This window comes from Pithys albifrons, chromosome 10, assembly GCF_047495875.1.
Source record: "Pithys albifrons albifrons isolate INPA30051 chromosome 10, PitAlb_v1, whole genome shotgun sequence".
NCBI classification, from domain to species: domain Eukaryota; kingdom Metazoa; phylum Chordata; class Aves; order Passeriformes; family Thamnophilidae; genus Pithys; species Pithys albifrons.
The window spans coordinates 23,125,475-24,156,012 of NC_092467.1; the positions used below are offsets into that span (position 1 = coordinate 23,125,475).

The 1,030,538-nt window shown below is 47.2% G+C and overlaps 32 protein-coding genes, 2 long non-coding RNA genes and 10 other non-coding genes across 74 annotated transcripts; 24 read left to right on the forward strand and 20 right to left on the reverse strand.

Annotated features, from left to right (window-relative positions):
- Positions 1–7,705: 7,705 nt before the first annotated feature.
- Positions 7,706–11,366, forward strand: LOC139676477 (Krueppel-like factor 2). Its single transcript, XM_071565493.1, has 3 exons — positions 7,706–7,935; positions 8,190–9,159; positions 9,998–11,366. Exons 1-3 carry the CDS (start codon positions 7,843–7,845, stop codon positions 10,171–10,173), a joined length of 1,239 nt encoding a protein of 412 aa, XP_071421594.1. The 5' UTR covers positions 7,706–7,842; the 3' UTR covers positions 10,174–11,366.
- A 5,465-nt stretch (positions 11,367–16,831) lies between these two features.
- On the forward strand, positions 16,832–45,896 carry DMAP1 (DNA methyltransferase 1 associated protein 1). 3 transcript variants are annotated; one of them, XM_071565222.1, is made up of 11 exons: positions 16,832–16,886; positions 17,258–17,413; positions 20,097–20,188; positions 20,767–20,962; positions 25,279–25,437; positions 26,591–26,758; positions 27,683–27,868; positions 30,702–30,773; positions 42,639–42,711; positions 44,562–44,845; positions 45,713–45,896. In XM_071565222.1, exons 2-11 carry the CDS (start codon positions 17,312–17,314, stop codon positions 45,767–45,769), a joined length of 1,389 nt encoding a protein of 462 aa, XP_071421323.1. In that variant the 5' UTR covers positions 16,832–16,886; positions 17,258–17,311; the 3' UTR covers positions 45,770–45,896. The 3 variants fall into 3 exon arrangements, with proteins under 3 accessions (XP_071421323.1, XP_071421320.1, XP_071421322.1); XM_071565219.1 differs by having other exon boundaries at positions 44,562–45,896; XM_071565221.1 differs by lacking the exon at positions 16,832–16,886 and having other exon boundaries at positions 16,900–17,413; positions 44,562–45,896.
- A 5,813-nt stretch (positions 45,897–51,709) lies between these two features.
- On the reverse strand, positions 51,710–182,143 carry ERI3 (ERI1 exoribonuclease family member 3). Of its 9 annotated transcripts, none has more exons than XM_071565111.1 (9): positions 182,076–182,121; positions 178,945–179,059; positions 172,335–172,609; positions 158,473–158,589; positions 152,330–152,389; positions 150,011–150,102; positions 130,113–130,185; positions 88,561–88,660; positions 51,710–53,279 (listed from the first exon to the last, which is right to left on the reverse strand). In XM_071565111.1, the coding sequence occupies exons 3-9, from the start codon at positions 172,584–172,586 to the stop codon at positions 53,197–53,199; spliced, it is 777 nt and encodes a 258-aa protein (XP_071421212.1). In that variant the 5' UTR covers positions 172,587–172,609; positions 178,945–179,059; positions 182,076–182,121; the 3' UTR covers positions 51,710–53,196. The 9 variants fall into 9 exon arrangements, with proteins under 9 accessions (XP_071421212.1, XP_071421213.1, XP_071421211.1 ...); XM_071565112.1 differs by having other exon boundaries at positions 182,059–182,077; XM_071565110.1 differs by lacking the exon at positions 182,076–182,121 and adding an exon at positions 182,050–182,074.
- Positions 182,144–208,145: 26,002 nt separating this feature from the next.
- RNF220 (ring finger protein 220) lies at positions 208,146–423,452 on the forward strand. Of its 5 annotated transcripts, XM_071565847.1 has the most exons (15): positions 208,146–208,858; positions 291,436–291,510; positions 338,736–338,865; positions 353,122–353,167; positions 362,706–362,801; positions 366,994–367,036; positions 374,203–374,324; positions 375,337–375,469; positions 390,762–390,858; positions 391,904–391,990; positions 393,588–393,643; positions 395,365–395,443; positions 410,510–410,618; positions 411,728–411,802; positions 420,482–423,452. In XM_071565847.1, exons 1-15 carry the CDS (start codon positions 208,234–208,236, stop codon positions 420,551–420,553), a joined length of 1,845 nt encoding a protein of 614 aa, XP_071421948.1. In that variant the 5' UTR covers positions 208,146–208,233; the 3' UTR covers positions 420,554–423,452. The 5 variants fall into 5 exon arrangements, with proteins under 5 accessions (XP_071421948.1, XP_071421950.1, XP_071421949.1 ...); XM_071565849.1 differs by lacking the exon at positions 291,436–291,510 and having other exon boundaries at positions 208,147–208,858; positions 374,203–374,246; positions 395,362–395,443; XM_071565848.1 differs by lacking the exon at positions 291,436–291,510 and having other exon boundaries at positions 208,148–208,858.
- A 5,626-nt stretch (positions 423,453–429,078) lies between these two features.
- Positions 429,079–432,652, reverse strand: TMEM53 (transmembrane protein 53). The gene is made up of 3 exons (XM_071565853.1): positions 432,549–432,652; positions 431,965–432,077; positions 429,079–430,149 (listed from the first exon to the last, which is right to left on the reverse strand). Exons 1-3 carry the CDS (start codon positions 432,616–432,618, stop codon positions 429,481–429,483), a joined length of 852 nt encoding a protein of 283 aa, XP_071421954.1. The 5' UTR covers positions 432,619–432,652; the 3' UTR covers positions 429,079–429,480.
- Positions 432,653–433,415: 763 nt separating this feature from the next.
- Positions 433,416–443,644, forward strand: ARMH1 (armadillo like helical domain containing 1). The gene is given in 10 exon segments (XM_071564602.1): positions 433,416–433,483; positions 436,386–436,631; positions 436,875–436,971; positions 437,972–438,157; positions 438,291–438,416; positions 438,836–438,896; positions 438,979–439,270; positions 439,314–439,484; positions 440,005–440,190; positions 442,732–443,644. Coding segments are annotated over 10 exon segments (1,575 nt in total). The 5' UTR covers positions 433,416–433,465; the 3' UTR covers positions 442,924–443,644.
- LOC139676687 (U5 spliceosomal RNA) lies at positions 438,816–438,930 on the forward strand. The gene has a single exon (XR_011698695.1). It is a non-coding gene; the product is annotated as a U5 spliceosomal RNA (small nuclear RNA).
- On the forward strand, positions 439,617–439,731 carry LOC139676691 (U5 spliceosomal RNA). The gene has a single exon (XR_011698699.1). It is a non-coding gene; the product is annotated as a U5 spliceosomal RNA (small nuclear RNA).
- LOC139676690 (U5 spliceosomal RNA) lies at positions 440,201–440,315 on the forward strand. Its single transcript, XR_011698698.1, has one exon. It is a non-coding gene; the product is annotated as a U5 spliceosomal RNA (small nuclear RNA).
- Positions 443,544–460,307, reverse strand: KIF2C (kinesin family member 2C). Of its 4 annotated transcripts, XM_071565255.1 has the most exons (22): positions 460,180–460,307; positions 460,007–460,101; positions 458,119–458,220; positions 457,841–457,889; positions 456,081–456,122; positions 455,145–455,264; positions 454,303–454,419; positions 453,800–453,900; positions 453,445–453,540; positions 452,445–452,499; positions 452,196–452,358; positions 451,847–451,937; positions 450,334–450,397; positions 449,323–449,414; positions 448,933–449,075; positions 447,338–447,542; positions 446,796–446,906; positions 446,235–446,302; positions 444,943–445,045; positions 444,749–444,865; positions 444,266–444,392; positions 443,544–444,070 (listed from the first exon to the last, which is right to left on the reverse strand). In XM_071565255.1, the coding sequence occupies exons 1-22, from the start codon at positions 460,241–460,243 to the stop codon at positions 443,994–443,996; spliced, it is 2,202 nt and encodes a 733-aa protein (XP_071421356.1). In that variant the 5' UTR covers positions 460,244–460,307; the 3' UTR covers positions 443,544–443,993. The 4 variants fall into 4 exon arrangements, with proteins under 4 accessions (XP_071421356.1, XP_071421357.1, XP_071421358.1 ...); XM_071565256.1 differs by lacking the exon at positions 456,081–456,122; XM_071565257.1 differs by lacking the exon at positions 454,303–454,419.
- Positions 460,308–460,462: 155 nt separating this feature from the next.
- Positions 460,463–462,354, forward strand: LOC139676350 (uncharacterized). 2 transcript variants are annotated; one of them, XR_011698643.1, is made up of 3 exons: positions 460,463–460,578; positions 461,579–461,719; positions 461,844–462,354. It is a non-coding gene; the product is annotated as an uncharacterized lncRNA (long non-coding RNA). The 2 variants fall into 2 exon arrangements; XR_011698642.1 differs by having other exon boundaries at positions 461,589–461,719.
- On the reverse strand, positions 460,682–460,796 carry LOC139676689 (U5 spliceosomal RNA). Its single transcript, XR_011698697.1, has one exon. It is a non-coding gene; the product is annotated as a U5 spliceosomal RNA (small nuclear RNA).
- On the reverse strand, positions 462,336–462,450 carry LOC139676688 (U5 spliceosomal RNA). The gene has a single exon (XR_011698696.1). It is a non-coding gene; the product is annotated as a U5 spliceosomal RNA (small nuclear RNA).
- A 922-nt stretch (positions 462,451–463,372) lies between these two features.
- On the forward strand, positions 463,373–468,314 carry RPS8 (ribosomal protein S8). Its single transcript, XM_071565476.1, has 6 exons — positions 463,373–463,448; positions 464,300–464,406; positions 464,787–464,886; positions 466,207–466,382; positions 467,334–467,463; positions 468,156–468,314. The coding sequence occupies exons 1-6, from the start codon at positions 463,445–463,447 to the stop codon at positions 468,263–468,265; spliced, it is 627 nt and encodes a 208-aa protein (XP_071421577.1). The 5' UTR covers positions 463,373–463,444; the 3' UTR covers positions 468,266–468,314.
- LOC139676695 (small nucleolar RNA SNORD55/SNORD39) lies at positions 464,152–464,236 on the forward strand. The gene has a single exon (XR_011698703.1). It is a non-coding gene; the product is annotated as a small nucleolar RNA SNORD55/SNORD39 (small nucleolar RNA).
- On the forward strand, positions 464,588–464,691 carry LOC139676698 (small nucleolar RNA SNORD46). The gene has a single exon (XR_011698706.1). It is a non-coding gene; the product is annotated as a small nucleolar RNA SNORD46 (small nucleolar RNA).
- Positions 466,622–466,694, forward strand: LOC139676697 (small nucleolar RNA SNORD38). The gene has a single exon (XR_011698705.1). It is a non-coding gene; the product is annotated as a small nucleolar RNA SNORD38 (small nucleolar RNA).
- Positions 467,882–467,953, forward strand: LOC139676696 (small nucleolar RNA SNORD38). The gene has a single exon (XR_011698704.1). It is a non-coding gene; the product is annotated as a small nucleolar RNA SNORD38 (small nucleolar RNA).
- A 542-nt stretch (positions 468,315–468,856) lies between the features above and the next one.
- On the forward strand, positions 468,857–468,986 carry LOC139676705 (small nucleolar RNA SNORA35). Its single transcript, XR_011698713.1, has one exon. It is a non-coding gene; the product is annotated as a small nucleolar RNA SNORA35 (small nucleolar RNA).
- A 3,757-nt stretch (positions 468,987–472,743) lies between these two features.
- Positions 472,744–475,047, reverse strand: LOC139676335 (leucine-rich repeat and transmembrane domain-containing protein 1-like). Its single transcript, XM_071565186.1, has 2 exons — positions 475,011–475,047; positions 472,744–474,700 (listed from the first exon to the last, which is right to left on the reverse strand). Exons 1-2 carry the CDS (start codon positions 475,027–475,029, stop codon positions 473,490–473,492), a joined length of 1,230 nt encoding a protein of 409 aa, XP_071421287.1. The 5' UTR covers positions 475,030–475,047; the 3' UTR covers positions 472,744–473,489.
- Positions 475,048–479,592: 4,545 nt separating this feature from the next.
- On the forward strand, positions 479,593–486,895 carry PLK3 (polo like kinase 3). Of its 3 annotated transcripts, none has more exons than XM_071565509.1 (15): positions 479,593–479,826; positions 480,626–480,733; positions 480,817–480,933; positions 481,336–481,465; positions 481,556–481,643; positions 482,190–482,285; positions 482,982–483,177; positions 483,516–483,642; positions 484,030–484,139; positions 484,220–484,337; positions 484,439–484,522; positions 484,725–484,887; positions 485,022–485,151; positions 485,369–485,479; positions 485,864–486,895. In XM_071565509.1, exons 1-15 carry the CDS (start codon positions 479,668–479,670, stop codon positions 486,056–486,058), a joined length of 1,932 nt encoding a protein of 643 aa, XP_071421610.1. In that variant the 5' UTR covers positions 479,593–479,667; the 3' UTR covers positions 486,059–486,895. The 3 variants fall into 3 exon arrangements, with proteins under 3 accessions (XP_071421610.1, XP_071421612.1, XP_071421611.1); XM_071565511.1 differs by lacking the exon at positions 479,593–479,826 and adding an exon at positions 479,847–480,140; XM_071565510.1 differs by lacking the exon at positions 479,593–479,826 and adding an exon at positions 480,209–480,227.
- Positions 486,896–487,669: 774 nt separating this feature from the next.
- Positions 487,670–488,718, reverse strand: DYNLT4 (dynein light chain Tctex-type 4). The gene is made up of 2 exons (XM_071565410.1): positions 488,663–488,718; positions 487,670–488,332 (listed from the first exon to the last, which is right to left on the reverse strand). The coding sequence occupies exon 2, from the start codon at positions 488,321–488,323 to the stop codon at positions 487,670–487,672; it is 654 nt and encodes a 217-aa protein (XP_071421511.1). The 5' UTR covers positions 488,324–488,332; positions 488,663–488,718.
- Positions 488,719–490,387: 1,669 nt separating this feature from the next.
- Positions 490,388–498,041, forward strand: BTBD19 (BTB domain containing 19). Its single transcript, XM_071565153.1, is given in 9 exon segments — positions 490,388–490,512; positions 490,514–490,641; positions 492,597–492,834; positions 493,245–493,298; positions 494,833–494,892; positions 496,127–496,195; positions 496,545–496,676; positions 496,855–496,980; positions 497,102–498,041. Coding segments are annotated over 9 exon segments (1,011 nt in total). The 5' UTR covers positions 490,388–490,443; the 3' UTR covers positions 497,237–498,041.
- Positions 497,949–519,375, reverse strand: PTCH2 (patched 2). The gene is given in 26 exon segments (XM_071565152.1): positions 497,949–499,346; positions 499,451–499,864; positions 500,035–500,280; positions 500,679–500,778; positions 501,065–501,207; positions 501,334–501,471; positions 501,993–502,276; positions 502,771–502,951; positions 503,040–503,182; positions 503,446–503,758; positions 503,843–504,248; positions 504,365–504,483; positions 504,562–504,687; positions 504,769–504,861; positions 504,962–505,117; positions 505,199–505,330; positions 505,527–505,674; positions 505,936–506,057; positions 506,149–506,344; positions 508,263–508,354; positions 508,553–508,622; positions 508,736–508,925; positions 518,611–518,803; positions 519,076–519,174; positions 519,176–519,303; positions 519,306–519,375. Coding segments are annotated over 25 exon segments (4,302 nt in total). The 3' UTR covers positions 497,949–499,346.
- Positions 519,376–532,238: 12,863 nt separating this feature from the next.
- Positions 532,239–628,331, reverse strand: EIF2B3 (eukaryotic translation initiation factor 2B subunit gamma). Its single transcript, XM_071564919.1, has 11 exons — positions 628,057–628,331; positions 624,483–624,622; positions 609,829–609,988; positions 604,396–604,507; positions 582,148–582,237; positions 563,934–564,064; positions 563,088–563,281; positions 558,888–558,965; positions 558,051–558,199; positions 543,720–543,823; positions 532,239–532,456 (listed from the first exon to the last, which is right to left on the reverse strand). The coding sequence occupies exons 1-11, from the start codon at positions 628,202–628,204 to the stop codon at positions 532,404–532,406; spliced, it is 1,359 nt and encodes a 452-aa protein (XP_071421020.1). The 5' UTR covers positions 628,205–628,331; the 3' UTR covers positions 532,239–532,403.
- Positions 628,332–629,351: 1,020 nt separating this feature from the next.
- On the reverse strand, positions 629,352–637,743 carry LOC139676476 (E3 ubiquitin-protein ligase HECTD3-like). Its single transcript, XM_071565492.1, has 21 exons — positions 637,251–637,743; positions 637,013–637,173; positions 636,376–636,468; positions 635,812–635,947; positions 635,337–635,452; positions 634,959–635,072; positions 633,814–633,896; positions 633,400–633,565; positions 633,062–633,143; positions 632,620–632,802; positions 632,475–632,524; positions 632,290–632,354; positions 631,939–632,042; positions 631,574–631,693; positions 631,366–631,455; positions 631,067–631,273; positions 630,672–630,801; positions 630,202–630,276; positions 629,865–629,946; positions 629,694–629,765; positions 629,352–629,530 (listed from the first exon to the last, which is right to left on the reverse strand). Exons 1-21 carry the CDS (start codon positions 637,578–637,580, stop codon positions 629,446–629,448), a joined length of 2,544 nt encoding a protein of 847 aa, XP_071421593.1. The 5' UTR covers positions 637,581–637,743; the 3' UTR covers positions 629,352–629,445.
- Positions 637,744–642,648: 4,905 nt separating this feature from the next.
- On the reverse strand, positions 642,649–652,865 carry LOC139676542 (E3 ubiquitin-protein ligase HECTD3-like). Of its 2 annotated transcripts, none has more exons than XM_071565616.1 (21): positions 652,488–652,865; positions 652,181–652,341; positions 651,740–651,832; positions 651,339–651,474; positions 650,786–650,901; positions 650,385–650,498; positions 649,920–650,002; positions 649,377–649,542; positions 648,834–648,915; positions 647,743–647,925; positions 647,012–647,064; positions 646,618–646,682; positions 646,093–646,196; positions 645,638–645,757; positions 645,199–645,288; positions 644,650–644,856; positions 644,179–644,308; positions 643,694–643,768; positions 643,380–643,461; positions 643,189–643,260; positions 642,649–642,953 (listed from the first exon to the last, which is right to left on the reverse strand). In XM_071565616.1, exons 1-21 carry the CDS (start codon positions 652,737–652,739, stop codon positions 642,869–642,871), a joined length of 2,469 nt encoding a protein of 822 aa, XP_071421717.1. In that variant the 5' UTR covers positions 652,740–652,865; the 3' UTR covers positions 642,649–642,868. The 2 variants fall into 2 exon arrangements, with proteins under 2 accessions (XP_071421717.1, XP_071421716.1); XM_071565615.1 differs by having other exon boundaries at positions 652,410–652,865.
- An 80-nt stretch (positions 652,866–652,945) lies between these two features.
- On the forward strand, positions 652,946–656,557 carry UROD (uroporphyrinogen decarboxylase). The gene is made up of 10 exons (XM_071565618.1): positions 652,946–653,029; positions 653,877–653,989; positions 654,068–654,147; positions 654,349–654,411; positions 654,510–654,707; positions 654,953–655,114; positions 655,407–655,544; positions 655,687–655,787; positions 656,031–656,097; positions 656,280–656,557. Exons 1-10 carry the CDS (start codon positions 653,007–653,009, stop codon positions 656,442–656,444), a joined length of 1,110 nt encoding a protein of 369 aa, XP_071421719.1. The 5' UTR covers positions 652,946–653,006; the 3' UTR covers positions 656,445–656,557.
- A 1,008-nt stretch (positions 656,558–657,565) lies between these two features.
- ZSWIM5 (zinc finger SWIM-type containing 5) lies at positions 657,566–755,377 on the reverse strand. 2 transcript variants are annotated; one of them, XM_071565613.1, is made up of 14 exons: positions 754,711–755,377; positions 686,702–687,058; positions 678,020–678,168; positions 677,245–677,395; positions 671,725–671,904; positions 669,284–669,460; positions 666,881–667,027; positions 665,783–665,920; positions 665,028–665,288; positions 664,478–664,613; positions 662,565–662,722; positions 660,806–660,969; positions 660,419–660,500; positions 657,566–660,000 (listed from the first exon to the last, which is right to left on the reverse strand). In XM_071565613.1, the coding sequence occupies exons 1-14, from the start codon at positions 755,375–755,377 to the stop codon at positions 659,138–659,140; spliced, it is 3,630 nt and encodes a 1,209-aa protein (XP_071421714.1). In that variant the 3' UTR covers positions 657,566–659,137. The 2 variants fall into 2 exon arrangements, with proteins under 2 accessions (XP_071421714.1, XP_071421715.1); XM_071565614.1 differs by lacking the exon at positions 754,711–755,377 and adding an exon at positions 713,934–713,990.
- A 9,397-nt stretch (positions 755,378–764,774) lies between these two features.
- Positions 764,775–768,070, reverse strand: LOC139676582 (selenoprotein Pb-like). 3 transcript variants are annotated; one of them, XM_071565682.1, is made up of 5 exons: positions 767,981–768,070; positions 766,986–767,203; positions 766,674–766,886; positions 766,402–766,537; positions 764,775–765,785 (listed from the first exon to the last, which is right to left on the reverse strand). In XM_071565682.1, exons 2-5 carry the CDS (start codon positions 767,186–767,188, stop codon positions 765,540–765,542), a joined length of 798 nt encoding a protein of 265 aa, XP_071421783.1. In that variant the 5' UTR covers positions 767,189–767,203; positions 767,981–768,070; the 3' UTR covers positions 764,775–765,539. The 3 variants fall into 3 exon arrangements, with proteins under 3 accessions (XP_071421783.1, XP_071421782.1, XP_071421781.1); XM_071565681.1 differs by having other exon boundaries at positions 767,986–768,063; XM_071565680.1 differs by having other exon boundaries at positions 767,950–768,038.
- Positions 768,071–769,541: 1,471 nt separating this feature from the next.
- HPDL (4-hydroxyphenylpyruvate dioxygenase like) lies at positions 769,542–772,394 on the forward strand. Its single transcript, XM_071565154.1, has 2 exons — positions 769,542–769,563; positions 770,695–772,394. The coding sequence occupies exon 2, from the start codon at positions 770,706–770,708 to the stop codon at positions 771,888–771,890; it is 1,185 nt and encodes a 394-aa protein (XP_071421255.1). The 5' UTR covers positions 769,542–769,563; positions 770,695–770,705; the 3' UTR covers positions 771,891–772,394.
- A 612-nt stretch (positions 772,395–773,006) lies between these two features.
- On the reverse strand, positions 773,007–778,197 carry MUTYH (mutY DNA glycosylase). Of its 3 annotated transcripts, none has more exons than XM_071564854.1 (15): positions 778,070–778,197; positions 777,717–777,850; positions 776,891–776,930; positions 776,477–776,550; positions 776,319–776,360; positions 776,171–776,242; positions 775,864–775,977; positions 775,499–775,596; positions 775,150–775,294; positions 774,975–775,050; positions 774,715–774,900; positions 774,369–774,514; positions 774,022–774,174; positions 773,831–773,881; positions 773,007–773,572 (listed from the first exon to the last, which is right to left on the reverse strand). In XM_071564854.1, exons 1-15 carry the CDS (start codon positions 778,170–778,172, stop codon positions 773,468–773,470), a joined length of 1,539 nt encoding a protein of 512 aa, XP_071420955.1. In that variant the 5' UTR covers positions 778,173–778,197; the 3' UTR covers positions 773,007–773,467. The 3 variants fall into 3 exon arrangements, with proteins under 3 accessions (XP_071420955.1, XP_071420954.1, XP_071420953.1); XM_071564853.1 differs by having other exon boundaries at positions 774,969–775,050; XM_071564852.1 differs by lacking the exon at positions 776,171–776,242 and having other exon boundaries at positions 774,969–775,050; positions 778,070–778,177.
- A 466-nt stretch (positions 778,198–778,663) lies between these two features.
- TOE1 (target of EGR1, exonuclease) lies at positions 778,664–782,588 on the forward strand. Its single transcript, XM_071565822.1, has 7 exons — positions 778,664–778,778; positions 778,854–778,894; positions 778,985–779,081; positions 779,222–779,380; positions 779,639–779,898; positions 781,224–781,392; positions 781,655–782,588. The coding sequence occupies exons 1-7, from the start codon at positions 778,665–778,667 to the stop codon at positions 782,438–782,440; spliced, it is 1,626 nt and encodes a 541-aa protein (XP_071421923.1). The 5' UTR covers position 778,664; the 3' UTR covers positions 782,441–782,588.
- Positions 782,589–783,217: 629 nt separating this feature from the next.
- Positions 783,218–859,203, reverse strand: TESK2 (testis associated actin remodelling kinase 2). The gene is made up of 11 exons (XM_071565821.1): positions 859,015–859,203; positions 851,135–851,435; positions 832,595–832,716; positions 826,097–826,145; positions 808,345–808,491; positions 798,130–798,212; positions 796,248–796,323; positions 794,524–794,607; positions 793,371–793,457; positions 789,838–789,973; positions 783,218–788,073 (listed from the first exon to the last, which is right to left on the reverse strand). The coding sequence occupies exons 2-11, from the start codon at positions 851,351–851,353 to the stop codon at positions 787,061–787,063; spliced, it is 2,016 nt and encodes a 671-aa protein (XP_071421922.1). The 5' UTR covers positions 851,354–851,435; positions 859,015–859,203; the 3' UTR covers positions 783,218–787,060.
- A 9,596-nt stretch (positions 859,204–868,799) lies between these two features.
- On the forward strand, positions 868,800–883,530 carry LOC139676641 (uncharacterized). 2 transcript variants are annotated; one of them, XM_071565824.1, is made up of 5 exons: positions 868,800–868,903; positions 878,425–878,883; positions 879,919–880,248; positions 880,415–880,575; positions 880,721–883,530. In XM_071565824.1, the coding sequence occupies exons 1-5, from the start codon at positions 868,837–868,839 to the stop codon at positions 880,745–880,747; spliced, it is 1,044 nt and encodes a 347-aa protein (XP_071421925.1). In that variant the 5' UTR covers positions 868,800–868,836; the 3' UTR covers positions 880,748–883,530. The 2 variants fall into 2 exon arrangements, with proteins under 2 accessions (XP_071421925.1, XP_071421924.1); XM_071565823.1 differs by having other exon boundaries at positions 881,400–883,530.
- LOC139676642 (uncharacterized) lies at positions 876,311–894,441 on the reverse strand. Its single transcript, XR_011698687.1, has 5 exons — positions 894,263–894,441; positions 891,802–891,870; positions 890,472–890,589; positions 888,973–889,181; positions 876,311–877,187 (listed from the first exon to the last, which is right to left on the reverse strand). It is a non-coding gene; the product is annotated as an uncharacterized lncRNA (long non-coding RNA).
- A 195-nt stretch (positions 894,442–894,636) lies between these two features.
- On the forward strand, positions 894,637–900,121 carry MMACHC (metabolism of cobalamin associated C). 2 transcript variants are annotated; one of them, XM_071565535.1, is made up of 4 exons: positions 894,637–894,760; positions 896,532–896,726; positions 897,103–897,255; positions 897,809–900,121. In XM_071565535.1, the coding sequence occupies exons 1-4, from the start codon at positions 894,689–894,691 to the stop codon at positions 898,115–898,117; spliced, it is 729 nt and encodes a 242-aa protein (XP_071421636.1). In that variant the 5' UTR covers positions 894,637–894,688; the 3' UTR covers positions 898,118–900,121. The 2 variants fall into 2 exon arrangements, with proteins under 2 accessions (XP_071421636.1, XP_071421635.1); XM_071565534.1 differs by having other exon boundaries at positions 894,641–894,760; positions 897,806–900,121.
- Positions 900,122–907,121: 7,000 nt separating this feature from the next.
- Positions 907,122–914,469, reverse strand: PRDX1 (peroxiredoxin 1). 2 transcript variants are annotated; one of them, XM_071565099.1, is made up of 6 exons: positions 914,369–914,469; positions 911,517–911,633; positions 910,362–910,515; positions 909,956–910,078; positions 908,981–909,111; positions 907,122–907,497 (listed from the first exon to the last, which is right to left on the reverse strand). In XM_071565099.1, exons 2-6 carry the CDS (start codon positions 911,620–911,622, stop codon positions 907,412–907,414), a joined length of 600 nt encoding a protein of 199 aa, XP_071421200.1. In that variant the 5' UTR covers positions 911,623–911,633; positions 914,369–914,469; the 3' UTR covers positions 907,122–907,411. The 2 variants fall into 2 exon arrangements, with proteins under 2 accessions (XP_071421200.1, XP_071421199.1); XM_071565098.1 differs by having other exon boundaries at positions 914,365–914,460.
- Positions 914,470–918,263: 3,794 nt separating this feature from the next.
- Positions 918,264–939,510, forward strand: AKR1A1 (aldo-keto reductase family 1 member A1). Its single transcript, XM_071565712.1, has 9 exons — positions 918,264–918,342; positions 920,579–920,674; positions 926,901–927,020; positions 928,665–928,816; positions 931,312–931,507; positions 932,113–932,312; positions 933,331–933,403; positions 934,321–934,407; positions 937,702–939,510. Exons 2-9 carry the CDS (start codon positions 920,585–920,587, stop codon positions 937,765–937,767), a joined length of 984 nt encoding a protein of 327 aa, XP_071421813.1. The 5' UTR covers positions 918,264–918,342; positions 920,579–920,584; the 3' UTR covers positions 937,768–939,510.
- Positions 939,511–940,044: 534 nt separating this feature from the next.
- On the forward strand, positions 940,045–951,655 carry NASP (nuclear autoantigenic sperm protein). The gene is made up of 15 exons (XM_071565711.1): positions 940,045–940,211; positions 941,172–941,222; positions 941,998–942,108; positions 942,650–942,730; positions 942,899–942,996; positions 943,714–944,604; positions 946,421–946,503; positions 947,413–947,489; positions 947,618–947,691; positions 948,722–948,910; positions 949,150–949,316; positions 949,706–949,759; positions 949,853–949,924; positions 950,844–950,978; positions 951,484–951,655. Exons 1-15 carry the CDS (start codon positions 940,150–940,152, stop codon positions 951,535–951,537), a joined length of 2,199 nt encoding a protein of 732 aa, XP_071421812.1. The 5' UTR covers positions 940,045–940,149; the 3' UTR covers positions 951,538–951,655.
- Positions 951,656–957,165: 5,510 nt separating this feature from the next.
- On the reverse strand, positions 957,166–989,327 carry GPBP1L1 (GC-rich promoter binding protein 1 like 1). Of its 2 annotated transcripts, none has more exons than XM_071564568.1 (12): positions 989,220–989,327; positions 973,859–974,735; positions 972,907–973,021; positions 972,489–972,618; positions 971,855–972,138; positions 969,099–969,171; positions 967,769–967,962; positions 963,835–963,975; positions 960,179–960,337; positions 959,302–959,426; positions 958,342–958,444; positions 957,166–958,089 (listed from the first exon to the last, which is right to left on the reverse strand). In XM_071564568.1, exons 3-12 carry the CDS (start codon positions 972,964–972,966, stop codon positions 957,943–957,945), a joined length of 1,416 nt encoding a protein of 471 aa, XP_071420669.1. In that variant the 5' UTR covers positions 972,967–973,021; positions 973,859–974,735; positions 989,220–989,327; the 3' UTR covers positions 957,166–957,942. The 2 variants fall into 2 exon arrangements, with proteins under 2 accessions (XP_071420669.1, XP_071420670.1); XM_071564569.1 differs by lacking the exon at positions 989,220–989,327 and adding an exon at positions 988,557–988,651.
- A 291-nt stretch (positions 989,328–989,618) lies between these two features.
- Positions 989,619–993,460, forward strand: TMEM69 (transmembrane protein 69). Its single transcript, XM_071564571.1, has 3 exons — positions 989,619–989,977; positions 990,439–990,501; positions 991,114–993,460. The coding sequence occupies exons 2-3, from the start codon at positions 990,457–990,459 to the stop codon at positions 991,828–991,830; spliced, it is 762 nt and encodes a 253-aa protein (XP_071420672.1). The 5' UTR covers positions 989,619–989,977; positions 990,439–990,456; the 3' UTR covers positions 991,831–993,460.
- A 628-nt stretch (positions 993,461–994,088) lies between these two features.
- IPP (intracisternal A particle-promoted polypeptide) lies at positions 994,089–1,001,104 on the reverse strand. The gene is made up of 8 exons (XM_071565547.1): positions 1,000,731–1,001,104; positions 1,000,217–1,000,648; positions 999,748–999,903; positions 998,886–999,053; positions 997,955–998,092; positions 997,513–997,635; positions 996,672–996,892; positions 994,089–995,875 (listed from the first exon to the last, which is right to left on the reverse strand). The coding sequence occupies exons 1-8, from the start codon at positions 1,001,044–1,001,046 to the stop codon at positions 995,651–995,653; spliced, it is 1,779 nt and encodes a 592-aa protein (XP_071421648.1). The 5' UTR covers positions 1,001,047–1,001,104; the 3' UTR covers positions 994,089–995,650.
- A 10,867-nt stretch (positions 1,001,105–1,011,971) lies between these two features.
- LOC139676361 (riboflavin-binding protein) lies at positions 1,011,972–1,023,600 on the reverse strand. Its single transcript, XM_071565248.1, has 6 exons — positions 1,023,536–1,023,600; positions 1,022,504–1,022,658; positions 1,021,682–1,021,781; positions 1,020,445–1,020,573; positions 1,016,134–1,016,245; positions 1,011,972–1,012,301 (listed from the first exon to the last, which is right to left on the reverse strand). Exons 2-6 carry the CDS (start codon positions 1,022,640–1,022,642, stop codon positions 1,012,059–1,012,061), a joined length of 723 nt encoding a protein of 240 aa, XP_071421349.1. The 5' UTR covers positions 1,022,643–1,022,658; positions 1,023,536–1,023,600; the 3' UTR covers positions 1,011,972–1,012,058.
- Between the last annotated feature and the right edge of the window lie 6,938 nt (positions 1,023,601–1,030,538).

A 1,030,538-nucleotide genomic window follows, 5' to 3' on the forward strand; every position in this document is an offset into this window, starting at 1 on the left:
GGACTACATTTGTGGGATGGCAGTGCCCCTTCTGCCTGCTTCCAACAGGGCACCAGCTTAGGGCAGGAGCACTCTGGCGTTGTCACACCAGAGCAACCCAGGGGGCAAGGAGGAGAGCAGGATGTGAGTGCTGGGTCTGGGAAAGCTCAGGCATCCCAGTCTCTCTCCCATGACACTGACTTGCTGTCCAACAGCTTGCAAATGGCAACCAGCTCTCCTTTGGAGAAAAACCTTCTGAGAATCAACCCTCCAAGGAACCTGTTGCCTCCCAGCCCTGTGGAAAACTTGGGGATTGAAGGCTGTATATAAGGATCTTCCTTTGTCTTATCAGATGTGCATGCTGCTCTGGTGGGGGACACCAGCAGCCAGGCACAGGCTCTCACAGCTGGAATGCTGTGGTTCTCACTTGGCTGGCTGCAGCACTGCCAGCACCTCACACACATGTGCACATTCACCTGTGGATGAGCTTGCAAACTTCCTGGGGATTATGCTCATGCCATGAAACTTCAAAGCTTGATGAGTACTCTGAGGCAACCCTGCTCAATTCCCAGAAATGGCTGTTGCCCCAGTGAAAGAGAGGACAGCATTCGAGCTCTGGGTCTGCATTGAACTTTCTTCACTCCCCTCCTGCCTGAATGGATTTCTCTCTATCCATCCTTGGACAAAGAGGTCCTCTCTCCGGTTCACACTGACACCAGGATAGGTGTCGTAGATGGTTCTCTCCAAGTGAGTCATGCTGAAATACATGACGTTCACCTTATTTCAGGGCTTTCAGCTTGGATGAGAAAAACATCAGGGTGTAAGAAAGTTTCTTTGTGAGCTACTCTTAAAACACTGGAAGGACTTTCCCTCTCAGTTGTTCATTGTCTACATTTTTGGGGGGGAGAATAGTAACATTTTTAACAAAAAGTCTTTTTGATTGTTTATAACATGGAAAACAGACAATTAAGCAACATATTTTACCTTTATTTATAAAAAATACCAAAAAACCACCAAAGACCATCTAGGTCCATCTCAAACAGCTCCTGCATGCAGTGAGCAGCTACTGTGTGGCTTCTCAGTTAGACATGACTCCACCACCTTTTCCCTCCACTCTGGACCCTTTGGCCAAGCCTTTGTGTTGGGCCAGGGAGCCACGTGGCTACTGTAACTGACTGCTTGCTACCTGCCTGCCCACACGGCTGTGCCATGGCCATACCTGGCAGCACTGCCCATCCCATCCCAGCTCCTCCAGCAGTTCAGTGTGGTTTTGCTGCTGCGTTTGTTCACGGGGTTATCTGCTCTGGAGCTGGTGTTGGTTTTGGCATGCAGCACCGGGACCACACCTACTATTTAAATACCACAGCCAAGGGCTCAGAGGGGGAAAAAAAAGGGAAAGAAAGAAAACGAATATGAAATATTTGTTGCGGTTTGGAGATACACACTCACACAGGCACACACAACACAAACACACCAGCCTGGCTCCAGATCGCTGGCAGTCGAGGAAGGAAGACTCGGGCTAAGATTGTCTTCAAAACCACCCTCGCGGCTGAGTCTGCTGAAGGGAAACCCTTTGGGCCAAAATTAGCCCCTGCCACACGCCAAGCTGGAGCATGCCCTCACCCAGGCTGGGGAAGCCGGGGCAGCCCTGGTGGCACAGCCAGGGCCAGGGAGCCATGCCAGCCCTTCCCAGGTAGCTGCCTTCCCACCAGGTTATGAAAAGCCTGGGAAAGGGTGTAAGGGATGGAAATTCCCAGGGAGGCACCACTCCTAGGGACTGGAGGATTTTTCCCCCACAACACCATGGAATAGGAGGTCTTGTCCTAGAAATGCCCATTGGGTTGGCAGCACTTGCATTGAGGCTGGAAATGGAGACAAGGTAGAGCTGCCACTTGGTGCTGGCTTGCGAAATGGGCACCCAGCAGCTAGGGATGGGCTGGGAACAAGAAGGATGGGTGTCCCATGGGAGCACGTGTCCTTGCTGGGACAGGTTTAGCTGTACCCTTACCCAGTGCTGGACCCAGTGAAGCAGCTGCTGGCATGAAGCCACAGCAAGGTAGCCCAAGGGGTGCTGAGTGGCTGTGACATGCCATGCCATGCTGTGCCAGGCTGTGCCACGCAGTGAGGCCTGCCGAGGCGGCTGGGGCAGGTGGATTACCGCACCTTCCTTTCCCCAGGCTCCTTCCTGGAGAAGTTTTCCTGATGATCTCACTGGATGCACATTTCTAAATCGTTTGGTTGATTGTTTCATCATCGGAGGTCAATTAAAAAGAAGGCGAGTTCCTGTCACCCTGCTCCGAACCCCTTCACTGCCAGAGCCCCAGAACAAAGGGAGGAATTGGGTTTGGGCTTGGCCAGCTTGGATTCACATTTGATTATTTCCAACAAGAGAGCAAATCTATTTTGGATCCGGTATTCCCAGGGGATGAGATCACCGGTCCAGAGCATGAGCAGGATTGGGGATAAAAAAAAAATTGATATAGCCCTTTGTAATATATAGGAAACCTATTTACTACCAGGAGGCTGGGTAATCAAATGCCATTCCTGGAGCAGAAGGAAGCAGCTCTATGTAATACCAGTGCAGAGGGGTTTGCTCCCCATGCAGGGTGGCCACTGTTCCTGCTGGACACTGCCATGAGTGTCACAGGTGGAAGGGTATATTTCTATGGGCTGCTTGCATGAAACTGCATGGCAGCATCTGCCTGTGGCTGACTGTGATTGGGGCTGGTATCTTGTGTCACAGTGGTGGCCTCGATGCAGTGTCCTGGGGGCAGGGGATGGTGGCGAGATGACTTTTCTACGCAATGTGTTATGGTGTGTGATTTACACTGATGGGGTGACTGTGGGCAGCAAGTTGCACTGGAGGAAAAATACAATCAGGTGACCTGGAAAACAGCTTCCACACAAAGTTCTCCAGCTCCTTGCTTGTTTTGCTGTCCCCTGGCCTGTTCCTCACTGCCTCACACTGGGTTGTGAACCCATGGGTGCGAGTGATTCATGGAGCAGACTGTTCAATCAACCCCTTCCCATAGCTCCCACTGGAAAATTGTTCCCCTGCTGGGGCAGCAGTGCTGGCATACTGCAGCTACACCAATGCCCAGCTTCCAGGGCCAGCTAGGCTTTCTTCAGGTTGGTAAGTGGTTTATACCTGTATGGACCAGGGCTGCCTGGCACTGCCCTTGGCACCCACAATTTTTCTGCCTCTGTGCAGGGCAAGGAGGGCTTTCCCCACTCACTGAGAATCATTGGAGACTGAGTACCTTAGAGTATCACTGGGAAGAAGTGATGTAGACTGCTCAGAGAAGAGTGGTAGAGATTTTTACCTGTGTCATTTGGAACTTTTGCAGTAAAACTGCTTTTACATGATGTACAGCTTCTAATTCCCAGCACATGAGAGAAGGTCTCTAATGTGCATGTCCCCTGTGCAGCGCAGCCATACCATGATCCCCACTTCAAAACTCCCTGTGCAAACTGCTACAAGGAACCAGAAAACAGCAATTCCTCCTTTTACCCCTGGAACTGCTGGGGTGTTACAGGTCTTGTCCAGCACTTTTGTAAGTGGCAGGCAAAGTGAACAGGTCCCACAGCTGTGATCCAAACCCAGATGCTGTGGCCAGCACCAGGGTGCTCACCGGCCCAGTGGGAGGGGTGCATCCCTGGGCTGGCACGTGGACACACGTGTTTGCATGTGAGGCTGCTGTTGTGAGGGCAGTCGAGATGTCTTCAGCACATCACACTGCTGATGGAGGTTGTGGCATGCGTTACAGACTGGGACATCACTCAGCATGGTGCTGAGTGTGATGTCGCTGCCAAGCAGGGGAATACCCCATCCGTCAGGTGCTGGACCTTATGGCTCTATGCAGAGCTTTCAGCTTTTCTGTACCAGTGAAAGTTAAGAAGTGGAGGAAAAACATTGCTGTGTGTTATAGAGGAAGAGAGGTAAAAAGGGCAGGAAATTTGCACCATGTCCATTTCCCCTTGGCCCCCAGCCGCTGCTCATTCCGGATTCGGGATTTGCGTAGGCAGAGTTAAAAATAACAAGGGTATATAAAGAAGGACATAGAGGGCTGCGCTAGCCCTGCAGCCGCCAGGGCACAGCCAGGCAGCAGGCAGAGATCAAAGCAGGATGCGGTCCAGGCTGTGTAGTGGGGCCGGGAGTACATGAGGGGTCTGGGAGTGCTGTTTTGCTGCTGCACAAGGGGTCGAGAAGCCCAGCTCTGCCTTACTGGGCAGGCAGCTGAACAGCATCCATGGGAGTTGGGGCCATGTATGTTTCCATAGGCAAAGACATCATTCCTGAACCCTGTCCCTCTGCAGCCTTTAACTCCAGGGTGACACTCACCAGAAGCAACCTGACCTGTCTCCCCTGGCCTTAGAGCTGTTCAGGGAGGCTGGATATGACCCTCAGCCAAAGCACCCCATCCCAGGGCTGAGCTCCCTGACTGTGGTGCCGGGGTGCTGCCTGCCTTCCTGAGCCCTCAGCAGTCCCAGTCCTCAGCCATGCATCCTGGTGCTCCCCAGGACTGGGGCAGGCAGGGCGGACACAGCAGCTTGCTCGGCCGGTGCAAACGAATCTGCCCTCTGTGCCCTGATAACATTGTGTTTGTTGCTGAGCGGGAAGAGCCTGCCAGCACACGATAAGAGCAGATGACTTTACTCTGGACCAGCTCCGGATTGAATTATGCTTTAATTTCATTTTCAGTTCCTCTTTTCTTTCTGGAGGGGAAAGGGGCTTGGGGGAGTGCAGGCAGGTCTGGGGGCTCCTGGACCTTTCTCCAGGCAGGTCAGTCCCATGCACAGGGGAAGACAAGAGTAAAACTGAACCAGATCTGCTTTCTTCTCTCAGGAACTTAACTCTGGAGTGTCACAGTAATCTGGGGTGTCCAATAGTGTGGGTCCCCTGTGGAGCTTTCAGGATTTACGTTTTGCCTCCCACTGAAGCAGAAGCTCTCTGGGCTATGACGTTGTGGCTGATGTTGGAGAAATGCTCCAAAGGAGAGTCCTTGGGTCCACTCCAGCTCCCCAGCTCCAGGTAACAGAGCCCAGATGGGAATGCAGTGCAGGTGTTTTTCCATCCCTAATGTTTTGTGCGGTACGGGACTGCTCTGGGTCTCCTGGGAGTCCTGCTGAGCAACATGGGCACCAATACCATCTCTGGCAGCTCCACAGGGCATCATCCCCCTGCCTGCCCCACACATGTTGCGTGGATTGTGAAGGGTGCCATGGTGCCATGGCAGCACTGGAAGGGGTGATGATGCTCTTAGCTTGATGGAGCCAGCTCTGGCACACCATGCTGGGCATGCCACACTCCTCACTCCTGTCCTCACTCCTCTGCTGCCAGATGTGCCAAAAGCAAGGATAACCATTCAGCCATCATCTCTTTGGCCATCGACTGACTGGGCAGCCCTTCCCACCCTCTTTTTGCTCTCTTGACTGGCTGCCGTTTGACCTCATGGGATGCCAGCAACTTTACAGCCTGCTGTAGTGGCCTGGGAGATAATCCGCATTTCCTAAATGGGTTTCTGTCAACAGTGAGCTGTGCATGCCCTGACTGCTCCTGCTCACCTTCCTCTCAGCTTGGAGGGGGCTTCTGTGGCCAAGATGACAGGGCTGTGGTAGGGACACCCCCATGCCCATGCCGTGGCTCACTGCAGGAAAACCCTTTCCGTGCCGCCTTCCTGGCTCCCTGCGTGGTCAGCACTGGCAGTGCTTGTGTTGCTGCGGTGCCTGGCATGCTGCCACTCCTCACCATGCCAGCCCTCCCACCAGAGCATCAGTAATAAGAGTTTCCTGGGGAATATCCCACATTTGCAAGAAATATTGGCTGTAAAATTAAGCTGATCTGCTGGCAACGCCTCTCTTAAAATAACCCAGCACTGCCTGGGTACAGCTGCCAAAACTGCCTGGAAAAAGGGGAAAACCAAGTGGAATAAGTGTTTGTCTTCTATGGCATCTTTTCTCACTTATCTATAAAAGTTTGGGACAGGAACTGCTTTGCTATTAATTATTATTTGGACAAGAAACAAATAATGGGATTAACTGGTGACTTAAATAAGCTACTCTGGGATCCAGGCTAAAAGCTGTTTCAAGTAATGACCACATGCTCTTCTGCCACTTTGGATGTGGCTTTTTCCAAGGAAAGGACTTTGGAGCCCATGTGTTTTGACCCAATAGGTGCCATTAATAAACGTGTTGCCTTGCTGGCAGCTGGCACAAGGAGCCCAGGCAGCAGCGCAACATGTGCTCTGGAAACCAGGGCAGGGATTCTTGGTAAAAGGGAGAAGATCTGAATTGTTGTTGTTCCACTGGATTACTGAAATAATTTATTGCAATGCTCCACCCTTATAATTAAAGCACGGTGATGAAAGCAACTGGTAGAGTAGCTTTGGATTCAGAAGCGGCATGTGCGTGTGGTGTGTGTGCACACCTCACCTTTGGTGTTTATATTTGTTTTTTTTTAAATTGACTCCTTGGTTCTGAATAGCACAGGCAGCAGCCTCAGTTCTTAGAAAGGTATCTGGGGATGAACAGCACCAGAAAGCAGAGAGACAGGCTCCAAGAGATAAGGGCCATTGCTTCTTGATGAACATAACAGTAGCAGGGCCATTCCTGGTACTGGCTGGATGGGGGCCAAACGGAGATCTTGCTGTGAGCTGGACAGGGTGGCAGAGAGGCCCCAGGGAGGCCTGTGCAGTGCCTTGGGTCTCTATGCCATGATCTGACTGGCCAATACGGGGTGGGTGACCTGGATGTCTACTGTGAGGTGGGACAATCTACTCTCTTTGCACCCCCTGCCATGGGAAGCCCTCGGGAGGACAGCACTGTCCCAGGGGCTCGGAGGGTGGGCAGGGTGGCCAGCTAGCCTGTGTCCCCTATGGCAGGGCGGTCAGAAGCTCAGCCTCAGCGCTGGTTCCCAGGCAGGGCAGACAAACGTCTTCTCGGGGCTGTGAGGCGAGATGAGGCGATGCAGGCAGAATGCCAACCCCCGACAGGGTCTGCCGGGCAGTTATCTCTGCTCACACACGCACCCTGCACGCGGCCAGATGAGAGCTGGTGTGTTCTGGGCTGCTGATTGCCTCACCAACAGCACCGGTGCGGGAGGACGCGGCTTCACGAGTGCGCTCATACGAAACGAGCGGCGTGGGGTCTCGTGAGGGAACTAGGGCTCAGCTAACCCGGCCAAGCTCCCACGGTGACACAGTCACCCCTTGCTGAGACGGCACGTTTGCTCGTTGATGCGCTCGGAGTCCCCCATGGCCAGTGCCGTGCCCGGCTCACTGGCTGGGGTGCTCTCCTGTACCAGACACGCCGGCACGCTCCGCCCGTGTCCACTCACGGGGCCACCCGTCCGACCTGGGGTAGGGTGCTGGGGGACCCCGAGCTACTGCCACCCACAGTCCCCCTCCTTGATCGTAGTGTGGGCAAGGCGTAAGGTCGCACTTACGCCTAGGTGGGACATCGTGGGGACGGGCAGATTTCAACCTTCGCAATCTACACCCGCAACCCTGTCCCTTGTCCCGCCGTGGCACACACTCGCAGGGGAGGGCAAAGCAGGGCAGGGCGCAGGGGCCCCGCCGCGCTGTCCCGTTCTCTCTCGTCCCGAGCGGGTTGCGAGCTCTGTCGGGACAGCGGCGACCCCCGCGGGAGGGGGAGTGGCCCGGGCGATGGCGGGGCCAATAGGGAGCGGCGGCGGCGAATATTCCTGCGGGCCGGGCCAATGGGGGCGCAGCCATGCTGTTAACAGCTTAGGGGCGCGGGGCGGTGCAGAGCAGCGCTGCTGCCGCGGGGAGCGGAGCGGAGTGGTGCCGGGCTCCGCGCACCGCGCTCCCCCTTCCCGCCCCGGCCCCGCTGCCCTGGCCCGCCATGGCGGCGGCCGTGGACGACAGCACCTTGCCCTCCATCTCCACTTTCGCCAACTTGATGCCGCTGGAGGAGCGGCCCGCCGACATGCTCAATGTAAGCACCTGGCACCGGGAAGGGGGCGGCAAGAGGGGTACGGGGCAGAGCGTCCTGGGCTGGGGCTCAGCCCGGCTGGGGAGGGGAGCACACCCTCTCCTGCCGTCGGAGGGCGCGCCGGGGGCGGTGCCGACCCGTCGGACGGGTTAGGGGGTGCCGCCGCCCTGAGCGGGAGGCGCGGGTCGTGGTGTTGGGGCGGCGGGTGCCGCCGCAACCGTCGCCTCTGCGGCTACTGACGCCCCATTTCCCCGCAGAGGATGCTACAGCAGGATGGCCCCGCTGCCGTTAAGCGGGAGGAGGACGACCTGGGCAAGTTCGTGGACTTGGACTTCATCCTGGCGCACACCAGCAGCGGCGGGCAGGGGCCGGCCGGCCCCAACTATCCCTTGCCCGAGACCCCCGAGAGTTGCGGCACCACCTACGACAGCGACGGCTCGTACTCCACGCCGGGCAAGTTCCCGGCGCCTTACCCTGAGGGCCAGGGCCACAGCTACGTGGCCGAGCTGCTTACCCCGGACCTGCCCGGCCACTATGATCTGCAGCGCAGAGAATATACGGAGTTGCGAGTGCCCGGCGGCCCCACACACCACCCCCACCCCCATCATCACCAGCCCCTCCACCCGGCCCTAGCTCGCCCACTGCCCCTGGATCCCCCGCAGCCCTTCGGGCCCCGCATCAAGAAGGAGCAGCCCGAGGAGCGCACCTGCATGTTGGGGATGCCCTCCGCCGAGTACCTGGGGCCGGGCGCCGGTGACAACAAGCCACGCGTGGTGCCGTGTCCTGGACCGGTGCCGGGGCCGCCGCTGCCCTACCCGGGCTTCACTCACGGGCGCCTGGGCCCCCCCGAGGAGCCGCTGCCTGGCACCGATCCCCACCTTCTGGCCGACCTGCCGCCTCACTACGCCGTGGCCCCGCACCGCTATGCGCCCCACTTCGCCCCCCAGCAGCCGCCGCAGTTTCATGGACACTTCAGTGTTTTCAGGGAGCCCCTGAAGGGGCCGGGGCCAGGCCCGGCGGGTCTTCCCGGGCTGCTGGTCACACCCCCCAACTCCCCGATCTTGGAGTACTTTCCGGCCGGGGCCGCCCCCGAGGACTGCAAACCCAAGCGCGGCCGCCGCTCGTGGGCGCGCAAGCGAACGGCCACGCACAACTGTGAATACCCGGGCTGCGGCAAGACCTACACCAAGAGCTCCCACCTCAAGGCACACATGCGGACCCACACAGGTAAGGGCGTGCCGAGGCGGGGACACGCACAGAAGGTCCCGGGTGGGGATACCGGGGAACATGGTGTCATCCGCGAGCACGTTCCAGCGTGATTCCGGGCGTGTGAAGGAGCGTCGGGGGCGGGGGGCGCGTGGAGAAGACCCCCGCGGTATCTCAGGTAGTCCACGGTGGGTTCGCCGTGGTAAGGCTCTATGGGACCGCCCTACCCAGAGATATTTGGAAGTTGGCCTGGGGCTGTGTGGAGGGGTTCTGCGTGTGGGGTAGGGAACAAGTGAGGATGGCCCTGGGAGCGCTCAGAAGGACCCCCGTGGTGGGGCTGGGCAGGGGCACGCAAGAACCAAGGCACATAGCAAGACTACCCCCATGACACTCCCACTTGCTGGCCTTAGAATTCAGAGATACCTGAGGAGGCAGGTCTTAGGGACACGGGGAGAAGCCCCCCACCCGGGCTAGGGGCAAACGGCTGGGTAACAAACGGGGGGGTGTGGTGAGATCCCCTGGCTGACCTAGGACAGGGCACATGGTGGTGCCCCACAACAGGGATGAGAAATGGGAACACCGGCAATTTGAAGTGGGGCAGGGGCATATGGAGGGGTGCTTCAATGGGGCAGGGATGCCCAAAGGATGGACCTCATGTCAGGAATAAGGGGAAGGGTAGGAAGATGGGGGACAGAAGAAAAGTGGGGCAGGCAGAGGTGTGCAGAGCACTCCCATCTCCTAAGAATGAGGAGTAGAGATCCCCCTTGAAGAGGGGGATCCTAGGTAGGGTAGCAGAGGGCTTGAAGGCATAGGGAGGATGGAAACCTATAAGCCCACTGACACCCCCTCTCCTCTGCAGGCGAGAAGCCCTACCACTGCACCTGGGAAGGCTGTGGCTGGAAATTTGCCCGCTCCGATGAGCTGACCCGCCATTACCGCAAGCACACAGGGCACCGGCCCTTCCAGTGCCACCTCTGCGAGCGGGCTTTCTCCCGCTCTGACCACCTTGCTCTCCACATGAAGCGGCACATGTGAGCGGCGGGGCTGCAGCCGGACTCGCTGTCCCCAGAGCCAGCTCATGGTGTAAATAGCGTCGGGCCAGGTATGGCACTGGGGAGCAGCCTGACTACCCAGCCCTCTCTGCTTGTAGCTCACTAGTTTTCTCCTCCTGCTCCTGCTGTGAGAGCTGGGACCAGCCAAGTGGTGGGGAAGGGCAGCTTTGGGATGTATATGGGGATCAAAGCTATAAGAAACACCTGCCCAGGCATCACCACTCATCTCCCCATGCCTGGAGGGTCCATCCCAGCCAGGTACCTGGTGAATGCAGGGGGCTGCTGGTGCATCAGGAGTCTGTCCCCAGAGCTCCTGGCTTGTATTTTGCATCAGCTTAGCCTTCTTCCCCCAAATTCTGACACCCCCCTGGCTCCAGGGACTGTGGTAACTGACTCTGGCCATGTTTTGGCTGGAGACCCATGCCATTGGGTTGTGTGGGTTGTGGTGCTGGGAAATGGGTTGCTGGCCTTCTTCACTGTGGCCAGAACAAACCTCCTGACCCAAAAGCCCGGAGTGGATGGGGTGAGGGTGGGACTTGACTGGCTCATGCTATAAAGGTTTGCAGGGGTCGGCAGCACAGCGTCACCTTGCACAGGGAGCGGGAATGCTCCTGACACCAGCTCGGGACCCTGGCAGGCAGTCCAGTCCTGGCCATTCCCTCAGTTTTCCACTCAGGAGCCTAAAATGTCTCTCCTGGCTCTTGGCTGCTTTAATTTGTCTTGTTCTTCCCCTCAGGATGACACCAGGTACTGCTGCAGCTGCCTTCCCCATGCTTCTTTTTTAAATTTAGTGTGTAAAGGACAGCAAGTCCAGTTATGAATGCCCAGGTCTCTGCTATACTTGAAACTTTTGTAAGAGGAGGGGAGAAAAAGAAAGCTCTAAAGAAAATGTCTTTTTATGTGCAGCTTCTGCAAAGCAAGATGTAAATTTAAAAAAGCAGTAATATATAATGTTTCTGGGGTTTTTTTAATGTATTTTTTCTTTCCAGCTGGGAACACAGATGAGTCTCAGCTTTGGGAAGTGCACTGTTCTCGTCTGTGTATATTGTTAATTAACATTTCTCTGCTTGGGCACGTTAGGTCTCTTGCACTCTGAAATGTTACTTTTCTTTATATGCAAACTGTTGAAATATTGTGATCTGCTGTATAATAAATAAACAAGATGTAAACATGAAAGAGCCAGGAGAGTTTACTTTAAAGGTTTCTTGTAAGAGGAGAGGGTGAGGCTGGGCTTGTTTGTCAGTAAATATTTACACCGATGTTCATTTCTGCTTAAGTTAGCTGTGGAGGATCGATGGGGAACGCCCAAGCCTCGGCATCTGAACAGCATCTCCTGTGCAACAACTCTTGAGTCACTCCACTTCCCTGTGCCTCAGTTTCCCTAATCTGCAGATGGGGCAATTAAGGCACCGGGATGGTGTGACTGGTCCTGCGGTGAGTCATCTCCGAGGGGAATGGCAGCTGAAACTGTACTAGGAGTCTTGCTGGTCCTGTCTTCTTCCTGAGCAGTTCTGTCCCACTGTCCCCTGTAGTGAGAGTTCTGTAGTACTAACCTCGTGGTCACAACTGAGAAGGAGGTCCGTGTCAACTGCCTGATACCGTGTGCTGTCTCTGCTGTCCTCCTGGGGTTGGCCTGGCAGCTTGGTGGGGTTCAGGTGCTGAGGTTTCCCTGCGTTAATAGGTGGTGACTCAGCACAAGCGTGCTGGCAGGTCCCGAGCTCAGCAAGCAGGTCTGGCTCCATCCCTCCCTCCCACAGCTGATTACCCGTGATGCACGCATCCCTCTGAAGGCAGGGACGTGTCCAGACCTGACACCGTGCTGGCAGTGCAGGGAGCACACTTACAGGCTGTGTGATGCCCTGGTCCAGGGTATTATTGGTGGTGGCTCCCTCCTCTTGTGCTTGCTGCCGCAACCTCCTGATGGCTGGCCAGGGCTGGGGGATGCCTTGGGGCTCCTTGCCCTGCAGGTGGAAATGGGATGTGGCTTGGCTGATCCCACTTTTTTCTGCTGAGATGGGAATGGTAGAGCAGGGCTGATGTCCCACGAGGGATAGCTAGTGTTTTGATGTTGGGCTCTGTCCTGGGACCAGCACCTGGCCTTGTGGTCTCTGCCCTCAATCAGGTACAAAAACATTCGTGATTCCAGGCAGGGTGACAGTAGCTTGGGATGTCCTGTTTTTCTGCAAGCCTGAGATTGGGACCATGGGGGCTGCATCCACAGGTGTTACAGATCATTCAGGCTCAATCACTTGTCCTTTCCACTGCTGCCTCCACCCTCTGCTAGCCCCACTCTCTCAGAGGGGCCCGTGCGTGGGTTACTGTGTTGGAACATGTGGCCCGTGATGAAGTTCTGGGTATGTCTTGTTCCTGGGACCCCTAGTACCCAATGACGAGGGTACAATGCCAGTGCAGTAGTTGGGACAAAACTTCTGCCTCTTCCCCAGAGACTTGTTCAAAACGTCACATGGAGGGAGAGGGAAAGGTGTGGGCTGTTTGAACTAGCGATGAGTCAGGCTGGCAAAGCCAGATGGGGAGAGTGCATGCCTGCGTGTTTGTGTGCGTATAAGTAATCTCTGGCTTTGTGTTTTTATTATGATTATTATTTTTATTTCCAGGGGAACGATGAATTTCTCCAACCATCCTGTCCCACTGGAAAGGCTGGCTCTCCTGTCCTGTGCTCCCTAAGAATCCTGGGAGCTGGAGTGACAGTTTGTGGCTGTTTTGAGGCTCAGCTCTGAGATCAGAGCACAAACCAGTTCTTCCTTGCCTTTCATCATCGCTGTGTCAGGGCAGGAGTGAGGTCCGGCTCTGCTGTCACTACTTTACATGGAGGCGAGAGCAGGGGAATATTCTTTGGCTCCTTCTCCAAGCAGACCCACTACAGGTTTGCTCCCTTAGGCCTGGGGCAAGGCCCTCCATCAGACACATGATGGGGCATGGCAGTCAAATTGACTGGCATGGCTAGGAACCTCACCTGGAGGAGTGGCTGTAGTGGAAAAGGCAATTACAGTTAATTTGTTGTTAATAAAAAAACCACCCTCTTTCAATTGCCTGGGCCAAGATGGACTCTCCATGGGAGGAGGGAGCCCAGTCCTGTTGCCAGCAAAACCTGCCCTGCAAAGTGATGAGGGCATCAAGAAAACACCTTCAGCAGCACGGAGGGAGGCACAGCTGGGGCACAATCCCTGCCTGTGGCATGTGCCCCTATAGTCAGCTGAAAAACCCTATGCTGGAACATATCTCCCTCCTTTCCTTTCCCACCTTGGTCACTTCCTGGCAAAAAGGATCCTGGGAAGTGTGCAGAGGTCCCTGACTTAGCAACTGTTAAGGTGTAGACCCATGGTTTTTGGGGTGTAACCTGGTGCAGTGAGGAGGCAAGTGGGGAAAGGAAGCAGCAAGGCATGGAGAAACACCTCCCAGCAGAAGGGTGAGTCATGGCCATTGCATGGCCTGGCACCATGCAGTCACCTCTGCCAACCGGACTGGGGCCCTGGGGGTTTCAAAGCTGGAGGTGGATGAAAGAGGAGCTTGAATGGGTTTCTATTCTTTAGGGATGACCCAGCTTGTGGGGATCTCCCATGCTGCAGCCAATAGGTGCCACAGAGCTGCTCCAGTGTTGCATGTCTGTAGGGAGAAAGTGTTGCAGATCTGAGAGGGCTCCTTACCTTGGGGGTGCTGTGGTCTATGGGGATGGCACAGAGCTGGGGTGGAAAGGATGTTTTTTGGGGGTGTTGGAGGGAATGACACAGACCATTCCTCAACACACTGTGAGGTGGGAGTTTTGTTCCCCAGGGCCAAGGCATCCCTGCTGAAGTATGCTCCCAGGGCTCATATCTCCCATTGGAGGGGCAGTGGGAAGTGTCCCACCCCTGCCATGGAGTGGAAGGTCTACCAACCTGTCCCTCCATTCATGCTGCTTTGGGTGGGCCAGGCGCCATGATAACGGGGCTGTGGCTGTCACCGCACCCTTAGGAAACATTTGGCTTTAGGCACCTGAACCCACGGGGAAGTGATAACTCCCAGGCTCACTTGCCCTGCCTGGACCCACACCTGGCGCTGCTGTGCCTTAGTCACACACTGAGAGTTTTTCCACTGCTGGGCCCCAGATAACCTCCTCCCGTCCCACCGACCGCAGTGTTTGCACTTGTCCTCCTCCGCTGGTGCCAGGCTGGGAGACTTGCACACCCTGAGCCCTGGTCCAGAGGCACGCACACCTCTGGCCTGGGGCCACCTTTGGTCATTTATGGCAGCCAGGGCATGGGTAAAGGGCATGAGGTGTGTTCTTCCCCAGAACCCTGAGGTGGGTGAGGAGCTGACCTGGAGAGGGCCAGTGCTGCCTTCCTGCCAGGGCTAAATGTGGGGGAACATTTCTCCCCCAGCTGCTGAGTGGCAGTGAGATCATCCAGGCTTGGTACCCTGGACATCCCTGGTATCCAGGATAGCTGGAGGTGGGTGACGGTGTTGCAGTGACAGGACAGTGATGTCAAAGCCCCAGAGCACAGAAGCACTGGGCTCCTCGGCATTGCTGGTTTTCCCAGACCCGCTGCGTTCCCTGGGCTCTCCCTATGCACTGGTGCTTCAAGAAGGTGACAGATCTGGGCACATTTCCCAGTACAGGACTCTCAAGGATGGACCAGGTATGAGCAGGCTGACTGAGGTCTTCAGCCAGCTGTGCAAGCTGTGGGATGTAGTGGCCAGAAGCAACAACTCCAGGTCCCCTCAAGGCAGTGCTAATTGCTCCACTGATGACTAGGTTAGCAGAAGCACCCAGCTAATGTGTTTCACCTAGAGGTCCATACAGCTCCTGGTGGGATACAGCCCTGCAGCCACAGAGATGATGCGGGGGAGGCAGGCTGTGAATAACGCACTCCAGCTGTCCACAGTCTCCACCATTCAAGACACCAAGAAGCTGCTACCCTGGGATGAGCTGAAAAGTGCTGCAGGCTGTTTAAGAGGAGAGAGTTGAGCACCGTGTACTGGGGCAGAGTTTGAGTCTGCTGGGAGAGGGCTTGAGCAGGTCACGCCTACAAGTAGGTGATATAATCAAGACACTGAATGGCCGTGTCTCTCTGGGTTTTATGTTTTTTGTTTTCTGTAAGTGCTGTTTAACAACATGAACAAACTGTGAACGACCCATCAGTGAGTCGCAAAAAGAGAGGACTCTTCTGGTCCTACAAAACTCTCCCTGGAGCAGCAGTTCCAGGTTTGCCTGGTAGGCAGTTAGCGTTGAGATTATAAATGCTGAGAAAGCCCTTTCTCCCTCTGCAAGCCCACCTTGGGAGAGCATGGACCCCACGTCCAGGCCAGCTGCGGCAAGAGAGCAAGGAAATGTGCTAGAAATTACTAGGAATGGGCACATGAAGTGATGGGGAAGGACTTGGGTGGATGAAGCAGAGCCAAGAGCAAATAGGCAGAAGAAACCTCAGTATCAGCTTTGTCCTTGTGAAACGGCTGAGATGCTAAAAGCCATACCTGGCAGTGTGGAAGGTGGCGGAAAAGGATTTAAATGATTTCTGGGGACAACAGATGGTACTCGGGGGAGGTGTCACCAGTTCCCATTATGGCACACTGGCACTGACTGGGCCCTGATACAGAGGCGACACGACAGACCCCGTGGGAAGGGATTATCAGTAGGATGGGCATGGTTGGGAACTTCAGTACAGCCTGGCTGGCACTGGGGCACTCTATGCAAGAGTTACCCCATCACAGCGGGGTTTCCCTCACTCCCGGTCTGCACAGGATAAGAGATTCCCTCAGAGACATCCCCTCTCCTGGGGTATCCAAGGTGGCTGGCAGATGCCAGTGTATCTCTGCCGTGTGGTGAAACCACCTGCTCCGGGCAAACTCTGCCTCGATGCGGTGGGAAGGTGACTCTCGAAGTCCCCCCTGGCCGGACACCGCCGTTTCCTCCTCCTTTCCTGTTCCCCCATCTCTTTCCTCTCACAGCGAAGAGGAAACGGGACAGTCTTACTAATGAAACTTTTGCTCCTGCCTGCCGCAGGTGAGCGCCGCGGCTCTGGAGCGCGGGGCGTGCAGGCGAGGAGCGCACGCCCTGAACACGCAGTCAGGACGAGCATCCCGGGCGCGCCGTGCGGTGCGGAACCGGGCTGGCTCCAGGATGGGCACCGGGCTGGCCCCCGGCACGGCACCGGGCTGGCCCCAGGCACGGCCGGATGGGGCAAAGCCTCCAGCGAGCCCCGCGGGCAAGGAGACGCGAAAACTCCGGACGAGCTCTGCGGAAAACTGGGGTTAGCCCAGGGGCCCCCGGGAGAGCAGTGACCCGTCAGAGACACCCCGAGCGAACGTCACGGCGGCCGCCGGGAGCGGGGCTGGGGGAAGGAGCGCACACGGGGCGCCGGCGCCGCGCTTGGAGCCGCCGGGCAGGCGCGGCTGTGCTGCCACCTCCTGGCGCGGGAGCGAGCTCCGCCTTCAGTGGGCTGAGCACCCTGAGTGGGACGGGGGTGTCGGCCCCCGTGAGGGTCTCAGCGCTGCCCCGGGGAAGGCGGCGCCGGGCAGGATCGGTCCGGGGCGGCCGCGACCCGCCGCAGCGGGACTCGAACCCTCCGCCTCGCCCCAGCGCGGTGCCTTCCCCAAAGCGCTCCGGGCACTTCCGGGCGCGTCTTGGCGGGAGCGGAAGCGGCGCTGCCCGGGCCTCCGTGTCTGTTGCACGTCCCGGTGGCCGCGGAGCCGGCGCCGGTGGGTGCGCGGTCCCGCTCGGGACGGGGCGGCCGCGTCCGCTCGGGGCGCGCCGAGTGACCCCCGCCTTCCCGCGGCCTTCCCGGGTTCCCGCTGCGGGGCTGCGGGCCGCGGGCGCTGCGTACGGAGCCCCCGGGACCCGCCGGCTGCAAGGCCCCGTTGTTGGGCCTGGCGGGGGGATGGGAGGCGGCTGAGGGGGGGTGTGTGTCTATGTAGAGCTACGTGTGTGAGTGTGTGTGTGCACATATACGCGTGCTTGTGTGCACATATACGTGTGTGTATGTGTATACACGCACACGCACGCGTGTTTGTGTGTGTCGGGGTACCCCCGTCGGAGTTAACCCCGCACCCCCGGTTTCCCGCCCTCCCAGAGCTGGAGGGGACGGACAGGACGGCGCAGACAAGGCCAGAGGGCAGGCGAAGAGATGGCGACGGGGGCAGATGTACGGGACATCCTGGAGCTGGGAGGTGTGGAGTCGGAGAACACGGGCACCATCAACAAAAAGGACATCATCAACTCGGATAAGGTGAACTGCAGCTCCCTGAGGGGCTGCTGCGTGTTTTGTGGGCACTGACTGACGTTGCATGTGGTGTTTGGGGTGAATACTGGAAAAAAGATGGAATAAAGTGTGTTTCCACCATAGCCCATTTATATTTGTGCTTTCTAGGAGTATCAGAAAATGCCTGCAGGGCCCTACTTCTGGGTTCCTGGTGTTCTTAGTTAACTGTTGTGTGGCATTTGCTGTAGGATTTAAGCTGGAGCTGTGTAAGTGGTGCCCTAGTATGCTGGGCCTGGTCCCAGGGCATTTTCAGCTGTCTCTGATATTCCCATTTTGTGGAGTGCTTTTACCATCTAGCCACCAAGCAGATGGGAATAGTATAACACAGTCCTGGTTTAGAAGAAAGAAAACATCATCTGAGTTGATTGAATGGTGAATGTCTTCCAACGAAGGGAGCATTCCCTGTGTGGGGAAGGTGTGTGGCTGGGCTTCGGGACAGCTGGGATGCATTTCCTGGGGAAATGTGGGCAAGTTAGTAAGTTCTGTTGTGGATGTCAGATGACCTGTGATGAGTTCTGTGTGGTAATGTGCTATGTTATGTTGTTACCTGAATTGAAAGTACAGAAGGCAAGGTCCTGGGTGTCCCGTGTTTTGCAGTGTTGGGAAGGTCAGTTCATGAGTAGTTACGAGCTGTGGAGGTGCTTGGGAGCTGCTTGGGGGCGAGCCCAGGGAAATGAAATCCCCAGGATGTCTCTGGCATAGAGATGGTCTGGCTTTAAGTGAAGACTTGTGTGTTTGTTTGGGAAAAAAATCAAAACAAAACTAAACATATGCAACCATCCCGTCCCTAAAGCACTTCCTGGCTGTCATTGTTTGCCTCCACTGAAGAGAAGCTCTCTGGTTTCATGGCTGCCTTGTTAGGCAGAGCCCACACAGTATAAGTGCTGTAATGGAAAACCGATGCATTTGTCATTTAAAGGCTGAAATGTAAAATCCCCAGTTATCTGCTGTGTCTGGTGAGCAGCCTGTTGGCAGAATTCAGCCTGTGATGTTGCCACTGAGCGCTCAGGGTTGTGAGTTCTGTGATTTAAATGTGTTTGTTAGCTAGCAGAGAGCTGAAGGAGCACTGGTGGCTGTCTGTTGCTCTTTTTGGACTAGAGGATAAGAGAGTTGTCAAATTTACTGTAACAAAAAGAGAGGAGGGGGAGGTACAGTGAGAGGTTTTGGGAGGGGTGCAGGAGGCCACTCTGCATTCTGAATTTCTGCGAAGTACAGAAACTAAGCCAAACCCAAGGAATAAGCTGTTACTGCATGGAGAGCAGAAAGTTGCCAATAACAGTGCAGCACTCGCTCAGGAAATAGATCTGCTCTCTATTAGAAAAGAAACAGATTGATTGATGCCTTGAAATCAGGAGAGAACTGTGAAGTACTTTCCAGTCCATTAGTGACTGATAACGTTAAAGAAAAATTACTAGGCATAAAAACATTTAAATCACCAGGACCAAATGATTTGTTCTTAACTCCTAAAGAGCTGGGTGAGCTGGTCTCTGGCCTGCTGATATTAACTTTTAATAAATCTGAGAACTTTGGGGGAATTCCAGAAGCCTGTGTTCAAACAGGTTGTGTGGTGACCCATGGGTAACTGCCTCAGTTGGCCTTACATCTCTCCTGGGCAAAGTGCTGGACACTCCAGGAAAGAGGTGTTTGGTTGGGGATGAAAAGGTGCTGATATAATGCATGTCTGTCATGAAGTTTTATGGAAAGTAGGTGTAGTCTAAGCTGAGAGGTTATAATTTTTTAAATGGGATCTTGAATTTGCTTGATAAAGGTGACTATGGATTTAACACAATTTATGATACAGTGTTACTTTTACTACTGAAAAATACTCTGTTTACTGTATCACTACCAACTTTTAAATCAATACTTAATAGTAGTGACATGACTATTAGTTACAGAGATGGTACCATTGGACCAGATGTTCAGTAAGTGCGACTTCTTAGTGTGTCTGTTACTCTATTTACCTGAATCCAAAGCTGATTATGGTATAAACTTGTATATGTGGTGTGAGTTGGATTGTGTCTTAGAAACCATCATTTCTGACAAGGCTTTAGGGGCCAGTTTGAGTTGTGTATGCTGAATTCCTTGTATGAAAAAAAATATGTTAAAAAAAATTGTTCACTGTATAAATGGGACAGAGAAGTTGGGACCAGAGAGTTTTTGTAGGTGATGAAGGTAGTTTTGCCAAGGGTCTGCTGCAGGGTCTTTATTACATCTGGTAAAAACTGAAATTGCTGCAGAACAAAGTGACAAAGACTAAGAGAGGCTGGGAAGACATTTCTTATTATCTTCTCTAAAAGGTAGAGAATCACTTAATTAAATGCATTAATACCTCCATGTGAGGACCCAGTGCTTACCTAGTAAGAAAAGATTTAATGCACCAGCCACTGAAAACTACAGCCAGATGTTCAGCTTGGAATTTAAGTATGTTATCAGCAACAGCAAGTGTCTGTGTATTGCTGAGCACTATCACTGAAAGTGGGCACATTTTGTCTGTCAGTGTCTTCCATGAGGAACAGGTACTTTCCTGGAGAAATTCAAGGTGTCTAAAACCAGATAAAAGTAAAAACCATTACAGGACACCAGGTTATATAGTTTAATGTTCCTTCAGGAATTGCTACTTCTGAATCTAAAATGCAGTTCTTTTTTTCAGAAAAAATCCAAGAAATCTTCGGAGACATTGACGTTTAAGAGGCCAGAAGGAATGCACCGAGAAGTTTATGCACTTCTCTATTCTGACAAAAAGTAAGATCTTATGGTCATCTGTGTACATTGTGGGGTGGCCTGGGCTTTTGGTGGCAGGGCAGTGTCCTCTTGAAATCAGGCACAGTCTTGCTTCCCAGATTGATTCACCTTTTTGTTCTTGGCCCATGCTTGTGCCCTTCTCTTAGACAGTCATGGACAGTGTCTGTCTTTTCACTTCTAAATTTGAGGGGTTTGCTTGATGTAGGGAATTAGATACAGGCACAATAGTCAAGTGTTCTTACCTTCTGTATCTAATTCTCTCTTAATCTCAAGTGAGAATAGCACCTGCTTTTATTTCTGCAAAAAAAGGTTCTGCAGCCTGTATTTAGCTTGTTAGGGATTGTCCCCTTGCCTCAGAGGTCTCTTACATAGTTTGCTTTTCAGATGGTTCTGTTCAAACCCATCCGTGCTGTGCATTCTGTCCTCTGATGAGGGAACCATTGCAGTCTGGGAAGTGCAAAACCTGGAGTAAAGCCTAAATTTGGGTTTTCCCACCTTAAACATTGTGGTGGTGGATTCCACTCTGAGTCTTGGGCCTCTCCTTGCTGCTCATCAGCCAACACTTTTCTCCACCACAGGGATGCACCTCCACTGCTGCCAAGTGATACAACTCAGGGTTATCGAACAGTCAAAGCAAAACTGGGGTCCAAGAAAGTCCGTCCTTGGAAGTGGATGCCTTTCACCAACCCAGCAAGGAAAGACGGAGCAATGTTCTACCACTGGAGGAGAGCAGCAGAGGAAGGGAAGGACTACCCTTTTGCCAGGTTCAATAAAGTAAGTGGGAGCATCTTCAAAGAAAACCATATAAATAGCAGCTGGAAAATACCCTTCAGTCAGCTTCTTGACTCTCCAGAGAGGAAGTTGGTTCTTTCAGCAAGTGAAGGCTGTGTTAGATTTGGTAATTACATGTTAAATTGCAGCATGGTCTGCAGCCATGTGACCACAGACTGATATCTCTAAATGACCCAAGTGAAGTGGACTCGGTATGTGGTCAGAGCTTGCTATGGCCCCCTGTGTTTAAGGTGTGCAGTCATTGATTTGGTGAGGAGGCAATGTGCCATCTATCTCCGTTTCTGACCAACATCCTCCCCCTGATTATAGGCTCAGGGTAGTAAAAGATACTGTCTTCTGAGTGAGACATTAAAGTCGTAAGTCTTGTTCTTTTTCCCAGTATGAAAAAAATTGCTTGAGCTTCATGGCCAAAAAGCTGGCTTGCAACCTTTTGGCCAGATTCCAGCATCGATGCTGAATTACGTTGTGTTTGCTCTGAAATTGCTCTTCTCGTGTCAGTGTGGTGCAGTACCCTGTTCTTTGAGTCTTATATTAAATTGTCACAATGTGTTGTTGTAATCTCCTGCTGTCTTTTGTCCCAGATGTATCTGCTTTGAGTGGTTGGACCTTTCATGTGTATGCATAAAGAAAAGTACATCAAGATTTATACTTCAAAGTCAGGACCTCCAAAGTTAGGAAGGAGCGGAGTTAGGGTGCCTCCATAATGTAATTTAACTCCCTACATGATGCAAATCTGAAAGGGTAAAAAAAAAGCATGTGCTAACATGATTCCACAAAAGCCCTGCTTGTGTGTAACTGTATACAATATTTTAAGTTTGTAACCCACAGAGCATCAGCTCTAACAAAGCTTGGCTTCCTGCAGAGTTAAGTGGTTGGTTGACCTAATATGTTAGAAGGCTCAAGCTCTGACTGATGCTTTTCGTCTTGCTGGGACATTGGTAAGAGCCTCCTGTGGTATCTCTTCTCTGATGTCTGGGGTGGAAGTCTGAAGTGTGACTCAGTCAAGGCACCTACCTCGCTGTATGAGTGAAACTTTGTGAGGCTAATTGTCTCTAAGGCTCTACTGCTGTAACTGGTTTTGGCTGAGTTCAGCCAAGTTTATCAGAGGGGGCCACACATGGGTGTTGTAATTACATGATTCTTGTTTCCTTAACTTTATCAGGTGCTGTGAATTGACAGACAGAAGAACCTTCAGCAAGGCTGCAACCTTTAGATTAGTGGTACAGACCTCTGCCATCTGCACATGCATAATTACATAATATTAGGAGCAAGGTCTTACCCTTGTGGTTCTGTAGTTAAGAAGGTAGAAGGCACAGATGAAGAGTTTTGCAGATACTTGCTGTGTCAGGGGAATTTTATTTAGTTTTCCAGGATCTTACATGTTCCTTCTCACATACTTGATACCTCTGTCTGAATCTCTCACTCCCCTTGGCATGAGCCTATTTTCCTGTGTCCTCTCGTTGGTCACTCAAGCTCCTTAACCCAGCTCCTGGTTCATTGCTTTCCCTTTCCTCTGTGCTTCCAGTCTCCAAACTAAATCCCTCCTCTTCGCTGCGAGATCTAAAATGTAAGCTTGGGTTTCGTGGTGTGCACTGAGCCTTGTTCCAGGGTGTGAAATAGAAGCATAAAAGCAGCTTTGCTGGTGTTAGAGCAAAGCCCTCTCTTAGCTGATATTCTTTTTCTGGCTACTATCAGTAAAGGCTTAGAGAAATAGCATGAGAATGGGACAAATACAGTTTTTCCTAGCTTCTCGTGGCCTTTGGCTTAAGGATTTCTTAACTTGGAATTTGTGTTTAATAATTCTTGCTAGGTATGTTCAGGGCAGAAAGCTGCTTTGTGAATATCCCACGGTAATGACTTCTTCAGGTTAATTTTGTGTGGTGTGCAATGGTGCTTTCCTCTGCTTTTTTCAAACTGCTGCCTTGAGGTTTCATTTAGTGCCTCAGATCTCATGTTACATGATGTAGTAAATCGTCCTTGCTGTGTACTGTGTTTTCCATAATTTGACATGCCCTCCTGTGCATGGTCTCATCCTTGTTCTCAAATATCCTTTCTTTTGAAATGGGTGAACTAGAAGTGAACGTTTCACTTAGAGTATGGTGGGTTTGTACATGGGCTGTGTTTCTGTGTTCCACAATTTTTACTGTTCACTTTGTCTTTTGCCCACTACTAGGCATTGTGCTGATGTTTTACACAGAACTGTCTTGTGACTCTGGGATCCTGAGCAGTTTCAGCTAATTTAATGCTCATCATTGTGTGAGTTTATAGTGTAAAATGTTGGACTGGGAGAGGTTTTCTGGGTCATGGAATCCTCCCCCTTGGCTCTTTTGGGTCCTGCCATCATCCAGTCCCTTTCATAAACTCACCAAGTTCCTTTTGAAAAGCACTTGGCTTTTCCCACCCCCTGTGCTTCCTTGAGAAGCTGTTCCAGACTATCTAGGCTCTGTTTCATTTCCAGGTTAAATTTTCCATGTTAAATTGGCCTTTTCTTTGCAAGTCTATTTCTTTGTTCTTGTTTCAGTTGTTCTTTTCTTCCCATGAGTATTTCTTTCCTTTCATCTAGCATACTTCAAGTCTGCAGATTCCCTTCCAGACTTCGTTCCTAGGCTGCTTTCTCTTCCAGTCTGCTGGGGGAAGACAAGCTCTCCACCCCATTACTCATCCTCATTGCTTTTTTCTGTACTTGTTTCCTTTTCAGTTCATCTTTCTTGACCAGGGATCTGTAGTGTTGTAGTTGGTATTACTGCCAGTATTCTTGTTGTGCAACTGAAACACTGCCAATTTCTGCTGGAAATCCCTCTTTGGGAGCTATTATTTTGCCTTCTCATGGTTACATTGCGTTTGAACATATAGCCATCCCATGGTTGGCTCAAGCTTTTCCATCTGTTCCCACCTTCTCACTTCTCAGTAGTTCTCACCTAAGCAGCCGTGAGTGGGGGCTTAGGAAGTGTCTTTGCTCTTGTTGCATTCTCTTGTCTGATGAGGCGTCTACCACCTTCCTGACCATCCACTGCAGAGGGCCCTGCTGGCTCATCTCATGTGTGTGTGCTACTCTGGAAATTATTTTGTTTCATGATGTGCATGGTACATCCTTGCCATGTCTAGTAGGATGACATTGTTCCTGGTGGAAGTGGTACTTCAAGGCTGAGGTGCAGTGCACCCCCAAGAGATAGGCTTCATCTTTAAGCTTCTGTGTCTAAAGTGATGGAGGAAAGGCAGTAGATCTAAATAGGCTGTTACTTGGAGGCTCAGAAATATTTCTCTGAGCTGTGTTGGGTTCATGAGGGTAACTTTTCCTGGTGTAGGATGTGGGGCCATAGAGGTGTTGAAGCGCATGTGCTGCTTGCTTGCACACCACGTTTTCTTGTGGAGGCAGGACCTCCTCAGGCTGAGCAAAGTTTCACCACAGAGTGGTGGGAGGGCATAAAGGAGGAAAAACCAGGCTTGTTTACACTTTTGCTTTATCACATGCTAGGATTTCCCCTAATATAGTAAGTATTTTTACTGTTCATTTAGTACTCATGTGATACTTGTGTTCTGGATAGAGCCCTTGCAGAGCAGTTCCAGGCTGGAGACAGTGGTATGGGCTTGGCCTTTTAGGCACCTGGGACACTGTGAGAGTTGGACTGTTTGGCCCTGTGGCTTTGCTGGAGGAAGGGTGGATGAGGAAGGGAGGGACAAAGTTTGCCACATTTATGGCCCTTAGTTGTAGAGTACTCAGCATTTCAGATCTTCATGGTGCTGTCTGCACAAAACATGAAAGGAAAAGGTTGAGTATCAAAGCAGAAGGTGTGCTAAAGGCTGCTCCTTGCCTTTCCTGTTCTTCCCGTACAAGTGAGTGTATCCCAAACCAAGCAAAGAGTCAATGGTCAGAACAGTTTATGCTGAGGTATTGGTGTTGCTGTATGGGAGGAATGCAGGGAGGCTGGCTTCACTGTCATGTTCCCTGGTTTCACTGTCATGTTGGCCTGATAATTTTGAAACCTATAGTCAGGATGTGGGTTGCTGACCTTTGCCTGTGTCAGCAACCTCCCAGGAGGTTTCAACCTCCCAGGCGTTATCTCCTGGTAGTCTCCCCAGAATGTCATGTTTATGGCCCTGGGATCACACGTTGCTCCATATCAAGTCCTGTGTCTGCTCGTCATGTTTCCTACCAGGACTCCTTGCCCAGGGTCTTGGCAGTCCCTTCCTGTCAGTGCTGTGCTCATGTTCTTGGCTCAGGTATCTGGCCCTTACCAGCTGGCATTGAGGAGGGCAGTGCTGCAGGAGAGCTACCGTGGTTTTCTTTCTCTACACAGACAGTGCAGGTACCTGTCTACTCAGAGCAGGAGTACCAGATGTATCTCCATGACGATGCGTGGACCAAAGCTGAGACAGACCACCTCTTCGATCTGGCTCGGCGTTTTGATCTGCGCTTTGTGGTCATTCATGACCGCTATGATCACCAGCAGTTCAAGGTGAGTCCTGGTGGCCAAGGTACTGCTAGAAACCTGCTGCTATGGCATGTGCAGGGCTTTCTGCACCTAAAAGACTAAATTACCCTTTATAAATCAACTTAATTACGGGAAAATAATGAATTATTGGCAGCAAGGAATATTGAATTTCCAGCACAGGGCATTACTGCTTGCTTTGTTTGTAATTAAATCCACTGTGACTTGTGCTCATTCCCTGTTGTGTTTTATTAGAAAGTTAGAAGGTTTGCATCTACCAGTAGAACAGCTCATTGTTCCTTGAAGATAAGGCAGCTAGGGAGTTTGTTTAGCTACGTGGACTAGGTGTTTGGGTTCCAGTTTAGGCCCTTGGAGTAGAGTCTGCTAACAAACCTTGGGGACTGGGACTTTTCCCTGGTGCTGCTTCTGACTTATGGTCTGACCTGGTGTGGGTTTCTACCATCTCTGCTGTGAAACCGGGACCATTAGTGGTTTGAAAATGCAACCTGGTGTCATGATAGTAAATCTACTATAACTACTAGTTCTGTGCTTCCTGGTGACATAGGGAAAGATGTGACTTCTACAGAACAGCTCCAAATGCTGGAGCTTTTTGTTGCCCTCTGAAATGCTCACATGAAGAGCCTGTAGCAACTTGAAATAAACAAGAGTCTGCCCAGGTGAACAGCCTGGACACCTTTGGTGCTTGAGATAATGGAACACAGCTCGGACTCCACGTGACTAACAATGGGCAGTGAATTGTTGCAGCTGATACCTTCTTGTCTGAGACTTGAATGACCACCATCTGGAGAAGCTCAGAGACCTCCTTCAAGTTTCTTACAGTTTCGTGCTCAAAAGTTTTCTCCTCACAACTCTCCTTGCATCCTTTTTTCTTGGGATGCTTCACTGTGTTGTCCCTAAACCCTCAGCGGAATTGCTGGACTCTGGTTGGTGTTTCTAAAGCAGTAGCTATGAATCTGTGACAGTTAATTCACACACCTCACTGAGAAACTCCTTCCCTGTCATTCCATCAGCAGTGGCAAAGCTTCCTTCTAGTCTTGCTCCCAGACACTGTGTCTTGTACTATATCTGACATCCTTCAGCCAGTGGTCCTTAGGTGGCTACTGCACAAGGTTTTGCTTGGTACTTCCATAATGTTGTCTTCCTGTGATATCTTCCACAGAAAAGATCAGTGGAGGACCTGAAGGAACGATACTACCACATCTGTGCCAAGCTGGCTAATATTCGTGCAGCTCCAGGCACAGACCTGAAAATCCCAGTCTTTGATGCTGGCCATGAGAGACGAAGGAAGGAACAACTAGAAAGGCTTTACAACAGGACACCAGAGCAGGTAATCTGGGGAAGAGAGCAACACTCCAAAAGATTTATAAGTTGGATCAGTAGGTGCGTGATATGGGCCAAAGGTTGGGAAAGGAAAAGAACAGCTGCACAACAAAAGAGCAATACCTGAGTACTACTTTTGTTGTTGGATTAATGTCACTTTAAGGGGTATAAAAGGACAATAACTAAGAAATCCGACTACACAAAAGAAAGGGCTGTGTAAGCAGAGTTATGCTGTCTGGTAACTGGCAGGACCTCAGTGACATTTGCTGAACTAGTCCCCTGGATAGAAACAAATTCTCAGGTTGTTGTCCTTACGAGTCCCAGAGTCTTGTGAGAAGAGAATTATTTCCTTGAGAGTAAAAATTTTGCCAGAAAACACCAAAGACTGTAAATCTGTATGTCTAGTTCTTTTTCTTGAGGCTATGTAATGGTCCCAGGATTTAGAGGTTAAGAAATTGTGTTCCCCAAAGGCTGGGGGCAGCATCCTTTTCAGTTAGGAATTCCCTCTAAGGACAAGTTCCTGTGTGTAATACTCTGCTTGTCCTTCCCCTGTTGCCAGGTGTCAGTACTAGGCATAGGTGCTCTAGTTTCTACTTGATATATCTGGGGAGGGGAGCCAGCTTTTCAGCTATGGTGTATTGGGCTTTTTTACCTGTCTGTGCTCTTGGTCTCTTTGGAGATGGGATTATGGATACTGATGAAGATGCATCATGGATGTTGCGATACAGCACCTGCCAGATTGTAGAGTGGCATTGCCGTGGGTGCAGAGTAAAGTTATGGAGTGTAACGTGCTCTACAAATCTAAGATGTTAAGCAGGAGCATAAAATCATTCCCAGCTGGCCAGGGCAGAGGGTTTTATCGGTAGATGGCCCCCTTGACTTGCCAGGCTTCCTCTGCTCTCTAACTGTCTTGTCGTGCTCTGGTCTGCAGGTGGCAGAAGAAGAATACCTCATCCAGGAGCTCCGCAAAATTGAAACCAGGAAGAAAGAGAGAGAAAAGAGAACCCAAGACCTGCAGAAGCTCATCACAGCTGCTGACACCACCACTGAGCAGAGGCGTGCTGAGCGCAAAGCTCCCAAGAAGAAGCTGCCACAGAAGAAGGAGACAGAGAAACCTGTAAACATTTCTCTGTTTTTTCTTTTAATTTTCCTTTCCCCTGTTTATGCTGTGGCTGGGTAATGTGTTTTCTTCAGCAATCCTAGAGGGATCAGACCGTTTTGGGGCAAGGGTTGCCTGGTTGCCTCCTGACAGATGTTTTTTTGATTTTGACTTTGGAAGGCAGATTGGTGTAAGACAACCATTGTCAGTGTTCTCTGGTGTGCTCTTTGTCTCTCTCCCATTTGAAAAATGCTGGTTTAAGTCCTGTTTCTCTTTCCCTCCCTGAGAAACAAGATGAAATGGTGCCAGCCATTCATGCATCACAGCATGGAGAAGCATGTTTCCCTGTTTTCTTAAGTATATTTTATTACTGCTGTGTAGGCTTGGCCCACAAACCTGTTGTCTTTCACCTATCTTCTTTTTCTAGTCCAAGTTTTCCTTTCTTCCCGATCTCCTGAGTCTCAGCAGCATCTATCCAAGCTCAGTACATGCCCTTCTGATCCTCAGCTGTGATCAGAGCAGCCCTGCTGAGGGACTCTTGTATTCTAGGAGTATCAGTATTTTTCCCTGAGCTGAGCTGAAGTCTAAGGAGCCCAGAACACAGGTTTCAGTTTACATTTGATGCTACCTCAGTTTCCCTTTCTGGAAAGAGGAGGACAGCATGGACTGATCTAAATTCAGCACCTTCAGTAGAAAAGAACTGTTAAAAAAAAAGTCAAATGTTTCCAGTGAGTTCCTGGGAATTCCTGTCCCTCCACCTTGTAAACAGAGAACACTTGTGTCATTTTCCTCCAAAAAGTTCTGTACAGGGAGGGGAGAGAAGGAGTGAATGCTAGACAGTTATTGCTTGAACTGTGCCTAGTGACACTCTTTCGGTGTGCTGTGTTCCATGTGTGTCCCTGCTATGTGATGGATATAGTATCACTGGGCACCTTGTACATTGAATTCCTTTAAGGGTTTATCTGGGAAAGCTCAGCCATGGCTGGCATATCTCCTTCTAAAGAGATCAGTTTGGTGTTGGTTGTAATGAAAAAAGAGGGATAGAAAATGGGACTGGAAAGATGCTGAGGATGCCAAGGTAAGGGAGTCCACCCCTAAATGTTGGCTGGTGCCTGTCTGCAGGCATGTATTGGATAGGCATGGCAGGGTGGGCAGAGAAGCAGTTTCTGTTGTTGCAGTAGTATCATTTCAACCATGACAGAGTCCATTAGGAGTCAATTACCAACTATAGCTGGGAAGTGTTAAGAAAAAAATTGCATTTTAACTAAGAATTTGAATCGGGAGCTGCATCAGCATCATTTCAACAAAGGAAAATCATTTACCAAAGAGTCAATTGAGGTTGAAGCGTTTACAGCATGTACAGGCTGTACAGGCACGCGAGGCAAAAGAACCCATTTAATTGCTTATGCGCCGAGTGCGGTCAGAGTTGGCTCAGCTGAGGCAATGATGCTGATTTACCCACACTGCTTCTGTCGGGGTGTTCAGCAACAGGCTGAGGGGCAGAGTTCGGCGAGTCTGAAAGCCAGCCTTCATCCAAAGGAAGCAGAGAGAATTGGTTTTTGGTTGCAGCCTTGTTTGTCTTGAATAATGGAAGCAGGGAGACTATATCCTACGAAAGATCAAAGTGATCTCTGCAAGTTCATGAGTCCTGTTGGTAGTTAGAAAATAGTTTTTCCTTCATGGTCATGCTTAGGAATCTCTTCCTGGGGCTTGTGTTTATTGGACTGACAACAGATAACTGAAATAATCTTAATGCCTGGCCACCTCAAGTCCAACACATAGAAATAGCTGATAGAGATGTGAGAGTCAGTGCCAGGGAACTTGAGAAATAGAGTCACTGGCCTTCAGCATCTCTTACGATCTTGGGGCAGTCCTTCTTGTGTCTGCCCTGTCTGGAACAAAGAGCAAGCTGCATGGCCTCTGTGCAGAGAAATGTGGGAGCAGCAAGGCAAACGATGTCTCAAAGAAGTCAGGAGATTGAGGTGACTCTTCATTTTGGAAAAAAACATGCTTGTGCATGTGTTTTGCAGAGCTTGTGGCTATTCTTAGATTGAATCATGAGTATTACTTATCCATTCAGGGGACTCCACACCATTCAGTGCACAGCAGATAGCCTAGTTTAGTAGTCTAAAAGTTTGCTTACTTTGTGCTTTGCTCAGCAGCACAATTTTTAAGGGATTGCATTTACTTTTTCCATTTTGTTGAAATGCAATTAAATGACTTACTCTTAGCAGCAACAGCATTAAAAATGTGCTGCATTTTACTGCTATGCTTAAAATCTGATGTGAGTAAGAAGGAAAACTGTCTAATGAGTGGACAAATGGGGAAACATGTATGAACAGCAGGCTTCCCTGGAGGGGGGCAGTCCCTGCATCCTCATTAGTGGGCTCATGTCTGTACAGATCAGAGGTTTCTCCGCTTACTCCTTAGAGAGTTTGCAGTCAAAAGCCAAGACTTAGGGAAGTCCTGGGCTGTTTTGATCAGTGAAATGGGTGTTAGTTAGATAAGATTAATATTGGACAAATATGCACAAATGCCATTTAGAGTCAGGGTTTCTGTGTAGATGGGTATAAGTGTCTGTGCAAAGCAGTGCATTCAAACCAACTGACCAAAAATGCTTGAGCTTTCCGAAGATACCTTGAACTGAAGTAATTTTCTCAGTGAATTGCTTGGCATTTTCCCACTGAATCCCCTTGCCTGGGATTTTCCTCTTGCCTCAGCTCTGACATGTGGCCATGGCAGGTGGTTCTCTGTCATAGGAAACAGTGTTTCCCCTTCAGATAGTCTCTGTGTGAAATGTTGTGTTTCTTGTGTTTCTTCCATCAACACATCCTGTTTCGATCTCTTTCAGGCTGTTCCTGAGACTGCTGGCATCAAGTTTCCTGACTTCAAATCTGCAGGTGTCACGCTGCGAAGCCAGAGGGTAGGCTGCTGTCCTGGTCCCATGGGATCTCTGTTAATGTCTTTCAGTCTGCTTGTCTCTCTCCTCATCTGTTCTCCTTTTATAGCTAAAGAAAGTCAATTTCTTGCCTCTAAAATAAGAAAGGAATTCCATAAACGTGGAGACTCAGAAACCTGGAATGCTGGCACTGTGAAAACCAGCTCAGTGCCTTGCAGAGGCACCTGAACTTGCTGGTGCTTGTTACTGGTGTGCCTGCTGTGCCATTAGACATGTGTGACAGACCCAAGTGGAGCTGTCGAGTCCAAGGAGAGCTCACAGCCAAAACTAATAGACCTCGTAAAGCTCATATGTTAATAGCTGAGAAATGCTTTTGGAGTGGGTAGAGTTGGTAGGCACCTTAAAGATCATCTAGTTAAGATCATCTTCAAGAACTAGATGTTCAGGTTGTGTTTAAAGAAAACCAGACACACACAAACACATACAATTTTTAGCCTTTCTATTGCCATTATCTTAGAAAATATTTTTGGAAAAGCCCCTTTGTTTTTTCTGTTGTAGAGATATTCCTGAGAAAATACTTGACACCTGCCTCTTAGACTCGTGTTTTGGAATATGGAGTAAGTTAAACCTGCTTGGCCGACTGAATGTTTTCAGAGGTGTTTTGACAGCAAAATCCTGTGTTCCCAGTACAAGTGTTTTGGGGTGTTTTGACCTAGACAAATAAAATAATTTTTAGTTTCTTTATTTTAGCAAAATTGGCTAAGTAGGTTCCTTGCCTGGCGCCTTCACTTGGCATAGTAATTTAAAAGATTGTTTTTATGGGATGTTCTTTTGATGTCAGAATAGTTTCAGATCTTGCTGGGAAGAGCCTGGGGCTGTTTAATAGAGGTGTGTTTGGGATCGTGCTGCTTTGACCTACAGGTGCACGTGAGCGTTAGAGGCAGGATGCCTCAGCAAGATCACTGCTGAGGAACCCCTGGAGTGTACAGATGCCACCATCTTCAGGCTGCCTGTTTGGGTGAGGGGCTACAGCCTTGAGGAAATCACAGTCAAGAGACAAGCAGGACTGCATGCATGTGTTGAGATTTATGGAGACGTGGCAGATGTGTTCCCTGGCTCTAAGATAAATAGAGTAATTTATGGAGATTGATTTGGATTTTGAAAACTATTTAGTGGTGGTTAATCTTTTCTATTTTTTTACCCCCTCTGGAAGAGATGCTGAGCAATAACCTATCAGTGATGAAACCATCTGGCAAAGCCTGCAGCTTTTTTGTGTGCCAAACAGGCAATTCAAATCCCAGCCTTCATGAAAATGGGTGCTACATGCTTTTATCTGTTCCCTTTAATGCTCACAAAATGCAATGATAAGCTGAGGCGCGGCAGTCTGATTCAGTGACTTTAGCCTGCAGTATCCAAGCTCCTGGAATGACCTAGGATAACTTCCTATGCTCTACTTGAAATTTCTGAGGAGATAAATGCTGTTATGAGAAGTGCCAGTGGTTTGTAAATTAAAAAAGGTGGTAAATCACTGGTCTAGGTGAAAAATCAACACTTTGCTGTTTGAAAATGTGAAACCTGCTTCTAACCCAGCAAAATGTCTTTTAGCCAGTCACCTGGCTTGCTTATCCAAGTCTTCCCTGTTTCTAAAATGGGAGCTGTTAGACTCACTTGTTTCACAGATGTGTGATGGGGAGAATTAATTACATGAGGTCAGCACAGGCCTTTTGAACTGGTAAGAGGTGCTGTAGTGCTAAATGTTACAGAGTTGACAATGCGTGCTAATCCAAATTATTTTACTTGTGGGATTTCTGTAGCAAACCCTCTGCACTCCAGTGGTGTGGAATTGATCAGGGTGGGAGCTGATTAGGACTAAGTGAGGAAATAGAATGAAGTGATGGAAACTTACTCTGGCAACATCCAGCATAAGACGTTTTGCCCTTAGCACATTGCAAAATTATTTCTAAAAGCCTATGACATCCTGCAGTAAGTTCTTTTGCCTGAGAACCTAAAGAGTTCCTCACCTAAAGGCTTCTATTGTCCTCTTTTATTCTGTACTTTGCTGCAGTGCTTTATACCTTCTTGGTTAGGTGATGTTGGATTTTGCACTGAGATCAGGGCTCAACCTCTGTCATGTGTGAAAAATGTACCATATCATCCCCAGGATAATAGCACTTACTCTTTGATTAGAGGTTTTTTTTTCCTGAGGATTTACAATTAGTCTGAAAAGTTGAGTTTAAATTAATTTATAGAAATGAGTCCTTGAAGAACAAGTTAGGAATCTGTATTCAACTTAATTTGTTCCTTGTAGTTTTTATAACAATAGTCCTGGCTTTTCAAATTCCCCCTGTTGTTAAAGCATACAAAATCTTATGGACAGACTGAATTTGAAGACTATTTTTTTTCCCTGTAGGATTAATGGTCACTTACAGCCATTATTCTTCATAACTGAAAGTTTCTCCTTTAGCAGACGCTGAAGAGTAATCTTCTGCAGTGAGTTTGAGAAGCAGCCTTCTGTCAGTGGCTTCAGTCTTCCGTTGTTCTCCATGGGACTGTGGCCACTGGCAAAGAAGGCCACAGCCCCCGTGCCCTTGCTCTGCATGGGATTTCCCCTCTGCCTCCTGACAGCATGGACTGCAAGTTTCTCTAAGGCAATGGGAAACTGGGCATTATGAAAAGCTTCCTCTTAATTCAAGGCAGTGTATTGCCTTGGTGCCACTGAGAATAGGAGGCAATAGCAGATGTTTTGGGAGAGGGTAAGCCTTTGAAGAGTTTCTTTGCTGTTAGTAAAACAGCGTTATGAAAATAACACCAGAAATGTATTATTAATCCTAAGTATTACTTCTGGAAAATGTCTTGTTATACCAGGTCTGCTCAGCTGGGAGGGCAGACAGCCAAAGAGCCAGAGGAAATAAAAGGTGGGTAGGGAATTTGAACAGGGAAAGGTGAGAAAGAGACTAAAGGGAAAGTGGGGAGCTATGAGTAAGGAATGTTTTGCTGATGTTCTGCCTGAAGGAAAGGAAAATGGGAGCTGTTGAATCTTTTCCAGGATGCAGGCAAACCAACAGTAAGCACACATTTGTGATCTGGGCATCACGTTGCTTCTGTGGGGCAGAGCTGAGTTTGTTTTGATTTCACTGCAGTGTTTCTATACCATGGTATGTTCAGCTTTCTTTTAAGTTTGACCTTTGACTACATTGTGTTCAAAGCGCTTGACTTTGGCATTAACATCTGCACTGTATTCTAGGTTCTTCTTCTCTCTCAGCCTTATCTGTGAATTTTAACTGATGAGTTTGGTACTGCTGTTGAATTGTTGGTGCAGTGCTTTTACGAAGGAAGGTGATGCATGGAAAAGAGTGGATGTTTCTCCCCACTCCGTGTTGAGGGATACATCTGTGTCCTCGCTCTGTTGGCATGGGTTTGGAAACAAAGGAACTGAAGAGCATTGATTGAGTGATGTCTCGTCTAGAAACAAAACAAAACTCCGTGATGAAAGGGAGTTTGTAGAGTTCTCAGTCTGCAGAAAGGACTGAGGGATGCCTTAGCTTAGTCATTCAAAGTCAGCCTCCTCCCCTCAGAAAAGGCTTCCAACCAGCAGCCTGACTCCATCTGCTAACTGGGATCTTGTAGACAATTTGCCAGTGGAATAAATTAAGAAAGAAGTAGAGGAAGGAAAATTACAAGTAGAGCTCTAGTACCCATTGATTCAAATATTCACACTTATCAAGTTTTAAATATTTAGTAGCCTGCTGAGCACTTTTTAGCACTGATTAATGAATAAGAATTTACTGTAGTTGTGGTGGAAAAGCGTGTGTGTGTTTTTACTTTTTTTAAAAAAATTATTTTCTCAGAATGAGAACTAAGTGCTTATTACAACTCCAAGGTGATTGATATTTCTGGAGGAAGATGGGGTTGTATGTATGTGTTCGAACGTGTTTATTCTCTATATTTGATCTGACCTGTAATGAAATGGCCAAGCATGCTGCCTGTTTACTCTGCGCAGAAGGCTCTTGGCTCTGTTCCCTCCCTGTCATTAATGCAAACCCAGACTTCATCGGCTGTGAACATGTGAAACATCTGTCTGTCCTCTTGTGATCAATGCTGTCCCTTCAGAGGTTCAGCTTTGGAAACAGTTCCATAAAATAATCAGTTATTTTTATTTGGATTTGATAAATTTAATTACTTGGGGCAATTAATTATTTATTTGTTTTATATTGATTGCACTCTAAGGCATCCTGACATCAATCTGATGGAGATCAGAACACCCTTATTAGTTAGGAAAGTTTATGTTTCCATGTCTGAACATCCCATGGATTAGTTAGCTGAGACGTGCTTGTGGCTTCTGTTAGCAATTTTTCATCAGCAAAGTTGTATGTTTTGCACTCTACAAGAGAGTGGGCAAGAGTAATTTCCATGGGGAGCCTGACAGAGGTGTGGAAGGGAAGTAGTACTCTCATTTCTGTGAATAAAAGTGATGAACAAATGATGCAGGCTGGATCGAATTCATGTTGTGGCATTGCCATCTATTTGTTGTATTATATGCCCTTTAATTAGGGCCAAGAGAGTGCTGGTGCATTTCGTAATCAAACTCCTGCCTGTAGAGAATGAAATAAGATGAAAATATTGGTGTGTTTATTTTTAAAGGGAACAGCAAAGGATACAAAATCTTGAATGAACTAGAGAAGGTGAATCCAGCACTTCTCTCCCTCCATTCTTGTTCTTAGCTAAGCTGAAAGGCACTTAATGTTAAATTGCTGAAAGAAAATGCATCTGTCACCTTTTTCATGGAGGTCATTGGAGTGGGAGAGCATCTGGATGAAAGCCTTAGTAGGTTGTCAGATATAAAGAGAACACTCTGGTTGCAGGAATGGGTTGTAGTTCTGCAAGGGACACTCTGTGGCTGCTTCTTTTGAATCACACAGTACCAAACAGTGTATATGCAGCATGAGGCCTCTGTCTGTCAGTCCTGGCTCAATTTGAGAAGCTTTTACTACCTTTGTGTGCCCATAATGACACATTCCTGAGTGCCATTCATTAGCTAATTTTATTGTATGTAATTTGTGCAGAGCTCCATGTGTATCAACTTTTTTCTTTCATTAGGGTAACCAATATAATGATCAGAATGTAATTAGTCACTGTCGTTATTTGTGTTTGTGTAAGTGTAAATTCAGTTAAATTATTTAACATTGAGACCAGATGCATGTTTTGCTACAGTTTTTTATGTCTGATCTGGAAGTTTACAAAATGTTCTTTTACTGTGGGAGAGTATTCTTGGAGTTCCACCTCCTGTGGCTGGTCTTAGAGTTTTCCCTGCAATCACAGTAGACTTCTGGGCTCTTGAATTGTTTGTCAGATGCAGCTCAGGGACTGCAGCTATTCTCGTTTTCTGCAGCCACCTCTACAGGTCTCAGCTTGGTCTCTGCCTGTAGTGAGAGACAGAGGTAGGACTGCAGGGGGAATCTGCAGATCTGCTTAAAGCAAAATTCTGTGGTGTCATTCTGGTAATGTGCTTTTAACATAAAATAGCACCTGGTAAAAATCTCTGGTGCAGTTATTTCTTTTGCATCATGAATTTTCCTATTTTTCCTTACACAAACACTTTCTGTAGTCCTTTTGCAATTTTTTTACAGGCTTGTGCTATTTTTAAAGCAAAAGGTATTTAAGGGCAGGGAATTGCAGGACTTGTAAGTGACAGATAATACTTTGCTTGCCAAAAGATGACCATCTTCTAAATGGCAGGCAGTCCTGGCAAGGTGTGCATTCTTCTTGTCTTCTCAGGTATCTTGTTTGTTGTCACAACCTGTGTGTCAAATTGGGGGAAAGCTGGTGCTTTCCAGGTTTTCAGCCATCATTATGAGGATTCCAAGTAACTCAAATTTTAGGCCACTTGTGCTGTGTCAAAGCAATCTGTACCCCTTCCTAGGGGAGAAAGGGTGGAATTGTATAAAAACCTTGAATACCTTCTTGCCCACCATGGTGAAAACCCTTTGTGCTGAGACAGTGATTCTCCAGGACCTTTGGTTCCTTTAGAAAGTCTCCTTAGAATCAGTGCTTTTTGATTTTAGAATCACCCTTTGAATCAGTGCTACAGATGAATAACGAGGCATTAATGTTTATAGGATCAGTGAGCTGCTACTTTGCCATATGCCTACGTGTGCTGTGCTTCTCTGGAATCTGTTGGACTCCCTCATCTTGACAAAGGTTTCACTGGATATATTCCTGTAAAACTGATTTAATTTATTAGGCTAATTCAAGTACAGAAATTATATTTTTGCACAATTGATTTGAGAATTTCTGAGGTATGTTTAACTTCAGTCCAAAATCTCCTGAAATAACCATTTACATAAGTTACAGAAAGGTATTTTTTAAGATTGGTTTATTTAGCATTAAGCCTCATTGATGGAGCAAGTTGATGGTCATGCACCACTCCAGAGTGATTAGTATATGTTTAATGTCTTACATAGCATAGGAGAGGGTATTACTCCTTACTTTTACCTTCCAAAATCTTAGTATGACAGATCAGCAGGCACAGACATAAGACATAAGGTCCATAGCTGCAAGCTGGGGCAGAGGGAAGCATATATGTTCTTTGATACTGAGAATACCTGTGCAATTTCACACTTTTCTAACTTTTGCATATATCCATTGCGTGTGCCCATCCACCTTCCGCTGTAGCACTTGAATTCCAAGCAGTGAAGCACTTCAGAGTTTCAGAAATGTGCACGTTTGTATCCAAAATTCAATTTCGCTGTTGGGTTTTTTTTAAATTCCAGAGTACTAAGACTAAAGTGCTTAAAATGGTTCTTTCCTTCCCTGAGTCTTAAAACTGTGGAGGAGTGGAGCCTCTCTGTTCCCACGAGCCATGTAGCCCAGGAAAATTTGACCTTCAGGTAGAAAATACAAAAAAACATTATTCATCTGAAACTTTAGCACTCCTTCCTGGAAAACCACTAAACAATTCAGTATTCTAAAGATATTTATGAAGAAAGTGCCTAATGAGAAAGTTTTTTGCAGCTGAAATCCACCAAGAAGGTGGTTTTCAATGTCAGTGAGTTGTATTATGATGCTGAAGAATTCTGGTACTGGTGCATAAAACTACAGGTTTACAGCTGTACAGACACAGATGTGTGGAGATTTTAGGATTAACATTCTTAGAACTGTCATATTGTTTAGGGTTCGGGAAGGGTGATTTAAAGAAAAAGCTTGTCTCAACACTGAATTAAAATAAAGGGCAGCATCAGGGAGGGGACATGAAATGTCCAAATCACACCATTGATCAGTTTTAAAAAAAATGTATTTTGGTGATACACTAAACAAAAGGTTTCAGCACAAAAGAGGATTTTTTGGGAGGAGGGCTGGGAAGTTGTGAGCACCAGAAAAGAAGCATTTATGAAGAAGGTGATGGATTGAGAGCAGGACATTTAAGGTGACCACACAGATGTAATCACTTGAAGGACCTGGCTAAACTACCTGTGAATCCTGCAGACCTCTTCCATTCCTGCAGCAGATCCCCATGACACTCTCTACCTGCCGGGTGGTGATGCTGTACGACATGCCAGGGGACTGCTAGCTGCAGTAGCTACCTCTGCTACTGCTAGACTTCATTACTCCACTAAAATAGATTCAAATACATTTACAACTATGCTCGAAAGTATTAGCATAAATCATGAAAACTGAATGGCACACAAAAATAAATGAACTGAGTCTGTTTGGGGAGGCTATATCTTCAGTTATTTCTTATTCTGTTTGTTCATTTAATGAATTTTGCCAATTAGCAATTAATTTGCAGTAGGTCTTCTAGTCATTAGTGTGAATTAGCAAGGTTTTGTTGGCGGAATGCCTTGAACATTAAATAAAAGTCCTGTATCATGCAAAACCTCAAGGGTACTCCGTGGTGAGACCCTCTATGGAAATTGAATTACTCAGGGCCCACTCCTGGTCTCTCAGTCCCTGCTGTGAGGGCTTGGTGGTTGCTGTGTTCTGGATCCATTTAAGCTGTGTGGCCCAACTCTTGAGCAATGTCCTCCTCCCTCAGAGGAGAGCACAGCAGGTCAGTACTGGTGTATTCCACTCCTCCCAGGCCAAGTGCGTGCTGGCAGAGGCTGTGTATCCCACGCTCCTCTCTGCATAGATAGGCTCTGGTACTGTGGTTTTGTAGTGTTGACTCACACAGTTTTCTGTAGCTCTTTATTTATTTTTCTCTTGGTACACACAGTTCATGTGTTTAATGCAGGTTGTTTATAGCAGGGACAAAAGATTACAGTCCTTAAATCAAAAGCTACATTTGTGTAATTATAAGCATAGTCTGGTATTGCAAAGAGGGCTGTAGGGAGAGGCTGTCAAAGGAGAAAAGCATCCAAAATATAGTAACCTCAAAAATCCCAGCTAATCAGTTTTCTGACTGGAGCAATCTGTTTCCCAGGTATTATTATTATATGGGGACTTCAAAGATAATAAATAACAATAATAGTCTATTATGAGGAAGGAAAGAAAAGGGCAAATGCCATTCACCTTGGAAGCTGTGGTTATTCACTGGAGTTCTCTGAGGAACATAATTTCCCTCAGCCCATACAGAGGACTCTATCCATGACAACACCAAGAACATCCCAGGAGCTGTGATGTAAGCAAGAAGGTTGCCCAGAGTGGCATTTCCATTAATGCAGAGATATGGCCCACAGAAACCACATGTCCCAGTGCACACATCTCAAGCCAGAGATTGGCTGGGACTTGTGGTCCTGGCAGATTGCCCCATTCTTTGAGAATGGGGGCAAGTGAGCACCTCTTTGAGCACTCTGGTGCTTCTTTGAACATTTGCTTAGAAGACTAAAACACAGAAGGGCTATCTGAAGTAAGCACAGGCTTATCAAAAGCTGTACAGGGCATGAAGGCTTCTCTTGCAACAAGGCAGCCCAGCTAACGGACCCTGGCTAACAGATTATCAGCAGCGTTTGAGTAATAGACTGCTCATTTAGTTTTAATACATTTTGCATAGAGAGCAATCAGCCTTCATCAGTCTTAGAGATGAATTGGCTTAGCCAGCTAAATTCTAAAGATATTAGTCTGACAGCAGCCACATAAATCATAACATTTTCTTAATGATGGTAAAATTAAAATATACTCTTGCTTTGAGAAACCAATGAAGCCTTCTCGTTTGCAGGCCAGATCCTCCTGCCTGAATTAAAAGGAAGCTTAATTGATGTGTTTTTAAACTAAACTTGCAGCCCCGCTCCTCCTGAGCATCTCTAGTGTTCCTTTCTTTGAAGTTAAGCTAATTTGTCCTACCTCTTCCTGCTCCATCCTCTAACCCTCAGAAGTGTCAGTGAAGGCATTGGCTCAGTATCCATTGACCAGAGTCCTGTGGGAGGTGAGCCAGACGTGCACAACATCACAGTTGAAGGCTTTGCCATGTTAATCGTTTGTATTTCCAGTAGTACCTTGAGCTAATGGAGGCCTCCCTGGAGAAAAGCTTGTGTTCTTCCTCTAACCAACAAATCAAGACCTCCTGTGTGTACACCTAGCCTAGCCAAGGATGAACTTTTCCTATTTCTTGTCCTTTTTTCCTGAAACTGGGTTGGTGTCCAGCACGTTTCTGCCAGCTGGTGTTTAACAGAATGGAATCCTGCCTTTGGCTAGAAGGACCATGCTGTTGGTGTTGGAGCAGGGGTGAAGACAGAGCCGTAGGGCTGTGATAGTCACACAAGTATTGTGTGTCCAGAGCTCTTCAGTGGTTCAGTGCTGGGCTCTATTGACTCTTCGTGTTCCCCAAGTTAAGGGTAGTACATTCTGACTAGGTCAGCCTATACATCACCCACGTGGGGCAGGGCTGGGTATGTCACCCATCTTAAATATTCTGTATGATTCCTCATGGGGCAGAACGGTTTTTGGGACCGAGGCCTGTTGCTTTTAGGAATGTCTTCCCAATCCTCCAAGCTAACCATTCAGTCTGCTGCTAAGCTGTGTGAAGTGATCTTTCCTTCCTTGCTGATAGCTGCAGTATGGCACCAGCCACATAAACAGAACCATCTCCTGTTCCAGTGCTCTGGGCTCCCTTATCTTAGGGCCCTACCCTATCCTGCTACTTTTCAGCAGAGTCTGTGCAGGCAGTCTGAGCAGCAAAGCTCCTGAGAAAACCTATGTTAGTGAGATTCTGCTCAAAACTCAGAATTCTGCTCAAAGTTACGACTCTGGACCAAAGACTTAACTGAAATCCAAATACCTATTACCTTTGGCAGCCTTTCTTCTGCTAAAATAATCATTTTGTTTAAAGATTCCATTTCTGAAGTATGAAATTCACTGCTGTGCAGAAACCCCAGCTCTAAGCCAAACAGCCTTGGGGTAAAAAATAAATAAAAGGGAGAGGCACCCTATAGTCCTTACCTGTGCTCTGTGCTTGAGGGCAGTTTTTTTGTTTTTCCCTAGTGCTTCTTTCAGGTCCTCTGGGTCAGGTTGATTTCTTAGATATCCTCCCCTGATAGTCCTGTTAGTTCTTTGCTGGAGTTTTGCTTATGATGGTAATATCTGTCAAAAGGACCAGGTGCTGCTCAGCATATACCATGAAAGGCCCATTCCCCTGGGCTTCTCTGTGGTGTCTGGACTCTGGTTTCTTGGCTGAAGGGGTGTGATGGAGAAGGCAGGATTTCCCAGCAGGTCCTACAGTGTGGCTGTAGGGCTGCTGATGGAACGTATTCAGCTGTAGCTAAGGTTAGTGCTTTCACCCTTTGGGTATATGTGTGCAGTGCTCCTGCTGTCAGAGGAATTAAGTTCCAGGTGGTGCCTCTTGTTGTTGTTTTTGTGTTGGGGCAGTGAACAGATGGGTCTAATCTGGGAAAATAATGTTGGGCAGTCTGTTTTGGGCACCTTTGTCACGGGCTACTAGTCAATAAGGGGTGTGCAGGATGCTCTTGCTGCCTCACTGTTCAGTGGCCTACTGGGCAGCTTGTGTTGGTGATGGGCATCCCCAGGTCTAGGGTGTGACCCACCTTCCCAGGGTTGGATACGGAGGGTCAGCCTATGCCTGTGTGCAGTGGTGTTTGACAGTGGTGTTGAGGAACATTTCTTTCCTGAGGTGTCTGCTAGTGTAGCCGAATGCTTTCATTTTTTCTTGGAGATATCCACAGGGCTTGCAAACCTGTTCTCCATGCCATATTGTGCCAGCTGCATTTGTGCTGCTGGTAATCTAATAAATGCTTGGTCTGAGCAGCTAGCACTCCTGCTAGAGCCCAAATGAATGCAGAGGAAGGACCCTGCTAAGTGTATGCATTCTTCCTCTCCTGGCCAGCTCCGACTCTCTTTCATAGCTCACATCTGATGCTTCCTCTCTCACCTAGCCCCTTAGCTCCGATGTAAATGTGTGTGCACACTTCCGTTAGTCAAGTAACTGTGCTCTCTCTGTCTTTCCCCTTTGTTACAAAGCCTGCTCTGTAAATGAATCCCACAGGTCTGGGGCTCAGCAGGTAAAAGGAGAAGTGAGTCTGTTAGCGCATGAGTCTAATCAGGCCGGCTAAAGCGAATAAAGTAGGGCAACATTGCACATTAGCTGCTGTGTAAATGAGCCCTTTGATGGGCTGGGCACCGCAGGAGAGGGTTTGAAGCCAAGAAGAACTTTTGTTGTTAATTCAGTGACACATGGAAACTGTAAAACAGCGTGTCTTGCACACACACGAGAGAAAATAAAAGCCGTCACGACCGGGCTTTTCAATACCTGCCCTCAGACCTAGTCTGAAAACTTTCAGCCCCTGTCTCCCTCTCTTACCACTTGATTTTCCTCTCTCTCCCTTTCTTTTTTTGTTCCCCCTGCACTATAAAAAGAAAAGCTCTCTTGCCTTTTGAACTAGACGGCTGTGAGTGAGGGCTATCTCTGAGCTGTGTGGCTCTGTTACCTTTGTGTTCCAGATGAAACTGCCAAGCTCGGTGGGACAGAAGAAGATTAAAGCCCTGGAGCAGATGCTGATGGAACTTGGAGTAGGTGAGTAAAGGGGGCACGCGAGAGAGAAAGAGACACACAGAGGTAGCCTTTGTTCTCGAGATGGGCTATTTTTTCCCCTAGTAATACAGCCAGTTTCTTGAATAACAGTATGTGAATGGTTTTTAAAATATTTTATGTGTTAAAAAAAAAAAGAGAGAGAGGGTAAAAGCCAGAACAAGATGCACAGGTTTTTTTTTCCTCCCAGCAGAAAAATCTTTTAAAAGAGCCTTTGTTTCTCTCTTGTTTGGGCCTTTTTAACCATCAAGAGAGGGAGCACAGTATTAGGAAGGCCAATCTCAGCCTTGCCAGCAGAGGTACTTCTAAGTGTGTTAGTGACCACGGCACATGCATTGTTCAGGGCTGCCCTGTCTTGCTTTTAAGCTTCGTTTCCTCTTAATTTACTGCTCACGGTGGAAAGTCCAAAATGCATCTGGGACTGTTCATCCCCCCTTTATAGGCTGCATGCTGTGTGAAAATCTGGAGCATCTCTGCTGAAAGATGAGTAAACACACAGCCCTCACTCTTGAACTCGAGTGTCTTAGCAGCAGAAAGAAGGGTTCACTTAACGTGTACAATACCTGCTCATAGCTAAAGGGTAAGAAGTGCAGCCCATGGCCAGCAGCTGCTCTCCATGCAGTGGGTTCAGTCTGCAGGTATTACAGGTCCTAGCATGCAGTGCCTCTTCATTAGACACCTGATGATTCCCTCCTGTGCCATGGCAGGTGGATTTTTAAAAGTAGGAAAAGAGGGGGGGGAAAAATGAAGAAAAACAAAAGCCTTATTAGTGATTTACAAGAGATTACTGAGCCTGCTCCCAGCACTGACTTCTGTTAAGTCTTGTTAGTTTTTTGGGTCAACTGGTTTATAGCTCTGTATGTTGTTTTGGAGACTGTGCAGTTCTGAAGGCCTGCTGTGGCTGGTGGAAGTGGCTCAGCCAGGATAGTTTCCCTTTTCTGCTGTAAAACTAAGGGAGTTACTGTTTGTGCTTGCTAGGGAAGCCTTGGAGGGAAGGATGTGAGTGTTTCTGAGAGCTCACCTTCCATGAGGATAAGGAGGGGTTCCTGACTTCCCACTCCTGTCTTACATAACACACATATCTTGTGGGCTTCCTAGTGCTCCAGCGCTGCTGTGCCTTGGAGTGCAGAACCACACGTGGGCTTTGTGAGGGTGAACACAGTGCTAGCAGGAGGGGTTCATGTGGACCGCCCTGCAGACAGGGACCACTGCCACATGTCATGGCAAACATGGCAGAACTTCATCCTTTTCTGCTCCAGAACTTGCAGCAATTCCTGGCTTTGTGTGTGTGCATGGTGGGGTGCAGCAGAATGTGAGGTGTGGGGTGGTGATCTGCCAATCCCTGCTACAGAAAGGTCTGTAACACAGCAGCAGAGCAGTTCTCTGCCTCAGTCCTACCCTGGGAGGAATAACAAGAGAGGCAAGGGAGCTCAGCCTGTCCACCCCTTGTTGGTGACGCTGTAGGGAACAGCAGGAGCTCTTCTATCCTCTGCGGCAGTGTGGATACAGTATCTCTTTAAGGCAGAGTTCCTTTCCTGTGACCTGATGGATAGCAGAGGTCAGTCATCTGGTCTTACCTCTCTCTTCCATCATCCTTCACTTCCCAAATCCTGGACTTTGTAGGTTCATCCTTAGTCCTTGGCCAGAACCAAAGAACAACTTGAAAATTCAGGTCTGCAACCCTTAGAGATACCAGTTGCTAGAGATGCATATGATGAGAGTGAAGCTCCGGGTGTATATTTGTGGGAGTGAAAAGGCAGCCAGGACCTTTCTAGGAGTTTTCCATTGTAGGGTTGTAGGTCTGAGTGTTTAACAGAACCCTTTTTTCTCCCTAGATCTCAACCCTATGCCCACAGAGGAGATCGTGCAGATGTTCAATGAGCTGCGGAGCGACCTGGTGCTGCTCTACGAGCTGAAGCAAGCCTTTGCCAACTGCGAATATGAGCTGCAGATGTTACGGCACCGCTATGAGGCCCTGGCCAAAGCTGGGAGCATTGGTCCCCTCAGTGTGGAAGGTGCCCATCCAGATGGCCAGACAGGGCTTGGCATCGAGGAGGGCAAGGGAGATACCAAGGACCAGATCATTGATGTAGTAGGAGCACCACTGACCCCCAACTCGGTGAGAAGGAAGGTCGGGGGGGCAGAACAGGGAGCACTCAGGTCTCCAACGCAGATGCCCTGACAAGCGCTGGGGATGCTGCCCTGCTCTCCCTCCAGGCATGCGCGTCCAAGGGAGCAGAACACGCCTGTTCCCCCCCAAGTCCCAGTGCTGCTCTCTGGGCTTGTCTCCTGTGCTGGACAGTGTTCTTGGTGCTACAGGTGGGGTCGGCAGGGCTTTCTACATCCTGCATGCAGGCAGATGGCTTGACGTGGGTGCCACCGTGGACCAAAGCAGCGAGGCTTTGGGTGATGAGAGCTTGCTCTAGGGCAGCAACAGTACAGCTGCAGGCCTGAGACATTTTCTGTCTAGACACATACCCATAAGGGTTGCTCAGCAGAGGGAAGCAAGTGGGGAAAGCAGTCTTGAGGTGATGAGCCATGACCTGCCCAAGACCCTGGAGTCAAGCGGTAGCCTTGTCTGGAGCAGGAGGCTTGGGAAGGAGAGAGGTGTTTGAAGAGCAAAGGGGTGTTGTTATACCCTACTTCCAGTGCCAAGAAAGAAAAGCCAGACCTAGGGCTTCTTTCAGTGTGAGCCCTGTGGCAATGTCCTGTGCATGTACCTCTGCAGGATGTGAACTACTGGCCTCTGCTCCCTGTCTCCAGGAGGCCAGGCTGCCCAGCCCCTCACCACTGCCTCAGGGCCAAGGGTATGCCTGGAGATCAGCTGAGGCTGCCTTCCCCTCTGTGCAGTCCCCTGGCACAGCTGAGCTGAACTGCCTGATGAAAGCTGCCCATCTCCACACAGTGGCATCCCCCGACGCCTCAGACACACTGCCCCTGGTAGCGGCACAGACCCTTACTTTCTAAAATGTGTAATGTATTGCAGGATATTGAGAACACCTTATCTGTCAACGGCAGAGGCGACACCTTAACCTGGACTTGAGTAATGTCCTATTTGATTGTGACAATATGGAGTCGTAAGGAAGAGTTCCACTGAGACAGGTTCATGTTTGTAAAGGAGTCTTCTGAATTATTTTTTTTCTCACTACTGCATTCATTCTGGAATCTTATCCCTCCCTCCCTGTGGTCTGGAGTGTCCTGGTTTGCAAACTTTTCGGGCTGATTTACAGCACACTTGCTCTCCCCTGGGACTTGGCTTGTTGGGAAGGTGGAAGAGCTGGTGGTGGTGGTGGCTATGGCTGCAGGATGAGGGAGCTCATGCATGTGTTTCTAACCACATTGTTCCCCAGTGCCATCTCCTAGAATCAGAAACAAAGGGGTGGGCCCAGGCAGCACAGAGAGGGTTAAACTGACCTGGTCTCTGACATATTTGAAAGAAATATAATCAAGTTAATTCACTGCAAGGCAAATTCAGTACCTAAAGGGCCCCCATGTTAAATACAGCACTGACCTTTACCGGCTGATTACACAAAGACGACACAATTAGATTAGTCCAAGACAAAAGGTCAAGCACATTCACACTGTGACCATTTTTTGCTACCTTTTGAAGGGGGGGGTGAAAATTACATCCCAGCTGGAGGGATATTTTGGAAAGGAGGAGAATGGGGCTTGCTGTACCATGTTGTGCTTGGCTCAGATATCTTTGGAGAGTCAGGCAGGGCCTGGCACTGTCCTTGCCCAGAATGTTCCCTGCAGTTGTTGGACAATGTGGTGGTGGGAGAGATCAACAGCCTACAGCCCCCAGCCAGGTTTTTCAAGGATAGGCTGAGCTGAGTGGGGGTCATGTCCCCGTGATGCTCCCTGCCATGCCCAGAGCCGGCAGGAGCTGCTTCGGTGCCCCTTGTGCAGCATCATGGCTGAAAATTGGCCACTGGAAGGTCAGTGGGCTGACTCAGGGCTGGGACAGGGTTGTGGCTGGGGCAGTTGCTGGCTGTTTGACAGGTGGGGTGCGTGCACTTGTCCCCACCCTGCACAGCGACTGCCCCCAGGTGCCCCAGGATCTGAGGCAGTGTGGCCAGCACGGGAGGCAGCAGGGCTGGGACACAGCACTGACAAAGCAGCCAGTCCCCGCGAGCACAGAGCTTTGCCCCCTCCCTGGGGGCCCTGCTGCAGGGCAGCAGTGTGGCTGGTGGGAACAAGCAGCCCTGGAGGGCAAGTACAGTGGTACTTTGTGGTGGCCGTTCCCTCCTTTGCCTCCTGCAGCCATGAGCACTTGCAGGTGACACCTGCCCTTCCCCTCACAGAGTCAGCTGAAGTCAGCTGAAGCCACGCCTGCCTTGAGCTCCCAAATTCAAGCCTGTGTTTTGCCACTGAGCTCCTTTGAAGGAACATTTAGTCTCCCTGTTTCGAATTCCTCTGAGTTGGAGAATCCCTCTGTGCTGTCTAGCACTGCCTATCCATGGCACTCTACATGTTGGATTAAGCATGGATTAGTTCAGCCTCCAAAACAGCTGCTCCCTTGAAGCCAGGTTTGTTTCCCTGGAGAGAAGTATCTTGCTCCAGATGTTGGAGGGAGTGAGTGGCAAAGCTAGGAATAAAACTGGGAGTCCTAACTGCTGAGCTCTGCCCAGCATACCTGGACCCATTTCCAGGAATTGGAATAGATGGACAAAGGCACATGGGGTTTTTTTGAGATACTGTTGTCACCAGCTGTCTGCCACCACCCCTCTTGGCCAGCAGTGGGGATGGGGGACATGTCAGCAGGGTGTGTTAGCCTAGGTTAGGAGAGGTGTCTGCCTGTCTCAGCAGTGAGAGCCCACGGGGGAATGGGAAGCCCAGCACTATCTTGCCCCACTGTGTCCACCACTTCTCTCCTACCCTTGCTGCCTGTCCACCCTCTCCCAGGGGCTGTGGTGCCCACTGCTGACCATTAAAGCAGAGCTGGGATCCCCCCAGTGCTGTTTGAGGCTGACCCCGGTAGGGACTTTACTCGGGGCCTTCGGGAGGTGAAAGGTGAGCCGAACTCGGAACAAATTAGTTCCAAGCAGAAGTTCAGCCAGTTACTCCAGATTGGATCCTTTGATTTCCGCAACTCAGACTCCACTCAGTGATCTGTAATGAGTGACTCTCAGAAATCCTCACATTGCAGCACTTTGTTCCTGAGCTCACAAGTCAGCCCATTAATGGGTAAAGGAAAGGACCTTGAGTCTAAGAAGTCTCGGGTTCAGAGTCAGAATTATTTGACTTTTAAGCTTCCTTTATCTGAACTCCTGCTGACTTCTTGTTTTCTGAGCCTGTTTGAAAGCTAGAAGTTACATTGTTAAGATCAAACATTCTCTCTTTCCAGATGGAGTTACAATATCTGTCTTTTATATATATATATTTTAATATATATAGTGTATATATACCAGGGTGTATATATATTCCTCTCTTTTTTTTAATCGTTCTTTCCATTAAAAGAAACTAGACTTGTAAGCTCTTGTAAATTATAATGTAAAACATTTTTTTTAACCAGACAGTTCCCAATTTTGCCCAAGGCAACTGGAATAGCTGTGCCACGGAAGGCAATAGGAAGGTGATTAATATGAATTTGTGACATATTTGAAAGATGGGTCTTTTGCCATATAAAGATTATCAAACACATGTGCTCTTCCCCATTAATTCCGCAGCCCTCCCAGAAAAGCCACAAAGCCCAGCTCCTTTGTTTCCAGGACGGGGTTTTGTTTTTTTAAATGTACCTTTTGGTCCCCTTGATTACCCTGTATTTGATTTTTATAGGGCATCTGCTCACTCTGCTGTGTGGGTTCTCTGGCCCTTTTATTTCCCTGTTAATCGGATCCCACGAAGGCAGCGGTGCCAGGGCCTCTGACGAAATCTGTGTGTGTGTTGTATTTAACTTTTAGCCGTGCAAATTCCATGCTCTGTTTGCCGTCTGCCCGGCGGGAACTGGGGGCCACTTCCCGCTGGGGGAGGCAGCAGGGCCTCCCACGATGTGCGCTGCCGCCGGGAGCAAATGCGTGCGGGACCGGCAGGGCTGGAGGAGCAGGGATCGGCAGGCCTGGCTCATCTTGGAGAGGGGATCAGTGCGTGACCATCCCTGTGCATTTGCTGGCTGGGCCAGTGGCTCTGCAGGCCTTTGGGGACAGGGGATGACTGCAGGGCTGGGCATGGCAGGGCCTTGGCCACAGTCACCGTGCTGGTGCAGCGCTGGCCTCTGCTGCTGCCTGTGTGCGTTGTGCAGAGCAGGCTCCGTCTTACACTGTGCCATGGGGACCCCTGGGCTCTGGCACCTTGTGCCCCCACAGGACCTGGCACATGGGGTACCTGGTGCTTCTGCCACACGTGGGGCACCCTGCACGCAGAGCCCAGCTTTGGGTGCTGACCCTGCCGTGGTTGTGCCCAGAGAGCTGTGCAGTACCTGGCACAGTCTCACTGCACTGTGGTGATGTCCCAGGGTACCATGACCAGGATATCATCCAGTTTACTGCAAATGGCCCCAGCTTTCCTGCAGCCGGGTTCAACCCTGGAACCTCTGTGAGGGGGAGGCTCCCAGGAGGTCACCAGCCACACTCAAGAATATCAAAGCATGCTGCCTGGAAAAGAGGTGAGTTTTTTTGAGGAGCTGTGGTTCTCTGTCAGCCTCCTGCTCTGCTCCTGGGCCATGTCACAGCAGGTCTGGATGGCAGAGGAACATTTTCAGGCTCTGCTCTGTCCCATGCTGAGCATCCCTGGCACAGCTGGCTGTAGCACAGAGCTGTTCTGCCCCTTTCTCAGGGCCCAGCTCCTTAGGGTTTGTTGCATCCCAGCTTGCTTGGTCAGGGCACCTGGGGCCACTGAGTTGTTGCAGAGCTCAGCCCCTTTCTGTTGACCATCCCAAAGCCCTGTCCATGTCAGGGAAGTGACACGCCTCTGAGGGTGCCATCCTAGCCTCTTGTCACTGCTGGATTAGCTCTGTCCCTGTCATGCAAAGACCTGGCTCTGCCTTCAGCTGGGCAGTGTGGTCCATTGGACACTGCCTGGAGTGCTGCTAGAGCCCTGGGGTTGGCTCTGGGACAGGTTTGCCACGACCTGGGCACTCCCATCTGCTCACCCTGTTTTTGTTTCCTGTCTCCCTCTTGGAGCAAAGAAACTGAAGGGATTTGACCTCCAGCTCCTCCTCTGTCAAGGAGGTGAAGAAGCCATGAGTTCCCTGCACCAAGATGAGGAGGAGGAGGTGTGGAGCCACGTGCAGGGGCAGTGCTGGCTGTCCCAGAGCCCCCAGGGACAGCTGACTGCCTGCAGCCATGGGGCAGGATGGGGGGCTTGCTGGGGCAAACACTGTAGTGCTCCAGAGAATAGTGGGAGCCCTACCCTGCCCAGTGCTGTGGCCCCAACCCCATCTGACCTCCAGAGTGCTGTGACCTCCAGGCACCTGCAGCAGGTCCTGGAGGGTGGCTTTAGGGCTGCACAGGGCTCTGCCCAAGGCCACCCATGGCTGCCCTGTGGCCACTAGTGCAGGCTGTAGTTTGCTCTGGGGGACTTTTTAACATGCTCTGTAAATACAGAGCTCATCACTTGTACTATAACAGAATCATCCTTAGCCCTGGTGAGCATGCATGGAGCTGTCTCACCTTCACCTCAGGCAGGCCACTGCTGACCTCACTGGAAGTCCTGCCTGCTGGTGGCTGTCCCTGAGCCCATCTACCTCAGTCACCAGGTGACAGCTGGAGATACTGCAGCAGCCCCTGCTGCCTTTTGGGCTGCCAGGTGCTGCTCCAGGCTGCTTCTGTGCTGCCCATACTGGGCTGGGGAGCTCCCTCCATCATCCTTGTGTCCAGCCCTTGAGTAGCTGCTCACTTCCCACAGGTCTTGCATGCCCAACACAACAGCTGCCTTGCCTGGGTGAGGGAATGCCCCTGCTGGAAACACTAGTTTTCCTCAGCACTTACTATCAGGACAATTCCTCCTGCTGCCCTGCCCAAGGCTTCAGTCTGTGGTGAGAGGGGCCCCTGGTCCCTCTGTGCTTCATGTTTTTGCAGGGCCTTGGAGGGGCTGAGGCATTTCCATGGGAGCCTCGGTTTGTGCGCTGCCCACTGTGGGCACAGGCAGCCCTGGCTGTGTGCCCTGCTCTGGCCTGCTGCCCACCCTGTGTCCCCTCCACCTGCCTTTCAAGTGTAACTGGCCATCGATCCCCCGTGACAATGTTCTCTGAGTCACATTCTCGCCTGGAGGGGTAAGGGCAAAGGCCAAGTTCTTAGTTTTCATAAAAAACTAATTAGACAACTCCATTGAAAATGGGTCAATAAAGCTGGTCAGGGTCTGCAGAGGGAGCTGGTAAAACCCCTGTGACCTTTGCATGGAGCAAGTGGGCTGGACTGCCCTGACCCTCTGGAAGTGGCCAACTTGGTGCAGGCTGGATACCTGTGTCCCTGTCAACCAGGGGCACCCTGGTGCTGGGTAGGTCTATTGGGCACATGGGAATGGTGGCAGTTCTTCCACAGCTGGGTATGGCTCCTGCACTCCATGGTGCTGTACTCGTGCTGGCTCTGCTGGCCAGGGCAGAGCAGATGCCCCAGTGCCCAGAACAGAGCTGTGCTGGCTCCAGCCCGTGATTGAGACGCTCCAGGTGCAGTAGCAGCTGTGGGTACAGTTTGCCAGGTTGCGGGGTGGCAGGACGATGCCAGTGGGATGTGGTAGTGGCTGTCATGCTATACTGCCACAGCACCCATAGGTATGGCCCAGCTGTGACAGGCTGGTGGCAAGCTCAGGGCAGAGTGGCTGTGAGGCATAAGCAAAACTGAGGTTGTGGTGGAGCCACTGCCCACCCACAGTGCTCATGCTGGAGAGCAGCAGGGAACCTCAACTGCCCTTTCGCAGTCAAAAACCTTGCCTTTTTGGGGGGCATGGATGTGCCAAACCCCAGGGAGCACCCTGCTCCCACATACCCAAGCAGTACACCCCTACCTCTGTCCCCTATACAAACTCAGACATGCATGGGCACAGCCTGGGCTCCTTTACCCCCAAACTTTATTCATGTGGCACATTTACAGCAAGGATTGGAATAACTAGACAATGAAAATGCTGGGGTTGCATTTATCGGTTGGTTTAACTGGAACACCACACACCATGCAGTCATGTACCGCCAAGTTCAGTGCCTGTATTGCCCTTCTGGCTGCTGTCACCGGCTTCACTCCAGGCCATGCATGCACAGGCCTGGGACTGCAGCCTCCCTGCAGGTCAGCACCCAGATGAGGGCTCCATTCAGCAGGGCCCTGGGGCTGGGTGACTCAGGGGATGTACACCCTCAGCCTGCCCCGTGGCTGCCCCCCAACTGCCCTGGCTGGTTGGGAGCCCACTCAGCCAGAGGGCATGTGCTCGGCAACTCTCAGGCAACAAGCCAGCTGCTGCTGAGCACCCGCAGGGACCTGTGAGGGGCACAGCACGTGGGCACTTCGGGGTCTGAGCCTCAGCTCAGGAACTGAGGGAGGTCAGAGGGGACCGTGCTCAAGAGCCTGGGGCAATTTGCAGCTCCCCTGCTCAAGTACCTGTGGGCTGGGGGCCAGCACGCGCTGGCACGTCCACCGCCGGCAATGGACGTGGTGCTGTGGCAGGTCTGTCCCCAGTGGAACTGGAATTGACCGGTGGGGACGGGGTACGGCTGGGCATCCCACCCAGCCCTGCAAGAGGCACGAGCAGACGGAACGGGGCCTGGACGGGGCTCCATGCGGACACTATCACCTCCCTCCTGCTGCCCGCCTGCCCGCTGGGCCCCTGCCCCACTGAAGGGAGCCCTCTGGGGTCCTGCAGCCCACGGCGGGGCTGCCAGGGGCTCTGCAGCGGAGAATACAGGCACTTCACCTTGAACATAAAGAGACGGATCGCGTTTGTCACATACAGGAGTCAGAGAGGGGTTAGTGTTGACTCAAAAAGGGGAAAAGGCGCTCAGGGGAGAGGCGGGGGGGCTGGCGGAGAGGGCGAGGGGCCATCTCGACACGCTGAGCCTCCGTGAGCACTGCCCGAGTGCAGGCAGACACCGGCCTTGCTGCAGCAGCCATTGAGGCCTGAAAACATAAAACCAGAGAAGAGAAAGAAGAAGGAAAGGTGGGTATGGCCCATGCCGGGGTGGAGATGGGGGTACTCTGGCTACAGGGCAGGAAAGGGAGGACGGGGTGGGATATGGAGGGAGGGACGGAAATCAGGAGCCAAAGTAAAAGAACAAACTACAAGTCTAAAATGTGGTGCAAGCGCCCTACGCGGCTGTCCGCTAGCATGGCATAATGTCCGGAGCAGCCCAGAGAGGGAGTCACATCAGGTCTACACAGATTTGCCTTCCCATATATACAACCTCTACTGGAGTTAACAGCTGAAATTGAGATTTTTTTTGTGTCGGTTCCTCTGGCCTCGGTTGCCTTTTTTTTTAATGCTGGAGCCCGTCCTCCCTGCCTCGCCGGCGCCGGGCGCATGCAGCCCTTGCCTGGCTTGCCTTGGGGATCAAAAGGGTTTGGAGGTCTGCTTGAAGATGAAGCCTCTATGGGCCAGTGTCTTCATGATGTTGGCGATGTTCTTACAGTCGTCTGCAGAGAGAGCAGAGAGATAGTAGGTTACAGACACAATCCAAGCAGGAGTTTTTGGATCAACCTCTGAATGCCACACTGAGGCTGTGTCCCCACCAGTCCAGGCACTCTGTTCCAAGGACCTTAGGATGAGGGTCATCCCTGTCCCCACCAGAGCCAACCCTTGGTGCTGCCCTGTGCCCACCAACCACAGGATGACAAGTGCCAGGTTGCTGGGACAGCAAACCACAGCCACTCCCAGTGTCAGGCCATGGCAGAGCAGCAAGCTGGGAAGGGGGAAAGGCTCTGGCTGGTGTTATTTACCTGGGACTAAACTCAGGCACCGTTTGCTAAAATAGAAGCTGGGCTTAAATTGATTCCTAGTGTCTATATTTCATGTTGAAAATTGGCTTGTAAATCCATGTTTTGATCTATGAGGGCCGTCTCCTTAAGAAAAAGCAAGAGTAAATGTGTAATTTCTCCCTTGACAGCACACGGCGCAGAGGCGATCCTTCTTCCCGCTCCCCTCCGTTTCGGGACAGCTCCACTCGTTCCGATTACCACTCTTTCTTCCTCGCCCCACGCCTTGATGTCTCCATTTCATTACCGCCCGCCCATTTATCAAGCTGTTACCGTAAGGGTGACTTTGCCCACTTGCGTGTGGCAGCGGGGCCCGGCTGACACAGGGAGAGGGTGCCCCAGGAGGGGGGCGCACAAGCAAGGCCCCCTCTCCCCGCCACTGCTCGATGGATGTTGTGGTGGAGGAAAGGCTGCATCATTACTGATGTGTAAATGATAAAGAAGCCTCCACATCCATCTCCCAACTGTAAATCCAGGGAGTGCTTTATAATCAAGCTACAGCAATAATAATGTGAAATTAGGTCTCTCTATCAACGGGAGGAGGCCTTTTAATCACGGCTTAAAGGGTGCAAACGCTGTTTATCATAATTGAACTGTATCCGGGCTAATTGTGGCCATATTTCACTGTCTAGGAGACAGCAGGCTGCCTGCTGACAGAGCCGCGTGCCGGATTGAGGGCCCTCTGCAGCTGGGCGGTGCTGCCCTTCTTCCAGGCGCCTGCCTGCAGCGATGGGGCTGCCCGGCCTCCTGGACACTCCCTGACAGGCCAGCAGTGCCGCTGAGTCTCACTGGGCCCAGTGACCCACTGGCAAAGCCATCACCTGTCCCTCAGCACTGCTTGGAGGTACAGGGAGGGGCCTTTCGCCGTTTGCAGCTCCCCAGGAGGCTGCCATGAGCTGCAAGGGACTGTCCTGCCTGATGGTTGGCAGTGGAAGAGCTAATGTCCCCATCAGAGCCGTGTACCTCCTCCAACCCCTCTGATGGCAACCCCTCTCATGGCACCCCTTCCCCTTGCTGGTGTGCTGGGCAGGGGATGGAACCTGGGCATGAGGACAGCCCAACACAGGAGGTGTGTCCTCAGACCACTGGCTGGCACGGGGACAGAGATGAGCCTGTCTTTCTGTGCCTTTGTTTTCTGCACTGCCCAAGGTGGCACCTATGGCTGCATAAGGGCCTTGGAGGTGTCAGGTGTCCTGCCCAGCCAAGCCACAGCGCCAGCTCCCACTGCTGCCACTTGTTCCCACGCAAGGGAGCTCCTCACTATCCTTAGGACCCCCTGCTCCATCTACTCACTTCCCAGACATCTGAGCTCCTGGGAAAGCTCTCAGCCCTTGGAGTCAGCTGCCAGTGAGACCTGACAGGGGAATGGTGGCTCAAAAGCTGGGGAAACCGAGTCAGGGAGAGTGCAACGGAATGTGGTCAAAGTCCCCCCACTCAGCTGGCCCTTGCTTGGTACCCCCCAAAAAGTAACAGCAAAGCAAATCCTGGCCTCTGAGCTGTGGCAAGTGGGTGGCAGGTGAGCAGTTTAGATGTGAAAGCACAGTCCAAGACATCCCACTGCCCACCTCCCTGCCTGCAGCATTACCCCAAGCTGGAGTCGGCTGCCACAGCTTGACTATTGCTCCATATTGCTGAAGGGGGAACTGCTCAGAGACCTGGCAAGCCTTCAGACTGGCAGCAAGACCCCATGACACCTCCTGGGACTCCCGATCCTTAGGGAGTCCCTCTGAGACTGCTGGCTGCTTCTTGAATCCCATCAGCTGTGTCCCCAAAGCTGTACCATGCTCTGCTGCTGGGTGCCAGGGCTGGGAGCCACCCTGCAATGCAGGTGGGACCCTGTTAGGTCAGTGCCAGCCACACGCCCATGCTGGCAACACCATCTCCACTGTCCCAGATGATGCCATGGGCCCTGGCAGCAGGTGCACCAAGCTCATTGTAAGTCATTTAGTAAGACCTATTCCAAATCAGCGCTAAGGTAAACACTCTTATTATAATTATCCATGTAAAAAAAATCAACAACAGCAGAACAACTTTCTAATATGCAATTACAGCCATCTATTGATTTTACAATGTAATCCGCTCCGATTGATTTAATAACACAATTATAGGCTGGCTCTCGGGATATTAGAGTGGGAGATTTTCATAAACTCCAAAGCAAAAAACTAAGCGGCTTTTAAAACAACACAGTCAGATGGCTGTTTGGGGAATTATTAGCAATATGAAATCCTCTAAATCTGGCCGTCATTACCTTGTGAAAGGAATTTCTATTACAAAAATGGCAATTGACAGCCTAAGAGAGCGCAAACAGGATTGCTCTGCTGCTTTTCAGTGCTTAATCCATCGCAAAGGTGACCACTGGGTGGGGGATGAGTGTGGTCTGAGTCAGGCAGGAGGGCACAGGCAGCCTGCCCAGCCTGTGGCTCCCACCCAGCCCAGCTCTCCCCAAGGGGCAGGTGGCTCTTGCGGTGCTGCTCCAGCACCCAGGCTGGCACCCACTGGCCCCATCCCAACTGTGTTACCCTGCCTGGGGCAACAGGCTGGCAGGGTGTAGAGCCCCCTTCTGATCCCCATTCCAGCACACCTGGTGTGCCCCAGTCCCAGACACCTCCAAGGGCCACAGGGGTGCCCAGCTATGTCCCAGGCCGGAGCAGGGGGATGGAGTGAAGGTGGTCCCACACTGCCGGCCGGTGCAGCTCTGTGGGTGCTGCACAGGCTCACGCGCGCACGCGCGCCCCTGTTCCCCTCCCACTCACTGCCTCAATGTATTCCTGACTTTATGGGCACATTTTTCTTGTCAAGCTGACAGGGTTGCTAAGTGGATTTCTCCCTGATATGCGGACGGATTATCACATTACTCCAATGTCCTACACAAACATATTACTTTATATTCAATAGTCCTAATGAATATAAACTGCTTTTTCTTTTTTTTGGGTGGGGGGTAATCTATAGATTTTTAATGAGGGCACTATTAACTCTCTCCTCTTTAAAACAGACTTAGGTGCAGCCTCTGAGTAGAAAATCAATGGTGTTATTGTAGGAATATTGTATATTGATATTGTAATAATAAGATGCAATTGATTTAGGGGTGTTGTGTGGTATGTGTGAAAGGGGTCAGCCTGGGGTTATCCTGACTCCTGTAAATGGAGTGATGGCTCTGCCCTGCCTCCCTGCTGCTCACCTTGCTGTGCTTCTTCCAAGCATCATCCCATGTCCCAGGACGGCTGGGCCTGAGTTTGCCTTGAGGTGCCGGGTCCTGGCTGCCTCTGGGACCCTCCTTTAGCCCAGCTGCCAGTGCACTGTGGGGTAGTATGACACCCCAGCTTCCCCTTGCCCTGACTGGCTTAGCCCACCAGGTTTTAACCCTCTGCAACATTGCACTGCTTTGAAATCCATGTCCCAGCCCTCTCCACTTCTTGTCAAGCTCTTGCTGCAGTGACAGCCAAGTGGCATGTCCATGGGGCAGCAGGACGCTCTCTTAGTTTGGGCTAAAGTTTGCTGCCACTCAGCATCATTGGCTGCCCTTGTCCTTGGAGGGGGCAGACATTCCCATAAAATTCCTCTGCTGTGCTGCTGGGCTGCCTGCCTGGCGAGTGTGCTCCCTCCAGCCATTTAACAGCAGCACTGGTGTGACTCCAGGATGAGCTCAAGAATTTCACCAGCAAGAGTCTGTGCTTCGGGACTGACCTGCCAGGAGCAGTGATGCTCACTCCAGGAAAGCATCATCTCCACACCCATCCCAGGCACTTGGGAGAAGAGTAGGGGCTGCCACACCATGCACAATGCCCTGCTGGCATTTCTCCCACCTCTCCCACCTCCTCATGGGACAAAACCACCCTGACATCTCCACTATGGAGGCTCAGAGGGTCAAGTGTTGCTGCAACCACTGTGTGCTGGGCCGAGACACTCATGGTGCCTGAAGTGAGCTTTCCCATCCCGGGAGCTGCCCCAGCAGGCTGCGGGTGGTTGGGGGACTGCAGTGCCCCCCCAGATACGCTCATTTGGAGGCAGCCCTGCCGCACCTGTGCTGTGGCCGGGAAGACAGATCACCCCCGGCCTGAGCTGAACAGGTCCATATTTAAACTGTCCCCATGCTTTATGGGCTGTACAAGAACTGATGCTCAGGCGTCGAGGGGCCATTTGTCAATGTTCTAATGGCAGATTACTGTTAATGAATAATATCACTGCTGCCTTTGTATAATAGATCCCTGCAAAGCGGAAACAGGGCTGCCAGGCCACCACCACCCTTCACCTCCCTGCTGCTGACCCCAGGTGACAGCAGGTGGCCTTGTGACTAGTGGGAGCCTTAGAGACTACCACAGCCCAGCACTGCTGGCAGTGTCCCCAGCCATCGCGAAGGGGAGTGCTAGGTGCTGTGTTCCACAGTGGGCTGCGCTGCTCCCCATTAATGAGAATGCTCCCAGGAGGGGACAGCTGTCAGGGGCAAGAAGTGACAGTGTTTTCCCAGCACAAGGAGCTGGGCTCTTGCAGCTCCTCACCCTGTCTATACTGGAACCAGGAAGGAGTTGTGTGCCATCTAAATCCATCTGCACCAGGATGCCAGCCATAGTGGCAACAAGTACGTGTCAGAGCCCAGAGCTCCCATCTCACAGGGATCCACAGGGACACGGGATGGTCCTGCCGAGCTGCTCCCATATTAATGGCCTCATAATTCTGTGTAGGGCGAGGGGCTCTGTGTGTCCTGCACAGCCGGCAGGTATATTAGGTGAAGCTGACATCGACGTGCAGAATATTAAGAATAACTTAGCTCATTATCTGCAATTACGTTACTGCCACACACCTCATTTCTTCATGAAGAAAAGAAAATTAGTTTTATATTGACTTCATCCCAGTGCCTCCCTGCCTGCCCCACCGCAGAGCACCTGCATGGGCTTTGAAAAGGGGTTGGACACAATTCATACTCATCCTCCCTCAACCTGTTGTGGTCCATGTCCTGGGGCCTTTCCCACTCCCTGTATACCAGGGTCAACAAGACCTCCAAATCCAGTTCATCCCAGCAGGGACACAGGAGCAGAGAGTGCCGGTCTCTTGATAGTTCCCAGGTCTGTATGGAGGTGGCAAGTGCAGCAAAAGGGTGGTCAAACTGCTGCCTTGGGCACCTGCTTTCTCCCACCCCTGATGGCCACTGTCACCCTGTGGGAGATGGGATGCTTCCTCCTGTCCTCCACACTGAGGACCATTCTTCCCATCATGCACCCATCACACTGGCCCCCTCCCAGGGCAGAGGTGGGTGGTTGGGGACTCTGCACTGCAAGACACCTGGCTGCTGAGACACCCTCCAGCCCCACTGGCTGTTGGATGGCCTGTCATAGACAATACTGTGTGTAAGAACCCTGAGATCTTGTTGGAGGGAATGGGCAGCAGGAGCTGAGCTCTCTTGCAACATTCCCAACAGCTCCTGGAGCCTACAAGCCTGAAGGGCATCGATGTTGCTGAGGCCACAGGTGGCACAGGGTGCTCAAAGCAGTCAGTTTGTCTTTCAGCTCCTGTGACTATCTCTGCACATCCAGCACCCTTGCAGCCTGGCTGGCAGGCAGCTGAGCAAACAACACAAGCATCACCATCGCCCCGCTCCCGGCTGTGGCCATGGCTGCTCACCAGCCGGGAGAGAAGGGGAGCAGCATGCACAGCAATACAGGGAAAAAAGCCAATTTCATCTTTATTAGAAGGAGATTTCTCTTCTAGTAATAAGCACACTTCAAATAATTAGCGTGTTTTACGTAATAATGAAATTATGGAAATGCAGGCCACTTATTCAAACAAGTCACCATTACCATATTTTTAAATATTAGACTTAATTAGAGTTTATCACTTCAGAGAAGTATGAGGAGTGGAGATTTTTTTCCTTCACAAAAAAAATCCTCATAAAGTGTTTATTAAGAGCGGGTAAGAAGGGGATAATGATCTGTTTGGAAATTAAGGCAATCAAACATTTAATGCTTTGCACTCCTGTAGGCAAAAGCATTCAAATGAGTCAATTATACATCCATTATCCAGGCACGATTAAACAAGGCAGGATGGGGAATTTGTCCTACCCATCATGCGATTGTCGCGAGGACTTATGTCCACTTAAAGGCAGCTAATAAAACACTAAACTTGGGAAGAAGAGAGAGGACTGAGCCAAGGGAAGAAAAGGGAAGAGAGGCAGTTGGTCAGTGGGACAGCAAAGGGGCGAGGGTGGGAGGTGGGTAAGGATGGAGCCGTGTCTGCATCCCAGCTCTTCATAAATCAAAGTAATTAAGTTAACATGAAAATCAACTTCACCATCCCGTTAAATTACAGTATTTGCATATTAGGACTCCAATGAAGTAGGTAGCGGATGAGGGGGCTGGGAGGGAAGGAGGAAGTGGGGAGTCAGGGGAGAAGGATGGGGAGGATGGTGTACCAAAAAGGGAACCATTCATTACAGTGAATAACTAATTTCAGAATTTATAGCGCTGGATTTTCGTTCCTGTGCCATTTGTATTACAGAAGGAAATTAAGGGGCGGGCAGGAGGCTGGCTGGACATCTTTCTGCGTTATTGCTTGTCTGCCATTTGCAAATCATTATTAATTGTGGCCCATGTCGCTGGTGCAGCAGGGCAGGGTGCCTGGACAGCCAGAGCAGACACACATATCTCTTCATCAGGACCCCAGCCGCTAGCCCTGGAGAGCCAATTACCCCTCCCTGATTGGTATCAGATAAGGAGGGAATTTTTACAAATTAGGGAATAAATAGAATTTCCACACGTGGAGCAGGGAGGGCTTGAGAGGCAGTAATGAAAAACGATACATCACCATCAGCCAGACAACCCTATTCATACGCCGATGCATTACACTCACTACTCATAATCCTACCGAGTGACAGACAACCGCTGAGCCACTTGAGCCAGAGGGGAGTGCATCCCGATGGCCAGCCTGGTCTGGCTCATGGTCTCCAGCCACCAGCATCCTTGTGGCTCATGGTCTCCAGCCACCAGCACCCATGGAGGTTCCCACTCCCCCAGCCCTGTGGCACAGCCTCTGCCATGACCTTGTTGGCTGCACACAGCCTGCATGGCATTGCGGGGCTGTGCAGGTGGCAGGGACAGACCTCCTGGCAGGGTTGATGCTGCACAGGTGCCATCCCTGCTCCTGCCCACGGGAGGAGCCCAGTGGGACAAGCCTCCAAACTCAGGCCCAAGTTTGGCCATTAAAGTCACATAGCTGCATCCAAGCCTCCCACCTGACTCCCACATACTTATGGGTAAAGCAAATCTTCCCCAAAATACCCTGTCAAAATGGTGTCCTGAAGAAGGTTGCCCTCTCCCTTGGTGGATCATGGCATTATCCTGCTATTACAAGACCCCTACCTAACTTCCAACCTGTATTTGCCTTTTTGGGCTATTCAGACCCCAAATCACCCCCTGCAGCTCTCAGCTGTGTTGCTCAGCCAGCCCTGGGTACCCAACACCAGCAAAATCCCTGTGTCACCTTGTGAGCAGTGCTGGACTTGAAAACAGCAGAGGCACCACTGGCTCCAACCAGCCAAAGGAGTAAAGCATATGCTCCTGCACAGCTCTGCACCATTGGGAAGGGGCTCAAGCTGTGATGCCTCCATTCCCCTTAAGCCTGCCACTGAGGCAGCCCCAGTGCCAGCCTTCTCACAGGGTAGACTGCAGAGCCTCCAGCTGACTGTCTCCCAATCCACTTCCAGGCCCTGGCAGCTCCCTGCAGCAGCACAGTCCTCTTCCTGGGCTGTGAAGGTGCTGCATGGCCCTGGGGACACAGTGGACACCCAGCTAATGGGGCATGTGGCCAGCCTCAGAAAGAGCAAATCCTGAAGTATGGGGACAAGGCTGACATTCATGAGCCCAGTTTGTTCCATACTCCCCAATACCAGAGCCACGCGCCTCCGTGCTTCTAATTAGCTCTCCCTTATGACAAGCACGTCACTAAACAAAATGCTCAGCAGATCAATCTCGCCTGTAAGTCACGCAGCCTTTAATTTATTCAGCATACAATGTCGCTCCACCGCTGCCTTCCTGTAATTTATACCATACACTGTCGTGTATTATTTAACTCATCTGAGTGTTTTACAGTTCCCCTCAAAGTCGCCATGCAAAATAAAGTCACGGCAGGGCACTGGCGAGGTACAGAGAGGATGCAAACTGCCCTCTTGCTGGTATGGGACTCCCGGCCTTGTCCAGGGACAAGGCAATGGTGACAAGTTCCTGACGCAGTGGTGCCTCAGGACCGTCCTTGTGGGTAGGAATGGGAACAGACGGTGAATCCTCACAGAAACGCAGTACACCACAGGCTCCAATGCTGGTGCTTCCTTAGAGGAGGAAAGGATGGTAGGAGGTGGGGAGAGGGCAGCAGGACTCCTACCAGGCCCTGAGAGCAGGAGGTCCTACCCTAAAACTGGGGCTAGACTGGACTTAGAGCTGGCTGGGAGATGGTGCGGTCACTCTGAGCAGCTCATTGAGAGCTTGTCTTTGGCCGTGCAGCTGGATAGAAACAGTGATGTAGAGCTGGATATCCTCCGCAGGGAAGGTTAAAACCTTGTTCAGCGTAAAGTTGCCATATCTAAGTACTTATGATCATGATATTTATGGCTAGTTTATTCCAGGCTGTTAAAGGCAGCAGTAGTTATCCACAGATAAAGCAAATTTGGCTCCCCTGACACCTTTTCTCCCTGCAGTGAAGGCATGCCTAGCCGGAGCCGGGTGTTCATGGTGTTGTAACTCATCCAACGGTTCCTGCCAGAGCCAGAACTGGGGCCAGGCATGCAGATGCTCAGCATGGCAGGGGTGGTGGCTCTGTTTCTGCTGTGTAGGAGCTGTGGGGACAGATGTGGGACATGCTGTCCCCCTGCCCCTGACTGATGACGTTGGAGGCCAGGAGGTCCCCAGGCTGCAAAGAGCAATTCAGTTTGTCCCCTGACACCGCTGCTGGCTCTGCTCCACATCCAGTTCCTGACACACAGTCCCATCACTGGGATTGGGACCCTAATTAGGGAGAAAGTTCAAGGGAGAAATGAGAGAGTTTATAAAGCTGAGTTTCTCCTGCCTGAGTGACATGAGATGTCAGAGAAAGGAAATAAAAGGCAAGAATGCAATTCCAGCGCTGCTGAGAGTGTGTCATGAGTCCTAATGGAAAGTTCTCCTGCTCTTTAAAGCTTGGCCAGATGGCCTAGTTATTGCTTTAAAAGGACCCAGAATCAAACTGCGACGCCACACTCGAAGCCTTCAAATAAAGCGAGCTGTGTTTCTGCAAGTCCGGTGAGGCAGAGGCAGGCGATTACACAGAGAAGGGCAGATCTCTCTGTCTTGGAGGGAGACCTACCTATTTTTAAACATTAGCTCCAAATCAGCAGCTCACCTCTTTGTCTAACCCAAACCCTCTTTCGCCTTCTGGAGGCAAGATCAAACACGAGCCCTGCTGCCATTGTTTCTCTCCCAGCGAGATGGATGTGGGACTGTAATCTTCCCACAAAGCCACATGCTTCAAAGGTATCAAAAGTGCTTATTAAAAGTCCTAGGAAACTAATTTAATAACATCCCAAAGGGATGGAAAAATCAGTACTGGCAGCTCAAAATATAACCTGACGAGGGAGACGGGTCGCTGTTCAACATGACTTTGTCTGCAGGCAGCCACACACAGGGCCAGGGCACTTTGGCATGTAGACCTGCTACCCTTCTGTGGTGTGATGGCCCTAGTGCTGCCTGCTCTCCTGCCAGGGGCACAGCCAGGTGAAGAGCGTGGGGGACACTGTGGGACTGTGTGAGACTGCGTCCTCACCAAGGGCTTTGCTGGGCCAGAGGCATCTCTGCATGGTGGGGCAAGAGTCCATCCATCTGCCCCAGCTCTGTGACTTGGCTCCCCTTCTTGAGCCAGAGAGACCTGCACCATCCTAGAGGTAGGAGTTCAGGCTTGTCTCTGGAGCATATGGCTTTTCTGGCTATCTCAGCAGCTGCTGGAGTGGCAGCTGTGTGCCAGGCTTGTCTAGTCAGGCTGAAGAGAGCCACATGCAAGGTGAACACATTCTGGTCCATACATGGCACAGACAAGGATGTCAGCGAGACCTGCAAGGCCACGTCAGAGACCTGTGTGCTGTGAGACAGACCTGCACACCTCTGCAGGGGTGGGCTGGCCCACGTGCCTTCCCACTAGTGCATACGTGCAGCAGGCACGTGCTCACAGCCACAGCAGGATGAGGGCTGTGCTCCCCTGTATCCCCCTGAGCCAGTCTCTGCTCCCAGACTGCGTTCAGCAATTTGCAGGACCCTGGGGCTGTGTCCCATCTGAATGGTGCAGGCTCCTGTGGAAAGGGGCAGGGAATGGAAATTAACGCTCCAGCCTCTGTCTCATCCTGCCCATTAGCAAGGCTGTTTTACTCCGGATCATTAAATATGTATATCTTATTACACGCCTTGTTACAGTATTGAGCTCTATTGACTGATAATAAATTCCAAGCATCATCCTGGTCATAAATTTATCTGGAGATGATGAAGACTCAATAATCTAGTCATGCAGATAATATGATAGGGCCTTAAAAAAGATCATTACATTATATGCCAAAATTAAAAGTGAAATACACTTTATTAACATTGTTTCCACACTCAGGGCCATTACTTGTTATATCCCCTCTTGCCCTCCCACCCACCTGCACACCATCCTGTGGTGAGCCAGGAAAGGTGAGATGAGGCAGAGCTGCTACAGTGCTACCCTGGCAGGAGCTTGGCAGAGAGGTACAGGGGGGTGGCAGGTGGCACAGACAACTTGACCTCAAAGATGCTGGGCCGAGCTCTGCCCATTGGGCAGTGGCTTCTGAGCATCTCCAGGTGTCTCAACAAACCCCTGCCTGCAGATAGCCCTCAGCAGGCTCTGGATGTAGTCATTGGGACAAAGGACAGCCTTGTCTCCCATCCCCATATGGAAAAAGCAACTTCCTGCCATTTCAGGTCTTCTGAGAAAGCTGTCCACCCACTGGGGTTAACCCAACAGCTCCCACCTGACAGCACCTCTCCCACAGGTTCAGCCAAGCTGCAGACCCAAGACAGGGGGCCCCACTCATATCTGGCCACAATGCAGTATGGCACAGCCATGCAAGGATGGGGATGTGGCTGTAGTGGGTGACCACTCTGAGAGAGGAGGGTGCTTGGCAGGCTCCCAGCCAGTCTCACTGAAGTGTCCCTCAGCACAACGGTAAGGGCAAGGCAGCTCCTGACCACCTACCCTGGGGACTGGGGTTTGGCCACCTTCTCCTGCTGGCTCTCCAAAGCCATTCCTCTCCTTTAATAAGAAGGTCACAGACTTTTAAACTCTTTTGATGGGGGCAGGTGAATTGCACCCCTATTGCCTGGTAGGGTGGCCTGGTTACAGTCCAGCCTGCAGATCAACTGCACGTGCCAAGTTTAAAGCATCTCCACCATGGCCCCCCTTCCTTCTGCCACCCTCCTCTCCAGATACACAAGGTGACAAGCGCTGGGGGGCCCATGGATCAATGCTGCGACACAGATCGGCTGCCGGGAAAAACCAATCGCAGATCAGATGGAAACTGACTTCTTCTTGTATCTGCCGGGCTCTCAAAGGGATAGATTGGCTGGAGAAATCCGATGGTGAGAAGAGACAAAGGGGGAGGTGATGGGGAGAGGAGGAAAGGGCTGATAATGCTCCTGCTGCGGCTCTAATCTGTGACAGCCCTAGGATTTGCTGAAAACCATTATCACACTGCTCTCCCTTCTCTTGTCCCTGATAAAGCCCCAGCTAATCTGTTTGTTGCAGGTATTGAACAATGTATTTAGTTAAACAAGAGGTGTGTGTGTCCGAGCACATTTTGTTGCCATGCACCTTTGGCTTCACTGGGCGGCAACTGGGTAGAAGGAAGGGCAGGGATGATTTTGGGTGCAGACTTTCTGCGCACTCTGTGCCATGCTGTAGGCTGAGGTGCCATGCCTGGCACAAGGAAACATCTCTGCTGACCGCACTTGGTGAGTTTTGGGAAGCTTTTCTCTAGGCACAGTGTTCCCATCTTCCTAATGTAATCATGTAGGGCAATGAGTAAAGCCCTGGTGATGCTGCAGTGCCTTGACACAACCCAGCTGGAGTATCACCACAGCCCAGCGCATACCCAGCCACGTTGCCACGGAGCAAAGCAGCTGTGATGGAGAGACACAAGGAGTTTATGCCCTAGGAACAGTTCCTGGGTCCCTCATCTGCTGGAGTCTGACTCACTACTGCCTGCCTGTCCCAGTGCTGACCTCCTGCCTCCCCTTGTGAGAGGTGCTTTCTCCGGGGAGAAGAGATAATTCAGTGGCTGTGAAAGCCCAGACCCAGGGTTCCTGCAGCCGCCTGTTACAAACAGTTCTAGTGGAACATTAATTATAGTAATTTAGCCGTGGAACACTAACTGCAGCCACTGCAATAGCATTCAGTACATTAGTGGCTATAACCCACTCCTTAAAAAAGACATTTGGCTACTGACAGCTGATAAAATGAATTGTGAAGCATAACCAAAGGGAAAAAAAATAATCAGAAGTGTGCTGGGAGCAAGACGTGGGGCAGGAGGGTGGGGTGCAGCACCTCACAGGGTGCCGGGGGCCACAAGGGGTATAGGTGGAGGGGCAGAAGGTGTTGGGGAGTTGCAACAGGCACCCTCCTGCCCATCACATGGGCCACGGGCCATCAAGCTCCCTGTGCCCCAGGCAGGGCTCAGTGAGGTGGGGGGTGCAGGGCTGCGGATCGGCAGTATGTCAAACAGAAGGACATTTCCTTCTATCTCCCAGCCGCCGCCGCAGGGCACAATCCACCTACATTCAATCTCTACTCCACTACACAGGTTTCCTTTCCAGCCTCGGATTACTTTTTATCATCAAATTACTGTAGTGATAAGATGAAGTAGATGTAATAGCGAGAGACAGTCCGCCCTCCCCTCTCCCCCTCTTCAGCAGCATCTCTCCTCCCTCCACCCCCCCAACCTCCTGCCCTGAGCAGGCAAGGGGGTATGTCAGGATGTGAGGAGGGACCCTCTCAGCAGCTGGATTCAAGCCTGGAACCAAACCATGGCTGGCAGTGAGCACCTGATCGCAGGCAGACTGACCCTCCAACTTGCAGGGTGCGCTGTCGCCTCATCAGCAACTGGAGCTGAGCATCTGCTCCCCACTGCTCCATGGCAGCACCCTGGCTCTCTCACAGCACCCAGTGCCCCAGTCCGGCACCAGAGGTGTGACAGCGCAGTGAGACAGTGGGGAACTCTGGTGCACGTGTGGCCAGGAAATGTAGGGCTGTGCTGTTACTGAGAAGTGCTGCAAGAAGCCTGAGAAGTGCTGCAAGGCCCTGCTGTGATGAATCCTCCCCTTCTCCTTGTTTACTCCAGTCTGTAACAAATGAGTCCCTGTCCATCAGGGATAGCTCATCCGGAGGAATGCTCTTTCAGACCTCTCCCTGTAATCCCTATTAATTTAAATAATGCTTGCCCACTCCTCTCAAATTATTTATTATTTATCAGGTTTGTTTATTTGTAGCTAACAGGTAGCGCTCAGCATGCGTCCCTGGCACAGGGACAGGGGCCGTTCATCACACCAGCTCCCCCGCCATCCACCATCCGTCAATTACTCCTGCTTCCTTTAATTAGTAATGAGGACTAATATCTCTGCCTGGGATGGTGGCTGGAGCGGAACTTCCCTCCGGTGGCATCCGAGCAGCACAGGGGAGGGAATGAAAAATAAATACCTGTGCCAGGGTGTAGCTGCTGCTCCTGAATGAGCAGAGGTGCTCACCAGCCCCACACACGCTTTCCCAAGGAGGGTCTGGTCCCCTGCACACCAGAGACTCTTACCCAGTAGGGCAGGGGAGCCGATGCCAGCCAGGTCCTGATCCATGGGTGCCCTTTCCTGCACAGCAGGGCCATCCTGAACTACAGGGGATCCCCTGCCGAGTCCCAGCTGCTGAGCTCTGAACAGGTATCAGCAAGGGAAAGCCTAAATTAAATGCCCATTAGAGCCTCTGGCCTCAACTGACGGTCCTGGGGAGCTCTGTATCAGAACATGCCATCTAGAGGCAGCCTAATAGCAAAGGCAGCACATGATATAAATGAAGCCCCTTTGATTTATTGACTGGGAGAAGTTTTTACACGATAGCCCATTAAGACGGACGGCTCTGTTTACAGCCAGGCCATCTAGCTATAGGGACCCTACACTGGATGGTGTGTTTTGCTATTGCTCTTCAGGCAGACATCTCATTAAGGGGAACAGCATATGGAGCTCTTTGGATCTATACTTCATGAGTCCTAAGGGAGGCTTTTACCATTTTTAATAAGCGGGCAAGGTTAGCAAACCTGCAACACAGTGACCTCCCCTCCCTGTGCGATGGATCTCCCTGAAAACACAGAATGCTGGACTCACCAGGTGCGCACAGGACTCCATAAATCATCTTCCCATTGCCGGCTGGGGAAACCGGCCAGGAAGGATAGCAAGGGGTGCCCGGAGAAGGCAACAGTGCAGCCAAAACAGGACAGCAGCCACATGTGGTGCAGCCAAATGTGCCGGGGGTAGGCAGCTTGGCAGAGAGAGGAGTGAAGTGTGCCCCTGCCTACCGTGCCTGTGGGGTAACGGGCAGCACGTGGGTGACTCAGCTGGCAAAGTTGCTTTAAGGAGAGAGTGTTCATGTGATAGTCACAGTGAAGGAAACAAAACCCCCAGCTGGCTGTTGAGGGGGGATTACACTGTATTCAGTAACACGGCTGTTTAGGAGAACAAGTAATCTCTGGCAAAGACCTCCAGCTTTTCTCTGATCTGACAAAGCTGTGCAGCCCACAGGCAAGCTGGCCCCTGCAGGCACTGTCATGGATGGATGCCGTGTGCTGGGACTGCTGGGACAGGAGGAGGATTGGGAAGGTAGGCACGTGGGATGACCTGCCATGGGATATTGTGGACATGCTGCAATCAGGGAACTGAGCATGTTATGTTTCCTTTTGAGATGTCTGCCTGACTCTGGTCAGGAAAGAGGAAGGCAGAGAAGGACAAACAGACAGACATGGTAGTATATTTGGGTCTCTCTCCAGCAATTTTCTTACAAACAGTCTGAGCATCTTTGAAATGAAATTTTGTAGGCGATTAGCTCACAATGTGAACTTAATTGCTTTTGGTATTTAAAAAAACCCATTAAATTAAATGGCTGAGATATTGAGGCTTAAGCAATGGCTTCTTGCAATGCACAGTAACTACCAGCCTCATTATCGGGATGCCAAATCCAGTGGCGGAATGCACAGACTCGTGTGACATGCACTTAATGCTCCCTCCCTGCTCACACTCCATGGGTGAGAGGATCTTCAGCAGCAGAGAGAGGATGGCTCAGGGCAAGGCTGGCATGGAGCAGCAGCCCAACAGCATGCCAAGCTCCTAGTTCACCAAATCCACTTTGGTCCTCATTCCTTGGAGATCTCACAGTGCTTGCACTGCCCACGCTCTGAGAGTAGCAGGTGCACAGCTCCCATAGGTGACTATTAATTGATGGGAGCTCAGTTGGAACCATTTAGCCCCAGAGACAGCTCCAAAGTTGGTACCTCACACCTCCTTACACCAGCACTGTGCAAAGAAGCTCTCCTCTGCCACAGAGCTGGCAGCAATGCCCCACTTTGCATTTAGCACCATATTACAGCAGAGCTTTCACCTTACTTTACTTGTTTGTTTAAATTATTTACACTCCTTAGATGCAAGATTGCTCTCCAAAAGGAGTATCCTTTTGGCTGCTGCAGCTTTAAAATGACTTGCATCCATCACTCAATCGCTTTCAGGTCAAATACACGCTCCTGACTTAATGACCACATTTCCGCAGCAACAAATCTGTCACCGCTGTTTGTTTAAAGCCAACAATCTGTAGGAGCACTGTGTGTAAGGATTGAATTAACACGGCATCTGAATGACTGCAGTGCCAGATCATTCAAATTGCACCTTTCCTAAGATCTTCCAGCAATGTTAATTAATGTTCCTTATGTGATGTGCAACATGCTGCAGTGCACAGGGTTGCTGGAGAGAGCAAAGTCCAATCCTTGTGGGCCTGGATTCATGGGAGCCCCAGCCTCAGGAGCACATGGGGTGGGGGGATGTGTGTTGGAAACAAAGAGGGGCTGGTGGCTTCCCCTTGCTCTGACACAACCTACCCTGATTTTCCCCAAAGTTTAGTGATTCATCTGACACATTTCATGCTGGAAGTCTGACTTACACTGAATTTTTTCCCCAGGAAATTCCAGTCTGAATCATTAATACATTGCCATCAACAAAAATGACAAATATGTTGCTATTTCCATTAAATTTCAGTTACTTGCCATTGCAAGTTTTTGTGTGCCCAGATGTTTTGGGACAAAAGCCTTATAATCTGTTGGAAAGGTGATTTTTGGGCCAGGGAATGTTTTGGATTTCCCATCAGAATTCAGCCAACTTTGGGCAAAGCCAGGCCTGCCAGCGGCCCTGGTTGGCTGCACGTGTGCTGACACCCATCCCTGCTCCCAGCTGCTGCACATTCCCTGGCACCCACTCCAGACACCTGCGTGGGAAGTGGGACCCAGCTCTCCGGGTGCTTGCTGACTTCCCCAGGAAGTGCGAGGGAGGAAACTGCTTTATTGAAACATTTGCACCAACAAGAGCTGGAGTCAGAGGTCGGCAAACAGGAGGAAACAGTGATGGGGAGTTAGTGGAGTTGGTGGTGGTGGCAGCTGAGATGATACCTGAGACATAGGGGAAACAACTGGGACAAGGAAACAAGGACAAAGAGTTGGGATGCGGATGGAGAGGCAGACTGAGCTTGGCAAGATATGCAGAGAAGGAATGACGGAGTGGGACTCAATCGAACACCAAATCACCTTGGTCTTCTGCTACCATCCACAGACTCTGGCTACTCCAGTCCTTGCTCATCAGCAAGTCCTTGGCACAAAGTCCCCATTCCAGGCCCCTGGCCATAGTACCTGTTTGTCTGAGACATTCACATCTCCATGGAGCAGAACCAGAGTCTGCTGGAGGGTCCTAACCTGGAGAACTAGAATCCTCCCCTAGCCTCCCCTCAGCTTGCTGCAGTTAATTGGGGCACAGCTCTAATCTCTACCTGCCATTGATTTAAATTCAGCTCCAATTTTCTTCTTTGACCTTCTCTCCTCCAGACCCTGCCTGCAAACAGAACAGAAATCCTCAAACATCCTCTTCATTTTCTTCTGCAATATTCCAGCATGCCCCAGGCCCAGGGTGAGGAAGGCAATGATCGATGCCTGTTTGAGCCTAGACCCTCATGCACAGAGATGGACACACTGCTGCCTGCAGACACCTTTCCCAGGGCACACTCACCTCAACTCCAGCATGGAAATGAAAGTGGTGATGCTCTGACACCATCCAAACAACAAGAGAAAAGCATGATAAAGGGAGTTCCAGGTGGTTTCCTCCAGGATAACTGCCTTTTTTTTAGAAAAGTCTGTGTATCCAACTGGGGCATATGAGTGCTCCTGACTATGCCGAGGTCTCAGCTCCTGGGTTTGCATTCAGCACTCATCCCACTGAAGAGATCTTCAAAGGCAAGTGGAAGGAGATGAGCTGGCCACAAGATAGAGGAAGATATCTCCTTCCTTGAGTCTCTGATGCCATGGATCAGGCAGAGGGACCAGGAGCACCTGCTTCCAGCTCCCTTATGCCCCTGGTACTCTGTGTCATGATCTGGAAGGGGAGTCAGCCATTCGGAAGCAGTTAAAATCAGATTACAATGTGCTGGTGCAGACAAGCAGGGGAGGTGAGGGTCCAGGACAGTGCCCTGGAGGTGTTCCTTGCAGAGAGACACTGCCAGCACCATGGGGAATGGGGGTGGAGCTGCCAGGGGGGTTTGGGCTGGGAAAAGCCTAAGTCTTCCTGGCACCACAAAATTGGTAGGAAACCTCCACCAAGGCTCCCTTCTCCAGAAAACCTAGATACCAGAATTTTAGCCCTCTCAGGATTCTTCTTTTCCTGGCAGCAATTCACTATGTAAAGAGGCTGGATATTTATAATTATGCTCAAAGTGGCCACTTTGAAAATCTATATGACTCTAGGCTCCCTGTACATCATTATGTCAAGCCTGTGAATGGAGGCATCCATCAGAGGCCTCACATCATAGACCTCGGAGCTGTGATAAACACTCGGGAAATGCTCGCCGAACCCCGTGTCCCACTGCTGCCTTCTGGGCAAGAGACTCGGTCCTTGTGGGGTGTCTTCATGCAGAGTCCTCCAGGAGGGATGCCAGTGGTGCTTGTGAGTCACTGCTCTGAGATAGGGATGGGAGCAGAGTCTGAGTTCCTGTAGCCCAGGGTCTTTCCTGATGACCCTTGCTGTCCTACAGGAAGGGAGGCTTTCCTTCAGGTGGGACCATCCAAGCCATCACCCCACATCCATGTTATGGGCACACTGTCTGCAGAAAGGCAGCTTCCACCTCTCCACATTTGGGAAAGCCCCAGTGTTGGGAGGGTGGTGAGCTACAAGGTCAAGAGACAACCTTGAAATGCCAGCTCAGTCTTGGTTATCAGATTCCCATCCCTTGGCCCCATCAACCCCAAGATGTCCTGAGCTTGACTGAGAAAGACTAGGTCAGTGACAGAGGCAGGGCTCAGTCCCCATTCTAGCAGGGAAACTGATGCAGGGAGATGAGCTCTCTTCTCTGGTACAAGAGTCAGAGCTGATCCTGAAGTCATGCTCCAGCCCACTGCCTCACCATGCTTGTAGACAGTTTCTATGGCACCTTTCCCAAGGAGGGGACACAAAGACTCCTCTTTCAGTCCTCTCGAGAAGTGGGGCAGTTGCCCTGCCAGTGAAATGACTGCAGGAGACCCTCTCTGCCAACAGCGTGGCGACAGGACGCACAGCCTTCACTGACGCTTTGCCCAGGCTGTTCTTAAAAATTTATTACTCTGTTGCAACATGAAAAATAAGACAGAGAAGTAATCATTAGTATAACTATAACTCCCCGTGCAATAGTCCCACTTGTAAATTGAGATTTATGATTGCAGCTGCCGATATTTTAGAGGCTGGAGCAGGCAGCAATGGCTGTACCGCCCAGCTACGCGCTGCCCCGACGCAGTTACAGTTTATCACAATCTGCAGAGATTATTGCAATGAATAATACACAACAGGCTGGCAGTGAAGAACTATTCCCGATCAAACGCTTCTGTAAACAACTGAATAAATAATATTGCTCAGCCCCTCTTTAGAGCCCTTGGAGGCCCAGGGAAATCTCTCATTACTCAGCAGGAGAGGCAGCAGAGGCCTTGGAGATGCCATGAGGAAGGGATGCAGTTACTATGGACAGGCACGGGACATCCCAGGGATGGGGACTTGCCAAGCAGACAGCTCACTCTCTCATTTTTTTCACAGAAAAGGAGGCTGAGACACTGAAAAGACCTGCTCATAGTCCCACAGCTCCACATGCAGCTAGGAATGATCTGCTTGGACAGCCAGACAGATGCAAGCCCACATAGACAGGTATTGCTTCCTGTCTTCTGCTTGACAAGGCTTTTGCTCACTTCTGATACTGAGTTGGAAGCAGGTAAAGAGCAGGTTGGGGGGAAGCCTGGCCTGCAGGCAGCTGGACCCCATCTGCAGCAGGGATAGGACATTTTAGGCTGAGCCCACTGGCAGCGGGGCATCACGCACTCCCTGAAATGTCAGTAAGTAATGCAACGTGATCAGGGTTGTGGGTGTGTGCCAGCAGCTGCGGAAAGGACATTTCTCACACAGCTTGAAAGGATAAAGTTCAACTCCACAACGGCCCATGTTCCCCCACCACAGAGAGCTTTGCCTCAGCTGTCATACCATGCTGCCACAGGTACTGAGTGTGCAGAGACCCCCACCAGAGGGGGGAGCAGGGAGAACTCACCACTTCCCCAGCACCCATCACGAGCAGGTGCTTTATTTACTCTCTAAACTTCTGCGCTCAAAATACAGTCAGCACAGGAGGAGGGACTTGAAAGGAGCAAGTGAAGGGCTATAACACTCCTTGGGCTATAAACCAGCCCTGCAGCAGTTCTCAGATGTTTCAGAGCCTTCATACCATGCTTTCCAGGGCATGGGGGCCCATGTGCCTCTGCCCAGACACCTGCAGGCAGAGAACAACCTCTCACACTGTTGTCCTGCCTGCTCCAGGACCAGGTCTCAGGGTTGTTCCCTGATCCCTCCAGGCTCTGCCCACAGCCTGGGCCTGGGGAAAGGCAAGAGAACACAAGCAGGAAAGTTTGTATGCCTCCATCCACTGCTCTACAGTGCCTGTATATGTAGCAATCGGCTCCAATTAATCCCCCCTCAGCTTGGCCCGCCCGCTTCATTACCTCCCCTTGATGAGAACCATCAGTGGGGCCTGTAGGATTTTGCTAATTAGCCTCACTTCGTTTATCATTTCCATTTTCTCCCAGAGACGCTTGGCTTGCTGGGCGACAGCTTCATCTCCTGCTGAAACAATGTGGCCCCTTCTGTGCCTGTCTCACTTAGCGCTGTCACTGCAGCCATTATGAAATTGGGGTTTCATTTACACACTAATTAAACATTACAGCTTGTTCACAATTACAACATGGGGATGAGGAGGTAACTAATTACTTAAGAAATGAGCTAACATTTATCTCTGATTCTTTCCCCCTGCAGCCCACCGCCCTCCTCTCCAATCAAGATTAGAAATTGTTCAATGGCGGCAGCCCAGCAGGCCCCTGCCCGTCTCTGTGTGTGTTGCATTTCTGTTGGGGGGCCATACCGAGACCCTGGCCCCGGGACAATCCATCAACCCCTAACTGCAGCCAGGATGATGGGGGGACTGTGGCAGTGGCATGTGACACTGTGCTAAAGGGACTGTACAGGGACAAACTGTGACACTAGGGATGCATTCATCCCCGGCTAGGTCTGCCCACTGATGCGCCATCCCTGGGACAGTCTGGCAACAGTCATAGCAGGGGTTGAGATGCCTCACAGTTCTCTGTACCTACCAGGCTCTTGCCCATCAGGTTAATGCCTGGCTCTGCACAGAGGCCAAGAATGCCAGGCACACCCTCCATGGCCCTGGTGATGGGCAACTCATCCTGAAAAGACATTTTCTTCAGGGAGGAATTAACATTTAAAACTGAGAACCATTACAGTAAATAAAGCAGGCTGTCACTCAGATCAGAAAGCAATGCAAAGTGTGGGCTTGGGACACAATGGGCCCTGGGGAGCAGGCAAGTAGAGAAAGGGACAGGCACTCCCTTCGTTCATCCTTAGGTGTGGAGTGGATGACACAGTCAGGCTGGCACCCTGTGTTCAGTCCACAGGGCTGGGTGCAGCCACTGAGGAAGCAACAGCCTCCTTTCATGGGCAGCACAGGGCTCCCATGTGCTGCTGTAGCAGGCAAGCAGTCCCTTTGATCCTCACCTCACTGCAGTGAGGGCAGTGACCAGAGAGCTATAGAGAGGTTAGAGGACAGGGCAGTGGAGAAGGGTGACAGCGACCAGGATTGTCTTGGGATGGATGCATGGCTGCCTGCAAGGCAGCTATGTGGCTGATGGGAGAGAGGCTGGAGAGACCACAGACGCTGCTGTGGTGCTTGGACACTGCTGCAGGCTCTGGGAAAAGACTGCATGGCTTTTGAAACACAAAAGACTCCCCTCACAAACAGCCCTGAGCACTGGAAATGCTTTCAGAAAAAAACATCTAGTTCAGCACCAGACAATTAAGGTTCTTTTGCAACACTTAACCCATGATTTTGAAACAAAGAATTTGGCCTTGGCATAATTTGAACTGCTAATTGCTTTTCTGATCTACAGTCAGTGAACTGAGCAGAAGCGGACACAAAAAAATCACCTTCCCTGTCTGGCAGAAAATTCAGAGCTGCTCTCCAGGGGGAAGGGGATGCTCTCTTCTTCCCTCCAAGCTCCTTAAAAAATAATGATCAGGAAACAGTTAAGCAAAAGGGGGGTGAACTGGTGGTTTTACAAAAAAAGAAAATCCACACCACTTTATAATAATAGTAACAACTCATTCCCATAGTTTTTATCCTTCCTGTCTTTAGCCCCCCCCCAAAAAAAAGAAAAGAAACCCTGAGCTAAACTACTGACACTGGCTGGGAGCTTAGAACTGCCGCATCAAACAGAGCCCTTGAATCTCCTGAACATAATTGTGCTGCCCTCTAACCTCAACCTTCAATCAGTGCAGTGTAACTATCTCATTTTAGCCTACAGGACACACCCCTCTGCTAACTAGCAGCCATATTCTTCTCATTAGGAGCCTGCTCTGGATAGGAGCAGAGAGGCAAAGCCAGCATCTCTCCTTTTCTTTCCCTCTCTTGACTGTTATATACGTACTTTTGGAGGGGGAGAGGATGAGCAGGGGGCTTTGTGGCTGCTGGAGATGACCCAGCTGCCAAGTCCTGAGACTCCTGGGCATGCACATAGAGCCAAATCGCTGCTTCTTGGCTGGAAATGCACAGTATGGAAGAAGGGCCCCATACTCCCAGCTCCAGGCAGTTGGCAACTAAGGGCTGGGTGGGCTTCTGGCAAGGTGGTGCTGCTGTTCCCTCCCTGTGGCAAGGGGCTGGGTATCCTGCCCTCTGAAAGTTCACCCTGTTCACAGAGCCCCTTGGGAAGGGTCCTGAGATGGCAGTGCCAAGGCACAGGTCTGCTGGGGCCAGGCTGAGAGGTGGCAGCAGGCAGGGAGATGCATGTCCTGGGAAGCAACCAGGAGCACCAATGCCATGCCTGCCGCTGAGGGTGGGCAGGACACATGGGGCAATGGAGGGCTGGTGTGCTGCAGGAGGGTCTGTGCAGAGGCAGCTCCTCTGGCTGGGTGGTCACTATCCCTGCACATCACAGGGCTGCATGTAACTAACAGTGAAGTAAATTACAGCAGAAAAAGTGCTGCAGGGCTGCCTGGTGCTCTCTGTCACTGGGAGGTTTGCATCAAATCACTGGGTAGGAGTTTTTCAAGGTTAAAGATCAGCTCTGTTCCACGGGGAGATGATGCAGGGTAGCTCTGCAGCCCACCTGGCACAGCAGACCAGCCAGCTGATTGTGCTGCATCCCTGGGCCCACCACCTCGCCAAAAACTGATAGAAGCTCTTGAGCCCCTGCTTCATGACATCTCTTGAGAGACCTCTGAGCACACAGGACAGACATGTCAGACCATAGCACTGGACATGGAACCTTGGTGCTGAAAGTGTGGATCAATGCACCCACCCTTAGCAGTGACTATGACCCTTCCCTCCTGCCTCCCCTGCAGGTTCTGCACATTGGGGGCACCAAGTTTGGGGACCTGACTGTGGAGAGCTGCTTGGGCTCTCACTGGGTTTGAAGAATGCAGCTTCCATGCTGGTGCAGAATTGCTCAGGACTCTCAGAAACAGATGGAAACACTGCCATCCCTGCACAGCCCTCTGTGCATCTCTGCTGCAGGACCAGGAACAAGTCAGAGCTTGGGCAGTTAATGGCAAAGCTGGGATCAGCCTGTGCAGTGGCAGCTACAGCTTTGGGAAGAGTCTCATGCTATGGAGGATAAAGAGGAAAGCAGATCCCCTCTGATCCCACTGCAGACCCAGGAAACGATGAAGGCTGTCCTGGGAAAAAGCAACAGCTTGGCTGATGCAGCCCTCCCCTTCTGACAGTGCCCTTTGCCCTTGGATTTTAACAGGTTAGCAATTTGGGAGCAGGTAATTACACTGATTTGTGTAAGGACAGGGAAAAACATAACACTGGACAGATTTTTGATGCTTCAGTGCCCAACTTCCACACCAGGAGCATGTTGCCCATCCAGGACTCGTCCCTAGATCCTCTGCTGAGCTATACCAGCTATTAACACACTCTGAGTTTGTTATCTTAAAACAGGACACTCAGGACAAGGGGCCACGATCCTGAAACCAATTAATGTGATCCTTTGATTTCAGGGGAGAATGAAGAGGTGACTGTCAGCCCTGCAGCAAGGCAGGAGTTACGGGTCAGAGCCTAACAGCACAGAGGTGCCCCTTAGCTCTTCACAAGAGGTGGGGGTGGAGGGCAGCTGCCAGATCTGGCTTCTGTTGGAGCCCTTCGCTGCATCCTCAGCACTGGCCCACTGCCACTTCCCAGGCTCCAGGAAGAGTAAGGGAAAACAGCACCAGGGTGCTTAATGCAGGTCCAGATGCCAAAAAAAGCCACCAGCTCCCTGATGCCTGGGTCAGGGCTGCCAAGAGGAAAGCAGTGATGGTACCTCATCTCGGCACTCATTCTGGTGCAAAGGCACATGGCACAGAGGGAGCTCCCCTCTGCCACGGGGAGGATGGGCACAGTGCTGGCAGTGCTCAGGCTCAAGACTCTGAGCACCCTGGGGTGACAGGGGCAATATCACTCTGCAGGCCAAAACTTTCCTTTCTTTCTTTCTTTCTTTGCTTGGCCAATTTTAAAGCAGAAGTTACCTTAAGCGAAGTCTTTTGGGGAAGGTGGAGACAGAGTAGGAAGTCAAAGAGAATTGTCTTGCTAGTCAAAGCCTTTAACAACTATTTTTAATATCAGGCAGAGAGCAGGATTTTGAAATGAAACAGACGGTGCTTCTTTGATGGGTGAGCTACAGATCTTGAAACAAGGTCTATTCCCTCCTCCTTCACTAACTAACAGCCATATTTCTCTCATTAAAGACAATCTGGCTGTATTTTCAAACTTCTTAACAAGGCGATCATCGTAATTTGAGATTTCTATTATCCATGCTCCTATTACAACAGTCTTTTAAGCAGCCAGCTTTTTTTTTTTTGCTTTCTTTCCATGACTTTGTCTCTTCCCTCAAACTGCCATTAGTGGTAATGACGTGCAGGAAACAAGAGCGCCAAGAACCACCTTTCTTTCCCCCCTTCTTTTTGGTACTAGGTTGTGTGGGGGTAGCAATAAGAAATAAAATAAAAAGCAAAATGAAGTTTTGTTATCTCTTATCTGGAGTTTGGTTTTAATCCGCCCAGGAGCGCAAAGGAAGCCAATGCAGCACCTTATCACCCCATCAATCACGGACCCCTGCCCAAAGCCCCCCATCACTCTCCCCTTCCCAAAGGTGCTTGGTCCTGTCCCCCTTCCTGCCCCATTAGTCCTTTACTGGGCTCTGCCAGATGGATGCAATTTGCATAATATCACCAGCAGAGGCTGGCAGATCAACTGGGGTCAGACTCTGACATCTCCAGCACAGTCTATCTCCAAGTGCTAATTTGGACTGCATTGATCTCTCTTTCTGATTTCTTTGTCATTTACGTCTGCCACGGTTTGACAGGAGATACAGAGACAGACAAGGGGGGAAAAGAAGAAGGAGGGGGGAAAGAAGAGGAGAGAAACAAAGATTGTAGTTACAGATGTCTTTAAGAGAAAAAACAGATTAATCCAAGGACTCCTCTGAGGGTCGCAGCATTGAAACATCCTAATTATCCTATTCTTATGAATTCCTGTACAGACTTAGAGGGGGGTCTTATCAAGGAACTCTGGGGAATGCAAACTTGTTAAATTGCAGCGGAGTCTCTCTGGCTGATTCGTACCCCCTGCCCTTTTGCACCTTGCAATCAGTTCTCATTAGGGGAAGAGGGGCAGCTTTAAACTTGGCATCCCTTGCTGACACAGCCTTCCCTCCATACCTCTGCCACCACTCTTCTTAAAGACAGATTCTCAGTAAAAACTTGGGCAGGAGTCCATCCTCCTTGCAGAGGGGGACCACAGTACTCACAGCCAGCAGTCCTGTGCATTCCAGGGAGGACAAAGACAAGACAATATGGTTGCCCAAACTCTGGAGACAGGGCTAACCTGAGAAGGACAGCAGCATCCTCACAATTCCTCAGGATGCAGGCATGCAAGGGCAGATTTGAGGACACACTGCTATTGCATGACAGCATGACATTTAAAGACGTCTTCCACTGAAGTCCAGTGCAGAGCAGGGCAGGCAATCCATGTCCTTAATTGAGAAATTTATGTTCATTAACATAATATTTATGTTCATTAACATTCTCACAGGTAAGGGAAGATGCACTATCATTTAGCCTCGTCTGGGACATATCGCAGAGAGACACCAAGGCACCAAAAGAATCTATGGGAAATCAAAATGTCACTCAGTGTTTTACACTGCTGCTTTCTGCAGAAAAAGCTCTGTAGAAAGTTAATGATCTTCCAAGGCTTCTAACCTAACACATGTCTCACTGTGTCAGAGGGTGCATCACGGTGCTTGGGAAGTGCTGCCTATTACAGGAACAGGAGCGTTAAGTGCTAGTAAAGATGTTCTATCTGCCCAGCACAACATGGGACAGGGCTTGGTCAGTACGTGTTCCAGTAGTGTGTGAGGGAATATTTTGCAAGGCTTAGCCACAGGACTCAACAAATAGCCAACAGTGCACTGGGTCCAAGGTAGTTCTAGGGTTTCTACAGTGCAAATCAGTTCAAGTCTGCATCCTCCTTGTTTTGGGACTGGCTGATTGCTAAGCCTGAGCACACAATACAAACTATCAGCCTCTAGCTGTGTTCCCAGTTTAAAGTTATACAAAACATATTTAAGAGGTTTCTCATCTGTCACTGGGGTCAGAAATCGGGCCAGGTGTTGGGCTGATGACAGTGGGAATGACAGCGCATCTCACCATTTGAGATAGTCCCCACTGCTGGTCCTAAAACCAGAAGACAGAGAAAGAGGGTACCAGAGCAGCCCCCATGCCAAAGGGCAGTTCCAGGACAATGGCAATGCTGTCCTGCCAGGGATCAGCCAGATCTGAGGCTTGAGACAGACTTGCTCCAATCTGCAGACTTGTCCCAATCTGCAGCTGGAGCTCCCAGGCATTGCAGCACAGCAAACAATCCAGAAACCCCTCTTAAATCTTCAGTCTAACACTGGTGCTGCAAACATAACTGCTTCCAGCTAGAAGAGAGGGGCTCACACCTACCTTCTACACATCCCCAGGGAGCAGGCACTGCTGCTGCCCACCTAGGGGCTGGGAGGAGCACATGGCAGCACCCCGACTTTTCTCAGGCAGCTGAAGTCCCTGCAGCCATCATGCTCCCTCCAAACGTTGCTCTCCAGGAATGGCAAGCCCTCAGACAAGGGCAAGGTGTGACAAATCCATCACATCCCCAGCAGGCAGTGGGGTTGGATGGGCACTCAACCAATTTTTGGCAGGGCAGGACGGAGGGGTGAGTGCAGTCAACACAAACACTCAATCATCCTTCCTTTCTTTCTTCTGTGTCTCCTTTGTTAACTGCAGGAAACAGCTGAAAGACCTTGAGTTTCCCATTGTAGCATGTATGGGAACAGAGCTGCAGTGATCAGAACATACCCCCTGCTGCTCTAGGGGAAAAAGGGAGAGCAGAATCCTTTCTAAAAAGGGTTTACGATTAGAAGAGTGTTCTGTCACTCTGGTGCACAGTAATCCACTGCGCCACCAAGTCCCTTCAGAGAGATGTCGAAAACTTAAATGACTGAAAGCAAAAGAGCCCTGGCTCAGGTTCCCAGGCAGCCAGACATCCTAATTATCTTTAGATCCACTCCCACATGGAGGGGAGAGAGCACACAAGAGTAAAAAAAAAAAAGAGGGGGGGGTGGAAGAAAAGAAAAAGAAAGAGGGGAAAAAAAAAGACTGTCACATTGCTTTTTTCTTTTTTTAAAAGCTTGTCTCCGCTCACTGCTTTTCCAGCTGTGACACCTCTCACGGTAGTTAATTAGAATCATGTCACCGCGTTAATGTGCTCTGACTGGACTCTGACAGTTGCTCATCCTCTAACTGGCCACCCTGGCCTGCTCTCCCTCCCCACCCTCCTCATGGATGCAGTCTGGTGCTCACAGCAAGACCCCTCGCCACCCGCCAGCCACCGTGTCCCTGTGCCTATGGTGCAGGACCCTGAATCCTGCCTGAGTGCCAGGACACGCTGCCTGGCCACGACACCAGGCATGCAGCCGCTCCACCTGTTCTGGAACTGCCTGACCTTTACGAGCACTAATTCAAAATGACACTGCTCATTTGGTGACATTTCTGTTGATTTTAACTTGAGTTTCTTTTAATTATTTAATTCAGAGTCCTTTCCCTTCTGCCTCAGGATGGGGCTGCTGTGTTCAGAGCAGTGCCCCAAGGCAGCCCTGTGCCCCACTCCACAGGAGTGAGTCCTGTGCTGAGCTCTCCCTCTCAGCATCCCTAGGCCAAAGGATGGTGCAGTACACATGGCACTGCCCCCTGTGTTTGGCACCAGTTTTGTGCCACCTCTGCTGAGAAATGAAGAGCTGAAAAAGAACAGGGTATGCCTGGCTCTGCGGGAGCACACCATTCTCTGAGGCTTCTCCCATACCATGGGAGGGACAGGGAGGATGGGACTTGCTCTGCCTGCCTCTTTGCACCCAGTGGAAAGTGGTCAAAAACATGAAGATGAGTTTCACAAAATGCTGTCCACCTCCTTGTTCCCCCTGTCCTGATGCAGAGGAGGCAGGTGGACACCAAGGGTGACCGAGGGTACCACAGATGCTACACTCCTGGGAAAGGCAGGAAAATGAAAGAGGGGAAAGGAAAACAGGGAAGAGTGAGAGGAGGCTGAAATAAAGCCAGCAGGCTGCCAGAAGCAAACACTCCCAGCACCTCGCAGGGTGAGACAAAGCCTCATCAGCTCCCACTGAGCTCCAAGTGGGAGAGGCAGTGCTGACAGCCAAAGGCCCCCATTACATGAGGGGCCCATCGCCTGCCACTGCACTCAGCGAGCGTGGCCCTCGCTGCCCTCTCCTTCACTGTCAGCACAGAGGAGCCCAGCGCTGCTGGGACCTGAGTGGGCAGAGCAGAGGGAAGAGGGATGGCTCTGCTGGGCAGGAGGCACCCCAGCAGGCGCTGGCCCGGCTCCCCATGGCAGTGGCAGCTCGAGGTAGTTAATTAGAATCGTGTCACTAAGTAAATGTGCTCTGACTGGACTCTGACAGACGCTCACCTATGACACCGAGGGCTAGGAGACAATCCACATCAAACTACTGCAGTGTGACCCTTTTAACACAAAGAGTAAACTCACTGCACATCGAGTTGAAGCTCATTAAAACTGTCTACTCTGCGAGCATCCCATTAACCTCACTGTTAAAAACACGCAATTCCTCTTCTTCTTTCCAAGGCCTAATTAATGCTCTGGATCAGGAACAATATCACCACCCTAACCTTCTGAGATTTCCAATCAGTAAATGAAAAGAGAGAGATGGAGCCAGGAAAGCACAGTGGCTTGCTGGGTCACTCACCGTGTGGGCTGCTGACCTGCCCAGGCAGGTGGGGCTTTTCCATCTGGCACAGCAGAGATCCCTATTGATGGAGTATGGCACAGCCCTGGCCAGGGGAACTATGTGTGCAGGGAAGATGATGAGTCCTGCACAGAGGCTTACAGCTCACGGGATTACTTCAGCTGGTGTAAAACAGTCCAGTGAGGGCACCATATCAAGACAGGTGCTACTGTGGAACCAGATTTCCTTATCACCTGGGATGGGTACTGAGGGTACAGCAGCAAGAGAAACAGCAGCCTAGTTACCCTCTTACCTCTAAAAAAAACCCAAACAAACCCCAAACTAGACATTTACAACTAAATCTAAAAACACAATAGTGCATATACTAAAGCCTAAACTTTAAAGATTCAGCTAAATTCAATCAGATCCAAAAAAGAACAGTAGAAAGGGGTAATGTCATGTTTTGAAAATGGTCAATGCACTGGAGGTGGAAGCAGAACTGACAAATGAGAAACAAACTTTCTCAGCAGGAGCAGCTACTTCTACAGATTTGGAAACTTCTTCCTGTTTTCAATATATTTTCAGTTCAAGAACTGGCTTGTTCAGAGCTAAGAAACAACAAAGGGCTGACAATAAAAAAGGTGTGCCTTTTATCTTTCCATAATCAGGGAAACAACCAAACAGCTAAGGTAGAAGAGGATTAGATTATGGGAAGTCTTTATGAAGTCTTGAAAGGGTAGTTTCCAGAAATACTTCTTCAACTCATTGATCACTTCTTGGTTTCATGCACCAGGTGTTTTTACCTAAAAAGTATTCTGAAATCTACTTTTTGTTCTGTATTGTGTATTTGCAACGGAAAGAGGATTTTACTAATAAAATCAATTCAAACTACTGCTGGGGTACTTTAGTATGGCATTATGGTTTTCATCTGAAAGAGCAATCATGAGTAATAATGTAATCACCACCTCTTCAAGAGCAAATAGTAATTCACCATTTTTCTAATGTAAAAAATATTTGAAAACTAAGACTAAAGGCATATTATGTTACATAATTGATCAAGGTTAATGTAGCAAAAATAGAGTATTTGATGAGTAAAAGAATAACCAGATTTAACAACTGGGCAATGGTATGGAAAGCTGTATTTGGTTTGAGAGGTGTTCAGTAAAACTTGACCTTTTTCGGGGAAACAGGTTAAAGAAAAAGGTAAAAGCAGAAGAAAATCAATTTCTGAATGCAGGTGATCTGCTTTCTGATTGAAATCAAACTAAAATCTGGGATTTTGATCCTTCTGATCTGTATCAAGTTTCTGACTATCAGTAGAGAGACCCTAACACAAGTACCCAGCTCCTCTGGCACAGAGCTTGTGAATGCTGGTCTTTGTGTGCGAGTGCCAAGACCCCTATTACAGCTGCAGTTTTTTTCTGGCAACCATCACCTCAAACACATGTTTTAAGAATGGCAGTGTCCACACATATGTGAGATTGAGTAACTTCTTGGCAAGACTCTAGTTCATCTTGCTGAGGGTCCAGAGAACAGCAGACAAAATTAGTTCCTCGCCCTAAGATTCTACAGCCTATGCTGCAGCTGATACACAACTCATCTATGTTAGAGAATGAGATGGAAGTTGTAGAAAGATGTCGTCTCCAGTCCTCAGAGCCACATTCAGCACAGAAGGAATCCTTAGAGCTGAAATATCAACCTGAGAAAAGGTCTGAAAGAATAGGCTTTTGCTTCTTTCTGATCTCTCCAGTAATTTCAGCATCCTCACTCAGAGAAGAGGACTTCTCTGACTTTTCTATTTCCTTATTCTGCCCAGCAGTTCTCAGGAATCTGAAATACTGACATTTCCCCCCTTCCTTTTCCTTTACGAGTCATGCAACCATCCCACCCCAAGGCATCTATATTTGCAAGGTATGTCGATAGACTCTGGCGTATATGGTGACACAAAGCACTTTTCCAACCCCTCAACAAGGTTTGTAGCTCACTTGCTTCTGGGTAGAAACCAAATGAAAGCTAGAACATGAGCTCCATGCAGCAACTTGGTGCATGTGCAGCTGTATATCTCAGGGGATGTGGGGACACTCCACAAGACCCTCCTGCCCAAATACACCAGATGCTAAAGGTGGTTCCCATCCAGAATCCAGCCTTGGTCCTGCAGCGTGACAAGGGCCCTGAACTTCCCACATTTTGAACATGATGGAGAGAAAATGAAGCATGGAAAGGGACTGGTCCCAGAGCATGCCAAGTGCAGAGATTTGAAGCCAATATCTGCTGAGACAGTGAATCAGAGAGCGATCTGAAAACAAAATAACACTCAACCAATCGAGCAAGATGGCAAAATTCCTTGCAAATTGTTTGCAAAAACAAGTGGCCATTCACTGCAATTTTTCTGTCAGATTTGAAGAGAAATATCCACGTTGCACATTTCTACATAAGCAAGCTGAAGGTTTACAGGAATGTCTGCATCCCCCTGGACCACTCCCCACACTGCTGGGAAGGAGGATGCACAGACATTCTCTTACACAGCATGGTATTTGTGAAAGTGGTGAGACTGGCTAACAAATCTCCTTGCTGCTCCCTTCTCAGCCCTCTGTGGTTTGCAGATTTCTGGACAACAGGGACCTATGAGGTCCATAAAAATCAGAAGCTGACCCTGGTTATACCCACCTTCAATGCCCTTGGAAATCCTCCTTTCAGCTCTGCAGTGTCCTTCTATCCTGCCACACCACAGCACTGGGCACAAAGAGAATGGAGGCTCTAGACCATATGGGACCATTCCCAGAACCAGAGCCAGCTCCCTGTCTCACCATGGGCAGCAAGAAGCTTGCAGGCAGTGTGCTTCACCATTCTCCACTCTCTTGTCCTGCAGCAGTCCTTGATTAGGGATCATTTATTTGTCTGAGAAGCAGGGCTGTGTTGGGAGAAAGGCTTCTTACAGTCAGGGACATGAGCACAGCCCTGGGCAGTGAAAGGGATGGATGGCTCTTCCCAGTCCTGAGGCAAGGGCAGCAGAGAGCATGAAGAAAAGAGAGGTGAGGACTGCTCAGGGCACAGGACTACTGTCAGCAATTGGGATGACTGTGCCCAGTGGTCCAGTCCCAGTGGCCAATATGGAAAGGACTTGGCTGTGGAGGACTGACACTTGCTCCAGGACAAGGCAGAAAAGCTGGACTCAAGGAGGCCAGGCTGCCTCTGCAGTGAGCCCTGGGCCTGGGCATCTCTTGGGTTCTCACTACAGCCAACACCTGATCCATGCCTAGGGCCTAAAGAGCCATCACGCTGGGAAATGAAGTGACCAGAAAGCCAGGAAGCTGGTTCCTTGAAAAAATGCTGGCAAGGCATGTCTCCAGACACCAGCACCACCCCTCGCATTCTCCCAGGAGGAAACTGGACTAACAATCCCCAAAGCCAACAGCCACAGGTGGCTGTGCCTGGGGCCCCCAAGCTGACCAGCAGTTCTTCTCTCCAGCTACCCTTCAATGAGCCTCCAGCACATTCCTGGGGGATCAGCCTGCAGTAAAGCCACCAGGCACAGGGTGCCAGCAGCTGACACCTCTTCAGGCAGTCAAAGGATTGTAGACATCGCAGACAGATGTGCTGTGGAGCCAGCCCAAATGAAGCAGCCAGTAGGCTGTAATGTGCAGGGCACATGTGCACCATTGGCAGTACCAAAGAGATGGGAACTCTCACACTGTTGGCATGGTATTCTTCATAGCATCCACATAAATCCTTTTCAAACAGTGTAGGAAAGGCAGGTTTGCCACTAGGATAAAGCGCTACAAGAAGGGAGCTTGGTTGCTGGACTTTGCTTCCCCATGGGCATTCTACCCATGGCTCACCCTGTACTGGGGAGAGCTGGCAGCACCCTCCCACAGAGGGAGTTTGTGAAGAAATGAAGACGCCAAACTCTCTTAAAAGGAGTGGAATGGGGAGAGACAGCAACAGCATCTCTGAACTCCGTCATGCAGAGGAATCACACCTGTGCAAGACAACAGAACTGAGATAAACACAGGCAGAAACCAATGGGAGACAGATGATACTCCAGAGATGCAGATGCTTTGTTAGAGAAAGGGATAACAGCAACAGAGAACTCAGGACAAAAATAAAATGAGGAACAATGAGACAGAAACCAACTCTGCATCCCTCAGGAGACCTAGGAAAAACCTAAGCCTTAAGAGTGATGCCTTAAGATTTTTATGTATTTGTTTGTGCCACATTCTTGAAATTCTGTAAAATGTTCTTTTCAAGGAAAAGATTTTAGCAAAGACATTTTGTTTGGGACACATGGACCTCAAAGATGTAGTCAAAGCAAGACAGAAGGCCCAAAACCCTTGGAGAAGCTCCAAAAGGGCTGACCCAAGGAGCTTCTGGGGGTGGATGATTCTTGGGTTGGATGTATCCATTAGATATGATAATTAATTAGTGTTATACATTTGTGAGAACTCTAAACTGGGTGTGCACCTTTTTATTTTGTTTCACCTGAAAGAGCTTTCATTAAAGGACCTGTTCTCTATTTTGTCTATTCTGTCTGGAAAGTTCTTTTTTCCATTTTAGGCAACACAAGCAGGATATACACACACAACACCTGCAGTCCCCAATCCCTCCCTGTGATTCCCCAACATGGCACACAAGCAAGGCAAATCTGCTCCCAGGCTAGGAAGCAAATTTTAATGCTACCTCTGTCAATAATGCAACCAGATCCATAGTTCAAAAGGAGCTTGCTAATTAAAAGCTGGTGAGCTTTAAATAATTCATCTCCTTAACTTGGATTGATTGGAGAGTTTAATGGTTAGAGTCTTGAAACAATATTAAACAGCCTCTTCAATGCCCAGATAGCCAGTGACTTTTCCAAGTAAATCTTACCTCCTCACAAACTTTAATGCTCAAATGTCACTAAAGGATGAAGGGCTGGGTAGGCAGACGGAACACCTGACCACTGGTCTCCAAGAAGTGATCCACTGCCTCGCAGAGAAACAAGACAGGTAAGAGTGATGCAACCTTGAGCCACAGCCCTGACTACAGACCAGTAAATCTGAGCTCCTGCCTGTACTGTAGCCTGCTGCTGTCCCAGCACTGCATCCTCAGGGCTAAGCAGCAGGCAGATATATGGCCTCAGTGCCCTGGGCCATGTCTCCCTCATATCACTTTGATCCCTGATGCAGAGGAGTTGGGGGACACATGGAACTCTTCCACTGTTCATTTTGAAGTACTGTTTATCAGCTGTTTATCTTGAAGCAGGCTGTGGGACCATAAAACTCATCACACATGTGAGCGAACGGGACGATGATTCAGTTCTCCAGCTGGGACTACACATCTTCACTGTGCAGTATTTCCAGCCAGCTCCCAAGGCTGTGCTGCCTGGCAGAGCCTCCTTTACAACGATGAATACAGCATCCCGAGAAACTGGACAACTGGTCCAACAGGAAGAGCATCCTGTCAAGCCTGGGGACCCATGCCTTGTGCTCCAGACCCCTGGTGCTGTCCAAATCCAACCCCAATCCAAGCACTGCTAGAGCAGTCAACGAGGGAAGCAGTTCCCCAGCCAGGGGGACACACAGGTATGTTTGGCACACTGGGATGTATGCCAAATCACAGGGACAGGGAGGTCATCTGCATACCCATCCTGCCCTGACACATTTCCATTCATTTTACAATATGGAAACCCTGCAGCCCTGTGGCTGACTCTTAGAACCCCAGGGTGGACAAAGTGTTGGAGCTGAGGCATGTTCCACACACCCGGAGCAGCAGCTGTGGGGATGGGAATGGCACCAGGGTGGCAACACTCACCTATCCCGCTGTGAGGCCTCCCTATGTGCTGTAGGTTCAGTCCTTTGTTCATGTCTAAGAGCCCGTTCTTTGGCCAACTCCCCATGGCAAAGCTGTACGCCTGGAAGAGAGAAGCAGAGTGTCAGACGGCACAGCCCATGTGCAGGCATGAGTTGTACTTGCCCAAGTCTGGTTGCTCCTGGGGCAGTGTGGGTCTGCATTCACTGTGTTCAGCGCAGACCCGTACATCATCCTTGCATCACCTCTCCTGGTGTTGCCCACACAGAGCACCCTCGCCCTGCCCTGTCCCATCTGATGCTCCTCAGAGAAAATTTGTCCAGATTGTCTGGTGGTGTCCTGTACAGGTGACAACCCTCATAAGGGAGCGATTTGCATCACTCAAGGCCACATTTGCCATGCTGGGGCAAGCCAGGCGCTGTGACACCATCCCTCATGTCACTTGGTTGCTTCCAACAAACATCCCTCCCATTCCTGCCTTACCAAAGATGGGGTCATCAGCAGGAGTCAGGGGGATTTGGGACAGGGTACCTTATGCCCAGGCAGGCCCCTTCCCCTCCAACAAGCATGGCCCTCCAGCATCCCTCTCCTTTTCATCCCCAGATCCCAGTTGCTTCAGGGCTCTCCATCACTGGCTGTAATCCCACTGGGAGACAGCACTGCTCACCCCACTGCACAGAGCCTGCAGGCTGGCCAGAGGCAGCCTGCTCTATCCCCACTGCACCCCCCAGCAGGGTTTCCAGCAGAAGCAAGGCAGCTGGGAGCCTGAGCAGCACAAAAACGCACTGGACAACGCCAACATAAAAGCAGCCAGGCCTCCATGTGACATGCACAGCTGTAATTACAGCCCGACAGCCCCATATCTTCTTCATCTTGAGGAATTAAGCTCAGCAACGCATTGTGAGCAGTAAGAAGGGTGCGTGGGCTTAGCGTTGCTCACGCTGGCACTATCTCTGCTGCCGTGAGGGCCATTGTCCCCATATGAGATCAGGTCAATCCAGCAGCCCCTATCTCCCTCCTGCAGCGGGGGATCATCGCTAACTGCAGCCACAGTGTGGCGGGGCATTGCCGACACCCTCCACAGGCTGCAAATGCCAGGAAGATACTCTCTGCAGCAGAAACAGGAACTAACTGTGTGAGAAGAGCTGAGCAGTGCACCCCACAAGCCCATCAGCCACCTGCCTGAACCTGGGACCTCATTCCAGCCACTCTTCCCTGCTCCCTGCTGCTCTGCCCAGTACAGGCAGGTCCAGTTCCTGCACAGTCCCCTCCCACGGCAGCCCCCTGCCCCCCCTTGCCCAGGAGCCACAGGGCTTGGAGGAGTTAATTTATTAGTGGCCCACGTAACCATTCACACTGCTTTGTTCCTTCTGCCTTAGCAAAACAGAGGACTCGACAGATAATTAATAGACAGCATTGCTAATCCTGTTGGGAGATGATTAGCAATTAAAACTCCTAATTAAGTCTATGCATAATTCACTGAAATTGCACTTTGTGTACACAACGGGGAGGTTTCTCTCGCCTTCAACAAATACACTCCGGTATGTTCACTGCCATGGCTGGGATGCAGGCTGCCAGCCACGGAGTGGGGGTGGAGCCAGACACTGAGGTGCAGGATGGGATCCTGTCACCCACCTGCCGAGTGGCCCTGATGATGGCAGAAGTGGTTCCACGTGTGGCTCCCTCTCCTGGGTTCCATCCCACAGAGCAAACCCAGGCACAGCACAGGAAGGTTCTCATGCTCAGCACCAGTGGGTCGACAGCAGTGGGGGCTATCCCTGGGGAAGGAATGTCCCCAGATGGGGAAGGACTAGGGCTTTCCATGCACAGGGAGCTACCATACTGCAGGCTGCCTTCTGAGCTCAGACATATCTCTTCAACCCTGTCCAGGAGCAACTGATGAAGCACAGCAGAAGGCTGGCAGGATCTCAGGAAAGCCATGGGGACAGCTCTGGAAAGCTCCTGGCACCTGGGTGCTAGTGCCAACCCCAGTCTGCCTCCCCTGGTTCTGTGGCAGCAGCAGTGTCAGCAGGGAGTTGGCACCACGTGCCCCGGCCCCCAGATCAGCACCAGGCCCATCTTCACACAGCATTCTGCTTTCCTGATCAAGGTCATTCAGTACAGCCACAATACCTGAGCAAACTAGCTAAGCAGCCAGGGTGGGAGTTGGCCTGACCACTGAAGGTCAAGTGTGCACTTATGCATATTCAAAGCTGCCTGCAGGATCGATCGCGTTTTAATTGTTTTTCCTGGGGTTTTGGAAGGAAGTGCCAGGGGCATTGATCAGTCCCAGACAAGACCGCTCACACTCCAGGGCTGGCAGGGACCGTCACTGCTGCAGGCAGAAGTGAGTGCAGGCAATGATGATGCAGGGATGAAGGCCAGGCAGGGAAGAGGTCAGACAGCACCAGCCAGGAGGAGGAGCCATTGGCAGGCTGCGCTGGAAAATAAAGTTTTTTAATTAAAAGTGGCAATTCTGAGCCGCCTGCTGGCAGCAGCCACACAATCAAGAGTGAGGAGCTTTGCTGTTTAATATTTAAAGACAACGTTTAATCTTTAAACAGGGAAGTTCTTCTTCTGACTGTTAAAGCGAGGCAGAAAGCGCCGGTGGCTCCCCGATGCCAGCGGTCTGCACCTGCTGGGGGTGGTCACGGCCACTGGCTCATCACAGGCACTGGGACACCGCTGCTGCTCCAGCCCCACACAGCTGCTGGCATGGGCACAGACCTCTGTCCCTTCAGCATTTATCCCTATGGCAAGGTGTAAAAAAGTCTGACACCCCCCTGGTTCACTTCAAGAAAAAGGATTTAAAAAAATGCCATGAAACCTTTTCTGTGAGGAAACTGCACTAGTTTGTCCCTCGCTCTGGTTCAGTCCTGGTGTTGCAGGGACTGGGTTGCACCCTCTTGGGTCAGACACTGAAGCAGGGCCAAGACTCTGGGCCTTTTTATTTTTATCTGCATTTTAATTGATAAAAAAACACAGGCATCTTTTTAAAAAAAAATTTAAATGGTTTTGGACAGAATCCTGCTTTAGAGAGAAACTCAACACTTCTGAACTTCTAAAACCCACACAAACGATCTTTGCAGAATAATTTCCAAGCAGGTTGAATTAAATTACTTCCATTCATACCAGCTCCTAGAAAGGTTTTCCTTTTTCTCTTGATTTTGTTTGTAATTCTATGAAGGTTACATTTACCTCCCTGTCAATGCTGCTCTAAAGTCAGATGATTATTAATTATATTTATTTACTTATACAATCCCATAGGCATATGCAGCAGTTCACAGACAAATACCGCACTGGGTCCCTGATGGAGGGATCTTGAATCAAAGGCAAGTAGGTACTCCTGTGATAAATGTGAGCTAATAGCAGTAGGAGATTAGTAACATACTGTGTTTCCATGCACAGAGCCAGCACCTCAGATAATCCACACCTTGTTAAAAGTGCTGGTATGGGGAGGTAGGTCTTTAGGTAAACTGTACTTCACATATCCTGCAGAAAATCCAAAAACCAGAAGTGGGGATAAAACATGGGGTACAGCAGCCTGGGACGTAGAGATGACGTGTGCACAATCACAGCATCTGAGGTTGGATTTTTAACAGAGCAAAAAGGGTCTGAAACCATCCTCTTCTGTTGCATTGCATCACAAACCTTCATGGCGGCTGTGATGCATCTGCCTCAGTTTGTAAAGCCCCTGAAACAAGAGCTCTGTGGCTTATTTCTGGCAGTGCTGGGGTTGCCTCTGTGCTGGGACAGGAGCGGATGGAGGGCATGCCAGTGCGGTTGGGCAGTCCTATGGTGCTGGTTGCAGAGGGAAGAACACCTGATCTGCACTGAGTGTGGCCCGCCTGGCCTTGCTGCAATCTCAGTGCACATCAGCAGCTGTCCCTTGGGGCCAGCAAGGCAGCAGCACCCACACAGTTGGGTCCTGATGTGCTGCTCCCTGGAGTTTGTTTGGGCTGCACACCATGGATTTCAAGTAGAACAGCTGCAGAGAAGATATTCCAGGGGGTCAGAATATTCCAGAAGCTGGAACTTGTCAAGCTGATGTATTGATCTAAGTGGACTGAATAATGCTCCATCATTTATTTATGGGGAAGTGCCCAGCGCACTTCACAAAAACTGGTGTTTGGCAGTCATATTAAGGCAAAATTTACCAGCCCACACCATGCAAACAGGTCACCTGTGCAGAGGTCAGGATGTTCACTTACACGGGGAGCCCCACAAATCCTTCCTGGGTGCACAGGGCGGGACAGGGCTGGTCCTCTGCTAGAGCAATGCACTGATGCCAACAGATGCCTGTCCTTTCCACATGTGTCAATGCTGTGACCTGCGGGCCAGCCCCTGGCCCCTCTGCCCTCCACTAGAGCAGCCAACACTGCATTGCCCTGGATGCTTTTTAGCTGAAGGGCAGGAGGGAAGCGGGGCTTTGTGCTTTGCAATGGCATTAGCACGTTCACAAACCACAGCAGAAAGAACTGCTGGGACCAGTACAGTCTCTCCTCCTGCCCTGACCAGCTGGGCAACTCTGTCATTTTATTTTACATGTCCTACCAGGAGGTTTTATATGTTTCACCTGCTAATTGTAATTTTAATATTAATACAGACACTTTCAGGCAGGGATAAAATATTTCCTTTGGCAAAAGTCCTCTCAGGAGCAAAGGGGCTCAGCAGTCTAGAAGATGCTAAAGGGTAGTAAGGAGTAAGAGAAGAGGTGGGTTTTTTGCTTAAAGTTTCCATTCAGAATTTTAAAATGACACCTGAGTTTTTAAGACACCTGGTTTAAAACAGATAGAAAGCAGCTGTGAGACCTCCCTGCTGCCCTTTGGCTGAGCAAACAGCAGATGCCAGCTGCGCTCCCCCAGGATCAGGCCGCGCACAGCTGCCTTCCACTCAAAGCTGAACCCCCTGACATTTTCTCAATGGAGAAAACATCTTCGGAGCAGCAAAAGCATCTTCCTCCTCTTATCATGTCAACTGTGTGCTGTCTCCACCCAAAATAAGCATTTCCCTTTAACTACCTTCATACTGCAGCTGCCACAATAAGGTGTCAAGGTTTTATATTACCTCATAAGGTGTGAAGAAAAAAAGGTCTAGGACTAAGTGGACTTTTAAACACAATTTGAAATGTTTATAGTGACCATAAGGTTTTGGGGCTGGGAGTATCTTGGAGGCCGTCCCTGAACAGCATGCAGGACACCAGAAGCTCCAGGGTATTCCCTTGACATCCTATTTTAATTGCATGGCACTTCAGGGGATGGGAGGTGGACATTTCTTGCCATGCAAATTTACCAGCAGGAGGAAAGGCAACTATAACACCACTGAGGGGCTGACGCCACCACCAAGTTATTTACTAGCAAGGCTCCTGGATGGGGCTGAATACAATTAAAGAAGAGGCAGGTAATGAGTAAGCAGCTTGCCAAGCCCCAACAGACAACAGCAGAGCAACTCTGTCGCAAGGGAGGTGCAGAGGACAGCTTGCCCAGCAGGACCAAGGCATAGAGCCTGGGATGGCTTCGGCAGCACTGGAGCCTGCTACTCTCGCTGGCTGTCAGGAGGCAGGAGATAAACCCAGGTATAACGTGTCCCTTTTAAGCAGTTTAGTCAGAAGTGCTGCCACATTCACAGCTTTTCAAGTATTTTTAAATCACTTACAAAAGCAGGATTAAATGATCAGGAATTCCATTTAATAGGACAAATAAAGAAATAACAATCTACTCCATCAGCCCTGTGAAAGGCAGATTTGATTTAAGAAAAAAAAATAAAAAAAAAGTATAAAAGAGGGAGAGAAAAAAGGAAAGGGAGGTGGAAAAAAAGGATAATGTGTGTTTACTCAAGCAAAGAAAAAAATATTTAAGTGATGTAGGGGAGAAGATTGCGGTAACTAGTGAAGAATAACATCGTCTGCTTTGCTGTCAAATCACACAAGAATTTCAGTAATAGATTCTCATTCTGACACTCAATTCAATTCGAAGGTGATCCTGCTTTATCCCAACACATCAAATATTAAACACTCGTATTAGCCAGGGTGCCGTCGCCTTTCCCGGCTTAGACGCGGCAGGAAGCTTTTCCCCCTACTTTCTCTCACTCACTATAATATTCTCAATGTTATCTAAACATGCCTTCATACACTGGGGTTCCTTATCAATCCCATTTGGGGAGGAAGGGGGGGTGTACTTAAAATGGTATTAGTTTGGGGAGCTTTTATTATTATTATTTCCAAAGCTTTTCAATTTTGTGTGGAAAAAGCTTAGAAAGAAAAGACGGAGGGAGGGGAGGTGGTGAGAGAGGGAGAGAGAGCGCGGGAGCGAGAGAAAGTATAAGAAAGGGAAAAGCAGCCAGCAGCTCTTGTTTGACTGATGCCTTTCAACAAGGGCAGTCTAGCTTGTCAAAGCCTGAGCTCGAGATGAATTGGCATATCTATTCAGCCTGCCTCTGGATGTCATGCAATACAGTTTCATATTCCCAGATAAGGCATGATAAGCAATTGCTGCCCTGACACCAACTCCATCCATCCCTTCCTTTCTGTCCACGCGTAATAAGAGGCATTTAATTTTTACAAATGCGGTGGCAAGAGAGACCTCCAGAATGACCAGGTACAGTATTAACACCACTCAGGTTTAAATGGTTTTTCTCAGTGGACTAGCTCCCCAAACATTCATGAGGGTTACTGGGTGCACAAAAACTTTTGCCCAACACGGCACATGTGAAGCCTTGGATTAAACATCTGTGCTAATCATTAACAGGTGTGGGTGACAAGAACGAAGGCCATTTGTCCTCTGCCAAATATATCTTCAGTGCCACTGCAGGAGGTAGTTTGGCTGGGGTTTGCACATGGGAGGACACTGTGGAAGAAGTGACCAGTGCCTTTCCCAGGGAATGGTCCCTCTCCAGAGCACAAACCCTCCAAGAGCTGAGGGGGGCAAGGCATGCAGGTGACATGCTGAACAAGGGAACATCATGCATGGATTTGGCCCCATGTGGGTGGAGGTAGGGGAAAACTGGAAATCCCTTGGAAATTCCTGCCATTGGGAAGATGAGATCTGGACAAAAATCCTCCCATGTTATGAAAAGGTGCTAGGGCCTTGCCTGGTGTTCTGCCCTCTTCACGCAATGGCACTCAAAAGCTTTTCAGAGAACAATGCCACACAGCCAGCTTTCCCTGTGTCCTGGATGCAGGGAGCCTTTGGCAAATCCAGTTGATGTCCCCTTCAGTCCATTTGCAAAGCTGCTTGTTAGAACAGCAATATCTTTATGCCTCACGTCAGGGAGTAAATGAAACAGTAAGACAAATGGTCTGTTTTTGGAAAGCTACACCATGCATGCAGGAGTTGCCTGGCTTTGCCCACCTTTGGGAAGAAGTAAAGTGCCCCTAGATGACGGGAGAAAGTCAATCTTAAGGGAAGGCATCAAGATGTCAGATAAGATGTGGAGAACGCAGCATAGTATACCGTAAGTGCTTTTTCCTTACTAAAATAAGCAGCCCTTGCCATCAGAGCTCTCTCCATAGAACCTCTTCGGGAGGGAAACTGAGGCACGCAATGATCTAATGCCTGGCTCATTCCCATCCAGACGCGCGTCTGAGCAGCCTTAGTCTGCCTGTGTTCAGGAACACCTCAACTCAGCCACAGCTGTACAAATTAATTGCCAAAAGTCCTCTGAACTTCATGAGGAAAAGAATGGACCCTGCAGTCCCTCTCCAGGGTGCATTTGGATGCTGTGGCTCCTCCAGGCAGTGGAGAGGTGGCCTTGCCACTGCATGGGATTAGCACGTGCCCTGGCTTAGGCTGCAATAGACACACACTGGTGTACCTGATTCCAGGGTGTCAAAGTGCCAAGTGGTTTAGGCTTCACATTTCCCTGTTTGAACAAGAATATTCTCCACCTTGCTCCCAGGCTATGGATTATCCTGGATCAAATGTTCTTGACTACTGTGTGCTCTGCAGCTTGGCGGCATGCTAGGTTAATGCTGGAGAGACCTGGGTCAAAGCCCTGCTTTTGGTGGAAAAAAGCTACAGGTTTGGATCCCTGAAAGGCTGGGAAATAGAGCTGTGGCATGTACACATCAGCACTGGCCCAGTGTTAGAGTTTGAGCCAAAACTACTACACCCAGGAATGGGGACAAACAGAGCTGCAAACCACCAAGAAAGCAGCTCAAGGATGGGGGCTGCTAGCAGGACCAGGAGGTCTGGGCTTGGGAGCAGAGCACTGCAGCAGGAACCCAGAGGCTGCTGTAGAGACAAGGGGCTTGAGGACACATGCCCACTGCCTTTCCCAGTCCAGGTCAAGTGGCAAGCCTGCCTTCCCATGGTGTCCTGGCATTCCTGGCTGAACTGCAAGGTGACAGACTCAAGCTGGGTTATGCTAATGTTTGCAATCAGCTCCCAACATATCTTCACTCCCCATGCTAATTTACACAAGCAGCTCCCGATTAGTGCCCAAAAGGCAGAGACACATGACGACATGGCAGACAGCTTCCAGGAAATACCTGCACGTGGCTGTTCACCCTCCCAGCCCTGGACAGATGGGCTCACATTCTGCAGTGCTATCCCCTGACCAACTCAGCCAATTCAAGCAGGAAAGCAATGCTAAGCCTTTCCCCACTACAGTTTTGTGGCCATCAGAGTGAGAAGCTGGGTATGATACCAAGGAAAACCCATAAATACACTTCATGGATGATTCATCACAGCCTTTCCATATAGACAGGAACCAGATTGGCCTGAATCTGGCTGCTCCTGGGGTAACTGGCATTTCAGGGGCAAGGAGAAGATGCCTCCAGCAGTTCTGATAAAACAAGCAAATGTTGGCACATATGGTAATGAGAGCCACCATTAGCCCCTGCATACATGAAGACAGAAATTAGCATGATGGGGTCCCAGCAGATGTACCTTGCTGCAGAGCTGAGCTGTCAGGGCAGCAGCAAGGTGGATACATCTCACCCTCCCTGGATGTAGCTGGAAATTAACAACCACCAAAGACAGATGCAGTTTTGCCATATTACATGAGGTGGGTAACAGTACCACTCCATAACCCTGCTCTTCCAGAGCCACGAAAGATGGCTGTGATACTCAGACAGGCCCCACAGTCCCTCAAACATGCATCCCTTTAATCTAACCCCAAGCGTTTCCCAAGCACAACCAGCACTAGGCTCACTGTCAAAACCATCAAGCCCTTCCAAAGGGGGTATTTTCCCCCCTCAATTTCTATCTTTACACATGTACACGCTTGCCTTTTCCTTGCTTGCTGTTTAATTTCTGTGTGAGAGGGAAGCAGGTGCCCGTGCTCCCGTGAGCTCTCCCTTCTCTAGTTTTTTTTTCCCTTCTTGGATCCTGCCCCATTAGTTTAGTGCCCAGCCATCTGCGACGTCTCCTGTAATGCTGTCCCCCTTGTGTACCAGGGAGCTTTTCCATTAGCGCCTTTAATATTCTGACACCTTAGCACAGGCTGCTATTACATTCAAACACTGATCGCCCTGTGAAATTACATCGCAGGGCTTGCTAAAATGGAATTGTGTATAATCAGGCTCCTCCATGCACTGTCAGTCCCATCACAAATACAACGTAAAGCAGGCTTATGGATGGGCTTAGCAGCTGCTACAAGTGTATTTTTTTTTAATAGATGAAGTATCCCTTATTTAAAGCATTTCCTTAAGAAAAAAAACCCAAACCAACAGTGAAAGACAAATCAACAGCTGCTGCATTATGTTAACCATACCGCCGGTCTCTTAAAACATGTTATTTAATAAGGTTGCTATCTGTTTATCTATAACTATATCAAACAGAGAAGGAGGGTGAGATAAAGATAGTTAAACAGACAGCCGGGGAGATATCTGCCACTGGGAAATAATAGCTAAATAAAAAGTACCATTATTTACTCCAGAAAGGGGAGGAGGGAGAGCCAGGAATTTCCTCCCAGTGCTGCACAGCCTCTGGTTTGTAAGGGCAGCCTGTGCCAGCCTGCACATGCCCCAGCTCACCTGGTTCCAGACTGCTCATCTCCCCACAACTGCAGAAGATAAACCTGGGGGGGGGAACCCAACATACCAGGGCTGTAATGCAGGGAAGGTGAGAGAAGGCAGGGGAACCATTCTTCTGCTGGGAGCTGGCTTGGTGGGCCAGCCCCCCAACTCCACACAGGTGGAGAGTGGCTCAAATTAAGGCAAAACTGGCCACAGCAGAGTCTGGGTGCATTTCTGCAGCGGAGACTGGTTTTTGTGTGGTTAGCACACAAGTGACCAACTCCACTGCTTTTTTAAAAAAAAATTCCAGGTAAGGAAGTGATGGATTAGGACAGAGGTATTTCAGGGGGATGCAGAAACTGGCAGGAACACAGATGATGTGTCAGAGAAATGAGCTCCTGAGCATCCCAGCTCAGAGTTCAAAACACTGCCTTTTACCATGCCCTAAAGGTTATTCTGTCTGTCTGCTGTGAAATGCAACGGCACATCACCTGAAGGGAGATTTCCAGAGGCACTGTGACCCTTCTGCTATCTCCTCTGAGAAGCCTCCACGGGAATGATGAGATTGTAGCTCATTTCCACACACCTTGAAAGAGCCGAGCTGGATCAAACATGCTGAAAGCAGAAGCAGCACATCCCTGGGACTCATCCTTGCCTTCTGGCAGGGAGTATGCTCTTGCTGTAATGGGCTAGGAAACCACGTCCACCCTACTGACAGACCAATGCTCTGACATTGCCTTTCATCCTAAACCAGGATGGAAAAGCCAAAATATTGTCTTGTTTCACTGTGTGGGAACAGTTCTGCTTCAGAACCACAAAGTAAAACCCAGTGAGAGAACTGTTGCCCTTTGTAAAGGAACAATCTATTCCTGCGTAAAACACTGCTGCGACATTTTGATTCCAGTTTTTCCAGTGCAAAACAAAGCTATTTGTCCAGAGTAGACAGATTGCTTCTTTGCACCACACACAGCATGTTTCAGCATATGGTGCTCTGGATATTTCTGGCAGGGACACCTCTGGTGATGGTTCAGCTGCTGTGCACAAACATGTCAGACAGGGAGGATGGGATCGTGGTGGGCAGAGACCCACAGACAGGTTACCAAGAGAAAAGTACAAGGTAGGTGATGTACAACTGCACATCCATTCACACTGCAGGTGTCCTACAAGGCAATTCAGCCCTCTGGTTTTCATTACCTATCATTGCCATGGTTAGGTGCTTGCAAGGTGACAGCAAGAGAGGGGTGCTGGGTGACCAGCAGGTTCACATCTCAGTTTCATAACCTGTTCCTAAAACCCAGGCCTTGGGGAGTGGGAAAGAATCAGGGGGTGATCCTGCAGGACCTTCTTACAACTTCTATGCACCTGTCTGCATGTCTGACCACACACACTTCTCTCTCAGCTCACATCCTACCACACCCCTTCCATTCTCATCTTCATCAGGCCTTCTTGGGACAGATATATAACCTTCTCTAAAACTCATCTCTGGCACAATGCAGAGAAACTGGCCCATATACAACAGATCAGCAGGGCATGGAGATACATGCTCTGCTTCTTCGTACCTTCTCCTCCCAGACAGCAGACTCTCAGGAGCGAAACCTAACCTTTTGTATTTGGCACAGCATCAATCTAACAGAGCTGTTGGGGCCTCTGAGTGCTACTGCTCTGCAAGAATCCAATAAAACAGAGTTTCTCTGCACTCCCACAAGATGCAAAGCCACTCAGAGGAGAGGCAGCTGGAAAAGCAAGAGAAAAGAAAGAGAATACAATGCACAAGGCATCAGGGAAAAGATCAATAAAGATTACGAGGGCAGCAGCCACGTCCCCTGCCCGTGTTGAAGGCTCTTATGGCTGCACTGAGGGAACACCAAGGAAAGCTAACAAGGTGCCGCTATGCCAGTGCCTAGGGATGATACCTGTCTAATCAAAGGTAGAGTTTACACTGGATCATCTAAGCAGTAGCTCTTCCTCATGATTGTTGACTCAGGTCAGGGTTAAGACTGAGGAGGTTAAAGCAGAGGCGTCTCTAAGAGCTATGATGGATTCAAACAACAGGCAAGTAGGCAATGGATGCAGCCCAGCCAGTAGAGTCTGCTGGAGCAGAGCAGCACAACTGAGCTCCCCAATTTCAACAGAAGAACAAACAGGAGGAGATGGTCTGAGGGGCTGGCCAACCCACCATGAGAAAATCAATTTGGAGAGAGGTCAGCAAAGCAGAGAGTAAATTGACCTGAGAGAAGGACATGGCAAGGTCCTGAAAAGGTTATTAAAGGAGGCATGGTGGGATGAACCACAGCAGCTACAGCAGGTAGCAGCTGGGGGAAGGATAGGCTACCTGGACTGGAAAGGGGGCACCAGTCCTGTGTTACAGCGCTGAGAATGTGACCAAGGAGATCATGACAGAGTTGACAGAAATGGGCCTCCAAAGCTTCAGCTCATGTCTCCCAATGGAGTAAAAGGTACCTCCAAGGCTCTTTGGTGCCACCAGGCTCACCAACCACCAGCGAGGCTGGGTTCCTGGAGGGACACAGCGAGCAGGCGCTGTTTCTTGCACCTAGTCAAGGAGAGTCTCCTTACCAGGCAAGCTGGGGCACTCTCTGGTTATGGCATTTAACCTTGTCTGCAATTCTCCCCGTAGTAAGGTGCTGGGGAGGGCGGTGACACCCAGACACATGGACAACCCTGTGGAAGGAGCCATCATTGCTTGCCACTGCCGAGGCCCAGATTCAGTGGCTCAACTGCCTCTTTCCTGTCAGTGCATCTGGGAAACGCTGCTAGGACTTGTTTAGCTGCTGAATCCTAATGGTACAAGACCTAAGGAGCAGGCCAGGAGTGTATGCCCAAAAGAGTTATTATTGAGCTTGGGGCGCAGAGGGATGGCTCCTGCACAGTCACAGTTCAAGGACAGAGCTATGGGGTCATGGAACACTCATTGCACCTCCTCAGTATCCTTCAGCTGCCCTCTGAACCCATCCCTAACCTATGTGTGCTGTCTCGGCTCTGACTGTGGCTGGTGGAAACACAAAGTGACAACAAATGCCCCCAGAGAAGAGCTACTTTGCAGCTGAGGGCTAGAGGGCTGAGATGTGATGAGGAGGTCCATGGGCTGTCCAGAAAGCACTTGGCTATGGATCACCTGGTTTTCCCAGATGTGGAGCTGTGCCAGGCAGTCTGTCCACTGCCTTCTGCCAATGTGTCAGCAAAAAGTGAGCGGCTGGAATGAAACAAGGTGTCCCAATTAGCTCTCCACTAATCTAATTAGATCTCCGTTGGGGAGGACCCGAGCTGGAGAAACAATATAGCTGCCTCCTTGACCAGACACTCAAGCTTTCCTGCCTGCAGTATTTTATTTTTCAGATTTTTAACTTGCAATACCATTTTTGTGTGGCTCAGCAGAACCTGCCCTGCCTTGGCCACCATTGCTCCTCACCAGCAAAGTGCAATTACATGTATACAAAAACAGGCATTCAGTTACCACGCACAGCATCCAATCTCTCTGCTTCTGTGTCAGGGAACAGCTGCTGGGGTTGTGAATCAGAGGAATAAGGAGAGAGACAAGGGGCACCAGAAGGCAGAGCTGATCAGGAGGATATGGCAGAGTGCACCAAGTCCTTCTTACTCCCTCCCCAAGTGGCAGCAAGCTGTGCAAGCATGCCTGCCCTCCCCTCTGCTGTCCCTCCCCGCTGCTGTCCCGCACCACCCCAGAGAGCTGGCAAACAAGCTTCAAACCAGCCTGTTCCTTGTAATCGGAGTCAGTCAGTGTGTGTGTTACGCTTGAGTTGATGGCTGGTGTTAGATTCAATGCCTTGAGTATTGATTTCCTTGCACATCCTGGACTTTGTTAAAGGGTTAGCCGTGAACTGAGATCAAAGGGAGGTTAACTTGTTTCTCATAAGTGGTAAAGCAGACCTCTAGCAAAACCGGGCACTGGGCCTCCTCTGCAGAGGATGCTCCGTGCGTGTTGTTAGCTACCCAGTTGCCTCAAAAGCCAGATAAAGCCACAAGGCTGCCTCGAAGTAGGGATCAACACTGAATTCAGCAAATCTCCATGGACCCCCAAGCTATTAGGAGTGCACACTAGGGACAGGCAGCATGGGTCAGCACACTTCTTCTCCACAACCCATCTCCCACCACAGGAAGCTGCTTCCCTTGCTTGGCCACAGGGAGATGGGGGAAGCAAGCCTTTGCCAGGTGCACTCTAAAGAGGCTGCCCCTGCAGGGCTCAAAAGAGGGGGAGAGCCCTCCTCATCATGACTGGGGTGTCCTAGAGCTATGGGTGGTAGAGGGGGGAGGCACAGGACTGCTCCCCAGAGGACCACATGGCAGGGACACGGCACCTTCCCTGCCACGGCCAGGAGGAGAGGACAACTTGAGCCAACATCGCCATCAGCACCACCTCAGCCTGCGTTGTGTGTCCCCGCTCCATTTCTCTTTACTCTCTTCTTGGCTTTCCCTGCCCCACATGAAGTACTTTTGGCACTGATAGCACCAAAATCAGCAGGTTTTCCAAGGCAGTTAGAGTTAAATGTACAAATAACATGACACTAACAAGCTTTACCTTGGTAATTTTTAAGGGATGGAAGCAGGGAAAGAGGTGTAGGAGACAATCTGAAATTGTTATCACTAGTATTAATGAATGCCCAGAGGCACTGAGCAAGAAGCATCCATTTCAGATGAACATCTGTCACAGTAAGTGGTAAAATTTCAAAAGTAGCTAAGGTACTTCAGAGCCTGGATTGCATCAGCTTCCCAGGAGGCTTAAGCACCCATGTAATTTCTAACAGCAGGATCCTTGGCCCCTAAGTCATCTGGACATCCATGCTATTTCTCAACTCCTCTCCTTGACTCCAAGAACTACTTGCAGCACAGTACAGCTTTCCAGCAGCCATGTTTTCCTTCAATCAGAATTACAGAATCAGAGAATATGCCAAGTTGGAAGGGACCCACAAGGATCATCGACTCCTGGCCCTGCACAGATTCAACTCGGTTTCACTGGTACAGTTCCTTCTACCCCAGGGTGGTACCATGCTCAGTCCCCACCTCTGCAGCTGCAGAAATTACAGCACACTCTGCCCCTATACTGCAACCCAAAGCAACCCAGCAATACTGGTGGCATAATTCCCCATGTCCTGCAACATTGGTAGGGAAGAGGGACCCATCACAGCCCATCTTGGGGGTGAAATCCTCAGTGGAAGCTTCATTCCTCAGCACCTACAGTCACATTTAAATATGTGGTCCTCCTTATGGTGCTAAACAGGTACTCCCCAGTCCTTCTCCCCTCTCCCAAACTCCTGCTACTCAGCACTGCCCACAGCAGCCGATTTGTTTTCAAGTGAAAGGTTTATACCAAAGTGCTTACGGAGTATGTGCTTAGTGCCCAGCATACCAACTGCTGAAGATTTCACTTAAACTCTCAGCATCTGTGTATCTCAAGTAAATTAAGCTATTTGCTATAAAAGAGCACAATGACAGTAATGGAATAATAACAGCATTAATAAAACACAACAATCCTCAAATGAGAAGTGGACGCATCAGCTAGCTTCAACCAAGAAGGCTATTTTAAAATCACACACAAAAACCATCTGGGGATGGAGAAAAGCAACAAAAGCTCTGAAACTCATAGGTCAGACTGAAATTATGTTTTTAACCTTAAAAGAAAGATGTTTGCCAGAGCCTTCCCAGCCAGAGAGCTCCCACACTGATCAGAAAATAATTTCCACAGCTCCCAGCAAAATAAGGGCATATAACGGGCATGCTAGTTCCACAAAAGAGGGGTCTAGCACTCTTTAGGGGGAGAACATAGAATTGAAATCCCAAAATAGAAATGATCCCTCAAGCATCAGCAAGGTTTGGTTTTGGGGACAGACGCATTGGAGCAGGGGGTGATGCTGTGCTGAACATGTGAATGCTGAGCTTGCGATGCAGGGCCAGATGCTGGCACATCATTATGCAAACACCCAGATGTCTCAAGCTCACTACACAGCCATTCCCCTCTTGGTTGAAAAAGTCGCCATCACTCAGTTCACAAATTCTTCCTCCTTCCTTTGTTTTGGATGAGGATGAGATTAAACAAAGCACCTTCAGTTTCAAAGTCACCTACACACTGTCTTGCATAAAGACAATAAATAACCCTGAGACCTGCAGTGGAGTTTGGGACAGGTGTACCAGAGTCCTAATCACAGCTCTGTAAGGCCACATCCCCTTGGTGGCCCCCTTTACAAGAGGAGACTTAGCATATGATGCTGATCAGGGCAATTAATGCGCATTAAGCATGTTGTGCTGTATCTCTGAGGTCCTGCCACAGTCCCATCCTGGGACACTGCCCAAGGTAACACTCCCAACTCTCACTTGCCTTGTTGTGGACTGGGACAATGGTTGACAGTTGTTTCCCAGGAAGGACCACTAACAGCTTTGTTAGTGCCAAGAGCCAAGTCCCTTCCCTGCCCAGGCTCCAGTTTACTGTCTGCCTCTACAGAGGGTACATGACAGCTTCTCCTCCTGTCACCCCAGCTACCCACAGCCCACGTGCTCGTGAGGATAATGTGGCAGAGATACATGTCACCTCTCCTCACTGACATAGAAGGAAACATGACCCAGGTCACAGTTCTGCAGGTGAGTTCACCACTGCCTACCTTTCTCTGTGGCACAGCCCAAGCCACACACAGGCAGCTGAGTAATGTGACTCCAAATAATGCACCATTAGGCAGAAGGTGGGGAGCAGCTGTTTGCCTTTCCCACAGCACAGTGGATACCATCTTCAGGTCCACTTGCCTTTTAAAAAGGAGCCAAGAGGGACCAGCTGGTCAGTGGTGTAGTGCCCATAGCACTAGGATCATGTGCTGCAAGATGGCCGGAAGCCTTCTGGGTACATGTCCATAACACACGTCCCCCTCCTCATCTCCTAAGCAGACAGGTTCAACTCAGCTGACCTATCTCCTCCAGGTGATCCAATAGACAGCACTCCAAACTTTCTAAATTCCTATGGAGAAAATGCCAAAGCAGCAGTTGTCCCAGACTTGAACAGCCTGTGAGTTTCTTTGTTTTCATTACAAATTCCAATCCTGACGCCTTTTTTTTTTTTAGCCATTTCTGCTCTGCCCCCCCGAGGTGCTGCTGTGATTGAATGAAACACGACCCCAGGCTCCAATAAGTGTATTTCAATTACATCTGTCACCATGTAACAATGTAATGATATATCATGTGATATTAAATCCATGGTAATCATATCAGCGATTTTTTTAATAGTGCACTAATCACATTATTATATCTCAATAATTAACAACAGAAGGCCTAAAAATCCTGGATACAAAGCAGAAAACTCAGAGGTTCCCCATATCCTGCCTGGGAGAGGCCCAGAGGAAAGCAGGATGGCAAGGTGCTGCCAGGTGGACATGGCATGACAAGGAGCAAGGGCACAGGAGTCTGGCACTGGCATCATCATGCAGAGCAGCCTGGTAAAACCAGATTTTTTCCCAGTCCCAGACTAAAGGAGAAGTGATTATTTTGCAGCTGGGAAGAGACAGTTGTCCACCTCATCTTGCCCAGCAGTACTCCCTTCTCTTCTACTGCTCCTGTACTGCCACCTTTGCTCCAGCAAACCAGCTCCTCTGCTATGTAAGTGGCTTCTGAAGGTATCATCCTGAGCAGACAAGCACTGCTTGTGCCCTACTACAGAGAGAAGGATGGTGCCTTGAAAAGGAAGGATGATCCTACCAACATGTCCTTACAAGGTTGTTGGAAGAATGACATCATTTTCCCTCTCCCTTTGCATCAGCCTAAGATGTGCTTGAGAGCACCCCATCTCACAGAGCCACTTCAAGGCTTGAAGTCACTCTGATTCTTGCAGCAAAACAGATCTGTCAGCCTTAAACTGAAAACTGGTTAAAGTTCTTTGGAGGGCCAGTGGTATTCTGCCTCACCACCTCCACCCAAGCTCTCACCCACATGCCTGCAGCAGGTCTGCAAAGCACTGACTGACATGCACATTCCCATGTGTGGAAGGGCATCACCCACTTTTGTGCAGGCAGGCTGCTCCCCACAGCTCCAAGATGTATTTTACTCTTTGCAGGCTGAGGGTGAAGCTGGCCAGAGGTAGCAGGGAGCTGTGGCAGCAGCAGGCTGGCACAGAGTGTGGTGGCATGGGGAGTCCCGTGCTGCACCGTCCCTGGCTGTGACAGAGCTTTCTTCCAGTTGCAGCCTGGTCAATCTAGCAGTTTCCACATCACAAGCTGATCTGAAGAGAGCCTCATTACCTGCCTTAAAATTCCAGCCAAGCACTTAGCTCTTAAAGACAGGATTTAAGAAATATTTGACTGATCATTTCTCTCCTCATTTAGTTTGGCTGCTCTGAACCAATTCAACCTGTGAAGTTGAAATACTGAGAACAGGAGGAAAAGTATGGGCAGGCAGTCACACTACACACCATGTCCCAGCCCCACTGCCAGCTCTTCCCAAAGGTTCACATCCTGTCTCAGCCTGATCCATACAGCCTCCCCTGTGCCATGAGTGGCCATGGGGTATTTCCTAACACCAGAGGGGAGACATCTCTTCCTCTCCACCTCCAGTGGAACAGCCATTTGGGGGACCATTAATTCCCTGGCATTCAGACAGTACCTTTATGTATGCTTGGAAATGCCAAATGCATCATCTTGGACCTAGTACAAAAGGATGGAGAAAGGGATGAGTGAGCCAGGATTGACAGCTCCACCATCCCTATATCTTCAACTGACCCAGGACAGGACATTCCTGTGTCCTTAATTTTCTTGTATGCCTCCCTCCTATTCAGCTTTTCAGTACTGCTGTTCCCACAGCTGTGCCACACAGCAGCTGGGTTGCCTGTCCTCCTGCTGCCTGCCCAGACAGGGTGTCATACATCCAGCAATGTCCTGCTCCCTCACCCTGGGGCCCAGAGCCTGTGGAGGGGTGGGGGGAAGGTCCCCAGGAGGCGAAGGAACTCCCAGGGCCAAATGGGAGTTGGAACAGCAAGCAAAGAGGCCCTGCTAGTCATTTAGGGATGATTCTGCCAAGGGCAGGCAGGACAGATGGATGGATACCTTGCTGGCCAAGGCACTGCAGTTGGACTTTCTCTCCTTCCCCCATCTCTTTTTTTATTTTCTTTTAATTTTGTCTCGGAAGCCACGATCCTTTAAAGATGTGCACGTCTCATTACCTCTACCTTGACAATCATTACTGTTCCTGCCAAGGCAGGAGCAGAGCTCAGCTCAAGCGCGGGTGAGTCCATTACCTCATAGTTAAAGGGACATGGACAAAGCTGGGCTGGCCAGTGGTCAGACTACCCCTTCAAAGCAGGATCCTTCCCACACACTGCTGTTCCCCCTCCTCTACCAAGTAATAATCCCCTGCTTAACCCAAGCAAGACGCAAACCTTGCAGTGGTGGGTGGTCCTGCACCCACCACCAGGCACTTGCTGCTCCCCTGGATGGGCTGTAGGGCCAAGTCCATGCTCACAGCCTCTAGGGTAAGGTGCACTGAAGTACCCAAATCTTCACAACACGGTGCACATTGGCCTTCACACAACCACATCTCACTTAGGCAAATGCACACGTGCTGGCTGGACCACAACACCCAAACCTTGCCATGACCAAGCATTAAGCCCAAAATAGCAGAGGCCATAGCAGAGGCTAGGGTAAGGACTTCCATGAAGGACCCTGAGACAAGGGCACAGTCCCCATGTATGAGTGCCTGGTGACATAACTTCAGGGGGCACTGAATTCTGTCCTTTTTTCAAAGTGTGGTGTAACATACACCTATGAGTCTGTCCCTAGCTTTTTTTGCTCTGCAGGGTGCAACACAGGTCAACACACACACAAGTGTGGGCATGAGGAGGGTTCAAGTGGGTAAGCGTGCAGTGGGGGTGATCCCAGGACAGAATCCTACTCACTAAAGATGCTGGTCCAGAGAGTCCTGCTTTGCCCCACAGCTGGGAGCCGTTACTCTGCTTGGCTGTTCCAGAGCCTGCTTTGCCCCACGTGAAGGTTGATAACAGGGGACCTGACTCATGTTATGCAACACCAGGATCCCTCATTCAGGAGATTTCAGGGCAAAGACCCCAAAGCACCTTCTGATGAAATACCCCCTGCTTTCTCCCAGCCCCACAGGGCTTTGAAGCCCTGTGCAACCCTCAGGAGGCAAATACTGCAGGATGCAGCCCTATGGATATGATTCTGCTGCTTATGCCTTGCAGGATGGGAGCTCTGCTGCAGCCACACTAAGTCCTCACTGCTCTCCGCAAAGCCACGGCAGGAGACAGTAACACACGGCCACGGCTCCAAACCACACTCCAAGGAAGGATCCTACCTCCACACAAGGCTGTCCAAGAACTTGACAGGACTCTGTTTGAAAAAGATGTTGAAAGAAATGATCTCTTTAAGTGCAATGGGAGATATTTGTCTCTGATTTACCCTTGGCTTTTTGCTCTGGTTCAGGTAGGAGCGGTGTGGGATGGCTGGCAGATCTGAGAGCATGGCACGCCCCAGCGGGCAAAGCGAGCAGTGCGGAGGAAGGCGCGAGTCAGTTTGGAGTGCTCCCCATTTATCAAACTCACGCAGCCCGCCAGCAGAGCGAGTCTTTCCATCATTACAGCTCTCAAAATCCGATTCATACCACTAATCCTGCCTTCATTCTCCCAGATTAATAACATCTCTTTCAACCTTCACAGTGTGATAAATAGACAAAGAGAGAACAAAAGGAGAAACAGAAGTGAGAGAAAGAGCCAGAGCAACTGCACATAATAAAGAGAACCAAGAAAGGGGAAACGAAAAAAAAGGGAAAAGAAAAGGGAAAGAAAGGAGCCGGCACACTCGACTCTGTCATTTACTTTAGCAGATTCTCCCCAAGAGCTCCCTGCGATCCTTAAAGAATGTAAAACATTGCTCAAAGGAAAGGCTCGTTAGCAACCCTGACCAGCCCAGGTTTGCTGGAAATCTTTTCACTTCCAGCCTCTGCTCAGGTCAGAGCTGAAAATGAGTTTGTTGGTTTCTGGTCCTGCTCCTCCCAGACTCCCACAGAGGCAAAGCCTCCAGCACACACTTGCTCACTCCTTTACCTAAGGCATCAGCTTCTCAGAGGGCAAAAGGCGGGGAGGGCTCAGCCGGAGTCTCCACCAAGGGTGTTCCAGCAGCTCAGCTAGGCCAAGACAGGCTGGCAGAGCAGCAGCAGGCTAATAAAACCAAGGGCTGTCCCAGAACCAGGAGCTTGGGATGGGGATGAAGACCAAAACCATGATGGCAGCAGAGCAGACATGGAACCCCATGCCATCACTCTGGCTGGAAGGCACCCACAGGGTTAGAAGAAACCGGAAGCCTACAAGGACACAAAACTGCAACGGGGGTGTCACAAGCCCCAGTTCCCTGGGCTGCACCTTTCTGTTCCCTGCCTTGTCCCGCGGCAGGGAGCTCCTATTCCTGCCCATGCTGCACAGCCCAAACCTGCATTTGGGCCAAAAGAGTCTCGCTGATGATTGTGAAGCTGCAGCCCCCTTGTATTCTCATGGAGCCTGCTCCAAGCAAAGGGTGGCACTCACAGGCATCCTGTCCCCAGCATTCCCCTGCTCTGGTTTGTTCATAAACAACTGAGCCCCAGGAAAAGCTGATCCTACATCCCAGGACTCCAGAAAGCCTACTGGCTCGAGTTGTATGGATGGAGACATTTAGCAATTTCCCACCCACAGCCTTCACCAGCGCTGTGCTGTTCGGCTTTTTCACTTTGCCACACCATATTGAACACTCCATGCACTCTCTAAGTTATTTTAATAATTAAATGTTTATTGGCACATTTTTCCCATACTGCTTCCAGACTTGCCTGATTTTCTTTCCAGTGAGCGACTTCCCCTGGCTCAGTCCTTTCACAGGATGCATATCTGCAAAATGTTTCCTCTGCTCCCCCTACAAAGAGCATCCAGGCCCCTTGCAGCTCATCCCCATGGACTCCTGGCAGGTTCTGTGCACAGCGAACACCACTATGCCAAGCCCAGATGAACAGCTCAGGCAAGAGCGCTGGATTTCTGGCCAGGATGGTGCTCTATTATGGCACTCAGCCCCCGTGCAGGGGCTGGCCTAGGTTATTTTTTCTGTCTTCTTTTACACTGTTCCATATTACCTCAGGCTTTGAAGTACAGAGAAAAGCAACACTCAATGTGCCTTTTTTTTCCCTCTCCTTAAAGCTTTCTTTATCATAGCAAATCTTTTCCTCCTCTGCTGTGTTGCTGAAGATAGATATCAAGCAAAAAAGAAAGTCTCCCCTTCTAACAATGGATTTCCCTTCCCTTCTGAGCTTCAAATAGAAAACTCTTATCTACAGCCACAGTTGATCAGAAGAAGAAAAGAAATGAAAACAGACATATGAACTGAACCCAGGCTCTCTTTCTATTCACTCAGAAAGACTGTGTTGGGTTCTTCACATGGGGATGCTCTGAACATGTTTATAGCACGTATTTACTCACTTCACTAGCTGTCTTACCCACCATGGAAACCCACCTTTCCTCCTTTGCAATCTTTGCTTTGCCTAGCAAGCTCCATGCATCTGGGCCATCCAGCAAAATACCAGCTACACCTAAAACTGGGGACAACAAGAGCTTTTCAAACTCAGCTGAGAGTACTGCAGCAATGCCTCTGGCACACAAAAAGCATTACTGCTGTACAGTGCAAGTTCTTTAAATGACAGGATAGATTACAGGTCAGACCTTGCTGGCTGTACATGCACAGGATGCCTTGCACAGGCTGAGACCAAGCTTCTTCAGTCACCCATGACCTACCCACACACACATCTCCTGTGCAGCATCCATGTGTCACTGCTGATGCCAGCCAGTTCCTCCATGTGTTTTAAGATCTCTCTTTGAACCATCTGCTTGCTTTTGAAGGAGCTGCTCCAAGGAGAAACATACAGAACCACGAAACTTCTTTTTCTTCTCTACTTCAGACTCTAGGTGCAGACCTCTTCTGTCCCAGCTTTCTTCCCCTCCAGTTGCTTTATCTCCGGAGAGGCACTGTCAGGTCCCAGTCTGGGTTGAACACCCACATACTGGGGCTCACTGAGGTCCAGCTGTTGTCAAACCACCCTTGCTCTCTGCCCAGATAATGAAAGTTAAAATGTGAGCACTATGCTTGACAGGTAGCATTTTTCCCCAAGTCACAGTGCCAGGACCAATACACACAGAGCATGAAATACGAAGAGGCAGGCACTACTGCCTTCTCCACCTCCCATTGTGTCCTGATGGGCTACACATGCTTCTTGAACTGTTCTTGCTCTCAGCCCTGACAGACCTTGTCACACAAGCCTTGGAGAACCTGGCCTTACAGCCCTGGAACACCTCCTTGCCATGGCCACGGAGCTCCTGTTTCTTCTTACCCTCTCAAACCCATCCTGCGTTCAATGACAAATTTATTCACAGTAGGCTGCTGGACAAATGAACTATCCTCCTCACCACACATGGCACCATGGGCTCTGCCACTAGAGCTGGACACAGCTACTGCCACATGTTGTGTCCCAGCCCATCAAGGAAACCAGAGTCAAAGAGATCCACTGTTGGAACTGGGGCCAAACTCCCAAATCAATTTGGGTAGAGGGCTGGAAACTTTTCCAGATAATTTTCCAATAGAAATAAGAAGTTTCCTTCATCAAAAGTCAGATCTCATTCTCATTAGGGGAATTTGGAGCTTCCAGCCAAAGGGAGGATGGATTCCCCCCTGAGATATGGCCAGGAATTCTCTGCCAGTCACACTTGGGTACAGCATGCAAGCCCAAGCTCTGAGTCACTTGTACTGGAAACAGTTTTGGTAACTCTGCTGAGGTCAAAGCAGCTCTCAGTCAAGAGAGCCCATCCTTCAACCCCAGCTGCCCAGCAGGCTTTCCTGCGACATCCTACAAAGCTTTCCAGGCAGCAGCATCATTCCTTTCATGTTAAACTCCACAGAAGTCCCCAGTACTCTTCCCATGGCACAGTGTCAGTGTTGCAGAAGGCTCCTCCCTGTGGAGCTACGATGGGAAGATCCATCAGACAAAGCACCTTCTTTTCAAGCTGCCTGATGACAGATGTTCAGCCAACAGAGCAGTGGGATTGGTGCAGCACCGCAGAAGCGCTTTATAATTCCTGCTCCTCTCCTCCTTTCTCAGCATCTCCTGGGAGAGACATGATGATGGACGGTGACATAAGGGACTGTTTCCAATCAAGGTAATGTAAGTAATGACAGCTGACGTGATTCCTGGAACGTGCAGGTGCAGCTGGCCCACGTGCCTTGCCTACCACAGGCAACACTGCCAGAGCTCATGGAGGAAGAGGAGACTGGAGCATGGAAGTCTGACTTGGGGATAGAAGAGTGAGAGTCCTAAAACCCAGAGGCTGTCTCCAAATCAGATACAAATAACTCATTACATCAGCCTGCAAACAGAGCAGAAGCCAAGGCGAGGTGGATACCACTTATGTCATGGACCAAACCCCTCCTGGGCTGTGTACAATGCCTATCCCACACCTGGACACCACTCTATCTTTCTCTAGTGACAATTGAAACTGTAGCATCCCTAGTCCTTAGGAGGTGGTTTGTGGGAAATCGTGTCTGCTCCCTCAAGGTTTAGCAAGGCTTTTATCTATGGCCCTACACCTGCTCCCCCCACCATCAATGACTATCTGGAAATGGGAACATTAAGTCAACCTGGACCTCACCTCCCCGTGCAGTTGGTGCACAAGCAGCACTACAATATCTGAACCCAAGGCAAGGAGTTGCAGCAGTCCCAGACTGCACACTTAGGTGTTCAGAGACTTATGGAGGGAAAGAAAACACTGTGCAACTCATACCTGCAGTCCTCTTCCAGAGCCTCAAAATTAGTAGGTAAATTTAACATGCAGAGAAGCGACCGATTAAAACCCAGCATTGACTTAAGAAGACCTTGAATAATACATAGTGCTTGCACATGGAAGGGGAAAAAGTCAAGTCCTTCTGCTTGTCAAGTGCACCTGCCTCCCAAGCACCAACACTTGACGAGAAACCTTCCTGCCAGCCAGCCACAGTTTTAAGCAGCTCTTCAGAAACGCCTTTTGCGAAGATGAATGGCAAAACTTTGCACCAAGTTAGACTGGCACTTGGACAAGTTCAAGTATGATGTTATTTTAAATGTAATTAGAACTGCTTGTTAATGAAGTTCCTTTAAACCTGCCAAGCAGAGGATGATGCTAAGCATTTGGAGCCCACAATGATGACCCATGCAGACGCCCCGTGTTGGCTATGCTGATAGGTGAGAGAAAGGTTCTTAACTATGAGGTTGCCCCAAACTCTCCTCCACCCTGTCTGCACTGCAATCCATGCAGCAGCTGAGCCATGTCAAGGAAAAGCCAGACCTGAACTGACAAAAGGCTGGCAGAAGCTCAGCTGTACATGCTGAGCTTCACTGCACGATGGTGACAGCAGGTGAAGCTGTGAACTATTCCCTTCTACAACCTGATTCCAGCTTCTGTTGTTTAATGCTGGTTTTGGTGTGAGACACTGAGCAGTGGTATCAGAATTCCTGTGTGGTGCTGTCCACTTTCCTAAATGATGATGGCTGGAGAAAAATTTGCTCCCTTTTGGGAATATTCCAAACCAGAACCAGCAGAAAAATGGTGTTTACCTTGAGAACAGCCATTTTTGTATGGGGGTTACGTACACAATGCCCATTGTGAGAGGAGTGGAGTGTTGTAGAACACCAGGGATTTGTGTAGCAGCAGTGAAATACTGTGAATCAAATATTTTAATTCTTGAGATGGTGAGAAAAACTGCAAAGCAGCTCAGGCAGAAGGTCCCAACAACCAGTCATTCTGACTCTTGCAGCTGAGTGATCCTCCTCTGCAGCCAGCCCACGAGGATGCTGCATGGATTTAATGCCTGCAAAGCAATTTGAAAGTGAAAAGCCTTAAAAACAAGCCTTGTGGCTGAAGCCCAGAGGCAGGAGAGATGAGACCTAACTTCCCTTTCAATCTCTGATACGGATTCACAGGAAAACCATCCAATTCCCCCATGCCTCAGTATCTCCCCAATAATATCTGTTGAGTGTTATGAACCTAAATTAATTCATGTTTCTAAAGAGCTTAAGCATCTACTGCTTGAAGAGCAAAGGACCATCACTACGAAAAACATGAGCTATGTACAACACAAGGTCAGAAGGCATTTAAAAAAGCAGCAACCCGGTGAAAAACACAAGGGAAAAAGAATCGAGCAGGAAACAATATTTGCCTTCTTCACATGTAAATGAATGCCAGGGAGCAGTGGAGCTCCAAAGACACACATTTTAGCACCAAAGAGTGTTTCTACAAAGGGAACCAAGAAAAAATGTGATAAACAGGCTCAATTCTTAAAGTTTGATTTCCAGAGCAATAAGCACAGAAACTGAGCCCAAAGAAAAGATCTGTATTAGAAACCAAATCCAATCATTCTGATAATAAAAGACATCTGGACTGGTGCAGAACTATTTCCAGAGAAAACTTTGTCTCCCCATCCCTTTCACATCCTGCAGTGGCTCAATGGAAAAATACTTAAAAAGTTGCAAGTTTGGTCATAATGTGTAAAAAGCCCCTGAAATGCGACATCATTTACTCTTCTGTGGTATTGCTCAGCAGAGCTAATAAATCTTGCATGAGCAGAGCTGATTCTAATTTTCTAATATGAAAAGGCATTTGGACTGAGAGAGAGGGGAAGATAAAAGTGATTGAATCTCCAATAGCCCAGCATCAGTGACAAGAAACATCCTGCTACGGACCCCAAGGAAGAATGGCTCCCCCTCCTCCACGAACCACAGACACACTCACCGCTCGCACATCCAATTCTCTCTGCTTTCTGCTCGCCACATCTCAGTCTCCCCTATTGACAGGACGTGGTTTTAAACACAGTTACACAAGTTATCATTTCTGCCTTTTGATCAATCTGAATTTTCAGGACAATTACCCTCTTAATCAATGATTGCTATCAGCAGCCCCTTGGATTCTTCACCAAGGCAATCGTGCCGCCGGGGCAGACGGTGTGTGCATATGCAATGAAGCTGCGGGGAGGCACAAGTCCATCTTCCCCTGACGTAGTCGTCGGCTGAAAGGGTGGAGAGCTGTGAAGGCCACTTCAAGGAACACCTGACGTAAAAAATAAGTGGAAGGAATTAAAAGGGACGTTGTGTGAGGTATCTGTGGCACAGCCAGGCTGAGGGAGCCAGGGCCTTGCTGAAAATATCTGACAATATCTGAAAATATCATCAAGTTGAAAAATAAACCAACTAAACCAAGAAATTTACCAAACCCATATATTTAAGAGCTATCTATAGCCAGCACTAACCACTCCTACTGAGGCTAATAAAGTCAGTTTCCAACTAGACACAAACGACTAGAAGCAGAGAGGCAGTTTTCAGCAACCTCTAAAGAGGTGGGATTTGGATATGTGGGTTTCAGGTTTTTTTTCATCAAAAATTACTTAATATCACTGAAATGCCCCTAGGATTTAAACACACAAAGCAAGCCCCCTGCTGCTCTTCCCTGGCAGGGTATGTGTTTCAGTAATTGATGTTTGCACAGAACCTCAGCTCTTGGAGGACACGGCTCCTTCAAGGCATCTGTCAGCACCACAGAAACACAGCCTTAGATATTTAGACACCACAAGAAACCCCAAAACAGCCAAAACCCAACTGCAGGGTCAGGGGCTAAGGCTCAGCATCCTTGCTCTTGCAAGAGCACCACCAGGCCACTGGCAGGTTCATGCCACTTGGTGTATGTTTTCAGTACTCCAGACAAAGCAGGGCAAAGGAGTGTATGGCTTCCACCCACACATCACTCTGCACTGCTCCCTCAACAACCTTTAGTGCTTCCCCTGGGCATGGGACTCCTGAACACATCATTCTGCCCAAAAAATACCCGAGCCAGAGCCAAGCAGCATTGCGTCTTCCTGAAAACCTCAGCAGGTAGAGAGGCTTCATCTTTTCCCAGGCTTGGAAAGCATCCTGCACATTTCAGGTGCTGTGTTGGCAGGAGGGAGCTCCAGGACCTGGATGGCAGCAGGGAAATGCTGCTAGAAGGCAGCTGAGCTCTAGCAAAGGAAGGCATTGTGATGGCTTCACCATCTTGACCACCAGATCGGGCTGGCAGCAAGCAGCAGAGGCAGCGCCAGGTGAGGCTGGTGGGCCAGCTGCCTTTTCAGGCTGCTGGCTGGAGGAGCTCTCCGAAAGGCACAGTATTTCACTAGCTATTTTGCATGGAGAATTGCCGATCAAAGATATCCCCACTGTGTACTCCAGAGCAATAAAAATAAAAAAAACCCACATGAAGAATTCTTTAGGCGGGTAATGGGCATTTTATTCCTTTTTATGACACTAAACATAGGCAGCTGGCATAATTACACCACAATAAAGGCATAATGTGCACCTAGCAGAACAAACTCATACTTTTGATAATTAGGCAGAGCAAACACAGTCTGGTATTCAGTCACATGGCTTTACTGTCTTCTGGATCTGTTGGAGCCAGATCCTACTTCCACAGCACGTCAGCCCCATTCCTGCAGCTGGATTTAGTTGGGCCCCATGGGGAAGGCTGAGCAAGGAATGTATCACCAGGGCTCCCCTGCACCAAGAGGAATGGCCATGCAGTTCTACTGCTTAGAGCAGACCAAGAGCAGGGTGCCAGGCAAGGAGGTACAGGATGAGTCTATGTGCAGCTCCTGGGAAGCAGATGGAAACTGTGTGTGGCAGAGCACCAATGGAGGATATCAGTCACCTCCTGACTGGCGCTGACTGTACCCACAGCCAAGAAATGGTGCAGCAGTGTGGGGATGACAGTGTGTGTGTATCTCCTAAGGTCTGCATCCTTAAGGATGCATTCATCAGTTACCTCAGACCCTAGGAGATACACACACACTCTCATCCCCACACAGCAGAACCAACTTCATGTGGTCAAATCATACATGGTACAATGACAAAGGGAGACTCAAAACACAGGAGAGATGCAGAGCTGTTTTTGGTTTTGCAGTTCTGACAAGGCCAGCTCCAGTAATTGGAAGAGCTGAGCAGAGGCATGGGGACACCTCTCCACAGCAAGGCGGTCCTTGGCCAAATGCAGTTGGTGCCAAAAGGCAAGAACAGAAGGGAATGTCCCAACAGCTGGACCTGTTGGAGGTTAGCAACTAGCTCTTTGAAGGTTTTGTGCTACCATTAGTCCTGGTGATCCTGCTAACATGCACCTCTGCCTCCTCCAGAACACACAGTCAGGCAGCAAATGTACTCCTCTGGCGGCTGCAGGCATCCACACAGGACAGCTCTTCCCTGAGTGAGGAGCAAGCCAAGGTGGAGATCCTAAATGATCTCTAAAATATTAATAGTATCAATCAGAGCCAGGCTGACAGAGGTTACCACATTGGGAAAGCACAGAGAACAGGTTTTCCTGAAGCTGGCACAAACCCATACACTAAATAACTACAGTTTGTTTAAAAATGTGTCTGCAGGATGCACACAGGCGCAGTGCTGGCAGAACACCATGCTGAGGTTTCATCTCCACACCACTGAAATCCACTGGGGACGTCAACCACTGCTTGCAGGAGAGAGAACAGCTCAGCTACACTCCATCCTGCATGGCTTAATACAAGTTAGTGGCTTTAAGGTATTTTTAGTGCAGTACAGGAATGCCAGAGTATCCTGGATCAAAGAAAACTGAGCAGTGTGGAGCTGATACATCAGCCATGAGTGAGACCTGCAAATTCACCTGTGGATAGGATGCCCAAGAAAACATCAAACAACATTATGAACTTTTGTAACACAAGACTGAACACATGCAAGGGAAGATGCATATTGTCAGTAAATAAAAGCATCCTGCCCCCCTAATATCTGTTGATACCCAGAAGGACACTGCTGAGAACTCCATGCATACTGAGAGCACATGGGAAGCCGCAGTGCAGCAAACCGGACCACCACTTCTGGATGGCCATTCGCTCAGGAGCTTTAATGCCCTATAAAGACAGCAGCAACATTCATGTCAGAGCACTCAAGGAGAAGATGGTTTTGGTCTATAGGAGACAGTGCCTAGGCAACTGGGAAAACAAGCCACTGTGAGACAGACCCCGGATGGGCTTGTGCTTTGGAGTGATCAGAGCTGCTGTCCCCAGCAGGCCACGAAATAGAAGTTGATGCCCAGATGAGGGCAAGAGACAGGTTGTTTTCTAAAGAAAAGCAGATCATATCTGTAGACTTTCCAGACAGTTCTTAGAAAGCCACACTGATAGATCCAATCCTTGGGCTGCAGGCAAAGAGCTCAAGCAAGGAAACCTGCAAGTGGAAAGAGCAAAAGCCAGGATGGAGCCAGAAGTACTGTGACAGCATGGGGGAAGGGTGGCAGGAGACTCTGAAATAAACTTGCTTAGTAGCCTTGGGGCTCAGAAGGATTTAATTTATTAATTTAATGAGTGTGAAGTACTGTAAGTTATTAATATATTAATTCCACTACTGTATCTCCCATCTCCCTGTTCATCATCTCTTGCCACTTTTTACTGAGCCCATGAGAAGCAAAAGCCCCAGTATGCCTCTATACAGTGGGGCAGAGGCTGCACACCCACACTTTCCTAGCCAAGACAGCAGTAACGAAGTACCAATCCTTTGAGCAAAACAGCATCACACTTGGCACATGGCACCAGGAACACCTCATACAAAACAAAAAAGAAAAGTTCTTTCCACTTACAGGTAAGCCAATTGCTACCATAAACCAGCCTGCTGACTCTAGTGGAGATGGCAAGCCATCACTCTCCCTTTTGTAGCCATGCTGGCTTGGTAGGAGAATGAGGACTAAATCAGTTAATGTTTTAGTCCCCAAGGCTAGAAAATCTGATTAACCCTTTATGCCTTCCTAAAGAACTCCACAGTTCCATTTTCATGCTCCTACATGGAGCTCCTGTCTTTTAAATGCAGAGAAAAGATGACACGGCTCCTTTCCCAGGCACTAGGCAGCTATGCTGGCACTCAAGTAAAGCTCCAGCTGAAGGGCTGCGATGCAGGGATGCTCTGCCCCTTGTGTGTCCCCTGGGATTCTTGGAAAGGCCATCTTTCATGCATTGTGCCTTCAACTCCCAGCTCCTCTTGGCCTGGAATGCAGCACACGTTGCAGGATTATTGTAAAACATGCCCTGATTCTAACCCCTTCTCCTCTTGCCTTGCTCTGGTATTGACTGCAGAAAGCTGTGTCAGGCCTGGGGTCAGGCTTCCCTCTCACAATACCAGGGCACGCAAAAGGCTCCAGCCCCTCCAGCTGACCTCAGTACTGAAGACACTGGGACATACAGGCTGTGCCAGACCTTCACATAAACATGCAGGTGAGATTGGAGGCCTCCATCTTCTGCCAACAGTGCTGGCACCCCACAGGCACAGCCGCGGTCCTGCATTCAGGTGAAATACCAGACCGATGTCCAGCTCACTGGGAGATCAAGAGCCTAATTCTGACCATCCTTGTGGTTGCCCTGGCTTGCTGCCATACCAAGAGCATATTACAGGGTTAGTCTGGATGAAAGCTCTTTCCAAAACTCTGTCTTTGGCATCTACAGCACACTCTCCCATAAATGGGCAGGACCATGAGCGCCTGCATGTCTCCTTCCTCAACCTGCAAGCGGCAACCAAGACTCATGGAGCAAAGGTCTAAGCAGTATGTTTAATCTCAGCAGCAGCGCACATACAGCCAGATGGGAACCAGGAGGCTCCTCAGTACAGGGGACAGATGCTCAAGTCCCTCAGCACAGGCACAGCAAGGTGCAGCTGAGCAATACGGCACTCAGCAGGCAGAGCAGCATGCAAGGTCTGAGCAGCTGCTTCTTTGTCTTTTGCCTGCAGCAACAGCAATGTGCATGAGTAATAACCACCAATGCCAATCTACCTCCAACCAGTTGCATAGACAAGGATGCTTTTGGTACATCAGCAGTGTGCTCAACGAACTGCTTAGAATCTCATCTAGAAGGCCCTGGTTAAAAAAAGCTCAAAGGTAACAAATTATACTCTCTGCTTTGTCCACTACCTGCAGGCTGCACAGGGACAAGGAAGGTAATTGTGCTCCTCACTCTCTCTTGAATTAACACCGTCCAGCCTTATTCAAGAGCCCTCTCTATCACCTGTGGCACGAGGAGTCCCTGGTTCTTGCTGGAGCCCAAAGGCACTGCCAAATAATAAAGTCTATCTTGGGATTTTCTCAGTACAAACACCTGGCTGGGATCTGGGCAGACAGCATCAGGAGAGGAGTGGAGACTGTATGTGGCACTCAAGGCAACCACCAATTCCTCCACTGCTCATGTACTGAGTTTCAGTCATGTTTTCCAAGGAAAGCAGGCACCTTGCGTCCAAGTGCAAGAGCAAAGAAAATCAGAGCACACAGGGCAGGCAGGAAGGGAGAAGTGATGACTCACACTGTCTGCTTTAAGGCAGGACCAGCACCCCCGTGAGATTAGTCTAAACTCCCAAGAGCTAAAGGTCCCATATCCCTGCTCCCATTCACAGAGACTGTTTACTGATCTCCTCGTAGCAGACATGATCAAGAACTGTCCACCACACCAGCCCGAAGAAACTTTTCCTCTGAGCACTGTCATTTCTCCAAGATAATTTATCTTTAGTCTTCCCTAGGCTAAATATCCCAGGTTCCTCAATCTTCCTCTGGAGGTTACATCTTCCTGCTCTCTGACTCTTCTCTTCCCTTCTGGGTTTTTCTACCAGTGTCAGGTCCTCCCTGAATGCAGTACACAAAACTGGTTTGTTCCAAAGGCTAAAATCAGGCTCCATAACAGCTTGCCTAGGAAAAGAGATGATATTTTAACATGCATCTAGCACATTTTAGTATGCATTAGCAAAAGAGAATGTAGGAGAACCCCTAATGGTAAAGAAGTTAACCTGTCTGTGAGGTGCCAAGAGATAAACACGCAGGGATAGCTACAGAAAGGACAAAAGGATGGAAGAAAGTTCCAGGAAGAGCTTGATGTTAATAGCACCAAAATACTCACATGTCCACTTTGTCTTGGAGTAGCTTTAAATGGCTTCCACATAACAGGACCTTGTCAGAGACTGTCTTTACCCACTCAGTAGAGTCTTAAAGTCAGTGAGTAAGGAACAGGCTGTAAGTGCCCAGCCCACAGACTTCTGCTTGGCATGAGTTTTGCAGCAAGAAGGTGCTCTTTCACACAGGTGAGGGTTTCATGATTAAAGGAATTACTAAACTGTTTTGCAAGCAGGAAACTTAGCTACTGTCTCATGAACCAAACCCAAGAACTCACATTAATCCTCCAGGGATCACATAGTTTTGTCTGCTCTAAACAGTTCATACAGACACATTCTAGAGAAAATTGCTTCTATGTTTTAGGATGCAATAAAAAAATAAAAATAAAAAAATTTAAAACAATCAAAGGAGAGGGAAACACAAAACCATTTGATTTAGGTGAAAATGGACACAGCTTAATTTTGTCCTCTTGGGATGGGCATGTATATTATTACTCAGGTCATTCAAAACCAGTGAAGCCTCCAGGCTGCATCTAGAGCCCCTCTCAACTGCAGCACAACCAGCTCCTGAGACTGCAAGAAAAGGAAATGAAATGCAAGGCTGGGATCATTACTTTGAAAGTATAAGCTTGTGCCACTGAGCCAAAGCCTGTTATATTGACATGGGTTTGTGTCACCCCAGCAGCAGAGATCATTCTCCATCTCCGCTTGCTCAGTTCCCCTCCTCCCAGGACAGCTGGCAGCACAGCCATCCGCAATGCTCTCCAAAGTCTAGCTACAGAAAACTCCCAGTGCTTTGCCCAGCAGGTTAAAGTTATAGAACTGAGCTACTGCAGAATGGAAAGCACCCTGCTGACTGTTCCATCATGCTTGGAAGCTGCCAGCAAAGCATAAAGTGCCACTTGCAGAGGAGTAAATAGCAAAACCCCCAAGTTTCCTTCCCTGGAACAGAAAGTCCAGAGGGAGATAATGCTTCTTTAAAGCCTCCAGATTTTAAAAGGCACTGAACTTGTACCTTAGCTACCACACAAAATACTCCTGCTCTATGTCTTCAGCCATCAGCCTGGGCAGGACCTCTGAAGGAGGAAGACAGTACTGCCCGGCAGTGAGTCCTAGGCTGAGAAGGTCAGGGGCAGAGCCCTAAACAACTACTGTCTATGCAGCCCACACACTGTGCCTCTGCTTCCTTTGTTTTATATAAAAGTGGATGTCGAAACCAACCCTGATGGTTACTCTGCATTATATGAGCACTCTGCCTTGCAAACCCACTACATCCACAATTCATTGGTCCATCTGGTTACAACTTACAGGGAAACTGAGGTATCAACCGATCCTGTAACTTCTAATGAGTCCAGGAGGAGAAAAGGGAAAAGACTGCCAAGAACTTGCAGACTCTTCTGCCTACTGGTTTTCCTTGGAAATGTATTTTTACTCAGCACTCCCTGTTAAATAAGAAAGGAAGGACACGTTCCTCTGCAAAAGGACAGAGAGGGCTGCTCCTTTAAGGCCTCTCCTGGATGCCCCTTCCCTTTGAGATGACTATCCTCGACTCCCTCCTCATCTCCCTCCCTTTGATTTAAGAGTTCCTCTCCTGGCCCTGACAGTAAGGTATTTCTGTCCCACAGATTATAACTCACTCTGGGCTATTATTCAACTCCCAAGCCCTGGCCCTGCTGCATTTAGTCCAAACATAATATCCTTCATGCATATATTATCTGTCTCCCTATTATCTGGAATCATTTCGGAATTAAATTTCAGTCCTGCAATATTGGCTTGAAGAGCGGCTCGCTTTATGGGCTAGTCAAAGGTTAGAATACCAATCAAAATAACACTGCCGATGCAGAGAGACATTTTAATATTCCAAAACCTGGTAATTGTAAAAGGACATAATATTTTTTCCCTGATTACCCCAAAGGCAACACATGTTAACAAGGCGAGGGAGAGAGTGAAAGAAATTTCAGAGTTCAGACAGCAGCACGACAGATTTAAAGGAGAAGTCATGGATGGCTGCCATGCTCCAGCCCCAGAGCAGGAGGGCTCCCCTGCGAGTTCCAGAGGTGTCGTATTCCCCAGGATGCCATCCCTTTCATCCCCAGCTCAGTGGTGTTTGTGCCATTTGTGCATCCCCAAGTCAGAAGCCCTTGAGAATGCTTTTACTACAAGGGAACAGAGCACTCAGAGCTCTGCTGAGACAGACAGTCAAAGATCATCATCACAGCAGAAGAAACCGCCACAATCTGTCTGCCTGACAGAGGCCACGAGACTACCCCAAAGTCCTATCTGAACCAGAGCTAATGTTTTTAGGAAAAAGCTTTCCCTCCTGAGCTGGAGAAACCACCACAGCCTTTGGTAAGTTGTTCCAGTGGTTAATTACCCTACACCATAAAGATGTGCATCTGAATTATGTTGCTTTGGCTTCCAGGAACTGGAACTACTTACACTTTTGTCTGCCAGAGGGAAGGAACCTCTTGCCACATCTTGGTTCTCCCTTTAGATATTTAGGCACTACAGCCAAGTCTCCCTTCTTTCTGGTACCCTAAATGGCTCCCAGAGTCTTAACTGCATGGCGAGTAATCCCATGGGTTTTGCAGTTCTCCTCCAGTCGTCAAGTTTCCAGAATTCTTTCCAATGCTGCGATGGGACCCAGTATCCCATACTGGTCAAACCTGTCCCAAAGAGAGAAATGATTCAAACCCCCTGCTCCTACTCACCATTGCCTGTTTCTAAATCCAACAGCAGCTGCCTCCTGGATGCACTATATGCACATGTTATCGAAAATGATTTTTATGTTGTCTTTCAGGGCATTGATAAAAGTGTTAAATACAAGAGGTCTGAGAAATAGATCCCTGTGGGACTTCACTAGGAAGACATGCACTCCATGATGATTATCCATTTACAATTAAATGCTAGGAGCTGTCAGTTTGCTCTTTCTTAATCAATGTAATGTGTGCCATGTTGATTTTGTATCACTCTTGTTTCTTAATCAAAATGTCATAAGGTACCAAGTCAAATGCCTTCCAGAAGTATATTACATTGACATGGTTACCTTTATCAACCAAACATGTATTCTCATAAAAAAAATATCAAGTTAGTTTGAAAAAGATCTAGTTTCCATAAATCCACATTGATTGGCATTATATTACCCTCTTTTCATTCTTTATTAATCAACTATGATATCTGGCTTTTCATTACTTTGCCCAGAATTAATGTCAAGATGATAGGGCTATAATTACTTCATCGGTCATCCCATTTGCCCTTCTAAATTACTGGTACAACATTAGCTTTCTTCCAGTCCTCTAGAACTTCCCCCATGTTCAAAGACTTATTAATAGTTCAGGGCATCTCAGCCAGCTCTTTAAAACTCCTGTAAACCCGCTATGGAAAATACCAACCAAAAGTCACCACTTGATCAGAAAATTGTGTTGTAACAGCAAACCTCTTGCTCAGGAATATGGCAACATCTGCCTTTCTGTAAATACAGAGCAAAATATTTATTAAACCCAGTCATTTTGCTGTTACAAGCAATTCCTTCCATTTCCTTCCAACTACAAACCAATGCCATTGCACAAACACTTTTCTTTCCTCATCTCTATGAAAGAGATACTATTACTCTACTTAACTCCAGATTTGTGCTTCTCCTTGTGCTTCCTTTCACAGCCTCTCCCATTCCTGCCTTCTGGGGCATATTTTCCAAAGTCAAGAATTCCATAATTGGGTGAGGAGCCAGGCAAGGCCAGGTCCCATTGAAGGGAGGTGTGACAGTCTCTCAGAACATGCCCCCGTGCTGCAAACCAGCAAAGCATGGGGCATGGTGAGTGTAAGAGCAGCTCTTCAGTTGAGAGGCAACACCTATTCACGTGCTTGACACTTTGGTCATGAAGCACTCTGCCTAAAGAGTACTCCTCTGGCATTTCTAACCCTACTAGGCATTTTATTTCCTGCAGCCAGTAACTCAATATACAGGCAATTGATAACAATCACTGTAAGTACTCAAGAAGTTAAACCTCAGAAAAGAAACTTCCAGTCATATGGGTTAAAACATAAACCATTTCTTAACTGTAACCATTTCAATGATCTTCATCCAAAACACTCAAGACACTTCAGCATCGAGTGCCTGAGAAGCACTTAGAGCTCCTCCTCCCCCCCCAAAGGCAGAAGGAATTGTTAATTCAGTGGAGAGACAGAAAGCTGTTAGCAAATCTTTGTTTGTTTAAGATGTTTATTTCTAGTAGCCAAATATTAACAAAAACATCCTATTACATGCTTTCTCTGTCAGATTTCACAATGCAAGTAGGTGACCTTAAAACATTTGTGCACGTGTATTACCAGTTTGCTTCCAACCAGGAATATCTACATGTAGATCAATAAAGGCTGGCCCTGGGACAGGCCAGCTCTGCACAGACATGGCATCCCAGCACAGTCATGTTGTGCTCCCCAAGTGTTTTATCACAGCTAGAGAAAAGTTGCAGTCCTTCACACGTATTGTTCAGTGCTTGCCTTTCATAAAAACTTCTGGATTTCAGGAGGATGTCAAACTAGGACCACTGTTCTGGCACTCCTAAAGCAACCACTATTTCTGTATTTAAACACATGCTGCATCCTAAGAACAGAAATCAAAGACGGTCAAACATGTCAACCAGCCATTCTGAGAAAGGGACAGCTCTGTGAAGGGTATGAAGAATGTATTTTTTAAAAAATAAATAATTTGAAAAACAAGGACTAAAATAAACCCTTAGTAGATACATAGAACACTCCTCTCATCTTGTAACTCCATCCCATCCAGAGATAAAAATGGAAGATCAGGATAGTGCACACAGTGTTCAAAATAACTTCCACAAGCCAGTTCGTCACAGAACCAGCAAGTGCCTTTGAGCCAGCTCTCTGACAGGTTTTGCTGTGCTGGGAGGGACAATTAAGCAAAAATGTGGCAGAGGTCTCAAATCAAGAATAACACTATGGAGAAGAACTAGAAACACACTCTTGTTCTTTCACATAATGCAAGATCTAGGCCCAAGAAAATGATCTGACAGGTTTAAAAGAAACAAAGCAATCTGCATCTTCACATAACATCTGAGTAAACAGAGTATAATTGATGCATAATTAAATAGCAAAAGTCATTGCTGCAGGATGCTGAAGAAACTAAAAGCATGAGTAGATTCAGAAAAGAATGTACAAGTTTCTGGTAGACAGACGTGGTAAAAACAGTGGGTGTTAGACACTGTGATCCAGGTACAGCTGCCAGCTCTCAGTCCTTTAGGACACAGATAATTGCTGAGAATCAAAGAAAGCTGACTGGAGCTGTGCTTTCCCCGTTACACCTGCAAGCACTGGCTACTGGCCTCTGGCATGGAGACAATCTGGGTAAGACCCTTGGTTTGGCCATTTTGACACCCTCATCATCCTTCTAATGTTTTTCCTGCACAAGCTCATTGTTAGAAAATCTATCTTCACTCTTCTTCTTCCTCTCCTTCTCCCTCTATCAAACCACTCTCCTCTCCATGAAGCTCCAGGCTTCCCATTCCCAGGCTCTTGGCCACACTGCAATTGCAGGCACCGTGTCTCCTCAGCCTAACGCAGCACTGGCTCCAGTCCTGGCAGTGAGGATTCATCACAGCACCAACCATACTGCTAACTCAAGCAGGCCCTGGAACAACAAACCACAGACGCTCCCAAAAGAGCAGAGGGAGTACAAATGAGAGCTGATCCTTGTGTTAGAATAAGCACTAATGAATTTATCCAGGCTACCTGAGGATACTCTTGGGGCAGCAGCTTGGTTGTAGCTTGTTAGCTGCAGCAGCTTTCCTTTTTGCATAAATCTTGATCCATGGCCTTCTGCTTTCTGCACGTATTACCCCACTGGTGCCCCTCTCTCCTGACATGAAGCACTCTTTGTTATTTCCACCCTGAGCATCCAGCTCCAGTGATGCAGCTCATGTTGTGCACCTCAGTCCTGACCTATGGGTCTTCTGTGAATCAACATGACAGGTTCCTAAAGAGAACTGGCAGATGGGATGGTGGCTCTCTATTGAGATGGTTTAGGGGGATATCTGAAATGTTGCAGTATTCAAAGAAAGCCTCCTCTGCTTTCTGTTGCCCTCCCACAAGGCTGAGCTAATCGCAGTGAAGAACATGATAAACTCTCTGCCCCGAGTCAGCTCTTCACTGACAGTTCACTAGAGATACAAGATCGCTCAGTGACATTAAAAATGTCAGCAAACACCGATCAGGCTTGATGGAAGGGATGCATTAGCAGGCTGGGGGGGCACAGGCCAAGGTAAAATTTCAGCAAACATAGTCAAGTGCACAGGCAGCTTTTTTCCCCTCTGTCCTCCACAGAAGCTTTTTCACAGATCCCAAGACACTGTGGCCACCATTGTAGCAATCAAGTGGGAAGCTCACCACCACCTGCATGGCCACATCAATCCCACAAGGTTTGCCTGAGGCAAAACAAGTGTGGCAGCTAGCAGGGGCAATTCCTGTCTTCAGCCTGCCTAAGAGGCAGGTCTTGGAAATTGTGAAAGCTGCCTGGAGGCACAGGATTCTTGCCACAATTGCTCCTGCAGCACAGCAGTGACAAGGGAAAGAGCTTATTGGCCAGTGAATCCTGAGAGACTGTATTACCACTGTGGGAAGAAGGACTGCTAAGCTCTGGAGCATCCCACAGTCTGGCAGAGGGAGTACAGACAAGGACTGTTTCTTAAAATGATACAAAACAGAGACAAAGAGGACCTGAAGCTGTGCGTGCATGGACAGAGGGAATTTGGAATGTATTTTGTTGCTACTGCATTATACATAGGTACACAAACATGTCAGTGTGTAATCCCACCCTTGCATTGCCTAGTAGTTGCAGAAGGAACTCCCAAACTCAGAAAAGTCCTCGTTATCACTTCATTATATTGAAGTGTCAGAAAAACTGCATTTTTTAAGGGAATACAGAGGTTGGAGAAAGATGAACATTTCTCTCTCACATCCCCTTTCCATGTGATCTGATGGAGCTTGAAGCTGTCCTTTCCAAGTTACACGTCTGCAGAGGATAACCCTACCCATTTGTCCCCATCCTACAGGCTCAGCATGTGACCCTTTCACAGAGCTGGGCAGGGGAACACTTCACTGCAACAGCTTCTCTCCTGCTCCTGCCTTTAGCTCTGTGCTTGGGACTTCATGGATGCTCAGCAGCCCTTAGCTTAGTGTCACAGTATTTGCTGATGTGCAACACATGAATGCCTATGCCACTTGTTTGGACATCCAGGTTATGGTAAATCCCAGCTCCTAACACACTAAATCCAGGCAGCCTTGAACTATGGAAAAGAGCTGTAAGAGGCCCAGAGGAGGAGCTGGATCAACCTACTTCTTAGCAAACATCACAGTACATAGGGATTTTTTTTTTTTAGTATTAATATTCTGCAGCCATCAATGTGCTGGTTATGTAGCTGCTATCCATTCACCGGAAGTTTAGTGAACTTCAAATGGCGATCATTAATGGTCACTGAACTGCAGAATGCCCCAATGTGCTTTCAGATTTCATTTACCAAGGACCAGCAATCAGCCAAAAGATTTGCTCTGACAGCAGGGAAATACAAGACCCTTTGACAAGTTCAGCCAGGAATGTGCTGCCAGCATCCCTTGTTAAGTTCATGTTCTACCCTATTTGACGGAACAGATCATGCAAATTGTCCTTCTGCGGCAGCTCAGCCTGTCACTCACACATCCATTTAAAACAATAAATAAATAAAAGAACAAAAGAAAAGCCCACAAGAACAACAAGCTGTTTATAAGCACATTTCACTTACTGAGACCTCTAATTACCAGAAAAAGGCACAGAAACCCAAATAAAGCACTAAATTGGATGGGGGAAGGGAATCTTACTCATCCAAAGGTTTAACCAGGAGGGCCACCCCAGTTTTCTCTTGTGCACAGACCACAGCCTCCCTCACCCTGCTACTGCTTGTAATCACACTTGCTCTTTTCTTGTCAGTTTGGTTTGTCTTATGGCATCACCACATTTTTCGGTGCAGATGGAGCAGTTGTGCCAGAGGAGACCTTGTGGATGCACAGCAGGTTGTCCCTTAACCACCCAGTGAAGGCGTGGAGCAAGACAAGGCACTAAACAGTACTGAGTCCAAGGCATTTTGCTTAATAAAGTGATCATTGGTCCCATAAGTGGACATGCTGCTGAGACATCTCCCTTTCCCCACATCACAAAGGGAAATGCTGATTTTTATATTGGAGTATTTCCACACTTATTAACCAGAATTTGATCTGAAGGGAACCATGCTCCTAGGAGCCTTATATGGCTGCAAAACAAAACAGAGTGAGCAACACTGGTGACAACACAACCTTCACTGAAAAGGGGTCTCACAGTGTCCCACTATTATGCAAAGACAGCACACTGTGCCTGCCACAATGGGATTTTCCCCAGCTGCAGAACACATCCCATCAAGTACAGTAAGACTCTATTAGAGGAGATACAATAGGGAGCTGGAGGACTCGCTCAGCCCAGCTTCTGAGGAAATAACTCATTTCAATGCAAAACAGCACTAGTTATTAGACACCTCCTTAAAGAGGAAAAGTGAAGGACAAGGGGAGGAGAGAGAGAGCGAGACAGGTACCATGGCAGTTTGCACAGAAGTACCTTTTTCAGATTAATCCACTGTTTGAAGTAATCAGCAACCGGCAGCCCTAAGTACTGGCATTGTCCTGGTAACCTGTAAGAGAGAAGAGAGAGCAAGTTTGATTCAGTGTCCTGACAACACAAACTCTGTTTTCTTAAGTGCATTTTCTTCAGAGATAGAAGAGACCCTCAAGTCTGCTGTAACATGCTGCACATCAGAAGAATCATAGCTCTTGGCAAAACAATCTCATGAGAGCACAGCTTTGCTTAAGGCTTATATACATCCAGCCACATCTAGGCTGCTGAAACCTTTCAGACCAAACATTTTGAAGAGCAAGTGCAGCGCTCAGCTCTTCTCCACAGTGGTTAACATATACACATGACTGGAGTATCCAGGCTGTTCTTAGCTACGTGAACCCATCATAAATCCCTGAAAAACCATCCTGCTTAGCAGCTTACAGGGCAGACAGAAGGACTGACAATTCACCTGTCATGCCCTGGTGCTTCTGCATTTGGCTTTTATGGTTAAAACACCAAATGAGACATGAGGGAAGGAAGGAGGCAACAAAACATTCGATTTTGGATAGCAATGCTGCAGGACCAATGTTTTAAGGCTAAGAAAGTAGATGCTGTTTTCCAAGCAGGTGCCTGGAAGAAGAGACCAGCCACAACTCCAAAGATGCAGGGTGCTGCACCATGTCACACTAAAGGGCTTGAGCACAGCAGCCAGAGCTGCCAACACATGTATTTACCTTCTTCCTTCTTAGAGGGAGCCAATGGAATGGGGCTTAAAACAAAACAGCACCAGTAAGGGAGGTGGATTGCCTGAAGGGCAGCAGGGACAGCAGGACCACAGGAAAGCTGTTTGTCTCACACTGTGCTCATCCCACTGCGTTTGCATGGAAGCTACATACAATGTGTCACTCAGGGAAGGCTGAGTTACAAACTGTGTGGCTCCAGCCGAGCCTGTGCAGGCACATGAGTTATGTGAGTTTTTCCCGGCCAGTTTGATCTGATAAAGAGTAATTGATGGATCTTGTTCATTCACGTACTGCTGAGCACGCCTGGGGCACTGGTCACAGGATCTTTAACTGAAGCAAAGGAACATCCCAAATAAATATGTCAACTAAATAAATGACTAAATTAGAGCTGTTTGTGCATGTTAAAAGTCACAACCCCAGAAATTGACTTTCGCAAACAGAGGCAGATGCGGAATCTCTCAACTTCCTCAGGCACATGGGGACTACAGGAGGAGGCTGCAGAGGAGGGAAGAGCTGAGTGCCAGCATCAGCTGCTCAAATATCCCAACACAAACCACCACATCCAGGGCAAAGTCTTCTACCACTCTGCACAGAGTGAATAGTCCAGACTAGACTTCAGACTCAAGACCAAAATTCAGGAAAAACCTCTGGTCAGAAGTGGATACAACACAGATACACCACCCTGAGTTAGGGTGCACCATCAACACGCCAGGCAGCACCTGAGTGCTCAGTCCAGCTCCAGACCCTTTGGTGAACAGGGCAGCACTTCTCTAGAAGTTTTCCTACGTAAGGAGATGAAGGAGCAGCACAGATAATAAATTTGTAGACAATGTGAGACTCCGGGTAATGCAGGTACCAGAGTGATCTGGCCTTGGTGACACCTCCACTTCCATGGGAAGGAAATGAAGGAAGCTGGCAAACATATGCAGGGGAGTCTCCTGGGAATATGTGGCCAACAGAGCCAGCACACACTGGGATCCAATTGTGTACCACCTTCGTCCTGCTTAGGCGAAGAAAGGAATAGACTCCCTGTGCCAAACCCACATACCTGGTCCTAAGAAGATGCACATGTCATTATTTAGGAGCAATAACTTAAGTCATACAAACACATTTGAATAAGAATGTCCAGAGGCAGGTCTTTGAAAGCAGGAAGCCTGTCACAAGAACAAGCTTGCAAGCAGCAGGTCTACGGCAATTCGCAGGGTAAGAAGTGCAACCTGACAGCACAGTGTCATCTCTGGGCATGGCTCACCTGATGTAAGCACTGAAACAAACCACCCACCTGGAGTCACTCCTCACAGTGTGACAGCCATCACATAAAGAGTGGCCTGGTCCATGCATTTTACAGCCATTACACATACGTCCAAGACACCCCATAGTCAGACACCACCAGCCCCAACCAGCATGCTACCAAAACTCTCCAGGAAAGCTGCTTTCTACTGACATCCAAATCAAAAAAGATCACAAGAAAATAAACCATCTAAATCAAACAACTGGTCTAAATACAGACACATGATTAGCTCAACCCCTCTTAGACACCTTACATTTAGCAAGTGAGGGTGATGAACGAAGTTAGCAAAAGATATGTCACTAAAAGCTGAGTTTCCCCTTCCAACCCAAGAGGCTTTCATTACTACACGTCTCAGTCTAGCTTCAGTTGGGAGAAATAATTATCAATTCACCTAACATCGGGATAGGGCCCAGTGAGTGCAGCATTGTACTTGTTAGCCACAGGACTTGACGGCTAACCACCCAGTGCAATGAATGACATCTAAAACATTGCCATTCCTGTGGGACTTAAAAGACCAGCAAACTGGACAGTCTGGTTCTATTTCCAGCCTGAGACTGATGACAGTATGCCCTGGGCGCTGGACAGTGGGGCTTTAATTGGAGAAAATAAATGCTCCAAATAAATATGTCAACTAAATAAATGATGCATTTTTGCAAACAAGTAACAATCCCAGAAACGCCTGTGAAGCTGTGTGACCTCAGGACATTCCCCCTCCCCTCATTTTATGTCAGCATCAGAGGAGCTTCTACAAGTTTTTCAAGTACTAGAAGACCTACACTCACACCGTAACCTGGGTGGGCTGTCGGCTGTCGGCAACATGGTCCAAAGCATCAGTCTACTCCCTAAGCTGGAAGATGCAGGCCTGGTGGCTCCAGGCCAGTGGGGACACGGCCACTCAGCAAGGATTAGCAAAGGATTTTTATATTGGTCTGGTCTAGTCTGGATATGCAGCACTCCCAGCACAGAGAACCATTGGCTTTCACTGCACAAAAACTGTGTCCCCAGGTAGATACAGGAAGGGAAACACTCCTGCAATGTCTTTTCCCCACCTCCAAGCTCATCCAAGCTGCATTGGTCCCCTCCACTCTTCAGCCTGGTGACCAGGAAGGAGGCCTCTATCACTTGCTCCAGGCTGGAGTGATAGGGCATACCTGTGGCTGTCTTGGGGAACAGAAGTGCCCTGGCCTATAAGAAAGTAAGTCCATTTATCAGGGCCACTGTTTACTTGAGCTCATTTGATAAACAAGGTCTTATGCTTTGTATGGCTTCTTGCTCTTGCCAGAGCTAACCTTGCTCACTGGCGGCAGCTTTGCTTGAACAGAGAGCTCAGGATTTGGCCCTCTCTCAGGTAAGGGAGAAGAGAAATGATGGCACATTTTGCTGCATTTAACATTCCATGGTCCTTCCAGTTTTTGAACAAGGACTCATTGCCTCCCCCAACACTGAAGCACTCACTCCTTGGGAAGGAAGCTGGCTTTCAAAACCATCCTGTCAGCCAAACAGCCATGGCTTCAGGTATGACTGCACTTGATAGAGAGAAACTTGAAAATGGTTGTGAGATTTTCTAGCCTCTGATGCAGCTGATAGTCTGTCCTCTCAGCAGCAGAGACAGGAGGGCACTACCTCTGCCTGCTCCCAAAATACAGATCCCTTTTGGGCAGAAAAGCAAGTGACATCAGGTAGCACGCTCTCCTCCACCACCCAAGTAACTTCAAGTCCTTCTTAGACTGTGGTCAGCAGTGGCAACTATGCATCATTTTCAGAGAGTTTTCATCACCCCACACTCCAATTTCCACCCAGCACTGCCTCCTTCACCCTGCAGGGTAAATGAGGCCTGGAGATGAACAGGATGCAAATAAGAGGCGAGGTGACATGGCTGCATTTCTCCTATTGAAGCCAGTTCTCTCCAAGGCGGCAAGAAGCACACAGCTCAGCGGTGATAAACGGCCTTCCTTTAGTTATCACTTTCCTTAAGTTAAGGACAGCAATCTAGTGATGGATGGGCTGGAATTCGGTTATCAGGGAAGGCTGTCAGCCAGAGTTGCCTATCTCCATACACATTTAGCAGGGTGTCATTATGCAATGGCATGGAGTTAAAATATGACCAAGGGTATTGAAAGAAAAAGAACAGGATTAAAAAAAAAAAAGGCAAATTGAGCAACAATAAAGGAGCATGATGCAAGAATGTTATCGTACTAGTGACACCTTTTATCTCGGCCTGGTTAGCTAGAGCAGGGCACAAATTGGTCCTTCCTCCACTATTGTATCCTCTTGTACAAACAGAAGCAGATAAAATGTGTCACCAGTGCGATAGCATATCAATTTAACCCTAATTATCTAGGGGGTCAAACTAAGAAATAGGGGTTTCTCATTTCAACAGGTCCCTCCATCTCTGCTCAGAGCCACCACATTAATATGGAAGGAGGAGGGGCAACCGTAATTGATTTCCGTCACTCAGGTGGTCCTGGTGTATAAAAAATTAATGCTTGATTCTCGCAACTAATCAGAGCTGGTTAACGTCCATCTGCTTCTGGGTTCAGGATGTCAGGAGACAAAGAAATTGGGCCACTTGCTACACACTGAGTGTATTGATATTGAGGCAGTTAAAAGAACAACTCCCTCCATGGGAAGATAAAGAGACATTAAATCTTGGGATTTATAGGCCTGATCTCAACCTTCCAAAAAAATCCATGCCCTGGAGACCTTGCTTTGTAAGAGATGCAGAACATTTTAATTGTGTCCCAGTCAACTCCAGTGCACCAGGCAGCAAAGGAGAGGGTGGGCAGGCTCCTGCCCTGGAAATGCTTCACTGAAGAAGGAAGCTGCTTGGATGCTGCAGCACACAACTGCACCAAGATGACAGCCAAGAGGAGCTGTAAAACGACCTCAGCCTGACACCTTAGTTCAAAGAATGCTGGTGAAGGCATCATTCTGGACCATGCAGCCCAGAGGTCCTGCTCTGTTTTGATGCAGAGTGGGATGTATGCCAGGAGAATAGGAAAGCTTGGGTGCCCTCTCTCAACAGAGAAAGCTAGCAAGGGAGTAACATCCTGTGCTAAGGCACCTGAGATGTGTTAGCAGAGAAACAGCACCGTAACAGGCAAAGCTGCACCTGTCTGCACGTAACTCCACAGGAGCTGGGGCCAAGCTAGGAATTTAAAGCAGTTTAGGTAAATTCACATCCTCTCAAAGAGGTAACCTTAGGCTGCCAAAACCATTGTGCCAGACCAGGAGGCCTCTGACAGTGTGATGTTTACAGCACTCGCACATGAGCAGAGCACCCCAGGCACAAAGAATAGCCCATGCCACACTGAAAAAACTGAAGCATGATGATACATACCTCCAAAAAATATCCCCAAACTCCAACTCCTTCATCCCACTAGTTCAAGTTAGACTGGAACAGCTTTCCTGTGTAACTAAAGGCTTTAGCAGGCTGATGTCTGCTCAGAGCTGGAGTCACTACACCACTCAGTGCAAAGAGGTCAAGTCTCCTCACGTGCTTCTGTCTAAAGTTAAGAATGAAACCCCTGCCAGATCTCTGGCTCTCCACTCACACAATCCTCAGCCCCACAGATCTGCCAAGGGGCCAGTGGAGCCTACCTGCTCTTCCTTTCCTTTTTAGATGAGCCCTTACCAGATGACTGCACTCCACTGTAACCAAGCACACTCATGGTGCCATTTATCTCTGCCCCCCATCAGTGCAGAGCAAACCATTCCTGCACGGCTGTACTTCAAATTTACAAGGAGTAGCTGTGGAAAGACAATACATCTGGAGAGGGTCTGAAAAGCCCTGGGCTTTCACAAAACCTCTGAGACAGGTCCCATCTCCCTTCCTATTTGCTTTCCTTCCACCCTCTCGGTTCTCTCAGCTACCCCCAAACCTGTCACAGTGCAACAAGCCTACAAGTCACATATCAGCTTTAAATATCAGCATGCATGAAGCAGGGACATGAGAGGAAGGAAGTGGGAATAGACAGAGCAAGACTCCATCGCCTGTCAGGAAACACTAATGAATTTCAACACCAGCAGCCATTGCCTCAGACGGGCTTGGTGAGAGGAGACGGAGTTACAGCGAGGAGCCTTTGCAGGAGCAGCCTGCCTCTTTTCAAAGCCCCCTCTGTTAATAAATGTCATTGCCAAGCAGGCTGCAGCAGTCCTCAAGCTGGGATGGCGTGGGTCGGAGCAGAGACAGGCAACTGACAGCCCTCAGGATGCCTGGGCAGCGCAGCCTTTTCTTCTCTTGCATCCCCAGACAAGAGCCAGGAAAAGGAAGCAGATGGGACACCGCCATTGGCATGAAGCTGTCTTCCATCAAGGTCCCCACACCCAAATAATAAATGCCCACAAGAAGCCACAAGTGCAACCTCAACACCTCCCAGCGACTAGGATGGATGGAGGCTCTAAAGGAAACAGTGCTGGGATGGGCAAAGGGATGCAAAGACATCCAGACACACTGCCTGCATTCCCAGCAGCAGCAAAGGGTTACGGAGCAGTCTGTCCCTTTGCTAACACAAATGCATTCCTGAGGCAGCACAGGAAGAAGCATCCAGCACAGGGCACTGTATGGCAACCGCACCGTTGCACAACATGAAGGTCAATGCAAGTCTTCTTTACAAATGTCAACCTGTCATCTCTGGATATTAATGAGGGCTGACCAGCAGCTAAAATGCATCCATGCTCCATTAGTAATAAGAGAGACATGATGCAGGAGGAGAGCACACACCACGGCACATGGAGGCACCAGTGGGTCTGCAGGGCCTGGGGAAGTGTGATGATCCACAGCATAACTTAGGCCACTCCAGCCACCCAGGAAGGAAAGCAGTTGCCACACAAACCCCTTCACTGGAGTGTATGTTATCTTTTCCCATCAATCTTTAATTGGATTAGTGTAATGAGGCCAAAAACCCATGCTAAGCAGTGAGGCTAATACCTGGCACTTTCAGATGTTCTTTCTTTTTATCGCCACATTCTCTCTCCAACAGGCATATTTCTGCCTAGGAAGCTGAAAGACAAGCTGCACGCCTTACTTCAGGACTCAGCAACATTGGCTGAAATGACTGAACATCCATCACATGCTAACAGCCTGATCCCTATTCTGTGAATTTTTACTGGGTACTAAGAAATTTGGGAGAACTTCAACATCCATCCTTTCCAAGCAGTGAATGGAAAAAGCTGTTTTCCCAGACTGCAACCAGAGCAATGTATACACTAGGGAGATAATTCTGCCACAAAAAGCACACAGGGCAAGTGGCTTGTTCATGACTCGTTCGTCCTGCAAAGCACTGTGTGCCTTCCACTGCCATCAACCTTAATGAAACATGAAGGCATTTAACACCATGTGAGATCTGGCCCTTTTATGGGTATCTGTCTGTGCGTCAGCTAGATGCTGGCAGAGATGCTATCTCAACATTAAAAGCAAGGCTGTAACACAGCAGGTATTCAGCCTTCAACAGAAGATGTTCATCAACAATTGCACAGACATGATGTTACAATAAATCTACGTGCTACTGCTTAACAGCTTCTCTTAAAAAGATTCACAACTCTATTTACTGGGCCTGATTCTGCTGCTAGGCATGTGTGAGTAAATGTGGAGTAATATTACCTGGAGTTAGTAAACAGCCAGGGAGAGTAGGATCAGAATTGAGCTTTTGGATTTTTAAATAACTACTTAATTATCATGCAGGAAACCAGAGCTTGCTGGCTCCACAGTTCAGCTGAGGTTAGGAGTGCAAGCAGGCAGAAGCTTCACACTACCTCCAGACTGGTGGAGGGCTAGAACAAATGCACTCACCAGTTCTTTCAGACAGGGAGAATAACTGGGTGGACTTCCCTTTGACTTCAGAAATGCATGACGCTACTCCCAAGGAAAGAGAAACTGGAAAGTCTCCAAGGCTGAGGTTGCCCTTCCAGTCTTGGGAACCTGACACTATGAAAACCTTAAAAACAGGTTTCTACACATAAGCTTGATGTGACAGTCTGTCTGCTTACTAAACATGACATTATACAGCATCTTCTGAAGATGACTGTACAAAATTGGATAGTGTATACATCTACCATACAGGCATGTTCTCAGTGAATGTCACGTATCACAACCACAGGCTGCAGCAGGTGAACTTCCAATTTGTCATCAGAAAAAACTCTTCACTGTGCAGTTAATAAAGCACTGCAACAGATTGGTGGTGAAATCTTCTCCCCATGAGACATTCAAATTCATCTGGAGAAAACCTTGAGCAACCTGATCTAAGTTTGAAGTTAGTTCTGCTTTGAGCAGGTGGCTGGATTAGTTCTCTATTTAAATTATTCTGTGACTCATGCTGTAGTGAAGCCTGATTACACAGAGCGTGTCCTTTCTCTGTCTATATGGTCTCTTAAGTCTTTCATACAGACACTAATTTAGTAATCTGGTTCTCTGCATACTAGCTGCTTTAAGAGGGAGCTTTTAGACTCCTGTTGCAGAACACTGTAATTACACACTGAAAAAGGGATTCTATCTGATGGAACGGATGCACCTACAACACATCACGTCTAAGCCCCCTCAAAACCAAAGCACACACAAAAACTAAGCCAAAATTAAATGTGATTATCCTCCTACTGCACAATTCTCACTGCAAAAATATTACTCCCCAGAAAACCTGAACATGCAAGACCTACAGCAAGGTGTTGCTCTAGAATTGAGAAGACATGTCCTGACTCAGTCCTTCCCTTGAGGTGCTCTGCGACAGGCAGGAGAAAACCTTGCCTCCTCCATGCCTTGCCTGTCCAGACCATTTAGCGTATAAACTCTTCAAGACAAGGGCTTCTCTGCTATGAGTCATAAACTGTTTAGTGTCTAATGGTAAAGCCCATAGACGCTTAACATAATATAATCATGTCACTTAAAGGCCATTAGTCTCCAGTCTAAACAGCACTCTTCCAGTCACAGAGGGAACCTGCCAACCCAGGAAGGCAGAATAAGAGACATGGGAGGTCTGTCAGGTCACTGGATTCACAGACAGCTGACGTGAAGGCCCAAGAAGGATGGAGTGAGCCATGGCACCTTTAGCAATGAAAAGTTTTATCTTTTGGGCTTTATTGAACCACTTGAATCAGCTGAAAACCTCTGCCTGTGAGGTGGAAAACCTCTCCACTTGCAGCTATGGCTTTACCGCTTACAAGGGGAAGCGCCCCTCACCCACAGAGGGATTCTCCAGCCTTCTGCATCACCTCTCTTTCCACTCAATGAAGCAGAACATTTATCTATAAAGAAGGATGTCATTCTGCCTTGTGACGTTGTTTAAACCCCTCTTCTTTCCTGGCACCATCTCTGCCCTCATCTGGCACCACATAATCCAGTTCTACTCTCTCAACTGGCTTCTGCTGTTGCTTCTTCTTCCCTCTCCCCTCTAAAGGGAAGAGATAAATCCTATAAAGAGCAAGTGGGGGGGGGGGGGTAAACCACCTTCCCATCCCCTGTGATGATACAAGACCCAAAATTACACACACAACAGCTTCATGGGCTCTCAACACACCCTCCATACTGGCAGTAGTGGGGAGACTGGCACATTGTGTAACAGGGTCTGAGCACAGGTTTCTGTGCACCTGTGAATTATATATGCACAGCAGAAAGCAAGTTTGTCTTTTCCTTGTGGGGAAGAGACTGCTCCCCACCTCCAAGCACAAGCTGCCATTCGTATTTGCTTCGCCAGAAAAAAGGAGCACTGAATCCTCCAGAGCAAAGGACAAGTGCAGCAATTAGGATGCCGGGGCTGTGGGAGCTGTTTAACAGCATGACCCAGAGGTCAGTGCTGCCAACTCCCAGCCCTGCATAAATATTGTATGAGTCCAGCAGAGGGCCTGTTACGGCCACCCTCAGCCCTCCCCCTTCCATCACCACTCTGCATCTAGCTAGATAAACCAGCAACATTATTTACAGATGTGACAGAGGGGGAAATCACTTTAGTAACTAAGGGAATGGGAATGAAGACTGTGCAGTAGAGCAGGCACTTGGGAGCAGGCTCCCATCCACACCTTCTGCTTCCCCTTGCAGACCTGCCAGTCAGCATGGCCCATTCTCAAACCAGGAACAAGGAGGGAAGGCTGTGAGCTCCCCTTTCAAGGCTTGCCCAGGGGTTTGATTACCACTGCTGCTGAAGGACACTTCAGTCAGCAGCTGACTTCCAGTTTCTTATCAGTATCTCTGCTAGACCCTCTCTTTGGGGGAGCTTCATATCAATGTAACGAGAGGCTTCAGAAAGAGCTTCCCAGACTCTGTGTAGCCCTGTAGAAGGGTCCCCACCCCAGTACAACTATAGGGACCTCATCACTGCAGAAACTCCCACAGCCGCTCTGTTTAGTACCAACCACCTCATCTATGTCCTGTTCACTGCTTACTGTCTAAAGGATCATCTTCACCTGCAGCTTCGGTCACACTGATTGGCATCATCTCTACAGTATCTTGGACCATCCTTACCCCTCTGCCCACTTTTTTTGCTGGACATGCCAGGTGACTGCACATTTGCTGTGATGCTCTGCACAAATACAAACCTCTTCTCTCAGATTCACCGAGACTAGAGGCTCCTGAGGACAAGGGCATGGGCTCTTCTCCAACTGTATCAGCAGACCATGAATTCCTAGGGGCACACTGCTAATAAACGTTACTGCCCAGGGCAACACATGATGGCTGCAAGATAGGAAATGCAGCTTGGATGTGCCTCTGCCCATGATACCTCTCCAGAAATTTTTCCACTGTTCTGCGGCTGGTTGCTCCATCCAGGGAAGGCAGAAGTCTTGTCTTACCATTAGCAACTTTCCTAAACTCACTTGCAATTAATGGGCTTAATTATTGATGGCAAAAGCAGGGAAGGGAGGAAAGGAAAAAAGAGCCAGCAAGAAGAGAATGATGTGGGGGTGGCAGGCGCCAAAGGTCTCCGAAGATCTTCCCTCAGCCTAGAGCAGAGAAAGAGCCCCTAGCTGCTCTGCCGCTCCCACGGCCCTGCTCTAATGCTCCCTGACATGCCTCTGAAGACAGCGAGCTGTTTGCAGTCACCACCGTGATTTGTTAGTAATTATTTTCACAGTGTCACATTGCTGTCACTCTCTTAACAAAGAGACAGGCAGCCTGAGGCTGCCTGCAAGAAAGAACCAACAGAGAAAAGGAATTGTCAGGCACCCAGGGATCCTCTTTGCTTCCTGGGTTTCACAACCAGAGTCCTTACCAGCTTCTGAAGCAACTTCTGAGAAGTGGCAAGTCAGAATCATCTCCTATCCTGGCCAGAGGAAGAGAAATTAATTACTTAGCCCCTTCTCAATTTCATCTTACCTGTAAATCCAGTGCAAGACCCAGGTGCTTAGAGCTTCTTAAGCCAGCCAGCGATTTGCTTCAGGCCTGCAGTAAATGCAAAACAACTGTGGCAATTGATGACAATTGTTCTCCTTGCGAGACCCAATTTCTTTTCATGGTCTTGCCATTAGAAGATGCATCCCAAACACAGCAACCCTGATGACAAAACCTCTGCCTAAGCCTATCACCCTCACACATTAAACCTTCAGATCGCTCACAGGTACTCTTCCTATACTAAACTCGTTAATTACAACATACTATTGTGCTCTGCATGGCTGTAACATTTCACTTGGCATTTTCCAATGACAGCGGACCCCAGCAGCTTCCTCACACCTGAAATACACAGCCTAGCAGCTTGCTGTCTCTGTTTTCTCATATGCAGTGCAGTGACTTGACAAAAACTTCCCCTTGAACCACCTTCAATCCATCCACTCATGCATCCCACACCTCCCATGCAATCGCAGCCATCCATCCTTCACCTGACTTGTCAGTCCAAGGTAATCACTACTTTCCCAGTAAACATGGCGCTTGCTTAGGCCCCCAAGGAATGGAGGCACTTGTAGCACCTGAAGTGTCACACAATATAAGGATACAGAGATGAAAGACTGAGACACCTGGTGAGACAACCTTTAAAGCATCCTTGAGCCCTACACAGAAACTAACTGGATTTCCTCCAGAGTAATTTCAAGTCTGAACTACGCCCAGCAGAAGAGTTCTTCCCCTGTCTGCTTGGGTGCACAAGGGTCAGTCCCGGCAGCCATGGGGAGATCTGGGTATGAATTCATTGTCTCAGCATAGGGAGAGTTTGGAAATATTAAGCTCACAGTTTAAGCAAAACCTTCCTGCAATTAACTGCACGGAAAAGCACTGACTCAGAGGGTAGCTCCTTTTCAGGGGTCCTTTTAATAACCAAAAAATGGCACATACATGCTGTGAAGAATTAGGATCACCATTGGGAAGCTAAACGGACCATAAAATGTAAAAGTTCTCTTCAGAGCTGGGAGAGACCTTGGCAATCTCCCATCAGACTCCTCCATCCGCCCCATTTGCAAGGGTAGATACGACTCCAGGCAGGAACTAGGAGCTGAACTCAGACAGCACCCAGGCACCTCTGGCATGCTGGCTGATGATCAACACCAAGACCTGGTTCAACACCCAGATGGAAAAACTAAAGCAGGGAAATTAGAGATGACCAAAAGGCAACTACGCAGGAAAAACAAAGGGTGTCTCAGAGCGTAGATGCTGGGCAGAGGGGAGGAGAAAAGCCTGCTCCATGAGAGCAGAGTTGGTGGGACCACACTAGGATGAAGTCCTCGGCAGTACGAGCTTCCTGTACGCAACCATGTCAGAACATCATCCTGCTTCTTCAGTCTTCTTCCCACAGGCTTCTCTATTCTGCTTTCTTCTAGTATCACCTCCATGTGGCTCACATCATTGCTAACACCTGGACCACAGCAATCTCTGGTTGTCTGACCACATGACACCCATCTTTAGGGTGCCAGGCTGCTGAGAGCAGCACCTTGGCCAAACACAGAAAAAGGCTAAAAAAGTTAGTCTGCAGTTTAGACTCAGCTAAAAAAGTTAGTCTGCAGTTGCAATGTCCTCCCGAGTCCTGCACACACCCAGACGGCTATTCCTGAAGATACTGGAGAGTTGCTGGACAAGGCACGCGAGAATATGCTGGAGGGAAAATACCAGAGATGACCTCAAGATGGCCCAGTAGGTCTTTGCCAGCCAGGAGCTCCAGGAGGAAAGGGACTGAACCCATCCAGGAAAATGGCTCCCAACAGGAAACAAACATGCAAACAGAATAAAATGCTTTCAAGAAAGCTATGGACTCACACAGGAGAGCAAGTGAAAGAGGAAGGATGCTGCTCCCAGACTGGCAGTATTCTTCAAGCAGAGCTCTCTAGGCAGAGGAGCCATAAGCGCATCACTCCCAGTCAAGCCACTGGGAGGGCAACACTGATGCCAAAACACTACTGCTTTGGTTTGGCTGTAAAGTAAGAAGAGCAGGGATCCAAAAAGGGACAGCTGACATTTCAGCCCCAGCATGAAACACTATGGCTATCTAACACTAGAAAAATTAAGCTGTTTTAAGAGAAAATTAACACTTTGTGAAGCTAATCCTGTTTTTCACACATGCCACAAACAAAATTCAGATGGCAAACAGTCCTCCAGTGGTTATCCTCTGGAATTCCCAAGCCAACCAGCTTTTCAATTCCCCAGGCACAGGATCATCACAATGCTAAATTGCTACCGGAGGGCTCTCATACAGATAGAGGTCAGGGTGTGTTTTCTACCAAGTATCCATTATAAATCCATTGATTTTCAAACAGTTTTGCCTGAATTCACTGAAACGCTGGACATAGAATTCACCTTAGTGATTCCTGGTGTAGAGAGAATTGTGGTTCCTTACTCTAGGAGCAGATGACACTTAGACCAATGACTTGCATCCATTTCAGTAGGACTGTTTTCAAACACAGTTTAATTTACCCAGGGATGGAAAATCCACCTTCTCCATTAATTACTCCATCCCAAAGGTTCAGTGCTGGAAATAAAGCACTTGACGCAATGCCTGTCTCATCCTCCCCTACCTTGCAAATTTATTCCAAGTTTCTCCACCATCTTTCATGCTGTTTCCAACTGGTTTGGTCTTAATTCCCAGGCAGGCGAGTCCTGCTCCGCAGAGTGCACCAGGCATCACAGTTCAATAAATCTGTGGCCAGTACAGCCCTGACTATGATAAATGTCTTTACTATGACATGCCAGACAAGTAGCAGACCTGAAGGTGACAGTCCATTGCATGATGATCCCTATGCAAAGATTTTATGTCCAAAGCCTAACCCTAAGGCATTCCCAGAATGACACATCTCAGACAACATAACTTGCAGAACCCCATGCAACCAACGATTTCAAACAAAGACAGGAAAAGTGAAACTGGTACATATGGGTAAAACAAATCAAGTCTGGTATATTCACTTTAAATAAGAGTGTACAGAGGGAGACTCTTAAAATCCAAAATTTGTTTTGCATAAGTGATATCATTTTCTTTAAAAACAAAAAGCTGGACTGCAGGGTCACAGAAGTGAATGGGGTCATTGCTACTCCCTGTAAGTGCTAGAGAAAAGCATGCTCATAAGCTCCCTTGCTTAGCTCCAGCAAAGCACTTTAGGATGTAATTACATGAACGACTCCATCAGCAAAGCTGACTCAAAAGGTTCCTGACCCTGGATACCCAGTCCCATCCCTGCACTGTAGTTCACACCAATCTCTTCCTCAGCCAATGTAACCATATAAAGGGATACACCATAGGTTTGGTCAGCAAAATGATGCCCACTAAAAGCAACAGCACCAAGCTAATTCAAAGATCTTAGTTGGAAATTAATTGTTTTGTTAAACACAGGTTACTGTATTATCTTTCAGTTATCAGATCTTTCTTATTACTCTCAAAGCCACCGTTTGAACACACCTCCTGCCCTGCTACCACCCAATTAGCTCACCCTATGCCTTCTCCCACCTTTTCTCACAGCTACCCAAGTGATCCCACTCATTCCAGTCAGTGTTTGTCTGCAATTTCTACCTCAGCAGAGGCTACCAAACCCCTCCCAGTCCTGTGATGAAGAACAGCATGCACAAGTGACATGAACACCATCAATCCTTCTTTCATTAATGTCCTAAGGCTCATCTCAAACCAAACCTCCAGGACAGAATGCTGGAAAGAGCAACCCATTGCCATACTCAGAGCTGGTCTGGGAAGGCAAGCATCCTCCCAGACTGTGTAACTTGCAAAGAAACAATTACACAGTAAAATTAAGCAATGGTATAATTTACTGCTTAGAATTTACTAATATAAAACATAGGAAGAGCACCAAGGGCTATAAACATTTCAAGACACTTCACTGTGTTTTATCACTGTATTTGAGAGTACTTGCCTTTTCACACTTTTTTAAGAAAATAAAAAACTTCTAAGCAGTAGTTTCTGGTGAAGACATGAATTAGCATGTTCTGATCAACCATACTAAGTGCACTACAAGCATCTTCATGTCAGAGTTATATAGACCAAAGCCTGTATGTACTCTTAGCTACACTCAGTGCATTTGCAGAATGATCCAAAACTGGAAGGAGAGAGATTAACTGATGCTCTCGATATTACTGTGCAAGTCTGAGTTTCGGCACACGAGGATTCAGCTCTGCCTACACCTGCCTGCACAGCATATCACTTAACCTCACGGTATCTCAGCTCTGTATCTATGAACACATGGTAAAAATGCCTCTTTGGTTGCCAAGATTAATTCATATTGTGTTTAAGAGCCTGAAAATGGTTCCATACACAGAGAAATACAATTCAACATTTCAGAGGAGATAAACCACACTAAAGAGCTTACATTACAAGGGCTCAACCCTGGCAGACAATAAGAACCCTCTTTTTCAATAAGACTTTCTCCTGCAGTCAGCAGCTCTCTCGGCCCTTCAGAGGTACATTACTCTCACCACCCAATGCCACATCAATGCTATTTGCTTAATGACTGGTGACAGTTCCAACCCAGGTGCAGGATGAGGCCCAAGCACTAAAGCAAACTACACCAGGTATCTGAATCCATCCCTGGAGCTGTTAAACTTGGAGGATAGCTCCTTGCAACAGGCTAAAGCAATCTTCCTGCTGAGCATGCAGAGGCCCGAGGACCGTGTGCCTAACGAGGCTGTATCCTCACTCATATTTTAGCTTGGCAGGTCTGGTGCTCCTCTCATCTTTTGCTTCAGGTAGCTCTCTTTAATTAATAACATTTCTGTGTCGACACAGGGAACTTTCCACCCAGAATGAATGGCCCTCTCTCATTAGAACCATGACTTGTCATGATGAATTCAAGAGCAGGAGTGTGATTCATTCCCTTGTCTGGGAACGAGGGGTGTTGCTGGGGGGTGGGGGGAAAAAGAGTCTCTGTAATGAGTGACTGATATTTGCTGAAGTTGATACGCTACTGTGTCGGCTTGAACTGCCTTGTCAGGACAAGCCTTCAAGAAAGGTGATGTTCCTACTCAAGAGGTTTTCCTCATTAAAGAAATTGCATCTTAACAAGAGGGAAGGGGAGGGGTGGCAGGAGAGCTGCTGTCTCCCCAACTCCAGCCTGGTTCACACACATTGAGCACTGAAAGCTGGATGATCCAAGCACAGCCAGTAGAGGATCAGTGCTCCATTCTGGAGCCCTCTCACACAATGAGCTCTCTTCATCAAGCAAGAAAATCCTTCCAACAGGGACTTTCCGTCTGATGGTCCACCATCCTTCTGACGGTCCACCACACACACAACAAAATCCTTGGCAGCATAGCTGAGGATCTCAATTCATGCTAAACCTCCATAAGCCCTTCCCAGATGTTTGGTGTCCTGTTCTAGGCACCCAGTTCCTTGTGACTAGTGCTCCCTGCTGTCTGAGGGTATCCAGACAAATAGCTCTTTGGTCTTCCAAGAAAGCTGCAGTGTTCCAAGAGCAATCAAATCTGTAGCCACACAGTGCCTCATTCTCTTAAGATCCCTGAGCCAAGCAGAGGCTTCACTGATCCTTCAGCAGCTGAGTTTCCAACTTGAATCCTGCAGATTCAGGTATTGCCAGTCACCATCAGCAGAAAGCATACCTTGACAATGGCTATTCCTCTGGTGCTTTTCTTTGATGCAGGAGTGCTGTACATACTGCAACTCTTGGTTTAGACAGGGCTATTTCCCCACCTTGTGCCCAGATCCACTAGTGACAGGCTTGTAGATTCCTCCTCTTTGTTCCAGCCACTTCCTCGCATCCAGCTTGCTCATCCCACTGTGTCTCTCTGTGCACTGGCACCTGCCACTGGCACCTACTGGAAGCCCTCACAGTAGACAGGCCACTCCAGAAGACACCAGGTCTCAACTATTCAACAGCACACACAGACAGAAGCCAAGCTAAATGACCAGGTCATTGCTGGAGAAGCCAGGAACAAGCCTGCATGGTTTACCAGCCACGCTAAGGACAACGGAGGACAGGAACTTCAAACCACTCAAGACACAGGTAAGAGTACTGCAGCTTGCTTTGCAGGCAGCTGTGCAAGCAGCTGTCATTACTAAGGAAGCTGAGAAAATAAAGAGCAGTTAGGAGCAGACCTGCCACAAGTGGTGGCTCCTTAAGCCAGGAAGCACTGCACTCACCTCATTGTCCTGAATTCCTCTGGAACCCAGCTGGGTTTCTACCACACAATGCTTTCACCAACATATTCCTCCAAATGTGAAAAAGCAGCACTGCCTCCCTGCCTGTTGCCCCAGTTCCTTCTGTGCCCAGCTTGTGGTCTCAACACAGTAGCAAAGGGCACCAGCTACACCACAAGTCTTGCAGGGAAGCATGGGGTGATTCTCTGGAATACCTCCTAGACATTCCACATCTCTGAGGCTCTATCTCCCTGTCTGAGCAGCCTTGTTTCAGCTCTCTGCTTTCTTTCTTTAAAAAGAGATGCTCAGTTCTGCTTTGCTAAACCCTATTTGGCAATGTGTCTAAACACATGCAAACTTAATTAGTTCAGGAGGGAGACTCGGCATTTGTGGTGACGGATAAAAGTAATGGGAAATGAGACAAGTCAGAGCTGGCAGGGAGTCCTTACTCGAGCCTCATCCACTGGCACAGTGCTAATCAGATGTGACGTTACATGCTGCAGCACCCAATCAGCAATGGAGCAGTGTGATGTGCTACTCACTGAGCGGCTGCAGCCAGACTCCTGCTATCCATGTGGTTGGAAACACAAAATGTATTTTCTGCTTTGCCCTGGAGATGCTTCAGGATTGAATTCTGAAGTTAATGGTTTAAAAAAATTTTTTAAAAGGAAACGGGAGAAATGAACCACTTGCTACAACCTCATGGCCAGGAGTGGAGTCTTCTTTTCCAGCTGACTAGTGAGGGACAATCCATGCGAGAGACCACTGCAAGTGGTGAACAGTGTATCTCTGCTTCAGAACTGCATGTCCTGTTGAGCCAGCTCACCTCATAACCCCTACAGCTCACCAGAAATGGGGCTCATCTTTACCTCTATTTGCCTACTGTAGACCTCTGAAGGAAAAAAAAAGCTACCCAATATATCCAGGTTGCTCACTTCATACAGACACCAAGTTAGGATGCCATCACCTGGGAACCTTGTCAGTCCACAGTGAAAGCGATGAAAGACAGGCTTGAGGCAAAGGTAACCGTTTCTTACAACCATCACCAAAAGCAGTAAACTGGACTGTCAGAACAGCAATACAGGAGCAAAGAACAGAGAAAATAGAATAGATAAGAAACAGAAGTTTAGCACAGAAGCTGTTTGTCCTGGTCTCTAATAGAACTTTAAACATGAAACATAAAGAAAAACAAGCCTCACTCTCCATTTAAGCAGCTAACACAGGAATCTGAAATATATTCCAGCTCTGGACACAGCCTGAGCAGAGAGACCCAGACTTTGACTCAAAAGCTCACATATCACCCCGTGTCTGGAGCATGGCCAATTTCTTGTTCTCCACTAGCGCTTGTGTTGAGCTTTGGTCTTCATGTCTCACTAATCACACCAATAAAAGGCAACAAGCTGTCACTCTACAAAGACCACTCTGCAGGGAAGAACTGGTGCTGATTGCTTCTAGGTTGTGTGCAGTTTACTTAGGCTACCTACTTGGGGAAACCAATGTCAGAGCAGAAACCAAGTAATACTGCTAACGAGTTGTGGCTGTCAGTTTAGCACGGGATACGTCAAGCCCATGCTTTACTGGTGTGATAACAACAGCAGTCTTTATCCAGCACTGAGGGGAAACGAAAAGCTGAAGCAAGATTATAGGAATCCAAAAGAATTCAGCACATTATGACACTGATCTGCAAACACTTAACAGATTGAACTAATTTAATTTTTAGACACTTAACTCTGTTTTTGTAATAACATTTTCAAGTTGGTGGTCTAACCATTTTTGTAACAAAACATGCACATACATCAACCCTTGCAGATCCCAGTGCAGGTCCCCACCTGGTACAGTCCCTGCCAGATACAGTCATCCAGCTGGTGAAGATGATCTTAACAATAAGAACACCAATGAATCATGCCAGGCCTGGCTTGTATTCTGTTTCAAAGACTACTCTGTGATTCACATAAAGTTACTGTGGCCAAGATGACAGAGAGGAAGCCTTGCACACAGAAGTCAAGTAAGGATCATTGCTTGACTTGGGTGTACAAAACCAGCATTCCACATATGCACTCAGAAATATCCATCCCTTTGGAAAGTATATTGGATAAAAGGGAAAAGAAACATCACAATGCTCCAGTTTAAACCTTTCTTGGGGTTCTGAAAGGATTCACTCACTATAGGGAATAACCTATGCAGTGATCTTGCACTATGCCCAGCACTTGTCTTCTGAAACAACTCTCCACTGCCAATTATGCACAGCAAACAAAAATTTCCTTAAGAAACAATGACTAGGGACAGTTGGAGATTTGCAAGGACAAAGACATAGATGCTACAAGCAAGCATGGAGCAATAAAGCCCAGAAAAATCTCCCTCCCCTTCCATACTCACATCACTTTCAAATCCCAGTCTCCACAGGTCACAAAAATCGACTTGACGCTGGGATCTAAGAGGCCTTCCTTTGCCATCCACTCGTCAACCCTCTGAAAGGAAGGCAAGAAAAGGGGATGAGTTTTGCAGAGACAGGCCGAGCCACAACAGATAAGCTGCTTGCAATCAAGAGAGAAGAAAATTGTGATCTTATCCACCCTCTTCCTCTCTCTCTTCTCTCTTTGCTTGCCATCTCAACAACAGCACGTTTGGACCTTTGAAGATTTCTGATAGGAGACACCAGGCAACCAGAGCAGAGATGATCTTATCAGACACCGCAGCAGCTCTGCTTATGGAAGGATGGAAGTTGTGCAGCTTTAAAGGGATGATACAACTGCACTATTACCTGGCATTTCTCCTCCACTCCTCTCCCTGTACCAAAAGGGCTCCCATTGAGCATAACTTGTGTCCCCTCTAGTGAGGAGAAAACATAGGTATCCTGAGATGGTATCCCTTCCCTACAGCATTTTTCACATAGTCCAATTCATACAGCTCCAAGGGGATATCAGGAAGTGGGAAAAATGGAAGGGCTAGGCACACACACACTGTGTGGCAGTAAAAAGCAAAGCCACGTGTCCCCTTCCCTTTCCAGTCTGGATAGCTCTTTCCTCCTTACAGTTCTGAGGAGGTGCTTGTTCAGGGTAGTGTGGATTAAAAGTGAATCCACTATTCCTGATCAACTCCCCACAGGGACACACGTTCTGGATCCTCTTCAGAAACATGCCACGTTATCTGGAGGATGCAATCCAGCTCAGGAACTAAGCAGGAAGAACTAACCCAGACTAAAACCCCAGTGCAGACAATTAGTTCAGCTAAAATTAGCAAATGATGTGCCCAAAATCTTGTGGTGACAGGCAATCAGCTGCTATTATGCAGCCTCATTAACAGCATTTCCAAAGCTTCAGCAAGAAAAATCTATCCTTTCTTTCCCTCACTTGACACCTTTCACTCCTGAATAAACGAGCATGCTCCAGAAGCTGCCTGACCTGAATCTCACTTTAAACTAGAAATATGCTGTTGTATGAGCACCTTTTTGGTCCAAATAAAAGGAAAATTCTAAGTAAGTGTTTCCACACCTTAAGAAGCTTCCATAGAAACAGAACAAACCATTTTCTGGAATACTCCTGTAGTTGTGATCTACAGTCACCCATCCAGGCAAAGAGGGCTCTGCCTCCTGGGAAAGCAGGCACAGGCATCCATATGCTTATGGACACACATGGCTGCTACATGCTCTCTGGAGAGCACAGGGAGAGCTGGGGGTTTGCATAGATGTAAGATGTCACCTTTGCAGAGCACAGTCTTCGGGTCTCATGTCATTGCCGCATCATTTCCTGTCAGAGGTCAATGCTTCTTCCTGTGACCGATTGTACAACAGCTCTCTGAGTAAAGCTCCTTCCAAAAGCAGCATCCAGCCTCTCAGCTGCACTTCTGACTCCCTTGGGCTGACAGGATCTTCCAGCCAGTCTCACGCAAGACTGCCCAAAGTTGGGGCCAGTAGCAGTAACCTTTCTAAACTCCCTGATGTGAGTGCCCATGAAGTGCTGTCTCCATGGAGGACTTTAAAGCCTCTAATTTGATTTCCTCAGATAAGCAATTGTTGCAATTATTCTGATTAGGAACAATTAGGTAATGCAGCAGTGGAGATCCTGATGGAGACAATGCATCAAATGCAAACCTGTACCCCAAGTGGGCTCTGCTTGAGAAGGTTTCCTTCACTATGTGACTCCTAAGAGAAGCTATTGATGGACAAATACTTCCAGCTAATTAAGCCTTAAATGCTCTAGGAATTCAACATTAAGCAGATGGTTTTATTAAGGCTATCTCTGCATTCACACATCCTCCACATTAGATTCTAGAGGCATTTTCTTTCTATACTACATGTATTATTGAGCATCTAAATAGGTAGAAAAATTAATTTAGTAAAGTGCTCAGGGAGGGGAAAAAAATGAAGGCAAACGCTCCAGGAGCAGTGGTCTCGAGCAATGTCTTGGTGCTTTAAAACTGGCTCAAGAAAGACTCGCCTCTTCTCCTATCTACTGGCAGGAGTTTGGATATCTTGTCAGCACCCTTGACATGAACAGCTGGAGATGACAGATCAATGGTTCAATACTCTCAACAGCGTGTCACGAATGTGACAGCAAATGTTATTCTAATGAAGCTGTAATCATAGTCAAATTACGCGGTTCGATTCTCAGCAAGGGGAGGGTGCAGGGAAAGAGATGAAGAGGGGACAATAAGACCAGAGGTCAGAGTTTGAGAACTAAAGGTTATTCTGCTTACCTCAAGCACTTGCTGGAGGCTTGGCTGCCCATCCACCATGCCTTGAATAATCCCAGTCAGCTGAAATGAGAGACAAAGAGAAAGCAGGCTTCAGAACAGCACTCAAAAGATCATTAGAGAGGTCTACTCTCCTGTCCATCTCTCTGCAACCAAAACATGTTCCTGTGACCCACACGGACGCTGCTGAGGAGCCAAGCCACAGTAGAATGACCCTGGCAGGTCCCCAGCCACAGGCAAGGGCACAGCTTCATGCCAGACACAGAAATGTAAAAGGGCTCCTACCCACACCGTAAAATCGCAAACTCTCGGCAGGGCAGGATCCACCTGGGAGGGGAGTGTCATGCCCTTTACAACATGCATTTCAACAGTTTTGGTATTGCCTTGATGTACACAGGAAGAAGTAACTAGCAAGGTCTCTGGCCATTCCCCTGCTATTGCAGTTACACCAAAATTTCAGTGTTAGATGAGCAGAAGAGACAACTGCTGGTAGGTAAGGCCCAGAGTGGATCCAATCATCCTCCCCTGTGCTGCGCAGCCACCTTGTGTGCTTTCCCATAGTCCATCACAGCATTCCTCTGCATTTTGAAATTGTATTTAAAAAAATTGAATGAAATCTGAAGAAAAGGACTTTCTTCCAGTTCCTCAGGAACAGGTCCTGCCAACAGATAGTCCTACTGACTGCTCCTGGACTGCTTGGCTATTTAAAGCTAAGACGCAGGCATAAAAAGATGAAGTCTCATGGGCCTCTGCCTGTGTCTGCCCAAGAGCTTGAGGCACATGGAAAATAGATAATTTTTCTGTCTGCCTCCCAACTGACAAACTGTCTTTTAACATATTGAATATTGGAGGTCAGTAGCTTGCCATCAATGCATCCCAGTAATTAAAAAAATCATTATTAAAACAAGTGCACACTATGGGATTTCACTTCATATGGCACTTTCCTGAAGCTACACATCTCACATGTTTTCATAAAATAAGGTCCAACACAACTTAGGAGCATGCCCTGCTGCTTGCACATGCATCCAGGCCTCCAGAAGCTACAGCACCCAGTCGAGAGGTGCTGACAGCCTCACCACCACCTAGCAGTAACTCTTCCACACAGATCAGCTCAAACTACTCGTAAAAATAAGCCTTCTCACAAACCACAGGGCTCTGCTTTATTAAATATGTGGCAACTGAAGGAAGCTAAATGGTTTCTACCTCTTGGTTTCTTTGGCTGCCTAGCTTACAGCACTGAACTTGGAGGATGGAAAAAGAAAAGATATTAAACTCCAATTTAACTGTAATTACATTTAATGAATACCAAATACCTGACTCACTGAATAAGCTGTAAGTAAAAAGATTATTTTCTCATAGTGACTTCCATGCAATGGTAATATATACCTTTTAGGGAAAGTATTTTAAAAATGCAGAGCTCTTCTAGGTGGGTTTCTCAAGTTCATCAAGCCATTATAAGGTGGAATTTTAAGGAAGTGGAGGAACACAGACACTCTCTTATCTTCCAGAAACTGTTTTTATACTAATCTCTATTTTAATTGGGTACGAGCTGCTACCTACAGACTTCTGCACTTTGAGAACCAAATATATTTGAGGGAATAATGTGTGGCTCTTTGGAGCAGTTTTTAAACCTCACTGGCATGTTTTTTGCTTTTCTTGCCATCTTTCTTTCCAAGCATTTGCTTGGAAGAGGTGGACAAAATGCCTACTGCAAAATGCTGGCACTGCCTCTTGGGCAGCAGCTCAAACCAAAACCTCTGGAAGTTGTCAAAAGATGAGCTTTCAGAAGGAAACAGATTCATAGAATAATTTTGTGTGGAAGGGACATTTAAAGTTCATCTGGTCCAAACCCCCTTGCAAAAAGCAGGGACATCTTCACCTAGATTAGGTTGCCCAGAGTCCCATTCAATCTGACCTTGAATGGTACCTCTCTAGGTAACCCATGCCAGTGCTTCACCACTCTCAGTGTAAAAATTTTCTTCTACATTTTTAGTCATCTAGTTTAAAACCTTTATCCCTTGTCCTGTCACAATAGGCCCAGTTGAAAAGTTTGTCATACAGGCTGCCTCTAAGTACTGAAAGGCCACAATAAGGTCTCCCAGGAGCCTTCTCTTCGCTAGACTGAACAATCCCAACTCTGCCAGCCTTTACTTACAGGGCGGGTGTTTCATTCCTCTTTACCTTCACAGCCCTCCTCTGGATCTGCTCTAACAGGTCCATGCCTCTCCTGCACTAAGGATGACAGGCAACCTTTGGGTATCTCAGCCAGCACTGATGCAAAAGGCTTCTACCGCTCCAAGCACCTTCAAGACTATCTGTTGAGCACCCCCGATGCTACGGGAGGGCAGTGTATAATGGCCTCATCCACACATTTCCTCTCAGAAAGAGGGAGGGATGTGAAAGTGGATGCAGAGGTGCCAGTAAAGAGTCACTGCTTATCCTTGCCCTAAACTCCTCGACTTCCCTGTCAGGACAAGCAAAGTACCAACTTATCAGTACAAGAACATATCACCACACACACGCGCGCACACACACACACACACACACACACACACACACACACACACACACTTCATGCTGCAGAAACCACACACATGAACACAAAGGGAACATCTGCTGCATGGGTACATTTCAATACAAGCCAGAGAAAGCTTAAACAGGACCAGATTTCTATTCTCTCACCCTTTCTGATCCTTTCTGTTAATCAGTTCGGTCCACCTGTCATACCCAACCTAGTGCACTGGATCTCTCCAGCATTATCTGGTCTTGCAGCTTTGAAAAAATACAAAAACATAAAACTGCACAATTGTAAATTGTAAAGTTTCACTGGTGATCCCAAGAAACACATAGTACTTGGGAACATAAACAAGCTATAAGGCATTTATATTTTTGCATTTTAATTGCCTATTCCTTCAGGAAAAAAATCAATAAAAATTAATTAAAAAGGAGAGCAAAGTACCAAGGAAAAGCCTGTACGAGCACCTTCTGTGTAGAGGGAACCTTTCCTTTAGCTCCTGGTATGAACTTTCTTGGGCTCCAGACAAAGCACTTCCACAACAGCTTTTAAGAACTTGCAAGCACTTTTCACCTTCTCTGTCTAAACTTTCAGCCCACCCCTCACCATAACCAATCACAACCTGTTGTTTTACAGACACAGACTGGGAGAAAGAGAACCAGACGAGGCCTCAGAGTGAGCCAGCACTGGAAGACATGCTCCTGGCCACTGGTGCGAGGAGTTAAGAAACCTCCTGTAGCCAGGAGATGTGTAGACACACTAAAAGATAAGCAAAAGGATGCCTTGAGGGTGACCACAAGTTCCCCACCCTTCCAGGCACCCTTCCCATGCTGTGCTGTCATCTTCAAGAAGGAAGAGGGATGGGAGAGGTACTCCAGACCCAAGGAGTAAGGTCAAACAACTTTGATAACCCTTCCACGCAGTCTATACCAAGCAGTTCTACTGCTTCCCAGAAAAGGCAGCCAGCAAAGAGGAGAGGGGAAATCAGCAGCACAGCAGACAGGCTACCGTGTAATGTCAACACCACTGCTTTTCTTAGAGAGTTTATCTGGGAAAATGTCGTATTTCTACTCCAAGACAGTTTGCTGATTACCTAAGCACTTGTCTCTGGTGTACAATCTGATAATCAGGTCCAGTCTTTCTTTGTAGACAAAGAGGCCAATAAATCTCACCCTTTGTAAGCAGAGGTGCCTAGACAAAGCCCTTTACTGGCATTTAGCAAAATGAGTACTTTTCAGAAAACATAAAGCAGCAGAAAGTCAATGGCAAGTGCTGGAGCTGCTCAGGCAGCGGCCCCACAGGAGCACGTTCTGCCTGTGTCCCTGGGGTCTCAAGGGAACCTACACCAATGGCACAGGGCTGACCCCCCACACCTGCCCAGCGGCAGCCACTAACCCCACTGTTTAGTAAAGTCCTCAGTACAAGCAGTTCACCTGTGGCTCTCAGGGCAGGGTTTCAAACTCAGCCTCAGATCCAGGGCCTAGCAACAACCCCAGTTATGATCGCACTCCTGGACCTCTCAGAGCCCCTGCACCAGGCTGGTGGACTGCCAAGCTGGGAGGAATAGGGGCCATGCTTGGCACTAACTAAGCAGCAAGGGGTGCAGTGGGAAGATGTCCAGGAGCCAGTGACTTCCATGCTAGGATTAAAACTAGCTCCCTAATTCACAGTTAATAACAGAGAACTTGCCAAACCTGGCAAGTGGGACCTCTTTGTACCATTGATACCACACAGGTGCAGATTCTGCGACCATTTTGCCTGCTGCCCTCAGAACTGCCTATTTTCAGCCAACTGTGGACACAGTGCCAGACCAAGGTCAGCAGCAGAGTCTGCAGCACAACACTGAGCTGGGACACCCATGCACTTCCCGAAGATTCCTGCTAATGAATGATCATCGCACACACATACACACACAGAGATTTTCTTGCTTCAGGGCTCCATGCAAGAGCCACAAAACTGCAGAGATACAAACAGCTGCTCCAGACTTCTGTGAGCAAGAGAAAATTGAGAAACTGCCACTGTGGTGCAGGAACATTAGATGAGCTCAATGTCTTGGTCACAAGCTCACCATCCAGACAATCTCTGAATGTCCCCAAGCTGCAGCAGGCTGGAGGCTCCATTCAGCTCAGACAACCACACCATATGAGTCATGCAGACTCTCGTGCAAGAACAGAGCTGCCAACAGGCGGAAGGATGCAATAGACAGATTTCCAGAAAAAGGAATTTTGGTGGGAATTAATGAGACAACTTCTCTCTAGAATTCAGAGGACCTGCAAAATGGACAGTTTTGGCTCTACTCTAGAAGATTGCTTTGTTTCTAACAAAGATCAGGTGCAAGCCATGAGATTTTTCACATTTGTACAAGCATATGTCCAGCAAGTCTCATGGGGATAAGGACAGCCAAAGGAGTTGTCCAGCCTTCTAGCATTAAGGTTGCAAAACCGTTTCCATTATAACCCTCTGTTCTCACATATTTATAGCTTTCTGAAAGTCCATCTCCTGGGAATAATGTTTTCTGTGCTTAGTCTTTTTCTTTTTATAAAAGTTTAAATAAAATACGTTCAGATGGTTTTTAGTTACAAGAGAATAAAAATAAGTATCTGTTTTTACAATGTGAAAATATGGAAGGGGTTGGTTGATCCTGGAGGGGACTCCACCTAACACAAAGGAGTTATTTTTCGTCAGGTTACTACACATGGGACACATACACTCCAAGAGCTTAAACCTGCAGCCAGAGAAGTAGGAGAAGACACACTATGGTGCTGATGATCCCAGACAAGCCAGGGACAGAACAAAGAACTCGGATATCCTGACTCCTACAGTCAGTACTTTAGTTGCCAAGCTGGCCAACACTGAACCAGTGGAGTGGCAGAAGAAAAAGCCCAAAGCAAGAGGAACTTAAAGTTTGTTTTGATGGTTACAGCAAAGAGAAAGAACACACTTGGAAAAACAGTTAACTTCTCGTGTTGAATGAAAAAACCCCGAAACAAAGAAAACAGCAAAACTCAAACCAACCCCTGCCCGCAATTCCTTTGAGCCCTCAGGGACTGAATTACCACCTTCATTCTGTGTCTGTGGAAAGGTGGCCTCACCTTGAGAGGAGCTGTCCTCAACACCCCACAATCATGACATCAAAAAGAAAGTCTTAAAAATACACACATCCTACCATTCTGAAGGATGCCTCAAATCCCAACATGCAGGCCCACAGGAGAGTCACTTAGAGCCTCTGATCCATGCAGCCATACAGCACTTTCGCGCCCCAGACCACGCTCTCTCTGACTTTCCCCACCACAATGCACCACAGCAAAATCACACAGCTAACAGAGAGGTTACAGGATTTTGAGCATCAGCTAACATGAGTGTGTTTATTTTGTGGTCACCCAGCTAGACATTTGTTAATTGTAAATAACAACTATGTTAGCAGATCACAGCAAGAGTTATTTATGAACCCAAACTGAGGTCTTTACATGCTACTGCAATAAAAAAAATTATTCCACTTGTCCTTAACCCAAGGCTGGCATGACACACTGCCTTGCAGTTGCACCATGAAGAGGCAACCCCAGTCCCCGGTGCAATGGAAACCTGATTCCTGGGGAGACTCTTGGAGCACCAGGAAACCTTTGCACTTTACCTCTGTACAGAAGGGCGTAAGCTGGGGATGCACCACAGGCTGAACATACATGTGAAAGGTGGATTCGATCTCCATCGTCCTGCCGTTCAGCTTCAGGATAGGGAATTCGATGATTTCCTGAATAGGGCAAAAAGAAAAGCAGCTGTTCATTTAAAACAAATGAAAAATGATGCTAGAAATGATCCCATCTAGAAATGAGGTGATGACATCACCACCCTAGTAGGTAGCTGTAAAAGAGGGGTCCAATAGTCCCAAACAAAAATAAACACAACACAAAGCTCTGCAGAAGTGGGAAGGTGGTGCTGCAGCACAGAGCACATCCAGTGCCACAGGCAGAGAGGAGGATGATACTGATGCTCATCACAGCTGGGACAGGCAGCAAGGAGGTCTCTGTGCCCAGTACTGCAGCTGCACACATCCCTGCCTAAGCTGAACCTAAGGAAGATGGTCTCACATCACTCACACGTGCTACCCGGGGAACAGAGAGATGTACTTGCAGTGGGCTCAAGTCTGTATATCAAGGACATCCCAGGGGTTGAGTCCTTCCCAAGACCAGACCCGTCCTTCTGACCCCACCATCCTTTTGGAGGACACCATCAGACAGACAACAGGAACTGCTGCATGAAGCACATCCTTTCCTGAAGAGACTAAGAAGCACTGCCCTCCTCTAACAGACTGAGAAGAGGAGCTGGAAGCTTCTCCCAAATCCATTCCTATGGGACACAGCACAGTAGCAAGCCCTGCTTCATTTTCCTCTTTGTAGCCAATTTATGCTGATAGGGAAATAAAAATGTTCCTTCATCAGAAGAATATTCAATTATTTGAATAATCAGCAATCAAAAATTTACATGGACTTGTTAATAAAAAGTTTAAACAAATCCAGTTGCGATGGATTTCTCAATTATTAAAAAATACACACAAAATTAAAAAAGCCGTCCACTGAATAAAAGCGATAAAATCCTTTGTGTTCACCCCCCTCCTTCTCCACTCCCTTTCTTCCAGTTTAATGTAAGAGGAGAAGTGACAATTTGTTTGGTGTCTTTAAAGAATAATTTGTCTATGTTATTTAATAGAGATCCATGGCACCAGGGTTCTGGAGTGCAAATGAGCCTGCTGAGTGATATCCATGCAACAAGCCTCTCAAATCACTTCTGGAGAGAAACAGAGAGAGGGAGAGAGAATAAAAAAAATATTGCTTTTTAATATTCAAAAACAGTTTGCAAAATTTAATCAAAGCAGAGCAAAAGCTAACATTTTTACCACTTTGACATTTTTATTAGCGCTTTCATAAATTTTTAAAACATGAATGGAATTAGTTTAACAACAAAAAAAACCTGCCTGAAAACATCTGGAAGAGACAAATAAGAAATAATAAAAAATGGGGAAAAAAATCCAACTCCTGTGAGTAAAATCAGCATGTGAAAAATGCAGCCACTGCAGAGGAACTAACACACTTTTTTGAACCCTGGTTGCAACCCTCATGACCTGGAGGCGGAAATTATTATGAGGTTATACATATGAGCTGATGACATCACCACCCTACTAGGCAACATGTGGGCAAGAAGCTGGGTGGATAAATAGAAACAACAGATAATTTAAATACCCAGGAGAAATACCCAATTTTTATGGTGGACAGAGCCCGTGGACGCAGCAGAGCAGATCCCTGGCCCAACAGCCACACAGCCCCGGCCAGGGCACCTGGGGAGCATGTGCTGCTGATATGGAAAATTAGAAAAAACATTTAAAATAAAATAAAAGTGTTAACAATGTTAAGTGCCTAGTTGTAGACACAGAGCAGTGGAACTGCAGAGGACACAGGATTTAACTTTATTTTCCCACAGTTGGCTGGGCCACACTCCATGTGTGCCATGCGGGTTAAGGCAGAGTGGATGGTTGGGCACATCCTTCCCCAAGTCATACCACCCCATTGGGAGTCACCAGTTTTCCCAGGAAAGAGAGAAAACTCAACCCAGGGTCTGGAAGGAGAGGAGAAGATCCATGCAAAACACTTGAGCATCACCCACGTTGCCTGCTGGGGTGCAGCCAAACTCATTAGCTTCAGCCACCCAGGAGAACCCATGGAAACAAGTGAAAGTAAGAAACGCTGCACACAGCTGATATTCCCTTCAAAAGGGCTACCACAAATAGGCTCTGAAAGCAGCAAATTTCTGTTCAGAAAGAAAACAGACTATAAAGTTTGAAGTTAATGGACAGGCTGTCATAACAGAGCCAGGCTTAACCCCAGGATAACACCATTGCATCTTTCAAATTAGGCTAGGGCCTCTCACTGCCCCTTAGGTCTGCATCCTGCCCGGTGGGTGACCACGAAACCAGGCAAGCCCATGGCAGGGCAAGACGAGCATTCCCCCTTCCAGAGTGAGACACACACCGGCTGCATTTCACAGCAGGGCTGCGTTGCAATGGCAGGATAGGTCCTAAGGGACCAGAAACATCCTCAGGGGACATCAAGTGGCTGGATGCAAAGCGAGACTGAAAGACAGCCCTGCTGCTGATTTGATACACAAAGGCGTCACTTGCCTTCCAGAACCAAAGGCAAAAAGCACTTCCAGGAGGGTCAGATTAAGACAGACGGAGGAAATAAAAAGCCATACTAAAAAAATGTGGAAAATTTAACAATATCCAGAACTACTGCAGGTCTTTAGGAAGTGCATGGCTAGGAGTATGGGTGGAACCCCAGAGGAGAACTGAGCATCTTAGGAGAAAGCCCAGTCACTTTTTTGGGTTTATCTGGTCAGTTTTTGAAGCAAGTGGTAAAGAACCTTTCCCAAAAGGCTGTTTATCTGCACACTTCCTATAGCAGAGATTTTTCCAGTCTCTGGCAGTGTTTGCTTCACTGGTATCTAAGGCAACAGATACCAGCCCCATGAAATCAGCCCCACTCCTCACTAACGACGTTAGCCAGTCCTGCAATGAAATTTAACCTGTGACACTGCTGTACTTTTCATTTAAACTTTCATTTGGAGAGAAGCAGTGTTTGGAGACCCTGCAGTTTGTCCTGCTAATAAAGACAAGTGTTGGGACCTTTAAAGGTGCCATTCATCTTTTGCCTTTATTAAATTCAATTTTCTTAAGCCCATGATACATCATGAAATTAAGAGTTGACATTCCTGCAGAAACAAAAATATCTATCAACCATAAACAGAAAGGGGGGAGAAAAGAGGCCTCTATCACCAAGAATTTATGGCTTAAAGTTGATCTGTTTCCACTTTTTTTCTCTCCCTCTTTTTTTTTACAAGCATATGGTTTGTTTTAGATATCCAAAATGTTATTACAGATCTAGAATTTCATTAGTAATTATTATGAAATGGTGAGCACTTAGACACTCATACACACAACCCCCCAGCAGGCTCTGATGCAGGAAGGCAGCCGGGTGCTCTCGCACATTTCGCAACAGCCCAGCGAGTTCAACATGTTCAGCTCCATCTCCACCATTCAAGGACCTTCACTGCTTCTTCCCAAGAGAAAAAGGTGGAGGAAAGCAGCATGAGGGAGCTAAAAGGGAAGTTCACTGACACTTCCGTTTCTTTTATCAGGACCTGATAATCCATAAGTGTTACCAACACTGAGTACATGTTCCAGCTTTGGCAGTGATTTGTGCCAGCAGCATTTGGGCTGCTAAGTCTTCCCCCTGCCCCCACACCCAGCTTCTTCTTATAGCACAACCAGAAGTTATGGATGTGCTAAAATAATGCTAAGGGTGTCCAGAGGCAGCAAATAGCAGCAAGCTACCACAAGAACAAATGTACTCATTTGAATTTTGTGAGCACTGCAATTAGGCATTTTATTTAGCTCTGCAAAGTAACCTGAAAGGAAATCTGGGATTCAAACCGCTACAAATAAATAAGCAGCTTTTTATTTTCCTCTCTTTGCCATGAAAAGTTGAACATGTTTAAGTTGAACATGTTTTCTGTTGAGAAATTCTGCACGAGGCTCCCAATTACAGGCATTTGCATTTATATTGTCAGAACACAGAGCTTCTAAAATCAATATTAACATGCTTAAAGAAAAAGACATCGGCACCCTATCCCTGCCCTCAGCTGCGCCCCAAACACAGGAACAATAGGAATCTACAGAGCCAGAGGCTTATACATATCCATTACCAAGTCCACTCCCTACAACAATCTTGTATTTACGATTTCATGTACTTCAAGGAAATCTATGTGACAGCTTCCTTCAGAATTTTAACTTTCTCTAAAAAAAAAAAAAAGCAACGGGGTTCCAGGTGGAAGCCTCTCTTGCAACCTCACTATCCCAGGCCAGCAGACTGAGCAGCAGCGGGAGGCTGCAGGGTAACTGTGGAATGGCCAGGGACTTTGCAATAAGAGAGATTTGAAAAATTCATAAGGGCATGTGAAAGCACCACTAGAAACCCAGCCCTTCCTTACCTAATTGTCCTGAATGGAACTCCCCTCCCTTTAACACCAGAGCAGGGATGCACCAATTCAGCTGTCTTGATCTTCTTGCTAATAAAAGACATGAACAAGAACACAACTATTCTTGCTAAACAATTTCCTGTCACAGAAGAAAGCACCTGAAATCACACTAATTCCCACAGAGGAATCTCTTTGCTTATCCTTTTGGATCTGGATAGCTCTAACATCATTAAACAGAAAGAATAAAACGACCAGCAAGAGCTTCCCAGCTCTCAAAACCTTTTAATACAGAAACCTGTGTACGAAGTGTTCACACTTCAGGACACCGAGTTATGTATTTGAGAAAGACCATATGGCCTATTCAAAAACTACCAGAGAATAATTTATCCCTTACTCTAACCTCCACGTGAAGAAGTTTAATAAACACAGGAATAAAAGATGCCCATAAAAATCGTATCTGACTGTTCAAAATGCAATAAAAACAAGCAGAGGCTGTTGAGAGAAACGGATTTTGTCTGATAAGGAAAACCATAAAACTTCTTGCCAAAAGAAGCTTTACACCTTCAAAAAAAGTAAGGGCAGAATATCAAGGGAGTGTCTGTGGAGGGACTGAGCCTTAGCACCAGCTCATTTTGTTCAGGGATGGATCCCGTCACCCCCACTAAAGAAAAAGTCATTTTATGCACAAAGAGTTTATTTCTTAAACAAACACTCGTGTTTTTGATTTACACCATGGGCTGCTCCTAAATAATTTATGGCGGGTTAAATTTATTGCATAGCCCTGGCTGGCTGCAAATTCGAATTGCCAAATAATTAGATTTTAGGGCAATGCTTATAAATTATCCGCCGATTTGTCCGGACTTGTTTGTCAGTTGCTTTGTGCTTCAGGTCATCTTTGGCATTTCGCTGTTTGTGTTTTAATTGCTGATTTACACTTTGACAGATGAGAGTTGATGCCTCCAAGATCAGGGAGGGGGCGGGGGGTTGAAGAGCAGGAAGAACCAGAGCTTTTAAAGCCTTGTGATTTTCCTTTTTTTCCAAGGCAATTAAAATCAAAAACGGACACAGTAAGGACAGCACTAACCTAACAGATCTGCCTCCCCAGTTTCCATCCTCTGCCTTAATTATTTTTTTAACTAAAGCTGTTTCCAAGTGAGCAGCCTTGCACTGGCCCTCAGGGGCAGTAACCAAGGATGACCTCATATGTCTTTTCCCCACTTTTAAATTTTTATTAAACTAACCAAAACAAGTACCATAAAGGCAACACCTCTGCAGTGGGGGACAGCAGGACTTCTGCTGAATCAGGCCTCTGCCAGCTTTCCAAAGGATGCTTGCTGCACACACAGTGCGGAGCCTCTCAGCACTTCGGGTAAGTTACTCTACTGATTAATTCTGTCAAGGTCTTTGAGGAAGCAGCTGACCTCCAAATTTCTTTTTCCATCACGACTTAAGTGCACATATGCACACACCTAATAATTTAATACATTTAAATAACAATTATCTCCCAGAAAAGCACGAAGGCAAATACAAAACACAAGTCAAAAACAAAACACAAGAGGGATATGGCAGGGATATGGAAAGACCACAAAACATTGGGATAAGATGATGTGAAAAAACATTCTGCTGCCCGATCATTGAATATCCAATGTTTCTTCCTCCTCCTGCTTCCAGATGAACTTTATTGCCTAACCTCTAAGCCTGGACCTCCTCAAAGATAAATTCTGAGCTGGATTTTGGGTTCTGCACTGGCATCAAACATGCCTCTTATTTCCTAGTGCTTCCTGACTACTCTGAGGATGAGGGACCATTTCTCTTTCTTTAATAGAAGCTGAAATTCCCATCTAATCACATGCCTCCAGGAGCCTCAGCTTTAAAAGAGACATCTAGTCCATGCACCTGCCCGAGGGCAGCATCATCACCCCCTAAATAATTTCTGACTTTGTCTAGGCTGTTTTTACCGACTCCAATAAGAAAGACTCACACACTCCCCAGGCACTCTATCCTCTTGTTTCATTAGTCTTATCATTGGAAAGTTTTTCCTAATGTCTAATCCAAATTTCCCTTGATGTTGTTTAAATTCCTGACTGCTCTTCCTACACACAGCAGACACAGGCCAGAACACTGCCTTTCTCATTTTCACAACAGAAGACCTCACCTTACATACCCCTCTTGTCACTGCACTAAACACAACCTCAGGCTGCACTCACATTTATGTTTTGCAGACCCCTAGTCACACTCACTGATTCTTTTCTTCACCCTCTCGAAAGAGTATCTTTTAGAATATGGAATTCCAAGTGAAGCACTTCCTCAGTGCTTCCTCACTTCCCTCCTTACAGGGCCAAGAAAAGGAGGATCCACACGTCTTAAAAATGACATTTTCCCCCCTAAACTTACCACTGCTGTCCTTGGGACTTCTTTCATGCCTGCTACAATATGTGAAAACCTGACAGCAGGTTCACAACCCTTGTCCTGCCATCCTCAAAAAAACTTTTGGTAATAATTTCTTCCCAGGCTGGTTCCTTCTTCTCACCACCAGCATCATCTGTCCCTGTCAAAACCCACTAAGCTATTCTGATCTTTCCAGCAGGATCCAGACATCAAGAATAAGGCAGAATGTCCCTTCTCTTTTCACACCTGGGATAAGAAATATAGACCAACAGACATCAGCACTTCAACTTGTTTCTTCAAGCACTATTGACATACATTTAACCACGCAGAACATGTCTACTGACATAGCCAACAACAATTTAAGCTTGACAGTTTGAGGGAAATTTAGTACTCAAACCAGGTTAAAAACAGCACACATACATTTCCAAGTACTACCTTTCCACTGCAGGATGACAAATTCACTATTCTTTTTCACATCCACTCATTTCTACCAGAAACAACCAGGCTGTGCAGTCCCTGTTGCAGAATTATCAAATCATCTCAAGACCCAACCTCTTCACCTGATATTGAGCAGCACAAATGATCAATGTTCCCAGCAACACTAAAACATCTGGGATAGGTAGAAAGGGTATACTAGTGCATATAAATGAACACCTAGGGTTTTACAGACATCACAACTAGCTGCTGGTGACAGCACGTTTCTGCCTGACAGAGAGGAACTAAATAACATAAGGAACAGCTATTTTGCCAGCTAACAAGTGCACAGACCAACAAAGACAACACAGGGATGGTTGCACAATAAGCTCGACACAAAGGGCAAAAAGCCCGCAAGATTTAGTTATGTCCTGTGCCTTTCTCATCAAAAGAGCTGAGTTGCATGGTTTTTTTATCAGGAAGGGTTTGTTCAAAGTTAGATGAGACCACTTTCAACTTCAACACAGCAAAGACCCCAGGTCCCCCAGCAGCCTGAAAAGCATCCTACCCTATGTAGCAGTAGATAGATGCCACATTATGGAATGATACTGCCTAGCTTTAAAACATCATGCTGTGAGGGATGCAAAATACTGCCTCTGCCTGTGCCCCAGAGGCTGTGAAACAGCAGCAGGCACCCACCAATCATCGGCAACAGTACAGGGCCAAGCACACAGCAGGACAAGCACAGTAAACATAAAAATCTGTGCCACCCATCCCCCTCACTTGGGAAATGCACATCGTGTGAGCATTTCCAACAGCACACGTTGCCCTCGGCAGCAGCTTTACAGAGAGGTGAACAAATCTTTAAGCACCATAGAGTGGACTTTCACATTCCTGAGCTAGCATGGATCTTTTCTTTTCCGGGTGACTGCCACTCAACTACTTTCTGCTGTAACAAGTCTACTTAACTTTGCAACTTGTCACCTAAACGATGCATAATGTTTGCACAGCTAGGGATACAGTGTTCAAACGGCACAGGTGGAGAAACGCATAACTGATGTGGGGTCTCCACACGCTGCGAGGGAAAGGGCAACATGACTGATTGCTTTAAAGGAGTCATCTCATCGGCCTGTCAATAACCAGCCAAAAACTGAGCAGGTTGGGTCAGGTTAGGACTGCAGCAATTGGCCACCCAAGTGCCTTTGGTATTTTAGTCTTGTTGCTATAATAATGCTGGGTTTGTATCTTTAAATAAGAAATTGCTTTGAATTTCTTTTCATACATCAGATGTCTTGCCTGGTGGTCTCATGGCTGTGCTCTCTAGGAGATTTGGGTTCACTAACTGTTCATGTTCTCTAGTTCATCAGGTTTTAAATAAATAGAGCTAATTCTGTTGCCTGAAGTCATAACCTGCCCTGTCAGATTCACACAGGTCACAGCAAGGTTGTCCCCATTTATTGGGAGAATGTGGGAGGTCTCCAAGGCAAAGTGAATGCAGGTCTGAGACACCAGGTGTGGTGCAACCCTCAAAAGTTACAAAGTCTCAAAAAGATTTTTCAAAAACTTAAGGCAAACAGAAAAATCTATCTGAAAGGGCTTTTATATGAACTATTTCCTGCCACTCTAGGAACTTAAAGCATTAAAGTAAGAAGAACAGCATAACAACAGCCATAAGTGGCAAAGAGATAACAAAATATATATATATTTACTTACTTAAGAGTCAAAAGACGACTTTGTGTTACATGCATTTTTAACGGCATTCCTCTAGAAATAGCACTGTAAGAAGCTGAATCAAGAAGTAGGTAATTAAAACTACACTCAAGCCTAAGCTGCATGAACATAGGTAATTGCAGATTAATAGTCCACTGTAATACTTTTGCTGAGTTAAAGTTGCCATGGGAAACAAGCCTGAACGTCTTCACTTTTCAGCAGCTCATGATCATCCTCAATAAAAGTTCTGGCAGGTGATTTCTAGTGCATTAAGCCTAACAGCCACACCAAAATGGTGCAAGAAGAAAGTTGCTACATGGGGATGCCTGGATAGAACAGACAGGCACATGTCCTTTATACACCTCTGGGTAGGATTGTGACAATGTATGTTACTGTGTGAGACACCTTCACATTCCCATCCTGACTTTCAGCTAGGATTGCCCTGATGGAAGCTCCACAGAAAAACATGTGGAAGGCACGCAGATGACACCTTGCAGCCTGCTTCCCAGCAGACCAGCAGTCCCTCCACCAGCTCCTCCTGAAGCAAGTTTGTGATTTCAGGGACATATTCCTCCTACAAAATAGCCATGGATACAGGTCCCAAGGCAGCTTCCCTATCATCTATCTACTCACCTTGTGCAGAGAGCTCAGCAGGGACTGCACATCTGTTGCTACGGCCTAAATTTGGTGGAAGTCTACATCCATTCCCATTACAAGGTCAGTCTATAAATCACAGCATCTCAGGAACAGAGACATAGGACTCAGTTGTCCCTGCCATGGGAACAAGACCACAGGTAGAACAGTACAGGTGGTGAAGAGGCAGCAACCATCACAGCCACTCCAGCTGCACCTGCCTGTGACTGTGGGCTGGAACTGCAGGGTGAGTGTTCAGGGGCTAATGCCTCTAATGCTCAAGGAAACACAGACCCAGGCTGACTTAACCTTCTCCTTCATTTGTACTTAATATTATCTGACAGAAAGACTGGCTCCCATTTGTTAATATACTTTTTCCAATTATGACATGTACTATGATCATCCAGATCTGTGTGTACCCTTAAAAATAAATTAGCAACTGAACATATGCTTATTTACAGCCTCAGTGCTTACGGTTTTTGTTGAAACACTGTTTTGTATTTATTAGAATGTCCAGTATCATCTGACAGCAATTCTAAATAAAAGTTCTCCCAAAAGAACAATCAAAATGCATGCTAAACAGATTTGAAATATGTAGTTACACTAAGGAAAAATATTAAAATACTTTTCTATTTGAAATGCACTATTTAAAAGAACACAGTTTTGTCTGTAAACAATTTGTTCTTCTACCTCTGGTCACAACCTTCTTCCACGATGAGAATTCACTTTACAGAGAGTTTCAAAGAGGCAAATTTCTAATTCTCGATTATCAAATTTGAGGGTATCCAAGACACTGAATGCAAGCACTCGAAAAAAACTGACATGAGAAAAAGGAACTTCATCATTACCAAAAGCTAAATGAGCAGCTTATCAACTCCTAGATCCAGCTCTTTCTACCAGGTTAGGGGTCTGATGTCCTTTACACTTCCAGGCAGCAGACATACAAAGCGTGAATTCTATTTGATTTTCATTTAAGTGGCTTTAATAGATTACAGTAGATATTAACATCCTACATAGAAGGCAAATTTCAAATTTAGCTTTGAACAGATCTGATTTCTACCTTCAGATTTTTTATATTCACCCACTCTATTACAGATCTGATTTCTACCTTCAGATTTTTTATATTCATCCACTCTGTTGAAGTTGAAAGCAAGATACTTTGCTTGCTGACCAAAAGAGGCACACTCTCTTACTGCATTAATAAAATAAGGTTACAGGCAGACACAGATCTGACTCTGTGCAGCTGCTTAACACAGTCACGGAAAGCAATGACCACCATAAACATTGGTGTATACAAGGACAAAGGGACAAAAGAGCAAGGCTCCCACTTATTAATGCATCTTCTCATGAAGCTAAAGTATCACATGTACCCAGCTCTATGGGCTGACAGCATATAAAAGCAGAAGGTACTTATAAACTCTTAGCAGAGAGTAAAGGAAAAAACTCAGAGCTGAAAAATTAAACACACCATGGTTTGGGGTCCACTGACCTTCACAGAATGACAGTTCCCATCTGACCCCACAGGGCTTTGGATCACATTCCAAAGGCACAAGGTAGGCTTTAAAGAAATGCGAGGGGCCAGTCATAAACATCTCTTACTGCCAACCTCTAATGACCTTTGGCTGGCTAAAACACTACATGACACAGAATGTGCAGTTAATGCCCCTCTACTTTTTTCTCTGGGATGGTCCCCTTATTCATAGATGCATCCAAAACCTCAATAAACTAAGCAGTTTCTATGGGTATACAAACATGCACTTTGATTTAGGGGCATATCTGCTGAAAGATGTCAGAAGTCAGGGCTGCAAGGATGCTCCCATTCCTTTGTGGGCAGGGAACATGAAGAACTCTCAATGCCTGACCCAGGAGTGGTAAAGCAGAGGGCAGTGGCCACAAGGCACTCAGTCCCAGCCACTGGAGCCACAATGCAGGCAGCTTCCCAGGGGAATACCACTGTCCTTGACCCTCCTTGATCCCCATTACAGAGGCCATACCATGAGACCTCAGAGAGATAGGGCAGTGTGAAAGGGAATGGAAATGAAGGGGTCTTCAGGGCTCACGAATGAGTATGAAGGACTTCCCCAGGGATAAAGACAGCGAGGTTGCTGGTTGCAGAAAAGCATGAGTAAATACAGCAGGAGGGGGAGCAGACAGGGCAGTCACACATCTCAGTGTGGATAAAAAGATAGCTCTTTTAGTAGTTTCTTGTCAGAAGCCAGAATATTTACAAGAGCAGTTAGTGAGAAATGTGAAGTGTGCTGCATGGTGGCAAGTGCAATCTGCAAGACTTTTAGGCTGAACTAGCTAAATTTACAGCTATGTCTACCCACTTAAAGTAACCTGGATCATAGCTTAGCTTAACTCTGTATATGCAGCCTCCTCATCAAATCCCAATGCATTTGAATTTCACTGGATTTAGACTTCTATTTTTCAGGTATTAAAACAAAAGCAGAAAAACTACCAGGATTACAGTGAAGATCAGCACCTCACCACGCCTGGCTCCCAGGTCTGTCCTCAGACTAAACCCATCTGCAACTACTCCAGTGAAAGATCTCACCACTTGAAGAAAACATCACTGAAAGATATGACAGTTTGCTCACCATGATATACAGCCAAGTAGTGAAGAGGACAAAAGCAATGCTGGTCAGCAGAGAAGTATGAGGTAGGTAAGGACATCAACTAAAGTGCCATTTTATAAAGTTGCCCAATTAGCAGGCCCTTTCAGCCTTTCCAGCTACACAGAGACCCACGTAGCAAAAGTAATTTCTTTATTTGTCAAACTAATTTGCTGGTGAGGATGTGAGAGACTGACAGCACTTTCCACACATTATATGATGCAGACAGGCACTGAACACAGCAGACTGGAAAGACAACACTGAAGAACATCTCCACCTTAAAGGTGCTACCTCACCCACAAAATATATAGCAGATCTGCATTGGCCCAGACCATTACTTTCCCTGGCAAGGACTTGGGGACAAAGCTCCTTAAAACAGTAGTAATCATATTCCACTCATGCTCCTTTTTACTGCCAGCTGTAAACTAGCTCCACATGCATCATGGTTTTGCATCAAAATGTGCACAGACCAAACCCATATCCAAAGAGACAAGGTAGATTCAATTTACAGCTTTGACAGGTCTGTGCACCCGAGGCAGAGCATACAGGAAATAGCCTGACATCTGACTTGGAGAGCAGTTAAGACCCTGCTAGCAAAACTGGATGCAGAGCCATAATGGCCTCCCACAAAGAGCCAGCAAAAGAGCAGGGAATTTGATATCCGTTTTTTGAGTAACATGAAAGGCAGGCAGCACTCACCAAGGCCCTACCAGGGAAGAGAGGAGTCAAGTTCAATCCCACCTTGCAGCATCCCTTAGCTAGGACGAGCCCAAGGGAAACCACAGCTGCACTGGGAAACGAATGCACTGCATCGAGTCACTTCAGCAACGAAACACCACACTGAAAACTACTTAAACCTTTCATACAGTCAAAACAAAGCAAAAGGAAGTTGTTCTGACCCATTGCAATACATGCAAGCCAAGTGCTTGGTAGGGGACGGTGAGTTCAATTTAGACTCAGAAACTCTGTTTGTTCACCACCAACCCAGTATTAGGCTTTTTTCTTTTTAGTACAGTTTTCCAAATTAAATGGAAAACCTAGGCTCATCCTGCTAACAACTGAGAATATATTTACTAATATGCTCTACACTACTATGGAAGAACTGTCTGCAGAGAAACCTCTGTACTTCATCTGCATCTCTGTATGTCTCAAGTGGTAGAGTATTGGAAGATCTCTCTGAAGCTGAACTCTTCCTTTCTCATCACACTAAAGTTAACACCCAGGCAAGATATTTGATCTTACTGAAACATGTACAAACTGTTACTCTTCTCAATTTAGAAATACCATTATGTTGCACATATCCCTATCATTCAAAATATTCTTTTCCCAAATCTGTTCACTACAAATACCCATTTTCCAGAATCAAACAAGGTTGGCATACTCTACTGCAAGTTTCCAGACAGAAATTTTCAGACCCTCCTCAGTTCAGACACATTACAAGTATACATGACTTAAAGATTTTTTTCAGTAACACATGAATTGTCACTTCCTTGATGTAAATCAGACTTCTTCAATCATTCCCATCAGACAATCCTGGTATTGCTTCTGAAACAGTAGGTGACTAGCAGGAGTCCTGGAGAACCAGCAACAGAAAGGAGGTGGGACAAACCAAAGACAATGAGTGAGTCAGCACTGTGCTTTTTCCTTTTAACTCTCAGAACATCAGCAGCAATTTGCAAGGGAATAATTAACATGACTGACTATTTACCTGAGGATGAATCTGTGGTTTATCACACGTAGCCTCAAAATCCAGCACTAAGAAGTAGTGATATCTCTGTGGAGGGAAGGATGACATTGCTGCCATGGAAGCTCCAAAGCCGTGGGACGCCAGTTTCCTGCTTACGATGGAGCTGTACCCTTTGAGAACACCAGCCAGGAGGAGGGGGTACACAGCTTGTCTTGCCCTTGAAAGTAAGTTTTGGGGAAACTTTGCTGCTCCAGTATGGAGAAGTGCTATCATTGAACATCCAGAGGCATCTGAAACTGAAGAGAGGCTCACATTACTCATGTACACATACATCTCATCTCTCCTAGTCACTGCCCTCCTCTAAGAGGGATTCCCTCTGTGCTTCCCGGTGGAGGTTCCAGCATTGCAAACTTGAAATAACACAGTAACCTGCTCTAAGAAGAACAGGTGACATTTGGACTGAGCTTAAGGTGCCCAGAATAACAGACAACTGAAAATTAACCTCTGCAAATGGCTCTAAACTAAGCACTATGAGATCATGGCTTCAGGCACAAGATCATACACACCTACTGAACTTCAGCATGGCAGAACACCAATTAAAACACAGAAAATCTGATCTAAGCCCCACTGAAATTTATGAGGAAGCCTTTTATCTTTTCATATATAATGCAGTTTCCGATACATGACAGGAATTAAATACAGCAATACACGTATCAACACTACAACCCATCCAAAGAGCTTGGCCCTGAAATACCTGTCAGCTGCACCAAAACATTCCACTTCTATTACAAATCCATGTATCTGGTAGCTGGAAGACTCCTCCCCAGGGAAGTTCTCAATTTGCCCTGTGTATGAGGTTTCTCAGAGATGTGAATTTAGTGCTCTGCTCCATTTCTTACTTCAGGTATTTTCAGAAGAGCCTATCAGTTCAACTAACCATACCCAGGGACTGCAGGAACTACAAAATGCAAGCAAGGACTCTATAGGTTACAGTCTCCCTCCTCAAAACACCACCACACTCAGACATCACCTTTTGATGCTTCTATTTAACAAATGATATTTAATAAATTACATTATCTATGTGAGACTACTTGGATTTTCCCTCCTACTCTTTTCCTTTCAAAACTTTGCAAGAAAAACTTGCCAGACTGTTACTCTCCAAAGCAGGTCAGCCTCGGGCTGTTAACAGATCTCTAGGAAGTTCAAGCCCAGCTCATGATGTAACATAGGTGGGTACAGTGACTGATACCAAAACATGCAAATTGCAACAACTCAGTCCTCTTGAAGAAGAATATGAGTACTCCCTCTCTGTATGCATATATATATGTATGTATGTATGTATGTGTATATACATACACACACATCTTGCTACATAGGTATTTAAACCCATCCCCTCAGCTGGTCCCACTGTTTGTGGCTCTGGGAAGAACTCCATGGCACCACATGCCACCCACCTGTCGCCTTCTGAGCCCGGCCTCGCCACACCTTTTTGCTCAGCCATGAAGGGCTGGAAGCACCCGCCCCGCAAGACATGGGAGACAAAACAGGCACTGCAAAATGAGGAGTCACTGCTCATGAACAAAGTCACTGTTTGCACAAAAGGCAGCATTTGCTCTCTCCCATCCGTTAGTCCGTCAGGTAAATAATACACGTGCCAAAACACACACTTAATGAGGTAAATAATATGCCTTGAATAACAGCTAAATCTGTATTTACCTGCGAGACCAGAGAAACTCGGAAGGACCAGATTAGGAGATAATTGCAGCTAAGGAGGTTGTGTGCTTCGAGTAAACATGCATTTGGTAACCTTCCCTTTCCAAGGTTTTGCGTGAAAGGCAAAAATCAAAGGAGCTGAGAGATGTTTAGGACCAAGCCAGCACCCACACCGCCAATTCCATGGTGTATATGCAACCCTGCCTTAAGGTTGTCACACTCTGGGGGGCTGCTTGCTTTATCAAAGCAGTGTGCCAGGCTTCGGGTACCTAGAAAACTGAAAACTAAAGTTGCAAAATAGAAAAGAAGAGCCCAACATGGTATTTATTTTAAAGGGGCTCTGTTCTACCTATTGCCTTTCCATCTACAGCGTTGGCTGCCATTCATAAATGCATTACTGCCAAATAGAAGTTAGTTATATTCACTTCTAACCTGTGCCAGATAAGAGATATTTAAGGTATACATGCTTTAAATCTTCAAGCCACTGGCTATGAATCTAAAGGCCCATCACAGCAAACACAGCATCTCAGAATAAAGCAGCTTGTAAGTTACTTGCAGTAAAACCTGGTCTTTAGCCCACTGCATAAAGTAAAATACACAGTTGGAGTGGGGGAGGCAGGCAGGCTCCCTTCCCTATATAAAACACAGGCAATAAAACATGTATTATCCACCTCCCACAACAAGATCGATACTTCTCCTATGTATCTTAACTGGCAAGACCAAGGTTATCTGGCATGGACTCCACGCATCTTCAGGCTGGACTGCACTACACACTGTGGTGCAGAGACTCCTGGGCCAGTGAGACCACACATAAAAGGCAAAACGGCTGTCGTGGCAGGAGTCAGACACGTCACGAATCAGACAGAGCAGCACCACTCCAGACCTTGGCAGGTCTGTGTCACACAGGCACCCTGCAACATCAGCAGAGGGAAGTAGCAGCCAGCATACCATGCCTGTTTACACTAAGCACTTCTGCAGTGGTCCATGTCTAGCAACAGGATCAGGCTCCCCATTGTGAAAGCAGCCTCTGGCCCCACTCCCTGATGTAGCAGAAGGAGCGAAGCTTCAAACAGTGCAAGTGGGGTATTGCATGACGATTCCCCTACACAGGCAGCATACAAATATGGGCAACCCCACTACAAACTCTGCACCTTCAGCCAAATGAAGTTTTAACAGCATGTTTACCCAGCCACTGCTCTGGGTGCCCTGGGAAGACCTCACATCATCTTCTTTGGCAAGGTCAGAGTGCCTCAGAGAGCAAGATAGCTGGTGAGCAAACACACTTTATTAGAAGTCATGTAAAGCATTTATAATGGCTGTGACAATGCAAAGCACTAGTAATTATCCTGTATTTTTTTCCAATAGACAACGATGAAAGCTACACAGCTTCAAAAATTAGAAAACACAGCTCTATCCATATAAATCCACATGTTCAGTGATTCCATTTCCAAACCTACATAAAACATACCATATATATTTCTTATACACACAGCATCAGATTATAATCTCAGACAGTGCAAGCTGTCACATCTGGCAGTCAATCCTACTGGGTTAATATTTCATATCACACAGCTCAAATTCCTCACACAGATACACATGAAATGTAATGAGACCATGAACTCAGGCTGGACCTCAGGAATTATTCTGACAGATTGTACACAGATCTAGGAAAAAGTGACAGCACTTTACATTGGCTGCACCCAGTAAGATGGGATGTGGCCACATGTGGGGGGTTTTGGCTGGAAGATAAAGTTTGCGTTACATGCTGTATAACAACAGTGTGTGTCCCCTGTGACAGTACTGGCTATAATCAGAATCTGGATTTTAAAAAATAATTTTAAAACATTATTCTCTGGACATCAGCTGCAGGTACCATCTCAGGCTTCTCAGAAGTCCAAGTACATGGTACTAAAGCACAACAGTTTGACCACCAGCAAGTCAGGAAAGGCAAGTGCCCACTGTACCCACCAGCTTTGCCAGGGGCCCCACTGAGTGCAAAGTGGAGAATCTGCACCGGTGGCTGTCACATGCCAGGCTTCCTCCTGGGAAAGTTGCTTAAGGACAACCAAAGCAGCAAAGAACAAGACAGGCAACTCCTGTCCTGTGAAGAATTCTGGAGACAAGAGTCAGCAAGTACTCTCCCCTGACTGTAGGACAGTCCCAAAGCCAGAAAGAGAGACGTGTGCAAATTTCAGAGGATTCAAATCCATCAACAGCAAGACAAATTAGCTGAACTTGAGCTGAATGGCTCTTTGCACATAACATAAATACGAACATTTTGGAACCACATCTAAATAAAATCACAGCTTGCCTTTAACCCCAAAATATTCCCCTTCACTGTCCAATTTCATAAGCTGGGTAGGGAGGGGGCAGGAAGCCAACACATAACTTCAGATTGGAGGGGTGACCCAAGAAATTGCATGTTTTATGAGAGCCTTCACTTATGTGTTAAATTACTTTGTTATGGCAATACAGCCCACCACCATTTTAGAAAACAAACAAACAAACAAAACAAAACCAGAAACCCCCACTAATCTAAACGACAAGACAAACTGAAATTAACAAAGAAAAGCAAGCAAGCTCTGGGAGTAAAATGCTTCAGTTTATTATTTGTGCAAAGCCTCAGCAGAGGAAGTTGTGACTCCTGGCCTCCAACAGACAACTCAACTCAAGGCTAGATCAACCAAAACTAATCAAAAATATGTCAGGTTTGTCTACTTTATTAAATTTAAAGAGTAAAAAGATAGGGTAATAGAGATGGTTTTTGTAGAACAAAATTGCATACATTTAGCAACATCTGGAACACAGTGTAACAAAAAGTGCAAGACTTCAATTTTGGTAGCTGTTCAAATGCATACTCAGAGGTCAAATGTAAGCCTGTATTTCACTTGTGTGAAGATATAACTGAAGAACAATAGACATAACTCAGATTTTTTTTTAAATCAACTTCAACCTAAAACCAAATATTTCATTAGATGAACTACAGTCCAAAAATGACAGAATCTGGCCAGCCTGTGAGGCAAGAAACAATATGAACAAGACCAGCTCATCCATTCTCACCATCCAAACTTGCAAAAAAACCAAATACATAAAGTAAAACAAACAACAAAAGACAAAGCTTTTAGAACTGTTTAATAAAGTAACACAATTTTAGACACGTAAATTTGCTTCTTTAATTTGTTAACCTCACAGTACCATTCCTTGAACATGAAAATAGTACACTTCCATGGCTGCACTCCCTTCACGTTTGGCTGAGTTTGTCTCCAGCACTGCCAGACAACCAAGCCTGTGTTTTGGAAAATTTGTAATTGTAACTTCCCCAAAGCATTGCCACGGCATGCCTATGTGCTGGCCCATCAGTACTAATCTCAGACACAACTTGGTTTTTACAGCACTCCACAATCGCACACAGGCTCTTCCCACTACAGATGAAGAGATCCCTGTTCTCAAGAACTTACAGTCTAAAATTAGAAGCAATACAACAAGTGAGGTGAACAGCAGAAAAGAATGAAGGTTACAGGGGGAAAGGTGGGCAAATGCTTATCTGGGAGTAACAAGCATCTCAGTAGTACAACTGAAAAAAATAATTCACTCTGTGTAAGCACTGCCTTTCCTCTATATGCCATTATGTAAGAGATAAGTGAACACAGAAAGGGCTGACTAAAGGATGGAGGGCATTCTCAGGTTAAGGAAGGTCTCTTCCATTTCTTGAGCTCATTCTTCCTGCTTGGTTCCTTGGCTGATATGTCAAAGCCACGATCACATATGTCAGAGCACCAGAATCTCTTCCATTGTGACATCACAGACAAGATGGCTTGTGAGATCACAATGTGTGAGGCTGAAGGCGCTGATTACTCCCTCAAGGGGAGCACTTGCTGGAGCTATGGCACCCTACAAGGCTGGGAAACAAACACATCTCAGTTCACTTGACAACACAGTGAAACCCACATGAGACTCCACACCAGCAGGACTTGAACTTGTCCAAACAGACCACCCAGAAGCCATCCCAAAGATGCACAGTATAATTCCACTCCAATTTTATTAGGCCACCTCTGCTAGGCAACCCACTTTCGTCAGCTCCTTGACTGGTCTCCTAAGACAGGCTTTGCTGTGTATTTTTAAACCTTCTCCAAGAGTAACTGCAGATGAGCAAACGGTTCTAAGCTGGAGTCTGAAGAAGTTCCACACAGCAAAGGACTGGTCACTTAGAAGAAACGTAGAGAAAGGAAAGAACAAAAATTAAAACAAAGCAACAACAATGCATACAGCAAAAGCCACAGAGGAAGAGCAGATTTACTATTAAGGAAGAGAACAGCCACACAGGATCAGACCAAAAATCCTCTAGTCCCGTCTGCTGCTTCTGTATGGGGGCAATAAGACAACGCAGCAGGGTGAAACTACACAAAATGAGGTTAACCAAGCCAATAGTTCTGGGAGGCCAAAAGGAGGCAGGCCTGTCCTTCCCTCTCAGTCTTACTCTGCTGCTGATTACGTTACACCAGTTCCTGAGCTTGTCTGGCCCTTCTATGAGCCAATTCAACCACAGGAACCTATAAAAGGACTAACACAGTCAGAATAAAACACAATTAAAACAAGATAGTTTCTGTCTGGTTTAGTGAGACACATCAGCTCGGGGCCAGGCTGGATGAATACCAAAGCTCAAAGCACAGGATGGGCCCTGACCAGCAGGAGCAGGAGCAAGAAGAGCCATTGGGAGCCGTTGGCTGTCTCAGCCATGCAACAAACCACGTACTCAGACCAGGACAGATACCTGGGATGGCATGGCCCTTTCCAGGAAACGGAGAAGGTATCTCGGCTCTAGCAGTATAGACACATAAAACTTGAATTCACAAAGCCCATTGGACCATCCTATCTGAACTTCATGTAACGGCTGGCCACAAAGTTTCCACTTACTTACTTGAACTCAAAGCCTTGAACAACTTTCAGAAAAGTTTCAGGCCTTGAATTGCAGCATGAAGAATGGAGGTTCCCCACTACCTTCAGACAGCTCGTTCCAATGGTCAATCCATTTGCTGTCAAAAAATAACATCTTGGTTTTCATTCAAAGTTTCCCAGTCCTGGTCTTTGAAAAAAGTTCTGAAATTTATGGCACTTCAGTGTTCTCAATCCATAGCACGGCTCCCAGTGCCAAGAGCAATAGGTTTCTAGCTACTATGCATCTAGTCAGTAAAACCTACAATTGCATATTGGTCTCATTTCATGGAAAAGAGATATAGTCAGCCACCCTTTGTTTAATGGAATTTGGCATGCATAAATACTTCATCTTCATACAGATGAATGCTACAGTTGTTCACACCACTTATACAGCTGCACAGCTTTGTTATCTGGAAAATGAAGGTTAACACCTGAGAGTGCCAAATGAATCTCAGTCTGGATTCAGTGAGACAAGATTTACACTGCTCAACACACTGGCCACTTCTGATCTTCACAAATGAACTCCAAAATGTTAAAAGAAAGGCAGTACTCTGGCAAAGTTTTGTCCCGGTAGACTGGCAAATGCTCCAACCAGGGTAGCAGCTAGAATGGGGACATGGTTTCCACACAACCCAGTCTCTGTGAGCCTGGAAAACCTGCCAGGGAAGATGTTGACTCTAATATTCAACCATAGAAAGAAATAATGACTGTAACAAATACAGTCAAAATTTAAAAAAATATATTTTTTGGTTGGGAGTGAAGTATCTTTACCTGCACAACCTATATGGAGAGAATTTAACTTCTCAGCTGGCATTTGGCCAGCACAGATCACTTCTCTTAGGGGAGGGAAATGGTCCAAAAGATACCTAGCAGCATCAGCCAACACCTCTGTTCTAGGTTATGCTTTGAGAGCCACAACTTGTCCTCTGCTTCCCTCATTCCCCTGCTTGCCACAGCACCATGCTGGTATGTTAGCTCACCACTACTAGAGAAAAACACCAGGAGTTTCAGATTGACTATTTCAGCAAAAATACCTGCTTCAGATGCAAGGACAGACTTGTGGCAAAAGCACAGCAGCTTACAGCCTTCTGTGCTCTTCTGTAAGCACAGCTGGATGTCACCATAGCTGCACTCTAAAGTCTCATGGCCCTTTCCTAGAGGTGAGCACTGAACTGATACAGGGACAGAGTGAAGTGCAAATACTTCTCACGTTTAAGTCTCTTCCAGAACTCCATTTCCAAAATTTGAGGGGGTTAAAAAAAAAACCCAAACAAGGCCTTCCAAAGTTAACAGAATCAAAACAAGATAAGCACCAAACCAGCTGTACTCAGGACTCCCAAAGGAAGCAAACTGAAGCGACTCTCAAGAGCAGAACAGAAACTTCAGGTCCTACCAGAGCATATTCAATCCAAGGACTTCTTCATTTAACATCAAGCATACAGGCATTTTCTTTAATTCTTTAATCACATTCTTCTTTTGGATTTTGGTAACACTCAAATCTGTCTAGACACACTAACTTTACAAAAAAAACCTCCAACACACCATTATGCAGAACAACCCAAAGTTTGAGATGAACAAGAATAGCAAAAGGGCCACAGGGTCACTCCTTTGAACAAAATAGGCATGTAATCCATACTATAAATTAACATGAAAATTCAGTTGCGAAAGGCAGAATTCAGTGCTTCAAAAGGAAAACAAAAATACCTGAAACAAAAAACCCAACTGAAATAAAATTTTCAAACCTACACACTGAGGGGTAACCAACTGGACCTCTAACATTCTACTTAATTTGGAAATAAAAGTTCAAATGCCAACTTCAACATCAAGAGATAAAAGATGCTACAATGTTGCAAAAAGCAACTACAGGACAAAATAAATTCAAGTTGCCATTAAAACCTCATCAAGTAAAATCCTCAAACAGCAGTCTAACAGCATCTGATGGGACAAGTCCCTTGAAATGCACCTTCCTGGAACCCGGCATGCCTCATCCTTCCTGAGGCCCAGTACAAGCATTAACCTATTAGAAAACTTTCTGGTCCCTTGTATTGCAGCTGAAAGAATACTAAGAGTTCAGACTAAGCAGCAGCTGTCAGTCCAACATTACCATTACTGAAAACCAAAAGCTCAATAAAGAAATTAAGTAAGTAAAGAAGTAGTAAAACAAATATCAGACTTCTTATCAAACAGGCCAGCAGTGACCATGAAAATTCACCAGACACAGGAATTGTAAAAGACAAAACACAAGCAGTAAAACACCTCTTCGTACATCTGTTTGGAAGAAATACCTGTAACAGCACAGCAGAAAGAAAAAAAACAGAAGACATTTCTACTGCCAGTCAGGAAACAGGTAAACAGACTGCATTCCTAAGCTTTCTCAAGTTTACTTCAGTCTCACGATCTGAGAGTAATGATCAGTTAAATCTCACAGAATAAAAAAAAAATCGGAAAAAAACCCCTCAAACCTCCTACTCCCCCAGCACCTCCACCTATGAACCCCACATCCCAAAAAACCCATGGAAAATCCTCCCTGTTGCTGCCTCCAGCGCACAGCTCCCTGAGCAGACGGGCTTTTCTCCATTCCTCGAGCCCTGACAGCAAGTGATCCCGCTCCAGCTGGGACCGGGGGGGGCTACTGCCACCAACACCGGGACTTCACCCACGGTAGGGCCCGGCCGCCCAAGCGTCGAGCGGACGAGGTGCCACTGCCACCACCAAGCCTGCCCGCCACCACCCCGCGCCCTGCCCTCGGCCCGGGGCCGCCCCCCGTCCCTACCGGCCTCCCCACACCCACACCCGCACCCCTCCGCGCCCCGGCCCCAGCCCAGCCCAGCCCAGTCCAGCCCTTTGCCCCACGCTCCCGGCTCGGGCCCCGCCACCGCAGGGGGCCGGACCGCGCCCCCTCTCCATGCCGGGCCTCCACCCCCCTCCCCGGGCCACGGCGGCCCCACGCTTCCGCCAGGCCTGCGGGGGCCCCGCGCCAGCCGGGCCCCGCCGGACCGGGGCGGGCCGAGCCGCCGCCCGCCGCCCGCGTCCCCCCCGCGGCAGGGCCGCCCCGTCCCGGGCAGGCCCCGCGCCCCGCACTCCGCACCACGAGTACCCGGCACCGCCACTCACCGCCCGCACTCTGACCCCCGACCCCGCGCTGAGCGGCAGCGCCGCCGCCCAACCGCAGCGCCGCCCGCCGCCGCCAGGGGCGGGGCTTCCGACCCGCCGCGCCCCCGCGCAGGCGCACACCGCCCGCCGCGCCGCGGGGCACACTGGGGATCGTAGTTTCTCCTATTCCGGCCCCGCCGCGTGGCCTCGCCTCGACGCCGCACCGGCCTCGCCGGGTCCCCGGTCACTGACCCACCCCCGTGCCCGGCGGTCACCTCATCTCCTCCTCACCGCCCCGCCGCCTCGTGTGCTCCAGCGTCACCATTTACCACCATGTGTCCCAAAAGGCCATGGCGCCATGCCCCCATGTCACCTCCTCCAGCCCCTGATGCCTCCATGCTTCTGTGTTTGCACAGCTCTCCGATCCCAAACCTGTGTCTGGACCTTGCCCAGTCTTTGCTAGACACCCCTGAGTTGTGACATCTCCTCCCCACGGACGTGGCTGGCACCCTCAGGCAGGACACTCCCACCTTGAGTCTTGCTGGCGGTCCCACTCCAAGGGTTCAGAGCCAGCCTGCCTGCCCCCCATCCCTGCCAGCTGCACGGAGGGCACCGCAAGGAGCACTGCAACACCCTACCCAGGCAGGGCTTGGATTCTCTCTCTCTAGAGATACTCAAAACAGCATTCCTGTGTAATGTGCCCTAGGTGACCCTTCCTTGGCACAGGGCTTGAACTCAATGATCTCCAGGGGTCCCTTCCAACCCTAATGATGCCTGCAATGTTACCCAGTCTTTAGTCTACTAATGCATCCATAACCTTTGGAAAGCTCAGGTGCAATGATAAGCGTTCTAGCTGAGGCCATTCCTTGTGTTGCTTCCTTCCTTGCTCCCCACATTAACTCATAACCTCCACATGTCAAGCCAGCAGCTCGTTTACACACCCCTGATACTCACATGTGTGGTGAGTAAACTCAGAGCATGGACTCGCACAAATAGGACTGTGAAGGATCCTAGAGGTCACCTCATCCATCCTTTGCCCTAAGCAGGTCGTACCTCTCTGTCATCTTGCTGCCCATTCTCTGACTCAAGGCCTTAAAGTACTAGACAAAGGTAAGGACCAGAGTGCAGAGATCACTGACTGATGCTCCAAGGAAGGCAGGCTCCTCACACTTCCCTGGCTATCTGACACAATCTGCCTGGTGCTCCTTCCTTTAACTGAGTTGCTGGCTCTTCAAGCTGGATTTATCCTTTTGCTCTGTATGAGGCCTTGAATTCGGGAGCCTGAATCATGGAATTTGTGTGTCAGAACTATAAAAATACCAACACAAAAACATTTAATAATAGAAAGAGTTCCTTTAAGCACTCTTAGATCTGGCATCTCTCAGCCTCCCACTCACATAAGGATAATGTGAAATTTTACTTCTAAGCTTAGCTGCATCATTGTGATTTGTCAAGTCTTTCATGACTGACGTATGGTTTGCCAGGAGCCCAGGAAGGTGAATTGAAGGCCTTTGTGCTGTGGCATTCCTTGAGTGATCTGTCCCTGCCCCTCCTTAGCTGGGATGGAAACTGGCTGAGACATGCTTGAAATTAAACTGCAAGCCCAAGGCTTGAAATTTAGGGCTCACAGCCTGCCTCTATTTCTAGGAGGATGAAAGTGAGGAGGCCTTTCCACTGCTGACCTCTGCATCTGACAGTAAAAAATAATTCCTCAGTCTAGACAAACAATGAGTGGCTCATAGATGTGTGCATGTCCTTTTTACACCAGCCAAGCCTCTTGCTGTTTCATGGGTTTGCCAAGCAGCACAGCAGGTAGGAGATTTCCTCCTGCCGAACTTTTTTGGGGAAGCCCCTTTTCTCAAATGAGTTATCTTCAACCAACCAAAGGCCACATCTTGGCTTCTGCCAGCCTCAGTGACCTTTGTGAGATCTGTACAAGTTGTCCTCCAAAGACTGCAGGACAGCAATGAGTCCCTTCAGCAGCTGCACATTCAAAGAGAGCCTTTTTTCTGGCACAGCTATCAGCTCTAGAAGAAGGTACCTAAACCATTTTGGACAGAGCCATGTTTTATGAAATATTGTCTCTATTTTCTGTACTTTCCACATCTGAACCTCTCTTACGTGTGTGTGCATGCCTCAAATGAACACTGCAGACCTCTGAAATGTCACCTACAGATTAATCTGGCTCACTCCAGCCTTCTGGAAAAATGAATGAGGGTGATCAATAGATACCCTGTGGCTTGCCCATCAATGCACATGGCCCCTGTAGCATATCACTGGGAACAGCTCCCCTCCCCAAGGGACTCTGTCTGTGGTAGAGCTAGGAAATACAAAGGTGAACAATAGCCATGGAGCCCTGGGCAAGGAATGCTAAGAAACTGGGTTGTGCAGATGGGGGAAAATGGCCTAAAGGGCTGATAGTTGCTCATCGGGGTCACCTTATTTATTCCAGCTAGCACAACCCATGCCAGTCCCACTATCCCATTGCCTCAGGAAAAACAGAACCATCCTTCTGTCTATCCAAGAGCAAGTGCATGTGTTTCAGGAGCTGCTCTGGTGTCTTAATTGCTTGTCCTACTTTAGAGATTTTCGGATGGCTACAGACAGCCCAGAGGAAATAGGGTCCATGCTGGGGCAGTGTCTGGTCTGTCCTGATTTACATGAAGGGTTATCTTCAAACCCTGGGTGGAAAGGTCAGCTCAAAGCTTCCAGCTGTGCCCCTCTCTCCTACAGCTGGATCCCTCTGCTGCCGCCAGGTGATCCAGCAACCTGGTCTACAGTTACCTGTAAGTTTTATTTGTTTTAAAATCCCAGCAGTTTCTTAACAAAGCACCATTTCATTCAGCAGAGATGTGCAACCACCTCTGGGCTGACAGATGGACAGAGCTTTACTCGAGGGCAGCAAACCAGTGGGCAGAGGAAGGCAGAAAACACAGAATAAACCCCCCTGGCCCAACGTGGCAGCTCCAAGTGAATAAAGGACTGAGCTCCTCCCAGCCCTGTCAGGTCGATGACTGCTGCTGGCTCAGCACAGAGGAGGAGGGAGAGTCCTGCCAACTGCCCCTGCTATTCCCCAAGCCTGCTACTAGTGCCTCCTTCCCCAGGGCCCATGGAGCACATCTCCTTTTAAAACTGTGGGATTTTACAGGATTACGGCACAAAGAAACAACAGCTCTTTTTAAAGGTGGCTCCGTTAGTTCTGTTCAGCTGCTTATGCTGAGTGCAACTTTTAAATGTCTTATAATACACATGACAAGTAGTTTTGTATCACTGTTTTCTACTTAACAAGTTAATAACATGCCAACCCAAATCCTTCAGTTACTAACACCACCGGTGGGACTCATTAACCAACGTGAGCACATATTTAAGGGAATACTAATATTCACAACGAACATTTTTATATTCATGTTGTCATTCTTGAAACCACAGCTCAGTTCATGTATTCTGTTGAAACATTTGTTTGCAGAGGATTTCTCTCTCCCTTTTCCTCTAAAAACATAGACTATCACTAGGGTATCATTGTGGTGAATGATATTAATGACAGCTTGTCATCATGGAAAGCTATTTCTAGCTGTCAATTAAAGGGTGTTTTGAAAGAAAGCAGCTCATTCAAACCCAGTGGGAGCATACGTGTCTCATTCTTTGACAGTGACCCCCTTGATGAATTTGGGAGCAACAGCAGCTCTGTGGGGCTAGAAGCTTTGCAGATGCAGCCCAGGGCCCTTGGGTGACCATGACAGGAGATTTTAAAGGTGATGATGTCCTTAGCAAAAGAGAGGCAAAAGAGGATTTCAGATGATAAAAGCAATAGGAGTAGTAGTATAGGTCAGGAAAGGAGTCCCAGGGATACTGAGCCATTCTCCTCCATCTTGTAATACAATTTCCTCTCCACCATGCCAGTAAATTTATCAGTCTCCATCTTGAAATATTTTTCTTTACTTGCCCATGCTAACCCAAGTAGAAGGCTTGTTCAGCTCTTCTCTGTCTGATAGATGGGAAAACCTCTAATTCCCAGATAAAAGGTTTACACTTTTACAGTTAGTTTACACTAATTTATTCTAGAAAAAATGATCCTTTAATTTAACTTGTGGGTTTCTTTCCCTCCCCTGATGTATTTACAGGCAGTTCTCAGATCCTGATAATTTTTGTCATCTTTGCTTTGGTGGCCTAAACAAGCCATTTTTTCTTGTGTCTTCTTACCACCTTATCTTTCCATATCCCACTCCATCTTAGTAGGCCTGCTCTGCACCTGCTTCAATTTCAATTAAATTTCCTTGAACATGAATGCCCAGACTGGTATGTGGTATTCCTGAGATGGGCTCCAAGGCCCTGTACAATATATGTCACTTGACCCTATAAATACCACTCATATAAACATGCTTGATTTCTGTATTTCCCCCCTCAACAGGGTGGTCCACTCTCAGGGCTTTCTTGTTCCTTTTATTTTCCTAAGCACTCCTTGTACAGTAATAAAAATGTACAGACTCAGTGGGGATCTATTTTAACTTCAAATGTGCTGATTCAGTTCAAAAACCATTAATTCAGCCAGAATCAGGGCCACAGGGTGGAAATCCTTTTCCAGTTAAAACAAGGGTGAGAGGGACAGCCTTTGGCAGGAGAGGAGCAGCCCAGGACATCAGAAAGTGGATATTGACTGGGCTGGTTAACTAATAGTGGACAAGGGAGTCTTGGACATTTCACATCAGGATGGCATGTCTCCATAGGAGATCTGCTGTAGCTTGAATTTGAGCAAACCTCCAGGATTTGATGCATGGTAGCATTTTATTTCTCTAGCCTGTGCTTTGCTTGGACAGAATGATCTCTGCTGGACCTCATATTGACTGAGCACACAAGGCTGGCCAGACAAGTTGATCCTGTCTCCAAAAAATCACATGTTAATCAAGAGTGCAAGAGGATGCAACTAAATGCAAAGCAAACACAAACACCTGTGTTGCTTGGGCTGCATGTCACCACTGTTTCTCTCTGCATGAGTCCAGTGAGACTGCCTCAGGCACACAGTGCCTGGTGATGGATATGAAACTACCACCATTGTGTGCTCTTCAGAAAGCAGTACACCTGGGTAGGTAGCTTGAGGAAGCAGGGTAAAAAGTTCCCAGTGAATACAGCTTTTGCCCCTTGGTCCCACTTTGTATGTGGGATGAGCAGAAAAACTACCTACATGTGCCAGGAAGGCATCAGCACCAAAACACAAAATAAAATTACCCCTCAACAGAGCATTTCCACAAGATATTTGACCAAAGGAAAACATAGGCTGAACATCAGGAGAAATTTCCTGAGGCTATGTTGCATTAAACTATGGGATCACCTCCGAGAGAAGCAGTGGGAACCATGAAACAGCCACTTACAGCACCATAAAACATCCCATTGGTGCCAATCTGATTTTGGTTTAAGGGAGCTGCACTGAATCATCTACCATGCTTTTCCAACTCCTGCTCCTAAAAATCAGACTCAAGAAGTACAAAGAAAGTAGGGCAAACAGTGATGTCAATTTGCTAAAGAAATACAAGCTTTTTTACATTATTGTATGTCATAAAACCCTTGTGCTTGCACTGTATACTTAATCTTGATATTCCAATGCCATCCACAAAGAAATTCAGGCTTAACCCTGGTAAAAAAATATTATACAGTTGGGTGCAGTTTATTCTTTATATTTTAATGGCTATAGCAAAACTCCATTTCCAACTAGTAAAAAAAAAAGAAAAAATAAAAAGTTGAATGTGTTTTACAGCTATGTCGTCATGGGAAAGCTGTATTTCAAAGTGAAGGCATCAACAGCAGTGAAATGAGACATTTTTAAACATTTTAAACCTTTTTAATGGGACATTAAAAAAAACCCACTCCACCAAAATGGCTTTGCCAGTGTTTTAGCTAACAGGGTTGCAGTGTATAAAGGAAGCATTCTGATGCCTGCACAGGCCACCCAATACTGAGCTGCTGCTCGTGTCTTGAACTCTAAGTGTAAATGGAAAAAACATCTAAAATTAAGCATTTCTCCTGGAGGAAATATTACTGATAAAACAAATCTTCCCACCGGACAAGCACACCTGCTGGAAGGTAGAGAGACATTTTTATGTGTGGGATTTTAACTTGAGATAAAATACTTTTCACGGGCAGTCATATGGAAGACAGCTGGCCAAAAATAATAACAGAGGAATTTGTGTCCCTTGGGAAATTCTGAGGTTTCAAAAAATATGATTTTTGACCTAAGCTGGGACAAAAAGTTTAGTGCTCTGATTTTTTTGTTTAACAACATATTTCCAAATGAAAATAGTATATCTCTTTTCACTCTACCACTTTGACATTTCTTTTGTTTTATTATTACATCGTTCTAGAAACTCAAACCATTCATTACACCATGCTGTAACGTTTCCTTATACCATCCATTACAGTGACAGGCATAATCTCCACCCTTTTTTAAGATCCCTATCAAACCAGCTTAATGTCTTCATGAAACTGAATATCAGGAACAACAAGGATCCCTGCCCTAAGCTGGGGGGATGATGGGTTCTGACGACTATTTTGCAACTGTGCCTTTAAGAGATGGACATAAGAGACTAGAGCAGGGGGGAGAAGTTAAGTGCCTAGTACAGCCCCAATAAACCCAGGGGACATGATTATTTAAAAGCTGAAGTAGCCCTTGGTGTGATGGCTGGCAGGCAAACGGCCTGGCACAAGCTTGTCATCACTGGTAGTTTGATTCTTGTTGTGAGTAGGGAAGCAAAACTTCACAAAGGAAAAGTATTGTAGCCAGAGAGCACCTGGATCCCCACCCAGCTCAGGAGACCCCATGTTTTAGGCCAAGTGCTTGGACCAAAAGGGTGTAAGTGTATAACAAGAGGAAAACAATACTGTCAGAAGGAGATGAGAAAAAACCCCATAAGAACATTTTGGGTAATTTCTTAGCAAAAGCTTGGATAATATCAATATCCCCTAGGAAATGCACCTTGTTACTCCAATCAGTGATTTCTGGTAGAAAATTGGTCAGCTGGGAAAAAATTGACCTGCTCTACCATGAAATCTCTTATGCTCATTATTTATTTGGACACAACTGTGTTGCTCAGCACAATGCAAAACTTCCAGTATTCAACAATCCTTTAAACTGCCCTACTGATACTAAATAATTACCTGGTTGGCTCTAGTCACTGCTGCTCCAAGTGTCCACAGGCCAAGTCTTTGGAGTAGTTCCTAAACTCCTGATCAAAGCAGCTCCTTGCACCAAACTTAAGGTCTTGCCTTTATCTCCAGAAACACACACCTCTAACAGACAGTGAAGTTCACCAGAGGGAGGTAAGGGGGTCCTCCTCGTGTGAGGAGCTGGGAGTCAGTTTCACATACCTTCTGCCTACACCAGTCTAATTTCCCCACTGTCTCTGCCTCTGTTTATTCTATTTTCTGCCTCTGTTTTTCCATTGTTTGGAGATCGTCTTCCTTTTCAGCCTCTCTTCCTTCCATCGTTTCCCCCAGCTTGCTCCTTCCTTCCTTTCTTTCTTCTTTCTTTTCTTCTCAGCACTCTCCCCGGAGTTTGTATTCTCTATTCTCTCCTCTCCTCCCTCTCTCCACCAGAACTTCCCCTACTTCCACAGGGAGGCACCTAGTCTGCTAGAGGTGGAGAAAAGAAGGACTTGCCATGTCCAGAAAACCCTGAGACACATCTCTCTTGCTTGGGGATCCGTCATAGATCCTGCTTGTCCTGCTGGTTTCAGTCCACAGATACCAGCTGTGTGGATTGCCATGAAGGGGTGGGAGCACCTAAGGGCTCCTGACAGACAGAGCAGAGGGTTCAAAGACCTTGACCTCTGTGCTTGCAAGAGAAGGATCCTGCAAAAGTGAGCAATGCATTCTCACCTGGCCCACCTCCTTTGTTACAGCCCTGAAAGTAGCTGAGCTTTGAAATATCAAAATTCCTTTCCCCTACCACTGAAATTTATCACACCTCTGACCCACGCTGGAGGTAGAGACATCTCCTCCAGCTGAAGAGGCCAGTGTAGTAATGTGCTACCTTATCTCTAGTGCCACTGACTTTGGTCTATTTAATTTTCCCTTTGATTTTAATATAGATTTATTGAAAGCAACAGTTATCAAAACAAACTGCACCGGCAAATTGGTGTTCGTCTGTAGCTGTACAAGCACCTATAAAGCTGCCAGTGTATAAAATAAATGGTGCTATATGGGAGGTCAGTTATTGCAATAGAAGTTCCCCAAGGATTTGCACTGGGCAGTTTAATATTTTTCTTATTATCCTCTTTTCTTTTCTACTATTTATGCCTCTCTGTATAAATTTAAAGCATACAGCCATCTGCCAAGGCAAACCTGTCTGATAAAATCATCTCTGGTAAACCTTTTCATGAGTGGGCTTCCCTCAGAGTAATGGCAAATACTAATGTGCCTGGTTCAAAAGGCAGGCAAATGGGGACAGGGAAGCCAATTTTTCTTCCCAAAAGGCTTCACCAGCTAAGCCAGTTCTTTTTTTTCCTGTTTGTGAAAGGGTCTGTCCTTACCTCATGGTCCTTGAAAAAAAACATTGGTTAAACCCCTGCTTTTTGCCACATTATTTAATCTCCATTCAAATTCTGTGACAGTATCCCACCTTACTCAAATCATACCTGGTATCTGTGGGCTCCTCCCTGCACACAGTTCTAAAAAAATCAATCATAGTCTAAACCCGTTCATCAGGAGAGATAAAAGGGTTTCTGTACAGATCTCCACATTAGGAGAACACAAATCAAATAACATAACTGTCAGATCAGGAGACGAGGTGTTTAAATGCCTATAGAAACAGGAACTCTAATTACAGAAACATCTATAATGTAACTAATATTATTTACATTAGAGCAATGCTAATCCAGATGAGGGTTAATGTCCCTGCTCCTAAAACATTACAGTTTAAATAGACAAGAGACTGAGAGGATGGAAGGAGCATCAGCATGCTCATCCTTGCTCAAAGATCAGGTTTGGAGGCAAACTCCTCACAACAGAAGAGGATGAAAGTGAGCCAAAATGTGCAATAATGAAGATGAGTTTAGTTGCAGCCAGAGAGAGCAAGCAACTTGCTCAGCCTCACACAAGCTGCCTAGAGGGGTAGTGGAAAATTAATAGAAATCATGGATGTCTTATATGAGTCTCTTACAGTAATATTACTTGGCAGTGGGCAGTGCTTGGATCTCACAGAGTGTTGCACTGTCCTCTGCAAACATCCAGTTCACTGGGAACAAGCTCCTACTGCCACTTCTTAATGCCAGGCTGTAGATTTTCAGACTTGGCTGCTCCAGGTGGACTTTTGTCTTCATGTAAGAGGCACCAGCCCTCATTTGGGATCTCCATGGAACAAGGCATCTTGCTTTGGTTGACAGAGAAAAGGTCAAGCTGATGGAGACTAAGAAAGCTCTTCCATCCTATGGACTAATTCACTGGACAGCTCATCAACATGCAGACAACCCAACCCATGTTCAGAACTGAGCCTTCTGGCCTTAAAGTCTGCACTCTAGAGGAACTCATCCAGCTTCTCCAGGTCAAAATTCTTCTACTCTTTATCAGTCTGTATAAAATGGAGGCAAACCATGCAAGTACTTTGTCCTTTATCCACTGTGGTCTCCACTCTGACAGCTCTTTCCCATTTTCACATACTCTCCTTCTCCTCCACTGTGCTCCTTCCCACTCCCTTCTCACTGCAAAATCTCATCACTCAACACTGGCAGCTATCAGCACTTTAAAGACCACTTGCAGTCCTTCCTGTCTGGCCAAGCTACCCCACTGTGGTTGGATAGGACCTGTTTAGGCCATATTGCATTTGATGTGATTGCTAAAGCAAAGTAGGAACAGAAAGAGCAGGTATGACCTCTAGATAAATCTATTACAATATCAAATATAGCCCCGCTTTCTTAAGGGATCTCAAACATTTCTTATCCATTTCAGAAACTTCCTACAAGAATGACAGTCCCCCACACCTAAAATGAGACAAAAGTCTCCCGCATTTGGAGGGAAAGGATCCACGCAATTAGGCTATGGACCCAGTCGGTTTTCCAAGGCTCTGGGAAGAGTTCAGCAAAAAAGGGAAAGTGAGCAGATGAGAAGCAGAGCATTAACAAGCCTGAATGACACGTGCAGCCAGATTGTCTGCTTCACTGACAATTGATGCCATCCCCATTACTGGGAAAATACTGTAAGCATGTTTCCATAGTGCTCAGCAGCTTATTGATATGGATAGCCAATGTCTCTTGTCATGGCTTACGGCTTCTCTGAGCTGATGTAAAATGACTTGCTGTTCCCATGCCCAAGTTTAATGGTAGAAACAGTCAACACAGACATAATGTGCCTCTCTAAGCATCTTGTATTCTTTGGGATTCTGCAAAGTAGCAACTGTATTATAAATACTTCTCTGGTACAGCAAGAGACACTACCTTCTAGAGAAGCTCACTGTTAAGTCTCGCTGTTGAGCATCAAATACCAGACAGGGGAGAGGGAGCCCCACAAACAAGATCTTCTGAACCTGTAGAAGGAGAGTGCAAGGCTGTCCATAGATGCTTCTTTATATGGGACCATTAGGAGACCAGGGCTGAGGTATTTAGGCTAGGCAATTTATTCTCACCCTTTCAGGGAAGAGTAAATGGGAAGGCTAGGAACAGCAGCCACTGGACAGTAAGACTCCACAGCTGAGAACCCACAGCAGCCTTGGAACAGGCAGTGAAGGGCCAAAGGAGTGGATCTGGGCAGACAGGGACTGCAGGTAAGGATCTGCTACAGAAATGGTTGAGAAACAGAGTCCTAGAGCACTCCTCTTTTTTCTGTCAATATTCCCTCTACGCTCTCACTCTCCATTTCTTTTCCTTTCACTCCTGATGTTTCTCACAAGGAAAGACACGCAGTTTTCCTCTCCTGGCAGAGGAGATGTGACACAAGCATGTGGTTTCACATCTTTACATCCCTCTTAAATCCTCTACCTAAAGTACCCTGTAAGGAAGACAGCTGTGGTGGGTAGGCAGAGCAAAGGATGGCGGGGAGAGGAAGGAACAAGAAGAATTGGTGGCTAATGCAGAGCATCACTGTGAATCATTGCAATTTTCTCTGATCCTGTTTTATCATTGGGGGTGGGAATGTAAAAGATGCAGAACCTATGTGAACAAGGTCAAATTAAATCACATTTCTAGGCTGGGGAAATTACTTTTGCCTGCAGCAAGAGAGGTGCACAACATGAGTGACGGAGGGGAGGTTCATGCCACCAGCTATTGCAAGACAGAAGGAATTTATAATTAGCCCACTGAAATTTATCCCTGCAGGATTTCAGGAGAGGGGAATCATGCCAATTGAATGTGTAAGAGAAAGACCAACTGAGATCTGATTTCACACCTTAAGGAAGACAGCTCATCCTTATCTCAGTGAACACATGTTCTTGTCTAATGAGATGACATTACTCAACAGGGTCAACTACCCACACACTCTGAAGACATAAGAGAGAGACCTTGAGCACCTCCAGGACAATTCGAACCTGACAGCTTCAAGAACATCAGTGGGAGAAAGACTCAAATACTACTGAACTTCAAGACTTCCTACAAGAGCACACAAATTGTCAGGTCTGTTTAACACCTCTTGGTCAAACCCTATGACTTCTCTAACTAACACAGCCTTAAGGGAGGGAGAACAGTGCTGTGCATAGGTGGCTTGATGAAGTGATGAAAAGATGGATGGAAAGGAGTGTCCTGAAAACCAGCCTAAGAACACAGGACTGGAAGAAGTGACCTTTCCCATACTTCATATACAATAGGAAGAAATTAATCCATGCATCCTCAGTGGATAAGGATAATGTATTGCAGGAACATGGGAATCGATCTGTATGCCTTAGCTAACTCACTGTCTCAGTGCTAACAAAGGAAAGTGGCTGAGATGGTGTGTGCAGGTGAAGGCTTCCAACTCTAAGATGCCTAATTTGGGGTGTTGTCACTGGGTTTTTGAATTTTGAGTAGAGTCAAAAATGCAGGAGTGTGGAGATGGACCAGACGCAGAGTTCACCTGATCCATTTTGTGCCCCTGATGGTAGGGGCACTGCCAGAAGGTACAGCAGGTGTGCAAGGAACTTTGCAAAGGAAAACTACACTGACAGAACAAGACATTGCCTGTGCCAGTTTCCTCTGCAAGCCAGCCACTGGTCCAACTTGTACTATAAGAATTTATACCCCTTCCAAGGTTTATTGTTTTTATTTGCTATTAAAATTCAAGCTATTCTTGTTATCTGAATCATTTTGTGAATTCCAGTAAATTCAACCTTCTTGATCCTATGGAGAGGTTGAGGTCCACAAGAAAACTGCTGATGCAATGAGATGTTCCTCCAACAATCAAGGCAGAAATCTAAAGGGGAATGAGATGTGGGACACTGGGACTGGATGTTGGGATATGGGGCATTCAAACTGGATGGCAGAAAAGGCTAGCTCAAGATAAAGCTGGGCCAAGATAAAGAAATTTTGAGTGTATCAGTTTCTGAACAGGCTCGTGTCTGACAGAAAGTTGTCTTGTTGCACCTATTTGCCTGCTTTTAATAATTTACTGGTAGAGTAATACGAGCTGGATTAAATAACAAGAGTGGAGCAAGAGAAAGGAATGGGAAATGCACATAAGAAGTGACTTGTGAAAAAGACTGGTAGAAAGAAGACAGGTATTTCTCAGAGGAAGATGGGTAATTTCCTGGGAGTGGAATAGTGAGAGCCAGGAACCAAGTCCTGGAATACAGCAGCAGTAGTCTATCTCTGTATGAAATAAAAAACGTGTTTCCAAGTTGTAAGAAGAAATTGTGAAAATGAGCTCTGAAACTGGGTTTGGTGACTGAGATTACTAAGGAAGAGCTGGAGCTTTGGGGCATGTCACCCTTTCAGAAAGGGAAGGGTGGTAATCCTGAGGAGCAAGGTTTGGTTGGGTCTGTAGCAGCACCCTCCCTACTGTGAGTACTCTGATGGGCACTTCAAATTGTGAACTGCCTGCTGGGCCACCAGATGTGCTGGGGCAGAGTGGAAGGCAGGCTAGGCACGTTGGGTGCTCATGAGCAGCGTGGCAGTCATAGAGACAGCCTTTCCTTGTCCCATGTCCCTGCTGGGGCCATACTGCTGTGGGATCAGGATGGGGAGTTCAGTGTGGAAGTCCCCGGCCTGACCCAAATCCCCAGGGAGGGACTGGTTAGGCAGAAATTCACGCTCTCCTGCCCTGCCACAGGAGGGGCTTGCTTCACTGGCAAGGAGGTTTTGCATAGTGTCCTGAAAAGGACAGAGTGGACGGGGAGAGAAAGATGCTTTGCTCTGTTTTCATCTGAACAGAGGCTGGTTTGTATTTCAGCCTGGATTTTCCTCCCTTCAGATTTAACCTCCAGCTCCTGTTAAACAGAGAGATCAGACTAGGGAAAGTAAGTATTTATTTATTTGGTTATTATTGTTTTTTCTAGGGAGGAATACCATCTCGTTGGCATGACAACAGTGCTGTGGGCCACCATAAACACTGGATCATTAGCATCAAAGCATTGAGCCATTATGTAGACCTGGCCATCAACACCGCTAAGGTGTATGGGTTTATGGTGCAATCCCATTCATATGGCATGATAGGAATTATCACAGCAGTCACAGTAGTGAGCACCACAGCTAATGCTGAGGTCCAGCCATACACAGGACTAACTGCATTGGCAGAAAGCATTTTCCTTTGAAAGAAGGCAGGCACAAAGCATAGGCTCATGTGAAGTCCCCGATGGCATGTGAACTGTCTTACATCTAATGTAGTTCCTGGGATGGACTACAAACATCGTAATACTCAGCACTCTAAATTCCTAAACAACATCCCTGTGTGTTACGTAGTATCATGAGAAAATGCATGTGCATATAAGACACCAGCATACTTTCTCCTAAGAAAAAGCAGTTCCCCTTAGTAGAGATGTGGAGGGCACTGAGCATGGCTCTGAATTACATCCATAACCTGTATGTTCTTAGGAAAGAGCAACTTGTCTTTCTTTTTACTGTAAAGACCCATTTCAGCTTATATAGCTGTAGCAGATATTAGTAACAATCATGCTGCACTTGGCTGCTGCAAACTCTGACTGATGAGAGCAGCCCTAACTCACACAAGTTTCCAATTGATTTTATCTCATGTTAAGCTCTAACTAATCACACCAGAGAGCTGCCTTAAAAGCTCACTAGATCTGTCCTGCTCAGGTTTGCTTGCCTGGCTAAAAGGGTAGGTGGGTTTTTTTCCAGTCCTCTGCTGAACTGGGAATGGAGGTGCACTGCCATAGGTTCAGGCTATGGCGGTAGTGCTGCCCCTGCCCCGGGCTGTGCAGCTTGTTTGGGCCCCAAAAGCAAACCCAATATGTCCCCTGAGGTACAGTCACAGCTAAGACAAATAAATAAGATCAAAGTGTTGCTCACCCTGAGCTCTTTCCATGGGCCAAAGCAAGAGCCACCACCCTGAGCTGCTTTCAGACACGGCTCCAGTTTCCCCTAGCTTACAAGGCACAGTTCAATAGCTTGCCTTAGTTTTGCTTGATCCCATTAATGACAAAAATGACAAACACATATGCGTTGCCTTTATAGCTATTTCACGCTTTGACATGATCCCAGGCAAGTTACCTATGCTGTCAGCGTGATGGATGGTGCACAGAAGAGGGGTTGGACAGGTGTAGCTCTTCTCACAGGGAAATATTTTTCCACACCATTAGCCTGTGGAACTCCTAGCAACAGGATATTGTTCAGAAAGGGATTCAAAAAAGCTCTGAAAAAAAGTGTGGATGCTTGCACAGAAAATAAGTGACCAGTGCTGTAACAGCAAATGTTAGAAACAGTTGATAGAAAAGGGTGTTGGTTGCTCCATGTATGTGCTTAAATCACACACTGTGGCTACCAGAGTTGTAGAGACAACTTTCCTCAGCAGCACAATGTCCCAGAGGTGCCCTCTTTAGCGCTCTTGATGTCGTACCCTAAGCACCTATGTCAGCCTTCAGCTGTGGAAATGATAATGTGTTGATGTTCACTTATGAGCAGTGTTCTGAAACAGTTGATATAGTTACTTGTCAGGCATGTGCCATCCCATATACAACCTCCTTTTTGGAGAAGGTATTTCCCAAGGGGAAGGTCATAAGGGAAATGATACTGCAGGGCACTGGTTTATAAAGAATCCCATGCATAGTCTCCACTCTGCTGTAGAGATTTGGTGATAAGCAAGGTTTAAAATTATAGTGTCATCTTGCAGCACGTCTTGAGACGCAAAACCTGGAGGTTCTCTTTGCTCTCCTTTGTTAATCAGCCAACTTTGGAAGAGATCTAGGTGATGGTGAGGATGAATATGATGGTGATGTGATGATTTGATGATAATGAGCTTATCAGTCAACCATAGAAAATTGTCCTAGGCTGAAGAAAAATTTCTCACTGCTAGTCATATGAATCAACAAGTCATTTTAAGGACTGCTCTCTCATTATGGGAAGATTAGTCACTGAGACTATGCCAGCTCTAAATTTCAAAATTCTGGCAGATAATATGATTTCAGCCCTGCCTCTGCCAAATTCTTCCTATGAAGAGAGTGGAGTCTGGCACAGGGCAGTCACAGATGGCTCAGAAGATGAAGAGATCCCATATTAGCTCTCCTGAGCTATGGGACAATCCTTACACCAATCACTAAAGTAAAGCCCAGATCAGCCACAATAACCAGAATAATGCTCCCAAAGTCACAGGTCAACCTTCATCTCAGATGACCTTGCTAACAGCATCAGCATAAGACATGGCCCGTGGCAGAGGCTCCAAGCTCCTGTCCTCCTGGCCAGCAGCCACCAGCTCAGGGAGGCTTAAACCAGGGTCACAGCTCTGACAAAACCAGGGGACAAAATCATTTGGACAGCAGGAACTACTGACACTGGCAGCCCTGCCCAGTACCTTCTCCCCGGAGTGGTCGTTGTGGCAGCAGCGAGGGCAAGGTGGCGGTGGCAAGCTGCTGAGACGCGCGGGCTGTAGCCAGCAGAGGGCATGGACATTACGCACGGCAGCCACCCACACCCCGCTGGGACCGACAGCTGCCTCCGAGACTAATTGCAAGAAAAAGTTTATTTTTAATTAATTAACTAATTCCTTTGACATTTCGTCGCCTCCACCCATATTGCACATGAAAGATGCAAGGAATGGTCTGAATCTGGCTGTATGGTGCCAGTGACTTCAGGACATGGTTCCTTTACCTGGAGAATTTCAGCACTTCCTCAGCGTGTCACTTTTCAGGGAACCCATGGCATCAAAACAGGGCACTTCCCAATGAATGGAGCGCCCTGTCTTGGGATCCCAATGTACTACAGGTACACGTGAGACACTGTCCCTTGCTTTCTGTAGTTGCTGCTACAATTTATTAAATGTCTCAATCTTATACAATAACAGCTAGAGGACATAATGATGAGTGAGGGGGTCTCATGCTTTAAGAACTGTGCACTGGTATTTTAAGAATACAGAAGACTTCCAGTCAAAGGCTCTGTTGGTGGTGGAATTTACATGTACACTTAACTTTATGTATTATTAGTAGTCCTATTGAAATCTATATGCATAAAGTTAACTGTATTCAATCAATTCTGTAGGTTCAAGATTGTATATATTAATTTAGATTTCGGTATTTAGTACAGGGTTTGCAATGAGGAGGGACAGCACTGTCATAGCCTGTAACAATCTCAAATGCTGTTTTAATATTAACTGAAAAAAAACCCAACTAGAGGTGTCCCCTATTACTGTTAGAGATGAGCAATACACACCAAGTTAAATCAGATGTTCAAAGTTATTTTAAGGTCCAAATTATCAGTGTAGCATATATATTTCAGTGGAAATTTTTCCTATGGGCCCCTGTGCATATCACAGCTCTATAGTGGTGCCGGAGTCCATGTTTATGGATCCATTTTCAGGATCAAAATCCTCATTAGTAATACAGATTAATGGTAATTACAAATATAAATAACTTGAGTGTATCTTCTTATTTTCCTCTGAAGACATTGCTCAGAGAAGCTAGCTAAATGCCAGATTTGTTCCCTGAATCCAAACTGTATTAAGTTTGTGTGTGATGATGCAGTAACATAAAGTTAAATAAAGCCACGATTTTTTTTCAAGCCTCAAAACACAGAGCTTGATTCTCAGCTAGCATAAATTGGACAATGGTGCAGGATTCAGATCCCTTTTTCCATACTAAGGAACTGAACAAGTAAAAAAAAAATTGCTTCTTCACTAAGAACAAAAGAAGTAAGTTTAAATCTGAGGGATCATTTTTGATTATATTGTGAGCACTGAAAATACAACTTTATAATAGAAGCACTTTGTTCATCAGAATTCTGTAATTTTGACTGTGAAGCTGTAGCACAAACTGGGCTGTGACTGAGTGTTTTCCCCAGAATTCCTGAGAGATAAGGGAAGATTTTTAATGTGGCTTCCTGAAGTATGTCAAACTCTGATGTTATTTAAAATGTAGCTCATGTACACTACCCCGTGGAATATTTACTGAAGTCCTGAACTGTTGGTGCTGTTGGTGTGGAACATGCTTCAGGATGAGTGCCTTGGAAACATGTGTGGTGCCAACTAACTCAGGGTCCTCACACAAAATTGTAGGACTTGGATGTTGAAACATATCTGTATGGACAGCCTGTGGGGCAGCTGTTTCCAAAGAGGTGTTTGAAATTATCAACCCCCCAAAATAATAACTTTGGTTAATCAGAGGGTAACTGTGAGGTGTAATTGATGAGCAAAATATACGCACAATAAAGTTTGCTCACATTTGTGAGAGTTTTTTACCTGGACTATCTAAATACCGGTTTTTACATGAAGCAGAAAAGGAGCTGAGGAATCTGAGTCAACGTTTACTATTGTGCCATGACTGATCCATGGAAGAAGGCAGTGCTTACTGCCTGCCCTGCCATCCTCCTTGCTGCTGCACATGGAATGTAGAAAAGCAGATGCCTTGAAGGGAAGCAGGCTCTTTTTGGTATGATCAACCTCTGAGTGGCTGAGCTGCAGCTCAGAGTAGGGGACAGAGCTACTGATGATTATTTAAAGAAAGTACATGCAGGTCCTTCACTCGAGCATTTTCTTCCTGAGTTGAGGAGTTTGAAATGCCATGTTCCTTTATCCGGAAATTTAAGTGCAAAACCAAGAAAGCTTATTTTCTTTTTAATGTTTACTAACATTCCGAAGGATTTTACCATTCGCAAGGCATGCACACACTGACTGTGCTGACCTATCTCTGAAATGTTGTAGAAAGGATGAGTGAGCTTCAGTTCAGCAAAGAAGCAAACCATTAACATCTGCACCCAGTTAAGGCCCAGGGACATGGTTCATGCTGTGCCTGTGGACACTTTTATAAGGACTGGTGCATTCAGTGATCCTGGAGTAACAGGCAAGACCAGTCCATATACTTTAGCGATGAATCTCTGCTTACCCAAAAGTTATTGAATGACATAAGCATGTGATCTCTCTTACTCTCATACACAGAATATGGCCCAAGTGGTTCATGATGTTGATGGAGAGGACTTCTTTTTTCAGTGTATGTCACATAGCATGGTTGTATTTTGAGAATGCCAGCGCAGAATTAGGTAAGAGCCAGAAAATGCTGCCCATACTCTCTTTTAAAGAACAATTCGAAATTATTAGATCAGTTGAATTAAAAATCCAAAATGTTTCCTTTCCCTCTTGGGCAAAATAAATGTCTTGGATCAGTGTTTGGTGTACTTCACAAGGAACAATGAGACAAGTGTTTCTTTTGAGTCCCCATCTAAAACTGTCTCTTCCATTTCCTATGACTGGCAATTTTTGCTCGGGACACTCCTAGGTCTGGCAGGGGAGCTGCTTGTGGCCAAGGCGGAGCGCGTGTGCAGGAGGGTTTGTACAGAGCTGCGACGTGCATACAGGAAACATTAAAATAGCAGTGTGCGTGCCATGCGTGCGTGCCGCAGCTGGGAAACACTGGGAGTGTGAAGTCCCTAATTTGCTCTCTGTCTTTGCTGTGGCTGTCCAAGGCAAGTTTGGGGATGATGCATCCCTGGAAATCATGCCCGTCCCATGCCAGGAAATGCTGCAGGGTGCATGAGGGAATCCGAGGCATCCCGAGAGGAGCCCGCTGCCTCAGGGCCGGAAGGGTACGCGGCTGCCCCGCAGAGGAGAAGCTGCCGCTCGGGGGGTCCCCGCAGCGTCCCGCTGCAACTTGGGAGGGAGCTACACGGTGGAAAATATGACCGGTGCCAGGCGGGTGGGCGAGGCCGGCGCAGCGGAGCTGGGAGGAGAAGCGGCGGAGCTGGGAGGGCAGCAGACCTCGACACCCTGTTTGAGCAACCCCGGGGGCCGCGGCCGGAGGGCGGCCGGCTGGTGGGCGCCGGTCCTGGACTGCATTTCCCATACTGCCCGAGTGCCCTAATGTATGCAGTGCTCAGCCCGGCTCCGTGTGTGTGCGAGTGTATGTGTGCGTGTGTGTGTGCGCGCGTGTGTGTGCGTGTGTGTGTGCGGCGGGAGCCCCTCGGAGAGTGGAGGCTCATTCACTGATGAGAGCCGGCACTGAGAGGCAGCACTGCTCCTTCCCTCGCACCCCCGCCGCCTCCCGCGCTGCTACATGCGAGCGGCGGGCGGGCAGCGGGGCCAGCACGCCCGGGACTGCCCCGGTCCCCGCACGCCGCCAGCTCCGCGCAGCGCCCGCCGCCAGCCGCACCGTGAGTACCGGCCACCGCGCCCGCCCGGCCACACGCAAACTTTGCAGGGCAAGTTTCAACCCCCACCCCTTCCCTCCCTCCTACCTCCACCCCAGCCCCCCGCGCCCTTTCCCCCTTCCCCCTTCTCCCTCCCCAGCGCCGGGGAAGCCGGGCGGCTCGGCACCGGCGGGGAGCCGCGCCGGCCGCGGGGAGGGCCGGGTGGGTGGGGATCGGCATGGTAATACCGAGTGGAAAGGCTGATAAAAGAGGGCCCCCCCCCGCACCCTGGGCGAGCCCCGAGCTGCCCGGATCCTCCCCCGCGGTGGCTTTCTGAGGGGGACCGGTAGCCACCAGGGGGATCAGGTGCCGGGGACCGCCGCGGCAGCCCGGCTGGGGACGGCGCACGGCGAGGGGGGGCCCGGCCGGACTCGGAGACTGGCACAGATCCCTCGCTCCCAAATAGATAACAAATTTTAACTCCTTTTTTTCCCCTACTTTTTTTTTCTTCTTATTTTTCGGTGGGGCAAGCCGGGCAGTTATTTCCTCGCTTTCCTCCGCTGCTCCAGGAGCTCGCTCCCTCCACGGTCACTCTGGGCAGCGACGATTTCATTTTCCAGCAGCTGCGAAACAAAAACTTTTTCAAAGGAAAGAAGCAGATCCACGCACCCATCCAGGGGTTTGTTGGTTTGGGAATTTTTTTTGTTTGTGTTTTTTTTTCCCTTTCAAATACACAAACTCAGGCTTTTATTTGCAATAAAAGTATCTGAAAAAAAAAACGACCACCAAAAACCAAAACACCCGCCAGGGTTTCTGTGCGCTCAAACAACACTGCCCAGCCAGTAATTTTATTTACTCCGAAGGTTTCATTTTTGCGATCTTACAGTCCCCGGGTAAACTTTAGTTTTAAGCCGTCCCCAAAATGCGCGATCCCTGCCCGAAGACCGGTAATTTTTTTTTAACTGCTCGTTGTTAAGTCGCACTTCGCTCAGTTTTGGACGCGGCTGAAGTTTGTCCAACATCCTTGCCCCTCCTCGGGTCCTTCATCCCTAAAAGATTGTCGCCCTTGCCCCCGGCTGCCTCCAGGTAGGAACCAAGCGCCTGGATCTCACATGCGGTGTTGTTCTGGTTTTATTATTGCAGAAAAAACAAAGGTAGAGAGGCGGTTTAAATTGGCAGCGTTATTCAACGAATGAGCTAAAATTACTCCACATGTGAATGGCATAGCTTGGAAAGCCAGAAGAGGTGAAAGGAATTATCCCTCTTTTCGCTTTAGGTTCTTTAGAAAACTTTCTGGATCATCCAGCGATGCGATCGAGAAATTGCAGGATTTTCTTTCTTTTAACCAACAACACCAGCTCTAGACCAGGGAAGTCTGTAAATAGGTTGGAAGCATGGAAAATAATTCTTCACCTTCAGATCTAAATACATAAAAAACATCTGGTTGACCACAATGAAATCATTAGGAACTGTCTACTTAAAGAGTTGTATTGAATGCTTATCCTTCCACACAGGAAATGTGTATGGTAAGTGATTGTTGCAATAAATCCAAACAACTCTGGGCATCTTCGCGTTTGATGATCTTTGTAACTCGGGGCTTAAAGAGGAAGAAAAAGTGGTGGGGGTGGAAAGGCGACTTAAAGGGCTTTACGGACCGGGCTGGCGGTGCCCCCTCCCGCTGCCCTTCCCGGGACTGAATAACTCCCGAAGCGGCAGGAGAGGAGCAACCCTGGCTGCGCCCCGGTAGGCGCTTCCCGGCGGGGTCGGGCGAGACCGAACCGGACCGGGTCGGACCGGACCGGGCCGGGTGGTGCCCGCAGCCCCGGCCCCACCAAACACCTGTTTAATGCGCCGGCGGGGAGCGGGAAGTGGTGGGGCTTGGCGGCGTCGGTAGGCTCCAGCCCGGGGCTCACCCCCGACGGATTTTATTTTATTTGGGTTTATCGAACAATACCCTCGGGCGGCGGAGAAAAACCAGGAGCGGGAGGGAGAGGGGGCGGCAGGCGAGTGCCAGAGCGGTTCGCCGCCCGCGGCGGGGCGGGCGCTGCCCGGAGGGGCCGGTGCCCGGGGCCGGTGCCCGGGGCCGGGGCGCGCCCGCCGCCGAGCGCTGCCCGGCGGAGCGGAGCGCGGTTTCCCCTGGGGTGACGCCGCCGGCGATTTTCGTTCGGATTCCGCCAAGTCGGGAGCGGGGCTGAGAATGCGGACCGGGGGCGAAGCGGCAGCAAACCCCTCGGTAGGCTGTGAATTGGGTTTTTTTCCCCTTTCTTTCTTTCCTCTTCCCGAACCCCCGGACCTTCCTCCCTCCGGCAGCCGCCGCCGCGGGAGCGCCCTCCCGGCCCGGGGGCTTTACCCCCGTTTTTGATTTTTAAAAATTTGGGGGATTTAATTTTTTTTTAAGAAGTTTGCAGCCATACAGAAGCGGGGGCGCAGTCCGGGACCGGGGCTGGGACCGGGGCCGCTCCGCCCGGCCCCGCTGCCGCCTCCTCCGCTCCCCGCTCTCCTAATTTTTTTCCTTTCCCTCTTAAACCGGTTTCCACAGCAGCTGTCCGGGTGTGCAGCCGCAGTTGGCATATTTCACGCATTGGAAAAAAATTAACTGTTTTTCCCTTGTATCTTAATCCAGTGATGAGAGCTCTCCTTTGTTGGCTTTCGAGCTTGCATTTGTTGTATTTATTATAAGGAAATCCAGTTTGGTTCAAATATATAATCCATTTGAGCACCTAAATCCCCAAACAGCTGGCATTATTTTGTTTTATAATCTTTGGCTTTTCTGCTCAGAGCATATTTCTAAATTCCTACTTGACATTTATGGGGAAAAAACTTTTTAATGTAAATGGATATTGTGATTTTTTTTTCTGGGTGTTTCCTAATTTCTATGCATCAACAATTTTCCTGGATTTGTTAATGTTTTAATCTTTTTTCCTCCCCTGTATCTTGTTAATTAATTTTTTCCCCAAGAAAACTTTTTTCTGGAGGGAGAAAGATGTTAATTTGTCCCATTATTTTAATCTCTGACATTTGGAAATGGTTGAGAGACCACAAAAATGCAACCTGTTGTAGAAACCAGAGTGGTGTGTTTTATTTATTTTAATCGATAGCAGAGAGGTGATTTAGTAATAGGAACTTCGAGTAACATTTTAGTAAAAGATTTGCAGATCTGGTGGCTGTGTATGGGGTGTGCATGTTCTTGCATATGAACGCGGTTTTTTGCAGGCTGATTAGCAAGTGGATTTTAACACTTATAACCAGTGGTCATTGCTGTTTTCTCTACTTGCTGGGTGTTTACAATGCCTGCTAAATCCAGATCTGTCATGGCTTCTCCTACTTTTATCTGACTTTCCTCTTAGCTAATGAAGCACAGTGCTACAACCTCTGTAAGCAGAGGAATCAAAACTGAGCCAGAAAGAACTGATTACATCTTGTTCCTTGGTGAGAGATTTTTATTTTATGGTTCAGAGCTAAAGGTTCTTGATTCAATTTACCTTGGTGTGGCGCATTTAACCTTGTTACAAGTAACATACACGATTACAAAGGTAATTTGTGTACATTTTAAACAGAGTAGTTCTAAAAAACAATTATTATGCATATAGGTGAACATAAAAAAAATTTAAAAAATCAGAGTTAGTTTTCCGTGTGTCTATCTAACCTTCATACTTGGTAGACTGTTTATGTTGCTTCATAGATTGATCTCCACCCCTCCTCCCTCTACTCCTTCTTTAGTTTATTCAACAAAGACTTTTTGCAATCTGTTTGGAGTTTGTCTGATGCCGTGGAAAAGTAGCTGCTGATTTATTTGGTTGCTTTTCGATTTCTGTCTCTAGCCCGTCTTTTCTCCTCCTTTCAGCGGGGATGTCAGCTGTTATTACTTCCTATTGATCCCTTTGCAAAGTGAGAAGTGAACTAAAATTAATGTCAATTCCACTGCTCGGATCAATAGCCGGAGTTATTTTAATCTGGATTTGCGCAAGGTGCTAAATTAAAAAAAATCAGCATAGAGGTAGAAAAGTAGCAGCTCCTTACTCCACCTGTGCCCACTGCCTCCCCAGCACCCAAATATTCCCTCCAGCTGATTACCCTGCAATCCATATTTTTTTAATTAAGAAGGTCAGTTAGTTTTCTTGGTTTTGGGTTCTGTATTTAAACCTATGACATTTTGACATTGGGAGTGTATTAACGATAGATTTTCATAATGACTGGTCCGCGGCTGCGTAATCTGTCCCTGTTGCTGGGGAGTGAGGAGGTGCTGAGCGAGAAAGGAGCAACAGAGAACGAAAAAGGAAGTGGGAGCTGAAAAAAAATTAAATTTGGCTGGCTGAGATATTGTAATGTGTTGATTTATTCCTGGTGTAATGAAGTTTGCAAACGAATAAATGGCCATAGTGATTCATAGTATCCTACAGGAGTGTCAAGTGTTGCGGCCAGATTACTAATTTATGAAATACATTTAACGTAATGGGGTGAAAGCACAAGTAAAAATAGAAAAGCAGGCAGAGGTGGTTGCCTTTTTTTTCCCTAGAAATCCATGTTTTTCTGTGATTGCTCAGTTTCACTTCCATGTTAATGAATGTTTATTTCTGAGAACAGTGGCTTATTTGCATGCATTTCTTTAGTGCATATAATTATGTGTGAGTGCATATACATATATGTGTGTGTGTGTATAAAAATATATATATATATATTTACATGGTTACATAAGCCCTCAGCCAGTGGCGCAGTTTCCTGACCTCCAGGTTTTGTTCAGCCTCATGTGAAGCAGCAGAGCAAGTGTACCCAGGACTGCAGTGCTGACCAGGATGCCCTTGGCATCCCTCGCTCTTCTTCTCTCTCTTGCTCTCTGTGGCAAGAACTCAACGACAAAGTTATTTAAAATTTGGAAGAGAGCGAATCCGTTAATGTGAGATACATAATCTGGTAATTTAGCAATGATGTCTGTAAGGATGGGTGCCAAATGAGGAAGCAAAGAGATGATGTCTACTCATCTTCACAATTCATAACAGTCAGTGGAGCGGCTGGGTACAGGATGGGAGAGAGGAAATGCTATCACTGAACTGCATTAAAGCCCCAGACTGGATTTCATACACTTTGTTAACCTAGGCTCCTTCATTCATGGAGTACAAAAGGCACTCCATTAGGGAGACACTCTTTCACTAAGTTTTATTTGAGATGTTTGACCCTCTGGATTTAAGAGGCACAATTTGTAACAGCTTTTTATTATTATATGATTTTTCTGGCCCTTTGAGCTCCAGCGGCTAGTATATTGTTTCAAAGTTATAGTCCTTGTATTTTAAGCTGGGTTCTGGGGCCTGAATGGCAGGCAGCGGAAGCTTAAAAGAAAAGACATGAGACTGATTGGGGGAGAAAATAACAACACAAAAAGCCACTGCGAACTGGAGGAGATACAGAAAGGAGCGTTTTCCCTTCTTTCACCCTGGGAGGGGGTTGTGGCTGGGTGGGTGGCTGCAGCCAACCTGGGAGGCTCAGCAAGATGTGAGACAGAAATTTTGTTAACATTTTCCTCTAAATGTTAATGGCACATCCAGGGCAGTTTACAAATCTACTTAAGAGTGAGTGCATTAGGAACTAAAATTACTGATCCATCCTCTCTTGTCCCCGACCCGAAAGGCAGACTCTTACAGAGATCAGATGGCAGAAGCACCCATTATGATTTTAAATATTGTCAGAGACGCCAGGCCTTTTACTGGGAAAGTCTCTTCTCCACTGGCTAACAGGGACTGTGTGTGCATGTGTGGGTGTTTGTGTATTACACACACACACCCACAGTCCCATTCCTACATTCTAATGATGTGTATACATACATATGATGGGTTTGAGTACTCTGTGTGTGAATACTTATCTACTCATAGGTACTGTGAGATTGAGAGAAAACACATATGTGTGATATAAGTCTCAGGTCTTGTGCACAGTATAACCTTGTATGCTGGTTGATTTGGGTTAACTATGTACAATGGATATTTTTATGTTGTTTCTACACTCCCTTCCCAAGCAAATAGTGGTGTGTGTATGCGGAGGCCTTCTTAAGTTTATTGCAGTTCTATATACATGCTACTTGCAATATAAAATTCCAATTATAATTTGCAGTTACTAGGTTAATTTTAGACTGAACCTTTTTTATTAGTACATTATTAAATCTGCATGTTATTATATTTGGTTTGCCTTTCATTCATCCGCAGTGGATGATACCCTTTAACCTGGAGGGCCAGGGCTGATTCCACTAGCGTGTGAAGTTGTCTATTGATTTTCTTGAATGAGAACAGTTGTGCGTCTCTGGCCAGTGGCTTGTAACACATGTGGCCATCCTGCTGCTGGAGCATCCTGGGGAGATGAGTGCAGTAACCTGACCAGTTGTGTTTTCTTTCCTTTTCTGTTTCCTTGCAGTGTTCGAAGGGTGATGATGCTCCAGTAATTTTCCCCGCTCCATTCCTAGGCATCGCTTTGCTTTCCTTCCAAGGAAGATCATTCTGCTTGTGATCCTGCTGAGGAAAGACACTCCGATGGACTTACACCGGGCAGCGTTCAAGATGGAGAACTCACCCTATCTCCCCAACCCACTGGCCTCCCCAGCACTGATGGTTCTTGCTTCCACTGCTGAAGCCAGCCGTGATGCTTCCATTCCCTGCCAGCAGCCGAGGCCTTTTGGGGTCCCTGTGTCAGCAGATAAGGACGTGCATATTCCCTTTACCAATGGCTCATATACTTTTGCCTCCATGTACCACCGTCAAGGTGGGGTGCCAGGAGCATTTGCAAACCGTGACTTTCCTCCATCCTTGCTTCACCTCCACCCCCAGTTTGCACCCCCCAACCTGGACTGCAGCCCTATCAGTATGTTGAACCACAGCGGTGTTGGGGCTTTCCGCCCCTTTGCATCTACTGAAGACCGGGAGAGCTACCAGTCAGCCTTTACGCCGGCCAAGCGCCTGAAAAACTGCCATGACACTGACTCACCCCATCTGCGCTTCTCGGACACTGATGGGAAGGAGTACGAGTTTGGCTCGCAGCTCCCTTCCAGCTCCCCCGGCTCCCTCAAAGTTGATGATACAGGGAAGAAGATCTTTGCAGTTTCTGGCCTCATTTCTGACCGTGAGACCTCATCTAGTCCCGAAGACCGAAGTGACAGATGTAAGTACCTCTATTGACTTGGTGGTGGTTCTTTAATTGTGCCTCATTGAGGTACTCAACAGGTGAATGTCCCACAGTGCTGTGATACTTGCTGGAGGTGGAGCAAAGCAGCCTTTCCTGCATGCTGAGCTCAGCCACGCAATATTGCCTTGTTATTCTAAAAGGACATTGACAGATTTTAGGGTGAGATGCTTGTGAAGGAAAGTCGCCTTCCACCACATGCTGGAGAGGTGATGTTGACAATGCAGAAAGCTGTCCATGCCCCTTTGTGAGGCTATAGGTCCTGGTACATGTATGTGTGTAAACAAGGATGCAGCTGGAGTGTGTAGCCAGAAACTTTACCAAAACTTGCAGCAAGCATGTGCCCCCTGCTTCTTCAGGTGTTTCTTTATGACCTTTTTCTTCATGCACACGATTCTTATAGCAAATGCATCACTGTCAGGATTCATGCCTCTAGTTAGGACTTTCCCTCTAGTTAACTTAAGAATATTTCTGTCCACTGAGCCCCTCTTTAAGACATAAACCCAAATTGTTCTTACAATTCAATAAGCTGTTGCATATTGTGCTTTCTCAGAGTGTTTCCATCATTGGGTGCCCATTGAAAGGTGATGTACCCTTTTGCAGGCCAGTGGTAGGACTGAAGGAACCTAGTCCACTTGTTCATGAGTATAACTCCATGCTCTCCCATCACCTTGTCCCTTTTGGTGTTGCCTACACAGAGAGGCAGATCTGTCCTTCAGGAAGGGCAGGCTTCCAGGTTTGTGGAGCTGGGAGGTGACCCACGATGGGGAGTGGTCTAGGGGCAGCAGAGCATGGTACCCCAAGGAAGAGCACTAACTTATGATTATAGTTTTCCTGTAAATCCAGAGATGTAGATCAAGGAGTGAGTGGTTTGCTTTTCACATGGGCTCCTTTGTTCTTTATATTTTCTTCCTACAAAACCATTTTATTATTGTTATTGTTATTACTTTTTTTAAAACCAAAAACCTGCTGCACTGTACCTTCCTCTCCCTTTCAGATGTGATTTTCCTTCTCCCCTTTATGATACTGAGGAGAGTAATAGAGACATTGTGGCTCTCTCTCCCCTGTCGGCGCAGCTTCCTCAGGCTGTCTCCTTGAATTAGGCACTGTGCTAACTTACCGGCGCTAAAAGGCGTCTGCCTAAACCCAGCGTACCTTTTCAATAAAAGTCATCATAAAATCAACCTGCCTTGTAAATCTATCGCTCTTTGGTTTTGAAATATGCTGCGTGTCTTTTATGTCGGCATTTGAGAGGGTAGGATGATTCCTACTGAAGGCAAGAGCCGTGTATTTCTTGCAGTACCAATGTGATCTCTTATCTCTTTCCCCACTCTCCTTCTGATCCACCTCTAGCTGTGCTACTTTTTGTGCCCTAAGCTCCTCTCATTGTTTAGCATCTCCTCTCCCTCCTTTTGGGTCCATAGGCAAAGTGGCTGTAGGTGGGAGCACATGTGGATATGTATATGTATAAGCTGGTAATATAATTACCCATAGGGGAGGCAGGTGAGATGGTACAGCTTACAGACATAGTTGCTGATGCTCTTTCCCTTATCGATATAACCTGGCTGTGAAAATGAAGCTTGCGTGAAAGAGTGCTCTGGGAGATAGCGGCTGAGGAGTGGGTCTGCTAACTAAATGAATTTAGAGCACATCAGCTGCTATGGATCTTGCTGGCAAAATCCTGTCAGATACCCCATTTAAAGAAGTAAATCTGTTAAATGAATTAGACCACGTGGAGCACAGCTGCGGACAGACAGACGCGTCCACGTCCACCGCTCTGCCTTGCCTTCTGCCAACAGCGTGTGCCGAACGTGGGTCTGCTCCTTCCTGGGAGCAGATGGGGCTTTGCACAGGCACGTGTGAAAGGCAGGCAGGGTGACACCAGCTCCCTGTGCCACTGCCAGTGCCATGGCAGGGGACTTGCAAGGGAAAGGAAGCAGAATAAAAACTTTGCAGGCAGCTTGGAAAACTTGGGCAGAAGTGGAAGGTGTTTTGTCATATTGCTTTTGTTACCCATGTTTTTAAATTTAAGATGCTTTGCTGTGCAGTAGAGCTGAGCAAATGCAGCATTCCTGATATTTTGTTGACATTAAAATTCTTCTGTAACCACCAGGACAGTGTACACTAAATATGTCTGTTGGCTCTGTATCATATTCCCATCACATATAGATACTGCACCATGGAAACTTCCCTCCATTAAGACAGCAAGTTGATTTGGTGTGTGCGTACACATGTATGGGTGTGTTTGCTGGTCGCCAAGAGAGCAAGTGGTAGAGCTTTTTAGGGGATCCTAACGGTGTTTGGTGTTGACCATAAGAAAAAACTTCTACAGTGAGGAACTCAAGAGATCACAGTTTGCAGATATAATGGTGATCCTGTTTTGCATTATCGTTTGCATGTGTTTTTGGAGTTTTTATATAAGTGTATACTTGGGGTGTTTGTTGTCTCTGAGAAGTTTTGTGGATTCCTTCTGTAATTGTTATATATAACCCTTTGTAAAAGCTGCCTACTTTTGCTCCTGATGGAGAATCTGTTGCAGGTAGGTGGCTGTAGCTGGAAGGTAAAAATGAAATTAGGTTTTTCTACAACTGCGAGCAAAAATTGTAAAAATTTCTTAGATCAGCAACACCTTCCCATGTCTGATGGGTGCTTTTCAGGTTTGCAGAGCTCAACCATTTTGTTGTATTTTTCGGATTGCTGAAAGGGGTTGTGTTACATGGAAGCTGAATCACTGTGATTTCTCCACACAGTCTTCTGCTCCACTGCACAGAAGTATTTTTTGAATAGCTCATTAAAATATTTGTTTTATCCCATAGCTTAAATGGTAATTTTCTAAGAAACTTCCATTAAAAAAAATTCAATCACTGAGTTTTAATTCTCCTGAAGAGTAGGTTTATGCTTGAAATACTTTGCAACAAAGCAAGGTTCAAAGTCAGTCATTTCCACCTCTAGGAGTGTTTGAAAGGTGCTTATTTAGTCCTTTTCATCATGGGAAGAAAATTTCAGCCTGTTTTCACCAGCAGAGGAAATCTGAAGAATTCAGTAAAATCATTTGGGATATGTGCTGGTATATTCCAGATTAGTACCAGGCCCTGTAAGATACATGTTTGTGCAGTAGAGATTGCTCAGCCTTTTGGGTGACCCTTTCTGTACTTTGAAAGCAGGGTGTTGCTTTGACCCATCCCACAAAGGCACAGTATTTCCTTTGGCATACATTTGGGTGGGATTGTGCTCTTTATTAATCAGCAAATTGGACCAAGGTGTCTGCATTTAGATAAGTTACCTCTTGCTGTAAAAAGAGACATGTAAAATTCAGGACATCCGGAGTGTTGGAGTGTACGGGGGCACGTAGAAAAGTGGAGCCTTTACAGGGAGAAACAGACATACTGTGTACTAGATGGGTTCATTCCCTTAGGTGCTTACTGAAAGAAATAATGCCATTTGTTAGAATTTAGGGCCTTCTTGTAAAACATGTGTTAAAGGCACTGGAAGACATATTTTATGAGTTTCCTTTAATAAGCGTACAATAATTGAGATTCCTAGAAGGAGTGGAAATAAATGGCATGTTCCTTTCTGCAAAAGAGATCTATAGCCCTATTTTAAGACCAGGGAAAAAAAAAGATTCCTGGTTTTGTTTTTTTACTTTCAATAAAATCTGTCCTAGTGCCTTTCTATGTCCAGGCACAGTGGCATTCCTTTCCCATGAAGTGACAGGCAGAGGTCTGTGCTGAAGCTGGGACCTTGTGACAGAGAACTGGACCTTGTCAGAGCAGACATCTTTGCCATCCCTGCAGGGCTGCCCTGCCTCAGCCTCCCTGGGATCACAGGAGATGGTTTCCCATTGCTGTCTGCTGTTTGGTCTCTGTCATGTGTTGTCTGAGACTTCTTGTCGAGCACAGACCAATATGTGAAGGTGATGCTCTACTTCCTGGACACTGATTTAGTTTCCTGTCTCTGGCCAGAGTCTGGCTCTCTAAGTCTCAGTTTCCCTGCTCCTGCTGGTGGCTCTTACCCAGCTCCTGGTGTGCCGTGAGGATGAGCAATTGAGCTGGGAGCAGGCTGGGACCCCTTGAGATCATCCCTTGGGTTTGCTGTGGGGTCAGATCTATTAACAGTATTTTGATTATTATTATTTTCAATAAATATTAAACCTCAGTTATCGGAACAGAGTTTGTGCTGCAACTGGTTTCTTTTCTGCATGAGAAGTTGTGTGTCATATTAGTGAGCAATTTGTTCCACTTTGGGGTTTTAAAGAACATCTCTAGCATGCAGTTAGTTTTCCTTTTGAAACAACTGGTTTGTTATTGATCAAGAGTAAATTGCACTTCAGGTGATGGACATGAGGGCTATGATGACCACAACATGAATTCCTGAATAACGTTGTGCTTTGGAAATCAGATTGAAGACTGTACAGGCACCCACTGGCTCAGATATGCATGTGTTGGGATTTGTGTTTGTGGGTTGGCATCTATGCAGCGAGATGTGTGTGTGTACATGTGCTGGGGGGAGGAAGGTTTTTTTTCTTGTATATTATGGCAGAACAATGACTTGGATGGGGAATGCATATGTGGACGTATCCATTGCTCGCAACACTTTCCACTGGGATGCACCACTACCAAGGCCAGTAAAATTTGGGGTCTAATGCGAAGTGATGCTTTGCTGCTAATAATAATAAGCTGTGACCATGGAAAATTGAAAGCTTAGCTCTGCTTATGAAATAATGAAATAAGTCAAGTGGAATGTTTCTTTCCCTTTTGCAGTGCCTTGCTTGATGAAGGAGGAGTGAAGGGGCACCAGTGGATTTTCTGAAAGGGTGGGAAGGCAGATGGGCAGTAGCAGAGATGATGGCTATGCGTCCATCGCAGTTTCACCACCAAAAACACACCAGCCTCATGGCTGAGTGAGGTGTGCTGCATGGAAGGAGGTCTTGGAGCATGCAGTGATCACCTCCTCTTCCTGCTTTTCTGGCAACAACCTTCCTGCTCCCTCTGCAAACTGTTGCCGAGATCCCTTTCCATGCGGTCCGGCTTGATTGTCTTGTTGGGATAAAGAAATGTTTGAACAGTTAAAGTGGGGAAGGGCTGGATGGGAGCAGCCCCTGCCGGCTGCAGGGCCATCTGGCCTGCCTTGGATCTGCTGGTCTCCAGTTTATATTTCTCTTTCTGTTATTTGGGGCTATCTGGTGCACTCAGAATACCTAATCACCATGGTGAGAGAAGGGATAGAGCTGCTTCCCTTTCCCATGAATTGTCATGCAGAGCCCGGCCGGGCGCTGCTCTCCACAGCCCTCATTTGCTGTCCTCGCCCGCTCTTGGCAGAAGGATGGCTTTTAATTGATCGTTTGAGGGGGAGGGCTGGGGCTGTTTTCTCCTCCAAAATGTTTCCCCGCGCAGCCGCTGCTATCCAGCCAGCCTTCCTGTCATCTCAGCCATGCCAGAGATGCCTTGTGCCCTTTCTCTTCCTTTTTGGACTCCCCAGGAGCCAGTGTCAGGGCTTGTAACCACTCTCCTCGGAGTGCTGAGCAACACTGAAATGTCATATTTATCCATCTCCTGCTGGAGAGATGGGCACGGACACACTAAATATTTATTGCTCCTCTTTCACCCTGTGTGTCTGAATGCTGGCAGGAGGGTATTTATTGTACAATTGCAGGACAACCCCCACACCTTGCTTGGTATTTCCCATCAAAACCACGGTCCCCAAACTGCTGGGCAAACCTTGCTTTTCGAGAAGGAATGAATCACATTAAATCTTCAGCCCCATCGATCAGACTCGACTGCTGTCAGAGAATTGTGGCAGGAGAAATGCAGGCAGACTTGGCGGCTGCCATGCTGTGCTGGGGATCGGGAATCCTGACCTCGGGCATGGCTTGGAGTCACGGTTTCCCGATCCCTAACAGGGGGGTAGTGATACCTCCCTCACAGCGGAGTGTGCCGCTTTGATATCTTCTGACAGAAGACACTAGGCAAGGGCAAAGTATTAGTATTATTAATATAGTACAGTTAGTAGAATATTATGAACTATTATAAATCATTACTGCTAAACTACAGTTATTAAAGGAAATGACCAAAGTGCACTTTGCAAGCCAGGCTCTCTGACAGTTAAAACATTGTTTTATTATTTTACTTGCTAACTTGCAAAATTCAAGAGTTAGCAACAGTTTCCTGGTTGATTGGTAGTGATTGCGTAAGAAATTGGGAGAAGAGGGGGGAATGGGCGAACATTTCAGGAGGGAGAGAATGAATGAGCCTTAGTGCCTCTGTGATTTATTTTTCTTTCTTTGATATTTTGAAGGTCTCAAAGGAAAGAGATGTACTCAGGCATGGGCCTAATCCTGGTCTGTAGGAGTGAAAGGCAATGAGGTCTTAATGTTTCTGGAATTCCCCAGTGAAAAAAAGTAAAACTGAAGGTGTTTGTGAATCACTGCTGGTTGTTATTTGTTTGATATCATTTAGACAAGTCCCATTAAATGCTAGCAGCAGATTCATTTTCCCCTCTTTGTTTGCCTTCCAAGGAGCAGAAAACAGGCATAATTATATTTTACGTGAGACTGTAAGATTTCCTCTCATCTCTTTTTTTTCTGGCTAATATCTGCAGCTATAAAATAAATTCCATTTGTGCATACATGGTGTTAGACTGAGGTAAATAACTGTCATCTAAAATCTGTCTAACCTTAATCTGCATCAGGAGCACTATAGAGAACTGTACCCATTTGTATAATATTAAGCTTTATTTTTATTATGGATTTCTAATGCAAATTCATAGTGGGAGCAAAGTTGTTTTCTTTTAATACCATATTCCAAGAAAAGCAGCCACTGAAAGCAAATTGTGATGGTTTTTATCCTGTGGTTCATGTCACTGATGGTCTTCTATATGTCAATGTGCTTGATAGCCTGTGAATGTTTCATCTCTCTTCTTCAGGAGATATCTGAGGACATTTTTCAGCTATGCAAAACAATTAAAATTCTCTGGAAATAATGGATTTCTATTTGAGAAATTTAATGTAGGATCGGATTCCTATACAGTGTCCTCTGAAAAATTTTTTGTGGCTCTACACGTGTAAATTGTATTGTATCTTTCTCCCCTTTCATGCAGCCTTGCCGTTTGCCTGCTTGGCTCTGCTGTCCTGAGTATAGAAACTCACCAGGTTTCAGACATTTAGGGCAAATTCATCACCCTGAATTCAGGTTTTTAACAACTTAGTGCTGCTTAATTTTCCCATTACGGCTCAGGTATTGGGTATTTGCTGGCCAGATTGGCAGCCCTCAAGTCAACAGAAGCTCTGGCTGAAGAAATACTGCTGGGTTTGGTGATATCTGTGTTTGTCCTCTTTGTCTTTGTCCTGTTTTTTTAAAAACAAAAATGGTGGTTGTGATAATCTGATTGTTCTTCTTACCCATCACTTTCTTCTCTTCTTCGACCATTTCCTAGTGTCTTAAACTGCAGCAGTACCCTGAATAGCAGAAGAGAGGGAAAAGCAACACTGGGGAGGAGCAAGGCAAGGAGAGATTTATTGTCTTAAAAGCAGATAACGTGGGAGGGAGACCTGATGATAGCAAAACTGCTCATAGAGTTCAGGTGTGGGACACTCGCACTGAATTTTTCCTCACTTGGGCACAGTTTCTCACCAGTATTGTTTTAAACCCTTCTTTTTTTGCTAACTTGAGGCTAAGAACAGCTTTCTCACTGAATTGCAGAGCAAGAATGTGCTTTGTACTTCTTTGTTTTGTGAATGTTGGGCTGTTCTGCCGCGTAAAAAAAAAAAAGGCACCAAGTATGTCTGGATACCCACTAGAAGGAAGAACTGGAAACTGTGTCCTTGCTTTCCCCCAGCAGTGCTGATTCTTAGGAACTATCACTCACCAGAGTAACAACGTGACATTTTTAATTTTGAAAGACCCAAGAGCTTTCGCATGTGAGCTTTTTGCTAGTGCAGTCCTGCACCTTACCTGGGCTTTCCAGATGTGCAATACCCCAGCCCTGAGCATAGCAAGGGTGGCGGGACACATCCAGCCTCAGCTGCTGGGCTGGCTGGCATGGTTGTCCCCCTGAGCATGGGCTTGGCCCTTGGGAGACAGGTGAGCGCTTTGCAGTGCTTGTATGAAAACTAAACCAGAAAGCACTGGGGTAAAGGCTTCACATGACAGCCTCCCCAAAAGCAATTCATTTTGTAGACAGAGCAAAAAGTGAAACTCAAGGGACTGCCCTGACGGACCCATTTCTTTCTATTGGGATTTTGAATTAAGATCTTTTTAATTAAAAAGAACTCAACGTTTTAATCTTATTTTTATGTTGTTTCCCTGCACTTTAGGAAACAACTTGCAAAGCTATTTAGAAATTGTCTGTCCTGTAATATCGCTTGCCATAAGGAGACATAAGATTATCATCCCTCATTGCAGAGAGCCTTCTTGGACTGTTGGGCTGGGATAGGGAAGACCTGGTACCAGATTACAGCTCTGCCTTTTCTTCCAACCTGGCTTCCAGTACTGAAGACTTCTTTTAGAGTTTTCTGTTCCAATCCTGTTTGGGGGTACACTCCACATAATTCCCTACTGAAGGCCCCACTTGAGCCTCATGTTGTTCAGGAGGCAATGTGAGGGAGTTTGTGACTGGGAGAGGAGGAGGGGTCATGGGGGTGAATGGCACCGTGGGTGCTGCACCTCAGGCTGGATGAGCGAGAGCCTTATCAGAGTGGCCTGGCTGTGCTGCAGCAGAGCTGCCCTGCACCCAGCCTAACCTTTGACCCATGCAGGCTAGAGGAGACCTTGTGTCCTTGTCGTTATTTGCAGTGTGGAGGATCTTGAGAGGTCCTGATGGCTGTGGATGGATGGAAATCCTGAGTGTCAGGTATCAGTGCAGGTCAGAAAAATCCAAATGTTGCAGCACTGTTGAGGACGTTGCAGAAGCTCTGCTCCTCTTGTTTATTCTCCTTGCTAACAAGCCTCACTTCACATTTCTAGTACCATAGGTGGGAGATAAGCCTCCAGCAAAGTCCTTAGCCAGGGTGACAGCTTTTACCTCCTGGCCACTTGTCTTTAGCCTCCCTGAGAAGGCAGTTTGACCACTGGCTTTTTTTTTTTCACTGGGGAGATGAAGGAGCAATCAGTGACCTGGGTAACCCTGCACAGAGCACGATCAGAGAACTTAATGGTTACAGTCAAAATGTTGCCAGCCTGAGTAGATTCATACATCAGGGGGTGCCCCTTAGACAGGAGAAGTGGAGAATGGGCAGCCAAACACTTAAAACCCTGATTCTTTGCCCTCGAATTTGCACTGTGCTCAGTACACAGCCTACACAGGACAGCTGGTGTTGCTCCTGCCAGCTCTGCTCCTGGAGGGGACTGGTTGCCACCATCTGTGGTGCTCCTTCCTTTCTGCATATTTGGGTTCATGCACAAAAGTGTAGCTCGCAAAGAGCCATTTTGGTTGCAGAAGAGGAGTGGTGACGAGCAGCCTGCGTTTGCTCAAGATTTGGGGCTAAAATGTCCCTTTGTATTCAGGGAAGCTGTGTTGAAGGTTCTGGGAGGTTCAGTAGTGTGGGAAGCACAGTGTCTGCAGACCAGAAATTTAATGTCTGCAAGAGGTGTTTGAGAGAGTGTGAAGTAGAAAAATGCTGCAAGTTATTTCTGTCTTAATTTGGGCAATGTGTCCAGGCCCACATTTCCAGGACTGAAATAAGTATGATGATATTTGGATCAGGACTAGGATATACTGGAAAAAGTAAGCCATGAAAGCCTGCAGATCTCTGTCTCCATTAGACAGAAGTAATGTTCCCACCATCTCATTATTTTCCCCTCTTAAAATGAAAACAATGCGTTAACTGTGGAAATGGGAGGATTGTGTTAGAGCAAGACAGAGCTGGGCAGAGAGAACTCGAGTTGGCCTCACTTGCAAGTAACAGAGATGTCATGGGTGTAGGAGCCTGGGGAAGCTATGTATATGGTTTGGATCAGGCCCCAGGTTTATGACACATCTCAAAGAAGAAGTGACTTTAAATTGCAAAAAAAAAAAAGCTTGACCTTTGATTATGTCTTCAGGAACACTGTGAAGACCCAATCTGCCTTTGAGCATGTGCATGGGCATCCACCCCATGGAGTGGGCACACGTTGGTGAAGGCTGGGGAAGGTTAAAATGTTAATGAAAAACATCTGTGTGTGTGTTCTCCCAGATGTTGCCAGTTGTGTCTGGGTTGTTAGCTGCACCTGGGCAAAGAAGAAAAGGAAACCCTTGGGTGGTATGATGGATTTTGCAGAGGAGAAGGCAGTTAGACACCACTTGCTGATAGCTCTTTGCTATGTACTCATGTGGCTCACTGACGCTCGGGTGATCCAGAACGCACATTTTTCTGCATCTAAGGAAATGTGTCATCAACTCGTCACATACCTATTCTTTTAATTTTGTTGCACGTTTCTAGCTTGACTAGTGGGAGGGTATTGAAGATGAAGGACATGTTTATTGGCAGAGCTGAGCATGCCTAATCCTCACAGCCATGTGGAACAGGAAGAGGAAAGGGCTGCCTGGGCAAAGCCCTGAGCACAGGTTGTGCTTGTGCTGTGGACTCTATTTTGGACAAGCAAAGAAATTTCTCATCACCCATATTAAAGCAGGGGTTATGATATTCCCTGCTGAGGGTGGTTATGTTCACATTCCAGAGCTGCTCAGGTCCTAGAGCAGTTGTTATAACTGTGGTACCTGGATTGAAAAAGATGTGTGGGGGCAGGGATGGAGGCTTGTTCAATAAAAACGATAAGGGGAAATTTTTTTCTGAAGAAACAGTTGCCAAATTTTTTTTAATGTAACTTGGGTGAACAGCTGAAAGCAGTGGCTAGGAATGGTAGAGAAAGAACTGAGAGGGAAATATTTGGAGTAAGGTAGATAAAAGTGAGAGATAAAAGAAATAATGCAGGGAAGGATGAGTAATCAACATTCTTGGAGTCGAAGCACAAGCTCTGGCTTCCTTCCTGAGCAGTAAAATAAAATTAAAAAAAAGTCTTTAGAACAACAAAACTCTGGACGCGCTGGTTTCCTTCCTGACAGGCCCAGCCTGGTGGTGTTTCGATGAGTCCTCACTGGCAACCAGGGCTGATCTAAAGGCCAAAGGCAGAAAGACTGGGGGGAAGGGAGAGGAATTTAACTCCTTGAGCTCTGCTGGAAAACCAGAGATCTCCTGTTTTGTGTGGGTTCCTTTTGGCATTGCTGGAGCAGAACAGTCTTCACTGTGGTTCAGAGGTCTGAGAGGTGACAGCTTACATTTACCCAGATGCTTAGTCGTAGTCAGATGTTATAAAACAGAAGTGAGTATTTTTAATCCTTGTGGATAAAATTCCTAGGGCTGCGAGAGGTACAACATGACACAACAGCACTAGTGAGCAATGTGGAACTGGACTGGTGGCTATGAGTAGGAAGCCCTGATATGCTGCTATTGCCATCTTAAGGATGCTCATTTTACTCATAGCACCAAATTTATAGTAATATGCTGCTCCAGTGTCTTTCGTCAGCACAATTCCCAGCTGGGAAGGAGCTGCTGGCTGCAGGATAGCCCATCATGCCCCAGAGGCTCCAGGCAGCTTGCAGGGAGCTGGGAACATGGGAAGGGAGGCTGTGGGTGTGCTAGACAGGTTGAATGGCTCGGGCAGAGCTTGTTTTGCAACTAACTCTCTGAGCCTTGCTGCTCTCCGCAGGGTTCCCCTCTCTGAAAGGTCGAAGCTACTTCTTAATTCTCAGCAGCTGACAAAATATTTATTTTCAGGTACTTAAAATATTATAATTTGAAGTGGAGTCCAGGGCCCTGGCTGGAGCTGAGCTTTTGTACTAACAGCTTCAGTGAAATGCCTTTTTCCTCCTACAACTTGCCAACAAATGCTTGGAAAATAATTGTGGGACAGTCATCCCTTTAGTGAGCAGATCAAGAAGATTTGAGACTTGCCAGAGACTTTCAAAGGACAGGCCAAAAGTTCAAGTTGTTGCCAGTTCTATTTGTCTTAGCCTTTATACTTACTTTTGTGTCATTAATTTCATCAAATGTCTGTGGGTAAAAGGCACTCAGCAGGCTGCTGCTTTCGCTGAGCTCTCTGGGTGTACTTGGACACCTCTTGGGAAATAAGCCCACCTTTTTGTCTAGGGAGAGAGATTAATCCCACCACAGCTGTAGCAGAAAGAGACTTAGCCACCAACCTCACACAGAAATGGTTGCTCTGGGGCAGCAGGATCCTGTTGTTTTCTCTGCAGCTCTTTTTAACTGGTTTTGGCAGAGACATGCATATGAATTATGTAACCTCCAGTACCTATAGAGACCTACAGAAATAAAGTGCCACACTTGGATTTTGTGGAAGTTACTGAAATGAGGGCTCAGCAAGAAGGAAAGATGAGCAGAGGCTAGGTAGAGGAGACATCAGTGCTCCGGGTCCTGTTCCTGGCCCTGCTACCGGGTCCTCAGGATGATCATCTATATTTTGGTTTGCTGACAGGTCGTTCTGTTGATTTTGGTAGTCAGGGCATCACTGTGAAGCTCTTTGCAAGGGCTGTTCTTGGTAGATTAACTCTATTGGCACTGTCCTCTCCTGGGGGCTGTGCAGCAAAAAAAAGCAGGGAGTAGGCTGTTTTCCCAGCAGGATTCCTGCAGTCGGAGCTTCCTTGCCTTTCTCTTGTGCTCTTGTGCCACAAACCTCTTTCCTTGGTGCTCCCATCACAGCCTGCATCCTGACAGCTGCTTGCCTACCCTTTTTGCCCCAGTGCAGCTGGCCAAGCACATTAATTTTTCAGCAGAAGTGTTGTAATAATTAGGCAGCTCGTCAGAGGGTTTAGCAGTACTTAACCAGATGTGAGAAGACTCATCCCATAGTCCCCACTCTCTTGCTGGGCTCCAGCCAGCTGCCTTTTCCCGCCTGCTCAGGTTGCCTAGAAAGGGCAGTAGCAGATCTCCTGGCTACCCTGGCTCCTCTTGGCTCTCTTCTTATGTTAAACACTCATTTGTAAAGGAGAAAGAGGGAGGGTGGAAATCCATGGGCTGTTTGGGAGAAGAGCAGCAAAGAATTAAAAGCAGACACCTGCAGTGCTTGGATTTGAGACCTCCACCATTAACTCTTCCCAGGGCAACATCCCCCAGGCTTGTGTGCCATCTTTTGGTGTCAGGTAGGGCTCTGTGGTAAGATGCAATGGCTGGAGTGGGTGGTGCTGCTGTCCAGGGCTCCAGATGACTCCTCATTATATATAATCTCCATCAAGTTTCATATAGACATACATATACATATATATGTAAATATCTAATATATCTTTATAAATGAAAAATCTCCACATCCCTTGCCTCAGTTTCCCTCCCTGCCCTGCGGGGATGATGCTGTTTCCCTGTATGCTGTGATCTATAAGCATTTATATGCAAGACAGTATTATTATCACTAACATAGTTATAAAACAAGGTTGTAGTAAACTGTATTGTCTGCCTAATCCATATTAATGGAAAAAACTGTCAGAAACGGGATATTGACCTGGATGGCCTTTGGATTAAGTCATTCTGACAATTGTTACTTTTCTGTGGTGAAGTTTTATAAATACACACTGCCACCATATATTATGTTTAATAAAATCTATATACAACCTATAGGTTTATGGTTATAAAGAGAAAAGACGTATTAAATCAGGAAGACCAAGGGAACAGACAAGATATAAAAATGATACTGTATTATGCTGGAACTTATTGAAAATCCCAGCGCATCTTTTTTATGTAAATGGTAAATTCTTTTCTGTGTTCTGAATATGTTTCTTAATGTGTGTCACGTACCACAATAGTAGCATGGACACAGTTGCAAATACGGTGTGTTTTATTGTGAGTATTATACTGCATAGCAGAGTGAGGGTGTTGAATGCTGCAGTCAGTTATATACAGCTGTAAATGGGAGCTACCTGCTGTTCTGTATACAGCCAGCTGCATATTTATTAGTAAATACCAGTCTAGGTAAAATGAAAATAAAACAGGAAGTTGTATTAAAGACTTCAAAGTTTAAAACTAGTTAGTGCAAAGCTCCTGGAATCCCACTGCAGGGAACGGTGCTGCATTTTCCAACATTATGTCTTTTCTATCTGATTTTTCTTGTTCTGTGAATTCGAAAGCCTCTACAGAACTTCCCCTGCTCATCAGTCTGTGGAATAATTCATCAGTGTTTTGAAGCAGGGCAAAGATTGAGTTTGGGGCTGGCTGGAGAAATCATGAGTTGGCTCCTTCCCTGGTGTAGCTCCAGCTGAACATAGTGGGATCATAGAGTCGTAGAATTGTTTAGATTGGAAAAGACCCCTGAGATCGTTGCATCTAACCATTAACCCAGCACTGCCACATCCACCACTCAAACAAGTCCCCAAGTGCCACATCTACAGGTCTTCTAATATCTCCAGGGATCAGAGTTACTCTGATAGGTGAAACACCAAGGACCTGTGGCACACGCACACGTATTACACACGTTGTGTGCAGGTTGCACACAGAGCACGGATGGCCAATGCCTACAGGAGTAAGGCTGGGTTGCAATGGGAAAGCAAACCTCACATTTTCTGGCGTACCTCTGGGCTTTCTGACTGACAGACACTTCTGCGGAGATAAAGGCATCAGGGCAGAACATGGGCTCCCAAACGAGCGACGGCTCTGAAATACCCGAGTGTTTGACCTAGAGGGAGCTCTCTTACATGAAGAATGAGACTTAGCACAGCCTGCTTGAACAGATTTTAGCGTCTGTATCTTCAGCATACTTCTGCTTTTGCATCCTCAGCTTGCACTGCTGAGTACAGCATAGCCCTGAGAGATGTACAGAGGGTTGGAGAAATCCTGTGGGTAACTCCTGCGGTCCCAGCTCTGCAGGGGCTAGAGGCAGAGCCTCGCTCATTCTCCCGTTTGCTTCTTGTGGAAGTTGATTTCTTCTGACAACAGAAGTTCTTCTATTTTTCCTGCTCAAAGCAGCACCATCACACCTCACAGATGAGTCACGACTCTAGGGGTGCCAGACACCTGCTCCCTTCTCTGCCAGGAGAAGGAAGGGTTCCTTGGCAAGGAAAAGTCTTTTGTTGGCTGCTGAGGGTGCTGTTAGCAGCCTGAATCACTATGGAGATATTTATGTCATGGTCTGAGGTAGCTCAGTTTCTCCCTTTAGGTCCCTTCTTTTAAATGGCTTCATCTCCCCTTGTCCTCCTTGGGGTAGGCCCATCTTCCTGAATATAAATCCATGATGTTTTGGGGTTAGATGAACTGGGATTTTCTTCCCTAGAAGCTGGAAGGTGCTGGAAGTGATAGAGATGGATGAGGCGAGGGTGCTTCCACAGACCACAGGGAGATCTGGCTACAACCTGTTGTAAGCCCTTGAAATTCCACCAGTCCTGCTCCTGGTGGGTGTGGGAATTCTCAGCCCCAGGGCAGCCTGTCTCTGGACACTGCAAGCCGTCAGTGAGAGGCATGACTGAGCTGACAGGGAGCTCGCAGTCTTGTGTACCCATTGCAGCAGAGCAGAGGGGATGTGGCTCTCCAGAGGTGAAGCTCTGCACCTCTGGGCCACCCACTGATTTAAGAGTTAAAGAGGAACTTGCTAAAGAAACCGCTGAGGCAGAGGTCTTAGCCCACAGTGCCTGAGAGGTCACTTAAAAAGAGGACTGAATAAAAGCAGGATGGTGCAATTTTTTGCTATATCCAGAAAGCTGCTATCTAGTAATGAGGGGCCCAAAAGAACAGCTTCATGGTGCAAGGGTCAGACTGAAGGGATCAAGAGTTGTGATGCTGCCCTTTCCCTCTATCCCATCTCTGAGCAGTCCAGGTCCACCCAAGACCTTTTCAATACCTGACTGGCAGGGTTGGGGTGTTCTTTCTGCAGCCTCACTGTTCAGTGGCTGGGTTGCTTTAAAAGAGGGTTGCAGAGAGGCAAAGATGGGAGACAAATTAAGGAAGGATGGGGTAGGACAGAATGTATTTTCCTGTGTGTGCTTTGCTTATTTCTTGTTTTTGCTGTTGAACAAAGGAGTTTGGGGAAGGGCAGCATGTGTATGGGGGTAACGAGTTGAATGGGGAAGGTGATTGGAGAGCAGAAATGGAGAACTGAAACAGTTTTTAAATCTAATTTTTAAAGAAAGGCTTTGCCCTAATGTTTTGTGAGCCTTCAGTATGTAGTCTGGTCTGTCTTTTTTCTGGAGCAGGCAAGGAGAAGTGTGAGCAGCAGAGGCAGGAGAAGTTACTTTGAATCAAATCCCCAGTTTGGCTTGAAAAATGCCTGAGGAAAGTCAAAGAGATTAGAATAAGCACTTCTCCTGGGATCACTTCTCTGTGTCTTAGATGGTGGCCATTCCTTCCCCATCTTGCTGTCCTTGCTTTGCTAGCAAGCAAACAATACCTGAGCCTCCATCATGCCCTTCTCCAAGGTGGCACAAGGAGATTATGGGAAGCAGCTAATTGCAAGACTATCTCCCTTGGACTTCTAAGAAGATTAGAGGATGCTGAGTAAGAGTCAGCCAGGTGAGTCGACATAGCCAGCTTTGGGGCTCAGCAAATATCTCTGCATATCAGTAGCGCCCAGGACTCTCCCCATCTACTTCTTTGATGGGAGGAAGCCACTCAGTTGAATACAGCTCCCATGAAATTCAGCTCTCTAAGGGTCTGTCCAAGTGTGGTTGGAAAAAATAACCCATTACTGTAATGGTTGACTTTAAAGAGGTCTGTTAACTCTAGGAAGCAATGAGAGAACTCAATATGTTGTTCTTCTGGGCTGCTTACCAAATACCAGAATGGTAGACCAGTCCTTGGAAATTCTGAAGTAACAGCGATTAGATATTAAACTCTTACAGGAAGAGGTCTAAATGCTTAAACTGTACATTTAAAAGTGATGCTGGTGTTGGTTTGATGCTTGTACTTGTCCCGTGGCTGTGGATGTGAACTGGGTTGTGAACTGTAGTGCTGTGGCATTGCTCACACAAGAACCTTGGTAAAATGCATGAGGCACCAGCTATGGACGTTTCCATGCAGCAGAAACCCAAGATGCTGCAAGTGTACAAACCCAGTCTGATCTCCTGTTAAATGAATCCACAGTGCTCCATGTTGACAACAGTGACTGTCTCACTGTTCATGACATGGGAACAAGAAACAAACTGCTCTTCTGTCCCATGAGACACTCCCTTTATACCTAAAGATATTAACAGTGCAGAGAAAACCAGAAGCAGCAGCGTGTGGGGAAAACAGAATGGACTTAACACCCACAATTTGTGAAACAAGGGCAGTTCAGGACATTGGAGTCAGGTGCTGAAGTCTTGGATATGGTGGGGAGTGTCTGTAGAAACTGGGAGCAGGGATGAAAAGACTAGGATGGAAGGAATCACTGTTGCAAACTGAGGCTGCTGTTAGAAAGGAACTTGGGTGGCTCAAAGGAAGTATTAAGAGTCTTACACATATCTGTTGTGTGTGTCCCTAAGGAAACCTCCTCAAATGAGGAGGCAGATAGGGGATGGTGAGCGTGTCCTGAGCATGCAGAAAAAGGGGAGCAGGAGAATGGCAATTTTCTTCCTCAGGGTCCAGTCTGAGTTAGAGCAGCTGTCTCCTCTTTTCTCCAGGCAGTGGAGTGATGCTCAGCTGCACAGTGGAGGAACAAGCAAGCTGCTGCCTGCTGGCCCCTTTGCCCTCTTTTGTGATGCCCAGGATAGGAGAGAAGGACCGGAACATCCTCAGCAAATGGTTTTGCAGAGGCCTCCCTTTCTCTATATAGATGTGTTTTCAGCTCTTATCTAAACTTTACACTTAAAATGTACTTGCTGAGTAAGTCAGGAGAGATGCAACTTTGACTTATAAACTTCAGGCTTCATTTAAGCAAGGACAGCACTTTAAAAATAAATCTTTTTTTCTTCTGATTCCCTAAGATACATCCAGGTAGGATGCACTCACCATTGGCTTAATGCTCCAGTTTGAAGAGATGTTTTTGGCCAAAACCACCCTTCTGTAGTCACCTGTAATTAGCAATTAAAGCATAAAAAATATTTCCATCGAGTGACTCCTAAATAAGTGCTTGTCACTGCTGATCAGAGTTGGTTTATTTCCATGTGTGTTTTCTTCCCTTCTTTTTTTTATAACTTACAGCCCTGTGAATGCTCAGCAGCTGTTAATATGATTCTGTCAATATGTTTACCATGGTGATTTGGCTATATTTGGTGAGCGTGTGAAGAAATCACTCACCGGTTAGAAGAGGGAAAGACAAGCTGTCGATATCAAGGGAGAAATGCTAATAACCCTGGTGACAAATCATTCCTGGGAATCTCAAAGGGTTAAAAAAAAAAGCAGCAGCACTTCCCAGAGAGAGAGGCCTTGGCAAGTGAAGGTGACTCATCCAGAGCTGCAGACACCAGCTGTCATCTCCAGCTCCTCCTGTGCTTAATCACTTCACTTTTCTAAAGAAATATTTTGTTCTAATTCAAACAGACCTGGGCTTGTTTGTTTTCTATGAATTATTTACTGGTGAGGAGAACCTCTTGAGGTATCCATCTTCACTCAGAAATAAGTAGACTCTCAGAGCCTGCTGCAGCACTTTAAAGCACACAGTTCCCCCCATGATGAGCCTGCCTTTTATTTTTTGGCATCCACTTAAAATCAAGAATAAACCCTAGAAAGTCAGCTCTGAACCTTGGACCATACTGGAGTAAATGCATACAGATTTTGGCCTCATCTAGTTGCTCTTTGAAAGGCATCTATGCCTAGAGATCTGGGGCACTGATGCTCCAGGTGACCCCTGGGACTGCCACTGGTTTCCCTGTGTTGGAGGTGGAGATGTGCCCCCGGACCTGACTTGCTTCAAAATGCATTCCCATAGGAAGCATGAACTCACTGTGCACAGAGTAAGTGCATGAAGGGGCTTGTGTGTGCCCCTGGCCCCCATCTGGTCACTGACACCCTCCAGCTGTGGGTGATGTTTCTGTTACATAATAAACCCACAGCCAAATTCCACCTGGCTATTCCTGACTTCTGCTCTTTGCACATTTATAGCTCTTCCAGTGGAAAGAGGAGCTTATATGATATTTTGCAGTCCCAAAAGGTCTGATCCAGCAGCCATGAAAGTAAATAAATAGAAAAATTTGTACTGACTGGACTGGGCATCAGATTAGCCCCTAAATGTTAGTTGATCTGCTTTGGGGTTATGACAGACAAATATTGCCCCAAGGTTACTGCTACAGGAATAATCGATTTACCTGTCTTGGATATGTCTAGGCTGCCTATTATCACTGTAGCATCTAAGTGAGTGTTACCTCCCAGGAAGACTGTGCCTGACCAAATAAGTTGCCTTTTCTTTGTGTGATCTGAGACCAGAGAGAGCAGTTTTCACCGTATTTAAGATCATTTCTATTTGGTACTTATCTGCTCCACAGGATATTGCTACTTGACTCCAATATCCGTATTACCTATGTCTTATATTTGTTTTAAAATTCTGGTTTTAATTTTTTTTACTAGAATAAATAACATGATCTGTAAATAAATTAGTTGATCCTCAAAACAATTTAGACAGACAAATTGTCTTGAGTGTGATTTAGTTTGAGTGCTCTAAGTTGCATGCTTATACAAGCTTCAAAATGACAGGAAAGATAATCCTATCAGGCAGCCTATAAAACAGAACAAGCCTGAAGAAGGGTTTTCCTGTATACAGTTACACTCAGAGACACAGGATGAGAAGGACAAGGATTTGGGACATGCGGAGGTTGAAAGAGGCAGCTGGTTGTGTCCTGAGCACTTACCTGCACTAAGGCCCCCTTCATGCAAGCCTCCACCAGCTATGGAAGCCAGAAAGGAAGTGGGCATGTGAATAGTAGCTCTGGTGCCCCACCAGCATGTGTTTGGCTGAAAGGTTTTGCACCAATGCCACCTGCAGCACTGGTGTATTGCAGACCTGGGAATGCCATAGGAATGTACTTAGTCCCGCAGCCTTTTCTCCATCCCATAAGTTATGTGCATTGGGGCATATTTTAGCCTCATTTCAGGTCTGCTCGTGTGAGCCTGCAGCCTGCCAGCTGCCCCTGAGCACAAGAGACAAAAGTTCCCAAAAGCCTCCTTTGTGCCCCATTTCACTTGGAGAACGGGAACATCCCCTGGAAAACAGGATGCATAAAAGCAATGCCCTTACTGAAGTCAACAATATATTTGCTTTTGATACCTCCCTTTTTTCTTTTTCCTTGTAGAAGACTGTTTAACAAACACATTTTTCAAGGGGCTTTTTTGGCATCCAAGCCTCTTCTTCCTGCCTCCTTCCATTCCGCTCCTCCCTCTAGCCCACACAATCTGCTGGGTTCCCTTGCTGCTCCCTTCCTGGCACAAAGATAAAACATTTGGAGTAAGTAATTTGTGTCATACTTATTCGAGATGTGTAAGTTAGCAGGATTTAGGACTTTTGGGGAATTTTTGCCACTAACTATGAACTCTGGGATCCCGCTGTGTACAAAGCAGCATCTGGTGGAAGGCATGAGGTACGACAACTGAGCTTCACTTCTGAGCCGGTTTCTTGCCTTTTTTTCTTGTGTGAAAAGTTCCTGACTCCATGTTGATTTTCTTGAGATCATGTTTATTTAAATCAGGATAATAATCTTCCAAATATACCCTAAAATTATATAGCCATATAAATCCTGTCATAATATATTCAGTAAAACTGTCAGGTGATCATTCTTAATGTAAAATGAGACCTTTTCATTTTCATCCAGTCAGTTAGTACTAAATTAACTCCTTGAAGCAGGCTCAGAGTCATTCATTTGAGTAAATACCCCAGCTATTTATTGAATATGCAGCACTGTTGTCTGCCTTGGGCCTGAGAGTGAGAGGCTCAAGCCATGGGCTAGTCTGCAAGCAGGAGTCCTGACAGTCCAGCAGCAGGAATTGTCCCATGCTGGCTCAGGTGCTTGAGGATGCAGGCAGGAATTATCTTGTCCATGCAGCTGAGGATGCTCTGCCAGTGGGCTCCTCAGCGGCAGGCTCTGACCAGATGGACTGGCTCTGTTCTCCTCAGTCATCTCATCTCAGAGCATCTATTCTAAATGGTTATTTTTCCCGATATTTTTGGTTCCCGACTAGGACAGGTCTTCTAAACATCCAGTCAGGAACTGGCCTGGGCACATCAGGACCTCTGTCACCTCTTCTTGGGATGGAAAGGTGCCAGCAGGTGTGGGAATGGTTTGCTGTGGGGTTCACATGCATGGCTGTTTTGAAGAAGCATTCAGACTAGTGCTGGAGTCCTGAAGGGCTATCACTGACATAAAGATCCTCAAAGAGCTTCAGTTCATACTTCAGTAGGGTGGTTTTGAGGTGTGGCTGATGTGTTACAGCCTCCTCTCCATCCCCAGAGAAGCGAGAGACCCTCCTTTGCCCCTCTTCATCCCTTCTCTGGTTGTCAGGCTAGCAGGGAGCATGAATGGTCGGCAGACGCCTGTCCCAGAGCCTGCCACAAAACAGGATGGAAATCAAAGTGGCTTGCAGGAGATTCCCTGGAGGACTCAGATATCTTATCAGCACACACTGTTTAGATGTCCATTCTCATGATGGAGGCAGGAGAGAGAGGTGAGCCTTTTCCCTTGCATCTCTGAGCAGATGGTGGAAGTGCCTCCAGAGATGTGTTGGCATCCAGCCCACAGCCTGGGAAGCACAGGCTCAGGTAGGTTCAGGGAAGCACCTTCCTCCTCCTCGACCAAAGGAAAGAGCGTTATTTGCAGCCTTGTACTCAGCTTGCCAAAGACAAAAGCCAAATAAAAACAAACGAATCAATGAATCAAATCCTGGCTGTCCAGAACCGGGCTGCCAGGAGACACACTTATCCTCCTCTTCTGGGAGATCAAATTCACTACACAGATCAAAGAAAGAAGAGGAAAAACTCTTCAAAAGTCAGGAAACAAAATCTCCTCAGCCTTCCTTTAAAGAAGGAAAGTTACTGGACTGCAGCCTAAAAGATCCAGAGGAGAAAGCATCAAAGGGAAGCTCTTAGTCACACATGGCTCTGTGAAAGGTGAGGTCTTCCAGGTACTAGATGTCCAGTTTGAACTGATAAGCTTCATCTCCCAAAGAGCAGTCTCTTATCCTGTCTGCAGGAGCTCTGCATCCTCTTCTCCCAGAAAAATATGAGAAGATTAGAGTAAGGGAAAAAAGAAATTAAAAGCCTAGCTAGGTTTATTCATAAATTCTTGTAGTCCTGCAATAAGTGGAGGGCTGTTTCCTTTCTTATTTCTTCTTGTTGATGCCCATTTCAGCTATAGCCTGCCTAAAACAAAGGTGGTGAGGGTGATTGTATTGGTCTCTCCTTAGGAGAGGGGAAATCCACCCTCATGTGAGGATGGTGTGGCAGGTGGGCATTGCAAGTTGAGGATTAGGAAGATGTGCCAAGAGCAGATAAGGTGAGAAGTTCAGAGCTTAAACTGAATCCTTTCTTGTCAGTTGTTATTTTCTAGCATGGGTGTGACAGAGCAATGAAGTAAGGTGCCTATACAGTGGGGGGCACTGATAGGTTTCAGGAGCAAATGAAGTGGAATTGTTTCAAGAATGTGTTAAATTTAGCTGTTTCTGCTTTTTGACAGAAACAGATAACTTCATGTTCACCCTTCCACTTCTGCATGATTTTATGACTGTCCAGGTATCAGGTTCCCACTGTTGTGCACACAAAAGGTATGGAGCATCAAGTGCTCTCTCAGAAATGCACTCCAGTTTCTGTGGGAGCTCAGTACTGAGGGTAACCTGATTGAGTGGGGAGATGCTTTAATAAACAAGAGGCACAGCAGTTTAAAGTAAAATAAGCAGCTGGCAGCAAAAGGGTTCCTTGTAAATTTATCAGCACATGATCAACAGGAAGAAGGCAGAAAGCACTCTCACCCCTCAGGAGGAAAAAGAAGATGCAATGGGGAAAGATGTGAACAAATGTGCAGGGATTGGAAGCAGGGAGCACAGCCAAAGAGATGGCCCTTATATCTTTCCAGTCTAGGAGCTTGTAGGAGTGCAGTAGCCCCAACCGTCTAGTACAGTCATCTGCCCAAAGAACTCCCAAATTCCAAGATGCGGTGTGTGACTGCCCAAGGAGCAGCACTCAGTCATAGGTACCTAGGTCTCAGCAGAGAGAATGCCAGCACAGGATGTCAGGATGCTGAAGACTTACCTCTCATCTCTGCTTTCTTAGTCTGGCTGACCCAGGGTGATTCTGATGCCTAGTCGGGATTTCATGTAGTTTGTTTTAGTTTAGTATGACATTGTTTAGCATTTAAAGGTTACCCATGTTAAAAATTTTACTGTTGTATTGATTGACTGGTCGTTTCTTTCTTGTTGCTGAAGATGAGAAGAAATTGAAAAAAATGTTCCCAATTCCCCCACCAAACTAGAGCATTCTTCCCTATGGATAGCTGCCAGTTTTCTTCCACAATTTTTTTCTCTGCTGCCATCTTGCTATTGCAAATATGCACACAAGGCACAGGCTTCTTTCAGGTTTGCATGACACGCTTGCAACTCACATTTGCACGTTGCTTTATGTTGCTGCTGGTACAACTTCTGCTTCTGGATATGCACAGCAAGGGTTTAAAAAATCCAGCAGTAACTAGCATGATCTTTTTGAGCAAGGTGTTTGTGCAGGGAAAGCAGACCAGAGACCACAGGAGGATGCTGTGCTTTACTGTAGTCTAAACACGGTCTTGCCAGCACTACCTCTGCTGCGGAGAGCAGAGCTGGGAGCAAACGCATTGGTAGACAGACCATGAGTGTTCATCCCCTGGAAGGTGGTGGCTTTGGGGGACTACTCACACCAATTCTGTGACAGTGTCTGTTGCAGATTTGGTCCTTTCCTGCTCTTTGAATAAATGGAGGGTGCTTTGCTGCCCCAGGTACTTTCCACTACAGTTGGTGTGTGTGACTGTGCAGAGGAAGATGCATTGGCCCCATAAACGTGGCTGCAATGCTGCTGTCGTATCTCCTCTGGCCCTTTTACGGTGTTTATTGATATCTGCATTCCTCCATTTTAGTGTTTAGCAATTATGGTGATAAACAGCACCATAACAATGCCCTGTGGACACCTCTATCCCTGTGCTGCAAGGTGCTGCTTAAGAACCTGGGCTGCAGAGTATCTCCAGATGGGAGATAGTTTGAGGGCTCGTGGCTGCACCCCAGCACACGGTACCTCTGGAGGTCATGGTCCAAGGAAGCAGGTGGGCTGCAGGCATGAAGTTCTGCCTCTCATCTTTCACTCTACCCACAGAGTGCTGGAAAGCACAAATTCTGTTGAGATTAAGTTATAATTTAAGGCAGTGAACATGTGCTTTGCTGGCAGCTATAAAGATTCAAATCATAAAGTTTTACAGTGGAATGGTTTCTGTAAAAGCATCGTTAGAAAGGCGGAATCGTGCCTTTAATTCTTATGACTTATGGGGCTGCCTGGTTTGTTTTGGTTTTAGTAGTGCTTGGTGTGACATGGGGTGGGGTCCCAACCCCATCTTTCCATTTAAAGTTAGTCGTTTCTTCCCCAGGGCCCTGCTTTTGCAGTGCCTTGAGAAGGACTGGAGATAGTGCAGAATTTTCTGTGTTCACCCCGTCCTTGCGTGAGTTTTGGTACCTCGAATGTGTGCAGAGCTTTTGACCTGTTGAACTAGCAAGAAGGAAGATGATCTGGTGTGTCCTGCATAGTCATGGTGTGGAGACGGGGAAATCTAGGCTGGGATCTGAGTATCCCAAGCATGTTGTACATGCCCAGCAGAACTGTCAGTGTAGGATTAGTGCTGGGTTAGGCTGTTGAATCATAGAATCATAGTAAGGTTTGGGTTGCTAGGAACCTTAAATATCGAGTTCCAACCCCACTGCCGGGAATACTGTACAGGGACACCTTTCACCAGACCAGGTTGCTCAATGCGCTGTCCAGCATGGCCTCAAACACTTCCAGGGATGGGACATCCACATCTTCTCTGGAATAGGAAGATTACCTTTCTCCTTCTTTCAGACTGTGTAACCAAGTGAAGGCTCCCAGGTCTGGGCTTCGGAAGTGGTCTGACACAGATGGTGGAAATCTGCAGCTGCTGTGTGAAAGAAGAATGAATTAAACCATAATATGAATAATACAGTCAATACAGCAGCCATGAGTTGTTTATTTTTATGTTAAATTCAATGCATTTTTGTCACCCTCGTATTTTTAGTGATCAATAGGCCAAAGATTTTCATATTAACAATACTCAACTGCATTGTAGAAGCAGGGGGAAGTAGGAGGTGTTGGCAGCTGGGTAGACACATAAGATTTTTGTCACCTCTTTGGGACATGTGGAAAGTAGTTTGAGATTATGAATAAGCATCATAGATACATATATTTGCTGAAAAATCAGCAGTGAAATTGTTAAAGGTATTCCCATTTCAGTGGTTATCTCCAGCTCCCAGAATTAGCACCCCACTGGGGTGAGTTCACTTCAGCAGACCTTGCCATGCGGTTACAACAGGATGTTTACAGGGGAAGGAACACTCCACTATGTGACTACACTAGGTTCATCTTTCATTTTTATTTATAAATTAAAGCACACAAACTTAATGAAAATTAAGGTCGTTGGTGCAGGTGGTGTGTGTAATATTCAGAGTTTTGACCCTGGGTGGAGGGCTGTGTTTTGCTGAACTTTGCAGCTGGACCGTTGGATGAAACTGTGAGAGGAATTAAGCTCAGCTGTAAGTCAGCTGGGTTTGAAACAGGGGAGTTTTATGATCCCAAGTCTTGGGATTTTATGTGATTCTGGCAAAGAGCTGGAATAGGGCATGTGGAGATAGGCATTTCCGAGCCTTCATCTGCAAAATGGAGGAGCAGACGCTTAGCTGAGGTGCTGTCGGTATCTTACGGATGGAAAGAAGGCATTTAATCTGTTCCACTGGGTGGTGGAAGTCACTTCCCAGACTCAGCTGGCAGCTGGCAGCTGGCAATATTGCCTTTAAAGCTGAGTGTCATGGGATTAAATTGAGTCCTGTGGCATTATGGCCAAGTCTTGTCCTGCTTTTGAATCCTGCCTTTGCCAAGCCCATAGATCAGCTCGGCTCAGGCTGTGTGGTGGCAGTAACCCGGCATTATTGAACCTGTCCTCCTCGCTCTCCCAGGCAGTCACACATGCGTCTGGCCAGATTTGCAGGACTCAGCAATGGACAGCCCGGGCCCCACTTACTCAGAGAAGCAGATCGATAACAGAGGCGGGTGATAGATGAGGAGAGTTAGGGATGGATAATCTGCTGAATTTACATGACCCAGGGTGGTCCAGGGAAGGCTTGCAGCTTTGCTGGGAGACTTTCAAAGGAGACAGAAGTTGCCTTAGTTTCCAGCTGCTGACTGCATTTTAAAAACATTGCAGGATCTGTTTGGGTGGGTGGAGGAAACTGCCAGTTGTAAGCAGAAAGTAAAAAGTGGCATGTCCACTGCGTGCCTTCCAGACTGCATCCCCTGAGTCCCGCTCAGTGGCAGCCAAGCCAGCACTGCAGGAAATGGAGTGTGTGGTGCCATGCACCCATCTGCCTGTGCCGTCAGGCTCCATTCCATGACAGAGTTTCAGGGAAGAAGGAAATACTGCCAGCATGGGCAGGATATGCTTTGAGATACTATTTAGACACCTATTCGTTATCTGCATTAAATTGGCCGTGCTGACTCACCTGGTAAGAAGCAGAGAGTTTCAGCCTGTAAGCTCTACATTTCCAGTACGTGGTTGGTTATCAAGCACATCATAAAAATATGCACCAGCAGATAGAGGAGAGAAGCAAAAAGCTGTGCTTTTAAATAATAATAATTTAAAAGAGTCCAGCTTTCCAAACTCATTGATACTGGAGAGTAGAATTTTAGGGCTTAATCCTGTAAGATATTGCTAAATGTCCTCTACCATGAGAACAGAGCATATGCCAGCAGCTGGCTTTTGTGGAGGAAACTTCCCTTGAATTGAGGCTGCCCTGTAACTGTTTACAGTGGTGTCTTCCTTTTGTCTTACTTCGTTTGATCTTTCACAGAAGTATCTGGTCTGGCCTTTGCTGGAGACACCACACTGGGCTGGAAGGACCACAGGTCACTTCTTCTGCCCACAAGTGACACCTCTGGTCCCCATAAAACTATAATCTTCTTGCTAGCTGGAGTGCACTGCTGACAAAACAGCACTCTTTGATTTAAGTGTTTTAGGTTTTTCTATAATGTGTCTACATCATTTGGTCTTAGATTCAGTTTTTGGCAAGTGATAATGTGGAAAAAACCTCAAAAGAATAAAAATGAAAACAAAGAGTAATTTGAAATAAATATGTCCACCAGTCTTTTAAAAGTCAACCTTTTTCCTTCCCTTTCATCTCTTCATCTTGGAGGTCAGGCCTTGCACTATGCACAAAACACTGAAAGATAAGGCACTGCAGAGCAACTGGAAGCAGAAATGAAGACAGCAAAAACTGTTTTCAATATGCAGACTGATAAAAGAGACCAAATTCCTGATAGTAGAAAAGAAAATAGATTTTTATGGTTCTTCCCAGCACAACAATCACAAAAGTTTCTTAAAAAATAAAAAAAGGAAAAAATAGAGAGATACTATTTTAAAAAAAAATACGTTAATTTTAACCCAAACATCTTTCTTTATTATTTTACTGAATTCGGCCCCAGTCCTACAGTTTGATCTATTTTGGATGCAGCTGATTGAGAATCATCTTACTCCCTCTGATACCAGAAAGCCTTTGCTCTCTGTAGAGTCTGTTCTTCTGTATATATACCTGCAGAGTTGGCCTCGCAATGAAATGGTCCTCTTTTGCTTGCAGATGCAGATGCCTCTCTGCAGGTAGAGCAAACATTTTGGAGTCTGTGATCTTCTGAGGGGAGCGGTGCTGCAGAAAAAGCAGGACACTGCCAGCTGCCTTGTGCAGGAGTGTGTGGGGCTGGTGTGGATGTAAAATTGTTCATCAGCTTTGTTTGTTTTCTTTACATTGCTGGATATTTTATGTAACTAGTGGTAGTCCATCGCTGAGGAGTGGTTTTCATAGCAAAGATTGTATGCTGCCAGGAAGACATGGAGGAGTCTTCACATCGAGCAAAATTGCTGTTCTAGTGCAAAAAGACCTTAAAGGAAGGTTTTCTACTCCCTCCCTTCCTCCCTCCCAGCATAGGGGCATAAGCCTGTACCTGTAGGTGTGGGTGCAGGGATCAGTGGTAAGCCAGCAGTGGCAGATGTGCTCGTGCCATAGCAAACCACTGTTGCATTGGTGCTGGGGGCAGCTTTAAAGAAGAATGGGTTGTTCTGCTGGACAAATTGTATTCAAAGCAGAGAAGTTCTGAAAAGGCAAAACTTTTCTGTGTAGCAGTGAAGAATGCATTTGCTCAGCTACTGGTTCTGTATGCATGTAATGTACATATACATTGGCATGTATATCTGTATACAAGCACAGCATATGTGTCTCATGAAAAACTGCAGGCATGGACATATCTGGATAAACATAAACTCACCCAGATCAGGGCCTTTGTACATTTGTGTTTATCGAGTGGTATTAATACAGGGCAAAGTTCCCTTTACTTTCTGCTTCCTGACATTTCAGGGAGAAAAATGTCCTGACATAGCCTCAGGTAACTAACTGAGAGAATAACTTAAAGGAAGAAAAAATATCCAGGATAACTCCAGTTAAGGAATTAGCCTGCCTTTGCTCTGCAGTAAAGCTCCTCTCCCTCTCCCTGTCAGCCCTGGGCACCCCCCATGCTCAGAGTTTTAATTCTAGTCTCTAATCTCAGCCGCTCCTGTGATAAATTAATTGTAATGATAGAGGCCCCAGTTACGAGGTCTGCACCGTTTGCTTGTAATCTGAGCGACAGGTTTAGGGCCTGCTTTATTTAAGATGCGAGGGTAATTACATGGGAGTTAGCATATGCAGGCAGGGAGATATGATTCATTCTCCCAGCGACGGCCGTGACACAGCTGTTTGTCGGATAAAATAGAGGAACCGTGTTGTTACAAAATGTTCCCCTTATTATACCTCATTAAAAACAAGGCTGCGATAAGTCAGACCTGGCAATGAATAAAATGTATTGCCCTCTGTAAAAGCTGATAGGAGAGAAAGAGGGTCTTCTGAGCAGGCTTGGGTCATTTATTTATTTTTTGTTCTCTTTCACTGTCCCTCTTCTTTCTTTCTTCTGGTTTTCTGCCTCGCACTGCCTGTTGGAGGAAAGAAAATTAAGTTTTCTCTTGTTTTCTCTTCTTTCTTTTCTTCTTTCTTCCTTTCTTTGAACCTGCCTGTGCCCTCCCTTTCTGGGAGCAATCGCCGATAAGGCAGGGTCGGGCCAACGGCAATTAGCGAAGCCTTTGGCAGGGAACAAAAGGGCAGATTTGTTCCCATCGGCCTAACACGAGTTGTGCCTCTTCACCTTGCCTGAATGCAACAGGCTGAGAGGGATGGGGAGCTCCCTCTCCAGCGCAGGGACCGGCGACTTCCCAGGCAGGTTATTAAAAAAAATAAATCAAAATAACATGAAAACTTTCCTTCCAGAAGAGGAAAAAAAAATCTTTTCTTTTTCTTTACATTTCTTTTTAAATAACCCAAGCAGTGTAAGGTGATTCTCTCTCCCTTTTCATCTGCAGGGAAACTGTGAAAATTTAAACAATAAAAGCCAAAAGTGGGGAAGAAGGCCACAAGTAACTCTGAGAGCCCCATCAGGGTGAGATGGATAGAAAGAGTCTCTCTAAACTGCAATGCCGGAGCAGAAGCATAAATCCGTCGCCTCAGAGTGCTGGGGCGCGGGAGTTCAAAGGATGGCTTTCACTCTCTCACCAGTGCTTTTTTCTTTGTGCACACTTTAAGCTGTCAGACTTGGTGGGTTGCAAGCATTCCTGCTTATTTATTTATTATTTTGGTGCCCTAAGGATACAATGTTGACTTTTGTCTTAATTTTTTTTTAAATTATTCCCAGGAAGATACAGTAGTTTTAAAGTAGTAGGAGCAGTAAGAGGTCTTGCCTGCTCTGGAAGGCTGTCATTTGGGAGAGATGCATCCACCAACTTGAGCAGAGCTCAAGGCAGGCAGCTGTGGCCTTTTTGGAGCTGTTTGTATAGGTCGCATTAAACCAAATGACGTGTGTCTGGGTTTCTCGAACATTTTTTTAAACCCTGATCAATACGTTCAGCTGCCTCTTCTCAGACCATTTGCTTCTCTCTTGCGTATGTTGCTCTTTTCTTCCCACAATAGCTGAGATGAATGAATAAGGCTGATTGATAGATTGGCTGGTTCATTTTAACTTAAGCTATTGAGAGTGATTTGTAAAAGCATCGTCATTTCTCTCTGGATGGATATTTAAGTTATAAACACAGTAACATTTGACTAATAAGATATAGAACTGCATTCTATTTAAAAATTAGATGCAATATCTTAGAAATAACTTATTGGAGTACCAGACACAGCAAATTGGTCCCCTTTTAGGTTTATTCCCTTAGGAATGGGTCCTGTTTGTAATCTGTATCTGGTTTTCATTCAAAATACCAGTTTTTTTGGATGGGTAAGGCATTGTTCATGTGGATTATTTGCCTCTGTGCTGCACCTGGGTTCTGTGCTGCCACATGACTGGTGGTAGGTGTGTTAGCACTGGGCTCAGGATTGACAGTGACAGCAGAAGGCATTGCAGTACCATGGGTGATCATCATGCTATTAAACCAATTAGGGACTTAGAATGGTAGAGCTGGTGTCCTGGGCAAAGAAGAGCAGATTCCAGGGTGTAACCTGTGTTGATGTCCTATTGCTGCTCATGACTTCTCCCATACCACCCAGAAGAGCCTCAAGTATTTCCAGGTGTTGCCTGTCTGGTGGAAGGATTGTAGTGGAAACAGTGATTTCTGGGTTAGAGGCAGCATCAGCTCATGGCAGTGATGGTAGTAATGGTGTTGTGCACCTGCTGAGCTTTACAAGCCCATTTTAGCTGTAGAGAGATCAGTTCTGTGCACTCATGAAGAGCCTGTTCATGTCTCCTTGTTCCAAGGACAGGGGATGTAAGGATGAGGAGGCCTCTCAAAGCAAAATATCCCAGGCAGATGTGCAGCCATTCAAGAATCTACAGCATTGCCATGGATGACAGTGATGCCACAAGATTCAGGATGAGAGTGAAGGCTGATGTTGGAAGGCTGGGGAGAAGTCAAGCGCAACATACACAGCCCTTGGACAGTTTTTCCCCAATCTCTGGGTTAACCACACTTTGCCAGACTGGCTTGCTTGTCCCCTTACCTCCTCTTCCCACTTCTGTATTGATCCTCTGCACCAGTTCTCCTTTCTGAGTAGATCTTGTTTACAGAGATGTAATGAAGTGTCTTATTTCCAAATAAAATCCCAAACAAGCTGGAGTAATGGTTGGCAGATTCAACCACTCCCACACTGGTAATTTACTAAAATTAAAACCTAATTAAGCCAGGCTCACTCAAAGGTTTTGCATAATTTAGTAGTCTGTCTTTGATAGCCAAGGAGCTGTACAGGCAGGCAGCTGAGTCAGGAACCACGTCTGTCATTCAGCTCTGGATTCACAGCTATTACTTGGCACTTTGTACATCTATTTCTTTTCACTTGTAGGATGTCAGAGCAACTTAAGGGAGTGATCTGGGATCCCTGCCTCCCTTTTACTGAGGGGGAAAGTAAGGTCCAGGGAAAAGCACCAACAGTCCAGGCTAGTGCTGTGAGTAGTAGTAGAGAAGAAGCACCTGATGTCTGCTATCCCTCATCCTCTTTTATGCATCACATCACCGTTCTCAACATTTTTTAAAATGGATTTTCACATGGTAGCAGCATCTGAACTAGGTCATGTCTCTACTGAGGGATGCAACTTGCATTTTAAGGTCACATCTTGGTGGAGTATGTCAGCTTTGAGTACAGGACCACTGAGTGTCACTTAGGGATGACAGCTTGGGAGTATGTGTAGCCAGGCTGTGGTGTGGGTACCCATATGCTGCTAAGGACTAGGGCTCATTTGCAGAAGAGCATGGAGCAAGGAGGAGAACTGCTTTCAAAGATCTTACAATCTAGAGAAGGAAGATAGGCAGCAGGAGCAGTATCAAAGGAAACATGGTAAAGTTTGAGGTGTTGTAACAGAGCAGCAGCAGAAGTGCTAGGGAACATACAGGAGCAAAGACTAAATTGATGGGCTGCTATCAATGTGTGTCAGGCTGTACTATCTTCCGACCACAGGAGTTGCCCTGTCAGAGCCTGCAGTTGAACTGGGAAGAAATCTTTGTATCCGCAGTTACTTTGTTTCTTTTCTTTATTTCATACTGGGAAGGGACAACTCTTACCCCTGAAACCTCTGCTGCCCCTGAGAAAGCTTTGTAAAGTCTTGGTGGTAGAAATGCCAAGCCCTCTCTCTGCTCCTGTGAAATGGCATCACTGCAGGAAGTTATTCCAGAAAAGCTGGTGGCTGCTGGCTGAAAACCATGGCTTAGTCAGAGCAGTTTTGGTCATCTACTGGGTGCAGGTACTCCATTGCATCACACACACCTGACCACCCCTCTGGAGGAGTCTGGGCATTGAAGCCTATCTATCTCAGTCGTCTCATTGGCCATATGGGGACAATGGGGGGGTTCTGCCCAGACGGGCCAGTAGCATAAGGCTTTGAAGCCCAACAGGCCATAGCAGTGTTGTTGCCTTTCTAAAGCCTTTGAGAGATGCTGCCTTGGCTGCAAGGGATGGATGAGCTACTGGAGCTGGCTTCCTGCATAATCAGGCATGAGTGGGGCTTACAGAGAAGACATATGAGGGGAATATAGAACTAGGGCAAATGCCTGGGAGGAAAACAGTGACTGTTGAGATGAAGATATGTAGAGGGGAGCTCACCTCAAAAGAGAACTCTGAAATGTGTCTCCCAAAGGAAAGGGAGGTGCAGAACTCAACACCTGGACCATGAGCACTGAATGGAACACCCAGCGATGGTATGGAGGGGAGGAACACTAGATAGCTGAGAGGTTAAGGATCACCCAGAAGATGCCGGCTCAAGAGAAGGGCGGGACATCAACAAAAGCTCTGTGTGTGTGTGTGTGTGTGTGTGTATGTGTGTGTCTAAAACCGAAGGCCAACCCTACCCTCCCCCTCGCCCCATAGAAACCCACGGGGGGCCGGAGAGGCAGGTGAGTAAATCACCCGCCCGGCTCCATCACCGCCCGGCTCTTCTTTGTGTGCCGCACAAAGGCGGGGAGTGGGTTATTTCGGGTGCGTGCGGGTGTGTTTTGACGCTCGGGACCCCCCCGACCGAGGAGGAGCGGGGCGCGGGGAGCCGGAGCGGGGCCCCCGCCGGGCTGGGTGCCCCTTGTCGCTGGCCCGAACCCGCCCCGGCCAGACAATGCGGAGGGTGGGCTGGGGGAGGCTTTTGTCTCCCAGTTTTATACACTCTCTTTTCAAGGTGGGGAGGAGGGAGAGAGGCTGAAAAAGTTTTTGAATTTCAATCAGGTTGGGCTTTGAAAGCCTTTGGCTTTTGTTGTGAGTAGAGGCGGGGAGGTTTACATTTAGCTGAGCCTGGTGGCCGGGCGCTGGGGAGAGGGGGAGGGAGGAAGGGGGGCAGCCTCTTTAATGACACCAGTTTGGCTTTGGGGCTAGGCATCCAAAAACAAGTGTCATCCCAGAGCCTGCGGATTTGGCAGGCACAGGGAGAGGTTGTCGCGGGGCCTAGGACACACTACTTTGGTGGCTTTCGCAGTAGCTCCGAGACAGGCTACCCGAGGATCTGGGTGTGACACACAAGCCTGCCTGAATGGCTTGTCCTCGTGAAGCACTGGCCACCCCCTGCCCTGCGTGTCCCCCCCACATCGACGGTAGCTTTGACTTGCGTAAGCTGTTGAAGAATGGACCCACCCATGCCTAGAAATCCGCCTCCTCCCTCCCTTCCCACCCCTTCTCTCAGTTTCTGAGACGTGTAATGGAGCAGATCTTACAGAGAGCAGCTGTCTCTGTCGCCGTGTGTGCCTGCCCCGTGCTCCACTTTATAACCTTGAGGTGAAAGGAGGGCGTGGGGTGCCTGGTGCCCCCCCAGATGCTTGGCTTGGGTCTTCTTTCCTGTGCAGTGCCGCAGCTGTCACCACGGGACAGGCTTTGGAAAAGCTTGTTCAGATGGATGATGCGGCACCCCTGAGTTGGGTGCATGCAATTTCCAATCTCACAGCATGGTGATGGGGTGAGGGCAGCACACTGCAACTTCCATCACCTGGTTCATCTCCCTCTGCACCCTGCTCACCCTTTCCACAGTGTAGAGGCAACAGGGGATTACCCTCTCTGCATGGCCAGCCTTGGCTGTGGAGAGGTCTGGGTGAGAGGAACATCACTTGTTCCAGCCCATCGTCATCTCCAGTTATGTGTTCCTTGCACACTGTGATGCTGCTCTTGCCCCCCATCTGCCTAGTTGTAGGGGGGGCCTGTACCAGCTTCCCTGGTTGTATCAGATGGTGCAGATGGCCCCTTTTTTTATGTGATGGCCTTTTTTGTGTGTGTGCGGCTGCATCTCACTCTCCCATTCAGCTGCAGAAGAGTTTATTTTCCTTTGTTTTGAGTAGACTTAGGAAAGATGTAAACTCACACTTCCAAGAGCAGATCTCAACTCTCCAAACAGGAAACATTAAGGTGCACACCTCTAATACTAAAAATCACACACTACCCTCTTCTCCTAATTGCTGCAGTTCTTTGTGGGATAAACTTGGAGTAAAAAATGTGGAAACTCATGGAAAAAGGAGGAATATGGTTTCACATGATGATTTTCCATTTTTGAGGCAAGTCCTGAGTTCTAGGTCATAGGTCTCAATTCTTAGATCATAGAGTGGAAAATTCCTGGTTTAGAGAAAACAAACCCATCAACCTTTGGGTTTTGATCAGAAACATTTTATGTCCCAAACATGTGTGTGCTGCCAGACCTTGGCAGTGAAATAAATTCTTCCTCTTGTGCATCCGTCAGAAGCAGCAGAGCAAGGGGAGGAGAGGATGCCAGGAGCTGGTCTTAACTCTTGTAAAAGGAGGTCTCTTATTCTACAAAGAATGCATTTCTGTTCCTCAGAAGTCAAAAGATCCAGAACTTCTGTCCTGCCCCAGGAGCAATACCTTTTCCCAAGCCTTATTTCAATATAATTTGTGAGGAATTTTCACAAACCAAAGAATGGTTGGAAATGCGTCTCATTTAATCCTGAATCTTTCTTTTAAAATTGAGTCTGTTAACAAATATGGGCAGACAATGAAACCCCAGCAGAGAAGCACCCAGGAGATCTCACCAGTATCACGGCAACAGCTGTGTGAGAGTACAGTCTCTGCAGTGTCAGGTTATGCCTCTGTCCATCCATGTTGTGTTTATGCATTTCCAAGAACATATTAGCTTTGCCTCTTAACAGTACTTACTAGGTAAAAACACATACGAAATGTAAATCATATTTCTCAGAGTAGTCTTGTTGTATGGCCTTTCTACTTGGTGTGGAGTTTTCTTTGTCTTTAAAACACCATGAAAATTCACACTGATTGCCTTGAGAGTTATAAAACAGCTTCACAGAATCACTGTGATGCTTGACACAGAAGGACATGACTGAATTTTTTCTGCTTTCAGTCTCTGATATAAGCCCAGGACCTTCAGTGGGTGGCTGGTATGGAGGTGTCCATGTTTACCATGAACGGAGTTGGTGGACAATGAAGACTCACCATCCCTTTCAGGAACATCACTATAGCCCAGGATGCCTGGTGTCCACTCCTACATTGGGCAGCCATTGCTGGCAGCTGCAGGTGCTTTGTATCCCTCATCATGAGGAATTCTGGAAATGACCTAAAGTGCTGGGGAAAATAGCATACAGCCTCATGCTTTCCATTGGCGTATCTGTCACCCACGGTACAACCACAGAGTGGAGGTAGGAGCTGCTGCACTACTTCAGAGCAAGTACTCTGGTGTGTTGACACAAGGCTGGAGTGAGTCTGAGGGTGAAGGAAGTAAGTGTACCTGCCCAGGCTGCTGGGGTTGGTCAGGGTGACACAGCCAAACCCAGACACTAAGAGTGTAACCCAGCATTGCTGAGAGGTGGAGCTCAGGTAGTACATATGCCTTTTGTATGCTAACCTGAACCAGAGCTGTGGGAACTCCCACTGTGATGTGTATTTATTATCATCTTTTTATCTATTTGTCTGTCAATTTAAGTAAGATGGGAGTGGATATCTCCTCATGGGGTACTTGCTTCTGGCCTCAGTTACATCCTGTGAGTCTGCAGCAGCTCTTGGTTCCAGAAGCATTACACCATGATTTACGCTGGCAAGATGGAAGTCAGAATCTGGCCCTGCAACCCCTCCTTCTTTTTGTAGGAACCTTTTTGGTTCGTGGCTTGCCCATGAGTCCCATGCAACTCCGTTTTGCTTCTCTCTTCTTTGAAAAAAACCCCACAGTATAATTTTTACTCTCTGGCTGATCCCAGGGCCTGAGATGCCACCCCAGAATAAAAATGCATCTTCCCTTCCTCAGTCCAAGGGAGTCGTTTTCCTCTGCCTTTTGCACCGCAGATTAATCCAGTGCCAGCTCTGGTCTCGGGAGATTCCCTGCAACCCCCACTTGCCTCGCGCCGTCGCCGGCAGCTTTTTCATTATTTATTTAATGTCTTGTACCGTAAATAATGGTGACTTTATGGTTATTAGGAACGGGTTAAGGTACATGCGGGCAGCACCAGGCTGCCTTCAAAAGGAACAGGCCCGGCATAAAATGTTGCGATAATTGCTTTACTGCTGAGTGCTTGGTCTTTATTTTGTGTCCGATTTGTCTCTTAAGCCAGCGTAACATTCTCCCCGCTGCAGGAGAATGCAGAGAGCAAATTGAAGGTCTGAGCGTGAACAATGCAACATGGTGCACTGCTGGGTTTTTCTTTTCTTTCCTCTTTCTTCGTTCCTCTCTCGACCTCCCTCCAGTCATCTCTGCTCCCCCTCCCCCTTCAGCCTTCTCTCCCTCTCTGCCGCTCTTACTCTTCCACTTCTTGGCACCCTGTTTATGGCAGGTGAGATGGGAGGTAGGAAGCTGTTAGGTCCTCTTCAAAAGCAAAGAAAAAAATGTAACAGCGGAAAGTACCACCTTATACAAAGCCAGGGGCATGTCCTTCAGCTTGAAATCCCAACAACACGTCCCAACCGAAGAATAATGACGGCTTTCCCATAGGACTAATGATACCAATGCACGTGGCAGGTAAGGATGGTCCTGCTTGCATGGCAGCTGCACACGCACCACATGTGCCAAGGAGGAGAAAGGAGTGAACAGGTCATGGAGGGAGGTGGGCTTTTAAAACACAGCTCCCAAGGTACAGGGATCTGGAAAGTGTTTGTGTCATCCTGCTGTACATGATAATTACACGTGGTATCCTGGTTTTATTCATGATGCTTCTAAGGTGAAGCTTCCCTTTCCCTCCTCTTAGTCAGGAAAGGCAGCTGCAATTGCACTGCAGACAATGGGAGCAATCCCGGAGCTGGGCAGGTATGGTTGATGCATCAGCCGTTCCAGGGCTCTGGTGGCTGACCTGGCTCTTCTCCACCCGTATGCCCCTCCCTAGCCTGAAACCACTGGAATTGCTTTCCCCTAAGATTTATGTTTGGCAGAGACAAGTGCCAGCCCAGTTCCCGTGTGGCACTGCAAGTCTGCTCTGGGCTGCTCCTGTGGCCTTGAGAAAGCTGCCCAGTTTTTCTGGACCTCAGTTATCCTGGCTGTGAAATGGCATCATTGGCCCAAATCTGCCTGATTATGAGTATGCATTTAATAACTGTCCAGAAAGTGCTATACCTGAGGGACGGAGATCTGCTATAGAGCTTCCTATCTCTGCTCTGTCAGAGGTGGGTGGAAGCAAAGGATGCAGTTTCTCATTTAATCTCTGGTTGTAAAAAAATCATTGTTTATTGACATGACCTGGTGGACTCCTGTAGTGCCCGAGTCTCCTTCATGATGGAGAAACCTCCTCTCATTTGAAAGTCAGCAGTTTCCTAGTTGTGCAGTATGCGCTGTCAGGATGGGATGGAGTGACAGAATCTGGCTTGGTACAGAGCAGTTCAACAGCCCTTTCTTCATGCCTTCCTAGCAGTGTTGGGCACAGGGAAATACTTGCTTTACTAGGAGGAAACAGTGAAAGGGGGTTCAGTTGTAAAGGAGTCCTCACCCTTTTCCTGGATGTCTCACCAGGAGTTTTCCAAGATGTTCAGAATCTCTCTCATTTGAGATCGGATCTTTGTGTTTGGGACATTCTATGCCTTATCCACCTGATATGGGAAATTTAAATCAAAAATATCCCCCAGGCAGATGTCATCCTTGAAAAAGCTTTGCTATGAATTTTGCTCTGGAGTTAATATTTGGTTGTTACTTGAAGGGCAACAACTACTTGCTGAGAAGTTCACGTGGGCAAAAATCCAACTTCTTGCTTTGCCCTCTCTTCCTGCCTTAGCTAGAGACATGATGCTTACTGGAAATTAAATAGGAGGGGGTTTTACCTTTGCTGGGCTTCTGGAAAATATGATTAGCAGAGCAAATTATTACACAAAAGAAGTTGTTTTGGTTTTTCTCTTTTCAAGGATCCAGGAGTTACTTCAATCAGAATGTGCTAATCATCAATTTAAGCTTAAGAATCAATGGGTTGTAGTCGTGGCAAAAAACAAATCAATGCTGAAAATCTGACCCATGGATAGGTTTGTTCCCCTTTCTCACACTCTCCACCTGCCTCCCTTCCCCCTCCCCTTGTCCCCTAGAGCAGTGACAGAGGAATTAATAAGGCATATGGGAAAATATGAATGAATTGGACTGAGTGAGAGAGGTAAAAGCAGGAGGAAGGATTTGCTCTCTGTATCTAAGCAGCTTTAATTAGCTGTTTCTTAGTCTCTTTAGTTCAGTTGCTTGTAAGTGTAATCCAGTTAAAGACACTGCCTTTCATCTCTGTTGGACTTTTTGCAGCAGAGAGGGATGGGTGAGCTGTGCTGGAGCACAGGGTGGTGTAGGCGGGTGGGAGCTGAGGCCACCCCAAACCCCAAATGCAATTGTTTCAACAGGGCTGCCACCTTTAAAAACAACTAAAATAACCCAACTCCAATGCAGTCCTCTAGCTAGCCCCGAAAGTCAGCGGTAAAATGGCCAATGTGCTTCTCTGAGCTTAATGTGTCCTGTTTTCTGACCCCGAAACGTTTTCTTTATGAAAGGATCAAGTTGGGAGCATTGTCCCAGTGCCTTGAAAAGAGCTGCACAGAATGCTCTTTTGTGTTAAGTTGCCTTTTTTTTTTTTTTGAGCCACTGCCTGCTGTGTTTTTTCTTCCCCCTCCCTTCTGCATGATGGGGGGAGAGGCTGGGACGGACAGTGATACAGACAGAGACTGTCTTGATGAACCATCTGTGCCACAGTGTAATCCAGTGGAGCTGAAAAATTAAACAGTAGTTTCAATTAACTTTGTCTCTCTGGCTCTTTTTTTCCCCTTCTTCTTCTTCTTCTTCTTCCTCTTCTTCTTCTTCTTCTTCTTCTTCTTCTTCTTCATCTTGGGTAGAAGTTTTTTTTAACCCCTTGGAAGCCATTGGGATGGGGAGGATACCAGTGTGTGCAGGGCACTTGTGAAAACACACACCATGAAACCCAGCATCCTGTCTGGTGCATGACACACTGGCTGCAGTAGGGAATGGTTCAGAAGGGCATGTAATTTTGGAATAAATTGGCCACAAAACAACTTTTTCTTGAAAGAATGTGTACTCCTTTAAAAATGCAACTGACAAAATTTTTTTACTCTTATTGCTGTAACACAGGATGTTTCCATTATCCTGCTTGGTTTTTTTTTCTCTCTTTGATCGTAGCCTCAGTGCTGTCTTGTGGCAAGGAGTCCCAGGGGTTAATTCAGAGTCTCTATAGCTATTGCCTTTTTATCAGTTGTAAGAGGGTTTTGCCATTCATCTTCATTCATTTTCCTTCTTCCTTTACCAGAGGAGGGGTGTAGTAGGTGTTATTTTATTAAAACTACTCCTGTTCCATGCATTGTACATGCCCTTTGTGACAATTTTTATTTCTCCTCTACAGAAAAAATATTTTCATTCTCTTTGAGAAAAAGGTTGCTCCTGACAGATGGTGGCTGTGGTTCACATAAACACTGCTGTTTGCAGCAAAGGTGCAGTGGGATCCAGTGTTCCTGCTGCTGATGCATGTGTCTGTCACCCAGGTTGTGGTTACCGTGGCTTTTTAGGGGAGAATGCTGCTTTTTGCCCATTGATGATTCTGTCTCAGGTGATTTTAGAAAGCCCGAAGAAGTTGCTGAGCTGAGGTGCTGTGACAATTGCCACAGGGAATAGAGAATTTGCCTTTGGAGGGTGCTCCCTGTGAGGGGCGTGTTAAATTGTGGCCATCTGAACACAGTCCTTAATTTGGGACCTGTCTTCAGCAAGTTGCCTGATACTGAAATAGGGCTTTGTTCATTTGTAATCCCCATGGCCATCTTTTGGCCTCTTTGAGGCACATTACCAATGATTTGCCCTCCAGTCTTCTGGTTTAGCAGTTGTGATAATCCTCGTACTATTTTGTTCTTACAAGCTCCTTCTATAGCTGTAGGACTCCCAGTACTTCACAAGCAAGGGACATAAATCTTGTTAGTACTTTATTTTGAAAGAGAAATGAAACACAGGGAAGTCAAGGAACTCACCAGAGTAACCAGGTAACAATCATCATGTCTGGTCTGTGAGCTGGAAATCCAGGCTGCTCCCTGTTTTCAGCAGAGTTGAGGTCCTTGTGTTGAGGAGGTTATCAAGCCCTCATTTTTGTGGGTTGTCATTCCCACATTCCCTTGTTTTCGTCTCTCCTGGGCCTGGGAACTTGAATTCTTGTAACCTGTGTGCTGTGCACACACAGAGGCAGTTTCCCAGGCTCTTGTTCCTCCAGCTCATCTCTTGCCTCCTCCCTCAGGCATTTGGCAACTTTCCTGAGCCCTCCCAGCTCTACACCCTCCTCCTCCTCAGCCTTCCTCTTCAGCAAGTTCTCTTCTCCCACACTTGAAGCACAGCAGCAGTAATGTTTCCTCAGGAGTGATCTTAGGTAAAGACCTACAAAGATGGTCCCATGCCTGTTTCTCCTCAGTGCTCATATTTGAGGCGTGGAGGTAGCAGAGGGGTGGGTGCACAGCCTGGGGCCAGTTGTTGTCCTTGGCTATTAACACTCCAGGTCTCCATACACAGCTTTGTTACCTGGAGGACAGGGAGGGAGGACCTTTGCTTCCCATCAGAGCAAATTTAAGTGGTTCCTGGATCCAGGCTGCTCTGTCCCACTCTGCAGAAGCTGGGACAAGAGGGCTATGGGTGACAGCAGAGCTCTGCAACCTGTATCTCTTCTTCAGGCCTGTTTCATGCAGCTGGATAAGCCCAGGCACAGCAAAAAAGATGCTCCCTCCAAGCCAGTGTCCCCAGTCCACCAACTTCTGCAGCCAGGAGGAAAGGTTGCTGTGGCATGTGAGTTCCCCCCAAGCCCCTCACTGAAGCTTGAGCTTGTCACTTCTCAGGCTGGCAGACAAGCAGGGAATGATGCCACTGGCAGCAGTGTCCTGATGCCCACTTGCCCTGACTTTGCCCTGCACCCTCACTGTCAAGGAAGCTGGAGGGTCTGTCCCTCATGTGGGCAGCCTTCCAGTTACCAGGGGCTGCTGCTGGCATGATATGTGGGGGGGGGAGGGAAATACTCAGCAAATTTCTTTGCTGCACATCTTAAAGCAGCCCTTGATTTGATTTAAACAAAAACAAAGGGGGCTGGTGGAAAGCAGGGCAACTGGCGGGCACAGCCCCTTTTCTGTGTCTTGCACACACATAGACTCGCATAAGTGACAGCTCAGTGGGCCGCTGTTGAGTGCTTTCATTGCACTGGCTCAGCCTTTCGGTCGGGAAAGCCAAAGTGTCTATCACTGTGTCCCTCTCTGGTCCCCCCAGGCCTTTTCTTTTGCTTTTCCCTTTCTTTCCCTCCCTCTCTCTGCAGAGGAATGGGCAAGACCTTTGCATTCTAAGGGAGGATGGCTCTGTGAGGTCTTACTGAGGGTGGAAATCGCTTTAGCAGAGATGATGTTTCTTTGTTTAGGGGCAAATTGTGCCCCTTCTCTGTGGCTCCAGAGTTGCCAGATGCTGTCATCTGCAAGGGGGTCCCTAGAGAGGGGTGCAGGAGCCACAAGACGAGAGGAAGTATTCTAGTTTGGGAGGGGAGCTGCAGGCTTTAGCACTTTTCAGTGGGAGGCACAGATATAAGGGAGAACAGAGAAAGGTTTGGAATATTTGTCGTGAGTGTCTGGAGAACTGCATGTGATCAAGGGCCCAGGGAAGAAGTGCATCTGGGTGGAAAGTACGTGTGCTCCTTCCTCACATCATGGGACTGGAAGCTCCATGCAGTTTCTGAGCACAGGCTCTCCCTGGATGCTTCGGCCTGAGTTTCTGCTGTTATTTGATACCACATCAGACTCCCATGCTGCTTCTACCTCCAGCTTTGACCAAAATGGAGCCCTAGGACTGAATTAACTGGCACCAAGGGAGATGGGTTGGGTATTATATTTCAGTGTCTCTAGTTCATTTTATTGGAGCTGTTCTGACCATATCCAGCTCTCACAGCAAGCTGGGTTAGATCCATTCCTTGGTTTTCATATGAACCTCACACAAATGCAGGATAGTGGGATCAAGAAAAAGCAGTGAGCAGCATCAATGAACATACAGGGTATTTGGAGATGCGGTGATGGGTGTGATGGGGCAGAGCCTATTGCTGCTCTCCTTGGAATCAGCACCCACTGCACTTTGTGCCTGAGCACTGAGCACAGTGCAGACAACTGCAAACACTGCACTCCCTCTCCCAGCATCCCAGGGAGAAGCTGGACTTGAGAGCACCATTAGAGCTTTTAAAGACATGCCTAGTAGCCCTCTTTCGATGACCAAGAACATGGTCTTGGCCAGCTGTGGCCAAGAGTGAATGTGTTTGAGCTGATACATTCTCCTGAGCTTCCAGGACTGCTCTTACTTAGACAAGTGAGCAGTCCTCTCAAGCTCTTGTCCCTCGTCATCATTTCGTGAGCTGTTAACATCCTCGTTGAGACCCCCTCTCAGATATATTCATGGTCTTGTGTACTCTCGTTCCTGAGAACTTCCTGCCCTCCACAGCTAGTCATCCTTCCTGGGCATGATCCTGGAGTCTCTGCCTTGATGGTAGCAGATGTCAGGTCCAGGTACCTCTGAGAATGTTCTCAGATCACTTGCAGGCTCAATGCCAGCACTTCAGGTGAAGAGGCTGGTTGGTATTTGGAAGCAGACAGAGTGGCTGCTTTAGCAGCAGATCTTGGTAACCCTTGGCATGGGAAGTGTGAAGTGGAATGTGAATTTTGTCTTGTGTGCTGCTTCCAATAGTCATTCTCTGTGTTCTCCATTCCCAGCGGCAGTGTCAGGCTCACCATAGGTCTACTTTGGCAGAGGGGAAGGGAAACCAATATCTCCCCTCTGAGGGTTAAGGAGAATAACTCAAGGGTGATCCCACAGAGTACTCCTGCCAGCCACCAATTCATATGCTTCAGCTGTACTGAACGCTTTCTCTCAGTCCTTTTGGCAACCTCACAGTTAAAAACTTTACCAGTTTCTTTCTCTTTTTCCCTTCCTTCCTTTTCAGAGTTGACAGGGGCAAAATAAAGGCTTTATTTTTTTTAAACAATTTTGTTCTTTCTGGGAGTGATGGAGCGAGAGTGAGTGAAGATTATAGCTCTGTGTGCCGAAGACCTTCATAATGGGGGGAGAAGCAGTGACATAATGGGAACCTAATGGCAGTAATTGGCCCTGGTTTTGACAGGGCCTATATCACAGCTCAGGAAAAAAAGAGATGTTTAAAGTAAAAATTTACACAAAATTATACGGTTTGGGGGGTGAAAACGGCTGTTTGGTTTTTATCTCTCTTTTTTTCCCATTCCTCTGGGGACATTGCCTTGCACTGTGTTTGTGTCTCTGTGTGTTTTCATGTCCATCACTTAATCAAAGTCAGAATGAGGGTCCCTGAACAAGAGAGCCCTCTGCATGGTGCCCAGGTTTTTAAAGCTCTGGGTCAGATGCTGAAAGCCAATGCTTCTGAAGTCTCCTTCAGGAGAGGTGTGACATGGAGACTCTCCTGAGATTTCTCTGAGGCTCAGCCATGCCAAGGCTGGTGGCACAGGAAAGCAAGGAGCACACTGGCGCATAGAAGCCAGAGCAGCAGAGAGAGGCTGTGGGTAGGGGTGTGTTTCTTGTTGCTGCCCACACCACAGAGTAGGGTCCCTTCTACCTTTCTCCACCTCCACTTGTAGAGGCTGTAAGAGCCTTTGCAAGCACAGAACAGTGAAAAGGATGTACATCCAGTGAGGCAGGGAAGGGCAGCACTGTGTCTGCAGGCTGCGCCGCCATCCCCTTAGCTCTTGGCTCCCTGTGCTTCCTTTAACATTTATACTGATATGCAGAGAGCAGAAGTCCACAGTATTTTACCCAATCTCAGACCCAATGAACTTCCTTGAATGTAGCCACAGCTCCTCCAGCCCTAGGCCCATTCCTTGATCACCTCCCAGAATCTCTTGCTGCTGCACTCCAGGTCATCTCTGCCTACCTCCAGCACTGTGGTACCTGGGGACAACATCCTTTCTCTAACGTGGCTATGTCAGCACCAGTCAAAATAAAATGTTTGTCCAAGTTCTGATCCATTTGCAGGCTTAGGCCACATATGTTTTTTGTTGCCGTATCACAGTGCAAGCTGAGGTCCAGCTTCATGTCCTCTACCACAGTACAGCTTGATGTCCACAGCCATCACACCCAGGTCTTCCCTACTGTTGAAGCTTCTCATGCATGTGTTCTTGCTCAACACCTATCACTCAGCTTGTTTTCCCTTGGAACAGCAAAAGAATGGTGTGTGCTAATGAAGGGCTGTATACTGTAGGCTTGCCATTTAGCTAGAAAGCAGCAACAAGCTCAGAGCTGGCACTGCAAACAGAAGCTTGGAAGTGCAGCATCACAGGCATTTGTGTGTGTCTGTGCAATTTTATGTTCACTGCTTGGGACAGGGACTCAAACTTCTACAAGACTCTGCAGAAGCCTTCAAAAGGTGTGTTCATAATGTGGTGTAAGTGTGCTTATCACGTGTGGTTGTGCCAGCTCAGTGACAAAGTGTATCTCTGCAGTTTGGATCACAAAACTATTCTAGAAGATACTGAAATGTTTCTAGAGGGCACTGAGTGACAAATTGCTCTATCTTGAAGCTGGATTTAGCACAAAGGGCTGCTGGCTTTACAAAGAAAAACACGTTGAATTGGGATGAGGGTCTGCATGTTGGTTTATTCCTTGAAAAGGTCCCAGTTCTTTCCCTCTCCTGTCTTTCGGAGTTCTAGGTACGTGTAGCAAATAAGCTCAATGTTTGCCATGTTCATTGCCCAGTGGAAGTTGGACAACATTGTTCAAAGGACTGACCCCAAGGGGGCAGCCTGGATGCACAGCAGGGTACATTTATCCCATGGGAACAGCCAAAGGGTGCTTGTACAGATGTCATGCCCCTGTTCTGACCAAAACGAAACCAGTGGTTTTGCAGTAGTAGTTTGAAAGAGACAAGGAGCTTAGTGGGATGTCTCCGTGAAAATGCCTAAAGGCTGTTGTTACACCTTCACGTTAAGGGATCAATAGTCATTTGGACCAGACTGAGCAGAGAAAAAACCAATCTCAGCAAGCACCATGCCCTATGTAGCTAGTTTGGAAGTGGTGTGCCATTGTCCTGGAGAGTAACCTGGGCTCACTGGCTGCTTGGTGAATTTGCAAGTTTTAGGAATACATAAGTGCATCTGTCCTCTAAGCTATGAGCAGTTGTCTGTTCTTTAACATAGGCAGGTGAGAGTCATGACACAGAAACTCTGTGCTTGTCCACCAAGCCTACACAGATCACTCACTGCTGTGGTCTCCCTGGAGAAGGTCTTTCCTTGGAACAGCTCCTGTGGCTGTCTCAGCCCACTGTATCTCCCAGAGAGAACAGGGAGCATGCTTAACTCCAGTTTAGAGATCAGAATGCATAGTCCCAGTGCCTGTGTTGCAGGCTGGCTGTGAGGAAGAGAAGGCCTTTTAACACTAAAGGCTAAGCATAGCCATAACTCTTCTCAGTGCTTGCTTTCCTTTACTCTCGGGTGCCTCTCTGCCCACCCGACTGTTGAGCTCATGTGTGTGAGAATGTGTGCCTGCGCACATGCACCTGACTGACCTTAAACAAGTGTGCAAAACTCGTTTGCCGTCCCAGCTCAAAGGCAGCAGAACTGCTGGGGACCTTGGGGGCAGGAGGAAAGCAACATCTGTTCAAAACCAAACAGTACCTCCTGCTAAATGGCCTAGAAAGCTCCTGCAAGCAGCGTCCTGGGTGGAGACTCCAGTGCTGGGAATGTTTTGTCTGGAGGAGCTGGGATCGGAGGTGGGTGTCCATGGGGGCTCCCACATCCTGAGAATGAGCCACATCTGGGGAAGTCATTTGGCTGGTGCTGATGATTCCCCAAGCGCTCTTGGCTTTAATGACTCGTGATGCCGCAAGAAGTGGTCCTGTAATGGCCATTCCATGTTTGGCCAAGGGGCACGTGCTCTGCCCCCACACCGGTGTGTTTTCTCATTCCCACAGGGGACCAGCACCTTCCGCTCTCCTAACTGCCCCAGGCAGGGCCACCTGGAGACCCCAGTGCCTTTGGGAAAGGTCTAGGGGATTTGCAGGTTGCAGTAAGGTGTGCTTCTGGTGGCCATCCGGGTGTTAGTTCTGGCTCTGCTCTACCCAGCACCAACACTGGACCCAGCTGACTAAGCTGATCTGTCGTTGCACACCTGGGTGTGTAAATCTGAGCATAGATCTGCTCCTTATACTTCCACTGCCTGGGATCTGGGTTTTCAGTGAGAATGCAATCTATGTTTCATTCATATGAGGGCTGTCCAAGCCCCAGGACACCAGCACCAGGCTTGCCTGCTGGAATTTGCATGGGAGCAAGCACCCCCAAGCATAGCCCTGTGCTCACATAGCCCTTCTTACTGTGCAGCTAGGAGGCAGTGATGGGATTTGTGCCAGACATCCACACATCTCCATTCATAAAGGTCCCTGCTTTGGGCGTTGCACCCTTCACACATCTTGGAGAAACCCAAGCCACCTTGTCAGCCCAGCAGCTGGCAAGGCCTGCCTCTGTAGTCATTTTCAGCTCTGCTCAGAAAGCTGAATTGCCACCAGGAAGCAAATTAGTGATCTGTTTAAGCCAGCACCTTCCGTGCAATGGTGAGTGAAGCTCAGTACTCCAACAAGAGTCTAAGTACGCTGCAGGTGGCAGTTTGGGGTTACTCCCCTTCAGTCCTTGGCGACTCATTAATAGACTTCCATTGAAATCCCCTGGCTGCATGGCAAAAGCTAAGGCAAAGTTCCCTCAGCTGGAAGTTGTCTCCTTCTGACTTGGTGTCCAGTAGCCAGGTGCTCCTGTGGCTTTTCTGCAAAGTACCATCAGTATTCCTCCATGCGAGGCTTTTTTTAGTTTGTGGTGGCATGGGCAGGGAACTCTGTTTTCTCTCCTCTGGTCAGCCGTGGCACAGAAGCTGAAGGCCAAGAGGGGCTAAGGAGAATGAAGCCGGCATGTTCATCCTGGCTCTCCTGCAGCCTCTGAGGATGCTGCTGACCTTGCCAGGTGTATGGAGCTGCAATGGCATGACCCTGTCTCACTTAACCCCAGAGAGCAGAGTGCCACAGCTGAGTACCCACAGGTCACTTTCTGTGCAGACACAATGTGCTTCAGGCTCCAGCTGTGGTGAAGAGGTAAGAAAGACAGGGTCATTGCCCAGTGGCTTCTGCGGTTCTTCTGTGGACTTTCTCTTTGGTTGCACTGACTTAAGGGTCTGCTGCAGTCTGCTCCCACCCTTGTTGTCTTGGCAGTGTATAGATCCATTTCTGGAACAGTCAGCCTGACATTGTTGACTGTCTCCCTCTTCCATGCCTCCTGCCCCTAGTGTTAGCCATCTTCCTTTGGTGGGTTCTCTTGTTGCTTTCCTGCTTCCCACCCAGACCCTGGCAGAAGATTTGTTTTCATGCCAAACCAAATGCAAAGCCATGACAGCACTTGCAATGAGACTCATGTATGCATTTTGACTGCTCATAGGGCTCAGTTCCTGCACAGCTCCAGGTCGCAGCATCCAGTATCCCATCGTGGCAGGAGCCTGTCCACCATGCCGGTGGGGAGCAGGGAATTCCCTCCCCCTGCCCGCCTTGTGCAGTGAGTGCTCATAAAGCCGCAGGTGTGGGATGTTTGTTATTTAGTCTACAGCCTGGTATGTGACAGTTTCTTTTCTACTCGGAGTGGTTTCAGATAATTAGTACATTATGATTCCACCACCTTGAGTGGGGGAGAGAGGAGGGGGCAGCCCACCCTCAGACTACTTGTAATTTCACATCCTGTGTTTTATGGACCCGAACTGTTCGGGGTGGGGAGTTGAGGCGGGGGGCGGGGGGGGGAAATCAGAGAGCAAACAGCGAGTCTTTCCCCCCACCTTAACCATCAACCAAACCCTGAGGTTGTTTGGGTGGCCAAATGTTATTTTGCAGAGTTGCAACCAACTTAATTCAGACATGTTTGTTTGCGCCTCCCCCCCCTCCCCCCCCCCCGTTTTAAGGCTTGAATTCCTTAAAAAAGAAGAATGAAAAACAAGATGCTCTTTCTCCCGGCCTGTCCATGCTCCCCTCTCCCTTTTTATTACACGCTTATCGCTTCTTTCCCTCCTGCTTTTGAAATTGATTTCCTTTCCTTTCTCCCCTATTCACGGCCTAAACGCTGAATGTTCGATATTTCATTTGAGGCCGCTAATCGCATTACCACCCTTGACGTTTTACAGATATCATATTATGGGCGCAAATTTGGCAAATTATTAGCGTTGTAATGTATAGCTTGTCAAAGGTATTTAAGACACTAAGAGCCCTGGGCTTATCAGGGTTCGCAGAGAGCTCTCGTTGAGCTTTTGAAATGCAGAGAGCCGGTTATAAAACACACTGTGACTCTCTTTTCAGCTTGTAAAAAAAGAGTGCGAGAGAGAGAAAGGAGGGGGGAAAAATATCATCCATCTATCAGGGGCTTCCAGGGCTGATAACAAGCAAAATTCTTCTCTGTGGATTTCACTGGAAATGTGAGACGCTTTTAAAACATTTCACAAGCTGTCTGGGAAAGAGGGAAAAATCTTTATTGAAAGGATGTAGCAATCTTTTTACTGAGGTCTGTTTATCTCCTGGGAACAAGCTGTAGGAGTTCCCCTCCCGGTGACTGGAGGGGTTTGCGGAGTGAGAGTGGGATCCTCCAGCGCTCCCGCGGTGGCTCCTCCTGGCCCACCCTGGGGTGCTGGGGTTGGAAATGAGCCCTAGCAGTCCTCCACCTGATCGGCCGGGATGCACATTCCACAGCCCGTTTGACAGCAGAGACGGGAGGCAAACCCTGCTGGGCCAGCCGCAGGAGAGAGGGATGCGGGAAACCCCTTCCCTCGTGCCCCAGAGCAGCTCCGAGGCAGGCAGAGCAGGACAGAGCCAGTGTTGGCATTTGCTCAGTGACGCTCTCCCAAGGGAAGGTGTTTCCTCTACGATCAGTTTATTAAAATGGTTTTAAGTCCTTTTAAAGCCCTGGAGGGGATTTGTGCCTTGCTTTGGTGTTGAGATGTGAGAGTGTGTGTTTCCCCTTCTCTTTTCACACCGAGGGAGGAGGGGGCATAGCAGCGCTAGGTCACATTTTGCTCCCAATATTGTGATGCTAACAAGCTGCGGAGTTCGCCAAGGCGAAGCAGGGTGACTGGGTTGGCGTGATTCACTCCCCGCTGGCAGCAGAATGGATATCATGCGTCTTATTACGGAGTTAGACAGACAGAGCCCCACCACTGAGAGCTGTCAGTCCTCCCTCCGCTTGACAAAAACAAGCCATAAATAAGCAAATGCTTCACAGCAAGGGGGCTTGTGCGTGCGTGTGTGTGTGTGTGTGTGTGTGTGTGTGTGTGTGTGTGTCTGAAAGAGAGGGAGAATGGCTCTGTGTGAAATACTCATGGGGGGGCTGCATTTATAACCTCTGTTTCCAAGAAGGTAAATGGTGAGATTTATGCACAGGGTCTCCACAGAAGAGAAGGTCTGTCTTCCTTTTGACTTGCTTAAGTGTTTGGAAACATAACCTTGTGTACACCAGGCAGTGAACATCTGAGTCAGTGTACCAGCACAGGCGTTGTGTAAGCACGGCCACAACAGTTTGTTTGGCAGGCAGTGTCAGCAGGAGAGCGGTAGTTGAGGGGTTCCTCTTGCAGAGATACTTTGCTGGAAGTACATAGTGGGATGCTGAGGTTGGTAGAAGCTTTAAAAGTACTTGTTGCATACACATGTGGGCCTAGCTGCAATCCTTCTGTGCTGGGAAGACACAGAGGAGTAGGTTCAGAGAGCTGTCTGCGTTTCTGAGCACACAGCAGCACTGAAAAGGGCTAAGCAGTTGAGATGGGCTGTGCATAAGCATGGGTGAAGTGCCCATCATGTTCAGCAAGCTCTGCCGGCACCTGTAAAGGTAGGAGGACTTGCAGCTCTCAAGGGCAGGGAGCCCATCTTGTCTGGGGCAGGAAGGGTCCATGGTCTCATCAGAGCTTTTCTAAGAGAAAATAAGTTAAGGACCCTGAGTTCATGCTCCTACGTGTGTCCTGTGAAGGCTGCAGCCATGTCACCCATCCCTCCTGGGCTGAAACAGGGCTTAGCACTTGATGACCTGTCTCTGCTGATGAGTGGGTGCAGCAGGTTTTCCTGGCAGCCCCATCCAGCACCCTTCTATGAGTGCTCTGCCATTCACACCCACCTAGCAGCTTTCAGCCTCTTTTCATTTTGTGGTGCCCCAGGAGGTATAGAGCCCACATGCAGAGCACTATTTGATCCTCGGTTTACTTTTCTTGTTCAGCATTCCTGGGTAGCTGAGAAGTAATCCGTGGATCCGCGGGGCCACAGATCAAGGGCTGCAAATCACTGCGCTCCTCTTACCTCTGTGAAGAAGTTTTGTAACTGCCCCTGTGCCTGTGGGTGGGTAGGAAGTGTGTCCTCCGACCAACCAGGTAAAGTGATGAGCCACACGTTTTCCATGACCTTCAGTGCCATACAGAGCCGCGCAGCACCGCTGTACCGTGCAGCAGTATTGGGGAAGTGCTAAGGGCTTAGAAGGGCAGAAACATTAGCCACAGGGCAGGAACCAGTGCACAGTCTGGAGAGGTGCTGGGCACTGTTTTTTGTTGATTCTTGCAGACTACTGGAGCAGTGATGGGAAGGAGAAGATGCAGTAGGATTTGGGCAAGAGTTCTGAGTTGGATTTGACCCCTCTGAGGAATTTGCCTCACTGCTGGCAAATGTGCCAGGCAAGCCTTATCTACATCAAATGGAGCTACTTTGCTCTGGTCATATTCTTTCTGCCTTAGAAGAAGGCAGTAGGAAAAAGACTGTGCCCTGTCCTGGGTTTCTGCTAGGTTCAAATGCATCCTTAGGGGTTTGGTCCCATTTCCCTAACGGACAGAAGTTTGTTTGATTTGAATGTAGACCCCTGGGCTCCTTTCCCCTCTCAGCCTCCTAAGGATGCAGCATTCACCCTCTCTCATATGAAATGGCGCATCGGTAAGTGCTACTTAAGAAAACACATGTTCTCCCCCTTGAAAGCAGCCCCCCCACTCCCCTCTCACACCAACACCTTTCTTTATTCGACCCAAACCTCACCAAGGGGAATTTGCAACAACTGCGGTGATAAATCCGCCCGCAGATAATTGGCAAGAAAACAACACTTGTGCAGTATATAACGTTTTATGGTTGTTTCATGTACTTTATTATAATACTAATGAGCAGTTATATATCAGGAGCTAACTGCACGCCGGATTAGCTTGTTAGCATGATATGAAACGGCAGAGCAAATAGTCCAGTCCCCCTCACCCGCACGCCCTCCCCCTACCTCGCATTCCCATTTGCACTGAGTAATTAGTATGCAAATTAGACCCCGGGACCACACAAGTTCTAGTATATTACAAGGGCTTTATTATGCTCTTGTGAGTAGATGATGGAAGCGGCCCATGACAGTGTTTATCTCACTACCTCTCTCTCTTTTTCTCTCTCACATACATTGGCAGAGAGTAAACACACACTGAGCTGGGCCCTGTACCATTATGACTCCCTGAAGATGCCACCAGCTTGCCTTTATCCCGACGACCAGAGTTAAGAGCCTCCTCTGGAAACACCATAACAATGATGTTAATAATAATAATAACAACCCTAATGATGGTGATGCGAAGAGCAGCCTTGGCTCTGGCAGTCATGGTGATGATTGCAGGAGCAAGGAGGATCAGAGTGAGCCAGAACGAGCTCTTTTTCACCTGGGTCATGCTGCAGAGGAGCAGGGGTTCAGTTTTCATCCCTGCAGGGACATCCTGCTTTCTTGAGTACAGGATTATGGTACGTTAACTGCTCGTGATGTGTGATGCTCAGAGTGAAGTATCTTCATAGTCTTTGGTGATTTCCAAGATATGGAGAGATAGATCTCAGCAGAACTATGCTGCTGGGCTCCTCTCCCCTTCTGTTTTCTGTACACCATACTTGGTGTATCACTTTCTGGTTTTCCCTTTATTTCTCACTAAGGTGGTCTCTAACTATATATCTGATGACAGATCTCTGTGAATATAGGTGCTTTCCATTTAAATTAGACTGTAAGGCACCAGCAGTATTCTCTGGCTCTGCTGCCAGCATGACTCAGATGTCAGTGAGGCACAGATCGAAGTCAGTCTCCATGGTCCATGAAAGCTGTGCTGGGAGATTGAACATGGTGCCATGGGGCTGTACTCCTGCTCATAGGAGCTGAACACACCAGCTTGAGTGCCCAGCACTCTCTGAAGCTATTGGTTATACTTTCTGGTTGTCATAACCAGGGCTGATGTCAGTCTGGTCTCCTAACTGTGAATGTGTACAGTCTCATTCCCACCCCCAGTCTGCTTTCTTTAGCGCTGAGATCTGGTGTCTCACTTAGTTGGGGGGTGGTCTTTAGGTTGAACCAGTGGGTATTGAGGAGCTGGCAGGTGTGAAGGAATGGAAGGAATCTCAGTGAAACCTCATCCCCACTTTTGGACCCTCGTGGCATGCGGTCCCCTCCACAAGCGTGTTGAGCTCCATCTCAGAAATAAGCAGGTTTTTGCCCAGATGTTTTCCACTAGAAGTCCCTGTCTGTGAAGTTCTAGGGCTTTGATCAAAAGATGTATGAGGGGGTCCATGCATTCTGTGGAAATGCAACCCCCTGTGGTCACCATAGTGCTTCTGCAGATGCCTAGGACTTCATGAAGGTGCAGTGGAGCCAGATCATGGGCCCAAGGTGAAGGCAGAGAGACCTGAATCAGCACCAGACTCTGTGCTGGGCTGCCCATAGGACAGGGCAGGTGTGGCAGGCATCAGTTGTTAAACCATCTCTGGGGTGCTGCCTTTTTGGGGATCACTGCCAGTGTTCACTTTGGTCTGCTCCTTTTTGCATCTGGCTTTTTCTCACCCTGAGAGCTGACCATCCTGGATGTTTGCTGTTCTGGAGGACAAAGAGAAGGGAAAACCAGAGGGTTTGTTTTTCTGGGAGGTGTCTTCTCAGGTCTTAATGCCGAAGAACTTTGTGTAAAAGGAGAAAGAGCCTGAAATCCCAGAGCAAGAAAAAAATTGGCCACATTTGTCTTGAGCATAAGCGAAGGGCAGGGGAGGGAATCTGTAGAGGCGGCAGTTTTTGTAAAGCGCTGAAGTGCCCCACACATCATGCCCTGACAGGCCCTGATGTTAGCTCCCGGAATGGATCACAGGAGACTCATTAGAAAAAACAAATATTATCACACGCTGAAATGATTTATGGAGAAAAATGAAAAATTTTGTGTTGTTGCGTCCTCGCTCTCCGGCTCTCCTTTGCTTTCGCTCAGGAAAGTTATTTATGGCAGCTGGCCCTTAACAAGAGCAAGGCAAAGCGCCGAGCTGCTCGCTCCTGCAAACTGCCTGCATTTGATTTTTATTAGCGAGTTAAAACTTCCTTCTTTTCACCTCCCCCCTTCCCTTCACGCGCCTTTATTATCCCAGACTAACTGAAATGCATTTTAATGCCTACTACTTGTGCTTTTAATAGTGATCCTATCGCCACCCCAGCAGCAAATAAAGTGACACTGACGGGGGGAATGCTGGACAGACAGCTAGGCAGACAGGAAGGAGTTACAGCCCACGTGTGCTCGCTCCTCGGCTGCTCGGCGCCGATACCTTCCCAGTAACCAGAGAGCCTTTTTATTGCCAGAAAAGCAAATGCACACCCAACCAGTCCTGCCAATGTGTTTGCAGCCCCGGCAGCGTGCCATCGGTGAGGCTGGGAGTGTGCAGTGCCCCAGCACGTGGCACTGGGTCCCTGAGGAGGTGGCTGGTCCTCTCCCTCTCATCTGTGACCAAGAGTGGTGGGTGGGAGGCACAACAGTCCCCATGGAAGTGGTGGATCCTTTGCATCCCACCTATAACCAGCAGTGGTGGGCAGGAGATGTGGAGCTTCCTTCAGGCTTTGCAAGTGCCTCTGGGTGGGGACTCTAACCTCAACTCTGCTGCCCGAGGGGAACAGCCTTATGACTTGCCAGTCAAGGCCCTTGACTCCTGGCCTCACACAGGATGCTCTTCCACCATGGCCTCAGTTGTAGGGTGAAGAGCAGCTGGTGTCTTTCCCCTGCAGGGCACAGCCTGGCCTCTGGGGCAATTTTCCTGGCCTCAACCCAGCCAAATTACCACCCTCAGCCATGCCCAATGGCAAAACCCTGGCAGGGATCAAAGCCAGCCTCCAAGCTGCCAGCCCCTCCACTCAGTTGCTAAGTGCCTCCAGGGCTGCCCTGGCTATGCCAGGTCTTGCCTCCCCCTGGAACTCTCTGGGTGGCTGGATAGATCCATTCTCCCATGGCCAAGTATCACCAAAGCAGCAGGATAAACTTTCCGGAGCAATGGTTATCAACTGGCCTTTCCCTCTGCTCCCTCTTTGTGTGTGACTTTTCACATGAACCCAGTCTGGGCTTCTTCCCAGCCTAGCAGTCCTCTCAGCCCTGGCCACAGCTCTCCACAGCTGCCTCCCCGGCAGCATCCAGGGCTTTTCAAGGGAGCTGGGATCCCCACACTGGTTAATGCCTGCTGACACCTGCAGCTCCTCAGCTGGTGCTGCTGGCTGGGGGAGGTGCGGGAAGGAGGGGGGATCGTTGGTGGCGTTATTATGAAGAGCTCAGCAGGCCTGGGGCCGTCCATTGTCCGGGTGGCAAATAAATAAATAGAAGAAAGCAAGTCTTCCCTATGGCTCGGCAATGGAGGTTAACAGCTGGACATGACATGACAAATTAGGCGGGTTTTTTTCCTGCAGGGACTGATCCCAGCAGCTTGGTGTGAGGAGGAGGGATGAGGGAGAGCAGCTGAAGGAGGGGAGGGTGAAATCCACTGGGTGAGGGTCCCATTGGCTTGTAGAGCGGCTTTGTCCCAAGCCGGCCACCTTCCTCCCCATCAAGCCAGGTCCCCAGAACAAGTCTCTTGAAAACATGTTACGGGGGGATTATCTTCCAAAAGGGAATCCTCAGTCCTGAAACACCCACCCTAACCCTGTGCACCTGATTCATGCAACAACAGGTCCCCACAGCCAGCCCTCATGTTGTGTCCCCCCTCCAGCACAGCTCCACTCCGAAAACAGGCAGCTTGATGCCTTTCAGCGGCCAATAAAACCTGGAATTCTTCAGCAGGAAAAGCAAGGAAATTAATCAAATCATGGATCTGCTGTGAATTACGTGCTCACCTCCCATCTGCCTGTCAGCCGGCTCACCTTCCCCTCCCTGCCTGCAGCCCCTTTGGCTTGCTGCGGGAGGGAGCCTTTATGGCTGTGCCTGGAGCCCTTGCCAGTTGTCATGGGCTTAATAGAAAATGTGTTAAATATACAGGAAATGGCTTGAAAGTTACCAGTGGGTCTAGTTTGCTTGATTGGTTTCTCTTTTTTGGGAGTGGCAGTGAGTGGTTGGTTTCATCTGGAAATAGTGACATGCAATGGCAGCTGGTCTGGTCCCCAAGATGGTTCTTCATGGAAGCCTCTGCTGGGAGGCCCTGACTCAGTGTGCTACTGGTGGCAGTGATGCTGGTCACAGTGAATGCCAGCCTTGGCACTTTTGTTAGCTGAAGGGTTTTTTGAGACTTGTCTTCAGGCACTTCCACCAAACCCAGTCTCCCTCCACTTCGAATGGCTCCTGCACTGCATGTCCAGTGCTGGGGTCCATAGACCTCCCTACGCTTTACTGTCCTTTCATGGGCATCTTGAGCCTGGCCTGCTCCATGGCTTTTATTCCCACCCTTGTGCCTCCTAGGACCTGCCAAGGGCCTTAGTGCCTCCAGGAGAGACTGCTGCAGCTCTTTGGTGGGCCTTCATGTGCAAACACTGTTCTGTCCAGAATTGCTCTTCCGTCCCTTTCTGTACAGTCACCCTTTGCAGTATGTTGACTTTGCTGAAGGCTTTGAGAGAGCTGGAGTCTTCTCTGCACCACCAGTGAAAGCCAGGTGCAGTTATGAGTGACTTGAAGTCGCTCATGTTCAGGTTGGTCTGAGTTTCCATCACTGTATGGATGTGGCCGGAGGGGAACTGCTTGCTCTCCCATCCAACTGTTATGCCTGGGACCCAAAGAAGGTCCTCTAAAGCAGCAAATGTGACCCAGGCTACCCAGCAGAAGTAGCCATGATGTTTTTTCTGTATGGTGGGCACCAGTGGAGCCATCGCTGTAACTGTGGTGTGGATGGGCCCAAGGGAGCTGGAGCCATGGTGGGTGGTCAGGAGGGAGACTCTATAAACCCCATCAATCTTCTCCTCTGGCTCCCTTACATCTGCTCGCAAAGGGAGGGGAAGGCAATAACCTGGCTGTCCTCTCACCATTGGCGCTTTAGGAGGTGGAAGGGAGGGGGAAGGGGGGAAATGCCAGTCCTGATGCCTTGGCAACTGTGGGCTGAAATATTAACTGGAAGAATGTGCCCAAGACTTGTCCCAAACACTGGCCTGCTCCAGCACTGCCTCCTGGGGGGGGCACAGGGAGGGAGCAGCCTGTTTGCACAGCCCAAGCATCAACTAATTAATAGACATTTATAGGAGCATTTCCAGGGCAGCTGGCGGAGGAGCAGTGAGAGAAGTGCCCCACGTTTCTTGAATCCCAGCCATCTCCCCGTGCTGTCGTCTGCATCTTGGAGGGGCAGTAGCTTATTTGATTTGCTTAGGGGTCTGTGTGACCAGAGCAGCTCAGCAGATCCCTGTATCACTCTTGCCTGTGCTGCTACTATGCAAAGGGGTGCCCATGACTTGTTCTGGAGACCTCTTCAGGGCATGGGCACACTTCTCTTCCCAGAGCTTCAAAGTGCCTGTTGCAAGACCCAAGTGGGTGTATTTGTTGTTGTGTGTCCTGCAGCATTCCCTGAGCTACCATGCTTGGTTGAAATGCAGCGAGTTTGACATTCTGTACTCTCTGTCCTCCAAGGTACAGGTGTGGATGACTCTGTTCCAGATCATAATTTCTTATGTTTTCTCAAATTACATGAAAGATGCTTCCTGGGAAGTGAATATACTCTCTGTAGTGTATGTGTCGGATGGTCCCCTTGGAGCACATGTGCTACTTCCTCTTGCATTAACATCAGACTGCGTTGACATTCGTGAGAGGCTTTGCTTTTACATCTGTCCCAGTTCATAGCATGTTCCTTTGCACCACCTCTCCTCCTGTGCTTCACCTGGTCATGGTGTAGGGATCTTACAGAGGCAGCCAGGATGGAGCTGGCCTGGGGTAGGGCAGGGCACAAGCTGGGGAAGCACCCTGGAGTGCAGGGCAACCTGTGGGACACCACTACAGAGTGTGAGGCTGGAGACCCATGCTCCAAGCATGCCTGAATTTAAGGCCTACCTGGCTGTGATCTTTGAACAAACCAATAAATGAAGTGTAATAACCAAAACAGTGATTGTTTTCCTCGCAGTAGCTGTGGATATCTTTCCCAGGGGAGCGTAATGCTGCCAGCCTCAGGTTTTAGATCACAATCCCACTAACCTTCCTGTCCCCTGGGCAATAGTTTACCGCTGCTGCCCTCAGAGCTAGGCTCTATTTATTATATATACTGGCCTCTGTATGTGGTGGTGTGTTCGTAAAGCCTGATTGAGCTGTGAGCAAAAGTACACTCGAGGGGAAGGAGGAGACAAATGCCTGATTTGGCCTGCCCTAAATATGGGCTTATAACCTCTGTGGGTGCTGCCAGAGGGTTCAAGTTGATCATAAAGATGCAGCCCCAGCCGCACAAAGCTGTTCCTTGATAGCCATCTTTCATGGGGAACCACAGTTGTCCCTGCCATTGTAACCACCCCTGAGGTGCCCAGAGGGCTGCAGGAGCACAGCAGGACCTGAACACCTTTCTCTGAGCTGGTGACTTGTCCTTTGCATGGATTTGCAAAGTCCATCTTAGAGAAACTGAGATCCCTGACCAGGCAGGTGCACCTTGAAACAGCACAGCTGGGGATCCTGGGTCCGGAGCCTACAGGGTGGTGTAGCCATTGGATGCTAACGAACCATTTTGGATGTATTTGAAATGATAGTTATGTCTAGCCTGGACCAAAATCATCTGTAAGTGTTCATGTTCAGGTGATGGATGGACAATCAGATCAGTGTAGGAAGGACAGTGCTCTTATCTCCTTACTGTGCAGATCTTTGGCAACGAACTTGAAAAGACCTCATCAGGGTGGCCAAGATTAGCAAAGACCCATGGCCCATGCTGTCCAATATCCTTGTGTGTGCTGGAGACCTTTACAGTTACTGTGCTGCAGGGAGAGAAGCCACAGACAAAACCTTGGCCGAAGAGGGGTTCCTACAGGAGTGCTGTACTGACTTGTGAGTTTGCATGCATCTGTGCACAAGTGTACATAAACCTACCCAGCAGTGCTCAGCTATGTGTTACAGGTCTGATATTGCTCAATTCTGGGAGCAAATCCTCTGTACCAGTGCCAGTGGTGTGGATGGCTGTCAGTCACTGCACTCCTGCCCCATCCATGGGGCCCACAAGAGCCTTGTCTAGACATTCACATTTTACTTTGCCCTGTTTATCTGGTTTGATACAAATGTGAACCAAGGCTGTGATAGAACAGGAGATAAGATAGATAGGGCCCTGTCAACCTGCTGGGGGATAGCATGGCCCAGGAAAGCACCAAAGGAACATTGTTCTCCAATCCAAAATCCCACTGTGAGTTGAGCATTGCTTGTAATTACCTCCAGGCTCTGGAAGCATTTACTTCTGATCAGGATTTGGTCTTTCAGACCCATATTCAGACCTACATCACAAAGGTCACGCTCCTGGTATGGCTGGCAGCAGGAATGTGCTCCAGCAAACAATGTGGCTGGAAGTTGCTGGAGTCATCAGCATTTCCCTGCTTGTCTTGCCATGATTTCTACTGCAATGTCTGTGCTAGGTGAGAGCCCAGTACAGACTGACATGGGAGCTGGCAGACTGGGAATGACAAGAAGGGGCACAGTACAGCACAGACATAGTTACTCTTCATTGGGGTAACAGAGCTATAAGAGCTTTCATTTTCCAGGAATCTATTCCCTCCCCCTGCATTTAGCTTTCCTATATAATATTCCATGCTGTAGCCTATAAATGCTGCTCTGAGCCCACAGCCTGATTGAATTTGGAAGCCTTTGTTTACAGATGTCTGGCTGTACAGGGGTATTTATTGAATTTTCCATGAAATGTTGCTCCTCTAATGCTGTAAAGCACAAGCTGCCCACATCAGAGGAGCTCCGTGTTAAGGGATCGGGTTTCTCAGAGATGCATTGCTCTCCCCATTGCTCTCCCTCGCCATCCTTTCCCCTGCCAGGGGAGGAAGGTGGCTGCTGGAGTCCACGTGCATGCAGCAGGGATTTCAAGGGACTCTCATCCTCAAGGAGGCTGTCTTGTGTCCTGGGGTTGGATGATGCATTTGGTGCTGCAGGGCAGCAACTCCAGAGATGTGATGAAGCGCGGTCAGTGCAGAGGACAGAGTGCTCATTGCAGGGCACAGCAACAGCCAGGTCTGCTGATGGGACTGCAGGTGGGTCTGACTTGGGGCTGTTAAAAGTATTGCACTGGCTGTTGGTGGCTCTGAAGAAACCTTGATGGCAGACAGATGTCCTCATGGGTTCTTTGTGTCTTCCTTCGAGTCCTGAAATATCGGGGTATAGTCAAAATAGTGGATAATTTATTAAGAATCCCTTCATCTGCTGTGTAACAGAGTCTGTCTTTCCTTGCTGATCTGATCTATCTGTGTTCCACAAGCAGAAGGCTCTTACCAGTAAAAGAAACAAGATTTTCTTTCTGGGAGACCTTTTTGGAGCCCCTTGAAGCATCCTTTGACCTCAGTGTGTCATTTTAACCTTTTTCTTGAGAGGGAAGTGAGGGAGAGTCTGGTCTGTGAAGGACACATCCGGAACCTGCCATTCTTCCAGTGGTAGCTGGAGGAATGTGTCTTCCTTCCTCATGGGGAAAAGTACAAAACCATCTTGCAAAACTCTGGGTCAGGAGCCCCAGGATCTCTGATGTAAAATAAATGATTCTCGGGAGAGAGCATGTGTTCACCATGTTAGAAAAACAAGCCCCCTGCAAACAGCACATACCAAACTCAGCCCAGAGGAAGGGACTACAGGGGTGGACAGAGAGAGCTGTCTGAGCATCAGAACACAGCCTGCCCCCCTCTCCCAGGCTGGATCTTCACACTGGTCTGAGGACGAGGCAGGAGGGATGGGGGCTTGTTTTCTCAGATTTGATAGGTTTATTTATGTTTGGTCAAGACTCCCATCTGGTCCAACTTCAAACAGGCACTGCCACGAAGTGTGGCAGCCACCAAGAGAGAATCTGCAAACAACAGTTGTGCAAAGTACATAAATATTTCTGGACATTAAAATGACTGTCTGAGGAGGGATCAGTTTGAGCTGGGGTGGAGGGTTTCCTGTCCTGCTTGAGATAAGTCCTGGAGGGTGGCTGGAACAAGGAGAATATGTGCTTATGTACAGTTTACATGTGCATGTGCAAGGGCAGAACCAGGCCTGCTGAGTGCTGCTATGCTGAAGGCTCTAAGGCAAGGAGAGGACAATGGGGAAGTCTGTGTGCTCCTGATTTAATAGTCAGCATGCAAAAATGTCCTCTGATTTGGGGAGCCAGAACAGGACTTGGGCTTGTAACTCCTTGATAACTCCAGCATGGTCTATCTCAGTTTCCAAAATATAGCAACTGCGTTTGAAAGGGTTGGTGAGAGTGGGGACATAAACTTTAAATTGAAGATATGGGGAAAATCCAGTTCTGTTAGTGATGGCCTTTTGTGCTGTTTGAACAGAAATTAATATCTGGACCAGCATTCTGGTGCATCCCGGAGCAGTGCAGCTGTTGGCCTCAGAACTGACTGATAGATTGTAAATCACATCAGCTCAAAGATTACAGTTTGGATGGCATCTCTTCAGGTAAAAAGGCAGGTGTTAATGCCTGGCCCAAGCCAATGTGTGAGTTGGTGTTGCTGAAGAGGACATGAAAGCTATGCAGAGGAATTCCTAGTTTATGCTACAATGGAGGAAACTGCAAATAGTGTCAGGGCAGAGAGGACAGTGCATGCTAGGTGAAAGATGTTCAAATGTAGGAATGGCACATGGCATTCCCAGATGTGCTTTTCAGTGTTCAGGCAATGGTCCTTCCTTGTGCAAGGCAATGTGTATTTCTTGCTGTGATGAGGAGAGGGGCAGGGAAGACACAGCCATGTCTGCAGACTCGTTGTCATCTTTGGAAGCATTTGAGGGTGTTGGGTCTTGTGGGGTTCACCAGGAGTGTGCCAGCTCCAGACAAGGCATTCTCTGTGCTGCAGCTCCCCCAGGGCTCAGCTGTCCATTGAGCTCTGACCATAGGCATTGGAGACAAACCACATGGGAGAAATTCAACCAGTCTGGTTGTTCTCAGATCAGACAAAGAGGAACCCAAAAGCAGGTATTTCTTGAGTTGGGTCCTGGTCAGGGGGACACAGGGCAGTTCTAGATCAGTAGATTGAAATCTGAATGGTTTATGTTCCCAGGTTTCAGAGATTTTAATCTCTGAGGTAGCACACCCAGATTTGTCATAGGCAGCAGCACGCATTTGTTCCTCCCTGAGAGAGAGCCAGGTGCTCCCAGCAGTGTGTGGAAGGACCCGACTGCTAACCATGGACAGAAGTGACCTTGTGCCTGGTTGAATCCTGTCCTTTCCTCTACTACAGAGGAGCAAGGTTGGTGTTCTGGCCTTACTTTAAGAGGAACATGGCATTTTGTTACCAGCTGCATCAGGCAACAGTCAGCAGCAAGGCAAAGTCAAAAAAAACCCTTTAGGAGCAGAGGCAGTATGCTAAGATTCCCCACTTGCCCCTTTTCCTCTTAGCAGGGACCAGGATCAGCCCCATGTGAGCTCCAAACCCCACCATCCTGTAGCACAGGGCTGTCACTCTGGCAGCCACAGCTCTCCTGCCCTGCAAACACCACCAGCTTCCCACACTGGGGCTCCCCAAAACTGGTGAGAACCTCTGGAGAAATTCTCTTGGAAGATCTCAGAGTTGAACATGGTTTGGAATGGAGAATGTCAAAAATATGTCCTCATGGAGAGCCCAGCCTGAGTCCCGGCCTTGCCGCTGGCAGCCACTCTCTACAGCAGCCCTCAGTTAAACCTGATCCCTTGCTTTAAGGGGCTGCCTGGCACTTAGTGGAGACCATAAATAGCAATTTATAAACGATCTTCACGCCGATTCCTCTGCCGCTGCTCAGACATCAAAGTCTATAATTCACGCCCTCCCGCGTCCTGAGCCTTGCAAAACTGGAGCCTTTGATGTGAGCCCCCCCCTTCACTACCTGTGTGCGGGGGCCGAGCCTGGCTGGGCTGCGGGCATGTGCTCTGCGTGCAGCAAGGCGCCAGGCCTGCTCTGCGAGGCATTTTATAAGGTGTCTGCTGTCACTCAGCCTGTTCCTGAGCCTGTTATCCCCTTTGGCAGGGCCACGTGGGACGTCTATGGAACAATGGGAATGGACCAGGGGGAGATTGCTGGGGGCAGCATCCAGAAAGCACCTGGCCTCTCCTTTCCCCCCTTCCCCCCAGCACCTGCAAATTAATGGAAACTTCTCCTTCCAATAGAGCTGCCTGTGCTGTTTAACAAGTCCAACTGCATGCTCTGAGAGCTAGAAACCAGCCTTGCTTTTTGGGGTGCAGATGGCTCCCAGGATCCTTGCCCAGCCCTACTGCTTTTAGGGCAGGGGCAAACACTGGTGCAACAACTATGTGGTGTGAATGGCCCATGATTATATGTAAGGTGAGACTAAGAAGGAGTCTCTGTAAGATGGACAGTTTTCTCTTCCTCATACATGTGAAACTGCAAAATAGGGGCTCCATGCTGTGGTCAGGCTGAGGTCTAGGCAAGCTTTGTGGGACAGGTGTCCCTGGGTACATCTCACCAGCCTGGCAATCTCTTCCTCTTTCTTCTGCCTCTTTCTGCCTCTGTTTTTTAGCTATGGAGATTACTTTCAAGATGTGAAACCAGTGCAGGCTTTGGAGAAGGCACACATCCATGGTCACATCCCTCTTAAACCAAATGATTGCTCAAGTGCAATGCCTTTGTGGTACCAAAGCACTGTGAGAAGGGAGAGAGGGCTTAGCTAAGCCTGTATCCCTGATAATCTTCATTGCAGTTCAGCCTCTTGGTCCCCACATGAGGGCCTGCAGGGTCAGGCAGCAGGGCTGGATATAAGTTGCATGTAAAGCCCAAATGAAACTGTCCATAAAAAAAGTTGCCTGGTGTGGTGCAAAATACTTTGTCTTACAAGCCAGACACTGCAAAGTTCATAGAGGTGTTTGGGGTGTTGTGAGGATTTCAATGTATTTTGCAGCTGGGATGGTTGTGGCTTTTTTATTTTAAGCCTGTAGAAATAGATTGAGAGAGTCTTGCATGTGCTGTAGGCTGGCAGGTGATGAAGAAAGGGCATGAATCATGTCACTTGTCTCTGTATTTAATCACATCAAACTGGTTTGGTTCTCCAACAAGTCAACATATATTATCTGTGTAAAAAAGGCATTTTACGGGACTGGGAGTCTAAATATCATTTATAAATATTTAATTCTACAAGTGATCTTTGCAAAAGAAGAATAGCTCTTCATTATCATACTTGTGTCTATTGAAATATCACCATTATTTATCATCCACTATTGGTGCAGTGTCCCACCTGGACCTGGAAGAGTTATTTTCTTTTGGAGGCTACTATGGGACTGATCTTGTCCTTCTCCCTATGTGAGGCACTGTATGAAGTGGGACACACAGCCCTGCCATGGGTCCCCTCTTCCCTGGCCCCCAATCATACCAACACAGCCGCAGGAGGGTCACACCATGAGATGCTCAGCAACCCAGTGCCTAATTCTGGGGGAGCCTCACCTAACTTTGGGAGTTAGCTCCTTAGCCTAAGTAGCCAGAAGTGCCAAAAACCTCCTTGTCTGTCAGAGAACTTTCATGGAGCACTGGTCACCCATCTTGCTGCAAAAGTGCCCTGCTCTGCCGCAGTTGAACTGCTCTTACAGTTGCCAAAGTGAACCATAGAAAGCGGTGGCCTCACTGCTCATCCTGTACCCATCCCTACCCCATGGCTTTCTGCCTGTTTAATCTCTCTGACATTCAGCCCAGCCTTGCCCTGCTTTGTTTTGACTCCTGACAAGCCTTTCAATTTGCTCTCCTCTCTGAAGAGCTGAGAAGCCACTGATAGGTCTCCCCCTGAATTATTGAACCTCAGCATCAGGTTTCAGGCCCCTGGGAGCAGCCCCACACACCACTGATCTGCAGGGCTCAGATTCAGCCTGCTGCTGGCACACGCCTGTCCCTGAAGCCTCAGACAGCCACGGCTCCCTGCATACAGTACTTGCTCTACTGTAGGAGGAGGCTGCTGTCTTTTAGGGACAGAGCTTTAAAAGATGCCATATCTGAGGTATGCATTCTGCAACATCATCCTCCCTGTATATGACTGGGATGGGAGGACACAGACTTGTTTGTGGCTTCCTTCCCATTTGTAACTAGCCTGACAGCTCAGGAACCTTGAGTCCTTTGTGTCCCCTCCTGTGAAACAGAGGTGTGCTTATGAAGTACCACCATGATCTTATGTTGGAACAGAGGGCCAGGAAAGGACAAAGAATTAGTCTGGTTAGAATAGAGTAACCTCTGACTTTGCTGTTCTTGGAGAAACAAACCTCCTCAGAGAAGACACAGTGACAGGGAATATCTCACTTAAACCCTATTGGTATCTTGCCCTGACTGCCCAGGACATTCTTCTTGTCACTGATGGGCAGTCTGATCAGAAAGCAGATACCTGTTCACACCACAAATGCCCTTGGTGTTTTCATATGCTGTAGTGAATTATTTTCCAAAGACCGTGGGAATGTGTGTTGACAGGCTACAGAAGACTGATAGCCTTTTCCACTGTATTTTCAACAGTAACATTTTTCATCCCCTTTTTTCATTGCCACCCTTACAGCCACTGTACCATGAAAGGGAGCAGGGAGCAGGTGTCCCTCACACACTAGCCTATGTCACTGTGCATGTCCCCTGGCACTGCTGAGCAATGCTGATTACCCAGGAGAGGGCAGCTATCTTCTCTATCCCTCCCTTACCTACTTAGGGCATTTTAAGCCCCTGGCCACTTCATGGTCCTTCTCCCAGAGGCTGTCAGGATGCAGTGGCATGGAAGGGGCTGGCCTGGGAGCCAGAGTGCAAATGCATTTCACTAGAGGGGGAAGAGGAAGGGCAAGTGTGGATTTTATTAAGTGATAACACATCTTCAAATCAGATTATGGGAAATTTTCGGGGGCACCTCAGCATTGATTGTTTGGTCCAGCATTGGTGAGGCTGTGTGGGAACATGTTGGAGCATGTGCAATCGGATCCCTTCCATTAGCCTGATCGATAGCCACCATGTGGGGGGAGTGGGCAAGAGTGTGGACAAAACTGCATAAATATATACACAAGAGCCAAGAAATCACATTACAGCGAAAGAATCTGAGCACAACATGGATAACCCTTCCACCTCAGCACCCAGGGCAGGGAGAGCATTAACACTTTCAGGGCAGCCCTCTGTCTGCAGTGTTGGATCGAGGGATGACCAGGCTGTGGCTTCAGCAGTAGGAACAGTGATGCACCACTGGCTTAGGGGGAGTCAGGTGTGTTTGACAACAAGGGATCTGATGGCACATGCCCTCCTGTGTATGATGTGGCTGGGCACCAGGAGTGTGAGCAGTAAGTGCATGTTGTCCCCTCCAGTGGTGTCCCCTCCAGCAGTGTTCCCACTTCTGTTAGAAGTGTGGTGCTTGTGGGTTAATATCAGACACTGCATCCATGTAAAGCACAAGGAAAACGAACTGGCAAAAGGCTGGAGAGTTACTGCAGAGCTGAGCCAAGCCCAGCCTGCAGGACAGGTCTTCCTTCATCGCCTCTCCACCAACAATTTGCTGTGCAGCCTCAGGAGACTGGGAGTTATGGGTCTCCCTTCTACACTATCACCTGCAGCATCCCCTGGTACTCACAGGCAGGCAGAGGTGGGTGCACCCAGTTTAAGGGCAGTCTGATGGCAGCGTGGGAGAGGGAGGAAGAGAGAACAAACACTTCCAGTGGGACAGAGAGCAAAATGGGACAAGGGTGATGTCAGAGGAAAGAAGATGAGAGCTAACATCAAAGAGACAAATAATATGTTTATAAAATCTTCTCTGGTTCATACAATCCTAAGAATTCATAGGAACACAGGACAGACCTTGTCCTCTGAGCCCACCTTCTTTACATCTCACATTTAGGATTTCTTGACAAAATGGTATCAGAGAAGCAAAAATGCTGCTGTAGGGGCCTTCCCACCCTCATCTGCCTTGCTGTCTGAGCCCCAAGATTTCATCTCTCTTTGCACCAAGCCCCACTCATCTCATTTCCAGGCCCTCCCCAGCCATGTTTGCCTTTCCAGTCCTGTTTTGACACTTCTAATTAGCAGACATTTAACACCTTGTTTAGCTTGGACTCTGCCTTCAGCCAGACAACACATCGATGGCCTTTGACTTCTCCCCTGACCCTGGCTAACTTGGCACGCAGCGCTCTTGGCATCACTCTGAACACATCCTGTCCAATTTCCTCCCGCTGCCCTCTGCCCCCCCCGGTCCCCACGGCCCGCCCCAGCTGTGCCGGGGCGAAGGCACAGCAAGATGTGACGCGCAGCCTTTGCCTTCGTAAGCGCTTTCCTGAACATGATTTAAAGCACTGAAGCAAGAAGAGGGGAAAAAAAAAGACCTGTAATAAAGTCAGCACTCTGCTTATTAAGGGGAAAAGGCTGTGCTTTACTTATACTAACATTAATTAGATAGATATATAGGGAGCAAAGAGGCCTCCACGAGATTTATACAGGAGCCCTGAAGATGGATGTGAGGACTGACAGACAGCAGCTCCCTTAGAGTGCCAGAAACAAGGTAACTGGGAAGAGGTGATGGGGAGCCAAAGGGCAGTGGTCTCCGATGCTGAAGTGCAGCAAGTATGAAGGCAGATGAGGATATTTGGACCTGCCAGGAACACCTGAGGGTGTCATAAAGCTGGAAGGACATGCAGATGAGGAGTACCAGGGAGGTTTCTGAGGAGATCCTCAGAGAGGAGCATGTCTTCCTCTCCTGTTCCCCTCTACGGTTCAGGGAGGCAGGTGTACTGGCAGCAGAAGCCTTTCAAGCAATACTTTGTCATTCATTCTCCAGAAACCTGTAGTCACCTGGATGCCATTATCAAATTGAAGAGATACTCTAAGCTATTTATTTTCACTGTGAGACTTTTGTCCCTCTGTTCTCTTCCTTGCTGCATCAATAAAATATTTTCCTACCATTCCCAGCTCTGGACAGGCAGCATAGCAGCAAACTTATCATGATCTTTTCATGATCCCCCTGCAGAAGGGTGTTTTGTTAGCTCTGATCAGAGTATGTCCCCCTCTGCTTGGTGTCATGCCAAGGTGGAAGAGTAGTCCCTGCCCCAGCTGCCAGTGACATGCAGTGTGGCAGAACCATCTGCATGCCACTAACACAGCAGAACCATCATCTTGGTCCTTCTGGGCCTGCCCTTAAGGCCATCTGGACCATACTTTTTTTTCTATTTCTGTTTGGGAAGATGACCATAGTCTGTGGGTCTGGCAGGGATAGTTGAGCCCATCCTACCTGCATGCTCTGTTTTTCACCTTCTTTCCTCCTTCCTCATCTGTCATCCTGGGGATAACAGAACTCCTCACTGGTCCTTTGTCACTGATGCTTCAGCGAGGACAAGTCTGGAAGTGCCCTGTGACACCTTTGCAACTCATTGAACTTTCTGCTTTGCCAAGACAGTTACCATCCTTGGGCTTTCTTCAGTCTCCTCTAAGCACTTCTTTTACCTGCAAGGACAAAATCTGACTGGAACAGGAAAGGAAGCTTAACTGTGTGTCCTCCAGGCCCAGTGGAGAGACCTCACTCATCCTAGGACTGCAGGTGCTTGCACACCAGTGAGAGACTTCTCCAGCCTGGAGAGCTGGTTGTCTTGTTAAATCTCTGTTCCCATCTGCTTTGCACAGGAGGAGCTTCCACACAGCGAAGAGCCCAGGGCTACCTGGGGAGGCAGTGACAGAGATGGCAGTTCAGCTGAGGTCTCTTTGATCTGTAGCCTTGTGCTCTGCCACAAACCTGTCCTGCTCTTGAATTAGGGCTTGTAAAAGGCTTGTGGCTGCTGCTGACAAATAAAGGGTAAAGGCTCTGGGTTCTTTATTTGCGATTGCTGCAGCCTGTGTCTGTGAGGTACATCAGAGCCACTCACTGTCCTGCCCTTGCTTTCTGAACTGGATATCTCTATCCTGCCCAGGCAGTGCCCCCTCCCATCTTTCTCCAAGCCTGGGTTAAATATAGCAGCTAACTTTGAGGGTGATTAGTAATAAAATTTTAACAAGCATTCATATGAACATCGTTCTGTCACTTTTACGAGGCCTTTTACAGCAGGGAGATATAAGAGCACCTTAAATCTCCCCCTAACAGGAAGGGTCATGTCGGAAGGGTGAGAAGCAGAGGCCCAACTGTGCCGTGTCACCTGCCTGGTGGTGCTGAAGGTGCTACATGTCCCCACCATGGGACAGGTGGCCCTCCTTTGTGCAGATGTTACTGGCTTGTCCAGTTGCTTTCTGGACCAGTGGGTGGAAAAGGAGGGAGATGCTGTGGGCTGTCAATGCCCACAGGCGCTGCCCATCTTCAGAGGAGCACAGCTCAGGGATGTTGTTGGAGCTGGAGTCAAGCATGGCAGCACAAGGTTAGCTTAGGCCCTGCAGCAGGGCAAAGGCCACAGGGCTAAGGCATTGAACTTACAAAAATAAACTCCAGTAGGAAAAATTGTTCACATCAACCATTTTCCATTCGCTTCCCAAGCATGTTAACTGCAAAACAGGGAATGAATGGTTCTTGTCTCTTTGCCCAAGCCTAAATTTGGGGCCTGACACTGCCTACCTTTTTTAAGAAAACCTTGTAAAAGCTGTACACCCTTCCTCATTTCCGATCCCTTGGCTGCACACCAAGGGCAGAGTCTGCTCCTGCATCCAACCGTGTGGATCTGCCCTGTCCTCAGCCACACCACGGCCTTTGTAAGCGGGAACTGGATGGAGTGCCTGCTCGGCAATATGTATGCAAGCAGCCAAAAGGATCCTTTCCAGGAGTACATAGTAGGAATAAGCCTTCGTGTTTCCTGTGTAGTTACCCGTCCCAGCTCTGCTCCTGTCTGGAGGCTCAATTTATGCCCATGAAAATTTTCTGCCTTTGGTGTTGCTCAGCATGGCAGCTGCATCAGGCAGCTGGTCCCACATCCAGCCAGGTTCTGTGCTGAGCATCAGAGAGAAGCACAGTTTCTGAGAAGTCACCCAAACAGCAAATTCAGGATGTGAGATGGCACAGGTGGTGTTTCATGCTGGTAAGGTGAGAGCTCCTTCTGCCCTAGGTGAAAGGCAGCAGCAAATTCCTGCACCTACTGATATCCCCATGCTCCCAGAGGAGGGCAGAAGGGATCTAGGACAGGGAGAGGTGCTGTGCCTTCCCCAGGGTCACAGAAGCATTTAGGTGGTGGCAAACCTCAAAACAGAGCCTTTCTATACTTAGAGCCACCAAACCACACAGCTTCACAACTGCTCTGCGATACCCCTTTCGTGTGGGTGCTCTGCTTCCTGTGCCAGCAGCACCAGGTCAAGCATAGCTTCACTAAGGCTTTTATTATTTAGAAAAGTAACAAGACTTGTGGTCTGAATTATAAGTGGAAGTTTAGGTTTGTTCCTTTTTCTAGTTTTGTTTCTTCAAAAAAAAGGAAACGCACCTCTGAATAGTGAAATCAGAAAATAAGGAAGCAAAATGTGTCCAAAGGGAGGGCTTGCTTGTGGTGAGCAGTGCAGGTCATTAGTATTATTTAATGCAAATAATAATGTCACTATAATTTACATGACTAATATACATTATGACTAATATACATTATAGCTAGTATACAGTAGTTGTTTAAAGGCATGTGACTAGTTTTTCAGCCTCATATACATTACTAACTGTGCAAGGCAAGTGTAAAAAGAACCTGTGCAAAGGCAAAGGAGCAGAGCAGGGAGCAGGTGCCTTGTTCTAGGTCTAGACCTGGAATTACAATGTACTGTTGCAAGCCTGCTCCTTTCTGAGGAGGTGAAACATAGCATCCAACAATCCAATCTGTTTTTTAGAGACTGATAAAATTATATCAAGTAATATCTTGGCCAATGATTCAAGTAAAAAGAAAAGATTGGTATAGGTTATTTTGATTTTCTGGTGAGGAGGGCAGAGGTGAATAGGTTGGCCAAATCAGACAGATACTTTTTTCTTATAAAGGGTGACTTTTTCAAGTTCGAAAATTTAATTCTGGAGTCTTGTAGGATACACTGGCCCTCTGGTTTTGACCAAGTGGGAAGATGACTTCACAGTGTTGCTGTTCCCTGTGAAAAGCAAGCCTCTGTGAGCCAGCAGCCTAAGCAGACAGCATCTTCATGACTCCCTCTGTATTGCTTGTAGGCCACAGGGTGAAATGGATAAAAGCACAAGACAGCTGCTGGCAGCATGTGGGTGAGAGGAGGCAGTGGCTGCTGTCAGGCCAAGATGATGTTGGCGTTGGCTGCACTTTGGCAGGAGCAGGATGATCCTGTGTCTTGCTCCCACGCCGCTCTGTTGCATTTTCCTTGGAGCCCAGGCTCCCCCTAGGCTGGTATTTGGGTGTTTTTCCTGATTGCTTCCTTGGGTCAGATGAGACATCTATATCCCTGGGAGCAGGAAGGACCTGATGGTCCCTCTGTGCACTACTTCACGTTGCTACTGAGAGATACTTCGTACCCCAGGTGAGGTTAGTGAGCCAGGATGTCCCAGACATCCTTGGTGCTGCAAATTATGTTTTCCATCCTCCACAAACCTGCACATGTGCCATGTTTTCACTGTGCATGTCACTGCAGTCACAGATAATGATTAGGATCCTGGGATAACCCTAGAGACCTGTTTGGAGGGATGAGTTGTCTGAGTTTTGCAGAAGGCAGCACCTCAAGGCACCAGTAGGTTGAGGATGCAGGAGATGATGCTGTGGGAAAGTGAGTCCATGGATGGTGGGATGCATGGGTAGCCCTGCTCTGTGGGGTTAGAACCTGCTCCAGCAGGAGGTCAAAAAGGCAAAGTTTCTTGGGAGGTGAATTATCAGTGGGAGCAATATCGTCAGGTCAAGCACATCGGTGCTGGGGTAATACAGTTAAGGTGCAGAGCCTTGGAGGGAGCCCGGCCGAGGAGTGCAGCATTAAAGCAATGAGCCCAGCTTAATCTGCCCCAAGTGAGGGCAGTGGGGTCTTTAATATTGTGTCAGGCTTGCAGGCCCTTGTTGGCGGGTTATTCTTCACGGCAGCTAATGCCACTGGGCTAACTGAATTAGCCCCTCCTTCCGCGGGGTGAGTGTGGGGTTGCCGGGAGGGCGATCGTGCCTTGCAGCTGCAGGGAGAGCGAGTGATGGCCTGGAAATTCAATCAGGTGAGGAGCCATCGCCATTCCCGAAGGACAGGGAGCAGCCCGATTGGGGAGGAGAGCCTGGACAGGAATGCTGGTTACTGGCTCCATGCTGTCCCTGGGTAGGGTTCCCTCTGGGAACTGCTCTATGCTCTGGATGGCATGAAGTGCTGCCCTGCAATCTGCTACTCTGCATTTATCAGCCTCCTAGGAGCGCCCTGGTGGAGAGCTCATCCATACCTTCATGCTCATTTGCACCTTGATTATGGCTGGGTGTGTTATGCCCTTGCACATCCATAGGGAACTGCAGAGCAGGGATTTGCTGGTTGAGACATGCAGTGTGTGTCCAGCCAAGCTGGGCATCCCTGGGGTCCACCCCCCCAGCACACTTGCAGAATTTCTCTTTGACCAGAGATGAAGGTTCACCACTGAGATGGCTGTGCCCAATGAATTGGCAAGTAGGTCTTTTTCCTGGTTTTGCTGTTGGGATGAGGTGCTCCCCTCAAAAGCCACTGAGTGATTGCACCATTCTCTTTGTAAAGCCCTGAGGGAAGTGCAGGTAAGGAGCTGGATAGAGCAATGGCCTATCAGGAATCTCCCATCACGAGTAATTTTCTGTCATTCAAAAAAGGAAGAGAAAAAAAGGTCTCTGAATCTTACAAGCATTTGCTTGTTGTCCTCCAAACTTGCCACTGCTTTTTTTTCTTTTCCAGTCCCAGCACTTGCTTTCTTCTTGACATCTAACTACAAGCACACTCCCAGTGAATACCGCAGGACACTCTGAATGGGTGACAGTGGTCATGCCCACTGCTGCCTGCATGGTGTCAGATCAGAAGGGTTTACCTGTGTGCCAGGGGCCCAGGGACAGCCTGCTCCCAGGTGGTGGCACTTTGTCAGCCCCAAAGGTAGGGGGCCACAGAGACTGCTGTGATCTCAGGCACCAGGACAGCAGACCCACGGCAGAGGGTTGTTCTCCTCCCACGGGACACAGCTGCTTGCCCCACCATACCAGCCCTTTCTGTAGCTGAAGCCACTGTCACTTTGCCCCTCACACCAGGGTAGATGTGGTCTGCTTTGCTTTCTTAGGTGCCCCTTTGATCTTCAAACCTGCCCCATCCCTCTTTACCCCGCCTTCCCTCACATTGATATAAATGGAGTCTTTGGCTGCCTTTAAATAGTCATATCTATCAGACAAGCTCATGTCAGCCATCAATTTTACAGTAATGATGATTTTCTAAGTGGGTTGACTGGAGCTATTTCCGCTTCAGCCTCAAGTTACTGCACATGTCCCCCCCAGGGTCTGGCAGCCTCATTTGTTGTCCCCCTAATTGTCATTTCTCCCATATGCACTTGGGCAGGAACTGGAAAGAAAACTGACTCTGCTGCTGGTCCCAGGCTGGGACTCCCCTCTACCCCCATGAGTCCCTCTTAGTTTTGCCCCCACTGGGAACGGGCTTCAGAGGAGGCGAGAGGGCTGCAGGGGTGCAACAGCACTGGCTGCCTCTAACACTTGCAGAAGGAATGGCTGTAGGAGCTCACCATATGGATGCCCTTACCTCTTGCCACTCTCCCCCACTTCCCCAGACGAGTGAAACCAGCCCTGTCATGTGAAAGCTGTAATTGCAGGTAATCCCCCACACTGCTCATGGTTTGAATTTGGTAGAGCAGGAATGTGGAAAGGAAAAGGAGAATTACTGCCCAGATGCACTGCAGGGCCAACATCTGCATGAGTAATCAGTGCACATCTGGCTGCAGCAGCCTGCGCTTGTAGCCCAGCCAGTCACTTTTTAGCCCATTGGGTCTGTCTCGTGCTCCCACTTAAGGGCAGCACGTGGACACCCTGGGACTGGGAACCCTGGAGTGTTAAAGGAATTACTCCCCTCACCTGTTTTTGCTGTTGATGCTGAGGTGCCTTACTTTTTCTATTTAGAAAGTAGATTTAGGCTGCCTGAAAGATGACACTCAAGGGTACCCATGTCTAACTCTTCTGGAGAGAAGAGTGTTTGTGACACCCTCTTCCAGGTTGCTTTAGGCTTGCACTGCTTTACAGCATCCCCCAGTGAGATGCTGGATCAAAGGAGACTATTTCTGCCCCCACATACAGTTGAGATCAGTGAGGTTGGTCTGTGCCTACTTTCCATTTCTCTTGAATGTGATCCCAGATGGAAAGCTTTCTGCAGGATTTCTGCCTTGCAAGATCTGGCCTTTGCGAAAGAAGAAGTGAGATAGGACAGGCAAAGTGGAACTTGTATGCTGTCAGTATCAGAGAATCTTTATTGCCTCCAGGTCCTGTGAATCTCAGTGACCTGTTTACACTGGATTGGGTTGGAAAGCCACCATCATACCAGTAAGATGTACTCTTGGTAATTCCTTGTATTTACCCACTGTGGCTGGCAGGTTTGTCCTGCACCCTTGGAAGGTTGCTGAGACAGGGAGGAAGCAGAAAGGGCTGGGGAGATGGGATGGCTCAGGACACAGAGAGGGGCTGAGGTCTTGGTGAGGGGAGGCTATTATATCCAATATCTAGTTTCTGTGACTGAGCTTGATCTGATCTCCAGTGAGAGTGTGGGACAAGAATCAGAGAGGTTAGACAGGCAGGTGGCTGAAGATCCACCCACCACCATTCCCTGAGATGAGGGCTGGCCCTGGGGAGCACTCTGTTGGTCTCATTCCTGAGGTAGCCAACCCTGCTCTGTCTCCTTGATAAAAAAGATCTGCTGAACCTTCTCATCCCCACTCTTCATCTCTTAAGGTTTCTTTGGGAATGTGCATTGTTAGGCTTTAAATCCTTGCTGCCAGTAAGCCACCTTGTGCTAGGGAGGGAATGCTGGGGTGTGTTAAGCAGCAGGCACACGTACATCTCCTCACAAATGAGGCTGACCACCCTCCTTCATAAGGAGCCTGCTTGGGACTAACACAGGAGCACAAGTACCTTCTGTTCAGTCACTTACATTCCTCCCTGCTTTCCCAGCCCTCGGGAATGCAGCCTGACCTCACTCTGCAAGACAGCAAACACAACCTGCTCCCAAGGCAGGAAGATTCCCAGGTTAACACCCCCCCCCCCCCGGCTTTCTGAGGGCAGTGCAGGTGTCAGAGGCATTGTCTCTTTGGAAATTAATTTTCCTGTCGATTTCCTTATTTCTCTTAATTGATGAGGGGCAAGTCTTAGGCACGTTGCCAGCGGCACCAGCTACAGGCTCCCGTAGGTATCAGTAGAGCCAAAAGCACTAGTGCCGAGGGTTGGGGAGCATAATGAACTCTCTGAGGGCTCGTTGCAGCTCAGCCCGTGCTCTAGATTAGCTGAGGAATCATCTGGCCCAGCTATTAACTGTCCCATTTAACATCATAAATTATTAACCTAATTTTGAGGAGGGTCGGTGACGGATCACACTGAGTTCGTCTGCTTTTCTGCAGCCTCTCACACAGTCTGTCAGAGTGGGGTAAGCCACAGGCAGGGCCTGAGGGTCCAGGCCTCTGCAGAAGGGGATAGACAGGGCGGCACAGCCTGTCTGCCTGCAGAAGGACCTTCTGTGCCTATTCTTCCAGCTCAGTAGAGAGCTCAGCAAGGGCCTGAGCAGGGAGAATCCCCTAGTAGAAATAGAGAATGTAAGAGCTGCCCCTGAGGAAGAGCAAAGCCACCCAGTACCCAATACATCTTCACTCATGTGGGGCACATCTGCACCCCTGTGCATGGGTGTTCAGGCCCTCTGCCCCTTACTGGGTGCTAGTATGTGCTGCCCACCCTCTATGGAATTCCTTTACCAGAGGCATTTTTAGCTTGCTTTTTAGTTTGTATGGCAAGGGCCTGGGATCAGGAGGTTTTTCTTCCTATGCTTGTTGTAGACTAGAGCTTGTTCAAAAAGTTTCCTTCTTGGGAAAAGTTTTAAATAAAATAGAGGGGGAAAGTGGATTCTTTGGTATAAAAGTTTTAAACCTTTCATATGGTTTTTCTCACCCAATTGAAATGTAATGAAAATTTAAGGGATACCATCTTTTCTTTCTCCTTTATCTTCCTTTAAGAAGAGAGATGTGTACAGGAGGAAGGGGCTAAGAATTGCACTCAAACCAGCAATTCTTTTAATTGAGTGGAAAAATTTTGAAATCATTTGGTCTGTTGAGAAAAGCATACAAACCTGAAGGAGAGCAAGCTTTGAAATCCTTTTAAAATGCCTCTTTCATTCTGGCATCACAAAAAGGACTTTTTGTTCTCCTATGAGCAGCTGTGCTGCTCAGTGCTGCCTGTCCGTGGTGTGCGAGCACATGGTCTTGGGCTGGCTGTGTGTCCTCCTCTCCCCAGGTTCTGTCCCACAGAGGGGTGGCATTTGGCAGCCAGAGTAGCCCTCAGACCCACTCTGCTTCAAGGCTGTACAAGGTTCAGTGCCACACATCTCCCTGGATGGAGGTGCTTGGGGTGAGGATCAGCAGGCTGCATTGCTGGTGAAACGCAACCCAAAAAAACCCAACACAAGTACAAAGAAGTGGTTTTGGTTATGGTGGGAGCATGAAAAGGTGTCAGAGTCTGCATTAAATTGACAACAGCCTGTACCACTAACCTGCTCATCCCTGAGTACCCAACTACTAGCCAGAAATGCCTGTAGCTCATTGTGTGCTTGCTGCCTCTTTTTACCTTAGACAGTGAAACAGGGAGTCCTGAACTTGCAGATTCACAGCACTGATGCTCTCATACTGCCCTTGCTTGATGCTAGGCTTTACGCACATAGAATGGAGAAGGAAATCCGCCTTCACCAGAGGCCTGAACCTCGTGCACATACAGTACAGACCCACACAGGACTGATGGCCAGCACATGGATATAAAATACAGCGCCCTGCCATAAAACATGCACTGCTAGTCTATATATTTTGCAATCCCTTTAAAGATTTTTTTTCTTTAAACCCCTCACCCCAGCTCCCTCCCCGTTCTCCCCCCAAAAAATTATTATAAAGAATTATTGCCATTAGTACGTCTTTCTCAGTGAAAGGAGAAAATCGCCTCATTCATAATTTATACCCTCAATTACTATTAATAAAGAAATATTTCAGCAGAAAATCGCCTGGGAAAATTACACGTAACATTGCATTAACATTCTATTTGAACATTTTCATCACATTTGTTATAGAGTTAATAAGAGGGATATGCTCCCCTGACTTCTTCATGAAATTATGGGCTGCCTATGATAGTTTAATCTTTTAGACTTTATATAATATATTCACTTTACTAATTGAGCTATCCAAGGAGCAGTTAGGGATGTTCTTAAACGTGGAAGACAAAGTAATCAGGGCCGTGACTTCCTGACAAGAAGATCTTCTTCCGGAGATGAGGAGCCACATGTGTGAGGGGCACACACATACGTGTTTGTGCGCGGATGTGCCACTACATTAGCCCTTCCCTTAATGCCCTGCCTGTACTTGGAAGTGAATCTGAATGGAGGATGGAGGTGATCTTCTGACTTGTGAAATATTCCCCAAAAGCTGCATTTGTATTTCAGAGTGAAAGGGCTACTGGTGAACTTGGGCAAGGTCTTGTTTTGGGAATAGGAAATGCCCAACCTGTGGGATTTCTCAGCAGCAGCACTTCACATAGAAAAGCCTTTATGCTCAAGTTCTCCCTCACCTACAGTCATGCACAGATCATCTCCAAAACTCTGGGGAAGAATCTGGATTGAGGTGTACAACTCCTGCTCTCCCTGGAGTTTCTGCTTCACCAGGTGGTAGGATCAGGGTTCATGCAGTGCAGAAAGGCTTTCTCCCACTTGGTATACAAACAAACCCAAAATTGGGCCACAGGCAGGAAGCAAGATAGGTGTGAGCAGTGAGAGATGAGGAAGCACTTGGAAGATGGTTACTGCTCTTGTGCACCATGGGCATTGCTCTGAACAATCTATTTGTCTCCAGAAAACGTGGGCAACAGGAAAGCCTTGGTAGCACTCTCTCCTGTTCTTGCACCTGCAGCAACTGGAGACTTGGTCTCAGCTGCTTTTGGACCTTTCCTGACCCAGATGCAGCATTGAACACCAAAATTTGAGCCTTTTATCTAATCTGACAGCTGAACCCAGGTCAGGGTCTCTCTGTGAGACCCTCCTTCACCCTTTCACATGAACACAAGGGGCCCCTTACCACAAGATGTAAACCAGGACTCCTGGTTTCAAGCAGGAGGCATCCCAAGCAACACCAGGCAGTGGTTTGCACTAGGTCTATGTGGAAAAGGGCTGTATCATCAGTGTACCTGAGGTTGCTCACTCATTAAGCCTAATTACATGAAGCCATGAGCACATGCAAAGAGGGATCTGCCCCTGCTGAGCAACGGCCTTGCCACCAAGGATGACCAGCCCTGTTCTCTGCCCCTGATGAGGGAGACTGAGCACAGCACCTGCTGCTTCATTTCATATCCACAAGGGGCTTATGTCCCCTCTGCTTCCACCAAAACCAGGCACAGACAGGGAAGGGGTGACAGGGCACAAGATGGAACACAGGCTCCTAGGTGAGAGTTTTCAGTCACTCCTGAAACCTGTGATACCCAGCCTCTCCAAACTGGTGGCCAATGCTGACAGCAAGCCAAAAGTTTAATGAAAAGCTTTCATGTGTTGGGATTCATTAGCTAGGACTCATTAAACAGCAAATAAGAGCCCAAATGTTGGCAACTGAGCCCTGCTGAAGGCATCTTCTGGAAGTGAGGCAGCCTAGGACTGTACAGCAGATCCCCATGCTGGAGGGCAGCCAGGTGAGCTCCTGTGACTCCCCAGCAGATCATGGCCAGTGCATTTCACCAGAGGTGGAATCAATGCAGGAAGAATGCAAATGGGGTGTTGGCAGTGAGCACCCCTCCTCCATGTCCCCAAGATGAGTCTGTTCACACTTTCAACCCATCATGCCCAGCTGAACTCAACCATTCAGATCCGTGGTGTCACCCAAAAGAAGGCCTGAGTTCCCGCCTGCTTTGTGTGAGCCCATCAGGGAGACTGCAATGAGTGAATGACAGCAAAAAAAAAAAAGTGACTGCATTGTGAAGTTTGGAGAGAAAAGCATCCATGCACGGCTGCATGAGGTGTGCATCTCCACTAACGCTTTCCTGGTGGAGCGTGGTTGTTCCCATCTGGCTTCTCATGGAATATGCTGTACCGTCATTGCTGAGCTTGCAAACAATGTTCTCCCAGGTGAGGGTGTGCTACTAGCCAGCGCTGGTGGAAGCTGTGGCCACCTGGGCCACCATGGAGATATGCTGGACAAGCAGCAGCCCATGTAAGCCCACATTTCCCCTTTGCTTCCCAGATAGGCAGGGGGCTACAGACCTGTCTTGTGTGCAAGTATGTGGGGAGTGCAGGGAATTGGGCATCTTTCCAGGGACCACACAGGCAGCCTGGGAACAGCAGAGGCCAAGGAAGGTGGGGCATGAACTGTCCACCATGGAGATGGCCACTGCCTGGTCCTGGGCAGGATGGCCCATGCTGTAAACAGAACAAGGCTTGTAAACAGAGCTCCAGCTGGGATAAATTTAGCCCATTGGGCTTGCAGCCCTGGTGCGGCAGGACACGGTGTCAGGGTATTGTCAAGAGGAGAGAGGGAGAAAGAAGCTGAATAAACAAGCACAGCTTGTCCTTTTTTTTTTTTTTTTTTGTTCCAGCGTTGTTGTTTCAGCCGGACAATTGCCCTGTAGATTGAGGGAACAGGCTGGATTTCAAGTGAATTTGGCTTCCAGCACCTCCCTTTTCACATTGTGTTTTCACATGGGAATGCATCCTGGCATATAGGGGGAAAGTGTCCATACCCCTGTGTGTCGCTGACTCTATGCATGGTCTGCACACATCTTTGGGCTGGCCCACAGGGACACGGGCTGCTTTGCATCTCAGGTGAGGCAGAGCAAGTTGGCATTGATTGTCATGCAGGACTTTGCTTTCTCCTCATGTGCAGCCCAGACTAACACCTGTGGATGTCCAGGAGCACATGTGCAAGGTGATCTGTGCTCCCTATGTGCCTGTATGTGCCTCCATGGGTAGAGCAGCCCTGGCAGACGGGACACTGTAGAGGTGAAATTCTTTGCAGAACTCTAGAAATATGGATCAGGACTCCTGAGATCCTTTTCTGTTTTTCCGTCACAGAGTTTGGACAAGTTGTATTCCCTTGACAAAATCATCTGTGATCTCGTGAGCAAAGGGCTCGGATGTTCTCTGTCAGTCCTGCTCTGTCAGGACCTAAGTCTTTTCTAAAGGCCATATTTAGAGGTAGCCTAATTTTCACATCTTAATTTTATTTTTCTCACATCTCTCTCTGACACACACATACACATGCACACTTCTATTGGAAAAACGATTTTAATACCCATGGTACATTGTCCTGGTGTGATATAAAATCCAATGACATGTGGCATTTGGAAAAGGTCACTTCCCCCATCAGGATTCATTATCTTACCTCAGCCTGGGAAGCCATGGGGTTGCCCCCTCCTCTGCGGACCTCTTGCCCCCTACCCAGCTACAGAAGGCAAGCAGGGATAGAGGATGAGGCATTGGGTGACCACCCATGGACTTTGGCAGTGTCAGGGCAGTCCCTGCAGCAATGGCTCCCATTTCTTACTTGATGTCCCTGCCCTTCCCAATACCTTAATTTTTCTCCCTGCCACAGAGTGCCACATTTCTGTAACTCCTCTTGCTCTGTGCAGTGCACAGGGATGGGTTTGGCTTTTGCCTGCCTTCCCTTGCTCACTGCTCCTTGTCCATGCCCTTTCAAGTCAGAGCCAGCTCTTGCGGTGCCCTCGCTCTGCACAGTTGCAGGATGGAAACACTCCCCTTCCTTGTTTCACTTTTGGCTAGATTTGTTGGGAAGTGCCTGTCCATGTGGGTGCTTGCCACCACTTAGGCAGAACTGAGAAAAAATGTGGAGAGGACATGGAAAGCACAGCTTCTCGCCACCTTCCTCACCAAGCACAGGGATACTTGCAGCAGGGGAGGAATGGCAGGCTGTCCTGGGATGCTTACATTTTTGCCTTTCCTGGGACTCACTTCTACTCAGTCTACTCCAAGACCGTCTTTGTCCAAGTATATCCACCTCCCTGAGGGTTTCCAGCTGAACTTGGAGCTGTTCCCTGGAAGGCAGAAGGTTGCAGGAGGGTCAGACTTCCTGTGGAGGCTGTCTAGGCATTCTCAGGGGGTGCAGTCCACTGCAGAGTAGAGCATGGGCTGCTCCCTGTGGGCTCTTCCATGGGAAGGGGACTGGGAGCCAGGACTTTTTCACCTGTTCCACCTGTTCACTAACTACCTGGGGGCACCTTGGCAAAATTGCAGCCTTGTTCCTCGCATGTAAGGGAGGGAAGAGGCAAGGGTGAGGGCACTGAGCATGCAGTGAGCTTGGGGCTGTGGGATGGGCAGGTGCAGGGAAACAGGAGCAATTTTTCCTGAGGGGAGAAGGATTATTTTTGCAGTGGGGATTTGGGGTTAATTCCTGATGAAGATTGCTTCTCCGAGTGCTGAGGGTGATGGTGACTGGAGCCCCTTTCTACCATATAAACACCAATGAGTTATGGGTACCCCAGCCTCTAATTACGCAGTCAGACCCAAATAGGCTGTGTCTAACGAGGCTGACAGACTAATATCTCAAGAGCCCTTAATGTGTTATCATCTCTTGCTGTATGACCTCATATTTATAACTGCTCTGGTGGGAGGTTGAGAAATGTCCTTCTCTTCCCCCAGCTCCCTCCCCAACTTTCCCCCTCCTCAGAGCAGCAGCTCTTCAGCCTCATCTGTTAGGATCAGGAGGAGAGGCGACTTATCTCCATCCATCATCAGAGGAGTTTGCGCTATTAGATGATTAAAGACATTTTTTATAATATTTGGAAGAGCCTTTGAAATGTCTCTCAAACAGTGTGATTAATGCCTGCTTAACCCTTGCCTGGCTGGGATGGTGTGGTGGGGAGGTGGGTGCATCCCGGGGCAGTGGACTTCCAGGCATCTCAGCAGTCACCCAGCCGTTGGGCACCCCAGGCTCTGACTAGGTGTGATTCATGAGCACAGGGCACCTGCAGGAAGCTCCAGCCTCCAGGCAGTTCCTGGCGCACCAGGGACTTTGTGGTTTCTGAGGCTGCAACGGTTGGGGCAGGAGGAAACATCGCCTGCTCCCTCCTCACTGCTTACACAGGAGGCCCTAGGGATGTGCTGGTCTGCGGCCACAAACTGGACCGTTCCACACTAATACTGTGGGTTGCAAGGTGGGTCAAGGAGAGGGGCTGAGGAGCCCAGGCCCATTCCCAGATAGCCTGAGCTGGTGGGGTGTTTACTTTCCTCATTTCCCTTTCTTTTTTGTCTGCTGCTCCAGATGACATTTCTCTCTAAAAAGTTACAGGCATTTTAGAGCTCCAGAAGACTCTATCTTTAGAATGTTGCAACCTTTCTCAGAGTTTGCTGTTGAACATGTTCATGCTAAAATTGGTGTTGACCTGCCAAAGGTGTTCCCTGAGGTTGGTTCCCATGGGGGAGTGGAGATTTGGCCTCAGATGGGGAAGGATGCCCACCTTCTTTGATCACAGGCACAACGTTTCATAATCTCAATTTCTTGTCAATTGATTGCCAGATAGAAGCGACAACCAAAGAGGGCCCCAGGCGTCTGCAACTGCCACTCATCGTATGATTTTAACTCTCCCCCTCTGTAAGTTTGCATTATTTTCTTGTTGTTGTTGTTGTTGTTGTTGTTGTCTAAAGAAATTTCCCATCCCTCCCCCTCCAAAAAGTCTCCTAGAAATCCCAATGCCCTGTCAGTTTGGTATTCAGTGTACAAATGACTGAGAAGGGTTAATGCATGATTAATAGGTGTTTTATTAAAATGGTTAATCTGTCATTATAGAGTCAAAAAGATCAATAGATTGCTTATAATCATGGCTTAAAATCATCTTTAGCACCATTGCTTGTGGGCTTAAGATCCTTAGCAAGATGCTTAGGGTACCTGGGAGTCTGCTGTTAACTCCTTCTAACCCTTCTGTCACCTAAAATGTGACCCTGCAGATGGAGAAAAGTCTACACAGGGCTGCATGTACTGATATGGTTACTATCCACCTTATTATTGATGGGTATTAAAGTTGCTACACTTGAGTGATAGAAAAGGGAAATGGAAAGCCAAAGAAACTGAGAATGGAGCTGGATTAATGCTCTTTGTTATGACTATCAGCAGTGCCCAAGAGGAGTGAGGCTAACTCCTGTCCATTAGTGCCTTGCTGCAAAGCAGCAAGTGCTGGCCAAGCATTGCCCATCACAGCCTAGCTCCTTCTCTAAGGAGTGCTGCCTTCGCACTGGGGTGAGGTGGGGAGGTTCCAGCCTTGCACAGAGGTGAAACCATGTGCCTGATGTGAAGCAGGGTATCTGTGGCCTGGGAGGACCAACACAGTGCCACCTGAGTCCCCCATCCCTGTCCTCAGCCCCAGAGCCTACTTTCCTGACAGCTGGATGATGGTGGGTCTGGTTGACCCGACCCTTTGGGATGCCTGTTCCAGGCTGATGTTTGATAATTCCAGTGATACCGTGACAAATCCCAGAGATGCTGAGCTGCCGACCTACAGCATGAGGTCTCTGCAGGAGGAGGTGCTGTTTAGACAGGCTGACACAGGAGTGTCTGAGCCAGCCCAGGCAGGGGGACTGCAGCCCTCCTCTGTCTCCTCAGTGCCTCACAGCATCCTCTCCTCCGCTGCAGAGGAGGGATCCTAAGGTCATACAGGGGTCTGTGGTGGAGTCTGGGAAATGCAGAGCACTGGAAGAGCAGCTGCCTTTGGCGAGTGATTCTTGAGCAATTTTGGGAGCCTTGGTTATGGATGTTGCCTGCACCACTCATGCAATGGAGACCCAGACTAGCTACCTAGTGAGCAGAGCAGATGTTGCTGTGCTGGGACCAGTTCTGCTGACCTGAAACCCTTTCCTATACCCTCCATTTCTCCCCCCTAGGTGCACATGTGCAGGATGGGCAGACTTTTGTTCAGGCCCTGACATCACAAGCCTGCCCGAGGCTGGAGCTCTTGCTCAGAGGCTGCTGGGAGCTGGTGCTCTTGAATGACTTGGTCTTGCAGGGTGCCTCTGCTGCAGTTCCCTTTCCTCACCTCCTCACCCTGCATGAGGGTTCAGCACTGCTCCCCACCAGCTCTGCTCCCTGGCCAGCCCCACAGCCCATGTCAGCCAGCTGGCCTCAAACCTGTTGAGGTAAAATAAAGGCAAGTTCATCCTGTTACTTTCTCTTCCCTGCCCATCCTGCACTCTGCTGTTTCAGGCTGACTTGAATAACTCCTGTCCCACAAGAGATCCCAAATCTTCCCCATCCAGCTGGCAGGTGCGTGTCTGGCATGGGGATCTCAGCCTGCCAGAGGGGTATTGCTGCCTTTACCTCCCACCCCCACCAGTGTTCTGCATGGGCCTGGGCAGAGATTTTCCAGACCCTCTGAGTTCAGCCCTCTCCATCTCTACCTCATTGCTTATTTCTGGGCTATTATGTTCGACAGGGAGAATTCATTTCTGTCCAGAGCAGATCCCCAGACAGTCTCAAACCTCTGAGGATTTATCATCCTGAGCTTTTGTTTGTGGGTCTCCAGGACCCTCTGTCCGACAGCCAAGCCCAGAGGCTTCTTTGTCTCCTCCACAGAGCCTGCTGGCCCCCAGGAGCACTGACCTTTCTCTTCCTCCATGGATGTCCAAGCATGCAGGCTTCCCTGAACCTGGTCACACACATGCCTACAAAGGCCACTGCTGGGGTCAGGATGCTGTGATCACAGCAGCAGGGGACATGTCCTACCTATGGGCTGCCAAGGGAGGTGGCCCAGGGCAGGACATGCTGGGCTTACAGCACAGAAATCTCCTGGGATTAGACCATGTTCAGCCCACCCCAGGACTCCTGGGGGGACCCTAGGCTTGTCCCCTTGCAGCCCCAAAATTGCATCCCTGTTTTCCTCCCTGCTCCACAGCAGCTAAGCAGCTGGGAGGGCCGGGCACAAGTAAGGTGACCCCCTTGCTTATCTTGGGGGTCAGCAATGATGTACCCTTATGTCTAGTACAGCTGAAACAGTGGCAGCTGCCTCTGCCAAGTGACAGTGGGGGCAACTGTTCATCTAATCAGATGTTCAGCTGCCCTGTAATCAGGGTGAGGAGGATTTGGGGTCACTCTCAACAGGTTCAAGTCTTTTAGGACAGAGCTATCAGCTGGCACAGATAGTGACTGGGGTAGCGTTTCCAAATCACCTGAGCTGCTGTGTCTTATGGGGACTCTGCTTGTCACCAGCTCCCTGCTCACTCTCATCCTGTCCCAGAGGCCACTGTGTCAGTGACAGAAAGCTGTTCTGGAGGCTGGTGGAGTGTGACAGGCAAGAAAAGGAGTGCAGGGCTGGTCCACCAAAACGCCACCCCCACAGCCCAATTCCCTCCCTGGCTGCCCACATTCCTCTGCAGCAGCACCAGGAAGAGGGGGACCAACCTTTGGCATGTTTATTGACACTCCCTGAGTTCATACTGTCACTCTACAATCTTTCCCTGAGATTATTAAGAATTAATTGATCACTTTTATGTTCCCCCCGATACCTGGTGCTGCTTTGCGACAGGCAGCAGGAGGAGGGAAGGGAGGCGAGAGGAGGGTGGGGTGTGTGTAAAAAGCCACTGATAAATGTTAATTACTCTTTTACAGCCCTTGTCAAATTCCAAAGCAAGTCGTAAATTCATTAAACTCTAACGGATTAAGCACATGCAGCTTATTTAGTCGCCATAAACAAGATCATTTGGATGTTGATTTTCCCCTTTTTATTGCTGCAGCAGAAAAGGGGAAAAATCAGATGAGGGAAGCAGTTGGTGGTTACAAAGGAGTCAGAAAAGTTTGGATTTATTTAATATGTTGTTTTCTTACTCCATGGCAGCTCTCTAGTATGTTGCTCCTCAGTGTCTTGTCAGGGAGTCTGGCCACCCCAGGAACCATGTCCAAGAAGCTGAGTCTGCATGGACAGCCCTAGGATGGAGGGGCCATGCTGTTCAAAGGGTCTTCAATGTCCTCTCCATGTGCCAGGGCTGACTTCTTAGTGCTGAGGCTCTGAAAGACCCAAGCAAGACCTGGATGAGCAGAGATGGAATGCTCAAAGACCTTTCAGTAATGTCTTTGGCTGGGATGGCTGCTCTGCTCTCCATCATGCTGGGAGGCCTCCAAGTGTAGGTCGTCTCCAGTGAGACCTGGTCCGGTCCTTGAGATGCAGGGCTGTACCCTCAGCCACTCTGCAAGGGATTGTGCAGACCGAGTTGAAGTAAGATCAGCTCTGCTCATTCTGCAAGGTTTAAGCTCATTTAATGCTGTCCCCAAAGTGCTGATTGTGCAGAAGTGAGTGAGATGTGACCTCTACCAAGCTCAGCCATGAGAGAGAGGAGACAGGGAAGGGAGCCATGCTGGTGGGGAGGGAGTGGGTGCCTTTGGCTGTGCTCTGAACACAGGAATGTGGCCTGAGGTCTGTCCCCACTCAGTGAGCTTGCCATCCTCTACTTGAATGTGTTAATAATTGAGACTGACCTCCTGAGCTTTGGGAACAGTAGAAGGAGAATGAGAGGAGGGTCATGGAGATTAATTAATACTCAGGGCTCTAATTACAAGTTTCTTCAACACTGGGCTTCTAATGAGGAACAGGCGCTGAGGCAGCCCTGAGTCCTGCTGCCCCCCAGCTGGCCCTACTGAGACATCTCCTGCTGCCTTGCAAGGGTGGTTTTACCGTGAAAAGGATAGGAGTTAGCCCCTGGGGACCAGGATCAACCCCTGGAGCTCTGGGCCTCGAGTCTGTGTGTCCAAGAAGTTGCCACACTGTTGCATAACCGCATCCATGCCCTTGGCTGAGCGTTGGAGACCTGCCATCCTTAGCACGCACAGCTCCTTGCCTTTGTCCAGTGGCACAGGGGCAGAAAGTGGCCTGAGGGTCCAGAGGTCCTTGATAGGTGTCACAGCCTGACTCTGTGCAGTGGAGAATGCTGGCAGAAGCCATGGTGGTGCTGGCAGCTTGTTCTCCTGGTGCCGGTCAGCCATGTCCAGCTGAGTGGCTCATGGCCAGCAGTGGGACATGGCTCTGCTCCTCCAGCAGCTCCCAGCCTCCAGCAAGGCTGTGCTCACCGGGAGCTGCAGACAGCCATGGACTGCAGGCAGCAGAGGGAACTCTTAACACCTCACTGGAGCTTGCTGCCTGGCTGCTGCCTGAAGCATTTCAGGCTTTTGCTTCAGAGTCCTCAGCAGTTCATCTGAAAAAGGTGACCTGGGCACTGAGGGGTTAGCTACCTTTCTCCAACCTCATGTTAGCCCATCTCTGAAATTGGTACAGGCCCAGAGAGTCTGAGCCATGGGCACATACCTGACTGCCCCAGCCCTGCTCCCCTTTGCATTTGCCTCTCAAGGCGCGGAGGGGAGGAGAGAAGCTGTTGAGGTCTCAAGTAGGACAGTGAGGGGATGCCAGCCTTCAGAGACCCATTCCCAACAAGCATTTCCCTCCTGCAGCCCTTGCAACAGGTACAACGTGCACAGACAAGTGCCAGCAGAAGCATCCCTGCTGGCCAGATCTTTCCGTGCTTTCTTGCTATGTGGAGAGGTGTCCTCCAGAGATCTCCCTAAGCTTCTGAGCATGAATGGGGCATCCAGGGGTTAACAGAAGGAGTGTGTCCCATACTAAGCAGTAGCTAACAGCCACTAGCTAATAACTTTATGGCTTCAAAGCACGGCATTTATCATGCTGAAGTTTGTTTATGCACTAGTTATATGGCACATTATACCAGCACTGTGTTTGGCTGATAAATTCTCTGTGACAAGCAAGGCTACCAATGGGGACTCACTGAGTCCAAAAGACCAGTAGCTTTTTCCTGAACTCTGCTTTCAGAGATAAGGGTGGGTTTTCCCTCTTTTGTTTTGTAAGTAGGAAAGGGGAAAAAAGGACAACCTGTAAACTTTGGAAAAAGAGAGAGGGAGAGTTTTGTTCCGGGTAAGTTGCCCAGTGCTGTAGTGCCCCAGTGGGGGCAGAGGAGAAGGTCATGGTCCTGATGAGGACTAGGTGGGCTGTGTTGGCAAGTGATGCTCATGGGCCTGTGCTGGGAGATTTGGGCATGAGTTGGATGAGCACTGACAGGCTCTGGGTGTCTCTGGAAATAGTCTCAGTCCTGTTTGTGTTCTTGGAGACTATTTTTTTCATAGAAGTGCCAGAAGACATTGCAACAGTCCTCTAGTTCTGACCAGTGTTTCTAAAATGAGCTATAATCATAGCATTCATCACTATTTTGAGGTTGTGCATGTATGTGATTTGTTGCTGCTTTGGCAGCGCTTCTGTGTTCCCCTATAGTCCCTTGCTCTGGGTTCAACTGCTTTAATCCCACTAATAATAATGACCTTCACATTTCTGGTTTCCTCTATCAGAGGAGCCAAACCCACTTTGCAAACATTAACAATCTCGGCCTCCCAACTCCATGCAAACATGATGGGTCAGAATTGTTTTTCCTACTGTGGTGGTGGTGAAACTGAGGCATAAAGCAAGAAGCTAGCTGGCTTGAGTCCATACAGAGGGGCACCCTTTAACCAATAGACCTCACCCTGCTCCAGTTTGGATCAGCATAGGCTTTCATGGGTCTCACCTCTGGAGCAAGACTTGGGGCTGACAGGCTGATGGGTTGCAGTAGGATGAATCCTTATGCCAGGACCTACCTCTGAAGTGCCACCAATGCAGTTTGTGAGTCAGCATCTGTTCCTCCTGCTGGGGAGTGGGACATGTGCTGTCAGATGCTGGGGGTGTTGTGGCATGCCAGCTCGGCCTGACTGCTTCCCCTGTGAGGCAAAGCCCCAGTGGCCACGGTGGGCTTGTCCCTCTGCCCTGCACAACAAGCAGAAAGCCCCCACCATGGTCCAGTATTTTGGGGCCAATGCCCAGGAAGCAGAAGTGTGAGTGCCCACCTCCCACCATGAAATGTACTCTCATGTGCATCATCAGGGGCTTCCCAGTTAGGACATGTTAGTGCATTTGCCTGTGCACAGACACAGGTGTGCAGAAACATGGATTCATTAGTGCACTAGGTGCATCTCCAGTGTTGTGTTAGGATCCATCCATGGCTGCCCATCCACAGATGCCCATCCACAGCTGCCCATCCACATGGGCATCCCCAGAGGTGTAGCATCCCAGCTTGTGCATTTCCGACAACATACCTATTGCAACCCCGGCTGTGTACCTGTGCCAGCATGCGTGGCTGTGGATCTGCATCGGTGGCTGCGTGCAGTGGCCCCTGCAGGCTGTAAATACTGGCAGTGTGGCAGGGAGGTTGAGCGGTTTATGGCTCAAGGTCAGGCCCATGAATCATAAAAAGGTGTCGGAAGGAGCATTAACTCCTAGCCTTCGCTTGGTCTCTGTGTGGTTTCAGGCGGGGCCCTGAAGGCAGTGATTAAAGGGTGCACCTTCCCCTTTCAGTTTTACGGTAAAAGGAAAGCAGTAAATTAGAAGCTCACAGGCTGGGGCAGGCCAGGTCCCACCAGCACAACAGCTGAGTACCTGCTATGTGCCCCGAGACCCTGCCACCGACACTGCACACCCCCACCAGCACAGCCCCCACATAGCCCCTTCCCATGGCAGCCCCTTTCCAAAGGGCAGGGTCCAGCCATGCAGTAGGCATGGTAGGAACATACCTCCATCCTTGCCCAGCAAGAGCTGGGGATGGCTGGGTATGCTCAGCCCTATTCACCCTGTAGAACAGCAGCATCTCTTGCTCTGCACCTTTTTATGACTGTGGCTATAATTAAGTAATAAAATTTTTTGAATCCGAATAGATATAATTAACGTTTAATGCCCCTGTTTTCTTGCAAATTGTCAGGACCATTAAGAGCTGAGTATTGACTGAAGAGGTGAAGCAGATGTTTCTGCTGCTGAGGTGGGACTGCTGGGACAGAGACAGTAAGGCCTGATAATAGTCAGGTCCTACTCCACATCTGGACTTCAGGATGGCAAGTTGGGGCTGGGGAGATCTAATGCAGTGTCCAGTGCTGCAGGGCTGACCGTGGCTCAGGGAAGCAGGAAGGAAGGGGTGAAGGTTGCCTGTAAGGTCCTGCTTTTTTGCACCACTCAGGTATATAACCTCCAGCACTGGAGCCTTGTGGCAAGCACTCAGGCGTGGGGCATTGCTGCCAGCATATGCTTCAAACCTGCCATCTCCTGGAGAAGGGTTTTCAGGGACAGAAGTGTGAACACGCCCTGTTCATCTTCATCCCAGCAATGGTGTCCTCCTCAGCCTGACCCAACTCACAGCTGGCACCCCTGGCTTGTCCCCACTGCCACCTGCCAGGCTGGCAAGTGGGACATAGGACACAGGAATCAATACCTTCCCTGAGCTGCTGCTCTTGCAGCCAGCCCTGATAAGGCACCATATGAAGAGCTGGGCCATTGCCAAACTGATTCTTCCCAGCTTCTGGCAGGGCCGATGCACATCTGCCCTAGGGACACTGCAGGTACTGCATCTCTCTTGGCCCTGTTTTCCAGCAGGGAGACTCTGGCTGGGCAAATTGAAAAACACAGGCACATGCTGTGCCCCTGTCCCTGGTCAGGACTAAGCGTTAAATATCTCTGAGGGAGGAAAGGAGTCTTGTAGTGTGCTAGGAGAGAAAATACTTCTCTTTCCCCTAAAAAAAAGAGCTTTTTCCCCTGGGGAATGGCATTGCGGAGCTCTGGAATTGACGTGGCTGCCAGAGCTGATGGATGGCGCTGGCCGAGGGAGAAAAGTGGGTCAGCAGAGCAGAAACCAGCAGGCAGAAAGAGAGAGGATCCCCACTAACAAAGGCAAGTGGTGACACCCTGTGCCGGGGCTGAGCCCACAACAACCCTCTCTCTGTTGGGCTGGAGAGTTGGCACAACTGGAGTACCTGGGGTGCCATCCTGCGATGTCTCTGGGTTCACCCCAACTGCACCCGCCAACAAGAAGGGCTTTTCTTCTTCTCTGCACAAGCACTGATTGTTCAGATGCTTCCCCTGCCACTGTGTTGTGCTTCTGCCCTTCCCAGAGATGGTTCTGGGAAGAAAGGGAGGATTTGCAACATCTGCACGGCCAGAGCTGCTGCAACTTCAAGGTTTGAAAAGGAGCCAAGACTCCTCAGGTAGGTCTAGACCAGGTTGTCTCAGTCCCCTCAACAGCTCCAGACTAGGATATCTCAGTCCCTTCAGCAGCTCCAGACCACTATGTCTCAGTTCCCTCGGGAACTGTGCTGTGTGGTTGTGCAAACCCACAACTCACCCATAACTCAGTTCCCTCACCAGTGGCTGAGGTCCTGCTTCACCTCTGCAAGTGTGCAGTAAAGAGTGAGTGCATGTATTTGAGCCAAAGCACTGCCAAGAATTGGGGAGCTGCAATGCTAACTACCCAGGGCAGCCTGGGTGTGGGCAGTTGTGCCGCCAGGTCCTGTGCCTCCCCTCCTGGGCACACAGTGTCTGCTGACCATCTCACACGAAGGGGGGAGACTGAAATGTGGAGCTCTGGGCTGATGTGAGTCTCAGAGGACTGCACCAAGCAGGGATCTGGCTACCTTTTGAGGCTGGTGGGAGGAACTGAGTTTTTGTAAATGGTTGAGGCAGTGGCTGCAGGGAAAGATCAAATGACCAGGCAGATGTGAAAAATCAGCCCAAATATTACTGAAACTTGTGTGCAGTCTCTGCTTCCTCTGAGAGATATATGGATAGCCTCTAGGCAGTAGAGGGGACAGCAGCTTGGAATGATGCCAGAGTGACACTGGTTATTGTACTGTGACTGGACCTTACAGACAATCCATGCTGGGAGCCCCTTGCTCTGCCAGCGGGAAATGTCTTCTCTCTGAGCACTGTCCCCATCAACCACTGTGGGAGGGCAGGATATGTCCCATTCAAGTGTGAGAGGGTGAGCAGTATCGAGAGGAGAACTGAATGAAGGCAGGGCACACTGAGCTGTAGAAATGAGAGCTCTTTGGATGGCTGAAGTAAAACAGGGTGCAGTGAGCCCCAGGCCTGGAACCCAGGACTGCAGGATGCTTCCCGTCTCTCTAGTGGGGTGTGCAGGATCTTCTCCTTCCACCCAAGCACAAAAAGGAGAAAAAGTTCCTGCCTCAGCTGACTGGCCATACCTTTTGCCCAGATCCCCCTGGACAGAGGTTCACAGTGCCCTCCAGGGACGCAGAGCTGCATTGTCCCTCCTGCAGCGCGTGGACACTGAGCAGGTCTCCCACAGATGCGTGCTGGGAGGGAGCCCAAGTGTCCTGGCTCTTGTCCCATGCTTTTATCGCCAGCCAAAGGATACGCCTGAAGCTGCTAGTCTGAGGGACATACCTCTAGAGGGATCTGAACCCCAAACTGTCATCTTTGCTCTCCAGCAAGCCCAGCTGCTGAAGTCTCCCTGCAGTGCCAGACCACTCTTCCAGGAGATGTGAGGAGGAGAAGGACTGTAGGGAAGGGGCTCAGCTTCAAATCGATTCTGAGCACTTTGATAAGAATCTCTTATCACCCTTGTCATTGTAATGGCTGGGACTGAAATGCTGGGCTGAGTGAGAGCCAAGTTTCTGCATGAGCAGAGGTGAGGAGGAGGCAGGGAGCAGCAGGGAGGCAGTCATGGCTCTGGGATGAGATCCCAGTGCTTTGAGTACCTATTTGCTCTCCAGTAATGCCCTAAACCTTCTCTTTCTTCCTTTCCCAGCCTTGGGGCTACCCCAGCTCCTTCCCCATCTCCTTACAAAGAAGAGGAACTCCCAGTGATAAGGGTGGAATGCAGTGAAGGAATGGGTCCAGCACATCCAGACAATGCTGGGGGTAAAGGACACACAGAAGAGTAGCCCATGGGATTGAATACTGTCAAGGGAATATTTTCAGGTGGGGAACCAAGAGTGTAAGGAAGAACTGCAACATTCCTGCTCCCACCTCTGCAGCTGCCTCCAGCCTCTTTTCACCTCTCCCTGCCCCAGGCTCAGCCTCCAGCCCTTCAGGGGGTGCAGCACAGGAACACGACCGGCATCCAGGAGCCAGTGGAGCTGACAGAGATCTGACAGGAGTATCAAGGCCTTTGGAATTCTCTCTGTTCCCACTGCTGTCCAAAAGCAGCCTTTCCAATGCATAAGGAGACAGGAGCTGCTAAGCTTACGTGCTCCAGGTAGTATTAGACTAGACAGTGGCAGCACAGAGTGCCCTGAGCTGTAAGAGGCTCCCTGGGAGCCCTAAAGCATGTTCTGCCTTTAACCCCTCATGCTTCTCCCCTGCATTTTATTAACAACTGTTGATTGGGATTCCAAGGTCGTCTGGCCTTACAGAGGCACAGATAAAATCTAAGGCTCCTTCACTCCCCTGTATCTCCTGGCCCCACCAATCTCCCTGTCTATCTACAATCTCTCTCCTCCTGCCAAGCATTTCTCTGGCAGACAAGTCCCAGAAGGTTAAACAGGGTCTTGCAGCAAGGCCACTGCTCTGTCCTCCAACAACTGTGTGGCTGAGGGATGTGTCAGCTTTCTGCCCTCTTGTCCTGTTCCCCTTTGCAGTGGCTGTGTGGGATGCCCTGCTGCCAGGTGAGGATGGCCAGGCAGGGACTGCAGTACCAAGGAGGACAGCGCTAGTCCGAAAGGCTTGCTGGACATCTGCAGCTGCCTGGGAGGTTTTGCAGCTGGCTCCACACTGTTGGTGTCAAAATCCCCTGCTTGAAAGATCCCATGAGCCCCCTGCATGTGAATGCCATACCTCTGGGGGTCCCTAGCCAGGGTGAAGTACCCTAGTGCACGGCAGAACTGAGGACTTGCACTGCAGGGGCTCTCTGGGACCAAACAGTTGTTCTGCTAGAGAGGACTGGTTTTTCCTATCATGGACCAGACCCAGGTTTCATGGCTGCTTGCTGGTCGGGAAACTGGTGGTCAGGTGTGCTGAGCTGCCGATCGCTCTGGAGAGACACGTTGGGACTTGCACATTTAATTCCAGGAGGGATAGTGTCAGGTCAAGTGAAATTGGCCCCAAAAGAGGATTTATTCATTTCTCCTTCCCTCTGTCTCCTGATGGGCTGTACTGAGATCCCGTGCCACACAGTCATCTCACTAAAGCCAAGGGGAGCTTAGTGCTTAAAAGGTTTTCATGCTGCAACAAAGTTAGTGCTTGTCAACAAGTCCGAGGTCTTGGCAAAGACAAACAGAGCAGTAGGGAGACAAGGAGAGCAGGCACCAGTGCTAGGAAGCAGGGAGCACATGAACCAGATCTCCAAAACACCTGCATACATGGGAACATTGTTTACCCAGCTCCTCATTTCCCCGCTAGCAAATTTGGCTGTCCGACACTGCAGCGAAAGCTGTATTTGATCAGCTTTAAACCCTGTGGAAAAACCTTCATTAAACCGCTCTAATATGGAAAAGTGGAGCTGGCCCGTGGTTTTTAAGCCCTCGTTTTTGTAGGCTCTTGCAGAAATAAGATGCACACATATATTTTGTGCTCTGTATTCATCAGGATGGTTTTACTGCTGGGGTGAGCTGAAAGCTGGTGGGGCTGAATGCTCTTGCAGTAACGTGCTGGCTCTGCAGATGGGGATAGTAGAGCTCAGAAACTAAACCCAGTTCCAGATGCCACTGAAAAAGCTTGCCCTGCCGGAGGAGGGCAAGGAAGACACCCTTATCTCCTTAGGCACCTCAGCCTGCCCTGCTGGGAGAAGACCTTCAAGTAATTTTCTTTCCTTTGGGGAGCTGGATTTTCTAGGTATGAATTTGTTTGAACATGGGATAGCTCAATTCAAGCTCTGGGTTACAGATCTGGCACAGTGCAGATCTGCAAGGCACATGGCAAAGGCAAGCTGGCAGTGCCAAAGTCTTGAGGCTACTTGTTCTGTGGTCTCTGGGAAGCTACCTCACACCTTGGTGACAGCACAGCAAGCAAGGAAGCACAGGTGGCAGGGCAGGCTGTCCCCACCATGGGTATGCAGCAGCAGTAGCAGCCCCCAAGATGCCTGCTCCTGTGGGGATCTATGGCTGCTGGTGGGTCACCCAAGTCAAACATTTGAGCAGGATTTGGAGGAGAGCTGGGTAGCTTTATGGGCAGTAATAATATTTATAGCCCTGCTGGCAGAGGCAGTGATTCAGGGGAAGGGAGACTCCTTCCCAGCAAAAACCAGATTTCAACATTATCTTGCCTCCAGCCTTCCCAAGGGCAGGACTGGCTCCATCCTTTTATTGAAGGACCTTTGGCTGACCAGTGCCCTATGAACGCATGGGTTGATCCTATGTGGCAGCACACTGTGCTGGTGAGGTCCTTCCCTTGGTGTAAACTCACACTACTCCATTGATTTTAGCCCTTCATTTTCATGGGAGGTGCCAAGGACTTCCTTTCCACACCCCACTCCTTGGCTTTGTCCTGAAATCCACGGTGACTGCCTCCCTTGGCTGCTCCCCTGCCTGACAGGCGGGGATGGCAGGCAGCCCTGCGCACACCCCACACTGTTTTCCCATCACCTGCCATTGGGCCCGTATGTTTTCGTTTAGTCAACATAGGGGAAAGCTGTAAAACATATGTCTGCTTCCCAAGGAGAGGGAAAAAAATTGCTCCAACAGCTTGGTCCAGTTAATGGCTTAGGCTCTTGAATCAGCAGCTGGATTTGCAGGGACTTTGTTTCATGCTCCACGTTAGCTGGCCCCCATCTCTGGCTGGACCAAGGCATCCATGTGTGGGGAATGCTATTTGGAGGTAAGGATGCTTGTGTGGGGAAAGATGATTCAGGGAGCGGGGTGGGGCTGTGCTACCCCGTAGGAGCAGGCAGGCAGGAGCACTTTCCACCCCACCCTTTGCGGGCTCCTCCCAGCACAGTTCCCCATCCATCCCATGCATTTACCTAACGCTAATGAGACGTATTGATTGGAATGATGGGATTTGTAAAGGTCGCAGGGTTAAAGTACATAAAACCAGCCTTTCTGGAGCTGCAATATCAGGGCCGATGGGTCTGGTGGGAGAGATTAAAGGCCTCGTGCTGCAAGAATGGAGAGGGCTGACAGCAATTACATTTCAGATGTGTGCATAGTTAACCCCCCCTCTCTGCAAGAGAGGCGACCATGTCCCCACCACTGCAGAGCAGGTCTCCCAACACTCCCCCATTTCCCTTTCAAAAGCAGGATTTCAACAGAGCGAATGAGGGAATGAAAATATGAGAGAGGGGAAAAGGGAGAGAGAGACTGGAGAGGTCCTCCCCAGACGCATCCCTGTGGCTGGACTTGTGCCCCTGTTTTGGGAATCCCAGATGAGTTGTTGTGGCATCACTGTGCTAAAGTGAACGCCAAAACCATTGTAGTCCCTTTTGTTAGGGCAGGACTCCCACTACTGGTAATGAGATCATTTGGCAGGTCATTACAGCTCTCTGACCTCTGGAAAGTTCACCCTTGAGGGCTAGAGAAGTCCAGAAGCACAAATACAGTTGGCTGGAGGTTTGTCCCACTCAGGGTTAACAGGTCTTATAGTCGGAGGTAAAGGGATATGGATATCACTTTTTCTAGAGGTGTTTCTCAGCCATATGGGGGACACTCAGGATCTCAGTCCCTTATGCGGTGCTCTGGGCTCCTGCTCACTAAAGGTTTTCCTAAAGCTACAGGGCCAGCCCAGCTCTTGTAGAATTATCTCACTCCATCATTCCTCCTTGCAAGACCCTTCCTGCACCGTAAGTTTGGGGTTTGGACCAAAACAGAGAAGAACATAACCAGGACAGTTGTACAACCTGAAGGTTGTGTGCTTTCCTGCAGTGGTTGTGAGATGCATGGGAATAAACATGTCTTGAGGTCTTTCGTGGATCTCCAGAGGGAGCAAGTAGACAGACACAAGTTAGGCTGAGGGATGTACTGTACCACGGATCAGTGTTGACAGTACACACAGAAACAGTGAATTACCTCCATGACTGACCTTCATTATTCCAGTCTTAAAGCTCAGCTCCAGACAGGAAGAAACTCAGCTTAGAGGCCTTTCAGCCCCAGCTCATCTCCACGTCACCCGCTATTCCTCTCACAGCAGGCTTAACACCAGGGGCACCTGGGACTCAGGAAGCCTGACTTCATCTGGCATCACACCAAACCAAGAACATGAGCAGGGGGTGCACTTCCCCAGGGATAAATCCTAGCAAAGAAAAGGAGCCATTTACCATGCAAGAAAAGAGGCACATTGCTGTCCTGTGACTGTAGCTCAGAGCCTTTTCCTGGTGCCAAAGCAGGGCTTAGCACATGGCATGAAGAACCAACCAGTGCTCTTCATAAACTCCCACAGAGCAGTTTTGCATAGCAGCTTTCCCCTGCTGCCCATCTGCATACGCTGGAGATTTAAATCCTTCCCCAGAGCCCTGCCAAAGGGGCTGTTCTGGAAAGCAGAAACATCCCCAGTACCTCAGCTCATCATCAGTCCTAGGCACTCACCCATACAGCACAGTCTCTACTTATCCCTCCCTCACGCACTCATTCCCTCTCAGATGGTAATGAGTGGTTTGCACTGGAAACTAAATGAAGTTGATTGCCCACTGGTGTCTGCCATTAGTGGTAATTAGTTAAAACATCAGAGTATAAACAGTAAATTGGCTCTAATAATTAATACTAGCACTCGAGCATGTGAGAGACACAGAGACTAGGAGAGAATCAGCGGCAAGCTTGTAAAATCAGCTGGGGCTGCTTTAATTAAAAAAAAAGGAATGTAAGTAACATAGTATTGGAAAAAGGACAAAAGCCATCAGGATCTTACTTGTTAGGAGCACGGTCGTGTCTCCCTTGGAGCACAGCAGTGCTGAGAGCTCACCTCAAGCTTTGGGTACTTCCCAGTGCAAGACTTAGAGCCCGCAATGTGGAGGCTGCTGTATCAGTGAGATGCTGGGACACCACGGGTGTGATGAGTTTTAGCCTTGTTGCCAGCATCCTGGAGCAATAAGGAGGACTGTAACATATGGGTATGCTCTTGCACATGTGAGGCTGGGCAGATGGGTGGGATAATCCCATGGGATTTTTCCTGGGATATTTACATGGATGAGAATGGCTGGCTCATTCAGCTGCTCCCTGCTTATTAAAGGTACTATCGTCTTCTCCTTACTTCAGTGGCATAGTTGACCTGAAGTGTCCTTTGGGGAGAAGGGTCGAGCAAGGGGTGGGTACGTCTTGCCAGGGAAGGCTTTTACTCTTAGAATAACACTTTTTTCCCCTAAGTTTAGCCAACCTGAATCCTGCACCTTCTTCCCGTTGTCCACCTTCTTTCCGTTGTCCACCTTCCCCCCGTTGTCCACCTTCCCATTGCCCTGGGAAGGCAGGGGGTTCCCATACCCGTGCCTTGGCAGAAAGACTTCTGCCCCTGAGTGCCTTCAACACTTCATCTTAAAAATAGTGATTATAATAATAATAAAATAATGGATAAAGCAGTGATACTGGTGGTGCTGTGATGGTGCTGAGCACTCAGGGCTCCCAGTGAGGGGTACGATGTGACTCTCCCTATGAAAGCAGGTGAGGTGGCCATGCCCTTCGCAGCCCCTGGCTGGGGCAGAGGTGGCAGAGATGTAGCGTTTGGGGAGGAAGGGAAGCTTCATGTACATAGCTATTAATCATCCCCGCGTACGTTAACCATGCTAATGTCGTAAGTGACAATGGCCCATCTCCGCTCATGATTTAGGGTCTGTGAACGGAAGCTGAGCTCCTGGGAGTAAATGCGTGAATCCTCCGCCGGTACTAAACCTTGTAATAAATCTGACGCACACCAAAAAGCCCTGGGCACTAAATCCCAGAATCCGGTAATTGAAACCCTTATAGCTCTGAGAAAAAAGGTACCCGGTGAGTGGAAGCGAGTGTATGTTTTTACACAATATATATCCTATCTGCACCTGATTATCTCCAGCAGAGACAAAGGAAACCTGGTGCCTTCTCGTAAAGCACCTTGTTCACAAACTTAAGATAATACCTTTGAAAATAAGAACCAAGCAGCCTGGTGCTGCAGAGATTGATTCTGAACTCTGCAGACCTGAGTGGGCAGAAGCAAGGAACTGTGGCTCTTTTCTTCATCCCCCTGTTGTCCCAGCCACTGGCAAATGCCACCGGGACTATGGCAGTCCATCTGTCTGCCGCCCTAGACTGTCATACCTTAGTGTCATGGGGGTCAGTGGGCTGGCACTCTTGGGGACAGTCATCAGCCTAGCCTGGCTCATGCATGCTGTTGGTAATGGCAGAGGAACATCTTTGAGCTGTTCATACTTGTCAGAGCATGGGAGGGGCAGGACGTTCCTGTGATGCTCAGCATCACAGAGGTGGGGTGATGTAGGGTAGCTGAAAGTTTTCCTCCACCAACTGGACCTTCAGTGCAGGGAGAAGCTGGACAAGCAGGAGCACGTGTGTGGGGCTCATCTCCACCTCTGAGGGTGAGTCGCTTGCAGGCACAGCTATGTCTCTGCTGGTGTGTTTCTGATAGCCTGTGCTGAGGCTGTTTATCGTTTTGTTTACTTGAAAAAATATCATGTTGGTGTTTTATTCTGCTTTTAATCTCTGTTACAGACCACTCTGTAATGCCTTGGCAGGAGACTTAATAAATACAGTCATTTGGATAATGAATGGTGATGATACAGGCAAGCTCGGGTGAGGGTGCAGAGGAGAAATGCTGCACAGAGCACCTGGCGGCTGCTTGGAGGCAGGAGGATCACCTCCTACTGGGATTGATCTTCCACAAGGCCCTGCAGCCCCAGCAGGTGACTGGGACACAGGGATTGCCCAGTGCTTTCCCTGTTCAGCATCCTTCATTGTGTGAAGAGGGCTGATACTGGCAGGGATCAATACAGCCCCGAGTGTCCTGCCTGGCAGTAACCATGAGCCTGTCACTCACTGAAGTTGGGGATATCCTGCACTCCTGAAACCCCGAGGACCTGGGAGCTGTTCCGTGCACGCTGCAGCACTGTTTCATGCAGCACTTCTATACGATGGCTTTCTGTGGGAGATTTCTCAGAAATGAGAGAACTGGGGCTTTTGTTCTCTCTCTCCCTACCTTACACTTTACTGCTGCCTGACTGTCCCTCTACATTATTGTGGATCATCCATGCAGCCCCTCTTGCAATCTCCCACTTAAATTCTGCATTCTTCCTGCCGTGCCTCTACACACCAGCACACTGACACAGCTGCTTTCAGGTGAGCCAGAGCTGGGCTGCAAGTGAGCTGCAATGGCTGACCATCTGTATCTCCCATCCCAGGGCACTGGGACTGTCCCCTTGGGGACAACAGCAGGGTTGCCATTGCCTCTTTCTCATTCCTCCGCACCAAACCTGGGGGGGAGCCTGAGCACCCTCATTTCTCAGGTCACAGCTTGGCTAATGGTCTATTAATTTGTTCACTTGTCCCCTGTGAGGCAAACTCAATTTCTGCACGAGATTTTTCCCTGACTGTCGACATGGTGATGGATAGGACGAGTGGCTGTCACCACCAGCCCTGGCGCCCGCTCGGTACGTTGGGCACCCACGTTAGCCCTCTGCCTGCACTCCGGTGTGGCTCCAGTGAGGCCAATCTGCTGCCTTGCACCCAAGGACCTGTCTCTGGCAATGAAAAATGACAGAAATATTTAAGGACAAATAAGGTTTACAAACACAATTTAAAATTATTATGGAAGGCCCCGGCTGCAGATGGGCCCAAGCTGATTTGCGGCAGCAATCAAATCGAATTTCCTTATCGTTGTATTATTTTAGGGCGTTATCTGCCCCCATAATGCAGTTATAAATTCAATTTCATCTGCAAGCGTTCATTGTTTACTGTCGCCTGTTTGCTGGGGAAAATGTAAACACTTTGCAGCCCTTGGCTGCAAAATTAATTTCTGCTGGAAAACGGGAGAGGAAAAATTGGAAACTGCCCCAAAAAAAAACCCCAAACAAGAAAAGTGGTGGCAGAAGTGCTGCTGGGCTTTACACAAGGGTTGGTCAGGGCACCAGAACTGTCTGAACTGTTTGTGCCAGTCAGCTGCCATGTACCATGCTTGGGATGGCCATGGATGGGATATGTGGGCATGGGTGGGAACAGGCAAGGATTGATGGGGACAGGTACCTTGGTGGCGTGGGCAGCTCTCGCCTCTCCTCCCTGCTGCCGTTTCTTCCCTGTGTAAAAGGAGAAAAAAAATACTCAGTGACCTGATGGGGCTGCCAAGGGAAAGTTGAAGGTCTCCCATTAATTCCAGACTAAAAATGACAAATTCATCTTCTACGACAATTAAATGAAGTCAGTAATTGATGCTAATTGATCTTCAGCTGAGAGGGCTCTTACTGCTTTGCTGTGCTCTCCCTGATGCTCTGGCACTTTCTCCTTTTCCCCACCCCTCCTCCCTGCCATCCCCTGGCTGTGGGGATGTCCCCAGGACCCTAATGGCTGCTCCTGTGCCTGCCCAGCCCAGGCAGCCCCATGTATCTCTTTTGGCCACTCACTTCTTGGAATTTGCATTTATTTTCTCTTTTGGTTTGTTTTTTTTTTTTTGGAGGCAGGTACTGGGCCTGGCTGTGTTAGCGACAAAGGATTTATAGCCTACAGCTGTGTAGGTTTCCACTTAATTTTTATAAGCCCAGCATAAGAGCCAGCAGGGGGTAAAGCACACTTGGATTTTCTCTACTTAAAATATTACAATGTTAGCACTTTTTCTTGAGCTCTGAAAAGGGGGCGGTGGGGGGGCTGGATGTGTGTGTGTGTGTTTGGGGGGGATTGGGGTTGTTTTTTCTTTTCTTTTTTTTTTTCTTTTTTATGAGAGCCCTTTAATCTCAAGCCAATATGTCAAAATCAAATTAAGCCTTGGAAGGGGAGCGGGCTCAGCGTGCCAAGCTTGCTCGCTGGGTTGTAAATGTACAATTGTTTCTGGGAGCTGTTATTAAAGCGAGGTGACTGCTGCCTATTAAAGGACCCTGACGTCACGTCCTCCAGCCGCACTTGGGAAGCAGCACCAGGAGGAGGGCAACAGGGCTCAGCCACGTGGTGACCACAGGGAGGGGATGGACCCATGGTGTACCCTGGAGCAGAGCAGAGCAGAGGAAGGGTGGTACCAGCCCTCTCAAGGATGGTCTGTGCAATAGCCCCAGCAGAGGAACCCCTGGGGACCCCTAGAGACCCTTGGGGACATGGCTTGTGTTTCCCTGCAGAAGAGCAAGTTGAGAGCTCCTCCAAGGAAGTAACAGAATATGTGGGGGTTGGGCTTATAGCAGGGTCTGGGTTTTGGAGGTAGAAAAGATTGCTCAGGCAGAACTTCCCACAGTCCTTCGGGAGAAGCAAAGAGGGTAAATCAGGAGGGTTTTTTCAGTCTTCTGATGAAAAGGTCCCCATTTGCTTTGGTTGAGAAGCCCATTTCTTGCCTAAACAAAACCCTTTCAACAGTGTGGTGGGGCTGGCCAAGAACCTCCCCTGCAGAACCCCTTGCAAGGTACGAGATCACTAATTTGGGGAAGCTGGGCCTCTTTGTGGGATCATGATTAGGGGCAGAGGGGGCAAACTTTACCCCTGTGATGTGGAGGCAGGATTTAGAGTGCTCTGCTGTGGGGTGCACATTTTGTAGGGGGGTCATAAGCCATTTGCAGTGGATCTTACTCGTGACAATGTTGATCTTGCCATATTTTAACTCCACATTGCTACTGAGCTTTGCTACAAGCAAAGTAACAGTAATGACAATACTGTAAAGTATCACTGTTCATCACTCAAGACAGTTTGTAATTATCCATAATTCTGATATCTGACATTGTATTTAGACTGTGCAGGTCTTTAAGGTGGTTGCTTAACACCTTTTATTAAATGCAACAGAAATGGACTTGAGAAGTGTGGGAGGCAGCGAGGAGGTGTGTTGGCAGACTGAGTTCTGCTCATTGCCCTATCCCCCCCAAACCTACAAATGCCAAAGCAGACGGCCCCTGCTCTATATCCCCAAATCCCTCATTTCAGTGCATTGAGATAGGCAGCTTCATGGGAAGCCATATGAGACTGGATGCTGCAGTTCCAGCAATTTTACCATCAGAACTGGGGTGAGGATCTGGCAAAAGGACAGCAAGGAGACCTCACACCTCCTCTTGGCCATGCCACAGTGGGCGAGACCAGCTGATGTCTGGGTTAATTAGTCTTGGTGAGAAGCAGTGGTAATGAGACAGAGTGTAGCACTTCACTGATGCAGGCCATGAGACAGTAGCTCTGTGCAGAGCTGGGCTGTCCTGGGTGAACACACAAGCTCATTAGGAGCAAGCTGAGAGACATTTAACGTGATGCTGTGGGCAGGGTGTCAGACCTGGGGGTGAGCAGCCCCTGGGGCCCTGAGGGAATCAGTAGCAGTTCTTCATCAGCTGGGCAATGCAATGGCAAAGCTATGTGCCCTCTGCGGGCTGCTTTCACTGGTCTTGCTGGGTTGCCTCTGGGAAGCAACCTCATGGGGAGTTGTGTTCTCAGGTCTTTATGGGTCCCACTAAATGCAATGTAATATACTGTAAATAAAGTTTATAGTTGAAATTGGTGTTTTACAGGGACAAGCCAAAGTCTGACTGCAAAGCTTCAGACAAATGTGCTGTATGCAATGGGATGACAGCACCAGTACCTCCTACTATGCCCCAACCCATTTTTTGGGCATGTTTCACTGGGTCTTAAGGAGAGTGTAGCTTGTACCAGCTGCCATGGTCATCAGCTGCACATGGCTCACAGCTCTTTGCCATAAGCAATTGAGACCAAAAGTCATTTGCAAAGTGAAAATAAATTTTCTTTCTGCAAGTCATGCAGGGAATTGTTGCTGAGGGCAGAGATAAGTGCCAGACATGGGGAAACTGAGGCAAAGAGTTGTGCTTCAGGGTCATGCTACAAGGCTCTGACAGAGCCAGGAGGAAGACTAAAAGCCCTTGTGTCACCTTCCTTGTGTCTCTGCTGTTGGTGCCTGACTCATTGTGCAGGGACTCAATTCTGTACATAGGGCCATGGGAAACCCCGGTGTATTAGAAGCATCCAAAACACCCTCATCACCCCTTTTCCCACAGCTTTGCAGCTGGAGTGGCCAGTGGGCAGGACTGTGCCTGCAAGAGCACTCCAGATTGCTCAGCAATTCCCAGATGTGCTTGTGCTGGCTGTTTTCCGGGAACCCAGCAGCCTGAGCAGAGATAAATAAGTGATACAGACATTTCTGCACTAAACACACATGACGCGCTCCCTCCCACTTTCTCAACCCCATGCACACAGTTCTATTAATCCTGACAAATTATGACGTACAGACGTGTAATGCAAACTGATTCATCATACATTCAAATCTGCTGTGTGGGAGCAGCGGGAGGGCAGAGGCAGACAAGTGTATTACACGGATAATGTATTTGACGTATTAATAAAACCAGCCGCATTGCTCAATCTAGAGAGAGGGAGGGATGCCGATACATCATGACAGATCACATATTGATGGAATCCAGATGTTGGGAATCATAGTCTTGGGGCCTTTCTTGTATTGACTAAAGGTAAAAAATGCAAGCTGTCAGCACATTAAATCTGTGCTCTGCCTGTGGAGGCTGGGGGATGATTATTTATTTGTGGAGGACAAGGAAGGTGCTCCCCGTGTGCCCTGTCCCGTTAGCCCAGCCATCTGTGAGGGAGGGTCAGGGAAAGAATTTTGAACCCTTCTGCTATTCCATTGCCTATAGACTGCAGTGACCAGCCAAAGCACATGTCAGTATGGTCCCATCATTTTGAAATCCGTGGTTCATCTAATAGAAATCCGTGTAAAAGTGATTAGTGAAATGCTCAAAAAACACCCCTCCCTCTAGCTTTGCCAGTGATGCTGCTACTTCCCATGTTTTGTTCCTCTTGGATAGGGATGGTGCTTAGCCCTGTCTCTCTTTGTATTCTTGTTCTGTACCCTTTGTATTACTCACATCCTGAGTGGTTTGAGGGAGCGTTACATATGTCCTTACACACACACACACACACACACACACACACACGTGTATGTGTATCCATAAGATATTTTTAGCATTTTTCTGAAATATTCTGTTACTCACACTTCCATGGGTAAAGGTTATTGTGCCAATAACAACTTCAACTTTTATTTTACCTTGCTGAGTCCTTTTAAAATGAAACTGTCTTGTTTCAGATCTGTTTGGGTTGGGCAGTCTTTAAGGGCTGCTTGTGTTCTTGAAGCCTGATTGACTTTGGCTTGTGTGTGACAGGGTATTATGTACATGGTAATATTACCTCTTGGGGGACACAAATATATGAATGTCCTGATTTGGCTTTGTGGTCCTCCACAGGAATAGTGCCTTTCCCTTGTGCATCTTGTTGCACTGGGTTAAACCCACTGCTGGGTGGATGGCCAGCACAGCAGGATAAAATGACACTGAGAAGGTGACAGAGCTTTGTGCTAATGGTCTTTCCAGAGTTATTGCCAGCCTTGAGAAGGTGCTGTGCTGTGTATTTTTGGGCTAGACCCCTGCACACTTGCATTACCCATAAGGGGAGAGACAAGGAGGTGGCTGGGACACAAATGGACATTGCCTGGAAGGCCAGAGCAGCTCAGAAGAGTGGTGTGGGTTTTAAAAGTAATGCACTTGCAGCAGAGAGGGAGGTTTGAGCACTAGGAAGAGTTTAAGGCAGGCTTCCTAAGATGCAGGTCACTGGGACTTACATGTAGGAACCTATAGAACTATTATATAGCCTCAGAGAGAGAGAAAAAAAAAACTCAAATTGTAACTATAGAACTATATACCTACATAAAATTTTATGCTTAAAATACAGAACTATTGTATTATATAGAACTAATATATAGTACCCTATAGAACTATTTGTATGGCATTTTCCCCCCTACCAGACTGGATTGTAAAGCAGCAATAGGGAAATTTAGGGAAATACTAAAGCAGATATTGATATATTGGTGTTTTCCCCAGCGAACCCCAGGTAGGTGCATGTCATAGGTCTGTGCCCAGCAGAGGGGGATGCTGGGATTCCTCTAGTATGCAGAGGTGCAGGTGCCCAGGGCCACCCTGGCAGCCTGGGTCCCCTACAAAGGACTCCTAAAATCCTCTGCTCCTGGGGAGGGTAACCCAAATAAGAGCTATGCTGGTGGATTAGCCTAACTGAGCCTTCCAAAATACACTCCCAGCATCCTCAACTGGCTGGCAGCGAGGCAGGGATTAGCACGCAGTGGGTTTGCTGGGTGGAAGCAAGCCTGCCCCATGCTCGGGGGTCAGGGCTCCACCGCTGTCTCTCTGCAGGTCCATGGTCTCACCCAGCTGAACAGGAACTGGCATTGCACAAGGATAGCAGTGGCCCCACTTGCTGTCCTGAGACTGAGCGAGACCCATCTGGCCCCATCTTTGAGTGTGCACAGCAGGCTGCTGCCCTCGGACATGGCTGGGGCATGGGGGTGGCAGCGGAGCAAGTCTCTGCTGCCCACTCCCTCTTGAGCTGTGGGTGACCTGCACTATGCAGGGCTGTCAAAAAAAAAGGACACAAGTCCCATGGAGTCCCAAAGTGCCTTTAAAATTCCTTCTTTAACCTCTGGAAGCTGTTTCCTTGCATGTGAAATGGAGACAATAAACACCTGAGATGAAAGAGCAGCTTTACTCTGCTAAGATAAAAGGTTTTCCTCTTTCCCAGGACTCATTTGGTACAAGTTGACAGGTCTGGAGGCTGAGCCACTGGGAGGGAGAGCTCACCAGCCCCAGAATGTAGCAAGGTCCTTTTTCAAGTAGTAGAAAAGCAGCTTAAAGGAAATATAAATTGCACTGAGTGAGTAAGACTTGAAAGTGGGGAGGGCTTCTCAGATGGGGAGCAGGAGAAAATGATGGAGGGAACGTAAGAATGACAAAGCATGTCGTTCCAGTGGAGTGCAAGATGATTTGCTTTAGCTCATTAAATACTGCAATAAAATATTAATAGTTATTGTCCCTCTATTTTTTGTAATTATCCTTGCAAAGAAGGATCTGCTGCAAGTCACTAATGTATTCCCAGCAGCGGGTTGCTTTTTAATACGGTGATGGCAGTCAGGGGTGAGGAGGGGGGGAGAATGAAAGCGTTTATGTGTGGCCAGAAAATAGTTGTATGATCAGGATCATTAAGGAACCAGCACTATCTACAGAGGGAGAGACAGAAGGAGGGGAAGAGGAGGCTGCAGAGACAGGAAGAGGGTGCAGGTCAACCCAGGAACACTTAAGAAAGGACATGATTTGAGGACAATCTGGTGTCTACATCCCATCTAATCCTAAGGAAGAAATTTATGCTGCAGGTGCCCAGGGCAGTAAGGCCAGATATTTTCTGGTGAACATGGTAATTTCATCACCTGATCAACATGATGCAGCTATGAAGTACCCTGGAAGTGCCAAGGTACTGCCACAGATGCTCAGTGGGGACAGCCCAGGCACCTGGGACCCAGGAAGGGTCCCCATCACAGACTTGTGCAAGGCACACCTGATAAATGCTAGCTATGCTGTTGCCTTTCAGTGCCCCTTTTCCTGTGCCTGTCCCATCTGGTTTTCCTGGGTCTGTCCCCATTTTGGTCAGTGCCACAGCTTGAGCCATCACTTCCAGGTTCTTGGACCTCAGCATCTCTCAGTGGTCAGAGGACTCCTCGCAGGAGTTTTTGTGAGGGGCTCCCCAGGGTGCCCGGGGACCCAGATGATGACTGTGCTCAGGCCATGAGAGACCCCCCTGTGCTTCCTCTCTCTCTGGTTCCCACTGCTTGAGCACAGTGTGATGCAGAGAGGCATTTTGCTGAGCCTGGCTGAAGCTATCAGCTGAAACTTGGCGTAAGGAGCGGCTGGGGCTTTTCCAGCTGGGGACAGCCCATGGTGCCTGGGGTGGGTGAGCAAAGCCTGAGCCCTCATGAAGGGCTCCTGGTATATGAGACCAGCCTTATGATCACCGTGATGTGACTTGAAAAGCCTTGGCCGGAGGAGACAGAAAGCACTCTGCTGTCAGAGGTGGAGAGAGCGGGGATCCCACTGTGGCTCCTGGCCCCAGGCAGGAAAAGCATGGGAATGTAGATGCTGGCTGATAGTGTGGGCAGCAGTAGGGCAGTGCTCTGAGCCCACATCAGGGAGAAAAGCCTGTCCTGGATATCTGTCCAGGCAAGGTGAGGGCAGGGCAGCCATGACCATGATGCTCCTGCTTCCTGTGCCGCAGGAGGAACCAGGGCTTTGGCCCTCTCAGATCCCATCAGCTGACCTTCAGAAGAGAAATGGTGCTGACAGGTACCTAAGCGAGGCAAAATTAAGGGAAATGATAATAAATGTAGATGGTCAGGCAGGGGAATGAAATGATCCATCTTTTGCATGTTAGTCAAGAGGTGCTCACAGGCTCCCCCCTCCCCATTCCCATTCAATCAGAGCCTGTCAGACCTCCTGCAGGTTGGCATTTTTGTGAAGAATCTCTCGGCTAAAAATTGTTGTCATTCCTATTTCCTTGTTATCAGTCGGCGGCACCTCAGCAGAGCCCGGAGATTAACGCAGAATCGCCGGGCGAGCATCCATTCCCGAAGAGCCCTATCCATTACGCCGAGCTCGGCGGGTCCCTCCCGCCTCACCTCCCACATTCATCATCTTTAACGCTGACAGCCCGGCGCAGGCCTTTCAAATTTATCTCACCGCGTCCCGGGCAGGCTCTATCCGTCAAACTGCACGAGAGGGAACGAGCAGAGCGCCGTCTCCTCTCCCCTGTTCTTCAGGGCGGGAGTGGGGGGAAAACAACCTGCCCGTGTGAGGGACTCAGTAAAAGATTGGTCCGAGATACACAATTAATCATGGCTCGCATCAATTTGCTTGATTTACTCCCTGGAGGGAGAAGGGGCGTAAACACGGCATGTGCAGAGGCAGTGTGGAAACATAATGTGTCTGTCTATAGGAAAAACATTAACACATCATCCCCGTTGTGGGTGATTGATGGGGGAATGGGAGAGGGACAGCCTGGAGCTGGCAGGGTGACAGCCAGGAGCTTGCCAGAGATATGGACCCAATGGAGATGAACCTCAGGGGCCACCGGTCAGGGCAGGTGGCACTTGGCATGTCCAACCCGCCCTGTGCGTTCCTCCTGGTACTCTTCCCAAGGTGGCAAGCCATTCCAGTCGTCTCCCGCCACACTGGGACCCTCTGGGTGGGGAAGGGAGGTGAAAACAGAAGCTGCCAGCCATCCTCTGTGTGTGCAAGGAAGGTATTTCAAGGTACAGATGTGTGAGATATCCCGTCTTCAGGGTGATGCAGAATCCCAAGCAAAACTGCTTTTGGACATAAGAATTTCCAAGGCATCTTTCTTGTTCATCACCATGTCCTAAGTGGGTGGCCATGTAGCTGCCTCTGCCTTGCCCTCCCTGAATTCCTCCTGAAAATAACTTTTTTTGCCTGTCCCCGGAGGTGGATGTGTTTCAGGATGAGATCAAATGTGCAGAGTGTGCTTGTGAAGCCCTTCAGCAGCCTTTGGGGTGGGATATGCTGTAGCAATGAAAGATGCTGTTATTATTAGATCCCAAGCACTGGGTTGTGCCATCCCTTGATGGCTCTGGTGGAGAGAAGAGGCTGACTTTTATGGAGAAAGTTACTGCTGTATTTACAATCCAAACCTCCTCGTAACCAGCCTCAGGGTGGAGGAGGAAATGCGGATAGTGTGATGATTTAATATGTCCTTCTCATGTGCCTTTCAGCTAAGGAGCCTTCTTCCTCCTTCACCAACCCACACTTAGCCAGGCTCTGGCTCTATGCTCACACCCCAAAGGAGGAGAGGTTCAACCAAGGTCAAAATGGGGAACCAGGAACCTGGATACCTGTGTCCCACACCTGCATCTTCCTTGGTAAAATCTTTGTGTAAATAAATGGTACCCAGACCTTGTTAGTCCAGGTACTTTGTTTCCCACTAACTTTCAGGCAAATTGTGGTGTTTGGAGGGGGAGATGGGAGTTTGTGAGAGCTTGTTGCCACCAAGTAAATCTGTACCTGATATGTGTAGGGAATAACCAAGGTGACAGGAATATAGGAATACTGAGAAAGCAACCCTCAGCGTGAGGGTTGTGCAGGATGAGCCAATGCAGTTTACCATCTCTTATTACCTAAACAGACGTGTTTCCCCAGGGAGTTTGCAGATCACAGGCCATTCCTAAACTCAGCACCATTCCTGCTAGGAGCTGCAAATGCTGCCAAGTTTACTCCCTGGTTAGCTAGCAGAGAAATTGGACAGGCTCACTCTTGCCCAGCTATGCATGGCCCTTGTCCAGGACCTTCCTGAAGGTGCTCCCATCATTTGGGATCTAACAAGGAGCAGTTTCCCCATATAAGTTTCTTAACATGCCCTGTTAAAACCTGATCTTCCAGCTCTTCTACTGCCTCCCTATGTGAGTTTTCCTTTAGCTCCACCCCTACATTTCCACCTGGGAGGAAGGGATGCTAACACAAGGAGATCTGTTATCTGTACAGCATTGGACAGCACTTTCTAAGTCAATAGTGCGTGCAACAGGTGTAGTCTGTCTTAAATGGAACCTGGAGCAGTGTGGGATGATTTGAGTATCCAAACAGACTCTCCACTAATTGCCCTCTTGTTTGCAGGTCCTTGGGAGAAAAGCCTACCATGCCACATCTTATCTGTTTTTCCAGCTATCATTACACTGCTTCAGATTGTTCCTGTTTCTAATTCATAGAGTATTAATTAAACTCTGAGAATTAGCACTCCTGTTGGGAGCTGCACCCATCCTCAGGAAAGTTCCCATCCCCTCTCTGTGATGTGCAGCACCAGCCCATGCCTGTGTACCTGATACAACCAGCCCTCAGCCCTCCTCAGGGCAGTTACTGACCGTAATGCGCCCAGGCAGGATCGGGTCCATGACCCACAATTCTGGAGTTGCTTATGGTTTAAATTTTCCAGTTTAATTTGGTTTTGTTCTCTTGTAATTTAGTTGCATCTGAAGAGGGGGTTTGTTTCATTTTATCTTGTGGAAATTACTCATAATTTTGTAGTGGCTGTTTAATATATATATGTATGTATATGCTGGGTTTTACAGCCCATTTTTATCACCTTTTTATTATCTTGGGTCAAAAGCTTTACTGGGTTGCATTCAGGGAATTATGCAAACTAAGAGAAAATACCATAGCAAAACCATAGATTTTCTCATTAAACTCTGCTTGGACATGTAGTTATTGTAGTAAAACTCTAGTAACTATTACAAGCCCTAATATAAAATTATAGTTTGACACCTCAGCGTGATTGGCCTTGCACTGCAGTTAAATTAACCCTTTCTGTCCCTCACCTGCTCACACTAAAGGCTCTTGCTGGAAGCTGGCAAGCCAGGCTCAGCGGGCAAGCCGAGGTGGCTGCACAGGGGCTCTGCCTGGGATTGCACCCATGACCCCTCCATGGTGTGCAACTCTAGAGCAGCTTTGTCTGAGCTGGCAAAAAACTTCACTCCAGCACGAATTTAGAGACACAGGGATGCTTGAACAAGGGAGGATCCTGCAGCTCCAGGTGGAAAAAGTCCAGCAAGGATGTAGGATTTTGCTGGAGTTTGCAGCAGTTTCTCATCCCAGAAATTGCTTTGTTTCCACCACCCAAAGACTGTGTAATTCTCCCTGCTCCATGCACAGTGGATTTAAGGAACAATAAGCATATTCAGCAACTTAATTATCTCAGACAAGATTTTCTTCTCAATTACACTCAGGTAAATCTGAAGTGATTCCATTTAAGTGAATGTTGTTAGTCCACCCTTGCAAAAAGTAAAATCAGATAAAATATCATCCATGCATTTTTGCAAATTTCCACGCCTTTGCCTGTAACATTGCAGCAATTATGGGAGGTTTTGGGACCATCTGATGCAGTGATGGTTTGTGTTAAAAAAACTTGGATGGTCCAGCAGGGATGGGGAACTATATCCTTCTGATTGCCTGATTAACATTTTAAAACCATGTTGATAATAACCTGGGGAAGTGTGACAGTTCAGCAACTTCATTCGAGGGAAACACTTAATCATATTTATTATGTAAACACAGCTTGCCATGCCCCCATTAAATTATTAATAGTACCATTAACATATTTACATATAAATCTTATAGCAATTGATGGAAATGGCTTCAAGAACCTTGCTTTATCTCCCTTTTTATAATGGATTCTCTCTCGCAAATACCCATTTATTAAAGAGACAAAATATTAATTTTTTTGTTAAATGTTCATGTCAAAAATGTCACCTTTGCAGTTCTGCAAATTGTTATATGCACAAAACCTACTGGCTTGGTATTTTCCCATCTTAAAAATGGCCTGTTTCAAAATATTGCTTCAATAGGAGCAATTAAGAAGAATAAGAGTGAAGATATTTCAGTGATCTGGGGAAGTTTTTTGCATTTTCATTAATGATGAAAGTTGGTAAGTTGAGTAACACAAATACTGGGGGTTTGTTCCATCACTCCACCCCTGGAGATACCCTAAAATGCCCCCAATTCCCCTGCCTGGGGGTTAACTTCAGAGCAAAGCAAACACAGTTCCTATGCATTTGCAAAGCTGTTTGCTGTTAGTGGGACCTGCATTAATTTACTTTGGACTGGAGACATGTCCAGATGTCTTAGTTGGAGCTGATCACTCTAACAGGGTGCCATCCCCCAGTTATGCATGGGGGATACTGGACCAGACTCCTAGGGAGGTGCTGCTGTCGTGGGGAGTTCCCAGAATGGAAAGCAGAGGATAAAGCAGAAGGGATGCAGTTTGCACACACAGAAGCTGGAGGTGCTGACACCAACAGCCCAGCAACTCTGCTTTTTTTTCCTGTATTTTCTATGAAAAGAAGTGAGCTCTCCTTTCAAAACAAGAGTGGGGAACTGAAGGAAATAGGTGGCATAGTGGGACATGAGGGGAACAGAAAAAAGAGTGTAAAGGGTACGAAGGCAGGATTTACCAGACAGGATAAAGAGAAGAGGATGAAGGGTAGGTTAGTCCTTCTCTGGTTTCTCTTCCGAGTTCTGCATCTTTCCTAATCAGCCCAGTCATGCTAACAAGCCTAATTAGGCTGTATACTGTAATTCCTTAATGCCTTTCAGGTAGCAGTACCCCAGGGTGATTCGTTGTCAGGACTGCCAATTTTCACAAGTTTATCATAAGACTCTCAGGATTTTTTTTTCTCTTTAAAGTTTCAGTGCCTGCAATCAAGTGGTGATATAAAAATCTCAGTTTTCCTTTAAATAGTTGGAAAATGCACACTTCAAGCCCTGTGGTCAGGGAGGAAAGCTTGAGTGTGTGCTATGAGCCTGGTCGTTAAAGCATAGAGACTAGAGAACAAAGATAACTGCAGAGTAGTGGAGTTTTAGGATAATTTCGGTTGAAAGAGACCTAAGGAGGTCCCAGTACACTTAATTTCTGGCGTATCTCAAATGGCAATTTTCATTAGCATTTTTAGTAATGAAAATAATAAGATATAGCTCACAGTTCTGTGTGAACTGTGTATTCTATGCAGGTCCATACGGTGAAGTATAAACCTCTACCTAGAGCCCATCTGCCCCTTGCCCCTCCGGCGCTCCTGCAGACATCATGCAGCAACAGCTCTGAGCTGAACAGTGGGGAATAAACCCAGTTTACTGGGAAGGAGCCGTAACTGCATCAACTGGGACCTGCTGGGGACCCAGCATGGGGCTCCCATCCCAGCTCCACTCAGGATGTGTGACCTTGGCAAGTTGTGTCTCCTTTCCCCACCACCCTTCTTCCCACCTGAATACAGGGGTGAAGAAGGTGCTTTCCTTTCTGCAGAATTATTGGAGAATTAGACCTTATTATGGTAATGCAGAAGGCAAGGAAAGACAGACAAAGCATTACAGAGGATTTTTTCCCTTCTCAATTAAATGAATGATCTCCTAACCCATCGCACCCAGCCCTCGAGTGTGCTGTTACAATTGTCTCTAAAAACTCTGTCTGATTTTTCAAGCAATTTCTCACGAAACAGGCACTTTCAGAAAAATCATAAGAAAGCAATCGTTTCAAATTGGTCATTTGGGACTCAAATTACTAATCTAATACATTTTTTATTGAGGGTTCCTGAAAGGTTCCATAAAACACGGTCTTTGAAGCTGCCCAAACTTGCCAGCCTCCCAGTTTGACAAATCGAATACAGCAATCCACTTTGTAGCTCAGGTTTAGGGCTTGTGAAGCTGCCACCAAAATAGCAACATTTATATTTCTCCATCAATAGTGCCTATCTGGTCAGATTTTTAAATTCCCTGGGGTGTTTTGTTGATCTTCTTTTGCCTGTGCTGGATTTCTGTGTCCGTGTCCAAATTGTACTGCTGATATTGGGGATATTTGAGGGGGGTGGTTGACCTGGAATCTGCTACTGAGCATCGTCTCTGGCCTTGCTGGGAGGAGCCAGCAGGAGGACAAAAACTGGGCCAGAGAACTGGGAGACAGAGACTGACTTTTAAATTATTTATATAATTTAAATTATTTACAGTATTTTATTGGTTTATATTATTTATAATCTTATTTTTTTCTTGAGGCAGTGCTAGATGAGGTCCCTCTAACAGCAGAGCACTGTGCACAGTCCTTGTCCCACTGAGCTTGAAGACTGAACACAGAGAAGAACTAAAATATTGGACATACATGGAATTTTGATCTTCTTTCTAAAAATGAGGGCTTAAAGCATGGGGAAATGAATGGGATCAAACAGGCAGTCTCTGGTCCTGAGTCCCTGTGTCATATCATGGCCACAAGACCATACTCCTCTCTTTATAGCAGTTGGGAAATACAGATAGTGCTGATCCGCTTCCCAGTGGCTACTCCTGGTTTCAAAGCATCAGCCTTCCCATACACAAGGCACTAATCAAAATATGTTAATTATTATTTTGGCAGATGCTGACAGGCATCTGAGTGCCGCCTTGAGGTACAACCCAAAGAACAGCGCCTCTATGATCAGGTCTAATAAAATCCAAAATAAAACTCTTGGGGTTGACAGCCAGCTCCTTCCTCATGCTGGAGAGGCAACATCTAGCTAGGAAAATCAAACAGGACGAGGCCAACACCAGCTCAGCCTGCCAAGAGCCCAACCAAAATTACTTTTCTCCTTGAACATCTGGTGGTGGTTTTTCTTTTGCAAGATCTGCCAGTTGGGAGCAAGGCAGAAATGTGGTTTGGGGGGCATTTTCAAGCAGTGCCTGCTTCTTTGTTTGGCCAGCACAAGAGTGTAGAAGGAAGAGGGAAGGAGTGGGGGAGCCCAAGAGAAAGATACATAAAGCTGCTTGGCTTCAGGCAGAGATGGCGATGGGGAGTTTGGGAAGAGAGAGGTTACCACTGCCTGCAGCTCAGTGCCCTCAAAAGCACAAGACTCATGGAGCAGGGATGGGGCTGGTGCAGCACTAATATTCGTGGCTCAGGCCCAGTGTCTTGGTCTGAACTTCCACGTCCAAGAGAAGCCATGCAAGCAGGAGGGGGGCTTTCCTGCCCATCCGACTGCACCTTGCACCCTCTGGTGTCCTCTGGCTGTGTGAATCCCTCAGTGCTGAGGCTGCCAGCTGCGTGCTGACATGCTCCCATCTAATGCCTCTGATGGAGCCTGTTACTATTTTTTGGGCTAGCAATATAGTTTTCCAGTGCCATTACAGTTATATTTTGGGGAAAATGCACAATGTGTAGTCAAAAAGTAGAACTGGAGTTGCTCCCAAGCCAGACGTGGTCATTTTGGGTACCAGCTAGAACTGTATTGCATGGGAGGCTATTTTCAGCTGATTCTGCATGTGATGGTCACCCAAGGATGATGGGGATGAGCTGGTAGCCCTTCGAGCCCATCCTCTGGTCTGCAGCTCCCTGAGGAGTTTGACACCAGGATCCTTCCCTCATGCCGGTAAGGAAGAGTTGCACAGCTTCCTACACATCCATGTACACAAAACAGAGCAGAGCTTATTATTGTGCTTTCTTTGGTAAAACAAATCTCTATATTAAAATTAATAAGTAATGTGATCTTTTGGGGAAAACTCTTGCCATTTCAAAGAAAACTTCCAAGCCAAATTCCACACTGAAGCAGATTCAAAGCTAACAATTTATAAAATCAAGCAAAGCAGAAGGTGAAGCAATTGTCATCCTTTTATCTTGGCTCTGGCCATACCAGCAGCTCCTGCCTGTGCTGCCCACACTGGGGGTGATGGTGCCAGTTCATCCTAGCTCCACCAGCACCATGTCTAGCATAGCTACTCTCCTTACAGGCAACACAGTTTTATTTCAGATGGAAAACCTACATGCAGACACGTGCTCCCAGCTGTGTATTTCCTTTTACTCTGCTTAACTTCTTTTTTAAGCTCATGTTAGCAGCAAGATACCCACACATTTCCATTCGAGAGACTGCATGACCCATGGGGATGCATTTCCCAAGCTCAAACCTGACTTTTCCCTGTGCATCTACGTGTTAGTCAGCACAGGGCAGGTCCACATCCCCCTGAAACCTGCATACACCAGCCTGCTCTGCCTCTGTCCTTGCCAGGTAGGAAAGCTACCAGCATCAGGCATAGTGAGGTGTCAGTGTGCATCTCAGCACAAAGTCCCTGCACAGAGACACGTGGGGCCCACGCAGGTCGGTACCATCACTCCTCACACCACCAGGCTGCAGGTATAGCTCTGCCAACCCCCTGATCCCTCCCATCACCCTTCCTTGAACTCCATCCAGCAGCTTGATGGCTTTGCAGGATGCATGTGCTCCGTCTCCTCTTTACTCTGAGGATTCTTGCCTCTCCCCAGCCTGGGTCGGTCCCCCCGCCGCTGTGTGCCATGGCCGCCTGCCACAGCGCAGCCTCTCCGGGACAGCGTCTGATGAGCTGTTTGCTTTAGCTGGAGGGAAGAGCCAGTCACGGGGCGGGAGCAGCGGGCAGCTGTGACGGCATGTCTCCCAGCCCGCCGCTCGACAGAACTTGGATGCAGAGAGGAGCAGAAGTGCCAAGTGCTGATCTGGCTTTTGTGCTGTCAAGCCCATGATGTTGCTTTGGATTTACACCTATGGAAGCAGGATGGGAACTTGGCCCAATACCTTGGTGCTATCACAGAGCTGAAGGAGCCTTCAGACCCACCACCAGGCCTTTAACTGGAGTGGAGGGTGCAGTGGAGGAGAGGAGGGGTGAGACTCAGGACAAGGGGAAGGCAGCCCTGATCTTCTAGGTCTCCTAGGGTAAAAAGGATGGCTACAGCACCTGGCCATCATGAGAGGAAACAACAATAGTCTGGGCAGGTCAGGACTCAGAAAGAGCAAGAAACCAGGACTTTCAATCCATTTTCCATGCTACTCTACATCCCCTCAACCTAAAAAAGGTGCATTTCCTTGTGCATCAGTCGAGGCACCCCAGGGCATGGACATGAGGGTGTTCCTGTGTGCAGCTGTGCCTGTGTAGGTCAGGACTGTGTGTGAAACACCAGATCCCAGTAGCAGATTAGGAGGCTGAAGCATCAGGATATGTCCCCATCTTGTGCTGAGCATCTCCCTCTGGGGAGGGAAGGCTCTCAGGGCAGATTTCACCTAGTGCTAAGGGGTCAGTGAAATATTCCTGTGCCACTTAAATCCCACTTAAGTACTCTGCGCTGGGGTGAAATTAACTCTCTTCACAGAATAAGCCATCAAGAGAAATGGATGTAAAAATCTACACTGGCCACCACCAAGCCACACTTCTATTAGCAAGTAAAAAAATATTTCCCATCCTTAGAGTTAAATGAGCCAATAGTTCAATCACGGAGCAAAAAGCGGCAATAGAGACAGGGATGCTGAGTGCCTCAGGTATTGGCAATCTATGCAAGGAATCACAATAAGCAGGACTTGCCTATGTTCTCTGTGTTCAGCAGCAGTGTTATTCAACAACCTATCTGCAAATGCCATCTTCCAAACTCCTTTTTTCCTGCCTCGTTAAAGTTGCAGCGATAATAGGGCGATTACAGTGCAATAAGCTAAACACAATCCATTAGTGGCATCACAGCCATTTTTAGTTCTTAAAAAAATCAAAGCTGTTTAAGTTTTCTTATTATGCACATTAAAGGCAGGCAGCAGAGTCTGATCAAAGGCACCACCACCCCTGTGCTCCCCCCGCCTGCCTCTTGTCCCTGTATTTTGTCCCCCCTCTATTCATTAATGGTCACAGCTGTGCAGTCAGCCAATTACTTGGGAATAATAAGTACATTTTGCAGTAAATTAAATATTAATTAGTCCTTGGCAGATTGTTTTGGGGTTTTTTTCCCTCATTTCCCTCCCTCCACCTGAAAACAGTGGAAGGGATGTGACACTGTTATTGCCTGTATTGGCATGTGGGTGAGAGAAGGGAGGCTCTCCTCCATCCCTGTGCTCCATCTCCTCCAAGCTGGCTTGCAGCAAGGTCTTTCCTGCTCTTCCTGGAGACTTCATTGCTGCTGGGCCAGGATTTGCAAACCTACCCCCAGGTTTGACATTATCACCTTCTTCCAGCCCAGTCACATACCATCTCTGCCTGGGTTCCCATCCTGCATGCTCTGCTTGGGCATTTAGCTCTCTAGGCAGGGCATCATCCCTGTTTGCTTGAGGTGTGTATGTGAGAGTGGTCTGGAGGCAGCAAATACATCTGTGTGAGGTTTGTCTGGCCATGGAAGGGTCTGCTCCATGGGGTGTGAGGGCAGCTTGGCTGGTGCAACCCTCTCCCCAGCAGTACTAGTGGGAGAGATGCTGCCTGGTCCCCTGGACATGCCTGTGAGGCCTCATCCTGCCCTACTCCTGCACAGCAGGACCCCAATCCAAAGAGTGTGTGCTGTGCCAGGAGATGAGGAAGAAAAGTAGTCCCTGGTCAGGGGATCAAGAGGTCTTCCAGGGACTCTGGCGACAGAGTGACCTGGTCTGGCTTTGTCTGTTCCCATGGAAGTCAGACTACCTTGAACAAGTGCCAATCCTGGGGAAAAAGCATTGCAGGTTGTGGTAGGATGAAGCCCAGATGAGATCCCAAGTGTTGATCTGCTGGGAAGAGTGGTTCCTTAAAGTGAGCCAGGTGGACTAGTTTTGATGTTATCAACTTATCAGCATGTATGAAGTTCAAAGAATAAATGCAGTGGAAAGAAAAAGTGGTTGAAAAGGGCAGCTAAGCTTTGCATAGGAGGGATGAGAGCCTGATGTGTGGGGAAGACCTTTTCTTGCTCTAGAGCCCCCCAGAAGGACTGCAAAAGCTGGTACAGGAATCCCTGGGAGCACTCAGCAGTCAGGACAGGAGGAGCAGGTCACTTACCCATTCCCTGTTGTCTGACTCCAGCTGGAGCTGCTGTCTCTTTCACCTGGGCTGTGCTTCCCTGAGTACAACATTACCTTTGCTCCCTACAGCCAGGCAGGAGCCTGGAAACAAGGAAACAGGATCTTACCATCCCACTTGCCACCCTTCCTTCCTCCCTGCCACCAATTTCAGTGTGAGAAGAGAAGGCTTTCTCTGCTCCCTCTCCTTACAAACCCCTTACCGAGAGCCTCTGGGGCAGGAATGAGCCATGTTAGCAAAGCCAAAATAGTCTGCCTGTCAGCAGATCCCAAGGTAAAAGGCTCCACTTGTTCACTGCTTGGATTTACACTTTACTAACAGCTCTGTGGGCTGCCTTGTGATGCACCATGCACCACTTTGCCCCTTGATGCTCTTGAGTGCAATTAAGTTGTGGGGTTTTTTTAAAATGTAGCTTGACAGTATTCAGGTTAGGTTTGTGTTTTATTTACAGCTTTTACTTGGGGACCAATAAAACTCCAGCTGGCTAATGTGAGATCTAAAACTTGCATCTCACTCTTCGCCTTGGATATATTTTCTATGGTAAACTATTTATTTGCATTTCAGCTTGTACAAGCTCTTCTTTCCTCGCTGAGAAGCCAAGAGCTCCAGGGGCTCTTTGAAGACTATTTGCTATAGGATAGCAACTGGAATTCTCTTTAAACATCCATGCCTGCTTTGTCCTACAACTGGCCTCTTGGTGTCAACACGCAGTTTTGTGCAAGTTTCCTGTGCAAAACTAAAATTTGCATGCTCCCCTGGCAATTACACCTCCAGATCTCTCTTGTTCAAGCATATCCCATCATTTATTCTTTCAAGGATAAGCAGCACAACTCCATGTGCCAAATCAGAGGTGGCATCAAGACTTCTTTAAATAGCAAGATATAACCGTGTTAAAAATTACTGCTGTGCTGCTCGGGTAGGACAAACATGCTGTGTCACCTATATGACTGGTCAAAATGGTCCACATTTGGATTGCAAGTATGTGTTCCCACTTTTTCTGATGGTGCAATTAAAGTACAACAAAATCTTCTTGGAAAGGGTTATTCGACAGCAGGATGAGGCATACCCGTGCAAAATCCCGGCATATTTCAATGTTGGGCAATCAGACATCTCCACCTACGAGCATCCCCTGGCCACTGACCCTGGCATGCCAGCAGAATACATGCGAAGGGTGAGACAGCATCAGGCTAGTGACACAAATCATGCTAAAAATGCCAAATAGCTGCGTTTACATACATTCGCAACCCAAGGGTCATGCTCTTGCCATAAAAAAGGAGATGAACCCCGGTGAGATGGGAGCAAAGCACCCGAGGATGCCTTTGGGAGGGAAAGATCAAGAACCATTGCTCCTAATGGCATCAGCTGCTAAAACAATCAAAATAATAAGAGGGTGGGGAGGGTGCTGAGGGGACAGATGCAGCCATGTGATGAGTTCCTATCATGTGCCACTGCATATGCCCAGTTGCACCTTGATGTGCCTGTTCTGCCTGGAATGTTACAAACCTTCGGTGCACGTATGCCAACATACAGGCCCCTTTTAAATTCCATCAGTGATTTCTGTTATGTGGATGTAAAAGGCTGGAACAAGCTCTAGGAAGACACAGAAAGAAAAATTTTTTTTTTCTCTTTTTCACTCCTCCTGTTTCCATTTCTGCCATCTCCTGACTCTCTAAATTCACAGGAGCTTTTCCTCAAGGTGAAATGAAGGCTCTGGGCTGCATTTGGTGGTGCCGATGATGGGAGATGAGGGTCAGGGAGGTTTAAGCAGGGAGGGGGCAGTGCAACAAGGCAGCCTGATCTAGTGATTAAACAAAGGGATTCAGCCAACATGTGTAAAATTAAGTGATCAAGAGTTGATTACAGAGTGCATTGATTGTGTACTGATGGATTAAACAGAGTCGTGCTCGGGATGCGATTTTCCGAGCTGGGCACGGAAAGCACAGGCAATTGACGTGTTGGCCAGAAGGACCCGCTTCTCCCAATCCCTGGCTTTTATACATTCTCCGGATAAATCTGCAGAGAGGCCCGTGGAATTATAATCGATTATCCATTTCTCAAAGTCACTTAAGGGCCCTGAGCTACAAGCTAAAGTGCCGGTGCTGCGAAGAGGCATTGGGTATGCGCCGGCATGTGCAGGTGCTGGCGTGAGGGGAAAATGTGGCAATGACCCTGTGTGCTGCAAGCTGATGAATCTATTTTCTTGTAGGAAATAGTTTTGACAGTTCAATATCTGTGTTTTCGATATGTGCCCCACACACCCCCAAGGGAAGAGAGGAGAGGAGCTGGAAAGTGGGAGGAAGAGTGGGTGGGAGGCAGGGAAAGACTCTACCCCATTCCTCCTCTGAATTATAGGTGTATCAGTATATCACCAACTTAACAGGCTGCCCTCCAAGTCAAGGGCATAGGAGTAGCATGGCTGCCTGCAAGTCTTTTCTTCATGGCCAGAATAGGGCTGGACACCTCTTGGGGCACCTTGCCAGACTGGGGTGGAATCCACAGCACACCCCTGGCCTTCTGGCAGCGTGATAGTTCCTAGGCTCCTGTTTCACTGCCAGTGGTGAAGGCAGAGACCCATTTCCACACTGTTCCTCTTTCTCAGGATGCAGCCAAATCCTTCTCCAAGGACCCAGAGGAGCAGAAGGATGCAGCTCAGAAAGCTGAGCAGCTGCAGCCCAGGGCAGGATCGTCCAGCAGGTTTTTGGTGGGTGCTGAGATGTGCAGTGGTGGAATGGGGCCAGGAGGGAAAGTCTCTGTGCAGGACTGTTGCTCCCACTCTGGTCTGCATCCTTGTTTCTGGTACAGATGAAGCAATCAAGGTATGATGCAGACCTCAAAATTGCCCAGGACCTCAGACCCCAGCTCTTGTACAGGCTCCCAGCCAGATATGGGGATGGTTTCTGTGAAGCTCTCACTTTCTCTAGCTCCCACTGTCATTTTTCAGCAGTCAAAGAAGGTATTTTGCTCCAGCTCTTTCCATCCCAAGAGTTGATGCAGAGTGTGGATGGTCAAAGCACAGTTTCTCTCTGCCCTTTCTCACCAGGCCAGCAGGAACCCCAGACTGGGTGACTGGTTGAACTAGTGACAAAAAGCCCTTTTAACAGTGAACAGGGCCAGAAGCCAGGCACGCTGGTAAATGTTGCATGGCTTCCAGCCCTGGGTGCACAGCCTCAGGCATTCTGGGTGGTCAAGGAAGAGGATGAGGGGTGGTGAGGAGGCAGAGTCATTCCTGGCACTCTGTCCAGCCATGATGCACACATGGCACAGGAATCGAGAGAACCCTGGGGTCCTCTGCCTGGCTGCCTGTGTGCTGGGAAGTGTGCTGGGTACCAGCACCTCATTTCACAAGTCCCACTGAGTAAGCAGTGACCATTGGCCACAGAGTTTACAGAACTGCACCCATGGTCCCTTGGTCCCACTGACTCTGTGTGGCTTATCCACAGCCTGACCAGTCTTCACTGCATGGCATGACAAGACTGCATGGCTGCGATGGAGGGCAGCTTAAGTATGTGAGGGAAGGAGGTGCATCATGCTCCAGGAAATTTCCTAGTAGGATAGGACAGAGCTGTAGGATTCCCTCAGGAGTGTTTCTGCTGTGGTATGTTCACTGAAGCCAGGGACCACACTGATGCTGGGGAGACCCAGGTGCTCGCCAAGACTTGTGTGTTTTGGAGATGAGGCAGTGGGTTGGAGGACCCTCAAGTTTCACTGCAAGGGCAGAGTATGAGTGGCAGTGGGAAGGTCCAACGCTGTGGTCCTGAGCTTTCTCAAACTCATACTAGCACCCGTCAGAGAATCTGGAGCATCAGAGAATCTCTCCTTAATTCCTGCTGACCCCATTTGGTCAATCTCCAGCCCAGTGAAGATTCAGCTGGGCACCAGAGTGCTTCCCTGGGGGAAGCCTGGATGGGCAACCTGCCCAGCTGGGAGGTGTGAGGAAGGAGGGCAGGGATGGAAGCAGTACAACCACTTCCTTGGCTTGCTCTTGGTGTTCCTCTACTCTCCCCTTGTGAAACCAAAGGAAGTGTTTCTGCTCTGCTCTGAAGGAACCACACTGAGCCACACCATGGGGAGACAGCCCATCCCAGCCCTCCTCTTTCCCTCTCCCTTCCAGGTCCCTGTCACGCTCTCCCTTTCCAGCGCTCCTGGCGGCCTGCGTCCCTCTCATCGAGGATTCATTGTCTTGTCAGCCTCTAGTTAGCCACCATGCGTGCGAATCATAAATTACCCCACCCGTGCCTCTGCTATGCTTCAGCACAGACAAAAAAATTGCACTCCATCACCATGTCTCCCGGCTTTTAGTGGTATTGATCAATGCTGCTCCCTTCCCGCCCCCCCCCTTTTCATTTTAACCGAGCCGGTTAAGTGCAGTATCTTATTTTGTGCTGGGACAAATGAAAAGAATATTAGCAAGGGCTGAAATATATCTCTTTTTTATCTCTCTGCTACTTTTTTATTGAATCTTTCTGAGTAGGTGGCTTTCCGCAGGATGACAGCCTCATGACAGGCTCCTCATTAGAGCCAAGACAGTAATTGTGATGCATTTCCCTGTGCGGCCTTTTCACTCTCCCCCCCTCCTGCCTTTCCTCCTCTCTCCCTTTCCCCTGATTTGTAAAGTGATTGGATGTACAGACTCACTCAGTTTCTTAAATTATTGCCCAGCTCAATCCATCTTCCACTGCCCTGCACGGGGCAACTATGATCTCCATGGATGGAGAGCCAGGGCTGGATCATGGCAGTGGGGTCAGATGCTCAGAGGGGTTTCTCTCTTCACTGCCAGGCTGTGACTCACCATGAAAAACATAGTGCTGGACCCAATGGGACATGCAACAGCCTCTGAAGAGCCCAGGGTGCTGTTTAAACATGCATTTCTACTGAGTGACCCATGGGATCAACCCCAGCTGGGGCTAGCTGCATGGCGGCATCACTGCACAAGTTTACACCAGCCCTCTCCAGTATCCAGCTTGTCTGGACAGGCAGTTACAAGAGCAACTCTTTCCTTTGCAAGGAAATCAGTATTTTAGCAAGTGTTTCTGCCTCAGATCTCTCTGTAGCTTTTGCCCTCAGGAGAAGCAGGTGTGTTTTCTATGCTGCTTGGCAGCCTGGGCACCTTAGCAGTGCACAGTGCTGGGCATCAGGCCCTTGGTGGGAATGCAGCAGGTAAGAGCACAGCTCTTCTTTGTGGCCCAGTTTGCTCATGGGGTTGTAGACATCCCATTGTCCATCTGTGTCGCTATGTATTTTATACACAAAAATGGCTATCACTTATTCCTATGCCTCTTTTTGCAGAAGTGGCCCCGTAGTATGCCCCGCACAATCCAAGTCCAGCTTCTGCTGGTGCCCTGTGGCAGTTTTGCACTGTCATGCAGGAGTGGAAAAGCCTTTTCTTACCTGAAAAGCCATTTTTCCAGACCTCTGCCACCTTCCTACCTGCAGAGACCTCCAAAAGGCGGTTGCTCCAGGGAAGGTCTGCTTGATGCAGGGTGATTCCTTGGCAGTCTGGATGTGCTTGCTGCACTGTGGGGTGTTGGCAGAGTTGAATTGTGCTGTGGTTGCAGTTACGGCTAGACACTGAACCCAACCAGAGCACACAAACCTGGAGTCACCTCACTGCCCATCAGTGTCCCCAGAAACTGGATCTCCACTGCCCTGCAGCTGCAGGAGGGGCCACATCCAGGGCACCTGGTCCTGGGCAGCAGATTGAGGTCTGATTTGTACACAGCTAAAAGTCTGCCTCCCACAGCCAGGCAGGAGCCTGGGGGATGGAAAGGGCCTACTGGAAGGAGTGGAAGGTGCCCTGACCTCAAGTACAGGTTTTTGAGGGCCATATACCTTTTGGTACCAATGAGCAGGATCCAAGGCAGCACCCAGCAGACAGGATGCAGCCCCATGGGGATAGCACTGGCACCACACCAGTAAGTAATAAGGAGATGGGAGAGCAATGAGCAACACTTTATTACTAAATACTTTATTACTAAATACTTTTTGCCTCTGTTGTTATTCTGGGGTGCTCTGAACTGACACATGAACCTTGTCTGCCTTCCCTGTGCCACTGTTGTCATCCCCCCTTGGCTGCCACTTACTGCCAGGGCTCTGCGAGCCTCATCAGTTGTGGCGTGGGCTCGCCAGGAGAAGAGTGAATGTTTTGCTATTTCCAAGCTAATATGGGGCTTTCTTTGAATTATTGTTTTTTGAGCTGGAAGGAAAGGAGGCTTGTCACACGAGATATCTGCTATCGGTACACAAATAACAGCAAGCCCATCATTGAATGGAAAATAATCGCCACGGAAACCGAGTTGCAGGGCAGCCGGGAGGGATTATTACAGGCACTGGCAGTAGCGATGCTGTCAAGGAGCCTGTGTCAGCACTTCCATTACCACCCACCTGGTTTCAGTGCAGCCCCTGAAGCAGCATGCGGGGCCGCAGGGCCCCAGCTTGGGTCATTTCTATTCAGAAGAGTTTCAGATCAACTGGCTTTGATTGGGTTTAAATGATGGAGTGTTTAAGAAGGAGAGGAAATGGAAGGGTGAGATAAAGGGAGGCATCTCAAAGGACAGAGGCATTTGGTACTCAGAGAAGTGGAAAACTGTTTGAGATATGAGAAATCAGGAGTTGGGAGAGAAGAGCTGGTCCTTGTGAGAGCAAGTTTCAGATGGTCACAAGTAAGAACAGCACAGGGTGTGCCATTCCTGGAGAGGCACATGTGACCCACTCCCACCCTGTATGAACCTCACAGTGCCGTTAGGGCACAGGCACAGGGCAGGAGCAGGGATGACTTCATGCCTCTATGGCTTGCATGGCTTCCAGTGTTGTGCTTGCATCTCTGGTACCTGAGCCCCACTCCCAGCCTGGAGTCCAGGTCCCATTACCAGCTGCTTTGCAGTGAATCAGGCAGGCCTTTCTCAGAGGACTCTTGGGAATTATGTTGGATCTGTATCAGTGTAGCTGAGTGCAGGATCTGGCCCTCTGTCCCCAGTGGGATCAGGAGAGTTTGTTTCAGTCCCCACCTGGGCTGGGATCCATTTGCAAATGCCCTCCAATGGTGCCTGTGGACAAATTCTTCCACACAGGCGTGCATCTGCACATTGAGCCCTCTACTTTCAGAGCAGGAAATATTCGGTTTCAGCACTTGGAGTTAAACATTTCCACAGAGCCCAGGAGACCATGCAAACAGCAGGAGCACCAAGGCTCTGCCTTTTCATCTCTCTGGCACTGGCAAGCAGGGGGTCAGCAGCAGGGGAAGCACTGCAGAGTCGAGAAGGGTAAACACTGGAGCTGAGCCTACTGAGTAACCAGAGAGTGAATGGTAGAGAGAGGGGCAAAGAAAACAAAAACACAGCTGCCAAAAAACAAAAGCCTGAAAAGAGCTATTCAGTGTCTCCCAGGAGCGGGTTTGGCACAGGGCAGGGAAGGACAAGCAGGGAGTAGGTGCAGGTCCATCCCACTCAGGGATATGGACCCTTTGTTTTGCCCTGTGCAAATCAATGCCCTCTGAGTAAACACCCACACCCCAGCATAGTCTAGCCACACATATGGTGTGACACCCCTTGTTTTAGCATGGATATACAGATGTCCCTGCTCCAGAGAGGAGAGACAGGATATATATACATCTCCCTCCATCCTGACATTCAGAAACAAAACCTGAGGACTTGACACAACCCAGTATCCCACAACCCAAAATCCCACACCATGGATCTGGGTACCACTGCCCGGCATGAGACACCACAGCGTGGGTGTGTGCAAGGCTCTGGGGCACACTGTGGATGTGGATGCTGCTGATTTGGGGAGACACATCCCAACAGCAGTCTCTGTGGCACTGCAGGCATGAAGTGGGTTCCACAGACCTGGGGAGGCTTGCGTAGGTGTCCTTCTGACATGGGAAATGATCCCTCTCTTCTGCCTGTCACTCGCACTTAACCCTGCTCCTGCAAAAGCGCGATTGTCAGCCCCTTGGGCCAGGAGCCGGGGCTCTTTCTGTCTCCTGCTTTGCAGTCTGTACATCAGGGACTTGGCTATGTGTCCAGGTTCCTGTTCTCCTGCTCCTCTCGAAGCCCTCATTTCAGTGTAAGCGCCAGCCTCCCACACTCACAGGAGCAAGGGGATCCTCCCTGTCTGTCACAGGGATGCAGGGTGACAGCTGTCACATCCTTCCTTGGCATGAATTTGTCCCTGTATCATTGGGGTAGCTGGTGGGTAAGGCCATTGCTGCTCATTTCTTCTGCTGGCCTGGGCTGGGTTTGGGACCAGCCATGAAAGACAACAAGGCTTTCCCATGGCCTGAGATTTCTCCTGGTTGCCCCAGCCATTGAAATTCAAAGTTGCCTCTGCTTAGCAACATGCACCCCATGGAGCAGTACTGGAGTACAAGCAGGGAGCAAGGACTTGGGTGTGTAGTAGATTAAAAAAGCCACCAATCTGGAGTGCAGAGCTGGTCCCCAGGAGAGACCCCAGCTATGCTTCCTGAGGCTGCCAATCCTAGGTCCAGGACAGTCCATCACCTCCACCAACAAGCAAGCACCTCTGGACTCTCTGGAGAACAGAGGCTTGGAGATGATCAACCTCTGTTCCACCCTCCAGTGCTTCTGAGAGCATCCCTGCCCCACAAATTGAAGTTGTGGATGGCAGGAGAGGGGGGCTCACAAGCCCCACAGTGGTGGCCTAGGCTATGCAGTGCGGTAGGGCGGAGGGCAGCCTGTTTACCCATCCATCTGTACACCCCACAGCAGGGATCCAGCAGGATTTCCCGTCCGCTCAAAGGCTGCCTGTTTATTTTGGGAGGGAGACTCAGACAGCTCCATTGTTTTGCTGTGAAGTTGGGGTTATAAATAGCAGGTGGTCGGGGACGCTCCTGGGCTATTTTGGGCCCCCACAAGACAAAAGTGGAAAAGTTCCAAGAGGAAGGTGGAATTACTGAAATGCCGACCTTTCCTGCAAAGGTCAGCAGCAGCTGGGTGTCTGGTTTTGGGTTGGGTTCTGGGCATTACTTAAACATAAGGGAAGGAGGAGAGAGGAACATGTTCCGAGTTGCATAGGCTTCATGTTGTGTCCTCCCCCGCACAAAAAGGTGGTGGGAGTGGGGGCTGAGGCACCTGAGGTCTGCCTCAGAGCCTCTCTGGAGGAGAGACCAGTGGGGCTTCTCCTCCTGGCTCTGCACTGGGAGGATTCTCAGTAGACAGGGAAACTGGGGAGGTAGGGAATGCCCCATAGCACTGGCCTGCCTCAACTTTCCCCTCATGCCTCAGTTTCTCCCACCTCCTATAGAGATGCTGAAAGAAAGGGCAGGTAATGTCCCAGTGATAGCCCTGCTTCCACAAGGCACATACGCTGTGTCCTGCTGGAAGGCAAAGATAATCCAAGGTGACCCTCAAACTTATATTAGGCCCTTTCTCTCATTAAACGTCTGCACCAGGAGGTTATACAGGGAGGAGCAAGGACCCAGTAAAGCTGGTCACACCAATGTTTTATCCTTTGAGAAGGCCTATTCCTTTAATGGGGATTCATTTAACTGGGCTCCACCATCGTTAGGAGCCATAAAATGGCACCTTTTGGCTCCTGATTGGAAGGGCACGTTGCACGCAGCCCTCTCGTATCCAGCACCGGCTGCTTTATTGTGCATTGCTGCCTCTCACTCGGATTTAACCAATTTGATCCATGTCTAATACATAAATAAATAATCCAGCAGGAGGGTTCACGCTGGATGACAACACGCAGTTATAAAACACATTTCTCCCCACCAGAGCCATCTGAGCCAGGCTCCGCACGCCCTCTCATGAGCAGAGCTGCTAGTACAGCTGGGAGAGGGGGCTTAAGAACCCACAGGCTTCTCTCTTTTATTGAAAATTCATTGTTTGCTTTAGAGTTTTATATTATGTTAAATAGACGCTGTATATTCTTTACAGAGGGGGCAATAAAGTTTCTGAGCTGGAAGAAATTGGCTTCAGAGCAGGGAGAGAACTAGGGAGATGTGGTGGGCAGGGGAGTGGTGGGGAGGATTTGCCTTAAGGAGAGTGTAAGGAAGCCCCTCACTTCCAGAGCTGCCCCAGAAACTCAGCCCAGCTGGGGACTGGGGTACACAGGCACCCCCAAATCTCACTCAGGGAAGATACAGCCCCAGGGAATCGAGGGCTCTGGCAGCTGTGGGGTCTGGAGCTGCTGGTGATACAGGGAGGACAAGAAGGCCCAGCCCAGCCCCGGGACAGAGTGAGAAATCCTGGGTGATGAACATCCAGACCTGCTCCTTTGCCATCCACAGCCTAGCACCATGGGTTCTGCCCTGCCTCCCAACATTGTGTACCCATGGAAAGTTGCTCTGCCCTTCAGGGGAAGGATCATCCTGGCCCACCCAACTTCAGGAGAGCCAGGGAAGATGAAGATGGCTCTTCATAATTAACTGTTATTAGTTAATAGAAACAATGAACAGTGCTGTGTCATCCATCTGCTCCAGGTCGCACCACCTGCACTGCAAACTGGTGTAGCTGGGATTGCACTGAATGTGGCTGAAATGTGGCTGTTGCTGCTCTCTCTGTAAGACTGGAGGACCCAGTCAGAGTCAGGATGGTCTCATGACACTTGCTGTCCCACTGCAGAAGAGAGCCAATCCTTGCCCCAAGGAGTGTGGGATGGGGAGAGAAACGAGGCTATGCTATGCAAAAATCTCCTGGTTTCAGTCCTGTGCTAGGACAGGGACCAGGGCAGAGCAAAGGTGATGCTGATGGCAGCCAATCTAAGCTAAAGCTTTCTCCTTTCTTTTCCTCCCCACAGGCAAAAAGAAAGCAACTTTGTTTGACAGTCAGGCTCCGATCTGCCCCATCTGCCAGGTCCTCCTTCGCCCTGGGGAGCTGCAGGAACACATGGAGCAGGAGCTAGAGAAGCTCACCCAGCTGAACATCAGGTAAGCAGCTCCTTGGGGGCCACAAGCATCCCTAGTGGGCCAGCTGGGGCACCTGCAGGTGGCAGAGGAGATGGTGGTACCCACAGCTACCAGATACAAGAGATCTAGTTCTAGACAGCGAGGCAGAAATATTTTCCTGGAGTTCACCGCAATGGTAAAGTCAGACAGAAATGCCTCCCAGAGGGCACAGACATCCCTTTCTCTGGGAGCATGTGTTTGGTGAGCAGCTCTCATGTTGCTGACATCCCATGATGGAGCAGCCCTGCAGCATAGGTGCACACTGCTCCTCAGCTACCTTCAGCTCTCTTCTGCTTTCCCCAGCACAGAAAAGTCCCCTAATAAAAAAAAGATTACATTTTAACTGCTAGCAGTTATTTAGGAAATGTCTGCAGCCAAGGGTTGGCATATCCCTGCCCCTGCACTAATAAAATTCAGAAGCCTTGGAAAAGAGCATGTTTATTTCAATTATTAATGAATTCTCTGGTCATTAAAAAGTGAGGAAAGGAATCAAACTGCTGACTAGAAGCAAAGTTACATCACGAGGTGGTAGGAGAGGAGGGGGAGAGCATGTGTCTGTGTGTGTGTGTCTGTGTGTGTGCGCCAGGGCGGTGGGGTACACATGGCTGTGCATAGTGCGGAGGATGCAGAAGCCATCCCATCTCTGCCTTGGATCTTCTTTGATTCACCAATAGCCATTGCAGATGTAGGGACAAGGAAGAAGCTTCAGTCAGAGAGAGACCTCCCCAAACAGATCTGGGTTGAGATATCCCAAATTCAGCACCCACAGCCTCAAGCTGAGACCCACATTCCCCACGCATTGCACAGGAAGATAGAGAAGGGGGAGAGCAGGGAACAGGCAGCCCATTTATCCCGCGCGACACCCAGTCCCCTTGCAAGTGTAATTTATGGTGTAATTTGGGCTGCATCCAACTTAATAAAGGGCCACTGCAAATTAGTGAACAGGTTTAAATGAACAGAAGCAATTAGTGATCAGAGGAACCCATCAAAGAAGTTGGGCCAATATCAGAGTGAAACTGAAACCACGAGCCAGGGGCAGAGGCTGGCTGGCGCGAAGCAGTGATGGGAAGGTGGCGTTTAATGGGAAAGGAAAGGAAACCCTAAATCATAAAGCATGACAAGGGCCATTGTCGGCCAGCTGACAAATGAAAAAGAATGGCATTATTCCTTTAAATAACAGCAGCAGTTAGAGAGGAGACAGCTCTCCCTGGCTTGCCCTCACTTCCCTGGCCTGCTCCATGTGGCCACGCAGGCGGCGAAGAAGAATCAGAGGTCTTTATTAATTATTAAATAACAACTCCCTCCGTAGCATGATAGATAACATTCAATCTAGGCGATGGATTCAGGCGATGGAGGCTAATCTGCAATACAGCAGCTCTGCACAGGGATGGACTCTCTCAGTGCTGGAGGGGAGTGATGCAGGGGCCAGTGGCAGCAGGAGGCAGGGAGGGCAGGAGTAGTGGACAGGAATTGCAGGCAGCAGAGTGTGAGAGGGTTGAAGTCCCATGCACTGCCCAACTCCAGCGGGGCAGCTTCATGTAGTGAGTGGCTCTGTTTCCCATTCCACAACCTTTCCTGCCTGAAGAAGCCAGGAGCAAGAACACATCAACAAGAGAAGAGAGAAACTAATAATGATCTCAAATAACCCAATAAACATAAAAATAAAATGTAGGCCTATAAACATGACGGGCACCGGCAGCCCTGGCCGCTCCCTGCCAATACCAACTTGTTACCGAAATGGCTGAGCAGCTGTTACTTATCAGTATGATGGGGAGAAACGAACCAGGGGGCTGCTTTCCAAGGGTTGTTTGTTTTTTAATTTAAAGAGGATGCAGCCAATCATGGCTTGTGGTGTTAAGTTTTAATAAACCTTAATGATTTGCAACAAAATCATAAATTTCCTGTGCTCAGGGTTAGGAAGGCAGATCCCCTCCTACCTGCTGAGACTACAGCACTGGAGACTTGGTGGACGCTGCATTAACTCCTGTGCTGGGATCTCTCCCAAGGGGTCATGGATGCAGGGTTGTGTGATGGGGTGAATTAGCCAAGGTTCTGTCATAGAGTCAGATCAAGAGGCTGGTGGAAAAGCAATGTAGGGGGCTGCCCCATGCCATTGCCTCTGCCAGGTGTTGAGCACTGATACGGACTTTCAGGCATCATTGGAGTGGGGAGCTTGCATTGCTTGGAGGAGGGCAGAGGAAGGAAAAGAGATTTCTCCAGGTGACTACAGGAGCTTCTTGGGGCTGAGATGTAAGGTAGCTGTGGGCACTACCCGAACAATGGTTCCAGTTCACCAGGAGCAACTCACCCACTCCAAGAAACCCCTTGCTTAACTAGGAGGAGTGGGATTTGCTAATCCCCAGAGACAGGGGCAGCCCCTTTCCCCTCCATGGGCAGTGCCGGTGTGATCATCTTGGCCTCAGGACAGGGACATCTCAAGGTCTACCCAGCTGGAATATCATGCAATAAAGCAGAAAGAGCCATGTGGCAGCAGGGCAGCACCCATCCATGCTAATGGGCTGTGCATGTGCAGGGGATGGACACCAGCTGTTGTACCAGTCATGAACATCACTCAGGAGGATCAAACCCAAGTGCAGGGTCAAGCTTTCGCTTGATAAAGCAGACTTCAGTGGGAATGAGGTACCTGGATTTCTAGCTCTTCTGCCTTCTTGGTGTGTCCAGTCTCCCAAAACATAGGGAGAGACCTGCTTGTGCTTGGCCATGGCTTCTCTGCCCCATGTGGGTCCGATTGAGCCTCATGTACAGCTCTGTGCTGTGAGGCAAGGCTCTCTGAATGCAAATTTCATTTCTGAGCCACTGGCGCTGTTTCAAGAGCGGCAGCCTCGGAGCCCTTCTCAGTGTTACATATGTAACAGCCTCATTGAACTTGACATGTCAAATTCAGGCCATTTGTGCAAAATCTCCCTTTAATAATACCGTTTCATTTCGCTCAAATGAGACTTGAATGCATGTAAAATGGAAAAGGATATTTAAGCGCTAACATTAGGCAGATGTCTTGCCAGAGGCCGATTGAATATATGAGATTTTGAAGTGCTTAACACGTTTTCGGTGCTCCCTCTTAGAATATGTCACCTGGCTTTCTTTTTTCTCCCTCTCGTTTCTTCCCCCCCCACCCCTCTTTAAGTGAAGGATATAAATTGAAAGAAAACAAAACTACAAGCCTTGGTTTTATGGATTTTAACTCTTGCCAGGCAAGACTGTTGGTATTCCTCCTCCAAAGAGAAATTACCTTCTAGCTCACCTTTGCAGAGCACAGGCTCAAAGCAGCAGAAAGTGGGAGGCAGACAAGTAGTCCCACAATGCAGGATAGAAGGTATGCTCTCCTTGCTCTGCATGTACAGCTTGGAAAGCAAAAGGTGCCCAGCTGAGCAGCTAAGTGCCACCAAGGTAAAAATGAGAAATAATAACAGTGACCCTGTGTGTACACTGATGCCCTGTGCCCCAGCCAGACTGGTTGCTGCAGAATACATGAATATTCATGGTTTGTGTGCATGAAGCTGATCTGTGCACTAGATGTGAGCCTCCTATCCTCACTCAATTTATATTCACTTGTTTTACACCTCATGCGTGTTAAAGGCTTGCAATAAGCCATACTGAAATGTGATACTCTTTCTGGAGCTGTCAGTGGCCCCACCTCCAAGCTTCCCCTTGTTCTCTGGCTGCAGATGCATTTCCCCAGCACAGGGCTACCCAGGGAGTGCAGGTGAGCGTTTGAGAGCAGCACCCATGGATGTCCCCCAGAACAGCAAACACACACATCCCCATGTGCATACAGGCACATCGCTGCATATGTCACTGCAGCTAAATCCTGTGGGCAGAGGTGGCAGTGGGCAGGGGGTCCCTTAAACCCTGTCCACTTCTCCCTGGGCAGTGACTGCAGAGGACAGCCTACATATGGAGGGGAGGCTGGGTGAAGGGCAGGCCTGGGGCTCTGGTTTGCATTTGGGGTGGGAGAGAAGATGAATTTGAGGACAGAGGAGAAGTAAAGGAGTAAGTAGGAGCTGTGGAGATCGTCTCAGCTGATGCTCTGCAATGGATCCACAGTTCTTTCTAGAGTTTGGGGAAGAGATCTTTATTGGCCTTTTCTGTTTAAAAAAACCTTAGGAAGTCTCATTACAAATATTACAGTTGCTGAGTCAAGCAATTTGAAGATTGGGATTTGAAAGGCCTTTGGATGCAGAGGTTTAAATAGCATTCTTGAATATGCAATGCTCTTCTTAAAAAAATTTATTTGGCAGAAGGCATTTTTATTTCCCGGTGTGACAACTGGCAGATTCTTCTCTTCATTGCCAGCAGCAAACCTATGCTTCAGAGGTGGGATTTTGCCTCCCTAAAAGGATGAGGTGTATTCAATATACCTGGGGAGTGGTCCAGAGAGTGTAGCAGTGAGTTGGACTCTGCCGGCTCTGTTCCTGCTCTTGCAGTTGGGACGGCGTGAGATCAGACATGGCTACCTCATCTCTCTCCCCTTAATTTCAAGGGATTTCTAAGCTTAGCAGATGTAGCCAGCAGTAACTTCATGCCATGTTGTAATACTGCCTTTGCCTCTCCCAGGACTGGATTTGGTTGTGCCACTGGGAATGGATGTGCTTGGGTGGAAGGGTGGAGGGTGATGCTGTTCTCACAGGGTCGCATGGCTGTGCAAACTCTCTCCTTATTCACTTCTCTTCCTTTTTCCCTCTGTAGTCAATAATTAATCTGAGCATATTTGTGTTTTAAAGCACATGCCCACCTGTTGGCTGCTTACAGCCTGGGCTAGCAGCTTTGATTGCTCCTTGCCACTCTGCTGGCAGTGTGGGGCCACGTCTCTGCACATCCAGCATCTCAGGAGCTACTAATTTCTCCTAATGACATTTCTGTGTGTGCAGGAATAATTTCTCTTCTGATTACGAAGCATTTCCCAGGACACAGCGGGCACCAGGGTCTCTCACCTTGGTGCAAATGGAAAGCGCTGTGGGCTGTTTTCTGGTGACCTCAAAGATGCTGTCACAAAAAAACCAAATAGTGTCAGGCAAAGGAGGACAGAGCAAGATGCAGTGGGAGGGCCTGTGTCAAAGCAGGTGAAGTGCCCAGATGGGGGATTTAGCTTGACTCTTAGAGCCAGCTTTGATTTATGTCAGAGGAAAGAGCCAGCCATGGGTTATGGTGCTCTAGCTCTTGTACGAACATTCAGTGCACCTCTGCCCAGGCTTAAATCTTCCTTTGGCATCCCCCTGAAGCTTTCTCGCCCTTTTCCTCTCACTGTTCTTAATGCTCCCTTCTTTGGCAGCCAGGGTGGAAGCAGAAAGTGCTTCCTTAATTCCTGGCGCTGCACAGAGCATCCTCACCCTGCTGTAAGGGGATTCAGCTCCAGGTTTCTTTATGTAGAGAGGCACAGCACTACCTCTTCTTAGGGGACAAAGGCAACTCCTGGCCCTGTGGGATAAGGAATAAGGAGGAAGCTGGCAATATAGCTAAAACATGAAGGCTGTGGGACCTTGAGAGATGGACTGGTCGCTCCAGACAGGGTGACTGGTCTTGAGAAATGTCTCCAGATCTCTCGAGATGCATCTTGGATTTCACATCCTTTCACAGATTGCTTTCCCAGTGTTTGGTGGTCTTTCTGATTAAAGTCATTTCATGCTCACCCCCACAGTGCCTATGCTGGAGACTCCTGCTGATGGATGGGTGGGGTAACACCTGTGATCCCTGTGTGCCCAAATGACAGGGGCTTTCTGTGTTGCTCCTGGTCAGGATAAGGACCCAGAGCAAGTTAAGACATGTGGCTCACATGCCAGTCCTGCTCAGGGAATCTTCTGTATAAATATGGCTGCTCCTCACACTGTCCCAGTGCTTCATTTCTATGGGATCTGCTGAGCGCTGTGTTGTCCCAGAGGACCTTTGGAGAAAACCTTTCCAGGGCCAGCGTGGGCGGCTGCTCTGAAAAGGGCAAGTGGACGTGCTGCCAGGCACTGCAGGATAAATAGAGTGTGTAAAACGTGAATTAGCTCTGTTGTCATGTGTCACATCAGGGTCATGGCTCTTGCCGCAGGTCTCCTTGATTTATGCCTAGAGACTTCTGCTTGATTGCCAGGTACTTTGCCAGACTTTTTGTGTAGCAAAGACCGCAGATCCCTCAGCCTCTGAATGAGACAGATTACAGAAGTTCTTGAGTGAGAAGGGTTTTTTCCAACACTCCATTGAAATGCATGCTGATTCCCATCCTTGCGTGCAGTAGACACCTGCAGGTGCTCCAAACAGGGCAAGGAGCCCAGGCCAGCAAGTGCAATTGCACTGGGGAAAAGTAGGCATTGCAACCTCCCACTCCTCAACTTACCCCCATCTTTTTTTTTTTCTTCTTTTTCCCTCTTCTTTTTCCACCTTCTTTTCCTTTCTTCCCTTTCTCTCTTCTTCACCCTTCCTCCCTCTCTCCCCACCCCCCAGTATCAAGGCGACATCTCCAAGCCAAGTACTTTTAATTTCGCCCGTGGCCCTTGCTGACACGGTGGATATGCACAGCAAGTTAAATTCCCGCCTGATCAATAAAGCAGAAGCAGTGTGTCCGACTGGTCGATATTTTTTTATCTGTCTTCAGCCCAGTCCTGCTGATGACAGCCCCCTGTGCTTCAGCAAAGGCACTCAAGGGCATCAGGCTTTGGCAACACAGCTCTTTTTTTTATTTAAATAAAAAAAAAAACCAGATGCCTACAAAAAAAAAGTTCATGGAGTTTGGCCTTTGCTTAATAACATTTTATGATTTATCTTAATTTTTAATTGAAAAAAATTTGCGAATTAATTGATTTCTGAGACTTGCCAATTAACATTGTAATTGGGTGCATGATAAATTTCGAGAGAGCATCATTTTTCTCACTCTCCCCCTTGTCACTGAGAAGGGGAATCGCGAGGGCAGCTGCTTCCTCTCCATACGCCCCCGCTCTTTCACAAGGTGCCGCTGCCCTCCTCCCCCCTTGCTACTGTATCTTAAAGAAGGAACAAGAAAGCTAATAAAGTCGTGTTATTAGAGTCTCACCAGAGGTGACCCCTCACGGCATAAATCCAGGCTAGGGAGATGCTGGGGACAAGTACTATTAAGTGCCTGACTGTGGTTTGCAGGCAGACTGGGTACCTCTCCTGCAGCACCTTCTCCCTGGCTATGGAGAAGGTGGTTGGCCCTCCTGGGGTTTCCAGGGGCTTTCCCAGAGGGCTCTGACATCCTCCAAGCTGTTCAACCAACCATTTCATTGCCTGGGATGTCTCCCCTATGCTCATTCCGGGTGTGAGTCCTCTGCGCAATGCCCAGCTGCTCCAAGGAGAGACCCACCAGTGGCAGCAAGCACCCAGTATACAAATGGCCACATCTGACAGCGTGTGCAGCATCCAGGGGTTGTCCTTCAGCCAATGTCCACCAGCAAAGCCAGGCTGCTGGGACAGGCTGGTGTTTGAAAGCTGCTGTGGGGACACAACCCCTGGTTCTTCACATCCTCCTCTGCCCTGATCCCTTCAAGGAGTGAGTCCTGCCACCCCACAGCAGAGGTGTTCAGCATGGAACCTCAGCTCTGGAGTTGCGTGTGTCCAGATTCAGGCAGGGATGCATCTCCAGGTGGGTGGTATCACCTAAAGCTTTCTCCAGTGCTATAATTCCTGTCAGATTTAAATTAAACACACTGTCACTGGAGAAACCTGCCTGGAAGTGTCAGCTTCTGAGTGATACCTGAGCAGGACTGGGACCGACCACCTGGCTTCACAAGCAAGTAACAGGGTCACATCCCTGTGTGGGTTGGAGAGAAGTGGGTGAGCTGGCTGCTGCCAAAATGAGGAGTGAGGACAGTGTTGCACCAGGGCAGTGAGAACAAGATACATTTGGGGGACTAGGACAGAGAATGGAAATACCATGTAAATTGAACCACGGTTGGTGTCTCTAGTAATTCTCCTACCCAGTTCACATGCTGGTATGGGTTACCTTGCAGTCAGCTGAGGTGTCCCATGTACCATCTAAATGCTTGCATGGGGCTCCACTAAGCCATCTTGTAGCCCCTGCTGCACCCCAGACTGTGCAGGTAGTGAGGGATGCCAGCCTGCATTGAGGGTCCCAGGCTTCCCTGACCAAGCCACAGCTCTCCCCACCAGTCAAGACACCAGAAAGGCCAGGATCAGTCCAGCCCCATGTCTGCCAGTGTTGGTGGCAGGAAAACATGGGGGAATGGAGAGAAATTTATGACTAGAGGAGTCTGTTTATTATCTAGCCAATGTGGTACTGCTGATACCGTGGATTTATCCTCTTTCATCCCCTCTCTGATTTGTGTTCCCGACCCTCACTGTGGCAGATTAATAACAGACAGCAAAGGAAGAAAGACCCTCCAGCTTCCTCCCATGCATTCAGAGGGTGGCAATGACAGCAGCCTGGATCCTTCATCCATGGCTGCTCCAGCAGAGAGAACACAAGCCAGGCAGCTGCCTGCCCCACTTAAAGATGCCCTGTTCCTCTCCTCCCATGGCAGACCCCAGGGAAGAAAGAGGTTGCTGTCCATAATCTGTGGGCGAGAAGCACTTCTCATGGGTCAGAGTTTCCAAGGCAGCACAGCGAGTGAGAAAATGTGTCGGTCATGGTTTCCCTTGCTTATGCAGTGCTCTAAAAGTGCTATAAACTCTCCTTGAATTGCCTTTGGATCCGTGGTACTCACAGCCCATTCCCTGACTCCAGGTCATGGGTTTGCATTCTGGCTTTTGGGATTTTGGAAAGCAAAGCCATCCTCTGCTGCTGACTCAGGACAGTGGGAGTCCTGGGAAGGGATGCATGGAAACCCAAGGGTGAGAAATAAATCTCTGGTCAGTTATTTGCCTTGAAGCAATGCATGTCTTCTGCAGAGCCTCTGCTGAACTGCCACATGAGCTGAGAATAATTAAACAGTCATTATAGCCATGGTAGCAATGAGCGCTCAAAATCAATCTCATGCATGACCTTTCTCTCTGATTTTTCTTTTTATTTTTCCAGTCACCTCCTTTTCAAGTAGTGAGAGAGAAATAAAACAACATGCCCATCCCAGTCTCCTGTTTGGTCCTGCACACATTGACCCTCACATCCTCACCCAGAAACCTGTTACCTGCTCTGAGCAGGTACATGGGGTACCAGAGGCTGATAAAGAAAACCCAGCAGGGCAGAAAGAGTCAGGGATGTGAATAGGACAGAGCAAATACAAGACTTCAGCATAGTCAGGTCATGCCACAATGTTTTATGAATCTACTGCATTTCTGCTTCAGCTTCATCTTTTGAGGGAGGTGGGTGACTGCCCTGTGAGGTCAGATTTGTCACAACTGACCGTGTTGGACACTGAGGTTTCACAAATACTGACTGGGGGAGCATTTGGGAAGCGTGACTGGCACTGTAAATGCAGTGTTTCTATTCCTGACTTCAGCCTCTCTGGTAATTTTGACCGTTTTCCCCATCACGGGATTCAGGTGCTTCTGGAGAAGCCACAATAGGTTAGAAATCTAGCATATTTCCTGTGACAGCACGTGGCCACACTGGAGGCTGTCACCTGCAGCTAGGTGTAGTTTTTAAAAAAATGTTGAACTCCTATTTCCTTACTTAGGCTTCAGGTGACACTTCCACTTATTTAAACTGATATTCACAAAAATCCAATTCTCTCTATATGCAACAACTGCTTCCCTAAAGCTGGCCTTGCCATCCACACACCTCTACTGGAGGCTTGCTCTGCTGCTAGGGCTCCCATCCCAAGGCTACATGTTCAAGCCACAAGTCCTGCAGCTAAAAATAAATTGTTTCCACTGGATTTTTATTTTTTTTAAGAAATACATCTGTTGGCTGCAGCCTGTAGAAATCTTTTGGGTTTGCAGGATGTCACATGGGACCTGCATGTGGCTTGTGCCTTTCAAACAAGGGGCTGCTGAGACTGATTCTGTGGAAGAGTTGCAGAGCTGGAAGACCCCAGCTGCACAGCAGCAGTCCTCTTACCTGCTTCTTACTGGCTGCAGTGTCCTTCAGGGATCAGCACAAACAATTGTAGCTGCCCAAGCTCAAGGAAAAACTTCCTCTCTTGCAGTTGTTATTAATTATATGTGGGGAATGCTGACATGTGAGGTACGGAGCTCAGCCCTTCATCGAGGGATGCTTATCATAAACCTTGCCTTGCTCTGAGTGGGAGGCTCTGCAGAAATCTCATTTGAAGATATTTGGGGAGCCCAAATGGCTGTGGTGGGCTGGAGTGCTCATGCCCTGGGTTTTCCCTGTGGGAAGAAGCAGCAGCTTCTATGCATGGGGATGATAAGGGACCACTCCTAGCAAATTGCCTTTTTAATTTCCCTATGGCAAGTACACTCCAAAAGGCAGGACCACAACAAAATAAATAGCCTTTAAGGTCATTGTGTGTAATAACCATGGAAGGGGTAGAGGACACACCAAGACTGTGGGTAAGGAGGATGCATATTTGGCTTGCCGAGCTGCCCTTTGGGATATCATTCTTGAGCCACTGGGCCTGAACCGCCCCATGGGGCTCAATCAGGGGCGTGCCAGGAGGATTCCCAGTTGCACCTGTGGGTGCTCCTAATCAAATCTATGCTTAGTGTTAAAGGCCATCTACATGTCTGTGGTGCAGCCTGTGCCTGGCTTTTGTTGTTAAGGGCCTTGTTGAGAGTAAAAGTTCCTCTTAAAGCTGATGGGCACTAATACAGAGCAGTGATGGGTTCCCAGCAAGCACCCTGGTGCATGTGGGGATCTGGCTGTGCTACTCCCATTAACAGGCACAAGGCGCTGGGCAGAGCCCTCTGGCAGCACCAGAGCAGGGACCTTACTTTGTTCCCATACAGTGATCCAAGCACTTGGAGATGCATGAATGCACAGCTAGAACCAGTGTCTCAGCCCCAAGAAAGGGAGTCAGCAAGGAAGCAGCCTTGAATCACTTGGAAATGCAAAGTCTTCAGGAGAGAGAGAAGGAGGTTGCCGAAATCAATGGGTCTTTCTAGGGCATTTCTTGCTCTTCTTTGGTACTTTGGGTGTGTTGCCTAAAAGGGAAAGAACTTGTTTTGCTGTAATGAACTAGATAAACAATTCCCCAAATAGATTAAAACTAACTGTAACTTAGAAAAGGGGGTAGTAATTATATTTTATTAGCTAGCAAAACACCATTTTTTTATTTCATAAGATAATTCTGTGTAAATCACCTTAATTAGAAGTGTCAGACGAGCCCGTGAATATCGTACTTAGTAACTAATTTCCTATGTACAGGTTATAATTTAAAACACATGGATCACTCGCCTAGTGGAAATATGCTAGCCATGAAATAATGTGAGGAGTGTTGGGGTTATTACTATGTAAATGTGTAATCATTTCAGACCACTGCAGCCTGGCTGGGTGATTAAAGAGAATCCCAAGGTCTCCAAAGATTGTGCTGTCTGCAAGGGCCTAGAGCAAAAAAACTTTAAAAGGCACTGAAAAGTGTTTGAACTTTAAAGGTCTTGATTTCCCTTTTACCATTTTTAATTTGTCTGCGGTGTTTATGGAGGGGAAGGTCTCTCTCTGCTGACGGCCTTTCGATCCTCAGCCTGCTGCCAGCATCCTTAAGAGGCATGGGGGGCTGCAGCCCTTGTAATCTGGGGGCTGTTTAGCAGGATAAAGAAAAGCATCAATGTTATGGGTTTGGCCAGATGGGCCTAAATGGTAGAATTCTTAATTCTAAATTCTAAATGGTAGAATTTGTGTTTACTGGGAAGTGGGAAGTTATTTCTTGTTATACATAACTTGTGTGTGTTATATTGTAGTTTTCTCTTAATTTTCTCTTTTCTGTATAAATACATGTAGTTAGTTTCAGCATAAACCTGGTTTTGAGGGTTTTTTTTTTCCTCTCCCTCTTCTTTTTCCCTTGGCTGGTTGGGGGGAAGAGGAACCCTTTCACTCTGTCCTGGACAGTTGACATTTTGCCAGCTCAACCCAAGACAATCATTAAATTACAGGGTCTAGGTACTTGGATGACCAGGGCTTGTGCCTGTTCCTGATCCATCTAAAAACAAATTGCAAACTGTTATTAGCAATAGAGTAGGGCTACATATCAAGAAGGGGGGTGGGTATTAATAATCTTCCAGATGAAGTATAAAATAAAGCCTCCTAAGTTATCTAAACCTGTCCCCTTCCTTATCGATCCCAAGCAGAGGCTTGTTCTTTGGGCTGACCAGAGAGACTCTCACTCTGAAAACTGCAGTTTCCTGGTGTAACGCCATTTCTATTAGGAATTAATGATATTCTTCCCCTTCCCCTTGAAAAGAAATAATTTTAAACACCTTTAACAAGAAAAGGGGGAAATAAGTTTGATTTTTTAACATGGCATTTGGACCATAAAATATAAAAAAAAGTTTCACATTTTGTGTGATTGAGAAATTCAAAGTAGCGCTGAAGATGTAGAGGGGATGGAAATCTTTCCCATCATGCTTGTTCTTGCACAAGCTGGAGGCAGTGTAAGGGCTGCATCTCAGTGGGCAGCAGAGACTTAATTCTGCTTTTGCCACCTCCTGAGAGCAGGTGGGCAAAACTGGGGAACAGGCCCTGGGGGGAACTCTGTACCCCTGAGTGGGCATCCAGCAGCACATCCCTTCAGGGAAGTGGGGCTGTATGGAAGAGGATGCCCCAGCCCATCCATTGGTGATCTCTAGGAACTGTAGGTGGGAACAGAGCTGTGGCATTTGGGATGGCATTTGGGATGACCTAATGGGAATGGATAACTGTGTGTTTCCACCAATTCAGGGCAGGGGGCGAAAGGCAGTGGCAATGGGAGAGGAGGGGGGCCATAGCCCCAGGAGAAAACACCTTCCTCCATCCCTGCTCATTTCATAACACCCAGCCATCTGCCAAATCAAGGCAGATTAAAGCCAGCCAAATTCAATTTCTCCCTGCTGGCACTGCAGCTCGGCATCTGGGGCTAAAGTGTCCCCGACAAAGCGAACATGACAGGCACATTGCTTTTTTGTCACATCTAGTACTGTGTTGATCTTCTAAAAGTCTCATAAAAATTTATTGATGTCTCCCATATTGCTGTGATTGAGAAGAAAGGAGCACGGGTGTGCAGAGCCGGGTGCGCACACGCGGGCGAGGGTGTGTGCGTGTGTATATTAATGCTTCTGAAGTAGATCTGATTTGATATGTCTTGTTCTATTGTCAGCATCTGTTTAGCAAGGCTTTTTAATACTTTCTGGCTGCCGATCACTCATCCTTAGCCTGGGATGCAGGCTTGCATACAAATTTTGTTATTAAATACAGTTTCATTCCCCCCCCTTCCCCAACCTCTGCCTCCCCCCACTAACCTCCCCCTCCACCCAGCCACCCATCCATCATCTCCCCAGGGCTATGGGGAGCTGGGAGCCAGCCACCCCACCAGCATGTGCTTACAAGTGCAGGCACTGGGCTTGGCAACATATTTCAAGAGCCTTTTGCCTGCTGCAGGTGCTTTGCATTGACAAATTGAATCATGGGGAAATAATTTATTTCCTAATGCTGTTTGCAGCATGTTAGCAGGAGAATTTACATGAGAGAGATTACTTTAATAACCAAAAAATTACAGTGCAGGCCTCCCCGCCATGTCGGCTTTGATATGTAATTGTTTCAAGTTTAACCTGTCTGGAGGGGGGAAGGTGTTATTAAATCTATAGCATCTCCCGCTGGCGAGGGCAGGCAAGGAGGAGCACTGTGGCAGGGACCTCCTTCCCTGCTAAATGGGGAACAAGCTGAAATAACAAATCACTCCAGCCTCCAGCAGAGCTGCTGCCTCCCCAGTGCAGCTGGAGCTAAGGGGATCTTCTTTTCCTTGTTCTTATACTGATTTAATCTTCTCTTTCCTTCCTTCCTTTTTTCTATTGTGCTTGACCCTACACAGGGCTCACCACCTCTACTCTCTGCTCCCTGGCTTTTTTCCCTATGCCTCTGCAGACCTGCTCCTCGCTTTTCTCCAGGGCTGGGAGAGGAGCTGTGTAAGCCCCAAGGAGGGAGAGGATTGTTGTTTGACTCATGTGGCTGGGTTTGGGGAGTTCCACACATAGGACCATTTTATTCCAGCTGGAGAAATAGTTGGCACTACTCTCCTCCCCATGCCCCTCCAGTCAGGGTGAGGAGTCTGTCGTTGGTCCAAGCGAAGAGCAACCATGTGCTTTGCTATTTGACCTCGTGAGATCCCTCAAAGCACTCCTCTCCTTGGCCGCTAGTGTTGATTCTGACCTCACTCTCTTCTCTCTTGGCAGCAAGAGCTCCATCCTGAAGGATGCCATGGCAGCAGGCACCCCCAAGGTAAGTGAGCACAACTCAGTATATTTCCCCCTGCCCCCCAAGGGATGCTCTTTATACCCACTCACCTTCTCAGCCAGGTCCCTGTTCTGCTACTCAATGTCTCCCTGGAAGGTGGCCATGCTTTTGGGCCAGCACTGGGGAAAGCTGCTGCCCCCATTCAGCCACTGGGCTGGAGCAGCCAAGTCCTTATACAAGGCTCTGTATTCCTTGTGCAGCCAAGGGATTGTGGAGCTGAAGAACCCAGTGGGCTCTGGAACTCCAGATTGTGTCTAATGACAGCTAATGAAAGTTGATCACACAGAGGCTGAGCTCAGTATGGGAAATCACATATGGGAGTTCCTGGAGCCAGAGCCATATGCCAGCTTTGGATGAGGGGAGTGGGCCTGCCTCAGAGGAGCAAAGCACACCTAAGGAGTAGCCCAAATCACTAAAGGACTCCATCTCATCCCCCTCCCCAGGACCTACCTCCCATCCTCTTGGCTCAGAATGCAGAAATACAAAGTGTACAGTGCATCATGACATCATTGCAAAGGGCATCACTTACTCATTGATATTACTTTAGCTGGACTCCATATGACACAGTGGTAGGAAGGACCAGAGCTTGGGCAGGCAAGTGGGCAGCAGGGAGCACTTCAGGGCAGCTGGGCATTACACAGCCTCTGAAAACCATGCTGTGATCCCCAAGGTGGTCAAAAGCAAGTGGTTCAGGTTCTCCTATGCTTCTGGTGACACAGTCCAAGTGAGGGAGACTCCTGGCTTCCAAATATGTACAGGGCATTTCTCATGGGAAGCGTCTTCATGCTTGTTTTACTGGAAACTTCAGGTCTCATTCCCCCTTGTTTTTTTCTGGAAAGTTATGGTCATATTTTGGCATGTGATACCAGAAACAAAGACTGACATTTCATTCCCCTTAGGGCTGGGTGTCTTGCCAAACACATCAACACCTTGTCTGCACTACCAAGGGGGCAGCTACTGTGCTGACCTGAGTTCCTGGCAGGTAGGGATGGCTCCCAAATAAACCCAACAATTTCCCAACCATCCAAGGGAACACAGAAATCTCAGTGGTAGTCTATAGTGCTCCACACCTTTCTCTCCAATGTGATTGTACTTGTCTCCCATGCCCCATCCCATGTAGACTAGGAGGAGAGTGGAGACCTGACTATTTCTCCCATGAAGAATAAGCAGAGCAGAAAGCAATCCCCCAACACACACACCGTTGATAATCCACAGAGTGTGAGACTGCTTTGGCATGTCTTGAAGGAGCTGGAAAGGGCACCAGCAAAATGAAAGCAGCTGGACTCTGCAATCTTCCCTTTCCCTCTCCGTCAGATCTCAGTGTAGATAACTCAACGGTCCCAAACACATCACCTGCAAGGGAGAAGGACAGCTAGGAAAACAGATTAGCTGTTTGGAGGCAAACACAGTGAGTGACTGACAGAGAACAGATAAAGAAGAAGGTCCATCTCGCAGCAGGGCCAGGCTTTTGAAGTTTCCATTGACAAAGAATCCCATTTGCCTTGAGCAGCAGGATTAAACTGGGACTGGAGCGTCGTTCTATGTAAAAGAGATCAATTGTCCCCTGTCACCGCATGGATCTTTTCCCTTTGCTGTCACGTCTGGGGCTAAGAACATTAACTTCAAGAAGTCAGGAGAGCAGGGAGGGAAAGGGTGCAATCAAGAAATCTTTCATTCCATTCTCAAAGAGCTTGAAAGCCTCTTGGCCCAGGAGGATTCATTATTTCTAGGTGGCTTTTTCTGGGAGACAAGTCCTGTGTGGCATGGGAAGGCACAGTGCTGTCACCTTCACCTGAGTTTGGTATTAAAGGCTCCTTTGTAATCAGGTGGGATTGAGAAGGAGTGTGCTGGGTAGATGAAGACTGCTCTTTCCCTTTGTGCCCACTTTATATTTACAACATAGGATGCAAGTAGCTTAACAGGTTGTGAAGTCCTTCTGAAAAAGTCCTGCTGGGGAAAAAGCCAGGCCTCTGGGACACCCTTAAATGGGGTCACTGGGAGAGGGATGGGGGACGGACCTAGACTTGCATCCCATGTCCAGACAACCAAGCATCACTGGAGGTCTGGCAGGCACCACCTGGGAAGAGCTGGGACCTGTACCATGGGGACTGCTACAATGTTCCTTGGCCAGTCCTTCTCCTGATTTCAACAAAAGGGACAGCAGCTCAGCAATGGGAGAAGTGGCTTCACCTCCCCATCTCTCAGGAGCGTTCCCTGGCAAAATGGACAGGGGCAGGTTGGTTTCACTGAGGAACACAAGAACTGGGATGGGGTGCAGGCTGGCAGTTACTTTTGTGATCACCAGTGGCTTTGAGCCTACTTTAGGGCTCATTTAGTACCTTTGCTTATACTATCACTACCATCACCACTTCTGTGCTGGCCTAAGGATTTTCTTGGGGTGCAGCTGGGGCAGGGGATTTAACTTGCCCGTACTCTGTCTCCTAGCTCAGCTCCCATCCCTTCCCTCAGTTGCCCCACAAAATGCCTCTCCTGGCAATGAAAGCCCAGATGTAAATGCATGTTCCTTGCTCACTGCTCCCCTGCCCCTAAAGAGCTGTCACTCACTGCACCGGGTCAATTTTCATGGCAATATGTCAAAGAAAATCCAATCACTCAACATGGGATGCGATGAATTCAGGATTATTGTATCCAATTCTTCTATTATCGAAGCCGACCGAGGCAGTGACGGTCAAGCGAGGGCTGTGAGCTGGGGGACTCGGTCCAGCTCGTCTACTTGGTGCCTGGGCTCACTCTCTGCAAAGGCAGCTCAGAGGGCAGTGCTGAGCACCACATCTCTGCAGTGCTCAAGATCCTTGTTTGCTATTAAAGACCAAGCCCAATTGATGGTAATATTCCAGTGTGGACAAGACACTTGGACAAGCAGATTGTCACTCAGGAGGACGCTTTCTGAAGGTTTGTCCAAGCCAGCCATGCCCCAGACTTCTGTAAGCCCAGAGCTTTCCTGCAGCACTCTCTAGCATGGTCCGAGGGTGGGTGTCAGGCAGAGCAGGCAGCAGGGATGTGTCACAGAGGCATATGGACAACACCTCAGGCTCTGTTTGGACTGGTTGCCCACAAGTCTGTACATAGGTGTCACCAGTGTGCAGTTCCCTTGGGTATCATTCCTGGACTTCATGCTTTCCCCTTGCCTTTCCCCTCTTGCCTTGGCTGCCTCTTGCAAGGCATTGGGCAGGAGAGGAGCGCACATTGGATTGAACGTATTCTAGTGAGGTGTCAGTCCAGCTGTTCCCACTCTTCCTTGAGCAGTTGGTGGTAATTCTGAGAGTCAGCGTCTCCAGGTCCTTGTAGCTACCTAAGAGCATTTCTTCATTACTGCCCATGTGGCCTGTGACTCTCCCTCCACGGGCTGTCATCTGCATGGGGTATCATCACTGCCCAGAAAGATCTTAGTCCCCAAATTTCAAGGTATTAGCTGTAGACTGTTAACCTGTCCCCTAACAGGTAAACTTACATCCCTTGTGGAACTGGTGGTGCTGACTACTGAAAGGAAACAGACTGGGCTTCGTGAAGCATCCCAAATCTTGTGGCAGCTTTAGCATTTGTTTTCCACTGCTGCTTCCTAATACATGGCTGCAAATTGCCTTTCCCACTAACAGTCCAGCCTGTCCTCTGGCTCTTGCTGAAAACAAACACTGACATGAGTGGCCATGAACAAAATCCATCTCATGCCCCCAGCAGATGCTTGCGGCCAGTTTATTTAGGTGTGCATCCAGCTCCATGTAGGATGCCTGCAGGCAGATGGCCAGCACACAGCTCCCAGACCTCTGTCAGAGCTGGGAACCAAGCCACAGTGCCAGAGCCTTTTGATTCCCCCACGCACCCCCATGATTTTACAGCTTCACCAAGCAGTGTGAGAGAGTTTTACAGCACCTAGTGGGAAATTTGACCACTAAAGCTCTCCAAGGAAAAAGTGCTTAGAAGTAAGCAAGATTTGGAGCCTTAAACCTTGACAGAATGTCTGTATTAAGTCCTTCCCAGCTGTCTCACTCAAGATGAAATTTCTAGCACAATCATTTAACTTCTCTGTATCACATCTGGTCATAAGAACTGGGAATGGGTGTTAGGGCCTCAGGGTTTTAACTCCTTCTCTTGTGTCACTGGCACACTGGGGAGGTTGGAGAAGTCATTCACTGTATCTGTGTCCCCTCCCTCTGTAATTGTGATTTACAAGCAAAGATTAAAAGCTAAATCTTGGTATTGTGAAAAAGCTATGGCCAAGCCAGGGACATGAGAACTACCCATAGATATGCGGAGGAGAGGTAATTACATAGGATGAGTGTTGGTTGGCCATGCTCCCTGCCAGTTTGAGGTGATGAATACCAGAGTCACTCCAGAAACAAATCTCTGCCAGGTTTTATTCCGTAAAGCAAATGACCCCATGAACAAACAAAGCTCCTCATTCCCCTTGGGCCAAACAGCTGTGCTCTTCCATTGGACTGGGTGAAACCTCTGCATTCAGCAGAAGGAGCGAAGGGGGATGTGGTCTGGAGGGGAGTGGGACAAACTGGCAGACCCTGACAGACCTTGGCCCTTTCCCCCTCCAGCTCCAGAGCGCTGATGGGCAGTTCGGCTGGAACCATGTAGCTGGCATCTCATCCATGAGGACCCAGAGCTCCATTACAATCCCAGGTGTCACTGTAACATGCACAGAAATAAATTAGTAGTTCACAATTCTATAAGCTTATTCTGCTTGCAAACCACTGGAATATTTCAGTGAAGGCCAGAAGCTGCTGACACCATCATTTCCGTTCCCTATTCACACCCTTCTTACCTTTAAGCCTTTCATCACCAGCTCCATCCCGCCTTTATCTCTGCCAGATAAAAGCCACTAGATAATTTTACCTCTAACTTTCCAGATAGCAAATGTGGACCCTCCAAAAGCTTCTAGGAAACTCAGCTCTAATAGCAGCATCTTTGTGTCGGGGATTCTCCAGCAATAACACAAAAAATGGCAAGCAGAGTCAAGGGAGAAAATCGCAGCAAGGCCCGGTATCACTCATTGCTTTCGGGTTACAGTTCCCAAGTGATAACAGCTATTAGCAACACTTTGACGGCTTCCCTACGGTGGAGGGGAGGGCAGGAGACAGAAAACATGTCAAACCATCACCTCCATGTTAAGTGATAAGTACCTATTTAGACAGCAGAGTTAAAGCTGAATGCATCAAGTAGGGAACACTTTGTGCAAAAAAAAAAAAAAATAAAAGGCCATATAGATACATAAAATGCAGGGTTAGCGTATTTATTCTGCTGACAGCAGTCGTGATGGATTGTTTAAGAAAAATAGACTCCTTGTGTTTTTCCAGGGCTATCAGAAAGCAGGAGTCCAGCACTTTAATACTGTCAAATGACTGGCCTTGAGAGGCAGCAGAATGTCAGAGCCACCAGCGAGGCTCTCCCAGCGCTGACACCTGCCCTGGCCGCTGGCGAGATGCAGAGCTTGGGGGGGGCGGTGTGTGCTGGCAATTTCCATCCATTTCCCCGGGCTAGTGGCTGCACCCTGACACCTGTCCCCTCCCCTCATGCTGCCCTGGGCCCACGCCTGGAGGGCCTGTGGGTCATCAGCCCGTGGCATATTGGCACATGTGTGTCCTTGCTGACATTGCCTTGGAGCTGCCCACAGCTCCTCCACCCAAGCAGGGAGGAGCGGGTCTGGGGATCAGTGGCCTGGGATCACAACAGCTGGCACACCGGCTTCATGGTGCACATTCGATTCATACCAAACCTGCCCCTGGATTTATACACGTAAACTCTGTGTTGCTCCTGATTGCGGCAAGCTGCTGAAATATTCGCAGACACTGCAGCCCATCTCCTCAGAATTGCACACTCCATGGAGCATGTTGGGAGTGGCCAGGGTGTGAGCCCTGCAGCATGAGCAAGGCTCATGTGGTCTCTGCTTCCTGACGGGTTCCATGGACACAAGCGGGTAAAGCCATACATTCAGACCTATCTTTTCTCCTTGGCATTACACAGCTGTGCTCCAAGGGGTAGGAAGGAATCACTGAGCATGGCCGTGGCTGCCCAGTGTGGCAGGAGGGGCAGGAGGAAGGAGAGTGTACACGACTCAGACAAGATTGATGGCCTCGTTGCCATTAAGAAAAAAATTAGCCGGTGGCGGCTATCATATTAAAGGGTGAAGAAGCCGTGAATTATTTTCTTAAAGATCTTATCACTTACAATGATAATTTTACCTTCCAAAAGGCCACTTTTAATGAGGCAAGCCAGGCAAAAAGTCATGATTTAATGCCAGATTTTTTTTTCCAAACACATTTTACTGCTTTTTTGTCCATGTTTAAAAAGCGCCGGTGACCTTTTTTTATTTAGCTTGCCCCAGGTGTAATGCTCAGGCTGATCCTCTCAGGGTTTATAACCTCCATAGAGAGTGCCTCTACCCAGTGGAGAGATGATTTAAAGAGAAGGGAGAAATACGAGGCTGCACTGCCACTTGCATAAGGCCCTTGCTCCATTTTTGATGGTGAGACCTGTGGTTTGCCAGTGAAGGGGAGACCAAGGAGGGTGCTGTCACCCCAATGTCCTCGCTCAGGCACACTCTGAAGGGGAGCTGAGATGTACTGGCTGGTGGCTTTCCCCCAAAGGAAAAGGAATGTCTCAGCATCAAGGCTTGTTCCCACCATGCTGAAGTGGCTGGTTCCCAAAGCAGGGAGCATCTCCACAGAGTCATACAGCAGGCCTGTCTGCACACAGAACATCCAGTGCCCTGTTTTTGGGGTTTGATGCCAAAATTTTGGTCTGCCTTGCAGCATAGGCATGCATGAGGACTGGAAGAGCACATGTAAAGCTATGTTCTTCCTCCACAGCCATCTTCCCAGAACCTGGTTGAATGGAGTGGGAATCATATCACTGTTTTCCCTGCTTGGCTGGATCCCAGTGGGAATAAGCAGAGTGGGTGCAGGGAACAGTAACTCCTTGGCTTGGTGTGCTATCTGCAGGCATCTTCACCGCTTAGCCATTGGAAAACAGCTTCAACATGACAATTTGGGATAAAAGAGGCCACAACTGGGATGGCAGAGAGGCTGGACTAATGCAAGATTGAAAGTCACCCTGATGGCAAATGCCTTTTCTAATCCCTTAGCCTCTGAGCCTGCATCCCTGCCTGCCCCCTTGGCTGCCCGAGAAGCAAAGTGTGGCACAGCACACGGAAATGAGAAAAACAAATGAAGTCAAGTTTCCTAAGAGTGAAGGGGAAGTGTGACTTGGCATCTCTAACGCTGTGTTTAACATGCCGGCGAGGTATTTAGAATTGAAGTGCTTGCACACAATTTAAAAATAGACAGTTTATTAATCTAAACTGCAAGTGTATGTAGAAGAGGCCTTGAGATTGACATCTTTGGGATTAGTTTAGCCCTGCGTTTTTCCAGAGGTCATTGCCATGGTGCTCAGGAGGTTTGTGGAATAAATGGGGCCGGCATTCTTCCCAGGACCACACGCTAAAAACTAATACATAACGTTTAATTTACTGTCTCCATAGCTAGCCCAACCATTTTTCACATAATAATATTGAATTAGAGCTACCAGAAGCTGAGGGGGGAGCTGGAGGCGGGGAGGGTTTGTCTGTCTGTCGTCAAGGAATGGGGAGATGGGTATTTTTTCCCCTTCTCTAGAATACATTGGAAGATAAAACAGAATTAACCCTCCCAGCTCCAGGGTGCTTGGCTTATTAGAGAAGGGAATGGGCATTAACACTGCAACAGTCAGGGCTGTTGTTCTAAGTCACAACTGAAGGTTTTGAGCCCCATCCCTCCATTTCACAGGACATGTGCAATCCTGCTTCTTCAAAAATGGTCCTCATTAAACATTTAGAAAAAAAAGAGACTAAACAAAAGCAGGAGCTTGGGGTCTACACTCTGCAGAAATTCTGCAGTGAGCTCCTACAGAAATAAGTGAGCAGTTCACCAAAATCTGTCAGCAGTTGTGTTCAGCCAACACATGAAGCCAGAGAGCCCCTCTGCACTGCCCATCTGTCCCCTGGGAAGTAGAAGCTGGTTTCTTGAAGCCCTTACGGGGTGCCCCCCACCCTCTGGGCTCCCACTGGCCCTCTCAGCACCTGGAATGCCTGTTGGGCTGAACTGAGGAGCAAGCCAGCTCCAGGATGTGGCAGCACAGCCCTCAGTTGGCAGAAGGGATTGTGCCTGAGAAGAAAACAGAGCACCACAGCAGGCAATTCCTCTGTGACCCCTTTCATGACATCTCATCTCTCCACAGCTGGTAGAACCCATGCTTTATGGCAGAGATCTGCAGTACCCACCAGGACATGACTCTTGCCCTCATGACTCTTGCAGGGCTGGCAGCTCATACCCATGAGGTTGAACCCGGCATCCCAAATACCCCTCCTCCACCTCCATCCCAAGACAGCCTTCCCTCCATGTCCATGCCAACTGCACTGCTGTGCTTTTCTCACAAGAGAGCTGTCCAAGCCTGGAAAATTGCATCCTGCTGACTGAACCAATTTGTATGCTGAGTCATTTTTCCACTTGCTCATATCTTTCCAAAAAATGCACATTTTTTCACATTTCATTTCAGCCCAGAGGCAAATGTTTCTGGAATACTTCCCTTTCTCCAAGGTATTATACTTTTTAATAATGTTGTCACCACACTTGACCTGTCCAATTCAGATGATATCTACACTTCCCTTCACAAACTCACATATCTTCGAGCAGTCATTTATTGTCAAATCTTGTCAGCTGATTCTCAGAAACAAACACCTGGAGAGCTGCATTTCCAGTGTACATTTTTTCACAATGTATTGGGCTATATTTAGCCTGGTTTAGCTAATTTGTAATTTAAATTATAATTTTAAATTGCATTTTTCCCTCAAACTATTCTAATAATAAAGTACACTTGCAGCTCAGTGTACATTTTTTTAGATGCTGTCAAACTCCTGCAGTAATTTTCCTGCTAGAGTTCACTGTGTGTAGAATTTAGACTTACCTACTATTGACTTGAAGTTTATCAGTGATTCCTTAGGTCTCAAATATCACTGAGCTTTTTAACCTTCTAAAAGGCCCTTTTTATTTTCCTGTGCTACTTATTAAAATAAATAGCATCATTACTGAAGGAAGAGGCAGTTGCACTGCAAAGGTGCTGAAAGCTTCGGTGTAGTTTACAAAGAGAGATTTAAAGTACTTAAAAGGGGTGAACAAGGACACAAAAGCACTGCTCCACCTCAGTACATCCTCACCTTATCATGTGAATTTCTGGTGGTATCATTTCCATCAGGGACGAATTCTGCTCCAACCACTAGACCTGGCAGAAAATTACTGTCCTATTGTTGCCTGATTCATTTGCACTTTGCTAGACCCAATATCATGGTCCCCTTATGGGAGGAGGTCCCCTTGGGAAGATGAGAACCAGCCCCACAGCCCAGTAGCCCATCCCAGTGCAGCCCTACAGCCTGGCAGACAGTCTCTGTGGCTTTGAGTACAGCTTAGAGACAGGCAGAGAGCTTGGCAATGCTCACAGCATGAATTTCTCCTTTCTCTTGCAGTCAATTTTGTTGTCGGCCTCAATCAAGCGGGAAGGAGATTCTCCAACAGCATCACCCCACTCCTCAGATGACATCCATCATTCAGACAGATATCAGGTAAGTGGGTGGATGCCATTGCTGGCCTCAGCCTTAGGGAGGGACCCAGTTCGCCCCAGTGCCCACAGCTCTCTTTCTGAGAGTCTGATCTTGGCTATGCATCACTGCACCAGCTTGCCTGCCTGCAATATGGGGACATGGGCACTTCATCCCTCACACGGCTGTGAAGGTGCGTTTCTGTCTGCAGAGTCCTCCCAGCTCCAGCTTGAAAATACAGTAGTACAAAACAGTTTAAAATCTTTATTGAGATTCCGTTACATTATATTCACCATTTCAGGAATTTCCATGGCTATGTTTATTATCACCCATTCTGTGCCATTAAGAAACCTTCAGAGAAGTGATTTATTTTTGTAGAAGAGTTAATGTTGTCAGTCTACAGCACGCCAAAGTTGTCCATTTCACTGGTGTGCCACTGCTCAGCAAACCGACTCATGACTCCCATCCAAAACAGAAATGGTTCAGATAATCCACAGCTATGCCAGCCTGTTTTATAAAACTCTCTCTGCCCAGAGAATGTCATGACTTGTGATGCAACAAATAAAACATGAGGAAGGTGGAGCAAGAAAAGAAGAGAAAAGCAGCAGCACAAGTACACCTTGGCTGGTTGTAAGTCTGTCTTTATTTTTGGGGCAGGCTGGTACACTTGACTCCAACTCCACTCACATCCAAACTGTTTTGCTGCCAGCCTGTGCTCAGCCACTGGCTTCAAGTAAGCTCTGAAAAGCAGCAGATAAATTAATGGAGGTCATCAGCACAGACTCAAGTGTGCATCTCCCTGCTGTGTGAACAGGCTGGCTGTGCCAAAACTGTACCAGCACGACAAACGCCCTCCACTCTGTATCCTGTGGTGCTCTGCCTAGGGTCAGGCAGGTGGTCACATCTTCCTGCATCAGCCACTTTGCATGTGCCAAGTCTTCATTTTGACCTGCAGAGAGAGGCTGATGACCAATTTTGTGTCTCTTAACCAAGCAGAAGCAGTGTTCCTGAAGATAAGTCCTGTTAGCAGTAGATTTGTACATTCGTTATCCCTTATTCTATCCTCTGTCCTGTTTATTGCTTATATTATCAATAGTGGACCAGATCTGCCATCGTTTGCTGTGTATTCCCATGTGGCTTTCAGTTATAATTTGGTGTCACATCACAGCCACTTTACCCTCCTGTGAACAGTAAGACTCTGTGCAAAGTAAGAGAAGCAAAACCCTGCAGAAGATACAGAAATGCCTGATTCAGGTAATCCTGCTCTTTTTCCTGCCTGTTTATTAAGGCTAATAAACAAATTATATTTGTTTAGAAAGAGCGTGGAAGAGACTTCTGGCATGGCTCCCTTTATTGGAGAACACCCCTCCCTTCCCACTCTGCCAGACATGGGTCTCTGTGAAATTGGTGGCCCCTTGCAGTCCTATTTCTATACATTTTATTATGTCATTCTGGAGGACAAATATTCTCAGCAGAAGTCCCTCTATGTGCTGAGTCCAGCTACTCTCCAATGTGCTTTAAGTTTGTAAGTGTATTTTATAGAGGGTTGCGACCCTTAATGCAAATGCATAATGGGAGTTGTAAGTCTGCATGGCAGGGAGAAAACACCTCTGGGGTCTGATTTTCATTTATGCTTGTGCTGGCTGCATTATGCTGCACTGGAAGTGTAAAGGGACCTCAGGGTGGGTACCAGGGGTATGTAAAGCCTCGGTGTATCCTTAATAAAGTCGCAATATGAGTGAAAATTCAGTCTGCCTGACTTACCAAGGGAAATGCCCAGGATGCAGAGCAGAAGACTCATGGTGGTGACTTTAAAGGCTGCAAAATTTAGCTTTCCGTATATAGAGGTGTGCTGTAATTATGAGTGTCCCTTGTGTTATTAGTTATCTAATCATGATTATGCAGTGTATTAGTAACATGCTAGAATGTGAGTTATTGGTGTTTAGGTTTTCAGAATTCCTGTGGCTCCATTTTTTTAGTCTTTGTGCTTATATACTGTGGGGATATTTAGGGAAGAAGGTTTATGAATAGGAATGCTACAGGAATACAGGCTTGCAGAGCACTTGGGCTGCTTGCATTGCTTCCTGTGCTGAGAGGGAGCTACAGTGGAGACAGTGGGGTGGCTCCTGGATGAAGGGAAAGTGGGATCTTCTTGACTCCTCTGTGCCAAGCCTGGTTGCTGGAGTTTGGTACATCTACACTGATCGGACCAAAGTGGTGGCAGCAAGTGTAGTGCAGGACCTTATGATTCGATTCATAGTGGCTGCTCCTCTTAAATAACAGTGTATTCTGTCAGATGGGGCTTTTCCCGGGCCTGGAGTAAAAATAAAGCCATTTTAGTTATAGTTATATAAAACCCTGAATCCCCAGTGGAAAAATTGACAGCAAATTACAAGTGATACATTGTACCACCAGGGTGACACTTCAAGCTTGGAGGGAGACCCCCTTGCCTGGGTCAGCAGAACACACAGGATATTTGTGACTGAGTAACAAGTGTAGGATAACTGGAAGTCTAAAATCCTTGTCTAGGGAAGGCTTACTCCGTCTGCCCAGCTCAGCAGTGAATGTGCCTCCCGCAGGACAGCTCAATTCATTAACACGGTAAAACCAACAATCGGCAGCTTTGGCTTTGTCAGTAAGCACGTGTATGAAAATCCACCTGCAAGTTCTGCAGGCAGGCAGAGCCGGGATGTGGGATGCAGGTCAGGACTGCACAGAGCTCACCAGCCAGCACCTGAACTGGCTGCTGCCCATCATCTTTTGCGACAGCAAAATATATTGGGGGAACTGGAGGGAGGATGTTTGTTTTCCACCTGAAGAAGGAGCAGCAGATTGTCAGGTGCCAGAGCAGAGACCCAAGACATAGGTTTGATTCCAAGAATCAAGGTCTGGGAGTCTGCAGAGAGCAGAAATAGATGGGATTTGTGCGTGTAGGAGCCTCTGCTGTCCAGTTTGTATCCCCCACTTCTGTCCCAACCACAGGCTCATCTGCTGGGGCCATGTCCCACCACAGCTGTGGGGCAGGTGCAGGGGAGAAATCCACAAGACATGTTTAACCACTCAAGTTTGCTGAAAAGGAAAGGAATAGAGTGGGGAGAGGCTGAAAAGCACGGGCGAGGCTCCACCTGTAGCTGGGGTGCCCCCACAGCAGGGGCCACTCCTCCTGGGGAGGACAGGCAGGTTTCAGAGCCCTGGAGCTGAGGTGGGTGCCCAGCCTGACTCCAGCAGACCCAGCTGGTGTCTGTGCCCAGGCTGCACTGAGCCTGTGAGACGTCTGGGAAGGACTGGGCTCTGCTTCCCAGGGCTCTGCTCCCCCAGCCATGGCAGGGGCTGGAAGGCAGCAGTGAGGGCTGTACATGGTGGGGCAGGGGCTGGGCAGGGGCGGCTGGGTGCCCATTGGCTGTGCATGGCTTTGGGTGGGGCTGCCCCCCAGGCCCGGAACAGCCAAGAGCCCTCGGGCCACTGGGCCCAGTCCCTCACTGCGAAAGGAAACCTGGTGAGTGTTGCCCCTGGTGCCTGATTGACCAATGCCTTTGGGTTACCATTTGGGGTCAAGGCTCTGATTGGCCAAAGATGTTAGGCCTGAAGGGAGCTAGATCCCTATTGGACAAGAAAAAGCTCCTTCCACGTTGCTTCCAAGGCTCTGATTGGCCAACTGCCCCTGAGTCCACCTGCCCGCGGGCTATGGTTAGTCATGATCCTTGGGGTTCCAGCGGCTCTTGGTTTCTGATTGGCCAGACATCCGGGGTCCCAGTAATCTCTGATTGCTGATTGGCCGGTCCCCCGGGTTCGAGCCGCCCCAGGGCTCTGATTGGCCGGGCTCGCCGGGCGCTGCCGCCCCCTGTCGGTTGCCGTGGGAACTACCGGGTGAACTCTCACCCGTGCGCGGCGGGTCACATGACCGGGGCCAACATGGCGGCGGCCGCCGAGGGCTGAGCGGCGGCGCCCGCTGGGCCGCTCTGCATCCACCCGCATCCCGGGTCTGCCGCCCGCTGCCCGCCCGCGGCACCCGCGGCTATGCAGAGCGGCAGGAGGGGGCCCGGCGGCGGGGGCCGGGAAGAGGTGGGTGCTGAGGGGGAGCGGAGGCCCGCGGCCGGTTCGTTGTCCCGGGGATGCGCGGGGCGGAGCGGGGGAGCCCGGGCCTTGTGTACAGACAGCGGGCGAGTTGTTTACACCCGGGCCCTGACGCTTCTCCGCTTTTGTGTTCCCTCTGCAGACCTTCCTGCGGGTGCGAGCGAACCGGCAGACCCGACTGAACGGTGAGTGCGGCCCGAGCCGCGCCTCCCCCTCTCGAGGAACTTCCCAGAGTTGGGCCGAGTTGTGTGACCCCCGCAGGCCAGGAGCCGCCTCCGGCCTCGCCGTGGCCGTGCCGGAGGAACCCGGGGAGGTGCGGGTGAAGCCCCGCGCGTTCATCCCGGGCTCCCCGAGGAAGGGGCTCCCAGCGCCCTGTAAAAACCAGGCCCTGGCTCCCGTGGTTTCGGTCTGGGCCCTGGCTGCTGAGCGCCCACCGCTCACATGACTGAACCTTTTTTTTTTTAAAGCTGAAGAAGTTGAAACTTCTCCCGAAGTTCAGAGAAGTCAGAATTTACCATTTAAACAGTAACAGTAATCTGTCATCTGGTTTTGCGTTGCTTGTGGCTACTCTACTATGTAACATTCTGTCAGAATTTCATTGTTCGGACTATCAGGAGGTTCATTAATCTCAAGCTTCCTGATGTGTTAGTTAAAGATAACACCAATGATGTTGTGCTGATGGAGTTTATTTAGAAGAAGATATACTTTAACAGAATAGCAAAAGGCTTTACAGTGTGTCCATAGTAAAACAGTTTACTCGAATTTGAAGTTCTCCATGTAGTGTAGCAAATCGAAGTTACTCACTCAAGTCTAAGTTACATTTAACTGAATGCAGAGCTAGCTTGGGGATTTTTAAATATCAACCCAGAGGGCAAAAAACCTGTGAACTCTTGCAAGTCTGTTAAGTCATACAACAAAGAGGTGAGTTGCTTTGCATCAGTTACAGATAACTGCTGGCAGGTGTGCTCACATCTGCACTCTGAGAGGAGTGCAGTGAGCTGCCAGCACTGGCAGGTGGACACTTTCCTGACACAGAGACTTCAGATGGCTCAGATACACTGAGGTGCTGCTCTGTGGTGACTTGTTTTGTGTGACAGAGGTCTCTGGAGTCAGGGATGTCAAACCGTTCCTTTGTCATTTTTGGATAGCTGGGTCTAAACTCCCACCTTCACCTTTTTTCAGGCCAACAATGTGCGGTTACCCTATTTTAAATATTGTTAAGAAGTCTGAGCCAGACTTGTGAAATTCTTGGTGTTGTGGAGTCCTTCACTATGAATGGAAGTTCTTGATGACAGCGTGCCCTGCTGAACTGGCTCAACGGTGCTTTGTGCTTTTGGCTCTAACGTGAAGCAGGGCTGCAGCACAATCTGAGCAGGCTGTGATCTAGGAACTCCTCTTGGCCCCTGTTGGATGTTTTTGTGAAGTTGGCCTCTTCTAAAGGGAGGCCAGTAGTTTCATACAGCATTTGCATTAATTTTGCAGGACTTTTTACTCATTTTGTATATGCCTTTTGGAGTAGACTGAGCAAAACTTACAGCCATATTCCATATGAGGATGTTGGGTTAACTTACATAATGCCTTGTACACAATGTCCAGGAAGGTAGATGCAGAAATTAAGCTGAAGTGCTTTAGGTCCCAGAGAAGATCAAAATACATCAGAACTGTTTTCTCCTGATCTTAGCCCTTTGTGACTGATTACTGCTGTTCCCAGAACATACCTGTAGTGATGCCTGGTCCAGTCATATACTGTTAGATCACTCTCCAGCCAGGTGGCTTGGTGAGTTTTGCTGCTCTTTTCTCCTAGTGACTTTATATTTGTACCTCAGAACTCATCCTCTGCGTTTGTTTGCACTGAAATAGGTCTGTGGTATTTGTAAGCTTTGCCACATTATTATTAGTTAAGTAGTATTACTCGAGATGAAGAACACTGGAGTCTTTGGGGGCCGGGGTGGGGAGCTTATTTGTATATATCTTGTGTTTTAAAGAGCTTCTAATCAATCACACAACTTTATATTTTACTCTGTGAGAATGATTTCCTGATCAATTCACATGCCCAGAAGTTATGTAGGACTTGTCCAAAGATAGCTGGCTTTTTGTTTCATATTGTTATTGACACACTGCAGAAACTTAAGGTATAACAAATACAGCCTGTCTGTCAAAGAACTATCTCATTTGTTATTGTTATTTTTACATGTACTTTTCAATAGTCTTGTAAACAGTTTGTCTTGGTATCTCTTATCAAGCTTTTACCAGCTGAGTTTTAGAAGTGCTTTGGAAACTCCTTACATAAAAAGGGGCCCACAGTGTTTGCTCTTCTCCCACACAGTCCTTGAACCTAATCTTGGCTGCCCGGGTTGTTTGTGCTTGACTCTTTTTCAGACCCTAATGTGTTCCATGCTATTGTGGTCATTTGGGAATGTGCAAAAGGAGCTAAGGGAAGAGAAGGTGGAGAGGGAAATGTGTTCTGTGATCCTGGCTGCAAGAGGGTTAGGTCCTGGTAGTTAAATGGTTCACGCTTACCTGACTGGCCAGAATTTTAATTCTGTAAGTCAAACCTGTGACTTAAATTGAGCTATAAGTAAGCCAAATGCATTTTCATGCTCTGGAGCAACAGATTAATTTTCTGTCTTCAAGGCTCTTGGTTGAGTGTTTGTATCTGGACTTCCATGTCAGCCTCAGTGGGTTAATCCTGCACCTCTCACCTGTGGCAGACTCACTTTCCAGAGGTTGTGTCATTGTGATCCCAGGAGTATGAGGTCCTGATTCCTGATGAGCCCATGTGATAAAGAAGGCATTTATTTCATTTGCCATATTTTCAGTGTCACCAAACTGGAAACTTTAAGCCACCCTGTAAATTGATGCTTATGGAATTTAGCAGTGCAGAGCAGGTTAAGTAGTCGTTCAAAATTAGAGGCACAAAGTTATGGGTAATTGTATCAGAACATGGATTCAGCAGGTTAAAGTATGTGCCAGCATCAGAGAATAGTGTCAGGTTGAAGGTTGCTGACAATCATCTCTGTGGAACTTTGGCCATGCAAATCTGAAAGCCCCACTGAGACCCTTCTGTGAATCTGGCCCTTACTGTTCTCTCTCAGGCAGATGAGCATCAAATTGTACATAAAGTCTGAAACAGATTCCTTCTTGACTACCTGTTTTCTTACTTTTTCTTATTCTTGAGGTAGCTTTTTGTGCTCTGACATCGCTGCCTGTCTTCCCATGGATCTGATGCTCTTGATAAATTATTCATCCACGAAAGCTTTTTTTGATAGGCCTAATAAAAATAGGTATAATCACTGCTCAAGACTCGTCTAGTAGATTTGCAGAGAGCAGGTGCTAGCTTTTGTGCTTGAATATCTTTGATTCAAATTTAGGGCTATTTGCAAAATTGACATTCTCAGGTGAGTTGTGAAATGGGTCCTTACAAAGGTTCTTTTGCACCTGTCTCTTCCCTGAGAAGCTGATTCCCATTTTGGTGGTGACCCTAAGGCTGACTCTGAACAGACTTCCATGGAGGAGGTCACAGTGCAGTTTGTTGTTGAACCACTACCAGCATATCATGTGCTTTTGTATCTGATGGGTGGGGGAGGAATAAAGCTGGATATTTTTCACTGGAAAGGAGACAAAAATGTTTCCACTTAATTTGATTGGCCTGCCATTGCAGGAGCTGCTAATGATGTCTGCATAGGACTCAGGGGACCTTTCAAACTGGTGGAGGGAATCATAAGAGATATTGCTAGTAACTTAATCATCTCCTTTGATGCTGCAGTAGAGGTTGGTGCAGTGTCCATTGCTAGATGCTGTGTAAGAGCACTTTTGAGGTAATTAGTGCCCTGTCCTGAAGGTGAATTTTTGCTTTGTGAAGGAGTACCAGTGAAAACTAAAATCCATTAGCTTTTCTCATAGGAAGTTTTGCTGGGCTAGAGAGTCATATGATCTTTAGGCATTAATAAAGTTTAGCCTTGCTGGGGAGAGCCCATTGTGAGAAAAGATCCTCACACTGTTCTGCTGCAAAGGCAGCAGTGGTGGACTGGCTCCTCTTCACACCTGTGGGAAGGCAGAGGTGAGTGTACCCTCAGCAGCAGAGGCTCTGTGCAGTTTGGCACCTTCTCTAGTGCAACCAGTCTCTCACCTTGCATAGTCCCATATTAGGGGAGGGAAGAGCAATTCCCTTAGCCAGCACAGCTCCTAAATTGAGTCAGAGACCGTAGCTGAGATCCTGATCCTTGCAGAGGGTCTCAGTTCTTGCTCACCTCCACATGCTGCTTTCCCATTGATCTGCTGTGGTGACTTAAACTCACCGGCCCCGTGGTTTTGTGTAATCTGAAGGAGAATATGTACTTGCAGCAGGAGCAGCATGTAGGGTAATGTACATCTGTTAAAAGTGAGGCTTCGGAGGTGCTGGAAGCCCTCTGATGGCCTAATAATAATTATTAATGCTAATAAAAATTAGTGAACTCCTCACGTCCTGGCAGAAGGTTGGAATAATAACTGTGGAGTCTTTGTTCAGTCAGAGGTAAGAATGGGTCAGTCTTCATGCATCTAGTCCTCTGCTGGCTGCATTTTTATCTTCCTGAATTACGAGAGGGAATGGCTTTTCCTTTATTTCCCCTCTCCCATGCTCTTGCGACAGGGGCACAGGAGAGAGAGATTAGTAGCTAATTAGAAATGATCGCATCTATCAACACTAATTAACAATCCTGTGGTCTCACTTGTGTGTTCTTTTGAGCTGCTCCCCTTCGGGACAGCACCACAATCACCCCCTGCCTTTGGGGCTGCTCCATCCCTGCTGCGCTGATTGGAAGTGATGGCCTGGCTGCGCCTTGTGTCGGGCAGGGACAGCGCGGCTCGGATGTGCTTTCTAGGCTGCGCCATTCCCACTCTGCTCCTGCTGTCACCAGGGGCACCCTTGGCCTCCACGGGCACAGTGCTGCCGCTGCTAATGACCACAGAATGAAAATGGCAGGGGTATTTGTTTTCAACACCTCTTTCCTCCAGTGGCTTTTTCACTTGCGGCACTGCAGTATAAAGGACTGCTGCTCTGCGGAGCTAAAAGAGCCAGGATAGGGGCTGGCTGCTGGGTCTTGCATGGAGCTGGAGCAGAGTGAGGTTCAGTTCCCAGCTCTACACTAACATTTCAGCACCTGATCAAGTGTCTGTTCTGGCAAAATGGTCCCGGGAGTTTATCAGTGGAAGACCTAAAACAAGTTGTCTTCCTTTTGTCACTGCCACACTGCATGGACTGAAAGATGGCAATAAAAAAACTTAAAAGTACTTATAAATTTGCCAGGCAGACTGATTTAACTGAATTTTTTGACCATTGGGAGTCCTACCAGAATAGGTAAACTGCTTCTTTCCTGCATTTCCCTAGTTAAAAATATGATGAGGTGAGAGAAATTTGTGTTAGCCATCATGATAGAGAGGGCTTTGTTCCTGTGTTTCTCTCTGGTCAGATGGGTGTTTGCTGGAGAATGCTCACATTGTGTCTGATTCCAGACTTCTTTGCAATTTTGTGTGGGCTCTACAGAGCTACTGAGGCAAGGAAAGAGCATCCTAAATTTACACAAAAGAGCCATGCTGAAGGATGTAGGTGTGCACTAAACCAGAACTTCAGAAGTCTCTTGTGCGCTCAAGTACAAACCAAAAAGATCATGGCTTAACTCTGACTACAAGGGAGGGTTGTGGAGCTGTCAGTGTGGTGTACCAACACAAGAGAGGGTTGTGGAGCTTCAGCAAATAAAATTTAGACAAACGATGACAGCTGTGCATGTTAACTTGTGAGTCTGTTGTTCAAAGTGCCAGATAGCAAAAACATTCTTGTTTTGTTCTCAAGTTGCTGTCCCTTATTCTAGGAATGTCACATTTGCACAGTTCTTTTCGTGATGCAAGGAGTGGAGACTGATTTTTTCAGGAAGTTTTCTCACATCTCTATCTCAGGGAGAAAAAGCAATGCCGAGGGAATAATTTGAAACTTTCTCAGTGCTGAAATGTCAGAGAGTATAGGGCATGATGAATACTCCTCATTCTGGATTGTGGGAAAGTATATGCTAACCCAGAGGGCCCTACATTCAGGGAAGCCAACAAGAAAGCCTTGAAAGACTTTTAAGGTGTGTGTTGATGTGTTCAGCTGAAACTGTGTCTGCTTTAAACTGATGCACTTTAGAAAACAGTTGACAGAAACTTTCCTGTACACTGGTCCTTCTCATCTTGGCATTCCAGCGGCTTTCTCTGACTGGACTGTAGGGAGCTGTAGATCCCACAGTGTTCAGGCATAAAGGCTTTCAGAGCATGCTGCAACACACACAATGTCAGTAATGATTTCTGGCTAATGCAGCTTTTTGGTGGTGTCATCTCACATTATCACATGGGCTTTCCTTGGGCTTTTCCTTGTCTCTCATTCAGAATTTTGACCTTCCTTATTAATTAAACAGAGACTTTCCTGCAGCCAGTGATTGAGTTATTTGGTAATACCTCCCTAAAGCCATCATAATAAGAGACAGAAGTTCTTTTTAATGCAAATGATTTGGTTCCAGATGTTTTGATCACATTAAATGATGGTTCAAATTAACCAGATACTGGATTAAGCAACAGGCTACCTTGTCTGCTTTTTCTAATCATTGTGATTTCTAACATGTTTGTTTCACAGAGCATGCCCAGCATAGCCCCCAGTTTTCATGAAGTAGAATGACAAAGAGCCAAAAGCTGTCTAGCGTGGGTGCTGATTTTCACACCAAAAATCTTTCCTTTCCATAAGTGTTACCTGCTGCTAAGATGATGCTCCGACTTGTTTGTGGTGTTCTGTAAAGTAATTTTTCAGTGTTCCCAGGAGGCTCTGTTGTCCTGGAGGTGGCTGTTACATACCTTGTCTGAGGCTTTCAGGTGCTACATAATCCTTCTACATTCTAAACAAGTTCTTGTATAGGGAATAGATGTGCTAGTAGAAGGGGCTCAGACTTGGGAGGCAAAATCCAAAATAAGATTCACTGCCTTGATCACTCAACTTTAAAAACAATTTCAGCCTTCAAAGGGAAAGTATTTAATGATTTTGATAACCTACCTGGGGATGTGCAGCAGATACTCCCTCTCCTAGTTGTTAAATTTTGAGTAGCTGCCTCTTGGAAATCAGGGAGTACTCAGCCACAGGTTACAGGTTTAATTTGAAAAGTGCCAAGTAACAGTCTCTGTCCTGTTTATAGCAGTCAGGATAGGGAGTTGCAATGGAATTTTCTGGTGTGAAATCTTACCATTTCTGCCAAGGATTTATTATTTGGAACTGAGCAAATAAAGAGTGGATCTACAAACTTGACATGTCTTCCTTTTTTGTTTGTTTTCTTTCCCTGGTTTCTCCATGCAGCTCGGATTGGAAAAATGAAACGGAGGAAGCAAGACGAAGGGCAGGTATGTCCCCTCTGCAGCCGACCTCTGTCAGGATCCGAGGAGGAGATGAGTAGGCATGTGGAACAATGCCTTGCAAAGGTAGAGGCGCAGCAGGATCACCAGCTGCCATTCCCTTCTCCCTACTCCCAGCTTTTCCGCAGTGGATCTAGTATGGGGCAAAAACTAACATTGCTGAGCTTGCAGGCAATGCTACCTGTCTCTCTAAGATCTGTAGTCTCTTCTTTTTGTCTTGGGAGATGGATTCTTCTGGATTTTTCTGCTGTGTCGCATTAGTAACTTTTTTACTTCATGTGCCGTTCCACTATTACAGAAGTGTAGGTTGTAGATTGTAAAGGTGGAGCTACTAAAGTTTATGAAGCCTTTTGTAGGACTTCAAGCTTCCTATGTAGCACAGCAAGAAGAGTTCTTTCTGATCTGTGCCTTTGAAAACATTAGAATTAGTTTTTGTTGGGTTCTTCTGACTGGCATTTGTAAATGTTGCATGACCATCTTACTCCAAGAAGTGCATTTAAATGAAACAGTTCTCTTGCTGTTTATCCCAAAGACAGCAAGGCAGAAGGAGAAACAAGCTCTAGGGGAGGGAAAGAGTTGTGTCGTAGAGCTTTCTGTTTGTGTTTCTCAGAAATAGCCCTCAGTAGAGATGATAAATTGATTCTTCTTGCCCTGAGAGGTGCGTCATGTGAAGAGAGGTGTCTTTTGATCAGTATGCCCCAAAATTATGCTGTAGGAGAACATTACTACTGGGGGTCAAAGAAATGTATGGTTTATATGATAGAGGAGTTGTACAAGGCAGGGGAATGCATGTAAAATGAACACCAACATAGTTGTAGGAACCAGAGCTTGAATTTCCATGTGTAAAAATTACGAACCTTGCAACTTGTGATTTTAAGCTTGTCACGTTCTTCCATCACCTATTTACTTCTAGATTTAGGTCACTGGGAGTGGGAGCAAGAGTAGATGCTGCTGTCTGCTCTATACTTAGCTGTCCTGGGAACAGTCCAGCTTTCCTTCTTCATCTCACCATGAGTTATTAACCCCAAAGTGCTATTTCATACATCTCAACCCTCTTCCCGTGCTTTATCCTGTGCAGAGAGAAGGTTCATGCATGACTGAAGATGACTCTGTGGACATCGAGAACGAGAACGGCAACCGCTTTGAAGAGTACGAGTGGTGTGGACAGAAGAGGATACGAGCTACTACTCTCTTGGAGGGAGGATTTCGAGGTGCGCCGGTGTTTTGGGGGCACTTTTAAATCATGCTGCTGTGGAAGTTGATCATTACCTGTCTTTAAAGGGAGGGATGTGGGGATTTGCCTTTCTCAAAGGGCAGAACCAACAGCCTTTGCCAGAATGTAAAGGGATTTCAGTTTTCTGCGTTTCTTGAATGATGAGAGTCAAAATTTGTGCAAACTTTGAACAAAAATGTGGCGTTATTTTTTCCTCAAGAAACGTGTCTGAAGAGGGAATGAATAGGAATGGGTAGATCATTTGGGGAAAATAGCTTTTTATATCTTGCACATAGTAAGAAATACATAGAAATATGTGAAGAGAGGGAAATGGAAATGAAATTGTAAAAGTTCCCAGCCTGGAGTGGCGAAAGATGGTGTATCAGCCTCTGGTGATGTATTGGAGGTGACAGCTAAGTGGCTTTAGCACCTGCATAAAATATTAAAGGGCCAGTTGTACATTTATCACTCCATCCCTTTTAAGGTTGATAAATGAGAATCCAGGAACCTGCTCTGCACCTCCAGCACTGCAAGCCTTTAGGGCTCTCAAACAAACACGTTTTATTTTTCCTTCTTCTTTGCTCCTTCCCCAGTGACGGGGAAATCAGTTACTGAAGGGAGAGTGAGTTATGGCAAAATTTGACCTCTCATGAGCTTGATTGGTGAATGTAATTTTATCTAGAAACCTGGCCCCTTGCTTACACTCAGCCCTTTGGCCTCAAAGAGGAGGATTTACTAAACTGTTCGTCGGCATGAACCTCAGGCAGTCAGGAGAGTCTCTCACAAGCAATCCACGTAGCGCATGCCTAATGAGAGGAGGAATGCTGGCTTCCTTCGTTCAATAAAGAGGATGGGATGTGATCTCTTCCTATATCAGCTTGGATTTTAATTTAAAATATCTCAAGGGGAAAAGCTGCTGCCTAAGGGAGTTGGACGTAAAAGCCAGCCATGTACTCAGATGCAACCAGGCGGTTCTGATCTGCTCTTGACTACCTCTGAAATTGAATTGTATCTGGGTTGTAGCACAGCAGATGATCAGGAGCACTCAGTTGCAGGTGCAGCTTCTTTGGGTTTTAAAGGACACCCAGGGAAGCTCACACTGTTGCATCCTATGTCTGTGGCCTAAATTTTTTGTAACTCCATAAAGAGTTGTGTCTAAACATTGTTCCAGGTAGGGGCCTGATGAGACCATGCAGGGTCTTAGACTATGTTTATGTAGTATAGACACTATGAGCCATCGTTGGGAAACTGGGGATGTCTGTGTCCCTTTATTGCTGTCACCGCTAGTCCTTATTAGAAAACACTACTCAGCTCATTTCTTCTCTTTTTTGTGCCTGAGTAGTTTTTAACTTCACCCACACCATACAACTGCTTTTTCAGAGAGCAGGATCTTCCACTTCCTTTGGTGTGGACATTGTGCTGTCTTCACCTTGATGTTCCCACTTGTTTTTGAGTTCACTCACTGAAATGTGATCTGAGCCTTCCATTTTTCTTCAGTCATATGGACATTTTCTTTCCAGGCTTCCACTGGACAAAATGTATGTAATTGATGTGGTTAGGCTGTGAAAATGTAAAGTACTTGCTCTTTGTTGGATTTTCTTCATTATTTTAAGGAAGTTTCAAATACATTAGTTTGCATTGCGTGGATTACCTGCTTTCCTCCACCAGAAGTTAGACAGATTCCAGCATCAGCACCTCTGCTGGCAGCTGGATTCAACAGCTGCCATGCTTCTCTAGAGAAGTGTCCACCTCCCTTAACACAGAACCTTTTTGCCACCAACTTCCTACCTAGTATTTTGGGATAAACCAGCCAATATATGGAGGGTACCTACCTCCTCTGTGCAAGAAGTTGCTGTAAAATTTCAACAGCCAAAACAAAGCTGGATCTCCCATAGGTGGCTGATTGCATTTATTTTTAATCAAGTTGCACCTTTTTGTGCTCTCTTTTGTGGCTCTCATATTGTCTCTGAGTGTTGGCATTCAGAGGTCTCCATCACTCAGGCCTGCTATGTGCATTCTCAGGTAACCTTAAGGTGACTGCCTTCCTTCTATCTCTGCCAGTGTTGGCTCTTGCCTTATTTTAGGGACAGAATTGTTAATTTACAGCCCTGAAGCACAGCACAACGTTTTGTACATGCTTTCTAATGCTTAAAACTGCTTTGTCTGGAGTTGGCAAGGCCCTCGTTAACCCCCATCACCCGAGGCTTTGCATTTGGCTCTGTTCCCTTTGCTGAGAAGTTGCAGCGATGTGGAAATCAAAGGTCTCTTATAATGCCAGACAGCCTTTGCCAGACTACAGAGATGTCACCAGTGTCTAAAGAGATGACATGGGGAAATACATAAAACCAGAGGGAAAAATAGATGGCCATGTGTCTCATTAATTTCAGTTTTAATGGTGTGTTGCTCTGAGGAGATGTCACAGCTGGGCCAAGGGGAAGCAGGACTTAACACAGGTCCTGGCTTCATCTTTTTGTCATTTTTTGGTTAATGGACAAAGATGATATCACTCTCAACATGAGAAAAACTCTTTGCAAATTTTATGAAAGATCTTGACAGATTCCCAGGTGGAATAAGGTTGTGAGATCTTGGGGTTGTTCTTCTTAAAATCCTGAAAGGTCAGGGAAATGAATAGCCGTGTTCAGATTTTCTGGAAGATTGTCTAATACTTCGGGGCTATCACAGGCTGAAACTCTCACTTGTATGGTTCCTAGGGTGACAGATTCCTGCTTCCAAAGCACTTGCAGGGAAAACTTGCTCCTCTAACCTGAGGGGCTGTCTCAGAAGACAAAAACTTTCCAGCTTCTGTGTTGATGTTACAGCTGCAAATCCCCAGTCAGGTCTACTGCAGCAGAGCCAAAGCACACCTCCTTGGCTGCCACAGCTTGGCATACCTGAAGCAAGCAGGTGCAAAGAAGAGGCAGTGACAGTGAGCAGGAATGTTGAGTTTGGTGAAAGCTTTCAGTCAGGAAATATTTGGTACTTCTAGCTGTCCTCCTGGCTTAAAGCATCAATTGCTATTACTTAATTTGCTTACCATAACTGGAAGAATGCAGGGTGTCAGTGTAGATTAATGGCAGCTATATAACGTTTGGAACCACTTTGTTTCAGCAGAGGTCCTGCTTGAAGTAGGGATTTGTAGGAGAGTTCTTGGCTCTGTTTGGAGTGAATGCAGAAAAATACTAGCATGAAATACCAAGCTATGTTTAATTCAAGCTCATACTTCAAAGTGAAAAACTAAACAGTTACAGTAATCAAATATTTCCCTGTCTCAGTACAGTGTCACAAGACAAAAATTTCTCCTGAAATACCTGAACATTCACTAACTATCTCTCCCCACATCTCTGAATCATCCCTCTCTGAAACTGTTTGTTACAGGAGATTATTTCATGCCATCTTTAATGAGTTTCTGTGTTTAAGTTGCCAGCAAGACTTCACAAGTGAAAGCATCAAGTGGCTTCCTCTCTGATGTGTTTTTTTTTAATGCTCAACATATTTGCAGCAATTCTTCTGTTCCTTTCCAAAATGGATGCACATACCCTCAGTGTTTACACTGTAAGGTTATCCCTTTAAAGAATTCCTGAGGGAAGTTCAAAAGGGTTTTTTTTTCTTTGAAAGATTCAGTGTCTCTTTTTGTGTGTATGTCTCTTACTTGAAAGAAGGGAAAGGAGGGGGAGAAGTGGAAAAAAAGTGCTTTATCTGAAAAGAATCACATCAGCTTCACACTGATAGCAGCTGCTGTCATCTCTTAAACGGCTTAGCACAGTCAAAAGGCAAGAGGACTTAAAACAGTGTCTTACACAGGGATCGATGGGTGGAACACATAACTCGTAACTGCAAAAAAAAAAAAAAGCAGCACGGGGGGAGAGATAACGGTAATGATTGCATTGAGGGAAGCTTGAGGGAGGCTTGTTCTTTGTAACACAGCTTCAAAGGTGTCTGGACTGGTGCCTAAGCAAACTGTCCTGTGAAGTCGCTGCCTCTGTAGGTCTAGGAAAGGCGGAGGGTATGCTTGCACCCTTCTGTTTCCGAGCAGATGGGACAAAGATTAGTAAATGCCAGGTTAGTGGCTCCCTTCTGCTGCCTCAGATTTGAGGAGCGGATTTTGCCACTTGGTCTTTTGCCGTCCGTTCCAGGAAGGCAGTTTGTCCAGGAGAGGAGAGGGAGGCACGGGGCGGCTGGGGAGATGGGTGGGGGGCGGGATGTCAGTTTATCGATCGCACCTCAGTCAGGAGAGCTGCGGGCGCAGCGCTCTGAGCACGAGCGGCAGCGTGCTTAATGTGATTGAAAGGCAGTTAAAATGGCGGTGACCTTTTCAGGGGGAATTAGATTGCCTGCCAAGAGTGGTTAGAGGGAGTGATAACGCCAGCTTGAGGAAGCTGTCCGGTCTGCTTCAAAGGAAGAGAGACAGGGAAAGCAAGCTGGCAGCAAGTACCATTTAAAGCACAAACAGCGTGGTCTGATAGAACAGAGATTGCTGTCCTCTTTAGATATGAAAGAACTGAAGAATTCTAGCTAAGTTCTCTCCACCTGCCCCATCCTTCTCCTCTCCCCTCCAGCTTCCCACCAAAAAGCCTTCCTCTAGGTGCAGTAGCAAACCAGTCACCACTGCTCTTTTGGGTTTCTTTTCCTTCAGCAGATTGGTTGCATCAAAAATAACACAGAAGAGAGAAAGAAAATGTTAAATGTTTGAAAATGTTAAAATGGCAAGCAGGACATTTTCAGGGAAGGATACTTTCCAAGAAAGATCAACATGACAAGGATCTGTCTGATAGATTGTGATACTCTTGAAGGAGGAGAAACACACAGGGATTCCTTAACTCTGAAGTTTCTCTTTACCTCTTTGATATTTCGCTGTATTTCTCCATGTTACCCTCCTCCCAAGCTAGCAAAGGCCTTGTATGTGTTTCTTAATGTCTTACCAAGAGAAAAGAGCAGCACAACATAGTACAGAGAGATTTCGTAAAGCCTTATAAGCTGTAACAAACCACAGTTATACTCGGGTGCCCATTTGCATTGGATCTCATGCCATGTACAATTAAGCAGCTGCCTGGAAAGTGGGACTATATTAAAATGGCTAAAAGTTTCCAGCAAATGGCTGCAGTCCCACTGTCAGCTTTCTAATGCCAGAGAATCAAGATGTGCTTCAATTTGAGCAGCAAGTGGTTTAGGCTAGCCTTCATCCACTCAGGGTTAGTTGTCCAAGATAGAGCTTTGGGGCAATAGCTATATGCTCTTCCCATTTGTTTTCCTTCTAAATCCAGGCAGCATTAGAAGCATGATCTCAAGTGTCAGGTCCTGGCATCAGAATCTAAGTAGATACTTTTCAGTTCTCCTGCTTCAGCAGTAGGTGTTCGTGAACACATTGACTTCGTGTCTAGTAACTGGCTGGCAGAAAGCTCTAAACAGGGAAGGAAAACTCAGTAGTACTTCTCTGTACCATTTCATGAACACAGAACTCTGCCACAAAGTTCTTAACATCTGTGTTTGATGGGTATGTAGAAACTGAACCATGGTGAAGCATTTTTAATAACGTTATAAAGATAGTAGCAAAGCTGGCAACAGACCTGAAAAGTCTTGCTCTAGAATCTCACCTAGTAGCCAGCTGTGTCCTCTTTTTCAGATAAAAATATAAGGAGACATGCAGAAAAGCATCAGAAGGCAAGGAGACTCTCCTTTTTTCCCTGCCAGGAGGTTTAGGCGGCATTAGGTTATACCAGCAAAAGCATTTGAGCTGAACAATAGAAGTGTGACTTCTCCTAAGAGACCCTTTGGGAAATGGAAGTTGTCACTGGCATATTTAGGTCTTTTGGAAGACTGGTCTAGTAACTAGAATCATCTTTCCTATTTCTGTGTAAATGAGCCAGAATTCATTCATTTTACCCTGGCACACTAAAGCAAATTTCAATTTGGAAGTAAGAGCAGTCTGTGGTAGGAGTACAGAGAATCTTTGCAGTAATGAAATTCTTAATCTCCTCCCACTTAGCAAGAACTTAGTTCAGTGCCTTTCTGTGCCACGTTTCCAGTATCAGCATCCCTTTCTAAGGTGAATGCATCTGTACATCTGAGCATCCTTCCCAGCCTCTCAATCCTGGTATTTTAGCCTTCCTATACCTGGGTTGTTTTTTCCTTTCTGCTCACTGCTACGTGCTGTAAGCTTCCAAGTGGGCAAGATCTATAAATTTCATCTTTCTCAAGTGCTTGTTCTATGCCTTATTCCCCACTTTAGAGGGTTACTGAGTCCCAGAGCACTTCTGTACCTTACCTCAGCCCTTGTGTAAAATGATGGTAATCCTGGTAATCCATCGCTCTGTTGCTGAAGGACACTGCTTTGGACTGGTCTGACAGAGTAGCCCAACCACTCATTAATATTTGCACCTCTCTCCTTTGAGAGAAAGTACTTGTCCATAAGGTAATACTTGACCTAAAAGGGCTAACAGATCTGTTTACATAGTGTTAGATACAATAATTGGACAGGCTGTACCTGATTCTTTATCCATAGTTTGTGTCCATGTATAGATTTGAAGGATTCTGTGGCTACTGTCTCTTGGGTATTGTCCTATATGTTAATATCAGAAGTTGGCTCTAGTGAGCAGGAAAAACAGATTAGAATAGTATCTGATTTTAAAAAGGAAAAAATTCCTACCTTACATAGAAAGCCAGCATGACCCGCCATACAATTGATGCTCAATGTCATGTGTGTTTAAAGTTCATATAATGCTTCAAGGGACAGTGTTTTCTTTGTTGTGGAACACAAAGTAATTAATGGGACTTGGCAAAGTAAAAAATTATTTTAAATTGAAAAAATAAAATTGGTGCATATAGCTGTTAAAATTTCTCATTGTTGATAGTACATTTTTGTTAACTTGAATGCATGCAAAAATGTAAGAACCTAATTTTTATGCTCAAACAGCCAGAATACATTAGTTGAAAGGAGCACAATCAATTAAACCTTGCTAGTTGATTCCTGTAACAACAACAGTCACTTTAGCCAGGGAAAGATTTTCTGTGGGAAGAAGGGGAATGCTCTCCATTTCACAGTATTATGTATTTTATTTGGGGGCTGAAAAGGGATGCCTGTCACCCCCTTCCTAGAGAAAGGAGGGGGAAAATTAGTTAAAAACAAAATAGAAAATGCAGTTGTAACACCATGAAAGTTAGCAGAGGGAGTAAGGGAGCAGCTAGAGCACCTGAAACTACTCGATTTTTTTTAAATAGACTGAGTTTCAAGTTGACAGCATCCCTTTAAACTTCAGTTTTAGTAGATCTCAGAGAGCAGCTGCTCTGCAATCCACTTTTCTAGTGATCTGTCTGCTGTGGTTTTGAAAATTCTGGGCTTCAAGACAGTAATCTGATAATTTTTTATTTTTTTTTCCCAAGTGTCTGCAGTTTTGCTAGAACTGCAGCCTACTTCTTGGACACTCAGGTCAAACTTCAGCCTTAAGCACACAATAGTTGACTGACGCAATTTTAATACCATTTTAGAATACAGTTGTTAAGTCAGGAGCAGTGAGATGTTTCTAAAGGAAAAAAGGGAGCACAGGTCTCAATGGCTCTAAACAGTTCCTGTCTCCACGTGTCGTCTCTTACACGCGGCGGTGAAACACATTATCGAGTAGTGCCCGGAAAGTGGCTAACTGCGTTTGACACACGCCAACTCCCTGCCTCCACACTGGATAATTGCATTGTCAACTGTTCAGCAAAGTGGCAGGTGACACTGCAGCCGGATTGATTGTCCTACTGTGGAGGCTCCCAAGACTGTCAGCCACCCAATCGATAGAGTTTACACAAGACACTGTGACTGCATCTGTAACTAATTTCAGTTTCAACCTCGCAAGATGCAGCTGTCCCTCTTTCCTGGCCTCTCTTCTTTGCTTGCATCTTCTCCCTGGATGAGAAAGTTGTTTTTCCACTGAAAGCCTGGTTTTATTTCTTGTTTTGGAACTGGAAGTGAAGAAATCAATGGTGTGTTTTGTGGTTTCAGAGTTGAGGGCATTACAGCGCATGGCTAACTAGCAGCTCCAGTTTTGCAATCAATAGGCTGATCAATTGATTAAATTAGCACTGATTTTTCTTTCTTCTTTCCAACCTAGAAAAGAATTAGTGAGGGGGGGAAGAGCACATGTGTTTGGCCTGTGAAATTTAGCCCCTGTTTTTTCCAGTCCTTGGTTGCCTTTCCCCGATGAATACAATCTCTGTGCTCATCATTATTTAAAGCAAACTGCATTGAGCCCCACCACTGGCAGCAGCCCTATGTAAGCCAGGGTGTCACTTTCAGCTGTTCACCAGCCTTGCTACTTCATGCTCGGCTGCCTTAGAAAAGTCAACCTCCAAGCTCTGCTGTGCTGTTTTATTATTGGCAAAGCTGCGACATTCCTGTGATCCCTGTCAGTGGTGCTTATTGATCCAGTGATGTGAATCTGCTTAGTGATTCAAGATTACTTTAATTCTCCCTCTTCCTTTTTATGTTTGTTTCCACTCCCTCCCCAAGGGAACAAAAGCTTTCAGATCCACCTTTCCCTGACTGTGGAAAACGAGCTGTAGCTGCAAAGACCGTGGCTGTTGCTGCTGCTTTTGTACTTTAGGTCCAGGTTTTGAAGAGGAGCCTTTGAGACAGACCTAGACTGATCTCACCTTCGTACATCATGCCAGCATGAGGCTCTAGGAGGCGGCCATGAATGGCCACACCAGATCAGACATTTGGTCTGGGTGCATTTTTCCACCTGCAGCCATGATCTGTACCTGATGGGTTACAAGAAGCATAAAAGACATCTCTGGAATACTCCTGAGTGGTGCAAGGGATGGGGAAGACTCTTCCCCGAGCCTTGCAGCATCTGGATCTTACCCTGTAGAGCAGCGCTTGCCTGCCCTTTGTTCAACATGCTGCTGCAAAATTATTTTAATGGTCATAAAATTATATGGCCCCTTTCTTTAAAGGCAGCTGTTTCTGTAATCTGTTAGCAAAGATCATTGTAAGCATCCACAACAGTAAGCAGTCAGGTCTGTGGCAGCCCATTTGTGCCTCTTTGAGAGCTAATGTCCAGCATCAGATGGATGCAGCTGCTGTTTCAGGTGTGCACTGTAACAACACAGTTGGGTGTCAGTTTTTCAGGTAAATCACTATTTCACGCTAAATGGATCTGTCTTCAGAGAAATAAAACCCTTGTCGTTTACAGTTTTTCTTGGTCTCTGAATGTAATTTTTAACTGCAACAGGCTGAGAGTGTCACCAGAACTATTCTATCCCTCTTTATGCTAGAAAAATGAACAATTTCACACAGATCTGTAGAAAGACCTCTGTTCAATATGGCCTCATCTCTACCTTCCTGTTGTTTTCAAGATTCCTTAATGGCTTTCTCTTTCTTCCCAAATGCCTTTTACAATAAAATGGCATCCATGCCACCTTGTCCTCTTAGCAGTAGTTTGGGATACTTCAGCAGATGATGAAATAAACCCGGTTTAGAGCCATTCTCAGGAAGTATGTGAGGCCTGGCCGTGAGTCTGCATAAACTACTTTTATTGCCTTCATTGTTCTTACTCTCCAAGAAGCCAGTAAGTGACATTTTGGTAAGAAAATAGAGTGAACGTGCTGGAAAGGGAGGTTGTACAGAATGGGGTCACTGCAAGGAGTGTAATTAGCAAAGGCTACAGTTCTGGAGATTTACGGGAGGCTTTTTTCTTCTTTCCTGAATGTGGGTAAATTACCTGCAAAAAGAATGAATGCCTCTTCGTGGCCAAAACAGGCCCCAGTAGAGCTGTATGCCCCTGAGATGGATTTTAATTTAGAACCATTTACAGAATTTATATAAAAGTCTGGATTTCTAGAATATTTCCAGTACAGATTTGACACCCCACCCCTCCCATTCCTTGGGGGCCAAACCAGAGAAATGTTAGTTATCCAAATGAGTTTGATCCTCTGTGTAAATAGCATCTAGTAGCTGCATTCATAATGGTGGTGCAAATAATAATACTGACATCTTATTTTTCTTCTTTGGCTTTGTTTGTAGTGATAATTAAATATAAACATATAATTAAATATATACAGAACAGCTGGCCTCCAATACTGACTTATGTGCCCAGATAGAAGTTGAGGAACAGAGGTGGAGCACAGTAAATCTGCTTTCCTACCTGTACTCATGAAATGAGACTCATTTGGGGTCTGCAGTGGTCTGGTTGCCTCACCATTCTACCCCTAAGACAGTCTCCATGGGAGCTTGTGCCTGTGCAGGAGCCAGCAGTGCTGCCACCACCTGAAGCAACATATGTTGTCACTTTGACCATCTGCCACTGAACGTGATGAAGAAAAGGAAGGACTTGAATGTGAAGTCCTTTTATCTGTTCTGTGAATCTGCTTATATATCACGTTAATGACTCTCCATCTTAGCCTGGGCCACCATGCACTTGAGAGATCTTGAGGTGACCAGTCATTGCGGGAATTGCAGCAAAGGAAGTGGGATTTGAGAAGCAGTGCAGAGGTCAGAGAGGATGCTTAGGCTAGGAGATGACTTAGGAGAAAGAAGAGTGCTATGACAACTTACAAAAAGGGAAAGGAAAGGATTTCTAGTGAGATTTATCTCCAGCCCTTATTAACAGGTGCATGGAAAAGAGTGTGAAGTGTTTTCTCCTTCAAACTCAGCTGGTTCCTGTAGACTGCCAGTGCTTGCAGCTGGCAGCAGTGAAGAGGCATGCAATTTTTTTTTGCTTTTCACACCTCTGAAAACTCAGTATTTCAAAACCACCATGGCTTGTGTAAAGTACCTAAATTTTTCAGAAACTGCCTTGAATTGGTGCTCAGGCAGACTGCTCTGAGGCCAGCCCAAGCAAAGAAAGCTGTGTACACAGTGCTAGGTAAGTGATGTTGATAGGTACATTCTGATTGATGGGTGAGTTTGTCTCCTGAACTGTCACAGGGTTTATAGAGGTGCCACTCAATACCAGTGCTGGAATTGCTTGTCAGAGCACCTGGCTACAAGAGCAATGGGGATTGGAGACAGAGCTGTAACTTTGTTTTTTCTCTTCTTAATGGCCCCAGCGTCTGACCTGCCTGCTCACTCCTGTTTGTCTGAACCTTAAGGAGGCAGCTGGGATTAAGACTGTCAGGGAATTGTGCTGCTTTAGCATCAGAAGGCTAATTGTATTGGGGCTGGCAGCGTATGACAAGTGTTTGCCTCCTACCAAATGCACAGCAAGAGCAAAAAGTTCTTCATCAAGGAACAGGAACATTGTAGGAAAGGCTGCATTGGGTTTGTTCTTTTTTCATCTAAAAGCAGCGTTTTCAAATTCACATACAGAATTACGTTCCTCACACCTTGGGTGACTCCAAAGAGTCACAGCTGCTTCTGTGGATAACAAATCACGTCTCTTATGAATTCCTAGGTCAAACTCACAACTTAACATTCAGTCGTTGGATTTCACTTTATTAACATGTGGGGATGAATTTCTGGTCCCTGGTGTTGACCTCTGGATAGCAGCACTGGCTTTAGAGGTCCACTCTAGGCAGTATTGCTCATGGCTGTGAATTACTGCATGACCTTCAGAAGCTGAGCCTTGCTGGAGGAACTGTTCCCTGTTCCCAGCGCTATTGAATTGCAAATCACCTGAGTGTAGTGGTAGGGGGTCTTCTGGAAGCTCAAGTTGTTCTCTAACAGCTCCAGAACAATGCTGTTGCAAAGGCCATTTTGTTCTGCTCTGCAACACCCTCTGCGCTCCATTTCACATTTTCCTGGCTCCTGGATGGCAGTGTGCATCGCGAGCTGGAAGTTCTGAGCCCTCTTTACATTTGGGCTGAGTTAGTGAGAAGCAGGTGTGATCCTTTTGGGCCTTACTTGCATTTAGTGGTCCTCTTAATCCATTTATAACAGCCCTTGTCCAGAAATCTGGTTTGAATGAGCCTGAGATGAATGAATAATGTCAAGCAGTTCAGACGTCAAATATTTGAACAGCTGCATGGGTGTTTTCACTGGCTTTGTGCATGGAAGCAACCTCAGGAAGTTAGACAAGGAGGGTCAGGTTGAAATTGTGGCACCAAACCCCATCTCACTGGAACTGGCCTCAAAAGCCATCCCTGCTGCAGATGAAAGGTCATTAGGATGCTGGTGTCAGGCCATTCTCATTCCACAGGTGATGTTGCACCGATTTTTGCATCCTTTGATTTGGTGTTCTCTTTTGTGCAGGGGCAGTACTGGGGTTTATGATTCACATCACAAACTTATTTTGTGGCTTTTCTGTTGTTTTTTTTTTTAAGCAGCTTCTGAAATCTTAAAACTGATAGCATGGCTTATGTTCAAAGTACCTTCTGGATTCATGAAGGTTATTTTGTTTAGCATACAGTTTTTGAATCAGTTTTCTTTTTACCATATTGCAATGGACTGCACTTGGTAATGTCAAAAAAGAAAAAGACATTTAGTGAAAAACTGAGAGTTGGATCACCTTATTGTGGCTTCCTTTAGGCATCAGTTTGGGAGTCCTTGTTTGATCAGAAATGAAAATTTACCCTTCTCCTGCCCATCGTCTTAACCTGTGAACTTCTCTACTGTGCCCTCCTCTCTGACTGAAAGGGTCTATCAGATCATCCCCATGTGTATCTGTTATTTTAACACATAGTGTCCAAACCCTCCCCCTTGTACACTTACCTGTGTAGGTAGGGAGCATAGTACTCTATTGGCAATGCACTGGTTCTTATTATAGAGATAGCTTCAACAAAAGCTCTGGAGTATTTTCCTTTCAGACTTATAAGGGATTTTCTTAAGTACAAAGGTTTTGAGAGCAAGGACACCAGGATTCTGGAGTCAAGGTGCCTTAATATTTGTAACCTGTATTGCAGTAAGCAGATCTCCTTGTCTTAAGCTCTTGCCATAAACCGCTAGTTGACTTGAGTCACTTGAAAACAAAATTGATGTAAAGGTGCATGTTTGCTGTGTGCTAAGCATCCTTGGAGAGAGAGGCACTGCGAGTGGTCCCACATACATTCACTCTTTTGGAAACCTTCCCCCCTACCCCACCAAGGCACTTGCTCCAAGTATTCATTGTCTGGCTAATGTTCAGATCACCTCCTGGGACTGGCCAAGTCACAGCTCCAGCTTTACATGATTTGTGTTTCCCACAGCTGCAAGAAAAATGAAGATCTGTGTGTCCAAAGTTTATGGCCTTTGAGAAGTGATGGGCTAAAGTAATGCCAGGTGCAGGGGATGGTGTTACTACAGGTTAAATGCCATGCCTATAAATTACCACCCCATTGCCCACTCTTGACTTTTAAAGCAGCTTTGAAAGACTATGCAGCATATTTGACAGGTCTCTCTTGCTCCTCTAAATCTTCTTCCAAACATTGTGATGAACTGAATGAGTCAAGATTTACTAGACGAGTCATTGCAGCAAGAGAAGGCAGCTTTGTGACACGTGTTGGCTGGCAGCATGCAGCCACTGTGAAACATTCTGCAAGGGATCTGCTGGAAGTGGACTGCCTCAGTGACACCACGGGGCTGACCTACATGGATGGCTCCTGCAGTACCTGGCACAGACATGGATGCTGCATTGTTGGTGCTACTTGTGCTACCTCTGCTAAAAATTAAGACTGGCAATTACTTTGAAGTAAAAAGTAGTTTATGCTTCTACGGAAAGGTTAGTCTTAAAATCAGTGTCATGCTACAGTTATAACTCGTTAAGGACCTTCTTGATATTCAGGGAAGAGAAATATCAAATCCATATAAACAAATTTTATTGGGGGCTTAATGAATCAGCGAGAGCATCCATTCCTAAAGAGCCACAGTAAAGAACTGTGTCTGCATGGTGTCCTTGGAAATGACACCCTTGCTTTGCCCTGCTCTCAGCACAAATGCAGACTGTTAGAAGTACAGTTCACTGTTCTGGGCTTGTGTAAGGGTGCTGGTGAGAGCCCCAGTGGGCTGAACAGACTCAAACATCTATAGCACTAAAAAGGCTGCCCTAATGATATGGAATGTCCTTGTTCTTTGGACATGTATTATCTAATAGTCAGTACTTCTACAATAATTTTAGCCTGTATTCCACATTTAGAACCACATTCACAGTGCAGGAACGTACCTCTTTTGGGGCATTTGTGCACAGCCAAGGTGACATCTACCTTACTCTTTCAGTGTTTGCAGTTGGGACATGCTCCCTGGTCTACCACAGACTTGGGTCACCAGCCATCTGTGGATGTACCAGGTCCTTCAGGCTCCAGCAGATACCTCTTTCTGAGCTAGGTGTCCAGCTCTGCTGTCTGGACAGGAAGTGCTACTTGGAGTACTGAAGGCAGCTGAAGTGAGCACATGTCTATCTGCAAAGCTTCTGTCCCCAAACAACATAGATCTGCTGCGGAACTCAACACAAATGAGGACCTTGCAACACCCTGGGGTTCAGGAGACTTTTGCTTATTGTCTAGTCTCATGGGAGAAAGCATATTTAATGTTAGCTCTTATAAAGAGTTAATATATGTTTTCTGTAATTTCCCTTCTATTAATAAACCTTAGACAGCAAATTCCATGGGAGATTCATCTTTGTAGGTGTTTGAGTAGATTCAATTAACAGAAGCCTGGTTACAGTGTGCCTGACAGTCAACAAAATGCTTGGGAACCAAAATAGATATATAAATTGTTAGAAAGTGGCATTTGTTGCACAATCAGTCTCAGACAGAACTGCAAATGCTTTCTGCTGGAGTTGGAACTGGTCATAGGCTCTGACCTACCTGTGCTGGAAGAGCTGAACTCTTGATGAGTTGCATTGGAATTTCCTCATATAAGAAGTGCTGGTAAAGAGCTGTTATTGACTGTGAAGTCTGATTTTTCCCCCTCTCCTAGAAACAGGTTTGCTGTTCTTAAATGTTTTTGAATGTAGAAATCTAAGCCATGACTAAATGCATTTTTAAAAGAAAAAGATATTTCTAATTGTATTTTAGCCTCTGCGTGTATCTTACCTGCTAATAGTGTAGGTTTCATGTTAACTACTTCTGTGAAAAATTAGTCTTCTCTATTTTACTTCATTGTTTTTTCTGCCTTTGAGAGAGACCCTTACAGTGCCTTCAATTGTAAAATAACTCATGTGGAGCTAAAGATCAAGAATGTTTCCTTTTCAGTGTTGGGGGGCATTTAAAGCATAAAATCTAGGAAGTTAGAGCGTTTCTGTGAGTGTTCTTGTGCAGTCTTTGGAGATGGTACCTTTTATGAGGCTGTTAAGAGTAAAGGACATCACGCAGACTGGTGCTATAGCACCATTCTTAGGAGATCTCCTACTCTTCATCTCCAGCTCAAATGCTCATCCATGTGTTTTATTTTCTTTCAGGTTCTGGGTTTATCATGTGCAGTGGCAAGGAGAATCCAGACAGCGATGCTGACTTGGATGTGGATGGAGACGACACACTTGAATACGGGAAACCACAGTATCGTTTTTGAAAGGCTCTTAACTGAGGGGGAACCCAGAGGTGCATCTGCAGCTACCTTTCATACAGCACTGCCCTCGGAAGTGGTGGATAATCTGTGTCCAGCCCTACTGGAAACAACACAGCGTTCTCCAGTAATCATGTTATTTGACCTAGGAAGGATTCCCAGTTACTCTGTTATGTTGATGCAGCACTAGTTCAGACCTGGTTGAAGCCTGTAGGAGACATTGCAGGGGATCAGTTAATGTTTCTTTGTTCCATAAGCAATCTCTTGTCTCCATCCAGGTTTCTTTCATGTGGATAGCTTTTCCTGCTCCAGAGGTAGGAATTGAGTTTATTTTCCTCAAGACACCCCTTTGTTTTGGGGAGTTTTGTTCAGTTAACCACTTTTCACCTTCCACCCTGAGTGACTGATTTTTTTCCCTTTCATTAAACAGTTCATGGGCAGAAGTATCATTAGGGGAATTTCTATCATTTGGAACATCATTACTGTATTAACTGTCATTTGGGAATTTCTTCATCTGGGAGCCAGGCTCTTTTGACACATCTCTGGGAGAGCTGTGGTTAGACTTCTGCCCTGCAGCAGCTGTAACAACCATCAAAGAGGAGTTTCTGCAAGGGTATTAGGCAGACACTGCCCTAACTGTAATGAGACTCAATGTATAGCTATGGCATTAGGTTTTATTGAAACCTGTACCAGCCTTTAAGATTGAAGCCCCATCCCTTAGCTAGTAGAAGATCTCTGTACCTCAAACAGAAATAGTGGAACTGCTCAGGTTGGGCTGGCAGAGTTTGAGGAATTGATTTTCCCCCTCTAAGAGGCTGTGGCATTATGTTACTCTCAGAAGACTTTACTGTTTCTTTACACCCAAAACAAAACTTTAATCCAGAGTTTAAAAGCAAGCCCCTTCATCGTTACCAGCCGCTCTTCTTTTGAGGTGTTCCCAGTTGGAATTATCTGTATCCCAGATAGTGTCCCAACCATCTCAAAAGCCTTTCCACTATCTACAGCAAGGCTATGTGTTCCTTAACCCGCTGTGCTCAGGTACACAGAGGCAGACGTTATCCCTTGCACTGGAGAAGAGCCAGGTGAAGCCAAAGAAAGGGAGGCGCTCCGAGGTGCTGTTTTAAAGTAAGTATCATCCCTTTCTAAATTACTTTAATTACTTTTCGAGAATTTCAGTTTGTGGAACAACTTCATTCACTTAAGCACAAAGGTTGCAAAAAGAGACTTACAGAGCAGCTTCAATAAAGCTTCTCTGCACATTCTCCCTCTCTGAGCCATCTCACTGCCCAGCCAGTGAAGTCTTTGCCCTGAACATTGCTGGACAGAAAATGAATTCTATTGATGAGGAAGCTGTGCTTTACTAAGTCCTTATGCATCATCTTGCTTCATGATGAAATGTGGTCTCTTAGTAGTATAGTGTGAGGCTATCCAAATCTTTTTCAGGACAGTAGGAGTCTGGCACCCAGGGTATGATTTCAGTGCATCCCATTACATGTTGTGGGATGTGCAAATTAATCCTTCTGTATTCAGCTCTGGATTGGGGTAGGATGTGTGCTCTGCCCACATACATACATGGAGAATGTAGGCAGCCAGCATTCAGGGCACTTGGAGAAGCAATCCAGGCAAATAAAATGAGTCTTAACAGGGAGCCAGGATTGCTTTCTAAGCCCTCTGCCCTGCATAAAACAGGACTTAAATTATCCCTCTATCTCTTTCATTGAGTGATCCTGTGAGGTCAAGGTTGAAATGATTGATAGAGCAGTGAAATGAAGTTTTCTTACTGCTTAGCTTATCAGAAACACTAGTTCAAAATTAAATTTCACTCCATAGAAAAGTGGCATTTGCCACGCTGGATCCAAACCATTGGTCCATTCAATACTTTGCTAACCATGCTAGTCCAAAGGCAGGGCCTAAAAGATGCTCAGCCTCCTTCACAGCCTGGACTGTGTTATTGTAGCAAGAACATACTGGATTATCAGTGGCTGTGAACACTTAGTGCTTGGTGAGACAACAGAGGACTTGAAGCCAGGAGACCCAGTTCCTTCATGTGGCTTGCACCTAACACAGTTTGTTTGAGCAAGGTTGTTACATGTTTCCTGGACTTGTTTTCCCATCTCTAAAACAGGAAAGGTGATGTTGCTTGTAAAAGCACTTTAAAATTGTGGTGAGTTTCTTTAGAAATGCAGTGGTATAGCTGACACCATGAAGCATGAGCCTGTGTTACCTTTGGAGTGCAGCTGTCTTGGCATATAGAGCTAAAATGTCATACAATCACAGGTGTGCGGCCTGCTCAGAAGATGCCTTTCTCTTACAGTCTCTGTTACTGGCTTGCAAATGAATGGTCAGGTTTCAGAGTTGTCTGTACTTCAATGTTGCTACACAGTGAGTTTCTTTTCACAAATAAAGTTCATCTTCGAAACGGCGTATTCAAAAATGAGCCTTAGGTCACAGTTGCTGTTTGAATCCCAAGCCTTCAGTCAGCATCACAATCCCTATGAGATTGTGCAGAGGGCACAGCTAGAAGTGCAGGTAGGGAGGGCACTGGTGGAAATGTGGAGTAGCACAAAAACACTTCCTGCAGCCAGCCATTCACTTGCTATTTGAAGCCTAGACTGGTGAATAGAAGTATTGAGAAAGAAGGGGTGGGTGAAAGAGGTATCTTTTTCTGTGCAGCAAAATTTTCAGTATTCAACCTTTAGCATTCTGCCCTTTTCTCTTTCAGTGGTGGCACACCCAGTACTCGAATAACACCAGAGTTTTCTAAATGGGCCAGTGACGGTGAGTGTGGAACTTTTAAATTATTAATTTGTAAGCTACAGAAGGGCAGATAGATGTTCCATATATTCTGCTTGTCAGTTCTTTGGCAAGGTAGTTACTGATACTCTTGCAGAGTGTAATCAGATACGTGTGCACGTACAATCACACTGTCTTTTTGAAACTTTAGAGCACAATTAACTGTGGTCAGTGGCAGCTGGGGAAGTTCCCAAAAATACCCCCTTAACTGGTGTGATGATAAGAAGTGGGGGTTGAATTGACTTACTGTTGTGTCATTAAAAGGCAAACTGCTGTATTACAGAGGGAGCCAACAGAGCCTGACTTGTGTGATGGTGGTGTTCAGCTGCTGGGGGTTTAAAAGCACACAGGTGCATCTATTGCTTGGGTTTTTCTTCAACTACTTGCTTAACTTCCCTTCCTTGAAAGTGAATGCTAGAGACTTGTTTCATAATCTTTTGGGTAGATCTTGTCCTTTCTGCCCTCTGTATGGGAAGAAAAATGTACATCTTTGAAGCCTGTACCTTCAGAGTAGGAACTCTTAAGATCTGTCCTACATCATGACCTCTAGTTGAGACTACAGAGCAAATAAGTTAATGTGAATATGTACCTTTGTATGCATTACTTGAAAGCTCATAGCATTAAGAAGGAAGGGAGAAGTGTTAAAACCATTTGACTCCTGTTTTTTTTTTATTTAATGCCAACAGCACTAGAAGTGTAAACAGCAACCTAGTGGAAATATGAGAATAATAAAACCTGGCGCTTTCCAGCTGCAGATGCCAAATCCATTTCCAGAGCTGGGCAGTGCTGTTCCAGCTGCCTTAGGTAGAGAATTGAAGCTCAGCGACCTGAAGAGACCTGTCCCAGTGATTTTGTTTCCTGTTCTGTTACTGTCATGCTTTGGGCATTTGATTCCCAGCCTTGAAAGTACCTACAAGACATAACTGCTTGCCAGTGGGAGGGGGGTGAATAGAACCAGTTTTGCCAAGGGCATGATGGTTAAATGGAGAACATAGGATATCTATTGCAGGCATTTTCTTCTCTGGAATAGGTAGTCGTATTTATTTTCTGTGATGCAGGAGCACTCGCTTGTAGGTATAGTCAGCTGCAGTAGCTACAGCCTCAGAGGTGGTGAGGAAACATCCATGACCACACTTGCTATGAGCTGTTTTCTTTGTACCTTTTATTACCTGAAGCCACAGTGCTGAATCTACAGCCCAGGGCCTGGCCCCAGGGCAGTTCATCTCTCTGATCTCCAGCTGGTATCTCACACCCTCTCCAGTGCTGGAAGCAGCCATGATGAGCAGTTTTGTCATACTAGTTACCTGGCATGTATTTTTCTTCTATATGAGGGGTCTCAGCAAAAGGGAGAAGCTAAAAGCAGGGTCTGGACTGAGTGGATTTGCTGTGGACCCACTTCCATGTGGCAGCAACCCTTCTAAATGAAATCCTCGCTTAAACAACTGGAACATCTGTGAGGGTCAGTCAGTATGAAGTGGAGAAACTGGTAAGGGTTGTATCTTCTTCAGCCCCAAATCATAGAAACATTCTATCCGGAGAGAGCCCTGCTGCCAGACAGGGACATGTAGCATTGGTGTCTTCTCTCTCTTACTGAGACTTGTCATGAAATGGCTCGTTGGGGTCCTCTGAAACTTTGACTCGCTCAGACTATTTCATTGCAATGATCAAATGTTCTCCTGCTAATTCTTCTGTTCTTCCCTCAGCAGAAATGCCCTCAACGAGTAATGGTGAAAGCAGTAAACAGGAGACCATGCAGAAGACCTGTAAGAACAGTGACATTGAAAAGTGAGTGTGAAGTGGATAGCTTCCATTTTTCTTGTTTTGAAGAACCGTAGTGTCCCATTTGGTGCTCCCAGAAGCAGTGGTAGTCTGAGGGTAGGCATATTTGAAGCTTTTACTACTGAGAAGTTGTGCTCCAACTTGAAGCGTGGACATGGAGCACTTGCGGCTGCTGTGCTCACAGAGGGCCTGTGGGGAGTGATCCACCACATATCTGTGTGGGCAGGTACCCAGTGACAAGGAATTGGGTGCAGCTTCCAAAGGGCTTCTCTACTGCAAATTGCTGCCCTCTAAAGTATGTAAGTCGATCTATCCATTCATTCCACTATGATCTAGTTAAGGTAGGTTTTCAATTACGTGTTGCATAACAGCCTAGACTAGAGCTGGAACTCTGGACAAAAGATGAAAATTCAAAACCCACTTTAACTTGACAAAAGGAATTGGCTTGTCAAGCTGTGCTTTGATCTTTTTGATTCCTCTTGCAAATGTATCTTGGGGTCCTACTTTTACTGGAGAAGTTACCTTTTTGTTGCATCTTGTTTTTTGAGGGCAGTCTTTCACGTGGCCTTTATTCTGTTTTCTCCATGGTATCTGCATATTTCACCTTCCATCTCTCCAGCGAAAGGGAATCCCTCAGCAACACTGTAATTTGGCAGAAGCCTCAATGAGAGAATTTTTTTTCCATAAGATACATATTGTGCCTTTGAATGGTTTCTAACATAAATAATGTCTGAGTTTCTTATCCGCAACCTTCCAGTGATTCAGAAGCTTAAGTCCCAGTGTTTGAATATGCAGTAGTGCTGGGGACTCTTGGGCATCTCCTTTCCTGTCCCTTTCTGCTCACTGAATGTGCTGGAGTCTAGTCTGGGATAGAAATAAATGGTTTGATTTGCACTGTTCGTTTGAGTAACAACCTGTATCCTCAGCCTCCTTCCACATGCTCCTAGGACAACTTACTGCTCAGACAGGTTTGATGGTCAAAACCTAAAACTACAGGCTCTTCTCTGCTGCCATGGACTGCATTAGCTGGGATGGGGCAGAGTTTTAAGTTGATTTAAGTTGATGTAAAACATTGCCCCAAGATCAAGTGAGAGATCAAACAGCTTGGATGAGGTGGAAGCAATTAGGTAATGATGAGTTTTAGACATGACATCTGGAGTGGGGGGAGGCCACAGATAATTTGGGAGGGGAAGAAAATCTGGTGAGAGCATTAGGATGACTTTACAGAAAGTTGTCATTTTTTTAATGCAGTTTGTTCTCCTCCTGCCCCTGGGTCCTGACTTGAGAGGTTGTATCCCCAGTACATTTCTGGATCTCTGGCAGTTCAGGCAGCCTGACAGAACATATGTTCACAGTCAGGGGTTAACTGGGGAAACTCCCTGCTGCAGAGGAAACTTTACCACTGCTTTGCCGTCTCGGCACTTTCCTTTTTACAAGCCTTTTTGTTAGCATGTCCCAAATGTTGTCCATCGGCTGTTCGATGCTTCTCAGTGTGCAGACTTTGGCCAAGAACCACTGAGTTTGGGAGCTTCCAGGTCAGTACAGAAGGAGATTTGTCCTTACAGCGAGCCAACCCTTGCATGCTGTCTTGGTGGCAAGGACTCATCCCTTCTGCCCTAATCTGTCAGCCTCTGTCTCAGCTGCTGCTTGGCTTCCCTTTGGGCCTTCTGCCTGTCAGCCCAGCAGCCCTCCACCCTTCCAGATCCTCTCCTATTGAAAATCTTTAAACTGCAGGAGCTGAAAGGATTTGACATTTTCCAGAACACTTGAGCTCAAGTGATAAAATTGACATAGCTTTAATAATCTGATCAAAGAGGCTTTAGCTGGCACCTTTTGAAGGGTCCCAGAATCCTTTCCAAACAACTCTCATGCTAACATTGCTGTGAAGTGGGGAGAGCGTGTATATGTATGTGTGTGCACACACGCTTTGCTCTGTAATAACCTTGCCCCACTAAAGCTTCAGTTCTGCTAAAAGTTCTGCTAAAATAGAAATTACAGGAAATTCCTTAAATGTCTTGTTCAGTCTTTCCAGTAATGCTAATTTTTGAAAGTAGTAGGGGGACCTTTTTATTTAGGGTGCTTTCTTTCACTGAGGTTCAGAAAACAAGATGGTGTTTCAGGTGGAGAATTCATAGCTGCTTTTTTTGCTGTCCTTTCCTTTGAGATTCATGTGTGATAAATAGTTTCTGTCCTGCCATTTAAGGAGTCTGAATGCTCTGTGTGCTTGTCTGTGTAGAGGGGTTCTGCTAAATTAATTGATAACAGGGATCAGAGCTAGAAGCCTACAGAAAAGGAGGGGGAAGGGACTCCCACTGTCTGGCTGCTTCCCACTCCACTGCTGAGCCATGATATATGGCGACCCAGCCCAAAAGGCTAAATTGATTCATCTCTAGTTCCTGTTTCTTAATCTGGAGCTAAATTGGTTTCATTTTTCTTGTTTTGGGAGGTGCTTACAGGAAGTTTTTGGCAGCATGACTTTACTCCATTGTTTGTAACTTCAATTTTTGCCTTTAAATGGGAGCATTATTGATTGGCATGTTAAACCTTCTGTAGCATCTGATTAGCATTTTAAAAATTGTCCAAAAGCACATGGCTTAGCACCTGTGTCAGCTGTACTCTCCATTTAGAGAAGTAGCTAATAGAGTTAGCAGTGATCTGCTTATTGATCCTTCTCTCATAAGAATGACATTCCTTCCTCCCCTCTTCCAAAAATAAGTCCTGGCAAAGAAAGCAGTGTGTTTTTCTTTGTTTTTTAATCCATTAATACAGTACAGCAAGCAGTCCTTCTTTTGGCACACAGCTAACCTTCTTTGCATATGCAAATTAATTTGATCTAAACTTTTGTCTGTATGAGACTCTCTTGGATGTAGAACAACTAGATGGGTTTTGGGGTAAGGTGTTTGTTGGCCCACTCCTTGTGCCATGCCAGGTTATCAGTAGCTTGGACAAGTTGATCTCATCTCGTAGTGTTGAACTTAACGTGCAGCCAAGGTAGTGAGACACATGGTAGTGCTCCCAGCTCTCCTTCCCAACACTGCAGGGTGTCTCAGTGCTCCTGAGCTTTTCTAAATCGACAGTGTGAAGTGTCTGGGAGACACCCTGGGGTGTCATCGGGAGAGATGTGGGAGCATCACATCTGAGCTATGCCTGTCTGCTGAAGACCCCAGCCACTGCCAAGGCAAAGCTCAGCTGGTGCAATGCTACTTTACCTCAGCTTGAGATGCAGCTTTGCTTAGAGAGAGCAGCTGGTCCCTAATTGCCCAGGCATCCTCCCCAACTCCTCCACCAACATCGTATTCTCAGCAGAAGCACTGTTGCACACAGAGACCTGCAAAAAACACCTTCCTCACAGAAAGTCTTCCTCTGCACTCCCTTCCAAGATGCTGCCTGTGAGGGTCTGGTGCCATTTTGAAACAGAGGTTCCCTGGGGTTAAAAGCCAGCATCTTAATTCAGAGCGCCAATGTTCAATTTTGCTTTCTGCCACCAGACTAGATTGCAGGCCAGCGAGAGAGTCTGGGTTAGTGGCCCACTGGGTCACCTCCCATTTGTTTTCCTCAATTTTGTGTTGTCATAAATTCATTCCAGCCCGTTGTGGTTGATCAGTTTATCTCCGCCGGGGCAGGGAGCGCTGCGAGCATGATATATGGCACAGAGCATTGTAGCCAGCCTCTCCATGAATCACTCCAGCTGTTTGGTGTCAGCCCCAAAGCAAACAGGACTTGGCCGCTGAGCGGTGACTACGATGAGCTCAGTATGGGAAGAGACATGACGTATGAATGTTTATTTAATAATTCTCTAATATTTCCAGTGGAGTGTGGCTGTGCCTTCTGGGAGGGGTGAAAGGGGGGCAGGTTGAAGAGGGAAACTCTAATCTGTTGGGGTGGGTCATAAATCAGGCAGACAACATCATTAATCAGGGATGGGACAGAAGTGGAAGGAGGTGGGACTGGAACTGCCATCCTCAGTGGGAAGGGGGCTGTGCTTTTTTTTTTTGTAAAACAAATCTTGTTTCTGATTCTGCCTGGCCCCAGCCATGCTGCCTGCATAATAGCAAACCCGGACACAAGGCTGTTTAAGTGAGTATGCTACCTCTGCTCTGAACCTTGCAATACGAGCCTTCCAAGCATTAAATCCCTTTATAATTATCTTCTTTATAGAACACTTCATGCTTATCGTGCTTCACTGGATAAGACGTTCATTGGGTTAAAAAGAGGGGTTTAGAGACAAAAAGCAATTGTATTTGTTTTATTTTTCCTGTCTCCTCTTTCCTCCCCTTCCCCCCCACCTCACCTCTTTCCAATCCAGCTGCTCTGAAACATCAGCTCTGGAGGGGCTCTGGTGCAGCAGCACAGGAAGGAGCATCAGTTAAAATTAAACAAGTTTACGTGGGGGTCCTTGTGCAATGAATCAAGCATGTGCAAGCGGTCAGGGAGGTAGCAGTGCTCCCAGGCAGGCGGGTCAAGGCAGGAGCAGAGTGTGTGTAAAGCCAAAGGATTAGCAGAGGCCTGAAAAGGGAAGGAGCCACGCTTAAGCTGGTATGTCAGAGGGAAACAGAAGCTGTTGTGAATTCACACCACAGGATAAACACTTCCCAGCCCTTCTCCATAGTGTCACACTATTAATAGGCTTTGCTGGGAGATAAGAACATCTCATAGCAAAGACAGAATTAAAAAATTACCTCGAGTCATAAATGAACTAACCCTTTGTGTTCTGCAAGAGCATGATGTTGCTAGTGGGTCCAGTCCTAGAGCAACCCATGTGAACCTGAGCGAGGATCCGGGAAGCTGAGCTCAAGTGTGGGATCATCAAAGCCAGGCTGAGAAAGAACTGCTGGGCTGTGCTAGTCATGTCCAGATTTTTATCTTTATTAGGTTTTAGTGCTTTTCAATAATTTGGTAGTGTTTCCGTAATTTCGATACTTTTTGTATTTGTACTGTATACTTGTGTTCACTGTTGAAAGGGTGCAGAGGTAGATGTTCCATTTCTTGACAAAGCGAGACTTTGGCATTACTTCATCCTCTAGGCTGTGACAGTAGAGAGCTGGGCTGTGTTTCTTTATTCTTCTCCGTCTTCTAACTGTTGGGTAGAAGTTGCATGTGCCAATGGTGGTCTCAAAACTGTAATTTTATCAGTGTTGTGGTTCTTCACAGGGTGATGGTCAACTAAGCTGAGGGAGGCAGGCTGACTGTACAAGCTCGGACCTGGGGGAAGGTGGTATCTGTTTAGTGCAGCTGTTGTCTGGAGGTTTGGTCTAATTTCATGGATTGGGGCAGTTTTCTGTAGATTTGGGCATCTTCATATGGGAAAGGACTCTCAATGTCTGTTCATGCTGTGATGTTTAAAGCTGAACCATCTGCAAACCCAAAGGGGCTGCTGGTTTCAGGGACGATAGCATCCCTGTCCCATAACTGGTGAAAACCCCCAGAAGGAACTTCATTCCTTTGTTGGGCGTGCACTTTAGGCATCTCACCATTTATGTCTTTTTGCCTGCCTGTTCTTTTCTTTCTGTCTTTTTTTTTTTTTTTTCCCCCTTAGTTTCAGAAATGCTGTTAACTTTAATTTGTAGAGTTGCTTCCTGGGAATGAAAAATCGATGGGGGGCTATCGCAGTGTGAAATTCGACTGTCACTATTGAGCTATAGAGTTACCAAGATGTCTTAGAAGGTAAAAAATAAATCGTGGCCCAGCAAGTGCTCAGCTGTGCTATTTCAAAGGGGATATGAGGCTGATGGTCTGTTAGAGGGTACTTCAGTTAGATGGATGATGATTCCCTGTGAAATATTGGAGTTATTCCATAGGTAAGAGAAACTTTAGCTTATAAGACGCAAACACCTGCCTTCTAGCAGACAAATTCTGCCCTTAGATGTGTGAGCAGCTTGTCAGAGAGAGGATTCATCCCTAAAATGAGACTGTTGTGTTTAACAATGTCTCTGATGGAGCATTGTGGATCTTGCTATATTCCTTCTGAAAATATTTTGAGGATGTGACTGTTTGTTCACATCGCTTAACTACACTGCAAGACTTAGGAGGCAGGGACTGATACTATTTTTTTAGGAAATGTTTGTGTGGTGCCCAGATGATCTCAAGAGAAAAGTAACAATTATTTTTACGAAGGCTGCATTCCCTGTTTGGATGGAAATGTTCCTTTGAAAAGCTGAAAAGGGATCATGTTGTACCCCCTCCGCTGCCAGTTTGCTGTAACTCTCCTACATCTGCTGAGGGGCAGCCCTGGCTGCACAGGCTGGCTGTGTGCTGGTGGTGACAAGGCTACTGCTTTCCTTGGCACTCACTGCCTGTTGTGGCCAGACTCAGTGTTTGTGCTGTGCCAGCTGCTGTATGACAACAGGATGATTGTAATTACAGCTCTTGGTAGTTTATGCATTTCTTAGGCTACAGTTAATAAGTATAAATATGAAATAGTAGTAAAAAAACACCAGTTTGTGTTACACTTCACTAAACCACATCTGGGACAACTGCAGAGTTGGTAATCACTTCTCTTACACTTGTATGCACAGTTGCAATACCGCTGAGGGGAGCTTACTGCGGCAAGGAGTGTTAAGCCACATCTAGTTAAAGCTTGGTAAAGACTTCCAGAAGAATTGAATGACAGAAGAATTCATTGTGCTCTTGTATCTCCTTCACTGCTGTAACACAGAACACGGCACTGCCTTTCCAGAAGCAGTGTAATAGCAAGTAATGTAATTAAAGTACTTTAATATCCATGTTGAATTTTTTCCCTCACTTTGTAAGGGCTTGTCCTGACCATACTCCGCACCACTACGATCACTTCATCCCATTTTTCCATTTTCTTTCTTCCTTTGTGATTGTTTTTGTCTGCAAAAAGCTGTCATTTCCCACTCAGTTGCATAAGCATTACGGCTTTTCCCTCAAAGGGCTCGCTTATGACCTGTCCTTCCACTGCACTGCTGGTTTCCTCTTCCAGCTCTGGGATCACAATTGGTTTTATGATACTAATGTGCCATGGCCTCCTTTAATAGCCTCGTGTTTCTTTTTGAAGGCACAATTACCTTAAATGATGCTAATTCTGATCCCTTCTTTCCTCGTAAAGGAAACACCATCCGTGTAAAAAGTTCTAGGGCGGCAGCAGCAGTTGTAGGAAGCTGTCTGGAGGGCGTGTTATCGCACTGTCCTTGTGTACCTCCAATCAGCGATCGTGACTGGGGGTTCTGGAAAGCATATCAACTCCATGGTAAAGCCCTTAAAAGGCTATAGATGAGTCCAAGTGCTGCTGTAGTAGCATAGATATTTCCTGTTTATTTTGGTTGTTTGGATGTGGGCCATGGGATTTGAAGGCATTTTTTTAATAGCTTGCAGAGGCTGACTGCAAAACTCAGCTGCATGTCCAACCTTCTGAGCACCATTCCACCCTAGGAATCTGCTATCCCTCTTTCACCTTCATGGATATTTTATAATTTTGTGCCCTGATCGTCCAGCCAAAGCTACCAATAATCTCAGACAAGCTCTGGGCCACAGTAAGATGACAAGTTACAGCTGCCATAAGTCTTCCAGTAGAAAAATAGACCTGCCTAGCTATACGTGGAGCTTGGTCATAATCCAAACATGTTTACTTGTGGATGGAGGCAAGTTTCAATAGGCTGGATCCTCTAACCTGAGTGCCTCAGAGGGAGCTGCATCTTCATTTCCACTGTATGCCTTTCTTGGCCCTGGTTTGTACTAAGACAAAGACCACGGTGCACCTTCACAGATCTGTTAGAAATACAGTTATGGTACCAGCATGAAAGATACATTGGAAAGGTGAACTGAGATATTAACACATTAGATGAGAAATTATTTCTGTTTAGGAACTTTGTTTAGAGAATAATTTTCTAACTCAGCCTGTGCTGCCTCAACAAAACCTTGCTGCAGCAAACCATTTTTCTGTAGCATGGCTTTTTCCTTTATTGCCAAATCTGCTCCAGTAAAGCAATGGGATTGCATTTATTTTCTCTTTGGAACAGGGGACATAGTCTCTAAATCTAAATCAGAATGACCCATGCATTCTTTCTCACAGCTTTCATGTCGAACCATAATTGCTCAAATGGCACATTTAAAATTTTGGCGCAAGCTCAGACTTTCGCTCACCGCCTTTTTAAATAAGTCCCAGTGGCCAGCGGATACTGCGTAGCCCTACAAATGCATCCAAACATGCTGACTCTGAGGCTCCTTCCATTCTGAATGATCAGCAGTGCCATCTGTCTCTGTTTTGATTGGGGCTGGGCACATGTGTCCCAGCGAAACATGGGCCAAAAAAAAAAGAAGAGAAAGAGCCAGTGCCTGAATTTACTTCCCACTTCTGTGAAGACATTGTTTGGTTCTGTGCTATGGAGGCAGGGGAGATATGAAAGCAAAATTAATTCTTCTGTCATTAAATTCTTCAAGGAATCTTTACCCAAGTCGCTACTAAATGTGACTTACAATGCCTTCTTGTAGTGGTAAGCTCCCCACAGTGGTATTGCAATGGTGCATGCAAGTGTAAGAGAAGTAATTCCTCTGTGGGGAAAAAGAGACAACATTTTTGGTTTGCATCAAGATGAAATTACTCAGAAGCAAACTCTGAATTTGGCAAGCAGATGCCAGTACTAACAAGTTGTGCAAGCAAGTATAAAATAGAGGCGCTCGTGACTGAGAGCGCCTCAGTGTTGTGTGTGTGCCCTTGCATGCACCCCGCTCCAAATTCACAACTTAGAACACGGAAATTAGAATGGGGAACATTGCATTATTCATAACTTGGCAACCATAAGCCAAGGCTCTCCGCCAAAGTAAACTATTCTCTATAATTACAGGTGAAGCAACATTCTTTAATATCTTACAATACAAAAACATCATTAATCAAAGAAAGAGGTCTTTTTTTCCTAGAGGACAATAAATTAGCATCCTTGCCAATTTCCTCAATACATGTGACAATGTTTTACAGGATTATAAGTCAGCCTCTTTAAAGAAGGTTAGTCTAAAAACAAATAAACCCAATAAATGAGATTTTTAGCTAAATAAAGGGGAAGCCAGCTCCTAAAACATTGATGGCTTGCCAGAAGATTTGCTTTTAGCACTGGCAGTCTTGCAAACCGAGGGTCTAAACTTCACTTGATGTGATTTGACATGGCTCTACTCTAAAGAGCTTTGCTGGGCTGTTTTTTACAGCAAGAGAACTGGCCCCTTCTGCTGTAACCAGCTCATCTAGTGAAATAAAATCTCAGTACATTGTGCCAGTCCGGTAGCCCACATGTTGTGGGGTGATTCGCAGTCAATCTGCCATCAGTGCCTGACACTGAGCATCTTTCAGAGAGTTAAGAGATTGAAAATGCCTGAGCTGTGTCTGTTTCCTTTTAAAGCCACCTGTCACTTTCTTTTTAAAAACTTTCTTATCAGTTTAAGTGTTTTGCTTGTTAGTGACAAAGGGGGCTTTTTTTCAGCTTCATGTTATGTTCTTGCACTCTAGTAAGTGTAAAAGGCCTTTGAGTCTGTGGATCTCCCACTGACTTCAGTAGTGCTCACCCACATCTGCCAAAATATTAAGTCCCAATAACCTTAGCCCTAGCACTTGCTGCAGGTGATGCCTGATAAATTGGGGGGGGGGCAAATTCTTTCATCAGGTTGAAAACAGAAACAATTCTTATCCCAAAAATGACAAAGGTGTTTATAGTTAGTGTTTGAAATTCAGATAGCGAGGGAGTTGTGTTGAAGACAGTGTATGAGTGAGAGCTGAGGCAGCATCACCATACTACCAGGTGTCACAGAGCTATGCACAGCATGTTACAGGCTAATAAACAGGGTCTCTTGTCTGAAAAAGTTGCCCTTTCACCAAAATGTAAATTGGCTATGAGAGCAGGCTTGCAATTACATGATTGTGCACTGCTGTTGGAGTAATTTTTTGGATCATTTTATCAAGTCTTGAAGATTTGTGCCCCACAAAGTGAGGACTGCAGCAGGCTTTCTCTTCTGCAGTGTAGCAGTGGTTATGATAATTGTCATCTACAGCCAGGGTTGGATATGGCCTGGGGCAGTTTCTCTGCTCCTGGAATCTTACTTAACTTGACTCTGCCTTCAAAGCATCGACCAGTCTGTTTCTAATATTTATGATATGTAAGCAGCTAGTGACCTGACCTCTGCCCTTTCTGCACAGAGGTGACATATATGTTCTGCTGGGATCAGGTTCTTCACTTTGGACAGGGGAAGATAAAGGCTTTGTTTAAAAATAAATACATCACTCTTGGGTTTGTCAGCGATACTGTACATTTTCCTCTCTGCCAGTCTGTGTTTACAGGCTTAGGAAAGCAAAAATAAATGTATGAGGAAGACAGAAGAAGGTCAGAATATCAAGTGTCAAAAGTAGCCCATGAAATTTTATTGGTAGTGCATTTAATCAGTGCTAAGCGTTTTTTACAAGGTATGTACAAACAGTGGAATTGTAAAAATTTATGGAATGCTGTGTACAGTGTGGCTGTTTATGAAGAAAGGAAAATTTATATCCAGTTGAAATAAACCAAAGGGGAATGTTTTATGGAGACTCTTCAACAGCAGGATACATCAAGTGAGATCTGGATAAGGTGAGGATGGAGTATTTGCAGGGGCTTAGTGATCTCTGATGTGTTTTTCTGCTTCTTCAGCAGCTAACATTTTGGATCTTTCTCAAACAGGCAGGATGCTGGATGCAGTGATGGTGTGGTTTGTGTTTTTCTGTACAATGGAAAGGAAACACAAGTGAACAGCTGCTACTGGTATCTGTGGTACAAGGCTCTCGCTCTTGGGCTTGTTCCAGTACAACAGTTTCTTAAGCAGCGCTTAGTATCCAGCTGGGAAGGGTTAACTGAAGCCAATCACTCTGACATCAGCATTTTTTTGTTTCCTTTTTGGTCCAGTATTTTGTTGATGATAAAGCACAGACTTAGTCAATTGAGAGATTCCAGAGCTGCAGAATCAGAGATAATTTAATTAACGGAATTGCTTGTGATTGCCCACTGGGACAGCGGGTACGAATTGCTCGATTTAATTTGGAGAAACAAAGATCACATGGATGCTAATGTTTTACAAATAACCAGTGTTTGGGTTAAAGTTTTTTTGTGAAGAGGGGGGCAGCCATTTCCCAGGGGAGATTTCCCAGGAGGTGATTGCTGCCTAACAGCTCAAATCTACAGATAGGTCTTTTTTCCTCCTCTGTGATATTTTTGTGCACTTCTTCTGGTCTTTTACCTAAACAAAGCAAGGATTTTCTCAGGGAAGGAAAGTTTTTTCTTATTTTAGTATTGTAGGGAAAATGCTGTGAACAGCAGAAAAATGTGCATTGGGCACAAAGACTGAAAATTACCACATGCTGTCTGCCCAGTTTCACGGACTTGCTCCTTAGTAGCCAGCATCTTTAGCTGTGCCTACCAAGTTGTGGAATAGTTAACCACTAAGTCCAGAGATAAGTACAAGACCCATCTTCCTCCCCAAGAAGCCCTCCCTTCTTGTTTTTGCTCTTGTATAAATGTTCTTGCTCAGGCACCCATGTTTGTGGTAGTATGGGTCCACAGTAAGTCTCTGCTCTGGCATGAGTGTGCCCTTTTGGTATGTCCTCAGCCAGGGAGGACTGTTCAGATATTGGGGAGTCCACTTTCACTTGCTGGAGAAGCATCGGTACTGGATCTCAAGGTGCTGCTCTTGGCAGCAGTTGCTCGGCAGGTCTCTCTGGAGGCTGATAAATGACATTATTCAAACACGTCAAATCAGAGCGCTGAGGTGCAAAATTGTTGAGAGTCCTCCTGCATCCAGCACGGGGTCAAGGCAAAGCAGAGTGCCAATCCCTTCTCTGTAATTCCCTCTGCCTCACTTGGCAGGGTAACTTGTACACAGCCTTACCCTGTCTGCGGAGCTTGGCTTTCTGACCCTCGCTCCACCTTGATGTTACTCTGTAAAAGTACTGCCCAAGACTGCTCCCAGATGTGCCCAGGCAAGTGCACATGAGGTGTGCACACAAGAGGGAAGCCTGAGGGAGTTCCCAAGATTGCTGCTTCAGGAAGAGTTGCTCCTAAGCGATGCTTATCTTTAGGATACAAACAGCAGTTTGACGGTAAAATTTCACTAAATGGAATGGCATGAGTCCCAAGTGTGCTGGCCACCACGGGAGCCAGACACATGGGAAGTGACTCTCGTCTTTATTCCATCCCTGGAGGTGGTTTCAGTTTCCTTTATTTACTAATGTTCTCCCTATTTCCCTTGACCTCATTTCCTCTGGCTTTTCGGAAGCAACCATGCAATTATCGCTCACTTTGCATTGACCCTTGGCCACCACGTCCCTTGTTGCTGCTGCTCTGAGAGGTTTTCCTGAAGTCTCAAGTGCAAAATACTCACTTGTGACCAAAATTCCTCTCTCTCTCTTGTGAGATAGGAGCTGTGTCTTCAGCACTGCGCTATGCATCAGGATTTGTCCTGTGAGCACGCTTGGCAGGGAGAACATGGAGTTCAAATTCTGTCATAGCTGAACTTCGATCAGTGTTGGGAGATACTGCGGTGGCTAAAGCTCCCTCTCTTACCAATGCACCCCAGTCTTGTTAATAAATGTATATTTAACAATGTCTGGAGCGTATGAAGTGATAATAACTAAATCAATACCTCCCACATTGATTGTCCAGGATCCCTACAGCGTGACGCACGCAGCGGTGCGGTAATTTTCCAGCTAACTAGCACCCTGATCTACAGCCCTCCTATTGATTGGCCATTGTATCAGGCAGCCTCTGAGCATTATTGCTTACACCTCTATTCAGCCTCCTTTTCTGATTCATTCGTTTATTACTGGACAGGTGCGATTATCTCAGAGACTTTCCAAAATTGGCCGATGGGGGTCAGCCATTTAGATTTCTATAAACAAGCCATTTTATATCTCATGTAGTTGTTGCAGTGGCAAATTTTTCCTTTTCAAGCTTTGATTGTTACTGGGCTGGGACTGGGGTTGAATGGACATTTGCATGTGTTTGCTCAAGGAATCAACTTTTCCCTTTTTTTGCTGAGTCATCCGCCCATCATAGGAGAACAGCTGGCTCCACAGATAGTAAAAGGAGAATTAGCAAGGATTGAGGTTCTGCTTGCCACATGCTTTGGGCAGAAGTCACACTCACTGCCTTTACAGTCCAGTGCCCTTGTGCATGCAGGAAGGAGAAATGGATTCCAGGAAGTCGAATTCAACTGCAGCCTTCATCCAGCATCAGCTTGCTCATGGGCCAGGCTGGAAGAGAAACAATTTTCTCATCCAACAATAATCTTCAAGCTATAAATAAATATTTCTGTTTCTTCTTGGACAAAACTAACACCTTTCTAGACTTCCTTTCAAAATACTAGCAACTCTTCCTTGCGAGTGAGAACTCAAGCTGGGATATGGTAATAATTTATACCAATGGATAGGATCAAGTGGGTGTTTCATAGCAGGGAGGATTGTCTCCTGCTAAAGCTCTTTCATCTTGCTCCAAAGAATATTTATTGATTCTAAGACTTGAATCCACAGTAGTCCAGTCCCCAGACAGTCCTCACCAAGTAGGCTATCATGGGACATGTGTATTTCTTTGGCTTTTTTGCAGTTTTTAAATTGTTATCATTTCCTAGCAACTGTCACTTGCAATGAATCTGCTTCTGATGAAGATCTCCTCCGGTAGCTCGTGCAGAGCATGTCTGATCTGTACAAAGGCAGGAGTGAAGTCAAAGGAGCTTTTTAACACTGGTACTTAACCATATGCACTCGAGCAGTTCCACTTTCTTCTGAAGTGTCATAATTACAAAAACCATCCAAGATCTCTTCGACTAGCTCTTTTACCAAAGACTTGGGAAAAGTCAGCAAAATCACCTCGTGGGAGATACCCCAGGTCCCTCCCTGCATGCTGGCAACAAGTGACTAATGAACAAAAGAGTGAGTGCGTGTGCACAGTGAGAGTGCCGAGATTGCAGCTCACATTGTAATAATTCCACTAGGCCCATGTTTTGGCCACCTGTTGATGAATCATCCTCTAGAAAGATGGAACGCTGTGGGTAATGTTGTGATTGATGATGCGGCTTCTGGTGGTGAGATACTCTTCAGGTTCTTCGGAGCTGGAGTCTGCTTGGACAGACCTGAAATTCACTGACATATGTGAAAAAATAGTTTTATTTTTCATTTGTAAGGATGAAAGCCTTTATGTCAGTGCTCTAAACCTTTTCTGGAGAATGCTTGAGGGCCCCTCCATGTGCCTGCACTGTGTAGAAATCAGATTTTGCAGCATGCCAAAGTGACACATCCTTATCTGTAATGCTCCCTGTATCTCATTTGCTAAGCATTGCTGTCTGCCCCTGCCTTTATGTTGGCAAGTTGCTGTTTTTACCAGCTTTGCAGAACCATGAAAATACACTTGCCTGCCCTTAGCACAGCACCTCTGTGACAAAAGAGAGAATGCTGCCCATCAAAACTGACCTTAGGAAATGGGAAAGCAGATTGTAAAGTTGCCTTTATACCCACCCAGTTGGCAGTGTTCAGTGCTTTTGGTTTCTCCTGTTTTTTCAGTATTAGAGCCCCAAAAGCTAGGGCTTTCATTTACAGAAAAGCATTGTGTTGATCCTGTGTAATGAGCTGGTTTTGCTTTACATAATATTGATGCCCAGCAAAGGCCTCCATTCTCTGATGGGAAGAGCAGTTCCTGTTGCCCACAAAAAGTTATTTCAGCAGCTTTATGGCAACATACGGAACTTTGTCTCAAGCATGTTGTCCTAAGTAATCTCTTAAGGGAGACAAGAAAAAATACAGAAAGCAAACAAAAAAACCCCAGCAAAAATACCTATTCTTTAGATGTTTTTTGTCTTGTGGAAAGTTGCTCTGCATGAAGCTGGCAACTCCAGCACCAGTTGTGTTCTTTGGTGATGTGTTTGGAAGTGTTTAGTAGGATATTTCAAAGAATTCACAGTGGGCTTTTCAGGAGTTCCTCTTTACCCCAAGGTGGATGTATTAGTTTGAATATGGTTCCTTTTCCCATGCAGTTCTTGTTGTGCAATCCTTTTTCCCCCAAACTTAACAATCATGCGTGCTTAGTGATGCTCACTCTCCATCTTTTTTTGCAGAATTACAGAAGACTCTGCAGTGACAACATTTGAAGCGTTAAAGGCTCGTGTCCGTGAGTTAGAAAGGCAGCTTTCCCGTGGGGACCGCTATAAATGTCTCATTTGCATGGTGAGTAGCACTCCACTTGTGGTAATGAATCAGAAATGTCTTGATATCTTTGCCAAGGAGGGGAGAAGCTTTTCTCCTTTTTTCAGGCAGAATGGGGGAACTCATCACCAGTTGGCCTTCCAAATGAAGGTGGTCCTAACAACCAGAATTTCTGTATGCATCACGTTGTTCCTCTGGTATTTGCAGCTGTCCATTTATATCAGGGGCAAGAAAGTTCCAACTTCAGAAGACTTTCAGTCTTCGTATAGAGCATTCCCAGATACCAACATCCTCTTCCTTCATGTGCAGATTTACCTAGGAGAGAGAAGAATCTGTGATCAGAGACCCACCTTCTTTGATTTGGGAACAGGAATGTTGCCTGAGCATTTAAAAGTTGGTCGATGCCCTGCTTGCTCTGTGATGACGCTGTGGCCTTCCTAAAGAAGGGCAGCAGCTCCCTCTGATGGTCCGAGCCTGCAGGGCTCTTCATCTGCTGTTGAGTTTGTGTTCTGCTCAGAGCCGAAGATTCTGCTTGGTGGAGAGCTCCCTCTGCAACTTCAGCTTGATGCAGGGGGTTCTGTCTTCCAGCCAGCTCACAACTTGTAGATGTGGTAGTGCAGTCCTTGCAATTCATCCCACAGAAAGGACAACAGCTTGCTCTTGCTATTGATTCTAGAGGTTTGTTAGGAATGGTAGAGGATGCTTGAGAAGGCATGTCTACTGAAACAGCAGCAGCATTCTTGGGATGTAGTTAAGCTGTTCCTGCAAAGCTATGAATTATGATAAGGGTTGATCCTACCCTGTCACTGGTTTTCGTATGATCTCATGATCTTTCTGATGAGAATAATGGCAGGTGGCCACAGCAACTTCAGATGCTTTTGCAATAACTGTGCTGAGCCAGGTCACCACTTGAGTGGATTATGGGCTTCCAACAAGAGTTCTGGGAAGCCATGAAATGGACTACAGGAGACTTTCTGCCTCTTCTATACAAACATTGCAAAAATACAACTTACATTTTACACAAAATACAAGGCAGTGTTACCCACAAAGAAAGGCATTGTGATGGGGTTGGGAGTGAAGAATTAGTAGATCCCTGCTGTGGAAATAACCTGTTTGCTTCTTCTCCTCAGGACTCCTACACAATGCCCCTGACTTCCATTCAGTGTTGGCATGTGCACTGTGAAGAATGCTGGCTGCGGACTCTGGTGAGGCGCTTTACTACTTTCTTGTTGACTTACAGCCTTTTTCCTCTCTTCTTCAATACTTTATTTTAAATCACCACAGGGAAAGGTGCTTTTCACTTTACTTTAGACAATCTGAGTGCTGTGCATGCAGACTGCCCATACCTTGCTGTGTAACACCCCCACTCTAGCTTTGACATGAGTGAGTTTTGTTTGCATTGTCATGACCAAAGTGCTGTCCTACCCCTTGCTTGTTGCTCCACTACTTGTGGGCACAGCCATTGCTCGTGGAAGAGCTCCGTGCCAGGGTCTACTTTGCCTTACTGTAATTTCCTGTGGGGCATCCAGGCAGAGAGGTAAGCCTATGAGAATGGAGGCTGAATCTGCTGAGATTTCATGGAATGGGTAGCTTCTGACAGGTGCAATATTCCCCCGAAGAAAAGGAAATCATCTTCAGGAGAGAGGATATGGAAGGGAGCTTTCCTGAATATGAATCTATAATTTTTAGAGGATTTGAAATAGCACTGTGTAGTTTTCAAGCATATGCCATTCTGTTTTGAAGCCTGGGGGCTGCGCTGAACATAGAATAGGTGACCCAACAGAGTAGTAATTTATACATTTATTAAAGGACATCAGGTTAAAATTTAAGATGTTATTAAATAAAGTGTTTTCTTTTCCTGTGTTTAAACTTTGGGCTTCATAATCAGCCTTTAATGTCCCCTCTGCAGCTGATTTTCAAACATTCATTTTGCTCAGGTTGGGAAGTGGAAAACAGTTGTGCTTTCTAGTCCTCCTGTTAGCAAGATGATACAGTGTTGGGTTGAAAAAAATGTAAAGGAGTGCCACTCCTAAAAACTTGTTTCTGTAAAGCATTACTCTACTTTACAGAACACGCTATGTGCTTGGAATTGCGATTAAGCTGATCATGCTCCTTTAAATCCTTTAAAAGTCTTGTCCAAGAAAAGTTACCAGGATAGTGAAGTGCCTGTGGGCTTGAGTACTAATAGCAGCTCAATAACTTTGCTATCCCTTGGGCTGTGTTTTATAGCTCTTCAGCTACACCCCGTCACTATTTAGATTATACAAGCTTTTGTAAACATTTTAGCAGCATGTTATAAAAGACACATATGTGGGTATATAGCTGTGAGACATTTGGATGGTGTGCTCTGCCACCTTTGCTAAGTGAAGAGTGATCTTGTCCTTCAGCGAGCGCCACAAGCACAGGATAAAACACTCATTTGCTTTTCATTTTCTTTACTCTGAAGTCTTTGTCTTCTCTTCTTTCCACCAGTCTCAAGTCATCTTCTAAATCTGTGGCACCAATTTCAGGCTGCTCTTAGGCTCAGCAGCAACTTAGTTGAACTTCACTCAGGCCCCTTTGTGTCATGTTCAGCAGTCATGGCTGCTCATGAGAGTGGAAAAACTCACTCCAGGTGCTCAGGGATTAGCATTTCCCTTGCAGAGTGGGAGCCATCTCCCCCTAGAATTCCATGAGAAAGGTGGGGATGAGGCTGGCTGTGTGTGATCTACATGTGGCAGTTCTGCTGACCAGGCAGGAAGGATGAGAATAGTCCAGCAAGACGTCATATTAGGACTTGGCAGTTGTATAGGGGAAGCAATTAATAAGTGACTACTCATGTGTTCCCCAGTCTTAGCCTCTCCCTGCAGCCCCCAATTTATTAAACCAGGCCTTTTCACAAGGCATGCTTGCACTCCCTCTCCCATCTCAAAAAAAATCTCCCAGCCTGTGTTCGCATGTTTCTAATGTAACCATTAAAATGTAGCCTGAAGACAGCAATAAAAACCCTGGAACGCCTCGGTGCTTTTGTGTCTTGATCAAAGTCAATGTGTGTAATCTCGTTAAGACTCCCCTCCTTCCCCCCTCCTTTTTTATGAATTTAATGGCATACAGCAGCTGGGCTCACTGTTTAATGCTTACCAACCTGCATTGTTCTAATTAAGGTATCTCCTTTTATTTCGGGCACAAAAGAGACTCTTGTTTTGTTTTAACAAGCGAGGAACTGTGGGATAGTGTGTGTAATAATCACTGCTGTTACCTTTCCCTGGGTATAAAGCTGGCTCCCCAGTGGGGTCGGGAGGAGGGACCCTGCGCGTGCAGCACACATGGAAAAACTTGGCTGGAGGAGAGGGACAGGATTTTTCTTCTGTTGTGCAATAAACAATTTGTTGGAGTTAATAGGATTTGGGGCGGGCAGGTTGTGTTGGGCTTCCGGCCACTTTTGAACATTCTGGAGATCTGCCATCCCTGCTGGTGAAAAGTCCCCTTTCTTCTGTATGCCTGTGCTTCATGTGCCCAGCCAAGATCTAACATTAAATTAGAGTGTGAGTGTGTCTGAGAGAGCGAGGATCACGTGCTGAACAAGGCCCTAGAACGGAAGGTTCAGAGTGCCTGGGAGCACTTCTAAACCTCTGCAGGGTACTGAACACAGGGTGAAGTTTGTTGCTCACATCTGTCTATGGACCTAAGGTTTAAACATTTTCTAGGATACAATACTACAATGATCTGAGCATCTCTAGTATCCTCTGACTGGTGGTGTTTCAGGCACTGATGAGGATTGGATCTTAAAATGCTTAGACTTTATGAAAATAAAATTGTTAGACTTTTGGTTCTTGATGTTCCATTCCAAGTTATAACTGTTCTGTTGGTAAGGGCCAGGAGGAGACTTTTTTAACCACCGACTCTACAAATGGCTGCCCAGTTCTCTAGATTAGGTGCTGTTGTACTGGAGCTTGGCACATCAACTGGCTCCAAGGTCTGGGGTTGAAAGATTGAGCAGAGCAGACTTCATCTCTGTCCTCTGTCGCTGTGTTGGATTAATATGAAGCAAAGGCTGGGGTCACAGAAAGGGACCCAGGAGATGCCTTAAGAGAACTGAGGTCATGGTGCTCACTGAGTTAGCCAGTGCCTCAGTGCCAGTAGAAACTGCTTCGTTAGTGCTCCTCAGGGTGGCCATGGATCAAGGGAGGAACTGTCCCTTCACCCAGTGACAGGGCACAATAAGTTCAATGGTTTTCTTTCCTTGCACTTGCTCTGTGAGAAGAACTGATGTGCTGAGGGCTTCAGTCCAGGGGTCACAGCCTGAAGGTGTGCTGTGCACTGCATGTGCTTGTGGGCAGCTCTGTGCTTGTAGGCACAACAGGAATGGAGACAGGGAGAGGGATGCAAGAGTGTGTTGCATGATTCCATGTAATCCTGTCTGGGTTCCTAGGAAATCTGCTGATTTTGTACTGCTATGTCAAACCACAGCCAAGAGCTTGCTAATCCCTACTTGCTGGTTGTGTGAGACACTCAACAAAGTGACAGTTTTCATTCACCTACCCTGTGTGCTGAGAGCTTAATGTTTTGCAGAAACTGGGACATGAGCCTGACTTATCTATGATCCCTTTTGGAAAGCCCTGAAAACATGTGCAGGTTCTTCAAAGATAGGAGAGGAGAGGAAATAGTGTTGCAGAAGCAATGCTTAGCCTGGGCAGCAAGAGGTGGGATTCATTTCCCGGAACATCAGCTGTCCTTGCAGCAGGTGTCTGTCCACAGTTGGTTCCCGGACTGCAGCCCTGAGTCACTGGGGATGAATCTCCCTCTGATGGAATCTGCTCCTTCTCCATCCTTCTCGATTAACCAAGAGGGACCCTACAGCTGGGTGGGATTCATATTTTGCTTCTCCTGGGAAGGATGCTCTAACAGTAGAGATTGGCCACCTGCTGCAGTGCTTTGCTGAAGAGGTTTGGAGCCTCAGACCTCAGAAGTTTGTGAGAACAGGGTTGATGCGTGTCTGTCAGTAGTAATTGAGGTGGAGGGGATCTTGCTAGGGGAATGGGTTAGTGAGTTCTTGATGTCCCTCCGAGCTGTAATTGTGTGATCTCCCCAACCCTGGTATCCTTCTTTACAAAGTAAACATAGTTAGAAGCTAAGTCAGGCTATTGTCTGCCAGTGATAGAGCTGTTTGTGGGTGCAGGGGCTGAAAGAGAACAGGTTTATTTGAGGAGATAAGTTTACTGAGTTTCCCCCATCACTTCTACATCCAGATCCAGCATTTCCCGTGTCTGTTTGCTGAACCCAGGCTTGTGCTCACCTGCCTTGGGCTTATTTGAAAATGGCAACTGCAAGAGCTGGAAAAAAACACTTCTAAAAAGCCTTCTTCATCACAGAATCCTTCTTCATCACAGAACGCTTCCAGAGGATCCATCAATAGATGTGTGCTCTGCAGTTGAACACATATCTTCAGTAGATTACTACATTCCCAGCTTTGCCTGCAGGCTGGCGTAGTTTTGTATGAAACACAACAGATACAGAGCAATCCTTCTGAATGCTTCCTGGATGCTTCCAGCAGGATAGGAACCTCCTAAGTCAGCAGCTGCATGGAGGATGCTGCACTTGATCTTTCATGATGTTCCTATCTGCTGTGAGGTTCTCTGGTTATTTATTAAAATATTTCAGTTCTGGCCTCCAGCAGCCTGTGGGATTGACCTCCATCCTTTGAAGAGGCCTGGTGAAAAAAGTTGTTCTCCTGGTGGTTTCAGCCCATTACCTGACAGCTGGAGGTTACCTCACAATGGCAGTGGGGAACAGCTGATTCTCTAGGAATTAACATTTGCAGAGAAGAAGCTGCCATTTCCTGTGAAGGTGTGGGTGGGAGAGGGAGTTGTCACCTTGGTTGAGAATTGGATCTTGGCATTCAGTTTCTCTCCTGGCCAAAGCTGGCTCTTGGTTTGTGTCCCTCTTACATCTCTTTACTTTGATTTTACTTCCTCTACTTGCTCTGTGTATGTGTCTCTTTATTCTCTGTGTCTGGTAGCATGTTGTGCTTGGAAATTGCCCGTTTTTAGACTCACAGGACAGCAGGAAGTGCCTAAAATCCTTTATTTTGGGTTTCCTTGCTTTAGCCAATTTGTAGCCGTCATCATACCATTTTTGTTTAAGAGGCAAATTTAAGACAAACTACTCCAATCCTTCCTGGCACCATGTAAGCCCTAACGACTTTTCAATATCTCAGCTCTCATTAATGTATTTTTCGAACTACTACCCCAAGTGATTAGCCTGTATTGTGGATCAATCACTTGCCAAATTTTAATTAAGAAAGAAGAAATCAAAATAAACTCCATCCTGGTTCCAGCCCCCTTTCTTTGCTTTGTAACAGCCCTGGAGCAAACTTCTTGTAGCAGAGTTTTATAAACCCCTCAAAACTGGGGTTTATAATGGAAAAGCTGAGGTGGCCTTTACTCTCGCACACACAGCTATAACACATCAAGGCTTTTCCATATAGCTATGATGAAAGGAGCAGAAGGACCTGGGAAAAAAAGAAAGAAATGGCCGACAGGTGGGACTTATTATTCCACAGCATTTTTATTTCAAGGGAAAAGTTTAGTAACCCCAGCTGGCAGGTGAGCAGTGGGGGAGCAAATGCTTTTTCATTGTGCCTGTGCCAGCATGTGTGTGTGTACAAGTGTATCTGCCTCTCCACAAGAGAGGAGAGCTTAAACTCTGGTGCTGATAAATGCTGTACACCTACTCCAAAGCTAGATGTAAGGAACAAGGTTCTGAGCTATTTCAATCTAAAAGAAAAAATCAGGACTTAGTTCTGAATTTAACACACATGCTTATGTGTGTGGAGGAGAACGGTTTTATTTCATTAAAAAAAGGCATCCCCAAGGCTCCAAAGTAATTATTTTTGCCAGAACTGTTAATACCAAGCATAAATACTAGAGAGATCCAGAGCCCTGAGCCCAGCATGCTATGTGCAGCCTGCACAGCATTCAGCATTCTTGCTAGGGATCACAAACATCTGCCCAGAGCTGTCTCAGTCCAGCTTCACATCCCAGAATGGAGCACAAGATACAAGAGAGTGAGGTGGCAGCAGCTGAGGTTTCCTTTTAGCAGAAGCGAACTCAAGGGGGTTCAGTGCTTCTCCCCACCCACATACAGCCAAATGTCTCTGACTTTAGTGGAGCTAAAGGAGCAGCTGAAGTGCTGTTGAGCATTGCACAGGGGCACTGAGGAACAGGGGACATGGTCTGAGGTGGTCCTGTAGAAGGTACGTTGTATCCTAGTGCATTGTCCAAAGAGGCAAAAGCTCCATCTGCTTGGTTGGATGCTTTACTTCCTCTTGCATATAAGCAGTGTCTGTCTTGGGAAAGAGAATATGGACACAGATGTGGCACAGTAGTTACATCTGGAATGCTTAAAGCCCCCATGCACACTTCTGCTTGTCAGGACACACAGGAAAGCTCAAACAGGCAGCTGCTGACTGCTGTCCATTGGACAACATGCTGTGAATTAATTTGTCAACACCTCCCTGCCACTTCCTTTGGGACCCTTCAACTATGAAGATAGGATGCCAAGAGGGCAACCAGATACAACAGGGGCCTCAACAAAGGACCAGGGAACTGCATGAAACTGAGCAGGGACTCAGTTGAAGCAGGGTATTTCGTGGCATTTGCATCCAGATTAGTGAGCCCCTCCTTGGGATTGCTGCTGTGTAGCCTGGCTCACAGTGGCAGAAGGGGCAGATGTTTACATTTTTCTCTCTTTTGTGTCATCACCACTGCAGCAAGTTTTTACTCGGACGTGCAGAGTTAGAGCTTGCCCTTTGCAATGCTGGAGATTCAAGGCTGTGGTGCTGAGCATGAGCAAAGGGATGTGTTAAATAAATATACTCTGTTCAAGTCCAGTGCAGTCAGGTTTCGATTTCATCAGGATTTTAAGCCTTTGTATTTAAGCCTTTGTTATATTTTGCACTTGCTCTTCCCAGAATCCAGCATGCCAAGTCCACTCTGTGAAGACCCTTGCAGGGAGCTGCATTTGCAGGCACAGTGGGATGGTCCCTATCCCAGAAGGACAAAAATGTAAACAGACACAGTAGTTGTCGCACATAACTAGAAGGATGTGCCCACAGACATCAGCACCAGAGTTAGTTGCGACATCCAGACCTCTACTGGTCTGTCCCACTGCCAGTCTGTCACTCACCCTGAGAGTGATGCCCAGGGTGTTTTGGGTGTCCAGTACATGTTTAATTCAATTCTAGCTCAACAGGACTTTGTGTGGCTGGTTCAAATCTCAGGTGCAAGGGCCCATGGTCCCCACGTTTGTCAGGGCAGCTGTTGACCCACTATCAGCAAGGGCTGTCAAATGACACCCTGATTGTTCAGAAGTCCAAAGTTCAGGGAGTAGCAAGTGTGTGAACGCCATGTCTGCCAGGAATAACGTGCACTGGCAGCAGGGAGGAGGCTGGTTCCAAACTGGTCTGCAGTAGTACTTCAATACTGCAGAGCAAACAACTTGCACCTCTTTGGAGCTGCACCTTTTATGAATTACTTGCAGCCATGTAAATTTTGTATACCTGTGACTCTCTCCTCTAGATTCTCCTTAGCCCAAGGAGCTTCCAGGGGAGAAGGCCCCTGCCCTGCCTTTGCAGGTGTTGTCACAGAGCAGAGAGGACCTGTTCTAAGGATGCTTGCCTTTTGTAAGCAGCAGTGCCACCTCCTCTGCTGGGGAGTGCAGGTAGCAGTACGAAGCAATGTCCTCCCGTACTGCCATGTTCACTGCAGCAGGTACTGCAAAAAGCTCTGCTCAGGGAGAGCAGCATCATCACTGAAGCAAACAGCCTCAGCTCTGCCAACCAGCCCCATGCAAGTTGACAGACTCTCACAGTGTTGCATTCCTGTCAGCTCAATTGTCACGCTGAGTGCTGCGTGGTAGCTGCTGGAAGGGTCTGTCTGACAGCAATGAACACTTGGGGTGCTTGGACAGAGCCTGCGCTCAGTTCTGTTTGATGGGAGGTCGTGTTGTGGCTGCGATTGGTGCTGAAAGCGAAGGTATCCCAATTTCCTGTGCTGCTGGTGCTGTAGATGGGAGGCTGCCTCACAGTAGAGCCATCTTTCTGTCATTTTTCCCATCAATTGTCTGTCAGATCTGCCAATCTAATGATGACCGGCTTAGGTTGACCCCAATTCTGAGGCTTATTAACACCGTCTTGCTGTCAGGTTCTGTGATAGATGGCACATCAGCCCTTGTTTTATTTCATGTGAGCCGCCTATATTACCCCACCCCAGCTCACATCACAGTTTGCTGGTTTCAGCTCACCTTGGCAGAACAGACTTGTCTCTGCAGCATCTGTGTGAGCTGGGCGGGACAGGACAGGGGTTTCCTTCATGCCAGCAGTTTGTGGGCTTTTGCAGGATGGCTGAGGCAGTGCTCCATCATGCTGCCCTGAAAGAGATGGTCAAAGCCCACCATGAACCAGCCCAGCCATCCCTGCTGAAAACTTCACTTGTTCCAGCTGTGTTGATTTTATGCCTGTTCAGGGACCTGAACTGGTTCATTGAGGGCTGCAGGTGAGCAGGAGAAACAGAAAGGAGCAGATCTCCCTGGGAGCCAGCAGTGACAGTGGTGCCTAGTTTGGTCACACACCTTGGCTCTGGGTTTCAGCCCCACGGAGCTCCTGCTTGCCTGGCTGCCTCACGATGGGGACTGGAGCAGCACAAGGGGCTTGCAGGGCAGGCAAGAAGGGCATTGGTTTTGGGGCTCCCCCTTCTCACAGCTTGTGCCTGCTGCTGGGAGGACATAGCCCTGCCTGGAGGGGAAGGGGGATGGCGTTGCTACTCCCCTGAGATTGCAGGCCAAGGGCAGGGTCCAAGGATTGTCCTTCGTGCTCTCATGCTGTGTGTCTTGTCTGGTGGTTGCAGGGTGCCAAGAAGCTCTGTCCCCAGTGTAACACCATCACATCTCCTGGAGACCTTCGGCGCATCTACTTATGAAGGACCCAGCAGTAGGGCGGGACCCAGCTACTCGGCTCAGCTCATCACACCCAGGGGGGAGAACGACCGCAACAAAAAAAAGACGTTTTAAAATTTAAAGAAAAAAACAAACCAGAGACTCCAGACATGGACTCGAGGATATAGGAGCAGTGGGGAGCCTTGGCTGCCAGGTCCCACACATTTGAGACGACCTCCTTCAACATCGCAGCGGGCAAAACCAAACCCTTTGTTGTGAAGCCCCCTTTTTTAAAACCAGTGTTCCCCATCACCCGTTCCCTGGAGCTGGCTTTGCATTGTGGATGGCTCATGAGCCCTCCTTTGGACTGTGTTGTTGACCACTCTGCCCCCGGGAGACTGGGGAAGGGACCCTTGACAGAAAGATGTTAAATAACCTGTAACTTGTGTTCTTTGTTCAGTTTTTTTTGTTTTGTTTTTATTTGTTTTGGTTTGGTTTTTGGTTTGGTTCTGTTTTGGATTTTTGTGGTGTTCTAGTGATAACAAAAAGGTTTAAAGAAAAAAACCACACACAGGCAGAAATGAAGCACATGTAATATAGATTATATATGTTTACAATGTTGTGTATAAATGGGATAGACTGAAACATTACATACTAGTAAGTTTCCCTTTCTTTTCTTTGGGTTGTATTTTTTTTAAAGAATGAAAAAAAATGAGCAGAGAACATTAAACCCATATTTTTCTTGGTTCAGCAAAGTTTTGGCATTGAAGTCATTAGTTTAAAAAAAGTATATATATACATATATATAATATAAATGGTTTAATGTTCTGTGGTGTATATTTCCTCATTCAGATATGAAGTTAACAGCTTTTAGTAATGGCTGTAGCATTGCCCATAACTTACAGAACTTATGGGGAGTAGAGGAGGTGGATTTTTGTCATTAGTTGTAGCTAATGGGGCTATTTATAATAGAATCGTTATCCCCGGAAAGACACAGCTTTTAACTCCTCACCGGGGGGCCGGGCAGGACGAAGGAATCTGGCTCAGCCCCTTTGCCTTTCCCAGTCGGGGAAGGGGCAAATGGTACCGAGCTGGAAGGAGGGAATCTGCCAGAGTGCTGCCCTTTCCACCAACTGGGAGTGCCTGCTCGAGGGTCCAGCTGATCCCCTGTGCCTCCTCCAAGGCTGTAACACCTTCCCCTGCACTGCCTGGCTTTGCTTTCTTCTCCTCTGGGCAGTGTTTACTGGCTGAGAATGCCTGGGCTGCTCAGGACGCTGCTGAGGCAGGAGGGTGGGGAAGTGGGGATGGCAGGGACAGGTGGTCGTGCTGGTGGCTTTGCCCAGAGAGGCTCAGCTGGTTCCCTCACAGGTCTGGCTGCAGCGGGCCTGGTGCGGCCCAGCAGAGCCATATAAGCCCTGCAGAGCCAGCCCTGCCCTGTGCATACTTTCCCCAGCTCCTGCCCTCCTACAGCCCGCATTTTGCCCAAGAGGCTTTGGCACTAGGGCAGAGAGTCAAGCTAGCCCTGTCTCATCCCCACCACCACCCCCAGGCCCAGCAGAGACACGTCCAGCTGAACCCAGAGGTAGGTCTCCCATAGCCCCAGCTTCTTCCATGCAGTCCTTCATGCTTGTCCCTGTCTCCCTTATCCTCAGCCTTAACCAAAGCTGCCATCTGGCCTTTATTTTTTTGTTTTTCTTTCTTTTATTGTCAGGACCCAAGAAACAGATACTGATCCATTTCCCAAGACCTCACGTGCTGACTTCTCCCAGCTCCATACTGTGCATTCTTGCCCCAGCTCCTCACTGCTACAAGACAGGGAGCTGGGGAAGCTTATCTCCCCTACTGCTGCAGGGTCTTTCCAAGCAGATGTCACCTGGTAATAAAATATGGCTGGGGCATTTTAAGACAGTCTAGAAACAGCAGTGGATGAGGGGTTTGGACCAGGGACCCCAGCATTGCTGGGGTATTTGCAGAGAGGGAAGGCTGAGGAGGCAGGATGTGGAGAGGGTGACAGTCCCATTGCTACCTCCCTGACCTGAGCTTGGTGCTGTTTTGCAGAGAAAGCTGACGGCCTTGGCATCTCCTAAAAAAACCAAAAAACCCCAAACCAAATTGAAGGAGCTATTGTATCATAAACATCTCATTAGAAGGTGACAATTACTAATTGGCAGTCTCCAAGCTCATAGCAGTGTCTGGCCTCTGAGAACCAAGAGCTGCAGCCTTCTCTGCTGAGGGATGTGCTCCCAGGGGCCAGAGGAAGCCGAGACACCCCAGAGGGTCCTGCCTCCATGGGGAGACTGCAGGCAGTGGCTGCAGCAGTGGGCTGTCACCCAGCAGCACTCGGACAGGGGAAGGGCAGGTACACACAGCTTAGGCTGTGTTTGTAAAGGGAGAAAAACAGCAGGGACAGGGCTGAGCTGGGATTTGGACAGGGTGCAGCAGGTGGGTTTGAGAGGCAGCCAGGAAGGGGGAAAGGGCAGGACACCCCAAACCAACCCTTCCTTGGAAACAGGCTCTGGGAGGGAGTCAGGCTTTCTGGCAGGTGTTATGGACCAGCTGTGTGCTCTATGTACCTATGTGTAAAACCATATGTAATTAGTCATTGTTTCTTTGTTTTGGGGTTTATTTTTTGTTTATTTTTTTGTTTAAATTGTAAAGCCATCCCCTGTTTTCAAGGGGGGAGCTGCAGGGGGGAGGCTGGGGAGAGAGGCACCCAGGTTTGTAACAGGCATCTGCCACTTCCCCTCTTCTGTAATGAGTTTAAATGATTTAAAAAAAAACTGAAATATCAGAGTTACCTATCTTTGCCCAAAGAATCCCAGTTGCACAAAGCGATATTCCGGTGTGTCAATGATTGTGTGTCAGTGTATATTATACAAAGAGGTACTTGTCACTCCCGTTTGTAAACTACATTTGACATTAATTAAACAAGTATAAATCTTCTTTGGCGCTTCCTGCCTCTCTGTGTTTCCCTTTGCAGGCAAGAGGCAGCAAAGGAGGCACCCCACCTCATGCCGCAGCCCCAGGAGGTCCCAGAGGGGAGTCCTGCTCCTGTTCATGATGCAGGGACAGATGCAGGGGGATGCTGGAACACTCACCAGACCCCACCACGGATGGGTTCCCCCAACTGGTCCCCTCCTTGTAGAGCCAGGAGGGCAGGACAAAGGGCATCCCTCAGGGGACAGCCCCCTAATGAAGTCTCCTCGGCTGCATTAGTTGGGGGCAGGAGGCACGCAGCCTCAACAGATCCATACATCCTGCATTAGAGGCCCCCAGTGCAGTGTAGGGTTACCCCCAGCACAGGCACAGGGAGGCTGCCGGGACAGGGGGACAGAGGTTGGGTTCCCCCCGGCATGTGGCTGGCGCCTACGCTTTTGGTTTACAAACATTTTGCAGATGGGTGGATGGGGTGTTCTCAATCCCCTCCCCATGGCTGTGTCCCCCAGTGATGGGGTGCTGGGGGGGTCCCCAGGCTAGTCAGAGGAGGCAGTGGGGATGTCAGGGATCCCTTTCCATCTGCTGGGGGCAAGAATAGGGAAAGGGGGGTAATTTATCTGCTTTTTTGGCTGCAAAGGAGCAGCAGAGCATCTCAACCACTCTCCAGTCTGCTTGCAGCCCAAAAGAGACCTGGGGCCAGGGTGAGGGGCAGGAGACCTCCCTCCCTCTCCACCCACCCCGCAGCAGGCTGCTAATATTTTATTTAAAATATCTTAAGAAAGCAGAGGCCCGTGATGTATCGGATATATTGAGAAAATGCTAATGTGTAATAGCGTGTGTCAGGGGCCTCGTTCATCACCCCGTGCCGCCTTCTGGGGGATCCATATCTAATTAACAGTAATGAATGAGGGAGCCCACCTAATGACAGCCCGCCAGTTTGTTATGGAAATGAGGCAATCCCATTAGGCAAAACACTTAATTAAACAAACTGCTCGGAGTGTAGGCCAGTGCAAGATGGGCACAGGCCCTTTGGGGAACAAGGGGGGCCTGGTACCCAGCTCCCTACATGCCTGGCTGGGGGCACAGAGGATGCTGCAGCCCCCTAGACCTCGGTGCCCATGGTCAATTCCAGCAGCAGGCTGGGGAAGCTGAGGGGGACCGACTGCTGGGGGAGTGCTCCAGCTGGGGAGGGGGCAGCAGGGCAGTTCACATCCCCCTCTCATCTTTCCAAGAGGTCAATGGGCACAGAGGCCAAACACAGATTTCCAATCAAACGTGTGTACTTGGCTCCTGCTCTATTGACACTGAAGCAAGAAGGGCTCAAGGTTAATTCCTTATCAATACCCTATTGTCAGCTCATTCATCACTTTGCAGGGGCAGGGGCTGCCCAAGCTCTCTGTGGCCCAGGTCCCATGAGTCTGGGAAGGTGACCAAAGGATCCTGTGCACACGTCTGCCCACCCAGCCTGTCTCTGGCCGGCACTGCTGGGGCAGGCTTGCAGCCATGTGAGGATGCAGAAATGAGGGGATGAGGAAGTCAAGTTCAAAAGGAAGGGGATGGGGGGATGCCAGGCAGGCAGAGCAAGCACCTGGCCAGTGAGCCCCTACTCCTTTGCCTGAGTGCAGGAGCTGTGTATAGGGTGAGCTGGAGAAGGGGTGTTCAGGTAGTGGCAGTGGCCCCTCCTTGCGTTTCCTAATGGCCTGCTAAGTCCCCAACCCTGTGTGCTGAGGTGTCCTGCCAGCCTTTTTGGAAGAGCAGGACTAAGCTCAGCTTCTTCCCCAGGGCTTGGGGACTACAGGGCGAGCACTACAATTCCAATATGTGGAGTCTCCAGAGTTGGGCCATGGTCTGCTACTCACAGTATTATATTACACAGATTCACTTAAAAAACAGATAGTCCTCCCTGGGTGAAGAAAAGTGAAATAATGTGACCTGGCCTGCTAGGGCAGGAGGGGCAGTAATGCTAATTCTGCTGTTAGACTTTTGATTTTAACATTCAGTTAAAAATGGGAATAGGATCTAGTACAAATTCCAGTACAGGCATCTCTAGGATAGATGCTGTTCTGAATTAACTCCCAATCTCTGCTTCTTGTCACTGGAGTTAGTTCTTGCTGGTCTTTTTCCCTTGCCCCAAGAGGACACTTTTTGCAGGAGATGCTCCCAGGCACACAGAAGCACTGGGCTAAGCCATCCTGTTGGCATCTTCCTGTTGGGATCTCCAGGATCTGCTCAGGTGTCTCCTAGAGTAGAAATCCCTCTACGCAGGAAAAAGGGGGCCTGCTGCCACCTCGTGGAGGCTGTTCCCACCAGCACAGAGTTCCCATGGAGGTCGGCACAGTCGCCCTCTGTCACCTCTTCCTCAGTCACCTCCACAGCAATGGAGACCAGCCTCACATCTCCCTCCTTCTGTTGCTAGGAAGCAGCACATGGGCTGGGTTGCCTGGTTTCATCTCAGGTCGTTCACACTTTTCCATCACTGGCAGACCTTCACACATAAGCCTGAAAACATCCCAATATGCACAAAGATGGGACCTCAGTCCACACGCCTTTAAAACACCTTTGTGAGGTGTGGGCACAGGTCTGGCTTCACTCACAGGCTTGGCTGGAACTACTCATGCAGCAAGATGCTCCCCAAACTTCAAAACTTGACTCCTGGCTGAGTTGGATCCTGTCCCTGGCCTGCCCAGTTCCCCACCACAGCCTCTCCCAGTGCCATCAGGTGCTCTGGCTGCTCCAACACTTTTCCACCCCTGTCAGCAGCAGCTGAGCACCCTTCAGCCCAGACACCCAACCACTAAGTACCTTTTTTCTTTCAAAACCTTCCTGTAACACCACCATCGCCTGGAGAGAGAAGGCAGCAGAGATGAACAAGTCAGGATCCAGCTTTCTCAGAAAACACACTCAAATGGGTTTTGTTGCTGAGGGAAAGTTAATTTTGGTTTTGCACAATAGTGGCAGCCAGCCCCTGGGCATCCTCCTCTCCCACCACCACTGCTTCATGATCTGCACAGGGCTGGTCTGCAAGAAAACAAGTCCAGGCCACATCCCACTCCCTACCCACAAGAAAAGAACATTGACACTGCACTTTTCCTCCCGAAGAACAGATCTGCAATGACCCTCCTTCCAGTAGCTCATCTCAGAGATTTACCTGGATTTGCCAAGATATCACAACCTTTGGGCTTTCAGTGTTCGAGCTGCAGCTCTTTAGGAACACCAGCTGCACCAAACTGTGACAGTTTAGCAAGGATTAAGGGTCTGAGGCTGGGTTTTTGTAAATCCAGTAGTGCTTGGATCAGTTCTCAGCCATGTGCCTTCAGGCTCCAAGTTATTAACCTTCTGTTTCAAGTAACAAGCCACAGAAATACAGAGGGCAGGAAGGTGAGGGCACACACAGTCCAGGAAAGCCGAGGGCAACGTATCACTGAGTGCATCTCACACACTGCTCATAACTGGAATTAAAAATGGTTGGGACTCAGAAAATGAAACCCACCCAGAAGAATGGTGGTGCAAATCCCTGACCTGCCTGAAACCATCCTGCTCTCAGAGAGGTGTGTATATAAATAACCCCCAAATTTCAAGTCACTTTTGCAGCAGCGGAAATGTCTGTGAGCAAGTTCCTGTTTGCAAAGCCCAGGGCACCTCTGACTGCAAATCTCCCTCAGGCAGCACCCAGTCCCTGCTTGCTGCCCTGGAAAGCAGGGAAGTAGGGCAGGGCAGTAGTGAGCTGGGGAAGTGGCAATCCCATGGTGGGGAGGTAAAGGTGGGGATGGAAGGTGTAGCTGACATGTGAGGCTCTTCCCAGAGGAAACTTTGCCATCCTGTCATGCAGGGTCAGAGGGTTTAACTTGAGCTCCTGCCAGCCATGTTCTGCAACAGTCTGAGTCCTTAAATAGGAGAAGTTCAACACCCATGGCAATAAATAGGAACAGCAGATTCTCAGGAACAACTGTATTAATTCAGAGGCACATATTATGGAGTGTTTAACTGTTCTGTAAATACTAAACCCGTACAAAACAGCATGAGGACAAGTGCTAGTTAAATAGCCTTTATCAGCTCTGCTCCCTAAGAGTGTTCACAGTGCCACAAACAGGCAGGATGCCCAGAAGAACCAGCCCAGTTCTTTGGGAAGGCAGGCAAACACATCACAGCTCAGGAGTTGTGGCACTGACAGCACAAAACAGGGGTTTGCTTTAAAAAGTGTGGAGGTCTCCAAGGGGTTTGCTGAGGATAAGGGACCATGCCTGGATTTTACAGGAACAAGAATTTCTCCATGAAAAGGACCAGGCTAAAGCTTCTTAGCACAGGATAGCCCTCACAGCCCATCATCACAGCGGAAGCTGAAACTGGGATCTCCTACAAAAGACTGGGGCCTGTGTAACAAGGGCTACTGAGCCTGGAGACACTTTTCACTTTAAAAAAATCAAAGACGAATCAGGCAATCAGCCCCTTTTCTGTTAATTCTCATCTATTTTACACACCCCAGTTCACCCTCTAAAACCATGCTCAGCATGGGGTTATTCTGCTATAAATGAGCATTGCCACACTAGCCTGCTAAAAACAGCTGTACTGGTCACCACTGGCCACTCACCCTGCACTTCTGTGAGGTCTTACAGTTCTTGTTTTAAACTTCCAATTTATTTTAATGCTTCCCAAGAGACCTTCTCCTCTGTGTTTCAATCCAGAACAGCAAGTGTTTTGTAATTGTGGATGACAGCACAAGGGTGGGCAAGACCAACACTGTGGCCCACAGGCAGCAACCACCTGTCGAAACCTTCATGTCTTTTATGTGCCAACTTCTCAAGGGCAGCTCCACGTTCAAACAGGCCCATGTCACAGCTCTTCAGAGCCTCCTCCCAGCAATACAAAGTTGGCTAACCCTGTTCACCATCTTATTAACTTGCTTGCAATGCTGTGACATAGCATAAACATATTACCAGGCTCTCCTGTGTCTTTATCCCCACTTCTCTCCCGAATAAACAACAAAACCTAAAACCAAACATGGCTGAAGTTCAGTGCAACAAGCTACTTTTCCACTAGGTAGAAGGAATTAATTTTTTCTACACACTGCATGGACTGCAAAGACTGATTATCTGAATAGAGTAAATGATAACTCCAGGAAACAGTTCCATTTTCCTCTGCAGTTCCACCTTTCTATTTTAGAGGTCTGGCATAGTTGTAACCCAGAAGTTTCCCTGCACATCCAGATGCCCAATACAGGCTGCTCAAAGACACACAATAACAAAGAAGCAGTTCTCCAAGAAAGCAAAACTACTCACTGGAACACACAAAAGATTGAAAGAAAGAGAAACAAAACCAAGACATGCTCAAGAAGGTTAACTTAAACCTTTGGGTTGAAGAACACAAAAGTTATCACAAAGATTTGAGCTCCCACACAGGATCAGAGGTTTGACTGTTCTATCTCAGCTATTTAATGAGAGCAGCTGACAGTCTTGTCATGTCACCCTGCACACACTTTTTCCAGGTCGTGCACTGTGGTTCCTGGGCCTGATCTCCATCCAGGAGTACAACAAGACCTGGGACGCACTGAAAGAACTGAAAAGCCCTGCAGACTTGGTTCTGTTTGCTCATTGCAATTAAAAGAAATGGCAGAGATTAAAAAAAAAGCAACAAAGACATGGAAGAGCTGTATTGTTAAATCAGTACAAGCCACAGAACATGCATGTTAGACATCAGGGACAAGCAGACAACAGGGAAAGCAGAGAATAAGAAGACACACGAAGAAACAAGTAACACTCGATGTGAGATCCTAGTCTGTGACACCTTGGTAAGTGCATCAACATGAACCATGACAGGATTTCACCTTCAGTACTTTAAATTAACCCATATCTATTTTCTGCTATAACATGGCTGGTGCAAAGGCCAGGCTGGAGACTTTCAGACTTGCAGACAGTGGGGAAAAAAAGAACCAAACCAAACAAGAGGTCTCAACTTTCCTCCCTTCAAACACACAAAGGCAAAGGGGGTGGCATTTCCCTTACAAGTTGAGCAAAGCAGAGGCAAACACTGCAGGTCATTACAGCATTACAGGTGAGCCTCCAACACAGTCAGACAGAAAAGTCATACAGAGGCTGTTGTAATAGGTGGGATAAACCCGCATGTGGCTGACGTGAGGCGAATCCGAGAAGTCCACGGCTTTCACGGGAACACCAAGCTGCTGCCGGGCCTCAGCCATGTGCTCAACGTCACTGGCCTTGATGATGGCATCAGCCTGGGAATAGAGGTACAGCTCGGGCCAGCGCGAGGGCCCCTTCAGCAGGACATCGTAATGGTTCTCGTGGATGAAGCGGGTCAGGGGGTACAGCAGGATCCGCAGCACAACGGCTGCAGTGGCAAAAATGAGTAAGAGGAAATACCTGAGCAGCACGTTCATGGAGCCCAAGACAATTGCCAGGGCACGGAGGGCTCCTATCAAGTTTCTTCTGCCAGGGGCACTGTCAAAAATGGTGCCTGCTACTCTGAGGTTCTTGAACAGCTTGTGGGTGTGCAGGGCCTCGATAATGTAACGGTACAGCATGACACCACCATTGCTGAAAACGTGGAAAAGAACTGGTCTGTCTTCAACTCTGTAATCAAAGAGAAGCTTCAGGAGTTGCCTGGCTGGGGTCTGGAGGGATTTGATGCCAAAGCTCTCAGAGAAGAACATCATCCTCCACGGAGCTGTGTAGCGAATGACAGTGCACCCCTAAGAAGAACAGAAAGAGACCCCACACACGGTTAGGCTGTGCTAATTTACATAATGTAGACAAGCATCAATACAAAGAACGTGAAAATTTGGGATAGGTTTCCAACAGAAACCATAGGGCCAGAAGAAAGTCTTCAGTGCCAGTAGCAAGGCCCTGATACAAACGGGATTACATTAATCATAACATTACATAATCATAACACTGTTATGAAAAGGACTCTGCAGCAGAAGTCTGGCTCTGCTGATGTTTGAGATCCTTTCAAAACTTGCACTAATGGTACAGCCCCTGAGGACACTGCCACCCACTTACATGAGTGTTAGTTCCCACCTAGGAGGAGCAAACCATCTCCCTGATTCACAGACCTTCAGTATCAGCCATTTTTGGTAAGAAGAGCCTGTTCTGGTTCACATTCAGCCCATGACATTGAAACAAATACAAGAAGGAGGAGGAACTTTCCCCTCTCCTTGGGTAGCACTTGTTTGCAGCTATCTCTGAGACTCACCCACAAACAACACTGACATGATTTTTGTAAACCTTCCTGAAACGTTCCATCTGTGCAAAAGAGCTCTGGATCAGAGACTGAGAGCTCCTGAGCAACTGCCTTAACACTTAAGGCCTTACATCAGAAACAGGATCACAGAGGATTTTCCACACAGAGCAGATGGAACTACATTTATAAACGCTTTAGATCTTTTCTGTCACCTGAGCTCACTGACAAACACAAGGAAAACCCACTCAGCCAGCCCTTCTGCACAGAGTTTCCTAAACAGTGAAAAAGGAAGAAGATGCCAAGTTCTTAAATCCAAGTCGTCTTTACCATCTTGCCATGGTTACTGCCACAACCTCTTGAGGAGCTAAGAAAACCTCTTCTCTCCTTTCCCCTTTTATGACCTTTCTGATAGGAAAGTGGTTTCCAAGAAGTTGTCATGCTGCCCTGTAACATGCTCCTCATCTGCTCCACAGTATCTCTTAGTCACAACAGCCACTTAACAATTAATTCTTCATCAGATCAAGCCAATTAATGATTCCTGCACTGGTTTACACATTAATAGACTTGTTAATGTACAAACTTTACCACCTATAGCTGAAACAGATTTGGATAAATACAAGATTCCTTATATGCTGACCAAGAAAAAAAAATCTAGTGTTTCATGGGGTTCTCATACTATGAGCTGGGATAATTCCAGTAAAATACAACATTAGAAAAGAAAACATCATAACTTTGGGAAGTGGCAGTAGGATGGACCTCTCCAGTTCAAACACAAGAAGTTCCTAGTGAGCAGCTATGACTATCACAGGATGCCTGTTCCAGAGGCAGGACAAAATTAATTTAGATTACATTTAGATGAATCATTTTCACAAGAAGGAAGAGCCAAACGAGCAGCAGATGTCAATGTGCTCTGTTAGTGCCCAGCTCAGCTTTTCAGGTCTGTGCTGTGGCCTAACAGCAAGCAGTAAACACAGGATCTTTACCCACATGTTTACCCGTTTGGAAAACTAACACAGTTCCTGTCATTCCTGAATAATCCCACAACTTTAAAAGCCTTAAAATACTTCAGTAATTCACACAGCAGCTGAATGTTCCTCCAAGGAAGTATTTTTGTCTGAGCTGCACACACGAACATGACATCAGCAGCTGTTAGATAACACTGCCCGGGCTCCGGGAGATAAGGAGCTTTCAGTGACAGGAGAACTCGCCACTCGTTCCCCATGACTGTAGATCGAGAGAGGCTTCAGAGCAACTTTGCCACCATGCAGAAAAGAGGCAGTTTCACTATACGGCAGTGTCATGGAAGTACAGACAAGGTACTCACCTTCTGGCTGTAGATTGCACTGTACTTGGCCAGGTATTTGTCCTGGCAGCCTGCCCAGCCCAGCAGGATCACCACAGGCTGGCCCTCTGCATGCCCCCTCTCTGTGCTGCTTTCTGAAACAAATCACGAGTTTTAAAATAACAGCCCTCCAGTCTGCCCGAGTCAGAACTCATGGCAACTGGCCTGGTTAACAAAGCTTAAATGTAAAGGCGAAGCAGGCATCAGCTGGATTCTCCCTCAGCTGCGAGCACTGCCTCCCCCGGTGTCAGGACGTGGGCGTGCTCTGTAGCACAGCGCAGTTCCAGCCCCTGCAGCTCCCACCGCTCCCCACTGACGCAGAGCTAGCGCCGAGCTGACCCCTACGGTGAGGCGAGAGCCTTTCTCCTCCTCCCGCGGGGCACCAGAGGCTGCTGCCACTTCCAAGGCGGCAAAAAGGAGCGTCCTGCCCTGCCCTCCAGGCACTGCCACACACCTGTTGCGGCACCGCTGTCCCCGCTAAGGGGTTACCCAGCCCACTCCCGCCCGGCTCCGCCCTCAGGAGTCCCTCAGTCCCTGTTGTCCCCGGTCCCGCTCGCCCCCCGCACCGCGGCCCTGTCCCGGCTCCGGCTGCGGCTGCAGCTCCACCACGGCTGCCTCCAGCCCGCGGGCGCCCATGGCCGCGCTCGCTGGACACCCGCCGCCGCTTCCGCCCTCCCCGCCGGAAGCCCCGCCCACCCCCTTCCCGCAGCCAATGGGAAAGGAAATTGTCCGCCCCGCCTCCGCACTAGCCACGCCCCCGCTCCGCCTCTCACTTCCTTAGCAACGCGCCCGTAGCACCGGCCCGGCGCCCCGCCCTCCGAGCTCCCATTGGGCCGCGGGGGCAGCGGCGGGCAGCGATTGGTCCGGGCGCATGTCAGTCATTCTGCGGGTACCCGCCCCCCGGGGAGCGAGGCCGGGGCGGGGCCGCGCTGTGGGGCTGCGAGGCCGGGATGAGGGACATGGTTGGGCCTCATGGGGGATCCCAGACAGCGGGGCTGGGGGACAGAGCAGGCGTGGGGGCTGAGCGCTGCTGTGGTCCTAAGCTAGGGCGTTCGGGTCAGGAGGGGCGGCACAGGGGCTGGGCATGGCGGTCAGGGAGCGTGTGAGGGACTGTAGGGCCCGGGGTGGGGTTTAAGGTGTAGGGAAGCATAGGGCCTGTGGTTGGGCTGGGACAGGGAATGCTGGGACTCCAGTGGATCGGGCAGGACAGGGGCTGGGATGGATGCAGAGCCTGGGATGAGGCACTTGCAAGGCTGGGCTTGGGGCTGCGGCTGCATTCGCGGTGGGGCTGGGAGGCAGGACAGATGGTGAGCGAGGGGCCAGCGGGGCTGTGGGTTGGTAAGGGCTGGGTACATTGGGGGGCACTGAGGAAGGTGCACTGTGCACGAGCGGGGTAGTGAGGAACTTGAGGTGTGTCAGGAGAGGGTGAAACCTGTTAGGGAACAGAAGCTGTAAGTTCTGCTTGAGGCTGGGTACAACCTTGATGTTGCAAGATGCAAAGGTAACACCAAATCAGTGCCACGCTGGCTTTCCACGAGTCCAAGGCTATCAGTTGCAGGCAGCTCACACTCGGCTGAGGCTGACACAGCACCAGCCTGCCTTTTGATCTCAATCTGATGACTTAGCAGCACTCTGGATGTAAAGAACTGCTGAGCTGCCAGGGCCAGTTCCTAAATCACTGGTGTTTAACTTGGCAGGAATAAAGCCCTGCCCTGCCCCAGCCTTGTTTTGATTATTAGGTCCAGTGGACTGGGTGGCAGCCCAGCACTCTTGAGAGCAGAGTTTGAAGCCAACAAACAGGAGTTATACACTGATGCTAGCACTGACAAATGACACAGGCAAGTCATTTAACTTCCCTGTGTCTGTATGCTCCCATATGTAAAATGATCATAATAAAAATATTAATGTACATTTTCAGGGTACGTTGCAATGTTGGCTTAAAAACTACAGTGTCAGCAGATGCTGTTATTATAGCAGACAGGGTAACCACTGTATCCTCCAAAGGCCCATGTCATCATTGTTTCAAACTTCTCTTTTTTTTGCCATTGATTCATAGGTGAGCCCTTTGCATCACTAAAATCCTCACGTCCAAAGGCTGGTGCTGGTATTTCTGAAGAGTGTGAGGGGTACTGCAGCTTTATAATAAAAATGGGATAGCATTACACCACCAGCACCTTAAACATAAATATGGAAACATTAATTTAGAATCAATTTTGGGATGTTTCAGACTGTAAAGTTCTTTTAACTAGATCTCTGTTGAGGACAGAGGAGCACTTTATGGGACTGTAAATTTCATGCAAAGAGTGTTTGTGAAATACAGATTCCCCCTACACATGAGCTGTTCTCTCAATCATATGCCTTGGAAGAAATGTTTCACAAATATTCTGTAAATCACAGGAAAATGCTTGCAATAATGTGAAATATGACTTTCACTTGACTGTTTCAGCAGAGGCCCTAACAGGCCATTCTCCTGTCAGCACTAACATTTGTTATGGCTAATAACATTTTCAATCACAACTATTTTGGGAAAATGGATTTATTTTAAACCTGTTTCCCCGCAAAGGAGATCCTGAAAATGCCCTGCCAAGGACACACACTCCTTACAGAGCCCAGACTGTTAATTCACAAATGAAATTTCATGTCATTTTAATTCTCAAATATTGTTCCTTAGCCAGCTTTTTAAAGACTGTTTGTTTGTTTGCAGGCACTGAGATACATGTTCACCTCTTAGTTGTTATTTTTAGTCTGGCTTAGGTAATAGGAGTAGGAAGTTACTTTTGAGCAAGTATCTTGGGGATATTCTGGAACTGCTTTGGAATTTTGCTCCGGATTCTAGGAGAAAGGACTTAAGAACTTCGTAGATAGGAAATTGGTAATCCTGGTGATTTGTATTACATTGAAAGAAACTTCTTATTCTGAAACCAAAAGATTTTATGTAATTTTAGCTTTTTTTCTCTTAAATCACAATTAAATAAAACCTCAAATTGTGCTGTTCTTAGGCAGGAAGTCCAAGAAGTGCATTAGACAAGGTGAGAGCTCCTTTATTATCCTGAGGCATGGTGATACAGTTTGGTGGAGGACAAGGCACCTGTGTTAATGCAGCTGGTTACAATCTTATCCCTCTTTCTGCACCTGTGTATGGACAGGGATCCTGGTGTTTAACTTCTTGAGACAGGTCAGTGTCCTCCAGCCAAAGGCATACACAGCACTGGACTGCCACCTATCTGGGCAAATGGAGAGCTAAATCCATGACATTTCATCTCCCCACTAAATGCACCTTCCCATTTGTCAGGCTGGAACAGGGGATATCATAGTGAGCCAAAAGTGTGCCAGAGAAACTTGGCAAAATGTGGATTACTTTATTTAACACCTATGTGAAGGGATAGAAGTGCAGACACAGGACGTTTCTGGAGCTTTTCTACTTGCCTATAGCTCAACATTTCAGCTTTTCTTAGATTGTTTAAACACATGCCTAGTAAATTAGATAGGAAAAAAACAGAGCAAATGGCTGTCACTCCAAAGGGTGTCAAAGCACTCTGCCACTACAAAAGCCAGGCACATATTCCTGGGGTGGATGTGGGCCCACTCCAGGTGACTGTCACTCCAGCACGTGAGTTAGGGCTGCACTGCTGTGCTAACAGGCATTTATAGCCCCCTTGACCCTGTCACTCCACATAAATCCATACCTATTTCTGCTCTCATTTTATCCTATTTATTCCCTGGCAGGTCAGACATGAGATGCAGTGTTCATATCATGAGGCTAGTGAGAAAGCAGGACTGGGGTAATGGGAAACATCAAAATGACTTTATTAACAGAGCAGAGAAGAAAGCTCCTGTAGTGATACCACCTGCCCTGGAAAACAATCTCAAGTCTGTCATAGATTCATTATACAGCTTCAGATACACCAGGAACTCTCCTTTTGCCTCAGTTTTTCTACCTATGAAATGAGTATAAGGGAAAATGAGATAAAATTAATGGTTAGTAAGTGCTTCAATATTATTTGCCAGAGGCAGTTAAATGCCTCCCTGACATCCAATCCTCAGCAGGGTCAGCCCCAGTTAGGACTTGGATGGGAGCCCTCCTGGCAATACTGGGGGCTGTAGGTTCTGGTCCTGAGGACTTCCCTGGCACTGTCCAAGCTCGCTCAGCCGTGGCAGATGAACCTTAAGAGTGAAAGGTGGGGTCAGTTTTGCACACGCTGTGCCTGACCTAAAATGTCCACTGCGCAGGCTCGAAGGACACACCCATGTGGGTAGAGCCCTTCCCAAATCTTCATTCACAAAGCCGAGCCATACATACATTATTTGCCAGAGACTGAAAATGTGATTTGGTGGTAATTCCTTACTATGGCCTTTCTCTACCTTCACAGCCCTTTTCTAAACCCTTTCTTGTTTTTCTTCAGGAAGAAGAGATCCTGACTTCTGTCAAAGAGCACAAAGCCATCAGGAAGCTCATGGGTTCCTTGCAGGAATGGGATAGTGCCAACAAAGTTGCTCAAAGCTGCATCCTGGACAGCTTCATTAAAAACAAGGCAGAACCAGATGTGGAGCTGGAGTTCTCCTAGGGAGCAAGCCTGTTTCTGGCTCACCTAACAGTATGGCTCAGGATGGCATCTGTTTCCTCCGACAGCTGGAGGTGGCCTGTGCTAGTGAGATAGAGGAGGGACAAGTTCTCTACCAAAAATCAGTTTAAAGAACAAGGTCTGCATGGAGACATCCATATCCAGCCATGTTCTGCAAGTTTGAAAAACAACCTGGCTATTTAAAGCTGAAACTGGAGGGAAAGCCATGTAACCTGTCTCTCAGGAACCTAGAATTAGTGTTTTTCTTGCATTGGGATGAACATGCTGCCTCTGCCTGCCTGTGAGAAGAAGGTCCATGCTCTCTTGCAGAGACAGTGCCCAGTTCAGACTTCCACCTGCTGCAGCAAAGCAGGAGGTGATGGCTCCCAGGAGCGCAGGATGCTGGCAGAGGAAGATGGGCTCCAAGGCAGGAGACAGTTCGGGCTTTGTCCTGCCTATCCTTGAAGCTGCAACACCTTACTAAATTCTGGGACATCGGAGATGACTTGATTCCCTTGGAAATAGGGTCTGAACCACCTGGAAGGACAAAAGGGAGTCTATAAAGCTGCTGTCACGCACCACAGACACTGGTAAGGAGTATAAAGAGGTCATTTGTGAAAGCTATGGTAGGCAGAACATCCATCTATTTAGGAATTGTCCAAATTCAGGTGAGGATGTTCTGCCTGACCTCTGGCCCCTGGGGCTGCTTGCTGTGCTGACCCACTCCCTCCCCTCCACCTGCGGATGGCAGATTACCACAGCACTGGTCTGGCTGGAAGGAGTTCCAAGTCTCAGCTATTGTTGAGTGCTTGCATTTCATCCCCTCTCATTTTTTAACAAGCTCACTTTCTTCACAGTCATCTTGGCACAGTATCGCTGCCCTGCTGTTTGCAATTCTTTCTGTTAAAACCGCAAACCATTTTCTATTCTTACCTGCAGCATTCACCTTCTGCAAACTTTCCCAGAGTTCTCCTCTGGGATGGGAGGGCTTTGCAACTTGTATCTGTGAAAGAGAATTACAATGGCTTTTTTCTTTTTTTTTTTTTGGTGGACAGTGGAAGCCAAACCCTGTTAGTTCTGTAGTTGGAAGATGTTGTCAGAGGCTTTGGAGTGATACATGCTGTCACAGCTTCCCCCGAGAGAGACAAAGCAGCAGGATCCTTAGCAGCTCTGCTGGCATGCCAGTGCCAGACTCTGCTTCTGCAAACACCTGCAGAAGAGCCTTCTTTGGCCACCTACTTCAGCTAAGAAGTTTGCCAACTGGTCTTCCATTTGATGGTGTGGCTCCTGACAAAGGTAGAGAATTTTTTTCCTGGCTCTTTGAGCCACACTCTAAGTGGGATGTGGTACTGGGTTCTCAGTGTGGCAGTGAAACAGCTGAGTGACTCAGACTCATCCAGGCACATGAGCTGGTGTCTCTTGCATAGGGGTACGAGCCCTCGCCAAGTTCTCTCCTGCTTCCAACTCAGCAAAGGGTCAAGAACACATACATCTTCTGTTGGACTCTTCAGGCCACGGCAATCCCAAGTGCCAGAGCAAAGTCTACCAAGGCCTCAGGGCTGTGGTGCTGTGTATCTCTCCATCAGGCTCTGCTGATGCTCAGGGTTGCACAGGTGGGTAGTGAGCCTTGCTGGTGGCAACGGAAGTGTTAGCATCTGTGTCTCTCCTTCCTGCCCAGGCAGGAGCTGTGCCTGTTTCCCTGGCATTGGGGCTGCACTGGGCAGCCTTGAAGAAAACTGCCTGGAGAGCTGTGTGAAGACTGTCCGTCAGTCTGCCCTTCCCCACAGGATGTGGTGGGAGAGGTGCCCTGCACACTCGTGGCGCCTGTGCTGTGCATGCGATGCTCTGTGCACCTCGAGGTCCAGTACGAAGGTAGGATCAGTCTACCCACCCTGGAGGGTCTGTGGAAGGCCGTAGGTGGGGGTGGCCTGAGCAAGTGTGGCGGGGCAGAAGGGCAGGCGCAGGAGATCTCGACCCGGGACCGCGACCCGGGTGTCTCCGGGACCGCGATCCCGCTGAGCTGCGGCCGCGTAGTTACTGTTGGCTTCATTTGCATGCCCAGGGTGCACCGCGCGCCCGTACGGCAGCCCCCGGTAAAGATGTTCGGCACTGCCGCTCACCGGGGGTGGCTCCGTGCAGGGCCAGGCCGTGTGTCTGTCGGGGGAATCGGCCGGGGAGACGGACAGTTGAACTGCGGAAAACCGCGCGGGTCTCCCTGTCCCATAGAGAGTCAGCTAAGGGTGGGTAGCTGCACGAAAGAGAAGGGCTGGTATACTCTGGTTTCTCTTCAGATCGTATAAATCTTTCGCCTTTTACTAAAGATTTCCGTGGAGAGGAACAACTACGAGTGTCGTGAAATTTTTTGAGGCTCCATTTCGGTGGAGCTAACCCTGTTTTGGTCAAAGACAGATTCATGAATTGAACATTAAATAAGATCTACGATGGCAGCCGATGCACCAGCGGCCGAGCGGGGCTCCGGCGGCCCCATCTCCCGGTTCGGACGATGCAGCGGAGATGCTGTATGCCCGCGGTTTGGGCTCCGGGAGAAGCGGCCAGCTGGAGACCTGCCCTCCTGTCCTGGCCGCTGCAGCCCCACCCGGGCTGCTGCTCCGGCGCTGTTGGCGCGACTCGGGGATCCCGAAGGATCCCAGTCGTCGCTGAAGAGTTCAGCGCCGGGCGCTGGACCCGACGGCAACACGCTCCGAGCTCCAGTCCGTGTCAGGGCCGTACGGTGGCCTCTCCTGGAGCACATTTTCCGCCTCTGCGCAGCGTTATCCGAGGAAACGTTGTGACCAGAGCCATGTCCTCCGGGATCCCTATCCGCTCCCGCTCGCTGACCGCGACTGCCCCGCCGCTCACCGGCGGCAGCGCAGGCAGCACCGCGCCTGGCCGGGCCGCGCCGCCTCCTCGGCAAGGTGCGAGGAGCACACCCGGGGCGCAGTGCGGGCAGCGCTGGGATGGCCCCGCCGGGAGCCGCCCCTCTGAGCGGCCGAGGGGCTCGGGCTGGCTTGGGTGTGGAACCGGCGGGGAACAGGGGTCGAGAGGGTACATGCATGAGGGAGTTTGAATGGTATACTCTGGTTTCTCTTCAGATCGTTTAAATCTTTCGCCTTTTACTAAAGATTTCCGTGGAGAGGAACAAATACGAGTGCTTATGAATTTTAAAAAGTTTCACTGTAATGGAGCTAATCCTTCTCTGGTGAAAGACAGAAAGAATCAAAAAAACTTTTACATACGTGTGCAGTGTATTGAAGGTGATGTGTCACAAAGTTAAAAAGCGGACTGCGGAAAGTACCGGTCCCTTGCGTTTCCTACCGTGGGGAGAAGACCTGTTTCGGACTTGGGGCGGGCATCCGTAGAGCTCACCCGCACCGTTCCGTTCTGCCCGCCCGCGCCGCCGCCGCTGCTGCCGGCTCCTCATTAGCGCCTCCTCGTTAGAGGGGCTGATTTGCATACCCAGGGTGCCCCGCGGTCCCGCCGGTGTCCGGATCTGCGGCCGTTGTTCCCCCTCGGGCTGTCGGGGCTGCTCGGCGTGTCAGCCGGGCCGGGCCGGGCCGGGCCGGGGGCGCGGGCCGGGAGAGCCGGGCGGGCGAGTGTCACCCTGAGTGCTGGGGCATGGGACAGTCGGCGCCAGTGTTGGAGAAGGGTAGGTCATTATACTCTGGTTTCTCTTCAGATCGTATAAATCTTTCGCCTTTTACTAAAGATTTCCGTGGAGAGGAATAAGTACGAGTGTCGAATAATTTTTTGAAGCTCCATTTTGGTGGAGCTGACTTTTTATTGGTAAAAGACAGAGAAAGACAATGTAGTAGGTGGTATGAGTGTGGGTAGTCTGACACGTTCACATATTGATTAATGATGCCTGCTATTGCATCCCTTTATAAAACACAGAGAACGCGAGTTAAAGTGTTACTAGGGTCCCCGGCCATCCAGCTGCTGAAGATCCTTATGGTCCTCCAGGTCTAGCCCACCCTGCTCAGGTCCTGGTTCGTCACTGACCCACCAGAAGGAAAGTATTTACCTGCAGCAACGAGGCTGCCAAAGGTTAGAAGAGCTCACCAACGGTTCCCAACTACACAGCTGGCTGTGACCCGAGGAGTGTTTTTCTCAGGGTCCTCCTCCTTCATCTGCTTCTGCAGGGCTCACCCTGGCTGTCACAAAAGTCAGTGGGTGAGGCACTGGAGCAGAATCTATCGGACCATGAAAGGGATCTTAGAGAAGTGGTTTCCATTTGGGTGGTGTCCTGGGTTGAGCTGGCAAAACACCAGCTGTCCAGGACAGGGTGAAAAGGGTCCCTCCTCCACCCAACCAGCTAAGGGGAAAAGGAGAGAGGGAAAAAAAACTTCCAAAGCCACATCTATGCTGAAACTAACTACATGTATTTATACAGAAAAGAGAAAATTAAGAGGATACTACAATATAACACACACACAAGTTATGTATAACAAGAAATAACTTCCCACTTCCCAGTAAACACAAATTCTACCATTTTAACTACAAATCATTCTAGAGAAGTTGGTTCTTCAGAGACAGACTTAAGCAGAGAGAAAAGCTAAGAACAAACATTTTACTTCCCTCAGATAACATGATGTTAAGCCGGTGCTCTGGGCTTGGGCCTCCCCATCCCTCCTGGGACAGCAGTGTCTTGCTGGCATCACAGCTGTGAAGCAACTGCCCAAGCCACACCCACACACCAGCTCTTACCCCTTTTGAGATGATGCAATATGGTATGGAATACAATATCATTGGCCAGAAGTCAGCTGTTAGCTAGCTCAGTCCAGCTCAAGTCAGCTGACAATTCCCAGGCCTAGCTGAACTTTTAAAACCTAAATTTAGGCCCATCTGGCCAAACCCATAACAGGTGGGAAAAGGACTGGGACATGTTCCTCCCTGAGAGGAATCTGGGCATTCACCTCTGGCACTGCTCTCTGGCTGAGAACCCAGCTCTGCCAAGTCTCCAGCACTTAAGCTGCTCACAGGTGGGTGCATTCAGGAACGGGGCAGAGTTGCTGCCTGCAGGTAGCAGCGCTCAGACCGTCTCTGCTACTGACACTGGAGCTGACTTTGTTTTATTTATATGAAGATGTGAAGTCTGTTCTGGATTTGTGTGCTGTTACCCTTTAAGGCTGCACCTGGAAGCAACATCTCCTGCACAGGGCTGCATTGCTCACAAGCACTGTATTCTCTATCTAGCTGGCAGCAAGAGAGCAGTGAAATACTGTTTTTTAACATCAGCCACCCAGTGGAAGACCTAGTGCCCAGGACTGACTGTAGAATCCTTAAGGAAAGTCAACCATTTGTGCTAGAACTGGTTAATTCAGTATGAATTTCCTGTAGTGTCCACAAGATAGTGCTGTCAGAATACCTTTCCTGCAAAAAGCGATGATAGAAAAGCCTTGGTGGGTAGGGAGACATATATGGAGAGTCTTCCAGTCTACCCAGAAGTAACAGTGATGGTATTTGAGTCTTGGGTTCTTCTTGCTCACACAAGAAACATGAAAGACTTTAATATACAGTAGGAAGCTCCAATCATTAACCAATTGGCTCTCAGCAAGCCCAAGCATTAAATGATTGGTAATATATGCACAACCAAACTCTTGTTTGTTTTAGGACTTTCCTTCCTGTCTGTTGGTGCCTCTAGGGCTGGATAGGGACTCAACACTTTCCAGTGAGGTTGGACCAAGAGGCCCAGACTCAATTGTTGTGTGCTTCTTCCTCCATCCAGGGTAGGGGCTGATGGTCTGGGAATCAGGTCTCTTGCTTCAGGGGTAGATATATGGATTAGTAAGCAATATTAAGTTCAGGGAGGGAAGGTAGAACAAAGAAAGGGCAATACTTTGTTCCTTGCACCCAAGAATGACAGGGAAAGGCAGGGTAATCCAAAAGTATAACACCTGAAGTAGAACAGGACTGTCTTGCTTTTGTCCGGTCAGTAGAGCATGAGTCCTTTTACTCTGGATGTGCCATATTAGTATGATGCAGGTAGAGGCCAGATCCAATCAGCTTTGACATTTCAGAAACCTTCAGAATGCTCAGCCCCACACTGCTCCCAGTACCTAAACTGCTGATCACAAAGTGCCACAGCTGTGGACAAGGATTGTGCATGGGTTGAAGTACCCCCTCTTTAGCTGTTTGTGACTACCCCCACTTGTCCACTTGATCCTAACTCTTTTGCTCTCTTTTCCAGGCACATCCTGAAATCTGGCACACAAAAATGGATCCAGTCCAGGCTGAAAAACTGGCCTCCAATATAATCAACCCCAGAGACAGGGCAAGGATGCAGTCCACACAAGGTGTGTGTGGAGCTGGATACACTGCCAATGGAATTACACCCTTAACTTTCAGAGGGAGAAGGTGGCTCGAACGAAAGAGAGAATAATGGTAGAAGGATCCCTTTGTGATGTGGTTTGCATAGCTGCATCCAGTGTTGCTAAACCTAGAGGCCACAGGGCTCTTTTGTTCTTTCCAAGACAAACCCTGGAGTGAGATGAACAAATAGGAAAGAGCATATGCCTCACAACTGTCCTCCTGAACCTGTTCTTTCCCAGAGGACAGGGTGTGTACAGCTGCACCTCAGCCAGGGCCCAGCTTTGCATTTCTGCCTTGAGTACAGATTTTGGGGGTTGCTGAATATCTTTATGTATCTTATGTGTCATAAAATGGGAAGTATATGTGGCTATCTTCAAAACCTATATAAGCTCCAGTGGTACAAAGGAGTCTCACAAGGCCCTTCCTACATACTGATATCATAAGAGCTGACCCACACACTGAACAGGAGGATAGGGACCTCCCCCAAGTTAAGCAAGTTCTACCTAGCAGCCTCTTAAAATTGAGACAACTTATTTTGAGTGATTTTTATGTAAACATTACAGGTATAAAGACTTTAAGAAGAAACTTCATCTGAGAAATCAGCCTCTCTCTACAACCAGCCAGTCTTTAGGGGCTGTTAGACTTTACCAAAATCAGCAAGAAATATATTTTATAGGACAGAAGGTAATAAATCCAAGAACATTTATTTATTCAACTTCTTAAAATATTGGTTTTTACAATCACATAGTCTATTTTCTTTCTAGAAAAGCAAAACTTGCCACAGCTTTGCAATGTTTCAAGCACATCTGGAAAGATTATGCACTATACATGTGTATTTAGTTCCATTAGGGGAGACCACTGTCACTAGCAAAGGGCCAAATGCCAGACATCTCTGAGACAGATACTCAGACCCTCAGCACTCCTCCCAAACCCTTGCAGTGAGTGCATTTTAGCACTTTGCTTGAGTACCCTGATACAAGCCATGGAAAAAGAGACTGCCATGTTGGGCAGCCCTTGGGCACACATGACCTGTAAACATTCTACCACATTTAAAACAGGAATGACATAAACCACTGATGGACATGCAACACAAGACAAGTGCATGCAAGATTGCTTGTGAACCAGATTTTGCTGTAATGACTAAGGCCTCTGCCTTCTCATCTGCTTGCTGGCTTGCTCCTCCAGTTGCATGGCAGCCCCCAGGGCATCCAGTGTTTCTGTAAAGAAGACAGAAGTGATAAGGGTGACTGACCTGGAAGTGGAATCCCCCAGTCCGGCTGTCCCTCTCAGCAGAGGTGAGAGCTATGCCAAAGGACTGGGTGCTCAAACCTCCCACAGGTATGCTGGTGTTACTTTCAGGTCTTTGGAAAAGATTTAGTGGTAGTGATAGTCAGAGACAGGCACTAACATACCTCTGACACTGAGGAAACTTCTTGAGCTGTCCTCTATGAAGTACTTAGCTCTGCTCACAAAGGTCTCGAGGTCATAGTCTGGCTTCTCTGTGATTCCCAAGAGGTAGTCAAGTTCAGTTGTCATTCTCTATATTTACAAGGATAACAGTAATGAGAAACTAACTTTCTGGAAATTCATTTAGTTTCTTCCCATCTGGCACTCCAATCAGCAGAGCTGAGCTTCTGCAGACCAGGAGCAGTCAGTGCTCATTAGCAGCAAGTAGAGGTTGCTAGTTGAAGAGGAAGAGGATCCAGAAGGCCAAAAAGCACTGAAATGCCCCAGTTTAAGCAGTTGGGGAGGAAACCACAGGAAGAAGTTGACAGTGAGGAAAAAGTAACACCACTGTACAGATCTTGCAGCCTAGAGCCTCCCCAGCAGCACTTGGCTCAGCTGTGGTCAGCACGTAGAAGGCAGCCTGGACTGGGCTTGCCATTTCCACATACCTGTCTCAGTTCTCTAAACTGTTCTACAACCTTCTCCTCACGTTCACTAATTTGAGTCATAGCCTCACGATAATTGAACATGTCAGGAGAGAGATCTTCCTCCTCATCCTTGGAGAACTGCAAGAAACAGCCCAAGTTAGAACAGCAAGTTGTTCCCAGCTTTGAGTTCTGTTTAGTCCACTACACACACATACACTGTATTGAAGACCTGAGCCTTCTCTACTGGTCTCTGTTTCCTCAGTCTCCATCTGATTTTGCATGTCACTACCTCCATCATGAGGGCTGAGCTCTTTCACTCTGCAACAAGAAAATCTGTCATTCAAATTCTTCTGGCAGTTTCTCAGCTACAGCATCACAAAGCAGCTACTGCCATCAGTCAGAGCTCAGCGAGAAACATTCAACTGCACTTAAAATGTTGCACATTACCACCTCTAGAACAAGCTCACATGGGCAGAAACTCCAAAAGACTATGGGAGGGAAACCTGAGAGATGTTTGCATTAAGGAAACTTTTCTGTCTGATCATCCAGGAACCACTCTGGCAATCACACTCACAATCACTTCAGTTCAGACCAAAGGCCCCCACCCTGTACATATACCTTGTACATAGTCCCTTAGGTCTGAGTGCATGGAACGTGAATATGCTATACCAAATATACTAGGAAGGTTGCTTTCTTAGGTTCTGAAGTATATTAATTTGTTATGTAAGTTAGGCCTGTGAGTTACTGTTGTGCTTATAGTAAATTCTATAGAATATTTTGTTCAATTGTTTAAATTAGTCTATGGATTAAGTGTGGTTAAAACCTTTAGGCCTAAACCATTGTTCAGGTCCAGGGCTAAGTTTAGCAAGGGGGTCCACTCTGAACCTTGTGACTCAGCAGAAGAGTCTTCCTTAATCCTTTTTATCCTTACCCTTTTCCCATCCTTACCCCTTCTTCCATTCTCCAGTGTTCATGTAGATCCTTTTAGGCTGATTTTACTTTTAGATTGATTGATTTTAGTCTAATTCTTCTTTATGTGCTTTAACTGCCTAGTAAGTAGTAGAGTGAACCTTGCCAACAAACTGTTGTACTTCCACTTTAATTTTAAACCTGCTTTTACCGCTACCTTTGCCAGTGATTCTCTGAGTGACCTGAACACTCATTCATGACATATTCTTAGCACACCCTTACAGATGGGACCCAAAGTACTACCAAAAGTAAAGTTCAGGACAGGGTAAGCTCCCTACAAGAACCAGGGTAGTCTGAAGTCTGGCATGAGAGGAGACTGCTCTGAGGAAAGGAAACATTATTCATGGTTTTACACCATCTCTATTATGTCTCACAAAGAGAGGTTAGTTTCATATGACAGCTCTAAGATAATTTGCTTCTAACAACCAACTTCCTGGTTGACATTACAAAAGAACTTGAGATTCCAAAAGTCAGAGTAAAAGCATCCAAAACACCTTTTGTAACCAGTTTAAAATCCCCAGGTCTGAAAGGCCATTACCTGTCAGCGTATCTCAGTGTGTTTAAGGTGTACTCACACGAATTCATGCCTGGAGAAATCATTGCTATCTGCAAACAGAACAGAAACCTCAGTGAATCTCACATCTGACTTTTGCTTATGCTAATGCTCCTACAGATCTCACTACACAGCTGGGACATTTTAGGACAAAGGGTCAGAAGTGAGACAGTCTGTCAAGCCCATTTTTCTTTATAGCTTCTGTAGGACATGCCAGCAGCCCTGTATCCAACTTTTCACTTGCTTTGTGTACACCCACTGTGCTTCCCCCTCCACAGGAAGCAGAGTCCTTTGAGAGCACACCAGGGTCTCTTGCAGATTCACTGTATGAAAGTGACTTATGCAACTCTGCTTCTATAGGAACTAAGCATAACTCACCAATTTATTATCTCAGTCACCATAGGCAAGTTTCCACAAGGAAACTGACTTTTTTATTTAGAGAGATCTGAAGCTTTCTGACTTCAAAATTCCATCATTTTGATGAGTGTGCAGCTATTTGGTCAAATTGCATGATCCATACGCAGTGTGTTTGACATGCATACTCACCATACAGGTCCTTGAGTTTGTTCCTATGAAAGAGTCTCTTAGCACCTGGGTCAGCTTGCTCTCCCGAAAAGGGGTGTGAGACTTGTTCTGCCCTAAAGCTCGGATACACTCCTAAGAAAAGACAAGTCTTGTGAATACAGTATCAGCATCTCTTCTCAAACACCTCTGCAAGTTATCCACCACCAATTGCTGGTAAACCCAGCAGGCTGAAGAAAGGTCACATCTACTGCTCTGTAATTCTTCACAGCCTTTAAAATATACACCAGGTATTTGTCACAGGACAGCAAGTGTGTTCATCATGGGGGAAGGGGAAGAGACAACTTGAATGAAGCTGTACCAGTGTCTGGCCTGCAAGTCTGCACAGCTTTCCTGGAAACATTCTAAATGGAAATATACCCCATGTTCAGGGTTGCTTGCATACGAAACTAGTATTTTTTTGGCTGTTCTTTTTGTTTGCACTGAAAAGAAAGAACATATAACCTCAGAGCTGAACAAAATTCATACGTGGATTATCACTTTTTACTCCCTGAGCTATAGCTCACCTTCAAAGCCAGCAAGCTCTTATTGATTTCTGCACCTTCCATTCGTGTCTGCCGATCAGCACTAGATGTGTCTGCACCTCTCTCATTTCCTGCCAAATCCACTAAGGAAAACTTGCCAATGAGTTGTCCTCTTTGGCGCAGTATGATTTGGAAGCAGGCGTGTGACCGTGAAGAGCTAGCATTTGCAAAAGTCTGCCCAGATGTCCTACAGCAAAGATGCAAACAAGTGTTAGAACTGTCACAGAAGACAACAGCGTCCTCACAGTACTAGACAAGACTTGCAGCCATTCAATTAAGTTGTTTAACCTCCCAGGTTTTCTCTCACACATTAATACTTCAAGTTTGTATGAATTACTTCAGATACAAGGGCACAGGACTGCTGTGAAAAATATGAACCTTCACCCCAGTTGTAGAGATTTAAGCTGCTTGGCTCAACTCAGCCAGCCTACACCAGAATGCTTTTCTGATGCTAATGCCTCACATGCACTTGGAGCTGGAAGTCACACCTTCAGCATAGCCACATGTCATAATGCATCTACTATTTTATACGGTAAGCTCAGCCAAGCTCCCCACTAAACAGCATTAACTGTGCTACCACATTACAATCATGGTAAATCCCTTTCTCCAGCCAAGCTAGCTTGGCATTTCACCTCTGCTGTGCAGCTGCACCTATCCCATCACTGCAAGGCAGACTGGCATCTTTAAAGTTAAACTTGCCTGTGACCTTCATTGTAATTTACTCCCTGAGAATGTTGGCAGGTTCACTGTCCTGTCTGGATCCCTACTGACAGGGGAAAGGGAAGGAGTGGTCCTAAAGCAACACAGTAGCCTGAAATGTTAAAAAAGTTCATGACTGAATTGCCAGCCAAAAAAGGATGCGCAGCAGAATGCTGAATGAGCATTCAGGATATGCATATCTGCACACACAGTGCAGTACAGAAGGCAAGGAGTTCTCATTTGCCTACTAATGTTTCCACAGCAGTTGCAGCTTAATTGAAACAGGTAAGACTTGGTAATACAGGTTTTAGCTCCCAATTAAAAACAGCAGTACAGAGGCAGAGTTGACCCAACCACAGCCTTTCCTGTCAGGATGATGTGCCAAGCCTACAGCTGTCCCTTGGCACCTTCTCTCAAAGATTCTTTAGACAAGATCCCTGAATGACATGCAGCATTTTTGTTGTCACTGGATAGCTCATCTGGCCTGCAGTTAAGCCAAAGCATCTGCAACTGTGGTTGATGCCACCTGCTGTTCCTTGATCTTACAAGCCCATAGGGAGCCACTTGTATTCCTGATACTTCTAGAAAGCACAAAGGCAGCCATCTCTTCACATGAATAGTTTCTCTCATTGGAGTTACATGAGAACATACGAACAATGAGCTTCAGCTTTCTCTATGGCAGGCAAGCTGAACCCATCCTTTCTGCCCTTTATTGAGTAACCATCTTCTGGAGTTCATGCAGAGGTATTGCTCAGTGCTTGTTACTGGCAAAAACAAGCTTCTGTTTAAGTCTGAAAGCACCGTCAAGAGATATCATGTATTTTTTCTAGACAGAGATACAACAAGACATGACTCTTAGTAGTTTCAAGGCACCAAACCTGCAGGCACTGCCAATTGTGATCATTCTGATGACATCCTCAGCACAGCCAACTTGTCTTTCTTGGAGACCAACAACCTGGACCTGCTGCTTGGCATCCTCCAGGACTCGAAGCTTGGCCTTCTTATTCAAGAGGTCAAACACCTATATTCAGGCAACAAGACTAAGGCAAATCTGAACAAGGTCTCCTTGTACATATTTTGTGCTATCTTTATACAAAGCTATATAAGAACAGCACCTTTATCAATCATAACCTTCCAATTCAGTCCCAAACACACCAGAAGCAACAGAATAAATAGAACTACAGAAAGTAGGAAGTTTGATTCAGCTACTTATGAAATACCAAAGAAGTCAGGTGAAGATTTAAAAATAATTTAAAAAAAAGTCTTACCTTTCCATTGTATATTTCAAAGAAAGTCACGTAGACTTCCAGATTCTGACTCCGGTACCTGGGCTGGTTTAGGAGGAGGAAGACATCTTGTGCTAGTGAAGAAAGGCAGAAGTTAACTAGTTTAAAACACATTCCAGTTGCTATTTGATCTACTTTCAAAGATTGCACAGCCATAAGGCAGTGTCTAGCAGCTGAATGAGAGTCATGCAAACAAATGCTAGAAAAAAGAAATTCAGTGCTGGGCTACGATCTGGAGAGCACTGCTCTGCCTCCTGTAGCTGGCACCGCCTGCAGCGGTGTGGCCGCCTCTTCTGTTGGTTAGTTCACCTGTCTGTCCCCAACCCCTGGGTTTCTATTGGGTATGGCCCCTCCATTTTTCTATTGGCTAGTCGGCACCTAAAGCCCTCCCTTCCACTCAAGTCCTTACCCAATCCAGTCCCAGTTCCAGCACCTTCCCCTCAGAACCCTATAAAGGCCTTGTGATTTCACACTAAGCTCATTCTCGTCTAGTGTCTCTCTGAGCAAACGTGTCCCTCTGGTGCCCCCCGGTTGGGAGGACCTGCAGGGACCATCTCTCCTATCCCACAATGCTGTATACTTTTGTATAACAAGTTTCATATCAGAAATGCGTAGAGTTGTTTTACACTCAAGTCAGGTATTTCCAAATACCATCCTTGGTCTAAGACAAAAGCAAAGCAAAAGAATCAAAATTAAATGGTTCAGCTCAGCAAATGCCAAACTGGAAAACATGTCATCTCCTTGCCTCAAAAAAAGTTTTCTTTTGGTGAGTTAAAGTGTGGATCTAGAAACTTAGAGGTTGGAGGGAAAATGTTTTGTAAAACCAATAAAAAAATAACCATACTCTCCTGGAAACACCAGCACTGATTACTAAAGACACAAATATTTTATGCTACTGGACACAATTTAAATAACCATAAAAAAACAGATCTTATCTATTTAAGAAAAACAAACACTAACTTGACTTTTGTATCTATGGAAGAATCAACTTACAGGCAAAAGCATATATGCCCTTTGAGGCATTTTGTACTTTCCCAGAGAAGTCTCCACCCATAGTCTGTGAAGGGAAAAGGCCAGAGGTCAGGTGTGGTACCAACACGTCAGCTTACCTGATCTCAGTCCCAAGAACAGGCTAGGAAGTTACCACAGATACGTTCCGATGTCAGCAAGATGATTAGAACACGGTGCAACTCAGGATAAAATTAGTTTGCTGCTTCCCTATCAGTTCATAAAGAAGCTCTGGACTACACAAAGCAATAGCTAAATGCCTGTAAGGCTGTGGGCTGCAGAGTCAAAGCAGGTGCTCCTCCAAGGAAAACACACGACACAGTGCAACCAAACAACCTCTGGTCAGAAGAGACAAAGCCTCATTTATTAGGACATAGGTTGAGTAACATTTTTTGCTGCTACTTGCAAAATTTAACACGTGACATCACAATGCAAATTTAAAACAGACCTTTAATCCCAACAAGAGTTTCAGTTAGTGCTATCCTAGTGACTTGCTCTACCACCTTTAGACAAGACAGAGTCAATTAGTTAAAATACAGCACAATCCCATGACATTCTCAATTTGCCAGATTTTAATGTGTAATGCTCCAATCTCAATGTAGAGCTCTTGTCCTTGCACTAGTTCTGCCCTAGGATTGGGAAGAGAAGGTAACTTCATCATCTATGTTTCTAGTGCCTCACAGTTATATTCTTGCAAGATGAATGGGTTTGTCTGCTCTTTCCAGTGCAACAGAGGCACCCTTGGAATGTCAAACTTTTATAAGCTTCCAAATTTCCTTCTGGATTACTGGAAGAGTTCTACAGCTCACTACATAACACTAATGATTGGAGATCCAGGCCCAAAACTTGGCTCTAACACCGGAAAAACAGCAACTACTTTCTGATTACTTTAAAGCAGCAGTGAGGATCCTTCCCCACGGTTCCCAGAAGCCCATTAAAGATAACACAGCTGTTGAAAATTTAGAGCAGATCACCTTTGAGACAGAAAACAATTTTCACATCTCTTGAAACTGCAACTGGTAGACTGGAAGGAGTAGTTAGGAAGCAAATGCACTAATCTGCCCATTTCACAAATTAAGTATTTATGTGCATCAAGAGGCTTATTCCTATACAATTGCTGAAGTATTTAGAATGCCTCCAAGCTCGAAACACAGGATAGGCAGTAGTCTTTGTCTCTGACATAGGCTAATAGCCCCACTTTACAGACAGGAGTTAAGAAGCAACAGCCATTTGAGGCAAGGAATAGCCACAACTAAAACTGACATGTCAGGACATCCCAGGTCTTTAAAAAGCCAGTTATGGGGGGATTTTAGTACAATTCTCGCAAGGAAAGGTCTTCTCAAAGGAAACCTCCTAAAGCTACAGAAAAGGAGTTAACATCTAACAAAGTATTAGCTTTAAGACAATAAACCCAAGATCCAAATGCCTTATGATCAACATCAAGGACTTTTAAAATGCTTTAAAGTTAGAAAATTTGAGACCTTGAAGAAAAACTTACATGTGTCTTGCCACTGCCTGTCTGGCCATATGCAAAGCATGTCGCTTTCCCACCTTCGAAGATGGTCTCTACAAGGGGTCTGGCAGTGAATCTGGATATTCAGAAGGTAAAAACAAAACTAAGAGAAACATTTCACACCCTACTTCATTATCATCAGTTTCTTTAACAAAAAAAAAAGGCAAATCCTTAGGAAATCAGCAGGGCCATGACAAAAACAAGACATTTTGGCTTCCTCCAAAAAGGATTTTAATACTTGTTTCAGGTAACAGTTTCTTTAAGCCAGAATGCAATCTACCCATAGCTCCCTGCTTTCATCTGAAAGTCATTCCCAATGAACAGCAAGCATTACCTGTACACCATTTCATTCGAAGAGGTTTCATCAAATGAAAAGTCAAATCTAAAGGTTTGGGTTTCAAGATATTTGGTTAGGTCCACTTTCTGCTTTGGCTCATGCACCATCAGCACACACTTGCTCGGAACAGTAACCACATCACATTCTTTTTTTTGAAGTTCTGTTGACAGAAAAGACCCCCAGTTTTAACAAGAATGAACAGTGTCAAACTGCTTCAAGACCGAGATACTTGGCCAGTTTACTCACCTTGCCTGTTTAGAGGGCGTTTCCTCACACAGACACAAATTCTATGTTCCTCGATCTATAAGAAAAGAAAGCCAGTAATCATTTCCCAATTACACTCACACCTATTCCATATTACAGCAATGCAGTGCGCCCTCACATCTACATCTCTGTATGCTGATCAGGGCTGCCTCTGCTACTGATCAGACCCACTCATGAAGGAAGTGCATTCAGTGCAAAAGAAACACTACAAATAATTGACCTTTATGTAGCATTCTCCAGCATATCAAGTGGAAGTGCTGCTATGCTATAAAAGTGCCTCAAATACTCTGTAGCAGAAATAGTAGAAAGTTTAGACCTTGGTCAGCTTTCCAGAAAAATTTGTGATATCAGTACTGCAACTACAGTCAAATTCAGGCAGATTTATACTTTTGTTTACCCCAGAAGTTTGGAGGGTTTTTTGACCTGGAGTTTTTTACTGGTACAGTAAGTTTAGCTATTTGTGCAGCATAGCTACATATCAAGTGAGTTGGGAAGTGCATGTGCCATTGAGTTAGGCAGAAAGCAACAAGCTCTTCTCCTCCTACGTAGCATTTTTCAATTGCTGAAGATACTGACCAAGGCTGGTTTTTCTAGTTTTTGACCTCTAATTTTGCTCCTCCGTTTTTGATCTAGTTTAAAGATCACTTAATATGACTTACTTATATTATTAACATTTTAAATTCTACCTATACCTACAACAATGGTTCTGCCATCTACAAACTCTGAAAAATACTGATGCTCACAAATCATCACATGGTAATTGTTGAAGTGCAAGGTCCTCACTGGTGACACATGCAAAGTAAAGCAAGGCAGCTTAGCCATAGACAGGGAAAGAAAGTGACCTCACACATTCCATCAGGTGCCTCATGCTCACAATATGCTGAGAGGATTTCCAAGACGCAGCCATGTACCAACCACTCAAAGACAAATGAAAATTAAGTCTGTCTACAGGCTGCAATTAGTAGCCTCAGTGTTTACTTACTGGATCATCTATAGATATTGGCTGGCAGTTTAAAGTTGCTCTGAATTCCTTGATCATACGTGCAAACTCCCAGTTTGGACAGCTGCTGTCAAAGTCCTGCATGGGAAAAACTATGGATGTGAAGGTAATCGATCCATTACAGCAAAAAAAGCCTCAGAGCCTACTAAGCAATCAGTTGTATGCAACTAGAAGCATTTTACAAGATTTATGACTTTCTAAAACTAGAATCGATCCATCCTTATGTACAAATTCATAAGAACAAAGCCTGTCCAAAGTACATTTGTTTTAGTTTCAACTACTGTGGCCCACTGTCCTATAGAATTTCCCTTTTCAGGTGTATTGCAGAGTATTTTACCTGCGCTCGTTTTATCCTGATTTCACTGATTTGAGCTCTTTTTTCTTCTCTCTTGCTTTTCATTTTCTCCATCTCTTTCACAATGTTAGATCTTCTCCGAACTAGGCAAAATGAAAACATTTTCTTGGATTAAATTTTCATACTAGGTCTTAAAGCACAAGACAAATATTTCAACTTTCCCACGTTGCTGACAGACTAACTTGTACAGGAAACAATCATCTTCAGAAGGATGGTCATGAATTTTGCAGCACTTCCTTCCCGATCCAGGTTTACCTACCAAACTGCCTTGGAAGTTCCACTACAATTCCAAAGCAAAGGCAGCACTTCTGAGGCAATACCATTATAACAGAATTACACATTCATAATTAAAAAATACTCAAGATATTCAGTCTTGCTGCCAAAGTCACCTTTTCAAAGCTTTAGTCTCGGAGTATACAAGGCAGCAATCACATACTGATTCATTGCTGACTGATGATTCAGTCTTATCCACTGCTCCCTGGTACCTGGGCTCCCTGAAGAGCTTGTTCTAGCAGCAAGCAGATGATTCTCTGTATTTCCATTTACACTTGGCAGTGAGGCTTCTGGAACACAGCCCAGCCTGCTAGCCCTGGTTCGGCCAGCTGCAGAAAGAAGCCAGACCAAAACCAATAATTAAATCTCAAAGATCAAGAATGATTCTGCAATTTGTAAAGCCTCATAGGCCTCAGGCATTCCTCAACTCTTGGATCAGGAGAGAACCAGCTGAAAACCTGTGGTAAGTGTGCAAGTAAACTTTTAAATCCTTTCACAAACTTTTATTCAAAGTTGCAAAGGAAGGTCTCACCAACTAGACAAGAATTTAGTATCAAGCCTCTTATTTCAATGTTTTCACAGAACTTAACATGCAAGGCATGCCCTCAGCTATTCATAGGGCAGCCTGGTAAAATAAATAACTACAATTTCGTAATTCAAGGGGTTTCAAGTTCTTGTTTTACTCAATCAGTGTAGGTAAAACTACTACCAGTTATTTACAGAGCATGTTGTCAGCAGTATTAAGGCACTTCTCTTCACACTCTAGCCCCATGAATAGCACTCTATGCCATTAAGCAGATACCACATCCACCCAACATCCTCTCTGGCTAATAAAGTACATCATTATGCACAACATTGTTTCCAAAGTCCTTTGGAAACCTCTTCAGGTAGGAGCCCTGAATATTTGCATTGTGGCACACCTCTAGGTGTCTCGTTTTATCTAGAAAGGAGTACAGGTTGCTCATCCCTCTAGGATTTGCAGTTTGCCTAATTAAATCCACATAAAGCACCTTGTTTCACAGTAAGAATTCACTGGGGTTTTTTCTCTACTTACCGGGAACTGACAAATATTTTCTGGCTTGCAGAGAAGTACAGGGATCTACCACCATCTCCTCTTCCTGGAGGCTGCACTGAGATTCTGTGATAGCAGACATCCTGGAACGGCCACGCACAGCTTTGGAAACAAGAATCCAGGGACACTTAACACATGCAATTAATCGAGTGCTCACAAAGTGTAGAATAGTGGGGAACAAGGTGTAGTTAAAAGGACATTTTCCATTAACAATGTGCAGGACAAAGCAATGCAAGTGGGTGAAAAGTGATCATTAAATACACCACTATAGAAAAGCAAATAATTCATTCCAGATTTGCAGTTCCAGTGAATTTCCTTCAGATATCACTAAGGATTTACATAAGGGAGTTGCAGCACCTTGTTATTTAGTAAGGAGGAAGTTACAAGTCAGAGAACTTGGAAATCCTCTGAAGCTTCACACTTGTGAATTAACTCTTTGATGGTGACAGTGACACCCACCATCAGGGCACCCACACACAGACTGTGCACAGGACACAGTGGACTGGGAGACCCATAACACGAAATTCAGCTAAAATACTCTGTATAGTCTTGACAGAAAATCTTTGAAAAAGGTCCCTTTTGTAGACAAGTCTCCACTGTTACATGCCAAGGTATTTCCTTCACTGAGACCAAGTTTATCCCAAAGCTTCCTAAGGGAAGGATTGAAACACTCCCTTCAATAGATTTGTGAAAAACAAACCAGAAAGCAAATCTTTTCTATGAAAAGAAAGCATGATATGAAAGCCAGAACTCCCTTCACCTGCCGTGACTAGCAATTACCAGAATTATCCAAAATCAATCACTATGATTTCAAAGGAAACCAGATTTGTTTGAGACCAAGGGTTCATTTCAATTTCAAATCAAATTCCTTAGAACCATACCCACAAAATTCAGTGCTCCTATCTGTCAGCTCTTTACCTGGAATCTTCTGCTCATGTGCAGAGACATTATGTGTGACTGCTGCAATTTTAGAAACAAAAAGCATCAGTTTCATTATCCTCAAAAATGGCATTTTTATTCGATTTGCTCTTGTCACACATGCCCAGACCTGTTCTCATCATACACACAGAAGCAGTTTCTGTAAATGCCGGTGCTCCTGGTCAGGCAGATCAACTGGAGGATTTACTCCATCTAAATGGGTCTGATTTGAGTGATTCTGGTATGTGAGGGTATTCAGCACCCTCCAAAATTCCTATTAATTTGTGGAATTGAGGCAATATCTATTTCTTAATTCTGAAAGCAACACTTCTGCTTCTCTCATTTTCTGAGTCAGATGGAGGCAGACACCTCCTGATCTTCTTTAATTTGTTTACTCTAAGAGCAAGTCTGAAGCCAATGTTAGCTTTCTAATTAGTGCAGTGCAGGGTTGGCAACAGGACAGATATTCTCTGACAGTCCTGGGCTTTAGCTGGGTATAACTGAAATTATTTCAGGAATACTGAAAACACAGCTTCTCTCCTGTGCTCCGAGCAGGTCTTCAGGGATAGGACTGTGACAGGAGGAGAGGCAACAGGTATTTCAGACTTGCAATTAGATTCTATACTTCAGGAGAGCTGTGACCTTTGCAAGGACATCTTTCCAGCAATCAGTGACTGGATTAACAAACCTTTGTTTTTCCAGCGGGCTATCCAGCTCCATTAACTGACTATCTATAGACAGCCATGACTTTACCACATTATTCTGCTTATCAGTTCACTAAATTTATGAAGTTCTCTGAATTTAAGGAAAATCAGGATACTCTAGTACAGAACAGCTCTTTACACATTAAGCTTTTTGAACTATTGCTTCTCTGATGCCAGGGAATTTGGACTGTTGTCTTCTAGGACCAACTTCCCTGTCTTGCACTGCATGCAACAGAAGAGGCCAGACAAGCCCAGATGATTTGTTACCAGTTCAGCTGCATGGAGAATCACAGATTTTGGCTGACTATGCACTTTAAGAGAATGATTAAATTCATAAACATTCAACCTCAGCATCACGCAGTGTATTACAAATAGACCTGTAATGCTGCCACTTGCAATTCAAAAAGCCAAAAAGAGTTAACTAATAAGCTAAAAGAAGTAGAAAACATGGGAATTTTTTAACTCCTGACACTTCAGGAAGAACAATTCCTTAGCAATCCCGCACTGACTGCTCTATCTTCTCTTCTGGTTTGCTCAACACATTGTACTGACATGCAATCTCTGAGCTGGGGACACACCGGCTGGCACTTTGGCTGCCTGGTTTGAAAGATCTCCAAGCATAACACTCAAGTTGTTGTCTAGGGAGATTGCATGGAGACATCCATTCATCACCACTGTTTCTTTCTTGTCCTTTTCACTCTCATCTCAACACCTTTAATCTTAATAAATGCCACTTGACTTCTGTTGTTTGTGGCATTTGCAAAACTCCGTAAGTGTAAAACTCACTGCAGCAGTAACTGCCTGCTGACATTTAAAGCACAGAATAACTGCAACAGTGTTGCATAAAAGGGCAACACATCAACAAACCCCAGCTTTCAGGAACAAGACAGCAACCTGTCAGCAAAGTCACTGGCCACAGGAGTCCAAAACATTGGTATGAAACGGTATCCTCTTTGTTAGCAGTGACTGAATGAGCAGCCCTGTGATGCACTAAAGCAGAATATTATGAAAGACCAGCACTGTTCCACAGGGATAAAAACCCCCACATTTCCTCACCTTCCCGTGGAGCAGGAATTTTTGAAAGGGTTGTTCTGCGCTTCTGTTTCTGAAAAACAATGAATACTGTAAGCAATCAGAGTAAGCAGCAAACACCTAGCACAGCTCCTCAGGGCAACAATAATACAACAAGAATTTCTGACCAAAGCCTAACTATGAGACAGAAAAGGCAAGTTAGACACCTCAAACTTTAAGATTGAGGGTATAATATATAAAAATATCCATGCTGTTGATACTTTAGTACCTTAGGAGAGACTAAATTATTTTAAAGCACTTACCTGTACTGTTACATTGTCTTGCAAAGGAACATTCTCTTTCACATCAGCAGCAGGTAGTTCTGTTAATTCAGGATTTATTGCTATCACATCATTAATATCAACCTACAAGAACAAAGGCAGAGTTTTACAGAGTAGAATATTGCTGCTACCACTCAGCATATGTTTTTTTTCTAATCGTGACTTTCCGTAGAGGCAAAACAAACCTGACCCACCACCTGACAGATGTTACATTAAAATTGCCTGGAAGGGCAAGACAGTAGCTCAGCTCCTGTTCTGCTTGAATAGTCTAGTACTTCCAAACCTGCCAGTGAAATGTGTTAGTTAAGCCATTTACCCTCATCTGCCAAACACCACACAGCTCTGCAGGTGCCATAGAGCACTTCTGAAGAGATGGGCAAAGCCCATTTGGCATCCACTGCTCTAATCTTTCACTGCTAATCTTAGTAAATCTCAGCAGCTCTGTGACTTCTGTGCTAGGAGAGCATTAAGTGTTTACTTGTGTGATTGTGCTTACAGAAATAAACATCAAAGAGCTGTTCAGATTTTGGGAAATGAAGGACTCTGCATTTAATCCATAATTTAATTCACCTGCATCTTCACCTGCTATTGCAATCAATGGCACCTGGAGCCAGCTATCACCTTCTGACTGACCCTCTTGTGAAATGATAATCCTGCCCTCACCAGGGCACCCTGGCACAGGCAGGGATAGGGCAGGCAGCCAAAGGCAGACTCAGCACAAATACAGCAACTCACTTTCCATTCCATTTTTCAAACCTCTCCCCACCAAAGAGGTTGAAAGCACCTGTACACAAGATTTCTGGTATCACAGCAGCTGCAACTGGAGTTTGCCTAATGAGGCAATGCAAGCACCACTCCAGGAAGGTCTTGAGTTCTCAATTAACTTTCAAATTACTTAAATACAAGTCCATAAAAGGAGAAAAAAACCTAGTAGGCAAGCCTGAGTAAAGTGTGAAGATACCACTTTCCAGCATTAGGGAAGCAATCTGTAAAATTTGGTTTATATGGAATTGGTTAGAAGCTAATTGGAAAGTGAATTAGCTCAGAAACATGTACGTGGAGAATAGAGTATCTAAGTGTGTAAGCACATACACAATGTATATAACATAGAGAGGCATATAAGAAAATCACTGCTTTGCGAAGCATCTTCATAAAGGTTTAATATCCTAACATATCCATGCAATTTATCCTGTAACTATGTATGAATCTGCACATTTTTTATATTTGAACGCAGCAGGCACACCTACACCTTCTGTTTCAAAGAACCAGCTAATTGCAACTTTTAAGATTTTCACTGAACTCCAGAGTGCACGTTTCCAGAGACCCCAGCAAGGCAACAAGCACGATTGCTCAGTGACAGAGCAGATTTTGTTAAGTGACAGGATTCCAGCTACATCAGCCTTTAATGTCCCAACCTCCCCCCAATTCTCATCCCATCTCACCAGAGTATCTATTTTACGTCAGTGCACAAATTCAGGAAATCAAATCCGGCCCTCTTAAATGGTACTTTAGTAGTGGTACATTTTAAGGAACCTCTGAAAGCACAGAAAGATGACAGAGCTGGAAAACAAGACCTTTGGGACATTCAATCAAGTGAGCGAGAGTTCCAACACCCCCTTGCTCCTTCCAAAAGGCACAGCTTTGGCACCGCGTCTTTCACGTCTCATTTTAGCACATCTGTCTCACGGCTTTAATTACGCACAGCACCGCGGGACAAGCGTTGCGCGCCCATCGTGGAGAGGGGCAGAGCTGGGCTGGCCCACCCGTGTGGAGGCCCCGCCGGGCCGGGGCTCCCCGAGGCACATCCCGCCGGGCCCGGGAGGGTTGGAGCGCCTGGGGAAGGAAGGAGCCACGGGCAGCTGCCACTCACCTCCTTGCCCTTGATGGCGCCAGCCTCGGACCACTCCACCGTCACGGAGCACTGTTCCACATTCACCGCTTTCACCGTCGCCTTGTGGATTATGCCTAGAAAAGGCCGGCATTGAGCCCCAACCCGCTCCATACCGCCAGGACCCCGCAGCCTCCCCGCTCCCCACCCCTCACCGTTGCTCCGCTGGATGTTAACGACGAGGCCCGGGTAGACATTGCGGCAGAGGCGGGAGTCCATGGCACAGGGATGGGGACCGGAACCGCGTCCCGCCCAAGCAGCGCTACACTTGCCCCGCAACCGCCGCCGGTTTAAACCCCGCGCGCCGGCGTGCCGCGGAGGCTGCCGGGAGCCGCCGCGGGACTACATCTCCCGGCAGGCCCCGCGCCTACCCGCCTACAGTCCGCGGCACGGGAAGGCGCGGGACCTGCCGGGAGATGTAGTCCCGTGGTGTGAGCTGCACTGCGGCTGCCGGGGGATGAAGGCCGGAGCGACCCGCCCCGCTGCGTGAAGGCCACAGTCGGGAGCGCCGGGGCCGACACCGCTACTGTCGGTCCGGAAGGCGAGCGTGGCAGGTACGGGGGCAGGGAGGAAAAAAATTAGTGGATGGTGTTTAGTAACTACCGAACCAGCTATTCCTCTTTGGATGAACTCTGTTTTTTTCACTGTAATAGGGATAGCTCCACCGAAATGGAGCCTCAAAAAATTATTCGACACTCGTACTTGTTCCTCTCCACGGAAATCTTTAGTAAAAGGCGAAAGATTTATACGATCTGAAGAGAAACCAGAGTATACCCCTACCACCCATCCCCGAGTATCCCCATGCCTTTTCCATACCCCAGAGGTCAGGGTGATGCTCCGCGCCCGGGCCCAGCCCGGCCCAGCCCAGCCCAGCCCAGCCCGGCCTGGCCCGGCCCGGCCCCGCAGGGCGGACACGCCAAGCGGCCCAGACAGCCCCGACGGGGCAGCGGCCTCAGAACTGGACACCGGCGGGGCCGCGGGGCACCCTGGGTATGCAAATCAGCCCCGGTGACGGAGCGGGGCGGGCTCGGCCCCGGCGGGGCTCGCCGGGCTGTGTGTGGTTCAACCCTCGTTGAGCCCCTCGCTCGCTGCCCGTGCCCCGCGGAAACGGGAAAAGTGAGAAACTCGCGGATTGAAACATAAGTAGTTAAAATAATTAAAATTAAATAAGAGATAAAAATTGTAAGGAAAATGAAATAGAATCGTGGAACTGTTTGGATTGGAAGGGACCTTACTGATCACCTCATTCCCATCTGTGTGCCATGGGCAGGGACACCTTCCACTTGACCAGGTTGCTCCAAGCCCCATCCCCAACTTGGCTTTGAACACTTCCAGGGTTGGGGCATCCACAGCTCTTCTGGGCAACCTGTTCCTACGTTTCACTACCCTCACAGCAAAGAATTGCTCCCTAATATCTAATCTAAATCTACTATCTTTTAGTTTAAAACTGTTTCCTCTTGTCCCGTCACTGTGTGCCTTGGTAAATAATAATTCTCGCTCTTTTTTATTAACCCCCTTAAAGTACTGGAAGGCCTCAATAAGGTCTCTCTGGAGTCTTTTCCAGGCTCAACAACCCCAGTTCTCTCAGACTGTCCTCACCGGGGAGGGACTCCAGCCTTCTGAGCATCTTTGTGGCCTTATCTGGGCTTGCTCTTTCCTATGCTGAGGACCCCAGAGCTGGATGCAGCACTCCAGGTGGGTCTCACCAAGGCAGAGTAGAGGGGCAGAATCACCTCCCTCGATCTGCTGCCCAGGATGCTGTTGGATTTCTGGCTACAACTGTGTACTGTTGGCTCATGTCTAGCTTTTCCTCCACGAGAACCCCCAGGTCCTTCACTGCAGGGCTGCTCTCAAGTTCTCCAACCTGTGTTCTCCAGTTCTTTTCATGTCAGTGATTGCCCCGACGATGAGACAGCATCTTGCACTTAGACTTGTGGAACTTCATGAGGTTCTTGGGGGCCCAAGTTTGTCCAGATGCTCCTCGATGGCATCCTGTCCTCCAGGTGTGTCGCCCGCACCACTCACCCTGCAAACTGGCTGAGGGTGCACTCGATACCGGGGTGTGTCATCGATAATGGTATTAAAAGGGCCCCGGTGTCTACACACAGACCCGAGGAACAGTGCTCGCTACCGGAGCGTAACCTCGACATTGAGCCATTGGTAGGCACCTTTCTGGTTGCTCCCGCGCGTATCAAAGCTGCTTCAACCCGGGTAACATGTATTCTTCCAGGGAAACTCTTTTCTTACTAAAATGAAACAGAGTCTCGGCTGTACTTGTCGTTTTTCATCTATTTTTAACCAGTTTATGGATAGCTCCATCGAAATGGAGCCTCAAAAAATTATTCGACACTCGTACTTGTTCCTCTCCACGGAAATCTTTAGTAAAAGGCGAAAGATTTATACGATCTGAAGAGAAACCAGAGTATGCCCCACGTTTCTCTCGCCCAACTACCCACCCCCGGCTGTTCCTCTCGCGGACATGGCGACCCCCGCTTTGCTCTTCCATCTCCCCGACCCCTCACCCCCCGCCCCGCACACGGGTCCAACCCCGCGCTCGGAGCGGCGGTTCCGGCGAAGCGGCGACGAAAATCGCCACCGTGTCCGCGCCGCCCGCGCGGTGCACTCTGGGCACGGAAATAAATCTGAATACTAATGAATATGCTAATGAGCTCGCAATACCAGCCTCACTGCCGGCCCACTGTGCATACAAATGACTAGAATATTAATTAGGCGTACCCTAGTGAAGCCCCCGTGGCAGTTAAATCCCTCCCTGACATCCGATCCCGTCAGATCTCGGAAGCTCAGCAGGGTCAGCCCCAGATTAGTACTTGGATAGGAGACCTCCTGGGAAATGCCGGGTGCTGTAGGTTCTAGTCCTGAGAGCTTCACTGGCACTGTCCAAGCTCGCTCGGCCGTGGCAGATGAACCTCAGGACTTAAACGGTGGGGCCAGTTCTGCGCACGCTGAGCCTCACCTAAAATGCACTGCGCAGGCTGGAAGGGCACACGCACGTGGGGACAGCCCTTCCCAAATCTTCGTTCGCGAAGCCGAGCCACACACACAATGAAGCCCCAAGGCCCGAAGCCCGGTTGCGCTGCGGCTTCTGGTCCCGCGCGGCCCCGCCGCGGGATGCCGGGCCCTGGGTCCTGCCTGTAGCGTTCGCGGGTGACCCGCGGGGCAGGAAGGTCGCGCCTGCGACAGCCAGAGTCGGGACAGCGCCCGCGACCGCCAGAGTCGGGACAGCGCCCGCTCCGTGCGCGCTGGGCCCGCCCCGCCCGCCGCCTGCTCTCGGCGCCGACGCGTCGCCAGGCAACGGCGCGCCCCGCGCAGGCGGCGCGGTGACGTCACGCCTCGCGAGAACTCGCGCCGCCAAGCCGCCCCGCGAGTGCCGCCCCCGCCTCTTTGCGCCGGTGCCGCAGGATGGGTGAGTGGAGCGGGTCCGGCCCCGGCGCCATCCGCCGCCATCCGCCCCCCCCGCGCCGCTCGCGCCGCCACCCGTCCCCGCCACGCGGCAGCGCGGGCCGCCGCCCGCCTGCGCCCACCGCCATCGGGGGCGGCCGCGGCCGCGCCGAGCCGCTGGCAGGAGCAAGGGCAGGATGGCCGGGCCCAACATGGCGGCGGGTGGAGGAGGAGGGGGGTTCGGGCGGGCGCGTCTCGCCGTGCCTTGGGTTCCTGCGGAGCCCGAGCGCTGGGCTTGCTCCCGGTGCCTGCTGCAGGACACCCTGCGGATGAGGTGGGACAGCCTTCCAGGGGACCCAGCAGGAGGGGTGGGGTGAGGCGGCCTTGTGGAAGACAGGTGGTGGTTGGCGGGGGCTTGTGCCTCTGCGCCCTGAGGGAGGTTCCGTGCGCTGCAGACATGATCCCTACTGCGGACCCAGCAGGCTGAGTTGATTTGGGGTGTTTCAGCGAACAGATATGATGGGAGTCCCTTCCCGTAGCGGACATAATCACACCCTGCTGGTGGCACAGGGTGACTGCTGCAGTGTGCCTGGCAGCTCGGGATCGGGCACTTACCATAAAGTGCCCAGTGCATGAGGTAAGCTGGGAGACTGCTTCCCAAAGGGGACACAGGAAGGAGACTGTCACTTTGTGCAGCTCTGCAGAAAGGGGTGTGTTCGAGGCGGGCCTGAGTATCAATGATGAAGCTTCTCTAACTGCTGCATAAGGCCGAGTGCACTGTGCGGATACCAACCTTGGAGAACTGAGGACTCAGAGCTGTGCCCCGCTGCAGCCAGGTGGGCTCCTGCCACCCTCTGACCACCTGCTCTCATTCAGGTATCTCCAGGGACAACTGGCATAAGCGCCGCAAGACTGGGGGCAAGAGGAAGCCCTACCACAAGAAGAGGAAGTATGAGCTGGGGCGACCTCCTGCCAACACTAAGGTGAGTGGTTTGGGGAGAGGAGGTCAGAGTTGTATTACTAAACTCAGGTTGCTGGTTGTGTGATGTTAGAGGTTTAAACACCTCCTGTTTTGTGAGGGATCGAATTTCTGGTGTTGCTTTGAAAGATGGCACTTTCCCTTGTGCTAGTGGAAAGCAGAGAGAAGTTTTTGCAATAAGAGGCAATTGGAGTGATGAAACTTTCACCTTAGGTAGATGCATCAGACCGTTCTGGTCGTTTAGTGTGTCTGCCGATGCTGGGGCTTGTCATAGTTACACTGACCACATTGCCTTGGAGGTTAGGAATGTTCTGGGCTCCAGTGTGAGCCGTGCAGCATTCCAGAACCAACGGCAGGCACCCTGGTGTATGTTCCTGACTGTAGATTGGCCCACGCCGAATTCACACAGTGAGGGTTCGTGGCGGAAATAAGAAGTACCGAGCCCTTCGGTTGGATGTCGGCAACTTCTCCTGGGGATCAGAATGTAAGTACATCCTGAGTCTGATGCGTGGAAGGGAAAGCTGTGCTGGTCTTTGCAAGTCCAGTAGACTAGAGGGCTGATGATGCAAGTATAGATTCGTGGACTGGTATTGAGCATCCTGGGGCTTCCAGTGCTGGCTCTGAAGCAGCATGCATAGCGCTGCTCCCATGGCCTTGGGGGACTTGAATGTCTGCTACATTCACAGTGATGGGAGTGTTGTAATAACCTTGAGTGATGTGCTTGCTTTACCTTTTAATGGGGTACAGTGACTACAGAGGGGCAAAAAGCCCAAGTATGGGTAGTTCTTCATGAACATGGTTACTAAAAGTGAAATGATTCTATATGCAGAGAAAGCTGCTGAGGATGTTTGGGAGAAGGTCTGCCCCCAGGACAGTGTTAGATTAGTTTATTTCATGCTCCTGCTTTGCTAAGCAAAAATGGGAAACACAGAAGCAAGAGGGGAATCTGTTGTATTTTCCCAGAGCCAAGTGGGTTTTCTTTGATTTATAAACTGAAAACTATACCACTTGCACCTGGGCCAGTCAGTGCTACTGAGTATGATGGTAAAACAGCAATAAGTTAGTGACCAGCATGGTGTGAGTAAACAGGACACGCTTCCAGTCATCACTGAGCACTGTCTGTATGGTGAAAAGTGCCACTATAGTCAGTATTGCAGATGTGAAGAGCTGTGTCTTATCGTGCAGAATGAGGATGAGGTATGTGACTGAAGAGATAAACCCTGTCTTGTGCCTGGCATTTGCATATGTGGAGGGCTGTCCTCGGGGCAGGTGACTGCTAAATAATCAAATCTAGTAGCTAAGACTGCATGCTTCAGGTGGGTCTTGGAAGCATGAAAACACCAGCTTGCCCTCTAAATTTACTCATAAAACCTCACCCTATAAAAGTGGTTTCTGGTATGTGTTGCAGAGCAGTCCTGCTCAGTATGGCTTAATTTAGTAATTCTAGGAAGTGCATACAGCATTGAGCCCTGTGAACAGTGTTAGCTAGCACTTGCTGATGCATCTTGCAGTCTGTAAATTTGTTTTCTGGCATTACCTAGATGTGTTTGAGATGAGTTGCAGCAAGGCCACTGATCAGTTTTTCACATGGGAGGGATTCAGTTTCCAGGTATAGAGTTCTGTCCTAACAACAGAAAGTTTGACTGGTAAAAAATAGATGCATTTTGTAGTTAAAATTAATTCAGTGCCAAGCAAGTTGGGGAGACACTGGATGGGCTGGTAAGTGTGAGGTGTTTGGAAGGGTATATGTGAAATGCAGTTGTCTGATCCTTGTAGGTCTGAATTCATGCTCTTCTTTTGAAAGGCTGCACTCGCAAAACCAGAATCATCGATGTTGTCTACAACGCTTCCAACAATGAACTGGTGCGGACAAAGACCCTGGTGAAGAACTGCATCGTGCTCATTGACAGCACCCCGTACAGGCAGTGGTATGAAGCCCACTATGCTTTGCCCCTGGGACGCAAGAAGGGCGCCAAACTGGTATGTCTGGGATGGCAGAGCAGCGTGTCTTCCTTGCCAGAGGCATTTATCCATCCTGAATGGACAGTGCCTGCCAGAATAGGGGTGGGTGCGCAGCAGTGATGACATCGGTTTTCTGGGCTGTGTTCCCATGGGTCCCCAGGATAGGTCTGGCTCTGTTAATGGAGTGCTCAGTACCAGGAGCTATCTGAGGCACTGCACCCGTTGGTACACAAGGATCTGCCTGTCGACCTCTTTGTCTTCTAATGATGATACTTTTGTCCAGTTCTGCTACTGAAGGGAGAGCGATGACATTTTATGATGCTGAGGAAGACTTTGCAGGTCGGGTTCTTGTAGTGAGGGCGATGGCTTTGGCGAGGAGCTTGTGGATTACTAACTGAACTGCAGTGTGTTTTTAAATGTCTTGGAACTATCCAGAGCCATAAATTTGTTAAAGATCCAAACCTCAGACTGCTGGAAGGTACTTCAACACCCATGTGTAGCATTCAGGTTTAGGTTGTCTCCTTGTGTTAAAAGCAAAGCACTTTTCATTTGAGTGCTGTGTAGTGCAGAAGCAGGGAGAGAGCTTGGAACCAGTCTGCCTGGACTTGCACCAGACCCAGGTGCTCTGCTCTCATTACGTCTGCCGAAGGAAAGAGGGTTTTTTTGGAGGAGAGTTAAAGCACCAAGGAAACCTTTCCAGTTTTATTTGCCTGAGAGCAGCCTTCCCTAGGGCACTGTGTTCTTTTGTCATCAGTGACTCTGGTTAGCAGCATTGCATTTTGTGGTCTCAAAAGTGAAACACCACCTGATTATGTGAGGTTGCAGTATTTGTACCTCAGACAGGTAAGACTTGGGAAACAATACAGTGCTGAGAATACAAGGGTCTCCTTCATGTTAGTGGGAGCTACCTGTGCTAGTGGAAGGTGGCCATTTGTTTAACTTCTTGTTTTGCTTATGGTCTTGTTGTAGACGCCTGAAGAGGAGGAAATACTGAACAAGAAGCGTTCAAAGAAGATCCAGAAAAAGTACGATGAGCGAAAGAAGCATGCCAAGATAGCAAATATTCTTGAGGAGCAGTTCCAGCAAGGAAAGCTACTTGGTAAGTCCCTGGCAGCATTAACGTGTGTGGGGATTAAGGAGTCAGGGCACAAATACAGTGGCAGAACAAATCTTATTCTTATTTTTTGACCATTTAAAGTTCTGCTTACTGTGATAAAGTTAACTGCAGTGAAGTGTTTTCCATGTCTGCAGGAGTGTCTTCTGGGTCCTAAATGTAACTTGTTTTTTTGTCTTCTCTGGAGATACTCCACTTGTGGCAGGGTGGGGAAATCTGCTTCTGGACCTTGAATTACTACATGTCCCAGACAGGTTCCTGAAGCTGATTATTCCTGGTTGACGTTTGAGAAAAAAATGGGGCTCAAGACTTGCAAAATAAGCAAGTGTCTCTCAAAAGCATCCTGCAGTCACTAACAGTGTTGATGTTTCAAGCCTTGGCAAATAGTTGAGTGTTCTGAAGTCTTCTGGTGATGAAACCTTTGTCCAGTTCTGCTACTGAACCTGAGCGATGACAGTTTGAAGATCTGAGGAGGACTTCATTAGGGACTCTGCAGCAGGGCAGGTTCCAGAGCACGGTACCTCAGAGGTGCTGAACCGGCATGTAAATGGTGACCCGGTTACTGATGAGTAGCTCATCCACGCTGTTGCAGAGAGGCTGCATGCAGTGTTTGTTCATGGGTGTGTACACTGGGGGGGTGAATTGCTAAACTTTAACTGCATGGCTTCTCCTTGCAGCCTGCATTGCCTCCAGACCTGGACAGTGTGGCCGAGCCGATGGCTACGTGTTGGAAGGCAAGGAATTGGAGTTCTACCTGAGGAAGATCAAGGCCAGAAAAGGCAAATGAATAAAAACTCTTGTGCTGAGAGAACGAATAAAACCAAGAGTCTACTACAGTAGTGGGTTGTGTGCTCATTTTTAAGTGCAGGGTGCCTGTAAAATGTGAAAGAAGATGGATCTCCTGTAATCCCTGAGTACTTCAGTGTCTTCAGGCAAAACTTGACCCTGCATGTTCTCAACTAAAATATCTCCCTGGTTTTAGGACAGTGATGGTAAAGATTTTTTCAGACTTGGCTGAAATGGATAATGTCCAGTAGTGGAAACCAGCAGGCAGTAGGAAGGGGCAAGTGTCCACCCTGAATTATGAGTTCTGTCTTCAGGGAGCTCTGGTGTCTGGCTGGGTGCACATTCCCCATTCCTGTGCTATGTGAGGTCAGCATGTGCTGTGGTTGGGGTGTTGGAGGGATGTTGGACAAAGGGGCTGCTAAGTCTTTCTGAAACCTTGGTTTTGAAAACAGCTTCTGCAGCTGCTAACTCCTGCCTCTGCTTTCCACATGAGATGTGCTCCCATGCTCTGGTTTGGGCCAGCAGCCTCTTATGCTGTTGTGTTGCTGCCTGGTTGTACAGTTGCCTGCACAGTCCAGTGTCTTAAATGTGACTGCACTGCTCAGTGACCAGCTGGTCTTTCCCTGACCTTCTTGGTCTCATTCCAGTGCAAAATCAATTCCTTCTAGCAGAAGGGCCAGGCTCACATCATGGTCTGTCCCTTTCGAAAGCTGGATACAAACTCCAGCGTTCCGTCCTGTCATTTGGGGTGGAATTGGAAAGCGATGGTAAACAAAAGCTTCTGTGGATGTGTGGTGCAGGTGATGTCAAGTCCTTGGGGCTGCTGTCGTTCAGGAAAGCCAGCACAGTGGATCTCTGCAAATAGTTGCCAAGTGCTTTGTGCAGGTGTTGGGGTGAAATCAGGAGCCCATTTGGAGAGCTGGTCCTGTGCAGTTGGCAGACCAGGCTCAGACTCCTTGTGCCTGCCAGGTGGACACACTGCACACTTCACCCTGTTTCTATATCTTTAAAAAATCCTTGTTTATCCATAGGATCACCCTGGTGTTAGGCTGCCTGCAGCCCCAGCCCCAGAGTTTTAGCTCTGAACTGAAGCAGGTGGCCTGTGATCATCTTGACCCAAGCACAACTATGGTGAGACCCAGGTCTCTAGTGCCTAAAAATGCAACTGCCCCACAAATAGCTTGGGTTTGTGTTTTTTTGAAGTCTTTTGCTGTGGTGCTGAGCCCCAGCTGCTGTGTGTGACAGCAGGAGGTGCTAGTAGGCTCAGGTGACCTGGGCAATGTGGGTTCATGCTGCCTTGTCAGGGAGTCAAGGATGAGGCTGTGCCAGGTCTAGGGACACACCAACCACGTTGGAGAATGGCACCTGTTCCCAATGGCCTCAGCAGCACGTTGTGATGTGGATGTATGTTGGCACTGCCTCACAAGTTGGGTATGTGCTCGTGGGATCTGCAGACAGTGCTGTGCCAACTGGGTGCCACTGGCTGTGCTTCAGGAGTCCTGGCACTGGGACCTGGGCTGGGCAGGATGTTTGCACAAGCACATTCCTTCTCCATAGTAATCCAGCATAAACTTTCCCTGCTCTCCAGCAACGCCTGCTTTCCAGAGAGGTGGAGTGGAGGCGATAAGGGGATTTGGCAGGAATACATCATGGCTGCTTCCTCCAAATGTGTTTCTTCTCTGCTCCATACAGTGCAGACAGGATTCAGGCTGTTTCTGGGGAACTTAGTACAGATGGAGAACCGGGGCTCACAGATCAAATGCAAACTTGTGTCAGAGCAGGAGCTGTAAAAGTCTCCCCTAATGAGTAGGATTATGGCTCATCAATGCACACACGGCTTACAAAGTTACTGCTGTGAGAAACAGCTGCCAAGGGCAACAGCCCATGGGAATGAGAGCGGTGCCTAAGGCCTGCCTGAGCTGTGCTGGAAGTGTGACATGGAAACAGAATAGTGGCAGTTGGCTCCCAAGGTGGCACAGGCTGTGGGACTTCATGTGGCTTGGCTGTGGGATGCATAGCTTCTGGTCTGGCATTGGCACCCCTGTGGATGACTGAACAGGGTTGGGGGGCAGTGGCAAACCTGCCATGTGCTGAGCCAGGAGGGGGTGGACAGGTGCTGAGGTTAAGGACAGCTTTGGCCTGGCTGGACTTAGAAGGTCCCAAAGGACCTTACCCCGCTTCTACAGATAGGTGCAGGGTCTGAATTTTAAAAAGCTACTTTCATGAGCAACCAGCAGCATAACCCACATGAGGTCACAAGTACTGCTCCTTGCTGTTGAGTGGCTCTCTCAGCTTCATGCATTATTAACTCTCGGGTATTTTCACAGGACATGGCCCAACCCAGAAAATTACCATGTTACACTTAACAGGTCCAGCAGTGACCTGGAGGGCAGTGGAGAAAAAGCAGGGCTTGTTTGTTGGCGGGATTTGAGCTTTCTAAAGGAAGGGAGGCTTTCAGGAAAGGGAACTTTTTAACATTCTTAGTGGGGAAACATGGATCTGTGTGCAAGGATCCTACAGGGACTGAAAACACATTCTTGGCCCATTCTTGGACATTTTTCTGGCTGTATCACCTGGTCTAATATTGTCACAACCATCACCCATGTTGGTCCTTGGGGTGTCCCCTTTTTGCCCAAGAAGAACGTGTGGACCCTTCAGCAAAATCCAAATTCACCCACTTTTCTGATAAACATCATGTCCCTGCTATTTCACTAAGCACAGTGTACAGCACCACAAAGACAATAAACTTGTACAGCAGCTTATAGATGCTGCCTTTTAGAGAAAGAGCAGCTTGGGGAAACCTCCACAACAGGAGTTTGTGACTTTCAGTGTGTAGGAAATGGTCATCATGGCTCAGCTCTGCACCTTGCAGGAAGAGTTTGTCACTGCTTGCTGGCTGAACTGAAGGGAACTGGGGTTCCCGCCTCCATCTGGGCTGTAGGGCCTGTGGACACAGACTCTCCCATGTGAGGCACTATGGCTCATCAGCGGGATTGCCCTACTCTTTCCATGCCTACTGCAGCCTCCTCCTGGTCCCTGCCTGCATCTCCCCACCCCACTAATGCCTCTTGCCCATAAATAACCCTGTATGGACCTGTGCGGCTGAGCCCTCGCCATGATGGGCTGGGTCTGTTACAGACAGGGAACTGGGAATTCCAGGTTGGTCACACCTCCCTGCCACGGATCACAGAGATTTGGGTGGGGGCTGCAGACACTGGAGCTGGGACTGGCCAAAACCTAGTGGGGTGGTTTGGATCACTGCCCTCTGCAGCAGTGGCAGCTGAATTTAGGCTTCATGAGAAGGAGAGGAAGGATGGGGTGTTGCATCATTCCCAGCAGACCTGGGAATGGGATAACTGGGCTACATGGGCAGGGAGGGCACCAGGGAGGGCTGTGGGATATTTCTGGAGAACAGGCAAAAAATGTGGCTGATGCTGCCTCAATCCAGCCCAAGTCCATGTCTGCAGCCATGGGCTCTGCTGCAGCCCTTCGGAACAGCTGCTGATGGTGCCTGTCCTGCCTCTGTACCATGGCAGCTCCATGTCCCTGGTGGGATTTAAGGATGGCATGAGCTGGTGTACAGTGGCATGCCCTTGCTGTACTACCTGGTGGGGGGTGATGGAGATATATTAAAAGCTGGCATCAGGATGCTTTCCCAGAGTCAGGAGGGAGTTGAAAAGAAGAAATTCCATCAGGATATAAAACAGTGGGAAATACCCATGAGTGACAGTAGACATGCAGGGAAATCAGCCCATCCTCATCCCCAACCCATACTGGGGCTGGGATTGAGCTCTGCCTGGGACCTGTGGTTCGTCCCACCATGGGCTGTTGGAAGCCACACTGTGCTCCGCAGGAAACGCCACTTCCTTTGCCGGCTGGAGCACTGCATCCTGCCCTGCCCAGCTCCCTCCCTTCCTGCCTGGGCACCAGGCCCAGGACGGCTCCAGAGCAGACAGGGTGACAGTTGGAGCTTTCAGCCTAGAAAATATTCCCCTGGGCAGGGGGAGCAGGGCTCAAGGGTGCCTGTACCACTCCCCAGAGAAGGGCTGGAGCACCCATGAGTGAGACTTGCCAGGTGTACTGGTGCTGGGGGGTAATTTACAGCACCCTCAGCCTTTGCCCTGTTCCCAGGAACTCCACAAATCCCTGCCCTGTTCAGGAACCACGGTGTTTACAGCAGGCTGACACCTTCCCTATTCAGGCTGTAAATCCTGGTGCAAGGCAGAGGCTCCACTGGCCCTCAGCTGGTGGCCAGCTCTGTTCCACCAAGCCACCGAAGCAGCTCCAGGGATACTGGGTGGGATGCACTGGGGCATTAACCAGGGCATGGGAGGAGAGATGGAGTAGGAGTGAAGCCCACCATTCCTGCACTTCCAACATCACAATGATTTGCTCCCCACAACCCTAAACCACACAGACACAGGAATGGAGCCACACTGCCAGAAGTAAAATGATTTATTTCTTAATGAGAGCTGGATTCTACAGGACTGGGCAGCACATTGGGCAGAGGAAGCTGCAAGGGGCCCTCTCATGCCTCCTGGTGTGTGTGTGCCCCTCACACACCTCACATCTGTGCGCAGTCCCTGCACACACTTGTGCACACACACTTGTGCTTGCAGCAGTACACATGCACTGGCTGTTTCAAGTCCCCATGCCATGGTGGGATGTGGTGTGGGCAGCAGGCAAGGCCACCCCAGGCTCCTGCTGCCAAGCCCAGAGTGGCCTGTCCATATATGACAGCCCCTGCAGACCACACAGGCAGGGCCAGCCCCATTTCATGTCCCTAGACCCTGTTCTCTGCAGACTGGGGAGCAGCAGGTTCATGCCAGATGCCATCTGGCTTCAGCAAGAGAGGATGGAGGCTCTTGTCAGTGGTTCTGGCACAAACAGCATTGTCACCTGCTCCCCAAAAACACCTCCACCTCCTTTCTATGTCCTTCCTTGGGCATTGACAGCCTACATGTTCCCAGATACCACCACCCTACAGCAGGGTCCCTAGGGCCCAAAGCACCCTCACACTCCCTGACCAGCTGCAGCACATGGCAAAGCGGTGGGTGCACATGGTAGTGCTGGGGAAGGGATGGGTATTTGGGGGTGCAGCTTTGCAAACAGCCTGTGTAAGCCACAGCAGGACAGCTCATGCCTCTTCTGCTCTGATGGTTTTCACTCCTGCCCAGCCCCTGCCATCTTGCTGGTGTGTTCCAGACACAGCCCAAGTTCTGGCATCAGTGCAGGTCGATGGTCTCATACTCCAGGTTGTCTGAGTCCTCCAGCTCAATGCCAGGTACCAGATTGTAATAGTTGCTTGACTGACTCATGTAGATCTTTTCCCTGTCAGCAGAGTCCTTCAGGACTTCGCTCACACTCACAGTGTCCACCTCTGGCTCGCTGTCCCCCAGCTCCTCTGCCCTTGGTGCTGAGATGTCCAGTTGCCCTTCATGGGGTGGCACCTGGGAACTGCTGGGGGATCCCCCTTGAATCTCTACCTCCTCATAGAGGTCTCTGCCACTCTCCGCTGGATGTGTGAAGGGCTGGAGCAGGACAGGTCTCCCCAGCAGCACCTTTTTCTCAGTCTCAGAGGGAGCAGCAGGCATCTCATAGGGGGTGTAGTGGTGGGACTCTGCAGACACTGACACATTGCCCCTCTCTGCTGTGGCCCGGTGGCTCTGGGACCTGTTCTGAAGGCTGTAATTGGTCTTTTTCTTCTGCCTGCAGAAGTACCAAGTAATGCTGGTGAGGACAAGGAGAGGGGGCAAGCAGATGAAAAGGGCAGTGAGGCTGTGTGAGCGGCACAGCTCATCCTGGGAGATGCTGTGGAGGCCCATACCATGGTACCGCTCTGGTGTGTGGCAGATAACGTCATCAGCCAGGCTGGGCCAGCCTGCCAGGTTGGTGAGCAAAGCGCAGCTGCAGTCCCAGCTGTTGTTGGAAAGCTGAAGCTGGAGCAGAGATGGCTTCAGGAGGCTGGCAGGAAGGAAGGTCAGGGCATTGAACCCCAGGTAGATCTCCTGGACCTGTGATGATGCTTTCAGGAACGACCTCGGTAGCTCCTGGAGCTGGTTGCTATCCAGATAAAGGACCCTCAAATTAGGGGCATCTTCCAGAAAGCTTCCAGGGAGACTTTCCAACAGGTTGTGACTTAAGTGCAAGATCTCCAAGGCAGGAGGGACTCTCTGTGCATTGCTGATAGCTGTGATACCACAGTGTGAGAGGTAGAGTTCTCGCAGCCCCTGCACCCCCACCAGTGCACCCCAGTCCAGGTGAGTGATGTTGGAGCTGGTGAAGTTGAGGCAGCAGCTCTCAGGAAGCGGAGCCTCCCGGAACGCTTGGAAGTCCATGGGTTTTGAGCAGCTGCAGTTTGGCGATGCTAAGTCTAGAGCAAGGCCAGCAGTGAGCAGGAGGCTGCCCCAGAGGGACAGGGTCCCGAGCCCGACGCCTGCAGGGAGAGCAGAGGAGACGATGACTCCTTGAGCAACCTGCCCTCCTTGCTCCAGCCCTCCCGGGGTGCGGGTGTGTGTGCGTGTTTGCACCATGCTTCCCCCCCTTCTCTCCAGGAAAGAGACTCGGTCCCCGCAGTCCCTCCCGGAGCCGTCTTCCAGTGCTACTGCTCCTCGCCAGCCTGGGACTGCCTCCCGCCCGACGTCCCGCTGCCACGGCCGGATGCCCGCGAGCAGCCACCGACCCTCAGGGCTGTGCCCGTTCCCCCGTTGCCCTGCATGTGCCCGCGGCGCCCTGCCTGGCCTCACCTTCCGCCGCACGCTCCATCCTCCGGGGCCGCTCCGTGTCCCGGCGCGCTCCCGCCGGGCGCGGCGCCGACTCCGCCTCGCCGGGGGTGGCCCCACGCATCCCAGCCCGGCCCCGCCGCCACCCCCCCCGGCCCGTCCCGGACCATCGTCGCCCTTCAGCTCCGTGTGACCCGTCCCCTCTCGTAGGGCCCTGCCAGCCGTGGACTCTTCAGCCGCACTGTGCAGCGGTACGTCCCAAACTGTTTAACTCGGGTCCCCTACAGCCAATCTACCCGATGCCGCTCCTTCCTCTGCCACTCCCTCACTCAAAACCACAACTCCCATCCCTTCATCATCTTTCCCCTCTTCATTCCCCAGAAACAATGTCCCTTCCCATCTTTCCCCTCCTCTCCAACTCTCTCTGTCCCCTCACAAGCCATGTGTCCCTTCAGCCCCCTCCGTACTCCATCATCCAGGCTCCTGGAGAGGGGCTGGGCTGGGTCTGTTGACTTACTCCCTGCTGGGATTGGGAGAGGGCTCTGCCCGACTGGTCCTCACATCCATGCATGGTGTAACTCCCAGCCCCGCTGGGGAGAGGATGCGGCGTAGACATCCTTGGGGATGTGGATCACAGGGGACAGCTGCTCTCTCCATCACTGGACCCCTTACAACTTCCTTCCATTGCATGCAAGTACCAGGTTGAAAAGGAGAACAGGAGCACCACATCCCATAGAAAAGCAGTGCTGGAGAGGGGAGCTGTGTTTCAACACCCTGAAAGAGCATGTGTGCTCACTGCAGGGTGAACCAGATCAACTGAGGCACATGGCATGGTACCAGCAGTACTTCCATTACTGGTGGGAGGTGGGTGAGATGGGACCTGTGTGCAGTGCTGTGGTACCAGAGCCCAGTGGGGTAACTGCAGCCGGGTGGGCTCTGGCAGCCACTCTTCAGCCTGGGGCAGGGTGCACAGTGCTGGGATATCTGACATGCTGTATCTCTGAGGTGCCTCAGAGGCCTGGCAAGCTCAGTATACCAGTAATAAAAGTGCTGGGTTCTTCGGGCTTCTTCTGGCCATCCATGCTATCCCAAGGGATGCAGCAATGTTTGAGAATGCATCAGGCTTGAACAGTTTCTTCACTTGATTTCACCTCTCCCTTGTAGCTCAAAACTGGCACCTCAGGAGCTGCTCTTATATCTCAGCTTGGGGATGCTCCAGCCTCCAGTGTTAAAATAGCAGCTCCCCTTGGCACAGACCAATGTACTCCACTTGGGTCTCTCCCAGCCCCACAAACCCTGGCAGAGGGTGGGTTTCTGGCAGTGAGACCTGCCCCATCCTACTGCTGGCATTGCCTCCTGAGGAGTGGGTCTGTGGTGCTGGCACTTAACACTGTGCAGCAATTCAGTAACAAACCAGACATCAGGGGTTCCTCCTGGGGAACAGAGATGGGATGGGATGGGATGAAGTGGGAAGAGAAGCAAGGCCAGACAAATCCCAGCTGCTAGGGTGGGATGCAGGGAACAGCCATTTGTGGCCTTGCAGGAAGTGAGGTGCAGGCAGCACACTGGCTTGAAAGGTTGAGAGTTGCCTCCTGGGGTGCTTTGAACACAGCCATGCAGCCCCAAACTATGGGCTGGAGCCTGCTAACACCTACTTGGGATAAAGCCTCCCCTGCCCCCTCCTCCCCTTGATCCAGGGTAGCAGCTGATCCAAGAGCCCAGTGAAGGAGATTTGAAGCTCTCTGAGCCTCCCTGGGCCAAATCCTGCCTCTCAGGTGGTACCTTTCAGGACTGGCATTTTACATACCACCCCAGATCCAAGTGCTTCTTTAATGCAGAGGGATTCCTTAATCAGTGTCTTTTAATCTCATCCTCCAGGAAGTTTTGCCCAGATTTGCAACATCCTCTCTGCATGTCCACAGCCAACTCCTGGGGTGCATTGGCCTCTGCTGGTGCTGTTTCTTCCTTCCCTGGCTCACCCAAGGGACCCGCCACCCTCTCCATCCTCCTCCTTGGTGGCTGCAGCCCCATGCTTTGCAGGATCTGTGCTGAGAGATGGGAAAACGCTACTCCTGTGGGAGTCAGAGCTGTCACCCCAATCCTTGGGAGCTTGCCTGCACCCTGGTGTTTGGCTGGTGTTGCTCTTGCAGCTTGGGCACTGTGTGCAGAGCACACAGCAGTGTCATGCAGCTGCCCTGGGAAGGCAGCCCCAGTGCAGAGGTAAGTTGGCAGCTTGGCTCAGCTTCACTGCTCCTGGTACTGCTGAGCATCACCTAATGCTGCAAGGGTGGGGGGGACCTTGGTGGGGATCAGGCTAAGTGTCATGGAGGACAGAGATCCCACAGCCTCTCTGGGCTCTGATATTTTACGAAATGCATAAGGGGAAAAAAAGTTTCTTAGTATCTAGATGGAATTTCCCTTGATGTAACTTGTGTCAAGTGCCTGCCCTGGTTTCACTGTACATCTCCTGAAAGAGCCTGAATCCCTTTTCCTGTAACTCTATCTGAAAGCTGCAGGCAGCTGAGAGTTCAACCTAGAACCTTCCCTTTTCCAGACCCAACAGGTTGGTGATGTTAAACCGCAGTTCCTCCCACCGCCCCAGATCAGCAATGGGAAAACCCCTGGCTGAGATGCTCTGCAACACGGGAGGCCCCAGCTGCGAGTGGTGTGGGGCTGTTCCTGGGCTCTATTCCTCTTGGATAGAAAGTGTCTCTGCCTTGGTAGGACATGGGCTGTGAGGTCCATCTGTGCCCCGAGCCCCTGCCCAGGAGCTCACCCAGAGGCAGTGGGGAGCAAAAGCAGAGATGGCAGCCCTCAGTTCTCACTGGTCCCTGCTATGCCTCTGTGGGGACCCTGGGACAGCCCTGTGCAGGTTGTCACATCACCCTCAGGCAGGTTCCCTGGGGCCTCCCTGAACCCCTGGGTGCTTCCACCCACGTGTTGCCTTCAGAAGTTGACTCAGCTCTGGCAGATCTGAGCTAGGGCCTCCATCGGAAAACCTGTGATGCCACCCACACCCCAGAGAGCCCCAGAGGCCCTGGAGGAAACAAGCAGCTTCCCCCAAGAGCAACAGCATCCCTGCCTCCTCCTGGACCATGTTTGCTGACAGGTGGTGGGTTTGCACATGGTCCACCTATAAAAGGTGGAAACCTGAGAAAAAAACAGACAGATATGTGTTGTTTCCTGTCTCTCTGCAGGCAGATTTGATCAACTTTTCTGCAGAAAAAACCAGGGAACTAATTCCTCCCTGGTACTCTGGGGTGAAACGGGATGTGCTGGGAAGAACAGGGCTGTTGGCCAGGGTTGTTCATGCAAAACCCTCAGCATATTCAGTAACAGAGTGAGCATCAGAGCTCTGAGCTGCAGTGAGGGGAAACTGAGGCACAGAGCAAAGGATGGTCACACAGTCACCCTGTGTGTGGTATCAGCAAGGGAAGGGCTCCTTTTGAGGGGCTCTTGCAGCGCTGCTGCTTCAGACTCGTGGGAGCTGTAGGTTTGCAGCCATCTCTGTCAGCTCCCACACCTGTGGGGAGGAAGAAATGCCAAGCATCCTTCCGTGATCTGTTCCGGGTGACACAGAGGCGTGTCCCCCTCACGGCCATTAGAGAGCAGCACCACTCTGGCATCTTGTTCGGCCACCACTGCACACCCAGCGTAGCCGGGCCACCCTGCAACACCAGAGTGCCCAGGACACGGTGCCCAGACACTGAGGGGCAAGGATGGTGGTCCCCAGTGGGGCAGTCCTGGACTGGTCACCATAGGCAGCTGCAGGGAACTGATCTTTCAGAGCTATTTGAGGGGCACTTGGGGCACAGGGCTGGCCTGGAGCCAGGGCAAAGCATGGGCATAGGTCACCTACACAAGGACAGACTGGCCAGGGAGCTCCCCTACATTTTCCACTGTCCCTTGTGTTTCCACCATCCCACCTGTGGTGGGCTGTGAACCCTGCTCCCTGGCCCCTGGCACAAAGTGAGAGGTTCTTGGTGGGTGTCTGCCTGTATCCAGGTTTGTCACAAGAGGGGGCAGGTCAGGGCCCACAGTGAACATATGGGCTTTGAAATCCCACCCTGGCCATGGCCTTGCCTCGGGGAGTAGATATGTGGTCTCCAGTCCCCCAGGCGCCGTGTGACACAAGCTGCTCACCCCTGTGAGAGGAAACATCCTGTGAGTGAGTGGTGTCTGTGTTTATTTATAGATGTGCAGGGGGAGGGGGCTCTGTGTGTTCTGGGAGACAGGGGAAGGAGCTGAGGAGGAGGCTATGTGTGCCGATGGGGTCTCGGTGTGACTGTAGGGGAATCCTGAGTCAAGGCAGGGATTGTTTGTCTATGTGTGTCTCTGTATGTAGGAGGGAGGATGCATCTATTAGGGGGCCTCTGTGCTGGGGGGGGGTTCACTGTGTGAAGGATGCAGCAGGACCCTGGCTGGGCCCCATTCCCCCGCACCACGGACAGCCAAGAGCCACCAGTACCTGCCTACGGCCCCGCCTCCATTTCCCGGTACTGCCGCCCCTTTAAGGGCGGGGCGGTGCCGTCCGGGGCGGGGCCCGGATGGTGACGTCATCTCGCTCATTGATAAAGCCAGCGGGATTCCCGGGCCGGCAGCGGCGGCGCGCGGTGGCCGGGCCACGTGCGCGGGCCCCGGAGGAGCCCTCGGGAAATCTCCTCGTCCTCCCGCGCCCGCCATGGAGTCCCCCGGCCTCTTTCCCCCCTTCTCCGCCGCCTGCCTTCCTGCACGGCCCGCGCCCGCCACGGCGCCGCCGCCCCGCGCGGCCGAGACCACTCGCATCATCACCGACCCGATCTCCGGCCGTTCCTACTGCAAGGGCCGGCTGCTGGGAAAGGTACCGGGCATGGGGGAAGGAGGGTGAGCCGCCGCGGAGGGCTCTGGGCGCACCGGGTTGAGCGATGCCGGGATTTGTCGTCCGCTGCGGGCGCGGGGAGGGGCTGGGGCGGCGCGCCTGCTCGACCCTCACCCCGGGTGGCCCGGGGCTGGATGCAGCCCCTCGGCTGCCGCCCGCCACACCCACCCTTCCCGCCTCTGCCGGCGGGCCCGCAGCAGCGCTGGAAGCAGTGAATCACCCGGCCTGGCTTCGTGCCTCCCCGCCTATCGGAGCCGCATCGGTTTCGGGGCGCCCCGCGGGGTGTGCGTAGGCAGGTGGGTGTCCCGGTTCCCAGGGGTGCCAGCCCGCGCCGTTCCGTCGCACGCAACTTTTTCTCTGGCTGCCAGCGGCGTGTGTAGGAGGTGGGTGCCGGTTCCCAGCCCAGCCCGGGCAGGCTTGGCGGCTGAGTGTGCAGATTGGAGGGTGACATCACGGCAGGAAAAACCTGTCTCCATGGGGCTGCCTTTCGGTGGCCTTCGGTCCGTGGTCTTCCTGCCCTGCGCAGGACTTTCCAGGTTCATCTGTCATGCGGAAAGAAGCAAAGTCTGGCCATAATGGAAGGAAAAATGCCCTGGAGATTTTACAAGAACTGGGTGAAGCAAATGCCCGGTTAAGAGCATCATAGTTCAGATCTTAGTGGGCGACAAGCAGGAGGGAGCTGTGTGATGCCTGCCAGGGAATGGGGGAGGAGGAGGTGGCTTGTAAGCAGGCAAGGGTAAAGCTTTCTGTCACCCATCCATAACCACCTCTTCCCTTGCAGGGTGGGTTTGCACGATGCTATGAAATGACAGACCTCTCCAGCAACAAAACCTATGCTGTGAAGGTTATTCCTCACAGCCGTGTGGCTAAACCCCACCAGCGGGAGAAGGTGGGTGCCATGGGGCTGTTGGGGTGCTGGGCTGGTGGGGCAGCAGGAACCTGTGCTCACCTGGCACTGCTGCTCTCTTTCAGATCACCAATGAGATTGAGCTGCACCGGGACTTGCACCATAAGCACATTGTCAAGTTCTCCCACTACTTTGAGGACTCAGAGAGCATCTATATCTTCCTGGAGCACTGTAGTAGGAAGGTCAGTGCTGGTGCACCCTCCTCATCAAACGTTAAACAGCCATAGGTGGTTTGAGCAGACCTAACCTGAGGTGTTTTGTTAGCACTCCCCTGCTCCTGAGCTGTCTACTCTGTCACACCCTCTGAGCTCACCATAAGCCATGTGGTTTTGCATGGTATTGGACACTCCATCAGCTACCTGTCCTGCTTGGACTGTCTGCTGATGTTCGGGCCACCATAAATCCAGTGGTTCCCCTGGCTTTGCTGAGCTGCCTTGTGTGGGGAGTCTGCTGAGGTCATGGCTGTGAAAGAAGGATTATTTGTGAATGTGCAACTTCTGGAAGAACTGACTTTGATCCTGTCTGCCCCATGCCCAGTCAGCAGGGCTGCCTGCAATCGCAAGCTGTGTTCTTTCCCTCTGCAGTCCCTGGCCCATATCTGGAAGGCTCGCCATACTCTACTGGAGCCCGAAGTGCGCTATTACCTCAAACAGATCATCTCAGGCTTGAAATATCTTCACCTCAAGGGCATCTTGCACAGAGACCTCAAGCTTGGTGAGTTCTGTCGTTGGGGCACAGAACTGTATGATGGGTAGCAAGCTGTCCCTGAGGGGCTTGTGGTGATGCATTGCCCTTGACTTGCAGGCAACTTTTTCATCAATGAAAACATGGAGCTGAAAGTGGGGGACTTTGGGCTGGCTGCTTGCCAGGAAGTCTCTGACCAGAGGAAAAAGTAAGTTTAATATTTTCCTATTCCAGCATCCTCTGAGGCTTCGCTCTTTCTCCTGTGGCTTCCCAGGACAGTGGAGGGTTGAGTAGTCCCTCTTGGCCTGGGGAGAGGAAGCCTTAAGGCCCCTTTCTGGGGTGAGGGAGCTATTCCTGCTCCAGCTGCAGGCAAGGCAAAGGGGGCTGGGTGCTTTGTGGCTCCTTCAGGAGCGAGCTTGCAGCCGTCAGGGAGAACAATGTGTTGACTATTACTATTGTGCCTGCCTGGCTGCTGTGCCGCCTGCACAGGCTGGGACACAAAGGCTCTGTTCCTCCTGAGCTCTGGGACAGCCTCTTCCCAACGGCTTCCCAGGAGCAGCTGCTACTGACTCCTGGGAGCTGGAGGGGAGTGAGTCTGTATGGGACTCCTTGCAGATGGAGGCAGGCTTTGGGCCACAAAGAGCAAGATGGATTGGGGAGGAGAGGCTGTAAGCTGAATCCTAGGACTTATTGTGGGGGAAGGCTGTCTGAGAGGGGGTGCAGAGCACTGCTGATCTGGTACTCTGCCCCACAGGACAATATGTGGGACCCCCAACTATTTGGCTCCAGAAGTGCTGCTGAGGCAGGGCCATGGGCCAGAGTCAGACGTGTGGTCTCTGGGCTGTGTCATGTAAGTCTGTGCTGCTGTGTGGGGAGGGGTCTGGGCACCCTGCCTTGGGTGGGGACTAGTCCGGCTGTGGGCAGCCCGATGAGGAAGTTCTCTTGTGCTTTGCCTCATAGCTCCACAATGGTTGCTGCAAGGTAGGGGGAGGGGAGCGAGTGGCTGGATCCTGCTCAGCCCTGCTTTGGAGCAGGTGCTGCCAGCCATCCTGGGATGCTACGTGGGGACTGCGCAAGCAGGACCTGCATGGGGCAGGCGCACTTAAGCCACACTCAGCGCCAGTTCAAAGCAAGCTTGACCGCACTGTGAACCTGATAAACAACGGAAAATCTTTGTGGCTGCTGCTCTGTTTGCTCAGAGAGTGATTGCTGTGCTGCTTCAGCACATCCAGCCCCTTGCCTGACTGCTGTGTGCAAGCTTCCTGTGCTGTTTTCCACCCCAGCAGCCACATGGGGGTGGGAGCAACAGTGGCGCAGAGGGTGGCCTTTGCTTGCCAGCCTTCTGCCCTTCCTCAGGACTCCTTGCCTGTTGCTCTAAACAGTTGCTAGGAGGAAGTGTGGCCGGATGTGAGCATGGCTGTCCAGCCTGGAAGTGGTGCTCTCAGCCAGGTGTGGCCAACCAAATGCCAATAACTTCCTTGCTTTAAGTGCTGGTGAGTCACAAGCCTGGTGGGGATGTGACAGTGGCATGCATGTCCCCTCCCAGGTACACCCTGCTGTGTGGGAACCCTCCTTTTGAGACCTCTGACCTCAAGGAGACCTACAGGTGTATCAAGCAGGTGGAATACACCTTCCCCGTCTTCCTCTCCCTGCCTGCCAAGCATCTCATTGCTGGCATCCTCAGACGCAACCCCCAGGACCGTTTCACCCTTGAGGAAATTTTGGATCATGAGTTCTTCAAGGTGAGTGTGTGTCTAGGATCCTTCTCCAACTGGGATGAGGCTTTTTGGGCTGTGCAGGGTTCTGTCCTTGGAACCCAAGTCAGTCCTTCAAAGGATGCAGCCGCTGTCCTGCCCAAATGCCAGCCAGGGGAACTGAGGGATCTGGTGTGTTCCTGCTGCCTTGTTGCTATAGCAAGGGGTTGTTTCCTGTGCTGATGCCAGTCATGCTTCTGAGGCTTGACGGAAACACAAGCTGGCTGTCAGGAGGGATGTGAATTACTGTGGTCAGCCCAGGGCAGCTGCTCTGCCTGGAGCATGTGGCCTGTGGAAACCAAACCTCTTCCTTGACTTCTCTGCAGGGCTACACACCTGAGAAACTCCCTCCCAGCAGCTGTGTGATGGCTCCAGAGCTGAGTCCCCCCAACCCTGCAAAGACTCTGTTTGCTAAAGTCACCAAAACACTCTTTGGAAAGAAGAAACCCAAAGGTGAGTCCATGCACTTGCCAAGGAGGCTCTGGGTGACCCTTCCTCCCAGGGAGAAGTGTGTCTTGTCACCTGCAGAGACCTCCTGATGGATCTCTGTTCACCCCCTGCCTGGGGCAGCACAATCTGGGCTTGTCCTTCTTGTGCTGGTGGCCTGGCATGGGTGTGTGCCTGGAGAGCGAATGCTGGGCCACAACCCATGGGGCAGTTCCTCCTGAAAGCCCTATGTAACATGAGAACTGGGAAGTGAAAGTGGGAGGCAGCTGTTTGAGACCATCCTTGCCACTAGGAGCATGGGAGCAGATAAGGGAGAGCTGAACTCTGTGAGGGGTTGCATGGATGTCCCCATCCCATGCTCAGTAGTGTGCTCATTGCTTGTTCTTTTCTCAGCCAAGAAGGGCTCTTTGGAGGACAGAGATGACATCTCCAAGCTGGTCACTGGCCTGATGAAGACCTCGATCTGTCGGCAGATGAGCTATAAAACTGTGGAAGGGAATGAGGTGAGAACATCTTGGAGGCCTTGCATGCCCCTCTTTGCGGGAGCAGGCCAGGATGGTGATAAAACCTGGTCTCTTTGCAGGCCACTCCTGTATCTTGCCGCAGTGCCAGCTCCAGCCCTGTGGAGACAGTGGTGGAGGAGACATCTCACAAGTCTGTGTCCCCCTCCATCCGGGGAACAATGGCCAGCAGCTGTGAGGGTAAGCAACACCTGTGCCGGCCACCCCAGACTGCCCTGGGCTTCCTGTCCTGCTTGGGCTGATAGCATGGCCAGTTGGCTCATCATGTCATCTCTCTGCAGCCTTTGAAGACTGCATCACTGCCTCTGCCATCATTGAGTCAGCTGTCCAGCTCCTGAGGACCTGCCTCTCCTCCATGCCCCCAGGTAAACTGGTTGGATTGCTCTGGGATGGGATAGGGTTCTGTGCATGCCTTTGGTGCTGGGATGAAGGCATGGCTGCTATTTGGGGTACAAATAGCACCTTAAGTGATGCCAGAGCCTGCTGCAAGGGTCTACTCCCCTCTGGGGAGGGGAAGTAGGGAGGGACTGGCTGCCTGCTCTGCTCACCTCCTCTTCTCTCCACCAGCGGAGAAAAACCCAGCTTCCCTGGCCCGCCACGAGCACTTTGTCTGGGTGAGCAAGTGGGTGGATTATTCCAACAAGTATGGCTTTGGCTACCAGCTCTCCAACCGCAGCATTGGGGTCCTCTTCAATAATGGCACGCACATGACGCTTTCCCCCAACCACAGGTGAGCAGTGGGAATAGTGCTAGTGTCTCTCTGGGGAAGGCCCATGGATGGGAGGGAGCAGAGCCCAAGGGAGGCTGTGTTGAGGTGGGTTTGGGGCTGGGATATTCTTGAAGCTCACAGTGTGCTCTCTTCAGGACTGTACATTACAACCCAACCAACAGCAAACACCTGGTGTTCTCTGTGGCCACTGTTCCTGAGCAGCTGCAGGGACAGATGAGTGTCTTGCGCTACTTTGCATCCTACATGGAGCAGCATCTTATGAAGGTGGGTGCTGGGGCCCAGATGTGAATGTTGGGTCATGGCTTGACCACACTGCTTGGGCTGGTTGGACTCCCTGCTGGCAGGCTGTGGCCAGGTGGACACTCAGAGTTGTCCTGGGAGTAGGGGCCCCACTTGAGAGGGTGTCCAGGTTTGGTGTGTGTGCTGGTAGCAGTGCTCCTGTGTATGGGACCAATGGCTTATGCAGACCCTTCTCTCCAAGGGAGGTGACTTGCCCACCATAGATGACCTCGGGCAGCCAGCCCTGCTCCTCCTGCAGTGGGTGAAGACTGACCAAGCCTTGCTCATGCTCTTCAGTAGTGGCACCCTCCAGGTATGTGTGGAATACAGTGGGGATCCTCAGATGCCTCTGAGGAAGAAACCAAATGGTGTCTCCTGTCCTATGTTGGATCTTGTCTACCACAGCCCAAATGTAAAATCCAGCTGTGAAAATAGCTGTGGGTGCAAGATGCTGCTCCAGTGCCTGGAGCTGCTGGTTGCAGCTTTCCCAGCCCGTGGTGGAACATGATGTTTCAGCTGGATGCTTCTCTCTGCCCCAGTGCTGGGGCTAGTGCATTCCTGCCATGGGGCATGAAACAGGGATGCTCCTGGGCAGGTTGGGGAAGAGAAATGGGTTCCGGCAGGAAGTGTGGTTCTATCTTGGCTTCCGACTTGCTACAGGAAGCATGGGTTAAACCAAGCCCAACCTGTCTTCTAGGTGAATTTCTATAATGACCACACCAAGGTGATCATTAGCAAGCCTGACCACTCCTGCCTTGTCACCTACATCAACCGTGAGCGCAACTCCTACACTTACAAGCTGTGCAGCATCCAGGAGCTGGGCTGCTCTCCTGAGCTCCACCACCGCCTCAGATACATCCTCAAGCTCCTCCAAGAATGGGCTGAGGCCTAGCATGGAACCTAAGGGGACCATAAAGGTCTCCCACTGCCCTCCCATGGAATGGGAGGTATGTCTTGGTGCTGGCTTCCCACCTGGGCACTGTATCGCGGTGCTCAGCTGGATTCTGGACTAAGATGTGGATGTGATTACAGCAGCAGGTCTGGATATCCTTGCTGTTTCCTGGCTCTGGGCAATCACTGTCTCCACTGCTCGCTCCTGCTCTAGTTGGGCAGATCTTGGTGAAGTGGAGTGAGGTGGTGTAAGAGAGGTGGTGGTGGGTGAGTGCCCTGCAGCTGGGTCTGGGGCTGGCTGGCTGTGTCTTGTTTGGGGCTGACAGCTGCCTGTGGTGGGAGCTCAGGCAGCCGCGCTCTTCCCTGCCCAGAGTGATGCACCAGTTGCACAGACCCTCTACATGGCCTGCAGAGAACTGGCACAGCCTTGACCTCAAGCCTTGGGTGCTGTGGGCTAGGAAAAACCCATTCCTGGGGTGGACAGGGGGGAAGGGTGTGCTGCTTGCCCTGCCAGGGGTTCTGTGAGTTTCTGTGTGCCACTCCACAACTGTTACACTAAGGGGTTGTGCTGGACCCACCTGTGCCCTGTCTGTTTTCAAATTGTGAATTGTTTGGTACAACTTGAGGTTGATAAAGCGGAGGGATGGGATCTGAGGACTTGCCTGGAGAAGCCCTCATCTTGTTGGGACCCAGGGTAGTTTCTTATTTCAAGGCAGTCTCTGCCATGTGGGACTATTTATGTATCTTATTTATATGGGATTATTTATTTTACTGTTGGTCTGTCGGTGTGCAGCTCCCCTCTCCCTGATTCACCTCAATAAAAACAAATTTGTTTAAGGGCAAACTGTGTCTGCTTTGTTTGAATCTGGAATCACAAAGGGCTTCAGCATCATCCTTGTTCAGGGCTGCTTTTGCCTGTCAAGGATGACCCTTCTGGCCACTGACTGTTGTTGGGAGACAAGGTCAGGGAGGCACAGGGAGGATGGGTGCAAGAAGTCTGTGTGATACCTCTGCTGCTTTCATGGGGCTGGCAGGAAGGGCAGAGTTAGTTCTTGCTGTTGCCAGTGGAGCCCCGAAGCTGCTTCAGCTTCTCACTGCTGCCAGACTCATTCCCAATTCTGTCTGCACTTGAACTGAATCTAGCTGCCCTCCTGCTTCTGCTGAGGTGCAGAAGGCAGAAGCTATGACTTAAGTAGTGGAGAGGCTGGCTGGGTCCTTGCAGTATAACATCTTGTCTGATGGGATATGAGCTGGGCATGAAGCCAGGAAAGAGCCCTGTGAGCTTGCTTTGAAGGTGATCTGTGTAATCAATCTGTCTGGGAGCAGCTTGTGCTGTGGGAACCTGGGCTGCTCCAACAGCCTTGGGCAGTTGCCCGTTGGGGGGGAATCCAGCCTTTGGGGTTGTGTTTGGTGCCGCTTGGGTCTTTTTGCAAACCAGGGTAGTGGGAGCTAGTGTGGGTGTGAGCTGAGGCTGGAGTGAGCATCCTGTCTTGCTCCCTGCACACATTGTGGCCAAAGACTCCAGGTATGAGACACAGATTGACAATACTTCTTTATTTCATCTGTTCTTTCCCTATAGCTCTCCAAGACTGGATGGATGAAGAGGCATGTGCTACTCAAAGTAGACTCCATGCACTGTGGCCACAGCAAAGAGGGAGGCGTTGGAGAATGTGGCAGAGGCAAAGCTGTCAGTGTCAGGGTCCCATAGTGCCCGACTGGCCACCAACAGGCTCTGCTGGCCCTGCTGGCCCAGCACCACATGGCAGACCAGCTTGTAGCGGGGTGGCACCACCTCCTTGGCCTGGTTCTGCAGCAGCTCAACCAGGCTCTGGGCTAGTGGAGCACTGCCCTGGGGGCTGTAGACAGTGGTCCCCAGGGCACTGTCCAGGACCCCCTCCAGCACCTGCTGTACCTGCCCCGCATTGAACTTGCAGCCTTCATCTGGCTGCATCCTGTAAGTGTTTCTGAGGCGGGTCTTTAGGATGGGTTGGAAAAGGGGGAGCCCAGAGAAGCTAACACGTCTGTGGAACATCCAAGGGCCAATGGAGGGGCGCCTGCTCCCTGGGACCACCCCAAATGAGCTGCGGCGGCTGAGTTGAGAGTTGCGGCGGGAGAGCAGGAGTGATGGTTTGCCTTCCTCACAGCCCCGTGCTGGGGTGAGGGGTTGGGAGCCACGGCGTGTAGCATGGAGTGGAGGGGCTTCAGTGTTGTATGCAGCCATCACCTGGGCTGGCAGGGTCACCTCTGGGAAAGGCTGCTCAGCCATATGGGTGGTCTAGAAAGGAGATGAGACTCTGAATGTCAGGGGAAGCAGATGTCCCGCAGGCTCTCTATCCCACTGCCTCTCTGCTTTATTTTCCCCTGCCCTCTGCAAATCTCATGCCTCCTGGCATGTGAGTCCCTGTGAGGCAAGATGCAGAGAGGCTGTGAGGTTTGTGGCAGCTGCCTTCCCATCTCCACACCTCCATGCCCAGCAGACTTGGCCGGTTAGGGCTGATCCAGCACAGCCATGCAGTCCATGCAGCCCCTTGTTCTCCCCTCCCCAGTCTTTCCTCCTGGCACAGGTGAGTGGCTCCTTCCTGTCTGTGTCTGATCCCACACTTACCCTTAGCTCTGCTCCTGCTCTGCCGGAGTAAATCCAAGGGACTTGTCTCTGGCTGATGTCTCTGCCCAGGACCAACCTTTGTCTTGCAAGTTGCTGTGAGCAGGGCCAAACCTGTTGTGTTTCTGGAACAAACCTTTTGTGCTCCTGGAAGGTGAGGTGTTGCTATGTGACACCAGCTCTCCAGGGCTGCTCTGGGGCACAGCTTCTGTAACTCCTTGTTTCCTGGTCCTTGTACACTCCTGTCCCACTTTGCTCCTGCCCTCTCTGCATTTTCAGCTGTGCTAGCACAGGGTCAGAGTTACTTCAGGCATGTGCCCTCCAACCTCAGTTCTCCTTGCCCATCCTGAAAAATGCTGTCTGGTGTTGGATGTGCAAGACAAGAGCAGAGGCTGGAGAATAGCTCTTGACACCACTTTGCACTCCAGCTATGGGATGTACTGAGGCTGGGACCTCCAACAGCTTGATTTTACCCAAAGGTTTGCATCCTTTGGGTGTTTACCCCCACTGTACTGAATAATAGAATCACAGAATAAGTTGTGTTGGAAGGGACCTTAAAGATCACCTAGGTCCCACCCCAACCCATCTAGTGGATGCCATCCACTAGATGAGGTTGCTCAGGGCTTCATTCAACCTGGCCTTGAATGCTTCCAGGGATGGGATGGAGCCCAGCCCTACTACATGCCAGGGACCCTGCTGTCCTAATGTCGCAGGGCAGGTCACTGGGGGCTCCCAACCCTGAGCAGGGTTTCTCTCCACCCACAGAGCCCAGCCCAGCTGGTACACCACGGCTGCTCCATCAATGTGCCTTTGTCTGGCCCGACTGCCAAGCTATTTGAGGAAAGAGGAGATGGCTTTTGTATTTCTATCTCCTGTCAGAGGTATTTATAGCCTGGCGCTGACTAGTGCCACTAAGCACGCTGCCAGCTGGACCCTGCTCCCTTAGGGTACTGCTGGCAGCTCCAGGTCTCCCTCCTGCCTCTCCCTCACACCACCTGCTGACAAAGGTGGATCCCTTCATGGGCAACCCCCCTGTATTCCTCTCCTTAGGCTGCTTGGGGCCAGCCAGACTTGGGAGAAAGGGGATGGGGCATCCCCTGGCACAGTTTGAGCTTAGGTAAGCAACCTGATCTAGTGGGTGGCATTTCTGCCTATGGCAGGGGTCTTTGAACAAGACAGTCCATTCCAACCCAAGCCTTTCTGTGAGACCGGTGATGCATTTTCCTGCCTGCAATCACTTTGTGTCCTAAGCAGACGCAGGGGCTGCAGGGCTCTGGCCATCAGCATCACAGGAGAGCAGGCTTTTGTTGTTTTAGAGAACAAAAAATCCCCTCACTTGGCTCCAGTCTGCTCCAGCACTAGTGCTGGAGTCCCTGCAATGGCCAGCAGCTTTCCATGGGGGCTCTGTAGGTGGAGGTGAGGGTGATCTCTCTGCATTTAATCTGCACATGTGTTGCCTTTTCCAAAATCCCAGCTGCCTGCCTCCCTTCATCCCCATTTACCCCAGCCACAGGCTCCTGTAGAGCAGCCCCCAGGCTGGGAGGGGCAGGTCCCCGTGCCAGGGCAGGGGTGCTAGAGCCATACCCTGAAACACGGCAGGGAATTCCACCCGGAGCAAGACCCGGCCCTGCTTCTCCATCGGGTGAATGCGACACGGAGCCGCTTCGGCAGCAAGGGTGGACTTCCCGTCTCGCTGTCCCCTCGCTCCCCTCCACTGCTCCCCCGGCAGCCCAGCCTCCCCTCCAGCCCCAGCGCTGCCGGCCACGTTTCGCCAGCAATGGGCCATGTCATGCGACGCAACGCTGGCTCCCTTCCCGCGGCCTCCTCAGCCCGGCCGGCCTCCCGCTTCCCTCCTTCCTCCTTCCGCCGCCTCCTCCCTCCCTGAGGCAGCCCATGGCCGACCCCGGCTCGGCGCGGCTGCAGGGCGACGTGTCCGCCTTCACCACTGCCCTCCGCGTCCTGGTCAACAACCCCCAGTTCAGGTGAGGGCCGGGGATGCCGCCGCCCCCCGGCCACGTCGAAGCCCCTGCCCCGCTCGGTGCTGTCCTGCGGCCCCGCTCGGTGCTGTCCTGCGGCCCCGCGCCGTGCTGGGGTGTTGGGCGTGCAGGCCGTTCAGGGAGCTTCGGGGCAGCTGGTGGGGACAACATGGCTTGGGCACCCCGTGGGTCATCCCGCAAGGCTTGTGCAGTGGTCCCCACACACCCTCATGGCAACAGGAGCCCAGGGCTGCCCAGGTGTAGCCCCCTCAAGGACAGCCACCATCTCTATGGAGGAGGGAAAAGCCCCAGGTGTGCCCTAACTCCCTCTATCCTCAGGCATGGGCCCAACAGGGTAAGGCAGCGTCCCAGTATAAATCCCATGCTGAGTCTCCTGCCCTTGCTAGGAATGGGGGTATTGCATTCACTGCGCTCCCCAGGGGAAACCTCCTGTCACCTCCTGTGCCACCCCAGCTTCACCCGGGCTTTACTTCCAACCTCCCTGCACTCTGGAGGGCAAGTGACAGCCTGGCTGTCCCTACCACCTCCTCCCAGAGTGGTGAGCAGAGACAGAGAGCCGTTGCCTTAGCTACCCCTTACCAGCATGGTATGTCCTGCCTGTTCTCTTTACCCACTTCCTGCTGAGATCTGGCACAAATTCCAGAGCTATCTGAGGAAATCCCCATCACTGCTGAAACTTTTGGCCACCCAGAAGAGAAATTCCAGCGAAAACTCCCCAGCCACACTGTCAGGCAGTGGAGAAGCAGTTGTCAGTCCTGTGGCTCATGTCTTGCATCCTGCACCCCTCATCCTTGCATCCTTCATTCTGCATCCTGCAACCCGAAATCTGTGCTCTGCATCCACCTACTTCATCCCATATCCTGCATCCTTTCTCCTTCAGCCTGTATTCCACACCTTTGTTCTACATCCTGCAGCCTGTGTCCTGCATCCCAGACCTTGCAGGATATAATCTCAGCTTGCATCCCACATCTCCCAGCCTTGCATCCTGCTTGCCCTTCTTGGCCTGTGGACCTCAACCACAGAATGGTTTATCATGGTCCCCCTTGCAGTAGTGGTCATGGAGGACCTGTTAGGCTCTGCTCACATCATTCAGCATACTCCGGCTGTGTCTTTCCCCATAGACACTTGGGATGACCCAAGTGCCCTTCCTTCTGCTGGGCACATCCGCTTCCCTGTGAGACACTGTGAGGGTTGGGCCATGAGTTTATGCATGTCCTCATGGCAGCCAGAGTTTGGGTGGCATGTCTTCTCCTCATTGGCCTGTTGGGATGGAGGGAGGGACAAGGGGATGAATGGGCCATGGCCACAGGTACTTACAGACTGGAGACTCTCTGCCCTTCGTCTACTCACCTTCCCCTGATCTTTCCCCATCTTTCCTGGGACCATGGAGCTAGGGAACCTTTCTGGGGAGTTTTAGGGGACCAGGACAACAGGATGTTCCTTGTGCCACAGGCTGCCCTATCCCACAGGTCTGGGGAGGGCCAGTGCCAGCCCTACCAGCAGCAATGTTGGAGGCCTTGCATCCCTGAGACAATGAGTCAGTTCCCATGAGTCAAGGAGGCTGATCCAGGTGACAGCCATGCTTTCCTTTGCTCTGCTGTGCCAAAAGAGAAAGTTACTTTCTTCAGCTGTCCCTGGTTTTTCTCTGCCCTGCTCAGTGCTAGCACTCAGGGATGTCTGTGCTGGTACCTATGGCCCTCTGTGCTTTCCAGAGGACCTGTCTTACCTTGCCTGCAGCATTCAGGTGGCTGCAAGGAGCCACCAACAAGGTCCCCTCTGTGGCCCTGTTGGGACAAGGCCCTGAATTAGAATTAAAGGGTACTGCTCCCTAGAGACAGGCACTCACCAGGTCCCTTCATGTATGACCTGTCCCAGCCCAGGGCATCCTGTGTCCTTGCTTTCCAAGCACCTCATCCCTCACAGTCCCCTCTTCCCCGCAGCGATGTGATGTTCGTGGTGGGCCGGGAGCAGCAGAAGGTGTTTGCACACCGCTGTGTGCTGGCATGCCGCTGCCAGGCTTTCCATGGGATGCTCACCCAGGTGCCAGTGGGCAGCCAAGACTCCTCCAGCAGTGTCCCACCCCAAGGCCCCTTCATCCTGGGCAACGTGCAGCCTGAGGTCTTCCTGGCTGTCATTGAATTCCTCTACACCAACAGTGTCACCCTCAACAGCCACATCGTGAGTGGGACTGGTGGGGACCATGGACATGGGAGGGACAACAGGGGGCTGCAGGGATAAGGGGTGCTTTGCAGATCTTGGTGTGCCAAAATTGGAGGAAATGGTCTGCATGATGCTTTCTGTCTGGCTAACAGTGCAGTGAGTGTGTGGAGTCTCACTCCAGAAAAGCACAGTGGGGTGTCCAGAGCACCTTGTCCCAGCCTTGGAACAATGGGCTGTGCACACTCTGGATGCTGGGATTGGGGTCACCACAGTAGGAGACCTAAATTTGCCTGCACATGGCAGCCTTGTGCCCCATACCCCACCTGGAAGCTCCCACAGAGCAGGAGCACGCATGCTGTTGCCACTGGGCTGACATGCCCATCTATGGCCCTGCACATTGATTCTCATAAGGTCCCTTTTGCCTGCAGGTGCTGGAGGTGCTGACCTCATCAGTGGAGTATGGCTTACCCGACCTTTGCAAGGTACATCCCTGTTTAGACTGGGGACGGTGGTCTCTAAGTGTCCCTGTGCTGGGGAGCACCCAAAGATGGTCCCTGCATGGCTGGTGGCTGGAGGTGGCTCTGAGGAAAGCCCCATGGTGCATCACTTAAGTCCAATGCAGGCTTAGTCCTGCTTCTCAATCCTGGAAGGTTTCTCTAGTGGGATCCCCCTTGAGGGGGTGCACCAGTGGCCAGAAATCCCACAGGGGAATCCTGGGAAATCATGGGAAAGGCCGTGGGCTTTCATGTCTCCCACGCAGCAGGAAAGCCCCTGCGCTGTTGCCCATGCATGCTCTCTGGTCATCTGGCAGACAATGCAGTAAAGAAAACCCCGATTCTTTGAACAGTCAGTTCCCCAGCTGTGGTGTTGCCCAGGGGATGCTCCCTCAGGTGGGAAGCTTTTGAGAAGGCAGCAGGGAGCAAAGAGGATGGGTGGGAGCCACATGAGGAGGGGACAGGGAGCTGGAGGAGCTTGGTGTTTGGGAGGGTGGCCAGGCCACGTCATCAGGCTGTTTCCTGAATTACAGCAGGCTGAATGCGTGACCTGCTGTCTAGCACCAGGACTTCCTCTCCCTTCCCACCATGGGGAGGACCTCGGGAGCTGACGAACCATGGGCTGCTGTGTGCCAGGGTGGTGGGATGGGACCTGCCCTATCACCCTGTGGGGACAAAGGCCAGATGTGGCACAGAGCTGTCAAACATTCTGGGCAGGGAAGGGACATAAAAGGTGTTGGAAAAAGGAGGGACTCAGTGCTCCAGCCACACTAGTCACATCCCACCACCCAGCAAATGCATCCTCAGGGGGATGACCTGGACTGGGGAGAGACATGAGGTGGGTGTGGGAGGAAAGGGGGCTGACCATGGACAGCCAGGGAAGCCTGTGACTGTGTCCCCAGACGTAGGGTGACCTCGTGTTGGGTGACCTCATATCTCTCCTGCCAGTGACTCAGGGCCCTTCTGCCCCAGCTGACTCCTCCCTGCATGTGACATCTTGGGTTTCCCAGGACTCTGGCAGGCAGAGGTGGGCAGGAATGAGATCTCACTTGCCGGTAAGTGTGCAGGTCTGGCTACATCTAACCTGCATCACTCATGTGTGGGATGCAAGTAGAGATGCTGGTTCCATAGCAGTCACAGGCAGAGCACAGCTGGCAGGCAGGGCTGGGTTGAGGCTAGGGTCACCCAATGCACTGCACCTGGCACCAGGATTGTCCCCTATGGCAGAACATGACTGTTGTCTGTAGACAGGGTTAGGGGACCCATCTGGGACTGTCAGGTTTGCTGGGTTTGGTCACATCAAGCTTGGTCCCTGGCTTAATCAGGGGCCAAGCTGACTGTCTACAGCCATGCTGTGAGACCTCATTCCATAACCCATTGCTATCTTATGAAACTCTGATGGGGCTGCAAGTGCCTCTACCCCATATCCCATGTCCTGGAGACTCAGGGCATGCTGGCAGTTGCATGGGGATGGCAGAGTTGGGTTCCCATTCTCCCCACCCTCTCCCTATCTGCCTTCCAGCTCTGCGTCAAGTTCATCAAGGACACACTGAGTGTGGAGCAGGTCTGCGAGGCCCTGCAGGTAAGAATGACACCCCAGTAGTGTCACAAAGGGTTAAAAGTAACCTGTAAAATTTTGGGGCAGGAGCATGCCTGACCTTCCTGTTCTCAGGTGGATGGTGCAGCAGGATTTTCTACCCAGCCTTGGTCCATCAAGATGCCCTGCCATTTCCCAGGTACATTGTACCAGGGTTGCAAGGGATACTGGGGCTACTGGAGCCTGTCAGAGATGTCCTCATACTGCGCTGAGCCAGCGCTGGCCAGAACTCCCCCTTGCCAGGGCCTTGCTATCATCTGCATGAAACTGGGAGGCACTGGGTTTCTGGGAGCCAGTCCCCAAACCCCTGCTGAGAGTTGGGGCACCTAAAAATAGCCTTACGGAGGTCCTAATGGCTCTGCCATGCTACCTGGTGGGACCAAGGCTGTTCCCTAGAGAAAGGGGATTTGTTTCATCCCCCACAAGCAGAAAGGCTCCTCTTGGGGTGAGGTGCCTGCCCCAGAGCACAGAGTTCCAGCCAGATGTGATGCCAGACCACTGTGGCATAAACAGAGCTAAAACTGGCCTGGAGGAAACAAAACAAGAAACCCCAAAACCCCAGAACAAAACAAACCTGAAGAAAACAGCTCGCCTTCCCTCCTCGCTTGCGTCAGTGCTGGGTCCCCTGCTGTGGTGGAGGGGGATGTGATGTTCACCCTGTCTGTGCTGGTCCCGAGTATCCTGCACACAGGGGCTGCCACCAGAGGGGCCTAGATGGGCAGTGCCAGCCCTGGGACAAGCATTGCTCAGTAGGGCTGGGAGAAAACGAGAACACTCCAAATTCCTGCTGCAGTAGGGGATAGCAGTTATGGATCAGGCTGGGGCTGGCACCAGGTAATAGGGCTTTTGCAGGGTGGCTGTAAGCAGACTCCGTGCCCACACAAGGGGCACTGGGAACTGATGGGCCCACGTGCCCACAGTGTGACCTTGTGAAAGCAACACAAGCAGGGCTTCTCTGCTACTATGGGCTGGGTGATACTCCTGAGCAGCAGTGAAAAACTTTGTCTGCTGCTGACAGTGGGATGGAATGACCATTGTGGGCATTAGGGCCACCAAAACCTTTGCCATAGGGGAGGCCAGAAAGTCCCCTTCCTCCCCACACCCTCACCATGGCACTCACTCATAGAGATGTTTGCCTCACCTGGGTCCCTGAGAGTGCCCATGGCTCTGTACATGTCCTGCCCCAGACGCATTTGCAGGTGTCTGTGTTGCCCCACAGGCTGCGGTGACTTATGGGCAGACAGACCTCCAACAGCACTGCCTGGCCTTCATCGAGGGCTGCACTGCGGTACGGCAGCAGGTGATGGGGGAGCATGGTGCAGGGTACTCCAGGGGACAAGGAGCACATGGCATGGAGAACACTGTGGGACACAGCATGAGGCAAGGGAGCAAGGCCCCTTAGAATGGGGCTCCTGGAGCCTGGGAAAAGGAGCGAATGGTATTGGGAGAGAAGATGCTGGGTGCTAGGCAGAGGCAGGCTGGGGGTACTGGGGTGCCAAGGGATTGAGGTCTGGGTGGAGGGATGCTGTTTTGCCAGGCAGGGATGGCACCAGGATGGGTCCAATGACCTCTGGATGAGGGGGGGTGATTGTGTGAGGTCCTGGTTCAAGTGTCCCAGTGCTGTGGTGTGCTGGCAGGCAGTGGTGCGGACACAGGGCTTCCGTGAGCTCTCGGATGTGGTGCTGGCACGGGTGCTGCGCAGCGACCGCCTGGCCATGGATGAGCTGGACCTGGTGCAGGCTGTGCGGGAGTGGGCCCATGTCAGCTCGGTGAGTGTAATGCAGCAGCGACCGCCCAGGACCCCCACCAGCCCAGGCTGGAAACCCAGACACCTTGTCCCAGGGCTGTGTGATGAACACAAAAACTGGGTCGCTCCCCCCAAACTTCTGCCTCTCCCAGCGCCCAGGACATCAGCAGCCCCATCCCTCACACCCTGCTGTCTGACAGGCTGTCCTGGAGCGTCCAGTGCCTGAGGTGGCTGCTCTGCCTGTGCAGGAGCTGCGTCTGCCCTTGCTGGCACCTAGCGAATTGATGACACTGGAGAGCCACAATCAGCAGGATCTGCTCATCCCGGTAAGCTGCGGTCTGTTCTTGAGGTGTCCTGGGTCAACTCTGGGGCTGGACGATGCTGCAGGGTGAGTTTTGGGGGAAACCAGAGTCTGGCCATGCTAATGCCCTCTCTCCATCCCCACAGGTGGAGAGCATTGTGGCAGCCTGGCGTGCTCATGCACTGAGGAAGGGCAGTGGGGTACCCTCTCGCCTCTGCCGGCCCCGCCATGGCACACGGCCCCGTGACCATCATCGTCACCTTGAGCCACACGCCAAGTAGGGCTGGGCAACAAGTTTCATCCAGCCCAGCCAGGGGCTCTGCAATGGGGCAGGCTGTGGGGCTGAGCACTGATGCTGCTGTGGCCAAGAGCAATGATAAGGATCTTTGTCCTATGCTACAGTGTCAGGGCCAGGGCAGGATGCCAAAGTCACCCCAAAAAGTGATGCAGGGACTGGGGGCAGGGTAGAGCTCGGCTATGGGATGGGTACGAGGACACAGCAGGCAGCCCAAGCAGTGACCCAGGGGTGGCAGGGCTGTCGGGGTTCGCTTGGGATGGGGACCCAGGGTGAAGTCCCCCTTCACTAGGGGCCGTGCTGCCCTCCCCTGGCGGCGGGGCTGTGGTGCAGTGAGAGAGCTCCAGCACCTGCCTGGGCAGAGACACGGCCCTCCACGGCAGTGGGTTGGGGGACCCTGGGTCTTGGGAGGGGGACAAGTGGGAGAGGCAACACGGGGCATCTCTGCACGCACCACAGCAAAGATGGGCTCCCACCCCTGAGCGCCTCCAAGCCCTGCCAGCAGGCCACACACACACATACATAAAGACACAGGCTACCAGCCCCCCATCTGCCACGCACACACTTACAGACACTGTGTAGCCCCCTTTGTGCCCCACATTGCGTGTGCACACACACAGCTGGGTCTGCCTCAAGCACACACAACCCCGCTCCAGCTGCAGCTCCCGTGAGAAAGAGCTGGACACAGCAAGTAATTTATATATAATATATATATTTACTCTTTAAAAATAAACCTTCAGTCCCCACTACCGCCTGTACAAACTACAAAAATAAACCTTTGCTCTCTTTGATATAAATAACTTAGATGGCGTGCTGGGGGGAAGGCTGCCCACTGTGCCCACGCCTGGCACGGGGGCAGGGTCCCCGAGGCCACCCCTGCTCAGTGGCAGTGTCTGGCGGCATGGGGGGCTGGGGCTGCAGGCACGGCAAACACCGCTGGAGTTAAAGTGCTGGGTAACGGCGCGAACGGTGCCCAGGATGGGGATGGGGACGGGGACAGGAGCAGGGGCTGGCTGCAGGGACAGCCCCATTGCATGGGGACATGGTGAGAAATATGGTTTCCCAGTAAGACGTGGCACCGTGGGAGCCCACGTCAGCATTCACTGTCCCGTGCATGCTCCAGCATGTGCCATCACCTGGGCAGAGCACAAGTGTGGCATGAGGGCCTGTGATCGTGGGGCAATTCAGGGACTTGGCACAGCAAGGACCCTTCCCAAGTCCTGCCTGTGCAGTGGGGAGCAACAGGCAACAGGCTCCCTTTCTCCACTGTGGCAGATCCAAGATGTCCAGCCCTTCCATGCTTGCCACTGGGGAAACTGAGGCACAGAGTAGCACATTGGAGGGGCTGAGCTGCCCATGGAGTGGGCGCATGAACCGGGTCTGGGCCCTTGGGCTCCTGTTGCCTCTGGCGAACAGCCCTGCACTGGCAAAGGGTCTGCCCGCTCCCTGCCTGCACTCTGGGCAGCAGGGCGAGGCTGTAGGCTGAGAAATAAATCTTTAAAAATAAGCTTAAAAATATATATCTCTCTATAGATAGTTTCCCTTTGCAATAAATAAAGGAGGGGGTGCCCATCCCAGGCCTTGTCCCTGGCACACCAGGGCACAGCTGGCTCTGGGGCTGCCCCCTTACCAGGACAGGGGGCATCAGGGCACCCTGCTGGGGTACCCCAGCTCATGGCCTGGGATGAGTAGTCCCAGGAGGAGGTGATAGGGAGCAGGCAGTGACCCCACAGAGGGGGAGCTGGCATGGCACCAAGTCCACCTTGCCAGCAGCTCCAGAAACAGAGGGGGGAGTTAGTGCTTCCATTTCTGGGGGGCAACAAGCCCAGGGCATGACAACCCCAAACCCTGGGTGACAGGACACGGCACCAATGGCACAGCCTCAAGTGAGGGACACGCGAGCACAACGTGGCCTGCACACAGCTTGCATAGAAGTTCCAGCCTGCCCTACCAGGCCCTGTTGCAGGGTGCAGGGGGGCTGGTCCTCCTTGGCCGAGACCACTCCGGCAATTAGCAGCACAATGCGGGTAACCCCGCTCTGCACCCTCCTGTGCCCACTGGGTGCGGGGGAGATGCTCTGCCCAGGAACCAGCATCCTGCAGAGAGAGAGAGATTTGGGGAGTCAGCAGGGTCTTACCACACACACCTCACCCCCACTCTGCCATGCATCAGTCCTGGGGTAGTGTGTCCCCATGCTCACCTAGCACTGGGCACCTGCCCCATTGTGTCCCATGTTCTGCATCTCAAAGGCATCGGGCACAGTGGTGCTGCTGGTACTGGGCACACTGGACTCATCCAGGCAGTCCCGCTCGCCACCAGTGAAACCCTCGGGGCCGAAGCTGGGGTAGGAGCCAGGCAGTGTGGGGTGCAGGGCCACTGTCACCGATGCGGTGGCTGTGACGGTGGTGTAGCTGCCGGCAGGACCCTGCAGGTGGGTGCTGTAGGTGGGCAGGGCTGCAGTGGGGGCTGAGTGGGTGCCCGGCGGGCAGGGCTGCAGGTGCTCTCGGGGCAGTGTAGGGCACGGCTCCCCAAAGGCCAGGGTGGGTGCAGGCTGTGGGCCAGAAGATTCCTTCTTCCCCTGAACCTCCAGGCTGTCCTTGTAGGGCTTCAGCACCTGGAGGTGAAATATGAAGCATGAGGATCCCTAGTCATACTGGGCATCCCTCCAGCAACACAACCAGCACCACAGGGGACACATGGGCACACATCCTCCAGCTCTATCTATGACCCTCTCCCAGCAGATACAGGGGAGCCAGCAATGCCACAATGGGCAGGGACACTCACAGTGATGCGGGGGAATCTGGGGTCCTTGCCAGCCTCCAGTAGGATGTGTGCTGGGGTGGGGGGCACAATGAAGGGTCCTCGAGGGCTGCCCGGCCCCATGCCCTCCGTGTAGTGCTCCGTGTCTGAGGGCTCAGAGAAGGTGGCAGGCCAGGCTGGAGTGCGCCGGACATACAGCCCCCCAGGGCCCAGGCAGGGGGGCACCGACTCTGGTGGGGTTAGGCAGGGGCCATTATCGACCAGGGATGCCTGGGGAGAGAAGACAGTGTTAGAAGAGCCAGGACATACAGGGATGGAGGAGTGTGGAGAAGTAGAAAGCAGGAATTGATGTGAGGATGGGGATGCAGGTGATACCAAATGAAGCAGGGATGGGATCAAATAGGTCAGGGAGAGATCGGGGAAGTCAAGTGTGGAGTGAGGCAGGAATGGAGTCAGGTAGGTATAGGGCAAGTTGGATATGGGTCAAAAAAAAGGATGGGGTAAAGAAGGAATGGTACCAGGTGAGGGATGGAGTCAGAAACAAGGCTGGGACTGGGCAAGGCAAGGATGGGTATAGGGTGGAGACAGGGTGTGGGGCAATGTGAGGGAAGAGAGGTGGGTACAGGGTTATGGAGGGCCAGAGATAGGCAGGATGGGGATTCTTGTACCTCAGGAGGTGGCCCAATGACAGAGAGCAGGACGGGCAGCAGCACCAGCCCGTTGAGCAGCCCCAGCAGCGTCAGGATGGTCAGCACTGCAAAGAAGTACCTGGGGGGAGGGATGGGGAGGGTGTCACAGGCAGATGGGGTAAGCAGGCACAGCCATCATGAATTATGTCCCAGCCCAAACATAGCTTCCCACACCACACCACCTGGCCCTCCCATGTCTCCCCAGTCTCCCTGAAAGATGGAATAGGTGTTCCCAGCAAGACTCATCCTCATTGGCTGCCTCACATCCCTGCTGCCAGCCAGAGGAACTGCCACACTCACCAGCTCCCATTGCCAAAGGTTTTGGGGGGCAGCAAGTGGCTGGTTTATCCTCCTTCACTGCTCACCTCATGATGAAGTCAAACTCGGAGCCGGCCAGCATGAGGACACCCAGGAGGGTGGAGACAGCACCATCCATCACGGGGGCAAAGGTGTGCTCCAGAGCTGCAGCTGAGCGCACGTTCCGGCTCCCCACAGCTGTCAGGAAGCCCTGAGTGGAAAGGGGATGTCATGCGGAGCTTGTCCCTGTGTGCCACCCATCATGGGCCACCCATCGGCATATGGCCAAGGGGGTGAGGGTGCCAGGGAGTGGGAACTGGGGTATGCCCGTACTCACCAGGGCCACGTGAACAGTGAACTCCACACCAATTCCCACTGAGGCAATGAGGATGACCACTGGGATGGCGCTCAACTTGATGCCCATCAGGCCCATGATGCCAAACAGTTCCACAGCCATCATGGCCAGGATGGAGACCTGAGGGGTGGTGAGGTCAGTGAGGGGTGGCTCTGAGTGGCTATGCCCTCTGCCTGGCAGGCCTGATCCTACTGCTCCATATAGGTGAGCCTCATCTCACTGACCCTCTTCCCTGTATTTGGGGTGACCCACTGTCCCATCTGTTGGGCGTGGCCCTTACCCTGCTCTGCATGAACATCCTCAAACTCACTACACATGTTCCCTTCATAAGGGGTGCCCCTAATCCATCCATATTGGTCCCCTGCTCACTGCCACCCTCTTCTTTGCTGATGTCCCTGGGTCCCCCTGTACCCTCCACATGCTCCCTTCATCAGCAATGTAACTGTTCCCTCCATACAGGAGCCCACTACCCACTTCCAACCCTACATGGGTGTCCCTTCCTCTCAGGGTGCCCCTGGCCACCCCATCACCCAATTCCCATGAAGCAGGTACCAAGGGCGACTCAGCAGGATGGGAGAAAGGCTGGATGCCCCTGACCCCACCCATCAGGACTGTCCCCACGAATCAGGGTGCATACTCACAATGATGCCAGCTGTCCAGGGGTTGAGCAGCAGCAGGGCACAGACGAGGAAGGTGCAAGCCAGCAGGATGCTGATGGCCAGCAGGAACCAGTGCCGCAGGCCGATGTACTGCTCCCAGAAGAGGAAGGGGTATCCGCTGGGGTAGCTCAGCACGCCATGGCGCTGGGCGGCCTCCCGGCAGATGGCCCGCACACTCTCAATCGCCTCCACGAAGTCGGATGTGCGGCGCAGCCCACTCAAGTAGAAAGGGAACTGGGCGAACTCCAGCGGCTGGGCTGCTGGGACTGGGGAGATAACAGGTAGTATGAGGGTACAGGCAAGTATGGAAGTACAGGCAGCATGAAAGCACTAGTCACATCAGTCTGAGTGTGGCCTGGGCAGCCTGATGCCTACATGTGTACCATGGGTCTGGGGAGTGTTTGGGGAGCAGACTGACGGCAAGGACAAGGGCATTTCCCTGCCTGCAGGATGCTTGTGGGGTAGTGGGTCACAGGGAGCAGAAGGAGAATAGAGGGGCTTCTTTGCAGCAAGATGCTCATGAGCTGCAGTAGGGGTGTTGCTGTGTGCTAAGGACATAGGGAGTGTACAGAGGGCTGCTCAGGGTGTGGAGTGCAGGGGGATCAAAGTGGGGCCCAGTGAAGCAAGGCAGTTTACACCAGACAGGATGAAGGATGGTGGGGCGTTTCCCTTCAGGGCAAAAAGGTGTCGGGAGTGGGGTACTCTGCAGGAAGATGCAGGGGCAGGAGAGGGCTATGGGGAGCCCTCCGTGCTCACTCACTTCTTAGGTTCTCGCCTGTGGTGTCGTACTTGTCATGAATCCACTCAGGTGGTGGTGGGTAGAAGTTGGCCTGAGAGGCGGCAAAGCCCAGGGGGTCATTGCTGGCCCACACCGTCAGGCAGATATAGAAGGTGTCAGGAGGGATGATGCCATTCTCATCCACCAGCCGCCGGGTGGTCAGCTACGGGAGAGACCATAAGTGGGCATGAGCTGGGCAGCAGGCACAGAGTTGCCTCCAGCCCAGTCACCCCAGCCCTGTCCCCACGCACCTGATTGAAGTTGAAGGGCTCCTTCTTGTTGCCAGTCTGGATTAGGAGTTTGTATGCCAGTGCCCCGTCCTCAGAGCCATTGCGATAGCTATCATAGGTGATGCGCCCGGCCTGCCAGTCCCTGTCGAAGGTGGCCTGCAGCCCTGGGGATGCAGCATGGGGGAGTTAGCATCCCTGGGGGCACATCATCCCGCATACCACCCCATGTGACCCAGGGAGCATGGTCCCAGCGGGATGGGCACACACAGAAACCCCAGGACTCAGGTTCGAGTGGTGGACACTTCGGGACTACCCTCACCAGGATGCTGCACACCAGGGAAGGCATTCCCAGGTCAGCAGGGAGCATTAAGGCTGGGGAGAGGGTTCTTGAGCAGGAGAGATCAGGAAGAAAAGGCATGGCTCTCACCTCGTAGCCAGTCCTGGAAGTAATGGAGCCACATCTTGGGCAGGTCACGGTTGCCTTCCCGCACCACATACTTGACGGTGCTGAAGGCCTGGTGCAGGCTCAGCAGGGCAGCTTGGGCACCCGGGTAGTGGAAGCCACCCTTGGTGACAATGAACATGTTGTAGAAGGAGAAGTACTTGAACTGGGCCGAGATGAAGGCGTGCGCCTTGGTGTCCCGTGGCACAATGTCCGTAAGGTAGAGGCCATCATGCACCATGGTGGTGCCATAGAGACTGAGTCCCAGAAGCGCCAGGAACAGCACCACCACTACTGCCTGCAGGGACAGTGGGGGTGTCAGGCAGGGTCCTGTGCCATCCACCCACCCTGACTGGCACCCCTCGGGCTGCCCCCACCTCACCTTAGTCCGGGTCCGCATGAGGAGTGGGGCATACTTCTCCCGGGCGAAGTCAGCAAGGCTCCAGCGGCAGAAGGGCAGGGGGACACACTCCCGCCTACCCTTGGCCTCATCCAATTGGGCTAGCAGATCCCGGGTGGAGCTGGATGGGGCAAAGACCTGAGAGCCCAGGGGGTCAGTGGCAGGCAGGAGGACAGCAGGTGAGGTGCACACTTGGGAGGTGGGTGGCAGGACAGTGACGATGTGGTGGCCTGAGGGGTCACATCGGGTGAAAGCTTGCACAGTAGTGGTGATCTGGGTGCTGGTGGCCATGCTGGGGTGCCCATAAGGGGATGGATGGCAGGCATGGTTGTCGTTGGCATCAGCAAGCTCTTGCGGCTGAATCTGGATGATCCGTGAGGAGCAAGGGCTGTGGGGAGAGTAAACGAGAAGAGAGGGAAGGATGAGAAGATGTTTAGTCACTTCATGCTTCTTGGGGGGAACCGTGGGGTCACAGTTCCATCCCAGCCAGCCCAGCACTGATACCTGTAGAAGCAGCAGAGGATGTCGAGCCGGCGTTTCTCCCGGCGGTGCAGGTCTAGGCTCAGGATAGCAGGGAACACAAACAGCACCATGGCAAAGTTGAATACAACAACCACTGCAGCCTGCAGGTAGTGGGAGACATATCAGAGCAGGGGTCTGGACAGTGCATCCCATCCCCCAGGGATGGACTGTGGCCCTACCTGGAGGGAGAAAGCACGCAGGGCAGGGATGGGCACGAGGGCTGCCATGAAGAAGGCAATCATGTTGCTAATGGAGGTGAGAGCCACACTGGTCCCTGTGCGCTTCAAACACTCACCCGTCCGCTCCTGCAGGGACAAAGAGAGGGGATGATAAGAGAGGCCACAGGGAAGTGGGAGGCGAGCCTCTGGAAAGTGCTCTGTGCTCACCTTGAAGGGGATGTGCTGGCTGGTCTCAGTGAAGGCATGAGCCAAGAGGAACATGTCATCCACGCCAATGCCAAGGGCCAGGAAGGGCAGGACCTGCCGCAGAGCAGTTGGTGTCAGCAGACAGACACAGCCACTACCCAGTCCCCAGGGTTCCACACACCCTGCAATACCTGGCTCTTGCCACAGCACATACCTGAGTGGTGGCTGCGTTGAAGGAGATGCCCAGCAGTGAGCAAAGCCCCAGGCCAGAGGCAACGGAGAGAGCCACAAGCAGGACCCCAGCCAGGCCCACGGCCCCTTGGGACTTGGAGCAGTCCCACCGCAGCATGGTGACACAGGCATAGGCCAGCTGGAAGAGCACAGTGGGGTTAGCGGGGATGGGGCAGGCAACAGAGGGATGGCAGAGGACACAGAGAAGGGACACACGCACCATGAGGAGGTAGCCCCCAGCCACCCGGATGGCACTGACGTCAGAGAAGGACTTCATGATGTCATTGAGCGTGGTGGTGGAGAAAGCGTGGACACTCTGTGTGGCGTTGGCGGGGATGGAGTCCTGTGCCAGCTGTTGGAGGTGCACCCCCGTTAGAGGAGTCAAGACCTCGCCCTTGCTCTACAGTACACCCACCCCAGAGCCATTCTCAGGGTGTCAGCATTGCCACTGACCACAAGAGAGTATTCCAGGACTCATGGCCACAGAAAATCTGGGCACATGGGGATGCCATGCACAGCCCCATGTTGGGGCTGTTCCTGGTGCCCACCTCCACAAATTTCCTCTGCCAGGCCTCCAGGATGGCTCCTGCCTTCTCCTCGCTCCAGCTGATGTCATGGATCTCGTAGTCATCCTTGAAGTGCTCGTAGAGCTGCCGGGGGCTCATGAGGAGGAACATGGTCTGCAGGGCCTCGGCGCTGGGGGACAGGCACACACCTTGCTGGGACCGGCTGCAGCGCCCCAGGATGTAGAATGGGTCCATCCCCCACCCCACGGCACTCAGCCCACCACAGACACTCAGGAGAGAACCCAGGTATCCTGTTCCCCTGCCTCTCCTTGCTCCAAAGCACTGCCCTGCTCACTAGCCCCATACATTTGCCAGCCCCACAGCCCCTCCTGCAGCCAGGGCAGGTTTCCTGTACTGTGCCTGGGAATGCCCGCACTGCATCAGCTCTCACCGTAGCAGCTTGCCCTGGGAGTCTTTGGTCGTGCCACCTAAAATCAGCTCCTGCTGCCAGCGCATGAACTTCCTGGAAAAGCCATGGCAGCCTCCCGAGAGTTCAGCTGGAATGTCGGGGCTCTGCAGGTAGAGGGAGGTGTCAAGACCGTGAGGCAGGCAGGAAAGCAGTAAGCTCCCATACCCTTCCCAGTCCTCATGGACTGTGGCTCACCTGCTGGCTCTGCTTGTTGGGGGCACTAGGGGGGCACTGGGGGTCCTGGGGGTCCAGACAGGGCCGCTCCATGTAAGCCTGCCCCACCTCTGCCTTGTCCAGCAGCTCTTTGAAGCCTTCCAGGGATGTGAACTGCCCCAGCTCCTCCATTAGCTGCAGAGGGTCCAGGTTGCTCCATTGGATGTCAGGCCGGCCCCTGGACAGAGCAGAGTGGGGTGATGAGTGATGCCAAAACTGACATGCAGTGCCACCACCACCAGCAACCCATCCTATGGGTGCTGGGAATGCCCTTCAAAGGCAGGGTGCAAGGATACAGAGCAGCAGCATCCATCCCCAGCACATCCCTTACCCCCTCCCAGAGCCGCCTGCAGCATCCCCCGTGCCCTGTACAGCGCAGCGGGCCATGCCCTGAGTCAAGTAGCATGCCTGATCCTGTTAGTCTGGGACAAAGCGGGGGGAGCTGGCCCTGCTGCCTGGCCCCGCTTTGTGTGAGCAGTCAGGCCGATTACTGCCCATGGGCTAACATCTTGATAGAGGGGAGCAGGCAGTCAAGAGCTCACAATATCCCCTATAGCCCTTTCTGTCATCTCTGCCCAAGCTGGAGAGTTTAGGGTTCAGCAGAAGTTCTGGGCGCTCAGGACAGGGCTAGAAGCAAGGAGTGGACCAGCTCCTCGGAGGTCCAGCAGTACTCTACAGGACTTGGGTAGCCAAGAAAAGGATTTTTCCCGTTGTCTTAGATGCTGTGCTCCCTCCACCCTAGCCTGGGGAGCTGGGGGCCAGCTTCCAGCCTTACTCGGCTTCTTTTTTAAGACAGAAAGGACACACAAAAAAGCCAATAACCCAGCCCAGCGCTCCAAAGAGGGGAAGAAAAAGCCCCAAGCAAGTGTGGGCTCTGGGGAGAAACACAGCCTAATAATTCATGAAGGCTGGCTGGGCCAGAGCTGGCCGCTTGAGATTCCCACATACCAACCGGAGCTGCTGCTGCTTCCAAAGAGAGCCCCTTTTATCTGCTTTCGCTTGCTTCACTGAGCCAGGGCAAATCCTTTTGTCTTTCCATAGATTGCTGCTCTTTGTTCTCCCAGCTCCCGCCCCGCTCACCCCTCGGCATTAAAAGGGGGACAAGTCCCCATGGGCTAGCCAGCACTCAGCCGGGGTGCCTGCCCAGGCACCCACTCACTCGGCTGCGACGAGAGGAGTCCCATCACTGCTGTGGGTGCCACCCCATCTACCATGTACCTCAGCCCCAGAATGCTGTCCACCATGGCAGGTGATGCCACCAGAATCCTGCTTGACACAAACACTGCTCCTGGCAGTTCCCCAGGCTGGGATAGGGAGAACCCGAGGGCTTGGAGGGGGGGGTGGAAACCAGGCCCCTGGTCCTGGCTGGGATGCTGCGGCCCCTTCCCCCTCCTCCTGTCCGCAGCAGCCTGAATAAGGCCACTATTTCATCTGTTTGGCAAGGGGCAGCTTTCAGAGCAACATTAGCATGAGAAAGCGCAGGGCTGCGTTTGCTGACAATGCACAAGCCGCCCCAGCTCTCCCGGACAAACACACGCGTAAACAGAAGGAATGCGGGGGGGGGTCTTCTCCCCCGGCCCAGCGCCGGGTCCCCAGCCCCACCACCGCGTTGCAAGGAGCTGGCTGGGAGTCACCTGCCACCCACCCCAGGGACTCTGCGCTCTCAGTGCCCCAGGGCACAGCTCAGGAGTGTGGGTGCCTCCTCACCATTGTGGCACCCATAAAGCGCTGCTGGGGGTGGTGGGAGTGGAGCAGCCACAGGGACCTACCTGTGGCACAGCCACTGTCCCCACATCCCCATCCCTCGCTGGGAGAACAGCATGGCATGGCAGGGACAGGCCAGCTCCCCTGCACTGGTGCAGCCCTGCTTGTGCCATCAAAGCCAGGAAGGCAAGAACAGGGACCCATCCCAAGAGTCTTGACCCAGCAGGACAGCGATGCTGATGGGGCTATCCTGGGGCTGAGCAGGACAAGCTGCAGCAGCACTGAGGTACCTTGGAGCAGGCAGGGCCAAGCACAGACCTTTTGCAGCATCTCCAGCTCCTGCTCTCCCCCACGGCCCCGCACACCCAAAACGGTCCCCCACACAAACTCACGGGAGATAGGCTGAGCCTCCTTGCAGTTTGGACCCTTCCCAGAAGCAGTCCAGTGGTGTCAGGATCACGCAGGGGAATAGCTTCTCTATCATCTGTGGGAGAAGGAAATGTGAGGGGTCAGCAGGGATGACTGGGCTTCCCAAACCTGTGCTGTCCCACAGGCAGCTGGCAGCACCTTTGCAGTGCCTGGGGCTGGCAAGCCCTGTCCCTACCACAGTGCATCCACTGACATTCTCTGACTCATCTCCCGTGGGGGGCTCCTAGGGGGCCATGCCATGACCAGGACTTACCCTCTCTATCATGCCATTCTCTATGATGGGGACACCTGACTTGTAGCAGATCTTGTTCAAATCCCACGATCTGGAAAGGCAAAAGATGGAGCTAAGAACAGGCATAATCCCACAGGGGACATGGCAAGGGCTGGTGGGATCTGCAGGGCACAGCAGGGATCCCAATCCCCCATCTGGACTCACTTTCCATACAGCGAGACTTGGACCTTGCTGGCTGCCAGGGCTGCCTCGAGGTGGAGCTGCAGGGCCTCCTGCGTCAGGATGTTGTCCCCGTCCCTCTTCGGGGTCTGGATCAACATCTGGGAGGTGTAGACAGACTCTTCACCCAGCTTCTCCTTGGTGTAGCGCAGCTCCTGGCTCACCCGGCTGCCCGCTGTGGAGGGGACCATGATGTGTCCTGTCAGTGCCACGGCTGGCAGAACGCTCATCCCACCAGCTTGTCCCACCCATCAGGATGCCTAGGGAATCGCATGGGCAGGAGCAAGGCACTGCAACACCAAATGTTAACCCAAGAGGGCTTCTTGATATGGGATTATCTAATTGTTGCATCCTCTGGGTGCTCACAGCCAGGGGATCCAAAGAGGGAGCACCTCAGGACACACTGGACCAGATATCCCTCTTCCCACCAACATGGCTGTTTCCAGCCCCAGAACATCTTGTTGGCTTTGCTATCCCCAGAAACACCCCACAGACAGATGGTTGGTGAAGAGGGGATGCATCCTGCCCAGTCCCACCTGTGCACTGCTATGGATGCTGCAGATGCCCAAAACCAGCTCCTGACACAGAAAGCAAAGCTGGGTACACCCCATCCCAGCCTGGCTGCTCCCTGGCACTCCAAGGCAGGCAGCATTTTGACCAGGGAATGGGTGTAAGGAGAGGCAGACATGCTCAAGTCCCTGCCAGGTATAGGCTATCCCAGGAGGGGTTTGGGGACAGAAGAGGGAGACAGTGCTGGCAGCATCCCTCTTCCCTGCCAAGGCTCTGAGATTTGGCCATTGACGGCACCAGGAAAGCTCCAAGCACAGCAGGGCTAAGGTTTCTGGGAGAAGCGTCTGACTTCATTTGTGGCTGCCTCAGCCTGGAAGAGGAATCCCCTCCCAGCCAGCGTGGCTGGGGCTGGGACCAAACCCTGCATGGTCTTTTGCATGGTTGAACACCATCCCAGGGACAGTTGTCCTCCTCATCCCCTTCAAACAAGGGGCTCCCATCCCTCCTGGCACAGCAAAGGCCGATGACACAGCCCAGAGGAGAGTGGGAAGCAGTTCCTTAGACACCGCCCTAGCGCACCACTTAGTTGCTCTGCTCCCAACCCTCTGCCCAGGGCAGGAGGGATGCTGCGTGTAGCCCCCATCCCAATGTCACCCACCAGGGGTACCCCAGGGTGCCCAGCATCGAGTGCACCCGAAGACAGTGCTGGTGGCAGGGGCGAGGCCAGCTCCTGCCCAACCCCAGGGAAGTGGTGGGGTCAGGATTCATCTGCACCAGGACACTCCCTCAGCAAGAGGCAGGGGCCCCGGCGGGCCTGGCCTCCAGCCAGCATCGAGGAGGCCAGAGCGAGACCGCAAATAAGGAGCAGAATCTTCCCTTTTAATGACTTATTATATGGGTTGGTGTTTTGGGGTTTTTTTCCCTGCTTTTTGGGAATGGGGAGGGCAAAGCATCTTTATTGTTTCTGGCTGGGCCAGAGAGCAGCTGGTGTCCATCAGATGCCAGTTGGGATGGAGGTTGTGCCAGGGACAGGGAGGGGGGGACATGACTGCGGCTTTTGTGTGTGTGTCAGAGGGGAGAGCAGCACCCAGGGCAAGGGGACAAGGACATAGGGATGGTGGGTGTCATGAAGAAGGGGGGAAATGGGATGCCCATCCCATTCCCAGCATGGTGGGAGGTCGGGCAGGAGGTGTGCCAAGCTGCTCTGATCTCAGCCATGCCACCCACACCGAACCCAGGCAGGAGGTGGGACACAGCAATGGGGGGTGCCCGGCATCACTGCCATTCCCAGGGGATGCATCCTGCTGTGCCCTGCCGGCATCTCCGCCCAGCATGGCTGCAGGAGGAGCCACACATCTGCAAGCGTGGGGTGGGGGGGGGAAGCCCCCCGAAAAATTAAAGAGAGGAAAAAAAAAGAGAAAATAAAAAGCCATCCCTTGTAATTAGTGTTAATTTGGAACAGGGCACTGCAAGCCGTCAGCAAGCTTCAAAGGCCGTGAGGAAGCCTCAAATTCCAACACCCTAATTAACCAAAGAGCAACATGAAAAGACAAGGCAGCGCACACAGGGCTGCCAAGGACACTTCAAACAGGCGCGCGCCCGCCGGCCGGCCAGCCCGGGACCAGGGCAAGACGCCCCACGCTGCACGCAGCCCCCCGGCCGGGGAGGAGACTGGGGGGGGCACCCCAATACCAACAATGAGCACGTTAATGAGGAACTGTATGTAAATTCTTTTTCTGTTGTTGTTGTGGGGTTTTTTTATTCCAATTAACAAAGGGAGCCCTTGGCTTTTTCATGCAAAGGGCTCTCTGGTTCCAATCAGGCATCCGGTCCTGCTTACTAAGTCTACTCTGCTCCCCAGCAGGATTTGGCTTCACCCTGCGGATGCTCACATCCCCCCAAAATCCCACAGCAGTCATGCCTAGAGGCAGGACAGTCCTATCTTGCAGGAGCATCTTCCCTGGGGTGGGCATTGCTCCTGGGTACGACTGGCTGAAGGTTTCACGCTGGGGTGCCATGGGTTGCAGGGTGTACTGGGACCCCATGCCCACTCTCATTTCAAATACCAAGGGTGCAGAGCAGACTCCTGCCATGCCCAAGCAGCGAGGGTACGGGTGCCAAGGAGGGGATAGGGTCCCTGGCAGTGAAGACAGCTGTGTGTGTGGCTGCCTCCCTCTGCGGGCCATGCCAGGGGAGCCCTCTCCATAATTACAACATCCGCCACAAAATTATAGAGCAGAGCAGGAGCCTCCCTGCCCCCTTCCTGGCCACCCTGCCTGAGCCATCCCCCCGTCACTGCTCCCCAAACACTCCTGGCACAGGACCCACATCTACAGCACTGCAGCCAGCTGACCCCTGCCCAGTGGAACTGGCTTGTGCCCTCAGCTGCTCCAGCCAAGACAGAGCCTCAGTCCTTGTGTTCCCCCACCTGTCAAGGAAGGGGTCTGAACCCAGCTCACCCCTATCATTCCAGGGACTGCCAGAAGCCCCCAGACTCAGCTCTGAGTGTTTCGGGTCAGATGAGCCCATGCCAGGTCCTGCTGCCTGCAGCACAGCTGCAAAGCTGTCCAGCAAAGGGCTGGCCCCCATGCAGCCATCCCACCTGTCAAGGACAGCACGGGGACATCCCACCACACTTTCGCAGGGCAGGAGGTGGGCAAACCCCATGGTGCCCTGTCTCCAAGCACCCAAGGGTGGGGGGCAGCAGGCTGAGGGTGCCAGGCAGCATGTCCGGGTGGCAGTGGGAGGGCAGTGGGTCAGGGCAGGCTGCCATCCCCACACTGAGCCCTCCCTGCCTGGCATGGGTTAAGATGAGGGAGGGATGTGGGAGGCGCTGGGGGCAAGAGAGAGGCACCAGTGTCCCCCTAGGAGACACATGGTACTGCAAGGACCACTCTGTGTCCCCTCAGTGTGTGTGGGGCTATGGTCAACAAAAGTGCCATCACACTGCAGACAGGATCCAGGCACTGCCAGCAGCTGTCATTAGTGCTTGAGTGACCTAGGTGGGACAGGATGGGAGGGGAGGGTGCACCCCTGGGTACATATCCCCACTTGGACCCCAAAAATCAGACCGTGTCCTGCCTGCTGTAATGGAGCTACAGGATGTGGCAACAAATGCAGTGAGTCCCAGATTTGGCTGGTGCACAGAGCTGCAGCCCTGACCCCAGCTCCAGCTGTGCCCACCAGCATGGGAAGAACTGGAGACAATAAGAAGGGGGGTCCCTCGGTGAGCAGCCCCCTTTATACAGCACAACATCCCAGTGCTAGGGGTGGAAACACTGTTCAAGTGCACAGCTGGGAGGGGAACAAGGTCCTGGGAAAAGCCATCCCCATGGGCACTCCCCTCTGCAGCACCCCCACTGCTACAAGTGGCACCCACAGGGGCAAACACTGGCCTGTCACACTATCCCTCGGCACAGACTGAACGCATCCCACTGGCAGATGTGCCCACCCTGGGTGAGTAGAGCCCCAGGGGCATCAGAGGGATGCCAGCACCACCCTGCAACTCATGCCCCAGCCCGCATCCTGCTGGGAGGGGGTCCTGAGGCACCGCCCCAAGCATTCCCCCGGCTGCAGCTTCCCCGTGCTGAGCGGCGTGCAAGCCGGAGGCCACCTTCAAAGTGTTGTGGGGCGGATTAGCTGGATTAGGGAGGCAGTGAAAGGACCCATGCTGCTCTGGAGGAAGTCTCGCCCAGGGCACGCTGAAAGAGCCATTTTTACCTGTCCCGGCCGCTACCGCCAGCCTCGCCAAAAGCCTGGCGGCCCCGTCCTGTCAAAACACGTCCTCCTGGCCCCATTCACCCCACGGCTGGTCCCGGGAAGGGGGGCAGCTGGGTGGCAGATGGGTGTCCCCAGCAGCACTGAGGTATGAACGAGGGCTCGGCCCTACACTGGGACCTCCAACTAAACCCAGCCCCACCAAAGGGGCTCCCAGCTAAGTCAAAGAGGGGAGGCAGAAGAGGGGGATGCCTTCAAAAAGCCAGCGGCAGAGGGGCTGAAAGGGCCCGTTTGGGGCCAGCTCCCCAGCCGCCGGCCCCGGCCAAACTCTTTTGTTTAACGGCAAAAGCTAAATTAATGTCTTTATTACCCCAAATCGCGGGGCGGCTGTTCCCAGCGCACGGAGGGGGAATGCCGGGAGCTCGCACCGCCCTGGCCAGCTCCGAGGGGACAGCGCGACCCCCGAAAAAGAGAGAGGGGAAAAAAAGAGGGGAGGGGGGGAAAGAGGGATTCAGTTGGGAACTATTCACCGCTAAGACTCCTGTCAGCATTGACATAAATTTCCACTGGTGTTGGCATTTAGGCATTTGCCATTTCCATATGTATAGGGCTGCCTGTACTAATTATGCTAATCACCCCCTCTGTTGGCTGCTGTGAAAAATGGCCACATTAGGCACTCCACTGCTTGCTAATGTCACTTAATGTGTGGTTGAAACATACATTCATCCCCCTCTGAATGGTGAAATTTTTCCACATTGCTGGCTTCATTCAGGCAAGAAATGAATTTTTTGAACTCAGACCACTTTTCCAGGCCCGAGGGAGAGGCAGATAATAAAACCCTCTTCTTGGGCCCTGGCGCTGCCCCCTCCCAGCCGCCAAATAACATTTAAAACACACAAAAAAGAGTCCCTTCCCTAAGTCTGTAGATATGTAAAAGTTGGGGGAAAAAAAAGAAAAAAAAGACTTTCCAGGAAATAAAAAAATATGTAAGTCGAAAAGCAAAGCAAAATGGACAGGGGCAGATAAGCCACAGCCAACTGTAAAATCCTCCAGTCTCTTTGAGTTAATTAGAAAATTTTCCAGCCCAAAAAAGCTGACCAAGCTGTCAAAGAAGGGAAAAGGAAGAGCAAGAGGTTTTGCACTCACCTCCCAAAGATGCATAAATAAAAGTGAACTGCCTGCACCCCACCTTTGGGTGAGTGGGAGTTTGCTGGCTGAGCCCCCGTTCCCCTCCTTCCTACTGCCTCCCCCAAGAAGAAGGAGCCAGAGGGGACTTTGGAGCAAAGGGGAGAGCCAGGCAGACAGGTTTTCGGGATAACAGGGAACTCGGCACTTCATGGCAGCAATGCCCTAGCTGCCCTTCGCTCCTCCAAGCCCCTGGGGATGGAGGAACAGGGTCCCCAAGGACACACAGACCCTACAAACAGAGAGGACAGCAAGGTCCTGAAGTAAAAATCCCACTAGGCCAGTCAAGAGGGTCCCCAGGGGCTGTCCCTTCCCTTCCCGTGAAGCAATACCTGTGCCACCACACCACAAGAGAAATGGGGACCCTGTCTCCCCAGGATGCCCATCTAGGGACAGAGGAGGGATGTGGCAGTTCAGGAGCTGCCCATTAGGAGTGAGGGCGGCTCCTGCCACATCCCAGGAGGCATCATGCTGTCCCAGACACAGGGACAAGCTGCCATCAGAGCCCCCCCTTATTGTTAGCACTAGCCCCACAGAGTTCCGCAGATTCCCCCACTTCTTTACCAGCCCCTGCATAAACATCCCACACCACAAACCCACCCGCCAGCAGCAACAAGACCACCCACCTCTCTGTGTGCCCACCCAGGAATGGCCATGGCATCCCCCTCACCCTCACTGCTGCTGTCCTGCACTCCTCCATGGGACCCACCATGCACAGTGGGGCCAGGGGCTGGGAAGAGAGGCCACACAGATGGTGGGGAGGGAGTTCAGTGTCCATCCTTGGCTTTCCTTTGTGGCTTTCCCATCCCCTGTGCCCCTCTCTCTGCAAAGAGAGTCAGTTGGGGTCTCCTTTCCTGCTTGCCCTGCTGCGTGGGGAGCCCCAGGCTGCATCCTAGCCCTGTCCTGGGTGCCAGGGAGGGGATGCCCTGTGCCAAGTACTGTTGCAGAGGTCAAGGAAGGATAAAAGCTACCACCAAGGGGGTTGAGGGTGTCTTAGCTTCATGCCCCAAGCTGGAAATAAGGCAGCAAATTCCACACATTCCCTTAAGATACATCCTATTTCATCCCACCAGCACATTTGAGGTGTCCCTGACCCTTCCAAGGAACAGACAGGGTCTTCTCCAGGGAGACTCAGCAGCTCTTTGAGAGTGCAATGGCTGTGCGGGGTGCTTGGTTGTTCCGGTTAGGAATTAACCCGGCCTTCCTTTGAACCAGCCCTCAGCGCTATAAATCAGGCAGACCCATTCACCACCCAGGGCTCTGCCTGCCCAGAGCTCACTGCCCTGGCCCCTTGGCCCTAAAGACACCCTGGGAGAGCTGGGAACAGCTGCCAGGTGTCTAGAGGTAACTCAACACTCACCTCTAGCCAGTGTTTCAAAGCCTCTGAGTGGCTAATTGCTTCAGAGGAACCTAATTGAACATTTCCACAGTCGAGTCCAATTTATGGGGTGACATGGCCTCCGTCCATCTCCCAAACACGGGTGCAGGTCAGGCATAACCCCAAAACACCACACAAACCCCCCAGCCAGCCCCCAGAGCTAAGAACATTCCCAGAATTGGCACAGGGGATGCTGTGCTTTCCCACAGTGGCTGGGGTCACAGCCCAGGCTCAGGAGGACATACCATCAGCATGGCCCCAGTGCTGACCCCAGCCATGGGGCCAAAGCAGGGCTGCCCACCGTATTCCCCTGCTTGTGGAGGAGGAAGATGGGACAGCAGCACCATGCCCCCATGAGAAGCAGCTTCCTTCCCTCCCCTACTCACTAGGAGCCCACATCCCAGAGGGCTGACATCAGCCTGCAGCGGGGACAGCCCCACTCTGGGTCACACCCCATGCTCCTGCAGCACTGGGACCTCACCTGGGTGAAGTGGTTTGGATTGGACTATCACCATCTCACATCCCTCAGCCAGGCATGACACAGGCTTCACAGAACCCAAAACCACCCTGCCTCTGAGCTGGGATCTTCTGGGCTAGGATGTTGAGTCTGGTATTCCTTGCACACATACCCTTCCCCTCAGATACCTCATGGGGCTGCCTTGGGGCTGGGATGGACCATATTCCTAGAAACATCTCCCCACGACCCCAGAGATGACAGGACATAGGGTCCTCCTCAGCACTCGGGGGATCCCAAAGCTTTGGAACCAAGCTGATAGTGCACCAGTTTTGCCATCCCACGAGCAATAACTATGATGCTTCAGCCTGGTACAGCAGTACCAGGCTTACTGCAGAGCGACACATGGCCCAACCACCCTGCCACACATGTGGGAACATGAGAAAGCAGTGGCTGAGAAAATCCCAAAGCAGTTTTCAAGTGCTCTGGATCTAACCATAGTCTGGAAATTGTGTACCACTCTCCAGGGGCAGCCCAGGCTGTCCTGTCACCCCAGTACTGCCCAACCTGACATCAGCAGGATGGAGTGCAGCAATCAGGGCTGGGTATACCCAGGGGATGGTTTGATCTCTCCAGAAAATGCAGAAACTGAGGCCAGTTTCTGAGGCCACTGGGATAAGGACCCATGGACAATTATGGGGAAGCAAGGCAACACCATAGATGATACACAAGACTGAAAGTGCCACTACAAATTTTCCTTCCACATCCTGACCCATGCATGCTTGCCAGGGACCCTGTAGGGCTAAAGCCACCTCAGTCACATCATCCTTGGTGGTGCCAATGCCTGAGGACACTGGGTCTGTGCCACCCAGGAGCAAGGCACAGAGGAGTCTGCCCCAAGTGCACACTCCCAAGGAAAGAGCCCTCCCAGGAAACACCAGGCCAGGCCCTGAGTAGAAGTCTCGGCATCACACACCATCCTCACCCAAGCACCAGATACAGAGCAGGAGCTGCATGCAGAATCCAGCACTCTCATTGCCCAGGAAGGGCAGGATATCCCAGGTCAGCAGTGTTTCACCATGGAGTTAAAAAAAAAGTTAAATCCGGCTCCTGACACTGAAGAAGATGAGAAGCCATGAGAGAAAGAGAAGGTTCCTGAGAGAGGCCCCCGGCACCCACATTACAGCCAGACCGCAGTGTGGGGGAAATTCCCCAACAGCAGCTGTAGTTACTTCTGGCCATACCCATGGGAGCAGGGAAGCACGGTGGGTCACAGGAAAAGCTGGGGTTCTGGGCACTTCCAGCTGTCCCCAAGCTTGGCCCCTTCCCCATCCCGCTCTCCACCCCAATGTGCCGCAAGACCCATTCCCGCTAACAGGAACAACCACAGCCGCTTTCCTGGCCACAGTTCCATGGAATGCTGACTCTATGCTACCCCAAAAGCATAATAAAAATTCGATGGAGCCAGAGCCACGACCCAGCGTAAGGGAACCACAGAGCAAGCATGTCCCTCCTTCAGCAGCCACTGCTCAGGCACTGGCTGATTCGGGAGGTATCACTGGATTTCTCCGCTACGTGTTGCAGAGGAAAGGGGTGATGGAGATGAGATCTGGGGAGGGGGCACAAACACCCCTGGGGAGAGGGAGCAGGTGGCAGAGCTGGGCATTCCTGGGCAAGGGTGCATGCATGCATCTGTGTGCAAGCAGCCAGGGAGCGCAGAGCCCTTTTTTTTAAATTATAAAAAAAGGGGGTGGGAGAGCAAAGTTGCTTCTATTGTTGAACCAAATCCAAGAGTAGCTGAGGACCACACAGGGAGCGGGGCGTGGGGGAGGAGGCAGCGCTCCCGCACAAAGATGGCTGACACCCCTCCGCTGAGCAACATCTGCCCCTGCACAGCACCCCGCGGGGACCCCCGCCCGGGGGGCCCCCGCCGCGCCAGGCGGCACGGACCGGGGGCGCGATTCGGGTGCTGCCCTCCCACCCCCCAACCCCCCCCAAAGCCGAAGGGAGGAGCAGGAAAAGCAAATCCCAGACCCGTGAAGCGGGGCTGCAGGAATCGCGGAGAGAAACCCACGCCGGAGTTATTAATAACAAAGGAGGGGGATCAGCCGCTTCCACTCGGAAACGGGGATTTGCTCCTGCCTGACCCTGCCCGCGCCTCCATCCCCCCCAGGCAGGGGTCCCGGGTCGGGACTGGCGGCTCCGCGGCGCCGGCTCTGCCCCAGTGCGGGGCTGCGGTCACCCCCGAGGCTTCTTCCCATGGGGAACGGGGTGTCCACGCACCATCCCTACCCCACATGCCCGCACCATCACGCGGGGACCCCCGTCGAGACACGCGTGAGGGTCCCTTTGCAACTCAGCACCACGTCCCCGCACAAGGCATAGCCCGAGCGGCCGCGAAAATAGGACTCCCGCTCGTGGGCACCCACGGCACCGTCCTCCGTGGCCCCGGTGGCGGCATCCTCATCCTCCTCCTCCTCCCGCCCTGCTCCCGCGCTGTCACCTGCCTCCCGGCCGGCCCCGCACCTCCACGCTGCGCGTGGGGGACAAAGCCGGGAGCGGGACCGGGACCGGGACCGTTCCCACGAGCGGCCAAGCCCGCGGGGCCGCGCTTACCTTCCACCCAGAGGTGCTCGATGTCGGTCTCGATGGAGGCCACCCGTAGTCCCACGGCCAGCGCCCCGAATACCAGCAGCCCCACGAAGAGCACCTTCCCGCAGTGCCGCTGGATCCGGCAGCCCAGGGCGAAGAGCAGCGCCTGAAAGCGGGCCCGCAGCCACAGCGGAGTCCTCTGGCCCACAGCCCTGCCCTGCGGAGAGGGCGAAATCGGGTCAGCCCGGGAGAGAAGGGGAGCAGGGAGCCTCTGCCCGAGCAAAGGGGACCCGCGGCGGCACGGGATGCCCGCGGCGGCCACGCTGTGTTGGCTGCGGAGCGGGACCGCGAGAGCCGGAGGTCCCTGAGCCGGGGAACACGGGGGTCCCCGCAACCGCCCAGCCCGCCCCGGGCTCCTCCGCGCTCTCCGAGCTCCCCTCCCCGGCCCGGAGTCCCCGCGAGAGCGGGCGATGCTCGCCCCTCACTCACCTCGGGCAGCGGCTTGCGGCGGGCGGCGCGGAGCGGCGGCGGCGCGGCGCGAGGGGGCTCGGCCGGCATGGCGGGGCGGCTGGCGGGGCTGGGCACCCCCCGTTATGTGGGGCCGAGTGCGGCGGCGGCCCCCATGCGCGCGGCGGGGCCGTGCCGGTGCCGGTGCTGATGCTGATGGAGGGCCGTGTGTGCGCCGCCGGCCGCCCGCCGCGCCTCTAAAGCGGAGGCGGGGGCGGGGGGCGCCGGGGCCGCGCCGCCGCCGCCGCTCCCATTGGCCGCCGCAGCCGCGGCAGCGCCCATCGCCGCTGCTAAGCAACGGCGCGCCCGCCGCCGGCGGCCACACACCGCGCTCCCCCCCGCACCGCACCGCACCGGCCCCGCCGCGGGGGGGAGCGCGGCGGCGGCGGCACCGGGGGCAGCGGCACAGCCCACGCCCGGGGCTGCCCCCCACCTCCCGCCCCGGCACCGGCAGCCCTCCGCAGACACCCCCGGCGATGGGCGGCCCCCTGTTGGCGCCCCCCAAGGTGGGCAGACCCCCATAGCTTTCCCCCAAGGATGGGCACCCCATAGGTAGGGTATTCCACACATCCATCTCCCACAGCTACCCCACCAGGGTAGGCAGCCCCCTGGAGTCGGCCCAAGGGATGGGCCAAGGGTAGGGCATTGCATCCATAGCGTCTCCTTGAGGATAAGCATTCCCTGCCTTGGTCCAGGCATTCCCTTATGATCCACTCACCCCTGTGCAGGGCAGATCCCCCCCTATAGCTACCCCAAGGGCCAGGTGGCCCCTCCAGGACCAGACATCTTCCCAAAGCTACTTCCCAAAAGATATGCAGCCTTCCTAAAGGCTGAATATCCCACTATGTCCACCACCCAAGGTTTGGTAGCCCCCACATAACCATCCCAAGGGATAGACAATGCCCTCTGAGAGGCCTACCCTACAGCCATCCAAAGAGATGGATATCCCTCCTTCAAGAACTGGGTGTCCTTGCACAAAGGACCATGTGTCCACACCAGTGCCTCTTCCCAAGACAAATCATCCTCCCATCAAGAGTAGGATGTCCACCCACCCCCACCAGCTGCCCTCCCCAAAGGCCCAATATGCCCCCAGGGCCATAGTGGGGGAAAGGAGGACTCCCCACTCTTTGGGTGCGTTCACAAGCACTGCCACATCCCCTGCCATAGGTAGCCAAGCCCAACACTCCAGGGCAGGAGGCAGGGGGCACAGAAACCCCATCCATGTGGAAGAGGTTGGGCAAAAGAGCAAGGGGTAAATGCCACTGACAATTTGTGGGACTGTTTCTCTCTACTCATTTCACACTCCTCTCAGGACTTTATTGGTCGGACTTGGTGCTGCTCCCACTAGGAACAGTGCCCCAAGGAGCTGCTGAAGACACCCAGGGAGACCAGTAAACCCACATGGAGCAGCAACCACCCTATGTGCATCCCCATCCCCCCTGCCCACCTCACTCCTTTGAAGCAATGATGGTGATACTCACCCTAGTGTCTCCTTACTGGCCAAAACTGGGGGAGACACTAGTAAATAAACCTGGGGCAGTTAATCCATGTTCCCTGGTCACAGCTCCCACCAGTCAGGCCTGCTGCTGACGAGCTCTCCTGGGCCTTAGCGGCATGTAAAGGGTTTCTCCCTCGTCCAGCGATAGGCCTGTAGCATCTGGCGTGTCCCCAAATACAGAAGGGAAACGGCTATTCAGCACTTCTGCTGCCTGATTGCTATTAACAGCTCCACTGTTCCCTTTCCCGGTGGACCCACACTACCGCTGGGCAGCTGCGGCTTTTTATCAACTTAATTTTTAAAAAGTAAGTTGTTGTCCTCCTCTCCAGCACTGCTGCTTCCCCCAGCCCACATTCTCCATCATCTGTTTCCACCTGGGGCTCTCCCCATGCTGTCCTGCAGACTGGGAAATGTCATCAATGTCCTCGAAAAAGTCATAGGATTGTCCACAGAGACGCACTCAGTGCGTGCCAGGGCCTGGGGATGAGCTGGATTTGCCCCATCCCAAGGCACCATGGGCTCCTGGTGCTGCAGGACCAGATTCCACAATGCCATCCTGGGTCACCCACGCTGGCACCAGGCTCCTGTGCCACAGGAGCACCACACAGGACAGGATCACCCCTGACACCCTGCCTGCTCTGCACCATGCACCCCTGATCTGCTGCCTCTTTGGTCCCCAGGAGCCAGCTGACCCCAGGACCTGTGTGCCCTGGCAGCAGCTGGCACTGTCATGGCATGGTGACCTGCACTCCGACAGGCTGTAGGGCTCAGCAAGAGGGCAGCCAGTTTGGGGATCCCAAGCTTTGCAGGGGGGAAGGGGTGAAAAAACCAGTGACAGGGCCAGATCCTGCCATGCCAACAGGGATTGAAAATCCAACTGGAAAATGCCTGCAGGCAGGATGGGGCTCAGCCTGCCCTGACTTGACACCGTAGAGATGGGCTTTGGGTCTCCCTGCAGGGCACTTATTTCCCCTGGAGTCACTTGGAAGGGGACTGGGAACCCTGAAAGCCACTGTCCTTGGGGGAGCAGACTGGGGAGCAGAGGATCGCCTCGCACACAGGGAGACTTCGCTTGCTGCTTCTTGCTGACCGGCTGTTTTATATCAAGGCGGGAGGGGGGATTTGCTGTTCTAGATGGTATTTTAATGGGCAGGCAGGCAGCTGGAGCCTGGGAGAAGCCTGCTTTACATTGTTTGGGGTTGTAACAAATAAATTCAATTAAAGACAAATGGCTCCGTGCAGCCCCCACCCTGCGCAGTGTCTCTGTGGCACTGGTAGCTGCGGGAGCCACGGGTGTGAGGTGGGAGCCCCACGCTGGGGCCACCCGGGGAATCTGCCCCCCCTTGCCCCTTGTCCCTGCCACAGGGAGATGCTGGGGTGAGCTGGCAGGATGCGGTGGGAGCTGAGAAGCAGAGGGCACCACACCCACGGAGCACCCACAGAGAGGATGGCATGTCCAGGGAGTCCACCCTGTCCCCACACTGCATGTCCCACCCTGTCGAGCAAAGGGGATGGGAAAATCCCCGCGGCAGAAGCCCCGCCACAGCGGGCACTCCTTGGGAAGGGCAGCCCAGGACAACAGCCTCGGTGGGCAGCAGCATCCTCTGTTCAAGCAGAGGCTGGGCAGGGGCTGGGGCACGGAACTGGGCTTTGCAGGCCACCATGCAGACCCAGAGCACCATGGCTGAGGGGAGAAGCAGAGGGGACTTGGCAGGAACATGCCAGAGCCTCGGCACGTTGTAAACAGCCGCCGCTGCAGCAGCAACTCCTCTGCCGGGAGCCAGCGCCGGGCGTTAGTTAGTTGGAAACCAGATGGTGTTCTCCCAACCACCAGCACAGACGGCTGGCCACGGCCTGGAGCCAGGCACAGGCTCTCAGGGACCCCAGAGCTGCACAGCACCCAGTGCTGGGACCCCGTTTGGGTGGCCAGAGAGCTGGGGGTGCTGGGAGAGCCCCACAGAGGGACAGGCAGTGTCAGTGTGTCTCCTGCCCCATTGCTTCATCAGCCAGTACCAGGTGTGTCCCAAGGGATGCTGTGTCCCAGGGGTGAAGAAGAGAAGCAGCATCCACCAGAAGGGATTAGAGACAGGGCATCAACATCCCTTAAAACCCCTTCACATCTCTGTGTGCCACACTGTGCCTCAGTTTCCCTAGGCCTTCCGAACAGCAGGGAACAACCTACAGCTCATCCCCAAGTCAGAGTCCCCTCAGATAGGGATCAGACAGCAGAGGAGGAATAAAGCCCATCTTGGAGGCCAGGGAAAGCCTGAGCGGTCCCTGACATATCACACCTGTGGTAACTCTCTATGGAAAACCAGACACAGGATAGGGACAGTGAACCTCCATCCCAGCACCACCAAGCAGATCCTGGGGGTCTGGGCTCTTTCCCACTCCCCAGCAGTCTTGCAGGCAGATGTACTGAGGGGGCACACTGGACCCATCCCAGCCCTGGGATTTTTGGGGGGTCTGCAGCAAAAAGACAAACAGCTGGGGCTGGGGAGGGGCTGGGGGTAAGGATGGCATCCCCAGTAGCCATGGCGGGGGTCCTGTGGTGTTTACAGAGCTTAAAACCCGCCTAAGCCCTGCAAGGCCACGGCACACAATAGCATGTGGACGTGGTGACACCGGCCGTCCCCACACCACCTTAGAAGACAGAGAGCCCTGCCACCCACCGCCAGCACCGGGATTAATTATGATAATGTAGTTCTTTCCCCCTTTGTCACCCTAATGAATGGGCCCCTTTAGGATTTTAAGGCCTTTGTTTGGTGCCTCTTTACTGCGGTATTGTAGGATGGGGACTAGCAGGTGGCAGGTCCCCAAACAGCCCCTTTTGTCTCCTCTGGGGGCTGTTTTGTGGTGGGGTTGAGGAGGGGGATGCAAGGATGCAGGAGTGGGGGTGTGCTGCAAGGGAGCTCCTGGACAGAACCATAGCACTTGCCCCATTGCTGTGGGGATGTGGCACCCCATGCTGTGCATCGTGGCATCACGGACTGCTGGCTCCAGCCATGTCCCAAGCCACCCATGCCCTGGCCCGCTTGGTGGGCAGATGCCGGGAGCCACCGTCTGAGCCCCTGCCTTGATCTTTTACTGCCTGGGCAAATCAATTACCCAGCAGAAAAGTCCCTAAATCCCACCATAAAACCCATTTAGCAGCCGCCGTGGCGCTCGCCAGGACCTGGGCAAACCTCACCCGCTGCCGGCATGAAACTGGAGTGATTTGCCGCAGATAGAGTGGGTAACTACTGGTGGAGAAGGTTGGGCTGTAGCCATAGCTGCACAGCATTTCCACACTCCCAGGAGCTGGGTGGGGGCTTCTCAAGGGTCCTGGCTGTGCTCAGACCCTTCTGAGACCTCCACAACTCCATGAACTCCAGCCTGTTCCCTTCCACATTCCATGAGCATGGGAGCAGCTGGGGATGTAACAGCACTGGGCATGGCAGTGGGAATCAGGGACAGATAGATGAGGTGGCGCAGAGGCTCAGGGAACAGGGACAAGGCGGGACATGAAGACACCCAGATGGCAATGCCCTGTGCCAGTGTGGGTCCAAGGGCTTTGTGGCAGGATCATTGGCCATGATCAGCAATGAGCCTGGTGCCACCACAGCAGTGATGATGGAGCCTTGCTTCCTCCCCTGCAGACATGTTACAAGCATCTTTAATACCACGAGGACAATGCCAGGATGGGGACAATGCCAGCACATGAACAACACCAGTGCAGGGCTGAGGGGCCTGGGGATGATCAGTGTCTCCCTGACTGCAGACTGGACTGAGTGATTCCTTCAGGATGCCCAGGAGCACCGGGGACACTGGATGGTTCTGCCTGGTGGCATCACCAGGTGCCCCAGGCGCTGGGGATCCCTCTGCTCCACTGTACCTTTCCCACTGCACGGGGGACCCCGACTGCCATGTCCTCTGGCTGTACAGGACAGAGGGGCTCTACGAGGAAGGCGCAGATCCTGGCCAGGCACTGCCGGGGGCTGCAAACTGATGAGCAGCGGGGTGGCAAAATGGTGACAAGTAATTGGTGTCCCGGCCAGTCCTTTCATGCTGACGCCGTTTTATGGGTGAGGAAATTGCTTGTGAGTCAGGAACACAGGAGACAAATTTAGGAAGTGCTCTCTGAATGTGCCGGGGTCAGCCGCCGAGGCCGAGTGCTTGAAACCTGGGTGGCCTCGCCGCTCGCCCCGCGTCCCCCCCCACCCCCACCCCCGGCTCCTCGGCATGGGAAAGCAGACCTTTTATCTTATCACTGCTCTTCCGCCGCCCCGGCCTCCCCCGCATGGCCCCCTCCCGGCACAGCCGCTCGCGCCGCAGACACAATGCGCGGCCAAACTCGCACCCGTGACCCTCCGGGAGTGCCTGGCACAGCGGGCTGCTCCCACCCGGCTGCCAGGGGGGCTCAGGATCCTTTGCATCACCCCGCATTCCCGTGTCCCACGGCACCTTGTTGGCCGCAGGGTTGGCACAAAATGTCGTGGGATAAGGGGACGTGGCGTCCTCCTCGGGAGCCAGCCCTGGTACAAGATGCTGTGGCGCCAGGGATGGGGAAATGCTGGTGCAAAGGTGTTCGTGTGCCATGGGACGGCTGCTCCCCATCCCGCTGGCAAAGGCGCTAGAACAGGCAGATCCCTGTTCTGTCGTGCTGTCCCTCACATCAGCCTTCCCCACGTCCCCCCGCCGCATGCTGGGAAGCAGGTACTCCCTTTTCCTCCTTTTAATTGGGAGGAAGGGCCGCAGTTTCACTAAGGCGCACCCAATACGGCTGCCGGCTACTTTGAGCGCGCAGCCCCCATCCCTGGCCGCGGCCGAGCGCGCCGCATCGGGCGGTTTGGATGTATTTTTCTTGATCGCTGGCCAAGCGCTCTCTCCTGCAAAGCAGCATGTTTCTCATTTTCTGTAGGTTTAACTCCAAATTAATTTGTAAGTGATCTATGTTTCTTGTTCCCCGAAAGATACCTAATAGCGGGGGGAGAGCTCCTGCCAACCGAAACGTCTCAGCGGGGTAAAGAAAAAGCAGGAAAAAGAATCCCAGGAACTGTGACCCCTGGTGGGTATTTAACAAGGTGTCAGGGCAAGGGATTTTCGGAGCCAACTAAGTGGATGTGACACCGGCCCCGCGGGTCGGGATGGGGTGTGGGGATGCTCCCGCCGCGGCGGAGTTTGCTGCTGCCAGATCTTATCCCGATCCAGCCCTTGCGAGCAGCAGGAGCAGGGAGGGATGCTCGGTTCCCTGTTTCCTGCACTGGCGGGTGCTGTGAGCCCCGGGGTGGGAGAAGAGCGAGAGGATCAGGAGGTGGTTGGGGATGGGGCGAGCCATCGCCAGCATGAGCCAGTGGAAGTGCCCTCGCTGGGGGACCAAGGACCAAGGGAGCGTATTCACGCTGGACAAGGGCTGCGGAAGTGGTGGCGCCTGCAGGGAGCCAGGGGAGGCCCCACAGGGTGGTGGTCCCTCGGGGCCGGTGGGTGGTGGGAGGGGGCCAGCGAGCCCGCCGGGCGCCCCTACCGCATGGGAAGCGGGCACGGTTTAATTGGGCGGGCGGCCGCTCGGCGGGGCCGGCTGCTGGCAGGAGGACACAAGATCTTTTGTCTCCACTCGTTCCCGGCACCGGCTGGGGCTGGCAGGGCCCGGAGCGGTGCAGCCACTGAGAGCCGAGCTCGCCACCGGGGCAAGCAGCCAAACCCACTCCGGCTCCTCGGGCTGTCACAGGCCTTAGCTGCACGCGAGGAAGTGTCCAGGTGTCCAGCAAGGCTTCCTGGCTGACTGGGGGCTGGGAAAGGTGTGGCAATCCCCAGCAAAGGGCCCTGCAGCCTTCCCTGTACCCCCTTCTTGACAGGAGAGCTAGAAGGAACAGGTGAGACCCCTGTCCTCCCCACTGACTGGGCTCCCCATCTGCATGGCCAGGGTCCTGGGGCAGTAGGAGTGTGAAAGCACCCTTGCTTTTGCTCACCAAGGTGGGATCTGCAAGAGGATGCCAAGGAGGGATCTGCTGTGAGAGTAGCCACTGCTTTTGAATCCTGGCTCCTCTTGCATCCCTCCTGTTCCTCAGCTCCATTCAGATACCTTTTGCAGAGTGGGATCACCAGCCAGGGTCTGTACCTCTCCTTCCTTCCCCAGCACTCTCCAGGCATGATGGCTCCCCAGCCCAGCAGGGGACATCCATGAGAGTGGATGATGACTGGGTTGGTGCTGGCTGAGGAATAAGGAGGTGATTCCCACCATGTGCATCCTTCGCCTGCTTGGTCTTCCAGGGGTGTTCCCAGGAACCTCCTCTCCCAGACCTCAACCTCCTCTCCCAGACCTCTCTTGCCAAGGGAAGAACATGGGCTATGAAGGTTGGAAAGGACATTGTGGTGGGAGCAGGAGTGATCCCCAGGTGATGGGGTGGATGGTCTGGCCACCACCTTGAACAGACTGTCTCTCCTTGCAGAGAAGTCCCAGCCCCCTGTGCAGTGGGAGCAGGGCTGGGGCAGCTGGGTGCGTCAAAGCCAGCTGTGGATCAGTGGTGGCTGCGAGCAGAGTGCAGCCAAATCCCTTTTTCCCAGCATCTGGCACCAGCCACCCCCTTTGCAGAAAGGCCCAAGCAGGGGAAGATGATGCTGTTGCTTGATGATCCCGCTTGGGCCCAGGTCTTGGCTCCTTCTTGGCATTGCTGAGAATGGCTGGGTGATGTGGCTGAGTGTTGCCAACCCAAAGAGCAAGTACCATCATCACCATGGTGAGGGACCTCTCACGGGTGCACAGTCTGGCCAGGTTTGGCTCCTTGAGTGTCCCAATCCATCACCAGGGGATTCACAGCTTTCCTTGCCTGGGAGCACAGCTGGATGCTGGGGTGGAAGTCAGAAGGAAGGGCCCGCAGGGCTATTACCCACTGACCATCTCAAATGTGCCTGTCACCGCCGTGGGCATTGCTGGTCAGTTGTTCCTCACCATCCCCTCCAACTCTCCCAGTGCTGACAGGCAGCTGCATCCCAGCCCTAGGTGCAGGTGTACACACCAGAGACCGCAGTCCTGGGGAACAGCAGTTGGTCACTGCCACCTTCTCTGCCTGGGGCAACCCGCATCCTGCCACGGGGTTAAACTCCCCAAGGAAAGGAGGGAGGAAGATAGAACAAACAATCACAAGAATTTGTTTCATGCTGCCTAGATCCCTCCCTGCACGCAGCAGTGTTTTTGGACGGCCAATTTATAATCAGCAGTGTGGAATGTTGTAAATTAAATATTTTTAAACAACTTTGCTCTCTCTCTGGTTAAACATTTCAGAGATCGCTCTTTCTTGTCTGTCTCTTGCTGGGTGGTCCCTCCATTCGCCCGTACATCTTCCTCAAACACAATTAACCATTTAGATGTTGCACAAAGGAATAGCTTATGCATACAACACCAGTCGCTGGCTGCTCCAGTGCTGGGGGAGGGAGGCAAATAAGAAGGCAGTTCTTTTATTTTCTACTAAAAACAAAAACAAGAAAATCCCTTTTTCCTTCCCAAACTATCCCATTTTTCCTTGAATTGTAAAGGCACTGATCCAAGCTCATCAGCTGTCTTGGTCCTCAGTCCAACAATCCCCTTGCATCCCCCCTCTCCTGAAATTCAACATTAGCATTTTAAAAGCCTAAAAAATACAAGTTTATTTAGACTCAAGCTCTCCCAAGCTTTTGCTTTCCATATTTATATACACACGTATTTTAACATATATAAAATGTCTGTCTATAGGGCCTGGAAGGAAGTTCTCGTCTGCTGGCCCGTCTGGGAGGCACAGGCACGGCTGTGGACCTTGGCTCCAGGGAGATGCAGTGAAAACCGACAGGATCGAGAAATCAGCTGCCTGGCTGAGAGGGAGCAAGCCTTGGTGGGCAGGCTGCTGCAGAGGTGCTGGTGGGTGTGCTGGGTGCTGTACCCCAGTGAGGGAACCTCCCTATCCCCAAATTAACTCTGCAGGTTGCCAGTGAGAAGGGCTCTGTGCTCTGCACTCCTCCATGGCACAGGGAGGGGTTGGGTTGGGGCATGGTGGGCAGCCCGCAATGTCAAGGGACTCAGCCCCAAATTTCCTGATGCAATAATCAGTCCTTCTAAATAGATGACCAAAGGCCACAGGAATGGCTGTATGGGAAGAGAGGGCAGCACTGCAGTGCCTCGGGACTGGGTTACACCGTGCACTGTGCAACATGTGGTTGTCACATCATTGCTGTCTGTGCAGGTGATTCCTCTGCCAGCCCCACATAGGGCTTGATCCCACTCTGGCTCTTGCAAGACACTGGAGCAGGGACCAGAGCAGCCACTGGCTCTCACTGGGACTTGGGTCAGTGTGGAGACAGCAAGGCACCTCCTGAAAACCCTGGTGTTCCCCAGACCTGTGGGAACTTTTATTAGGAAAGTTTTGGTCTCTGGACTAGCAAAGTCCAAAGAATATGCCGCAGCACAGTGAAAAGCACTCTTGCCAGGCAGCCAGAGGAAGGACAGTGGGACGCAGAAGCCAGAAAGGAAGCCAGCAGCAGCAATACAGCCCTGCACAATCAACCTTGGAGACCAGAGGCAGTAAAAGACTGGTGAGTCCTCATGATCCCAGTTCCTAGAGGTTTGAGTTCTACTGCTAGGGTTGCACACAGAGCCTCAGCTAGATAGGTGATGGGGGAGCCAGACCTGCACACCTGAGACCATATGACCACTCTGGCTCTCCCCTTCCTGCCCACAAGCCAAGAAATTGTCCTAAAGGCAAGATCAGAGCTGGGTGCAAAGCTTTTGTGTCCCTTTGAACACCACTGGAGTAGGAAGCCCAGTGTCCCTGGGAATGGCTGGCTGTTTGCCTTTGCCTTGTGTGGCTCCACTCCAAGGCTGCCAGGAAGATGGGAGCCATCCGCTTTGGTTTGACTGCAGAAGGGATCAGATGAGCTGCTGCTTCCTGAGAGATTCCAATGGTCATCTACAAAAGCAAACACCACAGCTCTGGGTGTCTGTAACTGCCCAACATAGGCTCTCCCCAAATGTCTTGTAAATGGACTTAGTTGCAAACATCCTGGCAAGGACCTGGCTGCAGAGCTGCTGCTGGTGATACCCAGTGCTTATGGGAGCCAGGATGAGGGGGCAGAGCTTCAGGTGTCCCTGTCACGGTGTGCTCGGGGTGCAGCACCCACGGGAAGGAATGTGGCCAGGTGTGCGCACACACTGCTGCTGAGCCCTGCCCCCACACCGACCCTGCTGCCCTTGTCACAAGGAAAGCCTTTTGGGAACTGCTGGCAGGACATTGCTCAGGGAAAACTACAAACCAGCAGTGCTGCTGGCTGGGTACCTCACTGGGCATCACAGCAAACCTCTGCTTTACCCCATGCAGATGCAGCACATGACAAGTCACTGCAAGAACTTTCTCACAAGCAAGCCTGGCTGTACATCTGCCAAGGAAGTGCTCAGGACAAGTCTGTCTATAAAGAGCCATCACCTACAGAGCTGGGAACTTCCATCTCTTTCAGAGAAGCATTGCCTATAAAGCACCACCTTGATGCCAATAGTCTTGTGATGGGCATGGGCTGTAACTCTCAGCTGCCTGGATGTGACAGGGCAACACAGTGAGCAGCCTACTTGTGTTTGAGAGGTGCCCCACTCCTCAAAGCTGGTGAGCAGACTGCACCGGCAACACCTTCCTGAAGGTCTGTATGACCTAGGACTAAAAAGTCACATCCAAACCTACCTGGGAACAGAACTTCATGTCTTCAATCATCTCCTTGATTTTCTTGATGACTGTAACATCACTGGGGTTGTAAAGTTGCCTGGCCCAACCCATCATCTGCTCACCTGATGATGACAGCAGCGTGGAGGCCAGGTTAGATGAGGAAGGGTTAACCTTCCAGTGCCCGCCTTGGGATTCCTGAAGGCCCTATTATCCTGAACTATTTTTCATAATTACTGCCACACACGTAGACTACATCAATAGTGAATCTTCACTTTGATAATTTGTGCTGTGAAATCTCACTTTGGGATCTACTTTTATCTCACACCAAACACCTGCAGGTCGTAAAAGGCAAAAGGGGAAAGAAAATGCCTCAAATCCCGGCCAGGTTTTCAAGTGTCAGAGAACACTAAATTAATGCTAAATTCTAACCGACACAGTAAAAAGCCCCCCGCCCTCTTCTTAAAATAGCTAAACAAAAGGACTGAGACTTTAACATATAATTAAGGCACAAGGAGGTAAAGCTGTGGCTGTTAAATAAGGGGTTGTCGACTTTTTAGAACTTAAGATGTATCCTAAAAACAGAGAGGGAGAAGGCTTTGTGTTTAAGCAAAAGGACTATGAGTCAAAGTCCCTGCAGACCTCTCTTGGTTTTGCCAGACTTATGGTAAAATGCAAAGCCAGGTAATTATGCTCTACTCTGCTTCTGTTTCTACACACCCAAAATGGAGCCTCGCTACCTTGCAGCACACAGAGACAAGAACTCTCTTTAATTAACCTTTGTAAAGCCTCTGCAATGCTTGGGTAAAAAAGGCTTCGTACCTTAAGAACATGTTTGCACACATACGTGAGGCAAAACCTACAGCATAAAGCTGGAGCTGAACTGCAGCGTGTTTCTTCTCTCTGTAGCTCGTCACAGGCCTTGAAACTCCTTACCCATAGTTTCCATTCCAATCTGGTCTTCAGAGGAAGAATTTTGTTTATGAAACTCAGTGAATGTCTGGATTATAATCTCTCTCCTGTCAAATTAACTAGGAAATGGTAATTCTCCTCAGGGGTCACCGGTGCCCATGAAACACACATTTTACATTTATCACTTCAGTTAATGAAATACCATCCCTGCCAGTTGCTGTAAGCACCTCTGGATGTCAAACTGCCAGGGGCAGATAAATGCCCTGTTCAATCCTACTACATTCTAATAAACAGCTTTTAGGTAGGAACTTGTGTCCAATTCATAAACATTAAAGAACAGCTTGTATTTCAATCCCATCCAGGTGCTTTACAATCCTGGCACAAGCCCTGACCACAGCGCTGTGCATTTCACATTCGCACGCGCAAGTCATCTCACAGACATAGGTACAGTCATCCACAGACCATCCAAATGTGGGGAGGGCCTCTGGTCTGGGTTTAGGAACAGTGGACTGACAAGCCAAAGAACCATCAAAATAAGGCAGGGAGTATCCACTGCTTATGCCCCACGTCCCCTCCAGGCTCCCCCAGCCCTCACATATTTGCTCTTGGGCAGAATTTCAAAGTATCAGACCAAACTCAGCCCTGAAGGAAATAAATCCCAAACTCTCAACTGCATTACAGAGAAGACGCACAGATTAAACACTTCAGTGCTGTGGAGCAGCATCATGAGAGAGAGACAGGAGGAGAAGGAGGAGGCTGGCGAAGCTGCTGCGCTGCAAAGAGCAGCCCGTGTTGCCGCTGTTTTTGCTGTCCGCCTGCTGCGTTGATGAGATGCACAAGCAGCATCCCGAGAAGTTTCTCCCAGGCTCAGGCATGGTGGTGCAGGACTGCAGGGACGTGGTTTACACTGCAGGGAGGGCGGCTAAGTCATTCTTTGGAGTGGGCACAGTCTGTGTGGTCCCTGCTCTCCCTTCTGCTGGAAGAGTACAGTGCGTTGGCCGGGCGCGCAGGAACCGATATAACCCGGCACAGACCCGCGTGCATCCCAATGAGGGGGGAAGGGCTGACGGACACACCGCTCTGTAAATACTTCTTTATTAAGACATAAATATAAAGCTGAACAGGAAGGGAGCAATGACAGGGTAAAGCTGTGCCAGTACTGATCTGTATGGATGATCTTACGACGCTTGAACATCTGGTTCTGCTGCTGGCTTCCATAAAATCACCTTTAAAACCTACTCGGGTTATATCTCCATCAGCTGTTCGGTGCCCACAATGACTTCATTAACATGTTTGGCTGAAAAGACAGAGGGAGAAAAAGAAGAGGAATTAGGTTTTGCAGCAGAGCTTCAGACCTTGTATTTTTCAAGTCTTCAACTTTAAAACAAATGAAAAAAACAGATTCTGGGGAACTCAAACACAGATTCACTGGACTTCAGTGTCTCTCCGACAGTATCCCACACATGGCGAAAGTCTAAACAACTGACTAAACATTAGGAGGTTTCTCTAATGAGAGTTTTCACATGTATGTGTCACTAATAAACAAGAGAGGCCCTACAAAAGTTACAGCTGCTACTGACAGGTGTACACGCAGGTCAAGGCAAGGAACCATCAACATGCGGCATGGAGATCTGACATCAAATTAAAGATCAGTAATCCACCCCGGCTCTAAAGAACACTGTGTGCTCTCAAACTGCTCAGAGGTTAGGAAGGAGGAGGGCTGCTCAGCACTAGGGGGGCTATCACCAAGACAGTATGAGATCTCCTCAGCAATCCCAACTCAGACATGTCAGCTCAAAAAAAGGGGCTTTTTTAAAAAAAATTTAAACCTGACTTCTCTGTTCTGGATGGGCCCTCTCCAGAAGTATCTGTGTGAAGCAAGTTCTCTGAGTACAGTTATCATCTCTGAGGGTAATGGTGGACAGCCCTTCTCAGACTTCTGTGGAAAAAATTTCTTGGAGGGGAAATTTTTGCAAGGTCACTCCTTTGCCTGTTTCAAGGAGCATTGCAGAGCCCCAGTGGACACATTAATGTGCCAGTCCCTGCCCCAGCACTGTTAATGCACTGTACTGAAAGAGCCTTCCCTTTAAAATGCAAAAGCAGCTTGTCAGGGAAGGACTGCAAATAAGGAATCTAAAGCCAAAATAATAAAAACACGAAACTGAAAGCCCAGTGCCTAAAAAACCCAAGCGTGTGGCCTCAGAGCAGACACAAAGCTGGTGTGCTCAAAGTGGGTGTCCTCAGGGCACTGTGGGGGAGGCAGTGAATCTAAATTGCTCTCTGGTAGCTGGACACCTATTCAGGTGGAGCTCAGGTGGTGTGACTAATGCCCCTAGGCTCTTCACCTTACCTCCTGCACATCAGGAATAACAATTGGCTCTGGAGCCTAGGATAAAGGGTAAAGGCCTGTGAGGTGCTGGGATACACTAGTGAAGGCTGTGGTGTCTCCCACAGCCTACACAGCAGTTGGAGTGGATAGCCAAGGATGATGGAAATAATGAGATGTGTTTTATTTACCCACCTGAAACTCCTCCCCTCAGGGGAGTGGATTTTGCAAGACTGCTGCAAAACAACAAACATGCTACCTTTGGCTAAATGAAGAAATTACCAGCAATCCCCAAAGTGGCCAGGCCAACATGATGCTTCTCTTGGTTTAAAATTCAAGATACAACCCTTTTACCATGTAAACCATTGCTCCAGTAAAGGTTTTATCAAATTCTGCTCTATAAACTTCAAGGAGTTTTGGACTGTGGCAAGACAATTTCCCACTACAATCTTAACCCCACAGTCATATGGATCACATGCAGTCTCCTTAGCCTGAGAGACAGAGTGGGTGAGCCACACAACTGCCTTTTGGAGACCCTTTGTGAAGGCAAAAATAAGGAGATCAAGGAGCTGCTTCTCACCTTTAGCATTCGATTGAGGCATTTTGCTCTGGGGTATTTAGTGACAACTGATAATTAATCCTGGAGACTCATGCTAACATCTTGGAGCTCAATCTCCAGCACTTTGGGCATGATGAGCAGAGGAGGATGCAGTGCTCAGGAAAATGAGGGGCTGACTGTACAAGTGCCAGGTGCAAGCATGATGTAGGTAGCACCACACAACCTCCCCAGCACAGCTCTGCCAATAGCCCCAAGTCCAGCCTTCAGCACCTCTCTCCTCCCATCCCAGACCCCACACAGCTTTGCCAAGGTACCTCAAATCCAACCTGCAGCACTTCTTGCTATAACATTCCTCATCCCCAGCAGCTTTCCCAATATATCTCAAACAGGCCCTGTAGCAACTCCTGTGACTCCATTCCTGAACCTCCTCCAAGCAGACTACCTATCATGTTGATTTCTCTGATGTGAATAAGACCCTGGCTACCATCCAGTGAGAGTAATTACGTTATGCCTCTGCAGATTAAACATGCCTTCATCAAGGCTTATAAAGAGCCATGTCAATTTATGGTTCTATATATAGGTTATCTGCAGCAATACTTTTTAATAAGGAACTTCTTGCTTCATTTCAGACAGCATCCTCCACGGTCCTAAACGTGCAGAGCTGGGATGGGTTCTGTCACATACCTTGCTGCAGAGGTGGTACCAACTATTTGTATTTTGCACTGACATGCTTGTAGCTGCCTTATGGTATCTTGTATTTTACACCTGATGAGTTCAAAATGCTTTTCAAGAGTGGGCTAGTAAGAGCATTCCTGTTTTACAGATGGGGAAACCGAGGCAGCAGTGAGTTTAGGGAGCTTTAATAGCAAAAGCCACATGGGAAATCAGAGCACACATTCCCTCATCTCCCATCCCTCTGCCTGTTTCATCTCCTCCTTGATCCGTGTGGTTGAGATTCCCCAAAGCAGGCACACATGGCCTGCGTGGTATGTCACTGCTACCTCAGACTCACATGAAATCACCAAACTAATTTCTTATGGTACAGGCTTAAAGGAAACACATGAATCTGCCTGTAAAATCCACAAGAAAGTTTTTAAGTGATAAAGGGAATGGTTTTGCTAGAAACAAAGCCCTATTCCGCACCCTGGGGGGATGCGATAGGCAGATAAGGATTCACCCTGCTTCCCTCTTTCCTTCCCAAAGTCCTCCTTGCAGAAGGAAGGGAATTCAGACTCCAGTGTGTGTGCCAGAGAGCTGAGCTGTGGATAGCGTTTCATTATCAGACGTAGCTGCCAGTTGCCAGTGGCTCTGGCTGGTACCAGCAAGCTCAGTTCCTGCAGAAACTCTGCCTGAAACTCTGGGGGAGGAGGGAGAAGTACCTCACATGCTTTGCTGTTCAGCTCCCTTTCTCCTTTCCCAGCTCCCCATTAGGGATTTCTTACCAGGCTGCCTTTTATCTGACACTGGCAGGGTTACAGATGCATTCAGCCCACAGAGAAAGAAGAGGGATTAGAGAAAGGACTTTCAGAAAGCCTTAAGAGTTGGACTCTGCAACCTTAAATCATGTTCAACTAGATCTTCTCAGATTGGGAGCATCTGGTGCTAAGCAAATCCAGAGCTGATCAACACATTCAACCTCCTGATTAGCACTTTGCTTCAACTTGCTGACGCAGCCCAGCCTGAAGTCAGCCTGGGTGCTTGAACCGAGTGTCCACGGAGATTTTACTGAGTGTAAATCAAAAACCTGTCACTCGTTATATATGCGTTCCTGCTTGGGAAGACATTTGTTTACACATTCTGCACACTAGCCCCTTAAAAACATACGCACAAGGCGAGCTAGAGAGCAGAGCAGCTTTTGGTGCTTGGCTAAAAACAAATTGTAATGCAAATAAACAGAGGGGCGGAAATGACTGTGCAGCCCAGCACAAACCCCACCAGCAGGCCGGGGCCGGGGACCCAGCGCTCTCCAGCCTTCCTGGCAGGTTTCTGCCAAGCCGCTCACAGAAAGGGGATGCCGGAGCATTCCTTTAAAAGCCATGTGAAAGCATCTCCTTGTTGTTTGCTCAATTAGCCCCAGACAGATTGCTGCTGCTGCTGCTGGTGGCAACGCTGGGTTGTAAAGGAGGAGGGGAAGGAGGGGAAAGGGAGGAAAAAAAAAGAGAGGAAAAAAAGGTTAGGGCCTAGGCCCAGGACCACCACGAAGTTTCAGCCCTCAGGGGCTCCAGAAAACGTTCAGTTTACTCACTCAATTACATACACTGTTTTATAAACCCTTTAAAATAAAATAGAAAACAGTCCCTGGCACAGAATTACTGCTCTATTATACAGCAGTGATGAAAGCCACTGCTGTGTATTTGCTCTCTTTAAAGCAAGAGATAGTTTAACTTAAAAAACTAGGCGGGGGGGAGGGGTGGCTGCAGAAACGCATGCACGAAAACACGCTGTGGGTGGTTCCCACCACATTCACCCAGGACAGAAAGGATCAGAGAGTGGGAGAGAAGAGCAACTTGTCTCTGCAGTGATGGTTGGCCCTGGAAAAGCAGCCAGGTTAGGGGGGGGAAAGGAACTAAAGGGGCTTAAGGGGATGGGAAGCAGCTGAAGCTTGACTTTGGGAGGCTGGAGGGTGTTTTAAATTACATGTACAGAAAAAGAAGGGAAGCAGGTGATGGGGGCTGATTTGTTTGTGTTTACAGAGCAGTGGGACTTTCCAGTTAAGGCCTGCTCTCTTCCCAGCCAGGCTTTACTTCCGCGGTCACTGGAGACCAGGGTGACCACACTGTGGCCCTAAAGGCCAGGAGTGTCTCAGTTTCTCCCAAGCCCCAGGACAGCCCTGCTGCACAGCCATCAGCTGAGCCCGTGGGTATCCAGCAGTGATTCTGCTCATGAGCTGAGTGCTCCAGCTGCTCCCAGGGTGGGATGTGCAGCTCACTCCAAGGGCACTGGGACAGCAGATCAGCTCTGGCCTCCAGCTGGGGCCTCCAGCCCACAGAACAGGCAGGCAGTAGAGATCTCACTCCTGCTGCTTTACACCCACCTCCAACAACCACCAGTGCTCAGTGCTGGTGCTCACCTGGTTCAGATGAGGCTTTTCTCATAGTTCAACCAGTATTAATCCCCTTGCTCTCAAACCCTTCTGGGGCAAAGATGTGTCTTCAGAGGGTAAAGTAAAGGTAACACTGAAATCAGTGCTTGATGAGAGATGGAATTACCGTGGCTTGGAGCAGATGGATTGGGGGAGAGAAGGAACTGGGAAGAGAGGTATATAGGCAAGTGATTAGACAGGGTCTTAGAAGAAAGGTTAGTAAATGGAAAAGGAGACCAAGGGCTCGGGATTTGCTTAAGATAGAAAGCTTCTTGGGGAGGGGGACACACTTAATGTCCTAGCATTGGGGATGGATTATACTGATCAATGTGCTTCCATGGGGTATCACCACCTCACAGCAAATGCAAGAAGGGATCTCAGAAAGAAGTCTGACCATGCTTCCTGCTAAGATGGCAGAAGTGCCATATTTGCCAGCTGTACTGGACACCAGTAGAGGTCACTTTCCTTTCTCAGTGTCCACTGGGGTGTTCTTTCTGGCTCTTTCATGTGGCTGAGCTCTAGAAGAGCACAACTGGTTCTCTTCATGGAGCATGTAAAAATATTTCCACTAGGTTATGAACTGCTGCCTTATGGGTAGACTTCACAATCAGCACGCTGCGAATGTGGCAGCTCATTTAACCCACTCACTTGGGATGCCTGAACTTCCCTGTCTGGGAATGACAGTATGCACAAGTGTGACAGTCCCCAGCAGCAGAGGGGAGGACAAAGCATTGCTAGATGGATATTCTAGGGAAGTTTTATGCCAGTGCTAAGGCCAGAACTCATGAACCATTTTTATGCAGCTTGGAAAAGAGGCTTATTAGGATTAGTTAGAAATGTAGTTACTGCATAGTCGCTGAAACAAAAATGTCAACTATTTAAGAGATGCCTGTTTTAACTGCCAACAATATCTTTGTCATGGACACTCAGTAGTTAAACTACTTTAGGGAGAAATCTTGTGGATCTCTAAGTTTTGCCATAAATTCACACCATTCCTACATCACCTCCAGCTCATTTTGCACCCCCGTGCACAATATACATGTGTGCACTGTTTAGTCTGTGTCTGTTCTTCATGAGCTTTCATAATTCCCATCTGCACTGCAGCATGCCTTCTGATCCCAACCCTGTGTCGTGCTAAGTATTTTCAGTTCCTGAAGACTGCACCAGGAGGTACTCAGCATCTTGCAAGAGCAGATGCTCTTGATGCAAGATGATACTTGAATGCAGCAAGAGCTTTAGAAAGTCTCTCAGTTCCTTCCTGTCCCCATCCTGCTAAATCTTGGCTTGGGTGGTATCTCCACACAAGCAGTCACCCATTCATATGTGGAGGTTTCATAAACTGTACCTGCCTTCAGAGGATGACATTAGAGAAAAATGTACTCTTTGGCCCTCATAAAAAAAAAAGCATTTTTACTCTGTTTCACTGAGAAGTCCTAGGACTCCAAGCTTGGAACAGGACTTGGAAAGGGATTGGAAACGGGAGCCAGTCCTTACTGGATACGTGCCTTTTTCTCTTCTTGTGAGAAACCACACAGTTTTGGCGATGCGATAAGCTTTGAAAGAAACCATCTCAGTTTGCACATGTTCTCAGGAGGGCAGCTAAAAGCTCCAGAGACTGCCTTGGCCGTGGAAGTGCAGGAGGAAGGCAGGGCTTTCTCCACGCTGTATGGACCAGTGCAGCACTCCACACAGAACCCCTTCCCTCCTGTGCTCAGTGCGAGCCTGCCCAGGCACAACCCTGGTATGGAAAGGGATGCAGTCCAACTGATGAGTGCCAGAAGAAAAATGGAGCATGGGACTGTTAGGCAAGGCCTGTATGACCATCAGCTATGGTTATACCAGAGGAGGAGACAGGTGGGTTTCTGGGGACAACCAAGTAAAAAACAAAAGTCTCCATGGGAGAAAGACAAGGGGGAAAACCAAAGAGAAGGCTAGGAATGGGATTGGCCTGGTCCTGGGACAAAGCTGTAGTGGAGAGCTGTGACGTAGGTGTCAGGATCAGGACATAGGTGATTTTGTTGGGGCCCCATGGCTGGTGCTGGGGGCAGGAGCAGCAAACCCTACAGTAACAACAGCCTTTGCCTGCCAGCACTGGGAGTGGATCTCAGGGCTGCTGATGCCCATGGGCATCTATGAAACCTCCTGACAAAGAGCTTCTCTTGTTCCACTGCAGATCCATTTGCCCTTAAAGAAGGCCCACTACTATCAGTTCCCATCAGCTGAAGCAGCAGGAAGCTGTACAATGGAGTACAAGTTTCTGACACTGCTAATGGTCCATGCAAGGGTCAACATCATCATGTCAAATAAAACTGTTGGGTTTTTTTTCAGTGGACTAAACCTTCCCTCCCAACATTTACAAAGAAAATGCTAAGGCTAAAATATGAGAGGTAAAACCAGAGGAAAACCCAACCACATTCTTGCTGAGGAGGTGAAAATGAGGCTGTTAGCAGTTATAAAGCATTAAGATGACAAGTGTTGCAGAAAAGCCATAGAAAGGAAGGATCTTGTGTCTTGCATATGGTACAGTAATGAAGGTTTTGGACATAATGTGAAAAAAGATAGGAAAATGAGGAATATGGAGACCTCCCCATATTCAACAATATTCAGCAAGCTCTGCTCATTCTGGGTGCTATGTCAGGGCACCAAGGACAATGAAAATATGGTGGCATAAAGAACAGGAACAAGTTTTAGTGTGTAGCCTAATGGAGGCAATGCTACTACCCCAAGCTAAGATTTCCTGAATGTTGGTTTTTTTTCCCTTTCTGAACACATGCGCTGTGGCAACAACAAGGCTGTAATGCACTTTTTGGGTGTGCAATGATTCAAGCTGTCTGTAAACAATACCTGGGTCCTTAACTCCCAATGCAAATAAAACAACCCTGCCCCAATGACAATGGAGATGAAGGCGAGGGATAAGGTGGTGAGTTTCAGATCCACTTTGCTAGTTCTGTCCTTTATGTGTGTGTTTACTGTCTCTGTTCATGGTGTTGTTCTGAAGAAAGGTTAGGCTGCTTTACTGTATATGCTTCTTCCTAGCTAACCAATACCAGATGTATGATGTACTCCCTGTTGAATCTGGCCTGGAGACTCCTTTGGGACTGGACTTACTGTCTATGGAGCTCATCTGACTCCTCGACTGGCACGGCACCAGCACTCCCTCTCCCTAGTGCTGCTTCAATGAGTGCATGCTGCTTTTGAGCATGCTCTTTAAAAATAGGTTTATCAAAAACCCTGCTGCATGATCCTAATGACTGCCTGTGAAACAGTGATTAAATGATCTGATATGTTTCTTTGGAATACTGTCTGCCATTTCCTATCCCTTTAATAATTACTGCCTTTTTCTAAGGTACCAACATGTTTCTCAAACTGCTACCTGGTGAGGTAGCTTTCAAAAAGCCCATCTGTTGATTCTCTGTTAGCAAATTCCTTAAATTAAAGTATCAAAGAGGAATGAAAGTGGATACTTCCTAGGCATGGTAATAAAAGCAGTAGGAAGAGAATAGTATGGCTCTCAAGAGGCACAGCTTCCAAATCCAGAAGTTAAATAAAACACCATACCTTGTCTTTGACAGAGGCACTTAAAAATACCATCCCTGGCCAGTGCCGTGACAGGGCTGAAGTCAGTGCAGGACTGGGACATCATTGCTTACACTTACCTACTCCCTCCTGTGTCTCCAACTTTCTTTTTTGTTTGAAAGCACTAGGCTGCATCTGATCTACCCTAACAACCAGTGTTGGAGTGTTCCTTCTGTTTAGGTGTCCAGAGATTTGTCAAACCCATTATTAAGTGATGAGGTCTCCCACTATGTCCCCAGGGAGATTATCCCAAAGCCTACCAGACCACACCATTAGGGAAATGCTCTATATAGCCAACTGAAATTGTGTTTAATTCAATCCCATTACTCCCAGCTGTACCATTTGGACCACCCTAAATATGCCCATATTATTCTGTAGAAGGAGAAGGATGAGAGCTGGCTTGAGTTACGTTTGCCTATCATTTGTGGTAGCTGTTCTCCTGCCATCCTCCTTGCATGGGACTGGAATTCATTTTGTGAAAGAAGGTCAGTGCACCACTGGCTCAAAGAACTCTTGTACCCTGAGCTGCCTGAGCAGTGTGGCCAGGACTCATATGGTAGAGCAGGCAGCACACAGCCAGTTCTGCAGCCAAGTCAACTGTGGGATCTGCTTGGGGCTGTGTAGGATGATTCAGGGATATTTCTACCTTTGATGGATACTGGCTGATGCTTTGGAATAAGGGACTGCTGTATTTTTATTTTTTTAATGTTTCTGGGAAGGTGTATGCAGTTTTGCTGCACAGACTGGGGTCAGCAGCCAGCTGCTACTGCTTACATCTGCCGAAGGGTGATCAGCTTGCAAGAAAAGGTGGCTCCTACCCAAGAGAACTAGGTTTTTTCCTAACCTGGCCACGGAGGCTCGAGTTTGAAGAAGGAAAAGTTACCAAACAGAACAACACAGCCAAAGTTTTGATGAAAGGAGCAATATGGAAACAGACTTAGAGGGCCACACCAAAAGCTTGGCACAAGACACAGGAAGTCTTGGGCAGGGGAGAGGAAGTCATGGCATGCTTTCACAGCAAAAAAGAGAAGACCCAGTTTACTACAGGACCAGCTGAGGTCAGAAGAGACATGCTGGGCTGGAAAGACTCCACAGTTCAGGAAATAAGTCATGAACTTCGCAGACAGATCCCAGACCACCGAGACAAACCCTACCCCCAGCCCAAAGAAATTCTAGATTGGGTAGGAAACTGAGGCAGGGAAATGAACTGAAGCTTTATTATTTTTTCTTGCTCAGCATAATGGTGTATTTATAATCTACTGAATATGTCTTTGCTCATGTCAATCATACATTTCTGGACAGTTTAACTAGAGGGCCCCAGGCTCATTAAGAAGTGGGTTTAAGCTCTGGAGAGGTGAGCACTAGACTCTACAAGAATAGGCAAATGAACCATGGGTTACAGCGCTGGTACTCTCCCTGAAAATACATTTACAGACACTGAAAAATATTCAGACAAGGATGACAAGGACAATCAAGAAAAAAGAACAGTTTCCACCAGACTAGGATCTGCATCCTGGAAGAGACTTCTGAAGCAGATGCGAGCAAAGTCAAAGGGTGATATTTCTGTTTGGTATGATCTACTAAAGAAATCCAATATACTCCTATATCCTAAAATATTAGCTAAATCTACACCCTGTATCCTCACAGTTCATGCTGCAGGTTAACAACCAAATGTGACCCAATTCCTTTCCCCTGGTGATTCATGCAGATGTGTAGATTTGCACTTTGGGCCATGGTTTAGTGGTGGACTTAGCAGTGTTAGATTTGTGGTTGACTTGAACTTAAAAGACTTTTCCAATCTAAATGATTCTATGACTCTATGCCCAGGGGAGGATACAAATAGACCATCATGATTAGTGCAAATCTTCAGTAACAGGGGGGCAATGAACCCCACAAGGAACACCGACTCAGACTGATGTGACGGGTAAGGTATGAGTAGACCCAGAGTCACACAGGAATCAAGACCACACTGGACAGAACAATCACTGTGTGTTACCTACAGTATCTGAGACTTGCAACTGCAAGATCAATAGTTTTTTTCATGAGTCCTTTTTACTTTTAGTTTCAATCTAAAGAAAAATAGGTTACGCTGTACTACGTCAAGTGCAAACCCTGCTCTGTATCACGACACTTAGAATTGGGAATCCACCCACAAAGACAAAGCAAGCAAATAAATCCTGATCTGACTAAGTAACTTCACATGGAGCCTGCAAAGGAACTGATTTTTGTCCTCGGTCCACACACTAGAGCAGGGATCTGCCAAACCCTAACCATAAATATTCATTAAAAAGCCTCTGCTTGGGATGCAGTCACTGAGACAGCCATTTCCTGCCCATTATCTCTTAGGGCAGGAAATCAACAGTTCCACTCAGGCGGTTACCACCGAGCCCTCACCATGCGCACTTCCACCGCATTGCTGAAGTTTGCCTAAACGAGGGCCGCATAGCTGCATCCTTTCTGAAGCCCCAAAATAGCACTTCACAGCAGTAAAGATCTGAATGTAGCTGCCCTTGTATTTTAGTATGGAGCACAGCAGCTCCTAGTTTGATGCTCCACCTTCAGCTTTTGCTTGGAGAAAGGTGAATGGGAACAACATACTGACACCGTGGGTTGGTCACATTTACAGAGAAGGATGTCTGTGTGATCAATAATTTGACTGCTTCGCCTCTGACACTGACAAAGACTACTAGTCAAAATAATGGCTCCTTCTGCTGAGGACAACCTCCAGCTGATCTAACTGTGGTCTCTGGAAAAGACTGTCTCAGCACCCAGTCTTGTTCTTTATAACAACAACAACAACAGAGCTTTGCTGCCAACTTCAAAGGAGCAAGTCCCTGAACTATTTTTATGCCAAGAAGCTGTACTTTCCATGAAAAACAAATCCTGATACAGGACATCCCACTGCAAAACTGTCACTGTTTATTGGCACTTCATGAAGAAGCAAGAGTAAAATCTCAAGGAAAAAGTTCTGAAAATGATTACAACAAATGCACAGTAAATACAACTTCTGTACTTACCTTTGGTTTCCAGCCTCTGGTCACTTCCAATCAAACAGTCCTTGATGTCTGCACCCTTCTCTATAACAGCATTATGGCAAATAACACTGCCCTGAAGACAGCACCTACAACAAAACACAGTAAAGCAAGAAAATAATTAAAATGATGGGTAAAAAATGAAGGCATCCACTGGAATATCTAATGACTGTGTGACATGATCCTGTGAGTAGATTCAGTTCTGCTCTTTCTTCAAAAATTCCATTCTTCTCCTGATCCTCACACACAGTTGCTGGAAAAACTTAAATGCCGGGTGTCAGAATTGGTTTGTAAAAAAAAGAGTTTGCAGTTTTACCTCCTGTGAGAACAGCTTTTCCTCTACATTTCCTTAATAGAATAAATACTTAACTGAATAAATAAAGACTTGGGACCTGGATCAAGTCCTGTATTTTCCAGTCTGGGTAACTGCGGGGGTGGCTTCTCTGCTCAGTTTCCCAGTTAAAAAGAGGAGCAGCAGCCCAGTTCTTCCCTGCAAATTTTGCTGAGAAGTTTTATATGTTTGAGCTTGCCAGGTACTAAGAAAGGGTGAAGAAAAGGGGCAGATCAATACCTCAGCTGATTGACTTTGTTCATGTTACATTCAAGTACTTAAACATCATTACTCTGCAGTACTAAACCCATGAAACCCACACTAGACCTGCTCTACCTGCCTTGGATATCTTCACACTCATGTTGCCTTTGACACCACAAAGTCTGAAATGCTATATAGGATGGAACTTTAGCAAAAGTCACCTTATTCAAAGATGTATTTGAATCTGTAATAACGAGTGTTCAAATCTGCCAATCTGATTGCCCAGGTAGGAAAGGAGTTCAGACTCCAAGTGATGGCTTTATAACTGCTTTGATGAGAGATGCTGAATTAATTCTGCATTGCTCTGAGCCCCTTCATCCAGTTAAATGGAATTTGTGAATTTTACCAGTATCTGTGATGTGTCCTGAAATGCTGTTCAGTGAGCATCGTAAGTAGTGTTGAATGGCATTAAATGTAATTTCTTTCAAAGCTGGAGAGAAGAAAATATCTGTGATGCAAATGATTTGTTTCCTTGTTTTCACATGTGCAAAGGTAGAAGTCACTGAAAGACAGAAAATACATACCAGAAGTGTCTAAAAATCCTAAATCTAACACACATCAAAACCAGTTGATTGGGAAGAAGGTATAAGCAAGATCTATAACCCTAGAGAGATGCAGGTAATCTGCTCCTCCTTGCTAGACGTACTGTCAACCACAGCATTGGGTATCTCCTCCCCATTATTTCTGCTAATATTAATTACAATAATTGTGAATATTTTTCCTATCCTCAGTTCAATAGCTGATCTCTGTCAAAACCCAAAGTTTTTGGCTTCAGTGACTTTCTGCATGATGGTTTGCACAGTTTAATGATCTGCAGCCGTTCTCCACTTTGGTCACAGGCATCACCACTACTCATTGCACTAGTGAAAGATGACTGCATCACACCATCAGGCTGGCGCATGGACAGAACTGTTACCCTGGAGTCTGAACTAACAGCACAGAGGGATTTTGGTATCAGGTCAAAGCCTGGAGCCTCAGTTCTGTACTGAATGGAGAGCTAGCCTGTGGTCCTCAGGAGAAGACAGAAACATTGATCCTCACTCCAGACCACTGATCTCAAAATTCATTCATAGTATCTTCCTGTTTACACATCACTATTATCTAATAACATGTAATTTGTCATTAACATATTACAAATCTGTTGCTTGTGTGAGTCTGAGCAGAAACCATCTGCCCCACAAAACCAGCATTAATTCTGCAAGAGGAAAAGCAATAAAACTGGACCTCAGTCACAGCGGTTCGCAGTTATGGCTCCCCTTGAACAGACTGTCCCCTCTGAACAATTATTCTCTTAACTCACTTAAGCTCCCCCTCCTCTGACCTATAAGGAGGCAATATGAGCAATTATTCTACAAGCAACCAGCTCAGGTTGCCTTGGCAAGGTTTTTACTAACATGGTAATAAGATAAAAAGCGGCAAAGATACACAGCAGACCCCTGCCTGCCTTTGCTCTCACACTGTCATGATCTGCTTCCTTTCCAATAGCCTCGTGTGCCGGCACAGCGGCTCAGGCCATCGTCTTGTGCAACAGTGGTTATGAGAGCAAGAGCAACTCTGCATTTGCAGCCAGGGTAGGGAAGGGATCAGTGGAGGGAGGACTGCCCACTACTGCCATCCTGGCTTGGCTTTCAACAGGACTAGCGAAGGGAATGGGAGAAGTTGCTCGTTTCCCACTGAAATGGCTCCCATCCAAAATGTGCACTCCAGAATACCTCCTCCTCCATTGCTTCAAACCAGCCAGATGAAAGCTTTCCCCTGCAAACTTTTAGGTTCTCACCATCTATCACTTTGCCTGAGCATAAGAGTGGCTGTGAGTGCACTACACCTCTCAGCATTACCCTCATGCAGGAGGATATTCCCCAGAAGAGAAGGGATTTAAGCTGTTGGTGTGGAGTCCAGGCTGGAGAATACTACATGTGTGTTCAGAGCCTACTTGAGGATAGCCTTTCAACTCCCGAAGAAAGCATAGCATTGTAACCAAGAAACTGCTGATGACATTAACATCAAAGATAATGGGGTTCCTGCCAAACCATTTGTTTGGAGGGACAGCCCAGGGAACCAAGATGAACTTGTCTGTGCCAGGTGTTTGCAAATCAAACCTTCCCCAGTGCCAGGGTAAAACAAAACCCACAAACTCCACCACCCCAGGAGTTTCTTAAAACTTATAAACCCAACCAACTGCAGAAGTTTTAAACCATACTCAATGCTCAGATTACCCCAATCACACAAACCAGCAGCAAATCCGGCTTTTATTGCTCAAGTGGAACAAAACTTCAAGAGATAAAAACACAATTTGTGGGTGTTCCCTTCACCCGCTGACAGATGTAACACAGCCATTTTGAAACCACTTGTAAATGCCTTTTTAAGAAAAAAAAAGTTATAAAGCCTGCCAAGAGAAGTATTTTGTGTATTCGTTTAATTTTTACTATTTTTTCAAGTTGAAGTGTAAGGGAAAAACTTTTATTCTCTTACAGGGTAAATATCACTCACATCTCAGGGCACTCTTCTGTAGTTTCCTTAGCTAAACTGCCACCACAGTTCCTGCCTTGCTTAACAATTAGGTGCTATCAGGCCTCAAAGGTGCTCTGAGAGCATCGAGCTTCATCAGCTCTGGTGTGTGTGTGTGTGTGTGTGTGTGTGTGTGTGCATATGCGCACATTGATGTACTGCTTCATAATGCAAACCATATTTTTTTTCCCCCTGAAAATGTAGTATATTTTTAAACTTTTCAGCACGGTGAAAACGGATATCTTCTGACCTTAAAATCCAAAGAGCATGTTCAAACCCACAAGAGGAACTAATTTGGGGCATTTGATTTATGGCTGAAATTTCAATTTGAATTTGTTTTAAGTGTAATCACAAGCTGAAAGTCTGGCAGCTGGGTGTTTTTCAGAAAATAAATAAAAATATCCAGTGTGCGTCTGCATTCTAGAGAGAGCATTTTACAAGCCCAGTCCTGTAGTGGGAACAGATGTAGCTAAAGCATTAATTTGTTATACAGGTACAACGTGCAAATGGGAACATATGAGAGAGTGTGTGTGTATGTCTGTGTCTGTGCGTATGGTGCACGCCTGTATCTGAGAGACAGAGAGGCTGACTTTGGGGTGGGTTTTTTTGAAAGTGAGAGAACAAGAGCAAAAGGAGTAGTGGCCAAGGAGGCATGGGGGGATTACAAGGATTTAGGTCTTTAAACTGCAGACCACCTAACAAGATCACTCTGAAATGCCACTAATTTCAGTTAAGGCCACAGACCTCCCTTCCTCTGCCCTCCCTCTCTCCCCCATTGTAAACAAGTAATCCCAGCAGAAAACAACAGAGAGCGAAATGTACACACATTCTGCAACATTCCAGGTCCTTCTTTATCTTTTATTTATTTTTCTAAAAGGTCAGCGTATGTATGGAGGGAGGGGGGAGGGGAAGAAAGCCAAAAAAACCTCAAGTCCATCTCTTGTGTGGGCTTGAAGGAAGCTGGGAGAAAGCAAAGTCCAAGAGCGCACAATATGGAGCTTTTATAGCACAGCAATTCCTCGACTCGGCTTACTTTCCCCTCCCTCTATTTGTGGCAAAGTCACATAGCTTTAAACCAAAGGACAGGGTGGTCGATTACATCTGAAAGAAATGTAAAGAACTGAGAAAGAATTCCATCTCCTGTCGAAATTATAAATAAGGAAGTATTAGTCCCAGAGACAGGCTGATTTATGCAGCCTTGGAACTGCTGACTTTCAGCCCGAGTATCGGTTTGTAAATCAAACTCTTAAATCAAGTGTGTCAATTGCTGCAGCACTGTGATACTTGGGAAAAGAAAGGCACCTACCACTGAAAGCAGGAAGATTGCCAGGGGACTGAGGTGCTGTACCCTTCTTAATTTTATAAAGTGTAAATCTGAGATCAAACATCCTTTGGGGGAAAGGGAAATCAAAATACGCAGTGCTCAGCACACCGGGAGCAGGCAGCAGGAGTCCAAGACACAACCCCCTAATTACAGGCTACCCACTGATTATTTAGGACTCTGTGATTAAAGTGATGAACGCTCCTGGGAGAAAGGGGCTTAAGTAACTGAGGTCAAGACCTCAACTGCAGCTCTCGCCCTGGTTGTGCAAGCTTAGGAAGGTATGAATGTCACAGGTTTGCCTTACAGCAAACCTCCTGTAATGCCAATGGAAGTTATCCAGGTCTGGTACTTTAATCCAATTGTGCCAAAACCCTGACATAATCTCTGTTGGACAGCAAAGCAAATGAGGTGTCTAAAATGCAATGCTTAAAACTATAGACTCACGAGAAAGAAAAGAGCCTGGAGCACAAAGCTTAGGACAGCCTGTTGGTACTGCTCTGCCGTGCCAAGAAGTCGGGTCTCTTGCTCCTCCAGATGAGCTGTGAAAGGGAGAGACTGACGCAGAAGTTAAAAGCAAAGGGTGACATGCCCCGGCAGCTACTTTGCTGACTGAGGGGTAACAGATACGGATTCCCCTGGGAGCAACATCCCGTTCTGCCCTCACCAAGAAGATAACAGCCACAACAGGCACCTTATTAGCACTGAGAGGTGGCAAGGAGACATGAAGAGCTCTAAAACCTACCAGCAACCCCTCAAGGAATCCATTAGCTAGTGAGTTGGGAGCTGGGACTCACGATCACGGGGGTGAGGCACAAAGACCACGGAAAACAGGGAAGAAGCAAAAACACTACAAGGGAACTTGAGAACCCCAAATGTTCCTTTCACCAACATGATTTACACACCAATACATTTTTACACCAACATGCTTTTACACACAACGAGAACTCAGGGCACCGTGAATCTCATGTTATACACTCAAGTAAATACCAAAGACTACAATAGATGCCAGCAGTATGTGCTATAATTTATAGATACATTTCAAAGCAAGCATTCTTAAGTGAATTTGGGCTTTGATCTCCTGTTTTTCCCCTTGGGGGTAACAAAATCATTCTACCAACCCCCCTAAATTCTTCACCCGTCTCTGAGGGTGTTTTTGCTAAGGAACTTGTTTCATGTCTCTTTTCTAGCCAAGCTCATCACTGTGGTATGGCTCCTTTACACCACTTCCCCACACCCTAAACATTTTGCATTACATATTGTATATACTTGCCAGCACTCGTATTTTCCAGTGAAAGTTCAACTGACCTTAAAGGATTGCCTCAAACCTACCTTAATGTGTTTTATTAAGTGAAACTAAGGCTGCCGGGGGAGGTCGCCTGGAAGGCTGTGCCTCACCTCAGAAACTTCAGTTAAATCCAGCTGATCTTGGAATAAACAAATTGGTGGTCTTTTATGCAGCTCTCAGGATTGCACACTTCAGCAAAAGTATGCTGCAAGGATTTTACAGCAGGAAACCTCACATGGGGGAAAAGTGACCTCTGTCTGGATTGTCTTTTGGAGGGTGGAAGGGCCATGTCCTGCACGACTTTACAGACACTGCTGATGGCTAGGGAAATCTACTGATGTCTATGTGAAAGAAACAAAGCAGAGAAATTGTATGTTCATTCCTATCTCTGTGTTTGCTTTACTGTCTCATGAGCTGGCACAGTCACAGTGAGTGAGGTAACGGGCATAGTAAAAAGATATTTTCTCTGGAGTTTTTCAAGTGCAATTCTGGGTTGAGAGCTGTGGCCTTGTATAAGACATTATTAGTTAAATCAGCTTCCATATCAAATGGGCTAGGTTGACATGAAAAAAGTTTTTTCTAAATGTCACCCCTACAAACTGAAGCTGGCTTCAGCTGATCCAAGCTGAATTTGTTCAAGTCCATAGTCCCCTTAGGAAGTTAGAGGCACAATTCTGGCACAAAGTGATATTTTCTTCCTTTTCCATTACCCAAGTGGGGGAAGATTTTAAAGAGCATCAGAGACACTCACACCCAGATTCCCACCAAAACCCAGCAGCAATGAGCTGCTTGTGAAAAATCTCCATACTCTTCGATTAGACCCATGTGGTTAGCAGGAGGCACAGGCTTATTTATAGCTCTGAAGTCAGACATAACCCTGGCCACCTGAAGCAGCAGATCAGCAGAATGAGAGGACATATTTTAAAATACCACTTTTCAGAGCTCATCTGTGCTTTAAATTCAAAATTTGAGGAACAAGATGTTTGGAAAATTGGGAAGAGCTCCCTGCACTATCAGGGAAACATCTGCATCTGAGATTAAAGAACAGATCATTTATTTAAGGTAGAATAATGTACCAGGAAAGTAGCCAGAGTTTGAGGAGTTGCTGGTAATAATGTTTCAGACATTCACAAGATAACAGGTATTATATGAGAAATTACCTAAATACATTAGATACAGGAGAATTTGACTTCAGCTGAAAGTAACTGAAAACCAGTCCTGCAAGTAGCTCCACTGCTTCTTGCTCACTAGTTTCCTACTTTGCTCTCTCTTCCTCAATTCATCTTCCTGCAAACTCTGCTAGTCAGAGGTTGTCTCTATACTCTATCTTATACAGCATGTGCAGTGAATTAAATAGGAGAATGAAGATTATGGTTCCTGACCAAAAGTGTTTAGTTTAAAGCCAAGAAGTGTGACAGAAAGGACAGAACTGCTACATAATCAAGAGAAATAAGAGCCCTTTTTACAGGCATGGACTATACATAGCTGTCTTCATGTATTCCATGTTTATCCATACCTATGACATACTTTATCCATATATTTAAGCTGAGCTGTGCTATTTCTGAAGGAGTTCTCACTTTTCATGTGCTTTCTGTGATATCTGTCCTAAACTTGTTCTTCTTTCCAGGGCTAGCATATGGCAGGGAGGCAATTGGTGGCATGAGACAAAGTGTCCAGAAGACAAAAGCCATCTTAAAAAATTATTCAAGAAAAAAATGTTTGGGAATTCCAGCATAAGCAAATCTTTATGTCCAGCTTTGCAAGTTATAGTGCTGGAAACAACTTCATGTCCTCATTTCTTTTCATGAGGTTATGTACTATAAAATATGTTGCCTTGGCAATAGGATAATTCCTTTGTACTGCCATTGTCCAAGGGGAAAAAGACTACTTAGGCACTGAACCCCTATAAAGGTTCAATTCCATCCTGGTTTTAATTAGAATTTTCTTCAAACCACTGACTGTTTCTACATCAGGTGCTGATTTGGCACTATTGAGGAAACAACCAATAAACTTCACAATCAATCTGCAGTTAGTAGTCAATCCAGCTCGCATTGCTTGTTGTTTTCTTCCTTTGTACGTTTTCTCATAGAAAGTAGAAATAAATTGAAGACGTGGTAAACTAGAGTAGCCTTTAACCAGTCACACGTGGTCTCTCTTCCTTCTCCTCACTGAGTAACACTACGGCATCTGTGCCATCTACTTTCACACAGATAGCCTTAACACCTTTAACAAAATCCAATGCATAACTTACTGTCTTCACATGACCGAAGAAGGAAGATGCTAGTTTTGGCTGACATAAGATTTTTGGTGCCAGTTCTTCCTCAACAAATCTGCGTACTTTAATGCTTCATACAAAGTTTTAATCCAGCCTATTCTTTCTGCCCAGGGAGTCAGAATTTCCCAAGGTTTACCACATCTCCCTGTGGGACTCATCCAACTTGCCCTCTGTGCTCAATATTCACATCACCTCCCTGCAGTTTTTAACCCGAAGCATTTGGTGTCACCTCCCTTGCATTCCAAGTTCCCTGATGCTGTGACACTCTGCATTTTGCTGCCATCATGTGCAGCCTGACCCAAAAGATATCTGCCTGTCTTTTTAAACTCTTCTCTTTCCAAAAGGTGACCTTAGCTGTGTGTCACATGGGGACTTTCAGCAGTTTTTTTGGGTTCTATGTTTTCATTTGGTTCCAACAACATGCTGTAAGCTTTAAAAACAGAGTCACGTTATTGTTCAGTGATTCCAGCCCCTACACACAATAACCTCAGTTACATTTGCAATCCCAGTCTTACAGTTCCTGAACTGACAACCCACTACATCAGGCTATCTGGCAACTGTCTGCTGCAAACTCCTTTCTGGAAGGAATCCTCTCCTTCTCCCACGGCTATTCCCAGTGTGGGATACAACTTGAGCAGTTTAATGGTGAGGAATCTTTTGAGACATCACATAAAAGTAGCATGGACACCAGGATGAAGACATAAAGGTATAATTAAAGGGGGAATCTTGCAGAGGTCCAGTCAGAGAACTGTTAAAAATAAAAACCATAAATATCAGAGGAAGGCAATAACTGCCTGTCAGAGCTGGTGGTCCTACATCCCACAAATTAGACCTGTGCTGGCAAACCCCTGTGCCACACACAGCATCTTTGACCACAGACCACTGTAAACCACTCAGAACAGAGATGTGTCTCTATACATTACAAATGGAAATAAGGAGACTAAAAGGAACATTAGAACAGCTTCCTGAGTTGGTCAAGAGACCTCAAATTATTCCCAATTTTCAAATGAAGATCACCATCTTCTAAGTTAACAGCTGCTGAGTTCAACTCAGCAGGTATTGCCTGAAATTCTCTGGCCTGTGCCAGCATCTGACTAGACCTTTCACTTATCTTTTCCATCATCTAAACACAATCATTCCCACTAAGCAATTTTTCTGATAAAATTATAGGTGAGACAGGTTTAACTTTCTGCGTTACTTTGTGAAGATCTGGTACTTCTGAGCTGTGGAGGTGAAATCTTGATGCAAATATTGTGCCATTTGTCCTGTCTGATAATCAGACCAGTCTATTTGTGATTTCCATAAAAAATTATTAGAATGCTTTCCTGTATTTTCTTGAAAAAAGCAACAAAATACTTCGTTTCAGACACTAAATCTAGCACAGAGTCCCTGGAGTATAGACTACCAGCATGTCAACAAGACCACTTCAAAACACAGCTTACTATGGACTCAATATTTATCTGAGCTTTTCAGGCTTGCTTCTTCAACTAAACTCTAAGAAGTTCCAAAGATTGTGTTTTTTTCCTTACTATAGTCCCATCTCCTGAATTTTTCCATTCATTTTCCATGACCAAGGAAGAAGGATACACTGTGCACGTAACAAAATGGCCAAACTCCTTCCAGTAAGTGTATACACTGAGATGGTTGTACTAACAAACAAGAGATTTCGAAATATTTCTCTGCAGGGATGGAATAAAGGATTCAACATGTTTTTCCTGTTAATATTATTTGTAATGCTCAGAGCACTTCAGCACAAGGTCCTGTATGACCAGAGCGATTAGATGTTCTTGCTGCCAGAAGATAGCAAATTAAGTAAAACAACAAGACTGGTAAAAATAAAGCCAATGTTTGATAAACCCCCCCCCAAAACTAACCACTAACTGCCAAAACAAAAACCAGACAGGAACCTGAAACTAAATTAATCCATCCATCCATATATTGGTCTCATTTCAAAATAGCTAAGTGTGCCTAAATCCACCAAGTGAAACACAGTTATAGAATCATAGAGTGGTTTGGGTTGAAAGGGACCTTTAAAGGCTACGTAGTCCACGGCCCCTTAAATGAGCAATGACATCTTCAACTAGCCCAGGTTTATCAGGGCCCCATCCAGCCTGGCCTTGAGCACTTCCAGGGATGGAGCAGCCACGACTTCTCTGGGCAACTTGTGCCAGTACCTCACAACCTTCACAGTAAAGATTTTCTGCCTTGTATCTAATCTACATGCTTTTATTTCAAAACCACTGGCCCTTATCCTAACACAACAGGCTGGCCTTAAAAGTTTGTCCTCATCACTCTTATAAGCCCCCTTTAAGTACTGAGAAGCCACAACGAGGTCTCCCCAGAGCTTTCTCTTCTCCAGGATGACCAACCCCAACTCTCTGTCCTCACAGCAGAGGCACTCCAGCCCCCTCTGATCAGTCTCTGACTTGAGAGGTGTGGGAAGAGATGTTGCCAGTGAAGAATAAGGCAAGTAAGGGCTTGAGTACCTCAGCCTTTCCCTCGTCTGTTGAGACCAGTTTGCCAGCCTTGCTTATCAGGGGGATAAACCTACCAGACATCACTTTTCCTTTTCAAATGGTAACAAGGTTCAGTCAGTCTGTGGATGCTACACATTGCCTCTTTGCAAGTGGGCTATAATGAAGGGACTCCTGCACTGAAGATGCATCAGTCCAGGGATCCAGTTCAGCTGCTCCACCTCTGATGCAAACAGAACAAACAGAAGGGCAGTCCCAAGCCACTACAGAGACTAAGGACACGCGCAGCTACTGCAGGAGCATTCAGATAGACAAAGTCTTCAAGTGACCTGTAATTTCAGCTCCATTAGTAGATTTTCTCCAACTATGTAACTCAGTGCAATCATTTGTCACTGAGCTCTGGGGAGCCATCCAGAGGGAAACAAGAACCATTTCCCTGCTGCAGCCTGTCACCTGGGCAGTCAGCGTCTCTCAGCACTTGTGCTGTTGTATAAATTACATCCCTCCCAGTTTGGTCAAGTATGTCCATCATTCAGCACATATGTAATCTTCACTATTTTATTGTCTCATTGATGGAAGAATTAGCTGCACAGTGGGAAACACATTAAGAAAGGACTACCAATTATTTTGCTCTGTTACTAACTTCTTTAATCCCCTGTAATCTCTTCTAAGGGTGGATTCATATCTACTCAAATCACTTCACAGGGGACATATATAATGTAACAGAAGCCTTACACACCAGGGAAAACAAAAACCCCTGCTATGGATCCTCCAGAGTATCAAATGCACCAGCCATTGCTAGAGAACAGATCATAATTTGCAAACACTATGCAGTGGCACTGTCCAAGCTAACCCCAGTTCTCTCATCCATTCAGCTGGGAAGATCATCATGACTTAGGCCATAACCTCTGTTCTTCCAATAATGAGCCAACCACAGCCCAACAACAGGAACCTGGTTTTGTTCTAAGCACCTTATAGTGTTCCCACCTGCATAGCAAGATTCTATTTTATCCATTTCAGAAGCTGGTATCAAATGTGGTGAGTGTATTCAAAACCTTTTCCTGGTCTGGAGAGGTAATTTGTGGATCTTGAAGCTACAGGAACCATGGCACAGGATTCCCAAACAACATTGCAGGAAAACCACCAAGAGATAAACATTTTTTGCCTGTTTTCTGGGGGCTTGAGGGTGCTGTTGTTGTTAGTTTTTTGTTTGTTTGGGGTTTTTGTGGTTTTTTTCCTATATTGACATAGTGAACTGAAACAACTGATCACTTTTTCAGCTGAGATGGGAAAAAAAAGAAAGTAAGACTCAACCCAGAGAATCTAGAGGTGATATAAGTGGCAATGGAAATACCAAAGCAGTGTCATGTCGCTCTTGATAAGTGAACTTGGAACGCGGAGCAATTTCTGCACATGGTTGTTCCCAGTAACCCAACTTTCAGAGAAGATTTACCTGATCTTTTTCTTCTCTGAGTTATCTAAACATCTCTGTCTTTTCCATAATATGTGCCCTACTGCAGTCTTTGCCTGCTGCTTCAAGTCGGTGTTACTGCAATGAACACTGTTGAGAATAGCCTTCAGTTACCACTCACATTTGACTTGAGCATTAACATGGTAGTCCATTAGTCTGGTTGAGCTGCTCAAGTCAGCATTAAAATGTATATTCTTTAAATGACACAGTTTTTACCCACTTCACAGTGCAATTCCAGAAGTTTCTAATCTATGATACTTTAGATGGTAAAACTGGCTTACTTGTAGGACATTTGCTGTGTAACAAAAAAATTAATTAGATCTGTCAAGGCACTTTATTATGCTCATTTTAACCCATATCAGCAAACACATATGGACTTTCCAATTAAAGATGAAGACATTTTCTGAAGTTGGCGATTAGATAAAGCTTGAGCTATTTTAGAGACACTTGAGAGTAGAGGTATTTTTAAGGCGTTGTCTGCTGTGGGCAGTTTAAAGCCTAACTACATACAGTTTATCCACCTGTTGAAAAGGGATCCATCAACATGTATAAGAATCATTAGTATTTGAACAAAAATTTATCAGATTTAACCAAAGTAATCAAAGAGTCAAAATACATAGAAAAAAAAACCACAGACAAATCTTTCACTACAAGCAGGGCTTCTTTCAAAAAAACTCAGCAGGCAGAATATTTGTGTTTCCTACTACCTGTGTATGCATGACATTATGCCCCTCTAATCTTAAGATTTAGCATGATGCCATAAGAAATACTTTATCAGCTCAGTATCTGTGCAGATCTACACAGTATCGATTACTGTACACCTTGAAATAAAGATCCAGGGTCTATAATTCTGGCTGGAGAGGAATAATTACAAATTTGATTCCAATGCATAGTGTGCAGCAACCATAAGCAGCAAGGGGGTAAACTCCTGGGACTATGAGTTTTTTCACTTTTTGGTGGCTACCTTGTTTTCACCAAGATTAACTAGGGATGACACTTGTTTTCTAGAAATTCACAAAAATGTTACCCCAAAAGTCAGTTGATTCCTCTCAAGAAATAATACATCATCAATTTTATGATGCTTGTGGAATTTTGTGAAATGCTTAACATAATGACTCTGGACTTGATTTAAGACTTAGAATACTGCTATACACCAATGCAGACAAACACAAGGGGGTTTGGGAGTTTTCATAAAAATAGCAGTATTTATACATCCAGCTGCCTGTGTGTTTAATGGTAAAGTTGCTGACCTCTTATGCAAAACAATACCATTATCACTGTGGCATCAATTCATTAACCAAAATGACAGAGCGTCTTATGATCAAATGAGAAAGGTTCCTCTTCTTTTTATGGGAGTAGAGCTTGTGATACAGCTATACTGGATCTATCTGTGAGTGAACTGGAAACCAGCTATTTTCTATACTCAATGGAATTCTGATTTATTATGTGCTTGAAATTACTGTGGATTTCTATTAAAGACAAACACTTTGTGGTAAGGTACCATACTTACCTGTAATTTAGTTATGTAACAGTAGTATCCTCCACAGACCCCACATCCTTTGGGGTTTTATGTTTTTCAGATACGCAACTTTCAGAGCCAACTTGGCATTTTTTAAGAGTTTGGCCTTTTTCCTGAGGCCCTAAGCAAACCTCAAGCCATGAAGGAGCAGAGAATTTATACAGGTCTGCACAGACTCAATTAGCAGTTTCCTTTCCACTGACATCCACAGCAAGCCAGCATGTATGGAAAGATGGGGCATGCAGAAATCAACAATTACAGATAGGCCACTTTTCCCACATTTGGAAATGTACAGCTCAAGGCGAACTATTTAGTCAGTGTCTTTAGTGCACGAGAAACCTCTGCTAGCTGGCAGATTTTCTCTTTGAAAGTTTATTCATTTATTCTATTACTCAGCATAGGCAATGGTAAATTAAAGCTGCAGCACAACTGAAAAGGACCAAGGAAAATGACATTTTAGGTGAAGCTGTAATGTTCAAAGGTGAGAGACCATTTTTAGTTGGTAAGTGTACCACTTTGAAATATGTTTTGTGTCTCAAATTGTTTTATGTTTACTCACAGATCGAGGCATCAAAATAAAAGCTTTGAAGAATGACACACAAGCTTATAGAGACTCATACATCCACTTGACTTACTTACACATTCTGCAGATGAAAGGATCTACTCTAAAAAGAATAAATTTATGTTCCAAGACTGCGGTCCTCCCATTAATTAATTTCACTTGTGCACTTCTAGACTGCTTACAGAGACTTATTTCTGACTCACACACCCTCTGGTATAATTTCTTTGGACTGAGGACTCTTTACAGGACAAAAAATACTGATCTAGAAAAAGAATTTAGGAAACTAAGTACAAAAAGGTAACATACCCTTCCTCAATTGTAACAGAATTCATGATGATGCAGTTTGTTATCTTAACTTTGTCTTTTATGGTACACATGCTGCCGATGACGGAGTGTTTAATGGATGTTTTCTCCCCGATTTGAGTGGATGACCCAACAATACTGTCTGATCCAACCTAGGGAAGAAGACAACAGACACTAGCAAAAGTACATGGAGTTCTCCGATGTGTTCTCCATACACCTCTTACAAACAGCATGTCTCAAAGCACTCATCAACTAAGTTTACCATGCTCTGCCCTGAGAGATCTTTGGCAGAGGAAAGATCTAGAAATCTGGGCAGTTGGACAGTCTTCCCAAGGTCCATTAGCTTGGCCAAACTCCATTAAGTGGGTCCAGCTCTGCAGGTCTCGTGCAGCAAGGTAAGAACAGTCCTGCTGGGACTGACTGGTTTCATTCAGGTTTGCCCAATGAGACCTGTCAAAGGGAGGCTTGAAGTTGGTGTTCAAGCAAAATGCTTCAGTGAGAAGCAAGGCTAAAATACTGATGCCTTCTGGGTCTAGTGTCCTTTGGGAGGCAAACTGCTCAAACAGCAAAAACTGCCACTAGGGAATAAGAGACTGCAGTTGGGTCTTGGAAGTAAGATAGAATTTTTACCAAACATTTTAGAAGACAAGAGATTGAAAGGCAGGAACACATGGGTGAGTCTACAGGAGACTCTGGGCTGTATCACCCAACATAGACATTCCACACTTCAGAACTCAGCTTCGCTTCCAACAATGGGACTGAATTTTAGCAAGCAGTTCTTGAAGCAAAGTGTGTGCAGACTGTATTGAAAGAACAGAGATGGGAAAAGAGAACGCTTACCATGCCTCTGTCATTGATCTGTGCAGATCCATGAATCAGTGGCTCTTCCAGACCCAGATTAAGCAATAGCTTGGGAACCTGGATGGAATAACCCACATCAAAAGTTAACATGACAGTGCTGTGCCCACACATTACATAAAGATGGCTTTGGTTTATATTGTGCTACTGCATATATCATAAACATTTTAATTTACAGGAAAAGGTAGGTTACTGCATCTTAAGTGTCCACTAGGTATGTGTGATTTATCATCTTCCACTTTTGTAAAGGAGACAGGTACACACTGCCACTGCAGTGCACTGCATGTCTCCTCCCAACTCAGGTTCCCACCTGTGGAGAAGCAGTGGAGCAGCAGCAGCAGCAGGCTGGCTCCAGCTGAACAGTGACATCCTGACTTTATTATAATGTCCAGCATCTGCAACTTCAAATGCAGCTCAACGTGTTTTATGCTGTTCTGTAAAGCAAGGCAGGGAAGCAGGTAATACCAAATAAAAATCAGTAAAGCAGCATAACAAGATGATTATGTTTAGCCCACTCCATAAGGTACTACACTGAGGCACAGGCAACAAAACCGTATTTCAGATGTTTAAGTAGAAAGAAACTAAAGTTGATCAAGTGGCTATTCCAAATGGTAGAAATCTGCACAAGAAAAGGATCTTGAAAGGGAGAAGGCAGGTGTTAGATAAGCAGACAAAGCAGAGATGGTAATAGAGAGAGACACAGCTCACAAGGTAGCCAAGAACAAATCCATGGACAGCAATTCTGACCTGGCTCTTGAAAAGAAAGGGGAGCCAGTGTTGCAGGAGGATGGGATATCACTCCATCATTCCTCCTTTTGTGGGTGAAAGAGCAGCCTGAGGCATTCTGCATCTCCTGGCGTCACGCTGGGGCCAAGGTCACACACCATAGAAAAGGCGATGACAGCACAGATGGGGATTTCAGCGGAGGTGGAAGCCCTGCAGCAATGCACAGACACAGTGCTGCACAGTTACTGGCAGGGTGATGCAATGTATGATGTGTCTTGGTAGGACAGAGGTGGCAGTCAAAGAAACACAGGGGACACAGAAGGTGGCAAAGTGATGCATGATGCCTAAGAGTTCTGTGTGTCACAGCAAACTGTACTCCTGAGGGAGGCAGCGTGTGCTGGGCTGGTGGGGAGCTCCCCACATGCTGTTTGGCCAGTCAGGATATGTGCAATGACTGTCCATTTGGGAAGTCAACTGGAGTCTCAGCACGGTGATGGTGCAACTGGGTTTGCCTAAAGGAAGGGAGCAGCACTCATTAAGTCTCTCTTTTCTAGGCACCTATTTTCACAAAAGTCTTAGAAATGTTTATCTTGGAGATCTTTATTGCTGTGTTGAATTTGGCTGAATGTTGCCAGCAATTTCCAAAGTTGCTATGAAGGAACTGCCACACAGTACAATTGTTTAAAATGACCTCCTTAGAAAGCTGGGATAACAACAGCTGATGGCTGGGGAGTGAACCTCAAGGAGCAAATCTCACAGATCTGGAGGAGCTGGGATCAGATAATACATCTCAAGATCTCAAATGAGTTACTTGCAGGAAATGATGTAGATATTCATAATATGACCAACCCACTTTCCTTCCAGCATACAAGGATGGATAAATAGTGCTGTTTTTCACATGGTAAGAATTTTCACAATTGATGCTTCATTCAGACGACTGAAGTGAGCTCAGATGAGCTCATGTGTCTGAGCTATCATTTCTATTTGCCTGTTGTCCCCAGCAGACATTTTCACATCTGTAGCTCTTTACATCTTGAAGTTGGTCCTACCCACTTGACTTGTGTTTTGTTTACTTATTAAAAAATAGAAGTAGATTAGATCCTTCAGTCCAAGGTGCAGGCACTACAGAAAACCACCAGTTTACCAGAACACCACAAACTAGGCCAGTGCACCCAGATGATGCTCACTAGGTGAAGGGATGTTGTCCTCACCTGACACACAGATCCAAGTGAGGAACACAACACCAAGGAATACCTAAGCATGGGCTGGGAAGATTCCTGCTATCCACTGTTGATCTGTGGGAAGGGAAAGAAATGAAAAAAAAGGCTCTTGCCCTCCTCAGTGGAAAGGTGATGTGGTGAAATAAATAAAGGATTTTACTGGCCAGAGCAAAGCCCTTACTAGAATCAGTCAATGGTAGTGCGGCCTGAGAGGTAACCCAAGAAAGCTACCAGCTCAAGCATTTTACTCTGAAAAGGAAGGTTACACGGGGGGCAGGAGTCAGAGGGAGTGCCTGGGTCAAGGGAAGGTTTAAGATGTGTTTGGATTTAATTCATCTTACAAAGAAACTATTTCCTGCTATTGAAGATAACTCCCTCCTGAACCCACCTGCCCACACACAGGCTGCAGGCATCCAGAAACCCAGCTGGAAGTGAAATGATGTGAGCAAACTGTTTCCTCACCAGAAGGTTAGGATGCTATTCCTTTCCACAGCTACTGGACTGGACTGCTACTGCTCTATGAGTCTGTTCTTTTGGACCTCAAAGTTATAGGTCCTGGCTTTGCAGCAAGGGAATCAGGATCTGGTCCATGAAGACCAAGATAAGGGCAAGCAAGACATCAAAAGCCTTCCTTAATAACCAACAAACAGGTAAAAAAAACCCCCAGATCAAATTGATTGTCTATCTTTTATGAGGATTAGCAAGATAAACAAAATGTAGTGGCGCTGAAAAAAGGAGCTCCTTTCCCACAACTCCTCATTAAGGTCCATTTTATGTTTTACCTCAACACAGTTTCCTTCAAAATTTTACCATCCTGAAAAAGTTAAAAATTCAAAGAAAATCCTTTCCAACATTGAAGGCCCCAATGTGATTTCAAAACACTAATTCTTTGTACCACCCAGGAGCAAATATATTTCCTGAACTGACCAAAATGTAGAATATTTAGGTTAAAAAAAAACAACAACCAAAAAACAAAAACCAACACAAAAAACCCACATGGAGTCTGACTGGCTTAAGTCAATAACTTTTTACTGAAGTGGCTGCTGCCAAATGTACACGCACACTTCCCCCAGCAAACGGTGTTCTCTCTTAACCCTTTGGGCACACTGGTTCCTGTTATCCTTGGGGAAAGTTTTCTCTTTCTGACAGCAGTGCTGCCTCTCTTTCTCATGTCCCCAGCTATGAAGCAAATAATTGTATTTCTGTGCTCCTCTACAGGCACCAAGGAGAAAGAGCTCCAGTGTGTAAACTCATGCTGCCTTGCTGCAATTCTGATTTGCATAAATTAATCCATTCATGTTATTAAAAACAAATCAGCCCAGTCTGAGAGCAAATGCAAGGCTGTGCCCACTTCCAGGATTCCCAATGCAATTCTATCACCCTCCCAGCTCCATTTCCAGAAATCCCGAGTCTTTCCTTACTGCACTCCTTATTGGTCTTTCAAAACGAGAGGAAACTGTCCACTCCTGATAGCAGTGAAGTTCATCACTAGCAGAGCAAAGTGAGAACTTGTACACTGCATCAGCCAGTGTAGTAAACCCCTCCAAAAAGACCCAAAACTCCACTCCACAAACATTAAGAGCTTTTAATCATCAGCTCATTAGCTAGTACAAGCTTCTCTAATCCTCCCCTGTGATTTTTTATTTTATGAATTCTGAGTACTGTGAAAGTGAAAGCTGCAACAGATCAACCTTTCACTTGTGTGTTTACCAGGAGTACCACTGCAGTGAAACCTGTTCATTAAATAATTTCTTTCATCATGGAAATCATTGGGCAATTTAAATGTAAGGGTAGTTTAGGTCTTCCTGCAAATTCTTAATAACCTTTGTCATTATCACAGACAAACATCTGCTATGAAGAGTCCAGTCAGAACTGATCCTGCCTTTAGGATGTGGAGGACATTGATTAGATGAGCTATCAAGACTACTTCCATCCTTATTTTCCACACTTCTTGGCTCTTGGCCTGCAGGTCTTGCCCCCCCGCAAAAAACCACAAGAGTGTGTGGGGTGAGGGCTTTCTTAGCTAAATCAAAGCTATGGAGTAAATTAGTGACAGAACTGTTTCCTGGCCTCACATCCCTATCCAGCAACCAGCAGGATGATGTGCCTAGATAAGATGGCACTGGTTCAATTCCCACATATTCCTCTGCTGTATCGCAGGGAGCCACTCCTGGAGGCTAAAATGTCCCATAAACTCCTGCTGTACTCCCAGGAGACAGTTCTGTATTTTCCTCACCTGTCGGTTTGCTTCAATATACAGCCCAAGAGTATTCACTCGGTAGCACAGCCCCTCTTTCATTATATGGACGTAGCAGCGCACTTGTCCTTCATGGAGAGTTTCATTCATATCTCCTCTATGATCATTCCAACAAGAGTTATCTGGAGCAGGTTTCAGCAAGCTATTATCTTCCTTTATGAAACTATAAATGTCTGGAGAACACACACATGCATGAAGTTAGACAGGATTTAATGAAATACTTTCTGAAGAGGAATACTATTAAAATACTGTTGGTGAAGGGAAATCTTTGCCTCACCTCATCTCAATGGCGAGATACTTAGCAATCATTAACAGATCTTATCACGTGTAGTGAGTAAGTGCTTATTTTTATTCTGCAGGTGTGAATCAAGGAACCAGGAGAGATGCAAAGTTTTGCCCAAGGTCACACCAGGAGACAGCGGAAATGTTAAAAATAAGTTCCAAGACCTGAGATCCTGTCCAGTTCCCAGTGCAGGGTGGTTAAGGCTTAGTCTGTTGCCCTATGCAATTTTAGGAACTCCCTCCTAAAATTACATTTTCAAAAATGCATTTACCTATCCTGTAGTCTGGTAAAAAAATACAGAACCCCTAGCTGATTTGCTAATGATTTACACCAAAATAAGGAAGGACAAAAATATTTAAATAATGCACAATACTGTTTGAAAAAGAAATGGGATAAAATCTTTGCTATCATGAGAAAAAACCCCCAATCTCCAACCTAGTGTTTCAGGCTAATTCTGTACTCTACTCAGTAGCATACAGTAGCATACAGACTTCAAAACTTTCATATACCCATATATCATTTTCTTTGATACTTGTACTGACCTAGGGATGCTTGTTCTTTTTTCTTTTGATCCTCTTCTTTGTTGTCTAGTCCTTGCTGCAATGATGTGGGAGAAGAGAACTGTTTCCTAACCAGATGTGGAATCAGTTCACTCCGGAGAGATGTGATTGTCCTGGGGAAGAAGATGCACACATGAAGTCCATGAATACTAAAACTTACATGTCTTCATTTTCTTTGCATAACATTGTCAGACATTTGCACATTTTTCATGAGGATAAATCAAAATGCCAGGTATTCCAAGACACTAAGACAATGTTCACTAGTCACATGCTTCCTTAATGCATCAAAATATAAAGAAAGCTTGAAAATAAGGAAAAATCTTCATTTTTAGAACAAATTGCTCTACTTCAACAGAGATGCTTATAATTTAATATAGCATCACCCTGCAATTCCTGCTTGCATGGAGATGGGATGCAGAAAGTACCAACATTATCATGACAACAACTGAAATCCTCTTTATGTGGCTTAAAAATGGCATCAATTGACATAAAAAGAGAGAATAAAGAACACATAGAGGAAAAACTAAAGCAGCTCCTTTTCTTTGTGATAAAAATATGGAAATGCTCAAGGATAGATGAAATATGAGATCCTTAAATGAAAAAAATTATGATGCACACATTAACAATATTCTTGATCACATGAAACTTCCAAATTTTAACGATTCAGTCTTTTAACCGCAAGAAATCAGCACATTTTAATTAGTTTAGGTCCTAAGACTTCCATGCTCTTTGGGTGCTCTGATGAAGAAAGCTTCCAAAGGCTTCAGCTGGCAATACACCCATCTTTTTCTGTGTACAGATTTCAACTTTTATGATATCTATTCTGACACCTCAATACTAGGAGGCAGAGAAATCATGAAGGGTTTTAACCCAAGCTACACATGCCTTAAACAAGGACCCTGATCATTAAATTATCTTTAGGCTTGCATTCATTTATACATTGCAATGAATCAAGAAAAAAACTCTTCTAAATTACAAATATCAATGTAGAAAGTCTATTGTATGATGGGATTATAACCCTGTTAATTCGATTTTGACTATGAGAAGATAATTTTATTTTTCAATAAAGTATTTGGGAAAAAAAACCCCAAATCAACAGTTTTTACAGTTGGAGTGCACTCTTGAAAGAGCTTTATTGTTGTTGTTTCAATATTTTAACAATATCCATTTAGTTACTGAATTGTGAATTATTTAAAGTAGTACTTGGGAAAATCATGTGGAAAATGAACTCAAGCTTGGCACATGTAAGAGGAAGTACTAAACCAGAGGAAGGACTGGGAGAACTAACACACTGAACTTGGCTAGAGGAACTCAAAAAACAATAACCTACAAAGAAAGAAGAGTATTTAGAATGGAATCAGCAAAACAAGGAACTAACTAGTAGGTTAAATTACAAGAGAAAACTACCAGAACAAGTATAGTGAAAATTATTTTGCTTGTCAAAATATCTAGCAAAGGGAGATCTTACACAGTTCAAACGTTAAGAAACATCCAGCCCAAAACCCAACCAGGCCCCTGTTTCAGGTCAATGACAGTGAAGTGTACCTAAGGACCAAAACAGTCTTTCCTGCTTCTAACTTTGAAGGGAAGATTCAGATGTGATTGCCAGTTCAGCCCTATGAACAACAAATACAGTGTGTTCCTTTTTCTTGACAAACTTTTTTTTCAGTCCCTCAACTGTAGGTTGTGTCACATTCTCCATTCTGCAATGGCATGATCAAACCCACCTCAGCTCTGAAATCCTGCTTTTATTTTTTATTACAGACAAGGAAAACCTCTAGTCTTCAATCTCTCCTCATTCTTGAAAATAAGATTATAATCACCTTCAGATAGCTGTATTTCAGGAACTAATGAAGCAAAACACTTCATTCTTTAATCCCCAAATTTCTCCCTGCTAACCACTCACAGGCGCGCTCTGCCACGGCCGCCCTGGCCCCGCGCTCCCACACACGTGTGGCTGTGCAGATGGGCAGTTTACTGGCTCACAATGTTTGCCTGCAGCTGTGCCATTCAGCAATGATTTCCTGCTTGGGTTTTATACTCCATCCAAAACCGACAATCCTCTGTTTCCCTCAGAGGCTGGCTATGGCATTTATAAGATATATTACCTATAAAATACCCAAGTATTTGGCAGTCTTAAATAGTCTGATGCAGAAGACAACACAACACGGTAGGAAATGAAAGCAGTGGAAAGGGGGAAAGACAAAGTTTTGCCTGGTTTTTGATGGTTTAATCTTTCTTGGCCAAACTCCTGAAGCCTTCCTGCAATTCTCTGAAGTGCTAGCCACATTCCTTTGCCAAAGGTGGAGCAAATCTCCAGGTCATCCATAAGATGTGGCTCAGAAACACACCCTTCTTACTGGAAAAGGAAAAACAGGAAGGTTTGCCTCTGCTTGCTGTTTAAGCAATTTATATGCAACATTAAAGGAATTTGCCTTTGGAAAGTATTATTAAAAATATACAGTAAGGCCCTCTGTGAGAAAAATTTGAGAATTTTTTTGTAACAGATCTTGCAAATGTAGATACACGAAGTGATAGTGTGAGACTATCTGACTGTCAACAGTGGGGGAAACCAAACATCTGTCTGGGACTGGGAAAGGAATTTATATCAAAGGAGGCGCAGGACTGAAGACCCTTCATTAAGAGACAAAAAAATTAGCAGGAGTTTGGAAGAACCAACTGGCCTGTAACCTAGATACAAAAGATGACAAATCCAAAAGGTTTCTGGTCTAGTGTGCTAAAAATTCTTACAATCAAATCCTGAACTTCATGTACCTATATTAAGAAGAAATAAGCATAAGAGTGCATAGGCTGGAGAAAGCACCTTTTTTTATTCTATTCAGGTTTTAAAACTTAGATCCCTCATTTTCTAAAGCTTGTTGTTTTCTTTAGCACCAAGAAGTGGAAATAAAATACCCACTGAGATCAACATAAGGAAAAATATTCTATAACCAGGAGAAAGAAAGTAGAGGGGTAGGTGGAAGTAGAGGAGGGCACACAAAATTTTGGCAGAAATCCAGTTCTAAACCAACGTGGAGTAAGCATGCTCTGGACACCTCACTGCAAAGTCCAGATGGTAGAGAGCATAAACATGAACCTGCTTTTGAGAAACATTTGCCAAAATAAATATATTTTCATATAACCTAGCCCAAGTGACAAGCCCTTCTCCGTGATCTTTCATTCCCTAAATTCTGATTTTTGAAGCTCTGTTTTCACCTCAACAGAAAGTTGCAGGTTTTCCATTAAACCACCAAAGATGGTGAGTGCCATTAAATTATTATTATAAATGAAGGGATGGGCACATGCTAATCCCTGAAGCACCTTATGTGACTTCTGTCTCCTGAGAACAAGAGGAGATGACAGCAATTTTGAAAGGGGTTGATACTGATCACATTTTGTGCATAAAAAGCAGGATCTCTGGGATGGAATTGCCATTCACCCAGCAGGTACAAACAAGGGATGTTGGCAAGGGACGGTGCATAAGTGGGGGAAATGAAAACAACTGGGCAGTTGAAATTCATGGTGCAAGTGCAAGAAAAAGCTGAGAATTCAAGAGAAGATTTTTTTAAAAGCAGAAGAACCTCCTGAAAAAGTCTATATTAAATGTACTTAAGAGCTTGGAGTACACATCAGTCACTTGCAGTCAGCTATGCAGGCTGTTAGACTCAGACCCAGGCATTGTAAACCTAGAATATTCTAGCTTAATTTTATTTAAAACCTAAAACATTAAGGTACAAAAAATGGACACTAGGACAGACAACTGTAATTTTACCAAGGCTGTTATTACCAGAGAGACATAACTACACCTTTAGAATCCCTTTGCCCCAGGTCCCTGTGCACTACTTCGTATTCCCAGTGTTTCTCGGATTTTTGCACCTCAGCAAAGACAGAGATAAGGTTCATGCTAAATTAAAAAGTTTTACTTGTGAGGAACATGAGGTGAAAACGCCCTAGCTCTTTAAGTTTCATATTTAAACACAGCTATGCAGAGGTTTCCAGTGGCTTTTAACCAAAAATAAACTTACGACAGTATACGAAAGGGCAGAATTAAGTTTGTATCTATGTATATTATATTATATTGCATTATATTATGGCCCACAGAGGGCCAACTTTTACTTGTTGCTGAAATGCAACTACCTTTGGGATGAAGGGCAGCTTATTGAAACTCAGCAAGAAATCAAGAACAATGTAGCCAACTGAAACACAAGAAGAGTTTTTTGGAAAAAACCTAATACTGACAACTTTAAAAAAAATCTTTCACAACTATGCTTCAATGGGCTGTGATTTCTGTTCTTAGACATATGTACTGCTGGAGACTCTGTTGTCGTATGACACAGCAAATAATGGTTCTGACTAAAGCTGATAAAGAAAAAAATCTTGTAGAGTATTTTATAATAATAAAGTGTCCATTTAAGTCTAAGTTTAGGTGAGCTTGCACAAGTCTCAGAACCAGTAGGTGCTGTTTGGCTTGACCCACAGCAGGAATGGGAGCATCCACAGCCTTTACTTCCTGCAGTGAGTTCTCACCAGCTTTGTAGACCCTGAACACAAGTGTCAGTTCCATTTACCGGCTGTCATTCATTTTCATTTTCCATGTTTAATGTTAAACACCATAAAATAGTATTAATGAGTATTAGCATTTTAATATCCTCCCTGTTTTATTACTCTGTGATGAAGCATGAAATCTACCACTGCTGTCAGCACCCACCTGTGAAATCTGCTGTTACCCTCCACGGGTATTAGCAGGGGCCTCCCTTGCTCCCATCGTTAGCACTATCAGTTACACCTACAGGTGCACAGAGTGTTTGTGCTTCCCTATTACAAACAAGCAGATCATTAGCCTTTTTATATCTACTTTTGCCTTTATTTCTTTTTAACAGGTAAATGTTAGCTCTTGTACAGCCAGGCAAGCACACACTGGGTTGGGTTCTGATCTGAGCTCCATGGCCTTCAACAGAGATTCTTCAGATCACATCAAAAGGAGAACATGAGCCTGTATTTCAGACTAGTGCTCATAATTAATGTTAGAAATGTATACATAAATACAACTAAATAAATCCTAAGGCAACTTACAGTTTTGGCCAGAAAGAACTTGCATGTTTATGCAGAACAATAAAGAAGTAAGAAAAAGGGAGAGAGGGAAAAAAAAAGAGGGTGTGTTGCAAGAAAGAGAAAAGTTAATTCTGAACCCTGTAGGTACACAGTTCATGGTTCTCATCGCTTAAAGGATAAAGCCAAATAACATTTAAAAATTCCATGTAAGCTGGGAGCTCTCTTGTTGAATCTCAACGTTATTTTCTCCTGATCCTTTGATGGAGATTAAAAATTTCCATGTGAATACAAAGAAAGAAACAACAGTTACTCTGAGATTTCTTTTCGCCAAGCATTTAATGCTCCAAACTAGAGCAGCCAGCCACGATTCCCATCTCCTCCCCCCTCCTTAAAGAAAAAAAAAGTCAACTCACTTTGAAGAAAAGACAAAACAGGGTCAGGGCAAGGGGATTAGGGAAATGATATTTATATCATGGACCAAATTAAAATGTCAATGCAAGAGGCAGGCAAACAGCCCTTGCCACGTATATACACCAGGCATGTTTCCTCAAGGAAACAGGAAAGAGATTTGAAAAGAGTTAATGCAGTCCTGAGTTAATACCACCTGCCTCAGACTCAACACCACTTAAAAGACAGTGTTTGGGTCCATTTCCCACAACGCAGTTTTAACAAGCACAATGGAAAAAGCAATTACAGGCCTTTACCCCTTCTTCTCACTAATTCACTACTAAAAATGCTGGAATTTCTGAGACATGCTAAGAACATGGAGAAAGTACAGAAGGACTACATAAAAAAGAAAAAAAATCAAATGATAAATTTATGGGGTGTGCCACATCCCTGCAGAAGGCTAATTCTGCCCTTATATCTTGCAATAAACCTTCTGCTTTTGCTTGGTGTAGCCAAGACCAATTATAATAAAGGAAAACTCCAAAGTAACCAGGCAAGCCAAAAAACTACCAGGCAATTACTTGTGCCCAATTCAACAACCTGCAACACCCATCATAGCATCAAACATCTTTTATATCTTGCTATGTTCTGTTTGTCCTGCTCTACTTTCAAAATTTCTATCACAAAAAGAGTAAATATATTTCTCATACCTTCCCCAGTTTCATATTAATTAATTATTTGTCAGAGTGTCTATTTATTTTTGGAGCTAAAAGCCTACAGAGAAGACCAGGAAACTCTGAGAAATGTTCTACTAAAAGCTAATTCCACATGACTGCAGTTGTGCTTCATTTGTCTTTCCATACTATTTTCTAACTAAAACGTTCAAGTCTGACAGCAACATAGTCCCAACGCTCACAAGAGCGTGTGTGACTCATTCAAAAGCCATTACACAGCAAGGCAGTAAAACTGCACAGCTTTGCTTTGCAGGATCAAATTTATGAATGACTCCCCAAAACTGCAGAATCACCATGAAAACCCCTACATTCAGGATGATGGAGGAAAAGCAGAAGACATGCAAGTGACAGTCACAGACACTGTAACATGGGGAGAATCCAGATCAAAGTATGAAAGGGATGGTATGGATGGAAACCACATGAAAAGCTGTTCTCAAGTTCCACCAAGTCTGGATGCAGTTAAAGGAGCAGGGATCTAACTTCCACTTCTGCCAAAAAGCCCTTTGGGAAACAAGGCAGCTTTCTGAAAAATTGACCACAGAAATTAAAACTCCTCAATTACATACTCAAATCCTTTGAAAGTGTGCACACACTCAGCTCAGGTCATCTAAGTAACCTTAACTCTGCCCTCTTGCCAAACATCCAGGAACACCCCACAGCTCCCAACTAATACAGCTTTTGCATGGGAATGCCAGCAAGTTTAGACATTTTTAGAACTGCTCTCTGACCAAAAGTCTCTAAGCCTGTTGGAGGCCACCCAGGGTGTTTGGCAGGTTGTACACACTGCTGAGGAATGGATCTCATTCATTCCCAGACAGCATCCCATTCTTCTAAAACAAGCGCACCTGCAACAAACACGATTCCTTGCCAGAACTCATCTTTCCCCATTCTCTCCCACCTCCGCCTTTGCAGCCACCTGTGTCTGAGTTACCAACTTTTTAATAAGTGCCTTAGAAATCAGGCTCCTTTTCCGAAAAAAGAAACAGCAGCATTCTGATAATATGCCTAAACAAACACACGTAGATGATGCATTTGATAAAGTTGACACATATTCATTAAGCCATGAATTATGTTAACTTAAAGTGCATAATAATATATTTAGATAGACTTAAACACTTCAAACTTGTCTGTATAAAACGTGTCAGAAAACATACACATGGCTGCAGCTACACATGGGCAACCCCTTTCACCCCACTCCACTGAGACTGCATTAAAGACACTGTAGATGTCCAGACCACTTTGCTGTTTCTCCATGTGGATACTGTGGGGCTTTGCAATCAAGCAGACCTGTTCTTGGTTTGATCCAACTTTTAGCAGTCTGCAAGATAAACTGGAAGTTCTTGTGTGTAATTCAGGCCTGCTTCCACCTGTACAAGTAGCATTTCTACTCCCTTTTCCACAGCAATCATTCTACCTTAGTTAATTCCTATCCTCCCCATTGATTACTAATCCTTGCTCCACCCCTCCCTGTGGGCAACTCTTCTCTTCTTTTCACTGTGGCATTTGCAACATAATCTTCAGTCTGTGAGAAGACTAAACTTTTTTTTGTGTTCACTTCATCCTTTCTTGAAGAACTTTAAGTTTTTTGGCCGGTGAATCTCATCTTCTTCACAAGTCTGCTTTTATTCATAATGTTCTTTCCAGGTGGTACTAATCCATAAAAGTTTGGTATAAAATGGTGTGTGGGCTACAGTTCATCTCTGCATCTTTAGGGAAATGTCATTCCTTCTCCCCATTCAGGTATTGGACTTCTTCAAAACCAGTAACTTGACAGCACTCAGCATTTCCCATAGACAACTTAAAATATTATACTCCCTTTTTTATTTTTTCACTTTAAGTAAAGAAACTTGCAGGTGCTCTTCTTTCATTCAAGACTGTTCCAAGATCAGCCCTTACCTCACACTAGCTACTTATCACATTCAAAAAGGAACTCAGGATACCACTACTGATGGAATGATGGTTCACTGACTTAATGAAGATACTTGTTAGCTACTCTGTTCATGCATGTGTCCCCTATCATCACTAGTAGCATTTACTCTCCCTTCTATTATAACTTCTATATGAAAAGTAAAAGTTCTATATTAAAAGTTTACCATCATGATAATTCAATGTAATAATAAAGTCAGTAACACTGTTACAGACATCTTTATTATTGTTCACAATTCATTTGACTGGCTAAGGCACAATGAAATTTAACATTGAACCAACACCTAGAATACAAAAACTATGAGAGATATGGAATACTGGGAAAACAACTATTGTTTTCTCTCTTTACCAAAAATTCAACCTGTCACGAAAAAAGTGACTCAGCATTTCAGAGGGACATGTCAGTGACTGAGGTGGTATAGAAAAAGAGATATCTAGAAGCAAATCAGAGAAGGGAAGAAAGGAAAACATTATCTTGAAAATTGTACATTCAGATCATCTGAATAGAAAATACAGAGGAATTATATTTTCCAATCCAAGAGAAATTTTTGTGATATCATAGTATTGTATCCTCGCAGGGAGATGTCCAGCAAGGTAAGATAACTTCACCAAATGTATTATCTTACATGCAAGTAGTGCTGGGTGGAGTAAATGTACTGTACCAATAAAAGAATGCATAGGGTGATACTGTCCAAGTGGCAATCACTGAAGTGAAAAAAGGAGGAAAAAGGTGCTCAGTGATGAGTAGAAGACTTATCATTCCTCCTTAGTTCCAAATCCACATCTCCTAAGACAAGTCAACTTGACTGAAGGCCACCCAAGGAAATTGAAACTGCATTGAACAGTAAAAAAACAGTTAATTTTTAAATGTTTATTATCAGATAAGAACAAGCCCAGCTGAGGCCACCAAGAGGGTGAGGAGCACATGATGCAGGAGGGGGAGCTGGTTTTCTTTCAGTCCAGAGAAGGGAAGGCTGCAGGGGAATCTGATTACAGTTTTCCACTACTACAAGCGAAGTGATATAGAAGACAGCCCGATTTTTCCAAGAGTTGCACAGTAAAAGGGCAAAAGGCAACAGATGCAAGCTGCAACAAGGTAAATTCCAGTTGGGACATAAAGAAAACAACTTTTCAGTGAGTGGTACAGTCCTGGGACAAGGCCCAGTCTTCACCATCAGAGATTTTCAAAACTTAACTGCAAAAAAACCCCCTGAGCAACACAAAAGTTAGACTTATTGAGCAAGAGGTTGGACTAGAGACTGCTATACATCCCTCTCCAATCTACATATTTCCATGATTCTATAACTGAATGAACTTTTTCATGCCCTCCCTAAATTTGCTTCTTTAGGGAATCCAAAGTGTTGTTATATGATGCTGTAAATCTCAGAGAACAAAATTAACACATTTTTAACATTTACTTTAGAATTCAATTTTCATTAGGAGCAGCTTGCAGGCACAGAATACTGTGTTGTGACCAAGTGTGCTTCCACTGTCTCAGGCATGTGGCCACTGTGGCATATTGTGGTCTCACAGAACCGTTTGCAGTGATTCAGGAAGGTAATCAGCTCCAATTCAGCACATCCAAAGGTATGTCTGCTCCCAGGTAGGTCACTAACAGGAAAAGGAATTGTATTTCTTACAGAAGGCATTTGCTGAAAATCATAATGTGTTTAAAGCTAGTTTGGATTATTGGAGTTTCTTCCCTGGAGGTTTCAGGAGTGAGCTTGATTGGTACCAGGGAAAGATGATAACAGTAATGATACCCTGGAGGAGAACATCAACAAATTTCAAATCCTGGCATTTCTACTAGGGAGCAGGGAAAACTCCAACAGCTGGATATGTTTGACAAGGAAAGGAAATGGGAAAGATGAATTGCCATTTCACATTTTAATAGATTAAATGCACTAAGGAGGAACTTGGGTTTGGTTAGTTGTTTCCCCTCCCCTCCTCCTCTTTTTCTTTTCCTTGTTTAGAAAGCTATGATCTATTTGCCCTGTCTTCACACAGTATACTTCCTGTAGGAGCTATTTGTTTATTTATCCGTTTTAATCATAAGGAAAGTATTCATTACAAAATCTCTCTTTACAGCAAAGGAGAAACCTTCCAGCCACACGGCTGACACATGTTAACTCACAGGTATTCACAGAGCAGGTTCTGTTTTAAGCCATCTTTCAGGCAGCCACACAAAGACCACCAAAGCTGGGTGTTCAGCTCTGCCAGACCTCCCCCAGCCAGCAGCCCTTGCCAGGAAACACAGGTGACAGCCTGAATGATAAAAAGGCATTTAGAGGGAAAAAGAAAAAATGCACTGGTTTAGTCTGGGCAGCACCTTAATATAAACCTGCAGGGGCCTTTGTGTACAGCATAGCACACAGCCATCCAAGCAGGAGCTCCAGAGCCAGTCACTCACACCTCCAGTTTCCAAAGATCTCATACTGACCTGCCATTTATCATGGAGGAGAAGGGTAGCTCCACTGTAGCTCTTTTCAGGGCAACAGATCTCAGAACACAGTACTGAGACAGCAAACCTTCCTCTCCCCTCCTAGTGCTGGCCCAACAGAGGCTTTCTGGACACAGTGGAGGAGAGCCGAGCATGCTCTGGGATTGCAGCTGAAGCAGTTTGGAACGGCTGAGCGCTATGACCTCACACAATTTGCTCTTATTTATTTCAGCAGTTAAAAAAAAAAACCAAAAAAACCCCAGTGTTTAACTTTGTAAACAAATCATACTGACTTTGGCTATAAAGTTACTGCAAATTTTCTCAGTTCAGAGAAGAGTTTCTCTGCTGGCAAATTCTGGCAGGCAGCTCTCCAGCGCTGGAAGAACTGTGGAAGAGTTGATTTGTTTTCTTAGCTACAGCTCAGCCTCTCACAGGGTGCACCCCAAGAAAAGGGCTCCCCAGGGAAAGTGGATTTCCCAGGTGGCAAGCCAGATGTTGGCACTCAGCGTTCCCAGGACAGGGCAATGCTAATGCTTACTCAGACTTTTTGAAGTGACCACAGTGCTGCTGTTGATCATTCTTGCCTTTCCAGTACCACACATTATACTTTTGGCCACAGGCAAGCTGCCCACTTCCCAGGTGACTGTACCAGAGAAATAGTGGCTTTTTCTACATCCAACAATTCAGGACTAGATTCATAACAAACCCCATTACTAAACACGCTAAAATTTTACCTTGCTTTCAGGAGGAAGAGGGGTAGGAGAAAAAGAGGGAAGCACATCATAAAAGCATGTAAAATGTCCTAACGTGTAAGAGGAAGATGTGTGTTGTCAACTTAGTTTTAGATATACCAACACAGTCTTTTGAAAGGAACTCCTCAAAGTTCCTCTTATGTCAGAAAGCGCATGTGCCACTCTGATACGTAATAGAGAACTTGGAACATCTGAGCAAACACACAGTGGCATCTGCCTTCACTAAATTTGAAGTAACTAGAGTTCAGAGGTGGTACAGCTGGGATGCCTGTAGATACATTGCCTAGCATTTCCTATTTTAAGTTTCTGTCTTCATCTGTTTGTAAACTTTGCCAAAGTGTAACTGTTTTGACTGAAATTACCTATACCAGGTGTTTGCCTCCAGCTGATTACTTTTTTTATAGCTTCATCAAAAATGTCCCCGCTATTTCCAAGAATAAAATTATGGAAAAAATCTTTGTTTTGACCATGTTAAAAATATTTCATCTCCTCTGCTGAAAAGCTTTGGCTCTTCCATACTTGCAATTTGGCCCAGTGTTGTCATTTCATCAGGGCGTTACATTATAAACAGAAGAAGTGCCCATACTGCATCAACCTAAGCCTGAAAAAACACTGTCTGCACATGCCTGGAACAGACTTGCTTTGCAGCTAATTTTTTTTACTTCTAAAAGGTAGAAATCCTTCTATAATGTACCATTCTCTTTCTTTTCTGCAGGGTAACTGCTGTACTTATGCACTACTCCATAGAGAAACAGAGTATGCTTCAGGTCAAGGTTACAAATGCTGAGCTGGATATTCTTTGAAGTTTAGAGCGTCCCATCTCCTTTTGGCAGCTGACCTGAAAGGTGATAAATCTATGTTGATAACAGCTACTCCATCAGCAGGAGTCACAGTAGCCTCACTGCTTAATTCTAAAAGTGTCACATATATAAATATATATATACACACACTGAAGAGAGTATCAAGGTAACAGTTTGGGCACTCAAATTAAGAAAAGCTATAAGCATGTTGCTTATACCTTAAGACCTCGTATGTGCTCATTATGGTACAACTCTTAAAAACACACCTACTTTTCCTCTCTCCCCAGTCTCAATCTCTTCTTCTCCCAATGCAAAGATGGACTATGCCCTGAGGAAGAATCACGGTTGTGTAATGAGGCAGAAGAATGACTGCCTCATTTGTTAGAACATGTGTGTTAAATGTACAAGGCAGAGGGCCATGAGAGGAGAAAAGAACTACTAAGATTTAAGGCAAATGAATGATGCTTGAAGAATTGATTTTTAAATTTTTTTGGTAATTCCCTTCCGTCAGAGGATATTACAGATACTGCTGAATGCAGAATGTAAATCTAATTTCTGCAGGTGGCCACTGATTGTGTGCTTTTAATTTGATCGGTGTCACTGTGTAACAGTTATTGTCAATGGAAAAGAGTTTTTCAATATTATGAGCTCTCTGTACAACACAGAGGATTGAAAAATGGCATTCTTAAGACAAAGATGCTTAAAACTTCAGATCTTGTGTACCCTGGTTTCCCCCTTTCAGAAGAGGGAAAACCACTGCTTCACTAACAGGGATGCTGGAAAGAGAGTTAATGAAGTGTGTGCAGGGCATTACAGGATCAGTGATACTTCTTGAGGACCAAGAGTCCAAAAGCAATTTACCTTATCTTCAAAACAGGGTTTAAACAGTAAGGCCTTCACCTGAACTACAGAAGTTACATACGATATTGAACAGTATCTCCTTCAGCAAACACCTCAGGCAACAAATGAAACAGTCCTCACAGAGGGGAAGAAAACCCCTAAAACAACACAGAGAGTCATGTAACTGGAGACAGTACCATAATATGGGGCAAATACAAGAGCAAAAAGTTGCACAGGCAGTCTCAGCTGTGGCACTGCCAAGTGCTTAAATTTACAAAGTTTGTATTTTTAATCATGTTTTTTATTTGCCCAACCTGTAACTAAGGTTTGATTTGCATATTCCTGACAGGCTCTGCACGGATGAAATTTGAGAAAAGTAATTTTGGTGAGGCAACTTAGTCAGTAGGACCACATACTGCTTTGCTTTAGGCAGCCTTGATCTGGCTTTGGACTTTCTAGTCTACCTTGATGCGGTGGAATTCTTACACCTGTGATAACTGTCACCACTACCTGCACAATTGACTGTAGGCACAATGCTATCATGCATATATTATAAATGCATAGCATATTACATATGCTCTTAAGCATATTCAGAGGATATATATAGACACATATCTTCAAGACTTAAATTTTCAAAGCAAGTTTGAATTTTCAATCTTAAAACTTTACAGGGAAAGGGGTTGCTCTATAACTATCTCCTCTCCCTCCCATGCCCTTGCCCCTAAATGTGGTATCTTATTTCACCAGGCTAGATTTTAGAAACATTGTGGAAAAGCAGAACACAAACCACCATGCAATTTCACTTTGATCACATTTCTCCTGGTAGCAGCTTTGCTGGGATTGTTGGCAATCCAACTGTCAGCACACAGTAAAGAAACATCAGTGCATGTGCTTGTCAGTGCAACACGCCTGGCTCACACAGTACAGCCTAGATCCTGCCCTCTGCTACACATGAAATTCATGGGGGAAAGAGAATAAGGACTCTCTTCTTCCATCTGCCCTGAATGCAGCAGCGAGGCAGGATTCCAACCTAGCACTCAGGAGAGTGCCAAAAAGGGACTGGCTACTGTGCTGGCTGCCACCCCAAGGCCCCAGGGGTGTGAGGCCCGCCAGCTGTGGGGTGGAGCCGTGCCCCCAGCCAGCTACAGCCTCTGCTTCTGTCTCGCTGCTGGCTCAGCTCACGGAACGATCGCTTTAAGAAAAGCAATATTGTGCGGTTCATCGTGCGGTGCAGGTGTTCACCTCCAGCTCTCCCTGCCCCAAGCTGGCAGAGCAGCTCCTGCAGAACACACAGCCTGTGCTCGCCTGTCTTCACACGCCACGAGGTGCAGCACCGATGAGATCCTCAGGCCTTACTCTGAAAAAGGAAATGCTGAGGAAACGAAAGCTCTTACCTAAATACAAGGAGATCAGATTTTTAAATGACTTCCCTGCCATGCAGAGGTGTGATATAACTCCTCAGACTCTCTACCAAGACCAACCTCAGCAATTCTAACTTCACTGATGCAGAAAAGAACCTGGGGAAGAACCAAAGGTCTCTGCTGAAAAAAAACAGGGACAGGACAGTTACCACAAGCTGAAAATTCAGCTCAAACAAGAACTACTTTGCATTGAGGTCCCTGTTCAGACAGGATGAATACAGCTGGTAGCAGGGTATGGTCTGTGACTCTTGTAAATCTAGTGGGAACAGACCCAGAAGACATCAGTGTCAGGTGTCCATGGCAGATGCAGGGATGGACATGTCCATCCCAGGGCAGAGCACTGAGTGCTCGTACTGGCACCCCTGTGCAGAGGCTGCCAGTGCCCTGCAGCTGATCAACCCACCCTGTGATGCAGAAGTCTGGAAAGAACGGAAGGAACCAATTCCAGCTGCAGGAAATAAACTGCTACGGGCAAGAATTTCTTCAGCTGTTGCCCAAGCCACTTTAGAACTATAAGCATTTGACCTTGGTGGATTTGGACAGGGTAGGATCCTTGCACACTCAGTTTCACTAAGATCCAGTGCTGAACTGGTAGATGAGTAATAGATGTAGATTTAACTGCCAAAATGCATTTTTGACTCCTAGGAGAGGAAAGTGAAAACCATTTCATTCCTGAAAAAATACATTCCTCAGGTTTAAATAACATTAGGGGCATCATATTTTTATTTTTGTCTGGATATACATATTTCAGGAGGCTCTAATAAACAGAACATTTCCTCTGACTTTCATTCAAAGGCAGTGGCAAGATCTGCCTTTTAAAACTCAAGAATTTGTTTGATTTGCTATACTGCAACAAAATTTCAGGCAGGATAATCTACTATTCGAGCCTTTTAAAATAGTTCATACAAATGTATTAACGGACTACAAACTAAGTTCAAGGCTACCAAACGGTATTTTGATCTCTCTTAACATCCATCATCATAGAATCTCACTGCTGCCAAACAAATACTGATTATTCTCCAAACAATCCCACCCAGAAGAGGAAACAAGTGCACAGAAAAATTAAGGGCTCTGTCTAGTAGTACCACAAAGACAGACAGAGGTCAAGTTGTTGAGAAAAACCTTGGTATCACTTCACCTTAGAACTGAATATTCAGCCTTTTTCCAAAGCTGTCACACAACAAAGTTGTCCCAAATCCTAAAACAAGATTCATGTACTCAGACAAAACAAAGGTTTAGCCATTTTACATTCTCTTTTCCCTGTTTTCATAATAGTTGCTTGTGACTTTGGACTTTACACACAATCTATCTGACTGCAATTTACCCTTACAGGTGCAGCTATACACAACCTACACTGACCCAGGAAGAACTTGATGGAACACTTTGCAGCTTAAGTGGGACTGACTGAAGAAGAAACAGATCCCACGTAGATAACCACTTGAGTTTTCATATAATGCTTTGACCTAGAAGTAATACAATTTTCCTCTGCAAAAGCCAGCTGTAGCATCTGAATTTTTTTACTGCTGGGCAACACCTTTTCAGCTTTTGTATGTCAAAAAAACATTTGAAAAAATGTAAATGCTTCACTGAGCTACAAACAATGAAAAAAGGTGTTCTGCCTGCCATCAAATCCCGCTGTTAAAATATTAACACAATGTAAATATTGTAATATTGAGGAAGTACACTGTGTCAGTACTTCCTGGCACTGTACAAGAGCTTCACTGTTCACTTCAGTCCCTGCTGTTAGTTTTAAACACACAACTTAAACAAGGCATCTGAGCTTCTCCAGTCCTGGCGCGGAATTTCAGAGAGGCAAAATCTTACTGTAGGTTCTCTCTAGACTAAAAAGCAAAGTATTAAAAAGAATCCTTAAACACAAACAAGTCTGAAGATGTCAGTACTTCTGAGGCAAAAATAATCCACAGGGTCTTTAAAAAGTCTTGGCATATTGCTGCTAAATATGGAAAGATCTTTGGGTATGCACTGTCCTCCCCTTCCTCAGAGAAGAAAAACAAGCTGCGAATGCCCACCAATGCCAGAAGTCTGAAAGCCCAAGTTATTCCTCATGGCAAAAGTCCCATTCCCCAGATTTGCCAGTTAAGCACATTACTTGCAACTGACTCTCTCAAATGACTGAATAAGCAGCATTTGTGTAATAAAGAGAATGAAGCAGATACCTGCCATTAGTAAGCCAGATGTTGCTATCAGGTCTTAAGAAATGCTGCCTACCTGCTCTAATTATCTATTTGCCCCGGAAATGTCACAGAAAAGAAGCGCAGCCTTAAAAAATAGTGAAGACAGAGAATGACCTTGCTGTAGAAAACAAAGCAAAATAAAACAAAACAGAAACACAAACAAACAAACAAAAACTCCCAAGCAACCAAAAAGCCCAAACAATTGGTCATAGTTGCAAAAAGCCACTAGACTTGTCCTATGGGAATCTGGGGGAAACTGGAAGAGTTAAGATCAGGATTTCACTCTGCTGGCTTTGGTTAATACAAGGTAAAATCCTGACAAAATCAAAGATCTCACCAGCTTCAACCAGGAAAAAATACCTAATGTGTCAAATGCCTAATATTCAGAAATGTCTAATCCCAGCAAAACTAGATGACTGGCATTTTAAGAAATGAGCCCCACATATTGTATGACAAACGAAAAGTATAAACACTGTTTTGTGCTACCACAGGAAACAAAAGAATTCCAAACCATCACCAGCTTTCTGAAATATGCTGAATAAATGGTTTATTCCATGTTTAAAGTGTCTGCTGCTTCTAAAGCTTTAGCACCTTATATACATGTTTCTGTACACAAATGGGAACTAAAATAACTTGTACAATGTCCCCATGTACCACTTAAAGTATTGGATAAGCCTTATTCTTATGCATGGTAAGAAATTGTTTTGGGAGTTAGTACAGATTTTCCACTTAAATTTAGCTCACAGACCCTTATTCTGGAAGAGCTCCTTCAATCATGTATCCAGCTGCATCACCACATTTGTATATGGTCAAGACTAACATAAATCTCCCACCCTCAATGTTTTTTCACATGTCAGTTTATCTGCTAAGAAAAGGCACTATGAACACAACACTTAGCCCCTGTATCTTTCATCGTACTTAAAAGGGGAGAAAACTCTTGAGAACTCAGTGAGCATTCAGTATGTATAATAGGCATGAGAGGGCTATAAAAGTCTAGGAACAGGACATCATTCCAAAACTGAACTACTTACTGTGAGGGGGGTTGTTCATTTGTTTGTTTTTTAAGATAAACAAGGGGTTTTTTTGTCTGTTTCATGAAATATTACAGCTAAGATCCTTCTCCATTTCCATAAATGGATGTTTTTCTTACTCTCAGTGGGTGGTCTCAGAGTTTTGACAGAAGAATATCACAAGCTAAAAACATAGGATGCTACAGAGATAGCCCACCTGCAGTGGTGGTGGATGTGAAGGGGCAGAGAGAAGGTGATTGCAAAGGCCAAAACAGACTGCGGTGGGGGAAATCAAAGGTCAGAAATGTATTCACAGGCTTAACAATGGGGGAGTCCCGGTAAAATGAGCAGCCAAAAAGCACGGATAGATTAGAAAAAGAAGGGATGCAGAAAAGAGACAAAAATGTTAGTGTTCACTTATGCTGTTACTTTTTTTGAAAAAGATCCAAATAAGAAACTCAGACATGGTGCTTGGCACTCCTTTTAGTGTAGTTAAAGCACTTTTAGAACTGGTTTCTTTTATATTTCAATTTTATGCTAGCTAATTTAAGTAAAAAAATCTTCCTTTAAAAGTTCTGGTATAAACCATATGTCAGTGCAAACATCTGCTACTACCTTGTCTGTTGCTTGGTTTCTTACCTGTTTTCTACCAGAAAGTCTACCACGTATTTCTTCAGACAGTAGAGATGGGCATCCATCAGCCCCGTTCTGATGTGCATTCTGGGATGCCTGGAAAAGAATAAAAAAGGAAAATCATGGAGCTTTGCATGGCCATTTACAAGAGCTTGACTTTGCAATGAGGTCAGGGCATAGTGAAAAGTGTGCGAAGGTCTGTTCCTTTCCATCTACTGCTGGATTGACAGACGACAACAGTGCAGGCTGCCATTATTGGGCTGTGTCTATAAACTTACACCTGCTGGCCCTGGGCTGATTTGCTGTGAAAGAAAACACCTCCTCCAAGGAGTCATTACTCCTGCTACATCTTCTCATGTAAGTGGAAATTGCACATTACTGGGCAGGAAGCCAAAGTAATGGGCCCAGAGTGCTAAAAGTTACAGTGGGTAATGTCAGGGTACAATAATTCAAAGCTTCTGGCGAAGTGCCTGCCTTAATATGCAAGGCTGGGCATGTTCTGCTAGCAAACATAACAACACTACTGTATTTTCTCCAACACTTCCTGGAGGGGAATAAGGGAAGGAGATAGGGTCTGCTCACCTTTCCTACATTACACATTACAAATGACTGCCACAGCTCAATTACAAAGGATTTGCTTATCCAGCTCAGTAAGGTGGAAAAGATCAGTAAAACTCCCACTCACATCGTAAACCAAACAATGGCAAGCAGGGAAGTCTTTGCTTTCAGAGCAGTATCAGGTTAATATTTCAGAACCTCAGGAATCTCCAATAGCTTCAGTATTTTAAGAATGAAGTTTAAATCAGAAAGACTCACTGATTACTTCTATTGCTCCTTTTTATGCATTCTCTGTTCTTGGATATGGAAACCCTTTTTGGAACATCTCTCAAAGCAGCTAGATATTTTATGCCAGTATTATTTTCCATTCCACAAACCTGTGGCCTCATTTGAGAGCGTTCTGGCTGCCTGAACACTCACCACTAGTTCTCAGGACAGGAAAGCCACAAGAAGATTTAGCTTGCATATTAAAAAAGACAAAACACAGCAAGAGTCAAGGACTTCACTGAGCTGTTCAAGACACCTGTAACTGCATTCATGGTCAGAGGCCATTAAGGAGAGAAATTTCAAACCACATCTGAAATTATCTCTGTTTCCATTTTTCCTGCTTTGATGTCTGGATTTCATAATGAAGTCTGAATGAACACATCTTACCATTATATTTTATCCAACTTTGCTTGCTTATTCCAGAACACGCTGAAGTCAGATGTTTGTGATCATGATCACTTTTATTATTTAGTTAGCTCAGCAGAAGGATCACTCAGAAATTGGGCATATGTATGTAAATATATTCGGTATATATATTAAGTATATAAGTATCTATAAACCAATACTATCACACCAAATATTTAGCAATACCAAAGCTACCAAGAATATGAGGTGTTCTCCAAAGCAATTTTTCAGTGTATTTCTCAATGAATGCACTGAACTACCAAAGTATTTAAGTCTTAACATTTTATGACTTAGGTGGCATTTCTCAAGCATGCCATTCAATCCAAGAGAAGCGAATTTTTGACTGTAATGAAATTCTTTAAGTCCCATTTGCAAAGGAAAGGTCCTACAATAGTAGTACAACACTTTGCAGTGAAGTATGTGGTACTAAAAAAATGATACATGCACTTTCAGTAGATTACTTCATTAACAAAACATGAGCTCACCAAGCAATGCTCCAGTACTGATGTTATCGGCGGCCCAGATGTTGCTGTGGAAGTCAGCCCAAATAGCAATGTTCCTCATGCAAAGAGGATAGGGAATCTACTAGTTTTAATGAGGTCTTGCAGTTGGAAGTCAGCAGACTCCCTCCTGTTCTGCATCCTGAGAATAGTTTCCACATTTAGTGTATTTATGAGGGGGAGAAATTTCACATCTTCTCTGAGAAGAGTTCCCTTGTATTTATGTAATGAATATAATAATTTACTAGGAAAATGAACAAATCAATGGAACAAGGTAGTAAACAAGTAAAAATATAGAAATAGATGCAACATGGGAAGGAGAGGGGAAAAATGGGAGGAAACCCCCCCAATACTTAACTTGAGGATGACAAACAGGACAAAGTTTCTTTAGTGCCAGAATGCCAGTCTTTTCTCTCATTATTCAAGATCTATGCCAACCCTGACTAAACACCAGGCAGGGCAAGGCTGCAGGGGCCAGGCATCAAGCAAGGGTTTAACACAGGAACTCCCCGGTAAATGCTGGTTCTGTTGCCAGTGTCTGTGTGCAGTCTCCCCACCTGCAAACTGGAACAATGCTATTTAGCTACACCGCAGGACACAGGATTTGTGGGCTGAATTTGTAACTGCATGCAAGTACTGCACCAAGTTTCTCTATAGCTAAGCAACTTCGTTATAAAGTTATACTGAATCAGTGCAAGTGGGCAAACAGTAGCACAGTGTTGGCCTAGCTGCTCCATCACACACACAAAAAACCTCACAAAAAAGCAGTCAGACAACAAGATGTACTGAGATGCCACTCTGAGTTAGCTTTCAATGTAGAATATACTAACAATAACAGAACATCATGCTGGACAAGAGGGAGGTCCCACAATGAAATCCTCTGAAATACAGACCACCTAAGTGATTTGCAACAGAATAGTCCCATAGATTAATATTATAATCACAGCTTCAAAGGTCAAACAGGCAAGTTTGGGCACATGCATAAACAAAGCTCTGATTTCTGTAAACCAGACTCAAGAAGAGAATAGCCACGCTAAACCAGACTGATAAGAGCACTCTATTGTAACAAGCCACTAAAGATAATGCTAATTTTCATTGACTAGTCTTTAAACCAGTTTATCTTCAGGTAAAAGCAAAGGAGCCAAATAATTTAACAGATAACAGCAAAATCCGTCACCATTTCAAATGATCATCTGGTTACTAATATCGAAAGCCACACTCCCTCCTTATGGCTCTGATCTCCCACTGCATCAGCTTATCTTTACAATATATGAAAAATGAGCCCATCACAAGGAGAGGCCGATGCAGAGAGAATCGAATAACAAACAATGCATGAGCTGACGCACCTAGACTTCTTGCTCCAGGGGAGATAATACAGAAGGCTTTTAATTAGATCATCAAAGCAAGCGAGAAGGTACTAGGAGGGGCTGGCTGCAGATGGTTAAGTGTTAATGAATGCCGGATTGGGTAGTTTATCAAAAGAAAAAGACTGGATCTGTATCCGAGAGGGTCACCCTTGAGATGAAAGTTGTAACAGCCATTGTTGGAGCTCCTTAATGAGCAAGGAATGTCAAATGTGTACTCGCTAAGAATCATACCAATTACTAAATGAACTTTGGTGCAAACTAGCAAATGTAATCAAGCACAAGTCATTAAAATACATGGTAAAGCTCCCATTGGTGCTGCCACTATAGTGTCTGTTATTGTCTGTGCTCCCATGCAAGGGAGGGAGCTGCTCCCAGTTGTAAACATTGTGTGTTATGTTAAGTGATGGCAGATTTTAGTCCTAATGATGAGGCATGGAGGGCTCCCTGGCAGAAAGTCGACAATGAAAGGCCTAGGAGAGATCTGTGGAAAAGTCAAGGAAGATCAGCAATTAAAAGAGCAATTTCAAAGAATGCAATTTAATGTGTACAATTAGCTTTTATTAGCACATAATTCCACAAAATCCTGACTCGGGATGAGAGTGCATAAAGGTCTGCAACAGTCCTTAGAAAGGTCTGTGCCCATAATTCCTGACACGCCATTGTGAAATAATAAGCAGTACTAACAGGATTGATGCATGCTTCATACATGGCATTGCTTTGAAAGTGGAGCCTGGGAGCTTTTCTTTCCCTGATAACCTCCCTCAGGATTTCCTCCCTCAGGAAAATCAACCACCGATAGAGCAAACTTCCCTTGTTTAAAGGCAAAAAGTTGGACAATTGATTCAACTCTAAACTAATTAAGAGAGATTACCACCAAGAGCTGGAGGTTCCAACCAGCCCTGCACTCCCACTGACAGTGTGATAATGCCAGGCTGGGGTCAAAATCATAAATCTGAAGGGAGCACACATAATGCTTAAAGCCAAAAAGCCTCTCTAGTAAGCATGGGATATTGCCACATTAACCTCACCACCTCACAAATAAACTAGCTGAGAAAGAGAAATCCCATGGCCTCTTTCCCTTTAACTTCATACAGCTGTTGACAGAAAATATGAAGGTCTTTAAATAAGCTCAAGGACCTGAGATGGTCTGTACTCTAACACTAATCCAAGCAATGACACAATAAAAATCCAATCATACCTGGTATTAGCCTGGCTCCTAAGCTGATACCTGAATTATATCCACCATGTGGTCACAGGGTATTAGTTCATCTTCCTCCTCATCCTTCCAAAGTAAATAAATAACAGCATGCTAAGTACAAAATATGTATTCCACACTTGTTTCTTTTCTAATTAATGGCATGTAGCTCACAGAGGCCCTGTAGCCAAACAGTCCACTGCATTCTTCCTATACCCCACACTATGAACTGTATTCTTGCACTAAGCAGCAGTGCCGTCCAGTTCAAACACACGGTGCTGACCCCTGCCTGTCTGCACGAACATGGTGCTCTTGTGTTGATACAAAGCCAGTGTACAGATCAACACCAAGAGAAGTCTCACAGCAAAAGCTGCCAGACCACCTTTAATGTCTCAAGCATTCCTGCTTTTAAAAGAAAAAAAATAATCCCTAAATCGCATTGCTCATTTACGGGACAGCTCTTGGCTGTAAACTCACTAATAATGAAAGACCACTGTTACATTGGCTCTTCAAAAATCCCAGACACCTTATGACCTTAATTTTTTTTTTCAGAGTGCTTTTGGCCAAAAAAATCCCAGAGCACTTAGCCAAATGAATGTCCCCACTGTATCCTTTGCCCACCGGTGAAATGCTGCCACCTCTGGGCTGAACCGCCGTGGTGGTGGCGGTGCTGGCCAGGACCCCTGGGCAGGCTGGGACCCCCTCACACCCTGGGCTGGCCAGCACCCCTCACCTGACCCTGCAGAGGAGCAGAGGGGAATCAGAGGATGCTGCTTCTTGGGTGGAACAACTGGTTCAGTGCTGGCTGTGAGGAATACCTTAGTGATGGGAGAGGAAAGGGGCACCCCAAGGGTTCAAGACAGCACAGAACTATGAAGCATCTCACAACATGTGCCAAGGGCTGGGTGAACCTGACCTCTGTTTCCCAGTTCAGAGGCACCCCCTCACTGCTTCCCTTCCTCCAGTTTTGTAACAACTTTATCCACCACCCATCCTATCCACCCTCACAGCTGCTGCAGCTAAAGAGACACTGCAGCACGAATGGGAAGTACTTTCCAAACGAAAATGTTTTATTGATCTAGTGACCTGAGTTGCTTGAAAGCCTTCCGAATAATAAATATTTTTCACTTAAAACCTTCACCACGTGCCATTTTTCTTTGTTGTATTATGTTATTAATATACCCAGGAGACCATTATACAAACTATGAACTTACTTCTGACAAAAACATGTTGAAAACTTTTTGGTAAAGGAACAAACTTGCACTGAAAGCCAAAGATTAAATCATTTTCCCTAGTATAAAGAGTGTAGGTTAGCAATCAGAACTCAGGATTAATATTTGCTCAAGGTCAGTAATGGTTTACAGTAAGTCAGTGTGACCTCCCTGTAGAAAGACTTGTTTTCTTGGCATGAATGCCATGCTTTAACATCTCTCTTGACTTCAATGCTGAACAGCAAGGGTGCCAATGGCTGTGCAGCCAGCTCATCCCAGGAACTTATAAATATGTTTTTCTTCATCCTGCTTCACCTTCCCATATAAGAAGGAGAACAACAGTAATTCCTTGCCCACGCCAAGTCCGAGGAGTGCTCCCTGGAGGGTGCACAGCCACATTGCTGGATGCACGTGCATCCCCCCCCAGAACACACCAGACACAGCTGCTGGGGAAAGATTTTTCCTAAACTTGGTTCTAAGGGGTCTTCCCTACCATAGTGAGTGCTAACAGCTGTAGGAAATAACACAGGGGCTGGGCTGCCCACAACGCTGCTGCCCCTTTTCTCTTTCCCTGTCATTGCAAAAACAGAGTTCATGGAACGATTTTATAGCAGACACTTTTATACTGGATTCAAGTCTGCTAAAGTACCTTGATTGCTCTGTAGAAACTGGGAAAGCAAAAGAGAGAGACCAAAATGATAATAAGCCTGGAGTTTGGTGCGAACAGAAGAGAATACACTGTGAAGGAGGGCGGGGACTGCCAGAGACATTATTAATAGGTTTTACCCTTGAGCTCTGGCAGCTACTTGTTCTATACACAGAGGAAAAGGATTAATCAAGCCTTGCACGTAAAGGTTCTTTCTATGGTCTGCCAAAATATTTAAAGCATTATATACAAAGTGTAAGCCTTATTATTATACACATTCAATGTAATCATCTTATGCTACAGTTAAGGCCAGGATGACAATAAAGTAGATTATTGTGCACTATCACCAATTCAATTCCAACACAACAGGACATGGCTTAGTCACTTAGTTCAGATCTGGCATTTGAGCTTATTTTTCTTATGCCGGGCTAAACTGTGATTTAAGAGATTTAATCAAGCTTTGGGAAATGCTTTCTTTGCTGAAGAAGGAGAAAGAACTAGAAGTCTGCACCTGGCAACCCTAATCATTTCCAATTTTCAGCTCATTTTGCTTCCTACTTCATGGAAATTCACCTTAGTAAATAATTGTTCCCTAAAATCACCAGGGCTGAAAGGATGACAACACATCAGAGGAACAAGTTTTAAGAAAACAAGTGAAGCTGGAGGATTATACAGAGGCTACTGAAGAACAGCAGCTCCTGCTGATCCCTCCTACACCAGTTCCCAAAGGGCTACGCAATAGACATATGATATATTTTCTTAAATCAAGTAATTACAGTAAATGCATGGGAAACAGTGAAACTGAATACCAGGTCAAAGCTGCAGGTCACTAGCAATATATAGCTTAAACACAGAAAGGCTGACACAATTTCTTCCTGTCACTGGCCTACACTCAAAGGCAAACAAAACAGTGCTCAGCAGCTTCAGCCTTGCTTGGTAAAGCTCCCAAGACCCTTTGCACCTTCCAAGTGAGGTGGGTCTTAGAATCTTTGATCTGCAAAATTTGGGAATTTAAGGTAATGGCACACCTTTGGACTAGTAAAACACACAGGTAAAAAATAAATTCTCCCTCCCCCAGCCTTACATTGCAAGTAAATACAGAAGGAAAAAAAATCTCAAAGCTGAAATAACCTGAAGTGTTTCCCTTTCACTTCACAGGGCCCAGGAGAACAAGCTGAACCTGTCACACGTACACTTGGGTTTCCCATTGTGAGTAGCCATCCAGATACCTCATGAGAATCACCTACTTCTGCACCACCAGTTTATTACAATTAAAAATTCCTCTTTTAACCTGTCACTGTGCATAGGCCACAGCTGCTCACTCACTTCCTTTGCTAGAATCTTTGCCTGACAAGAAAATGGGCTCTTTCTGACGGAAGGTGCCTGTTTGTGAGTCCTTCTTTAGAAGATATTTGCATTCAAACCAGTTAAGTTTCACAGGACTGAAGGACAACCTGAAAGAGCCCAACAGAGTCAGAGGGAAGAACATGAGACAAGAAAGAGCACTGCATGTTGTTTGTCAGACAAAGCAGCACTTGGCTCCCACCAACATTCAGGAGTCTAGAAAGCAAGAAGACATTAGCTTTGAATCCAAACATGGTAAAAACTCAAGTGTAAAGGTTTAAATTACCAGAATCTACCCATATTCAGTCCATGTAAATCCAGCCCTTCTGCAGCAAATCTGGCAATGCCCATTTCCATCATGTATTGTAAGCAAATTACACTTCACTCCTGCTTGAGGGTCTGTAGCTTCCTCAGATGATACTTTAATCTGTGTTTTCTTTTGATTTCCCCTGGCACCTACTGCTCTTGCCTCACTTTTGATTCACAATAAGCTTTTACTACTCTATCTATTCACACCTCAACTCCACTGCAATCTGGACACTTTAGCACTTGACACAATAATCATGGTTGACAACATCCAACAACTGAAAGTGTCATGTATTTAATTAGATGATGAGAACAGTTTTATCTCAGGCAGAAATTAAAGTGGGCACAGAACTTGGCTGTGATGCTACTGCAGAGGGAGCCTGGCTGTGACTGGCAGGACACAGGCTGCTCCACATCTCAGCAATGCTGCGTGGGTACATAGAAGAAAAATATGTTTTAGGGGAAATTATGCTAAGGAATCAGCAGTCAGACTTCATGAATCTTGCTTCCCTACAGAAAAACAGAGGGGTTTCCCGACCTGATTATACTGAAGTCACAGCTCTGCCTGTGTACTCAGATACATCCTCAGAGACATGTTAGTCTGGATTTAGAATAACATCAACCTTGAGCCGTGAGATTTCAGGTCAGTGAGAGCCATCAGAGCCTGGGACATCACCAGCTTAGAGTACATCCAGTTCTGCAGGGAGAAAAACCTCCAAGTGACAGGAACATCACCCAAGAAATACAGATTTATTTAACATTCTTTTCTAATTTAAAGGAACTTATACTATTTATCAACTAATATTTTGTCAGTACCAAATAGGATGCTCATTAAAAAAAGTCTTAAAATTAGCAAATGTAACTTTTCTTGCACAGTGACAGCAAAATTAAAACCCAAAGGAGATCTGAAGTCAGACTGAAGCCCCTTGCAGACATCTCTCATCTTTTCAGCCCAAAAGAACTTTATGGTTAATTCTTTTAATAGCTAACTGACATTTTACAAAACACCATTAGAAATACCATGCAATGATAAATGTAAGTATCAGGGGAAAAAAAAAGGAAAAAAGACTAGACACAGAAAACTACCACAAGACAACCTTAATATCCACCCAAAGTCCAAATCTGCATTTTTTAAACAAGTAATTACAGTGGTTACAACCACACTCGATTAGCTTCTGGTTAGACCAGATTACTCATGTTTTAAAATTTCCAGATTTGTTAATAGCTATAAAAGAAGTTGCTGCTTCATATTACTGTAAGAAACTGAGCTTATACCTAAAGTGCTTTCAGAAAGATGTTAAAGTTGGAGCACTACAGCATTAAGCCCAGATGAACAAAAACCTACACTGCACTAAGGACAGGGCTGGATTTCTGAAAATCTTTCTCATCTTTTACCTATTATTAGGACTTGAATAGCAGCCTAAGGTTGGGCCTTACTTCATACAGTAGGTGGGAGCTGCCATGACAATAAGTAGAACTAAAAACCCAACCCAAACCAAAACCTCAAACCAACAAAAATCTAAATCACATTCCTGAAGAAAAGCTGCCTGGGCAACTAAGACAACATTGTTTATCTGTGTATTTTCTGAATTTAAATATTAATTTTGAAAATATTTAGCTGCAAAGTCCAGTTTTTGGCCAAAATTAGTATCTATTTTATTACTATGATAAGAAGACACCAGCACATTACTTATCTGGAGACTGTGTAGCTTCAGCAATGAATTAAAGAGGAGAAATGTCATTAGTCTAGACTTCAGTGGTCCTCAATAGCAAAAGCAGTAGCAGAGAAACATGTCCTGTACAGATCACAAACTTGTATTGAAAAGAGAGAAGACAGCAATGAACCCTCTGTTGCTTATGCTGTGTGTTAAACCTCACAGCCCAGAAGCAACAAAGTGGCCATGGCAAGTACCAGAGTTCAGATGTTCCATCATTTACTCTTAGAAGAGCTCTTTGTACAAAGATCAGAGTGACAAGAAATCCAATCCTCATCCTCTGCAAGGCTACACTCATGGTAGAGGACAATTTCCTCATCTTGAACCATTTGGCCTAACAGATAGAAAAAGTAAATGGGTAGTTGATGGCCTGAAGATTATCATTTACAGTTTTACATCAACCTCAAATACTATTAAAACAAAACAACTTCTATTCCCTTCTTGCTTGGAAAAGACTGGGACCATTCTGTCTGTGGTTGTGGACTGTTTCAGTATTATCCAACTGCATAAACGAAACTAGTGACAAAATTAAGTTTTAAATGGCTTGAGGTTTATAGGAATTAAAGAAGGAAAAATTAAATTTGAAACTCGGCTTGTTTACTAGCACTAATTAAATATGCCAGATTTCTGGGCAAGCTTCCTAGCCTGTGGCTACTATGTTACTGGCTTGTAAAACAGTCAACAAGTGCACCAGTACAAAGCACAAATACAATAACAGAGATTTCGTGTACAGTCCTGCCCTTAGTTTATAAAGAAAAAAAATGTACTAGAACCAATCTGTAACTATAAAGACCTGTGCTAACCCTCTAAACTATATTAATAATATAAAAGAGGCCAAGTCTACAATGCTTGCTTTGCAGAGAGAGTAAAAAAAAAGTAAATGCGGAGAGAGGCAAAAAAAGCAATAAGCCCAACCAAAATGAACAGGAAGCCTTAAAAGACCAGTTTACTTCTAAAAATTCCACGCTTCTGGGCTCTGCTCTCAAAATAATTTGCTATTAAAAATAAAAGAGTTTTTGCACTGCAACAGAAAAGGTGGGCCTGACTATTCACACCACAGAAGCTGCACTCCTCACAAATAGATTTTATTATATTGGAATTCACTACAAAATAGGTTTATTCTAAAGAGTTGGAATTGCACATTTAATGGGAGCATGGGTCATATAGGTAAGTGTACAGTTCTTTATACTTTAAAGATAATATACTTTTTAAGGTAATATCTCTGCATTCTACTTTTTAAAGAAACCAGGACAATGAGCCCATAGTCTGTAAGGAAGCTACAAACCAACCAAGAAAGAACAAACTAAAGGCAACTTCAAAAAAAAGCAGCCTCTGGAGATAGAACTAAAAGCAATGGTTCCTGCTTTATCCCTGGTAGGAAGGGGAAATAAAAGGATGGACAGTAAGAGCCCCTGGACTAAACACTGTTCTTTGCACACGCTTCTTTCAGGAAAAGCTGCCCATTTACTCTCTGTGAGTGAAGTAGCCATTTCTACAAAAGCAGCAAGCAACTCAATGAAAAAACACTTGGGGACAATTTGCTGCCTTGTCAGGTTTAACATGAACAGCCTTTCACAGCAATTCAAATTAATGTGTGTTCCCATTGTACAGTAGTCTTGCTCAGCTTTAAGGAAACCAGGAATTATGCTTCAATAAAAATTCAGCCATGCCAAATATTCTGCTGTAAAAAGAGGCATAAACATCTCTCCAGCTTCCAGAATCACGTACATGAGGCAAAGGGAAATAATATAAAAATAACTATGTTTTTGTTTACATCTCAGATTTAGAAGAGCAATTCCAGAAACTAAATTGCCTCCACAGAGGCATTGATTTAATTAGCTTGCATAGCATACTTTATTTGTATTCAAACTTCTGACATACATTGATAAAAAAGAAAAAAAAAACATACAGTGGATACACATAAAATAATTGCCTAAATTGTTTCTATGCCAGATGCAGGTAAGAATTCTCAAACACACTTTCATGGGCTCTTCCCTATATGCAAATGATCCTTTTATAATATACACAAACTATGTATGTTTTCAATTAAAAACATGACTGGATCAATTGGATCACATATTTTTGCAAACTAGCCAAAAACCAAGCACAAACTGAAGCCATGAAGGAATTTCTGTAGGTACAAACCATACAACATTCTACTTCTGCCAACAAGAATAATCACCTCTCCTTTAGAAACAAAGCTAAAACTGACAGTATGAAATAGCTGCAGTAACAAACAGTACTCAGAAACCATAAAACTCCCCTAACTAGTCAAAATCTCTGTTTAGCAAATAAACACAAAATTATCAAGTAGCAGCAGAACACTGGCCTCTTACTAACTATTAATCTTGATTCCAGGTCTTACTATTCAAATGGATGACACCAGGAGTTCCTCAGAGATGTGAACACTGGATTCTCCTCAGGACACAAACAGTGGCAGGGAGGGTGACATTTTTGCTTAAGGTAACAAACAGGACTACTAAGAATGGGCTCTCATACACTTTTTTCCCCACTGTATTTTGATCCACATTAGTACAGACTTTGTCTGGTTGTCCTTCTTCATGTTAAGATTTAAAAGCCAAAACATCCCAGAATTTTGGGGAAAAAAAAATACAGCTTGGTTTGGCTTTCACCTCTTCACCACACAGCCACTTTTCAGCCACTGCCCAGTGATAAAAACATTCACCAGCTAAGTATCAGCATATCTAGAGTGTAGGAAACTCTGCATATTTCCAATGAGACATGAATTAACACTTATGGCCAGTTTTCTTACTGCCACTGGAGGAGCAGTGAAATCAGTAGTAGATATGTAGGCACATGGCAGGTAACAGACTGAAGCCTTCCAGAAGTCTTGAATGGAACCTCTGAGTCACTTCCATTGTGGACACAACAGGTTTTCATTTAGGAAAATTAAGTCAAAGCATAGAAAGAGTGTCAAAGTAAAACCAGTCATTAAATTATTGTGCTGCAGTTTGCAATGATCTTTCTGTCACCCATACCTTGGTATTAGACACCTTTCTCATACAGACAAGTTCATATCCTTGTACCCAGAGCCTTTAAGACAGTGACTCAATCAGTTACAACTTCAAAATAGAGAAATGACAGAACAGGTAAAGTGACAGGTGTCTTTCCAGCAGTTTATTCAACTGTGCTTCAGCTCCAGGATTTGACACTTCTGTTGTTCATGCCATTCTTGATTTCCAGGTTATACCTTCACTTGTGCAAAGAATGTGCTGGGGATGTGTGTGGGGAGCAGCACCTGACAAACAGCAGCCAGCCAGAAGTAGTAAAATCCCTTGGGAATGAGCAAAGTATGAGACACAAATATCAAGTGGACTTCACAAGATCACAAAGCCAAGTGGAGAAGTGAGATCTCCTTGTATGTTAATGACAAGGCATTATTAATGCAAATAGATGACAACATCCCAATTCACATTAAATTTTATCCTTTTCAGCACAAGATCACCTGCAGATCTAGAGAACTCTTCCTCTGGAAACACAAAGGTTGCTTATTTTAATGGTTCTCTACAACAAACAATCAGATTGACACTTTTATTTTCTTCCAAAGGCAAGAACAGATTACGAAAAGTAAGGTCAGACAACTTTTCTGCAAACCCTTTAAGTCAACAGTTGTTCAGCACATGAGAAGCCATTTTTTACCCCAGGTTATTCCCATCATGTAGGAAGGTCTGCAATCTATTTAACATCCCTAGTATCATACTCTCTTCTTTTCAGTTGACAAATATCAAAGACATACCAAAAAATGCTTGTCTGCTTTTTTGCACATTGCTTTGTTCATCTAATAATGTCAATCAGAAAACAAATAGAATCCTGCATTCTAAAGCTACACAACCACGGGCTACATCTAAAACGAACATGTGAAAGAGACATATTCCTTAAATATGAAATATATACTATTTTCTCAAAGGATAAGCTATAGAAAAATACACCAGCAAGCACTAATTTGTCTCACTCATCTATCCCCTCAATAGCCAGTGGGTACTTTTAACTACACTGACTTAACATAGAAATCTGAATTGTATAAATCAATGCTTCAATTAACATTTTGTTTAGGAAGAGTTACGGAAGAAAACCAGAATGTAATCATTTGCTAGCACAGTGGCTCCAGAGGTCTGGGAGTGTGTGCAAGAAGAATGGTGTTGAATGTGGGAAGGGTCCATTATTCTTTCAATAGCGTCTGGTGCTGCAAAGTATGTGCTTGCATACCTTCCTGCTGGAAAAGCTTAAGCCTTCAGTAGCTCCTTGGTCTGGGAAAATGGCAGGCACCCAAATGCTAACCCAGGGATCTACGAAGGAGATCTACCTGAAGAACAGTATTTTTCAAGAGCCTTAGAAGTGAAAAACGGCCATAAAAAGAAGTCTCATTCCCAAGGGATTTTACTCCGTCTGGCTGCTGTTTGTCAGGTGCTGCTCCCCACACACATCCCCAGCACATTCTAATGCAAGAATGGAGAGAGGGCCTCTCTGAAAATAATCACACTTGCTGAAAGGCCAGCCCTGCATAAATACCTCTCACAACAGTACAAACAGAAATCAGACTTCTCACCCGATACTTTAGTTGAAATTTATGGCACCACTGGCCGTGATTCTGTTATTACTATTCTACCTGGCTAAGGCTCAAAGTCACAGAAGTGGGAATTTCAGAGGTATTTTCAGAAATGATGTAGCCCATTTGAGGGAAAAAAAACTAAACAAAAAAATACACTTAGTTCTACAAATGCTATGCCAATGCATCAGTGAACACAGCTATATATTACTCATATATATGTACATGTATGAACACATGTACCATAGAGATGGGACAGAGAAGGTAAGGATACAAATGGCCTCTGAAATTATATTTAATGCTACCCCTTGGGAATAATAAAGCAAAGGGAGGAAAAACAAAGGGAATACTGAAAGACAGTCTTTTGCTCTTGCAAATATCACCAGCTGCTGAACAATTAACATGCAGAAAAACTACAAGCTGAGCTTAAACTTAAATTTCCCTGCTTTCTTACTGGTTTGCTTCCAACCCTCAGAGTTTAATTAAAGTCCATCAGCCAAACATTTCTGTCTGAAGGCCCTTAAATTATTCCCTTTTTAAATCTTCCTGTACTGACTGACCCAGATTTTTTAAACTCCTGAGCTTCCACTAACCTAAGTATGAATACACACTCACACATACATTTTTTAAAAAGTTAAAGAATTTCAAGATGACCAACCTAGGTAACACCAGTAAAAACAGCTGCTGTTGGCCAATCTGCAGGTATATGCAAGTTATACTTAGAATGAGTAACTGGGTAAGATACAGCATTTTGTATTGCCAGTTCACATTTTGCCAGTTCACATATCAAGATCTAATAGCCACCTACTCTTAACAAAATATATAATATTCAGTGACTGGGGAAGGAAGGTTCTAAAAAAATCTCAAAGAAAAGTGGTAAGAAGTTTTACGGCTTGTAAAAGGAATCTCTATCTAATCTCCTCTAGCTGGAAAAATGGTGCAATAAATTTGATGAAGAAAGGAAGGATTTAAAGGCAGAGAAAATTAGGATTTCTCAAAGCAGAAATGCAGAGAACATGCTGCCCTTAGGAACAGATCTCTGCTATTTACTCGATCTACTGGAAGAACTCCTGGGGAGCATGTCTTAGCAAGAGAAAGGAAAGTTTGCTATGCTCTTCATTTCCTGTGTAATTCCAGAAACTGCCAGCACAATGCTGTTTGGGGAGAACCACACTACAGCTATTCAGCAGGGAATTCAGCATTGTATTCTGAATGAATGGAAACATTCTGAAAGATATATATTTGCTGCAAATAAAGTAGAATACAAACCCAATAAGGATGTGAGCCCACATATACCTTCAACCAGCTAACTGTAAATTCTGACTTTTGCAATATTCTTAGCAGTGTGAATGATCACAGTAAATTACCCAGGTTAGAGTTCACAGTAGCCACAAAGTAAGTGTAATAAATCAGCAGTAAAAATATTACACAACTGCAGTTCAACTGACACCAAGTGTAGCTAATTTCAACAGAGAGGCTATCGCTTTTATGTATCCCTGCAAGTTACTGATTTGGGATCTCAGTGACCAGGATGAAGGAAAGGGTCTCCAAAACCTGGACTTCTTAGAATAAACTAAATGAATGGTTTTCTGAAAAAATCCCAAGAGTATTTCCCTCCTGCTTTCTGCAAAAATCTTCTGCCAAGCACGACAATTTAAAGGATTTAAAAAATGCATCAATAATGCAGAACAGTAAGGGAACCACAAACTTTGGCCGGGCTCATAAGCCAGGACCTCAGCCCCAAGCAGAATCATACCTTTTAACTGAACAGGAACAGTCACATGCCTCATTTCACCCTTACTTTGCTTTAAACTAGGCCGTTTCCTCCCCCCCATATTCCACACTGGCTGATAAATTCCCCAACGGCGGGTGTTAACTAACTCCGCATTCCAGTCTGCTCTGCGTCATGGAGTTCCACATCCCGCTGATGAGGAACACATGGTGGACATGTGGTAGGGGAGAGCCTGACAGTGCTCGCACAAGCAGGGATAACTCCTCTGACCTTTGGCTTTTTTTTCTATCTCTACCATCCCAACCACACAATGAGGACTCTGTGCCCCTCTGTCCCGTACTGGTCATTCTGGGATCACTGGGCACAAGCTGAAACCCTAAGATTTCATCAGGCAGTTACACAGAATTATGGCTGAAAAGCAAACAACTGATCGTTCTGTGCCTGTGCCCTAATCAAACTTTTCAGATGAAATTTTAGATCATACAGGTTACATCTGTATCAACTGGGGTAAATACGTCACAAAACCCACCTCGTGATGGCTTTGTTTCCCTATCAACTCTTTGAAATAAGCTAACACTGCCTTACCAGAAGGTACACAGTGGCAACTGTATTCAAGTATTAAGACACCTTTCTAAAATGAACACATCATTTGTTATCTTTTCAAGACCTAAGCCTGGCTTAGAGTAACAATGAACTTCAACTTTGGAGTTGTCCAGCCTGGTGACTCATCCAGAGCATTTACCAAGTCACATGGACTCAGGGGTGTCCAAGCAATACAGTCATCTCTTCCTCATTTGAAACCTCTGAAAAGGAAAACCAAATCACAGGCTAAGTGCTGGTCTGAGACCGCAGCAGACAGACAGACAGACAAATGACTAATGATAATCCGTGCAATGTACATTTACTGACAATTAGAAACCAAATGCTGAGCCTCTCGCTCTCTGCTTTTAGCCTTGTGTGTGCTGTAACGCTGGCAAGAATCTTGCAGCAAAATGAAAGCCATTGCCAATAAGTTTTTCTATAGCTGGATTGAATAGGAGTTCCTGCTAATATTCCAGATTCTAAGATTCACGAGATTTCATGACCTCTTACCTGTACAAGCTGTCAAGATGCAGCATGACCCTTCTTTTATAAACAGAACCTGGATATGCTGTACATTCCTTTCAACCCTCCCACCAATGAATGAATAAAATAACACAGCAGCAGCAAAACACAATAAAATCCTTTGGAAGCAACAGCATTAAAATCAGTAATAGCACTATGTTCTTTAAAATATAAAGTCAACGTCTAACTAAGTGCTTTTATAGTATGTTCATATTTATTGTACAAGTGTAACATATAAAAGCACTAAATTAAGAAGTTTTCTTTATATTTGGCTATATTAATTTTAAAAACAGTAAATCATTTAAAAAATACTCCATTTCTGAAGTTGAACACTACACTCATCCTCAGCACATTTACAGAAAAAGCAGAGCAAGTTGAGCAAAGTTTAAATGCATAATAAAAAGGGCAAACCTTCTAAGAAAATTAATGCCTTTTATTTACAGCAGCTACTCTTAGTGAACCCAGAAAGTTCTAAACAAAATCTACATGGGCATCCTGAGAACACCTACTCCCAACTCATGGCTCAAATAACAACAGTATCTTTTTCTGAAATGTTCAGCAAAATCCTCTTTTCTAAAGAAATATGATTAAAACTACACCAACATTTTTAAAGTGTGGTTATAGTCTGAGAAGTCAGTATGTAAAAGTCACACCCTCTTATTCAATAGACTTAGTTCCCCTGTTTTGATTCAGTCAGATCCGCTTGCTTTACTGGCTAAAATAACTTTTTACAACTTTCTAAATTCCTATTAGTACTGTGAAACCAATTCAGTTCTGGGAAGGGGAACCAGATTCTTTTCTGGCTTATGCATCTGCAAAAGGATTATTAACTAAATCAACACACACAATTTCTGGTTTTGTGAGGGAGGAGCCAAAAAGGACTTCACTTATTTTCTAAATGAGAGCCAGAAAATTTTATTTTTAATTATGAAAAGAGCAGACCTGGACTAACTGCAAGAGCCTATCTGGACTAAGAGAAAAGACATGAAGATCTATCTACACATGGCTCTGTAAAAGTCGCATTTTAGAGAAAATAGCCCCCTTTATCAGCACAGCTGGATCTGGAAGAAGACATCTGCCCATGATACAGCTTAAGATGCTTTACACAGTGGAGCATCTGCCTGTACCAGTGTCATTCCAAGCCTTTCTCATGAAAATAGATTTTAAAAGAAAAAAAAGAACCCCCATAGGAGTGGCAGAGTATTTCAGAGATGCCAATTTCCCAACGACAGTTCTAGATAACAGAAACACTAAGGAAGTTGCATGTATTTATATATGATCTACCTATTTAATACAAATTATCAGTAGGGAAAAAAAGACAATATCCCAAGGCAACAGAGAGGAAATCAAGTGTATCAAAGCTATTTCTGAACTCCCATTACCTACCCACTTGGCAACGCTGACTTTTGGAATTATACTACATCATTCATTTTTTCTCTCATAATACAAAGGGAAAAGAAAAAAACTCCCCCATCCTACCCCTCTCTTTATAGTAAAATATCTTAAAAACAGATCTGCATTGTTACTTCAAGGTTACCAATGTTAGTACTGTATATATTTATAGTGAGGTATTCCTTTCTGTCTGAAGCACATGAGGTAATAAGTAGCTGGGACTGTCACGGTGATTTATTAACATATTCTCTGGGAGAAGCCCTGCACCTGCGTCTGGGCAGACAGAACACCCACGAAGGCTGAACTCACCCTTACACAGCCCACAAGATCTTAAAAGGAAATGCTCCAAATTTAGACCTGCTCCAACAGGTGTCTTTTACTGTCTCACTTTGCATGACCATAAATATCAGAGGTGGAGCAAAAAGCTCCCTGTCCATTGTAACCATGCTTTGAAAACAAATACCTTTGCCCCCTCCCAAAGCAGAGGCAGCAGCTATGGAATTCTCATCATTTCCTCACTCCTTCATCCTGTCAAGACCCAAGTCAGAGAGATGTCACTGGCAAAACCAGGCTCCAGGGATGAGCACATAACTTTATTTTTTTCTCTTCAAAGGGCCCTAAGCTGGCTCTGAAACTTCCCCAAACTGTATTTCTTTCATTCTAGTATCTCATCTTGCAGCTATTTGCCAAAGTGAATGACATGCACAGGCTGTTCATGCCTTTTTATAAGCTCTCATTACCCAAACAGGGAAACATTTCCTTGAAAACGCTTTCCCCAGCAGCATTAGCCTCTCTAGGCACCACCAATAAATTTGTCTCTTGGCCCATCCCGATGCACACCAAAACGTGCCTGGATGGATGTATTTGATATTGTTTTCCATTTGTTTACTGAGGGAGGATGCTACCTGTGGGACTTGTCATCAGGGTGATTAACAGCTCAGGGAAAAGAAAAGATAATTTTAACAGCTGAATGGAAAGCTTTGCCAGATTTGCTCTGGCAAGCAAAGGAGCAAAGTCCAGACTCTTTTCTGTGGTGTAACAAGGAGAGGCAATCCCAAACCCCAAATGGCTATCCACGATTTACAAAACCACAACACAAATCAAAACAACAAATCTGGAAAAGAAATCCTAACCAAACTGAGAAAGAGAATAACAGGTTATACCATGAGCTTAGAAATCTCATTAAAATATTTCATTCTGTAACACTTTCATTATTACAAAATGCCTGAGTCAAGAGCAAATAAATATTTTAATACTCAACAGGTACTCAGGAGAATGTGTGTTTTCCCTTGTCCCTCCCCACCAGCTGCTCTTTTATGGCAGGAAAGTGAAGAGCGTGAAATCCAATGATAGGAAGAAGGCAAAGGTCAGGAAAAAGGTTTTTCTTCAAGGATTTAAATTAGCGTTCTACAGCTTTGGATGTTTTGTCAACACAACTTCCCTCCTGTGAGGAAGGGAAGCCAAAGGGCCTTTGAACCATTTCTGTATGGGATCTAGATTTTTACCAGTAACAGAACTCCTAGCTTTAAAGAAAAGTTCATCTTCCCTCTTCCCATTCCTTTCACCACTCCCTCCCTGTCCCTCCTTCCACTCCCCTCCTTAAAGAGAGAAAAAAGAAAATAGAAAAAGGATCTGAAGAACAAAACAAGCGCTGGAGGAGTTCTAGAGTTCATGTAACAAGACCACTATAACCCTTCAAAGGGACCATTAAAAGCAAAACAAACAAAAGCAACAGCCTCAAGATGTCTATTGTATTTTACAGAGGAATGAATGAGTGTACTGGAAACTCTCCCACCATCTTGCCACAAAGTCTGCTATTTCATCAAAACAAAGTCCAGAGATCAAGAAACAGCCAACATGGCAGCTGAAAGTCAGTCACTTTAAGTGATCCATGAAGAAAACGAGATTGGGCTTGCTTTTTTTTTTTCTCTTTTTTTTGTTCTCCTTGCTTTACTATCATGTATTAAAAAAAGACTTCAAAGACTGTTTTAAGCATTGCTTTTGTTTCTCACATGAGAATGTCAGGGTTGAGCAGGTCTAGACAGCACAGTGGTTAAAACATCATTAGCTGCCAACACTTTTGTCTTCTTGGAGCTCCCACAGTTGTTGCTACCCTGGATTTGCCTCAATTGAAAATATTTGACAATTTCCATATACTATTTTGCTTCCCTCAGAGCTTCTCCAAATGGCAACCGTAAAACAGAGAGCACACCAGCATCCAAAGTAGGCAGTTTAATATGTCAGAGGCTCACCCAGGTGGATACTGGCCCAATACTTCTGCCTGCTGCTTCAAAGCATATTTTTTGGTTTTTACTTCCTTTTAGCACTTAGATCTTTCCTCTTTGCTCTTCTAGACTATTCTATCATCTTTGGGCTTTACTTGGAGGGTCGCTAATGCTTTAATTAGCTTTCATAGCTGTGGAAATGTAAGAAAGACAGGGAGACACATATGTTTTTATCCCATCTGTATATCACTGACCCCATTTACCAAATCCCAAACTGTTATGCCCAAGAATATCTGCTGTAGACAATGTAATTGAACAGGTGCTCCTGAGGCCAAAGTTTAGTCTGCAGGATAAAGCCTGATTAATTTAGCTATAGGAATGAGAACTCTCTGGTTAGATGAACCTGTAAAATCAGGGGTCAACTAAGATCACACATGTTACAGCAATTTTTAAGTCATTATACCACAGCCACCCACCAGGGCCAGGAGAAAGCCACAAAGACAGCTTGTCACTAACAGTACATAAAATATTCCTCCCTAGCCCAAAATAGATCTATTAGTCTTCATTTGCAAAAAACCCCACAGAATATAACAATGATGAATTTCCTATTCTGTGCAGATCAGTTGCTGTGTATGTACAGACAGTTTGCCTGCCACCTGGTCTGTGTTATGTCCAAGGAAAACCCAGGAAAGACCCAGTGCAAACATGCAGTTAACAGGGCCCACTCTTGATCACCTTCTTTCTAGGGCAATCCTTAAACTTGGGCAGAAGACAGATCTTGTTTCCATGGGCACAGAGCATCTCCCTCACATCTGGTAGCAGGATGTTCAAGGAAAGATTACACTGAGCTGTGGCCTACAGCACACACCAGAGGCATTTTCACAGCCGAGATTTATCGGAGAGCAGATCCCAGATGTCCATATCCTTGACTTAAAAGGTCCACATGGATGAATTCCCAGCTCTCAAATGGCTGTCCCACAGGTGTCTCATCTCACAGAGGTGAAAGTCTGTCAGTCAGTCTGTGACAGACTACAAAGGTTGTTGGCCTCTCAAGGAGTCAGCAGAGGTTTCCACACAAAACATCAGACAATGTGTGTCTGAAAAAACTTAAATCACTGTACAGAAGAGCATAAAGAACAAGTCACCTTTCCTTCTCCTACTAATGGATATGAATTACACTGTGCAAGAAGCTCAGCTGGTCTGGCATATTTAATAAATTCACCCAAGTCCCTGGTGCAGTTTGATGGAGGATGTAACACAGATTCTCTAATGAAACTTTTGGGGCCTGGAAAGACAGCTGAGGTTTTGTGTGTTTTACACAGAAAAGGGTCACAAAATTGTGAGTGCCTCTCATGGATACTCTTCAAACCCATCTGCAATTCAACCAATGAGACCAACATTTCATTTATGGACAAAGGCCTAACCCTTCAGAATGTCTGAATCTATCTGCACTATGGCATATGGCCTTCATTTCAAGAAGAGTTACCTTTATGTGCATTCCTTTTCTTTTGTTGGAATTTTTCACAGTAAAGGTGTAAGACAAGCCTATCAATTGGTTGTAATGATGTAACAAATAATAAAATACTGCGTCCTGAATACTGCAAAAGCTGCTTTTCCTGTTCTCTTCTCATCCTACTATGTCTTTAACCACCACTTCTAGCACACAAATATTTTACCCCACTCCAAGTTCAGTTTCTATTACAAGGACTCAAGAGCTTACTTCTGAAGGATGGATCTTTTAATGACAAGTTCTTCATCCAAGTCAGCTTCATTAGCCATGAAGAGCAATCTTTTTCCTGTGTCATCCACTCCAATGAAGTCACGCTGCTCCACTGAAGTAGAAAATTAAACATAATCATTATATAACCCTGCTTTAATGCAGGCTGTAAAGACAAATGGGATCACCAACCACCCCGCAAATATTAAGTAGGTTTCAGGCTACCGCAGCAAATCAACAAATGTAATAAATATTGTGGATAACTTTTTCAACTTTGTTTCAGTCAGGGTAGCCAATATACATCAAGACATTCAAAACACTGGCCCTGCAAGCTTTTTGCATCCTTTTTATGAAGATGCCAACTACAGGTCCTTACATGCAACACTCTCTTGAGCTGTGCTTTCCTTGTCTTTTTTTTCTTAATAAAAAACCTGCTACCTGAATTTACACAACAACAAACGCAAGGCAAGCAGCAAGTTCTTCAAAATCCAACTGCTTCTTCCTTATCATAAGCCAGTCCACAGTGGAATTAGGTGGTCTGGAGAGGATTATGATTTCAGTTAAGATACAAATATTTGGCAACTCATCTATTTTAGATAAATACTAATAGCAGTTACAAACCTAAATCACAAACAGACACAAAGGTATAGATTCTAAGACTTCTACCACAGATGTTTCTTGGTGAGTTAACCAGGTTTAAGTATCTATTTATAAACTGCCAACCAAGAGAATACCTAACAGTCACATATATTATTGTGGCAATCCCCATCTCCTGCAATCAGTGACAGAGCAGCAACAGGGACTTTGGCCTACTGAAATGTAAAGCATTTGTTTTTGAACAGCTTTCCACAACATCTGGATACAGTGGTGGCAGCTTATTCTAATTTTCACTTTGTAGTATGAACCATCACTCTGGTGACAACCATATATTGATCTGCACAGAACCACAGGCTGTACAAGAAAGCCAAGGTACAGTTCTAACAAAAATCTCTTTTCTCCCACTAAATACTATTATTTTGGGCCAAACTGGGAAATACTTGATCTTCCTAACTTTTAAGTTTTTAACCACATTGGAGCAACAGCATGCCACAGAAGCAGCCAATTCTCTAAGATCTTTTTCAGCTAAACTATTTTTAACCTTACTTTTCCCAGTTCAGCCCCATCCCTTGTTTTATTTGTTCTTTCAGAGTTACCACAGTAATAACCACTATCAAAATACAGTCAGGCCTATGCAGCTGTTGAAAGCTCTCCTGTGGCAGTGTTTGATCCAAGTGATCAAGCACAGCCTCTTCAGAAAATCCCCCAACCCACCCTTCTCAGAAGTTAATCATACAGCAAAGAAGTACAAAAATAGGCCTGAACATGTAACACTATCATAAATTAAATACAATTACAATAAAGCTCCATTGCTGTAAATAAGAAATAAATAAGTCTCAAAAGCAGTGCCAATTCTGACGCTATGGAGGGCAATGATGTTTGAGAGTAGGGGATAATGAGCCCTCCTCTCTACCACCTCAGTGGGGTCTCCTGACAGGTTGGAAATACAACAGTGACCCATTTTCTTACATCAAGGTACCAACACTTCTCTCAAAGTTCAGGTCCTGCCTATCTGCCTTCTGGTTGTTCCTACAGTAACATAACACATTACACTGCCAGAGCAAAACTCAGTGCAACAGGAAAAAGGGAAAAAGAACTTGCTGAGAACAGGACTGGTTACATGACTGACACCAAACCGGTTTCTCTTGCCGGTGTGGATAGATAAGGAACAAGCAGTGAAACCAGGAGAACACGCTGTAGTTTTTTTGTAGTGGATGCCAGGTCAAGTTTTCCTCAGTACACTGACAATAACTAGCAATACTTTCTTAATTTAAAAAAGGCAAAACTTACTATTAAACCCAATTATCCAGAGATACAAGAATGCTGTTTCAAATCCCACTAGCATTACTTAGTGAGGAAAAAATAAATGGAAAAATGAATGCATAACTACTTTACAAAACCCCTTCAAGGAAAGTAGGAGAAAAATGTTAGAGCTGCAGTGACAATAACTTAGAAAAATGATTTCAAATACAGAATTGGAATGCAGGATGTGTTTTGCCTTCCCATGATAGATAAATAAGGATTTGACACTGATATTGCAATTTATTAAATACTTTAGAAATTAGATCCCCATCATTTTTAAGGGCTTTAGTGATCAAAAAAAATTCATGACATCACAAGAGAATGTTGAGCAATTCAGTGATGAGAAGAAATAAATCTCAGATTTTCTAAAATGCCTTTTAATCAAACATAATTAATGGACATTTGAGAAAAAGACACCTTTGTTAAAGATTCAGTATCCCCACCCTTTCAATTAAAGGGAGAGAATTCACACGATGCAGTTTTCAAGACCACCAAGAGGTCTTCTGGCAAACACAGGGAATACCAGTGATGACATGCCTGCTGCCTTCAAGACAAGAAAAATAAGCAGGAAAGAGTCACCATCCCTATTTTTTCTGCCTTTCTTTATACACAGAAAGGTTCAGACACTATTTTCCAATCAAACTCTTGCAGACCATCTTTAAGCATATGGCTCCATTCTGGGTGTCTGAATTCCTGACACTCTCTGTTTATTTGGGTTACTATCATTCACTAGCACTTTGGTGTTGTGTTTTTTATTGCCATGCCTCTTATTGCTCAATTAAAAGAGCCAATGAGATGATTACTATCAATATATGATCCCCCAAATATAAAAGGCACTGAACTTGACCCTGTAATTTGCAGCTGAGTCAAACATTTCAGGAAATCATCAGTACAAATTTATACCACTTAACACTGTAATTAATGTTACTTTAAGAACTGGTCCTTATATCACAGTTCTTGAATGTTCAATAATATCCATTTCCTAACACAAACACTTCAATAGTACAGTGCAAGAACATAGAAACATATATGTGTCACAATTTGGAGGAAGAGATAGTTGTGCCACATACTACAAAAAACTGCCCATCATATTCCACATCACTATCTTGCCTTCAGTTGCTTATAAGCTTCACCAAGTTTTAACTGTCTGGGATAAAATTTCCAATGCCAGGTGCCTGCCCTAGAAGAATCATCTGAAAAACTTCAGTGAAAACCATTCAGGTGCTTCTAAGGCTGAAGAAAAAACAAGTGTTTAGTGTAAGCTGAAATCGTTTGGTGGCCCTTCCCCTGAAAAGCTCTTACTAGTCTTTGAAAAACTGCAGGTTCACATTCTCTATCCTTCTCTGGATTTCTACTTTTGCTGCAAAAGTTTCTGTGTACTTTATTCTTCAGAATAGGTTGTTCCAATTCCTCAGCTCCTAGGACTGCTCAAACAGCAGGTGCTATCTAAAGATTTCTGTGGTACAACCAAAGCACAGAAGCCACAAGGCTCCGCAGCCACACTCCAACATGCTCCGGGGGCAGCAGCTTCATCGGTTGTGTTTTTGCAATCTGTTTTTCACAAGGAAATAAAACTCATAAGCTCACAAGGGTGAGGGGAAAGAAAACATAAACCAAGGATTTTGCAGAACAGGCTGGAAGGGAGAGAAAGCAGTCCCTGAAAACTAATGGGACTGTCTGTGAAAGGACATCAGACCACAGAGACAGGAATCAGAAGTAAACAGGTAACTATAGGCAGATAAATGAAGCAGATCAAGAGTCAGAAGCAGAAGGGGGAACAGAACTGGTAGTGAAAAGAGTAATTTATGACAAAGTGAAGCTGGGCTCTTGATAAGGATCCTTGAAGGAGGAAACTAAGCAAAGAGAACAACAATGGAGGCTGGCAAGAAACCAGCATGGGAAAAGAGAGGGATGAGCAGGGTTGGTGTGGACAGCAATAGGGTGTATTCAGTCAAGTAGTAACCAAAGGCAGGAGGGTCTAGTGTTCTCTAAAATGTACTACCCCTCCTCCAGAACCTGGAGAAGAACTTCAAATTCTTGTTTTGGCACTCCCGTTTTCAGTTAATGACTGACAAAGGTCTGGTAGGGTTCATGTCTCATCTGAGACAGTTCACAGAAAACACATCACTAGTGCTATCCATGGCAGCTTGAGTAGTTTTGGATAGGAAACCTTAGCATCAAACCCCACAGTAAAACACCATGGGTGGTAAAACACTTGCACATAATTGGAATTTGATTATTTTCAAATTTGGTCTTTTACAGATTCAAGATACCATACACGAATTTTAAAAAGTCACGTACAGAGTTATGCTACAAAGTCAAGGACACAGACATAAAAAATAAGCAAAATAAGAATGCATGTACAATGAGATGCGTTTATATTTGCAGAGTCTTCAGATGAACTTGCTTATCCCCACACACCTCCTTGTCCCCACCATGTGTGCTCAGAGCTGATGTGCCAGGCAGCTCTGTGATGTTTAACCACAGACCCATCACTTTACAACTCCTGAATGCTCAAATTTGTAGCTGTTGCAGTGCTGTTGACAATGTTTTATGTGCCACCTAGATTGCCTTTTCAAAAATATGGGGTCTAGAGCTGTTTGAGAGTCCAAGTACTAAATGCTTTCAGCCCTACTAACCTTACACTTTGCTCCAGAAAAGCCTTTTCATGCAGAGTCTAAGCAGCTGTCTTTTAAAACACGTTTCCTCCACTTTCAGACACACACGTAGTCCAACTGTTGGCTTGCATTTCACTCCTCTCTCAGTTTGAAGCTATGCTTTCTTATTCGTACTCCTGTAATGCCTCTGAGCTTTAATCACAGACCAGGACCCACTAGGCTGGCAATAATCAAGGCTCAGCAATTTAACAGATATCATTAAAAGAAAATGAGAGGTTTAGTGTGGGAACAACTGCATGGTATTTAGTACTTTCAGCATGTAAATAGCCCTGCTCTGCCTTACAGCAGTGTTGTGAGAATAGATACATTAAAGATTACAAGGCACTAACGAAGATATTATGGTAAGAGGGACAAGATAAGCATCTAATCAAGTCCTTGAAATCAGTGGGAGATTTGCCTAGCAAGAGGCTCCTGGATGTGGTCTCAGGAGAGTAATTCCATATATACCATGAGAGGGGGAATTTCTAGAAGCATTTGTTACCCATCTAGTGCTGGTCCCTACAGTGAATGGTAAAATTCCCAGCTGATGCTTAATGCTCTTGAAAAACCTAATGGTTTTAATGTTCATATGTAACAAAAATTCAGGGTTTCATCCAAAACTCACTGAAATCACCTGGAGCTTTCCCCTTAACTCTTGTGAGCTTTGGATCAGAGCCTGCAAGATTACACGAGTCTAATACTTAATTCTGAGCTGGAAAAAACGAAGCCACACCCTCGCCAAGGAATCCAAGGAAAACTAGGGTATCTTTCTTTTTTATTTCTGTTGCTCTTGGATTGATAACTAAACATATCATACATGCAAGTGGTTTCTTTGTAATTGACTAATAAATATGTATTCCTGTTATTCCTACCTACATACCTGGCTTTTTCTTCCCCTTCTGTCCTGGTACCACTTCTGTTGGTTCATGAGTTTTCTTCATCAACATGGAGAGTGTAGCGTCGTGTGTCCGAAAGAGATCCACAACTTTATATAAATCAACATCTGTGATCAGATCGCAGCTCAACACCAAGACATCAGTCTGCCAAAGAAGAAAAAAACCCAAACTCTTCAGAGATACAAATTACCACATATGGAGTAGCATTTGAGGACCAAACAACAAATACACACAGTAACTTTTTTCTTCTTTTTTTTTTTTACCTACAAAACCCGCAGGGTCTGCCATAGCCTGCCAAAAATAGCTCCTGGCTTTTACCACTGCACTTTTCTTGAGTGATGCTGTTACTGTTGTTCAGTTAATGCTTACCCATCTCTGGGCCATAAAGAAATTGTGACCATTTGAACTGTCCTCACCTGCTCCTATGGACACAGAAGCCATGGCTTTCAAGGCTGACACGAAATTCTGCAGTGTTTTCAACAGCTACTTTTATTTATATAATGATGTAGAAAAGAAATCTTTCTGAAGAAAGCTTTTTTAGCTGACTGTGCATCTGGCTACAAACCACTGGAAAAGATATTTAAACTATGTTATTTTATTGAGGGACAAAAAAAGCAAAGACTATCTAGGACGTGATTTACTCAGTAATTGCACTGCGATGGTGGGCTCAGTTAAGAAATACATTTCCTAAAACCAGCAACACCCCACATTAAAAGAAAAAAAAGAGGAAGTTAGGTCCTATTTAATAAAAGGCTTGTATTTAATTTTGATCTCAAAGGATTCCAAAGCCCCTTACAAAGTCTTTAAGAGAACTGCTTATACATATACAGAAACACTGCCACATATTGAGAAAGATGCAGCAGCTTCATTAATGGTGCTCACTATCAATATAATCTGGCTAAAATCCATTACTTAGAAACAATTTTCTGTATTTCACGTGGGTTGTGAAATATACTGCCAAAACCCTACTAGTTCAGCAATTACTTTCATTTAAACTAATCCTAACGTAATATTTGTGCAGCATGGCCTACACAAAAGTAGCAAGTTTCCACTTTTTGTTAATCATCAACCTTCCAAACTGGTCTCAACAAGATGGGGTTTCTTTCGTGTCAGTTCACCATTTTCACTTTCTGTGCTACTATTTACCATGAGAAGGCTCCCTGCAAAGTGTGACACAGCTCCTCAGTTTTCTCTCTTAAAAAAACAGTATTTAATAAGAAGGGCACTAGAAAATACTTAGTAAAACCTGCACAGAAGATCAGAAATTCTACTTACATTTTTGAGCACTATCTTGGTTTAAAATAAACTATTTCAGGATTGGTCTCTCACTACAAAAATGTTTATTATAGAAAAGCTTGGTTTACAGACTTTATCTAATACTAAGATTCCACACTGTAGTTGAGAGTAGCAGAGGTCTGGAATCCACATTATTTGACAGGTTCTCCTATAAATGCTGGGCAGTTTCATGTGTTTACCAATAAGGCACTGGAATCCATCATGTCACAAACTTTTGGAGCTGGATTTGGCACGCTGTGCAAAAGGTCAAGCCCTTCAATTTTCACGTGATTTCTCTCTACTTTACCAAGAAACACCTGGCTGCTTTACAGGAAGGAACAATACACAGGCTGAGAATGTTACACATTCAAAAACTGACTTGCATCACTCCTTTTAACATATTTTCAAAGTGTGTATTTTATATTAGAGATTTGCACGGGAAAAGTGCTTTAATTAGCACTTCTAAAACAACCAACATGCACACATTGAAAAAAACCAACAACCTAATCCACTAAAGCAAGTTGCCCAGCACTCTGGAGCAGCTCTGCTCCGACATTCCAGGGTGTACAAAGAAAATAAGACAAAAATTCAGTGTGGTATGGAAGTAAATCTCCTGCTTCACAGCTATAAACTGCGAAGAAACACTTACTAAATATCCTGGAAATTCCTGCAAAATTTTCAGATATTCTGTTTTTAAAGGAGCACAAATGAGTTACAATATTTGTAGAAAAGGCCAAAAGGTATTCAAGACCCATATAAATAGACCAGTACTTTTCACACTCACTTTGTAGAAGGAAGAGATTGTCAGCTTCAAATCAAAATGAATTCACTCCAATGGTGAGAATAAGAAGTAATACAATGAGCCAGACACCCCAACAGTTGTAAGGAACAAGTACCTCAACTTCTTAAACAAACCTTGTAATTATTTCACATTTTATTGAATGCTTTAATCTGTCACCAATGCAAAAACCCAACAAGCATTTCATAGTTCTGACGAAGCTCCTGGGTTTTTTCTCGTCACTATAGGACAAGCTTTTTGCAAATACTGAATGCAAGACCCCTGAGGAGCACATGGGAACAGAACCACCAAATGTCTGGTTGCCATCTGTTCTACCCATTTACTCTCCAATATGTAAATAAACGTCAGTGAGCGCAGGGACCAGTGAAACACACAGTTGCTCTGTAAAGCCCACATTTCTGCCTCTCCTCCTGATGAGCAGAGCAGTGGCCTCAGAAGCACGCTGAGAATACACCATGAAAGGCTCTTTTGGGACTTGACAGCCTCCACTTTGAAACACCACCCCCTCATAAATAAAGCCCTCACTGTCTAATGGATGCACCTTTTTTCCAGTGTACAACTCCTGAACGAATAAACTAATGGCTGAATGAAAAAATAAACTACCCTAGAACCTCAGCAGAAGTGTGTGTTTTTCTTTACGTTTTTAGGGTGGGTGTAGAAGAAAGAAAATAAATGGTGGAGCTTGTGGGTTTTTTACATATATACATGCCAAATAAATACAGAGCACCTTTCCCAACAAGCCACTGATACAAAGAAGAGAAGTACGTCCTTACTACACACACTCCTGTGCTGACAAGGGGTATGTGAACATACTTGACTTCATGAATTATGCAAACACCTCATACACACACACATCTCTTAATGAAATACATGTAACAGTGATTACATCAACCCCAAACTATTATACAAACAGACGATAAGAATCAACGTGAACTGATTAAAAAAACCCCAGCAAGCACACATCCCAAGCAGAACAACTGGAAAGGAAAGAAAAACTCATGCACAAGTGCACTCTCAACAACCATTACAACCAGGGGCAGGACAAGGCAAGGGTCTCAACTCATGGAGAACCACCTAATGCATGGGGCATGAAACAAATGCTTGGAATTTCTGGCATTTTCCTGCTCTGCCAAACTTTATTTGTGCCATTTTGTCTACTACTTTATGACAAAGAGGAGCCCTCACCACAGACCAGGGCTCTGCCACTGAGGCTGCTGCACAGAGTAGGTGAAAATGCCATCAAGCATCATAAGAGAACAGCAAATTACTTTGGATTAGGGAATACAGAAAAACACTGTAGTGCTACTCATATAGGGACAGCAGCCATACAGAGCCGCAGAAAACACAAGGAGAATATGATGTTTCTTGGAAAAGTCATGTGGGGCCTCAGTAATGCCTTTTAACCTCAGATTTACAATTTACTTAAACTCAAAATTTAGACTTGGCTACAGATCAGTGGAGAAAAACAGGGTCCTGCAGAGATCATCCCACCTCTGATCTGAGTTTCAGGGAGATACTTCTCTGTCCCGACTGACTTCATGCATTATTGGGGCTCTGGGCTTCCAGTTCAGTGACTGCTGAGCACAGAGTTCAGGCAAGTCCAGACACATGGCACTTAACACCCCCAAATCTCCACTGTACCCACCCAACACTGGCTGACAGCACTTCACCATCAAATGTTTCTGAACTGTCAAACGGTCAGGCATTATGAAATGACTTTCATTCTCGATCTGGATAAATACAACAGTGTAACATAAAGCATCAAGAGGTTTATACAAAACAGAGAACAGTAAAGAAAAAACTCTGAAAACCAACATGTCAACAATTAAACTCAGCATACTATGGAAAATCTACACAAAAACAAGACCAAAAAGCTGAATGTTTCACGAACTCAGCTCAAGACAACTGACTTAAAAATAGAAAACATGTTTTCAATGGAACTAATTCATACCACAGATCAAAAGATGGATGCAATTATATGGTGTAATATACCAGCATAAATAAAAAAGCCTTGGACTTTCTCACACCCTGCATACAAAGGCAATGCTAAAAACCCTTTTATATTCAGCAGTTATTGCTGGAGCCCTTATGATCTAAAAGAAGATGTCAAGGTTACCACAGATAGCTGGCAGCAAATGATGAATTTTTAGTGGTATTCACTATGCTTTTTCTATCAAGCATAGACAAGGGCAGGACCTCATAGCTTAAACTGCTGATGGCCTCAAAAACAGCAGACTAGAAAATGAGAAAACATGTGTTGCAAGGAAGCCTCTAATATGAGCAAAATCAGCCTCAAGAGAAAAACAAATGTCAGATTGCATTATAAGCAGAAAAAAAGCAAAAAATCCACAAGCAGTAGAACCAGCTCCTAACAGAACTGAAAACAGACAAAACACTGAAGTTAAAGGCTAAAAGTTTCCAATTGCAAAGTATTACAGCTGAGACTTCGACAGGAAAAGAAAGAAACCCAAGGATTAGACTGTTTCTGTACTCAGTCTCAGTTAACACATGCACAAACAGAGAACTTTGCATCACTTCCTGCAGTGTCACCATACAAGGGGGGAGAGAGGAACAAGTTATAATTACTGCTGGAATTAAGACTGAGTTTTATACACAATAGCCTGGAACTTCACCCACATGTTGTATTAACAGTGGGTTTGTGTGTAATGCTTTTTATTATTCTAAAGAGTGGAAAGGGAATGACAGTTTGGCTGTGGGCAAGCATTTTGAGTGCTTGTTAGTGTGCTCCAGGCAAAGCCAGAGATACCTCACAGCAACTGCATTTACTCACCACTCTTCAGATCAGAAACTTATATCCAAAGCTTTACAGAATCTGTTTTTATATCAGTCTCCATTAAGAGTCCTCCAATTCCACACCTGTAACCTCTTTGAAGCTCTATGGCTGCTGCTCTAACTGGAGCAGGGAACCTCATTTAGTTTTTGATGTCTATAGGATCTTGTTAACTACCAACTGAAATGGCTGCCTTTGGCTGGGAATTCCCACTCTGCTTCTGTAATGTGCTTGACAGCAAAATTCAGAAGAAATTCATGATTTGGTACTTTGTTAGCAGACATGAAGCATTTACCTACCCTGCTCTCATCTTGCTATAGACCAGCACTCTAATAACTCTTCTCAGGAGAGAGGACAGTTGAGGCACAGAATGTCCCTCAATCTGATATCCAGCATCAACCTCTCCTCACTAAAAGATGGAAGACACCTTTTTTCCAAAGACAATGTGCAATGTGAAATAGGCTTCTTAGAAGCTTTTTTCTTTTTTTTTTTAAGAAAACAGAAAAGTCTGATGTGGAAGCCAAGGGAGTCTCTTCTAATTTCTTGGATGGTCCTGAATTCATCAGTTGAGAATATCTTAAGGCAATGTGAATGCCTTCACATATGTAACTTGTCAGCATCACCGTTTATCTTCTCAAAGAAAGCTGGAAGAAAGATGCCAGAAGCTGGGGAGGAGACTTAACCCCAGTCCCATCATATGGCTCATCCTATGTGTTGTATCAGATGGGATCACACAATGAAAACACCATTTTAGGCTATCTTTCTATCTCAAGAGCTACCATCCAAAATCAATATTTTTTAATTTACATACATATAAGCTAGGCACAGGAAAAATATTCAAGCCTGGAAGGCATCCTGTCTCCTCCCAGAAGGAAGTCTTATTACCTATGCTCAAACTGACACGTGGGGTGGAAAAGGGTAATTTACAGTTCTCAGCAACCAAACCCAGAAGTTTAGAGATGAACACAAGTTTGTAAACTTATTAAGGATGTTTTCAAAGCAGGACATTGATATTATGACACTTACTGAACTGCACAACTTGTGGTCTGGAACATAAGCTTTGCAATCCATTTTTCCCTCTGGTTTCAACAAATTCAATTTTGTCCTATTTATGCAGTACTCCAAAAATAATTTTCTCAGCTCTGTCAACCATATCACTGCCCTTCACTGGTTCCATTTTCTGCAAGTTGTTCACCCTCCTTTGGTAGCCTATCCCTTCCACTTTTCTCACACTTAGCAAATCTACTGCCCGACATCAATACAAGATGTCAGGTTTATTACGTAGTTGTACGTTCTAAAGGATGTGGCTTCAGTCTCTGCTGTCTTTTTCTCTTTTTTTTCTTTCTTAACAAAAGAAATGTGCTACCCTTACACTTGCAGAACAGTCAGTTGTCAAGCTATCAGTATGCTGGGGCACTGCACTGACACATTCCACCTTGTCTCTCCAGACTCTCTCATTTGCCCAACATCAAGAGGCACTTCCTGGGTTCAGATCCAGATCCCAAGTATGCCACAGAGGAGACTGTTTTTCCCATTAAAAGGCATCCAGAAAGCACACACCGTCACTCATGAGAGCAGTGTCTGCTAAGGCTCAGGGAGCACCCCAGAACCAGACCCCCAGTTTGCCAGTTCATGGAGCCTGGCAAGGTACATTCTCCCCCAGCTCAATGCAGTGCACCAACAGATCCCTCCTTTCCAAGCAAAAACAAATGGCGCTCTCCTCATCACTCTTCCTGGAAGGCACGTTTCCAGGACTATGTGGACAGCAGCACTACCAGACCTGCTGTGCAGCTGATCTTGGACTCTGCCTCACAAGAACAGAAAGGAGAAGGCAGCAGTCAGGCCCCAACCTCAACAGCAGCAGTGCAGCAGGACTGCTGCCAAAGCCCAGAGCTCAAGCCCAGGCTTAACACTTAATGTAAGCAGAGCCTTAGGCAGTCAGGTGCTGTAGTCATACACACAATAATAATAAAAAGTAGTCCTAAAGGAGCTCAAGTGGCTCAACTTATTGAAAGGAAAGAAGGTCTTAGCCCGTAGCCTGCAATCACCTGGACTGCAGCTCTCTCAGCAACACAACAAAAAGCAGGCACGACCTTAAATTAAAAGAGTGGTGTGAAACTCTTTCCAAGGTCAAAACAAGTCGTTACACAACACACAGTTTCAACTCTGCTTCAAAAGAAAACGCAGACACTGAGGTACTCTGCAAAGCACAGGCTCTGTGAGACACAGCTCAGTGGCAGTGCTGTACCTACAGCCTGCACAGGAGGGACAACCACCCGTGAAAGACCCATTGGCTCTGTTCAAATGTTGGAGTCTTATTCCTGTAAAAACTAATCATGTTATATTAAATAAAAGTACCATTATGAACTGTGGATTCCTATTATATCCTCCACACTATGCTACCAGCTCCTCTAGCACCTCTTCAATTTTTCCAGTGATGTTTGGTCTGCAGCAACTGCTGTTGTAAGAAAAATGTTACAAAGACTTCAAGATCTCCACTGGTTTTTCCAGCACTGTTAATCTACATCCAGAATTTTCACTATCTTCCCAGAGGAGCTAACAAATTTTGTACTTGAGAAGAATGCCTAAATTTGCTTTGAGAAAAACTAATACACATTTGTTTTACCTTTTTCAGCACAGAATTGAGCAAAACCAAGATAACCTCTGTGGGTTTCCCAGTTTAACATAACATGACAGAACTGCAAAATTAAATTCCTACAAGTTGTGTCCACTGACCTTCACCATGACTTTCACCAAATTAGTGACAGAAAACCAATGCTGAACAAAGTGACAGCCTCTGGGATAGCCTATTATCAATATTACATTACTGTGCCAGGCTGCAAAACCACACACAGGGAAAAACCCTCTCCAGCACAGTAACTCCATGGGTTTATGTTTGGCACCTACTCCTTCCCATATTCCCCAATAACTGGGGCTATGATCTTAGATCAACACACAGAATTGTGTTTGATCTGAACAACTCCATTTTCAAGGGATGAATACTCACTGAGGAATACCATCTGCAAGGAGGCTACTTACACATTTTTTTGGAATAATGTTCCTTCATTGCTGTCTGCAGCCCTTCTTTGTTTCTAGCCTGCATGATTTTTAATTCTGTATTTTCCCCATGTTTGGATCTTAACAGCTCTTCTCTCATAGGAGGTTGAGGCTTTTCAGGGCAATTGTGGGCATTACAGCTGTCACAATGTCGTGATTTAAGCACAGTCAGTTATTTACATAAGGCAGCTGTATATACTTTAAATAGGGAAAATGAAGGATGATTTACCAAAATGAACACTACTATTTACTCCCCAAAAATGAAAACTAGTAGTAGCTCACAAAAACAGGAAAATATTTTTACCAGGATGCTTTTAAACAAATTACTTCAGCTATATACATGTGCAAAGAGCTTGGTATGTCTGCAACTAGAATAGGCTGAATTTGTGTAATTCATCAGAAACCACAGAGGGCCTAAATGAAAACACACACTGTAATACAGGAGAAATGCTGACCATTAACTTCCACATGGGTCCTGGTTAACATAATGAGCCTGGAGTTCCCAGGATCTTGAAAGGGATAAGGACATACAGTGGGAGGTGCAACAATTAAAACGTTCATCTCAGGCCTGTAAATGACTCTTCTTGCAAAACACCTATGGGTTTGCCTGCCTGTAGGATGGAAGGCATCCCCTTCAGCTGACAACATTCAGAACAGCAAACACACTCATAATCATTCTTGGTCCAACCTTCAGAGCTAATTGCCTTATTCAAATTTAGCTGTTATCCACAGTAAACCTGGGCAGCAAAATAATTATTTTAATTAGCTACATTCTTCTAAAGCTAGGTAAAATTAATAAAACCAAACCCAACAAAACAGGCAAACAAACAAAACCCCACAATAACTGCTGAATTCTTTAACTCTTACCCTACCAGGAAAAATAATGATCCAAGTCCTGAACACAGTCATCAGGCAGAGTCAGGCAGTGCTGTATCGTTCCCCACAGCAACAGGGCCAGCCTGAGCACCTGCCAGTAGAGCTGATTTCCACCAAGACATCAGCTGTGCTTTGGTAATGGATTTGGACATGCAAACCATAATACATTTTGCCTTCAGTGGTAGCAGCTTTCACTAAGAGGCAGAGAGGGAAACAAGATGGTACATATCCCATGAGCTGCCACCTGATACATCTGCTTTTCCCACTAACAGCATTGTGAAAGGCAAAATCAGAAAAAACAGAACACAGCAACTTTTATTTGCATTTTAAACACTTCAGTAAACAATATTTGCTGTCAGGTGTGCTGGAAAAAATCCTTAAATTCTTTTTACTGTTTCAATATAGAGGAATAGAATATTTAGTTCAGTCCTGCTTATAAACAGAGAGAGACCCTGTCTCTCACAAAGGAATTTAATTTTGTTTTTTTATTTCCACAGACAGTACAAAAGATACATAACTCTATTATGGGGCTTAATTTTTTCTTTCCATGCTCACCAAACTCTGCTCAGTCGTACCAAAAGGACTCAGGTTCCACCTTCCAGCCGTTACAGCAACTTCCTTACATCATGTGTTTGGAAAGCAGATTTTTCAGCAGAGGAAGCGAAGCGCTTCGCCAAGCCGTCCAAGACTCCACGGATCAGTGATCCTCAGCAGCACACAGACCACCACCGTGACATCACACTTTCCACAACATGGCTCCCAAAGATGCACATACCGAGAGAATCTGGAGTTTCAATCTTTGTTTATTTGTTCAGAGGAAGTTGGTTTTTCTTCTTCTTTTTGGTAGCTTTTTAGGGTTTGTTTTGCTTTGCTTTTTAAGAGCTGTATTACTTTCTAATCTCACTTTTTGAAACTGAGAAAACCAGGTGGACCACCTGAGATGAAACATTTCACACACAAGCACTCACCAGCGATAGCAGCAGAAGACAAGCTGATTAATTCACACTATATTAGTCAGGGCTTCCATTAACACAACTAAAGGCTCATCAAGGAAGGAAAATATGAAATTGTTCCATTGCTGTTATTCTGCTGGAACGCCACATTTTAATCACTGGCTGGAGTATAGTTGAGTGACACAAGGGAGAGAAATGCTTAACAGAAGACAAAAATAATATAGATTCAGTAAAGACAAATGCTCGATCCAGACTCACCCAACCCATCTCCTGATTCAGCTCCAAACACAGATTCATGATTTGACCAGGTTTCTCAACCTGTTGCCTGGAGAGGCCCCAGCCTGGGGGGTGGTGCCAGACAGCAGCTGTGGGGGTCTGGTAAAATTTGGCACAGGAAACAAAATGCTCAAGTATTAGAGATGCCTGAATTCCAGATGAACTCATTTGTAAACCAGAGTGACACCCCTTGCCATTTACTTTTTTCATCACCAATAATCTACAACGCATGAAAGAGACTGCAGCAGCCTGATGAATGGTACAAGCAAAAGGTACAGAACCAACACTCAAAGAGGTTTCCTGAGTCAGAGCTTTGTCTCCTGCCATTTCAGGTATTGTATTTAAAAACAAAACCAAAACAATAAAACACATTCTCAGCCTAGGACGAAGTTAGGGCATTTTTTCTTGATTACTCCTGAAAGATTGTCTCGCAGGCCTACTCTGCTCTGATTAAAACCTTTATGTAATTTTCAGCCTATATTTTCTCATAGCAAATTTAAACCAAATTATATTTCTCTCTGAACATCTTATCTCCTTTACTAGTGTTTTTCCCACATTTGATACGCCTGAGTTCCACATCTGTTCAGTATTCCTGGCAAAAAAACCTTCTCAAGCTATAAGAAATACTATTAATTTCTCATCTCCACTATAAAAAATACTTTACCTTATACATTCAAGTCTTGCACTTACCTTTCCTTCCTTCATCAGAGCAGCTGTTTCAACCAGTATGTTTTGAGACATTTTAATTTACTCTTGGGCTCCTGGCTCCTCCTATAAATTTCTTGTTTCTAATCCCCAAAATCGTGAGTTCTGTGTCACCAGCCAAAGTCTGTGTGCTATAACTGTGCTATAACATGGTGGTTATGGGACATGTATTTTGCATAGTGGTCCTGCAAATCATCCAGAGGAGATCCACTAAACTGCAAGAGATTCTAAGAATGGTGGCAGAAGTCAAATACATGAAGACACACATCTGGACTGGAGAAGTCACAGAGTAACACACTGGAGGCAATAAGCCCAGTAAAACACTCCAGCGGATGTACTGGAAGACTTTAAAATATGACTCAAAAGAAAGTATGTCTATTAATACCTGTTAGAGAGGAAAAGCCTCCCCAAGTGAGCCAGGGGATTTCACTACATAAATTTCAAGAAACTTGAAAATAAATTCACATTTAGAAAAGCTACTCCCTACAAGAGGCTACTGCCTACAAAACAAAACTGCATCATCTCCAACCACAGCCTGCAGCAGACAGCACTCCCATCTCTTCCCTTGCCAGAAAGTTTAACAGGTATCACCACTGAAACTGTTAAGGCTTTTACTGATTTCCCTATTACTCAAATTCAACTCATCTGAATGCTCCAGCCAGTGTTGCTTTCCAATGAAAACCAAAAACAAGGACCTGTTTCTACTTTGCATGCTGCAAAATGATTTTTCACTTACCTATATTTAGACCAACACATTCCCAAATTGACAACCTTTTTAAAGTCATAGTCTAGCACACACTGAAAAACCTGCAACACTGGCAGGTCAGAAACTGGACTGCAGATCTACTGAAGTTTCTTAAGACTGTTTCCATTTAAAACAGCTTCAACTTGTGTTTAATCTCTTGTTCTGCTGGCTTCTCAAGGTGGGCAAACAGAGTGTGTAGTATGTACAAAGTATAGAAAGACAATCTTATGCTTGAAACAACAAGAGATTTGAGACAAATGTACAGTTTCCAGTACTGGTACAAATCTCTTAAAACAATTCCATGTAAATCACTTCAGCTTGTTATGCCTCAGTGCTCAGTCGTACAGTTGTGAGGACAAACTGGTTAATGATGTTTGCTATTCAGACCCCAGAACTGAATGTTTAATAAAACCAAACAAAACCACACAGGTTAATTAAAGAACTACTGGTAACAAACAGGCCAGACTGACACACAGGTCTAGGAATCCAGAAGGTGAAATGTACAGGACCAGGTATTCTGCTGTTCATCACTTCTCAAGCAGGTGCCTTTAGGAATCAAGTTTAGCATAATATTTTTATTGTATGAAGGATCCAAGAAAAGGATACATTCAGACTTGTAATGAACATAAAAACCCTAATGAAGCTGCTACCTTGTCAATCAGGTATAGGCTGAGACAGCCAAAAATAACAGGAAGAGTGCCAGTAAAGCAAAGAACACACATCTACTATATCAACTCTTGAAGCAAAGATGTCAAAAACATTCCTGTGTGTGCAGTGGGCAAACAGCAAACAGAATCTTGAACAGGCTTCCTTTGCTCTCGTGAACTTCTGAACAACCAGGAAAGAGAAAGACTGGCAGAGTCAGCTGCTTGTTACTGTGAAGGAAGACAGTCAGTCTTACCTGTGCCCAAAACACCAGCACTAAAAAGCAATAAAACAATGCAAACTACACTCCCTTAGTCTTTACAGGCTTTGCACATACATGCTCTCGTGCTTCTACTGAATGCAATTCTCAAGTCTAATCTTGACATCTAATCTTTAAGTTATCAAGCTTCATTAACCAAGGTGCAACACAAGAAGGCCAGAAACTGCAGGCACAGCAACGATGTCTGTGCCTGTGGGACTCCCTCAGTGTCACATGGTGGACAAGGCAGCAAGTCATGAGATGTTGTGCTTTAGGGAGCTTTATGCACATCTCAGAATTTGTGATCAGCAGTTCAGCTACCCTGTGACACATTTCTTCCTGCACATTTATAGTCCTGGCTTTACTCCCTGTCACTTGCATTGAACACAAGCAAGTTGTCTATACTGTGGCACGTTATCTCACTTTCACTGAGCATATTTGCTCTCCTGTCTGTGGGCAATTAACTCAATTTGTGACAACTAAGTTTCAGCAACCAGTTCAAACTTCTCATCAGTCTTTTGGCATGCATTGCAAACAGCCTGCCAGCAAACTATGGCCACAAGCAGCAGTTGCTTTCACCAGGGAAACTCATCCTGCAAGCAAGATCCCTGTCCTGCTACAGAACAAATGCCAACACACAGCAGCTGTTCAGCTACCTCTGCTGTGGAATTCTCTCAACTGTACCACACAGGAGAGGGTACACCCTGTAAGAGGTGTACCAATGGAATGCATTTACTAGAGGAATGACTCAAAAAAACACAGTGCAGCAACCTGCTCAAGAACTTAGTATAGACTTCTTTCAAGTAAGAGACCACTTTGTCCTTTGTGCCCAGACAAGCAATACATGGAATAAAAAGGCCAGAAGCAGCTGGTGCTGTTCATATGCAGCATCTGACTTAAGAAAACTTGCTGGTTTTCAGTACTACCTCACCTCTTCTCTAAGCCTTTTTTCTGAAAAATAAACAGAAGATCAACACTGCCGCCTGTGAAGACACAGTCTGTTTTCCAACCCACACACACTCGACTTGTTGTCTCCCAGGCCCCCTAAACAAACTTGCCTAGATCACCAAAAAGAGGGACACCCAGACACACGTTCATTGCAGATCAGGCAATAGAACTGTTTAGGTCAGCGCCCCAATTTGCAGTGCAGAGATATTTCCTTACTGCATGCATGTATTAAAAAATAGTGCCAAACTGCACTATGACAGAGCACGACTCTGATGACAGAAACATTCACTTTGGTTAAACTGATTTCATTGATTTTGAGTTTTGTTTTATATATTCTCTTTTCCCTCTAAATTATTCTAGTCTCTGAACTAATCCCTTGCAGAGTCTCTCTCGTGCCACCTACACACCCTCATATGCCAGGAAATTTTCACCTTGTCTCAACTGGAGTCTTTCTCTTGGGAGTACTCTGAACTGACACTGCAGTTTTATTACCTTCAAAAGGAGCCTGAAGACAAAAAGACACCTCAGGACTTAAGCAGCTCATTGATGTTCTGTTGCAAAATTTATATAAACAGCCAATTTGGCTAAGATGGCCTAAACACACAGGGAACAAATCAGAGAGATTAAGTGTATGACAACAACAAAAACAAAATTCCATCCAGGATCACAGCAAGAGCTCTGAGCAGCATTTCTGCCTTACATGGGAGTGTTTTAATTGTGCAGCTGGAAATTAAAATTCTATAAACTGGAGGTTTTATTTGAACAGCAGCCCTTTATCACATTTCAGCATTGTTTATCAAACAGCTTACCATGTGACCAGGCCAGCAAAAGCCCAGGAAAAGCAGAAAACTGAAGCAGAGCAAAAGTCACTGGCCTAACAGCACAGGCAAGCCTGTGGCAAGGCCAGGGATGCAACACAAAGTTCCACTGCCCAAGCTGAGACAGCAGTGAGTATTTGTACAGAACTACTTCCCTAAGCACTATGTGGACAACAGCTATCACACATTGTATCAAAAAATGGTATAAACAAATACAACTTTTTAATTACCCTGCCAGAAAGCTGACACTGACTAAGCAGCAGCCAGTGCCCAGACTGGATCTGCTCCAGCCTTCCTAGTTGTCAATTCCAGTCATTCAGAGTCTTTGTTTGAGTTCCCCCATGAGGTGATTTTTACAAAAGTCATCTCTTCTGAAGATCAGGAAATTTGGTTACATACAATATCATTATATGGGACACTCAAAACACAACGAAAAAGAAATTATTATATACAAATAACTTGCAGACAAGTTCAATAAAAGATAGTAATACCTTAATTTTCTGGTGAATATGCCTCAGTGAATCTGCTGTACCCATGTCCATGTTGTCACTGATGCACACAAAATCGAGCTTCATTTTCGTGTCCAAGTTCAACATCTTTTGGATTTCCTTCCTTGTAATCACAATGACCTCTAGGGCAGAGGAAAGTGAGGTGAGACCAAGCAGAAAAAACCCTAAATAACAGTAATCACAAATAGCATATGCTCACTATTTTATTTATAAAGGCTGATGGAACTGTCAAAACACTTGAGTAACATAACTGGGTTCTACACCAAAACAAGCTCTTCTGGTAACAGCAACTTTGAAGAAGAACATTAAACTCCTAATGAATGTGAAAACAATCTCCCCTTTGTGTGGGTGGAGGTTGTTACTGAAAGTGACACATGCATGTGTGGCATCAGTTCGCAAGACAGAACAGAAACATCTTCTATCATTAACGAGCAACCTCAAACCATGTCCTCAGACAGACCAAGGCGGCCCTGTATTAATGTCACCAACACTGCAGAGCTTTGTCCTTTGCTGCCCCAATCCTGTATAATCCTCTGTGGACAACACCACCAACCACACTATTACAATACAATGGTTAAGCCATTTCGCAGCATCAGCTTGGCAAGAGAGCGGAGTAATATGTGAGCAACAAACTCATTCCATCTACAAAAGAAAAAGGACAAATGCGTATTTGAAAGAAAATCAACAGTGGCATGAAAGCATATTTTCCAAAATGAAGAATGTGAGAACAGAAGCTCGGCAAAGAAAAGACTGAGAAAATGACATGAAACCTTTTCTCTCAGCCTCAAGAACAGGAAGGCAAAGCAACAGTCATCAAACCCCTCAAATTAAAACATCCCACCTTCCAAAACACTCCAACATCATAACACTGTATTCCACATGGAATTTTAAGACAACAGTACAATAAATAATGCAGGCCTCAGCCTAAAAAGTTTCTGTGGCAAGACAAAAACACATTAAGAATAAACCTTAATGTGTTAATTTATCAATCAAAACTGAACTCATCCTGAATCTACTAAGAGAAAAGATGAAGGAACTGTAAACGTAAGAATTGTGTGGCAGTTTGGTGCCAGAGACATGGGAGGGCTGCTCTCCCACTCCAAATACTGGATACCAACTTGGATTCAAAACAGGCTGAAGAACCCAGAGAAAGGGACTGAAGGGACACCATGAATTAGGCAAGGAACTAACTGATGAAGAGGGAACTGGTGTCAGGTGGAAGTTTTAAGCTCACACTGCTCAGCATTAATCTGGTGTGGTGAGCAATGGACTCCTAAATATCAGGAGAGATGATGCACTTGCAGTTAGGACAAAAGGGATGGAATGAATCAGCCCATGGAACACCTAATTACTAACATAACCTGAGGACCTGAAGCCTTATGTAACACTTAATAAAAACTGTGATCCAGGGAGAGAATTCATTCCACTGGACTATTAATGGAGCTTGGTCAGGGAGCAGGAGAAAAGGGTGGAGCAGGAAGGTGGCAGTTTGCTTACTGAATATATTTACTGAATACAACCCTGCACTTCCACACGTTCACAGGGGAGGGATAAGCTGAAGAGATACGTGTGAGAAAGGAGAAAGATCTGATTGTGTCACAGAATCACAGGTGGATCAAGTTGGAAGGGACCACGGTGGATCATCTGGTCCCACCTCCCTGCTCGAGGAGGGTCATCCCAGAGCACAAGGCACAGGATTGAGTCCAGATGGTTACTGACTATCTCCAGTGAGGGAGACTCCACACCCTCTCTCGGCAGCCTGTTCCAGTGCTCTGTCAGCTGCACAGTAAAGAAGTTCTTCCTCATGTTCAGATGGAACTCCCCATGCTTCAGTTTCTGCCCGTTGCCTCTTGTCCTGTTGCTTGGCACCAACAAGAGGTTCATCCTCTTGTCATCCTCCCTTCAGACACCTACAGTCATTGATGAGGTTCCCTCTCAGTCATCTCTTCTCAAGGCTGAACAGGCCCAGGTCTCTCAGCCTTTCCTCAGAGGAGAGATGCTCCAGTCCCTTCATCATCTTTGCTGCCCTCCACTGAACCTGTTCCAGGAGCTCCACGTCTCTCTTGTCCTGAGGAGCCCAGCACTGGACACAGCACTCCAGAAGCAAACCCCAGTAGGGCTACTAGAGTAGAGGAGCAGCTATTGGTGGTCAAGAGCATCAAGTGGAAATGGTTATTTCTGAGTAAAGAGGCACACACAGCACAATGCTGGTTACACAGAAGTTTTTAGTTACCTAAATCTCCATATTGCAGGATAAAAGTATGACCCTAGCAAAAAAAAAAAAAAAAAAAAGAAAAAAGAGCAGGCAAAGAAAGCAGACATTCAGTAAACTAAATTCAAACAATGGAAGTTCTTAAGGAAACAAAATAAAAGCAGAGTCTTAAGTTTGCTCTTTGTTTTGTTTCTTCACAGTGAAGCAGTAAGAGGGTAACATAAGCATGAGCTGGTATTTGTATCTTCATAGAAAAAAGCAGCAATCAGGACAAAAGCCACAGCCTCGGGATGAAGTACAGAACAATCACAGTCAAAACAAAGAAGCTGAGATGCAAAGGAAAAACACAAACGTGAAAACACAGAGGCATGAAATGTGTCAGGAAGAAGCTTTGTAAGAAGCTGAGGGGGCACCACAGAAAGATTTGGTCCACCACTCAAACAAAAACCTAACCCCAGAAAATAGTAAACAGCCTCACCAGGTACTCGGTATCACCTTAGTCCCCCTGTGAAACAAGAGCCCCAGGTGCACAGTACAAGTCTTGCCACTTCCCCCTGCCCTGTTCTGGCCAAATCCCAGCACTTGGCTCTGGGCTGCCACAGGGGCTGAACGCCTCAGACAGAGCAAGTAACCCTGAACTTCAGGCCAGGCTGAAACAACAAACCACGAGCCATCCCTGGAGAGCTGACACGCTCCTCACACGGCTGGCATTAATGACTCTGAGAAAGAAACATGAGAGACTCACAGTTAGCAACGTGGGCAAACACATCAGAGCTGGGGATCAGAGAATCATTAAGGTTAGAAAAGACCTTTAAGATCATCAAGTTCAACCATCAATCCAGCAGCACCATCATGTTCAGGGTGAAACCATGTCCTCAAGTGCCACATCCACAAGAGTTTTTAACACAGGGACGGTGACTCCACCACTTCCCTGGGCAACCTGTTCCGATGCTTTACAACCCTTTCCTGAAAAAACGTTTTGTAATATCCAACCTAAACCTCTCCTAATGCAACTTGAGGCCATTTCCTCTCATCCTATCACATGTTACCTGGCAGAAGAGACCGAAACCCACCTCACCTTCAAGCAGAGCCCGGCCCTTGGTGGGGTAGGAGAGGGGGCAAGGGGTGCTGGCACAGAGGGCGCAGCCGAGAGGGCAGGAAGCGACGTGACACGGGCCCAGAGCCCAGCTACAGTGCACAGCAGAGACTGCCACAGCCCCTGCCCCGACCAGTGCGGCACCTGCGACCCGGCACAACAGCGGGGGAACAGTGGGGAGCGCCGGCGGTGCCGAGGTCAGCCTGCAGGGACCAGGGCCAGCACGCCCAGACCCCGCCGTGCCTCACCTTCGAAGCCGGCGCGCTCCAAGAGGTTCAGCGGGTACCAGAGTAGGGGCCGGTTTCCCACCGGGAGCAGCGGCTTCGGGATGCTGGAGGTCAGGTCCGTCATGCGGGAGCCGCCTCCAGCCGCCATCACCACGGCCTGGAACTCCATCGCGCTGCGGAGGGACACAGAGACAGGGCAGGGCCCCAGCGGGGACGGGGGGGACGGGGCCGGTCCGGTGCCGCCGGTCCTGCGGCCGCTCCCGGCACTGACAGCGCAGCAATGGCGGCAGCGCCGCGCTGCGCCTGCGCGCGGACAGCCGAGAGCGTCGATCGCGGGTGAGCGCCGATAGGATCGATCCGCCTCCGCCCCTGGCGGCGGGCGGCTCCCACCGGCCAGGGCAGCGAGACGAGCGCCGAGGGAAGGATCCCGCGCTGCCGAGAGCCGAGCCATGGATCCCTGCCCGGGAGGCGCTCGGCGGCGCAGCGCCCCCTGGCGGCCGGAGGCGGCGGAAACGGGGGGACACTGGGGGGCAGAGTGGGTGCATTTGGGGCATTGGGGGTCTCTTTGGGGACACTGGGGGGCAGAGTGGGTGCATTTGAGGCATTGGGGGTCTCTTTGGGGGCACTGGGGGGCAGAGTGGGTGCATTTGAGGCATTGGGGGTCTCTTTGGGGGCACTGAGGGCAATGTGGGTGCATTTGGGGCATTGAGGGTCTCTTTGGGGACACTGGGGGGCAGAGTGGGTGCATTTGAGGCATTGGGGGTCTCTTTGGGGACACTGGGGGGCAGAGTGGGTGCATTTGAGGCATTGGGGGTCTCTTTGGGGACACTGGGGGGCAGAGTGGGTGCATTCGAGGCATTGGGGGTCTCTTTGGGGACACTGGGGGGCAGAGTGGGTGCATTTGAGGCATTGGGGGTCTCTTTGGGGGTATTGGGGGCAGAGTGGGTGCATTTGGGGCATTGGGGGTCTCTTTGGGGGCACTGAGGGCAATGTGGGTGCATTTGGGGCATTGAGGGTCTCTTTGGGGGTATTGGGGGCAGTGCGGGTGCATTGTGGGGCTCTTTGGGGGTATTGGGGGCTGCGTGGTGCATTTGGGGCTGTGTGTGGGTGCACTGGGGGGTGAGTTGCTGCTGGGCTCCCCATGCACAGTGTCCAGGGAGGTGACATGCCCCACAGCCCCTGCCATGCACACTATGCTCTCCACCCTGCAGGACCCCCTGCCAGCACAGCACCCAGCTGACAGTGGCTCCTCCAGCTGCAGCAGTGGCCACAAGCTCCAGTCCCAGCCCCCAAGGAGCACAGACACAAACAGGACCTCGGGCAGGACAGCAGGATCTGGCCCTTCAGCTTTATTGAATCTGGTGTTCCTGAGAGGGGGTGGCTTCCATGGCTTGGGGCACATGGGGGGCCTCATTCATCCCAGGGGTTCTTGTCTGTGTCGATGGACATGCAGTTGTACACAGCGTAGCGCAGCAGCTCCTCACACACCTTGGCCCTGGAAGGGGGAGAACGCTCGGTCATGGCCATAATGGGCACAGAAACCTCAGGCTTCCCTCCCCACACCTGCCCAGATATTCCCCAGGGCAGAGTATGGGGAGTCTGGAAGGGAATGCCAGCCCCAGGGAGAGGGGAGGATCCCTGTCCCCAGCTCGACTCACGAGGAATAGTTGGGCAAGAAGAAGGTGGAGGAGCACGTGCAGGCCTGTGGCATCAGGTCCAGTGCATCCAAGCTTGGGAGAAGAAAGTCAGACTGGTGCAGCACAGGGACCTCACACTGTGTGGGGATCCCAGCATGGCACAGGGACTCCAGGAGGGCAGAACAGACTCACTTCGACCTTTCTGGGTAGACAGTGATCTGAACTGGGAGGCGGCTCCGGCCAGTGACAAACTTGAGGAAGCGGCTGAGATCCTCTGTGGGGAAGGACAGGGATCAGGCTCAGGGACAGGGACAAGACTGTCCCAGTTGCTGCTGTTGCAGCAAGATCTGCCCTTGCAGAATCACCCCAGGAACGTGGGGCAAAGCTAAGGCATGCTCTCAGCATCCCAGGTGGAACAATCTCAGCCAGTTGCCACGGTGAGCATCCCTGGCGTGCAAGGCAGTGGGTACTCCAGACCCTCCCCATCCCACTGCACATGAAAAGCAGGGAAAGACTTGTGGCCACTCACCACTGGTGAAGTTGTTGAGTGCCTCCAGGAAGTACTGGACACGGGTGTCATCAGAGGGAAAGTCATCAAACTTGACTGTGATGAATAATGTGTAATGGCATCATTACAAACTACCAGCAAAGCAAAGGAGAGGAGACCCTCTGCTCCTCAGTGAGCCCCTGAGAGCCCCTGGCACCCCTGAGTGCTGCCGGCAGCCTGTACCATGGTGGGTGGAGAAACAAGGGTTCCAGTTTGCAGAGTGGTCATTCACCGCTGCCCATAGTGGCTGAGGACCAGATGGATCAGAGTGGAGACCAGCAGGGTTTGCTGCTAAACCTAAGACATCCCTATCCAAGGTCCCTCTGGTTTATCCTCCCCCAGGCCCCTTAGCACCCCATGAACCCGGACATATGCACAAGACAAGCAGCATCAAGGAGAGCCTGTGGACTCACAGGGGTTGGGAGCAGCTTTGGGCTGGCCCTGTGACTTACTGAACTTCCGCAGTTCAGCCACTGTGATCTCAGGGTTCCCACAGATCTTCTTTTCCATCTGCTGCCAGGTGAGCAGGTCCAGCACAGGCTGGGGCACCACACGAAGCAGCCCAGCACGCATGGCTATGATCTAGGGGGCACAGAAGGGGTTCCATGTCACCAGAGTGTGTCTGAGACCAGGACAGTCACCTAGGGCACTGGGGGCAGGGACCACCAGAACCCAAAGAGGTTCTAGGGCTCATGGACATCCTGGGCAGGGGTTCACAGAGGAACTGCCCAGCTGGAGTTGGTTTTGGGGACAAGTTTTGGCGCCACAAATCCCAGAGGTACCGGCATGACTTGCCACAGGAGCAGGATCCCCTTGGAGCTATGCCAGCCCTGGGGGATGGTGTTACCTGCTCCTTGCTCTCCTCCAGCCGAGCCTTTTGCACCAGGCGGATGAACTCCTTGCGGTCCTCATAGCGCACCACAGTGTTGCTGCCATTGGGGATGAGCTCCACCATGCGCTGGTCACTTAGCACTGTTGTGTAGGTCAGCTCTCTGCCAAACATAAACTCAAAGGCTTCCTCGTCTGCCCCCTCCAACACCTCCAGCTGCTTCACCTGCAACCCAAATGGGTGACAGTCACCATGGTGGAGCCAGAGCAGCCACAGGAGTGCACAGCACTTCCCTGCCAGCCCCCTGCCCTGCTCACCAGCTCAGAGTCCACGGTGGCAAAGTCCTTGCTCCAGCTGACCTCCTCTGCTGCCAGCTGCTTCCACACCAGCGCTGGCAAAGACAGGATCTGCCAGAGAGTGCACATGCATGTCCTCTCCATGCCCCTCTTTTATCCATGGGCAGTCGGTGAGACACAGTGGCCCCAACCAAGCCCCCTCACTAGCCAGGGAGACTGCAGTGCTCACCAGAAACTCCTTGCTCCTCAGGGCTGCTCCCATCAGTTGCCCGATCCACTCATACTTGGGGAAGTCCTTGCAGGAGGGATTGGGGACATACATGTCCCTGGTGTCACTACTGCTGTTACCCTGTGGGAGAGAGGCTTAAGACCCACAGAGATTTGACCAGCCCAGCATGGTGTCTCCTGCAGCCTCCTCCTCCGTCACTCCTCTGCCTGCCTCTCCTGTCCTTTACATCCCTCCAAATTTCCACCACCCAGGTACAAGCACAGCTTCCCCAGTCAATAGCCCTGAAAGCATTAAGACTAACAGCCCAAAAATCCTCAGGCTCTGCCTCTCTCCAGTCTTGACAGGCAAACAGCAGGATGTCAAACCTGGTTAGAGGTGCGCACAAAGAACGGCAGGGGCACGGGGACATCTCCTGAGCTGGGACACAGCTCCTCTGACACGTCCGACAGGCTGTCCCGAAAGCCACCACCTGCAGCGGGGTTAGAGGCTGGTTAGTTACTGACACACCGGGGCCAGACACTGAGCCACAGGACCTGGTGAAGCTGCCCCTCTCCCTGGGGCAGGAGAAGCACTGGTGGGGTAGGGGAGATGCTGGGATCACCCTACATGTGAGTGCTCTCACAAAGCTGCAGGGACAGCATGGGCACCCACTGAGCTGCACCCCAACACAGGAGAGCCCAGCAGAGAGCCCTGGGGCAGGAGGGGAGAGCTCTCACCATTGTCGATGATGCCCTCATTGATGAAATCACACTCCCACCACTGGGTGTAGGTCAGGGGCCACCTGCGAGGAAGCAATAGCCCCATGCACATGTTTCCTCCAAGCACACCAACAGCACTTGGCATTCCCTTGCACCCTGCTCTGGGCAGGTGACACTCCACAAATGTGATGCTGAAGACCTACCTGTAGTCCAGGGGCTGGTTGTTCTTGGAAGATCTGAGGCCTTCATACAGCTGGAGAGTATCAGAATGGAAAGGGGATGAGACATAGTGGGGGCAAATGATGCTGAACTTGCAGGTACCTGGTACTGGCCATGGTGTTGCCATACCTGGGTGAAAACAGTGTTCCTGCAGCTGGGGTCTAGTGCAGGGTTGGCATGGTGCTCCCGGGCCAGAAGCCGGTTGATGTACAGCTTTGGCATGGTGTGAGGAGCAGTGCTCTCAGAGGACTGGAGACAGTGGGCAATGAGGGCTGAGCTCTGCTTGGACAGCAGCAGGAACGGCTTCATGCTCTAACAAGGGACAAGCAGGGATGGTTAGAGGCCTGATCCTGCCACCGTGTGGCCTCTTTTCCTCTCCCCAAGCTCAGCTCCTGGTGTCACAGGGGATTCTCCACCCATCTGGCAATACCGAGCATGGCAGCTCTCAGCCCTGGGCTGGTCTGGCCCCTTTGGAACAAGGAGGACACACCACAACCCCCAGAAAGCCATCTGAGCTTGTGAGGAGACACTAATGCTGGCACCATCCCAGGAAAGCCCAGCAAATGCTCACCCTGAGTGCATTGAAGGTGCCAATGCTGTCCTCGGAGAGGGGAATCAGGTAACTCAGAACACTTTCCAGGAGCTGGACAAACCTGGAGACCGGACAGAAGCAGCATGAGGCTGCGGGGGAGTGGCATTTCACCACAAACAGCCCCAGACCCTGGACATATGGGTCTCCTCTAGCCCATGGAGGGACGCCAAACACCAAAGGGAGCAGCCCAGCACACACCGCAGCACTGCAGTTGAATCGCTGTGGGGCCAGTGCTGACCACAGCCTGGGGCTGCCCTGCAGGCCAGGTCATGGATCTTCTTGGGACCAGGCTCACTGGTGACATCCCCATGCCATACCTCTGAATAAGCACAGCCCGTCGGTACAGCACGTCAGCGTCCACCCCTTCCAGGAGAGGGTAACGAACCAGCCGGGCTGGCTGGAACATGTCAGCATTGAGGATCAAGTCCCACTCCCAGAAGGACATGATCTTAATCCCTTGCAGACGGACATTGTACCCTTGGTCTGCCAAGAAAGAGCAGTGATGCTGTGTGTGCTGCTGCAGCTGTGCAGCCAGCAGTTTGGATGCTGCAACTAGGGGCAAGGTGTCTCCAGCACCTGTGGCATCTCATATGAAGCTCATTCCTCATCTTTCCCTCCAATGGATTCCAAAAAAGAAGCTGGGGCCACAGGAAGAGCCACAGGTGCTGGGACCAGCTGTGGGTTTAGGGCCAGGCTGGGCTGGCAGCCCCAGTCTGGCAGCACAGGCTCACCTCGGCACTCGAGGAAGCGGATTTCCAGCACTGGCATGTGGGTTTTCATGTCGCGGAGGATGCAGACATTCTGGTAGCTGTTCCTGCACACAGCACGGAGGCGGATGGCAGAGCCATGAGGCACAGACACCGTCGAGGTGGCCAGCAAGGCACGTGCCGCTCTGGCTCCTCAGATGAGGATGCACTGCTACCCATGGTGAAAGCCCCCCAACATCACCAGGACTGCAGCAGAAGGGGCCCAAGCAGAGAGAAGAGGCTGTCAGAGATACAGAGACATTCTGAAGAAAGTGGAAGCCACATCCAAAGAGCACAGTTTCAAAGCAGTACAGAAAGACAAGGTGGTTTGAGTGCATGTCATTGTTCTTGGGGGGGTCACAGCACATCTCGCAAGGGCAGAATCATCCTTCAAGCAGAGCTGATCATACAAGGGTTTTTGAAGAAAACAGGGATTTGTGGAGATGAGCAATTTGCTAAGTGTATTTTCAAAGCCTTTCTCAAGGTCCCATCAAAGTCCTATGGGCCTACAGATAAAAACACTGCAACTGTTACTACACAGACACGAGGAGGAGCTGGCTCCAGCAGCTGCAAAGGGCACCTCATCAGTATCATGGGTGCTTCTTCAAAGACAGAGCTCACTGCTCAGCCAAAAAAGGCAAACGGGCAAGTTTTGGGGAAGCTGGAGATCTTTGCACTCCTGTGTAAGCTCCTGCCTGCCTTGAGGATGCTCAGAGCCAGAGTGAAGACAGAGGTGAAGCTCCCCAGGACTTCCTGGATATAGCAGAGATGCTCAGAGGGGCGACAGCAGTGGCACGTGTCCCCAGAGGGAAGGAGGAGCAGGAGGCAGAAAGACCCCCAAAGTCACCAGGCAGAAGGAAACAGACTGCAGGCCAGCTACCGCAATATGAGTGAGGAGCAGGAGAGGAGCTGAAGGCACTTGGCTGGCACATGGAGAGGTGAGGGACCACCACACTTGTGGGGACAGATGTAGCCTGTACCCAGTGCATCCCAACCCTTGGAGAGCCACCGTCACTGGCAAGTAACTCAGGATCAACCCCAGCCCGTTCCTCAGCATCTGCTCAGGATGCAGAGACAGCTCAGGAGTTCGGCACAAGCTGGACTCAGGGTGCTCCTTGCTCATTACTCACTCATTAATTAGGACTGTTCTCAGGTGTTGCAGCCTGTTCAGTGTGCCCCCATACACAGCCACCCGCCTGGGTACATAGGAGCTGGACTGCCCATCCAGCATCAGCCACAGCCTCCTGGGGATAAGAAAAGCAAGTGCAGCGTTTTCCTCTCCTTCTGAGCTGACTGGGCACAGAGATACCCCCAGAGCTGTCCCGTGTCTGGGGGCAAGGCTGTGTCTTCCTGGGGTGCCTCTAGCAGCAGCTGTCCCCCACCTCAACCCCAAGTCCCCAGCTGCAGTTGGGAGAAAGCTGGGTTGAGGAGGAAGCAGGTGCTTTGCCCCACACCCTGCTCATCTGTGGCACAGCTGCTGGCATGGAAGGGACATCCCGAGGTCTCACTTGACAATGGTGCCTTTCTTCATTTTGAGCCGCACCCAGTGCTGCCCTGGGGGCCCGTTGCTCTCCCAGAAGGTGTATGTCAGGTTGTCTGTCAGATGGGCTGCAACACAATCCTCCTGCAAGAGTGCAGTAAGCACAGGGAGATCAGCATCCTTGGGCATGTCATGACCACCCCTGAGATGGGTTTCCTGGATCCAGAAACAGTCAGGAATAGGCCAGCCCCTTGGTTTGTCAGGCTGTGGTGGATGGTGGCTCCAGCACACAGAAAACTGGGTACAGCCATGGACCCATCACAGTGCCACAGAGACAGAGTGGGGTTTTACTCCAGATGCCCAACTCCCAGCAGCAAAACATCATCACCACTCCCTGTCCCTCACAGAGGGGATGGCCACCACTGACCACTTCTCCCCATGACTGCGGTGATGCTCATGTGTCTCATGCTGATTTTAGGCTGCAGATGAGCCCCACTACGCACCGTCTGTGAGGAGACCTCAATGCTGCCAATGTGCTCTTTGGTGCAGTCCACATGCTGCAGCTCCTTCTCACTGTGATCATACAGGAAGCGCCCCAGCTCCATGTCACATTCGTAGCTCCAGCCCGGGGGCACAGACCTGCAGGGAGTCTGTGTGTTAATGGGACAAGGAGACCAGGCTGCTGCCCAAAACTGCCCACCAGCAGTGTGCAGGTGCCGCAGTTCAGACTGCCCACAGTGTCTCATAGTCACCAACTCAGGCTGGTGACAGGCACCTATCCCTCCAGCAGGCAGATGGCACAGGTGTATCTCATCACCAGCATGCCAGGTGTTTACAGCCACTCCAGCCCAGTAGGAATAGCAGCACACGGTCACTCCAAAGTTCCATGGAGCAAAGGCCATCTCCATTTGAGCAGTGTTGAGAGGTATCAATGTGAAAGGCTTCTCATGGCACCCATCCTCCCCACTCCCGACCCTGAAGTCAGTCCTGGCCCTGCAGGCATGACCAAACCCCGGCTGGCTGCCCCTCATGGTGCTGCAGTCCCACTCTAGGAGTTGCACTCATACCGAAATTTCTGCACTGCAGCCTCATCCTGCTCTATGAGTCTGGGCATCTCTCCAAGGTGCATGGAGTAGGTCAGGTCCACCACTTGTTCCCAGCTGGAGCAGCATCAGCAGAGGAGTCATATAAGGGAAAAGATGAGTCAGTGCTCAGTGTGCCCAAGCATTACTGCCTTAGGCTGGAGTGGTAGCAGCAGTGGTGAAGAACTGGGCGGGGGGACACCCAAGGACAGCAGGAACAACTGAGGGAGGAATGAGAGTGACCCCTGCACACAGGTACAGGCTGGGACATAGCAGGGAAATCCAGCCCTGCACAAGGCCTTTCATCATGCAAATCCAACTTGAACTCTGTCATCACTGCACTACCTCTGCGACATTGCTCAGCCAACATCCGAGTGCCACAGAACTCCCTGGCATCGTCTTTATCCTGTGCAGCCACAAGCGAACAGGATTAGCCTGCAAGGGGGTACCCACCTGTCCACGGGTGGCTTGGTGAGGATGTGTCCCACCAGTGTTGGAGGGAGCGAGAGGGCCGTGCGGGACATGCCCAAGGGATTTGGGATGGCTGGGTTGCGTATCCCCCGGGGGTACCGGCCACACGCGCCTCCAGCCCTGCCCGGAGCGCAGCGGGCTGAGGCCATACCTGACAGCAGGTCTGTAATCAACCCCCAGCGTCTCGTGCTGCCACTGGATCCTCTGCACGGAGTCAACCGGGACCAACTTATCTCCTCCCTCTCCGAACCTCTGTGCCAGCACCCAGCCCTCTGCCAGGCCATGGCTGCCCGCGTACTCGTCCAGCTGCTCCTGAAGGTACATCGGTCTGTCATCGCCGTCGGGACCCGGCATCCCCTGGGTGGCTCCCGGTGCCGCACCCGCGTTACCTTGCTGAGTTTGACCCAGAGCCCGGTGCCGTTCCAGTACTCCTCGCCGGTGGCGCGCAGGCAGCCGCCCTTCCGCACCTCGATGGTGGCCCGCGCCGCCCGCTTCCCGCCCCGCGCCGATCCCGGGCTGTCCCACACGCTGAGGAGGCTGCGGGCGGCGGCGGCGGCGGCGGCGGCCGCGGGGTCCTTGCAGATCTTGTACTGCACCTCCCTGGGCACGTAGCAGAGCGCGGCGGGCAGCGCCCGGGCGCGGCGGAAGCACTCGCTGCACTGCAGCAGGAACCGCAGCCGGCCCAGCACCTGGTGCGGAGCCTCCCCGCCCGCCCGCATCGCGCCCCGGGCACCGGCCGAGCCCCGCTCCGCTGCGCCCCGGGCTGTCCCGACGGTGGCGTGGCGGTGCCCGCCCCGCAGTGACGGCGCGGCCCGTTCGCCTCCGGCGGGGCCGCCCCGCCTCGGGCAGCCCTCGCTCCCCGGCTGCCGCCTCCTCTCCGGGCGGTGCCGCTCAGCCCGTGTCCCCCGGCACGCCCCAGCCCTTCTCAGAATCACAGAGTCATAGAATCAGCTGGATTGGAAGAGACCTCTGAGGTCATCAAGTCCAACCCTTGATCCAACCCCACTTTGATTACTAGATCATCGCACTAAGTGCCACGTCCAGTCTCATCTTAAAAACCTCCAGGGATGGTGAATCCACCACCTCTCTGGGCAGGCCATTCCAATGTCTGACCACTCTCTGTAAAGAATTTCTTTCTGATATCCAACCTAAACCTGCCCTGGCAGAGCTTAAGCCCGTGCCCTCTTTCTATTGCTGGTTGCCTGAGAGAAGAGACCAACCCCCACCTGGCTACAACATCACTTCCAGGCTGCAATTGCCCCACTCTCGAGCTCTGGGGCCGGCGCTATCCCCGGTTTGCCAAGATGGGACAGTGTTATGGCCACCACAGTCCCTCAGCCTTCAGCGGGAGCTGACCCAAGTCACAGCCCTCATCCCACAGCTTAGGACTCTGCTTGCTCCAGGCTTTCAACATCTCTGTCACTGCCTGCATCCCCAGGCAGTCCTGCAGCCGGTGGGGATGCTCCAAGCAGCAGCTGAGGAGGATAACAGGCTTCCTGTCCCAGGAACAGCTTTATCCCAGCCAGCAGTGGCATTCTGGCAGCAGAAGTAAAGCCGTGACACCCAGCAGCACCCAACTATCCCAGAATGCTGGCAGTGTGTCACCCCATGTCACGCCTGCTTTGCATACCACAGCAAGGCGGTGGCAGAGAGCAACACAGCTCCACCCCACATTACTTTATTCTTCAGTTTGGGCACAATGGGCTGCGTTTAAGGGTCATGAAACAACCAGGCTGACAGAGCTCAAAGGTCCCCGCACCTCTCTGGTGCCTGACTGCTCTCCCAGAAGGTCAGAGTCCAGTTCCATCCCTACCAGCAAAGGCACGGTGCAAACTGATCCAACAGCTGTCACTCCCACAGTGTTATCTGCTGAACAGGTGTGACCATGCCTCAACACAGCAACGGGCATCCACCTTTGCCAGGAGCAAAGTGCCCTGAACCACAGTGCAAAAGAAATGCAGACTTCTGCCTTGCTCCTACCCTGCAGTTACCACAGCCAGGAGGGTCCCATGCCCTGCCTCCACAGCCACATCACCCTGAAACACTGCTTGTGAAGCTGCTGCAAGGGGCTGAGCCAGTTAATACTCTGAGTCACCTCCATGACTGTTTTGTCCGCAAATGGTCTAACAGGACCAGTTTCTGCTTCAGCTCCAGATGCCTGTCATGACACCAGTCTCCACTTCTGTTTAGAATCACAGAATTGTTTAGGTTGGAAAGGACTTCTAAGCTCATTGAGTCCAACTGTTAACCCAGCACTGCCCTGTTCATCACTAAACCACGTCCCCAGGTGTCACATCCACTGTTTAACCCACCAGAAGGACACAGGAGCCCCAGCCAGACCAGACCAATCATCAGAAAGGTCAGGAGCAAATAGTTTGTTCATTTTGTTTTAGATCCTACATGAGGTAAGGAGAGACAGAACCTGTCAAATTACTTAGTTTGTCATACTCTAGGGTATTAGTGGAGTAACAAGAACAGCTAGTCTACATATGCGTTATTAATAACCTGCAACTATTCTATGACAATCTTGATGGCATCAGTCCCTCCCCCAGCTCATCCCTACCCACCCTGTAGAGCTGCAGCTCTGGCACACAGACACCACTCAGCAGCTCAGGGGCACCAGCACCTTTCTCAGGATGGCACTGGCTTGAAAATTGATCTACTCCAACTTGAGACTGGTTGATGGGGTGAAGATGAACAGCCTCTGGTTCCTGGTGCCCAGGAGGGCTCCCTCACCCTGGGCCATGTGCAGCAGGAGTCAGGGCAGGGGCACTTGACTTGTGTCTTTTCAAACATGGTAGAAGACAGTTCCTACCCACAGCCTTAGAGATCAGAGAAGAAATGTGATCCAGAACTGAAATAACACATACTTTGGGCCCCTGAGATTGGCCAGAGTTGAGCCAGGCTGACCTTTTGCACAAGTCACTGGGCTGTCACAGCAGGAATTTAGTTTGTGACTGGCTTTAAAACACTACAGATGAGAGAGGACCACACAGAGAAGATCTAGGCCAGTTAGCACCTCCCCCTTCCCAGCTCATGTGTGCACAGCAAACTTAACAGCAAGATCTGTGGGTTATCCTGGCATCCTCCTCAGCAGCCACATTTGTACAGACCCTCTGACCATGCATGAAACAATCTCACCCGAGACCTCAGTGCTGTGATGGGCTCTGCTTCCTACTGGAAGGGCTTTCACAGGTCTCTCCACCCTGGTACAACACTGCAGCAGCAGCTGCTGCAAATCCCCAACATGTATACAGTGCTAACACAAACTAGATAGTAAAGCAATGGTTTATATTGTAAAATAATGTTTTTCTCAATAAACCCTGGTTAAACCCAGACAGACCATTCTCAGTGATCCCCTTTCTGCTGTGGCCAGGGTTCTGTTACTACAAGTATTTTTTTAAGCAGAAATCCCTGTCACCAGCTAGATTCTTTCCTCAGAGCTCCAGCAAGCCCTTGGGCAGCAGTATTCTCAGTGCCAAGAAATAAGAGGTCAGGGGCTAAAAGACCTTGCTGAAAGGAAGAGCAGGGAAATGTGGGAAAAGGTGGAGTCAATAACTCCACAGTCATCAAGTGCTTCAGTTTAGGAAGGGCCTAGATCTATAGTCAGCAGGATGAGACTGGAAGTTGGATCAGATTGCCCAAGGCTGTTAAGACAAGTCTTGAGCACCTCAAAGATGGAGGTGCCCCAATGCTTCTAGGGAAGGATCCCACTGCTTCAGCCAGGCTCTACTATGAGCATCACCCTGCATGGCAGTTCTCTCCTCATCACAGAAGGCTGTGGCTTTGTACATGGATGACAAGAGGGAACACCTTATCTCTCAGTGAGCAACCTGAACTCTCCTGGGTACACCTCCATAATTACCCACGTTACCCTCCTTCAACTGCAGCTGCTTCCAAGGGCAGCAGAGCCAGAGGTGCTTGCTCCCCAACAGCTGGTTGCCCCAAGCAGTCCTAGCTGGATCCTAACCTACCCTTCCCACAGGTGACATCAGCTCACCCTTCACCAAAGACTAGGGCATTATCCATCCTGCTCTGAGCCACTTATCAACCAACCTCGTCCTGCTCAGCCATAAAGCAGCGGAGTCAATTTTTATTGCTGCTTCCAGTTCTGCTCAATATGACCTTTTGCTGATCTGCCTTAGAGACAAGTGGGCAACGTTGGAAAAAGCAGGATCAATTCCATCCAAATGTCAGTCCCTTTCAGATCCACAATGGCTCATTTCAAATCCCAGCTTGTTGCTGCAGGCTCCTTCCCCAACACTCCTGACTGAGGCCAAGCCATCAGAACAAAGTCCTTTCACCAGTCTCACCATAGGAAGTGACTGAGCCACCAGCACAGAAAGGTACAGCACTGACTCTGCTCCTGTTCATGCTGGTGGATGGAATCAGCCACAAAGCCAGAGATACCAATTCTGAGATGAGTTCAGGACCTACAAAAAACCTCCTCCAGCAGACAGGACTTCACAACCACACAGCTGAGCATGGAAGGCCCTGCTGCAGGCAAGGACTGGCAGGAACAGCTTCCCCATTCACCCTGTGCTTTCTCCACTCACCATGATGTGGGGAGGTGGCAGCACATGTTTCCTCCCGGTCCTACATCCCTTTTAGCACAAATCCCCTCAGCAGATCCAGGACTTTGTTTACAACTGGAAGTGATTTCTGGATGACAGACTCATGCAAAAGAGGAGAAAAAGCCACGAAGCATTAACAACAGGAATAATCTTAACTCACAGCATCAGTCCCACTCCAGTGCAGCCCCAGTGACTGCCTCTTAGCAGTGGTGGTCCAACAGGCCACTCAGGCTGCAGATGGAGCTGGGGGTATAAACGTGGATGAATAACTGGTAGCTTACATTGCTAGGCAATGACTAGCCCTGCCCAGGGCTGGGAACATCAAGGAGTATTTCCAATGGTCTTGAAGTTGTAAAGGTTTCATTGCCCACTCCTCACTCACACAGTGTGCTCGCTTGCCCAACGAGCTCCAATTCTTGAAACCCAGTTTCTCCACTCCCCTGGAGCAAAGGCTTCCCCTGCTCACCTGAAACATAAATTTCCCTTCCCTCAGCAAAGGGCAGCAGAGCCTGGTGCTGACATGCCTACTAGTGCACTAATCCCTGCTGTCTGTGAGAAGAGCTTGGCCCTGCCTCCATATCTCCATGAGAACTCAAATAGGTTAGCTGTAATACTGGCTTTGAGGGGAAAGGAAGGCTCAAAGAGCCTGGGAGAACAGCTGCCAAGCCACCAGCATGCTTGATGTAGAACTGAAAGTCACAGAGGAAAAAGGGAGTGAGAGTTTCCACCTCCTGTGGTGAAGAAGCTCCCCCCGCAGTCACTGCTGTGCAAGGGGTGCAAGGAACCATGGATGGTCACAGGAACTTGGATTTTGTCCGATATAAAAGCATGGGAGTCCATTCTGAAGCACCTACAGTCCTGCAGTACAGGTCTGTTGTGACACCTGGTGGCTAAAGGAACTCTTGCAGCACCTGCCAGCAGCCTGCCCCATTTTTTTGTAATCCTAGATGAATGATCTCATTTCCATTGACCTCAGGTGAGAGCAGGAACAAGGCAAGGGAATGTGGTCAAGACACACTGAACATCTCTGAGCCATCCCGTGGTCTCAGCAGCAGCTCACACTTCTGTGATGTGCCATAACCTGCCATGCAGTTTTGTGTCCCTGTCCCACTTCTGTTTGGAGCAGAGTGCAGCCTGGGAGGAGCACGCTTTGTAGTGCTACAACAGGGTCACGTGGAGAAGAAACTCATTACAAAAATCTACAAGACCTTCCTGATGCATGAGGGCTGGGCCAGGATTTCATTATTGCCATCACATGTACATTCCAAGCTAGCTTCCACCCTGGTGAAGACCCAAACCCCCATGTCCACTGCTGGGACCCAGGCTTCACATATATATTTATTATATATACACATCCCAGGGAAACAAAGGAGCTCGTCCCACTGCACAGTTTTCTTGAACGACTGTCCATGCTGCTTATTCAAGTTGCAACATCACTCTTCCCACGGACTCACATCTGTGTCGATGGCCACACAGTTATAGGCAGCATAGCGCAACTTCTCTTCACATACCTTGGCTCTAGGGATGGCAGAAGGGGAAAAAATAAAGGTAAGGAGCGGTTTTCATTGCTGCATTTGCCAGTTGAGAGGAAAAAACGTTCACCAGCTGCTCACAGAGAGAACCCAAACAACCACGTGGGACAGGCAAAGGACAAAATTGTGGCAAAGTGATGGGGCCCTATGGGTCAGTACCATGGTTAAGAAGAGAGCCCAGACACACAGTCCCTCAGATGTAGGGAAGCACAAAAACTTACGTGGCATAGTTGGGCAAGAAGAGAGTGCTGGAGCAGGTGGATGACTCTGGCAAAGCATCTGTCGTCTCAGAGCTTGGGGAGATGGTGACAAACTGGTTAGAACCATCAGGCCAGTAGGCAGCGGAGACCAGATCACACATCCCTTTGGTGTGGGATCTGTCAGCCTTGCAGTCTACAAAGAATGGACTTACCCCATCTTGTCTGGATAGATGTAGATCCGTGCTGGAAGGCGACTCCTGCCAGTGACAAATCTGAGGAAGCGGCTGCGATCCTCTGTGAAGGAAAAGCAAAGGTATCAGCAAACCCTAGAGGGATATGAGATGGACTATAGCTGCTTCAGGTATCCACAGTGATAGCAAGCAGTTCCTTCAACCCAGCTGCTTGCCCTCCTTGGCCCCCAGCTGTTCCCCAGTCAGCAATGAGGGTTGGTTTCACCCTCCCAGTTCCCAACTAGCAGCATTTGTCATGGCATGGGATATGTAGGGACAGAGCAAAAATTGCTCACCATTGGTGAAGTTGTTGAGCGCTTCCCAGAAGTACTGAACACGGGTGTCCTGTGGCTCAAAGTCCTCAAACCGGGCTGTTAGAAAGGATACAGAAAAGGAGTTTATTAAAAATCTAAGCTCCTCCTTCTTTGCCAGCACATAAAGAAACCTCTGGGTGCCTGCAAGGTGTGAGCACACAGACCCAAGATACAAGGGACACATGCAGTCAGGCCCCTCTCAGGAAGCACAGCCAGATCCACATCTGAGCTTCACAGAGGCTCAAATACTGGCTGCCTAGGGATGCCTCAGCCTCTACTCTGAGGCTCAGCATGGAGTTAACAAACAACCCTGCCCCCATCAGCATCCAGCTAAAGCCAGGAAGTATACAGATCCACACTGTCACTGTAATAAAGGCTAATACTGGCCTCCCACACCTCTCCTTGTTTCAGCACAGAGGACAGTCTTGTTTTCAGGAATAGAATTTTCAGCAGAGCACTTCACTTACTAAGCTTCTTCAAGGCATCAACTGTGACTTCAGGGTCTCCACAGACCTTTTTTTCCAGTTCCTGCCACGTAAGGAGGTCAAGAACAGCTTGGGGCACCACCTTCAGCAGCCCAGCCTGCATGGCCATGATCTGAAAAGCAGACAGGGCAGGTAAGCAGCATGTCTTGCCCACTTCTCTGACTCATGGCTGAGCCTAGGGACTCTACTGGATGCAAGCCATGTGACTGCAGAGTAAACACTCCAAGGAACCTGAAGAAGGGACAGAATCCCAGAGGGATGCATCCCAGTTCATTCAGGAAGCCTGTGACAGAGCTGGGAATAAAAACCCCTACCATCCATGCTGCTGGAAGCAACTCTGCTTCTGAACAACTCCATAGGCTCCAGGACCTCACCAAAAGGCTGGCTACCAGAAACAGAGTGGGGGGACGTCCCTGGGAACTAATGACCACCAACACTATGGGACAGCATTACCTGCTCCTTGCTCTCCTCCAGCCGAGCCTTTTGCACCAGGCGGATGAACTCCTTGCGGTCCTCATAGCGCACCACAGTGTTGCTGCCATTGGGGATGAGCTCCACCATGCGCTGGTCACTTAGCACTGTTGTGTAGGTCAGCTCATTCCCAAATTTGAACTCAAAGGTGTCTTTGTCCATGACTTCCATCACCTCCAGGAGCTTTACCTGCCAAGGCCCCAGATAAGTGCCTGTTAGAGAGATGCCCTGTGAGCAGTGATGTGTCCAGGTCCCCGTCTCCTCCCTTCCCAGACAAGTGACAATGACACAGCATGCGACATGCTGCCACAGAGCTGTTTAGAACACTTTGTGTGCTTGAAGCAATAGTCAATAAGGCTGCATCTCTATATCACCATTTGCTGCATTCTATAGCTAAGAGCTATCCTTTGTTGTGTAGGTTTCTTTGACATATCACAGGAGGAAGCAAGTACATGAGGACAGGGACACAATTCACCATCCTGCTGAGTGCCACAAGAAATAGGATAGGAACTGGAAGGCTGTGCCTCTCACCAACACCGAGTCCACAGCTGGGAAGTCTTTGCTCCAGCTGACCTCCTCCCCTGTTAACTGTTTCCATACGAAGCCAGGAAGAGCCAGGACCTGAAGGAGAACAGAGATTTTGCTGAGTCTGCCTGAAAATGAGACATCCTCAAAGAAGGAGATAGAGCTCAACAATGCAGAAACAAAGAAGCTTCCCTGATCTCCCTGTCCATTTGTAGGGTTCATCATAGCCAAGCAGAGACCAGGCACTGTCTTCCAAGTTCTCAGCAGCAGCCCCCAAAACTCAGCCTGTGAGTTCTCCAAACACCTTAGCCCCAAGCCCTGCCAAACACCTTTTGTCCCAGTGTTTGACCACAGAGCCTTCCCACACTCCTGTCAGACAGGCTGTAGGAGGGGGCTAACAACTCCCTTTGCAGCAAATCTCACAGGGATGGTGTTGAAAGCTTACCAGAAACTCCTTGCCCCTCAGAGCTGCTCCCATGATCTGCCCAATCCATTCATACTTTGAGAAGTCTTTACAGGAGGGGTTGGGGACATACATGTCCCTGGCTTCTCCAGTGCCATTACCCTACAGGAGTGGGAAAGCAAAACTCCAAGTCATGATCTCAGCAGAGAATGAAACACCACAGACCATTCCTGCTGTGCCTCTGGGCACTTCTCACAGCAGAAGTGGCCTAACTGCCCATCCTCCTTGACACTATTCCCAGTGAGAGACCAGCCAGTATGCAGGCACTCGTTAGCATATTCTAAAATGAGATGCCACGAAACAATTTACCCAACCCTTCACAAAGAAAAGCTTTGGACCAGCAGAAGTAGGTACGTTCCTGGCATGCAAGGGGACAGGGACAGCACTGCATTAGTGGGCACAGAAGGGTCTGTCCCAAATATCCCAACCCATGGCACCTGGTTTGATGTGCGCACGAAGAAGGGCAAAGGCACAGGGGTGTCTGCCGAGCTGGGGCACAGCTCCTCTGACATGTCCGCCAGGCTGTCCCGAAAACCGCCACCTGCAACCCCAAAAGGAGGGCATTTTTAGTGACGTGAACTCCCCATGTGCTGACCATCAGTTATGGAGCAAAGATGAAGAATTCTGGTCCAACCTGGTCCTGGTTTAGCAGAAGGCTCCTGTCAGAGCCTAGTGGCACTGGAGGAAATAAGACAGGAGAAATAACATCCCTGCCTTCCCTAGGAAGGACAGCCAAAAAGAGCAAGGGCACTGGTAAAGCTGTTAGTGACTAATGGAGGTCTGGTCCCCATGCCAGCAAGCAGCATCGAGGACATGGCTGGGAGCGGCAGGACAAGGCAACCTGCCTTCCCCTTCTCCTCCATGGGCAGTAACACTGGGAGCAAACAAGAGCCCCTACAGCAACAGTCACCCCATCAACCCCCAACTGCTCCAGAGAAGCTCCTGCCTCCCACAGTCCCTACCTTGGTCGATGATGCCCTCTGCGATGAACTTGCACTCCCACCACTGGTCATAACGCAATGGCCACCTGTGGAAAACCAGGCATTGCCTGAGGTGCTATTCAAAGCCAAGGAGGTGCTGGGAAAGCAGCAGGCACAGCAGAAACACCAGAGGACTAAGGTGGAGCAGACTGGGCTTAGGACAGGACACGATCTCAATCTCCTGAGACAATTGTATCCTCAGTCAGGAGGTGACACCTTGGGAAACAGGCCCTCATCCTGTGGCTGAGCTGGCTCCTGTCCTAGCAAAACCTCTTCAGTGCACAGGATACATAGAGGCTTCCCAAACACCCTGCTGTGACAGAGGACACAGCTCCCAGCCCTGCATGATGCCCTCTCTCAACCAGATACCACTTACCTATAATCTAGAGGCTTTTCAAACTTGTCCGAAGGTTTCAGGCCTTCATATACCTGGAACAAGCAGAGAAGATCAAGGCTGGTATCCCCTCTCCAGGTGAACTGGTCCCAGGTGGTGGCAGGAAATTGGAAGAAATCTGGTTTGCTCAAAACCATTAAATACTGACTAAAGCTGGTCTCTAAATGGTCTAAAGCCCTTCATTTTTGGAAAGGAAACACAAATTACAGTACCACACTGTATGGAGCTTTAGGCCTTAGAGATGCATTAAACACGTTAAATTTCACAGCAGTCTGAGCTGTTTGTGGACATATAGAGCACTAGATCTTTTGAAGGCAGGGGGAGAATGAGCCCAGGAAGATCAGCATTGTTGTAAAACCATGAGTCAGGACTGTATGCAGCTGCATGACTGTTGCCACACAAGAATTCTTTGCTGTCCTTTTAGTGTAACGAGATTGTTACACTCTGAATTAACAGCATGCCACAGAGAGCATCCAGGACAGAGCACAGATTTCAACTCGGAGATCCCAAATACCTTTGAGATGTTATTCCTGGATATGGGATCATCAGCACATGTAATTATAGAGCCTCTGAGTCATGTGAAGGGGCCTTGAGGACTGCAGGTATCTCCAGCTTCAAGCTATCCCTTTTACCCACCTTTATGTAGATCATTTTGATTTTAGAATGCCCCACTTTCCCCAAAGCAGCAGGAATCCTTCCAGGAGGGACAGTACCTGGGTGAAGACAGCATTCTTGCAGCTGGGGTCCAGGGCAGGGTTGTCTCGGTGCTCCATAGCCAGGCGTCGGTTAATATAGAGCCGGGGCATGAAATTGGGCTTGCTGGTCTCCGAGTCCTTCAAACACTGGGTAATGAGCGCTGTGCGCTTCTTGGACAGCAGCAAGAACTGCTTGATATGCTGCCAACAGGTATGTACAAAACATGTCACCTGCTTTCTGCTGTAGACTGCACCTCCAGTTCTCTCCCCTTCCCAGGGCCACTGCCTTCCCACACAGGTACATTCCCCTTGACAATATTTGCTCATCCTCTGCCTCTAAAAGATTCTGCATTCTGGCTTGAGAGAGACATCAAGCTCAGTCCTCAATCCATCAGCTGTCATCTGATGTTCACACTCCAGAATTGCTTAGACTCTCCTTTACTCTCACTCCCACCAGAACACTATCCCTCCTATTTGTAGACAAAGCCAACTCCTCTAAACAAACAAGAATCCTCAAATGCTTTGGGTCTTGTGTTGAGCTGGCACAAGAATTACAGTGCTTTCTGACTAGGCCTGGAAACACACAGAATAGGGCTAATCCCAGTAATGTTCAGCATGTGTATTCTTGGAGAGGATATATGGAAAACAGACAACTGGATGGATGAACACAGCATTATGAAAAAGATGGAAAGCAAAAGCTTATCAAAGCCAAAAATAAGTTATTGGTAAAAGCCTTGCAGTTTGGACACAGCCAGCTCAAAGCTGCTGGCAGGAAGTGCAGGAACAGAGTGTCCTGGGCTGAGATCTTGGAGGGGAGGTGTGTCCAGCTCACAAGCCCAGTGCTGCTATGGGCCAAGTCCTTCGGAGGGTGAAATGTTCTGGTTTGATTCTTCTTACCCCACAGCTACATGCTTCCACATCAGTGGTTTGGCAGGAAACTGACCTCTAAACAATATCACTTTTCATAGCATTAATGAACTGAGCTCAGCCAGGTACTTTCCTTGACTTGCTTTAAAGGCAACAAGCACTGGCTGCCTTCCTTGACATAGCCCAAGTGCAGTCATCCTGTCAGACTGAGGCCTCAACAAGACATTGAGGGAACTGCTCACCTTGAGTTTGCTGAATGTGCCAACAGTGTGGTCCCACGCTGGCACTAAGTGATGCAGGACACTGTCCAGGAGCTTGATGAACCTAAATCCCAAAGAAGGTATTGAAACACAGGAAGAACAAGTCTGCACAAGTCCATGCCAGACCAGGCACCCCCTGGTCACAAGCAGAAAAATAACAACTCATCCAAACCAAACTCAGCATAGATTTTTACATCACACAGCCTTTGGTACTAAATTTCTACACTCTGAGCACTGCAGTGATAGTGATCTTGCACCCCTTACAAGGGACTCTGTGCAGCTATGCTGTGCTTACAACACACCAGACACCAAACATGAGCTGCAAAACTCCTCTGAAAGCACAAGGAAGCTACCCCAGAGAGCCCGCTTTGTTCCCAAATGATTTGGCTATTTTCTCCAGTGTCCAGAATGTCATCCCAAAGGGAATCACGCGACTTTACAGCACCCAGCCATATGCATGCCAAAGATGGCACCAATCCCTGTAGGCAATGCCACTCCACCTGTCTGCTCCCCTCCACACCATACCTTTGAATAAGCACAGCTCGTCGGTACAGTAGGTCAGGGTCAGTCCCTTCTAGACGAGGGTAGCGCACCAAACTGGGCAGCTGGAACATGTCAGCACTGAGTCCCAAGTCCCTCTGTCGGGAGGATTTGATTTTGATGCCTCGAATACGAACGTCAATCCCATCATCTGCCAAGGAAGACCATGGATGATATGCTAAGACCAAAAGGATGTAAGCCTTCCAGCATGGGAGGTCTACAAGCAAAAGGATTAGGAATGTGACTAGCTCAATCAGCTCTGAGGCTGGGCACCGAAAGCCTGAAATACCTCTGTAAAGAACTGGGGCATTTACAGGAGAAAAAATAAATAAATAACTGAGGGCAGAAAAAGACAGGATGAAAGATGAGAACTTCCAAAACTTCAGATCTCCCTGGAGTTTCCCATGGGTCTTTTGTATCTCATCAGAAACAGCACGCAGGAACAAGAAGCACAAGTCACAGAACAAACTCTTAATATACAGAATCTTACAGGTGCATTATGGATGCAGCCACTATAGCCAGCCCTACCTCGGCACTCCACAATCCGGATCTCGATGACAGGCAGGTGTGTTGTCATGTCCTCAAGGATGCACACATCCCCAATGTAGCTGCTGCAAACACAGCACACATGAAGGCTGAAAGGCTGTTCCCTCGCCCATCCTGCCAAAATCCACTTGGACGCTTGTAAGGGAAGAGGGTTTACATCTTTTGAAATGGGAGCCTGTGGCAGGAACCCAGCCTACAATACGGTTGAATGCCTGAACCTGCTGGTGACTCAGGTCCAGGTGACACGATTCTGATGTGTCCCACAATCAGATCAGGAGAGCACTGATGACTGTGCTGCCTGGTATTGTAGGCAGAGTGAACCCACACCTCAGAGAGCCTACAGCTCAGAGAGCCTGGCTGGGGCCACATGACTGCTTAGGGCTGGAGTGTTCAGCACCTCCAGCCCCTGCAAGGGCCACGCTAACCTGTGCACCTCCATCCACTCACTCCTCAATGCAGACGTCGTTCAGTTTCTTCAGACTGTCCCCCTCGCCCCCATACACAGCGACTCGCTGGGGCGTGAAGTTCTCATCATTAGAATCCACTGTCAGCAGCAGTTTCCTGCAAAGGGAAGCAGGACATGAGGACAAGACAACAGCATCTGAACACCCCCTTCATCACTGCTCCCCTTCATTGCCTGGTCACACTGTTACCAAGCACATGCAGCTGGTGCTCTGATCCCTGGGAACCTGTGACAGTGCCAAGACCCCTTCAAACCCAGAGCCAGAGTAAAGCTTGAGGGGCAAGGAGTGCAGGGCATATTTGGGCCATGACAGACTCAGGCAGATACAGGAAGTCACAGAACTTGTCCCAGTCACAAGCCAGTGTACAGAGCAGAGAAAACTCACTTGACAATGGTGCCTTTCTTCATGTTGAGGCGCACCCAGTGCTGGCCCTGCGACCCATCACTCTCCCAGTACGTGTCTGCACGGCTGTCAGTCAGGCATGACACATTGAAATCCTCCTGGAAGAGGGCAGTGAATGAAAGGAAGATCAGATGGGCATGGGATTCACTTTCCTATAGTGGTTACTTTTGTTGTGAATCTTAGTGCCAAGGGCCATCACATTGGCCTGTTCCCTTTGCTTGGCTGTGGGCAGACATGGGGAGCAGAGAGCCAACAGGACACTGGGACTGACCCTCCAAGGTGCTCTAGGGTCACACACAGAGCACAGAATAACAAACCCTCCTTAAAATCAGCTTAGCAGCTCATATTAGCATTAGCTTTTCAAACCACTGTCCCTCCAGGGGCCACATTACACAATATGCTGCATGATGCTCTCCAGGATTCTCTACCACATCCTCAAACACAGCCCAGTCCACCCCAGAGCAGCACAGGAAGCTCCATGCTCCACATGCCAGTGGTACAGCTGGGCCAATGCAGCCTTGTCCCTTTAACCCACCGTGTAGGACGAGACATCGATGCTGTCCACGTACTGCTTAACGCTGCCCAAGTTCTCATCTTCCTTCCCAATGTGATCATACAGGAAATGTACTAGGTCTTCATCACATTCGTAAGTCCATGTTGGGGGCACAAACCTACCAGGGAAAAGGGATTACTGGGTCTAGAGAGTCAGAGGAGTTTATGGGTCAAAAGAGGTTCACATCTCGCTTGCCTTGTCTTGCCCTGTTTCCTGTTTTTTTGCAGGCTTATCCAGGACAAGACTGTGATACGCAGAGCTGTTCCCCACTGCCCGTCTTCCTCCCTCTTCCCCCCAGGTCTGCAGGAGACAGCTGTCTGAGCAGCCAAGGAGAGACAGCAGTCTGTCTCCCATCACAGCAGAAGTCAAGAAACATTTCATACCGAAGCTTCTCTACTGCAGCCTCATCCTGCTCCATGGGCCTGGGCTTTGCTCCGAGGCGCAGGGAGTATGTCAGATCCACCACCTGCTCCCATCTGAAACAACAGAGAGAAGTGGAAGGAGTGAGGAAACGCCAGAAGGGAAAAGGAGTACCTTTAAGGGGAAGATTTGAGTTTAAAGCCCCATCGTGCTCCATCACCTCCAGCCTCATCTGTCACCCTTTCCTTTCCATTCATGTCTACTCCTTCCACAACCCGCTGGACAGGTGACAAGCACAGTGCCCGAGCCAAACCCACTTCACTCCACATCCGGCATCCCTCTTGCCTCATCTCGATGGAGCAGGAAGAGCCGAGCGGGAGCATCCCGAGCGCCCACACAGCTGGTCCCGGGGGAGCACCTCCCTGCTCCCGGGGACCCAGCGGGGCATCGCGGCGGCCCCGCACCTGATGACGGGTTTGTAGTCAACCCCGAAGAGCTGCTGCTGCCTCTGGATCCGCTCCGTGGACTCCACGGGCACCAGCCGGTCCCCACCGTCAGCGTGTTTGCACACCAGCACCCAACCCTCCTCTAGATCGCAGCCGCTCCGGTACTCCTCCAGCTGCTCCTGCGGGGACAGCCGGCGGTCAGGCGGGGCCAGGCCGGGCCCTCCGCGGGCTGCCGCACCCGCGTTACCTTGCTGAGTTTGACCCAGAGCCCGGCGCTGTTGCAGTACTCCTCGCCGGTGGCGCGCAGGCAGCCGCCCTTCCGCACCTCGATGGTGGCCCGCGCCGCCCGCTTCCCGCCCCGCGCCGGCCCCGGGCTGTCCCACACGCTGAGGAGGCTGCGGGCGGCGGCGGCGGCGGCGGCGGCGGCGGGGTCCTTGCAGATCTTGTACTGCACCTCCCTGGGCACGTAGCAGAGCGCGGCGGGCAGCGCCCGGGCGCGGCGGAAGCACTCGCTGCACTGCAGCAGGAACCGCAGCCGGCCCAGCACCTGGTGCGGAGCCTCCCCGCCCGCCCGCATCGCGCCCCGGGCCCCGGCCGAGCCCCGCTCTGGGTTACGGCGGACCCCGCCCGCCGACGGGAAAGATGGCGGCGCCCGTGCCACGTACGGAAGAGTGAGCAGCAGGGCAAGATGGCGGCGCACGGAGGGAGGCGGGGAAAGATGGCGGCGGGCGGAGAGGCGGGACTACGGTGAGATGGCGGCGGGGCGGGACGGAGACGGGGGCGGGACGGGGAGGATCGCGCCGTGTCGGGAGGCAACGGAGAGGCCGGGGAGCGGCGCAGGAAGATGGAGGGTGGCGAGCGGCTACTGTGAGTAACTGGGGCCGAGCAGGCCTGCGCCCTCTTCTAGTGCGGTGACGGGGGACACTGGTGCGGCTCTGGGAACGGTGATCTGGCCCTGGGGATGGTGCTTTGGTGCTGAGGTCCTGCTCCGGGGACACTGGTGTGGCTCTGGGAATGGCGATCTGGCGCTCTGGCGAGCGTGGAGGTAGTGCTTTGGTGGTGTGGTCCTGTCCTGGGGACGCAGGTGTGGCCCTGGGGACACTGCTGTGGCACCGCGGGACACTGGGGTTGTGGTGCTGGCACCGGCTCCGCCACAGGTCACTGGTGAGGCGCTGGGTGGGGATCCTTCCCTGGTGAGACGCTGGTTGTACACCTGGAGGGATCAGCAGGGCCATTGGTGTGGTAGCGAAGTTGCTGGTCCCGCCGTGGAGGTTTTGAGCACTTTGTCCCCGTGGGCCCCGCGGTTCCCGGGGTCCCGCTCCCCGGGGCTCCAGCAGCCCCTCGGTGGTGACACCGCGGCGGGCTGGGGACGCGTGGCCCGGCACAGATAGGGCCGGGGACGCCGATGGCAGCACCGCCCGCCCCGCGCCCGCTCGTCCCAACCCTCTCCAGGCGAGAGCAACTGGTGGCTCCGATAACTTAATCTCTCCTTGGGGAGAGAGCCCCGCAGCCCCCAGAAGGGAGAGGCCCTGTACTGTGGTGGGAAGAATTTATCACGTTTGTCACAGCTGGACCCAAGCCCTTTCCTGCGGTCACCGGCTGGGGAGTGGGGATGAGCCGCTGGCCCTGGCGCTCCCCGCCCCCAGTTGTGGGGGCTTGGCAGGGCACCCAAACTCCTCGTGGGTGTCACCTGTACCTGCTCGTTCTCCCCTAGTCCCAAGGACTTCCCCAAGCTGAAGAACGACACGTTCCTGCGTGCGGCGCGCGGGGAGGAGACGGAGCACACCCCGGTGTGGTGCATGCGGCAGGCAGGGCGGTACCTGCCAGGTGAGCTGGTGGAGGCAGGTGGGGGGCAGCAAGGGGTCGCATCATGCACCGGGTAACGTTTGTGCTGGTCTCTTGCAGAGTTTCGGGAGACCCGGGCGGCGCAGGATTTTTTTGCCACCTGCCGGAGCCCCAAATTATGCTGTGAGCTGACACTACAAGTAAGCATCCCTTAGGGGGGGTCTGTGTATCCCCTCTCCCTGCCCAGATGAGGATGGGGAGAAGCTTTGGGTCTGGCCACCCCAGGTGGCACCAGCAAATTGTGCAGCCCTTGGGGGCCCCACTGCCTCATGTGCTTGTCCGAGTCCTCCGTGGGGAGGAGGTCCCAGCCCCTCACTGATATTGCCTCTTCCCCTCTGCAGCCACTCAGACGATTCCCCCTGGATGCTGCCATCATCTTCTCTGACATCTTGGTTGTGCCCCAGGTGAAAGCATGGCCAATGCTATGGGGACAAGCCGCTGGGAACACGGCAGACTTCAGACACACCCCATTCCTGCTTCTTCTATTCTCCTTTATCCGCAGGCGCTGGGTATGGAGGTCGTCATGGTCCCAGGCAAAGGACCCACGTTCACAGAGCCCCTGAAGGAGGTGGAGGATCTGCTGAAACTGCGGCAGAAGGTGGATGTGACTGCAGAACTAGGTTATGTCTTCCAGGCCATCACACTAACACGACACAGCCTAGAGGGTAGAGTGCCCCTCATTGGCTTCTCAGGGGCACCGGTAAGTGATGTGGCTCTTCCATGTGGGTTTCCTTTCACGGCTCCTTTGCTCTCCTGGGGCGACACCAGCCATGACACTGGCAGATATGAGTGCTACAGGACTGTGTCAATGAGAGACATTCAACACAGGAGCAGCTGTGCCCCAGGCTGTGGGGAGCTCACAGGTCCTACCTTCAGCACTGCAACCAGTGCCTTGAGTCTTCTTTCATTTGCATCACCCTCACTTCATCTCTCTCCTTCCTGCAGTGGACGCTCATGTCCTATATGATTGAAGGTGGTGGCTCCTCTACAATGGCCAAGGCCAAGAGCTGGCTTTACCGGCACCCCGAGGCAAGCCACCAGCTGCTGCGGCTGCTGGCTGATGTCATCACTGACTACCTGGTGGGGCAGGTGGCTGCTGGAGCACAGGTATGTCCTGGGGCATGGGGACAGGGCCAGGCAGGAAGGCAAGGAACTGTGGACAGGGTGCAGAGAGGGTCCAGCTTCTGGGAGGAGAAGAGACTGAGGTGCTGCTCTCCTAGCCCCATGAGAAAGTAGTTGAGTTGCCATCCTTGGAGGTATTTGAAAGATACCTCCTTGGAGGTAGTTGTGGCACCTGGGAGCATGATTTAGTGGTGGATTTGGCAGTGCTAGGTTAACTGTTGGACTCGGATGATTTTAAAGGTCTTTTCCAGCCTAAGTGATTCTATGTCCCTGGCAGGCGCTCCAGCTGTTTGAGTCCCATGCAGGGCACTTGGGCCCAGAGCAGTTTCAGGCCTTTGCCCTGCCATACATCCGAGACATTGCCCAGGCTGTCAAGAGCAAGCTGAAGGAGGAGGCGCTGCCCCTGGTGCCCATGGTGAGTTGGGGCTGTCTGGATCGACCTTGGCACCTGTGGGCTGCTGGAGAAGGGTGCATCCCTGTTACCAACTTCCCCTAGTCTGGCCTGTGGAGAGGTGGCTGACACGTAGCAGAGTACTCCCCATCTCCTCCCTCCCCAGATCATCTTTGCGAAGGACGCACACTACGCGCTGCGTGACCTGGCCCATGCTGGTTATGAGGTGGTTGGCCTCGACTGGACCATCCAACCCCAGGAAGCTCGGTAAATCTGACAAAGTGCTCAGCTACCTGGGCAGGCCAGGTATGCTGACCTCCTCCTCTGCCCTGAGCCATCCCAGGCCTGAACATTGCTGCTCCAGAGGTGTAGGGATAGTTGGGCCACTATGCTGCAGCAAGCAAGGGCTACACTGAAGGGTCCTGGATGCCCTGCAGTGGGGGCTGCCAGTGCCTGGCTGCCCTCCGCCTCTGTGACACATGCAACAACTCACAAGCCTTCTCCCTGCAGTGCACAGACAGGGAAAGATGTCACCCTGCAAGGGAACCTGGATCCTTGTGCTCTCTATGCACCCAAGGTGAGCCATGGCCATTTTCAGCAACCAGGGCTAGTTCCAGGCTGTGTTAAAGGCCTCCTGCCTCAGTTTCCCTACCTGCAGTGGTGGCTTGTGTCCCAGAAGTCCCTCAGACTGGCTGGAGACTGGGGTGAAATACCTTGGGCTGGATGGGACTAACACATGGTTTCCCACCATGCCTACAGGAGAAGATTGGCGAGCTGGTGAAGAAGATGCTGGAAGCTTTTGGGACCCAACGCTACATTGCCAACCTGGGCCATGGCCTCTACCCTGACATGAACCCTGAACATGTGGGTGCCTTTGTGGAGGCTGTGCACGCTCATTCCCGTCACATCAACAAGCACAGCTGAGCCTGGGACATTGGGGACAGGACTCTGGTTTGGGCACAGTCACCCCAAGTAGTGTGTTGTCACAGGGCTTGCCCCAGGCTGGGCTGCAGCATTAAACCAGCACCTTCTCTGCAGCAGCCGTGTGGCTCTGGCTGAGGGGATGGGGAACTGGATGGCCCTGAAGGAGACGGGCAGTCATGGCAGGCAGATAGAGGGGCATGTGAGATCAGCAGGAGCCCCCAGGTTCCATCTGGTAGGTCAGAAATGGAAACGGGGGTGCCAGCACAGTGGGGGTGTTGCCTCTCCCTGCTGGGCTGCACAGTGTCTGTGCTTGCAAGAGAGCATGCAAGCCTAGAGCACAGTAGGTGTCTCTTGACACTATGGATGCACTCAGCTCTACCTAGGGAAGGTGGGGCTGCCTGAGGCTGGCAGGGTCACAGCCTGGGAGCTGGGGCTCACACCATGAGCCGTACCGCAGTCCTGCTCAGGTGTCAATAGGCAACATGACATCAACCCAGGGCATCACCCAGGGGGTGGGAGACACAGCAGGACTCATCTGGGGGACAACCAGCCATGTGGCAGGAGCCTCTCAACACTAGCACCACCAGCACCCTTCCACACTGGTTGGGATGGCAGCAGAGGCACCATGGCCCTAGTACCACCACCATCACCTTCCTCCAGCTCCCAGTCTCTCTGTAACCATCCCACCGGTCCTGGAGTTCTCCCCCATACTCACCTCCCCATATCTGATCCTCAGAGGCAAGCATGCCTGGGGCTCAGCAAACCCTGCAGAAAGCCACTGAGGAAACCTGAGTTACGACTCTGCCACCCCATCCCACACTGCAGCACACTCACTGCGGTCCAGGCTTGCTGCAAGATGGATTGAGACATGGGTGCCAACACTGCTATAGCTGGCATGGATGGGGCAGTGCTTCCAGCATGGGCAGGAACCTGCTAACACAGTGCATGGCAGGGAATTGCACCCACAAGCAGCCGGGATGCCTTGCCCCTGCTCTGTCCCCCTCCCTGGGGCCCAGAAGCTGGGTACCACAGGGAGCTGTGACACTGTCTCCTCCTCAGGGCTCTACCTAGCAAGTGTGGTAAACCCCTGACTTTAGAGAAAGGCAGGAGAGAGACAGGGGTAACGTTCATCCCTTTTATTATTAAACATCAGATGAAGAGGTCGCACACACACATACACACACGCACGCAAAAAAAAAAAGGGAAGGAAAAAAAGAGAGAAACAGACTGGTTGAGACCGCTATTTCGGTGGCAACAGAGACCGAGTACAATTGGTTTCCTGGCCGGAGTGCGGACACAAGTCACTTGCAAAAAAATTAAGTCAAACCAGACAGCAGATAACTAGCCCACGTTCTCTAACTACAAGTCACCATCCAGACCTGTCCTGGTCCCCCAGCCCTCCCAACCCGCTAGCAAAGAAATGAACCAAAACTGAAGAGCCACTGGCCCAGGGCTGGAGTCTGCCTCTGCTGTGGGACGAGCTGGGGAGGGCTGAGCATTGGCTGCACCACAGAGCTGGGAAGCAAAACTGTGTGGTGAGGTGACATGGCTGCACCTGCCCCCTCCCTCCCAGGAGCCAGGCAGCCCTGGTGCCCACCCAGGCACCTTGCACCCTGCAGCTGGTGGGACACCACCGCGTACAAGGCAACGGGTTCTCGTCCTCCATCACCAGCATCCCCATGTGTCTGAGCGAGCATCGCTCCAAGTCCCTTCCTTCGCTGTTGTCCAGCGCTGAGCTGCTGCTCCTCCTTCCATCCGTCCGTCAGTCCATCTGTCCCAGGGCTGTGAGCCGAGTAGATGTTTGCCTCCCCCCCACACCCTTCTTGCTGCTGACAATGCCATGGGAACCTGAGAAATGTTCGTGTGTCTCCTCCTCTTTTTGTCTGTGGTTTTGTGTAGTTTTTTTAAATAATAGTTATAATAATAATAATAACAATAATAATAATAGCAATAATAAAAATAATCGCCCCAGCCCACAACAATTTCAAGTATACCCCAAATAAAAGACAGAATTATAAATAATTATAACTTTACAATTTAATAATTGACACATATACTATAGTATTTACAGTATCATAAATGCTTTTTTTTTTTGTGTTACTTTTAGTAAGCAATCCCTGAGAACAGTTACTTTTACTTGTATTTATTGAAGTATCTTCACAAATAGAGGAGTTTGCATGTCTTGGGCGGGTGGGAGAAGCGCTCTGCAAAGCCATCGCTTTTGGTGACGCATGAGGTTCTAGTGTCGCAGGTTTCTTTGCTCGCCTTTTTTTTCCTTTCTTTTTTTAATTTTTTGTTAAAATTCCCCACGTAATTTTAAAGATTTTTACACTTTGCAACCTTCATATCCTTCCAGCGACCACGTCCTTCAGGAAAGAGGTATTAGATTTCCAGGTTAGCTTTTGGTATTGGCAAGGGAGGGCAGGGGGCTGAGTGAACCATCCTTTTTCCCCATGGTTGCCTTTTGGTTTGTGCCCAGGGAATCTCTGGATCCTCTCAGTGTGTGAAATGGTTAAATCCAAGAAAGAATAACATTAAAAAAAAAAGAAAGAAAACAAACAAAAAAAAGAAGACCAGAACAGAGCAGCCTCTGTCGATGGGGGGGAAGGTGATCTCCACTTTCCTTCCTTCTTCTCTCCCGAGTTCCCATGCTGTGGGTGGACCCTCCCAGTGAGCATGGCAGGAGCTGGGGCTCACCCAAACCGTTCCCGCACCAGCAGCATCAGTTTTTTCTTGCCTTTGTAGATTTGTTTGAGATTGTCAATGAACTGGGCAAACTGTATGTGCCCGTCCTGTGCCAGGAGGAAGGTCTCCCTGGCCTTGCTGAGGAACTCGATGAACTCCCCGTAGTGCCGTGGGCTGATGTGGGTGAGCCTGGAGTGTGTGGTGTTGATGTAGGCGCTTATCGTCGCGTCGAGCAGCTGGCGCAGAGGGGCTTTGTCGGTGGACATCAGCTTCCCTGAGTTCCTGCGGCCAGGGATGCCAGCCAGCCCTGGGGCTGTCATGGTGCAGCGGCGAAGGATGTCCGAGAGCACTGTGGCACAGTGCACGCTCTTCACCACCAGTGGGATGATGGCCGCCAGCTCGTTTTTGCCCAGAGAGTGGCTCAAGGCGCATGCCCAGAGCACATCGTTGATGGCCGGGTGCGTGTCCTGGTTGTAGGCCAGGTTGAGATGCGTCATGGCCAACGAGGCCAGTTTGAACGCCCGGAGCGGGTAGCCCCGGTGCTCCATGTAGCGGGCAATGGTGAAGAGCTGGGTGTAGGTCATGCCGGTGGAGGCAGCGTCGATGACGATCTGGTAGGCAGTCTCGAAGGCAATGTGGTCCTTCTCGCAGAGGGTCAGGGCGGACAGGGCGCAATTCTGGGGGTCCTTCATGGCACACTGCAGGGCCAGGGTGCGGGCGCAGCTGGCCAGCTCTTCCCGCTGTGGGTAGTCCAGGCTCAGGCGCAGGATGGTGTTGTGGGACATCACTGTGGCCGCCACAATGCTGGTGGCTTCCGTGGGAGTGAACAGCGAATACCAGCTCTGCAGGATGCTCACCAGGGCCCTCACCCCTGCAAGAAAATACTGGGGTCACAGAACAGCTCTGGAGCCTGCCTCAGTTCACAGGGCTCCTCTGAGATCTGGAGACAGGGTAAAGCCAGCCCACAGCAGTGCTGAGCTGCTGCCTCTGTCCACAAGGACAGGGCAGAGGGGGACAGGCAGAGCTGCTGTGCTGCCATGCTGCAGGGCACAGTGAGTACCGTTGGCCTGGCCTGCGTACAGGGGACCCATCCCAGTCCCAAACCCACTGCTTCAGCCCCAGCCCTGGTGCTGGCTGATGCTCTTGCAGTGCATTCTGTTAACCAGGAAGAAATGGGACACCCAGGAGAGCTCAGATAACCAGGACTACCAATGACCCTAGGATCTCCATGCCCAACCCTACTCCCACCACATGTGGGCCAAATTCCCCCAGCACAGCAAGGCACTCACCCACTTCGGTAGCACATGTCACCAGCCACCTCACCATCTCCCGCCGTCGCCAGTTGAGGGTGGACAGGGTCATTCGCATCACCTGTGAGGCAAACTTGGGGTAACTGGCTGCCCCACAGGGTTCCAGTGAGGCCACCCAACAGATGGTGCTTCTCAAAAATCCCTCTGGGTCAACTGGCTACAAACTACCCGGTACTGCCTCACCTCCACCTAAACCACAGAAAGCACAGGGACTTCCCAGGGCCGAGGTCCCCTGCTCAGGACTATGCAGGGATCAATGTACTCCTTCCATGAGGGACACCCTGCTTGGTGGAAAACCATCACCAATGTTGCTGCCACAGCATGTGGGGCAGAAGGGCCACCAGCAACCCCAGCACCATCCCATACCTGGAGCCCCAGTTCCAGTGCCACATTGAGCAGCGTTGTGTCAGAGTTGCTGTCAGCCGGCGTGGCAATCTTGAACGCATCTTGAGCCAGCTTGAAGATCAAGGAGGAGGAATGGATGTTCTTCTGGATGGCCTCCAGCACCGTGCGTAGGCGCAGCATGTCCCCTGTGTGCAGGCAAGAACAGTCAGATGGCTCAGCCTCCTCCACCTTGCCCTTGAGCCCCATCCCCTGCCTGCACCACATGGTGAACAGTCCCTTCAGCATGGCCAGTCCTTCTGGACACACAGGGATGCTGGATCTGGCCCTGCAGTCCAGCAGTCCTCCATGGAGCATCCTCCCCAGGAGGTGACATATCCCACATCATCCATCCTCACTCACGTTCATCCTTTCATGGAGAGGACAAACTCTGAGTGATCTCAGATGTATTCTGGAGCTTTAGCAGACATCTCCAGGCATCTGGATGTTCCTGTCCTCAAGTCTGACAGCTGTACAGCAGTCTCTTGCTAGCAAAGGAGGGGTTTGAGGAGATGCCCAGTACTGAATGGCTGCAGAAAGGTCAGTCTTCATTCAGGAACATTACAAAGAAGAAGAAAAGCTGTTTGCTGCACACATACTGTGTTGCCCAGTAAGCCCCTTCCCTCTGCAAGGCTGGGCTGGGGTCACCCAGACTCACTGCATCTTGGTCCTGGATGTCCCAGATGAGGCAAGCAGCTCTCACAACCAAGACAGGCTGAGTTATCCCCAGAGAAGGGGGGTCATGGCACAACACCAGTGATGCTGTGGGTCTCCTGCCATAGGAAGTTTGCAGGTGCTAGAAGGATACATGATAGCATTGGAAGATAGGGCAGGATCTTGGAAGAGGGACTCATCAAGACCCATGTTAGTATCATGATCCTGCATCTAGCTTGGGAAATCCTCCCGTCAATCCCTGTGGGACATGCAGGGTGGGCAGAGGGACCTTCAGGGTGTGTGCAGTCCAGAAGTGCCAATGTGCCACATTAGGTCTCTCTGCTTTGTTCCAGCTTCAATGTTTCTACTCCCATAGTCACAGACTGAACAAATGAACATCATGCAAAGAAAACAAAATCATGCACAGCAGTGTGAAAAACCCAGTGCTGCACCTGGACCTGGGAGGTATCTCGGGTGACTCACAGATAAAGATATCACCTGCCACCCACCGCAGCCGCCTGCACTGCCACCACAATCCAAACCTCCCTAAAATGGCTCATGGGGGCGTGGGCAAGAGAGGCTGCGAGGACACAGGATCGCATCAGGACACGCTGCAGCAGGGGAATCCAAGGAAGGGGATGGTGGGAAAAACAAATGCAATCCAACAGCACTAGACCCCTCAACCCATTAGGCACCAGAAGGGAGAAAAAACACTACAGTATAAGCCAGGTACCAGCTCTCCATCAGGGCACTGCAAGTCAGGGGCAGGACACCATCAGCCCTGGAAAAGCAGCCTACAGGAGGAGGCTGGAAGGAGAGCAGAAGCTGCCAAGACAGCAAGTCTGGAAACTCCCATCCTGCTCTGCTGGACCATGAGCCCTTTGGGACAAGAACCAGAGACCAAAGACACCGGTGGCTGCTACAAGGCCAGTTCACCACACCTTATGCCATAGCAGGCTGCCAGTGGGGCACTCAGCTGGTCTCTGCCAGTGCTTGAAGAAGAAGCAAGAGCTCCCTCTTCTCTTCAGGCAAAACCCTTCAATGCTCCTGCCCAGCATCAACTCTGCCCCAGAGCTGCCCTGCCACCAACCTTTGGCTGCTGTGAGCATGGTGGAGGCCAGCTCGCACTGCTGTGACTCCAGGTGGCCCAGGGTGAACCAGCGCGGGTACCTGCTGGGGACCACCGAGACCAGGTGGTGGGGGTGACTCACGTCGCCGGATGGTGCTGTGGTCTCCAGGACAGGCAACCTGAAGGGCAAATGGGAGGAGGTAACATCAGAACCCCCAACCCAGCCCTGGCTTCACTCCCTGTCCCCAGGGTGCTGCCAAGGTGAGGCAGGGGCTGCCTGCAGGCAGCTGCCTGCAGCAACGCCTTTGAACGCCTCCTGCTGCTGTGCACATGTGGTGCTCCTTGCTGCGTGCTCAACACATGGGCATGGGGATCAATCTCTGACTGACTTGAAAGGAGGAGAATGATCCGTGAAGTGATTTATAAACTTGTAAGGGAAACCACAGACCTCAGGAAAAAAAAAAAGAAAAAGAAGTAAAATCCTTCCTCCCTTCCCATTCCTTTTATGTCAGAGCACCCAGCAGAACTCCTGATTATATCATCTGGTTCTTCTTAAAATGCCTGGTTATGATCAGAAGCAGTGGCATGTTTCCCCAGGGCCTCTGCAGCCAGGTTAGGTTACCTGGGGATAGCCAAAAGCCTGGAAAACCCAGGGGAGAAGCAGGCCTAAGGAAGGGGAGCAGGAATTTCACATTGCCAGCCATGGTGACAAATCCATGCTAGCTTTTAAACCCCTGAGCTGGTGCTGGTGTCACTAATTTGATGGCTAGTTGAGGCATGGAGAAGGGAAACTGTCCTCTAGACAAGGAGAGCATCCAACTGTCTCTGCTCTTCTCACTTGCAGGCTTGAGGTAACCATGGGGCAGCAGAAGCCCAGCCTTCCCAGCACAGGTCAGAGACACTTCAACACAGCAAGTTCCAGCTGGGAGCAGGGGATGGGCATTAACAGATGGCAGAGGAGCAACATGCACCCTTAGGGGACTTTGGTCCTGTTTGATGGCTGGAGGTCTTAGGTCTGGCAGGGCATGGTGCCCCTACACACCACAGAGGACCTTGGCTGCTTATTAGGTCTAGTTGTCCTCCTGTTCTTCCTAGGACAGGGGAATTTCCAATCTTTCCCCTATGTTGGGGTGAGATGACGCATTTCACTGAGGAAATGCTGCAGAGATAATGCTCTGGGCCACGACTTTTAATGCTGTGAGAGGGAGAGAGAATTAGGATGCTCTGGGGTTGACACTCTTTCAAGCGTTTACTTGTCTGGGAAATTCCAGCCTTTTCAAGACCCATCCAGTCCCTGTCAAAACAGTGCAGTACAGGGGCTGATGTCTGAAGTCTGTCATGCACTGGGAAGGGAGATAGGGCAGGTCTCAGCATCAGCTGTGTCCCTAGTCCCACAAACAGAGATGGGATTTAATGGAAAATGGAGTGCAACTGTGTTCTCCACCTGGATCCGTGACATCCTGGAGCCCAGGACAAATCATCCACCCATCTGTGCCAGGATAACAGCCTTTCTTGCAGGCAGGGAGGGCTGCAGGGTGCCCAAGGCCTGGCAGACAGGAGGCAGATGACAGCTCTGTGAGTGCCTGGGACCTGTTCTGGCAGAGGATGACTGTCACAGTGACAGGCAGGTGGTGGTCCAGCCTGGGGTGAGGGGCTGAGGTGGAGGCTTGAACCAGTAGATATTATTGGACTCACGCAAATATATACAGATGGGGCTTATAAACCAGCAATCACTCAAATGGAGAGCAGGAACTGTCTTGCACTGCTCCTGTGCCCAGGTGGCCCTACACATTGCACAAGATCCCAAGGATGGCAACCTCCAAGCCTGTCTCCACTCCCATCCCTGCTCTGAAGTTGCAAAGCATCCCGGCTTCCCACTGAGTATGGGAGAGAGGCAAAAAGGGGAGCAGAGACAGAATTAAACATGCACCAACCTCATGGCCCGCAAAGCCAGCTTGTATGCCAGATCTGCATCGTGAGGCAGCAGGGCAGAGAACAGGTATTTGGCAAAGGTGTGCATGGGGACACTCTCACGGTGGATAACTTCTCCCAAGCCGCTGAAGGGACCACCTAGGCAGAAGCAGAGCCCATCAGCCATAATTAGCACAGCAGGATCTGTGGCTGGGGTTTGCAACCACCCCAAAGCTTTGAGTATCTTGCCCCAGCGTGTTACTCAAGTTAGATCCAGGGCTGCTCTTTCCTTTTTTTAAAGGAAACCTTTCAGATCAAAAAGCCTCAGAAACTGAGGTGCTTAGCACCCTTCTATGTATTGCTTTGGAGTTGGCTTTTTCCCAGGGATGCTAGCAAACCCTTGCTTTGCCAGGAGATGGGGCAGAGCAGCAATCCTACAGGCTCTGCACCACACCAACAGAGGAAGAAGCCAGGATAGGGTCAGACCGCCATAAACTTTGGAAAGGGCACCCCAGAGATGTTACCAACATTCAGTTAAGACACAGAAGTCAGGCAGATGAACAGAGTCCCCACCTTCCAGCAGCAAGATACATTGCTTCCGCAGGGTCTGCACCAGGACCGGGTCCAGCTCCAGGTCCTGCAGCCGAGAAATGATCTGCTCCTCATTGCGGCACACCTTGTCCTGGGCATAGAGACCTTCAGGCATCACCCTCTGCTGACCCATCCCCATCAGGGCCACCTCTAAGGCCAGGGACAAGTAGGACTCGCCACTGTCTTGGCTGCCAGTCACGACGGGCACATGTTGATACACTGGGGGTTTGGAGTCCCCGGCATCTGAAAGAAGAGAGAGAAGGTGCAGTGGGGTTAAAAGAGTCTTCCTAGGTAGTAGAATCACACCAGAGAAAAACCTCTAAACTTCAGAAGCAAGATCCACACTTCCCCTTCTGCCCACCTTCGGTCACCCAAAGATGATGAATAAAAGCTCTCTGAGAGAGATCTGGGCTTCACCCTTCCTTCTGCTGTCACTGGAAAATGCAGGAGACCAAAGACATGTGCAACAGGGTGCCCAGCTGATACTACCGCTTTCCTATTGAGCAACATGCCTCATCCCAGCTCTGCTGAGCTGCCCTCCTGCTCTGCTCTGGCTGCAAACCCTGGGGCTGGCAAAACTCAGTGTCACTACCTTCCTTCTCTGTGTGGCAGCTCTGCTCTGGATGCTCCTGCCAAGGCAGTGAGGAGGGACTCAAACACCAGGCATCCAGAGCCCCAGACCTGCCTCCACCTCAGCCATAGCCACTATGAAGGGAGCCAGGAAGAGTGCTTGGTACCTGAAATTTCAAGGCAGTTTTCCTCTTCTAATCTACAAGCTTCGGTCAGGGTGAGAAAGAGGCAGCCAATGGGGTTCAGAGGGTGGCCTACCCAGCCCTCCAGGTTTGTGATGGTTGTTGCTCCTCGCTGCAGCAGCTCTGCAAGAAACAGAACAGAAACACGAGAAAAGTAAGGAATTTAAGGACAAGTTTTGAACCCAGAGGGGTCTTTGAGACCATAGGCCTTTTCTTATCCCACAGTCTGGGACACAGGGACCTCAAGGCCCAACTCTGCATGGTGGTTCACAAGGGCAAGGAGCAGCTCAGAGTGGCCACTATACACAGACAATAGAGGGAGCAGGCACAAACCCACAAAAAGGTGTCCCCAAGGTCACATAAGATGCAGCGACTTTTCTCCTGTTCTGGGAAGACATGAGGGACTGCAGAGTCCCAAGACAGGGTCTATAAAGGCAGACCTGCACCTTATGGACTAATTTGCAATGGTAGCTTGAATGTTTTGGAAACACAAGCAGAAATCTCTCCTGAAACAATAAAGATTTCCAATGAGTCTTAAAAAGCTCCATCTTTTGGTGATCTCAAGCTGGCTGAGCTGGCAAGGACCAGGAGTCACTGACCGTCAGGCCCACTGCAGTAACTGGCCCCAGTTCCCTGCCAACTGCAACTGCAAAAGGACGAACACTGGGATTGCCTCCTGGTACATTTACTGAGGAAATACAAGGTGGAGGTAGCACAGACAGCCAGTTACTGCTGCTCTGCAGAGAGGCAGCTCCTCTTTATTGCAGCCAGCACTGGCCAGGGCAACCCTTACAGGCAAATAGACACAGCAACCATGGGAACAAGAACACCCTTACTCCAGCAGTCTGAAGACAACATGTGGGCAGCTCTGTCCTTAGCATGGGGGTATCAACTCAGCTTGGTTCAAGCAATCAGTTTGTCTTCCTAGGATATGAGTAATCCCATGCAGTGCTGCCCACCATCCTCAACCTCTGCCACTCTGAATGAGGCAGCCTGACTCTTGGAAGTGGAGAAGACTTTCCCAACCAGTTTAACACCCCAGCCAGACCTGATGAGACACTTCTCCCACAGCCCTACTCATACCTTTCTTCTGATGCTTATATATTTCCAGCTGTCTTTGCTGCTGCAGTCGCAGGGTGTTGATTATGGCAACAGTTAGTCGGAGAGCTTCTCTGGGATAGCCGTGGGAGCGCAGGGCATCCACCCGAGCACAGGCTGTTGGGACGTGTTCTGCAAGGACCAGCACAGGGGCACGGCTGAGCCAGACGAGCACAGACATTTATAGGATGGTACAAACGCAGTATCTTCTACTGACCTTCCCCACAACACCCCAGCTAAACTCCTGCTTCCTGTCTTGAATTCATCCCCTTCTCTCTGCCCCTGGAAGGGATGCCTATCAGGAATACTAACAGGACTCTTACCACATTCAACCCACAGCAGCCACGTCAATACCTAAATCCCCACCTCCGCAAAGCTTATCTAGTAGAAGCATTTCTAACACACCATTGCTGCAATACGACAGATCTAACGCAGCCTGTTACAATCCTGCTGCTCATTTTTCATAAAATCCTCAAGGCTTATAGTGATTTCTCTCACTGCTGTGCACCCAAACACTTCCTGGTGTCCTGTCCAACACCTCTCCCTGCTCTCACGGCACAGGTGATGGATGATACACGGGGTGAGGCTGGGCATCCAGCACTGTGCTGGAGGCACTGGCAGATTTGAGGTGATGCTTTGAACTGCTTCCTTAACACCTCCATGGAGTGAGCTCTGCAGACACCCTGTCTCTTCTGCAGTTCTTCTACCTGCTGTTTTATTATTAGGAACAGTTGCATGGAACCCCCTCCCAAGACTCACAGTTGCTTAGGAATTCATCTGCTCCTGCTGCTTATTGCTCACCTGAAATCACAAGCAACTGTGGAGAGGATTATGACTGGGTGAAAAATTAGCAGGAGCAGATGACATGACATGCTGCATAACAAGCAGCAAAAATCCCATTTTCTTTCAAAATGTCCTACCAAGGCGAGAAAAAACCCAGGCAAACAGAGAAGATCTAAAGCTATGGTAGACGGATAACTTCTATCCCTGGAAGAGCTCAGAAAGCCCTGGAAATCCAAACAACCACCTCTACAAATGGGGTTTCCACATCCCAAAGGTCACCCACAAGGAACACGTGAGGAAGAGGTTGTCAGAACAAACACATCTGTAAAAGAGCTTCTTGTTGCTCCTTCTATTTATTTCCTAAATGGCCAAAATATTCATCTTCTCACTTAATTCATCACTGGAAGTTGCTGACAAATCACACTCTTCTCCCAGCACTGAGTCCCTGAAAGGGTGCCAAGAAACCAAAAGCACAAAATCCAAACATCATGGCAAATACATAAAAAAACCCCCCATGCACCAACCAGCTGGACTAAAGGGCTGTGTCCACCACATCCCTTCAGGATGGAGCCTATGGATGCACTAACCCACCACCACTGCCTGTGGCTGCACAGGGAAGAGACCTTCTGCTTGCAGCAGCCCAAAACTCTTCCCAGAGTAGACACATCCTCCTGCACCAGCTAAGATGTATGAGCACCCTTCACATGGACTCCTCCCTGGCATCAATAGCAACTTAGTGTCTGCTGCTCCAGAAATCACCTCTCTATATGGCTTTAAATTTTCTCTTCCCATTTGGCTGGGTGGTGGTAGACCACTGTTCCTGGAGGGGACAACAGTGCACTGGAGAGCTTTGACCTGTTCCGTGTCCATATATTCACCTTTTGGGCTACAGGGGATGAGTCATCCCCTTTCCTGGTGGTTGGGGGGTGAGCTTGTATCTCACATTTTGGGATCTGTCTGAGTGCTGGCAGCCACACCATGCCCCTCCAAACCCTTCATCTCACTTGTTGTCACCCCAGGCATGGAGCTGTTGAGGGTCTGAAGATCTGCCCAGCATTATGACCTTGCAGTAGAGAATTTGTGTGGTTTGACGTACATGGGTTAAAAGTCTACAACATGGGAGGGTACTGGGCTTGCCTGGCCTCATATGCCTTAAGGTCACACAAGGCTTAATTACACCACTTGCTAATTACCTTTAAGGGAAGAGTAACAAAGTGAGAGCAGAGAAGAAAAAATCCAGAGGATACAGCTGTGCTCTGCAGCCAGCTTTCAAGGGACTTTAAGTGTCTAGTGCCCCTGCACTGAAAACAGTAAGAGCTTGCACTGGGGACAGCTAAAAACTGACAGGATAGAAAAGAACATGATAAGCTTGGTCCAAGTGCCCAAGGGGAACCCAGAGTGTAAAGACGTGGGGATTGCTCAAAGGGCTGTGACTGAGCATCAAATTCTTCTGCTTGCCCTACTCCTCATGCTAAGGGCCAGGGCAGCAATTTCAGTCCAGGATACAGAAGCTTGCAAGGGCCCAGGGTAGCCTCAGGTGGCTCTTCTCCACTGGCAACCCTACCCACGCAGGCCATGCAAGGGGCTGCTGGTTTGGATGCTCACCCAGCCACAGCGGCTGTCCCTGGGAGTTGAAGAGGAGGCTCTCGCCCTCCCGCTGGTAGGAGGGGGACACATAGAAGTCACTGCTGATGATGCGCTGCAGGTGGCTGTCCTGCCAATGGAGGTCACAGCCCTCAATCGCTCGGGTGAACACAGTTCGTCTGGGCCTGGCCAGAGAGTCTGCAAAGAGAAAAACAATCAGGGTCTTGGTGGGGCAGGGGCAGTTTGCTCGTCATCCCAGACATGAGATCCCTGCACAGAGCTCTGCCTTTACAATGACAGCAAAGGCCCATTTGGTTCCACCCCAGTTGTTTCTGAGAAGGACACAGGGGCTCTGGCTCCTGCACTGTGGCAGATTGCCTTTGGATACCTCTGCTGCCCACTCAAACTCTGATGGAGACTAATGTCTCCTTAGACAGCATTGCTAAGTAACTTGATAGAATAGCTGAGAAAAGAGGCAGAGACCACTCATCTGTTTGTTTTCTGACCCCAAGCCACTGTCACATACAAGGCTGGTGCCCTGAAACATGGCAGTGTATTCCCTCCTCCGTAACACCAGTATGCAGGCAGTTGCCCCATAGGACTGGGCTTCCCTCAGCATTACTGCCCTGCAAACACCACGAAGTCTCCTCCTCCTCTTCAACACAAAGTCCTGGCTTCACTGAAGCAGCACCTGAAGCCGTGAAGGGAACCACACAAGCATGTATCACCTTTTTGGGTGGTGGGGGGAACCATCACCTTCCAGCAGCCTTCAGGGGCTGAGTGAGAGGGCTGGAAGGGAGGAGTCTGAAACTCCACTGCTGCCTTGCAGCACATGTGTCTGTGCTCCTCTTCAGAGCTGCTCTGTAACTTCAAGGAAATTTTTGAAGCTATCAAATGCTGGATGAACACTTCACTCCATCCAGACGGATCAGACAAGTGGTTTGTCACGAGAAAAAACCCTGTCTGGAGTAATCCTGCTATCACTTCAGCCACACTGCATCAAGAGGGCCAAACACAGCTGGTGGGTTGCAAAATGAGAAGCCCCAAAGGGGATGCAACACTGAATGTTAGATCCTGCAACCTGCAAGATGGGCTGAGTTAAATGCATTCAAGGGTGGAAAACAAAAGCTGATCCAGGAAGGCTGGCTAAACATGCTCCGGAAATGATGACAAGCAATTAGACAGAACGCTGCAAGCACCTCGAAGTGGAAACAAATTAAACAGGTGTTTGTATGTTGAGAATGAAGCCTGCTTACTTTACCAGGAACGATTTCAGGAATCAGCTGTTCTCCTTCAGTAATAAAAGAGGCTGGCAACAACCTGCGGCAGTATTTGCATATGCACAAACATGAACCCTGGGACACCTCCAGGATCCATGCTTCTTTCAGTCCCCTGCTTGAAGAGGCAGGAGTGCTGGGAGAAGGGGACATCCTTGGCATGTGCTTTGGAAACTCCCTGCAGATCTAAAAAAAGTGACCCACTCAGTCCCAGTAAGCTGCCCTGAATGCCAGAGTGAATCTTTGGGAGACCTGGGAACACCAGTGAGGAGTCCTGGGGCTGGTGCTGGACATGGAGCAAAGCCAGGTTCAAATTAAGCTGCCCCCTGAGGATGAGCACAGGGAGGCACTGTGAGCAGCCAGGCGTGTGGTCCTGGTCATGGCTGGGGTGGGTTGGCAGGGCAGCCATGCTCCTGAACTGCCACTGAGGGACTAATCCCACACAGAGGAGTGAAGTTTCCTTTGCTGTACAGCTGCTGTCCCCCTCTCCTCTTCCCACTTTGGCCACACATAATTACACCAAAGAGTACTCTAGTGCACCAGAGGCATGTTAAGAGTAGTAACATTCTATTAATGTCTGCTTCAAGCAAAAGAAAGGAGAAAACATGCTTAAATTGAAAGGGATCAAATACTTTGTCAGGGGCTGAGAAAATATTTTATCATGAAGGAACAACTCCATAACTACATTACTCCATCTTTGCTCTGCACTTGAACTGTGTTAACATTCCTGGCTAATGACTTCCCTACTACCTGAATCACAGACTGAAAGTGAGGCTCGAGGACTGGGAAAGGAACTCTATCATCTCCAACTCCTCACTCTCACATTACAGCCAGAGCTTCTGAGCTCAGATCTGCTCCAACACAAGTGGTACCGGTTTTCTGTATAACCCCACACCCAAACCTGCAGAGACCATAGGAGTCTAAACTTCCCCAAAGGCAAATTGCTTTAAAATGGTCTCTAATTTGATACTCAAAACACAGGTGCCTTCATCCAAGATGTAGCAGAGACAAATATTTCCAAGCATATATAAAACCAGAGGCTGTAAGAGAAATATTTTGTATTCCTATGGCTCCCAGAAACATCACCAGCAAGTGAACTGATATCTCGCAACTTTGTGATGAGTTTGGACCTAGAACCAGACCCTGTGGCTATCAGCTGGAATTCCACCCCCTGCCCGGACTCACCTTGGCTGTGAGCGGAGCTCTGTGTAAGGGCGTTAGTGATGTTGGGAAGCTCGTTACCGTAATTGCCATCTTCCAGGGGACAGACGTCCATCTCGCCCCACTTGCGCAGCTGCCGGAGCCAGCAGGATTTCTCCTCCAGCTTGCAGTGTGGATTTAACACCACACACACCCACAGTGCCCCTAAACAAAGCCAAGAAATCATGGAGGTGCCACTGCCATACACGTGGGGCAAAGCTCCTCGGCTGCCGCGCTCGCCGTGAGAGCCTGCAAGGTTTCATCGAGGTTCATAAACTCATTTCAGCAAAATGCACAGACCCAGGAGGGGGATTTACACAGCTTTTAAATAAGAAGGAAATTAACTCTATCCCAGCTGAAACCAGGACAAAGTAAAACTCCTCCATAATGAAGCTAAATTATAATCTCATGAGATGGGGGACAGTGGGGAGGAGGGAAGGAGAGAGCGGCTGTGTAGGAATTTGTGAGTGCTTCTGTCTGCCAGGACAAATCTAGTGTTTGAACTACACATCAAAGCATGCTTAAAAACACCCTGGCAAGCTGCAAAGTCTGTATCTCCAAAGACTAACCTGATTTTGATCCTACCCACGTTCCAAGTGCTTTAAAACCTGCTCTGAATGCTATTTCATCTGCCATTGTTCTTCAGGCCATTTGCATTCAACTATTTAAAAAGGAGATTTGGTGTATTTTCTTTTTTTTCTCTTCTTCTTTTTTAATCCCCAGTAGCCCCCAGCCTGCAGAAGAACCAGCAGCAGAACCTTGAGCTTGGCTTGATGTCTTGCAGGCAACAGCCCTCCCAGGTGTGAGTCCTTTGGATCACACAAGCAGAGATGCCCACCAGAAGGACAGCCATGATGAAACCCTCTGGATCAACCATGGGACCTCACAGTCCTGATGATGCTGTGAGCTGCATGAGAGGCAAACCAGGACCAAGGACATCTGTTGTCATTAAGATCCAACTCATCTTTCATAAAACTGACACTGGTGCTGCAAACTGAGACTTGCTGACTCTCCTGGGTCATTCACTGCTCCAGTAAGGGTTACAGCAACCTAAATAAGTGCAAAAGCATGAATTTTCCTTCAGCTAATAGCATTTCTATCCACATTTCCCTGCAAGGCTGCCAAGATGCAGCATGTCCCCTCCCTTGTGCCTGCCCCATGGGGTGGGATGGCTGTGGGCTGGCACAACTGCAGTGTGAGGTGTCCCTGGGGATCCCCTCAGACTGAGCAGCCCTTGTGCTCCTCTCTCTGCCTGTGTCAGATCCCGTCATACAACATGGGACAGACCAGCCTCCTGAAGAAACACACTCCCTGCCTCTCCTCCCTGGGCCCAGCAGCAATCTAGAGCACCTTCCTTCTCCCTGTCCAGCCTGCATCTCTTCCCCACCTCTCCATGACTCCCAGAGCCAAGTTCCCATCCCAAAGTTACAGCCTGTGGCAGGACAATATCACCCAACATGCCTATACTGCGCAACAAGGGGATTCCATCACAAGCTCAAAGCCCCTTCATTGCTCACTGTATTCTGAGTGGCAGCTACCCAGCTGCACAGCCCTGCCACTGAGCCAAAGAGCCCCGAGCAAGGCTGTGGCTCTGACACAGGCAGCCAGAGCAGCTGGTCCCTCTGCCAGGTAACACGAGGCAAAACTAGACTGAGCAGTGATGTCCTGGCTCTGGCTCCACTTTGGTATCTCTCTGCTCCTCTGCGTTACAGCTGAGCTTTGGTGGTGCTTTTGGGGTGCATTGCCAGTGGGGACTTGAGGGCTTGTTTGATTCAAAACATTAGTAAGGCGTGGAAGCTGTGCATGCCTGACTCCTCAGAGCAGCTTGGCTTGGCAGGAGAAACGTCACCATGTCACAACGCAGATGGTGGCAGCAGCATCACATCCATGAATAGGCACACAAAAAGCAATTGCAGGCACTGAGGATCAGCAAATGTCCGCAGCAGCCCTTGCCTGGTCCAGCTCCAGCTGTGTCTCAGCTTCGGGGCTTCCAGGAAACCACATCAAAACCCCACTCCTTTCTGATGAACAGGGGGGATTAACATTTTTTGAGCTGCAACATCAGTGATTAGGTAATGTGTAAAAGAGCTACCTCCTTAGGGGCCCATCCTTCCCAGAGTAGGTTCATGTTATTCACTCCCAGGCTTCTGCAGGTTGCACAGACATGGCATCTTTGAAAAAATCAGGTCTCAACTCCAGGAAATGAGTCTTCCTTTAGGCTTTGGTTGCTGCCTCTCAGTTGAGCAGTGGGTGCCTGCCCACTGCCACTCTGAGGGCATAGAACTCCCCACCTCCTTGGATGGTCATGAGATAAATCCTGCACTCAGCTCCTGGTGTTGAGCATCCCCTTCCCACCAGTGTTCCTGTCACTTGCCCACTTTGGGGCTGCTTGTGTAAAAAGCAGCCTCCAGCAATTTCAGCACACGCCTCTGATGGTGCACAGAGCTTGGCTGACAGGCCATAATGAGGCTTGGTGCTCCGGCTCCACCGCCCCCAGGAATGGGATGCACCCGCTGGATTTTTGGCTCCCACAGCTCAGCTAATATGCGATCTTGGGAAGCCTCATGACTCTGCTGCCTATTTTTGGGAGCCCTCCGAGGCATCCTTTGCCTGCCAAAACGTTATGCCCCTGGGCTCTCCTGCAGACGGGAAGATGTGGTGGGGAGATGGGAACAAGGAGGGAAATGGGTTTTGGATCTGTCTCAGTCATGATAATTATCTGGAAGATAGAATAGAGTGGTTTTCTGAACCCCATGGTCAAGTGACATCAGCTGACAGCACAAGTGACTCCTGTCCTGAGCCAAAATGCCACGCTGGGTCAGACTCCATGTCTCTTCACATGCTGCAGAAACCTTCATCTGAACTTTCCGATAGCAGGAGGTTAAGTGGGGAACAAAGCAGCAGATCACGATTAAGCTAAGCCTCTAAACAAAAATGCTTTTTGATGACGGGGCTGGGTGCAGGGAGGGGGGGGGTCAGAGCCTTCCCAGCCCAGCAGTTCTGGCTGCCAGCCCCCGAGAAGACAGGCGCTCCGATCCCGCGCCCAAGTTTCCAAACCATCAAAGAAATTCTCCTGTTTCCCACAGGGTCGCTCCCCAGCTTAATCTGCTGAAATTCCCCACTGTAAACAAGTGGCCGAGATAAATAAACCCGTCTCCAGGCAGATTAAGGTCAGGCTGCACTTCAGCTGGTTTTTCGTCTATTTTTTGTAATTAGGCTTTAATCGTAAGTACTAATGCGCCAGGGCAAATACTCCCACGCCGCTGAGCTCTCCATCCAGCAGGTCTTTTCTCTGGCTCCCCAGCAGACGGGGCAATAGATGTTCAGTTGGCAACACAAGCACAAGCAAACGATCACATTTTAATTTCAATTTCTTTTTTTTTTTAAACTCTGAAATCCGGCAAAATCCTTTACATTTTCCCTAGCACAAATCCACAATCTTCTTTAAGGCTGATCTTCCAATCCCAGGCAAGTCTGAGATGCAGTCTTTGCTAAAATCAATGATTAATTATTAAACACGTGCCCAAAATAATTTCCAAGAGGCCCATTTTTTGCTTCCACGTGGTAGAGGACTGTGGTTTGTGCCAGGGCTTTCCATGGCAGCTGGCAACAGGCCCCTCATCCCTTCCTTTGGAAGCAGTGGCAACACCAGCAGTAACACCAGCAGCTTCAGCATCCACAGCCCCCTGTCCCATGTGCCCTGGCTACTATTACCCATCCAGGGATGGTTTGGGACACCTGTCTTTGTTGCTCAGGTTTGTTACCGGTGAACTCCAACTCACAGCAGCTTTGGTCCCTCTGTGTCTCCACCTTTCCTTCAGAGAGATGTTCTATTCCTACAGCAAACGCTGGCCAAGGCCAAATACAGAAGGCTTCTGTAAAATGGGGGAATAATCCCTGCTTTGAGAACAGCCCATGCCCATCCTGTCCTGGAGCTGCTTCTTGGAACATCACTATGTCCTCTACAGGGGCTTCTCTTCAGCACGGAGATGCCCAGACCCTCCCGTGTGACATAACTATGCCAGGCGAGCTGCTTGCTCTGACGTGTGTTGGCTGGCACCACACTTCCCTGCTGTCACGTTGATCCAGCCCTGGTAGGGCCCTGACGTTCCCCAGCCACTTTGCCATCTGCCGACGGGGACGTGCTGTCACCGCCTCCCACTCTGCCAACCAAAACTGTGTGAACCAACCTGGTCCTTGTATGGTTAAGCTGGGATTGAAACTCAACCACTCCCCCCTTCTCTGTGCAGGAAGGGAGGGCTCTTGGCTTGGATAGAGGGTTGGAAATCTGGTCAAATAATCTGTAATTTTGGGCAAACTGCTTCCTGCATCCAGGCCTGCCCACACACCCATCCATTCACGTTTCACCACTGTGTTTTCCTTCTTCCATGTGGAAATTCTGGCTTGATGGACTTGGCCACCTCTCCAGGATCCTTGCTTATCCAATTGTCTAGCTGCAGCATCCCCAAATCCTGGAAATATCTTCTTGGCAGGCAGGCACAGATGAGCTCTCCAGAGCTGGTGTAGTTATTTCCATCCAGGGAACTTCACACAGAAGCAAGACATCCTACCCTTGCCCAGCCCTTGTCTGCACAGTTGGCCAGAGTCCCCAACCTCATGGCTATGTTTTCATTTGCTGGGCACTTGGTAGGAGGGTCTGTGATTCCCAGCTGCAGTTTCAGGTGGTCCAGATCCTGGACTATCCTAATCCATCCAGCTTTACAAGATCCCTTTGGTCCCAACCCATCAGTCCTTGCCCTTGCATGGCATCTTCTAATAGCACACTGCAGAGAAGCTCAAACTTAGTCATAAAAATATGGCTCAAGTCAAACTATTCACCCAAGATCTCAGATGTCCAGGAGAGCCCAGAACTCCTAAGCCACACAACCAACCTTCCCAAGCCCACGTCATCTAAATGTTTTATTCTAATGATATTACAGCGTCAGCCAGCTGAGCTAGTGTCTAAGGTGCTTAGCTAGAATTACACAGAACTGTATTTCCCTTATAGCCAGGCCCTGTGCTGCCCATCCTGCCCTCCTCACCCTGAAAACATGCAAGACAACAGGCAGAAATCTGTTAGACGTGATGAAACTTGAGAACCTGACTTTCCCTCTCTGGATCATGGTTCCTCCAGGAACAGCACTTCTACATCCAAGCTACATCGAGCCCTTGGGGCTCACTAGCCCCCTGTGCCCTCCTTCACAAGGGCTTTGGGGCAGCACACCAAACACCAGGCTGCTGCAAGCATGCAACCAGCCACCTGCCACACACTCATCATCCTTGACCCCTTTGCAGGAGAGGGGCTGGTTTAAGGTGTTGAACTGTGTGGTTTGGGCCTGATCCAGCTGTCCCACCAGAATTTCCCTAGCAGAGGATACAGTAAGCTCCTGGCACCTCTCAGAGTCTCTTCACCCCAAAAAGAGCCCCAGAGAGCCTCTGGAATGATGTCTGTTGGCCCAGCAGCCCAGAGAGCCCTGCTGCTCCCTGCAAGGCAGTGACCCTTACCCAGCTCATCCCAGAGCTGCCTGCACTTCTCTGTTATGCCCGTTCCCTGCTGCCTCCAGAGGGAGAGCCGAGGATCAGCCATGAACTGCTCCGTTATCAATGTCAGCATCCTGGCCCCGTTGGAGTCCCTCATGCGCAGCATCTCCCGGACCTGGAAAGGACAAAGAGAAGGTCTTTGGTGAGACAAGCCATGATCCCTCAGAGGTGTTTAAGACACATTCACCTGGCTGGCAACCCATAGCTCCCTCATCCTGAAGGTCCAGACTGTAAATACATACCTACATGTGTGTGTGTGTAATGCATAGTCATACCTTATAACCCTCATGTAAGGGCTGTGATGAGGCTGGTTGGAGCCCAAGTGAGTAGCAGCCACAGCTAAGCCATAAAGAGTACTAAGTGACTAAGAACATGAAAACAAGACCCTTCTACAAAGAAAGGAAGAGCCCATAGGCTGTTGGCACCTTTCCATGGTCTTTGTAGGCTCTGCAGGGTTGGCTTTTGCCCCACCATGCTGACAGGGAGACAGGGGAATGCCCTCCCTTGCACAGGGATCATGGCAAACCCATCGCATGGGAGGAAGGGATTTGCCAGGATAGCAGGTGAGACAACCAGGCCTGACCTAGAGCCTGGATTACAACTGCCTGCTCTGCGACAGGGCAAGAAGGCACTGGAGCAGAGATTCCCAGCTGTGATGGGCACCCTGCCAGGGCAGCCAGCGAGCTGCCAGCTACGTGACATGTTGAGCGGAGATGGGAGAGAGCAGCCGGCTCCTCACCTTGGCAAACATGGAGTTGAGCTGCTTCCCCGAGCCGTAGTACCCTCCCTGAGATAGGAACAGCTTCACCTGCTCTCGGACCTGCTCCTCGTCCAAGTGCCAGCAGTTCTCGTCATCAATGCTGGCCCCAGCAGTAGGGTCAGGAGCACCTGAGGGGACAGGGATGGAGGAGAAGAGAGACAACCAGGTTTATCCCTGCAGGATCAGCAGTCCCACCAGTAAGGAGCGAACCTACCTCTATTTTATAGGGACCCACTTCTATTTTACCAGCTCAGATGAGTGAATACCAATCTGATTCCCAGACAGAGAGCCCCAGCTGGCAGCACCATGCTCTCCCAACATGATGGCGGCAGCAGCCATCAGGAGGGATCCTGACCACAGGGCTAATGCTTGCCTGGCCACCCTCCCTCTGCACCCCACATGAAGTGAGGCTGAGGAAGAGCAGGAGCCTGCCTTTCTCCAAAGCCCCAGGAGTGCAGACAATGCAGCTGCAGAGCCTGGAGCACTTCATGGCTCCAGGGATTGCCCAGGGTGCTCCTCCTCCTGCTTCATATCACCGGTTTGTTAAAGCATCAGTAAAGCTCCAATTCCTGCAAGCCCTTTCCCACGTTTGGAAGAGTCTAACAGAGGTACCACTGCATATGGGCTCCAGAACCCTGGGTTAAACATCAGTTCCTGCCCCTCATCTGCTTCAGGACAAGGGGACAAGTCCCTGGGTATCAGTGTACCTGCCTAAGAGAGATTCTCTGCAGGAAAGAACAAAGGATCAATAATCCTTCAAAGAGCAAACTGTGACCACAGTAGGTCCTTTGGCAGTCACGTGAGCGTTTAAAGGCTGTACTTCATCTTTTGGAGAACAAAAAGACAGAAAATTCACAAGTGCTTTAAACAACTTGAACAAAATTTCCCTGGCCTTGCCCCCTTCAATTCCCATTTCCGCCCTCCACCCTCCCCAAGCACTACCCTATCTCCCAGTGATGGGTTCCAGGGCTCACAGGGCAGACAGCGGCACAACTCCAGCAAGCAGCCAGGAGCACAAAAGGGAAAAGAAACTTGGCTTTTCAGCTCCTGCTTTTGAGTCCTGCTCTGCAGAAACTCCACAGGCAAAACCAATGCCAAGGAGGGATCAGTGTGGCTGGAGGATGCTCCATTCCACTTTGATCTGCTTCTCCCATCTCATCTCCCTCTTGAGCAAGGAAGAGGGTCAACACAGGAAGAGCAAGGTGCTGCATGAAGAGCTAAGGGATGCTGTCCCTGACACGTTCCCAGTTAAATCTTAATGATGTCTTCACCAGTCAACTGGGATCTGACTGAGGAGCAGAAATCACTTTCCTACAGAGACAGCTTGAGATGTACACACCCAGCCCTGTGCACTGCTGAGCCAGGAGCTCAAATGCAATTCATGAAAATCGTGCTCCAGGATGCTGGTTCAGCAGGGCAACTGTCTCTTCCTGACTTGTAAGCAAGACAACACCAACCTGAGGGGTTTTGCTCCTCCAGGAAAGGCTGAAAATGCTCCTGACCCAGTAAGATAGAGTTATTTGTATTTAACATCCTTTACAAAATTACTTTAATTTCTGCTACCAGTCACTGCCTGAGAGAAGCTCCAGCAAGCTCTAGGTGTGCTGAAGGGACAGCATGCTGCTGCTCCCTCTACAGAATAATTTACAGTTGACACAACAACGTAATTGGGATGGGAGCTGAAGCAGCAGAAGGGAAATCACAGCTTCTGGATGAGCACGATGACTTTTGTCTACAGACCCACACATGCCCTGGTCCCACTCCCCTGCCGCCAGTGGCCAAGCCCTGCCATAAGCCACGAGGGACAGCCACACTAGTGACAGTCCATCCCGGCCCTCTGAGCTTTTCTGTGCCTTTTCCTTCCCTCCCCCAGCCTCATCCTTATCTCACAGATAAAGAGCAGACAAGCTAGCGATTATCCCCTATCAGGAACCGATGACTAATCTGTCTACCATGAGCGCTTATCCGGCCCCACCACTAGGTATCCCAGACGACTGCACTCTTAATATCCTCCTCTCCATCACCGTGCCTGTCACTCCTAGCTGCAACTATCCAGAGCAGCCTCGACTGCCTTTACAGGGTCACCTGGCTGCACCTATAGGGACCAGGAGGGTACGGATGCCTGGGGTGACCTATCCCACCTATGCTCAGCTGTGCTTTGGTCCCTCACTGTGGCCCCTGTGACAGATTAAGGTGGAGGAGTTTGCAAGGTGCAAACAGTGACTGCATTTTCTTGGGGTTCCCCAGCCACCCTCAGCACTTGCTGCTCTCACGTAGCGTTAGCGACGGGAAGCCCAAGCAGCGAGGAAAGGAGTGTGCAGCTAAATAAAATCTCCTCCTCCCACACAACACATTGAGCACTTCGCACGTTGGGGTTCGGGCCGCAGCCAAATTAGGAACGCGCCTCCTGCGCCTCCAAATAAAACCCAAACTTGCTTGTAAATGTGTTTTGCTCTCCTACAAAATATTCAGAGAGAGAGCTGTAATAGCAGATTCCCACACGTGCAACACAACCTGGCAGATAACAGGCTGCCCAATTATGCTGTGGAGCTGGATAAACATTTAAGAGCAAACAACGGAATTTGTGCTGGGTTTAAATATTAATGGCAGGATTTGTCCACTTCCCTTTGCCAACGTTCACACCGTGGGGGCTTCGGCAGTGGTATGCTGTGACGCAGCTGATGAGTGATTCCATGTCTCAGCTCCAAAGGAGCTGGGAACGGCATGTAAAACAGCCCGGCGCCTGCATAACACATTTCTCATGTAGCAGCATTCGTGCTCCAAAGAGCCCTGTTTCAGATGTGCTGGATCTTGGTCCTGCCGGATTCAGATTTAAGGAAACACCATTGCACATCTTGAGTGGAAAGTGTTTCACCAGCCTGTTTACACCGGCTGTAGAAACAGAGATAAAAATGCAATCCATCACACACTGAGCAGGACTCCCTGCTTGCAGGGGGCTCGGGCTTTAACTGTTTGACAGCCAAGCGAGACTTCTCCAGGCAAATACAAAGACTGAGAAATAAGGACTGGAAAAATCCACAAATGAGAAAACAGAATGAACCCAGGCACAGAAAATTCAACTCCTCGCTCAGAAATTAGCTGCGTAACATGAAGAAAACAAAAGGTGCTCCTGGACTGGTATGCCACAGGTTTCCAGGGCTGAGGAGGCAGTGGGACCTTGTGAGCCATGACAAGGCATTGGCACATCCCAAAACCAAGCTCCTGAACCCAAAAAGGGGAGATACATTAGCTAGGTAGCATGGAAAGCACTCCCAGAGTGTCTCACCCAAAGCAGGATTGGTGACACCTAGAAAAAAAAGGGTAATTACTATTTTTAACCAGTGTCTGGAGCGATAAACTGATGCAAAAAGCCACCTATGGACAGAGATGATTCCTCCAGCATCACCCCCATAGTCACCCCACCCAAATGTGCCTAGCATCCATCAGTAGTCAGGGCCTGGCCGTGCCAGCCCCCATGTCAGTGGTGTCCAGAGCAGGGCTGGCCATCGTGGTGGCAGTTCACAAGGGCCATCTCATGACTGCACATAGTGGTGTTGCTGAATGTCTCTGGGCCACCTCTTCAGTGTCCAGAGAGAAAACAGACGTGAAGGAACAGCTCAGGGCAGGGAGTGGGGAGGACATGGACAAATAAGCAAACAGCAAAAAACCTCAGAGAGAAAATAACCAGGCACCAGGAAGGAAATGAACTCTAACAAGGGATTAAAAATAGCAGCAAAGCAAGGAATTGAGCTCCGCCAAGGCTCTCAATTCATTTTCAAGTGAAGACAGGCTGAGGGGAGCCTCCAGGATGGCCTGAAGATTCAAACACACCTGATAGCAATGGGGCAAGTGAATCTGGACTGGATCCCAGTATGGTGGACAGAAGCTGTGATCCAGCTGGTACCAGTATCTGACTTTGAAAGCTGTGTATTAAGCACCACTTGTGTGCCCTGGGGTCATTTGGCAACCCCAGTGGCTCTGCAGGACAAGGGGGAAGAGCTGCCTTTCTCTCCAGTACTCAGGTGTGTTATTTTCCCTTAAATCCACATCAGCTCAGCAAACAGGAACATGAATTCCCTGGAGAGCTGACCTTCTCCTCCTCCGCTGCGGGAAGGCAGAATTTCAAATAGATTTACCAGTGCTGCCTTCCAGACACTGTCTCAGGATGACCTGAAAGTTAAAGACCACCCCAGGACTCCTCAAACATCAGCCCTGGCTCAGTGTGACAGGACAAGCAGGCAGGGACTTCCTGCATGTCGACCTGGCAGCCGACTTGCTGTGCACAAGGAGCAAGAGGGACCAACAGGTGAAGGACAGTATTAGCCCGGGAGCTGAAGGAAGGCTCCAGGTGGTCAAGAATGCATCTAGGACAACAGGGACTGGATGAGGCAGAGGCCTCCTTATACTTTTTGCATAAGCAGATCTGTTTTTCCCATGCCAAAGCCTGAGGATTTTTCAAAACCCGCTCCTCGAAGGAAGCTCCTGAGTCCCTGCAGGACCACAGAGGCCCCTCAGTGAGTCACACTGACTTGTCCTCAGAGGGAGCTGCCCCTGCACTGTGCAACTGCAGAGGTTTTGTGCCTTTTCCCACTTCTGCCTGAGAAGAGCATCTCAAGCCCTTCAATGGCATCAGCAGAGCACCACACAGTCTCATCCACTGGCATTTCCATGGGGCAGACAGACTGTCCCCAGCCATGTCTCCTGGGCTGAGGGCAGCAACACTCTCAGCCATGCCCAAGTGCCACTCAAGCAGGGTCATTTACAGAGCTGCAAACACTGGGCCTGCCAGAACCTCCTGCTCCTCACCCAAGGAAGGGGAAAAATTAATCAGTGTGCATGAGATACCTCTAAGTTCCAAATCTGGGCTCACAGGCACTGTCCTGTCTTTAAGCTTCTAATTACAGATTTTAATGACCACTCTGTCTGGCCCTGCAGTGGTTTCCATCAGCCTCCTCTCCTTGACCACAGACTGCTTTTGCCCTCAGGAAGAATCCAGTGTTTGCTTCCTAAGCCCAGATATCCCAACCAAGTTCAAGGAATGTATCTGAGACACACCTTTCCTTTCTGTACACCCCAAATTGATCCGGTCTTCCTCTTAAAATAAATTCAGATCATTCTCTACAAACACGAACCAAAATAGCAGAGAAGATGAACATTGCTTCCCAAGCCTGCTGCATGGCTTAGATCCTGTGCACTGGCTGCTGATGGGTGCTAGATCCATGATGTGAGAGCAGGAAACCCAGCACTGCTGCCAGGACTCACTGGTGCTTGAGTTTCCCCTCTTCCTTTTGCCCCCAAAATCTCCCTCTCTGCCTACGATTCCTATTTCAGCTTTTTCTCAGCATTACCCTCTCCAGTATCTCCTGGCTCTCTTTGCAGTACTTTATGGCACCAAAGCAATTGCTCTCTCTTCCTCATCCACACCTCAGGAAGATGTGTTCTTTCCAGGTTTCTCAGAGGTAGCACATGGATCCCCCAGTAGCAAAGCTCCAACAGACTCACCTAACCCCAGAGCGTCCCACTGTGGCTGGTGGCCCTGACCCACTTACTCAGCTTGCATTTCGCCCAAACCAGGCTGGCACCACAGTAAACCAATGCAAGCCCTGGGCTGAGGGTTTTGGAAAAGCAGAGGGAGCAGGATGCCAAGGTGGCCATCAACAGATACTATGCACTCTGCTGAAGTCCTGGCTGTTGGATCCAAGCTCTCCAGATGCAGGTTCTGGCTGCTCCCTTCATTCACCCCACTGGGAAAGGCCAAGCAGCTATGAGACACTTTTGCTGGCACAATGACACCCTCACAGCCTTGCTCCATGCTGGGCAGTCACTGCTAGCTTTGTCCCCTTGAGGAGGGGACACCACAGCACTGAAACCCACCCATGTCTCCTCACTCCAGCTGCCACTCCAGCTGCTGAGCATGGAGGTGCCAGACATGCGAGATACTCTCACTGTGAGCATGCTGCCCTTTGCAGCCAGGCCACAGGAGCAGAAACGTGACCCACTTCTGCAGGCAGAGGTCAAGTGGGGAGCAGAGCAGCAGGCACACCTAGGAGCTCTGCTTGGACTGAATCCTTCGAGAACACGCGAGCGCTTTGGCTGCACTCCAAGACTCCATCATTACTGGATAGTTTGCATTTCCTTCTAGGAAGACAGCCGGGAAAATCGGCACGTGGTGCACAGCCCACGGCTACAGACTCCTGCAAGGAACAAAGCTCCGATGCCCAGAGCCGAGCATGCCAGACAATGGCTGGTAATTTTCTCTGCCATTCAGGCTCTGCAGGAGGAGAAGGAGAATCCCTGAAAGCCTATTTTACAAAATCAGCCCTTTGCACAAAGAGCATTTTCCAGCCAGCCTGGTGCAGAATCAGCTCCTCCATCACATGTGCTCACCATCAATATGGAAGGAGTAGCCTTTTGGGTGACCAGAAGCAGGTAGGGAAGACCCAATGCTTGTATGAAGCTCAATGACCTCTCATCAGAAGAAATGGATGGGGGAGGGAATAAAGGATTTCTGCAAAGACTATTCTTTCTCCGAGATGTAATAACCTCAGCTGTCCAGTACACACACTGGGCTACTGTTTGAGTTGCAGAGGTTGGCCTGCCAGAAGTCACCTTGGCCTGAACCCCAAGGTGAACAAAGGTGTGACCCCAAGGGTCTGAACTAGATACCGTCAAGAACTGTGCATAAAGCTCTGTGTGAAGCACAGCTAGAAGAATTACAAGTCCCAGGATCACTGACCCGTTATGAATGCATGAACATCTAGAAAGATGGGGGACACATATGGATCTCCTTCAACTGGAGACCCCAAAATTGCTCTCCCATACACAGCCCCACATGCCTGTAGCCCTTCCTCACCCTGGGCTCAAGAAGCTCTGCAACAGAATTACACTGTGGTTGTGTTTCTGGCAAGAAGAGGAGGGCGAAATCTGCAACGTTGTCCAGGATCAAGAGTCAGAGCCTTGGACAGCATCACTCTGAACTTGGACGTGAGGGATTTTGAGCCTTCCGTTTCAGAGGGTGCAACATCTATGAGTTATAGATCATCTTTAGATCATCTCATCATCCTAAAACTGACATGCATGCTACCCCAGGATGAGATAAATCTGCTCTCCTGCTTGCAGAGGCATTTCCTTGCTCATGAGCAGCTGGGCAGCCATAGGGGTATCAGATAGGTGCCACCTTCTGTGGGGTAAGCCAACGTGTCTCCGTTGGTTTAAAATTGCATGCTGGAGTGTGTGAATTTGCACAAATCTGAAGGGACCAAGAATTTTTGCTTTGTTTTTTTTAAAACCACTTGTAAAAACAAGAGGCAGATATTGAACCGGAGCCAACATCTGTATCTTTGTAAGACTCTCAGTCACCAGCCTTTTGCTGACTCTAGAGCAATAAATATTCAGAGCCTTAAAAGCTTTACTTCAATCTGCTTAGGAGAAAGCAGCCTCAAACAATGGCCAGGAAGGGATCTTGCCCAGACTACGCTTTGACAGATCTGCCCAGCGAGGGAATGGCCCTCAGCAGATTCTTGCAGTATCATAGCTCCTCATTCTTTTGTAATGCCAAAAATTGAGGACCCTTCTCCCCCTGCAAAAGCCAGTTATTTAGAGCACAACCACACACGTAGCAGACACGGCCCAAGAAAGGAGACAAAGGGTGCTCCCAATATGGGAGCAGGAATGACCAGACAGAGGTAGGGGAAAACATCTAAGATCAGAACTGCCATCACCCCTACAGTGGAGGTGAACCTCTGACCTCATCTCTACATGTGGATTCAACCAGTTCAGATGATATTTTAGGCTACACATGGGGCTTTTCATCTTCGCAGCACTTACCAGGCATGCGTTAATCCCCACAACACCCTTCCGTGGCAGATAAATGTTTATTATCTCTGCTCTACAGCTGGTGGGACAGGCACGGTGCAGAGTGGCTCATTGTTGCAGACCCTGGGCAACCTCAGCTCCTGCACTCCTTGGAAAGGCACAGCAGGGGACCCCCAGGAGCCTGGGCCACTTCCTTGGCCAGTGGAACAGGACTGGGATGGGCATTGGCCCCCAGATTTCCAGGGGAGGAAGTAAAAAGCATCTTCCAAACACAACACCCCAGGACACATCTCCCCTGCCTTTGTGCAGTAGGTCAGAACAGTACTGCTCATTTATTATGGGCAAATTAACGCCCATGGAGATTAAAGCTTTATCTCCTGCCAGCTCAGCCGCATCTGACTTAGCAATGTGCAGGGCTGGGGCTGACACCGGGTCCCTGCATGATGGAGGAACCACATCCCCACTGCATCTCTCGCTCTGTGGGGTCCCAGTACCACCTCCTTGTGTGCTGGGGACCAACTGTGCTGCCTTCCTCTGCCCTTGGCTTCTCCATTCTACTCTGAGCTGTGCCTTGTGCACCACCAGCCTGTCTGCTCTGCCTCTTCCTGCTTGTTGAAGCTGATATTTGATAGACAAACACATACAAAAAAGGGCAGAGCAGGGACACCCTGATGATGTTGTCCCAACATCCATGCTTTAACATCAGTGTGACACTGCCAGCTCTCTCTGTGCAGCAACAGACAAATGGCAAAACAAAGGCCATCACTGTCAGCATCAAAACTATCATCCCAGCCCAAACACAGATTGAACCAGTGCTGGGTCACCCAGTGAGGAGGGAGGAATTACCATGCACTTGGTTGATCTCCGAGTTGGATGACAGGATCTCATCAGCCAACTTCTGGGCGGTGGGCAGCACCTCGGTGTGGTGTGCTGTGATCAAATACTGAACAAACTTCTGGAGCTGGTCCCTGTTCATCTGGAAAAGGGTCTCTGAGATGGGAAGACGGAGTTTGACCTGGTCCGGCTTGCGGATCCTGTACAGTGAAAGCGCCACGACGTGAGCGCAATAAAAAATGTCCTTGTTCCCGCAGCCACACGTCACTGAGGTGATTTTGCAGCGGTCGAAGCTGATGGCCACCTTGTAGGTCACCTCTGGCTCCGTTGCAGTTGCTGGCTCCGTTACTGTCCCGCTGAGGTGGAACCCTGGAGAGGACATGGAGAAGAAAGAAAGGCCAGGTTAGCTTTCCTCTGACCACAACCACCGTGCAAACTCTGGAAGGAGGCAAGGCCAAGGAGCACAGCACCCAGCACACGCCAGCCCATGTGTACAAACACACTTCTGCACCAATGCACACATGCAGCCAGGCTCATTGGTGAGTGCATTTAACAGACAAACCCCCAGAGGAAGAGCAAAGCTGCTTGGTTCCCATTTGTTTAAGTCTCCCAGTCTGTTTCCCTCCTGGGAGTCATTTCCAACCACACCTCCCTCTCACTGAATTTGCAAATCACATGAGTGAGGGCTGGTAGAAAAAGGCCACATTTGATGAGGCAGACAAACTAAATGCAAAGCAATTCTAACTGTAGTCCCTCAACCAGGTAGTGTGTTCCAGGGCACGGCCACATCTTGGAGCTCTTCCATGCAGTGGAAACAAGGAGCAGCGACAGGAGAAATGCACAGTCCAAACTGCAGGCTGTAGGAAAACTGTTCTTGAGCTCCACAAATTGGTCACACCAATGTTATGTTGCTCCTGACAGTCCTCACCACGCTGTCAGGGGTTGCAGCACCCTCAGGCACGAAGTATGAATAAAAGCCCCCAAAAGTCCAAAATGCTGGTGAGGAGCATTACATGGGCTCAGAAAGTTCTCTGGGTCCAAGGAAGGTGGATGTATCAAGCAAGTGACAGATGAGTCAGTGAGGAAAGACTGGATGCCCATCAACCTCAATCTGAGAGGGAGTCTCAGGAAGCCCTTCTCAGGTCCAACTGCTGAGTGGGTCCAACAAAAACACTTTGCACTTGCCCAGCACCTGATGAAGGGACATCTTGGTTTGCCCCACTCATCGGCCTCATTCCTCTAAGGAGAATGAGGCTGCACCAGGAGGTTAATTAACATGGCCAGGGCCACCCAGTGCCCTCATGTCAGAAGGTGGTGTGGGACCTGGCACCCCACACCGCCCATCCCAGCCCTCCTCCCTGAAGAGGATGCTCACTTTACTCCATGCCACTGCAAACTTATTAAGCCTGAGTGTGTACAGGTCCCTGCAGAGACTGCCATCCCCCCAGAGAAGGCAGCAGAAGGCTAAGAGCCCTACAATCAGTGACAGAAAAGGAAAAGGGGTGGAGGGGGGGGTGAAGACTAAAATACATTAACTGCATCAAACCCTTGTGCGTTTGCCAGCTCTTACAAAAGCTTTCGGAGACAAATTCTATCAGAGGTTTTTAATAAATGGCATCAAAACCAGCTATTCACTGCCAGTCTCTTTAAAGCCACGCCAAAAAACACATTCAAATCTGATTAAGCGTCAAGGAGGTCTGTTTTTACTTTAGTGCAGAGGAGGGGGAAAAGTAGACCTGTTCTGCTGCCATTACCGAAACCCCACGCCATGTGGCTAGCAGAGCAGGAGAGCAGGGATGGACAAACCCACAGCACTACCCTCTTGCTCACGTGCTGCCAGGAGTGGAAGTGCAGCTGTGGAGGCGCTGGGCTCGGCGCCGCAGGAGCGGCATGGCAGGAGCTGACGAGCCTCCCCCTCCACACAAGTCCATCCCCCAGCAGCCAAACTATATAAATCCCGAGGATAAACTCCAAAGTGTTTATGTTTTACCACTTCTCTGGTTTGCAATGCTTGGCAGGCGGCTTCGACTCACTGCCAGTTTCTCCCTAGTTTACTTTTTGAACAAGTTAAAAGGATTGGAAACCACGTTCCTGAGCAAGTATGTATGTATATACTTGTGTGTATGCCCGCAGGCACATACACACATATATAGAAAACACTTGGACAAATTACTGGCCATAAACACTGCCTTGAAATGCTTACTTTAGTGGGACTATGGGCCAGGCCCCAATTGGGACTAACTGGTGTAAGGTTGGAGGAACTCATTTAACCAAATTACCTGTTTCAGACAGGTCTGAAAATACAACTGTGGTCTGATCCGGATCCCTGACAGAGAAAAATTGTCCAGATACTCCCCAGGCTGTTCTCAGGCACCCCAAAAGCTGTGCTCTCCCATCTGCTGCAAGAGCCATTCCTCACAACCCATAGCCAGGGTCTGTACATCGAACAAGACCATCCAGTATGTCAACTGCCAAGTTCATCTGGCACCGGAGCCCCAAGTCAAGCACTGGTTTAGATTTTAGCAGTAGTGGCAGCAGGTCTACTTAAGATAAACTAGGAACTCTATACAGAACATTTATCAAAAGTTTAGTCAGAAACTAAACATGGTAGAGGGGGAGAGAGAGGACCTGGCAGGAACAGAGGCATTATTTGGAAATATTTACATTAATGGGAGGTCAGGCTGCAGCTACTACATGTGTCCTGCACTGCAGCCAGGTCCCCACCCCAGCACCCTCAGTGCTGGGCACACCAGCTAAGCAGTGATGGATATCACTGTCCCAGAGAAGAGTGGTGGCTAAAACATGGGTTATGGTGTGATTACTCCATCATCCATCAAGCATGCACTCCTGGTCCATGCAAAACCCTGCTGCTATCATCACCAAAAGCCTACAAGTCACACTGAAAAAGGACAACTGTCACTGTACCCTCCTCTCTGTTCATCTCACATCCTAGAAGCAAGAAACATCGTAAGAGCTGTGATACCAGCACTTCAGTAGAGAGCCCTGGACATGGGGTCTGGATTGCACGGAGAGCAAAGACACACCCTCCTCCGTGTCCTCCCTGTACATTTCAATTTAAGACATTCCTAGAGCTGAGTGCTTATCTAGGACTTCATCTTCAATTCTTAACATAAACTAACTTGGTGTTTGATTTGCTGCCAGCAAAGCGACAGTGCCAAGGCTTGAAAACCATGGAAAAGAAATAATTAAATACCATCTTTGTTAAGTACAGACTCATTACGCCCCACCAGAGTTTAGCTTTGTCCCAAGAACAATGACGCCTTTTCCCTGCCCCAGAACACCCTCTCCTACTTTTACCACAGAAGCTTCCCAGTTGGTGTCTCTTTGATCAAGGCTGCAAAAGGAGCTGAGGGTTTGTAACTGCCCCAGAAAGAGCACAGAAAGGTGCCACCCGTGTTCACAGACACACAGGACATGATGAGCTAATCCCACCCATCTGACTCACCAAATAGGGACAAAACACTGGAGCAAGGACCTGTCTTGAATTACTGCTGCTGGACACTGCACATCTGATTTAAATTAAAACAGCCCCCAGGACTGTCTTCTAGAAGTTTGTGAGCTCCACAAGGGTGGGACTTAAAACTCATCAGCTGGGCAGCACTCTCCTTTTTGGAGCTGAGAAACCCTGCAGGCTGGGAGGAGGATGGATCCACAAAACATCCCTGGGCTCTGAAAGAGCTATAAAGGATCAAGCCTTTAGCAGGGTGCTCCAGTGAGGGAGACTTTGCTATTAGGACAACAGCATTAAGGCCTCAACAGAAGCATCTTTAACCAGGATGGAGAATTCTTTAATCTCTAAACCTATTCAACCAAAAGGAGCTTTACAAACTTCCAGTTCTGCAAGAGTAGACACTCTTTCAGCTGGACATCTTTAACCCAGATGTCCACATGCCAACCATCAGGAGAAACCACTAGCCTATACTGCAGCTCCTACCCACCACGAGGCCAGCTGTAAAGACCCCTCTTGCATTCTCCAGTGAACCACTCAAGGTGAAGCCAACACTCAAGCTGGTTACATCAAAATCCTGAAGTTTGGAGACAGGCATAATGCCACGTGGAAATTTAAATCCCCAAACCAAGCAAAACCCAGGCATACCCCTTCCCTTCTCATAACTGTGGCATCAAGAGCCTTCCAACACCTGCAAGGAACAGGAGGGAGGGGAGGACCCCACAGCTACCACACTAGTTAGGAACCCAAGCACTCAGCTCTGCTCCCTCTGGCAGCTGTGGCTCACGGCCATCCCTCAGAATTCACACTGCAGCCCAGACAGAAGTCACAGTTGTCATTCACAAAGTTGTGCCAGTTGGAAAAAATTAGCTCACTCTTCCCAGGAATGGCAGTTGCTTGCCTTTCACGGAGCATTAGCCAGGGTGGAAACCACCACAGAACAGCAGCCACCTGCAGGACCTAACCCTGAGGATCCTGCACTGGCATTGCTGTGCAACAGGATGGCGAGCAGTAACACATGGGTAACATGGGGAGCACTTTTGCACGACACTGTGACTCCTCTGTCTCCTCCACAGGCGTTTCTTGGTCTTTGTGGAAACCTTGAAGCAGGGCAAGGAATGGCTCTGCAGAGGGAAACATGCACCATATCCACGCCCTGAGCAAGGACTGCTGCTGGGATGCGGCTGGACACTGCACACCTGGCTGTCAAAACCTCAAGTGACCTCCTAGTACCTGAGACTGATATTTTGGCCAGCCTGTATTCAGAGCAACGTGATGGAAATTCCACCCACACAGCTTCCTGAAGGCAGCAGCCACATAACCTTGCATCCCAGTCAGAGAGTGGCTGTGGCAGACAGCAGCTTGGCTCCTCTCTGCTCTTGTACTCCATGCTGAGCTCCCAGGACTCCACCCCTAGCCAGACTAACCCCACTACAAATCTCTGTTTGGGCAGCTCTGCCTTGGGGCAGCCAGGAGCTCTGCAAAACCAAATAGGAATAAATGCACAAATATTTATGGGGCTCAGCAGATGTAGATGAGGTAAACTGAAATTCTCAGTGCAAGCTGTATACACTAGGTTAACGTGACCCAAATATATAATTTTTTAAATTTCCAAACCACAGCGGAAAGTTATTTTAAACTAAAGTGATTCCAAGCTCTTTAGTGATTAAACGGACTGCAGTTCCAGCTCCTAGTGGAAAAACCATTTGTTTTTCCACTGTGTGAAAGCCATAACTAGCAATGAATAATAATTGCTGCACCAAGTGTTATTTATAAGCCATTCTCAGTCACATTTCCGTGCCTCGAAACAGCAGCTTTCTAAACATGAACTCAAAATCGGTCAATATTTGTAATGTAGACAACACCCACGGGAGGAAGGTGTTGGTGTACTCGGGCAGTGGGAAGCAGAGGTTAGTAAAGTCTCCCAAAGCTTTCCAGCTTCCAGATCAATTCCTCCAGCCGGCTGATGCTGACAATTGCTCAGTCCCTGACCTTGCAGTTGGAAAGGAGATGGGCTCATGAACTCATTTGCACATGACAATGCTCCAGCAAAGTGAATCATCTGCCTCCGATAGTAACGGAGAGTACGGTGTGCCCCAGCCCTCCCGGGCTCCATTCAACCAGCACAGGGCTGGCCTTTTGTGCTGCCAGTGCAAGAAAGACTCTGCTGAAGATGTGTGCAATTAAACCCACTTTTCTTGTTGCTCTTTTGATTCAGCAGCTCAATGAGAGGCACCCTAGGCAGGTGTTGTCATACACAGATAAAATGTGCCTTTTCAGAGAACTGGCAGACAAAAAGAAAGAGGGTAAGGCTGAATCAATTGCCATTTCTCCCTTGCAAAATAGGGAATTCAGGCTTCCAGCGAGTCAATGAGCAGAGTTGCTACTCCATCCTCCCTCCTCCCCAAAGCTATTCTTTTTTGTGACCACAGGCAAAGGTGCTGCTGTTGAGCAAGACCTTGGCAGGGATAAAGCAGGCAGGGGGCGGCTGCCCAGGAGGATGCTGCTGTCCCAGAACAAGACAGGCGTGCTTCCTCTGCTGAATGTTCTCTCCTCACAGCCTTCCTCCCTGTCCCCAACCACGCACTTATCCTTGCCTGGTCATTACCACCCTGGAAAAGCACCTCTACTTTCACAGAGCTAACAAAGGCCATTAATAGCCCCCAGGAAGGAGCCATGCCCGCAGCTGAGCTGCTGCCAGAGGAGAGGAAACAAAGGGACACGGATGAGTTAGAGAGCATGCATGATGTCTGCAAGTGTTCCCACACATACCTACAGCCTCAGACACCAACTACCACAGGTTTATGACAAATATTCTTTTATCACCTCTCCAGGTAGGCCAGGGAAGAAGCAAGAGCTGCAGCTGTAAGCAGAGGAGATGCAGTGGGGCTGTTTGTGCTGGAGGGAGCCATAAGCGCCTCTGAGCAGCTGAGTAAGCTGGAGGGACGCTCTCTCTGCCATCTGCTCTGATCCCACAACACCTCCTGCAAATGAAGAGTCAATCCACTGGTTTCTATCCCTGTTAACCTCTCAACAGCCAAGAGGACTGGCCTCTGCCTTGCTCTTTATCCGAGCCAGCTAATGCGTGAAGCACACCACGCTTCCCATCTGCTCCAGCATTACTAGAGTTAAAGAACAAAGCCGTTTCCCTGTCCCGAGCATTCACTTACACAGATGCCCTTGTATTAACTCAATTTCCCAGCGATTTCCATTATTACCCTTACGAGATTTCTGGTGTTTGTTTATCTAGGAGCCTCAAATGGAGGTTTTTTCCCTCCCCCTACCCAGCTCAGGGGGTGGCTGGCCCAAGGCCATGCTTCAGACTCCTAGTCCCAATCTGTGACTTTACCCAAAAATACTGAAAATGTTCTCCATTTTCCCCCCCAGCCTGGAGCACTCTTTGCTGCCTGTCCAGTCCTGAAGAAGCAGGATTTTTGGGTCTTTGTTGCCAGCCTCAAAGCCAAGACCACCCTTTCAAGCATCACCTTCCATAATCTTCCAACGCCTTTCTGCAAATGGTTTTTAATCTACCCAGATGCGCAACTCTTGTTCTGAAGACATATGGTTTGGGCAAAAAAGGAAAAAATACAATTGGTTTTAAAGCTTAGTCTGATTTCCTCTGCTGAGGTGCAGCCCTGCAAACTGAATTCCTCTGCAGGTCAGATCCAACTCAAACCAATCCAAATGCCAGTTTTGCAGCCGCATAAGCAACAGAAAGAGCTTGAAGAGAGGGTGAGTTCACCACATCTTTGCCAGCATGTGCTGCCCATGTAGTGGCAACTAGTGGCAAAATGCTGTCAAGTCTCTGCTCTTTACTGCTGCAGTGTAACTTACAGTAATCTTGAATATAAAGTTTTCTTAAAACCATGAGGAATTAAAAAGATGAGGATGTGCAGCAGTTTTTTTTTTAGTAGAATTGGTGAACACACCATTTCTATGTCAAGGGAGAAAAAACAGCAATCTCTGTGACCATCCTCAAAGCATCCGTGAGTTCATGAGTGGCTACATCTGAACGAGGAGCAACACAGTTCCTTGTTACAGCTCAGGTGTTTGCTCAACAGATGCAGGGCTGTTTTCAAGCATGAAAGAAAATACCCACGACAGGGAGGAAATTCACTTTTGCTGGAGTTTCCGGGCTCGTGCGTGCCATCAGTTGAGGCGGCCACAGAGCAGACCCAGCCCCACGCTGTCACCACCTCAGCTGCCTCAAGGAATCTGATGGGAGATGCCAAAACTCACACACGAGGCTCAGCTGGGGTCATCTCCTGACTTCAATGGAGCCACCCAGATTTCCAACAGCTGAGAAGCTGGCTTCCAGTACATAAAAGAGTTTTAATTAGGAAATGCCTCGTATCCCTCTGTGCAAGTGTCACCATGATGGGATCACTGAACTTCATCACAGTCAAAAGCCAAATGGAGCAGCACTCTTCCCTTCATGATCTTTTTATGTGGTGAGTCACAGAACTTTTAGCCCCACAAAAACATAATCCCAGACCCTAAAAGCAAAGTGCTTCCCATGCCAGAGCCCTTACCCTGTTGTTCCTGGCTTAAGGCCTCCTCCCTGGGTACCCTCTGCTTGTGGAAGAAGTTGCTTCAGAGCCATGGGCATCCTTTTCTCTCAACATATTTGCTCCCCTTGCTGACCTGCTTTTCTGAGACATAGCCATCCTCCTCCACTGGCAGATTTTCCAAGTCTTAGCCTGAAGCTGAGGAGCAGCTTTGGATTTGATCTCCAAACATGCAAAGATAAATTGCATTCAATGCACATTTTGCCACTTAAAGCTGCCTCAGAAGTGGACAGACCATCTTCAAACCAAAACATAAACTCAATTTACTAATATCACAAATCAAAAGCAAAACCAAGCCTGAGAACCTCCTGACTTGTTTTATTCCCACACTTTGGTTTTGCGTGGAGCAAGACCAGCAGCCAGCTTAACGAGGAACAATATCAAACCAGGGCATTGTGCAGCAATGGAGGGAAGCAGGACACCACCCTGATCCTCCCTGAGACACCAGACCTTAAAATAGCAGCTCTACGCTTTATAGGGAACTTATTAGTTATAATTTTCCTGGCCCTCAGAAGTCTTCTGAGGGAATGAGGCAGCCTAGATTCAATATGAAAATCTGCTCCAAATTCTTCCCCAAAAGAACACTTTTTCCACTAAGAATAGTTCTTTCATTTTTAAGGGAGGATAACATCTGACTTTCTAAGTTACTGCCAATGTTGTTAACATTGTATTTACAAAGCTTTTCAACAGCATTCGTGGTAATGGTCTCAATAACAAACTTGCTGAAAAGGTCAATTAACTTCCTCCTGAGAACCTCGCTTTTAAGCATAGAAAAGGACTCTGCATTAAAATTGCTCCCCCAAGGCAGAAAAAAATTGAAGATGACACCGTTTTGCCATTTCTGCTCTCCACCCTCAATTCAAGAGTAGGGACAGACCTTTGGAGCAGGCACCAGGACAACTCCCCTCTCCTGCTGACTTCTACAGTCCTCGTTTAGAATGAACCAGCTTTTTTATATATATATATGTATGTATATGTATATAAAGATTATAAATTTCACTAAGGAGACCACAGACACACACTTTATATTGCAGAAATATAATTATACTTAAAGAGCTTAGGTCATTTCAGTAACTTCATGAAAACTTAGTGGTTTCCTCCCTCACTCTGGCCCCCAAACCAATAAAGCTTAAATTTTGGAGCTTATTAGGGCTGCTCCATACAGGGAAATTATCTACTCATGACAGAATAAATTATTCAGAAATTGCTATTCCAGATCACCCTCCTCTGTTGACATTTTATTCCAGAATCATTTTTGGAAACTATGAGTGTATTTGTGAAGGAAGGGACTTCAGTTCCATGACAGGGAGTCATCCAAATACCTGCTGCATGCCAGCACCTGGGCTGGTCACCAGCCCTTGGTGACAGCCCTGACCAGAGCATCCCAGAAGAGGAGGTGAGGGGTGGTGTCAAAGTTGGGAAGACTGACTGCTGTATTTCAACATCCAGCAAAACCTGAGGTGAATGAAAAGCACAAAACCTGATTTCACATGGAAAAAATGTTTTCCCAGCTTTCTTTCAACCCGTAAGTTGCAAAATGAGAGGAACCATCCAGCAAGAGGCTGGAGGACTTTGCATCACAAGGTGTAACATCTGCTCCACAATTCTGAGGAAAGCAACTGATTCCTGTCCCTGGAATCTCTGTACAGAGCTGGGAAATGGTAACATACATGGGGATCTCCAGCAGGACTACACTTTGGAGGGGGCAACACTTTTTAGCAGAAGTGGTGAGAAGAGCAGTAGAGCTGTCATGTTTTGCTTCCCACATCTCCATTTTGGTTCCACACTCCTCCCGCATCCATCCTGGCCCCGTGCCAGAGTCCCCCATCCTCTGCTGGCTTCTCACAGGAGAGATGTCAGTGCTTGCACACATCCCTGTAGGGTCACATGGCTTTCATGCATCATGCAGGTGAAGTGTGTTGAGGCTGTTTGAGAAGCACCAGCTCTGACAGCGGAGAGACCCTGCAGAGCATCCAAGTGTGCCGTGGCAGTTCCCAAGCCCAACTCAATCTGCTGGTGAATGAGTTTTATGCCTCCTCCACATGGACCACGTTTTTATCCCATCAAAGTATGCATCATACCCAACATTGCTCAGATAGCTAAAGTGTCAGCTCAATAGAGCCCAGAGGCTGTGCCTGAGCTGCTGGACTTGTTGCCATCTCCTGGGCATGGCCATTTCCCCAAGCCTGACAAATGGTTCCCTAATAAAAACACTTCCACAGAAGACGCTCAACACACTTCAGAGGGCAATAGCAGGGCAGTGTGCTCAGGCACTGTAAGGAAAAATCAAAGAGGGATAAGAAGAACCCAAGTGATGCAACCACATAAAAGTCCTCAATTGCCAGTATCTCCTCTCTGGTGAGACCCTGCAGTGAAGTTCTGGGTCACAGCTGATATGCAGTCAAATTGCCCAATTCTCCATGACCAAATCCCTCTGCAGAACAGTCAACACACTTTAAATAACACTTTAAAAACCCTTTTGATCACATTAGTCTTCACATGACCCTTCTGCAAAGTCAGGAAGGCAGTGGGAGGTCTGCAGAGTAGAGATTTCCCCAGCAGCCCTCCTTGCTTGAAAGGAATGTGGTTGGGAGACAGATGCCTGACAAAGATGCTCTGCTCTCCTGCACCAACAGTTTTCACCATGCAGATATTTCAGGAAAAGCAGATTCCTGTGCAGTAATGCCCCTTGGCACTACCTTTTCTCCTTCTGGACACACTGTCCCCAGCATCTCCCAGCTGCACATCACCAACCTCTGCTTTAACAAGGAGCGTGCAACTGGAAAACTGTCACGGAAGATCCACCATGCACAGGAAAACATGAGCGCTTCCCTGCTTTTAAGTTCAAGATGACTCCACAGTTTCTCAGCCTTCAGAAACACAAAGGGCCACAAAAGCTGCTACCTAGAGAGATAGGAGCCATCGCTTTGCGGTATAGAGGCTGCCTCTGCAAAACTCATGTTTCTCATTAAAACTTCACAGATTTTTTTTTCTGGAAAAACATTGTTATTCAATCCACAGCCTAGACTGCAGGCTCCTCCGTTTGCTTTTGATGCAGTGCAAACATCGAAAATGACAAGATCTGTCATCGGGATGGCTGGGGCTACAGTAGAAAGAAAAACAAGGGAGCAATCCTTTCCTTCTCCCTGGAACTCATCACGATTAAAACAAAAGGAAACCTATATTGTGCAGTTCATGCTAAATACACAGGATTGAAGGGAAAGGGGAAAAGTGTGATGCAAGACATTTAGTGGCGGTCTTCTCCCATTATGTGCCATGAGGCCCTTCTGGAGGTGGATGGACGGACTCCAGCTTCTCTAAGCACTGATTTATTTCAGTAATTAAGTCCCTTTACAAAAAAGGGAAAGGGAAAACGAAAGGGAAAGGGCTACAATAGCCCAGACAACTACCTGCTGTATGACTGAAATACAAACTGAAAGCATCACTGGGGTGAAATCCCACCCCTGTAGCAGCCTGCAGTTCCTGCTTAATCCCCCATCCTCTGTGGGACAAGCCAGGCACGGCTCCCTGGCAGCGGACATTGCACGTGCCAAAGGGTTATCAGCACATTTATCTCAATTTGGAATTGGAAGCAACCAAAACCCAAAAATGTAGTGAGCTCAGCATAATGGGAATGAACCAAAGTAAAAAGCAAAACCAGATGAGCGTCTAGGAGTTGACTCCTCTCTTCCCTTTGAAAAAGGAAGCTGGTAACTTGAGAGAATGTGGTTTTACCCACAATCTCAACAGAGGGTTTTTTAGGAGTTGCCCTAATTACCACATAATCCAAGTATTGGACTGTACTCCAACTTAGAGACTGGAAAGCATTGTGGGCAAATCTTCACCTGACCCTTGAAAGGGGGTTCACAGGCTGGAAAAGGAGGACCAGCCACACACTGTGGGAGACACACCCTGGCTTGAAGGGGTCTCTCTCCTGGTGAGATGGCAGACGGCAGAGTGCACCCAAGGAGTTGCAACCTGCCACCTTCCCTGCTCTCTGCTGACCAGGAGCAAAGTTCCCCCTTCACCTGTCTGGGAAATTGAGGCAGAGGAGTCCAGCAGCAAAAACAATGGCCAGGGGACAGCAGCTGGGAAGCAGTGAGCAAGGATGTGAGGAACCCATGCTCCACTGCTGTCTCCCCAGGAAGGAAACTGCCAGTTCTGTCTTCCCCCCGGCAACCTCCCTGGGCTCAGCCTGGAATATCTGCAAGGTCTTGGGTAAACTCCCATGGCTGTGCTTTCCAAGAACCACAGCCACTGACTAAATGCACTGCATCACTCCAAAATTGCTGTAAATGAGAGGGCTGAAAGATGCCCTTGCCAAGATGACACCTGAAAATGGATCCATGCAGGTGAATTTTGTATGCCCTGATGGTGGATGCTGCTAACCCTGCTTTCATAGCTGTTTAGCAACTACCACAGTTTGCTGCACCAACTGTGCATCAGGCATTACATACTCCGACACTTGGGTTTTGCAGATGAGAAATAGCCAGGAGATAATACAGAGACCATTTCCTCCTCCAGGAGGTGCCACCTCAACATCTGCTGGCCTCCTGCAAGCTCCTACCAGGATGCTGATCTGCAGTGCACACGGCTGTCAATCACTATCAAACCACTTGTGGTGGAAAAGCCCCAGTCTGTGAAGTCACATGGTTATCACAGGCACTTTAAGAAGATGTGAGCATGATCTTGAAACCCCCAAGGTGCAGAAATAAACTCAGTTTTCTTTCTAAAGCTCCTTACATTTTAAGCAGGTATCATTGTTCTTGTCATGGCTCAGGATTTTTGAGTACTTCCTTCAATTGTTCAGTGATGCTAACATGACCCTGATGCATACACAGCCAGACTCCACTGTTGTCTCCACATTCACACAGAAGGGCTTTGTATGACATTTAAGAGTTGGCCACCTCCAAACCAGCACAGCATCACCTTGGGTGGGAGTCTGAAGGAAGCAGGTGTGGGTTTCTGGCACATAAAGAGGGCCGAGACCTGACCTGGCACCATACATCGAATGATGACGTTCATCTGGAAGAGCAACACTGGGATTGCCCAGTGATGCACAGGCAAGAAGATACCTGTCCAGTTGTGCTGGGTTTCAAATATACCCAGAGCTAAAGGAGACGAGAGCCTCAAAGCTCCCAGTAAGACCAGCTCAATTCCCCTTGAGCCCTTGCCCTGAACTACTTGCATAACTTAAAACCCAACACTTGTGAGCACAGGGAATGGTCATACTTTACTGGCTCTGATATCAATGCACTTGCCTCAATGGCAAACAGACCTTCAACAACACATATGCCAAATTAAAATTACTCCAACCATCAGCAGCCTTTCTCTCTGTAGAGAGCAATTGCCATTACTTATCCATTTGTTTCTTCAAGATAAACAAGAAATTTACCAAAATCTGAAATAGACAAGGAGCACACAGGGCAGCAGAGGTACAGGGGATTGCCACTTCTCTTTAAAAAATAAATATTTCTATCCTAGATTGCACTTTCCACTTGCTGTTTCCCTCAAGACCCAGCTTCCACACTGTGGGTTTCCACTGTAGGAGATGGAAACCCCACAGACTTCTATGTTGGGTTGAGAGCTCAGTGCTCTCTGAGAGGAGGAAGCACTGAATTTGGGACTTAGCAGGTGAAATGTAAAAAAATTAGACATTTTGAAATAAAAGATAAGTGCATCTTAGTGATGAGCACATTTGTCTACAGGGTCTCACAGATCATGACCTTGACATCTTGCAGAGGAGGTGTATTCTAATAAAATCAATGCAGTTCCCTGTTTCTCTAAACTGATCTGTTAAGCCTAGAGACAAACAGCATGGATGGAGAGACCAGCACTTCCCAGGAGAGCTGAAAGCAGTCTCACTCCACCCAGCCAACAAGCAGGTGACAGTCTTGAGTGGAAGCAGCAAAATAATACTTGTCAGTACAGCTTCCTACATCATCTACAGTGAGGAGAAGGACGATAAGGAGCAGAGTTCCCCTGATGCTCACAATGTACATTTGTAAAAGCAAAACATCATCTTCCACCCATGCAACAGCCACTCCAATAGCCTTGCTTTTAGACATTTTCCCTTGTTTCCCGTTTCCAGTTCAATAGTTATCAATTGCATCAATACACTGGACCAAAGGAGAAGCAAATTACATTCATAATATACTCAGCATTCGTGCAGGCAAAAGTGCATGGGAGATAAAAAGGAAAGAAAACGCACAGCAGAACACCTAAAATACAAGAGGTGAGTCTGCAGTCATGGCTGCTTTCAGTCCTGGTGGTTTGCTAAAAATCAACCTGATTTTTAAGTGAGCAATGCAGAGCAACAGCACTGAGGACACCTCTGGGGCAGTCACAAACACCCCACCATACGAGATGTGTAGGATGCCACAAGGGCCCTACACTTCAGTCTTCCCCTTAAGGAAGGTGTGAAACCCCACATCAGCATCCTCACCATCTCCAACCACATTACTGTATAAACCACAGCCTGGAGAGCTCTGTGCCACCAAGAGGTATTGCTGGACTTGCGCAATGGGTATGAAGTATGTTGGGGTGAGACACCATCAGATCGGTAAGTCTGAGTAAACTGAACTAAAAAGAAATGAAAACCAAAACCACTGTGACATCAATCCCATTGCAGATTCCATTAAGCTCAGCTAGTCCCCACTGTTGTGCCCTTCTCCTACTGTACTCTGGACCACACCAGCCATGGGGCTGCTCTGGGCACACCTTTGCAATCTTCATGCCAAACACTTGAGAAACACTATCCCAGCTCAACACCCCTAGAAGATGTGATGACTGAAGGGTCACCAGTTGACATCTCCAGGCTCTCCTGCAGCAAGTCAATAGCCAAAACAGCGTGGTGAAAGCTGGCACAAATGATAAAGCCAGTGTTGGGCAGCCCAGCCTCTTGTTACTCTCCACCTTCCAGTCCATTGTTTGCCCAGCTCCTCCATGCCTGGGGTGGGCTGCAAACATCACCCAGCCTCCAAGGCAGATGCTGTTGAACGCACCTACTGCCACTGAAGATACCAATTAAACTCACCTTGAAACTTTTGGCTTCCTGCATCTGTGGCGACTGGATAGTTAAGCTGACACTTTTGCACGTTCTCTTTGTCTGGAGCCAACAGATCAATTTGACTCAAACACAGGAGATCTCTTTTTAACACTCCAAAGCTAATGAAAAAAAATCCCCTCTGGTGAAAGGAAAACACTGGATCAGAGAGGTTTTATTAGCCCTTAACCATGCAAAGTTGGGAGCTCACCCCTTGTTTAATTCTAATACTCCAACTCTGTTAAACATTATCTGTATAAATAATCAAATACTTCACATGACAGAGCCATACTTCCAATATAAGGCATATAACCCAGAGGGTAATGAAGGGTGCAGTCTTCTGGTCTGAAGGATTTCCAGCACTCTCCAAAGAGCAGAACAAAGCCAGTCCCTTCCCCCTCCTCTGCCTTCAAAGCAAAAGCTTTGATTTGCTCTGTGAGGCCACATCAAGCCAGAGCACAGGCATGCGAGTGGTATGTATCTCATCATTCCCCTCTGCTCCAGAGACACACATGAAACCATCAGCCATTGTGTGGTCTCACACCTGTCAAACAACCTGCATCCCCTCCTAAAACACCCAACTCTCCCTGGCCCCGCTAGCTGGTAATCTCTGAGCATCATTCTCAGCTTTGCTGCGCACCACCCAGCACACTTCAGTCCCAGACACAAATCCTTCCACTCAACCCCGCCTTTGCTTCTCCAGGATGAGCATTTTCCTGGCAAGCAGCACTTGGATGAGACAGGAGCTCCAGCTCTCCAAAAGCCTATGACCTTCCACCTGGCTAGCAGAGCCCACAGACTCAATGCCACTGAAAATATCTCCTGTTTTCATTACTTGTAACAAGAATCAGGTGAAGCTCTTGCTCTCTTTGGGCTTTGGCTTCCCTGTCTGCAAAGCTGGGGTAATGTCCCTTCTGGGCCTCACAGAGGTATTTTAAGGAGCAGGCTGAAGTTTGGCTCCTTAGGAATTGACTGGTGCATTTGCAAAATGCTGCAGAAGAAAAGATCTATAAAGGAAAAAAGCCTGTTTGAAAGAAGTTAAAAATGAAAAGCTGCATTAAAAATACATAAATCTGATGCTGACCATTTCCCTCTTCCAAGGTCAAGCTAAGGTAGTCTTTTGGCATATGTAATCATCTGATGTCCATGACATCCTCAGCTTAGACTGATGCTCTCACTTTCATGCTGACTGAAAAGCTTCAAGAGATGTTTGATAATCAAAGGAGCAGGAGCCAAATGGAGAAACATTTGACCCACAGTCCTGCCTAAAACTGCGCTTTCAGTACTTCTGAGCTGACTTCAGAAAATCAGTATTGGCTTTGCCAGAACCCAAGAGAGCCATTGGGCATTAATTATCGCTCTCATTCTGCAGACAGACATACAAAAGATAAAGACAATTGTGAGGCTTATCCAGAAGAAGGGATCCAGCACCAGGTCTCAGTACAAGTACTTTCTCCTTCAAGTGTTATTCAGCCATTCAGATCCTGAAGAAAGCCCTTGACTGAAAGCCCTTTACCTACACTGCACAGTAAAGCATGGACTCACCGTGACCCATGTGATTTTGGTCCACATTAACAAGTTTAGCTTCAGCACACAGCACCTGAGCTGTACAAAAAATTACTTCTCCCAAGCACAGTCATCACATCAAGACCTGCACTGTTGAAGAAGTCAGCAGGACTCCTCCATGGGCAAGAAAAGAGACATCTCCACTGCACAGTCAGCCGTATGGATGAGCAGTGCTGTGTATGGTCCATCATGTCAACTGTATAATTATTTAGACCAAAATTGTACCGTGCTGGTATGGAGACCTGTTTCAACAGCAAATTTCCCTGCTTCCCCCAGCAGGACCCTGACTTATCTCCTCCTCCTGCTAACAGGTGAGAGTGGAGCTGGGATCTATAAGAACAGAGAAAGCCTCTTGGTTACTAGCACATCAGCCGTGGGGCTGGAGGAAACCAGGTGATCCATTCCTAGGGTAATGCTTTTCCTGGTCAGCCCATCATTTTCAGTTTGCTCCTCTCAGCAGTCCCAAGATGCACACACAGCATGTAGGAGAACATGAGATACCCCTCAGGAGCCCCCAGCCTACCAGCACTGCCTGGAGTAGCTCAGGCTTAACTCCAGCTCTTTGAAGACACAGCCTGTCCCACGTGCATGGAGTTTGAGAGTGTACAGAGGGAACATGAAGAGAAGGACCCCAGACCCCTGGGACTTGGATCCCTTCAGAAAGCTACAAAGGGAAGAGCTTAGCCCAATTTTACAGAATCCACAACCAGCTTATGGCAAGTAATCCAGATGTCATTCAAATGCCTGGTGGAGCACCAAAGGAAGGACCTTCAGTGAGCGTTGGACACAAGTGTCTCAGTCCCTCCTGGCTCCCTCACCCACGCTGACACATTTCACAGGCAAGCTGCCCATGCCAAGAATAAGCAGCCTGTTCCAGGGCCGATTCCTACTACATTTTCATCCTTATTTAAAACAGGAGAGAGCTGGTTTCCCTGTCACACGTGGTGCAATGCCAGCCACACTGAACAGGCCTCATTTCAAACACAACCCACTGCCTTTCCAAGCCAAGGGGGAGATGTTCTCCCAGTCTGCACACAGGTAACTTCAGAAACCCTTAAAGCCAAACTCTTGGTCTTGCTTTCCTTGATGAAGCAAAGGCAGAGAAAGCACCAGAGCTCCCTGATGGCTGCTTTTTCTGATGGCTCCTGCAGTGAGAGGGAGCTGGTAACAGACCTTTTCCATCTCTGCAGCGAAGTCTTCTAGACAAGTCACACCAGACAGGGACATGGTGATGCCACAGGCATTTCTGAAGGACCGCAGTCATTGATAAAGTCACTGTTGAACAGATTTCCTATTCAAAAGGTTAAATCTAGAAGATCATTCCCCTGAACACTTATCCCAAAGGGAGAGAGAAGTTTTAAGGTCAAATAAAATAAGTAAATTCACCTAAATGACTGTGTTCCTGCCTGTGGTACCATGACTGACGAACCCAACAGAGCAGCACAGCCCTTCAGCCACTGTCTATCCCATCCCTCTCCACTCCTGTAGTAAAAGCAGAGAAACTAGGAAAAACAGATAATGGTCCTTCTGAGGAGGAACAACCCCATTCCTCATGGAGCTGATGGAAAAGCTCTGCCAGGACTATGTCCAATGGCAAGAGAGCTCATGAAAGGGCTCTGGAGACATAAGTATGCAAATTTTCACTGCACGTGTCCTCTCCCCAAGACACCTACCTTTGCTTCCCTTGGAGGCAGAACACTCAGGTCGCAGACCAGGTGGAAGGTGCAAGAAGGGCCAAAGCAAGGCAGAGTCAGCTGCACCACAGTGCACACCTCCCAGGTGCAGGAACCTGGGAGCTGGAGGCATGCAAGGCAACCAGGATGCGGTGGTAGAGCTGCTGCCGCCAACATCCTCCTACACCAGTCACCCGCTGCTCCAGCACCACAGGTACCAGGCCACCCAGACCTGGGAAGTAAAGCCAAGAACCACAGCAGGAGAAGGGCGGATGCAGAAACAGGAGAACCAAGGGCTCTTCGCCTCCCACGCAGCCATGGAATCGCAGCCAGAGAGCCCCTTTTGGACTTGTGGTTCCTCATGCTGATCGAAAATTCAAAGCTGAGTTTTACTCCTGACTTGCAAATCCTGAGGAGGAGGAAAAGGAATGAAAAAAAGGCCAGGCCATCTGCTCCAGGGCCCTGCAGCGGAGTAGAGGGCTGCACATGGTGATTCTCCAGGCAGAGCCCTGGTAGGACTTTCAGGTTGACTTGGCCATTTGATTTTTTTAGTGCAGTTTTGGACCCAGATGTTTCATAACACACGCTACTGAGTGCATATATGTGAGGAAGCTAACTCTGATTTGAATATCCCTGAGAGCACATTGCTCTTATTAAACACACTCTGCAGAGCTATTGCTCCATGCGGCATTAGACAGTACAAGATGTTCTGGTAGACTACAAAAATTGGCCCATAAAAAATAAACACTTATGTCTTACTAAGGGCATCTGGAAATGACCCAGAGAGCTTGTCTATTTTCATTGGTAGCATTTTTGTACAACAGAAGAAAGAAACTGATTGTGAATTTTGAGCAAATGTTCCTCAAACGCTTACAAGGAATCCCTGAAAACACCACCGACCATACCACCCACCAGCTCCCCACGGGCAGAGCTGGAAGGCCACAATGTGGTCCCACTTCATTGCTGGCTTTCCCCCACAAACTATTCTTCCTGTTGTCTCTCAGTAAATCACAACCTTGAGGAAAGAAACTTGTCTCAGACACAGGACCCACCTGCTCCCACAAGCATCCAACCCCACCACAGTACACACAAAGCAGGGAAAGACGGGCAAAAGGACCAGGCAGGCCACCCTTTACTGTGATGCTCCTTTGAGAGAAAACTATGGTTCTGAAAGAAAAACCCACCAACACCATTTACAGTTAATACATTTTTACCTTTGCTCTCCCCAGGGCTATAAATTTCCACCCTGTCAGCTGGACACACATCAGTTCAAATAGGAGAAGCAGGTCGACCCTTCGCATTTAGGGGAGCACAGCTGAAACCTCCTGCTCAGTGCCAGAGGACTGTGATCATTTCTGGAGCTTCAGCACACGTGCAATGGTGTCCTCCCACCGTGCGCCAGACAGTGGCATGTCTTTCCATGCTGCCATCGTAGCACACTAGCAAGTGAGGAAGTAGGAGGTCCAAAAGCTCCACTAACCTGTTGGCTCAGTAGCAGAAACACTCATCCCATCAGGGGTCCCAAAAGAGAAGACAGCAATAAAGACCAGAGAGACAGCATCTTCTTCAACAGACTCTTGTCCAGAGACACGTTGCTGATGACTGGTTTCTCAGGGTTCTTCAAATTCCTTCTCCAAGCTCAGAGGAGTGGAAACAGGAATGGTGGAGTCCCCCATTCCAGATCCCACTGAAGGACTGTTCTGATGACTGCCTGGCTCCTTCCTTCTCAGCAAGACACTCCAAAAATGAACCAAAACAAACTCTAGAGTCATGACACTTCTCAGGAGGCAGACTCCAGGCCCTCCAGCCAGGTCCAACTGCAGACGCCACAGAAGTGTATTTATTTTAAAGACTATTTGAGCTGGAGTTTGTGAGAGGAACGATCCTTTTTTTAGACAACTTGTGTTTTTTGTAAAAACTGATTTTAGCAACAGTCATATGTCAGGCTCTCTTTAGAGAAACCATCCGCTGATCTCCAAAACACAGTGCAAGCATCTCTGCAGCCCACTGCAAGGACTGTGTGCTGGAGACACAGCAACCAGTAAAGGGCCATGACTCCAGTTGCACAATTAGAAAATATCAGAGTGAAACAAACTGACTGGCTTGTCCGTCTTGCACAACACCATCCCATGCTTCTCCCTGACCCTGGAAAGTCTCCCTCCTCCAGTCACTGTCCCATTTTCTGCCTTTCCCTAGAGCAACTCTGTATTCTAATGTCCCCTGTTAGACCCAATCCCACTGGCCTGCCCTGCTGTTAATTAGGGACAAGTTCCCCACTCCATGTCTGCTATTAAAGGAGCTATTAAAGGACAAGTCCCTCTGGTGCCACTTGCCCTGGGCCAGCATGATGGAAGTTGCTGACTGGGGATGGCCGGCATCCAGCCCTGCCTCCCTGGGGAGCCATGTGGGAAGGAGCTTTGTCCATTGTGAAGGCACTTGGGTAATTACCGGCTGCTGGAATCAAAGAAGTCTCTGCTAGGCGCATGCAAATTCCAACTTTTCATGGGTTTGACCATGTTTGCAGAGGAATGGCAAAGACGTCTTGGAAAATGGGCACCTCCTCCCCCTTCCCCTTGCACTGAGCCTCAAAGAAAGCTCCAAGAAAAGCTATGCAGACTTCTTCAGCAGCGCAAACCCAACACTCTTCTCTAAGCTTAAAACAGCTGGGCCATTTTACACTCTTTTTTTCCTTCCCCTAAAATCAAACAGTTTGAGGGCCAACATCCAGCACAGAAATTGAAAGCAGGGTCTTATCTCATGAACTGTTGGGCAAACCTTTGTAATAGCTGGTACCACCAACCCCGCCTCCAGTAATCCCCATCCTCAGGCAAACTGCTTCCAGACACCTGCTCGGCAGCACAGCATCGCCCATCTCCACTCGCGCCTCGCCTCTGCCGACGCTGAAATTGAAGCAGACTGACAGCAGGATAATTTAGGGGAAAATCACATTTTCTATATAACTTTCATACGTGACTATATTTAGCAGATGGAAAAACAAAGTACATGTATTCAGTAAATATATATTTTTATAGCCGTAAAATTATAAACACATATGTATGTTCCAAGGAGATCTGAAGTCTATTTTAAGACATTCTTCACAAGCGGATCATTAAAGCCTACAATATAGTTGCTTTGCCATATTAAAATACATATGGAAAGCGAATACACACTTCCCAACTCTTGTAGGTCACGAGAGACCTAAGGATGATCTTGTTTCTCTTCTGGTCGCCCTTTTTAGTGCTGTTTCAAAGGAAAATTGGTTTCATATGTGGGCTGACTGTACCTCACAGCATCATTTTGCCCGCAAACCTAATTTAGTGAGCCGCTGAAACACTGTAAGGTAGGGAAGCATCAATTCCAGACCTCCAAAACCCATAGGGTCAATGTCTGAAAAGAATTCCTCGCCTGACAGGCTGCTAGCCTTGCAAGAGCAGCAAAACTAGCATCTTGCCACCTCTTGCATTCAGGAGGCATTAATCACACTTGCATCACTCCAGCTATTGGAATTTCTGATCTGGACTGATTAATTTCCTCCCCATGCCCAATTCAAGCTGCTCACAAATCCCTGGGATCTGTCTTTGCGAAGGGATGCTGAGCTCCTCTTCCTGCTTCCCGCACAGCCAAAGACAGGAAACAGGACAACTTTCTCCACCTTATTTCCTCAAGACTTCTGCCCCTGGGGAGACAACTGAGGTTTTAATCAGCACCTGGCACTGTATCTATCACATATGCTAATAAGGTACCTTACCTTAACAAACACCCTCAAGAGCAGACTCATCTATCTTAATTGGTAAACGCTTCATTAATAATGCAGCTGAGGAGTCTCAGAGCTAGAAATATAAATAGCAAATTCTGATGCAAGGGATTTTTTTTTTCGTTTTAGAAGCACAGATTCAGAAGGAAGGTCTCTTTGCCATGCCCTACTGCAGACACAAGAGCCCTTTGCAGCGTGCACAAAAAGGCTTTTTTCTGTCTCTGAGGGGTCCAAGTTCAGAGCATCCCTTTCAAAAGGAGAAAGGCAGGCATGCTGGAAGGCATTCCTTGGCTGGGAGGCACCCAGGAGGATGGGAACCAACACAAGCACTAACACAGAGGTCAATGTGGACATGCCACTGAGACAGTGGCTTCCAGGCTGCTGATCGATGACAGGAAAAGCACTAAAACGCCTCTTTGGTTAAATCACAAATTCCAGTCCTATGATTAACGCTGCTCTTAGCCAGGGAGCAAAGCACAGGCTCAAACATCACAACCAGAAAGGATGTCTGAAGAAAAGGATCTTGTGTGTCTGAGACTATATATTCTGCAATGAGATGACCCCAGGCCCACCATGCTAATCTCCAGCTTTCCATTTTAAGCACTTAGCCAAAACAAGTCAGGGAAGTCTCTGAAACCCAGCTCTACTCATGAATTCCAGGCATGTTGAAATAGTAGGCTTGGGTTCCCCTTTTCTGTATAAACTCATCCTGCAGACAAAAAGCCAGAGAATTAGGGATTTTAAGTATGCTCAGTCCAGCCAGAGACTTGATCTTGCTGATCTTAATCAATTTTCTCGGATAATGGCTGTTATTTACACCCAAGACTCTTTTCATTGACCGTTTTTAAAAACTCTGCACATCAGTCCCTAAAAGTCTCAATGGGTCAGACTTGGGACTTAAATCTAAATGTAGCAGAAGGAATTACTGGGGTTCCTGAAATTTGGATTTAACAACTGTGGGTAAATATCTTCCTCCTGATGGCATTTGGAGGATTTAAATAACAATGAGGTGTTAGATCAAATCCCAGCTAAACAAGTTTTGGCATAAATTTAGATCTTGCAAGCAAGGAGGTTTCGACCATTTTTTTTTTTGGTGGGGGAGGTGGTTGGGAACTGCCAAAAAAGTTTTGTTTCAGATTCAACTGCCATGTCCACATCTTAATTTTACCTAAGCAACCCTTCTTTAACCACATCTTTGACAACGCCCAAGTCTTGTTCTGCATTAACTCATCTTTCTACAGCAAATGACTCTTCAAAACAGTCAGAGGCTTCTTTCAGAGGGTTTTCAGGCACCAAGCTTGGAGAGTAAGGCTGCTGTACATGCCCAGCTCACAAACTTTCAGCGCTACTTTGGGTCCTGTGCTCAAAACTCCTTTGGAAATGGCTCCTTGGCACATGTGAAAACTCCTAATTGGAACAAAAACACAGGCCACATATTATATTGCCAAGGGATCACGAAGTGTCACACCTGGACACTGTTTTTTCCCCAAATCTCATATAGTGCTTGTGGAACAGCAACACAAAACTTAACTGGGGGACTTGCCAAAGTTAACTCAGTTTTTGTACTTGCTATGAGCAGGTCAGCAATACTCCTGGGACAGCAGCATCAAGATGAGATTTTGCAGTGGGGCCTGCATGGACACAACATCCGTGTATCCCTGTCTTGATTCCAGGCAGAGGGACTTAGCGTTCCCGATCCCGCCTGGTGCCTCTGGCTGGAAGCACCTCATCAGAGACAAATCCATCATTGTGCAGGATACTCTGCAGTGCCAGCCCGGCAGGACATCAAGGACACTGAAAACTGATTTCTCTGACCAGCCTGAACTCCTGCCTCCCACCCCACTGATTAATGGTTCTCCGCCACAGAAGCTAATAGGATCCTCTTTGAAATCCAAATAACCAGCATTAGTGACCTCATAGCCCTGTCTGCTAACTGGATGTACAGCCTGTCTTTAATTCTTTTCATTTTTCCAAGGCATTTTCTCTACCTAAGCTTCCTTTCCCACTATTTTAAAGCCCCTACTACCCTGTTCTGCTGATTGCTCCCCCCCCTGCCACCCCAGTGACACTCCTGTGTGCAGCTGTACAGCAACATCACCCTGACCCAGCACATTGTCCTCCTGATCCCCCAAACCTGGGGAAAGGTTCAGATTATCTGCAATCCCACAGGACATCTGTACCCTCACAGAGCTCAGGCTAAGGAGTCACAGCAAATGCTCCCCTGTCACAAGAAACCACTATCTAGTGTAACGCAAGGTTGGTTCTCAGCAGCCAACAATTTTAAGCTAAAATTCACCAGGCTTTCTTGACATTCCCACATCTATCTGAGTAAAAGCCTATCTGTAAGGGACTAACATTTAGACAACCAGCTCTGACTACAGTAAATCTTCTTCTTTCCTCTTTTTTTTTTTTTAATCCATAACCACCAGCTTTAAAGCTTTAAATCAATATCCCCTCTTGCGATCTGCATTCAGCAAGGAATTATTCACATTGAGAGCTTTAAAAATTAAGCTCAACCCTGCAGGGCCCAGGCCAAACTTGTATCACAGCAAAGCTTTAAACTGGATCAGGGACACAGCATGAACCATGTCCTGGTCTTAGATGCAAACTAAATGTAGAAAACAAAGCCACTGTCACTGTGTTAAAAGGAAGAAGCATAAACGGTCCATGCTGTGGCCTCTCCCAGGGACACAAGGGACAGGGGCCCTCCTTCCACGAAGAGGGGTCAGCCCATTCCAACCAAACCTCTCGCAAAGGAAAGAAACTAATTGCCCCTGCAAAGGAAAGAGACTTATTGTCACTGTTTGAAAAAGAGAACGGCATCTGATCTTCGCACCCGTCTGTGATGCTGACTAGAGGGAGGTTTTTGAGGGATGATGTGAGGACAAAGAGGGCAGTGCCATGTGCTCCCTCTGCAGTGGTACCCACAATCACAGAACAGCAGGTCCTCACCATTTCTCAGCCACTGCTGCTCACTGCCAGACACAGCTGGCCCCAGGCTGGGCAGAAGGTGACAGATGCTGAGCTGAGAGTCCATAACATTCTTGGAGGTGCCAATTTTAAGGAGCAATTGAAGAAGAGGTGGGGAAAGAAAAACTCACAACCTAAAAGAACTCCTGTTTGTGCCCTAGAGTACCACAAAGGCAGGAAATTATGGATGAAAGTGCAAAGACCCTCAGCCTCACCGGTAAGAGGAGCTCCCATCTTTAATTTAAGGTGGGGTCTGATCTGCTCAATGATAGGACCAGGCATTACAGGGAAGACATCCTATATATGCCAGCTCTCCTCCCACCACTGGGACATGGGGCTGCAAGCACCTGCCTCTGTACAAAGAAACCTCAATCCCACCTGATGTTGTGATGGTAGCAGGGGCAGAAGGTTGGGTATAACCAGTCCAGGAAGCAGCTGGATTTCCACCACCCTATAGTGGTGTCCAAATGAACAGTGAAATCTTTCTATCTTCCCTGATTGAGGAATGGCATGAGGAAGTCCATCTGGCCTGTGTGGAATCCAGCATCCTTGGTCCCACCGCCACTGGCTCAATGTAAGGCCCAATGAAGACTGGCAAGTGTCAAGAAGTTGGAACAGGGTAGAAATGGGTCAAAACTAATGTAAATCAAGAGGCTTTTCTGGCCCCAAACATCTTCATTGTCCTCCCACACCCTGACTTCCTATGGGTATGAACTGCACAAGAGACTTGAGGCTTGAACCCACCCCAGCACAGAGATCATGTGTCAGGTTCAGGCCTTCAGATGCCCACACACAGCCACTTCTCCAGCTCTCAGTCACAGGGGTGACTGCCCAGGCCTTAATATTTGTAAAGTCCTTAGGAAATCCTTGGAAGGAAAGAGCAGAGTATTATTATGAAATAATAGCTTTTTATTCTGCTCCATCTGAAAGCAGCAGCTCTTTGTTCGGCCCCACGCTGCCTAAGCCAGGGGTTAAAACCTGACTGGCTGGGCTGTAAGAAGGCCATCCTCCTTGGTGGGGGACAGGCAGACTTCTGAGGGTCTGAAAAACAAGGTGTCTTTCTAACCTATTTGGACTCCAATAAGCAGCTTTGGATGTAACAATAGGGGGCTGAAAACCCAACTGCCCCAAAGCCTGGAGACAATCAGGACTGTTTAAGCATCCACAACTGACATTTCTAACACCACCTGAAATGTGTATTTTCCTTTCTGTTTCAAAGCCTTATTTTCCAATCAGATTATGTGCAAGATAAGTACCCTTATATGGTGACAGCAGGCATTGCACAAGAAAATTGGGGATAATGGTAAATGCAAAGATTTACAGATACTTATCTCAGCATCTGCAAGAAATATTGGCTTTGAACGTGGTGTTCAAACACAGTGTCAATCAGTAGAACCCAAAGAAACTGCAAACTTGCTTAGCTGAACTCAATCCTAAAACAAATTAAATAAATAAAACATAACTAGGCTTTTAGAGCCCAGCTCTCAAATGGGAAGCAGCAGCCATGTGTATGAAATGCCAGGCTGGTCTAGGCTGACCTAGCACAATAACAGATGAGCAACCAAGAGTAATGACCCTGACACACTGGGAGAAGTCTTCTCTCAGGTCAGGGACACCCAAGAATGAGGGACCCAAAGATGAGGCAGGAGACTCAACCACCACCTGCAGACACAGCCGGCATGGACACACTGTGGCTGCCATGGATCACATCAGTAACGGTCAGCCAGGCTATAGGAATGGCCCCACAGGCACCCCAAGCTCACTGCAGTCACAAACAGCACCCACATGCTCAAAACATCATGCTGCAACGCCCTGCCTTGGGGACCATGAAGTCCCAGTGGTTTCTGGTGTCACCATTCCTTCCATCCTTCCCACTTAGGAAGGGGATCCCAACCTCAGGCTGTTGCAAACACTCCCTGACCAACACCATCCAGGACAATGCGCTTACACACAGATTTGCCAACCAGCAGCTATTAAATGCACACACACAGGTCCTACACATTCCCACATTAATAATCCAGGTAGCAAGGAGATGTCCACAACACTTGCCCTGTCACTGACCTAGGAGGAAAGGATGTGCAATAAGGTCCTGAAACTTTAATGAATCACCGCAAAAAGAACATAACAGTCACCAGCAGTTTCAATGGAGAGCAGAGATGGAGGAGGACGATGCCTCTTCAACAGCCCAGATCATCTTACCTCTCAAGGTCCAGCACATACTGGTTTCTCTGAAGATGTGGCAGGACCTCCTTTGGCTGGCTAGCCATACTCTGGAAGCACAGGATCCACCCTCCGATCATCAGCTCCTTCCCCTGCACTTGGTTTCAGCACTGAACATCTTTCACACCCCCAAAGTTAGCCAGACACGCAACTGATCCTCCAGATAAACAGCCCGACATCTAACAGTGCGTCTTGGGCTATAGCCACAGATCATCAACAGAAAAAGCAGAGCTGTGATCTGAAATCTTATCTGGTCGCTGCAGAAACGCAGCAGAGAAGGTCAGCTTTCCATCATTCAGCAAAGACATTCAGCGCCAGCACATAAACACTAAAAAATATTGCTGTTAAGACAACTTTGGGGTTTCTGCTTTGCAGCCAAATATCACTCAGCGGCCATTAAACAGATTTTTTAGCCATCAGTGGAACATTAGAAATTCCATGAATTTGAAGTTTATTAATTCTACAATACAGTTTATACTTTTTCCAGGATTTATACTCCTTGGCTACACTCTTTCAGCTATAAATAAAACCATTTGCTAAGTTGGCTGATACACCGCAGCCCATGACTGGCACATTTATGCAGTTGGCTGAAAAACAAGATGGTTCAATGAATCGCCAGAAACACTAAATCCAGTTATTTCAAATCCATTTTGAAACATCTAATAAATCTGCAGGGATCACTTGATATACAGAACTGACTAAACTCGAGTATCTGTGCTTCTGCACAGCATCTCTGAAGTTTATGGAGTGGCTGATGCGCATTTTACAGCTTTCTGAAGTCCTTCACAGCCCATCGCAAAATATTCATGTCTTTGAGTGTCTTCAGAAAGGAAACTAGGAGAAAAAATGGCACAAGGGACCCAGCAGAACAAAGTTATAGGGTCCCCTGTGCCTTCTCACAAGAAGCTGGAAATGGAAAGGAGACCTACATCCATGACTTCCCATCTTGATGGGATGCACCTGGCAGGAATAGGTGTGGAGGTCTTGGCACCCCAGGCATCCCAAGCAAGAAGTCAGTGAAGACAGTGTATATACAGGCTCATCACAAGGAAAATGAGGGTGTAGAAGATGCTCTGGTTTACCAACAACCTCCAGCAAGACAGTGAGCCTGCACAGCTCTCCCTGAGTCAAAGGGTGTTTGAGAGCTTTAAGCCTTGTGAGGCAGGGCCAGTGGTGACTAAATCTGCAAAACTTCTGGGGTAGATGGAAATTCTGAAATCCGCCCAACTCTCAGAGCAAACTGGTTAGGGAGAGGCAAGTGATGAAAGACTTGATCACAGAGAAAAAATAAAGAGATCCAACTCAACATTTTTATCATAGCACTTGTAATCTGTGCCCTCGGAACTACTTGTAAATAGAAAGTAACTCCAGTCTCAGGATACGTCAACAGATCTTACCCCAGAGCACAAGGGACTGACGGCAGCTTTGCTCCTCCAGTAAGATGAGCAAGCCAAAGGGGAAGGAATGAGAGACATCTCACAGGGAGAGGGCTGTGCAGAAAACCCTGAGCTAGAGGCAGGGCCTGAATATTCAATAAGAGCTTTTGCAAGCTTGCTTCCTGAGCAAAACAAAACCCTCAGCAAAGCTGCTTAGACAGGTGATGAGCAGCATTGCAAAAGCAAGCAGGCCCTTCAGGAACAGACTCAAGGTGTGTGGTGCCCTCATACATGAGAGAGCAACTTGAGCCCTGGAGAAACTGCAAAAATTTTTAGGTAGAGAGATGTGAGAAAAGAAATCAGAGCACCAACAGATGAGAGCCACAGTCCAGGGCTTCTCTTCCTACCTCCCCTGCTCCATGCAGGAATGGATTTTCTCACAGCCACTGAAGCCATACTTCTGAATGCTAGTTTGGGGGGCTCCAATCTCAAAAACTGATAGCTTGGGTACACTTCCAAACAGCTGCAGGTTAGGTTTTCCTTACCTGAAAGCATCGTTATTGCCTGAAACTCCTTCTCTCCCTTTGTATCGCTCAAACAGCAGCAAAAGATACTTGCCAGCAGCTGTGTTTCATCCATTGGAAATGTCAGCCATTCTGGAACTTACAACACCTGATAAATATGAAAACCACTGGGATGTTTTTATCACTCTGCTCTGTCTCGTTGATAGGCAACAGGAGTAGAAGCCCCAACAGACACTGCCATGTAATTCACATCCCTGCCATTCCCAGCCCTGTCAGGAGAACTCCGCTGACCACACCACAGCGTGCAGTACCCAAGGCACAAACCAACTCCCGGAGGTTTCCCCGCCTCTGCTTCTCTCGCTGGAAGCCAAAAAGCAAATCATTCCCTGCTCCTCCCTGGCGCAACAGCTCAGAAATTGCTGAGTCCAACCTTACTTATCACTGGATGTAGTTGCAGTTCTGTTTTCTAATCCCCTACATCTGCATTTTGTACAGCCCATTTCTAAGGCTCTTCACATTTGCTTCACAGTTTATCACCCTGTTCAAGCAAGATGACGCATCCTTAAAACTTTCTACTCAAAAGAAGCGCTGAGGAATGAAACCATTCAAAACCAAGAAGCTGCCACAGAAAATGGTCCCCACAGAAAACAACCAGCAAGAGTTTTTTAAAGCCATAAACTTAATGAGACAAGGGATTATCTTTTCTGTTGGAAAGACTCTTTGTTCCCTGGTATCATAACTGAATATTGAACCATTTGAGGACTTTTCTTCTTAGTTTTGCTCAAAAACTAGGACAATGAGAACTGAACTCAGAGTAACGAAAAAAAAATAATTCTGTTTCCCTACATGGAGACAGAAAAAGTCTCCCAAGTACAGGCCTAAGGTATATCCCTTCTCCTCTTGCCTCAAGAAGTCCAGTGCAATTTAATGACCCTAAAGCAATCTAGATACTACAGGTCTACCCTGGAGTTCCCTCACTGATATATCCTGGCAGTCAAAAAGGGTTTATCATAGTCTCTAGAAGCTCAAACACACTTCAGAAGTTTAAGGTCCCTGTATCCAAATGAGAAGCAAATCAGCCCACTCTGGCGAAGTTGTTTGTGGTGGAAAAGCCCAAGAGGAGCCAGGCAACATATAACCCAAAGAGAACAAGAACTAAGAGCAGGGATGATGATGCTGCCACCTGGCTGCCCATGGGGTTGACCTTTACGTTCTTCCCCCTTACACAAAGCTCAGCTTCACACCCATCCATGGTCTCTGAGGACCCCCATCACACTGGAAAGAGCATCGGATCAGTTCATATGGGCTTTGGGTCTGCAGGGTCTGTCCACCACATGTGCACCAATCCAAGCGACAAGAACATTATCAACAGACAGACAACCACTTCATCCCATGCCTTCAAACCACCAGCCTGCTCCTCCTCTGTGCCCTCAATGCCGCAGGGAGCCTCTGATCCTAACAGCTCCCTGAGCACAGCCCTCAGCGCCTCACAGTTCAATACAGGGGCTCTTCGTGGGGATTTGGGCTGCATTTCAAAGGCAAAACACTGCCAGAACAGGAAAACCCTAGTTAAAATCCAGATGGGCAGCTCTACTGTTCTACATCAGGTCTGCAGGAAGCTGAGGACGCCTACGGACACCCCACGGACACGGTCCCCCAGCAAGGGTGCTAAGCCAGGCACCACATGGCCCAACAACCTCAAAGAGCACATGCTGCCTCCCACATTGATGCTTTGAAGGATTATTTGCATGTGAGGCCATGTTGAATCAGGGCAGCCAGAGACAGCGTTGTGGCTCCAATGAGAAGCATGTGTGGCCTTGCCTCATGGTGGAGAGGACCTGACCAGCTCGGTCAAGAGCAGCACCAGGAGCAGCCATGGCACTGCTGGGGCAGTATCTTCCATGGGAAGGTTTGGGAAGGACAGACAGAAGAGGGGAAAGCCAAGTTTTACTTGGCCCAGCAGCAGGCAGAGGGACCAGAGATGATGTCCCTGCCTAACACAAAACCACTGCTGGAAACAGAACCCAACACCTTGCTCTTCCAGGGCCGGTCTTGCAGAGTCAGGCCTATCAGATCAAACCCCTGCAGTTTCAGCTGAACCCTGGGAAAATGTCAGGAATATCTGTCAACTCTTTGATCTTGGTTTATCATCTGAAGAAAGCAGGACCCTCCACAGCGCAGGCAGATGCTGCAATCACTCTGATTCCAGAAGAAATCTTCTGACACTACATATGCAACCATTTTTCTGCAGTCTGCCCCACTGATGTTCCCACATTCAGTGAAAAACAACCCAAACACTCCCCTTAATTAGGTTATATTAGCTGATTTTACTGTAAGGTTCAAGCTAGACTGATTACCTGTGTACCCATTGCAATGGCAGGGCTGGCTGCCTCAGATTTGAATTAATCTTTTTTAGATCCAAAGAGGAAAAAAAATATAAGCTCTAAAAATAAACAAATTGTTTTGGTCCCCTACCAGGTGATTTCTTACTCTCACCTGGGTTTGGCACACAGATGCATAGCTCTGCTAGAACCTGGGCTGATGGAGAACCTGCTCTCACCAGTAGAAAAAGAATCCCAAGCCCCTTGAGCAAACACATCTCCTTCCCTGGGCGACCCCCGCACAGCACCACAATTTACTACAGACAGCTTTATCAACAATAACCAAACATGACACCCAGTCACTGCAATTTCACTTGCAGCCCAGCTGTCCTGGAGAAGGGACAACCCATCCCATCACCGAGCTAAGGCACAATCAAATATTTAAATGAACATTTTCTGCTTTAGGTCAGCCTCGCCTTCCTCCTGCTGCCGGCTACCGAGTGGCAGAGTGATCTCCTTGCATTGCCGTGACAACCCGAGGATGGGTTACAGCCATCGCTGGGCTGCTGAATGGCAGCGTTGGGTACTTGACATGCTACAATAGGATACGTTTGCCTTTTTTCAGAAATGAGAGGCTGACATTGTGAAGCAGTTAAAGCCAGACATCCAAGCGAGGCCAACACCATAGACGGGCTCAAAAGGCTTTGTCTGCCCTTCTAAGAGAAATTTCATAATACGCGAGGGTGAGCAGTCAGCAAAAGGCTTGGATCGCTTGACTTATAATCATCCCTGGTTTCCTCACAACGGCCCTGAATACATCTTTGATTGGTTATGTATGAGAGGAGCCATCCCCAGCGTGGTGCCAGACATGTGCGACACAGACCTGGGTTGGACTCCTGAGCAGGAAGAAGTATTCAATTCACAGCAACACTCAGGATGCGGGGGGGAGGAAATTAATGATGATTATGATAATAATAATAAAAAAATAATGATGATGTAAAAATGTGGCAATTATTTCATTCTGAATGGTTTTGAGCTATTGTTGATTCAATAACGGCTTGCCTGGAAATTAAAGGCTGGAGCATTTGTGTTCCCCACTCTGCAGGAGAGGCGAAGAGCCAACTCCCAGGCCATGGCTCTTGTCCCCCAGAGGGACATTTTCACACAGTCCGATACTTCTCACCCAAAGACAAGGGCCACTTATCCCTAAGAGCGCCCAGCCACCTCCAGCATCCTCCCAGGACCCCAACCCGGGCCCTCCCGGGGCTGAGGAGGGGAGGGGGCGTGGATCTGGTGATCATCCATCGCGCAAGTGACTTTCCTGTTGTTCCAGGCGAACAAAAGCCGAGCGGCGCAGAGGGCCCTGAGAAGGGTGCCTTCCCTTTAATAAATGTGATTTCAATCCCAGTGAATATTCATACAATTACCCCTGCTCTAATTTGTATAAAATGACAGCCTGCAAACCAGGGATGATTGAAGAGGACCAAAATCATTTTGTTTGATTACAATCTCTCCTCCCTCCTCCCCCCCTCCCCACCTTCATTATCTTTTATGTCTATTTAAACTCTGGACACTGTGTATTCATCTCAATTCTCCCTCCATCTCTCCTTCTGTTTGTGGGCTGCTGCTGCTTTTATTTTTTCTCCCCCCTCCCATCTCTCTCTCCTTTCATTGTAATTTTCTTCTTGCTTCTGTTGTGCATTCAGGGATTTGAGGAGGTTTTCGGGGGGAGTGGGGGTGGACTTCATTTTATAAAAAAAAAAATAGTGTGTTGTCTGGATAGAAAATTACATTTGCATGCTCGAGGGGCCTGAGGGCTTCTCTGTGGGCTTGGCAGAGATCCTACCTCGAGGGGGGAGGGAGGTGGAAGATGCTGATTTGATTTCCTCGTCTTCCCACCCCTTCCCCCTTTCCTTTCCATATTATAAATGTCTGCCTGATTTTTCTTTTCTTTTTCTGCATGTGCAAACCACTTGAAGAACAATGGCACAGATTAGAGGCCTTCCTTAGGGCTGTTTATGAATGCAGTTGTGGAGTTCAGCAAAGCAGAAACATTACATACAGTAATTGGACATTTAATTACTAATGAAGCTAGCAACTGAATTTTTTTCCAAGGGTCTGAAGCAATGTGACAGACCCTCCAACTGCAGGTTTAATTATGGCTGGAGATGGGCTTAATACTCCATCTCGCACTCTATTACCTTCTCAAAAGCCCTTCTGCCTCTTATTTGTAATTTTTATGCCCCTGCCCCATCCAAGGGGAGAAACATCCTGATGCTCAGGCCATTAGGCAGGATGCTGCTGCTGCTGCTCTCGATTGCTGTGAGGCCAAAGAAGACAGCCTTGGACAGGCTTCCTACAGAGTCAGCTCTCTTAAGAGCATGGAGGAAAGAGACCCATTTTGGTGGCCAAGAACATACAGAATTGATCTCTCCTTGCAAGATTATGCCCCAGTTTTGGCCCAACCTAGTTTTTGATATCTCAGCAGATTTCAGTCCTCCTTTTCAAGGAGTAAAATATTCAGATGGTTCATCCCCACTTATGGAGATTCCATTTCCTTCTAGTACTTAGCTTAGGTTTTCTTTTCCTTCCTCCCCTGCACCCAGTCCCTCCCTTCTCCAAAGACCATGGGGCAACTGGAAATTAAGTCCCCCTGCTGCAGAGGAGCCAGAGCAGGTTCCAAGCAGTGTCAAAAAAAGGTTTTGTCCCCACAAAGTTTTGCTCTCCTAGCGTTATAATCAGGCATCAGTATGACACTGGGCTGGTTCCAGAAGGGAGAGGTGAGAAGTTCATGGGTTGAGGTGGGAGAATTAGACCAGGTTCACTTAGGTACCCAAGGTCTCAATGCCACCACTGGCAGCACACCACAGAGAACCCCAAAACAACATGCCAGTCTGCACTGGATCACAGCTTTCACCTCTATCTTGTCTCTGACAGGGGCTGACAACCCTCAGAAAGAGCTTCTCCTCTGTTTCTGGCAAGAAGCAGTTTCAGAACTTCCTGAGTTGGAAGCTGCATCTGGACCATCTGGTTTAACACCACTGAAACGGGGTTGGGATAGGGCTAACAAGCATGTTCGGAGCTTTTTGATCTCATTCTGCCTCACTGAGTTTCATTCATTGCAGCTCCAATTTCCTTCTTCAGGTGAAAGGAGACTAAGTGCCAAGGCAATCCCACCTCCTCGTGCGGAGTGCTAAGCTCCAGGGAACTGAACCTCCAGCTTCTGTTGATCAGAAAATCTTCTAATTGATTACAGATGAATGCTGTGCAGCAAAACTGTTGGATTTTAAGAGCACAGAGAGCACTTTTGTAAAATGTCATATGCATATTGGGATTTTTCTTTCCTGGTTTTAATGACAAAGTGCAAATTTGGGAGGGAGCAGGCGGGTGGAAAGACAGGAGAAAGAGTAACAGATGTGGAGACAAAAAATACTCCCAAAGAATAAATCACCCATTTCTTTCCCCATACCTCTTTAAGACCATACACTCTCAAGATTTGTTCATGCTAATTCTGACATGGTATGAACAACATTCAAACAGGAGCCCTGGGTTCAACTGGCCTGCACAGTCCTTATACAGCAGAGATACCTCCTCCAGTCTCAGGGTGCCAAGCCAACAGGAAGGGCTCAAACCTATGAGAATGTTGTGCCAATATAGCTACACCCACTGCAAAATGGACCAGTTGGTATCCCCCACTCACACAGCTTAAAGTGCAACACACCCCCAGCACTGAGGGTCTAAGCCAGTGGGCAAGGCTCCTCTACCATCAACTTCAAGTCAATCATCTACATACCCCAAAGAACTGGTTTAGCATCATCTCCAGGCAGCACCAGCCTCTCCAGTGACTGTTAAAGAGATCTTGGAGGACAATACTGGAAAAGACACAAAAGTTCTGGACAGCAGACAGCAGGCAGGAACTTCTCTCAAACAGCGTGTGCTTTGTTAAAAGATGCAATTTCCCCCAGGATTTACCTTCCAAATGTGGGATTCAGCCAGTAAGCATATCAAAAGTTCACTGGCACCAGTGAGAGGCCCCACTGCTCTGCCTCCAACTTGGATCCTACACAAGTTGCCCCTGGCTGATTTAGAAGCGGATATCATACTGCTTGGATTAGGAACAAGAGTCTGCACCAAGCCTCTTCCTAAACTTTGCCCAGTTCCTCAGTTTGACTGAATTCAAGGCTTTTTATGCTGGATGAACACTGTTGTGCAGAGGGTATCCGGGGATACAGAAACCCAGTCCCTGTTCACCTTCCTTACACATGGAAGCTGTTAAACCAGAACTATTTCCATGCCCCTTTAGGTGATTTTCATCCTGTCGTCCACAAAGAGATGCGGCTAAAGGACTCAGCCACTGCTTTAGTAAGTCTTAATAAGTCTTTTCAGATCCTTTTTCACATCAGGGTGAACAACGGGAGGCCACCACAAAGTTGGGCAGTACAGGACATAGGAGGATCCCATCTATGGAGTCACAGGAGGATTCCTCATCCCTGGCCAGGTTGTATGTGACATTGAGCAGCCTGGTCTAGTTGAAGGTGCTGCTTCCCAAGGCAAGGAGGATGGAACAAGATGACCTTTGGGGTTCCTTCCAACTCAAACTATTCTACAATTGTGTGACTCAGAAAGGGCAAACAGCCTGTACAAGCCAACATCTCTGGCCAGATCCCACTACTGAAAACTGGATGCAGCCAAGTAGAGATCTTCTGGCCTGGGCTCTGCCCTCATCTCCGGCCAGCTACCTCAGCTGGTAGTGGCCACCTCATGTTTCAAAGGAATGCAAAATCTCACCCAGAGGCATCTCCAGGAACAACTCCAGCTCACCAGCAGCAGCCCCTGCCCTTTGGGATCTCACAACTGCCAATTCAGTTCTACAGAAACACTGGTGACCAGACTCATGTGCTTTCCTGCATGTCAGAATTACATGATCCATTCACTCACCTCAGTGCTTTGATCTTCTCAGAGACCTCGTGGCACCGAGAACATCTCACAGTCACCAGGACCCAAACTTCCAATCACACTCATTTACTTCTATCAAAATCAGCTGTATTTTAAACTATTCTAAAGCAATTGCAGTGAACGCAAAACACAATCTAAATATAGATTATATGACAAAAAGCAGCCCTGGTGTGAGCTGCCTTTGACCAGCACAGCTCCATGCATCCCTCCACCATATGGAATCACACTTTGCCCAAGTGACTTGCAACTGCTGCTGTGCATCTGAGAGCCCTTAAATGGGGTCTGTTTTACAGAAAAGGATGAACACCCTCCTGCTGCAGTCTGGGCCTCTTCAAGATGTCTCAAGTCAGACATTCCACATTTGCTTTTGAAGACCAAAGAGCCCCCATCTTCATTCTCCTCCCATGTGTTTATCTTCTGCAGAAGTCAGCTGCTGAGTTTGCAGGAGAAGGAGCAAGTAACAACAAAAAGAAGTTTTAAGATGCATACCCACTGCCATTAATCATATTTGTAATAACTTCCTTCCCTCACTGCCTTAAAAATGCTTATTTCCAGACCTTGGCCAGCCTGGTCCCTGCAAACACAAGTATGGTACCCATCAGAGAAACAGCTCCTGTGGCAAAAACCTGCCATCAGGTGCAAGAAACTATTCCCTTACTTAACACATCCACTGATGCCAGGAAAAGGCAAAGGTGCCAGGAGAAAACCAGAACAGAGCCTACTCCAGCTCTTGGGCCATAGAAAACATCTGTGGGAGGGAATCAGCTCCTCTGGCAGTGTTGGTGCTCCTTAGGGGTCCCGGTCCTGGAGCCTGAGCTCACTCTACAAGAACTTGCGGGACCATTCATGTCCAAAGAGTCAAGGCAGCTGTGTTTAGGGAGAGTTTCCCCTCTCTGTGGGCCAACAGACCCTTCAAGCCACTTCAAAGAGGGCACATCTGCCCAACAGTTGTTTTTTTTCCGGCTATCTCACAGTCCAAGAAATCCATCACCTTCTCACACATTGCTACATGCCATGCCTAGACAGAGATGTCCAAACACTCTCCAGATCCTGCCAAAGACCAGACCAAGTGCATCAAAACCTGTTCACATCAGAGCTAAGACCTGAGGGGAGCCCGATCTTCCATAGCTCTCCCACCGCGTCCAAACTGGCCTCCCAGTACTCACTCACTCCCAGGGATTTTCAAGCTTTAACTCATCTTTCCTCCAAATTCAAGGGGTTCACACTGTGGGGCTGGGCTGGGGTGGCAGCCCAAGGCTCACACACAATGAAGGAGAGCAGAAAAGCACAGCTGAGATACCCACACCAAGGAGATTTGCTCTCCAGCAAAACTAGAAACATCAAACCAGCACCACAGCATTGCTCAACACCATCTGGATGGAGGCAGTGGCATCCTGCCTGTTATTTATGGCTGGGATGGGGGTAAACAAGACCACAGGCCACCAGGATCCCTGCTCCTCATGGGGAACATGGCACTCAGACCCCTATCCCAAACCACTCCTGCTTTGAGCCCCAGCAAAATCCAGTTGGAAACATCTGCCCCTCCCCCAGAGCCCACTGTGATGTCGGAGAAGCTGGACTCCCTTTCAGCATCTCTAACTTGATACAGCTGTTCACTTCAACTGCTAAAAGCCAGCGTAAGCTGATTTTGCAAAGAGCCTGTCTATGTAAACTGCACTGTTCCTCCAACATAAATAGTACAATCCTGGCTTATAATTTTCAGCAACTTGATGTTTTCTTGGCCAAGAGTGAGCCCAAGGAACTGTACATGGAAACAGCTTCAGAAAGCATGGCCAACCGCACAACACAGACTGAAAAGGTCCCAAAGAGGATGGTGCTCATGGCCACGTGGCTGAACTAACACTCCATCACTGCAGCTCACACTCACCTGCCTCAGGGACAGCAGCCAGGCAAGTGCTTTGCAACTGGGACACACTGCACCCCGCAGTTGGCTCCTACATGCCATGGGGTATCAGGGGAGACAGACTGCAAAGCTGGCAGAGAATCAAACAAAGAGCAAAAACCACACAAGAGTCAAAAATATCCCAAATCTAATCCTGTTCCTTGTAAAACCAGGTCCTGAAGTCTGTGTTTTTAGGACAAAATGTTCTCCTTCCTGCTGTAACACCTGGGAAAGACAGATGAGGTGAGCACATTGGTGTGGAGGGTCTACAGGCTCCACTACCACCACATCCTAGTTCCTCTTCACTCTGTCTCAGTCCCAAGCAGACAGGACAGCTTTATGACTGACAGTGGTGGTCCTGACCTTCCCTGGATGAAGCTCAAGATGCTGCATGCTCCATTTACACAGAACCCATGGACACAAGGATCTGCACACCCTCAAAACCAGCAGCAAGGCTCTGCCATGCTGTATGTGTGGAGGTTTCTATGCATGCAGACACAGTTGCACACTTTATGTAAAGTAGTCTTTACATCCATGTAGTGTCCTACTAAAGAGATGCTTCTTCTTTGTTCCCCAGTGCAGAAAGCATCCTTAGAGCTAGCGCGATTTCAAAGCTCTCAACTCCTCATTGCAGCCAGAGATAAATATATTAGGATGCAAGGAATTAATAACTTAAGACAACAATTCTGAGTTTAATAGAAAATGTTCCTCCCACCCCTCACTCTGAAGAGGAGGATGGCTGTTAAACCTGTGCAAAACTTGCATTAATTCACCAACTGTTTCCATGGCAGAAACGGGTGATGCAGTGAAGTCAGTGACTTCATTTCCTGAGGACATCAGATCTTGCTCTGTACTAAAAATAGAGATTTGTATTTTAGGTCTGCAAAGGGATGCTGATTTTTAAGCCTCCTTGGAAATCACTGTGAAGGCACATACCCGAGTAGGAATCAGGAAAGCAAACCCTGTGATGGACCTGCAGGTTAGTCTTTCACCCTGGCATCAGCACCTGGCATGATTTGCTGCTTGGAGACAGCAACATAGCAATAGTTTGTGAAGAAAACCACCTCCTTGCTTCCTTCATCACCCATCAGAAAAATATGATGCCCACACTGACTGCTTATGGTTTCATATGAAAAGCAAGGAGATGTTAATGCAGCTCAGAGAGGAGATGGGCAGAAGTCTCAGGAGATTAATCTGCCACACATGGAAAATAACTGCCAGCAAGAGGCTGAAGAGAAGACACAGACATTGAACACAAGTGAGAAATGCACAGCATTATTTCCAGGGCAGCCAGCGGTGAGACAGTGTAGCCATTTTACACACCTGAGCTATCTTCAGCAGTCTGCTGACACTCACTTCTCTCCTCTCCCAACTGCACAATTTGTTTTCATAGTTAATTACAAAGAGAGTTCAACATCGACCTGCAGAAATCAGGCAGCACCTCAGCTATATTTGGAACAAAAAGCACAGGACAGAAGGTGATCTCCTTTGATGGGTAGAGAAGATACCCAAAATAAATGATCTTTTATGCTTCTCCATAATTTCTTTCCCTTTTGTTTTCATTTAACATCTTTGATCGTTTTAAAACAAGACCCACTCTCATGAATTCTCTCCTAATTAAATGTTCTAATTAAAATGCACCACACTCCATAAATTCACTCTCATTTCCAAAGCTGAGTTTTAATCTGGAGGGCAAATAACTCTGCTCAAAGTTGAAAGGGGAAAAAACCAAACCACCCCACATTCAACTGATTTAACATCATTTAAAAAATAAATCCACCCAAAGACCTTGAGGGTAAATAGGAACATCAGCCCCCACTTAACGTTGTCAAGATGACACTGGCAGGCGACATCTCCTCCCGAGTCCACACATCAGCTGGCATAATGGTAGGGTCTATCCCAATACAAATATTTACTCTGATTTCTACTTATGTAAATATGTGGAAGGCAAGGTGATATTTACTGATCACTACGATCAATTCAACCAGTGTCCTACCTGTCCTGCCCTTCTCTAGTCTTGGTGCTGCAAACCCTCATACACCCAGAGAACTCAGGTATCTGCTTGGAAAATGAGCAGAAGGTACAACCAAGGAAAATTTTTCTTTGGTAAATCTGTAGTTTCACAAAACCCCATCATGAGGTTAAAAACAAAGGCTGCAACAAGTAGAAAGCCCCTGCACCCACTGAACATGATCTTGCCTATTATTGGGATATTTAACCCGCCTTCTCCCCCAGTGATGGGAAGGATGAGTCCAGCACTGGGTATTTTCCCCCTGGTTATTAACAGGACACTTTACACAACCATGCTGCATGCTGGACAGATGCTAAGTGACAAACGTGCAAACGTAAGATCAAGTCTATTGTACATATGCTCTTCTGCTTGGAACAAGAACTCTGCAAAAACCCACTTCCTTCCCTCGCCGTTCAGATACCCACTTCTGTTTAGTTTCCTGGAAAGAAAAAGGACCAAACAGGCCAATTTATGACATCAGCAGATTTGTGCATGTGTAATGACACCCCACAGTGCAAAACGGCATGGACCCACCACTCCTCCATTCTCAACTGGGATCCTTCCCCTTTTGCCAGTATACTTCTATATACTTTACAGCAGTTTCAAATCACATGCAGGCAAAGCTTCTCCCCCCAGGGGTTTTCCATTTCAGCATCTAATTGGTTTGTCTTCTTTCCCAGTGATTTGGTCCTTGTGAGGACATCAGCTGAGGATTGTAACATACAACCTACATCTTTGCAGGAGAAGAGAGTACTTCCTCAAAATAGATCAAAAATTGGTTTTGTTTGGATGGGCTTCAGAAAAAAAAATTATCTCCAACCCAGCCTTTTCTTCAGTCCAAGAAGTCTTTCTTTTCCCCCTCTCCCAGAACATTATAGTCACATAATTGGCAATGGGCACTGGTGCTGAGGGAGGTATGCAGTGGGAAACAAGCACTACTAATTTCTGCTTCCTGATAAAAAAGTTTCTATGAATCTTGCACCGATTTAACACTTCACCACAGCTATACCAGCAGATGAAAATGGGGTTTTAGGGGAAAAAGCCTTACTTTAATCACCGATCTTCAAGATGACAGCTACACTGCAAAAGTGGAACACATTCATGAAGACCTACAGGAAAGATCAATGGGTTTAGGTTTCAGGGAGATTAGACTGTGTATTTTTTAAATTCTGCAATACAAATTTGGTTTAGACAAAAAGAAAAAAGTGGGGGAGAAGTGTAATCTATAACACTTGTTTTTTCCGAGTTTCAGAGCCATTTATTATTTTGGAGACACTTCTGCAGCACAATTCCCAAGCAACCAAGAATATGATTTTTACAGCAGGATTAACCATTTCAAGCAGAAAGGCAAGCTCCTGGTATCCTGATGAGAACTGGAACAACCTGATACTGGTGCACTTGGAAAGGTTACCTGATACTGGTATCCCTGGAAAGGAGAACTTTGTTCCCATTATGGGCTTTGCCAGTGTGCCCATCATGAGCCTCAACTCAACGCAAAGAGGCTCTGCACACAACTCAGCTCCTTCCACCATGTAGCTCTTGGTCTCTGGCAATGGGCAATGCCAATGTCTTGGCCTCTGCTCTTGGCAACACTCCACTGGTACAGATCTCTTCCAATCATCATGGGGTGGAACCAGGTGTGTAATTCACCGGCTAAAACAGGGTGGAGATTTTCCTGTAGCCCTGAGAACCTACATGCAAATATTCCCTCAAACTGGAGAATTTGTCATCTTCTGAGCCTCCCTGTCTTGAAGAACATATTGTCCAAGGGAGTTACTATTTGTTTAAAGCACAGAGATTCCAGAAAAAAATCTTTGCTGAATTTCCTATGTGCTGGATATCTTCACTCTCAGTGCTCCTTCAGGCTGCCCATGTCCTTTCCATTCTGCAGCAGAGCTATTCCCTGCTTAATCCGTCACCATGTGAAGCTACAGAGACACGACCACACCATCTTCAACCCTTTTATGTTTGCAGATCTCTACATGTTTTCCCAGCAGAGATGCAACCCTCCAGCATGAACATCAGCCTCCTGAAAGGTGATTGGGTTTACTTAGCCTGACTATTTCTGCAGATCCTTTTGGGTGATCCTCTAATCTTCAGGCTCTCAGACCACAGCCACTGGGAAAGGACAAAAGACACAAAGATGACAAAAATGGACAAGGATGGGAGGCAGGGCATGAAGTACGAATTTGGAAAAAGAAGATAAACTACAAAAATACAAATGAATGAATGAAGGATATTAAATCCCTACCACAACATCACCAGCAAAACATGTTTGTGTACCTTTGACACCTCCTGCCACTTAACAGCGGACAGGCCAAGCTAAAAGGTACTGCAGAAGGTTGATGTTGGAGGCATTTGTAACTTCTTGTCTTCTAATATTCCTGCCAGGTGCAGGTTTTCTTTAATGTAACATGCCACAGCAGGGATGCATAATTACAGACAAGTTCTCAGAAACAGCAGGAGAAGAGGACATCCCTTTGCAGTTGTACAGGCTCCCCTTTGTCCAGTGCCATGGAATGAAACTACTGAGCAAAATTCATCAGCTAAGGATTGTGGGGAATGGGCTGTTTCTCCCCACCTGTTTAGTCACCTGACAGGGAAGAAAGCAGCTCAGACAGACACAGCTCTGTCATGCAAAGGCATTACTCCCAACAGCACGAACATCCCAACCCTGAACGGCAAAGTCCAACCCCTGCAACTCTTTCGTGGCTGCAATTAATACACACCAGAACATCAAATGAGCATTAAATCCTAAACAAACCCAGTTTCTACAGCACTCCAAGTCCCAGTATTCCCCATGAATTTCAGTGGGGTACCCTCTCAGAGCACAAGGACACAGAGTTCCACTGATCCCACCAATCCATCCTTCATCATGCTGCTTGCAGGAGATTCACAGGGTAAAAGAGGTAAGTGGTAACCAATTGCCAGGATCTCTTACTCCCTGAGTCTCCTAAGATGCCAGGTGAGCAGGAACATCAAAAGAGATCCTCCTGCAATAATGGGGTCATGACTGCAAGAGGGAGGCTCTGTGGGGAACCCAACACCTAAAGGCAGAGACAGAAGGACAAACATTAAGAGTCCATTCCCAAACATAATGAATTACTCACAGAAATCCAAAAGATCTTTTAAAAAGTGAGAAAGAGAAGCCTTCAAAAGGCAGAGAGGGCAGTACTCTTGAGTGTTCCTCTCCTTCTCAAACCTTCAGTGGGGCAGGGTACCTTCCCTCTGTCCACAGGCAGCAAGAACAGGAATCCGCATCAGCCCCTAACAGGTAGCTCACAGTCAGCTCTCTCAGGGAAGCAAGTTTCAGGATACTTCCCCCCAGCACAGCAAGGCCATCTCTCAATGGTCAAAATGGAGAAGGGCTTATTTATTTTAGCTGCTGTGAAATGTCTGGACGCCAAAGCTGTTTAGAGAAGGGATGCCTCAGAGTGCTAGTCTGCTACTCCATTAGCAAGGGTGAAACATCAGCTCTCCTTGGCCTCTTATCAGGTTTGCTGCCCAGGCACCATCTAATTGTCACTCCAGTTTACGAGCTGAAGATCTGTCTTAAGATAAGACTGGATGAATTTTTGGCAGCATGTCCAGAGCAGACAGGAGACTCAGAACTGAAGAAAACTAATTCAATCACCTTTCCCTATCTAAAGTGCCCTCCTGCCCACCAGCAACAGAGAAATGGGACAGAAGGGTGTTAGGATCTTTATGGGTCCAAGCATGAGATTCCACCCCAAATATCAAAAAAGCCTGCTCACGTTGAAATAAACACACTCGTTTGAAGTGCCAGATGGACCTCACACACTGATCTCCTTTCAAAGCAATAAAAGCTGCTCCAGAGTACTGTTCATCTGAGCCTGGGGCCAACACCACAGTGAATGGTGCTCCCTTCCCACAGCAAGTGGATTTCTTCCCCCACAGAACAGAAGAAACATCCCTACCACACTCCAAATCACTGACTCCCACTGAGGGATCACAAAATGGAGCAGAGATGGGTCTTTGAACCCTCATGGGCCATGCAGACAGAAAAAGCCTTGCAAGATCAACCACCCTGAGCCACCTCAGTTGGGATTCATCTTGCTCTACTCTGGACTAAAGCAACAAAACCCTCTGCCCTAACTTTTCATTCACCCTCTCCAGTCAGAGCAGCCTCAAGTGCCCATCTCCATACTCAGCAAACAGAACCCAGATATAGCCAGTCTCCAACCAGGCGAATGAGCCCACCACTGACATTGCCATGCACCTCCCAGCCATTCCCATCACACTGACAATGTGCTCCGAACTGGCACTCTGAGGCAACTCCTCCAGCTCACTGCCACTCCACAAACTAGCAACAGGACATGATCTCCTTCCCCTAAGGAAACACGCTGAACTGCGAGACCAGGTAAGGCCAAAATCTAGAAAAACGACCACTTTCACTGCATTTGGAAACAGCGAAGCCATCAGGGTTCAAATTTAGAAACCAAGCCAATCAGACTATTGCCTGGTTTTGCTCAAATTAGACTTCTTTCTCTAAAATAAAAACCAAACCTGTGACTGTACAGTGCCCTAGCACCCCCACTCCATCCCAAACTTAGCAGGCATTTTTCTACGTTACAAATTCCAAAGGCAGCTAATTAGTCAAGACTCAGCAAACTGAGGTTAAAAAAAGAAGCCGCTCCAACTCCATCAGGGAGGCAGATGGCATCGGCGTGTTTCAGACGCTGCAGGCTGCATCAGCACTTTCTCCAGCCGATGGTGTCTGAACGGGGAAGGCTGCAGACTGGAGGCAGCACAGCGGTCCCTCTGCCAACAGGCCACAAACAGGTGACTCACTGCTGCAAAGAATTCTTCCCTGGCTCCCACCAGACAGCCTGGGAAGGCACCCAGTTGATTTATTAACTTGCTAGACGTGTTCACCTGCCGTGGCTTGACCCTCATGCAGCAGTCCCAGCCTTATACAGACACAAGATGTATTTAGTGGAGTGCCCAGAGCTTAGCATTTCACCCTGCCTTTTCCCAGATCTGCTTCACTCACTGGGATGCAGGAAAAGATTGGGTAATTGCCAGTGGTGGGAGGAAGCAAAAATGTACCATGGGAAAACCTGCGCTGGGTACAAGGAGCAGTGAGACTGGAGCCTATGCAGCTCAGCTGACTCTTCAGAACAACCCCATATGCCAGCAGGAACCCATCCAGGTAGGCACAATTTAATTAAAATTACGTCAGCTCACACACAGGACTCAGAAGTCCCTCTGGACATGGTGCCCCATGGTTCAGATATTGAGCAGAGACCAGCAGAGGTCAAACTTCCTTGGACTCCATCCATCCATGTTCCTTGCTTTTCTTTCCTCTTGTTTTTAAGCAGATCTTCACTTCAGACACCCTTCCATGTGCTTTTCCCAATGCCCTGATCTCTCACCACCATCATAAGCCATCAGGGTACACCAGGAGCAGCTTATTCTGCTTACAGCATCTCCTGTCCCACACCTTCAGGACCTTGAGGCATATCCCAGCTGAGAAGGAACCGAGAGGGCACAGCAGCAGGGGATGCTTTATCCCTACTGGGAATGCCAATAAAATCTCTCTTGGACCAGCTGTGGAAGAAAAAGCTCCATGGTGGAGATGGGACACTCCTATTGCAAGAGCATTCAGCCTTTGAGCCTGGGAAGACCACAGACAACAGGAACCTTTGGTTTTTCAGATGGTCAGTTGAGCATTTGCTGGTTTTCCTGCTGCCTACAGGCACTGCTCTGAAAACCCCTACCATCTGCAGGCTCACTGCTGCCTTAGCTCAGTTACAGACTGGGATTGCACAAAAACATCTGTCAGGAGAAAGCATGTCACATTCCCAAAGCATCTACCCAGAGCAATGAGAAACAGGAGACCAGTTTCAGCCAGAGCACAACCATGAAAGACCTTCTTTAGAACCACCATGGCCCAGGTCCATGGCAGGAAATATTCTCCCTGCAGCACTCCAGTTCAGTTTGCATTAGGGATGCAAAGAATTGCAACACAGGGCATTCAGTGGCTAAGGATGGTTCCACTCACTTCACCAGGACACAGGATGTGTCTGCTGACGTGTCCACAGCTCTGTGTGAGCTGAGGAGACCCTGAGTTGTGGGCTAAGCCACCTGTTGTGCTTACCAGTGCAGGCACAGAGGACAACCCCCAGCTGAGAGGGCGAGGGCACCCGTACTCAGCAGGTCTGACCGGGTCCTGACTTCGCAGAGGACAAGATAAGGAGGGACCGGCTGCCCTGTAAGCAGCATTAAAGCCTCTTCAAAACATCCGGCCGGTGCTCCCAGACGGATCGATCCATAGCAATCAATTTCTGCGCACCCAGCGGGATTTTGCAAGTGCCTACTGCTCTCCTGAATAGGGCCATTAGCACCTACAATCTCAAACTAATAGGCAGTAATGAAGACATTTTACCTGTGCTAATAGCCAGGCAGATGATAAACAGTGATTTCACTATCAATGCTCACTGGGGTAAGCAAACCCTCATCTTGCCATGGCAGAGGAAAGAAGACATAAGGAGGGATGGTGTCGGGAAGCTGACAATTTAGAGGGATGGAGAAGGAACAGGCACCTAAAGAGACCAAGAAGAGGGTCCAGGAAAGACATTTTTATTACATAAAAATAAGGGACTAACATGGGAGTCTCCAAGACAAAAGGTCTAACTGAGCACAATACACTGACCAAATGTAAGAAGAAATACATTTACCCTATTTTTTAATTAAAAACCAGAGTATTTCCACTGGCAACTGGAGAAGCAAGGTTCCTCATTTCCTCACAGTCCACAAATTTGAGCAACAACGGGAATTTCCCCCAGTTGCACCATCTCCCTCCCCAGTGGATACTATGACGACGCCTGGTAGAAGGTCTGGGTTCACAGTGATGCTGCTTCCCCCTGGAGACCCACCAGGATGGGCTCCTCTCCCCTCCCGAGGCCACGCACCCACTAAGAGTTAACTTCATGGCTGGTTCCAGCTCCCGCTTTGTGGGTTTAATACGCCCAGAGCTGTCGAAAGGGTGTTAAACTCCCACTCCTCCAGTTCAAAGGCAGCTTTGCAGAGCTGAGCAGTCTTAAAATGCACAGCTTTTCAGAAGTGTGACCTTTTCACAAGGTTTCCAATTCAGTAAAGATTTGTTTCCTCCCTCTTCAAGCACTTAACTAAATGGTAGTCATGAAACACCTCCTCCAACAGCAGCAGGCAGGCGGGCCAGGCTCCCCGCCGGCCTCAAAATGTCATGACCGGTTCCCTTTGGTTATCACGACGGTGCTTCTGCAAAGGCTCAAGGGCACGGAAAGTCACCGTGCCATCGTCAGGCATCAAGCCCTTGCATACTCTGTCTTGCACACATCCGCACACCATCTCCACTCCGCTGCTCTCCCCAGCACAGGGAGCAGCCACTGCAGGTAGGGAGGGCAGCAGGATGATGGTCCTGGACCCACCACATCGTCCTGCGAAACGAGGGGTCAGTCCTGCCCCTTGCACACAATCCCCACCCATTCACCACAGGAATGGGAGAGGTCTCCCACCTTCAGAAAGCTGTTCAAATCTTTAATTGCCCTCCCCAATAAAGTCCACACATCTCTATCCTGCAGGTATCAATCTGGGAGACCCTCCCACCTCTCCTCAATGCCAAATATCGAGGTCATAGCCACAGGTTTCACTGGCCATCTTTCTTAATTCTTGTTTGCCCTGGGGCTTCTCCAGTCTCAAGAGTAAGAGGAGCATTTTAAGGCATTTGCATCAAGAAATCCTACAGCACACCAGAGGAGAGACAATGCCCACCAGGCAGATACTCCAGTCCTCACCCTATGCCCGCTGCCCAGTTCATGGGCTCCTGCTCTTGCCCCTCTCCACTAAGATATTTGCAGCTCCAGCAATCCAAGAACAAAAGCTATCACTGGGCAAACAGCAAAGCTTCAACAGGATGGACTATGCCACTGAAAGGGGCTTTTCTCCATCCTAAGTGGCTACAAATTCCCAAGTCCCCAAAGAGCCTTGACATGAGGCACTGCTCCTGGCTACATCTGCTATGCCATCCCTCTCCTTCCACCCTAGAGCAAGAAAACCCCCTGTGCACATCCTTCCTGTCCTCTTCTCTGCTCACGTCTGGAAACTTATTTCTGTCTCCACACAAACAGGGAGTTATTGGGGCAGTGGAGTGTTTTCCCACGTGTGGAAGTGCCTCCACATGCTACCTGGCTATACATGAAAACAGAACTGCTCTGTCAAACAACTCCCTTTCACATGTCATTTATTTCACTGCATATTAGTACAACATTTCATATTTTGCCCTTTTTTCCCTGTTTACAGTACAAGAATGGGGAAATGTACTTTTGTCCCCTCTGAGGGCAGCAATAGACCTCTCAAAGGCTCCCAAACCCAATGAAGGCTACACTGCACACTCCCACCAAAACCAGAAGTGTCCCACAGCTTTGTTGCTGCTATGTTACAACCAAGGACCTCATCTCAAGTAGCACCCTTTTCTCAGTGTGTCCAAGACATCACCACATCAACAAACCACATGACGTGGGTTTGTTTGGAAGTGGTCTGCAGAAACATCTACACAGTCCCTACCAGCTCAGGAGATTTATCTCAAAATACCTGAGATTAGTAACCTAAGAAAGCAGGTCACATGCTCCTTTAGGGTATAGTGCTGCAGAAACTGGCCTCAAATCCAGGATCAGAGAAGTGCAGTACCATCAAGCTGCTGAGAGACATCAGCACTGACTTGCCACGTGTTTCTGGGCTAAATGATGGGATTCACCACTGGTCCCAAAGTCCAAGGCACTGTCAAAAACACAGCTGATGTTTGGAAGGAACACATTGTTTTTATGCTGACAAAGTTTCTCCAAATACAGGGCACAACATCACAGAGACCAAGTTCAGAGTCTGCGTTATGAGCTTCCCAGAAAAACTTCTGGCCAACCAAGGGGGAGCTCCAGCCTTACACCAGATTCCATAAACCTGCCACTCAGCTCAAAAGCAAGCTGTGACTAACCTGAATTTCAGCATTTTCCTTATCCACTGCATATTTCCCACATGTGTTTGTTTGGATGTGTTTTGCTCGCAACTTGCTCTTTGGAGCAACTCCAAATCTACCTCCCTCTTAAGCTGTGCTACAATATAGTCATTCAAACTGATTGCAAACATCAGAAGCAAGGGCTGATTTCTTTATGCGCGCTAATTCTAGACTAGGTCACCAAAGTATTTTCATAGTTATGTCAGCACTGTCTAGACAAACCATTAAAAACAGGATGCAACAATCACCAGAAATGCAACGTCAAATTTGTGCCCAGAGATACTGTGGGAGCTATGGGGAGAGAAGAAAAAGCCAAACCTGCCCTAATTCACATGGGCTGACCAGGGTTGGCTCAGTTGTCACTTTTTGGTTTAAGCAAAACTTTACCGAAGCAGATGAGAAAAACACATATTTAACTGCAATTTAAAATAAATAAGCTGACATCAACAAGCCTGGAGAACAGCAGGATTTTTGAAGGACTCTCAGTGCAGTTACAAACGCATCCAGAACAGGCTCCTCTGTTCGACTGGATGCACACACCTTGCTACCAGCACCAGGCCCTTGCTGGGAGACTAACCAGCACATCAGCATACTCATGGCACCAGGCAGGCCACCCTGTGGCACAAGTCCCACTATGTACACAAGGATTTGGCCACGGGCGCTCACCCCTGCCAACCTCCACCAGGGTCCCATGTTCACCACCAAACCCACAGCTTTCACATCCATGGAGAGCTTCTTGAGAGCATCATGCATCGGAACAGCAGTTTCCCATTCCTCACCACTTCTTGGCAGGGAACTCTTCCAAACTCCAAGAACATGAGCTGTAATCTTGGCAGAAGGGATGTGCGTATAAAAATCACCACTCTGTCAAAACAGAAAAATAATGCAGGAGCTGATCTGTGCACATTAATCCGCTGCAGTCATGAGGAGACAATTTCCCTGGAGAAAGTCATACATTAAAAGGAAAAAGGAAAAAAAAAGGGAAGAAAAAAAGATTAATGTGACTTTGAAATATCACAAGCACCGTTTATCTTCCTCCTACCACCACAGGTTTCTTGTCTTTTTTTTTTTTTAAATACAAAGAGCCTTAAGATTCCCTGTAAATACAGTCCTGCCTCCGATGTGCAAACATAGGTGTATTGCAGTATAGCAAAAATATAAATACAGTACCACCTGTTCTCTCAGTATACAACCTTAACATTTTTTAATTAATTCAATTAAGAAAACTCACAATTGCTTTTCAGTGCCATAACCTTCTAATTATACTCAGAGTAGGTGCATGCTCCTCAGAGCTCCTACTTATGCTCGCAATTCAGTCACACACAAAGTTCAGCCCTTGGTACTTTCATGCCAGCATGGAAGCTGAATGCAAAATATTGCTCCCCAATATACACTTTAGGCACAGACACAGAGTTAAGGCTGTGTCATGGGCATGACCAAAAATTCAAAAATGCATTTCTGGGGCAGGACTAAAGGATTTTTCCAGTTTAAAAAAAAATAAAAATAAATAAGGTTCAATCTATGTAACACAAAGACAACAGACATGCTTAAACCGAGGTGAATTGTGTGAACTCAGCCTCTGGTAATGCAAATAAGTGAGCAAATGAGCTCACCATACCGTTTAGATTCTCATTTTCGTTTTACACATACCCCATAGATCATAAATACACATTAATAACTGTAACAGTCAAAGTTTACATTCGGCTGTAACATTTAGGATCAATACTCTTCAAATGACCTTTAGTAGTAATGAGCTGCCATAACACTGTCTTGAAGACATTAAATTTTTATTAGAAATATTTTATTACAAAGGTTCAAACCTGTCTCAATGCACTTGTGCACTCATACAAATATTCTTCTATTATATTTTTCCTTGACAAAAAAACCCCAGATCTTCTAAGGTTTTTGAAAAAATGTGCAGCGTGGAGGCTTTAAATATTTCACATTTTCATTTGTGGGGGTTTTCTTTTCTTGTTTTTTAATCAGAACACATGAGCCAGGGGTTGGAAAATCAACCACTTTTCAAAGTGATAAATAGGAATTGTTCCCACGTGGGTCGAACAGGACAGGACCGAGCTCCTCATTACCATAAACTCTCAATTCAGTGGGGGTGGAGGAGGTGGGAGAAACTGGTACTCTACCCGAGGAGGGGTGACCCAGAGCAGACCTGGGTCTGGCCCAGCAGTCCACCCCCAGCTCCCTAAGGAAGCCAGCTCAGGGCTCAGCTCTGATCCTGCCCCTGGTTCATGGGGGCCCCAGTAGAGACCCACACTCAGAACAGATCCATCTCATACAGCTCCGGCCAAGTGAAAAGCAAACCACTGAAAGATGGAGGAAAACAACAACAAAATGGAAAACATCTAGTCAAGATCCAGTCTCTCTCCTTAATAATTTCTTTTCAATGACTAGTTAAGTTCAAAGTCAGATCATGTCCACATCTTGCTGCCTATTTTAAAAATTACAAATAATTCACGGGGTTGGGGGCTTGTAGCAATTTATTTCTTCAGCTGCAGGTTCTGGACTCAAACCAGACAGAAATCTGATTTTAGCATAACAATGAAACCAAGCGGATGGAGGTGAAGTCAAACAAAGGAGACACAGGGGAAAAAAAGAAAAATATTTCTCTGCATTGTTATTAGATGCCACCAGTAGGATCTGCAAATTAAACACACTCAAGGAAGCACTGTATACTGCAGTTAAGGTCCTTTGAAGAACCTGCCTTGGCTCAGCACATCACCAGGATGCAACAAGAAGCCCAGACCTGGCTGGGAGGGCAGCTCAAGCACATTCCCACATTTCATTGTAAATTCCTCAGGAGTCTTGACTCTTAAAAAATATTTCAATCTTGCTTCTCTTGTTCACACTGATCAAGAGCTTAGTCTCTAAAAAATCATTCTGTGATTTCCAAACCCCTTCCTAAACTGCAGTGATTAAATTGGAGGGCGGCACCCCTGTAGGAGCACCAGAAAAAGGCAGAGAAGCTGACCAATCAGTACTTGCACTGCCTAACCGCATGCTTTTTAGGGAGACACTGAAATAACAGCATATATCTTTCCAAGACCTCGGAGAGGATCCTTCTTTCCAGTGGCAGCACCAGGAGTGCCAGCAATAAGCCTGCAGCGTGCACCCTACTGGCAGCGCTCTCCTCCCCTCTCTCAGCAGAAGGAAAACCACATCCCCCACCTTCCCAAACCCCTTGTCTGGGTCATGGCAGTGGCAGCCCCTCGCAACAACCTCCATTTCTCCCTCTGCTCTTGCAGTGGCTCATTAGGGTGGAGAAAGGCTTCAGAGCATCATCTCTGCGGGCCTGTGGACGGCTGATCCACGAAGGGTAATTCCCACTGCTTAATGACCTGAGACCAGCCGAGGCAGAGGCAAATGGGAAAGGGAATCTTCTCATTTGTTACCCATCCCCACACCCCGATAAAAAGAATGATTACACTTTTAAGTTCGAACAATTCCCCGAAGTTGTAGCCATGTCATATCTAGATTGTCTAATTTACATGCATATTCATAATCCCTGTGTATTTAATTAAATTCCTCAGTCCCTGGAGTGTCTTTCCTAAACAATAGTAATTTATCTCGCGCAGATAAGGGTGCCCTCGATTTATTCCACTCTGTAGCTAACAGCATTTCCTTCTGATCAAGCCTAGGAAGCAAACTCAAACAGAGGGAATCTTTAAATATATTTAAATTGCAAGATTAGGCTGCTTCTCTTTCTTTCTCTCTCACCCCAAGTTACCCTTTTAAAGAATAAACACTTTCTCCTGAGCTCCAAGAAAAACCTTTCACCCAACCTCCCAATAACAGCTCCACACCCCGAATGCAGAATTGCTGCCCAAAACCCACAAGAGAATGAGATCTCGCAGACTCTGCATGAGGAACTACCAAGCAGCAGCACCTCCATCCAGAGTGGTCCACTGGACATCCTGTGGATGCACCTTCCAGCACAGGCTACAAACTCCTCCACTGCAGTCCACACTAAATAAGCTGTACATTAAAAAGTCCCAGCCTGGAGGTTGAAGAGCTCTTCTTTCCAGCCAATGTCCCTACAGTAAGGGGCTATTCCCCAGCACATAACCTTGGGCATCTCAGAGAGGGTCAGAGACACAGCAGACACCCCAAGATGAAGCAGCCCTTCAGAGAGATGCATCTGCCTTCAGTCCCCTAACCCTCTTCAAATATTACCATGGGGAATTTAACTTGTCCTACAATTAGAGAAGCGCTACAATATTTAGCAAAGTCAAACTGACAAGAAGATTGTGATGAGAAAGGAAAAGAATAGAGACTGGTGCTACTGCGCGTTTTTTGATTACACATTCCTTGCACTCTGTTAAATCCACAGCTCTTAATAGCTTTGCTCCCTCTCCCAAACCTCAGCCTGCAGATCTGGCATGGCATTGAGGAGGGCTGGAGAAGTGCTGGTCTCTCCAAAAGCCTCTTTAGCCCCACCAGTGCTGTGTCACTGTTGCCTTGCCAAGCAGTGCCAGCAGTCCCTGCCGAGGAGGGCCATCCCAATGCCCACACAGCAGGGATGCTATGCCCTGAGAAGACTAAGGGATAATCCCAGTGCTGCAGGAGATGCAGGGCCAGGGCTGCTGTCACAAACCATCTAGTTCTGCATCCACATCACAGCCAAGGGCCAGGGCAGCCCTTTGGCTGGAGAGGCTGCTCACACCAGGGAAGCATCGCTCTGCTCCAGCACCATTTCTTAATCTCCTCCCCAAGCATCTGCTGCTGACCACTGCCAGACACAGGGGAACCCAGCCGTTCTGTTCCCAACCAGGCCCTTGAAGCCTTTAGAGATGCTGTTACTATTTATGAAAACAGGGTCAGGATCCTGCTGTCACAGCTCCTTCCTGAGCTGCAGCGTCACCCATGATGCAGAGGCAGCTCTGGGAAAGCCCTCAGGAATGTGACCACTGGGACTTGATGATGGACAGGCTCCGAGTCATAGCCACTCACCCCACTCTGGAGTAAAACCAGCCTCCCCTCACCTGGGTGTCTCTGTGCCCACCTTCCTGGGCAGCCCCATCCTCTAGTTTTACACATGCTGCAGCCACCAGGTCCCCCTGTGGGCCACCCCCATGTCCACAAGAGCCCTCCTTTGCTACACCACCACACCACAGCCATGGCTGAACAGCTGCAACCCCGCAAAGCTGCATCTGGCTGCCATCACAGGCCCCACCGATACAGCTGGGTGTTTCTCCCCTCTTGTACAACAGGAGAAGCAATGAACAAGGAGGGCACTGATCTCCTTCAGCGCTGGAGACAGACCTGACACTGCCATAAATGGGGTCATGTAACCAGGCTGCCCTGTTAGCACTGGGCTCGGCACCCAGCAGAGCCCATGGGACAGTGAGGTGCTCTCCTCCACCCTCAGGGCAGAGCCTGCCAACCAATACATCCTGCCATTGCCAAATCCTCTTCCCCAGGAATTCATCACCGGATTCAGACATTCCCAGCCTGTTACTTATTTCAATGCTTTCAGCTCTCTGGAGTACAGGGACATCCTGTCTTAAACCTGCTGAGCCTCATGCCAAAAGGACATCTGCTTGGAAGGCAGCCCCTCTGGCTGACCTGGCCCTGGAGAGCCGCCTTCCCGTCTCAGTAAGATCCCAAACATACCCTTGCACCCGCAAAGCAGAGACAGCTCATAGCAGAGCCAGGAGCATGAAAAGCTGCTCGAGCAAATCACAGCTCCCAATCCCACTTCAGAAGCTTTGCAAGATTTTTAGACCTTGGAAACATTTTCTTCCTACTCAGGGCATTTTTAGGTTAATGGTTCATCAAACCTCACAGTCCAGGAAACCTTGGTGTGGTTGACCATTGTGTGGGTGTGGAGATGGGTGGGGAAAAAACCCTTTTGGGTATCAGGCCTTCCCACAGCACTTCTACCACAGGCTCTGGGCTGAGCTAGGAGTTACCAGAAAGAAACCAAAAACCAGGCAGGCAGGCAAGTGAAAACTTCACCACTGTCTTGTGCCTCCTTCAGATACAGAGAATTCATGGAAAGCATCAATCTCCCATTCAGAATGTTCTCCAAAATACAGCATCATCCCCATACGAGGAGCAGCCGTGCCTGCTAAGCCCCTCTGCAAATTCCCAGAGAGGTGCTGGGTGGCACCAGTAGTGCTTGGTGACAACACTGTTGGCTGAGAGAACACACAATGCATGAACTCTCCGCTCGTCCAGGCGCAGGTCTCCACCATAACACACTGATTCCCCTGTGCTGACTTCAGTTGGCTCTGTCCTTTTTGCCTAAGCCTTATTTGACACGCATTACTCAAGTGCAAAAAAAAGAACAAAGCATCGGTTTTTAGGACAAGCCTTCATTACCCAGAAGCTTATCTTCCTTAAAAAACTAATGCTTTCAAGCAGAAGCCCCAAATTTGGGCAATCCTCATTAAGTCATTCTTCCACATCCCTCTCTTCTACAGTGAAAGTTGAGAAGCTGAGCCATGACTAGGAAAAACTAATAATTCATATTTATCCTGTCCAGTTTTTCTAAGTTATTATTTTTCAGAGCCTAAGTCACAGCAAATTTTTATCACAGCACAGACAGAAAGGTAATAGGGCAAAATTCCCCTCTGCCCCCTTTCCCAGCAATTCCAGTTCCCTCCTGCCCCTCAGAAACCCCATGGGTAAGGCAGCACACTGTGAGCCACCAGCAAATAACCTCCAGCTTAAGCAGGCACAGGAACCTTTCAAACAATGTCACTGTGCTGAATTTTACAGATAATGGATGTCTGTACTGTATGAGGACTGTGACTCAAAAGTGGACAGTGATGCACCTGAAGATACTCTTTCCACATACTCACAGCCACATGGTTGGGAGGTGACCAGAAACAATCTTTTCTCAAATAAACAGTAACTTCCAAACTAGGAAGCAATTATTTGCTCCCAGTACACTTTACATGAATGGGAACAGCGTGACCTTGCCAAGCCCCTCCTCATCCATCCCAACCCTAACACAGTAGAGAGCAAGGATGTCCTGCTGCTCTCCAGCAGCTGTCTGGTGAGATGGTGTCCTTGCACCACAGGGGGCTGTGGGCAGGTTTTAGCAGCAAAGTGCTGTGTCCAGGCTCCAAAACCAGCAACCTTAGAAACCACTGCCTGAACATATTCCTCAATCTCAAAATAGCTGGCTGCTATCAAGCTCACCACTGAGGGTGATTAGCCAAAGAACATGAATCTTATCTAGTGGGATAGGATCCCTGAAGTTAAAGAAGACTCAAACTCAAGAAAAGTGAGAGATGAAGAGAGCTTTAGCAAGAGGAGGCAAGGTACTTTTCCATGTCATCTACGAGGTTCTGGAAGTGAAGAAAAGGGCTAAGCTCCACTCTGCACCATTTCAGAGGGTGTAGCTTAAAAGTACTCCAAGCCCCACTGCTTGTTCTTAGTCATCCTCACAAGCACATGCCTTGTGCCTGTTGTTGGTGAGTAATATTTTCCCCAGTGGGCAGCAAGAGAGCAGAAGCAGGACACCAGAAACCACACAAGTTCACTATCATGCCTTGCCACGCATTGGTTGCAGTTCCTCGCCATCGAAACATACAGGAGCTTTTAAGGTCCAACTTCATCAATGAGCCAAAGGAGCAGAAGAGCACACTCCATCATCCCACTCATCACCTTTCTGAGAAGGTATCTGGTTAAAACAGGCACTCCTTCCTTACTCATTTTCCAGTCTGCAGAAGTCATCTGCTAACACAACAGGAGGCCAAGCAAGGTCAAGCAACACAGCAGGAGCCACCAAAAGAGGAGGTGGCTGAGGATGACACAGGCACTGGAGCCTTCTGAGTGCACTAAAAGGACCTGTCAACAATGCCAGTCAACCTCAGAAACAGACAACCTGCTGAGACCCTCAGTTTCTCAGTCCAAGTCTTCAGAGAGCTCAGCTGACCTCAACAACTTCCCAACACACCATGACAACATTTCCAAGTGGAGTTTACAGCCTGATTTTTCAACTTTCAGGCCAGATGCCCCTTGTTTTCACAAGTACATCAAATATGGCAAGCCCACAGCTTATGGATCAAATAAGGTAGTCTTAAAAGAGGGGAGACTTGAGAGGGAGAAGATATTTCCCACAGGAAAAAAAATTACATTTGCCTCAAAATGCAACAGACACAGGGGACAAATTAAAAAGGGAAACCATAAAATGCTTGCCCAGCTCCTTTTTTTAATCCTTACATCTGCTGCTTTACAGTAAAGTTTCATCTACTGTGTATAATTAGATATCTGTTCCATGATTCTATTCTATACAGCTTTCTTTGAGACTTATCTGCACAGCCTTTAACTCCAAAGAAGTTCTAAGTGGACCAAAAGCTGCAGTTACAGCATTGCCTCAAAGTTCTGAGAGGTGCTGCAAGGTCAACAGGTGAAAGTTTCAGCCTGGGGTCTGCAGACTCATGCAAGGAAGGCAGCAAGAACACACCAGCTTATTGCTGTTGGCCTTCAGCTCCAGGAACATTTCAAGGCTACACAGCATCTCCTGACTACTCTGCAGATCCCCCATTTGGGCCCATGCTACAGCACAGTGAGATAAGGCCAAAGCCCAGTAGGATTCCCAAAACAGCCCCATGCTCATCCTGGCCCAACTCCTCCTGCAAAACACAAACCAGCCTTTTTGCTGTTGGCTAGGAGAAGATGGAGTTTGGTTGGGTTTTCTTGATCAATGAAAGTGCTATTTCCTCAGAGATGGGAAACACAATAGATGGCCACCAACTCTAGTGTCAAAAAGCCAGCAGGCCTACGAGACATTAACCTTAAGAAGATGCAAGGGCGGCAGGTCCAGGACATGAACATGGATGGCCCAGATAGCCAAGAGACAGCTGACACAAATGGGAGAAAGGGAAAGGGAGACCAGGCAAAGGGGATGCCCTCAGCTTGCAATCCCTGCCCCATACCAATCATTTTAGAATAAAGGAGATCTCAAACTCACTTAAGGTTATGGTACATCTCCTGAAACCCGAGAATCCACCCATCTGATGCCTTCACATTTGGTAATTAAGGACTTAAAACGTCCACAAGGAAGGAAGGAAACTGTCTCCACTTAAAAGAGAAGGAACAACAACCCCATGCTCTACTAGGGCAGGGAAAAGAGCATTGTGAATGCAAAGCAACCAAACCTACACTCCATTCCCCTTAGGGCCCACACAGAGGCACTCCTGGGAGAAGCTGATCTGTCAGTGTCTCCACCAACCATGAGGAAAATCAAGGCGATAAGCAACACTAGACATCCACCAGGCAAACTAAGAGGATGAAGCATTTCTCTGGAAACAATCGGGTTCTCTAATAACAGGGCTGCAGCAGCGGCGTGAAAGGGAGGGAGGAGAAGCAGGCGGGGAGAAAGGGACTAGCTGGATATTTATCCCATCCTCATCTTTGTGTTATCAGTACCCCGGTATCAGCATTGTTCAAAATGGCTGCTTAGATGGTTGCCAGCAGCAACAACAGAATCGGTCCATCTGCTGGCATTCTCCTTAATCTATCTCAAACACTCGTCTTCTTTTTAAATGCACGCAGGGGAAAGAAGGGGGAAAAAAAAGTCTGCCTTGTACAAAGAAACAGAATCCTCCTATAACAGAGCCTTTTAACTAGATTTTATGCCACCCCTGTTTCCAGGACACACAGACAAAAGTTAATTTTCCGATAAAAGAACCAGTGTAAGGTGCTTTTTTGTTATGAGATCAGAAAGCAAATGGAATTTGAATTGTCTGCAGTGGCATGTATCTGACAAAGATTAATTTAAACAGATATTGTCTCTGAAACCAAAGTCCATTGAGCGGCTTCACAGCCTATCAACCATGCGAAAGCAGCTCCTTAGCAGCACTGCTGACTCCATCACTTTCTTTAAAAATGGCTTAACCTATTTCTTGTAAGATAAAAGGTCATATATAGTTCTATTTTACAAACCCATAATAGCCAAAGCCACACCACGGGAGGACAATCGGGAGAAAATAATAACGGGGGGGGGATTTCCTCCCCCTTCACAGACAGATGCTCGACACTTGCTGGGTATTTTTCAAAGCACGGCAGTTGCGAGCGGCTGCAGCGCCACCGAAATGTTTCGACACCCTTAGAATAGAATAAAAACCCCAGGGCCTCTGCAGGTTGCCGGTGCAGGATAGAGGAGCCCAACCTGGGGTGGAGATGCAGCACTGCCAATAGCACAGGATACTTCCTTGGCTGGGATATGAAGCCCCAAAGACACAGAGCCAAGCATGGGGGTCCCATCACCCTTGATCCCCGGGCCAAGCAGGCAGTGCTGGGCAGGAAGGGAGACCCGCTGCTCTCTGGGTGCTCACTCACCCCCCAGGCCCTCTCTGAACACTGGGGTATTATTTCCCCTTTTAATCACAAGAAACAGATCTGTGCATGCCATCAGCTGGCTGTGTGGATGGAGACAGCTGCTCAGACTTCAATGGAACACACACACGCACACACAGAGGAGGAAAAAAAAGCTGCAGAAATCCAAATCCTGCAATTTCTTCCCTTTTTATTTCCACTTTATACAGAGCACCGCAGGGAAAATGCTACCAGATAGTTTCAGAGCATTTGATATAGCAACGACCCAGCTTTGGGAAAAGAACGAAGGAGACACAAAATAAAAGATGACAGCCAAAAGCACTTTTAATATAGTTTCAGTACTTTCAAGAGAAAGCTTCTGTACACACAGCAGCCAACAAACTGTTACCAAAATAAACACAACTGGCTTTAAAAAAAATTAAAAATGTCTTTCTGATGATAAAGAAAATCAAAGGAGACGAGAACTAGTGAGTGAGACAGAAAATAAACTTATTTTTCATCCTCCAGACACACTTCTTTTAATTTGGCATCCAAAGCCATTGTATTTCATTAATGCAAATTTTATTTATCTTGGGAACCCATTTGTTGCTCTCCCACCCCTTTGACAGGGCACTCATCTTCATCAAGGCAGCCACACAGCCAGGGCACAGCACACAGCATCTCCTGCCACCCCTGCCTTTAAAAACAGCACCAGTAGCGAGGCAGAGCTGGGACTGGTGTCCTGAGCAGTCACCAACACGCTGGAATCAGCTGAAGGATGGAGGCCAGGGCTACTGATCACCATCCAGAGCTGGGGCACAGCCTCTCCTGACTTTGCCAAGGTCCCAGACACCAGGCCTACAGCGTTCCCACGGGGAATCCCTCTGTGCCGGCAGCTGCAGGGCACGGGCACCGTCTCCAGGTGCACAGACAGCAGCCAGGCAGATACCAAGCCGCATCCTGCTGAGCGAACCTCAATAATGATTAGTGGCCCCCAGTCAAACGAGCTGGGTGGGGTAGGTGCAGGCAGCTCATTATGGGCATCAGCCACAAACGGGGCATCACAAGGAGGACACAGACCCCCCCCTCCGCTGTTTTAACCCGGAGTGACAGCAGCAGGGCATTTGCAGACAAGCTGGACCAACATATCCACATGCAACCCTTCCAAGCTGGCACCCCAGCAGATCTGCCTCCTAAGCATATTCGTGGCTTTGTTTTTAATGAGAAAAAAAAATTTTAAAAAATCCCTGGCAACACGCACCTACAATGCGACAAGTAAAAGCCCAGGATTTTATTAATTTGTGCATTACTTTAAATGCACCATTTTACAAAGACTAACCCCAATCCTGCACAAAATCCTAAGCCGTAAGCTTGAGACAAAAAAGCAAATGCTCTTAAAATGCAGCACTAGAAAATCCATTTGGAGAGAAATGTGATGGTGTCATGAACAGGTGAATCCTCAGCATTTAATAAAAACACACTCACCACACCAACCAAGTGGAATCAATTAATACTCAAACACCAGGATTAAAAAAAAAAGCTTTTGAAAAATTGAATTTCCATTTCTGGGACATTTTATTGTAATACAATTAAGATGCTTTCGTACTCCCATCCCCCAAGAAGGGGTTTTGCAGGACCCATTCACTGCAGGATGTTACCAGGTCCTTTCCCAACTCCCACTGCAAAGGCTCAAGAAGTTGGAAGTCAATTTCATACATCAAACCCTTGTGAAGACCAGGTAAAAAATGAAGCGGGGCTCAGAACTGCTCTCCTGAGCACACAGGAGAGCATCTCCAGGGCCTTGGCAGCTCTGTGGGCAGACTAGGAGAGCTCCCTACCACCACCCCACATCCTGGCTCCTGAAGGTAGATTTGTCTTATCGCACTTACCAGCACAGCCATGGTTTGGTGCCTGAGTTTTTGTTCTCACTGGACAAGTAATTGATTTCTATTCATGCTGATGCCAAAAAAAGCCAATGCTAAGCAGAGGCAGGAACCAGTCACCCAGAGGAGTTGCTTTCCTCCCCTTCTCTCATCTCCAGAAGACCAGGAATTTGACAACTCCATGACACAACCTCTTCAGAATAGCATCAAACATACAGTAGGACATACCAGAAAGTCATTTTAATACCCTCAAGATACCTCCTTGCAAAATAAAGTCACCAGCACCAGCCATAGATGGGACAACTGATGGAGAAACAGGTTCAACCATAATGCGCCTTCTGCTAAGCAGTCAGATGATCCCAGCAGACACCTCACCTTCCCAGGCCTCCTACACCACCTCACCAGAAAAAACAAACCACGCAAAGAGACACTGGAGTAAGCAAAGGCTCCTTCCCCACCTCCTCCCTCAGGATGCTACACAAGGTCAACTCCTCAGAGAGCAGTCAGAACAAACTCAAAACCTCACATCCCTGGGAAAAACAGCACTACCCTCACACCTTCAGAAGAAAATTCACCCATTTCAAGTATAAAGTCTCACCACACAGCAACAAGCCTTGGCCTTGCACTGAAAATCCCCAGGCTTGGCTGCCTGGAGAGGGTGAAGAGATGCTATTGTCCTTCCCAAAAACTCCAATAAGCTCCTCACCTGCACGAGCTACTCCAGCCTCAGGAGCAGCAAGGGAAAACCAGCATAAATACGAAACACAGAGCTGTCCATGTCACCTAAATGTAAACCCCTTAAACAGTAAATGCAAACACAAGGTTGGCCATGCTATTCATCTGAGCTAACCCCAGGGCAGAGCAGATGTCCTGTTGGGAAAGGGGGAGCAGAATGTAATCCCAAAACCACTAAGGGCTCTCCACCTTCTCCATAGACCAGGTCATCCTTCAGGCTGAGGTTCCCATATATACCAGAGAAACACATAAGCCCACAAACTCTCTCTCTTCCATCCTAACACTACCAAGATTATTTTTTAAATATATGTATTTCCAAGCAAAATTAAGAGCTGACACACCACAAGACAATTCACAGCTGAATGTGACTTTACAGAGCTATTGGATAGACAGGCTCGTTTAAGTTTTCCAAAAGTCCTATCTGAGGTTAGAGGGACTAATCATAAAACATCTAACATCAAAGCAAGCATCAAATAACAGCAAAGCACATTCCCTCGCACAAAGCTTCAAAAACAAAGCAAGCAGGCACATGTGGTTTATGTTATTGCAGTTTTAGCACAGTTAAATATTTCCTAAAATATTCCCTCTAGATGTGAGCAAAATTAAAATCTGCTGTGAATGACGAGCAACTTGCAGGCAGAGAAAGCCAGCTCAGTTTGTCACCTGGGCTAAGCTGTACAAAGCACAGGTGAGCTGAGAACAAACTCCTACTGCCTGCTCAAACCAGAAACCAGGACCTGTCCCACTCTCTCTCTGAATAACATTTCAAACCTATTTATTCTTAAAGTCAAAACTAAGTATTTTATTTCTTCTGCTTTATTTTTTGAGTCTCCAGCCTCTTTAAGTTAGCACCATGTAATTAACCACCTGGTTAAAAAGACATCCCAACCTCAAAGGGTTTGTTTATACTGTTAAAAAGAAAAGGATGCAAAAGCCAATAAATAAATCTGCTTAAAATAAAAGGTTAAAATTCCAGCTGTCATCCTAGTTCTCCCTGCACTACCAGAAAGAAACTCTGTTGGCTTTCATCATCTCCTATTTCAGTTTCTGTAATATAGTCCAGAACACGCTCAAGAAATATTCCACCTATGAAGAAGCAGCAATAAACAGATTGTAAGTTTTAACACCTAATAATACTTTGTTTTAATTATATATGTTAAGAAAAAATCATTAGAAACCTAAAGAGCTTAATGTGTATTTAAAATGCTCAACAGTTTCCATCATGATAAGGCTAATGAACCTTTGCCAGCCCCTTTTATGTGGGTAAAAGTATTTTAATATAATATATGGCAGGATAAACTAATCCACCCCTAAATAAAAATAAAAATTAATTAACAAATTAGAAACATGCTGTACAACAAACATCCCACACAAAATCTAAGAGGATACAGAGAAATTAAACTCCCTTCACAGAACTCTGACACAGGATACCAGGTTTCAACCTGAAAAAACCTTTCACATCCCATGGTGTTCCTTCTAAACCTGCTCCCACTGGATACAGCCTTAAACCCAGACCCAGGAGGAGACTAATCTTTACACAAAACAAAAGCAACCACAATTGGCCCTAGAGAGCCCCATCAAAGTGTTTTCCCCAAAATAAACAGCTCTATAAAGGAACACACCACTGGATATAAATTTAGACTCTGCCCCATACCACGTCACAGGGGAAGGAAACCAAATGCGTGCCTAAAAGCAACCATTTTTAGTGGGGAAGAAAAAAAGAATCTTAAAACCCAGAAATAGCTTGGAAAAAAAAGCTGACAGTGGTTTCAACCACGTTGGAACTCACTGGTGTTTTTACCTCTAAAGCTGCATTTCAACAGGCATCATTACAAATATACACTGACACAAGCTGAAGATTAAAGTGTAACAAAAAGCTACCAAATCTAAACTCCTCCAATTAAAATGCACTTACAGGTATCATTTACAGGTATCAAGTCTAGCTTAACCTCTGCCCAGGTAGAAGGCTGTGGAAGAAGGGTTAGAAAACCCGCAGTGCCTGCATGTCCAGCATAGCCACCAGACTAGGAAACATGGGAAGGTACCCAGGACTGGCCTGCAAAGCATCAGATAAAATATCCAGAATTAATTGTGAGATTGAAAAAAACAGGCTCCCTCCAAGTGTTTACAAAGCCAGTGCATTTTAAAGCCCTGCTTCATTGTTACTCTAACAGCGAAAGTAAATTCTGCCTATGTACCTATGGCTGGACCGCATACCTTCCCATCGGGGCACAAAGGCTTATCTGTGGGGAAGGAGCACATACCATGTAGGTTTTTTAAGTGTCTGGTTACAACACAAAGCTTGACGCTTCCTCTCATGAGTAATCGAAAACCAATGAAAAAGGAGAATTCTCCCCTAAAATTACAAGGGACACTTGCCCACCCATCAGCATCCTTGACGACTTGAGGGCAAACCACATTATTCCATACTGGGGAGCACAGGAGAGAAACACGAATTTGTTCTGCTGGATCACAGCTTACTGTCAAAATCCACCAAAGGTCTTTTCTCTCTCCAAAAACCCAAGAGATAATAGTGTAAAAACTTTTGTTCATAAATATTTATGCGACTGAACTTGTTAAAAATTAACCGCTGTCGTTAAAGGTTTTGTATCCTTTAGGATTCCCAGCATGCAGTGCAGTTGCACGCTTTATATTAAGCCTGGCATTTCTGCATTCCTTTCCTGCATGCTTTTGTCATTTGTCTAAAAATTAAAAGAAAAAAACCCACACACCACACACACACAAAGACGGGATCTGTACACATAATAATAAAGCAGTTTTTAAGAAGACAAAGATGCCTGTGTTCAACATCCAAGATCTTTCTTTGAGCAGGGGGAAAAAAAATCAATTTAATGACTCCAGTGAGATCAGGGTTTAAGCCTCGTTTAAGTTTTACTAAGCATGAAGGAATTATTGGTTGATAATGTGGCATATATGTTTTTTTCAAACCTGCCAGCTTTGAAAGCATGAGGGAGCCGGAGCCTGAAGCACTTTGCCCCCATAAGCACAAACCTCACTCCTCCACACCATCTTCCATCGCCAGAAGGTCATTCCTCCTGGATTTTGCCTTTCAGTTTTTCAAAGGGATTTTTTCAACCACACAGAGAAGGAATTTCACATCTGTACTATCCCTATTTTTTCACAGGTCTGAGTCAGAAACACAACTGTATAAACATCTGATCTTTATTAACAGCAAGTCTCAACTGTGCAAACCTCAGGTCATGGCGCCGGGAGCTGGTGGTGTCCATTAAAGGGATCCTTAGAGGGGAACAGTAGTTTTGATTTAGCACTGGAAAGCATCAAGCAAGTCAGGGTTAGGGTTTTATTTTTTTCCAAGACATAATGGTTCCCAAGTTCCTATCTTAATTGCAAACACACATACACAGCCACAAAGTGTTTGTGTCTCTGGTGGCTGGAGCCCTTCCACCTCACCTTCCAGAGGCATCTGCAGGATGGATATGGAAAGTTGGCAGAGGACATCTCAGCTATGCCTCCAGTCCGCCTCGGATAAACACACAGCCCTTCACAGCCTTTTGTTTGATGTAAACCTTCCTTCTCCAGCTCAGGGCTGCAAGAGACCGCTGTGACACGGCTGCTCCGGACACAAAAACGGAGGTGCCTGACCCCGTATCACCCACCCGCTGCTGTCCGAAGAGGAGCTGCACTAGAGCCGAGGCCCGAACCCCCTCCCCGCTCCGAAGGCAAACTCCCCTGGCGAGCATCCCGCGCCCCTCTCGGGCTGTGAAAACAGGAGATCAATCACCCACCGACTTTGCGGCGAGCGCTTCCAGAACATGCTGCTTCATCTAAAAAGCTGACGGCTCGGAGGACAATAAGCACGAGCTCTGATTTCAAAGCTGGGGAGATGGTTTAGACTTGTCAGGGGATACTAAACGCCAGAGCCAGGACCATCCTCCCCGTCCGCGGGCTCGCCCAAAGCAGCAGCGGGAAGTGCAGGGCAGATGGGATGTTGGATGCCAGCGCTGGATGTCACTTTGAGATGGGACTGCTCTGCTGTGTCTCGCACACACCTGACCCTAGCACTCACCCAGATCCTTCACGTAATTGGCTAAACGCTCGCCAGAGCCATATTTCAAAGGCAGATAGATTAAAAAACTAATTTAAGAAGAAAATTCCTTTGTACAGAACCAGTCCTGGGTTTAGGCAACCATTACCTCTGTCTCCCACTCCCAAACCAGCTGCTCACTGCATCCACACCTTAGTGGGCAGGTCATTAAAGCATTGCCCTCATCAAACTATTATTTTCCCCTCTCCTCCTAATTTTAAAGTTCCTGAAGAGCTACACCTCTCCCACTGAAAAAAAAAAAATATTTGGTTTTGAGTTTCACAGTCTTTTAAACAGAATAATTAATCATCTTAACGCAGCCCTTACAAAATATTAATTCACGCCAAAAAAAGAGAGTATAATCATATCCTCCGAGAAAAACCTTTTGTGCTTCAGGAATTTTCACTGCATGTCCTCAGAGGTGGGAGGAGAATTCTTCTGCTGCCTCCTATTCTCACATCTCAAATGGAAAATGTTTTGATAATGCTCTTCTGAATGTAAACTGTACCGAAAGGGATTTTTATTTTTTTTAAGCAGCTTTTTTTTCCCCAAAAGGAAGAAGGGCTCTTTAAATAAACACAGCCTAACTACCCATTCCTTACAACAAAAACCACCCTCCCTTCACTCATTCACGCCATACCCTGGCACAAGATGAATTTACATTTCGCATTTGCAAAACAAATTCTCGCCTAATGTCATTTTAATCGGAACGCGCATTTCAATCCCTTCCAATAACAACGAGGAGCAGCTTATTTTATGTAAAACACCCCAATTTGTTTCTCTTTAAATATATGCGGATTTCAGATGGGGAGAGGGACTAGAGGGACAGGGGAAGAGGAACATTTCCTCTCCGACAATCCCTCTCCGCCAGCGCACACAAAAGCCACCTGCCCATGGAGAGAAAACACGATGCCATTATTCCCACCATCATTCCCACGGCCCCTTCGACACCGAACGAGCGTGAGAAGGCCGCGCGCATCCGTCCCCGACACGCGCATCGCGCCAGGTCACCGGTGGCACCCGCCGGTCCACCCAACTTGTCACCCCCCAACGCTCCCGGCGCTCCCCCCGAGCCGGCGCTGTCGGACGTGCCCGTGCAGGGGCTGGGAATGGGAAAGCGGCGGCGGATGCCCCATTAGAGATGTTCCAAGAGGGAAAAGCCCCTGATGGAGAAGACAAAGAGGAACACTCGGAGCTGCAGGAGAGATGCATTATGTTTATAAGCCCATCTCCCGGCGGAAGGGCCAGGACCCCCCTTGGACCGCGGGTGGGGGTGCTCAGGGGTGAGAGGGACGTCGGCTGCGGGGAGGATGGGGGACCGGCAGGGCTGCGTGCCTTCCATACAAACCCCCCAGAGGCACTCGGGGGAGAAAGAGGGTAGTCTTTTATTTCCCCCCTCGGACAGGATGGACGACGTCCAAGCTGCGGGCAGGTGCCGGTGACACCTGGGCACACGCACCCCCCGGGGGGGTGGTGTCACCCCCGCCCTTCCATACATCCCCCCCAAACCCCAAGCCGGCATCTCCCCGGAGGAGCGCACGGCGGTTCCTGCCCCCGGGGCAGGATTTTCCTGTCAAACCACAACCGCGCCAGACAAAAGACTGAAGTGCAGGAGAGGATGGGGAGGGGTGGGGGGGGACGAACACAGACGAAACCCCGGGGGCCCCGTCCCGGCACTCACCGACTTGCAGCACGTTGTCCACCGCGCCGGTCTCCAGCAGGCGGATGCCGCGGCGGAAGGGCAGCCCCTCGCCCTGCGGCGCGGCGGGGGCGGCGGGCGGCAGCGGGCCGGCGGCGGGGCTCTCCTCGCCGGCCGGGGCGGGGGCGGCGGCGGCCGAGGGTCCCCCCGCGGCGGCGCTGGCGGGGGAGGCGGCGGCGGCGGCGCGGCCGGGCTGGAAGCTGGAGTACATGCAGATCTGCCGCTCGCTGCGGGGGAAGCTCCAGTAGACGATGCGGCGCTGGACGGGCTCGGGGATGCGCTGAAAGCGGCCCTCCACCCGCTCAAAGGCCCAGCTCCCCGCCACCCGCTTGGCCGCCGCGTCCAGCAGCGACTCGGGCTGCAGCAGGCTGCCGGTCTCGCCGCCCCCGCCGCCGCCCCCCGGCCCCGCCGCCGCCGCCGGCCCCGCTGCCCCCGCTGGCCCCGCCGCGGCCGCGGGGCAGCAGCCGGGCAGCGCCGGAGGGGCCCCGCTGGCCCCCGCGCCCGGCCCCGCCGAGCCGGCCCCAGGGCGGGGGTGCACGGCCCCGGTGCCCCCCGCCGGGCAGGCCCGGGAGCACAAGCGCTTGGGGCCCGGGGCGCCGGCGGGCAGCGGCGGGCGGAGCAGCTCCTCTCCCTCTCCTCCCTCCGCCATGGCTGCGACCGACTGAGCCGGGCAAGGGGAGGAGAGACGCCGAGGAGGAGGAGGAGAGGGCGGGGACCGGGGGGTGGTCCCGCCGGCCAGGAGCCGGCCCTGAGGGGCGGGACGCTCCGCAGCCCCCCGCCCGCCCCCGCCGCCCGTCGGGGCACAGCTCCCGGCGGCACCTGCCCGGCTCCGGGAGGTGGGGAGGGGGCGGCCCCGGTGCCCTCCTGGCTGTGTGCCCAAGCGGGAGGGGGACTCGCAAGGCATCCTGTGTCCCCCGTGTCCGGAGGGGAAACCGCCGGGAGCTTGCACTGAATCAGCGGGACAAAGGGACACGGCGAGGCTGGAGGTGGCAACGCTCCCCCGGGGCAGTCGGCGGGATCGGCACCGCTCCCGCTGCGAGTCCGGCGGTATCCGGTTCCGGCGCCCAGCCTGACCCACAAATCAACACCCAATCTCACCTGTCCATCACCTACGGCTTTACATCGAGTAGCAGAGCAGCCAGCAGTGCCCTGTCCTTCCGTGAGCATCAGGGCTTCCTTTTTCCTTTAAAGCCCTGTAGTGAAGATGTTCGTCCAACACATCACTGTAGCGTCCTCGTGTACAGGGACCACCGGATCCTCTGGCACACTCGGCCTTTGGGGAGGAGATGAAGAACACAGGCAGTGCTGACTCACAGGAGCTCTGCTGTGCTCTCAGGTGGGGCTACGCTAAAGGGACATGTTAGTATATTCAGCACATATTGCCTGAGGTGGAACCCCAAAATCCAGGGGAGCTGACTCCTGAACAGCCTCTGTTTTTGGCAGAGGGTGGTGACAGCAACTGTGGGACCAGCACAGCTCAGGGCTGACAGGGAGAGGGGCTGCCACGACTAAAGTCAATTTCTCTGGGCCTCTGCACCCTGCCAGGACTGATCACTTTGCTGCTGTGTCCAGCACAACACCATCCTAGGATTTTTCCCAGAAACACATTCCTGTTTTTTTGTCCTTCCTAATTTTAAGTGACAAACCTCTGAGGAAGAGTGGAGCTCACAGGTCTCAGAGTTCAGTTTTCTTGCTATTATTCTCAGTGCTTTGAGAATCCAAGACCAATTCCTTCCTATCTGCAGTTCAGTCACATCTAGACCATTACCGGTTACTCCCCTGTTGCAGAGATCTCCTATTTATTCTTACTGACAGAGCAAGAGTACATTTCCTGGAATAACAGTGCTATGCAATTAGGGAACAGGAAATAATTATGTGCCTTTGCTATGCCATGAGATACCTCCAAGCCCAAGGTCTCCTTCACAGGACACGGAGGGAAGGAATCAGGTCTCAGGCAGGTGGAGAGAACAGGCAGAGCTACTGCAATGAGAGATCTCCATTTTAGAGAATAAGCCAGATGCTAATCGATGAAGGTCAGGAAGAGGTTTTCCTTGAAGGCTGAGGTGTTCCTGGCTGCCGCTGGTCTTGTTCAAAGTAATGAGTGCTAACAGTGGCAGGGCCTGGCCTCAGGCAGCAGCTATACACAGATTTGTTAATATTTTCCCCAGGAATCACATCCCCATTTCTTTAACTCTGAGGGCCATTTCACTTTCTGTAGGAGTCTGTTGCGACAGGAAGCACTTGCGACAGGAGCATGGCATTTTGCCCATCACCTCTGCTCGCTGTCTTGGCGGCAGGACTTGGGGGTATGAGAAGGGCTTTATCCACCTCTGCCCCTCCCTGGCTGCACACAGAGGCCTCATGGAGCATCCCAAAGCACTCTCCTGGCCCAAAGTAGAGCACACCTTCCTGGCAGAGATCAGCCCAGCAGTAGTATCACAAGCTCTTCCATTCCGGGCTCTGGTCTCACAGAGTTTGTGCTGGTACCTGTGTCTCCTTGCAGCTGCCAAGTCTGCCCAGGGAGTGGGTGAGACTGAGATACAGCACCCCAGCTTGTCCAGTCCCTCTGTCACCAGTCGCTGCCTAGCTCACCTAGTGACAACCTTGAGTGTCCTTATGTCGTCCCCAGACAGTGCCAATAAAGAGGATTTTAGATTTCAGCCCAAGCAGGGATGTTATTCATTCACAATGAGCTGACTTTTCATTGCATAAAACATATAATCCAGAGACAAATCAAAGCAAGGTCGGTGCAGTGGCTGGCCAGGCTGTCTCTGGGGGGTTAGCATGTTATTTCAAAGACAAACCAATCTATTTTTCCCATTCTTCTTCATTCTGAACATTTGCTGCTCCCCATTCCTCCCCATCTCTCCCTGTGCCTTTCATTACTGCCTTGCATTTTGCAAGGGGGAGAGCTATCCTCCTCCCAGAGAACATGGACAGATCTCTTCTCCCTGGGGAAGGATGCAAAATGTCAGTCTCCTGCCCAGCTCCTGAGGCTGCTCATTCAGAGCCTGGAACCAGGTACATCAATAATTCACCACACGCTTTCCTGAGCCCAGCCATTTGCTGAGCCTCAACCACCAACGGCTCTGGTTCCCCTCCTGGCTGTGAGGCTGTTTGGTCAGGGTCTGCCTTGTTGTGACCCACCAACTCCAGTTCTCCCAGCCTGACCATTAGTACTATTCACAGAGTGCTGATTTTTCCTGCTGGCCTCAGAAAGCATTTTATTTTGAGTCCATGGTTACAAAATTTACTGACCAAAGGCACTGAAGCCCCTGAGGTTCTCTGCCACAGTTAGGCAGCAATGTAATCCTAGGAAATCCTTTGGGTGCCAGCTGAACCAGAAGTCCAGCTTTATGTTGTTGGTGCTGTGGAGCAAGAAAACTGTTTTTGTCTTGCTAGAAGCTGAATCCAAAGGCTCTATAAAGGAGAGAGGCCAAGGATGCTGCTGAGATGTCCTCAGTGGGTTAGCTGGCACCTGTGCTTCTTTTTGTGGTACACAAGGTAAGTGATGGCAGATGTCATATCTCAGTCCAAGGGGATGCCACCTCCTTGGCTGCTCCCACCTGCACAACATCATGTAGCTGCGCTCCTCTCTCCCCATCATGCCCAAACCCCAACATCTGCAGAAAGACTGCCTTTCCCTGGGCATCTTCCCCTCTCTTGGGTGCTCTCATGCCTCTTTGACATTGCTTTGACTCCAAACAGTCAATGCTGTGCCCTCACTAACATGGGTGACACCAGATGAGCCTTGCAGAGATGACAGCAGAGCTTTGCAAGACCCAGAGACCACCAGGGAAGTCCTCTGGTGACAGATGAAGATATACAAGGGCAGCAGTAGCTTTATGGCCACTAACAATGGGAAAAGAGCAGGATAGCAGAATGCAGGCAGACACCAAGCTCCTGCTCCAGCCATCCAGTGAATTTGCTGCTCCAAAGCAGCCAAAGCTGGGCTTATCAGCAGCCAAGTTTCCTGCTACAGTCCACGGTACTCATTGGAATTGGCTGTTCTACCTTTCCGATGTTGCTGATGCTGTTCAGAGCAGAGGCAGGAGGGAAAGGACACAGGGAGTAACTGCAGCTTTCCTGCCTCAATGCACTTGGAAGCAGAGAGATCTATTGCCCTGGATAGTTATTTGTTAGCATCCCCATGGATCCGATGTCAGAGACGGAGAGCACTGCCTTGTGAAATATTTGGTCATGCAAGCAAGAGGAGGAACACCTTGGTTTGGTTGCTCGTGCAGTTGAGCATCATTTTTAGATTCTCCAGTGCCTACAAGGTCTCCAACAAAGCATAGGCTGGAGTTGGAGCCTTTTGCCATCAAACTGTTTGAACCCCCTGTGGATTCTCCACTGATTCATTAGCACTGAGTTACTGCTGTGCTCCTTTTTCAGCAGGGACTCTAATAAAGTGGCTTTTCACTAGCCAGCCAGTTATTTTATGAAACTTTCCAGAGCTGACAAGCTCAGAGACCTCCTTCAGGTGTGACTGCATTTGTGTACTCAGAAGAGAAAAGCAAGGACAGAAGGAGTCATCTCCCTGCTCCAAGCACAGGCTGAATTCCAAGATCAGGTGCAGGATGGCTGCTCTCACCCTCAATTTGACACAAGAACAGCTCTACTTGCCTGTATGTCCATGTATTTGCTCAGGGATGCTTAGATTTAAAGCATGGATGCTTCTCAGACAAGCTTCAGCTTCTCTGCCATTTGTCTACTGCCAAAGGGGACAGCAATCCCCAAGAAAAACCACAGGCCATCCTTGATCCAAGATCTAGGATATCTGCACACAGCACCATGTCTGGAGAAGGTATCTCCAGGGCGCCCCATGACACATTGCCTCTGCCTGCCAGGTACCACAAACACCAGGAATTTGGATCTGGCAGGACTGGTAGTCCAGGAGGATTTCAGCAGAAGGGTGGAGTGTATGAGCAGGGGTGAGCCAGCAAACCCTGCTGTGGGGATGGGGCCTGTGGGGCAGGGTGCAGCTTGGGAAGTTCCTTTGTATGGCTGGAGTGGGGGATGTCCAGCAGCAGAGGGGCAGGAGGAACAAAATGGTCCGGGGCAGCAGTGAGGGAGGGAGAAAAATGGAGTGAGGTCCTTGTGTACCAGGTGTCAGGATGGGACAGACACAGACTCCTCTTCGTACCCAGACAGAGAGTTCTGGCTGTCAGGAGCTGTTGTTCCCTCTCTCCCCCACACATGACATTACATCTCTGGCTTGCCAGGACTGCCTTCCCTCAGCCCCCTTAAGATTAGCAAAGTGCTGAGCCTCTGTCTTGCCCAGAAGATTTCTGCACCCTTCCAGCAAATGCATTTGCTGTGCAGGCCAGCAATTAAGCACAGAGGAGCTGCTGGGCGAAGACCCTTGGCTTCCAGGAGAAACAGTCACCTCTCCAGCGTAGAGCCTAAAAGCACAGAGCGCTCCAGAAAGTTACTCAATTCCACGCTGGAGAGAGATGTCCATCCCAGCCAGGCTGGCTGTTGCGGGGCTGAGCTCAGCAGAAAGCAGCCCTCTTGGCCCATCACCCCCCTTTTCGGCCACTGAAGTTCCTTCCCCTTAATTAGAGATGCTAAAATAACTGGGGAATCATTCCGCAGGCTACAAGAGTGTGAATAAAAGATAGCAAAGTGAGGGGTAAACAATGCTCCTGCTAGCCTTCAGCATCAGGTCTGCCCTGACTTTGGAGAGGCAAGTTGGTTGCAGAGTCCAGTTGGGTGGGAAGTTGGAATTGGGCCAGGACTGAAGTTCATCCCTCTGCCCTCCATCACTCAGGGTCCCACTCCTTTTCTGCCAGCAGAGAACTTGGTAGATCACGTGATAACCCATCCCAGCCTTTTATCTTTTGCATTTAACACACTTTGAAAATGGTAATTAAAATGTAAATAACTCTGAGCAAGGAATGTTCTTCTAGGAAAGGAGGGGAGAAACAGGTGGAAAACAGCACATTTAACCAACTCCACATTTTCAGGGAAAAAGAAAAGGATCTGTAATGGAGAGAAGAAAACACACAGACTCTGTGAGCCGAAAAACACAGAAGAGGCTGAAAGCTGGACAAACTCAGACTCAAGGAGAAGCTACAATGTCCTATCAATGGAGGGTAATTAATGGTGGAACAAGTGAGTGTTGGAGCCCAGGCACCAACTGCTGGCCCAGCCAGGAGAGGCTCCTTGGAGCTGGAGTGAGCAGAGCCGCCTGTGGCCACTCCACTGGATCTTGGCACACAAGGCACGGCTGATTGGCTGGGAGGTTATCATTCCCCATGGCTGATTGGCTGAGAGGTTGTCATTCCCCATGGCTGATTGGCTGGGAGGTTACCATTCCTCATGGCTGATTGGCTGAGAGGTTACAGTGCCCCATGGCTGATTGTCTGACTGGTTACCATGTCCCATGGCTGATTGGCTGGTTTGCCACATCACTGGATGACAGTTGGCTGTGTGGCCTCATTACTGCCTTCTGATTAGCTGGCTAGTGGGGAAACAAAACTGATAAGGAAACAGCTGTGACAGAAGTCAAATCATTTGAGCCCAGTTTATAATATTTCTCCTCATGCCTGGTCCTGCTTGTCTTCACAGTCCCCTGCAGCATTTTGGCAGCCCTACCAAGCCGTGGTTCCGCAGGCACCACGATGGCATCACTCACATCTGCATTCGTCCCATGCCATCATGCTCTCAGCAGCAGGATTTGGGAGCCAAGTATCACATCCAACTGGTCTTGAGGAAAGGCAGATGGAGACAGACAGGGCAAATCCCCCCTCACAAGGCAAAAAGGGGTATCTTGCTAGCTGCTTTCCTGGCAGGAGGGCAAGAGAGGAGAACAAAGCTCCTATGAACACAAGGAGCAGTGCAGGATCCAGTCTCAGCCTTGGGCACCTGCCATCTGGTGCGAATCTATGCATGGTGAGACGGGCTCAAATCCACAGGGTGGATTTGGATGTGCCTATCCTGGAGTGTGCATTGGGTTCTGTCTGCTCACACTGGGCTCCCTGCAACCCCCTGATCTAACCCATAAACAACAGAAGTAGACCATGCTGGGTGGACAAAGAAAGGCAGTGAAGCCATAGAAAGCTGTGCCAGGGTAAGAGCCTTGGTAACCCATACCCATGGGCCTGAGGCTCCTCAAACCACTCTGGACCCAACAGGATGGAAAGAGTTGGACTGGGTCTCTTGTAGGTTATCAAAGGGCCATGGAGAGGCTTGCAGGTCTTTGGAGGAAAGAGAAAGGTTATGGGGGAAACAACAGGATATGCAAACCTGTTGAATGCAGTTTTGCTCAGAAGTCAGAGATGTCTGTCCCTGAGGATTGCTTTGGGGTGCCCCTGCTCTCCCTTTGCCAGCAGACAAAAGATGGGGCATGCCAAGCAATCAGGCCTTATAAAAGCCCAGGGACTGGACTCTGTCCTGCTGTGGCCCTCATGTCCAGCCTGGTTCCACGAAGATGGAGATGGGAATGAAGGAGGCCAACATCTGATGTGCTTCAGCAGCTTTGTCTTCATCAGCCTCCCACACCTGCAGCCATGCAGGGAACAAGAGCCATTGCTGCCGGTTCACCTCTGCTGCTGTTCCTCTGCTCTGTCCCACCACCTTGGGCAATGCTACACCAAGATGAGTCTGGGCCTCCTCACCACGGTCATCGGCCAAAGTCATGGAAGATCTCTCCTGCCATCATTCCCCTAACCCACAATGGAGATAGATGGCTGCCATACCCAGGCAGCTGCAGTCACCCTGACCCCAAAAAAGCCAGAGGGGCCCGGCTGGGCTGGACTTGGGGGACAGAAATGCAGCCACTCGCATTTATTTTGCCTAACAACAGTGATCCCTCTGTATATTTTCATTCTGTTTTCCTAGGCTCAGCTGCCTCCTCAATGAAATGTTTCCAAAGCAGCCTGGCTTGGCAGTGTGCCAGCCCCGGCTGCCAGATGAATGGGCGGAGGAGGAGGGACCCATTCCTCTTCTTGACACAGCATCGCTGCACAAGAGGCCTCTGTTGACATTAGGACTGGCTGTTCCCCCTCTCCTGAGAGGATCTGCTAGAGCAGCACACAGGGCCAAGGCTGCATGTGATGTGAAACTGGCATCACTCCTCCCCCAGGGTGGTGGCACAGCCACAGGTACCAGGATGCCAAAGTGCAGCACCGCCAGTACCTGAATCAGCCCTAGTTTCTGGCCCTGGACCTCCCCAGCTGAGTCAGTCCCCTTGACAGGTGACGATTCCTTGGGGCCCCCTGACTGCTAACACCATCACTCTCCAAGACATCAGTGCTGTAGAGAGCCTGTTACCTTTGCCAAAAGGCCTCTCCTCCATCCCACTAGAATCAAAGCTCTCCCTCATCATCACAGGAGCACAAACACTGACACAGGGGCCCCAAGCATGGCACTCCCAAACCCTTCAGGCCTTTGGACAATAATATATGGAGCACTGTTGGCTTCACCCTAAATCCTTGCCATTACTCAGTCATGAAGGACTTGACCCAAACAGTGTCACAGCTCTTTCCCATGCCTCAATTTTTCTACCCAGAGCAAAATGCCAACCCAAGCCTCAGGGCTGGAAATTTGTCTGCTGGGAGGTAACCAAATGGGAGCAGTTGCACTGGACTACATGCCCAGCACCAGATGGAGCATACACAGATTTGCATTCCCTTGCTGAAGGATCCCTTCTTACCTGTCACCTCTTTACCAGGAACACCTTTAGGAGCTGTGCAAGGAAAGCATGTGAAATTTAACACAAGTGGTGATGAAGCATCAGGAGGCAAAAAAAAGAGATAATGCCATCAGCATCCTTCCAGTCTGCACCTCTTCCCCCTGACCGGCTCCTCTGGCATCTCCAGCTGGTGCCCAGCACCCAGCTGAGGCAGCCAAGGGGCTGAGGCAGCCAAGGCGCAGAGGCTGGATCAGAGCAGCACCCAGCAGCACACCACAGGGACACAGCCTGCTCCTACTAACCTCGGTAGGGAGAGGGCTCTGCCTGGATCTGAAGGAAAAGAGGCCAACCACGCATCAACAAGATGAATTAGTTGTCTCAGCAGCACTGGCAAAATGAGCGAGAGGATCGGAGCCCGTGAGGCCCGGCCTGCTTTGTTTCAATTACAGCAGCTGCCAGAAGAAAAAGATAACCTCAATATTGATGGCAGGAGCAGCAGAGAGAGGTGCCCTTGCAGGCTACTGGAAGCAGGTAGAGGAGGAAAGGAGAGGAGAGATGGAGGAGGGAGAGCAGAGTCTCAGTCAGTAGTCCATGGAAGAGCCTGCCTGGCTCTCCCAGACTGGTGTAAAAGACCTTTTTGATCCCATTGCCCTCATCCCCATGAAGAACAGCTTATCTTCATGCTGGTTCTTGTCCCAGTCACTGGGCAGAGCATTCTCCAGCAGACAGGGTGGAGGGGTGCAGAAATCCAGCTCAGCATTTAGCAGCAGGACATGCACCACACATGGCACCAAATAACACTGAGCAGAACAACATCTCTTTGCTCCCCACTCAGGCTGTGTGGCCTGGAAAGGAGGTGAGGAGCTCAGGGAAGATGTTGAGTGGGTGCTGTGGCATGATGGATGGCACTGGAGCAAAGGGCAGAGCCCAGGAGAGTGGCCCAAGGTGCAGGCAGACATGACCACCTGACAGAGACACAGCACTCAAATGTCTGAGGGCTGGGGAGCCCCACGATGTGTCACAGTGGGGACCAGTCTGGGCACTGGGGAGAAGATGCCCATGATGACTTTGGACTGCATGTCAGAACAAACAGCAGCTTGGGGCAGGCACCCCAACACCACACCTGCAGGCCAGAGATGGAGGTGCTGAGCCAACCATCCTCCTGGCAGCACAGCATTAATGGGCTCCCAGTCTGGAGAGAGGAAACCAGAAGGTATGAAGAGATGGGGTCTCTTCTGTCTTCAGCCCCTTTATCTCCAAGCCCTACCCGGGAGATGTAAATCACCACCAGCTGCTGCATCATGGGGTCTACCTTCATCCCTGCATCCCTCCCTGTGCCCAGAGCACAGACTGGCACTGAGGAAGATCCTCACCCTCCCTGGGTCCACCAGAGGTAGATTGAGCAGTGGCCACTTCACAGAGGTTTTATTTGTACTTTGGAAAACCGCATCAGCCTCCCACCTCGCTTCTCCCCAGAAGCCCCAGGATCCTCAGCCTGTCCTCCCAGGGCTGTGAGCCTTTTGATACAGCCCCTGGGTCTCCAAGAGGGGACAAGGCCACCATCTTGCGGCCACCCACCACCACTGCACATACCCGTGTGCACGGTCTGAGGGGTCCCCAGGATGTGACAACTATGGAGGTACATGGTTTGGACCATGGGGAGCTGTGACATCTCACTGTTCCTTGTGCATCCAGTGCCCTGGGACCACATCCTGCAGGGCACACACTATCCCTCCCCTTGCTCCCTGGCCAGGACACCCAGGGAGTGCCAGGACACTCAGGAGTGTTGGGATGGGCAGAGGGTGCTGCCACTGCTGCTTCCATCCCAGTTCAGGCCCCTCCACCCCTGCCCTGCTGTTCCATGCAGTGTCAGCCAGCAGTGACCAGGGACCTCCTGGTTTGCACAGCAGGTTTCATTGAGCATGGAAAGGCAGGCAGCAGCAGAGGAAGACTCAGAACCCTGGGGCTGAAAATGCAGCAGTGAGCAGGGTCCAAGGGAGAATTCCATCCCTATCACAGCATGGGATTGCAACCCACATGGGAGATGCTGGAGGGAGTTGTTCTACCAGCACTGCTGGTGACCAGCAGCCCAAAGAAAGTCCTTCCATGCCTCTGTGAAGTGAAATGGGGTGTTCTGCACACTACTGGGTTCTGCAAGGCTGACCAGCCTGGCTTAGTGCCCATTCCTCTCCTTCTGCTTCTTCCCCTGATGATGGAGATGATCATGGTCTCCATGGTGGTGGTGAGCATGGATGGCAGGTTTGTGGTCTCCACTTGTGTTTGTGGCTCTCTCGTTGCTGAGCTCATGGTGGTGGTGAGGATGGAGGGGCTTGTGCTGGAGGATGGGTGTCCCTGACTCCTTCTCCTCATGTTCAGGAAGCAGGCTCGGGGTTACAGGGACCTCCATGGTATTGTTAGCCTGAGGAAAGTAACACAAGGACCGGTGTGGTACATGAATGCCCACAGAGCGCTGCAGAAAGCCTGGGAACATGGCTGTGAGCTGGGATGAAGGGAGAGCAGAAATCTATAGGTCAGAGCAAAGACTCTCCAGCCCTGGCCCAGGTGACAGAGAGGATAGGAAAGGCTGGAGCACACAGGGCACAAGCCTCTCTGTACCTGTCTCCCTTGGCTCAAGCTGTCTGTGGTCCAGAAAAGGGACTTTGCTTTTAATATTTCTGGATGTTTTTTTTTCTCTTAGGAAGTGACTAATCACCTGCTGAGCTCAGAGCTATGTCCTTTTCTTTGCTCTGAGCTTGCCACCTCTGCATGCACTGTGTGCCTGTTTCTTATACCAAACAGTCCTAGTTAGCTTTCCCAGACCTGCGCTATGACTCCTTTAGTCCACTCCTTCTCAGTCTGAAAGCTCTGACCTATTTAGGTGCCCTTATTCTTTCATCACCTTCCCTCTCAACCACTGCCAATGGCTGCTGCCAACCCCAGAGCCTGTCCCGACATGGAGTTAAGATTGTTTTTTCTGATGTGCAAAGCCAGAGGAAAGAAGGGATCCCAGCTCCAGTGAGAATCCCTGCTCTTACCTCCTGGGTAGTGTTGGGATACAGGGAGCAGTTGCCACAGAAGTCCTTGCTGTGGGTGAAGCGGATGGCTGACTCCACGTAGGGGAAGTGGAGGAAGCTGAAGGGCAACTGGATGTGGAAAGCCAGGCGGCCACACCTGAGGGGAGAAGCCAGAGCCTGGCTCGAGATGGAGGTCTGGGGTCTCCGCAGCCCAGCCACAAGGGCAGATTTTGTAAACCCACCAGGCGCTCTGTAATCCCAGGAAAGGTTCAGGCGAGTTGGGGAACACTCACCGGTCATATACAAGGAAGTCGTCCTTGTCGCCCCCCAGGACCTGCCAGACGTCGGGGTCCTCCGGCTCCGGCTGGAGGACGGGGACCCCCGGCGGGGCATGGCGCTGCAGGTCCCCGAACATGGCACGGGACAGCGGTGCCTTCTCGTTGATGATCATGTAGCGGACATCAGCCGCGCCGTGCTGGGCCAGCCGCTCCTGCAGGCCCCGGAGGCTGCGGGGAGGAGGTGCTGGGAGGGGGTGCCAGGGCAGGGGCCTGCTGGGACCCCCCGAGATGGCAGAGCTCAGTTTGGGGAGGGGGAGCAGGGCTCACCTGTGGGCCTGCCTCAGGCAGAAGTGTCAGCTGGCCTTCAGCAGAGCCACAACCGTCACCCGCCCTTCTGCCCCCTCCATGGGGCTTGAGCCATTGATGCTCCATGCAGGTGCCTCCTGGCAGATTCGGCTGGTGTTGGCCACCCCCTCGGAGGCCGAGGCCAGCCCCAGCCAGGCGGCCAGGGCCAGCACCAGCAGCCCCATCCCAGATCCTCGGGCCTGGCAGGGGGACACGGGGTGTTATTCTCTTCCCAGATCCACTGCAACCCCAAGCTGCCTCCCTGCACCCCACTCTGAGGCACACAAGGACTGGTGAGCAGTGTTGAACTGGTTCCAGCACAGCACTGGGAGCTGAGACCCTCACTCTGAGGGAGCAAGGAGAGAGGGGTTTGAGGTGGGGAATTCGGGTGCCCAGCTCCCAACAAGTACAAAATCCTTGCTGCTGTCTTTTATGGGCACCCACTGCCACAGCACACTGTTCTCCCCCAGCAGCGAGGCACCCACTCCACACAACAGGAGATGAAGGTGCTGCTCTTCCCATGGACCTTCACCTCCCTGATCCAACAAAACAAATCCAGCCCCAAACAGAGGTCCATCTTTGCCACAGAGGGGAGCAGGAATACAACCCTCATAGTTTCAGCTACCAGCGAGGAGTCTCTGGGACAGAAAGGGTTTCACCTTCAGGTCACCTTGAGAGTCCTTGATGCCCCATGAAGCACTTTGGGAGTACACAGAGCCTTTCAAGCCCTTGCCTCCCAACATCTGCCTGAAGCCCCTTCCTCTCACAGTCCCCTAAACCTGCCCATCACAAGATATGCCACATCCCTCCAGCATTCAGCAGGTTTAATGGGCAGGGGAAGGATATGGGGCTGGGGGAATGATCTGGGGAGGGAGGAGGGTGCTAAAGGGTCTGGTCAGGATGGATGTGCTCCCAGTCCCCCACCCTCTTCCCCACAAGAGCGAACCCTCTTCCCTGCAAGAGCGAGCCCACAGTACCGCACTTCTCCTCGCTGCTGTCCTCCCTCGCTCCGGGTCCCAGCAGTTTTCAGCAATGTCCAGCTGGTCCTGGTATCCCTTTTATCTCCTGTTCTCTCTCCCCGCCCAGGAGGGAGGAGAAGAGCCTGACTGGAACAGGAACTGCACCCCGGCTGCCACTGCCTGGCTCGAGGGGATGGCAACAAGGCAGGCACTGTCCCCCTCGGTGCCATGTGGCTTCAGAGTCCTGCTGCCACAGCCCAGCCCATGCCGTGCTGGGACAAAGCAGTGCCTGGTGCGGGGCTGGCACAGAGGGTGACAGGCAGTGCTGCAAGGAAAAGACAGGCACAGCCACTCAAAACCACCCCACAGGCACAGGAGGGCTGGGGGCACTGCCAAGAGCACTGCTTGCACCAAAGCGTTGCAGGACTGTGGGGTGACATCGAACAGTGCCATCCAAGCACAAAGGTCCCAAGGGAGCCACCAGTGCAGCCTCTGCCACCCTGCAGCCAAAAAGATGGGTGCCTGCCTCATGTCCCAGGGTGCTGGAGCTCCCTGCTCTGTGGGGTGACACCCCAAAGGCTGTGCTGTTGTTGTGTGGTGACACAGCCACTCTCGGCCCCGCAGCCATTCCCCAGCTTCCAGTCCCATGCCTGTCCAGCCCCACACCATTGGGGCTGTGGAGGTGTGGGGAGTCAGTGCTCCCTTGGGAAATCACAGCAACATTGGATTCCACCTCCCCCCCCCCCCCCCCCACCAACCAAACAAGAGGAGCTCACCACTCTGGCAGCACATGGACATCTCTGCAAATATTTGTGCAGTTTATTGCACCTGGGCTCTGTACAAAAACATGATAAGGCAGGGAAGGGCAGGAACCACAGTCACAGCGAGGGCAGAACATGATCCCAGATACACAAAAAGGGGGGAATTCGTCCAAAACCAGCCACGAGCAGCAGGGAGAGGTGATCTCTACTAGGGGGCTGGCGGGGCTCAGGAGTCTCTTGCAAGGGCATGGAGCCATGGGTTGGGATTGGTGAGTAGGCGGAGCTGCGCGGGGTCAGCCTGGCGCAGCCCCATCTCAGGGCTGACACTGGACCTTCCGCAGAGCTGTCACCCCACACACACACACGCTGCTTCCCTAAGACCCCCCCAGCACCGAGCAAGAGCACGTATCCTCCACTTCGTGTCCTGGGAGTCGGGCTGGCAGGGAATGATCCAGCACAGACATGAGCTGTGTCCCAGGAACCCCCAGTCACCGCCTGGCAGCCCGTTCCCTCCTCCTTTGGCTCATTCCGAGCCCCGGTGCCTGCCATTGTCAGCTTGGGCAGTTTTTCGCCCTGCAAACACAGCGCGGCCCCGCCGGGCTCGACACGAACTGCGGCACCCGCATCGTGCGGCGTCTGCGCCTTCCACCGTGTGCCGGCCCCGTCCCCCTGTCCCAGAGATTCCCCCGATTCCCCTGCCGGGAAAGTTCCCCAGGGCTGCCCTGCAGCCTCCCCTACACCTTCCCGCCGTGCCCGGAGCACGCCGGGGAGGAGCGAACAGAACCGCCCCCCCGGGGCCGGCCCTGCCCGGCATCCCCTTCGCCCGCAGCCTTGACCCCGGTGAGCCGCAGCCGGGGGGAGCGGGGCCCCCGCGGGCACAGGGGGGACGGGACGGAGCGGGCGGCGGGAGCGGGGGCGGCGGGAGCAGAGCGGGAATCGCGCTAATCCCATAGGGCACAGCGGGAAGCAGGGCCGGAGGGAAGGAGCACCGTGCCCTGCCCACGTGCTCAGCGGGACCCCGGCACGGTCTCTCCTCCCTAGGCTGGTGGGGAGCAGCGCGGGGTCACCAGAGGGCACTGCTGGGCCCCTGCTCAGCCCTGTGCCGTGGGGGGGGCAGGTGAAAGGGAGCATTTCAGCAGGCGTGTGTGTCCCACAGCACCCCTGTGTGCTCTGGCCAGGGGGCTGGTGCGTGCCATACAGGGTCAGAAAGATTTTTTTTTATCAGATCTTTTTTCCTCCTTCAGTGTCGCAGGTATCTGGCTGAGTGGGGCAGAAGGTCACTTTTCCCAAAGTGTCCCTCCTCTGCACCCATAGGGCAAGGTTATTGTCCCCAGCCGGCTGCAGGGAGCATGGAAGCTCCACACTGTCCTTGTTGGGGAAAGGAAGGGCACATCAGCCTGTTGTGACCCCACTGCAACCCCCACATGTGTAGGACATCCCTGACTAGCACTGCGGCAGCACAGGAGCCTTTTAGCTATAACCAGTGTGTTGCTCCATGTTTACCAATCCAATCTCCATGTTCCTGGTACAGAACATTCCCCGCCTCAACCCTTGTCCCCATAATCTTTCTTATATGTGCAGCGCACCTCCCACACCTGGATTCCCTGCTGACATCCCTGCAGCACTCCCAAAAGACGCATGGCTCCAGAGGGGACTCACTGGGCTGCAGCCAGGGCTCAGGGCTTTCCTCCTCTGGGATCCCAGGCATGGTGCAGGACAATAGGGTGAAGGGGTGGTGGGATAGCTCAACATCCTTGGGCAGCTCTTTGCAGCTGGTCCCAAAGGTGAGTGCCCTTGCACAGTGTAAACTGGCTTATGAGACCACTTACTTAAATACACACATTTAAAGGGTGCAGATTTACAGAGGGGTGCACCTGTGCATGCAGATGCACATGGGCTCTGTACAAGGTGGGGGAATGGCTTATTTTCCTGGCCAGCGAGCCCCCCTGACCCCCTGCATCCTCCCTGCAGCCTGCCCAGCCATGGCAGCCTCGCTGAGCCGCCCCTGCTTCATCTCTCTCCACCTGCCCTACAGGCAGGGCTGGGCCCAGCACCTGGCCAACACCTTTCGCTTCCAGCCCGTGGCCATACGGGAGACGCCGCGGGTCCGGCAGTTGGCCTTGCAACGGGGATCCGCTGTCTTCCTCGTCAACGAACGCCGGGCACCAGTGTCTGCCAGCACCTCCTCCTGTGACTTCCTCTACGATGTAGATCCCTGTCCCACCTTGGGCACAGCCTCCAATGTCTGCTTTGAGGTGGACAATGTGCTGGGACTCTGCAAGCAGCTGCAAAACCAGGGATGCTCCTTGCTGGTGCCCCCCACTGAGCTGAGGGACGATGGTGGTTCTGTCACCTACGGAGTGGTGAGCTCTGTCGTGGGCAACATCAGCCATACCCTTCTGGACCGATCTCGCTACCAGGGACCCTTCCTGCCTGGCTTCCAGCCCATCCAAGAAGCCCCTTCAGCCACATGGGATGGGATCAAAATCACCCACTTTGACCACATCACATATGTTTGCCCCCGGGGCAGTGCGCGGGCAGCTCTGGACTGGTACCAGCGCTGCTTCGGCTTCCACCGCTTCCTCCTGAACCCGCAGGAGAGCCCAGCTGAGGGATATGTGCTTGGGGGACAGGGGGTGGGCATGCTGCTGCTTGCACTGCAGAGTGCCCAGGGCACCCCAGCACACGGCTGCAAGCTGGTCTTTGCCGAGTCCCTCTCACAGAGTGGCACCAACCAAGTTGACACGTTCCTAGAGCAGCACGGTGGGGGTGGGATCCAGCATGTCGGCCTCTGCACCACCGATATTGTCACCACGACCAGGGCATTGCAGCAGCAGGGTGTACGGTTCTTCACACCCCCCACCACATATTACAGCCAGGGGGGCAAAGCAGAGGAGATCCGGGGGGCTGGGCAGGACCCCCGTATGCTGGCAGAACTTGGCATCCTCCTGGACACCACAGTGCCTGGGGACAAGGGCCAGCTGGGCACTGATGCCACAGAGAACCCTTCACAGGAGTATCTGATGCAGATCTTCACCCATCCCATCTTCTCTGAGGAGACCTTCTTCCTGGAGCTCATTGACCGCCGGGGAGCACCAGGCTTTGGGGAAGGCAATATACGGGCACTGTGGAAAGCTGTGCAATTCTACATGGACCAGCAGCAGTAATGGCAACACAGCAGTCCTCCACCTTCAGCTCCCCAACCTCTCCAGTCCAACCCTGGGGCAATGCACTGCTGTAGAGATCCCAGCAGGTGCCTGTGGCATGGCCCAAGTGGGCAGGGACCAAGGGAGGGCTCCAGGTCAAGCCAGAGCCAACTCAGCATGGGAGCAGGACCCTCATGGCCAATTCCAGCAGGGCTCTGAGCATCCCCTGGAATGGAGGGTGATTTCTCTCTCTCCCTGGCATTCCAGTGATTTATTGGCCTCACATGAAGAATTTCCTGCCTTAATTTCATCATAATTTACTGAGACTTGAGCCTGCAGCATCCCCCCAACAGCAGTGCACACACAGCAGCACCCCCAGATGTAGAGGCATGAGGGGCTGTCAGAGGGGTGTGGATAAGCCTGGGGCCATGGACACAACTGCTCACCAACTGTTACCACCCAGAGCACACCCAGCCCCTGTGTGGGGCAAGTGGTGGCCTCTTGCTCCTCTCAATTAAAGAATTAACTTGCAAGCGCTGCTTTGGGATTTTAATCCTCCCATTTAAGATGTGCCAAGTACCAGGCGAAGATGAAAGGGCCAGGAGGATGAAAGGGCCATTTCTGTCCCTCAAGGCAGGCTGTCCCCACTCCCGCAGTCCCATAATTGAGGTTATTGTCCCCTTGCACTTCCTGCCCCCAGAACTGTCCCCTGTCCCTGGCAGCCCCCAAGCTGCAAGCCCCCAAGCCCCCACCCTTTGCAAGGGTGCATCACAGTCAGGGAAACCCCCTCACAAACAATGAGAAACAGCCTGAAGGAAAAGGTAAAAAAGGAGGATAAAACCCTACAAAAAGTTCTGGGGACAGTTGTTTGGCCCCAGGGAGGGACAGCCTGTGGCCAGGAGTAGCACAGCCCTAAGAGACCAATGCCTGCCCTCACAGGAGGAATGCTCTGGGTGGCCTATTTGGGGTCACCAGCAATTAGTATTCAGCCAAGGGACTTTTGGGTGCATTGAAGAAATCCCTGCTGTCTTCAGTGCAAATGTATGGATCCTGCTGGCCATCTTCACATCCACCACAGGCTGCCTGACAACCCCAACTTAGCACAGTGCAACAGAAGCAGAAAGTGACTTAGAAAAACCCCCCACACTTTGGATTTATTATTAGAAAGCCTGCGGTTCACATTCAGTAAAAACAAGTGTAAAAAAGGGCTGTTGGAGGCAGGGAAGTGTATGGCAGCATCCCCACTCACTGGCTGCTGGATGAGGTGCAGGCAGGGGGCAGGGCTGTGGAAGCAATGTGGCCACAGCCTTCCTGCTGCCAAAGAGGAGCTGTGAGTCCACAGTGCCAGAGCAGTGGCTGTACAAGGCTCAATAACCCCAGGACTCCACCCAATGGGGGAGGGCAAGCCTGGCTCCACGACAATAGTGGCCACATCCAGTCCCAACTCCCACAGGGAAACCAGTGGAATAGGAAGAGTGGGAGACTGCTACAGTGCTGTGCACTGGGCTTGCAGCAGCACAGGGACACACCATCCCCATGCCACAGGCAGGACTCGCCACAGCACAGGTCTCTGGGGGTCTCAAACGTGGAAGGTGCTGTCACGGGGCAGTTGGTGCCCGGAGGAAGGCATGGAGGGAGAGCTGTGTCCCAGGGCAGGTGCTGCCTGCTCCCTGTGTTTTTGCCCCCCGCTTCCGCTTGGAGCCCTGCAGGAGACAAGCAGCAGCACTAAACCAAACCCCAAGGGCTCCCACAGCCTCTGGGGATCCCCTCTGGAAAGGGGCCCCTTGTACAGGGGATATCCAGGGACAGCACTGGCCAGGCAAGTTCCCCTGCCATAGGCTAGGGATGCTCCTTGGCCTCATCCCAAATCCCATGGGGGCTTCAGCAAGGCACACCAGGAGCTGTCCCACAGCAACAAGGAGCAGCTCCTGGGGCCCCAGGCACCCTGGAGCACTGCTCACCTTGCCAGGGCTGGTCTCCTTCCCGTGCTGCTTCTCGTGTGCTTTCAGCACCTGCAGGGAGCACAAGAGAGCCCAAAGCTGAACAGCAGCCGGGTCTTGAAGCTGAGACAGCCCACAGTGGTTGAGGGGATGCCAGGGCCTCTCCCAGAAAGACTGAAGGAAGGGAGGAGAGACCCAGGTGCCCCCAGTACCTTCTTCATGGCTGTGGACACAGCTGAGGCATGGAACTCCTCCTCTGTCACCCAGCGGGATGGGGAGGAGGCAGCGTCCAGGGTCACGTCCCCATCCAGGTGCAGGGAGTAGACCACATACGTCTGGCGGATGTGGGAGAAGATGTGGATGACCTGTGAGAGGATGGGAACACACATCAAATGGGCAACTGGCCAGCAGTGAGGGGTGCACCACGTCTGCCAAGGCTCTGAGGAATGGGGCAGCTTGGAAGGGTTGACTGTGGGGAAAGGGGGCTTTTCCTCTGTGCTACATCCTCCATGGCTGAGCACAGGGGGCTCATACTGCATCCCTCCGGCTCCAGGCTGACCTCTCCAATGAACTGCAGGCCCTTGGCTGTCACGGGCTGCCCCATCCAGGCCTGGAGGTGATCAGCCAGCACCTCCTTCTCCTTCTCCTCCTGCAGATCTTGAGGCAGTGGGTGACTTGGGAACTCCCAGAGTCCAGCCAGAAGACCTGGGGAGGAGGCATGATGGAAATGTGAGACAGCAAGGAGCACATCTGGGGACACTGAGCCTCATCATAGCCCCAAGGGGCTCCTTTGCCCACCCCAGCAGCAAGTGCATCACCAGTGCCTCTCCCAGGCTGCTCTGTCTCTCATGCAGGCGGGAAGGAGCCATATGGTGCTTCATCCCGCTCCTGTCCGGTCCCGTTACCTGAGCTGGGTCTCTGCACAAGGAAGTATTCGGGGGACCCATGGCAGCCTCTCCGCTCCAGCACACACATGGCTGTTCGCATTGCTCGTGGCTGCTTTTTTGCTGCTTTCCGGGGAAAGTTGGTCACCCCCAAGCTGCTGTCCCACGGCTCCATGGCTGGGGGGCACAGGGGACAGTCCCCAACTCCTACAAACACCAATGTAACAGTTGCTGCAGGGTCCACACCCGGAGCTACAACAAGGAGCTCCCCACACGCTCACCACAGTCCTCAACATCAGGTACTGGGACAGGTTTTCCAAAAAGCTTCTGAGAGGCAAAGGCCAGCTCCTTCTCCACCTGCAAGGGGGAACAGGAGTGAGGACAGCCTCATCCACCAGCCCACCTTGTCCCCATGCATGGCTACCCCTGAGGGCCACATTTTGGGGTCATACTTACCCTCTGCCGTGCTCGGCAGTGCTGCTTCACGGGGCACTCCCCGCACAGTGGGGCCTTGGGCACACACACAGTAGCCCCCAGCTCCATCAGGGCTTGGTTAAAATCCCCAGGGCGGCTCCTGTCCACCACGGCATTGGCCATGTCCCTGGACAAATGGCAGTGAGAGGCACAGGACTCTGCAGGGAGAGCATCCCAGGACCTTTGCCTGCCTCTTGCCTGCCAGGGGGGATGCTCCTATGTAGGCACAGGCAACACAGCTCCTTTCTCCACAACCTCCCAAGAGCTCCTGTAGCCCATGCCTCTCTCCCTTCACAGGTTCATCTCCAAGCAGAGAGAGGATTCCCCTTACCAGAGCCTGTCGATGACGGACGGGCTGCTGGAGTCGGCACCGATACAGCGCAGACGGCACAGGACACGGATCACATTCCCATCCACGACACCAGTAGCCTGGGACCAGGAGCTGGGGTTACCATGCTGGAATTTGCTCCAAGCAAGTCACAGAGCTGGGGTGCTCCCAGGACAGAAGGGGACATGCAAGAGGCCAACCCACAGGCCAAGCTGGGCAGTGGGTGAAATGCACAAAACTGGGGGAGAATAAGAACCAAGTGCAGCCCTGGGGAGCCCTCGGTTTGTGAGACACGGCAGCAGGACCCTGCCAAGAGTGGGGCTGGGTGGCAGACAGGGGAGATATGTCCACTGATGCCCAGCTCTCACCTGCCCATACGAGATGGATGCGATGGCTCCTGCTGTGTATCGGCCCACTCCTGGCAGCAGCTTCTGCAGGTCCTCCGCTGTCCTGGGCATGTGGCCAGCCAGCTCAGACACCACCTGGCAGAGAGAGAGCCAAGGTCAGGAAAGCAGCTGGGGTGGGTGCATGCAGGCAACCCATTTTGCCCACAGGAAGATGGGATGCCAGCCTGTGTAGCCTCATGCTGGCAGCACACAGCCCCAGAAAGGCAGGGCAGACATGAGCCAGCCAGAGAGGGTTTTGGAAATGCCCTCCCACCCAGCAACAGAGCACCTTCCTTGCTGCCTCCTGCAGACGCTTCCCTCTTGAGTAGTAGCCAAGCCCAGCCCACAGCTCATTCACCTCCTGCTCCAAGAGACATGGCATGGTGTTAATGGAGAGCCACAGCGCAGGGAGAGCACCTGGTGCCAGCAATGCTCACCTCCAGGGATGCCTCTGCCAGAGCCTGCAGTGTTGGCCACTTCTGCAGTACAGAGAGAAGGGGAAAGTCAGGGAGAAGCAGAGTTGTGCTCTGCAGCTGGGGATCTGCCACAGGCAGTGGATGTGTACTTTTATGGCACAGGACTAAGAAACAGTCACCTGCATCCAGCGGTTGTAGTAGTCGATCACTGTAGCCACCTGTGTCTGCTGGAGCATGATCTCAGACACCCACACTGCAGGGAGTAGGGCAGGGATCAGAGCAGAGGCCCCAACACCACCCACAACTCGTGCCGTGGCCATGTTAGCACTGGCTACAAGCACTTCAGAGCATCCAGCTCATGGGACCCCTTCCCACTCCTCCCTTCCCCAGAGGAGCTCTCCCATGCCCAAAGTGGGCTCTCCAACCCCACAGTGCCTTGCAAGGGAAATCAGTGGCTCCATTGCCACTCCAGGCAGCTGGTTCCAAGGATGGCAATTGAAGCCCCACTTCACAATGCCATATTGCACATCCATGTTGGGGTGACACACAGCAGGGCACCCCACATGTGCTGGGGCACAGTCCCTAATCCTCACCTGCGTACCCACGTCTGTCGGCATCTGGCTCCGTTGCTGCCTGAAAGGGGAAGAAGATGAAGTGTGAGAAACCAGGTGCCACAAGACCTCACCACAAAGGGACCCTTTGGAAAATAAAACTTCCTGGGGAGTGTTTTGAACACTGCAGTGAGACTTGCAAAGAAACCCCTTCCCCAAACGTTCTCAAGTTCTGAGTTTGGATTAATCGAGTGACAGCCAAAGCAGCTTCTGCTTGATGAAATATCCCACAGGGAGAGTTACCTTTGAGGTTCAAAATCCCACCAGAGGAGCTGTCCCAGACCTGAGCCCCTCCACACAGGAAGTGATTGTAGGTGTAAATCCCACAGAGGGGCCAAGGAGCCCCCAGCACCACTCAGACAGATGTTGCTGTGTGATGGTGCTGATGCCCATTCTCAGCACCCCAGTCACCCTCAAGGCTGCCAGGCTGAACACAGAGCAGGCAGGAGTTGACAGAAACGTCCAGCAGGCTTAAAGCAAATACAAAGCAAGTGCATGGAAAACCTTTTCCATTCAGTGCTCACTGCTGCAGGGTATCACAGAGGCAGGAACAAAAGAGAATTAAAAAACAACTAAATGAATATTGCCAGAGGAAAGCACTTCTGCTTGGAGGCTGTTTGAGAAGCCTGCCCTGCTTTACTCTTTATACCTAGGGACTGGCTACAGACCACCGACCAAGGAACGGCCAGGACTAGCTGGGAATACTTCCATGAAGATAGGGATGCACTGCACAGGGAACGACACCGTGGTCACTTCATCAAGACTCTCCTAAGGCCAAGTGACCCTGCTTCCCGATGTCTCTCCTTACCAGAGCTCTCCAAGGAAGGTCCCGCTTGCATCTGTCGTACCAGGCAAGCAGGTTTTTCCGCAGGGCGTCGACCTCTCCCGGGTCGCTGAAGTGATGCAGGACGGGCGGCGGGGCGAGTGCTGGAACCGAGGCCTCTGCCAGGACAGCAGGATCAGGGCACGGTGGGGGACGGCCACGGACTGCGGGGCTCGACCGCAGCAGAGGCGGGAGCCAGACAGGCGCTGTGCCAGGTGAACGCGCACCGAGTGTGGGGCCTTAGAAGTATCCAGGAAGCACGGGCAGCTGGCCGGCTGGCGGCCCGTGCCCGGGAGAGAACACCCCACGCTCCCCCCAGCCCTCCCGCTGCCGGGCACCTCCGCGGGGTGACGCGCGCTTCCTGCCCCGCCCCGCGCTGCCGTCGCTCCGCCGCAACGCCCCGGTCGCCGCTGCCGCTGCCGCTGCCCGTGCCCGGCTCATGGCGGGACCAGTCCCGCCGGCGCCACGTGACACTTTCCCGGGAAAACATTTCCCGCCTCCGCCCGGGGGCGAATCAGAGCGCGCGGCCCCGCCCACCGCCCGCGCGCCAGCCAATCGGAGGGAGGTGCGAGGAGAGCGCGAGCGCCCTTCCGCCGTCGGACCCCAGCGAGGGGCGGGGCCTCCTGGAGCGTAGCAGCCAATCAGCGAGCAGGGAGCAAAAGGAGGCGGGGCCTGCCCTCTCCCGCCGGCCCGAGCGGCCGCATGGGGAAGGACCCCTTGGAAGGTGCCCTAGCTAAACGCCCGTTTCATTAACCCCAAATTTCGGTTGAAAACGGACTTTGAGAACGGTAAAAAGGCTCCACTGGGACCAGAAAGGGCTGCACCAGCCGAGCGGGCGGGCGGCGCGGGGCAGGCAGGGCCGGCGGGGTCTGCGGCGAGCAGGCAGCGGTGCAGGCGCGGCGGAGGAGGCCCCGACGCCGTGCGTGCGCTGCCATGGCGGCCCCGGCGCGGGTGCCGGTGGTGGATGTGCAGAGCGACAACCTGACGGAGCTGTGGCCGTCGCTGGTGCTGGCGCTGCGCTCCGCCACCTTCGTGGCCGTGGACACGGTGAGCCGGGGCGGGCGCGGCGCCGGGGCGCGGCAGGTGCGGCGGGGCCGCTGACGGGTCTGTGTCTCCCCGCAGGAGCTGAGCGGCCTCGGGCCCCGGAGGTCGCTGGTGCAGCCGTGAGTGCCGGGGGGACGGGAGGGCGCGTCCCTCGGTACCGGGTGCGCCGTGCCCGCTCCCGGCGGTCACGCTGCGCTGTCCCGCCGCAGGTGCCTGGAGGAGCGGTACAAGGCCGTCTGCAGCGCCGCCAGGACGCGCTCCGTGCTGTCCCTCGGCCTCGCCTGCTTCAAGCAGCTCCCGGAGAAGGTGCGCCGGGCCCTTCGCTCCCGTTCCCGCCTTCCCGGGGCCGCGCAGGGAGTTGGGACTCAACGCCCGCCCCGCGGAGCCGCCCCGGGCTGTGCCGGCAGCGCCCCGTGACCGTGTCTGTGCTCGCTGTCCCCGCGCAGTCCCAAAACACGTACCTGTGCCAGATCTACAACCTGACGCTGCTCTGCGTGGACGATTACGTGGTGGAGCCCCACTCGGTGCAGTTCCTGGTGCAGCACGGCTTCGACTTCAACAAGCAGTACTCGCAGGGGATCCCGTACCACAAGGGTGACGACAAGGTACAAACGCACCTCGGGCTGCCCCTGCCCCGAGGGAGGAGGGGCTCACACTGAGGTCCTGAGTGTCCCCCTCAACCTCCCTGCTGCTTTATACCCGACTGTCCCTTGTGGCAGTTGCTCTTCCAGGTATTTGTGTCTGTGTGTGCAGAGCTGTGGGCAGTGCTGGCCTGCTGCAGGCTCCAAGGGCTCCCCTCGGCAGGGGCAGGTCAGGGGCCAAGGCTGTCTGTCTGTCTGTCTGTCTGCTCCTCCCTCGTGCAGGACAAGGACAGCCAGAGCCAGGGGGTCCGGACACTGTTCCTGGAGCTCATCCGGGCAAAGAAGCCGCTCGTTCTCCACAACGGCCTGATCGACCTGGTGTTCCTGTACCAGTGTTTCTATGCCCACCTGCCCGAGAGCCTGGGCACCTTCACTGCTGACCTCTCGGAGATGTTCCCAGCAGGAATATACGACAGTAAATACGCTTCGGAGTTCGAGGCTCGCTTTGTGGCATCCTACTTGGAGTATGCCTACAAGAAGTGGTGAGCAGTGCCCTGTACTTAGAGCTCACAGGAGGAAAGGCAGTGTGTGTTTTTCCAGGCAAGGGAGCTGTGTCCTTTCCTTCTTCCAGTCACTGTAGAAAGGTGCTTTTCAGGTGACCCAGGTCTGTTTCTAGAATAGGTGCTGAGTGCATAAGGATGCATTTTTTAATACACCTTAACTCTTTGCTGGGCAGCTGCTGAAAGAGGATTTCAAACCTGGTGCCAGTAGAAGACTGGCCACAGTGATCTGATCTGAGATCTAACTGAGTCACTGACTGGCTCGGGTCCAGCAGTGCCACAGGGTCACAGCAGGAGCACACACAGAAAAGAGACTGTTAAACCTCAGCTAAGAGAGCAAACAAAACCAAGGCTGTCCTGCAGGGGCTGCTGGTTATAACTGTTTTGTGAGGGATGGTGCAGGTGAGGGGTGGGTCTTCTCTGCACATCCTGATGCTGACCAGCTGTCACAGCTCTGCATATGCAAACCTGAAGCCTGCTCTGTCTGAATCCCATCACTGCCTTCCAAGTGAGGGCTGCTCTCTTGCTCAGGACACCCCTCTGTGCATCACAGTGTGGCCCCACATTCTGCAGACCCCACACAACCTAAAAAAGCCCCTGGCAGTGATATAGCCCCTGAAACCTCCATAAAGCTGCAGTTATGCTCTTTGTAGAAGAGAAATGTTATTTTTAGTAACTGTTCTACCTCAGGAAATGCCACTTTGACAGATCTGAAAACATTCAAGATGGCTGCTCCCAAAACATGGGAGTGCTTTGTTTTGACAAGATTAAAATACTTTTAAAACTGACCTCTTAAGTGTTTTAACCTACAGTTCTAGTTTCATGGAGCCTTAAAGGCTTTGGGCCATTCAACCACTTCTTGGGACAAAACAGAGATCAGATTCTTGTCTCATAGGATGAAAACCCTTTTCTTGTCTGTGTTGCCCAGGTTGAACCTGCCTGGGTGGTGACTGCTGGATGGTGTACACACTACCTCATTTGGGGGCTTTTTTTCTGTCCATTATGAAGGCTAACAGATATCTTGGTGCCCTTAGTATTTAAAATCAAACTATGTGTACTCTTCTCCCATAGCTTCACCAGACACTGTTTTCCTTGTCTTTAAATCAGCACGGGAGCAACTGCTTAGTAAAGCTGCTCCCCCCAGATTGAATTTCTCTCCAGCGAGCTGTGGAGCTCAGGATGGAGCTCAAGAGTAGGACGCTCATGGAGTTGAGACTCTGCGGAGAGCAGCGAGTTTGCACCAGCCCCGCACTGTGGTCCCTTCGGTGAGTTCCCTGCAGTAACTGTATTGCTCCTGTTTGTTCCAGCAAGAAGGAGAACTGCAAGCTGAAGGACTCCAGTAGGCAGCACCTCATCGTGGAGTTCTGCAACTACCCTGCCAGCGTGTCCCAATACATTGACTATCGCTACTGCTCTCTGGAAGAGGAAAGCCACAACACAGAGGAAAAGAAGGTGCCTGTCTGTGAGAAATTTTCGGTAAGTAACCTGAATCCCAGCTTCCTTCATGGCTCCATGGAAAGAAGCGCATGTGGCCACAGTAGGAAGTGATAGGAAAACCCCTGGGAACTTCCCCTTGCTTGTTTCACAGTAGAAGGAAATTTTCAAGTTTCAGGTGCCTTCATGACCTCCTTGCAGGCCCTCAGCAGAAGGGAATAATTAGCTCTCCTCCATGTCATGGTGGTCACTGCTCTAACCAGAAAGATGGAGGCTACAGACTTGTCTCTCTCTTTTTCCCTAGGCCTATGGCTGGTGTCCAAAAGGGGTGAAGTGTCCACACTCTCATAACATTGATCGCATCATTGAGGAGGACGATGAGCTTTGTGAGAAGCGAAGGAAGCGGAAGCAGAGATGGAAGCATCACAAGAACACAAAAGCATCTGCAAAGGCAGTCAAAGAGGAAAACTCAGGGGAACAAATGGAGCAAGCTCAGAATGAGGAGGGACCACCAAAGAAACAGAGCTGCTGTGAGCCTGCAGCTGCTACAGAGCTGGCAGAGATCACACCCAACGGAGAGGGCAGGCCACTGGAGGAGAATGCCATGGATGTGGAAACAGAGGTCAGCTCAGACACCAGCACACCCTGGGAAGAGAATCTGGGGAATACTGAAGAAACTGCTGCCCAGCTAGCAGCTGCCCTGAGCCCTTCTGCCAAGGGAAACAGTGACCAAGTGGAAAGGAAGGAAGAGGTTTCCTGGGGGTTGGGCTCAGTCAGGCACACAGACATCCCCAAGACTGAAGCAGCAGGTGCTGCAGGAAAGGAAAAGGAAACCCACGTCCCTCCTTCACAGGGAGGCACACACCGAGCTGGCTTTGATGCCTTCATGACTGGCTATATCATGGCCTACATGTCGCTGCTCAAGCAAGGGGAAAACAGAGACAATGGAGCAGAGCCCTGGTTGCCAGACTGCCATAATAAACTGTACCTCAGTGGGAAATCTGTGCCACTGCAAATTGTGAAGAGCTTGTTTTCCAAATCTTCCAAAGCTCACAGCAAGAAGATAAAGTTGGCCTGGGACACTGCGTAGAACTACAGAACTCCTCACTGAACTTGGTGGTTTTTTCTCTTCAAGTTTTTAAGTCCTTTCTTCCACCAAGAACTCACCAGAAAGGGAACAAGTTTCTTATTCTTGTTTCTGTTTTAACATCTGACTGATTAAATTGCTCTCAGTTGGAGTTCCCCTGTGTTCCTTAGTGGCCTGCTGGGATGTGAAGGCAGGGGTGAGGCTGAAGAAGGGGGAGGACAAATGCACCTTTGGTTATAGCACACCCAGATGAGACCTTTGCCTCTACAGGAAAGAGTGGAAGGAGAAAGTTTCTCCCAGATGGGCCAGCTGATCCCAGTGCAGGCTGAGAGTGTGCAGAACCAAGCCATGGCAAGTCTTCAGACTTCTGCCAAGGGGAGATGCAGTGGGGCTGAAAGCCAGATATGGTCCCAAGAAACTGCACAGCTTCCTGTGCTACTGAAGCTGTTCAGGGCTAGAACAGAGCAGCCACTATGGCAAGCTCCCTGCAGGCTGCTATCAAAAGCCATCTCATCTGTAGGTCACAAGCTGTGGCCTGCTGTTCTGGGCACTGTAACACAGAGCAGAAAAAAAATCCTGATTCTCATGGATTTAATAATGGAACACTTCAGTAAGCTGCAGGAGAGAAGTAACTGACTAAGGATGATTTCTTGTTTATAATTCAGCACTGAGTAATAACAAATACAATCAAGCCAGGTATTAATGGCAGTCGTAGCTTATGTAAGCATCTGAGCCAGCCTTTTTAACCTAGAATTGTCCTCTTAATCACAAGACTCAGGCCTCGATTTCATTTTTATTTTGAAAGCAAGTTGGGAAAGTTTACAAAACCTGACCAAGAAAAAAATTATGAAAATATTTAATTGGATTCATCTTTGGTTACTTCTTATTGCAGTTCCAATAAAACATACACCATTTCTATAGTTCAAAAAAGTAGAAGGTCAATCAACATAAAAACAAGACGTGCTTTCTTTACATATTCATAAATATCCGCAATATTAGAAAAGTTGTTTCGCAAAGATTTCTTTTCTGGCAGTGTTAACTTACTATTATACACAGGCTACAAACTTCTTCCTAAGCCTTAATTACAAGTTGAGCTATTTACAGACTGCAAAATATTAAGACGTAAAACTCCTTCATAAATACGAAAATAGATCATCTCGCAAAGATCTTTAAACTTAATCAAATATCTGGCTGCCCCTCCTCCCAAAAAAAAGGTTATTTGTTTTGCATAGAAATGTAGTGACATGCAATATAAACAATAGCATTAAGTGCAAACAGGAATTATTCAAGTGTCTTTAGTTGTACTGGCAAAAATACCAATGTTCTGTTACACATAATACATCAATGCCTCTCCAACAAGTACGAGTTGCTACAGCCCCTTGGCTGCACTGCTTTTGAAGGGCAGCAATTCACATGCATTCTCTTGGCTGCATTTTATCAACCTGCAACCACAACAAAAATAGCTTATAACAGACATTTAAATGAATTCAATATAGAAAGACTTAAAGTGAATTAAAAACCATCTTTGATCTCTTCAGGGAGATGTGTAGCAATGTGTAGAAAGTATTTTTAGAGAGCAAGAACTGCTCCCATAAAGTCAAAATCATAGTAAAATCCAATCACAATAAAACTTTGTCACATCACTGTAAAACAAGGAGTTTGCTGACCATATGTCGAAATTCATGTCCAACAGTAGCTGTCAGAAAACAGCCCCCTGTAGAAAAGCAACCTCAGGCAGGCAGAAAACATAGTAGTAGTTACTAGGTACAGCCTAGATTCAGCTTTACGCAACGAAAGAGATGAGATGCAGTTCCAACTGCATCCAGACCCTTGGAAACACTGTTTCAGCAACCACTTTGCTATTTTTAAAATGATTTTTTACAAGTTTCATACACATGCCTCTTCCCCTGCAGACCAAGAATCCAGGAAAAGCCTGGGCTGCTATTCCTTGGCATTTCTCTTTCTGACATCACCTCAGTGCAAGGGGCCAGAAAGGCTGACAGACAAGCCCAATGCATGTGAGCTGCTTGTGCTTAGAGCGGACGTTTAAGAAAATAAAATTTTAGCCATGCTGCTTTTTAAGAGCTGTTCAAGGGAGGGAAACCTTGTAAGGGACAGTGGTGTAAGCAAACAGCTGAGGACACTGCGATGGGTGCCGCAGAGGTACTCCAAGCCTGACTACACAAGCTCTGCAGTGGGTGCCAGAGAGGGCAAGAGGCTTCGTGATGAGGTGTCAGCTGCCAGCCAGGGCCAGTGGGAGCCACGGGGCAGCCAGAGGTGTGCGTGTGCTCTCTGATGAGGCCTCAGGCTGCTCTGGGATGCTGGACAGCTTCCCTCAGCCTGGTGATTCAAAAGTAAACTCCTCCTTATTGCTTGTTTGTCTGAAGTCACGCACCTTAAAATGCATCTTGTGACAACAGAAGCTGGTGCTGATGGTTTCTCTCCTAGAATATTACATTGTATCAAAGATAAAAGTATTAAAAAAAAAAGAAAAAGCAAGCAGGCATAAGGCAGGCAACTCTGGCAACTGATTTCTGTTGTTTCTCTGTCATCAAAGGAAGTTACAACACAGTGCCAGCCACACAAGCTGCTCTGTACTCTAGAGACATATACAGAAGACAGACTGCTCTACAGATCAGCACCTTCAAGAGGCAGAGTGGTGTGGGCCAAAAGGGGCAATCTTAGTGAGCACAGGCATTTTCTCTTTCAAACTGCCAACAGCTGCCTAATCTGGCATGGACTGCGCCAAGTAACTCAGCAACAGCAGGTTTCTCATTTAATTCATCGCAGCCACTGCAAACGGAGAACTGCTCAGGTTAACATGCACTGCCACAAGGGGGAGTCATAACTGTAACTCATGGAATAATTACCTACATCTCCAGAAAGATCCACATCTCAGCCAAGAAATAACTAAGGCTTTCTCCATCCTTTCTTTGAGATGGGTGAAGAGTAGAAACACTCTGGCTTCCATCAGAGAGTAGCTTATATTATCCATCCTTACAAGAGAGCAGGAAGAGGGTGTAACAGGCTACCTGGATGAAATTCTGGACTCCGCTGCATCACCATCTGCCCAGCAGGCACGCAATACACACCTCACTTAGGAATGATAATATAGGTTAAAAGAACTCCCATAAAATAAAATCCCATATTGTCAGGACGATGATGATGCAAAAGGGCAGGATATGTTGTACAAATGTCACAGAACAAGCCTTCCCATGCATCACATCCCACAGTAGGGATCACTCATGCTGGTTCCAGCAAGCAGCATTAAAGCTCATGTTGCTGGTTCTTTTACATGTGCCTGCTGGTGGAGGGAAGTAAAAAAATAATAAAAAAAAGATCATCCTATTCAGTGATGGGAGAAGCCAATAAACACAGCAGCTTCTTTCTCTAGAGGACAAAAAAAGTTCCTTTTGGACAAGCTGATTTTCTTTAGTTTGATAACTGAAAGCCCTCCTGTGAGTCATCCTCTCTAAGAGCACTTGAGTGGCCACAACACTGCTGGCAACTTCCCCTGAGCAGGGGATCCCTGTCCTCTGTCAAGCAGCTGGTTTTAAGTGAGAAGACATCATTATTGCAGTGAAATCAGGGAGATGGGATGTCAGACCAGAGAGGGAGGTGAATGTGACCCTTCTAGCTTAGTGGTAATAGTCAATTGTGATGTATCTATTGTATTTAACTATTCCTCAGAAAAATATCATGACGTTCATTCAGCCTTTCAGAGGTAAGAACACCTCCCTGCTCCCCAAAAATAAAAGCTTCAGTAAACTGTTACTTTCAGGGGCAGTTTCTTCAGAAGCCCAGAAATCACAATGCCTGGAATATGGCACTCTGTGCCCTGGTCAAATCTTCCTCCACATTTGGGCTGAGGTACATGAAGAGCTGTACAAGGAAGAGAGCTTCCCTGCAGTTGTGTATTAAACACCATTACCAAATCCCAAGCGGAAAAAACCACCAGGGAACAGATTCTTCTTGTTAATTGCAAAGTACTTGTCATGTGACTCAGCCTGCAGATTGTGACAGCATGAGGGGTTTTGTTTTTGCTGCTTTTGAAAGAAGAGCTTGTTTAATGCTGCAACAGCATCCACAGCAGCTCTGGAACCAGACAGCATTCCTATCTGCTCAACATAGCTCTGAGAGACCTCTGTGCCTGTTTCTAAAAGAGAGGCTCTGACTCACGTGCACTGCTGCAGAATGTTAATGAAAAATCTGCAGTGGCTTAGAGCAGCTGGTCAGTCAGAGGAGAGGGAAAACCTAAGGGTCATTCTTTCTACTCTACATGGAGCTTCAGGCCCTGAAATGCTCCATGCTGGAAATCCAGGTCAAAATGTGCCTGCTCTGGCTGCTGCCTCTTGGAAAGGCTGTGGGGCTCACATGGCCATTCTGGCCAGAGTAGTTGCCCCTCCTAATGCAAATCAGGAACAGGAATAAGCACAGTTTGAAATAAAATTTTATAAAATAATCAGTCTCTCCAAACACTGTCTGCAGCAATCTGTTTGACAGGCAGCTTCCACCATCTGCTGAGTATCTTTCAAATGTGAAGCCCAGCTCTGTAGAAAAACAGAGTTTAAGCAACTGGGAACAACTGTTTCCTCAAGAACATGTTCGGTTTGAGCCCTCTCTTCATATGTCACAAGTTGACTCTGTGCTACCACTTGCTGAGATGTTGGAGGAGGTCTGAGGCAACAGGGCAGGACTGTCCCCATCTTGCTCCCTGAAGGGCCACGCCTCTCTCTTCAGCTCGGCGGAAGGACTAACACTGAACAGAGGCTTTGTAGACTCCAATAGAGCAATTTTCAGTAGATCATCTTCTACCTCCATCTCTTCAGAAGGGAGACAACCTGCAAACACTTGTGAGGAGCCATGTCCCTCAGAGTTCACTGAATTCTCAACTGGGAGCTTTTTGTAAGATAGTGGCTCAGATGGGGCCAGCACTAATGGTTGGTTACATGCTGGAGTTCCACACATATTCTCAACAAGGCAAAACCCATTTTCCTCCTGGGCCACTGCCCCATCTGAACAGTCCATATCCTCTTCTTGTCCTGGTGCAAGAAGAAATTCTGGTCTGTGAGGCTTGGTGTGGAAGGGGGGAATCTCTGACACACCATATTTACTGCTACTCAGGAGTTTTTGACGAACCTCTGCACCAAGCTGGGCTGGGTCACACCTGCCAACAGTTGAAGACAGTCCTCCAAACAGGCCATATTCCTTGTGTGCTAATTCAGGGGAGAGTGGAAGTGATCTGCATCTCCTCCCAGGAAGGAGGGGAAATTCTTGCCAGTCTGTGCTGTATGCCTGCCGGAAGTGGGACTGGCTGGCTTTCAGGCCTCCACCTGCCTCTGGAGAGTACAAGTCAAACACGAGGGAAATCACTGACTTGCTTGGCATGTCAAAGAATTTGATTTTCCCCCCCTTGAGGTCCTCCCGGGCACTGAAGGGATTAACTTTCCGGCCTAACCCTTTGTTTGGTGTATAGTAGGGGTCCTGCACATTTATCTTCCTGGAAGGTTTTCGGGAGAAGATATCCGACTGGCTGCGTGACAGCCAGATATTCCGACGTGGACGGGGTGACTTGGGAGGGATCTTATCATCCAAGGAACTCAAACGTTTTACTCCTGGTCCTTTTTCCATTGATCCTGAGTAGAAAAAAAAATACTCTTAGCTTAGAGAAGCTCTACATATAGCTTTGTGTTTGCTCACTCACAGAACCTTCATGACAACTGTAAAGAAAAAAGCTGCATTTCTGATGTTCCCAACTATCTTCTAAAAGCACGTCTGCTCCTTCTTTATGAGTTCCTGCACAAACATAAGGACACCATTTTCTTCCCCTCAATGCATTTTAGAGTCCCTTCAAACCTCCTGGTTGCCACAGCAGAGATGGCACAGGGTGTTAGAGAAGAACAATTTGCACGTTTCTAGATTTATTGTCCTGGTTCCCAGCAGAGGCTGCCCAAGATCTGTTGGTGATACTGACCATAATAAAAGAGAACAAGTACCAAACATAGTTACCAAAGGAACTGGAACTTTGTCACCCTGGTGGGAAAAGTCTAAGACCAAAATAAATGCCCCTCCTAGTACCATGCAGATTTTAAATAATTCCATCCCAGTATATTATCCAGTACAAAACTAGGGATATATGACTGTTTGAGCCTAATTAATAGAAGTTTTGAAGTTGTCCATATGCATGTGTATTTGCACATACACATATATAATAAATAAAGCTGTATCACTTGAACAGGTTGGGAAAATGGTAGGTGCTAACTCTTTGAGTGTTTGGAACATGCATCTGCCACTTGCTCTCAAGGTGCCGTGTTAGTGTAATAACAAATGGATGTAAAGAAGTGATATCTCCTTTTGATTACCATTTCCAGAATAAGCCCATATGGATTTTCACTTTCCCCTTTAAATACTGCCACAGTTTAGACTGCAGTCATTCCATGTAGGAGAGATTATACAACTCAAAGAACAGCATGTAACACTTCAAGAAGTACTTGTTTTGTACATTTCCTCCAAGGGCAGAATGACAAGTATGGAAAAAAACCCCAACAAAACACAAACAGCACAAATCAAACCAAAAATCTAAACAAACAAAAGTTTTCCTTTTTAAGTTACACCTCTTTGAGATGCTTTCCAGGTGCAGGAGAACCACCACATGCATTAACACTATGTGGTTTGACATAGAGAATAATTACTTAAATCCATAACCATATTACAGATTGATGGGTATGTATATATGTTGCATATTTAGATATATACACAATATGAGAAACTATTTTTACTGTACTCTTAAGTTTCCAATGCCAGAAGTGTGCTAACATAAAAAACACCCAAGTCAGAATACGGCCCAAGCTACAGGAGTTTGCTCCCCACACCAGGTGGCACCAGACAGCTTTAGAGAAAACCTTTCAAGGCCAACATTCCCAAGCAGACCTGGGATTCATCTTTTCCCATCTTTCAGAGTATTTCTAGGTCCTTTGTAATACTCTTACATCTTCTGTGCTCTTCCTCCTGAAGGAATTTAAGAAGCTTCTGACATACACCAAACAAATTATGTAGATGTGCTACGTAGGGCAGGAGATAAATAAAAAGTTGATGGATTTTCATATACTATTAGCAACTTACAAAACCATTCCCAAATGAACCCTAAATTTCCCCTCAAGAGCTTGTGGGCAAAATCTTTCGAGGCACTTTAAGAAATAGTTATCTGGTTTTAGCCCACAGGACATTCTGCAGTACAAGGTACATAGCACTGTTTCAGAATCAATTTCAAGGTTCAAGTAAAATTGTTCATAAGGTGTAAATAATGCTATATATAGCTGAAATCCCAGGTTTCAACATAGGAAGCACTATAGCCTCTTGTTATTAGTGTGCAGCAATGTGTGTACAATACGGACACTTACCTTTTGGTTTTCTTTCACTGTTGTCAAGGTTCAAGAACTTTCTCTCTCTCTCAGAGTCCTCAGTTCTCAGGCGGTTTAACATCCCCTCCAGTGTTTTGACAATATCAGCAAATGAAGGACGCAGCTTCGGATCCATCTGTGAACGCACACAAATCAAGTTAGTTCATGGGGGTTTGTCCATGCTGTTCTGCTTACACAGTGGACAGAGAGAGGGACGATCTGCAGAAATGAAATGCAATTCTGTTTTAAGTGTGTTACCCTTACAAAAAGCTGAAAAGGGGAAAAATAGTATTCTGTCTGTTATACCTCTCACATTTACTTATCAGGTTGCAAACATTCTATGAAGAGGATGACTTTTAAATTGAAAAGGTGGGAATGTTTCAAATTCACCGCTTGTGATGGGGCTTTGTTTGTTTAAAACAGCTTGTATAGTTCAAGATTTCTTTCTGGACTCTGGTTAGACAGAGAATATGTACCAACATTATTTCAAAAGGATTACACAGAGAATGGCTATGTTACTCTCTGAAAGTTTGTAATTCTTACATCATTTCCTTGGGGCTTTAATTAAAACCTGCCTAAATGGCATTACTGAAAATGTTGTATCTTTCCATCTGTTAATCAACCTTATTACTTGGTGTACTGGTCTGTCTTATAAGGAGGCAAGACTGGTTATGTAATTTGACCAAGTAATATATTAGAAAACAATTCAGGTAAAATATTCCTACTGGTCATCAGTATGTATCAGTTTGAATTTCTTGGTATACATTAAATTATTCACTCTAGCAAAAATGAAACTCTAAACAAAGTACAACACTAAACAAGTCAAGCAGCTTAATTTAAGTAGTAACTTGGAAGGGATTTCATAATTTTGAACACTGATCCAGTATATATGTTAGAGGTTTAACTACTGTAAGTACCAGTATCTACAGCAGCTGAAAATTAACCTCATTACAGTCATAAAAAAGATTCTGCTTGACCTGATTTCTGTTTCCAGCCTTTTAAATGCTTTTTCAGAGTGGGCAAGCCCAGGCAGATCTCACCTCTACAATGGGAACAGTGGTGCTTTATACACAACAAACCCCACAGACCTCCCTCATACTGCCCTGCAGGTCCTGCAAGATGGATCTTTCTGGTATGATCAGCAATGCCTGAACAGCTTCCAGCAGCACAGGGTAAAGGGCTAAAAATTCACATGTACAGTAATAAAAACCAACCAAACAAATTGCACTTGAAGAGCTCAAGAGCAGCAAGAAAGTCGTTCTAATGTGGCAGCTGGAATTTCCTGGCATTGGAAGACATTTTTCTGCTTTCCTTATTTCACTGAAAGAGTAGGGCAGGGGCAACACGGAAGCACACACTGTACTCTGACAAACTTATTAATTTGGGAAGCTTAAGGAGCTGTTGCAAACTATGAGAAGTTAGAGGAAGTCAAAGGCACTCTCTGGCTATTTTAATTTGTGCTAGGTAAGATCCAGGACAAGAGCAGCAATGGAAAAGTTACTCAGAGCAACATTTGTCTCTTCCATCCCTGAGCAGTCCAGATTCTGCTCAAATGGAATAGAAGATTCTTCCTCAAGGTAGCTGTTGCCCACAACTCAGCTTGTGCTGGTAAACTTTTTGCATGATCATTTATGATTATGTTTATTAAGTATTCACACAAGTAAGCTTATAGTTGTCAGAGAACCTTCCTTGCAGGTACTTATTTAAAAAATCCTACACTTTATAACAGCAAATTAAAGAAGTCTTAATCCACTATTCATATATGTCAGTTTTTACTGTTTTTCCTACACGCCCTAAAACATGTTTCTTAGCTGTAGAAAACCCAGGACTTTGTACATTAGTTCAGCTAATCCCCTGGGCTATACAGTTTACTTTTTGCTGCCTACTAATAAAAAGCTACAAACACCTCCATGACTAAGAGCAAATTATCACAGTGATCACCTATTACTGAAGCACAGCATGCTTAGGAAAATATAAGAAAGCTTTATCTGTTTATCCCCTTTTTCCTTCTACTAGGTGAGTGGTATGTGAATTCCAGCATGCCCCATGCTGAAATCAGCATATTAATGGCTTGATCACAAGACAGTAATTTCCATTTCAATTCGAGGAAAGGACATTTATTACACAAGAAGCAGTATTTGACAATAATCAGTAGGAGAAAATCCTTCTTCTGTGAGCACACCAATTCTTACATGAGAAGATAAGGTCACTGCCCCTTCCTTCAGGAGCAGTTTTACTCTGAATTTCTGTGCTCAAAAATTGCTTTGAATCATGCACAATGTGTTTGGATGCAGTACCATTTATGGAGTCTACAGGTGGGAGCTGATATTTCCAAAGTCAAATTCTACCTCTAGCCAAACCCTTTAGTGCTTATGTAATCAAAACACTTCATAAACATGAGTCAGATGTACCACTGTCCTGGTGAAGCAAGTTCTGCTGTACTAAGGTGAAATCAGGAGAGTGAAGTAGCTTGTCCACAGTAAGTTCCACAAACATTTTAAGAATTAAATTATGCCATCTGGTGCCAAGAGCAGCAGTCATCCCCCCAGTCTCACCTTCATACTGCACTCTGCTTGAAGATGTGCATTTGCACTAATACAAAGTACAGAGAGCTCAGTTCAAAAATAAGCATCAAGAACATGAAGAGATGAGACTTGTCTCAAAAGCACTCACTAGGACACAGTGCTGGTATTGGTCCCAGGATGGCTTTATTGTGAGTCCCGGGCAAAGTTTTGTGAAAAATATTTTTCAGGAATTGCCTCAACCTAAGTTGTGCAAACTTGAAATTCTCAAGTTCAGCTGAATCTGGAGGAAGCTCAGGTTCTCTTACTTTATATAAACCAGCTTATTATACAGTGATACCAGCAACTCTGTTATGGAATAACCAGCCAGAGAGATCTACTTCCTTGGAATTTTCACACTGAGAAGCCATGAAGATATCCAGCAGTAACTATCATAATTTTACTTGAATGGTTGCCAGAAAACTTTCTCTATACAACTCATTTATCCATAACCTTAGAGGAATTGAGTCCAAGTTTAGGTTTTATGACACAGGCTAAGGATTTGGATTAAACCCCTTTTCCAAAAGGCAGCATTTAGACACTTTGGAGTAGTTTAATGCCTGCATTTGACTTGTTTGTCCCCTCTGTTTGTGAGAGCAGCTCAGAATCCTTTCTTCACAGCTCAGCAAGTCTGTACAGATGGACTTTGTCAGCCCAAGGGTTACCCAGTTTCAATAGCATCCAACTGGTTATGATCAGCCTGAGCAGCCTGCAAGAAGCTATTCAATGTGCCAGACCTGTTTGTTTGGCATGACAGAACACAGAATTGCAAAAGCAGAAGATACACCTTTTTGCAAGGGGAAGGGAAGGAGTATAAAAACTGCAAGGGACTTCCGAGGTTACCAGAAGGCACTGCTTTTATAGGTAGGCTCTTCAAGCCTCTTTTGTAAATGCTTTAAGCTCTGTCTTCAAAAGCCAGAGAGATTTAGAGAACTCCAGTTTAGGCCTCTCCCCTTCAAGTAAGATACTCACGTTACAGCAGTTGAAGGCCAGCTGGAGGAAGTCAGGAGGACAGTCTCCCACCATGTGCTGGAAGGAATCATAATCTAATCCAAAATTCTGTACAAACAAAAACACAACACAGAGATATAAACGAGGTCTGCTATCTGGCCCAAAGCATCTTCTTTTTAGGGGATCTCTATGTGGAGTTATCAGGAATAGCCATGAACACCCTCTCAACAGCCACGTGCAGACAATTTTAAGAAAACTTTATGCATGCTCTGAGCTGCAGCATTCCCAGTGGGGATTACTGATACAGGATACCTGTAAGAGAATGGGCTGACTTCAAAGCCCATCCTTCTTCCTTGGATTCAACTGCAATGGATTGCAGTTGAAATGTTGCCAGTGTGCATCTGGAAACAATATCTTATACTATGATCTTTCACTATAGTGACTTTCACAGTGCAAATTAACAGCCTGCTACAAATTTCATTATGATGGAAATGTGTCAGTCAAAATGGTTAATTTTTCTGTGGATGGGAGACTGGTAATACAAGTTATCCAGTTCCTTAAGTGCATATCTATAGAACCTGCAGGACAGGGAAGCAAAAGAATCTCTTATTTACTGCAGTTTGAGACCTAAGCAATTTTGCATTTTCAGAACCAGACAATTTGGAAGAGCCCCCCCAAGAGGGCCAAAAGCTGCCTTGCAGATGGGACTCAACCAAAAGGCAATCTAAGAATGTAATAAGTATCTTTGATTAGTTGATTGCAGCTCAGATCCACAGTGCTTAAGAGAGTCCATGAGCTTATCTGAGCTGCTGTTAACCCAGGTCCTGCCTCTTTCACAAGCCAGGACTGCAGTGTGCCAGAAGTGCTCTGTTCTGAACCTGGCAAGAAGTCTACGTGAGCCAGCACTCCACAGAAGGAAGAGTTTGCACTGCAGTGCTCTGCCAGTTAGGGGCAGAAAAGAATTCCCATGAGGACTGCAGCTGCACGAAGTCTCTGGGAAAGTGTCTTCAATGGAGCTTCCTACAATAACAGCAGATAGAACAAAAGCCCTTTTGTTTTTAATGTAACACCTATTCATCCTATCTTTGGCAGCAGTGCCAGAAGTTCTAAAGGCCAAGCCATTATCATGGCAGACTCACCACCTCCCACCAATGATATAAATGTAACCACTTACCTCTGTGCGAGGGAGATAGTCTGGATCTGCCTGTATTCTTGCTATAATCTCACACAGAATTATACCATAGGAGAACACATCTGCCTGAGAGAGAAAAAATTAATAGACACATGGTTCAGCTGTGAATACTCAGCGTTCTTATCTGCCACTGAGTCTCTCCTTACCCCAAATGGCTATCATGGAACAACCAAACTGACATCACAGCCATAAAACACTTAAGCAACTGCATTACAGCTAACATTTAACACGTGAAGAAACACCTGTTCACAGTAAAGCACTCCTGTTGCACAAATAGCAATGATAACTTTAAAACTCTTTAATAAAAAAAGAAAAAACACCAAACCACTCTTCATTTAGCAGTGTAAAAACAAAGCAAAACAAAAGAATCTTTCCTTGCATAAAGAATGGTGAAGTTGCATTTGATGTCCTACAGATGGGAACAATTAGCCAAAACGTGACATGCCTATATATCATCAAGGTTACAAAAATGGGTTTAGAATACACATGATCAAAGCTTACACAGAACATTAATACTGTTTTTAAGAAAAGTTACATTTTTCTCTTCTCAGGGTTCAGTACCTCTGGAGAAAAGAGTGTCTTCACAAAGCTTTAGTTACCTAGCAGCACTGTGCATCAGCCTCAATTTCCATGACACTTAGTAATCACTTACCTGACTACCCCTGGAGCTGCACAGTTCCTCTGATTTCCACCCACCTAAATTTTTCATGTACTAAAATTTAGGAAAACATGGAATACAAGTCTGCAGAGCAGAATTTTGTATCCCTCATCCCTTACATATCAGCCTGGCTTATGTGTCACCTTTCATACTGATGAGGCATGAGACCTCTTCCCCTGTAGTCCTTCATGCTCCAGGGTTAGTGAAGAATGTGGCACTATCAATTTGGGTGTTTTATTATTAATTTGGGTCAATTGTAACGTTTTAAAAAGCTTTGAAGTGGTAATTATTACATTAATTACTGAGGTAGCTACTGATTTCCTCCAAGTTAAAAGTACCACCAATTAAATAGATTATTGACTACTAGCTATAAAAGAGGTACAGAATGTGGGCTTTATCACAGAAAAGCTGCACTGCCAGGGCTGAAGTGATGGAGAGAAAAATCTTGTGTAAAGAAGAGCTTGGTTGAAAATACTGTTTCTAACATCCAGTGTGGTCTAGTCCTCCTCTGAAAGAAACATTTCCAAATGACACAAACAGGAAAGCTTAGAAATACCTCTGGAGAATATTTTTATCTTACCAAAGTATCTTACCTTAAGAAATGCTGGGGTCTGAGACAGATACATAGATACAGATATTGATATATATACCCACACACACATAATTGTACAAATTTACATACAGACTTGTATCTAAATTTATTTCACTAGTATATGGGAAGCAACTTCACTACTTTTCTCATGAGATTTGGTTACAAGAAATTATGTTAGTTAACAAGCCATTACTATATTTCAGCATGTGGAGTGTTTCAGAATGGAAATACCGTAACAGAAAACAATCCTAAAGCTAATTCTATTTCCATATAAGATTACACACCACAAATTAAAAATATTAGCTATTCTACTCTCACTCTCCCTTTGTCTGAATACAGAAATGTCACGAGTGAAAATAACAATAGATTTATTATTATTATTAAAGAAATTCTAAATCCTGCATACAGCTACTGAAGAGAAACATCTGACAACTAACCCTTATATCATGTACCTACCTTTTCATTGTAGGGTTCATCTCTGAGAACTTCTGGTGCCATCCAGAAGGGTGAACCCACCACTGGTAACTTCTCACTATATAGATAAGGGATAGATGGAGGGAATGGGAAGAGGGGGGTGGAAAGAGATAGGGAAGAACCATTAATTAAATGCTCAAGCATTGCCACCAACTTTCCCAATCAACTACTCACATTTTGTTTCTAGTTTTTAAGTGCCTGGCCACTTTGAGAAAAAAGTTTTATTTTAAGGTCACAGCTGTCCAATTGTTTTTATTTCCAAACTCCTGGCAGAGTTGGCTCCATGTATACATAGAAAGATTCATGGGCATCAGTTTCAGGCTAGATGCTAAGTTCTTTATTCATCCAACAAGACATGCAGGTATCCATCCCTACATGTACACTGATAAGCAGCTCTGGATGAAGTCAGCAAGGCCTGTTTGCAAATGGAATTAAAAATAAATAAAAACAAACAGGATTGACCAGACAAATCCTTTAATAGGTAAAAGCTAAAAGTAATCAGAATAGATCCAATTTGAAAAACCTGAAGTTTCCATATGGCTAAATAGTGGGGCCTCAAGAAAGACCTCCAACCTGTCACCCAGCTGACCTTGAGGGAATACCAATTAAAAAATAAAGGCTTCAAGATAGCATGACTTGGTATCAGCAAACTGGAAACAACAAAGCTGCCTTTCAAAAGGGAGGTAAGACTAGATCAAACTGAAATGGTGCCTGATGTAGCAAATTAAGTTGCTTGTTTTAGTCTCAAGCTGCTTTAACTTTAGCTGTTACTGTACTCTCAGTTTTCAGGGCATCTCAAAACTGGTTATTAAGAACAACTTAAGGGACCTGTCAAGCCTTCCTGATTTTGTGACGGATTCATTTGAATACAGCTGAAGCTTTCAGCACCTCACAGGAGCCCCAGAGGAGCTACAAGATACACTTGGGATGTTCTTATCAGTAGTTTGAAAATTAAGACCTTGTTAAGCTTTTAGATCAATATTTCACCAACATTAACCCAAGCCTTCAGACTTCCCAAGATATGATTTTAGAATACGTGCAGTCTAAAAACTGTGCATAGATCAATTTTTATTGTTCTCTTTGCAGTCAAAAGAACTGGAAGGCTTTTACTTATTTTACTCCGAAGCACACACTGGAGAAAATCTGACAGCACATTTCACTGTCAGAGAACTCTGAAATACACAAGTCAATATACAGAGAGAACAATGAAATCCTTGTCCTTGATCTAACAGAGGGATGACAAAAGGACTATTTCCAATTGTGACAACAGCCTGTGACAGTGACCTGTGCATTCCCCAAATGAGTTAAGATTATAATTTCATCCTAGAGAAAGTAAAATGGTGAACTACTGTTAGACATTAATTTTATACTTAATTTTGTTTTACTCTTTGTTATAAACCTCCATCTTAACAACTGACCCAGAAGATAAAGAGAATCCTAGATTGCCTCTAAATATTGCTTATGAAAATGGAAAGAAGCTAAAGTTGTACTGAAATCAGTAAATGACATTTATTACAAAATCATCCCAATCCAGAAGGCTGGACAGCATTTTTGTGTTTGCTTCCTTGTAGTTTTTTTTTAAACCCAAAATTCCCAAGTACCTGCTTAAAAGATCTACTGAAAAGGTGGGGTAAATCATCTACTCACTGGTGCATTTTTGAAGAATAAATGTCATCACTAAATATCAAAATGGACAGCATTAAGGCTGGAACATTTTGGACATCCAGCCTGTAGTTCTAGACTGAAGACTGAGGATACTTTTTGCAAACTCTGTATCAGAATGCAGTAACAGCCTCAGGGATGTGGCTCACTGGAGCTTCTGACCTGCACTCGCATTGCAACTCCCACTCTTTAGTTCACGTACCTGTGATCAGGAATTTTCTCTGCCAAACCAAAGTCTCCCACTATTGCTGAGTATCCATTCTCATCATGTTTTATTAAGCAGTTCTGGAAAAAGAAAAAAAACAAACAGAAGAGTTATTGTCTGTCTGTCTGGAACGTTGGTTTTATCTATTTTTAGTCTGGAACACAACTACAAAATATAGTTTGGAAGATATTCATCAATAAGAAGCTTTTGTCTGAGAGCAACCACCCTTTTCCCCCACCTTCCCTCTACACAATCACATGTCTGTCAAACCAAAGACGCTGCAAACAGCCTTCCACTTAGTTAATAATCCACTTAAAAACTTGCTGAGAAGCAGGCAGCCACAGGCAGCACATACCCAGCTAGGTAGTAACAAGAATTAAGATGATTTAGCTCCCTTATGTTCAACCATGCAATACACACTGTTTACTATGACACCTTCAATTTTCTCTTTACATTTTACCTGCACCTGGCCAGAATACAAGACCAGAGCAGACTCTAAATGCCTTTGTATATTTTGCTACATTTTGCTACTGAAAAGGAACTCACTGTTTTGCAGTAGCTTTTCATCAGAAAATATAAGATGCAACAAAATTATATGTGCTTCTGCAGTCTTAAAATTCTTTATTTTACAGTATGTTCAGAAAACATGATTTAAGGGAAAAGCCTAACATGGAAACACTGACACTCTTCTCCTTTCACATGTGCCCTCCAGTGTCAGGATGGAGGGCAACTTAAGGACACACACAGATAATTGTGGGCTGGCAGCATCACATTATACACAAAGTATTATTGATTCCTTTTTGTTATGTATTTACAACTCTGAGAAATATGCTTTAACAATTTCAGTGTCACATCTTTTCCCTTCTCACCAAATGAATCGATAGCTGACTACCCTGCATCTTTTACTGTCCTGCAATAGGTGGAACATAACAGGGAATTCATTCCCTTCCCACATGCCTTGTTGTGTATCCTTCTGCAGGCAGTACAATAGCAGTGACAGGCAGCAAACCCACTGCTGACTCCCACCGAGTAGTACCCTGCATTAATTAGCTAAACAGCAGGAAACACTTTCTAGCTTTATTGTGCTTGGATATACAAAAGCCCCTCGCTGACCCAGAGCATTAGCTTGTCTGTATAACGCAGCTACCAAGAAAAGTGAGCCCCTTGTCTAAAAGATCAAGTTCAGGTCATCACTGTTTATATTATTCAGAGACGATTGTGGCTCAGGCCACGAAGTGAGTTTTCTTCCTGCCAATTAAAAGGTTAAGCAAGACATTCCTGTGATCATGTAAAGAAAATGCATGTCAGCCTCTTGAAACACATGCCAGGCTCCTGAGATGCAAAGCTTTCTTGCTTAGCATGATTCAAGTATAATAATCACAGTTAGTTTGGGGATTCATAAACATGTACCAAGTTAAATCAACTGTGCTTACCCAAAGAGCAGCAAAGCTTCTCAGTTGCAGCCTTTGTTATCTTGTATCAAAGGGCACATTCATTGCACTCGCCTCTCTTTAAACATTTGGTCACTCTAAATGGACTTAAAACTGAGAAGGATAAAACTTTTCTGAAAAATCTTACTCAAATGATTCAGACAAGTGGGATTTCATTGTGTACCACACAGAAACAAGTCCATGTGGACACCAGAGATTTTGCAGTGTTCAAGAGGGCTGGTACTATTTTATGCATATAAAAATTTCAGGTTATTCTGTCATTACTCTCAATTCAACATTTTTTGAAAAAACACTAGTTTATGAACACTAGTTCATAAACACTAGTTTTAAAAGCTGGATTTCCTTCTTGCATTACCTTTGACTATTTACATTTTGTTTGCTTTTAGTAGCAAGACCACAATACCTGATTTTACCCGGTGGGGTTTATGGATTAGTGTTATTCTCCAATAACCCCTCATCTTCAAAATTTCAGGGAAACATTTAAATCCAGACTAAGAACTATTTTCAACATAGCTAGAAATCTGTAGAAACCTATCTATTGACCTTAGGATCTGCAATAATTTACAAGGCTGCTTTGATACCAAAAGGAGGCTTAAATGCAACATCATCCTGACAGCAAATATTCCTTCAGCTTCTTACCAGTATCTAATCTCATGCCATTAGACAGTGGTACATCACCCACTGAAGATGAACAATCCTACCTCCCACCAAGCCCCAGGCAGTCTCAGCTCTCAGGTACAGCACTGAACTATTATACAAGTAGGTTATTCCCAGATAAATCATAAATTAAGCCAGTGCTGCCTGACAGCTCTGAGCTCCTTCCCCAGTGAGAGGTATTTGCCTGCAGCAAAGCCAGGCTCCTTTCAGTGCAAGCACTTGGAGAGCCCAAGCAGTGCAGCCCCCCCAGTGCTTGGGGGGCACAGCTCCTGCAGGAGGGGCCACTACACCAGGACAAGGCCCACGGCAACACTTCAGCTACAAAGCACTGAGAAGTTGTTCTGCTGTGGTGGGCTGCACAATGTTAAGTGACATAAAGAAAGAAGCTAAACTGTTCTCTCTCATTACTGGAAGCTTGTATTTTGTTTGCACATGAAGAAGTGCTGACTGTGAATTTAAATTCATTAGGATACATATTCCAGTACAAGAGTAATTTTTTTGTTCATACTTAAACCAACCACAGGCAGGTGACAAGCACTATACAGTAAAATTCCAATGTCACTACAAATGCTTATTGTAGTGAAACTAAACTGATTTAATTCAACTGGGGCAAGTTTTTACATAGCTAAGCAGCAATTTCCTGGAACCCAGAAAGAATGGAAGCCTATTTCTAGCAAAATTAGTAGTAAATCCCTTCTACATATACTAACATGGTCGGATGCCACTTTTCCTGTACTGCTCATTCAAGGCCAAGTTGTGTGGACAGCAATGCCTCATTCTGTGCTGAGATTCTTCAAGTGTTCCAGGCTAACTCAGTACCACCATTCTCCTCCTCCATCCTTCCCACCCGAGTGATTCCATTACACAATACTGTGCCATACACACAGCACAGGTAACTGAGTTACCAGATTCAAGACGCAATTCATAAATAGGTGGCCTAACTCAGCCCACAGCAGCTGGGAGTTCACGTGCACCCAATGAAAGGCAATTCTGAGAATTCACATTCTACCACCAAGTCAAATCACGATCAAAGAGAGAGAAACCTTCATTAGAGACTAGAAGGTTGAAAGGAGTTTTTGAATTTAATCTAGGGGTGATTTCTTAGTAGGAAAAGTACAATAGTACATACTGTACTGTTTCTTCTAACAAAGTGATACTTCTCAGTTTCTACAAAAAAAAAAAAAAGTGTACCAATGTGTTATGAAGCAGTTTCATTAATGGACTTTGGCACAGAGATGCAAAAGTTCAAACCCCTTGCTGGTGCAAGAGCATCTCCAGAACTGCTTATGAAACAAAATGCCAAGCAGCTTCACAGCACGGGCTTTGAGAAAACACTTTTGACTTATCAGTGCACTATTTGTATAAGCTGCAAGGCAATAAAGCATGACAACTTTTTCAAGCTTTCTCTCTGGACCTCTACAGACAAGGATGTTCTTTCCTTTAGCAGCTCACACAATCTAGAAGGGCACTATTTGACTTCAGTTGAGTTCTCAAGGGTGTTTTTCCCCCCAAAATAGGGACCCCATCAGTCCTTCCTAAGGCAGTCTCTTAACAGGAGCAAGGAGCTCTGTGCATGAGCCCTAAAGAGTTAACAGAGCTGTTTATGCAGACAGATGTGAAAGAGCATAAAGCCCCCTTTGTGTGTTATAGGAGCTTAACATCTGCTTTGCACAGCATAATCCTACTAAGACAAATGCAATATTCTACTCTCCCTTTTACATAAACAAAAATGAAAATAGACTCAAGAGTTTCAGAGTTAAAAATAAGTTGCTTAGATGAAGAAACCCCATAGTTTTATTTCATGGTGTGATATACAAGCTGAGCTCCTCAGATGCTCCTCACTGCACTCCAGAAAACACAGAAACGCTGCTGCAGTGTCAGTTGCAACCTTCTGATGACTGTTACCAAATTAAAATGCTTAAAGGCCAATTGAGATGTATCAGCTATTTTTGAAGTGCTACGCCTTAGGAGAAACACCACACACAATTAAATGCACAATAGGAAGTTTACAGTACTAGATACATTTTTGAAACTATTATGGTTAAGAGACGGGCTCCATTTGTTCTAAAAGTACCAGTAAAAGCTTACTATTGTAACTATCATCAGAAATAACTATCTGTAACAGCTAATTTTTCCAGTGCCAGCCCTCCCCTGCAGTGCAAAATATCCAGAGAGCTTTGTCCAGCACAAAGGAGACCTTGCAATCGCAGCAGCAAGTATGAGACTCATCAGACAAAGGTGCTGTTCACTGCTTGGGGTTTATTTTGTGTTCAAGAAGCAAACAGCACACAAGGTATGAAGTCAGGCCATGTCACTTTCAAGCCCAAAGGCAGTGAATTTATTTTACATCAGATAATCTACAGTAATTGCTTACATGCAAGATTCTGTCCCGTAGTAACTGAGACTGCTCCTCTCTCAGTGGGAGAAGGCTGAGCCATTACACACTGTGAAGTAAAAGCAGATGTTGGCAGAAATACATACATTCGTGTGTGTGTGTGTATGTGCCTAGAGATTAGAGTTTCTTCATAGACTTTATCATCAAAGAAGCTCACAATGTCCCCTAAAACTGCTTGCAATCTACTATTGATTATAAAACTTTGTTTTCAATTATACATAATTCTGCAAAAGGAGGATGTTCAGCTAAAACAGCTCAGGTGCTTGTGAGAACAAACTTATAATACGTGATGCAAAAAAACTTCTAAAGAACAAAAATTTTAAAATCCTCAGAATATTAGCCTGTGGTATCATACCAAATTTGGCATGTTCTCAACTTGAAACATGGCAAGACCCCTGTGTAAGATGCACCTTTTGCTGCTGCTGCTGCAAGAGTAGACTGGGACAGGCATACACTGCCTAAGGAATTTGGCAAAGTGACTCAGGGGACAAGACAGAGGATGAGTCCAAGCCAGGGGCTGGCAGGGACAAGACCAAGGTCTTAGCAAAGTTCCTGAGACAGGGAAAAAACCCCAAATACTATTACAAGGACATAAGAACTGCAAGTACAGCAAACAGGTGGCAGTGGTAGGGATTGGAGCTAACCTGGAGCAGCAGAACGAGGAGAGCTAGAAATAGCTAAACATACCCAAGAGCAGAACACAAATCATCAAGCAGGAGCAATAGGAAGAGGGTAAATACAGTCAGCCAGACAAGGAGATTGATCAATAAGATTGAGGGGCAGGAACTGGGAATAAAAAGAAGACAAAAAGCCTATGAACAAGGATGAAAAGCCTGACCAGAGGCTGGCACTGTATGCTGGGAGAAAGGATGGGGTAGGAACAGAGTAGGTATGATCAGTCTTGGAAAAACGGGCAAACTCCTAGACATTCACTTCTTACTGCCAAGGAATCTCTTTTGTTCATCTCTCTATTCCTCCTCCACAGTAAAAACATGCAACGTGTTTTAGTAATACTAATTAACAGTAGCAACAAATACAGATCAAAAATACTTCATGCATTACTGTATCAACTTAAGCAACAAACACCTTTACCATGAATCTCAAGCTTCCAATCCTAAAGTGTATAACGTATTTTTTTCCCATTGTTTCTAAAATTGGTAGGAAGTGTCATACAAAAACTCTAGATAAAAAAATAATATTGCTCAAAAGATAGGATGCAAAACTTCCTGCAACAACTTTCCTTCTTCCCCTTATGCATACACATTAAGGTAATGTCCTTAATTACATGATCACACGCAGTTTTCCACCTGGCATCCATGTGTTTTAGTGCACACAAGGGATTCATGCTAATGGTGAATTGGGACTGTACATAAAACATTTGGACCACTATTTCCAGGACTCTGGCCACTCTTCCCACATAAACAGCAGGATGACAGCAAGGCTGGGAAGAGATGAAAAAGAAAACCTGGGCTGTAAATGAGGCTCTTCTGTCTTGTGGTTAAGACTATTGCAGCACTGCCCCAGGATCTGGATTCTGGCCTTCCTCAGCATCACAGGAGAATTCTGTGACAAGGAAGCTACTTTACCAAAATCTTTCAGAGAACACACAAGATTAGTAGCATTCTATACCTCCAGGGATCAATCTCACTATTTTATACGTTCTGCAATGCTTCCAACTATCTCTGAGCTTATTGCTTTGAACTTAAACATGTAAAATGCCAAATACTCCAAACAAAGGCTTAAAATTCATACCAAATATTCATCAATACTCTTGCTTTTAATCTGTTATAATGGGCTGGGTTTACTCATCTCCCTCATCTCAGAGATACTGTACAAATAACTTCACTGGTATTAGGGCAGTCACTGGTGTCAGCTGACAAGGAAATTAACAGTGCTTCAGGAGCAGGGTTTGAGTGCAGCACAAATACAGTGGAAACAAGGTGTTGAAGAAGCTCCCTGTGTAGCTACAAGCTATTTGTTTTGAGGGGTGAGGTACAAAAGGACTTTGCTATATTCTTTTTGCAGGCTGGACACTTGTCCCTGTGTTTCCCCAAACTGCTCTTTTAATTTTAGATTACAACAGTCAGAACGTTGCAAAACCAAGTCAGATTAAGAAAAAGTTATATCACAATTCAGAGGATTCTATTGAAACATTTTCAGCGTTTCACAATATGATTTCTGTTTTAATGATTGCTTCTTCTATACTTTCAGAGTTAAAACTCATAAACAGACCTCCTTGACAATCACTGAAAGATGAAGAAAATCCTCATGATTCCAGGATGCAAATCGTCCCTCTGCACATTCAGTGAGCCCCAAATGAGAAACAATTCACAGGGCTTGCTGTGGCCAGGGGACAGGGGGTGAGCCAACAGGGCAGGCTGTCATAACCCATCTACGGCTTAATCTCTGCGTAAATCTTTTTATGACAAGTCAAAAGCGTGCACAGCACATTTCTTGGCTTACAAAATGTACCAGTTACCCTGCCCAGACCCCTCCTCTCCGCAGGCTGGAAAAGGCCAGTCTGACCACTCGTACTTTCTGACAGATTCCAGCCAGGCTGTTGCTATCACCCAGGGCAGATCAGCCTGATCAGCTGCAGCAGCCCCAGCCCAGAGCCCAACACTGAGCTGCTCACAACACAGGTAAGTACCAGCTGTCTGGGCAGCACCCTCTCTTCTCACAAGCACTGCCCCTCTCTCTGACAGAAGAGCGTTAGGAAGGGCACCAGTGGGATGTCAAGGCTAACACCCCTGTGGGCTGTCACATCGACTATAATGACCTACATCTACTCTTCTCTACTGTTCTTGCCTCTGGCCTCCTGCAGTATCAGTGCTGTTCTGCTACTCTCCACATGGTGCTATTAGGAAGAGAGATCACCCTGCTGGAGACTAATGGCCCAACACACTTATTTTTTATTTCAGATTGTCAGGGGACAAGAACTTATTTTTCTTTAAATTGCTATGCATCAATTACATACATAGACACATATAATACTAAGAACAAGACAACTCTGCTGCCATAACTGACACAGTAAAATTTATGTGCCACACCATCTGCCAGAGGAAGCTGCAGGAACTAGAGATTTGGCAGAAAAAGAAAGGCAGAAGTACAGGCCTAGGTTAATACCAAATAAGTTTAATAGTAAAATTCATATTACGGGGACAGTTTGCAGTGGGCTACTGTCTTAAGAGCAACAGGTAAAGCATGAAGACATTCTTGCATAGAAAGTCTGAGTTTCATTCTGTTCACAGTTCAGTCAAGGCCAAGAATTTTCCTAGAAAAATACTCCACTCTCCCACCCTGCAAACTCAGAGCCTATTCTGACTTTTGCAGGTCTAAATCCTAGTCTTTGCCTTCATTTGAATACTAAAGGCATCACATCAATCACCAGAGTTTACCAAAGGAGGACAATATAGAACAGTGTTGAATCTGCCCCTTGTTCAATCTGGATCACAAGTTCTATCCCAAGGGAAGAGTCCATCACATCTTCCTTCAGCTTGCTCACACACCAACTGTTTACTTATAAGAATGAAGATGACTTATCCTACGACAAATACAAACCTGGTAAAAGACAGGGCATGTCCTCAAGCAGTAGCCAAATGTCAGTCTGAGGACTGAAAATTTTGGTGACAGGTTTTTCCTGTGGTTATCATCTTAATTTTTTTTTTTGCTTTGGAACAAAGTGACTTCTTTAAGACTCAACCAGCTGGCAGGGAAAACATTTCCCCAAAAAGAGAGTAATTTGTCCAACAGATTTAGTTCTAAAATATATTTCATCAACACAATAATACACTAATAAAATTCAAGTTGTTTAAGGTGGGTGTTTAAGGCCATGTGTTTCATCTACTTCTCTTCCTAAACAGAACAAGGAAAGTGCATATATAACATTTAAAATTTTAAAACTACATTTAAAGAACAAACAAAACCAAATCCAAAATCCCCAAGAAATTTGAAAATACAGAATACAGCTCATGACTTAGACTTTTATCCTGACAGCTTCCAATGTGACCCCCATAGACAGTGTAACTTTAGTGCTAAGAATAATCCAAATACAGCATAACTGCTAATAAATTCTTAGGGTTTGACTTGTTGTTCATTTGTTTTTAAATAACCTTACTGTTTCCTGTGGCCTCCGATGAGTTTGCTGTTGCCAGGATATCACCCACCCCTCCCAGTGGGTGCACTTTCTAAACAATTGGCATTCAACAATAGATAACATTGAAGCATTGGGAGGGCAGCACCAGGGAATGGCACACAGTTATGCAAAGCTGGGAACAAAGGCATTCACAGGGATCCCAGGAAATGGATTTTCGTATGACCAGCCATCACCCAACTGTGATGGTACTTTGGGGTTCCTGGCAGGAACTCTACTCGTAAATGTACTAAAATACATCCTGAACTGAAAAAGAAAGGGGAACACCAAGTTATCTTTTCAGATATTTTTATGCATCTCTTATCTGCACACTCCAAGATGACTGAAATGGAGCTTTCTGAGCGTATCATGTCAAAGTGATATGACTCCAACTCTGGACATTTTCATAAATTTTGTATTATTCTTTGCAGAATTCAGCCCCTTCACTTGAAAAAGTAGCCAAGGAAGTATTCTGACTTCACTGAAATATGTCTTTTATCACCAGTTGAACCTTTTTGTCACCTTGGCTAAACGCACACTTTACATCTGTTTAATACTATACTGAGGTAAGTGAAAAAAAAAAGTGGATGGAGGACTAATAGTCACTCGTATTTGAAAATCCACTGTGTTGTGGTTTTTAAAAGCTGTTTCTAATCTTTAAAATAGTTTCTTTTAGGCTAGGATAACATTCTTCTGGATGCTTTTGACTGAAGTGCATTATGAAGCTTTCTCAGGAACTTCTTTCATATTGCAGATCCCCAGTGAGCTTAAACCAGCTCATTAGCTCCAGACAACAGGACAGACAGGACAGCAAAGCACTCACAACAGGCTGCAGTGCATGTTAAGACCCAGTGTGAATACTGGGACAATCTGTTCACAGAGCTTAGTGCTCCTATGTCAATATTTCTAGCTGAGCTTGAATTAGCTGCCTACTTCAGCCGAGTAAATTCATACAACTTTTCAATAAAGCAATTTAAAAAAATGAATTTTGTCCAGGGAAAACTCTGCCACTGAAATATCCTTCTGGAAAAAGTTCTGAAATATGAAAATTTTAGGCAAATTATTGTGATCTTACTGACTTTAAAAATGAGATAAATGTAAACCAGGATTGTGGACAACACAACACAGAATTAGAAATGAAAGGTCATTCTTCCTACAGAAGATTTGTGAAATACATGGGGAAACAAAAACAACAAGGAGATTTAAAGTGCATTTGCAATAATCTCCTCAATTGGGTTCTTTATATGATTAACCTGTTCCAAATGTTAGATTGTTGTGCTTAATTATCCAGGGATTTAAATACTTTACTGAACCACAGTTCAGAACTAAACTCTGCAGCTGCTTTCTGAGAAATCCTATGCTGAACTCATTTAAGGAATGACCTTTCTTCAGGATAGTAATTTTGCTATTTTTGAGGAAAGCTTTAATTCTATAAACCGTATTTCAATTTATTTCTCAACATTGTCTTAGATCACATTGTATAAAATAACAGTTATCTGATGAAAGGAGAAGGAAAAAACTCAACAATCATTTATAGTACTTTCGTTAAATAGTTCTCATAAGTTTATAAACAGTACCTTGGATGTAAGGTCTCGGTGGAAAATGCCTTTATAGTGAAGATAACTGATCCCCATAGCAATGTCATATGCCAGTTTCACCCTCACTGTCCAGGGCAGATGCTGGTTGCTGTCTAACAGTTGTTCCAGGTTACCACAATTGATGTACTGAAAAGAGAAAGCAACATTTGTAATCAATTAACTTCATATATTGCCAGGAACGTAAAATTCATCATTACACAAATGAACTCAGCTCAGTTTTATGTATTTTCTTACGGGCTTGACAGGCACAAAGACTGCAGATCAAGAGAGGCTGAAAATGTCTTCCTTCACCATAAGTTTATAAACAGTACCTTCACCAGCTGTACCAATGCCTTTATGCTAAAAACACGTGACAGCCACCACTGCATTAACTCTCTAGTATTTAAATAGTTCCTTCAGAAACACCTACAATATCATAACTCTCTTATTTCCAGCTTGAGGAAAATTAGGGCAAAAAGGATGAAGAGCTGGCTCTCATATAGATTAAGTCAACAAAGAGAGGGCTAAGTATCCAAGTGTAGGTCACGGAGGCTGATCAAGTTCCCAGATATCAATTTCCTAAAGGGAAAAAGCATCAAAGAAAAATATTTCAATGCAGTGCTGTAAGTTTCATTTTTTGCTGCTGTATCTGCAAGTTCTAATCAGCAATCTGATTCCCACTGTGTTCAGTACACATCAACCCCATCAAATGGTGGCCCTCATGAAAAGGAAAGTACATTAAGTAAGATAAATGCTACAACAGAGAGTGAAACAAAGCAGCACCTACGTGATACTAAGTAATACAACCCAGGGTTAAGATAGAGCAGCTCCACTGCTCAACTAATCATTACAGCAACATGGCTTATGCTTTATGTATAGACCCTTTATAGGACACCAGCAGCCACAGCATGTTTAAGTAGCTTCTTGTTTCAGTCCCAGCTCCAATCCTCCACCAGCAACCAAGGCAAAAGAGTAGCTCTCTCCAGGAAGAAAACCTGACAGCAATGCAGTGACTTCTCTCAAGAAAATCTGAGCAAAGCAGACAGGACAACTTGCTCCCCAGCCTGGCCCACGCATGTAACACTGTGCCAGGCTGCACCAGCTTCTCTGCTCTGTGCCAGACAGATCTCCAGCTCTCAAATGGCTTTGCACTTTCCTGTGTCATTCACCCGGACGACACACGACGATGTGGCACCGTTATCATGTTCAAACTGAAATCTTAGTTGAAGCTCTTGTTATTTCAGAAACTTGGAACTTGCTTGCATTTTGCTGGGATTCTTTGCATCTTGGAGCCTCGGGCACAAGGCACACATGAACCTCAATCGAGTGTGAATGGATGATCTCCTTAGGCTGTGCCATATTAAGGAAAGAGCACACACAAGCTAGACTCTGATTAGTCCAGGGCTCACAGCTCACCTCCTAAACAGCTTCCTCCTTACAGTTTGGGCCTACCATTTGCTGAGCTCACCAGTTAATTCTGCAAACCTTTTCAGCAGATACACAAGTTTCACAAGTAACTTAGGTGGCAAAATTGTTCAGGCAGAGGAGGCATAAAGCAATTCTAAGTGGTACAGAGCTCTCAGGGAGGGAGCCCATTGCACATCCCTTGGGAATGGGGTTCATCCCAGCCCACACACAGCAGCACATTTCACCAGCAGTCCAGGGCATGACCCTCCTCTCTCCAAAACAACCTGTTCCTTATGCTAGGAGTTCATGTGCCAGCAGAGCAGAGCAACTCTGGAACAGGTCAGTCTGAGGCTATGCAATCTCCATCCTCAGAGATTTTCAAGACCAACTAGAGCTGCAGCCAACCTGGTTCAATGTTGGAAACAATGCTGCTTTGAGCTTTTCCAGCTTTGATCTTTCTCACTGCTTTTATCTGAACCCCCAAGGGAGCTAGATCATCTTATAAAGCACTCAAGAAAAGAAACCACACTCAATAAAATTAAGATTTTTTTTTAAGTCATAAATTGCTATCATGCTTAAGGAGAAAATGGTGAATAAGACTTCTACAATAACTTATTATATATTCCCAGCCTCCCTGGGAAAGAGCAAACAGCATTTCTCGTCCAGTTATGTTCAAATCCGAACAATACTGACCAACCTGGAACAGAAGGCACCAAAGCTCCAAACTGGATAACTCGGTTATGGAGTGACATTTACCAATTACCCCAAATCATTTCACCTTTCTGAAAGGGTAGTAATAGACCATCCATACAGCACTACAATATTTAAATTCATTGGCAAGACAGTGCAAGGGGGAAGGAAATCACTTGCTCACCTTCCATTTTGTAGACTATGAATTGTGCCATGCCATGACATAAATGGCTCCAGAAATGATAATAAACAAGCAGCCAATAAAAGCATTGACACACACACTGAAATGGGACAATAGCTGGCTACTGTATCAAGCATGCTCTTACTTTCCTTTTCAGTGTAGCAGCCTACAGATTGATCCATTGCTGCTATATTAGTGAAGTGCATCCAGTACATCTGTTCTCTTCAGCATTCTTCCAGTTAAATTGGCTTCCAGGGTCATTCACACATCTTAATTGCAAGGACTCCATTCTAGCATGGGGTAGGTGAAGGCTGACAGACACATGGGACACAACATGCACGAGCTGCAAAAGCAAGACTCAAACCAGGCTCCAGCACACCTACAAAACTTACTAGGCCTCCCATCTGAAACTGCCACCCAGCAAGTGTGCAGACCTCATTCATCAAACATGTGCATCTGGCTTTGGCTTTTAACTTCTACTGTACTTCCATGAAAAACAGGAGACTACTCATCAAGTGAACTAAGATATTCCTAAAAGACACCTTTAAGACTCTAGCTGATCTCAGGTTTTAGCTGATCAGCAGGTAATATTTGCATGCAAAGTCCTGAATTGTTCCTAAGGCAAGCACCACACAGAGTTCAGTGCTCCCTCAGTGTCACGTAAGTAATCCAATTCTTCCGGTTATTCAGGCTGATAATGCAAACAGCCAGCCTGATGGCCTATTTTTTCAGAGCCCTTCAACAATACCTTTTCAGAACAGACACAAAATTATGTACATCATTTTCTAACTGCCAGTGCAACTGACAAAAAAATACTTGTTCTCAGTCTCTTACTGGCATAAATCAGCTCTGTGTGGTAAGAATATCCTGAAGGACAGTAAATGCACCTCTCCCAAAGAGAACACTGGATTTTGTTTTGTCCCTGAAACATTTCAGTCCTGGTACACTAAGGCTACAGCACACACATCATCCCTAAGCATTGTTCTACTCCAACAACAACAGCCATTGCATAAGTGTACAAGCAACTGGAGCAGAGATCTGATGGGGCTACGACAATGAAAGCAAAGGATGCTACTTCATAGAGACCTCACAGCTAAATGGAGCAGTGTTCAGATCTTTTCAAACTCTGTATCATCAGGTTGCAGTGAAACAGCTAGCCATTCTTCCTCCTGGTAGCTTTTTGTCATGTAACAGGACACCAACAGTCAGTTTACCTCGTTGCCAGAGTCTGAAAGTAACCACTATAGGTTGGTTATTTTTGCATTTACTAAAATTCAACACAGCAAACTGAATGCTGGTTTAAAAGACCCTGGCCCTTAGCCCACAGAAATATTGTTTCCTAAAAAATTCCAAGGTGGGAGTTCAAGCTTTTTTTGCTAGAATGAAAGTTCAAGAAAACTCCATTTCTTATTCCTCCCCCGAGTCTTATGAGGAAAGAGGGCAGTAGCTTCTTTGAATGACATGGTACTCAGAAGCTCAGCCAAGCACAGATGCTTTCTGGATCAAAGAGCCTTGAAGGGGTTTCTGATGTTATAGTTTACTGCTAAGAAATGCAGAAGTAGCAGTATGACCCTTTCCCACACAGTAGTCAGGGGATAGGGAAAATGCTCCTTTACCTAAGACCAACATAACAGGACTGTTGCCTTCCAAGACACCTGCAGCCACATTATCAGACTCAAGCATATGAAACAAGGAATGGATTAAAATTGAGCATATGACAGTACTTACACATACCATTACATGCTTCATTTCGGGAGACTAATAATGAACTTCAGCTGTCAGATTTTAGCTTCAGAATTCAAAATAAAAGTTTGATCACTAATATGAGAACTTTTAAAGAGAAGTCACATTAGATTCACATAGTTCCAGCAGTTATTACTCAAAAACAGAGACTTCAAATATTGCCAAGTCTGAGGGGGAAGACTGATGGGAATTGCAAAGAGTTTTCAATGCTATTTTGAAAACCAATGCTGTTTCAGTATGTTGGTCTGATATAAATAAGCGATCAGATACTGCACAGGAAAGCCAGAACAAAAGTTGGTCTGCTATTTAGATGACTTTTAATGTCACTGATTGCCATTTAAAAAGCAACAAATAACCACAGGTTATACTATAACCTAAATGTTATTAAAGACAATACATTAAGAGGTTAAGGAAAGTAAGCGTGGAGAGCCCATTTAAGATGACTGATTCAATGAGGCAGGTAAAGAGTAAGAGCTCCAGGGACCCTGAACACTGCAAGGCAAACACTAAGACAGCAATGAATGAATATACAGCAGAAACCCCCTGAAGAAACAGCCAGAGAAGCAGGAGGAAAGGGAAACTAGAACTGTGGCAGTAGCACCTTCAGCATGGAGAAGGAAGATAGATGTCAGAGGAAAAGCCAGACCAGGTAGTTGGACTCTGAAAGGAGACCTGGAAAGCAAAAATAATAGTATTGCAAGCACTGTCAACAAATGCATTCAAGAGTATCAAAAGAGACAGAGCTTACATATGTGTATCATTTCTAACGCTGGAAGTAAGAAGGTAACTAACGAAAGTTGAGAGCTTTTCATTCAGCTTTTCTCAGAGGTTTAAAACCAGTTTAAAACCACCCATTTCAAGGAGAACACAACCCAGTCTTCAGCTCTTGTATGTTTAACAGTCATCTGTCACACTGTGCTCTCGGAGAGACTACTTTGAAGGCTTCTGGCTGCAAGACAACAAGCTAATGTACCCTTCTGTCACAACTGGCATAATTAGCTATAGTGGGAGGACTGGAAATTTTCTCATTTCTTCCAACTGTTTTCATTAGCTTCAACTGTACAGAACTGAAAAAGAAAGATGGTATCAGTATGTTTAAAACTACAAAGATACTACAAGTTGATACACCGAGATTGACTATCAGATTAAATTGATCTTTTTTTTTTAAATTTGAAGTTGGTTCATAGACCTCCACTTGTTAAAAACCCCACCATTTAAAAATGCACACAACCATCTTACCCAAGTACCTGAGCAGGAACCTTCCCTTTCCACTGAGTATCTAACACATTGATTGAACCAAACAAAGCAGGTTAAACACTGAAACTGAACAAGTTGGATACTGAATTTGGGCTGCACGAGTAAACTTGGGGTCAGCAGGTCAACTAACATTGCCAGGGAGAGAACCACATGTACTGAAAGAGAACATGCAGGTGAAGCAAATACATTTCAGAACAAAGCTCAAACTTTTTCATGAGGGATCAGAAGGGCACAAGTGGCTTGGAAAAACAGCCTGATTGAAAGGACAGAAGTAAAGCCAAAAGTCTTCATCTAAAGGCTGTTTTACTTTCCTGCTCCTCAGATCTGTAACATAAAGTCAATTACACTTCTGCTTTCAACTAACACAAACAATTCAGTTCTTTAATAAAAATTATATATTCTCTTTAAAGGTGTTACCATCACAGGATTAAAATAACTTCAAAAGGTGTCAGCTATTCATAGAGGAGAGGGCAAGCTTCCTCATGCAACTGCCATAGCCTGGTTACTCCTCAGAAGGCAGAACCAAAAGCCAAGAAATGCAACAGATCTATCTCTGTTTCTTCTTCTGTGTCAGTTGTGGCATTGATTGATCCACTGGCTCCTCCTGCTGAAAAGGCATGTACAGGCATGGCTTCTTTTATAAGGACAAACAATAATTAACATGCACTAACTCAGGAAGGAGCTGTAATGAAAACCATTTGTTGCATTCCAAACATTCAGGTGTTGGCATGGAAAAGAACACTGTAAGATTTGCCTTCCTTTAATTCTCTAATTCCAACAGCTCTCATGGTCAGCATGCTGAATTTAGCCCTTTCCTGTCATTTCATTCAATCAAAATGTAATGTTCACTTGCTTGCCTGCTGCTAGAAACAGATTCTTGTTGGTAAGGCTTCCACTGAGGCACAAAGCTACAATGCACTGCTGCAACCCACACGTATGAAGTTCCAGGGACACTCACTCATACTCAGGTCTGAAATATTGCAGGAAATAAGCTTATTTTGTTGGAACCGGAAAACACTCCCAGTATATCTATACACACTGACCTTGATAACAATTTTTCCTGTAATTATATTAGTAGGAAAAAACCCAGAAAGCAAAATGCCTAACAAACCCCCTGCATTTATAATCTGAAGTCACCACCATTTGGATTCTAAGTAGAGCCGAGTTTCAGTGCAGATAAGAATCTCAGATATGGCAAGCTAGCAATGGCATAAATTAGCACACAGGCACAGGAGAGAAAGTACCTTGTTGCTGACAGGCAAGAGAAACAGCATCTCCACAATAACACTTCTGTTAAGAGCAGAAGGCTCTATCCATACTGGCAGCATTTGGAACATACTATACACTCAGTTCTCCCAGAAGCTCAAGTCCCTGACAAGGAGCCTCTTATTTAAATAAGGTCCTTCTCACCTTCCCCACAAAAATACCACCACCAGCAGCTCACAGATTATATGCCTACAAGATTGCAGATAAATAAGCCATTTGCTTCATTTTTTGAAGTCTGTACAACAGCTACAAGGATCTACTGAGAGCAGAAGTTATAGCACATAAACACCTCTCATAGTACAAACTTAGTTTAAATTCTGCACAAGGAATACTCTTTTTGAGCTGTTTCAGAATGCTTTTCCAAATTTGAACGCTCCCACTGTGCCACAAAGTCCATTTACATTTGAGGGTGCTCAAACACTTTATTGGCAATTATAGAAGGCACCAAGATCCCCTATTAACAGTGATGTGTAAAGGCAAACATTAAAGGAATTTTCTTGTACAACTCAGTGTCTGAATGTTTTGGATGGCTGGTAAGTAAAAGAGAAATGAGGAAATGAAAATACAAAACACTTGTTAATTCAAGATTACGTTTCCTGGGATCCAGGGTGAACAGGGGGAAAGTAGGAGAAAGCACTACATACAAACTGAATTTACTGAAAATATACAAAAAAAAATTCCAAGGCAAAAAGTTAAATGGCCAACATCACAGTACCCATTTGGACTGCACCTCCTCATATACAGAAGTAACAGGAAGATCGGGCCCTCAAGGCACTAGTCAGTTCTCCTTCCCTCTCTCCCCTTCCCAACACAATAGCTGAGAAGCTTTGTTTTCTCACTCTTAACCTAAACCTTTTTCCAGGATATCAAAAACCACCAATAAAAGAATTGCAGAAGTTGTAGTTCAAAAACATTTTTCTTTTTTTTTTTGCTTGAGGCAATGGCAAATGGTCCAGTAGGCTTACACGAGTGTCAAAACAGAGATACCAAAATCTCTCCCCCAAAAAACTCACCAAACAGACATACAGAGCATCGACCAACTTCACACAAGCAGGGAAGGAAGAGAAAGACTGAGACAACGGAACTTGCTGTTTGCAGTTCAACATTTATCTGCCTCTTATCTTACTTTCTTCTATCCTTGAGATGTTCTAAGAAGGAGGAAGAGGTTAGCACCAGCAAGATGCTTAGCAAGCCTTCCTCCAAACACAACATAGTTAGATGTATCTATCTCAATTAAAATAAAGAATAAAAGTTGCTTGTGCACTGTTGCAGGCTCTGAAGTGATAAAACAAGTCAATCATCCTCCTACAAGATGGGGAAAAAAGAATTAAAGCACATGTATAGCCTGTGCAGCTAAGGTTTAATAAAAAACTAGAAAGAGAAGGGGAGGGGAGAAAAGGAGGTTTAACTATGAGCCCTTAAGCTCATGCACAAGTATTTAAGAAAGACTAGCATTCCAAAGCTTGCATGCCCCGAAGTTCTCACTGAAATACTTGGTTGCTCACCACTTCTGATTTAGCACCTGCATGCATAAATATAGACTGTGCACCTCAGGTTAAACTCTTACATTCAGAGTCTTGGCTGCTGTCTTTACATGAGGATTTCTTTAGTGTCTTTGATTATAGTTCTTTTTACGTCTGAACTTTTGTCTCTGTGAGAACCCACCCTTCTCTCCTCACCCATAACCACACAGTGCAGATGCATCTTGCACCTCCAGCACAGTGCAGGGCTCACACATCTTTCACTGCTTGTCTGCTTTTGGTTAAAGGGCAGACTTTCTCTGGAGTGTTGTCCCCAGTACGTTTAATTTACCTGGTCACCACCAACCTCCAGTAGGCTTTTCCAGGAACTGATCTGCCATCACTTGCCTCTCAGAGTGCCTGTAAGGCCAGTTTCTGTCTCCCATAAGTCAACACTGTCAGCTCTCTGCTTCCCACAACAGCTTTTTACTGCAGCTTTTTGAGAATCAATTCCACCTTTCTGTCCTCAGAACAAGTGTTGTGACTGGTACAGTAGCACGTAACTTCCAACCAAAGTGAAAGTCCCTGCATTCTGTGTGAATAACTTGGTAGAAACAACTCAAACAGATTCTTTTATAAAATGCTCTGTCAAGTGTTTTTCTGGAAAGACAGGTCTTTGATCACTGCAATCACACAAGATGGTCAAAATAAAGGTAAGTAGCCATCAGATGTACAGTAAAAAACCCGAAAGATCACCTAAACTTAAATAAGGTCCTTCACATGCTTTCCTTTATATGCTGACTGTTGATATTCAAGCGCTCAAAGTTGCAAAGCTACAAATCATTCAGACTTAGCTGAAAGTCCTGTGGAGACCTGCATCATTTTTGTGAGAGAAAGAAATAAAGGTTCAAGCACACCACACATGCCACACCACCAGGCTACAGGAGTATGAACTGGAGATGGAATTTCAGCAAGAACACTGAATTTCCTGCCTCCTGTCACTGAAAGCCAGGCCCCCTTGTGTGATTTCAAATGGATTTTTTTGGTATGTACAGTACATCAAGCTGTGTTTGGGACTGAAGTATTTTTTCTTTTTAATAAATTCACTAAAATATTGGGTTCCCAAGGACAATAATATAAACAAAGTAAAGAATATGTACTTTGTCTTAACTTCTTTGAAATAACTTCACTGTCATAGACACACTGCTTTTTGTGTTACAAAATAATTCAAGAAATCTCAATGGTACAACACAAGCTTTAAACAGTGTGATGTTTTCCAAATACCATCACCACCCTCCCTTTCCTACTTACTTTGAACAGTCTAATTTACTTATTACATACACCATGTTCAGATTTGATTTTGCATCCACTGGTGCATATAGATGAGTCAGGTTTACATCTGCCTTTAATCAGCCTGACTCAAAGCTCACAAGGTACAGATGGGTACCAAAGTCTGAGATTCTTCAGCTAATGGGATATGATCAGTGCAAGTGTCTACAGCATTATTTCAACAAAAATGAGGCATCTTTAGCTGATAAAGCAGATGATGGTGCTCACATCCTTCTGACCCTCATTCAGCCTTCCTACAGTTGACAATCCAGACTAAATGAACAATGGAATTAGGATTTTAATTTTAGTTCCTTTCTTATGCACCCTTTAAAAATATAGTTTGGGCAGACAGTCCTCTCCCTAAACTAATAGGGCTGGTTCAGTCCAGCACTCCAGTTAATCAGGGCACAGTTGCTTCTAGAGATACCTGGGCTTCTTGATAGGATCAATCAGTTCTGCAAGCTGCTGTGTGTCTTTCAATGGGTATCTCTCAAGTTGGAGAGAGACACGCTGCCCTCCTCTGAAGAGAATAAATCCAAAGGAAAAAAGGCACTGCTTTGAAGATGAAACAATACGATGCCCTGTATAGCACAGAGAAAGGTTAAGAGAGAGTTGGTTGTCAAGCCTCAATCTACATTTGCTGAGAGGGCATTCACCTACTTTTTATAAATTAAACTGAGAACCTAAGTGAACCCTTACAGCAAAACTGCAACCGACAGTCCATATGCTGTGAAGAGTGAAAAAATAACACCAAACATGGTTAAAGTGTTGACAAGTATTTTAAAAATTCTATTATGAACAATCAAGAGATGAAGGGAAGTGTCTGCACTGAAGCAAGTTATAAAAGCAATTATAACTGCATTTCAAAATGATCAAAGGTATACTAGAAATCATTTTGCAAGCTACACAGAAACAAGAAAGCACCTGGTCTACCTGTGGTCACAGACAAAGCTAATAAAATAACTTCTGTGAGATACATATACAAGTATTTAATGTTCAAATTTATAGGTATCTCCCTTTTTTGGTCACAATAATTTAAGCAAAAGCTTCAAATAATACTTTGATATAAGAAATGGGAACACATCCCAAAGTTTATCACTTTAAAGAATCAGGATCTTTACAATTTCAGAAAGATACTGCTGGAGACTTGATTTGTCACCTTACAAACACATTCATCTTGGAATATAAACAGAGCTTCCTAACTTTTTGGCTCTAAGGAAAGTCCCTGCTTGCCTGTGCCTGTTTCCCTTCAGCAAGGTGACTGCTGCACGTGACAACAGAGGGGATACTTGGAGTTTTTCTTAACAGAGCCCTGGTGTTCATGCACAATGAAGTGGAAAGACTTGTCTTTCTGTAGACATTTAGTTAGTTGGGGGTTTTTAACATCCATATTCACATGTACCAGTAAGCAGTCACACAGTAACACATCTCTGCATCTTGTAGGTTTACCTCAGCTCTGTTCCTCAGTGTTAAAAGACGTGCTGGCTGGACCTCCAGTCCTACAATCAAAGCAGCAAAAAGGGCAAGCCAGTAATAGAAACAGGTGCCTCTGCTTTTATACTCTATAACCATTCTTGTCATCAAAGCATACATTCCTGGAATTAAATATATCCAGTTCTAAACCACAAATTCATACCAGGAGGGTAAAAAGTAACCACAGTTTAGCAGAGGACTCAATGCCTCCGACATACTTTCAGTAAGGCTAAACTTACTTGTCTAGTGCTTGGGTTTTATATCTGCAAAGGCCCAGACTGCCTCTACATGTCACTTTCCAGCACTGGCACCAGTACAGCACCACTGAAAGAACTCCTCTTCTTTCACAAAATGAAGTTGTAGCTCAAATGAATGCTATAAAAAAAGAATCTGATCTACGGACAGAAAGTACAGAGCATGCAAGTAGAGATTTATTACAGTATTAATCCACAGATCATGCTATTCATTGGGGCTGAGAGATCACAAGGATCAATTTAATCTGCAGAATTTTACACATACTTAGAGTTCTTACAAAGTTTAAACCACAGTCCTGCTGCAGCATCCTACAGCCAAGAGGCATTTAAAAATGCTGTTGAAAGTCACCCAAAAGAGATCCTTTGTCATCATAGCATGATACTCTTTTTTTAAGTTGCTTCAAAGTAAAACACCTCTAGAGTTTTCCTATCCCTCTGCTTTTTTGCTCCTCCTTTTGAGTTTCTTTTTTCAACACTACAGTCAGAAAGGCTATATAGAGCATCTGAGAAAGATTTCAATAAGCAAGGGGAGTTAATGAAAAGCACAAAAATATTAAGGAATACAAACTGATCTGGGAGCCTCTAATCAGTATGGCCTCACTGAACACAACAGTACTTAAACCTTTCATCTTACATGAACTTAAGGATTTCTCTAATAATTCTCTAAACTGTTGCAGGTTTTTTTTCTAGAAATTGGATGGGAGTACCCAGCAAATAAGTAATATTTTCTAACATGATGAAGATAAGAGTCCTTTATTTTTTTTTAATTTTCTACGTGGTGTCACCTGCAACACAACCTTCATTTTCTCTTCAGTTGTCTTCCAGCTCAGGCTACTCAGCTTCACGCTGCAATTAGTCTTTTTTTATGATGAACACTCACCAGAGCCAACTCATCCAGGAACTAAACATCAGCTGGTAAACAGGTAAGACCTAAACTTGGAATAATTCCTTACCTGCATGGAATATTTGCAGAATGACAGACAGTAGGAACTACAGTTCCAAAGACATCAAGTTCTTTGGAATTGACAGCCTACTGTGATCACCAAGGCAGAGTTAAATATTTGCAGCACTACATGAGTAAAACTGAAAGTTACTCAAACAATATGAATCACACTGGTAGAACTTAACTAGGGATTAGCAAGTCTTACAGGAGATGAGGGAAGGTGGAAGCAGGGAAGAAATGGTGTTCCAGAGCTTTTTAAAACTCTCCAAAGTGTGCGATCACCATCTGGAAGGCAACACATGCCTGCAATTTTTGTTGTAGCATAAAGTTCAGAAGAGAAGACCTAAGTGATGTCTGTCAGGTTTTCTCCATTCCAGGGTCAAAGGCCCTCCACAAAAAGTTGACTAAGAACTGAGGGGAGGAAAAAATAAAAGAGGAAAATTAAATACTTTTAATAACAGATTCCGCTTGTGAAAGCTGTATATGAGAAGGACTTTTGTGTGAGAAGAACTTACTTTCTGTTCTTTGTAAAAGGATAATTCAGCACAATTAAAACAATGCTAAGAATTTTAAGCTTTTAATGTGTTTTCTTTCTAATCAGTGCTATCTCCAAAAGTAGAAAGGAAAAATACTAAAAAAGGAAGGTCTGTGAAAACTTGAAACTCCACTAATTGCATTTATAGTTTACTTAAATTATTGTAGTTGGGAGGTAAAGCAGAGAAGGAAAGTTTTCAGTTATCACAGAACTTGCTGAAGAAAGCCCTCTCTCTTCAAAAGCCACAGGCATTTTCATTACAATGAGCTTTATGAGTACAAAAGGGATACACTGTGCAAGGAATTAAAAAATTTTAAAAAAGGCTTTTGCAAATGGTTCTAAACAATCAAATTGTGGTTAACGGTAAAAACAACAGTGTCAAATTCAGTAAGCTATTATAGTGCAACATATCAAAATGGTCCAATAGCAATTATCTTGCCCAAGATAAAAATTGCCATGTCTGGAACGATTTCCATAGTAAACTTTGTCCTGGGGTTTATGACACAGCTATAAAAAAATTAATTGAACTGAAAATGTGCACAAGCTCAAAGAATTTTGTGGACTCTCTTAAAAACCAGAAAAAGCAAACCAGTCAAGATGTTTCTTAGAGCATTTTTATGTCTCGTACATCTGCATTAAACATGTAGCTCATAGCACACATAGCCAGCATGCATTACTGCAGGCACCACCACTGAACAGGCAGGAAATGTTTTAGACTTCAAGGCACTCTGATGCACTTCTGCACCGTGCAGCACATGAAGCAGCTGATCAGAACTCATCCAGTGGGATGCTCAGGAGAAGCCAGTGCACAGAAAGGCTGGCTCGCCCCCTATGGTTATCCCCCTGTGTCCCAATGCTACGTATACAGAACCTTAAAACCAAGGCTGCCCAACTATACCCAGACCCATGAAACATCAATACCACAGCAGATACTAGGGAAGGCACCAGAAGGACTGACTGGGCAGTACAGCAGCAAGGACACCATGCCAGGCAGGTCCAGCTGGTGGCTGAAACAATGTTGTCCTACCCCTCCATCACTGACCAAGTGCTCCTATCACTGCAACAGCCCCGCTCGCTGCCCGAGGAAGCTCCAATGCACATCAAATCCCACAGAGAGCAAGTGAAGCTACAGCTTCAGATTGTGGCAGCAGAGCACTTGCACACTGTTTTACTATCATCCAGTATCAATTAATAGCCATAAAACATCTGTTGCAACAATTAACTCTTGTCCCTGAAGCACTGCAATTTCGAGATATCCCAATCAACACATAATAACTCTCCCTTCCTCATCTTCTATACACACAGCTGCCAGGGCTTTCATTTCCTTCAAGAAGGAATTATCAAGCTGTATGCCTCGTTCTGTGCACATACATATATCTAATTACAACAAGATTTTAGCCTGACCTCTTAGAAATTCAGATAAACCTATTTAACAGAGTTCTACAAATAATTTAAGATCTGCAAGTAGGTATTAAGTGGCTTTTATATGCTACACTGCATGCTACGTTCTCAGATTCAGTGTAATAGGACAGGCCTATTAAACCTGACACACAAATTTCTTTGCCTCTCATCTAAAATGGATGTTTGCTCACACAGCTGTTCAATAGTAAATGTGTATGGGAAAAGACCCTCCATGACTGCTATTGAACTGTGGCTGCTCCACGTCCCCCAGCTGTGTGCTGACCTCCTGCTAGCAGCTCCAGGACTCTGTCCGAATGCTCAGCAGCATCTCATGCTGACACCAGAGCCTCTACTACTATGCAAGTTTCTCCAAGGCTGAGGATGCTGCTGCATGCCAGGAAATTAAGAAATGGAAGTGAAGAGAGTTGTCAGATTAGGAAAGTGGCTGGAAAACACAGAGAGGCTTCAGAGAGAGGGTGAAATTAGTTTGGAGAGGCATGTGAGTACAGCAGGAAGCACAGCAGATTTCTGTAGCTACAGAAACAAACCCCCAGCTTCAGATTAGAGTTGAATGCTGAAAAAGGAATACCCAGTTTCTGGTTTTACAGAAAATAAGCAGAGCAAATCTGTGCCAGTGAGCTCAACATGAGGCAGTCTAATGCCTGCCAGCTCATCTGAGTGATATACCTGTTAAAGCATTTACTTTGCTTTCCTTAAATGTTTCTTAATTTAGTGCTTGCAGGGATAGAGGTCCTTATCAGCCTAAACTGTTCCATCAATATAAGAATATTGAACTACTTCAGAAGAGGCATATGCCATAGTGTCTGGCTTGAGAACTTCAAAACCAAAACTGGATTATCAAAACTGGTAAGACTGTGGATTCAGAACATGGCCAAAGTCCTTGTGCAGTCTATAATTCCATTCTAGTTTTGAAAAAGCCAAACCAAAACAAACAGAAACTGCCTCTTGCTCAAGTTTTTAAAACAAAAGCCACTTGAGAGAAGAAAATGAAAACACCACAAAATGCTGCCAAGAGGGAAAATCCCAAGGCATACACAAGATCAACACCTTCCTCAAGCAAAAAACCTGCTTTGCACGATCCACTCCTGTGTTTAGTCTCCTGTGTCTTTAAACATGAAAAAAAAATTCTCTAACACTTTCAACTCTGCCTTCCAATAAAAAAGTGCTGTATATTCCTAATATAGCCCCTTAACAAGCTTCCAAAAATCCTCAAGGCACCTCTAAAACCATTTGTGTTTGTTGCCCTGTCTGTTAATAGCACAGGAGGGCATTATGGACAAGTCATCTAAATCCAGTCACTGAACATTTGGCACAAGTTCTCAACCTCTCCTGCTAAATAAACATGATCTCCCATCATGCCCTCAGACATAAGCTCTAAGTGATGCTGTATCCCTTTTACACAGGCATATCATCAACTGCGCTCTCAAAACACAAGAAGGGATAATTAAGCTCCTTACAGAACAGGTCCAGTGCAGGCGAGTGTAAGAGGATTCTCCCTGAAGTGACTCAGACACCTATTGACCAACGGGCCTCTGAATCAACAGTTTCATCTCCAAAGAGGTGAAACCCTGGCAGAAGTTCTGAGTGCTTGTAGTGCCAGGCCAGTATCAATTATGCTGAGCACTGGAAGCAAGGAGACCACCTTTCTGGGCCACAACCTGAAAAAAGCCATGAGACAGTGGCTGATTTGTTTATCCTGCTGGGCTATATTTGAACTGGTGATTCACCATGTCTGTCTTACTAATAACTCCTTCAGCTTGTCATTTCAGCCCCCTTTCGTAACCTCCAGAAGTCTTCACACTCAACTATTAGTCTACACACACTTCAAGATGAAAAACACCACTACTGTCTCCAGAAAAGATAACTCGTTCCACCACTTGAAACATACACAGTTTTTAACTTTTAAAAGCTCTGTAAAACCAAAGGACAACAATCGCAATGGGCAAAATTCCCTACAACATCAACTTCAGTCATGGATTTTCATATTGAAGGCATTAAATGCCTGCCTTGGTCCACAGAAGAAGAGCAGTGTTCACTAATTATATTTTTATAATACGTCACTAGAGTTCTTCTGTTTCTCAAAATGTTGCAGCAACCTTCTTCAGTCTAAAATTTTTCCTTTTTGCTCTCAAGATGTTTCAGAAATCTCTTCTGTTATTCTGAATTACAACTATAAAAAGTTATTCTTTGAAGTCTTTCTTAGATTTATTTGCTTGCCAAGAACTCAAAAATAGCTGAGCAAAGCAAGCAGCTACAAAGTTAGCTGTCCATGAGGAAGCATCTGTGCTGTTTTCATTTTCTTGGCTTTTGGGTGGGGAGGGACATTTAGGAAAGCAACTGCTGTGAAGAAGGGGAAAAAAAAGAAACAAACAAAAATAAAAACCCCACATTGAGGGAGATCTGCCAAGTTTTAGTATGACAAAGCACTATGAAGCTCAGTTTCTTCTGGGATATGTTTAGTGAGTGGAAGGGCCCAAAACCTTCATGTTTTAAATTATCAGAGGTCCAAAAGAAATCAGCAGTAATGCTAACAAAGCCTGCCAGAAGGTCTTGATCTGCCATTTTAGAAATGTTTCCTCTACCAAGCACAGTGAGGTGGAAAAAATAAAAAATAATCAAATTAACTGTCCCTGCCATACCCAAGTGCTCACACATATACTCTGTATCTTTAAATTTCCGCAAGTGTCTTTACCTTTGCTCTTACACTAGAAACACAGACAGTGTGAAGTAGAGCACACCACTGCAATAGCAGCCAGGACTAGAACTGCAGAACTGTCACCCCAGAAGGTGAAGAAATTCACTGCCCACATATGTGCATCTTCGCCTCAGAGCTGCATATGTGAGTTACAGCAAGTGATGGTGACACACATCCTGCTAATTAGCATACAGCTATCCAGGCTCCTCATCTTACAGCAGTTCTTGGCAAGCATACACTGTATCAGGAACCTGCTTTAATTGCTAGTTAATAGCACTCTTGTCTTTGGGAGGGTGGGAAAGGGTTAATCTTTTAATTGACCAGTTCCTATAAAACAGAAGTAAGCAATATTAACTTTAGAAAACAAACTTTCCTTTTAATCTGTACTCTAATACAACAACAGGCAAAACATTTTATTGATTTCGACTCAAAACAGGCAACACTATCCCTAACAAGAGAATATTCCCTTCTTGTTTTTCCTGAGCAGTTTACGGAGGGATTAAACTTACAACCCAGTAACACTGAGTGGGAAGACTCACATGAACAGCAATTTCAGCTTCACATTTGATACCAAGATCTTGGCCAGGGTACATGGGCAATGGAGTAATTCCTTTTAATGTGACCCAGATTAAGATGTAATTTTGATGTTATTCCAAATAAGAAAGTGGTAGGGACTGAAAACAATAATACCATCCAGCTGAATGTCACTGACTCACCTGTGAAATGTACCACTAGAGTATAAATAAGACTTAAATACAAGGCAATGTCAAATAATACTTAGAGGCAGCTCAGTGGTAATGCACATCACCCAGTGGTAATGTACATCTCTTATTTTCAACATTGTCAGTGAAATTTTATGTTCCAACTGAGATTTTTTTCATCCTATTAAGTACTTCAGAGGAAAAAAGACATACAAAGGCTGTGAGCAAAGTGGAGTTCTGAGGCCTCATTCTGCAGTCTTCCCACTGCACAGTGAGTACCAAGTGATTAACTCACCAGTCACCATAAAAGAAATATCACTCAAGGTGAGCAGCAGCTGCAGAAGGTGGCCTGAGAACTGTTTCATATTCAGTACTTATATCATGAAATAGTCTTACCTCAGTAAGAGCGTGCAGCTGTCCTTTATGCACACAGACACCCATAAACCTACAAGAAACAAGAAAAGAAAAGTGGTTTGGGCTTTCTTTTCCCCCTTCTGTTTTTCTTTCAAGAAACTAATATAATAAGAACTTCTGAATACACCAAGGAAGGAGAAAAAGGAAAAAATTCGGCCTCACTGCATACCTCTCTGATTACTTAAACATCTCAGCACAAAATAAAATCATGTGTCTACATTACAATACAATTTGAATTAGCAGTTCCAAGACAGCAGAGGAGACAGCTCAGACTCAATACAGAAAGTCACTAATTTGACTGTAAGCAAAGTCCAGCATATAATGATTTTTGCAGAAAGAAGCAATCTCAGAGTTCTGTTTTAAGGAAGTTTAAGCCCAGTAATCCACTGTTGGTCTGCATAAATAGAAAATTACTTCCCTTTGCATTTTGCTGTTTAAGCATAAAGATGTTTCTTCCTATCCCATTCCTACCCCCTCAGGAACATGAGGGCACAAACATGCTGTACACTTCCCCTCCCCAGCCCCTCCTTCCAACACTTGGATGGAAGGAAGCTTCCAGTGTATCCATATACATCCATTGCACAGGTGTTACGGACACTGCACAAGGGCCACCCTCCTGCTGTTGGTGGAATGATTGTCATCCTTGACTTTCCTGGGAAGCGACAGAATGTGCTCTAATACATTCAGTGTATGAGAAACAACTGAAAGCTCGTTTTTACCACCATACAAGCTGAACTTAAAAGTGACAAAATGCAAATTAATACTAACAGTAAATATCTCCCATGAGAAAGTTCAGTAACACTGAAATTGTATAAACTTCAGAGCCTTCCCTGCAGAGTTCAAGTGCCAATTCTTCCTAGACTAACTAATTCTCAGTTTTATCATTTAGGTTTTGGTCTCAATGAGCAAAATCAAGTTGCTGTCATTTCCACAATGTTCAGAAATTTCCATTTTGCAAGCAAAGGAGAGAAATGCATGATTTCAATAAATGTGATAGGAACCTTGTGGGGAACAATTTAAAGGAAAAGAATCTTTTATATCCTGAAACACTTCCAAATTTAAAAACAAAAACGATGCAAGACACAAGCAGTGCTAGTTCAGCTAAGCTGCTTTTGAAGAAATGAATGATCCTCACTGTTCTCTTGTCTAACAGCTGATTGGTAAATTACCGAAGAAAAATAATACAGGCAACATTCTTTGCACAACATGAGCTGTGGGAATCCATTTTTATAACCAAAACAGCCGGACTTGTACCAAAACATCTACTCTGCCTGTTCTCACCTCAAACAATATTCCCCAAATACGGACATTTTAATTTGAGAGACAGTGAAAATCCAATTCCTCCTGTTTAATGTGGAACAACAGGGCATGACCAGGTATTTGGGGAAGGGAAAGAAGCTTCTTTTAGAATTACTATGCACTCAAAACATTGCTGTTCTGAGTTTCACTTCATACAGCAATAGCATATGAACCACTTTGTAAACACGTTGACAAATTAATCTTCCCAAGACTAAGAAACTCAGACTCCTCCAGAGCAGAAATCTGTTTTAGTGCATTCCGAAAGTCTCCAGAGCTATCGGGCATGGCGTTAATGGCTTTAATCACAAACAAAAACAGGAAAACCACAATCCAATAAATTAATTCCACTGTCAGACAACTTTTCAAACTATTTTCTCTTCTATGAAACATAGTAATTACACAATGTCAATCCTGTTCAGCAATATTTTCATTCAATGAAAACTGAAAGTAATTAAAAATAATAATGTTTTCATCTATATAACAACCCTTCCTTTGTAAAGATGTATTACACTACTTTCAAATTAAGAATTCATTGCATGTGACGTATTCTAAAACACAAATGCATCTAAGAATTTATCAAAATTTTGAAAAAAAATTAAGATTTCTTGTCTCATCTTTACCAGACAGGAAAGACATCACTGTCATTTAAAGATTGGCAGACCTTTCTCTGCCAACCTGAATGGGAAGGCTGAATGGGAACATATTCATGACCTCTGTGAACCTGCTCTTAGGGCAGCAAAGACACTGACTCAAGTAACCAAGTATAAGAGTTTAAAAATCTTAAGCACTTAGGATTTCTACCAGGAAACAGACATACATTTCCAACTTTAAATTAGAAATTAAAAACAAAGCTCCATATCATGATCTCACAGAAAAAAGCTGGACATAAAGATACATTTATAAACCCCACATATTTAGAACCTATTACCCAGGAAAGGAGAAACCAGATACACTGATAAAGGCAGAATTAATGAGTTTATAAGCAACATACTGAAGCCATTTAAACTTTGTGCCATGAATCTCAGTTTTCACACTCTGGAAAACAGATTGATAGAATAGACCTGTAGTGATCCAGATTCCTGGAAAACTGCTTAGCTGCTTTATCAGGCAATAATGAGCCACTTGGTTAAGCCAAGTACTGCTACAGAACATTGTTGGAAAGGATTTTCACTACAAGATAATATACCCAGCTGCTACCGGGAAATACAATTACCAAGCAAGACTTAACATACGATTGCAATTTTGGAGACTGCCGCAGACAGGCTCCAGGTTCTGGGGATGGGAAGCTGACACGCTGCTCCAGCACAGCTGGGATTACTCCTGTTGGCCAGACGCGCTGTCTCCTGAGCCAAAATATGCTTGTAGGTGAACTGCAGCAGAGAGTCTTGTCAGCCAAAGGTTACACTTCCTATGAGCTTTTCTAGCTGGAAGCCCCTTCAATGAGCCAGTCACCCACAAAACAGGAGACCACTACAGAACTAAGGAAGTTTATTTTCAAGACAGTCTATCTGGCCTTATCAGGAAGCTGAAACACTTCCAAAATCATAACCAGTGGTTGGAGTAGTTTTCTCAGAAGGATCTTCCTTGAATCCACCCTAATAAATACAGTGCAGCACATTTCCATCAGAAAACGCCTTCTAACAAATGTCAGCAATCTACAGATGTTGGAAGTCTCATTTTATAAACAAGGTAATTCCTCAATCAGTCTGGAATACCTGTTCTCCTAAACAATGGCAAGAGGAGGTACTCTGGGTATTTCTTAGTCCTTTACAGTAGTTACCAAATCTACTTTCAGCTCAGTCAGATGGCAAGGAAGAAAATCCTGGACAGAAAAAGGGCAACTGTAGCCTCTGTCTGCAATCTTTGCCTTAATTTATCAAGCAAAACTAATATCCATATTACACAGCCTCTGTGGATATCCAGACACTGAACACATGCTTCCCATTAAAAGAACTTCACTGGGACACATTCCTGTATCGTGGATAAACCTGGGGCAGCAACAGCTCAACAAAATAAATTGATGCCCTCTGAAATTCACTGTTTTACTGAGAAAATTCAGCACTTTGATAACATTAAACACAAGAAACAAACCAAATACACCAATGCAAAAGTCTTTAATATGAGCTCAGTAATATAAAGAGACAAAAGGTCAGAAGACACTCTTATTTCATTGCACTGACTGTTGGAGAAGGAAGAGGGTAAGAATACCAAGTCTACACTAATGTTTTAGGCACCATGATAGATTAAAAATGTATTTTAAGTTCTCTACACTTGCATTTTGATTCCAGGCATGGAGGTAAGGCACTTAACCTATCACTTCTGCAACACAACACAGATCTCTGCTGCTGCCTCGCAAACTGCATTTCTAAAATACCACATTACACAAAGAGAAGCAAAAGTAGTTTTCTTTCCTGTTATAACACTGTTCAATACATAACAAAGCATACTGAAAGACAAAATCCATCCTTCTGGCTATTGTAACAAAGTCCATCACAAGTAATTTCACAGAAAGGAAGGTCTGAAAAAAGCCCCTGGTATTGTGTTCCCAGGGTGCCAGATTTGTCTCAAAGGAGATGAAATAAAATTCTCCCTGAAGAAGTCCATGGAATATGCACACTGTGGTTATTTGTGTGCACACACACACACACGAGAAGGTGGGTTTAACCAGCGAGTCAATCTGCCTGCACACTCACAGCCAAACACGCAGCGATACCTCCAAGAGCTCCCATGAGAGCACTTAAGACATGAGCGAAGGCTCTCTGTGTACAGAATGTTTTAAATGAAGTCCCCAAGGTACAGACCAAATAAAGAAATACTTTTTCATGCAAACAGTAGTGATATTAAAGACTGAAATTGTATCTTAAAATTGAAGACATGCTAGTTTAAGAGACAGCACAGGAGACAGAGAATCTTTGGTAGCACAGCAGAGCTTCATCTGTGAATATTAGAAAAACATGCCTGTAAGACATTACCAAAATGAAAAGGTATCAGGTCTCCCAGGCTGCAGCCCAAAGGCTCCCAGGCCAGGGCAAAAGGAAGGAGATTTCCTGAGTCCTTTACAGCTCTATTTTCTTGCTTTGATTTGGGTAAAAGCTCATGACTACAGCAGTACATCAGCATTCAGAGAAGCAGCAAAACAGTACAAAACACTTACAAACATACACCAAACCTTTCACAACCCTGGTACGAGATCTGACCCAAGCCTTGAACACCACTGTTCTTTAAATAGGACAAGCTAAAAGCTCCAAACCTCTGCTTTGTCTACCCCCAGTAATTACAGTCTTGCCATGTATCACTCAACCTGTATTAAACCAGCTACAGTAAACATCACATGGTACAAACCAGAAGCTCAGCTCACTTTTTCATGCCTCCCCTCACCATGTGTTTTGAGGGAAGATGTGATAAAACCAGCACATCCCACACCCAAAGCAGGGAGAAATGTAGATCAGAGGCAGAAAAACATTTTAGTTCTCCATGTTTAGCTTGTATGCAGGGGTGAGGTGAAGACAGGAGACAAAGTTGATGGTAGAAACAGAATAAAACACTAACACCATTACTCTGCTTCTGCCCAGTTCACTCCTAAAATGTCCCTAAGCTGGTCCGTGGCGATAAAACAGCAAACCAAAAAAATAAGCAGCTCTTTCATACAGTTTGCTATGAACACCACACAGTGACCCAATAAAAAGTTACTACATTACAGTTAATGTCTTCTCTGCTTCTGGAATAACATTAGCTAGTTGAAATAGGAAGCAAGAGGAAGAGAGACAAAGTCCCTTATTTTTTACCATCATGCTGGTATAGCTGCAAGAGCTGGAGTCATCTGTTCTAAAATATCCTTAACAGGCTAACAAAGAAATTCCATTTTTGCCAAAATAAACCCTCTAAGAGAGGGCAGTTTCTCATTTTCTTGGTGGAAAATACATTAGAAATTTATACATATACATATATTTGACCACTGGAATCTTTATGATCCTACCATGGGGATGGTACACTTAGTGTGGACTTGGTAAGTGAAAACTAACTCTTCACTTACATCAGTCTTCTGCTCAAGATGGATCTACATGGCTGGCCAAGAGCAGAATTTGAGTGTAGAAACAGTGAAATGATTGGGGAGATGTAAAGTCAGCCTTTCACTCCATGCATAAAAATGCACATTGATTTCAAAGCCTAAATACCCAGACTGGTGCTTCACCAAATATAAGCAGATAAACTGAAACACCTTAACCCAACTCCATCTCCTCAAGTAGTAAAAAAATGTCACTAAGGTAAAGACAGACTTGGTTCCTGGTGATCTCTACTGAGCCAAGGAAAGGAAGTCAGTCAGCACCTACTGACAAACTCCGTATTAAGAGATGGTGAAGAAGAGGAAATTAAGTAACAAAGTTCACTGTGTCTCCAAAGCTTTTCAGAAAGAGCTACACTGCCTGAGATCGAAATGGATCACAGCTGTGCAACAGCAGTTTAGAAAAACTGGTTATTTGGTGCTCTGTCATCACATCTTTAAATTTCATAATGTTATGGCTTCAGTTAATTATGTTAATTGCTTGTCACATCATCACAGAAGAGTAACCAAGACTAAAAAGATTAAAGAAATAATGATACACATTGAAACATTTTGGATTTGCATGCAGAAATCTACTGCAAAGCAAGAACTACCTTTTCCTTTCAGGAGCAGGTAAATCAGATCAGTTCAACTCTAGCCTCTTTTGTTCTGTCCCTCTTACACCACCTTGCAATACTACTCAAAGAAAATGCTAAAACCTGGGAAGCAGATGTAAAAATAAGCAGCAACCATGGCCCTTTGCATTGCTGATCTGCAGGATTAGTAACCACAGGTTATTTGAATGGTGTTAAATTTGCAATAATTTATATTCAAGAAAAGAAGCCAAATTTCACTCTTCATATCACTTTACTGATTCATTTGAAAATTTAAAATGTGAACACTTGTTTCTCCTCTGACATAAGTAAATCATTACTGGTACAGATACCAAAATGATGTCTGTGGGTTATTGGGGTTTGGGGATTTTTTTTTCAAGTCTTCTTCCTCCTCTAGCAACTGATTCTAACACATTCACAACAGATACAACTATAACAAAATAAATAAACAAATAAAAATTGAGACTAGGACAGCTCTACTAAAGAAACTTATCTCTATATGATTCAGAAAAAAAGCTGGTGTACCTCAAGATGTTTGGATGTGAGAGTCTATTCATAAGTTGAACCTCTTTCAGCATGTTTGCTCTGTTGCTGTTCAGTGTGTTCATCTTCAAAGCCATTACCTGGTCTGATGTTCTGTGCCTTACCTACAGGATAGAAGCAAAGAATGGTAAGGACATGAAATGCAAGACTGAAAAGCTGGTAATGTTGTAGGACAACATAGAGATCCTTCATGACAAACAATAACCTACACTCCCATTTCTGTAGTCCTTCTCGGAAAGAAGATTTTCTACAAAGCATACAATGTAACTGTGAAGAGGCATTTTGCTCTTCTCTTGCAACTCGTGACAACAGAAAGCTTGAGAATTTGAAAAAAAAAATCAGCTTCTCCATACACAAGTGAAAGAAGCCACTTACTCGTCCACGGAGAAAAAGCTCCCTACTCCAAGACCTATGAAATTCACCTTCATTCCACCAATATTCCTCTTTTTTACCCCCTGCAGTGGTTGCTGTCATTGTTCACAGAATGGGTAGTGAGAGGACCCACTGGTTACGGTTACAGGGCAGATTTTGGAGGTATTCAATACTGACTTCTGAACCAACACTATGAACCAGCTCACACATGGAGTTGACAGAAAGCATTTGTGCCAACCCCAGCTGCAAAGCAGAGAAGTCACTGGACAAGGTATTGCTTCATCCAGGATGTTAATATTGGCTGCAGAGCGCTGGCATAAAAAAGAGGATTTCTGTAGCAACTGCAGAGAACCAGCACCCCGTTCAGAGTTACCATCCGTGGTCAGAAATGTGTGACTGTGGCCATTTTTAACTTGATACTCTCAAACCAGCCCAGTATTATGCAGATGTGTGCTACCATTAGAAAGGAGTTGTCACGATAGTGTAAGGCTTGCCAGTTCCTTGAATTTCCTTGCAGTTGGGTATTCCCACACACATACTGTAGTATTCATGGAAATTGTGTTCCAATTTAGCTCCTACATTGGTACCTGCAGCTCATAAACAGAAAACATGCACTTCTCAAAATACTGAACTACCCCCATAGCAAATTCATTCATGTTTATGGAGATGGGTTTAGAAAAGTCTGTGTTGCAAGAATTTTCTCACCATCTTTCTAATTTAAAACTGAAATTTACATTATTATGTGGGCACAAATAAACTACCTACAATTTAAACAACAGTAGCCTGACTGCTTTTATTCCAGAAGACTCTGCGCAACTTTTCCAGTAAGAGGCTTCTTTAGCTGTAATATGTTAATTACAGAAGGAATAGCTGAACACATGATAAGCAGGTGCAAGAAGAACGTAGGGTATGGATTTGGAGGTAAGGCTCCCCAACAGATCTGTGGCAGCAAGTGATAGATACACACTTTCAAGATGTATTTGTACACCATATATGCAAGAACAAGGAGCATATATCAGCTCAGCATTCTCGTCTAGACACAACGCACATGAATTCAGCACCAGGATGTTCTGCAGGGAAAAGGTGTCACGTTACAGGGGCCTGTCCCATTAAACGCTTCCAAGTTGCCTCTTCTCGTCCTACTTCGAAGTGTAGGGTAGCACTGGAAACACACAGATAAGTGTGGTAAACAACACTGAGGGACTGAGGGAGTAGAAAAATAGCCCTCAGATGCTTTTGCTGCTGCTTCCCCCCCGCCTACATGAGCTCCTCAGATGCCTCACCTACAGTCACCCAGTAATCCCAGTGCAAGAAGGATCAGAGAAAGGGGGTGGAGAAGGATATTGAAACCAGCACTGAAAGTAGAAACCAACAGCAAGATCACATCCATGGGACTCCTCCTTTCTGTGGTAATATTGGCTTTAAAAAAAAAGCTGGTTGAACTACAGCTTTAGTGCATTATAACAAGATAATCTAGAGGCCTTCTGCACACAACCTGTCTTGCCTGTTTGGCATGCTGACTGGTTTTAAGCGGGATGATTGCATGTTAAGTGGATGAGGTTTATTGTTACTTGCCAGGTTTCTTGTGTCTATTGTGTGCTTTCATTAATTTTTAATTTTATGCAGCTTTTGTATACCCAGACAATTTGAATGAACAAGCAAAGTTGGACAGGTCAATGTCTAGAGCCTTTTAAAACATATTTTAGTTATACATTGGTTTTATTAAGAGTAATGCCGTGGGTGAGGGGAAGAAAGTTTAAAAAGCTTTCATAGAAGTAAGAAAGGAAGATTTGTTCCAGCAATCTAAATTTAAAGGACTATGCTAAATTTAAAAGGACTGTGCTTTATTTAAATCTATACACAGAAGCAGCTAAATCAACACCTGAGAGGAGGGTTACGAATCTTGGGTGTTGTGGTGGAGTAAATTGGGATTTTCAGGCAATAGGATTGGATTTGAACAAACTTAACATCTACAGGAAGAGAGATGCTCTCAACAGAACTTTCTCAGACATGAGCTTTCCACTGACACAGAAGCTTCAAGGTCTGCCAAAAGGGAATGAATAGAAGGTGAGCAGGAACTCAGATGGAGTGTGGTCTTGAACAGTATTTGCTTTCTCATTAACTCTGCCAGCTCTCTCTTAATTTCCTGGCCCTTTCTATAATTCATTCAGTTCCACGCCAAAAATTCCAGTTCTTTTGCCTCAACTCTGAGGCAGAGATAGAATCCATGATAGGACCTTTTCCCTTGTTCTGACTGATCCTCTTAAGCTAAGGAAACCTCAGAAAAGAGGGTGGATAACTTTTGGGGGCACTGCGTCCTGCATGCTTCCTGGATCTCCAGGTCTGATACAGAAGAGGAATTGGTCAGCAACTGCTGCTCAAAGGTCTTACTGCCTACAGGACTGACCCCACATCCAGAGAAAACTGAGCTGCTTTTGCAAAGACAAAATTTTCCATCCTCCTTTTTAGGCTATTCTGCAGTCTCTTCAGTCTGGACAGACTTAACAAGGTTCTGTGGTGATGTCTGAGTTTCACAGAACAAACATAAGAAAAACCCCATTTTCCCCATCCTTGGAAATAGCTAAAATTTCCAGCACATAGAGTAGCATATTCTGATCATATATCTGGTCTCCAAATAGCACCCAACACCACACCCTGCTTTGTTTCACTTAAAGGGCCATTGTAAGGTAACACCAGCAATTTTGTTTGAAGTTCCATATACTGCTCTGATGCTGGAGAATGTATTCCTACCAAATCTGACAGAACAGCAAAACTTTTAATCAAACCAAAGGAGCAGTGGGGAGAAAAAGGACTCTTCCTCTCTTGCTAGCTACCCTTTCAGTGAGGACAAACAAGCAGAGCTGGAGGTGAGAGGGCATCTTTCTCAAGAGGACAACAGTCAATACTATGAATAAAATCAAATATCAGTTTCTGTATTATGTATCACAATGCTAATCACTTGGAATCACAGTAAGACTAACCATGCTCTCTCCTTTGAAGCACTGCTGGCAAATGGTATTTCTATGGCAAGAACAGACTGGCTACAGGGAACTGACAGGTTCTCTCTTTAAGGTCTCGGTCAAACTCTGAATCACTGACATAGAAGGAGTTCTCAGTTACACAATCCTCTGTGCCTACTTGCCATTAGTCATACCCTACACAAAATTTGTGCCTGTTCTGGCACCCCTTGCCAAAACCCTACCAAACTAATTATTTTTAATCCTCCATCTCCTTTCAGGCCACTTCTGTGCAATGAAAACATGCAAGTGATGTTCAACCACCTGACCTCTCCAGAAGGAAAACCAGTAAATATTTTGGCAATACTGCTGATCCAATTTAACACTTGTTTACAAGGCAGTTTGCCTCAGGCATATGCCTGTATATTCAACATAAACAGGGACTCACTCATGCAATTCAAACCTTTTCACTGATGCAACTTGCAGATTGCTGGCTGTAAAGCTTTTAAAGCTGTTGACATTATTATTAATTAGGGGTCTTTGGATATCAGACCATGTAACCTTTCAGCAATGTCTGGATCACGGTGTCTCTACTTAGAAACATTCTGACAATCCTCCAGTTGCTTTGCACATGCTTCCGACTTCTCAGTCTGCTTACCTGTGTGCCTGTGTCTCCATCTCCAAGGTCACAGTAACCAGATATTGCCTCCCTGTTTCATTGCTGACAGGCAGATAAACTGTTCCTTTGCACTCTGATTCTTCCAGGATCAAAGTACTTTGCACTTTGACCTGGCCATGGCTAAAAGCTGCATGGCCTCTGCTCACTCCAAACCATGTTCTGGTCCTGGACCTTAGCCAGAAAGTGAGAAGTAGAGGAAGTCATGGATCCAGGTAAAGAAACAGTAATGTATTTAAAGGAACTCTCATAATAGTGATTGAGCACATTCCAAAGAACTAGTCACTATGTAAATGCTGCACCAAGTTCACATGACGACTATCCTGCAAAAATCGATGGGTTTAATTTTCAGCTTGCTGCTTAGCTGTAAAGTTCTTTATTATTAAAAAAATTTAAATATTTAGATAATTATTTATTTATTACATCATACGGATCTATCACGACTCTCTGAAAATCCAAACATTTATATTACTTCCGCTTTCTGCTGGACTGAAGGGGAGGCATGTTTAAGCAATAGCTGAAATATAGCCTGATTTCATCTCTCACAAGGCATTTTTGATCTGTGTTCACCATACCTTTCCAGGTGGCCTTAGAATAAACATCTGAAGAACATTTCCTAATATTGATATTATAAATCTGCCAACACAGCTTTCAGCTTTGCCCCCAGTTTTCCACTGCATTTTCATTATTTTCCAAATCATCATTATATAGCTGGAAGTATTTTGTCACAGTTTTCTTCCAAAACCTCATTAAATTGCTTTCCAGTTTTTCCTTACCTTCCCCTCTTCTGGCATCCAGCCTCACTGCCTAAATACATTTACAGATCTTCCCTTACAGCCTACTTCATAAAATTATGTTGCTGCTCTAGCACACACACCAATTCTTTCTTTATTAGTTTACACACCTTGGTCCTCATCTGGCTATTTCACCTTCGCCTTTGCTGTCATGTCCAAAGCATCATTTTAAAGGCAATCCCTCTAGTCAAAATATATGCTCTTCCCCGAGTTTGTTTCCCATTTCTGAGGTCACTGTACTATGCACTAAAAGGCTGCAGGTACTACTTTTACTTATACTGGCTCACCCACCTTACACTCACCCCTTCAAGTATTTCCCCCACATCCAGCCTGCAGCCTTCACGTCAGTGACACACACAGCAAAGGCTGAAGAGCCTTGTACTTAACTGTGTCACCTTCTATCAACCTCTTTTCTGTAACAGTCAAGTATTTTCTCTTGTGATGACAAGAAATGAAGACATTCCCTTAGTTACCTTTCAAGGCCATTTGCACTAACCACGCTACACCGTGTAACTGCAATCGACTGAGCTGACAATAAAACTCTTGAGGCACACGAGATGATAGAAATAATCACTGTTAAAGGGAAAAGGCTTCATCATAAGAGTCCCTTCTAAATGACAGGGAAATAGGGAAAAGCAAACCAGCATTTCACTCTGTTACAAGACTTCACTCAAAAACAGACTCCTTTGCTGTGATGGCAAAGGGAATCTTAAATTAAAAATTAGGGTTAGCTGTACTTTATCCAAGCCTCACAGTCGAGCCAGCAAGTCATCACACTTACAGGAACAAATATTCATGGCTTGAGGGTGAATGTGTTAAAAGAATGCCTAAGCATTCATTTGGCTTATTGAAGAAAGCTCCCTTCAGCTGAGAAGATAAACCTGTTCTTCAGCTCAGATCATACTGTTTCCAAGTTTGGAATCTCAAACGTTTTTCTAAACATCAAAATGTACCCACTGTCAGATACAAGTATCCATAGTAGTGATGACTGTATCAAGTCAAAAATCTCTCGTCACTAGGAAAATTTGCAGTGACAAATAGAAGCTTAAAGAAATACATCAGTCCAGATAACACTAAGCCTCTTTGTTGATGCCAGGGAGTTAGATGGGGTTGTAGCTGTTTTCAGAGTAGTAATACAGAATGTCACTACACTCCAGCTTCTTGCACCAAGAGAGAGGCCTGCCAAGTGTAACAAAACTTTGCCAAACAAAACTAGTCAGCATGTGTTACAAGAGCTTTAGCACACGTTGAGATGTACAGCAACCAGGCATAAGACAAACCCAAAAACCTTTTAAAAGGCTAACAGTAATTATGACTCTACTCATTTCTGCTGCTAAAAAGAGTTGAAAAAATACACAGAAAAAGTTGGAAATGTTACCATTCTTCCTTTAGTACAAAAGCTTGGTATTGATCATCAAACAAAGGTTCTGCTTAGATAACTCCAGTAGTTTCTAGAATCACCACTTCAGCAAAGTAACAAATTCAATGACTACAGAATATTCCACACCTACAGTCAAACCAATTCTCCAATTTTTTACCAAACTAAAATGAATTTTTAATTAGTAAGGCAGCAGTACCACTGATACCTCATATATCCACTCGTGTGTGCCAAAACTCCCTCATTTTTTCTTTTGTTTTTCTTCACTGCTGACTGAAATGTAGAACCAGAGCTCAAAATAGAGCACCCATTTATTTTAAACAAACCATTTATTGATAGCAATCTGTGCACAAACTTGATCTCCATCAAACCAAAAAGGCAAAAAGAGACTACAGTCTTATTTTGAGAGAAAGCACAAATTCATCAGAGGACTATTGTTCCACAGTTTGAGATGATATATGATCAGGCACAACTCGGGGTGGGGAAGTTGACTCATTTTGTAGCAAGTTCAGCAGAATGTAACCATATAAATTTCCCCCTGCAATCCAAGACAAGGAACATGGACACTAGGTAAGCATTGTTTTATCACAACCTCATGGCTCAACTATGTACTTTATACCTGAGTCTAATGTTGAGTTTGAAGTACAGAGCTGGGAGCTTATTCTTCATTTTCAGTGTTAGCTCGCTGAGCAGTCCTGAGCATGGTACTTGCTTTCGTTTCCTCTCTGACTGTATCTATAAAATAGAGGTGATATTCCCATCTACCTGCCAGAAAACTGGAAGATTGACATCTGTAAATGACTGTTGTAACATCCAAAGATAACACGTAATCAGATACTGTATCTGTGTTCCTATTTTCCTATTTAATTTTTAATACTTATGGTTAAATATTTCCTGTATTACTATGGGTTTATCCTGTATGAAAGATAATTATATTTGCATAATCTGCAGATGGTTTTGAAACAAAAAACCACTTTGGACTGAGTTTTTCCTGACATACAATTGCACCTTCAGTCCTTTACAGTTTATGTACAGTTTGGTACTGAGCACAGACACCCCCCCACTATACCAATAATGTCTTCATGGATATTCAAACACACTTGTTGGATTTTTTTTCAAAATCTGTACCTGAACCTTGACAGAAAGTTCTGTTTGAGGCAGAAATAATTTCTTTACATTTCCTTCATAAATCTTTCAAATAAACATTACCATACATGAGTAAGGAAGTCTGTCTCACTTTCACAACAGACCCCATTGGCATAAAATTGTTGCTGCTATAATCACAGTTACACTAAAACTTGACCACAAACAGAAATAAGAAGAGAGCAAGGAGCAAGAAAGCCACATTTTGCTTACTTGAAGATACCTCAGCTTTTATAAACTGATATTGCTAATAATTTTCAGACAAGTTCTAAGTAGTTTCTTGTTATTTAAGCCTTCATGAAACTGCTCTTCTTGAGAATTATTACACAATTTGCTAATTAAGTACACCATGCAATTTCTTATGCCTTATCATTGCCTGTAAACGTTAGGAAGCAAAAGAATTGAATTTCCAGGTTTTAATTGCGGGCAGCTCATGTGAAAGTTAAAAACTGACATCAGTGAGTCAGTGTTAGACACACTGTCAGCTGTGGATTAGTTAACAAAGCAATGCTGTCTCAGTATTGATCACTCCAGCGGATGTTTCACAGCTCTGTCCTCTCCTCAACCCCTAATCCCACAAGACCATCAGACACAAGGCCCCCACCTTGCAGAGCCTCTGCCCAGCAAAAAGGGCCCTGGGTCCACAACAGAGCACTTCCAGACTGTGCCAAGCACAAGAGGGTCAGCAAGCAGTGGTGACTCCCAGACACGGGAAGCACATGGACAGGAGAAGAGGTCCCTATAATTGCATGTGGCTTCAGCAACCACTGGGAACTGGATGTGCCTGATGACTTGCACACACAACCCCAACAACTGGATCAGCAAAGAGAAGCCCCATCACAGAGGTTCTGGAGTTGCTTTCACTAATATTAAGGGGTTATGAGGAAACATTCCCTATGGATCTGAGACTGTAAACATCTCTTTTCTGTTAGTGCCATCAATAATAATTTGCCATTCTCATTTTTAGATTTCATGTAGCACAGGAACCTCTGTGCATGTGTGTGTATTAACATCACAGACAGTCCAGGCATAGGCAACAAAATCCAGCACTGAAATATATTTTAACTTTCCTCTGCTGCCAATACCAGTAAATAAGTGTTCAGGGCAGTGTCTCAGAGGAGTCTCACAACGATTTTTAGTGATGCACTCCTGTTCTCTAGGCACAGCCATGTTAATACTGGACACAAGCCAGCACAGTTATTTGAAGAACAGTAAATCAGCACCTGTCTCTCAGTATCAGCTATGAATGAGCTTACACAAATGTGCATGTTTGCCAGCTGGCAAAACACAGAAAATCCCAGAGCTGCCAACCCAGCACATCTCCATCTACAACAGAAAACTAAACAGATCTCATTTATCTGTGCTTGAGAAATTATTATCGAAAACAAAACAAAAAGCACACAAACATTTCAGTGCCAAGGGAATCTTTCCACCTGCTTTGCCCCTGGGAAACTGCACAATGATACTCAGATTGGCACAACTTTCCCTGCTAAATAAAATCAAAGGCCCAAAGGACTCTCAACTACAGCAGTCACTGTACTAAACACAAAATCCAGCTAGAAGGTTATCTCTTATTGCAAAGTCCCACTTGTTACAGTATCAGAGTCCCTTTCCTAGTGTTGACAGAATTCATGAACATTGTCTCTAGTTGTGAGAACAACAAAGACATTCAAAAGGTATCAGCTGTTCAGCAAGGCTTAGGAGAGGCCAGGTTTGCAAACAGGTGATGAATACATTTCAAAATGGACAATCTTACATTAAACAATGCTCTTCTTTTTTTTTTTTGACTGTATTCTTTTAACATCAGGTTTGTTTCAGTGATTTCTGTTCTATCTTTTTAGTAAACAAACAAATCCCACACTTTCAGTATTTTCCAAATATTTCTTTCTTGAACAGAGAAGCTGGCTGACCCAACCAGAGAAACTGAAACAGTGTTAGAACTCTTCCTATTTCTTAATTTGCTTCACTCAGTGCAGTTCTGGACTTTGCTTGTAGGGATGCCAAGCAGGACTATAGGAAGAAGAATTACAGAAATTTCTTAAAATTTTCAACACCACTACAAAAGACGAGGCTTTCATCAAATCTGCTACGTGGCCATGGCTTTTGAGTCAATCCCAGCATTCCCTCAGCTGGTGTTTTAAAGGTGATTTTAACGTGCATATCTTTAGACGTTTAGCCAGGGGGAAAATAAATAAATAACAGAACTTTTTTCAGACAATAAATGTGAACTAGCCCTCCATTCTACTTTGTATTTCAAAGCATTCTCAATTCTGCTAAATGTAAGAGTGCCCTGCAAAGCAGATACATGCAAGTATCATTAAAATTCAGAATTGCCTAAGTGCAGAGGAAGGGAGTATTTTGTCCCCATGGTGCAATCCATAAAGAATCGCAACACAGATGAGGTTCTTAATTCCTATATTAATGATCCCTTGGAGTAAGGCCTGTTCATTACTACTTCTCCCCACAGCCTATGTCCTGTAAAAGCATTTGCTAATTAAGTGACAAGGACTAGGATGACAGCAACTTGGCACTTCAGTACCAAAAAAATCATTAGCAAGAGGAAGACAACTGTCTGGTTAAGTGGTTACCATTCAAATCATCTCAGGAGTTGGCAGAAGGGCTCCAAAAAGCTGCTGCTTAGTATATCAGTATAAGACAAATCAAACTCATGAGAGTTCTACTTTGATTAAGAAACCACCAGCACCCTCAGGATTTATGCCCCATCTCAGTTCCAGAATGGTCCTTCTTCCTACTCCTGACAAGAATCAGAGTAGAAAGAGACAGATCAGAACCTCACTGACAACTCAGAGCTTGAAATGAAGTTTCAGAGCTATTGGAACCTTCTTGGCCAGTTTACATAATACCCAGAGTGACTGTATTCCCAAACAATTAGTAGTTTGTTTCATCACTAACTTCACAGAAGAGACACTAAGCCTCAAATATCTCACTTCTGTCATCTTGAGCATGGTGGAAGAGTTTCCTCCACTAGTCAAAAGGGAAAGATTTTCAGACTAAAACCGAATGCTATTGAAACAAACAATGAGACCAAAAGGCACACATAGACAAGAAGACTTGCTGTCTCTCTTTCTATCACAGGGACAACTCCAGTGGTTCTAACCCGTGAGACAATGAAAGAAATTTAGAGAATGAGCAGTGCACCACACCTGCAGGATGGGAAAATAGGCTCTGGTCAAATGGGTGTCACTTTTCAGACACAAGGCATGTTCCCCATGCCCATAAGATCAAATATTAGATCTGCATAACCAATATGGATCATTATCCACTTACTCATTTCCTCTTTCTTTTCCACCCTGCAAAAATGACTTCTGCCACTATTTGTCATAAGCAGAACCTGAAGTATCTTGTTTTGCCTGATGTAGCTACACCGATTTCAAGAGGCAAAAAACCAGGCCCTGCAGTTATTAAAAAACAAAAATCCTGTTTTCTAAACCATTCGTTTCCAAAATCGGTGGCCTTAAACTGTTGGTTTAAGTTTCTCAATATCTTGCCAAACGTAATCAAGAACTTTCTAAATAAACCAAAGACAGCTACAAATATCAATAATAAACCCACAGGAGAGAGAAACAATTTCTGGTTGGTGAGGCAGCTCCCAGACATTAAATTTTTTAAAATAAGTGCAATTCTTATTACAGCTTGCAGCCATTAGACCTTATTATACCTTTTTCAGTACACTGAAGAGTACTTTCGAACAACTATTTTCTAATTGTAAGGCTATTTTTGAACTGTAATGACAATTTTTATACACCAGACATGTTAAGAGTAGTCATCCACTGAATCTCTTTTCTAGTTATTAAATCAATTTTTATTTCTTTTTCCTCATGTGTTGACATCAAGTATTACAGTTCTGCAGCTTTAGAAAAGTCAAATATACAATGTTAAAAGTATTTAATACATTCAAACAGAAAGTTTCCTACAAACACTTCACAGAATAGCCTAAATAAAATACCTTTTAAGACTATCAAATAGTCCTACAAATATCAGAGACTGTGTGATCTCACCTCTAATGCTTTACAAAGTTTTTGAAGACCACCTGTATTTGTTCAGGCCCCTGACGAGGCTGCTGATTCCAGAGGCAAAGAAGATCCTTTTGTAGTGCAAATCTTTCACTCATGTTCAAAACAACACATGAGAAACTGAGAGAACTTTGAAACTGAAGCCATAAGGACAAAGGAAAAGCATGAGATAGATTTGAGATTTCCAGTGAAATTGCACATTAACAGGTGACTTCTACTTCAGTGCTGCCCTCAAAATACTTTTAACCTGAACACCCAAAAATCTTTCTTGTGTTATGCACGAAGATATTTTTGTTGTACTTCAAGTTTCTAAATTGACATTGTTACCATTTTGTTCCTAAGACAAAATGACAACCATTCTAGATGGAAAAGGTATGAGAAAAGCATTTATAGATGATGGAAAGAAAATTTTCCAGATGCTTTCTCACTTTCTTGGTAGATTTCCAACATCACTTTGCAAAGAGTTCCTGCCCTTCCAACCCAACCAGGTACAGGGACTATCCACGCACATCATTTTCACAGGAAGTTGAAGTAGCCTAATCTACTGTTGGAGGTTTTTCAGTCCAATATGGCTATGATGTAACCACTTCTCTCTTGCTCAATAAAACTGACTCTTCAGAGATACCTGGGAGTTGGTATCTCCCACTGCAGTCATCTCTACCATCAGATTTAAGAATAGTTAAGAGATGTCCACAAAGAATGACAGATAAAGCTGCTCTTGCCCTGGGACAAAAGGACGAAGAGAAAGATGACACAAAGCCTTTTCCCACCCTATGTTTTTAACTCCACAAATCTATAAAGCAAAATAAAACACAAAGTGTGGTAGGAAGGTCTAAAGCAGTAACAAAAAAGTCAAAGTTTGATGTAAGCAAAACTTGCAGAAAGCAATTAGGCCTACTGGGGCAGAATCAGTTTCCAGGAAGAAAAAACCTAAGTGCAATTATCTCTGGTACGGTACTAACGACAAGAGGAAAACTTGTTACTGCATTACAGGTCTGGGGACGTGACACCCACACAGTGTTAACCAAACTATGGTCCCAACAACATCACATCTCATATACAACAGTTTTTATAAAGAAAAGCAACTACACACAACTAGCATTCCTATCTTTCTCTACACAAGGTTTCTGCCTAATGAGGTGACTTCATGCAGATATTAATGTCACCTTGAAGAATGGAATGTTGGCCTAAAGTCTGGCAACAAAGCAGAAACTGCTAAAAAGCAAAAGCCAGAGGTGTACTAAGAGTCAAATTCATCTCTGAGTTTAGTATTAACAAAAAAAGGAACTTCTTTCCTTTGTCAGGGTTTATGCTGAGAATTTTGAAATAATAATAATCAAAAGGGTACGACAGGACTAAGGAAAGTTTGACTCCAGTTGAAATGCCCAGAATCAACTTGATTTATGCTGACAATTAACCACTTCTCCTTAAACAAATTCTGTAGGGAAGGTACTGGCTTGACAGTCTTGAAGACTGATATCCCACTTATGCAGCAAACAGGCACACGCAGAGGAGAGAGTAAGAACTTGCTTGTAGAGCCCTGGGAGAGAGCAGAGGGCCTGTCCTGCAGGAGGAATCTTTGTACCAGTTCTAATCTTGGCCATTCTGCAGAGACCAGCAATAATTCACATATTCACATTTAGATTTAAAACACATTGACAGTTTGAATATTGCAGCACTTGTTCATCTGATAAAACCCAAGTTAATACAGATTCCAGTCCTGGAAAGTGCTGTCTGCAAATTCTGGAACACTTGTTTCCAACACCTTCTCCAGTGGGATTTGCTGAGCATGGGCTGAAAACCAAGCAGCAGCTCCCTTGTCTTAAGATTCTACTGCCTTTTTTTCTGCACAATTCCATGTCCTTTTTGCAGTCATCCTCTCCTTTTAATCTGAACTGGCATTGCCTTCTATGCATGCTCATTTATATAACTACTCAAATATCTCCTTCCTTCCACACATTCACGGACATTTTACTCTTATGACTAAATGCCACAGGAAAGCAGAACCCTCTGTCAGTAATGAGTTGCCAGTAGAGTCAATAAGCAAATAGAAAGGACCAGCTGTAGAAACAACTCAAACTGGGAGGTTCTATCTATAAAAGGATCACTTAAAATAATAAATTATGGCCTGATACTTATGCCTGGCTTAGCTAAGGATACTGGAGTAGTTCTTGTAACATCCCTTTCCTAGCTTTACATTAATTTAAGTGATAAGATTAATGTATACATTTTAAAATAACAACATACACAAACTTCTGCAAGGCATCTGACAGAGCCACAACCCAGTACAACCAGATTACAGACTGGCTAATGACAGCTGAAGATACTGTTGTAAGTGACAAAGCAGCATAAGACAGGGGAGTCTCTTACTGAGCTTCCAGAGGAACCACTCCAGGTCTCCTGTTACTCCAAATTCTTTCTTCACTTCCAGTTCACTGACGGAAGTTGCCACTCAGAATGATTTGAAACTTCTAAATGTGCACCATTACCTTGTTCATGTTATTTCACTAAGCAGTGAAGGCCACTTCATATCTTAGGTCCATCTGAGCAAATATTAACAAACTCAAATGAAAAACTTTATTACAAAGAAGGATTTAAGGCCACAGAACAGGACATCCACACTCAGTAAACACAAGGTACTAAATGTGCCATGATAACAACAAGTGATGTGCATTAGGAGTGTGAGACACAAAGCAAAACCATGGGGTTTGAGTGTCATTGTTAAGAAGAAAACTTAGGACATGATACTGTCTTTGAGATCTTCAGTTCAGAACTGAATTAAAGAAACAGCAAGGGAGTTGTACCTGTGCTGTACATGGTGTCAACATATGCTCTAGACAAAGTACCAGTTACTGGTAAAATTTAACAACCTTTGATGATGTGGCAGCCTGTGTAGGTGACCCAGTAACTCTTCCAAGCCTTACCTGTGTAAGAAGTTCATAATGCCTTTATTTTTAGAAATACAGTTCAACTGTGAGACATAACAGGGAAAGTATAACATGAATATAGACATTCATGCTCATCAAGCCAGATAGGTTATCTCATAACTTTTGGGTCTCAAGTCCCACAAGTTAGTGCTCACTTACTCTTTTGTTCAGTTCTTACTCTGCACTGTTATTCTAGTTAGCAAGTCCTGTCAAACCCAGGTCAGAGGCCAACAGAAGAAAATTACATCAAACATTTCTGCACTGGACTCCTCAAGGCCTGAAAAATTAGATGAACACAAAGAAATGCTAATCAGGCAGAATGGTAATGAAGTCATAGAGTACAAGAAAACACCAAACTTCTCTCTGAGTCACTTTGGGAAAGCCAGATCAGTACTATCTCTCAGATCTACCACAGTCAAAGATGTTCCAGAGATCAAGCCCATCAGCATGACAATGTACCCATAGACACAGTATCATAAATTATAAACTATCTAGTATCATTTATGTTTTGTATGTTAGAAGTAACAGAATTACCAGTTTTCTCCTAAATACAAGTACTTGACATAAAGAACTATATATATGTTCTTCCCTGTACTCCTAAGCACAGCTCCACATCAGCCCCGTTTCTCCTTTCACATTAGACAGCTGTGTGCTGCTTATCTCTAAAGTACCTCACAGACATTAAATAAATACGAGAAACAGGATCCCAGCCTCAGGTACAAGGTACGTATTTGGACAGGCACACCTTGTGTGATCAGTCAGCACTTTTGAAACTTGGAGAACATAAATTTGACCACACAAACAATGAATAACAACTAACTAATGAACTGAGGACCATCATTCCAGAGTATTCAAATAGAGGCCTCACAGTACATACATTAGGAATACCCTGAGGATTACTGACCCTTTTGCACACACCACTCATCTCGTTAAGTCATCCAAAAGTACGATGCCCTCCCTTTGTATTTGTACTTGGTCTTGCACCTTGGTAGTGCCAGTTTCATTATGTGTGGAATCCAACATCACCAAATAGCACTGACATATTTTCAGCATTTGCTTCTTAAGGGTTTCCATGTCATATCATCACTAAGATTCACTGTATTTTGTTTCTCATATGGCTTCAACGTATCTCTCCAGACATCTTCATAAATAAGCCAAACAAATCAGATCTAAGAGGAAAGACTATAAAGTAGCCATGTAAAAGCATAGTCAAACAAGTGGCTTGTGGATCACAAGTAAACTGCTGACATTATCATGACTGAAGGAATCTCTTGAAAAACAAAGAAGGCTTGAAGGAGGACAACACCAAAAAAAGGTAAAATCTGCTGCACAAGTGCAAAAAACAGAGGATCATAAACTGAGTGCCAAGCACATTGTGCTGCCAGTAAAAATGCTGAAATGGGAGGACTGATGAGCCTTATTCATCTTATATTCACCTTTGCCCATCCATCATTAAAGAAGTGTTTCATTAACTGCTTCAAACTAGATAGCTAATGTTTTGACAAAACTCAGTTTTTCTAAACTAATTTCTATAAGACCTGGTATTCAGATGAACATGAAGTGTTATAGCAATGGCTGACAAAATCAAAATGCTAGTTTAATGCTCTATGCTAAATAAACCACGAAGTTTGATTTGTTTATGAGTCAAGGTACACCAGAAATGCTAAAAGATCATTCACAGCACACACCCATTAACATACACATCTGAGCTGTAACATACTCCTATTCCCGAGTTAAGAGAAGGCAACTTCTATCCACTGCAATGGACCATTGTAAATGGAGTTTCCACAGAAAAGGATGAAGGGGAAGAAATCACAGACCTACTGCCAGTTACACATCAAAACAAAAATCCCAAACTCTCAAAACAGCCCCAGCATTCTTTGCTAAATTGCTAGAGCAAACCCCATGTATGATACTCACAAAAGAGCAGACAAATATTTTATTGGAAAAGGTCTGGAGACATGGGAGGCTTTTGAGACACCTTGAAGTCTTCATTGCTCTTGTAAAGTTACTTATGCAGTTAAATACAGAACTATCCTGGGTATTTCTCAAGTTCAATCATTCAGCTGGGAGCCTGCAGATCAGACTGAAATTTAACTGTGTCAAACCACGAGGTTCTCCTCCCTGGAAGCACATCAAGGTTCTTGCGTGAAATCAGATCATCAGCACAGCAGGATTAATGACAGAGGTGGTCAGGCTGATAAAGTAATAGAACAGAAACCTGCTTAAATGAGTTTGGAACTGCATCTCTGTTAAGGTCATAACGGACTCTCACCCCTTTGCACCAAAACCAGAAAGAGTCTTTGGTTGAAACTGGTGAGAAAGAAAAGGCTTTACCACTCATTGTCTCTCTGCAGGACTGTGGTTGTTTCTGGGAAAACAGACAGCAGATCCTCAGACCACCACCCCTGCTCCCAGTGTAGGGCCACCCAGTGCAGCTCAGCACCACGGGGTGTCTGGTTCAGCTCACTGCAGTGGGGAACAGCAGGGCAAGGGTTTTAAAGAATTACAGGACTTTTTATGCACACAAAGAGAAACTGGGTATCAGGGATTTCTCTCAACCAACAAAAACTCTCAAACAGCTGTTTGCCCCTGTATGTCACTACCTGACTAAACCAAGTCTTCTCATAAAATAAGATATTCTTAATTATCAACTCTTACGAATATTGGAAATTTACCTTTACTTTTCTCCATTTTCCCCACCACCACCTGAAATCTGAAATTCACACAAATAAACCAAGGTCTGTTACTTCCTAGTTACTTAGGGCTGACTCAAGTCTATTATACCCGTCACAGCAGCTTTGCCATAAAACGTGTAAAGATGAATTTTAGTGACACACAGAACTTTAAAAATCAGTTTATTTAAGACTAAAAAATGGCTGGATGCAAACCCAGTTGCTGCAAAAGGCATTACAGAAAGTTTTGCAAACAGGGAAGTAAGAAAAACCCCAAACAAACAAAACAACCAGGTAAACCCTTGTTTTCAGTTATTACAGAAGCTGGCTTTATAAAGAAATTACCTGCACTGAGTCTCCTACACACCCCAAATAAAATTCCTCATGTCTACTTGTTTAAGATAATTAAAACCTTGAGTTGGTGAAAACTAAAATTCATATATCTAAACAGAAAAACTCTATATTGGGAAGTTGGCATTTTGCCAGCTCAACCCAGACACTTGCCTTTACACAAGAACTGTATGCATGGAGATCTGAATGCCTTTTGGGTATTAAAGCAACTTAAAAATAATTTTCATTTTCTAGTCCAGGCATCTACTTACAGCAATAAAACTGGATAAAAGGTTTTTTGGTTTAACTTAAAGAAAAAGAAAAAAACCACCATAAGCGTCATGGAATGGACACAATATCTTGCAAGATAAATTCTCTGGCATTTCACTGAAATGGAAATAATGTGGAGGGTAACTTCATGTAAAGTCAGGAACCAGGATAAGGAAATGAATTATTTTTTCCATGCCTGAAAGCTTGAAGTCAACTCAAATGTCCTGCCCCTCTATGATGAGCCATACCAGAACAGTCAGAGCAGCAAAAACACCACCTGTACTATAAAACTGGGGTTGCCTGCATAGTTTGACAAATTGCTTTAAAAAGATCTTATCCATGTTCCACACTCACAGCGGCAGTCGCTGACAACATCAGATTTTCTCATTCATATTATGGACTTCAATATCTGATTGAGTTAGAAGTGTGGTATAAAAAGCAGCAAAAGAAAGAGGGAAGAGCAGCCAACTGTATTGTAACTTCAGTGCAATTAATTCAGTGGTTTCAAACTCAGTAACCACGTATGGCTCTCCTTAACACATGTATCCAGTGCTGTGAGGCAAAGACTAGCAAAGGAATGTGTACTACCCCACAAAACCAATAAACTAGCTAAATTAAAGACACTGACATAGAGGAGAACCAATAGACATGAGTGTTTAATAAACTACACAAATGCAAAAATAATGGCAGAGTTCAAAAAATAAACCAATTATTTTTTGCTTTTTCTGTTTCTCCCAAATAGCTCTGCAACTCCCCAAATAAAGTACAGGCAACAAAAAACAGCTTGGAAGAGTGACAGAAGAAATATTTGGGACCTGAAAGTTTTTCACCACTCACTCATCCTGAGTAAAGCAAACACAAAGATTAATAGTTGACATCAGTGGAAAGTTCTTCAGCTGACACCCTTGAACATTCTCTCCAGACATGAAGCAATCAACATAAAGAGAAAAAAAAATAAACACACACCTTGAACACCTCAGAGAAGAAACCAGAGCCAATTTTCTCACATGTGAAGTCATCAAGACGAGTAAGTCTGGAAAAGGCACTTATCAGGGCCCTGTATGAAGAGGTACAAACTCTTCCTATCTGGGATGCAGTCCCTTCTCCAGTGCCACCGTCAAAGTCTTCAGTGCGCTCCAAGCGTGGTGGAAATCCTGCGATTGAATTCCGCTTACTTCGGTCCATTTTGAAAACAAGGTTTTATTTCACCATGGGAGGACTTCTCACATCTTAGGTAATTTGCTGACTTCTCTACTCTTGTTGGATCCTAAAAGATGAGAAATTGAGATTACTGTTATTGTGAACATGTCTAGTATGTCTGACAGGATTCCAACAAAGCTTATAGCAGTTTAAGGGAATAAGAAATAAGATATCCAGGCAGGGGCACAAAAAACAAAGAAAAAAAACAAACCACCAAAACACAACATCAACAGTAAAGACAGCAACCTAATGAACTTTGTGTTTAGATTCATGGAAATACCCTGTGCTCTAGATATTTTGAGATTAATAGTTCTGGAACTCAAAATTTAACTGGCAACAAACAACTTTCATTCCCTTCCCCCCTCCCTTTCTTTTTTCACTTAAGTTCTGGTTGCTAAAGAAGCAACTAAGTAGGAGAAAACCCACAAAATGTAACATTTTATTCTACTTCAGTTGCAGTTGGTGACCAATCTACTGCTACAGCAAGAAACAATTTCACTTTTGAGAGTGAACAAGGGATCCCTAATTACAAAAAAGAGATCAACTTTTGGTTGACATAAGGAAAATCATTCACTGAAGCACCAACACTTTTGTTTTTAAAGCTTCCACTTATGAGTGTTCCAAGATCAAATCCTTAGCAGGTAGGAATACAAGTTTATATCCACTGAAGATCTAGCGCCCAAATTCATAAAAATACCTACAATCCTGCTACAAAATCAAGGTATTCTTATAAGAAACTGCCAGAACAATTCTCCCCACAAACATCCCTTTTACAACTATATTAATTTCAGTTCAACTGAAAACACAGGAAACAAGTTACACTTGCCAAGTAGGAGAAGAGCAAAAAAAAAAAATGGAGGAGGACCAACAATTTTTTTTTCTTTTTAAGAGGATGATGAAGTAATCAGGATGACTCTGGAGCCCATCTAATTCAGCTTGGACTGCTAAACTTGACAGGTGGCCTACCTTTTTTTTTTTCTTTAAACCTTAGACTTAGGAAGTTATTCATCTTTTCCAAACTTAACTGTTCATTTACAGCAATTTGGTGAGCCCCTACAAGTCTGAACAAAGAGAGAGCCACAGAGGGAATAGATTTTTCTCTTTATTTTTTTCCCTGAGGGTGAATGAAAAACTGGAGGAAGGGGAAGGAAACAATAAAATTAATAAATAAAGGTGAACAAAATATGACCAGAGCAGGCAATTACACTTCTCTTTACACAGATGTACAGAACCTGAACAATACACTAAATCTGAAAAGCATCTCAAACCCAGGCACACCAGCTGTCCCTTGAATATACAGCAGTGCTGCTACACCCATGTTTTATTTGCAATCTGTCTTGTAGAAACGCTCTGTGCCAAGGCAGCCGGCAAACACTCAGTCCTATCCTGCTTTCAGAAATAAGCTCTGTTGAACTGCCTGGAATTAATTTGAGGTTGTCCTCTCCAAAAAAGAAGAGTGTTTATTTAAAACATCTTAACACCTCTCTAAATGGATGTCAGTGGGTATAAGAGAGTCTTACCAGGGCCTGATTATGAAAATTTAATTTCTATCAAATACCACATCATGGTATTCCTACCAAATTTTGTATAGACTCCTACATGCCTGAGCTGACTGAACTTCTCAGAGGACAGTGGGGCCGGCAGGAGGTCAGGATCCAGTTTCTGCCCTTGTGTTCTTGCCCCAGGAGCCCCGATGGTCTGGAAAGGGCATAGAAGCACCGTGGGAAGGTAAGACCTGTTACATCTCCTTGCCTGAGAAAAACAGCTCAGAGAACCTCCTCAGCTATGGACAAGATGCTGAGGCATTTCCAAGGCATGCTTAAACAATTCCTTTTGATCTGAAAGGGACAAACTATCATTTGGTTACTTTTCAAGAAGATAAAAACCGCCTGTGGAAGGAGGATAGACAGAGGAAACCATGGTATTAACAATTCATTTTTTGGAGTAGGAGATGCAAGTATCTTTGGAGACTGACCAGAAAACCTGCTGTAATTGAAGAACCAATTTTTTAGAACTTATTTCCATCAGAGTAGTGCTCACATGCACTAAAAATTTCTACAGAAGGGAGAAAGCACTTGCCCCTAGAAATGTCCAGCCTGATGCTCCAGCATCACAGGATACACACTGTGGTAACACCACTCCAGCACACAAAGTGGACCCTGGAGCTTGCAGAGCCCCTTGATGTATCTAGTGAAGTAACACCCCTACAATGCAACCCAGCAAACCAAGGACTAGAAGTTTAAGTTCCCAGACAAAGTAAGATACATGCAAAAATAAACTAGGGAAGACTGATGCTGTCTTTACTACAAAGAAGATACCAAGTTAGATAAGCAACATTAAACAGGAGGAAAAGCCTCGAGTATCCAGATACCATTGACAGAACAATCTCAACATAGTTTCTCAATCTATTTAAAAACAAACAAATCTCCCTGGCACATACACATCATTTGGGTTGAAATCACATGGTGAACTTTGCAAAACTCTAACACAAATCCCACAGTGAAAGAAGAGATTCTAAGTACTTCATAGAGTATAAATGCCAAAAGGTTTTGCCATCTGGATTCCCAAGTACCCCATTCCTTCATTTGTGCCTGCTCGAGTTTGCCTTATTTACAGACAGCTACATGAAATTCTTGGAAATTATTAGGATAGGGTTCCACTTGTCTATGACCCTGCCCAGGATTGCACACATGGAATTAAAGGAAAATTTCAAGTGGGTACAATTCCAAGTGGGCCTCCTGTCATTTTGGTCCATTACACTAATGATCACATTCTCAATGAAATCAACCAAGGTTTAATTGACTGTCAAGTCAGTCTGAGGTACTTTAATTTACTACCTTGTACGGTTAATTAAAGTGCACTGAACAGAATCCAAGACTATCCTGCAAATCCTGCAACCAACTAAAAGGTTGCTGGGTGAGGATTTTTCATATTAAGGTTCAGCATAAAAACTCTTGATCTGTGCTCAACAGCCAGTTTAAAAAAAAGACACTAAACACTCTAAAAAACATTTCCCAATAAATTCTCAGCTTTCAGAACAATTTTTCTGACATCCTTACACAAAAAAATGCACTCCACTCTGCCAAGACAAAAACAAGTCAGAAATACACCTCTCCAAATGCATACCTGCCCTACTCACCCATTTCTTATATTACTGAAAAGCACAGTTTCAAAATGTTTGATGCCTTAGCACATTTTAATTTCTTGGCTGACCAAAACACACCTTGAAGGAGAAAAGAATCCATATTAATACTATAATAAGATTTCTTCCTTCACTGCATGAATGCCTTGGGTTTTTTTAAAGTATTAATTACTATAAATACAGCTACTATCAGCATTAATTTGGGCAGTCAGAGCTTTGCCTTTCAAAGCCAGTGCCTGAACCTGCAATTATTTAAAAATGGAAGTCCCAAAACAGCACATCAAGTTATACCCTAAGCACCAGTGTCAAACTAACAGGTGACACACGTTGGCCAGTACTTAACATTTCGTACTTCATAGCCATGAAAAGGGGTAAGGCTCCCAACTTTAGCAGCATCCCTTTAATGCCTCAGGGTATAAAACAAGATCATTCCAAAAGATATTTCAACTCATTACTAAGTGGTTTTCTGTCCCCAGTATCTGTAGAAGTATGTGCATATTTGCACTCAAACGTCAAACTCTCAATTTCCTAAAGGATGGCCTTAACAACAACAACCATTTTTAGACACAGCAGACTGTCGCTCGGCACTCAGCCTGGAAAGCAATAAATCTGCTGGATGCGTGTTATTAATTTGAAAAGGTTTTCTGAAGAATAAGATGCCAAAGCTTTGACAAACACTATTTGCCAAGAGTTAACTACTTAAACTCGGAGGCTGATGTAGCCTCAACAGCCAGTACTGCAAAAACATGAAGAAATTATGGGAATTACACTGGCAAGTGTCATTGAACAAAATAATAACAAGGGGGGAAGACTTCACTACAGTACCAAGCAAATTTCAGAAAGGCTTCAAAAAATGAGAAGAAAAAAAATCTTCCAAAACCAGAACTGACCGTGAGGTCATTAGCCCAGAGGAAAAAAAAACAAGGGAGAAAAAGTGTTTGAAAATGTAATACAAGAAATCAAACCAAACAGGTAAAGAGAACGAGGCACTCATCAATTTTGTTCTCAACTGCTGTCACGTGCTTCCCTAACAGAGGGAAAGTTCCTTGGTTTGTCCATAACTTGGCTTCTTGTCCTTGGGAGAAAAGACAACATCAAATATTTACACTCAAGGCAGCTACAAGTACAAGAGCTTGCATCGTGTTGGGCCCAGCTCCTCCTGAACCTGAAGTCTTTTTTGACTACTTTACAGGACAGGCCTCTGGGTTCAGTTTATAGTCTCAGTTACAACATTTCACTCAAACATGAAAATCCCAGTATTTTCTATTTTCACTTAAGTAATATTTTGCTTTAATTTCATCTCCCCCGTTCAGGATAATTCCTAGCTCTAGCCAGTACTGTCATAGCATAAACTTCCCACAAATTAGGGCTGGCATTCCTCAGAAGGGACCTGCATTAGCCCTACTACACCACTCCAGAAAGTGGAAGTCTGCTGAACTGCATCATGGTTTTATAATGGAAACAAACCTCCACAAGAGGCTGAGCTGAAACAAACAGTTCATTTATTTTGTGACTGCAGCCAAGTCTGAAACAAGTAAGAGAGACTGGCCATTAACTTACTGCAGAGTTTAGGGTTCAGGGCCAAGGCTGTAGGTTGAGAAATATTTTCATCAGGCATAGGCATAAATTCTGGCACACATTTAGAAGGCAAATATAACTGGAGGAAGAATATTAAAAACTCACAAACAAAGAGAAAACCACTTGATCCTTAGGCCCACAGCAAAATTGCCAACATTTTCTAAGGTCCAAATATAATACTAAACTAAACCTCTACAGAAGGACCTTGCAACAACTCATTCCTCTCCCAGCCTGGTTTTAGTCACACCAATCCACAGCACAGACAGGCTCCAGCCTCGTTACACAGCATCATTAGAGTTAAATAATCACTCAAGTAGATCATGTACAAGACACAGCTGCTGCTTCAAATGGATAATTTTAATATATTATGTTTGCTTAACAAAACAGAGCTCAGTAAAGACACTGAGAAGCTGCTCATGCCTCCCAGGTGTCAGCAGTCTGAATTTGCTGGGCTCTTAACAAAAACAAAGGGAACCAAAACCTTCTGATACCAACAGGTATTGTAGCATTTCAACAATGTAGGAATTTCCCCCTCAGCCTCTTGGCTGGATCTGTGACTGAGGGCTCACAGCTCTGTTAGCACTGGAGGTTTCACAGGAGATGGGAAGCAACTTTCTGTTGTTTCTGTTCTTTCAATGCAGCCAGTGAGACACAGCAAAGGCAGGGAAAGGGAGTGCAAGTGCCTGAATTTCCTACCTGACTGACCTCTCTTGGACACAATCTTACATTTATACAGCATCACACAAGGCAGTCAATATTTGTAGTTTCCAGCTAAAAGTACTGTCTCCACAAGTATTTAAGGCACATTCTGTAGTGTACCCTTACCAAACACCAGTCTGTGTTATTGGTTTCACCTCAGGGTGAAACACCCAGTACCTTGTTTACTTCAGGCACAGGCTGCACAAACAGAACACCAACAGACTCTCCACTAATTTATTTATGCATTTTTGAAGTGAGAACAGGCCTTCCCACATCCCTTGCAGTGAATGTATTGCAAGCACTGGGAGTCTCCGGGTATTTACAAACCCCTCTGAAGCTCCCTGGGTACCACGGGAAACACTCGGTTTGAGAGCCACAGACCCGGAGCGTTCAAGGTCAGCCTTCACAAGCAAAGTTATCTCAGCCAACCCCGCTCCTGGTTGCAAAAGCTGTTACAGTTCTCCAGTGCAACCAACAGCACAATCATTTCAAAAAGTGGCTTAGCCACTACCAGGAATGTGTTCATCTTAACAAAAAGTGACAGGATCATATGAAAAGAGGCTTACAATCTAAGTCAGAAAGAAGGCTTGGCAACAGACAACAGATGGAGCCAGTGTGATACAGTTGCTGATTATTAGATGGACTTACTGATAAACGCACAACTTCAAATGAATGTGTTAGGGAACTAATAAGCAGAAAAAGGGCTTTAAACAAAATTATGCAGACTGACCTTTTTTCATCTTGCCTAGCAAAGCCCTTATTTTTGTGCCAGGCTGCACGATACCAGGCTGCAAGGACACAATAAAGAGCTTTGCCATTGTGCAAATGCATGGTTGTCTGCTGCAGGAAGAATACAGAAAGGGAACCTATGATGCAAGTGAACCACAAGCTTCATTCTTTTCTGCAGCAGACACAGAGGCAACAGTCCCCTCCTTTAATCCTGCATTTCTTTCATGAATTTGTGAAATAATTTGCATAAAGAATTACAATGGCAAGAGCAAACATCCAGAATTGGAGGGTATAAACAGGAGACAGGAGGCCTATACCACCAGAACAGCTCATTTGGACCAACCCTATTCTGCCACAGTCACAAAAACATTAAGCACTGAAGCAAGAATTGCTCTGTCCCCATCTCCTGCTCAGCTCCCACTGCCAGCTGGTCAGCCTAAGGAAAGGGCATAAAACAAATTCCAATAAGAAAACACAGGAGAGCACACACTTGCCACCGGGCACAGGGAACACATCTCTTTGCCTGCAGTTCAAGTTACTAATTTTGCATGTAAGCTTTACGTGAAGATAAACCAAAATGAACAACGGAATTACTCAGCCATGTCTACAGCTGTACAGTGCAAGGATCACAAAATGACATTTTTATTGGCATGCAACAATAATTTCCAAAGACGATGACTAAATGGGAAGGTTTATGACTAGTCCACGGGCATATCAGAGTTTCTCATAAAAACCCCTTATCTTAGGTTGTAAATTCCACTGCCTAATTAAGCCCATGGAACTGTAATTCTGTTGATTCTGCAGACAATAAAATATGCTAGAACTCTGATCTCTATTAAAAGAAAAGTTAGTTGAAGCACAATGGCTTTTCATAAACTAGCCCAAGTACTATCTGCAGCTCTCTTTAGTGGGACAAACAGAAAGGTGCAAAATTAAATAAAACCCAGCTCAGTACTCTTCAAATTCAATTCAGTACTCTTGAAATAGTAGCTTTCAACTACCACGGCACCACTTATCGGAATACCCACGTGGAAAGTCCCCTGTACTTGAAGCAAATGCACTTCCAACCCCCGACAGAACGCAACATGCAGAGCGACCACCCGCACTTACAGAGCACCTTCGCCCCTGCACACCCGAGCCTGTCACGCGTGACTCACGTATTCTTACAGCGTAGCAAAACCCGAGCCGAGCCTTCACACCTCTTGGCAAAGTGACCATTTCCAAGGCAGCGCTGCCGCGGCCGCGCAAAGCCCCGAGGCGAGCGCCGGCACCGCCTGTCCCGGGGCGGACACGGCTCTGCCTCGCCCGCCGCCACCGGGGCGGCCGCGGCCCCTCCGCGCACCTGCCCCCGGCCCGCCCCGCTCACCTCAGCGTAGTGCGCGGGGCGGTGGAACCCCTCGGCCGGCACGGACCGTCTTCCCCGGAGCGGCCCCGCTGCCCCCTCACCGCCCCCGCACCGCCCGGACCTGCCCCGCGCCGCCCCCGCGCCGGCCGTTACCTGAGCAGCAGCAGCAGCGGCGGCGGCGCCGGCACGGCCCGCGGGCGGCGCGGGCGCTCATAGCCGCATCCCGCCCCGCGGCCCCTCAGCACCCCGGCGCGGGTCCGCCCCGCTGCGGCCGGCGCGGGGCCCCATGTGAGGCGCGGGGACCGGCGCTGCGGGACCGGGGCCGCGACCGCCGGCACCGCCCCCGCTCCGCCCACTCGGCAGCGCCCCGCCCACCGCGCGGGGGCGGGCACGGCCGCCAGCCGCCCCTCCCAGCAGCCAATCGGCGCCAGGAAAGGCGTGATGGACCCACGCTCGACCAATGGAGAAAGGGGAGGCAGGCGCAGGGACTCGCAGGTAGTCCACGTGAGTGCCCCTTACCAATTGGTCCTGGGCGGTTGAGAGACAGGCAGAGTGACCAATCGCAGGAGAGACAACAACCCCTGAGAGGCGACTGGGAGCCAGCGGCAGCACAGCGAGAGGGGCGTTGCTAGGGGCGCCGCGCCCTCATTGGCCAGCCTCCGGGGCGGGATAAAAATAAGGGAGTCAGCCAATAGAAGAGTGGGGAGGCGGTGACGGACAGGCAGGAGAGCCAATCGCCGCGCGGTTGAAGCGACGGAGGCTGCTGCTGTCAGCGGGACGGGAGCGCGGACGCCCCGGAGCCGCCGCCGGAGCCGGCCCGGCCCCTCACACCGCGCCGGGCCCGCCCCTCACACCGCGCCCGGCAAAGCACGGCCCCTGCCGAACACAGTGGCACTCCGAGGCGGCACCCCTGCCGTTATTACCGCTAATTACGCCCCCACACTGTCCCCACAGGGCTCATCCCTTGATCCCGGTCATCACGGCACATCCCACCCGATCCCCCCGTCCCTGCTTAGTTCATCTTAGCTATTCCGAGGGTTCGCCTGCCAAGCTGAAATAAGTGAGATCTTTCACACGCAAGCTGTTATTTCTCAAATTATCCCTTACCGACGTGTAGGCAGCCTGTGAGAGGTATAGAAAAAGACACCTTTCTTCCTGCTGGGACGCAGTGCCAAATTCCGAGTGTCCATTCCAAAGCACAGTAGGGCTCGAACATCTCATTAAACCGCTGTGAGGGGGTTTTGGTTTTGTTTTACATCGGGAAGAGACTGATTTTTTCCCCTGACCTCATCCTTGGCAAACGCTGAGCTATTTTTACTGAAACTCTTCAACAAACGGAGTTCAGACAGTACAGTCTTGGGCAGAATAACCAAATCCCAAACAGTTAAAACCAGCAGAGTTGTAACTAAAAAGGGTCTTGGACAAGAACGCATTGCGCAGCCTTGCCATACCATAAATAATAAGTAAAAATAAGTAATAAGTAAAATATCATTAGTAATAAGTTTTCTCATTATCCTTTGTCATTAATTTTACATTTAATCCTTTCAGTGTGATCCAGAATGTTTGAGGGAGTTTGATGTTGGAAACAATAACACCAACTTAAATACTGAATATTTAGTCTTACAGATGGATTAAAATCTCTAATGTCTTAATTAAATTTAGTCTCAGAATTTCAACCAAGCTGACTGTGAGACTTTCTCTGTATGTTGAACCACAAAATATATAATCATTTGTCCTTGTTACAGTGGCCGGGACCAGCTTATCACTGTGTAGGTGTAACCAAAACTGTGTATTCTACATCCTCTGTGTAATTTCTGATTAACTATTAATAGTAGGTCATTTGCAGCAGCTGCCCAGGGCACACCTGACACTGCAGGGTACGAACTGGGTGTTAAAGAACCCTGCGAGGCACAGGAATGTTTCTGTCTTCACAGTGACTCAACTGTGATGTCCGAGGAGGTGTCAGCATCTTCACACCCAGCCTGGGGGTCATCTCTGCTAATGGGCCGTCAAAGATTCAAAAAATATCCCACAGTAAATCATCCATTGTGAAACTCCTCGCTCTGGGGGCAGTACCGGACATTCCCACCTGAACCTAAGCATGTATAATCCTCAGGTTTTGGGACTTGTGGTACCACTCACTGGATCCAGAGGAGAACCAGAACCTCAACAGGACTGTGGCTCTCAACCAGACTGTGACCATCATCCTCACCAACAGGTTTTGCTTTCCTTTTACTCTGTACTCAGGGGGACCACATAGTGCTCAGCACAGGGGCTAATGAACACCATTCTGTTCATGCCCCATGTTGCTGGGTTATACATCTGTTCTTTTGTGGGTTAAAAAAAACCAGGTTTTCTCCGTATCACTATATTTACTGTAATCTTTTTATTAAATTGTAACTCTGACTTGTAGTCTCTTTTTGAACTGTGTTAATTTCTACTGCTGGTTTACCTTTAAACCAGCACATCATTTCTACACAGGTAACAGGCTAAAAGTACTTGGGGGGGAGGGAAGTGTTGTTTTCTTAACTTCCTTCTGGATTTCCTTCACAGGAAATTTTCCCACACTCCCAAATGTTAAATATCAACCATATGCAAACATCTATTCTAATGACAGCTCAAACACAGGGTGCAGCAAAGCTTTGGTAATTAAGTAATTAAAAATTTATTATCCTATCCATCATATTTTAATGAGTGACAAAGCAGATGGGACTACCCAGATCAGTCAGTGTCTTCATCTCTCTGACACTCCAGCAGAACTGAGCTCCAGAATGGGGCTTTTCAGCAAGATAATTTTTTTAGAACTTACTTTTTTTTAAAGTTAAATTTGGATGCTTTACATTTTGCTGGCATTTATCTAAGCAAGTGGAAAAGACTTTACAAAGCAAACTCTGGAACATCTCTCTTGTCCTTCGCTATAGCAGGGTGTCCTTGTACCCTGCTGAAAAAACAACAGTGCCTCCTCCATTAATCTCCCTATTCCTTGGGTATCCTCATCCCTGCTTGTTTGGGAGCTATTAGTTGGCTTCAAGATGACATCTGGTGGTAGGTTTTTATTACTTCTCTTTTTAGGAGCTGATCCCAGAATTAAGGCAAATGAATTGTTTCCCTTGCTCACCATAAATTTTATCTCTTTTCTGCTTCCCCCAAAAAAAAAGATGTGTTGTCCCTGCTTTTGGCCTGCAAATGTCTTACTGGAAATATCCAGGAATAAGCAATTATTCCACTGGCTGGTACAAAGTAACATCATTCTCAGTTGGTTAAAACTTGGATTTAATAATGCGAAGGTCATGGGTTCGATCCCCTATGTGGGCCCTTGACTTAAGAGTTGGACTCGATGATCCTTCTGGGTCCCTTCCAACTCAAAATAGTCTGTGATTCTATTAAAATATTTCAGAGTGATTCAAAAAAGGTTGAATGAATCTCAGTTGGAAACACCCACGCTGAGTTTCACGTAACATTGCATGAGGCCCTGTGATGTGTGTCACTAATGAGCCCTGTTCTGAGAGGGAAATAGGATCATTTTTTGACCCCCTCCTATGGCTTTATCTCAACGGCAAGTCCTGCGTTTTGAAAGCAGAAAACCAGGGGTTTGCCCGTGCCCACGTGTGTATATACATTGCAGCAGAACTTTGTCTCAGGAAATCCCCGTCCCCCCTTGCAGCTGGGAGAAGGGCTGGGGCAAATCTGCAGCCTTGAAATATGCAGAAGAGTGGTTTTTGTAGCCTTCCTCTGTTTCCCGAAGAGAGGAAAATGAACATTCCATTGGAAGACTCATCAAAGAGACTTATCAAAGCCAAAGTCTCGCAGATGTTGCAGCGCACTTCGTTAATGATCTCTTCCTGCATCCCAGAAGGGTCACGCAGCCCGTAAATGCCGCGGGAAAACTGTATTCACGGCGGGTTTTCCCCTCTCCCACAGATGCCTCCAGGCTGCTTCATGCAAAGTCAGCCACTCCAAAAAGCAGCTCTGTGGCTTGTGGTTTGCTCATCTCTATACTCAAACTGACTCTCTCCCCCAGACAGATCGCTTTGGCTTTTTAAACGTAACCGGTTTGGCAAAAGAGCCGTGGAGGGTTCACTCATGGCTGGTAATAAAAATAGACATGAGACAAGTTGGGTGAGAGCTGGCAGGAGGGGGAATTCCCTTCCTCTGGGCTTTGGAAATGCCCAGGAGGAGAGAAGTTTGGGAGATTTCTCCTTCCCAAGGAAAAAGCTGCTGCAATGTATCCACCCAAATTTGCTTTCACTGATCAGAGCAGTGATTTCCCCAACAGAGAGGCTCTCTGGGCTCCAAAATTAAATGAGTGTCACACAACAGGGGCTGTCTCTCTCCCCTCCCAAGGGACTAAGATAGTGGTTTGACCTCACAGTACTGTGATAAGATTTGGCTTTTTAATAATTTAACCCATTAAATACCTTATGTAATGAAATTTGTAAAGGAAAGACATTTTTGTACAGGATTAGTCAAATTCTGCTATGACTCGCCCCAGCAGAGATCTGGAGTCATTTTGTGGGAGACAGAGGAAAGGGTTCCAGTTGGGAACGCCAGGCATTTACCCTGGTCTAATGCCTATGTAGTCCCTTTTCTACTCCCTGTCCTAGATGGTTACTTAACAGGACAGCAATGAAAAATGATCCCTTTAGGCCTTCAGTCACACACCAAATACCTTAGATTTTGAAAAGTATCATAATGGGTTTCCCTGTGGAGGGAGGTGCAACCTCCCACCTGTGCCTCCCTCAGCCAGCCTTGCAGGTGGCCTTTGCTCATGGGTGAGAGAGCATTTCCCACCACTCTGAGCAGGGGAAGATACAGCTGGGGCTGTGCCTGGACCCCCTGCTCCTTGTCATGTCATGTCCATGCTCCTGGCAGCAAGGAGGGCTCCACAGGGCCTGCCTGTACACTATCCTCTGGACAAGGATGTACCTGCCTGCTGATGAAGAACTGGATTAACAATTCCATCTCACCACTGGGGTGGGCGAGGAGACCAGCATGTCCTTGTGCTCACAGCCATGTTGCCATGTCAGCCCAAACACAGCATGTCTCCACAGGAGACCTGTCAACCTTGGGAATGTCAGAGCATCTTCCATGATCCTCTTCCAGGAGACTGGGCAGAGCCCAGGCAGGAGGCTGGCACGGCACCAAAATCCCAACTTGGGAACCAGAGAGGACTTGTTCTGGGGCAGATGGATATGCCCAAATTGGCAGCTGCTGTGCTGGGATTGGTGCCACAGTCTTGTGCTTCCCTGCCTGCTCATCACGGCCATCTGCTGCCTTGGCTTCAATGTGGAGCCTGTCCACCCTGCAACAGTGCTGTGGCATGGCTATGGCCAAGCTCCTGGTGGTGCATGAGCATGGAGTGGCACAGAGCTGGCTGGCTTGCCCCAGCCTGCTCTGAGATGCTCCCAGCCATCAGGCAGTGCAAGCACCATGAGGATGAGCCAGGACTGGCCCTGTGTCACTGTACTTGGGTAGCTTCATCCCTGGGGAGAGCTCCTCAGACCCCATGTTCCAGCTCTTGGAAGCTGAGAAGCAGAGGGTGAGATCCCATTGTTTAGGTCAGGCCTGGGGCACAGCTCCTCTGAGCAGCCCCTGAGTTTTTAGGATGTCTGAGACTAAAATACCAATTTTATATGGGGAAACCTTGAACTTCTGGCAAATGTGTATTCATAGTCCACCAGAGTGCTGAAACACAGACTTGCACTAACTTAGACTATAGTGGATGCCCAAAGAGATCATGCAGTCCAACTAAGCAGTGAGGTCACCAGCCCACATGGCCATCAGCACCACCTCTCCTGCCCCATGCCAAGGTTCAGAAGGGTTCCTGCATTTCCTGTCCTCACTCCCCAGCTAAGCCAACTCCTCTCTGGGATAAAAGCACAGCTTTTTGCCTCCCCAGCTGCACAGCAGCCTGTCCTCCTCTGGTTACACTTCTCACTCTTGCTGTCCTTATCTCTGCAGTTACAACAGTGCAGAGACCTTTTGTGGCACTGAAATTGGAGACCTCTTCCACTGAAGAGCTCTTCAGCTTGTCCTTCCCAGCCACCTCAGGCTTGGGTACCCGCAGCTCTGCCCCTGTTTCCTCCAGCAGAGCTTCAAGACTTACAAGCACCTAGATGCTTCTGGATCCCTGTTCAGCCACCTGAGACATCACACTCTATCAGTCTGGCCCCAGACATATTCTGCTCTCCCAGACCTTTAATTTTTCCTGGCTCCCTGAGCCAGCATAGTCCCAGTGTTTTTTATTCCTCTCTGAGAGTGGTTTGCTTATGCTTTGCTGCCTGATCCACCCTTTTTTTCAGTTTTATTCTTCCTTTCTTCCTTCACTGGGATACAAAGTTGTGGAGAGCTCTTGGAAAGGAAGATGAGTCAAGAGTGATATGCAGGGAGAAGAAGACGAACTCCCAGGCTTGAAGTCAAGTTCAGTGCCTGCGTCATTGTTATTAAAAATAGATGAATGGCAGCACTCTTCACATCGGAGGAGAGATGGAAGAGATGTAATATCCCAGGCTGCTGAGCAAATGCTCCCTCTGTCTGCCTACAAGTCCCTCAGTGGCATCTTCTGTTCTTTGATAAATTCTTTTTTCTTGGCTCTGACTTGTGGGATTTAATTTGCCTTTCATAAAAAAAAAAAACTGGTTTAATGTTTCAACTTTGGGAGGAAGGAATGACTCACTCAATGATTACCTCTTCTGCTCCAGTCCGTTGACTTCCAGCTTCTTTGAGAATTGAAAATCCCTTCAAGAGCCAAATTGTCTCCCTTTGAGAGCAGCCCCTCTCCCCATCCTGCAGGGAAGTGCTTCTGGAGGATGAGAGCAGCCATCTGGGTGAGCCTATCTACCCAACCTTAATCATGCTCAATCCTCATGAAAAAGCAGTTTTGCAAAGGGGCAGGGAGCAGGTGGGGATCTGCTGGGCTCTCTGCAAGGCCAGGGTGCGATGTGCACCCGCAGTGCTCCTGCTGCTGTGGCAAAGGGTGGACAACTGAGAGGCCAAAGCACAAGAAATGGGATAATCTACATAAACCCAGAGCCCAGGCAAACCACCCACATTTCCACATCTACCGTCCCTCTGCCCAGGGCTCCCACTGCTGCAATCATTCACCTCTGGGTTGGTGAAACAGGTGATCACTCTTCAGATTCAGTGGGGCTGCAGATTATGGTGGCAGTGGGACCAAAGCTGCACTCCTGCTATGCTCACTCATAGGGACACAGCCTATGGCACACCTGGGCTGGAAGACACAGCCCAAGCACTCAGTTTACACATCTTTCCCAAAGCCAACACCTGCCTCCATCCTACCTTTCTATGCCCTTACTTCCCCTCAGCTCATTTGCTGCCACTGTTTTCCACTCACTTATTTTCTATGATCTGCTTCTTCCTATTAAATTAACATAATCAACATTATCATCTCTGGTCTGCTCCGTGCTTTGGCCATCAGCCAGAAACAAAAGGACAGGAGCTAAATCAAACTACTCTCAGGGGAGAGGTATGACACTGGCAAAAGTTGACTTTGTGGGTTTTGAGCACAAAACTTTCTTTCAGAAGTTATTCTAAGCCTTTGCTACCTTGCTGCTACCAAGACCTCTCTGGTCTAGACACTGCATCGGTTTGCAAGGGTGTGTTCAGTCCTACTTGAGAACAGCCCAAGGGTGACTACCCCCTGAGCACGTGAAGAGGCCCTGTTACCTATATTGGCAGGGGGGGCTGCTGCCTGCTCTTTAAGGGGAGTACTTTTGCTTATTCCATGAGAAAGAGGCCCTTGTTTTTAAAATGCCCCTTGTTTTTGCTCTCTTCGCCAGAGTGGGACATCAGCAGTATCTTCTTAAAGACACTGTCACACCAGTGCAGTCACTTTTCTTGCTCCAAATTGCTCCTTCCTTGCTATGGGGAGCCAAAAGTACCTCATTAGTGTGTTAATTCTAATCCTAATGAGTGTGGAGATCAGCTAAGTAATAGCAGTGACCTGCAGGGGGGCTCATCTGCCCAGATTTATCCTGCTGTTCACCAACCTCTCCGGGGAATACCAGCTCCCCACCCCCCTTCTCCTTGTCCCCCAGCTGTTGAAGATACCCTTTGCAGTGTCTATAAGCTTAATTAAAGCAGAGGCACTGGTAACCTTGACGACTGCGAGCCACCATCTCCAAGCCAGCTGAGATGGATATTGTTTCAACGTCTCCAGGGAGAGGCCAAAGGAGAGAACTGAGTCAGAAGTGTGCAGGCATTGGATGTGCTCCTGAACTGTGGTCACAGTCAGCAGTGCTGACGACTCTTGGAGCTTGTGCCCTCCCCAGGGATGGGTGCCTGGGGAGACACCCTAGTCCCTCGCTGGTGAGATGTGACAGGCTTCTGTGGCACCAAGAGCCCAAGCCTGTCTGGAGCAAAGGAGGTTTTGCTCTGTTGGACAGCCTTGCAGCCTCTATTGGGAGCAGAAGACTCTTATAACCTACCAAGCAGTTGTAAATACACTTGAAATAATTCCCCTTACAACTGGGACATTTGTACAAGCTAAATTACTTATGCCTTAACAGGATGGCAAAAAATGGTGCAGCTAGTTTTGTTGGCAGCAAGTAGCAAGCAGCTAAAAACACATTTCCAATGAGGGGCTGAGATTTTACTTTTTCCTATAAAGCTGGTAAAAGATGCAACCAGTTCTCCATCACATCAACACTCTTTTACTTGCCTTGGAACTGAGGGCAGGCGCTATCATGGAGCCCTACACTGAAGAAGGAACAACCTTTTGGGGAACAAACTATCCTTTTCCACTTTCCTCCTCTGTCACATGGTGCTGTAGACATGGGTACCTGATGGAGAAGGGGACCCACAACGCCACCTTTGCCAAAGCAGCCTGAGAGAAGGTCAGCACAGACTATGCCATGACATGGGGTCCTTGGATGCCTCTGAGGCCCCATGTTCTTTGTACCTTATGGGTGAAGGGACCCTTCCCAGATCAGAGGAGTCCCAAACCTTCCCATTGTTTCTGTGAAAGCTAATGGGGCAGGACAGAAGGGCTTGCTCCAGCTGCACCCATAAGCCTGAGTAGAAACACCGTGACAAAGGATTTCCAAGGGGGGTTTGGTCCTTTTTTGGAGAGCAGCATGGGCACAGGGTGCCTGGCCACCGACAGCTTCATAATGCTGGCCAGAAGGGAATGGTCTCATAATGCTTCTTCAGAAATGCTGGCCAGAAGAAAGTGGTCAGAATTTCTGAAGGGTGGCTGGTGGCTTGGCCCTCACAGCACCTTGGTGAGGCTGGTCAGCCCCCAAGGCACTGAGAGAGATGTGAGGTGCCAGAATGCCCCAAGGTCCGCAGGATTCCCTGAGAAACCAGCCATGGTACCTTACGTACATCACTGAACCATGGCCAGGACAGCATTTAGAGGTGCTCAGAGCAGCTCTGTCTCCAGCTATGCCCACAGACTCAGGTACTCTGCAACTGTGCAGGGACTCCAGGGTGATGCCCCAGGCTGGGCTCAGCTATTATCCCCATCCCTGCATATGGCAGAAGTGGGACTGTCACGTTCAACTAGGGGTGTCAGGGGCAAATTAAGGGTTGGCGAGGTCCTGGAGTGAGGTCACTCGAACCAGTCCATGGGGTGACAAGGTGATGCAGGCCTGGACTGGGGATTCCCAGAACAGGACGGGGCTGGGAGTGTCCTGCCCGAACCAGGAGTGACCGTTTTGAGGATGCTGTGGCTGGTATGAATCGTGCCCGAACCGGGGATGCCGGAGACCAGCCGGCGATGGTGGGGGCGGTGAGAACCGGACCGAGGGTGCCGGGGACCGAACCGGGACTGGATCAGGAGTGCGCTGTCCGACACGGAGATGAAAAGTACCGGCCCGGGAGTGCGAGGGGCGGCGACGGCCCCCGCCCCGCTCCTCTGGGGCCGGACCATGCGCCTCCCGCCCCGCCCCGGCCGCGGGCCCACCCCGGCACCGCCCCGGTGCCGCCGGCGCAGCTAGCGCGGATCGGCCCAGCATGGAGGGGACGCGGGGCGCGCTGCTCCGCCTCGCCGCCGCCTGCTGCCTGCTCTACGCCCTGCCAGGTACCGGGGTGGCCGCCCGAGGGGTGTCGGGGCGGGGGGGGCGGACCGGGGAAACCCGCCGGTCTCGCCACGGCGGGGAGCGCAGCGTCGGGAGCAGCCGTCGGGGCAGCGCCGGGGCCCGGGCTCCTCCGCCCGCTGATGGGACTGCGGGAGAAGGGTCTGGGGACCCCCCCCAGGAACGAAAACCTCCGAGGAGCAGCGCCCCGAGCTTGCCCCCTGAACTTGGGCGAGATGCCGCCGGCCCCCGGCGCGGTCGCCAAGGCGGGCGCGCAGGTGAGGTAGCCCGGAGATGTTCGGGAGGAAGTCCCGGGCGAGCCCTGCCGTCCAGGCAGCAGCGCGGCCACCGGTCCCGGCCTTGCCCATACAAGGCAGCTGCCAGCAGCGCTGCTCCCGCCGGCAGAGCCGCCCGGGCTCACCTCCCACCCGATGCCCGGCGGGATCCCGAGGGGCTGCGCGAGGAGGGGAGAGAAGATCCTGGAGGCACTCGCCCTCCTATATCCAGCCCTGCGAGACTCCTGCCTCCCGCCCTGCAGCTCTCGGGTGTCTACGAGCCGCTGCTGAACTTCCCCTCGAGGGGAATCCGGACAAAGCCCGAGCTGTGCCGCCTCCCCGCAGCACGACGGGACGGGCGCTCTGTGACTGGGGGGAGAGGAGGCGATGCCGGTGTCGAGAACGGAGCAGGAGCCAGACCCCGGCCCCAGCCAGACTCTCCCGGGCTAAATTTCAGCTCGGCTCCACGACCAACACGTCCCCACGTGGGCAGGCGCAGTTTGCAGCGTTGCGCTGACAGCCCCATCCTCCGACACCGCCGAGCTCTGCCGCGTGGCTTGAAGTGTGCCCCGAGCCGGGAGGCTGTCACCTTCCCCATGACCCTGGCAGTAACAAAGGCTCAGTGGCTTTTAGGGACTTGCCTGGAGCTGAGGAAGTAAAACAGGTTTCCTCTTCCTTGTGGTTGAGAAAAAAACCTTGGCTAGACCTTGGTCAGATCCCAGCCCCATGTCTTCAGCAATGGAGACCGAGGGGTGACACATAGAAACTCGGTTTCTAATAACTAATTAGGGCCAGTAAAACCCTAATATAGATGTCTGTGGGGCTGAGCCCCATCAGGAGTAGCACTCAGGCTGAGGTTTTGGGTGCCTGATGAGGTTTGGCTGGGTTTGAGGCTGAGCGCAGGAAACAGTCCCAAACCAGCACCCTTTATGTGGGCAAAGCCCTGAGTAACACTGCAGTCTCCACGGAGTGTGACTGGGCTGTGATGGGATGGGGGGGGTGACCAGCCGAGCCAACCACTGGCAGAGGAAGGACTCAGGATTTCCACGGCTGAGAGGAGGAGGAGCTCTGGGCTGCTGCTGGCTGTGTTGGCCCTATGTCTCACACTCTAGCACACTGGGAAGCCCCAGGGAGCCCCTCACCCCAGCTGGCTCCTAGGAGCCTTCTTGCTGCAAAGTCCAAGACTCAAACTGCCGGAATGTACCAGAAACAAAGGTTGCACTGGGTTTTTCCTGGGTTCTTTGTTGCTTAGTGTCCCAGCCTCAGAGTCCCTTCACAGCCTCAGCAAAATGGTACCTATGCAGCTGATCCGGCCCTTGTCCTCATGGCTTTTGGATCAGCTAGCTAATTCCAGCCGTGGTTGAGAAAGCAAATGTTTTGTGAGAATAGATGACATGGAAGACATGCCACTAATAAGAAAATGCCGCATGGCAAGCACAACCCTTAATGAAACACCGGAGAATCCCAGCAGGACAGTGATGCAGAAAAGGAACGGTTCACCCAGACACTGGCTACAGAGTTGACAGTCCCTAGAGAAATCCATCCAAAACTGGGCTTGGCCCATTTCCATAAGCTGCTCTCTGCACTGCTTCCAGCACAGATCCCCTTTGCACCCTCTGTCCTGCAGCGCTGCTCCCAACTCCCTGTCCAGGTTTCTGTGAGGGGAGCTCAGGCTGCTGCATCCCCTGTGCTCTGCCCACCCCAGCCTCTCAATGCAGCCTTTCTTCACTGCCTGCGGAAATCCACTTCCTCCAGCACCATTAGCCTTACAAATAAAACCCCAAGTAACTTTGGTCTGGGCATTTTGCTGCCTTCCCCTCCCATGCCAAGCTGCCTCTCAGGTGGAGAGGACGGGAGCAGCATGACCACATAAAGCCCCATCTGTCAGTGCCAAGGCCGTGCACACAGGCAGGCAGTGTGTCCATTTGCAGGGTCCTGCAGATGATTTGCCATGATTTTTTTCCCCTTGTTGCCCAAGGTGAGGAGGAGTGGATGGACTCATCTCCACCCTGGCAGTCCAACTCCAGTTCTCCTGCACCCAGAACTGAGCTATGGCTTGATCCTCTCCATGGAGTGGTACCTCTGGCTGTGTGGGGTAAACACTGACCCTGCACCCCCTGCCCAGCCCAGTCATGTCATGCTGTCAGTCTTCAATGCCATTTCTGCATGTGCTCTTCCCACAACCCCAGGTGCAGGGTGAGCCTTAGTTCCCTGCTGCCCTTCCAAGGCCTGACCTGCTGGGCAAGGGCAAAGCATTCACCTCCTTCAGCTCCCTTGGCCCCATCCCTCCAGGCAAAGAGGAGCAGAGACTATGCAAAGCACAGTCCCCTATCCCTCTATCCTTTCCACCAAGACCCTCTGGGTGGGCAGACACAGTTTTTGCTGCAGGGGTTTTCCACCATGCTCTGTGGGGCAGGTCTTAAAGGGCTTAGCAACACTGAGGTCTGGGACCACATCCTGAGCCCTGAAGGGCTGCCCAGGGCAGGGCCAGGGCATGTGCCAACGTAACCCAAACTGCCTCTGCTCAGGGCAGGATGCCTCTTCCAAGTCTCACAGCCCATGGAACCAGTAGTCACATGGCTGGAAGGACCTGGGGCCTGCTCAAGGCTGGGCAGGTTTCCTGATGTCCGGACTGCCTCCTAGCTCATTCCATGCTGTGCTGGAGAGTAGCATCTCTGCTGACGTGGGGTTGCTATCAAGGCAACTGGCTAATTAATTTTTTCTAATTATGTGAATGCTTCCTTCAATGCAACTGTGACTCCTGAGATGAGCAGGGTCAGGGCTGGCTAATGTCAGCACTCCCTGCTGTTGCTGTATTGGGGTTACGCAGCCCCAGAGAAGTGCAGGCTTCCCAGGCCATGGGTGCTGTGCATGTGCCAGCAGCCTGTGGGCAAAAGGGTCTTTGTCATGGCTCAAGTCCCCCCTGAGGAACGAAAGCAAACAGCGTGGGAGCCTCCCGGGCACCTTCTTGCCAAGCAGGGTGCTCCATAGCTGCCTGTGGCCAGTGGAAAATAACTGGCTGGTGTGACAGTGGTGGCTGAGCAAAACAGCTCACTCTCCCTTTTCTCTGCCACAGGTATTCTGGATAAGCCCCCTCACTTTTAAATGGGGGATCAGTGATGGAGAAAACCTATGGAAAAGAAGTTTCTTGCATCTCTCCCTGCCCTGGCTGGGTGAGGAAGGTCCCATGTGGCAGGGTTAGGAAGACTGCCAATCTGGGGTGCTACGTCCTGCAGGCAGGTGATTAGGCTGGCACTGCCCACCTCTCTGGCTCAGGCTCCAGCACCGCTGCATGCTCTGGGCATGTCTGTGCTGTTTTATGGGTTTTCCTAGTACTGAAATACCTATGCTTGGCATTTATGGTGCTGTTTCCAGGGCTGCTCATCCTTGTTCTTGAAACTCTTGCTCTGCCCTGGTTGTCCCTGTCCGAAACACAGTGCCATCAGTTGAGCCTCCCCTTTCAGTTTCCCAGGAGTTCAAGCCTGCAGCTCGGCATCTGCAGATGCCCCAGGGAGGCATCCTCCTGCCTGCCTGGGCAGGTTGGGTGCTGAGCTGTCTCTGCCCAGCACCACGCTTGCCCAGCACCCCATATCTAATCTGACCCTGTCTCGTGCTCTGCTCGTGGCCACCTGCCTATCAGACTAGAAGGAGCTTCTCAGTCAGGAGACCTGGTTTCTATTCCTGTTTCTTACCTCAGCCCTTGCTTTGCAGCGTGCCTGGCCTGGCAGCTTTCCAAGGCCACACTGGGTGCTCAGCATCCCTAGTTTAGCCACCTTACAGAGGCCACGTGTGGTGCAGTGAATTAACCTGCTCCTATGAAGAGCTTCACTGTGGCCCTTGAGGAGGCTGCAAGGTGGGATCTGTGCCTTTGTCCTACACCCAGACACCTTGCAGCAGATGGAGTCCATTCAGCCTCTTTCTCCCAGGATGGGATGGGGACAGTCCAAGCATCAGCCCTGGCAGGGAGAGCACTAGAGTCTGTGGCATATGCAGCCCACTGCCATCCTGCCTCCACCGAGGTCCTGCAAGGTATCAAGCTGGAGCTGAGTTTACAAAGCAGTTGCCCTTTGTACTGGATCCATGTCTCTGAGCCTTGCTTTGTTGCAATGAAGGTGTTCTACAGCATCCCTGGGTGCATCTGGCAGCTTCCTGAAGGGCTCCAGAAATCTCTTCTGCTGCTTGTTTTTTTAAATTTTTCTATTTCAGGAGAAGAGATCAGGCTTGGCTAGTATCTAATCGGCAGCTATTGCAGTTCTGCTTTTAAATGAAATGAAGAGCCTTGGTTTTAAATCCCACTTTATGGTTTTATTTCCATTTATACTCAAGCTCTTTTTCCTTCAAGAGGTTGTTTAATTACCGTTGGTTGGTAACCATAAAAAGGTAATAACTGGCAACAAAAGATAATGTCTACACTTAATGGAGTACTTTGCTAAGCAATAGGATATAATATAATTGCTATAGGTTACTTTTTAAACATTGATTTTTTCCATTTTACTAGGTTGTTTGCCACTGGATCTGTTACACTTAAATGGAAATTGAATTCATTTAGTGCACCAAAATAGCATTGTAGAAGGGTTTGGGTGCCTTTTCAATGAATCAGAGCAGTGGTTTGACATGCACAGTGTAAGAAGCTGACTTAAGCGAGGTGCTACCCTCTGACAATGACAGTCTGCACAGGAGGATACATCCACCAGGGAGTCCTGCTTCCACGGGCACTTTTTCTGAAATCCTGGGTGAATCCTTTCTCATCTCTGTGCTAAGCTCTCTCCTGAATCTCTGTGCACCTCTTCCAACAGCGGCTTAGCCTGCACTCTGCTGCCCTGCTCATCCTCAAGCCCCATCAGCCAGCCTGCCGTGGGCTTCCTTACCTTGTGTGGCTCTCCCGCATCTCATTCTAAGAGAAATTTTTAAAACAGTGGTAAAGTCTATGGAGTGGTGTTGGGTTTGTGTTGACCTTTGGGGAGCTCAGGCTGCTGTTTCTGGCTGAGATAGGAAGGAGGGTGCAGCGGATGCTGCCGAGACTGTGACAGGAGAGTTGTGGCCGGAGCTCATCAGTGGGCTGGTCCCTGCTCTGTGTCACTGTTTTATTCTGAGAAACAAATATACTGGGGTGGCTGTTGTGGTAGAGGATGGAGGGCATGTCCATGCTCTGCATGGCTACCCTGACACAGCAGCAGAGCTCTGTGCTGCTTGTGCAAACCTTCCTCGTCCCCTCACTTGGCCCCAGCTCTGACACTTGGGCAGGAATGGCCCTGTCTCCTGCAGAGCTGGCTTCCTTCACTCCTCTCCGTTATGGCATATTTTTACCATGCCTGCTCTGGAGCTGGTGGGAGCTTGGGTTGATGTCTGGAGGCCCTTCAATGTTGTCAGGCAGGGCAGGAGAGGGGCTGAAGCCATGGGCTGATGTTCAGAGCTCTCCCTTCCCTCAAAGAGCTGGGAGTGTTTCCCACCCTTGTCCAAGGCAGGGGCTTTTTGGCTGGCTGTATCTCTCCTCCCCTGGGGCCACTGTCTTCCTTTGCCCCCCTTGTTTCCCAGACAGAGGTCACTGCAGTCAGCATGGTCTGATGAGAGCTGCTGCTCCAAATCCACCAGCCCTGCCCTAGTGTGGTTTGGGATCTCTGGTTCTCACCACACACAGGGTGAGCCTGGAGGTTAGTACAGACACGGAGCAGGAATGGGGCTGTAGCCGGGGGACCATTAGCCAGCTCTGCTTCAGCAGGCACTGCAGTGCAACCAAAGCAGGCCCACCCTTGGTTCCCTGTCAGGGAAACAGATGCTGTTATGGTCAGAGCTCTTGCAGCTGGTTCTGGTGCAGTCGTAGCTGCTTTGTTATGGATCCAAGGATGAGTGCACCTTCACCTGCTGTCCTGGGTTGCTGCAACTGTCAGGCCTTGGAGGATCACAAAGGTGAAGCATCCACTCTTAACTCCTTCCCTTTCCATCTGAAACAAGGAGGACATGGTTCCCTCTTGTACCCAGGAGCTGATGAGGGTGATGCCTTAGGCAGTACAGCCTCGGCTTTCCTGGCATGTGGTGCAGGAAGCAGAGCTCTTCCAGGAAGATGCCAGAGGAGCGAGCTCTGACCTGTGTCTCTATAGATAACTAAGAAACAGCTAAAAGCGTCATTGCCCAGTGGCTGGAGCAGCAGCGACAGCGCTGGATCTGGGGGATTTTCGGACCTGCTGGGCACCAAGGATCCAGAGCAGACCCCCGGGGCTGGATCCTGGGGGATCACAGCTGGTTTGTGCGGGGCTTGTTGGGTCTCCCACAGCAGAGCCAGCCGCAGCAGCACTGCTGTCCCCTCTGTACCGCAGGGTTTGCACCGGAGCTGGATGGGAATGGGTTGCCTGTTCGGGTAAGGAAACTGGGAAACAAAACTGTAGCATTGCAGCAACGATGTAGCAATTCTCAATGCATTGCGCTTTGAAGGAGTGTTTTTATTTTAAAACAAAACTGATACAATACTCATTTGTGCTTGCACTCTTTACACCCACAGCTCACAAGCACCAAGTTGCATCTAAAGGAGATTTTCCAGGTGCTTTGGTTGGTGACCGAGTGCTGGCTTTGGCTCTCCTCTTACCTCTTAGGAGCTGACAGACGGGTGATGGGCGTCTTTTGTCTGTCTGTCTCCGGGTGATCAGGATTTACTCACAGTCTTTTGTTTCCTTGGCCATTTTAAGGCTCTTGTCTTCTCCGTCTTTCACCCGTGTTTTAATGGCTTGAGTCTTTGTGTTAGTCTGGATTAGGCTCTCCGGTTTTTTCAGGCCCTCCTTTGTTTCGTGGGCTGGGGGTGATGTGATGGGCTGGGGGTGATGTGATGTGCTGGGCTTGATGACCTGCTAATCCAGGTGCAATTAGCACCTGCCATGCTCAAAGGCCTCTGAGCGATTCCCTTGCTCCTCACCTGCCAATTTTAACATCTTCTCCAAGTCTTTACAAACCAGGTTGTATACATCACAGAGCTGTTACACCGGGCCTGGACCAGAGCAGCCCAGCTGCCCTGGAACCACTTCCTTGGCAGTGCTGGACACCAGACAATTCTGTGGGAAGGAGACGTGTGGCTACGTGGAGAGAAGAGCTTAGGGAAATACTACTCCTGCAGACATCAGGGAGCTGTATGTGCAGCAGGGTGGGGGAGCTGCATATCCCCACAAACCCTCCGGTCCCACAGCACCTCCTGTCAGGGCTGTTAGTTCCTGATGCTTCAGGGAGATGCCCTGGTGTGCAGAGTCCAGACTTGTCCACCTTCCCTCTGGCTTTCCTTTTGCAGTCAGAAACTGGCATGATGGTTTCAGAGTTGTTTGCAAGACAGCTTTCCATAAATCTTTCTCCTGCATGACCGTAGTCATGGCTTGCCACCTCATGAGGAGGCTGTCCGAGGCACAGGCCAGCTATTGAAAGCAGCTCATAGCCAGGCTTGCCACTAGCTGGGCACCTGGCCACCACCTTTCCTGTTTACTTCACGGTGACAGCACGGCTCTGTGTGCATCTCTTGCTGCGTGGGAGCAGGTAGAGCAAGCATCTGTCAGTGCCCAGCTGGGATCCGTCAGCATTGCCCAGCACAGGCTCTGGAGCCGGTGGGATCTCACCCAGCAGGCAGTGTGTTGAATAGCAATGCTGGGGTTAGGGCTGACAATTGTCACATGAGGAGCTGCGTATTTTGGTGCCTGATCCCAGGAAACGCAGTGCTCAGCTCTTTTCCATTCAGGTGTTACTGGTGTAAGGGTATCCTATGCCTGAGCTCCATTGCAGAAAGCAGCTTGGCATGTTTGGAGGCGTGTTCTGTCCACAGATAGCTGGATTCAGGTGAGGCCAAAGGGAGCATCACTTACGCCTTTGGTCTTCATGTTTAAGTTGCCCCAGCTGGGGCTCCCTGTGAGAACTTGTTCTCCAAAAGTGCTGAACGGGGTTGTGCATTCCTGCGGGAGCCCTCCTGGGACTGAGGCCCTGGGCTGGGGAAGCAGAGCTCCATCAGGCTGCTTTGAGATTTTGAATTCTCCAACTGGTCAGGGTACTGCAAAGGTAGAGAGAGAGAGAAAGAGAGAGAGAGATGTATTGTGTCTTTTTTTAGGGCCTGTTAAGTGCTGTAGCTGGAGAAGAGCTCTGATAACTATGTCTGTCCTGAAGAGCTTTTAAAAACTGCTGAGATTTCCCCAAAGCAGTACAAGAGTGAGCTGCTTTGCTGGTGGATGAAAGTTTCTTGGTGATGGCATCTGCTTTGGATGCTCCTTCACTGTGGAGAGAAGGGGCATAATGATGGATTTGCTTCAGTACCTTAATTTTTTTCCGTAGTAGGCTCATCAGGCCTCTGTGGCTTGGGCAGAAACTTGAACAGAAATCATCAAAATATTGACTGTGCGGTTTTTAAAATGTCTGGAGAGTCCATCCTGATGTGGCTGCATTTCTCCGTTTTCTTCCTGTTTACACCCTGGAAAACCCTCGTGGGATCTTGTGGTTTTCCTCCTCCCATATGCTGTCACACTGTCTGACAGCTGTGGATCTGGGGGGATCCTCGGTGTGCTGCAGGTTCTCCTTAGGAAAGCTGGCCTTTTTTGTGGCCTTTTTTGCTGTAGCGGGAGGCTGAGCAGTTCCCCATTTCTGTGACAATAGTGGCACTTCATGCAGGTGATGTGTTTGTAAATGGCTCATGAAGGCGGCTTCCAAAGCACACTACCAGCCCTGTTAGCTGTAGTACTCTTTTGCTACCCATTTCACCTTTCCCTCTAGCAGCAATTCCGCTCTGCTACTGAGATGACTCACAATGTATGCTTTACCCTTGCCAGCCACAGACTTTTTAAATACCACTTTCCTCCACTTGGTTGGGCCGGGGAACTAGAGGGTCTACTTCCACATTTTCCTCATGCACATTTTTTTCAGCACCACTTTTGACTCTTTCTTAATGAACCAAGGAAGACTTATCTAAATTTCTTACAGAATGAGGTCTCAAGTGGTATCTTTAACAACCCCAAATCATTGAAGAAGGCTCAACGTTGTTCTGGAGTAGAGGGAGTGCTGACCCCAAGAACACAGGGCTTAAGGAGGAAGAAGGTAAAGGAAGGGTACCCCTAGAGCAGGTCTCAGCCTCTGAAAGGCCAGAAGGACAGAGGAGCTATTGAATCCCCTTCCCAAGTGTGAACCGGTGCTGGATTTGGAGTTAAGAGAATAAAGAGGTTCAGGTTTTGTTCTTCTGCTCTGTTTCTCCTCTCACTGTGAAATCTCTGACAAACTTCTCATTCTTAACTGTTCCATAGGACAGGGACAGAAGACAGCAGAGACCTTGGAGACACCATCACCTTTTCCTAGCACAGTGCTAACCTCGCAAGCCTCTGACTTCAGTCCAGAGACTACTGCCATTCCTCAGACAAGCCCGGAGAAAAACTTGACTGCTGCAACACTCAATGCCACTGGGGCCCATGCTACAGAGGTAGAGAATGCCTTCATCCCTACCACGCCCATGGCAGGCTCCACGGCAGAGAGACTTCAGGCTTCCACCACTGCCAGCCCTGAGGACGTCACAGTTACATATCCTGAGCACCACAACATGAGCTTGTCAGTCAACAACAGCACTGAAATCCCTTCCCCTACCCCAACTGCCAGCACTCTGGAGAAAAACCAGCCCAGCCACAAAGCCACAGAACCTTTCAGCACAACTGAAGAAACAGATGAGGCCAGCACTGCAACCCCCACACTTCCTCTGAACACTGTGCCAGGTGAGGTTTAGCCTTAACTACCTATGCAGAAAGTCCTGCCTCAAGGATGCACAACCCGGAAATGTCTGAGCACTCTCCTGGAAACTGGAGACATGCAGAAGACAATAAGCCATTAACATAGCTAGTTCAGTGTGACTTACTTACAGAGGTGTTAGTTCAGCATCCTCTTTGCAAACCACATGAATTATGGTATAAATTGTGCTGGCTGCTTTCTGATGAGGACATTGATGGTGTGTAGGGACATCCTTTATGTGTCTCATCTGCTACAACATGCTTCAGCAGTGCTGCCCAGCTGGACTCTTTGGGCACCGGGGTGGGAGTTTGACAGGAGCCTTCCCCGCTGCTTAAAGAATGGGGCAGCACACCTTCCCTCACAAAGAATGGAAATGTGCAGGCACAAGTTTCAGCCCATCCATCCCTGGGTAGCCATGGGAACCCCTGCTGTACCTTCAGATCCCCCTGGGCAGCATGGGGACTGGCTATAAGGTCTGCGAGTCTTGCCCACTTGGGGCTTACCAGGCTGTCACACACTCCTAATGCAAGGCAGATATTGACTGGCCATTGGTTTGCACGGTGTTCATGCACAACCGCATCATTTGTCCTGGCTTGTGTCTGGGGATCCTGCTGTTTGTGACACACCAACACAGCCCCAGAGGATGCTGCTACCCAGTCCCTGGGCAACCCCGTTGGTTGTTCCCACAAGGATGAGAGAACTGTGCCAGTGTCTCGTTCTGGGTTGATCCCTGGCTGCATGCAGCTTGTTTGAGCTTGTCTGCTTGTCCTTTGTCCCCACGGACAGGCTTTGTGGGCCAAGGTTGGTGCACACTGCAGACTGGCACATATGAAAACCAAGAGAACTTTTTAAGCACTGTGACTTACAGCATGGCTCATAGAGGCACAGGTGGCTGTGCTATAGGGCCTGCTGTTTTCAAAGGGACTGACAATAAGCTATTCCTACCAGTCTTCCTTACAGCCTTGCTTCCATCTTGCCCAGTTCCAGATCCTTTGAAATAACTGCTTGTTCCTGTTTTGCAGCAACAACTAACAGCTCTCAACAGGGGCCTTTTGATGGGCAGACCATGGAGACCACAGTAGCAAGGTCTGAAACCAGGCCAGGAACAAGCCCTGTGGGTGCCACAGAGGAGAGCAGTCTGGAGCCCAGAACCTTCTCTGCTCCTATCTCCACTGTATGGAGCACATCCTCTGCCACTGCCTTCAGGACTGTGACTGTGAGACCCCTCAGGACCAGCTCCACATCTACCAGCACAGATGCCATCCTTACCAGCACATCTACACTGGCACAGTCATCAGAGCCCAGGCATGAGAAAGCTTCTGTGTTGGATATTGGAGACGATGAAAATTCAGGTAAATGTTCTGCCTTTGTCCCTGCTCCCAGAAAACATGGCAAAGGGCTGGAGCTACCTCAGATTGCCTCTTGGTTATATACTCAGTAGAACCAGAAAAGACAAAGCTTTGCTGCTCCAGCCCTTGAACACTCTCCTTTGGCCTCATTCCCTTGGTGTCCTTGCAGAGCAACCCAATTTGGCTGATACGACAAGGGCTGATCCCTTGGTAATCACCGTGATCTCTGTCTTCATTGTCATGGTGGGCATCTTCGGCCTGATGGGCTTCCTGAGGTACCGCCAGCACAACAGCCGCATGGAGTTCCGGCGCCTGCAGGACCTGCCCATGGTGAGTCATGCCTTCAGCCCAGCCTGACATGGTCTGGCTTGCCCCTGACTGCTCTGCAGTTCCCCTGCTACTACATTAGCAATGCTTTGGATATTTGCAGCAGCAGCGGCAGCAATGCTGATCACACACTCCTGTTCCCTCTTAGGTCCCTCTCCTTCCATCCAGGGTTTGAATCAAGACAGCAAGTCTCAAGGCTGGGTACTAAAGAAGCTCTCTGCCTTCCCCTCACTCTGCAGGGGAATGCTAAGAGGTTAAATAGAGGGAGGAAGGAGAGCTCCATCCAAACTTGTCCTGAAATGACACCTTCCTAGCCTCTTCAACTGTTTTCTGATTTATTTGCTTTGTGACTGTGACAAAGCAGATTCTGTGCTCTGCTTCAGGGATGTTGTCTGTCTGTCTTGTCTGTGTTTGACACTTTTGGAACATAAAAATACATGAGGGTTTTGGAGGATGGATTAGCTCTGGGGAAACTGCAACTAACTCACTGTGCATTCTGGGACATAGGACTGTGGCAGCTGTCAAGCAAGCTGATGCTGTTTCAAGCTGAGTGGAATTTTCAACAGCTAGTTTTCCACATCCCTGCAGCAGGCAGGCAGTTCCTTTACACACACCTCTTCTCTCCAAATGCTGGAGCAGGAGGGAGCGTGGCAGTCTAAATATCTAAGAACTGCACAGGGACAGCATTTAGGTGGATCACTAGGCAGATGGCCACACTGTGACAGTGTGGAGAGAAGGCTGTGCTGCCTGCACAGCACTCTTCCAGGCTGGGACTGTATTGCCATCCTGCAGACATCTCATTAAAGCACACTCTTCTCTGCTTCTAGGATGACATGATGGAGGACACCCCTCTCTCACTCTACAGCTACTAGGCAACCAGGTTGTCCTCTGCCTGGCCAGCTGAACTTCCCAGAGGAAAAGGCCTTGAGGACTTGGTCCGAGACGATCTCCTGAGGAATGAGGGGCTGTGATTTGCACACAACTGAAAGATCCTTTTCAGATGGCTTTTTGTTTTAGACATTTTAAATAGTTCAGTGTTGAAGTTTCTATGCTGCGAATCAGAGCCCAAGTCTGGCCCTTCCCTCCAGGCTCTCCTCAAAATAATGCCCTGAAGAGGTGCTTCCTCCTCTTAGTGTGGTGACCAATTAGCCAAGACAACATTTGCCATCGTGTTCTGCATGGATGTCTTCTGTCCATTTTGGTGGCTGCTGCTTTTCAAAGGAGGTAGGCCAGTCATCCATACAAGGGCTCTTAACACTGGTGGTGTCAGCACAGTGCTAGGAAAGAAGACTGCTATTTTCTGAGGGAGCCAAGGATGTGAAAGTCAGTTCTCTTGGGCTCCCTCTTGTTCTGTATTTTTAAGGTTTCTTTGGGGTTTTTTTCTGGCACTTTTTTGTTCCTGTTTCAGCTTTAGTCCTGGGATTGGCACTGCCCATCCTGAAACATGTACCAGGATGGTAACAGACTGCTCTGCTTCTTTACTACATGCATATCTTTTCTCTTTAACCAGTGAAAAGAGTTTTGTGGCCACTGGAGAAGTGCCCTTGCTACTTGATGTTGTTTTGAAGTTGCTGGGAGAAAAATGAACATAATTTTAGCTTAACAGAGTTTGACAGGACTCAAGTCTAATGCCAATTAGACACACTTATTTGGTCTCACCAAAATTAGGAAATTGTGTCCCCCACACTTGATGCTTTCAGCTTATGTGTAAACTCCTTTCCCCGGCTCAGTAAATGCTTTAGTCCATTTCCCTGCCTGGACTGACACATGCCTTTCCTCAGGTACCTCTCATTTCCCTGCTAGCATCTGGTTGCTGGAAGTTGTACAAAACTAATACTTCATGCTCCCTCCTGTGCTATGCAAAGTCAAAGCTCCTTTACCTTCTGATATTGGTCTTTGAGCCAGTCGGTGTCTTGTCATGAGGACAGATCCTGGATGTAGGTGCCTTCCTCCCCTTCCCTTTCTAGGTGTTAGGCTGATTAGATTCTGCAATTTTGCCACAAAATATCTCTGCTGTAGACTGCATCCATGGCTCTAGAGGCCCCTCAAGGAAACCCACAGACCAGAGCCTCTGAGTGTAAGTCCAAGGATCTTTCAGTGCCCTCACCTTAGAGTGTTTGATTTTTGGCTAAGCCAGTTGCTCCCTCAGGATAAAGCAAGGGCTAGAGATTATCTGCCACATTGCTCTTACAAGCCTCAGTTTCTCCTCTCCTTTAAGTAGCAACATCACTGACCCCACAAAGGACAGACATCAGGCTTCACTAGCAAAACTACCTATTTTTTTTCCCCAGTGCTGTTATTGCTTGTTGTAGCAGGAAAAGCAGAATTTCCTCATCAGCAAGGCCCAAATTATCTGCAAATGATAATTATCTGCATCTGAAGATGGAGCAGAACTAGTCTGGGTCAAATAGACGAACTGGGCAAGGCAGCAGTTCCTCCTCCCTGTGTTATTGCTTCTGAAGTGGCTGACAAATGGCTGCAGTGCAGTTTGGGTTCAGCTGTTGGCTTTGGCCTTCCATCTGTGTATTGTAAGGATGCCCAATGAAATAGGGAAGAAGGGTTGGTTCTCTCCTACTATTGCATGAGAACTAAAGGGCAGTTGTCACAACTCCAAAGCTTTTGTATCCAGCATTGTCTGCACAGAGCATCTCCTTAGCTACAGACTTGTTTCCCCTGCCGGAGGGCAGGGTGCTACTGGTTTTTGGCACAAAGTTGGCAAGTTAGTTGTGGAAACTAGAACTCCATCCTGGCTGGAACTGGTGCAGGCTGGCATAGCTGGAAAGTGTCTCTGCACACAATCAAAAGGGCAGGAGCTGGTTATTCTGGTTTCCCACACATCACTGTCCAGGGGAAATGGGTGAGGAAGAAAACTCACCCAACACCAAAGTGCAACTTTCTTTGTAAAATATGTTGATAGTGGATTTTTTTTCTGCAATAAAGTTACAAAAGCCAAAGCTGTCCTGGTCCTCATATTTTCATTGCTAACATCTAACTGAAAAGCTTTTATATATCACAGTGAATCCTGTCGTAGATAAAGAGCAGCAGTTTGGGGCAGGAAGACTCACAAAGCTGATACTAGAAAATGCCAGATAGCTATGAACTATGGTGTTCAGAAGGACACCACCCCCTGCTTGTGTTCCTTCTTGTCAGGGTCATTCCCTGTCTGGGTTGTCTGAGATTAATTTCTGCACAGCTAAATCAGATGAAATCTGTCTTAGAGAACCACACTAGACCAAATAATTTAACCTACACTTCTAGACTCTTCCTTTGCCTCTGACTGAAGATACTCTCATCCATTGTCAACATAACCCCAAACCTTATTTACAGAAATATCCTGAAAGCCACCCTAATCCAAACCTAAGTAGCATCATCTGTCATGCTTCTTTCTATAGTACAACAGACAAAGCAAAATGAAAGTCATGTACTTCTTTTTGTTTAGCTTTATAGCTGTTTTGGGGTCTTCCCTTTGGAGCTCAGGGAGGGAAGCACTCAAAAGCCCAGCTGTTGGTACAGACCTGGTAAGAGTCTCTCCTGAGCTAACAATCTCTCCTAAGCTGTCAGAATACTTTGGCAAAATTAGTCAGCTCATGTCATATAGACTGTTTATATTACAGGATTTTCTACTGTAAAAACAAAATGTGGTGAGTGAAAGTACTTGGTCATTGGGCTTATGCTATTTTTTAAAAAGTTCCCACAATAAATGGAGAAAAGCAAATCCCTGGAAGATCTAGAGCAAGGGGAGAGCAAAGACTTCATAGCCTAGCAAAGTGCTTGCTGAGTAATCTGAAGACATGGGGGTGAACTCTAAACCCTGCAGAGATTTTAGTCCTGTCCCAGCATATAACCACACAAAACAAAATAACTAAGTAACAGAACAAACATGCCACGACTAAGCCAGTTTTCTCAGGCCTAAAGTCAGCATTATTTTGGCGCTTTATGCTGGAGTTTCCAATGTTCTGCTTTTTTACCACTAACCCCACTCAGAGCTGATTCATTTTCTGCAGAACTGCTGAGCTGCCTTGTTAAAGAGGTTGCACAGTGCAGGGCTGTGTTAGCTGGAGAGGCAGCAGCAGGACAGGCTTGTGCAGGCAGCTGCCCTTGGGAGAAACAAACCTTTCTGCCTTCGCCCATCTGAGTTCTGACCTCCCAGCCAGGTGCAAGCTCTAAGGTGGCCAGGTTTGCAGATAGACCATGGGCCACTTGTGTGGGCTTCAACTTTCTGGTACAGCAAAGCAAACTGACAGAACCAGAAATCAACTGTTGCCCATTTCTGCATTTCCCCATGAACACAGCTTTTGCTTTTGATGAGGTTCAGTTTTAATGCCTCCTAGGCTAAGGCACAAGTATATTATTAAATAGCAAGGGACCAAGAATCAATTGAATCACTTAGGTTTAAAACTAATTAGAAGGGAAAAAGACCCAGTTAAAAGAAAAGCAGAGTTTGAGAACCACCTGCCACCTTTGCCCTCCCCTCCTCCTCTCTCCAGACTCATGTTTTGAAGGTAAAGGGATTTGAGCAGCTGAAAAGTGACAGTGCTAAAGCCGCTGTGCCAAGGGCAGGGCTACCTGTGCTACATGCCAGTTCTCTGCCCACTCAGTTGTCCTTCGTGGCTCAGTGCCTGTATTTTAGCTTTAGACACTGCATATTTAACCATCACGTCACACTGCAAGTCTGTAAATAAGGCTACAGTCAGTGCTGAGAAACAGAGAAACTGCCACGAGGAGCACTGGAGTGGACAAGGCAGTGTTTGGAACTCATAAGACCAATAACCCCATAAGGATTTCCCACAAATAATAGTCCCCTGTGCTTGTTAGTACTTAAATCAGAATGAAAAAGGCACTCCACTGATCCAGGGAGCAGAAGTGCAGAAGCAAATCAGGGAGGCAGAGCAGTAAATTTTAAGTAATGAAGGCTATGAAATGATGCAGAACCTGAGAAGCTTCAGTAGCCGATTTTCTTCTCATCCCAGGGGAGAACAGAAATGCCTACTGGCATTTCCCAGACACCTAGGAAGGAAAGAGGAGGCTGCACACCTCCACATTATTTATACTTAAATTTCAATGGCCACATTCATAGCAGGATAAATGGGTATTTGTCATGGGGTAAGGGGGAGAGTTTTTCTAAGTGTACCTCCTGGGCCTCTGCCAGGGATGTTCCCATCTACTTGCTACCTCTGCTTCACTACATAGCAGAAGTGAGACAGGAATCTTCTTTCCAATATTCCCTTCCAACTCCCCACAAGGAAAAAAAGAAATCTTGCACTTCCTGTCCATAAAGCAGCCATAACTGTGGTCCTAGTGATACATACCTAAGTGATAAGCAAAGCTTGAAGACCATGACTGCAAATAGAAATGTCTCCATCAGTATTTGGATCCTCACATTGTTTGTGGTTTAGTTTTATTTTAATCCCCCTGAATTGTAACATAACAAAGGACTTAAAACTTCCCCATTCAACCACATTTGAAAGAAGACTCTGCCTCACTTCAATGCTACAGGGGACATTTTTCCTCACAGATCTGAGAAAAATCAACCTTCACCCAAAGCACAACTTCAAAACAATCTCAGAAGATAAACCACTTAGACCTACCCAGAAGAGGACCTTCTAATTGTGCCTGGTGATACACATCACCCACCATAGCTGATTCTGCAGCATTAGTAAGCTTTTATAAGAAATTATTAACTATTACAGGAAGGAAGCATAGATAGGGTGTTAAACAGCGTCAAACTTGATAGATTTGTGCATTTTAAAGACAAAGAGATCAATTTATTCATCTGCTTAACAGCCTGCACAGTCTTCCTTGTGCTAGTTCCCACTTCCTGTCTAATAAATTTATTTAAAAGACATACTCAGCACAGGTCTGCCTCACGTGCCCCAGCAGTTTAACAATGGTTAGCCTCAGTTCCTCTGCAATATTTTTTCTATTGAATGACCCATCAGCCAAATTACCTCCTGAACCACAAAACCAGCTTGATCTTGATCAGACTGACAGTGGTCACAGCTGGAAGAAAAGAGGTATGTGTTTGTTCCTGCTGTTCAGCTCCCTCCCTGTTTACAGGTAGACCATATTCCCCACCCAGAGTTCAAATAAAGAGCTAAGTAAGTGACCTTATGGTAACTAAACAAGATACCTTATGGTATCCTCCCAGTCACAAAACAGGTCTCCCTGTGATGAACTACCCAAAATTAATATATCCCTGCAGCAGAAGCCTTTTACTAGTGCTCTTTGAACTACAATGGAACATCTGTTGACAATCTCCCGCAGGGTAACTTCTCCCCTCCCCTATTTTAATCCTCTCTCTTTTTCAGAAGTACACAACAGTTGCCACAAGATGACTCTCACAAGCATTACTGTTTCTTTTCACACTGGTCTTTCTTAGGAGCTGTAGGAAAAGGGATGAGCAGTCAGCCCTGTTCAGTAATTTTTTTTAAATTTTCTGTTATGTTCGAACTCCTGAAGCTTTTGATGCTAAATTACAGGTTCTACTTGGAACAAGACAAGGTTCATGGGTTCTGAAACATGCCTTTCAGCCAGATTTAGACACTCATTTGATTCTGATTAAGAAGGATTTCACTGGGGACAACAAAATTGTCAAAGGTTTCCTTTGTGCTAATCCTGGCTATGCCCTCTGATCACACAAGCAAATCAAGACACGTATATGATCATTGCTTCAACTTCCCTTCTGATAATCTTGGAGGCAGGATGAGAAATTTTGCCTGCTTTTTGAAAAGGATCTCAGTATTTGTAGGTGGAAGGCAACTGTGGACAATACTATTTGTGGCTACCTAGCAGAAAGGGAACCTGCTTTCACCAAAGGCCTTAGAGAAGCATTGGGAAAAGAGCTCCCTTTATTTTACAGAGTCTAATCTGGGATCCACAATTAGTGACAGGGAATTGGCCACTCACATCCTGCTCAGTCTGTTTCACGGATACACCAAGTCACTTTCTAGCTCACGTTCAGTGAGATCTAAGCCACTTCAGGCTTTTAAACCCTGCCCATGATCTGCCAAGGGCTGTTCACATATTCAGATCCACTCTAAGAAGCAGAGTTGAACTCTGGGAAGCAGCTGTTCACTGGAGAGGGAAAACTAACAGATCTCAGGCTGATCTTCAAAGCAAAAGCCATAGTTCATGCAACAGAATGAGATGAAGTTCACAGGAGCAGCCTCTGCCACTGTGTCCTGTCTTGATCTGTGCTCAATACTCCACTTGATGAGTCCTATTGCTACTCTGAGTGTCACCAGACTCTGCCTACTTTTAAAATTAATCCTAACTGAGCTCTGCTGGACTCCCCCCACAGCATCCCTGACTCTGTGCCACATCCCAAAGTCCTTTGTATTGACTGAGAAGCAAGGACCAGTGGGAATGCCACAGAGCTGTCTCCTGCACTATCCCACCTGCTGGATGGGCCTTCACTATCAAATAGGCTGTTGTCCTCTTTCCCCCCAGTCTTAAGGCTTTCTGAATTCAGTGTCATTCATTCATCTCTTCCCTTCTCCTTCACCAGACAGCAATTCTAAAATTAAGTTACCTCAGAGCAAAATAGAATTAAAAAATTCAAACCACATTAGGAAACTTCACAAGGCCCTCCTTTTGCCACTATGGTACTCTATTCTCATAAAACAAACCAGCAACCACCCCTTTATGGTCATCACAGAACTTTCTGTTCAAATAACAAAATTTCTCAGCCTGTTTTCTGCCACACAAGTGGAAGCCATTTACCAGCAGTTGTCAAGTCAGCTGCTCCATGCTGGGTCTTGTCAGACAATATATCTATGGTCAGTCTGTATCTATTCTGTACTTGCTGTGCAGTCTCCCTAAAAGGTACAACCTAAGCCCAGCTGTATATCCTAGAGCTTTAGCTAGCCAACAGTTTAAACAATATCTACCATAGCCCAAAACTTACAGTATATTTGGGAAAAAAAAATCAAACCATTTGAAGGCATTAGTAGAGATAACACACTAAATTCTCTTGATTTGTTCTGGTCCACCAAGTGAGAGCTCAGAAGACAGGAGAGGGATGAAACAAAGGACCATAGCCGGGAATCCTCTGACCCCATTGCAGCCAAGCACTACAGCACCTGCTCCCTCTGGCAACTGCAAAAGCTGATGGACACATCACAAATCAGGCCCTGCATCAGTGTCTGTCACCTGGGGTGGAAAAACAGAACAACACAGGGCAGTGCTGTAGGGGTATAAAGTACAGGTCAAAGGGGACATGAGGTGGCAGCCAACAGGTTACGTCTCAGGTAGGATGTGGGACAGGGCAGGTCTGTGAATGACTTAACAAAATGGCTGTTTCCCTTCCTGGAGTTGCCTCCCTTGGGTCAGCCCCCCACCCCCCCCAGCTTCCAGTTCTGGGAAATCCAAATAATAAATCAAGAAGAAGAGTTTGCCCACCTCGAGAAGCCAATATCATTTCCATCTTTTAGTGGTTCCTGACAGTAAAGAGTGAATCTTTTAGTCAACATTAAAGGTCATGCAGCTCTACTCTAGTTCAGGCAGGCTGTCAGGTCACTGCTGAGATCATCCGCTCCTGCTGTTTCTAGACATTTCTCCAGCACTGCTCTCCTCCAGCTCAAAACTCAGCATGGAGATATGTGTGCAATCTGCACCAAAAGACCAAAGAATTAGCCTCCCCCAGATTTCTAACCCCATATGCCAAAACTAAAAGCAAACAGCAGCCAATGTCTAGCCCCTCCAGCACTGCTGATTCAGTGTGGTCTGCAATCTGTGTCAAACTCTATTAAAAAACATCCCCATTTACCTCCTACTGAAACAGAAATACCAACAAGCATCCATGCAAGCTACATTAAGTTCAAATAAAAATAGGTGCCCATGTAAGTGAATCATGGTTCCAAGTGTTGTAGCAAGCTGCCAACACAGCTACTGGGTGCCTCTGCTGTAAGACTGGCCAGGGTTTCTGATGCTACTAGGATATAAATATTTACTACTAATACTGCAGGTAGTACAGCAACAGGTAACTAGCTGGTTATTACTATATGAAGGGTTTTGCATGAGCATTTGATCAGTAAGGCCCTACTGATATGTCTCAGAATAAATGTTAAAGAAAAAACTTAACCCTTTGATGGGACATGCAGGCTCATTAGACGTTGCCCTAACAGCAACCTGACATGTTACGACTGCATCTACAAAGCAGTTAATTGTAGCAGGTTTGCGAGTAAAGTCTGAATCAGCAGGATTAGTAAATTGGAAAAACAGAACACAGGGCAGTTTAACATGCCTTACAGCCTCCATTCACAAGAATCTTAAGCATCTTACTAAAGTAGGGCATGAATTTTTTTCTTTTAAAGGAACATTAGCCCTTTGTTCTTGATTTCTTTTAATGCTAAGTGTTAATTCAAACACAAGGGTGTTTTATATCCTAAAAGCAAGGCATAAATCCAAAAGGATAAAGAGGCTGAGAAGGGAACCTTCTTTAAGTGAGCAATTTACACCTTCTCGCTGGCTGTGTGTCAGCACCAAAACAAAAATGGAGCCACATTAAAAAATGGTATCTTGGCACTGTCAGAGGAAGTGATAAGTATCATAACTGGCCCTCACATGCAGCTTTTCATTACTCTGACACTACACGGGGAGGGAGGATGAAAGAGCAGACAGGCACACACATGTTACCTCTGTCCTGGCATACCAATGCTGCTCTCAGAGTAAAGTTTTAACTCTGGCCCAAGTGCTAGGCCATTACTCCAGACTGTACTTTCTTCCTGCCTTTAGGTGCCTAATTCTCAGCCCTACCAGTAAAACCAGGCACAGCAAGTGCCTCTCATCAGTATGATCTCTGAAATGTCCTGAACAGTAAAGCTCTGTTATCTGCATTGCTGTGGAAAACCCTGCCAGGTTCTTCAGATCCTGAGGATGTTGGATTCAGACACACTTACCTTCAGACACCTTGATCTCCATGGCACTGGAAAGCTCATTGGAGCTGAAATCTATGAGGTCGAAACCTCACAGATGGAGAAAACCCCTCTGCTTCTCTCAACAAGTTCTTGCTTCTTTCTAAAAGAAATGAGGCAAGCAGCAGGTTAGGCCAAAGTTCAAGGATGGACTTCCTGAGCCTAAGCCTCCAGTGTCTACCTTTTGTGACACCTGTTACCTCATGAAGAAACTGCTCCTATTCCAATTTAATAGCATTTTCTTATTCTTACATGGGTACAAGCAGTGGCACAAGTCAGCAGAAAACAACTTTCATGACAGGCAAGCAAATACATTGGCAAAAATGTTCAGGCACTGGATTTCACCTGTCTTTGACAGCAACAGCTCCAAACAGCTCCACATCATGCAGGTTCATGAAGAATCAGCCACCTCATTTCTGCTCAAAGCCCCAGCCACAGTGCAAAACCCTTCCCATACACAGGTCGGTTTGTGTTGTAAAGGGACAACAGGACACCTCACCTGACCATGAGAACTCTAAACCAAAGACAGGCTGCAATACCATTTCCCAGAGTGTTAGTAACTCTGGAGTAAGTGGGAAATTGTTCCTATGATCTCTGTCTCTCTCTGCAGGTGCTGTGGATGGCACTTCCTTCCAGAACAGACTTTTCAGTTGATTTTTCAGGTCAGAGGCTGTAGATCTGCTCGAAGGGTAACACTGACAGTCCCTTAAGCTTAGCAATGCCTACTGGAACAGTTACTGGGAGTGGGAACCACTTTGATGGGGTTTCCAACAAAGTCATGCCTAGAGGCAGCAGAAGGCAGCTCTGCTGAGCAATTCAGTTGTGTTTTCAGAGCAGTTGTGTTTTCTGGCAGTAGAACCTCTGCCTCCCCACCTACCCTGCTCACATTGTTCTCTCAGTTGTGCCAGCAGAATTTTTTCCTGCAGCAGCACTGTGAAACACACCACTTTGGGGGGAAAAAAAACCCAACAAAAACCCCAAACAATGACGCACTTGTTAGAACCAGCTCGGCTCCCTGATCAGATTTACAGCACGCCAACAACTGCAGTGGCAGAAATTCAGGAGGCAATGTGCTGTGAGGCCAGGGCAGGAAAAAGCAGAGGGGTGGGAACGTATCAACAGACAACATATCAGAGCTTAGCAACAGGTGGGAGAGTGCCATGATAAGGGAAGGCATTAGGCTTCTTATGGAAAGAAATAGGGAATCAATATTTAATTACAGGAGAACAGCAATGAAGTTCCATTATTGAAAACATCTCACCAAATTGATAAAATATTTTTATGAAAGAAAATCTAATAACAGAGCTACACTGACCTCCAGACTCAGCGCTCATCAGTACTTCCCTCTGATAGAAATGGATGTTTATATGCTTATGGTCAAGAGCTGGAATGATCAGAAAAACAGACAAGGAATTAGAATGTCCTTTAACTTCATTTCAGTTAACAAATTGCCATGAGTTTTTAAACAATTTGTGTGAGTTTCTCTGAGGTTCCTACCTAATGCAGAGCAATGGTTCTTTAACAGGGACAGAAAAAAGTTTCAAGAGCTGTGGATGGAAAGCAGAAGGAAAATCCCTTCTGTTATAATCAGTACAACATTGTGTCTTGGTGATAATTATTTACTCTTGTGGAGAACACTGAAAACTAATGATTCTTTTTGTATAAATGCTTCATGATGACACCAAATCATGATGTAGCCCATGTGACTTTAGCATTAGCCTGAGGGAGATGAGTGAGAGTGTTGTGTTTTTCCTAACAATAAAAAATCCCAAACCATAAAACCACACCTGGGACACAGACACCTCACAGAGACATCTCTGCCATCCCCAAGGGAAGTGATATTCTCTGGATGCTGTTTTACTGTAGCACAAAGCCGTTGGGGAAAGCAAATGCTGGGAACAGTGACATGAGTCCTCTGCTAGACCTGTGACAGTTCAGACATCTGGCAGCTGTCTGAGAGCAGCTGGGGTTAGACAGAGGATACAATTAAACAGAGTGAAAAACATCTAAGGAGCCTCAGCAAGGAAGCTGAGTTGTCACTCATCTCCCTCCAGGGAGCAGGCCAGAACCCTCGGGAAGGAGTGGGGGGAGAGCACGGGCCAAACTAGAGGAGGTTTGAGGCACAAACAAAGCTGGTTCCCACCAGCTGAGCACAGTGAGAAAGGAAAGTGAGAGGCGAAAGAATTAGGGTTAGCTCTGATTCTACAGAGTAAGCCCTATAGGGCAATTCAAATGAGCACCTCTTCTTGGAGGCACCAATTATTATGTCCACTCATCACAGCAAAATGCAAGTAAACTACTGTCCAACTAGCAGTGAGGGAGAGCATGTGGAGCCCAACTCTGTCCTGCCAGAGGGCTTGGGTAGAAGACAGCAATACTCCTGATTAAACAAGGCAGATGAGATGGCTCAGGGAAGCCATGAGCTAACTCAGACCCTGCCAGCTCAGCTCCAAGGACAGCTGGGAAGGGAACAGCAGGTACTCATTTTCAATGACCACATGGAATGAGCTAGAGATACTAATCCTCAGGATACAAATGTCTCAGTAACAGAGGCTGCCATTTAGAGTCAGAGAATGTCCTGAGCTGGAAGAGACCCACAAGGATCTTGGAGTCAAACTTGTGGCTTTGCATAGGACAACTCCAAAATCACTCATGTATCTGAGAGCAGTGTTCAAATGAGCTGTCAGGCTTGGTGCTGAGGCCCTTTCCCTGGATAGCCTGTTCACCTTCTTCACTTGCTGCCTCAGAAGGACTAAAAGCCTGCACTTTGCCAGAGATCATCTCCAGGAGAGGGCAGACGTTTAAATCGTATCTGCTTCAAGCTTTCCCAGTTCAAGATTTAAAGAGAAGACCTCACCTCACAAAGCTGGCAAATCTCCTACTTTCTGCATCTGTAAAGCCACAGCCATATTAGCCACGGAAATGAACTGTGCTCCACAAGACAAATACTTTATCCATGGGCAGGTACAAAGGACAGCCAGCAAAAGAGAATAGTAAGATGAGAGATCAGTCCCCAGCACCCTGAGTTTGCCAATCCATCGCCTGTGAAAGCAATCTGCCACAGCAAGAGCTGTCCTGCAGAGCTCTGAGCAGCCACCAGCCAGCAGCACCCTCCTGAGACACTCCTGCAGCTCCCGGGCAGCTGCTCCCCTTGAAGCCCAGGGGCTGTGCTTGTCCTGCAGCAGTGCTCAGCACACAGGCACAGATCTGGGCATCTCCCGGATTCCCTGAAGCTGTGTCCCCTCAACCTGGTATGGCCAAGCCTCTGTTGGGTGCTCCACACTTCCATCCTGAGTTTGTAAGACTGTGCTTTGTGGCTGCTCAGCAGATCTAGCACCTGAGAAAGAGGGGACAATCGGTTCCAAGCATTTTCCAGAGGCAACCTCTGATCCAGCACAACATTAAACCCTATAGAAAAATCTCAGAACAACCGAGAAAAAGTAGGGAGCTGGACGGAGGGGATCCTTCTGGCCTCCCAGTGCAGAAGGCATGGCTACAAAAGGGAACAGCTCTTGGGGTTCTAGAGGTCTTGGGGATGCCACAAAGCAAGAAATTCACATTGCTGAAGTGGTTCTGTCCCCAGAAAACTTAAAGAGATTCGGTGTCCTGGCACTTCACAAGACTCAGGACTACAGGCTGGAAAACATTGCACAAGAACTGTGAAAGATTATGTTAAGCTGCTATAAAGATTAGGGCAAGGAGATCCAGACCTGAGGCTTGCACTCCAACATGGCAAATGCATTGGTAGGAATTGAGAAGCTGCAAAGAACACGTACTTTCCAGATGGGGCAGGAGAACGGGTCGTGAGTACAGCGGCCTCGCTGTTTTAGTGAGCAGCACTCATCCCTCCACAGGCTTTTCAACAGCGCGTGGGGACAGAAAATATACACAGAAAAATACGCACAACCCCGAGCGGTGCAAGAGGGCCGGGCACAGCGCCGAGAAAACAAGCTCCGACGAGCAAGGAACCCCGCAGCGCCCCCGGCCCGCCGTGACCACGGGGTGGTGAGCATGCTGGGACATGAAGTCCTGGTCGCGCCGGCCGCCGTGGTGGGGAGGGCACCGCGCACTACAACTCCCAGCGTGCCTTGCGCGGCACTCCGTCTCCCATGAGACGCGGGGGGGCTCTGGCTGGGGGTCCCGTCCCGGCGGAGCGCGGCCGGAACTACCGCTCCCGTGATGCCCCGCGCGGCGCGGCCGCCATGGAGCGGCGCGTGGCTGAGCAGCTCCGCGGCGCGCTCGGCCCGCTCGGCCTCGAGCCGCACGCCTTCAAGGTAATGACGTCACGTGACGTCACCGCGCCGACGTCACTGCTCCCAGGGCCTGAGGGAGCGGGGCCGGACGGGGTCACGGGGTGGGAGGGTGCCCCGGGGGAGGTCGGAGCGCCCTTCGGCCCCCCTGGGAGCCGCTGTCTCCGGCGCGGGCTGCCCGGGCAGCCCGCCCGGCACCGCAGGGCACGGTCACTGCGCGGCCGCGGTCCGGGGTGTGCGCGGGGCTCGGTGCGAGTCCCTGCCCGACGGGCCCGCCAGAGTTACGCAATGAGACATCTGGACCAACCGGGAGCAAAGTCCTCTAGGCAAGCTTAAATTTTAATGTGAGCGTAGAAGCGCCTGTGCACCGAAGTGCTGCCACCCCACCCTGCGGACACCGAGCTGTGCACGAAGGGGCCTCTCCCTGCGGCCTCTGCCACTGCCCCCCGTGTCCAGCTGCTCCTCCTTTGCCCACGTCAGCGGAGTCGGCAATAAATCAATCTGCAATAGCAAATGCAAATCAATCTGCAATAAGTGCAGGCCATCCCTGAGGGAGTGTTGTATTTGCTACCTGAAATATTTGTATTGCCTGCTATGTTGTTCAGATAAAAATACAAGGGAATGGGGCCCTGAGGGAAGTGACAGCTCCAGTATTTGGAGAGTTTAATGCTGCTTTCCCAAAACACGGCAGCAGAACTAGGGGTAGAACCCAGGTAAAGAGACCTACCAGAGGGAAACTTTTGCCCTGTAGCTTGCTTTAGATTTAATTCTGGCACAGCCAGCCCTGGTGCACTGGCTGATGGAACCAGCAAACTTAGATTCATGTCTCTCTAATTTCTTGTCTCAAGGCAGCATCATAAACAAGAACCATTAAGCTGATTCAATATTGGGTTGACATAAGGATGTGTCTGTACAGTAAACTTAGTTTTCATTCTGCATTGGCAGATGGGCAGGTCTGGCTTCCACTGTCACCTATAAAAGTCACTGTAACCAGTATGTTGTATTTTCAGTCTTAATGTTATGTTACTGGGCATCTCTCTGAGTGTTAGACCTGACCTTTGTGGCACTCTGGGAGAATGGGAGTTGTCATAACCTACAAAAGGGCTGATGTTCCTGTGCAGGGTATTAGTAGTGGGGTGCAGGTTTTTTGGCCATTACCTCCTTCCACCTGGCAGTTGCAGGTCTGATCTCTGTCCTGGTCCTGCTTCCTGCTGCCCCGGCTTGATCCCTCATTTCTGGACTGTGTTATAACACATCCAGCCTTGGAAACAAATATCAAAATGTGGCTGTGTCACAATCCATGTGCTAGAGTAGAGCTGAGTGTTCTGGGGGGTTTTAGCACTACCAGGAGATTCACATCTTCCTTTTCCACACAAGTGTTTCCTGCTGAAGAAATAAAACATGCAGTTTATCACATGAGCAATACAGAAGTACCAGTTTATTTCTGGCCCATGATAAGAAAAAAAAGTCCTGTTATCTGAACCAAACCATCTGATTTGCATTGGCAAGACTGATTGCTCCTACTTCCCTCAAGGTTTCTGAGCAAAGATGGATAAAGGGCAGACTGCAGCTGAATGCAGTGCTTGATTCTTATCTCACACACAGCTCTCAGCAGAGCTTCCAGGAACTGAATCCCAGTGTGCAAAACAACTGGGTTTGAAAGGAAGGCCCTGGGCTGGCTGCCGTCTGGGGTGCAAATGAAGGGGACTGCACTTCCTTCCACCTTTTTACATTCCTGCATATCCACTAGGGCGGTGTCCCTGTTGTAATGGAGATTTGTGTTTCTTTGCCAAAGGTTGGATGGTACAATGCCGTTCTCCAGCCAGCCTTCCATCTCCCCTACCCAGATGACACACTGGCCTTCGTGGTCCTCAGCACACCTTCAATGTTTGACAAAGCCCTTAAACCATTTGTGAAGAAAGAACGATTAAAAATAATCAGGGATCCTGTGGATCAGTGTGTTTCCTATCATTTATCACGTGTAAAGGAGGTAAGAAGCTGAAGTACCAATTTCTTTTACTGTTGTGGCAAATAACCAGGTGAGTTGAGGTGCAGACTAAGCCTTGCAGGCGCCTGCCTTGCTCTTGGGAAGGATGAAGCGTTATTCATGACGGTGAGAGCACCAGCAGGCTGCTGAGCTGCTTCACTTGGGTATTCTGTCTGTGCCAGTACAACCTGCAGCTGTGCAGGGCCCCCCACTGGCACAGCCTGAATACCCAAGGCACAAACCTGCTGACAGACTTCAGCAGCGGGATGTGCAATTCCTCCTGCAGCCTTCACGTGTGCCCGATTTGCTGCCATCCAGCACATCTGGAGTGGCAAACCTTCTTCCATGAGCCTGGGCTGATGTTTTCAAATTTTCCCAGAAATTCCCTGACCAGAGGGTGGATGTCATGTTTGATTATGAGATGCTGCCAAGCCGAAAGCCCAAGTTCTTGGCACAGACAGCTGCCCATGTTGCTGGAGCTGCATATTACTACCAAAGGAAGGATGTGAAGCATGATCCTTGGGGGAAAAAGGTGAGACAAAAACACAGTCTGGGAAGAACCACGAAACTGCAATCACTGTTGTTTACTCACTAGTCACTAGTTCTTGCAGGAAATTACAAAGTCCAGATCACGTATAGGTCCATAAAGTGTTTCAGATGGGAATGGGAAGCTTCCAAGGTTCTTCAGTGTGGTTGGGAGATGCACACATGGAGAGAAATATCTTGATCTATTAAACCTACCTAGACAGATAAATGAATTGCAGTGCAAAGGAAAACCTGTTGCTTGGAGCATTATAAATAGGGAAAAAAATGCACAGTAGTTAATTTCTGTGTTAGACTTTCAGAAGGAAACCTCTCCCCCCATTACAGGATGGTGTGTATGGGCACAGGAAAAAAGGAGTAAAAACTGATGCTTTCAGCCACATGTTCAGGAAAGAGCTTTCCTTTCTGCTCTGTACAGCCCTCAAACAGAGGGCTGAGAGTGTGAGAAGTTGTATTGAAACTTGATGCTTTGAACTCTAAGCTTTACTAGAGTGAGACAAAGTGAGACATCCTAGATACTTTATTTTTTTTTCTTCTAGAAGATCTATGGTGTATGTATCCATCCCAAATACGGCGGTTGGTTTGCTATCCGGGGTCTCCTCCTGTTCCCAGACATCCAGGTGCTGCTTCTGGAGCAGCCGGTCCCTGTTGACTGTGTGAGCACAGAGGAGAAAAGGATTGAGTTGCTGGAGCAGTTCAATTTCCACTGGCAGGACGGGCGGTACAGGGACATCATTGAAGTGAAGGAAAGGTATTCGGAGGAGCAGAGAGTCTACTTTGCCACTCCTCCAGCGGAGAGATTCCGACTGCTGGGACTGACACCAGACGCCCAGAGAATCACATCTCACTGAGTAACTGGCTCCACGGGGGGCAGAGGGCAGCAAAGTGTAACTCAACAGCACTGACTTTTCCTTGGTGGAAAGGGTGAGGAGGAGGATGATGTGCTGATAGAGAGATGGCAAATCCAAGCAGCGCGTGCAGCATCTCAATCCAAACATGAGCTTCCCAGAGAGAGGGAGCACTGCTCTGTAGTACTTGCAGTCTGGGGGAAAGTGGCAGCAATCCCTTCTGTGCTGCTGCTGATCTGGTGTGTCTTTTGGGGAGTCTGGTAAGATACCAATTAGCCTTTGGTTGGGAATAGTTCAGACACCCTGGCAGCTGCAAAACTCGTGCTTTTCATTAGAGAAATCATTTTTGTTCCCAAGAAACTCCTTTCCAAATGTATTTGTAAGCATGAAAAACGTTCAGTCATTGTACTCTGAATTTGGGGCAGATATTTTTAGATGTATCCAGCATTTTATGACATTGTCATAACTCTCCCTAGGAAATAGTTGTTCCATCTTTTCAGTCTTGCCTTTCTCAGAAAGCAAATCTGCCCTGTATTCCTTCACTTGCAGTGAAGCTGGCTTAATTTAATTAAGAAATATTTTAATGTGCTCTTTCACTACTATCCAAAAGAAATTTCCCCAGGGTTTGTTTCAGTGAGTGGTCTGTGTGTGGAGCAGGAGTGAGGAGAACAGAGCCAGTCGCAGCCACTTCCTTCAGTGTAGTTATAAAAGGGAAAGGGGCAGGACAAAGTTGCTGTTTCCTCTTCACTCAGAACTTTTCAGAACCCCATGATGTCCTCAGGTCGATTTTAACCATTTACCCACTTACAGAGAAGCTGACTGAAATCTTTGGCAAGATGCTGAGTAATGTCCATGCGAGTGGAGGTTTTACTCATGTCAAGGTAACTGACTGAAAAAGAATTCTAATGACCACCTCTGAGGTACATGATGTTTGTATTTAAAACATTTTTCAGTGCCAGCACACACCACCCCCCCCCTCCCAGTTACTGCCAGAGTTTCCTGGTGTGCTTTCTGTGTGGGAGATCATAAACTTGCACACACTTAAAAACCATCATGCAAAGGCTTGTCACTTGCACGGGCAAACAAGCAGAGAAAAAAGGAAAATATTAATGACATTCATGTTACTTATATTGCTGGATAAAACATCTTCAGACAGAAATGTAACATTTATGGATTACTTCGTCCTGTTGGATTTATTCAGAGGTTACAATGACACTGGGAACTGGAAATTAATTTATCTTTGAGCAGTTTGAGGCTCAGGCCTTGTTAAAATAATATAATACATTAAAATAATATGTTTTATTTAACTACAATATAATGCTGCAAATCACTAAGCACTTTTTTCCTTTCAATGATATCAACATGATGCAAAAATACTCACTTTGCAGCCCTGAGCCCTTTCTTTTTATGTTGTGATTCTTCACACCTTTCAGACTCAGACATGAAGGTTGCACTCACAACAAGTCACTGCTTGGTACAGTTTTTCATAGTCTGTGCACTAACTCAGTGTAATCAAAATTCAGTGTAACAGGTTTGTTTTGCTGTAAACAGAGTAGTGGGCCTGTGATCACTGGGTTTGTTCAGTGCATTTGCTGTTACAAAAAAGTCTTTGTTGCTTTGCATGCTTTGTTCCCATCTGACTAAGGCTGACACCTGACTTACTGTGTGATAGAGGTATTGTGATTTTTAATTTAAGTAAAATAATGGAATTAGTTTAAATTCTTCTCTTTTGTTACAGAATTACTTCTGGCTGAAATTTGTTTGATCTTTCAGAACTTTCCAACTGGACTGTAATTTAACAGGGGTTTGAGCTAATGGCTCATATTAGTAACAAACCCAAAATACTGATTCTTTTAGAAAGATAAATATAGAATGGAATCGGATCTATCTTTTTATGTTACAATTTAAAGTAAAATATTTTTATGTTTTGCATTAATTTCTTACAAATGTTTAATATTTTGTCTTAGTTAATTTATTAAACAGATCACCATAGCCATTGCATTTCAATTTTTGTAATTTATTTCTCTCACATGGTATTTTGGTTAATAAAATATAAGAAGTTGTGAGTAACCCTCAGTACTGAGTATTTTTATTTAAATAATGCAGTTCTTAACTTGTGGTGGGCTCAAGATGTTCAAACAAGGATTGCTCATTGTGTTTTTAACATCCTGGAAGTAGTGAGCTACCTAAGACACAAAATCCAGTGTCTGAAAACGAAGGAAAAATTAGTTACCTTAGCAGCAATTAGTAAACTATTACCACAGACTTATCTGGGATATAAAAAATTAAAACATACAGCACATTATGAATAGGTGTAATAAAGGCTTTTCTTTCCCAGGTCATTTCAGCAAGAGTATTTAACAGCAAGCACATAACAGGGCACTTTCCATTTCTTCCTCTGTTCTTACAGTAACAGAAGTTCAAGATGTCCAGTGATACATAACTGAGGGACTTCCCCTCAGTAACATTAAAGTAAATACCTCTAAGTACTGGAATTCTTATTTGTTAAAACCTGTTAGGGCAGACTGAGTCACAGTAAGGGCAAATCTGTGTTCCTTGTGCTTCTGGGAATACAGTTGTGTCAGGCAGAAGTGAGTACAAATATTTGGTAACATGCATTCCTACCACAGTAATTGTGGAGTGACTTGGATTGGTGGGTGTTCCTGTCTTCCTCTTAGCCAGCCCACTGATCTCCACAGCTGCAGCAAGTAGTTCTCTTTCCTTGCATTTTTTGCTGTTTGTCTTGCTAAATTGAAGTCTGAGAACCTGTTTGACCTATCTCATCTCTTGGGGCAAGACCAGACATGGTGAGGAATGGATTGTCCTTGGATCCTGAGGCATTGGGAAAGCATTCTTATTTTCAGCACTTGCAAATGTCAAACAAGTAATTGCAAATATTTGGATAGATTTACTAGTACAAGTATCACATTTTACAGTTCTAGACAAGTTTTGCTCTAAATCCTGATTTTTAAACATCTATTAAGGATTCCTTTTTTCCTCAGCATAACTAGTAGGGTGAGTATTCAAGAGCTGAACTGTAAAAATAAGATAAATTGAAATCTACTTGAATTTAAATTCAGTTTTAGCAGCAAGATATTAAGTATATTTCAAGCTGACAAGTTGATTCTATGGAGAATCAACAAATTTGTAATGTTTTAATGCATAAAAAATTGATCATTCACCTTCAGTTTTTACCTTTTTTTACTTCATTAACCTTAAAATAACTGAGATTGTTTTTTTAAATTAAGGATGTGACAGAAAATACAATTAAATACAAAGCACAAGCTAATCTGACCAGCAGCTGAGTGTTATTGCTCAGAAAAACACCTGAGAAAACACTGCTGGGGTTTTTTGTTACCAGTTAAATCAGTTCCATCTCAGTGGTGCAAGAACAAGCTCTAAAGTTTCTTTGTGGTATGAAGTAGTGTGTGGCAAACAACTCCTGATAGTGACTTATTTCCTTCTCCTGTAAAAAGAGTGGCTTGTAACCATCCCATCTTCCTCTAAACTGTGGAAAATTAGAAATGGTTTGCTGTATCAATGGTGTGTCAGACAGAAACAGCCAACCTTGGGAGAGCAGTGCACTCCTCTGGTTGTTGTTTTGATGGGGGGGTTAAAGTTAGGCTTGGTGTGGGGTTTTTGGTATATGTTTTGTGTTTTTTTAGGGCTAGATTGCCCTCCTCTGGATATGAAGCATAATTTTACTCATTCAGTAAAGTATTCATGATGTTTTATTCATTTGTGACTGAAATTATTGTTGGTGTAGCTACTATTTAACATGTGTTACATTTCTGAAAATGCACAGTGACCCAAATTTGACTAAAAAACCCCAAACTGAGTAAAGACTTAGGTATTCCTAAAGCCAAGGAGTAGCAGCTCAGTGCTCAGTGCCACTGTGGTTATCATCACTCTTTGTTCAGCTCCATGCAAAAAGAATCCTTAATAAATTAGCTTTAAATACTGATTTAAGCAGGAGCAGTTCAAAGTTCTTCCTTTGAGAGGAAGTGGGTTTGCCATTTTCTGCAGCAGAGAAACAGCTGTTCCTCTGCAACCTCAACTTTCACAGATTCATCTACCAAAATAGACAAATGTATTGAGACTTTTTTTGCTTTAAATTGGCGTCTTGTCCTATCATGTATCCTGTGACAGACCATCCATCACGTTTGCTTCAGAAAACCAACAGAGCACTTCCCTTCTAGGTTGTCAAGGGGGAAACACAAAGCACCAAGGAACATAAATGTGCTTTTTCTTTGCTCTCTGTGACTGAAAAAGCAGAAGGACGCTCACATTCCTTAGGAAATATGCTGGGAAGCTTAAAAAAATTATCATAGAATGATCAATAAGATATTTTAGGGGAGTGTTTAAAATTTCTCCAATAGTAAGCCAAAATCTGCAAAAATTTGATTTTATATATATACATACATATTTTAAATGTCTACTATAATTCATTAATATTACATCTATAATACATTTTATGTTATTTTTGTTGATGCTTGTACATAACTCAGTGAGCAAGAAATTTTAGTAACTGCATGTTTAATTTCCCCAAAACACTTTGAAAGTCTCTGAAAAATCACACCTTTACACTAAGTTGTTTTGAGTTTTTTCCCCTCATGTAAAACAAAGCAAGGGCTAGGAAAGTTCTTGTAAGTAAAGTAAAGACAGGGAGGGGTGGGAGGATTTTTCTGTGTTTCTTAAATTTATGCAGAATCATTAGTTTTTTTCTATGAATGTATAAACCCTCCTAATCCTTTTAAAGGAGTTAGCTAGTCTTAGGTTTTAATTTCATGTCATAGCCCTTTCTCCAGTATTGTTCTGACTAGTCTGCCTGAATTATTCACTGTTCCTTCAGTCTGCCAATATGGAAAAGCTACCTTATTTTTGTGGAAGTGAACTTGATGAAATATGTTAAACTATATTGTTTTACTAAGTGTAGATTGAAGACTTTTTTCTCTCTAGACAAAGAACATTAATCTCATCTGTCCGTGCAGATACTTCAAAAATCTGTTGCTGTAGAACATGGAACACAAACCTGCTGGGCTCATGGTCTCAGAGGACAGTGCAATTTTAATGGCTTCACACATAGATATATAGTCATATATCTGTGCTTAAATGGCACAGAAACATTCTAAATTCAGATGCCTGTCCCACAGTATCTACAGTAAGTTTCAGGTGAAAGAGCCAAATTTCACATTGAAGTCCAAACCTTTCATCACTGGGTGTGGTGAGAGTCGCTTCCACAGGCACAGCCCTTGCTCAGGAGCTGCAAACAGCTCTCAGCTGTTCTCCCGCACCACCCCAGGGTGCAGCAGAGCTGATCATGCAGAGTCGTTTGATTTGCACAGGCTTTGGCCTGTACAACTGCTCTGCAATATCATTGTCCTGAATTCTGTGAGGTGGTTGAATTATACCAATGTTACAGGTGAAGACACTGACCTGATACAAATACAGATATGTGGACAGTCACAGTGAAATCAGATCTGACTGTGCATTAAATGCAAACTCCTGGGCTTTTTTCCCTAGTATTAAAAATAGAAGGTAATATATTCATGATTTCTAAAAACCCCTGCTATTTCTTTCATTTCCTGATTCAATGTTCTTCTTGTGTGTACCATTAATTTGTACTAAAGAAGAGAGAGTGACATCTTTAACACACTTTCTGAATTAATTGTCCAAGTGTGCTGCATTCCTGCTGGTACACTTGGCTTCACACCACTCCTGCATTTACCCCCTTTGATTCTTTGAGAATTAGAAACAAGGTATTTCCAGTTTAAGTCCTTTGTGCTTTAACTGTACAGCAATACATACATATTTACATACTGTCATTTAATACTGAACACCAGACCCACTGAAAATTTCAGAGGCTATACATTTTTCAAATTATTAATAAAATAACCTTAATTATTTAAATGTAATCTTTACATGGCTGCTGTTTGGATATATAATATTACTAAAAGGGCTTTTGCAAACATGCTTTTCTAACCAAAGCGCATCATTTTGCAATACCTGTGAGATGTAAATGACTTGCTTTTGTTCTTTGAACTGTATTGATTTGTTGGACAATCCAATAACCTATTCATCAAAGGCCTGATAAAAAGGCTGGAGCACTTGTTAAGAAAACAGTAGTTTTTAAAATTAGTAACTTGTTAGACTATTTTCCAAAACCAGTGAGAAACTCATTTTGTAACGAAGTGCAAAAAAAATCCTTTTGCTCTTACACAAATGTTATTATCTGAAAATTAATTATAAATATCTATGAATATTCTTAATTTTAGATAATATGTGAAGAACACAATGGGTATGTACTGGGTTTGCATGGCAGGGTTTGTGGTGGGAGGCTAAAGGGGTGGTTTCTCTGAGAAGGAAAGACAAACTTCAGACTTCTTGATTTGAAAAAGTTTTGTACATTACCCTTTTTTTGTGTGTGTTTTATGTTCTTGGAAATATAAGTAATGTAAACATTAAAACCACAATATGGCAAACTTTCCCACAAATGTATTACATCTCTGAAGAATTTAAAAAAAAATAATTGCATGAATTCCCAGTTAATAATTTGGTGGAAACAGTAATACAGTTTCTAACCCACAGGTATTTTGTATCTTGGCAGTTTTGAATTTCCACACTATCATCACTCACCTGTGACTGTGATGTTTAAGTACATACATTTTGTAGCCTCTCAGTGTAGCAGCTCCAGGTTGGCAGCAACAGAACAACTAATTATAACCAAAATGGTTTTTTTCTTAAATTAATGTCTACCTAAGTAGCCACCTTTTCAAAACAGGAAAGTTAACATGTGTACACAGCTATTGCTATTGGGACATTTTATACAGTGGGAGGTATTAAAAACAGATTGTTGGAAGGGATCAGACACTGCTCAGAGCTGGAGTGACACAGCCATGCTGAGAACACCTTCCTGCCAGGGCTTGAGTCCCTGTGTGACCTGCACACACAGGGAATTATGTGGTACAGAAGGGCACACCTTCCATCAGAGGAGTGGGATAAATAAATGAAGACAAGGAGCGTTTCTGTGGGACACTCCCTACACCCAGATCTCCCGTCAGGGCAGCTCTGACCTCTCCTCCTGGCAGCAGCCACAGGGGGACTCCTCAGCCCACAGTGGGGTCAGGGCTCCACCACCCTCAGACCCCCATCTTCCTCCCTGGGCCTGGGGTGTGCACATCAAGACTCCCTGTAGCTTTGGGGAGACTTCTGAGGCCAGAGAGACACTGAGGTGCTGGAGCATGTCCAGAGAAGGGCAAAGAACAGAGGAAGGGTCTGGAGCACAAAGAGCAGCTGCGGGTATTTAGCCTGAAGGAGGCTAAGGGGGGATCCTGATCACTCTGTGTAACTCCCTGAAAGAAGGTTGTAGGAAGATGGGAGTTCATACTCTTCTTCCAAGTAACAGGACAAGAGGAAATGGCCTCAAGTTGTACCAGGGTAGGTTTGGATTAGATAAAAAAAAATTTCTTCACTGAAAGGGTGGTTGGGCATTGAAACAAGCTGCCCAGGGAAGTGAGAATAATCACTGATGGAAGTATTAAAAGAAACATCTAGATGTGGCACTTGGGGATAAAGTTTAGTGGGCAACATGGCTTTGCTACAGTAGCATCTGTATTTCATGATCTTAGAGGTATTTTCCTCTATGATACAATGGCCCAATGCAAGAAAGTGTAATTTTACTTCTGAATAAGAGCAGAAGTCACTTTAACCGGATTATATGACTAAAGGTGCCCATTCCACACTAATACTGTACCCTCCAACTGACTGCTGTAATCAATTTTACATTTCAAGGCTAAAATAGCTAGACACAACTCAGGTAAGTTTTACATTAGCTTAGCCCTAACTTTACTCCTTTTAATTTGCTAGAAAAAAATAACTTCATGCACAGCCATACTGATTTATATTAATCTTACTTTGAACAATATAAATGCTCCTGTTACTTATCAATGCCTCCCTGGCACATTGGCTTCATTTGTTGAGAATTTGATTTTTTAAGTATTTAGCAAAAAATGATCCAGCCAAACATCACTTTTACATATATTCATAAAGATTTATGGCACAGAAACAAGGCCCTGATTAGCTATTTTAGTAGTTATTATTTGGTATTTAGGCTTCTGCAGTATCTTTTCCAGCTGTACCCGAGTTTACTCCTCAAGGTATACAACTTTCACTTCTGAGTCACGTAAGTAGCCCTGGGCCTTAACTTTGCTATTGCTCACTTTAAGCAGGACAGAACTGGTTCACTACTTGAGGAACTGAAGGCAGATGCAAGGTCTTGGCCTTTGACATAAAGATCATAGGACTAACTCACTGACGTTGTTAGGCAATAGCTCATTACCCAAATCCTCAGCTCTGAAGTCAGGGCTTTATCAGAAGCCACTTTAACTATAAAGCTACATGTAAGTTATACTGAAACTGTGTCTGAAGGCCATAGTCATGTGCTTTCAGTTTTACATAATCATTTGGAATACAAAGATTAAAGAAAAGGCTGAGCACACCTGAGTACCACCCTTTTGATCTAAATCATATGACTACAAGCTAATGGGTAACTGGCACATTATCACTCTCGTGACATCTAGTGGGAAAGACTAAGGATGAATGTTGTTTATCTGAGGAAGTTTGCTTTGCAGAAAGCCCAGTCTTCCACTCCCATACAGACACCAAGCAAACTGAATGCTGGATCCCAAAAATTGAGCTTAAACAGTCAGTTTTGACTACAGTAGATGCAGAAATGAGTAAGCTGACATGGTGCATGAAAACACGTCCCAGAGCTTCAGTTTTAACAGACTGAAAAGTCAAACCATGTTCCTCTACTTAGTAGCAAAGTCATGAAGAATGTGAGGTGTACTTTACTACTGCAACACGAAAACTAAACATTTGTATCTCCATTCTAATGGAGCTGTAGTAAAAGTCCCTTAGGACTCAAGATGTCCAGGGAGAGCTGTCTCAAGTGCAGCCTGCACGGCTTTTCTCCTGACAGTTACACAGAACAACAGTAGACAGGGTGCTCTTTTCACAAGTTTAATAGAGTTACAAAAGGGTACCACTGCTCTATATGTAACACATGGCTAACCACATACACAGCATTGTCACTAAGGTGAAGAGGGCTTGATGTACAGATACTGATCATTAGTATTTTCTATGAAGGTACTGTCAACAGGACAAACTTTCCTTCAAGTAAAAAAGTTACTGCTTATAACATTATCCCTTGATTCAGATGCAATGACTTAGTCAAAGTTCAGTAACTGATGCTTGCTCTTTACGTAAGGCATTCTAGTTTCCACTCAGACTAAATGTTTATTTCTGCTTGGCAAAATACTCTTTACTTTTCTGAACATCAGGCTTGATTGTGTCACTCCCAGGCTTCCAGCCAGCTGGGCACACTGAAATGATAAGAATGTGAAAGTCTCACCAGCTGCTTCTGCAGAACATGTTTTACACAACAGTAAAGCAAAACAGCAACTCAGAACATGTACACATCTTTGCAACATACAGATGTTGCATGCAGGGTCACATCATGTTCAGTTTATTGTACTTGTTTGTTTGTTCACTAGGCAGTAAGACCCAAGGAACAGGTGTCTGCCCATGAACAGTGGGTTCTTCACACATGCACCCCCTCCCCACCCCCTTAAAAAGCTTCAGAGAAGCCTAACACAGCAAGGTTACACCAACTCCAGCAGCCCAGGCCAGAAAGGCTTTAACACTGTCACAGCACACTTATCTCCTGGGATCCAGACAAGTCTGTATTTCCCTTATCTTTAATTCACCCTGGGCCCATTCTCCAGTTTAACACTGACAAAGGGAAAAAGCGTTAAACTGTCACTAGTTCTCCTACATGGCTATCAAAAAGCCACAACTCAAAGGTTGCTTGCTGTCAAATTTGCAGCAACATTATTCTTTGTTTACAGCCATGCAATGCTTGATTCTTGCTCCACACAGGACTGGCAATTACAGCTATAGTATTCTCAGCTTCTGAGTATTGCTACACACCTGACTCTGGTCTATCCACACGTCAATGCAGTCCTAGTTCTAAATTTTTTGCCATCTTTTGGCTACTCAAGGCACAGTAAACCCCAAAAGGTTTGCATGACATGTGACTGCTCCATCATCAAATATTTGGGATGCCTCCTTACCAGACATGTTCAGAACCACTGACTCTCTTCAAGGCTGTATCATAGCCACAAGAGCAGCTTATTAAAATAAAATCTGCCATTGATTTACCAGTTTTGAAGCACATAAATTATGACCAGCAGCAACATATGTCATTAGTTAGTGACAAGAGAAGACTACAAACACCTACAATACCAATTTTTAGTTTCCATAACCTCGTTTAAATTCTTCATCTGTGGTGTCTTTTTTTTTTAATTCCTGCAGAAAAGCTGCAAGCCTGAAGCACCTTATCCCTCTTGAACTATGGGCACAGACTCTCATCCAATTTCTCCTCAGTACATATAGACAGAAAGATCAGACTTTTGGGAATTTGAATGCTTTGCCTAACAGAGTGCACTGAACACTACCTCAGTACTGATGGTCTCAACCTACCAAATCCAAGAGCAGAATCTAAATCATGCTTCTTCATGTTCTTCATTTCTGTCTCAAGTATTTCCTGTGCCTTATTGAAAGGGAAACAACTGCTATATGCTGGGCAAGACATCCATCATCAAATTAAATGATATCTCAACATTAGCAAGTACTCAATGGATTATTAGCCAGAACAAGCAGCTTTACAGAAACAGCTGCATTTCAAAAGGCACAATTAATTGCTGTGCAGATTGGTATGAGTACTTAGTACCTTTCAGTAAATCTGATTTAACCTGCCTACCCAGCACTGTTCTCTAGGGACAGCATTAAATTAAAAACTCTTACCTTCTCCATGTTTATCTGTAAACTGGAAAGCTTGGACAAGTCTGAGAGTTTCATCAACAGAACGGCCAACAGGAAGATCGTTGATTGTGATCTGCCTCAAGATGCCCTTGTCATCAATTATGAACAGACCCCTAAAAAACAAACCAAAAAAACCAGCCCCAAAGTTAAACATAGCTTTTGAAAGACTGATTAGACCGAAGAGTTTGAAAAACTAGTTCAGTATTTAATTATGGCAGTAAGTGTATCATTGGTGTTACTGACCTCTTCCTGAAAACTAACATCTTTGGTGTATGGATAGCACTGAAACATGAGCAATTGAAAACCTAACATTCAGTGGGAACTAGGAGGGACAGGAGGCAAGTCAAAATACTGACACGGGAAAGAAGTGCTTCCCATTTAAAGAAGATAGTAGCAGAAAAAAACAAAATAGAAGAGAAACCCAGGGGAAAAAAGTGAATTCAAAGAGAGGCACTCTTACATTCCAAGAAACATTCCTACACACTGTTCTCAAGAAACCAACCAGAAACAGCTCATCAGTCCTCCAAAGTCAGGTTAAGTTGGCAGAAGTTCAGCTCCCTCAGCAACTTTTACTGAACAGTTGACCAAAAGATAAGGCTTTGGTTTTAATTAATCTGTACTTTGATCACTAGGGTAAGTACCTGTAATCACTTTCATGAGTACATAGGTCTGGCATTACCAATGTTTGCAGAAGCTCACCTGCATGAGACTCCTGCACTCTGCAGCAGGTAACCAAAGGGAAGCAGCATTTATCTAACTTGACAGAAGCACAGAGTCTATGCACTGTGGAGAACCGAGTAGCACGTCCCCTTGTAGGAGTGTTTCATAGCTTGAAGGAGTTTACTTCTAGAACAGCCAATAGCTGCAGCTTTTGCTGCAGGTGTTAAGTGCACACAACCTCTGTGCTCATCTCATGCTCCATATATTGCAACATAAGATTTTTATCAGCATGTTTACCTGTATGCAATACCTTCATCCTCCTTAAGTACTCCATAGTCTTTGGCAATGGCACGTTTTGTGTCAGAAACCAAGGGGATTTTCATAGTCCCCAAGCCCCCTTGTTTCTTAGGAGTGTTGACCCTAAAACAAGGAAATTTAAATGTTAAAAATATGGGCAGTTCAGAATGAAGGCTAAAGGTCCAACAGAAGCTGATCCTTTCTGCAGTATCATACTCAGTCAGTCATGAGGCAACAAAAGAACTGACCAGTGTGCTCAGCTCTGATCAGAAGCACCTGACATTGTCAATACTTCCCAAGTGCCTTTGATACTTCAGTAAGTATGTCTGAATACACTCAGGATCCAGTTCCTGCAAGAACTGAGGCCAGGCAGAGCATTCTATGAGGTTAAAAGGATGATTCTTACCAGGCAAGGTGACAAAAGTGAGAATCAACAGAAGCTCCAATTACTTCACAGTTGATCTTTTTGAATTCATCAGCTCTGTCACTGTATGCAATAATTTCAGTTGGACAGACAAAAGTGAAGTCCAGAGGGTAGAAGAAGAACACAACATATTTTCCTAGAAAAGCAGTATAACCACTTAATAATCTCTCTTAGCTTTTTAAGAGTTATTGTATTTGGTATCAACCATTCAAATACTGATAGAGGAGAAAAGGTTTAACACAAAACTACCTTTGAAGATTAAATGGCAAACCACAGATGCTTCTGTTTTAAGACTTGTTATATAGGGGGGAAGCCCATAAAGTACCCAGGGGATTTACACCTCAGCCAAATACAATTTGCAACACTCTTCAAGACAGTCACTCCACAGCTAATAACACAGAACCCTGCCCAGCTCAAGCCTCCAAAACCAGACTGCCAAATTTGACAGGGAATGCCTGTCTCCTGGGTCTGCTTCCACAGGCCTGCCCAGGGTACACCTGAGGGTGTGGTACACTAGAAGACCCCATGGCTGATGACTAACAGAGAAATGGCACAGGTCTGAAAGGCTTTACAAGTCAAGGAGACAATTCAACTGAGTAGGTGGCTGGTCTGTACCTACCCACAGCCCTCACACAGCCCGCAGCATCACTACAAATGTGTTTCTAAAACCACCAACATCAATACTTGAACACTTCAGGCTTTCCCTTTGCTTTTAGTAAGGTTTTTGTCAAGGCAAACATGTTGCCAGTACTCTAGAGAAAGGGACTTCACTAGTTAGAGGAAAGAATATACTTTGCATTGACAAAGATGGAAGAGAAGATTTTGCTGTTCCACACAGTTTGGAGATGTTACACCAGTCTCAGTATGATATACAGAGCAATAAGCCTGATGCAAGATTACAGTTTAGAGGAGTTTTGTGCTAATTAGCAACAGTTATCACAGCTGGGACACCCAGTCATGCAGCTGACAGCTTCTCAAGCACACTCCTGCAACCACGGAGAACCAGTGCACAGGTTCCATACTTCAGTCCACTGCAAAGTGGTCACTATTACTTTGGAACTAAATCAAGATACATCTTTAGATACCCTCCACTCCTTCCTATGGCCAGACTATCTATGTCTAGAAGCACAAACTTACCTTTGTAGTCAGAGAGTTTGATGTCTTTGAATTGTCCATCTGGCATTACAGCCGTGGCTGTGAAGTCAGGGGCTGGTTTTCCAATGAAAGCCTTTCCTGAAGACATCTTGATTTAATCTAGACAGAAGTTAATACCAATACAGTTTAGGTAATAGTACATTTGTACCTGTAAGTAAGCATTTCTTCAAAGGCTGTTATCAATCTACACTGAACACCAAAGACAACTTATCAGCACTTAGTCTTGTTACACAAGGCTTAAGAGTGACATGAATTTTAACTGTGTCATCTGGGTAGTCAAGACACTATAAAGATTACCAGCACTTCAATGCTTGGCTCACAGACTCCTAACGATACAGTAATGGTTATCTAACCAGTAACAGCTCAGAGTCTGGGAAAGGGCTACCCTAGAGCTTTAGCAGTACTCAGAAATACATTCCCATTCCAGTTGGTGGATGGATACAAGGTCTGTTTTTGAGACCTTTCAATGAGAAGACCTTTGTTCAATTTTACAAGGGAATTTAAGATCTCAAACTTGATCTTCCTGTTGATTCTAAAAGAAAGTAACATCTGTTAATCCCCAGGGAACAGTACTTTGCACTACTACACTTTAACCCTTTGAATAACTAAACCTTTTTTTATTTGCAACCGGAAAGACTTGGGGTATATGTGGAAATCCCATTCTATGTTAAGGACTAAAATTTTCCCAAGTCTTAAATCACTACAGCCAGGTTGTTTTCCTCCTCAGTCTATTGAAAAAAAGTAAGAGGCTACACAAGGACAAGACAACTCTACTTCTGGCTGCCTGCCCTAAAAGCTAGTCATCTGTAACACACCCTGTGCAGTATTTTTGGTCAGTCTGGGAACGCAGTATATCACTTTAGAATTCCAGTTACATCCAGAGCATAATCTTTCAAATCACCAACTCTATAAACCTGCTTTCTGCAGCTTACAAAATATTCCTAAGTAATTTAAATTACTCTATACGCTGCTACAAGCATTTGCTGCCTCGGAGATAAAAAAAACACCTCAAAGGTTAGCATGAGTCATGTTGCTGAGGAAAAAGCCAAGATTCAAGGATTCTTCCAAGTCATGCCTGCATGGCACTAAGTCTGTTCTAAAAAACATTGAGGGCACCTCATTTCTTGGCTCCTTCCCTCTTGCCAGGTGTTTTTCCTGGAGAACTAGCCTGCAAGCCAAACATTCAGTTTTCGATCCACATTTACCTTTTTATCAACAGTTTTACTTTTCTCTTGCACAGCCTGACAGTATATGCACAGTAACCATCCTCCTCCCGGTTTTCATTTCGATACGTGCCAACATGTTCAGCGTTTCTAACTGCTCATTGCAACAAAGCTCCTTAACCTCCCTCTGCACCCACGGGTTTAGCCTTCAACTGCGGCACAGTGGGAGCAAGCCAGAGGGTATTTGTAGGATGCACTGAAGCAGCCTGGCAGGACATTGATAATCTTGTACCCATGAATGCAGGCGCAGTTCCCAAAGTGCCATTGTGCAGGAGGGACGGGGGAATCGCCACTGCACAGTATTTATTTGAGAAGCCTCCAGCTGGCGAGTTTTATCTTAGAAGCAAGAGCTGTTTGGCCAGGAGTGCGTGACCCCACATTTTGTCACTGAATTACATTCTTTGCCATTCCTCAAGCTCAAGGTCATACTTTTGCCCAGTATTATGCCAGTCCTACATTTGTTCCATCAGCAATCCTCTGGAGTATTTCAGTAGGTATTCAATGTCAAATAAAAGCCGTCAGACTGCTCTTGGATACTTCCCCTTTCTAAACGACAAGTTATCGCCCCCTTTTTATGTAACATGAAAATCTTCTAACAATGGCAGGAGGCTTTGGTTGCCCCGTATTGAAGGAGAACAATCTGCTTTCCTCAGAGAAGCTACTGTGCCCCGCCAACCTTCCTGCATTTCTGTGGGGTCACACGTGTTATGCTCAGATTTTTAGCCACAACATTTCCTAATCCACGCAGGAAGAGACCACAGAATCATTGTTATTTCCTTTCATTCCGGAGGAAAGCAGAATGACCACTGTAAATCAATGCACACGTGAAGCCGGTCAGAGCATCTCTGTTGCTCACAGCCGCAGAGGGCCTCAATTATCTTCAAACGCCAATTATAATAAGCCAGGCCTGCTCTCTGAACGAACAATTCATACCTTTAGGGTGTCTCGAACAAAAGCGAAAGGCCGTTTCAAAACACACCGTCAGCCTCCCACTTCGCCACCTCCAGACCGACACAAAAACGCGGTCAGGTCACCGGGGCTGCGGTCAGAGCGCGACACGCACCGCGGGGCGCTGCGGGCACCCACGGCACGCGTGGGGCGAGCCCCGAGCCTGCCCCGCACTGCTCCGGGGCGGGCACACCCCTGCATTCCCCGAGCCCAATCGAGCGCTCGGGGGGTTTTAGTAACGTTTAGAAGCGAAGGGGGGGAAGCGGCCGCGCCGGGCCCGCTCCGCTCCAGGCAGCGCCCTCCGCGCTCCCCCGCGGGGCTCCTCCCGCAGCCCCTCCCCGCGCAGCGCCGGGGAGCGCTGATAAAGGCCGGGGCGCTGCAGCAAAGGACTTATCTGCCCGCCAAAAAGAAAAGGGGGAAGAAAACTCAAGTAGGCGGCAGCCCCTGCAGCGCGGTCCCCCGGGGGCGGGGAGCCAGGGCTCGCCCTGCGCTCAAGGGCGCATCTGCGCAGAGGGGGGGGGAAGGCAAACGAGAAAACAAACAAACAAAAAACCAAAAATACCAAAAAATAAAAGGGAAAAAATAAAAATAGGAAAACCCAGCGTGCAACCTTCCCCCACCCCCAGCGAACCCCGCACTCCCTCCGATCCCGCACTCACTCACACCGCGCCTCTCCCGCTCAGCCGCAGCACCGCCCGCACTGCGCCGGCCCCGCCGCGCCGCCCCCTTTATACCCGCGCCGATCTCGCGATGCTGCAAGGGCAGCATGACTTGGCACATCCCCGTTATCGGCGCGGGAGGCAAAGATAATTCCCTGGAGAGTGTCCTGGGAGGTGCCGTGGAAACATCAAATGACAGGGCTGTGAACAATTGATGGACTGAGTGCGAGAAGAAATTGCTCTTTAATGCCTTAATTAACAACGACATAACTATTACAAGTCTTCAAGGGGCACACAGGCCTTGAGGGGGGGTAAGGGATGTCTGGTGCCTTAAGGGTTGGCCTTTGGCATGAGTAGAACAAACCCTATAAACAGCCACGTGCATTCACAGTGCTGCTGATACTTTAATGATACTTCAATACTGATCAACATCTTATAGTGGTGTGGGGTCACGCCTCCATCCTCTTGCTCTGCATTACCCTCTGCCTCCTCAACCTGGTACTCACTGCCAAGGCTTTCATGGATTTTCTCCATCAATGGGAACACCGATCCAAGTCACTAAAGTCAGCAAAAAAAGCTGAAAACTAAAGTCTCACCTTTGAGCTTCAGTGGTAGGATGAACACTCTTGGAAGATAAAATTACTCACTTCAGGGAGTTTTTTGCATCACTCACACAGTGAAGCTGCTCTGAGTGAATTCTCAGTGAATCCTCATAAGCATTGTGTGAACTGAAGCATTGTAGCACTTTTTGAGGACCAAAGCCTGGATTTAAATATGACACCTTTATTACATAATGAATACTAAAGGCCATTAAGCACATATCAAGGGCAAAAATGCTTGCTTTACTCAAAACTAAGAAATGTGCTTACCAACTGATTTTTACTCGTCTTTTAGCAGTTTACAGTTGTGTTTCTTATACCTGTTAAAACTTGATTATAAATTGTAACGAGAAGAAACCCACAAAGGATGAACAAACTTTAATGTTTATAATTGAGATCACTGTGTAGTGTTGCTAGGTGGCCATATCCACGTGGTGATTCACCCAGAGATGACTGGGTTTGGGACCAGATTAAATTAGCCTTCAAATAACAAAAGCAAAGAATATGCACATTTGTAGTCAGGAAAAAATCTGCACTCACTTTCATGCAAATAATTTATCTACTGCTGTTTCTATTGTTATAGCATGCTTACCTAACCTTGTACTGAAAGAAGTTTGCTACTTTATTAACATCAGTGTTACCATGAGAATTGAGGTCTCTAGAGAGAGACATGTATCTATCTTCCTATCACCTCAGGCCGAGGAACCTGTGACCAGATTAACCCCTTAAAAGTCAGGCAGTCCTAATTAAAATCCTGAGAACAATGTAGTCTTACTGCAACTCTGGCATGTTTACCGATGGACAAATCAGTAATTACTTTCTCATGGGTTCTGACTACTTTATTAATGCTTGTTATGCTCATTTCTCATGCTTTCAGATGCATAATATACCCAATATGGTATGCAGTTTGTTCCAGGTTTGTGCATAAGCATTGCATTTCCATTCATATGTCCATGGACTCATTATTTTTGATTAATATCCAAGCTTGTCTTTCCAAGCATCAATTTTTGGAGGCTTTGGAGTAATAAATTGTCAGAGCCACTCCTTGTTCAGTGAGCACCTGCGTCTCTGCAGCTTTTTTCAATCTTTAGAAACAAGATGCTATTTAGATTAAATGCAGGAAAGGGCACATCTACCCCTGCAGGTGCTGGAAGGATGGAGTTCTCTCCCCACCTTGCTTCCCCACACAGCAGTATAACCATGGGGTTGTGTTCTGCTACAAGAGCTGCCAGACAGGATCAGCCTGTACATGATTAGCATGGAGCACCAGGAGTCCCGTGCAGGCCTCTCTGCATCCATCCACACAGACTAAATAAACACTTCATCTGCTAACAAAGAGGAGCTGGCAGGCCCTGTAGTGCCAGAGCGCTGAAACTACCCAAACTGGGAACCAAGCTGGATTTTACATCCATCATTTTGATCACAGTATCTCCCACGTACCTTGCTTGGGAACAGCCCCCTGATGTGAAAAACAAATGCACTGCTGTGTGTAAAAACAAAGGCAAAGGAATGGGTCCTGTTTCAGAACACTACCACACGTTTGGGTTTCTATGCATTTTGTAAGAAGAGAATTTGAGGGTTTTGTGTCCAAGATTTCTAGATTTAGATGAATTTAGTTGTAATAGTAATGTGAACTGGGTTTGGGCAGTACTGGCACGCCCCTTGAGCATACAGAGAGATGGCCCCTGCGTGCCCTGTAGATCCATCGTGTTAGAACATCCCTGTGCATGAATCCTGAACATACTGAAATTCCTATACACACATTACTATCAGGGACACACAGTAAGAATACAATCCTGGCCATGTGAGGACATTTTAATACAATATATGCAGAAAGTCAACTGCAAACTCAACAACTGACACATTCCCAAGCCATGGGGCATTTATGCACAAGCAGCTGGTGCATAATCATTTTAATGAAAACAATTGCATATCATTAAATATACAATGCATATCATTAAATATACAATGCACACATTTGTTTTGCTCAAATGAAGACTGTATTTCTAGGTAAAAATGTTTTGCATTACCTCTTCCCCCTGTGCATATCTAGAGTAAACAAAAAATAAAGGGTGGAGGAACTGAATATCACACCAATCTATGAGATTCATAATGAAGACCTTTTATTACACATAGCACACAGTTTATATAGGGCTAGGACTACAGCTTATTGGCTAAAAGAGTTACATACCATCATGCTAGAAACTTCAATTAGTTAAAACCTATCTCTCACAAGTCCCATGTTTATATTATTTATCCTGGCTGTTTTCGTGTACCTGCAGAGTCCTATGAATTCCTACTATGTGAATTCTTGGGGAGTAAACCTCCTCCCTACCAGCCAGCAGCAGCTGAGCTCTTGCTGCTTCTGGCTGATAGCGAAGTCTCACAGGTTTTCTATAGATCTGAATTGCTCACTTATGATTTTACTGTAACTGCACATATCTTTTTCTTTTTAGTTAGCAAGCTACTACTCAGTGTTTGGATTTTCTCACATTTTCTATTTCCTGTTACTTTTAATTGTTTCTCCGGGCCCGTGCGGGGCTCGGGGCTGCCCCGGCAGGCCGCACAGCAGCGCCCGACGCTGCCGTCCCCGCAGCTCGGTACGCACCTCGCTCATGTGCCCCGAGCGCCGTTCTACGCACCGCCTGCTTCCCCCAACCCGCCGCGGCTCGGAGCGGAGGTGGCGGCAGGAGCCCGCCTGGCTCGTCCTGCACCGCTGGCAGTTCGCAGCTTCCCTCGGGCCCCGCCACCCTGACCGCGGGAGCCCGCGGGTCTCGGCCGGCCGCCCTCGGCGTTGCGCCCTCCGCCCCGGCCCGGCTCCACCCGCGCAGCGATCGCTCTGCGTCTGCCCCCGCGCATCATTCACGCAGGCACTATCTGTGGCCGCCCCATGGTACCGCTTTCCCCTGGTGCCCACCCTCAGAACATGGGGGGACACGGGGGTGCCCCTTTCACCAAAATTTGAGTGCCCCTTTTCCACAGAATTTGAGTGCCCCTCCCAAAATTTTGGGGAAAGGGGCACTCCAGTTTTGGGAGGGCAGCACACGGACGCCTGAGCTCCCTGAAGGGAGCCGGCCCAAGGGGGAACGAAGGATGGGATGGGATGGAATGGGCAGGGCCGCCTGAGCTCCCTGCGGGGAGCCGGGCCGAGGGGGAGAGAGGGATGGGTAGGGCAGAGCCGGGCAGGGCCGCCGAGCTCCTGGGGTCGGTGGCGGGGCGGTAGCAGCGGTGGGGGTGGCTGCTCTGCCCCGCTGAGCCCTCACGGACGGACTTTCACATTTTACCCCGAGCAGACTCCGGTCCGGAAACGGAAGGGAAAGGAAGGGCTTCCCGTGCAGGGCAGAGCGGGGCCGAGCAGCGATACGGGCGGTGCCGGGCGGTGAGTGCGGGAGCTGCGGGGCCGCCTTATGGCCCCCCATACCCGCCCCGATACGGGGCAGGTGGGCGCGTTTGGCTCCTCCGGGGGAGCCGAAATACGGAGGGTTCCCCCTCATTGTGCTTCACGCAGCTGGTCAGTAGCGCTGACACCTGAGCATTGCCCAGGTGCACCTATTGGCATATCTATACATAGTAATGTTATGCGTATCTATGTGTGTTTTACTGCTGGGAGACTTGCTTTTGATTGAAAATGGGTTGTACTGGGTTGATGCAGAGGTGTAGTTTGCACTGCTTTGGTTATTAATGCATCCCTCCCAGCATTGCGCTGGCCTTGAATTCCTCAGCTTTAATTCTCTTATGCCAATGTGGCAGTAGGTCGGTATTGTTAAGCTAAAAAACACATCTGTCTTGTTCAGAATTAGTTTGCCTTTATGTTTGTTTTGGTCTTTGCCTTTCTAAGGAGCAGCTTCCAGCTTTATAATTAACCAAATAATAGTGGCTAGCAGATACTGTGATTTTCTTAACTTGCCAGTTATAGGGAAGAATCTGAGTCGAAAATGTTAATATATTTTCTTAGAGTGTCTCTCATTCTGATGAGTTTCCATTCTTCCAGAGGTTTTAGTTCTGATGTCTTTGTAGTGTTAATATGCAACAACTTTACATGAAGCAAAATGGATCTTAGAAAATGTGCTGATGCTGGTTATTGATTAAATGTGTACCTTGTCTTCTGGGCTGAACTCTTACCTTTAAGATTATTGCATAACTTCATTGTGTAAAACGTATGGTTGGTCTCTTATTTGTATTATAGGCCAAAGTGAATCAGAAAGCCTGAAGGTTTTAGTTGTGTTACATGACACAAGAAGATGCTTTTATTTAGGCAACTAATTTCAGGTAAAAAGCACTCACTTGCATGTAGCTGGCTACTAAATGGCTGTGCAAGCTCAGAATAGAAGAGAATGCTGCTGGCATTGTCATTCTGCCTTCTCTGACCCCCTACCCCAAAAAACAGAGGTACACCTGCAGTTTGGTTTACCAGTGATTGCCTTCAGTACCTATATCTGGACTTCAGTCAGTGCAAATCCAGAGCCATTAGTTTGGTGTAATTGTTGTCTTGCAGCAGGAGGTGTTGGCCGGTTACAATCCTGGTAAGAAAGGTACTGAGATGCTAAAGTATCATCTCAAATGCTGATTTGAGAACTAACCCTGTAAACAAAGAAGAAAGTGTTGATAATCTTGCATCTCTTCAGGTGCTGGGAGGCCCAAGTTGTGTAGACCTCCCCTGATTCGAGAGCAGCAAGTTGTGCAGACCCTGTCCATAGAAGGGGTTACACTGTCTTGGGCATTCACTGCTAGGGATTCTTTTACAAGGAAACAATTCTGTTTATCACTTCTACTGTAAAACACAAAGGATACTTGCATGAGAACTTCATGCCCTTTTAGATAAAGGCAAGGACACGTAGGTTGGAGGTACAAAGTGCCAGCTCCCTGCAGACTCTCCTATTGCAGGTAGCTGAGAAGCTTATCCTGCAGCCCTGGGTTGTGCGTCCCACAGCACAGGCCTGGAGGCTTCACTGTGCATGAACTGCAGCACAAGGCAAGCCCAGACCTGCTCAGGTTATCTGTTATGTGGATCACCAACTCCTTCGTGTATCCTGGCCTTCAGGGCAGGCTCACTCAAGCTACTCCGTTATGTCTTTCTGAAAGACAGGTGTGCTGTTTGGTGTTTGTTATAAATCTACAAAAAAGTGGGTTTGTAAGCTAAGGAAAAAAATGAAAATATAAACTCTCAGTGTGAACACATCCATCAGCTGGTACCTAATTGTCTAAGGAAAATGATAACACAGAGAAGGCAGACCTTTTTTTGGGAAGGTATGCTGTGTGAATGCTCTGCTTCGAAAACATCCATTCCTCCTGTTTAGACAGATATTCAAACAACATTGCATGCTTCCAGTCTTGATTTTGTTTGTTGTTTTTTTAAACAAGTAACAGAAATGAGCTTGGGTGCAGCAGAACTTGGAAAGTAACTTCCTCAGCTTCTGCTGAAATCAGCTACCCAGCTTCGGAGCTTATCCTGAGTGCAGTTCCTTTTTAACTCATTGAGCAGAAACCTAGAATGTGAGGATGTTGGGATATACTAAGCCCTTCCTTTTTGATAAATAACTGTGCCATTGGGAGCAGGAAAGGTAAATTATTGCAACTTACTGAATTGTTGCAAAACTGTTCTCTTTATTCTCTAGGCAAAAATGTCTGCAGCATGCGACTTCGTTGTGCTCCACACTGGGCAGAAGATGCCTCTCGTGGGACTGGGAACTTGGAAAAGTGACCGTGGCCAAGTAAGCAGAGAATAACACAATATTATGCTATCAACTTGTATTTGTGGTTTGTGCACCTTTTTTTTAAGATTCCAGGTCTGAGGCCTGGATCCTTTGCTTGAGTTCTTCTAGCTTTGAGTCAGCTGAAGCCAGTGGAAGGTATATATATATTTTCATGACTAAGGCATTAAGGCACAAAGGCAGCAGTAGAAGATCCCTTCAAACTTGTTAACCCTGACCTCAGGCAGTGGTGCCTTGGGACATAAATCCAGAAAAAGACCAGTGAGTGAAGTGAGACAGGGAAAAGGCTGTAGCGATAATATGATGCCAGACTCTTCCACTGGTGAGTCCTCAGACTGCCAGTTTGACCAGGCACCCCTCTGGCTTAGATTGATGACTCAGCAGAAAGCATTATTTTGGGAGGCAAGAACTGTAGTTGATCTTGCAGTAAGTCCTGTCCCAGCAGCCAGCCAATGGTGAGCAGAAAAACAAAGAACTTGCTTGGGTCAGCCTGCTTTTAGACTAAGACAACTCATGTGTCATTAGACAATCACTCTGCTTCTGAATGCAGTGAACTGGCAAACACCACACTTGGAAACAATTCCCTGTGTTACTACAAACAGTCTGTGGGAATGTTTGCATGCTGTGGACTGTACCTGCTATTGTAATGCTTCTCCCCCTCTGTCTCGTCCTTTCTCTTTCACTTAGTTAAAAGATAAATTCTTGGGGGGAAGAAATTGTACATACTTCCTGTGAAAGGCTGTGTCCACTGCTTGGTGGAATTCTTAACTGGTATTCAAAGAACCACAGAATGGTTTGGGTGGGTAGAGACATTAACGATCTTGTTCCAATCCCCTGCTGTGGTCAGGGGGACACCTTCCACTAGACCAGGTTGCTTCAAGTCCCATCCGACCTGGCCTTGAACACTTCCAGGGATGAGGCATCCAGAGCTTTTCTGGACTGTGCATTTGCAGTATTGAATGTCTGTGCAGTAACTCTTGTATGTCTTGCTGCCACACTTGCATGAGCTTCATGGTGGCTTTTGGAGCATGTCGGAGGACACAGCTCATGACTGAGAGGGAAGGTTAAAACTCTTCTCAAGATGTGCTCTTCTCCCATGCTCACTAGAGGAAAAGGTAGGAAACAAACTATGAAAATTTAATCTATTCAGAGCCACTTTATTGTGGGCTTTCTTGTCCAAACAACTGTCAGGACAGTGAATCTGTTGGGAACAGAAGCTGTACTAACCTGGCAACTGAGTTGATGTAAAAACTCACTCAACCTCTTAAATGAGGACAAGGGTGAATGTTCAGCTCTGCCACTTAAAACATCAGCTGACAGCTGAATTAAGTTTATTAACATGCACAAACTTAATGGATGAATTTCTGTGCACTCAGAGCAGTTAAATGTGCTTTGTCCAAAACAGATGTCTGAAACTAAACAAACAAAATATGAATACGTTGTTTATTTTGTGTACTAACTGTTCTGAGGAAAGTGCATCCTTACAAAGGAACTGGGACAGGTCCTGTTTGTGCATAATTTAAACCTAATTCAGTTGGATTTTGCCGTAATAAGCAGTGCTGCTGTTAGCTGGACCCCACACAGGATCCAGCCCTCTTCTCTTGGGTTCCTTGGAAATCATTGGGAATCACTTCTTTGAAATATCTGCTCTCTTCAAAGACTTACTTGCAGAATGTATTGAAGGCAAAATCTAGGAAGTGCAGTGAAAATGTCCAGAATTACAGAAGTGACTGCTATTCTTATGGAATAAATAAATTTCTACTTATCACTTTTGAAAATTCAGAGGCATGGCAGCAATTTGGATGAGCATCCAAATGATTTACCCTTAAAAGGATGTAGTTCGGAGGTAATAATTGCTATTATGAATTAAAGACTAAGGACCACAGGTCCAGAGAAGCAGAAGAATTATCAATTATATTTAATCTGTTTCCCAAGTGGAGGCTATTTATCAAAAACTCTTTTGTGCAAGGGCTGCATTAGAAGCAAGCATGGAAATGCATGGCTTTTAAATTGTTTCAGGCAAATATTTTGCAGATTGTAATTATTTTCCCTGCCAAGCTTAAGTAATTTCTTTATTGTTGCTGTTCCTGGTTGTAAGCAAGCCTTGACCAGATCTCAGCAGTCCAGCACAGAGGCATCATTGCAGCTCTAGTTTCATGGATATTAAGAATGGGAGGCAAATTAAATCTAAATCCACATTGGGAGATTGTAGGATTTTATGGGATTTAGACTTTATAAAATAATAGGATGTTTTGTGTTTTACATGATCAAATGCTAGAAGAGAAATTTGTTTTACATGTTTCCATAGAAACGTGATGGAGGCCTGTTGAATGGAAGGGAGCACAGTACAGAAGTTTGTGAAGTGACAGCTTGAATGAGTTCAAAGAGAAATTCATTCAGACAAGGACATCAAGAATATCAGTAGCATGGCCTTTTGATATTGCAGCTGGATTGTCTGTAATCCTTTAATGTTTTGTTCTTTTCCCCCAAGTGAGCCATTTTTTCAAGCTGGAGGATTGATCCCACCTGATGAGCAGTCCAACCTGCAGTGGCAGAGGCTGGTTCTGTGGGGGAGAGAGACACAGGGCTTAGGGAAGTTGTATTTCTCTGTGAATCTTCATGGAAGCTGAAGAGGAAACACGAGCCTCAGAAAACCAGTTAGACTGGGTGTCTTGTGACAGGATTGCAGCCATGGAGGGCAATGTTTATTAGTCCTTGGAGTTCATTGGGCAATATGGAGAATTCTGGTTACAGGCACAAAGAAATTCACTGCTGCTGGTATGTGTTAAGGGAGGGACTTAAAATAAAGGAGGTTGCCTCTTATCTTTCGAATGGTGAATTTAGGGAACTCCATCTCTTAAGCTGGCATTACTTATTTGGTGGTGTAAGTTCCTTTTCAGCAGCTTTCAGTGAATATGTAGAAACTGATACAGCAACACTTATGTCCTGGTCATGCTGCATCTGACTGTCATGTGGACTGATGATCTGGTTTTTTCTTGTTTCCTGACAGTAAATGTGCTTGGACTGCTGAAGTGTGTCAGCTTTGCAGGAAGCAGGGGAGGCTTTCAGAGCCTTTTCTTTCCAAGTGTTATTGACTGGAACTGTTAATGTGTATGAAGTCTCTTCATAATGGCTTGGGGCTGTGCAGGAGAGGCTCCCAGGTCACTTGAACTCTGTGTTGCCTGAAGTATGAAGGTGGCTGGTTAGTTTTTAACCTGTTGAGAGACAAATTGAAGAACTGGAAATCCAGTAACAGATAATATAATTAATTAGAACTTAAGAGTTTCTGATATTTTGATCTTCTATCTTCAAAACCAAAAGAGGATGGATGGAAAGGCCCAAGTCCTTTGCTAGGCTGTAAAATGGGAGTGTAGGTCTTTGGACTTTGCTATATTGTGAAGGAGAGTAAGGCTTCAGCTGCAATATTGAATCTGGTTTGTGGCAAACCATTTGAAAAAAAGGCATGAATCAGCTGATGAGACAGCAGCAACAGTGGTGCAAAGTTTGGGAAAGGTGAATTGTGATGAAAGATGGAAGCATGTATGGTTACATGGTCAAGAGATGTTTGAGAGGAGGTGTACTGGCACTTTGCAAATGTGCAAAAAGCCATCATGAAGGGGTAGCTGTGCATTTCATGTTTGGGAGCAATGGGATGTGGCATCAGGGCCATCCTGGTGAGTCATTTAAAATAAAGATATCCTACCACTGGAATGGGCTGCCTGTGTGTAGGAGTAGTTTAGATTTACTCATCCCAGCTGTGGGCCATGGGGACAGGCCAGGTGATGTCTCAAGATCCTTTCAGACCCACTTTTGGTTAGACCTAACTTTTTTTTCCCCGTAGTGATGTGTTGGTGATCGCACTTGAGTTGTGTGATGCAACTTGCCTAATGCAAAATGAGCTCAGTAATTGCTCCCTCCATAGCACTATTGACAGGCTAAACTAAAGAATGTGTGGAAAGATTGAAGAATCCTTTGGCTGCTGTTACATCATACCACCAAATACCCAGAGGCATGTGAATCTCCAACTGCTTCATTTTTTTATCTCTGTCCCTCACCACAAAATGCATGTATCTGTCTGAACCTAATCTCAAAATACAAAACTTCCTTTTAAAAAAGTACTTTTCTTAAACTTACATCTATATGTTATTTTTTCTCCCTCTAAAAATGCCTTTTTTTTTTTTTGCAAGATTTCTCTTGATTGTTTGCCTTTTGCGTGGAGCAGGAATTCTCAGTTCACATCGGAATGTCTTAGTAGTAATTGGAATGTCTGAGAGTAGTTTACACAAATACAGATTTTTTTTCCCCAGATCCAAACCTTATTTAAGTGACCAGTCCCAGTTCTTCAGTGCTTGAAATTTGTGAAAACATGCTGATAAAGAAATGCAGCCTCCTGTTGATCTCTTTGCAGAGGCATGTTTGGAGCACTTTATCTCTGGTTTCCTGTGATCAGTGACTGCTTTAATTTTATGAGAAATTTTGTGCCTGTTTGGATTTAAAAAAAGGTATTAATCTGATACAGAAATTAAGGGTTTAGTACAGGCATAGAGCACTACTATTTTCCCTTTCCTGTCCCTCTCTACAACTCTCATCTCTTTGGAGGATAGATATTGAGTCTTAAAAGGCTTTCCTGTGCCTCAAGTGCTTTCAGAGTTACCCTGCCCTTGACTTTGTAGTGATCTTCTAAGGAATGCCTTTGTCAGGCGAAACAAGCACTGTAACTACCATCCTGCTAGAGATGGGAAAAGTTCACTGCTCTAATAGAAATGCTTTGTCATTCTGGCTAAGGGAAACTGAGCTACATTCCAGTTTTCCTCTCAAAATGCCAAAGAATGAAGTCAGAATATCCTGTGTCTGCCTTTAGTGCAGTTCTTGAAAAGAAAAACAAATCCAGCAGTAGGAGAGAGATCATTTCACATTTGATTCCCCTGTGTTTTTCTGTAGCATCCCAAAGCAGGACTGTGCATGTCTTTACTTGGTATTACTAATTTTGTCATCTTTAAAATTGAAGATGCTGGTAGTTTGGTTAAGTTGAAAGAAATCAATCTCCCTCTAGCCTTTGTGGACACATTTTTTAATCTCTTGACAAGAGAGGTGTGATCTCTGTAAACACAGTAGGGCCCTATTGCATCAAGTCTTGTACACAGAGGAATTTCCCACAGTCTTGAGAGACAATTCAATGAGGAGCAATGTGTAGAAATCCTTGTGCAGATGGGATGTACTCTCTCTGTAGTACTTCAGGTGTGTGGATGTCAAAGAGAACATGTGCTTGCTCTCCACTGGAACTTAAATGAAACAGATTTTAATAAATGCCCATCAGCCTAACGGGAAATGATGACTACACTGACATCTGTAGTAATTCTTGGTTCTTGCACAATCAGTTACTAAAAAAATCTTTATTCAAAAGCTCCTTATAAATCATCACACAGATGCCATTCTATGTTTCCTAGACTTGCTCCATAGCTGAGGCCCACATGTGAAGATGTTTTGTGCTTCTGCTTCATTAGAGTTTTCAAAAGCAGATAGAAATTTGAAATATAGTGCCTTGGTTCCCAGCCATTCTGGGTTTTGTGTAACAATATGGAGCAAAGGAGGTGTTGCCATTGGCAACACCTTCAGTGTGAGCAAAATGCAAAGTTGTGAGCACCCTCAGGAGTATCCTAGCAGTACAATAACTGTCATGGTTCTGCAATCAGTAAGAATAAAACACAAAAGAAAAATGTGCCATAAAATAGCACTATCCTAGTAATTAAGTGTGAGTGGTTGAACCAAACCCAAATTAGAAACCAAGCGCTTCCTTTACTGGGCGAGAGGAGACGTATGTCAGGTTTGACTGACATTGATTCGTCAGCCAGGTCAGAAAGTTTGTCTTCAGAAGTTGTGATTTATTTGAAAACTACTTCTTAAAGCTCATTTTGTATCTAAGAGAGGTGTGACAGCTATAGTGAAGAGCAGGGATTGGTTCTGGCTGGTGCATTCTTGCATGTTGGTCCTGTGTGCACAGTCCATTTTCTTGTCACTCTTGGGGTCTCTGCCAGCAATTACCTGTTCCCCTGCTATGGGCTGTGCCACACACAGCCCCACATCCTATGGTTTGAGTCTCATGACCTTAAGCAAGTCTGTGGGGTTTTTCTGGGGGAGTGCTGCTCACTAAGTCTGTAACTCTAACTTCTCCCCAGTGCTGTGTCCCTTTCAGTGACCGCTTTGGGCCGTGTGTTTGTGGTTACAGGTGAAGGACGCTGTGAGATACGCGCTGAGCGTGGGCTATCGCCACATCGACTGCGCCGCCGCGTACAGCAACGAGGCCGAGATCGGGGACGCCTTCCAGGAGTGCCTTGGGCCCAGCAAGGTGAAAACACAGACCTGCAGTGCTGGCCCTGTGCTCTGTCAGGATTTATAGCTGTGATCTGAAAGTGCACTCTGAGATTGACATTTGGGGCTTTTTCTCCTGATCTGTCCCCAGCTGTTTGTTATTAATCAGGAGCAGGCACGAATGAGAGCTTTCTTTCCTCTTATAATCCTCCTGGCTGCCATGGGGAGAAGGGATTGTCAGGAATATTTGGATGGAAAGTATGAAAAAGCCTTTTTTCTTTTTTTTTTTTATTTGCCTGTCTGCCCCTTTTCCCCTCAAAAAGTATTCCATGTTCAGACTGTGGGTTCCCAAATCAGTAGTTATAATGTAAAATATTTGCCATGATTTATATGAGAAGTTGCTCTAACTTTCCAGTCTAGCATGTGATGATGGGTAGCCACAGCAAATTTGGTGACTGGAATTTTTTGGGGTTATAGATAAAATATGAGTGAATAAATATGAGGTGATTTTTTGTTTTTAAACAGTGATTGCATGTGAAGTTTTAATAAATGTGAGTCCAGAACCTGCACCTGAGAGTCCAAGGCTAAGTATAATGTAATGTGATAGGCATTCCTGTGGATAGTGGAATCTTAAATTTATCCTGTTGGTCTGAGGGGCCAGAAAGATTTCCTGTATGGCCTCTCAGCCCATGGAAAAAGGAAGTCTTCATGTTCCCTGCTTTCCTGCTGCTCTTGCCTTGGCTTTAGGGCAATCTCTTTGTTATGTGATTTGCTTGAGAGGGGCTGTTTTCCCTTGCCCAAGGGATTCCCCCCTCCTAGATGTGATACTAACAAAGAGAAGCATAGGGTTTTTATTCAGTTTGTATTAGCCAGCTAACTTAAATATGGAATTTAAATTAAAATTGTTTTAAATAGAATTTTTAAAAATCTTTCTTCTTGAACACAACATCCTTGTGGGAAACACAGAAATAATGGAGTGGTTGGAAGAGAGAAACTAAGGAATTGTCATTTCTGATGGAATCTGTGCTTAAGCTTGCCCAGTGTGATCTCCCTTTTGCATCTTATACTATTTAGTTAACCAAATCTATTTGTTTTATTTCTGAGTCTTACCCTTCCAATAGAGGGTACAGGGCTCTCAGTTTTTAGTGTGTTCCCTCCACAGCCTAGAAACTCAAATGCAAAGGTTTGGGGAAACTTCTGTATTTTCACAGGCTCTTTCCACAAGAAGTATTCTTGGTTTATAGCATTCCATGAGTAAAGTCAGTTGGCTGGTTGTGCCTTGAATATGTGAATTGTTAAATAGTAATTTAAAAATTTACATATGAATAAACTGAGTAATCTTTCTTTTGACCACATCACACTTGGTACTGGCTTTGGGACTTGCATTGGGAAGTTTGGAAGAGTGTATATGTGGAAAGGATTGTTTTGTTTTTCAGAACTTTTAAGAAGTCACTGAAGCATTTGATATACTTCAGGACTTGCCAGTGTGTGTATTTCTCTGGCTCTTCTTCACCTTGCATATTTTTGAAAGACTTAATTTTTGGGTTCCATTTGTTACCTTAAGAGAAAAAAACCACCCACAACAAACCAGAAACAAAAACTTCAATTGTTTCCTTTCTTTTATTACTAGTTGGGGACTCTTTCTGAACTTGTAAATTATGCTCTCCTTCCTTTCTTAAAGGTCATTAAAAGGGAGGACCTGTTTGTAACATCAAAGCTCTGGAATACCAAGCACCACCCAGAAGATGTAGAGCCAGCACTAAGGAAAACACTTGCAGATATGAAACTGGATTACCTGGACCTGTACCTCATGCACTGGCCTCATGCCTTTGAGTAAGTCCTGGGTGGGCAGAGCACAGAATGCAGAAACCCCAGTTTTATGTCAGGCTTGTGTTATATCCTGAGGACCTTCTTTTCTGAGCTGTGAATTTCTTCCTACCTGCAAGATGTTTTCTGGTGTGTAGTCCTGCAGACTGTCATGTAAACATTCTTTTCTACACATGACTTAGTTATATTTTGTCCATGCATTCCCAGAAACAATTGTTCAGATTTCCTTCTTTGGATTTCATTGTGTGGGAATTTGTTTACTGTTAGATTTGTAGCACATCTGGAAATGTACATTAGAGGAGACAAAACTTACGGTTTTGTGTAGAAGTGTTGTAAATAGAAAAGGGATAATTAATTCTGATTATTTAACGATGCTGAGGCTGGAAATGAGCATTAAGTCTTCATTTAAAATCTTTAGGCAACTACATCAATTTATTAAACATGAGAACAACTAGATAATGAAATTAGGATCACTAAACTGGTGACAGTTTGGCATGGGTGCCAAGATTAGGTAACTGAGAAAAGCAATAAAACTTTATGGGACAAGTTTCTATACTGAAGTTTGCCATCTTACACTGCCTGTGAGGTAAAATCTATTTGAAGTTTAAAATAGTTTGGTATCTTCATTTAGGCATTGGGAAAGTGTGGTAACCTTGAGGAAATACCAAAACTCTTCTGTGCCTTAGTTGTACTCCTCTGCAGTATGAAAATTAAGTGCTTTGTGAAGAAGACAACACTTTTCACTGGTAGTTATTAAGTGTACTTGAGTGGCCAAGCACATGCAGGATCATGGCGGTATCTGCATGAGGAGGAAGTGCAATGACTTCTTATGACACTAATTGCAGTAATTCTACAATTTGAGGAAATAAGAGATGAGAAGGTTTTCCAGTTAAACGTTAAATGCACTTACCCTACAACCCCAGGAGCAGCAGTGTTCCATACTTTATTTCATTGTAGGTGTAGAAGCAGTTACTCCCCCACCCTACTACAATCAGCAAAAAAAAGCAGGGGCAGTAAATCTGACCAGATGTTTGCATGGAGTCTTTGCTCAACAGGGAAACCCCATCAGTTTAAAGGGCCTCTGTCTGTTCTGCAAATTTGGGAATGATTTTCTTTGTCTAGTCATAGCAACTGAATTTTACAAGGTGAAACACTAATGATAAGATAAAAGATGCTCAAAGTATAAATACATTCCTCAGCATAACAGAATGAAGAAGTGTTTTCAACTAGAGCTGGTCTGGAGGAAGTGCTGTTAAAAATTCCCCATGTTGTGAAACAGGTTTGCTTTTCATTTGCTTGGGAAAAAGCCTATTAAATAGTGCTTTGATAATGACACATAACACAATAATGATGTTTGTTTAGATATTACTAATATTTAAATTTGCTTGATATTGTGCAACTGTTGACAAAATTGACACTCTAATAAAGCACTTCTTTTTTTTTCCTCATTGGAAACACTTCACTCTCCAGTTTTTCATTGTTTCTACTTAACTGTTCTAATGCTTGCTTATCTATAATGCCTGTTGTCCTGGAAAGCTGAGCAAAGGAATGTTATTTACACAGAAATTAAAACAGACTTACAGATGTAAATGACAGTGCCTCTAGGTCTTGACAATTACTCCTGCTTAACACAAGACTCTTGACATACAAGGCCTTTCTGAGTCGGGAACTCCTAAAGCTTTTAGAGTTATTTTTGGTTCTAGATTTATCAATGACGTGAAGAAGCCTCTTCCCTTGTCCCCAGCTGCTGCCTTTTCTCACACCATTCACTGCTTAGCGAGAGCAATGTAAGAGTCTGAGTTCTGAGCTAGCAGAGTCCTGTGCTAGTTACAAAGCACTGCTCTTCCAGTGGGATTTCTTATACCCTTCCAGGCTTGGACTGCTCAGGGACCAGTCATAGCTTTTTGGCTGTGGTGGTGTCACCTGGTTCTTTGTGTCTGTTTGGATTTTTTTGTCTTTAAAAAAAATTATTATTATTTTTAATTTTATTTTTTAAATGTGTTGGTATGACTTACTGGAAGGAAACGCACCCAACCAGCATGTACATGTTAAGACTTCCTGGAGAATACACTTTCTCTTAGATACCTCTAAAACCAAGATCCCTTTGATAGCAGCTGCAAACAGACTATGAAGAATACCAATCCTCTGTTGGAAATAAATTGAAAAAACAAAGCTGCCCTTTGAGTTGCTGCTCCCTAAATCAGCTGTTTTGTTAGGATCCAAGTGTGCAGAGAGCTGCTGCTGTGTGTACAGTGACTTATCAGTTCTGTGTCATTTGCTATATAGGTAAGTATGTCAAAGTGCTGTAAAGATTGTGTAATAACTGCTTAAGGCTTAAGTCACATAATGGAATTGAACAGATAAATTCACTCAGTTTGTACTCTGCCCTCTGGACTATGTATGTTTTTAAGAGTAATTTGAGGAAGGTTTCTTTTACTGAAGAACTAACGTAGCATAAATAATGTGATACATGTACTTACACTTTACCTTTGGTGCTGTAGGCGAGGGGACAATCTCTTCCCAAAGAATCCTGATAACACCATGCGTTATGATTACACTGATTACAAGGATACCTGGAAAGCTATGGAGAAACTGGTAGAAAAAGGTCTTGTGAAAGCCATTGGGCTGTCAAACTTCAACAGTCGTCAGATTGATGACGTACTGAGTGTGGCTACTGTCAAACCAGCTGTGCTCCAGGTAAGATGAATAAAGAAGACAAATATCTTTTCTGTTTGTCCCTGAGAGTGAAGAATTTGCAAACTAATGCTATCTGTTTGGCACAAAAGGTGCAGCTTCTTATGTACAGGGGAGAATATAGCCACTCTGCTGGAGCAGGCACACAGAGGAGGTCTTTCCAAGCAGATTAATTTGTTGGGAAGCAGGCCTGCATCCATATTCTGCAGCCATTTATGCTTGCTTAGTTGAACAAGTCTGTGCAAGAGTTCATCTTCGCTGTGAGGAAGGAACATTTTAGTCTGTAAGAGGGAAAGATTGTGACGAGTAACATGAATCCCTACTGCAGAGAGTTTCCTTGCTTGTTGGATGATCTGTTTTGGTACCTAAGGGAAATCCAGCACTAAACTTAGACAATTTGTTCTCTGTTTCCTATAAACCTGGCATGCCAGACTTCTTCACTCTCCTGTTATTAACTCAAGTTAACTTAAACCTTATCCTCATAAGGTTTTCCAGAATCTGAAACAAGCTTCTGTGATATGTTTGGTTCTACTGTGCTTGACTTATCATTTGTTTAGTTTTATGTTGATATCTGTCCTGTAGCCACTCAGTGTGGGTCATTTTAATAGGTGGAATGCCATCCTTACCTAGCTCAGAACGAGCTGATTGCTCACTGCCAGAAACGAGGGCTGGTTGTCACTGCCTACAGTCCCCTCGGTTCTCCAGATCGTATGTGGAAACACCCAGACGAGCCTGTGCTTCTGGAAGAACCTGGGATCAAAAAAATTGCAGAAAAATACAACAAGTCACCTGCACAGATCATCCTCAGGTACAGAACTATTGTGAGAGAGGTGGTGTCTGGGACCCAGCCTTAATAAAACATGCAAGCTAGAAGGAATCTTCTTAAAGTCTGTGTTCTTCCACGCTGATGTGGGTTGAAATCACAGGGAGTGCAGAAAGCAAACCCCATTTGGTGCTTGTTTTGCAGAGCTGGTGGAGTTGGTCCTGCCTTAGGGCAGGTGAATAGACTAGATCAGAGGGGTCCTTTCAGGGACTGGATAAGTGTCTGGGACCGTTCACTACCTTTTCTGGGAAAGAGCAGTAGGGCAATTAAGGCAGCAAATGTACCACATGTGAGTGCTGCCCACTGAATTTGTGTGTGGCCACGTTTCTTGAACTCTGGTACTTGCTGCTGCATTTAGGTGGCTTCCCAGAATGAGGGACTGAGAAAAAGACCTTCCTCCTTTGCCCTGAAGAACTGTTTACTGCTTTGTTTTTATATAGCAACAGCCAGCTACTGGATGCTGGGCAACAAGGTGATTGATATGCAGAATGTGATCAGCACCTTGTAAAGTAAAATTGGATTTCTGTCCTCAGTTTTTGACTGGCTTTTTATCTGTTGATATCACTACCACAGTCTTGGGCAGTAGCAAGTTATCCTGCCAGCTGAACAAGGTTTTGTGCTCAAGCCACTAGACAGGCACTTTAGGATCTGAGTTTTCATCTGGTTTCTCAGTGGTTGTCATGTTAGAACTCGCTTTAAATGCCTAAATACATTTTTTTGACTGTTTCTTGTGTTTTTTAGCTTAAAACACTTGAAACTTGCTTGCTTGAACGTGAACATCTTCCCCTCGCTGATTAGCCCAGTGGCTACTGTCTTGTTTGAGCTTGGACACACCAGGTTCTAATACAATGGAGTTCTGTGTCACTCCTCCTCTGGGGATTTTTATTTCGCATAGAAACAGAAGTGGCATCTCTGCTGCCACAGATTATTACTCAACCAAAACAAATACTTACAGTTCTTGGACTGCACACACAGACAAAAATCTCTCACCTCCCCTTAACAGATGGCAAGTGCAGCGTAAAGTGGTTGCCATTCCCAAGAGTGTCACTCCTGCTCGCATTCAGCAGAATCTCCAGGTAAGCTGAAACAGGAGAAAAGGAGTTTCAGCAATGCCCTCTCATGTGAGTAATACACTGTCCTAGGGTTGCAGAGCAACAAGCTGAGGTACTTGGTTCATACTTGTTCATCAATGTATGCACACACTTAAAAGGGAGGGGAAGGATTTTTTTTAAAACAAATTATGTGTTTTAAGCAACTCATTGTGAGAGTGTGTGCAGATGTGCACATGCACAGTCTTGTTATCAGAAGGTAAAGAATGTACTTTGTAGAAGTCCAAATGAAAAATCTTAATTTTTTTGAGACACAAATTTATTGGACAAGGGAGTCTTCTAATGATGTTCAGTGGTTCCCTGCAAGTGAGGACTGGTGACTATTTCTGCAGCAAAATGCCATTCTATTGATGCTGAAGGAATAAGTGTGGTTCAGTTCTGCTCTGAATTAGAGACAGTTCACTTTAGAAATTATTTGAAAACTCTGACTTTTAAGTACTTGAAGGGTGTCTCTGAATCACCTCTTGGGATCTTTTTTCAGCCCTTAATCATAATGATTGGCTGGTTACATACTTGTTTCTAAGTTAGGAGCTGTTTCTCTAGCTGTTACTCTCATTGAACCAAATTCTGCCATGTTGTATGCTGCTAGAAATCTCAAAAAAATTCTGTGAATTCTGTTACTTGAGGTTTAGATAGGAGCAGAATATTGATTGAATAGGCAGCATTTACTTGGAGAAACAGTCCTACTGGTTTTATCTTTGTGGAAGAGCACTATGCCTTACCAGTGAAGGCTTAGAGTTGGCAGTTGTGTGAACACCTGACTCTAAGCCTTTATTTGGTGTTTATTGTAAAAGGAGTTTATTTGCAATTTCATATTTATGAGCAGAAGACAAACTGATTGCAACTTATGGTTATTAATTAAATGCTCTTGCTTTTGTTCTCAGGTGTTTGATTTCAGCCTTACAGAAGAGGAGATGAGCCACATTGGAAGCCTGAATAAAAACTGGCGTTACATTGTGCCAATGATTACGGTAAATTTCTCATATTTCATGTTTTTGTTATGTGCACATGGCCACAGCTTGGGGTTTTACAGTTTTCTTTCTTTAGTCTTCCCATCAGAACTACTTACTCATAAGAACACTGCATCATCTTAGGATATCTAAGATGAAAGAATTTTTCAAAAGCTGGGTTCAGAAAAGGTAGCTTTTTGAAAACTTTTCTCCTCTATTTGGACACTGGTGGCCCTCTTCTGAGTTCCCATTACTGACCCGCCCATGGGTCTTTAAGTCAGAGTCCCATCTCACTTCATACCTCACCAAACTCCTGCTCATTTGTTCTTCACAAGTCCAAGCAGGCTGAGATCTATGGCATTCCCCCAGAAGTACTCCCTTTTCCAGCTGTCACTGTCTACTTTATACCATAAACTTCCAAGATCAGTGAAGACTCAGGGTGCTCAGAGTCACATTGTGGAATTCCTCCCCTCCCCTCCACTGCGTGTCCCACCTTTCAGAATCTGTTGTAATAACCTTCCTCCAATGTAGGGAATTTGGCTTTGGATGTTGTATTTCTCTTCCCAGATCCATTAGCTGCAGCATCTTCCAGCATCAGTAGTTCACTGTGTCACACAGAACCTTACCTCATGTGCTGACAGATGCCTCTCTGTTCTTAGGGAAACTAATGCCCTGTAAGTGCTGAAGTCCTCTTGGTCTTTCTTTTATTATATTAAAGGACCTTTCTTTTATTATATTAAAGGACCTTGTTCTTTTCCCCTCACTGCAAAGAAAAACGTAGTCAGTACCTTGTCATTGTCAGTGACTAGTCTGAGTTAGAAAAGAGAAGTTGTGAATGTGTGGTGAATGACTGTCTCATGTCAAGGTTAGATACTTGTTATGGCTTTCAACTGTTTGTCGTGCTGGGCTTACAAGAGCCTCAAGGCCACACTTTTAACTGTATGTGTGCATAAATACAAACCCCCACATCCTTGCAGCCAAAATTATCAGTGTTTATGGCTCAGGAGTATGTACACCACAGGGCAGGCTTAGCTGCTGCTCTGTGTGAATGTGGGGTAGTGACAAGCACACCTGCTGCTGACAGTATGTTCCTTTCAAAGTGTTTTGGTACTCATGCTGCAAACAAAGTTGTTTTGTTAACAAAACTGCAAAATTGATTAGAATGTGGCCTGGCTTGGATGAGCCAGGGATAATTCATGTGCTGTTGTTACCTGGAGACCTGATCAGATCACAGTGATTCACAAAGGAGAGATGAAATGCAGTTCAAAGTGGTAGCCCATCCAGCTAGGGAGAGAGTGAATGTGATGCAGCTGAGCTTCAAAGATATTGCCATATTGTCAGATAATAACAGGAAGAAGCAAGATGAGGAGAATTAAATCACAGCTCTGTAGCTGTAAGATCTCTAGAGGAACCTTTTGTCTCCTGCCCATCCCTTCTGGGCTGACTGAAAAGAATTTTCATCAACTGTGAATTAAAATTCCTGTCTAACCTTTCATACCTATCTCCCCTATGAATCTAACTTAAAAGTGTCTGGATTTCAAAGTGTGATATGGCAGTGACATCAGAGCTTCTGTTGTAACTGATGAGGCAGTTCTTCCTTGCTTTACTTCATTGATCTATAGCCACAAGTTCTTACAGCTGTGCCTCTCTTTTCCTTGTGTTTTGTGTAGAGCCTGAGGAGAGGCTATTGCTGCATTGATTGTAGACAATTTAAGTTGCTTTATATTTTTAACTGTTCGTTATCTGGTTAGAGGTTGGAAATTACCTTTCGCCTGCCTGAAATCCAAAATTTTGGAAGCACGTAATTGGCCAAGGAATATACTTAAGTGAGACTTAAATGACTGTCAAGCCAGGAGAGGTGTGATGGTGATATCTTTTTGATAGTGAGCTACCATTCACCTGCAGTGTGTTCAATGCTGACTGTAGCCCCCCTCCCTTCAAATTCCTGGGGTAGACTGGAACCAGTGGTGTGAAATATTCCTTCTGGCAGCTGCTGTCTTGGCATGCTGTGAACGAGAATGCTGCCTGCTCTGCGTGGAGAAATATGCAAGGGGAAGAAACTGAGAAGGGAAAGGAGGAATCTGAATTCTAAGAATATGAGGAAGCTGTTGGCTCTCAAGAGAATGTGAGGAAACCTGAAGCTACTGTGACACATCTGTCCACAGTTCTAAGGGTTGCCTTCCATTGACAGCTTCATGTCAGCTTTATTTTTTTTAATCAGAGCATTAGTCAAATGCTAAACCTTAACATCTTAATTCTGTGCTCTGCAGTGCCCCCAAGTGACTCATTTAATTTAAACAGCTCATTAGCAAGAATTCCAGTTTTTGCTTCGAAATGCAGGTTTTCTAATGAAAGCTGATGGAGGTATTTCCTAGTGGATACTTGGCTTGAAAGTCCTGGTGATTTCCTCTGCCCCACAAACATTTTGAGTGATTTCTAACATCGCATTTATATGTATAAAAATCACTGATTTCTCTAATATAACTTTTCTTCAGTCATTAGTTGCTTAATGTAAGTTTTAGTTGACTGATGCTCACCTGTCCCCCAGGGAGGTGTGTGTGTCTCTGTGCCAATGCCTCCACACTTCCCCAAAGGTTACAGATGAGGTCTGACCTCAGCTCCTTGGACACTGAGGGTGTTGCAATGGACTTAGTGCAACTAAAAACGCAGCTTGTGCATCTGAATGCCCAGAAGTGGGATGCAGGATCTGAGACTTCAGCATGGCCATGTCTGCTTTTGGGCCAGCCTGGGCCTCTCTTGGGTTATTATCTGCAAATAGCAGTTTCAGTATTCCCACTTTGCAGCTGGACAAGCTGCTCTTCTGTGGAAATGCTCTTAGACAAAAAGTGCTATGAAGGAGTTTGGTGACACTGTTCATGCCTCAGTATATGGCCCTGAACAAGTCACTTAATGTGTTCTGTCTTATCCATCTCTAAAAATTGGCAGCCCAGCAACTCTGTCGTGCAAACGTGGACAAAGGCTCCAGCTCCAGCAAAGTGTTTTGAGCTGTTCGTGTTGCAACATTTACTCAGTAACAGCTACAAGGCAAAAGGCTTTTAACTATTCTTAATCTAATTCTTCAGGTGGCTGCAGCTTGAAAGTCTCTTGCTCTAGGCAACAGAAATATGCCTTTTCTTTCAAGAAATGCTAAGAGGACTTGGGATTAGAGGGAACAGCTCTTTTTTAGGCTGAAAAATATACTCCGAGATGTTTGGGATACAAAGATTCAGAAATCTAAACCATGGAGAACTTGAAACTGGGAGTAAGAATTGATTTTTATCTTGCTGACTTGAGTCTGTCTTGCTTACTTCACAGGTGGATGGAAAGCTTGTAGCCAGAGATGCCGGACACCCCTATTACCCCTTCAATGACCCCTATTAACTACCAGAAAGTGAGGTGTTAAAGTAACATGCTCCTCTGTATGCCTTTCCACAGAATAATTGTTGCCACAATTTCTCAAGAACACTGTCCAGATTTAAACCTTCCTTCCTGAGTAGGTGTTCCTACAATGTACTTCTCATGGACCTCCTTTCTGGAGGTACTGTAGCTTCCATGTCAAAGTTTGTGGGTTTATTACAATAACTGCACACTTGCTCCTGGAAGCATCAAATCTTTTGGAGATCAGATACAATGGTGGAGTCTAAATTAAGTTCCAAACATGTCGTTATCAGGCTCGGGCAATACTTTGGGTTTATTGCCTGTGAAATGGTTTTGAAAACTTTAGTTATTACCATGAAGGGAAAGAAGAAAAAAAAAAGACATGAAAGTATTTTAAGACTGAAAAACTGCTCAGCTATCAATTTTGATATCTTTATTAATATTTTTTACACAGGGAACAAAGCGAAATGTGCTCCAGTTGCACTGTGTCCATACCTTTCATTAAAACCCAAGTAACCAGCCATGCCCAGAACTTTTATCCACTTTACTGTACTTGTGGGATTTAGAATTCTCTCCTTTCTCTTTCTGTTAATTTGCCTGTAGATTTGAGCAGAACAAAAGCAGACCCTGTAGGAGGCCTTCAGGGCAACGCTCTCTGTTGCTTGTCACAGTTCTGCATTTCAGCTCTGACAATAGCTCTGATCCTCCTATCACAAGAACTTTTCAGGAAGTGTTGTAGAAAAACATCCTGTCTTTCCCGATGTCCAGTTTGAGTTCTGGAGGGTCACAAAATTAGTTTCTGAGTACACAGTAAGAGTAAAGACCTGTCAGAGAGCTCCTTCCATTTCTGATGTAGCATTTTGGCTGCTGCCTGGTTTGGTGCTTGGGAGAGCTGCTCCTGTGTCCTGCTCTGCTGGTAACAGGGCAAGTCATTTGCCTTTCTGTGCCTCTGTTTTCTCACATCCATGTCTCTGTTCTGCGCGGCCGGGACTGATTTACTGAGTGCTGGTGCACTGTTGAGCAGGACTGGAACTCCAGCTCTAACCACACTTTTATTTTGTTTCAGTCTCCTACTGAAATCACCTGGCCATCTGAGACCAAGGGCATGAGGTGTTAGTATCAGCCTGTGCTCTGATGGCCTTTCTGTGGCCTTAGCAACATTAACACTTCATTTTGGTGTTCTCTACATCCTGTGTAAAATAGGGTTCATTTTTCCCCGCAGCAGTAGCAAACAATTAGAATAATAATGTTCAGTATTTGAATAGTTCACAACATAAAGAATTAGATACTTTAATTTTGATAACCTCATTTACAATAGTAAAGCTGCATATTCATCCTGACTGTGATGCCTCCTCAGGTATTTCCTGCCCTGGGCAGCTGAACTGGAACAAACCTGTTACCACCCTCTGTAATCCCTATGTAAAATTTAAGGAACTTCTGTTTCTTGGTAAAATGTTTCCTAATTCCTGTTGAATTTGCCTCAGTGGAGAAAGCCATCACACCTCAGTTAGGATTCTTTACAAGACTGGACATTTCCTCCTAAGGAAAATGAAATTACTGTTGTTTATTTTTCTGATCAAACATGGGTGACTTTGAATACGGTTGTTGCTCCAATCACAAGGGAAGGAATTGTACTCCGATGGATTCTGTAGGCTGCTCCCAGCAGCCATCCTGCCCAGGACAGTGGCGTTTGTTGTGTTCCACGTGCATGTTTGCTTGTCTTAAATAAATTCTGTATTCATTGTATGACTTTGAGACTTTCCCCATCCCTCTCGTGTCAGGGCCCCGGTTAACTTTGTGCAGTTATTTCTGCAATCAGGGGTAAATGAGCCGGGGGGCGTTCCCAGGGCCGGCAGTGATGCTGTATCTGTGCATCCCGGAGCTCCCAGGGCTTCCCGCGGCGCGGTTGGGGCCGGTGCAGTTTCACGCTGCGGTCTCAGCGCTCTGTGCTGTGCAGGTCTCGCTGAGGGGCTGCGGCCATGTCAGCGCTGCCCGCGGGGCACGTGCGCTGCGGCGGAGCGGAGCAGAGCCCGACGGCCTGTTAGCCCTGAGCAGCCGCGGGTGGTGGTGCGGGAGTGCGGGGCAGGGTCACGGAGCCCCCCGGGAATGCGGGGCCGGGCCGGAGGCTGCGGGCAGGCCGGGCTGCTGGACTGCACTTCCCGGCGTGCGCCGGGCCCCCGCCGGCACTACATTTCCCAGCGTGCCCCGCGCAGCGGCGCGACCGGCATCCCGCGGCGGGGCGGGCGCGGGGCATGCCGGGAGCGGTAGTCCCCTTGCGGCGCGCGCGCGCCGCCAGGCGGGCCTGGGCGTGTCCTCGGGGGTATATAGGCAGCCCGAGGGGCAGGGGGCTGCACTCCGCCGCCGCCCCTCTCTCCAGCAGCTTCCATGCAATCCTCGGCCGTCGCCGCTCCCCCCTGCGTTGAGCCCGCGCCGGCCTCCGCGACTAGGTAGGCCGGGCTGGCCCCGATCACAGTGTGTGCGTGTCGGGGAGGGGGTTTGCCGGGGAGGGGACGCGGGGGCGACACTTCTGCACCGCGGGGTGACCGGAGGGGGTGGGGGGCGGTAGGCAGGATTTCCTTGGGGGAAGGGCTGAGGGTGCCGATCGGGCTGTCGCGCCTGTCCCTTCTGCTCCCCCCCACCGACGGTGGTACCCGCATCTCCCCCGTCCATCCTCTCCGTCTCTCCCGGTGATACCTACCCGTTCTGTCCTCCCCCCGCCCCGGTGGTACCTGCCTGCCCGGTAACCTCCCCCCTGCGGCCGCCGGTGGTACCTGCCCTCCCGGTAACCGCCCCCCCTCTCCGGCCGCCGGTGGTACCTGCCCGCCCCGTTCCCCGCCCCGGTGGTACCTCCCCGCCCCGTTTCCCCCCCCCCCTCCCCCCCCCCCCCCGCCCCGGTGGTACCTGCCCGCCCCTTCCCCCCCCCCCCGCCCCGGGGGTACCTGCCCGCCCCTTCCCCCCCCCGCCCCGGGGGTACCAGCCCGCCCCCCCCGCCCCGGTGGTACGCGCCGCTTCTTCGGCGCCAGCTGAGCCCGCGCGGCTCGCGAGGAGCCACCACGTGACCGTTGTGCGGCCGCCGCCATCTTTGTTGGGGGCAGCCGACGCCGCGCCGTGCGTCACGTGACCGTGGGCCCGTGGGGAGCCCGCGGTGTTTGGCGCCAAGGTGGGGGCGTGGCCCGCGGAGCGCGGGAAAGGGCCATTGTCTGTGCGGGGCCCCCGCACGGCCCTCCCCGACCGGAGCCGGCCCCGGGCCCGCGGCTGCTCCGGCACATGCTCCGGCCGCATGAACGCCTGAAATCGAATGCACCCGGCGCTGGTTTCACGCTCCTCGGAGCTCAGCTCCTGCCGTGAGACGGGTGGCCTGTTATAAATGCGAATAAAAAAAAAATCACTCGATGCTTTGTTTGCAGGATGGAAGAGGAATTGGCAGCACCTTCCACGTCCACAGACAAGACAGACAGGTGAGGGAGTCAGAACTGTCGCTCTCCAGATAACGTGAAATCCAGGAGTTAGAGTGAAGCACAGAGGTCACCCTTCCAATCAGATTGTTAGGCTTGGGGTTTGACTGATGTGGGTGCTGTAGGTGCTGAGAACTTGTGCTCACCAGTGGTTTGCACGGATCTAGTTCAGCAAAACCATTTCGAGGACTAATAAATACACAAACAGCAGCTGTTCTGGAAGTTCTTGGTCTGTGAGATAGTGCTGGGGAGGCACAGACTGGCATGTGACAATACTCTGGGCAGCTCCTGTTGTCCAGTGTGAGATACTGGGCTGGGCTGAACCTTTTGGAAATTAAGCTGTGAAAGATGCACTGAATTGAAACAGATTTGCACCTATCATTCTTCTCAGATGCAGCATGCTGTGCTGTCAGAAGTCTTGGGTTTATTCTTGTTTTTCTTAACTAGTGTTGGAGCCTGGTGAAACACTCAGTAGTGTGTTGGTGTGCAACTCCTGCAGTGTGTTCTGTAGCACCCTTTGTGATATTGGATTCCGATGCTTTTTGCAGTGGTTGGTCCAAATTTGCCTGTATTCCCTTGGTTATTGCAGCTATAAGTTGCTCCAGATTCCAGCAAACCCAGACAAATCCTCCCCACTCTGGTAGTTAAAGCCACTGTGACTTAAGCAACTCACTCTTCCATGAAGCTGACTAGGTTTTGAAAACTGCGTATTAAATTACTGTGAAAAATAACAGAATTCTGTATTTGACTTACTTCCCCTTATTTCCCACCCCTCCAGTATGGATGTGGATGGAGAATCAAAGAAACTGCTGGGTTTGGGACAGAAGCACTTGGTAATGGGAAATATTCCGGCGGCTGTTAATGCATTCCAGGAAGCTGCGAGTTTACTGTGAGTAGTGGAATGTTCTGGGTGCTTTTGCAGGGCTTGGGCTTCAGGTTGGCTGTTCTGATGTGAGAAAGGTTGGAATTTTTACCTCACGTGTTTATAATTTACAGTAGAACCGAGGAGAGGACAAACTAAACTCTCCCAAGTGTTGGACAATGCTGTGGTTGGTGTGCAGTTTAGATGGGGGCTTTGATAGTAATAGCCATTGTAGTTCCCTAAAGAGAAAAAGGAGTTTGATAGTTTGCATTTATATTAGAAGAGCCACGCAAAATAATGAGACAGTGTTATTTTCTAGTAACTTGTTCAGTAGTCTTGACCAGTCTCTTAGGATGGTAATTTTTTGGTTACAGTTTAATTTTCTTTGCATGTTGCCCTTTGGTGTTTGAGAGTCGTTACCTAACTGAGAGGATCTTTCATTATTTGTTTGAAGAAATGAAAGAGGAGCCAGAAACTGGTTCTGCCTGTTCAGGAATATTTAGCTCTCAAGTTCATAGATCAAAATTTAAAGTAGGCACAGACAAATAATTCTTCACTATTTTTGTAGGGGTAAGAAATACGGTGAGACAGCGGATGAGTGTGCAGAAGCCTTTTTTTACTATGGAAAATCTCTCCTGGAGTTGGCAAGGTATGATGACACTTTGACAGTTGGTGGAGAGTCTGTGTGGTGTAAAGGATTTCATTCTTTTATGGACAGGGTTGCCCTGGGTGGGATGGGCTGTGAGACTGGAGCTTGGCAGTTCAAATGGTGATGTATTGCACGAGCCAAGGGATAACAAGCTTTTGTTCCCTTTAGAATGGAAAATGGTGTACTAGGAAATGCCTTAGAAGGGGTGCAGGTGGAAGAGGAAGGAGAAAAAACAGAAGATGATTCTGCATTGCCAGCTGTTGATGGTATGTAAAGCTGCCTGCCCTGTTGTGGAGGCATCAAACTGTACGTTCTTGATGAAGTGATCCAACTTTAGTCCATTGGTATCTTGGGTAGCCTGAACTGTTCTGTTAAAACTCTTGGCAGTCTGAATGAGGTTTTTTTTGGTAGGTTTTTTTTTTTTTAGTCTTGCTTAAAGATGAGCAAAACATGCAAACCATCTGCAAGGAGCTGGTCACTGAAAGCATGTGTAAAGGGTCACCAGGTGTCTCTGTCCTGAAACAGTGCATTCGAGCTTGCTTTCCTAAGCTTCACCGCTGACTTGAACTGCTTTGTAACCTTGTAGCAGTACAGTGTGTGTAGTCCCGCAGGTCAGAGTCTCTGTAAAAAGTCTGAGAACAGTAATTATTTTATACTGCCTGTGGCTGGAGATGATACAGGAATTCCTGTCCATCCAGACTATTAAAACACTGGTACCTCTTGCTTAGCTGTGACTAAAATCGCTGGCACTGCTTGAGCGGCCGCTTGCAATGCTGGGGAAGGGGAAGGGGTTTGCTTAGCAAAGTGACTGTGTTGATTGTGTCCTAATTCCTTGTACTTGGAAAATGAAGCTTTTAAGGAGCATCATCCAACCTGATAAAAAGCAAACACACACTGGAGGGTCAGAGGGTGGTGTTGTCAGTGCCCGTTAATGTCTTTATCACTAAACTCGAAGAAATGTTTATGCTTCCTCAATCATGTAGAAGAAGCGAGGGAGGAGTTGAGAGAACAGGTTTATAACGCCATGGGGGAAAAAGAAGAGGCCACAAAGTCTACGGAAGAGTCTCCAGTACTGTCTGAGAAGAAAATCAAAGAGGAGGATGTTGAACTGAAAGAGAATACAGGAGAAAAAACAAAAGAAGAAGCAACTGCTGACAAGGATGTAAAGCCTGAAGAGGCTGAAGAGAAGATGGAGGTTTCTGTGGGAAAAGAAGAAACTTCAGAAGAGCAGAAGCAGCAGGTGGCTGTTGAAAAGGAGGCTGTGAAAGAGGAGGCTGCTGTGGAAGAGAAGGAGGTAGAAAAAGAGCAGAAGGTGGTTCTTGAAGATAAGGTAGTGAAGGCAGCTGAGGAGAAGGAGAGAACAACAGAAGTGTCAGACAAGGAGACAAAGCCAGCTGGGGAAGAGACTGAAGCAGGAGAAGTGGTTGTGGAAGAGAAGGGAGAGTCAGGAGAACAGGCAGCAGAAACAAGAGAAAAAGAGCCAACTGTGGAGAAGGGAGAGGCTGTAGGACAGGCAGAGGCAGCTGTGGAAGAGAAGGCAGCAGCAGAAGAGAAGGCAGAAGCACCAGCAGCAGCTGCTGTGGGACAGAAAGAAGCTGCAGAAGGGGAAGCAGAGGCAGCTGAACAGAAGATGGAAGAGAAACAAGAGCCAGTAGAGACAGCTACAGAAGAGAAACCAGGTGAATCTAAAGAGACAGTGTCCTCAAAGGAACCTGTGCCCACAGAGGGCAAAGAGCCACTTAATAACGTGGAAGAAAAGGCTGAAGTTGCTGCTAAGGTAGAGAAAGAGAAAAAGAGAGATGACCTGATGCAAGAGAGTGAAGGTGCTAAGGTAGAAAAAGAAGAGAAAGATGACCTGATGGAAGAGGGAGAAGGTAACACTGAGGAGAAAAGTACTTGTGGGTGGATGACTTGATGGATTTGGCTAACAATGGGTAAAAAGTGTTCCATTCAGAATTTTCTGTTTGCCTTAGAATAAGGAAAAAAGGCTCAGTAAAGGGGCTCTTGAAGGACTTTACATCCAAGTAAAGTTTCAAGGAATAGTGAATAGTCCCAGTTTCTCTAGACTAATGCTTAACTAACTGCAAAGCAAATCTTACTTGAAAGCAAACTGACAGCCCTGTGAAATGTGTAAGTAATGGCTAGGCTGGTGGAGAATACTGAATGGATGTTCACTTGCATGCCTCTGGGTTTATTGCACTAACCTCCAAATAACTTGCAGCACAAGTTGCCTCTGGTTACACTTCTACTTTCTTTTTAAACGATGAAAAAGTAAGAATAGCTGAACACTTAAAAAAATTAATAAATTTAGTTTTGGTGAAGGGAAGGAACTTTTCATTTGAGTCTTTCAGGTGGTTGTTGCTAGTGAGAATTTAGTTGGCAGATAGAAACTTGACTTGCTGAAGGCTTATTGCTACTCTCCAGTACAGTCTTCCAGCTGTCTAATTTCTGCCCTCTGCTTCCCTGCTTTATTTGTAGCTGTTTTCAGGATTTTGTTGAAGTAACCCAGCAAGACTTGCACCCTTTGCTGCAGTATTGCTTTACATGGCCTTAGTAAGCCCAGGCCTTCTATTGCACTAGTAACTGAGGAGCTGGTAATTGCAACTTGGCTTGTCAGTAACTGCGTTACAGCAAGTGCCTGACTTGGAGAGCGGCAGATGTTCAGACTGAATAATTCAGGACCCTAAAGGGATTTATTCTGCTAAGCACAGTAAACGCCCAGTGGTGGGAGCAGCAGCCTAACAAGGTGTCTGGAGAGAGTATGACTGAACATTAAGAGTAGTTACCTGCTCATCATCCTGTGAAAGGCTGTCTATGTACACATACTGCTGCTTTTTTGCCCCCAACTTTGCTAGTGTGAGGACCCTCCTGAACATCCTGGTCTGGTGCTGTGTCATTCCAGACTCCTCTCACTACTTAAATTTTAACATCCTGAGGTCTCTTCTGTTTCACCCTTGGGCAAGGTGTCCTCATGTAGACAGGTTTGGCCCTCTCAGTGGTAGGTGTGTGCTTTTTGGGAGTCAGACTAATGAGTTCACAGGCTCTCTAGTGCCCACCCCATCAAGCTCCTGTTCTGGAATTAGTCAGGTGTTGTGATACAGGAATTATGTGTGTGACTTCAGCATGCAGATCAGACAGTGCTCTGAAGTTATTACAGCCGTGGCCCTTCACTGCACATTTTCCCAAAACGTTTCCTGCTGGTGATGCTCCTGTAGTGTATCAGAAGCCAAATTAGTTCTACACAACAGGAGGTTTGTTAATAACATTGCCACTTAGATATCTGACATGAGGAACATGAACTCAGACTAATTTGTGTGCAGCTTGGCAGCTACCTTGCTGAAGATACTTGTTTTCTGTAGGGTGAAGTTCAGCAGCTTGGGTGAGTGCCCCCAGGGCTGCTCAGCATTCCACGGCTTCAGTGGGAACTCACAGTGTGTTTGTGAGAGCTAAATTCTATGTCTATTTCTGGTGTAGGTTGTAGGAAGTTGAGCTTAAAGATTACTTTAGTCTGCAGTGCTGAATGCTTTCAGCAAGATGGCTGCTGCTGCTCAGAACTTCATGTATCTGCTCTTCTTACATCACACCTCTAACCTGTCACTGGAAGGATAAGGGTTGGATGTCATTTTCTACCTGACTCCATGTCAAGCAAGGACAGTAACAAGTGTTCTCATCCATCTACTTGCCTTGTAGAAACAGAAGAATCTGAAGAGGAGGATAAAGAAAATGATAAAGCAGAAGATGATAAGGAGAATGAGTTGACAGTGGAAGACAAGGTGGGATTGCTGAGCTCTGATACTAGTGCTTGTGGAAGGGTGCAGTATTGCCCTAAACATCATCTTGATGTCCTTATAAAAGCTCACTTGTGTTTCATTTAGTCCTGTGTAGGAAATTACTTTTGAAAGGCAGTATTGCCTAGGGAAGGGCCAGTGTTACACCTAGTCCACATTGTGGGATCTTGCTCAGCTGTGTCAGTAAACTTGGGTTTGTTCAGCTGCTCTGAAACAAATGCTTGTGGTCTGCTGAGTAACGTGGCCTGGTAGTGCAGGGGCAGGCAGGGAGGGCAGTGTAGCCTGTCACTGAGGTTACTTTTGAGTTTATTCTCTGCTTGTTTTGTTCCTTCACTGTACGTGTTGAATGCTCTGCTGCAGTGTGCTGTGATTACCATGGGAATGGATTGAGAAGTGTGGCACTGCTCAAACCCGAGATGTACATGGACGTAGCGGTCAAAACACCTGGAAAAATCTGGTCTTGTGGAGTGTGGCACGAGGCATTCTAGATAACTGTCATAAAAAATGGTTATCTGTCCCTTTTTTCAGACTATTCTAACAAAGTTCAAAGGTTCGTAAAAATAAAAAGATAGATCTAAATGGCAACTTAAACAAAAATCTTCCTGTTGAGATAATATTGGTGCTTAGTGCCATGATATTTCTGAAAAAAAAATTAAGGCCATATCAACAAACAGTGGGAGTTTATGTTCCACTGAAACATCTTCACTGTACACAAAGTCTTGATTGATGCAGTAACCTCTTCTGTGTATTCTTTTTTTTTTTCCTTCTAGTGGTAAATTCTTTACCTCTTGAAAAAATAGATTCCTTGACAACTCAGGTTATGAATTTAGTGGTGGTGTTTGATGTGATCTGTAACCAAGTCATTTAATCTCTCGTGCATGTGTGGTCTTACAGGAAAGTGAGGAGGATGAAATTGGAAATCTGGAGCTAGCCTGGGACATGCTGGAGTTAGCAAAAGTAATATACAAGAGGTAAAGATTTAAGTTCTAATTTAGATATATGCCAGAGAAACTCAGTGTAAATTGGAGGGTGGCATAACCAGTTAGTGAATGTGGCATATTCTGATCAGGACTTGGAAACTTGTTTTCTCTTGATTTAGACAAGAAACAAAAGAAGCTCAGCTCCATGCAGCTCAAGCTCATCTGAAGCTGGGAGAAGTTAGCATTGAATCTGGTAAGTAATGTTAATTCTAATGTGCAAAGCATTTGGTCCCACTTTCTGTCACTCTGTTTTGTACTCCAGAATGAGCAGAGGTGAGTTAAATCTGTCAGGATGAAAACAAATTGGACTGATCATGGGAGTTGCAGCCATGTGAGAAGCTTTGGAATCAATGGAGGAATCAAATTGGTGCCTTAAACAGGATAGTCTGTGCTTTTCCAGAGCAGTGAAAGAAAATTATGAGTAAGAAATGTGTTGCCAGATCAAAACCAGCCTTGTGTTCCACTTTGTGAAGCAACCAAACCCTGCCTATGAACTTGAGAGATTTACTGAAGTTGAGAGTCACTGAGCTTGAATAACAGGAGGTGCCAGTGCTGTGCCACTGTCAGAACATAAAGACTGCAAATGAAAAATGTTGACTTAGACTTTCCAAAATCCTCGGGTGTAGTCAGGAAAGAGTCTTGTATTACACAGCAGACAAAAGGAGTGGGAAGCAAGCCCCAGGTTTGTGCCATCTAATGTTTCACCTGCCTTTAATTTAAAAACATAATTTAATCTTGTTAAATCCAAGTGTACTCCTTCACTGGGGCAAGTATTGGAAATAGTATGACAGGTTTCTGGGCCAGGGCTACAAATCAAAGTGTCTTATGTCACTAGAGCACATTCGGTGCTCAGAGAGCTCAGCAGGAAGGTGGCAGGGGACTGTCCTTGGCTCCGAATCCGTGTGGCAGTTGTGACCTGTTACATTCAATTAATGGCAGCAGGTTAAACAGAAGGATTTAGTGCCTGGCTTGACTGTGCTGGAAGTAGACAAAGCACTTGTGAGAGAACTTGAGGAACTGGACTAGACAGTCTGTGAGGGGGAGGCAGTTTTGTCACCCGGTAATCTGAGAGCAGCCTAGCTCTGACCTCGACTGGAGTGTTCAGGGCTGGGTCTGTTTGCAGCCTGTACAGGCTGTAACAAAACACGGAGTAACCGAAGGAGGGCTTAGATTGTTGGGATAATTAGTGTGGCTTGCAAAGACCTTGTGGCTTTGTCCCACAGAAAACTACACGCAGGCTATAGAGGAGTTCCAGGCCTGCCTGGCCCTGCAGCAGAAGTACCTGGAGGCTCACGATCGTCTGCTGGCCGAGAGCCACTACCAGCTGGCCCTCGCCTACCACTACAACAGCGACTTCGATGAGGCCGTCCTGCAGTTCGGGAAATCCATGGAGGTCATTGACAAGAGGCTGGGTAAGTGGATTTTTGAAGCTGCCTGCTGAGTGAGGGAGTTTTGTCAAGGCCGGGCAGACTTTGTTTGACTGCCCAGACTGTGTAGTGTTTGTTAGTCTGAAGGCTGTGATAGATGGGCCACACCCACAGCAGAATTGTGGAAACTGTCTGTGTGTTAGCAGATAGTTGACTGTGGCTGTTGGTAACTGGGCAGTTACTTTGTCTCAAGGTGTTTTGCCCTGATAACTGTTTCACCCCAGCAATATTGACTGAGAGAATAAAGAAAGCGGAAAGTGGGTCCCCTGAGGACGAGAAGGAGATTGAAGAGCTGAAGGGATTGCTTCCTGAAATAAAGGAAAAGATAGAAGATTCAAAGGAGTCTCAAAAGAGTGCAAGAGTAGCTGAGTTGGGACTGAAAGCAACTCTGGTGAGTGTGTCCTGTGGTTTCCTTTTCACCCAACATTCTTCCAGTGGAACATGAAGTAAATCAGTAATGGGAGGAGCTTGGACTTGATCAGAGGCTGGTGGTTGCTCACAGGTGTTACAGGCTGTGATTGTGAGAAGGGAACTGAGGCAGCTGACATCTAAAGAGTATTTAGTAAGTACCCTGACAGTAATTGTTCCAAACTAAATGGGAGTTTGATAGGCTTCAGTGGCATTTAATATGTCAGGGCTGGAAATGATGGGTCAGGCAAACATGGAGCAAGTGTTGTCTGTCCTGTGTAGAGGTGCAGAGCTGGAACTGTCTGTCCCTTGCTAAGCTCACTTGTATGGTCTGCCCACCATCTGTTCACTGTTTCTTCTGCTTTTCTTAAGATTGGAACTACATCTGGCTTTGCACAAAGTGAAGACAGTGGTTCTGTTTCCACGGTAAGTTAATTTAAGATGGCTGTTACTAATTCTTGTCTGCTCTAAGGATTACTGATTGCAGTTGCTCATGGGTCAATGTCTGTCTTGTAACAGATCCCAGTAAGAAAAGCAGCTGATGGTGCATCTCAGTGTGTTACAGACATCTCTCACCTAGTCAGGAAAAAGGTGAGTCCAGAAATAACTTGTTGAACGAGCAGTTTGTTCAAGTACCATTGGCTTGCTCCTTGTAATTGGATTGTCTTAAAGAGTTTTTTTCTTAACTTAGTTATATAATAGGAAAATACTTTAAAAGTAAAACCAGAAATAGTGCATGAAACTCCTTTCCACTGGGAGCCAATCAGCCTGAGAATCATCTGAGCTCCAGGAGACTGTTCTTGGTGGTTTGGTACCCTGCCTGACCCACACTGGTGTAACTTTTGACCCTGCAGGTGTTCTCTGAACAAGGGCTTCCTCTGCTGAGGACCCTCAAGAGCAGCACGCTCACCTGCAGATCTCAAGGAAAGGGCAGGCAAACAGGCTGGGCTGGGTTCCCTTCTTTCCAAAAGGAAATGGAGACTTGGACTTAAAACACAGTAAAGCCAGGACTCATGGTGATAGTGATAAACTGTCTCTTACAGAGATCAGGTGTTGAGCACTCTGTTAATTTAAAGGTGTGTGTGTTTGGTATAAGTAAGAGTATCCCCTGTAGGCACTTGGTTTTTATGTTGCCCCTGGCCATGGCACAGCCTGGCCCCTGTTCCATTGGCCTCTGTCAGTTCAGGTGTGCCTGAAGTGACTTAGAGCTGCTTTACACGGGTGATTTCAGGTGTTGTAGATGCCCTAACCCTACCCTGGAACTGTTAGTGGGCTCAATGGTTGCGTTCCTTGCCAGACAAGGATAATTCAGCACTGGAGATTGCTGTGATTGACACCTTGGAGCCACAGCCTTAGAGCTGTGTTACACCCTCACTCTGAGGTGTCTCTCCTGAACCTGGCAAGCACAAGTTGGGTAAATGATGTGCAATGACTTCTAATGCTAAATTTCCCCAAAAGATTAAAACTTTAATTTGTACTTAGTGAAGACTATAAACGATTTTGTCTTCAGAGGAAACCAGAGGAGGAGACTCATCAGGGAGACAATGAAGCCAAGAAATCTAAACCAGAACCAGCTGTCAATGGTGGTGGTGGTGGTGATCCTGCCCCCAGTGGAAATGAGGTTGCAACAAAAATGGAAGAGGAGGTGGGCAGCTGAGCCAGGAGTCTGAGCTGTGCTTTTTATTTTATTTCCCCCCCACACTCTGTTCAGGGATGGTTCTGTGCCTGGTAGATGCCCTGGTTTTATTGCCTGCTGGCCTTCACAAGGCTTCCCAGATGAGATGAGGAATATTCCCAGGGGACAGAATGCATGTTGTACAGGGGTGTGTGACTCTGTATGGGCTGGATAGACCCAGCTGTGGAGCCTTGTCTGGGGTGGGACAGAGATGGATTCTGGGAGTTTGAGCTGGGCTGAACTCCAGTACAGACTCTTCCCCCAGTTGTTCATTCTCCTGGGTGTTATTACTTAGCCCTGGGCTGCACTTGTTAATATCAATGCTTTAGAGTAATGTTGGGCTCTGGAGGCCAGCAAAGCTTATGCAGTCAGTTAAATCTTCAAATTACGGTACCCTTGGGCCACTGCATGAGTTGGTGCTGTAAGGAAGTGTCTTGTGGTTTTTTTTAAAACAAACCCTTCTCTTCTCTTTTAGACAGAGAAAAGGCCACAAGCAGAATCAGGGGCTGCAGTTGAAAGCACAGTATGATAATTCTTTAACCTTGGACACTCCTCTCCTTACAAGGAAAATGGTTTTGTATATAGTGTATTTTTTCACTTTTTGGCAACTTTTGTATGACTTCAATAAAGATTGTAAGCAAATGGTCCTTGTCTTGACCATCCTCCTGTGACAAGTTCCAGCCTGTGCTCCAGGCTGCTCCCCTGGGATGCAGGGCTCAGCCCTGGCCCAGTGCTGGGCTCATGTTCCATTAAGCTTCAACACTTCATCCACCTCTGCCTCATGAGGCAGGGGCTGGGCCGGGGCAGCCTGGTTGTTGGGGGGAAGAAGAGCAGTGAATGAAATTCCCTGTGGTCTTGTAGAGGAAAAGTCTGGATCTGACCATTTTTTACTTCTCCTGGGACAGCAGCCATGTGCTTACAGCTGGGGCTGTTTAGGGTCATTGTAGGCTGAACCTGAGGTGCCTCCCTCGGCCTTGACCAGCCAAAAGATGGTGGGAAAGGCTGATAAAGAGCTTTGTAACATCCTGAACAGTGTTGATGTGTATTTCTATCTCTATTTAACCTCCACTTTCCCCCTTTGCTCAAGAAGAGCTTGCAGAGATGGATGGGGTATAGGAGCAGGCAGTGATGGCTCTGTGCATGGCATGGCTCTCCCCTGAGCCAGCCTGTATGTGCCCAGGTGGGGACAGGAGCCTGCTCTGGGACGTGTGTGTGTGTGTATAAAAACAGGCCAAGAAGTGAAGAGCAGTGGGCTGCAGTGATTTATTAATGCGAGCATGGGGCCTGTGACACTTAGGAAGGCTGGTGCTGGGTTTTTCTGGTTCCCAAGGCTGACTTGTGTATATCCCTGATCTGGCCTTCCCTACAAAAGGCTGGGGTTGGGGAATGGACCTGATTGAACAAGCTGAGTCAGAGGAAAAGGATTGTGGTTTTGCCCTCTGTGGCCACCACTGAGAGCAACACTCATCTGGCTGTAGGCTCAGTCTGGGGGCAGGGAGCAGGCTCAGGTGGAGGCTGAGCTATGTAACTCAGGGACTGCTGGCTTGGGGGTCTGCCTGATGCTGCCTGTCCTCTCCCTGCTGCCAAAATGCCCAGACCCTCTCTGCTCCCAGCAGGGGTCCTGTGTCCTGCCCCCCACTCAGCAATGGGGTTCTGGTGCCCATTACACAGCCAGTCCCAAGCTCCATCCCTGCATCTCGAACACTGGTTTTGACATCCCTTCATCACCTTAACAGTTAATAACACTGAGTGTGAGGGGATACACAGGGTAGTGGTGCAGGAACATGGCCCATTCCTGGCTCACCTTCGGGGAGGTTTGTGCTGTCCTGGGGACTCCTGAGCGGGAGGAGGGTCCTCCAGGGCCACAAAGGGGCTGAGGGGGAGGTTGGGGGGCATGTGAGCTGGAGGGCTGCCTGTCCCCATTGCTGGTCTGGGGGCCTCCTAGGAAAGGAAGAAAGTGGTGTCAGGGGGGAGAAGGGTCCTGGCATGGGCGGGAGCTGCCAGGTCACTCACGGCATTGGTGTGCAGAGCAAATCCCCAGCTGCAGCCAAGGCAGCAGTTCCCGAATCTTCCCAAGCTCATACTTCCACACCTATCATCCCATTCCCATTGGCAGCCCAATGCTACCTCCATTTTCCCCTTCCTGGAGAGCTGGAGATCACCTTGGGATGAGGCTCTTACCCTAAGAAGTTCTGGCACAGCCAGGGCTGGGGGCAGCGAGGGGGCCATGGAGGGTGGAAGGACGGGATGTGGCAGCTGTGACCTCGCCTGCTCAGCGTGGCATCGCAGCATCCCCACCTCTGCCTGGAGCTGGGCCAGCTCCTCTGAGTGCTGCTGGGCTGCCCGTGAGCCTGGGGGACAGGATTTCCTCACTGTGGGTTTGCACTCCCCCAGCAACCATTTTCCCAGCATCTCACCAGGCCAGTGTTCAGCATCTGAACCAGGACTCTGCCTGCTCAGTACAGAGATCCCACCTTGAGCTGTGCAGCTGCAATCCTCCCTTCCCTGCCCCTTGTCCATATTTCCATGAGCCATGTCCAGCCCAGGGGGCCCTCATGCTGCAACCGCAGAAGCAGCAGGGGGTGTGTGAGGTGAGATGGGGGACCCCCTTCCCTGGGACCCATCACCTACCAGCATTGGCTCTCCTCTCCCTCCTGACCTTCAGTGCCAACAGTTCATCTTCCAGACGCCAGTTTTCCATCTCCACAGCCAGCAGTGCTGCTTCCAGACCCCGTGTGCCGGGAGGCTCTGCCGGCACAGCCAGGGGTGCTTCAGGTGCCAGCTGTGGAGTCATGATCCCTGCAGGGAGATGGGCCCGGGGCTGGGGTTGGGGCTTACCCATCCACCTGCCCCTGTGCAGCCCCAGGGTTCCTTTCTCCAGCACCGTGGCCTCCAGCTGGAGCTGGAGGAGCTGGTCCAGGATGGCCAGGTCGTGTCCTCCAGCGCGCAGGTAGGACAGTCGCAGTGCCCTGCCGGAGCCCTGGATCAGCCACCAGAGGGCTCGGCAGGACACTGCTGGATGTGCCATCACCCCAGGCCCTCACCTGGCCTCAGCAGCAAGCGGCCCCGCGGGTGGCAGGAGGGTGTCGAGGTGGAGCGTGGCCCTGGGTAGGAAACGGGCAAATGGGGGGATGAGGAGGCCAAAGGCCCTTTGATGGAGAGCAGCGAGCGGAGTGGGTGCTCCCCAGGACGGTGCTGAGCTCTGTGTGCCCCAGGCTGGGACTCACCTGTGCTGTGCTGCTTGCACCTGCCTGACCTGGTCCTTCGGGTCTTGCAGGACCTCCCGGCTCAGCCCCAGGTGCCCCTGCTCAGGCTGGGGCTCCACAGCTGCCCCGGCCCCCAGTGCTGCCAGGCGCCGGCACAGCCCTGCGGGATGGTGAGGGGACGGGGGCTCAGCACGGCCCCTGCAGCCCCACTCCTGAGAGTTCCTGCATCCCACACGTGCCTCCCCATCACCCCAAAGCCACTGCCAGCGCCTACCCTCTCTCTGCTGCTCCAGCTGCTGGGTCCTGGCCCGGATCTCGGCCACTTGGCGTTCGTGGGCCTCCAGCAGCTCCTGCGGTGGCTGCCCCTGTGGCGGGACCGGCTGCCGGGGGGGCTGTGCCTGCTGCACAGGGGGCAATGGGCGGGAGGCGTCGGGCACTTCCATTCGTGGGGTGTGGGGAGCTGTCGGGGCGCTGATGCCCCAGGGGCACGGGGCTCTCTGTACCTGCACTGCCAGCCTGCTGGAAGGGGGGTCGGCCGTGCGGAGCAGGGCCCTCTCTCGGGGGCTGAGCACGTCGCCCAGAGGAGCCCCCCGAGCCCACGCTGGTTCCCGGTGTCCCCCCACGGGGAGCTCACGGCGATGGCGCGGCTTAGTGCGGTCCCCGTGCTGGGACACCTCGCCCTTGCAGACACAAATGGCAAGAAAGGGTGGAAAAAAAAAAGAAAACTCACCAATACACTTTCCTGCCTGTGGTACAATAAGCACCAAAGGCTCCCTGCGTGCTGCAGGCAGGAGAGCAGAGGGTTGCCCGGCTCCGGCCCAGCTGCATCCAGCCACGCTGGCTGCGATGCTGCTGCCCAGCACTGTCCCCGTCCCGATCCCTCCTCCCCATCCCCGTTCTGTGCCAGCCCCGCAGTACCGAGGTGTCCCGTGGCGTCCCCGCAGTGCCCGGTGTCCCCGCGGCAGGCACAGTATCCCCAAGGCACAGCCGCTCTCGGTGCGCCCGCAGCAGCGGCCGCGAGCCGAACGCCATGCGGCAGCCGGGGCAGGGGAATCTCCCCATGTCTCGCACCCTGGAATGCGGAGCGGGGTGGGGGGACACCCTGCAGGAAGGAGAGCGCTGGGTGCGGCGTTTGGAGCCGCTGTTGCTACGCGGGGCGCTGGGCAGGGTCGGGCAGCGAGTGCGGCCACACCCCCGGCTTGGCCGTTCCCTGTTTATCACGGGCACAGGAATGGGGAAGAAACGTCGCTTGGGCACCTGAGCAATCCACAGAAACAAGATGAGGGAGGTCCCACAGCGCTTCCCCTCCGTTGTTACAAAGCACTCGTTGCCTGGGGGTGTCCCGGGGGTGGTTCTTTCCGCCTTGCAGCAGCTCCCAGCTCTGCACCACGGGTTTCAACTGCGGAACCGCAGCACAGAGGTTTAACAACTCTTGCTCCTTCTCCAAGCCACAGGTGCCCAGGCTCCGCCTCCGTTCCCAAAACAAGCTCCACACTCTTCTATGCTTGGCACCCACCGCTCCTTGAGGAGCACTCCTTGAGGCTGTTCCCGGGGTGCTGCAGGTCCCCCCCCCCACCCCCCCTCACTGACAGGGAACCCAGTCACAGACCTTGGAATTCCTCGGGAAAAAGCTGCCTTGGTGTATGGGGATTTTTTGGATCAGGCTCACCCAGAGGCTGGAACTGCCACTTCCAACATTTCCTCAATGTTTGAACCCTGCACAGTCCCCAGGAGCGTTTGGGCACAGGAGTCGGAGTCTGGCATGAAACACAAAATGCTTTCCGTATACACAGGCCAGGCTGGTCCCTCACTCCAGGCAGGGATTCCTCAGCAATCCAGTTGCTCTGTTCCAAGTGGCTGTCAGCATGGATTTAAGGTGAAGGGGTTTAAACTTACCCCATTTCTTGCCAACAGTGCACACAGACCTGCATAATTTGATTTAAATGAACATAGGAAGGTAAAATTTTAAAAAACAGATAGGCCTCTCCAGCCAGAAGCCATGCTTGATGGGACCAAAGCACAAGGACATTTGAAAAGAATGAGACACTGTGAAATGTCTTACAGGAGCTCCAGCACTTCCACAAGCGTTTCCCAGGCAGATCCAGTCCCTGGAGCCTGGTTTCCAGAGGACACTGATGAAGAAATGCCCCATTGCTCCTCACTTTGGGTTCACTGCAGAGGCAAAGGTACAGCTGGCACAGCCACATCTGATAGTGGTGAGTGTGCTCCCTTCAGTCTGGATGAAGATTCATGGATAAACATTACAATTTTCTTATACCTCTGTCCTCTCTGCCTGGCCAGGAGTGGATTGAAAACACATGGGCACAACACCGTGGTTGACCCCCTCAGGTCAGCAGGATCCAGGTGTAGCTCTTGCTGTGCAGCTCCATCCATCCCACTTGCAAACACTGCACAACACCCGAGCACCTTCCAAATCCAAAACCTCTGTGCACAAGCTGAACTTACACCAGACACTAAAATAGCTTAGGCCACAACTGAGTTGTTTGTAAAAGTCTTTTTAATCTAATAGAAATGTTTTCATGAATTTTTAAAAAAGATTTCAATGAAAACAGCTTTGGATTCAGACATTCCCTTGCCACATTGTGAACATAAACAGCAGCATTGCACTAGGAACAAGTGACGTGACACCGACTGGTCGAGCTTCACCATTTTGTATGAAGCAGAAAAAAAAGCAAACTGCTTGAGTAGAAGATAATTTCAATTATTTTCTTTAAAACAAAACCCCAAACACAAGCTGTCATCTCAGCATTGTTCTTCCTCTCCCTTCTTAAAGGAAGAGTTCAGCTCCTGCAATCTGAGCACTACAGCAATGTTTGCCAAGTGGAAAAATAGAGTGGGAGAAGAAACTGTTTATCCCCAGTGCTACCGAATCCCCAAAATTACAGGTCCCTTAGAGGAAAGCTCTTCTTACATAAGAAAGACAATTAGAATTGGCAAACTGATGCAAAATATTTATTCCAAGTTAGTTATTTTTGATGCAGTAGTTTTTCCCCCTCATACAGACTCAATGTGATAGTCACTTTTTAAAATCTGTAAATAATGTTATCAAAATAATCTTAATCTTTGAAATCTCACAAAAAATTTATATTTTACAATCCACCCTGAATATCAAGGCTGCAAGAAGAACACAAACAATTCCTATATCCAAATATTTTACAGCTGTACCCAAAAAAAAAGAAAACCACAAACGCCTGGTTAAGTGATGAAGCTCCCCGAGCCGCCAAAAAAAATAAAATAAAATAAAATATTCATGTTATTAGCATTAATTTAACATAATTAGAACTTCAAAAGCCATTTTGTCATCGACAATGATTGTTTTAGCACACCGTTACCGCGCGGCACTGGGCAATGCGGCGGCACTGTTAGAAGCTTGTTGTTGCAGAGATCAGTCAGCCACTTGTGTCCTGCTCACACGACTGAACTTGTGCACTGCCCCACAAGGGATTTCTGTCAAAATTTGCTAGCTGCACAAACTTCTAGTAAGCATTAGGGCAAAACCAAAAGAAAAAGCTAAAGAAGCCAATTTCTCTCTTCTTTGGGATACAATTATTTCCCTTGTGCATGAAGTATCAACAACAAAAGAAAAAACTGAACAGACTGGAGACAGAATAAAATCTGTTTAGTTTATACAACCCCAAACACGTGTTGAACTATGAACTGAGTTTATTGGGTTGGTTTTATTTATTTTAATTTTATTGTGCCCAGTTTCAGGCATCGTCATCTGATGTTTCACTGCTACTAGTTTCTGTGTCCGAGTCCTCAATCTTTGTCTTAAAAGTGCTTCTCCAGTGGAACAACAGGCTGGAGCCGCGGCCCTGAAGAAATCCATTCTTCCCAAATCCATTTCTTCTTCGCTGCAGGAATGAAAGCAAATTTTAAAACAACTAAAACTGTGGACAGTAACTGTCCCTAACCATGTGTGGACACAAATTACATATTTAACTGTGTATATGCACACCCTGCATGGGTAATGCAGAATCATCAATTCTACTACAGTCTCACTTCGGTTCTCTGTCTTCTTGAACATCCTTAAGAGTGACCCCACAGAAGACTCATGCATGGGAAGGGAAAGGAGCAGTCATAAGTGGCAAGAGTTGAAAACATACCTGCTCTGATTTAATCTGGAACTCTTTGAGCTCATCCTCCGTGAGGGGAAGGTAGTTTTCATCATTTTCAGGGTATTCCTGCCATCCCATTTCTTTCAATAACCTGATCGTGGAGAAGATAAAAGGAGCATGGGAACTAAAGCAAAGAAACAGTGGCAAAGGAGAGAACACTTTGTCCGTGAAGCATGAGGTTTTGTACTAAATCATCCCAAATTCACCAGGGAATCTTCTCCATCAGAGAACAATCTTTTGTGTTTACCCATCATTTTTCAAGGCCTTTTACAAATATTTAACTATCAGCAGTCCTGTACAATGGGTACATAACCAGTCTGGCAGAAGACAGGGATTCGAAATTCCAACCCAAGGACACTGAAGGAGGACATGAGGCAACCAAACCAGTATCACAGCTCAGAATCTCCTAAACCTCACTATCCACTTGCACCAGCTGCTCACAGTGCTTACTCACTGATGTGAGATACAGACTGAGATACCAGGCAAATATTTTCTTAACTCTCCTCCACTTCTGCAGCATGTAAAGCAGCACAGGAGTATTCTAAATGCAAACAAGAAGTGTCATGTGTGTGTCCTCAAACCACTACATTTAGGACATCTGCCTTTAAATTAAGGAGAATCACACTGTGGGTTCATGCTGACTCCTGGTGTGGGCAAGTAAGTATCTAGGCAGCATTAACACATGGGGATGTGACACTAATGCAGCACTGGAATTTAATTACAGACCTTGGTAAAGCCTTGGTTCACCTGTCATTGGGGTCCTATTTTACTTTAAGACCCCACCCAGTCCAGCACTAGTTACAAAGCCCACACACCTCCTGTTCCATACACACAGAGCTATTGCTGCTTCCCCAAAGCAGTTTTCTTTCAAAGAGTTTCCTTCTCCTCACACAGCCCAAGGACTCACCCTTCCTCACTTCAGAGACTTTAATTTTGCTCTTTACTCACCTGTGTTCTGCTTCCAATGAATGGGAGAGGTTTTCCCCCTCCTCTGGCAAAGGGAGAGAAAGGCCATTCTGATGGCAATTCTCTTCCCAGTTTTCCTTTGGTTCTGGTGTGCTGTTGCTCTCCATCTAAAGAAAAACAAAAGCATTAGTGTGCTTGCACAGGCCATGCCAACAGCACAGTTCCAAGTTCAAGCTTCTGCCTTTGGAAGTCCAGCCAAGCCATTCACCTTGAGCCAGTGTTTTTTACAGAGCCTGACTGATAATGGCTGCAGCAACTTGTACCTGGCTGTGACAGGACAACTCAGGAAGAAGGACGTTCGGTGGACTGTGCTGCTGTGCCAAGGGAACAAGTGCTGGCATTACAAAGCCATCACCAGTGGCTTCAAGTGTGACAGCAAGAAACTGAGAATTAAATGCTCCTAAGGACACACTTTACATACACATTAAGGCACAGATTTATGCACTCAGTAGTCTGGTCTCAGCCTCTGAGGCTTACGCCACAATCCTGCCCCTTTCACAAGCACAGAGTTCTACTTTCCCATGAATGCAGTTTGACAAAGAAGTTGAAAAGCAAATTAAGACATCAAAACATGGTACTGTTCCACTCCTTAGAGAATCCTTGCAAAAATCTAATTACCTTCAACATCTGTAACCTTCCCTTCTGCCTCATTTGTTACTTATTGATTTGCATTTCATAATGTTGCAGATCTCCCTCCATCACAGTGCTGTGCCCTGTTTCTGCTGGCACATGTGCCAGACCACAGGGAGTCATTCCCTTCCTCCTCCACAGTCTGAATTACATACACCGCTCCAGTTTTGTCAGTTCCCAACTCCTTAAATAATAATGATCATATATACAGCAAGGACAGTGATCTTACATCATCCAGCTTGTCACATTCCCTGGTCTCTGTGATCTCCCCATTTCTATCATCTTTCAGTGTCTTCAGGAATTCGCTCTTTTTATCCGTGGTCCGGCGCATCAGCTTTGTCAGGCGTGAGGAGCAGATCTCGATGGGAGGGGTGGTGCTGGAAGGACTCTGCACAGGGAAGGGAGAACATAGAATTTCACACCGTGTTGCTGCAAAGATGGGCCCCTCTTCAGTGTCTGTGCTTACACCTTTCAAACACTCATCAGTTCTTTTGGTGGCTCAATACTGATGAGTGTTGCACATCCACTTCTCTCCCTGTCAGAACACTGATTTTCCGTCTATTATTATCAACTCAATTTTTTTCCCCCAGGAGTCAATTCACATGGCCATGAATATATTTGTTTTGTTCCCTGGCAATCTAAGTCTTCCTAACAAGCTGGAGCCTACAACAGAACATTAAGGCAGAAAACTTCACACAGGATTTTTGCCCTACAAAAATTAAATTAAGGAGATTAGACCTAGTTCAAATTTGCGTCTTAAGTCATCCTGACACTCTACCCTGAAATTAAGCTATGGGGGGGTAATCTCCTTTCAGGGAGTGGTCACATCCTTAACTAACCACAACCGGGTGTGAAACAGGAGGCCACAGCCTTGGAATCCTCCCCTGGAGAGCAGACTGCCAACTCCTTGCTCGGTACAGTCGGTCCAGATAGTTCAGTGTGGAGCCAGACACAGACAGCTCTGGAGCCTGTGGGAAATCTGCTCAGCTCAATGCATGAACCCAGGGAAACCTCCCATGCTCTTCCACAGCTTTTAAGCTTTCTTAATTCTTTGGGATCTGTGATACAGGCACACGGCATAGTGGTTGCCCTCTGGCACTACTCCAGGCAAGATCCTGCAATAGGAGCATTGCTGACCAAGGTGAGCCTTCAATTTTATCTGTTCCATGATTTTGACCGGACACACAAAACAAATCTAAGAAAATGTTATGTGCAAGTTCCTGATACCTCAACCCCCTGCTCATATATGGAGTTCCTGTCTAGCTACTCTAAAACAATGAGAAATTTAACCATTATTATGGATACCTGACCTAAAATCCTCAATGCAAAACTACTCTTTTCCTTCATGTACTTGCTTTGATTTTTTTTCCCCTCAATACTAAACCAGTAAAATTTCCTGAAGTCTGTAGTGGTTTTCTCCCCACACACTTTTTAAGTTGGGAGGAAAGGTTGCAGTTTCAGGCTTTTCAAAACAAATCTCCTTGCCAAGAATTTTTATCACACTTGCAGAGCACTGAGCAAAGATCAAGGCAACCAGAACAAAAACAAGGCAGCAACTGCTGCTTATACTTTTAATGTGTGTTGCACGGGAAACCCTGGTGTGAAATAAAGCCTTCAGCGAAACACAGGCTGGGAGAAATGCCTGACAGGAAACGTTTCTCAGGCAGCCTTCTTGGATTTTGCCTAATTCAACACAGTAAAGAACAAATCACTAGTTGTAAGAGACTTCACAAGTGACTGTGACTATCAGGATAAAAAGCTAACACAGTACTGAAATTAAGCTCTCAACAGCACAACCAGTCTGACTGCAGTGACAACAGGTAACAATAAACAAAGGAGACTAAAATTAGATGTCTTCTAGTAACTTGGAATATTCTACTCGAACTCTTTGCTAGTGGCTGTTTTAATCTTTAATAACCTGTTGAGGTACTAAAACTCAACTTATACACATTAGGGGAAGAGTTATAAAGTTTAGAAACAACAGATTTCTGAATGGGGATTAATTTCACCTCAGTTCTGTTTCATGTATAACTTTCTGTAGAAGCGTTAGGTTTTACAGAACATTTTCTTTTAGCACTAAAGGAGAACAAGTAATAACTTCTGGCATCTTCTCTAAAGTAAGTTTAGCCCTTTGACTGAAACATCAAGGCATCTCTCAGTTTTTTGGTATGGGCTGTTTTCTAGAGTTTTTTTTTAAATGAGAGCACTGTGCATCACCTCAGATTTGTTCTGATGTCAGTCTCTGTATCAGAGATAGCTACTCTTGCAGAAAAGTAATCCTGAATAATTTTAACAATTCTGACTGTATTGTAACTTGGTTGTCTTAGGCTGGCTTGTCAGGACATGGGGAAGTGCTAGTTAGCACTCTTTTGGTTTCCAACACACTGTGGTCTCTTATGAATATTAAGTGCTGTTTTCATCACTTCTGCAGGAGGGGCACTATCTTTTAGAAACAAGAGGCCAGTGATTATTTGTAGGAGTCCTGGGGAGCCAGGAGTACAGCACTATCTGCTGGCCACAGTCCCTTGTTTTCATCTTGTAAGTTTTCAGCAGATTCAAAGAAAAACAAATTACACGAGTCCAATTTTAGCTGGGAGGAATTTTGAAGCTCTTTTTGTTTAATTGATTGACACTGGTAATACAAGAAGTATTCAAAGAAGTCCTGCTTGTTCTGGGGAAGAGGCAGCTGCCCACCCCTGCCTCAGGTTAGTACCCCACACCTTTGCTGACTGAAGCTTCACAGGAGACCTCCTTGGGGGGGCGGGTGAAAGAGACACTTGTATATATGATACAAAGTGAACACACCCCTCGATACCTGCTGAGATGGAACCCTGTTTAAGTTTACATATTTACGCTGCAAAGGTGTCCATGCTGTGCTGTGCATTACAGAAAAAGGAAGGCAGCACAAAACTTGGACTAAAGACAGAGGAAGCAAGGTAAGGGAAAGGAACACAGCATAAGATCTGTTTGTCAAAGTGACAGGTTAACTATTGCCTTTCATGACTGCACACTCAGCTGTGGCCAAGGCAGGATAGTGTAGGCTGCTGCAAAGTAAACCCTCTGCAAACAAAGCAGAAAATCAAAGATGACAAGGCCTTATTTCAGAAGTAATATTTGTAAAGGAACAAGACAAATGCACAACTAGGAAAAAACCCCAATTCTGCACTTAAAACATGATCACACTAATTTCAAATGTTGTGAATTGTCACTTAGCCTGTTTTATTTTTGTGCTTCTTTTTCTTGTGTTATGTCACACTTACTGCTGAAATATTAATAGATTTGTATTTCAAGGTTCCTTCCATACTTCAGATCAAACCCAGGGCAAGTCAGTTTTAATCTCAGCAGTTTACCTCCTTCCAACACCAAAATTAAAAATAGACACTGTAGCTGAAGTCACATGTACACATGTTAAACTCCTTCAGCCCCCTCAGAGCTCATTGCCTGTGCCTGTGCTGTTGTTCTGGAGAAAGGAAATTGGGCAGATCACCTTCCTTCCCCTTCTTTTCCCATACTGAAGAACATCATGGGAATCAATTTACCTATCTATTCACATCAGTTCTTGGTATCAGCGTGTGAGTAACACCAAGCCCATACATGTCTAGTTACACAACACCATTGAAAGCATTAGCACTTTCTATTTTTTTTTACTGGAGGGAAATTCTAATACCTTAGAACAAACACCAATGGCTTTACCACCATGTGAACCACATTTTTATTTCTTTTAGGGTATCAGAGGTATGTCAGAATGTGCTAAGATTTGTGCAAGTGAGTCATCCCTCAAGGGTGCAAAGGTAGGTACCATGTATAGAGAGGACCTTATCATATTGGAGCTGCAGTGATAGTGACAAAAGCTCCCACCCTACCCCTAAGCCCAATCCCCCTTACCTCTTTGGGAGAGGTGAGGACTGAGCCACTTGCCAGTACCGCTGGTTTGGTTACAGACACTGGACTGGTAAAGGCAGAGTCACGGGTGGAGGAGAGTGAGCCTGGTTTATGTTCACTTCTGTTGGCTTTCCATGGGCTTGGCTGCATTGAAGAGAACACAAGACACAGGGCAGTTAAATGGTAAGGCACAAGTAGGGGTTGTTTGCAAGTATTGAAATAAACAACATTATATTGGCTGTTGCATGATTTTTTTTTTTCTCCAAGAACAGTCTCAGCAAGTTTACCTCAACACCCATTGTGTTTCTCCTGGAATCTTCTATTCTCCACCAATCACATACAATTCTGTTTCATGGGCCCCACCCTCCAGCAAAACATCATTAAGAGCTCAAGGAGAAAATCCAGCATTGCCCTTCATTAACCGGAATCACCACCAAGTAATGCAATTCATCTTACAGCTCCCCACAGACGGGAAATAAAAAGAATCCCAGCTAAATTTACATTTCTTGGGGGAACACTGCATACCACAATGAAAGGCCTCCAATCACTCAACAGGAAGTTCCCCTGTGCAAGGAAGAAATACATCAAGGAATATTTCTGTCCAGGGTGAGAATGCAAACTCTTTATTTTCCTAGGGTTCTGAAAGTGTCCACCATTGCACTGATTTAGCAACAACAACAAGAGAAAAAGGAAAAAGAAGCAAAAGCAGCCCGTTTGTTACAGTGCAGGAGCACTTGCTGTTTTGCTCTGGATACTCTCTGCAGTATGCCCTCAATACACTGGCCATTTGGCAGAGACTTCCAGGCAAGTTTTTGTTACTTGGAATGTGATTCTTGGGCTCTCTTATCAATGAAGGACAAACATGGTGAAATGAGAGTCTTTACAAAAAGGATCCTAACAAGAAACTTGTACTGAGTAGCACAAGAAACACACCTATCAGAACACTAAAATATACAGGCTCCTTTGACCCCTTGGACTTCTGAAACCAGCTCCAAGTCACTACTAAAATATCTCATGCACAAATAGGATTCAGTTAAATCTGAAATGCAACAGGCCTTACAATGTGCCAGCAGTGAGAGCAGATACCACTATTTCAGCATGTTCTCACTCTCCATTGGGTTATTTTATTCATTTTTAAATAACTACATTGCTCGGGGAGGCCATCAGCATTACTCTTCCACTCCAGTATAAAAAGAAGAGCATCCCACATTATCAAAGGGATTCTATGGCATTCACAGCACACATTACAAACCCCCAGAATATCCTGATGTGTGCAATATTGCCGGTACTAAAATTAGGGTGCAGTATGACTATGACAGAAAGCTTCCCTCTGCAGCTCTGGGGTTGCTGTTTCATTCCCAGCTCAGCTGCCCGTTGCTGTTCTCTTGGTTTCCACAAAGGGGCAGCTCCAAAGGCAGACCCCTACTGTTTTCCTAGGGAGGAGAGTATGCTGTTCATGGATTGCCTGACTATGACCTATCAGACATCCCAACTAGTCAAGAAAGACACTTGTTCCACCGCCACCAGTTCTCCTCCTTTCAAAACAACTTGGTACAACTTAACAAAACCACTTTTCATTCAGTTTTCCTGTGACAGTTTTCCAATACTGCTGACTTTGTGGAAAGGAATATTTTGACTCCTCTACTCTTTATACACTGCGATTCCTGTGCAACTTTCTGGAAGTCTTCAGAATAATGTATCCTACCATAGCTGTTTTAGGACAGTGCCTTTAAGAAAGGCATCAATGCAGTTTTTTCTGGCTAAAGATACACTTATGTCTCACTTTTTGGTTCTGCTAATGATCACCATTCATTAACAAAAGCACTGTTGATGACACCAGCACACAATGCTTCCACTGCAACCCCCACCACTGAGGAACACCACACTGCCCCAGCAACAAGAGCACCACGTCAGTGCACAGACACTTAAAAATTAGTAGCTAAATCACTAAGTACATATTTACATCCTGGTTAATGTCACTGATCTCTTGGGCTACATATCAAAAGTCAATACTTTCACTAGCCAAAGAGCATTTCTTACATTATCGACACTGTAACATTTCAGGTATGAATCCAGGTGTAATCCAGGCCCACTGACAGCGCAGTAAAAACTTAACTAAAGGAAACTCAGGCAGCTTCCACTACATATTGCCATAATCTCTGACTTAAATACAGATACACAATGTGGAATGAAAATGAGCTACAAAACATGTAAAACAAGCTCACAAGAAAAGCCCAACCACTGTTTCTGATGGAAGTTTAACTTCCAGATACCATCAGTTTTATTTCAACTGCGAGCACTGATTAATGTATTCTTTCTATCTGAAGAGTCAAAACCTACATAGTCTAATTTCAGAACATAGTTAGGAAAGGTTTACAAGAGCAGCTCTCCTAGGCTGAATTAATAAAAAACTGCTGTTCAGGGGCTTTAGAAGCAGCTAACAAATGTGACTGAGTGCACAGCAAGTTGCTCTTTGCTGTGCAGTCACTGTTGTGTTTGCTGTAGCTGCTTCTAAAGCAGATACATTAGTTAAGCACATTTTTATGTCCAGATTCTACACTATCAAGCAACATGTATATCATGACCAGCAGTAACCACAAACATTTCCACAGCTTGTAGAAGAGCATCTTCATCTCTCAATCTCTACAGCACTAACTTTCAGACCTCAGAAATTATCTTTGCACACAAGAGTACCTAAAAAAGCTGTACATGTTCTGGATCGCTAAAATTCCATTTACTTTGAGACAAAGAGACCATCTAAGAGACCATTTAACAGTCTGGGCAGAAACTCTACTTTTGGCTTTTTGTTTCAAAGACCACTCAAAATATCCAGACTAAGACCAGGTTAGACTATTTATACACATGTATCAATCAAGCTGTAAGAGCAAAACCAGAAGCCACAGGAAGCCCTGTCCATTAGAAGCTGCATCTTGTTTGACTACTCTAAACAAGAATACATAAGGACTGAAAACTCTGTGCAATGAAAAACTCCTTATTAAGTAATATTTTAAATGGGTCAATTCTTCCCATCTCACTAAGTAGATCAGCTGTCAAACTGAGGGTTTAGACAAGATTATTTGATAATCATTTTAACCATTCTGGCAGAATTTAATCTGAATTAAGTGAAATTTATGAAAAAGAAAGAAACTCTAAACTTGCTTTCTTACAAAAAAAAGGGTGTTAAATATTTCCTTTTTTTTTTTAACTAAGACGAATCTACTCTAATCACAAGGAAGATTTTGTTGGAACGCTGCAGCCAGCAATGCTAATTAATATACTTTAGAATTTTAAGTATTTGGACATCTCTTTGAAGAACAACCTAGCTTTTTTTTTTTGGCTTTTTAAGTACTTTCCCTATCAGTCCTACACAGTATCCATACATGTAGACACTCTGGAAAAACAGGCAAGATTAAACCTAGACCTAAGACACAAACAAAAAAATTACTTGTTTTTTACCAACACTCCTACATTTCCTTGAGTAAAAGAACTACAGCACCCATTACTTTTCCACGTTGTTTTTAAGGCTCAACTAAATTACATCTGAATTGCAGGATGTTACAATCTAATCTGATCTTAGCCCCAATTGTGTTCTGAACACATCAAAGTACTGTAACCCAATAAAGATTTTTCAAGGCAGTCATGTGAACAGTTCAAGCACACGGCAGCAACACATTCCAACTCTCCAGCACTGCCTGTTTTGTCTTATTAAGATAAGGTTTTGTCTAATGCATGAGGACACATCCACTTAAACATACTTCAGTGTAGTCAGAATGGACAAGACCAAAAGGCATTCTAACAGGGAACAACAATTTTAGTAGTGAAAAGATCTCTACTGTAAAAGCCACTACCCCAGAAACTGCTGGATTCCAACTCCTGCTACTTGGTGGGGGGTCAGGTCCTTTGTGCAGTTCACTAACTTGGCTGGAAACCCCTGTACCTTGGAAGGAGGAGCTGCAGGTTTAGGAACCAGATTTTTGTAGACACTTGGGACAATGGTGGTGGCTTTGTTGCCATTTGCCAGGTGAGAAACAGGTGATGTAAATGCAGCTGAGAAGGCGGCAGAAGGATCCTCTTTTGAAACCTTTTTGATGACCAGCATCTTGGTAGGTTGCTTGGCACTAGGGGGGTTTTCTGTAAAAAATGAAACAGGAGATTCTGAAATACAGATGTTCAGTTTCAGAACAGTTTCAGTTTACTGCTTCAGTTCCTCCCCTCTCCATCTTAAACAATCTGATTCTGAGACTGCAATCAGCTGATCTTCCATTTCAGTTCTGAGCAAAGATACTGGATATGGATGCCAAAGTCCAACCTTTCCTTATTTAACCACAACAGCTCCCTTGATGCTGAAGGGAAAACCTCCCAGTGACATCAGCTAACAGCCTTGCACTATTCTACAGGAAATCAGAAGATAAGAGACTTTCTTGAGCTACCATGGATCAGCTTTGTTAATTCACTAACACTGCAAAAATACACTGCATATCCTACACCTCAAAAGACAAACAAGCAAAATTAATGTTTCTTAGGCCAAATCAACACAATTCCAGAAGCATAACAATTTAAAAAATAGTAATGGTACAAACAGCTAAAACCCCCATAAAGGGTAATTGTTGTTAGTTTTTGAGTGGAGTAACAGCCACCTGACAAACATGCAAAAAGAACACAGCCCAATACTATTGCCAGAAGTGTTTTTGAGTTTCTTTTGCATTTGTACTATTTACAGTATCTGACCCAACTAATCTAACTAGATATTAACAAACCTGTATCTCTGTATCTAATTGCTAGAACTGGTACCTTGTTTCACTTTTTTGCTTTTAAAGGCATAGATTCACACACCACATCAGGATCAAAAGCAAAGCTATTCTGAGTTTAAAAAAAATCCAGTAACCCCAAACCACAGAATTATGACAGTTTTGCTGTATTTCTAACATGAAGATCACAAGTCAGAAACTAATGTCTTGTTCATTTCAACCTGCCTGCCCTTCAAGAGATGACTGAAATTGTAACTGCAGCACGACAGGAAGCGAAGGCAGAACTGCGACATCGCTGCCACTGGCAGCTCTTTATGACAAGAGAAACATAGTCTCCAGCAGACAAAAAGGCCAAGAGATTAGTGAAGATTGTGGAGGAAAACAACAAAGGACCGAAAGCAGCAAACTGTCTACTTCACTTAAGTCTTTAAAATATTTTTGAGTGAAAAAAACTAGCATTTAAGTACTGGTTGCAGCTTTCTGCTTCAGCACCAGCATTCTGCAGTGACCTTTACCTACCCCATACTCCAGAAGGTGTCCCTAAAGGTTTGTTCTGGTTGGTTTGTCTTCCAGCTTCTGGATTCAAAGATGGCTGTAAAAGACAATGCAAATGAGTGTATTGTTATATGTGTATAACAAAAAGATAATCAGTACTAACATAACATTATGTTTCTAGAAACTCAAGAGTACAGGTAGATTTCCCTGAACAGGACCTGAAGAGGAAGAGAGTGCTTTGTCACAAGACATCTAAAAATCAAGGTTGTATTCTCCTTGATTTTTGCTGTATTTCCAACAGAACCGTCAGAGGACAGGCCCTTTAAGTCTTCTATTACAATTAAGCAGATTCTATCAATCAATACACACATAAAAAATACAGGTACTTAGTCAGCAGCTCAAAAAACGAAATATAATCAGTGTATGAAGACTATACCTTCCTTTTTCAAATTTTTTAATACAATAACTATGCACTAGCCAATTAAGAAAAAACTCACTAAGAGCAAAACTAGATTCCTAATATAAAGGGATACATGTACAGACAAAAGAAGTGCTACATTTAAATTTTTGTTAAGCTTCAGATTCCACTTTTTAAGACAATCTCCTGCATGCACTCTCAGTGCTCTCTGCAGACTTACCTGTGATTCAGTATCATAATTCAGCTTGGTGGAACAACTATGGACATGTCCAAGCTCAAAGCAGAGTACAGAAAATCTAAGCATTCAGTGACAAGTGTTTCTGATTAGTTATATCCTCTTCCCCTGTCCCAAATAACCTCACTTTAAAATACAGCCATCTTTCTCCTCTTTTTAATGAATTCTTCACATGTCAGTTACTATGGTGACAGCATAAGTTTCTAATAACGAGCATCTGAAATAGTAAGTATTCCTGATCTAAAAGTTAGGAAAAAATGTCATACCATAGCAGAAATTCCTGCCTCAGTCCCTAGAAATCCTTCTGTTTCAGTGCTTCATTTTTTAGTTACAGGTCAGTTTTATAGCAGGGGTGCTCACACCACAGAACTCAGACTCACAGCCTGCTTTGCAGACCTTTCAGGGCAAGTGTTGCCACTGTCAGCCATGCAGGCCTAACAGCTGTGTACTTAACCACAGCATACAGCAATGTCACCACTATGGCAAAGACAATACAGGAGTTATTAAACAAAACTTGCTGCTAGCCAGTGTGTGGTATTATCATCTTATGGGGGAAATAATTACAGAAGAAACAGTCATGTAGCTGGGGAAGGCCCTCATCAAGGCACTGGAGAATGAAGAACATGGAAGAAGGTTTTAGACCAAGACAGATGACAACAGTGCACAGTTGCAATTGTTGCAATACTTCTATATTTCAACAAGTTCTTCTGTTAAGTCAAAAGCTCAAGCTTACAGAAATCCTGAATTACAGTATTATTGAGAAATCAGATAAGAGAAATCCATGCTTCAGCTTTATTGCTGCTCTCCGGGTGTTCACCACCACTGTGATGCTCCTGCTCCCACAGAAGCAGCTGAACAAGAGTGTGCAGTCACTTCCCAGGCACTTCACTGAAAAAGCTCCAGCAGCTCAAATTGAACTGCCTCCTGTGGCAATTGAACTGTAGGCTCTAAATTTTGGCCTGAAGCAGCTGTGGGCATTTATACTTCACTCCAACTCTTAACTTCCCAAACAGAAGTAGTGCAATCAAACTGCCACAACAATTTTTGCTGTAAATAGCCTTTTAGAGACAAATGCTGAATAAGACAGCAAAAACCTCATGATGATGATACACCACAAGTGTGCACAGTATCACCAGAACTTCTCATTACAGGAAGCAGCAATGGCTTTAGCATGGATGGTGAAGACAGAGGAACTGCACTAGGTGAAGGGACTGAGTTACCAGAAGCTTACAGATGATATTGTCCTTATTATACTGGTCAAGATAAGCCTGGAGACAGCAAGAAACGAATGCAAAAATAAAACGTGGTCTGATAACGAAATTGTCTTCAAGGGTCAGGAGAAGTAAAATTAAGTTGAAAAGAGAAAGCAGGAAAGGTGTGTATATCTCAAAGCATTAAGAAATGTACATGGTAAGGATGAAAGCTGAAAATCCAAATATAATTTGATAAAGTTGGACAAACTGAAGTTATTGCAGTAAAAACACAGCTAGGATGTAAGAGACTGTCATAATACCAGTTCCATCAGAAAGCTGAGTAAGAAGAAAGGTGATGAACTGGAGATACTGATGGAAGAAATGGCTCAAGAAACTCCAATCCACATAACAGAGAGAGAGGAAACACCTCTGATAAGAAAATACTGTTCCAGAAGATTCAAGACAGACAGTTGCAAAGGTCTGAGCATGTCATGAACAAGCTTGGGAAGGTTATCACAACCACCAACATGTACCAGAATACAGGAAGACTGAAGATAAGTAGAACAGATGCACTTAGGAGCAAAAAAACCAGGCTTTGATAGCAAAGCCACAAAGTTAATCTATTCTTCCTCTGTCATCTTGCAGGTTTTGCTGAAGACCTGGCTTGTGTGTTACAATGCCTTCAGTTCACAATAACCATTTGGCAAAATGTGTGTGCCAAAACCTATAGTTCAACAAGACATGAAGTCCTGAGCACTGTGGGTACCAATTAGCATCCTGTCAGCGCTGGGATAATTTTGTTAAATTTCTTGTGATCTCAAACATGGAATGGAATGCAACCCTAGATCCTCACCACCTATCAATGCTAATAAAAATGAGATCTGAAAAGCCACTTCTCACAGCTGCCACTTCTAGTGAGAAGCTACACACTTACAAAGTCTTCTTCCTCAAACTGCAAACGCTCTTTATCTTCCTTCTTCTCTTCCCTGGATTCAACAGGCAGCTTTTCTTGAAAGGCGGAACTTTTCCGAGAATGGAAGTTGCCATTCCAGTGGCGATGAACTCCAGTTCCTCCTCCTCCACGCTGGCTCACACCATCATGGCCCCGAGAGGGACCATGCCAGCCAGGCTGACTGCCAGACAGCCCAACATGAGCTCCTTTAGAAACACCAGAATCTACAGAATCATGGCGGAGAAGGGACGGCTGATGCCAGCAGTCTAAACAAAAGGAGATAAGGATGCAAATAAAAAAAATCAACACAGCATGCAGAACACTGGAAATATCAGGCTGTTTTTCTTGTTGTTCACTCAGTGTTCACTAAGTAACTACTGAGCTGAACTTATGTGTGATTGTATTAGAAAACAAGCCACACAATGCACATACAGCTACCACGAAAACCCCTTAAGGCCTGAGCACATGGCATGGGAGAAGAGAATAGTACACTTCCTTATAGGATGTTTTGAAAAGGTACAGTTTGGGAAAATGTTTATATTTGGCAGAATTCTTCATTCTGTACAACAATAAAAAATGCCTGCTCTCAGGCTGCTCTCTGATCCTTCTCACTCACCTCCCGCAGTTCGGAGGGGCCCATTATTGAAAAATCCATCGGAAGAGTTGTGTCTCCTGCGGCTCACGCCAAAGCGGCCCTCTCCCCGTGGAAGATGCTCTCCATGTTTCTCAAAGGTGGCTGCAGGGGACTGCAGAAAGTAAAATGTGATGTAATGAAGCATCATTCAGACACCCCAGAAGCCTGTCAACCCAGCAGTGGCATTTTGTTATTTGGAAAAAAACCCCCAAAAAATCCCACGTTCCTGTATGAGTTTTCAATACAGCATCCATATTTGCAATGATTAACCACATCAGCAAGCAGGGATCTGATCAGAATGGCACACAAATCCACATATCTCACACAGAATCAGAGAGAACCTGACACACCAATCTTACCAGTGGTCATAACTGCAAAAGATGATCGCTATTACTGTTACCTTGGTGGATTGCGGTGTTGAGAAGTTAAGCCAGGCAGGAACAAAGTCATGCTGCGCCATTTAGGTCCAGTGTCTCCCTTCAATAAAATGAGGCATCAAACCTCATGGCCAGGATCTGTAAATGAAAATAACTTTCCCTGTCACCTTTTCCAAACTGAAATAATAATATCATTTATCTCCCAAACTTTGTCCTATGCAAATAGGAGGGGAAAAGTGCTGCAGTTTTGTGTGGCACACTTTTTTTTCTTGTGCTGACTTAATTTGTGTTCAAAACAGGTAAGAACTTCAACATTCCCAGTTACTTCCTGTTTACAATTAACACACACCCATGAAGTTTGACAGAATGAGTGTAGAGGTGGGAAGAAAGCAGAACAAATGGCATAGAAAAGCCACATAATGCACAGACGTGTAAAATTGAGACATGACAGAATTTGGGGTACAATCCTTCATTGCCTCATGATCCACAAAGAGGTGATCACTGCATGTTTTATTCCAGGAGCTGTAAATCAAGTATGATAAACCAGTGATGTTGAGACATTGGGAGCAGATCAAAGACCTGCAAGACAACTGTATGTCAGCTTCCACATCCCTGAAGTAAAACTGTATCCAGATCCACTGGCTCCCATGCACCAGGGAATATCCTACGCTGACACTTTCCAAGCTAAGAAAGCCAATGATGAGGAACTGAGCACAAACTGCTGGAAGGATCTTAATGGAAGTTCAACTGGAGACCAGCTGAGGTGTCTCACTGATGAATTCAAAATAGAATAGTTCTTTCCAATGTATCACAGCAATTTTCACTGCTCAAAACGAGGAACATTTCATTGCCCCGTGCAACTGAATTCTACCTTTTTGTGGAACGTTGTCCAATTTACCATTTTGCTTAATTTTTCATTTGTATCTATAAACAAGTCAACTTTGTATAAGCAAAGAAGTACATATGACCCCTTACCCTGAGTTTGGGCTCTGCAGTCCAATGTCCTCAGTTTGTGCTTCAGTGACCTCGGGGTTCCTTCCTTCTCCAGTACTCTGCAAGGCCAGCCTTGAGGCAAGAGTGCGTCTCGAAGCAGAGCACGAGAGGCCGCACTTCGTGCCAACTGTGCCCTTCACTCCCTCAGCTGCTCATTTTAACCTCTCTTTGCACTCTCACTACAAAAAAAAGATACCTAAGAAGGTAATTTATATTTAAAAAAGCCACGCCCACGTTCACCTCATTAAATTTCCTCTGGTCGTGGTAGTAGAGAAGTCAGCCTTTACATTACAAAAAGGTTTGTCAAGTCTGCATGACAACATTCAGAGCAACACCATGGTTAATACTGAACAGATACACTCAAGGCTGCTGGACATTTCATGATCTGCAGCAGATCAACCTAAACACTCTGGAAAAAGGACGTTACATAAAAATGTTTGCCCTCAATGCTGAGATCTAAACAAGAAGCATCTGCCCAAATGCTCTTAAAATATAAACTTCATTTTTATCACATACATCTGCTAAAAAAAGGTAAAGTATTTAAAAAAATGAATGTTAGGATACACTCTGGTCTTCACGTAACTTGGTAAATGCTCCACAGAGCTAAGCACTACGTGATATAAAGCTCAGAAGCAGGCACAAATATTTCCCCCTTTTTTCACCATTTACATGAACATAAGTCACATGAACCAAAAAAGTCAGGTTCAAAAATAATCTCTTCTACTCTATTTTTTGTGGACTGGGTGCTGCTTTTAAAGGGACACAATTATTCCACAAGAGCTTCTTGTTCTACAGTGGAGAGTTCACTTCTGGGTCATAGTCCTCTTCCATCAAAGACGGGAGACAGGAACTGTAGTCACTATAAAAAACAAACAAAACTCCATCAATACAAATGGCATAAATATGACAAAGTATGACTAAAGAGAAGAACAGAATGGGAAATAGAGCAACTACAGTGCAAGTGCCAAAAGCTATTTGATCTCTGATCAAAACAAAACCTGAAATAATCTAATTTAAAAAAGTCCCCGTAAAGGGCATTTTTATTTTTAAATGAATCACTTCCCTGATTTAGTTCACAAAAGGGCAACAAACCCAAGCTGAATCAGAATAAAGGGAAGAGTGGAGAAACTGCTTGCAGCTCTTGAAAGTGATTGCACACTTCATAGCAATTTCAAATCCTGCTGCTAAAATAACAAGACTCTGGGCAGCAGGTAGGCCTGGCCACTCCACACACCTCATCTCTGTACCCACATCATTCCTAACCTGCTCCAAGACAGCCAGACTCCCTTCTCAAGAGGATGATGACAGTAATACAACTGGTATTCCATTAACTTCTCCACAGAAAATGCCACCACCAACAAAACCTGAGTTATTCTGCTATGACCTCTTTTTCCTTGAACCATCTTACCTAACCAGAAGCAAATAGATAGTTTATTGCTCCTAAAACATCCAAGGAGTTTTATTACTGTTTTGATGGCATCAGCTGTTTCACAGGATCCCTTTAGGTGTGCCATATTATGCCTTTATATTTGACTTATCAGAGTCTGTTTTCTTTGGATGTGGTTCCATTCTTTCATCAGTTTTGGTTCTCACTGCACTTGTTATGTCATGCTTTACTCTAAGCATGTGGGGTTTTAAAAAAATTTTAAGGTGATTTTGATCAACACTCAAAATAAACACACAGGGAGCAGTAAAAGAATCACCACCTTTTATCCTCTGAGTCATCTCCTCTAATAAACCCCCTCATTTTCATGTATTTTTTTCCTTCTGGAACTAGATGTTACTGTTGTGTAGAGGAGTTTGGAAAGAAGGAAACACTTGCACCTAAGCTGTGAGCCACGAGCACACTTCTGGAGATAAAGTAAGAACAAGCAGACTCACAACCCACAGAAACTACCAGGCAAGATCTGGAAAAACCAGAGTAGTCACAGTCATACACAATATTGACAACCTGGGAACTTTCTGAGCATCCCACCCCACCCCACCAGTTACAAGTTTCCCACATTGCAAACAACTAAAGTATTAATCTACAAAGATCTGCTTTTATCCTAAAGGTAATTTTTCACTGTGCACAGGAACATAATGGCATTGACTTAAGAATTGGACTCGATGATCCTCGTGGGTCCCTTCCAACTCAGAAAAGTCTGTGATTCTGTGATCTGCTGCAGACAGAACAGACTGCCCATCATGCTGAACTCTACAAGTACAGAACTCCTTTGGATGTGACCTTCTGAAGCTGCTACCAAATGTTTGAGCAGTAAGTAGAAGATTAAACAGGGACGAAGTCAATGCAGTTGACTATATTTAAACAAGATTCATTACCTTCTGAATAAATATGCTCTTCAGAACAAAATGTATAGCAGTTAAGCCATGTCAAACTATTAACAGAAGTCATATAATTTAAGAAGTTGATTTAATGAACCTTGAGAACAATTCGCAGCAATGTGAAAAACAGACCTAAAGACAGCAAAGCCCACAGAGAACTGTTCTCTAGATTTAAGGTGTCTAAACAAACAAACACCAAAGAATTCCAGTTTTCAAGTAAGAACCAGGTCTGAGTACACAACAAAACTAAAAACACCACAAAAGTACAATAACCACGTTCCATTCACAAAAACGGTTCCCAATACCTTTGGGAAAGGCAATGGAAAAGAAAAGCACAAGCTGCAAAGGCTTCCGTTTATATCTGAGCACAATCAAAACCAAGGGGAAACTTTTTGTAGAACTCCAAGCACCAGTTTATGAATGACCCTGCAGAAGCTTTGGGTCTCCTAACCTCCTATTTTGCTATCACTGGATGAGTGACCAGGGCAGTGTCTAACCTGTGTCTGTCCAACATGCAGACAGTCCAGTGCAGCTCCCAGACCTGACTCCCTATCTCAGCAGGCACAGTCACCACTTTTCAGGCATTGTCTTCCTGAGCATGCACAAGGACAAAAAGAACAAGGGATGCAATACTGAAATGCAATACTTTTTGCTAAAGTAAAAACCTTGTTGGATGAAGTCTTGCAAATTATAGTAGTCCTGAAACCCTTTGGTCTCTGGGATTAGACTCAGGCAGGTTTTACAGCCCTCTCTCTCATCCAACAGCACTTGGGCAACCTGAGACCACTTACAGAACCCCCCACACTACTGACAACAGTAACATCACAAAATCCTAACAGGCAAGACCCAAAGTCTCTCAATCACCTTCTCTGGCAACAACCTACAACAGATTCTTAAGAAAAGCAGTGCAAGAACAAGAGCAAATAGCATTCGGACTCCCAGGAAACTTTCTCAGACGTTTAAGCTGGAGTCTGCACTACCGCTTATTACCAGTCAGAGCTTCCACGTAAATCTGTTGAATGGCTTTGTTTTCAGACACATTTATACATCTTTGCCTCCCAAAGGACAGTTGGCACAGTTCACTTGTGCTTTGTGTAGGAGTCAACTACAAAAAATGTCAGCCTCAGTTCCACTGGACATTTTCTAACGTGCCCAACCACATTCTATTGAATTTTTCATGACATGCATGATTTTATACAACATACACAAACTCAACAAGCCATCCCTGTCCCACACTAAGTCAGTGTATTCATGGAAGTTTTCTGAAGACCTCTAATCATCCTTACTAGCATTTACCATATCCTTTAAATATGTCACCAAAACTGCATGAAGTGTCCAAGATCTGGGAGTATGGCCCATTTATACAGTGGCTAACTGTGCACGTTTAAACTTTTCTTCCTAATATATAATATTGTTTCTTTCTTTTTTTCTGTTACTACACAGAACTAAAATGACCTTTGCCAACCACTCAGTTCTCATACTGCATTAACAGTTCAATTGAACTGATCTCTGCTTCATTACAGAAAACACAAGAACAAAGATCATCAGTAGCCACTCCCAACTCCAGGAAAAAAGGAAACAAAAGTGCTTGTCAGTGCAAATTTAATTAATTCTCTCTTTCCTTCAAAATGAATTCAAATTTGAGTTATTTCTGGTAATACAAATCAGAAAGAGAAAATACTACTACTACTAATATCACTAAATGAGACACTCCCTAAAGGGATACCTCTTTTCATAACAATGAAATCAGCATTAATGAGCATTGGTGAAATAAAAAAAAAGGTTGTCTGTCAACTATCCCAAAATATTCTTCCATTGATCAACATGAGTGTTTTGCAAGTAATCTAAGCACAAAAAATGCCCCAATAACTCTGTATTAACACTTGTATTCCACTTGTTAACAATTCTAATTGACCTTTGAAAAAACCTTAAATTATCATTTTTTACATGTAGCATTAAAATTTCATAGCAACCCCTTTTCATAAGATTTTATTGTTACAAAAGTACCTTTTCCCCGTGGCTTAACTTTCATAACTAAATATCCCTCACTGTCATTTTACATGCAGGTACAAGTGGTATTTATCACTGAGTCAAACAAAATTGCCAGGTGCTCTTTTATACTGCCAGATTTGATTGTGCATTTGTCTAAACAAATATTAAAAACTGACATGAAAATGGAAGGAAGGTACAAGCATATTCAATATAAAGAGGAGACACAGACCACAGTAAAGAAGTATCTGTAGTCTGAGATGAATCCCCCTTCTCCAGCACACCATCTACAAAGTTCTTGCTGTACCACAGCTGGAGCTGCCCAGCCTCTTTCAGTCTCTGTTACCTTTAATTTCTGCTCCTAACATAGACTTGATCAGAGTTAATCTCTAAACCAGAGGTTCTAAAGCTTTGATTCTCAAGCTGAGCTTTTCAGACGTACCCAATAGCAGGAACAAAGGAGGTGTTCAATTGTAAAGACTTACACTGACCAGAACACGAGACTAGAGAGACAACCAAAGCCACTGAGCTATGACATTGCTCACTGTAACAAGACATTTCAGGAGTCCAAAGAGCAAGCCCAGATTACCCTCAGCAGGGACACAATTCTGTTATTCCTTCCTCTTTTATCTCCTCCTGCCTTGGCCTACAGGACTGTGAAAACCCAACAGGAAGCACCGGCTGCCCCGAATTACACCCCAGCACACCCTCTCTGGGAGTACCTGGATCCAGGGCTTCCAACCTCTGTCCACATCACATACTGCACTGCACATTTCTGAAATGCAGACATTTTACTGGGTGTTTTTTCTGCTTCATTGTACCCTGCAAACCTCCCCAGGTCTTTTCAACTCTGCTGTCCAGAATTCAATTAATTACAGCCTTTAATTCAATTTCTCCTCTCCTGCAACAGCAAATCACAAAGACATGGAGCCTCCAGTGGAAAACCAGTATAAAAGTAAACTTTTACCCTTCATTACACATTTATCAGTCCAGTTAACAGCAGCTGTAAAAGGTCACAAGGACAGCACTGGCCTATCTCCACCACAATTTCAGTTCACTGCATCTCTATCTGTTATTCTAAAATAAAACATGTTTACTTAAAAAAAAGTTGAGATTTGTTTTTCTAACCAGCCAAGTCTCAATTCAGATTTCAATAATATTCCTAAAGATCAGATGTCAGCTGGGTTGCAAAAGCATTCCCAAAAATTAGTGACTAATTTAATGGATGCAGAAAGCAGAACAGAATTTACTCCCCTCATCAAATTTTTTTCTGTGAAGATCTATTAAAGTTATTTAATCAAGCAGATATGCCTAAACATACAAAACAGGCCACTTTCCACTTTGTTACTCATTGGAGTAGTGTTACCAGATAGGTGTATGTCAGTTTATGATAAAGAATGAATACCATACGCATTCAATGGAATATGAACTTCTAACAACTTCTGCTTCACCCCACACATTCACAGAAATAGGGAGTCAGAGCCTGGAGCCCAACCAAGGAATCAAAAGCATGCTACTGATTTCCTTAAGGATACCAAGAAGCCTCACATGAAATTTCACTATTTGGTTATCCAGAATAAACCCCCCCAAAAGCCAAGAAGAAAGGTTGCTCTTACTACTATAAACACTTTATTGAATAAGATGCTCACAGTCTTCACGGAGCTCCAACCCCTGCCATGGGCAGAGACTCCTTCCACTAGGCCAGGTAGCTCAGAGCCCCATCCAGTCTGGCCTTGAACACTCACAGGGATGGGGCATCCAGAGCTTCTCTGGGCATTCTGTGCCACTGAATTACACTTATAATGTAACTGCAAAGCTTGCTTCAACTTTGCAAGCATTATTAGGCCTTACTGTAAAAGACACAGGTACAGCATAATTAGGTCAATAGTCATCATAACAACTGGCAAGCTGAGTCTGCACAAGTTTAGATTATTTATTTGCAGTTCACCTACATAAAGTATCTACGAAACAAACTTATTTTCATTTTGCTTTCACTTCCATTAATACAGTTGTCTACACATACCTTCAGCCTGTCTACATGACTGAAAAACAGCTGTCTGTGGAGAGGACAAATGCAGATATTCTGGAATGGCACGTGCAGCTGGCAGTGCTCACACACCTGAGGTGCTGGGAGCCAGAATAACCAAATCACAGCTATGTCATCATTACTTGTTCTTTCCATTATATCACACATTAGCCCTCCAAAACAGTTATCCAAATTTAAAGGACAGTTGTATTAGTAAAAAATTCTGCAGAAAACATTGTTTGAATTGTATCTGGCTGCTGAAGAAAACAGTGTCTAAAATGCAGAGCATCATACCAGGTTTTCTAGAATTACAGAAGTATTAGCCCATTTTAGAACACCAAATGATGGATTAAAATGTTAATCGTGCACTAAACCAAAATCTTCCAAATACAGGTATTAAAAGTTTCAGTGAAAAGCAGCTTTTACTGAAAGATTCACATCTTGTTTTTCAAGTTTAAAGCAAATGAATCTGTGTTGCAGAACCATGAAGACTGTTTTGTGTTCTAGAAACAACACTACAAGTCTATATATCCCAAGATGAAAATGTGCCAGAAGCTTGGCCATACAGAAGTTCTTCCAGAGAAACAGGCCAGGGGTGGGGGCAAATCACACTGTTACATACCCGACCACTTACACAAACCAGATGACTGACTTAAAAGAACATACAGACACATCTATGTCCTAAACCCCTTTTCTCTCCTGACAGTCTCCTCTCCCCATACAGCTCTGCTTCAAAAACAACCTGTCCTTTTACCTACTTACTCTCCACTTCTCTACGGTCTCGCTGACCGAGTCTTACCTCCTTCAACATTTCTGGACACAAACAGGCTCCCACACAGCCACGTGCCCTGCAAACCTGAACAGCCTGGGCTTGTGAATACACACTGAGATATGGAGTGCAGTGGGTAAGGAGATGATTTTTTTTTTCGTAACAGCAATCAAGGATAAAAGGGCATACAAGAGTAACGACCAAATCACAGAGAAAAGCAGCTTGTAGGACTGTAATGTAGGAGAGATTCTTCATCAAACAAGAGAACACCACTGACAAAAACATTATCTTTAAAAATGCTATTGGCTGATTGATACCTGCCCTCCAAGCCTCAGCTGATCCAAGTTTCTGCCAGCAAGGTTACCACATCACTACTGGGTCAACAACAGTATGAGAGCACTGAGGAAACCACAGAAAGCAAAGCCAGCAGGCTTGTCTTTGGAAGCAAGTTGTATTTAACTAAAAAGCCCACAGCACATTTTGGAAAAGGTGGCATCTGGGGACCCTGTACAGTGGCCTGTGTAAGATGATAAGCCTTCTTTGAACTTCAGCCAGCAAGTGTGACACACCACAAACGAACCAGTGGGTTCCAGTGGGTTTTGGTGAGTTTACTCATCAAAGTACCAAGAGTACCAAGAACAGGTCATTTTAAACATGTAAAATCTAAAAGGCTCAACTCCTCAAAAGCACAGAACAGGGAGAGCACAAACTTTCTAGCCATTATGCCTTCCAACAATTATTCTCAGATGCTTCTTATTTTGTAGCTCCTCAATACTGTCATCCCTTGTGCCTCTCTCCTGTGCCTCTTAAGATTCCACCTCCCTCTAATAACCCTTTATCTGTCTTTAGTGCTGTTAATGCCAGAGAATTCAGTATTTACCTGAAATATTAAAACTCCTCACTGCTCTGCCCTGCTGCAGGGAGCAAGGTTTCAGGGACTGTACACACATCTCTTAAACAAGTCCATCCACTGACACAAACCCAAGAAACACATTTTAAATAGTATTAGGCTTTAAATGTGAACAATGTTCTGAACTTTCAAACAGCTTTAGCATTTATTAAATAAGATGTTTTAAATCTGAAGATGGTATTCTGTTCATTTCAATAAAATCCAAAGGTCTTTTTAGCTCTTGAGGGGAACAAAATCAAACATCTATTTCGTAGTGCACTTTGACCTACAGACCTTTTGCAAGGATCTGATGCCAAGATAAGGCTCTGTTTTGTCCAAAGCCTTGTCATGGCAGCCTTTAAAGGCACCCTCTCCTCCCCAAAACCTCATGACAGAATGAGAGAAATGGCAGTGAAGAGCCCATGGTACAGTTTGCCCAAAGCCCAAAGGAACAAAGTGACTTGTCCTGCTCAGTAGCACCCACCAAGATAATGCTGTTCCCCATCATCAGGAAAGAATTGCAAATATGTAATTACTGGCTTATCCCTGGTGCATCCTACACACCTCCTGCCTACCTGTCCTCCAGAGATGGGGACAGAACCTAAGCAGAAGTGAAGTAAGAAATTCTCCAGAACCCTAAAAAAAATAACAGGTTGGGTAGTTCTCACTAGGGGTATTTTATAATCCAGTATTTTACCAGGGTCACTACTGCTACTATAGCACATTTACATTCAGATATATTCTGTTGGAGCAGAGAAAAACGTATTTCCTTTAGAAAAGAGCATTAAATGCAACCAGATTATTTATCAAATATTTGTGTCAAGGCAAAAGACACTACAAATCAAGTAGAGGGAAGTCCAGATCTGCATTCCAGATGAAGGACAAGGAAGCATTTGCAAAGAGCAAAGTGAACCGAAAGTCAACAAAGAAACAAGAGGCCCCTCTCCTAACCAGTACTGTAGTAATTCTTCCCCTCATTACCATGACCTGAGTCCCATAAGACCAGTACTGCAAAACTGAGAAGGGAGGTACATTCCAGTTACAGGTACTTCTCCCTCAAGACAACACACCCAGACTGAGGGACAACTCATACCCTCTCTGCCCCTCCCAGCACCTGGATTACTTCCCAACCCTTTAACATCATGACAATATGATCAAATTCCACATTTATTTCCCTGTGACTGGGACCTGACAAAGACCTGTTCACTCAGCACTTTTCAGCATGTGTACAACACCTGCATTACAGTTTCTAAAGTTGACATTGCCTGCAATGTTTTAATTCCACTAGTTTAACATTTTCGGCACTTTCTCTGATTGAAAAAGTATTAACAAACATCAACGCACCAAAGTCACTGAAGACAATTCAGTTTCAAATAAGTTATATACATATAAAATAAATTGCAAACTCAATACATAATTCACTTGTTTGGTCTTGGCTAAAAAAAAAAAAATAGAAAAGTGATCCCTAATCCTAATTAGTGATCCAATGATTTGCTGCAGCTGGGGAAGATCTCATTGTGTGTTCACAGTGTTTTCCTGGAGCTTTCACTATGATCTGGTCTGTGAAACTCTTACAGACAAAATAAAGCAAGAAGTTATGGACAAAGTGTTGTCCAGCTGGTTTAAGCTTTGTCTTTGGATCTGGCAGAGAATTACTGTGTTATTCTTCTGCAGCCACACTGTGCAGGTCAAGAGTTAAGCAATGCCATTCTTCTGTCCTACTAATCCTGCAATAAACCAGGGAAACCAGCAAAACACCTGTGTGGGAAAAAAAGTCTTCAGAGGTGGTATAATTCATTCCCTTTTCCTGAAATTTCAAAGAATTTAGCTCTACCCTCTTCCATGAGATGTCTCTGAAAATCAACTAAGCAATGCTCTCCTTCACCAATTTGTACAGTGATCTTTGGGTTGCAGAGATCCAAAAATTAGTCCTCGAATGACTCAAAACATACAAGAAAAATGGCTGTTATCAGCAGACTGGAATTCATTATTGAAGCTGTACATATCTCCTCTGGAATACTTTTTGGTAGCTGTAAATCAATCCAGATTAGCACATCAGCATATCCATATAATCTGTTTTGGGTTTTCTTATGGCTTGAAAGCCTGTCCCCAAATTTAAGGCCTCACCTCAACACATTCTGTTGCAATTTCAACCCATAACTACTTATTTTACTCACGATGGATATGACAAGCTGACTAAACTCCCCTTGCAGATACTTTTTAAGACATCTTTACCCCAGATCAGCGCTTCAGTGTTCCCTGACTGAAAGGTAACTTGAGCACATGTTTTTTTTCCCTGGGGAAGTCCCACAGACCACCCTGTATCCCAGCCCTGTTGGGCTGAGAAAAAGGATGTAATATCATATTCTGGAATCAAATATAGTCACACTGTAAAAAAAATAAACAACTACTCTCAGCCAGTCAAATTTTACTGTTGAAGCTCCAAGCTTTTAAGTTCAAAGCACTAATAATGACAATAACTGATGTGACCCACCTCCCAAGCACAACAACCCGCAGGCAGTGACAGGAGACAGAACTGCCCCCAGTCACACCTGCAGGTAACTTTTTCAAGCTGCTTTATATATCAGCTGCTGATGTCTCATGAAACACACTGTATAAAACCATTCTAGAGCTAAATAATCCATTTCCCCTCCAGTCCTTACTCTGGGTTTCTCTTCTTTGCAGATGTTCCACAGTCATAACTTTCCCAGGTATGAAAGTATCACAAACTGCACAAGGCAGTTGCTGCTGCAGACCCACCATGCTCAGCAGAACGGAGAAACTGCTCCACTACCTGACTTAAAATGCTGCTTCTGTATGTTGCAGTATGACAAGTGAATTCATGACAGTGATGCTGCTGACTCACAATAATTTAGGAACCACCACAGCCCCCAGATCCTCCCCCACAGAACTCTGCTCAGCCAGCTGCTACTTGTCTGCGTAGGCAATACACCAAAACAGTAATCTGAACCCATCTACACCAAAATGGCTGGAACCAATGCTATTGATTTTGGCCATTTATCCAATTTGTCAAGATCAATCATCTCTGTGTACAATAAGAACATTATTTCAAAACAGAGAAGTGAAACTACCAAAAAGTCTGTGACCCAGGACAGACTCCCCGATGTGAACACGCTTTCCCCAAACACAGCCAAGTCCTGCCTTTGTCTGGGTGTTGTGAGGGAAAGTGCTCCTCAACTCTTCAGCATTCTGGAACTTTTCCCACCCCCAGAGGCTCTCAGCTCACTAAATACTGTAAGTTACATTCCATAAGGCCCAGTCAACCTGAAGACATTAAAGTTGTCATTAACCTGTTTCTCTACTTTTAACTAGAGTTCAAAGCAGAGGAAAGACAGTTTTCCCAAACTAACAGTCAAGATCATAACACATTCAGCATCTTCAGGATGAGAGTTCCTTGCTGAGTTTAAGATTAACATCAAAGGTCTTTTCAGACCATCTCACGTGAGTCCTGATTAATCCCTTGATGATGGATGACGCATTGTAACACAATGGCAAAACACTCCTGGCTGCTGGAAGGCTGGAGACTGTTGTAATCTTTACCATACAAATTCTCAGCAACTTTGTGAATACCAATAAATTTCTGTGCCCAGGATAATACCGTGTACCTCCCTGCCAGACTCAGCCCTTTATTTACAATTGTTCATCACAAACGAAGATGACAGAGTTCCAAGAGTGACGCTCGTTGCCATGTCCTCGTATGTTGCAGCCACACCATGGGGGGTCACACAGATAACCAGAACAGCCATTCCTGTCCCCACTGTCACTTCCTCCTGGCCCTTACTATGCCTGACACTCCTGTCTACCTGAACCCAGAGAACTGACCTGGAAAATAAAATTGCTCCAAGGGAAATGAAATTAAAATTCTTAACTTGGTCCTGTATTGGAAAAGGGGATTACCAAAACCAGAGCCAGCATTACACACACCCACCCCTTTTCAGTCACCAACATCACACCACGAAGTTGTGATGCTCCTTTCAGGGTGGAGGATAAAACTGTGAAACCCCAACTGGAAGTGATGACAAGATTCAAGGAGAAAGAAACCCAGGCAAAAAAACACTGGCTTTTTTTCCTGGAATGACTGCAAAGCCCAGAACTTCAGTAGCTCCTGGTGAACTCTCTTGTGTACAACAGTCCCCAGCACACAAGGTCATGGACTGCAAAATATTTCTTTCTGAGCATCACTTACAGCAGAAAACCTCAGTTATGTTTGGCTGCACTGGTTCAAAGGATTTTTGTTAAGCTAGACCTTGGAAGTGCAACTATTTCAGATTAGTCATTTTATGGAACTGCACACACCAACACTTTGTGAAATTGTTTTGCTGTTTAAATGCAGAAATGTCTAAGTAGCATAAAGTGTGAAAATTCTTCTCCCCACACTTCAGAAGGTCAGCTAGAGAAGGCAGGAACTGGAAGAGTTAAGCACATTTTAATCAAGACTTTCCAGTTTGAAGTGATACAGCCTAATCATTAATGTCTATGATTAATTAAGCCAAATGCTTCCCTTCCCACTGACTGTCATGCTCCCAGCCCTGTGAACTGGCCCCAGAACTCTGAGGTTTGCACGTACCTGTGCGGGGTGGTGGCTGCTTGGCCACTGTCAATCTCTACCTAAATCCACTCCCCAAACTGAACTTTATCTTCTGACCACACAGTAACTCATTAAAGTTTGGCACATTTTCACAGGACCATACTAAGTTACAGCACACAAACAGCATCCTGGCATTCATGAAGTGCTCTGAGCAGGACACATTTCTGCCAACTTCACTGCTTTTCATCAAATCTGAGGAGTAAATAGCACATGCACTTCAATTACTCTTGCTGAAACAAAAGCCACACGACTTTCTTGGCATCCTGGGCACTACGTGAGTGACAGCAAAATGTCTACTGACATTGCTGAGTCTGCAGAACAAAAACTAAACCACTCCTGCCTCTACAAATAAATTAACATAAAAATCCCACAGCAACCCCCTGGTACACAAACCACCTCATCAACTGCAAAATTCAGCAACTATGACCACCTTTCCCTGGGTAACCCAGAGCAACAGACACCCCACGGTTGTGTTTCCACAGAGCCCCAAGGAAAACCTGTGTCCCTGCGAGCTCAGCTGGCACTGAGGGAGGTGCTTTGTGCTTCAGCTCCGCTGAGCAGCCAGCCCTGTCCAATCTCTTCCTACAGACAAACAAACAAAGCACACCCCAGAGTACACTTCACAACCAAGTCAATTCAGCAGTTACACAACTAACTTCAAACAACTTGTAACACTGACAGAAGAAAAAAAAACTTTAACTCCCGAGCCAATAGTTTTTGTTCACTTTGTAAAGGTAAGAAGAGCTACATTATCTGCTATCCCACACTGGAACAAATTCACAGACCTAACCACAGCATTTTTCTGTATTAAAAATAAGTATTCCACAACTCTTGAAGTAATGTTTACATTTCATGAAAATGCTAGTGCGTATTATTTTTTCTCTAGTGCCTTTATTTCCTAATTTAAAACAGGAATTTCAAGAGACAGTAACACCAAACGTACAGAGCAGTCACATCTGTGCGTCAAGGTGACCATACCCTGCAAATATTCTCAAAGTAAAGTATTTTCCCAAACATTCAGAGAGCATGCACTTGCATTTGATTTGTTGTATTTCACATCTGCATTCTGCTCCTCATATTTCTGAGACACCCTCAGAAAAAACAGGACTTGCTTTTTTTCAAAAATGCCATCTGTTCCCTGCATATTTTCCCTTTAGGTTCTCGTATGATAACTGCAATGGAAACTTCTGTGTCATATACGATTAGGGCTATAAAAGAGGTGAATATAAAATGCAGAGGCTGCACTTTGTACTAATAGCTGCAAAAAAAAAGAAAAAAGAAACATGGGGAAATATCACCTGAAGCCTTTCTATTCTAAATACAAAAATACGAAACTTCGAAAAGTTTTCCTTAAGGGACTTTCCTCTAAAAATGATGAGAAAGAATGTGAGAGGAAAAACTGCTCCTCTTAAATCTGGGAATTTTATTTCTTCCTACCACTGCTCTACACTTGTTTCCTTCCTGAGTCAGAGACTGGAAGTTTGAAATACCGGTCTTCAAATGGATAAGCACAGAGAACCTTTCACTACAATATCACCCATATTCATTCATGGAAGTAACATTTGCATAGGCCTTTTTGGTAACACCTAACATTTTTATAGAAGCAATGTCAACTCTACAGCAAACTCAGCTTTGATGGCTCTTCAATTCTCTCAGCTGTTCTCCCCTCTCCATTCCCCCCGTTGCTGTTTCCACACTTTGCTCAGGCACTCGCAACGTTTCAGAGCATTATCGACATTACTAACACTTGTGTCACTCACACTCGGGGGCGGGGAAAGGCAGGATGACCTACCTGGTCACGTTAACATAAAAAGATTTTTGAGCAACCCTGTTAGACGATTCTAATATTACTTAAAAAGATTTAAATAGCGACTGTTCCTCTACAGCTGTTTAAAAACTCCTAACCTGTGCAGACACCCACTATCTGCTCTAAAATCATTCCAAAAGAGCTCGCCACTAAATTCAACGTCTCAACTGGACCTATGAAACGCCACGGTTATTCTGATCAAGTCCAGCCACAGCGGTTTAAGCAAAAGCAGACAAAACCTGAGGCCAACGGGGCACAAAACACACCGGACACGCAGAAATAACTTTCACGCCGGAAGGAACCACCTCACGCTCGGGCCGGGCGCTGTTTTGCTGCGAGCGGACAGCGAGTGGCACCTGACAAGTTTCGCAGCCCGGCTGGCAGGGCAGGGCGGGCCGGGCCCCGGTGCCCGCAGCACACGTGTCACTGCCGGGCGCCGACCGCCCCTTCGCGCCGGGGGCAGCCGGGAAGCGCGGCCCGGGAGGAGCCCAAAGGAAGCGACCGGGCTGGTTTCGCTTCCAGCCGGCAGCGGGGTCGCCCCTACCCGGCCCCCCCCGGGACTCGCCCGCCGCCCGGGCCTGCCCCCCCCCCGCCCCGCTCCCGGCCGACCCCATGACAGGAGCCGGGCTCCGGCAGTGTCAGCGCTGCGAACTTCCCGGCTGAGCAAGGAAACAATACCCCGCGGAACCCCGGCCCCCACTGCCCGCCCCGGCCCGGCCCTGCCCGCGAGGACCCCGCGCTGCCCCCACCGCGGCCACGGGACCGGGCACGGGGGGGGTGGCCCGGCCTGGCGGGAGGCCGCTCCCGGGCCGCGCCGAGCCCGCGATGCCTGCGGGGGGCGGCGTGGAGGCCCCCGGGGCGGCAGGAGCGCCGTGGGGGCGCGGGAAAGTCGGGGGACGCGGCGGGGGGGGCGCGGGGGCCGCACTCACCGGGCAGGCCCTGGCGCGGCTCCGGCGGCCCCACAACCATAACAAAGCTCTGCCCAAAATGGCCGCCCGGCCCTGCCCGGCCGGGGGCCGGAGGGGGCGGGGCCCGCGCGCGCGCGGGGCGGGGCCGAGCACGCGGAAGGGACACGCCCACCCGGCTCCCCCCGCCGCCCCCGCCCCGGCCCGCGCGCCGCCCGCCCCGCCAATCAGAGGCGGTGGCGCGCGCCGCCCTCGCTGCCGCCCGTCGGAAGCAGCCGCGGACTATGCGGCCCAGAGGGCCGCGCGCCCCCCGCCGCAGAGAACGGCCGGGCGGCGCAGCGCGGGGCAGGCTGGGAGCTGTAGTCCGCGTGTGGGAGGCTGGCCCGGGGCAGAGGTGCCGGCGCTCAATAAGCAGGAGCGGCCGCGCCGCCCCCCAACCCGCGGGCGGTGGGAGACCCTGCCGGCTCCCCTGCCAGGCGGGGTGCGGCCCTCGGGCTTACAGCGAGCGGCGCTGCTGCCCCGGGCTCGGATCGGGAGGGCTCTTTCCTGGCTCGGCGGAACACCATAGGCCGCTCCCATCCCACCCGGACGGGCAGCAGTGAGCGCCGGGCGCCGCCGGAGCACTTCCCGGGGCACCGGAAGCCGCCTCAGCGAGCGCGCCCGGGGCGGTAGCGAGTCCCGGCAGGTGACTGCTCCTCCCCTCGCGACACAACCCTGCTCCTCCCTCCGCTTCCCTCCCTTGGCCGTCCCCGGAGCAGCAGGACCACGTACTGCCTGCCCCGGTGAGTGTCCCTCGGCAGGGAGCTTACCTGCAGCTCTGCATGGGATGGCCGTTTAATTCATTTTTTTGTTAAGGATCGCTTTTTCCTCATGTCAGGAATTGTTTGTTTATCAGCTGTGTGCAGCCATCTATCTCTTGAAAAGGAGACTATCCATGAACGGGAAGCCATCGCCTGTTCCCTTTTCTTTAACCAGAAATTATTCTTGCAACAGCTATTACGACTTTAGGCTTTCAGTTCATAAAGTTGACTGAAACTAAATATGCTGTAGGGGGCAAGTATAGGTTGAGTACATGTGTAGTATATATATATCTATCTTTAAATATACACTTAAAGGAGTCTTGCATCTGATAAGTGTACGCTTTGGACATAAGGGAAAAGTATGTTCACAGGTGAACTTTGGACATAAGACAAACTCAGCTATTCATCAGTTTCAGACTTTCTTCTGAATTTTTCTGTTTTAGGACATTAATTAAACAAATATGTTTCCTCTCATACAACGATGCTGCTTCAACACGTCTTTCAGAGTAAGTTACTGAAGCCTTTTTTTGCTGTTTGTTTTTATTTATGAGTAAAATAGCAAAAGATACGACTAGCTTTGAAAAAAAACAGGTGCCTTCTAGTTGGAGTAGACACATGTTTATCATTCAGCTTTTCTGGGAGAGTTTCTGGTTTCTACATCACCTTTAGGCAAAGCTGTTTCTTTATGAAATGAAATTTTATTGTCTTAAGGTATTTTTTCTTCTCACCCTTTGATAGAGCAGTGAGGGGATAGTAGTTTCTTTCTGGGGTGATCTTGTCCTGCCTCTGCAGGAAATGATTTAATATTTTGCTCTGAAAAGCACTGCTATATCTTAAATATGCCTAAAGGATGTGTGTGTGTGTAAGGATAGGTGGGTATACAAACCTTTTGCAGTGATTAAGGTTTGCTTACTTTGGAGAGCCCGATTGCTCTTCAGCAGCAGCATCGGGTTCCTTCATTAGTTCAGTTAACAACACCTGAAATCCAAGAGGAAGGACAGCTGTGATGTGACCTGACCTGGAAAACCACTTGGTACAATATTCTGCAGGTAGGTGAGGTGGCTGCAGGTCTGTAAACCTGCATTATGTGGTGCTCAGAACAAGTTTTATGCTTGCAGCTCCAGAAGTTGACTGCTCCCAGGCTGCTGCTCTGTGGAAGGAATGAGACAGCTTGGTCTTCCCTTAGTCTCTGGCTCCAGAGAGATGTGTGTCATCTCACAAGATCTCCAAGCCTCAAACCAGCATCAGTATATTCAGCCCAGCTCCAGGCTTTTCACACCTCTCACCCCGTCTTCAAGAAGAAAACCCCTCCAGAATCTGAGGCAGAAGCACAGAAACACAAGGAATCCCTGAAGGACGCTCCCAAGCCAGCCCTCTACTTGAGCCTGGGGGGGCTGATTCCCTTTGTGGCTGTGCCACTGGCAATGGCCATCCAGGGCACCTACTACCCCGAGGCGGCGTTTGCTCAGGTCACATACGGGGCTGTGACAGCCTCTTTCCTGGGGGGAATGAGGTGGGGCTTTGCCCTGCCAGAAAACAGCCCAGCCAAGCCAGACTGGCTGAACCTGGCTAATGGCACAATTCCTCCTCTGCTTGCCTGGCAGGCCTTGCTCTTCAGAGACGTCACTCAGGGTGCACTGATGGTGGTGATGGCCTTGGGGATAGCGCTGCATTATGATGTTGCCCTTCTGCCCCCTTACCCAAGGTGGTTTAAAATACTGAGGGTGTGGGGAACAGTGGTGATGGCATTGTCCCTATTGGCCACTCTAACAGTGAAGCTTATTTTAGAGGAGCAGGGAAGGGAAGGCAAAAGTAAATTGCAGAACAGAAGTTAATGAATCAACAGGGAGAAGGTATTGTCTGCCAATAAGGTATTTGCATGGAGTACCAGGAGAAATAAAGAACTGATTTGTACTTAGAAGTCATGATGGCAGGGATCAAGACGCTTATTCTCAAAGCAAACTTGATTTCCCTACAGATTTTCAAGCTAGTTTAGGAGGGAAAGATTGCAAATAGCACTGACTTCCAAGGCAAGCAGGAGTCTGTCCTTGTCCATAGAACAAAACATCACTTGAATGAGATACTGCTGTCATTGGAATTTCAAATGGAGATTCAAAATCACATGGGTATGAATTGCTGTAGGCTGAATTATTAAAGTATCTGGTTTAAGTACAATGTGTGATCATGTTCTGAGGTGGGGAAGACATCTGTATGATCTTAGTAACAAGGTGAAAACAGTTCTAGTTTGGAGTTTAAAGAAGCAGCAGAGAATTATGCACAAGCACATCCATGTTCAGTTGCTGCGTGTGGAACAAGACTCCTTTTTCACCTGAGAAGGTGCTGAAAATCACAGAACAGTTTGGGTTGGAAGTGACCTTAAAGATCACTTGTTCCAACCCCTCACTAGACCAAGCTGCTCAGATCTCCACCCAGCCTGTACACTTCCAGGGAATGCTGTGTGATGCAGTGCTCAGGGCAATGTTAGGCAAGAAAGGATGGGTGAGGTTTGTTTGCAGGGCAAGCCAAGGTCAGCACTCACCTAAAACGTGTCATTCAGTTGCTGTGCTGGAGTGAGGAAAACTGAAGGGGGAGCTTTGTATTTCTGACAAGGCACCATAGGAGACAGAAGGTGAACTTCCTGCTCAGGCTCACTGAATTAAAAAAGGATACTTGGGCCACATGATCCTGGGTTTTGTTTGGAATTAGGGCTGCCCAGCAAAGGAAGCTGCATGCAACATAGCCATAAGGATCTGTCATACTCCTGAATGAAAGAACTGTCAACTCATGTTACACACAAACAGAGGTATGACAAGACACAAGGTATTAGTTAAGGGAATTGAAAGTAGTTTGTGTCTTCTCCCTCCTAAGAATCCATATATTTAAGCACTCAGAACAGGTACCAGTGGACCTGTAGCCTGCAAACCCTCCATGATGGGCCTGTTACTGAAACCCCTGCAGAAGTGCATGGTCTTTGTACTTAAGTCTTCCTAACACATCATTTAGTGGAAGAAGACACAACCAAGTCACATGGATTCTCTTCTCCAGTCTTGTTACTTCAAGAAAACTATGACATTTTATGTGAGCCTATTTATTGTAAGCTTTTAATTGGCAGTATTTAAGTACAGTGTAAGATGCAAGAAAGCTGAAAAGTTTTAGGACCAGATAATCCTCATAGTTCTGTTAAATCACTAAACTTCATTGTTGTTCTACACTATTCTAGAATAAAGTACATATTGTCACTTAGAATCCGTTATCTGTTCAATCTGCAAAGAACAGATGTTTAAGAAGCCTGTCCTGGAGGTAGAACCATTTTGTATGATCTTGCTGAAACAGCAACTCTGTACACCAGCCCCTCACTCTTGTAACATGTTAACTTTTATATGTTAGCAGCATCATCTCTCTGAAGCAAAAATATACTTCAGTATATTTTTTTAATATATTGAATATAAAGAAAATAAAATGGAATCTATGAATTGGAATGTTTTTTCTGTTCTTTCTTACTTAGACATGTAATTTTTTAAGATGGGTCCAGAGTAGAGTTCTGCCTTTGGCTTGATTCAGTGAAAGAGGTGGAGTATCAGAGACCATAATCAATCAGCTTCAGAGTTCCATTCAAACATGATAGAATCAGCTACAAGACCTGGAGAAGGTAACTCCACACAACTGCAGACTCCCTCAAGCTCCATTAAACCAGGAAGTTTATGGGTAGGGGTCAGAAGTGAACTCCTAGTTCCCAAACTAATAAAATAGAACTAAGATAATGGTTCTCAAATGGTTCTGTAAGAGACCCCGAAATGTAAAGAAGAAAGCCCAAGAAATATTACCTGTAATTTCATCCCAGAGAGGCTGAACAGAGCTGGCAAGGCAGCCAGACTCCCAAGAAATCTGAGTGATTTTACACTGAGACAGACATGAGTGCTTTACTGCAGGAGCGTGTTACTTGCACCATGCAAACAGTCACAATTTATAACCAATCTTTTCCTAGTGTCCTACTGGGAAATAGGATTTCCAACAAAAAGAAAAAAGGACCTATTATATGAAAGTGGCAGTGATATATGAACACAACCTATTCAAGAGCATTCCACAGTCAGTTCTGAAAATGCATTTTATTACGAAAAGCTCTTTAAAACAAGCTTACACTTGAAAAAATAGACATTATTTCAGACATATAAGAAATCCTCCTCTGAAGTAAAAGCATACATAAGATAATAGAACAATCAGAGAAACAAACTCTCCATCATGTTGCATGTTTTAGCCCAACCCTATGTCAGATTTTAAAACCTAGATTCTGAAGGTACCTGCAACACTCATCACCTTGGAGGATTTGATTCCTGTGTTGTTAATTTTACACAGGGGATATTGACCTAGACAGCATGAATGTTCTGTTGTCTACACAATGCAGGCTTCCTGTTGTGACATTCCAGTTGTGGTTTTGTGTTCCAGAGTGATGCTGTCTGTGAAAGTTCAAAAGCAACCTCACTTCAGACTCCATCCAAGTCATCCACAGCTGTGCAGAAGATGCAATCACACTGTGCAAAAATCAACTTCAAATACGTTAATTAAATGAACCTATAAAAACCTCCAAACTCCTTGTAGTATTGTTCTATGAGGTGTATCTGAGCTAAATCCAAACTGCTCAAGAGCACACTGATAGCATCACTTTAATGCTGAATGCAGCTAATTCTATCACAAACAGTTCCATTGGCTCAAATTTGAAAGAGGCAGGATACAAGATACAGTGATGTGAATGTGTGTGCCTTGCAGAACATCAAGTATTCCAATGCCAAGTCTCAGCAGGTGTCACACAGAGTAAAAACACATTTAATTATGAGGGAAAAAAAGGGAGGGGTGAAAGGCTTTCCCTAAGTTTTTATACAAAGAGCAGTCCTGAATAGAACTGCGAATCTCATGAACAGCATTTCCATTTAGAATTCAGCAAAGCTTATACAAAAAGGAGCTCTACTGTCATTGCTGGTACCACTGAGAAGGAAAGCCAATGCTGAAGTGGAATGACATTATTAGAACTGTGAGGACAACCTTCCAAAATAGGAAATTCTCAGCCACTCACCATCTAAGGTACTGGAGTCGCTAGAAAGTAAATAACCAATTTGTATTTAATGCCCATCATGTCCAGAAGCAGAAAAGAGGCTCAAATGCATCAAGCCATAAGTAGAGACACCAAGTCTTTCCCAATGTTACCTTTTCTTCCTTGTTTCTCACCAGAAATAGACAACTAATGCCATCCAAATTGCCCATCTGATCTGCAGGTAACTCCTTGCTGTCTATAGTAACCCTTCTCCAGACTCCAAGGACAGCTAAAATGCCAACTTTGGTGCACCTGAGAGAGAACAACCTGAATAATGTCTCTAATGTGCTGGAATTATTTCTTCAGATTTTATGGGGCAAATTTCACTATTTATTTCAGTGAGCTTAATCCAGTTCTAAGAGGCATTCCTGCTCTTAGCAGACTACTTCCCAAGACAAGCACTGGATAAGCCAATTTACTTTGAAGGGCTTTTCTTTTTGCTCAGGAAAATCCCTCTGATCTAATTCCCCACTGAAGCTCCTGTATTAAAAGAGGCTTCTGGCCACTGAAACCAGAAATCTGAGCAGACAGATTTACTCATGCCTTCAATGAGTTTTCTTCTCTGTGCCTTACAGCACAGCTACACCTCCCTCGCAGCGGCTGGTGATCATGTTGGCAATTTCAGTCCAGCTGTCCATGTGAGGGTTATAAACTTCAACAGAGTCAGAGGTCACCGGAGCAGCAAAATCAGGACTGGGAGCTCGGCCTCCCGAGGCATAGAGGAGTCCATTCACAGCCACAACACAGACACCAGCTCTTGGCATCTTCATTGGTGCAACTTCAACCCACTTTTCCTAATGAGAAGGAGAAAGAGAGAACAAGTAGTTTTAGGGCAAGCCCCAATTCTGATAAAGTAAATTTTAAAGCTTAAAGACTCAAATATATACAAAGAACAGTATGTATACACTTCACAGGCTCAGATATGGTATGTGTACAGTATCAAGAGGATTATCAAGCCAGGAATGACAACACTTTCACAAGGAGTCCAAATAGTGCTAGTCATTAAACACCAGATCCCATACTGTCTGTACACAACACCTCTCCCTTCAGTCACTGCAAGATGAAGTTTGTCTCCAAAACAGAGAATGGTACAGTCTGAGGTGGGAAATAAGGAAAACTAGATTCCCTTCAAAAAGCAAACAGATGAGTACATTGGATTATGTTTTTAACAGTAGCTACTCTTCCAAAGAGCATCATAAAATATGAGCAGTAACAGTCAAGAATAATTCCTTATTTTTAGTGATGCTGAAATGCCATTTTGATACAGAAGAAAGATCCTTAACATTTCAGTGAGTTTTTTCTCTCTAGTAAATAAGATTATTGACCTTTCTATTGCAGAGGAGGAATCTATCCTCTTATTTTAACACTAACAAGTATTTACTAAACTACAGTATATCTGTGCATGGTTAAACCATGACAACGAGTTAGGACAGACCCTGAGAACATCAAAGCTTTGTTTCACTCAAGCTCACCAGCCAGCAGTGAAAAGGAATTTCTAGCTTTTTAAAGAAAGGAAGCAGGCTACCTCTGGAGTATCTTACACAACCTTGATGCAACCTACATTTATGAAAGGAAAGGATTCCACCATACCTCTTCAAATGAGTATCTTTCTACACTAGCAAGTGCATCCTGAGCTTCATTCCAGCCTCCCACAGCATAGATACAATCGTTGAGAACAGCCACACCAAGATATGCTCTCCGGGTGCCCATTGGAGCGAGCTCAGACCAACGTTTAGATATCGGGTCATAGACTTCAACAGAATGTAGCTCTGCTCCTTCACTGCTGATACCACCAACAACATAGATCAGACCTGCAGAAACAGAATTTCTCCTCTGTTAGCTTTCATAATACAAAACCACAAAATGACTGTCACAACAAAGGTTTCAGCCTGACATTAAGATGACTTAAGAATGACAGGAAAAAAACTCCTTTCTTCAGTAGCAGTGCACATAAAGCTTTTGCATGAGTAACTTGAGGCTCGAGCAGCATCTCTGATGAAAGAAAAAATTAATTAAGTGCAGGGGAGGGAATTCAGAAGGTGGCAACTGCTGACCAGGCCTGAATCAAATACTTAACAGGTACATTTATTGACCAAGTATTTAGACGTGTCTGCCTCTACATAACCTATAGCAGCTCTTCAGATTGTCACAAAGAAACACGCACAAACCAAAATATGTAAGATAAATAAAAAACAGTATCAGGAAAAACTATTTTCATGAGATAAAAGGCACAAGACAAGAGAGAACTTTACATTCTCTGAGTTCTGCAGAATTAAAAATATGATACTAGAAGAACAAACATGGGAGACACAAATACGTGCAACTGACAGCTCAGTAGAAGACAACAGTAGGAATTCATGACTGACACATAAAGCTTCAAAATCCAATAGCTATTGGAACTATTTATGGATACAAACTTAACAATACTCACCTTGCATTTCACAACATCCAAAGCAGTAACGGGGCATAGCCATGCTTCCCACTACTTCCCAACAATTTTCTTCAGGATCAAATCTTTCAATTGTGTTGCCAATCTCTGCTCCAACCCAACCTCCTGCAAATAACAGCAAACACAGGAAAGAATTGAATGGCATGAAGTCCTGTGTTAGCTTCATATTTAGACACAGTACACTGTTCCAGGACAAAATCTGAAAACAGCATGCAGTCAGTCTACAAAGGAAAAAAGTTGTAAGTAAACAATAACTAATCTCCAAAGATCTAGTATATGAATGCTTATGGACACAGCTGGTTTTCAAAACTTAACTCTGCAAATTTGCATCATCAAGATGTAATATTTAAAATCAAATAAATTTGCAAGTTCCAGGAATTATTATCTTTAAAATTAACTTCACTCAAAAACCCCCCGAACTTACCCAGAGCATAGATAGCCCCATAGCATGTGCACACTCCCAGTGCACAACGGGGATGGTTCATGGAAGCCACAGTTGTCCACTGCTTAGTAACAGGGTCATAACATTCAGTACAGTCAAAAATCATCGAGTTGTCCTCACCTGCATAGTAAGAGCAAGAACAGAGACAGGGGAAGTGTTTTGCAGATATGGAAACATTCTTCAGCACCTTCCAGGACAGACAACATTTGAATACATGATCCATCTTTTAGCAAACGGCCAACGTAGCGAAAGCATTGTTTATACCCAGAACTGAATCATCACTAGGAACTGCTTTCATCAACAGTTCCCTGAAACATTACTGAAAACATCAGAGGGATGAACAACCACAGTGCTGCATGTGTTTCACTCAGCAGCACAACTGACAGCATTTTCAAGGCCAAAGAATGTCTTCTGCAGTGACAAAACCAGTCTACATATGCATTCTTGAGTGATGGGCTGGTAGAGCTACTCATCACATCCTTGTGCAAACACACATAGCAAGCATTTCCAGACAAGCAGACCACAAGTGGTCTGTCCAGTGCTACTTACATGCTTCTGCTAGACTACAAGTAAGAAAAGAAATTGTATTAGTAGTGGTATGCAAAGTCCAAAGAATAGGAAACATCTCTTAGTATATATCTGCACATGTTCACGTGGAACCTGTGACTTGTTACACCATGAGGGGAGAGCAGCTTAGTAAAACCTGGTCAACACAGGAGCCCAAGCAGGCATTCACAGAACAGTGATGCTGGAGAACCAAGGAACGCCAATTCAATTGTTATGACACCTACAAGTTGTATTATCTACTGTTGGGCTCCTCAGAACCACTTAACAGGAAGAAGAATTTAAAATAATCCCCATTCATGAGTTCTCCAGTAGCCATATAACAAAGAAAGCATGTTCCAGCTCTTACCTCCAATGGCATAGACCATTCCTCCCACCACAGCCACCCCCAGCCCACTCCGGGCCTGGTGGAGAGAGGAAACTGTGGTCCAGTAGTGGCTGAAGGTGTCAAATCTCTCCACACAGCTGAGGGCTCTGCTGTCACTCCAGCGTCCTCCCTGCAGTCGGGTGTATCCACCTGGAAAGTAGTGGAAAGACCATGGCTGAGTAAGAGCTTCTTGCTCATCCCCATGCTCCTGTATCTAAACCACTGAAAAAATTACAGTAACAGCCATTTAGCCACTTTTAGTAGGAATTGCTTTTAACAATAGGTTGGTTTCTCCAGCACACAAGAAAGAATGGTTGGCCTGAGGATCGCAGAAATTGTGCTGAGCTGACACCACAATGCTACAAATCTAAGTCAGTGCTAAGTTCCCACAGGGTGAAACAAACCCATTCCCTTCCAACATAAAGCTGCAGCTTTGCTGAATACTTGCAATTTCAAGTTTCCCATCACAAGAACCAATTCTCTATCCTGGATAGAGAAAACTCCAGCCCTCAGAAAAACAAAAGGTGCAGTGGATTTGCATATACCATTCCAGCAGTGAACCCTGAGTAAATCCTCTGCTGATTGGCAGTTTTCCACCTAAGGCAAATTATTTCGAAACAGCAAATCTGGGCTTTGAACACCAGTCATAATGACAAGAAATGTGAATGCTGGTCTTTTGTGCAATGCTAAGCAGAAAGCAGCTAACATGGTAAATCAGTCATGATGAAACATTTTGCTATCTCTTTATATATTTTGATTTTTAAAAAATCCAGTATCTCTTCAGTATTGTAATATGAGATACTACTTCATTTGTTTTACAAGGTTCAAACAGCCACACTCTAACCTACTGCATAAAGGTACTTCCTGGCTTTCCTCCGGGGACGACCTTTAGAAGCCTGCAGAAAACTGCTGACCTTGTTGTCTTTGGGAGATTTAGAGACTTCACAATATTCTTTCAACAGAGTTTGCAGGGCCACCCGGAGACTGAAATCTGGAATACCTTGAGGAAATGAGCAGAATAAAAAAGTACAGTGAAAAGTCACAAACAGTAAGCAACTCACTTGTAGAAAAATTAATAGCGTCTTCTAAACCAGCAGACAAATCAAGGTTGCCTACTTTTATACGGCTTTTTCAAAAGCAAGTTTTTAAAGTAAGCTGTGCTTGCCTGTTAAAAAATAGAACTTGTTTGCTGTAAGTATTTTCACTCATCATGCTATTAATGTAAAAAAAAGTCCATCAAAGCCCAATAATTCCAAAAAACACGTGGCTTCCTCACATACAAGCACCGGATATTCTTTCCGTCTTTCACTTACTTTCTATGTATTTTAACAGCCTCTGTGCCGGCAGCAGAGGGAATCTAACAGGCTCCAGTACTTCTACGACGTGTTTCTTTCTTTGCCCCACATCCTTCAGAATCCATTGCATCGCCGCTATGAAAACCTGGTACTCGTCCTCGATGCTCAGGTCCTCGCTCCGCAGGATCTTCACGAGCTGCTCCTTGGTGAGCGCCAGGAACTCCTCCCCTCCCTGCACCTCCAGGAAGTGCGCGTGGATGTAGCTCTCGGTGAACTCCATCAGGTCGTGACAGGCGATCTGCTCGGAGAACTGGAAGAGGCCGATGCAGTTCAGCGGGTCGATCTGCCCCTTGAGGAACTCGCAGCAGAGCTCCACCACCTCGGTGAGCTGCAGCATGTCGGCGGCGACGATGAGCTGCTGGACGTTGTGCTCGGCGATGCTCACCACCCCTGCGGGCACCAAAGCACAGCGGGCCCCGCTCCAGCCTGCGGCCTCCGGGCACCCGCCCCTCGCCCCCGCCGCGGCCCTCACCTGTGTAGATGAAGTCGAGTAGCGTGTGGAAGGTGCTCGCCTCCACGCCCGCGATCCGCACCACGTCCCGCCCGGACTCCTTCATGCCGCTCGCGAACAGCGCCGCGAAGTAGGGGCTGCTGGCCGCCAGCACCAGGCGGTGCACGGCGAACGCCTCCGGGCCCACCTCCAGCCGCACGTCGCAGAAGCTGTGCCCGGCGCGGAGCCGGTTGATCTGGGCCAGGAGGAGGCGGGCATGGCGGTCGGAGCTGGAGCTGGAGCTGGAGCTGAGGCTGGAGCTGGGGCCGCCCTTGCCCGGGACGGCACTCGTCGCCATCGCGGCGCTGCTGCTGCTGCTGCGGCGGCCCCGGCACCTCCCGCGCAGCCCCGGCCCCGGCCCCGGCCCCGCCTCGCGCCGCGCACGCGCCTGCCCCGCCCGCCCGGGAGCGCGCGCGGGGAGTGAGAACCCCGCTGAGGCGGCTGTGCCGGGGCCGGGCGGGTGTTGTGAGGGGAGGGCTGAGGGGTGTCTGTGTCTGTGTGTCTGTGTCTGTGTGTCTGTGTGTCTGTGTGTCTGTGTGTCTGTGTGTCTGTGTGTCTGTGTCTGTGTGCGCTGAGGGCTCCGTGTGTGTGTGTGTGTGTGTGCTGAGGGCTGTGTGTGCATGTGCTCAGGGGTCTGTGTGTGTGCGTGCCCAGGGCTCTGTGCTGAGCTCACACGCCTCAGCCAGCAATGGTTCTGGAGCCTCTGTTCCATCCTTTGTCCAAGCTCCTGCCTGGGCACTTGGGACCATGAGGCCCCCAAGGAATCTTGGAATCATCAAAGGTAGAAGAGATCTTTAAGGTCATCAAGTACAACTGTCTGCCCAGCACTGTGACTGTAACCCCTAAACCACAATCACCCAGATCCAGGCGCCTCTGGAACACCTCCAGGGGTGGTGACTCCACGAACTCCCTGGGCAACCTATTCCAATTCCTGACCATCCCAGCAGTGAAAATTTTTTTCTAGTACCTAATGTGAATCTCCCCTGTCTCAGCTTTAGGCCATTTCCGCTGGTCCTCTCATTGGAAGTAGAAAAGACTGGCCCAACCTTGCTACAAGCTCAGGTAGTTGCAGAGAGCGATGAGGTTTCCCTTGAGCCTCCTCAAGACTAAAATGCAGCTCCTTCAGCTGCTCCTCATAAGATGCATTTTCTAGGCCTTTCACGAACCTTGTTGCCCTTTGCTGGACACACTCCAGCACCTCAATGTCCTTTCTAAACTGAGGAGTCCCTCTGCACCCCCACAGGAACCTCTGGCCACCCTGGGCTCGCTGCCTGCTCCGTGAGGAGCTTGTTTGTGGTTAAAACTGGTCCCCCAATAGGTTATTCACTTATTCACTGCCTTGACAATCTCTGCCCCTCGGTCTTATTCCTCTCAGTCATGCTCTTGCAAACTGGATCCTTGCCCACCTCAATCTGTGCTTGTGAGGGAGGAACATGGCTATGTTGGGGAGAAACCACAGCTGCTGCCTGCCTGGGGAACTGCCGAGATGGGATGTGGGGACATTGCCTGTCCTTAGCTCAGGGCTGTGGCACCAGAGCCAGCACTGACAGAGGAGGAACATCCCATACCGAGTTTAACACACATGGTCACTGGGTCTGGCAGAGCTGGCATCGATTCTGAGAGAAAAGCATCCCTCCTGAGTTTTCCACAACTGTTCCAGAAGCGTGACAGGCAGGGCCAGCCCAGCACCCCCTTTCTCCATAGTGTCATGCCACGTTTGGGCCTTCCTCTTAATTCCAGCACAGATGTTTCACCAGTGTCCTGCAGCAGCACCACGTGAGGCAATGAAGTCAGCACTGACCCTGAGGCAGAGCCTGCTTCCATCTCACTCTGTATAATTCCCTGAGTCACTGCATGCCTGAGCACTGACAGGGGATGAGCTTCACATACTGAGTTAAATGCACACGGTCACCGGGTCTGGCAGAGCTGGCACCGATTCAGAGAAAGAAGCATCTCTCCTGAGTTTTTCACAACTGTTCCAGGAGTGTGACATCCAGCCAAATCAAAAAGTGATCAGAGAGCCACTTGGAACGCTTCCATATCTATTTACCATGAGACTGGGAAAGAAAAACATGTCTGCTCTCAGGAACAACGGTCATGGCCCCTCAGACTTTTCTCATAATTCTGCATTTCATTGTAATAACTTTAAAATGTACTTCTGGAAGGAATCTGAATCATGATACCCTCTGGGGGCTGTTGGTTTCTCTGTTCATCAGCATTACATTCTAATTACATTTTAAGTTGTTCTTAAAAAAATATCCATAGAAAACTAGATAAAAGAAGGTTTCTGCAAGCACACAGTTGGATGCACACTGATACAACTCAGTATAAATTTTGAGCTCAGCTAATAAATGCATTGAGGTTTTCTTTCTTTCACGCATCAGTAAAAGAAACCAGACCCCTCTCGTGCTGACATTTTATTCATCGGAAGCGGCCTGTGAGTAAAAGGCTTAGAATTCTCCTAAACACCAGTGGGTTGCTCACTGGCTGATGTCAGCTGTTAGACTCCTGGCCAGCACTAGGATTTCACACCACAGCGCCAAATTTATGGACACAAAATAGCCCTGCTGAGATGGCTACTTTGCCCCAAAGGCCTGTTAATGTGGCTGGATGGTTCTGTCCCCAGGAAAGCACATTGCTTCAGCAGGTGTCTTCTGTGACCACACAGGGGCTGTACAGGATGGGGCTAATGGTCCCATAAACTATTGTGCATTTCCCAAAACACGCCGTAGATTTTCAGGAAACAAACAAGCTATTCAGGCTATCTCTTGAAAAACCCCTTTCTCGCAGAAGCCCGTGGCTGCTCAGATTTCACTGCCTGGAGCCTTCTCAGGAAAACCCTTCCAGATGCCTGGATGATCTGTGGAGTCGAGGGAAGTATCTTGCTGTCTTTCCCGAATCCTGCAGGTGCCGCTGTTACTGCAGGGTAATGTGTTGGAACATTAACAAAAGCGGGACTGCAGGGTGGTATATTAGAACATTAACAACCGGGAGGTTGAAAGTTGTTGCGTGTGGAGGTGCTGAACCTCTCCTCTGCTACAGCGAGATCTTTGTTAGATTCAAGGTTTTCTGGATTTTTTTTTGTTTAGTTTGTTTTTTTCTTGCCTCCCCCCCTCTCAGTACAGATGGAGAACTTTTAGTCTTGAAAAAAACCCACACCAGTAAACCTGCCACCAGAAAACCCCCAACCACAGACTCCTCCAAAAAAGAGAAAAGAATGATTTGAATGTGCAGTTTTACCTGACTGTTTCTTGTCGGAAACCTCTCCATCATACCTGTGGCTTTGAGGATCGTTATGACTTAATACTCAAGCAGTAGCCTTACTATATTTCACAGTCATGCAACATGGGGGACAGAGGAGGCTGCCTGGGTACTTGTAAGGTATTCCTTGAAGGCAACATCGGTTACCCCACTATCACCCCAGTGGTGATAATCATGACTAGTTATCATATTGTCTACCCAGTCAAAAGCCTCTAATGAGGTACAGGCACTAGATTCTAATTAGATACCTGCATAAACCGGTTATCAGCTTACATTTTCACGTGATACATAAGCTTTAGTGGATAAAGAAGCTTCCCTTCAGGGTCTGAATGTTTCCAATCTCAGTGGGTCACAGTGTGCTTCACAGTGAGATAACACATTTTCCAGATGTAAGCCAGGCATGAGAACACTCTCTTGGCAGGTTTGGGCCAGGCCTAAGAGCTATAACCTTCATTCCAGTGAGGATCAGTGAATCTTGATGAATATGTGTGTGTAGGGCAAAGGTCTGAACTGGAATTGACCCAAAAATGGAGAGCAAGAGGGGTCCCCAAAGCTAGTCCTTCTGCACAGGCAGCCCCAGAATATAGGACTTATGTGAAAACAGGTGAGTCTTCACACTACAAGCAAGGTGGTGATGGCTCTGTCCACGACTCAGCTCTTCTTCTTGTTCTTCTTTCTTCTTGTTCTTGTTCTTGTTCTTGTTCTTCTTCTTCTTCTTCTTCTTCTTCTTGTTCTTCTTCTTCTTCCTCTTCCTCTTCTTCCTCTTCCTCTTCTTCTTCTTCTTCCTCTTCCTCTACCTCCTCCTCCTCTTCTTCCTCCTCGTCCTCCTCATCCTCCTCCTCCTCCTCCTCTCTCTTTAGAAACCTTTGTGAGCTTTTTGTCTGTTTTGGAAATAGCAATTAGGAAATTTTATTTCACTATAGTAAGGCTTCGTGTAAAGGTGGCATTACGGTAACAGTCTGGTATCAGAGTTGTCAGTCTGGACAGGTTTAGCATTCTTGAAGTGAGTATTAAGAAACTCTCCTGAGTATCCAGATCACACCCAGGGTACTTGAGGCACAGGCTGTGCTGGCGTCCAGCTGAGGGGGGTGTTGCTCTCCAGTGACCAGCCATGCCCCGGGGAGCCATGTGGCAGGCAGCAAAAGTGGGGAACACACCTGAACCACAAGGGCCTTCAGAGGGAATGTGTCATTCTCAGTGAGTAATGCACAGATAATGTCTTGTGATTTCAGCAGCACTGGCAATATTTCACTGCTGTGTGCTCCAAGCTTCACCTTCACTATAGCATTGGGTGGAAAGGTGAGTGGTGTATGATATGAAGTAAAAAAAGGAGGAAAAAACTTTTCAGTCTTAAAGTATGCCTTAACAGTGAAAGGATCGTGTCATCTGACCTACTTGTTTGGAGAGGTTTGTGTTCTGGGTACACTTACCTAGCAGGAAGTTTGGAGGAATTCCAGTCAAACTGGGAATGTTGTGCAACATGCATGGCTGCAGTTCCCCATCACTTAGATTATTCTTGTGTTTAAGCCACAGATCTGGAACAATTCCAGGCAATTTGATTTAAAGTAAACATCCTGGATGCAGTGTGTCAGATACTAGCACAATATTGTTTTAGTCTTTCTCATTTCTCCTGTGGGAATAATCATTCCATGAAGAAGGAAAGTGATCTAATGAGAGAATTAACTGAAGAGCTTGAACACTGAATTAATCACAGCTGTCTGAAAGGGGAACCAAGGCGAACTCCACAGAGAGCTCACTGCATTTCCAAGGAAGGAGGCCAAAATAATACTAAGACTCAGATAGCAGACCAAAACAGAGGCAGGAGAGATATGCTTTAAGTAGCTAAAAGGAATCAAAACTTCCCTTTAACAGCAGAGAGACTTTCTCCCCTCATTTGTCTGTGAAGATAAATCCCAGTAGAAGGGGATCCCTGCAAATTTGTCTTGAGCATGTTGAAAGCTGCCAGATTGTTGGGGTCTGATGCTAACTGTGCTCTCATACTTATTTGAAGCAGATAATTGATTTCATAGCTTGGATCTTTTTTCAGTAGCAGTCTAGAGCTGACCTACAGCTTCACACTGAGTTAGATCTGCTTGCTAAGGTGACTGCATCAAAGGTGCAAGTCTTTTTTTGCCAAAAGGAAAAATGAGATGTGCTTGAGAATTATCAGTTTGCAGGCATGTGGGAATTCAGTCTTGCCATTAGCAAAGTTTGGCACTGTTTCAAATTGTAATCCAAACCCTAAAGCTTTTCAGACTCTTCACTTAACTCTTCTTGTCTAAATCTCTTGTGTTTCCTTGCATAATAAAGTAGAGCAAACACACAACAAACCCATGAGCAGTCTAGAGCATGTGGCATTTTTTTAAATAACTCCAAGTTATACAAGCTTTTGGAACAGGAAAAAAAAAGGTAAGGAACATAACCAGAAAACGTGCATAAATTCAGCTCATTTTATTCCTTTTATAATATACAGGCATTAGATACACACCAGGAGCATGTTTGCTCTCCTTGAACATATTGCAGTTGTGTTGGCAGGGCTTGTGAGCTGATTTCATTGAGAAGATGGATAGAGTTAAACTCTGCCTGATACCCACCACATTCCACAGCCTGTGTGTGCAGTGGGGTCATTTCAGAAGCAGCGCCTCAGTGGAATGTGAGATACGTCATGAACTCTGAGTAACTGTTCGTAGGATGTCTGTAGGTCCTGCATCCGCTCGCTTGGTGAGTCAGGACTTCCAGGGCTCTGCGTACACTGAAACCTTAAAAGATTAAAACTTCCACAGTGTAACATTTCAGCTTTAAATGGCTTTGGATGCTACTACACATCACAGCTCCTCAACTGCTCTGCTCTTGCCTTGTCATGAATTTCTCTGGATCACTTTTTCCAATGATTTACCCTTCCTCAGTGCAAGCATTTTTCATCTTTCTTTTCAGAATTTCACCTTTGGAGGTTTGGTCTGATTTTTTGGTTAGAAAGATCATTTTTATTTCAGTCTTGTCCTTCAAAGTGCTTGCAAAATCTCTACTTCATTGTCTGAATAAACATAAGTGTTGACTAGAATCAGAACACAACCTCTGGAATTCCAGGCAGAAGATCTGTCTGAGTTTAATGACAACATACTCATTGTAATCTTCTGATACACTTTTTAACAAATTGTGCGCCTGGGTTGTGGTGATTTTGTTTGCACTTTGTTCTGTTCTGATTTCTTATCAGAATATTACATTAAATGTTATCGAAACCTTAAAAATTCATTTACAGTTCTCCTTTCTCTGCAGGGTGGTTGTCTCTCAGCAAAGTAAACTAGCCTGTGGGATGTTATTTGACTTAAATAATGCAAAAATTACTATTCGTACAATTTCATTATCTTTCAAAGTACTTGGAAATCCGTTGTTGAATAACTCATTTTGGTTTTTGGATGCTCAGTTTTTTTGACCTATTCTATTTCATAAAAGGCTGGAGCATGTCCAGAGAAGGGCCTCAAAGCTGGTGAGGGGTCTGGAGCACAAATCTGATGAGGAGCAGGTGAAGGAATTGAGGGTGTTTAGCCTGGAGAAAAGGAGGCTCGGGGGAGACCTCATAGCTCTCTAAAACTACTTGAAAGGAGGTTGTAGCAAGGTGTGGGTTGGTCTCTTCTCTTCTCCCAAGTAACAAGCAATAGCACCACAGGAAACAGCCTCAAGTTGCACCAGAGGAGGTTTAGATTGTATGTTAGGAAATATTTCTCTATGGAAAGGGTTGTCAGGCACTGGAGCAGGCTGTCCAGGAAAGTGGTTGAGTCATCCTCCCTGGAGGTATTCAAAAAATGTGTAAATGTGGCACTTGGGGACATGTTGAGTGGTGGGATTGGCAGTGCTGGGTTAAAGGTTGGACTCACTGATCTTTAAGGTCTTTTCAAACCTAAACAAACCTGTAATTCTCTAATTTTTGCATGATAACTTTTGCATAATAATTTTGCATAATAACTTTTTGCTGAGGATAATCTTACAAAATGCATCTCCATTTGCAGTGTGAAAAAAAGACTCTGAAACAGAACTTGTCTATGCTAGTCTGAGTTCTGCAATACTTGCAATGATCAGATAAGTCTTTCTGACTCTCTCCCACTGACTCAGTTTGCTTCTCACTACTTATTTTCCTCTCAGGTATATTTTGAAGATTAATGAATATTTATGTTACACATGAAAAATGCAACAGAAGTTGAACATGTCATAATTACTGATGCTTATTATTTTTTAAAAAGGAAGACTATATGACAATCAGTATCCCTGGAGAATAATGAAATTTAAAAATAGAGTGAGGACTCGAAAGGTGCTACAGGAAATTGTGGCCTGAGGAAGAAAGCCTTGCAATTGCATAAGGTACAGTGAGCAAATTTTGTTGATAATGCTTAGCATTGAAATACATACAGGATGAAGTATTTGTATTACAGAAGGATGATGAAATCCTTTTCAGTCTGCAAGTAATTAAAGATGAGGTTCATTATTATAAGTAACATCCATGATTTTAAAGCAGCAGGCTCAGGTAACATATACTAAAAAACTGCAATAGAGCTGTCAGGAGAGATCTCATTTGTAAGAACTCCTGGCACATCAGTGAAATTTCAGAAGACTCACAGTATTCTGCCAATGTTTAAGGAAAGAAAATTAAATAGACAAAGCAATCAGGATGACCCAGCTAGCTGTGTTATGGTTAACGTGACACCAGCCCCAAGTAGCACAGTACAAAAGCTGACTCTTAGCCAGGTCGTAAATAAGTCAATAATTGGCAATCACTTTTATTGTCTCAACACTTTTTGATAAGTCCAATTTAATTTATTGATAAAAGTTGTGAGTCTGTTTCCTCAGGTTGGTGTAGGAACATATTTCACAACCTATTTCACAAAGCATTTGATTTACTCTTGTGACATTTTAATAAAGACCTTTGTCAAGTTGCTAAGTGTCAGTAAATGCAGAGACATTTCAGTGGTCTGGGCCAGAGTGGGTCCAGAGGCTGGACATGCTTTTGGGGCTGTGAGGCATAGCAGGAACTCAGCTGATCAGGGCAGTATTAGCTGGGGATGTCTGCAGCCACCAGGAACTTGGATACTTCTTTTCCCTGGTGACCTTCACAGTGTATTGCTGTAGTCTGTTTTTCAGCACTTAGTGTTATTTTTCATTTTGCTTTACATGAGTGATCCTAGCCTTTCTATAAATGTAAAATCCCCACTGATAGCATTTCTGAGTGTCACAAAGGTTGTTTAAGACATAAATTACTGTGAGTTTAAAGCAACCAGGCAGAGCAAACAGTGTCTCAAGAAGATTGGTGTATTTATGTGAAAGTTTGGTAATACAACCAAGTACAAAGCAATAAGCCTAAGAACTTACTGCTTAAGAAGTCAGACCTGTGGGACCAGGGAGCTGTAGAGTGGAAAACTGTAATACCAAGAATTGTAACACATGGGCACTGAAGGGATCGAAAATAGATGCTGGTGCAGACTCAGGCAGTGCAGTTTGGGAGAAGTGTGGGGAGAGGCAGGGATAAGACACTCTCTCTCCAGGTCACCCGTAACAGTGCGAGAGAGTATGGCCTTGTTTTGTACAATTTAGGGAGGATATTCCTGGAGAAGGTACAGAGAAGAACCATAAGTATGATTTGAAGAGAGAGGTAATATCTAATAATGACACACATGAACTGGAGAGAGCTAAGACAGAGCTAATTGCTAAGAATTAATTTGATCCAGATGTGCTGCTGAGCAGAAAAGCAATGCTGAAACATGAAGAACAATTTAACCCAACAGGCTTTAGCAGAAAGCAGTGACTGAAAGCTGAAACAACAAATGTTAAACTAGGCATTACCTCTAACACTGGGGAAACAATTATCAGGTGCATTGGACAATTATTTTGAATTTTAAATTTAAAACTCCATTATGTAAAGCTTTAAATCAAGATTGAAGGTCTTTCTAGAAGAAAATGTCTGGCTCAATGAAAGAATGACCAAAGGTATGGGGCAATTTCTATGCTGGAGCAACCAAGTAGTTCTTGTAGTTCTTGACTTTTTGTCCTAGAAAAGAGATGACCTAGAATAAATATGGCAGCTCTGTAAAATTATTTGGATCACAAAAGAGTTAAATTGTTGGCTTAGGGTACATCATGAATCAGTGTGAATCAGTGTGAAAATGATGAATAAGAGCTAAATGGTTGGTCTTGGTCCTTTATCTTGCTGTAGGACCCAGTGCCTTTCAAGAGCATGCAATAACCAGTCTCATGGGTCATTCTGAAACTAGATGTGGAGGAGTTGTTTGTTGAGAGTGGTTTCAGGAGTAATTTAGCCAGAGCAAAGAGAATAAAGTGCAATGGAAGAAAAAGTGTAAAGACAGAGGTAAAAAGGTTTGGATGATATTTTCAGGCATGTGCTGTGACTCTCAGGGATGGTCTTGTGCAGGGCTAGAGTTGGACTCGATGGTCCTTATGGGTCCCTTCCAGTTCAGCATATCCTGTGATTCTGTGAAACAATTGTGCTATGCTTAACAAAACCGTAAGGGAAATCTTTAGTCATGGTGATACAGAAAAAGTTGGTGTTATGGCAGCGAGAGGGGATAATTACTTCTTGAAATTTTGAGCACATCAACATAAAAAGTTTCTGCTCTGATTCAGGTGCAATAAGGAAGGACAGGAAATAATGGAGTCAGTGAAATAGTGGAGAGAAAGTCTGTTGGAGCTTTACAGAAGACCAAATTCTTGTTCTTTCTTTCCAAACATTAGAACTGACAAATTGTGTTAACACAAAAGGCAGATGTGACAAAGTATTATTCTAAAAACAATTCAGTGCTGGTAGGAATTAGTCTATTGTTAAATACTGAGAAGCTGGTTGGAAGCAGAGCATGACCTAATGGGTTTAGCATTACCATTGCAGCTGTGTGAAACCATTCCAATAAATAAACAGCTCACTGAAGAAAGTGTGCTGGATTTTTAAGATTCTCCCAGTTTAACAGGATGTGCCAAGTTATTGTTTTAACTGTGGACCAGATCTTTAAATGCTGTAAGGCACCAAGTTCCTTTGAAAGCACCAAGATGATGCCAGTTTTCACAATTTGATAATGTGAGCCCCAAATTCAGCCCTTCTCACAGATTCCCTGGTCATGTTACTATGAAAGGCTGTACAGAATGGCACAGACCTGTCCACTCTTCAGCAATGTCAGAGGAAGTATGGATGCATAGTTGAAAGCAGAATTTTGTTCATTCTTACCTGATGAGTCCCTCTGGGACTGGTACAGATTTTGGTTTTAGTTCGACTCCCATGAGTGATGCTGGGAAGCAGAATCACTCATGGGAGAAATCTGACTGGGGCCCTCCCTGACACTTTGGTTTGTCAGAGATCATTCTGTTTGGAATCATTCAGTGAGATTAATTGCACTCAGAATTATGCTTCAAATTGATATTGTTGGAGACTTTTGTACTGTTGTGGTTTAAGGTAAAAGTCCTGTGCAACAGACCATGCATGCTCTATACTGACAATATTTGGATCCAGGGATTTATCTGGTACACCACAATCCCCTGTTTCGTGAGAATGTTTCTGAGATACAAAATAAATACATTTTCAGTGGTCAGTAGCCAGGCTCACTGACCTATTTCTGCCTGCAGATTTCTTCTTTACCCAAGCAGAGCCAGGCACATAAAAACTCATGACAGGAGTGCTGTGTGCCTGTGCTAACAGCGAGTTTGGGTTGAAGATTTGGTGCATTACTGGCAGGCATGACCTTCCTGAGGTCTCTACTTCTCACTGTTCTACCTTAAGTCAGCAGGGGCTGCCTGTGCTGCTTCTCTTTGAAAGTCAACCCCTAGATGTTACCTTCAGGCTTGTAGCTGTTCAGTTCAAGTCATGGGATTACACTTGTGCTAACCTGTCTGGAGCTTTGTGATGCAGATGCAAAAACATCAGAGAAAGATTAATACAACCAGCCATTGATTTATTGTGTTCTAGGGAGCAAGGGATAAAGCAGGCTGGCGTGATGCCCCGAGCCCAGCCCAGCCTCCATAGCCATTTCTCTTGTCCTGACATACATCCACTAGCATTTATCTTGTCTGTTCACCTTCCTCTTCCTTCAGTTTCTCAAACTTCAGGAGTTTCTTTTGGCAGGCGTGCTCTTCACTGCTGCTGCTGCTGCTGCTGGAGCTTTCCTCTGAGCTCTCGGAGGGGAGATACTTGATTGCAATCGTGTCCTTCTTGTTCATTTGCAAGCAGAGGCAGGAGGATTTGCTCACCTTAAATGACTTCCCCCACATATTCTGGCACATGTCAGTCCCATTTCTGTACATCTGTGTGTCAAATAAGAAATGTCTCATTTACATTTTAGAAGATCGGAGTTAAAGTCAATTGTAACAAATTGATAAGCATTTATCACTCTTTGAAATTTAGTACTAAAAAAGTTGTCTGCATTCTTTCATTGACTTGCTGTGTGCCATGCTCCATCTCTTCTGAGATATCTTAAAATGTTATCCAGTCCCACGACTGGCAAAAGTGATTTGTGTGTTGTGAGAGCAAGTGGTTACACAAAGTGCAGGGATCAACAGCTGCCTTTTGTTTCCACCCTGGGGCTGACAGCCCAGCAGCTCTCTGGGGCTGACAGACCAAATCTGTGTGTGAGAGGCCGTACAAATTGTAGCATGTCAGGACACTCTGACATGCCTTGGGATCTGAGTAGTGCTGAAAGTGCCAGGCAATGCTTTGAATATGGGAATCTTTTTATCTACAAGCCAGAGACAGCCCAGTGGAGTCACAGCTCCAAGGGATCTCATTGTGCCTCCTGCAATGTACTTCATGTCCAGGCAGGACCTCACAGACAAAGAGAAGGGCCATAACTTAGCAACTGCTTGAAGAAAGCAAGTTTCCTTCAAGCTTCCAAAGTGCTGTGTCCAGTGGTGCAATAGCCTTTCTGGCTCAAGACATTGTGAATTGCAGCTTCTTGTACTCCCATCAAGTGTCTCTGTCCTGTTTTGCTGCTACATCGTTTTCTTAAGGCCTGTGTCATAGGACTTGTCAAGCACACAACAATTGTGATAACCTTCTGCCTGCCCAGCTTGAGTTTGCCTAACCAGCACTAGCTTAGGAGCTCTCATGTCCAGACACAAAGTAGGCAGCAGGTACACTTTATCTTGCCTGCATTTTCCCATGTGTTTGTGGTTGAAGTTCAATCTTTTCTATTTCTGAAATGCAAGCTTTAGGTACTCCCAAAAGCAAACCTAAGAATGAAGTTGGGAAGGGACTGATGGCAGGAGTAGGAGTGTTAATAACTGAAACTGTGGGTCAGGCAGCAGAACCATTGGGTTCTGTTGCTGACTGATTCACCTTGACCATGAAACCAGCACTGCTGTGATGGAAGGTGTGTTTTATCTGTACTATTACAAGTAGTCCTTGCCCATGACACTGATTCTTTAATCCTATAGTGTTTCTCAGAGTTGTAATTCCTGGTTGGTGTGCTGGTTTTCAATCATAACCAGGTCACACAAAGATCTTACACTGTGAATTCCAGAGCAGGTGCCTTGTCTTTGTGGTCGGAAAATTTATGCATAGAAGCTGCTCTGTGTGCAAAAAATTAATGATTACAGATTAAGTCTACTATGCAAAAGTGGAATTGGGTATCTCTCATCCTGCAGCTTCTTCTACTCCAGTTATTTTCAACTAGTTCTTCTTACATCTCCCTGTCTCCCCACATGGAAAACTATGTTGACCTGTACTGTGAGAAAGGCAGATGAGAAGGAACCAAAATAATCACTTTTGCCTTAAAAATCTGTCCTTTACGAATAATACAGAGTCCATTCCAAACAGCCCCAAAGATTCTGTAGTCTGTAAAATAGCTTTTTAGTTCATACTATCTCTAGCCAGGCCTCGTGCCATGGATGCTGCAGTTGCTGGAGGAATATGGAGATTGGCTTGTGCACCAGGAGCAATGCAGGGCCAGAAAAGGAGGAGTTACTCCATCTAGTTCTCTGCTTGTGTTCTCAGGGCAAGCAGATCCTTGCTTTTTCTTTCCCACTATTCCTGTGGTTTTATGTAGCACTGGACATTTTCTTCCAGCTCCTGTGCAGTTCCTGGATTTCTACCTGCTTTTAGCAAATCATTCCAGAGAGTATTTAAGCCTATCGTGTAGGTTTTCTTGGGTCTGTATGCAAGAGATGGCTACATCCTATTCTCGTGTCCCACAAGTTCTGTAACATGTATTTCTACTCTTCTACTTGCTAAATTGGTAATTTTATTTTGACTTTCCTCCTAACTCTGATTCAAGATCAGAGCATGATCAAAATGCTGCAGCAAACAAACTGCACACAGCCCATTTACCCAACATGTCCCTAAACTATTGCAAAGAATTCTGACTCTTTAGCTTCTTGAAAAATGTTCTAGTCTGTGCATTAACATGGCTTGGGGAGCACAATGACAGCTGGGAGAACAATGACAAAATGTACCTCAAACAGCCCTAGATCTACTTGCATGTATCACATGTAGGGCTGCTGATTTCTCCTCCCTGGGAGCTGAGAGAGCAGAAAAAAAGTAAGGATCTGTCCACAGTCCTCTGAGGCTGGACACCCTTCAGGTAACAGTATCATTCCTTTCCATGATTTGAGTCCAAACCAATCAAGTCTAGTGTTTGTATATCATGTTATTTTCATATGGGAAATGTGTTTTTTTAATTAATCTAAAAACCTTCATCTTTATTCTTACTTACCATGCAAGCCTATTTTTGGTGATAAACATGGACATTTTAGGGTGTGGTTCCCATTAGTTTAGGAATAGCTGCGCCTGGTTTCAAGAGATAAGACCTGGGGATTTGCTGCATGTTTTCCACTGCAGATGGTATATTTTCTTTACAAAATAAGTGCAAGGGAACTCAAGGTTAAAAGCTCCTATCTCTGAACCAGGGACAGTTAAAACAGAGACTGGAGATTATTTACGGAGATTATCATTTTGTTTTTCACTTCATCTGGAACTACTGATGATTTAGCACATCTGGGAAACTAAGCTGTAAGTTTCCACAGCCCATTTGTTTTTGGCCACCTTCCTGAGCCTGCTGATTAGTGGCACTTTTGCAAGGCAGACAGTAATCCTGCACTAACTGGACTGTGTCTTCCACTTATATCAGTTGCTGAACTGACTTTTGGAAGTACATGCATTTGAATTGAGCTCAAAGCAATTAATCTGCAAGCTTTACTACCAGTCCCTAAGCACTACACTTAAATTTTGTTTACTTCTACAATTTGGACAGTTTTTCACGGACTCAGGAAAGTTCAACTGTTAAAAATATTCAAGTAAGTGTAGCAGTTTGAGGCTTTATTATATTGCCCTGAAGCTAAACTTACTCAAGTCACTAAAAAAATCCTACCTGACTCTTGAACGGTCTGTAGATCAGGTGCCAGGCAACCTTGCTCCTGTAAGTCTTGTCAGTTCTCATTTCCTACACTTTTGCTCATAAAATTAGTTATTCCAACCATTAAATGTTCTCAGAAAGATTGGATGAGCTCTCAGAAACCTTGTTAGTGCTGCTCTTTAACCATCACAGTTATAAAGAGCAAAGCTCTGCCTACGATTGGCAGACACAACGGTAACACACAACAGAGATACAACAGGTCTATGGAGAACAAAAGGGAGGCAATTGAAAAAATTCAGGACATGGGGATTTGGAGGATGGAGAATGACTTGAACATAACAAGGTAGAATAGAGAAAAGGGCAAAGATGCCTAATAGGCAAGAAAACCTTAAAAATTCCTCAGTGGTTTGGGAATTTACATCCTAATTAAAAAAGACAGAGGTGTGTAGAGCCCTACAGTGTGTAAGGAACTTTATGAAATGCATCTCAGTGTCTCTGTTGTACAAACAAAGTTCATTATCTTTTACTTTCTATAGTCCACTGTGGTTAAAATATCGATGCTGCCCAAACTTTTGTTTCACAAGTGGAACAAATAGTGATTAACTAAATGTATATATATGTAAGTGATGTGCATAAATATAATCTTTGAAAATTTCTATATTTAAAAAGTCTAGAGTAAAGTATGGCTTGGAACTGAAGTAAAAATAATTCATTCATGGCATATATTCAGGAAAAAGAAAGAACTCCTAATGTCCTATTTTCTGCTTCAGTTGGCCAGGTTTTCTTACCTCACTGTATGGAATACATTTATTCTTACAGTGATTTTCTCCACTTTCATCCCATTCCCAGTCCGTCAGCCAGTTATGAGCACATATGGAGTCATCTTTGCAGGCTTCATACCTTCACAGAGATCAGTGAAGAAGATACAGTTATTGCTCTCTTTTTCTGTGGACTCACATTAAGCTCAGAAAGTGTCCAGGGGCTCTGTAGTAATGCAGTGTGATTAGTGAGCAGCAACTGATCTTCAAAAATTGTGTGCAGTATCTTTGCTTGACATGTACATAAACTCCCAGCTGGTCAGGAAGACCTAAATCCCCATGAAAACGAAACAGTTCACTCACTACATTTTATACCCGCAGATTTAGGCAAAGGGCTGATAGTCTGTGTGTTTTCTGCTTGGTTATCTGATGTTACTGAGTGTAGGAAATGGTGGGAGGGAGTTTCATGAGTGATGGTGTTCAGTATTGTGACAGAGCACAGGTATGAACAGTTCAAGGGTGAACTGTCACTTGAGGGAAAGTTTGTATTTATGAATTAATATGGGAGAAGAATGATGTTTCCTGGGCAGGGTGTTTGCTATGACAATTGTGCCCTGAAATAAGGAAAATCCACAAACAACAAAATCATATTAATTAACAGGCTGTCAGTCTCAAAATGACGGTTTTAAAGCTGTTAAACTTGAAGTGGTGGAGGGAAGATAAGTCTTGTAGGGTATAGGTCTAAAATCTTCAATTTTAAGTTATTTTATACTTGTCAATGGTAATATAGGAAAAACTATAAATGGCCTGGAATGAGTAGAGTATGAAACTGGTTAGTCTCTGTGATGAGAGATCTCATGACTTACCATTATCCTACATAACTTCCTTCCTTCCACTTCTTTTTTATGACCTACTTTTTGGCTCTTACCTTTCTTGCTGAAAATCAGTTAACATCTACTTAAATTTAGTCTCATTGGCTTTAGGCAGACCCCTCACACCAATAACTGAGAGTGCCAAAAGCTTAAGGCACAGCTTCCAAAACATTCAGCATGGTCTTTGCAATTAATGCCTTTGGATATATTTTCTCTTTGTAATTTTTCATTTTCAGGGTCATATTTCCAAAACTATTTTGATATCATGAGGGCTGCATAAATGAAATATGTGGGTTGTCATGTGGTCACAGAACTAAAAGAACTGAACATTGCAGTTCATTTGCAAATGCAGAAAGGTCAGAATGCACATCTACAGAACCTTCACATTGGTTTTCTGGGCTTTTGAAGGGAGAAAGAGCAGGAACAGATGGGGGGTAACCAGGGTCTGAACAGGTCTGGAGCAGGACACACGTATTCTCAAATGTGTTCATCCATGAATCTGCTGTCAGAGGTAGGGGCTCTGCTACAATTTGATAAATTAACATTCATGTTATGCATCTGGTTTCCTCAGGAACTTGAATAAAATGTGCTTATTAAAGAGTTTATATTTTTATTCACCATTATTTATTGAATTGTCAGATAAAATGTTTCCTAATTAAGATTATTACCTGACTCTGTGGTTTGCTCTATAAGCAGGTGGCAAGGCATAACTCTATTGTTACAAATTTGTCTTTATCCCAATGGAAGTAATTACGAAGCCAAGATCATGAAAAATTGTTTCTTGTGAAAAGTTTGATTTCTGCTGTCCAGAAACCCGTAAGTTGTTTCTTCAAATAATTAAAACATATGAGAAACATAAATACTACCTGAACATACTAGTTCCTTATGCACAATGGGCAAGATATTGTTATTTTAAAGCTTTTTGTTCCCCTGTATTTTTTGTAATTAGCTGTTTCTCTTTTATGGGGCACAAGGCCCTTTCACAGGTGAATGAGTAAATGACTTACACATTGGGCTCTTTCAAAAGCAATAGTTTTAGGACTAGTGGGAGCAAGGAATCCTAAGACAATAGGAAGAAAAGAAAGGCCCCAAGCTACTCAGATGAATTTCTTTTAAATTAAGTCACTGCTCATTCAAATACTCTGCACATTTCTGGCCACAAAGACACAGAGTATGCAGCAGGCACACTCACAGAATGTAGAGAAAGTAGGTCACGTCACCAGCAGTGTTACAGCATGCTAAAGGGACTACAGTGAATAGAACATGAAAAAATGTTACTTTAAATCACCAGAAAGAGTGGGAATTCTGTCCAGGCTTTTTTCTAGCCTCAGGCCTTAAGCAGGATGAGGGAATGGGTTTGACATTGGCATTAGGCAGGCACACAGAGTAGTGTTCAGGGTAATGGGTCGTCATTACATTTGTGATTCAGGCCAGGCATCTGTGACGCCAACAGGGGCAATAGATCATTGTTCAGTATTTGTTGAGAGCAGAGCCTGCTCTCTGCCAGGAGACTTACACTGGAAAAGGGTCAGTTTTTCCTGTGGAGCAGCTCTCAATCACCCCACCCTACTTTGCAGCATGAAAGTTAAAAGTCCTGTTTACCTGCAGGTTCTGGCAATGCCCAAGGGACACTGAGGATTTTGCAATGTAATATTGACCCACAATATACACTTTGGTATAAATCTCATATATATTAAAGCTGCCTTAAACCAGGTCATGGATGCAAACTAAACTTACAGTGCACATTTTCTTTCATCTTTACACTTTCACTCGATATGGCAGTTTGGTGATGACTTTTCATGGTACTTATTTTGGGATACATTTATTTTAGATATTGGTATTTTCTAACTTTGTTGTTAGATGTGCTTTAAAGCTCACTGGCAGATCCAGTGCTTTAATATTCAAATGCAAAGTTTGGTACTATTTGGTTCTCAACTTTAAGATTCTGAGCACTGAGGGAAATTCAAAGTCTCATCTTTATCTTCAAGGAGGTCAATAATCTGGATTCAGTTTAGAAGATTACCAAAACCTCAGGAAAGAAGACTGCACATGACAATTCTGTTCCTGAGGCACAAAGAGTTTTCTGACACAGAAATAAATTCATCACTAGAAAAAACTCTAGGGAAGTTAAGAAATACATAAGCTCTTCTCACTGCCTTCCATTACAAATGCAAGCTACGCTTCATTTCCTTCGCTGGCACAAAGCAACAGAGACATATTTAAAAACAAGTCCTACCAAAATTCTGCTCTGCATAGATGGCTTTGCCCTTGGAGGGAATATGAGAATGGAAATAGACCCACGTGTCAATAATATTAAGTTGTGTAAGCACTAAGGAAAGCACAGCAGAGAGCAGCACAAGAGAACCCTACCGTGCACTACCCTGTGCTCTGTGTTTTCTGGACTTTTAAGAAAAGCTCTTATAATATTTTTGGAAGTATCATAACACTTTTCCATGATTGTCAGAGCAGTCTGAGGGAATCAGACATCCACAGGTCATTACTTTTCATGGGAAGGTAGCAGTTATAATCCTATAGTGTGAACAGACCCTGTGCTGTTTGTACAATGCTCACAACAATTTGCCCATCCAGACAAGTTACTGTAGTGACCAGGCACAACACTTATATGTTGCCGACTGAGGTTTGTATGTCACAGGGTGATGTTATTTAAGATCCAGCATCTCAAAACAGTGAGGGAGGGATATCTGATGGATATGTATCACTGCGAAGATCTCATTTCCCTATGTGGATATGATGCTCCTACCCCACGACTAAGACAGATGGGTCATCCCACCATATGCCTTGCACTCAAAAAATAATGTGATTCCCTGATGCTGTATTTTGGGAAAAAAAATAAATGCTATTATGCTGCCTATTGCTATTAATAATTTCAGCATTACTTTGCTGCAATTTTCTCCGATATTCAGACTCTTAGAAGAGATTTTAGAGAGTGTAATGATGGAATGGAAAAGGTCAAGGATGAAAAATTAAGGAAAGAAGACTATTTGTTACATGAATTAATTGAAATCCCATCGGAAGCAGCTTCTTTCCTGATTCTGTAGTGCATTTTCTGTAGTGCATTTAGAGCATACCATGATCAAGTATTTAGATGAAAATGCTAATGGCATAAGTGCTAACTCACAGACATGGACTTTTCAAAGGATGGGCAGGCTCTCGCTGCTGTTAGTGCCTGTCAGCATGGTGGGCACTCCTCTGCCAGGATGCCACTGCACTTCATCCTCACTGAGAGGAGAGCAGTGCTGCCCCACAGTCATTAAACTCAGTTTAGTGTCTCCACCCTGCACTCACAGCTTGTGTCATTATTATTTTAGGGGTAGTAGCTTAGCAGAGAAAAAAGTTGAGAGAGACAAGAAATTAAGAAGCAGAACAAGAGAAAAAGTGGTGCAACACCATTGAATCATGGGCATATTAAAACTAAATAAAAATAGTTTGATTAAAAAGATGAACCTACCAGTCATCACAAAAGCTTTGGCACAATGGAACACCCTGAATAGCAGCAGTGTCATTGGGATGGATCCAGCGAGCAGCATGTGGAGAACACCGGTAAAAGCACTCAATTTTCTTTGTGAAATCTTCACAGCTGTGGTGGACAAGAAAAGTCACAAATAAGCCAGTTTCAGAGCATCAAGGCTATAGCCTCAGTTTTCAAGGCCTGCTTTGATGTGGATGCAATCTTACAGATTTGGAGAAAAACACAGAAAAGCATCCTTTGGCCCTGTTAAGTGTTTAAGTTCCAAACCCATTCCTTTGGCATTGTGTACGGATTCTGACCGTGCAATTACCACAGCCAGCTACAGAGTGCACAAATATTTCCATGCATATTTCAGCCCTATTTGTGTAAGCTTTCCGTAAACTTTTGAGGCCTTGAGTTTTCCTGGCAAGAACGATTCCAGGCAATAATAAACTGTAGTTTAAAACTATGGTACAAAACGTTGTCTATGTTGCAGTCTTATGGTTCCACTAGTCTTTAGATTTTCCCATACCCCAGCTGAAGTTACTTAAAATCACACATTGTGCTGCTCTCCTGGGAGTGGCAAGCAAGAGCTGTTACTTTTGCACATCTGGTTTTACTTAATTGTTTTGTGCTTTCATCCTTTTATTTCTATAACTTGCCATGTTTCACAGCTTCAACATCTAATGGGGTACTAAAAATTCTTAATTATGGAGACATTCTGCATGGTTACAAACCCCATAGGACTACAAGAATTTTTATTCTAAATATTCAGAAACTTCATCTCTGGACTCCTGTGGGTTTTTTTTTAAATGAGATTTAATAATCTGGTTGATGTGCTTTCTAAACAAAGGGAGAAGGCTGGTCTCTGTTCACTGGGGATCACACTCACTGGTGGGTGATGGTTGCGTAGGAGAGCTACAGAAGTGCGGTGTGGTTGTTACCTACTGGCATTATGACTGCTTTGCATTGCTAGATTTGGTTCTACACTGAAAGCAAATTCAAAAAACCATAACCTTCTCATGTTAAAATGGCATAAGGAGTATATACGTTGGGATTCATGGGCTTTAGTGACAGCAGAAAAGGAATCAGACTTAGGTCAGGTATAGAGACAGGATGATGGGAACCAGGCTGGTGACAGAATCTCTAGGGCAGCCCCGTGTCCATCAGCAGGTGTGTGGCTGCCCCAGCACAGATCTGTGCAACCAGGACACAGACAACATCAAAGCTCACTTACGATTTACTGAGCTGCCCACATCTGTTCCAGTAGCTGTTGCTTACTTTAATTACTGGGGAATGAGCCAATTGCTCTGTGAAGTCTGCATAGCAACAGGAAGCTGTTGGGAATAAAACAAAGACCTTGAAATAAGAATTTTAAAATTTTTTTTTAATACTGTATTTGGAAGACCCAAAATGTAAGATGAATTCATTTTGGAACATTATATAACATTATAAAATCATAGTACTAACTAGGAGATGTACTCAAGCACTAACATTTTTTGCTTTGGAAATAGCAGTGTGCTAAGTGACTGTTATCAACAGTGCTTTGTCAAGATGTCCTCAGAGAGCCCCAAGAATTTTACCAGTGTTCTGCCAGACGTTATATCCCAGGGGATACTATCTTTGAAAACTATCAAATATATTAAAAAAAAGAGTTAAAGAAATGTAATAAGTAATATACTTTGCTCCCAATAGAATTTTGTTTTCAGCCTTTCACATTTCATGTCTGCTAAAATTAATTTTTACACTTAATCACAATAAAACAAATTCATCTTTGCTATAAACATTTTTAAGCAGGTAGAGTTACAAGAAAGACAAACTGCATCAGATTTTTAAATGAAAATAAATTAAGTCAATGGAATTTTGCAGTTGACTTTGTTAACACCCAGAATCTTACTCTTGGTTTGCATGCAGCAAAATGCCAATGAGGCAAGCCTTTCAAATACAACACATACCGCATCTTATATATTTTTGAGAAATTAGGGGAACTGCCAAAGCAATTAGTGTGTACAATGTTGTATTTCTTGGCTCTATTTGGCAAAAATTAACCCTTTCTTACATTTAGAGTACAGAGTGCACTCGTGCATATTTGGCTCAGGACTTGGCTTCACTTTTTGCGTGTCTCCTTCCAGACATCCATATTTTTGACTGGTGCATGAAGTTATGACAGCAAAGAGGGTGACAGCAAACCTCAGCATTGTTCAGTTCTTTTTCCTGTATGGAGAGAAGTCTTTGTTTATATCCTTTATTTCTAGGAGAAGCCTTAACATTAAAAGGAAAGACTGCTTTTTAAAAAAATCATATATAATCAAGTAAAATGTCCTCAACAAAGATGCAGACAGAAATATTAAACACACATTCTTCCTTTCTCTTTGCTTATAACTGAACACTTACACTTCTGGTACATGTTTGGTGGCAAGTGATAAAAACCATCAATAGTTCAGGCGTTCATGAAAACCTGTTATAATTTTCAGTGTTTAAGAAAATAATTTAAATTTCTTACACTGACATGAATGAACTTTGAACCATTCCAAGAGACATCTCTCTGCTTCACTAGATTTGAAGAAAAACATTTAGTTCTAAAATCAATACAAACAAGAACAATATTTCTTCTAAAATTTGCAGTTGTTTTGCACACTTGTCAGTTACACATTAAATACAGTTGCAAGTGAGCCAGTAGTGGTCAGCACCTGAGCTGGATAAATTACATTGATTACGTGCTTTTGTTGAAGCTGTGATAGTTTATAATTAAGAATCTAATCCATTATTTTCTGCCTCTTTCGTAGAGTTTGGTAAAAAATGCAAGATAAAAATGTTTTGTCTTTGTGACTAAAATTTCTCTAAACACCGACTATATATTAACCAGCTATACAGATAAATCTAGAACCTGTTACATAGATCAATGCAAAATTCTTTATATATTTTATTAATTTAACCCTTCATTCTTTAGTTAAATATTCCTGTTAACTTTTTGGAATAACTTTTCCTGAATAAGGACTGCCATTCCTCTCTGTACCTACACCTTTTAGAGAGAAAGAACACAACATATACAGGAGAAAACTTTCTCTTCAATTTCTCAGTAGTTTCTCACCTCTTCTATAGTCTTCCTGGGCAATATTTCTCCCTGGAACAGGAACACAGTAAATTTCTTTTCCCATTTTCCACTTTATATACACACACGATCTGGCATCAGTGCTCCAGAATTTGTTTGCCCTGGAAGAGTTCCTTGACCCTTTGGAATGCTAACACAGATTTATCTCAAGAGCACATGCAATGACCAGCACATAATGCCCTTTTATTGCTTGCAAACATTGACACGATAAGGAGGAAAGTACAAATGTCTGTTAGAATTAGAAAAACAACAGCTCTTCTATATTCCAAATGCCACTACCCCCCTGCCTGATTTTTCAATGATTCCCTGGATTATTAACTATGAGAGTAATTTCTAGAACAGCTTCATGGGCCTCTTAATCACTGATTTGGGTTTCACTGAATTTGAGACATTAAATGCTTCTTATTTCAGCCTGACTGGCTTAATTTTGACTATAGGGATGATGAATTGCCTTGTTACACAGTAATTTTACCATATCCTCTGGAAGACAGTCCAGGTCTCCTGATTCCCAGGTCTTTGCTCTTTCTTCACAAGGTCCCTTCATAACCTGCGGCTGCTCACTTTGGTTGCTCTACCTGCCTCAGCACTGCAAGAAACTGTTAATTGTACTGCTTATAATGGTTCCTGATGGGATTTCATTGGGAGATTTGCTTTCTGCAAAGAGAATTTGCATCTAAACATGAATCATGGTATACGGTAGACAGTGATGACAAATAGTTGCACTTGCTTTCACAGATCATCTCTCTGAGCACTGTAAAGAGCAGCACCACTCTGGATCTTGCAATTATTTAGATGCATAAGGAAAGCAGCATCTGTTGTTTTTGTGTTTTAAGTAGAACACTGGTTTGTTAGATAATACTCTGGGGCAATTATTTACTAATCTTTATTCTTGAAAATACAAACATGGGCACAACAGAAGTGTGATATGATTCTCATTGAGCAAAATCACTGAGCATGACAATAAAACAATCTCTATAAGCTATAAGCACTGATTTCTATCCTAGTTCTAGTAAATGCCCCAAGGAACCTCTTGCTGGCCTAAAAAGAGCCTTTTCCAGATCAGTGGAAGCTCAGTGATTTTTATGTTCCAGAATTAATTTAATTAGGACAAGTTTAAAGAACGAATTTAATTAAGACAAGCCTAAAAAGGCATAAAGTAACTATGGGAGAAACTGAGGTAAATCTAACAGCTTATTACCCATGCCTTTACCCCACGTGGCTTGATCTAATGTTGGCTGAAATTCATGGAGTTCCTTGCTGCTTTGTAATGTGAGGGATTCATTCCTGCTGCTCTGCACTTGGGTCTCTGTATTCACACAATAAAGTCCACTATATATTATGGACATTCACTTTCAACTCTGTGATGAGTGGATGGGCTGCTCAGCCTGGGGGAAAGCACAGCAGCAGCCCATGCCCTGTGCATCACTGCTCAGTTTGAGTAAAATACCTGGGCACTGGTGGGTTCAGGCATGCCAGGAGTGTTCTTGTAATGCCCCTGCTCACTGAATTGGCATAGAAATTACGTTAAGCTATAGGAAACTGGGATCGCTTTCAGGCTTGGAGTATGAGCCAAATGGGACCACTTGCTGGGAGATTAGGCAGAGTTTCTAGCAGCAGGAAGGAAAATTGTCATATGTTTGTGATTTCCCAGACTTGGCTCTGGTTAGCAATACATGTAAGCAGGCTCAGGCTAAGGAGTTTTTAGTGATCTCAGCTATACATCTTTGTCTCCTGAGAAGTGAATATCGATTCTTTATTCTTAAAGTATTTTCTGCTTGTTATTTTGTGTGATGTCCTATACTGGCAAATTTGTTAAAGGAAGTTTCTTACCCCTTCTTATACTTGAATGGGTAATTTATCTTTATTTGTTAAATCTGAACTTCTTTTCAAGCACTCAGTGATATTCTTGTACTTTTAAGACTCCTATTGCCATTTAATTTTAACCACTACTCTGTAACTTTTATTCATCTTTTCAAGAGCTGCAGTTAAAGCATGCATGAGGTTAAGGTATCACCACAGACAGCAATTCAGGCACCACAACAATCAATTATTATAATCTGATGATCTAATTGATACTGGCCAGTGATGCCAGTAAAAGTGTTCATCTATTCCAAACCCACAAGCACTGCTCTATTTGGTCTCAAGAGCCAACTACCTGAGCAAGTTTTTTCTGGTACAAGCCATTAGCAGAAAATAAGGGAAAAAATATTTTACAAATAAGGCTAGTTGCTAACTTCCCAGCTTCTGGCAATCAGTTGAGTAACTATGTCAACTGACATCTCCTAACTCAACAGAGCAATTCCTCTTTTGTGAGTCAGATCTGTTTAATGACTGCAGGAAGCTTTCAGGGTTTTATATTCTTGGTAAATCTGAATAGCCAATGTGGTTATGGGAAAAATTGTTTGTGCTTCCAACCAGTGACAATTGTCAGATCCAATTCCCTTCTTGGCATCCTGAAAGTGTAACAGTGTGACTGGAGGGAGCCTGAGTTTCAGGAGTGTAAATTAGAGCATTTGGCCTGTTACAGCTTTATTAGAGGTGGCAATGTGCGCTAATGAAATTAATCTGTTTGTTCCTCATGTCTCAGCATGAGCCAGCCTGCTCAGAGGTTGGAAGTGTTTTTCTTGTTAACTCTAACAAGAAATGTATTTAGGAGCATAGGTTGTTATATAATGTAGTGATGCTCCTTCACAGAATTACTTTTAAAGTTGCAAAAAGGGCACATTATTCGTGATCAGTTAATTGTATAACCTTGACTTTCATTATTTTAGACTTCAGAACTGAGAGTTCATCTTCACAAGTCCTGGTTAAATGTATCCTGTCACAAGTCAAGCTGAATGCCAAGGGAGACACTCCAGATGGACTCAGTCTGGCACTCCTGAGTCTGGAAAAAAACAGCTGAGGTCAAATCTTAACACTACTAAATCTGAGGTGTGATTTGTTTCTGTTCACTTCAGTGGGGCTGAGATTTCTCCTTTTATTTCCTTGGTGTAAGGAACACTTCACAGAACAAAGTAAGTCTTACTTGCTTTATTTGAGTATACAAATGCTGCTGAGCTAGTTCTCCAACAGAGCACAGGACTGACAAAAGCACCGGTAATTTTATATAACCAGGCGAGTGAGTCAGTGGGGGGAAAAAGCAGATAGTAGGTTTAAAAAGAAATCACAAGCTAAACAACCAAATTAGAATTGTAAAAGTGTCATTTTAAGCTCCATGTTAGGTTTTTCAAAATTAAAGGGGACAAAAACCTACTTATTTCAGCTTATTACTGAGTAGAAAGCACCTCTTGAAAGCATAACAGAATGCTCTTCCTTTGCCCTAGTCTTTCATTTGCCTTTCACATCCTGCTAGTCTGTGACTGGGAGGTTCCTCAAACCACTAACAATTACTGTTACTTTTTCTACAAAGAGGGGGCTTTAGCTTGGGTAGCTACTGACTGTTATGTGACGGGGGCTCTCACAAGTGACAAAGAAAATCTGGGTCCTGTTTCACCTCTACACCAGAAATAACCAACTACAATCTTGTTTCTAATTCAGACTATTAATATTTGAGTGAATTTTCTACAATCACTTATGAATGATGAATTTCTTTTTAGTGGAATATAAATACTAGTTTTTTTAACTTAAATGTTTATTATGGATATTAATTATTTGCATATAGACGATGCCTAGATGTCCATGTATAAAGTTGTGATGTAGTGCTTTAAGGTTACTTGGTGCCAATACTGGCCCTGTCCCACAGCCCCCTTTTCTGCCCTAATTCTGTCCTGCCCCTTTCCTCCACTGTCCTGGCATAACCCAAAGGGTGTCTTGCACCCAACCTGATGGAGAAACTGATCCAGCAAAAACAAACCCTGCACTCCCCTCTGCCTCCAGTGTTTGTGGCCAAGTCAATTTCCCCATTCAGTTTATAGCAGAGCTGTACAAGATTTGTGTTGCTTGGAGGAAGAGAGTGGCATATCACAATGGAAGAGACAAACAGGGGAGGGTAGGACTGGCAGTACTTTCAGTCAGAACTGCCAGCCTCTGAGCCCCATTGTGTTAGCATTCTGTGTGGTTTTGTTCTTTTTTTTTTTAATTGTTCTGTTAAACACCTTGTAGCCAAAATGAAGTGCAGAGAGGTCCACAGAGAAAACAAAGAATGTAAGCACAAAGTAGCAGTGAGATCATACTGGTCAACCTATTAAAAGGCAGTGACTGGAAACCACCAGATGAGTCATTGCTGAGCTTTTCCTGTTAGTATCACCGCAGGGATGAATGTTAAGGAAGACACAGTTGAGGTCCATGTTGTGCCTCTGATGAATGACTCCCATACCTGCCATATTAGTTCTAGACAGCTTGACTCATTGTCCTGTGATGAATCTGTGGTTAGAAAATTAACCACAACACTCATGAAACAGGTATTTTTTTACCTAGTACCTCTGTTTACATTGTCATCTCTCTACTGCATCCCTCAAATGGCTCTGCTCTGTTGCATCAACTGAGAATAGTTTTTACTTCCAAATCCCTTCTCAGTTTATGTATGCCCTCTCTGTTCTCTTTCAATACAGACACATTAAGCCTCTTCAAGTGTCCCGGTTCCAGCCTCCACTGCACACCTGTTGGATTTCCATGGCTTGCTGTCTTGTATTTGTCATCTATTTGGGAGGTGTTTCCGTAAGTAACAGTAGAACCATATGCAATCCTCCCCTGGGCTCTTCTTAAAACTCACCTTTGTTTGGGTGACAACAGTTTGGATCTGATGCCACTCCTGCTGGCCAGTATGTTTTCCTTCCTCATGTGCTTCTCTTTTTGGGCCTTTCAGAAATACGAACAAATGCACACATTTGTGTGCATAAATAACTTTTCCTCTGTTAAAACCTGGGTGTAACAGCCTTACTGTGGCAATTGTACAAACAAACTCAAGCTGACAGTGAAAGCAGCACATTCACGGGTCTCTTCCTCTCTTTAAAACTATAATGTATTTGATGAGATTTTATTGCTAAGAAGTGCTGTTAACTTAGCTATTGCACTAAGCTCTCCTAAACCTCACAGCCATGCTTTTAACTTCTGTAATGTATTTGCATATTTTTATCTTCTACTTCCTAATCAGATGTAAATATGATATCTAAAACAAGGTTAGAGCAGTACAAAACTCTCACATTGACATATTGCATCACTGCAAACAAGGATATATGCCCTTCATGGTATACGAAGAAGAAGTATTGGAAAGCAAATCATATCCAGTTATGACTGGAATTTTTTCTGTCCCTAAAACTGACTAATAGTGGTAGTTTCCAGTGAAGATGCACTGGAATAATATATGGTACAATATACTTCTGTGAAAAACCTGCTTACAAGAAATTTCTACCTAATCCTTCCTAAATCCATGTTTTGCTTGTTCCTTGAAACATGACTGTTTCTAACCTTCCTCTAAAAATCCTCATTTAATGGTAGGTATTTTTATAAATTACATAAGTGTCTGTGGCAGTTAAATGCCTCCCTGACATCCGATCCCGTCAGATCTCGGAAGCTAAGCAGGGTCAGCCCCGGATTAGTACTTGGATGGGAGACCTCCTGGGAAATGTCGGGTGCTGTAGGTTCTAGTCCCGAGGACTTCTCTGGCACTGTCCAAGCTTGCTCGGCCGTGGCAGATGAACCTCAGGACTTAAACGGTGGGGCCAGTTCTGCGCACACTGAGCCTCACCTAAAATCCACTGAGCAGGCTGGAAGGGCACACCCACGTGGGGACAGCCCTTCCCAAATCTTCGTTCGCGAAGCCGAGCCACACACACACACACACACACACACACATAAATGTCTAATGAAGACCTTCTCAAAGAGCAGACCTCACTAGATTCAGATTATGAGTAAATTTTGCCTAGATTGTGTCAAGGTCTCAGACTTACTAATTCTTCATTCTTTTGGAAAATCCTGTATTTCTTACCATTTGTCTGGAGCTTAGGGGAGATGATGGGGAGTGGTAGACTGTGGCTGCAGACCTCAACTGTGCAGGCAGCACACAGTGCTTGGCCAGCCTGGCACGGCTGGGATGGGAGTCCTGCACTTTGCTGAACAAATGATGCCCCACTCTGTAAAGAGTAATGGATTAGTCTCAGTCCAGGCTTTGCCCAGAACATCTTGATGAGCTCCATGGGACTACACTTTTACCTTTATTGTTAATTTTGCTTATAACTGGTATTCTCTATTTGTATCATACAGGGTTGGGTGGGGTTTTATTTTGACTTTGTTTTGTTTTGGGTTTTTTTTGTGAATCTTGAAAAAAGAATGCTATCACAGGGGAGGAAGACAAAGAAACATTCAGGAGTCACAGCAATGATGTGCAGCCTGTATAATTACTTGTCATTACTGACATTCTATGCAGGTACAGCACAACGTGCCGCAGTGCCGTGCTGTCTTCCTGCCTGACTGCACATTGCCAATTGCCAAACATTAGTATTCCAGTGTGAGGCCCGAAACTTGTCTGTGAATACCATTAGAACTGGGCCACTAACAGAAGGTGCATGACAGATTCACATGCAGAACAACTAAAGCAGTTTCCTCTGTCTCATACAGATCAGAAATACCGAGAGTGAAGGTTATGTGTATAATGTGAGCAGAATGACAAATGACAAGTCATAGTGATACAGTTGTTTGGTGACATTAATGATGCAGTTCTGCCTTGGAAACAGTAGAAACAGGTAATCAGCTGGGTTTTATGGGGCTCCAGTTTTTCCAAATGTTCGAATCTAACAAGAATTCAAATTATTAAGTATTTCATTTTGAAGAGGAAATTCTCTTGCCAGCAGCATCCTAATGACTTCTACTATTTAGCATTTTCTATCCTGTTTGGAATAAAAAGGTTTTAACCTCACAGCTTCAGGCTGCATCTCTTCATTCCAGCTCTAGGAATTATTGCTGTAGCTGTGTGCTCAGCAGCCATAAGAATATTGCAGATGAATTTATGTCACTTCAGAAGACGTTACAGAATAAGCTGGACTGG

What these genes read in the sequence shown, in the direction of transcription:
- LOC139676477 (XM_071565493.1), top strand. Translation starts at nt 7,843, where the DNA reads ATGGCGGCGGCCGTGGACGACAGCACCTTGCCCTCCATCTCCACTTTC. An exon ending in GGCCCGCCGACATGCTCAAT is followed by an intron (nt 7,936 to 8,189) that starts GTAAGCACCTGG and finishes ATTTCCCCGCAG; the next exon opens with AGGATGCTACAGCAGGATGG. An exon ending in ACACATGCGGACCCACACAG is followed by an intron (nt 9,160 to 9,997) that starts GTAAGGGCGTGC and finishes TCTCCTCTGCAG; the next exon opens with GCGAGAAGCCCTACCACTGC.
- DMAP1 (XM_071565219.1), top strand. Translation starts at nt 17,312, where the DNA reads ATGGCGACGGGGGCAGATGTACGGGACATCCTGGAGCTGGGAGGTGTG. An exon ending in ACAACAGGACACCAGAGCAG is followed by an intron (nt 26,759 to 27,682) that starts GTAATCTGGGGA and finishes TCTGGTCTGCAG; the next exon opens with GTGGCAGAAGAAGAATACCT. An exon ending in AGAAGGAGACAGAGAAACCT is followed by an intron (nt 27,869 to 30,701) that starts GTAAACATTTCT and finishes GATCTCTTTCAG; the next exon opens with GCTGTTCCTGAGACTGCTGG.
- ERI3 (XM_071565109.1), bottom strand. Translation starts at nt 172,586, where the DNA reads ATGATAGCACTTCTCCATACTGGAGCAGCAAAGTTTCCCCAAAACTTA. An exon ending in AGTGGATTAATCTGAAAAAG is followed by an intron (nt 88,661 to 130,112) that starts GTACTTCTGTGC and finishes TCTCTCTTCCAG; the next exon opens with GCGTACAGCTTTGCCATGGG. An exon ending in GAGGCCTCACAGCGGGATAG is followed by an intron (nt 53,280 to 88,560) that starts GTGAGTGTTGCC and finishes CTCTCTCTGCAG; the next exon opens with ACGACTGTAAGAACATCGCC.
- RNF220 (XM_071565847.1), top strand. Translation starts at nt 208,234, where the DNA reads ATGGACTTACACCGGGCAGCGTTCAAGATGGAGAACTCACCCTATCTC. An exon ending in CGAAGACCGAAGTGACAGAT is followed by an intron (nt 208,859 to 291,435) that starts GTAAGTACCTCT and finishes ATTGATTGCCAG; the next exon opens with ATAGAAGCGACAACCAAAGA. An exon ending in CTTGGAGGGAGGATTTCGAG is followed by an intron (nt 375,470 to 390,761) that starts GTGCGCCGGTGT and finishes ATTTTCTTTCAG; the next exon opens with GTTCTGGGTTTATCATGTGC.
- TMEM53 (XM_071565853.1), bottom strand. Translation starts at nt 432,618, where the DNA reads ATGGGCGCCCGCGGGCTGGAGGCAGCCGTGGTGGAGCTGCAGCCGCAG. An exon ending in GGAGCCGGGACAGGGCCGCG is followed by an intron (nt 432,078 to 432,548) that starts GTGCGGGGGGCG and finishes GATTTGTTTCAG; the next exon opens with AAAGCAGCACAGAGAGGGGG. An exon ending in GTGCAATCTACAGCCAGAAG is followed by an intron (nt 430,150 to 431,964) that starts GTGAGTACCTTG and finishes TGTTCTTCTTAG; the next exon opens with GGGTGCACTGTCATTCGCTA.
- KIF2C (XM_071565255.1), bottom strand. Translation starts at nt 460,243, where the DNA reads ATGGACTCCCGCCTCTGCCGCAATGTCTACCCGGGCCTCGTCGTTAAC. An exon ending in ACGCCCTCTAAACAGGCAAG is followed by an intron (nt 452,359 to 452,444) that starts GTGAGTAAACTG and finishes TTCTGTCAACAG; the next exon opens with AACTTCAAAAAAAAGAATGT. An exon ending in GGGCATATATGCTTTTGCCT is followed by an intron (nt 449,415 to 450,333) that starts GTAAGTTGATTC and finishes TTTCTTCACTAG; the next exon opens with CACAAGATGTCTTCCTCCTC.
- RPS8 (XM_071565476.1), top strand. An exon ending in GACCTCCTGCCAACACTAAG is followed by an intron (nt 464,407 to 464,786) that starts GTGAGTGGTTTG and finishes TCCTGACTGTAG; the next exon opens with ATTGGCCCACGCCGAATTCA. An exon ending in CCAGCAAGGAAAGCTACTTG is followed by an intron (nt 467,464 to 468,155) that starts GTAAGTCCCTGG and finishes TTCTCCTTGCAG; the next exon opens with CCTGCATTGCCTCCAGACCT.
- PLK3 (XM_071565509.1), top strand. Translation starts at nt 479,668, where the DNA reads ATGGAGTCCCCCGGCCTCTTTCCCCCCTTCTCCGCCGCCTGCCTTCCT. An exon ending in TGGTCTCTGGGCTGTGTCAT is followed by an intron (nt 482,286 to 482,981) that starts GTAAGTCTGTGC and finishes GTCCCCTCCCAG; the next exon opens with GTACACCCTGCTGTGTGGGA. An exon ending in CCTCTCCTCCATGCCCCCAG is followed by an intron (nt 484,523 to 484,724) that starts GTAAACTGGTTG and finishes TCTCTCCACCAG; the next exon opens with CGGAGAAAAACCCAGCTTCC.
- DYNLT4 (XM_071565410.1), bottom strand. Translation starts at nt 488,323, where the DNA reads ATGGCTGAGCAGCCTTTCCCAGAGGTGACCCTGCCAGCCCAGGTGATG.
- EIF2B3 (XM_071564919.1), bottom strand. Translation starts at nt 628,204, where the DNA reads ATGGAGTTCCAGGCCGTGGTGATGGCGGCTGGAGGCGGCTCCCGCATG. An exon ending in GGAGCGCGCCGGCTTCGAAG is followed by an intron (nt 624,623 to 628,056) that starts GTGAGGCACGGC and finishes CCTCTGCCCTAG; the next exon opens with AGGTCATTGTGATTACAAGG. An exon ending in TCTGTTACAATTGAGGAAGG is followed by an intron (nt 543,824 to 558,050) that starts GTATGTTACCTT and finishes GTTTTGTTGTAG; the next exon opens with GTGCTGTCTTCAGGGCAGTG.
- LOC139676476 (XM_071565492.1), bottom strand. Translation starts at nt 637,580, where the DNA reads ATGCGGGCGGGCGGGGAGGCTCCGCACCAGGTGCTGGGCCGGCTGCGG. An exon ending in CCGCTTCCTCGAGTGCCGAG is followed by an intron (nt 633,566 to 633,813) that starts GTGAGCCTGTGC and finishes CTTTCTTGGCAG; the next exon opens with ACCAAGGGTACAATGTCCGT. An exon ending in TTCTTGCCCAACTATTCCTC is followed by an intron (nt 629,531 to 629,693) that starts GTGAGTCGAGCT and finishes TCCCCCTTCCAG; the next exon opens with GGCCAAGGTGTGTGAGGAGC.
- LOC139676542 (XM_071565615.1), bottom strand. Translation starts at nt 652,739, where the DNA reads ATGCGGGCGGGCGGGGAGGCTCCGCACCAGGTGCTGGGCCGGCTGCGG. An exon ending in CCGGATTGTGGAGTGCCGAG is followed by an intron (nt 649,543 to 649,919) that starts GTAGGGCTGGCT and finishes CTTCCTTGGCAG; the next exon opens with ATGATGGGATTGACGTTCGT. An exon ending in GAAAAGCCTCTAGATTATAG is followed by an intron (nt 646,683 to 647,011) that starts GTAAGTGGTATC and finishes GGTTTTCCACAG; the next exon opens with GTGGCCATTGCGTTATGACC.
- UROD (XM_071565618.1), top strand. Translation starts at nt 653,007, where the DNA reads ATGGAGGGTGGCGAGCGGCTACT. An exon ending in GCTGTGAGCTGACACTACAA is followed by an intron (nt 654,148 to 654,348) that starts GTAAGCATCCCT and finishes TCCCCTCTGCAG; the next exon opens with CCACTCAGACGATTCCCCCT. An exon ending in ATCCAACCCCAGGAAGCTCG is followed by an intron (nt 655,788 to 656,030) that starts GTAAATCTGACA and finishes TTCTCCCTGCAG; the next exon opens with TGCACAGACAGGGAAAGATG.
- ZSWIM5 (XM_071565613.1), bottom strand. Translation starts at nt 755,377, where the DNA reads ATGGCGGAGGGAGGAGAGGGAGAGGAGCTGCTCCGCCCGCCGCTGCCC. An exon ending in GGACAACGTGCTGCAAGTCG is followed by an intron (nt 687,059 to 754,710) that starts GTGAGTGCCGGG and finishes TGTCCTCTCCAG; the next exon opens with GGTTCCACCTCAGCGGGACA. An exon ending in ATGTATCTTGCTGCTGGAAG is followed by an intron (nt 664,614 to 665,027) that starts GTGGGGACTCTG and finishes GCTTCTGCCTAG; the next exon opens with GTGGTCCCTTCAGCGGCTTG.
- HPDL (XM_071565154.1), top strand. Translation starts at nt 770,706, where the DNA reads ATGGCAGCCTCGCTGAGCCGCCCCTGCTTCATCTCTCTCCACCTGCCC.
- MUTYH (XM_071564853.1), bottom strand. Translation starts at nt 778,172, where the DNA reads ATGAGCCGGGCACGGGCAGCGGCAGCGGCAGCGGCGACCGGGGCGTTG. An exon ending in GCGCGCGTCACCCCGCGGAG is followed by an intron (nt 777,851 to 778,069) that starts GTGCCCGGCAGC and finishes CTGTCCTGGCAG; the next exon opens with AGGCCTCGGTTCCAGCACTC. An exon ending in TCCGTCATCGACAGGCTCTG is followed by an intron (nt 775,295 to 775,498) that starts GTAAGGGGAATC and finishes CCATTTGTCCAG; the next exon opens with GGACATGGCCAATGCCGTGG.
- TOE1 (XM_071565822.1), top strand. Translation starts at nt 778,665, where the DNA reads ATGGCGGCCCCGGCGCGGGTGCCGGTGGTGGATGTGCAGAGCGACAAC. An exon ending in CGGAGGTCGCTGGTGCAGCC is followed by an intron (nt 778,895 to 778,984) that starts GTGAGTGCCGGG and finishes GTCCCGCCGCAG; the next exon opens with GTGCCTGGAGGAGCGGTACA. An exon ending in ACCACAAGGGTGACGACAAG is followed by an intron (nt 779,381 to 779,638) that starts GTACAAACGCAC and finishes TCCCTCGTGCAG; the next exon opens with GACAAGGACAGCCAGAGCCA.
- TESK2 (XM_071565821.1), bottom strand. Translation starts at nt 851,353, where the DNA reads ATGGACCGAAGTAAGCGGAATTCAATCGCAGGATTTCCACCACGCTTG. An exon ending in TCTTCTCTGAGGTGTTCAAG is followed by an intron (nt 832,717 to 851,134) that starts GTGTGTGTTTAT and finishes TCTATCCTGTAG; the next exon opens with GTAAGGCACAGAACATCAGA. An exon ending in ACTATCTCCCTCGCACAGAG is followed by an intron (nt 793,458 to 794,523) that starts GTAAGTGGTTAC and finishes TTGTTTGTACAG; the next exon opens with AATTTTGGATTAGATTATGA.
- LOC139676641 (XM_071565823.1), top strand. Translation starts at nt 868,837, where the DNA reads ATGGAGGGGACGCGGGGCGCGCTGCTCCGCCTCGCCGCCGCCTGCTGC. An exon ending in CCTGCTCTACGCCCTGCCAG is followed by an intron (nt 868,904 to 878,424) that starts GTACCGGGGTGG and finishes ACTGTTCCATAG; the next exon opens with GACAGGGACAGAAGACAGCA. An exon ending in TCCTCTGAACACTGTGCCAG is followed by an intron (nt 878,884 to 879,918) that starts GTGAGGTTTAGC and finishes CCTGTTTTGCAG; the next exon opens with CAACAACTAACAGCTCTCAA.
- MMACHC (XM_071565534.1), top strand. Translation starts at nt 894,689, where the DNA reads ATGGAGCGGCGCGTGGCTGAGCAGCTCCGCGGCGCGCTCGGCCCGCTC. An exon ending in TCGAGCCGCACGCCTTCAAG is followed by an intron (nt 894,761 to 896,531) that starts GTAATGACGTCA and finishes TCTTTGCCAAAG; the next exon opens with GTTGGATGGTACAATGCCGT. An exon ending in ATGATCCTTGGGGGAAAAAG is followed by an intron (nt 897,256 to 897,805) that starts GTGAGACAAAAA and finishes TTTTTCTTCTAG; the next exon opens with AAGATCTATGGTGTATGTAT.
- PRDX1 (XM_071565099.1), bottom strand. Translation starts at nt 911,622, where the DNA reads ATGTCTTCAGGAAAGGCTTTCATTGGAAAACCAGCCCCTGACTTCACA. An exon ending in CACTTTTGTCACCTTGCCTG is followed by an intron (nt 910,079 to 910,361) that starts GTAAGAATCATC and finishes TCCTTGTTTTAG; the next exon opens with GGTCAACACTCCTAAGAAAC. An exon ending in GATGAAGGTATTGCATACAG is followed by an intron (nt 909,112 to 909,955) that starts GTAAACATGCTG and finishes TTTGTTTTTTAG; the next exon opens with GGGTCTGTTCATAATTGATG.
- AKR1A1 (XM_071565712.1), top strand. Translation starts at nt 920,585, where the DNA reads ATGTCTGCAGCATGCGACTTCGTTGTGCTCCACACTGGGCAGAAGATG. An exon ending in GGAAAAGTGACCGTGGCCAA is followed by an intron (nt 920,675 to 926,900) that starts GTAAGCAGAGAA and finishes TTGTGGTTACAG; the next exon opens with GTGAAGGACGCTGTGAGATA. An exon ending in AGTGCCTTGGGCCCAGCAAG is followed by an intron (nt 927,021 to 928,664) that starts GTGAAAACACAG and finishes CCTTTCTTAAAG; the next exon opens with GTCATTAAAAGGGAGGACCT.
- NASP (XM_071565711.1), top strand. Translation starts at nt 940,150, where the DNA reads ATGCAATCCTCGGCCGTCGCCGCTCCCCCCTGCGTTGAGCCCGCGCCG. An exon ending in GCGCCGGCCTCCGCGACTAG is followed by an intron (nt 940,212 to 941,171) that starts GTAGGCCGGGCT and finishes CTTTGTTTGCAG; the next exon opens with GATGGAAGAGGAATTGGCAG. An exon ending in CAGGAAGCTGCGAGTTTACT is followed by an intron (nt 942,109 to 942,649) that starts GTGAGTAGTGGA and finishes CTATTTTTGTAG; the next exon opens with GGGTAAGAAATACGGTGAGA.
- GPBP1L1 (XM_071564568.1), bottom strand. Translation starts at nt 972,966, where the DNA reads ATGGCGCAGCATGACTTTGTTCCTGCCTGGCTTAACTTCTCAACACCG. An exon ending in CAACACCGCAATCCACCAAG is followed by an intron (nt 972,619 to 972,906) that starts GTAACAGTAATA and finishes TACTTTCTGCAG; the next exon opens with TCCCCTGCAGCCACCTTTGA. An exon ending in GACACCTTCTGGAGTATGGG is followed by an intron (nt 967,963 to 969,098) that starts GTAGGTAAAGGT and finishes CATTTTTTACAG; the next exon opens with AAAACCCCCCTAGTGCCAAG.
- TMEM69 (XM_071564571.1), top strand. Translation starts at nt 990,457, where the DNA reads ATGTTTCCTCTCATACAACGATGCTGCTTCAACACGTCTTTCAGA. An exon ending in GCTTCAACACGTCTTTCAGA is followed by an intron (nt 990,502 to 991,113) that starts GTAAGTTACTGA and finishes TTATGCTTGCAG; the next exon opens with CTCCAGAAGTTGACTGCTCC.
- IPP (XM_071565547.1), bottom strand. Translation starts at nt 1,001,046, where the DNA reads ATGGCGACGAGTGCCGTCCCGGGCAAGGGCGGCCCCAGCTCCAGCCTC. An exon ending in AATGGTCTATGCCATTGGAG is followed by an intron (nt 998,093 to 998,885) that starts GTAAGAGCTGGA and finishes CTTACTATGCAG; the next exon opens with GTGAGGACAACTCGATGATT. An exon ending in TGGATGTTGTGAAATGCAAG is followed by an intron (nt 996,893 to 997,512) that starts GTGAGTATTGTT and finishes CTGTTTCTGCAG; the next exon opens with GTCTGATCTATGTTGTTGGT.
- LOC139676361 (XM_071565248.1), bottom strand. Translation starts at nt 1,022,642, where the DNA reads ATGCTGAGGTTTGCTGTCACCCTCTTTGCTGTCATAACTTCATGCACC. An exon ending in GTGCACTCTGTACTCTAAAT is followed by an intron (nt 1,021,782 to 1,022,503) that starts GTAAGAAAGGGT and finishes TATTCCCAACAG; the next exon opens with CTTCCTGTTGCTATGCAGAC. An exon ending in AATGTATTCCATACAGTGAG is followed by an intron (nt 1,012,302 to 1,016,133) that starts GTAAGAAAACCT and finishes TTTGACACACAG; the next exon opens with ATGTACAGAAATGGGACTGA.